Consider the following 1,151,365-nt stretch of genomic DNA (forward strand, 5'->3'; position numbering starts at 1 on the left):
ACGGTCATCGAACGTGACGGGCTGATTCACCATCACCCGTCTGATGGTGTGATCGTGTGCTCGTGTCTAGGTGTCTGTCAAGCATCTCGAGGAAACGATTAAAATTCTGGGAAGCAGCCCTTAGCCTCGTTAGGAAGACCGTAATCATTGGTTGCCTACGTGTCGAAGAACGGGGGGAATAGGCAGGCGGTTTTGTCGGGTTTGTACGTATTTGGCAACGCGTGATATTCGCGAAAGTCCGGCTAAAGATAGCCTGGCCCGAGGGTGAGGTGATGGTCGCTCGGAAGCGGGCGATCCAGGAAACGGAGCGCCCTCCGGCATCCTCGAAGGACCTTTCCATTCTGGTACGAACAACGCCTTTCGCGGCGACGTTCTCGTGCCTTTGGAAACGTCTCTTCTCTCTCTCTCTCTCTCTCTCTCTCTCTCGCGTCGGCTTACTTAACTTTCACCCATGCGCCGTCTCCTAACGGCGAATCCCGCCGCGCAAACCACACCTTTGATAACGACGTGATCGATAGAGGCTGGAATCATTACGCCGTAGCGAGATATCCGGAAAAAATCCGCCGACATTATCGGTTTCTCTTCCGTGCACTTGTATATTATGAAAGTGTGAGCCGCAGCGCGTAAAATGATATTCCGCGCCTCTGATAATTGTTTGACTATCAATTAAAATTATATATTGCCAACCATTTCATCCTGAACGTCAGTATAATTTATAATATTACGGAAATTCCGGCGGAACTGGCGGACTACATTATTTATTCTGACGTACTTCAAATTTGTACAAAATTACTGAGCCAGGTCCCTCATAATTGTTGGATTACAAATTAAAATTGCACGTTGTCATCCCACGTTATTCCAAGTGTCAGTATATTTTAAAACCTGGAAACGCAATCTGGCGGACTTGCATCGTTCACTCCATCGTACGTCAACAAGCTTCTGAAACATTTTTGTTTAAACTATCCTATTGTAATCTTCCAAGAAAACCTGATAGCATGCCAAAACAACTCTCTGACATACTACTTTTCGTAATACCTTCAAGTCCTGTTATCAATTACATTCACTTCCGTAGAGCCTTGCTCACTTCACTCCGACGACTCGTGTGTTACGGATTCGTCATTACGAAAGTGAATCTCCCCGTCCTCGGACGAAGGGGACACGCTCGCCGTGGACCAGGTCCGGGGACCAAGTTAAAAGCGGGCCTAGCCCGGGGGAGAACGCCTTCGTGAAGAGTAAGAGCGAACTTTTCCCGCTCTCTCGCCGCGCCGGGCGTGAGAGTGAAGCGCGAGCGTGCCGCTCGTAAAACCAGTCGGAAAATGGTGAAACGTGGATTTTCTATACGCGAGAGATGTATCGGTCGTGTCGAACATCATCAGACGAGGGGATGTACATCCGAGAAGGATCAGATCAGCCTGCGCGTTCGGACCGTGCGTGCTCGGCTCTCTCGTGGCGTGTCGTCGCACTCGCGTGCGTGCGTGCGTGAGTGCGTTATACACGAAACGCAGAAACTGGGTCAGGTGCGCCAGGGGAGTGACGCGCGATCGGCGCGTTGCTGAAATCGCTTTCTTACGTGGGCGTATCTCCACCAACCGTGTATTCGAACACTCGATTAATGAAAGCTGTTGATCTTGTCTTGTCGAGTGAATCGCTGATTGATAGCTCGCGGAACTCGTATCGAATGGGCGATGTCGCGATCGAGAGACGAGGTTTCAGTCGAAGTGTACGTTAACGCGACGAGAATATATGTAATAATATGTGTTGAATAAATTATTACAAATCGCGGTTTCATATCTCAGCTTTCTCGTGTACATTTTTTTTAATCGAAAAATGTAGAGACAGTATAAGTAAAACAGGAAATATATTATAGATAATTGATCAATTAAATATAATTTCTAATTCATGGAAAGATAGCGAATATTTCATTTTTATTTGTCCAACAACATTTTATAAATAAATAGATATTTATAATTGTCATATAGTTATAATACATATAATTTTAACAATATCAATATTCAACAATCTAGTAAAACCTAGATATGTATTATCACTCTCTATATCGTGCATTGCATTACTGATCTAGATAGCCGCGCTTTTATGGCTGACATAATTATCTTTACTGTTACACACCTAGTGCCTCAAAGACAGAAGGGACCGTGGGGATCGTCACTTCCTACGTAAATCACGTTAAACCCGTCCGATAAGTCCGGCCAGCCGACTTTTTTTCTGCTGGCGCCGGCCACCACTTTCCCAAGGTAAAATAAAGGTTTAGAAAGGTATCTCTACTCATCCCGCGAGCCGTCATCCCGTCCTTGGAGTAAAAGTGATCCCGTTTTTGTCCATCAGCCGGACTTGCTCTTATTATGCCCCTCTTGCGCCGTTCTACGCGCGGTCGCGATCGGCCAATAACTTTCACGGTAGTGCCGCAAAGTAAAAGCAAAAGGAGACGCGGAGAGGCTGCACTCCTTGTCATACATCGCTCCGTTACCAGATACATCAATTATCGCGACGTGCACGCGTTACGATAGAAGCAGAATTCAGGTATTCCTCTGACACGCGCGTTGCCCGCCGTCGCCGGCAGTTATTATCCGGAACTCGAGGTCGCGAACGCGAAAGTGTACCGACGGCCCATATACAGGCGCCCAATTATAATCTTAATTAGCGCAATTAAATCAATGAGTCGCGCATGCCGTTTCTTCGGCGCCGGCGTACCGGATTTGCGGAGCCCGCGATGCGTTTCGGCATCGATTCCTCGATACACACACGCACTTTCACTTTTTCGAGCACTCGGACCACGCGTGGTGCGCGTTGACGCGTTCTCGCTAAAAAGCGAAAAATTGGAGCAGAATATGTGTACTCATGTGCTTATCGTAGCTACGACTTGACGACAATATTCTACGTAATTTATAGATGTTTGAAGTCTGCGTCTGCTTGTCGTTCGGCTTTACAAGCGCCGTTGTAAATTAATTATCGATCGTCGCTGATCGCTAATCCGGTCGTTCGTACGAGCGCTTGCACGTGTCGCTGTCATAGCCGGTCGGCTACGAAGACTCAGAGTGGGTTTAGTCACGTTTTGGGAATCAACTGTTTTATTACAAAAACATGTATAAAACTATGTAACAAAGATCACAATTATCGTAATCCAAATAAAAGGTGTAACAGAAAGAGATATATTATATCTACCGGTGATATAAATAGATAGCGATTCGCGCATTAAGTACAGTCACAGAGAATAATGAAGATCTCTCCATATAAGTTGCTACACAATATAAAATATAAAAACGATTTAAATATAAATATATCCTGACGTGTCTTCGAAATTCGAGCTATTATTACTCTCAGAGCATCGCGCGTGTTCCTCCGATCGATATAAAATACATCGATAAAATGATCGGAGGCAAGCAGTCCTGCTACTTTCCATGGCAAGATCGGCATAACATCGGACAGTTCAACAATCTCAAATCGTGAGCAACTTTTACAACCAATCCACGAAATCCAATTACGGATTCGTGATAAACAACGCTCCGATAATGCTCAAAGATACAGAACAAAGATCTACAAGAACGAACAAATTAAGCGACTCAGTATTTCCCGTTGGGACTCGAGTACGAGATCGTGTCGTACTTGGAGCTTCCGGAATTGTCGTTATCCTGTGACTTGGAGTATTCCAGATACCTCGGGCTCACGTTGGAGTAAGACCCGTGCGATTCCGTGGGTGTGCTGTACTGCTGCACGTGTGACCCTGCAGAAGTGGCGTATGTCGGTGTGTAGTGGCTAGAAGTGGGCGCACTGACGTAGGCTACGCTGGGATTCGAATAGCTGGAGCTGGCGCCGGAGTAGCTGGAACCGGAGGAGCCCGAGTACGTGACGCTGGGACTGGAGTAGCTGGAGCTTCCGGCAGATGAGTAGCTAGAACCTCCTTCGGAATGAGGCTGCACGTAGTTCGTATACTGGCTGGAGCCGGACGACCCAGAACTCGAGTAAGATCCCGAAGAGATTGGTAGCTGATAAGTGGATCCGCCGCTGGACGATCCGCTGGAGAGTGCGGCGTGAGGGCCACTGTAAGTTCCTGAAGACGCGGAGCTGGAGGACAACGCGGAGACCCCGTGGGACGCGGAGCTTGTAGGGAGAGAGTACGTGGAGGACGCGCCGTGAGAGCCCGAGGAGCCGCTGAGAGAAGAGAGAGCAGAGCCGTGAGATGATCCGGAGATTGGGAGGCTGTAGCTGGAGGATCCGCCGTGCGAGCCGCTGGCGAAGACCAGGCCGCCCGTGACGGAGTGTGAAGGGCTGGAAGAGCCCAACGATAGACCGTAGGGCGAGCCGTGCGATCCCAGCATCACCGGAAGGCTGGGTCCTGCTCCGTTGCTGTACGACGAGAGTCCATGACCGCCTGAAACGAAGGGCGACGCGGAGGATGAGCTGGCAGCGTTCGTGGCGCCGCTACCCCCATGAAGTCCAAAGGTCACGGGACCAGTCTTGGAGGAAGATGGGCTGAAGAGTCCGTTGCTACTAGCGATGCTGGGCACGGAGTACGTGCTCTGGGCCGAATGTCCGCCCAGCGAGGCAGCCTGAAGAGCCAACGAGCCATGACCCAGTCCGGGAGAGAGGTATCCGGACGCGAGACCGGAAGTGTAGCCGCCGCTGGGTGAAGCTAAAGAGTATCCAATTCCATGGCCGCCGATGGAAGAGCCGCCGAAGTTATGGAGGCCACCGTGTCCCAGGGAAAAGCCACCGGACGCACCGCCTAGGTTGTAACCGGAACTCAGGCCTGGGTGAACGGAAGCCGTCGAGTAAGAGGGAGCTCCGTGCGACGGGAATGCCAAGGGATGATCGCCGAGGCCGCGCTTGCCCTTCAGCGACAGTCGAAGATAACGAGGCGGATTTTGACCGCGGATATCCCTGCAGCTCACGGCGCAGATGAGGATCGCCAGCCCCAGAAACACCTACGCGAGAAAGATCGGCATTATCGCACTTCTCGTCGCACGTCACTTTCTAGGGTGGCCCACTTTCGTGAGCTTAATCGTGATTTGCGTGAAAGTGGAATACGAAGCTGTTAGCTGGTTATCTGAATTATAATCAGACTGCTTAACTATGTTGTAGTTGTTTTAACGAGTTCAAAGAAAAACCCTCCAGTTGGAGAGGAGAAAATGAAAATTCTTCAAGAAAATAAAGATTCAAAAGTAAATATCTTGTATCCTACTTTCTTTACGACACGTTCCGCATAGAATGTCAATTTAACGCACGTAATATGCACACAAGGTACCACATGATCGCAGATACACTAAAAGCTATAATCAAGAATCAAAAGTAGGCTTTTGTCGATGTAATACTCACAATTGACCGCATGCTTGCCGAAATGGGGTTGCCCTTGTGACTATTTCTCGTGACCGGATGGCGATGGCGAGTGGTTTCTGATGGCATTGCTACCAAGAAGAAAGCCTTTATATGTGGATCCCCTCTCGCACGGCGAAAGAAAGGTCTAGGTGAAGGTAAGTCTCCCCGCGCTGATATATCGGGCGCAGTGTTGCGTCGGCGACGTCGCCGTGGACTCGTAGTCCAGCATAATGCGCGGGGACATTTGTACAAGCGTCTTACAGATCAGATCCCTCTCCTCTCGATAAAAGCGAATCGATACAATTCTCATTGATCGTCATTTTGTCGATATCGAACATAAAAAACGATGTCGTCTCCTTCCGGAAAGTTTCCCAACCTGTCTGAGAAAGAAGAAAACAAGACTGCCGGTCCGAAAGTAGCGGACCCGACGAACAATGCTGGTCTCGCGAACAAGCGACCTGTCGGAAGGATTTATCACTTCCCTCTTGCGGTGGATCGAAATTTCGTCCCGTCTTTGTTTGCGCAGCGTTTCGAGAAAGTCGCGGAAAGGTCGATCACCTTCCGGGAGCACACGTTGCCCGGGATATTTTAAATTAAAGCTTCCTTTAGTTTTCTTGACGAGGCTCACGTCATTTTGCGCGATATTCTGCGAGGCGAACTTCAAGAAAATCCCGGAGGATTTGGCGTGACGGGATGCGCTAAGTCGCTTTTAATTGCCACTCTCTCGGTGCGCAAATCGTTTAATTCCAGCGCAATCAAAGTTTGTGACAATGTCAAGCCACACGCACAACTCCGTTTTTTAAGTTACTTTCCTTTAGATTGCTCTGCGAGGAATTAATTCATTTTATCGTCTTCAAGTCACAGTGGTTCGCGGGTGCGAGATCTCCGGTTGATTTTGATTATCTTTCGCTCTTTCAGTTCGGAAAGAACTGAAGATCCGCGGGACCATGGCGCCGGGCCTTAAAAGAGAAAAGTGTGCGACGCGCCTCACAAGTTAGACCGCAATTCCGATTTAAACAAACGTTGGGAGACGCGTGCCGGCACGCATAAATCCCAGTAATTGCCTCGCTACTAATTATATTTGCGGAAGAAAGATAAAATGATTACATGTAGCCATGAATTTTCGAAAATTTATTCTTCCTGTACAATTCGGACTCACCCAGCTATATCCGGGTGTGTGCTTCCGTGATGATTATTGTTTCTTGAAAAAAAGAGCGATTTTTCTATGCATTGAAATCGATTGAAAGTCGCGCCGTTTCCTGGATCACTCTACTAGAACATGTAGAATTATGAAGCAAAGATGTCTGCTTTTTTTTGCATGTGTTTTAATTATGAATTAGTTTGCATTTTGACTTAACTTTCTATTACTTTTGTTCTACTTTGAATGAATTTTTCATAGTTGATCTTGCAATTATTTCCATAAACCATTATTAAAACTTTGATTTTTTAAATTAGAGTTAACATGTAAGGCAAACGCGCTATATGTTATGTTCGTTTTAACGTGTCAACCGTGAACTCCCGATAAGTTCACTATTATCAGAGAAGAATGTTGATCTTTGCTTGACAAGATCTTAGATTGCTGATCAGCAAGAGATAAAATATCGCATCGCGAGTGAATTGAAAGCCGAGTGGCATTCGAAAGTGAAATGCGCACTTCAGAATTCAGAAAAAGCAGCTTCATCTCATCCGTCGTTTTTGCACGCTTACACGAGTGTGTCACGTACGAATAAATGTGACTGTCAGAAAAAAGATGGTAATCGCCATTCTCCGAGAATTCACTGAGTGATTCATAGAGCAGTTCTCCTGGGCTCCTCCCAACATACTAAATTGTAGCACCTGAAAACACCTGATTGACATCTTTTACTTTCACTCGAGCGAGATGAAGACCGTCGCCCGTGGCAGTCGTCCAATTGAAAAGATGAATGATTAGCGTGGATTCTCAGGGCGATTTGTCGCGGTTTACCGAGAGAAGAAAGAAAGATGTAAGAAGAAGATAGATGCGGGAGATAGTGAAGCGACGAAGAGGCAAGGAGAGACGATCTCCCTGATCACCATTTGAATATCATTATAAGTCATCTGCGATTTACGCAGCAATATTCTTTCACAATGGTACGCTTATTTTCATTCAGAACACCTCGGCGGTGATTTTTTAATTGAATCGCGCGTAGTTATGATGTTATATCGGACCTTCAGATCAGAACGATACATGAGAACGTCGCTAATGAAGCTCGAGGTAGCTTCATCGAGAGCTACGTTGTTCGTACGGTCTCACGGCATGCACATCTACGCACGGAGTACCTTTGAGCGCAAGATAGCAATCGCGGCTTTCATGTGCCGCGAATAATACACTTGTCACGCCGCTACTAACATCTTGACAACGACCAAGTGCCACGTGCGTGTGTCGTTGCACAAGACACGCAGTTCTGCGAATGTATTATAATGTGATCCCTTGCGTCTTGGCGAACGAGAAATTGCTTGCGTATCTTGCATCAGCGTACTATTAGGAAGTGAAGATTAGGAAGTTAGACACATGTCGGTGAGCACCGATTCGGTCAAACTCTCACCAAGCGATCAGAATTCCAACGCCGGGAAGATAATGATGATTCGATAATTTAATTCGAAGCGAAAGAATTAAAAATTCTACTCGGATTCTCTTACTCGCGCAGTGGCTTCTCTTTTCGATTCCATTTTTGTAATCTCACGTTTTTCCGTCCATTTCCAAATTTATCGATTTTCTCACTTTCCTTGCGAGTTCCAGCTTTCTTCGGAGCACGTTGCTCCGAACTCTTTCTTTATCTGAATATCTGTGCGTCTCACTCTCTTTCTCTTTCTTTCTTTCTCTCGCCGTGCTTGATCATTCTCGGCACTTTCCCGCTTTCTCGCTGTTCGACTGTTCCAAACGATCGCTACGATAATTAAGCATTCATATTATTAAATGGCGTTTAACGTGAAAACGTGAGAAACACCGAGGCCGCCAGAAGCGCCAGAAGGAATTTACCTGGCGAAAAGTGGAATCAAGCGCGCGTGTTTCTCAGATCCAGACGGGGGATCCAGAAAGCGCTTCTAAGAAGAAACTCTGGCCGGACGAGTTCGGAATACAGCAAGTAAAAGTGCAACAAACAGCTGAATAAATGGAATCCGGGCAGCGGGATATGGGTCGCTTGCGGAAAGTGAGTTAACAACGGAGATTTTGCCGCGAGAACCGGCTAACCGGGGTCAGACCGTCATTTTAAGATTCCGTGACCTCTGGATTTTCGGTGCATTCTTTGACCATTCAAGTAGCGCTTTTACCGTTCGCAGAGAATCGGTGGACATCCAGTTTCTAACGGTACGCCTTCGTCTCTCGTACATGTAGGAACTTGTTTTCGAAAGTGCTAGCTAATAAATGATAAATATGACATGCAATGGATTATTCCTCGTATTTACCACGTAGAAATTACGTAATCTATGAAAATATTGTTTTGCGCTTCGTGAGTAAACATTATACTTGATGCATTATATGTATATCTTTAGGCATTTAATTTATTTCTATTAAATATTGCTTCAAAAAATTGAACTAATCCGTTGAATATTTAAATATTTTATACATTTAATTTGGTTTGCCAATACAAAGTATAAGATAAGTACATTATAGTTGCCCATGCTACGCAAATGCTACATGTTTTTGTTTTCCAGCGAAACCTGGTAATCTTTTTTCAACTCTCTCCAGTATGAATCCAATGATCTTCCTTCTAAAAAAAAGAGACGTTCTATTTGCCGGAAATAAGTTAGCAATAGAAAGCAACGTATACCTCCGCATTACTATCTTCCTCGCAAAACTCTCGGCGAATGGAAGCGCATTATTATCGAATCCAATAACAAGAAGCATCGCTTGCAATCTCATTTGTAGTGTATCGAGCGATGAGAGAATTTACAACGGCTGTTCGTTAAATAAACGCGGCACGTTTCCAGCCTCCTAATTATGGATCACGCTTCGATCTCTGGACCGCGATCTACGAATCGGGATCGGCGCGCGAGCAAACCAAACGCAGGAACGGGTACAAAGAAGATTACGAAATCGTTCAGGAATCGCACACCTGCAAGCGGCGATATGTTATGCATGCCTAGGATTGCTCGGATAACCCGGCTTCGTTGACCGTGGCTGGAATTATCGAACAACTTTCGAGGTCAGGATCGAGCGGCGTGAACGATGGTCACGACTAACGGGTGAGAGTTCTCTTTGTGTAGATCCGGAGTAGAGCCGGAAGTGGCGGTATTCCATTTTCTCGGCTCAACTTTCCACCGCGACGATATGCGATATTGCGCCGGCGCGGGCGGCTTGGTAGTGCGTGTGCCGAGATATCGAAATTGATGTTTTCAACATCAATAATTTTAATTATGCACCATCTTTATTAACACATCACCATCATGATGGCCACCGGCGACTGGCGCTAAGCTTTCCGCATACGCAGTGACGGTTACTGGTGACCGTGCAGTAAATTTGCTAAGACGGGTGAATAATGTTAAAACGCAATTACTTACGTTTACGAGATAATGATTGTTTGGTGATAATTTGATAATAAGATAATGATAATGGAGAAGCGTAATGGCAAAGTGCATTTGTAAATGACTTAATATTTTTATTTAAATTCTATGTAGTTAAAATTAATGGAAACGATTATATGGGGTTCGTTGATGAAACATGTGAATACTTGGAGATATCGAGATGTTTGATTAGCATGCTGATCTTACCTCGGTGTAACCGCGAATCTAACAAGTGTTACGGTTACAGTTGAAAAACAATCGCCTGCAAAAGTGTAATCAGGACGTGAACTTAATTTTTCTTACGAGACTAGAAAGTAAAATAAAACTAATTGTTGCAAACGTATACGGAAACATTGAGAGAAATTGGACGATATTATTTCTAAGCAAATTCTTCGAAGGGGCTTATGTGTACGTGTGCGCATTACTAATGATAATTTAATATTTAATACAAAAATAAGATGAAATAATATCGTCATATGTAACTGAGATAATTTATTATGTTGGTATAATATCTGTTTTAATCTACATTTATTAAATTTGATAAAATTTAATCAATATTTAAATATTTCAGAAATAATTTCAATCCTATGGCTTATATCAAGCACGAAATAACTCCAACTATTAAATTCATAATGGTAGTAAAGTAACTAAAATATTAAAGACGAATTATTCTCCAAAGTAACAAAATATTTATTTCACAAAATAAATAGGACATACATATGTACATGATGTATTCAAGTATAAATCTACTTCAGACGCAACAGAAGCATGCACAATGATCTCACTTAAATAATGACTTCTTTCACAATATCAATAATTTTAACTGTAATGATTAAGAAACATTTGCGCCAATATTTCAATTCTAATAACAACTGTTATCATCTGCATAATGACACTTTCTCGTCTTAAAGCTAACGTACACGCAATAATAGATGGAATAGAAGATTAAAATATTTTATATGAGAAAAGCACGTTTTCGACAATTATTATAATAATTTGTAATAGTAAAACATGCATACACGTTCCATGCGCGTTCGTTATCGAATAGCAACTCATAATTCTCTTGTTTTCTGAAACTTATATGCATTATAATGCATTATAATACAATTCTCGAGGGATTAGCTATATATCTCGTCTAGTCGCATTCGTGTATGTAATGTATGTTAAACTTTAACGATTATTCATGAAATCGTAGAGAAATTCATAGCATGATACTAGCAGTATTGCATAAAATTTCTCACTAGTTAATTAGAGTTAATTTTACACGCACTTGATATGAGAAATTGGAACAGAGAGAGGCCCTCAATGAATGTTCCATTAAAATCTATCAGATTTTGATAGATAAACTGAGCCATCAATAATTAAATTAAAACATTACAATCAAACAAAATCAATAAAAAAGCTATGAATAGAAAAAATAATTTGTTTCAGCACAAAAGATTTTCGATCTATTTCCACTTATATAATTAGCTATGATTAATTTAAGTGACAAAATCTTCTTCAAGAGAATGTTCTTGCGTTCTAAAATTCTACAATTTCCCTGTAATTCTACTTAAAATTTCTATGACGAGAATTGCAATTTTTCGCCGCAATGTTTCCTCCAATGAAAATCAATGACTTGCCGAAACAGTTGATTTAGCAGAGCAGCACAGTTCTTACTGTTGTCAGCTCGAGATTCTCTTAGCAGATCAGAGAAGAAAATGATATCATTTACTTGTAAAAAGATCGATCTGACGGCGGCATCGCCAGCGCATCAGGATCACGCGACTCCACGATAGCTGACTCCTCGCCGCACTTTCTTCTTTAATCTCACCTTCTCTCTTTTACGGATAGACAGTCAGCCTGAAAGTATCGTGCTGCGCTATCCGTTCGCGTTTGAGAACGTAGAGAACGGGCCTCATTTCCATGTCTGCGCCGGTTTCGTCTGAGCGTACGAAGGCGCGTAGTTCCACGGGTAGCTCGGCAGCAGGGCGGGCTTCTGCAGCTGGTACGCTACGTTCGGGTAATAGTACACTGGATAGACAGCTTTAAGTGGCTTGTACACAATGGGATTGATCAGTGCGGTCTGCACGCCGTACGTGTGCTGCACGCTGCTGGTCACCGCGGGGGTAGCAGTTTGCACCGGATGCACTTGGGCGGTGCTCGTGACCGGCAGCACGGGGTGCGGGGGATTGCTGATCACCGGATGCGTCGCGAGGGGATGCAGAGGGGCAGCAACAGGTCGTATCGGTTGAACTGGCAGAGCCACGGGTGTGATCGTCGGCGTTAGGCCGAATCCAGGTTGATTGGCCAGCGGAGGTTTGAACGAGGAGGGCGTCGTCGTCGTTGGAACCGAGGGTGAATCCGATGCCGGTTCCCCAGGCGCCTCTGTGGGAATCGGTATTCCAAACTGCGTAGGTGACGTGCCGAAAGCCGGTCGCACGGGTCTGACGGGCGTAAGTAGGCCGGTGCTGTAACTGGGGATGAAGTTAGTGCCCGCGATGACGGTCGGCGCGAAACCACCATAAACGGGGACTCCCACGGGAGAGCTGGGAGCTGCGGGTAATCCAGGCTGATTGGGAACAGGTTGCGACGAAGCAACTTGGCTAGTACCGTCGTCCTTGGGCGACTGCGGGGGTGGTAATCCCGCCACCGTCGTGGCGGCTGTGGTAGTCGTAGTCGGAGCTCGCGCGGTAGTCGCGACATCGTAGTTAAACGGGAACTGGCCCAGGGGACTGATCGTGGTGCCTGGCGGAAAAGGAGACTGACTAAAGGCTTCGCTCTCTGTGGCGAGGCCAAAGCTTTGCGGCGTCGTGGATAAATGCGATTTCATCCGCTGGCTTACGGAGGCAAGAAGCTCCCGATTCGGAACGAAACTCGCTTGGTTCTGAGCGTACCTGCCCGCTGCATCTGCGCTCGGCTCGCTGCTCTGCGCCTGGGCGAGTGCCTGCTGCAGCTGCACGATCAGCCGATCCTTCTCCAGCGATTGGATCTGCTCCAGAGTCTCGTGAGGGTTCAGCGTTCCCGAAGCGTACGACGGCAACGCGCCGCGAAATTCCTGCGGGCTCTGCAAGGTGCTCTCGAAGCTCCTGAACTGATCGCTCGGGACCTGATTGCCGATGTCTGTCTGAAAGTGCTCGTTGCCGGGCGCGAAGTCCTGATTGTTAGCAGGTGCACCGTACAATTGCTGGATCGCTTGCGCGTTTTCCGACAGAAACAGCGCCGCATCAGAAATCTGAGACCGCACGAGGTTCTGGCTGTGCGAGTTCTGCGATTGCAATTGCGGTGACTGCAACTGCGGAGTAAAATTGTCGACCGACGAATAAGCTGGCAGCTTTTGGTTCTGCGGCGGTAAATAGTTGGACGTGTGCATGCCGAACGGCTCGTCATTCTGACTAGCGATTGGATTCACGACTGTGAAGTCGACGTCTCTGATCGGACTCGGCACTTCCAGCTGCGTCAATCCATTGTCGATATTGAGCGGTTGCTGTTGACCGACATCATGTTGTTCAAGCTTGTTTCGGTGCTGTTGAGCATAATGACCGTGTGTGGGCGGTCCATATTTCGCGAACGGTCTGCTTAATCGAGCTGGAGGTCTAGATGCAGCTTGACTCCTCAACTGATTTGCTCGGAAACGAATTCGAGCACTCGGGGAGACACGATTGAGCCTGTTATAAGCATATCCAGAGTCCCGTTTCCGTTGAACGTCAAGCTGCTCGGAGTCGGGATCAACTTCGGTCTCGCCCAGATCTACCACTTCCAACTTCGCGATTTCTGGTTTTTGTGTTGCATCTTCCTGTTCGGCCTTGATCAGTAGAAGCATCAATGCAAGAATGTAGATAATCTGAGAAAGAGAGAAAAAGAAAATAAAGCAAGTCTCTTAAAAATAATCAAACTTTGTAATATGAATATGAATAAAATAAAATAAAGTATCTTTCTGTATTCTTATATATTTCTTATTTCCAATTATTGTTTAAAATGTATAAAAATAAATAATAATTCTTTCTAAATTAATTTAACAATCATGCGTAAAATATTTTTTAATCTTTAATCTAATAATAAATATTTTTTAATTGAAACAAAAGATGTTCCTGCATAAAATATTAATATAATTAATAAAATAAAAGTCTCATATTTCTTATGCAAATTGGAAATATTCGAATCAACAGTGAAATCGTTAGTTTTACATAAAATTAATAATTTTATGCGAAATGCAATATATGAACACCTCGCTATCATCAAGTTTTACAAGTACACGCTTACCAGAGCGCGTCGCATTTTCGAGTCCGAGTAATCCTTATCACACACTTAACACTGCAAGACCAAATCCGGTTGTCTCCTCTAGCAAGAAACCGCGCTACTTCCCACGAGGTCTCGACATTGAATTAGACTACGGGGCAAGGAACTAATTTGTTCGAGGATGGACAGGTCCGCATCGACTAAGACCACGGCCATACCTGCACATGTATAAATACAATCGGGTCGCGACCATCCACGAATTACAATAGACTTTCTTGTCGGCTTTCATCGATCGAACTTAAGCAATACTGTTACGGATTCATGATGTTATACATATCGATGTAAAGTACATCGTATATTCGGATCCCATAATCGAAATTTCGCGGTCACTCGCCAAAATCCGCCATTTGCGATCGAAAATTGAGCGCTGACGAAACGCAAGTCTAATAAGATCGCGTAGCAGAATTGTGTAGCAGTTTGTTATCTGGTCGAATATATAAAAGCGGGAAATCAAAGGAGAGAATATTATTGCTCCTTTAAATTAATAACGCCATGCGCAATCTAGCGCTACTTCAGGAGCTAAAGGGACGTATCTCATCCCCCGCGGAATAAAATCGCTTACTCGGCTCTCCGCATCCTGGCGACGATGCAACCAGCGAAGGAGCGAAGTAACGAAGCACGGCTGAAAGTCCGCGACAACCAAATTTTGCGCTGTTAGCCGCTATTAACAGCGAGGAGGCACTTGAAATTGCGACGCTCGCTTTTAATAAAGGCTACGAACGTGAGTCCGCGCCGGCGGATTGCCTTTCGTCCTGATGAAGAGGGACAGGCGCTCGTAATTCTCTTCGGCCCTTCGGATACGCAGTCGTGCATCAAGTACACGTGAAAAAAGGTAAAAACTCGGAACTTGCACTCGTTACAGCAGGCTCTCTCTTTTTGCTTTTGCACGTATCGTGCCCTCGATGAAGAGGACGCAAAACATCTCTGAAGAACGAGTCGCGTCATCGTGAACTTCCGACGAGGTCGCGAGGGATGCCTCGCACGATTGCGTAAACCGTGCAATGGTCTCTTATACGGTATTCTCGTCACGGTTCCCGTCCGGTTGCTCCTCTTCGGGTCTTTCGTTTCCTCCTCCCTTCTTCCTCTCCTCCTCCTCTCCTTCAGTGAAAGTCCCGGCGGACTCTCGGGTCTCGGGGAATACGGAATAAGCGCTCATTTATAGGGATATATTCGCGTTGTGTAACGGCACGATTACGCGTAAATCAGAATCGCGTCCGAATCGATTTCGATGCCATCCTCGAGGAATATTCCGGACGCCTGCCGGTGCGTCGCGTACCTATATCGCGCGCGAAACGGAAGTCTCCGAAGTGGAGAACGCGCCGCGCGTGACACGTGCGCTCGTCCTTCCCCGATTGCGGAATCCGTAAATATCCCGCGTTTCGAAGTCAGAATTAATTTATTTATGCATGTGCGAAATAACGCGGACGCGTGAAATGTGTCGTAAACAAGCAATCCTTTACGCATCTTTCGAGAGGTCTTTGAATTCTCCTTGGGAGAAACGTGCTGATCTCGCTTTGCAATGCCTTCCGCAAGCTCTTCAGATGCTCTAATATACTCAATAGAATTTTTTTGTTTTTTATTTTCCAGTAATTTTAAATTAATCGATTTTAATCAATTGTGATATTAATATGTATATTCTATGCTCTGTTTTTAATCTGAAGAATGATATTAATCTACGGTATGATTTCGCACGTTATATTAATATGGGATGGCTACATACTGACGCGTTTATGTTCACGACTAATAGCGAAACGCGATGAGACTAACGCCCGTATCGGACAATACATTAGAGATAGAAATTGATAGAGATTTGGAGACTAGAACTGGGACTTGGAATTGGGAAATTTGAAGATATGGGACCGATCAAAATGTAGCAGGTAGGTAGCGTCCCCTAGTCTATCAAACAGCAATCTCTAAATCGCAAATTCAGTCTCTAATGCATAGTCTGATACAGGCTTCATGCACGTGCTGCCATGTACATTCTCCCATACGAGTTTCGACTCGTTCCACCGCAGGTATGGTCTCTTTAATGACGTCAATTGCTTCCGCCCGATGTCTTCCCGCATTGCATCTGAAAATTCGTGCTGCGTGATCCGACACATGTATTATGCACTCATGTTAAACATGAAACCGCAAATGTATGCGGGACGTATTCACCAGGTCCGGCTATGAAAATGACGTTTGCGCACCGGATATTCGCGCGATCTGCGGTTACATAAATTACATTCAAATTAACGCGCCTTCGCAGTCATTAAAATTTGCGACGCTCTGCTTGTTAATCATCCGCCGCAGTTACCGCGAAGTATTTACTTTGCGTAATGCAACTCACATGCAAAATGGGCGAATTAGCCCTTTAATAAAGCTTCAGCGGTACCTTACAGGCAATGTATTAATAATATAATATACAGGGTGGTCCACTTAAATCGATCATCTTAGATATTTCACTTGTTTTTGATGATACGAAAAAATGTCTAAGGAAAAAGTTGCACCGTTCGAAGGGGCTATCATGATGACAGAACAAAAATTTTTTCAAGGCTATTTTTTTCGGAGATTCAAAGGTCAAGATAATTTTTTTAAATGGAACTACATATTTTTGTTTGCGCAATTGTATAGCCAACATCGACAGGAGTTCAGCGACCTATGACAACATGACCTTTAAATGATCTTGAACGCGGGAAACAGAAAAATCAAACTTTATGCTCTTCAACACAAAAATTTATTTAAGGAGGTGTTCGAAATGATATCCTCCGACTTCAATACATTTTCTAAGGCTCCATGGACGTTCTACTTATCGAAGCCACCTTAGATTTTCGACGGTCCAGTAGTTCATATTTCTTCTATTTACTTGTCCATGGTTAGTGAACATTGATTCATCGGTAAACACTCTCATGTTCTGGAATTCAATGGAATGTAAGATTGAAATAATTCCATACATGTATTGTGTGCGTGTGTGTATGTGTATGTAAATATTTATGATAGTGAAATGCTTTCGCAGTTCAGTTCATTTCCTGAGCTTCTCGATATCAGAGTTTAAATATGACTAATTATACGAAAGAGGAAAGAATAGAAGAAATATGCACTATTGGTCCGTTGAAAATCCAAGGTGGTTTCGACAAGTAGAACATCAACGTCCATGGAGTCTTAATGTATGGTGTGGTGTTTTACACAATCGAATCATTGGCCCTTTCTTTATTGATGGTACATTAAATGGTCAAAAATATGCTGATTTTTTGTCCCAACAATTACCAAACTTATTGGAAGAGGTGCCGTTAGAAACCCGTTTACAAATGTGGTATCAGCATGGTGGTTGTCCGGCTCATAACGCACGTGTTGCACGTACAGTTTTACACGAAATGTTTCCGGAACACTGGATAGGAAGAGGAGGACATATCAGTTGGCCAGCACGTTCTCCTGATTTGAATCCTTTAGACTTTTTTGTGGGGAATGTTAAAGAACACTGTTTACAATGATGTACCAACTACACAAGAGAACATAAGAGAGCGCATTTTGAATGCATGTGCTAGTATAAATTCAGAAATGATAGAAAGGGTAAGAGTATCATTTGTGCATCGTATTAGAAAATGTATTGAAGTCGGAGGATATCATTTCGAACACCTCCTTAAATAAATTTTTGTGTTGAAGAGCATAGTTTGATTTTTCTGTTTCCCGCGTTCAAGATCATTTAAAGGTCATGTTGTCATAGGTCGCTGAACTCCTGTCGATGTTGGCTATACAATTGCGCAAACAAAAATATGTAGTTCCATTTAAAAAAATTATCTTGACCTTTGAATCTCCGAAAAAAATAGCCTTGAAAAAATTTTTGTTCTGTCATCATGATAGCCCCTTCGAACGGTGCAACTTTTTCCTTAGACATTTTTTCGTATTATCAAAAACAAGTGAAATATCTAAGATGATCGATTTAAGTGGACCACCTTGTATAATATAATATTTTAAACCTGTATTCTTTCTTTCGAATTGTTTTATCTAAAGATGTAAAATGCATTTTTCCAATTATAATACCTATGAGTTGTGGACTATAATTAGGGAATCACCGCTTTAAACATATATGTAACATTGATATTCTCTTGTAATATTAAGATTATAATTACTCATTAAACATTTAATTAGTTTGTAAATATTTATAATGTATACTGTATAAACTATTAGTTGTCGTAAATTAAGATGAAGCTATTATTATTTAAAATTGGTAGAGATATATTACATACATAAATTTCAAACAATGTAATCCTTAATATTGTATAAATAATAAAATAATAAAATAATTTCCAATCTGAAAGAGATACCGAAGCCTGGTTTTTTCAAAAAAAAAAAACGTGGGACATTCCAGGAAGGATCGAAGTAGGGTTTAGATTATCCAGAAAAACTCACCTTCTTCATACCGATTTACTTTATTATTACAATGAACATATAAGCAGCATTGTTGGAAACTCGAGCTAAACTCGAACTCACGTCGAAAAACAAAAAGATTTTGAGAAATTTAAAGTCGATCAGATTGTGCAATATCTTGAGCAAGACTTTCCATTTGTCCAATCTTAATTACAAGTCACCGTGGTTCTTTTCCATAGCAGTCTCCGCTTTATGCTAGTATGCGTAGTATGATGCGTAGGGGGAGTAGTAAGAATAACGGTAAGGAGAATAGTTGTACGCGTATGGCAAGCTGTAGGCGTGGCTGTAGGCACTGTATGCAATCGGCGATGCATACGAGCTGTATGCAATCGGCGAGTACGTGTTCAAATAGAGACCTCTTTTGTCCCTGATAATATCGGTTCTCGCCTCCTTCGTTGGTTCGAGCTTCTCGGGTTCGGGAATGTTCTCTGCCATGGCGACAGCAAAGAGTGCCAAAAGCAGGATAGCCTGGAAGAATAAACTTCGATTAATCTATAGCCTACAGGGATATCCTTTTCCTCCCTCTTTTTCGCCTGATAAATTTCAGATTATATGTTATAATATTGGAATTAAAATGTTTTGTTATTTTAATGTTTAAATTGCTGCGGAACACGTTGCAACATTTTGCGTCAGCAGAATAATTGTAATATCATAACTGTTATATCAATAAAGTAATTTGAAAGTGGTTTTTATTAATAATATGTATAAAATGATAAAATAGCATGTGAGAGAAGACATAGTTTTAAAATTTTTGAAACAGAAATGCTTGAGTTTTGTCAATGTATATTTTAATCAATGTATTCATGGCATCAAGTGTTTAAATAAAATAAAATAATAATATATAAACAAATATAATTAATGAATAAATCGCGAGCGAGAATAAAAAAATTCAGAATAGAAATTTGTAATTTGCAATTCCAAAAGTCTAAAACTCTGAAACTTTGACAAGGTTACTTTATAAATTTATTTCTTATTTATTATATTATGTATATTATATTTATTATATGTATATTATTTATAGATTTCTAAATTTATTTACGATCTCGCATCCGCTGATTCAGCAAATATTTAATCAATAAACGCGGAGTTGTAAATGAAAGTTAATTCCCGATAATTACTAAGTTACTGTCAGTAGACTGTCAGAACGTAAATGCACATAAACATTACCGTACTGCGTCTTGATATGACGTAGGTGATCAAACCGATCAGCTCATAGATGATCGCGGTGACGTGCTAATTGCATGCGAGCATACGTACTAGATGCAGCAAATTACTGTTAAAAATCTGTCTATAACATCTCAAGCAACGTGTTCACGCATGAGTGCACTGATCAATTATCAGCACGGGGAAGACAATGAATTAGTAAACGATCTGCTGACCGGTCTCAGCGGTCCTTACATCCGGTGGATAGAGCAACTATGCAACCAACGGATGCGTGCGAGCATGCAGAAGAAAAGAGTATATATTATATATATGCCAGAAAATTTGTATATACTTACAGTGAAGTATTTCATGGTGAACTCTGGATTGTGAGGAATCAGCTGCTGATGATCAGTAACTGAGTGATGCCTCTGCTTTTCGGCGGATTGCTTATATACCGAAGCGTTCTAGACACGTCACTAGCCGATTGATCAATGCGCGAGGACGCGCGCGGGGTGTGTGCGTGTGCGTACGCGTATGCATGTGCGCGGCTGCGTGTGCCTTGCATGAGAGCTGTTGCATGGGGTTGTTATAGAGCATGCATTGTTTACGCCTTCTCATACGTAATTCGCGAGCATGCGTCGGTGGTGAACGTTGTCGTTGTCGTTGTCGCTGTCGCTGTCGCGCCGTGGTGAGGTCCACGTCAAGGCGTCGCGTTCACGTATTCCGCGATGTACCCGTGTACCTTCGATGGAACTCGGGTGAAGCAAGGGACCTTGGCAATCGGCCAAATACGGAGGAAAGCGTTTTATAATTCTGACATAATACTGCACGTCCGCCGCAACCCGTGTTTGTGATGCGAACTCGGAGACATTTCAGCTTTGACGCGACAATATTGATGGCCGCATTGCTAATTAATTTAGAGTGACGAATTTAGTGTGTGTGTCCCGTATGTTGTAATAATATCGCATATAATTAAATTGTACACTTGAATCATGATACACTTATCACAATAAATAAAGAAATATAAATTGCAAATGTATTGTATTATTGATAAAATATTAGAATTTATGTTAAAATACTATCTTACCAAATATAAAGGTATATTATTACTTTTATTAATAACAAATCCATGTAATTATGTGATCTCCTTTCGAGATATTAATGTAATTATTTCAATATATTTCAATATTTTAAGCAAGATATTGATGTAATTGCATACACGTAAATACAAAAAAAGAGAAAAAATACTATCTATATATCTATATTGTAAAGATCTACTAATTTATTGTCTATTACTAGATAGATTTATTATATAAGTAGTCTTTTAAAAATATGATCCTGTCATTAAGTAAATCATTCGGGAATAAACCGCTGTGAAGATAACCGATAGAGGAAATTAAGATAAAATATACGACTAATCTCAACCAAATAAAATTAATTTATGATGTCTCGTCTACCGTGTGGCGCCTTCTCATTGATCCATAAATACCTTTTAAACGCTTTTAGACTGTTTCATCGATTCCTTAATTATCTCCGACGAAATCAGACGTATCAGTAACATAAAAGTTTTTTAAATGTCCTTTTAACCGAGTTATAATTTATAAAATATTTTTATCGCTGTTCAAAAATGCAGTTTTATTAGGCGACAAAACATCACACACACACAGACCACTAATATTTATATTATTTATATTAGTCTTAATTATCTGTGCAATACATTGCTGCTGTTTAACATTTTTAACATTTTACAATATTATAAATTATGAATTTATTATTATCCATACATGCACTTAGAAGCTAATTAAATATTCAGTCATCAATTACACAACATAAGAATCTGTCAAAATTTTAAACTGTCATCACTAAATTAAATGCAAGCTTTGTTCTGTCTTCCGTTTGCAAGCACGTGGACTAATCACTTATTAATTATTAAATATATTAATATAAACTTATAACATAATGTATATATATATTATATATATGAATAAATTATTAATTATTAAATATATATTTATTTATTTACGATTGTAATATACGTTTGAAAAGAGTGTTATATCACTCTAAAGAATTTAGAATTTTAACGGAATCCAATTATTAACAATAGAACCTTTAAAAATTCTGCATACATGTATATGAAAATTCGCCGATGAGTCGCAACAGCGACTAATGTCGCAACTAATTTTGTATCTTGTCCGACCTGGAATGCATTAAAAAAAGGATGCTTTCATCTCTGACAGAAAAGATCAAGGATAGTTGCCGACATAGGAATTATTCGAAAAAAGGCGCTATTTATGATGTTTCTCGGATTCCGATTCGTCATGGCGTCATAAAATGCTTCCATGTATTTGTTTAAAACTATGTCAGGCGTGGCCAGTCTCATGAACCTTGGAAAGCCTTGGAAACAAAATATTTTTCTCGACGATGATCGTAGATGACGATGCATTTTATTAAAATTGCAATTTATACGTTACAAGGTACGATTACATAAAAAAGCTGTTAATATCAGACTCATGCTTGCCGCGGCCGTTATTATGTTTTACATTTTTATAAATAAGACTGCAGACCGACTTAATGTTCTAGATTGCTAAATATATCATGTTTCTTTCTCTGATTTTTTATCTTCCTTTGAGTTTTATTCGCGTCTTTATTGCTGCGCTCATGTTCCCGATAAAATCGGTATGTAGTACAAAATAACATCGGCGAAGTATTATTACACTGTATTGTACAAAATTTCATAAGCTTGCATAAGCTATCATCATTTCATAATCCGCGCGGAGTTTCCTATTAATAATTAATTCCAATTTCACAAAAATCTTTTTAAATGTAACTTTATAATTTTTAACTTGAAGCATAATATGGAGATATACGAATATATAATAAATATAAATATAAAAAAGATATTAATAAAGAGAGACAGAGAGAGAGAGATTTATTTTCGTTCTTTTCCATTAATTACCTCTTCTACTATTAATGACAAAATAAATTCTTTGCGGTGGATTTATAAATCGTGTTAAGTGAAACTATCTAATTTCACGCGGTGTCGCAGACAGTGTGTCTGACTAAGATTAATTGGCACACAGTATCAATGTACTTAATTAAAAGGCGCAATGCAAGACGTTGTCCAGAGGTGCCTCGGAGACGGTTACACTTTCGAACCTACTTTCCGTGCAAGACATAAACGATACTGTTTCGATGCAAGCATGACAACTATTCTGAAACATCGTCATTCGCAATTATAAAGAGAAGATTAAGATGCGCAAATGAATAATGAATCACGAGATACTAGAAAATAGCGTGCTTTATAAGTCGCAACATTGTGATACTTATCACCCGCAGGATACGTTCTCCATTTAATGACACGGCGTTTCATGTGAGAATCTTTCATAATTTGTTGTTTTGTTATGAAAGATTGCATTTATCGATGTGATAATGAATATTTAACACTAATCGTGTTTCGATTAAGGGTCACGTGAAGAATTAAATAAACAAATTATATAATACTTAAATTGGAATTTTGAAAAAATTCTTTTTATATGCATGATACAATTTTTAAGAATCAGTCTTGTAGTTTGTAAAATGTTATTTCAGAGATCGGTAGCACAATTTCTTCTCTTTGAAATAAAAGAAAGAAGAATATTCATGTTTTAAAAACTCCGATCTGTTAAAACAGATTCCTTTCTATTCTCGCATTCAAATGCATTTGAGAACCGAGAGGGATTAGATAGTTTATCGAATTTTTCATGTAAACTACAAAGAGCGCCGTTTGTATTGGAAATAGAAAGGCATAATAGAAAGGAAGTCGGAAATGTTAGATCCATTCTCCGATTTCGAAGATTAGAGGTTCAGCGATTTATTTACGAAGCAAATTCTCCCCTTTTACTTGGATTGTTTTGGCAAGTATTCTCTTATTGCACCCGCGCGATTACTTCTTTCAGAATATATTACGTCATATTTTTTTCGCGCGTGGCTGCGACTGTTGAAGGTTGAAAATATTTTCATCTAGAAGACCTAAGTCACCGGTCTAGTGAACATCGACTTAATTATCAATTTAATCAATGCAAATCCACGTATTTCGATTGCGGAGATTGCGTAGAAGTTGAATATTGTACACGGAAAGATATTTGATCATTTTAAAGAAGGTTATCACGGTTCAAAGTTTAGCTTAACTGATGCAATCTAGAATTTGGATACCAAATGCCTTGAGCGAAAAGAAGCAAAAATGGATTTTCTCTCTTTGAGACTTTAAAACATTATTTTTTGCCTTTGTTGATAAATGGTCGCCTTCTATGATAGATATTCGAATATTGTCAAAAAATTAGCGAAAGGTAATGTGCAATAAAAGAACTTTCGATAGGCTTTATTGCATGCATTAAAGTCATTTATCAAGCTTTACTCAAAACGTTAATGAAATTAAATAGTTCTTTATTTTTATATGAAACAACGTTAGGAGATTGAGAAATGAGATATGAAATATATATATAAAACAATTTCATTTTATTTATTAGATTGAAATACATTTCAATATTTTAGTTATCCACACTAGACTGCGCTCCAACATATCGGATCTACAATAAAACAATTTGATATATGATGTCATGTATTCTGCAAATATAAATTTATAATTAACATTATTACATCAGATATTAAGTTACAATCACAAAGATTCAGGCGAAAGATGGTATTAGGATAATCATCATTACATATGTTTACTTGAGAAATTTATTGACCCCAATATAAATATTAAACTCACCATATTATATTTCTACTTGCATAGATCATGTACTCTAATACAGACCTGCGAACGATAAAATTTTATGAATCATCACCTAATATTTCGCAAACGTAACATTGATAATTACTATTATTACATCAGATTAAGTTGACGTCACAAACATTCAGCCGAAAACGGTGGATTATCATCATTACATTTACTTGAGAAATTTATTTTATTATATTATTATTATTAAATTTACTTAAGAAATTTATTGATCCCAGTATGAACAATTAAACTCACCATATTGTATCTCTACTTGCATGAATCATATACACTTCAATACAGACCTGCAAACGATAAAATTGTATGAATGATCACATAATACTATTTCGCAAATGTAACGTTATGATAATAAGTTATGTCAGATAGAGCTAATATATATAATAATATCACGAGAATTCATATAATGACTGTCATCATTAAATATACTTATATATAAAACAAGAATATTAATACAAACATTCAACTCACTAATGCATATATTATTTCGCACTTATGACATCGTATTGTTCCTCAGTAGTAAAAGTTCTACAGTATTATCTGTAAAAAAAATAGCGTAAAAATTATTCTTCAAAATTATTTTATAATTCTACGTAATTTTTTTAATTTCTAATTTCAGAGGTAGTGACGAAATACGTAATTATATCATTATTATTTTTCAATATACATATACGTAGGTATGCATCATCAAAATGTTAGGTGCAGTAATAAAATTAATAATAGCTGAAGTAGAAACATACATTGTTATTTAACGCGGCTCCATGACTTTAACCGGACCGGCATCTCTATATCTCTGCAACATATTAAGAGCTTTGTTATAACCGTTTAACAATTGACGCACACTCGGTGCACGTACATAAAAATTGTCAGATAGGGGTAGAAAGACTATTTTTTTGTTAATAACTCACAGAATTATCAGTTGAACTATGTACTCATCATTACATCTTACAAAATAAATTAACGTACACAAGTTAAAAATTTAATTTAAATATATACCTTAACGCCTCTTGACTGTGATCCTTTATTTGCAATCATAAATCGTGTATTTTGGCGATTGAGATTTCTTGCCAAAGATTTCTTGTTTAAAGAACATTTATTTCCATCTCAATATCCTCGTATTTGATATATGCATTATTTATTAACAGCATAATCTGTAATATCGAAATTATAAATTAGTTACACGAAATTAACGAGTAAAAAAATAATATAAATTGTCAGACGATCAGAACTGCAGGACGTTATCATCAGATTATTAAATCAGATGAGTGATAGTGATAAATTTCATCATTTAAATATTGTAATTATACACAAAAGAAAATAATTGAAATAAATCGTTGTGTAAAAAACTTTAGCTTTTAATAAAGCAACTTACCATCAAAGCCTTGATGCGGACTGCAATGTCTGCGAAACGTCGAAAGGTGTCAAGGAACATGGTATCTATCCGGAAGCCATCACTACCATCAAAATATATTTGATGCAGCGCCAGTAAAGTGCGCAACGTACGCAAACAGTTTAAAACTGCTCGAACATTCATGTGATTCTGCTCAATTATCTGAAATCGCACAAAAGAAAAAGCGTTACGTAAAAACTATTTGCACAAAGTATTTTGCATAAATTTATGCATGCTGTACGTCAGATAGGGGCGAAAAGCAATATCCTCATCTTGTTCGGATGAACTATGTAATCATCACGTGAAACAGCTCACGATTAATCAAATGCAATCATATTAACGGTATTAACAACAAGCTTACCATTGTTCACTTATGATTCAAGTTTTCTTGAATTTCGCCTGCACAAAGATTCTCGGAACATCAACGTTCTCCTTAAAATTCACCGTACGCCTTTGTACGTAGCCACATTCCACCGTTTGGAAACCAACGGACTCAAACAGGCTAGCCACTTGCTCGGATGAGAAGTAATAACTTCTGAAATCCAAAGGTCATACCGTTAATATATATACATAGTATAGTTGACGAATGAGAATTACAAGATCAAAACTGGGAAGTTTAATTTTACTAGAAATCAACTGAGCCATGAGACCATCATGGCAGTAATCCTTTCAACGGAACAGAAATGAAGCGTGCAATTACCTAGTTCCATCCTGCCGCATATAGAGATTCTCGCTGATCTTATGCCCAGGCTTAAATCGTAATTGCGCCATGTCGTATAATCCGTAATCTCGGAAAAGTAACATACCTCCGCTAGCAAGCGCCTTGTACACGTTTTCGGCAACTCTGATCAACGCAAAATGGTTCAAAGAAATCAGCAAATTTCAGGATATCCAAACATGTGCACGACCGGCCCGTTCGAATAATAACTCCACGTACCTTAGAAATTTGTCAGGATGAATGGCCGACAGTACGAAGATGAGAGTCGCAACGTCGACTGGGCAATCGATCTCGGAGAAGCAATCGTCTAACGTAACGTCGGCTTGAAAGGCTCTTACGATTTCGGAATCGAACAACGTGTGACTCTACAACGAAATTATGAATTAGTCACGCGAAATTAGTGAGCAAGGCTTGCACGATTGTTAGACAAAAATCAGAACTGCAGGACACCATCATTGAATCAGACAAGTGATAGAATTTCATCATGAAATCATTAAGCATTAACAATTAAAAATTATTACTAGCGAATTACGGCCGTTACAAAAGGCACTTTCGAGTCGCGTTCGAATACTGTTCAATATAAAACTATCGCTTGTCACGTGTACCTTGAGCAACTCGATCGCCCTCGTGGATAAATCGCATGCGAATATTTTTCGAAATTTCAATCCGTCCTCCATCAACGGATAAACGAAATTCCCAACGCCACAGCCCACCTCGAGGAGAGTATTCCGACCCTCGTGGCCGGCTATATCTAATAACTCTTCGAACTCCCGCGTGGTCCAGTGTCTATCTTTGAAAAATCTGGTGTCGTTTCTCTTATAAAATAAATCCCAATGCTTCTTCGCGTCTTTCTCAAGCTGGCTCGCGCGGAATTCGGACACTAAACGAGAATTCTGCGCCCTTAAAGTATCGATCTCTTCCGGCGCGAGACGCTTGGCCACGTGGCCCACGTTCCAGACACCATTTTCTATAGAATCGTTCATTTGGCTCGCGTATTATGCAGACAGTTTATTCGAATCGCCAAATAGAATTTATCGCGCCACTCGTCCATTCATATCTTCGTCGAAGATGCTCGAGATATTGTACCGAATTGTAAAAAGAAAGAATTGCTTACTCGTGCGGAGTAGACGCGTCCTCTCCCGTTCAGATGCTCGGAGAAAATGAACGAGAACTGCGCAGGGCGCACCCACGACCGTTGCAGCGAGGATGCAACGTCGCGTGCGGCGTTGCCATAGACGCGCCTAATGCGCGCGAAGTTTAAACGGACTTCTAATTCGAAGTTTAAACATCTAAAAAAGAAATTGAATTATAAAGGCAATATTCAACGATAAAATATATTAAATATACAGGGTGTCCCGGGTTTTAACCGACAAACTGCGGGAGTATATTCTACTAGTGGAAATAAGAAAAAATTCATATATCGAGTTTGCTTAGAAATGCTTTATTACAAAGTTATAAACCAATATTGAAAAGAAATATCAGATAAGTAACAACGGATTTTTCACAAAAATAAAAGTTATCTACGCAATGATTTAGTGACGCATTTCAAAATGTTGTCCTTGCACATCGATACAAGCTAGACATCGACGTAGTACAGAATTTGTTACAGTACGACATTCCTGAAAAGTTTGTTGCATCTCAGTAACTGAATTAGTAATTCGTTGCTTTAAATCTATCTGGTACTCTCCTGTTAGGAAATCTACGTTGATACTCTCGTACGGCAGCTCGTGCATTTCCGTCACAGAATCCGTACACGAAATGAATATCAGTGTATTCCTCATTTGAAAACACTTTTGGCATTCTGATAGTAATTGCTAGTTGACACGACGATTGAAATCTAACAGCTACTGTTGTGAAAGTAACAATCATACTGAATCGTTTCAACATAGTGAACATGAATACATGTGAATACACGTAACATAACATCTTCGACCTTGCAAATTCTACACTATGTTCCGTTGTTACTTATCTCATATTTCTTTTCAATATTGGTTTATAACTTTGTAATAAAGCATTTCTAAGCAAACTCGATATAAGAATTTTTTCTTATTTCCACTAGTAGAATATGCTCCCGCAGTTTGTCGGTTAAAACCCGGGACACCCTGTATATGCGGAATAAAAGCTGTGTACTTAGTAATTCTTGAAAACGTTTAGAAAATTGCTAAATATTCCTATTCTAAAAAAGGCGTTTTAACATCGTGAAGTTCTTTTTTATCGAATATTGAGGCCTCTTTTCTGCGACGCTGATTGGTTCTCTCGCTTGGCTCGAACTTCGTGTGACTTAAACTTCGTGTTGCGAATGTCAGAATGTCATAGTGGCTGTCAGTGCGGTTATATTAATTTATTATTTCTTAGGAACGTGAAAACGGCAGCTGTCAATTCTGTCAAATTTGTATTGATGAAATATGATGAAATAAATAACACCTTTAACGCCTTTTTTAGAATAGGGCTACGGGCTAGAACTTTTTCATTTCCGAGTTTACGATATTTTCAATAGCAGAGAACTCTAGGCAATATAAAAAATAATGATATCAACAACTCAGAACTGCTTGGAAAAAGAAAAAATTTCTAAGGGCTAGAACTTTTTCATTTCTGAGTTTACGGTATTTTCAATAGCAGAGAACTCTAGGCAATATGCCAATTAATAATATAAACATCTCAGAACTCCTCGGAAAAAGAAAAAAATTTTTTAATAAATAATAGATGAATATTATTATTCGAAAACGTTATTAACATTGAAAAATAAAATAGCGCGCGCCTGTGTTGTACTAGTTTAATAAAAAGTAATATTATAACTTATATCCTTATTTATTTTATTTTAAACTGAGGATTCAAGACTAATTATAATTCTATATATAATTTAATCTCTTAGCAAAATATTTTCGAATTTCATATTCATTATCTTTCCTACGTGTAATTTAATATGTTAATGGTACAATGTCTGCGTGTGTGACATTTTCTTAACTTAAGGTGTTTACACACATATTTTAAGAATATTTCCACATTTTTTAAATAAATGTATTGCCATATTACTTAACGAAAACTTAAATCGATTTGCATGCAATGATACGCAGTGATAAGCTAATTGACACGCAATGTCAATATGAGATCCATGCTGCGTGTGCGGGCACGTTTGTTCGATTAACATGCAGAACTCGTGTGGGGGCAAATATTTTATGCCGCCGTGCAGCATTGGCACACAATGACACACTATTAAAAGAGGCTGGGCGTGACTGAAATTCAGTCAACGGGATTGCGCATCACTTATCGCGATACATTAAACAAAAGGCAGATTTAATAACGTAAGTGTCACATGTCGTTATAAATATTAATGCAGTGTGCCGAACACGCGCGCCGTAAATCACATCCCCCGTTTATCATCTCCATTTTAACACGTGTTTTCCGTGTTATTCAACACATTTTACGATTCATAAAGAACCAACCATAATCGCGCAAATCGAGCACGGCCGAAAGAAAATGAATCGATTGAGTAGTATGTAGGTCATTGCAGACCACAATTTTGTCGAGAGCTTCGCGGGAGGTAACAGCCATAGATTACCTGAATGGAATGAGAAACACGTTTCGCAATTCGCAGTCATTAATCCCTCGTGGAGCAACGTCATTTTACAGTTTTCAATGCGGCCATCCTTCGTGGCCGTTACAACTGCCCTCTTTGCCCTGAATATTAAAAAAATCGTAATTAAATCAGCATTTTTGTACAGCGAATTACGACAAAAAGTGATTACAAGTGAATCTGGGTAAGAATTATCTTAATTGAAATACACAGTCGTACAATTATGATTTTTAATAAAATTTTCATGTATAAGCTGAAATATTAAATTCTACACCGATGTTGCTCCATTCTTGAAATTGCCAATATACAATAAAACATCAACAAGCTTGAATGTTACATTAAGCGAGGTCGCGCTTTCATTCCATATTAATTTTCGATCCAAAACTATTAACGCAAGTATGACATTATTAATTAAATATTACAATAAATTGCTAGTTTAGAACGTTATCAAAAAGCTTAGTGCATACGAGATGCATATGTGAATGCATATAAGTCTCACATGCGTTAGTTCAATCAAGTTTCGTCGAGGTGCAAAAATAGAAATTTCGCAAATACTCTCTCGCGTTATTATAAAGTTTTCACGATATTTTTATTTTTTTTCATCGATTTTCTCGATTATGCGATGTGATTAGAGACATAATTAGATGTGATTAACAGCACACGGTCAAAGAAAATTCAGGATAACAGTTATTATTTTATTCGCGCGCATTAAGAACTTTCGACTAAAATTTATTATTCTATTTAATTACGTAATTTCAATATCTCGTGTATTACATTGATAGGTACGATTATACATTGTACGTGTATGTGTTACAATATTTTGCGTCATAAATTTCATTTCGAGACATAAAATGCTTTTTAAATTGAATTAAAATACGTTTTAAAATAAACCCATAAATATATCACGCGCGCGAACAATCTCCGCATAGGCATTGCGGAGTAGAGTTCGCAAATATATTGCGCAGCACTGTCCGCCAAATATTGCGGAAATAAACTTCGCCATGATAATGCAGAGCAATTCATCGTGGGACCATTGAGCTGCCAGTAGAGTAAAGTGAATCTTGTTCTGACATAAATATTCGTTCAACAATTTTAATAACAGTATCGCGTCGCAAATATAAAGTGTAAAGTATTAAGTAAAATGATTTTTCATTTGAAATTTCACTTTATAGTGAAGATTGAAGTGCAATCGATGAGGGATATATAACAAGGTAAAGAATTCTTTACCTTGAAGAAGGAAAGGCTGTTCCACACCATTTCCAGGCCATTTTCATTGAATTATGATGGACTCTGTGGAATTTCATCACGCATTAGTGTGCTCAATTTTTTCGCTTGTAGAGTAGCGATTGCAAACTAGTGCATGCACTAGTTTGTAAATTACAGTGATTCACAACAAGAGATTTAGATGTCTCTTAGACTTACGAATTTCGAAAATACTGTTATGTTTCATACATATGCTAAAATAAGTTCACTGATTATACAGGGTGGCCCATTTTAATTTATACAGTCGATTTTTTAAAACACTAAAAGAGATACGAAAAAATGTTTCAGACAAACATGTCACGATTTCGAGGGGGACATAAGATGATACCATTGGTTTGACCTTGAATAGTCGTTTGAAGGTCACGCGAAGATCACCTTCAATTTCTTAAATTGCAACCCCAACTTTTTATTGCAGATTCTTATTCTCCATCGAAAAGTAAATAACTTTTGTCTGAAACATTTTTCCGAAAAATGTCATCTTATGTCCTTAAAATGTCCTCAAAACTCATCTTGAAGATCATTTTAAGGACATAAGATAACATTTTTCGGAAAAATGTTTCAGACAAAAGTTGCATGTTTTCTCGCGTAGAATCCGAATCCGTAATAAAAAATACCATGTCTCATTAAAAAAAAATTTCAGACCGGAAGTTAGAATTTCGATAAACAATGACCCGTCTAGTTGTATCCACATTCTCTGTCGTGTATGGAGATCAACGTTCGAACAGTGTATTGTCGAATATCGACAATGTCAAACGTGATTACGTAAATCGGTATTCGACAATACACTGTTCGAACGTTGATCTCCATACACGACAGAGAATGTGGATACAACTAGACGGGTCATTGTTTATCGAAATTCTAACTTCCGGTCTGAAATTTTTTTTTAATGAGACATGGTATTTTTTTATTACGGATTCGGATTCTACGCGAGAAAACATGCAACCTTTGTTTGAAACATTTTTCCGAAAAATGTCATCTTATGTCCTTAAAATGATCTTCAAGATGAGTTTTGAGGACATTTTAAGGACATAAGATGACATTTTTCGGAAAAATGTTTCAGACAAAAGTTACTTACTTTTCGATGGAGAATAAGAATCTGCAATAAAAAGTTGGGGTTTCAATTTAAGAAATTGAAGGTGATCTTCGCGTGACCTTCAAACGACTATTCAAGGTCAAATCAATGGTATCATCTTATGTCCCCCTCGAAATCGTGACATGTCTGTCTGAAACATTTTTTCGTATCTCTTTTAGTTTTTTTAAAAAATCGACTGTATAAATTAAAATGGGCCACCCTGTATATAGGTACATCTCCAAATTCTAAATTTTTAGCTAAAAAGTTTAATAAATATTTTGTACCAAATGCTATTGTAAGTGTACTCTGGTTAATGTTTCTTGCCAGAGGCATATTCACAAGCCTCGTGTACAAAATCGGAGAGATAATGAAACAATATATTGGTTACGTTCCCACGGGAATGATCAGTGGAGCGATTCATTCTATATTCTAAGAATTTCAAATATTTTATCTAGATTTTTATACATATACATACATACATACGCACTCATAAACGATCATTAAATATCGACGTTCGGTGTGGAATGCACCGTGGATTGGGAATCGAATTACACGAATTATGATTCGTGTCGAGGTCACCGGACGGCCAGCACGACGTTGCAAATATCGAATTCGCGATGCACCTGCTAACGCGTGCGATGATTTTGTTGTATTTTGTCGTTATTATTCGGGAATTTATCTCGCTAATTAGCAGATCGCTTGAGAGCTCGCTTCAACTTTGGAATACCGCGTGCGGTTAACGCATATCGGCGGTATGCATAATCGTAAAAATAATCTTCATTCTGGAGAAAGCTCTCGCGAGATTGAGCGCACTCCGATCCTCGAGTGCGATCAAGAGATTATCCGAACTCCGCCTGTTATACTAGCGCGCGTTATTACGCTTCAGCAAGCCCGCGCGATTTACGCAGTTTCAAATCCCGCTAATGTTTCCGTTAATGCGGCCGCGGATCCCCTTTAGAATTTTTTCCGCGGGGTGAATTACGAAGATTAGCTGCCGCCGCTGTTGCCCGCGGATTCCCACCCTTACGAGGTTGCGAGTTGTCTTTTTTGTACGCGTTGTGAGAAACATAAAGAGATTTTTTGAGGGAAGGAAAAATGGTATAATATTAAGCTGAGGTTGTTAGATAATTAGATAATTAGTCACTCTGATTTTCCACAGACCTCGTCGAGGTTTCGTTGAAGCCGATGTTATTAACTGATTATTATTAATTGCCCGCGAATTCCCACCCTTACGAGGTTGCGAGTTGTCTTTTTTGTACGCGTTGTGAGAAACATAAAGAGATTTTTTGAGGGAAGGAAAAATGGTATAATATTAAACTGAGGTTGTTAGATAATTAGATAATTAGTCACTCTGATTTTCCACAGACCTCGTCGAGGTTTCGTTGAAGCCGATGTTATTAACTGATTATTATTAATTGCCCGCGAATTCCCACCCTTACGAGGTTGCGAGTTGTCTTTTTTTGTACGCGTTGTGAGAAACATAAAGAGATTTTTTGAGGGAAGGAAAAATGGTATAATATTAAGCTGAGGTTGTTAGATAATTAGATAATTAGTCACTCTGATTTTCCACAGACCTCGTCGAGGTTTCGTTGAAGCCGATATTATTAACTGATTATTATTAATTGAACATTGCAAATTGATTGGTAACTTAATAGGCTAATGTTATACAATCCCTATGCTATCTATTTATTACATAGTTAATATAATACATCGTGCAATTTATACTATTTATTTGATTTAATACAATGCAATTGTAATTATGTATGTGTGCATGTATTAACGAATCGATATATGTGAAATAAAACATGCATGAGAGAAATGAATTATGAATTATATCACGCATCGTGTCTTAGCGGACTTAATGACTACTTGCTCTTTATGAGAAGAATCTCTGCAATTGTTTATGGAGCAATCCCGTGGGCGCTTCCCACGATTTATGCAACTGTGTTACACATAGTCCACGAAAAGATAATTACTTCTCATAGTCGCGCACGCTATGGATAGATTACATCGCGCGTTGCATTGTGTGTCTATGTTGACAAAGATTATATCTCTGACGTAACGAATCTTGTTGGTTTATGAATGTCGTTAACATGTATGTTGCATAATTTTTTAAAAATATTATTCTGTCAAAAAAGTTAGCTTACAATATCGAGAGAATTTTCAAGAGCACACGTTTAAAAAGTAGAACTGCTATAATCACGTGTCAATTAAATTAATACATTATCAATATAAATAATTTCTATGTAACGTCTAAATTATTTTTCTAATGATTAATGCATGCGTACCGATTTAAACACAATATCGCATCGGCTTACGAGCGTGCAATATATGACTGGCATAAATAATTTCACAGTTATACACCGTCATATTGCGTGACATAAATAGCACGTGATGATTAATGATCGACGCAGATTCGTCGTGTGGAAAGAAATATCCACATTCCGCATCTGCGACTCAACTCTTCTTAGCGTTGCCGCTTACTTTACATAACTGCCCAACGTAGTTACAAAATCATGAACGCCCGAGGCAATGCGAACGATTGCCAATTGCCAGTTTATTATTTCATGATGCAAACTTTTTTAATGTGCCGCCTGTTGACGACAAACAAACAATATTCAACAAATATGCATGTACAATAATTCTTTCAATTCAGATTTAAAATTCCTTTCCAATATGGAATCGAAATAGCTTTACATTAATATCAAATCATGATTTTTAATTAAAAATCACACAGATCAGTGAGGGAGATAAATAAATCCGACGAACATTTAATCCTCTAACCAAAATACGATTGAAAGCGGGATCAGACCCTCCGTAACAGCGGATTCAACAGAAACAAATTTGATATACAAGCAACATCGAACTTCAAACATGCCACTTCCAAATGCAATCCCTCATCGGTTTCTTCTAACAAATTCACACGCGTTCTAAAGCTCATAATGATCCTCGAATCTCGAGGATGCCCCGTGACAATCGATGGTGCATCTGAATTATTGCGGTGCGATGCGAGAAGCGCGCACGTGACCGTAGGCGCGGCGGCAAGGCGCGGAGGAGGCAAGAAGATGCCCACCTTGCCGTGCCTTTTCCATTCCGCCGAGGTAGGCACGGCCGAGGTGGTATCGTGTATACCGTTCCTCCTCGTGGGCATTCCAAGCAGGAATTCTCGAAAGCCAGTTGTGTTGTAGAAACCGCGGAGCGGCTCGCCGCTCGCCCGGTAGGTACTTTCGACCGGTCGTAAAGTCGACGTTTCACAGCGGCGGTGCTCGCTTCCAGTAATACGGAATTTCGCCCGGAAAGCGGACGCGAACTCGTGTCCCGGCCGAACGATTGGCAACCCACCCGGAAGACTGACGGGCCATCCATAAAAATTCTGGTGAGTTATGCGCGCATTTCTACCTGTCCGTCTCTTCTACCTGCGAAATCGATGGTCCCTTCTGCCCGAAGGAATCCGTTCTTAGCGCTCAATGGAATCATTCGGCCGTCCAATATCTCAACTGTCAGCGCGCATCAGTGAAAATTTACGGTTTAAGCTTGTTCGCGTTGCTCTTCTCGTTGGTCAAGAGTTTAGCGCTTTGTTGTTAATGCACGGTGAAGTTTGGTTAAACACGTGGATGAATGACGGCGCGCTGGAATCTTCCGCGTTTACATGTAATACGCTCTGAAAAATTTGGAGAATGCACTCGTTAAGAGTTAAGGAGGGGCTTATGTATTGCAGAATTGTTTGTATTGCGCCTTTGATGTGAATTCTTTTTATCGAAACTTTACACTGTGTTACTACTTGTGATTGCTTATAAATCAGTACCTGCAAAAATAGTTTAATGCTCGCTAAAATTTAGACAATGATGTATTTAACGGATAACATATCTAGGTATAGATAATATACTAATCTAGATATAAATATTATATTAATATTTATTTATTGAGCTAATACAGATATTTTTTACGTTTTTAATTTATTCTCTAACATTATATTTGTGCTTTAAATGTGATAATGATAATGATATTGTGATATGTGATATATGATAATAATATTGACATACAAGTAAGTTAAAAATATTTCGATAAAAATATGATTAAACATCACCATTTATTTAATCTTATCTTCATTTATTGTTTTTATATTAAAATTGTAATTTAATTTAATTTTTTTATTTATTTAATTTCATCTTAAAATGTTTCTGATTTAAATAATTTAGATTTACTCTTGTTAGGTTTAGAATCTAGACCGCACTTGTCAGACTCCGTCATCGTAGAAAATAGCCATTAAATGAATTACGAATGCTCTAATTTTGTTCTTTGTATGTCAAGGAGCAATCAGAGGAGAATTTTTCATAAATAAATAATTTCATATTGACGTGCCTGAAATAACCTAGACGATTAATAATTATGCATAATCATTTAGAAGAAATATCAAAATCCAGTTGAACCTGGCAGTTTATTTTAGCGCCAATCAATGTTTCAAATTAAACCTGAACAATATCGAATTTGACAGAACTATTTTAGGAGCCCAGATATACAATATCCAGCCAGTGAATAACTTTAGATCACTATTAACAAACAATTATATTGAAATTCATAAAAAAGTTTACTTATGAATCCTATTCAATTAAAAAATGAAAGACAAATAGGCGGTTCATCCTGTAATAATTGCGCCGCTGCAATAAATGCCTGTCACATTTGGCATCTATTTCGGAAATCAACTTTCAATGACCCTACGTTCAGACGGAGCGTACAGCTTCTTTAAAAATCAGTATCGCGTCCACGAGATCTGCATCTTCTACACTTCTCAAGAACCGGTGAAACTCGCGAGCGAAATGTCAGGGCTGCATCCATTTGCATGAGCGATTCCTTTGTCTCGATTCCTCGAGCAAGGCGAGGCTCGCCGTTTCCGCTTTGAGAGTTTCGATTATCGCCACTAGCGGACCGTGTCATCGCGAAACGAGACTGTTTCCGGGATCTTCGATCGATTATCCGCCGTGTGGATACTGCTTCCTCGTGTCGTGACGTCCGGCAGGATCGCACGCAGGCCGACGGTCACGGAGAAATCGTCGCGAGCGACGATGAATCCGAATCGGCAGCGGGGTCGTCCTCGCGGCGTTAATTAAGGCTCAATTAAATCCGCGAGGATCGCGAGACACGCGCGATGGACGGCGCTCGCGAGTGCAGCTCCTCGCAAACGCCTAATTCCAGGGTTGCGGCGTGCAATTTTTGCTGCGAGCGCGCACGACTCCGCTCCGTGCTCTACTTAACTGGCGATTTAATTTTCACTCGCGTCGCAATTACGAGCTTCAACGTCGCGATTGCAATTAAACGGCTCTCCCCGATCATCGTCGCTGTCATTCCTCGTCACGCGCCTCCTCGTCGTCGTCGTCGTGTCCTTCCGTCTCCCGGACGGCCGTTTCGCCAAAGGCGAGGACGACGCCGGCCTGATCATGATGAGTTTCTAAACGCCACGAGATGAGACGAGATAGGTTTTTCTCCTCATCTCAAGAGAGCGTGAGAGTGCGCGACGCGATTCGGAAATACTCTCTCTAATAGATTTCGAAAGGAAAAGATAACTCCGAGAATAAGTAAATGAGATTTTCACGAGTTTCACAAAATGTATCTTACTTATGTGTAAGTATTGTAATTGTATGCTGTAATTGATGCTATAGTCAAGTATTATTATTATCAGCTCGTAAATTTTCGTTCGAACGGAAACGAGCTCGTGAGGATCCAATTTCTCTCGTGAACCGAAATCGTTGCTGCAGAATCACCGCCGGCGGTTTCATTTTTACGAGACACTTTTTCGCTGCTGCGGAATTCCTTCCATAATAAAACTAACGAGAAGCGATACGAGAAGTGAAAAAGTGGCGCTTTGAATTATTTTGGCAAGTGTTACTTTCACCACGCCCTAATTACGATAAACCTGTCATATGGACAGCTAGTAGCATTTCATATTTGCTGCAGGTGCTGCTCGCCGATGCATGGATCGAATTTCGCGATTACGCACGATTAACCCCACGCATTCGCGTAATAGCGAGAACAAGACAAAATCGCAGCAGCAGCAGCAGCTGCTGCGGTAAGCTGCGATGTTGATATAAAGATCCGCTCAGCGCGTAAATTGCACCTTATTAGCGGTGAAATTGATAGCCACTTTGCACCTACAACAAACTTCGGAATCAGGTCGAATAATCGCCGCGTCAAGCAAATTCCGTCGAAAAACGAATGTAACTTAAGAAAGTCGGCTATTAAAAGCTACGTGCTGCGGATTCCCTCGGACCACAAATTAACCGGCGCAACGTTACGATTTCAATTAAGTTACAACGCAGCATTAGTTACAACTCTGCACCAAATGTTCCACATTCAGCATCACTCTCGCAATTTCATGTTTTGCAATTTGTACGTTTTGAGAGAACAAAAGTAGTTACATTCAGCTATAATTTATTTCACTATAATCTATTCTAAGTTTCAATAGTGACAACAGATTTTTATAATAACTTTTTATAATAACTTTAATCCTCTAACTTCTAACTTTAAACTTCGGGCGCGTATACTTGGCGCTTTTTTTGTACCTATTTTAAAAAAGGTTCTGATTACAGAAAAGTGATCAATTTATTCATCATTCTTTCATCTCTCGACTTTTACTACATGAACATTGAACTTGTCCCCTCCTCATAAAGTCTGATCAGCTGCATCAGCATCCACCGCGCGAAAACGCTTAAATATAGAGAGTCTTCCAGCGGTTCGACGCGATTCTTCCATTTGACCTTAGTCGAGCTGCTTTCTCTAGCTATCGAAGAAGAAGAACAAAAAGAGGAATCGCGAGCTCACGGGGCCCCGGTTCTACCCAGATAGATGCACTTCCCCATCAGCACTCGCGAAAGTAAGCATCACTCGGGATATCAGGCCTGATCGAGACGTAATATGGACAATTGTGCGTGAACGGCGGCCTCCGCGCAATTCGCATTCCTGGACGAGCGCAACGTTCTCAGCCTTTCCGTTCACGGCGGGAAAAGTGCTTAGCTTAAACTTTCTAAGCGTTTCACGTCGCACCATGGTACAGGGAAAGAGAGAGAGAGAGAGAGAGAGAGAAAAAAAAACGCGGTTCCAGGCACAAGGGGAGTAAAACCGAGTCCGTCACCGCGCGATTCCGACAAAACCGCTCGAGGCTTACTTATGTGATCACAGTCGGCAATTAATGCGTGGGTAATTAGAACTCTATGCCCGCGGAGTTCGACCCCCTGCTCACCTGAATCGCTTAATTACACCGGTAGAGATTTTTGCAGCAGAAGTCGAAGTTGCTCGTGCGGTTCTCTCGCTTTATTCGGCCGGCACATATTTTGCGAACGCTTTGCGAGTCCTATGTGAAATGTCCGAAATCCGTCATGTTTCACCGTAATATGAGTAATTAGCGGTCACCATAATTTGACATCAAAATAAATTACGAAATATTAAAAGTTTTAATTAATTCGGTGCACTTAGTTTTACCTTAACTCCTAAATAGTTGTTTTAATTTAAAGTATTTAATCGAAAACTGGTACAAAGTCATAGAAAATAATGGGAATTATTTTAAAACTTAAAGTTGCATTACTTTTTTTTATAGCCTAAATCAAGTTTGATTTCTGTAAGAAAAGATTCGAATTAATTTGCACACTTGATGGACTACATCATTCTCTCCTAAATTTTCATGTTAACGAGATTCTTCAGTCAAAGAAATTCTTCAATGAGCAAAATGTGATCCAAGACTTGACGCGATCCAAGGTTCGCGTACTATCTCGGCGAAGAGACTTGCAAGAAGCTGCTGCAATTTAAAATTGAAATGAAAGGAGCTTGACTCGTTCTTGATAACTACTAATTCTCCCTATTTCCGATTTATTTACGGACCTCTGAGAAATACGGGTTCCATTAATTGCACGGCCGCGATCACGACCAGCACACATCATATGCGATCACGTCCAATGCGGACTTCTCTATTATACGCTAGAGCTAGCGCTCGTACACGCTATCATTTCTTAGGATGTAGGATGAGGTGTACGAGACTGATGGGTAGCATTATACGGGTCGCGATTTGCACTAGAGGAAGTCGTGAATACGATCGAGTAAGTATAATGAGGTTGCAGTAAAGTGGACGCGCCGATACTTTCACAAATAAATTACTCAAGTGGCTTCTAGGTATGTACAATATTTAATATGTTGTATATATGCTTATGTAGCGATTATGCTTCCGTGTAAATCATCTTTTTATTTTTATTATTTTATATGTTAGATACACTATCTAATTAAATGAATTTGTTGAGAGGAGTGAGCAGTAGCACATCACTGACGCGTTCTAACACGCTCTACAGAAGTTGTATCGGATTTCTCAATGGCTAAATTAATTATTTAGAGTTGCATTGTTTAGATAAGCGATTGCGATAACGTTCACGCTTTGCATCTTTTCTTCGATACTTCCTCGATTATTTAATCGTAAAACATATTTCGTGCGTGTCCGAGGAGGCGATAAGCTGGTTAACGTTGCACCGATGCGTTACGCGTATTATTTCTTTCCTTTAATTAACACTGTACCGTAAATGCGTCGAAACGTTTCGCTATTTATCTGCGAAAGTATTAAGTGATCTAAACATGATATTATATAATATCTAGGTAACAATTCTATTGGATTGGCCAAAAAGTAATTGCGTTTTTTTTTATATAAATAAAAGGCGAATTTTTCATGGGAAACAAAAACTTTATTAAACAATATATTGTCCATTTTGTTTGATTATCTTTTGCCATTTTTCAGGCAACTTCATGATTCCGCGCTCAAAAAAGTTCTTATCTTTTTCAGCAAAAAACAATTCCAACAACGATTTCATATCCTCATCAGCAGTAAAGGTTTTACCATTCAAGGCGTTTTGCAAAGAACGAAACGAATGGTAATCTGATGGTGCCAGGTCTGGCGAATATGGTGGATGTGGTAACATCATGGTAACACATCCCATCCAAGCTGCAACAATTTTTCACGAGTGACCAAACTTGTACGTGGTCTAGCGTTATCATGGTGAAACACAACACCTTTGCGATTCACCAATTCTCGACGTTTCTGTTTGATGGCATCATTTAATTTATCCAGTTGACGACAGTATACGTCTGAATTAATGGTTTGATTCCTTGCAAGCAGCTCAAAATACACGATACCTTTAAAGTCCCACCAGACTGACAGCATAATCTTTCTTTGGTGAATATCTGCTTTTCAAGTGCTTTGAGCAGGTTCATCACGCTTGCTCCACGATCTTTTTCGTTTGACGTTGTTGTAGACGATCGATTTTTCGTCGCCTGTTATCATACGTTTCAAAAATCGATCATTTTCCTCACGTTTCAAAAGAGAATCGCAGATGTCAATACGCTTAGTGAGATGAATTTCTTTGAGCTCATGTGCTACCCAAATATCGAGCTTACTAATGTATCCAAGTCGTTTTAAATGGTTTTCAACACTCGATTTCGATATGTTAAGATTCTCAGCAATCTCTCGTGTCGTTAAACGCCGATTGGAATCGATCAGTGCCTTTATTTTGTCATCATCAATTTCGATTGGCCTTCCTGAGCGTGGTGCATCTTTCACATTAAAATCTCCAGATCGAAATTTAGTAAACCAATTTTGACACTGCCGCAGTTTTAAAGCATTTTCGCCATATACATCACATAACTTTTTATGAGCTTGCACAGCGTTTTTCCCTTTTCGGAAGTAATAAAACAAAATATGACGAAAATATTCTTTTTGATTTTCCATTTTGAAATCGACGGCAAAGAAACAATTGTTAACGAAATCGTGTACTTTCTTTTTCTAAAACAAGCTTGAACTGTGAGTTGTTAACCTACATAATGAATTTGCGGTTTAGAATGAAGTTAGTTACATTTCAAGACATGTATGTCCATGTATTGGAAAAAAACGCAATTACTTTTTGGCCGACCCAATATAATAAAATTAAGATTTTTGCCTCAACGCCGAGTTGCAATTTCGGCAGTTGGAAATTCGGGTCTGATAATACCGTTATGACAGCGTACGTGCATGCGTGTGGCTCGCTTTCTGTCAGAAGTAGGTGTAAGATGAGCGTCGCGCGTGACGTCCAAATTGTCATGCAAATATTGGTGTCCACATACAAGAGCCAACATTATTTCCTTTTACACACGGCAGTTGAGGCCGACCGCGGTCAACTGCAGAGTACCGTTGCTCCGTTGTCCAGGAATTCTCTCGCTCTCTCTGTGATAGGCGTACACTCGCGCACTCAGCTCGTAATCACGGATTACACGTTGCACGCTCGCACGCAGGTAAACAGAAGTCTCGAAGCAATAATTCTTACGATCATGGAGAATGGAGAAGCGCGGTCAAACGCCCTGCAAAGACTCGCATTCTCGTCCCTCGCGAAATCACCCTTGATATTCAACGTGTGCGAACAGCTTGATTCCCTCTCCCTAAACTCTTCGAACATTGGAATTTTCCTGCACGGATAAAATGCACGATACTTAAGTGATATATCAATGTATGCCTGAATTTTAATCTCTCGTTTTGTCAGAAAAATCATTTGAAATTCAAATGTTTAGTATTTTCTCGTCTATTTGCGGTTTTGAAGTGTTGTCTTGAAGTCTTCGGAATGTCGTGTTAGACGATGATTGTTCTTTATTGTTCTATATTCTTTATTACTATACTTATTATTTCTGTGTACTAATTCGTATACAAATAACGGAAGAATTTAAAAAACAAAAGTTAAAATTTATTATACATAAACCAAGTTAAATAGAAATGAAGAAAATGAAGTTTGGTAATTATAAAGGAATAAGAGAAACGAGACGAACCTCGTAACACAATTTTCCATCGAAGGTAGAAAAGTTTGTCTATGACCGATGCCACTTTATTCTTGCGGTCGTTTGCTCGTGTCCCGTTAAGTTTTGGTCTCATTCTTTTGCGTCGCCGATATCGTCGGTTAATATTAACGGTCCAATAGCGATACAATACCGTAAATAAATAGCAGGTGCAAACACGTTATAAATGCGCGTTTGCACGTCTAATCAATTCGCGCTGCGGCGCTTCGTTGCTTTTTGAAAAATGTGATTCTTGATTTACGACGTTACGTCGTTCACGCGCGCAAGCACTAACGGTTTTTAAACTTTGCACTTTGCGTTTTCCCGTATCGGCGCATCTCCACACGGAAATCGGAGAAAAAAGTCCGTTAATTTTGTAGCGGGACGCACGCCGGCGAAGATAATTATTTGGCATACATTAGTCAGTAGACGGACACGCACGCATACATGCATGCGCTCGCGCGCACACGCAAGATCGCGCTTTCCTAAAATGCTTCGTTACCCTCGGCAAAATCGCAATTTCACTCCCCTTGCCGATAGTTAACTACGCAGAAATGCACGGCCGTTAGCGAGCCGATGATCGACGATGCGATCGAGAGTAATTAGGTATCAAGTCGCATTAATTACTGAACGATAATCACTGATGTAACAGCACGACGTACTTGAGCATGACCACATCGCGTTTTGGTCGCTCGGTATACGTGTGGTGTGTTACATAAGTGAGCAATAAATCTCTCTTGAGGAATTGAAATGCTAGATGAAAATTAACAGCCGAATGACGATATTTCAAAAGCAACCGTTCTAAAGCGTATAAAAAATAAACGTCATCTTGTCTTAAAAATTCCCATTTTGCGCGCTCTTTTTCCTAAATCTGAGCTCTTTAAGATCATCGAGCCCTTTAAGACACTTCATTTCGCGACTCTGTCGGAATTTACTCGCGTTACTGTTAATTGCCATCTTCGAATGAAATTCCCTCATCGCGATTTCGTCCTTTTGTTCACCCGAATCGATTCGCTGATTAATTCAGTTTCCTGAATTTCCAGAGTGAGAAATTTCCGGCGCTAAAGGATTAAATAATTAACGAGCGTTAATTGCGCGTTCAAACTATTCCGGAGCACATACGCGCGCGCGACGTCTCAATAAACTTTAATTTGCGCTAACAAAATCAGTTGTATAGGCGCATGCGCACGTAGTTGCTCTACTCATCCGCGAGCAAAATGCTAGCAGAACGTGAGCAGAATGCGTCATTAAGCCTGTATCGGATTACTCACTAAAGATTGAGATTGCGAATTAGGATTTGACCAATCAAAACGCCACATTTTTATTGGCCGAATCCTCCAAACCGCAATCTCAATTTCCAACGCGTAGCCCCATACAGATTGCGGACGACGTCCTTTGTTTGCAAAGGAAAGTCGGCGAGCAGCCGAAGGAATGCGGTGATTATCTTCGAGCAATAGGTCACGTGATGATTGCGCGCGTGACTGCTTGCTGCTATCGGATATAACGGGTGATCGCTACGTTCGCAGCAACTGCATGTGCAATGAGTCCAGCAATGCGTGTTCATCGTTTATTGCTATTCTTCGTACGCAAATACGCGTTGACGTGCGAAATAAAGATCGAATGTTAACCGCGAACAGTCACACGCTGTATCTGTGGAAACATCCCATGGGAAGCTGCGTGTTCATGCCCGCGCATACCTGCTGTAACTTCCAAACATTCCAGCTAGCCCAAACGCGTTTCGCACACCGACACTGGCGATTAATTGAGATGACAGAGCCGCTTATTAGCATGGCGTTTGCGATAGACGCGGTCGCCGCCCCATGCGGCAAGTCAATATCCTCCTTTCGAATGCAATTGCAAATTCAATTTCGATGCAGTTAACGTCTGCCTCATTGCTGAACCTTCATAAACGCTTGCGTCACTTGTCGACGCGAACAATTTCTCTCTTTCGTCTGCATTTTTAATCATGGAATGGGCAACAATGAAAAAACACTAATTTTACGTAAAGTGTATGTCCGTCTTTATCACTTTATATAATCCAATTTAGCGCTAGTGTTATTGTTCTCGAGGTAGAAACTCGGAACGAATGCAAATGCACTTGTAAGCGTCAAAGTTAAATAAGTAATTTTTTTATGTTTCTTCATTCTTATGCCTTTTGCGAGTATCTATAAATGAGTGATATTGATATGAGTAAAATATAATTTTAAGTTACATAAAAATTTTGCGATTATTCCAAGTAAAATATACATATTTTTTTATATTCATATAGACATATATTTTCTTTATCATATTGTATAAACTTCAATTTAGTAATCGTTATATATAGTGTTGCACTCTGTTATTGAATTATTCCCATGACTCGCAATTAGAATAATCAACGTAATTCCTGCCTTGGGAATACGGGGACAAATGTCATATCTATATTCAAGCATACCGTATATCCCATTCCAAGTCGCGAAATGATCACGAAATAATTACGTGAGAATATTTCACTGTCGCAAATGAGCACAAGGAGATATTGTGATTTCATGTTCATTTCAAATATCCTTCAATTTCCATTTGAAGAATTGTTAGTCTTACTCATATACACTTTAAAAAAATTACTTCTCTTACGAAAATTAAAATTAATAGAAAATAGAAAGATCTGAAAGATCAGAAAACATAAGTTTGTATAATGTCTTCTACTATTCATCTAACAATCTATTAATCTACCAATAATTATAAAAAATAGTGTCATCAAGTGAATGGCATCAAAAGGCGAATGAATTAGGAGCAAGGCGATCGATCATAGAGACATTTACATTAAAAGATGATAAACCGGACTTACCACAAATGCGCGACGTTCTCTATCGCGATGCGATGCTTCGCCTGACGCTTGGATTCCAGAGAAAGTTAACCACGATAACTCAATCCGAGATAGGAGGAGAGATAGAAAAAGAAAGAAAGAAAGACAGAGAGTGAGATTCATTGCGTACGCACACATGCATTAAGTAAATACACACGCGGCCGCAGGTGCGCGCGTCCACGCGGGCGTAAATGTCGCATCGCGCGCTGAAACGTATTAATTTCCGGAGCGGCTCCGTTCGTCACTCTCGAGTGACAAACGCTAATTCATCACGCGCGGCCTTTCGCCAGGTGATTCGTTACGACCGACGAAAATCTCGCCTCGCGATCGAGATCCGTCATCGAGGAACAGCACGAGCGCATCGCCGTTCTCAAACGCGCAGCAGCAGTAGCAGAAGCGACGGCGCGTGCGCAGTTCCTGCCGATTACTTTTCACGAAGTTGCTCAACGCGTGACGAATATGGAAAGTCGCAAACGGAGGAAGGAAGCATCGCGAGAAACCCGAATCGTCGCTGCACGCGACGCATCTCGGGCGCCAAATGCCGACGTTTTTCGATTCGCGAAGTTACGTCGCTCTCCATCCATCGCTTCGCGCGCGTTTTCGGTTGCCCCGCGAGACGCGTCCCATTCGAGAACGGTCGCGTGAATACGCGATTTGCAACGTGCGCATTTCGCAATTTCTCATCTCGCGGCTTTTTTCCCGAGTTGTCGCCGTCGACAAAAATATCCCCGCGCATAAATACGTACGAACGGCTCGTCGCCGACACAAGATAGACGCGTATCGCCCCATCCCGGCGAGGAGTATAGGAATAGCATAAAATATTTCTGCTTTCCTCGTCTTATCTTTATTCAAGCGCGGCGCGTGCCGCGGAATGCGAGCAAATGAAACATAAATAGTGACGTTTCTTTTCATCTCGCCCGAGGGGACCTCGTCGGAGAGATGCCGGCGCGAGGGCGCGGGAACGCACGCGAGAAAGCTTCTCGAGTACGCTAGCGTGCAATATGCGGAGCAAACATTTTGGTTTCACGTCCCGGCGTATCTCTTTTAGCGTATACATATATTTATGCCTGATATGCATCGCGGACAATGCTCCGTGAGGAATGCATCCGCCCTTCCGCATCGTACGAAGCAACGTTACGTGCTGAGAGAGAAAGATCGAGAGGAGGGGAGAGAAAGAGGGAACAAAAAAGAGGGACAGAGAGAGAGAGAGAAAATACCCACTCTCCGGAGAGAAACTCATGAAGACCACACCACACGTCGTAGTGGCCTTCGTGTCTCGCTTTCAAGCTGAGCGATCGTCCAAGTTCGTCTCACGGACGTTGCATTTATCCTTGCGCGCTCGCGCGAGCATAAATGTACACCAGCGAGCGTTAATACGCGCCTCGCGACTCGCGCGGAGGGTTCGACGGCGTTCCCCATTGTACGGATCGTCGTGCGGCGAGAAAGCGGAGAAATATCTCGCGCGCACCACGCGAGAGGGGAGAAACGTCTCTCCGTTCCTGCGAGAGCACGACACTGAAATACGACGACGCCCGGCGCCGTTTAATCGATTCGGCACATTAGCGGTACACGGTTCCACCGCTATTAAATCAGCCGTGCGAGTCGAGCAAGCGAACGAGCGCGCGCGCGATTCTCATCGATCGCGCGCGGATTCCGCGCCGCGCGCATGCAATCTCGCCGCTCCGAATGATCCTCCCGTGAGAGGCCGATCGTGGAAAATCGCGGCGGAGCCTAGACACGCTTTAGAAAGGCGGGTGATTCCGCGAGCAAAAGCGACCCTGCCCCGCCGTTCACTTTTCATGAGGAAACCAATTCCTCGGCTGCGCCTCGCGGATTCTTCTCGACTGACTCCTTCGCGCCAGATCTTTTCGCTCCTTAGAACAAAAATCTAAATGCCTCGCGAACGTCTCCGGCGTTTCTCGTTGCAATATCTCTTTGCGAGTGTCTGAAGATTCTTCTAAAAATTGTTCTTCGATGACATCCTTCGAGTTCGTTTTCTTCGATGCGACAGCATTCGAACTTGCAGCGCCGTGAAAATTTCCGGAAGAGCTGATCTTCACGCTCGCTTCAGTTATTTTCTGTATTTAAAGATGGACGACATCCTTTTTTCAATGTTTATTATCAAGCAGATGAAACAGTGGATAATATCGAGAACAAACGATGTAAAATCTGGCGCAGTAAGCTCCTTGCAAAACTTCTGGCGAGCGAAATTTGAATTTCGAGAGTGTTTTCCAATCGACTTTATGCCGGTTCAGATTCACTCGCGTTTTTATACAGCTTTGTACGGGCTTAAGGGGGGAGCCTGCTTTAGAACGTTGAAAATAAGGTATAATTTTACGAATTGTTTTGGAGAAACTATACAGCGGATCATTATAAAACTTTGATGCATTTATTAGTACATGTTTAAAGATAAAAAAAATTATTTTTTTATTTGAATATATCGCCTGTAGAGGTCGTCCTGGAGGCATCTTATTGTAAATTGGTGAGCATTCTCCTGCCTCCAAATTTCATCCAAACTGAAAAATTGAAATATTTTCTCGTTATTTATGAATTCCCATCGTCGATGAACCTTTAATATTCATAAAAACATTAAGTTAAACAATTATTTTTGCATGAAAAAGTTCAAAAACTTTGCCTAAAAATCGTACTTTTGTGTTCTAAGCTCCACCATTTTGGCACTTTTCAACTTTTTTCTTCTCTCTTTGGTTCATCGACGATGGGAATTCATAAATAACGAGAAGATATTTCAATTTTTCAATTTAGACGAAATTTGGAGGCAGGAGAATGCTCACCAATTTGCAATGCCGGCGACGCGGCTGCACTAAGATTTCTCCAGGACGACCTCTACAAGCGATATATTCAAATCAAAAAATAATTTTTTTATCTTTAAACATGTACTAATAAATGCATCAAAGTTTTATAATGATCCGCTGTATAGTTTCTCCAAAAACAATTCGTAAAATATACCTTATTTTCAGCGTTCTAAAGCAGGCTCCCCCCTTAACGAAATTTATTGCATGGCACATGGCACTCAAACTGCACGTTTCCATACAATCGCGCTTATTTGAAGATGCTCGACAAGATACTTCTAATTCTAATCTCGCCGTTGCGCACGCGTCCCTGTAATTAACAAACGTCTCATTCATCCTACAAGAAGTATCTTGAGCACTCGAGATTCGCGCGACTCCCATTGTTCTCGGGTCGCGATAAAAGTGCCATTAGAGATAATAACGAGCTCGAAAAAGCATTAATTAGCGCTAGCTGCTAATCTTCTCGCCCGGATGTATCCATTCAATTAATTGTCACGGTAATTGCCGCTCTGCGAAGCTTAATATCATTTTTGCTATTATTATTATTATGTAATATGTTCGCGGCTGTGTTCTATTGTATATGCGGCTTTATAATACAGAATATCCGATAAATATTCTATTAGAGTGTATATACTCTATGCGAATACTCGTGCTATATACCGTCTATTGGTTTGTGCATTGAAGATTGAGATTGCATCGTGATTGTACGTTCGAAGTTAAGATTCTGCTAATGAGACTCAATCCGCTCCATCTTCATTGGCTTTACCTCAATTTCCGATGCGCAATCACAATACAAACTCAATCTCCAGAACATAGTCTGATACGGCTTTAAGTGAAACCCCCACGCGAATCAAACATAATCAATCAATAGATCGATCCATTGAAGCTAGGTCAGACGTAAAAAGAAGAAACATGCAAATAAAGATTCTTTTTTATAATCCTAGAATCTTCAGAAATTGCTTTGTAGAAATAATAAAATACGCTGCCAATATCTGCGCTCCAATTATTTAACGTTCTTAATCTCATTCTAAAATATTCTATGAGAAATTATCTATGGAGTTTGTAGATTTACATGAAATGTTCATAAAGTATTTCTGCACCATTCGAGAGATAATAAAATCAAACCACTCAAGACTTCAGACATTTCTATTATATCAATATTTTATTTCTAATCACTATTTTCACAAATATTATTAACAATTAAATTAAAAGTACAATGTATAAAATAAAAAATTATGATAAAGTTTATTAAACATTCTTGCACTTACACCGTACACCGAATAGGAACTAGAAATAAATCCGGTGCTCGACAGGCAGATTAACAGTCATTCCTTTTTTCTCTTTGACAGATCTACCGTAACAGCCAATCGCGATGGATGTCGAAACCGGGGCCATCCTGGCCTTGCAGATATTGGCTCTGTGCTCAATAGTTGCGGCCCTGCTGGCCTATCTGATGCGACAATCCAGGAATGCCGCCGACGAGTACGAGTCACGTAACAAACGTCATGTACTCGTTACCAGCTGTGATACATGCATAGGTCTGCAGATCGCCCTCGCACTCTACGAAGCCGGTTACAAGGTAATAATGGCCGCGGGGATACATGCCGCGTCTACCCCATAAATTACCGGCCTGCGTAAACTTCACCATACGTTCGCCGGTGCGTTATGCCCCATACACGGCACCGCCGATATTTCCCAGCCAGTGAACATTCAAAATTGTGCGAGAGCCGCCCTGAATGCGAAACCTGCGTAAAGTAACGGCTCGCCGCTTTATTGCGTGGGAATTGCGCAGAATTTTTGTTCCCTTTTCTTGCTGCGGCATACCGCCGCGGCCACTGCTGGAAAACGCGGACAAACTGTCGACAAGGCAACCGGCACTGAACCGTAATCAAGGATACTTGTTTCCACTTGTTCCTTGCGACTTCTAATTAACGCTGCAACTGGAACGAAGCGATTATTTCAAGTACTTTTTGAACGACACCGGAATGCCTTTGCTTAATGGATCTGTAGCACGTCGCGAGGACAATACGCGATCGTTCTAATCAATATCGTGCATCCCGTGCGCACAGGGTGGAGGACTAATTCTGTACAACTGTCATCAATCTTGACGCGAGGGTTGAGTTCGGATCAGACACATTGAGCATCCAGGTTACGATTTGGAAATCGTGATGGTAATGTTACGACTGGTCCAGTCGTAATCCCTGTAGTCTCAGTCTCTAAAGCCGTGGTCTTCATCATATGAGCTTCAAGACGGATAAACATCTTCAAAACGGAGACATCTTCAACGTCAGCGGCCGCTGCTTCCGCGGTTTTGCGAATCTCAAGCCGCAGCTAAAGTTAAGCTGCGCAGCGATACGGTGACAGCTGTTGAAACACAATATCCCGCAGCCTTACATCAGAATCCCTATTATCCCTTCGGGCATGCAGCATATTTCAGATTGTCGGAATCTGGGCTAAATTAGTTTCCTCATGTCAGGCGGAACATCGGTGAGCCTTTAAATCAGTCCCGCCGACAGTCACTCGACAGGCATTCACGTGTCCTGTCACCACCCGAGAACCGCCTCGCTAAAGATTACCGTTGAAAAACAGATGCTGACTCGCTGACAGAGCCAGCTTCTGCTTCAGATGGTGAATCTCGCGAAAGCTCCGAAGCGAAGTGCAGTGAAGTGTCACATATTTGATCGTTAAGTACGCAAATTAATTCGGTGCCTCCAATTGTGTGCATTTCTAATAATTGTCTTGTATAATAGACTTCCGTATAATATGGCGAAGTGAGCATAATCTTTTTTCAACAAAAATCTCAATCTTAATTTTTATTAAAAAGCAGGAACCGGATTAATTTGTATATTTAATAATTCTATTTAAATAATTACGCACGCAGAGCACTAGTTTATCATTTATATAAAATATTCGGTATTGTAGCAAGTATAGGCATTAAGTTCATGTAATATATTTTTTTCTTAATTTATTCGGCGAAAGTAGTTTTACTGGGTGATGTTGCGCCTTTTAACATTCAGATTGGTATGAGGAGATATTACCCGGCTTCGAGCTAATTAACGATCATGTTTGTGTTGCGCAAAGGCAAAATTAATTCAGATTACTCTGCGTACGCATTCTGATTGTGGTTCAATTGTTCCATGTCTCTGAAATTCGTGCATTAAATTACCTATTACCTTTCGTGTAACGAGAATCGCCCGCAACAAAGGACCGTTGATATACGCGACAATCGTTTTACAATCCAATTAATCTTAACAGTTAATATCTTCTAAGAATATATGTTGAATCTGATCAATTGGCAAAGCTAAATAAACCGGCGGACGCTTGTTCGAATACCGAAATTAGCTAACTTTGCTCGCGCAACAATGAGGAAAGTGACAAGGCAAGCACGTCAATTTTCACTAGTTCACCCAACCGATTCACCCAACTCTTCCTTAACCGATTATAATTTTATTCGGCGGTACCATTCGAGACCAAGCGCACCGAGCCGCGAAATTCCTCGCGCCGAAGGCTGACGACGCGAAATCCCCGGGTATCACGCGCAGTTTTTCGCGTTTTATTTACAGCAGCCAGCTTATTGATTGCGAACGAGCCCCATGTGTCATTTAACATGACGTATCAGCGTCAAAGCATAGCGCGAGCGATATCGAGCGACGTCGGTACGGCGCGTAATGGAGTGGCACGTGGGTATGCGGTGAGCCAGACTTTCAAAACATAACGTGTAACGCGTCCATGTTTCCCTTGCGACAGGTGTTTGCGGGTCTGCTGGATCCAGCAGGCAGCTCGCCATCGGTCAAAATCCTGAAGGCGGTCGAACTGGAGCGGCAGAAAGAGGGCGAGCCTGGGGGTGCGAGCGATGGCGATCTCGAGCAGCCGGAAGGAACACGTACTCGCGGCCAAATAGTGCCATTGGAGCTGGACCCGACCAGGGAGGATAGTCTGCGCGCTTGCTTGGACGCCGTCAGGGCAAAACTTCCGGCTGGCGAAGATGGTGAGGTCACTTATTCATCTGACTTCTCTCCTCGGTCTGTTTGGTCGATCATTAGAGAAAATCGCTCGGCAGATATAACCGCGCCTCTTCTTGATACTAAGTATTGCTTGATTGATACCAAGTCTAAGCATTTCTGCTGATTGTGAGGGAAGCGGAGGAGCGATGGCAAATAAATTAAGAAGGGAGTTTGTCGAGGAGGGCTAGTAGGCTTTGAAGTTGGAGTTTAGTACGTACGAGATTGAGATTTTAATGGAACGGAAACTGTATTAAGTGGAGTGTTATATAATCAACGCGGTTACTTCGTTCAAATAGTTTTTGGTAGTATTTTTGATTATTTATGATGAAGGAAAATTTAAGAAAAGTAATTATATTAAGAGTAAAAGAATTGTTGATGATTTTTGAATAAAGTTGAAGATAAAAAATATGTAGCTTAATATTTCCTTTTTTTTTGCCAAATCAATTATTGTCGAGTTTTTTCATAAATTATTATTTTTGAATAATTCCGAAATTAGATACATATGATTGGATCAAGAGTTTCTATGTATTCAATATCAGTTTTATGCAATTTCATTAATTTTGTTGTTAATTGTCTGCGAGGTAAACTCTATCCCGCAGTGAAATTCCCGCTCAATGAAATTCGTTACTGTTCGGGGAATGTTTCAGATGCGGGATCAACGCCGCAGTTTTCATAATAATTTGCCTAGCTTGTTAAGTCCGATAAAACGCTTCGAGGCTTTATCGACACATCGACTGGATAGATATTGGATAGATACACGCACATAACACGTTCAAGAGAAAGAACGTGAATTGAATAGTACTGTAGAGTTTTACGAAACAACGTTGAGGAACGTGGAAGTGCATTAAGGCATATCAAAGAAGATTTGATGGATTTTTAATTGCCTTCAACGACAGCAATTCCAACGGAGGACCTTTGCTTGCTGAGCATTTCCATTCGCGCGGTTTCCATTCCCAGCTCTCGTCGCGCGATATATACATACATACATCTTGCGGGATATTTATACGTGGCACAATGGAATAAGTTCGCGTAATGGGAAAACTTCCACCCGCCACTACTTCCGTCGCGCAAAATAAATAAGCGCAAACGTCATATTTGTAGATTTCTGCTATTCGTTACGTCCACGGGCTGCCGCGAATATATTTGTCACGAGAAACGAAGAACCCGGACGCTTCAAACGTATTTACGCAACGTTCGGGGGATTGCACATAGGTTGTCGCTAAACGAAAACATATTTTTCTTTTGCAAGTCAGTGGATATGCACACGGAATTAAGACTGTTTTTTCAAGAAAAAACTTCCGTTTTATTTTTATAAAGAATAATTCCATTACCGCGTCGCACGACGAGTTCAAATTAGCACTCTTGCTGCGACAACGTCGACATACATGAATCTAGTATACATTTCCAGTTAAACATACGATTCCAGAGACATGATATTTACTCGTGATTGCCCGCTGTTTGTTATACGTAATGTCCTCATTAGCACAGAACAGGACGACAGAGAAAGAGGAAGAGACAGAGAGAAAGAGGAGCCAAGTTCGATCAAATAAAGTTCCGTCCGCCTCATTTCTCCGCGGCACTCCACCGAAAACGATCCTCCCAAATACTCCGAAGTGTACGCTAAACTTTACTTAATTGCAGGTCTCTGGGCAGTCGTGCACACGGGCGGCTTGGTTTTACCAGGTGTCATAGAGAAACAGAGCAGCTCGATGTGGGAGTCCATGTTGCGTCATAATCTGGTGGCTCCGCTGAGAACAGCCCGTGTGTTCATCCCTCTTTTACGCATCAAGAGAGGTACGTTGATTGCCTCGTCGAAATCTTGGCAGTAATTGTTGCCGGCTGTCGCTATTTCCATTTGCGAAGTACAAACCTTAAGGAAATAGCAAAACTATGTAACTTTTCGGATGAGAATGCAGAAAATCTAGACTTTTCTCTTGCGTTCTGGGACTATCTTGAAATAATCATCATTCCAAACGTTGTTATCTCACGTCAACACACAGCTTCCATAAATAGAATCAGAATCTTTTTTCAAAGGGAACACGATTCCGTCAGAAGATTACGAAAGCAATCCGCGTGTAAAATTACTTAATTTAATTTAAATATCACGCCAGAATTTCCCTGTCGGATCGGTACGTTTAATGAGAAGTTCGCTCGAAGGGCCGAGGAGAGAACTGCGATCAGTTAGTGAGATAGTAGCGCAATGGCAGCGATTGTATTTCGCACAAGGTAGAGCATCCGACACGCGGCATCCAGCTGCGATGCCGCTACGTATCGCGTTGCAACGTTTAAGATGCCGTTGTGCCATGGTGGTCCCGTGACGTAAGAAACTAATTACTTGCTATTAACGGCAGCAGCAGCATTCATTGTTTAAGCGGTTTATTGAGAAATCTCTGTTGCCAAGGACGCATCGTTCTTCTGGGTGACTCCGAGACGAGCTACGGCAGCACGGGGGGTTCCGGATTGGTGGCGTTCAGCGCATCCCGAAGGGCTGTGGAGGGTGCAGCCGAGGCGTTAAAAAGCGAATTACATTCCTCGGGCGTCGACGTCGTGCTCCTCAAGCCACCGCCCGTGAATCCCCTCGTTCTTTATGCATCGCCCGTTCTCAAGACGTAAGACCTCCAGCCGACTCGTCAGTTTATAACGGGCTGTTTCTCCGGCGGGCCGACGAAGACGTTAAGTCGACGACTGCGGGCGGGCAACTCTCGCAAGCAACTCTCGCCGCAACTTTGCGAGCTGCCGTTGAAACTTGCTTTCTTGCCAGGGCTCTCGTCGGTGATATTAATATTAATCAATTTCGTGGATATATTTTATCGCGTTATTAGGTGATTAACTAAGTAATCCGAGTCGCGTCTAAACAGCGATACAACTCAATGTAGCGATGTTTCAAGGAATTTTGTTGCTTCTTGGAAGTTGCTCTTGTAAAATATACGACAAGCTACGTCGCTGTCACGAGTATGTTTGATCCACCGTCATTTATACGCGACCCGAATTACTTACAATTAGTTAATCACTTAATATTAGTCCGTATTCTCGGCCAATTTCTTTTTTTAGTCCGCTTATTTATCTTCCTGTGTTGAAATTCGCTTTTTTCCACCGTTCTTTCTCCGGGGATTAAATAATATTGAACAATTTTATAAAATTCTAGCGTGTTACTATCTCATATTTCGAACTATTTTCTCCTATTTGTTTCGTTCGTTTATCGATTTCGTGTCATGCTCAAGAGATATCACTTTTAATTTACTGACCTATCATCTCGACAACCGGGGTCATCACTTCCGCGGCGATGAAACGCGATTTCGACCATGCGGGGGATTAAATCGCACGGTCGGTGCAGGAAAAGCGTTAATATTTCAGCGTCTTCAAAGTCCGCCGGCATCTGCCCGCGCCATGCCACTGCCACGCTGATAGACTTGCTTGTTACAAACGATGTTTAATTATTTGCAGGGTCGACGTGGAGTCGGGCGTAACGGCCTCGGAGGGGACGTGGACCGCGCCGCTATCGATTCATTCCGTGCGGAACGCTCTGATTCCTGCGATTACGACGTCGTGTCCTCCGAGCGTTTACGACATGACCGTCAAGCCGAGGCTGTTCTGCCGATAATCCCGTCCCGTCCGCGCAAACGGACGAAGGATCGCAAGATGTAGCGACGCCGACTCCTGCGAATCGACGCGACGCTCATTTTATACATATATCGGAACAATGGAGCGTGCACGCACGACGCACGCACGATTTCCTCGTGCACGATATCATCCGCGCTGTGACATGTCATCATCCTGCGTGCCCCACGGCGTGCGAACCGGAATCACCCTCTCCGTATCGCGACAAGCACAACATCCTCAACACGCTTGTCTTCCAGGCAGCATCAATCCCGAAGCAACCCTCGCTCTTGTTTCCCATCCAGGTTGCGTCGCATCAATTCGAGGAGACATTCAAACAGCCAGTAATGCATCCTCGTCGCCAGTAGAACGTATAAGCTCATATTCTGTAGATAACTTCTTCCTCTTATGCAACGTCTTATGCACTTTCCATTCCCTGTTCCCTATTTCCTCGTGGTGAAGTAATCGCGTAGCAATCGTTAGCCGATAAAAGTTGTAAAGGTAACGCGAAGATTTTATTCGAGATTATTAATTTGTCATCGCATGCAGGGAAATGATTCATCGATTTATTAAGAACGCAAGGGTGCAATAATATAATAGATAAGATGTGCAATCATTGCGTCAAGCCGAAATGCGCGCGTGCAATATGCGTTCTGCGATTACCCGTAAAAATCATTACATATTGCACATATCTATCGAGATATCGCAATAAAACCACGTAACGCGGAAAAGCCGGGAACGTTACTGCATTTTCCAAATCATTGCCTCACTGATAGTAGGAAGAGCAGCCGAGACGCTCGTAACCCGCGCGCGTCCGTGTCGCTTCCCGTATAGGGATAACCGTTTTACCGCGCTTTTAGTAGAAAACTTGGCGTTCACCGCAAGAAAATTGTGTAACCGGTGTAAATGTGAGTCGCTGCGCTTAACTCGAAATTACGTTCGCTTCGTTAAGCGGCAGTTACCTGTAACTTCTAAATAGAGTACGGTAACGAAATCAGCGCACACGGAGCGTGCGTGTTCCGCGCGCAGAAAATATTCTGGATGCGAGATAAAAGGGAAGAGGAAGTGGGAGAGAACCCACGCTTTTTCCTCAAATAATTATATTTCCGTAATTAGCACTGAGAGTGCTTACGGTACGATTGCGGGAGCATTCCACGCGTCTTTCCGCGCGCGGACATCTCCGCGCGGCCTTAATTCCGTCGCACGAGACAAACGACAATTCTCTCGCGTCAAGTGCCGTTGACAATCCGCATTTTCCGGGGGTGTCGCTCCGTTTTGCAGTCTGCCCCGTCGCTCGTAATTACCCCGTATCCGTATTTGTACTAATTGTAAATTATTCTTCTTTGCACTCGAGGAAGTTTCCTCCCAAAGTACGTAATAAATAACGCTTCTTTTCTCTCTCTCTCTCTCTCTCTTTCTCTCCCTCTCTCTTTTCTTCTTCTTCTTTTCATTATATATTTTTCCTATTTTCGATTTCTCTGTTGTATGTGTGACACAGTATCACATCTGCATTTCCTAATTTGGTGTTGTACATTTATCTTTGCGCTTAAGGAGATACATTTCCGGAGCTTAATAAATAATGCTTTCTCTCTTTCTATTCTCTATCCACCGATGCGTGGCTGACGGTAATTAAGAGCCGCGCGTATACATTATCTTTCGCGTGGCCGGTGATAGTTTTCATCACGAGTTTCGCAGATAACTCGCCGGCGGCGGGCTCGCGGCTAATTAATTTGGTTGCAACTCGGTCCGCGAATAATAAAATCCCGAAGTAAGATTAACGACGGCGCGCATAATGCGACCGTGCAAATTTGCGTATATGTCAGTCATAAAAATAGTAATCGCTCGTTATTTGCGCGTCGACGCCCTGCCGCACCGGAAATTGACCGATCCGTCCGCCGGCTTCTGACTTTCATATTTCGTATTAGATCGAGATGGGGATGAGGCGGGCCGGGAGGCAGGCGTGATGTCACTGGAAAATTGCGCGGGACACGAGAGCGAGCTGTGGCTAATTGAAAAATCCGCGCGCACTTTCCTCGGTGTTCTTGACGGGAGAACGGGAACAAAAATTCGCACTCCGCTGCACTCGCGATTGCGTTACCTTTACGGCAGCGTGGGTAAAAAAAGGAAAAAAAGGTGCTGATTGACTATTTCGACTCGACTCGCGAGTAATGAGCGGCAATTTCGCAAGGCGCCGTCCGAGACAGCTTACCTCGGGAAGTACCAAAAAATGTGCACAATAACTCCTTGCTGCGATCGAGATAGTTTGAAAAAGGGCGTACGTATATATATATATATATATATATATATATATATATATACATATATGTATATGGAACTGGTATGTACAGCTACGACGTCAATAAATATTTTCCTGGCTAAGTAAAAATTTTCTTTCATGTGTATTCTTTAGAATAAACTGCACGTAATTAGAGCTATTTATTTCAGTTTTTATTGTATAGTATTTGTTACAGTATATTTCAATTTCTGTTATGGTATAATACTTATTATAGTTAGTACATTATACTTCTGAGTTAATACGATTGTGATATTGGTTTTACGATATTTGTTAGTTAAATTATTAATACTTAAAATATTTAAATATCATATCTTCAATTATTCAAAGTGACTTCAAAGGGTTACTGTTCATCACTAACACGCAAGTTAATTTCTCAGATTTGCGACAATGATTGGAGTTTCATGTCAATCAGATATTATTGCTCATTAATAATCGTGCTTGAAACGCGCATCATCCTGACAAAAGATATTGTTGTTAATCATTACGTTACAACAGAGCTATTTGATACATGACCTCATGACAGATTACAATTCCATCAATGGCGCATACATCACATGAGCGCCCGCCGGTAGCGGAAACGCAATAAATTCTCAATAAACGATATTGCAATGCTGGTATCCGGCCATTCAACCGACATATTGACACACGTTTATTTTGACGTCTACGAATTTCACTTTATCGTCTATCAATTGCGAGCATCCTGAAATTGTCTTACGCCATCTTTCCTTCCTTCACGTACAATAAATTGAAAACTATTAAATCACAAAAATAAAGCTTGCAATTGCATTTTGATAACTCATCAAATTGCGAAGATCGCACTAAAGTCACAGAATTCTTCAAATCGTCGATTCGAAAAAATCCTGATTAAAGTCTTAAATATTTTATTAAATTTTTCCAGTCAAGTAGTAGTAGTCAAACCGAGCAATAATAATTTCGAAATAACTTCAAGATCGTGGTCGTTTCTTTCGCCGTCCGGAAGAATAAAAATCCTGAAGTGCATTTTCAAGAATTCATAGTCCGCTGATTTCCACACCATCCGCAAAACTGAACGGACCAGGCGGAAACTGGCCTGGCAAAAATCGAATTACGATTTCCAAGCCGTCACGTTTCCGGTTGTAAAAGCGCGGCGCCGCCTCGTGTCTGGCAGTGACGAATACCGGGTTCGTACCGGCGTTGTTGTTTCAAAGAATTATTATCATTTCTATGACCCGAGCGCGGTGGCACCTCTTACTGCATGGTCGATCCACGGAGGCAAAAACGACGAATGAGTTAATGACTAAAAGGGATCGTTCTTGCCCGGGGTGGACCGCCACTATAAAACGATCCTGTTCCTTCGCTCCTGGCAGTCCATTGGCGGTTTTCGCAAAGGAAGAAGCATGGCCTGTGTGAAGGTAAACTAAAGTCGATAACATGGTATCCGATATACCGTAAGTCGATTCGCAACAGGGTACGAGCGGAACTTGTTATAGGGGAGGGCCGCGCAATGGGAATTCGCGTTGCAACAGAACGTTCCATAGAGAAAGAAAGAAAGAGGAAAAAGAAAAAGAAAGAGAGAAGAGCGCGGACTCTTCTGCCTTTCCGTGAGAAAATGTGCTATTTCGAGAAATTTTTGGCATATTTGAAATTATGGCTTTTTATCGTAATCAACTTTTTATAGGGTGCTTAAGAACGTGTGCATTAATAATACTTATGTATTTCGTGCGTTTTTGCGAATAAAATCGCAAAGAGCGCATTTTTCATCATTCGCGTTATGTGTTGGTTAGTAACGTCATCATCAATCGCACATCCCTGAAAGCATCGTTATAGAAAAATTAGAATGCGTAATAATGCACCGTGATCTGCGACAGAATGCGGTAACTGCTGCTGCCGAAATGATTTTTAGTTCGACTCGTTATGTCACGGGTAATAATTGATTGAAACGGTAATGCAATATTTCGATGCTATTGATATTAATTTTACGTTAAAATCGCGAGCGTGAATTATATATTCGAACACTTAAATGGTTACCGCATTAATATTACATTGTAAATTGCGATATCGCATGAAATTAAAATTACAAGTGGATAATGTTAACGTTAACGTGACAATTACATTAACAACATTTTATTAACAAAATCGCAAAAAATTACTTTATTATAATTTAATTACGAAATGTAGGTCATGTTTAATTAAAACTTTTCAGTATTCTCATGCAGATCTTTTCCACTTCCGCTTTCCGCCCATCTTCTTATAATGTGTGCTATCTCAGAACTCGATCTACAATCAATCAATGTCACAAATTACGACACGAAAAACGTAAAAGATATCCACAAGCTCTAATAAAGGGATCACGATAAAAAGGGCCACCCTGACTTCACTTCACAAGAACACGTAAAAATTTCTCGAGACGGCGCGTTTCCGTGGCAGGGCGGAGGGAATCCGTGGTCTCCGGACTTCTTTCTCGCCCTTTGATATCCAATTTGCGGGAAGGAGATGGATATTAAGCTTTCATGATTCGCCCGTACGGAGGAATTACACCAAAAGTACAACGTGAAGAAGAACACGGCGGGTGGAAGAAAGGGCCCAGCACTTTTACCTGGCCGCGGGCGAGGACGGCGAAATCACGCTCCCGGTTCGCTCTCAGACGATCGATCTACACATAATTTCAAGTTTTGCCGATCCCGTTGTCCGACGGGGCGGTCCAACCGTGCGGCTTCCATAAAACGAATCGCCGGTGCCACGCCGCCGAACAAAGTATTACACAGTTGTGTGGTCGTAAAGTACAAGAGCGGCGTGTTTCGGGGGTCTTTACGTGGTCCGGTTGAGTCCGAGTTGCGGCCGCACGTATTCGGGAAAAGGGCGAGAGCGAAGGGGAGACAGGGAGATGGAGAAGGAAGGGCGAAAGAATAACGGCGAGCTTTTTTTCGGCAATTTTCTGCTACACGCCGCAGCGCCGCTGCGATGAAAATGAATTTTCGTCCCCTCTGCGCCCCTTCTTCTCAGTTTCTCTCTCTCTCTCTCTTTCTCTCCGTTGCCTTCTCCGAACCGATCCTTTCGATTAGATTTAAGGGATTAACTTTTCCAATTATTCGCGGCCGGCAATTTACGTTTAACAGCGAAGGGTACTTCATGCCTCGGGCCAGTGTCCGTCCAGCTTACACGACGCTCGAACGTTCCCTCTCTTTGCCCTTCTTGCTTTGCAGGAATTGATTGTCTGCGTCGTCTTCGTCGCTGTCATTGTTAGAGGCCTCCCCAGAATATACGAGGAAGATGCGATGGGTGAGTGTCTCTCTCGGCTTAATTCATGGGTTCATCTCGGCCACTCGGCCGGGCAATCACGCCAATCTGATGAAAGAAGTATTGATTCACGCAACGTCGTGCCTGTATTCTCATAGAGAGATACGAGAAATTATCTTTTTCATCTTTATTATACAAATCATACATTTATAATACTTGTTATATATTAATATGTTTGTTATATAATATTTATATTATAAAATATTTTATATTATAAAATATAATTGGTTTACGTTGAAGATATCAAAATATAATCCGCAGCAGCCAAGGATATAATAGTTTCACACATTTTTTAAATTGATTGTAGATGAAGATCTCGGCGAGGAGTCGATGGCCGACGATATAGATCGCACCGGACACGGCGAAGGTCATCATCATCATCATCACGCGCACTCGTTCCATCATTTCTCCGGGCCAGTGATAGGTCATCATCACGAGATATCCTGGAAGGATAAGCACGGGCATCATCATCACGACTACAAGGCGTATCCCAAGTATAAGTACTCGTACGGTGTGGAAGATCATCATACTAAGGATCAGCATGGACAAAAGGAACACCGCGATGGTGAGCTTAGCATTCTTAAGAGTAATAATAGTTAATAATAAAAATAATTGATAAAAATTACGATAGTTTAATCTTGATATTCTTTGCTTCAATAAGCTTTAAGATTCAAACTAGACTTGAAAAATCTACTTTTTATAAAACTATCAATTGATAATTTTTAGTAACTCTAATATCCATTAATTATACTTGTAATCTTGTACTGTTGTATCTTAACTTCTCGTTAAGCAAAATGGTAATTATCGATGCCGTCAATGTATAATCACCAAGATAGTATTTTACTCGCTTTTGATATTTCGCCCAAACAATCTCATATAACATTTTAATATTTCCATAACGTATAATTATAAGTCATTGCTAAACGTTGCCATTCAAAATATCAAATCGTAAATCGGGACTTTCTCTTCTGGGCGTGAATGATCAATTTTCCCTATTGACGTTAAAGATCGCCGCTAAACATCGATGGCAAATCTAAATTGTGTCGGGACGACGCTGAGCCAGCGTAGGGTGCGATGTAACTCGATCTCGCGCTCTTAATTAGAATCTCGAAGTAATTGGATACCCGGTCTTGCTCTTAATTAGAACCAGAAAGGAACACGGGTGCGTTTCTTGCCGGTTCTTGCGGCCTGTTGAGTGCACCGCCACTTTTCTGGCGCGCTCCGCAAAAACGCGGGAGCTCCTTCGCGGTTTTGCTCTTGTATCCGCTATTCCCACTGTTGAATTTAATTGTGACTGATACGGAGGGCGGGGGATGAGGGTTTATTACGCTTTCGCCAGGCAGCTTTGTAACAAAGCCGGCGAATGAAATGCACAGGAGCTTACAGCGAAGCTATCCCAATACCCCGGGCATGCCCTGGAAAACGCGTAAACGTCTACATAAACGCGAATTTAATTGAAACGCATAGGCACACGGGTTTCTATTATATCTTCATTTAATGGAAATACCATCACGCTTCTTCGCGCGCACCGTACCTGCAAGAGATACCGCACGATTAATTCTTACAAGCGTGCATCAGATGGTGAATTGGTCTATTCGAAAATTAAACGGTAGTTTTATTAAATATTATCAAGACTCTAGGAACTGTTCAAAATAAATTTTCCATCAATGCGAAATAATTAATTAAAAACATTTAATTAATTTTTTGAAACTAATGCTTTGCTTGAAACTTTGCTTCTATAATTTTTAATTATTCTCTTATGAATATATATAGATGATTTTCCTTCCAACTACATGTATGTATATAATATACTTTTACATGTACCAAAAATAATTTTTTAAAGTTTGCCAATTAGCTTATACAACGTATGTACATTGTGCTTGTTTAACAAAACTAAAATAACAAGTTAATGTCAGTAAATAATATCAGTGGATGTTATTGATATTGATAGCGGATTTGATGGAATTGCTTTCAACGAAGTACACAGATATTAATTACTTAACTTGTATATGAATTTTAGGTAAACGTGTGGATGGCGAATATCATATCCATGAGCCCGGCGGCAATTTTAGGAACGTAAAATATCATGCTGATCCTCATGGAGGATTTTTCGCCGAGGTACACAATTTCGGCGGTAACGATCATTCAGGTGCCACGTATGGTCATTCCCATAAGCACCGATAGTTGAAAAATATACATACGGCGTGAACGAAGAGGTATTAACGAGTATCAATAATAAAATGACTAACGAAGAAGCCAAGAATGATTAATGAAGACGATGTAAGCGTGCCTGCACTTTGTAACGATCGTAGCCGATATAAATATACATTTCTACGTTTTACGAAATATATAGTTTATTCTGAATCAACATCCTTCGATATCTCGCATGTTTCATATTTTAAATACATATACAGAAATATAACATATTCTTATCGGAAGAATAAAAATCTCAATAAAAAAATATTATATAACCGCTTTGAGTACCAATTATTATTACTTGCATATCGTTCAAGTTTCATTCTAAAAATAAACAATTACCGTCTCTCGAATTCCATCAAACAATTTTTCCCGATGAAGAGGTAAGCGGAAAGCACGACATTCTTTGATTTTCGTGGACTCTCTTTCGAACTCTCGCCGCTGATTTCGGTCGCGATCGCGCGATTTCGTTTCATCAAAACGACCACTCGCTCGCTCGCTCGGTTTCCGCTGACCGAATGCAGCGGAATCGGCTGATCGTTCTCATCAGCACGCCGCAACATGTTTTTATCCAATCACGTTCCCGCGCGACCTCCGACCTCTCGAGTCAGCAGCGCGACGACCCGTGGCGGTCCGAGCTGCCGAAAAGCTACGGAGGAGGAAGCGGAAAATTCAACGCGCCCGAGGAAAACGATGCCGGGCCAAGACGAAAAAGTAAGGGTGGTCCAAAATCTCGTGCCCTCATCGAACAATCGCGGCAAACGGGATTGGCAGTTCCGCAAGGAGATTGCTCGGACATCGTGTTACTGACCCGGAGGAGGCTCCTGTCAATTTTGTCGCCAATTTCGTCGACAATCTCTTCACCCATCTCTCGTCGCCGTCATCGGTTTCTAACGTGGATAATCGCATCGCATGCAAATGTGCCTCGACAATTTCCATTAAGTTCTCTCTTAGTGAACCACGAGATGCGCAATTTTAGTAATTTGATATAGTATTTTACATTTATTTGATATATTTTTAATATTTGATGTATTATTAAATATGTGATAACATATTTCATGTTTTATTAAATGTTTCATATATTATAATTTTAAGTATTATAATATAGAGTGCTGAGAAGAGGAAACTAAAACTCATGCTACATACACCTGATACAATTTTCCTCCTCGAATTGTTATTATTTAGTACTAAACATTGACTGAGGAACACCATAAGAATCACATAAAGCTGCTCCTCCCCATAGAAAAATAATCGCGCGATGACCGTAACAGAGTTTTCACTTTTGCCGGATGTACGAGCGCTATTACGCTCACTCTGCGCACAAAATGAACTGCTCTAATGCGTCGTCGTTTATATAAGCGACCACAAAGAAATGGGTTTCTCGAAGAACGAAGGCGGAATTACGTAAGTCGAAAGGATTACACCTGCCGAACTTGACTGCGCACTGCGCCACCGTTAATTTCTCTCGTCGCATAATTTCTCCGCGTTTCACGTGCGTCGCGTTGCGTCTTGCGAGTCGGCCGAATCAGAATCTATTTGAGCCAAGTCGAATCACGCATTGCGACAACTATGTAAAGGCTCGTTAATGCTATTAACGTTAACATAGTTGACGTTTCCTCCGAGAATGATTTCATAAAGCGCACGTAAAGCGCAGCGGTTCGAACGAATAGCAAAACCTCAAGTCTCTCTCTCTCTCTCTCTCTCTCTCTTTCTCTATGCACGCTTGTATCCTCTTTGAGCATCCACGCCACCGTAAAATGGAGCGTGTTAACGACGTGATGCACGCTCCCTTCACGCGCTCGTCCTCGTTGTCACCCCTCGATTGGCGCGCTACGTGTCCCGTACGCTCACGTATTTTTAAGCGTCGCGCTAAATCGATGAGAGCGAGAGGAGTCATTAACACTCCGCGCCACGCAGCTTGCTTGCTGTACGGTGGAAGAATATCTTAACAAAAAAAAAGAGAGCAAAATACCGTATCCGTACACGAATGATTCGCTCGTGACACGAACGCGCGTCGCGGCGCCGATCGATGCGGTCGTTACTAAAGCAAATGGATGGATTACGAGTCGACTGCGTGAAACAGCCGTTCCATCCCGGCCTGACACCGGAAACGGATTATTCGTTCCGGGAGCGTCCCAGGGGACCGCGAGAAAATTCGCGCGAGCGCGCGGGAGTGCACTTAGCGAGTCGGGAAAATTGCGTGCTCGCCAATTATCTCGCGAGTAAATGCGAGCGCGCGCTGATCGAGGCACGGTCTCGCGGCACGTGGAGTGATCTCTTTATTCCTCTTTTTTTTCATATTCTTTTTGTTGGCGCTTGCCGACCGAATCGCCCCGTGCATATCGAAAGCCTAACTTTATTCAAACGTGCGCGAACACGCGCGTCCAGTGTGTCCGTTCATTCTCGTTGGCGTTGACGGAAGCTGGAGACAGTTTAGGGACGTAAAGGGGTTAAATCTCTGATATCAAGCGTATCGTGAGCTTGGATTTCATCATGTTGCACATTGCGCGAGATGGATTTGTAACGTAAATACGCGTTATGACGAGCGTCATGTCACATCTCTATGAAAGTTTCCGATTATGTAGTCACTAGTGGCAATCATAAAGATTGCAATGACTATTTATGCGCCATCAGAATTCACAATTTGATTAGTGATGATAATTGTTATTTTGATTACAGGGAGATGATTATATAATGCTCGGTTATATGTTATAATTTATGGAAAACATATTATAATTACGGTTAATGGTTGATAATATCTAGTGGTATGCAGATTTTCACTTAAACAAATCTGCGAAATCAATGTTAATAATCTATTATATTTGCTATTTATTTCTTGAACAATTCTCTACAGGGTGTCCCGGGTTTTAACCGACAAACTGCGGGAGCATATTCTACTAGTGGAAATAAGAAAAAATTCTTATATCGAGTTTGCTTAGAAATGCTTTATTACAAAGTTATAAACCAATATTGAAAAGAAATATCAGATAAGTAACAACGGAACATAGTGTAGAATTTGGAAGGTCCAAGATGTTTATGTTATGCGTATTCACATGTATTCATGTTCACTATGTTGAAACGATTCAGTATGATTGTTACTTTCACAAGAGTAGCTGTTAGATTTCAATCGTCGTGTGAACTAGCAATTACTATCAGAATGCCAAAAGTGTTTTCAAATGAGGAATACACTGATATTCATTTCCTGTACGGATTCTGTGAGGGAAATGCACGAGCTGCCGTACGAGAGTATCAACGTAGATTTCCTAACAGGAGAGTACCAGATAGATTTAAAGCAACGAATTACTAATTCAGTTACTGAGATGCAACAAAATTTTCAGGAATGTCGTACTGTAACAAATTCTGTACTACGTCGATGTCTAGCTTGTATCGATGTGCAAGGACAACATTTTGAAATGCGTCACTAAATCATTGCGTAGATAATTTTTATTTTTGTGAAAAAATCCGTTGTTACTTATCTCATATTTCTTTTCAATATTGGTTTATAACTTTGTAATAAAGCATTTCTAAGCAAACTCGATATATGAATTTTTTCTTATTTCCACTAGTAGAATATACTCCCGCAGTTTGTCGGTTAAAACCCGGGACACCCTGTATATATTATACTTATTAATCTAGGTTTATTTTTGCTGAACAATATAGAAAAGATGAACGTTTCTCGAAATTATATTATTTAACATTAAAAATTGACTAAAAATATATATAGCTTCATCTAACAAGTGATCATTTAGAAATGTATTTTTTATTAACTTTCTCAGCAAATAATGAATAATTACGTATATTAAAAACGTATATTAAAAAGAATTAATTTCTTTCATGTCGCGTCGATCCATTGTCATGTCCGAATAGCGCCGTCACGCTTCGCTACGATCTTCAGTAAAAGCCAATGGTTTCGAGATTTTTGGGAAAAAATCTTCCGTGACACGATCTAAAGCGAAATCGATTGTTACTCCAACGAGACGGACGGTCGCATGCGTGGTGTTCCCTGGCATTTCATCGCAGGAGTGCCCAATCTTATGCATAGAGAAGCGATTGGTTCACGTCGTTTTTGTTGCTCTCGCACAGAGGACCGTTCTATATATCTACTAAATAACGGTGGCGAAATTCCGGCGAAAATGGATGCTGCTGGGCACTATATAAACTTCCATCGATATCGACAAGCGTATCATTCGTATTTAGGAATCTCGAAACATCGGAAACATGGCTGCAAAGGTTTGTCTCTCGGCAAAGATATTTCATTTTGTTGCGTCTCTATTAATTACACACGCAATTAATATATAGTTTGATTATAGTATTTGTAATAATGTTTAGTTATAGTAATGTATATATAGTTGCACAATATATTGTATAGCTACGAGTAATAATTAATAAATATAAGTTTGTGAATAATATCTCGTAAATAATTCTTTAACACCTTAAAACATATATTCTATACACGGAAAATAAAAAAGAAGAAAAGAAAAGAGAATATTTAAATCATTTTTCAACTATTTGTAGCAGAACGGGTTTACTTTCTGCATCTTCACTATATTTAATAATTATTGCATTCTATGTATTTTGTCACCATCACATACTGCGACAAAATTTTCCATCAGACTGAAACATAACTTAGCACAATTCGCTCGTAAGTCACGAAATGGAGGGCACTCGCCTGCAATCGATCGTAGAAAAACGCTTCTGCTCTAAGATAGCAGAATTGCTTTGGTGTTCCGAGTGCTCACTTCCGTGAAAGTCTATGTAAATGGTAACAATTTGTCGGCAGCTTGTCCCGCTATTGGCTGTATCGGCCCTCGTAGCGGTCCAAAGTGGATTGGCAGGGCACGCTCACAGCTTCGCGCACTTTCATGGTCCGGTGGAAGGGCCCGGACACGAAGCAGTTGTCCACGATAAGCACGGCCATCATCAAGTGGACTACGTGGCGCATCCCAAGTACGAGTTCGCGTATGGCGTCGAGGATCATCACACGGGCGATTACCATGGGCAGAAGGAACATAGGGATGGTAAGCCGAATCTCAACGCTGGTCAAGTTAGCACCTCATAAAATCCTAGATAACGCGATGTCGGCATACGCGATATTAAACAGTTTACAGAAGTTTATTATCAATGTGAAGGGATAGAATATGTAGCTTGAGCATGAGCGTAGTTGAAATATTCCCGTGCAGAAAATTGGTAGGGCCTAATATGAAAGTAAAGGCCCCTATAAGGAATAAATAGGGATGTCCTAAAAAGGGATGCCCTATCATTGCCACATCGTGGCCCGATTAGATATTATATTTTTTATTATTTCCTTATAAGGTCCCGAAAAAATATTTGTTACATACCATTCTAGGGCCATATTAATATTGAGGAAAATTAATCGGGTCCTACTTAGGACCCTATAAATTTTTTTACACGGGTTTCTCTCGTCTGAATAATACGTAAAATTATTACATTGAAAAATTTACATCTTGTTCGATAATAGTCATGAAAAGTTATTATCATTTTATATTATTTATTATTATATATAATTTCGTTCCTTTTAAAAATTTACAAAAATATTTTGTCTTTCTCTATTTAGAAGAGAGTGTTTATTTAATGTATGCAATTAGTGCTTCTAACTGACGAATCGAGTTTCACAAATTATGCAACAATACAAGTTTGTGCACAAAACAGCAAAAATGTTTTCGGTATCCAGCGCAATAGCGGAAATGTCGGTCCTAAGTGTCACAAAGGTTCCTCTCAAATTCTGCTCTCGACAGTTGTTTGATCTCCTCGAGGGTGAGGGACATTCGAAACCGCGACTCCGAATCGCGCCGGTAAACCGGGCTGGGAGCCGCTGTTTAAATTCGCCGACGCGGATTTTTCTCTTGGTCCCTTCACTCCGGGCGAATGCCGAATGGCCGAACGGTCCGGTGGCCCCTAGCTAAAGGTCATAAATGATGGGGTCAGATTAAGGACGAGGGCGCGCGCTTTAGTGCGCTCCATTTTAATTAAACATTGCGGCGGCAGTCATATTGACGTAACATAATATGCGGCTGGCGCATGCATTACCGTAATATCGATGACACATCCGCGCATCCAATTTCGGACAATTAATGCGCGTTTACGTGCGGCTCGCGCCGGTAGCGCTCGCCATTTGCTCTTGCACACCCTCTCGTTTCTGCAACAGTTTTTCGCACGCAGGGAAAAACGTTGTCGGCGAATACACCGTCAAAGAGCCCGGCGGCAACACCAGGACCGTGACTTACCACGCTGATCCACATGGAGGATTTTTTGCCCGCGTCCACAATTCGGGCGGTAATGATCATCAGGGTGGTACGTACGGCGGTCAGGGTCAGCACCATGAAGAGCATCAGTGATGACGATCTGGAGGCTTTGAAGAGATGTACCGAGATAATCGACGATTAAATGTTAATCCTGGATTGTTGGTTTGTACTCGTTTTGTATTATAGATATGTGTTTTGAATAAAAATGTGCTATTTACGAGTTTACGGAATGCGTTTTGTTCTCTCATTTTGATCGCCCGCAGCATTTGCAGCGGTACCAGTATCAGGTATTACGCGAGCATTTCCTATTATTACGGGCTCGAGTGATGCGTGTAGTGCAAAAAATTGACTAATTTGCAGAAATGCTGGTATGTGCGCGTTTTCAAAGGATGAGAAGCTCTTTCATTGATCACGTTGGCACGCGTATGAACTCACATTCGCTTTTTCGGATATGGAGATTTTTACGAAAATCCTTTTATTATTTTAAAATCCTTTTATCCATATACAGATTATTTAAGATTAATCTTGTATCTTGTAGCAAATATTCGATAGTAGCATTTTTGAATCTTTGCAATACTAATCATTTTAGCAACATGAAGTCTCATGTATTTAAATATAAATTATATATAAATTATTGTTAAGAAGGAATTAGACAAAAATTAATGGCTGCAAATAACTGCAAATCTCTATCAACAAATTATCATTACAATTCAATGAGCTCTACACGACGAAGAAATAAACAACTGTTCCGATTCAACTGTTCAATTCCCGTTTCCAGTTCTTGGAAATATTTATTTCCATTGCGGGAGCCATCGCAACTTTGCTTGTGTAATCGAAAGCGTTATTACTTACAGAATAACGGCGGCAATTCGGAAGTGTAGGCAGAACAAATAAATGGACAGATTGCGTGTATATAGGTCTAGCCCTTCTCTGTCTCTCCCTCTTCTCCAACGGGCGAACGGTGGTGTTCTAAGCTTCGACGAACATATTGGGTCACGTATTGGGACCGGCGCGATCGGTATCGCGCGAATAGACTAGCGGAAATTGAATTGCACTTGCGGAAGCTGTACGTGTCATTGAATAGCGTGTAATTTTCCATTATCGCGTTAGAAGAGGCCACATTCCTCTGTGGGAGCGATTCCAGTATTTCATTTAGAAGCTTTATATGACTGTTGACTTTACGATGGTTCCGGGAGTCTGCGAGAGAAGGGGATGAAGTGACGTCTCGCTGCTTGCATTACATTAGCGAACGCTCCTCAAAGGCGAGGACTTTGTGAATGGAAATCGTGTGGTTCACATTTTCTACAATTTAATCCGTGCTCGTGTGTTTCACGTGATCCTTTAACGCGAGATAATTCTTTTATTTCTCTCCGTTTCTTGCTCTGTCAGTATAATTTTCTTGAAAAATATCCCACATTTTCGCAATACTTGGATATGTATAAAGTCTATAATTTGGGATTACTAATTGAACAATTTTTGCAAAGCCGTTTTGCGTCTCTCATATAACTTGCCGCATCTCGGTAAGTCGGTTTGAGAGAGAATCGGTTAACATCGGACTATAATGAATCTAAATAATTGATAAGATAACGGTAAATATTTATGCACAACGTAGGCATATCTAAGATGCAATTTCAGCCGCTCGTTTGGCTGAAGCTATGATTAAAAGGATAAAATTAAGATATAGTTCTTTGAGCTCGAGGAGACGTTGTAGAGAGAGAGAGAGAGAGAGAGAGAGAGAGAAAGACGTTGTAGAAAGAGAAAGAGAGAAAAGAGACAGAAGAGAAAGAGAGAGAGATCGTTTCTTAGAGAGCGAACTAAACTGAAATGTCGAGAAAGCTATTACGAGCCGCAGTTACCTGACAACGTCAGACAACGTATTAATTTTTCAAAGCACATCAGAGATGCGAATAAAACGTAACTTGCTGCATGCACCATCGATCCTCAAAGGCAAATATTTTCTATCGAGTGCACGACTATACGAGACGCGATTCTATACAAAATAAGTCAAGTCTGATTGTGAGATAAGCCGGGCTAATTATCGAGATCGCTCGAGGCGGAATTTGATGGAATACAGATTGATAATGTTCATGACTCGCGCTCAGTCTTTTCATGTCATCAACAATCGGTCGCTGCAAGCGGTACAGAGAGAACGCGAACATAATGAATCGAACCATGTTGCTCGTTTTGTAGCAGAGAACAACATTTATGCGAACTGTCCGTGTTATTTCTGACGAGCGCGAGACAAATACACTATTCATGCAATTCGATGCTCCTTCGGCCGAACGACTCGCAGCCGTTTTTCTGTAATTCGTAATTCTGCGCGTAAAAATCCACCCCGAGATAAATCAGCGCGAGTGCACCGTGCACTCGAGGCCCCGTGTGCTACCCGAATAATCATGATTGATCATACGGCGGTACGGAAGAAAACCGCGAGGGATGATGTATGAAGAGGGAGACGTACGGCGCGCACGTGGTTTCAATGATTCCATTTATGTGAACGATAATACACCTTGGTCCCCATGTACCGTGGCCCTCTTGTTCTTCCTCCTTTCTCTCGCGCTTCTTCTTCTTTTTGTTTCTTTTTTTCCGTTCTTTTTCCCGATTTTTCTTTCTTTTTTTTTTATTTTATCTCGCGCTTACGACCGCGGTTACAAAAGGGCCGCCTCCGGTTGCCGTTTTTGTTCGCCGGAGTAATAAATGAAATTTCGTGCACCTTCACCCTCTCCCCTATTTCGCTCTCTCTCTCTCTCTCTCTCTCTCTGTCTTCCTCGTCGAGAGGAAAACAAACAATTTCGGGGTTGCCTCCTGTCCGAGTCTCCGTGAGGAGGGTAATTTTGTCAGTGTGTGTTATTCCGGTCATCATTGGCGCTCTTCTTTCCCTTCCGATTTGCGCCGCCTGACGCTGCCGGGCAAACGCCCGGCTAATCCACAGGGTTGGATCGCAATTCTGCGGATCTTGCAAGCTTAGAAATAAACACGATGTGAGCTGTTTCTCTGCATACAAGTAGCACCGCGAAAACAATTGCATATCTTTTTAATAAACATATTTCTCATCACCAGATATTTTATCATAAGTAAATATTGCTGTGATTGAAGACTAAAATCGCAGGTTGAAAGTTGTTAAACAGAAAATTAATTCGCAACGTCGCAGACGATAAAATTGGAAACGAGCAGCTTGGTAAAGATTACAAAGACGAGCAAAATGAGTATGTTAATAATTTAAGACCGGCAGACCGCCGCATAGAACAACCCGTTCAAACATCTCGAAGGTCCTGAAATGTATATAGACACAATACGCAGAAATACCTATAGAGGTGTTTATGGAGTCTTTAATTCGGCCCTGAACACCGGGATACCGCGCTGCCTGTTAAGCGTGGCCACACTTAGGTGTCGTCACGTAAGGAGGGTGGGATGAGTTGTCGGAAACAGCCGGTAGCAATAATGCGGGGTGGACGTGATAGGGTGCGATCGATTTTCTCGATCTCAGGGGAATGAAGTCCTTATTATTCCGACGGGTAAGGCGCCCCCAAGGTGAGGTTGTTATTCGATTCCAGCAGGTGTGGCTCATTTTCTCAAATCCACATCCACCGCCGTCGCCATCTCCTTTTCACTCCCTATTTCCTTAGCCTACTTCACGGCCGTAAAACTCCAATTCATCCTACGATGTTGGACAGGAATACGAGTATTCCGAAAACGTCGTCACTGGCGCGCGCGCGCATTCGTACGGCATAACAAACGCCACCCCTGATGTTGAATCAAGTTAGCCACGAAAGAAATCTGGCGATCAAACCGTCATTCGGAAACGAGCCCCGCTCGACTGTCTGAGCAGAGGGAGACGGGTGAGAAGAGTTTCACGGTCCGCCGGCTTAAAGTGCTCTCACAAAAAGACCATTATAAATTCCATTAATACTTACCGGGCATTCGGGCCAAGCCGAGAGTTTAATTATCCCGTAGGCGAGGCTTCTCCGTCCACGCCGCTAAGTAAAGAGAGACGGTGCGCTGAATTAAGTAAGACCTGATAAAACGATCGTCAAGAGTTAACAGGTCAGTTATAGCACCAGCGATCCATCGATAAATGTTACTTTTCAATTTATGGTGTATTATACCGCTGTTTTTCCTATATACATTGCGCCATGCGTCAACGCATTGCACATCGCAGTTACGTTTCTCAAAGTTTGAATCTTTTCCGATAATATTAATAAAATTCACTCATGCATGCATTTGCTTAAAAAAAATTAATTTCTTTACTTAGCTTCTTATATATCGTGATAAAACATGGATTTGTTTGGATGAACTTTAATCGATGCTTTAGCGCTAATAAGACGTATACAACGATTGGATATAGAAAAAAGGGACATTTCCGTTCGTTTTCCGTACACAATGTGTTAAGCTAATCGTGAGATCGCGATAAATCGGCCGCGATTCCTCGCGGCAGAAATTTCCATTATTTATTGTTCCGGTTGGATTGCGCTGTGTGGTAAACCGCGTTTGATACCAATTAATCTTCTATCAATGATCTGGTTGTGCGCGGATTTTTACGGGCTTTTACGGTCTCGCATCCAATTATAATTCATTTGCATGCATTTCCACCGTACGCTTGTCGAAAGACCTTTACAGATTGCGCAATAATTCAAATGCAAGTAGCGCATCGAAGTTTTAGTAGATTTTCTCGCGGCTCCGCGTGCAAACTCCAGTTACATATAAGATTAATCGTCGATGAATATTTAACGATCATATTTTAATCAAATTTCATGTTTTCATTTTTCCACCCTCTGTTCCTCAAGTTGCATATTCATCTTTTCGCGCTGTTTAATATTTTTTCCGCGTCGCGTTTCGTGCTATCGCGAATACTGTACCGACCGGAACAATAAATAAAAATCCCATCGTTATTGCAATGAAAAAAATCAAAATCATAAAAAATATCGAGCATGTTTAATTGTAATAAAATGTAACAACGCACAGCAGAGAGAGAGAGAGAAAGAGAGAGAATACAAAGGAAACAGCAACTTTCGCCAGGAAGAATCACGCGCTTTCTATTCGCTAATCGGAAGAGTCTACTCGTCAGACGGTACACAGAAGCCGACGAGAGTACCCTAGGCAAATATGTTTATAGAATAAAAACTCTTTTTATACTTTACAGCAGCGGCTGACGCGGTAACGATTTTCCCCGAGCCGCCGATGCACTTTGTTTCCTTAGGACGCAGCCCGATCAGAACCGAAGTTTCAAAGTATTTCCCTGTAAAGTTTCCAGATAGGATAACGATCGGCTAGTAAGCCTACGGTTCTTTTATTACAGGATTTACGTAACGGAAAGTAGCATGTTATGCCAGCGAAAACGCGCTGCCACGAGAACTTTCGGTCTGCACTTCCTGTCGCATCGCGTTTTTCCATGATAAATGTAATTCTACTTTAATGGACAGAATTGATATTTTTTGACAAGCTCTACCGATATCACTGACGAAATGTAAAATTATATTATGAGCCGTAGGCTTACTAGCCGATTGTTATCCTATCCGGAAACTTTATATATTTATAAATACATATACACATTTATATATTTATAAAAAGATCGATATGATTAGAAATTTTATTATCTTTTTTTATATTGAAGATTGTGAAGTAAATTTTCTTTATGAAAGTTATCTCGAAGTATAAGTAATCATTAGCTTAGAAATGTTGTTAATTAAGTTAAGACTAAAAAATAACTGTAATTATAAAGATTTATTTTTAAAAAATAAGACAATTAAATATGTATATAAAATGAAAGCGAAATCACTGATGTGCTTAATTTGATTTCTACTACTACAAAAAGAGGTATAAAACGGCCATATTATCCAAGTACAGGCGAAGATGCGACGTACCTAGTGTATAAAAACACTTGGCTTTTGCACCGAACAAGGGAACACGAAGTTCTCTCGAAAAAGCGTTTCATGAGATTGGTCCTTTGAGAGGTTCAATCACAATGGCCTGCCATTATCGACATGCTTCAAAGACCAATCGAGACTTTGGCTTATCGCCTGTTACCAGCCTAACTCGTTTCCATTTAGCTTTTGCAACACCGGTCGCTCCGTTTTCTGATAGTCGATCTTGACGATTCATAGACTCCAGTCTGGATTATAATCAAAGGAATCTTATAATCATTAATTTCCTAATTAACATGTAACTGTAATTGCTGCTCAAGCCATAATGCCATAAACATTTATATAATTTTTACAATTATACTACAAAAGAGCGTTCAGTAACTCATTTCTAATGTGCAGGCAGTCAAAGTGCGTGCCAATCAGATGCATTAATTTAGAGAAAATCCAATGTCACACCATAATTAAGAAAATGATAATATTTTCATCTACCTTTCATGATTCAGGAAAAACGCACGACTTCCGGGACACTCTGTGCGCTCTCGCAGAATCCAGTCGAAGACTCGGCTCTTACCGCGATTACTCTCTCGCGCGTATCCCGGTCGCCCTTTCATTTCAACCGGAACTCCTGCTATCGAGTGACGTTTCAATTACCGCACTCTCGCGTACCCGGCAGCGCACCAAAGGCACAAAAAGTAAAATCACGCGGGAGCACGAGCCGGATTCATAAATCCCGGCGGTGCCATCTCGCGCTCTCCTGCAACAGTGAGTGCATTCCGTTCTCCCGACGCCCCCTCCAGCGCGGGTGAGGGTGAGGGTCGAGGATTAAATCCGCCGGATGTTTGGCAAACGCAGCGCGCGTCTCCGCCGCCGCTCGTCCCGTAAAACACTTTTATCCAATATGTATCCAAGATTTCCATAAATTCGCGCGCGGTTCCGCGGACGCGGCGCCCCCGCGAATATAAAGCACTCACCGCGCACTCCCGGCGGTAAAGCTCCATGAGAATATTCCGCGGTTCGAGCATGCCGGCGCGCGGACTTCTTCGACTCGGAATTTGTTTCTTCCCTTTTTTTCTTTCCTTCCTTCCTTTCTGCGACCGCGACAAAGAAGCCGCTTCCTTCACTTCGATGCGACGCGGTCCGTTTATCCGGAAGCAGACGGGGGATGGAGGGTGGATTGCCGTCGCACAACCGACGTATACTTATGAACTCCTTTCTCTCCGCCGGGGGAAAAGAATGGCCGAACGACTCTCGACGACGTGCGGTCGGCCGTGGCTAAACTTTTCGGGTACTTTCGGGTATAAAAGAGCCGGCCAAGTGCGACGATAATGGACAAAGGGGCCGTAGATGGATTATTTGGAAAATGTTAAGGGAACAGCCCAGCCTTTGAACAAAAATAACACTTGCTCTGGCCAACGAGAGACAAAATACGTCGCGTTTGATGAGTTACCCTTAGCTTTCGAGAGATGATGATCTCTTAATGATTCTTACTGCGGATTTATCGGGATCTCTCGTAAGATATCTCTAAATAGATAATTAATTTAGATGACTGATCAGCAATGAGTGATCTGATAACTCTTCGTCTTAATAAAATAATTATGTAACAAAAGATGTGTATAAAGTGGTACTTCTGTGTTTATTTTTGCAAGCACAATCGTAAAATAAATTTTGAAGAAAGAGCGACATAATAAGCTTCTCGTTTTCTTGTTACGGCTTGAGAGATACGGCGCGCTGTTAAGTTTAATCAAGATTAAGGGGAGACTCATCAAGTTAATAATTAAAATCTTCGCGCGAGAAAGAGGATGATTATGATGTGCTATATTATATCAAGCGCATCGCTCCTTCTGTTTCTTCATGTTATTCGCGCCGAGACTCTGATGGAGTCTGCTGCCTTTTTCCGAGTGAATGGATGATCTCTCGATTTGACAGGCTATGAGTAGCGAACAGTCGAATTGCCGTCACGAGCTGCATTGTAGCTCCATCATGTTATATATTCGCGAGAGCCACGTCCCCGGAAGAAGCGTTCGACTTTATTTCCCGGATTTTTCGCGTTTGCCAGTCGCGAACAGAGCGCGCAAACGGAGTGCGCGCAGCAATATCGGAAAACGGGCTGCCAGCTATAAAGGGGTGGGCCACGACAAAGGAATGCGAAAGGGAGTAAAGTAAGGGGGGAGTCCTTTTTCCGCGCGACATTGTCGTGGTGTTTGGCGCCTTCGCAGCAACCTGTAAATTCCCGAGTAACGATAATTTCGTGATGTCCACAACTGGTTCTCCTTGCTGCCGGATAACATTAGGGAACTCTGGTTCCTTGCCAAAATACATTTGCCACTGTTCGCCACTTTGCAGATACGCACGTACATATGCAGGGTGGTTCAGAAAATATTGGGTTGGCCAAAAAGTAATTGCGTTTTTTTCCAATACATGGACATACATGTCTTGAAATGTAACTAACTTCATTCTAAACCGCAAATTCATTATGTAGGTTAACAACTCACAGTTCAAGCTTGTTTTAGAAAAAGAAAGTACACGATTTCGTTAACAATTGGTTGTTTGCCGTCGATTTCAAAATGGAAAATCGAAAAGAATATTTTCCTCATATTTTGTTTTATTACTTCCGAAAAGGGAAAAACGCTATGCAAGCTCATAAAAAGTTATGTCATGTATATGGCGAAGATGCTTTAAAACTGCGGCAGTGTCAAAATTGGTTTACTAAATTTCGATCTGGAGATTTTAATGTGAAAGATGCACCACGCTCAGGAAGGCCAATCGAAATTGATGATGACAAAATAAAGGCACTGATCGATTCCAATCGGCGTTTAACGACACGAGAGATTGCTGAGAATCTTAACATATCGAAATCGAGTGTTGAAAACCATTTAAAACGACTTGGATACATTAGTAAGCTCGATATTTGGGTAGCACATGAGCTCAAAGAAATTCATCTCACTAAGCGTATTGACATCTGCGATTCTCTTTTGAAACGTGAGGAAAATGATCGATTTTTGAAACGTATGATAACAGGCGACAAAAAATCGATCGTCTACAACAACGTCAAACGAAAAAGATCGTGGAGCAAGCGTGATGAACCTGCTCAAAGCACTTGAAAAGCAGATATTCACCAAAGAAAGATTATGCTGTCAGTCTGGTGGGACTTTAAAGGTATCGTGTATTTTGAGCTGCTTGCAAGAAATCAAACCATTAATTCAGACGTATACTGTCGTCAACTGGATAAATTAAATGATGCCATCAAACAGAAACGTCGAGAATTGGTGAATCGCAAAGGTGTTGTGTTTCACCATGATAACGCTAGACCACGTACAAGTTTGGTCACTCGTGAAAAATTGTTGCAGCTTGGATGGGATGTGTTACCATGATGTTACCACATCCACCATATTCGCCAGACCTGGCACCATCAGATTACCATTTGTTTCGTTCTTTGCAAAACGCCTTGAATGGTAAAACCTGTACTGCTGATGAGGATATGAAATCGTTGTTAGAATTGTTTTTTGCTGAAAAAGATAAGAACTTTTTTGAGCGCGGAATTATGAAGTTGCCTGAAAAATGGCAAAAGATAATTAAACAAAATGGACAATATATTGTTTGATAAAATTTTTGTTTCCCATGAAAAATTTGCCTTTTATTTATATAAAAAAAACGCAATTACTTTTTGGCTAACCCAATACAAAAGTTCGTAACAATGGTTTGTAATGACTCTCAACTGATTTCTTCTGTATATAACAGACACTTCGCGGATAGCATAACTAGTCTTGAGATTGTCGAGAAAAACTTAAATAACTTATTCTTGAAAAACGTACAAATGAATTTTGGGAAAAAAGATAATATCTCGAGAGACATTAGATTTATATTTTTTTATTTGAAAAATAACTAGAAATTTATTTTGCGAATAATTAAATTTTATTTAGTTGAACGTAACTAGGGATATATTTTGCGAAGGATACTTTCTCAGGCTTTGTTACTAAAAATTGCTACATAAGTGAGAGATCCGCAGAATCCCATGCAAATTACGTAAGGAACTGCTCTCTTGCACTCGCTCTGGATCACGTAATACACATATCAGTATATGCATGCGCGATTTTCACGCTGTCTCTTCTCGTTTCAGCTCCGATGCTCCATACTCGCTTGCAGAGAGATTCTTTCCCTCTTACCATTTCTTTTTTCCCTCTTTGTATGCTACGTGCGGCTTTGCGCGGCCAGGGAATCGATTGTCGGTGCATTCGAGCTCCGTTTCCACCGAGGCGCGCGCCACCCCTTTACGGCCACGTATCATGAAAGACGGCCGCGTTATTCACGAGGACCACCGTTTCTCGCGCTCGTTCCGCGGACACACATCGTCGAAATTAAATTCCCCGTGCTGGTATCCTCTGCATCCAGGAACGCTGAGATCCCCTTGGACTCTTCAAAGGATGGCTTATCGTCGAAGCGTCGCTCCTTGACCACGACATGAAGAACAAGCATGAATACCCAGCGAGTCTTAGTCACTCCTTTAATTTCCGTCTCCTACCCCCGTCACGCTGCTCCTGTCAGCTCTCCGTTCCATATACCTACTTTCCCTTACCCAGCATGTATGGCAATTGCGCAACAGAGCCGCAATGCTTGGAACAATAACTGGTACGTGTTTCTGTTAATGCACATGCTGTTCGCGCATAAAATTAGAATGTATAATATTACGTCGAGAATACGTTGAAAACTTGAGGAGAAACATTGAAATTTCTATTTTTTCGAAGATCCTTGAGATACGCTAGAGACTCGAATCAATTTTCATGCCTTTCGCATAATGTACGATCCTCGGATTTGTTCAGAACTCGGACTCAATAATGAAAGCGCTACCCACAACGGGAAGGTACTGACGATGCTACAGCAGAGTTTTTTCCCTATGATCCGATTGTGCGACGAATCCGATTTATCGGACGGCGTCGCATCATTGCACGTGTCATGTTTAATATCCCGCCGCGCGCGTTTTTCGCTACCGACCACGCCGAATCCGCGCGCGGTAAGGGCAGCCCGCGCCGCGTATCACGCGCAACTGCGAAATTATTTAAGAACGATTCATTCAGTTCCGATATGGTCGGTACAGCCGATACTGGACCCGTATATCAGCCGGATTTTCTTGTACCGAAGCCGAAGGCACGTGGATTTATCGTACGTTTTTATCGTATTTCAACTTAACTGCTCCACATACATTTCGACGTCAACGCAAGTACGTTAAAGTCACGAACACGAGATTCTTCTTACCGCCATTTCGCCGCCGCCTCCCCTTTTGCCTCTTACCGCCCCTCCCTCAATCCTCCCGTCCATCCCATCGCACCAACCTTTTCCCGGGAGCTACTATTTCCACAGCTTCCCCGTTATTGCGCGCACTCGCTTATTCCCCGCAACGCGAAGGAGCGGCCGTTGGGCAACTCGTGATTTCGCGGATCCACATTTGTCACGTGCCCTACGATGGTAAATCTACATCCCCCCGCGGAAGTGTTTTCCGATATTACCAGTTCAGTCGTCGGCCTCCGAGTTCGGTGGAGAATACCGCCGGCTCTACAGTCGTAGACATGTGGGAAGACCATGGACTGTAAACGAGGACACGTTTTATCACACGGAAAAAAAGAAATTATTAATCATCGATTGTTTCGGCCGGCCGAAGCGTTTAACGGCGGTAGCGCTTAAGGAACAAGAGGAGGTCGAGGCCTAGATTTCACGGGAGAAATGCCTATCAGCGATTTCGATCGAAAGCGCGATGCCGACGCAATGAAAACGCGCCGCAGGCATTTTTATTTCAAATCGGAGAAAAGGTACAAGATCAGAATGCCAAGCAGCTGCCGTTTGCAGTATAGGAAAGGGAGAGCGAAGAGAGAAAAATGGAATTTCATTATTGTGTAAAACTGCTGCCGGATAAAGTCTCGTGCTTCTATAAAATTTCATCTCTGTTTATGCCGGCGCGTTGCTTCCATTAAATTGAAACCGTCATTCACGCAGCGAGTATGTAATACACTTATGTGTACGCGAACGCAGATTTCATACGCTACAGAATTTTTCTATCTCTCTCTTTCTTTCTCGCAGCAAAAAGGGAAAAGTTTACATCTACCAACGTTTACATCTGACATGCCACCAACCACAGTTCGTACTTTCACTTTAAAACTTACATCCTTTTGATCGTCTGATCGCTTCGATACATCATTTTCTCGAGATTGAGATACGTTGGATCAAATATTATATAATAATTATAATAAATATAAATATAAAATAATTAATTAAAATAAATGTAAAAAATAATTACTAATAACAATATTTTATTAATTATTTATATTTTAATAATTTATTTTAATAATTACTTATTCGACAAACAATTTGCTAAAGAAAACTTTGTCATCAAGTGCTTCGTAGCACGAGGCCGTTCTGTGCAGCAGAAAATTCGTTTCCCTCTTTCTCTCTCTGTTTAAAGATGTTGCACCGGATTTCTCAGTCCTCTCGGTCTGCTGGTTGTTCTCCCTCGTCGTCGCCCGAGATCGCCGCGGAAGGAAAGAATCGTGTACGGAAAAGCGAAAAGTGAATATCAGGATATGTGATTCGGTGAAGCCCGAATGCGGCGGCGGCGAGGCTGCTGGCACGGGGATGCATTACCATTTTGGCCGCTGGCCAACCCTAGTCTCCGAACTTCGGGAATCTGCGATAAAAGATAAGCCCTCACCTCCTGCTCGCGGTTAGATTCAGACGGCACACCCGGTAGATAAACATACCCGGGGGAAGCCAGCCAACCCCGCGCCGATCCTCCTCTTCCACAAACCACCCCATCGACTTCTCTCTCGGCTGCTGCTGCTGCGGGGGCCGCATCGGGGATTTCCGTAGATTTACAAGCCGAAATTTCCTTATCGCAATCAACCGGCTATGTTTCTTCGGACTAAGAAATCGAAAGGAAGCGAGTTATTAATCTTGTGGTAATATCGTCCGTTGAACTTCACCGAGCGTATTCTCTCTCTCCCTCTCTTTTTCTCTGGCGGAGCCAGTACATCAATGTAATTTGTACACGCTGAAAGTATCGTTCAGTGAAATCAGAATCCCGTGAAGAAATTTAAATTTAAACTTCTTCATTAAGTAACGTATCGGGGTATTTCTAAACTCCGTATTAAGCTTCGTGTAACAAGCAATTTACTTGAAAGCGAACGTAACGCACTTATGAGAAATTTATTTATTGAAAATCGATGAATGAACCGGCTTCAATAATCTTATTGTTTATCGGATATAATGTATTATATAATATATTTCTCCGAGAACTGTTTTCTCTCGACAATTTGTTTCAATTGTCGATACTTTGGTTACCACAAGAAACCATCTGTGCAGCATTCTGTATTCAATCTTTAATTTTTTACGACTAATAAAATCTTTAACAATTTGTTTGAGAGTCTCTACGTCAAATTAAAACGAACGCTTACGCTGTCGCATTACTACATCGTGTTTTCTTTTATCGTGAGAAAAACTTTTTCATCTTTTTTTCGCAGCAAAACGATGGCGTGATCAAAGTTTTTCGTAGATCCAATCAAAGGTTCACGCACGTATCCCCCGGCTATCTCTAAGACTATGATTAATGATGATGATGACCGTGAACGATAAATCATAAATAAAAACGATGTGGATGCGGCTCGTGTAAATGAACGATTAACTTTGCTGACATCGATAACAATAAGAACGTTACAAATATGTCAGACGATCACTCAGAAACCTTTCGAACATAATCAGGCATCCATACATGCACAAAACATCCAAGAGTCGATAGATGCTTTAGCATACATGTATATATACGCAACACGTGTTAAATTTTTTAACATATTATTGATTATTTTTTCAAATAAATTTATATAAAATAAGAAAATGTATTTATTTAATGCAAAGAAAGTGAAAGAGACCAAGCGTTAATTCTGAATAACATGACGTTTATGATAAAAAAGGAATATAGAGAATTGCAATTTGAGAATTTTCTTAAATCAAACGATTTGCTGTAAGTTACTGTGAATGTTAATAATTTACCGGCAGGAGAAAAAGGACAGTCCAAGATACGTCAGCACATACCGCCTGATTATTGCTCCTTGGCTGACTCGTGCCCCGAAGGAGGACTTTCTATTACGGAGAAGCTGTCTAGGTATCATATTCGCGAATTTAAATAAGTGTTATGCCTCTATAATGGAAATCCCGCTTAAACGTACGGAAGCTTTTCGTGTTCCTCAGAGGGAGAGCTGGCACCATTTGAGGTTCGTAACGAGCCTTGGCAGCAGAATTGCCGCGATCACAATGCAAAAGCGAAATCGTACGGGAAAAGTCCCTTTATCAATGCTATATAGAAGGCGTTCCAGCGCATTAAAGTGGCCCATATCATACTATCATTTGCAATTTATTCTCCTTTCCACTCTTCGACTATATCGCGCGCGCCACGCGAAGCTGAACCGCCGCTGTTCGTCTGCCCATAATGATAGTGGATAAACGATAAATGTCGTTAGGATTCGAAAAACAAGATGCACGTAATAAATTTGCACCAGAACCTGTTACGTTCTCATCCCATTAATCTTTTCCGTTTTGCGAACTTCCAAACAGAAGAAGAATAGATGTTATTTATAATTTTAAAACAGTGTGAAGATTAAAATAATAAAGATTATAATAATGCGTCAAAGCGTCATTATTCCTCCTTCCATTTCTCTCTTCTGATCAGATATATATATTAAATAATGAGAACGCAATTATTTAAATCCACATTTTAAATATACATCTACACGAGATTAATTGCAAGGAACATTATTTCGCATTACTTGCACAAAATTTCTTAAAATCATCAAAAATTAGAATTTATTTCTAGTTTATCCAGGACAATATTGATATAAATGTTGTAATATATAAAATAATATATCACTCTTTTTATGTATCTCAATTTTTCGCTGATGTCTTAAGAGTTATCGCTGCCATAAAATGTTTAACCGTGAATATATTTCTCCGTATGTTTCGCTCGAATAGGCGTCTTTTGCGGAAACGCTTACCATACGTGCGAAATTTAGATGCGATTTCGACCCCTATGTCAAATGGTTTCCCTCTGAGTAGATTTGATCCGCAAATACTGACGTCTGACAGGCTCGCAAACCTTCAAATTACACAGCGGGAGGAATGTTCTCTAATTCGATGGGATGGCTGCACCTGGTCGGTGATTGATCCTCACCAAGCCACATTCATTTCACAAATTAAATTACGCGGAGGTGACAGCAAAATCAATCATGAGCTTTTGCCCGGCGCGATCAATTTTATAAAAGCGCAAAGATCAAAATATAATAACGCGTCAAAGCGCCACGTGCCTTCCTCTTCCTACCAATCACATGTATTAAATAATAAAACGCTATTAACGTAAACTCTATATTTTAAGTAAATCTATCTACATTGACAAGGTTAATTATTAAATTATTACAACAAACGTGATTTTCAATCCGGAAATCAACTCTAACAGTATTAATCAAAGCGCAAAAGCCTCAAATTCTTGAAACACAATTTACGTTACAAAGCAATTAACGCACAATAATCTGCCAATTTCCGATCTCATAAAATACATATTCGCATCACCATTATAAAATCCAATACACTATATGGGAGGGAGGCAAGTAATAATATGAAAGAACCCAACTATCAGTTCGCTCGTGCACACGTGCGTGCGATACCATGTCGCATCTCATCGCGTGGTTGACAAACAGGCGATAAGTGTTCTCGCGTTCTTCTGGTAAAAGTAAAGAGTAATACCCGTTAAAATTCCCGGTAAATCTGTGGCCGCGACGTAAACTTCGCAAAGTTGACGATCCAAGTGGACGCTATCAGTTGGATGACGAGGATGAAGCGCAGTGGCGGTCTTCGTTTATCGTGTCCGTGTGCCTGTCACCACCATGCATTTCTCACCCACCGGCTGGACGAAAAAAGTCTTTCATTCGCCTCACGACATCCCGCGTGATGCCTGCGACATGACTCCGTTACCGTAAGATTAACGAGGTCTCGCGCGGGAAGTCTGTTCGCCGCAGCCGGCATCGCTCGTGTAACCGGATGTGCACCGTAAGATTGAGCTCTCTCGACGGCGAAACGGGGAAATAACGGGTCGCCGACAACGGAGGTGACCATGCATGGGATGCGCGTCAGTCCGACCCCGCAAGCCTCGTAAAAGTCGGTAATTCCTTTCGACGTTCCTTTCATCGGTGGACTTTAGCTGCCCACAATGCTGCGGGCGCACGATGAGACTGTTACTTTAGGGGTGTTACCGGCGTCACGAATATTGCCCCGGTTTTGCAACCGCGTTGACGCTTAAGAGATGAGGGAAGGTAAGTAAATTTCAGAATAAAATTATACATAAGAATTAAAATTAAAATGTAAACTTAAAATACGGAAAATATGTAAAGTTATGAAAAATAAATGAAATTGAAATGTAAAACATGAAGTTAGAAAAAAAATTAATAAAAATTTAATAAACAGGATGATACAAAAATATATTTTATGTTTTCGGAATCGTTTTTCAAAATGCTTTTTGAAAATAGAAAAAAGAAAAGACTCATGGTAAAACATTTACTTGTTGCGAAGAATAACTCCTAATTAATTAACGATCAAACAATTCGAGGCATGATTACCTTACGCACTAGATTTGGCACGGAAATATCTGAAATGTCAGTATTTATTATGCGGTTCCATGCACGCTAAACTTCTCACTTTAGAATACAACAGTATGCTATGTCTCCCAACTGCGACATCTGTTCTCACTTTACCTTAATGGAGCGTATTTGGCACTAGTGACCAGCGCAGGTATTATCAGCGTAATGCCAACATTCCGGATCAATAAAAACTCGAAAGCTTCGTATAATGCCAATTGCGATATTGACATTACATCTATTTACTACATAAAAATGGGAAAAACAAGCCACGCACGCAAATATTTCGTATTTTTCTGCCGTTTATTCTGCGAAAAACTGTATAGTATTAAAATATTGCCATACAATTTAAATCTATCAATGGCCGACGCTCCGTTTTTTCATACAAATACGAAGCAAAATTTCGAATGAAAGTTTTGGTAGCAACTGATTTTAGTATAGTGCATTTCATAAATAATCTCTAGATTTCTTTACTGACATTAATTATTTTTTCATGTCACATAATTAATCGCACGTGTAATCGTGTCGGACTAATACTAGATATAACTACTTGGAATTCACACATGAGCAACTGTAATTATTTTCGCACCTGTCGATCCAACAAAATTGCACATTAAAAAATAAATAACAGAGCAGATTTATTTCAGTACAAATATTCCTGCATTTCCTTTTGCAAGTGTATACCTTACTCAACCGTTCATACAATGTGTCAAAGGTTACTCATCGGAGACCAGCTGCGCTGTGAACCATCAGCATCTCGCTATCGTTTGCAGCAATGCGAAAGATCTATCTCGCGATCTGAAATTCGTCGCTTCTAGGACGTGCATCCGGGTTGCACCGATGATGCAGTCGCGCATATGCGCGACCGGGACAGTAAGAGAGAAAGAGCGAGCGAGAGAGAACGGGATTGTGTGGACGCTCGTGTGACACTGCTGTCGCGTATTGAGAAAAATTACCATATCATGCAAATCCGGGCACGAGCCCGAAACACCTCCTGTTCGGGGCGATCATCCCCCGCGGCAACCCCCGAGCGCACGTTCGCAGGGGTGAGTGCGCGCGGCAGCCGTTTGGACGAGAGTTGATAGAGCGTAACGCATTTGTGCCGGCAACACGCAATTCCGGCCGAAACGACAGTGACGAGGCCGATGGACGAGCGATCCCGATGCATGGTGGCGTGGGATCGCTCGAAAAACGGGGCGGTCTCCGGGTTACCGGGTGCGATCGGCTCTAATGGAGGCGGCGCCCCCGATTCGCGCCGTGTCAACGATTTTTGCGCCAATATTGATAGGTCCGCTAAACGCGCGGTTTATAGCTGTGAGGGCGGACTCTTGTGCACAGCGAGATCGCGCAACACGGCTACCGCGCCGTTGATACATGGCTCGTCCCAGAAGGGTGCGCGCCCTTCTGTTTGCTCGAACGATCCGCCCTGCATTTCTTCCTCTGATCCGAGAAGAAATCTGCAATGAAAGTTAATGAGCGTTTGCGAGGATAAGAGTTACACGAGGAATACTGATACAAGAGTGTGTTTCAGGTAATATTGAGCGAATAACATTTTATTTTATAATGGCAATTGTAAGTATAATAATTATCGAATTAATTAAACACATTTGAAGATTGACGTTTATTTAAAATTTATTATATATTAGGTTGTTCATTAAGTTCTGCGGTTTTCTTGATAGATAGCGTTTGTCCATTGAAAAAGATAGCATGCATCGCCTGAACCGCGGATTGCCGCATACTCCGTGACAGGTTAGACAACGCTTGACATTTCGCCAGAGTCTTTGTTGTGTTTTGACGTGTTGTGTGTACGCGCTATTCATTGAAAATGGAGGATCAAAAGGTGCATTTTCGGCACATTTTGCTATTTTTCTTCCGCAAAGGAGTAAAAGCGACGGACGCACAACGTGAGATATGTCGCGTGTACGGGGACTCGGCCATAAGCGCTGACACTTGTCAGCGTTGGTTTGCGCGCTTTCGTTCCAGAGATGTGAACGTCTCCGATGCTGCTCGCTCCGGTCGTCCATCCACCACTGACGACGACCAAATCGTGGCCGCAATCAAAGCAGACCGACACCTGACGACGCGGGAGATCGCGGAGCGCTTCGACATCGCCCATACAACGGTTGCGCAGCGATTAAAACGGCTTGGGATGTCGAAAAAAGCAGATGTTTGGGTCCCTCACGAGCTCACCGAAAAGAACATTTTGGACCGCGTCATGATCTGTGAATCCCTGCTGAAATGGAACTCGCTGGAGGCCTTTCTCAAACGGGTGGTCACGGGAGATGAAAAATGGGTGGTATATAACAACATTCGACGCAAGCGGTCATGGTGCGGTCCGGGTGAGTCGTCACAATCGGTTGCCAAAGCGGATTTGCATCCGAAGAAAGTGATGCTGAGTGTGTGGTGGGATTGGCGAGGCGTCCTGTACTTCGAGCTGCTTCCGCGCGGTGAGACCATCGACGCCGAGAAGCATTGCGCTCAGTTAGAAAAATTGAAGCAGGCAGTGGCGGAGAAGCGGCCGGAATTGGCGAACAGGAAGAGCGTTGTCTTCCACCACGACAACGACAAACCACACACTGCTTTGGTGACCAAGAAGAAGTTGAAGCGCTTTGGCTGGGAAGTCATGCAGCACCCACCGTACTCCCCAGACCTTGCGCCGTCGGATTACCATCTGTTCCGGTCACTCCAAAACAATCTCAACGGGCAGCGCTTTAATTCAGTGGACGATATTCAAACGTACTTGAAGGACTTTTTCGCGCAGAAGTCGCGCGACTTCTACAAACGCGGCATTATGTCCCTTCCAGAACGTTGGCAGAAGGTGGTCGATCAAGATGGACAATACATTCTAGATTGAATAAATGTGTAAGTACAATAGATTTATGTTTTAATTTAGGGCAAAAAAACCGCAGAACTTAATGAACAACCTAATATGATATAGTTAAAAGAAGATGTTATCATCTAGAAAACATAAAAGTTCTAAGGACAAAATATTTTAATTGTACTGCTTTGTAATTTTAATTCTACTCTTTTAGCAATTTTTTTATTTTAATATTAATTACAGCAGTGCATTTAGCAGAACGTTTTCGTGTTCAAGAAAGTACGTAGAAATATGTGCCATTTCGATCACATTACTTGTCGATCTGCAAAGACCTCGGCACGGAAAATATTTTATAATGTGTACATCCGTAGCATCTCCGGAGATACAGGAAATATACGAGAGACACAGAATATACGACGTGAAATGAAAATGTACCCGAGAATGCGTGTCGATTTATATAACGTGCGTCCTGCAACGTAAACGTTATCCATACGTGGTCCCACGTGCGTCATTCGGCGACACGTACATCGATAGCATTTTCCACGATGCCATTATTGTTGGATCCCCAGTCCATCTCGTAGGAGACCGTCCACTATCGAAAGAACAATAACCTGCGGTCACGAGAGAAGTCGGGAAAACGCAGACACATCTTGTGAAAAGACGAGTCACTCCCCGAGTTTCAAGCACCCTCGGTGATCGTTTCATTCCTCGATCGCTCGTTACTCGTATCTTCGGCAAACGTAACGTGTACATATGTAAGATATACAGCGATCCAACCCTCGATAGTCTTCCCACTCCTGCCAAGGTAAATATCGTCTTAGCTAGGCAATTACAAACACGCAGTCGGTGCAGCTTGATGAATCAATATGCGAAATATCTTATGGGGTGAGCGATAAATCGAAAATGTATCAATCCGATGAAATGAAATGTAAGTTTGAAGAGCGTTGATATTGAAACACATACATATAAGATTGAAGTAAAATATAAAATAGTTAATTTTATAAATTAAAGACAAGCAAGAGAATTCTTTGCAATAATTTAACACAAAGTATTGCAAAATTCTTAACTACTCTCGTTTATATAAGAAAATAGATGTCTGTTTATATATTTATAATATGTTGTAATATATGTAAAAAGAGATAAAAATTATTTTATAATACATCACCATTTTTATAATGTTTGCAAAGCTTCTAATCGATACACGATTCTCACCGATCCTCTTTCAAATGAGCTCACTTGTCGTAACAAAACTGGATTCATGTAACATTAACCAATTACCAAGTCAATGCGCAATCACGTTCGTACATCCGCTTATCACTTTCTCCACTCAATGTCGCGGCGGTTAACGTTACTATTGATCCCTTTATACGAGCTATGTTCAGTAATCAGCCATTATCAGCGTTGGTATTTACTTCGCTCGCGACAGCTTCCGATTTTGCGGCCGATTTATGGGAACTCCAAGACAGCATTCTCAACGATCGCAAATAAAAATCCTGTAAACCGCGAGGCGTTGTCGCAAATAGTCACCAGCTTCGTAGCTCGCGAGCTCGGAAGGAGCAGATCAAGTAACGTGATGCATTCCACCTCGTTGACGGAAATTACACCGGTCAGTACGCGTCGCTCAAATTACAATGATCGGAGTAATTGGACGGTAATTGGGAGGGGGTTACGAAACCGAGTTGTAATCGGATTACACTTTGAGAGCGCCATAATCCGAAGTCCATTCCCTTTCTCTCTCTCTTTCTCTCTCTCTGCTAGGAGCAATTAAATTTCGTAGTATTGGCTATGTCTCCGGCGATTCCATGGGGCACATGATCTGCCTCCTTTACGCGACCATTTGACTTTTATGATGCAGCGCTTGGGAAAGCGGAACCGCGGCGCTGAATCGAAACAAGATAGGGTAAGTAAACAAATATTTCGCGTAACCGTATACGAGGGTTACGAAGCACTGACCTAACAACCCTTCGCTCATTCCTGCTCTTGGTGCATTTAAGTATTCGGATTATTGAATAACACTTCTCACCGGGAGTATACAAGAGAGACACAAGTAGGCAAAGAGGGGATAAATTGAATAGTTGATTGAAAACTTAATATAATGTGATAGTCGCAAAAATAAGTAGGTATTGCGATGTCATTATGTATATGAGATACTTTGAAATACATCTTTAAAATAATACTATCTTAGCTTCTAAAAATTCATTACAACATTTATATAAAATATTTATATATCTATACGTTATATACGTTACAACACATTGATATAATACCTTTATACATTTTTCATTTTACATCTCATCTAAATAAAAAACAGAAGTCAAGTGCAGTTTAAATTACAGATATCTCAACCCCAAGAAGGAAACTATTCCCGAGCTCACCCCGAGGTGACTCGCCATGCATAAAAAAAGAAAAAAAAGAAGAAAAAGAAGAAAAAAAGAAAAAAAAGGAAACATGAAACAAAATCTAAAGCATCCCCCTCGCGGGGAATTTCGTCTGTTTCGTCGGTGTTGGAAGAGAAGGGTTGGACATCGCTCAGCTGCGAGGCGCAGTAAAGCATCACTGTCGAAAGAACCAGAGGAAAAAGAAAGAGTGACGGAGAAAGGAAGAGAGAGAAAGAGAGAAAAAGAGCCTGACATGCCAGACGTACGTTTCCGCATCAAACCGGAGCGGAGCACCGTATCGGAAGATCGACGAGCGTCGCGAAGAGAAAGACCTCGGTGTTACGTACATAGGTACGAACATCTGGTACGACTCGCGAGTTACCAACGGTCGAATAAATTCCCGGCGATATTTTCAATCCCGCATCGCGGAGCTCTCTTCACGAGGGGATCTCTCTCTCTCTCTCTTTCCCCCGGAGCGGAATTCTCCCTCGCGAGAACGGCGGTGCAACGTGGAAAGTCGGGCGAATGTGACACGAACGCTTGCATCCGAGCACCGCGTACAATGCCGACGAGGATTTACATAAGAACAGAAGCTTACGGCATAAACGCCCGACAAACGAGACATGCTACACGAGACGCCGTTTATTACATATTTATTTATGCAAATCGCGCAAAATAAGAATCGTCCGGAGATATTCTTCTCCCGAGGCGCGGGCAAAAATTGTTAATGCTGTCGAGACAATTGAATAAATTCCTTCCGCGTTGTCACGCTGTCCGGGAAGCTCCAGGAATTAATACTCTCGATATTAACATTCTACTCTTTTATCATAACAAATTAAAATTATTATAACAAACTGTCAAATCGATACAGTCGTCAATCAAATATCATTCTTGATCTTTTGCTTTGATAAAAAACTTTTCTAATCTTTGTATTGATATAACGATCTTACAATTAGTCTCACCCTATGTGATCGTTCATTCCTTTCGTCATTATTATATCAATTCTTTTTTTGCAAACCGCTCCGTACAAGAAGCCCCCCACGCAGATTTATAGGGGGATTTAAACACGAGTCAAGCTTCTATAGGCTTGTCGATCAGCGTGGCGTAACGTCTCCCGTGACTCCATTGTTCCCCAAGATCTGGTACGCGTTTTGACAATCCGGGCGCTTATCCAATGATCTTATGCTCTTACATACATAAGTCCTCGGGCGCGATCTCCCGTCGCGCAGGGAGCATCTTCGACCGAACGTCCTCGCGGGTGCCGGTTCAAAGCTAGCCTCCCTGTAACCCGATTCATGCAGATTGGCCGAATTGAATATCAGGATTAAACTCGCCTCGGCTATCTCCTAGTTATAACGGAAGTTCCCGTGCAGGAACTTAACTCAGAAATCTCGGTCGGTCCCACCTCCGCGCGAGATAGTCGCTCGCATCGCGGATCGAATTCGAGCGATCTCGGCTTCGCGCAGGGACGCGCTTACACTCGCCTCCGAATCCGACACTCTCCTCTTCATCCTTCTCCCCCTCACCCCCCTCGTAATGAGCGTAAAATCCGACTCGCGGCGTTTAGTTCCGATAACTGATAATAACTAATGGAAACGAAATATTAGGTTGTTCATTAAGTTCTGCGGTTTTTTTGCCCTAAATTAAAACATAAATCTATTGTACTTACACATTTATTCAATCTAGAATGTATTGTCCATCTTGATCGACCACCTTCTGCCAACGTTCTGGAAGGGACATAATGCCGCGTTTGTAGAAGTCGCGCGACTTCTGCGCGAAAAAGTCCTCCAAGTACGTTTGAATATCGTCCACTGAATTAAAGCGCTGCCCGTCGAGATTGTTTTGGAGTGACCGGAACAGATGGTAATCCGACGGCGCAAGGTCTGGGGAGTACGGTGGGTGCTGCATGACTTCCCAGCCAAAGCGCTTCAACTTCTTCTTGGTCACCAAAGCAGTGTGTGGTTTGTCGTTGTCGTGGTGGAAGACAACGCTCTTCCTGTTCGCCAATTCCGGCCGCTTCTCCGCCACTGCCTGCTTCAATTTTTCTAACTGAGCGCAATGCTTCTCGGCGTCGATGGTCTCACCGCGCGGAAGCAGCTCGAAGTACAGGACGCCTCGCCAATCCCACCACACACTCAGCATCACTTTCTTCGGATGCAAATCCGCTTTGGCAACCGATTGTGACGACTCACCCGGACCGCACCATGACCGCTTGCGTCGAATGTTGTTATATACCACCCATTTTTTATCTCCCGTGACCACCCGTTTGAGAAAGGCCTCCAGCGAGTTCCATTTCAGCAGGGATTCACAGATCATGACGCGGTCCAAAATGTTCTTTTCGGTGAGCTCGTGAGGGACCCAAACATCTGCTTTTTTCGACATCCCAAGCCGTTTTAATCGCTGCGCAACCGTTGTATGGGCGATGTCGAAGCGCTCCGCGATCTCCCGCGTCGTCAGGTGTCGGTCTGCTTTGATTGCGGCCACGATTTGGTCGTCGTCAGTGGTGGATGGACGACCGGAGCGAGCAGCATCGGAGACGTTCACATCTCTGGAACGAAAGCGCGCAAACCAACGCTGACAAGTGTCAGCGCTTATGGCCGAGTCCCCGTACACGCGACATATCTCACGTTGTGCGTCCGTCGCTTTTACTCCTTTGCGGAAGAAAAATAGCAAAATGTGCCGAAAATGCACCTTTTGATCCTCCATTTTCAATGAATAGCGCGTACACACAACACGTCAAAACACAACAAAGACTCTGGCGAAATGTCAAGCGTTGTCTAACCTGTCACGGAGTATGCGGCAATCCGCGGTTCAGGCGATGCATGCTATCTTTTTCAATGGACAAACGCTATCTATCAAGAAAACCGCAGAACTTAATGAACAACCTAATAAATCTCGTAGCCGTACAGGTCCACGGATCCGATTCGCGCGATTTTTCTTCTTTCATCCTCGCGTGGGCGATACAGAAACGCGCGCGGCTCCGCCGCGCCGAAACTGTCTAGCTGCCACAAATCTGTGACTCGAGAACTTGATTGTGATTTTAATTGTCATTTCCGGCTAGTGCAAACGCATGACTGCCATCTCGATCGATTTCGCGCCTAGCCTAGTTTAATTCGGTGCGAAAGCTTGAGGATTAATTTAATGCCGTTGCATATTGCTTGTGTATAGTCATATGATTTATTAATATTGCCTAACGCTGCATTTTTATCACTATTTCACCATTTAAAAATTCCTTTTTCTTTCGAATACTTGGACCGAAACTCAAAGGCGATGCGAAGTTTGCACTGGCTGATCAAGAATGCTCGGGAGGGAGTAATCATAACGGAACCATTCCATTCGATGGAGGAAGGATGTGCCGTTGACGCTAGTTCAATGTTCTCGAAGACTGACGTCACAGCGATAAAACGAGCGACGTTTTCCCTCGTATATATCCAATGCCGCTCGACCCACTTCGCTTCGCATAACAGGCGATGCAAATTTTTGTCGCGACGCGCGATCGCGGATGTTATTGCCTTGCGGTCTACTTCCGAGGCAAATACCGCGACATTCTTTACGGAGGAAAACGAGTGTGGAAACTTTGCGAACAAGATATAAGCGTCGTCTGTAGATGCGACGTGGTCTCGGAAAATCGCGGCTCCTCATCGCGTCTTAGCTGAGGCCTCAATTTTTCATGGCTCAGCAGGTGCGCGAAAACGGCATTTGTCATGATTCCGCCTTCTTTCCGTTAATACAGCGTAGATCGGAAATGGATAATCGTCCTCAATGGGAGTATCGTCTTACTTTCAGGAAAACCATATTTCGCGAGTTTCTCAGTTGTATCAGAGAGACCTCGCCTCAGCAAGTACAGAAATTAAAAATAGATTAAAAATATAAAAATTAAAAATGTTAACAAAATGAAAATTACTATTTTAATAAAAATAGAACATAAATATGAATAAGAATTTTTGGTGAATCTTCTTAGACCTAAAATGATTAATTAAAGAATGTCAGGAGCGTAATAAAAACATCATTTCTCCTGCTGTCATTGACTCCGCAGTTAAATAATTAAATAAAGCTTTCTTTCCTCCCCCTTCTCGATTAAATCTCAGAAGAAACGACTTCCGAAAAGCCTGCGGAAAAAATGACAAAAGAGCTTTACGAATGATCCCGTGAGGAACCGTCTTCCTCGACGAACTACAGACATCGGAAACGAAGAGAAGGGTGGAAACGAGGGGTGCACGCTTTGTTTCAGTTTCCGGTTTTCCGTTCTTACAATGTGTATTTTCTCTCTAGAAATTACGTCAAATTACTTTAAAGCGGGATTGCCTATCTTCATCCGCGAGCGAGAAAAAGAGTTTCGTCTCCTCTATCTCTCTCCCTCTTTTCGTTATACTTTCCGAGAGTGGAACCCTGAAACGAAGAGGTAAGAGATGGGTTTTAGTGGATTAGAAACTCAACTTGGTCTTTTTCGTAATGACGTAGCGGCTCTCAACGACGAGGGAACGCGATCCCGCGCGAGTTGGAGAAACAACCCCGTCGCACGAGGTAGGGTAGGACACGAGGCAAGGAAGGAGGAGCCCGCGCACACGGCGGATGCATGCGAATTCAGCTCGGATATAAGGATGAGCGCCAAGTACATGCACGACTCGCGAAACTTTCGAGTTTGGAAACTTACCAACGAGTAAATGGCGATGGGATAGTTGCGCGCTACCTTACGGGATAGGACAACGCGTCTTTCTCTCCCCCGTGTTTGTCTTAAAACTTGGCAATCGCGGCTTTTAAGCATTTTCGGGAGCTTCGTGGCATGCAGCAATGCCAAAAATCTCGGCTAATAAGCGCCGTTCGTCAGACGCGTGTAACGAACACGTCGGGGGTTGTAATCAATTGAGGGGCACGTAGGAAACGATGTACAAAAAAATTTTTGGAAAGCATCAAGTATTAGGGGTGTGATTTAGTTTTGAGGGTTTTTTTTACTCAAAAACGCATGTATTTAAATATGATAATGAATGAATACCTTAATCAAAATATTTTTCTTCGTTTTCTATAACTTTTTCCCATCTTTCTGGCAAGAGATCGATTCCACCACGATAAAATCACTCTTCTTTTCAGTTGATCCATTCGTCGACGAATTTTCGCACTTCTTCGAAATTATGAAAGTGTGTATCCTCTAAAGCGTGTTGCATCCACCGGAACAAATAAGAATCGCATGGAGCAATGTCCGGAGAATACGCGGGGTGCGGTAAGACTTCCCATTCAAGCTCTAATAGTGTTTCTTTCACTGATAACGCAACGTCAGGTCGAGCGTTGTCACGAAGAAGAATCACTTTCCGTCGTTTACTCGCAATTGGTGGTCGTTTTTGGTCCAATGCTTGCTTCAACTTGTACAATTGGTGTCGATAACGATCAGCCGTGACAGTCTCATGCGGATTTAACAGCTCATAGTACACTATCCCACCAAATACAGAGCATTACTTTTGAACCGTGAATATTGCGTCTCGGAGTGGATGTTGATGGTTCGCCTGGATCCACCCATGATTTTCTGCGTTTCGGATTATCAAAATAGATCCACTTTTCATCCCCAGTAACAATCCGAGACAAAAGACTCTTCTTTTTTTGCCTGGCGATCAACGAAATGCAAATGTTCAACCGGTTCGCAATGGCACTTTCCGATAATTCATGTCGAACCCATTTCCCTTCTTTCTGAATTTTTCCCATTTCATGTAAATGTTTGGTAACTGTTGTACGATCAACATTTAATGCTCTGGCAAGTTCTGAAGTGGATTGTGTTGCATTTTCGTGCAATAATGCTTGCAAATCTGCATTTTCAAGCTTTCTTGGTTGTCCCGAGCGTTCTTTGTCCTTCGCATCAGTATCACCACTTTTAAAGCGTCTAAACCAGTATTCACACGTCTTAATTGATGGGGCAGAATCACCATAAGTTTCCACAAGAATTCTATAACCGTCAGCCGCAGTTTTCTTTTGATTAAAAAACAAAAGCAACGCATGTCGAAAATGCTGTTTCGGAAGTTGCATTTTTACGATGATATAAACACGACTGTTATTGCATCTATTGCTATAATGCTACTAAATGTCATGGATAATGTCAACACTGTAAGAAACAACAATTATCGGAAACAGCTATTGGAACAAACTGACACTACAGCCATCTGTTGCAAAACCCTCAAAACTAAATCACACCCCTAATATTAAGCACGGATCAAGTATCGAAGAAGAACTGAATTCGAACTTTTGCGAAGATATATTAAAAGTTACCTGTTCGCAAAAGAGACAAGATGCCGCTTGGAAAAGGCAAGAGGCAAGGTGAAGTGGAAATTTCTCAGATTAATCCTATACTATGTTTCCTGTCTTTGTGATGGTCTTAGACACGATGACAGAAGCTTTCAGTCGCTCAAGAAATTCATCATTATTTGTGAGAACTTGATTTCTGATAATTAAATGGAATATTCTGTTTGTCACGAGAACGAAGAGTTTTGCAAGTTTGTCATCGTGATATTTAAAAAATTTATAAATTAAAGAAACGGTACTTCTTCCTTGACAAACGCAGAGAAGACGCAGAGAGCAACGGAACGTTTTACGATATATGCAAATGAAAATCCGGACTGAATATATACCGCAATTAAGTCCTTTTACAGACGTTACCGGCACGGACATAGGAGCGAATGAAATTATTCAACGAGGATCAGGATGCAATAAATATAGGGCCTCGCACTCGGGGGAACAAAGTTGAAAACGAAGACAATTGCGTAATAAATTATTCATGCGCGCCTATTGTCGTCGGGGACCAATCCGGTCTGGCATGGACGGGTCTGACGCTTCGCTAATGCAAGCTCCATCGCGACCGTATTCGACATTGAAAATCGTGTAGGTTTCCGGTGGCCGTCCCGCCGTACAAGTGCAAGCTTTCGCGTAGCGCGACGATCTACATAAATTATGCAATCATTAACTTCGTACGTGGCCGCTCGTCCAGCCTCGTTTCGTCCTCGTACGGAAAATTCGGGATACCCGAAAGCAGAAGCCGCAACTTTATTCATTTATCCACTATGTGGTCGTCATTCACGTTTCACGCTCTGAATTGCATGATTTCCCGCACACGCGGATACTGCTTTTCGGAAAAACTGCTGCAAGTTCGTGAAAACGGACGAGTGATAAGCCGCGTCGCAACTAAAACCTTGTATCTAACTAATTATCACGTAACATCCGACTTAAGTTATAATTAATTAACAATACCAGGGGTAATATCATAAAACATAAACTAACACAGGATAATTATTTCTGAGGCGTAAGTTTTAATTATGCACGAACTATTTATATTACCGCGTACATTATGCATATTATTTCGCACGTAGCGAGATTTTCGTCGGAAAAATAAGGTGTGTTGAATAATGGATTAATGTGCTAATAAAGCTATATCACATTTGAATAATGTAATATCAAATTCTCTCGTCCTCGTGTGGCATGTCGGGAGACATTACGTTAACATTAAAAAAAAAGAAATGAAATATATGATCACGCATGTTCGACGTACTATAAAATAATATCGAGGAAATTTAGTAGGTAGAAGACCTATAAATAACTCGCGATTCCGAGCCATAATTTTCCAGCGCGAAGCGAACCATAGTCGTTAATATCGACCAGTTAAGCTCCCAATATGTATGCAATCAAGAGGAAGTCGATTGTTCCGAACTATCGAGAAAGAATGTGACGGGGTGTGACAAGAAAATTGCTTTTAAACCACAGTCGCATCCGCAGCTACCTGTTGGAACTAACTGCGCTTTTCTCACCCTTGTCCCCCGGCTTTTTCGTTCGTTTCTTAGAAGATGTACTTGGACAGGATCGATTTCATATACCTCGTGAACGGACTCTTCCCAGCTACTGTCTATATTTTCTCATTGAGACCTCGTAATTCCTGCCGTTAGAGTGGAGAATTTATTTCCTTTCAATAAGAAGTTCATTTAAGAGAAGAAACAAGGTGCAGAAAATTTCATATTACATTATGAAATGGCGCTTGTTATACGATAATCAATATTGGAGTAATTCTCATTGAATAAAGATACAGCTATTATATTAATTATAATATATTATATATAATATATAATATATAATATATTAATTATATTATATTAATTATAATACAAAGAATATATTTCACTTGCCAAAGTATAATAAATTGAATAATTTAATTAATTTCTTTCATATTATAATAATTTATCGTTTAACTACGTATTAAAATTAAAATCCCTAATTTGAGATTTATTTCTCGTTGATTTTTATTTCCTGTTATTTGAAAGTTATTTCTCCTCCAAATTTTAATATTTTAATACGATTATGCTTCTCCCTCTTCTTTTATGTTAAGTCTGTCTTACTTCAATCTCGTTAATAAATCTAAGCTTCAGTTGGGCGTGGTACAGAAGCAATGTAGAGGACATCAATTTCTTGATAATTTGGCGCTACAGACTACGTGTATGTGTATCCGTAAATGTGGTATACGTGTGGAATCACTCAGATGTAACAGCACACAGAGATGCGACGACAGTTTGTGCCCAACATAGCATATTACGGCCTCGTTTGCTTCTAATGCGGCAAGATATCAGAGAAATGAAGCGCTCGCAGGTCGTAATCTGGCTGAGCTGACCATTGGATTGAAACGCGCATCCGTCCCCATGTCGATACTCCATGAAACCTCTCAAAACCCTCCCGCACATGGTCGTGTCTGGATTCCCGCTCGATGAGTAACGTCTTCATTCCGCGTTACACGCTCTAATGTTCCATTCAATTTCCATTCCCCGCTGCCGGTGGGAGAGGAATATTATCAGCGCGCCATCGATCTTTATACATTAGTCAAGTCGGAAATGAGAAAGAGGAAAGAAAAGACGAGGAAAAAAACACAAGAAGAGGGAGAGGAGGGGGTTGGGGATGAACTAGAGAGCGACGCTGCGAAAAATCGCGATTTCGACGAGACGACACGCCCTTCCTTGGTCCTGCGCGAATAGTCAGTCGAGTTCGGCGCGGTTAAGAGCGTCGTACTTTCCAATAAGCACTCTGACACTTCTCGAGTGCCGCCGGAAGCCACTGGATATTACGAGCTCCGTGCGAGCGCGTTAAGAGTCCCCGGTTTCTGCTCGCGTCGTCGACTTGAAAAATCGACGCCGCGGTTTATCGCTGAAATCCCCAAACCCCCGTTTGCCACGAATCCCATTGTCGTTAATAGTATCTTCGACATACTGCAATCGTGTACATCGAGAGACAAGTATCGTTCAATGACCTGATGAGCGGAAGTTCTGAGGCAGATTCGACGACGAGAAATTCGGAAGGATCTTGTGTATAATAAAGCGAAAGAAGAAAGAAAATAAAATTGTTGCTACGAAAAGAACAATAAATTGGCTGAGATTTTTTGGTGAATTTAACAGTGAGATTTTATTAGTGAGACTTCTTAGTAAATTTAATATGACAATATACAGGGTGAGGCACCTAAAACAGGCCACCTTAATATCTCGGCTGTTATTGGTGATAGAAAAAATGTGTCAGACCAAACTTGCATGGTTTCGAGGGACACATAATTTGTTCTAAATAGTTTTTTATTAGGTGGACGCGTAGAGGTCATATGAAGGTCAACTTCGTTTTTTTAAATGGTATATGGTTTTTTACGTACCATCTAGTAGAGCGTTTGAAGATGCGCACATTGATCTACGGGTCAAGATCATTCAAGGTCACTGAAGGCTAAAATTTCTAAGGGCTAGAACTTTTTCATTTCTGAGGTTACGGTATTTTCAATAGCAGAGAACTCTAGGCAATATAAAAAATATAGATATCAATAACTCAGAACTTCTCGAAAAAGAAAAAATTTCTAAGGGCTAGAACTTTTTCACTTCTGAATTTACAGTATTTTCAATAGCAGAGAACTCTAGGCAATATAAAAAATATAGATATCAACAACTCAGAACTTCTCGAAAAAGAAAAAATATCTAAGGGCTAGAACTTTTTCATTTCTGAGTTTACAGTCTTTTTAATAGCAGAGAACTCTAGGCAATACAAAGTAAATTATTTTCCCTTGCAGTTGGCCTTCAGTGACCTTGAATGTTTTTGACCCGTAAATCAATGTGCGCATCTTTAAACGCTCTACTAGATGGTACGTAAAAAAACATATCATGCCATTTAAAAAAACGAAGTTGACCTTCATATGACCTCTACGCGTCTACCTAATAAAAAACTATTTAGAACAAATTATGTGTCCCTCGAAACCATGCAAGTTTGGTCTGACACATTTTTTTCTATCACCAATAACAGCCGAGATATTAAGGTGGCCTGTTTTAGGTGCCTCACCCTGTATAGCCACGTAAAGGATGGATAAAGGAGAAATAATAGATCTAATTTGTGATAAATATTTTAGGTAGAACAGTTTTACTCGTCCTTTTATCACAGTAAAAAAAGCTGTAAGTGTCGAGGGAATAGTGAAAAATTATTAAATTTGTAAAGTGGTCTCTCTAGATTGTAATTCATTTTCTTAGACTGCCAGAGCGTTCACGATCTGCTTTAAGAGCACTCGATTTCTCAAATCGATAGGAAGAAAGAGGATGAGAGCAGGAAAGGTGAAATTCTGAAAGATGAGGAAAGATTCCGAAGAAGAATAGGATATGATGAGGAAAATTTAAGAGGTAATTACAATTCGACGTAGTTGGATCTTACGGGATGAAGTAACGTCGAGGAAAAGGGAAAAAAAAGAAAAGCGTCATCTTCGCTTAAGACTGAAATATCTTCTCTCACTTCGAATCGTAATTCTCCGCGTAATTAAGGGAAAGGGTTCGTCGCAATTAATTTTCGTGGCGATTCCGAAGACCTACAAAATTAATTGCTGCGTATTCGAACTGCGTATATCGTTTTCGAGAGATAGCCGCATATAAATTTCGCATCGCAATTGCGACTTTCGACGGCTGTATAGCATTTACCACAAATTCGATCATCCCTAAAACATAAAAAAATATTAAACAAATCCATTATTTTAGAAACGTATCCTTTATATTATTACACACGCGTATTAAATTGTCCTATTAAATTTTCCGGAAAATCTCAGTTGATTCATCCGCCTCACGTCACGAAGCAACCGGAAGCAAACGCCGCGTCGCGTAAACCGGATACACGAAGGGCATGAATAAATCACCACAGAGAAAAGCAAAAGGAAGGGGAAAGTAGGGTGAAGCTCGCACGACGCCAAAAAGAAACTTTTCATAGTGCAGTCGTCGATTTCGACGCGGGGGATGTAACTCACCGGGACAAATTCAGGGTACGCTAGAATTTTTACACAAACACAACCATAACTCCCCATCGAGGAGCACGCAGAGGCTGCGTGCTTATTCGTCCCGGTAAATATATAGCGACACCCGGATGAAAGTGACTGGGTTTGCGAGTTTCTCCCGATTCCGTCCAGAGGGCCGAGGGTAATTGGAAAACGCTCGATCACACGAGGAATGGGCAGCCGCTCGAAAATCCTGGAAACCATGGGGCCGTCGAAACCGCCGAGTCCCATAAGATCGCTTAATGCGTGCTCCGAAAGGGTATTACCGGCGTATCCAGTTGAACCGAGCAGTTTCCTTTAAAACAACGGTTACTGCCCGACTCTGAGTAAACAATAAATAGGGTAAACGCGATGTTTGCGATGCTATGAGATTTAACTTTCACGATTTGACCTGGCGAAAAAATTGTTGCTCGCAGCAGGATGTGCATAACCCAATTTTGCGCGAACGGCTATCTGGATCAAGTTCTGATCTACATTCGAGCATTATTTTGCAAACAAAACAAATAGCGACGGGAGGAGAGGAAAGTTCGCACGGGGTAGTTTTCGTGTGGAACCCGATCCGAGCGAAGAACTGGCATTTTTCACGCGTGCAGCGATATCAGAGCGGGACGCAAACGTTTCATCCGCTCTCATCCGAAAAATAGCCAGCAAGTGAGCCACAAAAAATATTATATTTCAAAACGTTTATGGGGGGGGGGGGGAGGGGGGTCAGAATTTACTCGAAGCACGAACGTCTGTTCTCATTTCCCCACGTATCGGAGAGGATTCGTTCGTCTTGCGGCTCGTTTGATTACCGAGATGCGACTGGAAATTTTCCCTTTGCGTTTACGCGGACGAATTACGCAAATAGGAGGCCACAATCGGACACACGAATCGGCTAACTCGTGGGGCTATTCAATCGAGTTGTAGGCGGATTGCCGAAGCTTAGACCTTCCCGGAAATGAAGGCGGACCCTTCGGTATGCTATAAATCATACGCTCGATTACCCGCCGCGGCGAATCCACTTTGACATGGATTTCTCTCTCTGGCTGCGAAGCTACGCGCCGAAGCCCTTCGACAATTACGTGAAACTAGGCCTCTCCTCTGCTCGAGCTCTGTTGCTAGCTCGCTTGCAATTTCCATGATAGAACCACGACGGAACAGCAAGCGTAAGCGAGTACGCTTGCTATTCTGGCCGCGCGCCGAAAGAGACACTCGAAGCCCCCGACTCGCGCAGAACGAATCTTTAGGCATAATTACTGCTGGACGAAAAATCCCGGGGAAATGCCGGGCACGTTGTCCAGCAGCCGGGCTGACGGACGGCAAACGTGATTTTCATCCCGGAACATGGCGGCTCTGACGAAACGCGTCTTTTTTCGCGCCGTTTCCGAGAAACTTTTCATGCACGAAGCGTGCCGGGTCATTAATTTGTCATACGCAATCACGAGCGCCGTCCGAAATAAACTATGCGGGGTCATGTGATGCTTTACGTGTAAGATTACACGGTATCACGAAGGATGAAAAGCAGATCCGCTGAAAAACGCGTGGGATTAATAAGAAATCCAGTAGTAACGCACGTTTCGTCATACTCCATCGTCGCCGAGAGACATTTTGGACGATGAACGGCGGATTTCGTATCGATCTTGTATCTGCTCTAACGGAATAAAGTATCCTTGGAGCATAAATTTTCTATGTAAAACACATTTCTCCGGCAAGTGCGTGCGTTTTATGCAACGAGAGCAAAACGGGAAGCGATATCGACCGCTATCGAATACCGCAAATAATCTTCATAGGAGGGAGGTTTACCGCGCGCGTATATATACACGCACACGGAGAGGCGAGCACGGGGTGGAAGCTCATCCTTTTCCAGAAAGAAAGAAAATGGATCAATTCTACTCTGTTTGTTTTTGAGCGTGATGGGAATTTATGGCGGAGAGTACGCTCCGACGGTACCTCTCGCGCGGCAGATGGTTACAGCAACGACGCCGAGATAAGACCAAGACAAATTCTCCGCGGCGGCAGCGAGAGGAAGAAAAAAGGAGAGGAAAGAGGGATGGAGAGACAGGGTAAAACGACACGAAAATTCGTCACGCCGCGGATCGATGTACCGTAAAACGCCAGCGCGCGCGGCCCTCGTTAGGAATCTACCCTCTTCATCCTCGCTGCGAGCGGTCCGGCGTTATCCGAGAAAATGTCGCAACGACGCTCAACGATCGCGTTTAATGGACGATCGATCGAGACGCATTGGCATGTCGACTCCCCAAGGAGAGGAAAGTGCGCGAAAAACTAGTCGAAACAGATTGATAAATTGACCACTTGACGCACGTTGATGGAAAGAACTCTCGGGGGGAGGGCATTCTGCTTGGCCGAATATGCGCCCGAGTATCAGCTCGATATCTCGCGGTAAGACTTTCCGCGTTCACGCGATTCCGCACGTGGCAGCACGACGAAAAACTTTCGACCGCGTGCGCGCGTAAAGCAACGCAAGAGAAGGGCCCTCAATGTCGCTCTTCTTGGTGCACCGCCGGCGCCGCTACCGCCGCAACGATTATATCAACCCTCGCGAGCGTCACCGTTGGCTCGTCGGAATTAATCCGACAGGCGGATCCGGTCGAAGGTCGTAACGAGGCGCGCCGGGAGGGACAATTTTTCGCGGTGATTTCCCGGTGGTAGGGCACAGGAAGTACCCTCATGGTGGCGCGCATTTCCATTAGCATCGGTTAAAAGTGCTTTCCATTAGCAGCGCCGTCGGGCCGTGCCGCGAACAAAAGGGTTTGGGTGCGCAAAGGGCGCGCGCGCGATGGCGAATGCCTGCTGAAATGGGAGGGCAAGGGAGGAGAGAAACAGAGAGCGAGAGTGAGAGAGAGAGAGAGAGAGGGCGGCTCGAAAGGACCGACAGATAATGGGTCTTGCTGCGGGTTCGTGGCTTACGCGCCCGGGCGTACCTACTCAAAATAATATCGCACGACGATGGACCGTCATCAATCACGCCGCGTAATGAAAAGCCTGGCCAACGTTAAGGGCGAACAAGGCCGTTGTGAATGGCCCGAGCTACTAAACCAATGCGCGACGACATACCGGTAGGTAGGTGTACGTGGAGCGTCGCGACGACGGCGTCGAAGAGCTACCCCCGTAGCATAGCGACGGGTTGCTCTCCCGTGATCGAAGCGACCTTGTCTCAGGCGTTCGTCGCTCCTTTCTCGTCCTCTTTCACGCTTTTGTTCGTCCCACGCCCGGAGCTGCGAACAAGACTACTTCTTTCGCACCGTAAAGAGCACCGGATGTTGCCGTTAATGCGCTCCATCGCTGGGTCTACGCGACCCTTATTCTTAGCGAGATCCGATTGGAACCTAATCGAAACGCTCTCGCCCTAATTGGCCATTGTGACTCCCCGATCGGAATAATTCAACCGGATCTGGACAATCGGCCCTTTGATTGTCGCCACTGCGTCAATGCGGATTGTTCGCAGGTAATTACCGCGCTACAATAACTCACTCTCGAGGATTTGTATAGTCCCCTGTAATGCTTCTGCATTCCCACGTGCATGTAAGCACGTCCTCTTGAAGGAGAGTACATCGCCGAGGATTAATCCTTTGACCTTCCGCGCTTGCAGCGATGACTTAGCTGGAGCGGCAAGGAAAGCCCTTGCCCTGCCAAGAGGTGGATCGACGAAACAGGAGCCGGGTGAACGTTCGCCGTTCTCCACTTTCTACACAGGCTGCGCCCTATACACGAGACCTGCCCCGCATAGTGAACAGCTCGACTTGCGGTGACCCGTAAAGCGATCCGCCGGAATCTTAGCGTCTGCCATGTTGCGGCGGAGAATTCCCGCCGACACTGCAAGTCCTTTTTTTTGGAGTTCGTGATGTACTAGTTGAGCTAGATGTATCAGGAAAAATTCACCCGGCGTAGACGCCTTTTACTGTGCTTTTTGCTGCAGAAGCGTTTATCGGAGATTCGAAGTAAGAACCGGTGATCTGTCGATCAATATTATTTGTTCAAATCCCTTAAGATTGGCAGGACTAAATGCTCAATCATTCTGTCAAACTGAATTCGCATGTAAACGCCACTCAAGTGATAACCGTCGGGTTTAAAAAAATAAATATTCAAGGAACTCTCACATTCATGCAGAGAGCTCACAGAATTTAAATTATTAATTATTGAACAATAACAATTGCCAACAATAAAAATTATCAATCTGAATGCAAGTATAATAATTTTTCTAACTCGCATCAACTTCGTATTTCTATGGTTGGTGTCTCAGGTGTCTCCACTTCTGGCCTTCATAACCGAGAAGCTTCAATGTTTAACTGTTTATACTTTCGGAGCTGCCACCGTTTATCCTGGGGGAAGAAATTTTCCCGAACTGCGCGTATCTTAAAGGAAGGTGGTAAAGTTTTCAGGAGATATGTAATATTTTCGGATGCAAACGCGTTTGTGCGTGCGCGTAATCGCCGATTTATACCGGTAAGATGGCCGAAGGGAGGAATTCCGCGCGACGCGTTTGAGTGTGTCGCCTCGTAAAAAGGAAACTTTCGCAGTTTTTACAAGACAGTAAAAATACGAGAACGTAGTTATTAAAGTCACTGAGAGTTTACTTCCTCGCTCCCCGTAAATATGGTGGATCTCAGGTTAATATTATATAAGAAAATACGTTCTGGTAACTATGGGGGTGGGTTTAAGGCAGCTCATCAAGCGCGTATTCTTGTGTTGGAATTTTATTAACTTCGTGCTCTAACTGCGCGCGGGATCACCGAGTTTAACCGACTGTGTAACTGCATAATATTTAATGAGCATTAAAATCGGGGCGGCGAGAAACCGCGAACTTATGCTTAACCCGGCGACTTGTTCAGCTACTCTTGACGGCTGCTTCATTATAGCGAGATTGTAGAACTCGTGCGGCGATAAGCGCGCTGACAAATGTGTATCGTTGAATTCGACTTACATAATTCTGACCATGGAGGGTTGAGAATAAAATTTCAAGACAAAAGCAACAGGATGACTATTATATTATCTGATACTTTAAAATTAAAGTTAAAATTAAAATCAAGCGAACACCTTTATCAATTTTATGATGTGTCATAACGCGTGATTGACGTCATAATGTCACACTTTAGCGTCGCCTTGACATTAATCTCAATATTAATATCACGAAGTAATTTTGCGAATTGTTCACTAAAATGTTTTTGTAGATTTTTTTGTAGACATTATCGCAAACTTGCCTTTTCATCTGGACAACGAAATTTTGGTCAAAATCAGTTAGATGATGCTAAATAATTTCACTGAAAATTATTTAACTCTAATTGTGCCTAAATTTCAGATGAAAAGACGAGTTCGTGTGCACGCTGCGGTGCACGCTCATCTGCAATGAGGTGGACACGCATGATATTAATCGATACAATGATGGAATACAGAGCAAACCACAACCGAGCAGAATTGCGCGGCTGATGTAGCGCGCAAGCCTGGCGTTGGCAAACAGCGCGGTGCGCTGTAACGAAACGATGCGCGCGCGGTTACATGATTAGGGTGCTTTTGTTGCAAGCCCGCAGCTCGCGAGGTAATCGTGACGCAGCGAGCTCTCGAATTGGTGTCTACGAGTGCGCTGTGTGTGCATTTAATTAACGTGCACACGCCGACGACGGTGAAGAATGGGGAGCACTCGAGGGGGTGTGCGGATGTTCTCCAAAACTCGAGCCCCCCTCCCGGCGGCGACAATTGCGGCGACAATTGCGGCGACAATTGCGGTGATAACGCCGCCGCGTTGATTTATTTGCTAAAGAAGGAGGGGGTGCGCGCGAGGAGGTACTTGTACGAAAGAACGCCTCTTACTTTCGGCGGAGAATGACTAATTGGGAGCGAGTTGCACTTGCAAATGCGCACTGATGCGCGCCGACGAATAGAACGACGACGAAGCCTCGGCGTTCATCCGCTCACCAAAGCTCGTCCTGTTTACGCAAACTCGCATTGTTCGTAAACCGGGCAATCGCGCGAGAAATAACAGCGGTAACCCACCGGCTCTTGGTGTGCGCCCGCGTGTATGTGTACCCGGTAATTAGCAGTTACTCCCGGATAACAAAGCTTTATTTCCGCCGCTATTCGTTCGAGTCAAAAAGCTTACGCATATATGCTGCACCGCGCAGTGAAAATAGCATGCTCGCAGCTTAAATGTTGACGTAAACGCAAAGACCGCAATCTTTGCGTATATGTGTGTGCGTATGTGTGGATGTAATAATACAACACATATTTAGAAAAATTGTTAAAACCTTTACAAAATGCGATTGTATTCTGCTGGAGCTCGAATGCGTCAGATTCTGTAATATGTTTTTATGTAACATATTTAGATTTTACGTAAAAATAATAAATACTGATAAATTTTATATATTTCGGTTCGGTTGAGTACAAAAATTAAATGTAACAGCGATATTAATAAATGGACATAAATAATAAAAATAATATAAGTGGTTTCTGGAAAAAAGTCGTCTCTCAGTTGTTCGGCTTCGGAGGGAAGCCAGGAAGATAACTTCCCTGAAAGTTTTGCACGCTATAAAATGCTGACTCGTGAAATCTCGTTAGATTAGAAAGAAATTTAGAGATCCTGTCACGCTTAAGAGCGCCATTAGGATCTTGCGAGGACCTCGACGCGAGGAAATCTCACGGGGATCCAAGTAAACTCTTGCAAGTCACAAATTACTTTCCACGATATTAAATAGCTTCTTTCTTCGGGATGCGATACAGAGTCGCTGCGCAATCTCGCTCCATTCTGCGGCGGTCCATCTAAGTAACACCTCGCGAAAGTCGGACAAATTCTGAACAAATAGTCACGGTCGGCGCAATCAGGCGATGATGTCACTCGAAACTCAATTACCGCGGCGCGATGTCGCCGCAAAACAAATCGGTAACGAGCAACCGTGACTACCCCTGCTCCGTCACCACCATCCAACCACCCACTCTCCAAAAAGTCGCGGGAACGAAGAGACGACGTGGCGCGAATAGCGAAATTTCGTTAAATTAACTCCGGATAACAAGTTTAAGTTCCACGTACGTAGCCGCTGGTGCGCGATATTTCCCTGTGCTCGTCGTAATTAGCAGTAATTACCGTCCAAGTGGACATGGCAGTTCGATATTTTATTATCGATAATAGTTGTGCCGTTTTACGACGTCGAAACGCCGCCGGCGCGAGAACGGGGTCAGCCGGCGCGAGCGAGTCGGTCAGCTTCGAGGTGAGGGGTGAAAAGTCAATCAGAAATCGAGTGTCGGGGACTAACCGGCTGGCGAAGAGAGGAGGGCGGGTGGCCTCGGGGATAGAGATGGCTCCGGTAGAAATGGTGGATTAACCCGAATAATTCGAGGGACAGGCGAGAAGGGGGGGAAATTGGCGGCGCGTGTTGCGCCTGTATCTGTGAATACGTGCGAACGGGAAATAGAGAGAAGGAGGGCGGAAGTGAGGGAAAACACGGAGAGAATAGCGCGAGCTCGGAGAAGTGACGGAAACGAAGATAACGCGGATACATGAAGCGATTTTTGGGCCAGCGAGTTCGAGCGAGTTCGATGATTCTTGCACGTGACGCTCGCGCGATCTGCTAATTGAAAGAGAGCGATCAAAATTGTTTAATCGAACATTCTCTAATGCTCTTCTGTACGAGAAAGAGAGAAAGAGGAGCAGGCAAGGGGCAAAGATTTTTGATTGTCGATTCCGTCAGTGCCAGGTGTTGCCCGACTTACGTGCCTCTTGCCTCGTTTCCGGTCTGATAGCGTAAGCTTGCCAATGTGTTGATGAACAATATATTTATTGATGCATTAATTAATGAATTAATACGTCAAGATGAATTTTGCACAATATGAAGCTACACCCACAGAAAAGATTTCTGGACTTAATGCTATTACTCTTTAATCTATCATAAAATAAGATCGCTATAGCGACAATCATATTTATTATTGAAAAGAAGCATATTTTAATCTTGAATAGAAAATTCGAAAATCTAGATTAAAATAATCTTGGTGCTATCTCATTAATTTTCTCAGAAGGATTTAGATACAAATTTGTAGCAAGTTAAAAATATTCTTGATTTAAGAATATTGTGAGATCTAAAAGACATCTTATTCTATTCTTGTAAGAGAATTTGTAGAATCTGCACAAAACGGCCAATATTTATGTGTTGCAATCGAAAATCGGGAGTGTTTCTGTTATTTACAATGAATAAGTGCAATACTCTACAAGAAATATTAAAAGATATGGAAATGTCTTATCTCGAATCTTATTTCTCAAGTAAGTATATTATATATACTTACTTACATTTCCATATCTATTGCACTTATTCATTGTAAATAACAGAAACACTTTCCCGATTTTCGATTGCAACACATAAATATTGGCCGTTTTATCCGAATAAAGGACGCAGAAGCGCCGAGTCGACGAGCGACTGTGAGAAAATGATGCGTCGACATCGACAAAGCCTACTATAAAGTGGCGCTAATATCAAATTATTCTACATACAAGAATATATGAGCATAAATTTGTATATGTTACTCTTGTCTCGAGACAGTAAGACAATCTTATTTAATTCGAGAGAAAAGAATAGAAATTACTGATTTAAATTAAAAATTGTTTTATTTTCATATTTTTTATACTTGTAATACGATTAAATTAGTGAAGAATATTTTTCGTCTTGTTATCAGAAATCCTTTCTGAGGGTGTATGCGTGGTATTATTGTGAATAATTCCAGCGCGGGCGAGATAAAAGAGATTTCGCAGGAAAATATTACAGCCGTGCAAATAACATTAATGAAATGAAAGCGGAAACGTAGCCGGCAAGATATCCTTGCCACGTGCAATACCATTCGATCGCATTCAGCTAGAATTCAGCCGGAATAATCCAATAATTCGTGCGAATTCATCGGCGCTGCGGCGCTGATCATCCAGATTCATTATAAACTGCGTGAAATTTAATTAACCTTCTTTGACCAAAACATTGTGCACAATTTTTGTACATCACATAAGTAAGCATATAATATAAAAAGGAAAAAGAATAACGATGTCTTTTTCTCTATTTGAAAAGGAGAAAAATGAAGCTTTGCTGATTATGAACTATTAAATTTCCTGCAAGCTAATGTATTCTATATATATACGTATAGTTAACGATGTTAAGCGAGAGAGAGAGAAAAAAGCCCATAAGACATTAAAAACAGAGGTGGGACTTGGTAATATCACTCCACTTCTCGTACCTTGTCAACACGTGCATGGGGCGGTGCATTTTCCATTTCCTGCGCGTTTGCGTGCTCTCGTGTCATTTCCCGGCGAGTTTCATCTTTTTCTTGAAGGAAAACATCATGACTTCGTAACGAGCTGGCAAGACGCCGCTCTTTACGCAGTCGGGGCACACCGGCACATAACTTAATTATGTGCCATATTGCGAGACTTCTGATGGAATAGCTAGGCAGTCTGCTTCTCTCCCTGCCCACTTTACGCCTTCTCTACTTGAATCATAAATATTTTTATTGGACCATTTCCCGGTTTAACTCGCGAGCAAAATCACGATTCGTCTGCACCGACGATGCAAGTGTAAAGTATAAAGTGCACGGATGATTTTCACGGTGATTACGCTGAGATAAAAGCCCCGGAGCGACGAGTGTTACAGTTCATTTTGCACCCCGCTCTCCAAGTGATTACTTCGTAATTGTTCAACTGGAAGATTTAATCGTGAATTTTCATTTTTAATTTTATTTTCAAGTTCCAATCGTGAAACTATGCACAGCCATGTGGAGAGAATAAATGTTATTACGTTTCGCAATTACGTGAAAAAGATTCGTACTTTTACGAGACGCGTTGCTTTCCAAGTTACGTAAACGTTTCTGCGCGACGCAGCTGGAATTCACATTCGTATCAAGCCGTAGTAGCAGTGTTAATTACGTATCGGGTCAACAAAAGAATGTTTGCCCTCATTTCCAGCGTGCACCACTTCCGGGAGAGAGCGGCGCGGAAGTTCGTCGTAGTCCGTCGTTAATGAAACCCCTTCCTCCCTGAGTCTAATGCGTAATCAGCAGCATGTTATGCTTCAACATTAAGGAGGATTTAAGCCGTGCTGCGAGGGCACACTTGTCGTACAAACCTCAGGCAGTTGTACGCATTGTCCGCAGTATTGTTCGGGCAAACAATGCTGGTAAAGCGGCGAGTGCGCCGCGGGCGTTGTACGACGAGCTGTGTGCAGAGACCGTCGAGCACGGACGCGGAATCCCGGTGACCACTCTTGTTTTCCGGATTTTGGCAACCTCTCCTCCCGCATCAAGTTCGGAGATGGTAATCGCTGGATTCGCTGGAGCAGCGCTCCGCTCGCCGAGTTTTGCGAGAGTCAATAATGTAACGAGCTCGTAATGCAACGCGCCGAGTGAGCGTCGCGAACGATGCAACAATGCGGTGCGCCGGGGACCAACTTTCGCGAAAATGCGAATGGAATACAGAGGGTCGTTGCGATGAAAATTTAGTCGTTTTGCTCGATTTTTGGAGCGGAGTAAAATCGTGCAGGATTCCCTTCCGCTGCTTTTTAATTCGGTCGGACGTTATAATTGTCGTGAAAGATATTTCAAGATTTTCCGCGAATATCGTACGGTTTTTTCTCTGCTGTAGATGAAAGATTTATCTCGCTCTCCAGCGGTGGAAATTTCAAAAAATTTCAATGCACGCAATTACGCGCGTATCGCGTTGCACGCATCTGCTTTACCGCGGATAGAATCGCAACGGTCGGTTTCATTGTTTATACACGTGTCAAAACGTAAAACGCGATGATTCGGTTACGTGGTCTTTTTTTGTTTTTTTTTTTTCTTTTTTTGCGAAAGCGGTTCCGTGCCGCAAATGGAAAGTGCATATCAGCATAATCTGGAATATTCCGGCGAATAGAACGTAATGTGCTCGGGCACTCTATTAACGTTCGTCGCATTACGCGTAACGTTCAGCGTGATATAACTCTAGGCGCTATACCGTAATCTTTTTCATGGACGTTAACCCGAGTACGAGCATACGGGCGGCGAATTGTACCCACGGTGCCATTGCATTACCTCAAACGTAAGCTAACAGCGCTGACCTAAATGAGACACGAAAACATTAATCTACCTCGTGATAAACCGTATTTCTGCGACCACCGGCAGTCATCGTGGAAACCCTTTTAAAAGCGGCGCGCGCATGAGCATAGGGGGTGAGCGTGTGCGCGTGTACGTGTGAATTGAAAGGCGACGAAGCATATTATTATAATGGAATAGCTGAACGTCAGATGTACTGTTTGCGACAAGAGCGCTTTCCCCTCGCTCGCGAGAGAATACGAGGGGGATGATGAAGCGGCCACAGCTTAAGCGACGATTATTTTTTATTTCGAGCCGCCCCGACGCCTCGACGACTGCACGAGTCGAGTGCGTTTTCCAGTGCGCCGTTGCGCGTGTTTTTAAACAAGCAACGCTGATCTTGCGAGCGCAAATGTAGCAAAATTGCGAATGTGCTTGAGTAAAGTTTCAATGGAGCTAGTTGAATCTGTATGGAAACGACGGAAATGCGATATCCAGCCTGTGAATACCCACTTGTGTTTATTTCAATCTTGCGCTCGTTTCAGTTTATTTTATCTTACGCTCGTTTAACCCTATGTTCGTTCATGCTTATTTCAATGCTACTTGTTGTCAGCGTTTCTTATTTGTCTGTAGACTCTAGTCCTGCTGCAGGACTCCTGCATGTAGCAAAATGTCATACATGGTTGAAATAATATGATTCATTCGTTACATGGATGCATTCCTGTAGATTTTGAAATAAAAAATTTTGTCTGGCTAATTAGCGTACTCGTAATTATATTATAATGAATTCTTTAGCTTTTTTTCATTCCTCTTTTATGTCGAGTATTATTACGTAAAAGTTATCGTAAGGTTTTCTTCATGTATTACAACGCGGTTTATCTAAAGCGCAAATTTGCTTGCAAACGATTAAAATATTATTTCCGAAAACGGAGAGACAAGACACCTCCCGCTCTTTGCTCGTTTCATGAATTCTACGCGTGTTGAAAAAATAATATTTTGAATATATTCTACGCAGTGAAAACTGTGCATCATTTTTATCCTTTTACTTATCCATTATGATAGATCGAATGAATCAACACGAAAAGTTCATATGGAATTATAAAATTGTCATTCTGTCATATATAAGTGCTTTAATACGATTTTGTACATTTTGCACGTTGCTAACATAGTGTAGAAAATCATTTCTTATACTTGTACATAAATAGCTGCAAAGAAATTTTACTTCGTCATTATAAACGATCAATAAATAAGAATGTAAGAATGGGAAAATAAAATAAAATATCCATAAACGTTAGAATACACAAGATAAAAAACTGATTATGATTTTCTATTCAAAGCGCTGTGAAAGATTATTTCTCCAATGATTTTTATGGTAAGAATAAAAAGTTAAGAAGAAAATTTTGATAGAATATCTCATTCTTTCTAGAAGCATGGTTGAAACGTTGTGTATTTAGTAATCAATACAATTTGCCAGATTGGTCGGTTAAAGGAATTTTCAGAATGACAATTTTATAATTCCATATGAACTTTTCGTGTTGATTCGTTCGATCTGCTATTCTTTCTCTTTTCCTCTCTAACGCTTAATCTACAATATATTCATTTAATTTCAAGTACGAGAAGTATAAATGATACTTTTCAATATTTTCATAAGTGGTTCTTTGCAACTGTAAAGAACAAATTTATTGTGAAGTGTTGATTTACCAAGCAATAAGTACCAAAAAGCAGCTATTTTTCTTCTTTTTTTTTGTTAAAATAAGCGTCAAGCCTGGCACAGCCCACAAGCTCAAAGTATCAAAATTTCCAGTTTTTGATATTCTAGCTTAAATCTAATGATTTCCTGTCACAAACGCTTCATAATACTAAATATTATAGTAAATCTTAAATATTATTGGCTAGTGACACTTTCATATTCCGAAACGAATTTCTAATCGATAAATGATGCTTTTTAAATCGTAAAAACAAGTAAACATTTTCTGCTCTTCATGATGTTGATAACACTACATCGACAAGTAATATTCCTTATAACGCATTAATTGAATATTATAATGAAAAACGTCTTTTAAAATTATTAGAAAACATAGCACACACGATGCGTATTCGCTTTAATACTTTCACGAGTTAACTTATTGTTAATTCTATGAAGATTGAGTACAAAAATTCATGACACAGCCTCAATCATGAATATTTCGATTCTTTTGTATTTAATCACATTTATACGATATGGTGACTCGTTACATGATATTCCGCATTGTGTAACGTGTATCGACAATAAGCGATCTTTTAGTAATCGCCCGAAAGATAATAGACTGGCCCTTGAAATCCACAGTGAATATCAATCCAACTAAAGATATACTTTATTTAAGACTTAAAAAATTGTACTTTCACTGTAATTTAAATTTAAATTTCACTGTAAAAAAATGTTTATTAGACATTAACATTAGTTTTTTATGAAATGCTTTATGAATTATTTTCTTTATGAAAAAGTGTAAAACATTTAATTATAATACATTTTTTATTGAAAATCAGTGCGATTTACAAACTACCGCATGCATTATTACTACTCTACAAGCGAAAGAATTCAGCACTCACCAATGCGCGATGAAATCGCAGTCCATCCTAGTCCATCCATCAATGAAAGTGACCGCTTGAAACCTCCTCACCTCCTGGACTTCCTTCCTTTGTGCATCCTTCATCTTTAGTCTGCACTCTAGTCTTTAGTCTTTAATTTGCACTAATACTCGCGCTAACACTCGCGACGCGATACTCGTGACAGTTATCGAACGAATATTATAAGAACGAATATTGTCTGAACAAAATTCACTTCACTTCACTCACTGACTGGTGGCGTGATCCTACGATGAAGTGCTCCGCATAACAAGGCGAAGCTTATTTCCGCAATAGCGGACATTGTTCTGCAATGTATTTGTGAAGTCTGACTCCGCAATGTATTTGCGAAGATTGTTTACGCGATATATTTATTATTTTTGTTTTAGAACGATTTTACTTTTATTACATTTAACAATGTTTTACGTTTCTCTATTCAAAATAAAATTTATAACGCGATCGCGAAGTTTTCTAATATATATTCGCGAGCAGCATATAAATAATATCAACCAATATAACGAGAAAAATTGAACAATAAACTATAATCATGATTAGATTGCAGCATCTTTTAATGAATACGAATAAAATAATTGAAACTTTTTTCATCTTAACTATTCTTTGATCGCGTGTATTTAATCGCACCGTGTCTCTAATAGTCGTGTCTCTAATAGTATCGCGAAAACTATGCATATTCGATTAAGTGGATGAACAATTAAATACCGCAATAATATAATAATTAATATAATTCGAGAAATTTACGAAATCTGTGTGGCGCCGTATTTGGCGCAACTGCTGCGGCGAATTTCAGTACCGCTTCATTCGACAATTATGCATGTCTACGGCGAAAAATTAAATTAATGATGTAAGTGGTATAAATCCATCATCAAAATATATACAAATATAATATAGGAAGATATAATACAGATTCAATAAACTGAAAAATATGTTGGATCTAAAACTAAATTTGTCTATGAAAATGAACTTCTAAAAATAAACACATTAAGATGTATACCAATCTTCAATCAATAATTCGTATATGCATGCACAAATCTACATAGAAAAGCATCTACATCTATTACAGTAAATCGCACTGAGTGTTACAAAAATATATTCACCACCATAGAAAATACTGTTGCTTATCACTCACCAGCCGCGATTCAGGATCGGCCACACACATTCTGCTACTCACTTCTGAAACAAAAATAATGAAAAGCTGATTAAATTTCAGACACGCATTTAATATATAAATATATAAAGTAAATAAAAATATAATAAATTTAATACAAATTGAATAAAAATATAAAATAAATATATAAAAAAAAACATCTGCTTAATAAGATCCGTTTAATCTGGAACAGAAATAATTATTCCAACTTTTATTATTGCAATTAAAACTTGTGATTAATTGATGATGCAAGTCAAATTGTATAAAAGAAATTGTATTTATCTCATTCATAAATAATAAAACGTGGAAATTCGACTTTTTGTTAAATAAATCTACCAATTACTCACCTTACGTTTGCCCTGGCGTCGCCCATTGCCCTTCCTGAGCCTCCTCCTCCTCTCAGTCCTTGATTGCACTCGCGAAAATACGGCACTCCCGATGACGCGCAGGTAACAGTTACGCGCGATTTAGAATACGCGAAAATAATTACGCGCGAAACTTTTGTCGCGCGCGTACACATACTCAGTTAGTCAGTTCAGCGTCTGTAAAACACGACAAAGCAAATATTAGTTCCTTTGCTGCTTTGATTTATATTTCAAATCGTCAAATATATTCTCCAGGAAATATTTATCTGAATATATATATATATATATATATATATATAATAATTTCTATTATGCATTCGCGCGATTCGAACATATTTCCTAGCAAATTTTAATCTCAAGTTAATTTTCATTAAATTTCTAGTTATTGTGATATTCACATTATATCATTTATATATCCAATTCTATGAACACAATCGCATACATATGATTAATTACGATAACTATCGAAAAATTTAAGGTTATATCGTGAATTCGTTCTTGAAACCCGACAAAACTCAAACTAACACGGTTGAGATTTATATATGTACCCGCTCGTACACACTAAGCTTTGATCCTGAATTCTAAACTTCGAATTTATTATAATGTTCATTAAATAATGACTTAATAGATATTGGGTCATTAAGTATGAAACTTTACAAATGTAAAAGCGCTATCTTTAACATTTGTTACCTCAAATTTGGCGCCAGACGTCAGTATCAGGTTAGGTTAGTGTGATAGATGTATGTTCGCTCTTCAAATGTCATATTTGTTTGTTCAAATATCTTCATTAGTTTTATTGGTGGATTCTTTTTTATAGAACTATGGAAAAGTGCAAAATTCGTGTGATTTATGAATATGAGTTCCGCCGTGGAACCACAGGGTCGGAGACAGCTCGTAATATCAACGCTGTATTTGGTGAAGGGTCAACTACTAAAGCAACGGTGGGCAATTGGTTCAAAAACTTCAGAGATGGAGATTTCAGCCTCGCTAATGAGCCACGTGGAAGACCAAAGACGAAGGTGGATAATGATCACTTGAGAGCCGTAGTAGAGTCCGATCCATCTCAAAGTACACGTGAATTGGCATCGATATTCAATGTTTCCATACCCACCATATTGGTTCATTTAGCTGCAATTGGTAAGATAAAGAAGTTGGACAAATGGGTCCCGCACGAATTGACCGATGCGCAGCAGGCGCAACGTCTAGAGGCTTCACTTTCTTTGCTTTCCCGTCACAAAAATGATCTTTTTTTAATCGAATTGTGACCTGCGATGAAAAGTGGATACTCTACGACAATCGTAAACGCTCACATCAGTGGTTGAACGCTGATGAACCACCGAGACATCACGCGAAACCCAACATTACACAGAAGAAGCTTATGGTGACTGTTTGGTGGTCCAGGTCAGGTGTTATCTACTACAACTTTATGAAACCTGGTACATCGATAACGGCTGAAGTATATTGCAAGCAACTGGACGAAATGATGCAACAACTTGCTATTAAACAACCGAAATTGGTCAATCGGTCAATGCCAATCCTGTTGCATGATAATGCTCGACCGCACACTGCACGACTGACCGTGGCAAAGCTACAGGAGTTGGAATTGGAAACTCTCCGTCACCCACCATATTCACCAGATCTATCACCTACCGACGATCACTTCTTCCGGAATTTGGACAACTTGTTGGTGGGAAAATTGTTCAATTCTCAACAGGCAGTCGAAACAGCCTTCCGCGACTTCATCGATTCCCGTACTCCTGGCTTCTATAGTAGAGGCATAGACCAACTACCACTAAAATGGCAGAAGTGTGTAGATAACATGGGCGCATACTTCGATTGAAAATAAATCATGTCCATGTGCCAAAAAATGCAAAAGTTTATGTTCTATTTGTAAAGTTTCATACTTAATGACCCAATAATAGTGAATACCTGTTAATGTGATCGCGACGAAGGGCGACTTGGGAATGCCACGCGGTCTTGCTCGTTCCTTCTCCTCTCCTGTGTAGTCCTTTAGGGCACTCGTAAACAATCGACGCGTTCACACGACTATTTTAATATTCGCAATACGATTATTTTAATATGCGGCACACTCCGATGGAGGAAATATTTGACGATTTGAAATATTTTGGAATGCTTGCAACATAATTTTTGCACTGACACTCTTCATTTTCTTTTTTTTTCAGCATGTCAGGAAACTGGTAAGTTAGCATCGCCAATTTATTGTGAAAAATAACGCGACGCTGAAATAAACACTAAAACAAAGTAAGTTTCCTGTTTTCGTCTCGCGCGTTATCGCGTTTGGCAGAGTTTGGACTCGTCTCCAATATACTGCAGGTACTTCAGTCATGTATATACAGTGCGCATTCTACAAAGGGATTTTTTTGCTTTTCTCAGTATGCACGTGACTTAGGCACTTCTAGCATGAAAATCTCCGAAATGCATCTTTGGTTACACGTGTGCTTTTTGTTTGAGCTGCGTATTTACTTTGACCCCGATAACATGTTGATATTTCATGTTACAAGAATGCAATGGTCCCAGTTGGATGCAAATCGAAAGTCTGAAACGCTTCTGCAAGCGGAAATTAAATGTTTGATCAAATACGTGCAATTACCAACTTTTCAATCAGACCCTTCTTCCAACTAGCCGTTTCACGTGCGAAAACGAAATACCTTGGAAAATATTTGCAAGGATCGTCAGCGAGTACTGCCAGCGACATTGAAGAATCTTTGCCGACATTGAAGAAAAAAGATTGAAAGGCGGAGAATATATTTTCGTGCGGCAGAACATTTTTATCTCAATGTTTAGTCATAATTTCATTTATTTTTGACAACTTTGACGAAGTTACATTTTTCCACACTTTTCTCACGTTGCATAACGCATCCTAATAATTGTATCGGGACTCAAACTCTGTCCGAGTAAAATTCGTCTGTGATTAGAATAAGGTTTCGCCTCTTCATGCATCACTGTATTTATCTCATGAGAGGGAGAGAAAGAAGAGAGAAGGCGCTTCTATCATCCTCGATAGTTTGCCAGTTCGGAAACCATCGATGCGTCACTACCTGGAAACTTATGGGGCAGTCCCCCACGGCATCGCATCGCACGCAAAAAGCGCGCGATACCTTGGCGACATCGTTCATGTAGCCGATGTAAAATGATGAGGAAGACGAAGGAAGGCGAAGAGACAAATTTATCGCGGGTGGTTTAATTCAAAATTGGTTTTTCTTCCTCCTTCGCCTTCCTCTGGCCTCCGTCCATCTCTTCCCTCCTTCTTGTTACCATCTCTCCGGCCTCGCTGTCCTTTCTGCCGTGTCTCGTCATCTCTAATCTTTCCGATCGATTTAAACTCAATCATTCTCTTTCCTCTCTCGTTCATCTCGCGCTCTTCCCTTTTGGCGTTCCTTCCTGCGAGGAAGAACGCCTCCTCCTCGCCGTTGACCCGGTTGCTCAGGTTTTTCCTTCCACCTTACTGTTTCGCAATTGCCTTTTGTGCGACTCCTCTAGTCGGACGAGCAGCGTCCCCGTGCTATTTCACTCTCAAGTAATTCGCCCAACCAAAACGATCTTATTCTCGACCATTTCCTTCAATTTCATTTCCGCCGCGACGAGCGGCAGCGCGGCGATATATGACGATATCGAGTCAACGATGGAAAGAAAGAAAAAGAGAGAGAAAATAAGTGTATCGGGGAATAAGTACATAAAGAGTATTGTTAGATAATGTAGTTTCTTCTCGCCAAATATTATCTTTGTCATGATATTTTGTTGTCCAAAGTTCAATTTTCTGACATTACTGACGTTACGAGAAGCATGTATAATTTACATAATACATAATAAAATCTATGCTCTACTAATAAAAGAAAACTATATTTTGACACACTTGTGAATATTCAAAATATCCTAATAAAATATCGAAATTATTCTTTAAATTCCTAACACATACATAATGCGATAGAAATTGATATTTCATGCATGTCTCATTTGTTATGAATATCGCCAATTAATGCAATAATAATGGAAATGCGGCAGAATGTACATACGGCAAATAAATTTACGCAGAAATCCCGGACGCATTAAAGAACTCGACCGCGTCAAAAGCAGGAAATAACGAGACGAAAACGTCAATTGCGATAGATTTGATCGGCTTGCAACGGGGAGTTACTGTTATCATTAGTATCGCAGCAACGAACCTAATTAAACGCATAAATCGAATACTAAATTAATCGTTTTCAGTTGCTTCGACGCTGTGCCCCCATGTGTCATTATCCACGGCAAATATAGTTCACAAATTAGAAACGCGCGCGAGCTAAATACCTTTACTAGCGTTTAACGCAAATGGCCCAAACGTTGCTGTTTAGTCACATTACTATCGATGAATTAACTAATTGCGGGGGCGATCCATTTGATCTCAAATTGATGCGTATTGTTGCAATTTAATATTGAAATATCGAATACCGATGCACATACGCCGTGTTCTCGTCGAAATAACGCAAGATCCTCAATAGGAAAATTAATTAAAATGGCAAAATTAAAAAGAAACGATTAAATACAACAGAAAGAACTGATCTAATCGAGCTGTCGGATACGTTCAATTTCTCTGATTTAATTTTTCTCGGGTGAGCTGCACGAGGGAGCGGGCAGAAGGAGGTTACGACAATCAACGATGTTTTCTCTGATTATAATACACGGATACAAGCGCGATCCTTTACTGTTATTCTTGGTACTAATTACGCCAAATACGTGACGTCAATTGAAATTTCCACGCGCCTGAAACTGCATGGTTACGCTGAATATCTCGCTGATCCATATCATTACGCGGTGGGACAATCGCAATTATAAGCTTTAACAGCCGTGCGGCTTTAAACTCACACGAGAGTCAGCCGTTTGATTAATCGTTGGGCTTTTGTTGAAAGAGAAAATAAAACGTAATTATAGATCGTGATATATACGTATAATATTACAAGTTTAGAACATATATAATATATGTGCATATATACATGTGCATCTATGCATGTTTTCTAAATTATACGAGCAAGAGAGACGCAAAGGGTCAACAGAGGAAATTAAATAGTTATATTGACGGTTCAAACTGTGTGTCCAGTACACATTGTCTATTGCAAGACCGTTAATTACCTCTAATTAACTGTTTTAAATAGTCAACTGTGATGTTAAATTAATATGTTTTAAATTAAACAACTCTAATCTCTTCCTATATATAAAAACGCACGTTTCTCCAAACATATTCCTTTTCATCTTTTGATATTCATACAGCTCGGAATTCCGCGCGTCTCCGGGAAAGTTTGATTAACGTCAATCTAATCGCCGGATAAATCTATCGCAAGAGATCCAACCTTCTCACCCTCTTTGGCCCGCGCTGTCTGATCTTGTTTGTATCACATTCCACGTGGCGACACGCGGAAGGAATAAATCCGCAAATATATACCTGAACACTGCAGCGCGCTTTGAAACACACGAGAATCATCGTGATCAGAAGGCAATTTCCCCAGCGCGTCGGAGAAATTCGCCCTCAGTGGAGGTGAATCTTTCTCTTTCTCTCTCTCTGTCTCTCTTTCTGTTTCCCTTTGGGCAGAGAAGCAACGGCGGCATTCCGCGACACAAATATAAAGGGCAATTTCCGCGCAGGTAGCGCAGAGTTTTTGGCCCGAAATTGGTGGCGAACCAAACGGTGTAATTACCAATTAACCATGCAAGCGCTTATAAAGCGACGCAAGTGCATGGCACGCTCGCTCGGAATGCGAAATAATCAATATCGTGCACGTAAAGTACAGGATACGGAGTGGCGTGATCGGTCAAGTCTCCAAAAGACGCCGCGGAAGAAAGAATCAAAGGAAAGAAAGAGTGCAATTTTCGCATAAAAAGGAAACTATTGCACTATAAATTTGAATTATTATCATCAATGCAACGTTCTGTACACGTTTGTGTGCGTGATTATTATATTTACATATATAATTATATGTTATTATATGATATTATATTCATTACATTCCTATTATTATTATTATGCGAATTGTTGTTTCTCTAAACATGAGCATGATATTCATGAATTGCAAATGCGGATAGGAAAGATGTTAATATGTAAGGTAAATCAACTAAATTTTATATTAACATACTCGTATTAATATTCCGCACATTGATGCAATGTGCTCGGAGTTGGATGCGTTATCTAGTTCACTTAATAATACTTAATACACAACTGCGAACTTTAATTACAGGTCTGTTTCACCGTACTATTGTGCTCGAGGACTGCATGCGACGTTAGTATAAAAAAAAGATCCTTCTTTTTTTAATACTCTGATTAAATAGCTGATAAAAGATTTTTCGACCCCCGCGGCAACGAGGGAAATTCCGGGTATCTCCGTCCGTGGTGGGGCTTTCGCTTACGTAGCGGAATTTCCGGAGAGGATCGAGCGAAAAAGTATTCGCGCAAGAGCGCCAGAATGAAAAATTCTGATATGCTGCTCGTGATATCCATCGCGCTAGTCTGATAACAATACATAAAATCGAGATTGCACGCTAGCGTACGCTATAAAGAGCGTTGGATGAAGCAAACTGGGTTAATTATGCTAAAAATACGAGAAAAATTACGTTTTTGCAAGATAAATGAAGTAACAAAACTATACCGTACTTACATTTAATCAAGAATTTTAACAAATTTTATGCAAATAGTGTTAACGCTGTTAAACAATAAAATAGTACAAAGTAGATACAAGTAACTGTATGATAAATTACTATATTATTTTTTAATTTTAGATTTTTAGCTTTAAATATATTCGAACCTATTTGAAGACAATATCGTAGCCTACGTTTTCTTAAGTTCCCAAAATTTTGTTTATTATGTAAATTATAAATATATATAATTTATATATAATAACTATCTTAAATTTTATATATTTCTGGAGACTTATTCTTCCATTTACTCTCAATATACACATGTACTACGAATATAAATTATGAAAAGAATCATTGAATGCGCAGTACTCAATCAGCCTACATTATGAACCGTTCAATGCATCGAGGTACCTCTTTGTCATTGAAGGGACTGAGTTCGGAAGGGCTGCTATTTCTTTGGGCGTTAATTGCGCAATAAATAGGCATCGTTTCCGTAAAGACGTTACGCTCTGATGATCGACAGCGGTCGGGCACGTAAAATTCGCCTTGAATAAAGAAGTTTGAGAAGAAATTGCTCCTCGTTAGGAGGATTGATCGCGGAAGTTCCCCAAAGATCGATCTCGTCCGATGACCGAGAAAACGAACACAGATGGCAGCGTATTTATTTATATACGTCCCTTGAGCGTTATAAAATTTACGCAACTTTTATTAGCAGTCGAATTTGCTGAAATTCTCAGATTCCAGTTGTTGAACGAGTCGGATGAAATAAATGGACATTCAAATTGATATCATAGTGAAGAAAACGGAATAGCGAGTTTGTCAATAAGTCTCCGGCTGTAGAAAAATTCATTAAATATTCCGGTAATCCTCGACATTATTTTTCTGTTTTATTACGAGCATTACGAGCACCGCCATTCTGTAACGGCGCTCGCAGCATTACTGTTCTATCTTAGTGTCGTCTGATGGAAAATCGATCATCGCGGAAATAAAGGCTGTCGCCGCGACTGCATGAATAAGAAAGATCTCTCGCGGCTCGTCCCTTACTACTCGTGCCTTTTTTAAAGTACATCAATAATAAAACCTAGACGACTTACGCCACCGACTTACACCGTGATCGCATGACTCGTCGCTCCTGCCTTCGAAAAACGACGTTTCTGATACCGCATCCGTATGACAGGAGACGGTCCCGAGATCACATAAGACTCTTCATAAATCTTGGCAGGATCAGAGACGCGAGGAAAAAGATAAAGCGTATTCTGAAGGTCTAAGCATAATTTCGCGGCTGCTGCCGTAACGCGCGCGTGCGCGCGCATATTTTACATTACATTATGTTAAAAACAATGAAAGCGATTTAACCCTTTGATCGATCACCGAGAAAGAGATCGAAGTCGCCGTCCGATAAAAGAGAAATAAAAATCCTAAAGATAAGGCAGAGTAAGAAAAAGTCGTAATTAAATAATTACGTAAATGTAACTATTCCTAACGAATACAACAGAAGTTGACACGTAAATATAATATTACACGTAACACGTAAAATGTTAAAAGCATTTACCACATGCTGATGCGTCGCGGCACCATTGTGGAGTAAAACAATTATAAATTAAAGTACGAGACACATTAGCTACGTCGCAGGATGAGCGAGAAGGGAGTAACAGCAGGGCGAGGTGGTAAACGGCACGAGAGTCTGGCGTTAACTGCAGCTAATGCATCAAGTTAAACTCGGTAGAAAAGCACTCACGAAACTTTCGCCCATAAATACCCGAGATTTTTTCGATACCACCACAGGCGGACCTCATATTACATCATCGTTAACGTGCCGAACGCGTGTTACGGTATATCGCCACTAACGTCGCGCTCTTTCGGTGCATGATCGACAACGCTTTTCATCATCGCGGACTTCCCGAGTCGCAGAAGGAAATATAAAGAACACTGCTCACGGAAAAAGGTACATTTCGCAAACAAGTTCTTTGCAACAAGCTTGCTCGAGCGAACTTAGAGGCGCGTGATGCATCAAACGATTCTTTGCCAATTTAATTCTGCCTGTATCGTCGAAACGGAAATACTCTGCGGAAATGAAACATTTTTTTTATTGCTCCGTTTGTATTTAAACAGCTGCGGCCGATGGTCTGATGTAATATTGTATTTTTAATTCGACCCGCAATAAGATCGCGATATTGTCGGAGGATGTTGCAAGTGTTGTTCCTTTCTTGTGCTGTTCTGCTGGAAATTTCCAACGGCACGTCTTCGCGAAATTTTAGCTTTAATGATCTAAATAGACAATCACGGTTCAGTAATTTAAATTAATTCGATGACTATATTATATCAAACAAATATATGCGTAATATAATATATTAATAAATTTCATAATTTCTATCAAAGAGTTGAAGCAGAATAATCCTCCTCCATAAAACATAAATTAAATAAATTAATCACTAAACAAGTCGAAAATAAAAACTTTTTCATAATTTCTATCAAAGAGTTGAAGCAGAATAATCCTCCTCTATAAAACATAAATTAAATAAATATGAATGTAATAAATCTCAGCGTATGATAACTATAATTCACAAAAGATAGATATATAGAAATACAATATAACGTATATTATACTTTCTTTTCGCAGCAGCAATCGAAAACCGCAATCGAAAACCGCAATCGAAAATCGATAGTCCAATATTAAAAGAGACGTATTTATGTAAATATACATTTACCTGATTTTATCTAAAAAGGATCTCTCTCTCTCTCTCTTTCGCTCCGCGCATCGACTTGCGATTTTCTTGCCGCAAGATAGCTGCTGCGTCTGATGGGAACTGTCTCCCGATCTTAAACTATCAATTATACCGGCTTCAGCCCGGCGGCTGCTCGGTATGCTCGGTCCAGCTTGGTGTGCGAGCGTGAGTGTGTGTGCATGAATGTGTGTGCGTGCGCCGGAAGTACGTCATGCGCATGTAGCAAGTTAGCTCTCGCGGTATCACCCCGGCACGTCGAAGTTGTCAGTCGTTGCGAGCGAACTTTGAGCCCGCACCGAAACGGATGCATTACCAACGAATACGTTAATCGAATTCCGCGGTCTCGGGATAACCATCGCGTCAAGACGCGTATTCCGCTTCCGCGCGGAATGATATCTCATCGCAAGCTGCTCCAACTTTTAACGAGCCGCGCGCGCGCGCGAAACAACCCGTTTCCGCCGGATCACGCTTGATCACCACGCTTACACGATCTATCATATCACGGGGGGATCATCGCTGAGGGATCTCTGGCGACGAAGAATTGCGCGAGCAATTTTTCAGCGTCGCCGCCGATCGCTCAGTCGTTTCCGACCTTCGACCTTGATAGTGCAGCCACACCAGCTTAATCGAATCTCGCCGATGCGAGCGGGTAATAGCGGCGCGGCGTTATTTACCGAGAGTACCCGATAACGTAACCGAATCATCCGCTACAACAAGCTGCAAAACTGGAAGCCCCGGTAATAATTTCATTCCGCTTTGCGCGCGTGCGTGCGCCACGTGCGCCAAGATAGTGCATGATAATCGGGCGTTAAGGAGCGAATTACACGTTGCGCTTAACGTTGCTCTCTCGAGCTTTCGCAAACAACAGGCTTTTTACTCGCTTTCGGTATACGCTCGCCCCAATTAACCATCACGGTAGCGATTAAAGCGAATGGAGCGAGTCCCTTTAAGGGGCTGCGACCTTCAAGACGCGCTCTTGAAACGAAATTTGCATAGCTTGCTCGGCGAGGGAGAAACGCCGAGCTTTCCCGGCTCGGCTGCCGCTTCTCCGCTCGCGAGTGTTTGCTCGCGCGTTCACCACGCGCTCGCAAGCACAGGGGGACGTGGATGTTCCAAGTTTTGCCATTTGTTTAAGGAATGGGGCTGCAAAGAATTAATGAGGATTATGGATAAGCGCGCGGAAGTCGCGAAAAATTGTGGAAAGATTACGTAACCGATGGAGATTGTTTTGCAGGATCCTCCTTCCGTTGGTTTTACTGTTTTACGTTAAGTTTTATTTAACGTAAAACAGTGGCTGTACATTAATAGTAAATTACTACATATCTGTACTAATATCTATGCACAGAAATATATCCGTAATATTTCAAGTACAATTCAAATAAACATTCAAGTAATTACGAAATAATTTTCTATTGCTGACCAAAAATCTCGATTTTTCCGATTTTATTAAAACTGCACATTTGTTGCTAAAAATTCAATCATAATAGTTCAATCCTAGACTTTCTGAAACCATATAGCAAAGTAGAAAAAATTTATTAATTAAAAGAAACATTGTCCCTTAAATTATTAGATGCGAACGCACTTAACTCATTATTCGATTAACAGTCTTACTGGTACGACCCGAGGACCGTTTCCAAATTTACAAAATTTCAACGTGTATTCCATTCGCGACCGAAACATCAACTTTATGAAAGCATTGGAACGTAATGGCCAATAGAGTAGAGTGCAACATTGCGTTTCATCGCGAGATAGCAACTTTCAAGCGCGGTAGGCGATCGGCACTACGGTTGGGCGCAGTGACTCGTCAAGGAGGGCATTAAGGGTGTACGTCCGCGGATAAGCAGGCACGCATATGGCACACCATGATAATCTTCGACTTAAGCGGCAGCTCAGCTCGATCGGCAATCGCGTCAAGTTGCGGCGACGGCAGAGGCCTGTTCTCCCCTAAGCTCGTAATCCTGCCTTGGTGGGATTCGACGGTCGAAATTCGATGGTGGTTGAAATATTATTAAGACTCATGAAATATGAGGACGCGGAAATCTTGGAAAAAGAAGGGAGAACGAGGAGGGGGCGAGAAAAGGTGAATGTGCAAAAAGAGAGAATGCAAACGAGACCGCGAGCTGTAAAGCTTGTCGTGACGCGGAAAAGGGAGAGAGAATGAGGGAGGAAGAAGCTCGGACAAGATGAGGGAGGAACAGCGAGGGGGCGAGCTGAGCTTTTAATGCCGCATAAATCTGCATGATAGAGAGGAAGAAGCGGAGCGATCGCACGCCGCGATCGTGTTACCCGCAACAATTTCCAAGGAATACGTCACTTACCTGTCGATGGAGGATCGTTTAGATCGCGAGGGTCGTCGATCGCTCTCTCGAGTCGGCGCGCCCGCTTGAGCCCGCGGAGCTTAAGGCACGGTCGACAGCTTAATTGATGTTGACCGACAACAAACAACTCGATATTACCCCCGACGTCGGCGCGGCGCGGCGCCGTGCACCGTTGATCGATCTCGATGTCTTTGAGTTCACCGACGTTGACGTGAAGCTCCCCTGTTTGTGTGCGCTCGGATGACTTACCAAACGACAGTATAATCGATTGGCCCGCGCTCGTCACATATCGTGTCAGATTTAACAGGTACAACGACATCGGGATATTCGGCTGTGTCGGCTACCAGCCTGCGGGATATTAATGATTACGCGAAACTCGCACTCCGTTCATTAATAATCGATGTCAATTCCGTGAATGAATTCTTTGACGCCTCAATGATCCGTTAAGGAACATTTCGATGGTATCGCTCCTGCATGATTTATTAAGAACTTTTTATTCCGAATAAATGTCTAAGTAACTATTCCAAAGCCTATATCAAGAACCAAGAGAAGAGTTAGAAATTAAAATCGTGGTTTGGAGATTGGGATTTGACCAATTAAAAGTAGCAGGCAACTAATTGCAAATTATTATTATTTATTTATTAACTGCGAATTTTTAAGTAAAGCATAATCGACGAGATTGATATTCCTAAATGAACCGTTCGTTTAGGAAACTGTTGAAAAAATTTCGCAACGTTTACGCGGAGAGAATTTACTGAAATGTCCTGAATTCGCCCCTTTTCTCCACAAAAATCATCGAGCAAAAATTCCAACGGAATTAATGCAGCGCGTACGTAGTTTTGCGGTTTCATGTACCTTGAGAGCGCAGCGCTGTTCGCTGTTCGGGTTCTATCGCTAGATTGGCACGGATACGTAAAAACGTTCATTCGCAAACGATTCCTAGGCGCGTCGGCGGCACTCGTAAAACCGCGCGACAACGACCGAAAACACGGCCGGCCACTTCCTCCCTGTTATTCCGTTCTTTCCCCTCGTCATCGCACCGCGCTCTCTTGATGCTGGGAACAGTTGTAAAACCTGCCGTTTGCCACGCGAACGCAAAACATTCTGCCGGATCCACTTTAAAATACTCGACGAGAACGCGTGACCGCCCGTCCGTTGTTTCGAACATCGCGGAAACGCGAGCGAGCGGAAACGTCCACGCTGCGAAATCGAGGACCATTTTTACCCGGCTGGTTCCGGCGTTCGTGTATATTATCGGCTAATCACGTTAACGGCCAACGCGAAACGCGTTGATTTGCCGCGGATCGTCTGGCGATTATGCACCGCGCGTGCAGCTTCGCGTTTTTCGCACGCCGATTCTTCAAAAGACAGCGGACGTTGCGTCGCTCGAGTGGCATCATTCGAGTGGCATCACTCGAGTGACGATGTAACATGTAACATATAACCGGATGTCAACGGCACGCTGTGTTTCTGCTTTCGCCGGAAATGGGTTCTTCGATGATACGTGAAAACGCCGTATTTTGCATAACGCGTGAAAATCATTGAAGGAAATATAACAATTAAAACGTGTGCATGTATGTAATATTAATAATAACATTTTTTATGTAGGGAAAATAATTAACACTCAGACTACTCTATCAATCCATATGAGTGACGCGTGAATTTCAGCGTGGACTCCGTCGTCCATGCATGGGTAATGGAAAAAGCGATAGAAATAAAATAAAACGTCATTTGTACAATGTAATATGTACTAATGTTACAAACGGAAGTAATATTGTCACGAGAACGAATATCAAATTCTACGGACGAATCATTATTTAGAATCCTCGGGATTAACAGCAGATTCGCGCCACAAATCCGAAAATGTTTCAAGTATTTACGTCCTTAGGGGAAAGAAACGATACTTTTTAATACTACTCTCGCGTACTGCTGCTATTTCCTCGTGATGCGCGCGGCTCGTCCAATTTAAAAAGAAATATGCGGCGAAAAGTTTAAGCGTACTTACAGGTCGCTCGGGAACTTTTTCAGACGCTTGAACTTCCGAATACGCCTCTCGAATTACTTCGGAGAGGCGGCGGCGCTGTGTATACCGGATTTAATCTATTTCCGCGGCTCACCCGACGCGTAAGCGGAAACTGGAAAAATTTCGTGCGCACATCTGCGATCCGAATCCGATTCCCTAAGCTGAAGAGATGCTGAGGATACCTTTATGCGCGACGCGCGTACCCCGGATTCCGCGGGCTTATGCGAAATGATTCGGGCACATCTCGCCAAACATCTCGCGTACATGCGTGCTCTCGAAGCTGCACGTAGATCTACATTGCATATCGAGATTCCTAACGCTGAAGGATGAGAAAAAATCAATTCAACACCTGGACCGCTACGTTACGCATATATGAATAACGCGTGAGTTTCCGTAGAAAAATATGAAAGCGGTAAGATCAAACGAGATCAGAGTGCTTCCCGGGAAGCTAATTACGAGAATTGCAATTCGGAAAAGCGCAAATCGTTGATTTTGATTAATTATTTTTTTTATGTCCACATGGAATTTAAATAGAGTTTAGTTTTAAACGATAGCTTGTGAAAAATGGGGCGTTATGGGAAGCGATGTATCTCTAGAAATAGAATTTCATGCTGCCAGCACAGCTATGCGGATACACTAATTTTTGGATTGGTATACAACTCACTTCCAATTTTGGGGGCTATGAGCTTGATAGGCGTTCGCGAAAATAAAATATCGCACTACAATTCTAGCGTGCTGCGATTCGAAGCGCCGGGCGTTTTCTTTTTATTTGGTATCCAGCAGATCGAATAAATTGTTGAATGAAAAATCGGTAAACTGTATCCGACATCGCGTTTGATCCCAGCTTGTTCTACTCGGGTATCCCATGGTAATCCGCGGAATGTATTTTCTCTTGCGTCTCTTTTTCTTTCGCAGGCGATTCAGATGCATATATGCAGTTTACTTTTGGCGACGCGGCAACAAACGATCTCTGTCGTCCATGATATAAATGAATCGCCAGTATCACTGCATGTTACCCGTCGCGTCAATCCAAGTAACGTCAGATCATGCTTATTAAATGCGTTTGCAGCAGAAACACCGATAAAACACCAGTAGGAAGCTTATCGACAATTTCTCATTAACGATTAACGTGATGACGCTGTTTCCAATCTAGGTTCTTGCAAGCAATGGCATTGTGATTTGACCGAGGAGCACGGCGCTTTGCCGAGGGATGACAATTCTGCGCCGCGTAAACGGGATTCCAAACAAATTGATCCTGTATTCCAGCCCGTTTATTTTTTACCGAATGGGATTTGACACCGGACTGATGAAAGTTACGATTCTCTTTTCGCGTTACGCGGAATAAAAAATATTACGACCATCTACCGGCCGCTCCGGCGAGGTCAAAGTTTTAAATCATCGCGCGGGCAAACGTTTGAAGCGTTCCGCCTCGGGGTTGCACTCGCGTCCTATCAGTTTAACCTTCACAAACGGACCAGGACCCGCCTCCGTGTCGCGTCTCCGCAGGAGGCACTGTGCTTTTGCGTGCGCGTTTTGCATGCTTTTCTTTTATGCGCTTAAACGTGCAGGCTCACAGACACGCGCACGGCCACGCCCGCGTATGCGCCAAAGCGAGCCAAAGGGCCAATGTTATCGGAATAGCGTGAAAGAAACGCAAAGCTGAAACTAACGAGCTTAACTTTGTTCTGCGACCGCAGCAAAGCCGGCAGGGATCAGACGGAAAGTCCGCCCTCCCGCCCACCCTTGTCTCGAGCACGGGGTAGATGGCCGCGCGCCGACGTACCCTCCGCGTTTCTCCAACTTGCCTGCAATTGACCCAATGGCATCAGGCATCCTTTCAGATCTGACGATGGCGTGAGACAATTAATCCTTTCGCTCCTAACATTGATTATAACTGTCCTCTCTGTGAAATTCTTCCTCCTTTCTTTGTGTAATATAAATTTAAATAAATATTGCTTTTATGTAAATAATGTAAGTATTGCTTTCTAGATTTTTTTATTAACTATTATTTTCGTAAAATACGTAATATTAAGTATTATGACATGTTATATAATAATATTGCTCTTGTGTTCGTAATATGTATTAAAAAAATAAAGATAACAATACTATACTCTGTTTTGTACGTTATCTTTCCTCTTTTTCTCCTCGCTTAAAGGGAATCTGATTAGCGTCATTAATCAACATCATCAAGAAAAGTAAAGTCTCGATGAGCCACTCGCCAATCGCTCTGCGTACCGCGCGATCGAATGACAGCCGAAGGCTTCAATTTTGTTTCTCGGGCAAATCTCCGCTCGAAATCGACCGGCTTCGGCCGGCGCATAACAAAAGCGTGATAAATGATTTATTCGCCGCGATAATTACTCTCGCGGAGTAATTCACCCTTGCCCGCCGTCCCTCCCTCATCCGGTCATTATTTGCGTTTCGGCTTACGCGGGACTGCGTGCGCGCCAGCGAACCGGCTTTCTCTCATTCTCCGGAACGAAACCGGAAGGCGACCTGCATTTCGATGCAGTTGAATTTCCACATACAAGAGAGAGAGAGAGAGAGAGAGAGAGAGAGAGAGAGAGAGAGACGTATACATACACGCGTAAGACGTGTATAAACGAAACTTGCGTCAACAATTTACCGTTGTGCCATTCGTACCTGTCGCCTAATAACGTATACGAAACACTCCTCTCTTCACATACGCCACCGTTCGTTCAAGGAAATTGTTCGTGACACGAGCGACAAAAAAAGAAGCGAAGAGAAATGTCCACTTGAAGGAAGGAAGCCTGGCGCGTGTATTCAAGATGTTCCCATCGTGGGTTTTCTCCTGAGATTTTGGATATAAATCATCTGTGTGTTTGTATAAATATGTTATTCAATATTTATCGTTTCGTATGAGTATTTATTTTTTATGTTATATAAATATTTTTATACGTAAATGCATATGTAAATTGAGATAAGTCGATATTATTATACAACGTATGTTAATAGTAAACCTTTAGGCTCTTCATGATCAGTTTTCTTAATAAATTGGAGTTTACGTTATGTTGCGCGAATAACATCTTCGTTATGCAAACTTCGTCATTTTTCGTTTATAAAAAAATTTAGAAATGCATTTTTCAATTATATATTTATCCTTTTAGGGTTTTAATAAAATAATTGGTTCATTTTATATTCGACGCCACGCTCCATTAAACAGCAGCAGCAGCAGCGACAGCAGCGAAACCAGCAGATAAAATATTAATTCGCTTTTAAATTTTCGTGAAATCACGCTTGAACGCACGGCTTTTGTAGTATGTTTTTTAATATGTGATTCGGAAAAAAGCTTGGGAAAGAGTGGAGGATACCCGGGACACCCCGTAGATGTGCGAATAGGAAGGCTGTGTGTCACTGTCGGCTGCACTCAGACACGTCGCGCTTGTATACACGCCTAAAATATTTACGTACGCCTAGGTATGCATGAAAGAATATGAATATCCCGGTTGTCCGATCCTTTGTACCCATTGAATTTAAAATGGCCATATTTTTAATGCGTCACGCGGGGAAAGAGGTACCGCGTCGTGACGCAGTCTACTACCTTATAAGGATTTTTGTGTTATATATATATTATATGTATATAATGCCGGCTGGGGCGAATAGAAATTCACCGTCATGAAATTGAGATAAATATCGGCCATTTATTGGAACACTCTACTCATAGAGTTTAATCGATTTTTTCTTTAGGGAAGGATGTGTCATCCTAAATGGGATATATTACAAAATTTGTCTCCGCGCTGAGCCCGTCTCAGTCGTCTTAAGGGGTTACATACCTCCATAGCGGCGAAAAATTGATATGTTTGGGGAATTGTTTTAGGGGGTATATCTGAAATAATAAAGTAAAATATGAATTGCATATGATTTACTGGTCCTTTAAGTGAAAAAAAATAATTAATAATAAATTTTTTAATATTAATAAAATGAAGTTTTGTGGCATTAATTGGACCGCTGCTAAACAAATGTCCTCTCAGAGTCGGCATGATATCTTCTTGTAACATTGATGGATCTGACAAATGCAAGAAATTTCTTGTAAAGTAATGTTGTAGTTATAGTCTGTCGAGCCAGATTTTTTAATTTCAAAAAAATAAACAATTTATGCCATGTCAAAGTTGAACTTCATGTTTTCATGAAAAATTTCGGTCTTTAATTGTTTATAAAAATTGTATTAAACAAAATTGCAAAAAAATGGCTCGACAGACTATAGACAAAACGATTACGAAGATTTGAGAACAAAAAATTTAAAAAAATATTGAAAACTCTTCGAGTTATCGTGCCGACCGTGTCAAAAAAACTGGTTTCGAGAAAAACGCGTTTAAAGTTTGAGAAGTAAAAATCGTGTAAATATTAATTTTTGTAGTGAGCTTAATCTCCCATTCCAATTTCATATTGCGTGCCTTCCTTCTCGATAATTTTTATATTTTGTACAGTTTTCTGTAATCTGTGGGCTGTTCGAGCTTCTTTGCGGTAGCCTGCGCCGCACGCAGCAGCTGCGCGTCGCGGCCCGCCTCCTGACGCGCGGTCACATTTATTGTTATATCTTCGTTACGGATTGGAATTTTTCACTAATTCTTTTTTTATTATATTTTTAAAAGTATAAAGAATGAAAATCAGTAATAAAAAAATCGATTGTTTGAAAATTCTGGAGGTATGTAACCCCTTAATAAAACTATCGCTTCCATCGAGAAATAAAAAGTTTGTAAGAAATGAATTTTGTAACGTGCACAGTTATCTTTTCGTGCGTCATGCGGTGATAATTAATTTAGTAAATATAATAAAACTAATTATAATAAGTATATAAATTGAATGGTGACATAACAGATGATTAAGTGATATTCGGTTCCGCAAGAAAACGACGAGTTTCGAGCCAGTAATTTATTTAAAGAGCACTTAGATAATTCGCTTCGCGATTCAACAATTAATGACGAATAGAAGTCGTGTACTATGAATGCCGGGTCAGGTCGAGTATCATATGCGAGAATGTAGCACATCTGCGAAACAAGCGAGCGTGGCCGAATACTGATACTCCCGTAACTATGAAATATGGAAAACAAACGTGCTGGCCGGGTGGTGGACAATGCATACACCTCGTTTCAGCCGCGAATACTCCGTAATACGTCGGGCCACCTGAGGGAACAATAGATTGGTAACAAGACCGCTGGCCTTTTTCTTCCCGCATTTTTTAAACCTCCGGATTATTTAAGACTGCATGCTCCAGTAATAAGTATAAATAAAAAGGCGACAGACAATTTCTAGAAACATTAGAAATTTGTCTTTGTCGTTTTGTAACCAAGAATTTTATTACGAAAACCATAATAAAAAATTCTCGATATTCAGGAATTATTTTATTTTATTATCCTACTTTCAGAGCGATGGTGTTATTAATTTATAGACAAATGACGCATATACGCGGCTTAGAGTTCCTAGTTCCGATCCTAGGTTCCCCTTCGGAGGATTAAAACCTCTCATAGAGAATTACCGAGCCACCGACGAAGTTGCTGCGGACCAGTTAAAGTTCTGAAACTCCACTCTCAGATCTTGAGTCCTCTTTATCTGCCTCCTTCCCGCTGCGAAATGTATGTTTAATTCATATTGACAACAGACGAGCATCTTAAATCACTCGTTATATCCGAACGACCATTCTGACAAGCATGGTTGGCCTTGAAGAGCCGCGAGGGTTGCACCCCGCCGCCGCATCCGCTGCATGCGGTATTCCGTACGGCCAAGCCATGCCCATCATCTATCGTCCCGATCGCTGGTCCTCTCTACTAGTGCCCCTCGTGAATACCCCCTAATTGAGGACTCGCAGGGGGTACTCCAAGATCTCAATGCACGCGAGCGGAAGTCGGATAGTCACGACCGCCTTCCTGTCGTTAGCGGATTCGCGAGCTCCCGGTCCGTAATTGCGGGTCCACCCGTACTCAATGGCGTCGGGAAAATCGAGAGGAACGAGGCGGCGAGGAGGGAGTTGGGGTAGAACGGAGGGAGGGTGGGACCAGAACTTGTTTGTGGTCGTCAGAAACGAGTGACGAATTAACAGCGGCCGCAAACGACGTGCCGATGGCCGGACTCGTGCGGTTGGTCCGACTGCGGCGTTTGGAGCGACGCGTAGAACTTCCCGCGACCGACCGACTGTTCCCGAGTCTCGCGGTCCACCCCGTTCCCCGTGGGTTGTCATTGAAATTCATCGGGGAGAACGAAACGACTGTGTAACTACAATGCGGGAGTGTATATTTTATATAAAGCGCGCGCGAACAGGATGGGAGTGAAGGGGAGTGGTGCGAGGGGGGGGGGGAGGGAGAGGAACGAGAAACAGCGCGACGGATAGTTGAATATTGGTCGATACATACGCGGCGATCGTATAACTCTGCCTTTCCAACTCCCGTATCCGCGTAACGTTATTACGTAATAAAAAGCTCTTAACTCCGAAGCACTCGCGTCGGGTCAATTTAATCCGAGCGAAGGGGTTCCCTTTCGTTTGTATTTTTTATTATGAAACGCGCGCGTGCGGGGTGCACCGGCGCTTCGCGTGAAAATTGCCCTTCCGTTTGTTGAATGTTGTCCGATGGCGAGATAACTAATATCGTTAAAAATATCGTCGATCGCGTCGATCCACGCGATCCGATCCGATGATGGTTATCTCGTTTCGGGGAGAAAACGAGGCGAAAACTCGACACGCGTGCGAGTCCGCGCGCGCGCGCGCGAGCACAAACTGATGGCAAATATTTTTCTAATGCAAATTCCCGGCAAGCACGCGTGGCAGCGCCAAGTGGATAATGCAAAACATTTTTCTGTTCTCATCTTCTTTAATTTATTCATTAGTTTTCATTTTCCGGGTGGGAAATATTTAGAAGGTGAAGAATAGCTAACACAGGTGGTCAGGATAAAAAGTATAACTTATTTTTTCAAGCAACACACTAAAAATTCATGGTTAAGTAGAAACCGATGACTTTTCGTAATTCCTTAGGTAAAATCTCCCTCGTTACAAAAATATCAAGTGCTAATTCAACCCCGTGAAATGCTTCAGTTGAAAAAATTTCGCTATTGCAGGTACTGTGAATATCTTCGTTTTTCCCGGAGACCGCCGACCTGAGATAAAGTATCCCGTCGTAGTATTTTCTTCTTCCTTTTTATCACGGAATTCTAGACTGCGGGAAACGAGGAGGAAAGGTTAACGGCAAAAAATTAAAAAATCAAGAATAACGCAGAAATTATCTTCTATCTTACGATCTAATTTTTTAACAAATGTATACTGAAAATGATTATTAATTCAACAACGTATTTCGTTTATCTGCACCAAAACATAGTTAATGCACCATTGTAATAATAATGCATTTAAAAGCGTTTTATGTTTAAAATGTTTAATGTCTGATAATATTTTAAATAATAAATATTATTTTTCCCGTTTGCCTTTTCCTTACTTGAAACATAATAAACAATTGCAGTTAAACAGAAAATGGAATAGTAGATTTGTTATCCTGCAATGTGACTGTAAAACAGTAGAGCGCATAGTTGTAATATTTATGTTTATCGCAATATATCTCACACAGTTTGCTTTTACTTCATTCTGTTTCTGCGTTGACTTACTGCAATAGTCGCGCGTTGTATGCAAATTACTCAGGCGGTCATTTAATTCCTTATAATATATCGTGCACGTATAACATGTAACGTTTAATATTCTTTTTCTTGCTGGCATTAAGCTCGTACGTGTACGCGGCTACGCGGCACGAGATTAGATATATTATGGTAAACCATTAAAGAGCTAACCCTCCTTGAAAGTAGCACGCATCACAGTTATCCAAGCTCGCAAGCATGTCGGGCTCGCTTTAACGCTAATTAATTCTAACGAAGGGTACTCATGCATCGGGATCTTGACAACGTAGAAACCGCGGTGTATAAATGCGTGGCGTGCACAAAGGGAACCCCGCGTTCCGGAAAAAGATATGTTTTCCTCCAGCGTACTTGCCCCACACATAAGTGAAAAATAAAGTTTAAGAATTACCCTTCTTCCTTCTCTTTTCAAATTCCACTTGTCACGATAAAACGCTGCACGCGAAACGAAATATTATGCAACATAATACGTACATGCAGAAAATTCAAATTTAGCAGTATTTTTCTTCTATTATAAATAAACTCTGAAAAGATTATTTAGTGATATAAAATGATCAATTTACATTTTTCCTTGCTCGAAAGTCTCTTGTATAGTTTTCTCACTGAAGATATCCAGAAAAAGTTCGCTTCGCAATTTTGCCATAACAGTTTAATTCGCGCAAATGATTGCGCGTTGCACCGACTGCCGGGTTAACGACGCCATTAACGCGTAATCGCGGTGTGCATCGAGGGGGAAGGAACAACCCCTTAGTATCGTCCCTGCATTTTATCTGCTTCGCATCGCGCGTGTAAACGCATCGGCGAAACTAACCGTGATCGCGAGGTAGTCCGCGGGGGTGCCAAGTTTTCGCGCGAGGGGTAGAATCCGGTTTCCGACTCCATCCACTCCGTCACCGCCCCCTTTCCTCCCCTACCCTTCCTCCTTGCCATCGTTATCGTTGCATCCTCGAGCGAGCGAGCGGGTAATCCACGACCGGGAACCGATAGAGAGCCCGGCGATTTTCCTATCGCAGACATTGGAAAAACGTGTCTATCGAATTGGAATGTATAACTGCGGCTGGGGAGGAGATGGAGGAGATCTCTCCGACCGGGATATACGTATATACGTGGTGGTTTCCATCGCGTATCGTATCATCTCTCCTCGTGCGCGCACGACGCGGATTCACGGCCGCCCTGCGCCGGAAACCGCCATTCTTCTCACCCGTTCGTGCGAACCGGACCCCCTCACCGCGGAGAGAGAATATTTCTCCTTATCGACAAGTCGCAATAACGGAGTCTCCAAGATACTCCGTGCTGGCAAGACGGGCTCTTTATGAACGAGACAGATTTACAGGCGTGGAAAAGCCCGCGCCAAGAGGGTGAGGAAGAGAGAAAGAGAGAGAGAGAGAGTGTGTGTGCGTGAGGGAGAGAGCTTCTTTCCTGCGCAGACCCCCTCCTAGACAAGACCGTGTCCCTTTTATCGCGAGCGATACCAGAACAGGTTGTATTAAAGAGGTTATCGTATCGAGCGGCGTTTTTATCAGGCCAATGGTGCAGCCAAGAAGAAGGCTCGCCAGGGGATGGGGTGAACGCGATAAATTGATGCATGCTGAGGTTAAGCGGAGGAAATTGGAGATGTTAGCGCGTATACTACTCGATATCGATGGTACATGCGAAGGTAGACAACTTATCGCGAATGTAAAAAATGGCACATGGCGGATAGCTGAACATTTTATTTCAGTTTACTGCTGTAAATATTTGTGCAATAGGAATATTGTTATTATGACAATAAAAGCACTAACGTTTTGAAAAGATGAAATTCTTAGTTAATTTTTGAAGATTGATTTTCCGATGTAAATTATTGAGCTGTAGGGTTGAATAAACGTTTATCTTCATTATGGACAAACTTTAATTCTCCTACTGTCGAATTTAAGCTTTTTTATTAAACTATTTTTTAATTTATTCTTAAATAAAGAAAAAAGACGATCATTTAAATTTTACATCAATCAAAGGCAATCGTCTTTTCAAATCGTCTCAACGTGGGTACTCTGATCTGATTCGCAGGTTCGATGAAAACGTTTCTCACAACTAAATCCTAATCAGCCAATTAACGTCGCAATCAGTTTTTACGATCTGACGGACTTCATTGTGTTCTCAAATTTCTGGATTACGTTCTTCGATTTCGTTATTACCGCTCGTGAAATTCCTTTTCTCTGCGGATTACGGTGCACGGGCCGTGTTAATTGCACTAGTGAACAGGGGGTACAATCGATACTCCATGATTTCCGGGTCACTTACCGTGGCGTGACGAGATCAGTACGTTTACGGGGGTGGCAAAGAAATCGTCGCGCGACGTGTTCACGTTGGCCGCAAGCAAGAACGAGTTCGACCTCCCCTCTCCGCCCCCATCGCCGATTGATATAACGAGGTGCATTAATTAGTCCGATCGATGGCTTGTGATTAACAGGTCAGCCGTTTACTTCTCCCCGCTACCTCGCGTCCCACTTATTTGTGTTCGCTCCGGTTGCTTCCGCTCTATTTTTATTATATCAATAAAACTGCGCGCCCCGGCCGGCCCTTCGTCCGTTCCCTCCTGCTCCTCTTGCTTTCTACGCCTCACCCGGAGGAGGTCTCGAATACAAAGGCTTTGATATACTGTCGGTGAATATATGCAAATGTAAGGGTGCAGCTGCGCGGTTGATGAATGCATCAGGATATGATAATTAACGTGGACAAGAAGAGATAATGCCGCGGCTGGCCCGCGAGTAATACGGTGCTCATCAGTTTCTTAATAAGTGCGCTTAATATATATCCCAGCCATTATTTTCCATTACGAGCCCGGCCCATTTGTAAACGCTGGCTTTTACGTTTGCAAATTAAGCGGGAAAGAAGTTTGAGATTTAGGAAGAAAGAACTGCGCGCATTATCGACGTGAATCCATGCAGAGAATGCATGGAAAAGTGGAACTCAAAAAAGTCAAGGGTAAGCGTTATTAAGTAATTATTTATTGCTACAAGTCTTCTTGTTTGCTTGCGACGCGGTCGTGTATATTCTTTTCGTTGTAAACGTATCACGTAATTATTGTATTACATAAATAAGCCGGTTTCTGTGATTCCATACGGATTATGTTAGTATACACCGCCACGCGGATTTTGTAATCACATCGCATTAACGCTTACAGTGTTACAGCAGATAATTGCGATTCCAAATGCGTATACGTGGGCTAAAGTATCTCATTGCGAGAAAATGCCGCGCGGTTTAAGAGAACATTAAATTTTAATAGTCGACATAAAAGTTTTCTTATCAAATCCGGCGCGGTTTTCAGACGTATAATCATCTACATACCCAAGTTTTGCGGGAGAGGCTTGATCCACGCTCGCCGTGGAATAATTGAATAAAGCTTCACTTGCCTGAACGAAGCGTTTCAGCGGAGCGAGCGGAGGATAAACAGGTCTATTGATTATATAAAGGTTTACCTGCGGAAGACAAGCTATTCTTTTGATGCACACCCTCGCCCTTTACTCAACGTCTAGCTCGTTACTGTGCGTGCACGTCATCGGAAAAGCAGCGCAGGATACGCATAATTACCCGATACTGCGGTGTTTCGCGAAGCCTCGTGTATTCTTCACTCTCCGTAAAATACAAGCGCGGAAGAAAGGTTTTGTACAGGCGGTTTTGTGCTGCTGAACGTATCTGATATTATTCGAGAACAATCTCTGAAGCCTTTTGAACCAAAAGATCCAATCAATATTCGTTGCAAGTCTGCGCAAGAACATACGCGTGCAAAATAAAGGCTGCAACGTCGGCTGCAATCACCTCAGCCATATTGAATTATTTAATACGATACTTCGTAACGGTACGCTATTTAATAAGTCACGCTGTAACATTACCCCGCCAATCTAAGCTTTCACGTGAATAAAAATTTCATCTTATGTTCGCCGCGCGAAAGAATCCGAGCTGACGCCAAAAGCGTCACGTTCCACCCGGAGGAAAAATTAAATAAGACGACCAGATTTCCGCAAAAGATTTCCGCTAGCTCGCGAGTTGCAGGACGACGCGATAGGGAAACGACGGGACGTATTCGGCGGCGACGTCGAATGTAACGGAATAATGTAATCCGTCGCCTCTGTGTGACTAACTCAGACTGTGTGACTATCACTCGACGCTGTAATTCCTCCTGTGTCAATTGAAATCGGTTACCGGGGGCATCAGCTGGTGTCTCAGGCAACGCGCGATGACGACGTCGCGGGCGCCTCGACGCCGGCGTGATTGGCCGTCGCTCAGCTGCAACGCAAAGCGACGCAGTCGACGCGCGCCGACAGATGTTTGACTTCGGATTAAACGATCCGTCAGACCTAAACGATCGCCGTTAATCGCTGGAAAGCGACGGAATCGCGTTACGCGATTATTCACGCGCGCGCGCTGTAATGCGCGCAATTCAAAGAGAATTACGCGAGAGGTGAAAGCCGATTTGCGCGGACGTATTCGGATCGGCCGCCGCGGCGCCGGACGTAGCATCGCGGAAGCAAAAACTCGGTTATTACCGACAAGTTAAGTGTCTCAATTGGCGTCCTAAGCGCGGACGTTCGATAATGCTTCCGGTGCATCACGCCGGAAGTGCGCGCGGAGTATGAAAGCGCTCAACTTTGCGGAGAGATCGCTTAAACTCGGCGCATCGATGTTTCATGGAACACGGTCGAGATGGATTGCATCGAGTGAGCTATCGCTTGAACTTGATTTTGTTTAAAATTTCTTTCGCTACTTTTTCTGTATTTGTACGCTTGTATTTAGACGTTTGCAAATGTATCTGCAAGTCATATATATAACAGAGTCTGGAAAAAATTGTTTCCATCAAATTCTGACTTCTAATCTAAACTCTATAGATTTGATCTGAATTTATAGATAAAAATTCTGGATCTTATTCTCTGTTATATCTAATATATATATATATATATATATATATATATATATATTAGATATATATATATAACTTTATATATATATATTATATATTAGATATAACAGAGAATAAGATCCAGAATTTTTATCTATAAATTCAGATCAAATCTATAGAGTTTAGATTAGAAGTCAGAATTTGATGGAAACAATTTTTTCCATACTCTGTTATATATATGACTTGCAGATATATATATATATATATATATATATATATATATATACGGTCGGAATAAGAGAGATCACGCCGAAATGTATATATGGCGGCTTTCCTCGTCACGCGTGGCATTACAGAGGAGAACAACAGCAATACTTAATCGCCCTTCCGCTTTCTTGGTGCAAGCGCGACGGGTCATAATTCTGCTTCTTCTTATAAGTATAAACGGCGCTGCGAAACGGCGCTTTTACAGACGTTAAGAAGTTTCTTAAGCTTTTAGGAGCACGAAACATTGCGAGCACTTGGAAGCTAAACTCGTCGACAAGAAGGAAAGTGGGAAAATAGTGCGGAAAAAGAAGAAAAATGTAATCGCCATTCCGCGACAATGAACCAGGTCAAATAACGATTGCGTTTATGAGGTGGATGTCAAGATTGTCGAGCTGCTAATCAATGCAATAACTTAGTCCATACAAAAGCCACACCGTAAGCAAAGAACATGCCAGACATGGCAAATGATAATCGCAAGTATTTATATCGCGGGGACAAACATTTTAAATCATTTATTGCAAACTCGATGGAAAATCATGCGAGTGTTATTTGCATGATCGCGATCTTATGTTAATCATTTCTATCCATGTTAAATATTTTGCACTTTTTTGCGATATATTTATAGTTAAAAGAACGTATAACGATTTCGAGAGATAGATAAGCACTTTCTTCTTTTTGTTGAATCGCTCAAGAAAGAGAAAAAGGAAGAGAGAGAAAGAGAGAAAGTTATTTGCATTTTACCCACATACATACATATGTAATGCAACGTGGAAAACTCTTCTCGCACCTCCGACCGGAAATAAACGTTAATAGGTCAACGCCGGGCATCAGTCCGCGGAGGAAGCCGGAATATCGTCTATGCTAATTTATGGACGAGGAGGGTAAAGGAGAACAGAAAGGAAGAAAGGAAGGCAAGCCGCGAAATGAAAATGATAAGCATTATTTAAATCGCGTGCACGGGGCGACGCCAGCGTCGCGTCGCGTCGGCCGCGTAAATGCACTCGGCGTCGTCCGCGCTGTGTTTGCAAAATACACAGGTATTATATGAGGGTAGTGTGCGGCGCGAGAGCTACCACGTGCCGCGCACTTTTGTTCGCACCCCTGCATTATTCATGAGTGTACTTATAAGCCACTATTGCGTCGCGTTGCACCGTCGTGCGTCGCACCCCCGCGTCTTCCGCGCGCCGCGACGCCGGAAGAGAGCCCACACCCTCTCCCCCCGCGCCCCGAACACTGGCCGTGCTGTGTGCGCGACGAAAAATCAACCATGGTCCTCGAAGCAGAATGGATGACAGACAAAATAGGGCGATCCCATAACGAAAAGTTTGTTGGAATTGCGCGAAACCGTGTGCTTAAGCTCGGATCCGGCTTCCACCGGATGGACGAAGCGGCGCCGACGCGACATTGTTGGCCGGCCTTCGCGATCGACGCTTATTTGCTTATAGTGTGATGGTTATAACACCCAGATGTATTGTTATCCTGGTTTTTCTTATACTGGATTATTCTTTTGATTGGAAAAGTTGCTAATATTACGACAAGTGATCCGTATGTATAAAGTCTTTCGACACAGCAAAAGTAATCATGATTGTTACGGAGTTGTTAAGAATATTACGGAGGGTACAAAATATGCGGAAAATTGTGGTATTATATATTTAGAAAAAAACACAATTGAATAAAGATATCACGAGAAAAAGTGTCGCTGAACAATTTTTTAACTTTTTACGAGTGTTTCTTGAATATATTATATGTTAATTATTCGTTTGTTTAATTTAATCATTTAATTAATCCGTTATTATGGAAGCTTTTCCAATAATTGTTAAAAGTAATGTCAGTACTACAAGATACGAACTGTTTCATGTAAACTGCCGGATAATATCGATATTCATATACTTGTTTGTGATTAATAATTGCATCGTGTACCGATTCGCTTTTGCCTGAATTAAATTTTAATTTAGGCCAAGCAGTTTCCGTAATGCCCGTTATTTGTACGGTAGCTGTTTAAACGTAAACCGTGGAGTGCGCTACATCGAGTATTAACTAGTAAAAACATTCGAGAGATTAACGCGCGCGTCACGTTTCGACGGCGGATGGAATTAAATTTTAATGATAGGCAGATAAATCGATTCAACGAAATGATTACGCTTTTTGTATAAACACCGACGATTAATATTGTGTGTTTATTACTACATCCCCTGTATAATAAACCCTTAAAATGTCCAATCATTTGTGTCGAAGGCTGAATGGAATTTTTTTTCATAAACCTGAGAAGCGCACAAAGTGAAAAGAAGAGAAAAAAGCGAAAGAAATGAAAGCCCGTTAACAATGAAATTCACGAAGAAAGGAACTTTCTTTCGTGCCACCGGTAATTTTCAGCTATTTTCTAGCTGAAATTCTGCAGACCTTGTTTCCTCGGTAAATTAATTAGAAGGCAGGTCCACGCGGGGGCAACGTTACTTACAATCAACGTTCTTAATAAACTCGATATTTAACATGCACGTGCCGTTCTCCGGCTTTGAAAGCCACGGTGAGCACGGCGAGAGTGAGTTTTCTTCCCGGTAAACTGGCGAAAGAAGGCAAGTTTACAACAGATGGAGCATGTCGGAGCTACCCGATATGGAACAGGGCAGAGATGCCTCGTTAAAACTCTTGGAAGATCATTCTTCGGTAAACGTCGCACTGCGTGGATGTGAAAACGTGTACTTAACCGCACGTTACTTGTCGAAAGTACTTATCGAACAGCGTCGGATAGATAGCATTGCGAGTGTTCCCAAAAAGCTTTTCCCTTTTGAGATTTTGAGCAAAAAGGTATTATCCCCTGAGCTTATTATACTCCCTTCGAATGCAATATCGATCAAAAGTTCATACCAGAAGGGCGAAGAATAACGTGAAGTCTTGTTATGATCACGTTTCTCGAAATAACTGACGTAACTGTTAAATAAGTCTGCATGTTACTGCTATAATATTAATAATATAATTATTAATATTATCTTATAATAAAATAAAATGTTTCAATCTCTCTTGATTGCTTCTCCATGAGCTCCTCCCTCTTTAAACTCAGCAAAAATTCGACTAGAAACACAGGTCTGATATACCGCGTGCGAGATGCCTCTGCTTCTTCCATCGGTGATGCCTTTCACTCGTGTCTGCAATATTTACGAGCTACACCGAAATGTCGCGAAATCAAGTTTTTCAGATACTCGTTATTCACTTTGATCTCTCCGTGTCTCTTTTAGCCAGTTTCTACAATTTACTTTCATCGACTTTCATCGTGTGTAGAATGGCCAGATGATACTGTTGCTACAGAAAATCTTTCCATCCACTAAAAATGTGTATATTAGTATATGAGGCCTCCATTAACATTAATAAGTTTAAATATATTACTGTATTTCTACATTTAATTTAGATTAAAAATTTTCTATGTGTAAGCGTGTGTAATTTCAATGTGCAAAAATTTTCGTGTATAATTCGTTTTGTTACGTTTATTCCATGTATTATCTTTTTTCAAAATATAATGCGATTAATACAATTTAATTTAAAAGTAATATAAAATATATAAACATTAATGCAGAAAAGAATGTTTATCCAATATTTCTATAATCTCCAATGGAGTTTTTATCGAACTCGTCGTGTAATTCGTTTAAGCACATAAATAACATAAATTTTTAGCTGAACAAAAAATAAAGCTGGCATATATTTTGGATATGAAAATACCCGTTTATCTAAAAATGCAAATTTTAACACAGATGCGGTAAATCCGCTGCTCTCATTTACATTGCCCCACGCTCTTCTCCACCAAAAAATTTCAGTATTATCTTGCACCATTAAAGCGCGCGAATCCCCTGCTTCGACGAGATACTCGATGTTGATCTTGCTTTATTATTTAGCCGCGTGTACATCGAGCATTTCGTCTGATAATGTGCTTATGTGCACTCCAGGACTTAGACAGAGCTCGATGCATAACAGCTTTAACAGCACGCACCAGCGCGAAGAACAGACGATCAAATTCATCTCGCGAGCAGAATTTCGCCGCGAGATTCGGAGACCAAATCGGTTTACGACTAATCGCGATCAGCGCATTCGACATCTGCCAATCTACGAATAGTAGATTTCTTCGTACCAAGTTTCTGATGAGCGACTCTCGATTATTATGATGTTCATCAGGAAATTCCGGCTGCGGTCAAGTTGATGCATTAAATGCTTCAAAACGCTTTCTTTCTTTTTATTTGAAAGAAGAAAAAGGATAGAAAGTATTCTGAAAAAGTTTTAGCGCTACCGCACTCTCAATCATCGCCACGTACCATCGTCCACTCTTCACGGTTACGGAAGAGCAAGGGAGAATGTTAGAATCTTTATCGAAGAGACGAGAAATCATCCTAGAGAATAAAGCGCACTGCAATTCGCCTGCCTAAGTTTGTTTCGCCTTCAGGTGCAAATCGTTCTATGACATTGTGTATATTGATTTCAATTTTCGGACGAGTTTGTTATAGCTAACTCTTTTATTTAACTAATTAATGGCTGACTCTGATACTGTCTCTCTGCATCTCCTGGATCAGCCACACTTTTGGGCTTTTTCCTGGGCGAAAGAATGCAAATCCGAAATTCGACACGCGAGGAGGTCGAATTCCCCCTTCGTGCGGGCGTGAAGTATGCGCGCGCGTTATTGGCGACTCGCCGCACACAGCCGCGCGAAATTCCGTCCCGACGCGGCGAGAGCGGACGCTCGTTTTGCAGGGCGCACAGTACGTGCCCCGCGAGAGCGAAGCGGCCGACGCTGGAAATCAGCAGTTTTCACCGTGAATGCCGGCGGCGGGGACCGCAAAAAGCGGTAGAAAGTTACGGCTGATATGCGTCGCGGGCACGTAACACCCGACGCGAACACGAGAACCAACTTCTTGCTGGTTGGCGCGCGATACCGTCCGTCGTTTGCCGGTGTATGGGGGAGGAAGAGAGAGACAGAGAGAGGGAGAGAGAGAAAGGGAGGCTGCTAGAGAGAGTGCGTGAAGGCGCGCGAGCTTTGTGCGGCGCGTCCGCGCGTATACGCACGCTCGTGTTTACGCGTGACATGTTGCAAGAGAGAGGGAGAGAGAATGGTTCGCAACACTCGACAAAATCTCCCCAATGCAAGCCGCGACGCTGAAACGGTGTGTCAAGGGTTGAATCGGCCGCACGTCGGACAATAGCCGCGTTTCCGGCGCTGAAACTCGAGCTGGAGAGTCCGTCATCAGAAGGATAGAACAAGCATGACACCAGCACCCGTGACAAAAACTATGATTTCCGGTGAAATGTTGAATGCTGAAAGCGTCGTGCTTCATTGTTACTATCGTTAGTTTCGTTAATTGTTACTCGTGAAACAACTAATTGATTGATTCAACAATCAGGCGGGCGTATTGAAGCTTCCAATCGCCATGAAGAACTAACAAAATTGCATACGAGCGAACGCACATCCGCTTTCGGATGAGAGAATCTTCGCGTCAAAGCTCGCGAGTCTTCAACTCGCCATTTCGACGTTAACAATACGCCGAAGTTCAATAAAGGCTTAAAATGTAATTGTTTAATCACCGGGAGTGGCGCCCCGCGCAGGGACTACACACTTTCATGGGACAAAAAAACCGTGCCATTTACACACACGCGCGCGCGCGCGAGCGTTTCCGGCCGGCCGTCGAGCAACCAAGAGAAAGCGAATTATTCCGTTTGAATCGGGCTCCGATGAGAGCCACTCTGCCAGCCCGGATGTAGATATTTACACTGTTAGGAAGGCCGGCGAGAGTGGATCAGCACGCGGTCGAATACGTGGGTGCGTTACATGCGGCTCGACGCGATTTTCCAATTTACACCGATCGATCGGCCGGGCTTCCCCCAGGGCGGAAGTGCATATCGTGCATAAAGTAGCCAGTTTTCATTATTAAAGCAAATTCGACGGACGTGGCGGGCGGCCGACGTGAGCGACGTATTTGCAATTCGGATTAAGGGGAGCGTTAATTGAACGGAAATGGCGAAAATAAACGCGTGAACGCGACAGACTCACTCCCGATATTTTGGAAGAGCTCAACCGGAAGCGAAGCGTCGCTCGGTAATCGGCGACCGGATTTACTCCGCGGAGTGGTATTTGTATTTTCACGAACTTCCGATTTTCACAAGTGGAAACCTGTGAATTGCAAGATTAATTCGCGCGACTGAGAAATCGCGAAGTAGGTCTCTCGAAGAAGGCGCCGACTCTCTTTGACAGTTTTCTGCGCGTTCTCTGCGAATGAAATAGCAGTTTACACGTACTCGCTTGTGCGAACACGGACCGTCCATGTTTCCAGCGACTGGCAGCGATCACATCGGTTTCTCTGCATCGCGCTCACGTTTGTACAGCGTTTGCGTCACGAACACTGTCACCACCACGCTTTGCACGCTGCGCCCAGCTACGGCGATCGATTTACCCGACTCGGCCGCTTTTAAGATCCGCGTAAACCGACGCGATGTTTACTGCTGCGAGATCCGCAGCGTCGGTGCCATTTTGCAACTGGATGCGCAATCCCGCATTCGGAAATTCGAAATTCACGCGATCCACGTCCGCGCTTGGGAAATCGCGTCCTCTTCGAAAATCTTCGAAAATTGATTTTGTGGAGCTAGCTACGAATCCTGCGTCCCAATTTTCTGGCGGAAGTCGCGCATTAACAACTCGAACGAGAACACTGCAAGACAGCAAAAGGGTCGAAGAGGAAATAATGCCTCGCAACAGTTTGTCGGGGAGGGAAGGAGGAGAGGACTAATGGCTTCGTCGGAAGTTCGGATGCGATGCGTCCCGGTATCGCGTCGTCTCGTACAGAAAATGGGAGCTTCCTGCGGTCCAAATCGAGCTCCACGCGAGCTCCATGGAGTTCCGTGGTTCGCCGCCATGGTGATCGCTACCACGGTGATAACGACCGGTCCGTGGGGGGTAGAGCTTTACCTTGAGCCCCTAGGTATCACCGTCGAGACTCAGTGACTTTGATTTTTATGTAGGTCGCAGGATTTCGCCGTCCCGGCAAAATTTTACGATGCCTCGGCGCGGCGCGTCGATATACACAGCGCGAATGCGAGGAACACGCGGTGGTAACGCAATAAGCGGGAAGACGCGAGGGGGAAATGAGAATATGAAGTAGAGCAGAGAGATAAGGGTGCACAAAGAGACGGATAAGAATGGAGACGAAGCGAACGACGCCGGATAACGGCGGAGGAGACGCGCGTTGTCGGTCGCGAGAAAATAAAAGCGCGAGAATTGCCCGCTGCAGGAACGAAGAGAGAGAGAGAGAGAGAGAAAAGAAGTGAGAGGAAGAGAAGCGGAATTTTGTTAGAGAAATGCACAAACGTCACGACAAGATAACATTGAGAGAAATCAACTGACACGCTAAGCCAAATTCTATTTCTGTAAAAATTCTTTCATATACTGACAATGTGTGTATATTATTTTATTCAAAATAATTGAAAATTAAAGCTGTTTTTCCTGAAGTTCAATTTTTGCTTAAAATAATCGATCACTTGTGCATATTTCAGACTTTCGACGTCAATCTTCTAAGTAATTACTAATTTTTCAATTTCCGTATAATTATCAGTCAGAAATTATTTACACTGACGAATATTACGGATGTGAACGTAAATATAATTCCTCGTGAAAAGGGAAGCTCTGAATAATGCGGAGGCTTCTACTTTTTTGCGTGCTTCGACGTGAGGGATGAGTCGGACACTTTGCGCCACCGAAGTGTTAATAATGGACGGGTCGTCTGACGTGCATATATCGCACCCTTTTCGTACGACAGGTGCGCACGCTGGTAATTGACTGGCGAAACGACGTGGCGCGTTTACGGCTCTGCGGTACCTTGATTCGTCCACGATGGCCTATCAAGCCTTTACGATCGATGATACTGGCAATGTGTTTCTCAAGGATGGGGCTTTTGTACGCAGGACGCGCGCAGATGGCCGCGGTGAAACGTTCACGCACCATCATCAACGCGTTTTAATTCACTTACGAGCTCTAAAAACCATGTTCGTTTCATAATTACATTCATTCGGTTTATGCGCGCGCGCGGTTCTAATTATGTCTTAATTAATATAAAACTTAAACAAAATTGAAATATTTCTATTTATTGAGATTGCAATAAAGAAGACTCTGAGATACACAAATGGTACAACTTAATACTTTGATAAATTACGTAATTATATCTTCTTATATTTTATATAGTTACTATATATGTGTACATATTTTTCATGTATGTTTATTTTATATTGAATAGATTTTGAAAAAAATTTGCTTTCTGTATGTGCATATATTTTATTTTATCATTTTAAAAGTTAGGTGTATGTTCTCTTAAACAGATCTCATGAATTTAAGCAATAAAACATTCCTGTGCGCTGTGTTATCGATATTCGCTAGTATCTAGAATAATCCAAAAATATCGCTGTAAATAACTACAGCAGCAAACTGATCCAAACCGATTCCATTCATTTTGGATAATCGGAAGATCCGGTGCTTCGTCCATTTGTTAATACGGTATTACAGCTCCTCGCGTGAGGCAACAGTAATAAATCAAATCTTTGCTTTAATATGCGCGCGTCCGTGTCCATACCTCAAACAATCGATGAATATCACTAATATTGTGCAACAATCCGTTAATGCACCGAGTCCTTTATTTTCTCGCATCGAACGAACTCATGAGTCAATAATCGGACAATTCCCACTTCCGCCAGATCCATCTTCGTTTCAAGAAATCGCGACAAATATGGTTAACACTATCAGGTACCAGTAAGGGGGTAGTTTTCGTGCGCTCGCGCACCCCGGAGCACTCGTGTGCCCTATAAATCACGATTGTATCGCGCCAGGTCCTCGACAACACGAAGAGAGCTCCCGCTCGGTGTCAACGCTCGGGCAGCGCGTAATCATATTCGTCACGAACAGGCGGCCTCGCCGCGTGAATTTACGAGCGCGGATTTACGATTTCGCCGCGGCGGATCGTAACACGGCGAACGACAGCGAGCGAGCAGCGCGACTCATCGAGCATCTGGATCGCGCCAGTCAGAAAGTCGGTAAGTCAAGTCGAGTCGAGTCAAGTCGTTGAGCATCGTCCAACAAGTCCGACACTGCGCTAATTATCATCCTGCCCTCTCGCCGCGCCGCCGCGGCTCTGTGACTGCCGGAACTTCCATCGATTGGTCTCGCCCTCGGCGGAAGTTGTCGCGTTCCCAGCGCCCTTTCGTTATGCATCGCGTTCGAACGCATTGCCCACCCCTGAGCGCGGTATTGCGGAAACGATCGCATTGTGTATGACTGATTGCTCTCTCGTCTCTTATATCTGTTGCAATTATTCATCTACCATGCGTTATCTGTACCTACTTACGTAACTTTTTATTATTCTTGTTGCGTTTGAGAGAACACGAGTCTCTCAGGATTACGATTTAGATATCGATTGTGATTACAGTAGACACATATATATGTATACACACACACATACTTGAACGAGTGACGTGGGAAGTAAAATTTATTTTCTCTTTTACGGTTTTTCCTCTCTCTTGCTGCTTCCGTTTTCCGTCACGTTTTCCAGTTTTGTTACCCGATATTTTATTCATGTCGCCCGATTGACATGACGTATGTTATAAACAAGATTGATGTATGCCGCGTAAGAGCGTTGTTCGCAAAGATGCCGATAAAAAATCGTTGCCCTTGTTAACGGCATTCCGACAAACACGTATAACAATTTGCGATTAATAATAATAAATGTCAGCGCGCAGGATGCGCCGTCGAGGCCTTCGATTGTCACGTCGTACGTGTACTCGCAATACGTGTCACTTTATATATGGAAAACATTATTTCAGCAATTTTTGCAGCGAGAAAGCTTGTCGCGCTACTCCCGTTTGATTTACGACTGCGTGCGCCGGAATGCACCAGAAAATGACTGAATCATCGAGTTTCGAATTCGTTTGCGATAGTATCGCCATTATCGGCAAATCCCCCGCGTACTGCAGCTCGTTTGCCTTCAATGACTCGGCAGTTCCGGCGCGAGAACAACAGGACAACCGTACGAAATCTTATCGTAACTGCAAGTGGAGGAGCGTAACGTCGCTCGTGAGTCAGCGTATCGTCGACCACCGCTTGATCTCTTTTTTAGTTCGCGGTTATAGCGGACGCGTGTTCGAGCGAAAAGTCATTTCGAAGTACGAAAACGCTCGAGCGCATCAAGCAGCGTATGGAACACTTGCACGCGCGCACCCGAAGCGGAAAAGTTTATATATTTTTAATGCATTTTTTATAAAATCGTAATCTTCCGGTTAAATACTTTTTTATTAAGTACTTATGATATTTATGTACTTATTTATCAAATGTTGGTACTTTATTGGGAAGCGTTATTATTATATCGCAATAGCGAAAATATGAAATAATTGAGTATCAAATGGCATAATAAATTTTTATTATGAATTCATGTACGACTACATATTTGTAATTGCCAGGTAATAACATTCACAACAATTACGCGATATGCAACATGCATGGACAGATAGGCACATTCCAATTAAAATATTTACTAAAATAAATATTTATTAAAATATTTACTCTAAAGAATCATCCAGCATCATCAAAATAAATGAATTTATCGCAATATAATAAAATTGGCGCGCGGATCTCACGATGATTATTTGCAGTTTCATGTTCACACGCGAAAGAATCAAAAGTTTGCATACCGTGCAGGAAATGCAGTTTACAAGCATTTCTTCGAGCCTGCAGAGCGTGCGGTATCAGTTTAGTTTCAATCGCGTCGGTTTTCGGGGTACGTGATGCGAGTTACGAATGTCGAGAGCGGAAGTAGTCAGGGACAGTCGACAGTCAGACAGCCGTGCGGACGCGGATGGCCGCGCGAGACGCTCTTTTTCCACTTTCGTCAGTTTACGGTCGTTCGAATGCGCGATCGTTCGTCGGATGAATGACGCGTTTGACGTTATTACGCGTTCATCGTTCCGGCGAAATGCGCTCGTTCCGGCGTGGCTGCTGAGTCAATCATCTCATATGACAATGACGGCGCGGGACACAATTGCGCGGGGGATGATGGAAAAACATTTCTCTCTTTTTACATTCTCTGCGCAGTAGACACGCGTCGGATAGAAATAAATGTGTTACGTATTCAAAATACACATTTGAACTTTATAAGTAAAAATCGAGAGATTTATATTTATACGAAAATAATCATTACATATTAATATCGTTACGTATAATATATTATAATTATCTTTGTATGCTATATATTATAAATAAATATTTAAATTTGCTACATATGAAGTAAAAATTTACTTACTCGTCATATAGAGACCTACTTTATATTCTTGTTCGTGTAAACGTCATTTGATCAAATAGCATTTGAAACTCGAGTCACGTGCGTCGTCGAGAAGTCCGAACGGACAAAATCTTCGTTAATCGATTTTTCGCAGCAGTCGCCTCTCTTCATCTCTCGCGGAACGTATTATTTATATTTGCGCAAAAAAATCGATACGTCTCATCTGGTCGCATTGCCACGAAATCTCCCGTACATACTACCCGATACAGAGGTATCCACGATGCAATTCCATAATTCCAGGGGTAATCCCACCTCGCCTGCTCCGTTGCCGCCGTGCTGCAGGAGGACGTCGCATCACGTATGCACTCTGGCAAATATTGTTTGCCGATGGAAAAAGTGGCTGAATCGCGTAAACGCTCCGATGACGACGAATGAGAAAGAGCGGCGATGGCTCGAGGAGCCGGCTTATTTTCTGTGCCGAAGATAGCGGAGGACGGAGTATCAGAAATCGATGGGGCGGCTTCATCCGCCGTGTATCCGCGCAATAACACGTCGGAACTACACGGCGGATAAAGTGCAGGATAGAATGAAGTCGATTGCTGATACGATCTCGAGCGAGTTATTTTTGTATTAGGCCCGACCGGTAATACGTTTCGGCGCGTTCACGAAATCGAATCGATTTCTCATTCTCTCTTTCTCTCTCCCCCGTCTCTCCTCTGTCCCGGGCGAGCATTGTTCTCCTTTCTTGCTAGATTGGGGACATCGCCGACGAAAATTCAAGAGATTTACTGTATGAATTTCCCGGACGAATAAACACGGTGCTCCCGGCACGAGTATTACTTTTTATGGTTGTCGGACGAATCGAGTCCGTACGGCGATCGTGCGGAGCGAATCTGTACGGATCGCAATCGAGTCGTTTAGATCCGAAACAATGCGCTCGATGGAGAAGGAACGCGAAAGAGTTTGGACTTGATTTTATTTTTTTCGCTGTTGGTGGGAATTGATAATTGCGACTCTTAGATCTTAGTCTTTCATTATTTTTCTGCTGTTCGTAAATTCTAACTGGTAATTCTTTGACACGTTTCCAATAATCTTTCGACTAAATCAATTTGAGTGGTAAGGGTATTCTATTCATCTCCGTGACAGGACCTAATTATTTTTCTTAGGATCTGTTTAATATTGCATGCATCGCACGATGACGTACCGATATTTCAGACAAGTGCGAATATCCAGTTATTTATTAATACTTTTAGGATACTAAACTGTTATTATTCAAATTGATTTAGTCGAAAGATTATCGGAAATGTGTTAAAGAGTGCGAGACATGAAATGTAAAACTCACAGTTTTATGGGAAATTTATTTCACAACTCTCAGTTGTAATTTTTCAAAAGAACGAAAAAAATTACATTTCCGTCAAGATTGCACATGCACGGATACACACAGTCAACCAAGATTAATTAAGCCAAAACGCGTAATACTGTAGTACGCCGTGATGAATTAGTTTCAGTGATTAATAACATATTAATATCGATATAATATGTACGCCTATTAAAATTTTCTTCGCGTCATTTATTGGATCGGCATTCTGCTATCTATTGATTTTCTCTCACCGAAGTGAACTACGGGCATACATTTTTCAGGGAGTCTACGATTCTCGTATGGATGTCATCTCGACGTTCATCGTACAGTTTCTTTTTTTCTCTTGTAACATCTTCGAAACATTTATGTCTGTTATGTTTTCATCTGGATTCTGCAATAAAGTCGGCTTAACATGCTTCGCGGCTAGTTCTGCAGAGCGAAGCATCGATTATCGGTCGTTATGCGAAAGTGTGATTCTTGTATAAACATGTTATGATAATATTTACAATCAATAATGTATAGATTTGCTACTGTGTGTAATAAAAGCTCCTCGTCTGCGGATTTTGTACATGGAATAAATTATCTTTTCATTACCATGTATTATATTATATATTGTATTTTCAACTCAAGATAAATTATTAATAAATTCTATCGATTTATTAATAAAAGATCTTGGTATATAAACTCTTACTTAAGAGGGATCAATTCCAGAATATCATAAATCTTCCAAAAGATAAGAAACGTGATTTCTCCCTCAAAAAAAATATATATAACTATCACTGCTAATACTGATATCATCTACGGCGCTCTCCTTATTGCACTTTTTAACGATCCTCAGACTAATTATAAGCATCAATAGATATCAAAGGGATCAAGGGACCGCCGGCAGAAATGATATTGAGTTGGACGGAAAGTCCATGCCCTTAGCAAAATTCAAACGCGAAACTCAGCATTAAGAACTAATACAAAGTTTTACCGGAAAGTCCGTGCGGATTTTTTAGGCAGGTTTTAAACGCAAAACTTCAACGCAACAAAAGCTCCTTGCTCCATTCACGCGTATCTGTTATATCTCTCGCGCGGACAGAACGCGCGGCGTCGGAGCGTGTGCACGCGCTACTCGCGCGGCAGTTGCCAACAATAATCCGCGCGCGTGATGCATCCATCCCTCACCGGGGTATCTTCGCGCCGAATGCACCAGGCAATCGATTATCCCCGGGCGAGCGACGACATCGCGGTGTGCGAGGGTGGAGCACCTACCCGAAAATACGACGGCGCATCAAGAGAAGGGCCTGGCTCGCGACCTTTCCTCCCCCTATTATTCATCCCACCACCCTTAGGTCGTCGTGCCGTCGCGCCGCAGGGCAAATCGTACAGCTTATCTGGATTTCGCGTGCGTTTCGGAGTGATGCGATATCCACCGGGGTATATCCGTACCTCGGCACTAATGATGACGCATCAAGAGGGGCGCGCGCACCCCTCGTTGGTACTGCTCGACGGTATTCTTTCCTTTTACCTTTTTGTTCCTCCTGCCTTCCGCTTCCCCTCTCGCAAATTTGCATTGAATCGGGAACGTCGGCAAAATGACTCGGCAAAATAGGCAAGTTACGGGTCGCTGTGTGCCGGTAACCTGAATTAAAATCAGGTTACGCATCCCGAGCATCGCACGACGCGCGGATTGTCTATCACGAAAACTATCACGGGGATACGCCGAGGAGGGTACGCTAGGATGATGCGGGGAACCATTTCATTGCGAGAAACCTGATCTCCCGCCGTCATCCCTGACAACGTTTTTATTGTACCATGGGAAAATGAAATCCCACGTCGCGGGATTTTAATTATTGAACGAGACATCCGGACGATTTTACGTATGCGTTCTGCAGCATCCATCGATCAGAGAGGGTTTACTTGTGCGCCCGTAACATTTTGACGGGATTCTCACGAATCAATCTGTGCGACATGACGATCTTCCGCGTCTCTCTCATCGTCATCGCCATGGCGAGGAGCCATGAATATCGACCAGACGTAAAAACTTTTACGGCGAGGGAGATCTTCCCCGCGGAACCTTTTGTAAATTAGAATGCTTCCATCCTGTCTGACAGCTTCGTAAGTTGAACCTCGTCGATGGCGTCCCGGATGCTGCGAGCATCACGCGCATTTCAGAAAAGAGACTCTTTTTCTCTCTCTCTCTCTCTCTCTCTCTCCATCTCTTTTCCTCTTCCTCCCACCCTCTTTCCCTTTTTCGCCCGGGATATTCGTGATCAACTGATTTCGTTTCGCAAGGCCGTCCCGGAGTTCGTTTCCGCGAACGTTCGCCAGGATGTTTCGGATTAAAATGGTGGGACGGTTCGGTTGACGGAGATTGGTTTCGGGCGGCAGACGGTGGCAAATTCCCTATGCAGGAGGTGGTTTACCAAGATCGAGTGAGGCTACCTCATTGCGCGGGAGCGACCATCGTACTGAATCGATTCTCATCGTATTGTCCCTGTTACGCCGACGTGCGCCGCGATAGCGAAGAAATCCGCCCGCGCGCATCGCGGAGCTGCTCGGCAGACAGTATGTACGGTGTATGCACGCCACGCCGAGCCCGGATAATCCGAGCTGTCGATAACGGATTATCCTTGGGCGCGGTGCTCATTTTGCGGCCGCGTTTTTAAATTAAAATACGTCGCTAGCGCACGCGCAAGCCCGTCGACGGGATGGAACGCGAGCCACCCACGGTAAAATGAAATTTCCGCCGAAATGGTTTTCTGTGAAGACTGACGACCAAGTCTATTTATTTGTTCATGCGACAATATGCTCGATCGTGTTCGTAGCGTGGAAACTTCGACAGCTCCGAGTCGAAAATGGAGCGCAAGAGTCACGATTTGATAAATGCACGCGCACATTGTGCACCACGATCAACGTTATCGATCAATCGCGTAATCCGAGTGGCTGTGAAATAAAATCCGACGTAACATCATCGCGCGGTAGCGTTAGCTCGCGGTACGTTTAAAAGATTTATTCAGTAATAGATCTCTCGCATCTCTCGACGTTATTGATGCGGGCCGGATCGCATCCCTTATCGCAGCTCGATGCCGTGGATCGTCTTAGGCAAATTAGCAGTCGGTGGATAACGCCGGCGAGGGTGCCGGGAACGAGGAAACTTTCTGCGGTACACTGACGTCACCGCCATCAATCGCGATTACTCGACTTCTTATTTCCTAATATCGAAATCCTCGGGTAAACGATGTCTTATCGCGTCGCGCGCTTGTGATTGCTCGGCGACGGCGACGAATAAACTGCGCTTAGCCGGACGTAATCCCACGGGAGAACCGACGAAGAGCTCTTTTCGACCATCGGGATTAACTTACGGCCGCTGACCACTGTCCGGAAATCCGTACGCAGTGAAAATCATAAACTTTGATACTTCACTAGTCCTTTCAAGCGTCTCCGGACGTAGTGTGTAACCATAATGTAACTTCCACCGCGGTTCACTACATTGTGATACTGGAATTCTCGAGACGTCTTCTGCGTAGATAATTGCACATTGACGTATTCCTGCAAACGAAAAATTAGAATTATTTAATATAAGGAAATACGCAGAGTTCATTACATCATAGTGTAAATAATTTAACCAATTAACTAATAATCTAATTAATCTACTACTAATCTAATTCATTTATTACTCTCCAATTATGTCAACTGTAATTTGCGTAATTATGAAATAATTACGCAATTCTTCATGAGAAAACAAATAATCAAAGTTTGTATTAATTGCACAATTTTTGACAGAAATAAATCGACATGTGAAATTGGCACGCACATATTTTATTACTTGTTTAATTCGAGATGTAAGGGGATGCATAAAATATAAAAGATACATAGTGGCTGATTGGATGGCATTGGTAATTATTGGAACATCATATTTATTAACGACATCTAACTCGTCCTGCAGTTTCTTCGATCGATCGATGGCAACTGAAATTATTAATACAGTACAAACGTAATTCGCCGTGTCGACATCCCCGCACATATGTAAATGTCGCGATTTATAAAACAGCAAACCGTTGAAACCACGGGAGCGACAATCATCATCGTAATTCCATCATCTCGCCTTGCAGCATCCGTAAACAAATCTGTAGCAATGATATGCGGAATTGTTGAATCCCTCTGCTGCACGATCGAGCGTGATTCCAAAATTACGCGACACAAAAATCAGGACACTGGTTACATCTATTGAGTCTTTTTGTTTCTCCATTACTCGAAATCCAAGCGTTGATTTGTTCTGTAAATAATTCCAGAGTACACTGGCTGTGTACGTACACTTCGTCAGGCAAATTCAAATTACTCCGTCGAGCAATACTTCTCTGGGAAACGTATCTCTTGAAAATCTCTCTGGTTTCTTCGCGCTGGCGTGCTCACGGGCACTCGCCCGCTCGCTCGCTCGCGTGCAATCTTTCTAAGTAAAAGCTATGACTGAAATGGCACAACTTAATTCTGAATAAAATTGCCAGGTTCACGCCAGTTGCTTGTAACGACGACCGACGTCGGGACGTCACGAAATAACGTCCCGAGAGATTACCTGCGTCGCTTCTCACGGATAAGCCAATCCGGAGACTCCTACGCAATTGCCTGATATTAAAATGCAGTTTCAAACGAAAGGGTAAAAATAGCATTAAATTAGAACATTATTGCAAGAGAGAGAGAGAGAGAGAGAGAGAACGATTAAACGTTGCATGGCACTGGACGCCGGCGAAAGTAAATTTTTTCGCATTAACTCGCAAAGCGAGTCCGATCATTTTTTTCGCACTCTTTACGAGTCCGCGCTCCGCTGCGAGACTTTTTCCTTATTTTTTCCCAGGTGTAAGTATATTGCACTGAAAATAAATGTCGACTTCTTGTAAGAAGGTTAATAAAAAGCGCTCGTTGCAGCTGCCAGCATCGAGATTGCTTTCAGCAAATCCTTAATTTGAAACGAAAGAGCGCGCGGAGATGCTCGACAAGATCGAGGGACATCCGAAGAAATAACGAAATCCCGACGGAAAAATCTCTCGCGTAGGAATCAAATACAATTCTACTTCTAATGTACAAATTATATTACAAATTCTACTACAAATAAATGTTTGTATCCTGCCCGAAATATTCGTGACGAAAGAAATAAAGGACGATTCTAATGCCGTCGCTGCTTTAATCCTCCGTGAACATAATAAAAGCATCAAGTCCGTTGGGAAATATTGGGTCGTCCGGAAAGTTCGTGCCGATTTTGAAGGAAAATTCAAAGGCAACATTTTTTTACGTCGATAAATATTTATTGACTTATGTATGCACCGTTTTGTTTCACAACCTTTGTCCATCTTTCACGCAACTGGAAGATTCCATTCTCCCAGAACTTCTTAGGTTTCTCGGCGAAAAACTCCTCAAGGTGGTTTTTTATGTCGATCAAAGAGTTGAAGTTCTTGCCGCTAAGAGAATTTTGCAAAGACCTAAATAAGTGAAAGTCTGAAGGTGCAACGTCTGGTGAATACGGTGGGTGAGGTAGCACATCCCAGCCAAACTCCAACAATTTTTGTCGGGTAGTCGAAGAAACATGAGGTCTGGCATTGTCCTGATGGAACACGAAGCCCTTCCTATTAGCTAATTCTGGACGTTTTTCCTGAATCGCTGTCTTTAATTCGTCCAGTTGCGAGCAGTACTTATCTGCATTTATCGTTTGGTTGTGTGGTAGGAGCTCATAATATAGGATTCCTTTCCAATCCCACCAGACACAGAGCATGACTTTTTTTGGATGAAGGCCGTCTTTCGGAGTGGTTAATACTGGTTCATTTCGCTTACCCCAGGATCTTTTTCGTTCTACATTGTTGTAAATGATCCATTTTTCGTCACCCGTCACTAATTGCTTCAAAAATGGTACGTTTTCGTTGAGCTTGTACAGCGAGTCGCAGATGGAAATGCGATCCATTAAATTTTTTTCGGCCAAATTATGCGGAACCCATACATCATAGCGACTTACGTAACCAAGCTTCACTACATGATCCTGGACAGTGGTTTTCGATATTTTCAGAATCTCTGCTAATTCACGTGTCGTGTAGCGCGGGTTATTCTCGATCAGTGTCTTGATTTGGTCATCATCAGTAGTAGAGGGTCTGCCCGAGCGTTCTTGGTCTTTAAGGTTAAAATCACCAGCTCTAAACTTAGCGAACCACTTACGTACGGTTCTTTCAGCTAAAGCGCCTTCTCCGTAAACAGAACATATCGAATTTGTTGCTTGTGAGGCATTTTTGCCTTTCCGGTAATAGAAAAACATCAAGTGTCTAAAATGTTCTTTGTTTTCTTCCATCTTCAAAAGAGTACAAAACTGACACGAATCAATTTATCTGAAACAACTTTTTTCCTAAAGATGCGTTGAAATGTCACCTTTAAGCATATGTATATAAATCGTATGTTTTCAATAACATTGATATATTCAGACATGTTCCAACGCCATCTATTAAAAATCGGCACGAACTTTCCGGACGACCCAATACATCTGCTTTGTGTTCTAATGCTCTGTCTACACTGGAGGATGACTCTATTTGTGGCTCATCCGAAGACAGTCGAAAATCATATATTGAAGTTGGTTGATCATCCTCCAGTATAGACGAGGCATCGGATGAGCCACAAATAGGATCATCCTCCAGTGTAGACAGAGCATGACATAAAAAGTCGAAATTCAGATTATTAAATCGTCATTCACTTCAATATCCTGATATCGCGCGACGAAATTTGTTGGAAATATATCAACCCCTTCCTCGCAAAGTGCCTTAATAATTGTTTATTGCTCGGTACCGTTGAAAATTTAATTTCGAAATTATAAGCCAACCCGTGTGCTTCGACTGCATTCTCGACACACGCGCACGGCTCGGCATAATCCGCGCGCCGTGAAAAATACGGAATTAATAATTATACTCATATTGCTTCACGTGTCCGTTAAATGCATCGCAAATTCCCTTCCGTGAAGCATCGATTTGCGGTTGGCTATAAAATATCGCAGAAACGTTAGAGGGTCTCGGGTATTAATCGCGAGGCGCGTTCGAAAATTGCACGAACCCCCTCGTGCAAAATGGAAATTAATCGATTTAATTATGGAGCATCGGGTTAATTTCGCGGATATTAATGCCCGATTCGTCCGGCGTTACGCGGTCAATTTAACATCCGGCAGCCGCGATTCGCCATGAAGCTGGACGTGGGTCGAGGACGTGGTCGAGGCCGAAACGGACCTCGTAATTTCTTGTTATAATTCTCGGCGGCCGCATGGGGCCCTCTAAAAAGGGATAAACCGTTTTGCGGGCACCCTTCTCGACCCTACTCCCATCTCGAGCGTTCGATTTGTAGGGCAATATTTTCTCAGAATTCCTGCCGAAATACTGCCTCTCTCTTTTATGATAACTTGATCCTGTATTATTTAAAATTCTCTCTCGCTTTCTTTCTCTCATCTTGGCCTTTTATCTCCAGAAACTAGATTTAAAGAGATGATTGTCTGAAAATTCTTTCACGTTACGTATCAACAGTGCATCTCATTTAATAAATTATTAATGTTTCATTTAATAAATTTTATTTTTCGTAATCGATTTAAATAAAAAAATACAGCACGGAAGACGAAAAATTTATTTACAAATGATATTATTTCTCACACGAAGGAGATCGTCCAGAACAAGATCCACGAGTGCCTGCCAATTTGCAATTAAGAAAGATCCCATGGCTAAAGCCAGGGCGTTGTCAGGCGTTCCTCGTGTCGGAAGATTAACGCCGGCGTGAGAGTCTGCAATCTCGACGCATCGCATCCCGAGATTTATCGTTCGTGGACCATGGCGAAGGTGACGATAAATTACAAAAACATCACACATAAATCGCGCGGCCGCCGCCAGCGTTTATAAAGCGTAACGAATAAAGAGCGTAACTATTCGCTCGTATAACGACAATGCATTAACGTCGCGGCGCGCCATTGTTCCCCAACTGCGAAAACGCAACGTGAAATTAAGCCGAATACAATTACGTCGTAATGAATGGCCATAATAGCCCAATTGTGTCACATTCTCAGGAATGCGCAAGAGTGTTGTGGATCGCGCGGTAAGCCAAGAATTGCCGGCAGGCCGTTGTAACTCATGAGGCGACAACTCCTAATTACGCCATCATAATACATCATCGTGACAAATTAGTAATCCCCGCGAGACTTACCTGACGAGCTGACATGCGCTGGGAGTTCTATTTTGCTACATCGTCATTTATTTACAACATACCGCCGCGCAGAGTCACCTCTTTAATGCGCTTTTAACGCGTTAGAAGGGCACGACAATACGTTGCGTAATGTAACAATAAAGCAACCTCAATAATCATTTGTCTGGTAATAAATGTTTGCGCTTTCTTTCGGAATGCTGCAGGAAAACAATTCCTGTACAAGTATTTGCATCATAGAAATAAAGATCTGATTAAAGTGATGGGGAGAGTAGAACTGCAGGTATACAAGAATATATTAATTAGTGTACACATTAAGAAATTAACATAAATTACAAATACGATAGTAATTAAGATTATTAGCCAAGAAGTATCGCGAGAGATAGGGAAATACCGGTGCTAAAACCGGACATTATTATTAGTATTATTAGTATACTTAATAAATTTATACAAGCTACTACGGGAGGGATTTCAAATTGAAACTAGCACCCAAGTATGCAAGAAGAATTTTATAATTGCGTCGCAAGTTTTTAATTAGTCAACCTAGACTTTCCCTTTAACTTATCGTACGAAACGAGTCGCGCGTCTCGCAACTCGTCGGATGCTGCGAGAGTCGGATACGCGAACGCGAGCGCGCGGCTTCCTCTATTTTCATTCCACGCGTGTCAGCCGATCTTTTGTTTCCGCGGTTACGTGAGCCAACGACAGCACTGTTATTTACGACGACGGGTACAATCTACGCACACGTAGTTACGAACTTTGGCTGTAACGTGCAGCATCTCGGGGAGGTCGCCCGTCGTCCAAGTTTTGTCCAAGTTAACGAACCCGGAAGGAGAAATAAAGAAAGAAACAGAGGAAAAGAGGGAGAGGGAGAAAGATAGAGATCGGTATCGGCCGAAGTTCGTTAATCGATCGCCGGAAATTCTTCGAGATACCCTCACGTGTGGTTGCTTGCCAGCAACCCCGGGTATGTGACAAATTTTCGCGATGCACTCAGAATCAACTCGGTAATTGAAACGGTAATCGAGCCGCCCGCGGAAACGGAGCCGAAAGCGGGCGGGCAGGGTGATCTGATTATGTAAAATCTGCGGCAAGTATCGGTAAGATACTTCGTCATTCCGCTCCCTTTAGCGGCGATCGTTCAATTTGTCGGAAACTTTACCGCTACCTCCCCCATCCCCTTCCTTCCCTCACGATAAAAGTGCGCAGTAGACTGTTGGAGGGGTGTTACTTTGAATTAAGCGGCAACACCCTTCTCTCGGTGCTACTAAGTTGGCGAGGACGATGGAAGAATTTGTCGCGTATTACGCGGCGATGTCGCAGTTAGTATTTTATAAGGTACATCGTATCCTCTGCTTGCCATCTCCCTCACCCCGCAATTTAATAAGAACGCAGGTAGGTACGCACAAAGAGAATGGCACGTACCCCGTCGCCGGTTAACTTTCTACTTAGTCCTTCGCGCGGAAATCTTCCGCCGATCCATCTCCCGATTCCGCTGATGGAGCGGATGAATCCTTCGGGAGTGAATTCGGATGTGAGTGCCGATAATACCGGGAACGCGGGCCGCGACGGATTCGCGAATTTGAAGCCTCGCGCGCGAGGGGTTGCGAGGAAGTTTTCGGTACGCTACCTTTATTCGCGTGGATGAGAATGGCATAATGTGGCGTATTTTGATGGGGCGTCGTGAGTTTGACACGCTATGCAAAATTTCGCCGGTGGTCCCGTGGTAGCGCGCGGGGAGAGGGTTAGGGAGATGAGAGGATGAGGATGCGGGGATGCGACGCGGATCACCGTGAAAGCGGCTTTATCGCGGCGTCTGACGTTAAGGGAAAAGGCCCCGCTAAAATTTCATGTCACGGCGAAGTGGAAGCAATTTGACACGCGCGCGTCCCCGCACCACCCGCGTGTATATCAAATTCAAAAAAGCGCCGCTCGGGTTCCACTGAAATACGATAACGCGCAGCTTTTTTCCATATACCGCGAGGGAAAAGGTGAAAAAACGGCAGGGGAAGAGAGAGAGAGAGGGGGGGGGACACGTTTCTTTACGCGTTCGTACACACGAATATCGTTACGTTACCATTTCAACTATAGCAATAGTTGTAAATGAAGAACTTATTTGTTTACGCGAGTGGTCTTGACTGTTAATATTGCTGGGACAATCGAAACCGAAGTACGATAAATAAAATATTCAAAAAATAATCATATAAATGTTGTACATGCCATAAATTATTGTGTCAATTTTGCGTCGTTATACAATTATGTTTATTGTGAAAACAGTTATTATATTATTATATAAATTGCATAACACATGATGGAGGAAGATTTTCGTAGAACGCATAATATGAAATGCTTTCGTATTACGTTTCAACATTTATAATAATCTAATTTTGCAAAGAGATTTCTCACGAAGCCAAACGTACTGATAAATTGGTATTAATTTTTGATTATTTACGTTCTCTTTTACAAACAAATAAGCTGCAGGAAAATTTTATTCCATTTCTGTCCGTATGGAAAGCATAGGTTTTCGTAATTAAATTGTTCTTAATTAAGTGAAATGCAATTTAACAAACGCACTTTAGACTTTTCACAAATGTCACAAAAACTTTGTTTTACAGACGGAATTGTTGGATGCGTTTTCACAAAAAATATCGCCTAATTTGGATGATTACTCTTCAGTTAATTTCAAACTGCAGTGCAATCTCTCTCTCTCTCTCTCTCTCTTCCTCTTTCTTTATAAACACAATATTATTTAAGTTTATCTTTTATATGTATTTAAACTTATTATTTATATGTATTTATATTTTTCTTACATGTTCTGTTCCAACAAATATTAAAATATTTTTACTTTAACAAGTAACAAAATTAAAAACGGTTCATAAAACTTGAAGAAAATTTGATATTCGCGAATTGTAATTTCGTAATTATATTTGTGTAATTTCTGATTTCGTACTTTCTGTAAAATAAATTACATATCATAACACATTATTCATCAATTATTATTTAATAGAAAAATATTTCAATATTAAAAAACACATATAACATGTTATACTTTTCTCTCACATAAATCTTTATCAATGAATATAAGCGAAACCTTAATACATCCCGGCATAATGCATAAATAATTGCTGTCGTTATCGCAGCGACAAGTGCGCTGAAATATTTTCGACTTTACGTCTGACTATATACGGCGACTACGTCAATATGCGCTGTGGCCGATATAAACCTCTTTTCTCTCTTCTCTGCAGCTTCGCCGAATGCACGGAAAGCAACGAAAGTCATTTGGCGGGATAAGGACGGCAGCGAAAACGGGATTATCAGGTTAATCCGGGATATGTATTCGCTTATAATAACCGGGATCATCATAAAGACGTTTACGGCGCCGAAGACCGTAAAGATCGCCGTAGAGATCGTGCGCTAATGATCATTGCGCCAGTGTTCCAAAATATGTCGCATTGTTCCGGTCTCATTACCGTCGGACGCCAAGTATTATAAAACGTCGCCATTAAAACGCGTCACGTTCTACAGCCGTGAAAAATTTACCGGTGCCGTAATGCCCGCGCCGGAAGCTGATTCATCAATCATACGTTTTTCCGTCGAATTATTTGCGGGCGATATCGATCGCCTAAAGAGCTCGGCGACTTTTTCCGGAAGTCACGTTTCACGGGACGGCTGACACGATACTCGTTTCTGCATTTTTTTTCTTTGTTTTTTTATGTATAATATAATACGCGCTCGCGCGAACGCGTGTATCGCATATCGCGGAGGCTGACTCTGGGGAATCCTGAGGATTAAGGTCGCGGCAGACACAAATATATGATGGCGAATTCATAAATCGCCGTCGGCAGTTGCGCAGTTGCGTCTAAAAACAACGGCGAGATCAGGGCAAGAGATCGAGCGAGTGCATCGAAGGACGGATAATCAAAGATTGATGCTGGCGCGCTTCGTCCAATATCAGTCGGATGAGGTGATTGATCGGGACATCAAAACCTTTTATGGCTATACGCTATGTCTAAAAATCCGCCGGGATATTACCGGGGAAACAGAGAAAGCGCCCACCGCGAACGGCTCCCGCCGCGTCTATCGCGCTCAACTTTAAATCGAATATCATACCAGAGTCACGCTTTACGAACCGCGAAAAGGCGCGGTTACCATACGACCAGGGAAACCGCAATTAAACTTCGATGCGCTCCCGGAAACTGAAAGGACGGAAGCCCGCCGGAGCGGCGGAAGCGAGCGCGGACGTATAATGAAAAACACGTCTCTTCCGATAATTCCGGCTTCTTCCATCTCTCGCGCAATGGAGAGATTACGGAAGGATCGAACGGCATTTTATCTCTCGTGATAGGGACTTGATTGATTTATTATTGAGCTGTGAACGGAGCGAGGCGAGAATAGACGATATTACAAATTATGTTTTATATCGAATAATCCATAATGATCGCGTGTTATTTGTTTTTCGATTATTAATTTGCGTGCAGCGGAACGCGGCCGACGAGAAATTTATATGCGTAAAAAGAAGCCGCGTTTTGTATCTCACTTTGTTCGCCACGTTTGCCATTACTTCGTTCGTTTATTACGAGAGAGAAGAAGAGAGACAAAGAGAAGTAGCGATTGATGAGAGTTGCATGCAGCTGTGTTTGACCAAGATTTTATTTTCGAAAACAAAACAGTTTATCAAACATGACTGATGTTTGTAATGAGGTTCAACATGATTCCTGCATATCCCAAATTATGTAAATGCGGATTTCATTATAGATGATAATTAAATTTGCGCCGATACGCGTGAAATTTCGTGCTATCAAAACTTGTGTGTGTGTGTGTGTGTGTATATGTATACTCATTTGCATATTTATGTAATTACATTATTACTGATTACATGTAACAATAAATAATAACTAGTTACATTTTCCATTTTTAAATTTTCTTTATAATTAACACAGAATATTGTAAGAGGAAATAAATTATGGAACTGCTATTCGCATCGTTTATATCATTCTTTATTCATATCCGCGAAATATTTTTTTAAACGCGTTAGTGCAAAGTCAAGAATCCACTTAAACAATTACTAAATCGGCCGATAATGCCACGGTGATGAATTCTAACTCGCATGCAGTAAACGGCGACGCATTAATGGCTGTTTGCCAACGCAGCTGCCTTCCGTATCCGTTGTGCATCGAGTTCAGCCGATCTGGTGTTTAATTAGATACCGTATCCCCGATCGCAACGGTGGTTGGCTGACGTTTCCGGTCCGGCTTTACGTCGCGATCGCGAATTAAGTGGTTTTTCACCCCCGCGTTCCGACACATTGATGACCGGCGTAATTAAACACTTAACGACGCGATTGCATAAGCCACTTTTTATCTCTCATTACCCGTTTCCGATATCGCGCACCAGCCATCGGCCGTCTGGCAATTAAGCGGTTAACAATGCCGATTGAATAACGCGATATTTATTTTTCATGCCTTGGTATGCAAAACTCGATTTCGCGGACGCGAGTGGATTTCACTCAAAACCGCCACTAAAAAGCGTAATGGGGGTTGCATCGAGAAATACCAATGCACGCGGATTAAGATTGCAGTGAATTTCGTGCGATAGATAAAAGAAATGCGATCCAGGTTTTCTATTACTATACTAATTGCAAAATAAAGAGACTTTTACGAAAGTGCGCGATTTGTATTATCTTCGGGGAAGCACTAAAATATTGAGTGCATGTCGGTTTACGTAATTTACGTTCGCGTTTTAATGGGATGCATGCGGAATTATAAACACATAATGATAATTCGCATTAATTACAATTTTAATTACAGTATAATTCATAAATGGAACGCGCGTGTTTGTCCAAGTTTATGGACGAAAAGCGCGTGGTGCGTACATTGTGTTTATATGTATATCACGTACACGTATATACCGTGGATGCATCACGGATGTTCTTGTTCGTTGTATTATACACATGGACACACGCCACGCGGGATACTGGTCGCGTGTTGACGATTTTAGCGCTGCAATCCTGTCAATATTGATTTATTTTAGGCAAGGGGACTTGTGTGCATATATTGGACATATTGGTTTTCCGACTTTCCAATACCGTTATGCTCTGCTCATGCATCCCCTTTTTTTCATTGAATAAAATATGATACACATAATTGCGTGTAATCCTTATGTTTAACGTCGCCCGTACGCGCGCGGCATAAGTAATGCGTTTAATTACATGACGCTGATTATAATGTATATGTTATTATATGTTTATTGCATCGCACGCCGGCAAACAAATAATTTTTTCATCAAAATCCCTGCAAAGCAAATTTCATATTATGACCTGAATGCCTTTTATTTAATCTGGGTCACTGCAATATGTGAGCCGTGCACGGCAGTTCGGTCGGATACGATTCACCTGGAATACGGCGGGCAATGTCTCACGTCATGCTAAATAATTTCGATTTAAAAAAATTACAAAATGTACAAAATTACCAAATTACATAACGTGGAGTATAGCGCAGCGCATGAATATCATAACCCTGCAAAAATGTTAAATGGCTTCGCGAACATATAATTAATGAAGTTCATTTTCCCTTCTATATTAGATATCATATTTCACAACGCTTTCATATGCAATGCACGATATTGCCTCTCAAAGTGGTAATTGCGTATCAGCAAACATTTTAAATAATTTTTGTGAGCCTTGATAAAATTGATCAATTAAATTTTCTTTCGCATTACTCGCGGAAAATATAATAAATTAAAGTAGAAACATATTATTTAAATACTATATTTTCTAATTTCCTTTTTCGTACGAAACACGATGTAACATGATATTTGTACGCGTTCCTCATGAAATGATCGAAGATCCGATTCGATCTTGAATCGCGTTGCTCATCGTTCATCGCGCGCATTGCCTTTCATTTCCCATCGCTCTCTCGCGTGTGTCTTGCACTCATATTTTATCCTTACGTCCCGACTTTAAGCACCGGAACGTAACGCGATTTCGTGCGTGCACGTATTGTGTTTATACTAGAAACGCATTTCGCCGTGCCGTTTTGCGCTGCAACGATGTACCGTTGTTGTGTTTCGAGGTTTAGTGCCTGTTTGCCTTAAAAGCCATAACGCGGCTTGACGCGTAATTTTCCGCAACGCCCAGTTTGCCAGGCAGATGTATGTGTATTTGTGCATAGGGAGAGGAAGAGGAAGGGACGAGAGGAACAGTAGCAAGGAGTTCACGAGGCGAGCAGAAGAGATTCTGGAATTCAGACTCGTGGATTCCTTCCCTTCGAGGGCTCGGCACGTGCCGAGCAAGAAAAGAAGGGAGAAAGAGAGAGAAACAGAGCCGTTCTCATCGGCCGGAAAGCGGCGGGATCCTTCCGCCGTGAATTTAATCAAGACACCGTTCCGAATAGGCCGGGTAGCGAAAGTTTAATCAAACACCCAGCTGGCCATTCGATCGCACCTCGTCGGGCGTTATTTTCGCAAATTACTCTTAACCATACGGCTCCCCCGCATGCCTCACTTGGGACTGATTACCCGCTCGTCATTACGCAGCCCGGATCGCCAGTAATCAGAGATTTAATCAGGGGTAAGCACGCGCGCACGAGCTGATCCCGCACAATACGTTATGCCGCGCCGCTGTGCGCGTAAGGGGATACAGATCTCCGGGATCTGCCTCAGATAGTGCTTACATTTGTTCTCATTAAGGGGCGAGTTGCATTACGGCACAGTAGCCGGGGATCTTAACTGCGTGCGGTAACCGTTTGCTAAGCGTCCTCGTGCAGGGAATTTATCCGCTTCGATTTAAGTCCTGCGAAAACGAATACGAACAAAAGTAACATCATTATGCTACTAATCGTTGATGATGCTTTTTTTTGTATTGTATTAATTGCTGATTTTTTATTTTTATATTTTTTTATTTGATGTTGTTTCTAATTGTTTTATAATGAGTAGGCCAATTTTATGACTGCTAAATAAAATAACGATTTGCTCTAGCGACATGCAAGCAATAATTTTTTTCTGAAGGGGAAAGATTATGGTAGAATGTAGATGTGAGCAATTGGAAAAGCGAATTATGTAAATGTTAGCGATAGCGTATAGAAAATTGTGTGAAAGGGAATGCGAAAGTGAAGCAATAAAGGAAGAATGAGATTGCACAGTGCGAGAGAATTAGGTGAGGGAATGTGACTCGGTGGAATGAGAATTAACCAATGGAATTTACAAGGGCAGAAACGAAAGAGAATGCATGTAAGTGTAATGGAAGGGAAGTAATACGAGTGAAGAGGTACGAGAAAATACCATTGAGGAGTACTTGAGTATGGACGAGAAGAGCGAAGAACCTTGCGAAGAGCGTGCATTGTAAAAATTCCAGCATACTCTATTCCTTCGTTCTACTTCCAATCTTTATTACACAGCGGATAATAAACGATAACAGAAGTAATATAAATGAACATTCTTTTTCTATAAAGATGATGTAATATCTCAAAAAATACCAACATTATTAATTTTTAATTTAATTATTTAATTATTTAATTTATCGATTCCCAATATTGCTATGAATAACAGATCCACGACAAAAGATTTACGGTAAAAGATATATAATTGAGATTCACGAACAAAGCAGTAGCGCAATCCGTATTTAAAAAATACGAATTAATAAAACGAGCTGTGAATCGAATTGTAAAAGTGTTTCTTTCTTTGAGATTATTTTATCGCTCTTTCGCAGGAGCGCGCACTAAATGCAACCGCGGATTCTGGCAGCCGCAAAGAGTACCGGAATATCAAAGTGATCACCGCGGAAGCGATATTCATGCTTATTATCTCACCTGCATGCTCATGGATTTTGCAAACCCGCGCCTGTCTCACCGGATCCATTATGCTGATCTGAATTACGTGTAATTAACTATCCGAACAAAGAGAATATCTCTCTCGATTAATGCAGCTTCCTCCGTTCTCCAGGATTGGACAAAGAGACGCATAATTTTTCGAGGGCATGATCCCGCGGGAGGGAGAGAGGAAGAGAGGAATAAATCGGCGACAATTACGGCTTTATCGGCGCGCTTGCTGGAATAATGCGCCTGTGCAGATATACTATAGTAATGTAATATGATATAACGTCACGTTAATTTGTTAGTTCGTCCGTTGGTCGTCGCGATTCATTACGAGAATTATAATAGCAACATGGACGTGCATCATTGAACGCCGTTTCGCTCGCTTTATTGGCGAGAAACAATTTCGCCGCGCATGTAAAATGATGAAAGGGAAAATAACGTTGTACGGCGCACCAGTTAAAGGGACGGAAGTTGCGTTGCGGCGGTGCAAGCGCAACCCCCTTGCACCTTTTGTGCCACCGTTGCATTTTTACGAGTTTTCTTGACGACGCTGAAGAAATTGCGGCGATGTAACGTGATAAAGAATCCGTGATGGCGACGAGGGTCGCCTTAATTAAAGGCGGACGTGATGTAAGCATGAAATCGCTGTTCCCTTCCTCGAACGTCTCGTCCTGCGGACGTCCTGCCTCTCTTCAGCGCGGTTTGCGTACCTGGTTGCTCGCTGTAACGACGACGACGGCCTTTAATATCGAGTGGAGATCTGACTTGACACGAGTCGACGTGATCGCACGACTTTTACGGTTCGGTTACTTTTTATTTGCACGCTGCTGTCGTGTACATCGCGTTTTTATTTTGAGAAAGAGTTGAACTTTGTTTTAATAAATATTTATACACATATGTAATAATAATCTTCTCCTGGAATTTCACTGGAAACACGCCACGAACTTTTACTAGAACCCAACAAAAACATAACTTTCATTCGCCTTTACTGAACATTATTGCACAATACATTTTTCAAGACATTATCGCTCGCTTCATTGTCTTCATCGCTCGAGCATAAACAACAAGTGAAGTGTGTCAAGGGCTGAATCGTCAAGCGGGTTTTCTGTATCTAGATCCAGATGGAACTGGACATCGTAATAGACGGCAAGAGTTAACAAACGTATCTAATTGATTGCAAGACCCGAGAGCAAGACACAAGTGTCTCTTGATTCGCGTAACGACTCGCCGGTTTATTTAGAATAACGTCACGTGTATACACAGTGTTTCGTATACGCAGTGTTTCACCCATCCTTTGAATACGAGCGAGCCGTGCATGCGGAAGGGTATTATCGTTAGCATCGTATTGTTCATATCGCGAATGATATCGTTACTGGCGCACCGGCAATTTACTAACCTGGTAATGTGAACCCGTATGCGCGTATGCGGGCAGCAAATTACGAATTCCTTTTGCATTAGCACGTGCCAGATAGAGACGGACAAACTTTCCTCTTCCTCCCTCTATCTATCTATCTCTCCCTCCCTCTCCCACTGGGGTTCTTGACTTGACCGCTTGCGGGCAAGTGAAACGCACGGGGTCTCTCAAGGAATACATTCGAGAGGGATCGCTTTCATGTAGCGCCGTATAGAATTACAAAGGCGTTTGATCCCTCACTTCGACAAAGTGCTGCGGGCTGCCAAGCGCTACCATTGCCTTAAGTGCCAAAGTCAGATACCCGCGGTTTCGCGATTGAGAAAAACCGATCGTTCGATGCACGAAGGTCGTCGCTAGGTATTAACGTCGTGCCGTGGCGATTTTCATGTTATACGTATGGTGATGGAGAATTTTTTTCTAAAGGAACGTTTATAACTTAATAAATGCTTAAATACGACACTGAGAAAAAAATGTAATTGATCTTACGAAATGTTTTGTCACGGGCTGCCAACAAAATATATACTTATTTCAACAGGTTATATATTGAATCAAATACATAATTGTTGGATTATAATTCTCATATGTGTGATTACACATCCGTATCCATAATCCAAGAACTACATATTTGTTTCAATATACAGGGTGTCCCGGGTTTTAACCGACAAACTGCGGGAGCATATTCTACTAGTGGAAATAAGAAAAAATTCTTATATCGAGTTTGCTTAGAAATGCTTTATTACAAAGTTATAAACCAATATTGAAAAGAAATATCAGATAAGTAACAACGGATTTTTTCACAAAAATAAAAATTATCTACGCAATGATTTAGTGACGCATTTCAAAATGTTGTCCTTGCACATCGATACAAGCTAGACATCGACGTAATACAGAATTTGTTACAGTACGACATTCCTGAAAATTTTCTTGCATCTCAGTAACTGAATTAGTAATTCGTTGCTTTAAATCTATCTGGTACTCTCCTGTTAGGAAATCTACGTTGATACTCTCGTACGGCAGCTCGTGCATTTCCGTCACAGAATCCGTACACGAAATGAATATCAGTGCATTCCTCATTTGAAAACACTTTTGGCATTCTGATAGTAATTGCTAGTTGACACGACGATTGAAATCTAACAGCTACTCTTGTGAAAGTAACAATCATACTGAATCGTTTCAACATAGTGAACATGAATACATGTGAATACACGTAACATAAACATCTTGGACCTTCCAAATTCTACACTATGTTCCATTGTTACTTATCTCATATTTCTTTTCAATATTGGTTTATAACTTTGTAATAAAGCATTTCTAAGCAAACTCGATAAGAATTTTTTCTTATTTCCACTAGTAGAATATGCTCCCGCAGTTTGTCGGTTAAAACCCGGGACACCCTGTATAACTTGTTGAAATAAGTATATATTTTGTTGGCAGCCCGTGACAAAACATTTTGTAAGATCAATTACATTTTTTTCTCAGTGGAGTAATAATCTTTTTTTATTTGTATTTTTGCTATTAATTTAATGTTTCATCTTAATAACGTTCATTTATAATATTTATCATTCGGTATTTGTAATTGTATGTGATTCTGAGAAAATAATTTCATAAAATTTCGCTAGATTGTTTAATATGTAATAATGATTATAATAATATTAATGAAATTAATTAATATTATCTCGTTCATAAAACGATACTATTAATAACAGAACCCTTGGAGTGAAATTTTAATATTTCAAAAGAAATCTTTCAAAATTGTCAAAAGAAAAGGATTAAAAATGTATTCAATAATATTTTCACATCTTCGTCTTCGTGTTCTCATCATTTTGCCACTTAACTTAGCAAACGTGCAAAATACATCAGCTCGCTTGGAGCTGTCTATCAACAAATGTAAACAGATGACGTGTATCACGTTAATCGATATAATTTATATCGCGTAGCCGATCGTGCGGCTGTAAAAATACATAGTATGATTATTTACGTTATTTCTACACACCACATGAATATTTAAACTTGGCGCGGAGAGCCGCGCGTTAATGCACTCAGTGACTTGACCATTTATTACGAATACCGCGATTAAAAGTGTAATTGATCACGCGCTCATTGACCGTATAAATTTACGTTGATAATCTCGCGAGACAACGTCGCGCGGAATGAATCACCGGCTGACAGTGCACATCACGGTGCAATAGAATTTTTCGCGGCGGGGCGATAAGGCCGATAAAATACTCCGATACGTTAGGATGTCATATATATTACCGCGTGAAAAGGTGGGCAATACGCGATACATCAAGTCGAGTAAAACTCTAATCTCCATCATTAATAACTGCGGATAGCATTGCGAGCCGGGCTGTCGCCACGCGTTCACCGAGCTATTTATCTTTCCCGCGCAGCGCGCTAATCATGGAGCCGGAGTAATTGTGGCCGGATTTTGCCGTTAATGAGAAACCGGTTATCGACGGGCAACTACTGGTACGCGATTCTGATAGGTTCGCGCTATTTCGTTCCAATCAGCAGACAAGTTCACGGACCGTTCATTTCAGAACGCGTCTTTAATAGGGGTAATTAAACGCGAGCGCACTCCGAGAAGTTAATCATCCATTTAAATGTTTGCCGCGCGCTTTTTGTAAATGAAAAAGATTTTTGTACCTTTTACTAACTCTCATACTTGTATGTGCATGTCGATTTGTACATCATAAGGAAATAAGTAAATCGTATTTATGATATTTAAATCAGTTTCGTTAATTAAATAAATTAAATAAATTACTCCGCCATTACGTGTAGATGCATCAACTGCCCATTAATTAGGTCGAGGCTAATTAAGTCGGGAAAATAAGCTGCCTCTTCGTCACGGAGCGTATGAATGCGTAATAATAATTATCTCTCAAGAGGAGAGACATTTTTAAACATGTTTGCATTTCAAGTTTGTCACGCACGTACATAATTACAGTTATTTTCAAACTGTATGCATCATAGAGATGCGCGCAGCTCTTTAGAATCGATAAATAATGTGGAATGGAACAACTGCGATTAACAGCACGAAATCTGCAGTACGTGGACAATTAGATAGGTACGTTCGCCATAGTTTATCGATGTAAGTGACATGCCGCACGTGTACACACGTTTAGTGCATTTCAGGATACCTATAATCAACATCGCAATCAATCTTGATTCCATATAATTAAAATAAATATCGGACAAATGCTGCAACATCGTCGTTTCTTGCACATCTATCTGTAATCGATGCGAAACATCAACATCGGAATTTTAAAAGTGTCTAATCAATGAAGAATACGCTAACTGGCGCGCAGATCTAATAAAGGAATGTAACAAAAAGTTTAAAAAAAATATCTGACAAATAGGAAGAAAAAGAACAAAAGTGAAACAGACTCCAAAATAGCAATCGCGCTGCCTGGATCTGCAATCATTTTAATTTCGCATTCCGAGATAATCTACATCCAACAAGACAATAAATGCAGCGAGATAAGGAAAGGCGACAGCGAGGCTACGTTCTCTTGGACACGTTTGGCTAATGAAGTCTCCCTGTCGTTGCTTCGGAGTGCTTCAGAGTTGCATGACCAAGTTCGTTGATGTGCGTTGTTTGCGTATCGCCTAAGCACGTGTAAGACATTGTTCGGTGACGAGAAACTTGATTGCGCTCGATCAACAGGTCTTAAGATCGCGACAAGTGCCGCTTTACACAGGGCGAAGGCGTCGCGCTTGGGCAAGCAAGCGCGACAGGTGTGAGTGTATGTGTATCGGAATCTTGAACTTTGATTTATACGTAGCAGCGTTGCCGACCCGTGAAGGATCCAAGCTGACGACCTGCCAACGTGTTAATCCGCGAGCACGTGGTCGGCTACTTCGTCGCACGTGTCGAATTAATATCTGCATACTCCGTACGCTATATTCTTTATTAATTATATTAATTGCGATTATATTGGTTATTAAAATTACTAATTATATTATAAATATTTAGGGAGCGGTATTTCGTGAAATATTCTGTTACTTGAATTTTAATTCATTCGTATAATTGTGCTTTCACAAGTATGTAATGAAAAAGTCGTGGAGCAATCATAAATCAACTAGTCTGCTTAAATTACGTATCTATCATGACTGTAACGAGAGGGGAGATTGTCCTTATCGATATGAATGTTATCTTAATTGCGATTTGTCCGCCGTTGCCGTTATGCGTAATAGAAACAAAACTCGATGCGCCTTTTCGTGCGACACATGAGTAACTTTGTGAGTAATTCAGCAGCGGAATGAAGATTGATTAACTACGCGCGGATGCTCGTTAAGATCTCATCGTGTTTGTATCGCGAGCTTGACGAAAGCTCTTCTCATTGGTTATTGTTCTTGCAGCCATTCAGAACTTAAGCAAGATGTCAATATTTCATGAAACAGAGCGGAAGAATAGTCAGCTGCAAATAGCGGCTTTAGCTGAAAAATATCTAAAATATAATATTAGGGGTGTGATTTAGTTTTGAGGGTTTTTTTGCTCAAAAACGCATGTATTTAAATATGATAATGAATGAATACCTTAATCAAAATATTTTCCTTCGTTTTCTATAACTTTTTCCCATCTTTCTGGCAAGAGATGGATTCCACCACGATAAAATCACTCTTCTTTTCAGTTCATCCATTCGTCGACGAATTTTCGCACTTCTTCGAAATTATGAAAGTGTGTATCCTCTAAAGCGTGTTGCATCCACCGGAACAAATAAGAATCGCATGGAGCAATGTCCGGAGAATACGCGGGGTGCGGTAAGACTTCTCATTCAAGCTCTAATAGTGTTTCTTTCACTGATAACGCAACGTCAGGTCGAGCGTTGTCACGAAGAAGAATCACTTTCCGTCGTTTACTCGCAATTGGTGGTCGTTTTTGGTCCAATGCTTCCTTCAACTTGTACAATTGGTGTCGATAACGATCAGCCGTGACAGTTTCATGCGGATTTAACAGCTCATGGTACACTATCCCACCAAATACAGAGCATTACTTTTGAACCGTGAATATTGCGTCTCGGAATGGATGTTGATGGTTCGCCTGGATCCACCCATGATTTTCTGCGTTTCGGATTATCAAAATAGATGCACTTTTCATCCCCAGTAACAATCCGAGACAAAAGACTCTTCTTTTTTTGCCTGGCGATCAACGAAATGCAAATGTTCAACCGGTTCGCAATGGCACTTTCCGATAATTCATGTCGAACCCATTTCCCTTCTTTCTGAATTTTTCCCATTTCATGTAAATGTTTCGTAACTGTTGTACGAGCAACATTTAATGCTCTGGCAAGTTCTGAAGTGGATTGTGTTGCATTTTCGTGCAATAATGCTTGCAAATCTGCATTTTCAAGCTTTCTTGGTTGTCCCGAGCGTTCTTTGTCCTTCGCATCAGTATCACCACTTTTAAAGCGTCTAAACCAGTATTTACACGTCTTAATTGATGGGGCAGAATCACCATAAGTTTCCACAAGAATTCTATAACCGTCAGCCGCAGTTTTCTTTTGATTAAAAAACAAAAGCAACGCATGTCGAAAATGCTGTTTCGGAAGTTGCATTTTTACGATGATATAAACACGACTGTTATTGCATCTATTGCTATAATGCTACTAAATGTCATGGATAATATCAACACTGTAAGAAACAACAGTTATCGGAAACAGCTATTGGAACAAACTGACACTACAGCCATCTGTTGCAAAACCCTCAAAACTAAATCACACTCCTAATATAACATATAGTTGACATAATTCCACGCGCAATTATCGATCGTAAAAGCACAGGCTTTCGTGTATTTTATTAAAATAAAGCATCTACCAAACATTAAGAGTATTGTATTATTTTTTAAAACTTGCTTTCAATTATTCTTGTGCTTTGCTATATTTTCATTAACACCTATTAAATTTGCTAAAGGATATGTAATTAACGGTAACAGCGATAACAGCCCTTTCATTCCCGCGTACGTCCTTATCTTCGCGACTGTAAAGTAACAGAAAAATGGCGTGCATCAGGCATCCCGGTGATTACGTACGTCTCAATAAGTCAAGCATGCTCTCAACGGGCTGTACGTGACGGACGTAAAAATTACAGGCACCATAGCCGCCAACGACGACGATGGTTAACGTCGCCGAGCATTTTGTAGCCGGGGATTAATCGCCGAACCGCCCGTGCGACGGCGGTGTTTCCAGACGGGGAGAGTCACCCCGTAAAACCGACTCCCGGCCGCCGCGACCGCGATATCTCGCGAAAGGGCGGGCGGAATTACGTCGGCCTTATCGTTAGCCGTTAACCCGCGTGCCCGTTTCCAAGTGATACGTACGGTATCCCGCGCCGCTGAAATTGCGCCCGGGGAGAAAAATAGCGCCGGGGAGAAATTCCGCCAACGTTAGCATGTCGTGACCGCGCGCCCCGCGCACGGGCGACCGACGTGGCGAGTCCGACACGGAGGTAAGTATTCCCCGGGCGAATGAGAAATTTCCGTGGGAATTTTAATTGAGCTTCTGACGACTCCGCGCGCAATAAGCACCACGAAGAAAACGTCAGAGAGAAAGATAGATAGATAGATAGATAGATAGAGAGAGAGAGAGAGAGAAAGAGAGAGAGAGAGACGTTTATTGGCGCCCTGGGACAAGTCCCCTCAAGCGCTTAACCAACTTAAATACATCCATAATAATGAGAAACATGTAAGATCACAAATATTATAAAAGTGATACAGCCAAAAAAAAGAAAGAAAATACAAATCAACAACGCAATACATAATAATAATAATAATAATAATGAAGCAAATAAAATAAGTGAAAATAGAATACAAAGTATAATATAATAATAATAATATAGCAAATAAAATAAGTTCAGCAAGCATTAAACATATATGTAGAATACAAAGTATATAAAGCAAACGTATAAATGAAAAGAAGAAAAAGAAAAAGAAAAATGAGCAGGTACAATTAAAAATCAAATATAAAATGAATACACAAAAAAAAAATAAAAAGAAAGACACAACGAAAGGTAAGAAATCATCCCGATGCTGTAGCTAAGAGATACTCATACAAGCCATTTTTAAAACCTTGAACCGATAGAGAGAGAGAGAGCGGGAGCGCCCGCTTCCCTTGGCTGGCTCTCGTGATCTCTCGTTCGCACCCCCGCCACCCTCAACCTCCTGCCCTTTCCGCCAAATGGAAAGCCGAGTTCTGCGGTCTGAATTCGCGTAATCCGTGTAAATACGTTTTTACGCGCTCGTCGCAGCCGACGTTTGCGCTATGGCTTTTTATGGAAAGAATAGAAGCTCTCGCGGCTTGCGCTCGCTCAAGCTTCAACGGATTCTAGCTCTCACATATGCTTAATCCTTCATTTTCCCCGTCGGTCGTTGTGATAATAGCACTTTGCGGTTAACATAACTGTCTGATTTGCATTCTTTGATCACCGTTTATCTCGGCCGGGAGCCACCGCCAGGTAATTGTCCATGTAATACGGGCTTATACGATAATGTCGATTTTCTGACTCTTTGTTCCCTCAGCTGATACTTGTAGCTCGTTTTAACGATTTCGCTCGTCTTTGCAACCGTTTTAATTTGCTGTCTCCACATTACTATGTTATAATGTAAAACATTACAGAAGAATACACACGCAAATTACATACTTCCGCTTATTAAATTACAGTATGATATTTTCACCAAGAATATGCCATCAAATCCTCACTTACCGTTAATCTACTTATTCGCCCGCTGGACACGGAGACGTAATACTTCTCTGATTCCGGGGCATGTCTGCACGGTACATCATGTGTAGCAGGTGTGCAGCAGCTTCGATACATAGTACTCGTATGTCGCCGTTGTGCCCGGGATGCTCGGGAACTGGTAGCACGCAGAACTCATCAGCTTTTCCTCTTCCATCCGCTCCGTCCGCGAGAAGAGACACGGAAGCCCGCGGCGTAACGCGTCAAGTGCAAATTGCAGTGGATGCAGGTCGATTTAGGTCAGACCCGGACGTACGCAGGTCTCCGGACGTGGACGTGAACGTGAACGTGGCCGGGCGTTCCGCGCGCGATTAAACGAATCCGCTCGGCGAGAGGCGCTTCGGGTTTCTGCAGAACGTGGTTTCCGTGCGATGTGGCGGTCTTCACCCCGGAAGCCCCTTATCGCGTCGGAAATCGTACTTACGCCCGGGATCGAGCGTCTTGATTTACGAGCCGGGGATGCGGGGCTCGTTCATGCGCTCGCTCGCGGATCCGAGCCGTAAAAGTCGCGATACGCGCGAGCGAAATCCCGCGCGCACGTTTAATTCCGTTTCGTTTCGTGGGAAGAAAGAAATTTCGGAGAATAATATCGATTTAATGGACGGACCAAGCGCGATAGCACGCGAGACGCAAAGAAAGTCATCGCCGGCGGAATTGTACGGGCGTGGGTAATTAGATTATAATTGATCCCTAACGATGATAGACGGGGAGGCACGATCACGCGTGCGGCACGACTGCGAGGTCGTCGACGTTTCATATAAATTAAATGTGATATGTAAGGGCGATGCGCGAACGCGGGGCGAACCTTCTGCGCGCGCGAAGCACTCCACATTTCGCCTATCATTGGATTCTTCGATCGATCGATTGATTGAATCGATCGCCGCGCTCAAGGTATGCACATATGCACGACCGGTGAAGCACTCCCATGCAGTATGCGAAACAGAATACGGACAGTCATCGAAAACATCTCAATACAACTGGAAATAGAGTGCGAGAGGGCAGGTGAATGAGAGTGTAAGGGTTGCATTACAATTATTAGATATCCCATTAAATTGATTGCTCGCAAATGGTGAGTCACGTCCCTCAGTATGCACGATGGATATACGCGAAGCGCCAATTAGTTTAATCGAGTCGTATTCACCTTCTGACGCGCATCACGTGCGGGACGAAAGCATAATACGGGCGCGGGGGTGGACGTTCGTTTAGAAATGTTGCGCGCGGGGGTTGCGATGAAATCGCGCGTTCCGCATTACGCGCGCGGCGAGTGCGCGTAAATTATTTATACCGGTTCATTCGATTGCGGCGTCGCCGCCGACCGGCTTTGGATTTATTGTACGCGGTGTCAGTCCGTGCTCGCGAGTTTACCACCCGCTTTGTTCATCACTTTTGCAGCGTTACACCGGGGAAGCTGATTGCGCGAAAGCATAACGAATTGTGCACGCCGACTTATCGAATTATAAACTGCTCGCACGTGGCAGGATTGGTAAAGTCGCCGATCTAAAGTGGTGCATTTTACATTTTTATATGTATCTCTCTCTTGAGAAATTAAAGTTGAGCCGACACCTGTTAATATCGTCTGATCACATTTTATTTTGAACCCTCAAATCTTATAAATTTTGCGAAATTAAAATTATTAAATTAAATTATTATTAAATTAAATTAAGTTTGTATAAACCATGTATAGCTCACTCAAAGCGAACCGTCTCGAAACGGATAAATTTAGCAAACAGAATTGACGGCATATTCCTCCAGTTTTAATCTACATTTTATTTTATTTAATAAATTAAATTTTCTTTTCCTCTCTCCCCCTCTCTTTCTTTCTCGTAATTACGATGTTACTCCGCATCGTATTGTTTGCGTTTAGTAACATCGCGTTGTGCATGCTGCTTCTTTGTGGCCTGCGGCTGTTACACCGTTTTAACCTGACCGCGGACATAATAAAATTCTCGCTAATTCGCTAACTGCGAACAGCTTATTTGCGGAGCCACGAAATTGTCCCAATTACCCTGTCCTTTGTTGCCGCGATCCGAGACACTTCTCTACGCCAATTATGTCGCGTCGTTGTTCCGAGATCGAGCAGGGTTACTTGATTACAACTACGCGCTCGAAATATCGCGTTCGACCTGCGAACCGTCTTTGCTTCTAGAGCAAGAATACTATGTGGAAATGTATGGGGAACGAGCACGTGAATGCGATACATTCAGCCCTTTGAAGAGAGGCAGAGAGAAAGAGAGGGAGAGCGAGACAGGAAAGTACGACTATTTGTCTACGTATACGCCCGTAATTGAACGCACTTACATCCAGCGAGGCAAGCAGACTCGCGTGACACATTGTCACCGTCGTCATCATTATCATAAACGTCATCGTCGTTGTTGTCGTCGTCGTCGTCGTAATTCTGACGACGATTTATGCTGTTCAAAAGCTCGGATGGTATGGATGATACGGTATATTACATAATCAATGTGGATTTCAATACGGATACATCCGCGGAATTTCTTCACAAAGAAAATCCAATTAGCGGCGCACCGCGAGTACCGGCGATTCTACCCCCGTCACTCTTCCCTCCTCCCGTACCCCTCTGTCGTGTTCATTATCATAACGTGGTCCATTAATCGGGTCGTCGAATGTGGCAGCGGCGGGGTTGATCGTTAACGTTGATCGCGCCTTATTGGACACTGCCATAAATCCCCGATCCAGCTGAAATTATATGTGGCGGGGTAATAGGCATTTACGCGATAACAATGCGCCGTAATGATACTTATATTATTAGCTTGCAGTGCATTGTATAAATGATAGCTCGTTAATCGCGCGCGCGCGCGCGGCGCATTTACATGCAGTTATTATTGCGCGCCGGATTTATCGTATTACAGTGGCGCACCGCTTGTTATGATAAGTAGTCGAGTCGCACGGAGATATTTTCTGCGAGCGTGATGCACGATGATGCCGTGTAATTCATTGCACTCGAGCAAATGTGCTAGTCATTGTCGCTAATAGAAAACCACTTTGCGGGATCGCAGAGAGGGTTTGCTACGCGTTGAATTCGAGCGAACGTTGCGCGTTCCGCGTGCGTGCTTTGCGCGAAGTAGGAAGAACAAAAGAAATTTTTACGATATACATATATCTGCATATATATATATGTATATATGTATATATCTCTTGATTTGATATTTCTTATTGTCACGACAAAGAAAACGGAAAAACGTTTTTCATCGAGCGATCTTCAGAGCCAGCTTTGTGAAAGTCTCATATCTGTCTCGGTGCACGTTGTAAACATCAAGGAAAAAAATTTTGTCTCGAGTTTAACGTCGACGTCACTCCGCGAATAAAACGCAAGTAAAACGTAAATTGTTAGAAAATACGCAGTTTTTTTTCTCCTCCCTTCGACATTTAAATACCGCGAAGACAAATAGATTGGAAGAACATCCTTAGAGTTAGAATCATTGCAATTACTACCATTATCGCGAGAAATTAACGTTCTTTGATAAACATAGTTACGTCAACGTGCAATTTTATATTCCTTTCATCTTACTTACTTCTTTTTTTATTTATTTCATAAGCACACTAGGTGACATCTCATGTGAATAGACCCACTTAAGGATTGCCTCTCACTCAAAGAGACGAGTCTTTCATGAAGCTCTCGATTCCGGTCGAGATGTACAATCTCAAAGAAAAGCCATCTCGTAATCTTGATCGGCGATCACTCTGAATGAGAAAAAAAAGAGAAAACCCTTGTGTATAAATGATCTATCGATTGAAATTGTATTTGAAAGATAAGAAATATGCTGGTGCAATCTTTAATGATATTTGAAAATTATTTAAAAACTTTTTAAAGCAGCATATTTTTATATTATGCGATTGATTGTATTCATTAAATAACATTACTAAGCAGTGTTTTCAAAAAATATATATATTTCAAAATAACACACGGGTATCTATTCATAGATATATGCATATGTAGTCGTGTGCAAAATATATAAATTAATATGAGGCATTTAATTAACATTTAACTTCTTCGCAAAATATTGACAACATCAACAATGCAATTTATTTCATACATGGAACGTTAGATAATTCTAAAAATTAATAAAAATCTAATTAATGCATTATGCGCCGAATAACAGCGGCTTCATGTAGATGTAATTACAATCCTGATGATTATTCGCAGGTACGCACATTACGTAAATTAATTTCATTTAATTACATAATTTCTACGCATTATACGTCGTGTACATTTCGTGAATGTACATTTTGTGCGTGTGCGCACGCACGCTCATGCACAATATCAACATTTTACGCTTCTTGTCTCTAAAAATTCTATCACTAATTAAACTTTCTACTCTATTTAATCAAAATTATATGGACAATAAAATACGATTAATAATTAAAGAATCTTTATCGCATTTTATAGAGAGAGGACAGAGACAGAGACAGAGAGAGCTTCCACTTACCCATATAATTTGAACTAAAAATATAATTTCCGTTAATTAGGAGATTATGATTTTTGTTTTTGATTAAACTCTGGATTCAGGCAAGATCCTCTCATCTGATCAAGTTAAGTATAATACAATATTACGTCTCGATTGAAGAAAGCTCACGGCGACAGCATAGCTCGCGGAAAGAAGGAAGCCATTCGCGACGCCGGCTGAGAGGAAGGAAGTGATCTTATGCGATCTCCCGGATCATTTTTCAATGCGCGTGCTACGCGAAGAAGCGCCGTCTATTAATACGTAATCGGGTTTATGACATCGCGAGTCATCGTGAAACGCCATTTGGAACTCGTGCCGATTTCAGCAGAGTGGAACGCACACGCACGTACACAGATAAAGGTCTGCATACCGTAAACAAGATACCAAGCTATGTCTATTGAAAAAGGAACATTTCTTGTTGAAATAATCTTCTTGTTAAAAATAATCTCGGTCAGAAATAAAATTCATATTTAATTAAATATATCATCATTTTTGTGATCGCTAAATAAATGTTCCGTAAATTTCCTACGAACTTTCTTTCACTCTGCCAGATTGTTTTGCATAGCTGTTACTTTGTACTCACTTTCTTTGTATTTATTCCTGCCGTACCACGTACTTTCGGCGAAACTGCGCGTGCACTTTTATCATCAATAAATCAATGTAAATCAATGCTTACTATCTCTAAATCGTTGCCATTTACTCATTTTAAGCATTCACCAATCATACTTTGACGTCTCGATGCGTCGTTTATCTTACTGCCTCGGAAGTGCATCTTCACACATACACATTTATACACATATATAGATATGTGCATATACACTATACCGGAACCGGGCGCGGATGCACGCGCGTGTATGCGTGATCGCGTGTACGCGCCGAGGCGGCGCTATATAAAAGCCTAGAAAACACGCCGGTAAGTTGCAGTTCTCACCTGGCCGCCTGAAATATCGTAATGGTGAAGATGACTTTCAAGGTAGAGTGTGTCGAAACGAACGAAACTCGTCAAAGTAAGGAAAAGTGACGCGGAGAAAGTGCGCGTTCAAGAACAATCGCGCGCGCGACATTCGCACGGACAATTCCGGGACAAATAGCACGGAGACGCGAAGGGCTCTGAGGGCTGAGAAATAAGGGCACAGGGCGGCAGATCCTTAATTGTCCGTAATTACGTATAATTGGCGCGGCAACACGTGCGCGCGTGCACGCGCGAGGGTTGGCGAAATAAATAATTCGGGATCCGGGGTGGCGCGAGTGGGAAAAAATAGCGGTTTCTCGGGGCGACCGAAGCAACGCCGTGAATGTAAGACTGCGCTTAAAGTGTTTCTTAACATTCAGGTCCGCTCGATGTAATTAGCTTACTTAATCGGGCCGTGTCGTGTCGAGCGTACGTTTTTTACGGGAACGTGGCCGTTTCGGACTACGCCCGAACGGTCGGTGGATGAAAATTTCGGGCTGCGAACATTCGTGTGGAAGAAAATTAGGAAGCACACGCTGGCCTGCAACTCTCGTAATTGAATCAGACGATCGTCCTTTTTGCGCTGCCTAATCTTGAGAAGTTCTTAACAGTAAAGTTTTAGTTGTTTTCGCTGCTTTCGCGCGGCCAACAGTATTATTTTCCTATGTACATGTATGAGTAAATGCACATACTTGTTTTTATATAGTATATTGCCTACAACAAGTCTTAATTAATATTTTCTAACTAACTTTTAGAATATAAAGTAACAAATTAAATTAAAGAAAAGTTATAGCTAAATTAATTATTGTACAATATATTTAATGATTTTCACAGAGTGTTATTTTATACGTGTTATATTTTTCAAGATGCGCTTTGAATTTTTTATAAATAATACTACAGAGTAATATTTACACATCGTTTTTAATAAATATTAATAACATTTAGATACACGTGATGAAGTCGCATAAAGCGAAGTGCGGGTAACACTCCCATAGCGCATCTTAACATGCATATATTTTACCTTTCCGCGTACACTCTATCATATTCCGAACTCGGACTTGGTACACTCATATGCAGTAACGCAAATTGTTCTTGCATTTACGTGCGCAATTGTCCCAGACCGTTCTACATGCGTTCAATATTAGTTCTAATGGAATCTGCTAAAACTAATGTCACAATTCACGATTCGTGCTTCCGCATATAATATTAACATTAAAATTCCGCGCATCGAGTGCTTATATCTCGAATAATTCCCGCGAACAATTGTACTTATTATTTTTCACTCTGATGCATTCTGCGGTCTTTCCGGTCTCGTCATGTTAAGTCTACAAACGCGAGAAGTTAAAAGTCACAAATGTAGTAACGTTGATTATAACGCGAACGGCAAAGCTTGATAAAGCTCGCAAGCAAGAAGAAGACACGTCCCGCCATCGAATAGCGTCCATTTCGCTCTTTCAATCGAGCTACTTCCATCGAACTGATTCGCGTTGGTTTGAACATTGACGACCGGCCTTTCTCCGTCCTCCTCTCCTCTCTCTTTCTCTCTCTCTCCCTCCCTCTCTTTCTCTCTTTTTCTCTCAGTCTCTCTGCGAACCCCGGTAATTAAAAACGAGAGGTCGACGAACCACCCCTTGCCGTCATTCAATTGCCCGATGCTGCCGGTATATCGTAAATTTCTAGGGTTTCATCATGCCGACCAGTGAGTTTGTAGACACAGACATCGATCGATAGATCACGGTCACGTTTCGGCGCAATTTCGGTTCATCAAACGTTCTGCTAGTTCAAAATATTTCCCTTGATCCCCTTTTTACGTGCACGCGCAAACGTATTTCACGTTAAAGTACTTCATCAGAAGCGTCCACCCTTAAAAAATATTTCTACCGCGTTCATCCTCAACTCTACGTTCCTCTTCCTCCTTCCTGACTCTCCCCCTTTCTCGTCGATTTCGTTGCGTAAAATTCTTATTTATCGCAAACCACCCCTCGATATCCCAAGTAAGAAAGTTACGAGGGAAAAATCTGCGTGAACCGAGCCAAGTCGCGGAAATCAAGTTTGCGGCTCATGAGCGCACTGTTTACATCCGCCCTTGATCGATAACGTCGGGAGGGTAGATCGGAAGCGTGCCATGGCGGAGGGCGAGTCTCCGAACGATGCGAGCGCATCGTCCGCATAAACTTCTTGTGTCATAGGTCACCGTCGCGCTAACCATGGGCCTCGCTCTGGTCAATCGATCAATCGCCGGCGTGATACCGCTGGACGGCGGCGTTCTCCATGATCATCATGCCTCGGTGGCTAGCTCGTACATGCACTTCCACGGGCCGGTGCAGGGTCCGGAGTACGAGGTGAAGGTGCCGCACGTCGTGCTGGACCACCACTTCGGCGAGCATAACTACCTGCATCAGGAGCACGAGCATCGCCACCACGACGGCTACACGGTCGACTACGTGGCGAATCCGAAGTACGAGTTCTCGTACGGCGTCGAGGACCATCATACCGGCGACTTTCACGGCCAGAAAGAGTCCAGGGACGGTGAGTGTGAAGAGGACGAGGCTCTCTCGCGGTCTCTCCCAACTTTCGCGTACGACAACGGGTCTTTGAATGCCGGGACTACCTGTAGCGTCGTTTACCTGATTTTCACCGCGACGCGGCATGGTAGCGCGCTGTCGCTGACGCCGGCAAAAATTGCCACGGGTGAAAAGAAAATTGCATTTCCGCCGCAGAGACTGCCCGCGAGCGCAACCCCCGACGCGTCGGGTGAGTCGGTATACGGTCGAACGTGTGTGTGAACGCTGAGGGTATGTGTATAGTGTGATGTACGTGTACGTGTGTGCGTCAACCGTTCGTATGGAACTACGTTTTCTTACTTGGAGCGTGAAGTTGACTCGAGGGATTGTAAACCGACGCCGACGGCGCATCCGTATGATGTCAGAGAGTTATTCAAGAGCATTGTATAGAAGTAGGGAGTTATGTCAGAATTGAGCAAACTTTACGTATTCTTTGACCAGGTAGCGGTTGGATTTTTCCTCAGCGGGAATTTGACTTAGTGTTTTAGTCATGAGTGATCAAAAGACTCGTCAAAAATTATGTACTTGATTATAAACCATGTACTCCGCTTAACAATTATATAATCCAAAAGCAAACGAGACTTTTTCGCATAATATTTCGAATAAACATTTGCTTCATCAGACTTTTAAGTAACTAAATATGTCGTTATGTTTAACGGAAGAACATACTTTTTTTGTCGTGAAATCTTTTTCAATTTTTACTGAAAGCGTAACTTTCAATCATTCAAAGAGCGCCTCAAGGGACATACAAAATTGAAGCAAGTATTTTACTCTTAAACTATTTTACTAAACCAAGCATCGTTCAAATATTATTAAAAATCCCGCTGGGCTTCTATGGAACAACAAAGAGATAAAATATCGACATATAGTATTTATAAATTCCATTGCCGGATCGTGATCATAGAAGGGAAGTGTAACGACTACCGAACAGCCGTTCAGACTTTTTCGGAAACTGCCAACTAAAATATTCGATACGCTACCGGCGCGTACCGAAGAAGAAACCGCGGTAGTATTATTATATTAATAAGATCGATGTTCCATCACTCAATCCGTCAGCTCGCAAGTTCGAGCCGGGGCTAAGAGATACGCTTCCGCCTCATCAAATATTCCTGTCCGCAGGGGGCAAAGTGTCGGGGGAGTACACCGTCAAGGATCCGGGCGGCACTCTGCGAGTTGTCAGTTATCACGCGGACAAGGAGGGCTTCCACGCGGTGGTGCACACTTCCGGAAAGAATGATCATTCGGGTGGGGTCTATGGTGGTCAGGGCCAAGGGCACGATGTGGATGGCCACCTTCACGAGTACGCCGCCGCGCTCGCGGGCGTGGGCTATTGAGAAAAAAGAAGATGATGCCGAGAGGGATGCTGCGCCGTGTGGCAACCGGTGACTGATCGCTTTTGTACCTGGCACGATTACACCCTACTTCCCGAATCGCGTCGACGTTGGTGTTCCCATTTCGCATACCAAAGGCAACAGCGCGCTGTCCGTCCGACATTACACGCGGGGATAACGTATTACATATATATTATATTGCCGTTGTAAATACATACATACATTGTATACGTACGCCATCAATAAACCGATGTGAGCTTAAAGGCGCGTAATTACTTCTCGCGTATTATGTGATACCAGCGGCAATTGTCCCCATCCCGTTCCCCTCGACCGATATACACCGGTACGGTGAGATTATTGATGAAACGTGATGGACAAGTAAACCGTGCTACGGGTATAACTTTTTTTTCACATTCATCGGAAGCCAGTAACTTTTTAATCAAGCCACCCGCGTTCATTTTTAAACTCCCGTCGGAATGGATGAAAAGTTAAAATATACACGCAACCCGCAAGTTATAATTACTCAATCTGCGAGAATTTCTACACTTTACTAGAATTGCCGGATCATTTGAATTTATTAAAAAAGATAAGTGGAGGATGTACTATTATATAATAATATAGAAATATAATAATACTCACGAATCCCCGAAAATATAATAAAACATACGTTCTATTTACATAAGTTTTAATTATAGTATTTCATCAAATTTATTTGAAAAAATATTAACGATATTAATGTTTACATGAATCTTCACGCTTTTATAGGTCGATTTACGCTACCATGTATCATGTGTAAAAAAGGATCTATATTAAAAATCGTATGTATTGCATACGCTAAAGGGTAATATTTTCCATCGAAAAAAAAGAAATAGTTACTTTATTTTATGAAAATGTCAAAAATATTTTATGGACACCGTTCAGGCCGATTATGCGCAGCTGACATGCAGCCGAGCTAATTGCAGAAAGTATACGAACCATGTCACAGCGTATTACGCAGCAATATTCGGAGAAATAAAGCGACGGCACTGCATATGGCGATGCAATTAACTTAAAGTTACGCCGTAAATTAGCTGGCGCATTAGCGCGCGGGACGCTAATACTTTATACGCGCTTACTATAATATAATAGCGCGCAAGTCGGCGTTACAAAGTAACATCTTCTAATTGAGTTCTGATATCGATCATCGATATCTCGCGCGCAGAAATCCGTGCTCTGATATTGATATGCTCTGATAACGCGAGAAAATCACGGAGGTGTTACGATATGTATTAACCCTAATTGTTGGACTGTAAATTTCGAAGCTAATTTCGAGCGTGAATCTATGATAATGTTGATTTTGTTCCTCAAATAAATAATATTTTTATTCAATATATATATATAAATAGATAATAAAATAATTTCTACTTGAGGTATTAAATAATTGCCGGCATCCACATATAAGTGATGTGGCAATCTAAGTGTTAATGAAAATAAACTGCAGAGGGTCAGGTGGTAATAAAACTTCAGACGAAAAAGCTCCGATTATTGCTAATTAGTGAGGATTATCGGGTAACCTCGACGAGTAAGAGCGGAAGAAATAAAAATCCGCCTCGCGGGAATGATCCATCGAGTTTCAGAAACATCGAGTTTCTCAAGTTAAAAGTCGATGTTATTGCAACTGCGCTGTCGCTAAATGAAATAAAGCCGAAAATGCGCTATCTTCAGCGACGCATTCAAAGGTTCACTCGGAGTGCATACTTGGAGTGGCGTACAATCCAATCTCGCGTAGTATTTAATTTACTCGATTGTTAATAAACGATTCGATTGTTAGTTTCTTTGAAAGAATTGTTTTTTGGGAACTGCGTAAAGCGTAGGTACGTTTCCTATTTTTGTGAAAAATTTTTCGAGTACCTAAGTGTCATAAAATAATGATCGCGATGGGCATTATAAAATGATGTCTCGCAAATCCGGTTTGAGAGCGACAAAGTTGTTTTCCAGAAAAACAAGCTAGCGGAAAACGGATAAAAAAATATCACGATGTACTAAAAGCAGGAAAAAGTTTGTGACAAAAAGGGGAATATTTCACGTATGGATATGCAATTAAATTTTTTGTTGAAAGTACGATATATCGGCCAACGGGACAGAAGAGAGAGATTTAATCCGCTCTCTGTGATCTTGAGATTGACAAAGGTGAACGCTGAGCCGGATCGTTATGCATGTCTTGTACAATCTATTCGGTAATCATGAAAGATCGTTATCGAGTGTGCCTTCAAAGAAAAAATATGAAAGAAAAACGTTGATAGCATGCGGAGCAGCAGCGAGCACGCGCTCTGAGAGGGTAAAAGAAACACATGCGTTAATAATGGCGCAGATTTATCGTGATGAAAAAGCAGAAGAAAGGAAAGGAAAAAGATAAGGCTGATAAGAAGAGGAATTAATTGCGCGCAAATCAAAATCGCACGTATTAAATTGATATTATCGCTCGACGCCTCATGACGAACCATCGCGACGCAAATTCGCCGCACGAACTCTGAATCTGCTTTCATTGGAGAAGCCATTTTGCTCGTTTGCACCAAACTCGTCAGGATAGCAGTGCACTGTTGCAAATTTGTTTCCGCAACGAATGTTTCATTAACGGATACAATTACAGAATGTTTCATTAACAGATACAATTACAGGATACATTTTATTGTTTATATCCATTTTACCACAATCATCCAATTAATAACTTTAAATATCAATTAACTCACTTTAAAATAATTTTCGATATCAATTTTATAGCAATCATGAGCTTCATCACTGGGAGGCATGTTTCAATACGCGCAATATTGCGCAACGTGTCTCAATGCTGAACAATAATCGATATCAACGATGACCTGTGATGTCATAATGAACAAAAAGCAGACAATGCCGATCGAGACCGATTAGGCAGAATGTTGCATGCATGAAGCAAGATCGACCATCATCATCCAGTGAAGTATTGCTCTTCCGCGCGAGCAAAAGTGTACGCGCGAGCGCGCGATCTTACGTGCCGTTATCGTTTCGAACGACCGCGATAATGACTGTGTACGCCTGATATTTCGGGGTGTTCGCAACCCCCGAGAGTCAGCTGCCTGCGGCAATTTCCGCAGCACCACGCGAGCTACTAATTACTGCTGGCATCGCGCGCTCATTATTCCTCCCGCTGTTCGTACCCTCGACAAATCGCTCGTGATCGAGCTCCCCGGCCGCCGCGACGAGAATATACGCCTCGTGGCGCACCAAAGCGCCTTATACCTCTCACTTCCGGTGAGCCGCTGAGCTGTGCTCGAGAAAGTCATCGAGAGCGAGTCTCGTCTCGTACATATCAGACCTTTCGTCTCATTTGATCTCGCACCTCTCGCTTTGGTAATTTTTATTGAATGCTCTTTGTCGAAATAGATACGTGCGCCGCGGAAAATTTATTTTGTAATTGGAGAAACGTCCTTTTTCATTAGGAAATTAACGCTTTAATTATCAATGAAATGAACGTACAGTAAACAATTAGTGCGGGAAATTTAGTCGCAGGTGCGGACGTTGTATTGATGTCATTATTTCAACTGCGCGTTAAGTATGTGCTGAGTAATTATCTGCCGGTGTGAATTTTGCCTAGGGTAACAGGTATCTTCGTGCTTTATCAACCGATTGACAACCATTGCTCGCGCCTACGGAGCGAACGAATTAATAATTCATATTGCTGATTGGAACGTTCGGTTGTCTCAATCAAGGCAGCTCATCAACATGACGCGGATGCTGTGTATCGTGGTTTTATTTGCATATACGCGACATTATAATAATTAAAACGCGGACATGCATTATGCAGCATCACACGCACGTGCACGCGCGCGCTGACTAATCTCTAAAATATTTAACTGACAAAACTGGATGTAATTTAGGAGGTTTCAACAAACTGTCGCACTGGTTTAGAGAGAGTTATCTTATTTTTTTCCTTCCCTCCCTTTCTTTCTTTTTCTCTATTTTATTGATGTGAAAGGTATTTAAAAAGAAAACAAACAAGTATATTATTTTATTTTAATATACTACAATATTCTCTCATAACTTCCAAAAAAGTCAATTTCCTGTTAGTTAATTAAAATAATCGTGACAGTTTTACATACGTTGCGGTGATCATTACGTATCCCAAATTAGTTTTATAAACTGGTAGCAGTGTACGTATACAGCCTTGCATATTCCAGGAAAAAAGTCCTGTGCTAGATGCACTTGTAACGCTGCACTCTACTCGACGGTAAATCCATGTACGACCAGCAAGCTCGTCGCATAAAAAAACACGACAGCTCGTCGAGGAAAGTAGACTGTCGATTGGTGGACGTAACGTCTGCGAGTCGTTTTCCGCGCGCATTCCACGGCGGTAAATCATTTTGCCTAATCCTTGACAGATCTCGGTCAAGAAGAGAGACCGCTGAATATGCAGTAGTAAATAAATAATGGATAAACCGGCCTACCGGCTGATATCGGAGGGTTCTTTTATTCATTTCTGAAAATACGTCGGATATTTTTTTCGCCTGAGTTGTTCCGAGAGTTGTACAGTTATTGTCGGGCTGCCGGAAATGCGCGTCGCGACTCTGCCTAATAATTCAGAAACGCTCGGGGACTCCAACAAATGTCCACAATTTCAGATACGACAACGTTTACGGGCTCGCGCGATGGTTCAAACATCCAGTTTTACAAATCGAGTTCCGCGAACGAGCCCCACAACCCCGCGACTCAGCTTTCAAACTCGGAACAGTTAAGAGCAATTTGGTCTTGAAACGATCGGTTTTTGTTTCGCGAGTGCCACATTTTTCGCTATTGCCGAGTGATCGTATCGGCGAATTTGCTGACGCTCGTGCGAGCAAATATTTTCAGCTCACGTGTTGTTGGAAAATAATCGGAGCCAATGTGCCGTGATCACATTGCTCAGAATCAGATTGCTACATGGCTACATACCATTCAAGAATTTCAAAAATCCCATCACGTACCTGAAAAACTGTATTAATTATAAAAAATTATGTTGCTTGAATCCCTTTCAAGTTTTTGATAACTTTGATAACTTTGATATTTCATATATCTTGAGATTAATATTGTTTACGAAATATGCTGCGAAAATTTAATTTTCTTAAAATGTTTATTAAGAATTAATTTTTAATATATTTTAAAAAGCTTCTCAACATCTTAAAAACTATCCAGTCTTTAACAATAATTTAATATTGTTATCCACTTAATCCATCGTGACATGATTCTAGCTATTATTCGTATAACCTTGGTAAAAAAATTACATCATCGTACGAATGCAGCTGAAAACACAGCAAGATACAATTGCAACGGTTTGCTCGAATTATCAATTAACAAATTAGTAGCTGCGTGCTCGTGTGCGAACGTGTGGAATTGCAATCGGTACGATCCATAGGCCGTGCCGGTATTTCCCGACCGATTGAAATACGGGGGTCCATCTCCTCCTCCTTTCCACCCTCGATTTCGACACGCCATAGTATCCAACGGCAAACCTATCGATTATACCGCGTTTCTATCACTCCCGTCCATTTGCAAACTGATTCATTATAATTGCAGCGTCAAAGTGGCCCGTTCGTGCGTCCGCTGATGCATGTGCCATTTTACACACGCGCGTGCGCGCGTCCGCTCGTCATCGCGCTTGTCGTCGCGCGGGTACGTTTACGAGTTTATTTTACGAATAATCCGCCGGTGTCATCGCGCGATAAATCGTTCCTCGAGTTTGATCTCGTAATTGAATTTCTCGCTCCCCTCCCGTTCCACCCCCGTTGCCTACCCCTCCTTCCTCGGCGAAAATTACGTTACGTTAACGCGCGCGAACGTTAACGTCGGCGAACGACAGCTCGGCGGAGGACTAGGTGCTGTAACGTTGCGCGTTACACGCCTCCGACCGGCCCTCAGAAATTGACTACGCGCGTTACACCGAAGGCGCGCGCATTATTTTGATATTATTTATCACGTTTACGGCGCGAGCGGTTTATACGGTAAATAGCGTAACGTATCGCGTCCGCAAGTTGCACGGACGTGCACGTTTGTCGGCGAATCTTGTTTAACGGGGCATTGTCTGCCCCAGCGAGATCACCATTGTTTCTAGCCTGAGCGCTGCCTCCGACATTATTATTATCTACGAGATCGAAGTATTTATACGCGAAAACGCGTATTGTTCATAAATACCTGTTCATGCGAAATGGCCGTCGTAGGATTTAGACCGCGTGAATTTTAGAGTACGTTAAGTTATATTCCGCCTCGGCGGAAGATGCGTCGCGATAACTTCAGATTAAATCTGCCCGCTAGTTGTAACTTTTACGAGGATTCGCTGCAGTATGTGTTGCATATGGGGAAGCGAAGCATTATTCTGGAATGTTGTTTGCGGTATTATTATGTTCCTCAATTACTGCAGCTTCCCTTGAACACTCGCCGAGCAATTATATGTTTATTATACGTTATTTTATATATATTTATTATTATACACGTGTTGTGTATATATTTAGTACTTTTATGATGTTGCGCTCTTCACTTTAATAAAAGATCCATATTTTGTTTTCTGAAAAAACACGCAAGAAAATGCTGCGCTAAAAAGATAAAAGAGGATCGCCTCTCGGCAGTGTATGCATATTTTATCTGTATAAATCCGTTTGTCTCTTTTAAGTTTGCAGTAACATTATTAACATAGAATACCTTTTACAACGTTGCGCTGCTTACTTTAACAAAAAAATTAGTATTTCGTCGAGGAAGAATGTACAAGAGGATGCTGCGATGAGATGACGAGGGGAAAATCGCTCGACGGTCTATACATACATATATATATCTTCGCGAGTTCGTCTTAAGTTTATAGTAACATTATTAAGCGGCCGGGCCAAGGGAGTTTTAAGGGTGGCCGAAGAAACTTCGCGCTGTCGACTGTTTTTCTAACCGCCCCGCAGGGCAGCAACAAAGACGGGAGATCCCGCGTTAATAAGCTTTATTTTTACAGAGCGGACGGACGCTACGAGTAAAACTTTTCGCGACGGACGGCGAGGAGGGGATGCACTTTTTTTCTCTATTTAATTTGGAACGCGTCAGGTGTGGTTAGCGGTATAACGTTCGCAAAGTAGCTAAGTGGTTCAATTGTAGCGCGGCACGAAGCGCGAGACCGGTCTACCGCCGCAGTTCGTGGAAAGATTTTCACGTGGACCGAGTGTGCCAAAGTGCCAAGCGGAAGTGACAAATTTCGGCGTACAGAGGATTAAAAAAAACAAAGAGAGAGAGAGAGGAAAGGAGAGAGCTGTTTTTCTCGCCGCCAGAAGTAACGTCGGAATGAGCAGCGTGAGAATAGCGGGCTTGCGAGAATCTCACAAACTTTGCGAAGCTATCGGACGGATATTCAGTTGCGCGATATACACCGTTTTAATCTTTTGACTCGCCCGTCCTCTGAAGTACCGTCCACTTGGCGAGAAATGTCGGGAGGGATTGACGAAACTGACGTTTTTTTCGCTTGTACGAGTTAAAAACGCATGCGCGCAACGCAACGATTACGTGCGCGCGTTTTTCATCGCAAAGGTCTTCTCCTGTCGGCATTGTAATATGCGTGACGGACTACGCGTCGCGGAAGAACGGTCAAAGTAACGCGATACTCGGCAAAAATGTCCGAGGGTCCAGCAGGTATTCTGATTCTCGGGTGTTCCTTGGATGTCCTCTTTGACAACCGTTTCTATTTCTGCACGCCCGTAAAACGAAGCATTCTGAGGTACATGCACGTATTCGTTACAAATAACGGATAAATGAAGCACCGAAAGGATTCATTGGTACTTGAAGCAGGATGTGACCGCTCCGCCGACCGTAATTTGAATGGCTCGACATTCGGGCTTTGTAGACGCTTCGGGCCAATGAAAGAACCGCGATTATCGAAGTCTGAGTGGTAGAGAGGAGACGAGAGACGACCAGAGGAAGAGAGGAAGAGGGGAAAGGAGGGGGGCAGGTCAAACGAAATGGAATGGAGGCTGTGTTTAAGAGCGAACTGAATCAATAGCCCAGTCTGTGACCCGTAGGCCGAATCTGGGTCATACCGTTATCCAGTTCTCACTCTCTTTCGACTTCCCGCCTCAGCCCTGCATTCGACGCCATCCTCTTCCTTCCCCCATCGCATTACTCGCTCTCTTCGCAGCCCTTATTTCCGCTCTCCGCTCGTCTCCCTATCGCTCTATCTTTCGTTTTCGTTTCCGCGATATTAATGCGTCCGCGCGCTCCGACGATTCGTCTATTTTTCATAAATAAATTCCGCGGACGTTTCGCAGCGAGCGGAAGCCCGGTATATTGTTTGACTTCCTCGCGCTGCATTTGCGACGACGATTTCGTCGCGATCTCTCGACCCTCCCGCGACTGCGACGTTACGGAATTAATTTTACGCTGGGAGATATTAAATTTAAAAGAGCAGCGTGCACGAGTGCGCGCGCAGATCGGACACTCTCCGCGCCGAAATTTTTCTCGTAAAATTGTATCGAGCAACAGCTGCGAAAATTCCTCTGCATAATGGCTCTCCGAGAAGATGACTTCCCAGTTCCGACACGTGTGTAAACTCCTTTGTTATACGACATGCATTCTGGCACAACGTATGCTGTGCTGTACGAGGAGATGTGCACATGTCCCATAAGACTGACGTCTTCAAACCTCCATAGAATTATGAGTGACCTGACTTTAATCATGCGAGTATAGAGTAGCTCATAAATATCTCAGGGATTGGTTTTATCTCGAAAATCGAAGGCATTTGGAGGCGCTTTGCGTTATCATTGATTATGTATAATATGTCTTGCACATCTCTCACATTGTTTATTATATATATATATATACAGGGTGGCCCATTTTAATTTATACAGTCGATTTTTTAAAAAACTAAAAGAGATACGAAAAAATGTTTCAGACAGACATGTCACGATTTCGAGGGGGACATAAGATGATACCATTGGTTTGACCTTGAATAGTCGTTTGAAGGTCACGCGAAGATCACCTTCAATTTCTTAAATTGAAACCCCAACTTTTTATTGCAGATTCTTATTTTCCATCGAAAAGTAAGTAACTTTTGTCTGAAACATTTTTCCGAAAAATGTCATCTTATGTCCTTAAAATGATCTTCAAGATGAGTTTTGAGGACATTTTAAGGACATAAGATGACATTTTTCGAAAAAATGTTTCAAACAAAAGTTACTTACTTTTCGATGGAGAATAATAATCTGCAATAAAAAGTTGGGGTTTCAATTTAAGAAATTGAAGGTGATCTTCGCGTGACCTTCAAACGACTATTCAAGGTCAAACCAATGGTATCATCTTATGTCCCCCTCGAAATCGTGACATGTTTGAAACATTTTTTCGTATCTCTTTTAGTGTTTTAAAAAATCGACTGTATAAATTAAAATGGGCCACCCTGTATATTGTTAATATTTGCACTTTTGTCTGTGTGAATTGCAATTAGAAATTCCGAAGATCCCCGCGGGAGACACGCAGATCGCTCTCGTTGAAACCGGCTGCAGCGGTATAATCTTGGATAACTCGATTAGTCTCGAATCTGCATACATGATGGGATCTTGTATGGAGCACAGGCTCGGTTGATTACAAATAATGTCTGCATTATGAAATTAGAGTGTCAGTGATAATCAATAGCGCCGTTGTCTCATTATAATGGAAAGATTCACGTCTGATTATGTAACATAATATGTATAAAGAAATTTATATATGACAGAGTAATGTAATATTTTTATAATTTTTTCTAACAGCAATACTAGAAACAATGACATCAAGATATGAAAATGTGTAATAGAAATAATACTGGAAAGATGTATAATATAAATTATAATTTAAATGCTGCTTTTAATAAATCTCGAAAATTATACGTTCCAGCATCGCGATTATTTAGTAAGTATTAGCAAATGTTATTCACGCATTCACCTGTTATTTCAAGTTTATAATCGCACATAAAATGATGCCGATAAATAATGAATAAATAGCAAATTGTGTTTACATATTCGATAATTACCGATAAACTGGTAAGTTATTATTGTATTGAATATTAAATTAACATCGTCACATATAAAATGTCATTTAACAGTAACGCATGACAAAACTTTAGCGAAACAGATGGACCACGCAGATAGTAGTGCCCGTGATCGATAACTCTACCGAATAAATTTCTACTTCCGCAGTGGAGAACAAATCATTTCTGCCTATCCAATATTTCACCAGCTGAGAAAAAGCGCGTCGCTCGGCGGTCGCGTGATTGCGCACCACCGGCACGATTTTATCGAGGAGAAAAGGTGGTCGCGGGTGTTATTATCTCAGCGTGCGAAACGACACTCTACGATCTATGAACTCGATACGCTTCGAGGATGCTTCACAAATGATACTCGAGCCGGCTCGCGCGCGAGCTCGCAGGATCACGCACGGTTTGACGCTGCGACGAGTATGCACACTCATTTATGCCCGTGACAATGAGGCATGGTGTGTCAATCCCTAGGGAGACGGATAACAGCCTGAGCTGGCGCGACGATAACGCCGAAGGGCGGAAATGTAACATGCTGGCATTCTTCGCACGCGATGATTATCACGAATGCGAAGTCGTTTCGCAGAGTAATTTAAACTTTACTAATTATTACTAATTATTTTGCATTCGTTGTTGTATTAATTTTTATGTTAGTTTCTATGTTAGTTTTTATTATAATTTTTTAATTTTTGACAGTTACAGAAATAAATTTGTAACAAAGTTTAATTTGTAATAAAACTATCTTTATAACACAATTTTGTCTCCTACAAATAAAAGCAGGAAGACATTTATGCTGTTTATACGTTTATGTAAGAACGAGTGTTTTTGGCGGAGAGTATTAATTAAAGAAAGTCTCGTGTAAAGAGCAACTTGAAAAAGGGTAATTTGCTCAAAGCGAGAGATCTGAGGCAAGAAAATGTAAACTGAGAGGTCCAGATGGGATGGAAGGTCGCGAAAAAAGCGGCCGAGTGCATAAATGTGATGTAAAATAGCTTTGACGTAATTTTGCTGAAAAGTGATTTTATATATTCATACTCGTAGTTCTAACAGATCTTTAAAATCCAATATTTAAACTGCTCAAAGCTACCTTTAAACGGAGGAAAACAGTAAATACCATATCAGCGGGTTTTATCAGTTTTTATTTAAATCTTAAAACATGCAAATTAACAAAAATGACAAAATAATATGTAGAGCATCTAAATTATAAAAAAATATATCATATAATCAAGTATCTTCATACAGCTGACTTCAAAACATTTTCACGATTCTTTGATATGCATGCACTGCATTATGCGATTCGTGTTACAGCAAAGTCAGTAACAATTCAACAATCGTTCCCCATCGCACAGTTTTTCATCGCATTTTCACAAAATCTGCATTTCGCTCGTTTGTTTCGCTTCAAACCGCGCACAGCTCACTTGTATCACTGAACCTCTTCAGTTACAAACAACCCTGTTAGCGATTCCCTTTGCTTCCACCTGTTATAAACTGAAACATGCAAATGGCCGATGCCGAGACTCTTTTCTACCGCTAAATAAATCCGCTATGCACGCGGAAGGGATGAAGGGTCGATCCTGCATGATTCAAACGAGCATCCAACTAAACCGCGACGAGGCGCGGGAATCTCGTCGAGTTTTATCGCGACGGCGCGCAAATCCGCAGACAGACGCGTAAGCGGTCCTTCACACAGCGGGAGGAAAGGGAGGAAAGCAGGAAAAAATCTCAGGGCGACAAAGGGATGGTATGTAGACGAAAAGCGAATCTGGGTGCGGAGAGGACACAAGACTGTGCGCCGCTGAATATGCAACGTCACGTCTCGCGTCCGGAGCGTCGCGGCGCCAAATCCTCCACCTCCGAAGAACCGTCAGGCGCTCATCGTGCTTGACTATCGAAGCTTTCATTCGCCACCCGAGATCATCCCCCGTCATCTATTTAACCCTTAGCTGGCTTTCGCGCGATCACACACGTTGTGTGCACACGCCATCGCCGTGTACATACGTGTAAAACGAGCGAGCGAGCAAGCGAGCGAGCGTACTCATGGACTCCTTCGAATCGCCTCGTGCTTTATTTATGAAGCGTTTACCTACTTTGCGGTGGACGAGTGCGGTTTGGATTTAATGAAACGACGCGGATAACCGTCGGATGACACGGCATCTCGTTAGCTCCGAGATATCGGGCTGCGTGATCGTATACAACGCGATCGTGACACAGGGCATTTCCATTAAGGGGACGCGGAATGAACAGTGTTCTGTAATGATATTGCTTGATTTTTTTCACTACAGATAAATTGTCATCGCGAATAAAATCAAATTATTTGAAAATTTCGAAATAGGTTTGTATGTAGGTATCTATCTCAATTTTGAAAGAGAACGGAAGAAAAACTCTAACAAAGTTTATTATTGTTGCCTCGTAAAAAAATAGAAAATATATTTTGCAAATTTATGCAATAAAGTCTTTCTTTTACTGCAACTTGTCTTAAATCTCTTCTTTGTCTATTTTTTCTTGAAAATTTCCTCTGATTCACATGCTAATGTATTATTGCATGCGCAAGTTATTGAAAGTGAATTCTCAGAAAGGCAGTTGTCGCGAATCTCGGTTTCACTTGATAAACTCTACGTATCGAGAAAAATGCTGTCCGACTTTTTGTTCCCGCGCGTTATTCTTTCGAGATATTCTTACATGCGGTAGCGCAGTCGACCGCAGCAGTAATCCTTTCGAGATTTCTCGGATTTGTTGGAGTCATGCCAGACCAGAGGTAAAAATGGGAAAGTACGGTTCGAGAACGCGTTACAAAATATCGCACGCTATTGTGGCTCCGTGGGCGGCGCTGGTAAATCATTTGTTATTAAAAATGTACCAGTGCAATGTAAAAATATAGGCTCTCACGCTACTTGAAAATTTATGAGAACTGCTGTGCAATTCGTTATCTTATTTTTATGAACAATGGTTCAGATCTTCATCGGACATTCTTAACCAACATTGATTCTCACGACACTATTTATTTTAATTTTGAGACGACTTCTTTTATAGCGCTTTTCTATGAAATATTGATCGCTCAGTCGTTCATCTGCGACGAAGATTACGTTGTCAGGAAATCACCGTCGAGTTAATTTATGCTAAGTGCAATGGCGGCGAAACGAGATTCTATAACGTTATTGGTCGTCGGGGGTGCAGCGTAATAAAGATAAGAGTAGTCAGTCATTCCTGGGAGATGATTCTTGAACCGCCAGCGTATTGCTTTCCATCTTCCTTATCTTCAAGCTCGAGCTTTTGAGCACTTCGGGTCGCATTGCTCGCGCACTCGCGAGCGTAATGAAGCTTTCGCGCTTCGATCATCATCAAGAACCTGAGACAATAATTAACGACTTGTTCAGATTAAAGTATCCGCCGACGAAAGACAGTGCATCTTGACGTATACATATACATGTAGAAACGAACACACTTGCGATTCAAGTCGAGTAATAAAAAAAATAAAGAAAGGAAAAAAAAGGAAAGAGAGAGAGAGAGAGAGAAAAGAAGAGTGCTCTTCTTATCATAAGGTATCTTTTTCCCTCTTACGCAACGAACGATTGCATTCTTTAAATCAGTTTTCATGAAAGAGCGAGAGAAAGCAAGAGAGAGAGAGAAAGGAAGGGAAAAGAGCGGAAAGCTGTTTTGAAAAGATGCGCAGCCAGTGCAACCGATAATTGACTACCCGCCAATATTCCTGCGGAACGTCGCGTTTTTCACGCTTGGCGTTCGCGCGCCAGCTCGCTCACGTTGGCGTTTTCATAAAAATTCGTTACAGATAGGCGACCGATACGTCGATACGCAAACACGCCGCGAAAAATCGCTCTGTTGCACCCTCCGGTGGCGCGCCTCCGCTCGCTGTGGATTACGCGCGCGCGCGAGCAAAAAAATCGGCCCGCGGGAGGGTTGCGCGTGGACGGCGGGAGCGAATGGGAGAGCGAGAGGAGAGGAGAGAAAACACGCGGGAGGAAGCCGAGTCCGAAGGGTATTCGTTCCGCCGCCGAGGCTTGGAAATTGGCCAACTTTCAGCGCGGCTAGATAGGCGAGGGTAGACTCTCCTCACCCGAGTGGCAATTGAATTTTTATATCTGTCGAGCGAGAAGCGAACGTCACGGTAAAAACTGTCGAACGTCCCTCTCTCTCTCTCCCTCTACCTCAGCTGTGTCATCCTTGCTCTCGCTCTGTCTCTTTCTGCCCCTCTACCTGCTTCAAGTTTGCCCGAGACGAAAGGCACCGAGACATTGGCGAGAAATGTCATCTGTCTGGCGCAACGCGTCTGTACCTACTACACGACCAGCTTTCCTTGTTCGCCATGACGTTTCACATTTCCGCGTTACATTCGTCCTCATATCGTGTCGTATTTTATTATTATGTCATGTGATTGGTCTTAGCGATGTAACGGTTGTATTATATATATTAAAGTTTACGCGTTTCTCTAAATATCTTTTCGATAGTATGTAGAAATCGTCTCAGTATATTACGCTCAATTGTGCATCACTTTCGGATAACATTGTGCACTAAATAAAATGAATATTTATTGTTCCTCGTACCTATGGTAGAAATAATTCAAGTTGAAAAGGAGATGAATTTTGCTTCTCGTTGCAGATAGGGTATCTGATTCTCTGTATAAATTAATATTTATGCATGATATGTAAAATGATCTCAGTAATTATATTATATTACATATTTCTTTTTTCTACAGATCATTTCTCTCCGTTGTATTGTGTATTATTTTGGTGAAATTTTTCTGCAGAACAGTGTGTACAATCGCAGTTTCATATAGAAACTGGTTACAAAATTTTCGTAATATTCCGACGAACTATATCAAGCAACTATTGAATTCCAGTGACGACCCATTGAATGCCAACGGAATTTTTCGGTAGTGGTCCTGCCAGTTTGATCCCCGTGACTCATCGATATCTGTCCTCTATTTTGCTTAGAATATTTTTCCTTTGCATCCCAGTCGCGCGTTATTGCTCCCGCGGCATTTATTGTCGCAGAAATATTTGATGTAATGAAAAATATCAGAGCGGACCCTTGCGGCATGCGAAGTGAAAAACGATCCACGGGTTCAAATATATTTCAATATTGACAAAAAGTATTCAAACTCAGAGAGTATCGCGCGTTAAACGTGCATCGCTGTCGAAATTCAAACACTAACATCAAAATAAAAAAGATAGTGTATAGTAATAAAGATAGTGTTCATCATTACATCATTATCCGCAAAATTTACAGCGAGTAGTTCAATTTCACAGCTGCTTCGATACATAAGAACTCAATTATACAAATATATAATATCCGATGTAAGAAACATATGAGCACGCATTTCAAGAACATAAAATACTCTTAAAAGCTTTCCATCTGACAATAAAAAATGCGTTCTCGACAAGGGTTTACGATGGACTCTTGCTTTGCAAATCTCTAATGACAGCTTATATAGGCGAAAGTCGTTCTCATACAATGTTCGACCGTCGCGCGACGTTTACTTTGATTTCTCCTTGGTCGATTAACGCCGAGTGACATCACTCGCGGATTTCTCCTCTCGAGCGATGCCGCGCGTGTACTCCTCGCGTGATTTCGCACTCAAGACGCACACTCTTGCGTGCAAGAGATGGAGGAAGGCGATTATCGACGAGATGACGAGACGAGCATAAGATGCATAACTCTTGTTTGGCGAACAAACTAAATGAATTAGAAACTCGCGCCGTCGCGTGCGCGCGCTGCTCGTTTGCCAGATGCCGCGTTTCCGGCGACGATCCATGTGCACCATGTGACTGCTCATCTCCGAGTCAATTACTTCCTAATGCCGCCGATGGCACCGTTGGCACTCGATTCCATCTGCTCGCAAATGAACCTTGTCATGTGTCTCGCCAGAAGCCGCGATGGATTACAGAGGGGGAGGGGGAAAGGGGGTGTATTTCCGGCGTGTTCATCGCGACCGCGCGCGTGTCCGCCGTTTCCATTAACGCTACGATCTTGTAGCAACCACGTGGCGTAAATTTATTTATTTATGTACTTACGCATCGCGTTGAAAAGTAAGCTCGTTCCCACTTCGTTATTCGGAAAATGCGGATGTTTATACATATTTAAAAATGTATTTTAATCCTTCATGCGGAAATTAGTCGTGACGCTGCGTGTAAATATTGGAATAGCTGAGCGTAGTAAGTGAGTGAGTTTGCTTCTGCGAGAGTAATTTTCTTCTTGAAGATCGCATTAACAGAAAGTTTTTGTACAAAATGTTATCTTTACGGAACCGTTTACTTTCTTGCCTGCTGCATTCGTCTGTTTTTTTTAACGTTTGCAAAAAGATTATATTTATTATATATTCAGCATGTTAGCATTCAGAGCAAAGCGTGCTTCTTCGAGGACATCCTCAAAGAAGCATTCTTATCGCTTTTTCCATTTAATTAGTAAGCAAACCGGTCTCTTTTTTCCCGATTTAATCAGTAAAGTAACTTGGTCTTTACTCAGTAAGAAATAGATGAACCTTATATAATGTTATCCGCATTAAACCTGCGGATGCTTCGCGCATCCATTAACTCGTGGATAATGAGGAAAGTTCGTACGTTAATGTATTTTCCAAAAAGCCATTGTACAATAACTTTCTATCGCGCGTTCCATTCACGATCTCGCGAACTTCAATCGTGAGCGCATTATCGGCAAGATGCATTTTCTTCCGATCTCCAGAAGAACAAGAATAAAGTAAATAAGTAAATAAAGTAAATAAAATAAGATAGAAGCGGGATAAAAAAGATACGCTACATAATGCTCATAATACACTACAAATTATCAAGTCGCTCGGGAGCGCGAGCGTCCCATAACGCTCTCGCGCGAGTCCCTCCGCAAAAGGGGAACAATTCGGGATATCTCGCGTCCCGGCATGTAGAAATCACAATTTCATTTGAACCCGAGAACCGTAACCTCGCCTGTAAGACGGGTTTTTCAATCCCTGTAAGTGAAACGAAAATCCGTGGGAGCTGCGAAACTGCGGGCGAGGCGAGTCGACGCGCGTATCTCGTCGACAGGCTTGATCGGATATCGCGAATCCCTTTGCGAATATCGACCTACTCGCGTATACGGAGCGGAACGACGATGCAGCGAGGAAATGCACCAGCGGGCGCCGGTGGTACGCCACACTCATCTGCATCTCCGTACGTCGGGGAGAGAAAAGGTGCAATGAAAAAGCGTTGTTATGGGCATCCACTCTATTTTTCATAAGGAAGACGCTTTATGCAAACGCGATAATCGATATCGGCGTGTAAAACGCGAGAGGTTTGAAAACGCTCGAAAAATGCGGAGGGCGTGCGCACGAAAAGGGAATGGTCGCAACCCGAAAACGAAAACTGTAATGCGGGGTTACAGTTCACGAAGAATACGTGACACAGAGTGACTTGGAAAAAGTTATCGCGATAATGAAAGACGGAATTGCAAATTAATTTTTTTTCTCTTTTCTCTTTGTTGTTTTTCAAAGCGTGGTAACCTCTCCCAGAAATTTTTTCGCGGAAATCCAAAGCTTTTGAAGCTTTCTATGCAAATCCGGGATATTTGCATGCATAAACGTAAGACGACGTAGGTAGTTCGAGATAATCTAATTACCATCGAGGGACGAGAGAACGCGGAGTTTAGATACTTCACAAAATGATCCGCAGCGCATTTCGTCGCACGTGCAATGTTCGTCAACACACGGTGCAATATCTTCTCGACGATTTTGACAATGAATCGCGAACGATGTGGCTTCCGTTTCTCTCTTCCGGCCTCGCGTCACTCTCGCGCAAAAAGCAAAAATCAAAAGCAGGAGCAGAACGGAAGAAAAATGGACATGCGGCGCGTCACGCGCCAAGAACGCTGATCTAACAAAAGTCGATTCACGAGAGCGGCCGCGCCAATCGAGGACGACGATGAGGATCGAAGATCCACAGCGATGCATCGGTATCCTATTGCGGACATCAATCTGCAATCAATCTGCTCGCATCGACGACAGTAAGGAACCGCATCGGAACGACGCTCGCGTACAAAATCAAGGGGGGATACAGAAGGGAACGTCTACGTGCCCCCCAAGCATGCACTTGTACAATCACGCGATGGACATGCACGCACGCGCGCAGGCGGGCAAGCGAGCAAGCAAACGAGCACGCACGCATGCACGGGGAGGCTGCGTCGGAGTTTATAATCCAGCAATGCACCCCCCTGCACACCCCCGATCCACACGGTGGATCCGATCATTAGGCGGCATCCACGTCGTCGTTGTAACCTACAGCACAAGCAGGGAGGAAGGAAGGAAGGGGGGAGGGGAGGGGTCACCGGAGGATACAAATTGGCTCGTATCGCGTTGGGAATTGAGGTTCTGCCGGCATAACGAAGCCAATTCAGACGAATCGGAAACGCGCGCGCGCGAAGGGGGTTGATGGACAGACACGGCTGCGGCTTTGTTACGGCGGGGCACATAAGACTAATGGCATAAACGATTGGCGAAACAACGTTGTATTCCACAGTTAACAAGTAGCCGCGAATAATTCGCCGGCCGAATATCGAAATCACGCGATAATCCGCGTTTTGCGCCCGGCAATCGGGTTTTGGTTTCGCGAGGGCGCAACGAGATTGACTGATACGTGATGGACAGGCTCGCTGCAGCTTCGATCGTTCCTTAGATTCATCAGTCTGAAGTGAAACTGACTTCCGTCTCTCGTCGGGAATTTCAATCAATCATCGGGTGATTTCTTCATTCGGGGAACTGATAATTAGGTTGGCTGCTTCAGCCGGCGGTTGTCGGGTTAATAATATCTCGGCGAGTTTAAAATCTCGCGGAATACATTGCATTAATTTCAGCCGTAGAGCGATATGAAAAGCTTTTGCAATTTAATCTCTTGTTGGTCAACGGATAGCGTTCGACATCGAATTTCATGGTATTGGAAGAGTAATATCGAAACGAATTTCGCCCTCGCGCACATAAAATTGGATGCCACGTGTAGCAAGCGATGGTATTGTACGTTTATTTGTAAAATAGTACGAATTGGACATGACGTTATTTTGCGAGCAGCCTCGCCACTCCTCCCCGCGACTGGGTCATACAAGCAATATAGCATGCGTCGCATCAATGTACCATGGGAAAGAAATCCAAGAATGGGAAATTACGAGGAACGATAGTTTACAACGTCAATATCAACGACACTTGAAAAATTGAAGCAGTTAAAAGCAATCCGTATATAAATTTATAATGCAATCTATATATAGAGGAGAATCCCCTATTATGAGATATGCTCCTAATATGAGATAATGGGGTTTCTGCTAAACTATTGAGCACCATCTGTTAGTTCCACCATAAACTTATTACTCTTGGTGTAAAATGTATTTAGTGAAAAATTCATTGTTCGTTATTGCGTTTAGCCTTTGCAAGAAAAGGTTTGTGAAATTGTGAACATGTCAAAGGAACTTGAGGTAAGTCTTTAAACCTTGTTTATTATATAATAAAGAAATGGTTGGCAATAAATTCAGTATGCAATGATAGAGTAGAATCGTAGTAACAGGAAAATACGCGATTTGTTGAATTGCTTAATTGTAGAGGTTAGATTTCATGATCGCGGAACCGCTAGGCGTGTGGCTCGTATAATGAGACATTCAGGGTACTTTTAATATGAGATAATTATTGCTCGAATATGAGGATTATGTAGTGTAATAAAAAGAAAAAAAATACTACTTAAGGTTAAAGAAAACTTAATAAGAATTTATATTACGAATTTTTGTGTATTTAATTTTTATAGAATCTGACTATGGAGGTTAGAGGAACGAGGAAGCGTCGACAGTGGAATCGTGAAGATTTGGCGAAGGCTGTGGCAGCAGTATTTTTATAAAACTATCTAATAAAGTTTTTTAATTGCAATACTGATGTATTTTGCACTTTTAACACCGATTTCTCGAGGTATCTTATATTAGGAGCACACTTTCTCGATCCTGCGTAAAGCTCTTTTTTCAAATTTTTTTAATTTTCAGAAAAAATAATATTTAAATTAGATTTTTCATTCCACCAACCTAAAGCTTATTAAATTCTCTTCAAGATAACGTATTAAATTTTTAAATTCTGCCTATAAATTTCCTTACATTCGGCAAAATCGATATGGTATCTCATAATCGGGGACTTTCCTCTAATTATATTATTATGCTTGTGTTCTTTTTCTCGCCTATTTTTACGTGCTATTTCTATACTTATAAAGCATTCATGATGATTCTCAAAATATTTAACCTACTTAGGATGTTACAACAAATAAAGATAAAAGATTAAACTGTCCTCATATAACGCAGAGCAAATTCTGCAATATATCAGGATTCTCATACGATTTTGCGATATGCAAGCCGATCCGATTGTTCTCAACTGTAGCTACAAACGAGATCCTAAGCGAGTGCGCAATCAATATCCCCGGCAACGTGGACTCTTTGTAATTTTGTCCGGCGAGTACGCGTAAGTAATGACGGAACTTAAGCCGCTCTGTGTAATCGCCGTCGGCAGATTGCGTATAAAAGCGTCGAGGAGGTGGAATGACGACGCGAGGAAGAGCTACGGGGTTCAGAACAACTCGGTGGATCCGCCGTCGCCGTCGCTTTCCATCTCAGCGAGCAACGTGCAGCCGTAATAGTCTCGCAAAATTTCACGTCGCGGACCAGCGTGAAACTGGGCTAATCTCATTCACGATTCCGTCCGGCATTTATGGAGCCTCCCCCGGCTTCGTAAACTGCACTGGCCGTGCCATTTATTAGCGTCGCCGTTGCCCGCGCGGCGAATTTACTTTCAGCTCTCCCGGATTCGTGCATCGGAAAAGGTACCTGCGCTTTGTCGCGCTGTTTCCCCCCTCGAGTCGTTGATTAATCGTCGATGGGAACTTTCGAAAGTAGAACGGACTGGAGATACGGCGGAAGATGCTTCCACATAGACGTGGAATTCTCTCTTTCCGTCTCTCTCACGTTCTCTGCTTCTCTCTGTCTTTATTTCTCTCTCGGGCGAGGTAATTAGTATCGTTGGATTAGTGAATTTAAATTGCAGCTCACGCCGATAGCACTTTGCGTCACGTGTATCGAAGCCAGGGAGATACCAGTACATGAGGATAATGAAGCTAATGGTCCCGTTTAGAGAAGCGATTTTGATAATCGAGGTTTATGATCGAGATTTCGAGAAAGTGTTATGAGGAGTTGATTTTCTGATGGATGATTTATGAATATTATTTGCTCACGAGCAATTATGATTTAAACAGTCACTTGTCAAATCTGAATCAAGTTTTAGTTAGTTACATAAGGTATTCTAATTGAAACGTCTTTTCAAATTTCTTATGTAATATTAATTCTCTTTTCACAATGGCACGAATCCAAGTAAGTCGAGCTCGTCGCACAGTATTTCCAAACTTAATAAAATCGCGATCACGACTGCGATTCGCGCGCAAAGGACGATCCGTGTCGCACGTTAGAAAAAGCAGAATGATAATTTAATGTGACTTTCATTTCGAAACTTTCATTTCGCAACTTTTGGAACGATCGACCGAGCGAGAACCAGAGCACACTCTCGCAGGACGTATCCGTCGGATTCGTCGATCGGCACAATGTAAAAAACAGTAGGTAGGTAATAATAAGTTGGTTCTCGAACCAAAGTGTACGAGAATTCAGTTACTCAGCTCGCACTCTGTCGCGGTCGAAAAAATACCGTCTCCAAACACACGGGGGATGCGAGCGTTGCGTCCGCCCTATTGAACGAAACTTCGGGGACGTCGGAGAGCTGGAAGTCTTTTTTATCTGTCCTCAATTTTCTTCCTTACGTGAGCATCCGTCGAATCCCCCGGACAAACAACAACGAGCAAGTCAAGTTCCCGACGAACAGAATAAGACCGAATCGACTTTCGCGGACAGTCTTCCGTAACGCAATTTACGATAGCAAAAGCGTCCTTTATTTAGCTTCGAAGTGTTTCCAAATGACACGTTTGATGGCGCATGACTTTAACAAGGTTCCGTAGTTGCCTGATTGAAAGCTGCTGCCAATTTGCGAACGATATTGTATTAAGAAAATACGTATTCTCTCTACTTTTTTTTGTGTTCTTAATCCTTTCACTTCTAACGCCGATTACGAGCCGTTATGCATGAAATGGCCTGCAGGCTAAATATGATTTTAAATACAGATTGTTTCTATGCTTGGAAAATTACCTCTTTGATATAATAAGTTAAAAAATTATACTTGGGATCATCTACAAGAACGGACTATGAATATCGTCCTATGATTGCTATTCGGTTAACATCGCCGGAAGGCGGAAGGGTTAATAATTATTTCGTTCACAATTCTATGTCTTATATGTAAGCTATAGAGGTTCTCGAAGCATCCGCAATCTCAGGAGAATCGAACGGTGCCAAAGTACAGATCCCAATTCGAGGCGAGAGGCATGTGCTCTGGGGTATGTCCAGAATTATACGGAACGGTAGGCCGCTGACCACTATAGGGGGCCCAACTCTCCGGCTTCATATCCATATTCAAGGATTCGCACTGCCAAGGATCCCGAGATTCATGCGCTCAAGAATCCGAGGATTCATGGGTGCCAGGCAGTGGTTACATTTAGCTAGCCAGTATTCATCGAAAGCGACTTATTAATCTCTTTCGATCAAAGTAAAATGGTTATTTTGCAAAACGTGTAATTAAAATTCTTTTTCTTAATTAAAGTCATTAAAAATATATGTATATATATATTCTTAGATGCTATTTATCTTTTTGATATCATGGAAGCGTTATAATTGCATTACGTTTTAGTGAAATTAGACAAGATCTACTATTCATTAATCTAAATATAATATCTGAAAATTTATCATTAGAAAAATATTCGTACATTGGTGCTGGAAATATTCGGCAAAAATATTCTCTCGTTCAGGGATCAGAATTTTGATTTTGATCTGTTAGCTCGACTGTTATAGGAAACCTATACATATCCGTACGTTATGGGGGGGACTCGTAGATCCCTGCTATTACGATTGCGCCCGAAAGCGTAAATTCGATATTGCTTTAAATCCATGCATAAGCCAGAACGAAGGGAATTTAATTCTCCGCGAATAACACTATCATGTACCTATATACTCGTACTCATGCAAACTTACATATATATGTAATATATAATACATATACATATAAAAGCGTGCAGCGCGGCACGGGGACAGTTTCGTCGCAAGGAGAACACGGTAAAATCCGCGTAATCCTCGTAAGGGCTGAAATAGATTACGTAGCTACTCCCAAAGGGTCCGAGGAGAACATTGGTTTACGGAAACGGGTTTCCGTTATCGGCATAACGCTGGAGGGTTCGAGCCGCAGGGTTATCTTTCTCGAGCTTACTGGTCCCTCGGCCCGTGCTCTGTGGCCTCATATCATACCAAATATATTATATATAATGCGCGCATAAGAAAAGTCATGTAACCTACACGTCAACAAGGATCTCGGAGATAAAGTCTGGGACCCTTCGATCGGTTCTGACCGTTCGGATCTTTCATGAAGGAAATCGACCTTATGACACAATTACTCATTGTTGCGATACGCAAGATTTCAAGAGATAGGAAAGAGATGTATTGGGTATCTAGCCTTTTACTTTTCGTAAATTTAGAACCTCTACTTATATTTTTGTCATAATTAGCAGCAACGAAAAATTGTAATTTTACAATAATGAGAGGATTATCTTTGTGATTTATGTATAATGTATCTGGTATCATGATTTAGAAATTATGTACATACATAATGCTTACATAATTTTTGCATTTCACGTATTGCAAACAATGCACATTAAGGAGTGTAAAGGCATTGCACAATTGCAAACGTATTATATCAACATGAAAGCATGAGCAAGTACGTTTTACATAGGTATTAACACGCAAGACCTAAAAGACCTTTGCCCCTGAAGCCCTATAATTTGCAATCCTATACCTCGCAAATGGTAGAGCTTCGTGTAGATGAGAACGCCAGGCAAGTAATAATTAAATTTCATGCACGGAAACCATCCGCGTTTTTTGCCGAGCGTCTCTTTGTCGGAGCATTTTCTTACTATTTGTTAGTGAGAAAAAGTTAAAATAGCGGCGGGAAGCCATCTCGCCTTCCTTCGCAAATATTCCGTTCTCTTAGTATCTAAATTTCGCGTGGCGTTCTCACGTGAGTGATTTTTCTTCTTCGACCTTCGAAAAAAGATCACAAATGCATTAGGAGAGAAATTAAGCACACGGGCGTGATATTTCGGAATTTTTCCTCTTTTAATTTTTTGCCGTGACGTCACTCCGCTTCAAACGGAAATCGCGAGTCCGCAAGCGCGCAACGCCGACGTGCGAAAATTCATCCGAACAATTCGAGACATTCTCGATAAACCGAAAATTGTCACGTTGATCGATGGCCAGCGTTTAACGACCGCATGTATGTTCTATCAAATGCAAAGCTTGAAAATATGAGAGTCGCCCGGAGCTTCGTTCGTCAGAATTTCCGGACGGAACGATAATATTCTGGCAGCGTGCAACCGGTATCTGCGCAAAATTGATAACGGTTGGTAGCGGCCCGATGCAGTTTACGGAATATGCGAATTATGCAGCGATTTAACGTGATGTAGTGCGCGATACAACCTCGTGACTGACATGGTCAAAATAGAAAAATTTCCAGCAGTATTATTAATAGAATTTTTTAATCAACGCATATCTATTATGCATGTATCTACTTATCCATGTGGAGCGCTGCAGAATCGGCATTTCTTTTCTAGATCTTAAATGTTCGCGAATGAATAATTTTTCTATTACTTCTCGACGTCTTAATTAAGCAAGTCTACTTCGAGTTGATCAAGAATCCATAGATAAGATAAACGCGAACAGTCTTGGATATCCTGTATATTCCTTCCATAACTTTCGCAACGCAAATATCTACGAGAGGAACGCTGAAGCAGTGCTTTACAGTAGCGTTTCACAAAAATTCCATCGGCAAATGAATCTTTGCATAGTAACTCAAAGGTACATTTTAATTACAACTCAGCAGAATTTTTATTACAATCTATCAAAATGGTCAATTTGGATCTCCCTTCGTTAGGACCTAATTAAAATCTAAGTCAAAGTCAAAATCGCATACAATTCCACTATTAAACCAAATTATATAGATTCTTGAAAAAATACTTAAATAATCCAGTGCTCGCGTATTTTGTAAACGCGCATTGCTTTATTGATAAAAATTGAACCCATCCCTTAAGAACAAATATTTAAAAATTGATGAGAAAATGGTTTAATAATGATTACAGATACTTATATAAATACAATGCAAATTATATAACGTGATCACAGTCACAATTTACGCTCGCAGCGTAGGCGCGTTTCAGGGCAAAGTTTCGGATCGAATCGCGCGGACAAATAAAATGTTTCGGCATTCGAGATATTCTCGCATCGAAACAGCGCGACTCATTTCGCGCGCGTCGCGACGCGTTTAATTCCGGCCGACATGTTCTTTCGGCCGGCACTGCGACCTGGCCTCCTTGATTTAAAGTCTTGAGTAATATCGGACGGTCTCCCAAGGCAGAATTGGACTCCCCGGGTATGCCGGAGTAGATTCCAACGAACCATCGCGGCATGACGGCACGCCGGCAATGTCTAATCAGTGCCAACTCAATTTCCTGGCGCGTCTATTGTCACCCCGATTCCAGGCGCGTCTCGACGCCCGGTGTGTGAGTGCACGCAGCCATGCAGCGGCATCCCCCACGTGTGTGGTAGACAGCGTGAAGGCCCTTTAGGGCACTGCACTGCTCGCTAACTCGCGGAAGGGACGTGACGGATGGTACACGGCGAAACTATTGGTCCCCGAGGAGAAGTAGCGTTGCGCGCGAATTAGCATTCTGTACAGATCCGCTTCCGGATCGCCAAACTCGAAGAGGCGCAATCGGAAGTGATCGTCAAATTGAGCGTTCCATGGAAGTCATGGTATAGCAAGCGTGCGGAAGATATATAATATTTCAGTATGCATAAGTTTTAGCCTCTTTTTCTCTGAAAACATTATTTGAGATAGATATTAAGATAGATTTCGGCGGATTTTCGCGATTTTCGAATGTTAATGTTAATCTTCAGATTCATTATTTAAGATGATAAAACGATAGCTCTTTATGTACTATGAAAACGAAACGACAATCTTTGTGAATATATACAGGGTGGGGCAATAACTATTACCACCTTAAATATCTTCGAATTTATAAGGTCCAGATGAAAATTTATGTAATCAAAATTATACGGTACGGAGGGGGCTAACATATGGCGATAATAATTTTTGTCCTGGTGGAGGCGCTTCGAAGATATCAAGGTCACCTTCATTTTTTTTAATGGGTTCGGTATGTTTTTTTTCCATAATTTTATAGAGGAGCTTAAAACAAGTACGGAACTCATAACACAAAATTATTGAACAAGATTAAATGTAAATGAAAACGATAAAAAATACATTTTTATATTAAATGAAATTTACGGTTAAAAGATGTACGAAATGACGCTTTATTAGTATGTTTTGTCGGAATGTTTTGATTTTGACATTCCTCATAAATGAGGATCAACTTGTTCTTCAAACGGATACATCGATGAAAATAAATAGTGACGTAAACTTATTTCAATGAAAACAAAGACCCTTTGAAGGCCATCTTAATAAGTTCACAGGATAAGATAAACATGAAAAGTAGTATCGATAGATAAGTCAATCGTGCAAGATGTATTCATTTGAAGAACAAGTCGATATGATCCTCATTTATGGAGAATGTCAAAAAAATTCAGTGAGAGCGCAAAATTTATACGCTGAACGATATCCTAATCGCACTCAGCCTTCGCGTCGAACATTTAAAAATGTGTGTGATAAACTTAGACAAACCGGTAGCTTAAATACACGTAAAAGTGAGCGTGAAAAGCGAAAAACTAATGAAGGGAATGAAATTAGAGTTCTCACAATGGTGGCTCAAAATCCGTGCATTAGTTCGCGACAAATTGAACGAGAATCTGGTATTAATCGGAGGAGCGTACTTCGCATCTTGCATCGTCACAAATTTCATCCATATCACCTCAGCCTCCACCAAGCATTACATGGAATGGACTTTGTAAATCGTGTTGAATTTTGCCAATGGGCTCAACAACAGATTCGAATCAATGACTCATTTTTTGATACAGTGTTATTTACTGATGAGGCAACATTTACTAATCACGGGAATGTTAATTTACATAATATGCATTTCTGGGCAGTGGAAAATCCTCATTGGCTGCGGCAGATTGAACACCAGAGACAATGGTCTTTGAATGTATGGTGTGGTATCATAGATAACAAAATTATTGGTCCTTATTTTATCGACGGACATCTAAATGGCAACAGCTATACCAATTTTCTAGAGCATAACTTGGTTCATTTATTAGACCTGCCTTTAATCACACGACGAACAATGTGGTACCAGCATGATGGATGCCCTGCTCATTTTTCATTAGTTGCGAGAAATAAACTTAATGAAAAATTTGCAAATCGCTAGATTGGACGTGGAGGTCCTGTAGGGTGGCCAGCTCGTTCACCAGACTTGACACCACTGGATTTCTTTTTATGGGAAACCCTAAAAGACATGGTCTACAAAGAAGAACCAACTACACCTCAAATCATGCGACAACGGATCATTGAAGCCTGTGCGTCAATAGCTCCCGACGTTATTAGAAGAGCAAGCCAATCAGTGATCAGAAGAATCCAGTGTTGTATTGATAGTAATGGCCATCACTTCGAACACCTTTTATAAACATTAATAATAAAATAAGAGATAAAACGTCACGTAATAAAATAACATAGTTGCATTTAAAAAAATGTATTTTTTATCGTTTTCATTTACATTTAATCTTGTTCAATAATTTTGTGTCATGAGTTTCGTACTTGTTTTTAGCTCCTCTATGAAATTATGGAAAAAAAACATACCGAACCCATTAAAAAAAATGAAGGTGACCTTGATATCTTCGAAGCGCCTCCACCAGGACAAAAATTATTATCGCCATATGTTAGCCCCCTCCGTACCGTATAATTTTGATTACATAAATTTTCATCTGGACCTTATAAATTCGAAGATATTTAAGGTGGTAATAGTTATTGCCCCACCCTGTATATTCTATTATATATCGCGATGAAGGTTGGTCATACATAGAGAGATTGAAATTTTTTTTTATTCGTGGAGGTGAACTACAGATCTCTGTTCTGTGAATACATTATACTTTATTATTAAATTACTTAGCTCTAACATGATGAAAATAAAAGTTGTCAGTTTAACGTAATTAAAGTAATACGTGTAACGTAATATTCCGGATCTCACGGCAAACGTTAAGAGAATTCAGGACGTGGAAATATGAGAAAATAAAACAATTTTAAACAATTTTATCTTTCGCTTGAACCTCGAGCTGTAAAGCGGAAATTCTGAAAATCCGAGTGCAATTTACAGAGAAGCACGAATATCTTGAAAGCAGTGTGATATGAAAATTTGATGAATTCGTTAATTTACGAAAGTGTGGATTTTCGAGCTTCTCAATTCTACCATTCCACACAGGAGTAATATTCCTTTCACATAAATCCATTGCAGGGCCTGACGCGCTACGGGAAACGGAATAACTCCGAGAGGATGGAGAAAGTAATTTCAGGGGGCGGAGCGTAATTGGCATAAATTTTCATTTTTTAATAAATTAGAAGGTCACGGGACTAATCCAGTTTAGTTCGTTATCTTTTGCGTAAGGAGAAAATGTTGAACTGGCTCACGAAGGTAAGGCATCTGGCATCCCCGAGATGGAGAGGGTTACCCGGAGGGTAGCCGGAAGGGGTGTTCCTTTTTTCGGATTAGATGCGTCACGAATTATTTACGATTTTGAATGGGCCGACTTGGGTAAAAAAGGGCCATCCCTTGAATTCATGCGAAAGGATGCGAAAAGAGCGGAGATCGTGATTATATTGGGCCGACCCTTCCGAGATTTTCGCTCGGCGGACAAGAGTAACGACTCGCGGGCGAATCATACATCAGAAAGCGGCGGCTGACGTGCAAGTAAAGGGAAATATTGAAGAGAAATAAGGTTAGCAAGCGTATCCTCGTGTTGCCGCGCGATTCATAAACGTATTGCAGTAAGGTTGAAAATGCGAAAGCTCTCGCGTAGTGCATAAATGGCGAAGTGTTCAATATGTAAAAACGTATACGATGAGCATGCGGGATACGCGTCGCAAAGTTATGCAGCGGCGGAATGAAGAATGACGGCGTGAATGCGGAACAGAATGCGACGGATATTGTCAGTTGGTTGCGGAGACGCAGCAATTCTGCACAATAACAAAAATCACATAGCTTCGAAAATACGCCGAATATTTCGGAATATAGACGCGGGAAGAATGGACGCGAAGCGTCCTTTAACATGAGATTCTGCATAATGTACAAAAACATTAAACGAGATCCGCGTTTAATCCTCTGAATAATACGAAAGACACGTTACATAAATCGTCGACAATAAAACATAATAAATAGAAATATGGCTCGCCACAGCACTGCTTTACTTAAATGGCAGAACGATAAAGTCTCTCGAAGCTTGCCATTTCCGGTTTTTGATATCTTAAAGCAAGACGCGACCAAAATATCAAACAGCACCTCCGCAAGCAAAAAGCGAGTGCATGCACGTTGTGCTTTACGAAGTGTTTCCGGTGGTGCGTGGAAGCTTGAATGCGCGAAATCGGTCTCTTTTTCTCAGAGCGGCGTCGTCGCAATTTCGACGCTCATTACGATGAGCGACGTCGAGCGTTTTCCGCAATTCCGGGATATAATAAAGCGCCGGCCGTGTCGTATCGGCGGCGACGTATGATAAAAATTCAACGGGACGATTTTCGTTATCTCGTATCACGCGGTGCGGGATGGATTATCGATCGCTCGCTCGCTCGCTCGCTGCTATTATACGAGGACGAGCTCGCGTGGCGCGAGCGACCCACCCTCATATACAGGGTATACGTAATAACGTGCGGCGGGGGTGGCGTCACGAAGTGAGATATAAAGGCGCCCGGCGTCCCGACGTATTATACAAACGCGCGCGCGGAACATATGGCGATACGTGCGATCCGAACCGATTCGGTTTCTCTTTTTGTTGCCGGGACGCTTCACAAGCCGCTTCCGGCCGAAATCTACGTGCCCCGATAACTGCACGGCGATGTGTTATTTTTCTCGCTCGTCGGGGTGGTTTCGAGAATGCGAACTCGGTGAACCTTCGTAAATCCGGCTCTTCCGATTCGCGTTACGTACGGAGAGGGTGCTTTAATAAAGCACTTTCGCGTTTGTGCGGTTAACGCGATGAGAAGAGCCCGCTGCTGAAGAGAGAAGCTGGTCTCAGTGATTTTCGTTATCGATGTAATGTTTATTAATGCGCAAATATAACTATTTGGTCCGCGATGCAGGATTAGCGCGAATAATACCGCACGAAGAGCTATACGTAAAACGCGGAATTTCTATAAATCGTAACGATAAATTAATAAGTGTAATGCAATGAACAGGTTACGACTCAACGACCCGTGCAATTGATTAATGCATAATTATTTGCTGCAATATGCTGTAAGCGATTTAAAATTTATCCTATTTTGCCTGACGCGGGAAATTTATTATCCCGAAATTATTTACGATTTCAGGATTTTGAATATATTAAACATATAAGAGCACATACACACACACACACACACACACACACAATATATATATATATATATATATATATATATATATGTGTGTACATTAAATAACGTTTCCGATAGATTATACCGCACATTCCGATTTCCTGCTGAAAACGACCATGGTTCTCCCGATAGAAACGACATAAGAAATTCGCAATCGCGCCGATCGATATACTGTCACTGAAAGGCAAATAGCTCGAAGCGTTGTAAAAGGCGAGATGAAATATGTATAGGAATTTCCATTCACTCGGATGGTCTGTAGGTGATTACCCGTGAGAAGATGGAAAATTCTGCTGACACCGCGCCACGAAATAAGCGGGATCGGGATCAACGGCGGCTCGCGTATATGCGGACAGAGAATTAGTTCGATAAATCTATATACGCTGTATGTGCCATTGAATATCATTATGCACCCCTCAACAATAAGCAATTCCGCAATGGCGTTTATTTAATTTGAACATAACGCGTTTGTAAATTATCGCGACCCGTTAATGGAATCAATCGTGGACTTCACTTGTCACACGCGTATGATTGACAGATAAATATGAACGGCACGACGGATTTGAGATAGAAAATTTCTTCGCGTGAATTGCACTGATTGATAATTGCGAGATACAATTAAAAGTATACGTACAAATATATATTCGAGAGAAACCATTGGAAATCTAATTTGTATCCGTTAATATTATTATCTTGAAAGATAAGCCAGAATTCCTAATTGGGCAACACTTGGGAAGAAATGTATAAATAAATATAATCCTGGCTTTTTCCTTCCTCTCTCTTTCTCTCTTGCACGTGACTTCCTCTGATGCCGGTTCTCGTATCTGCACTCCGCGCTCACGAACGGGTAAGAAATCACGTTGAAATTCCGCATTAGCGCGGTACTTACTTTTATATTAACTCAAGCCATTTACCGACAGGCGGTTTCATAATTCGCGGCGGGGGATACCGCGGGCTTACCGCAGATTTGAAGACGCTTTCTTAAAGACTCCCCGCGCGCGCGAACGCGGGAGCGGGCGCGGAAGCGGCTCTCTTCCGTTTCCGCCGCAAATCGGATTACGAGGGGATTAAATCTACAGCGGGCTACCTTCGCGCCTTAAACTCGCAGTCACGTTCTCCACGGGGGTGAGAGGATTGAGGTGCGGAGGATGAGGGTTAGATGCGAGAGGTCCAATTTAGCAATAAAACGACGGAGCCCCCCCTCCGTTCCTTCCCGAAAATTGTGCACGAGAATCGCATTACGTATCTCCATCTCCGGTATTGCGAACGATAGCACCCGTAACGTACTTTATCTCAGTTTATATCCGTGTTAAACGGATATCGCGCCGCGCGATTCATGGCGGACTGCTTCATCGATGAGGTACGTGTCGAATTCGATTATTCCGTGCTCTGCGCATCCAATTGCGATTCCGCGTTGCCTTTCGCATTTTCAGCGCTATCGCCCACTTTGACGCGGAAGTGGTATTTAAGCGTAAGTTGCGTGTAGTAGGCGGGTATCGATATACGTGATAGCTGCAGTGAGAAGTAACACGATGCGATGTCATGTCATACATACATATATGTGTATGTGTGCGTGTGTGTATCAAAATAAAATTATTTTACGTAAATCATCAAGTTATTTTGCATAAACTATTATGCGAAAAGGTGAAACTTCGATTAAATAAAACTAATAAATTTATTAATACAATCCCCAGTCTATAGAAGAAAATGTGAATTTTAGTAACAAAACTATTCCTGCAAGGATTAAATATTAATATTCGCTGGATGGCACGTGGAATGAGCCAGAAAACGTGGACAAACGCGGATACTCGTGCGATACTCGGACTTGAAGGAGGAAGCGCGAAATTACAGGAAAATTGTCGAAAATTGCCCGGGAACACGCCAAGCGAACCGAGCAAGACCGAGGACTATATATGCAACATCGCACCTGGCAGGTGCACAGGTGCCCGACATCGAAGTGTTTTCCTGCATGGTCGGAAGCGAGCGGTCTTAAATCAGCCCGATTATCGCGTATAGGATATTGTACCTAGCGCGAGGACTCCCGCTCTGCATTACGTTCGGCCATTAGAGAAGCAGGAAGCCAGCCATTACGCTATCGTGCCGCGCATCCGAGAAGAATGAATGAGAACGGGAAGACAAAGAAGCTGTCCGATGGTTTTTCGAGCTGTGTCAACGAGGATAAAGCCCTGTCGACGTCCCTTTCAAGGTGCAACGCTATACACGTGAAACAACCCCCATTATGCCGGCATAATTCGACGCGTCTTTTCGTTCGCGGTGTGTTTCTCCTGCAAGAGTAAATTAAAGGGAGGAATTCATGGGAATGGGTTCTGTTAATTGTAAATAAACGATAAACGAGAAGATGAATCTTTCACTTTTCCTCCCTTGCAATATTATTTCTCGTTCGCCTTCGTACGGATAATATATTTTCAATAAGAAGTCATTGTCTGTTTAGGCAAGCAGCTCTTGCTTATTTTGTTTTTGACGGATTGACCGCTTTAAGGCACTCGAGAGAAACTCGAGACAAATAATCCCGAAAACCCTTTCGAATTTACCATCTCGCAAATAACGCTGTAACATTCGAAACGAATTCCTCGCGTGCGTGAGTCGCAAAAAACCGCCCCGTTGTGGTCGTTAATAGCGCTAATAAAGAAGCGTAAGTAATTATTTCTCGTAGCACAATGGAGAAGCAATAAGCCGTGGAAAGGAGAGAGTAATAAACGCACGAAAAATACGCAACTCCAGATTTGCTCACACTTTGGGCCGCTAATCGACTTCTTTCTGTTTGTTCAACGATGGGGATGTCGAAATGACGAAGAAAGGGCTGGCCCAATAGCGAAAATGCCATTGACACTTGGGCGATACTGCCTCGCGCAAATATAACACTGTTAGGACGATATTTATTTTATCGGCATCCGGCCCGATATGTGTATCTGCCGATTTCCTGCAGATATTTCTTCTCGGACTATGGGAAGTCCATTGAATGGCGATTTATGGGACGAGAGGCGGGTTAATGGCTTAGATGTACGATCATTCGCAATACAATCTGGCCGCGATAATTCGCAGAAATATCTTTCCTCGTAGATCACTTTATTTCTACCATTCTGTTCTTTTAAATTGCATTTCACAAATTCTATTAAACTGTGGACTACATATATATAAAACATTATATTCACACATATACATATATCTTTCCTTGATATATCACACATAAGCATTTGTTCCCGCAATTCAGCTTCTGGTTAAAAACATACATCGCACCGCGTATCTAAAACTTCACTATATCTTTTTACATCATCTTCATAAAATAAAAAAAATTACATAAAAGACGTCGCATGCGCTGAGAGGTGTTCGCTGTTCATTATTTTAATCTGCACGATGCATCGCTTTCGTGCACGCGGAAGCACCGATCGGCCGATCGGCGGCACTTGCTCCCTTGAAAAAGGGTGAATTCTTCTCACCAGTAACCAGCAGATAAAAGCGTATCCTCGAAATGCGCGCGAGGGACGGAGGTAAGAGAATTAAAACGGGCGGGGAATTATCGCGGTCGACTTAAATCCTCGGCGATTGCACTTTGTGGTTTCGTGCCGGCGGCCCATACGTCCGATTGCGCGATAATCTCTGTCACGTGTCGCCGCATCCTTTGTCGGACCATCTTTTCGCTGCCACGGAGCAGCCGGGGAGCGGAGTAAAGCCGCGGATTTAGCGCGCGATCTCCGCTACTTAATTTCACCGACGGAATTTACGTTGCTTTCGCGTGCGCGACAAGTCCACTCGCAGCTTTCCATACTGCGCGAAAACACGCGGAAAATCACGTTACCATCTCATTGTATTTTCGCGTTATGCTCTGCTTGCGAGGGTGTAATTGAGACTTTCCCCTCTGTCCCTCCCTGTCAAAGGGCACAGCTGAATACAATGCACTATTATGAAACATAATTGTGCGAAAATGATACTTTAACGAGGAATCGATTACTTACATACTTGATATTATTCTTGCGACTGTAAATAATTTGACTCGTATAACGTGTGGACACAGAATCTTAGCAAGGAAACATTTAAAATAGCGTTTATCATCATGTTAACCAGCATGTGGATTCGAAGTACAGTAAACTTTTAATTAATGTAATATGATTTCAACAATTATATACTTTATTTGTCATAACTTCATGCATAAACATTAATTTATTATAATTGTTTAAAACCATTTTATCATTTTAACTAAAATGTATCCTTTTTACTTCTTTTAATGTTTATTTTAATTCTGGCATTTCACGCATATTCATTTAATTTATTTACGTTATTTATATCTAATAAAAATGATTAAATAACATGGATGACTATCTGTTACGCTGTCACGCATTGTTATTTCCCATAATCAAACAAATAATGACACGTAATTATAACAATTCAATGATCCATAAAATTTTTATACGTCATTATGCAAACTTCGTCATACGATGCCACTATGATGCCAGCACATCCGCTGTTTTACGCACAAATGAACAGCATATAATACGCTCGTACTACTATACAAAGTTATGACCAAAAATAATTCTAACACAATGCAGAACTTTAGTCAATTTTAATTAGCGAGCTTGCAGTATCTGACGCGACACATATTTTTTATGAAACCTGGCGTCATCGATTGAGTTGCGACCATCCTTTTTTTCTTTTTTTGATGAAAGTTAGGACGCAGCAAGAATTCCGAGACAACTTTCCGCCATCCGGTTTTTAGCCATAATTACATGAACTCGCGCAGTCGTGCGATAGCCGGACAACTTTCTGCCGGAAAAGTGGAAGCCAAGATTTAATCCCAAAAGGGGGTTCGTGTACGTAATGTTGTAATCCCTCAAGCAACATCAGTTGCAGCTTCAACTAGTGCGCGACAGATTAGTCGAGAGGAAGGCCTTAAAGTTTAAATGAAGCTCCAGCGTCTAATGTATAATTTATTTTCCAGTTCAATCTGCTTACTGCAACTCGCAAGAGGCGTGCTTTGCACTCGATATCGACGAACGTTTCATAAATTCGGTTCGCTCGGTGCTCATGCGACAATGCAACGCTGTAACAGGTGGCAAGTGATAATCGCGAATGCCCCCGCAAGCTGAAAGCATCGAAAGAAATAAATATCTCGCATCGTCGAGCCAATTATAGTAATTGCGCGTGATTTCCTGGATTCGCGTTATCCGCTTGTCTGACCATCGGCGCGCTTTACTACTGCGCGCCAATTGTCGATGATAACCGCGCGGTGATTTATCGATTTTGATTAGTTCTCATTCAAGAACTCTATCGAATGTAATGTATCGCATTATCCGCAAGCAGGCGAGTTCATGAACTGACCTGTAAGCAATTTCAATTACTTTACATTCAAAAAATTCGCGCGAGTAGTTTCGCCTATATCTAGTTCTCTAAATACTGTTTTCTTTCCATCTGCGTTTTGCGCAAATCGGTAGACACACGAGGCTTAAACGGATATTATATTTACACAGGCGGTTTAGATAGATGTTTAATTCATCGTCGAATAACCTATTCTCTCTCAATTGAACGAAAGAAAATCACGTTCTCCTCATCGAAGCAAAATAGTTTTTTAAGGAAGCGGATTTGAGCAATAAAATGAGGCGGCTAATGCAAACGTTTGTTACTTCGAAAAAAATTGCATACTTTTTTGTACATTTCTGACGGAATGAACGAGAGAGAGATAGAGAAACTTAGGCAAATTTTTTCTTCCGTCTCGCTACGAAAAAGAGAGGGAGAGAGAGAATTCATCGGGGAAACGAGCGAGAACGTCCGCGCACATTTCCTCGTACGATACCCCATGCTTGTCGGCCAGTGTTTGCTTGTGTGCGGAGCTAATTGCTAGTTTCGCGTGCATATTTCAGTACTGGAGAACGCCCTGGAGCCACGTGTAGAAGGGGCGAAGGGTTTGCGTAGTATACGGGGACGGGACGACGCTCGTCGACCGAAGCATGCTTCGGGAAGCATGGAACCGCGGGTCTTTATGAGGCGAGGCTCGTTTTACGAGCAACACGTCGTCGTCTCGAAAGCAGTCCGTGTATTAGCAAACGGAACGAAGTGAAACCCCCTCCAGCCTTTGTCACGGCGACGTGTAAGGCGCCACGAGCGCAAAAAACCAAATAGCGCGACGCGCTTTATATCACCCCGGCGGATCGCCATAAACTTTTAGTACCGGGGGAGGACCATAATTTTGCCGTCATTTTGGGAGCCACCCTCTGTCATAACGCGACTAGCTAACCGTATCTCTGTCAATTAATTCCTTGCACCGCTAGATAATTTCGAGGAATGGGAGGACAGAAATACCGTTGCTCTTTACGACATCGGCGATCGTGTATGACGTACGAAGCTGATTTCGTTCTCCGATGTTTGCTGAGAGAATCGGCACACTTAACGTGTGACATTTTTTAATGCTGATGAAACATGCAAAAGGTATTATAATAAGATATATAAAAATTCATAGACCATAAAACTTATGACAAGTTCTCACATGATGCTGGAGTATTGGAAACTATTAAAGGCGATATGACGCTTGCTGACTCAAATGCCGATGACGAGGGCTCACTGAAATATTTTCAAGCAATTTTATTAATTATCAAAATAATCGGTGGATAGTCTCTGCAAATTTATGATATATGAATTGCAAATAGTTTCCCTGTGATGATTAGATTAGTCACATCGAGAGTTTTATTCGTAACAAGTAAATTATATCCGCACAGTGAGATGAGATTTCTCGACGCACACTCCAAAACATTAACACAGATTCACAAGGGCAGGCGCAATTATCCATGAGTATGTGCCCGTTAATTACTGCATTCCGTCCATTAATACGTATAAATCCGCGTGAGCACTGCGTGAACTGGATTTTGTCGTTACTGTTTATTATTAAATGAGCCCGGATACGATGAGCTCGGATTATTATTACACTGCCTGAATAATAGGCGAAATGCTGTCGATCGCGGAGAATTGTAAGCAACGTCTCGCTGCATAAAACATTGGAATTTAAAATGTTAAACATATTATTCTTCACATTACAATTACGGCAAAAATAACACCGCCCATCTATTAGAATAATACGGTTAAATGAATACTTGTTTGAAATACTCGACATGTTTCAATTGATCGCGTATTTCCTGACGTATTACCCTCCTTTTAGCATATTATTTTCATCAATGCCCAATGTTCTTTGTTTAGTCAGCACGGACATTGTTTTTACAAAGCAGTAACACGTTTGCCTACATATTCCGCGCCAGACCATCGTGCACATTTAATGAATGCAACGAATGTATAATTAAACTATCGTTTGCAAATGAATAAAATACGATAAATCGCATGATGCTCTATTATATCTTATATTGAAGTGTTAAAACAATGCATAACGTTTTTAACATGATATTGCATTTATTTAATCTTTGCCAGCATTTCATAAAAGTGTAATATCATGAGTCTCCACTGACAGGAGCATATAGGATATAAAATCCATGATAAATCACAAAAAAAACGTTTATACATGAATATGAGTCGTATTCTAACTGACATATCTCAATTTCTCCTTTAATCAGTACAATGTAGCTCATATTACAATGCATGGGTCAAAAAATATCAAAATATTAATATTTTTCATTAATTGATATTTTTTTATTGTTCCATTAATTTTTTTATTACTTTATTTATATTTTTATTATTTCGACTATCATTGTTTGATTGTTATTTATTTTTTGTTTATTACTATTTCGATTATCCCTTTGATTCATGATACGAGATAACTATTCGGACAACAAATTTAATTATTTCCCATTAAACTATTAAAACATTCGTCGTTCTTACTTGAAATGTATCGCGCGGACGTATTCACCCCTTGACTTATCAGAAGAGATCCGCGCGCGGCCCTTACGCACACGCCGATTGTGGCGGACAGTTACGGACGCGAAGGGCCCTCGTCGTTTGCGATTAATCAGCGTGGACATTTCGTAACGACGTAGCAACACAACATCTGCCGTATGCCGCGCCACTAGACGTCAGTCCAGGTCCTGCCAACAAAAGCGCCGTTATGCACGAGGACTCACCAGCTCGGACATCGGCCACCCTCGTCGACGGTAACACCAGTCGAATAGAGAAAGAGTTAGTCATAATAAGGTGATCGCGAAGGGTGCAAAAGAGGATCGCGCGGGACGTCCGTTCGCCAGCACCCCTACGCCATTTTTAAGTCTGTGACCTATACGCGTATTATATCATTAGAATGTTAAGATTTTTATGATATTTTTGTGATACACATCGGTAATTTAATGTTATTTATTTGTTATATTATCTGATTGTTTATTGTATTATTTGCATCCTTAAAATATGTATTATATTATTTAAAATAAATAGCATCCCTATTTGTAAATTATGTAAATTAATAGATCAGACAGACAGACCCGGCGTGGGTATACCTATGTAACTTTTTGAGTGCTTAAGGTATTAGAGACGCGCGCGCAGAAAGCGACGAAGTAGCTCGCAAGTGTAGCCGAGGACGTAGCAACTCTCACGGGAGGGTTGCTCACGACCACTCTGGCGCCAAGTATACCCAAGTATTCCCACCAGGTATTCAGTACAGCGTGGCGTTGTAAGGGCGCTCGAATTACATTAGCATGTAGCGACAATTAACCGTAATTATTCAATTTAAAATCGTCAAATAAAGTCGTCGGTGTTTATGCAACATTTGCAAGAGAATGGCGCGACTTCTGCGCGACTCGCGCGTTGGAAAATCCGCGGATGGATAAATACCCTCCGCAGCGGTTCCGGAGCAGACGGTTCTCCATGTTCGCCTACGCGCGCGAAACGAACGCGGCTGAAAACGACCATTGAGTATTCCGCGATCGTGCAAGAAAAACTTGGAAATTCAAGCGAGAGTGCCGCGCGAAAATATGCAGATCCGGCCGACTGCTCGGAATTTCGAAATTAAAATATCAATGTGTAACGTGTCCCGACAAGTCCCAGTGCACCCGCACCCCGCATGCTAATTTAATCCAAGCGTGTCCGCGAACATTGAACATTATTATTTAATGTAACATACGTACGCACACGCGGCGAAATAATAAGAAATGCCACTTTAAAAGCGGTGTGAGGTCAAATTCGAAGATCCCACCGAGATTAATCCGCATTCTCGCCCAATTTATTGCATCAGGTCTCGAAACTCGTGGCTCGAAGCTGGATTTACGTCCGCTTTCAAGACAAACGACGCGTCTGATTCGTTGTTTTAATAACAAATGAGCCGCAATGCGTTTCGCGAGTGACGTAAACCGACGCTTTTTTCCGGGAGACGTGTGTGCGTTTCGGATCGGAGACGAAACGGCATTGCGGAGTAACGGCACCTTATCGATTTCAGGAAATTTTTCCTTTTTTATGGGGAAACGTACGGCGCTCTCAAACTAGACGACTCATATTTTTCTTCCTGCGGTACGCTTATATTTCCTCACGACTGCGTTTACGTGGCACTTTATCGCGCGACGAGGTGCCGCGCGAAGGAGGATGATACACCGCGACGGAAGTTGACGTTCCCGCGACGCGTTACAGCGCTGTACCTCCCTCCACGTGCGGCGATATTTAGTAGATCTTAAAAATGCAACGTTGCATCGGGCGCCAATGTCGCCTGTGCCGACATTTTTATACATTATTAAGCGCTTGGTGCACCGCCGGGAGGGCGGTCGGCGCGTTGGAAGCGCGGAAGCGTAAATCATTACCTTTAATCGCTCACTTCCCTGGTTGCTGGCACACGGGCGAGGCCAAAGGAGAGGCAAAGAGAAAGACAAAAGACAGACAGACAGACAGACAGACAGAAGAAAAGGGGAAGGGAATGAGAAAGAGAAAGAGAAAGGCAGACAGAAGCAACGCTACAACACGCGGATCTTTCACCGAAGTGGTCAGCGTGCTCTCATCGCGTTAAACTCCCCTTAACAATAAAATTGATATATACATGCAAGTTTAAGCGTATAGAGGAACGAGAGAGAGAGAGAGAGAGAGAGAGACAGAAAGAGAGGGTGTGGCAGGATGCACTCTTCTCTCGAGAGCTTCGCCTGTTCTCTCTCGAGGTCGTTCGAGATACTTCGTGGGTGCGGGGGCGAAGAGATGGCGATCATGGCCGGCGGCTGGGGTGGAGGGCACAGACGTGGCGGTTAAAGCGCCACGTAAACACAGTCCAATCAAAGGTTATGGGTCATTAGGCAACGGGGAAAATTGCGCTGCGTATGCAGCCGCGCACGCGTCCTTAATCCGCAAGAGGGCTAGAGGCAGGAGGCAACAGGGGGTGAGGGCGCCCGGCCGAGCGCGTAATCTTTTCGCGTCATTGGGCGCCGCGAGCGCGTATAAATCACCGACTCTCCGCGCGGCCGTCGACACGCACCCCTCGTCCTTTCTCACCCCCACTTGCTCGACCATACCCTTTACTTCCTGCAAGTTGCTCACAAAATTACACGGGTAGTTTCCGCGGTGTATCGGCGACCGCAAACGCGAAAAAGGGACGCAGCACGAAAAACGATACTCCCTTTCTCTCTCTTCCTCCCTTTCTGATCCAGCTGATGCATCGCGACGCTACGGCGACGCGACGCGACATCACGTAACGCGACGCTCGCCAATTCCGCGTGTGAATCCACCATCGCGCGCTGAATTCGCAGTTTCGCGCCAGGGGAGCGGACGAAGCGTTCCCCAAAGCGAGAAAGGTCTCTTGAAGCGATCAGTTTTGTCTGACAACGGGAGGCAGGGGACACGCGAGGGCTAAATAAATGCGCGTTACGATGCATAGCTTCAGCAAGCACCTTTCGCGAAAGGACACGCGCAGCGAAATTTGAAAAGTATGCTTTTCCGTTCGAATTATCATGTACACCTGGTGCGGTGTAACAATCAAGTCAGTAACTCATTCCATAATATTAGAATAAAACCTGTTATCGCGTCAACGTAAAGTACTCTATATACAGGGTGTCCCGGGTTTTAACCGACAAACTGCGGGAGCATATTCTACTAGTGGAAATAAGAAAAAATTCTTATATCGAGTTTGCTTAGAAATGCTTTATTACAAAGTTATAAACCAATATTGAAAAGAAATATGAGATAAGTAACAACGGAACATAGTGTAGAATTTGGAAGGTCCAAGATGTTTATGTTACGTGTATTCACATGTATTCATGTTCACTATGTTGAAACGATTCAGTATGATTGTTACTTTCACAAGAGTAGCTGTTAGATTTCAATCGTCGTGTCAACTAGCAATTACTATCAGAATGCCAAAAGTGTTTTCAAATGAGGAATACACCGATATTCATTTCGTGTACGGATTCTGTGAGGGAAATGCACGAGCTGCCGTACGAGAGTATCAACGTAGATTTCCTAACAGGAGAGTACCAGATAGATTTAAAGCAACGAATTACTAATTCAGTTACTGAGATGCAAGAAAATTTTCAGGAATGTCGTACTGTAACAAATTCTGTACTACGTCGATGTCTAGCTTGTATCGATGTGCAAGGACAACATTTTGAAATGCGTCACTAAATCATTGCGTAGATAATTTTTATTTTTGTGAAAAAATCCGTTGTTACTTATCTCATATTTCTTTTCAATATTGGTTTATAACTTTGTAATAAAGCATTTCTAAGCAAACTCGATATAAGAATTTTTTCTTATTTCCACTAGTAGAATATGCTCCCGCAGTTTGTCGGTTAAAACCCGGGACACCCCGTATAGCGCTACGCTAACTTACGTGTACAAGAAAGCTGAAGGAAGAAAAGTTACCGATCACAAAAAGTGATTTAATTTATAACGTCAGTGCATGTCATGCACTTTATTATTTCACGTTACGTATTATGCACTTTGAAGATTCGAGATTGTCTTTCGGCAGCAAGAAGCTCAGTATCGAGATCCTGTACAGTCTTGAGTAGATGCAAGCTACTGCACTCACGATCGTGTGCAAGGCACACATTTTATTACTATGTAGCGTGTCAGAAATACGCGCTGAAACTTTCAGAGATTGAATTTGTTGAAGTTTATAAAATCGCCTGGCGTGTACACGAGAGCACGGGGCACGGGAGCGGGGAATGGACGGGGTGCGGAAGGAAGCGGTATCCTCGAAGTGTTATCCGCCCGGTACTCAAACTATAAGCGGAAGTGAACGTCACAAGATCTACGGACCCGTTATACCCGGTCGTTCTCTTTCATAGTTCACCGCGAGTATCCGCTGCGCGATAAAATCTCGCAAGAGTCCACCCCACTCTGCCCTTGCCACTCGCGGGAGATTTTCCGACGACTTGTTTTGAGAGAGCTCCTCTCGCCGACTTCATCCTCTTTCTCTTCCGGCGACCGCTTATCCCGATCTGTGAGTCCTCCGCCGGGACGGAAGAGATTGGTAGCTGGCGATAATGAAGGCTCATAAATAAAAATTACGGTGGAAACCTCTCGAAGAGAGGGAGGAAGGTGAGTAAAAGAGAGAATGAGAGGACCCCGCTGTCGTGCGGGGATGCAAAAAGAGCCACGCGGAAAAAATGGTCTCTCCATCCGCGCAAACTTTATCACTTTAGTCTCGTCTTCCTCCTCGTCCCACGCGCGTCCACCCTCTCTCTCTTACGCGCGCGCACTCCCTCGGACCTCGCTTCTCCCCCGTCATCCCTTTTAACCGGAGGTGAGGTCCCGGCGCTCTCTCTTCCATTCTCAAACGACTTCTTCCTCGCGCTGCCAACCTCGCTCCATCGTTTCACCCTTCGCACGTCCATTGCGTTCGTTTCCAACCCTGTCCTGCTTTTCTTCGCGCCTCCCTTTCCCTCCCTGTCCCCATTTCTCTCTCTTTCTCCTTTCTTGTTTTTTTTTCTTATCCACTTTTGCGCGCCTCCCCTGCTCGCCCGCCCACTCGCTCGCTCTCTCGTTTTACTTTTGTGCGCTCTTCGCAGTTTTCTTTTTCTTCCTCCTCTTCTCTTTCGCTCTCCTCTCGTTTCTTTGCTTCACTAACTGGCTGCTTTCCATCAGCACGGTCTTCCCTCGACTTTGTTCTATCGTTCGACTGTGCACTTCGCAGAGCAATCCCTAAGATGGATATGGAGCGTTGCATTGACATCGTACACTTTATGTTGATTACAGGTAGAACTAAGCCGATGGCTAAAGATAATGCCGTTTATTCTATTATCTTGAGATAAATTTCTGAATTACGAATTATCGAGGGTATTTAAAGAGAGACAGAGTTTTATCACACTTATTAAGTTTAAATCCAGTTTTAACTAGCAAAAAGCGCTTTTTGCAAATTTCACGTGAGATTTTGGCAAAGGTTTTAATTGACGTTTTAAATACGTTGCGAAATTTATCAGCAGCCAACAATACGAATTTTACATGTAAATAGGATAACGCCAACATTTACGGTAAAATGCTGCGTCCATAATATTTATATGAAAAACCGCGGTTTCATAAACATTTGTTCATGAATAAAGTATCAGCAATACGATCAACGGTGGGAGACCAGGCAGTTTACGTGGCTCCGAAGTTCCGTAAAAAATAAATTTATGAAATTTCCATTAACAAACGCTCGACGTCCGAGAATGCATAATCGGGGGACCAAACTCGACTAACTACGAAAATACGGAACAGCCTATACACCGCGTAACTTTTCCCGATGAATCGATAAGCTCGACACAAGAGAGAGTGAAAGAGAGAGAGAAAGAGAGGGGAGGGGCAGAGGGGAGATGCGCACATTGAAATTTCCAAAGATCAAGCCTCGATGATAATGCACCGAGGAGCAGTACCACCGATAATAATTGGGTGACCCGAAACGAGCAATCGATCCGTTGGTCCACCCTTAGCACGCGGTCGGTCCACTCAGCCAAAGTCTCGGCGATACCCTCTGGTCGATACCGGTATCGACGAGCACGCTCTAACGAGTGTGTAGACGCCGCGAAAAAGGAAAAACGCCCTCGAGCATGCCGCATGCATGATTGATATATATTCATTAGTCAAATGCGTTATAGGATTTTCAATAATGTTGCTTGTGGAAACGCGGCAGCTGCAACACGCGCGCGCGAGCGCGCGATGAATATACAATAATTAGATGAAACGGCGAAAGATTGGCAGGGAATGGAGTGGGAAAGAGTTGCATTTATTATCGCATTTGCCAAGACACTTCCGTAACGTGGATCTTATTCGATTTATTTACCTGATATACATTTTATTTAATTTTATAATAATAATTCTGTTTGTTTTTTCCATGTATTTTCTTCCATGGATTTTGTAAATGGCTTTGAGGATTGTTATACTTGGATTTTCTTATTATTTGTGATAGGCTTACAGACGCAGCATATAGAATTTTTAAACAATATTCATCTTTAGACAATATTAATCTTTAGATTCTTTAGAGCATAAATATATTACGGCATTTTAATTAGAACAACATAGGTATGCAATTTGTGCTCATTAATAGATAAAGATAATTAATAGATAGAATGCAATTCGTTATGCGGATTGTGTATTTATAGGATTTGATATGGCCATTAATTTCCCATTACATTCCCCGATCGATCCCAACTTTCAACCCTCCTGCCATAATTCGTGCACGCGCGTGCCAATACGTGCCGACATCCGCTTCGACTATCTTCGAAATTACGTTAATTAAATGATATCAAAGTGAGCGCGTTTAGATAAATGTGCATGCGGACGAAAGATTTCAATTTCTCACCCATTCGCATTCTTTGGCTCAAATTAGAAATTAAAGAAGAACAATCGAATAAAGTTACCTAATAGACAGATGACCAATATCAGTCCTAATGACTGCAAAAATAATTTCAATAATTCAATAATCGCTCGTTCAATTTCGGTAGTTTCGGTTTCTTGTAAATTATAGATTAACGTTACTCACATTCTATTATATGTAACGAGTTGATAACTTTAATATAGTATTTACTGACAAGCACTGTGTTCTTATAAATATTTGCGATGTGACAAGCGTTTGTCCAGTGAGTCAAAGAAATCGCGAAAAGTCACTCCGGCAAAAGTTATAGTGGCATGCTGATACGCTGGGTACACTATATCACAAGTAGTCGCAAATTATAGTAGTCCGTGCTGCGTTTGATAGACGACCGTAATTCAGCTTAATAATGGCCGCGGGAACGCCTTCTGAACACAGTTGGATCACTGTAACTTCGGAAAATAAGTAATGGGCTTTTATCCCCGCGCGTCCTGTTCCGCGGAACCTCTTTTACTCATAGGATTAAGCTTGTTTCTGAGTCTTGACGGAGGCATTAAAAATTATGTTTGCAGCTCAGGATCCAGTTGCAAAGCATTATCCTCACGATGTTCATTTTTATTCTCTCCGCCCGTGGGAATTCATGGAAGACGTACACGATGTCTCGATATAAATATATCCGTCGTCAATTTATCGCGCAGACATTCTTTTCTTAGAGACTATTTATCCCGTTTACGCCAACCACGTACTCGGATTGGATTCCCCGCGCCTTCTAACTATGATGAATACTTGAGATGAAGAATCTCACTCCATGATGATTATTTTGAGATTAATATATAAATATGTCTTACTAATTACTCAAATTAATAAGTTTATATCGCCAGGATGAATCAATGAAATCAAAGTATTTCTTTCTTTCAACCGAACTAGCAAATTTATTGATTATATATTACACGACGTTTCGACCAAGTTTCTGGCCCTTCTCAAGTGTACATGGAACTTAACAAGTCATTTTTGACTAGAAATGACTCTCAAACCAATCGATATAACATTCGATAATTGATGGAATATCGTATCGAGAAACACTCCCGAGTGGAAAACACGTTAGCACTCCACGGCGTTCAGCAAGCAAATGATTTATCGAATGTTATATATAATCAATTAATATATAATCAATAAAGCCAGTTCGGTCGAAAGAAAGGAATACTTTGATTTCATGTCTTACTAATAATGAACGATATATTTGACATGGCACTGTAATTTTGACATCCTAAAACTAGAATAAAGTATTTAGAAAATACTTCCCGCATAACAACCGCAATTGTTGAGACGCACGAAGGCTGAATAGAATTCTACGAACAATTTTCTACCGGTCATTCGCTAATAATCGATTAGAAATTGCGGGACTGTTGTTGGAAGCATTATTTGCGACACGCCGATCGGTAATCTGTTATAACCGACACGATCGCATCTCATATTACAATTACTTCCGAAATCGAAATCTTGTTACATCATATCCTACTATGTATCTAGGGAGCTACCGCGTTAAATCAAAATTTGCTCACGACGGTGCAAATAGTTGCCGCAAATGCAGCTGGAAATAGTTGCTGACCTCATTGAATTTCCTTAGACACGTATTACGTCACACGACTGCGGGATTCTCGCAGGTTCCCTCGCTCTTAGGGGTAAGATGCGAATCGATTCGAAGCCGAACTGGATACGCAGATCAGGTATCGTCTTGGTTCTAACTTGTAAAACAGTAAGCTGAAACACGGTGAAACATACAAAACGCTGAACAAGATGTGGAATTATTTCCGATTAAGCTACATTAACGACTCGCTTAGTTATGATTAAATGGACGGGATATAAAATTTATGTAGAACTCGAAAATAAACCGAACGATATCGATAGAGAGAGAGAGAGAGAGAGAGAGAGAGAGAGAGAACTGTTAGACGCGTTTCCAATTTCCTATTTGAAATAATAATAAGGAACTCGTACAGAAATAGAATCGTCAATATCGACATTCTAATTTATGCATGCCATATTGACGTTCTAATCGCAATGGCAATTTAATTGTAACATAATACCGTTACCCACTTCTGTGTGCTTTGCTTCCACGATCGTTCGTCATCTTTTCGAGAATTTGAGAGTTACGTTTCCCGTACTTCTCGGGACTTCTCGGGGTACTCTAACTCCAGCAAGCTGCGCCGTGAACTTTCCGGGCAGTCCAATATTTTACTTGAATACTTTTATGTCATGTAACAGAAAGAGTCGATTGATTACTCCGCTTTTTTTGCCGATGCGGTTTGCCTGTGTGTGCTTTGTAAGCATAATGATGCTCTCGCAAATGTTCAATCGCACTTTTTTCCCCATGCAGTTACGTGCTCTTCGGCGTGGATCGCGTGACTCTGTCTGTAGCGTGGAAGTTGTTATTACGAGGAAATTATCCGACACGATATCGCGCAACTTAAGACAAAAGCTGAGTGATAGCCATTGAACTGTATCTCGATAGGCGGCGAGGAACACCGACGAACTATCCTTTCACGCACAAAAGGGAGTTCCTGATATACGAGCCAGCCCGGCTTGCTCTCCGCCATCCATTTCTCGTGAGTGTAACTTCGAGCAGGTATATATAATACGACGAACGAACTCGCACATATACATACCGTATATTACGAAATCTTCGACAATACTACACGAAGCATAAACGCAAGCTGCATTATGTGTGTAACATTAGGTATATCTTACTTACGCATCCAAAAGTACAGAGGCGAGTCGTTTATCATAGACCGTTCTGCGCTCTTTTCTACGTGGATGCAGAAAATTATAGTCGGACAATGAGACAATTGTTTAAAGATTATGATAAAGATGGAGAGAATTTGAAAGAACAAATACATAATTTAACAAAATATAAAATTAATTCCGCATTTCTCTAAATTTAACGGTTTTCGTGCAAAATAATCGCACTTTGAACTTTTTTGTTTTTTACTGAAGGGAACATTTATAATATTTATTATAATATATTTATTATTAATTTATAATATTCAAATTATTTACAGATACATTATCACAAAATAGGTGCTGTTATTATCATCAAAAATATTTTATAATAGATATATTATTACAATAAATATTATAAAATAAAAATACACGGAAATTTTATCGTAAGCGGATAATCATACTACGCAAATATTCGGTTACATTAACTTATAACCGGCAAGATGCGTGTGTGCCAGAAAATTACGCGGAAATGTGAACGCACGGTAATGCATAATACTCTAATCATGCAATTCCATATAGTGATATCGTAAAATACGATTTCGAATAAGTTGAGAGCGCAGCGCATTTTGGCATCTGCCACTCTAAAGTTAATTGAGTTTCCATGTTAACGAGCTGCTTGACGATACCGAATCTAAACCGATTTTCGTTATCGAGCATTTCTATAGCACTTTATGCCGCAGTTGGCCAAACGGATGAGGCCTGATACTTTTCAATTAACTTTCGCGGTACGCCCCGGATGAGATAATCCTACACGCAATGCAATCATTTCTCATCAACGTATACTATACGTACAATGTTCCTAATATGCTGCTTTACGTTTTTACCTACTCTTCTCGTATTACGTTCTTTTTATTATCATAAACAACATAATCTAGTAAAGATTGTTACGGCGAATTTTTAAGAAAACTGGTTTCACAAATTTATTTAAAAAGATAATGACATCAAAGAATGACTTTTTTATTATAATGTAAATCCTACACACACACACATTGTACAATTATATATCATTATTCTTATGTAATATATATAATATATATACTGTATTACATATTTATTACAACTTTTATATTTGTCCCGATACTTTTGCTAGCAGATATATTTGCGTTATTCGCGAGATGTAAATGCCCTCACGTTACATTGGTTGCACATTGCGGTCGATTGAATCGGCGCATTATGAATTTGTATGCACGGGGAAAAGTTACAGTCGCAATCCGTTTATACGAAGTTTTGTGTTCGCGGTTTTAAACGCGCGCCGAGTCATTTCCGACACGTGCGATTCAAACACGTGCGCATCGGATAAAAAACATTTCGAGTGCGATGAGAAAGGTGTTTTTATATTCCGCGGACGTAGCTGCATAGTTGCATTTTACGAGGATAAATAAAGCAAGCTAAGAGGAAGAGTGCGCGCCCGTGCGTGTAAATTTCCTCTCTTGATTTTTCTTTTAGTTTCCAACCATTCGAGCAATCTTGACGTATGTATAATTCCCGATATATTTAAACACTAATTTTATTTAAACGTCACTGCAATAATTACTTCCTCTTTGCTGAGAAATATTATTCGCGCAAGTTTTTGGTTACCGAACAAACTCGTGCGTGAATAAGCGTTTTGATTTCATAATAATAAACTTGAATCGTTTAACTTCTAAAGTATTTAATAATAATAAGTGACCCGTTAAAATTTCTGTTGAACAAATTATCTGTTTATTTATTATTAAAATGTTACTTATCATCTTTCGATGTTGTGCGCTCGTTAATTGAGAATATGAATGGTAAAATAGGAGAACTCGATAATGCAGCAATAGATAACACGTATGCCGATGTAATCAGCGCGTATCGCTAATGAATTAATTGGCGCCGCAGATGAGGGAGAGAAAGAGGAAAAGAGAGAAACAGCGCATTTTTTATCGATACAATGCTGAGGAATTGTAATCATGGAATTAATCGAAATCTCGAGATATCCGACTCGTGATCGACTTTCACACACTTAAATTCTATACGCAAGTGTTTTATCACATCAAAATTCTCATCGGAAAATTATTCCTAATATCATTACTCGCCTGCTTATTACGCGATTTGCGGTATACATACCTCGCAACTGCGAATTATCCAATTTTCTCACTTGTGTGCCGAGCATTTTTGTTCTGCCGCGGAGATTTACTGCCGGCAATTTCCAACTTACCGCGATCGCGCATTATCTCCTCTTTCGTTGCAACCATCTCGCGCTAATCAGCACGTAATACATCGTCGTGCCAAATGTCCTTACTTCGCTGCATCGCGTTACCGCGCGCGTTTAGCGCAACTTCCTACCACCCTCGCCCACCGATCCCCTCAGTTGTCGCTATGATTTCGAATCACGCGACTACGGGCCGTCGTCGTATCGCCGCAATATAAATCAACGGCGATCTTAGAAAGCTCGCCACCGCGAGAACGGAGGCGCACTCCCTGATAATGCTTTTTTATTAATTAAATCCTTTTGCACAAAGCTAACGCGCCTCGCCGAGCGTTGGTACTCACAGCGCTCGTATCTCGTATCTCCCTTTCTTTCTCTCTCTCTCTCTCTCTCTCTCTCTTTCTCTCTCCGTACGGAAGAATGCGACTGCATGAAAGAAGTAGAAACCCATTTTGATTTTTCTCTGTGATATAGGGTTTTTCCTTCTGATTTTTCCTTTCTTCGTTTCACCAGAAAATATTCTCATGTAATATTATTGGAGATTGAGCGCAGGTCCGCGATCGCGTAATGCGCGTTGCATATTACAATCTATTTCAAACAATTACAAGTCTATTTCTCGTCGCTCCTTGCCATTACGCGCTGCCCGTATATCACCCTTGTTTGATACACGCGACGACCTATTAATAATCGTTATTAGCATGTTGAGCCAAGCGATATCCGTAATTATATACTTTTCATTTTCAGAACGTTCGTGATACACCACGAACGCGATGTGTCGCGCAAAAGTCATGGGGTCGATGCATACGTATGCGACGTCCTATCGATTGACCACTCTGTCTATCTCTCTCTCTCTCTGTTTCTTTCTCTCTTTCTCTCTTAAGAACTTACGAATATGTTGCGAACGTGTCACGCACATGTGTCAAGCGCGTAATCCAAATAGGGACGGACTGCCTAAGGGAAATTGTTATGGTGCGAAATCAATCATCTAGACGTACTTACGTACTTACAGACAGGAAATACTGTGGATGCATATGAGAACATAAGGATTTTTTAAAAATAATTACAGCCCTGGTTTAACGGCTCGTTTTACGTTCGAATTGGATCGCATGAGCGGCTAGAGCCGTCGTAACTCGTTGGTGTCACGTTGAAAGCGACTTAATCCGCTTCAAGTCAAGCCGCCGCGTCGGTCAATTCAAACGGAAGACAGCGCCGCGTAAATGAAATCAGCTTTCACGTACTGATTCACATCATCATTTTTCTCATCCACACAATAGTTTATATTACCGGTATCGTCAATTATTCAAGAGTTTTTAAATACAAATGTTGAAAAAATTTTAAAAATTAAAAAAAACAGAAGAACGCGCGGGCGCACGGTGTCCAATCAGGATCGCCGCGCAAGATAAAAATGCACGCGGAAGCATATTTTTCCGAGTATATCAGCAAGTCCAATCAGGTACCAGCGAGTCGTGAGCGTATTTTTAGTTTGCCTACGCTCGACATTTCGTCGGCCGGCAAAAGATCGAGTGCGGAAATATGTACGAAGGTCTCCGCGCTGAAATGGCAAGGACAAAATTATCACGAGCGGATCCGCGTACGTGACCCCTGACCCATTCGCACATCTGCACGCACGAGCGATGTCCCGGAATCGTTGCTGCAGTTCGCCACAAGAAGTACATTAATTGAAAGCTTCGCGAGCAGACGCCAACTTCGTCTCAAATATATACTGCTCGCGAGTATATTTATCTTTGTATGAAACGTGCCTGCTCGAAACGCTTTCCTCGATGTGCTAAACTAAATAACACGTGCTATTAATAATAATAGTGCAAGCGTCATAAAAAAAAGCATTAAACGTGCGATTTAATTCGATGCTTTTAGCTTCAGCCATTCCTATAATAATTATTCCGAATTTAAATATTTAAGTTTGAATATTGCGGTTTTTTGAAATATTGCCATCGATGTTTATAAAACGCCACGTAACGCTAGAGCCATCAAACAATTTCTGTAATAAAAATCAATCTTCATTTTTGTTGTGGAAAGGATCAAATTGAAATTTGCACACGTGTCTAGCAAGAATACAAAAATTAACAAAAAAATCATTTTTATTCGTTCACTCACTAACTTTAATGTTCAATTCTTTCATCACGAACATGTAGATTGAGGATCAACGAGGTCGTGACGGCCGAGCGAATATCTGTTTTCAACGTTGCAAACTAAATGCAGATGCACATTGTACATTTTACATTGTCACGAAGTGGTTGACGCTGTATGTGTACGTGTATGCACGTATGTACATACTAAGAGTACACGTATCGTTGTATCGTCGCATCAAACTTTGGTACTCTCGGTAATACGTTCGCGATGCAACGTTACGCCACCCTCCGTCTTCATCCCCGTCGCGAGGAGGAAAGAGGCTAGGGGAGGAAGCGAGCCAGCAAAGCGGGAATTAGCCGATTAAACGCGATAATTACGAAATTATTTGTAGCGAGACTTTTGAAATGCACCTTGCCTCGGCCTGTCTCAAAGCGAGCGTTCAGCAACCGCTTCATCTCACCGGTACGCGAAGATTGATTGTCATTTCTTTGTGCGTCTGTGTGCGTGCGCAAATACGCGTGTCACACACACACACACGCGACTTATTTCCGCACATCCACGACAGAATTCGTTGAATAAGCAAGTTGCATTATCTATACAGCGTGTGGAATCAGATCGATGTTTTAACAAACGTCGTACTGGACCCCGAAGCTTTCAGTCAGCCTTCAGAACTTCTTCTCAAGAAATATTTGTTCATGGATTATTATCAAACTTCTTTCTTCCTCTCTTTTCTCTTCCTAAGAAAAATTTTATTTTTAATGATTCCTCATTTGGGTGTTTTACTTTCTTCCTTCAACCGACAATGTGCGGTCTATTATAATCTTCTGCAGAAAGTATTAAAAAAACATCACAAGAGAAGCGCTGTATGTTGTTATAAAGTGGAAGTTATTACAACCAAGAAATATGACGGAACTTTAGATTGGAAGACAAAGAAACCAAGAAACATAAAATAACTCTGTGGCGATCTATAAAAGCTACCCCCTCACGTCAATTAACGACGACATATATACGATACAATCATCTTCATTAATAGCGACACGGGCTCAGTCCTGTAGTCCCTGTAATCCATTAACCATCAGTCCGAATCGCCTTACGGTGCTTCGGAAAATCTTCTTTCAGTTCGCGCGACGCGAAGTGGAAACGAAGGAATGAAAAAAAAGACAGGACAAATAGGGATAAACTTTTTCAGCGCTCAGCACAACTACCACGGCTCTCTCGTAGGCCATGAAATTTGCGTAATACACGGAAGAGAGAAGAAAAGTAGCTGCAGTTAAGGTGGCGCGTTGACGGACGGACGGACAAACGAACGCTGGAGAACCGGAGGAGTGTCGAGGGTGGAAAGAGGGGAACAGTGCGCCCAGGAGAAAAGCGAGAAAAGCCGCGAGAGCGAAGATTTGCAATGCTAACCAGGGACTGCATTAAACGGGAATTAATTTCTTGCTAACCGTCTGGAGTAGCTGCGCGGCCGGCCCGGGAATAACCCCATTCCAACTCCCCTCACCCTCGCCGCCCCCTCGCTGTGCCGTAGGAGAACGGCCATCTCCGTCGCGCAACTCGTCACTCGTCCGAGCATTACTACGGGATAATCCTGTCTCGTTTACCGTGCTCCCACGGGGGGACGGTGACCATCGAGCAGAATGGAAAACGGTTCCCGGACTTTTCTTCCTGGCCGGTCTGGCGCGCTCGAAACCGGCTTAAGACCCTCTTCCGTACACTTTTGCACGCGACGAGCAACGAGTCGCGTCGCTGCCCGTCCGTGCGAAACTCTGTAAATCTCCATAATTCAACCCCTGTGAATCTCGGCGCATCGCACGCCACCCACGGTGGCGGCTCCTTTCGGCACCCCTCTTCCCAATAAATTTTGCTGCGATAATTTAGGGTAATTTTGAATTTTCTTCAGCACGAAGCGGTCCGAGTGCTTCCGCTTCTCGTGGTGCTTGGATGTGCCCACTGGGAACCGATTCTTGGCACTTGTTTTGAAAGATCTCTCAGTATTTATGATATTGGATGAGATATTTTACATTGAAACGCATTACCAATCATTTTCAAAACTTTTTAACGAAGAAACATGATTTTAGCAATTAAATGTATAAAGAATTTATTATATATTGCAAAAACTGTAACATCCCTCTGCGTACATGTGGAAAATTTAGATGTAAACTTCTTTTTTATACTTATTTTGAAAAAGTCATTAGGATACGTCTGTTATAGTAGCACTTACTATGACACAGCGGCAAAAAGAAAGTAGCACGAAAACCTATACCTTTTCCACGATCCCGATACTTCGCCGCAAATGTCTTCCATGGTAAAGTAAAAAAACTAAGAAGAAGAAATATTACGTGTTGGAAGGAGCAAGAAGCGCCTCCTTCCGTTCCTCCTTCCCCCAGCAAATGGACTAAAATAATACCTCCTTACCATCCCTCAATGTTCCTTTCATTTTCTCATATTCATGCTCTCATTTCAGTCGCTCTTCTCGACATATCAATCCTTCTCTGACATCCTTCTCAGTGGTCGCACAATATCGGACCGTCGGCAATTACTCCTTTTAGCATCGTCCTCAATTCCTTGGTGTCTTTCACATATCACGCATGTACGTCTGCCCTATAAAGGAACCCCTGTACAAAGGCGGACAGGCTGACATTGATTAGCGCGCCATAACGTATGAATAAGCAACGCTAATATCCCTCGAAATTACAGGACGCAAAAGCTCGTCTGGGATTAACTGTTCAAAAGGTACTTTGAATTATGTTATATGTACGAGCGATGTCTTGCATACAACTTACGCAAATTTAAAGTAGCGATCCAAAACCTTTAAAAAAATTTCATACATATTAATAAATAATAAATAACATTAATTTTATGGGCAATTGGTACCAAAAAGAAAAAAGAGATACAGTTTTATTTATAATTTTATGTAAGAGCAATAATACCAAAGCGAAAATTAATTAAATTACATTAAGTTAAATTTAATTTTAATTAAATTGCGTCAAGTTGTTTTGTATCAACTGCTGTGTGATTTTATGAATTACTAAACAGGTTTAGAAAGCTAAAAATTGACGTAGAGAGATCCTACGAACTTATCGGTTTCGATGGCTCGAAACGCCATGTTTTGCATTCCTGTGAAGAGATTCCAGTTAAAAGTCGTGATAGCTGATCGCAAGCGTTTCCACGTCAGATCCACGCCAAGATGTCCAATCACGGGAAGACTGCTTGAAACATTTATGGCGGCATTACATATACACGAGTGACTTTTACGAGGCAGCCACCGCGCATAGTGCAGTCGCGTGAATCTTAACGATGTAATCATTTAATGGAGTTCCTGTGCCGTATCCCGGCGCGGCTGCGGATGGAGGAGGAAAATACACGGCAAAATTCTCCCCGTGTTATTACGCCGTGATTCGCTCCATAGGTAGAAGCCAGATAAACTAAGCTAGCTGAGAGAGCTAAAAGCGACTTAGCGATTCGAAAGACGCTTCGGAGAGTTGCAGCGTGAGCGAGCATGCTCGGAAAGATTGCGCTCGGGGCGAGATGATGCCTCATCGCGAAATAACTTTCTTCCGTTTCTTGCTTGTGGCGAATAGATGAATTCCCGAAAATCCTTCGGCTATTTCTGCGAAGAATCGAATCAGTGAAATCGAAAGTCAAGAGAAACCCAATTTTTTTCCCTTTCCAAACACGTATATGGTTTAGATTATTCACTAGTGTCATCATACTTTCCGGTAAACTCGAAAGCAATTACTCTTTTTTATGTGTATTTCAATCAAGATACAATTATGAAGCTATCCAACGTCGAAAATTAAAAACTTTCGCCAAAGCGGCAGAAATGCAAATTGATAAGACAGGACTTTGATCATGGTTTTCACTACGCTCTTTGTGGCTTCAGAAACAAATTTCATTCGATTCTTCATTACCACGAATAATTAACACGAAAAGCCTGCTGCGGAAAAGAAGAATAGTGTTGGCTGGAACGAACGGAGGAATGCATCTACTTCAATTACTTACTGACTTGGTCTGATTTAACGCACCCAGTTGCCTCATAAAGCGCCGATACCTCAGGACGGCGACATATCGTTGCAATAATGTTGGGACGACGGGCATTACGCGAATTTACAATCCGCTTTCGGCCAGCCGTCGTAGATCGATGCGTCTTGGGGCGATAAGGAACCGTAGTGGAAGACAGTTCGCGAGACGAACGGAACGGACGAAGGAACGAACGGGGCGTACGAACGGCCAAGACAAATGGAGTCGTAGTTTACGTCGGTGCAGACAGATACGTGGTATCTCCGTCGAAAGAAGAACGACGTAAACAGACGTGAGGGACGAGACGGGGACCTAGAAGGGATCTAGGTGTCAGGGTGGCACTCGTGGTACGGGGTGGAGGATGCGCACGGGATCTTATCTCGCGCGGAATCCTACCCTACTGCCTCCCCCCTTTCCCCGCTTTTGGGGGGCCCGGGGGTACGTGGCCGAATCTGGTGGTCGATAGTGCGGGTCAGCAGTGTGCTTCACCGACCAGCGCCAATGGGGTGGGTTACGAAATCCAGCCCCCGGCTAGTGCAATCCAGCTACGAAATATTCCTCGTTTCCTGCGCTGCAGGCTCCTCCGATTGCGGTCGCTGAGTGCTCGTTAATGACCGTTATTAATGTCCTACTCAAGGAGGTGGAAGGTGAATCTTCCCCGAAGTGGATGGTTCATGTGATCGACGCAGAGACTCTTGTGAGTCCGTCTTCGAGACTATGGACATATTCGATAAATATGAACTCGCTCGGATTCGCTCAATTTGTGTACCGCATTTAAATGATATGTTTCGTGTTAAATCATTTACTCTTTTGTACATGTCATTTCATGTATTATACATAATTTTCTAGAACATTGTTTTGATTGACTTTAACTTTAAGATGGTATCTATATAAAAGCATGTTGCTTCGCGAAAAAAAGGACAAATTTATTTGCTAATACAGCTAGGAATTTTTCTGCTTTAGCAAATCGAATTGTTGTCTCTTTTTCGCGTTTAATTAATTACAAAAATTGCAGAATGTAATTTTCACTATTCTCTCATATGTCGTTTTTAGTTGTACTTCTTCGTTTCGTATCCTCTTTTCAGTTCTTCCTCGATTTGTGGTTATTTCTTGCTTCAGCTCCGCGCCCAGTAGCTTCTCGCTGGAATTTCGGACCAGATCGATATCGTGACAATTTCACAAGTGAAACGCTCTCGTCGCGAGGAACCATTTGACGGATCGAAGAAGCAACCGATGCTTTGAGACGCCACTTAGAGACGACATGTCTCGAGCTTTATACATGTACACTCGTGCAATTGCCAACAGGAAGCTCAAGATGTCACTTTGAAAAATTCTGGATACACAAGCTGTTGTGATGCACGATGCGCTATACGAGGCGATAGTCGATGTCTGTGCGCGGCATTAATAGTCATCGAAAGCAGATAAATATTGTGACGCGCTGCAGAAGAACCGGCACGTATTTTTTTCGCGAACATGCGTCATTCAACATCGCATTGTGACATCAAAGGGACATCAACACGCAACTATCGGTTTAATCGGTTTAACATGTTAATTCTCCTCGAAGATACTCGAAGATGCAAAGAGGTGCATTCTTCCCTTATTACCGCGTTGCAATATTCATTGCAACATTTACTCGATACCACGCCAAGGAAGTCTCGGTGCTGCATCAGACTTCTTTACTGCTTCGGCGGAAATCGACGATTTGCGTTCGCTGATTGATCTACTGGCCTCATGATTACCAGATATCCACTCCCCGTCGCGGTTTTCTCAACGGCGAAACCACCCCATTCGTTTTCTACCTCGCAAGTCGGAACTACCTACCCGTCCCCGTGCGCAACGGTTGTTCTTGCTAAAACCTCATTTCTCTCGCTGCCTCTCTTTCCCGCTTTTTCTCCCATTTACCCCATCCCCGCCTTATCTGGTCGTTGTTGAATCGCAGGGTTGCTTGTCGCGGGGAACAGAAGTGGATCTCAACTGCGGCGGAGTGGACCGTAGCCGCAAGATTGAAAATCGATTTTCGACGACGCTGACGACGGAACGGCCGGCCATTTGCCGCGTTTATTCGATTAGCGGAAAGGCTTAATGATAACGAGCGCGATCCGCTGTAAGTAAATAAGGAGACCATCGGCAAATAAAGGCACACAGTTCTGTTTCGAGGCACGAAACTCTATACAAATGTCATAGCAATTGACACAGATTGTCCCGTCATTCATATATGGCTGGTGGTTTTGATGACTTAAATAAAACTGATCTTATTAATTCTCTTTATAAAAATATAAAATAAAAGTAAAATAAAATATCATTTATATATAATATATATTAGCCTAAGAAAGAAAATTAACATTATCACATGGTCAAAGCTCACGAAATTAGCTGGGCAATCTAACAATTAACGAACGACGAAGGAAACGACTTACTTCGCTTCGCGTGTTTTTCACTTCCTGACACTTCGCACACGTACCCTGCTCCGACTAACCCCGTTACATCCCGAGATGACGTCCTGAATCTACATTCTAGTGGACTTCCAAGGAGAAGTAAATCGTATCAGCGTGATTGGAAATCGATTTTCGATACGGCACTCAAAATCAATCTGTGAGACAGCGGCAAATAATCCATTTGTACTCTTGATTGACACTACCATTCACTGTCAGCCACGTAAGACACACGATCTGCACCGTCGGCGATTGGTTCACTTATCATCGATTACTGTTAGCTGCACTATCGTTGAACTAACCGGGCAAGTTATTAAAAAACTATAATGCAAACGTGTCTGTATCGTGAAATATATCATGTAAAAGTCGCTTCGTACGCGAAACCCGCGGCGGATCATCGAAAAGTTTTATGAGCGTAAAATGCCACGTCAAGTCGGATATAGAGCTTTTCAAGTATCTCGGGAGATCGACATTATTTTCTTGATCTGTCGAACAGGAACGGAGGAAGATAGCAGCCCTTGTCTATAATATCGGAAATCCATTTTCAATGGTGCATCCTGGATTTGTTTTCTCTATCTGAACATTACTTCGACAGCGCACGAGAATAGCAACTTTCCGATAAGGAAATAATGGCGCGATTGCACAGTTGAGTTAAACATAAAGAAATAAAGTGAACGTGAGATTAATCAAAAATTAACTATCTGCGGCGTTCATTATTATAATACCTAAAAAAAAGATATTTTTAAAGATGCAAAACGCGTGCTTTTAGAATTATTAACATTTACAAATTTCACTCGATGCGCAGAACAATGTTGCATTAATAGCGTTCGTTTTACCGATCTGTAATTACCAAATCCAAGCGTAATCCGCTTCAGTTTAGTTTAACGCCAACGCAACGGCTCTCTTTTGTCTAGTAAATACGATTTAGTTCGCCGGCAATTACGGTTTTCCGGTGTCGTGAGAGCGGTTGTATTTATTTAACCGGCTGTCCGAGCAGATACGTCTTAATACGACGGATAGGAGAAATAAAGAGTCGTGGCTGCGTAAAATGGACTGCCCGGACCAACGTCCCTTTAATCTATTAGGAGCATTGAACATAGATTCCGTCCGCGGACGCGCCCGGGAGATTTACTCCCGCTGCTTTCTTCAACCCCAAACTCGCTTCGTCCATTTTCCACTTTTGCGAGTCGCCGGCGAGCGGCCGCCAAGTTCCCTATCTCTTTCACTTCGTGCGCGTTTCTTTTTATCTGCGAGCGCCCGTCGTCTTATCTACGTCCGCGCTTGAGTCCGTGCTATCGGGGTGACCGAAGTGGATACCACGGCGAGGCGGATCCTCCCCCCTCCCCCGCGATTGGAAATCGATCTCCGACACTCGCCCGTACCCGGATAATTCGTAAGAATGTCCTCGTTTCAATGACCGACGAATGACCGGCCGTTTGTCTCGATTATCCCGCGCGGGGACAACCGTCTGCTTCCCTCTTCCACCCCTAGTCGCGCCCCATTCGGGGTATCGTTTGGAAATTGGTATCGGCGATGTCGCACCGCGCCGAACAAATGTGTACATACGTCTTCTCCCCCTCTTCCCCGGAAGTACACGTCGTACCCTGTCGTACCCCGTCGTGCAAGGGTGTACGGGCTTCCTCGCGCGCGATCCGACAATTCCACCCCGTACAGCGGCGACAGAAAGTTGCGAGCGAGCGCGATATTTGCGAGAACTTCAGAATAAATGGCCGGCCACGAGTTTTCTTGCCTGGCGAGCGGAGCGAGAGAAACCACCCCTATTTCTCCCTCCGCTCTCTTTCTCCCCGTTATTCTGCGTTACTCCGCGAATCGCTCGCGACTCCGGCTATCCGCGAATTTGTTTGTTTGCGCGTATGGGCACCGACATCGTTGTATATTTACTCTTACTATGAATTTATATGGGTACACGTACACATTCGTTTCGTCCACATTGAAATTTATGGTGCAGGTATTGATCACGTAGTATATACGAAGATGAAACGTTTACGTACGCGCAGAGACGATCTAAAGTATTTGTGGCTAAATGCGATTAAAGAATAAATGTTTGAAATATTTTGTAGTTTGCATCCAAGTACGGTTGTTGAAGATGACAGTAAATCTTCGTAGTGCTGATCTTCATGTAAATTTATGAAGAAGAAGCACGATCGATCGCAGTAGATATTTTTTTAAATCTGTTGTAAATAATCAAGAACATTTTCGCATTTGAAGCAATACGTATTTTTTACATATACTGTACCTTATCGTACGTTATGTGCTATTGATGTAGATATACCCTATTGCACATGTTTTCCTCTGTCGACCAATTCCTTGTGATACAAATACCAAGATTAGAGAAAATCGAAATATTATTGACTGACAGCAATAAACTGACAGTCGAGATACGGAAAATTTAGAAACAAAATATCATGATACTGACATTGCTTAATAATCTTGGAAGTTGCAAGCAGAAAGCTGTATTCACAAAACAATGACGTCAAATGTGAGAATTCAAGGAAAAAGCTAAGAGAGAAAAGCAAAGATTTCATGTAAATCAAGAACTCGAAATAATACATTATTTTCCTGTACTTTATTACATTCTGAGAGTAAAGTACACTGCTTATCGCAGTCACAGACAAAGGAATCATGAAAATAATAAATTTCGCGGCAAAGTCAACAGCAATCCAGAAGAGAGTATATTGCACAATAAAGTTCAATTGAAAGCAAGAACTCGGCATTTTTATGTAAATTGATTTGCGTAACTCGCTTTTATCCCCGTTTCCGGCCTTTGTTTTTGTTTCCACGTTCCTACGTACGTTCTGCCGCTTTTATCCGAAAGGAACGCTATTACGTTTCAAAAGCGATGTCGGGAAATAGAATTATCGCGGCACTGTGAACTTGCGCGGTAGCCGATCAACCGCATATTTAAAGTTTAGAGGCGATTTACGCAGGCCATTGTTAAATTGGAAACGGGCGAGGTAACATAAGAGGGTTATTGCATTTGGCGGACGCGAGAGTAAATCCGATGCATGTCGATGCAAGCCTGCACGTTCGAGACGACGCGCGATGCACCCTGTTGGCCGCGATTCGTTTTTGTAGAACACATCGCACCGTATTATCGCTTATAGTTGTTTCGTCATTATCGTTCTCCGATCGTTTCTACCGCGGAATAGCTTCCTCTAATTTACACCCCCTCTCTCCATCCCGTATAATTTCATAAAGGAAATCGTAATCCGGCTACAAGCTTAATGCTAGAACGCACAAATTACCATCGTAAACTTCGCTTTACGAGTTCGGTTATCGCTACGGAATGATTTTCCTGATTTGGTCGTCGAAGCGGCGACGCGCGAGGCGCAAACAGCGGAATAGTCGTAGTAGATTGCCTTGTTAGACTCCGGAACAAGTCTACGAAGATTAACAATCGTCGGTGGAAATGAATGGAACGAGATAAAGACGGGAATACGAAGATGCGGCATAATGGAAAATGCACAGGGCAGCGAGAAAAGTAGCACGAAAGTTAGGTGCCCTTATTCGGGAAACAATAGCGGATGGTATTAGTGTTCAGACTTGCTACTGCAAACTAGATAAAAAGTTAAGAGCACGAGAAGAATAATATCATTAAATGTGTGCAATCACGTGCAGAAAACCAACCGCTTATTCCAAAATGGTTAACTTTACATAATTTAATGTCAATTCGAGATAAGCTGTAAGTTTGCAAAATATGCAACGATCCAAGTCTGATTTCAATTAATTCAACACTTTTTGCGGCTTTTCTTCCAGCAAATAAAAATGCTACAAGCAAAACAATATTCAATAAAAATACAACAAAACTTTCTGTCTATTTGTACGTAAAAATTTTTTCTCTTTATGTAGAAGTAAAGACCAAAATTGTCATCAAGACGCGTCGTAGGAGTCTCTCGGCTTCTTTCTTAATGGAATGTCACCATTACTGCACACCGAACACGTGGGATCCAATTCGTTGAATGATTTTATTAGGCGCATAACTTCCTCGCGGCAGGAAAGAAACTGCAGTCTCATACAATTCCGCTCTCATGGCGACTGACAAGTAATCTGCAGTTTTCACTGACTCGCTAATGCCAGCACGATCTACGGTTGAATTTTCTTTCCTCGGTACCGCCCTCTCGCAGGCGAGAACGTGTGTGAGAACCAACCCCAACCTCGCACTGGGAACTATAACAATTTCACCACCGTTTGTAACTCCGTCCGCCCGCTGCTGGGTATACAGGGTGGCAATTGACAATAAGTAACGGAAGCAGTTCCGTCGTCGTAACGCGCGGATTGCGAAGAGAGATCCGGCAAATCGAATTTTTATAGAATGTACAATAACTCCGCAGCCATGTTGACTCCAGGATAAGCAATATTCGAAGAGAGGGAGGTAAGACGCGATATCTCTCAATTTTATAGGCAAGAAACGATGATAATAAAAATGAATTCAATTTTATCTGTTAAAAATGAACCAGTGTTAAATGCAATCTTGAGATTGAGAGAATAAAAGGAAGAAAAGAGGCTTTCCTCTCCAAATGATATGGCAATAGTTATCACCCACCATGTACATTCGTCTGCAGTATACATAGAACTGCGACGTGTGTTTCCAGGTTGCTTTGCAAAAACCGCAGTTTCAGAGCGCAAAAGCACAGCTCCCCTTCAACAAATCGCGGTGAATACAAGAGTCCAACATTTCTTGTAGTAGGTATACACATCTGTAATCATGCGCGCGATAAATTATGCACGATTTCATCATTTTTATATGCAGCTTTTAAAAGAAACAGGGAAATAAAATTTAGAAAAAGTTTACCTTTACTGTTATAAATAGTTAATTTTTGTTCATTTTCACAGTGTTTTCATAAAATATTATAAAATCATATATAATAATATACGTTGTGATGTAAATTTATTTACAAACTATCTCTCTAAGATTATGAAATAAATTGTTAATATATCTTTATATTCATTTAATACATCTATACATTTTCAATGCGTGAGTTATCTGATCAAAGGGTCTCATGGGCCGTTTCGGTATGTGAGTTACCTCGGTAATATAAAAAAAAGGTTTAATAACGAAGTCATAACGAAAACGCAATTCCATCGATCGTGGTCGCAGATATGTATTGAGTCGCGATGATATTTTTATCAGCAATAACGTAATGGACAGCTGCCCTCGATATGTATGTGTGTGAGTGTGGTTCACGGCTTCATCGCGCCGAGAGAAAGAAGAAAAATTCCCGAAGTGCGAAAGCGCGATCCGGGATCGCGGAGGTCGAGTAAATTACAGTTCGCTTATATATCTCTCGCTTTAACGGCCAGTCCGCAACCACTCCTTTTCAACGTACTCCTCTCAAACCTTTTAGCCTCTGTTTGCCGAATCTACCCTCGCCCGCGCTAACTTCCAAAAATGGCCGACCGACAGCACGTGACCGCCCGTGGCATGGACTTCGCAAATAAATGTATAACTGCTTCTTTAACATTCGCTGAGCTTGTGATAGCACTCTTCATGCGTTTATAAAGCGTGTCCGCGTCTACCGGCGTGGTTCGTCGGCATATATTACTCGTATCTTGTTTATCTTGTCCTGTTCTTCTCTTTTTTTTTGGTTGATGGAGCTAACCGGAAGCGCGGAGTAATAGTTACGGAAATGCGAAATTATCGGCAGAATGTAAGAGACGCGAGAGGTCTCTTTTATTAGACGTATATACGAGTTTTATCTTTTTCCTCAAAAATGTTCGATGTATTTTTATAATCTAGAAAATATAGATAAAAATATGAACAATCATTCAACCATCTCATGTGACGTTTTGACGACTTCAACGCTTCACAACCGCAAATCGCGAATATATTCCAATCTTAAACAATTTCCCTGAAGCAAAAAGAGCTGAAACTTGCGGACGTCGAATATCACGGATAATTCGCGAGTGCTGTCGCTTTTAGCGGCATTTGCTCGCGCGATCCGTTCGCCATTCCATCGGGCAAATACCGCGAGCGCGATGGCGGACGGTCTCGCCGCAGCTAAAACCACCCCTGTGTCCGAATCCCAGGATGATCTACGGGCTACGAAGTCACGCGAGACGTGATCGCAAGAAAGCCAATTTGCGGACTACGATCGCTCGGCTCGAGACATCGGGATCGTAATTTGAGTAAGTGGCTCGTGGAGGCGCAATAATGGATTCGTCGGGGCGACTCGAGGAAGGCAGGGGGTGAAACGAAAACAGCTCCGCCACGCCGGGAGACGTCGTCACCGGCTTGACGTTAGGCCGAGCTCTCATTAATAATGACCGGCGGACCGGGAGTGCGTAAATTACGATCCCGACGAACGTTAACGAGAATGTACGACGACGGGATGGCTGCCCGGCAACGAGAGACGACGTCGGAACGACCATTACACGCCGCTGGATTACAACAATACGTCGATCGAGAGCTTTCCACGGACGACGAACAAGAGCGAAGTCAGTTTCTCGATGTACCTATTAATATCCTGCAGATGCAACGCTCCGATCAAGCGAAGTGTATGATTATCTATCTCATTGCGCATTGAAGCTATCAAAGTATAACTGCGCTGATCTTTGGTTTCTTTAATAATCACATGGAACATTACAATTCGCGATCTGAAATTCTTGGGTAAGTTAGAGTCGATTTTATTCAATGAAAATGATCAGGTAGATCTCTAATTATTCCTGATTAAAATTCGATAATTAAAATCTAGCATGTCGACATGTGGTTTCTTGATCATAAGCTGCAGAGGAAGCTTCTCAAGCGAATAATAAAATCATATCTTTTTAATTAATTTTGCAGGCAGATACTCTTTTAATTATTTTTATTTCATACTCGATTACAAGGAATTATAATATTGGGTATATGAAAATTTGCGAAAGATGGTATCTAAAATCGACATCGTATTAATTAGGAAAAGAAACATCCCGTGCAGAAAATTGTTAGGGCCTAATATGAAAGTAAAGGCCCCTATAAGGAATAAATAGGGATGTCCTAAAAAGGGATGCCCTATCATTGCCACATCGTGGCCCGATTAGATATTATATTTTTTATTATTTCCTTATAAGGTCCCGAAAAAATATTTGTTACATACCATTCTGGGGCCATATTAATATTGAGGAAAATTAATCGGGTCCTACTTAGGACCCTATAAATTTTTTTACACGGGATAGCTCTTATATATTTCATGAAATATAATATTCAATTACATCACGATATATAAAATTTTACATTGTTCTTTCGATAATCAATATTTTCCTGAACTTTCTCTCTCGCAACATAAAAGTAAACGCGACTTTCTACAATCTTGGTACGACGGATTCTGTTCCGTCGGAGTACATCCCTATATTATGTATATATATAATTTTAATGAGAAGTAAAAGCCAAAGCTGATCTCAAACGCCGTAGCATATAGCCGGCAAAATAATGCGGTGCAGTAACCAGATATGCATGCCCAAAGGTACCTAGTTTTCCAAGAGGAATGTCGGGAGATTGCTGATGTGTATTGTATAATAGTTAGACTACGCAACAAAGTAAAGGTCGGAAAGAACCTTTCTCTCGCCGTGATCATATTTCAAAGAAAATTCCTCCACGGTCGTGCGGTTCCGTTCATGATCAAGCATTAATGCATCCCGACCATGATCCGATACATAAATTGTATTTATACATATCGCAACAATATACAACACGTATATAACATTTATGCGTATCTACGATACGCGATATTCAGTACGATTATCCATTTGGCAAGCACTGGATACTCTCACACGCCGGCAGAAAAGACACTAAACGGATTAAATGACGATAAAGATTTTACGGCCACCCGATATCGGCACCGCAGGAACCGTTCATCAGAGTTTCCGGAGGAAACGGGACTGTAAATGTTATACGGCTTCGAAGGATGGATCCCACGGCGAGGCACGGCGAGACGAATTTGGGAGATTAAACAATTTCAGTCAATGTCTTTCCAATTACGTGTGTTTAGCCTGGATAATTTCGCGGAATGCCTGTCTCGATTCCTGGGACACTTCAAATATAACATTTAAATTAGAACGAGATATTCAGTTATTTAGATAGATACATTACGTAAATTCCGAGCTACGTTTTTCACATTTCGTGCACGTCACGAAATTAAATTACGTGCGTCATTTTTTTGGAGATGTCTCTTGCATACGTTTAAACATTAACGCAGAAATGTTATAAAATAGTTTTTGCTAAAAGTGCTTTTAAACAATTTACATAATATGTTATTAATGTGTGACCTCAGAAACCCTCAAATTTGCAACATCTCTCAATCTATTCGTGACAACGTTGTACTATTAATGTATGTAGTCCGACGTCACTTCATCTGAAATGTATCTCATATTTTTAACAACATATCTTCAGTGTAGCGCATGCGTGCGTTCTTCAGCGACAATAGGGGACAGATTGATTTTGCAAAAAAGCGTTATCCCGTGTCACATTTTAATCTCTTTTTAAATGTCAAACAAGAAGAGAGCCCGGATTGCAAACAAAGGAGTCGGATCCATCAGCAATAGTCGCGGGTGAACAAACGGATGGAGCGATTTTGCAATTTATCAGTAAATTTGACGAAACTTTCCGGAGTATTGGTATTCGTTTACTGTTACTGTTGGTTCCGCCGAACGCGGTTTCGTTCCTGCAACCTACTTTCCGGCTGACCCACATACTTTTCGAAGACGCGATTTCAAAAATTCCATAAGTTTATCCTCTCCCTCGATTTGCCGAAGACACCGTGTAATCCCGTCGAAGGATAGAACATCCACTGCGTAATGACGAGGAACGTGCTCGTCGCGATTCTTTTCCATTTTCTCGCGGAACGTACTATTTTGCCAGATAGCGGGGCGACTTTCTAAATCGTGCAGCATACCGAGACTATGGACTATTCAGAAAAATTATTCAGCTTTCTCCTTTGATATCGATTATCGGAATATATTTGATCTCTCTTCAGGAAGAGTGTGTTGTACACGATATATTAGTTACTTGACGTCTGCATTTAAAAACAATATCCTCGTTCTTGTCATTTTATAGTTTATTCAACAAAACAATAAAATGCATTTCTCTTGTAAAAATAATTCGATTTCGCATTTCTCTTCTATGTTTCCAACTATTCTATTTCCAACTATTGCCAATAATTTAATATTATAAAAATAATTTCATTCAAAACTTTTTTATATGACTTTTATTAACATCTATGTATAATAACTGTTATAAATTTATACATAAAATTATATGACTCATAGAAAAACATATGCATATAAATCGTATCTGTCTCCTACTAGAGATTCATGAAACTATGCACGACATTGCATAAAATAAACTATTTGTGTAGTTTACTAAATAAATCTTTTTCATTATTCGTCTGCTTCAATTTTCGCCTGTTTCATCCCTAATCTCTTCCCGTTATCTTTCTTAATTTAACGGCGGCGTGTAGAGATTTGCCACATCTTGTTTCTTGCACACGCAACAGACGTTAAAAAGAAGCGGATGGAGCACCGTTGCTAACGGGGTGATGGCGAGGGGAAAAGAAATGTCGCCGAGCAGTTTATCGCCCGTCGACTCGCTGCGGTACAATTACACGTCTAAGGACAATAAACGTGGCAATTCAGGAGACCGCACGGATGCGTCGAGCCACGACGAGGGGTTACTGGTGTTTTACAAGCGCGATGTTATGGTCGCGTGTGAACCGGGCGAACCTTTAACTTGGAGCAGTAAAACCGTTTATGCGAATTTATATAGAGTTTCGTATTCCAAGGCGCGCGGTTCCGTTCCCAGGAATGGCGAAGGTGAATGTGAGCCGCTCGTTCGCGAAAGGGATGGCGAGAAAGAGATGGTCGGAGAAAACGAAGAAATATGAATACGTATTTTATAGAGCGGCTTTAAACGGTCCACGTAGATAATACGTTCGTCTACAGTCGCCGAGCTCCATCGCAGCCGGCAGGTACGCGCTTATGCCATTCTTCGCCTTGTCTTTTACGCCTGAACTCGCCGTGACGTAAGAGGATCTTGGGCGCTGCGTCTCGCGGGGTGATTTTCTCCCCCGACGCGACGCTGCGGTTCCCGCGATTGGAGATCGATGAAGGCTAGCTTCTGGAAATCATCGAGCGGCTCTGCTGATGAAATTAATATCGCGTGGATTAATAATATTAAATAGAATTTTGATTAAATGAAATGGAACGTTTAATTAGTAATAGTGTTATTTAATGTGTCGACGATATTGTGTATGGGGGTTGCGTCACATTCGTTATTAAAAACGCTAAACAAACGGGATGAATACATGTTACAACTCATTACGTAGAATCCTCCGCATTAACAAATAACGATGCAAGCTCATGTTTGCTTACTGTAAACGCATGTTCAAGAGATAATAAAGAACGTGAGACGTGAAATGCTTAAAAAGTTTGTTATTTTCACGCAACTTCGCAGTGCTTCGAGATGATTTCTTTTTCTCTTGATTATCTCTTACAATTAAATGGGCGCACGGATGGGTCGCACGCGTAAACAATTCCTGTCAGCAGGAAACTCGTCGATCGCGGAAGCGCGTCTTCGTGCCTCGCAACAGGAACTAGGATTCACGACAGACTACCCTTAATCTCTTATTTGCATCTCTCGACGCGCGCCTTGCGCATGATTTAGACTTTCCCGCCTACAACCTGGTAGGTACTGAGCACACCGACGTGACATGTTGACATTCTTCCTGAATATCTAGCACTTTGCGTTAAGTGTACTTCCGATGCAAAACGATCGAGCCGCGTGTCGACCGGAAGTGACAGGATCGATGGCAAAACAGATTCAGCGATGGATTAATCGAAATTTTTTGACATTCAAGATGGAATCATGTATTTCGTGAATAAATGCTGCTCTTCCGGAACTTGAACGTTTTTTCTATCCTTTTCTCCTACCCTTGTTTATAAATAAACCATAAAAAATAAATATTATAAATATACTTTACATTATACAGGGTGGCCCATTTTAATTTATACAGTCGATTTTTTAAAACACTAAAAGAGATACGAAAAAATGTTTCAGACAAACATGTCACGATTTCGAGGGGGACATAAGATGATACCATTATATCGACAATGTCAAACGTGATTACGTAAATCGGTATTCGACAATACACTGTTCGAACGTTGATCTCCATACACGACAGAGAATGTGGATACAACTAGACGGGTCATTGTTTATCGAAATTCTAACTTCCGGTCTGAAATTTTTTTTTAATGAGACATGGTATTTTTTTATTACGGATTCGGATTCTACGCGAGAAAACATGCAACTTTTGTCTGAAACATTTTTCCGAAAAATGTCATCTTATGTCCTTAAAATGATCTTCAAGATGAGTTTTGAGGACATTTTAAGGACATAAGATGACATTTTTCGGAAAAATGTTTCAGACAAAAGTTACTTACTTTTCGATGGAGAATAAGAATCTGCAATAAAAAGTTGGGGTTTCAATTTAAGAAATTGAAGGTGATCTTCGCGTGACCTTCAAACGACTATTCAAGGTCAAACCAATGGTATCATCTTATGTCCCCCTCGAAATCGTGACATGTCTGTCTGAAACATTTTTTCGTATCTCTTTTAGTTTTTTAAAAAATCGACTGTATAAATTAAAATGGGCCACCCTGTATATTACTATATTGTATACTATAATATTATAAATTTAATATAAATCTCAATATAAATTCAAGTGACTAAAGGGAAGATAGACATCCATCTAGCAATCTTGTGAGAGGCACTTGTTTACCATGCAACCGGGCGCCCCCGTGGCGTTGAACATTCGTAATCGTGTTGTAGGGGAAGAGAGTGTCCGCAAGCGAGATAAAGAAATATACCAAGAGACGCAGAGGGATGCGCGATCAGATCGGGCAGGAAGGAGTTAAAGGACGGGGATCGGGTCGGTGGAAGCGGCGTTAACTTCTAACTGCAGCTAACCTGCTGGTCGCTCGGTCAACGAGATTTATATGTTTACGCGCTCCCGCCAGCAACTTTCTATTTTCTCCGAGTCGCGACTCCCCCATTTTATTTCAACCCCGCCAACCCCGCGCAAACCCACGGCAGGGAGGCCGCACGGCCGCCACCCCCGTCCACCCTCTCGTTCGTGCGCCACTGCCACCGATACTGAAGAGCGAGCTTCGGCCTCTGCTTCAGTTGGCACATCGCCAGCACGATTCGAAACTGTTTTCGACAAAGGAGTTTTGAACGACGTTTTCCGTTCTCCATTCGCCTACTCGGTATCTCGGCGTTTATAACGAAGCCGGCATGGAGAATCTGGATATGGGAATCCGAGAATGTTCTCTTGAGCCCGGGCGCAAAGATTACAGACACCCTCGCCGAGACATTGTTCGAGGGCAGCTTCGGGTTTGATTGCGACTTGATGCATATCCTAAAAATGATTTATCGCGACGATGCTCGTAGATGTTTATTTAACGTCGGATTTGCATTTTCAAGAGTTTGCATATGACATTTCTCTCTTTAATACTTTGTATTATGATCAGTAAATAATTGCAAAACTTATTCATGTACTGTAAGTCCGGATACGAAAAGTCTGTGTCAAAGAAGAACGTGCCCAATTTAATTTATAGAACTCTTATGATACAGAGTGGTCAGAGTTGTCGTGTGATTAAAACCTTGAAATAAATATAACTGTCTTCGCAGACAGTTCCAAGCTCGCAATAAACTGCAAGATGCCTGCAAGATTGGTGAAAAAGTGATTGTAACGGTCGTCTCGAGACTTCTTGGAGATCTCTTTTCAAACATGTATGTATAATAGAAGTAGGGTTGAGGTCGAGGTTGAGGACGTGAATCTCTATTATTTAGAATTGCAAACTTTTGATACTCAAAATTACAAATTATGAATCGAATTATTAGAAATTATTTAAATAAAAACTAATTTAGTAGCTCTCTGCTTCCTACTGATCGATATAACACATCTCTACTAAAGCTTCTTCTAAATGCCTACTGTGAATAACCCATAAATACATGCAAGTTGTAAAAAATCTCAAGTAAAGAAGTAATAAACTTTTAATCATAGACGTGAAATTAGAGCCGTAATCGGAACTCCGGAGATTGGCTTATCTTTGCAACAGAGTATGTATCCGAGAAGTGCATATGTATTTCGTTAATGAGAATCTCGCGAGAAATCCGCAGACGTATCACCTCGCGTAGCGCACAGCATCCAGAGTTTCAGAGTACAGGCAGATCAACCGTCTCGGTGAATCGACTGTCCGCCGCAACGGCCGCCCATCGTTTAATTAGTCTACACTTGCGGCCAATTTCGTCGAGCATTCGCGAGCTTCGACACGAAGCTTGCCAATACGGCGAATTAAACCTCAGTCACTTGAGTACGATGCAAACCTCGCCGGATATTCGCCCGGCAGCCCATCCGGTGTCGCAGCCAATCACGACACACCGTTCGCCGTAAGCGATCGTAATCCTCCCTTCAGATGTTCCCATGGGGGTATCTCTGTGATTGTTTCCCATCAGTTTTCTCATTCAGATAGGCAATCCTGCGAAACGACGCTTTAACGCACCAAGCAGCCTCGCATTAACTGTTCCAGATGATTCTCGCTTTATAAATTTATGGAGGAACCTTGCCTGCAGGTTTGCAGGAATTGTGGCTACAAGATTGTGCAAATTTCATGGAACTCATAAAAATGTTCTTTCGGGAAAACTTGCTTTCCATTTTTGTCGCACTGCGCTACACTCAATATTGCAGCAGCTTGAATATTAGAGACAGATTTGATTTTGTGTGCAGCAATGTAGTGCAGCATTGTTTTTCTTTCTTTTCCAGATTTGCTGGATCATAATAAAATCACGACTATTTATGTGTTATTCTCATATTTCATTGAAATTTTAGTTGGTCAGTTAAATGTTTTCCACGGCAAAGGCAAGGAGCAAGAGTTCGACGAATAGCGCGGAAAGAACTGTGCATTTCATATTCAATTTACACGCGTACTTCCGGTTGTTTCCATCTCAATAACGCGCGGTGAGTGAAGCCGGGAGATAAAAACATTAGACCTAGAAAATACGTAGCACGGTATTTGTTCCGCGTAATTATGGAGTGCACGACTTGCGCGACAAAAGCTCTCTGTATTCTACTTACGTTGTGCCCTTAATACAGGGGATGCTCTGTCTCGCGTTCATATGCATGTTTATAAATGCATTCGTTTTCATATGCGAGCCATGATTAATCTATGCTGCTGCAGCATTACAATATTCAGCAACATTTTAACTCGCGTTTTAATTAACAAAAGAATGCTTATGACGATTCTAATTCCTTTTTAATTCCTTAAATAATCTTGCCGTTGTTCTTTAATTTCTGGAAAACTGCAGGCAACTTTATTTCACGTACTGAAATTATTTATTTTCGCGTTCGTCTGTTGCTTGAGGCTACGCCTGCAACAACGTGCAAAACACTTGTACCAATTAATTATATCAATGTTAATATATATACTAATAGCGGAAAAGAATATTACATAAAATTTGGGTATATAATACTTATATACATTTCTCTTCCTTACATACTTTGATATAGAATTGAATCGATTTTTATTACATTAATCGGGAAATAATTATTTATTTTAATTATTTATTTTCGTATTTGTCTGTTGTTTGAGGCTACGCTTGCGATAATATGCAAACAAGTATGCTTAAATCTAAGAAAGATATCCTTTTTTCGCTGTTAAGATTGATAAGCGCGCATAAGGAACAAGCGAGCGTCAATAAATAAACGTTTCTCCTTTCCATTACCGAGTCATGCTTGTTGTGCACTCGACTTATGCGGCGAATAATGCTAAGAATAATGAGTGCGTGCATGCCAGAGCTATACGATACGGGAGTCGCAAAGTGGGACTGTATAACGTGATGAGTAGCTAGTTCGTGCACGGGGAACAGAAAGAAGAGAGACAGCGACAATAGCTGGAGAAAGGTGAAATGGTGCATTGGAGGGTGCGACACGATCATAATACCCCACAAAAGACGAGAGCGCCCTGGAAGGCGTTCTTGAAAATGAGGACAATAAGAAACACCGGAATGCACCGGACAAGTTTTAAAAAAGCTTATGCCGTGTATATTACGAAAATTCCACAGCGTGCGCGCCGCCATAATTAACGTTGCTAATATCATAAGGCGACAACGCTGGGCCGTAAAAATAGCGGTTGCAAAGCTATCCGGCCTATGCGAATACAGGTGGAGAATAAGTGAAAATTTCCTTCGTGATGTGCTCGTTCAATTATTTCCCGATTTATGTAAAATGTATGTCCATCTAATAATTTTATATCAACGTATATAAGGAGACATATAAATAGTATTATATATTTGAATTTTATGTAATACTTTTTTCGCTCTTAGCATGTAACATTGGGTAATTAAGTGGTACAAGTTATAAGTATGAGATTATATGTGTAGCAGAAAAAATATATTTAGACATTCTATTCTATATAGACTAACATTATTTATTAATATCATAAAATATTGATAACGGCGAAATGCATGTACAATATGTTTCCTCAATAAATCGAAGCTGTATTTAGAAACAGGACGTAAGCCACGTGCAATACACATAGAGGGTAATATCCATGACATAAAAAGCGATCGCAAGTATCATCAAAGCGACACAAATATAACCGCTGCAGTTCTTCTCTCAGTTTTTCTTTTATATATAATTAATCCCTTTGCGCAAGTAAGTGAAAAAAATCAGGCACGTTTCAGCAGATATACGTGTGTATGTATTATATTTGCAACGTTACTTTAAGCCCCTGTGGTCTCAAAAGACCGCCATGGTGCGGTTTTATCATTCCTCGCTCAAAAGGCCAATTAGCACTCCCTTCTGCCGCCGCTGTCATGTTACACACATGCGAGACGTATTATCGCGACGTAATACTTCGTACTCGCGATTACGGTGACATGTCACCATGTCAAAGTAGTTATCTCGCGATCACGCCGCGTAATTAACACCTTAGCAGTTCGACGCGATTGACCTGCATGGCGCGGTCGTTTGAAGTGCATCCCCGATGGATCGCACTCTCGATTAATCGCCGGCGCTCCGTAACTCACATGAGTATTAACGCGGGCGCATGATGTAATGATGCCGTAATGTTCAGTTACTTGAACAATTGTACATGCGCTGGATTAGAGCTGTGGCGATCAGAATGAAGTACGAAATGTTTTGTGGAAATATAATCAGGGGACCTAAGGAAAGAGAGATACGTGCTTTATTAGATGGCGTGCAAATTTTATTTTTCTCAATTTTATATATTTTATTATAAATATTGGGTCGTCCGAAAAGTTCGTGCCGATTTTGAAGGAAAATTCAAAGGCAACATTTTTTTATGTCGATAAATATTTATTGACTTATGTATGCACCGTTTTGTTTCACAACCTTTGTCCATCTTTCACACAACTGGAAGATTCCATTCTCCCAGAACTTCTTAGGTTTCTCGGCGAAAAACTCCTCAAGGTGGTTTTTTATGTCGATCAAAGAGTTGAAGTTCTTGCCGCTAAGAGAATTTTGCAAAGACCTAAATAAGTGAAAGTCTGAAGGTGCAATGTCTGGTGAATACGGTGGGTGAGGTAGCACATCCCAGCCAAACTCCAACAATTTTTGTCGGGTAGTCAAAGAAACATGAGGTCTGGCATTGTCCTGATGGAACACGACGCCCTTCCTATTAGCTAATTCTGGACGTTTTTCCTGAATCGCTGTCTTTAATTCGTCCAGTTGCGAGCAGTACTTATCTGCATTTATCGTTTGGTTGTGTGGTAGGAGCTCATAATATAGGATTCCTTTCCAATCCCACCAGCACAGAGCATGACTTTTTTGGATGAAGGCCGGCTTTCGGAGTGGTTAATGCTGGTTCATTTCGCTTACCCCAGGATCTTTTTCGTTCTACATTGTTGTAAATGATCCATTTTTCGTCACCCGTCACTAATTGCTTCAAAAATGGTACGTTTTCGTTGCGCTTGTACAGCGAGTCGCAGATGGAAATGCGATCCATTAAATTTTTTTCGGCCAAATTATGCGGAACCCATACATCATAGCGACTTACGTAACCAAGCTTCACTACATGATCGTGGACAGTGGTTTTCGATATTTTCAGTATCTCTGCTAATTCACGTGTCGTGTAGCGCGGGTTATTCTCGATCAGTGTCTTGAGTTGGTCATCATCAGTAGTAGAGGGTCTGCCCGAGCGTTCTTGGTCTTTAAGGTTAAACTCACCAGCTCTAAACTTAGCGAACCACTTACGTACGGTTCTTTCAGCTAAAGCGCCTTCTCCGTAAACAGAACATATCGAATTTGTTGCTTGTGAGGCATTTTTGCCTTTCCGGTAATAGAAAAACATCAAGTGTCTAAAATGTTCTTTGTTTTCTTCCATCTTCAAAAGAGTACAAAACTGACACGAATCAATTTATCTGAAACAACTTTTTTCCTAAAGATGCGTTGAAATGTCACCTTTAAGCATATGTATATAAATCGTATGTTTTCAATAACATTGATATATTCAGACATGTTCCAACGCCATCTATTAAAAATCGGCACGAACTTTCCGGACGACCCAATATAAAAGATTTTAAGAGATTAAAGAAAAAATTATCTTAAAAGTATCTCTCTAAATCATTCCTTGAAGTACACAACTGTTCGACGAGAGTATAAAATTGAAATAAAAATGTAAAATGATTAATATTATGAAATATTAATGTTATTAAAATAAACATTAAATTTACTGATATTAATTTATAGTTGTAACAGTAAATCAAGTTACTAATCAAAAATTCAGCAACGAAGATCCTGTCGTAACTTGCCATCGAGCAAGTAGTAATAACAACCAGATGACTATTTACAAACGCTCCGGCAGGAAAGCAAATTGTAAAGCTGCAGAAATTAAATAAAAAGGACGAAGGGAAAAGGAGAAGTCTTTCAACTTGCATAAATCCGAACGACGAAGAGAGCTGCGATGATTTCTCTTTGACTGTAAGAGAAGCTTATAAGTGAAGCCCGCGCGTTCCTTTGTCCGTTCCTTTTTCCCTCGCACTTTCTTCCGCTCCATCTCTAATTTCACCATTAAGGGAGGAAGTTCCGCTCGAGACTGTTGCTCGCGACGGCAATGCAATTGCGTCCGCGGTTTCGAGGGATGATACCATGCGATAACAATAAAAAACACGATGGTCCCGCCGACGTTCAATGAAAAAATATCCACCATAAGTCTTGCCATCCCCATATTCGCGAGCAATGCGTAACTGTGCAACTGCAAGGTAATTTCACTTCTCCTTCCCCTTCGTTCGCGTTACCCTTCCAGTCTGGCGGCGGTGGAGGCTGCCATGGATCCCTCCGCGTCTCGTAATACTAGTATTAAGTAATGGCGTTGAGTGCTGTCTCCGGACCAGACGGCGTATTAATTCAATTTTGCTTACGTAAGGTAGATAGCCGGCGAGAGAACAGGCGAAGACACTAATTGCGATTTTTAATTAAGGCACTGATTCAATTACGTCCCTTTATCCGCTCTAATTATTAATGCCGGTGGGTGGAGGCGCAGGAAAGAGGTGGCGCGGGGCGGCCCGGGGAAGGATGGCGGCGGGTAGCATGGATCGTAGTCTCTCAGATGGCAGCTGACGAATGGTGCGCAATTTTAAATCGGTCTTGCCGAACGCGCGACCGCGGTCGACGTTCGCTGATGGAAAAGCTTGATGGGAAAGCACGGTGGGAAAGCTCGACGGGAAAGCTCGACGATGGTCGATGACGTGCCGCTGACGTGGATTTAATTGATCGCGTGTCTTGCAATCTCGGGAATTTAAATTCGAAATCGCGTCGCGGTGCGGCCGGTGACACCTTCGCGGCTACTGATGGCTTACGTTTCTTTCTCGTATTCCAGAGTGTATCACTGCGCAGGCGATATTAATCAGACTCGTGCGAGGCGGCTGCACGTCTCATTGGTGATGGTGATTTGAGTAGGCAAACATATCGAATCTCTATAATTGTGTGATGCATCCGCGGGCAGGGTTGCAATTTATTACATATTTATAAATATCTGCGATTTCTTGGTGAGCAATTATGGATATCGATTGCGAATATTAAATTTGTATTATTCAAATTGTGTGAATTTAAGGTCCGTAAGCTTTCGCGTAACATGAGAAACACGAGAAACATTAATAATTTATTTATAAATTTTATTGTTAAGTGTTAGTAACGTATAAATAAATTGAAATAATAAATAAATTGAAAAAAGCTAATTAGTATATAACTTCATAAAGTATTCCTTTCGAATTTCTTAGGTTCGTAAAATTATATAGAAAATATTGTTATAAATCTTTTTTATCCGATGTTACATTTCCATTTCTTTATTGAAGCACTCTCGCGACAAAATAGAAATGGAAAGTATCACAATTTTCGCTGTCAAAGTTTGATGAGTCCGAGGCGCATTCATCATCGCAAAAAATTCAAAAGATACGCCCTGCGCCCAATCGAAAAATCTACAGAAAACGAAAAGATACTCCGACAAGAAACTCGTGCAAAGCTTCCTCGAACAAGTTCGCAAAACAGATATGATTAAATTTAACTAGAGCAAATTAAAGTTTTCAAGGGAATTGCTTTTTATTTCATCGCGCTCACTTTATTGGACCCTCTGTCCGCCTTCGCTTTTTCGTCGCTCTCGTCTGCTTGCATTTAAGTGCTAATTCATTTCCCTAGCTCAAATCACTTATATGATGAAACGGATGCAGGGTATTTCTACGGCAGCGACGGTGGTAAGTAGGCAAATATCGTAACCCATTTTCGGTTGCCGCCATCGGCATCCCCGATTGCATCTCGAGAGAGAAAGAGAGCGCAGAAAATACTTTTCGCATGATCGTATTTTGTATCGTCGCAGGATTCCACGTTGATGCGCTAGAAATACAGGCGTTTTCTTCTGCTTTTCTATAGTCCCCCCCCCCTCCCCCCCGTCCATCTCCAGTCGATTCTCCAGAGTTCGGATGGATCTTTCCACGTGATCGAGGACGTTGTTTTCCTAAACTCGAGCGTATATACGGATGCACCTCGCTCGTTTCTCAAATATGCAGCGTCGCAGGAAAAGCACGGTCGTGGTACAGGATGGGAAAAAATTTTAGGACGTCGGGGCAAAAATGCGGTAGCTAAAACTTGAGAGTCTTGAAATTTGAATAAAGGATTTTCTTTTTAATCAATTTCATGCTCTTTCTCGCGCGTAACACGCGTTTTTTCTTCCATGTAATGCAAAATGTCCACACTACGTTTCAAGGGGTTTGAAATCAATTTTTTCTCAGCAAAAACGTCAAGGAAGACGGGAGAAGCGGGAGTAGTCAACATATGACGCAGCAAAAGCGAGGGAACACTGTACGATGAATTGTAAAAGCGTAATGGGGTCGAAGGTAGGAAATTTGCGAAGCAAAGACGAAGGGAATAGAAGGTGGGAAGGAGGAAGGGAGGAGGAGAGAGAAAGAAGGAGACAAATTCTCGCTGCACTCGACGTGGCCGTATGTTCGACGTATGTCGAATCGGAAAACAATTTATACGTGTGCACAAGTTGCTGTTGAATGTGACGGCGACAGCAGGCCGGAGGAGAGAGTGAAGAAGGGGGATGATAGGGTATGAGGGGGCACGAGGAGAAAGAAGCCAGGAGAAGCCGGGAAAGGCCTCGAGGAACACCGAGGTGGAAGACGAACAGCCGGATAAACTGTTTCCTTAAGGAGAGAGATACAATACGAGCGAGAACGAAGGACCAGGGTGGAGGAGGGTGGCTATCGTGGTGCGCGGAATCGCAATAAATAGCTCTGCCGGAAATGCAACTGGACACGCGGTTGAAAGAGTAGTCAGGCAACAGACGCGAGGGAGGAAAAGGTGCTGATTCGCAGGAATAGAGAGAGAGAAACGCTCGTCGATGCGGATAAATTCATTGCAAAGTATCGAAATATCGGCACGCTGCTGCTGACCGATCGATTAACGTCGAGAGGATTTATTGTTGCGTCATCAACAGTGTTTATATCGCGATCGGGTGATCTGTACATTTCTCCCACGGAACTGAATATGTATGAGTTTTACCTTCTGCGTGTCGATCCAAAATATATTTCGTATGTCTCCAAGCCGTCCGCTTATTTATCTTTCACCGGTATGCAGCACAAAATATTTTATGATAATAATAATGACAATGATAATGATAATGCTAATGTCAAGTAGAAAAAATAATTTACTGGCAATATAAAGCAATAGATATTTTCTTCATTTAAGAAAACATCTGGGCGACGTAAATTATGAAGTTACGACACGTGTTTGTACATTGCGTAAGAAATTTATAGCGCACACGCGCTATAAATATTGTAATAATTTCAGTTCTATAATTTAAGGAATACGAACAGGAACGTGATGAATTTATGATAAGATCAAGAAAAAGCATAAGAGCTGATGATAGAAAGAAAGTTCGTGAGAAAACTGATACGTCGAATCGGAATATACGTCATACATAAATAAATCGTTTCCGACTACAAAGCTCGCAGAAAATTAACTAAATAATGCAGTACATCGTAACTTGGTTTTTGCAGTACAAAATTCTATAATATCCCTTATGAAGCAATAGGGTAAATTTGAAATACTTTAATTGTAATTTATGGACTAATTTATTAATCAGAAAAAGATAATGCTGAGTTCCTCGTACGTAATAAAAGTTGAATGTTATCAGATGTATAATTATTTTCAAAATTATATATGTAATTATAAATATCAAAATAGCATATAAATGAAATAAATAAAACTTTTTCATCTTTTGACTCAAATTCTCTAAATTTTGTATAATCAGATTTTTCAACATTAAATCTCTTCAAATAGTTGGATATTTCAAGTTTCAAATATTATATTGTCGAATTTCAAGAAATCTTAAATCTCCTAAGTCCATTTCTTAGACATCTCATATTAATAGCATGAAGAATATTTGTCTTAAAAGATAATGCAAATATTTTTGCGTCCGGTATTTATATTGTATCAATACAAATATGTTATACCCGATATTACATTCGATACTCATCGTCAGGTGAAAATAACGGATAAATAAATAGAGATGTTAATACGGTTCGGAGAATTCTTGATAAAACAAAGGCATTCATTCGCGAAGAAACTCTAACCGGTTCATCCACAAAGGCAGGAAAAGCAAAGCGGAGAAATAAACCTGGCCGATCTCCCGAGAGAAACGATACACTCAGATATTAATCGCAAAGCGAAGATAAAAAACAGACAGAAAAAGAAACGGTATCAGGACGTTAGTATTGTATACTCGCTGCGTTCTATTACATTTCGCAACAAATGCAGAGAAAGCGCAGATAATATATGACTAGTGCATTTACGAACAACAAATCGAATAGCTTACGTTTCATTAAAAATATGTATCTTTTTTTCAATTATTATATATTAAAAGGTACATATGTACTTTATATGCAAATGCACGTTGCACGGACACGCACGTCTGTTATCGTCATCACAAAGGAAGCAAGAAAAAAGCAAAAAAGAACAAAAGAAAAATTCATCTGCATTTTGCCATTCAAGAATTTCGCGCTCGCAAATTTTTTTAAAGGTAAAGTTCGAACTCTGGAATTCTCAATTCACACGACAGAACGTCCGTGAGATTAATTAGGAAAATACTTAACGCCACGCCAATATAAAGAATTTCTCGTAAAACAGAGAGGGAGGCGCCTCGGATAGACTAAAGAATATCGCGTCTACGGCGATATAATATCGATCGTGCGATGGAAATGAAGAAGCCGAGGAACACGAAATACAATGGGATCGTTAACACCGTCGCTCAAGGAATTTATCACGGGGGGGGGGAGGAGAGGCAGGGGAGGGGAAAAAGATGTTTACTCGCGACAAGGTCGATATCCCGCGATAGCTCGTCGCGGGAGGCGCCTACACAGTTCAATATTAATAGCGGAACAAGGATAACAGGAGAGAAGAGAGAGAAAGATAAAGAGAAAGAGAAACAAAAAGCGTTGTTTGTTATGCGCTCTGGAAACACGTTCCCTTAAGTACAACAATGCATAGTAGATGAATAATTACAATAAATGTAAGCACGAGCGTACATAAGTGATAAAAAATAATGGACAACGCGTCTTGCAAAATGCAGCACTAGCTACTCAAGATCGAAGAGAAAGAGGGAATAAGAAACATGGTTCCCGTTGTTAATGCAACGGGACCTGAGAGATTTCCCTCGCGAAGCAAAGCCGCCAGGCGGAATTGTCATCTCGACGTCTCGCTCAGAGCTACTTAGATTCCAATAAACACGAGGGTGAACGAGCAAAAGAGAGGAACAGAAAAAGAAAGAGAGAGAGATGGCACGAAGGGGAGGAGACAAATGAAGAAAATTAAGACGAGAGGGGAGGAAAACGGAACGCGAACGCAGTGGCCGCACTTCGGTGGCATTAGCACGTCGTTAACGTGTGCACGGACATTTCCAATTTTCATTTATGACCTTCGCGCAGAAAGTTAGACGGGAAAAGTTTCGCCGCCTCACCCCGAAAGCAGAATACGAAATGCGAGCGTGGCCGCGTAAGTACGTTCTCCGCGGGGGTTTTCTCGCGCGCGATAAGCAATGCGAGCGAGATCGAAGTCGAGGGCGGAAGTGACGTCGGGAAGGTATGCGGATCGCTGAAGGTCGGGTGGAACTTGCTCGGGAGATTTCGATCTTGAAAATCGTACGTCTCGAAGCATGAATACTTTCGTTACGCGAAAAGTAAATTAAGGGAAGAATGAGGATGGAAAATGTGTGTAATTTTGATTATCGCCAGAAAAAGATAATTAAATTTGTTCAATGGTAGACTTGCGTTCGTCATATAATTTTTGCGCATTTTTGGTAATTATGCTTATTAATGGCGTGAAATAATGATAAAAATTTTTTATCGATTTAAAATGGATAATTGAGGAACCCATTTGAATATTGATATTAACTAAGTCAATTAATAAAGGCTATTTTAATACGATAAATGTTCATCGTATTAATTTACTTATCAAGATCAATACATTTTCTTCAACATTTTGCTGGGCATACAATAAAGAACAAGTCTAATAACAATCTAACCGTAGCGGATGATTGACTTGATTTTCAATGCAACGGGAAAATTTGGACGCAGAAATAACGCATTGTTCCTGAAAGCCGCGTAGAATTTGCGATATTGTCCAACAAACATTGATTTCTCGCGGAACAAAACGTCGCGGAATCAATGCAATTATTTAAATAGAAAATACGACGGGATGCAGTAAAATAATAATTCAGAATATTCTTTGTGCCGTTGAAATTTTGTTACAGATCCGACCTATCTGACGTGTACAATCGTTCCCGCCCATCGCGCCGCTGTGATTCCGATCGCGCTCGATGTTGCATAATATCCCGTCTCTCTTTTCCCCTGCGCGTTGTTAAGTTTACCCGCAACCATTCACAATCACACCCTCCATTCGCTTCGTAACGGCGATCCCGTTATCTGACTCATTAAACGTTACATTTTTACTCGTCTGGCCGCATGTCATTAAAGATACTCTGTGTGTGTGTGTGGGGGGGGGGGGGGGAAATAACATTCGTTTCGTCAGCGCGCGAGGATATCGCGCGGGAATTTCTAGACGGAAATTTCCAGCGAAAGAGGAATACCGATCAAAATAGAAGCGGCGGCTGCGGCCGAGCACTTACATTTACACACTCTCCACCCCCAACATGTACACACATACACGCGTACGCGCAAGTTCGCAAAGTTGGCCATCATCCCTAGGCAAGAATGTTTGCCCTGCTGTGCCTTGGGCCAGCCCATTAGGTACTCGCCTCATCGCCGCAAGCCGCAAGCCGCAGGCTAACTGAAAATTACCGTGCCACTGAAACCCTTAAAACCGTCGAGGATTTACGTTGGCGCACGGCGCTGAGATATGTACGTCCACCGTCCACCGTCCCCGGTACGAGTAATTACGTGGCGGAATTAAAATGCGGACGTTGCCGCGTATGCAGTCTGACGGGGTTTGACCATCATCACGTAACAATTTTCTCCTCTTCTACTTACGCGGTGCTTTCCGCTCGCGCGCATTTTTTCCCCTTCGCCGCTAATTGTTCCGCCGTGCTTTTCCTGTAAGGCGCGCGCGGAACGTACGACACACGAGACGTACGAGACGCATAAAAGACGAGGGTTATGCATTAAATGCGTAAATAAATAAAACGAATTCTTACAGATATCTCCCTCCGCGAGAGAGCGGATTTTTATCTCTCTGGCACTCTCGCGCGGATTCATTGTTTGGGCGAAATTTGAATAAAAGAAAGGCAGAGAGGACCATCGCGTTGAGTGAACTCGATTTTTCGATATTTTTTTATTCGTATCATTTTTGCATTCGGTTCACACGCCCGGTAATTAGGGATCGATATTTGTTGGATGTAATTTCCCATAAATCACTTCTCGCATTAATCATCCAAGAAATAATTCGTCCGGTTATATTTACGCACGGATTTTATGAAATAACGAAGTCCAGTGATCCATTTGCAAGAGATGAGATAACTGACGTAAAAAAGTACACGGTGCGTCCCACATGAGCGTGTCGGCCATAAAAACCAAGAGAGATGGAGAAATCATAAAAAATGTACAGCAATTTTAGGCTACACGCGAGTAACGTGTTTTGCCATCAGCATTTCTTTTTATCGTTTATTATGAAATAATATACAATTTATGCAACACATATATTCACGATTTATAGAATAAGAATACATATACATATAATATAATTAATTGCATAATCGAAAATATGTTATAATATGGAAAATTATATAAATTATCAAAATTATTGTTACACATATTATATGCAATGTAGTAGTATCCAGAGTGCGATAACGTGAATGAGAACACAAAACGTCTCTTTATATATACTCTTTATACAATATTTCAAGAATTTCTTTTATAGTCACTTCTCTTATAATTCATCTCTTTTTTTCTTTATCTACAATCTACAAACGAACAATCTAGCCCATTTAATTTATAGCCCATAACTACTTTCCCTGCGTATCGCAAGATCGCTGCACTACCGTCCCCCGCCCGATATGCTTATAAAGAAAATGATCCAACGAAAGAAGCCGGTAGGTTCTAGATCTCCGATCCTATTGGCATAACTGAGGGCGGAGTTATTATACTCTTATAATGCGTTATCCTCGCGCTCGCGCCCGAGAAAGAGAGAGAGCTTAATAAAGAATCGAAGAGGACTCTGGGAGGACTGCCGCAAACGTGCATCCGCACAATGAATGAAACGAATACAATACAGGCGTACAAAGGAGCAGAAATCGATTCCCGCGGGGTTTCCGGCCAAAGAGCCGAATCCAACGCAGAAAGCAGGGCAAACTACTCCGGCGAGTTCCCTGATTGGTTAACAACCTGAATACTCGCGTAACATTTCGGACGGTCGTCCGGTCAAGTGAGATAGAGAAAGACAGAGATAGGGAATGAGAACAAGAAAATGAGAGAGAGAGAGAGAGAAAGTCCGGGCGACCATGAGTCGCGATGAAGGAACTCGCAGACTGAATTCCCTCTTAAATAAGCGTCCCTTTGATGGAATCATGCACGGAAAGTTGCGTTTTCCCGCGAACTTGCGAAACGGCACACGCGGAACAAATCTATCGTGACGTAACTTCGATAACAAGCGGATCGTTGTAAGCACGAGTAATTCTATCCCCGCTCGCTCGACTAGGCAAAAGGGAGACGTAAACCGAAGACTATTGTCCGAAGCTCGGGGAATGGCTAGCTTCGGACTAGCGACAATGGTTAGCTGACTAAAGGAAAGCGGGTAATCTCGAATATTCGAGTTCGAGTAATTGAAATTTCACGTGCAATACTACGCTTATGACGATACACACACCGGGCGCGATTGTGTATTTTTTAGGTTTCAATTGTTAATATACGTTGGATGTGTGGAATGGTTTTATTGAACTTTTAAAAGTCAAAAGTCAAATGTCAGAAATAAAATTATGAAATATAAATGCTGCTAGATGGCAAATTTTATCTTGCGTGTTCATAGCTGATAGTAATTTGATTGTTTAGTTTTCCTGTTCCGTGCGAAATTCCATAGAATGTACAGTATGCTATGCTAAATCGTATTTCTCGCTTGTGTGTGTGCTAATTGTGAGAGAATTCACACTTATATTCAATTTCCGGTCTCTAATACTGAACTATGCTCGGCATTAACCGCAAATGGAAGCAGCGAGCTGTACGTAACTATCTCGTTTTGGCGGGCTGTCAAAATTTTCGATTCAAGCAAGTCCTCTACCTAAATCCGCACTTACGGTTAACTTGAGGGTCGCATGTTTCGACCATAATCTTGCGAACTTGGCTGTTTAGTTTATGGATAACTGGATCTAAAGTGCTGGTAAAGTATGGAAACTTAGTCAAAATACCCTGTAAATACAGCATAGCCAACGAAACATTTCAGTATCGTATTTGCCATAAATGCGGGGATTAAAATAAAACTTATTGTTAGTAACACGCTTATAATATATATAAAATTAAATAATATATAAACAATTTTTTAAATTAAATCAGTTATTTTGAAGATTGTGTCAATCAATATTAACTTACGTTATTAAAATATCAAACTCACTGAAAAACTGCCTTATTAATTTGTATTTTTCTCAAATTCAAATTACTGTCGCGTTCAAACTGTAACTCTTTTCCGAAAAGAAATTTTTAACTTGCATTTGATTCGTCTCTCAATCCGATTTACTCGGCATTACTGCAGTATATCTTTTATAGCCACTCTCTCTCTTTTCACAGTTTCAACAACTCCCGATCGGAAAGAAATATAAAAAAAAGATACAAAAAAGGGATATTCCATCGGAACAGAAGTACATCCAACTCAGTAACAGTTATCCGAATGTACGATCTTTGTCGATGCACGATGTATCCTTAATCCATGATGCGATCCTCGCGGCGCTTATTTTCGGAACTACGGTACTTTAAACCCCGCCGTAAGTACGGTTATACACAAAATGCGCCGATTAAAATTCATCTCAGCAAATCAGCCGTCGTGACGCTCGCGCGAGTGCGAGTACAAACATATCCGGAGCGCGGCGGAATCGTTTATCGCGACACGTCACGTTATTTTTCCCTGCCTCCCCATGCCTCCCTGCCTACCCCATGCACCCTATTTTCAATTTCATGCAAAACTATCGGCCGTGCGCCGATAAGACGCGCGCGTGAACGAGCGCGGCACTTCCGGTCGCACGCGCGCGTGGCCGAGCAACGTTATCGGCGGAAATTTTTGAAATATCGGGAATCTTGGCGTGTTACAGTCGTGTTTCGCGAGAAAAGCAGGTCGAGCCGGCCTCGCCGAGCTAGAGACAAGCGTTTACATCACACTCCCGGGGGGGTTACGTACCGTCGTTATTCGTGTGATGCCGTGAGCGCACCAAGTTTACCCCTAAGTTCGCTCGAGGGTGGCCGCGTGTGCACACACGTAGACGTATATACAGGGTGGCCCATTTTAATTTATACAGTCGATTTTTTAAAAAACTAAAAGAGATACGAAAAAATGTTTCAGACAGACATGTCACGATTTCGAGGGGGACATAAGATGATACCATTGGTTTGACCTTGAATAGTCGTTTGAAGGTCACGCGAAGATCACCTTCAATTTCTTAAATTGAAACCCCAACTTTTTATTGCAGATTCTTATTCTCCATCGAAAAGTAAGTAACTTTTGTCTGAAACATTTTTCCGAAAAATGTCATCTTATGTCCTTAAAATGTCCTCAAAACTCATCTTGAAGATCATTTTAAGGACATAAGATGACATTTTTCGGAAAAATGTTTCAGACAAAAGTTACTTACTTTTTGATGGAGAATAAGAATCTGCAATAAAAAGTTGGGGTTTCAATTTAAGAAATTGAAGGTGATGTTTGCGTGACCTTCAAACGACTATTCAAGGTCAAACCAATGGTATCATCTTATGTCCCCCTCGAAATCGTGACATGTCTGTCTGAAACATTTTTTCGTATCTCTTTTAGTGTTTTAAAAAATCGACTGTATAAATTAAAATGGGCCACCCTGTATATAATGTACATACACACACACACTACATCTAAACAACTATCGGCCACGTTTATCTGCAGGAGCTGTAGAGCTGCGCGCGGCAGAATTTCAGACTCTTTTCCTCAAGGCAACGCGGCTCTTAAGGGGTGTAATCGTCGTGCCCGCGTTGCGGTATGGTCCAAAATTAGCGGGTGCTCTCGCGGCGAATGAATCAGCCGAACGATTACGACGGTGGCACTCCCGTGTTACGAGAGTAACGACTTCGTTACCACGTACGATTACTCAGCGCTCCGGTCCCGAGAGATCCTTGAAAGGATAATGGTTGTCGTTTGGTGCAGTGCACGAAAACCTCGTGCGAGTATCCTAGAAAATGGTACAAGGAAGAATGCGTAAATATTAGCCATAACAGATTAGCCGGACGGATCATCCGGATGGCTCACTCGCGAATCCTTTGAACAAATCCTCTGAACGAAGCGCGCGGAATGAATCTCACTCTGACGAATGCGTCAAGGGAGCTTATCATCCATTTTCAACAAGTTTTCGATCCTCGGAGAGATTTGCAGCGGATCCACAAATATTCCGAATCTGTTGAAGTGAATTCTACTTGCAATTTATCGAAGAATAAAGTTTCACTATCTATGTGTTTACACTTCCGTAAACTCTTCCGCGGGAGCCATAAATTTTCAATTGCTTGTAGCTTAAGGAACCGCCTGTCCTGTCTTCGACGTTTCTGATTTTTGCTCCAACGGATTCACGATATTGAGGGATTTATCTCGCAGAGATGCTCGTTAAAAAGTTAAGACCGCCAAAGTCAATCCCAAATTGATCAAGAAGTCCGCAGACCGAATCCACATGGTACAGTAGGCCTGGAATACCCTGGTAGATATCGCGAGTCCCCAACTTATTGAAGATTAAATTAAATCCATGTATCCACAGCTAAGCGGATACGTAACATTTTTTCCCTCGCTCTTTAATCGAATTTCAAGTTCGGAGGTCGGAGTTAGTCTTTGTACTTGGAAGCAAAAGATGATTCTCATACGCCGTAATTTTGGTGGATTTAATCAAATCTGATTGGGAGTAGACGCGATCCTTAATTACCTTGAGATTAGTTAAAGTAAATTGGGTATCGCGCTCCTGTATTCTGTTGCGCGCAATCCGATGGAGCCGATCGGAGTCCTAGTCTAGCGGCACCTAAGAGACCTGATTATCTTCAAACGCGAAATCGAGTCACGCCACCACATTTCGGCGGTACCGTCGCGAGCAGTGCCTTCCATAATGACTTAGAACATCCAATGTCAAACAGCTAGCCAACTTAATTCCTTCACGCGGGGAGACTGCGACGAACGTCTGTCTCGCATGGCAATCTATGTCTATGACACGGGTCAGATGACAGATTGCTGCGTAGAGTTTCCCTAATTTCGCTCATGAGCGCGGCACAGTGCGTCTTTTCTTGATGACAGTATAGGATTACAAGTTTCTCGCAGTTCTGACGCGAAGCTTCCAATGCAACGGTGACGCAATGCAAGCCGATAACTAACTGTTCCCGATTAATGGAAAGCAGATTCAATAAAAAAGGATTCCTCAAGGTAGCACGTGTCCCACATATTGAGTGATAAATCTCGCAGGGACGTTCGATGAAAGACTCGACTCGGTAGATCTCGAAACTTTGGACCTTTCATCATTGCACACCAGCACGCCAAATGATAACTCCCGAGCGAAGAACCCGGAGTCATCTTACCAACTCTAATTGATCACCGCTCCGCGGTGATCGAGACTTCAGGAGACCTATCGGAAAGAGGAAGGAAGGAAGACCGAAATCACCTAGACCTGAAGTCACCCGAAAGGAAGCAGACGGGGAGGAGAAGCAGAACGCGATTCATTCTTCAGGAGAAGTCCGTCGTGATCGAAGACGAGGCTCGCGATGGCTCGGGCGCCTGTGGCAGAAATGCAGTCGGGAGCAAAATCTTCGGAAGACTCGGAGCAAGGTGTGATCGTCATCATTCATCCGGGGGGAAACGGGAGGAGGCAGGACAGAAAGGCAGAGGGATGCAACGAGAACGCATCTACGTCGCGCGATGTGGCGGCGCTATCTTAACGGCGGCCAACCTAGTTTGCATCCCGCTATCGACAGAAACTCTCGCGCCAAATGATCTGGCACTGAAAGATCGCGGGAAATCGCGTCGTGCACGACGGCAGACGGACGGACGGACGGATTTGCCGATCAACGGCGTGTCTTTCGTACCGTAAACGATCGGCTCTCCGGCGCACCGCGCCGAGTCGAATCGTTATCAGGGCGTTCACGTGGCGCGAGGTGCGGCTGATGAATGGTCCCGCTCGCCAAGGTACGGGCCCGTCACGCGAAACGTTATTTATAGCCCCGCCGAGGCGGGGTGGAAGTTCCGTACGTCATCGACATCGTCGGGACATTCCTGCCTCTCCTTCTCTCTCTCTATCTAGCTATCTCTATCTTTCTCTTTCTCTCTTTCTTTTTTTTTATTCATTTTCGGTTCGGTTCGATCGCGGCGCGATCAGCGGCCGAAACAAGATGAGCTTGTGTCGATGAATCGCGTCTTCCATCCCTGATGATCTCGAGGTTGCGATCTCCGCGGCCGCGCGAAATTGAATTCGCAACGGGCGACGGCGTAACTTGATGAGGGAAAGAGGGAGATTAATGCGCGGCCTGCGCCCTTTCTTTACGATCCAGCGTAAACGAGCACGGCCTACGGCCGGCCGAGCGAAAACACGCGCGTCCGCTCTGCGCCCCGGCGCATACGTGCCGGCCCTTGTGCCGGGCAACCGTTTAATTATTTACCGATAATGACGGCGAATTGAGGGCGTCGATTTGCTTGCCAAATGGGTCCGCGATATAAATGTCCCGTTTACGGGTTACGCATGCTTTCTTCATCAGCTTGTATCGGGCTGAAAATACTATTTCGAGCGGACATTTGGGGAGTGGACAATTATTGATGTCTGTAGAACTATTTGCAGTATTCCCATTAAAATATTAATGCTGCATTTATTGTCTGCCTGATAATAAATACCATGAAAACGTAATGAAACTGAATGAAATGAAGAATATTCAATGCGCACACAGACTCGAATGCAGTTCCACTACAGATATCAAGAGCATATTAAAATTTATTATGGAACGTTCATATATTATATTACGGAACAGCTACCACAGCTGAAATTACATCTTCATTTATACTCGTATGTATTCTGCGAAACTCTATTCTATCCCTTTGACACAAAAACATCTTTTTGATTAATTTTTTATTTTGTTTAAAAAACGTTTCATAGTCTCTGTCTGACAGAAAATGAAACTCTGGCCAAAACAGCGGTTCATGACTGACTTCCTCTTTTCCCTCAAAATTGAAATTAACTTTAAAAGACTGGCATTCTGATACTGCATCCGACATTCCAAAAGCATATCATGAAACAACTCGACATTATTGTTTTAGAGCAAAAACAAGTTTTTAAACGCTTTGAGAAAACTCCTATCCTTTGTAAATATAATAACAATATATCCTTACACATACATAATAATAAATTTCATAATAATATTTTACGTAATAATATATTTCGTAATAATATTTTATGAAGTGTCCTGCGTAATTTACTGAAAATAAATGTGAAAAGTATTATTTTATTTTTCAATCTCTCGTATCCTTTCAATCACATCGCTTTCTTACCACATTCCGTACACACGACATCTTCGCGGATACCAAATTTCCTTTCTTGAGCAGAAATTAATTCAAGCGAGACAGCGTACACGACGGAGTTCCGTTTCGACTATGTAACGTGGAAAACGTATCTGTCTATCAACGCACCTGTCGCGCATCCGCCGCGCATCTTGAATGTGCATTTGTCTTACGGGATTAATAATGTATACCTGTATCATGACGGAGGGCGTCACTTGTGCTTCATTCGGGCAGGTAATGTCACGTATTTCCCGTAAGCACATGGCGTACTTTCGTGCGGGTACACCACGTCGCTCCAACCACTGACATACTGCAATATCGCATGATCGTTTAGGCCGCGATCGCGTCGACATGCAAAATGAAGACGTAAGTTAATATTCAAAGCCTACGTGCTGACCTTATCACGGCAGCCCGAATATTTACTGGGACTCTGGAAATGTTGCCGATCTACGAACATTCATTATGCATCGTGTACCATTCCGGCTCGCCGGAAAAACCGATCCATAAACAAGACACCGAATGGAAAGCGATTCAGCGCACAGAGCTCGTGCTTCTAGTATTGAGTAACTCTCGATGGCATTATTTATTAAGAGGAGCATGTCGATTTATAATGATTCGATTACATAATCAGAGTTTTATTGTGATTTCTTAGCGATTTTTGTGCGAATAATTCCAAGCAATTCCAAAGTGCTTTTATTGTAAGTATTGTAACAAAAATAACTACATTTCATTCTTATCCTTACTTAAATTGTTATAAAATAACTAAAAATTTTGACAAGAGTAAAAAATGAAAGAGGAAGAGAATTTTTCTCCTAAACGACCATGTTCTCTCTATTGATAAAAATTCAATAAAAAATTATTAGTGAAGATGACAAATGATAAATCAAGACATGTGTGTAAATCAAGAGAACAAATATCGAATTGAAAAATACACATACGTGTCTTATAAATGACACGCAAAAGTACGTTCTCGATTAGAAACGTTAACGTTTGTTGCACGCATGATTCGGACTGACAGAAGATTTCCATCCGCGCCGGGACGGAAGTAAACGTTTCACCGTGTTTTTACCGTGAAAAAGCGCTATCGAGAGAAATGGTGGCCAGCCGCGTACGGCTGATTACTGCTGGCAGCTTAAAAGCGATGATACATGCAAACGTAAATCAAACGATGAAGTATTTTCAATGTATGGTCTCCCAATTCAGCCGCGTTAAGTCGCGTCGAATAACGGTAGGAAAATCTCCCGCGATATTTACTTCCATTTCGTCGTGATGCGGTAAACCAGTTTAAGAGTTTTGAATCGCGACAAATTTACGCGCAAATCGGATGCACGTTCCATAGAACAAATGTCGAATTTGTACTTTAGCGTTTAGATACGGTAAATTCACAGATATGGTACATCTTTCCATTTCGTCAAATAAGATAAAACGTAACATTTGTCCATTAATATGTTTTTTTTCGGATTTCAGTTTTTTATTGTACTTTAATTAAACGAAAATTTAAAAATACAATGAAAGTGTTTGCAAGTCAGTTAGTGTATTTAATTATATATCGGTTCAAAGTTGTGTGTGCATGTGTTTCCCATTTTACAAAGATTAAAGTTTAGGACATCACTATTGACACTTTTATTGCTGCAAAATTTAATAATGAAATGGAAAATTTGTTTGTTAACGTAGCTCGCGTATATTTGTGCAGCATATATCTCATGTCAAAATAAATTTAATTATAAAGTTATAAGTTATTATTAAATATAAAATATCTTTCTCATAATCTAAATATTTTTATATAATAATGTTTTCATAAAAATGCTGTTAATAAATTAAAAAGTTAATGATCGGTGGTTTATTCTGACAACACTTTTTCTACGAATGCACAAATGTTTCCAAGCGCCTCAGAATAGAATATCTGAGAAAATAATTTTATTTTTATTTCACATAATTACGTATATAATATCCGCGTACAATAAGTATATACCGATATTTTCCACCATTGCTTCTCACCGCATAAAAATAACACCCGCCACGACCGCGGATCGATAGCCAGCGAAATAAAAATACGAGCAATTTTCAAAATTACCAATAACACTTTCGTGCAAAAAGTTCATGCACCGTTGACATACTTTGAAAACGCAGTTGACGTATCCGTCCGTCTGTATCAATGGAATCGCTGATATTATGATTATTCCGCGCGGAATTACGCGTTTCGCGGAACAAAAATTCCATCAGCGAAATTTCAATGTCTAATTGTAAGTGACTTCTGCTTATGCACACAATGCGCACACACATGCGCTAGCATGCGAGTTACTTTTTACGATTAAAATGGAAATCCAGCTCTTTAATAGAAGCAATGTTTTAGTCTATATTAATTAAATATTCTTTATTCATTTTTTGATGTTTCTATTATTTCTTAGTTGTTAACTATTTTAATAAATATTATACATTTATTTAAGTTTTTTCGGACTCTTGATGATACATAATTGCTGAATTACCGTAATTATTAATACGATAATGTCTGGTTTAATTTCATAACAGTTTCCATTCTACGCTTTAATAACAAAATAACACTCGCCTTATGCAATGAAATAACAGTGAAATAAACAAAATACTGCATCACAGTACTAACATAACAATAGAAAATAAATAGAAAAATAAAGACGCAAGTTTTTTTAAATATCAATTGGCATCCGCGTCTTCGAGTACATCCGTGGCAAAGTTCAAATCACTGCGCACGCGACTTTTTAAGTACATGCCGAAACTTTTATCCGTATTATTCATATTTCAGGAACGTTCTCTTTTAATCCCCGCGTTCCTTTATAATTCGTATTTCTGTTTCCTTCCATCGCGTCGCTCGACTTTGTGTTACTTGCATTTCTGCAATGCATGTAAGCAAAAATAGTTTCGAGTCCTGATGTTTAAAAGCGTTAAAAGGTTAATATCTCAACAGAGACAGCATAACTAAATTGCTGAAAATAAAGAAGGAATCGACATATTTGTGTCACGCGAACACTTTTGTGCGGACATTTTGGTAAAAACCAATAAAAGAAAAAAAGCATTTATGAAAAGTGTCAGTTAGATATTCTCGGCTATTGAAATGGCTGCACTCATGCTATTGAGAGTTACTGTTATCTCGCCATTTTCAGCCAGCTTGTCGTTTCCGGTAATTAAGTTTATGTATCAAAACGATCCTCCAAATGCAGTCCTGCAGTGTGGTGTGACACTGGATATAGATGGAAATGAAAAAAATTGTCCCGCGAAAATCGATGTTAAATGCGCGATGAAAGCCGATCTAAAAAAGTCTTTCGCAAAAATCAAATCGATGATTTCGCTCGAACAATTCCGCAATACGTCCGTAAAAAAGGGAGACGTTATTTTTGTTCGCTCGATAAATCTATCGGGTTTCATCAGAATTCTTGCAGTTCGTAGAATACTAATACGTCATTATCGATTCGCGTCATTCGACTCGTCAATCTGCGGGAAATTAATTTATTGCATGACAGGTACAAAAAGTAGCAAATGGTCCAAGATATTTCGAGCGTCTCTGAGACGCGAAGAAAAGGAATCATTCCTAAAGTCTCGCCGTTACGTCATCGGAACTTTTCGCGTATCGCCAGGACGAAATCTCGGGACCGGCAGTCTCGGGGATGCGCCATATTCGTGATTGGATTGACAAGTACGTGAGGGGCCGCGGGTAAATCTTTAAGCCCATCGCAACGTCTCCAAGAGCACCGTAGATTTCGTACCTTGATTCTGCACTCCTTGCACGCTCTGCCACAGTTTCTGCCTGTGACACACAGTGCCGTACGTCCTGCAGGATAAGGAGAAAGGGCGAGAGAGGAGAGAAAGAGCGCGGGGGAGGAGGAAGGTGGGAAGAGGGGGAGGAGGAGAGGAGAGTGGAAGGAGGGGGAGGTTTCCCTTACCGCACACATGTGTGCGTGGACGCGCGTACGCGCTTCTGCACGAGCGTGTGTCGACGTCCCTCCCCTGTGCGATGCGCATGTGTGCGTTCTCCGCGCGTCTGTGCGCGCCCATGTATATGTGTGCGTCAGTGGGTCCTCTGCGCGCTTCCATCGTCACGGGGGGGTGGATCGGAAACGCGCATGCTCCCACGGCCGAGAATCTCCCCAGTCAGGGTAAATCTGCCACCGAAACAAGACGTGGGTGCGTGCCGTTATGCTATATACAATGTCGCGTACGCGAACGGTCGTCGTGGCGATTTGTTAAAATAACGCACGGCAAAGCCCGCACGCTCCGCGACCGGATCGGCATGGAAGTACGCGGCGAGTGGAGTACGTTGATCGTCGAGGCGTAATCGGCGCCGCGCAAAGAGAAAAGAGAGCGAGGGAGAAAAGAACGGGCGAGAGGAAGGGAGACGCGAGAGAAACTTCCGGAGATGAATTGTCGAGCGTCATCGTATCGCAAAAGAGAGCGGCTAGCGCGCGCGAATGCGTCCGCGAAGCGGTGAACGGAGAGGACCACCCTGCGCGACCGGATCGCTGGCCGCGCCGATCACGAGCGATCTCGCGAGAAAACCGGAACGAGGGCAAAGAAGAGCAGAGAGTGCGTCCGGAAGTTAGTTTGAACTGACTGCCGAGTCGCGCGATCGACCGATCGATCATTCGCGGCCGCTCCAATTCATCGTTGACGGATTGCCGGAGCGTGCGATCGTCCGGATCGTGCAACTTTGCTGATAGATCGGCCGCGATCCGATGGGATCGTGTCTCGATATGTGCCAGCGGAATCGTCGATTTCCGGGACTCGCTGCGGAAGCGCGGACCGCGCGCGTACGCGCGACGGAAGCCGGGACCGCCCTGTGAGGGCCACCGTCCGATTCGCGGACGGGACACACACGGAATAAGTAAGCTCGAGGAGCGGGACGTGGGTGGACCGAAGAACTTCTCGGGCGGACGGAGGGTTTAAACTACCCCGAGTTGAATTCGCGCGGCGGTGCAGCGAGCCTTCGGCGGGGTGGAGATCTTCCCCGTTGGATTGCGCGAAGCGGAGGATAGGTGGAAAGTTTCGCGGCGGCACGCGGCGCACCGCCCGTCTAAAGTTTCGCCCATAATCGTTCCGCGCGCGTTATCGCCTACGTACGTGGCGACTGTAAGGGATACCACCCTTACACCGTGGCGGAGGATTGTCCGGCGCGCTTGTGCACGCACGCGGCGATTTTACGTCGCTCCGCACTCTACGGGCAACCTTGATGGACCGCGATCGTCACGGCGATTCTTCGACTTTGTCCAAGTGAAGGCGAAGTGACGACCGGATCTCGAACATCGAGATAATCGACGGGCGAGTTCCGTTTCGACGCGAACGCGACGGTTTCTCCACAGATTTGTGTGTTATCGGCGTAACGGCCGGACGAGTGATAAGACCATCATCCTGGTGCGCGCTATGTCAGTGAGTGGTCAGTGAGTGATTGGCAACGATCGCGCGTGGAGCATGTGAATCGTTTGAATACATCGCAGTGCAACCATCTGCCGAAAAAAACAGTCGCGGAAATGGCTCTGAGATGGCAAGCGAGGCTCTCGATTGCTGCCATACTCTTCATGTGCACGGAAGGTAATCACTTTGCCGCTGCCTAATTATCTTGCATGACCGTGTCCGCGACAGGGAATGAGAAACGTGCCCGTTTGGCGTGTACGCGCGATATTAGGCGGCCGTGGGGAAATCCTGTGAGATAGTACTTGGTGTCATGCAGGAGAAATGAGACTAATATCCTGAAACCACTATCAATGCGCCTTTGTTCGCCTCCCGGAGCTTTTCCAGGCAGCTTTTGTCGCAAGTTTCGGCGCACGGACCGTGAATGCAATTAATAATGAAGAGGACCGCGTTATCTCGCATATTTAAGTAAAACTGTTTCTTGATAAGAACTCTCGGAAAATATTGAAGACGTTAGGAACAGCGTTTAAACCGCAATTATTATGTAAATGGTTAAAATTATCCTGTAGTACCCATCTCTTTATATAGCCGTTCTATTATAATATTGATAAGAGAGATTTAAATGATGTTCGCGTTCTCGTGAATAAAAAAGAATTATTGTTTCATTTTGCAATTTGCAATTGTATTTTGCTTAGATACGTGTAATTGCCATCACTATGAATATTTACATTCGTGGTGTCGATATCAGCTGCAATGTTATTATCAAGAAAGCAGGAGTAATAATAACAAGAGAAGAGTAAAATGATATAGGCTTTTAGCGCAAGAGATGCATGCACGCAGGAAGTAGGGAAATGGTACTTGGCGAGACAGATAAAATCTCGTCCAATACCGCCTGCGATAATTAAGATTCAGTTTAATTACGTTAATTGCAACGTGACATTTGCTGTTGGAGAAGGAAGCGAGATTTACGACTGCAGTTGCAGTCAAAGAGCGAGCGCAACGGAGATAGGGAAAGAAACGAAGAGATTTATGGCTCATGTTTGCGCTTCGTAAATGCAGAAGTCGATTGTTTGCTGTTTGTCTAGGACACTCGTACAATTCTTCCGCTGTGTACGATCGATGTTGAAGAAGAAGAAAGAGAGGCGATTTATATTTCAGGTTCCCGATAACAAATGAGGATATAAAAATGAACGCGATAGAGAGACGGGTCACGTAATTTTTTTCCTGAAATAATGAATCCTCTTCGAGAAACGAGTGTATATTTAAGTGGGGTTTAATGAAAAAGTTTTTGAAAATAGAATTAGCTCGCGCCGTAGGAAGAGAAAACTGTTAACAATAATGTAAGAATAAAAAACATGATATTTTTGCTTTGTTATCACCAATCAGCCGAGATGGAAATTATCCACTAATTATTCGCCAAAGATAAAAGGGGAGAAATAATAACTTTGCGATAGCACGAAATTATAGTGCGACAGAAGTTAAAGAACATGGGTGTTTTAGAATGAATTACAGAGTTTCTTAAGAAAATGTGTGATAAGAGAGATGAGAACATATGATAAACGTAGTAAAATAGTAATTTCTATGTATAATATAAATCATAAAAATCTTTAAAATTATTTTAAACCATGCGGTTAAAATAACTGTTTAATTGTTATTAATATCCATTCTATTGCATAATGTAAAGGGAGATTGCTGCTTGCAAGAATATGAAGCAGCAGAAATAATAAAACTATAATATATGATCCTCATTGTTTCGCCGATTAATTACAATGATTAATAGTCTTCTAAAGAAAGGAAAACATGGTTGATTTACGTCACAAGTGAAGATAATGACATAACATTACATATCACGTGGAAGACGTGAATTATTAGGATGTTACTATCAAATATCAAGATATCAGAATACATATGAAATTCGCCTTTAATCACTTTTCGTTAAACCCAGCATAGATTCATAACAAATTACTGCCATTTTCTTGTCCTGTTAAGAGATTTCAAATTTTGTTACATACACAAACGTGGGAATAAAAACAAATTTTCTTCTCGCTTAACGTATAAGTAGCAATTTTTATTTCGCGATGGTTCGATAAAACGTACTGATTTATAACAAAAACCCTTTTATAAAATTATCTTTTTTTATAACAAACTAAATGTGTGCCAATTCAATATAGCTCTAGCAGCGATACGTTAAATGTAAAAGTGTAACGGTTGCAACATCGTAACGATTTTCTATGTGATTCCGATGCGATATATCTATGGCGCGAACACAGTGTATATAAAACGTAAAACTTTGCAGAAAGTAGCTTATTATCTATCGCGTACGTATACCGATGTAGTGCGAATACCATGTCTAACATAAACGTACGCAGGTGGTATTGTATTTGTAGTATATTCTCAGTATTTTATACAATAGCAAAGCTTTGTAATAACGGACATGTTCCACTTATACTCACAAAGTTAATAGGATAGTAACACGTAGCGTTCACGTTTCGATAGTGTGCAGCGCGACATGTTGAACATTATGATAGTTTTGCCGTTAAAACTGCATTTTGTTTAGATGATCGATAATTCGTGAGCGCATTCGGAACAGAATTCTATTTATCATTTATTCATTCGCGCTGTCTCTGTTTTAATATATTTATGCACAAATGTGGACATATTGATTCTCTAAACGTTTGTGTGCATGTGTGAGTGTGTATTAGAGTCAGACGAAATTATAAATAAAGTTCTGTCTGGAATTCTATCGTGGAATATATTATACTTGATCTAAAGTAGCTGATATAGAGATTGATTCTTGCTGAAATGACGATTGACACGATTAATCCGAAAATAAAAGAATTAATTTCGGACTCTGCAACTAACTTTCCATCTCATCGAATTTTAATTAAGCAAAAAAACACTTGCAAAAAAGATCTTATATTTTACTTCTCCAAAGTTAATAGCCAATTTCTAAAATATCGATTCAATTCCTGGCACAACGTATCATACTCCTTATAAATCATCTTTCTAGGAAAAAAAGATACATATATATATGTATATACACTTTTACCTCTCTAGCCAAGAAAAAAAAGAAAAGTTGCAATTCATCGTTAGAAACCATCCGCGGTTTCCCGGAATTTCTGACGGTAAAAAATAATTTATCAATTTCTTACCCTACCACGTCATTCAACGAGACAACGAGACAATAGCGCGATCGCCAGGAAGAAAAAGATAAAGCAAACGTTAATGCACCAGTTAACATGCCACGTGACATTTATCGTGTGCGAGAAATATCGGGATCACGTGCTACACACACTTCTTCGCCGCTTGTCGCGGGGTAGCTCGTAGGAAATAATGGAACGGTACTTGGCGGCGCGAAAGGAGTTACTCAATTGAATCCACACGGTATCGGGCGATAAAATGGTACAGCTAATAGAATTACCGGCGCGCTTGCATGCGTGCGACGCAAATTTATCGCATGCATTATTCATAACTCGGGGCCAAGCAAGTCGGCCAGTGCGCGTATCGTCATCGTGTTCGACGTGCTCGTGTTCGAGGGAAAACGTTTCTTTTTTCTCGAGCACGCCCGAGCGCGCGTGCAAGAGCGATCCGCCAGATGAGAAATGTCTCGCGCGGTATCGATCATCGTCGACGTTACATGAGCGGGGTAAAAAAGTGGCCGAGAGGCCTCCGGCCTGGGAGGTGGATGGACTCGTCGTGCCATCGTCGTCGCCGGCGTCGTCGTCGCCGTCGTCATCGTACCGTTATATTTCATAGCCTCGCTTCACACCTCGTTTGCGCCATTGTCGTTCTAGACGAACAACTTTCGCAATTTCATTCGGCGCTACGGGCCGCGACAAGGACTTCGCGCGAGTGCGCGAACTTGGTCCAGGTAAATTAAACGCTTGTCTCCGCTCGCGACGCCGACGCTGGCTGGCTGGCTTGGATGCTCAGCTGCGCGCGAACACCTCGGAAATTCAAGCAATTACCATCGGCGTTCTGGCTGCGGGATGATAAAAGGGCGACAGAACACATCGCATCACTAGGGGGAGGATATGCGAAAAAAGTGATGCGAAATAGGGGAAGGAAAAGGCAGAAGGTTAGCGCGAAGTGAAATAAAGCCGGCATAATTTCGGTCATCTCGATTTTCGATGGTGTGCCGAGCGCGTTTTTCGTGCGAAAACTCTATGGTTCCTTACACCTCCGTCGCGTTTTCACCTCTTCCCGCGACAGTGAATATGAACGTGAAACTGTTTCTAAACGAATTCATAGACTATCACCGTCTGCACGTAACAATAGCGTGCTTATTTTGAAACGTAATCTCCTCATACAAGAACAATACAATCCGGAATATGTATCCGGTATATTTTTGTTCCGATTTCCGGATATTCATTTACCGTGCATTCATAGAGATATCGATAATAATGCTCCAGATACGCGCAGGGTATGAATTTCATTACGTTTCACCCACGAATTTGGTGTGTGAATCGGATTTCCTCGTAAATATACGCGTATATTTCAGCGATAAGAGTCTATAAATGCGTGTTTCGAATTGATGGAAAAATTTCCCTTAAATTTTTGCGGATTACATTGCGGAGAGATAACGAAATCTTGTTGCTATCAATTTTTCCCTCGTGTAGATTTAAACGCGCTTCAATCCAAACACGGTTTTTAAGCGAGCTGTAACATGCTAATTGGATAAGACGCGAGATAGTCAACGTGAGCGAAGGTGTTTCGCGCTGGATCTCTCGTGATATTACGGGATCAGGGCAAGTTAATCTCCTGGAAACGCACCGGTGGTTTAACAGATTTACGCTCGGCAAACATTTCAGGAGATTTCCGGATTCTCACGGAAGGATTCTGCCGAAGCGATCCCGGGGGTTGCACGAGATTTCGAAATCGTCGTGAAAAATGCACGGCTCCCACAAGATTTACGCGCGTTTTAATCTAGAGTCATAAGATTTGAGTTTTAGCTGAAGTTTCAAGGAGCAGAGGAAGAGGAGCAAAAGTTGACAGCAATTTAGTCAACGCTTTTGTATATCATAGATTATACCTACGCGCTGAAAATTTTGAGGAACTTAAGGGCATACAAATTTTATGTTCTCTTTATGTGGATCTAAGAAGTTTTCAAAAGCGCGCTTTATTATACGCTTTCTTTGAAATGTATTTGCATTTGGTTATAAAGTAACTGCAGAGATGTTTGGGTTATGCCTTCTTATACTTGAAAATTCGAAACAATTTTCCACTTCACTCTTGGCAAAACTGTTGCGCGAATCCGAAACTTTCGGCGTTGTTAGCGAAACGCATACCAAGGGTGCCCACAAAAATCTTTGCATTATCATTTTCGCAGGGCTTTGGCGCAGAGCTTATAAAAACTTTTACCGTCTGCGAATAGCTCAGATAAACTTTTGAATTTCTTGCAGCTTTCTTTCTGCTCCTTTCTCTTCCTATTTTCAATGCGCTGCCATTCCAAAGTGGAATGCGCTTTATCATCAGCATTCCTCAGATATTTACCTATCCGCTCTCGTTATTCATGCATATTCCAATAAATTATAACGAGCTCAGAACGCAATCTCCCAGATACCGCGCGTTTTGTCAATCTCGCAAGCGTGTCAGAAATATCAGCGACACATTTCCATCTTCGAATTATCATCGAAGACCTTAAGACTTCGACAGCAATTCCCCGCCTAGTCGATCGAGTTATCGCCAAGTCACCAAGGAGCCCGTGCGATTATCATGGGAGCTCATGAAATAACGTGTAAACGCGATGCTACGACGTTAACATGGAATTTACGGGGTAAACACAGTGCGGTGCATTACCTGTTAATAATACGCGCCAGCGATATTTATTTCCCAGCCGCGTACGAGACGTGTCATGCACGTTATCCCATGGGAGCGAGCGATCGTTCCCGCACGCACCGTTGCGCGCTAATTAGCGTATAGCAATATCCCGCAAACAAGTCTGCGCGACTTTAATCGACATCTCGATAAAGCAACTGGCTGGAAGGCGACCGGCGAGAATATAGACGAATCGTGTTCGTTTCCAGCGTTAACAACCCGGTCGCCATCAGTAGCAAACGCAAGTCATCGACCTGCGGTATACTTGAACCTGCTGTGTAAGGGTGGCGTGCGTGCGTGGCATGCGGCTTATCGCTGGATGGAGGCCGGGAAAAAGAAATTCCACCGTGAAAATGTCGCGATGCCAACAAGGCTGGTCGCGCCTCGTCAACCACGCGACGGCACTAGGGATGGACGCACCCTCTGCGCGTCTCGATGCCGAGGGGAAGATGGACGTCGCAATTTGCCTCGCGATGACGCCCCGCGTTGAATTGTGTCGGTCGCTTGCGGATGGACGCGAAACGATCGGGTGCTGGGAAATGAATGACGAACGAGCGGTATTCTCGCGGAGGGGTAATAAGGAAATTGTGCACTGGCTGGAAAACCCCAGTTCGTCAGAAATAAGGTCGCTACTTTTGGGACACTGCGTATATATCGGGATTAATTTGATACCGAAGGGATATAGATGCATGGGCATGTGTCTACGTGTATCGGATTTCTTTTTCTCTTTTTCTCTGAGCTGAGGCGCTCAAAAGTTCTCATCATAAATTATTCTATAGCACTCTCTCCCTTTGCGAGTGCCAGACATCTGTGATCTCACTGACATGACTGTAATCAAAGCCACGATCGCATTAGTTATCGATGAGCATGCTTTGACATATAACCCCCGAAATCGATACAACTGCAAATAGAAATATCCGTGCTACATAGAGTGATAGATAATTGGCAGCGTTTGTATTTTTACTTGCGAGCGTTTGTTAGAATCATTATTGATGTACATCGCACGTTAAAATTGAATATAACGAAATGACACTGTAATCATGTACTAATGTTTACATTAACATACTTCAAGCACGTAGAACTTTGCCGTAAGTACAAAGTCTATACAAAGTCTACATCAAATTATCTCTCTCACCTCTACGCCGACTATAGCCGTCATCCGTGAGAGGGTCTTTCGGTACAAACGCTGACTATAGTCATCATCCTCGAACTGGCCTGTAGATTAAACAAAAGTGTAGATACATATTACTTTCTTAGGTCAATTCCATTTTATTTTTATGTTGCGAAAATTACATCTTTAATATAGTAAATTAAAACATTCATCGGGATTAATTACTAAATAATTAGTAATTAAATAGCGTACATAAGTATTCGGCTGCGATAGCGAAAGAGTTAATATCCGTCATTGTAGTATCATGTACAAAGATTATAAATTTTACTCCCTCGAGTCTTCTAAATGCAACGCCGTGTTTCGTGAACGGCCACGCATATTTTCAGAAGAAACTGCCCTCCGCCGAGCGCCGGGGATTACGCGGATCCCATCATAAGGTCGCATTTCAAAGTAATTACTCGTCCCCGCGGGCGCGATGCGCCGCGGCCTAGATACGATCACGGGATGAATTGTGGACAGTAAAACACCTCGGCAAAAATTATGCAAAATATCCCCCAGGCAGTCCGGAGCGCGCGCGCCACCCTCGCCGAGTCTTCCCGTGAGAACTCTCGTCGTCTCGGTGCCGTCGCGTTACATCAGCCCGTCCCAGTGAAAGACGATTATTTTGGTTTCTCGGTGGGGTGCACTCTCGCGGCCGCAAGCTTACCCGCTTTGGTCCGTCGTCGTCGTCGGAAGCTGGCGGAACTCTCGGGCCACGTATCTCATCTTATTATACCGGCTTGTCGTCGCGGTGCTCGCACCGCACTCGTTCTCGAGAAATATGACCCGACGCCGTTCCAGGGATCGTCGCCGTCGTTTTCTCTGCCTCCCACCCCACCTGCCGCCTTGCACCCTCTTGTATCTCGACGATAAATCGAAATTTCCTGCTTCCCCTCCTCCCATGATGCGGAGTGGTGTATCGTGACTGTCGGATCTCGTAGCAGTTTCTTTCTTCCTCGTTCGCAACGCGACCTACTCGATATCCGCTTGCGATGTACTCGGCTTCTCTCCGTTCTTTTTTTGGGATTAAATTGTAACGAGTGTGAAACATACTTTTTATCAACTCGAGGGACTATTTCTGCGCGAAATTTTGACGGCTCTTCGTTATACGCGGTGTTTAACATTCGGTTTTCGATGAAATCGACGTCGGAGTGGCGTACAGTCGGGCGAAGTTAACTGAAAAACGAAATTTTATGACCTATTTGCACTTTCAGAGCTCAATTAGCGAAATGTTTGTAGCTCACGGGATTTTCGATGCATGAGTTATGTGAGCGTTACATATTTTTGCAATTAATCATCGGTCCCCCTCGTATTCGAATATTTCATGTACATATAAAAGAATCTGTCAGTATTTTTATATCTTTGTAAAACTAGGAAGAGCCGTGGAAATCGCTCGTAAGATTTCTGATTATTACGTGACTCACTTTCAAAGTACATGAGATTTCCTATAAATGCAAATTTTACAACATTGTAAGTCAACGTACTTGAGGTACTTCCAGTTCCTCCTCATTTTCCAATAGTTTGCGACTTTAAGCTTGAATAAACGATCTTCTTTTCATATGCATCGGTAATGTTTCTCGACGTTGTCACGAAAGCATCGAATATGCAAAGTAAAACGCATAGAAAATTAATTAGTATGATTTCAAGACAAATACACGAGCAAACCAGATGCAAGCAAACAGAAATTTATTTGAAAGCTATGTTAACGAAGGCAAAAACTAATTTGATTGCGATTTCGATGAAACCGCGCATATGTTTATGTCAATCGGCGTTTTCACACTGGTGTTTTACATCGATAAAACATTATTAGGAAATTAATATCGCTTGATGCGTTTATTTGTATTTATCCGGCGTATGACACATGCAAAATGAAATCTGTCATTGACGAATAGAAGCGGTTTTGGACACGACTCGTAATCGCAAATACATAACTGCGTCGCTAATTTGATTAAACGGATAGAATGTATATAAGTTTAATCATGAGAATAAGCATAATGAGAATAATTAAGCAGTTTAAGTTTAGATAAAGACGTTTCTATCACTTACTCGATGAAACGATGCCAGCTCTTTGAAGAAGTCTGCCGCTATACTGTCTCTAGAAGTTTGCGCAAACGAGAAAGGTTGTTCCTCGATCGGGAGCAAAACTTTATTAATTAAGTACTACCGGTAAAGCTGTCGAAGAGGTTATTTCTAAAGTTTAAAGTGGTATCCGTTTATATAAATTCATGGTAACAGATCGTGAATATATAGAATATAGACGAAAAGTGGCGATTTATTCGCCTAAACTCTTATCCGATATCGCAAACGTCATGCTAAAACACATTTTCCCCTTTCTCCTTGTATTTTGATAAAATTATTGTGGAATAAAAGTTACGGGAACGTTGACGTTTCTTTTCGCATCGGGCTTTAATTTCGAGGCTAAATTGATCTCGAAGTGAAAAAGTTCTTTCTTTCTCTTTCGCTGGAGCTCGACTGATTTCAACAACTTTGCCTAACACAATCGCACATAACACGTTCACTTCTTCTTCGCGCTTCTCGCACTCAATCGGTCAGATTGATTCGCGCAACAGCGTTTTCCGGCGAAAATGCGTAATGTTTCTGACCGACTTTACGCGACGAATTTAAATCCCGCGACGACGCCGCTATCGCGCAGCGCGATATAAATCTCGATCCGCGCTGAGTTTGGATTAAGTGGAGCGGAAATCATTTCGCGACGCGGAATGCCGCTGAATCCGGTGTAATCTCTGGAAGAATCGTCTTTTTTTCTGCCCGCGCGATACCGCCAGGTCTTAATGGAAACCCCGCGAGTTTCGCGTGGCGTGAAAATAATTATCAGGCACTTTATTCTTATTCGAGCTCATGCGCGCGCATACATTGATCTATACGCGGGGGAGATGGGGGTGAATCTCTAAAAAGAGATCCCAAGCGGGGCGTAGCGAAACGCGCCCGAGGGCACCACCAAGACGGGGAACTCACGGAGGACTCGCGGAACTTAGCCGGGTCTCTTGCTCGTTTTATTATCGCGAGAAGTTATTTCAAGGTTCGTCATGCTTTCCGCGGCGCGCAGAGGCGAAATAAAATGATTCCGCGATGGCGTTTGAGCAGATGAAATTCGAGATTAACGGCTCACAAGTTACTTTGTGAGATTCGTTCCGGAAGTAGCACCCTTACGTTCGCACGAGCAATAAGCTCGAGAGCGCGTTCGATTGACTCGACATTGCAGCGAGAAGGCGATGGTTGGAGTAACGTAATAAGAATGTTAACCCGAGAGGAAGAGGTAAACGGAAACGGTACCTCGCAAGATGTGTCCCACGTGGGAGAGCAGTCCCGGATCGCCCTCGCGCGGCTTTTAATCCTCTTAAATCTTGAAGGACCGACCGGCGTACCTTAGGGACGCCATTAGGGATTGTTTTCTTATTATGGCCGCTACCTCGCCGCGTACCTCGCAATTTTTCATGAGAGGATTCCGCTGGTCATGCCGAACAAGGGTTTTATTAAGGAGTCTGGGTTCCCGTCCGTTACGTCGCAATTAATTAGATTCTCATTTGAGAAAAAGCCATGAAAGTGAGGGAATATTCTCTTTTGTATTGCATACAACTAGGGTGGCCTCTCTCTCTCTCTCTCTCTCTCTCTTCCCTGATATAATCCATCGCGATATCACAATGAAAATGTTTCGTGAACAATTTCCGTGCGCTCGCGACGGTCCGAGCGGCGGGCGGAAAGGGTCGCAAAACTGCAAATGCAATGCAAATAATAATACGTTATTCCATTACTGTGACCCTATTGTCGGAAGTGTTTTCATGGAGTTTGGTCACGTGAGAGTGCATATTAGAGTCCCAGTTTATCTGCGTAACGACGTCAAGAAGATTCAACGAGCACCGAATGTCAATACGGTCAACGTAAACGCAAGCTCAGATTATTGCGCTGCCAGATCCGTTATTACATTATCGCGTTATGAAAATCGAGCACTTCGTTGCTAATCCAATCTCTACGCTGCGAGTTCGCTTACCGGCCGCATGCGATTTGCGAATGCCGTCACGCACGCGATATGAACGCGATTTAAACTAGACCAAGCAGCGCGACGATCCGGGGCGCCATTCGCGATCCTCCCCCTCTCGCATCCCTCTCGTCGAACGGAAGGAAATATTAAGTTTCCCCCGCGTTTTAATTACGAGGTCGGGCGCGAGTGTGCCCTCGCCAGCTTTAAACGCAGTTCCTGCAGTTTCGCTGCATTTCCGCGTCACGTGACGGCGAGCGATGAACTCGCGAGATTCATGGCCGTCCCCTTATTTCACGGCGGGGGTGGCCCGATCGTCCTACATTCGATGTGTCGTGTCGTCGAGGGATTCGAGCTCCACCCAGCAGATTTGGAACGCTTGTAATTGATTGATTTTATTAATTGTTTCACGACTTTCTTTTCTTTCTTTAGAAAATAAATGAAAATAAATAGGAAAAATATTTTGAGAGAGAGAGAGAAGAGAAAGCGAAAGATTGAGATCTGATTTGAAATCGAATAGTGAGGCTAACGAGAATCACTGTGAGACATGCGTCGTGCATTGGTAGTTACGTGCAAAACCGTTTTTGAAAACTCGTAATAGCATCGAGATAAGGATGACATGGCTCGTTATGAACGCTATTAAGAGATGTAGATACAAAAAGAATGTTCATTATATATATCATAATTTCACTCAACATTACACACACATATATTACGGTATGTACGGTATGTATATAACTTGCTGATTCTCTAGTTTGTTCTATGGAAGTTATAATGAAAAATTAAAGTTTTATTACAATGTCATTCTTAACACAGATATCAAAAATATTTTCAATGTTGTCTTCTATAATCCTCTAAATCCTCTCCTGGACAATGAAGCAACGCGAGAATACATTAAGATACACGATTGTATTTTTATAATTTTATTACATTTCTGTACGTGATACTAGGTTATTTCGTATCATGAGAGGAAATCCAAGTGACAAGCAAAGAGCTTTATAATTTATCGCGAAACGGATTTATCGCAATTCACCCCGATTAATACATGGCGCGTATAAAATACATTCATACGTCATACAATCTCCCCGATTCGCGAGATATTACCCACTTCTTTATATACGCGCACACATACACACGAGGACTCCGTGTAATAAAAATCATAATCGCTTAAATTTACGAGTGGACGCGAAAATATCCAAGCGATGAGACTCCGCCGCGCCGCTTCAAAATACACGGGGCATTCTCTAAAGCTGGCATTTAAATATCGTAATGCCTCGTAAATCCGTGCAGTTATTAGCGAGGAAAATTTTATACGACGTCGTAGCCGCGTGTGCGCGCGCGTTACAGTGTGCAGCGCGAGAAACGAGGGCGAGTAATCTCAGGAAACGTAACGTAACCCGAGGGGGATGTAGTAGCTGGAGGGGCTACTGAAACTGAGAAGAGCCTCAAGTTCGACAAACGTGAAACGTGTTTCACGGTACTGCGGCTGGAAGCATTCGGGCAGAATGTCGGGCTGTGCAGTGCAGTCTCGTCGGTGTGAAATGTTAACGAAATCCGCGTGTAAAAACTACAATGGAGCACGCAGAATGATAACAACCACGTCGACAAAGGCTCTCATATTCGGCGGCCGCAACTTTCATCATATTATTTGATTAGGGACTTGTAAATAGCTTTCTGCCTACCTCGCGCTCCTGCTCGTTGAGAGCAACGACCAGTGATTCCAACTTTAAATTAAATATATTATATTTGCACGCGTGTTACGTTCTCCGACATAACGGCGAGATGCGAGACAGTCGTGTTCGTTTATTCATTATCGAGCTAACGTACGGAGGACAGGACGGCAAATGTACCTGCAACACGCGCAAACATATCGTACGACGACACGCGATGTACACTGAAAGCGATACTTGCGTCCAATGATAACTTCAGACCAAGTGCGTCGCGAATTGCGACTGGAATTAATAGAGAGATATGTTCTAACGCGAAAAGATTAAATTTCACGGTCCCTCGGTGATTTAAATATGATATGTAGGTTACATTTACGTACATGTGTAATAAAAAGCGTACAAAGAGCTACGCGCTACGTATGCTGCGTGTGCAAATGGAAAATTTTAATATATTAACGAACCTTACGGAAAAATAACCGTACTTTTTACTTCGTGTGCAGCATGAAGAACAAGCTCTAATTGTTACGTCTGTCCTCTACATCTGTTTCCACATACTTTGCTTTGTCAGACCGAAACGTAACTGGATTATTCCGTGCGCGCGCGGGAACGAATCCCCGCTTCTCGGGATCCAGAAACTCCCGCCTAATATCGTTATCAAAAGCAAAAACAGAACAAACGGAGGAAAAAGAACATAGAGAAAACACATCCGGGGCGCGTTTCGCACGCCGTAGTATCAGCGCGCGGCCGCTTTTATTCCGCTTTTGTACCTGGCCACAAATCATTTACGTCGCTCGTTACTACACGCAAAAGTTATGCTAGCGGCGCGCGTACGAGCGGGTCGCGATTTATTTCGCGCAATCTCGGGCAACGGGAAAAAATAACGCGTCCCTCTCTCGCGCGGCCGCGCGAGCGAGCGTGTAACGTCGAGCCGAGCGCGCGGCTCGCTCGGAAGACAAATCTGCGATGCGGAGTCACGCGACTGCACCCGGCGTGATTAAATTACATTGCCGGTTTAAAAGATAAGGGCCGCGGGACCTTTATCTGGCTCGCCCATCGACGCCCAGCGAACCTTTCGAGTGGCCGCGTTAAAGAGCGGCCGCGCGCGAGCGCTCCATTCTCCCCCGATTTATTAGAAATTTGCGTATGTACACGTGTGTGCATGCGCGCGCGCGTGCGTGCACTCGCCCTGTCACAGTTGCATAATTTAGGAAATAACGACGCGCGCACGCCGCCACGCCGGAATTACGTTTCGGCATTTCCGTTATTGCCCGAAGCGGCACGCAGAGTACGCGTTCCGGCGGTCGTAAATCCTGCGGGCGTACCGGCTTCTCCCGCGAGATTTTATTAAATTCTGCAAATAATTCGCCCCCTCCATCCTTCCCCTCGTCTCGCGCCCCTCGTGGCACGTCTGAGCAAAATTTTACGCGCTTTTAAAAAAAAGAGGAAGAACGCGCCAAGTCAAAAACAAGCACGCGAAGCATCGCGGAAGCTTACGGTTTTCTTCTCTCCTCGTGCGAAACGCCCCTATGATGATCGTGCTACGTGTGCTATCTTTAAAATTAATTCAGCGAAAATACGTAAAGCGCTTCCGGCGAACGTGCGATAATTCGCTGTCAGTCGCGTTCACACGCGCGCGCGCTTTTATAAATTTGTTCACGCGACACGCGAGTCCCGCCGCATCAATAATTCTTGGGGTTGGAGTGAAAAATGTCCAATCTCGCTTACCTACGATACAGCCATGCATATCCGTCCTGGGAGCACTTTTATGAGCCAAATGAATAACGCGATATCTTAAAGTGTGCCTCTGATTGAGCCGTGACCTAGATAGGCCGAAAACGTAACGTCGAGCAACGTCGGTGTCTGGGATGAAACCAAGTTTTATTACTCGCGACGAATAATTACTCAATAAAAGATGCGGAAAAAAAGTGCGGCTACGCGATGCGAGAAGAAAAAGAGAAAATGCGAAGTGGGCTAATTAGATTCGTGCGCGCTCGACCTTATTTTTCTGTAACCAACTGCGCGGATGCAAGTATAACGGGCAAAATAAATCGGGACAAGTGCCTTTTTGAAATACGTTGCAAAATGAAAATCGAATACGGATACAATCTCGATGCGCTTCTAAATATGTTAGTAACGTTAGCAAAACAGTTCCGCAATTGTAAAATTCTAATTTCTCCAATGAATCCTCTTTTCGTTGAATAACACTTGTTCCAAATCTATCTAATAACACGTAGAACGTTAATTTTGCAATTAACAAAATTTATACAACCTTCTAACACATGTTTCTCGCATGGCGCAGGGAATAGCTCGAGAACATTGGTTGTGAAACGCAAAACACGTGTCCGCGTAAACTGTACACTTTAGCGATCGCTTTCCTCAGCGAAACTCCGTTTCCAAGGCTATCTAGTTTCCGAACTTAGATGCAGCTCAGCAGAAATATCAGAACTGAATTAATCCACTCTCGGTGCGGTACGGAACGTCGGTGTCGAAACGGTCTGAATATTCCATTTCCGCGCCCGTAAAAATTCTCAGTGTGTTTGTTCCTTCGGTTCGTCGGATGCCACGGGACCGAAGCGCAGAAGCGAAAGCCGTCTCGGGCACAAATTGCGATGAGCTCGAAATAAGATCGTAACTTTTACCGTCCACTTCCACGGAGGCGGAAAACGATCCTCCCTCGCTATTGCAAAGGTCGTTCGCCTGGTGCCCCGGAGCGATCTAAATATTCAGATCGTTGGGCTGGCGATGCAAGTAGCCGGCTTCTGGAATCTCCTTTCTGTCTAGCCGCCCCCTCTTACCACCCCCTCGCGGGAAATTACAACGAAACGCGAAAAGGCAGCGGCAAACCGTGTTCCTTTAAATACCTTAATCCAGAAGCGCTGACGCGATTCGTGCGCAAATCCTTCCGGTTTACGTGCAGCAACGCGCGCGAGTTCCGCTCGGCGCGAAGTTCCACGGCAAGTTCACCACGGAATGCAGCACTTGCGGAAAGTAATTCCGCACCGAAAAAAGGCACGGACGGAAAGATCAGTCGAGTGACGATCGATCTATCGCGTTTGTAACGCGAGAAATATGTGCCCACGCCGGAGGTATCGTTATTCCACCTCCATCATCGGCGTTTTATGTGATACGGCTGCGGCCGCTGCAGCTGTTACAATATCTATCGGTACTTTCGTATCGATAACTCTTTGTATATGTGCCGTTCTTTTTCGCGGCTGCCGCGCGGATCGTTTCCCGACGTAATGAATTCGAGCACTCGCCGTTGAACGAAGCTGCGAGCAAAGAGCTCCGCGTAGCGCACTGAATTTCACGCCGCGCGTTAAGTTGCGGCAGCAAACTTGCTGGAAACGTCAAGGAAATCGTAAGACGTATCATTTCCCTCAACGTTTCCTAAGCTTGCTCTTGATGCGATCTTGTATTGTTTTGTACAAAATTTTATCAAAGAAATTTTGCGTTGTTAATACAAAGTGTGTTAACTCTTTTCACTGACGTTACAGCATTGATTATTATTTCTTAATAATTGCTGCTAACCTAAGAACGGTTATTTTATTGTCATAAATCTGTCGTAAATGGCGACACGGTTGTAATATAACGCGAGTAACCATCCATGTCAAATGATACCAAGTGACGGAGGGCGCAATTACCGCGAGTTGCTCTAAAAGATAGAGAGGTGACATGAACCACCGATCCAGTTTTTCCTCGAATCACCGGGGACGAATGGCCGGCAATTTTCTCTGAACGACTAGTAATCTATAAATCGATGAAAATATAGCCTGAGTTATACTTGGAATCCACCCGCGAGTAATCTTGATTTGCGAGGTACTCTGCTTGCTGCGAAATATGGACCTCCACTCCTCAAGATTCTCCCCTCGTTCGAATATCGTGAAACGCCAAGAACCGCGAGGTGGCAAGAACGCGTCTGCCGGAAATATTGTCAGTATTATTTCCGGTATTACGCGCCGACGTCGTTTCTATTCATCTCGCCGTCGTCGTGATTTTTAATATCCTCGTCAAAGATGTATCAACCGGGACTGGAACAAATTATTCGCGGGAAAGATTATCACGCGACATACATAAGGTATGGCATGTAAATCACCAAAGTCTAAACAAGAACCCGACGTGGATGTCTGGCGTGGTACACTACTTCACGGAGCGTGCAAACTGCCGCCGTTTTGCCGTATTAACACGCAAACGCCGCAAACGCCGGTGACGAACAAGGTATAGGCGAACTGGCGAACGACGTCTTGGCGGCGATGTGCACGCGCGAGACTTAATCTTTATCTTAATAATCTTTCCTCCCGATCTCTCGACAAACTGCGTTTCGGCATCCTCGAGGAAACATCCGCCACTTGTTATCTCCGAGCAAGCGAGCGTGCGACACACCCCCGCGCGAATTCATCCGCCCGCTACCGGCGAAGGGACATTTCTTGATATCTCGCTCGAGCGAGCACTTGCTTTAATTAATTTCGCGACGGCGACTAAGACCGAAGAGCTTATAACGAGCTTTTCCATGCACTCCGGGGAGTCCCTCTCTCTTTGGCTTTCCCAGAACTCGCCTCTTATATATCATCACGGTTGTCTTCGTATATCGAGATTCGAGCAAGCATCCATTGCACATACACACACACACACACAGACGCATGCACACGCGCACATGTACTGTTCTACGGATATCACATTGTTGGGGCTCCGTGAGCATGAGACTGCTGCACCTGAGGCGTGTCTCGGTGGAAAGCTAATGAAGTGCGAAGTTTTCCACGTAGATTATCAGCTTTTGCTGGCTCGCTGCGATATGTCCACGTTAATTAGTAGGGGGAGAATTACAATCTCCCGTTTCCATTTGAGCGAGTTTACATGAAACCAAGAATCCGCACTCTCTTTTCCTTCCTCTTGGGAGCAATAAAACTTCAACGATTCTGTCATTAATGTCAGGACGAAAATGAAGTACGCAAGTACTCGGTGAACAGTGAACAGTGATCCAGCTTATACGTAAAACACTTCTCTCTCTCTCTCTTTCTCTCTTTCTCTGTCGCGCATAATCATACATAAACACCGCAGATAAAACTATATAGATATATAAAATAAATAGACACATAAACTCCAACTTTGAAAAAATACTTATCACTTTGATAGATTTCCTTCCAATTAACGTGATTGCAACCGCAGGATTTCTCACGCGTTCTCACAAAAATGCTAAATATAGAAAAGAAAATTCTATTTCCGCTTTCCTCTAAAAGTCAGACTGCGTATTAACAAGATTTTTGTGCTCGCGGAGGAAAACGTTTAACGTTGAACGTTGAACTTTGCTCTGCGAAGAAGAGCCGGCGTTCAATCGTCTTCTCGTCGCTGCAGGGAACATTCCCTCTTGAATTGTTCGAGGGGTTGTAGACACGAAGAAACGTGCTACTTTTAGTACGGTCTGTACCTATCAGATCTTGCGCGGGTGCCAGGGAGCTGAAGAGCCACGTTGGCGTCTTAAAGTTCGGCACTCGACGTTCCGAGTGAGGCAAGATACTACTACATTGCGGCTCATCGCCATTGTCTCCGGAGATGGCTCTGCCATTACCATCCATGTGATGTATTATGGGAAAAACAATGAAGAAAGATTTATCTTTACCGGGAGAGGAACCCTTCACTTCCGTGCGCAAGTCATTGTCTACCTAATTCACTCTTAAGGCGAGGCGTAATGAGCTCTGATCTAATCTAATTCCATCCAATCTTCCCGCAGCTATAAGTACATCCCCCGCAGCCATTACGATTCTCTGATTACTGAACTATAGATACTTTGTATGCTTGATCGTCAAAACCAACCGCTGATCTGCTATTCACGCGCTGAAGAGATGCACTTAAGAGCGCTTTTCTCCAAGCCTCGTTTCTGATTACTGCGGAAACTTCGCGTGATCCTGAGGTCTCGCCCTTCACTCGAGATTCGTCTAAACTTGCCCTCCTTTACGACATGGTGACAAAATATCAGTAATTCTCATTGAGATAAAAGAATTAAAATTCTTAATACGTAATAGTTATTTGTTGAATTATTGGATTGTAACACGTATGCGTCCCGTTCCATTTAATAACGAATATATGTTACAATCTATATTAAAATTATTAAAAACATTAACAAAACGAGATGAATATATGTTACAATCCTTACAATACTTTCTATGCGAGTAATACGCGTTTGAACATCTTTCACGAGAAATAAAAGATATGATATAATAAAAGATATAATAATACTAAGAAATACGAGCTGTGTGTATCTTAAAGAGCCAAATATAATTAACACAAAACCAAAGAACAGCTAACCTGCAACAGTCCAGATAGATATAAAGTTTATACAACAGAGTGAAAGATGTAGCCTCCAGTATTAAATCCGGAATATGCAGTGGAGTTAGTTTCGAACACTAAGCAAACACTTGCGTTATTTTGAGACATACATGGACCGTTTCCGCGAGTGCGTTCCCAACTCGACAACTTGCAACGTGCAAAGTGTACGAGTGCTACGGACTATTTCATCCGAGCACAGTCGTTGACGGTCCCTGGCTGTGAACGATTTGATCAAATTTTCTCAACAGTTGATCACGCCATGTTCGCCAATTAAACTATGATTAAATCCTTCGCATGTAGTGCTTTGAAGTTTAGAGAGTGTACTTTTCGAATTCCGTGTTAGAAAGAGAAAAAGAGAACGAGGGAGAGAGAAAGCTTTGTTATTTCAGCATGAACACGCATCTCGAAACTTTTATAATCTCAGATGAAAGTTAACATACATCATCTCTAAAATCAACATTAACACTTTTGTACAGTCTGTGCGTAAACGATTCTAAACTGCAATTATGCTCGCGTATGATAATTTTGTTTCATCAACGTCAGAAATTAAATTATTATAGTAAAAAATGCATTCTGCAACCACAACAAACCGTAAGTTAATAATACCGTATATTAATAATGTGGAAAAAATTCTCTCTCCACAAATATATATATATTTACTACAATTTACGTACAACCTTTCTCATTACAGTATAAGTACTCATAGAAACAGTTAGAAACAGTTAGAACAGTTAGAAAATAGAAAGTAACCTTAAAAAAAGTTTCGTTTTAAATCATACCTCTGGTCGACTGTATTACACGTACTTGCAGAAAGCTTTCGCCACAGCAAAGTTTAAAGAACAGCAAGCGAACAGCGAACGCTGAAAATTATATTGCGAGCGCGTACTCGTATTGACACGCAAGATGCGTGTACGATAATAATAAATATGTATGCTGTGTGAGACGACAGCGAACAGACGGAATCGAAAGCGCTCGATTATCGAGCGAAACAATAATCGCCTTTTATTCCGAGAAATACTAGGATCATCGACCGCGTATCAAATTGTACGTTTAACTCCCACTGCGAATATTGAAATAGCGGAATCGATGGGAAAGCGAGTTATAAGATGCAAAGAGATCGAAGTTATTGGAGCCTCAGCTATTGTCATTGGAGCCTCAGCTATTAGTCTGAGATTAAAGGAGCGATGATATCCCGAAGAGTTGTAAACGTTTACGGACACTTCGGTACTTTGGAGCTTTATTATTCCTCGCTCACGCGTTTTACGGCTATCATTAGGGGCTTCAATTAATTAGGGAATTTCACTAACGGCTTGTGCGGTCGCGGGATTTCCCTACCGGCTGCTCGATTAACCGGCAGTAAACCGATATAAATCAGGCAAACTACAATCAAACTAAGGGCAAAGCTCTAAGATCGAAACTATTTATTACTACTTAACTCTCAAGCTGTGCTGCGACTCAATCAGCAAATTTCTCTTGTTACAGACACGCTGAGTCTAGGAGATCGAACGATAGATAACATGGACAGACACACGATTCAGACCAGACCTCGACAACAGTTGCTGGATCACTCTTCCGGCCAGAAGTCGAAACCGGAACCTACCTTCGACTTCACGCAGAACACCAACGTAACCGCCCTGATCGGGAAAACTGCATACCTCACATGCCGAGTTCGCAATCTGGGCGACAAAACTGTAAGAGCTGTTCTTCTCGTGCTAAAATCACGCTTTGCGTTCTGTTGATTATGAAATATCAGATAAAGTGTCGTTTAAGAGCATCTGATAGTTTATGGCGTTTTTTTTTATTATTATGGTTGTTCGATAACCGAGTTTCTATAATAATTCAGCTAATTAAGTAAAACACGAAAATATCAATTACTTATACTGATATTCTGCAAAAATTCATCATTTATTTTTGATAATATGAATAATACTTGAAATTTAAGCATGGAAATTAAAAATTTTTCAATTAAAAATGTTATTATATTTATATTAATCAAGTTTGGAGTAGTAATACTTCATGTACAAGCGCGAATAAAGATATATCTTAATCTAACATAATTTACTAAACCAATTCTAATATTATTATATATCATTATCTAATGTTAAAAGAATCTCCTTGTTAAAAATACCGCATCGACTATTTTATCGTCACGCGCATTTAATTTAAGCTTGCGGAGGCTCTCGCGCTATGTATAAGGACAAACGATCTCTCTTTCTTTCTTTCGCTCTCTCACTCCTCCTCATTCACGAAGGCAAAAGCGAAGTCTGGTCCCTGTAAGGATCTTAGGAGAAGCGATTTGCAGGAAATAATCGAGTTGCGCGGGATCGATTGGATGTTAATTGACCTTAGAGGTAACTGGAAACTCAATTTTATCGCAAACGCAGTACTACCATTACGATCCCTATTGAAAGGAATGATCAGTGCTGTTAGCTTGGTCGTGGAATTGATCGCTTTTGCGCAGATCATTATCGAAGTAATCTTTCGCAAACGCATACGTTCATACTCATCCCCTTTGAAACGTCTTCAGTTTCATCAGCTTGGTATTTCAAATAAATGCGACTGCCGGATATCACATGATGTCTCTCAGCCTCCTGTATTTACTTCGATGCATTTTCCCGAGTATCAAAGGCTTAGTTACTCTGCGCTTTCATACATGTACGCACACGCGCGTGCAACGAAAAAACCCATGCAAACAACTATAATTTAACGCTGTCAGGCATCGCGAAGCGATTAAAAGCTCGCAAAGAGAAACGCCTGACAGAATTGAATATTGCACAGGTTGTTGTGAGCCGCGCTTCTTTCTTGACGGATTCTGATAGGTTTTTTTTTGTATATCGCAATATTGTTTTTAATAATAAATATAAATTGAAATGCTAACCGGATTGAGAGTTTAAATGATAAAAAAAGTTTCTCGCAACTGTAATTATTCATATTTTTTAAGAATATATATATATGTATAATGAAACTTTGTGTGTTTAATTTCGAGCGTACTTTATTTATACAGCATTGTATGAAAATCTCCGGGAAAATCATTTTCGAAAAAATCTCTAGCGTGGTTGTTGAGACCGTTAGCATCGAGGATTAAAAATTTGCGATATAACCCAGCACCCGATTAAATTTTCACTTCCAATGAAGGAACCGACGCGGAATATTATCGCGGAAACGCGGGCGTAAACAGGCGCGACAATCGCGCACGACGAAGGGCGTTACAAAAATTGTTTCTGCCCAAAAATGGATTTCTATTGTTTTCAATTATGACAGAATAATTAAAACTGCGCGCAAGCTTAATTGGAATGCTGCTGTAACGTCTCCGTGCGCAAGCATCGGGCACAATATTGTATGGAAGAAAGTAATTGACTTTGCACCCCCTTCATGGTTGTTTGGTCGTTGCGTGGTAATTGCGTTTAATAATAGATCGGGCCGCCGCGCTCGAAAATTTTTCCGCGTTTCTGGTTGCTTTCTCACAAAGCAATTTAATTATCTGTGCACTGCTGGTTAAGCTATCTCACGCGAAAGCCGATTTGCGAGTTAGTTGTCCGAGGTTGCTTGTTGCAAAGTCAATAAGTATCACTGGAGTAAGTATAAGTAAGTATAAATAAGTATCACTTAAATTGCCAACGTCCTGGAGACATTGCCATTGTTTCGCGTTCCCTATTCTGTACTTCCTAACAAATTTTGCTGATTATTTTTATACAGTCGAATTGTACGAGTTGATTTTACGATTTTATGAAATGATAAGAGCGTTTGCACTATATTCGCGAAATTCAACAGATGAAATGAAATAAAATGAAATCAAACGATTTTTCAATTCAGATGCCTCGTTCAACGAATCGTCGGCGATGTCCAATATGAAAGCAGAAATGTAGAAACAATTAAATTAAATGAAATATCATATCTAATTGTCAATAAAAATATTAACTTTAATTGGATACGAAATATGATGATATTTGCGAATAGATACATCTTGAAAGTTATTAAAAAATCGCTGAAATAAAAATTTTATTTTATTTTATTGTTTTTTTCGTTTTATTTTATTATAAATTCCAAATTATATAAATTATAATGAAACCTTGTATGATACGTATTATATTTCTGTATTATATTTTATTTGTACATAATATAATAAAAACATAACATGTAGAAATATAGGATGTGACGATCTGCTTGGGTAATCATTTATGTAACTACGTTATGTAGGTCACCAGACACAATATCATTGCATTTTGTTTTGTCGGGTCGCATAAGGGTTGCATCCCGAATGTTTCAAACTGTTGCGAATGTTTCGGAGAAACGTGAAATGATTAAATCCTGATACATGCTTGATGCACAATGTGATATCGAGAAGCGAGCTTTTAATCATATTTCGCAACACAAACGCTCGTCTGATTAGCGCGATAAAAGGATTATCGGCAGAAAAACAGCATCCAAATTTCACAGTGTCCGTATGCGGACATTAAAAAAGGTGAAGAGGCGAGATTGCAGAAACCAAAACGCGATACTCCGCAAAATAATGAAGCAACAGAAACAATTTTTTATCATGTGAAAAACAATTAAACTATTTAAATACATTTGTTAACACGGAAATCCACGTCAATTTTCAAAGGACATTTCTGTTATATGATTAATTATAAGTACTTTCATATGTAATTGGTTTAAATTTAATTAATTCAGCATTTATTTTGTCAAGAGAAAGATTACTAAACTAAACGTTTCCAAACATTTTTTACGAAATATGTAACAGAAATGCACAAAAATTATTTATAAAGTTGGACCGTCGTATCTGAATTATTATAATTTTTGACAACAGTCTCTGCAAACTGTTTTTATTAAATAAAACATTATTAACAGGACAGAGAAAGAGAATCGAAACAGAGTCTTTAATATTTTAAATTTAGTTTCGCTACCTTTTCTCTACATTCAGACTGAAAAAAATGAAAAATATAAAATTTTGATCCGGTAAATTAAATTACAAGTATGTCAGAGTTAACCATCGTAATTTCGGGATTAATGTTCATGTTTGCAGAACTACAGTCGACGAGTTGCAGAAATTTATTTAGTATATCTCGCTGCCCCTTTATAAACATTTGCAGCAAACAGAATTTATGACACTCGCATAAATTTTTGCCCAAACGGTTTATCTCTTTGTATACTAAATCAGTTTTTACAAAATAGATGTAAAATTAATATAAGGGCGACACAAACCAGACTAACGCGGATTGGCATTAAAATAAATAACGAATGTTTATTGGCTTTGCTGATCAGAATCTCAACAAAATCTAGACAAGATTTAACTACAAATGTTTAAATAAATGACGCAATTGTACCGTGTCACATAAATAAAATGGTGTATAAGTTAAAGGTATTATAAAAGTCTCTTAAAATACTCTGATGAGCTTTAAAGCTGGTTACAGCGTCCGATTATTATGTAATCAACAGAACTAGAGAAGCTTTAACTAAGTTTCAACTAATCGAAGCTCTTTCTTAAATCCTCCATCTAAGATCTAACTATCTAAGACTCTAGATTTAAATTTAGAACTTAAGAAGTAGCTTCGATTATCTGCAACGTGGATAAAAATCTAACCCAACGAGAAAGATGAAGGTAATCGTGATGAACGAGATCCCGTAATGCTTCAGCATTCATTCAACATGAATATCATTAAGTGCACGGGTATCCAACTCGCATACCCGGGAAACAATATGAGGAACCATTCGCCACATTCCCGTGATGTCCGCGCCAGTTTCGCTTAACGTTCGGCATTCATCATTCCCGACGTCTCCTCACAGTTTCGTCTGAGGAGGTGGAGGACATGGCGCGACTTCACCCCCTCGTTCAAGACTGAGTTTCTGTAGACGGCGTCGCACTCATCCCGAAGGATAAGTCAGGAAGCGCTAAACCGTGCTTTTGTTCTCCATCTCCGCTCAGCCTCTCTTCGCCACTGTAACAGCCACCCTTCGCCGCGGGAGGGACCAGGGGTAAACTTCGCCGAGTAAATATACTAACATAAATGCGATGCTAACGGCAAGCGCGCACGCGAGCAAACGAGCGAGCGAACGAGCGAGCGAGCAAGCAAGCGATGCATACGTGCACGCGCGAAAGCGCTCGCTCTTGGAGGCCGAGACACGCTGCCGACCTCACTGGGGTTTATATATGAGGTCGGGCTACGTGGAAATATCGACGGGCGAGCAGCCGCAGACCGGCCTCGATCCTAAAGACTAGGGGTGAAAACCTGCACCGGGGAAACGCGTGTTTCACGGGATCCACGAAAAGCCGACATTAATGCGTGTCCCGAGCTCGCTGTGAATTTCGACGTTACGCAGAGCTTTGCGGTAACTTGCGGATGACGAATGGTTGACGTGCTCTGGCGATAAATTAATTCATTGCTAATATTTTGCATGCGTATGCTTTAGATTTAACGATATAATACAGAAAGAATGCGTATTTAGTCTGTGAAACTGTGATATTATTCTTGCTTAACTTAATACGCGACTATATTGAGTATTATATTTAATACTGAAAATGTGAAAAACAAAAGGCAATCCGAACCAATTAATTATAACTTGGGTTAGGAATATTTAAATTATATTCCACGATATAATATTACACGATATTATATTTATATATTATATAAATATGAATAATAGGTATATATAAAATAAAATATAAATTAATGATACGAAAATTAGAATTGATAAAGCGTACATGTTTTTTTTAGAGACAATATATTATTAGTCTCATGAGGCATATTTATTGGTAACATCATCTATGCATGAATATTTTTTTACATTTTCATCGTGGTATATCACACAAAGATATCTTCTCGGTCGGTTTAGAAACGTGCTTTATTGGAAGCACTAGTCTCTCTGGAATAATTTTTAATAATATTACCGGTGGGCGAAGAGCTTCGAGAGGAGAGCGACACAACGGTGTCTTTTCTTATGGCGTAACTTTTAAGTGACCAAACTTTCCTCGTCAGTGAGATTTAATTCCTCGTCCCTATCCACTTATCACCGCAATGTATTATTATTCCGCGATGGGAAGGAGAATGCAATTAAATTAGCCGGCTCTATAAGCTTAATTTAAGCACTGCTCCCCTCAGTTGGTTAAAATGATAATCAGAATCTTGAACAGACAGTCGCCTGGGTAGTTCAGTTGCAATTAACAATTCAGCAATCTATCTTGATTATTCTGTTGACCATATGACAAATCCATGATACGTAAGAAACAAAGTTCTGATTCATGTCGAGTACTGATTATTATCAGATATATCGAATTTCTGTTTTTGTTAATGAACTTCTTAGTGAAAAAGTATGGAAAGCAGGACAAATGCTAGACAAACAAATACCATATAAATTTTATTGTTATAAAGAAAATTATCTAAAAAACTCGCATTTCGGGGTGCAACTTATTCTCAGATACTGTTTCAGTATTTTGCCCAAATTTGCGCACAATCTTGTAGCGCGATTCAATTCGAAGATTAATAATTTCACATCTTGTCGATATATTGTCGCTCTCAAGATAGAAGGACACAGAGGGGTTTATTCACCCACTCCCTCCAAAAAAAGAATACAAAAAAAAATAATTCAGAAAGTAGTAAAATAAGAGGCACGGCTCCCAAGATAATATTATTTCAGAAGAATTCCGCGAGGATTCCGAATGTACAGAAACGCCTGGATCGCTTCGTGTGCCGCGGAGAATCCTTTTATTTCCCGTTCGAGGGATTCCTCAGAAAATCGCCGAAGAGTCTCGGATCTCGCACCGATACCACCACGCGCGTTCTTGGGGAATCTGCTTTGCGTGTACCACGCCGGAGGAAGCGCCGAAATTCTGTCTCTCTCTTGCGCGCGGAGAAGTTTCTGTATTCCTTCGCAACTTTTCTTACCGTTCCGACACGGGTCGGTGGTTTTCGGCGTTTCGCGAGCACGGAAATAGACGGATCCTCTCGTTCGGTCCTTCCGTTTCGGGGCCGCGGTAAAGTTGGTCAGATACTATACGGGGCACTCTCCACGCTAGACGCCCCGACATAGTGCGCGCGGCGGAGGTTCAAACTTATCGAAATGAGCTCGCGTTCCGATGAGTATATTTCCCCGGAAGTAATCCACCTCCTCGCTCGCGGGAGACGTTTTAAGGTAATGCACAAAATTCCTGGCCGGATGGAGGAGAAATCTCTCTCGCGCGAGATCTCACTTATACGTTGCTTTGTTATCCGAGGAAGAATTCTTAAACGAGTTCTCAAAATCTCGAAATAGATAAAAGAGTATTTTTATTATCTCTTTTCTATACAAAGAAATTGATTTTTGAGAACTAGGAATCTTAAAGCACTCTTTTCTTTTTTAAATAAGTCTTCGGGAAACTTGTGAATCACATATCGTCAAAGTTGCTTGGACGATTACATGAAGATATGAAAATGTATACACGATATATTTAAGAAATAACGAGATAAAATAGATAATCTGCTTAATAAAGCTGTGCGCGTCAAAATGTCAGAGTTACTTTACGTTTTCTTTTCTAATGTAATACGACGTAAGTTATCAGCGAAATACATACAAATCATTACTAATATATTGATACACTTATATTGATCGCCTCATTATTATTACTCATTTATTTGCAAAGGTATCCTGGGTGAGGCACAGGGACATCCATATCCTGACGGCGGGGGCGTACACGTACACGAGCGATCAGCGGTTCCAAGCGCTGCATAAGCAAAACACGGGCCACAATAACGAGTGGTCCGAGTGGACTCTCTGCATAAAGTGGGCGCAGGAGCGAGATCAGGGAATCTACGAATGTCAGATCTCCACCATACCTGTGAAATCGCACCAATTCCGCCTGAACGTCGTCGGTAAGTCCCTCCTCTTCCGCGCACGTTTATTCGCGCTCGGGGATTTAATCTCGTACTCCACCCCTTCGATGAAATTCCCGAAGTGTCGCTCGCCGCAGTTTAATTCGGCCTTCGTTCGCGCTGCCGGAAGCATTCGCGCGCCATAAACGCATGAAAAGTAATTAGCATATAGCCGACGAGAGGGTGGATGTACGCTTCGCAATTAAAACGCATTTAACAATGATCCCGGGGGTTGTCGGAAAAGGGCGGAAGGGGTTAAATCCGACACCGGGCGGGATAACGTCGAGAGGCATCGCGCTCATTATTTCAATTACACTGACCTCCTCCGCTCTCATCCACCACCACCTCTCGGCTGCGTTTGTTAAGAAGCTTCACCTCGTTACTTCTCACGGATCACGGGGCGGCTTTAAAGATTCCTCGCTCCCCTCGCTCACTAAGTACCATTCCCGAGAGAGACTTTTATGCGAAGAGCTTTCACGACGCATCACGGATCTCTCCGGATTTATCCGGGCCGCGAAAGAGAGAGAGAAAGAAAAAGAAAGAAGAGTGAGAGAGGGCGAGGAGGAAAGGGGGTTGAAAGATAGGTAGAAGGTAAGGAACAGAGTGGAAGTAAAGAGGTGGAGCGGCGGCAAACACGGGGCGGGAGGGGGATGGAAAAGAGTACAGAGCGCGGTGGCGGTAAGGAAAGGAGAAAAGCGAAAGAAAATTCTTCTTTATCGCAGTACCTACGGCGACGATACTGGGCGGGCCCGAGCTGTACGTCGGTGCAGGCAGCACGATAAACCTGACGTGCGCCATACACTTCAGCTCGGAGCCACCAGCCTACATCTTCTGGTACTACAATAAGAACGTCCTGAGCTACGACAGTCCCAGGGGCGGCGTCTCGGTGATAACCGAGAAGGGTGGCGACGTCACTACCTCCTGGCTCCTTATTCAGACTGCGCAGCCCTCAGACTCCGGGGAGTACAGCTGCAAACCCAGCAACGCCAATACGGCGTCCATCAGGGTTCATGTTCTAAATGGTGAGTCTTTGCTCCTGCGAGTCCTTGCTCGCCGACGTTTTACGAGCTAGACGACGACGACGAGAGTCGCGCCGCAAGAGGTCACGTGTTCTCGAAAGACAGTCGTGTAGAAGTTGGCGTGTTATTGTTTAATCAAAACGAGCGGAATTACTTTGTTGTCGACTTTACGTCTGCCGAATTCGCGGACGTTTTACGCGAGGGATTTCACGCGGCGCATTTGCCAACGTTTATTTAAAGAACAACGTGAATGCGTAATTATTACATGAATTAAATCCACGATTTTTTAATAAATATCGTGTTTTTAGTGCCGCAATTTTCGTTTTAATTCGCTCGTCTCTAACATACTTTTATATAAATATTTTTTTGAATATGAATTTTCTGATTTCCTATTTGTTATGCATGTTTACTAAAAAAGAAGGACAAACGTGTTTCAAATTACATTTCAAGTCATGTTAGAGTGAACGAATGTCCGAAAAACCAAAGATAACAATCACAAAAGAAATACGTGCCAAGGCACAAATAAAAGTAGGACAAATCAAACTTTAGTTGAGAGAGCACGATTAATATAAATCAATTTTTAATACGAATTTTCAAAACGCAATTAATTAGCGCTCGTTGAATTTTGCTCGCCTCTGCTCGCGCAGCGCAATTCCTCGCAGAATTACGATAACTCTATCTCCAGCGTTGTCCGATCGCTGACGCGGATCGTTTTGATCGCTTTGAAGCGGGCGAGTGGCGCGGACGTCGGAATTCCGAATCGACCAACCATTTCGTAAGTTGTGACTTCCGCTCCACAAATTCCCAAAGCACACCGTGCTGTCGTCAGGGGCCCTTGCTTTACAGCGTGCAAAATTATTTTATTGGCCGTTCTGTCCGCGATCTCACGGCTTCCCGAGGGGGAACACCCTTTCCCTCAGGCGTTAACTATTTACAACCAAGCTCGTAAACTCGAAATGTATCGTTAAAACTCCCCGAGGCCGATACGGATCAAAAAAGTTTCGCGGAAGCGGTGCCATCCATGCGATTCCGCTCGCGATCGCGGAGTCGATGAACGCCGCTTATGACAACGACAAGATACGTATAAGTACAGAGTTGTTTTATTACGTTTCTTATGTTTGTATTTAACTTTATTTAACATAACGTTATTTAGCTTTTATTATGTTTAATGCAATTTCGCGGCGACGATGTGACGGTGCAAGAGTGCAATGTTTTCTCGTATTCTTATCGTGTTCTTAATCGCGCGGAGTATCCACATGTACCATCAGGAGTTCGAGGAGAAAATACCAATAGTTTCGTGTGTGCGCTCGCAGTTGCCCTTTCCCAGCTTTCGGGCGAAACTGGGAGTTCCATCAACCCTTGGCAATTATGCAGTCGCGAAGTTTGCGCATATGACATACCTATATACGCGCGTTCTACGTACGAATGTATATGTGTATATACAGGGTGTCCCGGGTTTTAACCGACAAACTGCGGGAGCATATTCTACTAGTGGAAATAAGAAAAAATTCTTATATCGAGTTTGCTTAGAAATGCTTTATTACAAAGTTAGAAACCAATATTGAAAAGAAATATGAGATAAGTAACAACGGAACATAGTGTAGAAGTTGGAAGGTCGAAGATGTTTATGTTATGCGTATTCACATGTATTCACTATGTTGAAACGATTCAGTATGATTGTTACTTTCACAAGAGTAGCTGTTAGATTTCAATCGTCGTGTCAACTAGCAATTACTATCAGAATGCCAAAAGTGTTTTCAAATGAGGAATGCACTGATATTCATTTCGTGTACGGATTCTGTGACGGAAATGCACGAGCTGCCGTACGAGAGTATCAACGTAGATTTCCTAACAGGAGAGTACCAGATAGATTTAAAGCAACGAATTACTAATTCAGTTACTGAGATGCAAGAAAATTTTCAGGAATGTCGTACTGTAACAAATTCTGTACTACGTCGATGTCTAGCTTGTATCGATGTGCAAGGACAACATTTTGAAACGCGTCACTAAATCATTGCGTAGATAATTTTTATTTTTGTGAAAAAATCCGTTGTTACTTATCTCATATTTCTTTTCAATATTGGTTTATAACTTTGTAATAAAGCATTTCTAAGCAAACTCGATATAAGAATTTTTTCTTATTTCCACTAGTAGAATATGCTCCCGCAGTTTGTCGGTTAAAACCCGGGACACCCTGTATATATCATACATGCATACATATATATGTGCGCGAATGAGACGCGCCGACTTCGTATAATAAGACCCTCCGTCATCAGCGACGAACGAAGGAACTGTCAGAGTTGGTGAATGCTTCGATGACCCGGGACCGGCTTGAATAATTTATTAATGAAACGCGTGCGGCAGACGTTGAATTATGCTCGTTACCCTAGCGTGTTTTTAGGAGACTCGACAACACGGTGCGAGCGTAGAGCGAATTTCGTGATACGCGAATGGGCCCTCGCATTACGGTTATCGGGACCGGTGAATTATGAAATAGATCACGAGAACAATCCAGGCGCGAGTATGTTTGCAATTGTGCACGATTGTGTACAGTGCAGGCAGACTGTGTAAAATATTACGAAAGAGAAACAAGGTTTGTTTAAACAGATCGTTTATACATAGAAAAATAATACAAACGTGCGAAAGGTATTACAGACCGTTATTGCTTCACACAATAACACAGCGTAGAAGTCGTTGAATTGTATTTTAAGAATAAAAACATTTCTTTCATTAATAACGAGGGTAAAATAATTTTATTTACTTATCGAATTTTCGAAATTTAAAGAGAATTTACATGAAACATAAAGCTAAAAATAATAGTTACATCGTGCTCAGTTATGCATTCCGCATATAACTTTAATGTATGTACTTTTTGATCATCAAAATTAACGCTCTCTCATTGTTACGTAAAACAATTGTGTGTCTAAATATCCTTGTTCCGGATATTCGCGAATGTACATCGCGGATGCAGCGGTTCTACATCGTGGCGTAGATTAGTATCGCGGAAGATACGAATCGCGCGACGGCGCGAATAACTCTTAAGTGCGCGCTCTTAAAATTTTACCGTCGAAATCTCCCGTGCCGTTTGTAGAATACGACATCTTAAAAGCTCGCAGAAATTTACAGCTACCCGGCTTGATATGGCTTGAACGGAGCGGAAATTACTCTTCGATTCGCACACGCGTACAGCGAGGCGCGCTCGGCTGGCTGGCGCGACCGATATTCCACGTCGAAAGAAATATATATATATATGCCCCGACCTCGTGGAAACTTCGCCATTAGCCCCGTATCCCAGAATAATACCTCGGACTCCCGATTACAATGCGTTAAAAACAATTTCGGAAAGTTCGCCCTGTCCCCTTTTCCCCTCTTCGTCTTTTTCCCGTCTGTCGGTTCCGTCGTTCTGGCGCGTCGTCGGAAGGAAAATGTCTTTCCGAAATTTCCTGCGTCGCGATAAGAAACGCGAACATGGCGAGCAAACGAACGAACGAACGAACTAACAAACGAAAGTTTCGCGCCCGCGCAAAACTTGGAAAATTTACGAGAGAGAGAAAGGTAAGTTCGGAAAATTCCAGGGACATTACAGATGAGAAGAGAAGTGAGAGGGAACGTAGGGAGGCGCGACCGGAAATTGTACTTCGATTCGCTTTACGAAGTGACCGATATTCGATGGAACACCCGATAGAGAGAGAGAGAGAGCAAGAGAGTGAGATAGATAGAGAAAGAGAGAAGGAGAAACGAGAATGTGCCTAATACGCTCCTCGTCCTGCCGGAAGTTTTACAATGGCGGAATCGGCGCCGATCAACATTCCCGAACGTAGCGATCAGCCAGCAAATTGCAGGCCAGGTGACATTATTTATCCGAATGTATCGCGCACAGTTGACATTCATTAAAAAGTTTCTCGCGATGCAAAACGGACGTGCGGGCGAACGAGCTAGCGCGAGCGATTCAATTAATTTCAACAGTCACCCCGCATGGGGGAGAGAAACTTTCCTCGCGCGTTACATGTCACCAGTATTGCAATAAACTTTCCATGGGAAAATATCCGTAGCACCGGCACGCGCGGCACTGGTGTCGAGCCCTCGTTATCCAGATCATGCCGGACGGAATATTCAACCGTCTCTCCCTTCCTCCCCCGCACCCCTTTTTTGCCGTTCGGCTCGCGTGGAGTAGATTACATTCGCCGAATGAGACTTGATAGATTGATGGATGGTTTATTTATTCCTGGCGTAAATCCCGAAGAACTTCTCGTAATAATGGCTTTACCGCGTAACACACCGAACTACAAGAGTGACGTAATAAAAATGTATAGCCGGTTCGAGAAAGAGAGAGAGAGAGAGAGAGAGGGCCGGCCGTCGAATCGGACGAATAACGTAACGCCGATGCGTCAAGATAAAAAGATGAAACGACATGGGAGAAAACGGCAGAAATATTTTCTCGCGATATTCTGATCCATATTAATATTAAAATGTTATAACGACTCTCCTTTCTCCACTTTCTCTCCCTGCTGTCCTATTTGTCTACGCAGAAAGGCCAATCCATACAAATAAGAATGAAAGTAATATTGCAAGAATCAATATAAAGTATGTAATAAGAAATACTAACTATATGCAATAAATAATACTAACTATAAATTGGATGCGATATGTGTTTATTGCGCAGATTTATTGCGCAAGCTGGATAAGATAAAAATAAGATGTCTTTATGTTTTAGGCGAGCGACCGGAAGCGATGCAGACCGGAACCGCGGGGCCGATACTGTCCTCGAGTTGTCTATTGGTGTCCCTCATCATTTTGTACATATCCTCGGTGTAAACGGAAACGGAAACACAGCGCCCACGGCCAGAGTCCACATCCGTCGCGGTACGTTTTCTCCCGCGTCCGTAACGCGTTTTCACGTTTTCCTTCCGACAGACGTGACCGCGAGACAACTGCAATCCGCACAGGAGACACAAACACGGACCCCGAAGAATCGCTCGAGCGGAGGACACTCAGTCGGCGCGTCGCCAATAATTCACGATGTTTTCACGTGAGAGAGAAAAACTGCCAATTTACAGATGCGAAGCGGAGAACGGAAAATAACAAAAATCAAACTGCCAATTAAAAGAAAACTGGCGATGCTCTGTGAGAGCAACGGCTTTCGACTAATTAATTATTACTCCTCGCAGGGGCATCGTGAATTATGTTTAATTCAGGCGACGCGTCAGGCGTCGCGAAGGGCGAGGCGGGTAGGAATGCACCAGGCGTCCAAAAGTGTCCACCCTTTTCTTCGCGCTGGGATCGACGGTGCCGATTCGTCGCAGATCGCAGAATCGTTCCAGCCGGTTTCTTCTCGTAAAGAAAAAAAATGCATCCTTCTGGAGCGCGATTAATTATCGATCTCGCGCGGAGTACTCGTACACTGTGTGCGTGCACTCTCGTCGCGTGCATTAGCCATGAGAGATTTCGCGCGAACGTGAACGCGCTCCCGAATGGTGTAGCGGAGGGGTGTCTTTCTCGGTGGAAAAGCATTTAGTTAAGCAAGCGTCGATGCCAATGCCGGAAGCGCGGGCGCTTTGCGGTGAATCCGGTGCGTGCTGAGGATCCGCTTCCTCATCCTCCAACCCCCGAAGCGAGCGCGCGGGGCAGAAAAGAGCCGGCGATCGAGGTCGGGAATCCTCCCCTCCCCTCCGCCGCTCCTCCCCGATAATCCAGGTAATCCGCATCGAGAGAAACCGATTTACGAGAAGCGTAAAGGCGAGGAGCGATTGCCGTACGGTACGTTTTACGAGCGGTCGAATCTTGGGAATGCAAGCTACGTGGATGGGATTCAATGGAAAATAAAACGTGACTCGAGTGCCCGATCCGGCAATTTTCCGTATTTCATAAAAATCGCCGCGCGATAATCGGCTGTACCGCGCTGCCATATACATATATATTATATGATACGCCAGTTTTAGTCCCGGCGACACTCCTCTCGCGATAAATTTTCTCGCGACTTGCCGAGTCGGTCCACGGGTACATCGTTCGCGCCGCCGATTAGTTTTACTACGTTCAAAAAATTCCGTAAATTTTGGTATGTTCTCGTCCCGTTTCCGTTTCAGCAGTATAAACTTTATAACCGTCTCAACAAGAACGGTCCGTATTATTTATGCGATTTTACGATTTCATTCTCCTCCGTCGTGATAAATCTTATGGCGCTTTCGAAAAAACTTGTATTTGATTTTACCCCGAGTCGATTTGAATAAGACTCCGTGAATTTTATGTGCGAACGAACGAGTGCCGTCGGGTGGATCGCGTATTTGAGACGGATATTAAAGCGAATATTGATTCGCGTATCGCGAAATGCACGCGTCTAAATTTCGTGCTCGCTCAACTCGTAATTGTATTTGCGACATAGAGAATCAATAATCGAACGCAATTGGCATAAACTCAGCTAAAGTACTCCACTGTCACGCACTTTGTAATTGCGCCCTAATTTTCTACAATCGCCGTTTAAACGTTAAATTAATTAACGTAACAATATAATATAAAGATAAATTGTCGGGACACGTTTGACACAGTGGACACAGTGGAGTTCAGTATCAGAATAAAATTAATCGTCGTTAACAATTGAGATTACGAGTATGCAGAGACCATGGAGCACAAAGAGTAATCTTCCTCCCTCTTTCTCTCTCTCACTTTCAACCTCAAGGAAAAATAACAAATGAAAATGACAAAAAATTACCAACTAGAATGAATTTTTCTCGCGATTCTATACGAGAGCTTCGCGTGTTTTTATTAATAAATGTTTTCACATGGAACTCACAGCGTAATGCAACGTCGCGGGATTATTAAAAATCAATTGTTTCAACGCGGCGCACGAGAAATAATTAGACGCGATTATTGGCGCGATAGGACGCGTGTTCAGGAGGCAATTAGCGCGAGGATAGATGGCAATAAACGCGGCATACGCGCGTAAAAGTTAATCGTATGATTGCAAATAAACGCGAATGAAACGGTTGAATAATTGAACCGAACAGGGGTTGCTCGCCCGGTGCGCGACGATTTAATACAATAATCGACCGCGATTATATCGCGGGCCACGCATAAATAAGCGTTCTCTCAATGGAAACGAAGTGGCAGGGCGCACTTTGAATTTCGACCCCGCGAATCGAGACCATCGGTTAGCCCGAAAAAGTCACGCGATTATTTATTAATACTCTCGCATTTTGCAGCCAATTGTCACGTACAGCCAATAATTGTCTTGTCTCTTTATATTTCTTTGTATTCAGGTATAAACAAATATAGAAGAGGCTGAATTGTTCACTAAAAGAGAATAATGAATAACCATAATAGCGAACAATATTGTTGATATTAAATATCGATTGCATAATTTTCACTAATTTGCTATTTTTGTGATGACTATTTTGTGATAATTATGAAACAACCTTCAATGATCGAAAAAATTGCAAGAGAGAAAGAGAGATAAAGAGAAATAGAGGAACGCGCCTTTTTACACTTTACTTTTAATTACATGCTACACTTAAAGCACGCTGAGTTGCCCTAATTAGACCCACGGAGAGAACAAGAGAGAGAGAGGAAGGCAGAGAATTGTGCAGAGATTCTGATATCAATGCTGGATCGGTGCAGCCGTACTCAGCGTAGTTCCCGTGAGTGCATTATTTCCTCGCCAGGAGACCAGAAGTAATTGATCAAACGCCGAGCACGCCCCGTCATCGTTTGTCCCGGAGTCATCAACCTAACGATCGCGTCGCTAGACAAACGGAAGGACCGAGATAGCGTCGTGGGACGGGAGACGGATACGGGCACGGAGATGGGACAGAGTGCCGCTGCTGCTATTGCTGGAAAGCCCGAGCAGATTGAAAGACGAACTCCGCGCGCGGCGCGCACAGAGAGTTCGCGCGTAGATGCGAGCGCGTTGACGCGCTCGGCTGCACCCGCCACAGCAACCTTTAAGCTCTTCGACCCGTGATAACGCGCCGCGTGTCTCGGACACGTACGGCTACTCCCTTTCTTCGCGAAGGCAGCCCGCCACGTCTACGTACGAATTAAGTCGACACCCCGTCTTGGGTATCATCGTAATCAGCGATGCGCGATGAGCAGTGCTTCGGACTGACGTGCGCGTTTCGCGTTTGAGGTGGCTGTCCCGCGGCATCAGCATCGACGTTATTATTATTACCACACGCAACCGCGAATTTGTACATAATGTCTGTATTATAAACTACGCGCGGCATCATCCCACACGCCCCGCGTGAAGCTCTGTCCGCGTGAAAAAAGAGGGCCGAACTCTCTCTCCTCGCTCTCGGAGGCGTCCGAGATAATCCGCGAGTTCCGGTTAGGAGGAATCATGATTCGAGCGATGAGAGAGAGAGAGAGAGAGACGATTTTCACTTTCTATTTGTGTGTGTTTCGATGTGACATCCTGCCAGATAGCACTGACGTACGACCATCGGCTCGTTTTACTGGAAAAAGCTTTGCCTCGTTGCTGATTCCTGCATACGATCTGATTTTTTCCGATTATTGTACATGTATATATATATATATATTGTATTTTGTATTTTATATTATCTGTAACATAATTATTTATTAGCTTAAAAGCTAATAATTACGATCGAATGTATTAGAATTATTGCATTCTTTGTTGATCTTGCAAGGATGCAGCAGATTGGACTTTTCCACATTATTTTAGAGATAAATGTATTTTTTTAATTCATTACTATTGTGATAAATTTCTGATATTGTTTCTATATTTGGGATGTATGATTGTGTTGGCTATCAATGGACAAACATTAGGAAGCTTTTACAGCAAGAAATGTATAAATATTCTCTTGCCACACATAATCAGTTTGCTTCAAAATTTTTCGTTCGAAAAATCCAAATGAAACCACTTGCCACATCCGGTAAACATCCAGAGCATCAGAGGATGGTCGTTTGTCAGAAGCGATCTAAGTAATGCGACGAGTCGAGAGAGCGATGAGGAAAGACTGAGAAGCAGTCCCTGTGGTTTCAAGAAGACAACGCCTTAAGGGAAGCATTTGCATTTCTACCTCCATCTGCTTATTATAATTTTATATAACTAGATATCTCCCTCTTACTGTTAAAATGTTTTACTTTATTTCTTGCACAGAAAAAGTAAATTGTGGCGGTATCGTGAAACCACATCAACTTTTGCAATCTAATCATGATATTCAACACGTTTCGTACCGCCACATTGCACGATCTGCATTGTTTAGTGATTATGCCTGATAATTGTGTATTAATCCATGATATCGTGAAATTTTTCATAAGATAATGGATACGTTTGTGTCCACGATCGTTGTGGTAAAATTTATTAATATAATGTCAACGCAATTCCTCTTGCCGCAGTGTCTTGCAAAATCATCTGCCATACTTGTGAAATTCTTATTTTTCGTCTTACATGTTTCGCGTCGAAGACAAAGGAGAGAAAGCGGATACGCGACGGAAGGAAAAAGAACTCGTAAAGAAATTTCGTAGCGGAATCCGATGGCCTCTTGTCGCGCGCGCGTTGCTGCGGAAAGAACACATAATTCCAAAAGCGCAGGCAAAGAAGGCGGTATTTCGAAAGTTCTCTCTAGATAGTTGAAAGCGGAGGTGCGGGAAGGCTAGAGATAGCGAGAACTCGCCAGCTAGGGTCGTCACACTCACAAGTGCGGCACGGCGGTCGGGGGATGTACAGCCCTCGAAGACAATGAGGAGCCGGAAGAAAAATAATTGCGTGGGCGGGTACGGGCGCGCCGAGGTTCGAGACAAAAGTTCGCGGGCATTTTTCTTCCTTTTTCGGCGGAAACTGTGTGTAAGGGATAGGAAGCGCCGTCGAGTCGCGAGACCGGGTCCGCAATGCGTGCCGGCATCGATTTTCTCGTTACCGGGCGGATGTTTGGGAGGTGTATCGCCTCCGATGGTCCTGGTTATTCCGATTAAATACAGGATGCGTTCAGGAATGAACATTACTAACGGAAAGCCTTCCGCTGATTCTGCAGTCGAGCTCGTTTCCGTGCGAGATATCAGAATATGCAAAATCTGCCTGCGAGTTATACAAAAACATCGCCACGGATATCGGGACGCGACGGTAAGTCGAGATACCTCGCTCGTTATTTAATCTGACGCTTCTACGGTAATTGGCGTTCTATGATTAACGACGAATCGATAGCGAGAGCGAGTAATTCAAAAAATGAAACAAACGCGTACTACTCTTCCGATTTCGAATTGCGTTTGTACGAATGGAACGAAGCATCTCCGGATGTATACAGGATCCATTCGATAGTGCACTATTCAATTTTATTTGATATGTTAATCTTGCTTCCGTTTCATTCCATGAATTTTGAGTTAATGTAACAGGGTGTAGTATTTGCGACGTATAGAATCGTCGGTCTCTTTAATTAATCTTTAATTGTACGCGCTAAATTTAACGCTTAATTGATATTCTTCTCGAATAGTTTCAGTTGCGGTGCTGATAAATCGACTTCTTACCGGTAATAACTTCAAATCGGACAAATCGGTTACTTCGATGCATCGATTAGTCGAGCCGAGGCTGAAATTCAGGGCAAATCCAAAATCAAACGCAATTCCGCGCAAACCATTACCGGCATTCATCATCTTCCAAATGCAACGCGGGTGCAATTATTGTCCAATCCGGGCGAAACCACCGGCGACTGCAACTCTTGCGCCGAACTCTGGATCGCCCCTCCTCCCCCGCGGAATATTACTTCCTAATAATACGAATTATCGGATGAAACGCCCGTTTCATTACGCGACGTGTATACACGCGAACGAAATCCCGCCAGCCGCGAGTATCGTGACGGAATATCGTACCAGGCATCGCGTGGCTTCGCGCTGATCTATATGCGGAAACGGAAGGAACTTGAGCGTCACGCGTCGCCAACTGTCAAGGAACACGATGTGGAATAATCCTTGGCAATACTGTAGCATTATACTTTGGCATTTCTCTTGCGATGCGAAGATTCCTTAGAATCACTCGATCATGTCGTTTCAGATTCTGCATAATTAATAATCCTGTATAAAAAGATTCTATATATCAAAAACATATTCTTCCTTGTCAGAGAAACGTCCAAATGACTTACCGCTTGCCTCATTTTTCTCACTTTTAATATCTGATATCTTTCCAAGGAGGGAAAATTGTGCTGTGAAATTCTGATCGAGATTCTACCTTAAGTGAAATCAGCTTTTAAAATTAAGTGAAGAATAATATAATCTCGTCGCGTCCGTTTTCTTTTGTACGGCTCAAGAAATCGCCGGAAGAAATTTGTTCTAATCTTTCGTCAAATACTCGAGGTGCCTCGAGATATTCACCGAGGAAAAATCGGATTGAAGTCAGTCAACGAGAGAGCAGAGCTCCGGGGCCGCACGGGGCGGCGCCGCCACCCCCTATACGGTGCGTGAAACAAAAGGGGACACGTACCGAATTCCCGGGTCCGTGGGCCGGAAAATGAGGTAAACGCCGCACGTTGCCCGACCGTGTCCGAACTCGGCAAGATGAAACGAATTCGAATTTTGTTCATTCCGCGTGGCCAGCCGAGTCGAGAATTGAATTCCGGGCGCGAACGGAATCCAATACGAGGCCTCTCCGTGGTGGTTATCCGTGAACCGTCTACCATATCCTCATCTCGGTCTTCGAACTTCATGGGGGAACTTTGGTCAACTCACGCGCGATCGCTCTCCTGATCGTCCGCGCTTTCATTCTTCGCGCACTTCTCTCTCTCTCTCTTTCTCTCTCTTCTTTTGGTATCGATGCGCACAAATCTTTTCTTTTCCCATTCCTAAAGCGTTCTCGCAAACTCTGAAGCCGTGCCGGCTGAATCGGATTACTCGCTTTGACTTTCGCGTGGGAAATCATGAGGGAAATCATTTGTCGTACGAATTCACGGAGCTACAGAGAATGCGATCACTCTTTATGGGAATGAATCGAGAGCTAAAGGGAGGAAGGAAAGGATAAGCGGGAAAGAGAGAATTATAGTGATAAAACACAGAGATCGCTTCACTGCAAACGTAAGAATGTTATTTCTACACACTTAAAGAGTGTTTTTGCATGATTACTCGATTTATATGTGTCATTTTCAGATTACACAGGCAAAATGCATTACACGAGACATTCAGGTTTGCGGTGCTCTCTCGATTCGTCCGCATTGCGAGCGCTAGTTTGCGCGCCGCGCGTTCTACTGCGAAATTTCGCGAGCGATAGCGGCAGATGATAGGCACCGAGAGAAACCTAATCGTTGACTAGATCATGAAATTAATTGTTATATGGAAGTGCGTTCCGATTGTGATTGTGCGACGGACTGGAACTCGAGCCGTTAGACCCTCGATTTTGCTAAGCGCAAGCGCAACTAAAAGATAAAAAGAGACACGTGAAACACAGAGAAGAAATCCGTAATCGCAGTGATATCGTTAGACTAGATAGGCATATTACTGTACATACTATGACATTACGATGTTTACTAAATAAAAATGTTGAAAGGAAGAGGAGTGGCCTGCTCTTTCGGGCGGAGGTTGTAGAGCCGCACTGTACATAACGTATGTCCTAAAAAAGAATAAACGATCCCTGATGAGCCCATCAATTATTGTTAGAATGATGTTAATTCTATTTCACAAGCACGCAGGATTTTCTTGTTGCTCTTATCTGTTGTTAACTTACGAGAGATTTATTTTTAGGTCATCTGTTTAATAATCGTACAACAGTATTTAGTACGAATTATGAAAACTATATTAGTATTATATTGTTAATATAATATACATTTTTATTATTAATGTAAATTTATTTGGAAAGCGTGCTCCTTTTTTGTGCAAATATGCAACGAAGGAGCGGAAGAAGCTCGTTACAAAGGTGACGTCGTAACACCTTTAGACGATCAGTTTGAGTACTTCCTTTGTTACAATCTTCACCTTTGTGAAGACGTCCCAGCGTAGTCGTAGAAACGACCGGATTCTCGAAGAAATCCATTTGCTTCTTCAGACTCGCGTCTTCTTTATCCCGACAGCTGGGAGTCTTTTATCGGGAATGCTCCTTTCGCCAACGATAAGTAACTAACGAGCTTCAAAGGATACTGCGCGCTACTTCCGACACCCTTTTTCGCCACGTGACCGCATTCGGTTGGACGACGAATTAAAAGGCGGAGGAAGAGTAAGCGCGAAACACCAAAACGCAGGTAAAGCTGCATTTATATATCTAGCATTATTGTGGACACCAGTGAGTGCTTTGCACGCTTTTACTCTGTGCACTCTTTTTAAACTTTCTTCGCATGCGAATGCGCTACGTGGCTACATGGCAATGGTAACCCACAGAAAATTGATTCTTTGTACGTCTGGCATAAAAATAACGCTTCAAAGGAGTTTGTGCATGTTACACGTGACCAGTATAATTGCCAAAAACAGTTTTGTTAAGCGACTCGAGTGGCACATTTATTACTTGCGTTAAAAATACAGAGACGTAACTTTTATGCAGTAATTGGTATAATAGTTTTGAAATGTTATTAAAGTAGATGAAAAAAAAGAACAGACACCCGAATAAATTGCAAGTTTAATCTTTGACATTTTACAACGAGCGTTACATGCAATATTTTTCTTTTCTCTCTGGCTGGACGTTTGTCGTGGAATTTTATTGGACTAATTCAGTCCCTTCCCCGAAACCGAGTGACTACATTACGGACAAAACGCGCTTTGCATACGACTGGCGCAATCGCTGCCTTTTTCCGGCCACTTCCGCTAACGGAATTGGTATGGGACTGTAAGATTATGGAAATTGAATATTTAACTACCACAGTACGGTTCGCCAACTTTTAATAACCGCGCACTGGCGTCGCTCCAAATTAAGGGTAACTGGTCACTGGTGGGACATTCCCCTCAAAGATTTTCATTCCGCCGAGAATCTCAGCGTTCGTTGTACTTCTGTTTATCAAATGGGAGAGAAGATCGTAAGCATTGAATGCTATGATTGCGACAACTCAATGTTGTATATCAAAATGTCATAGACTCTCGTTGATAAACGGCTACGGAAATAAAGCTCCGTATCACTCGCGGGTTTTGAAAGCAACTGCAAATCCATGAAACAACTTGTAATTTGCTTTATAACATATTATATGCAGCTTGATTTATTTTAATCCATAAAATTATATATATATATATATATATATTCATATAATCATTTTTAATTTAATTTATAGAACAGATTTCTTGAAACGAATAACTAGCTTTCCTCTCTTTACTTTCAGCGCGCTATATTCTAGACTATTAAACTTTCCACAAACTGTTGTTCGCATTGTGACTTCGCATTGATTGATATTACAAGTGCCTGTAGAGAAAACCAAGATAGGCCTTCGTAACTCCTCGTCCCGCCATCGTAATATTGTATTTCGCGCTACCATCTCGCATATCTCTTCAATGTTCATTAGTATTCCAGTTTACCCTCGCTGGTCTCGCTGCTCCACCTTTCGCGAACCCCAATTCTCCCCCAATTTGCGAGAGACGTCCAAATCGGCTGCGATCAATCAGTCCGTTCTCGTCCGCGCTGGAGAACGCTCGACAACTCGACGAAATGTAACGCTATATTCCCTCGCACAGTTAACGAGCGTCCGCCCGAAGTTCCCTTGGGGATGGTCGTGTTTCAACATTTGCAGGGACCGACGTGACGGACGTTTCTTCGCCGGGAAACACCTAAGGAAGCGAGCTTGCAAGATGCCACGCGCTTTTGTGGATTTTGTGGATTTCGCGGCAAAGTGCCACGCTTCGAGGGAGGAACTCACACTGCGCTGGTATCCAAGCATACGCCACAAAGGTACTTCTCCGAGGCGAGATGACTCTGTGGACGGATGCGGTACGAAGTACAACCGCGGGAATCATTGTGCAAGCCGAGCTACGACTGTGACAGCACGAGACAAAACAGACGTGGACTGGAGCATGGCTTTAGGCGATTGCTGCAGCGTCAACGCGAGACAAAACGGTGGCACGAAGCAATTAAACGCGACACGCCGCTTGTAAGCGCGAGTACTTTCACGGCGAATTCTGATATTTAGAAAGCCGTTCTTGCAAATCTTCCAAATCTGCGTTAAACCGTTGTATTCGACACAACAGCATTCCAACTCCATGCGCAATCGCGATAATGGGATTATGGGATCATGGAATTGAATGTGGTATCGACGTTAAGCAGAATAAAGAAGAAAAGCATTAAAAAATACTGCTTCTTAATGCGATGCGTGTGTATACTCGTGTAATTGTCTACGTATCACGAAAATAACGTTCTGAGAATGTTTTGATTTAATAAATCATCATACTTTTTAATTAAACACGCACGGAGAAATGTATCGTTGTAGCGTGAAGTCTCGTGACAGTTGCGTTTGCTGCGTTTAGCACGCAAATAATTTTTTGATGGATTAGTTTGCACCTGCATGTAATTATTCGTCGTCTTACACCGTCGTAATTATCGTTTTATTATTATTAGCCTCCTTAATTGTGACGCGTTCTAAGCTGCTCAATCGCTTGACTTATCGACTCATTAGCTCGTCGTATCAATGATCTTATCCTTAAACTCCCCGAGAAAGCACTGCAAAAGTTCGCATAATTTATACAGCAGGGGAGAATTAATGAAATCTAGTCCGGGGATCGATACTCCTCGGCTACAAAAAGGTAAACAAAACTATACTTGGCCGACAGGTAAATGCAACTTGTTCTTCAACGCGTTATAGTTGCGTAATTTTATTATTTCGCGAAGCAATAACATTATTATTATTGTTAAGATAATGTAATTATTCCAAGAGTAAAATAACAGTTGCATGTACTTTCCTGTTAGTCATGATATAATAGTTATAACATAATGTCATAGTATAATTAATAAGCATAATAGTATAATTCATAGACAATGCTGCATTAAAATTCGGAAGCAGCCGGTGATTCTACTTCACATTTACTGACGCATGAAATTGCATTGACGCATTCGCATTCTTCGAATGCGTGCGAGTCTCCCGGCGGGAAAAATTCTCCCGGAGCTGCCTGGGTTCCTCGATTTTCCGAAAGAGAGGAGCCTCTCGCAGCAAGTCAGTTTTTGTGCGAGTGCAGAGACGTCGTCGGCAATTTGCGTTCCGCTGCGTGACTCCTCGGGGCCGGTGCCGTTGCCGGTAGTAACGCAAAAAACTTTAATTCCAGCACGTCGAGAAGGGGAAGAATGCTCGACACACGGCACACGATAATACGCATACGCCTCTGCATATAACCCTTTTTCTCCAGGTGACTTTATCGCTTTGCAGTCGCGGTCGTTAGAGACGAGAAACGCCCGTGCTCTAGTTTCCGACGTTAACTACAAATATGAGTTTAGCGACAGAAAACACGCGGTCGCTCCGTTCCTTGCACATACATGCCTCGGATATCTCGCTATTTGCACTTTGGACTTTACGGCTCCCGTGCGAAAACGCCCGGTTGAGGCCGAGAACGGCCCGGCGGAAAGGCGGAAGACACGAGTTCGTCGGAGGGTAGGTGCTCGTCGGGGAGTTGGACGAAGACGAGGATACCGATATCGCTGTAAAGCGGCACGTTTACGCCGGGCGGTGAGAAGGATGTCGGAGGCGGAATACGAACGGAATAGAGAGAACGTCAGCGCGCGCGAAAGAGTCGAGAGACGGAGCGAGTGACGGCATACAAGATAGAGCGAGAAGAGTCGGAGAAAGAGGGTTGCTCGGGAGGGTGGGTGGGGGTGGGCAGCACTTTTATAGCCCGAGCTAGATGGTCCGGAACGCGGCGAGGGAAATAAAAAGGATGGGAAAACTAACGGGTCTCGGGACTTCTCGCGGTGGACGACGCGATTCCCCGCTGCGCTGATACGCTTTTCCCATTAAACCCGTTCGTGACACCTCGGCGAACCCCCTGCTCTGCGGGGCGACGAGGGAATGAAGAGGTATACGCGCGGTATACACACGCGAATCCGGAGAAATCCGACTCGAGACGATACGCGGCGGCGCGATTAAAGCCGCGCGATGATCATTCTGCGCCGAGCGGAAATGACGCGCGTGGTGCAGCGGCGAACTGCGATCCACTCGTCTCGACGAGAACGTTGTAACGACGAAAATTCGAGCTGCGATATGATCGCGAGCTGATTAGGCTATTACCGAGGAAACTTTAGTTCTCAAGACTTCCACTTCATTAAAACCTGAATGCAGAGCGGCGCAGCGCGCCGCGTTTACATAAGTTCCCTTATGAGACCGTTGAAATCATTTCACTTCGCTTTCAGTATCTCGTAAGATACAACATCCTTGTTCAATCTACCGCCACTTACCTTAATTGCTTTAATCTTAGTACATCGTCTTGAAGCTGCGATACATCTCCGTACGCTTCTTCTCCGTGATCGCGAATATTTGGAAGCGCCACGAAAGGAAACCGATCAGCGATTACTCGACTCGAGTATCTAACAACGTGACCAAATAATTTCAGTATTTTTATCTGTCCTTGGGAACATAATCTCGACTAATATTTCTCAACGTAAAAACAATCGAAGTATAAATTCAGAATTTCCATATCAAAATGCCATCGAGAAAGCGACATGCAAATTAATCCACGATTTCACAGCGCTCCTCGTGGGTTCTTAATGAACATCATTTTGAGGGCGCAGGCAGGAACGACGATGCATAATGAGCGGATGCATCTCGAACGTACAGAGCCAATATCGCGGCGTTTATATCCCGGCCACTAAAACCGATATAGCCGTTGTATGCCGTCCATCCATTTCATAGGTGAGCGTTTATGTGTGCATCCCATATACCGTAAACCGTATGTTCGTGGAATTACCCACTGATGGGACGGGCTATAAATAAGTAATGCTATAAATGACATAATAGGGATGAACGATGGGCAGCGATGAAGTCGTTCAGTCCGCCGCGACGAAAGCGTATCGATTCGAGCTACGCGAAATCGCGTATCTGATTCGGTTCGAGACGGCAGATCGGGCCTCGAGATTGGACCTCGACGAGCGACCCACCACAAACGATCGTATGGCGAGCATTACTATTCAAGCGCGTTCTCCCATCGATCGAACGTCCGCACGTTTTCCGTCCTCTCGGCTCGGTGGAAGCGGAGATTCGTTTATTCTTCAGGGATGTATCGCCCGCATTTACGTCTCTTTGGACGGCGATGGTGATCTTGAACCAGCAACGTAATTCAGCACGCGAAAGAAGACTGCGGGGAACGTTGGTGGATGCAAGCAACTCTGCTTATCATCTTTCACTGCAAGGACTGTCGTAATCATTGTGCGCCGGGAAACAAGATTATTCTCTGTTTGATATGGCGTATCGCGAACGTGGTCGTCGTATCGCTTCTGGATTCGCTGGATTGGAAAATCACAATGTCGAGATATTATTGAGATATTATTCAATTAAGCACATTTACTAGAAATCGTGCTGGTACAAGAGATCTCACACGCGAACAGATTCGTTGTTTCATGTAGCTCGACTTGAAATATTTCGATCGACTACGACTCTGAAGACTTCGTCGGAGCGACGTTTTACGTTTCGATTCTCGTTCGTCTTATTTCTATAATTATTCTACTACAATATCCAATTATAACACGGACGTAGCTCCATCATGGAAGCAGAATCCGACAGATTTATCCTAACGAACTGCGACGAAGCGACCGTTTCCAACGCAGCGGGGTACGTCACGAGGGAGTCGCTAATTTCCCGGGACAAAAGATTATTAGATTCGAATGATTTAGCTCGCGGGGCGGTTACAGGCGGGTTCACGTGTCCTTGGGCAATCGGCGAAAACGAAATTTCGGCGCGAACTTAGGAGGGCGGCGGATATTGTCCCCCGTACGTCAACGTGAGAGCCCCGGGAACGTCGGGGGGTAATTAGAGTTTCCAGGCGGGGCGATCACTCTGGGAGCGATGATTTACCACGGGGATAGAAAGGAGATGAACGGAAGGGGAGAGCGGTGCGATGTTGTTTCAGCAATAAGCGATTCGTCACTGCTAACAGCTACGAATACGTACTTTGTCATCGATTATGAGATGTTACGCTCGGTCTCAAATTGGACCGGTGCGAACGGGATATTCATCGTAGTGCCGTGGCCATCTCGATCAGCTTTCCGCTACGTGAACACGTGAGCGGGTTGCGACTGTGTACTCTCCATAAACAATAAATTAATATTCTCTAACATTACACGTATAATTGCCGCGTAACAGCCGGAGCAATTTACCCACATAATTATAATCTCGTTGAATCTGTTCGTAATATTCGCCGTATTTTCGAATCGTGAATTTGTACTCGCAACATGGTAATTGCAAAACCATAGCAGATTGTAATTACAAACGATCATAATTACAATATTCAATTCCAAACACTCAAAATCTATATGAAAATAATCCCTCCCGTTGCAATTTTCAATTCGACGATCACCACGTGACACAACAAGCCTAGCATGAAATATAATAATCGAGATATAACAAATACAAAAAAGATTTAAACGTTCCAATTAAGAAAATCCGAGTGCGATCGCTTTGATTCGGCGCGCCGGTATCCTTGGGAGTCGTCAGGTCTCCTCCGTTGCCGCGGCGCGAAATACCGAGGACGTATACGCGACACGTATAAATTGTATTACTCTCTCGATGCATCCCCCGTGTTTCTCGATAACTTCCGTCGCATGTCGGCGCGCTGGCTGGCGACATGCTGCGGGATTCTTCCCGATGACGTGCGCCCGCTCGACAGGAGAGGCAAAGAGAGACAGAGAGGCTGACAGAAAGAGAGAGGGAGAGAGGTGGTCGCGTCCCTCCACCAAGTCGTCCAAGTACACGCCAGAGAACTTTGTTTCGACGGGTCGACCGAGGAGCCATAACGTCGCGTGTAAGCGAGCCACGGGAGAGCGGGGTCGTCAGGATCTAATAACCTTTTGTCGGCCAGCCGGATGGAAACTCGCGCAGTTACACGACGCCGACGTCGTGCCGCGTTACCATGTAAATGGACGTCTGAATGTCCTTGGCAGGGATAAACGAGTCTGCGGCCCGACTATATACGTAGCGACGACGACAAGTTGGGTGCCATCGATCCGGCCGGTGAAAGCAGGTCGGATACTTTCTTTGGACGTCGCCGGGTAACCGGGGTTATCTCTCAAATTCGAAGACAGCCTGACGACTGATACACCCTCTCCTCCTCTTTCTATCTATCTCTCTCTCTTTTCGTTCAACCCTCTCCCTGGTGGTGCAAACTTTTATTTTTATCTGCTCTATCTCGCACGTTGGCGCATTGGCGCGCTTCTCGTTTGTCTCCCTCGCACGACGGATGTCGTCGATCGCAGATGGATCTCCTGGTAAATGAGAAACGTATATGGATCACCTCGATCGTGCAACGGGGTCAGCATAGATCATTATTGCAGTATGAACAAATAGCGAATTTCACTTGACAGATTTAATCGAAAACTCAAATTTGATTTATGTCCCTCCCGCGCAGGAAGGCACCGGGGGCTACGCGAGCGCTTCATTTTGTAATATTCTCCCCCCGGACGCAAGAAAACCATAGGAAATAAATGGGAAATTGCCTGGGACTCCGTTGACGCCGATGTATCATCCGAGCAGCTCCCAAGGATTTGTTTTCCAATCGCGCCACGTTCGGGAGATAATAATTTCGCGCAGTCAACGTTCCTATCCGACAATCCCGAAATTGCGCTTAGATCTCGCCACTCCGATGACGTATACGATGGATACGTTATGTGCAACGCGACGTTTAATGGAAATAGATCGCGGTGTATGTACGTATGAACGTGCATCCGCGCAAGAACGATCGGTTCCGTCGAAATATTCCCGAGAAATTTATCCAGTGGTCCTGATCAGGTTGACCTTATTTTATTATCAGGTCCTGATAAGGTAAATTCATCAGGACCTGATCAGTCATGTAACGCAGCACAATAGTTAGGTCCTTATCTGGATATCCTCATCAGGTTTATATCGGGTTGAATTATTAAATCCTTACTACCCAGACAGCACCAAGTCGTCTAAAGGATTACTAAAACTTGATATTTTCGGTGAGTGTAAGAGTCCTTAGAACATATACTACTAGTACATGTTCTAAGTAAGAGTCCAAAAGAAGAGAGATTAAAGTACCGGATCGAGTTTCCAGATGGTTATTTGTAAGGTGCTAACCAAATGTTTCTTGCGAGAACGTCACGCCTGACCTGGCCATCTATCGGTCTCTTGGTGAATCAGAGGCGGGAAACACACACTTGTGTTGATTTTTGTCTCTTATTGTTCCATAATCGAGTACATTGAAATGTATATGATATAAAAATAATTAATACTCGCAAATTAAGTAGAAATTACTATACTTTCTACATTAAGTATATAACGTACATTATAATATGATAAACTACGTATGGTCCGATGCAGGACCAGATGTGGGAAAGCTTTACCTCTAAATTTTAAAAAATATCAGGATGAAGGAATAAGATCCTTAGTAGGTACTAATAATGTAAACCTCAACAAAATTTGTACTTTGAAATATCAGGCATAACGTAAGAAGGTCCTAATATGTTCCTTATTATTTTAACCCTAAAAAGGTCATACATATTTGAACCTGATGAGGATATTCTTAGGTATACCTTATTCAGGATTACCTTACGCCAACCACGTCAGGTCCTTATAACATATTAGGTAAACCTGACAACATTTCTAGTCGGGTTAGTGCGTTCGGTGCTATTTTCGCTCTGAAACCACTGAAAACACCCTGTTTGCGATCTCTAAACGCGCGATGTCTCTCTTCCTCATCTTTTATCTTTTCGCGACAATCTCATTAGACTTTCATGCTCTTCGTGCGCTCTCTAAGACGACGTTAACGATTTCATAAGACTAAATGAATCGCTCGGTTTCATTTTGCGAGAGTCAGTCAGTCTTCTTTATCGTTTTCACGTCGCGCAAGAATCTCCAAGAAAATAAGATTCCTCTGGAGAAAGACGCGTCTCTTTTGAGGCGCCTTTTGAGCGTGCTGATTCACGTATCGCTCTTCCACTCCGTAATTTTGTGCCGGCACGAAGCATCGTGGCGAAACACACGTCCCGACGCGGCCGGTAAATCGTCATAAGCGCATTGAGCGCAAATTCCAACCCTCGGCTGCAACCCTCTCGAGGAACTCGCGATCGCCGAGCGTGCGGAATACGTAAGCGAGCTCGTCGTAACTTTGCGTCGTCGACGAAATTTCACGTGTGATAGTTTTGCACGGTAACGTGAAGGATACGGAGGGATGATGGATAGAGAAGCGCAACCCTACGTAAGCCACACCGGAATCACTGTCGGATGATCCGGCGCGCTTGATTGGACGGCCCCCGCTCCGCAGATTGATTGTTATACAAGTAGTGTTATTGAAAGCGTGATGAAAATTTAATGGAAAATAGATCGGCGGAAGTGTTGGTCTTGCGCGCCGGCTCGCGCGCTACCCTCTGTCCCCGGCGTCAACTCACCCTTCACCCTTTCGCTTCAACCTGTGTCCAAGATTACAAGGTCGATAATCGAGAGAAATATAATAATAGCCGGTGATAAGAACTCTTTTCAAGAAAACCATTGTAGATCTCGACTAAGCATTTATCGCTCGATATTATAACAATTCGAGAGGACACGGCTCGTTGTCTCCATATATGTTATTGCAAAATTGTTGCAACAATTCTCAGTGAAGTAGTTTTGAATGCTTTGGATGTTTTGGGCATTTTTGATGTAATTGAATCGCGCGAGGGAATGTGAATTATTTTATTTAATTTCTGACAGCGCGCCGTGCCGTGCAATTCGAAGGGATAAGGGCTTACGCCCCCGTCCCTATGAAACGACATGAGCTATGGAGAAGTGGTGCGAAACGAGGCGAGGCGAACCGAAACCGAGAGGCAAAGCGTGTAGAGAGGGGTACGGGCTCTTAAATGGGCTGGGTATAACGGCGTGAGAAATGGCACTGTTTTGACAGTCGCCGACTCTCCTCGCCATTGCCCATGTCGATATTAATTCCAATGTTCTCTGTATATACATATATCTCCCTATTTTTCGTCCCAGATTTTAGTCCTATGACAACGCTAATGGAGCCGTTAATTATATTTGTGCCTTCTTGCCTTTCGCGGTTTGATTAATGCCTCGACGAATGAATCCCTGCGTGTCTCCGTCCCTCTGAATTTAACGTAAATCAAATTACAGTTAACTGTGCAAATTAATCGAATTAAATATTTCGCATCGTTGAGAGATATTACTTTATTTTTTATTTTAAGATAATTGTGCATTTTCAATTTATGTTACTCCTTATAATTCTACTCTTCGTACGTTTTGCGATATAAATAATGCAGATTTGCAGTAACTAACGGAAATTATTTCGCATTGAGATCACGTTAACTCATGAATTGAAGCCAATGTGCTCGCAGTATCTTAGATCTGTTCAGAGTGTGATCGAGGTCAAACGCAAGCTTAAGCAGGCCTAAGCGCAGATTTAAGGGACCCATCTCACATCTGGATCGATCCACTGGAAATGTATTCGACATGTTGTATATGGCTGTTGGCTAGGCATCTATATCAAATGACCTGTATCGGCGTAGATGTCTAAAGCGAAGTATGAAATAATAAATTCCCAATGATATTCGTATTTCACCAATAAATTCAAACAAATAATGCTAGCTAATCAATAATAGCACAATGAACAATATTTTATTAACTCGTAAGCCAAATCCGTGTATCTGTATAACTAAAATTAGTTTTATAAAACAAGGACAACATGTTAAAAAAGATTATAAATATTTTATAATAAATTTCTAATATTTTCTTTATGAGCATCTTTTTCGAGTAATCTATATATAATAATTTTAATCTGACAACTGATGATAATAATTTCACTTTGTATGCAAAAAGATATAAAAGTTAATCCTTGATTATGCAGTATGCGCGTTTTAATTCAAGAAAAGGGAGACAAACAACGCGTACCAAGCATTAACGATTTAAATTCTAATCTGGCTACCGAATTGTGATTTTGCGGTGCAGTCGGGCACTCGCAAGTTCCTTCAACTATATCAGCAACGAGAATTGTTTTTGCAAACACAGTTATTGAAATATAACAGCGTACCACGACGAAATACAACAATCGTCATTTGCGTGCGACTAGTCCAAATACACCTGCTGCTACATACGTCAGGACTAAATGCTTTATGCATTAATAGTATCCAACTAGCGTAACACCGCGATCCACCACGAGACAAGATCGAACTTGCAAACAATAGACAACTTGCAAACGCGCGACAATATCTCCGACTCAACCGAGCACTTCGAGAGAATTTCGTAGCATTTCGAGGATCCACTATCAAATTAACAATCATGCATCATCAATCATAACGCATGCAACAGCATCTCTTTTAATTTATTTAATTTATTATTTTATTAATCTATAAATGTTCAAGAGAGGGAAAAGGTATTAGTCAAATTGTCAAATAATTATAAAATTAATCCCACGAATATAATTCGTAAATTAAATTCTTGTCTTTCTATTCAAGTGAAGAGAACCTTTGTTTGTTCGTGCAAAATAATTCCAGGTACACGCGATTAAGACGTTTGTTTTAATAATTACGCATTTGGAGTAGGAATAATTACTGCTGTAGGCGGCTTTCTGTTCGAACAGCGAATCGTGCGAGCGCAACGATATCTTTGCGTGCAAACGTCGCAAACTCGGGGTGGTTTCGTGCAGAGCTCTTACGCAGCAGCCAAGTTTCGCGAAAAACATCGCCTGCTCGGTCGAACGTAACGGCATTCCGAAGCGCTGATGTTCATATAGAATACGTGTGAGGAACGTGCGTGTGCGTTTGTTATAAATGCGCGCTTTACGAGACACTCGGAGCAATTACAGTCCCTGCCGTGTCAGCGAGTTTTATCGTAGCGGCTCCGAATTTATGAGTCGCCGCTTCGCCCGGCGCTTCGGGGTATTTTTAGAGATTCATCGGTTTACAAACGACTTAACATCCCTATATAGTCCAGCCGAACTCTTTCCTCTTTGCAGTTTTACGCATGAGTTAGGCGAGCATAAAGACTGGGGAAAAAGGGCTCTCCTCTAGGTCCTAATTATACCTGAAATGCAAAGGAACGTGGTGAATATGAATAAAGAACCCCGAAGGCTCTTTATCGATGATGATGAAACAAGTTCTTATGAAAATATATGAAAGGATATCACTTCTTTCACTTTGTATTATACGATAAGTCCGTAGAACTTTGTTCTATATGCACTCTCATTGTAACTTGTTTAATCAATTTGCTTAAAAATGTGAAAATTTCATATTTACGTTTTTATTACGTTAATAAAACGGTCCATAGATTTTTCTCTCGCTCTCTCTCTCTCTTTTTCTCCTCTTATTATTCCAGTTTTCCGTAATAAAATTCACGATTCAGTTTCACAAAGCAATTTTGCAAGTTCCCTTTATTGCTTTTCACGTGTTGCTTTTGCACGTTTTATATATGTATACAATAATAATGGAAATATTGGCAACGGAAAAATGGAAGAACGCGAAATTAATGTATGAAATAGAATATGCAGTTTTATGAATTGTATATTTTTTTGTTAATTCTGCAACCGTTATATTAAACGCATGAGTTCCTTTCTACAAAGATAAAAAAACACTTTGAATTTTGCTATCTTAATGACTTTTATACAATAGAATCACTCAAATACTGATGTATCATACGTATAAATTATAGTACACTGATATATCAAAATCATACATTACGTATCACATGTATGTATGCGCAGAACTTTTAGGTTCAATCGAATAACGTTCAATCAAATTGTTAGTGACAGAAATCCATGCTTCCTGCACGACTCGCCAATACGCTCGCACCTCAATACGTAGGGAAATTATTAGAAACATATGTCACACAGCCATAAATACGTTTCCCGCCAACATTCCTGAAATGTTTAGCGCGTTTGGGATAACGATATCAAAGAGCGAGCCAAAATATACGACGCGACGATGCAGACGAGTTTTGAATGCATTTCAATGGACCGAATTCCATTGGGCGCGATCGCTCTCATGAGGCTAATTTCGTTTTCGACCTGTTAAACGCGTAATTGAATATACGTGCGACTCTCGAAATATCCTTCGCAGTCTGATCTAATTTTATTTGATATTTTATTAACGGTTCCCCCGTGTTTCTTATAATGAAATTACGCGTATCAAGCGATGATCGTGTTTAATCGGCAAATATTTGGAGACCCGGTTATGAGACCTACCATGAATACCATGAAAATTACTCGACTCAATTAATCTGAACGTTTATTTGATATCGTTACAAAAAACAACAAAGGTAAGTAAAAAAGAAACACCGTTTAAATATTTTCACACAATTTTCAACACTTTGAGCACAAACGCGAGGCTGTTCCTTTGTACATCAGAGTATATCCGAAAGTACAACAAACTAAACAATTCAACATTTTTGTTCCATCCGAAGGTATAACTAATAAAAAAAGTAATCACAAAAGTAATCAAACAGTTACGCTGTTAATAATATTTATGATGCATCCAAATGAGGCTTAGATTATTGTAAAGTATTTAATATATATTTATCATGAATATTCTCTCGTAACAAATATGTACAAATATATATAAATAATCTTTAAAAATCTTTACACGAAAATTTATGCTATTCATATTCTCAGAATACAGAAAAAATACGATTTATCGTCTCGATAAAGCTTTTAAATACCAGAGACCGTGTTTCATGCATACAGTGGGACATCGCGGTGCTTCAGGATTCTGACCAGCGCGCATATAAACGTTCATAATATTTTGGTCATACGATGCGCACTAAATCGGTCGAGAGGGGACATTAATGTCCACTTCGATACGACACACGTATCTATAACGACAGCCTCGGTATATGACGCTTATTCGCGTCTATGCTCTTTAACCGGCAAAGGACCCAATTAAATATCCAAATGACGTGAGAGAACCAGCTCCTTTACATGAGGATTCGAGGGATACGAAACCAGAGATCTAAGGGCAATTACCAACTATCGTATTGAACGTAACGTCAACTTTCATTATTTATTTCCTTCAATTAAATTAGCTTGGTGCAAGAGACCTGTCTGTATATCATTTTATGGGAAAAACAAGATTATAAAATCTCTTGAAACCAATTTTTATTAAATCAAAGTAATCGCCCGTCGAGAAACAAGTTTTTATATATCAAATTAAAAAATTTAAATTAAAAAATTTTAAATTTAAAAGCTCTGAATTCTTAGTATTTAGAAATTCTGTCTAAAATCAGACTCACTGAACAGCGACAGCCCTTTCTCATTGACTTCACGTGTCTTGTAACTGAGCATCGTAATGTGAAACATTACATAACGGGAGACACGGAACAGTTTTAAATTCCGTGCGCGCCATTGTACAAATGCGCGAAGGTTTTTTGCGAGATTTCTTTCGCGGTAATAATCGGGCGCGCACGCGAGGGATCGCGTACCTTTAATTAAACCGCGAATTATATGGCGTATCATGTCTCAGCCCGAAGCCCGGTTGAACGGGCCGGGCTTTAGCGTTTAATCAAACCAGCCATACAATGGAAAATAGTGAGGTGCCGCGGTCACGACGCGCGCTTTATACGCTTCTTTGATAATAAAGTATTCATCCTGCCAGTACGGAAGAACGGACGAAAACTTGCCGGCTTATCAGCTCGTGCACATGGTGGCTTCTCGTTGTTTCGTCACGAAATAAACGAGACTGTACTGAACTGTTTAACCCTTGGGTACCATAATACCCGCTAACTTGGGCTCCCGGAATTGGGTCAAACTTGATCCCGGCATATTTCTCGCTTCCTTATATAGAAGGGCGCTCTTTCGTCGAGTGTATACGTGTCTTCCGGCGCGAGCCGCGCCACAATTTTTATTGCTTATTCTAGATACGAGAGAAACATCGGGCAAGCACCGAAGTTTTTATGGCAAAACCGAGGCGTTGGCGTGCTCTCCGCGAGAGAGCAAAGTTCCAATGCTTCCCTTGCACTGAATTAATATTGCCTTTACCAATCATTTTCATATATATTTCCAGTCATTATTCCGTCACGGAAGTTCGTGATAATAAAAACGATATTATTATTATGGCCAACTCGATATTAAGTACTGACAAACGACCGAACAATGTATTCAGCACGAACAATGTACGCACGAAAACAGGCGCAGCAACGCGCTTTGAAACGCACGAGCTTTTTGAAACACATGATCGGGCTAGTTTTTTTTTCTTTTTTTTTATTGTTACGGTAGGCTGTAGGGAGTAGAGTGTTTCGTGCGCGTATTGCCATCGCGGATGGACGAAGGGGAGGAGAGGGGGAGGAAACAGCGCAGATATCCGTTTGATCCGTACACGAGCTGAAACGGTAACCAGACGCTCTTCGCCGCGCGATCCGGTAGCGCAATTGAGTTTCTTCTCGCACAATCAACAAAATTCCGCCCGACACCCGGTATCATCCATCCGCGGTACGGAAAACTGTGCCACGCTCCGCTTTTTTCGGGGACAGCACTCCTCCGGATCTGGCGCGGTAACTGGCCTATAACTTATTTCCATCGAGGTCCGAGAGCTCGCACGGACGAGGACACAAACAACGAGGGAAGAAATCCGGCGCCTCTTCGAAAACATTTTAACGTCATTATCTCGATGAGATTTACGCGCTGCATATGTAGGTGGGATCTTGGGAGGGGTGGGTTTTCTGGTTTCTCTCGCGTCAGCTTCGGGACGAGAAATGCAGTAAACAAATGCCGCGGGCGACGTTACCTCGGGACCACCACCGGTATCGGAAAATTGTCGGAAATATTTTCGGTCTAATACCACCAGTAGCATCCCCTGTAACGTCGGTGTATAACACGCGAGATACCCACGCGACACAACGTATGTAGGAAAAAAAGGAGCGCGTCACCCGTAAAAATGATGGCGGTGGGATTGATAACTATTATTGATAGCACGGTTTTCGCGGGTCGCCTCTAAATTGCTCGCGTTTCCCTTTTATCATCGCGGAACCGTGCGAGCGTGCGCGCGCGCGCGCCAAGCTAATCCATCGCGCGCGATCCATTGCACGTTTAGAAAGAAATAAAAAAATAAAAATAAAAAACCCATAAAAAAGCCCAAGTGGCCCCGAACAAATTGTTTCGCGGGGCGTAAGATAGCGGTTCAGCGGCGGACACGCGCCCGAGTTTTACGGTATAAACCGCGTAGCGCAGATTGCGGCGCGCGTATATATTTCACAGCGCTATTGTTTCGATTTCCGTAAATTACTTGCTCGCGAAAATCGATTGTGCAGGATTGCGTCTCGCGTGTCCCGGCGGGGGGTATGCGCGACGATAATAATTTCGTGCGCGAGAAAATCATGAAAGAGAAATATCCTTGTACTTTTAAACCTTGCACGTCGTACTTCGTAGCGCTCTCCGCTTCAAAAGTTCCCGTTGAGAAAGTGGGTCGTAACGCGAAACTTTCAAAATTCTGGTGTCTTATGCACGTTTCACTCCCTTTCCCGTAAGTCTCTTCATCCTTCCCCTTCTGCCGTCGAATCGAATCAAAGTGTTTCGTTATACATGTGTGGTCATTCTCTACACCCGGAGCAAGATGTGTAATAATATTATACATTAAATCATGTTGCGCAATTAAATATAAAAAAAATAAAAGGTAAAATAAAACGAAAGACTTTTAGTAAAGTTTTAGTTTTTAATTTTAGAAGACAAAAGATATTCATTATTTAATCAGCATTATTATTAAGATTCTATTAAATTTTCTTTTCACTGTTATCGTCATTACCTCTCCTTTTCTGGATTCAGTCTAACTTTAGAAAATCTTTTTGTCGTAATAAAATATCGCTTTATCGTGAAAAAAATGATACTAATAATGAGGCAGGGAATGAGATATCAGAAAAGTACCCATAATACAATCGGAAAATGACGAACGAGCTTGGCTGAAATTATTAATGCTGCATTATTGATTGCTACGTTTACAAATGATAACAATATGAATACATAACAATATGAAATGCGTAAGGCAGCAAATAAGTCACGTAAATTACGGAGTCACGAATATCCTTGAAAGTACCGAAGTTATCACCCGAAAGAAAGCCGGCGGTAAGCCACGCTAGACGCGGTTGGTGGCCGATCGGACAGCAGAAACCGGCGGATAACATACGAGCACGAAAACTTCGTGGAATGTAATCCACTTTCTTATTTTCTTATTTGCACTCCATCCGGCAACACACCAGCCGTCGCACACGTCGCCGATATAATTTATGAATTTAATACTCGCGTTTCCTCGCCGATTTTTGTTGCCGTTCCCTCGCCCGTCGCGGTTCCGGTCGACGCGTTCTGCATTAATATATCTTTTGCCCTATTTAACACTCCGACTACCGCACTAAATTCCGCCAAAAGTTCCGCTTTCAAGTTGCCTCTCGATTGCAATAAATCTAGTTTATTTTTTTATAACATTTCATTGCTTCTGTATGTGCCGGATGTTTCTATAAATAGACTTGGTGAAATTATTCAGGGCAAGCTAAGTAAAACCGTCACCCGTAAACGGCAAAGCAATCCCTGGGGAAATTTACGCGTTATTCAGATACGGATAACGTGGCAATCAAAGTGTTGAGATATCAGTTTATAATATTAAGTAAATATTAAACGAATACGTCAACTATATGTGCGATTGTATCTGGCATTTTCATGTTTCTTGATCCAGAAATGCAATTAAAATCGTTTTGCATAGAATCCAAAGAAACTCAGATTTTGAGTAAAAAGAGCAATTTTAACATTTTTTAAACATTTTAAACAACTTTTCTCTATTAACACCAATCATCCTAAATCCTATAATTTCAATCAATCAAAATCAATCGCTCAAACAAAAGATCATTGCGAAATGACAAATAAGTACCCATAAAGCCTTATTAATTAAAAATGTATTTAAATTTTATTAATTAAAAAGAATTTATTCATTAACGTAAAACGAGTCTATTCCTAAATAATTGGAATTCCACTGTCGCGATGTAGAATCCCCTCACGACGGGACAAAAGCTCCTGATTGGAAAGCCCGGAGTCTCCCGCTGATCTTTTTTTCGGGAATTGTTTCCGGCCAGTTTTAGTCCATTCTGGCCGATTACCGTCTTTCGCGCGACGGAGGCTTTCGGAGGTTTAGGAAGCTTAATCTTCCGTGACGTGCTGACTTCGGCTCATTGAGAACTTACCTGGTGTCTCGAGGGTGCGCTAGCATCTTTTGCCCCCGACGAGCCTAGCGATAACAAGAGGGACGAGGGATGGGCATTGCGAAACCATTCTCCAGAGTGCCATTGTGTTCGGGAAGCCCTTCGAACCGATAAACCATCCGAGCGCGAATTCGGGCCAGAAACTTTTCGCCGCTTTGCCGGGACGTGCGTGCAATTCAGCGAGATACCATCAATTAACGGTACAACGTGGACAAGTCAATAGCGGAGCGTTATTACCGTGAGTTACGGAAGCTGCTTTACGAGTTGAAACGTAACGTCGGGACAAAGACGATTCGCGCAAGAGTGAACCCTTATAGAAATACTGACACGCGACAACGAGGAAAATAATGTGTGCAAAAAATCTGAAAAAAATTACTTAAAAATTTGTACGCAACATTCTTTTTTGTCATTTAAATTTCGCATCGGATGTCCCTGGTAGAAATCTGTGCAGTTTTTCTAGACACCCAAGCAGTTACTGTCTAGTATTACTGTATTCTCATAAATTGTATCAATACTGTGTAGGAAATGGACAAAAACTAGATAGAGTTTTACTAAGCCCATTTTATGACCAGTAAACTTGCTTAGTAATAGGTTAAATAGTTTCTTTGTCTAGTTTTTGTTCAGTTTTTGTTCAGTAAATGAGTTCAGATTTTGTGCATCTTTTGTGGCCAGTAACTGTAGGAAAAACGTTACATCTTGATCGGGATCCCAGCAGTTTTACTCGTCAATTACTGGGTAGAATGTAACAAAACTGTTCAATAACTACTAAATAAATGCACGAAATTTCTACCAGGGGTCTAATGGACCGACATGGAATTTTGCTAAATAATTTCGCACGGGCGACTGATCTCCGTAACGCTCGGCTGATATGCACCGGTAGAGACAAAAGGGTTCATAAAATTGTAGCGAGAGTTTCGCCGGGGTCGCGAAATGAATAAATCTCAATATATGGAAATACGCAGGAGCTTAAATAATGAGACTCAGCAACGCGAAATGTGTTGTTATGCGTCTCGCATGCCTCCTCCTCCAGTGCCGGCACTCCCGACGTATGGCAAACTAAATTAAAACGTTTCCCGTTGTTACTTTCCCGCGGAGATGAAACTACAAACAAGCGCCGACGGGGCGGCTCGTCGCGGCAAGCGGAACAAAATGAAATGGCTGTTATTTGAATCGCGTCTGTAGGATCGCCGGGATCTCCTCACACCAAAACTCCCGTTCGGGCTTTTATTGTTCCTGCACTCGTGCCAATAATGATAAATGCATGTGCATGCGAGAGGGACGTATCCCTTAACTCGGTCCGCGGTACGCTTTAATTTCCCAGATGTCGGTCACCCTCTCTTCTCTCTCTCTCTCTCTGTCTCTCTCTCTGTCTATCTTGTTCCTTTCCTCCCATCCTCCAATTTTATTTCCGATTTTCAGCTACCGGCGTAAAACGCGAATTAAAATTTGTTCGCGCGATAATCCCGCAACAAAAGATACGCGTGTACGCGCGACAAACTTGCGCGGGGTTTACGCGCGATGTTCACAAATTCGAAAATGTCACGATACATGCATGATAGAACTGTTAGCGTTCAATAATGTGCCGACTGCATCCCTAGTTAAAGATAGTTAATAGCAAGGCGTAAAATCGATATCGCGTATCTTGCATTCGATATCGATTGCGCTCGATGTCATGGACAAAGTAAGTGCAAGTGACAGTCGGGGATGCACTGATTGAAACGAATGCTCTTTGCAACCATATACCGCACTTATCGATCAGTCAAACATCGCGCTTCGGTATCAGCTTTCCAAAATATTCTGTCCGAAATAAAATATTCACAAAAAGGGAGAGAGAAAGAAACATTCGCCAACAAAAATCAGCAGCAGCATGGCTTGCTTGTAGGTCACATTCTAACTCTGAATTCTGACTCAAACGAACACTTGACCAAGCGTGAATAATAAAAAACAATCGGTGCGCCAGATCGGACTCTAGTTTTTCCCGTGAAATTTCTCATAACGAAGGGAGAGGAGTGAACATGTCGCATTTAAGTCTCCATCAAGCGTACATGCCGGCAGCGTTTTTCCACTTCCGTTCGATTAAACGAGAACAATCTCATCGGAGTCACTCGTCGAATGGAACAGCTACGCTATCCGGGTACTATCCGCGTTGCGTTGCTCGCATCAGCGGCGTTTCAGGGGAGTGAGCCGTAAAAGAGGTGAATCCTGGTGGGCGTATGTGCAAAATATCAGCACGGAGGGACGATCATGTTGATAGAAAAGGTACGAGGCAAGAGAAACGAGAAAGAGAGATGGAAAAATGTGACAGAACGAGCGAATGTGAGTGAGAAACGCGCGTCGTGCGGCTCGCGAAAGCGGCCACAATCGCCAGCAAGCGCGAGCGCGACGAAAATTTTCAGCCGAGATAAAGTTGAAATTATTAAATATTGGGATACAATTAAGATTAATGGACGGGACTGTAACGATGGTCATCGTCGACTGTTTATAAAAAGCGCTGCAAAATCACGAAAAATCTCGAAACATGTGATCAATGTAATCTTATCTACGTTATTATAATGTAACATATATTTTATAATTAATATATTATCATGATATAATATACAATGAATATATTACATCATGATAAATTATGATATATTTTGATGTTAGAAGATATTTTATTCTATATTGTAATAATATTCTATGTTATAATAATTATAAATATTATATTACAATATATTGTATTACATTCCCTCCACATCCACATCAAATAACATTTTCCCAGAGTACTTCCCACTCGTTATTCTTTATTACCTCTCATCCTTCATTCTGATTGTTGAACCGAGCAGACGACTAGGCGATTTTAAGACGACCCACCTCGTCCGTCGGTCCAGATCCACTTTTAACGTCGTCGCGGCAGAATAGGAAATCCAATTTCGCCCTTAACCCCGTTAGTCCAAGGCAACGTTTGCATCAGGCTTAATAGAAGTGCGGAAGCTATTGCGGACGCGGCGTTTGGATTGCGCCTTTCGTGGCTGGCATGACCTCGAGGGATGGGCCATGCACGAGTGTAAACCCGGGACTCGGCTCGTTTGAAGTCCGCGGGTATTGCCGCGGCAAATTAACGTTAACGTCCAATCCGCCGTGGAGACCCTTCGGCGTTTCTGCCGTCGCATTTACGTTCGGCACTCGCATCCGCTGCCCTCACTCTTCCACCCTCTTCCCTCTTTCTCCTTCCTCCCCCTCCTCCTCCTCCTTCTCCTCCTTCTCCTCGTTTTCCACCCCCGGAACACGGCGGATGGATGGACCGCTGACGGGAAATGCTACGGATGAAGCGACGAGTAAACGAGATTAAACTCTATCACGATGGCAGCGCTTGCGGGCCCTTCGCCCCGCATTGTCAGAACAATGCGAATGCACGCGATAACGGGAGGTAATAGACGCGCAAAGTGGCCGGTAGTACGCTTTTCAAGTGTACTCGCGGAATCTATTCCTTCCTCTCTGCATTTGACCTGCGTGCGAGTTTATCGCGTTTTATGATACAGTATCGTTGTCCCGTTGCTGACGTTGCGTTCCGCCTGCCTGCGGATACGCACTTTTCGCTCGATTTTCGCTTCGCTTTTTTCTTGCCTGAAATGAGTACCGCACTTTTTCAGCGAATCGGAAGGTGCTTTATTAATTAGAATTTTATAAAAGTTTTCTATTTTGCCATTTTTCGGTAATTGTAATCGATGAAACGGTAATAAGCCTTCTCGAGTTAAAGTTTCGAGAGGGATATACTCGAGCACGCACGCAGACACAAGTGATTTAGGTTTCAAGTTCAGCGTCATAATCGTGGCACAAAAGTTCGCGCGCGCAACGCATTTGGAAATTTAACGAATGAATTTGAAGAACACGGGAAGAGAAGTAAACACTAACGCGAGCCAAGTCGTGAAATAAAAGTTGTAGTACGTAAAAGAACGAAATTACGCATAAATTTGCAGTACACATTTCATAACATTTCTGTTGCACTTAATGGAACCGTGTAAGCCGCGAAGCGGACTTTGCTGTTTGCATGGATGCACGTCGTCGAGGCGCTGCCGCCGTTGACATAAACTCAGATTCGTATGCGGCGACACAGTAAATCCCGCACGTGTGTGTGCATCATGCGCAAACCATGTAACACGTCTGCTTTCGCCAAACATTGTCACTGACAGTTAAGAACTGATGTTTGCCATTTTAAGCAAATAATATAATTCAACGCAATATTTTTGCGTCAAAATAACAGAAATGTTTATCGTCGGATCGGCATTTTCCTCCAAATGTTCACAGCTTTATATTGTTATACAACTAATTCCCGAACTGAATCTCTGAATGAAATCGAAGCAGAAATAATTCCCAAACTGAACCTCTGATTGAAATCAAAGCAGAAATAATTTACAATTAAATGCAAAATGAAATCTTAATTCATGTATAGATATTTCACAGAAAAGAAAATCAAGTTTTATATTATCCAAGGAATCCGTAGAAAGCAAGGGACACCTTGTATATTTGTCAGCATCAGATTTTCTGTTTACCAGAGAGAAAGCCGAATCCTATTTTCGGAAGCTGAGCGTGGAACACTCTACGGTCTCACCCGATAAACTCGCTCCGCGTTCCAGAATTTGGAACTCCTTTTCGGCGAGAAGGGCTTTGGGCCAACGAAGAAAAGGGCAAGGGGGAGGCGCGCACGGATGAGGGTAGTAGCGAGCGGAGCTTCTGGCAACTTAGCGAAACAATACCGGAGCTTCCACAACGGGAACGGAAATGTGCTCGCGCTCTTCCGCTCCGACCGTCACGATCCGCATGATCTGCGTGTGTTTCATCGGCGCGGATGATTTAGATAGCAGGCTGCGTTTTCCCACGCGATTTTCGCGGGTAATTAATCAAAAAATGTTCGGCCGGAAAACACGCACGCCGCCGGATGCCGAGGCCGCTTGGAGGATAAGCCGAAACACGATCTAATTTAAATTGTGATTATATCAGTTCATCATCTCGCGACGTTTTGATTAATGGGGTGATTTCCATTTCGGTATATCCGCTTGGAACTCAGTTTTGTACGCAATTACTGCTTTTTTCATTTTTTCGTTCAGTTTTATTCAATTTTTTTCGGATGCTCGCGTTGCGCGCCGGACCGAACACCGGATCGATAGCACAGCAAACGTGACTCTAATTAACGATACAAGAATTAATTTTCTCAGTTGCGAAAACATTCTCCGAGTTCGCAAGAGCGAGATTAACACAAGATTTAGCGGAACGATAGATACTCGGAATGTTAACTCTTTTGATACGACAACATCGGCTGATTATAAGATACGCTGGAAACAACTAGCGTTACGCATCTAAACCACAGAATCATGTTCCTTACTTGCTTCACAGTTTTAATTAATGACGTATATGATTAATGACTAAAATGGAGCATTCTGACCGCAGAGAGAACAATTGACAATTGGTAATTTAAAACAGAGAGGGAGGGTTAAAAGAGAGAAACTTTTTCTATAATTTTCTCTTTCCTTAGATTAGTACACGTGCATGATATTCTGATATCTCTCCATTCTTCAGCAAAAATCAATCTTCCCGAGCTCCTTGCGACATTTGACTTCATTATAGGCAATTAGAGCGAACTAGGTCGTACGATGTAATAAACTTTGATGGTCCCATGGAGATAGAACAAACTTGTACTAACACGTACAATTCCAGTGGGTGTGGAAGAAATTAATTTTTGCCGTAGTAAACTGAGGAACGTAAGTGGAGCGAGACGGAAGACCAAAAGGAAATGCGACCAGCCGGAAGACGCAGAACAAATAGTTTGGACAAAAGAATCCATTTCCGAAGAAATTGATTCTCGGTCAGCGATGCGATATTAAATACTCGCGGATAAACGAACGTGGAGGCGCGAAGGTGCGATGAAATATGTGAAAGACGAAGAGGTTGCAACAATCGATTCCTTCGATTTGCCATAGGAAGGAATTGGCTGATGAGGAAAAACAAAAGGAAAGATTTCGACGATCCACCGGCGAGTCCGTGGCACTCGAAGTGCACGGACGCGAGGGCATTTCGTCAATGCGACAAAACGAAAGCGAGAGCAGAGTAAGTATTTTGTTACTGTTGAAACGAAATAACGAAACCAATTGAAGTGCACGAGGGGAAATCATTAGTCCTGGAGACGTTCGACCGGTACCTGCCTCGCAGTCCTCGCGCGCGCAGTTTCTCCGCGTTGTTTCTTTTTGAGTTTCAATCCGGCGAATCCAGGTCGATGAAAGACGAAGGAAAGCTGTTCGGGCACTCGATTTTCCGGACTGTCGGAGAACTTCGTTAGTCTTGGCTGGAAAACCCTGAAAGAGGGTCGTTACCTTATCGCGACGTATAAAATATTTTCGTCTGCGGTTACCGCAACGTACTCGTCCCGGAAGTGGGCTCTGTCTTCTGGAATTTTATGCGGCGCCGCATGCGCCGACACGAAATCGAGAGGATAATATTCCCTTCAGAATCTAATTTTTTTCACTGACAGTGAAATAATAAGTATTCGGTTTAAAGTTAAAGTAAAAGCAACAAACGCATTTATTAAAGCGCTTTAAAACACGTTTGTTTAGCAATATTTGATTTACTTGCCAAAAGGAATAAACTATTGAAATCAAAAGTATCAGTTCAAAAATACTAAAAAAGAATTAATATCATAATGTTACAATTGTGTAGGTATACTACGGAGCGTTTTGTTTTAACCAAATCAACTTTGCTTTATCTCACAATAAATTTTTCAATAATCACTTGCTTCGAATTTTTTAATTATTTTGCAAAATTTATTTTTGCCGGAAGTCGCGTACAGGACGCTTTCTCTCGACTTTTGTGTGCGTGAATATTCTCGCAGGAAGAATAAAAAAGTATTAGACGGACCAATTGCGGAGAACAAATATCACGTTTCAATTGCGACCAATCGGTCGCTCTGGTAAACGAGCGAACGAGCAAACGCAACGCTATATCCGGTTTGTAGTATAGGATGCTACAACAAGTATTGCATCCCGTGTCCGACATGTTTCGCCAGCGAATTTATGCTCCATTCTCCTATTTCTCTTGGCCGTTTAATACGCCACTCTTGGTTTCCATTGTTTCAATCAGCATGATACGCTGCTATCGCACGTTTGCTCTCGTTGGAGATGAAATTGCCCGAGAATTTATGTATGTCATTGTTAATAACCACGCGAAATTTTCGGTATTAATATAAATGAGTGTATACTCGTTGAATAAATATATAACAGATCCTTTTAATATCCAGCAACCACATATTTCCACATTAATTGCTCGTGTACTAAACATGTTTGAATCTATTAATGTTTAAAATTTAGTCAAATAGCATATACATAATCCCAAAAATATTTTATTTTTATCAGCAATTTTATAAACTAGACACTGTTGATAAAGAGATATACAATTTTCATAATCAATCGTAAATTAACATTTCATGTAAAGAAAGTTTTGAAAATCATTTGATTCATTTATCTAAAGTGTATCTTTCTAACAGAGAGAAAGAAAGACACGTGTAAAATGTTACAAAGCATTTACTGCAAACGTAATAAATTTAAAAAATCAGTTACTAATAAAATCACGTTTAGCAGAAAAATCCGCTAATTATCTTACAATAACAGCGTATAAATACCAATAAAAACGATGAACAAAGTCAGCGATTGTGAAGTAAGAATAATTAGAATCTATTGATTTTGAATCCATTATTGACTTTCCTTTGTCGCCAAAGACTTTATTCCGTTCATGATCCACATTGTAGACCACAATCTATTCCCATTCTTGAACGAGAGGCGTGTTTCACGCGGCGCAGTGGCCTTTCTCTTTCAGCGAGTGTGTTAAATAAAATGTAACGCGGCTCAAAATTTAATAAGTGAGTTGCAAATTTTGCGAATGGAATTTTCGGAAGTAATATCTCGAAAACTGTTGATTGAAGTGATGCGTCTTTGTGCAACGTTCACCGGTAAAAGGGACCGTTGTGACTTCCATATCTTGAGCGACGGGGTGTGCGATGAAAAATTCGTCGCGCTCGTCTGCCACGGCAGCGTCGGAAGCAAGGCGAAGAAGAGAGTCGGGAGTCTCCGTGTGAAGCATCTCTTTATCATGTCATTTCTTTGTGAGGATAGTAGAGATCTGTAAGGGAAACGTCTTGCGCGCGGTGTTCACCGTTTGCGCATATGCGCACATACATATGTGCTCTCGTGCCCCAATACTGGAGTCTTAAAGCTGAAAAGAACAGAAAAGTAGACACGCCGCTATCCCTCTTTGTCTCTTGAACCTCGCTCGATGCGATGACAATTGAGCTGGTCGTTGAGATCGCTCGGTGCCGATGCGCGGAAGCCGAAACCCCTTCGAGGAGGTCTCGCGGCGAGACCAAAACGTTAAGAGCACTCCGGCGGAATCCGGAGGAAAGTGACGACGCGGCGTGAGAAACTCCGCCCAATCAAGCGATTCCATCAGATCTCTCCGCTCCTGTTACTCGGGATCAATCGCGCGGCACTCCGCGAATGTATATCCCCGAGAATGTATTTCCGAACGGGAGAGAGTTGCGGAAGGGGTTGGTCGACTCCACCGCGAGTCGCGAGCACCGAATCATTATTTCGCCCGTCTCGTCGATCGCAACATCAAGAAGTGCGCGGGCAAAGAGGCGCCTTTGTTTTCTACTTCCTTTGCGGTTTTCACTCCCTCTATCCTTTCTCTCTCTCTCTCTCTCTCTCTCTCTCTCTCTCACTCTCTCCCTCCCTCCCTCTCTCCCTCCCTCCCTCCTTCTCTCTCTCTCTCCCTCTCCCTCTCTCTCTCACCCTCTCCCTCCCTCTCTCTCTCCCCCCTCTTTCCCCCCTCTCTCTCTCTGTCTCTCTCTCCCTCTATCCTTTCTCCCTCCTTCCCTCTCTCTCTCTCTCTCCCTCCCTCCATCCCTCCCTCCCTCCCTCTCTCTCTCTCGGTCCATCCCGCAATCCGTTCCTTCCTAGGAAAACCATTCCGCCTTACGATTCCGCCCCATCATCATCAGAGTTCTGGCCGCGGTTCCGTCCGTGATTTTCTCTGTGCCGGGGTGAATACATTTTACGGCGAGCAAAAAACTCTTAATTACCACGCCGCATATTACGCGAGAGTCGTTAGAATCGAATGCGAGGACTCGACTCGAAAACACTTTGCATGACAATGGAAAATAGCAGCCGTGCACAACCCTCGAAGAGATTATGGTTTATATTAGCGGTACCATGAGTATAATATACCGTTGACAAATGTGTCAATAAATGTTTGATAGCGATACACGAGTGCGAAAATAAAACGACGCGTCGAGGGAGAACAATACAAACAAGCAATAAAATGACGAAAGAACTTTTGGTCGTACGTTCAATATTTAGCATTAAATGTTAAATAGCTTCATGTACTACTTTTTTATAATTGCAGTGTGTATGTATTGCAGTCCGCGCTATTTTGATAAATATTTCGATAAATATTTGGATATTTACCTTGTTAATGTATTAATGTTTAAACATCTTTATTATGTCCAGCGAATTATATTATATTAACAATATAGGACTATTACATTATAGCAAACGCAGTGTGATTTTATTCAGCGCTTTATTGAACCGCATGAACACAAATATTTGCGTGAACTAATTTTACATTTACCTGATTATTTACATGATTAATATATTTTATTATTTGAAATCTCCCGTAGCACTGCCACGCGTTTATTATCGGCCATGTAAAGATCCAATCAGGGTGACAAAACGACGAATAAAAAAAAGTAAATTTCTCGTGAGATTGGTCGGCCGGTACCCTTACAGATTGGCGATGGGCTCGGGCCCAATCGTGATCGGATTTCAATCTATGCATATTAGATCCTAATTGCGACTCTAATTTCCATGGAAAAATTCTCAATTCAGGAGCGAGTTCTCATCGTCGCCGGTTGGGAACGCGGCTCTGAATAAAAAGTACGCATAAATCTTCGGCCCTCGGCAAAGCGATTCGACAGCCAATTACGTTACCAATGTTGAGGCTTTTTTGCGAATGTACTTTGCCGGTGGAAGCGTTCCAACAGCGATCCCCGGAGGAAATTTACGGGTCACCTAATATCGCACCCAGAAAAGATCCGAGCACGCGCGCGCGCGCGTTCTCCTCCTCTCGTTGCCTCATGTCGTCGTCACATCGACAAACAACTCTCTCTCTCTCTCTGTTTCTCTCTGTCAGCGATAAATTAATTGGTTAATTAAATTAGGCACCACGATCGAATCATACATGTATGTGAAGAAATATTTAATCGGTTCAGACCCGTGTATATTTTCGATATGCATAAAGCGTTTAATTATGTAACTCATTTCATATCGTATTTACCGATGCCTGGTAAACTTGGCGTATTAAGCAAAATATTAAAATCAAATTAAATAAACAATTATAAATACCGCGTCCATACGCGTGAATTACCGTTTTGCTATCAGCACGAAGATCGAAAACGGATTTTCGATGAAGACAAACACGTTTCATAACAAATTCATAAAGTAATGGAAATTAAATTAATAATAGTATCGTGTTTATAGGACACTCGTGAATTTTGCAACATTTTCCGATGAAATTAGTTTCATCATTATGCTATATTATAAAATAATATAATAACCAATATTGCGTTTATATTATACAAACTATTCTTTATGTCTATCTTTTAATCTTTTGTCTCATAGTTCTCTGTAAGAGGTAGATAAAATTAATTGCTTTGAAGACAACGTAATGTGAAGGAATTAATTAAAATATGAAATTACATTTGATATTTAAATATCGTTCGCGACACGAACATAATGACTAGTAAACCTGATAGCTATGCTTCCCATAAAAAGCTCAGAGACGATTTTATCGAGAAGAAGTTCTCCTCAGAACTATATTTAATTTACGTTATCCGAGTAAAACGTAAGATTAATTTTACGCTCCATTCTGACTCCCGTGACATCCTTTAGAAAAGTCGCCTTTCAGCGCCAAGGCAAGCCCAATCCAGAGCTCCGTTCCTCCACGCTATAACGAACCGATTTCCCAAAGCAACTTTTTAATTAATTGAAAATTACCGTGGAACATTCATGCATCCATTTATTCACGAACATTGTGAGTTTATGCACGAGTTTCATTCCAACGTAAACTACAAGAATACGTTATACGTGTATCACAATGCTTTGATAACCATGTAATTTAGTTTTAATCTATAACTATCGAATCGCAACTGTTCTGAAGATACAAAATTTTAAATATGCGCGTACATACACACATATGCACGTGTAGTTATATATTGTATAATTTATTAAATTTTAATTAATTTGTGTGTGTGTGTATTGGTACTTGCAAAAAGCCTAAACTATGTATAATTATACCATTTAATTACTTTTTGAACGGAAAAATTAGACAGTAAATCGAAACTTCTAAATCCGCGAAGTTACTCAGGTCTCCAACTTGATTAATTAATTAAATTTCTGCTTCAAGTTAAATGTCAACGGTCGTCTGTGTTCTTAGCTTTGACAGCTTATTAAAATACAATAAATTCAATGTTTTCGAGGAAGTTTTACGCTCAGAACATTGTTGAAAATAAACGTGTCTTCTAATGAAACGAAAGTTATTTATAGCCAAACAGCATAAATTCGAAGAAAATAAATGGTATTTTATTCAACCACTTTTAGTTTCTTATGGAATTTTATAGAGTTGCACGAAACATGTAACAAATTGGCGTTATTATATTAAGAGTTTAAAAAAGCTTTACATATTAAATTTTTAAGTATCTCTCTCAGTTATAATATAACAACATATATTTTGAAAAAACAAAGTTTATTTAATGACCAAACAAGATAAAGTATTAATATAATATAATATTTCATAATATATATTAATTATGACAATTTTACAAGCAGTCACCACAAAGAAGTAAACAATATTTGATTGTTGTATTATGAATTACCTGCACAGCATATATACAAAACACATGCATAAAGTAATAAAATACCTCACCGTTATAACGGTATGGTACATTCGTACTGACCGACTTTGTTGTAACATTAAAATTTCTGAATGCTTGCCGGGCACGGTAATTAATTTATATCTTGAACCTTAGAATTTCTTAATTAAGCCCCATTCACGGTATCTCATATCCCGAATAATCCGATTCACGCCTTCATTCAACCATAATTTTATTGGACTAATTCATTGCCGGATTAATTTTCGCGCGTGCAAATAATAAGATGAAATCTTCTTGCAGACTTATATATATATATATATATTATTTAATCTTCAAGTATTTTACAATACATTATTGTGGAGAATAGCTAGAATATACATAATATTTATAATGTTACATGTATAACGAATACATGTATAGCAGAACATTTAGCTATGTTTGTGAAAAACTTTGCAATTTTTAAAAATGTCTGATAATTACCATATTCTAATATTTAAGGTAGAGAAAGATAAAGAGAGCTGTGCGTGACACGCAAAAAGAGAATTTTACATCGAGCGTAATTCTAAGACGAAGATTCCGAAATTTGATCGATCAATTCATCTTTTATTATATTCGACAACAGTTACACGATTAAACTTATATTATCAAAGAAAATATCTTAATATTAATCATTGTCTAATATCACTTTCAATTACATTTGGATTACTCAGATGAGATTACAAATTTGAGATATTAAAACGACGCGCAGACTGAGTGTCGTTACATTAATTAACAATATAAATTCGTGAATGAGTTCCAGTAAACGCTACGAAAATAGTGCGAACCGGGGCAAGCAAACGTTATCAATGATTATTCTCATGAAATTATTCGAGAGGTTTTTATTCGCGTTTGACTGCTCTTGAAATGGCAGTATTAATATAAGTTTACCGTGTTAACACACACGTATAGGAATTATTTACACTACGAGCGAGATATTGGAATTTCGCGATGTGTTTAATCCAGATGTAATATCATTCGGCGCTTTCAATGCAGTCGATGGGAATTATGATCAATATTAGTCGACGTACACGATAAAAGTTACCACGGACCTCTGTCGTATTTATGTTAATACAAAGCATTGATATATGTTATGGCCGACACAATGGCCACGTTATAGCAAAACTGCCGAATATCCATGAACGCAGCCGGAATCAACTTCCGGCTGCGGCGCAAATCGTAATGCGATTGTTTGTTACTGTGCAGCCGTATACGAAGAATGATAAAAATTATATTTTCAGCTTTTTTCGAATACTTTTCGAACAAGTATAAATATTCATACGCTTGCGTAACAGAAATTAAAAGGCTTCGCATCAGAATTTCAAATTACAGATATACATTACATAAAGTATGCCGTTCTGATTCCCATGTAACATCCGCAAAGGAATATTGTCATGTATTGTTACAATAATAATGCGTTTCACACAATAATAGGTATGCCATCGTTTATCATAATTCTGGAATAAAACATAAAGATTTTTCGGAATAGATCTGAAACAACAAAATAGGTACATTAATTTAACTTATGCCAATATTTTGATTATATTTAAAACTTTGATTTTCAAGTGCTTTCAAAGCGAACAGCAAACATTGTGATGTCTAAAGATCCGAGAGTAAAAAACTTTTAATATAGATCGTGCGAAGAGTCATCAGAATTAGAGCGTGACCTCAATGGTAACCCAATCGAGTGGTCGGGATCCATCGTTGGATCCACGACAATGCAACGGGTGGTTCGATAATCGCGATGCGATGGAACGGCGCAATGGGACCGATTGATTCTGCAGCACAAACGATGTAAAGTGTTCGATGAACACCAGCATCGCATCGAGTCTCTATCGGATAATTTTCTTTCAAGAGGATTTCGAAAGAGCACTGAACGTGAGCAAAACGTAAAACATGCGAGCGCTTGCCGAGTGGCAAAGTTTCAACTGCAAGCGACGACGTCTACTCATGAGAGAAAATGAATGTTACGTTTACTCTGTGGACCAAGTGACGTCTGCAATGAAATCCGCCATGCTCCGTCGCAGTGTGACACGGTTTCCAAGAAATTAAAGTTACCCAGCTTAAAATCACGCACTGTGAATCAAGACAATAGAACATTTCATTTTACGAGAGATTAAGAAGATACGAAGTCACCAGCAGAATCTCCTCAAAATAAACACCGGCGATTCCAGTTTCTATTTTGTAATATCTACCACAATATGAAGAGACAATTGTCAACAACGTGCAATTTCATTAACATATCTCCGAAAAAAGAACAATGTTCCAGAAAAGTAAAAAATAATCGGACAACTCGGCCGGATATCTTTTCCACAGGTCAATTATCGAATATTCCGCGTTCTGATTTGTATCACTTGCATCAAAATTAGGTAAGAGTTTCGAACATTGATGTTATCAGTTAAACAAACATTAAATAAAATTTATATTGGGTCATTAAGTATGAAACTTTACAAATAGAACATAAACTTTTGCATTTTTTGGCACATGGACATGATTTATTTTCAATCGAAGTATGCGCCCATGTTATCTACACACTTCTGCCATTTTAGTGGTAGATGGTCTATGCCTCTACTATAGAAGCCAGGAGTACGGGAATCGATGAAGTCGCGGAAGGCTGTTTCGACTGCCTGTTGAGAATTGAAGAATTTTCCCACCAAGAAGTTGTCCAAATTCCGGAAGAAGTGATCGTCGGTAGGTGATAGATCTGGTGAATATGGTGGATGACGGAGAGTTTCCAATTCCAACTCCCGTAGCTTTGCCACGGTCAGTCGTGCAGTGTGCGGTCGAGCATTATCATGCAACAGGATTGGCATTGACCGATTGACCAATTTCGGTTGTTTAATAGCAAGTTGTTGCATCATTTCGTCCAGTTGCTTGCAATATACTTCAGCCGTTATCGATGTACCAGGTTTCATAAAGTTGTAGTAGATAACACCTGACCTGGACCACCAAACAGTCACCATAAGCTTCTTCTGTGTAATGTTGGGTTTCGCGTGATGTCTCGGTGGTTCATCAGCGTTCAACCACTGATGTGAGCGTTTACGATTGTCGTAGAGTATCCACTTTTCATCGCAGATCACAATTCGATTCAAAAAAGATTCATTTTTGTGACGGGAAAGCAAAGAAAGGGAAGCCTCTAGACGTTGCGCCTGCTGCGCATCGGTCAATTCGTGCGGGACCCATTTGTCCAACTTCTTTATCTTACCAATTGCAGCTAAATAAACAATATGGTGGGCATAGAAACATTGAATATCGATGCCAATTCACGTGTACTTTGAGATGGATCGGACTCTACTACGGCTCTCAAGTGATCATTATCCACCTTTGTCTTTGGTCTTCCACGTGGCTCATTAGCGAGGCTGAAATCTCCATCTCTGAAGTTTTTGAACCAATTGCCCACCGTTGCTTTAGTAGTTGAACCTTCACCAAATACAGCGTTGATATTACGAGCTGTCTCCGACACTGTGGTTCCACGGCGGAACTCATATTCATAAATCACACGAATTTTGGACTTTTCCATAGTTCTATAAAAAAGAATCCACCAATAAAACTAATGAAGATATTTGAACAAACAAATATGACATTTGAAGAGCGAACATACATCTATCACACTAACCTAACCTGATACTGACGTCTGGCGCCAAATTTGAGGTAACAAATGTTAAAGATGGCGCTTTTACATTTGTAAAGTTTCATACTTAATGACCCAATATTATATCAAGATCATAATGCTTGCTTGTTATTACAACTCATTCAACGCGTACCAAATTCCGATTCCGTATTTCGTTCGCTACCGAACGAGCAGTTATTCAAAATGCGAAATGCAATCTAGCGGCCATAAAAATATTATGTAACAGTTACAAGGTAACTTTGTACGTTTCACTGCTTCTTGCGCCTTCTAAAAGTTTGTTAGACGAGTTTTTCCGGGAGAACGCGATGTTTCGCGCAATTGAGCTGCTTAAAATGCAGATATCATCGCGCAACGAAAGCAAGTCAACCCTCGCTTATCCGCAGACTTGGACACGCAGACGTGGAAGCTGCGCTCTTTCCGCTTCTTTCCGCTCCAGAGAATTACAAACGATATCGCGCAACCGATTGTCCCGCGAGACATCTCGTCCCGAACGCGAAAGAGACGCATGCACGATTCTCATATGATAGCACTGTTAATAACGTGGACAATGTGCAATTGACATTTCTGACAATGATGTCAAAATAGCGTGCGTGCAGCTTGCGAGTAGCTCCACAACCGAGCCGGCGCGGACAAAGCTTCGGCATCGCGCGGCCCATCGTGAATTTAGCGCGCGCGCTGGCCGAGTCCGCGGCAATAAACAATAATTCCGTTTCACAAATGACATGACATGTGATGATAATGATAATAAGTGGCAATCGGCAAGCGACCAAACGCACGCTCGCGATCGCGAATCGCCTCGGCGTGTGCGCGAATTACAAACGCGATATTTCTGGCATTTCTCGTGTAACTGTCATGCACACGATGAAAACGTGATGTAAAATATTTATCACGCTCGCACGAAATGGGAGATGGATGGACGTGTCCCTCCGGCATTTTTGCGTGATGCAAAAAAAAATTATAATATAATCCGTGCATGCGTGCGTATTTTTTTGGTTTGAATTTTATTTTGAAAAGTATGAAAATTAGGGCATCGGCTTCTCGTTCGGCGTTGCGCTCTCATCGATCGGCAACAAATCTTCCACGAGGCCTGTAATGCGTGTGGCCTTCCATCCTGACGAAATTACTGGATTGATCAGATTAATATCCAAATTTTGACGCGGTGACAAACAATCGACTCGATAAACGTACGTGAACTAGCATTAAGAGACATATCGGGCTGACAAATTATTGCGACACATCAAATCCATTCGACTCGTTAATCTAGGCAAAATAAATCGTGACGCACACAACGCTCCAGTTACAAATATAAGCGTCCAGTCATTGTATTTTTGTTTAACCGCCGTGCAACGAAAAATGGATAAAATAAAATGCATGAGGAACGATGTGATTTTTATAGAATTCGAGTCTTTAAATTTAGAAAAAAGTTAGATACACAAAATTCTTTTAGGAACGCAGGCAACATACAATGGAAAAGTATTTAATTTTTATTATAATATTGTATAACTATATAATATTGTATTTTTATATAATATTGTATAATAAAAATTAATTGCAGTAAACAATTTTTCTTTCTTTTTAAAAATATTTCTCAGAAGCCTAGATTATTTTAGAATGATAAAAATAAAAACTTGCTATGATGGTGTAAATGGTTAAATGCGAAATATAATTTGATATTATTACATTTCGCATTTAATATTGAGAGAGCTTTCGTTTGGAAAAAATTAAAACGTTGTACATCAAGAGAATATTTTTTAACTATAAAACGTTACACTTCTCAGCCCTAACAAATGAAACTAGAAAACATTTTCTGTAACCTGACTCCTTGAAACGTTACAAGCGTGGGATGTTTCCGCTTCAGTTTCCATTTCAACATTTAGGGATTTTACAATGGAGATTTCACTCAACAAAATAAAGACTTTGCAAATATTTCCGAGAACGTGCATCATATTTTGCACGTTTATCCCGAATCCGTAATAAGTCCGCTCCCGTTGTATCGAAATTTTTGCCTTACTTTATTTCAATAGGGATATTTTGTACCATCGTGAGCATATTGTAAAGCAGGAAGCCGCCTAAGTGGCAGGATCGCACCGAAAAGAATTACCATTCTATGAAAATATTTATCGTAAAATATTTCATGAAAGTATTTCCGGCAAGTGCACGCAAGTTTACGCGATCTTCAATGGCGATCCTTTTTACATCTCGCATTTATATCACTTCGACCCCAAAAAACCCTAATTGAAAAAGTTCAAAACCAAAAACATTACGCGATTTGATATTGTTTGCAGCGGTATTTATAATAATGTTGCTTATTATTATTTGTTTCAATTTGTGCTTTGTGATATGTTAATATTTGCGCTCTATTGAAAGATCGCTACTGATTCAACACCTGAAGGACATTACGGTATGGTTAATATCGCCGAGTATCCAATAATCCCCGATCACGTCTCGTATCTACAGGTATCTCGTTATTATTTGTTAACCGCGTCATCGGAACGTAACGCCATGCCCGCGCATTTTGGCCGGCGCTAACAATTTGAATTTGACATAACTTCATTTGCATGTTACAATCATTATGCTAACTATCTGTTACGTGCGGAGCGTCGTTACTCCCTGCTCACATATTAAGTCGAGAATTCAAATTCCCGACGCGTGTACCAGACTTTATTACGATAGTAATCCCCCTTTATATTGTTTACAAGATCGCATTCCCCGTGCCGGCATAAATCTTCGCTCGGCCGGTCGGCGACCTAAAGTAAAACAAGGAAGGAATCCATTCACGTTAACATTTACCTTCAGATACCGTAACGACCGCTATTTTTCCCCCGCTTTATTTTCAGCCCTTCACTGCGCCCACCTCGCGCCGCGGGAGGCCTCATTTTTCTCTCGTTATACGTCGACCGGAAGCCGAGGGAGACCGCGGAGACCGCAAGGGGCGATTCGTCCCTCCCGACCCTTATTTTTGTCGGCGATAATGAGGGAACCATCCGCAAATAGTAGGCAGCGCCGCTGCAAATGCATAAGTGATATCTCCGCACTCGTCGTCGTTAAAACGCATGCTGCGACCTGCGCGCTTATCTCCCAGGAGGAACCCGGGGCTGACCCGGGCATTTGCGATCTTAGCGTCGCAATAAATTGCACTCGATAGAGAGAAAGCGGAATAAACACGCGCCATAAAGCACGAGCGATACCGAGTTTACAAATTGAGTATTCGTATCATGAAATTTTTCCTGCGTGCGAACGATCCTAGAAGTGCGCGCGTTGCAAAGCGGAAAAAATGTATCATTCGAATATTTTGGCGCGCTATATTCTTAGTAAGAAACGTGCCGCTCTGCCAGAAACTTTCTGAAGAGTATATATTAAAAGATATGAAAAAGGCTTTTTTAAGCTCGAATTCTCGAATTAATTTGATTTTGAAATTGAGAAATGAAACTCTTAATGTGCACTTTCGTCCAATAAAAAATGGACATCACGAATCGCGGTAAAGACGTTATTTGAATCTTTCTCTTGTCTTACCTAACGTAACGGTTGATGAATGTAACATGAGGCTTCTGTCGTCGAGATAGGAATGTCGAGTTTGAATACATTATTATGCGCGTATACGTTTATGAAGAAAGGCGCGAGCGAGAGAGACATCCTCGCGGCGCATCGATCGTCTTAAAGCGTAACGTTTCGCAAAAGTCTCTCGTAAAGGACATCGATCGGCAACGGGAGTGGTTTCATTATTTGCAGTCGGCCGGCCGCGACGACGATAATAATCCTTCCGGCGTTTTCGCGGGAATAAATTACCCCGTCCGGGTGAGATATGGGGGACGCGGCCAGATCGAATCGAGCCACCAAGTCACACCGGGCTTAACGGACTAACAAGCAAGCCACTTTAATATAGAAATGCCGCAGCACGCTACTAACGAGCCCCCGGGGCATCGTCCATACGAAACGAAGCAATAAACGTTTCCAATTGTTATAGGGACAGGAGTTGAATTCCGTGGAGGCGGTCGAAAGAGAGCACAGTTTCCTGGACGCTCGACTTTGGTCGCGCGGTTATTTACGATAAACTACAGATCTTTCATAGCTCGCTGGAAACACCGAAATTAATGGAAACTCGTCGCTGCACGATATAATGGTTTTTGTTGGGCTCGTTTCATCTTGTACTTTCGACGCCGACCGCTGTGGTCATTAGTCTACGACCCGTGGTGATAGACGAGCTTTGAAGCAAGATTCGTGAGTAAGAGCCTGTTTACTGTCATTGTTAAAATGCAGGCAGAACTCATTATTTATATATGTATGTAATTAATTTTGATTGCATTTCTCTTTATCTTATCTTGTCGTACCATGGTTAAAAATCTTTCTTACGTAATATATGGTTATTACGTTTGGAATTAAAAATTCATAAAAACAATTTGTTTGATGGTTAATTTGAAATTTCTCATAAAAACACATTTTAAGCATTTCTCGTAAAAAAAATCATTGATAATACAGAAAATAAAAGGATGTGTGCTTCGCAGCATTGCGAGTGGAATAGGGAGTAGAATAGAGAGAATGCAGTACATGTAAGAGGCGTGAGTAGTACAGAATTAAACAGCACGTACTATATATACATACCGGCAAGTGCACGATATTCATGTGTTGGATACAAATGATGTACGTGCCTTCGCCATGAAGTAAAGATGAACATAACGAAATCCAATCTAAAATGTATTTTAGATTAAAGATGAAATAAAATTCTTTTAAAATACCTTTCTCTCCAAAAATAAGTTTATCGCTTTTCAATATCCTTTTTATAAGGCACCGAAAGTGATATCGAAAACAGTTTAATATTTTTTTTAATTTGACATAAAGTAGCTGATATTTTTATATTATATACATTCGCATCATATTAAAGATTCACCGATACATTAATAATATCCCGACTCGATATTACGTTATGAATAAATGAAATGTAATGTGCGGAATACATAAAAATGTATATTACATGATTGAAAGAGGACGCGACAAAAATCCGAGATATTAAGGATTGATAATACAAAAAAAAGAAAACAAAAAACTGAACCAGAGACCATGTGTGTCCAGTGTCCTCAAAATAGTATTGGTCATGGGTCGGTGTCATTAAAATGTCCGTCGTTACTCGCAGCCGACGCAGTTTCCGGGCACCGTAAATTTAAACGCGGGATATTGACGCACCTTTTACCGGAGTATGAAAAACAGCGAGTTACCGCGCAACAGGCGGCGAGAGATAAGTCGTAACGATGCCATTGAATAATGTCCGTTGCACGAATTTGGCTGGAATCTAAATCATCCGGCGCGGAGTCCGAGGCAGATTGTAAATCTTACGGCGTTACCCGTGACCAGATTTATCGTAACCCCCGTAATCCCCTTGGTTCTCGGCGCATTTGTTGCACCTCGGTATTATTAGCCGTGACATTTTGCATGAAGATAACATAATTCGCTGAGACGAAACGTTGCACGGGGGGTGGCAGAGGGTGGAAGAGACGGAGGTGAATGCAAGAGAAGGCGCAAACATTGCCCTGCCAAGTGGACACCGTCTCAAACATAAATTACGTTGAGAAAAGAGTGAGATTTTTCTTGCTTCTTGGCGCGAATTCTTCGATTATACGTATTAATACGGAAAGATGCATATCCAATAGCACGAGAAGAAAATTCAACTCTCTTTGTTCTGTCATCAGAAGTACTTGAATTATTGTTTAATGTATATATTGTGTGTTTATTTTTGTGCATGTGGAATGTGTAATATGTAACAAATTTCTTAGCAAAATCTGAAAGATTTCCCGACTTGCACGTATAAACGCAGGCATGCTGACAATTGTTAAATTATTGTTAGCTCAAAAGCAACACGCTTCCGACGGCGCAAGTTTCAAATTCCTTGCGCATACAACGAACTTTGTTCCAACAAAACTTTTTCCGGAGAATCTCGTTTGTTAATGCGGATTTATTGGTAATCGCTGAACTAGAAATTGTTGGCCGCGCGCAACGTGCTTCCCCGGCGACGTGAATTATAAAACAAATCTCTCGCGCATTCGCGACAAACTTTCTTCTGGACGGAACTTGAACTGTAAAGGCTCATTTATTAAGATACTTCGACAGAGAGGGAACAGCTGTAATTTAATATAGCCTGTGTATATTGACGATAGAAATTCCTCCTTTCTCTCTTCGTGAAACGGTTCCAGATAACTTCCGACAGTTTCACCTTCATTATCAACGATGCCCGGGTATCCAGACTAGTGTCTTCAGCAATTATGTGAAGGATCCTGAGATGTGAGCACAGAACGTCTTGCGTACACGCTCTTATCAACGAGGTTACTAATCGGATGAGGGCCGGTACAAAGCAGCCAGTTTGAACGTGCCGGCGGTCTTGCCCGGATTCAGAATTCTCCTCGTCCGGTTTCTCGTACGGTCTTGAATACGGGCCATAACACGGTTCGTTAGGTTGTATAAATATGGAGCATGTAATTTGGAAGATGATTTCTGCGCGATAAATTTATGCGCGTGGTCAGTACCGCAGTTCGGCTCGGCTCGGCCTTATGCAACGCGCGAGCGCAAGCAGTGTTTATCGTCGCGCGCGCGCGCGCGTGCGTAACTCGTTCAAGAGGCGAGATACAGGTGGAAATTGGGATAATGCGATTTAACGGGATAAAATCGCGCGTAAATTGAAACGATAAAATTGCGCCAATCTTCGCGCTCTTGTAAATGCACCGGCAATCCACGCGCGCGCTTGCACGGACGAACGCGCGCGCGCCCTCGCGCGCACGGACATTTTCCAAGCTGACACTAACTGGAACGAGAAAAAGGGAGGAAGGGCGTAATTCTGTCGCGAGAATTGGGTTATCCTGCGCGCATAATATCAGGATTTTCGTGAGATCCGGGCTGAACGAGAGAAAATTGCAACTACTTAAAATTCCGCTCAGCGGCTATTATTGTTAATGTAAAACAATTTGGCTTACGATAAGGGCCGCATGAAATTTCGGCGTAAATTTCGCAGGTGAACGCGCGGTTCGTCGCATCGTTAAGCTTCCTACGATGTTACATTGGTGCCGAGACCGGAACGGGAACGTGCGCGAAAGTACGACGTAATTCTGTAGGAATCTGTTCAATTGTTAAAGGATTCTTAGTTTTGCAGTCCCGTCCGAAGCGAGTTCGACACTTGGCGCGAACGGAATACGTTCAACCGTGCGCGATCCGCTTGCGATTCCGGAAATTCTCCGCGCGCCGAGTGACTCGGCGATCGTGACAAAGAACCATTTATGCAAGCAAGAGGGATGAAGTTGATGGGTGAATCCACTGAAAATCCTGTCCTTTTCCTTTCTCCTGTCCTCCCTCGCGTCGCCCACGCTCCGAAAACCTGGTTAATTCGAGTTCTCGGATATCGTCAAATAATGGAGGCAAATATAGAACGGTGGCAAAGTAAAATACGAGAAGAAAAAACGGCAGGAAGTCGACTAGTTTTTAACGATAAATCAGGAAATCAAAAAAAAAGTACAAGATAACTGGGAAATATAACAGAAAAGGCAAACCGAATAAATCGGACGAGAGAGAGAGAGAGAGAAAGAAAAAGAGAAAGAGAACGACTAAAAAATGCGGAGGAAAAGAGAAGCTGTCAGCTGCAAGAAAGGGAACGAGTAGAACTTGAAATTGGCACGGGAGGGGCAAAGATTAGAAATAAAAATCTCGCGATATGAAGGAGAACCGTCGAGAAGGAAGTAGAAGGTACACAAAGAAGGAGGAGATTCGTAATAAGACCAACGAAAAATGAACTCATGTTAGAAGACTATGAGGGAAGAAAGCGGAGAAACGAGACGAGGAAAGACCGACGGAGGGAAGGGAGTGGTAGAAACGCGAGGTCAAGCGGATACACTTGCATGAAGGCGGAGCGACAAGGACGATGACACGACAGGGACGGAAACGTAACGGGGTGTACGTGCGTACGTGTATGTGTATGTACATATGTGTGTCGGCGGAGAACCGGCGCGAAATCACAAGTTGCCAAGAGGCATGTAATGTCGCCGGAGATTTGCAATTCCATTACCGGCTGCCACCGTATAGGTAAAGGGTGAAAAGGGTGCGCGGTGGCGGCGAGGACGCTCTTGGCTGTCGCTATCCACTCCTGTCTCCGTTGCACCCGACAGCAAGTCGCTCCCCCACAACCCTCGTCCACCCTTCCGTCTACTCTGCGCCATACATTAGGCGACCATGTTGACCGGCCCAGCGGGCCCTTTTTTCGTCGACGATCATTACAGTACTTCGAGTGCACACATTCTGAAAAAAATCAGACCGCGAGAACGCGCCTCCGAGCGACGAATAGAAGAAAGAGGGTGAGCGGGGACGGAGCAAGGGAAGGGGTGAGACATCGAGGACGACGTTATTGCATTACTGGACTTTAATAACTGTTCGCGGACGCAAAGAAAATACGCGATACAAATTCTTGCGCTGCTGACCCGCCGTGACCTGGACTTTGCCGGCCGGAAACGATTGACGCGGGTGCTCAAAGTATCGGAATTCGTTAATGGATACAACTTAATTAAATCGTACGCCATGATTCCTGGTGTAATGGAATGCGCTCGTGCAGCAGAAATGGAAGCCAATTTATGCGAAGGGCAAAAACAAATATTTGATCAAGTTCTGGAAAAAATGTCGCGGAAGAATACTGTTCGCGCGATATTTGTCAATTTTTCGTAACAAATATATCAGTCAGTTTAGAATGCTGCAGGTTGCATGTGTCGCTGACGTGAGCATACGTGTGAAACGCGTACGAAAATTTATAACGCCAGCGCGCATGACGCGATGCGTCAATCTAATTAAAAACTTGACCCCACCTGAAATTTAACGATTTCGCCGTGGGAGTAATGCAGTTCTTTGTTTCAATTCCGAGATTTACGTGATTACGTATTAACCGCGGCTTCGGAAAGCCGAAATGCATTATTAACGTTTCAATTTACGAAGTTATCTCTTTCCCCGGCAGCTGATTCGCCTTCGGGAAGGTCTTGTTTTACATTTTCGATTTATTTTTAAACGAGGTAACCGCTGCGCTTCCACCGCCTCGCGATTGTATCGAGAGAATTACACTTCGTCTGCACTTTACTTACACGCTCCTCCTCCGTATCTTAACTTATTCTACCGCACAATCCGCAATGCGGCCACGTCCCGCCCACCCACGCAGGTGATTCTCTTCAAACACACTTCGCTCGCAATCTCGTCTCCATTTCCGGGCATCACGTGACCCCGCACTCGTGAGCGCGCGGCAATGAAGCTGTACTAAAGCTGCGCTGACCGCGGGAACCGAATTAGGGATTCTCTAACAAGGCACAAAATAGGTCCGCGATGTACGCGTCGACGCGCACGTGACCGGGAACAGGGATAGGTTTCAGGTCATTTTGAATTTAATTGACACTATAGACACGCATGCGCATCGCGTCGCCACTGGATCGTATCGCTACTTCGAGATTCCTAAATCGAGTTGGCACCATATATACACATCGCCCTTGCCGTAGAATAAGGGTATGTGCAGATGTGTTAAGTGCCGCCGGCGGGACGGGAGGGACGATCGAGGCTAGGGAAGAGGGTTAATTTAATCCTCCCGGGAGGTCCGCGGGGAGGTGTGCGCGGAGTCAAGGGTGAACGCTGGTGTTACGGATGTATGCTAATGGAGATCTCGGGAGATGTCTAACATCCAGCGCTCTGAATTGCCTATATATAAACGACTGCGTTCACCGTGCTTGCGAGCCCCGCTGCGAGATTATGTGCGTTCAATAAATGGCGGAACTTAGCCGGGCATCAAGTAGGCAGATACGGAATTTATTGCCGGCGTGTATAAACTAGATTTCCGGCATTAACTCGGCAATAAGTTTAGGATTTGCACATTGAGGCGGCTTACGGGATGAAGTAGGGTGGACGCTAGCTCGGTTAACTCGATTATCGGGAGCACATTATTTCTAATAGATTGAGCGCGATCAGGATTTCGCGTCGACCCGTTTGTAGTGCCTGAAGATCTCTCGCGCGATTCTCCGTGGCGCGCAGTACACCCGGCTACTCGATTTAAATCTCGTTACGTCAGTCGCGGTCGCTATTAATTCGAAACACTAATTTGCCTGCTAAAATCGAATGTTGCACCTGCACGCGGCGCGATGACTTAGAATGCAACTGGGGCAACATCTTGCGTAAGATTGATCGCTTCCCGTGGCTTCTCGTTGCACGAAATACGCATCGTGTTGGTTATTATCAAATCAATATCGTTTTTTAATTGACTTTCGAACGATTCGTGTAAGAAGACAAAGTATCCACGTGCTTCGTCTCTTTAGAAGATGAAATTTGGTAACACTGTTCAGCTCGGATTTAAATCACCCTGTACAGTATATTGGAGGACCAAATGTTTTTACATGATGAGCAATTTTAACAAATTATGTCCCTTTCTGTGCATAAATATATTTTAACGCGACTACTCCGACTGCAGATACACTACGAGCTATCAATTTACAACGCAAATGGAGATCTTCGTCATTTACATTCACGAACATTGCTCTGAATTTGACATTATATCTACATCGTTGCAGCATTAAAACAATTCGGGACAAGAGTCGGGATGAGCGCTAAATTATTAACGATTTAACACGGGCGGCCGCTGCCGAAGTCACCCCGGCCGGGACGTTTATAAAATCCTAAACCGAGCGCTCGAATGTAATCGCGCTTTTAATGAGGTGCTCTCGCTATTTTTAAACGTTTGCGCGTATTAGCATACTCCGCCGCATTTGCATCGCATTTGCATTTTATCCGTGCCGCGGCAAGAGTCACGATTACGTACTGCCTTACAAAGTTATTACTACGTTTCAAAACGCGGATGCACAATGATACCTCTAGGACAACTGTTAATAACGGGGGACCACGTATTCCTCTGATCTTTCTTTTTGATTTGCATAAAATGCCAACGGACGGGATTGCTCGCGGGAACACTCGGCGGCGTTCAATTTGTTGTTAACGGCTGAGGTAGGTATTTATTGGTGAAAGTATACAGGGTGAGGCACCTAAAACAAGCCACCTGAATATCTTGGCTGTTATTGGTGATAGAAAAAAATGTGTCAGACCAAACTTGCATGGTTTCGAGGGACACATAATTTGTTCTAAATAATTTTTTATTAGGTGGACGCGTAGAGGTCATATGAAGGTCAACTTCGTTTTTTTTAAATGGTATGATATGTTTTTTACATACCATCTAGTAGAGCGTTTGAAGATGCGCACATTGATCTACGGGTCAAAATCATTCAAGGTCACTGAAGGCTAAAATTTCTAAGTGCTAGAACTTTTTCATTTCTGAGTTTACGGTATTTTCAATAGCAGAGAACTCTAGGCAATATAAAAAATAATGATATCATCAACTCAGAACTTGTCTGAAAAGAAAAAATTTCTAACGGCTAGAACTTTTTCATTTCTGGATTTACGGTATTTTCAATAGCAAGGAACTCTAGGCAATATAAGAAATAATGATATGAACAACTCAGAACTTCTCGGAAAAGAAAAAATTTCTAACGGCTAGAACTTTTTCATTTCTGGATTTACGGTATTTTCAATAGCAAGGAACTCTAGGCAATATAAAAAATAATGATATCATCAACTCAGAACTTCTTGGAAAAGAAAAAATTTCTAAAGGCTAGAACTTTTTCATTTTTGAATTTACGGTATTTTCAATAGCAGAGAACTCTAGGCAATATAAAGTAAATTATTTTCCCTTGCAGTTGGCCTTCAGTAACCTTGAATGATCTTGACCCGTAGATCAATGTGCGCATCTTCAAACGCTCTACTAGATGGTACGTAAAAAAACATATCATACCATTTAAAAAAACGAAGTTGACCTTCATATGACCTCTACGCGTCCACCTAATAAAAAACTGTTTAGAACAAATTATGTGTCCCTCGAAACCATGCAAGTTTGGTCTGACACATTTTTTTCTATCACCAATAACAGCCGAAATATTCAGGTGGCTTGTTTTAGGTGCCTCACCCTGTATTGAAGATGGCCGATACTGCCTGCGCTTTCTAATAAAACGCGCTCGGCAAATAAGAGTTATTTATTCGCACGTTACGCGCAATATTACCGGCTGCATACACGCAATATCATATAGCGTTATCAAGCTTCATTATTAAGTATTTCGTCATTTCGAACGCGTGCACACATACATCATCCTTTCAACCTCTCTCTCTCTCTCTCTCCCACACGCGCGCGAAATAATTGGGATTCTGTGAATACGTTACGCCTGAATAGCTCATTTTTAACAGCGTAAATCATCCCTCAGTGCAAAATTGAATTCCTGTGACGTGACGCACAGTAGAATCGGAAAAGCATGTAAAATGAATGATCGAGTTGTACTTTCCACTAATGCCCATAGCACGCTTCCTACATTTGCGGAACTAGGATTCATCCCACTTTGAACATATTCTTTCTCGGAGGCGGCGAGGTAATACGCGGGGACTTCTTACTCAGTGCATTAACGAGGAAACTATTCGCATGCGCCGTTTAAGTGAAATGGGACGTGACAAATATTACATTCCGGGCCCTCCGTGTCAGACCGTGCCCGCGAGGTAGTTGAACACTTTCGAGAATCTGGTGGATTCCGAAGTGACTGCCGTTCGTACGTCTGTCCTGACGTATGTACATAAAATCTCGCAGACAAACGGGGATGCAGAGCGGAAGGTAGCATATGTAGCTATCTTAATAGCATAAGCTAGTTCCGCGTCTAATACCACCGGAAATGAGCCGTCAATAATTCGAGCGGCGAGTGCAAAATTTAGTATTTGAGGCATTGATGACCGCGTCAAAGATTCAGCCCCCAATCAGTGAGCAAATCGCACGGAACCGGGCCACGGAGGCATGAAAGTTTGAGCGCGCTGCGAAATTGCTCGCGCGAACACAATAAGATGATGCGGATAACTCATAAAGCGCGATAATTATCAAACGCAATCGAGTTTGCGCGCGACAAGCGTTTATGGCGCGAATTTGTCTACACCCCTTCCGCCACTTCCCCCCTCGCCCCATTGTGGATTAAACGCGTTTAATGCACCACTACTCGCCGCTTTGATAGTTACATTAATTTTCGCATGCGGCGCGCGGACATAGGTAGTATAACAAAAGCACGCGTGCGCGCTCGCTGGTGGAAGCAGCGGCGACGAGATAAAATTAAACGCCGTCGGTCAACACGCCGAACACGAAAGCGAGACAAGGGAAAAAAGCAGAGGAGCGGAAGTCTCGAGCAAGGATCTCGAGTAGATCCACAAAAATCGTTTTCCCGTGTTGGTCGCATCGACGAGAAACGCGATAACGGGAAAACGTTATAACGACGCGCACGCGACGGACATGCGGTACATCGGCCTACAACGCGAGTACGTCGGAGCCATATTGATTGGATCCTCGGACAGCATCTGTAGGCTTATCGCGCTCGCGAGTTATCCTATCGCGCGCGCGTCGTTATCGCGCCACCCCTTCTCGCGCCGGCCATCCTCGTGCACTCTCGCGCGATCACATAATCACGCGCGCGCGGCGCTCACTTATCGATCGATCTTATCTCGCGCGATATCCGAAAAATCCGGACGAGCCGGAGCAGTCTGGACTAATGGATTCGCTGATTCATCCGGGATTCGGACTCATCCCTGAAGAGAGATGATGCGCGCGCGAGTCCACACGCGTCAAAGGATCACGGATGAGATTACATGAAAGGGTGCGGGAAAGGGAGCGTGGTGGGCGGCGGAGACAGGACGAGGAGGATGCGAGGAGGGTAGCAAAACCAGGGTACACGGACCCGGGGGTTGCCCGCGAGCTGCTGGAGTGGTCGGGGTTGCTGCGAGGGAAGAGGGGTCGGTCGGTCGGTCGGTCGGTCGGTCGGGACGAGTGCATGCGCCGACTTTATGATGTTTTTTGATGCGACAGCACGGCCGGCGCGTTAGGGGGAAGAGATGGAGCGGAAATGAACTCGAGAGTGCAGCTTCCTCTGCGCTTTTCAGGGACCTCGGTTATGGAACGGACGAGGAAGAGCGCGCGCGCGTGCGAGCGCCCCTTCCATGAAGAGATCCGTGTACGGAGGAATCCGGGACGTGTACGCATACCATTTTCGTAAAACGGTGTTGCATTATGAATCGGCCGGGTTCATCTCGTTTCGCTGATTGCCGTCGTGCAGTCGGCCGTGCGTGCACGCGAGCGGATGCTGCAAGTAAGGCAGAATTACGCGGGTGCAGAGGTCTCATTGGTTCTCAGCGGAGATCATCCTCGGGGATGTTTGCTCGCGTGCGCTCGCTCAGTCGATAGCTACGCGTCATTTCTTCTGCGAGTGAGAGAACGAATTGTTTTGTATTACACAAAGCATAATATTTCCTTGAAAATATTTTACTCTTTCCTTTATACAATAATACGCGTGCGATACTGCGTTATTATTAATTGAACATGTGCATATAAGCGGAAAAAGATTAATTAAAAATATATATTAGCATATATCCTTTATACAATAATAAGCGTGCGATACTGCGTTATTATTAATTGAACATGCGCATGTAAGCGGAAAAAGATTAATTTAAAATATATGTTAACATAAATAAATCATGTTAAGAATGAAGAATCAGTTACGACGCTGTGAACTTTGATCTAGAAACGTCGAATACTGTCAACTGCACGTGCTGAAAAATATCACTGAAACTGTTGCGTATGATATCATTCCACCATGTCAAATGCAACTTTCGCCTAGGCAACGTTTCACCTTCATACGCCAAACGTTTCCGTTTTTAGCACGGTTAGTGACCTAACGCACCGTTAAAATGCCTAAAACACATTAAAAACTCGCTCTTCGGACTTTTTCTGAGCCATTTGCACCCCAATATTGTCGTCAGCACGCGCTCGCGCATTCGCGCGCGCGGAGATAAAATAAATATTGAAATCACCAGGTCCACTGTCGTCCAGCTTCCGTGCGCGATCGCGGATTCGATGGAATTCTTTTAAGCGTGCACATTCGACAAATCCGGAAATCCGATTTCCGTCGGCGAGCTGCCTGCGAACAGCCGATCGAAAATGCGATTTTGTAAGCTTTCACGTAATATCGCGCTCACCCTCCGACTCTGGAGCAGTCACACAGTCGCGGAATATGACGCTTAATGTAACTCCATATACCCTCGGCGCGGAACGACCAAACTTTCCGAGGGACATAAATTCGCAACGCGACTTCAAGACGTTCATAAACGCCTCACTACGTTTCGTACGATTTACGAATGTCCTAATGAATTTATTAACTCAAAGTTTAAGCGCTTGCGCGCGCGGAAGGATGTACGGAATTCGGTGGGCGCGAAAGGCAAGAAATACTCCTTCGTCTTGATTACGTTTTTCTGACGGTGCGACTTAATTAATTAAGGATTTAGATAGTTCCCGCGTTTTTAGTAGTGACGTACGGCGTACTAATTTAATAACGAAATAATAATTCCCTCTTCTCTCTCTTTCTCTTTTTAAATACCGGTAATTAAAATAATAATGCTGCAATGTGCGTAAAAATGAGATCTTGACGAAAAACATGTTTTTTCACGAAACTCATCCGTTAAACAAACGCACGGGCATAAAAAAATCTGGAGCCAGAAAATCCGCATAGTTAAGAGTAACTCAGCAGAATGCGTTGATATCAGAACGTCAAAAAGAATTCATTCGCGGTAGGGCATTACGATTTTTGTAGCCAGCTATGCCGCTTGCTGCTGTAAAAAGGATATAAAAAGTTTGGGTTATCCAGCCGCGCAAACTCAATAAATTTTTCACTTCACTCGACAATGCGAGGTGCGGTCGCACTTTCTTGGAAACTTCGCAGGGGTAATGACACGTGGAGCGTATTACAAGAACTTACACGAATCTGCTTAATTATGAAACGTACGAAATCCCCATCGTTACAGCGAACTTCAAGAATAAAGTAGACACACTGCAAGTTATAAAAGAGAAATATTATTATTATCCTCGTAAAGTCGATATGTCCATCTCTACTTTACGATTAATGTAGCCACACATCCGTTTGTTACATCAGGCTTCGTTAACGAAGACTAAATTTTCCATTCTCTTGACGGATGGAAATGAAATAACGCGAAAACAAATAACATACGATGTACAGGTAATAGTTCGTTCCATCGGAGGAATCGAATAAAAGTTCGGTTGAGCAACGCCTGAATAAAATTAGAAGTTTCTTTATTTTTATCGGAAAGTTTGCTCTATCTCCCGCATGATCGGCACGAGGAATCCGAGAACTTTTTTACGCTCACGCGTTCGATTTGACGGCGCTACACGGGAAAATGGCGCAAACGAAAAATGCAGAAGGAAAAAAAGAGGAAACCAAACTCCGACTCATTAAACCGAAGGGGCGAGCGGGGTAGCCGATAATGAGCGATAATAACGGAGTCACTAGTCGAGACTGGATGAGGGATGCGAATCGCGCCGGCCAACATCGTAATATGACAAACGAGATAACGAGTGATGAAAAACTGGCGCTCGTTCCAACATTCGAGGATGAAGAGAGGGACGAGAAAACCGGCGGAGCGGGATGTATCGGGTGATCGAAAGACAGCACGACATGTAAGGCGAAAATTCGTATAGTCGACCCGACGAGGGTGCGGGGGTGCCGGACAGCGTCCGATTTCAAAGCGTGGGTCTCTACAGAAAAGTGCATCGGACGATCGGTGCAGTCGATCATTAGGGAGGAAATATCGCGCGCGCGCGAGTAACCCCCGTCGCGCGGATTATAGCGAAGTCGCGAAGAATAAATGACGCCGAGTAGCGAGCGGGCACGTTCCCTTTGCCTCCCCGCTTTGTCTGGAGTATAATTGCGATAAATCCGCGCTCAACCGTGCCCGCGGATGCGAGTCACGCTGATAAATTGCGTCGCGCGTTCGAGGCGACGAGAAAAGCGCGAGCGACAGTGGATTTAGAAGAGGGAAAAATTGCGCACCGTGATCCGCCTCGCGCGCGCGCGAGCGAGTGAGGATGGCAGGATGAGGGGACACGAGCCGAGAGAGAAATAAGAAGTGCCTCGCTTTCTGATATTATACGGAAGCGAAAAGAGTTCGCCGTAACGACTAGACGCCGGCAAAAAAAGGAAGATCGCTGGCTGGCTGGATGGCTGGCTGGCAGCACGTTCTCGTGTCCCACGGAGGGCCGTGATGATGTTCGGGGTTGTCTCGAGGAGATACTTTTTCGAGGATGGATCTTGGAGGATCGCCGACGCCGTATCTGTCATCTGTAACTGCTCGCCGCGAAAAAGACACGGCTTCTGATCGTTGCGCGCGTTTGCCCTCAAGCGTTATGGAGAACGATACCGACAAACGGAATGAACAATGTCCCAAATCGGAGGTAGAATTAATGCAGTGTGGCACTCCATTTTTTGCACTCTAGTCACATCAAGAATTCGTATCATAAAATTAAATAAAATTATAAAAATATCATACGTATAATAATATGTAGTAATAATGCGCGATTTTGCAGTGGTTTTTAATGTGCGTTATAAATAATATCTTACTATGAAATATGTAAGCATTAAATTTCTTTAAGCCGTTGCTTAAAGCATGATTGTGTTACCTCTTAATAAAGCACATTTAATAAAATAATATTCTTAATTAACGATAGTGTAACAAATCAACAGCACAAAGATTAGAAATTTTAACTCTCCACAAGCCGAATCTAGAAAGACCGAGTTTCTCGCGAGAAACGTACAAACCGGAAAGAGAGAAACACATAGAACATCGGAAATGGTATTCCGCCTTGAATCTTGAATATCAAGAGACCAAATTTAGCTTGACATCTCTAGCCCACTTTACATAACACCTTGAAAAACAGAACGCGCGGAAGCGTGCACGATAAATAACCCTCTGATGTCTTCCGCGGAACGATGGCACGGGGGTAGCACGCGGTGTCGGCCTCCATGGTTTAAGAATGTTTTTCGTTCCCTCCGCGCGCGCACTTCTCCCGTGCACAATTCCAATGAGTTCGCCACTGCTTCGCCCGCCCTCTTCCCTTCGTTCTCTGTTTATCGCTTTGCTCCTGACGGATAATCTTCTTATCCCGCTTCTCTCTCGCTACTTTCCCGTGTCTTTTCATCGCACGCGCGCGCGCTCGAACTCCATCCGACGAAGTCCGGGGCCCATCGCGCCCTCCTCGGCAACAGACGCTGCACGATCGTTTCAACTCGGGGGAAACTGCCATTGAAAGTTAGCGCCCGGCAATAAGGAGAAAACAAGGAGAAGGACGTAACGATCCGCCGGTAGAAAATGAGCGGCGTATCCCGCTGCTCCTGGAAAGCTCCCGGAATGATTGGCGCCGTCGTCGTCGTCGTCATCATCGAGCAGGAGGATGAAGCCCCCACGAGGAACTCTCACAAGAATAGGATACATTGTTCGACAACCCGACTCCCTTTGTCGCCGAATGAGGAACAAAGCGCGCGCGCGCCACTTTGCTGTCCCGAGGCATCACCCTGCAACCCTTTATAATCGACCAATTCTTTCCTATACTTACGGAACTTGCTCGAGTAACTTCCCTGGGAGGGGGATAATTGAATATTCATATTTTCACAGAGTGCTTTTTCAGTGGTACCTTGAAATATATTGGGTTGGCAAATAAGTTGGTTCGGTTTTTTAAGGTGGAATAAAATACAATTTTTTTTATACACAAAATAAATTTTAATCAATTATATATTGACCATTTTTATTGATGACTTCTTGCCATCTTTTCACCAACTTCATTATGCCGCGTTCGTAAAACATCTGAGGCTTATCGGCGAAAAACCAATCCAGGTGTCTTTTGACGTTCTCTTCATCCTTGAAGATTTTTCCGTTCAAAGAGTTCTGCAACGACCGGAATAAATGATAATCGGAAGGGGCCAGGTCCGGTGAATACGCAGGATGAGGCAAAACATCCCAGTCAAGACTGAGTAATTTGTTCCGAGTTGTCAATGATGTGTGAGGTCTGGCGTTATTGTGGTGGAAGACAACACCTTTTCGATTTATCAATTCTGGACGTTTTTTGCGGAGTGCTTGGTCCAATTTTGTTAACTGCGAGCAGTATGTGGTTGAATCAATCGTTTTGCTTGACGGTAACAGCTCGTAGTAAATGACACCTTTGAAATCCCACCATACGGAGAGCATGATCTTCTTCGGATGCAATCCTGCCTTCGAGGTTGTTTGTGGTGGCTCGCTGCTGTGTCCCCATGATCTTTTCCGCGTTACATTCTCATAGACGACCCATTTTTCATCTCCTGTCATTAACCGCTTCAAAAATGGATCGTTTTCTTGACGTTTCCGCAGCAAATCGCAGATGGATATGCGAGTGGCCAAGTTGGCCTCGGTTAATTCATGCGGCACCCACACATTGAGCCGAGAAACGTATTCCGATTGGCGCAAATTGTTTTCTACGCTTATATGAGATATATTAAGTGCTGTAGCAATCTCTCGCACCGATTGGGATGGATTTTTATCGGTGATAGCTTTGACATTACTTGAATCAATCTCGATCGGGCGACCGGAGCGAGGCGCATCATTGACGTCAAAATCTCCAGAACGGAATTTGGCGAACCACTTTTGACATACGCGTTCTGTTAAGGCATCATCTCCATAAACACGGCATATCTTTTTATGAGCCTTTGCAGCTCGTTTGCTCTTCTTGAAATAATAGAGCAAAATATGACGATAATGCACGTTATTTACTTCCATTTTTACAGCTACGCAGCACACACAATATTGATGTTAGTCAAACCAAAATTTACAGAAAGGTTATGTGAAACATGTACTTTCAAATGCACTCTGAAGTTGTGCAATAGTGTCGAGAAAAACAAGAGTGAATTGGAAAGAAGTTGCACCGAAGCAAAAACCGAACGAACTTATTTGCCAACCTAATAATTTTTTTTTTATAAACGCGATTTTTATAAGATAAATTCAAATTTGCGAAATTCAGATATTTGTTTTCGAAATCTCGCGAGTTACGTTAAATTCGTCTTGCATTGAATTTTCAGTATTAAAATTAGGATCACTTTATTGCTGGAAATCGGAGGACTGCTTGATCTCTAAGAAAAAATGTTCTTGAGCATCTTTTATTTCGTTTTATTCCATCCGCGCTATTTTTCCTTCCATTTTCCTTACGATATTCCTTCTTTCGTGCTACGCTTTGTACCTGCGAGATAAACTCGATTATGTAAGAAAAATACGAGGCTAATTCGATTGTCTTAAAAAAGCGTATGCTTGATGCAGTTTCTTTTCAAGTTATACAGTTATTGGCTACGTAGTTCTTATCCATTTATGACTGTGCTCTCAAGATACATCGTCTGATAATCCAGTGTACTTTACTACACTTATCAGCCAGCTGTTATATATGATGCTGTTTTATGTCTGATAACGCGACGTATTCTGCTCTTGATAGACGCATAAAACACGCATGATCGACTGTTGCATTCCGGTTCTTCTGAAGAGGCACATCTTTTTTACTAGTGTATAAATAAAGCCGTAACACGCCCTCCACGCAGCTGAGCAGATAAGATCAAATATATTTTGGACAGCATTATTACGTGAGCAATATCTTTCCGTAGTAAAATATTGCAAATTAAGTTTTACGTATAACTCTATTTTTCTCTTAAGAAGTTATTGGACGTATACAGTTTATAGAATTCCTTTTTGTGACTCGAGACAAGTATTTATATAATATTTGCGTAATATATCATTATTTATATTTCACAAGATTCAAACTTGTTGTCACACATTTTGATAGATCGTTGTGCAGATAAATTTATTAAACATATGAGTTACGTGAAAAATTCATTGTCGATAAAGTTAAAATAGGATTAACGTAAACAAGATCAGATTAATTAACACGGTCACGCTTCGCTTTTAGTTTAGCAAACAACGTGAAACTGTTACCAAATTTTACGAACTACTGTAAACGGGGTAACGGAAATGTGCTACAGCATCAGTTTGTAAATATGTGCGAAAACTTCACGCAAGGATATACCTGCGGAATTCTATGTGGAATTGCAATTTGTATTCCAATATTTTGACAATGTTAGTACTAACAAACAATAAAACATACGTATTCTGATAAAATTGTACATTTTTGCAAAGTATAATACAGTAAATGCTGAATTAATGTTTATTATTCTTACCTGCACAAACAATATCCGTAAACTTTTATATTTCAATATTTCAATAAAAACAATATTAAATATAAACAAAAAAAGTTTGTTCCTGAATTTATCAATAAGAGTAATTTATATAATTTTACACGCTCATGTGTAATTATTTTACAAATAAAATATCTTTTCCTGGAATAATATACTTTATCGCGTAGCTGATCCGCACACATTTGTATTATATAAATAATTTATATTATCTTTTAATAGCAAACATTTTATAATATTACATGTCACAATAATATTACAATCTTTAATGGTTTTTATTTTTTAATAAAAAGAATATTTTACAAGTGTGTTCATATTTCCAGAAAATATTTTGAATTTCCTATGAATAAATGGAATATTTCGTATCATATTAATATTGCGTCAAGAGAACAATATTCGATTTCGATGCTTCAAAGCTACAATATCAACATTTTGTAGTCAAATATTGCTGTGTTAATAGATATTAAAACAGTTGTACATATGTAAAGATTTTCCGTGCGAACGAAAAAAGTTATATAATTATTTACGAGTGTTAGCCTCGACGCGCAATAAAATTGATTAATGGTCAGCATCGATAAGGGATCACTACGTGATCGCATTAATCAACGCAAAAATACCCTTCTCGCGATGGAGAAACCGTATGTGCGCTCGATCGCCGATCCATAAAAGCGGCGTGACATCGAATCGCGCTCGCGAAGCCGTAATAATGATCATAAAAAAAGGGAAGAAAAACGAGAGAAAAAAATAGCAGTACCTGCGTGCGAGCATGAGCGGCGCGTGCGAGCATTGCCGAAATGAAACGGGGTGGCCAGAATCGGAAAGAGGCGGCGGTCACGGGGCAAGAGGAGTAGCGATATTTATTTTAACAATCCATAACTCCGCTAATATATACACGCGTGTGCAGTGTGTGCAGTGCACATAAAGCCGAGCAATAACTTCGTTGAACCCGGGCTATTAATTACCTTAACGGCCGTGCTTATATGCTTATCCGAGCGGTCCCGCGCTCCTCCCTCGAGACGTACATCCACATGCACCAATAACGCGCAAACCATGTACCGATGAGTAGCCACGCCGTGCAGTATCGTTCGCATATGTATTTCGTAGCGTAAAGTTCCCTCGAGTCACAAGAGACCGGACCTTCAAGTGGACGTAAGAGTGCTTCTTTGATTCGATTTTAGTCGGTTTAATCTTTTGTTACCTTTGATCTTTTGTTTTGACCTTTTGATTTTTAATTTGCTTCATAAAATTTTCACTGGACGTGAGAGTGCTTCTTCGGCTCGATTTTAGTCGGTTTAATCTTTTGTTACCTTTAATCTTTTGGTTTGACCTTTTGATTTTTAATTTGCTTCATAAAACTCGCAGAAATTCTTTTTGGGGTTCCATGTAGGTGTAACATAATAACAAGAAGTTAAATTAATATTTATAAGTAATTAATATGTATACATAAATTAAATTAATATAAATATAAATTAATATTAATATAAATTAAAAAATTAATTGGTTAACTGATTAATATGTTAATTCAGTTGCTTGTTATTACATTAAAAAGCATCTTGTAAAGCTTATATTAAAATATTAAAAACTCTAGATTTATTTATTTATAGATAGATAGATACAGCAAGACAATGTAAAAATGTAAAATACTCGCATTATCGGTTTATGGAAGTGTCCTTTGACAGCATTTTTTATTGCTGCATGCGCAACAGCGTGGACCAGAAACATTCCGCAGAAGCACTCCGTCTGGTAAAACCGTTGACATTTACTACTGAAGAAGAAGTAAAAGATATGCAGCTTTCCGGAATGTCTCGTATCGTAATCTTGCGCAAAACGCCGAGTTTAACAGCGCAACAAATATTCGCCGTGTCTTTTGTGATACACGAGTTGGATAACAAATGAGACACGAGCGCGAGGCGTTTCTCATAATAATTAAAACGCGCGACTTCGCTTGATTTCAGGCACAGCTCCATTGTTCGGATCTCACGTTTGTCGCGACAGGTAAATTTAATTTCCGATGAGGAGCAGCCCTCGCAATCCCCGCGCGTTTTCCCCGACAAACCGCCGATCCTCCTTAAACACCACGTTCGCGGGTTTTCCGGAAGGAAGATAATGAGACCTAAGGAAAAAAGCTTCGGGATGTTGGTGAAGTGCTTATACGAGGAAAGGGCGGTTGGCGGATGTGCGTGAGCACATGCAAGTGAGTGGAAGAAAGGGAAAAAGGAGGATGGAGCGAGATGCACAGCGTGATTGGCGAACGAGCCCCGGGCGAACCGACTATGTAGAACGTTTGCCAAGTGCAACGGTGGAAGATATTTGAATTTCGTGGCACAAACCAACGAACCGTCCGTCCGTACCACTAGCCTCAGGCTTGATGGCTTATGTTATCCGTAAACAAATTTTGTGTGGCAGTGGATAAATAAGTTTTATTATAACTTTTGCTGCTTTTTCTTGTTCCTTTTTGCGCATGTTCACGCAGACGCGGTTGTTTCACCCACATTTCCTCTGCGTTGAGCTTTTCTGCCCGAAGCTCTTTGATACTAAGATACTAAAAACTATTAATTTTCAGCTCTATGCGTCGTACAAGCGATATCTGTCATCACGCAAAGGGCATCAAGTCTTTTACGTGCGAGTCTTTTACGTCGCAAGTGACGTAACCCGTCCCGGAAGTCCCATTATTTTAAATTCGAAACGCAGCGAGAGAGAACTTTGAAGAATGCCACGTTAATTTAATTTGCCTGCTTGTAACGCATAAATGTGTAACGCATATGTGCAGGTATATCAATGCGCATGTACATATGTGCCGCGCGTGTACTTATGTATGTGCGGGATCGTGTAAACGACGGCGACGAACGTTGCGCGCGGCATTGACAAATTGTTCTGTTTGGTGTCATGGAACCATGCGAGGCCCATTGCGAGAAGAGAAGCGCCGGTCCTCTCCAGGCTGTCGAAATGGCGGAGTCGCATGGAAAACGGCGAGATTGGGGGATGGAAAGGGGTAGATTGCCGGGGCCGACTACGGAACCGTATAATCTCGCTCTCGCCGGCTTTCACGCGGTTTACTTTCCCAGAGAGTGGCGTATGAGGGCGTAGGCACGCGAGAAAATTGTAAACGGACTAAGATGGATTGAGTCTGAAACGACTTTATCGAGTGTAACCCGTTGCGCGCGAGGCGAGCAAAACGATTCGCCGCTTTCAGCTTCAAGGAGATTTCCGAGAGATTAGCGGCCCCTCCAGCCCTAAATGATCGCTACATATCAAGAATCAGTTAAAGTTTCGTCTCGCGAATACTAAAAATACGCTGTGTCTTTCTCTGGTGTTGTGTTAAATATTTTATTATTGAGTTTTGTTAATACATCAGCGTTATTTATTTCGTTGTGTTTTCTGTTAATGATTTTTTTGCGATTCTTTAAAAATGTAATTGAATCATTTTTTGAGACCATTCTAAGAATGATTCTAATAATAATTCTAAAAATGATTAATTGAGATTCATGTAAAACGTGATGTTATTAAAAAAGAATGGCACACATGTACAAGTATGTCATGAGTACACGTTAAAGTACAAGCACGCGATTTTGAATTAGAATATTAAATAAAAATGGAAAATGGAAAACAGTTAACATTTATTAAATTTTTAAGATAAATTCCAATGAAAGTAATCGAAAGAAAACAAAAGAGTTTTGCGAAACGCAAAGTAAAAAATAATTCCAGCGCGCTGTTTCCGTGGAAGCTCACAATCGCGGGAATAATCCTTGCATTAATATTTCCCATCTTTTAATGATACAAACGCGCGCTGCTATTTTTCTTTTTTTATAGCTATTCATTGCGTTATTTCAAGCCAGTGAAAATCGGTAATTTAACTCACCACCGTCAGGTGGAAGTTACCGTTATAGGATTATATTTGAATTTAGCGTTTGCTGATGCTTGCGGTACATGGCATCCACTCAAGTCGATCCGAGAGATTCGCAGGTGAATATGTCAATCTTCCACAAAACAGGATAAACAGACGACTAATTACGTCGTCTCTGGTAATTCCGTACATGCAGTCTTTAACGATCGGTGTTGCTTTGCCTGCGGCGCGGTAAATCGCGCACGGTAGTTATGGTTGGCACAAATATTTGCACGTTACATTCGTAATACTTGTACGCGATATTAACGCGGTGTCTCCGATAGCCAACCGTCGCCACAGTGCATTTGTGCAGCGCTGGATTTATGAGCCGCGGGCTCATACGCACACGTGCCTCCCTCTTTTCACCACCGGCCGCCAGCGCGTTGTTTGCTCTATAATATTAAAACGATGTAAATATTTTAGATTATCGCTGAATATAATCGGGATGATAATTCGTGCTCAATACTAGCGAAATGCTATGTTTCATTCGTAATAATGCACGCTTTGGACAAATATTATCGTAATGCACTTTGAAATTATCGTAGCACTTTTCACTTATGGGTTGTTTTTAGTTAATTTGGAATTAGTTTCTTTCTAACGAAAACCTTCAGCAAATTTATCGCTCTTTACGCGTTCAGCCATGAATTATGGATATAGGCAGTGATTTTTTAAAATTAATCTTTAAATATCTATTAAAGTAAAAATTATTTAACGTTAAGCAAGAAATAAAGTTTTATTCCATATTTACGTTTCCATCTATAAAGAAACTCTAATTTCTCGAATCCTCGAGAATTCCTGGATTAAGGAATAATCCATATATAAAAGATATATCGACGAATCTCTCTGATGAAGCGTTCTGTACACGAAATGTTACTGGCATTTATACATAATATATATGTACCTAATATGTAATTACTGTACGGAAATTCGTGAGGTTGCGCAGTGAGCCTTCCCAAGCACGCAAATCGCATCAAGAGAGGTCCAGAGAGATTCATCGTGAAACCATTTACTATTCTGATCGGAAATGAGAATTTCTAGCTAGCAAGTTTTCCACAATAGCAAAGCAGGTAGTGTTACAAAATTCGTACGTAACGTAGATTTAATCATGTATTTCAAAACAAAGATTCCAATTCTTTATATAAAATCGCTACTAATAATTTAAAGATAACAATCAGTGTCGCGCGACATGACCGCAGTCATTATTAAGCCTCCTTGTCGATGAAGGCATCTTACATCGGGGGATGTTTACGAAGTACATATCGGAGACTCGAGTGAGTACTTTATCGAAGTACTTCCTGCGCATAGTACAAGAAGAAGATCGTTATTCTTCTCGGAGACGCGAGGGCCTTTTAAGGATCATCCCTGTCTCCGTGGCGCTGCTTCTTCCTGCCCTTCGCGATTCCACCTATACTCGAGCGGGGCCAACGAACGTGCCGGATGCCACTTAAGCATCCGTCTCACGTATCTTAGCGGTCGCCGATCGTCATTGGACACCTCAACCGGACGCGACAATTGTTCGGGGAACAATGGCCGGGGTCACGAACAAAGACCAAAAACGAGCGAACAGTGCGCGGGGCTTCGGAGGGATAGCTGCAAAAGAGGGGAAAAAAGTATCGTGACAGGGAACGGTGAGATAGTACGGAGAGGAAGAAAGAAAATGGCAGAGAAAAAGAGAAAGAGGGAAAGAAGATGACAGCAAGAGAAGGAAGCGATAAAGTGCAAGCAGAAAGGGAGAAAAAAACGGGGGAAAACCATGGAAGAATGAAGTCCGAGGAAAGATTGAAAGGGGACAGAAGGAAAGAAGGGGAAGAAAAAGGCGGGAAACGTGGCTACGTCACGCTGGCTCGATGCCAACCAATTACGAATGTAAAGTTATGGTAATATTGATATCGAGCGCGGAGCGCGAAAAAATGGCCGTAATAAAATCGAGAACGTCTCCATTCCTCGCCACTCGCAAAAGTCCGTCTTCGGCCTTTTCCTCTCTTTCTCTCTTTCTATCTGTCTCGCTCGTCCCATCGCTCTTCGTTCGTTCGTCGTTGGCGCGTACATTATTCAGAACATTCTCTCATACATACTCGGGATGCATCTCCATCGCGCATAAGGTAATTGAAATCCAATATGTCTGTCGACCAGGTTGCGAAGAGTCCTCGCGGTTTATTCCGATGCACCCCTTCCACGCTGCTCGACGGGGTTTCGTTCGCGATCGGTCGAGCAGATGCAACCACGATGGGAACCAGATAATCTCCCGGGGTATGCATCGCGATTGGATCTCGACTTCTGATTGTCGTCAATGGCCGAGCTAATTCAACAATTTTCGCGTGAATGCAGATTCTCAAAGCTGCACTTTTGCGTAGTTGATTGATTTATTCCGACAAGAATTATGTTTTTTATGCCAGATCAATTTTACAACAAAGTAATCCCGTACTGAGAGAGGAAAGATGAAAGAGAGAAAGAAATTAATGAATTTTATATTATATAACGTTTAATAGAATTAAATTTATCTATTTCGTACATATCTCGTTCGTTTACTTTATAAGCCATATCTCGCGAAATACCATAGTATTTTCGCGTCACGTAACGTTACAAGCACCGCGTTTCAGACGGCACAAACGTCGTTTAAACAATACGCAGAGAAATATTCGCTCAACGTGTCAAAACCGGTTGCAACTACTGTCAGTTTGGACGTTACTATCGGCTGAGAACAGCATGTGAAAATCTCGCTTGTCATTTCAACGGGCGCGCTTGTCGTAAAAGCCGCGATCGGATTTACCACTCAATCCGGTTCGTGATTAAAGTTGAAAAAGAGCTGAGCACTTTTCCAGAGCGAATTACATGTTAATTCTTTCACGAATAATCGCATTACATTAACATGGACTTGTATCAATTACTCCAAATGCACTCGTATATTTAGAAGCAGCGAGAGACGAGGGGGAGGCAATCCAACTTTATAAATCCGAGATTTAACAATACCAGAGTGGTCTTATCAGTGGAAGTAATACGCACATATATAAAAGCTATATTTCCAAAAAACTTTATATCCGCAAACAGTATCACGATAAATGTAAATCTTACCTTCACTAATGCGTGAAAATAATGATTATTTCAAACACAAACTAAACTTGACATTCTAAAATTAAGAACATTAACATTGAGTTCTTTCAAAAAATTAAGAAACTATATTATAATTTGAAGAGAGAGAATGATGACGCATTCTCTCTGAACATAAACTCGCAACCACTGGCAGCGCTTCAGTAATTTCAGTAGTGCAAATTCATTTAAATTTTCTCAACTTCGAAAAGCACACTTTCCAATTTATTAATATTACACTAATATCTCGTCACGTAATTATTTGATAAAATTGGAAAAAAAACAACGATTATTTACCAAGGCAACCATCTCATCCGCGATAAGCACGAACAAGCGGCCGCGCCAGTGACATCCCCGTCTCGCTCGCAATTTTTACGTTTGCATTGCAAATTCGTAGCTGCGGTAAGCATAGCGAGGCTTTTGTGCTCGCCAGTTTGCGCGGTGTGACGCGATTAACGAGCGCCGTTCTGTCCGCGCTCGCAGTCGTCGTGCAACGCCGAGTACACGTGTTACACGCTTATGTGTACGTTCCCGCTAGCGGCGCATTATAATCCATTAACAATTAACGAACTGCTAATGAAATGAATGTCCGTCGCTATCGGGCCTATCGACCGTCCGATATGGGGCGATCGTTATGTCCTCCCATTGCGCGACGATCGAGTATGCGTTGCGAATGCATCATGATAGAATCAGTATCGTATATTATTTATTTTTCTGTTTTTTTTATTTTTGAAATTATTATTATAAAAATATATTTATTATTTATTATTTATAAATATTAAGATTACGGGCGACCTCACTGGTTCCAAAGACCTTGACATATATCGCCAAGAATGGCTCTGACTAACTCGCAAAAGTTTTAATCGTTCGTTGTTTATTCTAAAGTTATGAACAATTAAAATCGATGAGGTCGTCTCTAATCTTATCATTTATCTATTATTGCTTGCGATATCCATTATCTATCGTCTGCTACCGTAAAAGATAAGTGTATAACTACGCGTTTTGCAACCGTTATGTCCCCACTTGCGTAGAATATTACGCAAGCTAACAGACAATGTTGCATAACACGAGGACGATGCCCGAGGAAGAGGCGTGGGGAATAAAAACGAGGCTCATGTCGCGGTCAAACCAAGTTTAAGTCACACGACGTGTAGGCAGAGTCCTTCGGGCGGGCCTCGAGTACCAGTCCTCGATCCACCCCAATCGACGTACCGCATCCGGCAGGGCTCGCGCTCGCGCGAGAATGAAGTTTCCCCTGTACGTCGTCGTCGCGCGGAACGACCGCCGCACATGCGACAGCGAACGAATAATCGAATCAGCTCGGCCTGCACCGACAAAGTTTTACGCGGGTCATAGTTGCCAGAGGCAGTTCCACCGCTTGCAGCGCATCTAATTAAGCGAGATTAGCGGAGCGACGGCGGAGCTGACGTACTTCGTGCTACGCGCGTGCGGCGCTCCGTCGCCCCACTGGACAATGAGAGATTCTAATTAAATCGTTCGCCGGCCCGCCGGCAAAAGTAAATCGAACGCGCGCGCGTGTGTCGCCGCGCGATACGACCGCGTCCGAGATAATTCGTATATCACCGCGTTAAGATTAATTCGCATTATTATGACGTTACGCCGGAGTGCACGTCGACCGCAAAATGCACGATGGCGGTGCGCGCCGTGACGTTAACGTTACGCATAATGTTACGAGCATTACGCGCGGCATTCCGGCGCGGCCGTGCGCGGTGTTTGCTGTTAATTATCCCGCGCTTGGCACACACACTCGCGGTTCAACGTCACGGAAAATCGGGAACGCGGAAAGACTGTCCGCTGCCAGATTGAAACTGCTTCGTTGTTTCAATCGCGAGCGCGCGGCAAGGAAACTTTAAACCTGATTACTGTTTCGATGGGAATACGGTACTGTATAGTCAGTATCACTTCATCCCCCGACGATCGCTGTCGTAAGCAATTTTTTTATTCGTTGGCACGAGGTCTCCGAGTTAAGATCATCGCGCACGAAGATCATTCATGGGAAAATCATTCGTGACGTTCACAAGGCGCGCCGAGACTGATGGTTGCGTTTCCGTTAGGAAACGACGCCGCTGATACTTTTATCCTCGCTATAATTTCATGGAGTTTAATCGATTAAACGTTTTGGCAGGTGCCGACCCGGATATACCGTCGCGGCGGCGTCACGGTGGCATCGATTGGAAGAGAATTTAATGACGGATAGCGTCAGAGGCGGAGAGTTGGTAAGGGAATTAGATGTGAAGAGAGAAAGAAAGAGACCTCAACGTGCCCCCGACCAAACGGAATTTTTATCGACTTTAACGACCGGCTTAACGATCGGAGAAAAAGCTTCCGACGCTCGTTCCGCCATTTCTAACGGCAGACTCGTTCAGAGATACTTCCACTCGCTGCGCATTGTACACAATGCGACTGGATTTTTATATCAAAAGAATCAAATGCTTCTACGCGAAAATTACAAAGCAGTCGTCTGCGGAGATAAAATAATGCATCGCGCACTTATGAAGCTTCGAAAGTAGCGTGCGGTGTTTGCGTGTAGCTTAGTTCTAAATAAATATGTGTGGATACATATAGATACATATACATATAGATGAGAGTATTATCACACATGCATTTGTTATATATTTAAATGCATATTCAGTTTATTTAGATATGATAACATCTTCCAATATTGTGCGTACTGTGCTACGAGAATTTATACACATACTAATGAAAATCTTTTTAATTCGCTCATGATAATCGTATTATAACTGCGCTCATCGCGCGCGCATATCTACGTGTACACGTGCATTTATTGCTACTTGTAATTATGCAATCATGTAAATAAATTTCCAATTATTTACGCGAGCGATGCAGTACATTATCAGATAACTGACTGATTAATTATGAAAACGAGTTTTCTAATTATCCAAATCCCCAAATTCACTTTGCTCTTGCAGGTGGATCGTTTCCATGGGTAAATTACGTTTGCAGCAACTGGGACGATACAGTTCACGTTGAAATCATGTGAACCTTACACGTTCCTATCATGACTTTTTATCTGCTTTATATTTTATTTCCGTTGTTTTAATCCTTTCGCTTCTTACGCCAACTGTAATCCTCATTCGTGAAAAGATCTGGATTAAATCTAAATTCAAACAAATATTGTATAAGTTTCATTTTGCTTTCACGCTTGGAAAATTGGTCTTTAACATAATGAGCTTAAACAGTGAGTAACTAAGTAGAGAATGTGATTCTATTATTCAGATGGGTAACACCAGCTCTACGTTGCCGTATTATAATATATATATATAATCACTACTCTCAGCTGACATTGCCGTAACAAAAGAATTAACTTTTAACAGTTCGCAGTTCTCATGCGACGGACTGCGAGCAAATTCTACATTTTTTAAATGTAATGTTTAAAATAAAATAATTTAATGCCACCAACTAGCTACGAAATAATATGTATTTAATATAATCAGTCAATAATAAGATTTCATTCAGTGGTGTGCCTTATGGATACACTTGAACCATAAAACTAGATACCTTCTGTATTTTATTATACTTGGAAGGCACACTTGAACCGCAAAGGGATAAACGACGGCGGTTGGGCAACGCGTTACGCGAAGATAAATAGTTGCATGAGGGTGTGGAATATCTTTCTTACGACAAAATCGCCGATATCGATTTTACGACGTGCGAGCGAAGTCGTAAGAGCGGAGAAAATTTTTCGTGTCGTCGAGCTCATCCCTGGCACAGTTATGGGGTCGCGGACGATTTACCGTCGTTCCGTGCCCGTTATACAGGGTGTCGTCGAATTACCATCGGGCAAGCGCCATGACCGACCTGCGTGTATACGGCGGTTTTATGCGCAATGGTTCTATGAGGCTCTACGAGGAGCCAGTATATTAAGTCAGCTTTAACTGCTTCGCTTTGAAACGGTCTTTTCACTTTTATAAATTCCGTACAGCGCTCTGTACAGTTTTGATGTTTCTACTGATGTGGTCGCAAAGACACGCCGATGTAGCGCGTCGACGAACATAAAGGGAAATAAACGTTGCGGCGGCTGCGTTACATACTTATGGTGAATTGCTTCTTCTGTCGCTTTCTGTTTCTTTTTTGAAGAACGACAAAACTTTGCATGATAATATACTCGAGGCCTGAATCGGACTACGCATTAGAGATTGAGATTGCGATTTGGTGATTAATCAAAATGTAACAGGCATCATTTTCATTAAGCAAATCCCAATCTCCAAATCGCAATCTTAATCTCTAACGCGTGGCCTGATACGGACTTAATGCTTACCTTGTGTGCGCACGCAATGTACACGCGGTTTACATAGAAAAAGTTTCACGCGCTTTGAGAAGAAATCGTGTTATGAAAAATTTAATTTTCCATTGCAATAGCTCTGTGTTCAAGTAGAAAAAGTTTCGTGCGTTTTGAAAAGAAATTATATTATGGAAAATTTGATTTTCTGTTGTAATACCTCTATGCAATTCAGTTTTTAATAGATATGCCAAATTTGTTTAAGAATGTTTATTAAAAGCATTAAACGGGAAGCGGTATTTGGATGGAAAACGGAAAGGTCGTGATACGCATTTGCTGCTAAGCGAGTTATTGGCTTTCCAGAAAGCTGTAGATGGTGAAAACGCGGGATGACAGCGGTAAGAAAGGAGAGTATATATCCTGTGATTATTTTTGAGGGAAAAAGCCTCAGTCCAAACGAGTTTCCGGAAGACGATTCTTATGCTAAGTACTTATCCCGGAACTTTCTGCACACTCACGTCGTAACACAAGGGTCGCCTCTTCGTTGGGAAAAGTTGTTGAAGGAATAGAAATAAGAGAAAAATGGAATCTGTGGGTCCACTAAGCAAAGGGCCGGGGTTCACCGATCGATAGAACGAAATGTCATACTGTAGCGATAGTGCTAAACCAAAGTGGTTCCTGTTGGAACTCAATAGTGTATAATCGGAGTAACGTAGAGAGTTATTGGATTTTTTAGACAAAATTAGCAGATTAGACTCTTTAAAGTAAAATTTTGCTATTCTATTCTGAGATTTTCTAACAAAAACTTGTGTAGATGGAAGATATAAATTATATTTGTTACTTATTCTCTACTTCTTGCGCTGTACAACATTCGGAGGAAAGCGACACTAATGAAATGTTAATTGTTAAACATGTTAATCTCTAGACATGTTAAGCCATTGTTCTATATGGAATTAAGCCGAAAATGATTATTAGAACGTACAAGATGCAAGTAACGGCGCATATAATTTCCCCTTTTAAGTTAATTTCAAGTTGACCTCCCAGTTTAATGGAACTTTAATTCAAACTTTAATAGCCGAGATGCTTAATGCTGCAAAATTACGACGTCGTGATCTATATCGTTCTCCAGAGCCGAGTTTACGCCACGCAGCAAAGCACGACTCCGCACTCGTTAAAGAGTCTATAACTAAAAGGGCGTTCGCGCGCGCGTAATTGTTAGCACACCCCGTATACTGCAGGCGCGAATCTCGTACTTCCTGGCTATGACCGTACTTGTGCAAGCCACGCATTCCTTCCATTCAGGAATTCATTAAGCCCGATTCTACAGCCGCGCAAATATAGCTCGCAGACATCAGCCAAACGTCAGACGAGAATTTGGACGTCGGATTAATCCGCAATTTACGCGGAATTCGAATAATCATCGCTCGGAGCGAGAATCGCTCCTTGTCTCATTTCATTATCTAAGGCACAGCCGTGTGTGTATACTCGACGAAAATAAGAAACTACATTTACATCCCCGACTTATTCCGCAAATCGCATCACTGACCCATCTCTAACGCATCAAATCGGAAATACAAACGTGTTTCGATTTGCGCCTCCGGTGCGACGAGAGAATTTCCGCGCCCGGAAGAAAATGGCAGCGCGGATCCACGACCTCTGTCAATGCCGATCCATGAAAAGAGGAACCCGTCCCTCCGGCCGTTATCTATTCTATATTCGCGCTCCGACGTCGCGGAGTACGAGCTCGGATCGTTTTCAACGTTTGCCCGATATCCGATATAGCGCAGAGCGTGAGAGAGAGAAAGAGAAAGAGAGAGAGAGAGAGAGAGACGGTCCCGTATCCGGCAAATCTTGCGTAGAACGTAGAATCGGCTGTAATGAATTCCTGAATAGGCGGAACACACACGCGCTCAAGTGAGTCCAATTTGCCTGCGTCTCTACGCACACGTGACGTATGAGCATCGTATCGGACATGGGAACCGGATGCGTCCTGTCAACGGGCTGAGCAAACAGTGTCTTGACGATCAGCGGCGCTATGGGGGATCAATCTCCGAGCTATGAGTGATGGCTGCGGCAGGTACGTCGGACAAATCAATTTGTAATAATGTTACACGATCCGGTTACATGAAAGTGATATTTACAAAGTAATATTAATCACCATGCTCAGACACTTGATCGATATACCAACGTTGCAGTGACTCGAAAAAAAAACTCGAAGGTGTTTGAAGAAGAGTTAAAAATAAACTTAGAACGAAGATTTGAATCAACGGAATTATTAAAAAATAATTCGAGTGACGTTTTAAGTTAGAAACTCTCTCCCCCAATCAACTTTCACAGTCTGTTCGTTTATTATTACCGTGCGATGCTGCTTGTTTTCGCGCTTCCGCCGTGAATTATTGCAATGGCGGAATTATACGCTCGCGATTGTCGCGGCTATCAAATCGCGGCCGTACTCGCGGCGTCGTCTCGCAAAATAAAGGGCGATATATCTTGAGTAGTCGTGAAGTCGTCGTGTACACGAATGTAAGTGTACCTACGTGTATTCATCGGCGGGAATGGAATTCACGAAAGAATAATCGCGCGTACAAAACCGAGAATGGAGTGCGCATGAGTGCTCAAAGCCAGTTATTGCGTCGCCACAGGAATTATTCGTCTAACCGCGTGGCCATTCTCTGCTTCGCAGTATTTGCATAATTTTCATAATGCATTAGCGAGATTTCCATCGGAGGCGCAATGCACCGTGCGCAAAACTGTGTAATCGACGAACGGAGAGACGGACGGACGGATGGGCGGAAGGGCGCGCGGTCGACGGACGTGCAAACACGAATGTACTTCCGGTTCATCGCGACGATCGTTTCCTATTGGGTGAGCATGTCGGTTCATCTAGCCGTGCAAATCTCAAAGAGCGCACCCGTTCCCGCGTAAGCGACAAGCAGATTCGTGGATTTTTGCGACTTTATCATGTTCTGGAACTGTAACTCTATTTTATCTTTGCAGTCATTTCTCTGCGATATTATTAGGTATTTTATGAAGCATCGTATCAATTTATACGACGTTAATTCATGAATATATTGAATGAGACTGGAAGAAGGAAAGAGAACGTACAATTACAAATGTAAATTACAATTACAATATCCGTTAAATTCTATATCGAAATTTTTATATATATAATGTATGATTAAATTGACTGAAACATTTTTAATTTCGGAAATACATAATTATACTCTGAATGTCCCATGGCGCGCGACATCCCCATATAACACCGTTCCTACGATGGTGTTACGTAGACACGATGATGTATTACAGAAACTCCATCTTCTCACGCGGTAACGTCTTGAATAAAACATTTCTTTCGATATCTTTCGAATCGAGTTATGCGCTGGAAGAATAGGGAAACATAAATAACACGTCGCGATAAAAATTCAATGATCATTCCTCATCTTTCACGCAGAAGACGAGAGAATCAGTGTCAGTATCCACCTTTTACTTCTGCGAGACAGAGAAAGTCACGCTTCAGCACCAATCATTGTGAATGACGTCAAATCGCATTCTAACAATGCAATTCGACATCTGCGTTTACGTTTGCTGCGGTATTGCGGCTTTCCCATTGTAAAAGGCTCTTGCGCGGATCAATAATGCGCGCACCATGAAATTCAGTTTTATCCGATAGTACGTTAATGTGGACAAACGGAGATCCGGTTAAACAGAAATTAATCGGCTAAATCTCTCGTTTAAGGGGATGCTGTCAAACTTCGCGAAAGCATCGTTATTTAAATGGAATTAAAAAATGTCATAATTAATATTTCCGATAACATTAGCATTAGCGATGTCGGGCAGATATAACAAATTATGAAAATTTAGTCTACACACATCTGGATTATATGATCTCATCTATTATTTCGAGATATGGGACAATAATGTATACAATGTCGTTCATTTTTACAGTTGCAACAGAAAGTAAAGAATAACAAGCATGTAAAACAAATAAAAAAATAATATTAAAAAATAAGACAAATATGTAATTGCATTTTGTTACATTTTACGTAAAATATGTAAAATATTTAGAATATGGAATGGGCGACTCCACCGTCCATTCCCGTGAGAACACAATACATTGTTTCATCTTTCCGATTTTGCACACGAGGCTTGTGAATATGTCTCTGGCATGAAACATTTCTTTAACCAGAGTGCACTTGCAAAGCGCAAAATATTTATTAAAGCAACCAGCTCACAAATGACACAAATCGCCTATGGCATGAAATATTTCTTTAACTAGAATACAAGTTGTAAAATACATCTGGTATGAAGTATTTATTAAACATTTATTATAATACTAGCATCCCCCGTCACGCGGGCTTCGCCCGCGATATTATGTGTAGAATTAAACACATTTTACCCCTTCTCACCCGCTAGGGGTGGAATTTCGGAAAACCCACCCTTAGTCAGCACCTACGTGATAGTAGGAATATACCCTTAAAATTTCAAGTCGATAGGTGTAGTGGTTCGGACTGCACGTTGATGAGTCAGTGAGTGGTATTTGGCTTATATATATATATATATATATATACAGGGTGTCCCGGGTTTTAACCGACAAACTGCGGGAGCATATTCTACTAGTGGAAATAAGAAAAAATTCTTATATCGAGTTTGCTTAGAAATGCTTTATTACAAAGTTATAAACCAATATTGAAAAGAAATATGAGATAAGTAACAACGGAACATAGTGTAGAATTTGGAAGGTCAAAGATGTTTATGTTACGTGTATTCACATGTATTCATGTTCACTATGTTGAAACGATTCAGTATGATTGTTACTTTCACAAGAGTAGCTGTTAGATTTCAATCGTCGTGTCAACTAGCAATTACTATCAGAATGCCAAAAGTGTTTTCAAATGAGGAATACACCGATATTCATTTCGTGTACGGATTCTGTGACGGAAATGCACGAGCTGCCGTACGAGAGTATCAACGTAGATTTCCTAACAGGAGAGTACCAGATAGATTTAAAGCAACGAATTACTAATTCAGTTACTGAGATGCAAGAAAATTTTCAGGAATGTCGTACTGTAACAAATTCTGTACTACGTCGATGTCTAGCTTGTATCGATGTGCAAGGACAACATTTTGAAACGCGTCACTAAATCATTGCGTAGATAATTTTTATTTTTGTGAAAAAATCCGTTGTTACTTATCTGATATTTCTTTTCAATATTGGTTTATAACTTTGTAATAAAGCATTTCTAAGCAAACTCGATATAAGAATTTTTTCTTATTTCCACTAGTAGAATATGCTCCCGCAGTTTGTCGGTTAAAACCCGGGACACCCTGTATATAGATAGAAGATTTATTAAACATTTCTTTTATTTAATATATATATATATATGAAATATGATATAATAAATATAATATATTATGTGGCAACTCCACCAGTCACGAAGTATCGACGTTTCCTCGAACATGTACTTAGCACTTCAAGTTTGCGCAACCGTGAACGATACAGGGACAATTACGCCGGGATAATTGCACGGAGGAATCCCGGCCGATATTTCATGTGCTCGGAAATCTCTCCGCGAAAAGAAAGACGGAGCCGAAGAAACGTTACCGATCGAACGGGTTGAAATATCGAGGCGAAGGAGGCGTAATAGCGAGACGACGCTGGTGGGTTAACAAATACGTAAATCCTATCCTTGTAACACCTCGTAAATCTGACGTTAATTTCTCTTCCGTGCGATTGGCGCTCCGCCAAAATTGCAAAAAGTCCGGTCGCCCGAATAAAGTCAACGTTGTATCAGCGAGAAAGAAAGAGAGAGAGAGAAAGGGAGGCGGTCTGGGGCGGAAGAGAGTTGGGTAACCATTTTTGCCGGTCGCGGAAACACGGCTTTCCGATCCGCGAATTCTCCAGGAGTAACAACGTTTTTCGATAAGGGGCCGTCCATAAATCAAACCCGCGTCAAAGAGATTCGCAGCGCGTTCGTCCTGTTCGATCGCGTGCGCGTCGTTCCGCCGTTCGTAATGATGGCGTTCCGACGCTTGTCGTCGCGATTCGTTAAACTGCTCGCCTGATGCCACGTAACATTGCTGATGATCGTTAGTAGCGCGTTCCTACGCGTCACATTTCGTTAAGCGCCTTTTACTTGCGCACCAATTTCGCCAGTAGAAAAATTCAGAGGCTGAACGATAAATATCGCCACATCGGATGAGAATTTACTTTTAATCGGCCTACTATGCGTTATAATCGCGTTAAATGCGTTTTTATTATATCACTAAGAAAGTTATCTGGTCTGCTTTTGCGCTTGCTCAGTTCGCAATGAAATTTGGGGATTAGAAGTATGGGAGTGTTACATACATGTGAACAAACGTACATGTGAAAGATTGCACTAATTGGAATTTAATACCATCATTATAATTTCATAACATGTCGAATCGAGCATTATGTCCACGATTTAAGCTATGTATATTTGTGCTTAGTAATTACAAATTTTGTTATAGAAAAGTTATTGTAGCGTAGAGAAACGTGAAGACCATCCAATAAACATAAAAAGATCTAGTTACACTAATAATATTAAATTTTTTAAATATATAAATAAGTAGGATATCCATTTTTTATTGTGCATTTATATAATAATGCCTGTCTTATTTCTTTAATTATTATTAGAAGCGCGCAATGTTATTTTATATATATATATATATACATTACATAACGCGAGATATAAGTATAGCAAATTTCTTTTCTAATTCTAAAATTAGATTAAAATTGACGTTGGCAGACATACATCCCTATGCAAATTTTTTATTTTTCTTTATTATATAAAACTCTTCTCAAAGATTGTCAGCATTTACATAGAGACATAAAAGTTCAGAATGTGTTTTACTGCAACGACATGATTCGGCACAATATATCATCTCAATCGAGTTTCGAAGCAATATTGTCTTCGACCACTGGAGTTATCCGTTCTTCCAACAGTCCCTGAAGTTTTAATGGCAGCTATCGCAACTACCCCAATCCAAGTAACATGTAAGTACGAAAGCAAAAATTGCGATTGGTCGCCGATATCTTATTAAATGCGTCTCGCGACGCTTTCGAAAGATCACGATAAATGCGATATTACGCTGTGGTGTTCGAAGGCCGATCGATGTAGGAGCGGTTTATCGCATTTCAAGTTACACATCTGGAATCTAAGGGCTACAAGAGTAAGCCGCAAACAGATAAGGACTTAACGTGTGACTGAGAGGATTTGCTACTTTGGAATCTTTCGATAGCGAAATATCTCTTAAGAGACTTGTACATTGCGAGGGGAAATTAGTTCGTAAGCAGAAAAGATAGACACACGTGGCTTTTTGTATAAAATGACCACTCAGTGATATAAATTACTGAATAAAAGTTCAACAAAATAGCATTAAGAAAATTTCTGTTGCAAAATGTATGAATAAATAATGTATCGCTTTAATACTAAATTTTAAAAACGAATAAAATCCTATATATTTCTTATTTTTTACGATAAAATTATTATTTCGCATTTTTAAATTATAGATTTCTAGAGTATGTACAATGTACTAAAATAAACGAAAAATATACATTTGCATATTTTATTCCATTTACGTATTTTATAACAAGTATTTTAGAAATATAATATGACATCGACTGCAGAGAGAAAGGGAGAGAGAGAGCGCACGGACATTTATTGATGCTTCGCTACAAAGTTTATGCACGCGACGTCATAATACCATATCGTGTGTCGTAATTACGTTGTACAAGTCAAAGCGGATATTCGCGATTGACTGGGGACGTGGTAGAATTCGAGGCGACTGATAGCAACAAGGAGAATGCAGGATTGGATTTCTTCGCGAATCAGGGGGATTTGCCCTTTTATCCTCTCCGAGTTCCGCGTGTACAATCGGGTGCATTAATGCATAGTCCGGCGCGACTGTATTCCTCAGAATGGACTAAAAATACTTCACGACACGCGATTTGCCGATGCTTCGCCTCCTCACGAGCGCGGAGCAATCGTATTTAATCGCGCAAGCGAGACAGACGCCCGCTTAAATGTTACGGCATAATTTTTGTCCACTGAAATGTAAAGCTCAGACGGACAGCATTAATGCACCCGATTGTACCTCGTACTCGGCGAAGACTCGGCGGACGAAGTTCTCCAGAAGTTTGAACTTCGACGAAGGATACCCGGGTCGCGAGACGGGAAATGGGAGGGCGGGGTCGTCAGGGATTCAAAGTTATTATCTGTTGGTAACAGAAGGCCGAGAGCTGCCCCCTTTTCGACCCCTTCTCGCCTGACAAAGTATTTATTCCGCGTCTTGCAATGGTGACTGCTATTGAAACCAGTTCCGCGCGCTAACTTATAATCGTTTTCAGCTTTGTCGCTGCAAGATACGTGGGTAGGAAAGCGTCTGATGCGCTGGCGGATTAAAGTTCTCCCTGAGTACCGGATGTTCTCTCTTATAGAAGTGACGATGTCTCGTACGAGCGTTGTATGACTGATGAGAGAACGAAGATAGACAAGAAATAAACCGTGATATCACATATCACATATGTGATAGAATTGTCGATATTGATATTACTAATATTAACGATTACATCGATTTCGTCAGAATAATTAATTTTATTAGAGTTATTATTTGTTAAAACTTATTAAGAATTAATTTTATTTAAACAAATTTCCTTATATACATATACAGGGTGTTTCCTAAGTAAGTAGACAAACTTAAGGAGGATATTCCTTGGCTTATTTTAAGAAGAAAAGGTCATATAAATATATGTCCTAAACTGCTTTGTTTTCCAAAAAAAGTACATCACTGTTTTCGTTCATTTTTTGGATAGCGTGCTTTTGCAGTACGAGTCAACAGCGATGGGGATGGAGTGGGGATGGTCTCGCGGCGCCGCAAGCGAACACTCGTTTCAGACTGCGCCGCGCGGCCGCCGCGAGACCATCCCCACTCCATTCCCCCCGCTGTTGACTCGTACTGCAAAAGCACGCTATCCGGCATCACTGCTATCACGTTATCTTTGACGCAAACTTTATTAGTTCCTATTAAGGTTAGTAATTTTATTAATTATGGTAAATTACACAAACGCCGAAATGGCAGATATGCATTTCGTATACGGTCTTGTTAATGGAAACGCTCGTCAAGCAAGACGTATTTACAATGACAGATACTTTTTTTTGGAAAACAAAGCAGTTTAGGACATATGTTTATATGACCTTTTCTTCTTAAAATAAGCCAAGGAATATCTTCCTTAAGTTTGTCTATTTACTTAGGAAACACCCTGTATATTTTTTTCAATCCATTAAATATTCTTTACATTATTTAAAAATGATTATAAATGTCGAAAAAAATATTTTTTTAATATTTTTTGTGTTTTTTAAATGTATGTATGTTAATTTATTAAAAATATATGTACAGGGTAAGGCACCTAAAACAGGCCACCTAAATATCTCGGCTGTTATTGATGATAGAAAAAAATGTGTCAGACCAAACTTGTATGGTTTCGAGGGACACATAATTTGTTCTAAATAATTTTTTATTAGATGGACGCGTAGAGGTCATATGAAGGTCAACTTCGTTTTTTTAAATGGTATGATATGTTTTTTTACGTACCATCTAGTAGAGCGTTTGAAGATGCGTACATTGATCTACGGGTCAAAATCATTCAAGGTCACTGAAGGCTAAAATTTCTAAGTGCTAGAACTTTTTCATTTCTGAGTGTACGGTATTTTCAATAGCAGAGCACTCTAGGCAATATAAAAAATATAGATATCAACAACTCAGAACTTCTCGGAAAAGAAAAACTTTCTAAGGACTAGAACTTTTTCATTTCTGAATTTATGGTATTTTCAATAGCAGGGAACTCTAGGCAATATAAGAAATAATGATATGAACAACTCAGAACTTCTCGGAAAAGAAAAAATTTCTAAGGGCTAGAACCTTTTCATTTCTGAATTTATGGTATTTTCAATAGCAGAGAACTCTAGGCAATATAAAAAATAATGATATCATCAACTCAGAACTTGTCGGAAAAGAAAAAATTTCTAACGGCTAGAACTTTTTCATTTCTGAATTTACGGTATTTTCAATAGCAGGGAACTCTAGGCAATATAAAAAATAATGATAACAACTCAGAACTTCGCGGAAAAAGAAAAAATTTCTAAGGGCTAGAACTTTTTCATTTCTGAGTTTACAGTATTTTTAATAGCAGAGAACTCTAGACAATATAAAGTAAATTATTTTCCCTTGCAGTTGGCCTTCAGTGACCTTGAATGATTTTGACCCGTAGATCAATGTGCGCATCTTCAAACGCTCTACTAGATGGTACGTAAAAAAACATATCATACCATTTAAAAAAACGAAGTTGGCCTTCATATGACCTCTACACGTCCACCTAATAAAAAACTATTTAGAACAAATTATGTGTCCCTCGGAACCATGCAAGTTTGGTCTGACACATTTTTTTCTATCACCAATAACAGCCGAGATATTTAGGTGGCCTGTTTTAGGTGCCTTACCCTGTATATTTTATATATAAATTTCTCTATAACATGTATTATTATAAAATCCTGATCGATTGTACCTATTATTCTCTGTAAGGGGAATATACGAAATTAGAGTAAGCTATAGGAAGCGATGGACGATAATTACTACTCATAAAGGGGCATCGTTGTTACAAAGATAGGAGGCAAATTTAGCACGATGATATTCGCGTTTCATGAAGGCTTCGAAACTCGCATCTAACTTTATGCCGTCCTTTTAATAATTGCAGCACATCATCAGCCATAGGTGTCGTCTTGCACTCAGCATCTAATTGCATCGTGCCCCATCGGTATCAGTTTACGAAGCTATGGACCATGTCGGGCCTTTGACCTTCTGAACAATGTCTGTCTTCTCTAATTTCTCATGTAAAATATGATGAAGGAATAGCTCACAGTATTCGTACACTATACTTCCGCTGGAGAAAATGAATAAAATAACTTACTAATTAGAGAATATATTTTATATATGCAAAAAAATACATAATTGACGATTTGATTTCTGTAAATCCAAGACGAAATAATGATTGATAAGCAAGAACAGAAGTTGCAGCTGGGATTGTCGACAGACGAGGGCAAAACTCGCAAGCGTGTACTAGTAAATAAATTAATAATAGGACGCCAGTTTCAGCGACCAGATTTCCCATGTGACGCTTCACGTGTGCGGTGGCGGTTATAAATACGCCTACGATAATTATTATTCCAACGGGTCGTGTTGCAATACATGGTGGTTCACGCGTCGAGTATTACGAATAGCCGGAGTGGAAGATTAATTAACCGTGTGTGACTGTAACGATGTCAAAGTTATTGAGAAATTATTGTTAAGATATTGATCGAGCTCTACAAAACGCGGAGAAGTGACTGTCGAATGAATAGCAATAAAGATGCAATCTTCACTGTTTTCTTCTTTTACATTTTTAATTTCAAAAACATCTAACATTCACAGGAATTCTTTCATGTATACTTTAGAATTATATGTGCTTCAGAGAAAAAGAGATGTAAAATGTAAAATAAAAATGTTCTAATTACATAAAATTTAATTACATAAAATCTTGTTTTACTAAGCAGAAGGAAAAAAGAAAAACACACTGCATAAATTATACTTGATACGTATACCATTTTGCGAACCGATCGATTCGGAGAACTTGCAATTATTCTCCTTGCATCAAAAATTTCAGTAGCACTATTATAACGAATATTTACTGCTTCACTTCTTTTTTTCTCAAACAACAAGGCGACGTAGTACGTTTACCCTATCGTTCTTTGTACTTTGATCAGTTGTAACAAGGATTTATCGCCTCCTTTGCGAGTACGCTTCACACATAGACCAGCGGAGTGAGAAAGAACGATAGATTAAAATGTGCAATTTTGCTGAGTGCTCCTTTCGTTCGTCTACGCGGCGTGTCTTCTCTCGTAGCAGGTGTTAAAGTCCTCGCTTTGTCATTTCAGCTATCGTTTCATTTAAGATTGGCTTCAAGCAGTTGCGCTTGGATAAGCTCGCCATTTAATGTAAGCAATAAAACATTCTACAGAGGTAAAATGTAACCATTTTTATCAAGTGCGGGTTTTCCATTTGTGCCACTGCGTCACTGCAATCGAGCGCTTGTAGATTTAATAAATTTTCGATTTCTTGTATTTTATCGAGTAATAATTTACAAAAGCATAATTCACCGCGGAAATAAGTAGTGCTCGCAGCAGCAGAATTTATATCACCAGAGGAAACTGCTCTAATTACAATTTCAGCAGCATAATGATTTTTATTACTACCATTTGTCGTCGCAGTTGAAAGCTGAAAAGCTTTTTTGCACTTTTATTGACTTATCGAAAATGACTCGAAACTTTCGACGATCGTTGCGATCGTTAATCCGCGAATGCGTGTATAAAAGTTTTATTTTTCTAATAATTCCAAATCGCATGCAATTTGACTTCTAACCCCCAGAGTAAATTGCTTGAACGCTCTGACCTAAAAACAGCAGGGAAATTTCGTTTGTCATACTATGATCGAGTCGAACAATATATAATATGTGTGAATTGTCTGGAGCACTCGTATTTTACGGATCGTATATATACAAGAAAACTGATGCACAGATTTCACGAATAGTGATTTATATATTATTATGTATAAATTGTCGAAAAATATTCTACAATAATATTTTACGAATCATAATTTTTAGTAGCCTGCTTTGTATATACAATGCTCATTATAAATTAATTATCGGCTACAATAATAAATAACGACTATGAAAGTAGTAACATGATATGTTGCCGCATATGAAGCTTTAATATGTATTTTTTCACATATACGTGCACGTAAAATACGACATCATAAAATACGTCATATGGTATTGAATTAAAAACTAGATTGCAATCACGCACAACTAATACTGTAACATTTAATTATGTTGATTTATATAACAGCATAAATCAAAGATTTTAATATCCGTTATTTTACAAATTCTTTTTAATCGCAAAAGGATCCACTCTTAAAAAAGCCGTGTTAAATATTAAATCGAAATCATTGTTGCCTCTTTTCCGCGATGCTGATTGGTTCTCTCGCTTGGCTCGAACTTCGTGTGGCTTGAACTTCGTGTTGCGAATGTCAGAATGTCATAGTGGCTGTCAGTGCGGTTATATATTGGTAAAATATTGATAAATAAAACATTAATATTGAAAAATAAAATAGCGCGCGTAGCGCGCGCCTGTGTTGCTAGTTTGTTAAAAAAAAGATATGTAAAAAGAAGATATATCTTCGTTCTTCTTTCGAATTATTTAATCAAACCGTAACAACTACCACATAAAATACATTATATTTATAACTACATTTTATATTAAACCATGAACTCTCCGATCATATATATTCATCAGATGTGATCAGAATATGTGATATGTCTCCTTTCTCTTCTTGCATCAATACATTCAAAAAATACCGATACTGAACTCTACATTATTTACATCAGTTCACTAGAGACCACTTCTTTCATCGGCATGTACATTACTCTCAGAGATCAGCCTGGCGATTACTTTTGTTAACTTACTTTTGTTAATAAACATTTCTCTCCTCCCATCGGTCTTTTATAAATATCAATTTGCCAATGACGAATCTGTTCAACAAATATCTCGTGCATCTATCGCATCCAGCTGTGTGATTAAATCTTGTCAATTCACGTCTCGTCAAACATTTAATTCAAACATTACTCTGTCGCGAGTGGTATATTGAACGTATCGAATGTGTGTTTTGCTAATAGCAAAACTTGCAATATTATATTTGGCCTACGAGAGCGTAACGAGAGGAGACGCGAAAAAACAGTCGTGACGCAATGCTGCGATCTTTGCAGTTCAATATCATTTATTTACTCATAAACAGATATATACGCAGAATACGCATATATTACGCAATGGTGTGCAATTCCGTTCCGATTAGCGCACGTTTTAATATCTTCATCGTAGCGCATCGCGCGCTCCAAGCAATTCTTAATCTTCGCAGGAATCTACAGACAAAGTCTGCTGTGCCAGAATAAAGCAGATCATTTTCTTGAACTACGAGTAACCGTTCCCGAGTGCACCCCCACACCCCTGTTCCGACGATGCATTTTCCTTGAGTCGGTTGGACGTTTCGTTGCCACGGATAATCGTGGCGCGCAGCAAGCTGATGCGCTCGCTGTGGATCTGTCTGAGCAACGAGTAGAACGTAAGAGCCGATCTCTCCGCTGTTGGCAGTCGACGATTGCTCTGCATCTCGTCGGTGCAAACCGGATGCTGCTACGAGATGCCATCTTGACCCCGGCATTTTCCGGCGCAGCGGCAGCGGCGAAGACTCAATTTCGAGTACTCCTCCCGAAGGCCCTTCGGTCTTTCAGCCGATCCCCTTACCCTCTCGTCTTTACGCGCTTCTCTGAGCATCGTTGAGATGCTATCCAAAGGCAAACGCCATATCGGAGGCTGGACGAGGTTGAACCGATCTTTCGTGTCCTCAGGTCGACTCGAAATCCTACTTTCTTACTTGCGACCGGAAATGATCGGTACATTCGTTTCTATTTTTTCATGTGAAACGTGATTAAATCTTAATTATTAATAAGTTGTGAAAAGAAGCCCTAAATGCTGTTCTTGTTAAAGAGAGCAATATTCATTCTTCTTGAAACAACAATTGGAAGTTGTTCTTCTAAGTGGCCAAAATTTTGAGGAGGACGGATAAGTCAAATAAAATCATGATTAAAAATTATAACTAATTATCATGTTTATTGTATAATCGAATCAAAATATTCTAGAGAGGAAGTTGAATTAAGATTGAGAAGAACAACAAGTTAATGGACGCTTAACACGAAGCTGATAATTTTTCTGAAAGAGCGCACGTACATGTGTAACAATTATTCGCAAATTATCGTTTCTAATTTAGCCAATGAAATCCCGGCAATGAGCCTCTGATACGTTAGGTAATATAATGAAGTAATTTGCACGTACATGCAAACGATAATTAACAGCGGCATTAGCCGCGGCTACCTTTGCGTTTATGATGGCAGTATGTAGGATTAGTTCTTCGGCATTTACATCTCACGGTTCGTATGGACAAATACGAAGTTACCGTGAGCTAAAGGATAGTAACGATCGCTTGTAATCAGTGAATTTGCGGCTGAGCCTTATCCACCATGTACGTTGCCCATGAATGCAGCTTGCCCGATGCACCGCAATATCAAGCTCCGAAACGGATGCTCGTATGCCAACCCAGAAAACATCTCGTCTCGGCGCGCAAACAACGCAATAAATAGCGATTAAATAGTGATTCTAATTATCAGTTCGAAATAATTTATCCCATTACACTGATCAAAAATAAATAAAAATAAAAAATAAATCAATCGAGGAAATGTCCGCGAATCATTACTTCATATTCATTATTTTATTCTAATGTGACACCAATTACGATGGAAATTGTTCACGAGGCTTGAGGGGGTGGAAGTTGAAAGCGATTCGCTACATCGACGCGAGATAGCCCGTTCTGGCTCTTGAATCAGTAAACGAGCCGACCGTGAGATAAGACCTCTTGAGAATAAAACGAAAAGAGCTTCGACGACAATCGGGCGAGAGGATATGAACCGTTGGAAACTTATTCAGAAATCACCGGGCGAAGTAACGAAAGTTTTATGGTCGACTTCTACGGAATAGTTGAAAATTAAATCTCTCTGAGGTGGAGAATGTTCTTCAATCTTGCATTCGCGCCACGGTAGCGATCGGCATACCATCGTTTGTCACGGTCATTATTCATCCCATTCCGCCATGGATGTTAAGGTAACGGCGATAATAATTCAATGACCGACGTACTTTGACTAATCGCACCCTTAAGACCTCTCGCTGCACGAGAAATGATTATGAACGAGTTCATTTTAAGTTAAATATTGTATCACAATTTATTGACATATTTCACAAAATATTGAGGCAAATATTGAGACCCATGGAGCGATGAAATTCTTTCTTGAAAATGGAAATAAGGAATATTTCTAGAATAACGAGAGATCTTCTGAGATATGATGATATGAGAAATTGTTTTATGGGTTTATATCGCGATGTGGCAGATGAAAGAAAATATGATAGTTGTGATATGTGTGTGTGTGTGTGTATGCATGTAAATGCGATTTAATATAAAGTACGAATCCCCTGTAAATGTCTTTGCAAGAAAACTTAATGAATCGCGCACAAATTATCCAACGTACACACGTTAAGCAGATGCAGAAAGAACAATTGACGTAAATATTTGACGTTACATTTACCGTATCTTTTTGCTGCGTCCATGAGCTTAAATGGACCTGCATAAAACACGACTAAGACAGGTGCAAGGCACCCGACACCTCTTCACTCGGCCGCTAAATAAAACCGAGCGTGTCAAGTGCTGCGGTGCAAGGAGCGACGTGAGATGACATGCAGAGCAACACAATAGAAATAACAACCTTCGGGCTATCTTCATTTGCAATGCGCATTGTTAGGTGTAATTCTGTCCCGTCACGTGTGAATTTATACAAAAGCTGAACAAACAAAAAAATTAGCAAACAGAGAAGAGGTTTCTGAGATAATTTGAATAAATTATTAATATTATGCATTCAACGATAACAATATCGTAGAATTAATTACGCATTTATTTTATGACATTTATAATATTTAATAATATTTTTGATTGCCTGGATTATAAAGAAAAATAGATCAGTCCTCAAATCTGTTCCAATATGCAAAGCGTATATATCTTTGATTAAACTATTAGTTTCGATATTAAAGTTGCTTAATAAAAACATATTTTACTTAAATCGGATGAGTACAGATAATCGCAATAGATCTGTTGGCGCATACCGGAATCACGTGATCGCGTTGATCAAATTGGCTTGCACGATAATGGTCCAAAAATATTCCACGTCGCATAATTCACGCAGCGCGGTCGATCGTTAACGAAAATATCGCGAGGGGAGGAGCCGCGGATAAAAAGCAGTCGAAAGAGAAAATGAATCGAACGGGAAAACGGAGCGGGCAGAGCGCACGGTGCAACGCAGCGCGTCGGCGTCGGCGTCGGCGTCGTCGTCGGCGATAAACCACAAATCATTGTTTTATGAATATTCAGGACCGGCCGCGAAAATAACGTCGGGTGCGCGAGATCGATCGGCATTTCCTTCCTTCCTCCGTCCTTATGCCGTCGTTTTAAGCTCGCCTTATGCAAATGTAATCCCCGCGTCCATCTCCCCTTTCGCTAAAATTCCCCACTTCTCACCCCCACATATCCCGTAGGCGCGTGCGATTTCCAACGCTTACGAGCGTTAGTGAACGGATGAGCAATGATGCCGCGCTGTCTTCTTGCGCCACTATCGCCGATCTTTTTTTCAAAGCCAGTTCTGCAGTAGCGAAGGGATCAGAAGAAAAATGGTGGGTAACAATCCTGCCCCGAAGGATCCGCCGAACGAGGCGAGAAAGAAACGGTAAGCTGCAATCGTCAACCTTTTCCTCCTCCTCCTCCTTCTCCTCCTCTTCCTCCTTCTTAGTCAAAAGAGCGCGAGCAGTTTGCGCTTTTTCCCCGTATTTGCTCGCTGTGCTACGCGAATGAGATTACCAAAAGGTCTATCGCAAGCTTCCCGTATTGATGACGAATTCGCGTCGTTTCTCTCGCAAACACTCCATCGGAGACTCAAAATGTACTAAAAGTCCGCCGTCCGTGATTAAAATTCGGGTGGCATGGCTTCCAATTACGCGAGAATGAAACTCAAGAATGGAAACGGGGTTGTCGCGGTCATAAAACAATATAAATCAATGAAGAAGAAACTCATTGGAGATTATTGAATCGCCGATAATTCTCAAGTGATCGGCGAATGTTTCATTTATTTTTTAATATAGCTCTTCCAAATCGTTAATAGTCGAGATGTCATTAGGGGTGCACTTCTGGAGCAAATTACATTCGTCAAGTCCCGGGATACTCAAATGGCGAAACTCAATGGCGGAACAAGCTGGAAAAACTGGTCGCTGTTCTTATCCACAATGTTCGCAGCGCACAGCCTGCGATTCTGATTTTTCTATTTCTGGAAACGCGAGATCTCGCTCGGCATGTTTTTGCGCCGGCAACCGTAATTTAATTACTTCGCCACGAGCGTGGCCTGATATTTGTGAATGTGTATAATTAAAACGCACGCCTGCCATTATTTTAATCAGTATACCGTAACCCGGGGTGGGAAGTGCGTTACGTCACCGGGATATTTTTCAACCTCACCGGCCTATTGATATTCCCTCGGGCGAGTCGTAAAACTGAGGGAAGAACTGATCCTGATATATTCTTGGCTCGCCCCCGCATTCGCGACAGACGACCGCTGCGGTATCACCCTTTACACGAGCGTAATTTCCGCGGTCGGCGAACATTGAATTTAAGTTACGACTTTCGACGATCGCTGACCAGAAATAAACGTGGTCTGTTTCATCTTCTCTCTGTTCGTTCTTTAAAATGCCCTCGGAAACGATCGGTGCAATAGGGGTGATTTGGGAAGATGATGCATTTCGCATAGCGCGCATATATACGGTTTTACGAATTCGTATTCGTGTTCGAATTCGTAAAAATGCTTAAATATTAAAAATATGTTCAAGAGAAACGAGTTCCAGCTACATTTGATGAAAATTTGATACACGGCTTCTTCATATTAATTAAATAACAATTATACCATTTGGAAGCAATCTCGGACACATGTCTGTATATATCTCCGGACTTCGATACTTCAAAATCCTCCAATGAAACTTGTTAATGTTAGACGCCACTGCGATCACATACATCGTTACCGGTCCCTTGACGACGGATCAGCTCTAAATTTCCCACAGTCGCACCCTGTCACAACAGGGTGAAGCAGAGAGGGAGAAATAACTGGTTTATTCAGATCCGCGGGCGCTCTAAACTTCCGTGACAACAAACTCCGCCCGGGCACTCGGATGGCTGGATTTTCGGATCTGCAACTGTTCGCGGGACAAATACACGAAGATCCCCGATAAAGTAATAGTTCCGCGGGAGCCGCGTGGCACGCAAAGAAAGGGGGAAGCTAGATATCCTACGAGAGTTTGTAGTCCCTTTGATCGCGCGGGGATCTTTCCGTGTCGGCGGCGACGGTGAAGAAAACGCGGGTATCCGATCCCTTAAGTGTCCCCCGGGGCAGTGAACAAACTTGCGATATTTTCCCGTCGACGGGGATCATAGGTTACGCAAATAACGCTCGGTATTTCGAACAGACGCGAGCGGACACGAGCGGGCTTGAGCGTCGCGACTTCCTTATCCGCGCATCACTCAGCTTTCCGCTGAAGCGGCGTGCAAACTTTACCGCTCGCACTCGCCAGCGAGTGCCTTCCTCCACCGACGATGAGAAAAACTTTCCGACGACGTACACCTCTCGCACGGATCGAATAAAATTGCGAAGCTGTAAACACTCGGAGGCTTTTGTTAAATTTATGAGAAAGTCAAATGATTTAATTTTTATGGGATTCTTCAATTCTTTTATTTTTTATTATTACGATGTGTTGCGTCTCAGACTTGATTCATTGATCGCGTTGATTCCAGTTTCAAATTCGAATAATAAAATGATATAATAAAATTTCTGATAAAAATAGCAGTCACTCACAATTGTCACTTTCAATGTCGTGGTCGTTCGATTCGATAGAGAGCTGTGGAGATAATTAATTTTTTCGCTCTACGACGGACATAATAAGTCTTGGATCCGCTTGTTATGTGTCCGCGGTAATACGCTGTCGCGGAAATAACGGGGTTTATAACCGAACGTGGAGTTTGCGGTAAATTCTACGAGAGTGAAACAGGTGAAACGTTCCCGACGAAAACTATACGTGGCGCATATATCGCGCGGTAGAATACGCTCGAAATATACACCGTCGCAACACAATTATCCCGGGCATGATGAAGCTATTACCGGCACGGCAAACCGGCAGAAATAATCGTCGCTGTTGATAAAACTTTCCCGTTGTCAGGCATTTAATCCAAAATCGATTCGAATCGGACGAACTCGCGCGGAATCGTCCCGTTGTTAAGTGGCAACTTCTTGCGAGTTTTATTTAAACTCTGACTGAAAAGATTCTTTATGCTTTGAAAATATCGATCGCATGCATCTGTCCGATATCCTGGAGCAACAAGAGATTCGAATTAGCGAAACGATCGTTGGATGAAGAACGCGATTTTTAATTATGCCACGCGAGTTTTAATTATCTGTGAGAGAGAATTCGTGAGAAATAGTTCAACAGATTTACTGCTAACAGATTTAATAAAATGTTTGATGATTTGATGGACCACGCCCATCGCGTTTAATTCGAACAAATAGAATGTACCTCACTGCGTAATCGATAATTATATTCTCGCGATCCGACAGCTTTTGTAATTGGGATCAGTCAGGTAAAATTACACGTTTCCCTTGTGAGTGGCAAAATCCAAGCGAAACCAATAAAGGCAATTGACGTAACTACGTTTCTTCCATTAACATAAAAGAGCAACGAAATTATTACATTGTAATGCTATCAATATCACAGTATTTCTTCAAAGTGCTTAGTCCTTTGTAGGTAAGAGTCAATCCGTTGTTCCGTCACTTTGTTTACAGTAGATAATATCATCGCCTAGTTTTCAGTGGAAAAATTATTTGACTTGACTTGATTTGCGCCAGTGTTGGAAACTACACTTTGTGCGTAACTAAATTTCTCCGTGCTGTTAGCTAATGCAAATGCTACTCAGCCTAATTTGCGTTACGTCTCCATAAATTAGCATAAGTACGCAATGCACGTAGCAAAGTTGGCTTTGTTGAGCCATCGCATTAAGATCGAAATAAAAATAAACGAGGACATTGTGAGAGATTAATTAAACACTACATACGCATTCACGTAGTTGTCGCTTAATCATACACAAATTTCGTATAGCACGCAATATTAGCTCATAAAAAGAGACAATAAAAAATAAATATTATAGTGTATATCTAAACCACAATTTATTTAAGGGGTTACATACCTCCAGAATTTTCAAACAATCGATTTTTTTTATTACTGATTTTTATTCTTTATACTTTTAAAAATATAATAAAAAAAGAATTAGTGAAAAATTCCAATCCGTAACGAAGATATAACAATAAATATGACCGCGCGTCAGGAGGCGGGCCGCGGCGCGCAGCTGCTGAGTGCGGCGCAGGCTACCGCAAAGAAGCTCGAACAGCCCACAGATTACAGAAAACTGTACAAAATATAAAAATTATCGAGAAGGAAGGCACGCAATATGAAATTGGAATGGGAGATTAAGCTCACTACAAAAATTAATATTTACACGATTTTTACTTCTCAAACTTTAAACGCGTTTTTCTCGAAACCAGTTTTTTTGACACGGTCGTCACGATAACTCGAAGAGTTTTCAATATTTTTTAAAATTTGTTGTTCTCAAATCTTCGTAATCGTTTTGTCTATAGTCTATCGAGCCATTTTTTTGCAATTTTGTTTAATACAATTTTTATAAACAATTAAAGACCGAAATTTTTCATGAAAACATGAAGTTCAACTTTGACATGGCATAAATTGTTTATTTTTTTGAAGTTAAAAAATCTGGCTCGATAGATTATAACTACAACATTACTTTACAAGAAATTTCTTGCATTTGTCAGATCCATCAATGTTACAAGAAGATATCATGCCGACTCTGAGGGGACATTTTTTTAGCAGCGGTCCAATTAATGCCACAAAACTTCATTTTATTAATATTCAAAAATTTATTATTAATTATTTTTTTACACTTAAAGGACCAGTAAATCATATGCAATTCATATTTTACTTTATTATTTCAGATATACCCCCTAAAAAAATTCCCCAAACATATCAATTTTTCACCGCTATGGAGGTATGTAACCCCTTAACAAGAAATCTTAATTTCATTCAAAAGCGCTTATTAGACTTCCTTTCCTGAAACACATAAAAATTTCACCACAAAATGCCTTCGTATGAACCCCAAGTAGCAAGATAGCAGCCAGTCCGACAATCTTTTAATCCAATGAATGAATGAATAAGTGAATGAGTGAGTAAGTCAGTGAATGAGTACCATCTGTTTTCAGAAAAACGCGTGAAGAATGACTTTTCATTGTTGCAGAGTACAATTTACGGCGTGCCAGCCTCAGCTGAGAATACGCGCATGTGTGTGTCACATCTCATATCTACAGAACGAAACAAAACGTCATTAGGCGTCGGTCCCGCATTAAGCCCAGGTGACTGAATGATCTCGACGTAATCCCAATTACGGTCCCGCAGATTGCGTAAAAAGCTTTCCTGCGACATGCGAGTGTTGCGTCAGCCCGAGCTGTTCCGTGAAAGCGCAGAACGTGTCACGTCGCATATTTCGCAGTCGCGGAGTGGTTTTGTTCACGTCCCCACGGGAGAGATCCCCGTTTTTATTATCATTTATACTGACGTATACGTGTATGTCACACGCACATCGCACTCGAGGCGGCACGATGACGCACGTGGAAACGTGAAATAAGCACGGCGATATGTAATTAGAAATCGCGCGTTATGGAGACTGAAAGCGAGTTAGCTGAACCCGTGCTTTTTGCGTGTGGTTTGCGTGTGCTTTTTCCGGAGAGATGAATCGATGGGGAAGAGAAAGTATGTCCAATCTTTTGTCAAATGGAACGTTATGGTCGTTCTAAATGCGTGAGGAATGATTAATTGTGTCAGGCAGACAACGCGTACTGTTGACTGATTTTTAAAACATAATGTATTCATCATTTATGACGAAAGTAGGAATTATATATTTATATAATTTTCCATAAACTTGATGACTTTGTTGTACGCATAGAGGCACGATTTATCGCGGCTTGCCGACGCTGTTCATCAATAAGTCAAGAATGTAATTTTATGTTAATGCACAGGTTGCATTAATGTAGCATAATGTGAGAAGCATCCTTTAATTTATACTGAAAACTTGAACACGCACACAGGCAGGCTTGAATGTACAACGTAATAAGACCTGCAAGTGTAGAAACGAGCAAGATCTTAGGAAGCTTACGCTGATCCAGTAAAGCCAATGCTGAGGAACTTAAGGACTGTGTTTTATTCAGTCCTAAAGAGAAGACAACTCACGATTGCTTTTCCCGTAGATTTCTGTATACGAGTAATACGCTGTTTCATCCGCAAATAATCTCAAATAATCCACAATACGCAAATGTACGTATAACTATAAAATAAAATGAAAAGACGTATAATCGTAAGATAAAAATAAAAAAAGACTTTTCCACACGGAGGAAAGAGAGGCATAGGAATAACCCATAGGATCTCCAGTTAATCTGCTTGGCGTTAATCGCACGACAAATTCTTGAAAATATTTCGCGAGTGCCGCTTCTAGGCTAACGGAATAAAATGCGCGCAGCGAGTGTCGTTGTTGAGATTCGCTGGATAATTTCATCGGAATCCATAAGCATCATTAAAGTTTACGCTGTAACTTTAAAGTGCAGTAAACGTGCGCTTAAAGGTACCGGTATCCTCGAAAAGCGCCTGATCGATACATGCCAGCACCATCGTTCCGGATCGACAAACCACCGTGTTCCCTTGGGCGCTTTTTCCGTCCTTTTCGTTGCATCCGATCGTCGCAAAGCGACGACCAACCTGTTCAAAGGAACCCGGAGAACCATTAAACGATGCAAAGGAGCGACAATGGCCGTGTCGAGGCGACAAAGGCGATTGCACGCGTTCTTTCTCCATCGTTCCCTCCGCTAGTCCGTTCCTTCTCGTTTTCTTTCTTTTTCTTTGGCTTCCTCCGGAGCGAGAGCAATGAGAACACGCGGAATGCGAGAATTGATTCTGCGATCGAGAAAAAGAACTCCTCCGGAAACAGTTAATCGGCAGATTTCTACAATTCTCGCAGTCAACGAGATCGTTCGATACAGCAAACCGGAAACTCTAAATTTAGATCTTGGTATTGCATTTTGTAGTTTATACATATACAATATTTTTTACATCAACAAAGAGTATTAAACAAAACTGCGTCCGTTCTCTCCGAATAATAAAAGTACTCGAACCAAACTTTCTCGACGCAATCCTTTAACTAAAACCGCAGAATTGCATAAAACAGTAAGCATCCTAAAATAAAGAGAGGGAACAAACGAGCCAACAAAAGAACGTCGCATGTCTCTTCCGGTGACTTTGTTTCTCCCTTGGCATCCCTTCTTATCTTTCCTTAAGAGTCTTCCTATCGGGGTTAAGCTAAGAGGATAGAGAGATAGGACCCAAGGGGGACCGACTGACCAGCTCGCCGGCGGCGGGAGGGTGAGTATCAATTACACGGGTACGTCCCGTTAGAGTTTTCCGGAAATTCGCGTAGTAAGTCAAGCCCGGGGACACTAGAACTCCAGCGGGCGAACAATGCCGGCAGGCCGCGGGAGCTTTCGCATTTGCATATGAATTGCCGGAGTCTCCGTAGGTCGGCGACGTCGGACCTAGCCTCCGGCGCCTCCAACCACCTCCGTCACCACCATCATCGGCCGGCGAAGGTGGGCGCATACGACCAGGTGGTTAACGGTTCGGCTGCTGGATAGTTCGAATTACCCCCGAGGACGTCGGCTAAATCGCCAGATATTCACTCGACGCACATGAACGACGTCCAGCCCAGCCGTCGAGAATGGCGCTCAGATGCGAAAGTACAAGGCCGAGGTCTTGCAAAAACGTGTCAATTGAACTCCGAAGGCTAGCTGCTGCATTCCTGTCACAGAATTGAATTTGACTTATTTTTAAATAATCTGTTTTTTGATTTTACACGTAAGCTCTCTACGATCTTAGAAAAAGAGGTACAATGAATTTAAGGAATAATAAATATAATTTATAGTAATGAAGGCTAAGTGAAAGTTAGAGTTAGAGTCTCTCTTCAAGGTTTTAGTAGAATGTTGGCCTCATTCGTGACATAAACCAAAATACATAATATAAAATATATTAGAATTTTATTATTAGAATTTTTACTCGAGGCTCGAATCCAGAAGTAGGCCAGCAGAAGCAGCACGCTCCATCTCTCTGCTCGCTGTGTGGCACTGTCGCACGGCGTCCTTAAATTACGCGCGGTTAATTAAAGCGCAATTACGATTCGGTCCGCACGGAGAGATCCGCCGTCATGAAATTGCATCTTGGGCGAGTCCTCTCTCTTTCGCCTGGCCGAATCCTGCTCGGAGTATGAGGCGCGCGGGACCAGCGGGGGTGTTTGCGATTTTGCGAGCGTAAACCAATTACATGTTGCAGAGACGTGGACCTCGGAATAACCCCGATAGTAACTCGCTGAGACACGCGGGCACCCCGATCGATTCGTCGTCGTAGTCGCGTACGCGTGTGTGTATGCATGTATGTATACATTTATGCATACATGTGTGTGTCGTCGTACGCAATTGATATTGCTTCGCGACGTATCCACGGCAATTAGAACAACGCGGAATTCGAGGGATGTTTCTTCATTTGAAATGAGAACAATGCGTGCCGCTGACATAATTATGTTATCAACGCGAGAATTGCGACCTGGTATCGGACATGCCGATCGATAGCTTGAATATATTATACTTTCCATGGGAGAATCAATAAATTTCACATCGCGACGACGAGCACACGATCAGCTGTGCATTAGAAACGAATGCACTTTGTTTCAGACCAGACCCTCTTCCTATTTGCGCCACGAGATAAGTACATTGTAAATTTAAACGCTCGCTTCCTCTTCTTTCCCTCCCTTCCTCCCTGAAGACTCCATGAGTTTTAATGAAAGTTACATATAGTCGCACGGCGCTGTTAATAACTCCTTGACAAACCCAATAAACCCGCGAGCTATCGGTTGATAGCAATCGCTAAAAAAGTTACGAGTTAGCTTTTTATCCACCGATGATTGTGCGTTTCCCGGTGCATTTTTCTAGAATCGAACGAACAAGTTTCATGTTCCACGTGACTTTATATAAAATAAATGTTCGGCGGCAAATGTAAGATGATCGTTACGCGAGCTGTTGCAGAGTCTTGTGAAACAGTTCTTCCGCTCGACAAGCATTTTTGATCGACCGAAAAACACAGGATTAAAAAACTGTTTGTTTTTTCGATCAATAAGTCGAATTTTCAGTGAATTAGTCTCCCCTTCTGTCTTTTTAATCATGAGCGTTAAGCTCGTTCACCGAGCGTACTTTGCCGAAGAATGGGAAGATCGGCGGGCCATGGAATACCGCTTCGGGAATGCGCCGCATACGTAGAAGTCGGCGGGAAATTAGTTTCATTCTTGCAGCTACTTGTTTAAAAGGAATCCTAATTGCTCTCTCGTGTAACGAATCCCCGAACACACACGAAACTTGCCGGAATCTTGCAGGATATGCATGTGTATGTATACATATATATATATATATATACATATTCTCCGGCTGGTCTTGCTACGGTCGATAGGCAGGTGGGATAAGGGGTTATAAAGATACGAGGGGGTGGAGGATGAAAGCTGATGGAGATAAATATGTGGCCACCGCACAGACCGCACGCGCAAGTTCGTCCGTATACGTACTTCTACGACGCACTTCCGGCTCAGGATCTTCGATACACTTTCGAGATGATATACGTAACAGCGTCGGGGAATCCTACGGGAACATCGTCATTCATTATTTCAGCGCGATTGTATAATACCTGCGAGATTCTGGCAGTTATTACAGTGGCGATGTCGCCGGGACTATCCCATCCCGTCGGATTTCGAGATTCCGACGAGCTACGGCGCCGGAATGGATTTACAATGTTTAATTTACTCCCATGCTGGGAGACGGACTGGAGAAAAGGGATTTAAAGGCGTCGGCGGAAAATTGTTGACGAACGAAACGGGTGGAACGATGACACTGACGGCTGCCGATTTGATCACTCGAAGTGGAATTATTAAAGGATTTGACGACCGAGCGATAAGGAGGGAAGAGAACGGTACAAAATTTCGTGCGACATGAAAAATTAAACTTTCAAATCTCGCAGCCGATTCTAGTCATTATCATAAATCAATTTATGATAATGAGGAATTGCACATCTAGGAGTCTACAGGGTGTCTGCACTTTCCGATAATCTCAATTCAGTATTTTTACACGTGGAACAACGGAGATAGTCGACTTCTGTAAAAAAAAGAACGTATCTGTGTTCGCTATATGTATTCCGTTTTAAAAAATAAGATGCCTTTTCCTTTGGGGAGTCTCGGCAGCGATATTTCATATATCATGTTAAGGGCCTAAGAGAAGCTCGAAACACCAAAACAAATTTGTTACTACCGCTGGCAATGCTCGAGCATATAATTTGGAAGACAAATATTTATATGGAGAAAAAATCCAGAATAATAAATAAATCCTTCCGTCTTCCGAATATATTCACCAAATTTACACATGTAACGCGAATCTTTGTTCCAATCTTGCTCCTCACTAGTGCACACACACATATACACGCGCGCACTTGCGGGATCGCGGCGTTAAAAGCGCAAGTGTAATAAATAAAGTGGCAAAGTGTAAATTAAGGTAATCGCGGCGACCTTACCCGGTAGCACGTAAGTAAATCATAAATTCAATCCCCGCTGCTAGCAGAAGAAAATGCAAATTTCCTCCGAGCAATGCTCGCGGTGGCACCTCGCAGTTCGTCGATCAATCATGCACGTGCCACCTCGCCCCTCCCAATGCGCGTTACTCTTCTGAAAGTAATTAATATAAGAAACAGGTGGAGAGACAACGCGACCGGCAAACGAGCCGCAATTAAGGGCGGGACGATGCGAATCGGATAACGGCTCTCACCCTCTTCTCGCTCCTGGTTTTAGGTGTTCTCGGGCGACGGCCTAAGTATAATATCACGATGCCGCTTGTGACAGTGCCGACGGATATTAACCGTCGCAACCGTGCCGGAAGTGCTGTTTACAGCGAACGGCGATCCGCGACGGCGATTCCTGAATAACTGTCGACTTTAGCCGCCGCCGAAAACCAATTAACCCCTTCAGGTCTCAGCGTAACCCCGGCCATGCCAGAGCGTAATCGAGACACTTGGAGAATCAGCAAACCTCCGGAAAATGCTCTTGCTCGTTAGCGGAAGTCTCACTGCGGACTCGCGTCGCGCGAATATCGAGACAGAGGGTAGATTCACCGGAAATGCCTACATGGAAATCTTCGAGTTGCAATCGGAATTTCGGCGGTTATCTAGAATCTTTTTGTCTCCTTCTTCCCCCCCCTCTCTCTCTCTCTCTCTCTCTGCCCCTCTTTCTCTATCAAAATCCTCTATCAATACGTGAGATTTGAATTGATACAATCGTTTTCCATCAAATCATTATAATTATCGGATCGATATGCTATTGATGTCGAATGTAACGATTCAGGGTCTTCTGTAAATGGTATAATAATTTGATGCACGTTCGATTTTTTATTAACGATCAGAAGTAGGTTTTTTGCAAACTGCACCGCAGCTAATTAATTGGGATTCCGCAGGGCGCTATAAATTACGACCGCTGAACGCCCCAATTTCGGGCAAACTCAAAATTTATTGAAATTTTTAAATAAAAGAAAACTTTTATTTCGCGCGAGGTCTTCCGACGAAATAATTAAAAATAATAATTTCGTAACCCGCAGCTTTCATCAGCGCCGAACAGAGTGCCGTTACGAAATACGCAAACTTTCTGTTACGAAGCGAGGGGTGATTCGCGCGCACGTGGAGATGGTTCCGCGACCGACACTTTGCAAATCGCACGTCTTTCCGCGCGATATTTCCGTCGAATTTAGCATTTCTCCCCTCGACCCTCAATTCGCATCCAAGCATTCACCTCTGCTTCTATCTCGGCGCAATTACGCGAAAAGTTTCGGGCGAGTAGTAGATATCTGCCGGCAACCTCGACGCCGTGCGCCACGAGGATGCTTCAGTTGTTTCGGGATTCCGTGCCACAAATGGGGGTCAAGAGGGTGTCCTGAGCCCGCCACCACTGAGCCGCACCACGCTGCATCGCGTAACGTTTCCGGTTGACGCTGAAGCGAGATCCTGACCCATAAATGGATGAACGTCCTCGAGGGCAACGACGACGAAGGCGACGACAACGCTGTGGAGGACGAAAAGGTCGGCGCGTGGAGAGGGTTGGGCATAGTCGCGGAGAGGACGGCATGAAATTCGTGGACAAACAGAACTATTCGTCTTTCTCCGAAGCGGGGAACAATTTCCTTGGAATTTATCCCGGAGACACAGACTCGGCTGCAGTTACACCCCATCGCCGTGCGGAATAGTTACGATGCCTTGGCGCGTGCGCGACCGCGGATAAAAGGAGGAATCCCAGCGTCGCGTTATGCGGACGGGGGGTGCAACGCTAATCTCCGGGATTCACCCCCGCACGCGGGAGGTGGAGGAGGCTCTCTCTCGTGACTCCGTGCCGCCTCATATCGGCACGGATTCATCGGGTTCTGCGTTTTTTGTCGTTGTTTTTTGGTCGCTCAGTCCACACGAAGGAAACGCGTGCGTGCGGCACGAGAGAGAGAGAGAAAGAGAAAGACGATGGATCAACGAAGAGACGACGTGATTGCGATACGTATCGACGTTTCCTAAGCATGAACGTGGGTCTTGGGCTCCGAGTTGCTGGAACCGAGTTGTATATAATTTGAGGAGAGATAAAAGAAAAAGAGCAGGGTAAGTTTTTCCATTATTCATACTCATAACGTTGTTACGTTACTTATGGATGCATACAAGCATACCATAATTTTTTTCATCTGCTCCTCGTACGCGCATGGTAGGTGCTCGAAAAGCATTATGCCCGAAAGCGTTATCTTTTGCTACCTTATTAGCGTTACTTTCTCACCGTTTCGCCGCGAAGCGCGCTTGTCGGACCGTTATATTAAAGCGCTTAATCCCCTTTTCACTCCTTTTAGATTTCGCGCGCGGACAAGTGCGGTACGTGGCGTTGGCCGTTAAATAACATTGTCGATAACAGCCGGCGATTTATTACGAAGCATTATAAAATTCAGATCGGACATCCGCGCAACAGATAAAAGGATAGTTCGTTAAGTGAACCACGTGGAACGGCCGGCGGTCAGCGTGCAGCGCGATCCGCTGTTATCGAGGAAAGCGCGAAGGCGAGAGGGGACAGCCGGAAACGCGGGCACATGCGGATGATAGATTTTCCTCGAGGGACGAGAGGCGGGATGGCGAAGGGGGGAGGGCAGGAAGAGGGTGGGTTGTCGGGGAGAGGGGCGAAATAAAATAAAATATTGTGATTTATCGTCTAACGTATACGCGCCAGCCAATTTGTCCCGCTTTCACGCGTGAACTGTCTCGTGTCGTGAGAGCCTGTCCCGCAGGATGCAGACGAAAACACGGATTGCATTTCATAGAGTGGTCTCGATGGTCCGTGCGTTGATGCGCGCGCGTTGAAATTACAAAATTCATCCCGGGAATTGCACGCGTGAGTGTGGGTGACACGTTCCTACCGAAGATACGTCAATAATTGTCCGCGAAATGAAATGACAATTATCGCACGGCCGGCGGACGAGACACTGCTAATCGTGCGGTACCGCAGAACCACCGAATTACACCACCGTTGATACATCTTGCGCCGAGTGTGACATTATCAACTTAATCGCGTTTCCCGTTAAAATAAATTGGCAACGATGTCCATTGCGCGTTATGGCTGCTACTTTATGCAGACGTTAATTAATTCGATATTTCATTGGCGCAATAGTTATGTGGATATTAACGTATTTGTTTTTGTTTGTTTCATGAAGTAGATATTAACTTTTAATTTCAACAATTGTACAGTATACTATAGTCTATTAGTATCAAAATGTAAAAGTTTTTAATATAAAATATCGAACATCGACGTGAAATTAGTACTTATTTCGGAATTATTGGAGTTTATATTGCGTTCTCTTCTAATTGCACTGTCATTTTTAGAGTTGAAAAAATTTGTGAAAACGGAAAGAGGATGATTAATGCGTATTATCATGAAGAGCACACCTACACCGACTCGCACACGTAACAGTTTCCCTTTTGCGTTGTCCTACTATTTTACGTCGGCGACAAATCATATTTCTTACAATTTAATCTTGTGCCTGATTTATCGCCGTCACTTTCACAATGCAACTTCATAATTCCGAGAGACTATAAAACTCGAGAAACTGTACATATAATTCGCGATCCCAAAGCTATCGTTGTCCTAGCGCTTTTTTTTAGCGCGGTATTTGTCCAGATATTCTCACGTTCCACCAACGTCTTCTCTTATGCTAAATATTAACCATTATCAGTAGCAAGAATCTGCAAAATTACCAAAGCCTATGTCAAGCATCAAAAGTACGTCGACAAATAAGTTCCAAGAAGCACAAAGAAACACCATACCATTCAAATTACGATACACGACTGTTTATGTCACCATGATTACAGTATAATCACGGTCTTTTGACACCATCACATTCGCACCACTACGCGCTTACCTACGTGTACAATTTGCTCAAAGATAAGCGAGTAAGTTTCGAGCGTAAAGGTTCGTAAAAAGGGTGCACTCGTTGGCGCACTTCATCATTTGCTTTATACAGGGCGCGGCGAGAGTCATCCACGGCAGACGAGAAATTGAGGGCGAAGAAGCTGCTGCTGCTGCTGCAGTTGCCGGCGTCGCCGTGCTCTCGCAATTAGGACGAAAGCGAAGACTCCAGGCTACTCATTAACTCCGGCATGAACCGGCGAGCAAGGCGCATCAGCGAGCGGAGCTAAAGTCGAAGAGGTAACAAGCTGGCATCCGGCAGCCAGCGCCGCCACCTCTCTCTTCCACCCCCGTTCTTTCCTTTTATTTCGCCGAAGTGTCGCCGGCAAATCTTATTTAAGGCAGATTTATCGTCGCCCAGCTCGGAGATCGAGGTAGGATATTACGCCGGACCCGGATGCGCCATTCACAATGCGACTCCTCGACTCAAAAAGTGTCATAACTCAAAACCTGAGCGCCTCTCTCTTCAAGCACTTCCGCCGTTCCAGCACATCGTGTGCCAGAATCCGTCCTCTCTCGTCGTTCCTGTCCTCTCTTTCCCTCTCCCCTCTATCTCTGTCGTTCTACAACCACCCTTCCGTTTCGTTCCTTCCGTAGAGAGAGAAAGGGAGCAGAAGTTTTTTGTTAATATGCGCGAGGGTAACATTTCGTAGTATCAAGCATTCTGCAAATTTCGGCAGCGTATCACCATTTCATCCGCGGAAAGCAGCGTCGGAATTCCTCGGATTTTTCCGTGGAATTCAGAGGAAATCACGAAACTCATGTATTATAATTTGCTCGGTATTGGATCATGAGAGATTCGTTCGGTAATACGATCGCTGATGAAAAATAATTACACTGACTTGAATCAAGCTTCCTCTGTATGCGTGAATATACAGATTTTCACGTAAATTTATAAAAAATTACTATCTTTCTTACACAATTTAATGAAACATTCGTTATCAAGTACTATTTAAAACATTATTAAAAAAAATTCACATTCATCTGAAATTTATTATGTATTTGTATAATACTAAAACGAACATCTAGATACGCATTGATAACGCATTGATAACGCATTGATTTTGTTTCTAAATGGTTCAATGTGCCACTATGTGACAAAAAATGCGACGAGCGCTTGGAATCATCCCCCAATTATCCGAAAGCAGTGGCTGCACCAGACTTCCTTGTTCGGCTTCGACTGTCCCATCATCCGCGTCGGTCTGGCTCCCTGGTGCCACACCGAGCGGCACAGAACTTGCGTAACGAAGAACGCATCAAGAGAAATGGACTGTGCTCGGCTGGTTTTTCAGTGGAAGAAAATCCAACATCGTGACGCGGACGTCGTCGCGCGTGACGGCATTCGATGTCATCGATCGAGCATCCTGATCGATACGCGCGTGTCGCAGGGCGAAAGAAACGATGGGCGAGTCCGGCGATCCGGATTTTTTCGGTTCTCTTCCGCAACGTGCGGGCTCCATTAGTCCGGGATTGGCCAATGCGCGCTTGAGCGAGCACCACGGCGCTTTTTGCGCCGGCTGGACCGGTTGAATAATTGTGTTTTGCAACGTCCGCGGGAGCGCTTAGCCCCGCGCTCCCGGGCATGGATCCAAGGAAGAATTAAGCAGAGAGGAGACTTGAAAAGCAGACCTATAAAAGGAACAATGGTACTGGCCAGTCGTGCAGTTTTTGGGCCGATCGCGGGTCACGCGGATCGATCAGCGAACACGACCTGCCACGCTAATTGGGCTTGGCCATGGCTGCCGGAGTGAGTGCACAGTATCGTATGTTCATCCCGCCTTACCGCCTTCGCATCGCTCGCCAAATTTCATGCACACCCCTCTGCAAAGGGGTGACCACGTCAGGATGTTTCGAAACGTGATAGTCGAGCGTTTTCCGTGGAAACTAGTAGTTTCGTTCCCTAGGATCTGATTGATTCTTGCGGTCGACATCGGGTAACCAGCGAACATCTTTTTTTATTTTTGCCACACGCCGTACACGTTTCATAAAGCGCACTCGGATGTGACCCGCGCGCGCGTGATACTATCACCGCGTCCAGCCAATATTCGCCGCGTCCCGCCACGTTTCCGCAATTAAATCTTGCTCGTTCTTCTCCCCGTTCCATCCTCAGGAGTGCCTCCTCGAAATCGCTTTGTTTTTCGCTCGCTAGTGATCCGTTTTTCCGCTGTCCTGACGTCGGTGTCGGTGCCCGAACGTTTCATGCTCCATTCTATTTTCTCATCACCGTTCGGGCTGAAGTCATGGGAATTTGATTAACGAGGCCAACGTGCCCCTTTGTCAGCTTGTCCTGTCTGTGCTGGCGCTTTCGACCTTGCTGCTGGCCGATGCTAAGCCGGACGGATACGCGCACTCTTTCCAGCACTTCCACGGGCCGGTGATGGGCGACGAGCACGAAGTCACCTGGATGGACAATCACGGCCACCACCATGAGGACTACGTCGCTCATCCCCATTACGCGTTCTCGTACGGGGTCGAGGACCACCATACGGGCGATTATCACGGGCAGAAGGAGCAGAGAGACGGTAAGCGTGCTCGAGTATATATTTGAACGGAGATTAATCTTCTCTGCTTTAGCGGGATTCCTCTTGTCTTCCCGTACGTTACCACGAGCGACAAGAATAAGAATAACCTACTTACGTACGCGGAATCGCGATGCCGTGCTCTCCGGCGGAGAAAAAGCAGACAAATGTACCGAGGTGAACATAGGACAGACTGATTGTGCGAATAAAAGTGGCAACGTGACCTTTACTTGAGCAATCTCATAATGTTGCACTTGGAATACTCAATGGCACATCGCGACACGGTAATTCTTTTGGCTGAGACTTCGCCGCTTGCCAAACGAACCACTCGCGATGTTAAGAATCTTATCGATGACGCTTGAGAGCTTTAAAATGATTTTAGACGAGTAGGAGGGCTCGAACATGATTCCCGTTCGATTTAACAATTTCTATATTCGAGTTTAAAGAATGATATCGTGTCTCGAAATGTGTTTTTTAAAAATATTTCTGCACAAGTATCTCCCAGTTTTTTTAACTGACACTCGTGAAGACAATAATATTATTAGCGATTTTCGTTCTTATCTTAATCAACCGTGTTAAAACCTCACTATTCCATAAGTGAATTGTATCAGGATAAAACGAAGACTGTCACATATCGCCAGAGCAAATATCACCTTCAGTGGCCCAATTATTCCATAATTTTGTAATTATTCTGACAAAGCGCGAGTGTTTGTATACATTATAAAATGATATCATCGCAAGTCAAGTTTTAACTGGAGCAAGAGATTTCGTAGAAACGTGTCGAGAGAAAAGTTAAAAATGATAAAAGTGCTAAAAAACCACGCTTCAGTATTCTCGCCTTCAAAGGCAGACGCGCACCGGCTGAAAAGTTTAATTATGTAAAGCTTACATAGTGGCTATTGATAGAAAGGTGGGCAACTGCAAAAACACACGTGAAGGTAATTAGAATAACTATAATTACAAATCTGGATGATGTGATTTTCAAGTTAAACTATGTAATCTGTACTTGATAATAATATGTTATATGAAGCATGTTGTGTGTGTGTGTGTGTGGGCGCGCGCGCGCGCGTATGTATAATTATCGCATTAATTTGTGAAAAATTTATACTTTTATGGAACAGAAATCCGCAATCAGATGGGGAAGTTGAACGCGTATGTAAATACACTGGATTAAATTGCGACATATTAATTATTACACTTGATAAATGCATTCCGCTTAAATAGTCATGCCTGTTTAATGTTTGATGAGAAGCACGTTTATATATTTAATTTCTACGTATTGGTATTTTTACGTCAAATAAAATTCACGCTACGCAAGAGAGAAAAAGAAGAATTCAAGATTAACAAAAATATTTTTTTTCGATGAAATATTCGTTATAGATAAAACTGTTCATGCATATCTGTCTCCAATTTCTATAATTCATAATTTTTGTTCGACATGAATGAATTTTTAACACGCAAAAGTGTGTTTACACAAACAGAATATTCTTATCGTTTTTAACTCTTTAATAATGACATATTTTATAATTTTAAAGTAATATACGCTTATAATAAAACATTTTCGAAGAATTTTTACGAGATCACTTTTCAGTAACAACTGCGCGACAAACCGCTGAAAATGTTATTCGTACACAAATGATTTCAGAATATACAAGCTCTTTATCTTTTTCTACCTCAAGACGCTTCAAAGTTTCTTATTCTGTCGTATAAAAAATTGACGAGATAAGTAGTTATGGATTTCCATGAGGAGTAAAAATACTTCGTATTCCGGCGCACCAATGTAAATCTCAATTCGTCTCCATAAAAAAAGAGAACGATAACGTGTGTCCCAAATGTGCCAGCTTTGCTGGGTCAGCGCAAGACAAATAACTAGTACGTCGACGTTTTGCAGGCACAGAACTGTTCGGGGAATATACTGTGAAGGAACCGGATGGCAATATCAGAACGGTGAAGTATCGCGCGGGCAAAGACGGATTTCATGCCGAAGTGCACAACAGCCGGCGAAGCGATCATCAGCACGACGCCTATCATCACTAGGATCATTATTAGCCGAACACTATCCTCTACCCTGAAGAGCGTTTTCTTCTTTTTCTTTTCTTTTCTTAATTTTCTACCAAGTATTCTTGTTAAGTCTCATTGACGTCTCATCTCTATGTTGCACTCATTAAAAGAGCAATCGAGTACCTATTTTAATACTGTCATCTCCTTTTTCTTGACAGGGTCGCTTCTAGTTTTACGCCTAGTTTCACAATATTGCGTCTTTCAATACTGCGAAGTGGCTTTAAAGGTGTTGCGCGAGTTCAATAAGTTGAAGCAGTCGCGCCAATTATCGGGCTGCTATTATTTTTTGGGAGGGATCATTACCGCTTCCGAGGAAATTCAATTGATTGTAATTGGCGATATTGGATTATTAGGCCAATTTCCGGAACTAATAACTCGTCTACGGTTTCCTGAAGAAACATTATTGCGAAAGTACGGTATAAAGGAAATTACCACGCTTTTTGTTCCCTGTTTTATATACCCTTTTTCAATCTTCTATACGCGTACGCCACTTAACTTTAATTACACGGTGCATATCGGATTAAACAACATTAAAAGTTCATTATTCATAAATAATAAAAGTCGTTGATGAAGCAACGGAAAACTTTGGAGAACGTCTGTAGGGAAACGCACTAACTTGTATTTCCCAAAGCATTCTGCATATTGATTTAACATTTAAATTACCACGTTACTCATATATCAATGACGCGCGTGAGTTTCCGCATAGGCCCCGTCACTCATACATGTGTTGCGATTTCAAGCTTAAAAGGAAATTATTTTATTAACCATATATTTATAGAAATGTTGAAGGAAAATAAAACATCATCTGTATAATACCAATAATGTAAGAAAAAAATTATTATAATATTATCACTTGTTCGCAGTGGAGATTAGCTGAGCAGTCCAAGCGTTAATGCAGCTCGAATATTTATGTTTGCGAATATTTATTTCTGCAGAATACAGAGACGTACCTTCAAAGTCGCATCAAAAATTGAATCGCACTTTATTGCTGTCGCGGAACAGCACGGTAAAAAACTTGGCACATCCACCTTACGTTCACTTGTTCGTATCCCCAGTACTCGGGTGCTACTTGAAAATGATTGCCGCGGTGAAAGCATATCGCGATAGGCATTCGGCAAATAGACGCAATACTCGAAATTCAATTTGTTGCATGGCCTATATGCAGGCAAGCGAGATATTGTTTGCCCCAAAATTACTTCCCGTTCTCTCCCGCGAAGAGCCCCGGATCGCAGAAATTCGTAGCTGCAATCGAAAACCGATATGCCGAGAACGGCCGATGAAATTCTGGGAAGAACATGTTTCCTTTTTTTTATATATAGTAAAGGAGATGCTGAGGCCGATCCTGATTGAGTAATCCCTATGTATAAATCTCGTAGCGATTTGACAACAATATCTTTATCCGAAAATAACATGATACATTGTCATTTATCCTCAATTAATTAACATGCCGTCGAGTAATATGACGTTGTGATTACCATACATTATTAAATTATTAAATCTGATAGTTACAACACGAACATTTACGCAATTTGCAAGCGCATCGCACCTCGTTTCGCATAATTTCTTTTCATGTATAAATATAAAGCGCGGGGATCATCGTGTATGTGTGTTGTGTGTGTGTGCGCATGTTTCCCCAAAATACAATAAAGGATTCGCGCACATGTCGATATTCCATTCTGGATGCGTCCACATGTAATTTACGTTCGGCACACGGTCGGCCGATAAATCACCGTGTGCGGCCGGGAAGAGTCGCGCGGTAAACACCTGATAACACACTTTCCGTAACATGAAATATCATAGAAAATAGAGTAAACCTGTGCCGAGCCCCGAGTATGTACGTTCCGTTAATTGACGCTATCCCGCGCTAAACATCATAAATTGAATTTCGAGCTAATGAGTGAGGCGGGCTTAATTGCGTCTCGATACAATAGCCGCCGCGCTCGCAACCACGCTGTAAACGATCGCGCGCCAATCTCACCCCCCGGAAAACGCACGAGATGGCCCATTTTCATCTATCATCGGTTGTTACACTTGACAAAGGGAGAATACTGTAGAACGGCAGCAGCAACAGCAGCTCGTCGCGGAATGTCGCAAATGTCACAAGAAGAATCCATCGATTATCTACAATTAATTTATTCGCAGAAACGACACAAGATCGTGATATTCGTCAAATAATCCGCTTACTTTTAATTTAACCGAAAATGCGATCGCAAGCAATTACCTCACGACGTGCTGCGAGCCAACGTTGCCACCTTTGTAAAAACAAAAGACTAAATAAAAGAAAGAATTCCAGCATCCACACAGAGAAGTTTCCGGTGCGAAACTTCTCTATGGCTTCAGCGCTTTGTCGGGAAACAAACGGAAGCCCGCGTAAACGACCAGACATAAAATCTCATGATCCAACACAAAACCGCCGGTCGCGCCAAGATGCACCACCGGTATGCGTCGATTTTCCGCTTCTCTTCCTCCCCCTTTCCTTGTCCACTTTACTCTCGACCCTTTTCTAAAAAACCACAGATCATGATCGCGCCATTTGAGCACGACCGCGAAAGTCGCGTATCTCCCGAGTGCCAACCACAAATTATGTGGATAAACAAAATTTCCCCTCGCACCCTCCTACACACGCGCGAGCGAGTGAGCGGGAAGTTCTCGCGCACCGGAAGTTCCGCGCGCGGCTGCCGCGCGTTCTTCGAGTCCGCTTTTTCGTGCCGGCGGAAGATAAATCTTTGTTTAAAGTTTTCGGCGCACCGCCGGAGAAACGTTGCGCAAGTATTTTAAATGTTATCCCGACTGGCTTTGCATCTCCGCCCGAGGAAGAAAGAAAAAAGAGAACCCCACTCTCTCGTCAGCTTGCTTTCTCTCTTCTTTTCGCGCTGACGCTGCCGCGGAAGACTGCTGCGTCCGCGCGAAATTTCTTATAAAAACGGACGCGTCCGTCGATAGTTTTAACAATGTTGGCGCGCTGGCTTCCGTAGACTCTCGTTATACTTTGTATTTTAATTGTTAAAATATTTCGCAGTCCTTACAGGCGCACGCCGCAACTCGCCGGGCCGATTATAATTAATTGCACAAGCGGACGGCGAAGTGAGTTTGCCGTCCGACAAAAATATCCGCGAGCACCTTCCTCGTGTAATTAGCTCATAAATAAAATATTATCGCGACATGCAATTACGCTTCTATATTATGCAGACGTGCATCACAATAGCTTGAAAATGGAATATCCATATTTCATGTAATTCCAGTCACTTCGAGTTTGCACAGTATGTGCGGACACAGACGATAATCGACGCAACGCGTTTTATTGACGTGTAAATTTATTTATAATATTGTCGCGCTTAATTTTTGGTATCGTCGCCGGTCCCATTCCCTTGTCCCTGAGTGTAGGCGTTTACACATTAGGTAATTAATTTAATTGAGCTGAATTATCGATGTTCACACGGGCGACAGCGCGTGCTGACGGCATTTGCATTAATCAGACAACTCATTAGTTTATTTCGCATGCCGCGTCACGACGCTGACAAATGTGTTTTTGGGTTACTCGAAAGGCGGTCTCGGGACCCGCCTCAACTTCCGGTACGATCGATTGTAGGTCAAGACTCGCGAGACTCGACATTAAGACGGAATTTACTTGTCGCCAGCGTTACACGACGACAAGTTGTTCTCGGGCGACGCGACGTTTACGCAAAGGAAATACAACGCGAGAACAGGAAGGAACTCCACTCTCGAAAATTACTCCTGGATCAAGAATTGTTTACTCGAATTGTTTACGCGCAAAACTGGAGTATGCGTGCGTGTATACTTATATGTGTGTGTGTGCGCGCGCGCGCACAGTGTGCTGCCCGTTTCTTTTTCGCGATCAATCACGTTCTAGACCGCGTAGATATACACGCGCAAACATCATGCGAAACTCGTTGAGACACAAATTCGATATTTCCGCGGTTACATTTCGAGAAATGATCATCGCTTTGCTCAAATTTCACTTTAACTGAAGCGCTTTAACGTCGCTTTACGAGAATAATGTCAACGTGAATGACATAATTCTACTAAGAAGAAATTTTAACAGTAAGTGTATATGCGCCATATTGTTAACCATAATATTACTATTTTTATATATTTAATATATTATATAAAAATATATTAAAAATTTGATTAAATCTGAAATTCTTCTGGCTTTTGACTTCCCAACTACAAGAAAGAAACACCCACTTATAAAATACGAGTCATGATAAAATGCAATTATTAACACATCCACCCCCAGATTACATTTATTTTAACCAATCAATGTTTTTTTCTTAATAGTTTACACTCGTACATTTAAGGATTTATCTCGAGTATTCGTAGTTATCGCCTCTCGATATAAGAAACAAGAAACACAGTCATAGGATGTCACGCAAAATGGTCTCGTCATCCCTTCTAAGAAACTTTGCCGATCGTTTATCCCCCTTGGCCTCTCGGAACTCCGCGTCGGGGGTCGCCGGCGCGAAACGCGGATCCGAAAGAAAAGTACATGGACTACGCGAACTAATGGCGGGATCCGACTTGACTCGAGAAGATTAAACGAAGACCGAAGGAGAGTTGGAACTGGAACGAGAGTGGAAGCCGGTCCGCAAAGTGAAACAAATCGCCATGAAGAAGGCCGGGCGTGCTAACATAGTCGTTGATTTTTCCTCTAATACCGCCGTAAAAGGGACCGAAGTCCTCCAACTTTTTTTTAACTTGATCCGTCCGTCCGGCTTGTTATTCCGTAGAGAAAACGTCGGCGTAGATTCGCAGACGAACGCATCAAAAAACATTTGTTGTTTGCTCTCTCGCGTTTCCCGATACGTATTTTTAACCGAATTATTCCTTGATTGCATATACACACACACGTGCAAATATATTGTATCGCATTTCACAGAATCAAGTTAATTCATATTATATGAACAAGTGGGACTTGATAGAATTATTTTACAATAATTTATTGTAATAGTTACTGTACAATAATATCTTAAGTGATAATAATGTTTGCGAACATTTCGATCTTTGAATCCTTTTCAGCGGATTGTTATATTGACGTGATTAATGTTGATTTGATTAAGACTACATCATCGTTATTTATGCAAATCTTTGTCAATCTTAATAAAAGATTGTAGAAACTTCGCGTAAAAATCCTTTGCTCACTCGAAGTTTTGCAGTTTTGCATTAGAGCTTGCATTTCTAGCTGTCGACTCGAGTTCTCTTTCTCGTTTTTCTTCCTCGGTGTTTTGTGAAGTGCGATTTTGAGTGAGTGATTACTTCTTTTACCGTTAACTCGCGCCAAGCGTCTTATAATCCGCGTTCATGCGTGTTTATCGCCGTGAGAATACTTTGTAACCTCGACGCTTTCTTTCGAGCATAATAAAATGTTTATCGCATCGCAGATCAGCTAGCACCGAGAGGAACCTTTTTATATTTTTTATCCTCGTATGCGCGAGCGATTTGCTAGTCTCGTAAAACTCCTAATTACAAAATACTTTATCTTATGTTTGCTGGCAGCTGGCATCGCCGGAGCCTTTTCCTCCTCAGAAAGCAATTAAAAGTTTTCGGCGTGTTTTAATGTTTGTTGGAACAAATGAAAACTGTACGCATTAAATTAAAGTTCGTAAACTGACTGGGAACAGAAAGACGTGTCTTAAATTATATCACGCGCTTTTTATATCGCGCGTAAAATTAATATCGTTATTGTGATATTATTATTATGTGTAATAACAGTCAAATAATTAAGTTAGTAATATTGTTAGTAGTATTGCTATCAAACGAAACGAAAAGAAGAAATCGGTCGATGTGTATGCGGTTACACATATATCGTATTGACATTATCAAATTATTTTTTCATTAAAGTCAGTACGCGTAATGTTTATTGTTAATGCACACATATTATTACGTGACATATTACTACTATAACCGAGCAGAAAGAAATATATCCAGCACGGCGAGCATGTGAATCGAAAACGATCAAGCGGGCTATGCAAATCCGCCCGCGCAACTACGCGCAGATATTGCGGGCTTATTAACCGTCGAAAATATTTATAACTCCACGAAATTTAATTCGGCATTATATGCAAAGTGCGTGCGTGGTCGCTAAACGAGCACTAAAACGCATCGACGTATAAAAACGACGATTAAAATTATTTATGTCCGGCGACGCGAGCAGTCTGCGCGTTCGCGAGATTTGCATTTTATCGTTCACCGCTTTTGTTTGTAGTATTATCGCATGCTGAATGCGTCGAGCTGATGTACTTTATTACGAATTGCCGTAAATTTGACGGCAGGCCTTCCGCTTTCTGTAACTTCCCTTCGCATGATGAATGAGATCGGAGGGTTTCGACATCGGATACCATTAATGATAATTACGGAAAATAATTTTCTCGATTGGAACTTTGATTATAAGACGGAAAGGAAAAGCAACGCGAAACGGAGACACAATAAATCTCTCAAGAATAAAATGTGATTAGTTTCTTTACAATTTAACTGCACGTCAACCATATATGAGTGATGTTAATAATTTAAGTAGGAATTTATAAACTGTATTATATAGAAACATTGAATGAGAATGAAATAAAATGTCGTTTGTATTGTATATATTAATGGAAAAAATGAAATTTTAACATCATGACAGATTCACTTCCGAAATTAATATAACTGTTAAATTATCGTTCATTTTTTATAAAGTTTTTATCGTGATTGCGCAGTGACTGGAATAAAACTTAAAATTTAAATCATGTATGGAAGAGATACTGCCTACATATCATGTAAGAATATTTTATACATAAAAGTATAATGCAACGTAATATACGAGAACCATGTAACGTAATATATGGATCATAGACGGAAAAGAAAATGTCCGTAATAATATAAGAATAATGAAAAGTTTTAAGTCCTTTATATTTTCTTGATTTACTTTCTTTCTCCGTAGTTCATTCGTATTTCATAAAATTAATTTATCACTATTTTACTAGTGTCTTATAATTACGTATTTGAACATTTTATTACAGCTTTTGACGTGCGCTAACGTAAATATTCTTGATAAATTTGAATGGACTTGATTAAATGCTCCTCAATCAAGCGATTCGCTAAAAATTCGAAGAAAATTTCCAATTCGAAACAGAAAAGAAACGATATAGACCATCAGTTTAGAAAATGATAACGACTATCTATCGGCGAATAAACGTTTTACGCATGAACGTAAGCTTGCCAGCGTTAACGAGCTTCGCAAAATCGGACGCAAACGCTTCCATACGTTACATCCATCTTGCCGCATGACAGTTTCCGCCCGAAGCAAATGTCCCGGTACATTAAAAAGATCTAGCTGTACGATGGCGATGATTATTCGATGGATGGCGGAACCAGAAGCCCAAGATCTTAATCTACCTTTAATATCCTGCGCCTGAGAGAGGACCATCGAGCCACAATCGCCGGCCGATTCGCGAGGCCAAAGAGGAACCAGGACGCTTTCGGCCGTGCTGCGCTCGAATGGACGTCGCTCATTTTCCCACGGAGATAACCGAAGAGAAAAGTCGCGGAAAACGGAGATTCCGTCGTGAAGAATCCCGCCGAACGGAAACGAAACGTCGCTGGAGTGGAATGCGCGCCAGGAATTAACGAGTTTCCACGAGTTCTGGTCGCGGCGAATCGAGAAAAATTGATCACTCACTCACCCTCCTCCTCTTTTTCTCTTTCTTGACTCCTCTTCTTGATAACAAGTCTCCGCCTGATCTCTCTTCGATCGAAATCGACCGAAATCGCCGACTAAAAGCGATATAATTTCGATGGCTTTAACGCTTCGGAAGCGCAAAAAGCGACGCAGAACCGATTTCTCGCGCGCGCACATTTACGGCGGTGAAAAAAATAATCTTGCTGTAATTGTGCTGTAATGTTTTTCCGGTCTGCGAAGAACCACCGCGAAACTGGACGTTTTCCTTGTTTTTCGGCACCGAGACCTGCAGTGTCTCAGAAGAGTAGACTTTTCGATTTGTCCTTGTCGCAAACTTACTCTGATAGAACGGCTGGAATTCGTCTTGCTCCTTGTCTCATTTGAACGATTTATGTGCATGAGGGGAATGTAGAAATGACGTAATAGTGATGAGAATCCGATTCGAGTGGCATTTGGATAGCCTGATACTTTGATACGACAGTTCAAAGCATTCATTCAATTATTGATCAATTATTATTATTGAATATATGATCAATTCGTTAAGCTTTAATTATAAGCTAAATGGTTATAATAATTTTAACTCGCGTATTCGCGCGAGTTAAAATAATAAAGTTAAAATAATACCACGTAACTTTTTCAGTTTTACCGACATAAAAGTATTCATACGTACGCACGCACATCACAGATGATTGTTAAACAAAATTGTGCATCTTTTATATGGTGTCGTTGGACAAATTCATTTCACGATATTACAAATACACGCAAATGCGTCGGAATGAGCATCGCGCGTAAAGTTGCACATAAAGTTGTAACGCGCGGCACAAAAAACAATTCCCACGGATAATATAAAATTCGTTACGTTAAGCGCGATCGGAACAGCTTCGAAAGCGAAGACTCGGAATTTTAAAGCCACTTTTCAGACAGATTTTAATTCCTAAAGCGCCTTAAACTGTCCCGGAGGCTGCTTAAACTTGCAAATCCGTTCATTTGGGTTAGTTCCTGATACGGTTTGCTTCCCTTTAAAAATGCTCTTCCGCCCGGAATACGGGCAACGGCGCGGTATTGCATTCCGTTCGCCGCTGCGATTAAAGCAATTATTGATTTTCGCATTCGTATTGGTTGACAGGAATTATTCGAAATATTAGCGGATCATTCAAGAAATTTGCCGCATTAATTATACGCGGTTGCAGCCGAAATGTAACTAACGCAGAAAAACATTACTACTGCTACAATGTTTGAGAAATCATAAATTTTACGTTAAATCATATTGTCATTATATCAAACATTAAATAACTATTTTTAATTCACAGTGTACTTAATACACAGATCGTAAATACCAAGTATAATGTAATTTAATCTCCTCACAGCTTATATTCAGTTTTTTTACTGCATTCACTATTATATCTTTATTTTCATTTTTATTTTAAAGAGATCAAGATCGTTCAATTTGCCAATTTTGTTTTCAACCCCGTCTCCTTTCGAACCGTGTACGTCTTGAGCTCCTAATTCCGCGATCACAGATAACACGCAATCACAGATTTCATGAATCCTACAGTATGCGCAAAAGTATTTCCCGTGAAAACGCGTGGCGAAACTCTTCGGATCGTGCCCCCCGGATCCGTGTTCAACCCCTGCGGGTTAAATTCTGTTCTCCGCGATATCGGGCACGATAAAAATCGCATAGGCATATCGCGCCCATATCTAGGACGGGCTACGTTTTTTAACGATCGAGGAGGGGCGGTAGAGGGAGGAAAGCCATAGCGCCCAGCGCAGTCGTCAAACGATCTGGTACCGCGGGGAGGAACGAACAAAAAAAAGGAAGAATGGAAAAGAGAAGAACGGGAAGAGCGGCCGTTCGGAAGAGCCAGCAGGTGGAGGGTTGGGGGAGGAGTTGGGAAACAAGAACCCCGGGGGTTTCGCACGCCCTATCTACCACCTACCACGCCTGTTTCCGCCACTTTTTACTTTCAATGTCATCGAGGTGAGCTCAAAGGGTGACACGGGAATTCGAGGCGCGCAACGAATGCCGGCACTTCGATGGAGAACCCACCTTCTTGTTTCGCACGCTGCCAATTTGCGTCACTGTACGAGCCATTGCCTCGTTACCGTGTTGGGCCAGCCGTTAATGGAATAATCAAGAAATTGTTCCATTGATGTTTTCCTTTTCTCTCTCCCTCTTTTCTTTCTTTCGTTTTGTCCTTTTCCTTTTTTTCGTTACTTAACCACCCACCTCATGCATTTTAATGCTCGACGAAATTACTATCGAACGGAAATACCGTACGTAATTCCGATATCTCCGCGTTCTTTTTCGTCAAGACGTGGGGTTTGTTTATTTTCCTAATTACGAACGGGATAAACTAAGGGGAAAATACCTGTCATCTTGCAATATTAGCATTTATAATGTGCTCGCCGGTTTTCTTTCTCTGTCATCCACCCCTTCTTTGTCTGAAAAAAGTTATATTATGGAACATAGGTGCAGAACCGATCTACAACCTGCCCGACCTCGTTAGCCCAAGGATAATTAATAATGTACAGGGCTCTTTCATATAATTTTCTTTGAAAATACGGTGCAAGTGCAAAAGCACCTTTTATCTTGTTCTCGCAATGCGAGTAGTTTCCATTATTTGACTTGGTTCGTTCTGCGAAATAACAATATTTTCAAGCGAGATCACGAGAAAAAGCGGAAAAGAATTCCAAGTATACCGGATCTCCGTATATCTTAATTTAATTTTCACCCGTGCAAATGCCCCCCGGCTACGCGATCCATGGGGAAATGGTTTCCCTATACATTGTCTTTGTTCTCATTTTTCCCGTGAACAAACTTATGTATGAACGCACAGTGTTTCTCGGTTCTGGTTGCATCTGATCCCCCATTATTTCTAGTCTAAAATATGCGGCACTATATCCCGTACGTGCTGTATAAAAATTGTTACTGAAGTTGGGATGCCGACCAGGAAACACAGAGGAAGTAAAAGAGAAACTACAGTTACGCTACACAGTATGGTACGTACATCGCATGCTTACATTCAATAGAGTTTTATATGATTATGAACTATATTCGCCACTATCGTAAAACAAGAAGTACCTTTCTCGCAAACTAAGTAAAAATTGATTGTTAATAGTAACAAAATAACAGTGGCACAGTTATTATTTTTTTACTATAAAATTCTTCTCTTTTTATAATTTTTATATTTTTATATTTATATTTTTATCATTGCCTACCTAATAAGCCCTTACAAAATTTAAACGTATTGTTTATGCCATCGCTTTATCATCTATGTATCCGATTATATGTATTTACAAAGAAGCAAGTAAAAAAATTAATGATGAAAAGCGAGGGTTAAATTTCAGCGGAAAGTCACCATTATCATCAGGCTGCTTCCTCTCGACAGAGAAATGGGATACATAGTCACTTTGCATTAAAACCTCTTCATGGACCGTGAGTGGACGTTGCACCCCACATAACATCCCTTAATACGATCAGCTGCATATAATACCTTAAAAGACACTGTTAGGCGCGGTTACGCCGACAGTCTGGGTTAGCTAACTCTGAGTTAGCGACTCGTTGTCCCTTCCTGGATTATAGTGCTTTCTATAACACGGACAAGGAAAGAAAATTTAGTTGAACTGGGTTAGCGCTAAACCATGTCAGTACCATGGGCCCTTAGTGTTGCACCGAGGATGCGGGACATGCAGTATAACGCCGCATTGATTACAAAAGCTAAAGGGGAGCCGCTTCGATAAAATCGATATTCACGGATAATCGTGGCTTGAACGGGCACCAATTAAAACTAGTTTGATTAATTGAATTAAGAACTTGCGTGGAAAAGTGAAATCTGGTAATTCGTACATACGCAGTGGAAGACAGTAAAAAAATAGAATAAGCTATTGCAGAGAATAAAAATGAATGGAAATAAATTAGTGACTTTGTAATCGTTGCATAAATGAAGGAATGTTTAAATTTATATCATTGCATTACTGTTATTATGTATAAATTCAATGTACATAGATTTATCTTTGGTAACAGGAAACATAATGTATTTGTTCGTTAACTTATAAGATTGATAAGACAAACGTGTTCGTGTCGGCAATCGAGAGAGATGGTGATGATGATCATGAATCAAACGCGCGTTTAATCGACAGTGCATTTGATAAGCGGAGTTAACGATCCCCTGGCTTATCGTCGAAAATATCGATTGGCATATATCGGTTGCCTCGTATCTCTTACCGTTAACCACCATCAATATTTGCCTTGATGGCAGACGTTACAAGTGATCATTATGTGGCTAATTAAACATTCATGAATATCCAACAACGGTATCCCTGCGCTATTCATTTCAATATCGACGAATTTTATTTTAATGATAGGTATGCTTCACGAATACAATAAGGATGATTAATAAGTTATATGTAATATATTATATGTAATGTAATACAAAAAGTACGTCTGGTACCCATTAATAACAAATTTCCCATTAATAACAAATTCTTGAGATTATTTGAACATGAAGATTCTAAAGGCATCTCGAGATTACAATACTTTCCGAGTAAAATCCAGTTACAAGAAAATCCGTGAAATACATTTCGCATACTATGCCCTAATAATAAAAAACTGTTGTTTTTTCTAAACTTTTCTCTTTCTTTTAATTCTTTTATAATTTATATGAAATCATAATCGCATAAATATATTTTATAATCATTGTACATGTATCTTTTTTATAATATCTATGCGTGTATAAAAAATTACCCGAACGCAAACACGGTCCACAAATATAAATTAAAGTTTGAAACTGAAACTGCAGCGGAATTAAGGGATGTTAGAGTTTCAGAGGCCACCGAAAATACAGATTTACTGCTACTCGCGCACCTGTGCTTTGAGTGCACGTAGTCAGTACACGTTCAACGCGACAGATAAGATAAGCTTACGGTATGGTAATACAAGCGATAAAGGCCGACGAACAATGACAATCCGTCAATCGCATGCGTTATCGTCGTCCATGAGCCGACTGGGACAGATAATGCTACAGCGCGAGTAAAAATGTGTCATACCCGCCCGTCATTCAGCAGCGTTGACAACGAAAATGTTTCCGCGAGGACTGCTGCTGCTGCTCGCCTGTACCTTTTACTGTCACTGCTATGCACAAGAAATTAAGGTACGTGCAAGTCAGGCTCTGACATTCTAACTGTGTAACTCGACTATCACTATATGTATGTTCTGGCTCTCCATTAAATTCCTTGAGTAATACTAACATTCATGACAGAATTTCATGTATATATTTGACATTTTATTTTATTACGTTTCTTGCAATATGCACAACGACTATTTAGCGATATTTAACATTTGTAAATCGGAAATAGACTAATTGTTCTCTCAAGTTTTGTGTTTGAATAAAAGTCTATGTCTCTCTGTGATATTATATCTGAATGTTTTGTAATATCGTGACATGACATAACAACATGATTCAGCATAATTCAGCTCGCGAGGCGAATCAAGTTCTTACAAACTTCGTACAAACTTTACGCATCTGATTTACATCATTTTTGATAAAACATACATTCATGATAATCATGATGAATACTACATTCATATCGTAAAACAATCAGTCTGCGAGATTGCAGAATCTACCAATACACTTAAATTGAATTCATTCGCAGCTGACTTAGCTAAGTAATCAGCAAACGGTGTTGAGCGCGATTCAGCGGATTCGAGGCGTCGCAATCGTGTTATTTCGTCGCTCGCAGTTATTTCGCCTACGCTTTCTCGGGATGTCGGCGGGGGTGTTTTCGGCGGGGGTTCGCACGTTCTCTCTCATCAAGTGTGTGCGCAAAGTATATTCTCGCGCGGCGGGTCGTAAAGTTCCGCCAGCGATGGAGCGCAGGGGTGGCGTAAAGTCGACGGCGGCAAGTGCGCGCGGTTGTCGCGCGATTAACCCGCTCACGTGGCCGATATTGCATTTTCGGGTCAAATAATGATAACGAGCCAAGTTAAACAATAAGCCGTTTCCCGGTAGGGCGACGTTGTCGCCGAAACTTTTAATGAGGATCGAAAGACAAGTCGACCGGCGCAGCTCGATTTTCTGTATGACGTGGGGCAACCTCGACCGAGAGCTCGAGATCGAATATACCTTGCAAATTAATCATCATTTATTAGTTAAACTAGATAACAACGGAGTAACGCGTAGATTGGATCAAAACGGCCGAAATTACGCGATGCAAGCAGATCGGTGTTTGCCCGAGTCGAAATTTTGCGCCTGCTTTAATGCTTTTAGCAGTCGTACGAACCTACTTTTAGGAAAATAGAACCTAGAACTCTTACATTGAAACTCAAACTCCTACAAACAGATGTTAAGATGCTATTCGGCTATAATCTTGATCGTAACCTGCTTTGACGCTCTAGCGGCAAAAAAGGGAATTTCGGACATATTTTAGTGTTAAAGTAGTAGCTAAATAGACGCTGAATAACGCCTCAAATGAAGAATTCGAGGTTCAATGTAGAACTAAAATTTCAACTCGGGTGAACTTTTTGCATTAATTTAATTTTTTTTTTCTTTTTTTATGAAAAGTGATAATACACGTGTTTATTAAAATCTAATGTTGATTTCGATGCGCGATAATAATATATAATCTCCGATTTGGTCTCGTTAATACGGTCGATAAAGTAAATTACGCATTGTGCAACGTGCAGAAAGTATTGTATTTGAGCGTGAAGTGAACGTTGACGATTATCAATCAATTATACATATATTGTTAAAGGAAAAAAGAGGAAAAATGAAAGTCGGGCAATAAATGAAGATTTATATTCCGATAGCACTGCACATAATCCAAAACATATCAATGTTTACTGGACTGTAAGCGATGATAGCTGTCATATCTCGACAAAATGTGATGGGATATGCAGAAAACACATTTCAAGCGCGCGTTGATAAAATGTTACATTTATGCGAAAGCTAATATCGCGCTAAACGGATATGAAACGATGTTAAATCAAGCTGCAAAAATAAGAATAGACCATTACTTCAGGATAATAAATTTACAGGAATTACGGGTTCATATAGCGCACGCGATTTCGTTTTATGATTTGCGAGACGATCTCAAGGCTGATCCTTTCTTTTTACAAATTCAGCAGTTTAACGTTACATATCGCGACTTACTGAAACTAACTTACTGAGACTTACTCTACTCTAACCGACACGTAATTTGCCAGATTAAAATATTGATCGCTAGTAAAAGGAAGAATGCAAACTTATCTATTGTATTATAAATAGCGATGTAATCGAGTAAAAGATTTACTTTGAAGTGAACTATTCGCTCTCTGAATAATCCAGTAAAAATACTTTTAACTTTCTACGATGAATCTTTGATTTTCGATTAAGGTATCGCAATTAGTTCCGGATAAGAAACAGTGTAACGGGCATTTCTCGCACTCTCAGCTCTCAGTTCGTTGTAATATTTACGAGGCTACTTTTTAACTTGCCCGCCAGGTGTCTTTTTCTCTGTAACTTGAAAGATACTTGTGAAACGAGCGACCGTTTAAACGTTCGGTGAGACAATTTAACTTTTTCACCTTTAATTAATTCCTCATTGATTTTGAAGTGCTAGACCGCCAAGAGAGAGAAAGAGAGAAAGAGAAGGAGATCGAGTTTATAAACGTTTTAAGGTACTTTGTTCCCGTCGATCGCTAATGTCACATCGATGTGCGCATGTTCCTATTCACCGTACTCGAAGTATTCTCGCTAGAACTTTGCCATTCTCTTTGCCTCGGATTTTCCGTATTCAGCTGAACCGAACAAGGAACGAGCATCGCGATGAGACCACGAAAGGGTGGAAAGAGGGCGAGAAGATTGAGAGCAACAAGAGAGTCGCGAGAGAACTGCGTCCAAAACTGGATTATAAAGTTTCGTTGTGTTATCACTGCTTAAGGGATTAACGCCTTCTTGCGAAACGCGCGCTAGGAATCTTAATCAGTCGCGCTGGTTCGCGCGGAATCGATGCGCCAGACTGAACGATGTGACAAACCGATTAGCTACACGTGACACGCGTCAGTTACAGTTGCAAAACTCCCGTGACACGTGCACTTTCCTTTGTTGCTCCATCGATAATGCTTTTTTATCTGATAAAAAAGAAATAAATGTGATGGCAAAAGGAACAACGATCAATTTTCTTGTGATCGTGTTAAGCGCGGAAATTATCACAGGATATGCTTTACACAACAAGCAGTCATTTGAAACAATATCTTTGTACATCTATGTCTATCTGTTTCTCTTTAATCTTGTTCTATATTTATTTGTAATGTTTATATTCCGTATTTCTTTTTGCCATCAGGAGACCATGGCATCGTTGAACAAAACAAAACCAATAATGAGTGACGAGGCGGTCATATCGACTGTCATGGTGTGCACTATGTTTTCCGTTATATTGGTGATGGTTCCTACAGTGCTATATTAGTAAGTATATTTTACAAATATGTTATAAAAACATACCTCGCGGAAAGCTATAAGTTATTGAGGCATTAACTAATAAAAATAAAGCAGCAAAAGTTCTTTTGTCATCAATAAAATAGAAGATACAAATTTCTCTTCGAAGATACTTTTAGCGTAATTACCCATTTCTTGAAAAATGTACGTACGTAGCGTACATATTTACATGTTCTTTACATGCTTTTCGTAATTTAGTTTTATAATTCAGAGGTACTTATAATAACAAAAAGTAGAATGTTTTCATTCTACATTTAGTTAGTGTGTTCTCCGTTCGTTCAACATTAACTTTATGTACCTAGTAAGGTGCACGTGCTCGCAGCCAGCGGTTCGCGATCAATTAATATGCACGCGCGCGTTGCAGCCGTCTGAAAAGAGTTTTGCCATGCACTTAGCATCCCCTTCTGTCGAGCAATGCTGATGCAAGCACTGCGAAAATCGAGCGCATTAAGAAACCATTTCGCGTATTTACATGGTCATTAATGCTTATGAATAGCCTTATGATGCTATCTCAGCATCGGCGAAAATATTTCTCGAATATTTAAGAGATACGTTGCCGTTATGAGATTGTTAATCTCGCCATTGATTTGATCTCTCAACTAAACGCAATATTTGCTTCTTGATGTCGTATGAAAATTTTGTAAAAATTTTACTTTCTGAATAATACAAAAAGATTTTAAAAAACAGACGCTTGATATTTCCTGAACGCCTTCAGTTTTGATCAAAATATATAATACGTATGCTGTGTTAAATATATTCGATATCAAATTGTTTATTATAATTAAAACTATTTTTTTTAACGTTTTAATCATTTCTCTCTGCAGTTTTTTGATTGCACGTGCTTTTAATTAATTATACACAAACACATACATACATATGTTTACCCTTTGCTATACCAATTTTCCATTCTAATAAATCCTTTCTTTACTTTACAGTAGGTACTTTTCAAAAGAAGAGGACCAATAATGGCTGATGAAAATCAATTGGACTATCGCATTCCAAAATCCTATTTCACGAATCAAAATTGCATTATTAAATAATAAACAATCGACACAAAGATCGACAAAAAATGTGACCGGACTTTTCATCGGGAAAGTCGCGCACACCGCGACGTTATTAAGCCCCGCACATTCATTCAATAAATCTGCGTAAATTAACGACGGTGCGTGCAGGCATGAGCTAATATGAATTCGATAATTAATCCGTCAATCCGGTTTTATAACTTGTTGTTAGCGAAACCGCGCGAACAGGCCGCAGTGTGCTAAACTCGAATTCGATCAAATATGAAGTACAATGAGAATTGCGCATTCTGCATGGTAAATATAATTCGCAAAGCGTGTTCATTGTACTACAGTATTATTTTCACTATGTTTATTGTTTGTATGATATGCGTAGTGCCTGTTCGGCGGCCCGTTTCTGCATTCGCGATTTTTAATACGATTCATTTAACGTTTCGTCCAAAATCCGAAAGTCATCAATATTTTTATGTAATTCTTTTTTTCTATTTATAAAAATCATTTCAACGGAATTTTATGTCGCGTCTTTGCATCTTTCCGATTGAAATGGACCTGGATATCGCTCCGAGGATGGTTAAACTCAATTCTCATGAATGTCGTTTCAACTGACAACATCGTTGTACGTAAGTTAGAAATCGAGGTAAAACTACATAACGTCATTAATCCCTCTTCGCCTCTTGAATCCGCCTCTCTCGAAAATGCTACGCGTTTGTTTTACGTCGTTAGTCAGCCGTGCTAAACTTTCTTGCCAAAAGTGCGCTTGCATCTGCTTGATACGTTATAAAGCGACTCATTGACATGCACACGTCACACGCTGATGTTATGCTGACTTTTAATCAAATTTGAAATGTCAAAATCCAGGTCTGCGCTCAAGCAACTGTTTATCAGAACACTGTTCCAAATACTGCAATAATCATGTATATCAGACTAATCCTGAAATAGCGTCAAAGTTCGCAGATATATATTTCAGGATTCAAAAGAAGCAGGCGAACTTTCCTCATCCACCCAAAGTAGAAACAGCTGCTCTGAACTTTAGCATGAGTTTATCGCGGTTCTATGAAATAGACACGTAACATTACGTCATGATATATGCGCACAAAAATCATTGACAACAGATAAGATTTTGATTGATTATCTCGATATTTCTCGATATGGAAGTCTGATTCGCAGAGAGACACGTGAACTGGCATTTTAACTTGAAGCACTCACCGGCGCCGAACGATAATAGAACTGCGCCATGTTCGATGGCCGGATGGTCTCGATAATTTCGCTGAAATGGAGCACGTCGTCGACGGGAATTGTCGCGTCGACGTCGTGCGGTTCCGCGCCGCAAATAATAATGCGGCTCAAAGTGCGCGCGGCGCACGAGCGCAATGAATGCGTGCGTCGCGATAAAAAGTGCGCGCGAAGTGCAATCGTGCGCATTGCGTGCGCGGTAAGCCACCGTTACGCACGAGTGCAAATCAATGTGGACGCGCTCGCCCCGTTCCGGTTCGATTTACACGTGTCCTGCGGATAGCAGAAGCTGAACCTCAAAAAATACGGCTTTCTCGCTTTCGAAAAAGCGATTTTTGTCAAAAATTAATATTCCCTTTTTCTATCCGACTTTGAAAATGATGAAATGAATTATTGTACAAGTCCGCATAAATGCAATAACATTTGAAAGATACATATCTTATGTAGGAGAAAAGTAATTTATTTAGCGATTTATTTGATACTCGTTTGTCATTTATAGATAAATAATGGACCTAATAATTCATTACGTGTTTATCATTCGTTAATATATAGGTCCGTAAAAGTAATAATTTAATCTTTGCGTAACTCTCCCCCTCCTCGTTAGTAGTTTATATGCTAAAGACCTTTCGCAGAGATTGCTAAAAAAGTAATTAACATTACCGAGACATGATTGGTGTAAATATTCTATTACATACACGTAAAAAGTCGCGATGGAAGTTTTATACATTATTACGTCGATGGAAAACAATCGAAACTAACAGAATGGCAGTCGTATCAACGCAAATGTAAGCGGCGATGGTCTCTCATAGAATTGTATCAGAGAACGGTCCATGTAATAGACGCATTTCAAATATGCGTCGAAATTGATTCCGAACCAGAGGCCAAATAAAATTTTTCATTACAGCCGCGTTCAGTAACATAGAGTTCGCCTATCAAATAACCACTTCGTACAGTCCGAGATATCGAATGCTCTCGTCACAATTGTTGCCTTTTTCCCTTCCATTTTTTTACATTGTAAATTTAAACTCTGACAGCTCCGAACTCATCGGAGTCTCGGAACTCTGTAATTTTTTAATAAAAACTCGATACTTTTGTACCCGATCTACCTGAATTTGTATCATCTCTGCTTGTTATTAACTGACAATAGCTGTGAAATACGATCTAAATACTCAAAATTCAACATGTTCAAAAATAATAAGGTAAAGACCTTTTTTCGTTGAAACTGGTACAATGTTCGTCGATAAATTGAAAATTCATCCGCTCACCGACAATGATGGTTCTACGAGCGATGGAGCGATGGGCTGCAAGCTGAAACCCCGCGTACTCGGATGGCATTGATAAAACGGGGGTCCATCGTACTGAAGAAAAAAAGAGAAAAAGATTCAGTGTGCTCTCGATGTAACGAGATGTCACTCGTAAATTCGCGTCGCCGCGTGGACACGAGAGAGTGTAAAGTCATATACAAAGCTTTTACCTCCGGTGAACGGCAATATAAAGTTTAATACGGCCTCCAAGTTTCGCAAGTTATGATCAGAAATGCTCGGCGAAATGCGGCGCCGAGCAGCCGCACGTGGACGCTAGGCCGCCGCGCTCGCACTGCAAATTTGAAACCTTTCTTTAAGGCATGAAGCAGTCGGGTTTTACGTTCTGCGAAAGAGCTTGCTCCGGAGAATTTCGGGGGCACTCGTTGCGCGAATCCATTACCGCGTCCGCGTCGTAACTTCCGCGGCGACAATGACGACGACGACGACGACGACGGTGGTGCCCGAAATGAAATTATAACAGAATGATGCTCGACGTGATGTACTAATTAATGGAACTCGTATAAACGGAAGTTGCAAGAGCTCACAGTACTTTGTCGCCGCGAGGGTGCAAGTGCGTCGCGTTAAGATTTCCGCTTGCATTAGCGCGAACTGCCGACCGAATGGCGCGAACTTCTGAGAAGGTGTTGGGAAAGTGAACTTTTGAACTCGACGAGGGTCGTGAATTCTGGATTAGCGAGGTATCAGAAGTTATGGGGATTCTCATTTGTAAAGCAGCGCGTCCACGTTGCACTCGCGCGTTAGCGAGATTCCGTTGTTATCGATAGACGAGAAAAACCGACAACGAAAGATAAGTTATTAACAGACAATTTAATATGATGCTTTGATGATGAGTCATTAGGTTCAATTTTCAATATAATAGTTTGCATGTAGAAGATATTATCATATTGTTATTAATAAGATTATTATGTTCTATCGTGCAGCACTTGAGTGGTTGTAAAATTAGTAATTTTACTTCTTTATATCTTCTTATTCAAAATTCATAAATTATAGGAAATTCGATGTATTAGCAGATGATAAGATTAATAATTTTGTACGATAAAGGAGCATTAATTCGTAGATAGTATAAGTTTCACAAAGTTCAAATTTCAAAAAAGAATTAGATTGAGAATAGGTTTGTGTATAATTCAATGAATCTCTTTAAATATACACTTTAGATTTTATATAGTTTAATTTTCTTTTTCTAAACTGTAAATTTAGCGGCACATACTTCAACGATATTAAACTTATCTTGTTAATTATAATGCTTAGTAATTAAATATAATATACACGTAAGTACTACTGAACTAATATCTAATAATACAATTTTGTCTTCGTATTACGATGTGTATGTAAATTTCACAAATAACAGAATTTGTATGATATAAGATTATAGGAATGTATGTATATGTGTGTACATATATATATACATTGTTAATAAATATATTGCTCAAATATTAAACAACATACTTCTAATAAAATAATAAAGAATCCAAGATAAATTATTGTAACTATATGCAATGTTTGTTAAACGTAAAAATATTTATTCTTTATCTATCCTTCCTCATTTAACTTAAATAAAATGCCAAAGCTTGTAGTTGGTTGCATGACATTATTTAAAATGTTAAACAATATATAAATATAAAAGTAATGTAATACGAACTTTTATAATTCTGACAATGTGCAATTTATATTATACGGAGCGCATATCTATGCTCAAGATATCATCTTGTAAGAGTATTTTTTTACTCTATTTAAAAACTAGAGACTATTTGGAAACATCGCGTTACATTGATCGTTATATCTTTTATCACATATTCTACGAACACTTCTACTATGATAAAAAAGCGTGACGTCTTATTGTAATTTCTGTACAACCAGATTAAGTTTCTCTGCGCCTCCACGCTTGTACAATGTTCCACATAGTCAGCACGACGCAGTAAAATCCACCAACGAATAGCAGCAACGCAGCCGCAGTAAGGCACGCGTTCTGATCTGCAATCGTCAAAATAGCGCATAAGTTGGAGCGAAGAGATCAGTAGTTAGGAAATTGCACTGTTTCGCTACGTGAACTGGCTGTCAAAGCTGTTTATAAATCTCTGTAAAATTGTACATCGATCTGATCAGTGTTAGAAAATACGCACTTCGCACGAAGGAGAAGGTCAGCATTCCCAATCCGACGAAGCTGGAGAACAACCTCCGCGAGTAATACGCGAACTGATTTCCCAGCACGTCGCAGAGCGCCAAGTCTTGACAGGTAAGCAGACTGTTGAGGCAGGCGCCGCCGATTAGTGAACATGTCAGGAACAAATAATAGGTATTTGCATAAGTTAGACCTGCAAATTGCCGTTCATGAAAATCAATATCACGACATAATATCACCTAGGATACCTAAATAATAATAATAATAATTTCAACAATATTGTACAATTTAATAAATACATAACTTACTAAACATCTGATCTTGTGCATTTGAGTGCACCATTATCTATCTAGTGTACCGCTTTAAAAATAAAATATTGAGGAAACGCTAAATACATCTCAGCGCATACCTATTAAAATGCCGCCGCTGAGCCAGCAGGCGATACCGAAATATATTTTTCTGTGTTCAGCATTGGTGGTGATCGACCAGCGGCTAGCAACACTGGGCACAAAAGAACCGACGCCAGCAATTACCAACAACGTCGCCCAATCGTCCGATTGATAACCGATTTCCGCTCGTTCCAAAAACAGGACGGGTATTAATATCCAGAAGAAGAGGGTACCGGCTCTCAGGCCGATCCACGTGACCACGGCCGCCCAAAACCGGAAGTACTGAATCACGCGAAGCTCCTGTTTCCACTTATTGCTCGCTTGCAGGATTGGACTGACGAAGAGCTCGACGTCCTCGTCTGCGTCCTGGTACGCGTAGATGCTGTTGACCTCGCTGAACAGGGGCACGGGATTTCTCTCCTGCTTATCACTGCTGTCGTAGCCGACGTTGTCCACGCCGTTATTCCGCCGCTCCGATTCCGTTTCTCTGTCCGATAGCCTGATGCCCAGTTCGTTATCTTCCTCGGTCGGCAAAAGCAATCTATATTAATAAAAAGAACTTTAGAAGGCGCAGCTTGGAGTAGAATTCCTGTGATTAGGTGGACTTGCATCCAGTTCTCTGTGATTGTAAGTCTGACGCTACCACTAGATCACATTGTCGTCTTCTTTAACATAAACATAATATAGTACATTTATGAAGACACTAATGATCTTTAAAGCATTGATAGAGATAGCGAAGTAGGAAAGGAGATTAATATCGTAATAATAGAATAATTTTATTGTATTAAATTATGAAATTAAAAGTGTATATACAGGGTGATTCGTATAAAGTGACCGATTTAATTATTAGTGAAATTTGAAGACATGAAAAAAGAGTTTATATCGATATGTTCGGTACAAAAGGGGACACCATATAACGGATACGATTATTTTATGAGTGGAGGCGTTGAGGACATTTCAAAGTCAACTTCTTTTTTTTAATGGGATGCTGTATTTTTTATTTTATAGAATAGTAGCCCTTTTTAATATAAATTTAATGATACATTACATAAAAACATTCAAGGTCAATCAAGGCCAAAAATACATGATAAAATAAAATTCAAATGTATGATCTGTATTTCTGTTCTTTACAATAAATGTTCAAAGTTTTGACCTTGAACTCGACGACACAAATGAATTGTCTTGCTCGTGATATAATCCGTAATATTGAACGGGCACTATGTCTATGTCGATCTGGATATCGTTCATTTAATACTCTTGCAGTTTCAGCTGTATTTTTTCCACATTCACCAAAAGTTATCAAAATGTCTACAATTTGTGAATTATTGTAATTAGCCATTACGTTCAGTGCTACGACTAATCTCATACTAAGGCTGCGTTCGCTTTGGCACTCACAACGTTTGTAAGCATCACTTGTCCTTACAATCTTCGTAATAATAACATTATGATAGCAGTTTCCAAAGAAAACACAGCTCATAAACATAGACCTAGACATACTGAGAGCCAAAGCGAACGACAGACGGATATACAGATCATACATTTGAATTTTATTTTATCATGTATTTTTGGCCTTGATTGGCCTTGAATGTTTTTATGTAATGTATCATTGAATTTATATTAAAAAGGGCTATCTTATAAAATAAAAAATACAGCATCCCATTAAAAAACAGAAGTTGACTTTGAAATGTCCTCAACGCCTCCACTCATAAAATAATCGTATCCGTTATATGGTGTCCCCCTTTGTACTGAACATATCGGTATAAACTCTTTTGTCATATGTCTTCAAATTTCACTAATAATTAAATCGGTCACTTTATACGAATCACCCTGTATAATACACTTACTAATCCTCTTTTTTCTTCGGCCTTTTAAAGACTGAATCTTTGGTCGCCAAAAGCTTGAAATTGTACAATGAATATTCTCGCTCAGTCAACAAAAATTTCAGCTATATCAGCTATTCAGAATTTACAATATTTCGCAGCATAAAGAGATAAATTATCCTCGTCGAAAGTATGTATATGTATTTGACTCGAGTTTAAATTTGCAGATGAAGAGAAATATCTCTTCCTATTACCTGTAAGGCGACGCTCGCTGCGGAGGCGGGGAGCGCAGAGTCAGCGTGCCTAAAGCGGTAGGAATAAAAGCTACTGTCATCAGCAGCAGCCCGGTCTTCAGGCCGGTCGCAGCCAATAAAAAGTGCGTGAGTGCCGGCACGATGGTGAAGCCGACGGAGGCAGCGATGTTCTTCAACGTCAGCACCAACGGGAGTCTCACCCGGAAGTGCTTCCGCAGCACACTCTCGCTTGCCACGATCACGAAACTCGCCCCTATGCCCATCACCGCCCCGGCGCTCAAACTGGCAAGATACGCGCCCACGCCACCGGTCGCCAGGTATCCGGAAGCGATCACGCCTGTGCTGAGGAGGACCACGCCGATGAGGCCGACCAGTCGCGGCATCGATGCCAAGTCCGTGACCGTTTTGGTCCATGGATCTGAGGGATGCGGACCCATGCGAGCGAAAATGAGAAGAATTGTAATGAGAGATACTTATATTGGGTCGTCCGGAAAGTTCGTGCCGATTTTGAAGGAAAATTCAAAGGCAACATTTTTTTATGTCGATAAATATTTATTTACTTATGTATGCACCGTTTTGTTTCACAACCTTTGTCCATCTTTCACACAACTAGAAGATTCCATTCTCTCAGAACTTTTTAGGTTTCTCGACGAAAAACTCCTCAAGGTGGTTTTTTATGTCGATCAAAGAGTTGAAGTTCTTGCCGCTAAGAGAATTTTGCAAAGACCTAAATAAGTGAAAGTCTGAAGGTGCAATGTCTGGTGAATACAGTGGGTGAGGTAGCACATCCCAGCCAAACTCCAACAATTTTTGTCGGGTAGTCGAAGAAACATGAGGTCTGGCATTGTCCTGATGGAACACGACGCCCTTCCTATTAGCTAATTCTGGACGTTTTTCCTGAATCGCTGTCTTTAATTCGTCCAGTTGCGAGCAGTACTTATCTGCATTTATCGTTTGGTTGTGTGGTAGGAGCTCATAATATAGGATTCCTTTCCAATCCCACCAGACACAGAGCATGCCTTTTTTTGGATGAAGGCCGGCTTTCGGAGTGGTTAATGCTGGTTCATTTCGCTTACCCCAGGATCTTTTTCGTTCTACATTGTTGTAAATGATCCATTTTTCGTCACCCGTCACTAATTACTTCAAAAATGGTACGTTTTCGTTGCGCTTGTACAGCGAGTCGCAGATGGAAATGCGATCCATTAAATTTTTTCGGCCAAATTATGCGGAACCCATACATCATAGCGACTTACGTAACCAAGCTTCACTACATGATCGTGGACAGTGGTTTTCGATATTTTCAGTATCTCTGCTAATTCACGTGTCGTGTAGCGCTGGTTATTCTCGATCAGTGTCTTGATTTGGTCATCATCAGTAGTAGAGGGTCTGCCCGAGCGTTCTTGGTCTTTAAGGTTAAACTCACCAGCTCTAAACTTAGCGAACCACTTACGTACGGTTCTTTCAGCTAAAGCGCCTTCTCCGTAAACAGAACATATCGAATTTGTTGCTTGTGAGGCATTTTTGCCTTTCCGGTAATAGAAAAACATCAAGTGTCTAAAATGTTCTTTGTTTTCTTCCATCTTCAAAAGAGTACAAAACTGACACGAATCAATTTATCTGAAACAACTTTTTTCCTAAAGATGCGTTGAAATGTCACCTTTAAGCACATGTATATAAATCGTATGTTTTCAATAACATTGATATATTCAGACATGTTCCAACGCCATCTATTAAAAATCGGCACGAACTTTCCGGACGACCCAATATATAGGTCTGCAAATTAATTCGTTTCTTTTGTCAAACAGAGACCAAGATTGATCGTTTTATTGGAAGAACCGCGGTAGGTCCTGTAGATGTTGGCGGCACTCGAGAAAATAGAATCCCATTGTTTATGTTTAAATATTTGCACTTACTTCTCAGGCTAAAGCTAAAGTCACCGAATTAATTTGCACACGCAAATTAATTAAGATAAGAAGCGAGATAATTACCTGCCAGACACCAAAAAGCGACGAACAGGATCGGCGTCAGAGTGATCTTCTCGCTCCACAAGTCAAAGTAGAGCGAAGTAAGGTAAAGAGGTGCACTGTTCCTGGCTAGGTACCCCAGTACTACACCATACATCGACAAGATGCTGGGCACGGTTATCTATGTATTTCAACAACATAGCGTTTATACATTTTTCCGTCTCTGCATTTTAGAAACAGACTTTTACAGATTCGTTCTTTCTTTTTTTTAAAGTGCGATTTAACAGACGTACAGGGTGTCAGAAATACAGGCGCAATAGCATTCCTCGTGTCTGGCAAATCTACAGCGTAAACAACGTAATACCTGGAACAAAATCATTTTATGTTTCCAACGTTTTTTTAATTTTTTTCCTAAATGTTCTATTTGTATCGTGAGCATTTACTGTCGTTTGCGCGGATAGAGAAGAAGAGAACGCAAGATTGACGCTAATCTAATTGTAAGAAAGAACATCTTTCAATACTATTTACACATATATCTCTAAATACCCTGTATCGTCAAATATATTTCTTGTTTATCCGTCATCTGATGCTTTCACAATTCTGATAAAAACTGGAAACTTCAAACTTGGAAAAATTGCGAAGCAAATAATCACGTCTGACGCTAAAGACCTGGTTCTTTAATAAAGGCGCAATTTTCACTGTCACTGATGTACGTTTGTAATGCTGATGATCATTATCGAACCTGAATGAAAATGATACCGAAGAACACGAACCACGAGTAGCCACCATCTGGAGCTGTCGGTCCGAGCTCCGGAAATGAAGTGACTACTTCATCAAGACGCAGTCGCTCGACGAGCGACATTTTCTTCTGTTACTGTTTGCGTTGCGTTTGATGCTGAGCTCAATGTAAACCGATGCGAGGAACACGTTAGTCTAGAAGCAGCAGAAATCGCGCGACACTTTCCTGTCATACGCCAACAGCGATGATTACTGGCGGCTTAGGTACTGAGATATCTAATCTTAGCTTACAATGTCGACGTTCTGATAGCCGTTGATAAGAGAAAACCGCGCATGGTTGCACCTGCCAAACCTCGACACCGCTGAAACCTAATTTTTTTCGAGCGAATGCGATGCAACCGTTGGTCCTCGAGGAGTTAAAGCACATTTCAGAAATCCTTATAATAAATAACATTTATTTATAAACAGACTGCATATCTAAACTAAAGTTAACACTTTGATGTTAGGTAATATTAATTCTACAATTTAGTATCATCGGAAGAGGTAATTTTATATTATCTGAAGAACACATGGAGAAGAGATACCCGAGACAATCTCGCGGCAGACGCGCATAACATCAAACGGTACCACAGCACATGAAATTTAATTCAGCGTAAAATGATGTCATCACGCGCGGTTGGAAGTAGCTTCCAGGATTTTGCACGCAAAGCTTCCTCTTGAACACAATCTCCAACTTGCGTGTCCATGGTGCGCAACGAATAAAGGAGTCCTCACAAACTCGCGAAGAAATTTGTCATTCTACGTACAAAGAAATCTTATACTCCTACTAAAAAAGTCTTTTTATTCGTCCTCCTCGTTTACACATCCTCGCGGTTATCACCAGTTGCTATAGAGGTATATCGCACTCTCTTGTTGACCGAGTCGAGTACCGGCTCGATCTTCTTCTTCAGCTTCCTCCTTTGCAGGTAGACCAGGGTGCATACCAAGATGACTAATATTATCGAGAGGAAGCAGAGCATCGCTGTTGTGGCCCGGTGAGTGGAAGCCAACAGCTTCGCACAATTCTTCGTCTCGTGGAAGTCGCGACTTACGTTTCCTAGAGCAAGGAAGAAAGAAAGATTCAAGTCTTAGCAAGAAGGTGTGCGATTTGATTAACGGTTACCTTGGTAACACTGCAAGCTGGCTTTATTTCGAACGAACACCTTCGTCTTTTTCATCCACTTGATGAACGGATTGAGCTTGCACGAGCACTCGAACGGATTGCCGGAGAAGTCCACGTTCACGGACTGATTGTGCTTAGCGAGATTGTCCATGGTGTGCAGGTCGCGCTCGAGCACCCTCGTGAACTTGTTCCGTCGCAGATCCAAGAAGCGCAAGTTGTGCAAACACGAAAGATTGAAGTGCAATGCACTCAGCGCGTTGTCGCCGAGATAAAGATCCAAGAGATTAGGCAGATCGCAGAAGACATTGACGTCCCGGAACTCCGAGATCTCGTTTTGCTCCAAATGGAGCTTTATCAATTGCGTCAGATTGCTAGAAGGATCAAAGACATCTTGACTCTCTCTCTCTCTCTCTCTCTCTCTCTCTCTCTCTCTCTCTCTCTCTCTCTCCGAAAACGGCAAACAACAAGTGAGCGATTAAGACAAGCTATTGTAATACCTGTTCACAAAGATATCGTGAAGCGTGGACGCAAGATTCCTAGGGGGACCATCCTCGAAGGCGTCAGTCAAGTGCAGCTCCAGGAGGGAAACGAAATTCGAGAATACCCGTGGATGACTCCTCGCGGGGTCTAAAGAGAGCTCGTTGAAGTCGAGGATGAGGCGCTCCACGTGCTGCACGTGATGGTAGGCCTTGCCGCGGATCTCACGTATCTTGTTGTTCGACATGTCGATCACCCTGAGGTACGGCAAATTATCCAGGTTGCCGAACACGTTCCACGGCAGCTCCTCCAGATCGTTCCCGGTGAAGATGAGCACCTGAATGTCAAAGTATCATCCATGATGTGTCACGTACACGAAAGTACGACCAATTTCTTAACCGATTTACGCACTTGCGTTTCGTTAGGAAGATGCGCCAGCGGGGACGTGTCGTGGAAGCCGGTGTTCGTGCAGTTCACCACGTACTGATGATGGCCATCGTAGCATGTCCTGAGACAGCGACAGCGATTCCTGAAAGCTGGACCACACTCCAGCCTGGACGATTCCGACGTCTCCAGAGAGTGAAAATTCGGGTCGTTGCAGTCGTTGGCCGATTCGGCGATCGACGCGAGGATCAGTATAAACATCAGAGAGGGAATCATGATGGTGGTCTTCATCATGATGGCTCTTGGTAAGGATGATCGAGTGACTTCACCACGGCGTGCGTTCGCGGGAAGCTCTTGAGTTTACACTTACGAACATTCGATCAAACTCATCGAAACTCGTCAAGTTAGACCAGAAGAATGTCGATTTCCAACTATCTACAAGTTTATATAAAAAATCTATTATAAAAATTGATAGTTTCAAAATAGTTTCAGAACAAAACGCTTCGAGTGTTTCTCCCTGATTTTGAAATTAATACGATCGATACAAAAATATACTGATTGCAATGGGACGTTGAAGCCAACTGTCGGAGAAAATTACTGTAAATGGACTTGTAACTATTGAACGCTTCTTTCACAAGGAAGAAAACTGTAAAGAAAACTTCTTTCGCTTCTACTCTTTCCGCGATTAGACTACTCCGTGTTTAATTTTATTAATGATTTACATTTTGTTTGCGTTGCAAAACATTATGCATATGTATATTGGGTTGGCCAAAAAGTAATTGCGTTTTTTTCCAATAGATGAACATACATATCTTGAAATGTAACTAACTTCATTCTAAACCGCAAATTCATTATGTAGATTAACAACTCACAGTTCAAGCTTGTTTTAGAAAAAGAAAGTACACGATTTCGTTAACAATTGTTTGTTTGCCGTCGATTTCAAAATGTAAAATCAAAAAGAACATTTTCGTCATATTTTGTTTTATTACTTCCGAAAAGGGAAAAACGCTGTGCAAGCTCATAAAAAATTATGTGATGTATATGGCGAAGATGCTTTAAAACTGCGGCAGTGTCAAAATTGGTTTACTAAATTTCGATCTGGAGATTTTAATGTGAAAGATGCACCACGCTCAGGAAGGCCAATCGAAATTGATGATGACAAAATAAAGGCACTGATCGATTCCAATCGGCGTTTAACGACACGAGAGATTGCTGAGAATCTTAACATATCGAAATCGAGTGTTGAAAACCATTTAAAACGACTTGGATACATTAGTAAGCTCGATATTTGGGTACCACATGAGCTCAAAGAAATTCATCTCACTAAGCGTATTGACATCTGCGATTCTCTTTTGAAACGTGAGGAAAATGATCCATTTTTGAAACGTATGATAACAGGCGACGAAAAATCGATCGTCTACAACAACGTCAAACGAAAAAGATCGTGGAGCAAGCGTGATGAACCTGCTGAAAGCACTTGAAAAGCAGATATTCACCAAAGAAAGATTATGCTGTCAGTCTGGTGGGACTTTAAAGGTATTCTGTATTTTAAGCTGCTTGCAAGGAATCAAACCATTAATTCAGACGTATACTGTCGTCAACTGAATAAATTAAATGATGCCATCAAACAGAAACGTCGAGAATTGGTGAATCGCAAAGGTGTTGTGTTTCACCATGATAACGCTAGACCACGTACAAGTTTAGTCACTCGTGAAAAATTGTTGCAGCTTGGATGGGATGTGTTACCACATCCACCATATTCGCCAGACCTGGCACCATCAGATTACCATTTGTTTCGTTCTTTGCAAAACGCCTTGAATGGTAAAACCTTTACTGCTGATGAGGATATCAAATCGTTCTTGGAATTGTTTTTTGCTGAAAAAGATAAGAACTTTTTTGAGCGCGGAATCTTGAAGTTGCCTGAAAAATGGCAAAAGATAATCAAACAAAATGGACAATATATTGTTTAATAAAGTTTTTGTTTCCCATGAAAAATTCGCCTTTTATTTATATAAAAAAAAACGCAATTACTTTTTGGCCAACCCAATATAATGGAGACTTGCAGTAGCGATGCGCACACTATCATTTTGCATATTGTTAATGTGAAAAAAGACGATACTAGTAGAAGCGGAAGGACCTCATAGTGAGTGACTCATATCGAGATTCTATTGTACACTAAGGTGCATTAATTCGCGTGGTAGCGAATATATATATTTATTAATATTAATATATATATTATATATATGTGTATATTATAATATTATATACATGTAATATATATGTATGTATATATATATATATATATATTATATATATATATTATTATATATAGTAATATTAATAAATATTAATATAAATATTTGCTACCACGCGAATCAATGCACCTTAGTGTACACATATATCTAAAACATAGATGCGAAATTTCTAAGGAACTGCGTACTGAGAAAGATAATTGCTCATAAATGCTCGCCAACGATAATGTCGATGTGTAACGCATATCTGCCGACAGTTTAAATTGCTGGCTTTCAAAGTAGGTCGCCGAGTCATACTTCTGGTTCGGAAGACGTCAAACTGGCTCACCCACGCGACAGGTGATGTCGAGCACGAAGAGAATCGTCTCTTCGAATCTTAGAGGAACTCGAATAGCCTTTAGAACTACGCGGTGTAAGATGACCATGGCGTGATTACTTAGGAACGTTGACATTGAGATAAACTTTAAAGACGTCTTCAAAGACGCGACTCTGCCTAATAGTCCTAAATAAACGGTAAAAGATAAACCGCCAATTAACACTCGGTCTTGCGACTTTAGACGACAACTTCTTCTTATTCCTCGTGTACCCGTAATGAGTTATTTAACTAACAATTTCTAAATCGCACCACAACAAAAGCTGCAGTAAATTAAATTTTTTGCAATTTTGCTTTAGTGTAATTACCAGGGTTCTTCAACGTTCAATCGCAAACGAACGACACGCGTGTGATTTCGACTTTCGACTTTCGACTGAATCATGCGAGAGATTTTACCTGTCGGAGGATCCCGCTTATTATTCTTGCAATGAAGGCGACCGTCGAGAAGAAAGAAAACGAAGAAAAAAAGGCACTTTAGAAATTCCTGTCCAAGAAGAATGCACTGAATGATTGGGGCTACATGCTTCCACGCACTTTACCGTGGATTTTTCTGAAGAACGCGTCCCGCAGAGAGGAGCACCGGTCGTACACGCACCTTTCGTCCGCAAAGTTTTGGGAGCCCCCCAGAATCACAAAATTCACTTGCGTCCAAGCTTCCGATTCGTTCCACGTGGCTAATCCATGAATTCCCAGGGGCAGCAGGACGCGATGCACAAAGCTGTACAACAGGAAAAGGACTCGTGAAGCGTGAGTCAGGAAGCGGCGCGCAACGCTGCTATTCGGCCGCGCCACGACCAGCCACGGCGGACCGCACAGCATTGCTCGGCCGTGCTTCATCCTGACCGCACCTGTGGTCCCACTCTCTTAGGCCCCTTCGGGCCCCCGAGTGCGGTCCGGCCCCACTCTCCTCCGTCGCCCTCGTTCCCTCCACGCGCGATCGCATCGCTTCCTCTCCTTCTGGTCACCTTCTTCCGACCCTTGCTTCCTCCTTCCTTGGCCTCGTCCGTTCCGTTTTGCACTCGCGCTATCGTTATTAACAGCCTCGAGTGCGTTCACCGAGTAAAAACTGATAATTAAGAGCGCTCATTGTAACGCATCCGCCGAGTTAAGGTACGACTCGAACGAGAACTTAATAGCGGAACGACAGGATGCGGGATAATTCGAGTTTTATGAAACGGAAAACCTTTGAGCACAGCGTTCGATTTTAATTACGCGATTTGTATTCCCGGTCGCGATCCGAGTCTTGATTATCGTTTCAATTTCTTATCACGTTTGGAAACACAAACACAAGTTCGAAGACGGAGTATTCCCGGTGGATATTTTTTCTTGCGCTTACAATATTGAAAGGATACAAATTTAGTTCCTCACAGTTCCTTTCTATATAAAAAAACTATTGAAGAAGAAAGTAAAATAACTGAAATGGATCACCGATAATTCAAAATATACATTAAATTTCATTGATCTTAAATTAAATTTGAATTAATACGCAATTGAAAACCTAAAATCAATTTTTAGTTTTTGAGTAAACATTTATCTATTTTACTGTAGGCAAATAATAAACATGCACATGGAGGTGTACAAGTACCTTTATTTGCAGAGAATATATTGTACGAAGAATGGAAATCCATTCAAGGAATACAATTATCGTCATGATGTACAATAGTAGACAGATAAACCTTACAATTATCATCGCACTTGGAAATTCACGCTCGATTCCCACGCAATTATCCGTATAATTTTACATATACTTGTATAGTATCTTTATTTTTTATATTATAAACGGCAGACAACATTCAAATGTGTACAAATACAGTTCACGGTAAAAAAATAAATTCTAAAAGTAATACCCAATAGAATATCGATCAAAAATCTGTAAAAAAAAGATCGTAAAGATACATCTCTGCGTGCGTATTTACGTATGTGTGCGTGTATGTGTACGAGAGTCGATACATGGTAAGAAAGGTGCCCGTACGATTTTTAGTCAAAATACGTATTGCTGTTACACGCCGTTTCATATTTTTACATATAAACAACAATTATTTCGAGTTACAACTTTGATATAACGCCGACGACTTTGCTCGCTACTAAATTTATTAAATTTATCTGAATTCTTTTTAACGGCAAATATATCGTGTCAGGATTTAACATTAATTTGGTCACAAGTCTTGTTAGCATATTATTCGTTTGGATTTCCGCTCATGACTATCGCCGGGACAAAAGTTTCCTCAAAATTTAGTTGAAACGCTTGTTTTTAAATTTGTATTCAACCATAATCATAATAAGTAACACTTTCACAAGAATCTTAATTACAATACAGCGTACATATGGACAGTGCGTTGTACATCGATGTTTAAAAATATTGATTTTATAATATGCAATATTTTTAAATCGTTGCACCTTACCAGGGTTTCATGTTTACCAATGCAATTTAAGTTTACTAAACCGCCGAAAAGCTATATAAAGCACATCAGACGAGACAGGGGAACTCTCAGAGGACTCGTTTGATTTTACATATTAGTAGAATAAACATATCGATACTTCATCATTAAACGCTGCCTGCAAAACAATCTCTTGGAAATGATCATTTTAGCTGCGATTATTAATGCATGAAATTGTATGCATTATTATATTATTATGCAAACAGCAAGTAGCACTTTTTTATAAAATTGGAAACGGTTACTGTTAGATTTCACACGTAAAACCTAAAGAGAGAGGCAATTATCATTAATATATAAGTATATAAAAAATAATATATAAAATATAATATATATCATGAGATAAAGCAAATAAATCGATAAATTAGTATTAATCGTTTATAGACTAGAAACTATGACAATCGTGTCGTAGGTTAAAGTACAGGACTACGTGGATGATACCGGTATGATTTTAGTTTCATTTTCAAAATAATTTGCCAAGATAGTGTAAAGCGTGGAAGAATAATAACCACAATATAAAACGCGATACTTGGAAAAACCGATTCCTTCTTGAGATTTCTGCATTCAGATCGTTAAACGCTGCTGTTAATGAAAATATTAGTCAAAATTAGTCGGATGAAAATACAGCTTTAAATATATTAGCGATAATCTGCAGCTTAGCATCGCTTGAAATATCAAACGTGACAGCGAGATTCTAGATATATATTCTAGATATAACATAATATATAATTCCATTGTAGAAATAATATAATCTCTAATATATCGCCGCGCTTGTGCAATTCAAAATATAATTTTCGCTTTGTATCAGCGCAACGCGCCAGTTTGGTGTACTACTTTGGCCCGAAGAGAAAACCTAACTGCATAGGTACCTCGTAAAAGATATTAAATGCTTATGCATATAAGTCTTTAAACTCTGGAAGAGAATATAGGTACATATATATATATTTATGTATAAATAATGTAGAACATTTGGGGCAGTACTTGAATAAAACCGAATCTAAAAATCCGTTACGTAAACTCGCACTCGTCTTCTTCATTTATAAAATTGAGATTTTTCCTTAGCGTATAACATATAAGGCGCGCATATAAATTCAACAATGCCGTGATGATGGTGTGATTGTAACAAAAAAAAAGACTAAAAGAATTTGAAGGCAGATATTGAATCCAAAAATGTCCAGGAAGCATCTAGTCAGACTCCGTTCTACAGTCCTGCTGTTGCTTTCGGATCTTGGAAGGCTTATATACACTACATATTCTTCGAGTGACTATATTCGCACCAATTCAAGTCACATGTGCATGTCTATTCAAATCAGCGCAAATATCCCGTAATTATTAGTTTACTTTTTCAATTCAATAGCCTCGTTTCATATTCGCGGATGCACGATCTTCCCTCGAAATTTATATACACGTGTCGATAAAAATTATATACGATTATACATTTCAGTTTTAATACCTGCCATGTCTTTGTACCCTTTTAACGGACAATTAATCAAAAGATGAGATGCATTATCCTCGCTGGTATGAGTTACTCTGCATTATTATGCATGTCGATATTAAGCTATCATACCGATACAGAAATAAATTTCTGAAACGGTGCCGTTACATGTCAGATCTTCAATTGGTCTGAAAATAACGCGTACCAATTCACACAGGATAATAATACAGCCTAAGAAACGGTTATTTATCCGATGCGATGTCTTTCTAACAACCTGAAAAATTATTTCAATAATTCAGTGCGACCAAACGCGAGACAAGTTACAAAGTTACTCACTGGTATTGGCACGGAAACGAAATTTTGATATTCTCCGTAACACGCCGTTACAATGGGACGCCCGGCAAGGAAGGATTCTTATAGGCGATTAATACATACGCGATTAATCGGTTTAAGCCTTATATCTATCCGACGAGCCGTCTTCGCAACAGCAAATTAAAGCAAGTACCAAACCGAGGATCTCCATGATCAGGATTAATATCGATATAATTAAAACGTGATAAGTTTGACCTTTCAGCGCATTCACCAATCTCTCCGTGCATCCCTGCAATAAAAGTTTCATCTTGAAATATTTCACATTTAATAAAATACTACGAAACTGCAAAATTAAAAGCTAGATATATAACGATTTACATATAAAATATAATAAAATTATACCTCGTTGTAGATCTCAGAATTCACAATTCCAGCAATTCTCATGTTGCGAGCTTCGTTGCACTCAGTGCTGTCCATATTCTTGCAGCATGTTTCTGGTACTTTGAACATGTTGTTGGAATCGCTGGAAACGGTGATAGAGAGCGGAAGAGAAGGGTCTTTTCGTGAGTACTTGCTGCCAGCCCAATCTGCCGGTCCGTTGGCTCCACAGCACTCGAGGCCAGATTGAATCGCGTCCATGATTTGCGTACGACATTCTATCTCGCCGTACTCATTCTTCAAAAACAAAGAGAGACGAGATTTTCATTCCTTCTCAACGTAAACTTATTAGTCGACCAATGCTTTAGGAGAACGCTTTGCGCGCGCCGTGGAATTAGCAAAGGAAATTACCTTAACGGTATTTATCACCGAGGATCTCAGCAGCTCGTCTAAACGGTCCCTATTAGCGTAAAGCCAGGCGCCGAATGCGACCTGCGCGCCGATAATGACGAGCATGATGCCGGCGAAGGAGACCAGGCAACACCGATTGTGCCTGAGAGCGCCGCAGCAGCCCAAGAAGGCGACGATGAACATGAGAATCCCAGCGCCCAGCAGAATGTACAGACCCGCGTCGTAATTGTCCTCTTCTTGAGCGATCGATACCAGGAACGTTTTGTCCGTCAGCATCCATGCTACCAGAGCGATCACCGCTATCGAGACGGTCTGAAAAGCATCACCATCGAGAAGTGCTCATGACATTTTCGTTTGATTGACTCGATTCGACGCTCGTTTACGTGTATTTCAGTTTCAACTGCTGATGGGGTTCCTGACCAACGGAGCTGTATGAGAGGACGCTATTTCAAACGCGCGCGGTCTGCAGTCCCAACAGAGCTATATAGAGTGGTAGACAGGCTAACGAGCCACTTTAACAAACCAAACTCAACAGGACAAGGGAGGACGCAACATTTACAATGGAGCGCTCTGTCTGCCAGATGTGGGAGCTTCCATTTAAGCCCGTGGATTATTACGGAGTTTCCTGCTGCGTCTTCGCTGCAACGTAGCGAGCTTGGAAGGAGGAGCAAAAAATCCCTCAACGTTCCAGGAGATGTGAAAGCGTTGTTGTTAAGCGTCAGCGCTACTCAATTAGCTTGAGTAAACGAGTGTGAGTGAAAGTACATGTTAATAAGAATCTGCGAAGTTAAATATTTGTAAAAGCGAGAGAGTCTGTGGGGAGGACTAAGAATTCCCGGAATCGATGTTCTTTCTTGACAGAGATCCACGGTAAACGAAGGAAGCATGTTTGCCGTTTCTGCAAAATCGCGGCCACGTATGAGTTGCACAATATGTAAATAATAAATCATGGAATAATAGCTTTTATAAAAATATATGTACATATAATTTTATATTTTGTTTTGCGAGTTATGAGACATTCCATCGTTATAATTTCAGGCAAGAGTCGGCGAGACGTATGGTTTCCGTCAAAGTGCTCTGTTAAAAATTAATAAATTAGAATCGACTATTATTTATTAATAACTTTATTTAATAATTGTAACTGTCATTTATTTAAAACTTTTAGTCTATTTATCATTCAGGTCTACAAGTGAATCATTCAATTCAATTTATGATTCCTTAATTAAACAATAATTCCATTCGGGCGACTTACTTATTTATTTAACTCTTACGCGCTGCATTTCTTTAAAATCATAATCGCAAGAAGAAATATGAGTAACACGAGTTGCATATGCACGCAGTTCGAGCAGAATAGAACTCTCGCATGTCCCTTATTTGTCCTCATACATAAGAGTTGATGTAAGAGCGCGCGCAATAACTAAAAACGAACCAATGAATCAGACGGATTCCGTCTAGCTAGCATCAGAGCCAATGCCGATCGACTGCTACTCGCACGTAAATTCAACGTGCATGTAATTTAAAAAAAAAAAAGAAAGCCATTCCAATCACCGCACGAATCTAAATGGCGATGCGTCACGCGATTCGTCGCGGTCTCTTCCGTGAAACGGGAAAGTGCACATGGTGCATAATAATTTTCTGTCGCTATTAAATGCAATCAAAGCTTCAAAGACCAAGTTGCGCATAGCATTACAGCGAGTAACGGGTACACGAAACGCAAACGCGCTAGTCAGTAGCCACTCTTTCGATGATATCGCAACGGTGGTGGGGGGAACAGAGGAAGAGAGGGGGCGGAGGTGGGGCCGCGGAGGCAAAGGAAACTGGGCCGTAGCGTGGGCCGAAGGTTCGTAGGAAGAACGCGCTTGTTCCTTGACTAGGAAACTAAATTTAAACGCACTTGATAGAAGATGAATGCTTTTTGACATTGCGCATGTGCCCAAGCGCCCGCTCCATTGTCAAAATAACGATAAGCGTGTCGAGCATCGACTCGCTTTACCCAAGTTGATATACAGGGTGTCCCGGGTTTTAACCGACAAACTGCGGGAGCATATTCTACTAGTGGAAATAAGAAAAAATTCTTATATCGAGTTTGCTTAGAAATGCTTTATTACAAAGTTATGAACCAATATTGAAAAGAAATATGAGATAAGTAACAACGGATTTTTTCACAAAAATAAAAATTATCTACGCAATGATTTAGTGACGCGTTTCAAAATGTTGTCCTTGCACATCGATACAAGCTAGACATCGACGTAGTACAGAATTTGTTACAGTACGACATTCCTGAAAATTTTGTTGCATCTCAGTAACTGAATTAGTAATTCGTTGCTTTAAATCTTCAAGCGAGATTACTTCTGTACTGTAAACTTTATTTTTTAAAGTTCCCCATAAATAAAAATCAAGAGGCGTCAAATCGGGCGATCTTGGAGGCCAGAAAACCGGTCCTCCTCGACCAATCCACCTATGAGCATAATGTTCATCTAACCAGTTTTCTAACTTGTCTAGCATAGTGCGATGGACAACCGTCTAACTGTATCCAGCTGTTTTGGCGAAACTGCAGTGGCACATTTTCCATCAAAATTGGTACATGTGAATACACATAACATAAACATCTTCGACCTTCCAAATTCTACACTATGTTCCGTTGTTACTCATCTCATATTTCTTTTCAATATTGGTTTATAACTTTGTAATAAAGCATTTCTAAGCAAACTCGATATAAGAATTTTTTCTTATTTCCACTAGTAGAATATGCTCCCGCAGTTTGTCGGTTAAAACCCGGGACACCCTGTATTTTTTTAGACCGCCCTATTGTCGGCGCCGACAATAGAGGAACGTGCATTCCCGCCGATTCGAAGGTCTCTCTAGTCTACGACCTCCGATCCGGATTTTATGCTTTTAGCCCGTACTCTTGACCATCATCGATATTTCGGTCTCAGACGCGCGATCGCTCCGCACGCCACGCTCGCGCGTTTGTAATCTCTCGTTCGTAATTCTCGCTCGCGCGTAAGCGAAAACGGAGCCTGGATTTTAATAATAGAACCCCGCGAACGAGATAAACGACATTCACATCTGTCGTAATAAACAATTCGTTCGGAACGCTTCGATCCGATCGATCTGCGAGGATTGGCGTTCGCTGCACCCGAATGCGACGTACGCGCTCGCATCTGCCGCTGCGCGCGGTGCATGCGTTATCAGTCGCGAAACGCAAAGCCGTTTCGAAGAACCAATAGTAGATAACTCGACCGCCATAAACTACAAGTAGCAAAAGCTACATGCATGATAGCAAACCCGAGAACCCTTCGCCTCTCAACTTCGATCCAAGTGTTTACATGCTGCGTATCTGATCATTACGTTGGCACGCCACGCATGAGAACCCGAGGAAAAGCAGCACCCCAAGAGCGACTCGAATTGCCCGAATGGAGGGAAACGAGTATCGATTTACTGGACGTGAAGGGACTCACCAAAAATACGACGTTCAAGGCTATCAGCGTGTACTTGGAGAAGTTGTACCAACAATTTGCCATTCTGCCCAGGTCACACGAGAACGAACGGCGAGACGAGAATGAAAAACAATCGAGAGATCGTGAGATCTCACACGACTACGCGATCGCGCGACCCGTGCGCTCCGATTTGCGCGCCGTGCCAACGCGGAGTGCCAGATGCACGATCGGCGCAGCGCTCTGAAGTGCGCCGCCTACGATCGGAGGGACGCGCTCGGGGGGTCTACGCTCCGCGTCTTGACGCGGATGTGATCCTCGATTCAATGAAGTGCGCTCCGCTTCGCGATCGAGTCTCGTCTCGACGCTGCCGAGACGGTGCGGACGCTTCCGCGCCGATCTGCCGCTTCGCGCGAAAAGGGATCGCGGTACGGTCGCGTGACGACCCGACGACGGCTCACACACGATCACAATAAACTCCGAGGCACGGCACGCCAGCAGACAGCAACTATCAGCGCGTTGCCGGGCATGACCAGCATTGCCAACCACGCGGACGAAAAGCGTTTTCTCGGGGCTCCGTGCACCGTAGATCTTATATACCTGGATAGGCCTTTCCCTGTAGAGAGAAAGAGTGAGAACATGTCCATTCATCGTCCATCCTTCACTTTACAGTATACGAAACGCATGCGCGAAATGATGTATTAAAAATGGCCAACAGTTCGGTTTCGCGTATGCGTCATGAATGTAACCTATAAAAGTGATTTATTCATTTATCGACAAAATGACGATAAGATGTAAAGTATGCGGCAGATATTGGTTAAAAATGTGATAAAAGTAATTGAAAATATTCAGACGCATATAAAGGATATGTATCTGCTTTGTGCTACAGTCGGATTTAGAATAAGTAAAGTAAACAATTCAGTTAATAAAGTTGTTTTCACTGAAATTATTACAGGTCACTCTCAGGGCCAAGATTTTTATTGTAATCACAGAAATCAGCTCATAAATCTTATTGTTTCTACTTACATAGACATAAGATTTCATCACATAGCACGTGAAAATAACGAAAAGCCAAATAAAATGTGTAAAAAATTAACTAAATTAATTTTATTTTCTCATGACTGATTCCTTGTAAAATCATCCCACAAAGTTTGATGTAAAAGTACTACTATAAGTTTATAGATACTATAAGTTAGAAATAGTATTTATATTATATTAATATTGTTTATATTATACTACTAACTAACATGCTAATGATATTTGCTATTATTTCTTTTCTCAATCATACATTAATTTTTATATCTTCTCTTGTTTCTTTTTCCCGGAAAAATAATTCCTTCCTTCTTACATCCCTATAAAATATCTCCAGGTATTTCACTTTCAATTTCCTTAATTCTGAAGTTTTATAATTATCTGTTTGTTTAATAGCCGTAAAAGCCCTTGCCGCTTGATTTTTTATTATACTTGTTTATATTCTTTAATATATCATTTGATTATATTTCTAATGCTTCATCAGATATTACGTCCCTGCGCCTCCGCGCTTGCGCAGTCTTTCCTTTTCCAATCGAAGGACAGAAAATATATTGCTCTCTCGCTCTGGCATCTCGGTCCCCGATTTTCATCAACAAGGCCTATCCAGGTATTATAAGATCTATGCCGTGCACGAATAATATTTAGATGAGCAGTCGTACACCCTGCTACGATTACGAATGGCGCCACGGTGAATCGCGGAGATCCAGATCAGGGCACCTATCACGAAACTTTTCCCCTAGGATGGAAAATAAAAACTGAAAATTTCTTCATCTCAGTAGCAAATCATAACGTAAAAGTTCACGCGAAATTTTCATTTTTCATTTTTCATCCTAGGGGAAAAGTTACGTGATAGATGCTCTGTCTCGCTCCATCTTACGGCAAAATGTCCCTAGACGGAAAGAGAAGGCTAGAGTCTCCTCCGTTTCATCTCCCTCAATCTCAGCTATCTTCATGCCTGTTCGTGCGTCTCTTTCGGCGGACTCAGGTTATAGATGTCGTGTTGAACGGAACGCACGGTGACCTATCGTGCACCTTCGCATGGTCCATGGTTCGCATGAATTTTCGTGGGTCCCGGAAGAAATGTGTCGAACGGCGAGGATTTTTCGGTCGTCTCGTTAGCGCGATCGTGTCGTTGATGCAGCCGCGCACCAGCTTCTTGCCGTATTACGCGAGATCGCAAGTCCGCGGGGGGTGCGCGGAGCGGTAGCCGGCAGTTTTCGCGCGTACCGGCTTGCCTCGAGGCCGCGCGATGAGTCCTCCATGTAACCCGCTGTAACCACGTGCTTGAAAATCCTGTCGGCCGTTACGTGGCCGAGTCGCGTAAGTATCCCGCCGCAACGTGGGTCCGGTGCGTTCCTCGATACTCGCCTCGCGAAATCGATGCTCGCCGTCGGGAGCGGATCGTTGTAATTGCGAATACACGATTCTTTTCAGAAAACGTGATAGATCGCCGAAAAATTCCGTCACGTCGGGATAAAGGTATGCCGAGATGACGGAATTCGTGGACGGCTGGTTTCTGGGACATACCCTTGGCGAGGGAGCCTATGGCGAGTATGTTTATTGTGATCTATTTGCCTTTTTGTCTTACTCTAGATATACAAAATATAAATAAATATAAATATTTTAATATAATATTTTGCGGGAACAAGGTCCTTGATTTCGAGATCCTTTGTTCTCGATATTTGTCCGCAGTTCTCCACGATCGTCCTTTGTGATCGGCCGATCAGGATGAAATTTTGAATACTTTAATGATATTTCATTGTTTCATTCATTTATCTAACTGAAAGAGTGTATTAATCCTAAAAATTGTGTAACAAAAATGTTTGCGGTAAGCATTAAAATTGGGTATAATTGTTCACAGAGTCAAGCTAGTCATAAACAAATCTACCAGAGAAGCAGTTGCCATGAAAATGGTCGACACAGAGAAACACCCGGATTCAAGGCAAACGGTTCGCAAGGAGACCGCTATTCATCGTATGCTGTCGAATCCCAATATCATACAATATTTCGGAAAGCGTAGCGAGTCTAACATAGAGTATATATTTTTGGAGTATGCTTCGGGTGGAGAGATGTTTGATAGGATTGGTAAGAGCTAATCAGACGTTGATAAAAGAATTATATCTACCATATAATACCTTTACTCGATGTTTCATGAAACAGTTTGCGGACGTGTAAATGTTGAGCATTGTCTTTGTAGAACCAGACATCGGTATGCCATCATTGAACGCCCAAAAGTATTTCAGACAACTGATTTCCGGAGTAGAGTACCTGCACAGTCGTGGCGTTGCGCACAGAGACCTCAAGCCCGAGAACTTGCTTCTCGACGATAATGACAATTTAAAGATAAGTGATTTCGGATTGGCGACGATATACCGGATGCAGGGCAAAGAACGTTTGTTAGAAAAGAAATGCGGAACACTGCCATACGTTGCACCAGAAGTACTAGTGAGAGCGTATCATGCGGAACCTGCGGACGTGTGGTCTTGCGGGATCATACTTGTGGCTCTGCTAGCTGGAGGTAAAATCTTTACAGAATTATACGAAGTACATAGCAGCGGAAGGCCATACTTACTGTTCCTTCTCATACTTTTATACATTAATATTTTGTCTAGATAGATTATATATATAAATTTATGACATTCGTATAACTTGATTTATTTTTCGTTGAACGTTACTTCAAATTGGAGAGTTTGCGGGTAGTGATCAACAGTGCGTACACGTATATTCGTAACGTACGAGCGAATGTGCCTTCTGAGACCAAACTTCTTGAAATATCTAACGCTTAACTTGCATTCCTCAGTTTTTAACTGGTCCATGTCTGAAATATAGAACTGCCATGGGATCAACCCTTGGCAGAATGTCCCGAGTACAAGGAATGGAATGGCGGCAAATACATGTCGCTTACACCGTGGAGAAAGCTGGATAACACGTCGTTATCGTTGATCAGGAAGATTCTTACGAATACATCGTCGGCGAGATATAAAATATCGGATATCAAGCAACACAGGTGGTTTGTCACGAGCTTTACTAAAGGTATAAAAAATAGCGTTTTAAATCGGCCATTGTTTTAGAAGAAGTACATTTTTTATATCTAGCATAGGTCATTTTTGTTCAATATCTATGAGAGAGAGAGAGGTATCAATGTTTACGGCGGTGCTGGAATAGTGTTTACTTAGTCAGGTACTGAGTGACTCTGAGTATAATAAAATTGCTCAAAGCAACTCGGTACCTAATTTAGTGGATACTGCATACGACGAATCCTTATTGCTCGTTTTCTGCGTAAGTGCCTTGTGCTAATTAGGATCAGGAGGTGTACCATAAGACGCAACCGCTTTCCTCATCGCCGAAGCTCTTGCCTTTTCTTTGGTAATACAGCTCTATGAGTTCAGTTCAAGCGTCATAAAGCTAGATTACCAAAGCAGAGAGCATTGGCATTTATTTCCAAGCGATACATGCAAGTAACCAAGTTTCATCAAACAAATACAATAAAATAGTGGAATAATAATTACATTAGCAGTAGCCTTTTGTGCGAAAAAGATGAAACGTTTTCTATGTAAAAAACGTTCGTATAAACGATCTGCTCTGATTTCCAGGCGATCAGTTGGACGGACGAAATACCGTGAATCCGGCATATGCAGAGGATGAGAATTTAAGAAACGTTTGCTTGTCACAACCAGAATTCCCGGGAGGAGAAAGTAACGACGCGATTGAATTCAATCTGGACGGACGTCCGGCATTCTCATTTTCCCAGCCGGCTCACGTGGAAGATCTCTTGCTGTGTACACAGTTACAAACCTTAACGCAACCCAGTCAGGTACGTGCCTCATCCGCTTTGAATTCGCCCCGAATTAATACGTCGCTGTCTCGATAAAATATTCTATAATTTCGTATTCCATTTGCAGCAAAGTTCTTTCCAGAGATTAGTCCGCCGAATGACTAGATTCTTTGTCAAGATAGGGTGTGAAGACATTATAAAGAGGCTAATAAGATACTGTGAGAAAGAGAATTATGCTTACCGTGCTAATGAGTTTGGCGTGGTAAGTAATCAAATGTATACATATGTATGTATATGATTTTTCTCGTGAGCCGGCTAGGAAGATGAGAATGCCGGACGTCCGTCTAGATTAAATTCTACCGTATCTTTTACCGTTACTCTTTCCTCGGGAATTCTGATTGTGAGAAACGAATATTTCTTACATTTTTTCATGGCGTAGGAACAACTACGGCGCAATGAATTCGATCGAGGATATTGTAAAGATATTTATTTTCAGCTTACAGTACAGACAATAGACCGGCGAAAGATGTTGCTCGTCTTCAAAGTAAACTTTATCGAGATGGATGGAAATGTACTGGCAGACTTCCGCTTGTCTAAAGGCTGCGGTTTAGAGTTCAAGAGAGCATTTATCAAAATCAGATACGCAATGGAAGATGTTATTTTGAGGAGTTCTACGATATACTCCAAGAATTGACAAGCTGAAGCTGAATAATTGTTACTTGATGATCATAGGAATGGAGATAATTGTAATTTTAATATAAAGTTTATATTTTTATTGCGCATACAAACGTCAATTTTTTTATAATAAAACAATATTTTCGTACAAATTTTTTCTATCTTTCGTATCGCATGTCTCGAAAGTATCCAAAAAAATAAATTAATCAAACCTCGCTCATCTACGAATCATCAACGGTTTCGCGTAACATCCGTGAATATCGCGCACGAGGTGTCGCTAGCGTCGAGCAAACGCGCTATTCATCCAACGAGAGAGACGGAGAGAATGAATGAAGTGCGAGTGTACTGTCCAACGGTATCCAGTGGCGGCGTGGCGCGCGATAAAGTAACCGGTGACGTTTGGGGCGAATAGTTGTGTGAGTCTGTGAAAGAAGTATTAGCCGGTGGTTCACGCGCCTAGCTGGCATTGGTGGGCAGACGGACGCTGCGGAACGCATGACGCTTACTCCGTAGCGACCAAGTAAAGCGCAGTGCTCCAAATTCTCGTTTGTACCGAGAGCGACGATGGTGACGATAAACGCGGACCTGCGACGGGAGCGCGAGAAGTGCGGCTTCGATCCCAAGGAGCTCACGCACTTCTGGGACGGCAATCCGGTGAAGACGGAGCAGCGGCACGAGCTAGGTACGTCGTCCTTTCCACACGCACACGCACACACACACACATACAGAGCATACGCACGCGCACACGTCGTACAGACACATACATATATAGACACGCATGAATTCCCTGATTTCCGGCAAAATGATTTCCGCGTGCGATCTCACGCTCGTGCACGAGCGATCCCGAGATCGCCCGAGTAATTAGAGGAGAAAGACGAGCCGAAGAGTCATCAGTGGTCATCAGACGCGCCTCCTCGGGCGCAGGAAGTGTTAGAGGTGGAAGAATTTTTCATGACGTTTTCTTGATGCTCATCATCGATCATTCTACGGTTCCCTCAGTAGTTTCATTAGCTTCAGCGTCACCGAAGCTGGTGCGCGAGGGGAGAAAACGTTGAGACGTTCTCGCGACTTCTCGGATCGCAGACGGAATCGATTTGTGGTTCACCTCTCGTGTACCGCAAAACTGACGTTTCGCCGTTAGTTTGGTCGATGGCGAGTCGAGGAGGATAACGGATAATGGTGCTGGATGTTTGCGATGGCAATCAATTCGCACCGGCGGAATGCGATCGTTTAAAGCGGCGAGAAGAATCCGCGAGGCAAATTGCGGAGGGTTCGCGTTCAAAGATGAACGATCAAGTGCGTCATAATGGATGGCCACTTGAAGGTTTTTTGCCTGTGTCCTCTTCCGTCTCACTCTCTCACGCGAGATTAATAGAAACAGCTACTATACAGACAGCGGCAAAAACTGCGAAGCTCGCACTTCGGACACAACCTTCGATTATAACCGACTACTTGCAAACAATCGGTTACAAGTATCAATTTAAATATCTACGATACATATAGCGAATACAGTCAAGTAAATACATTAGCTGTACAAATTAATTCGGTGGTTTTTGGAAGAAAAATTGAATCTTTGCTTATTTTCTTCTATCCGAGAGAGAATTCGTCAGTTATCCAATAGATGGAGAAAAGAATGAGAGTTGCTTGATAAATCCTTAAAAATATACACACACACGTCACTATCAGTCAGTTTGATATTAGTGCCGCCGTCTCATATATTTTGTAAGAACTATCAAACGATTCTCGTATTAGGAAATGATTGCGTACATATCAAAGATTGATATGTTTATTATCTTTTTCTAATAAAAGCTCAATTTCTTCCAAAAATTAATTTGTACAGCTAATAGATAAATTTGATAAATGGATAACTACAATACATTAAGAAAATTACAATCCCTTCCCACAATATACGTTTTTCTATTTAAAATATTCTCAAGAATATATTAAAAATTAACGATCATCGATTATCATAATCGAGTTGGATGTTGAGATCGATATTGATCGTTGTTGTAATCATTGTGTTGTAATAACATTGCAGTAATATTAATTTTTTTACAACTATTTTGTTAAGTGAACTTTGACTAGTTTCTTGTTGCATCTCTGACGCGTTTGGTTTTATCGAGACAAATGCATATCACTGTCCACGAGTACATGCAATAAAGAGCTAATGTCAATGATTGCTTTGTTGTATGAACACGCAGCAATTTCTTGATGTAGCATAATGCATAATGAACTGTATAATGTTGCTATTAAATCCTATTAACTTTAATTATATATTTAATTAAATGTATATATTTGATGTGTAAATTAATTCACTATCTTATCTTACAAAAGCTTCATTTAGCAAAATACAACTTTAATCTTCAAAACGATTCGAATCATTGTCCGTGACTTCACTTTTTGACTAACTTGCTGGATTTATAGAGAAAATTAGAAAAACATATAGCGGAGATTTCGTTTATATCTACGTGATTCGCAATTCTTTTTCGCAAATTTAAGGCAGGAGCACAGACTTTTGCATAAGTGCATATAAACAGATGCATAAGGAATTTGATTGGTCCATTTCCTTATGCACATGCTTATAGACCAATCAAATTCCTTATGCATCTTTTTATGCGCTTATGCAAAAGTCTGTGCTCCTGCTTTTAATCAGTTAAATTTAATTAATTAGCTTCACCGGTTTTACTACTTGTTACATTGAATTAAATTTGATAACATCATTAAATTATGTTAAATTATGATAAGTTATGTTATGATTAAATTATGATTAAATTATGATTGAATTAAATTTGATTACATTAAATTATGTTAAATTATGATAAGACCAGTTGATAATTCACACATATTCGTTAACTTACACGTGTCATACATATGTGCATATTATTACACGTAATCTTTTTACTACAACGTTGTCAGTTGTATGTAAAATCTTTTACGTAAGCATATGACTAAATAAGTCTTCAAAAGAAGAGATAAATACGGCGTTTTTTCCCCTCACTGAGATTATTCGGGTTTGATCATGATAATACGTCATGTTTTGTCTTCATAGATAATATTTGCTAAATCTACATTTATCTTGATATACTTACCATTTCTCTTTCAGCTGTTGTGCATATAATGGAAATAACACACGTGAATTATTATCGCTACTTAATTTAATATAAACCAGTAATTATCTTTGAATATTTTCATAATCACGGTATTTCTGTCAGGCATCCGTAAATTATAAAGTTAATTCAGTCTCCAACGCGAGATTAAACGCCTAAAGTCGTATTTTCACACGACATGTGTTGACTTTGCCGAAGCCGCTTCAGCTTCTTTAAATTACTGAAAAAAATATACAGGTTTTTATACGATATAGCGATCAGCCGATAAAACTAGAAATTTATCTGATTTACATCTGATATAGCTTTATCATCATGCTTAATTCCTTCATTAGAATGTTTCCCCAATCGCAGAGCATATAAAATGTTTTTTTTTAAACATATGAATAAATAAGTCTTAACAGGAAGAGATTTCTCATTCTCATATTTTTTTCTTCCACTGATTGTGAGATTATTTGGTTTCATTATGATCGTGATACCATCATATTCTGTCAGAATAGATAATTTTTACTAAATGTTATACATTCGTATTAATATTTACTTTTTCTTTGACTTATTTAATTTAATACGGAACTATTGGATTACGCGTATTTTCATAGTCACAATGTTATTTTTAACGTTCATATATAAATGCAAAGCTGATTCAATGTCCAACGCACGATTAAACAATATATCATATTTTCACGCGACATGTTTCGACTTTATCGCAAATCGGCAATCGCTGATTGATATTGTTATTGCTGATTGGTGATTAATAATAATGACTGGCAATTTGCCACTGAGAAAATGCGTGAGTGACTTGCACAAAGAAATTATTGCGGATTAAAAATAAGGCTAAAGCTGATTGAAAATTCTCATCATCTCCCACTGAAATGCAACAAATACTTTTGGATTTGTAACAACGCAACATTATTTTTAATGATGAATTATTGTACAATGTCCAAATGTAGTCAATATTTCTTTAATAATAATAATAATCATTAGTTTTGATCTACAAATAATCATAATAATTCTTCTGTGCGCGCTCTTTCTCTTTCTCTCTGCGCATGTTTAAGCAAATATAATTTAATTAACATTACATATATTTAATTACATTTGTACAAAATTGCATAATTAAAAACATCAAATTTATATCTGTCACATTCAACAAGTGTATTTTATTAATGTAAAATTTCATTAAATTCCATTAAATGTTTCCAAGTCGTAATTCAGGCTAATTATTTGCAGAAAATTTTTTCCTAAGCGATCCGCTGCTGCAAGATAAAATTCCTGCGAAATATAAAAGTCACAAAGAAATCTACGAGGAAGCAATAAGGAAAGGCTGCCGAGTGATAGAGAAGGTGCAGCAGTTACACGAGTCGGGAAAAGGCGGCATGGATGTGTTTTCGTAAGACATTTATCTTATTGCAAGCTCACACAATTAATAAACGACATAACGTTCTCAATGTCTCATCTAGGAGAAGGAAATTACATCCTATTTTTTTAAAACTATATTATCATATTATTATCATGTTAGTGTGTCTTTAAAATAAGGAAAAAATTATTTGTTGAGTAATGCTAGATATAAATTCATCCAAGGGAACATTATTTGACAAAAGGCGTCTGCGGTGATCTGCAGACAAATTTTAGGGGGCATGTTAGGTTCAGCGATACTAAACGACGGTAATCCGCTGACGTTGCACTACGTGATGTTTATACCGGCAATTATGGGGCAGGGCACCGTCGAGCAACAGGGCAATTGGATATCCAGAGCTTGGAGTTGCAATCTTATTGGTACTTACGCCCAGGTATGTCTTCTTCTTACGCACAAGATTGTATTGAGGGACTCGATATTTTTCAGAAATTAAATAATTAAATCTTAAACCCCAAAAATAAATTCGCCTTTTCTTTCGTGTACACTACACAGACGGAACTTGGTCATGGCACATTCATCAGAGGTCTGGAGACTACAGCGACCTACGACCCCAAGACTAAAGAGTTCATATTAAACAGCCCGACGTTAACGTCATACAAGTGGTGGCCCGGTGGCTGTAAGTACTTCTTCTCGGGCTGATCAACAAATATTCGGGTCTTAATTCATAGAGAAAAAAATACTTTCAGTGGGTCAAACAGCGAATTACGCGATTGTCGTCGCGCAGTTGTACACGAAAGGAGAGTGCAGAGGCATCCATCCCTTCATCGTGCAACTCAGGGATGAGGATACTCACGAGCCTTTACCAGGTACGTATTTCCTTGAAATTATTAATAATTATATGTATTTCGCCGATTATCTATCGAATAACGGAAAGATTACACGAAGAAATGCGCTGTCACTTTTTGCAGGTATAAAAATCGGTGAGATTGGCACGAAACTAGGAATGAACGCGACTAATAACGGCTTTCTCGGCTTCGACAACGTCAGAATACCACGCGAGAACATGCTGATGAAAAACTCTCAGGTAACGGAGAAAGTGAGATGCAATCGTTTACTTGTACAGAGTTATATAAGTAAACTTATTCTTGAATTCTCAGGTATTGGAAGACGGAACTTACGTGAAAGCGCCCAGCGATAAACTCACTTACGGTACAATGATGTTTGTCCGAGTGGTGTTAGTACGTGATATTTCTAACTACTTGTCGAAAGCGGTGACAATAGCTATCAGATACAGCGCGGTGAGACGGCAAAGTCAGATTAAAGCAGAGTATGTAGACAATGTAGTGAGAATTTAAACAACTGATAAGATATTAGGCAAATAAATTCGGTGCTTTTATAGTTTGGGGCAATCTCCCATTTAAATATTTCCAATCTCTCTTACGATTTTCTAGTATTGATATTAATATTTATGTCATGTGACAAAACATCATAATTGATGATAATTGATCATTGTTCTCCTATTTTTATAAATAAATCTTGAATTTCTCAAAAGCACAAGAATTAATTTGCGAATTCAACATTTATAATTGATTTAATAGTTTTATGTTTTATTATCCTCTATGCTGATCTTTATGTATATTGCTCGATGCAACAGAAAACGCAACAGCGTATTGAATGAGGTGATAACCAATGTCAAGTTTCTTTTCAGAATGAGTTATTCAAATTATTTTTGCCTGCTACTGTATCATTCATATTCAAAGGTTGCATCTATAAAAACAGTATTCAATAAGAATCAGTAATTAGTTATGCATTAGTATTGAAAATTCAATGTTGACGATTAATTTACGTTTACGTATGTTTGTTTGCACGACAAATTAATTTATTTCTATCTATAAGAACAGTATTCAATAAGAATCAGTAAGTAATTATGCATTAGTATTGAAAATTCAATGTTGACGATTAATTTACATTTACGTATGTTTGTTTGCACGACAAATTAATTTATTTGCATCACTGCAATATTCAACAGCTTTTTATATAGATATCCTTCAATATTTTTTAATTCTTTCTCGAGTCGAAATAAATGTATCTCATCTTTCGACAAATGTGATTGATCTGTGTAATCACTCATAGAAAAAATCATATCGTGCGATCTCAGAACGTCTTCAAATCTGTTTCAGCGAGGCGGAGTCGCAGATCATCGATTACGTTACTCAACAATATAAATTGTTCCCGAATCTTGCTGCGTGTTTCGCATTCCGGATGGCCGCTGACTGGATTTGGGAGATGTACAACAATGTGACGGCTGAATTAGATCAAGGAGAACTGGAAAGACTTCCCGAGGTACGTTGAAATTATATGCTTTATAGCAGCACAAGTTATGCGGGAAGTAAGCTGGAAACATGTAACGTGGAAATCGCTACATACATGCATACATACTCATCACGAGATTCCACATATGGTGAAACTTAGAAAATTTTAATTACAAGACAGCTCTGGTTATTATACAAGAGTAAAATTGTTTTACAGTTGCACGCGCTGGCGTGCTGCTTAAAGGCGGTCGCCTCGTCGGACGGAGCTACCGGGATTGAACAATTGCGATTGTCGTGCGGCGGGCACGGCTACATGGACGCCAGTAACTTACCCGGGACTTACGGTTTAGTGACCGCCACTTGCACTTACGAAGGCGAGAACACGGTTCTACTGCTGCAGACGGCTAGATATCTGATAAAAGCGTGGCGGCAAGCGATTAGCGGCCAACCGTTGCCGCCAACCGTAGCATACTTAGGTGTCCATGCGCGCGGCGTGAAGCAGCATCCTTGGAAGAATACTTTAACATGTATCGTGCAGGCTCATGAAGCGGTTGCGGCAAGGTATTATATAATGTATAGATTAATATGTATAGATTAATATGAATATTCCATTTTTTGACGCAATACGAGCAGCATAAGAACGCTAGAAATACAAATTGCGATCAAGTTTATAATTTTCTTCTTGCAGCAAGATACGCCTGGCAGCGGAAAACATGGATCGCAGAATACGTAATGGTGCATCGCCGGAGGATGCGTGGAACCAGACCAGTATCGAATTAGCGCACTGCGCAGAGTCGCATTGCCGAGTTTTTCTAGTGACGAGATTCGTCGAGGCTATCAGGGGCCTGACATCCGTGTCGAAGCAGCTTCGCGAGGTTTTGCAGCAGCTGTGCGAACTGTACTCTATATATTGGGTCCTGCAACGGGTCGGCGACTTCCTGCGGGTCGGTATATCACGTCTTTATGGAAATGGAAATCATAATAATTCCAATGCACGTGTTGTATAATACGACGCATCTTGCGATTACAGTTTTCCTGCCTAAGTAACGAAGACATTCCAGCGCTCCAGGCGCGCTTCGAGGAGATGCTCGCCGCGATCCGTCCAAATGCCATCGGTGTCGTCGATGGGTTCGATATACGCGATGAGATCCTCGCGTCCGCGCTAGGCGCCTACGACGGCAATGTGTATCAGCGCCTTTTCGACGAAGCGATGAAAAGCCCGCTGAATCAGGAGAGCGTGAACCAATCCTTCCACAAATATCTCAAGCCTTTCCTTAAAAGTAACTTATAGTCTAATATTGCGTTCATGTACGTTTATATGAGTTTATAATCACGGAATAGTCAGCCAAACATTCTGTTTAAATAGATAAGGCTATTTTTAAAAATTCGATAAGTTTGATGTGAAAGAGTATCTATGATTATCCATAAACGCGAGCGAAGCGAATGCGTATAATTTCCATTGCGGGACATGTTACACAATCGGTGATACCCGGATTAGGACCGCAGTCACTACAATACATATCTACAGTGATTGGGTAATGTCAAGAATTGCACAAACAGAAACCGGTATCATCGTTCTAACGGCATAACAAATAACTATGGCACAATATGTTACTATATATATTAATAATACGTCACGAGGGCTTTCATCTCTTGAAAAACAACCGTTGCGTATATATAAAAAGTTTTATATATATATATATATATATACATATAAATATATATATGATGAATATGTACGTATGTATAATTTGATAAAAGTTTTAAAACTGACAGAATCATATTTATCTATTATACACTGACCGACATTCGTATTAGCATAATTCGTTTTAATGTTGCATATATAAAATATGTTCGTAAGCTAATATTATAAAGAACTTGATATTTTTGATAGTGATATTTTATGAAACGATAAAATCGCGCATTGCAGATGGAAGAGGTGTTTGTGCGCAGTATTGTCTTACATACGATAAAATTACCGTATGCGCTGCAATAGTAAGATTACAATTTTTATATAATTAAGTGTTCGAGCATGTATTTACCTTTGATGGTGCTCAAATTATAGTGATTCAACATACCTCAAAGGAGTCATTATCGTATCCTGTATTTTAATATACAAATAAAGTTAAATAATCTTCCTTCGTTATGTTGGTGTATGATTCTATGGATCCCGAAACTCTACAATCAACATGGACACCCGTATCTCAAAGAAGTTCTCAATGCATTTCCTTAGACGGTACAGTGTTTATTTACAGAATAGGAGCGACGACATACATTATTGTTTGTTGTTATACTAATGTAGTGCAATTATTATTAATTTCCGTTAATTAATAATAACATAATCATTCAACGACCGCAACAGCGATAACACGGCTGTTCAGTTTTCTGTTCTTCGCGCACCGTAAAAGTGATTTTGTTTATGTGCTAATTTGCTGCCGCACAATTATACAAGTATAGTAGGGAATCTATTTTATTAAATTCAAATCGAGAAGAAAAACACAAAACGTACGATTACGGCACGCAATAATGAAGAACCGAAACGGACGTTTTACCGCAATTGCGAACGAGTGTATATATATATCTATATATTTATATATATATAAGTATACATATACATGTATATATACGTATTTTGTGGGTTCGTGCATACACGGAGATATATACACATATATGTAATATAGATCGGTCAGGGAACGATAGGAAAAGGACGGGAATGGAGGGAAGGGGTAGCGACGGTCTTTCTGGGATGTGACAATACTTACACTTAAAAAATAACATTGTTAATATTATCATTATTATTAAATATTAATTATATTCACTTTTAAAATTATTTTCATTCATCCACCTGGCTTCGGGCCTGTGGGCTTTGTCTAATATTAGACAGACTTCTCATTGCTATATAGTGATCTTATGGAATACGTCTTCTTATAAAATATGATCTCATTACAATTATCTTTTTTCTTCCCCTTTGCTTAATGTCTCTCGGACATTAATTGGCCACATAGTGAGGCACAAGCTAACACAAGCCACGGTGATCAATCACCATATGGTCAATTAATTACTACCTAACAAATAATTTCACCCTATATCATGTACGATTATTATTACAATAAAGATTACGAATCCCAATTTCTAAGTGCTTCCATTTCTTTTGTAGGAATGAACAAACGAGATAATGTTCACCAAGGGAGATATGACGATGAAGAGAAAAGAAACTGTTTCTTATAAATGTTTTATGAGATATTGCGTATTTAGAAAGTTTCACAATGATCAAAGAATCATGTAAAATATATTAGAGATCTGATTGAGATTCGTACTAAAACACAGATGAATAATATATTTTAAAAACTTTAAAATAAGATACTTATTGAAACGAGGATATATCAAAGAATATTAATCTATAATAAATTATAAGGACACGAAAAAAGAACAGATATTTGTTTATCATAATTAATAGATCTAACTATTGTAAAGTTCTTTTTATTAACATTTTTTATTAGTTGATTCCTATGTACCACACATCGGAAATTTGAATATATTATAAAAAATATTTTACGGATTAAAAACAGATTCATAAAATTTCGCAAACTTGAGTCCCTGTAAAAGCCGAAATAAATCTTGATACCTTCTTTACATTAACATGATGTTTACAAGTAATCAGAAATTTTGATCGATTAAGATACGAACAAATAAAAACTTATGTCATGGTATATCGAGAAATCGATTTTTTCTCTGTGTCAAAACGACACCATGATGCATATTCAACAAGGATAAATCATTGCAATTGTCGTGGCTGAGAGAGTTACATTATTCAATAAAATAAATAAGGCGTTTAGCAGATCTATACAGTTTTTATATAATCGTATTATAGTCAACGCATCCGATTGTAAAGAGTATGAATCAGTTGAAAGAGAGGAGAAAAGGAGGGGGGGGAAGAGAGATAGAGAGAAAGAGAGGAAAAACAGGATTAAACTTTCCAATTACAAATTCTATTCTATTCATTAATATTACATAGGCAAGTAGAAGCTAATAAACACAATTGTAGGTGCGTAAATTTCTATCATTATTTTACATATAGTATAATACTTGCAAACATTTCGATTTTGCTTTGGATCCTCTTGAGCGGATAGTCAATGACTGCTGCTGTCAATGAAGTAGTCTGCTACTTCTCAGTATCACATGTTATCCGGATGTCATTCTGGTGACTGTGTACACGTTACGTACATTTACATGCACTGACAGAACATTTTTACTACTACTTATTTATTACAACAACTATTTATTACTACTACTACTACTATCATCTCTCTCTCTTTCTCCAGTAAAAGATTTCCTACTGAGTTTTCTTTGTTTGAGCCTTCTCTCATTGTCTGATACAGAGGAAACTTTTTTTACGAAACTTACTTTCACTCCACGTATACATAATTATTAATAAATCTTTGAAATATTCTGCGTTTTCACGTTTCCTCGCGTTTTCCACAAAATGTGATAGATTTATATGCGTACGTGAAACCAATAGCGCCCATTAACATTAAAATACAATCTGTGTCTATCACATGTATGTATGTACGTGTGCATTGATGTCTGATGTTGTCACTAAGCACTGGACAATAGATAACGAGACAAATAGGTAACAAGAATATTGACAGCAGTCAGCATTCTCTGAAGAACATCCAAAGCGAGATGGAAACATTCGCGAATATTATACTATACATTATAAAATAAGTGCTAGAGATATTATGTACTGACCACCGTGTCTAGATTAGATTCTACTCGCTCATGTAATATTAATCAAAAAGATTAAAATTTACAGGATGATTTCGAAGTGATGAGGATGAGAGCGACGATTGTCACAACGAAGTGACAAGCAACGCGATTATAAGGCGGATTCGTGGGTGTCTCGTACCAAATCGCTATTTCTTACGTAGTATATGGCAGTATCGGCATGATATACTTTAATTGCTCCAACGCGCTCGATTTTTACGCGATGGATCGGATTCTGCGAAAAGACGACGCTCATAATTATCGCGTGATCAGAGATTCCGCAGGGAAAGAGATAATAAGGTCATAAAAATTAATGGAAGATAAACCAATGAGCAAAAAAACAGAAAAGGAGAAACGGAAGAAAGCAACGCGAGAATAGAGGACGATACGCGTTGACAAATTTGCGCGATAAAAAACCATCGATTGTGCAACGAACACCGCTTGAAAAAATTCGGACACGAGCGAATACGTATTCGTATTGCTCTTCACGTGTTCCCTTTTGCTTCCTACAATATGACATTATGGCATCTTTTTTTTTGTTAGTCGTACTAAGGCGTGCGCGCTATCATGCCACTCTTGGGGCAGGAGGAACCACATATCTTTCGTCATGCGTAAATGCGCCTCAATCGCAGCATCCGTCTTTCATTTTCATGGCAATTTCTTGTCAGCTAGAGCAGTTTTCGACAAGACGTACCAAATGAGCGTATCGAGGGCCTTATCAGCACGAGAGCTGTCCCTGATAATAAAAATGAATGTTTCATATTTTATGGGTGGAAGGAGGGTACAAAGTTTCCTTATCATGCAAAGCACGATACGCTGTAGCTGCTCACTAGTTATCTGTCCCATGCTTATGAAAAGCATTAAGAAAAATTTTAAGCTATTCAGTCTCTATAAAAGGACTCTTCTACGTTTTAAGAGCTGCACTTTACTTCGGCAGGAATGCGGTCTGGAAGATGGAAACGTTGGTCGCGATATTGGCGATGCACGCCACTGGCTGCTGATTCACGTTTAAAAATATATATGGCACGCTAACTGAGAATTGATTTTATTTGCATAACTGCATGGCGATCCGTACAATATAAGAATTCTAATAAAACTTACTAGATGCATGGCGATTACGGTGAAACACCATTATCATCATACACAATTATTGAAAGAATCTTGGTACTTATACACAACTTCCAAAACGGTAAACAAGATTTACAAATGACATCAACGAGTTATCGGAACAATAAAGTCATCCAAATATAATATATAAACGTGTCCGATTACTACTGAATCTTATTTTTAAAAAACGTGAAATATAACTAACTCGCAAGTAACATGCGGAAAATCGATTTATATAAAAAAATTATTCCAGAAACAATTAAATTAAATTAATAAAAAAATTCAAAACAGCTGAGTACCTTAGAATATGAACATCAAACTTTTCTACCTTTTGATATTCTAGAATACAACGATACGACATTGAAAAAGTTACACAGAGAAAGTACGTATAAAATCTTACGTACATTTCCGAAATAATCGCTATTTTCAGTAACGATATGTACAATACCGGCGACCGATCGACTGAATAAATTCTTTCTCACTCTGAGCAATCTTACGCAACATATCTGCATTATATATATATATATATATATATATATATATATATATATGCATACTATGTAAAAGTGCATCAAGATTAAGTGCTTTCTGTCTCCCTCCGAATTTAATGTGAGTCGATACGGTCGCGCGCTATACGGTTCATGCTTAACACATATTCTTAATGTAGGCGCCCATTTTTTAATTCTTTCTGCAATCGATCGATATGGTCGAGGAGTCCCGTGTCGTCGATGTCGCTCCTATAAAAAACGAAACGTGCGAACGTGGATACCGGGGGCTTAAATCTCCGTCGGACACAGTATTATACGCTCGTATCAAAGAAGTGATATCGTAAATTAAAAGAAGAGGACAAGTAACAGCAACGCGAACGTGGTTGCAGCTTAACTCCTCGCCTCGCCTCGCTCTCGCTGTCGGAGAGAAATCACGGTGCCGCAACGATCCTTCTTCCCCTCCCTCCTTCCACCGAGACAGAATGATTAACGACATAGCAGCGGCGCTTATCGCCCACGAATTTTCACGCTCTCAGTCCTGTGTGTACATGTACATACGTATACATACACGTAAATATATAATATATATGCGCTCTAAATACGCTTGTAAATGCATCTTGGAATTGGTGCAACCTCGCCGACGGTGTCTCAACGGGATACCTACGAGAGCCGTTGTCTCGTCTCTTGCTGTCCATCGGTTCAGTCACCAGCCGGGATGATTGCGCTTCGAGGAGGGATCCGCGGAGGGTAGCAAACGCGATTGAGAGTCAGAATAACGGAAGGGAAGGGGAGGTCTGTACAGAGTATTGCGAAGGGCGAGTCGGAGCGTCGAGCTGAAACGATTCGGCGTTCGGTGAAGTGGTCCGTCGGCCGAGAGCCGCGAATTCGTCTTGCTTCAGGCTCTCTTACTCGCGTGCACTTTTTTTCACGCAATAAAATAGAGCGCGTAAGAAAATACAGTTTCTAAGAGTCAAGAGGAGTTCGTGCGGCCGAGAAGCGTGCACGTGAACATCGCCGTCGCCGTTGCAGTCATCGTCACCGTCACCGTCATCGTCTTCGTCATCGCCGTCATGGTCATCGTCGTCGTCACGGCTCGTACTCACATCAAGACTAAATGATTGATAGGGAAGCTCGGGAGAATCGTGAAAAGTTGTTTACTTCGCGGGAGGTGAACGTAACGGCGGGGACAGATGGGGGAGGGACATCCGAACGGTTAAACTAGCTAAGAATAAGCGAAATATCGACAATTGGGGCAACGAAGAGGATTCCGTGGAAATCGAGAAATCGGCCGACGTTCTGAGCGACGTTCCTCGGGTGAACCTCGGCATCGAGAGAGTCTATGAGCGCGCGCCATGCTTATCGCCGTAGCGATCGGTTCACCATTTAATCAGACCAGTCAGATAATGCCGAAGATTGGTCACTATTTCTGTGTGCTCTTTACTCGGCCTGATGAATTTGAGAACGATCAGCGAAGTCTTCTTGGCGCGCTCGTTTCAAGCGTAGAACTCCCGATTATGATGAGGCGCCCCAGGCTTAGGGAAGGGCTGCACCGCGGGCGATCTTCTCGGCTCGTCCAAGGCGTACGAGCCCTCATCCTTCTTGCGCATTCGGTACACGATAAACATGACCACCAGTATCGCGCAGAGGAGGCCTACTACCGCGCCACCAATTACGGCTGAAAAGACGATCAAGATATTAGATTTGTATGGGATATAAGCTTTTCTTCGTCGCATCTTTCACTCAACATAGTATATAGTCGATATCTCTATTAGATTGAAGATGAAATGTGGAGCCACATCTTGAGGTAAAATACTCGAAATGAGTTTAATAAGAAATTTCATCACTTACCGGCTAGTACGCCTGGCTGCGCGAAGAATGAGCCAGCGCGCTCTTCGTGTTTCGGATTCATGAAGACTTCGTCAGTGTTATCGGCGTGATCGTCTTCCGTGCCTGAGGGTTCGATTACGTCGACCTCGTTGCCGGGTCGGTTTACCACGTCAATAGTCGTCTGGAAATTAGATACGACTTGATTACTTTAATCCGCTTAATTCGCGATCATTCACAAAAAAGAGCGCGCGTGTCATCGGACAAAAATGTAGTGATTCATTCCAGGCGAGAAAGTATCGCGTCAACATTCTAATCGAGCAAATTACATCGTCTGCGCAGGAAACATCGTAAAAGTATCGCGAATGTACATTATTAATACACGCGATTTATGAAAGGAAATGCAATTTGTATAAATTTTATGCATTTTCTTCTCTTTAAAAAGAAGTTTACGATTTATACTAGCAAGAAATTAATCATTTTTATACCTGCGCAACGATATAGAATAATTTACTTAATAAAATTCTAGTTTTAAGTACACAATGTAACGGAGAAAGAAGAATTATTTTAAACATGCAGAGATAAAACGACAGAAGTAGTATAAAGTTTGCAACTTGCGAAAAGTATTACGCGCTTACCTGTTTAGTTTTGGTGTTCTCGTCGATGAAGTACGGAGGTCTCGCCTCGGTTGGTTTGCTCGGAATTTCTAATCCATTATTACCATTGTACTCTGTAATAAAGTTACAAAAAGTAAATTAGAATTTGTATCGTACACACAGATTCAAATTTGGAATTGCAACACATAAGATGCAAAACTTTTTTCATTGCATTCAGCTGGCGTGTTTCAATTGCAAAAGCTAGAAAAAAACGTTTTCAGTAACCCGAATTCACCACTCGGAATTTGGATGAGCATTCTGTGTCGCTTCGAAAAATAGCGCGTGAATATTGGCCATTTTTCAATTTTCAAAAACTCCTTAGCTTTCATGGCATGCAGGATATTTCATGGAATCTACCTTGATTTGATCGGAATTTTTTTATCAGTCATCGTTTAAAAGATTTCCGAAAAGTCATTAAGATATGAACGAATACAACGAAATGTATAAATGTGACAATAAATCAAACTTTTGATGGGAAAATATAAAGATGTCGATCTTTTTTTTCGCTGGAACTCATCGACTGACATCCTTCGAATGATATCGGGTCTGTACCGTGATCGTCGTCTCCGTCCTCGTCGTCAGGACCAAGACCGCTGCCCGAAGCTTCGAGGTCGTCGCGATTATCACCGCCACCTCGTCCAGAACCTTCTAAGGCGTCCTGATCGTCTAGATACAAGTCATCCGGGAAGGTGTTATAAGTCGAACTGGCTGACGTCCTTTGCTTATCCGGTTGCTCCTTCTGAAAATCAAACCAAAAACCAAGATTAGTCATTATGCGACGTGTGCCTTAATCGATGGTAAACTCGCGCCAAGATTATCTTGTATATTCCACAGGTCACTGACACGTAAACTACACGTTCCTTGGGGTAAACTTGGCGCTACACGGGAACGCGAGGCTCCGAGCGACTCGAAACTAACATAATTAAAGGCACGAGCGTGCGAGATCGCGTCCTCCTTGACGCAGCGATCGTTGCGACATGAAAGGGCTTCGAATTCTACGGTTCATTAAATTTTAATTTAACTCTGCTGCGCGAGAGACAGCAGCGGTCTCTTCTCCGCCCGCGGTGGATCCCATAAGTGAAGCGTGGAATTTACAATTCAACACAGCTAAGCTCGTCGTTGTGTGGATATATCGTCGAGCGAATTTCAGATTCAAATCAAGAGCGAGTCGAAAGAAGCGAGTGCCGAGCGAGAAAGCGAGAAAAAGAAAGAGAGAGGAAGCAAAGGGCCAAGTTCTGACCAGAAGAAAGTCGGAAAGGGCCAGTGGGGACTTGACGATCGCGGGATTCCTTTGCGTGAAGGGTCCGCGTGGGTGGCGTGGCGTTAGCGTTCTATTTTTAGTCGACTTCGTCTTCTTTCCGTCGCCCAGCAGCGAAAATAGAGACCGCTCCTCCTTACGTCTACCTCGTCGTCTCGAACTCGACGATTCGTTTCTTTCATCGCGCGTCCCTCCGCGTCCGATACACGTAGACGACTAAAGCTTGGCTGCTTTAATTTCACGGCAGAATTATTTCTTGGCCGGCAAAACCGCATCGTCGCTAAGTCGAGCAAACAGACAACCGCCGGCAGTTGCCCGCGTGCGACAAGGAACGGCACAGTCGCCGGATGATTGAAGAGGAAACGGCAGATTGGCCCGCGCTTCCGGTTACGTGATGCTCGCGGAATGCGAAGTAACGCGCCCCGAAGAGAGCGCAGAACGTCGTCATGCGACCAGGAAGCGGTATTGCACGCGCGTCACCGATATTCCAGCTATGCGGCGTCGTGGTCGTAAGAAAATTTCATTTTCTCGGAACGATCGAGGATTGTCATGCACGTATTGCCTTACAAGACGATGTCTCCTCGCCATGATGCATAAGGGAATACGACTCCCGAATACGTCTTGCATGCGGTGCCATTCGAATTTTACGCTACGCGGCGCGATGACGCTCGACGAACGATTACGGCCTGGCAAAACGGAATATTTTGCAGTATGAAAAAATAATAGAGAGACCATAAAAAAAAGCATTTTATCGTGCCAACTTTCGTCACGTCAATATTCGCGACCGAATGGCTATTAACGAATGCGTCGGCCGGCGTCGCACCGTGACGATCGATAGCGTCGGGGATCCGTTCCTGTGTCTCGCCGGTGCGCCCGTCCACCGAAACAGCGATTTCCTCCCTTTCGCTTTTGCGCCGAAAGACAATGAATCTCCGATGACCGACGAAAAACGCGCACACCCCGACGTTGCGTTTCCCGTTTTACGCACGGGCGACGTATTGTGCGAGTTCGTCCCGTGTCGCGTTCAATACATCGAGATTCGAATCCGCCGCACGTCGCTGAAAAGAGAACGAATAACCGAATTAAGCGACGCTAAACGCTGACAGGTGACGACGATTGCCACCTCGGAAGGGTCAATCAGAACTGTTGCGTCCGTTGCTCTCTTTCGGGTGCAGGTTCTCTTGTGTCAGCACACCCCTTTCCACTCTACAAATAAGTTGTAATACGCTCGTCAGTCACCGGGAGGAAAAAAACTGCGGAAAGCTGCAGAGAGTGAGGAGTAAAACCGCAGCTCTCCCGCTCGTTATCACATCATCATTAATTAATGTGACGTCTGACGACCTTCCTAACGCCGAAATCGCTCCGCTTTTCCTCCGTTACATCCCTCGCGTTAACTCTAACGAACGACTTCAGCCCCGACCGACAACGTTTATGATCCCGTTCACTTTTCGTTTGCCAGTCGCGGGAGGAATACCGGGAGTCGAGAGGACACAAGTACCACGACGACGACGACGTCGATTGCGTGCGGTCTCGGCACATCGAGCACACCACGACGACCTCTTCGAGAGAACGACGCGTCGCGGTCGGACGCTTACGCACGACGCCATCGTGAAAGGTGGAACTGATTCGAGGTGAACGACGCAGCGATACCGTACCGTACAGTTGACAGCCGGTTGACAGTTGGGTTGGCGGCCAGCTGGTCAGCGCGCGCAAACGCCTCGTCGGGGACGCCGAGCGGAATAAGATCCCGAACGAGCGCTGGCTCTCGCACGGCTATCGGCGGACGAGCGAGCGCGTTGCCCGGTATCTGCAAATCGATATTCCAGGAAATTCGGCCCAGCGACAAGCCCGACGCGCGAAGGGCGGTTGACCTTGGCGATCGGACGTGGGGATATCCTCTCTTTCTCCGTCTTTCTGTTTTCTTTTCTTTTTCTTTCCGTCGCTCAGGACGACGTCGCGTGCGTCCACCGGACCCCCTGCTCGCGGAATCTCTCGACTTTTCCCCACGCACCCTTTTTTCACCCCCGGCCAGCCGGTCGTCGCTTCCTTACGCGAGCGCGTAACGTCCGCGAAGAAGAAACGCGAAGAGTTGCGCGGGCGCGCGATATTATCGACCTCTTCTCCTCGCGGTCCCTCGCGAGAGTCTCGCTGAGAGTTACGAGGTTAGTCACAGGCAGGAATATCCGCCCGCGATTTCGTCCTCGCGGTTTTGCCCTCGCGCACCCGTCGCGGCCCTCGCGAGGTCACCGAAATGTTCCGGTCAAGAGGAGCAACGGTGCGGGGGTGGCTCGCTCGCTCGCTGCTGAATTACTCGAGAATTCACGCTCAGTCGAGTATCGAGAGATCGAAAATCGCGCGACACGAAGAGGATACATCGTCGGCTATACTTACGCGTCGGATTTGACGCGGATTTCCGTAGCCACGTCCGGATTTCCGCGGCGAAAAACGGGGAAATTCCGAAGGTGATGTGCAGCGATTTTAGGCCAGGTGATGACTGCACCGACCTAGTACGAGTCCGACCCGCTAGGCGGCACTGTTGCTCGAGAGACGCCGGATGCCGGTATATACAGGGTATCCGCACTCGTTGCTACTGATATGTATATATATATATATATAGGTCTCCGCCGCGTATATATACCGGATGTTTCTTAAAGTTCGCGCAAGATTTAGGAATAAGTCCGTCTCGCGAAGATAATTTCTCCTGGGGGAAAAGGGGACATGTAGAGGAGAATCCCCTATTATGAGATATGCTCCTACTATGAGATAATGGGGTTTCTGCTAAACTAGTGAGCACTATTTGTTAGTTCCACCATGATCTTATTACTCTTGGTGTAAAATGTATTTAGTGAAAAATTCATTGTTCGTTATTGCGTTTAGCCTTTGCAAGAAAAGGTTTGTGAAATTGTGAACTGTCAAAGGAACTTGAGGTACGTCTTTAAACCTTGTTTATTATATAATAAAGAAATGGTTGGCAATAAATTCAGTATGCAATGATAGAGTAGAATCGTAGTAACAGGAAAATACGCGATTTGTTGAATTGCTTAATTGTAGAGGTTAGATTTCATGATCGCGGAACCGCTAGGCGTGTGGCTCGTATAATGAGATATTCAGGGTACTCTTAATATGAGATAATTATTGCTCGAATATGAAGATTATGTAGTGTAATAAAAAGAAAGAAAATACTACGTTAAGGTTAAAGAAAAGTTAATACGAATTTATATTACGAATTTTTGTGTATTTAATTTTTATAGAATCTGACTATGGAGGTTAGAGATACGAGGAAGCGTCGACAGTGGAATCGTGAAGATTTGGCGAAGGCTGTGGCAGCAGTATTTTTATAAAACTATTTAATAAAGTTTTTTAATTGCAATATTGATGTATTTTGCACTTTTAACACCGATTTCTCGAGGTATCTTATATTAGGAGCACACTTTCTCGATCCTGCGTAAAGCTCTTTTTTCAAATTTTTTTACTTTTCAGAAAAAATAATATTTAAATTAGATTTTTCATTTCACCAACCTAAAGCTTATTAAATTCTCTTCAAGATAACGTATTACATTTTTAAATTCTGCCTATAGATTTCCTCACATTCGGCAAAATCGATATGGTATCTCATAATCGGGGACTCCTCTATTCTTCCGTAAATTCACAGTCGTTTCCCCCAGGAGGAATTTAGTTGAGATACTTGCTTTGCAGCTATATTCACACAATTAAAGATACTCCGAAAGGAACTCGGAGGAGAAAGGATCCAGGGATCTATATAGAATATAGAACGGTTGTTGTATTTTTATTTGTGCGACGGATAAACGCGAGCGTAATAAATCCGTCAAGAGCTTCGCTCGCTCGCTCGCTCGCTTCGAATATATTCAATAACTCATGCGATAAGGCGATTCGCGCGAACGGCGGGATATTGAAAATTTACGTGGTCGTGGTGAAGTTGGTTGCGTGTGTACGTGCGCGCGCGTGGCACGAACTCGGCGTCCGCCCACACACACATGCATCGCCGCCTTATTTTTCAATAGGATTTTTCGTATTGGACTCGAATCCGAGAGACTTAACTCGGTCTGGCTGCCGCGATGCGCTTCCCATCCCCTCACGTTGCCATAGGTTCTTCAGCCTTTTTACTTATTATTAGTTTACGTCGGAGATAACGATGTCAATGCTCGAGAGAATGGAAAAATCGATCGCAAAGTAGGCGGCGAGGCTTTCTACGACGCGCGCATGTCGTCGTACATGGCGAGCATTACGTGCAACTAAGTAACAGGCCTGAGAAGTACCTGCTAAGCGCGAGATAAAAGCCGGGTCTAATCTAATCCGCCATCAAACAACCGACTAAGCGCAACCCATAAATCCCTATTTAACAGATTCGATTTTTTTCTATTGAAATTTTTACTTCAGTGCTGCAAACTCGTAGACTTACGCAAAACTCCCTACGTAAGACATTCGAGTATATTCAGATCTCAAAAGCTCCGTCTTTCTCAAGCCGTTTTGGAAGATCGATTGAACACGTTTCACGAACGCAGTTCGCAGGAACGACAAGAACACGTGGAACATATGGCACGTGGCAGGTAACGACGTTGTTGCCCGGCAATGATCGCGTTATCTCAAATCGTTGGCTCTCGTTATCGGCCTATGGGGCGGGACCGTGGGGGGGGGGGGGGGAAGAGGGAGACGGGAGGACGAAGGGTGCGGCGGCGGGACGTGCCAGCCGATGCAATACCTAAACGTTCACGGTGCGCTAACTAATTGTGCTACTTGCCGGCGACCGAGGAGGAGGTTGCACGGCCGATCGGACAATTGCTCGATAGCGAGAAAGGACGGCGACGGCGACGGTGGCGGCGGCGGTGGCGGCGGCGCGAGGCGGAGGAATTCTGGAAAAGTGTGACGCGCGAGTATTTTTATAGTCCTCCTGATCTACATGTGGGCGAAACAACACACATACAGAGGCGCGGCGGCGAGTTCGCCAATGCAGCAGCGCGATTATGCCGGTATCGAGCCACGAGAAAGCGCAGACCTTAATTAGCCCTTTGCGATTCAAATCACTCTCCGCAAAACCGATATTAATTAACAGCGTTTTGTCCTCATTTTAATCCTATCAGCGTGGCTTAATGAAACAATGGATCTACATTGCTTACCGGAGTTCCACGTAAAAAATGAAAGAAAAATATAGACTACTGATTATTATTGCAATGCAATCGTGTGACGCTTCGAGTATTGGGGAAAGGATTAATTTAAAAGCCACACAATCGACATTCGCACAAATATTTTCGTGTAAAGATCCCAGTGCAGCGGGAGACGCCGCGGAGGAGACCGCGGAGGCTATCTCTTTCGGGAGAAGATGGCCCGCCGCTCGATATGGAAGAGCAGCTTCTTTGCATATTAAGCGTGAAATTAGGCAGATATCGGCAGTTCTCTAAAAAAAAACAAAAAACAAGCAACCGTTGCGGTTGCGTAAAGAGAGAATCCATTTTCCCTCCGAAATCGACAGCCCTTCAAAAAGGCGTACCCTCGACCCTCGTTCTTCACCGTGATCGATTTCGTCAAGTCCCCTTTACGCATAAATCATACCTCACTACCCGCTCATATGCTTTCTTAATATTATTTCTCATTATCATAATATCGCATAAAACGGAGATAAACAACAGGAGAGTTACAGGAACATAAAATAACAATTAAGCGCAAAAGATTTTATCGCCTTCGGTACAATCACGTAATGTTTTTCCAGCTACGTTGCACGAAAGTAATTAATTTCCACGATAATTATGAAAATATCATTGTATTCCCGTATTTTGTGCGTTTTTACCGCCGAGCCATCTCGTTAGCGGAATGCACCAACGGCGGACAACGGTTGCGCGAGCTGCCTTCGGATTGTTTGTTACCTTTTCTCCGCCGTCTCTGTTCGCCCCGTTATTATATCTCTCCCTCTTTTACAGGGGCGCATATTCTCTTTTCCGCGTTTACTTGAATTAATTTTTCTACCGGCCTTTGACGAGCGACAAAGCGGCGCGGATTCTGCGTCGCATTTGATTTTTATGCGAATCGCGTACCGCGCGGCTAAACCGCAAACTGCTGACAGGACCAACAGAAAACGTCGTTTTCACCATTAGAGTCCGCGAGTGATATTTCTCTCCCTCGTTTAGGGCGTTCCGGCTCCGTGCAAAAGCACGAAAAACTACGCAGCAACTTACGAGACGTTTCACGCAGACGCAAGAACAACATTTAGCGTATTATATCAATCTCGACAATTATAATAAATATAATTATCTGTTTCACCGCGCATGTTGCATAATTAAACGCATTTCACGTAATATGCGAAAAGCTCCGTCTCCACGGACCGATTCCACCTCGCGTTCGTCTATTTATCTAGAAAATAATTTATTCCCCTGAGCGCTTGATAACGATTGCAATTGGTGCTTTACAATCCCTTGGATGTAGTCGTGGCGGAGATTACGTACGTGTCCCGTGAATACTTCGGCACGCGATGCGCACGACTCTGGTATTACTCAACAAACATCGGATGAAATAAATATCGAAGGAAATCGACAACATCGGGCCGTTCGATCGACCCGACAGCAACGGGAATATCGTATCTTGCGCAAACAAGAATAGGGGGGTAGAATGGAACGTTTCACCCGATCGGGTCCGATGTAAAAATTCCGATCTTCTCGGTTCGGCACACAAATGCGTGCGGGATCTGCAAAACACCGGGTTTGCGAAAGAATGAATAAAACACCGAGCCGACGAATGCAAATTCGCTCGCGCGCAAAAACGCGCGCGCGAAACGCGGGATTAATGCGAAATACGTACCGTATGCGCGCCGCCACTGACGAGAATAGCAATTACGGTCGGTAACTTCGCGAGAAATTTCGCCGTAACGCAATTCGGACATGATCTGTTGGGCGTGAAACGAAATTCAAAAGCCGCAGCGGCTCAACGGCCGGCCGATTCAACTTGCCTCTCCCTCCTTCTCTCTCTCTCTCTCTCTCTCTCTGTCTCTCTGTCTCTGTCTCTCTCTTTACCCGTTTCATTCTCTCTTTTCCCTCTGTTACGCACTTAATGAACCGTTCACCTATGCTCCTTTTGCCGACCGGGCAATTGATCCCGTAGTTGGCGAAATTAGCGAAAATAATTTCGCAATACGGATTTTAAGCGCAAACAGCGTATGTTTGTTTTGCACATAATTTTACTCTTGCGCATAATTTTATGAACGTTTTACGGGGAATTTTGAAAAAACAGATTAGCTTTCAATATTTTTTTAAATGGAAAGAGAAAAACACGGATTTCCACAAAAATCTCGCAATCGTCAGTTCTGGCTAAACTTCCGCGTAAACAGTAATGAATTAACTAATTTGCAACGGATTTAAAACTGAGATTTAAAGAGAGACCTCGTTTGTATCCCGCCGCGTCATACAGATTTGTCATTCGGTGATAAAGCCAAAATGGCAGGAAGGGAATGTAAATGAAGAAGATTCGAGTGGCGTAGGCCGTAAGAGTAGGAAGAGTGCCGCGCAAATTGGCGATCGCGCAAAAGAAACGCGAAAAGGTCATTCATTCGGAATAAAAGCGCGCGGCTTTCTGTTCTCGTTGAAGTTAATAAATTTCAAGTGTGCCTTTTCACGGAGTCTCGTGCCGGCGCGCTAATATATTATAATAAAGTCGCGCGACGTCGGTCGTTTATCGTCTTGCGAGAGATCGCAGACGTACGCGATTCGTCGGGACGAATAGCCGCGCGAGATATTCTCACCTACATCAACGTAAAGGAGAATGAAACTGCATTCCTGGCAGTTCTAATCGCGTGCGTGCCGCGTGTGACTCGCGAAAGAGGAAGTCTCGTAAGTGCCCGTATGAATTAACACACGTCAGCTGCAGCGCGAGCTAAGTGCGATTCGCGTGACGCAACGCTCACGTGACACCTCCCCGAGAGCATTTCAATTAATGCTGCAAACGTCGCTTCGAATAGCAGAGCGACGGACAAAGAGTGGAAACATTCCATTTCCATCGTTTTTTTGTCCCATTTCCTGCACCTGTATATGGGGAACAGATAAAAAAAACGGGGACATTCCACCCCTTTGTCTATCCTCCGTAATAATCTAACGCAAATGGACAATAGCGGAAACAAAACGGAAAAGAACAGACCGGTGCCGTGATTTCAAAAACTATTTTTCTCCACGATATTATTAGATTCCAAAGAGACGAGATAACAGCGGTAGCAAAAGGGGCAGGCAACACCCAGAGACGAGTACGAGGCACGTCGAAGAGCGAAATGGCATCGTCCGGGATAACGCTTGGCCTTAATAAGCGCCTTCGACCGTCGCGAATGCAAGATGCTGCATCACCAGCAAGAATCCACCTTTTATTCCTCCTTTCCTCGTTCCACAAAATGTCGAGTGTCGCCTGTAGGCTCGAACGGCTCTCTTCGATGGTTCATTGTTTCGAGTTTATCCTTGATACGCGTGAGCACGCTTCGAGAGGATCTCGCAGAAGGGTTCTCGCGAAACAGAAACGCCCGGGTCCCGCGACGCTGCAACGAAACGTTGTAATTGACGAGCACCGGGAATGGGCTCGGTGCAATACGTCGGAAACGTGTAAACTTATTTGCGTTACTGGTGTGGAACACCGTCGCCGTTGAAGAAACGTTCCTCTTTTCTAGTTCATTGGCTCACTTTGTCAAGGTCCGACTGTTGCTCGTTCTGCTCAATTGAGTGGCTATTTAACGCTCAATCGGACAACTCTCGGACCACCTTTCAAAACGGCGATTCTTGCGCATTACGTCACTCGGATGGGCAGACGCCTCGTGCACGTAGAAACCCCTTTCGTTTTATCTTTGGGACAGAAATATCTTTTCGCCAACACGCGCTTCTATTTGGATCGCCCTTAACAACCAGTGGACGACTATTAATTTCTGATTCGTTTATTGTCATGGCTTTATAAATGACAGGAGAAACGACGAAGAGAGAGAGAGAGAGAGAGAAAGGAATTGAAAAAACAAGAGAAACTGAAAGGAGCGCACGATCGCTCGCAATCTCCGTAATAATTGCACGTCTATCCTGAACCCGTCGGCCCGTCCCTCCGCACCAAGCTCGGACTAAATCCTTTTCCGATTCTCGATGCCACCTATCCACCACCTCCGACACATTCATCCGCTATCGGCGCGGCGGGTCAAAGGCAGAGCCCGGTATTGGTCGAACAGCTCGGGCAACGTCAACTGTGCTCGGACAGTCGCAAGATTTTTCATCGGAAAGCGATTCATCGCCCGTCCCGCGGACCAACGTCGAACGTGCGCTTTCGGACTGGCGTTAATTGAAATCCAAGTGCGCGACAACTGATTGCCGGCCGAGACCGACAATGGATCACCGCGATAGATTATTTTAAACAGCCGGATAATTAACGCGCTACTTCAGACGCAATCGCATGGTACATAAACGCGTTTGCATCGCGCCATGATGCATTGACGGTGTATTACAGAGCGATTTCTGTAATGAAACGCGGAAGCTCGTTCGTCCGTGGGCGGTCAAGAGACGCGAGTTACGCCCGACTCCTGATGTGCACGACAGTAATTTCTGACATGGCGACGTCTAGATGCTCTACGCCAATGTTTAGGGGCTGACTACGATCCTTCCTCCCTCTATTGCCCTCCCCTTCTCCTCTCTATCTGCCTCTCTTCTCTCTCTCTCTCTCTCTCTCTCTGTGTCTGCCTCTTTCTCTCTCTCTCTCTTTCTCGACTTCCGTGGGTTGGCGGCGAGAGGGAGAACGACAGGGGTTGTGAATCAATACAAGGGCCACCACCGACCCTGCCAGCCAGCCAGCCTGCCCGCTTCTCTCGCCGCCAAGCCTCCTCCCCCTCGTGCAGCCCCTTTACCACCAGTCTCTCTCCACCACGACAACGTTTGTCCCCTTCTGCTCTCCTTCTGGAAGATGATACCGGCTATTCTGTAGATTTCACCCCTTACCCTTCGAGAGATCGATCATCCCTCCTGTTCTCCTCCTCCTTCTCTTACTTCGATCTCCCCTGCACGCGCGATGGAAGTCGAAGCCGTCGCGCGGATGTACGACTGCGATTATACGTGATTAATTCCCTCGCCGGGTCGATCGCCGAACGAATCGCCGAATCTCGATGCTGCGGCACACGAGGAACCGAAAGCGACGAAGCGCAAGAGCACGGGAGACCGTCTCCCCGAGCTGGCGGGCGCACGGCTGGCCGTTATGGAAATCTCGCGGGACAATCTTCCCAAGAACGGATGAAAGATTGTGCCGAATGGAAATGGCAAGGTACACACAAGATTTGTTCCGCGTCGAAAGTTATGAGGAGAGTAAACCTCGCCACCGTCGGGCTCCCTTAAGCGCCGAGTCGTATTTAGAGTGCGAGCTGGGAACGGTGTTACGGTGTGCCCTGATGTGGCATTTAAGTAAACGCAGCGTCCGTTGCTTGGCAGGGCGTGATGCATTAAACGCAATTGAATGCGTAAACGTCCGATGCGAAGACGCGCGATGACGGGGACGTGATGATGAGCAATACTCGCTGGTGTTCTCGCTTTCTGCTGCACGTCGGATTGATGCGGGCTATAAAGTCGGCGCGGGGGGGGGGGGAGGGGGTACGTGTTTTACCACTACTGGTATCGACGTGGGATAGCGAGCGCGCTTCAGAAAATCCCGGATGCCCGTCTGTCGATGGTTCGGTGCCGCGAAGTTAACTTACGGCATAAATAATAGATAAAGACGTGCTGGCGTCACGTCGAGGCGTAAACAGATATAGCAGTGGTTCTCATGTGAAATCGCATAAATAGATGACCCCTGCAATCTCATTGCTTTTGTCTTGTTTTGCTGCGAATAAGAATCGGCTTTTACTTAGATTGCAAAATCTACGGTGCAAAAGTGTATCAACGACGATTAAATGGTGCGAGAGTGTTTCCGAGCACTTTTCTCGCTACTAGCCTCTTTGCAATATTGCACAAGTGACGGTGAAAGTAAGGACGTCCGCACGATTCTGATGACCAATGATGTTCGCAGCATGATGCCGGATCCTGTAATCTTCCACCTTGCAATTTTCTATCCTGCGTGTTCCGCGGATTTCACAATAACATAATTACAAAATCAATATCTTTTATCGATCTGATAAGAAAAGCTGATTACGATCGATGCATGTTCCGAATTGACGTTATAAAGTTTTATTAAAGCCATTCATTTCAGTGTAAATTCCATAGAAAATGAACAAATTGGCGACGCACATTTCCGCAAGGTAAACATCAACCATTTACTTTAATTGATTTAATTTATTCCTTTTAACGAATTATATTATACTTTAATTAATTCCGTGTCACCCGATTAAATACAGAAACGTGCATTATTTATCGCATTACCGCCTGCTTTATGGATCAGAAACTCTAACAGTATGTGTCATTTTGCCTCTATTTCTCTCTCCCATTCTCTTTCTCCCTCTCTCTCTCGCTCTCCATCTCTCTCATCTCCCTGATTTGCAATGTACTATTAACGCAACCGTCATAGAGACATAATTTACAGTACAGTCGGTAGCACGATATTCAAGACGTTTCCAAAAGCAGCACGCGTTCTGCCACTGACAGTAATGTATTGTGAAATATATCCAACAATAAGCCACGTCGAGCGGATTGTACGGCGAGATGCAGCGGGTTCATACCGCTCTCATTGTTAGTTTCGGCGGCTAGGCGTTGGGAATTTTTGCACCCGCGATGGTTACCGTTACAGATATCGTACGTGTATATAACGTCATTGTCTGCGCATTATCTTGCGCATAATACGGCCGCGATACCCGACATAAATCGCGCGACTTGGCAGCACTTACGCGTCTGCTTGCGATAGAGAGCGATAACTACGTAAGATACGTTTTATGAGGACACCTCCGAGTCATCCTTCCGAGAACGCGCGCGGATCTCTCCTCTCCACCGCTCGTTACGCATAATAATTAATTATAAAACAACCGTTCGGCCGTGCACGGTTATTTATTTCGAGGCCGGTTGAGCGACGGCCATTTGTTCGGTACGTGCCGCGATGAACAAATCGATGTTGAACACCGCTCCGCGTGCGGACAGTGCAATTTCCGAAAATGAACGGCCGCGATAAATCACTGGTGAATGTCGGGCAACGTGTCTTTGACTAAACCGAGCTGGAAATGTAATATTTTCGCGTTAGCCGGCGCGAAACTGGAAGGAACTTGGAAATAGGGTCAGTCCCCTCAGGAGGCTTTTGAAAATCCAAAGGGGAATGGAAACGCGCGCTGCCTGTGTGCCGGCAGCCATGCTCATAAAGTTACCCCCATGTAACACTAGTCCTGGTATACCGACTGCCCGTAGGCGTGAAAAGGGGAGAGCGAACTGGGTGATAATAAGGGCGGTACACACGGACACAGGGAAAGAGAGAGAGAGAGAGGGGGGGAGAGAGACAAAGCATACAACACGGCCGCACTCTGCGCTTTATGAAGTGGTCAATTGCGATTATTAGCTTGCTACGAAGAGTGGCTGGATTAGCCGCACCGCGCTCGACGAAATTGTATTAACTGATGAGATACTAAACGCGCCCGCCAAAGAACGGACCAAGAATAGATAACTCAAGTTTGCTCCGCGTTCCTTTATTTTCTTTTCTTCCTCTTTTTTTGTGAAGAATTTATGAAAACGCGGCAAGACCTTTACCATCGTGGAAACTGGGACGATCCTAATTTTACACTCCTTCCACCTCCTTACTACCCCTCTCTCCATATCTCGGTATATCCGCAACGGATTTATGCGAACGAGTAAACGCGGCAGTGCATGCTGATCGCGCTTCTCCGTACGAAAAGGAGAAGGAGGAGGAAAAGGAGGGGATGGAGTCCGTTTGAGGATGCACATCGAGCGAGCCGGAGCGACATCCTACGTAAGAACCTATTCCGGACCAAACAATACGACGTTTGTTCTCTCGAGGAGAACTACTTCCGGAAATTTACGAGCCACGGGATTTCCGAGAGCCGGCCGGGGGAATCGACCGATGAATGGAATCGAATGGAAAACCCGCGGAACTGTATTCCCGATCTCGCGAGCTTAACCTTCGTGACTCGGTTCCTTCCCTCCGCCTTCCATCCCCCTGCTCCCCCGCGATCCCTTCTTCTCTCCGTATTTGTCGTCCCATGCAAGAACCCCCGTGCACCGCCCCGTGGGGAATAAATATTTTGCGCTCTTCTGGACTCTCCCTCTGTCGCTCGTGAGCGAGAAACTGCAACACCACTCGATCTTTCTGGAGGAAGAAAGAGTTCGGGAATTTTGAAGAGTCTCTCGACAGCTGAAATCAATCTCGGGCATTCAAGATTACACGATTATGAACGGAATGACCGCACCTTGACGTCCTCAACAACGGACGGAATTTATTCGCGATGTTTGCCGATTAAAAGTTCGGCGGGAGGGAGTTACGCTAAGTGGATGGCTGGCGCGGAATAAACTTTCAAGAAAATCGTCAAGAAAAATCGCTCGCGATTCGTATCAGGAATACAATTCCTCCGTTACTCCCGTGGATTTACGATTCGTACTTCACGTTGAATTTACAAAAGGGATAAGAGAGAGGTAAGAATGCGGGAGCGAGTTTTACGGTGCGTACTTACTACAGCATACAGTCGCAAATTTCGCGTCGAGTATACAGCCTGAGCAATTCGTTCAGCTCCATTCGTAGTGACTCTCCCAGGCTCCTTTTAGACTCTCGCAAACCTTGCAGTCTTTGTGTCAATTGAATTTGATTCGCGCGTGCAGCGGCGACCGACTCGCTCCGTCACGGCGCATCGCAGCTTGATCGAGAGAGACCGCTTGAAATTTTCGCCCTAACGGCCGCTCTGTGCGCTTCCGCCGGAGTAATTTGCCGTGAGGTGGCTATAGACAACCCTCGTCGCAAACTTCCATGGTCGAACTTCCGGCGCCAGCAAGTTCCGCGACGAACTTTCCGTTCAAGTTGATATTTCTGGACGCGCGTTTCGGGATCAGGCGCGTCTACATAAAAGATTCCTCGCGCAATGACAACATAAATATCAGCTGCCGTGCGTATATGATACGTATGCATAGCACAAGGGAGGCTCGAGTTCGCCGAGGGGTGAAAGAAAACACGCGAGGGATGACTTGGAGCTGGCTCGGCGCGTCGCGAATGCACGCGGAAGGGCACCTTTTTCCCTCTGAAAAAGACCATCTTTGTTTTTTAATCTCGTTAAATCGCACCACGAGATGTGGATTGGTTAACGGGCATCGGGGTCGGTGGTGTCGGCGACGCGGGCGACCCCGACGACGCAACTGGGTCACTTAAGTCTGATTAAAGCTCCTTCGCGTGTCATCATGCGCGGCCATTATTGCGGCTTGGAGCATCCCCTTTCGCGATTGTGGCAAGGGGATTGTGGCGCGTTACGCGCCCCCGAGACTCCTATGATACTCCTATGATTCGGTGATAATACGAGGCTAATAACGCACGCGCTCGTAAAAATCCTTCTCCTTGTTAAGGAAGTCTTTAATTCCCGATTGAACCGATTGATGTATTATGACAAGCCTTAATAGAACTCTTTCTCCATTTTTTTTCTTAGTTTTATATCGCATAAGTAAGATGCTTCTGACTATTATTAGGGACTTACGACGGGGCAAGGGATAAGTTAAGGTGGGAGTTCTAATAAAACAAGAAGATCGTAAATTTCAATAGGCCTGCCGTAACAAAACGGGCGGGCGGAAAAATATGGCCGGCCGATATTCCGCAACAGCGGATGCGAGCCAAAGTGTGGGAAAGAGAGAGGAAGGATTGAGCGAGAGAGAGAGAACGCGAATGAGAAGCGGCGGCGAAAAGCCGAGTCTTAAAAGCAGGGAACGTATAATGAGAAGAGGAATAAAAGATCTCGCGGAGTCGCTCGTTTCTCCGCGCTCTCGGTTTCCTCCTTTTTTCGCATTACCGTTATTGTATCCTCCATCCGCCTCCCTCCTCTATTTCCATCACCCCGCCCCCGTGTATCTTCATTTCGCGTCATTGTGCGACGTAATAGAACACGATGTTCGTTGCGTTGCCGGTGCAGCAGCAATTACGCGAGGAGGAAGCGACTCCTCGGGGATGAAAATTCTGCTGATTCGGTAATCGCGAGAAACTAAACCGAACTCGCGCCGGACTAAAAATTCCGCCGTATGTTCTAACAGCGCTTTATCATGATCCAATCTCGCACGAGTGGCCCAGCGCGACGTGCGGGAGTATCCACGATGAGTGAGAGAGAGAGAGAGAGAAACTGGGAAACACACGCCGCGGTACAATATATTTGTTAATACGCGAGTACATACACAAGTACAAGCACATTCGATCGTTGCGCGTGGTCGCACTCGTATGGTCCTCGATATCGTTTGCCTTTTCGCCCCGACGTTAACTTTCCCGTTTCGGTTACGGATAATCGGCAATCGGCGAGCGCCAATCTCCTGCGTTCCCCGGCTTCCCCGTTTCCCCGTTACGACGTGGTTCGTGCCCCATTTTTTTCAATCGTCCCCCGAAACGATTGAGGGCCAGTTACGCACGCGTAATCAGCCGAGAAATTACGGCGGCAGAGATGAAGTTTCCTCTTAATTTGAATAGGTAGGCCAGGTACGTACTCACGGCGGGGAATTACGAACGGAAGGGAAAGGGGCCACCCGGGAGTGATGGTGAGAGTGAAACCCTCTGGCTGCCGAGCGGGAGGGACGTTGCTCGATAATTTCCGCGGATGTTCGAAATTAAAAAAGTTTCCTTTAGCGGGGATCTCGACTGCTTCTTGCAGTCGGCGTTAATCGCGCCGGCACAAGCGCGATTGGTCTTTTATCTCTTGGCTGCCGGCCGTCAATTTTATTTCTCTTTTCTCCTCTTCTGGCCTATCCGTCAATGGAGAACCGCAGAGAAGACCAATGCAGCGGGCGGGTGCCAGCTCGTTAATATCACGTCATTATCGGGCTAGATAAAGCGACCAAGATTTAAATTTCAATCGCTTATCAGCGACTGTCGAACCTGCCAATTCGGTGGCGATCGAGATTACGTCGCTAAAGTTGCACGGCGTCTCTAAAGAGAGAAAAAAGGCAAGAGAGAATGAGGGAGAGAGAAGGAGGAAAGGAAAACGCAGGCGAACCCGTGTTTTTCGTGCAATTTGCATTCGCGTTTTCTTTAGAGAACTTTCAACCCGACATTCTTAATTGCTGGGCTGCTTAAGGATGAAAATTGCAGAGCCCGCCGAGCACGCTTTGAAAGCGTTAATGCATAAAAGAACGCCGTATCTCAACAAAGACCGGTAAATTCTCCTTTAGGAAACACCCCACTCTTATCTTAATGGTCCAACTATTTAATATCGAGCATAAAAGAATCAGCACAGAATAAATGTGTATAATCGTTACGCGCGCGCACCCGCGTACGCTAATGATGATCGCCTCACGCTGTCGCGTTTCCCTTAAATTTACTGGTGATAGGATTAATCTGCGAAATCGCGAATCCGCACTGGATAGATCATATGCGAAATTTCATCCGTATTGAAATCCACACGGTCCGCGCCGCTTGCAGGCATCGCTACATTTCGTTTCGTGCTGTTAATTCGGCGCGATCAACCCCCGACGACGGATCGGATTGCCGGCCGCGGAAATGACCGAATCACGTTGTATCGCTTCATCGGAGGGGTGCGAGACGTCTTTCGGGCGTGCGATGTCACAATCGTGATTAATCCGGCGGAATCGCGGCGCGCCGTTTCCATTTGTTCCCGATCAAATTCAACCGTGGGGTTGTCGGTGATTCCAGCGATTCCACCCGAATCAGACCCGAAATGTCAAACGGAAACATCAGCCATACGATCGTACCATCGTCGATCACGAGCGCCTGCGAGTTCGGCGGATCACGCTATCTGAGTAATCCGTGTTACAATCTGTAAACAAGCAAATGAGATCTCAACGGCGCGTTTATATCACGTTCGAGGGTTTCGTATTGATTTATTCGCAAATAAAGTTCGACATTCTCCAAGACCCAGCTTTATCTGCGGTCGTATTATCGCTGCGAGGAAAATGTATCACTGTCATCGGGACATACACGGTGCTTCAAGTGGAAATAAAAAGAAACGAGAACAAGAGGAACGCTGGTCTTTTTCCGTTTGAAACAACGAATCCAACGACGACGACGACGACGACGTATTGCGAACGGAGCAAAGATATTCCGCAACTGCTAGATGAAAAAGAGCTGAGAAGAATGGCACGGTGGGCAAAACGCGCGACTGTGACCAATAACAACAAGGTGTTAATTAAGCAGCCGGCAAAGGGGTGGCGGCGGCACGGTTAATTCCGCAAGTTGAATAGGAAAAACGCGACAAAGAGCAGCGTGCGCGGAGCTCTCTTTTGGCAAGATATACGAGAACGTTCTTCATTCACCCATTCCTAACACCGCTCCTTTTTATTTTACCCTCTCGCAGTAAAATCATGAGCTCGGCGTAAAGCGACGTTATTCTTCCAAACCTCTATTGCACAATTACGATATAAAACTCAATTATCATCTCGATAATTGAGTTTTATGTCGTAATTAAAATAAATTGGCAATCCGATCGATTGAAATCTATTCCGACGTTGCATCTCTTTGATCCTTTTCCTTTTATATCCATAAAGACAGAAGAAGAAAAAGAAACAAATTATGAAGTGCGAAAGCCAAAAGAAAAATTTATCATACTTATAAAGTTTATCATTCAAAGTTTTTCATCATTACATTTCAGTGAAAGCGCGATTTAACTGGCTTTCGTACAGAATGGCGTTGATTATCCATTTCTCCAACGAAGACGGAGCAAATCTCGGTTCGAGATTCAAAAAACAAAAAAAAAGAAAAAGACAAAAAAGAAAAGAAGAACGAAGAATAAATTGTGCTTACTTTCTTAACAAAACTTCGTTTTAACTGGGGATCGCTGTTACGTGCTTGGAGACGGCGCTAGACGACGAAGAAGAAGCTTCTGTCGAGGTTGGAGGATCGAACGAAACCGCAGCGGGAAGAAGGAAAAAAAAAGAAAAGCAACGAGATTAACAACTTTCTAGAGTTTAAGGTATTCTGCCGTCGACACTTTTCGCTCGTCTCGTCGGCGAGAGGAGAGAAGAGCGCTTGTTTTTCTTCCACTCTTGAGGGAAAATGAAATTGATCCGCTTCATAGTGGACTTGAGGAAAATAGAAATCCTCGTCTTCTCCTGCGTTTACCCGGCAATTTTCCCTCGCTCTGCTCACTTTCCCGCTTCGCTACCTGCGTTAACGCTTCCATTTAACTTTTTTCGTGCCCTTTCCGTCCTTCGTATGTATACATTAATGCTGCGACCGATTATTCTGTCATCGAGTGTTATAAAAATTCTACGCGTGCTCTCGCACTTAATCGACGCAAAAAAAAGGTACAAACTCGAACTTGGCGCAATTCAATGCATCCAGTGCACGCGACTCACGTATTCCATCTTTATTAACCCCGTCTAATGTAATAGAGCTACTTTATTATTCCTCGGCCTCGATCTGGCTTACGTAGACGGACGTGTTCGAGCGAGAAGACGAGAAACGACGACGACGACGACGACGACAGAGCACGCATCCCAGACGTTTTCCGTCGCCGTCTGAGCGTCGCGCCGTTTTAATCCTTTTTCGATCTCTTTCTCAAAGCGGCATTCATATTTACGAAAGGCAAGAGTCCAAAAAGGACGCGCCCCGCCGACGTGCAAGGTGCGGGCTTGCAAATATTTGCGCGGGCACGTGCACACGTTTCAACCCTTTATCGACCTGTTGACACGACGGCATCCGCGCGAGCGTCCTTTCTCTCCACCCTCTCTGTATTCTCTCTTTTTTCTCCCTCTCTCTTTTTTTTATCGACAATATTGTGTCGATATCAAAAGAGCCAGTCGCGCTTTCGCATAATCGACTGGGGCGGCCTCGAAAAAGCCGTACCGGCCCCACGAATTTCGTAATAACGTGGCACAAAGGCGAGCTGGCAATGGACGAGTTTTAAGCAGTCGTTCGTGTCACCACGTCGACATTTATTGATTCTAAATTACTAAACTATTAGTATCTCTCTCGTAGATTAACATTCTTCTGCGAACGTTAAGGCAGGTTCAGAAAGTATAAAGAGACTCCTCGCCTATAGCTGGTAGTTAATCAAAAAGCATTAGCGATGCGTTCTCCATCATTCTCTGACAGCGTAAGTAATCGGTAAAAGATCCCGGTCTTCTCTCGAGCTTCTCTCGAGCCATTCCCGGTAATCCGTCGCAGAATAAATCGTAAAGAATAAACCCGGCTTCTCCGGAAGAGGTGGGTGACCCTTCCTCCGACTTCTCAGTCCTGAACTTCCGGCAATCGCTTCCGATTTCGTCATTCACGACGGGACGACCATCGGGGATCAGACTCGCTTTAAAGCGTTCTTTGACCGTGCCACGACGTCAGAGACACGTCGCCCCCTCGTCGCTGCTCCTTTTTTCCCTTCCTGCACCCTCTCCTTTCATTTCGGTCACGTTCGACGTTTCTCGCGCGGCGACGCTCTGCATTATTCAAGAGGCGGACCTTCGAAAAGCGGCGGACCGCGCGCGATTCCGCCGGGACGAGCGTTTCGCGTTCGATCGGGACGATTTTTTCGCACGTCACTCATAAAACGCTGGACGGATTCCGCGTCCGGAGGATCCGGAGGTGACTCATCTGTCATCCCGCACGAGCGACAATGACGCCTCCGATTTGCCGAGCGGCCTTTCGAGAGCCAATGTTCTCACGGCGACCGCACGAATTAATTGCAAACGAACGCGCGAGTTTCCGATCCATCGCCAGCGCGTCCATCGGCAATCTCGTACGACCTCCGCGAGTTACGCTTTCAAATGTAAACCCTGGATTTTCCGACCGAGGGATCGCCAAATTAACAGCAAATATTTGACGCCGCCGCTGAAAAAATATCCCGCGACGCTATCAACCTCCGTGTTTTCGCGCGACGTTGAAAACACTCCATCGGCGAACGAATCATTTCGTCGACATGGTGGATGTTAATGGATCAAAATACGTGATTTACGACATTACGATAAATCGCACCCGTGACGTAAGCGCGTGTGAACGTGTAATTCGCGGCCGCGATTTGTATGACGCGACGTATGCAAGAAAGATTTTATGACCGCTGCGGTATCGACGTATTCAAATAGAATCGCTTCGCACATTCCGCTCGCATTGATGTTTGGACACGTACATTTATATCACACCGCCGCGGTGTATCCGGAATCAACGCGGACTTTTGCATTCGCTATTTGCACGATAAATGTTACAAAGTTAACGTACCGGTTTATCAGCCATCGCCGGGTTAACAAAGTACAATCAAGTATCCTCACATCGCTAATAAAATAGTTACCCGTTACGCCCACTCTCGTCGAATTTAACCGCGTTCCCGCGTCCGTTACACATTAATGGGTTTAACTGAATTTCGCGGGAAACGTCATTAATGCAGTCCACGAGTGATGCGAAATTAATTAACCGTCTTGATAGCGAAATTACGCTGAAAATTATAATTTTGTGTTGTACAGTCGCTCGCACAGCAATGTTATTCCACATTTTCGGCCGAGCTGTCTCGACAATAGCGCCCGGAGACGCGTCCGTGTTCTTGCGACTGCGTTTTCTTGCCCCGCGGCGGGACAATTTGATACGAAAGTTAATTAAACCCAACGGTTAACAATTATCTTGATTTATTATTAATTCGCGAGAGACTGGTCGTCACGCGAGCATCGCCATCACGATGCTCGCGCGTCCGTACCATCGCGCGAACGGCCGCGCGCGATAATGGCACATGTGGACTGCCGTTTAAGGGCCATTCAACTCGCCATGGCGATCCTCAGGGCGAACAATGGCCTCGCGGAAGAGAGGGAAACAAATAAAGAGTGAAGGAGGAGAGCGCGGCGAAAGGTGGAGCCCCGCTGCGACGACTTTCCCTTGTCGCCGTCGCCGTCACCCTTAGGTCACTTTTTTTTTCCCGCTCGTCCCTTCCTCTCGCTTCCACGTCTTCCGGTTTGTGGCACGTCGCCGTCTCTCTCTGTCTCTCTCTCTGCGGATCGGCGCACGCGATTACCGCCATTTTATTGCCAGAACAATTACTTGCCACCGCGGGTTTTATCGATAATTCCCGGCGAAGCAACGACTTCGCGGATGGCGAGACCGATGAGGACCGAATTACGGCGACGCGGAGCGGATTTTTAATCCGCCCGCGCTCGCGTGCCGATGTAGCGTGAGATTGTAGTTCCGCTTGAAACTATCGGGGACTTTTTCGTTACATTATACGATCCGCGAGTGTGTGCAGTCGCGTAGTTCTAATGTTCCGCACACGTGATAATTATATAATTCTGCATTGATTTATAAAGAGTATTAGTACTTGCCGCCGTGTAAACTTCGCGAATTAGACGCGTGTGCACGTGTGCATAGGCGAGCAAGATTTTTGCGCAATACCAGCACGTGGTATGCCGGGCACGTTGGCCAGCTCGATTTATTTTTCGTCCTCGTAATTTGCCGCATGCTACGCGATGAATTTCGCGTGCAACTTACACCGCCGCGTACATGCATTATTGCCGGATTAATTATTTGTTACCGCAACTCGTTTTCCCGGCCCCCAATTTTCGCAATTTCGCTTTCTACAAATGTGCATCGGAGCTTCCATCATCGTCGGTTAATCGGCAATGAGAGATCGTTTTTTTTTTTTTTTTTAACAATTGATATCGCCTAATTGTACGCATGCCCGCGGGATTTTCGCATCGCAAATCGTTCTCGTCTCTGACATCATCATTCCCCACGCGGCGCGATTTTGCGAAATTACGGATTCAATTCCGACGTTACATCTCAATACGGACAAGCTGCAGTGCGCGCGACATTTTAATTGAAACAACTAGCTTTAAAAAAACTTTAACTCGACTTTTAAAAAAACCGAGCTCGCATATTGGCAAATTCGGTTTTATTAAATTGCCTGACCGTCGCGACTGTCGCGTTGTGTCATTAACAATTCCATTACAACGCGCGGTATCGCGTCCACATAACAAACAATTTCGTCTCCATGATTCAAGGTATGTGTTATTCTCTTTTTTGTTTTTTTTTTTTACTTTTTTTCGTTTGTCGTTTCGATTTTTCGACTCGCTGCGCGGCTGCACGCGGGCATACAACGGCACCGAGAATTTCCACGTTTGATCTCAGAAAGCTCGGCGTTGCTCCGTGGCAAATCCGCGCAATAATTCGCCGGGGCTTTATGGCCGACACGTCACGCAATAACAAGGAGTATCCGGTTAGCCTGCCGTTTCTATCGAATAAATCGCGCCGCGCGCGCACAGTCCGCGTTTACTTAAGTTCCACCGCTTAGTACGTGACTTCACCTTTAACCCTGAAATCAATCTCCGCCACGGAAGTTCATATCCTCGTTGAATCAGATTTGAACGTAAAAATAACTGTCATGGGTCGGAACAAACCGCGAAACGTATCTGCTTTTAATAACTTGCAGACGAAGCCTCGAACGAAGATTAAAGTGCTATCAAGTCGAGAGCTTGATTGAGATGTACTCGATGTAACGTGGCACAGCGGAACTTTGTGTTTTGCGATGATATCAACTTACACCACACGCTGATGCTCCTCTAATGAATGAACTAAACTTTTAATTAATACCTCTCAAAAGCGAAAAGCACTGCTTAAAATTCGGAAATGCAGCAGTTGTTACGTTTGAATAAAAATAAATAGATCGTAATGGAGCCTGGAAATCCGGCCAGCGCACCGTGTACCGTAAATTATTACGAGAGAGCATTTAAATTTATACACAGGCTCGTGACGCGCTACCGCCGCAGATAAAATGTAAATACGGCCGTATTTACTCAAAGTTTGCGGCGCGGCCGGGTTGATATTTTTAACTGAAAACGTTGCGAATTATTTCATACTGGCGCGACTTTATTATCGAAACAACGTCAGACAGCGCGATTATCTGCATATTCTCGCAGCCGTCCGATGTCGCGGATGATATTCCGTTTCCATTACAATCCTGAAATTTCATCGTCGGTAAATATGCAAAAGCGCCGGCGCAGCGCGGTTGTTTCAGGGATTACGATAAATTCGAATTTAATAGGAAGCGCGATTGCGAGCGCAATAAAAGAGATATACCAGCCGCGCTTTCATTCAATCGTCTTCCCAGCTGGCTCTTATTTTATTTCTTACTGTGGCACCGCGCTGGGTATATTCGATTAAACTCGGGCTTACTCAATTTGCAGGGCGACAAGAACGAGTCTACCGAACACGAAACAAGTGCTATTTTCACTTAGAGACTTCTACGAATAAGTAGCACACGAATATTAGACACGAATGATTCAATCCACGTCATTAATATCTCTACATTTACAATTTATACATACATATATAATCTCTCAGTATAAATATTACTGTAAAAATGGTTAATAAAAATAACAACGTGAAGCTCTGGGAAAAGGTCAAGAGAAGAGATGAAAATATCACGGAATATGATAGGAATATCACTCGATTCTACGGAATACCGTAATTCGCGGACTCTCGCTTTCGCCGTGCAAGACACTTCAATGCACGACAAAGTTGCACTTCCGCTCTGAGCGGAAACGGTTCTCGCGGCACGAAGTGCATCAGTAATATCGAACTACAAGTTCGCTGTCACGATGGTTTAGGAGATGGTTTAGGAAAACGTCGATGCGATCCGCGTATATGTTACATATGCGGCGCAATGTGAAAGAATGCATTATGTCGCACACGTTGCATAATGCAGTTTAACACGCTCCGGTTTCGAATCTAGGTCGTTATTCTGATCCGAGTGTATAGGCGGCATTAATGATTGAGAAACAACAATGAAACCGACCGTTTCGCGTGGTTGCTGAAGATGGAAATTTATGAAAATAAATAAAATAAATAAATGAAAATAAAAGAAAATTAGCAAATTAGAAATAGTAAGCAATCGGATTAAGATAAGACCTGATTATAATTAAGTTTCGGAATTTAGCACCTTCGGCTTGAAGATCCTAAAGCAGTATCGAAAGAAAAAAGAAGATAAAGTTCGCAAGCACATTCTTCCTAATCTCCACTTTCTCTAATCTCTCTCTGTAAAAAGCGCGAGTAAGTTTAGTATCTAGACGGAAAAATCGCGAAACTGAAATATCGCACAGCTTTTAATATTGCACAGCTAATTGGAAATTATACCAGACTGCATAACCGACACAAGAGTAAGCGAACATTTTTGAAGAAACCTTCTAATTCAGCGACATTATAAAGGACGGAGAAACCGCAAAATGTAATACGTAGCTGCAATAAAAGTAACGACCAATGTAAAAATATCTCATAGCGATAAGGAGCTTCTTTTTATTTCTCTCTCGAAATGCAATTTAATCATCAACGTGCACCAGATTATTTCTTACACTTTACATATTCCGCTCAATTTCTTCTCTGCTAGATAATGTGTACCCATTTACAGGGTTTAGAGCATCAGTTACACGTGCCATGGTTACATCGACACGAAGAGACGCTTGAAACGATTTCTCATGTAATTCTAAGGAAGCAGACACGAGCGAACGACGCCGAAAGAAGACGGTTATCCGCGAAGTGCGAAACCGCCGAGATTGTAAAGTAAACGGGCGGACGGCTGGAAAATATTTGCGCGGATCTACCAGGCTCCGGGAAAATTTTCGGGGAACTCAGCGAACGCTCGCTGCAGCGAAATTGGGATATACCTATGTAGGGTGGAGGCGTCGCGTCCTTTTACTACCACGTTAATACGTTTAAGCCGTGTACGGATCGTGGAAATTGGGTTTTGTCGCTCCAGCTGGAGATCCCGGGAGAGTTTTGGTAAAGGGCGGCACCCCGTCGGCACGGCCGTATTTGCACGTTAGCGAATATGGGTTAGTCTTGTCTCACGTCGCGCAAGTTTAGCGGCTTAATAAGACTTTTCGGTAGTCCCACCTGTCCGCTCGGAAACGGGCGCAGCAATCTTCGCTCGTGGAGTCTCGTAAGTCTAAGACTAGATTGACATGAATGTAGATCAAGCCGGCTCCACGGATAAGTCCGTATATCAGCATGCGCCTTCGATAACGAGCGAACAAGGCGATAATAATCGCGAGGAAACGAGCAACGCAAAAGTACACGGTATTTCATCCGACATTCCGGAGGCAGAGATGTTTTATCCCTTCCTCTTCATCCCTTTAAAACAAAGCTGCGACAAGCTCGCGCGCCGTACAGGAACGTGCAACGGATCTAAAATGCATTCGCCAGAAATTTGATTAATCCCGCTCCTTCCGGGAAAGGACTAGATGAACAGCCAGTTTCGCGTTACGTCGTTCACGGGTAACTAAAAGACGGTAGAGCTACTAATGCAAGTAATTAAGTGCAAGAAACAAGCGCGAGCGAATGAACGAGCGAGCGAGTGAGCGAACACGAGCGCGGGGGTGAGTCGGGTACGGGCGCGGACGTACGGCAGGACGACAAATTACTAACTTGGGAAATGCGATTTCAAGGTGGGAGTACGCGGCTACGTCAAAAGTAGCAGCAACAAAGCGTTTGTTCCCGCATCCTGCCTTGATACCTGAATTAAATCATTCTCGAGTACGAGAACGCGCGGCGCGCACCCGCCGCTTTATGCAAATGAACGGTAGCGCGCGCTAATGTAGCGCGATATATTATTAGTACATTCAAACGGCGACTGCGAAATTTAGTTGCGAGAGGAATTCAGGGGCGAGAGGGAGGTATGGGGATTTTTGTGAGGGCAAAGTCGTCACGTTGCAGCACGACGCAAATACGGCTTCCATTCCGGCTTCGACGATGTTGAAACGTGTCACACTTTTGCCGATAATTAATTTGCAATTAGATGCACGTCGCTGCAATTCTTTAGCGAGGAAACTTCCTGCCTCTCTCGGAGGGGGCTTACATTTTCCGCCAATAAGGAGACATCGGCGTTCGCGTGCTGCAATTTCCCCGGCTTTCAGGATCTATCTGATTGAAAAGAAACAATCTAAGCGAGTTTGGGCCTTTGGGCAAGCATAATACGCTCCTCCTTCCTTCCTCGTCGCATGGAGAAACCGTATTAATAATGCCTGGCGCGCAGGCAGAAATTGCTCGAGAAGACCCCGAAGCCTCTGCCTTATTCAGGCCTCGATGCCTTGGCGTCGAAAGCGAAGAGCCAGGGAACGGGCTTTCGTACTCGAAGCCAATTTTGCAGCCACGGCGTGCATATCGACACTGCCAGCTCGATATTGCACTTTGACTTTCGCGAAACTAATGTACCTCTTCGCCTCCTGGATCCCTCGAGCCCGGAAACGTTCCGCTGGTAGTCGTCTCTTTCTTTTTTACGAGTATTCTTATTCTATGGAGACACTTGTCAACCTGCACCAGTTGTGAAGCTTACCTGCAACAAAGACAAACGCATCGAAGATTAATAAGATTCGACCAGCAACACGCGTGTTAATTGCAGCAAAAAATTAGATCGTGACGCATTTATGGTAATTATATAAATCATCGTTGCTTCTCTCGTACCTCGGTACCGGCAGTGCGAGAGAGCTGACGTGCGTATTACCGGCGACCCACTAATTTCTCTAATCACATCCTGACGTATCAGTCCTCTCCTCGCGTTACTGATCGCATCGCGAGGTAATTAGCGGTATTAGGCGAGCTCGCGAGCGAATAGAAAGGATCGCAGTGGTTGCGGAGAGAACAGAAGCACCGAGAAGAGGAAAGGAGACAAGGGAGGAAGGCGGGGCGGAGGCGGTGTGGGCGATAGTGGTAGAAACGTGACGGTAATCTCGATGAAGCCACCCCTTTGTCCGCGTCGCTCGGGGATCGGTACATTCCTTATCGGGGACGCCGTTGTCCGCCGAAAGCAATTAAGCGATAAATTTTACGATGCCACAGCAACCTGGATCACGGCCAACTTCCGGCAGCCGGTCCTACGAGGACGTACGTGGAAAACGCGGCCAGACGAAGAGGCTGCGGGGGTAGCGTTTTCCACGACTCGCTCGGGGACATTGCCGGCCGCGAAAATTCCCGTTCACGGCGTTCTTAATCTCGCGGACCGCAATTCGGGTTAACGAAGCGCATCCCGAGGACGCTACGTTTAGTGGCAAAACGATCTCGCGATCCTCGCGTTTAACGACCTAAGGATCCTCCTTAGAGAAAACCTCTTCCGGGCTTCTTCGGTAATGAAACGACAGCCCTTCCTCGATGGCGCACGAGTAACGAGGAACGCGATGCGTCCATTATGCAAAATTCAGCTCGCAAAAAGGTATCGCGCGCGTGGACATCCATCGTTACTGGTATGCACGTGCGATGACGAAAAACGAGCATCGACGGTTCGTATTTGGCGTTTAAGTGCGTTAATAACGCAGCTCTTTGTTTTTCGGAGCTGCGCGGCGCGTTTTCGAGCAATCATCGCGTTCGCATGGCGTGCGCGCTAATTATGCGTGCACGCGCGGAATGCACGCGGCGTGCACGGTACGCGCGTACGCAAAGCTCCATCGGCCAAAAAAAAAGGAAAAAGCGACGCAAAAAGGGACGACCCAATTCCTCCGGTGCGCGCGAGCATTTCGCGCGGGATATCGGCGTGGTATTCGCATGAAAAATCCCCGTGGTTTTCAGCGCATTCCTCTAGCGGAATCTCATTTCCGGCAAATTTGAGAATACCAAGCGGACCGCGAAACAACAATCCGTCATTCGTTTGTGTAATCTGGTATTTTCCCTCTTTCTCTTGTTTCCGCATAAAACGGCACGTCGCAGTAAGCGGGTGAGCGGAAGCTCGCGCGTAAATTGCTGAAAGCCATATCAGGCTTTATCAACAGATACCCTATGTCAGCAGCGGAAACGCCGTCTATATTTGCGCGATAATACGTTTCATCGAATTAAGATTATCGAGCGGGAACCACCGCATTCCCAATAGTTCGATCTCGCCGTGAATCGACTTAATGCCAAATTACGCGAGTGCGCTTATTTCATCCGGAAACGCGTGGATGCGTGTTCCGGACGCGGCCGAATGCGAGCGGCGACCGCGCCGTTTGCACAACGCGGTCCTGTTTACACGCGAAACTCGATGGGATTTCCGCGATACCGTCGTCCTCCCTTGCGCACCCCCGAGCCGAGCGTGTAATTCTATTTGCCTTTCCCTAACGCCACCTTAATGCGAGCAGTCTTATCCGCGGTAATGGCGTTAGTTTTCCCGTCGGTTCCGTTTAATGCCCGGTAACTCTGCGAGAGTAACTCGGAGAGTATTAACTCGCGATGCCATCGGAATAATTCCGAGAGAGTAATTCGCGCGAATGTGCAGGTGCTTTTGATAATACTCCCTATCGACATTGTTCGTTCGCCGATATTCGGAAGTGACATTGATTTTATTCTTTTGCACCGCATACAAGGTAATCATAAATTATACAAATGTTGGTCCTACATACCTTGCCGTTATTACTTTGAAATTGCGAATCGCTTTATTTCAAGCTTGGTCCCGCGTTTGTCGCATGCTGGCGCAAACGCTTCGCTCGGATTTAAACAAAGCAAGGATGTCGCATGACGAACAGCTAGCGTATCATAAACTATCATTCGTGGTGTTGTCCCAAGAAATGGAAGGGACATCAGATGCTGCCCGAGCATGCAAGATCCTCGCCAAGATCCGGTGATCCTCGCCGAAAACATCAGAGGATATTCCTTCCTTCTTCCCTCTCTCTCTCTCTTTCTCGAGGATCGCGCGAATCCCGGTCCCGAGGGCAGATACAAACGGCGCCGGCTCTGATGTCGATGAAATTTCATTAGCTCGAGGAGAAAGCTCGCCCGGCAGAGCGCATTGTCCCCGGGAATCAAAGCTTTCTGCATTTTCATGACAACGACAGACGTACTCGAGCGGAGCCGCCATCGCCGATACGAAAGGAGACGCCAGTTTCCGACGCTCTTCGTGCTCCACTCGAAAAGGCTCCGCCGACATAGAATTCAAGATTCGACTCGGAACTAAGCAATTCACGGACGAGTTCGCGAAAAGGTCTCCCTCACGTCTCCGACGCTCCACGGAAGATAGAAGAAGCTAAGCGGAAGAACCTTATGGCTGAGCAAACGTTCGATATCTCACTGTCCATTTGCTAATTAATCCGCCGGTTAACAAATTCACGTGCACTTTGGGATCGCGACGAGAAACGTCGAAATATACGAGGGTACGTTTACGGGGAAGAAGTTCGGGCGGGAATACTATTTTACCGGGGAGCAATCGTGCCTCCAATAATATCGACAATTCCAATTGAACGTCTCGCGTACAAAGCACTCTGCAATCTGAGCAACTCGATGAATTATTACGGCATCGAAACCGACGCTTGTGCCACCCACCCTCTTCGCGTACCCTCGCGAGCAAGCGTGTTCCGTGTTAACGGAACGGCATCGCGAGTATCGCGCTGCGGAATTTCGAATTGCATCGGCCTGACCCGAATAAATCGCCTCTGGGTTCGAATAACTCTGCCGACCCGAAAATTCTCACGCATTCTCAAAAAGAAAAAGTAATTGGCACGCAGAATTCTTCGAAAAAATACGCTTTTATTCGTAACTGCTAAGCGTTGCGCTCTCTCATCGCACTGCGAGCACGAGAGGAAAGAGCGCGGCGGACGAGTTCTCCACTTGCGAGTGGAACGCGGAAAGCATGCAAATGGCGTTTCAGCATCGAAAACGCGAAGGATCCGCACCCATCCGCGTCTTGCTGCCGTCGAATAATCGGCCGGGCTCGCTTCCGGTTGCAAACCCATGTATGTATACGGTGCATACTGCACGTACGCGAGCTGCATAGTAAGTCGGAAGATTATGTTACTGGTCGCATACCGCGCCGCTGCTCCGCCGCGAGCGAGTAATTAGAACGTCATGAAATTACGATGCCGAAATTGAACGAGTATCCGAGGCCAATTAAAGCGCCGTGCACATTTAGATCGGCAGCATACGGCATTTGTAATTGACTCATTAGCATATCAATAGGGCGCAGTTTAATTATTATATCGCGCGCGCTATTCTCGATATAACGACATCCGCTTCACATCTGCGAGAATTGCGAGAATGGCGCGGGTATAACGATCGTTTAACTTACGGTAAAATCGCTTTATCAGAATCAAAGGGAACACTTGCATCTTCCCCTCTCTCTCCTTCTCCCTTTTTCACGTCCCGTAACTCGTCACACCCTTCGCCCGGGGCGCCCTTCGCTCTCGGATTCGTACTCCTTCTTTCGATTGGTTCGTTAGCACAACCGGCAAGCCGAACGAGGGGCGCGTCAGAAAATAGAGAGAATAGAAGAAGGGCGGAGGAGAGGCCTTCATCCGCGTGCTCGACTCGCAGAGCGGTCGTGCCTTGCACCAAGAAAAGGGGTAGTCTCAAAAGACCGAACACGAATCCCTTCACAAAGGGATGCCTCTTCCTCTCACGATTGTTTCATAGGTTTCTCCTAGATTCGAGAGAGAATCGCTCAAATATCCGCCAATCGCGCGATACGTCTACAAAACGGAAAACAATCGTCGGTCAATCAATCACGTTTATAGGTTTAATAATAGCTCGCGCGATTGTTGGCGACGTCATAATCGCAGCTGCAAATCGAGGCAAATATTGTTTCCTGCTATGCTAATATATGTTTCTCGGTCTGAAAGCGGCGCTTTCCTATGGACGGTTTCCCGTATCGATGCTGAAAAACTCATAAAATATTTTTCGCGAGCATCGCTCGGGGACTCGATCGAAGAGAGGAGGCATGAAGGAGAGAGAAATCAGTCTATCGCCTGGAATGAACGTCATCGGGAATGGCCTAAACGAGATGGACGTGCAATTTAGCTGAAAAATACTCGATTTGCGGCAGTATCCGGTCGCGGGTAATCGGTGCGGTCGTTGCCGGTCCTCCGGCGCCTGTCATTCATGCATTATACATGAAAATACCGGTGCCCCGTACTGCTTTTTCTGGGCCGAGATGCCACGGTCTTTCGTTTTTCGCCGGGCCGCGATACACGCGACGTTATCGAGCGTGCTCGCCTTCGCCAAGAAGAGAGCCAGATAAACCTGTCTTTCAAGGACGTAAATTGCATAGACGTCACGCCAGCCATTTTTCAGAAAAAGTCAGCACATAATGGATATCGCGTTTTGATCGTCGTCGAAACTACATCGGACAAAATCGACCCTTCAACCTCCCCTCAAACAAGAGATTATTAATGTACTTTATCATTACGATGTCTCAAACGTAATGTATTACGTTGATAAATATAAGACCTCGAGATTCGTTTTCCCTCTTTGTTTCTCCACGGCAAATGTTTATGATCCATTAAGTCACCGTTAAATCCCATCGTTTCACTTGTGCCCCGTTGCTTTTGTCTGGATTTTGTCTCTTAACGTTATTCCGTAACTTCCCCACCTGCGTCGGCCACCAACAGCGCTGACAATTAAATCAACAATTTCTTGAGTGCCGCGCGCTGAGATTATACATTAGCTTTTCATTTCTCTCTTTCTCTTTCTGCCTTTCGGCAAGCCGCGGCGTTCTATGGTCTATTAAGGAGCTCAGAAGCAGCAGCAGCATATGCGAATGTGGTATAGCGTCCTCTTCTTTTTAATACTCTTCACGCGCGAGAGTCGGGGGCAGGACCGATCGACCTTTAGGTCCCTTTTTCATTCCCTGCGAGCCCTTTCCCCTTTCCCTCTCTCTCTCTCTTTCTCTCTGCTTTCTTGCGACCACCAACGACGTCGACGATTAATTCGCCGATTTCTTCTGCGTTGCGACGAGAGATTTTTAATTAGTCGTCGGCGTTAAGATTCAGGACTTAAGTTGGGAAGAAAAAAAAAGAGTCGTCCGTGCATGTGCGAAGCAGCTTCTCGAAGTACACGTTAAGCATTCCTTACATAATCGCCCGAGGAACTTCGCCGGCGCGTTTTCGTCGTCGTTACATCGGGTTGAAATCGACGAACAGCACGTACGAACAAAAATAAATCAATCCTGAATCCGTTGATCGCCTGCCTGCGCGCGCGTGCGTCGAGAGTCCAACTCATTCTGATCGCAGACTTATTCTCGCCCGCTGGTGAATTAAATTTTCGATCAACGACCTGTTGTACTCGCGCACCTACTTGAAATTCAATCAAAGTTTGCCAGGTAATCCGTGGCCTTGAATCACCGAAGATCCATTATTATTAAGCTCGCGCTCAAAGCTACCGGAGAGGCGATAAGTAACGCCGGGCGCGCCGAGGATGCGCCTGGCGTTCGACATGTTGACAGACGCCGGCGGGAAAGTGGAGGAATTGTACACCGACGTTTTCTCATCGGAAAAACTGCGGAAAGCAAAAAAAGAAAAAAGAAAAAGACAGAGTAAATCACGTAAATTTTTCCCCTGCCAAGTATTCTCGACCACGATTTTATAGCATCTCGGACAAATGAGCGCAGTCCCTGTTGATGCTTTCATGAGTTAGGCACACGCAACTATTTGTATAATACCCGCAAAAGTAGTTTCCCACCGCGCGCGTCCAGCGAGTGCAGTTCCCGACGCGTGAATAATTGTTAATCTCGTTCCGACGTAATCTCCCTGCTTTTAATTCGGCTAATTACGGGACTTAATTATTCGACCGTGATACGCGGACCCGTTTGGACCTCCGCGCCTTTTAGCGAGCATTCAGAGTGATTTACTGCGGACCCTTTACCCGAGCGTGGAAAAATCGTAAATTTGTCGAATTAAACTCTCCGTATTTTTCAACGTTTCTCCTGTGATTGTGACACAGGAGTGAAGAATGGGGACGGGGCGGGAGTGGGAGAGAGGAGGAGAGAGGAGGAAGGCGCTGAAGGTTTACGTGCCCCGAAAGCTTTCGTCGTTCCACCGGATTTAAATCGGAAAATCGGGAGACGGGGAAGCGCGCGATTCCGTCCGCGCACCGTGGAGGAGATGAGGACAGTTTCGATTAGGCAAAATCTAATTTAAACCGGACGATGGCCGCTAATGGGAAAGCAATTTAATCCCATTGATCCAATGAGAAATCGTTACCGGATCGTGAGAAAAGCGCAAGGCGTCTTATGACGATCGATCCGCGAATGCCGGACTGTCGACCGAGCGTGCGTGACACAGCGATCCAGTTGCGCGATCATGTTGTTGCACATACTGATGTGTACCTCTTTTTCTCGAGAAGCCAAAAATGTATTGCAATTTCTGTGTTTAAGAATTCGAGACGTCACTCGGCCCTTGTTTACAGGAACGACGTGAAATAGCCGGACAGGTTCGTGCTGTTTTTTCGAAATTTGTACATGTTACACGGATATTGTGAATGTTTATGGCCATTCGCACGCGCGGTCGTGACAATTTGCAACGGTCCCTGAAAAACATCGCGACAAAGATACGCGTGAAAATGATGCGACGCAAGATCGGCGTTCGGCACGCGCGAATTGCACAATTATGAATTAAAACTGGTCGCCAGTATAAATACGACCTGTAATCCCCATTAAATAATGTCGGTTTGTTTAGCGGATAAGCACGTCAAGAGTGCGGCAATTGTTAATCGCAAGTAGGTAAATAAGGTAAACTTATGCCCGCGACACGGGCAATTTTGTGTTAAATATCCGCATTGCAGGAAACTGCGACGTTTCTGTCGAAAAAAACTTTGTTATCTGCAAACTCGCGCGAACTGCTTGACAATTTATGATTCGCATAATACATGCAACAGCGATAAATTTTCGTATTGACTTATCTTGCATTTAATGTATCGAATTAACGACATAATATTCATTAACGATGTAACATATTAAAAGCGTACAATTGAGTCGTTAATGCCCGTACATTAAATAATGCTCGAAAATGATTTCGGAAAAGCAATTTCACCCGTGTCTCTCTCTGCAATGAGCCGAAACGTGCGCGTCGCCACGACGGACATTTTGCCAAATGTACGCCGTAGTACGAGCACGAAAGTGACCTTCCTTTCGGGTAACTTTAAGTGTCCAATCACGGTAATACTCTCCGATTGGCTGACGTCACGGGACCTAATTCCTGCAATCTCCCAATTGCCGATCAAAGTCGCTGGAATCGTAGATTGCACGCGCTGCGCGCAAAATTAAATTTAAAATATTTATAATCTTATATGAAAATGAAGATAACGTGCATTAATAAAGTTCGAATACAATTCCGTCAAAAGTATCAACGCCTCAGCCATGTTTGCTATTAATCTGTGTGGCTATCGTGAATTTTAAAATGAAACCACAATTATTCCTATAGACAAGCGTTAAGCTCAAATCGATTTGCCAAAATCGCCAAATCGCGTGCACGAGAGTTTTTACGACGTGAGAATTCAGGTTTCGTTGTTTTATTCGCCTCTATAATTATATCTCGTGATTACTGAATCTTTAAATGCTCGATGTCGATCTCTCTCGCTTGTGAATTCCTTAAACGCTTCCACGTGATATCTTCAATATGCACGCGCAAGCAGATGTCGGCAAACGGACGCCCACGGATCGAACGTCTCACCGCAAGACTAGTCTGGATCGACCAATCCGCTGCGGTTGGCAGCTAGGCGTTAATTAGCCAATTAACACGTCGCCCAATCGAGAGATTGCTAATGCGTGAATTATTAGAAGAGTAAATAACCACGCAACTTCTCTAGAACGGTCGCACTCCCACATTTCTAGTTATTTCTTGCAGACTCCTGCAGAACGCAATGAGCGAAGAGAGAGGAAGCTCATATCTCACATTTTATCAAATGCGTATGTACACCCTCAGAAAGGATTTCTGATAACAAGACGAAAAATATTCTTGACTAATTTAATCGTATTACAAGTATAAAAAATATGAAAATAAAACAATTTTTAATTTAAATCAGTAATTTCGATTCTTCTCTCTCGAATTAAATAAGATTGTCTTACTGTCTTGAGACAAGAGTAACATATACAAATTTATGCTTATATATTCTTGTTTGTAGAATAATTTGATATTAGCGCCACTTTATAGTAGGCTTTGTCCATGTCGACGCATCATTTTCTCACAGTCGCTCGTCGACTTGGCGCTTCTGCGTCCTTTATTCGGATAAAACGGCCAATATTTATGTGTTGCAATCGAAAATCGGGAAAGTGTTTCTGTTATTATACTTACTTGTATATACAATATACTTACTTGAGAAATAAGATTCGAGATAAGACATTTCCATACCTTTTAATATTTCTTGTAGAATATTGCACTTATTCATTGTAAATAACAGAAACACAGAAACACTTTCCCGATTTTCGATTGCAACACATAAATATTGGCCGTTTTGTGCAGATTCTACAAATTCTCTTAGAAGAATAGAATAAGATGTCTTTTAGATCTCACAATATTCTTAAATCAAGAATATTTTGAACTTGCTACAAATTTGTATCTAAATCCTTCTGAGAAAATTAATGAGATAGCACCAAGATTATTTTAATCTAGATTTTCGAATTTTCTATTCAAGATTAAAATATGCTTCTTTTCAATAATAAATATGATTGTCGCTATAGCGATCTTATTTTATGATAGATTAAAGAGTAATAGCATTAAGTCCAGAAATCTTTTCTGTGGGTGTACACGATGGCGGGGGAGAGAGGGAGGATGCAAAAAGAGGAACTAAAACAAAGTAGCAGAAGCGCACACGCACGCGTACGCAAAAATTGCAAGTAGGAGCGGGACAGGCCAGACGGAATCGCGAAGAACGAGGACGCAGAAACCCTTTCCATAAGCAAGCGGGAAAAGCCATGTCACGGCTGAGTGACGTTCAAATCGATGGGCAGGGTTGGGTAGGAAGGAACGAGCGCGCGGAGGGATACGGGCACGAAAGGGTGGAGAGAAATATGAGGCGCGGGGGGAGGAAGGAGAGAGGGAGGCTGAAGAAGAGCGGAGACGCTCCTTCCGCTTTTCTGCTCGCTGCCAAATTGAGAATCGATGTTTCGCGTTCGATTCGACGGCTCGCCGCGCCGGCGAGGCTTACACCCGCAAAAATGGTACATCGCCGGTGCCCTGCCAAAAAAGTGCAACCACCAGGAGTGCATCGTGATGTTTCCGGCGAGGGCTAATTCGTACGAATGCATTGGAGCGAGTTCTCGCGGAACTCGCGGTCCTTCCGACGCGTAAAACGGCAGCAATCTCTGCAATTTAGTGTTCCGCAGGTGTGATCAATTTTATTTAATATTTCAGCGAGCGTCGGTGCCGTCGCGTGTTGCGATAAGGTTTAAATTTTCCGGTATACGCACACGAGTACGCGCGGATTTCGTAAATGACTTCGTAGGCGTATCTGTGCATATACTCTGCCACTGCGAGCCTTAATTATGCTAATTAAGCCGAGCTGATTTTTTCCTTAAGCTGGTAAACCGATCCGTTCGTGGCTCATTGAAGGATATCGCGGCGGCTTTTTCATAATTCCGTTTTAATGGGCGCCACGGGACTCTTTTTCGTCCCGTTTATGCCGCTGGAACTTAATACGGGAGAAAAATATTCTGGTTGCTTCTGGTTGCGCAATATACCCTTGCGAATACGGTCATTCTCAACTGGCTCGTATTTCATTGTTGCACAGCCATTGAACCGCCCGTTAACGTCCGCGAACGCAACGTTCACATGATTTCGTTGCGGATGATAAATTAACATGGAAATCAAAATCCGACTTTTCATCGGCGATGTACACGACGCTGAAACACCGTTGCGTTAAGGCATCGTTGATAAATTTCGATTTAACGGCGGGTAACCTGCGTCGTTCTGGCGTTCGCGAAATTAAAATCGTTAAAACTTGAGTTACGCGCGAGGAAACGGGAATAGTTAATACGAAACGCCGCACGTGCTGCGCACCCCGACCGGTAACAAATACATGCGTTTGAAATATTCTATTTTTCATGCATGCAAATGCTCGGCGCATTGATATTCCACGCGCTCTGTTTTATTACCAGAGGCTGTATACCATCACGGTGCATAATATTTACGCTCGTATCGCTTCTGCGGTATGGTAACTCCCTTATAAAATACATATGGCAATACGCGCGTACTCCCCGCGGTACAGATACAGAGCAGATTTAATTACTTCGTTTCCACCGGAGGCATAACGATTTAATTTCGTAAATAAAATATAGCCCGATGCACCGCGAGGAGACACAAGTGTAAAAGGCGAAAAATAACTAGGAGACTGCCTTAGATTTGAACTCGAACTCTCCGGGATCCCTGGTTCACACGCCTAGGTCTTAGGCTGTACGGCCAATACTCCTACTGTTGTGATCAACTTGTTTTCATTCCGATCCTCTCTACGACCTGTCAGTCTCGACTATCTTTCCAGATCTTACAGCTCGGCCAGCCTGACATTACATTCGTCCCCGAATGTCTCCAAATCGTCGGTTCACTCCACTCGAGTCCCTCTCAACCTCCATTTTTGGTTCACTCTTCTGAGTCCCTCCCAACCTCCATTTTTGGTTCACTCTTCTGAGTCCCTCTCAACCTCCATGTTGGTTCACTCCTCTGAGTCCTTCCCAATCTCCATGTTGGTTCACTCCTCTGAGTCCTTCCCGACCTCCATGTTCAGGCTTCACTACCGGCCAGCTGCTTCTCAACTTCCTCCTCTCCGAGGGATAGCGGATGAATCTCAACTGTCTTCGAGGGGTAGCGGATTTTATCCCACTTCTGAATTGTAAGAGGCGAAAAATAACTAGGAGACTGCCTTGGATTTGAACTCGAACTCTCCGGGATCCCTGGTTCACACGCCTAGGTCTTAGGCTGTACGGCCAATACTCCTACTGTTGTGATCAACTTATTTTCATTCCGATCCTCTATACGACCTGTCATAATGTTACACAGAAAGAAGGCCACCGCGACTAAATGAGGACGATAACGCTCACGGCGTGACAGATCGTAGCGTTTCGCTTCTGTTTTTCTTCGGCGAGCGTGCCGTGATCCCACGTAGGCAATATGCATCAACGGAAGACACTTAATTTGACTGTAAACAATCCCAGAGCCGTTTCACCACATCCAGACTGTCATCAGCCGACGAATTCGCGTCAAAGCAACCGGTATTATCCCGCCACCCCTATGTGTACACCCTCGGTTTATGATTGCACATGCGCGAGTACGCGCGTATTCTGTCACTGTCAAGTCAGCTGAATAAATAATTACCGCGGCTGGATTTCCCTTCGAGCGTTACGAACCAAAAATACGCGCGATGCTGCGCTACGAGTTTAATTGGGCTTTGCAAATGGCTTTGCGCGCGTAACGATAAAACGCACGTCCAGCACGTTTTATCATTTTTAATTTCCTTGTCACGGTCGGGATCTTTGAAATTCCCTCCTCCCCGGGCACTCCCTCGGGGACAACAAAAGGCAAGAGAGAGTGCGTCAATAATTTTGCACGCAAACTGTCCACCGTGTTGCGCGATTTGTGATTACACGGAAGGAATGTACAATGTATTAATTAATAATAATTACTGAACCGCCCCCCACCCCACCCCGAAACGCGCGAGTGTTCTCGGCGATCCATTCTCTGTGGAAATGATACGAGCGGTTTGTAAATGACTATGGCATTAAATCGTGTCCTCTGTACACTGCTCTCGCCACACGGTAAACGCGAGTCGGATACTGAGCGAACGGCCCGACACTGTCGATTTATTTTACGATTATTACCAATTGTTTACCACGATCCGGGTGCAATTACGATGCATTAATCAGCGGTTTTCACCCGACTACAGTCCGTCCGTCCGACGCGGACGTGGTCGCTCGTAGGACGATATCGAATCCCGCGGTTAGCCCACAACGACTGTTTTTCAATCGCGCCCGATGCACAGCCGGTCTTCATCGATAATGCCGATATGCAAACGGCCAGCGAGATTTTTCAGCGCTGGGTCTCCATTCGTTTTTCATTATTTCACGGCACGTCGTTTGTTCGCCGGCGATAGACGTCGCGCGTCACTTACGAACGTCGATACGCGTGCACGTGGCTTATCTGACGGATGCAGTCGGCCATTCGGCGAATACGAGCGTGATATTGCACGCGGAAAGGAACGCGACGAGCAGCGAGATAGAAAAAGAATGGCCCATAGAATCCGGATCAGCTGAAAACTGTGATGAAATTTGGAACGAACGTGCGCGTGCAGAGAAAAAAAAAGAGAGACGAGTATGTTGTCCCGGTTAAAAGTCGGAATAACATCGCGCTCATTCACTTTTTCACTACCGGACGTGTAACGACAAGCAGGAAGCGCCGATAAATCGGTTGCCGCACGAATAATGCGTCCCGCGCATTCGTTTGCATGCATTTGCGGAGTACCTCTTCGCAAATTCGCGATCGTGCGCCGCGACGATTTTCTACGCGCACGGTGTAAATAGGGGGATGCTGCGAGAAATACTGATGAGTCGTAGCAGCGTCGTTTCACTCGCTTGCTTTTACGCGTTCGATGTCACTCGCCGGATCATCTCTGGCGAGCGACGACCGGCGACAAATCCGCTTCTACGCAAGTGGAAGTACCATCGGTGCCGTTCTTCTGGCGGAAATGCGTTAGCCGATGGCAGGAAGTCGCCGCCACCGCGACACGTGCTCGCTCGCGCGTTAACGTCTTGAAACTTTGTGTGCGCGAATTAATTAAAACACGCCGTTCCACATTCCGTAATTGCGCGTAGTGAGGTACGGGCGCAACGCGAGCGAGACGTGCGCTTTGAAACGTAACACGCTGCACTTTCAAACACGAGTTAGATATGTTAGATACGTATGTACGCGTATATAATACGGGATAGATGAGTAGAGATACCTACATGGTAACGACATGTGACGCCTGGTGAGCAACAATTCTCGCAAAATGTCACAGACGCAAATAAATTTCGTTACCTTTATCGCGGGAGTCAAAGGTGGCCGAACTCTTGATAATATATCTTTCGATAGCGAGCTGACAACGGTGCCTTTTTTACGCAACGATCTCCAAAAGTGTCCGATGATCGAAGAAGAAGAGAGAAAGAGAGAGTAATTTAATCGGGCGCACGAGAATAGTTAACCGAATTTTCAATCGACGAGACGAATGATCATTTTTGCGCGCGGCATCCTTGAAAAGAATGAAAGAAAAGCGTTGCAGGAGAGGCTCGACCTGGCGAGACAGGAAATTAAATGCATTGCTTGCTACCGTGGCGGTCATATTTACGCAGCGACTCGATTCCCTTTCCTCGCTACTACCGCAGCCATGTAAAAAGGAAAGATGTCGAGAGAGCGATGGTTGACAGGAAATTAAATACAATGCGACGAAGAAGTCGCGCACTTGAGGAGGAGGAAGTCTTGGCGCAGCGGTTACGGCTAATTCGAGTAAACTCTCAACAAAGTTACGAAGTTCAGGGGTCAACTCGATTTAGTACACCTGTAACGAGAACGGGAAGAGACCACCGCAAGGCGCGACTCGAGTCCGCTCACGGGTGCACGGCGCGGAAGTGGTTTTGCAGCGGAAAAAAGGGAAAAACAGACAAAAAAAGAAAAAACGAAGGAAAACACGCAGTTACTGATTATGGTCTCGCTTCGGCATCCGGTGATTTCTTCGGCACGGCCTCCAAACACGAAAGGAAATTAGGCAACGTGACATCGTTCGCGTCTCCGCGAACAGTTTCTTTCACGTAACAGTCTCAGAAAGAAAAAGAGAGAGAGAGAGAAACGGTCGTTTGCACCTGCTGCGGGCTCACTCGCGCTCGATCGCGCGCTTCAAAAAGGCGTGTTCGCACCGCCACCATCGTACATGAAACGCCATGACTACTAAATTTACCGTATAATTTCCCGATTCGTCTGACTGCACCACCGAAATCTTACCAGGCAGCGATTTCGCCGTAAGGAACGCAAATATTTACGGAGGTGCACCGCGCACACGTACGAAAGATAGCGGAAGATCAATGCCAGAGAGTTTCAACGAGATTTTGAGCGCGTCGCTCAACGGCTCTGCTAATCGGATATACATATCTTCCCTCGTAACGCGCAACGAGGGCTCAGCCCGCGAGCTTTCGTGCGTTCTCCCAGTGTTTTTCCGGAAATCCGAGGGGATCACTCGCGACAGGTGCAGGGCCTCAATTTATAATGTATCAGCACAGCGCCATTATACGTATATTAAACAGTTTGATGCGCAGTAAAGGTGGTAAAATGGAATATCGATTGTTATTTAAAGATGGGACATTGAACGCACATGTTAAACGATAACTCTTCTATGTTCTTCGATATCTGTGAAGTCACGGTATTTCTGATGTGTAACGTTGTCAAAAAATTTAATGTACTGAGTAAAATGAGATATCAATTGCTTGGGAATTGTTTGGGAATGAGGCTTATGAGACTCACGTGCGATGATCTTATTGTTAGTCATCTTCTTTTTCTACGCCATTTGACTCTTGGCTACGATATTGACACTCGTACCGGAAATATGTAAGCTTTCCACAACGTTTCGCCAGTTTTTCTAACCGAATGCCTCTGCGAACGATACGATGCATTAGAGACACATGTAGCATACGTGCAAATGAGCATATGCATGTAAATATAATTTGCATGCATCCGCAACCTCACAGTCCAAGTAGGTGTTTGCCAAAGAAAGAACGAAAAAGTAAACAGAAAGAGAAAGAAAAAGAGAAAGAAATTTGAAAGCGCCAGACCGAAATAAAATGAAAAATAGGATTGCATACGTAGAAAAATATGCTTCTCATGCATACGCGTATAAACACATTTTTGAATTAACGTTAATTACAAAAATTAGCTGGACTCCGCATATTTACTCGAAAGCCGTCAGAGCATAAACTCTCTTAAAACGTAATCTCATTTCGACTCCTGCACGAATTTACCACGAATACGAATTCTCTCCAGACCGTTATTATCCGCCGCGAAACATTAAGCCCTTATCGAATGGATTAGACGAAATTTGTTCGTACAAAGTACTAGACAATTTCGGCTAATCTCGGGATTACATGGACTCGTAACGTAGCCTCTTCCTCTCTCTCTCTTTCTCTCTTTCTCGTTCTCTCTCTCTACACATGCCATACCGCAGCGAGATGATCAATCGTGCGAAACGTCCTTCGCACAATAAATCATTCCGTTCGTCCGATTGTCCAGTTATCTGATTGGACTCCAAGGCAAGGTTTCCACGAAATGTCCAAGAGCCGTCGAAGAAACGCGCTGTCCCTTCGACGGCAGGGCTCACGGACGATCTATAAGGTACCGGAGGAACGCTCGATGTAGTAAGACCGGTTCTGAGAGGGTCCGGCACGCCGGTAGGGGCGAGTAACTTCGTGCAGCTTTGCGGAGGCCACTCTCTACGGTAAAGCGACCTAGACGGCCGCCTAGGGCTTTGCTATGCGAGAGAGATCCTATGTCTGCGAGGGTGTCGGGGGAGGGTAGAGGGAGGAGACTCTTGCGTTCACAAGGGCTTCGAATTCACAAGGATCTTGCTGTCCGAGCCCTAAGGAGCCCCGGCCTCTGCGAACACATAGCGCGCGTAAGGCGTCCAGGTTCGTGAAGGCATTGTGCGCACTCACGAGTTCCGCTCTCAAGTGGAAAACTTGACTTCGTCAATTCAATTAACGTGATCGTGAAAGATCAGATTCCCGTTATGTTAAGAAAGTAATATGAAAGTAATATTGTAACACGTGATATATTAGGGGTGTGATTTAGTTTTGAGGGTTTTTTTTGCTCAAAAACGCATGTATTTAAATATGATAATGAATGAATACCTTAATCAAAATATTTTCCTTCGTTTTCTATAACTTTTTCCCATCTTTCTGGCAAGAGATCGATTCCACCACGATAAAATCACTCTTCTTTTCAGTTGATCCATTCGTCGACGAATTTTCGCACTTCTTCCAAATTATGAAAGTGTGTATCCTCTAAAGCGTGTTGCATCCACCGGAACAAATAATAATCGCATGGAGCAATGTCCGGAGAATACGCGAGGTGCGGTAAGACTTGCCATTCGAGCTCTAATAGTGTTTCTTTCACTGATAACGCAACGTCAGGTCGAGCGTTGTCACGAAGAAGAATCACTTTCCGTCGTTTACTCGCAATTGGTGGTCGTTTTTGGTCCAATGCTTCCTTCAACTTGTACAATTGGTGTCGATAACGATCAGCCGTGACAGTCTCATGCGGATTTAACAGCTCATAGTACACTATCCCAACAAATACAGAGCATTACTTTTGAACCGTGAATATTGCGTCTCGGAGTGGATGTTGATGGTTCGCCTGGATCCACCCATGATTTTCTGCGTTTGGGATTATCAAAATAGATCCACTTTTCATCCCCAGTAACAATCCGAGATAAAAGACTCTTCTTTTTTTGCCTGGCGATCAACGAAATGCAAATGTTCAACCGGTTCGCAATGGCACTTTCCGATAATTCATGTCGAACCCATTTCCCTTCTTTCTGAATTTTTCCCATTTCATGTAAATGTTTGGTAACTGTTGTACGATCAACATTTAATGCTCTGGCAAGTTCTGAAGTGGATTGTGTTGCATTTTCGTGCAATAATGCTTGCAAATCTGCATTTTCAAGCTTTCTTGGTTGTCCCGAGCGTTCTTTGTCCTTCGCATCAGTATCAGCACTTTTAAAGCGTCTAAACCAGTATTCACACGTCTTAATTGATGGGGCAGAATCACCATAAGTTTCCACAAGAATTCTATAACCGTCAGCCGCAGTTTTCTTTTGATTAAAAAACAAAAGCAACGCATGTCGAAAATGCTCTTTCGGAAGTTGCATTTTTACGATGATATAAACAATAAACACGACTGTTATTGCATCTATTGCTATAATGCTACTAAATGTCATGGATAATGTCAACACTGTAAGAAACAACATCGTTATCGGAAACAGCTATTGGAACAAACTGACACTACAGCAATCTGTTGCAAAACCCTCAAAACTAAATCACACTCCTAATAACAGACGTGAAAGCTCGAAATCTTATTCTCGAGCGCTGCAGCCGATATCATTGCTGGAACGCTGTGCTTTCCGTGCGCTGAAGGGAGACGTTGAACGGATCATAGTTATCTAATGGCTGATGGCTCTCAAGGGAGTAGACACTATATTCAGACATGTACATAAACGGACATATGTGTACGTGTGCGATGCAGCGGGATGCTACGTCGCAGAGCGAGGATCGACAGCAGCGAGGCAGGTACCAGGACCATTCGCGTTAACTAAATATACATTTGAAGCCGTAAGTGGGTGGTCGTGAGAGAAGACACGAACGAGAAGCCGCGCGGTTCACGCATCGCGAACGGAGCGTGGCACGAAAAATCATGCAACGCGAACGATAACCGGCGAGCGATAACCCTGTGCGATTTTCAATTTACAATGACTCCGTGACCCTTCGCTTTTCCATGAAAATCAGGAGATCTCTTTTCCACTGATAATCGGAAAAAGAAAAAATCACGATGAAATCGTCACGGGTGTACGTATATACATCCGCTTGGTTCACGGAAATAATTGGCTAGAAATCTCGCGCGATCTTGCAATCGCGGACGATCACGAGCGAAACGATCGAACGATCGATCAAGCATGATTATGACATCATCGAGCGCGCGACGTCGGAAAAGAAGGAAATAAACAGTCATAAAAGACGATTCTCGCGAGTACTAATGGATCCTTTTTGCACCGCGCCCTTTTCCACGTAGTGTCGGTGAAAGGTGACGCGCCTTCCGCCCCGTTTTTCTCGTCCGTGCATGTCGCTCCTTAACGGCGTCAGCCGATGATCGACCTGTCGATAAAATCTCAAAAGTTACACGAAGCTAAGAGAGACGCTGACTCCGATCGACAAGGTGTCTACAATAGAATGGATTAATAATAAGTCGGATTGAAAAGGGAAGGGAGAAGAAGGGTAGCCAGGCGTAATCTTACGATCACATTTCAAATCGACAGACAATCTCTCTTGGCTTCGACAAGTTAAAACACTCGAATATCCCAAACAAGATTCTTCGTCTCGTTATTAATAAAGTTCCCCGGAGTTCTACGGGGAATTCTACGCGCGCTTTGATCGTTCAAGCTTTCCCTGCTAAATTCAATTCGTTATCACGCATTAACGTGAATGCAGTCCGGTCCCTATAGTCGTCGGGCCAACAAAATTCTGAAACGAGGGCGCATATCAGTTTTGAGAGAAAGGTACGGAGAAAGGATGAGACTTGACATCGCGCGGGGAGGTAAACGAAAAAGAGGAGGGAGATATAAAAGGAGCTCTCAGGAGATCGAAAGGCAAGGGCGAAGTAGATGGCAAGAAAATTAATCGCGCCCTCTTTCCTTCCTCCTCGTATTCCTCCTCATCGTCGTCGTCGTCGTCGTCGTCGTCGTCATCGTCGTCGTCGTCGTTATATTGCTCTTCAACGCGCCGCGATTCTCGCGCGACCATTTATTCAATTCCGCCGAGCGTTTCTGCGGGATTTTAATTTCTGTCTCCGTATTAAGAATAATTCACGGCAAACTTCCGACAATTATTTTACGCAACCAAGCATTATGTCGTGCAGGACGGAACGAGTTTAATGAAAGAAAAACATCGTGCATGATTCTAATTAGATTTTTATAGCGAATGCACGTCCGAAGAATTTCAACCGCTCGCTTGATGAGGACAAAGTCAACATCGAAAACGCCTGTCGAGTAACTCCACTCGCGCGAGAATAGCGTTTTTCAATCCGCTTCAGAATTGCGAATCGCGAAGCGCTGGCGTTCAAGAAAAAACTAAATGAAAAATGCATCTTATGCATGATATACGCACACAGACGGAAGCCACAGATGCGTGCAAAGGCTTCGCATGCCGATGCAATCGATCTATCTCGCTTTATAAGATTTCATCTCGCAAAGCAAATCGAAAGAGATTTTGAACAGATCTGTCCGGCGTTGCGGATGATTGGTTCAAAGAACATTTAATTTCGTAAAAGCGTCCGGTGTCCCGTTAAAAAATATTTTACGTGCGAGTGTGCAACGCGTGGTTCGCGCAAATAACTACTTAATTAGTGGGCGTTGTTAAACACGCCACGTCAAATTATTGCCGAATATACATGGCGTACACACAGATTTGCAAGTATTTTCGTGAATGATTTACTGCTGGCCGTTGTAATACACGGACCGGCGCTCGCTATCGTTTACGCAAAGTGCAGTGGATTATGTCGACTAGTGATATTAATTACCACACCAAGATAAAACGCTAGCGAACTATAGCAACTAACGAAACGCCATCGACAATCGACTACACTGCATATTGGGGCATCGATGCATTAAACCGGCATACGCGAGGATTAATATCCGCGCGTCATCACGTCTCGGAAATATTTCCGTTTGCGATAAATTCCAGAGGCAACGGCGACGGAATTCCTGCCCGAGTCTGGGACACGAGGCCGGAAGCCCAAATGAAAATTGCCTGGCCCGATCTACGGCGTCGATGCAGCAGGACTCGGTGAACAGCAGTCGCAGTCACGTGCACACGGTTTGGCGAATGATGTAGAATCGTAGAATCGCCCGCAGGAAGATGAAGATTCGACGTGATGCATCGCTCAGATAATGCTCCCCTGGGTAATATCGAGTCGATCGTTCTTATGGCGGATCGTTATGCGCCGATTATTAATCAGAGATTATCGATACGTAACAAACCATACAATAAAGATTCGTGACTGAGGAGTGATCCAATTAAATCGAGAGCAAATGAATATATATTTTTTTCCGAAAAAGGATCGAGTGTTTTATTCAACGCGTAAACACGTTTCTCCTTATTAATTCATTATCCTTCTAATATCGGAATACCTCGAGCCGGCATCGTACTATCGAAAATGCAATCATGCGCATACGTGACGCCGAATACCTTCTACCCCAGAATCGCAAATATTCCCTTGATGGGATACCGTGAAATGCGTGCTTCCACACGGCCCTGCGCGCGGGTGCTCCGAAAAAGCTACGCTGGCAATGATTAATGGAGCCCAGAGATTTAACTCTTCAATAAGTTAAGAAATGCGAAACCCAATCGGCCAAAACGTTTTTTGCAAATTCCAGAAACTCCGCCACATCACCGACTCATTTAACGTGACGTTCGCCAAGGAGAAGAAGACACGGAAATATACATATTTTTCTAAAACGTCCAATGTTTTTGTTTAAACATTGTTCCGCGATATCAACTCCCGTGGAAATTTACTGGGCAGACTGAAAATTCCGTTTTAAACCTGCAGAGAGATACAACATTCCTGTAGAGTCCAAAGGTAAAGCGCGACTCGAATTGTATAATATTCCAAACGAAGAGAACAAACAGGGAGAACGCCGTCGACGTCCGCGAGTGGCGCAGTCCTCCCAATTACGTCCAAGTTTAACATTTCGCCGTAATTAAATGAACCCTGCGATTAACGAACGAGCAAAGCTGATCTCGACCGTGGGAAAGCGTGTTATAAATGGAAAGTAAAGCGCTTCATAACTCCGCCGTCTGTAACGCCATGTTTGCACAGCACGCGGAGATGATCGTAAGATTTCAACGACATTAGCCAGATCATCGGTTTACGAGATTTCATAATAACGGCAACAACAACAACAACAACGAAGATTTATGAATAACGATCGCTCGCTTGCGCAGGTCGCACGATATTTATTTCGCGAAAGCGATATCTGCACTCTTTTCGATGTAAACGCACGCGTTGCAATTTACTCGGAATCCGCCATCGAAGATAACTTAATCGACATCAATGTGACAAAGCATAATGCAATAAATCTCGCGCGGCGACATCCTTGCAAAAACTCTCTCGGTGTCGAGATAAACTTTGTGCTCTTGTGTTACACGTATGCATAACGCATACCTACGTGCACTCACGCGCAAATAACGTGACACATTATTATTACGACACGTCGACACGAATTATTACGGCCGAGATCAATTAAAGAACGTCTAGTAAATAGAAAATTCTCAGGGGCTCGGCGATGTGCGCGCGATATAAATGCGCATTCAATCTGCCGCGTCTCCTCGACCCCGCCTGAACCTCCACTAAAGAGAAATTCTTCGATATTGGCATTTACCCTCATCGCTTGAATTAATGTAGGTCGCGCGGAAGATAAAGGAATATTATCGCCGCCGATCCGTTTCATTCACGATTCCAATCATTGCCTTGTATCTTTTTCATGATCCCGGCTTTTAATGACGTCCGCGCCAGAGATCGACGATAGTACAATTTTAATTATTGAAATTCAATTATTAGCTCGCTCATGCAACGCGATACCGGCAAGTATAAGAGCGACGCCGAGACTTTGCAATCAAAGTACAAAGTAAACTGCAGACGTATCGTGAAGCTGCCGGAAGCGAATCGCAGCGAAAAATAATGCGCCGCTATTAAGCAAGAAAAATAGCGCGCGAGCTTCCGGTGAGATCCTCTTACCTCGAACTCTTCCGAATGCCGTGAACGGCGAGATCTCATCTCGAGAGACGCAAAAGAACGAATCCAATTCCGCGTGTTGGTTCCTTCCATCGGCGAAGCCTGCTCGTCGAGCGGAAATTCCCTCCGTGTAGTGTATTCCGCGCGCATATTTTCATGCTTATTTCAAATTTTCTTCTCTTCGGGAGACCACGAAGTAAAATGGGTCGACGGTTGACCGTCTACCAAGAGGAACGATAATCACGCGGACCTTCGCGGTAAAGTATTGAAGGGAGCGGACGAGTACCTCCGCTATGCGTTTCCGCCGTCAACGGAAAATCTTCGAGTCAGAGTAAGCAGTTACGATCGTTCGATAAACTACTGCGGACCACTTTGGTGGAACAATTTTACGACCGAAAGAGAGAAAGGGGGAGAGAACGAAAGGGCGAAATGAAGCGAGACGGTGGAAGGCTGAACTAGGCGATCTCGATGGTTACGAAATAGTGTCCATTAGCAGCAATCGTCGGAAGACGCGGGCGTTTCTACATCTAATGCTTTATGCATCTTTCACGCATGTTTTTTTTCTGTCCCACGTCAAGATAAACCAGACGTGATTCAATTGTTAACTCTTTTGCGCTCCGTTACGGGCACACGCGCGGCGACGCGTACCACATTCGCGTGTCTGCTTCGAAAAAAAAAGAAAAAAGGAAAAAAGCACGCCTATCAGGACGCGGACAAATGTCATTGTTACACCGATAGAGTTACAGATCGATGGTATTCCATAAAAAAATCGCGGGATATATCGATAGCCAGGATCGCCATGACGAAACGAATTATCCCTACGTTTTGTTTACAACCGATGGCTAGGACGCCGCCAGTTTTTCATCCGCGACCGGCGAATTTTCCCCGATCAACTGCCATCGGTCGACGTGATGCATTTTTCGGAGCGGCATCGCAGCGTTTTGTCGTTAAATTTTATTTCACGTCACCGGTTACCAACAATTTCTATTTGTAAACAACAGTTTAAATTTCGCGTCGGATATTTTGACGGCGCGGTTCGGAGCAGCGAGCGCCGTCACCAGAAATTCGCAACCCGCGCTTTTCCGGGAGAGAAATTCGTTGAGAAGATTTAATTCCTCCCCTCCTTCGCGCGAGCGCGCGCGCGCGTACACGGGCGGTGGCATAATTCACTCGGAAAGCAGAAAGTAACGAGAGAATAATACAAAATCATGTAAAATGAAGGTAACGAACCCAACGATTCGTTATCCTCCCATCTCCGGAATCTCATCAAGCCCGGACGTGCCCGAGCGGAAGAAGCGTTTCTCGGCGCGCAGCACGCACGTGCACGGAGAACGATCTTAAAGTTCCGTCCGCAAACGGCAGACGTTGCGTATCATTTCAGCATTATTATAAAAATTGCACGAGTTGGATAGGCTGATAGCACGGTAGCTGACCCGGCACGCTTGCACTTAATCGAAGAAGGACGAGTCAGTGGCACGACGCGCGCTCGTACGAGCCTCGGCGGCGCACAGCCATTTCCATAGCAATTTCTATTCTATTTCCGTTGACGTGGCAATGGCGTTCAATTATAGACTGCAATATTGAGAGGCACGTTTTCCCAATAACTGCACCGGCTCTATCAATATCTCTTCGGCGGTGGCAGCGGTGACGGCGACGTGCGCCCTTACCGCGCATACGAATTCATTTTGCACGTCCACCTCTTTCCCCTCTTTTCCGCATTTCCCGTCGTCCCTTCGTGATAATTATTGCGAGAATCAGCGAGGCGGCAACGCGCGGGATGGAGGAAGAACGAAGGAGACGGATATCGCTCTCTCATTGAGAGCCATCGATTGTAATATCGCGCGTTTTTCGCGCGTAATCCCTTTCGATGCTCGGCGCATGAAGCGCTCGCGCGTTTTTAAATCCGAACACCGTGTGTTCACTCCCGCGTTTCCAATTTTTCGCCCGTTTCGACAATATTCATGCGACGATATTCGGCAGGAATTGCCGGGGACTTCCATGTGTTCGCCTTTCGTATTTTCGAGTCAGCCGTGTCAGTCGCGTCTATCAAGTTAAAATATAGGTACGTGGAATAATCTCGTCCCCCGTTTTCCGCCCCATTCCTCCCCCGTGATACACCCTCGCTCCATAATACGCTCATCTGTCTCTCCCGTTTCGCCTAATTATCTCCGAGTATTTCTCGCGAGGAACGGAGAAGCGTGGCGAGTGCAAAGTACGGATTCGCACGGCAAAGTTTCCAAGTCACTCTGAACCTTAGCGTTTTGTAGTTTAACGGAGAAACGTTGGACAAACTTCTCTCACTTTTCGAAAGCGATACTCCCGTGAGTTTCTCGTTTGCTGACGGAGTTACGAGATCGTTAGTGCACGCGGTGCAGTCCGGTTTCGCTCTTCTTTTTTCGTAATCTCGACCATCGCACGTAAATTTCAGACGCCTCGGTATCTCGCAGATTAACGTAACAGCCGGCCAATCCTTTCCAATCACGTGTGGCGATCCGATTTCCGACGAATCAGCCAACGCTGATTTCGCTCGTGTCGTACACCGCTACGTAATTGCGAGAAAGAATTTTCCAGCGAAAGAATTAGAAAAGAGCTTCTTCGCACGACTGATCAATAAGATATCGCGTTACGCAAATATAGACACGAAAACTGAATCTTCGGAAAACATACCGAAAATACTGTCGATCCGTCCTAGTTCGCGTTGCATTCAGGGTTTCTATTTAAAGAGATATTTCATTGATCAATTTCGTACCTCACCTTACGTTATTATTTTCTTTTTTACAATTATCAAATCACGATATTCAGCAGTATTCATAAAGCACTCATCATTTACAGTCGCTCGCGGAAATGCAAAATGCGTCGTTAACGCGAGACGCGCAAGCCAGCGTTCCCTCTGCGAGAAGAACGATAAAAAAAGCAGTAAGCTTCTTAGTTCGAAGGTCAGTCCGTCTGAACGAGACCGTTGTGCCGGTCAGTCAGCGCTCGCTGAATTAGTAGTCTGTTACGGGCGGTAACTGTATTTAAGTCATTAAATTCAGCGCGAGAAAAAATCGAGCGAAAGGCTGTTCGCAGACGGGATACGCGGGCGGAGGCAGAGGCGGGGCGGTTCTATCGACCCCAAAGCAAGCAAATCGCTCGGGCTCGAAACTCGGCCGGATCGAATCTCGCAAGAGAGGCCTCGCATTAATATCCTCGACTCCTTCCAAGAGCCTCGCAAATTCGAGCACGAACAAGAACCCCAGTCCCACCCTCGTCTCGTGAGGATCTTACATACGTAAGATCCTAGCGTCTCGGATCATCCCGTAAGAGCCGACTTGAGCGCTCGCGCGAGCGTTTCGTGTCGAGAGGATGCTCGGTGGATCCTGGCAGATTTTGAAAATTCATACGTAAGTACTCCGTTTAATATCGCGACGTTGTCTGAGAAACGTGTCTCGAGTAAATGGCGAGACGCGCGTGCAGGAAAGTGGCGAAAGCGAGGAGAGAATGAGCGGAAGACAGCGAGCAGAAGCTGCACCAGGAGCCGACTGATGGACGGATGGGTGGATGGACGGATGGACTGCGGAATAAGGCACGAGCGCGATAATAGATAACTACATCGCGCATAACGGCATAATTCATGAGCGGCCTGGCCTGGCTGGCTGGCCGCGCCGCCAACCATCGCGTTACGTTTCGCCACGATACATTATGCGATCCCATTCACAGGCACCGTGAACTACTTTGTTATGCCTTGTGCCCGCCGCGCGCTGTCTTTTTATGGAGGTCTGCCTGACAAAGCGTGGCGAAGTGAGGTGGAAGCTGAGTCGAAGTCGAACCAGCGGAAATGCGCGCCGTCGACGTAAGTGTGCGCTGGTGAACGACGCCGCGACGGTAATTTTCTGAGGAATTTCAACTCTCAGGGAAAAAGGTAACTCGTACTTCGCGGCATTGACAGACTCGGAGAGAAGAACGCGCGGAGAAACAAGCGGAAGAACGCGATTCAATAAAATGCAATTCCACATGGTAAGCGGCGCGCGAGCGGTAATCGCTGCTCGTTTGTGATATGGTGCCCGTACATTCATTTCGCCTTACACGGTCCGGAGTCGTTGATTCGAGGATCTCGTCAAAGGACACAAAGGATGAAAGAGTCAAGGAACAATACGCGTCCTGACTCACCTTCGCCCGCGCGTCCATACGCGCACACATGCACCCGGCTCCGCGTACTACACTGAAATTAATTATATCCGCGGGTGTACGTGACAAAGAGAGAAGACTGTAGAGAAACGGAAACTCTGGAATGGAATATGGAGGAGCCAGGCAAAAGTTAAAGAGAGAAATGGGAGGAAAGAGCACGCGGAAGGCGGAATGGAAACGGGACGGAGAGAGAAATGGAGGAAGTGGAAAGCCGGAGAGAATTCGTGTAACGAGCTTTCTCTCTATGTGTAGCAGGAATGTGCGAGAGACAGTCTCGTTAATCTCTCGTCAAAACATATTGTGCACGCTTAAAATCCCACCGTGAGGGGGTCGGCACTACCACTTAAGGACAAAACATTTTCAAACTCTTACCGCGAAAGGACGGAAATTAAAATTCGCCTCGAATCACAGAAATCTTTCCATGCATTTCCTATACCGGCACGCTTGCAACAAAGTTGAACACTTGAATAACAAGATCCTGCGTTCTGCGCATCTTGAAAACCGGCTGGAAGCTAGTATTATTATTTCCGAGTGCAGTCAAGTTAATGAATGCGCACATTACTTCTCGCACGTTGCATTTGATAAGGTGTGGCCGCTGAAGGCAAGAAGACTCACCCACGTATCACGAGTCTTCTCCGTAGGTACGGTCGCATACGTCGCGATCTACGTAAATATCCCAACACTAACGTTCAAATACCTAGGCGCAAATTTACAGGCATTTACGAGTAAATACTCTGCATAAAAAACGCATCGCTGAAAGCACCGCATAAAAGTCGCTAAAAAATGGATGCGCGCATAGCTGATAATGATGGCGGTTCGCTTATTTATCAGCGGTTAAAGAACAGTCATCGGCATGGTTAGTCATCTCGTGCATTACATCAACTTTAATGAATTCGTGTTACAGCGAGGTCGTATATTATTAGCCACATCGATTCAGCGTCACTTGTATAGTTATATACGAAGTCGGGTAAAAACGAGTAATAAAATTCCCTCGTTACCGATTTACCCGTGCAATCCATGATTTTAACACAACACGCAACTAATTTCCTATGAACACACATGCGTTCATCATTTATTATTCGTGCAAAGTATTCCTCAGAACTGAGCTGTCCGTCCGTAACTTTCGAGCAACCTGTATAATACCGTTAGAAGTGCTCGCCATGGCTGCGTCTCGTTTCCGACTCGGTTCCCTTTCGAGGATCATCGCGCGCGCGTATGCGTGCGTGCACGCGTGTGCACCTAACGTATAATATTTACGCAACGACGGCGGAAACTTTCCACGCGTGGGCGCGGGTGGGTGCACTAGCTCTCGTGGGGATAGAGGTGGGCAGACTGGACCAAACATGGATCTTCTCTCTTTCTCTCTCTCTCTTTCTGTCGAGACTCGAGACGCCCTTATCGGTCGTTTCAAATTGCACCGAGAGGACGAGGCGCGTCCAAGAGAAAGGCGGCTGGCCTCGTTTCCTCAAAACGAAACTATCGAAACTACCGAACGTTCTTCCGGCTCGTTAGATGCACGGGAGGTAATGTTATCTCATTGAGGAGAACAGAAGGGTAACTCGATGTATTATTGGGATGTTTGGGATGTATACGTGGCCAATAAACCAGTGACTGGCGCAAAATCAATTAAGACACAACTATCGCGTGACTTTGCTGCGTACGTGTGTGTGTCAGAGAGACAGAAATTTATAACTATTTTATAAGCGGCGCCGACTGGACAAAGAGTAACCGTGGCATGTCTGCCGAGGGAAAGAGAAAAGTTTACGGCGACAAACGCCGCTGCATCCGATAACATTTCGCAATTGCATTACGATAGCGGACTTGGCCGGGGAGCACTTCGGCGTTTCAGTTTTCAATTCTTATTTGAATTACACGGAATGGAACAATAATGCGACCCGCGAATCCACAAGTCTCGCTGTCGCTTGTCCGACAATCTAGCAAGAATATTTGTGCATCCAGAAATTGTCTCTTGCGGCAAAAAGTATGCTCTCGGGAAGAAACGTAGAGGCGGCGAATGTCGATCACAAACTTCCAAAATAAAACAGTCTTCTCCGTGTCGAATGTGTGTGCGTACATGGGTGATCCCGTCGTAATGACAAACGCATCATAAAATCAATACGACAGGTTGCGACATGGAAAAATTAAGTTACAAATGTCCAGCGCGGTGACATCAACGCGACAGTACAATTTCCTACGCGTATTGTATATCTGCGAATTAATATTGATGTTAAGATGAAACGATACCGAAACGTAGTTGTCGACATTACGTCGAACGATCAAAAATTACGTCCCTCATTTTTGTCTTGCTCGAGAAAATCCGGAGAATCCTGATGCACCGAGGCGAATCCTTATCTTACGAGTGTGAAAAACGTAGGCAGTTAAATTTCATAAGATTCGCGCAATTGTCAGTCGTTAGCCAGACGAGACAAAGAAGGACAGAGAAAAAAAGAAAAAAACTAAACTAGAAAGGGTGAAAGAGAAAAGCACGAATTGAAATGATTACCGATATATGCGGACGACGAATCGACTCGCCCCGTATAACGAGAAATTTCCTGATGTATTAGAGCTGTTATAGACCCGAAAGTATTCCTCTGAGCTTGCAACCGTCGAGATACGTGTGCGAAATAGAAGAACAAGAGAGATTGGAGAAAGAGAGAGAAAAAAGGAAAGAGCGCTAGCGGAACGAGGTGGTAGCCGCACGCTGGAAAATCGCTGTAACATTCTATCATCCACAATGCGAGATTATCGATCCCTCGAATTTCCATCGAATCAGAATTGCGGTGTGAAAATCAGTAGAAAAGAATGAAACAACAGGCGAGAATTCTGTTAATCTGGTTAATAACAAAAAATACACGCACGCGTATAAAATATTGAATCGAGAGCAGTATACATAGTGGCTATTGTATGCCTGAAACACGATAGGTATAAGAACGCAGAGTGCAATAGCCGTATTAGCATCACGAATTACTATTATTAATTTACTATTTGTTACTTGATATCGTCGAAATTTAATTTCCATCGAGCTTAAGAGAGGCAGCGTGCAGAACAAAAGGGTACTTGCTTGGGTACTTGTGATAAACGCGGAGAGAAAAATTGAGCGATGTCTTCGAATCCATCTTAACCTCGGCCATTTCGTAATTTCGCCCCTCGACATCCCTCAAAGGACGCTTAAGGCTGCCTCTTGACGTACCAGACTCAATAAACGGATAAAGGAGCGTGGTGTTGCCGGGCGATATGCAAAACGCGACGCCCGCCGGATCTGTCGCATAAATATGCATTAAGCGCGTCTGCATTAGTTTCGGGCAAATTGTTTAGAATCAAAGCGCGTCGATTTTATTCACCGTCGTGACATCGCGTTCGGAATCCCAAACGAAATTGGGCAAACTCGCCCGAATCGTCGATCTATCGAGATGCGACCGCTTGAATCGCATAAGAAAATTAACGTAATCAACGTGAGTATACTCGATTCGTTGCAGACGTTATCACAAATATCTTTTCTCCATGAAGAATCTCCATTACTACTACATCTACTTCCCCCTTTGGCATGAATATTCCACGCGGAATATTGCACGCCGCGAGCAACGTAACATTGTGTCACGAGGAACGCAAGCTTGGAGAACGGGAATGCACGTATTGTGAAAAGCTCAAAAACTCGAAGAGAGGAGCTGAAGAACCTCGCGGAAGGAAGCTTGTCGCCAGTGGGACGCTCTGAGCAAGATGGATGAAAGGCTGTTTTTGGGCCCGGAAAGCTCGGGAGACTGCGAAAACTGAAGAGTAACGAGCCAATTTCCACAAGACGCTCGCGTCTGCCACTCTTTCCAAGACGATAGGCATTGGATTACTACCGGCGACTTTTACGAATCCAAGCGGTGCGAAGTGCAGCAATCTACCCGCACGTGTGTAAGAAGCGAGCGAAATTGTCGAAAGTCCGACCTCGTCACCGAGAGCAGAGAGAAAGGGAGGGAGCTTTCAAAAACCGTAGACTGAAGTATGAAAAAACGAGCTTGCCAAAAGGAATGACTCGTCCTTGGAGGAGAATGAACTGTCTTTTGCAGCTTTTGTTGCAAGAACAATATTGCTCTAAAGTGAAAATGATTTGAAAATCAATGGATAAAAATGCACTGCTGAATCACCTGACGTATCTATATTCGTCGTACAAAAATACAATAACGACGCGTTGTACTCCATATGTATCGAACACGGTACACGGTACGGTTATGTCGTTATTCAATAACTCGCTCCGCAGAAAACGGGGGAAAAGGGCGAGATGGCTTTAAGTTCGTAATTGCTAATTACCACGTCATTCATTTGTTGTGGGAGTTACGAACGTTACGAGATGTAATTTCGCTTTTACGTCACGCTCACGTATAATGCAAATTGCCGTCGTTGCAATTACATCGTTCAACCGTTACATTCGTCACACGTGTCGCGTACAGGGCGGCGCATTTCGGTTACGTTAATTCTTAGGTAAGTGTCCGATAACTCCCCTTTTACGTACACCGAAACCGCCTTTGATGTGGTTCACCTTCGTCGGTGGTCTCGACGTGGTCGAACGATAACCGTTTCAAAGGTAGAAACGCCCGCACGCGAGACGCGTATCTTTCTTTTTGCGGAAAATTATTTCCCGATCGAAATGCGGTATCGTTATGATGAGAAGTTTATCTCAAAGAAACTCGGTGGATGCGGAGACTCGAGGTGAGACGATGGGAGATATAACGAGAATGTAGAAAGGATCTCGAAGGGGTTCATCCACCTTTTTCCACAGTGTATGGAACTCGATGTCTTTACTCAACGTCCCGTTACTGAAAAGCAGCTTTGCCGTCTATTTACTTTTTATTATCTTCGTTTATTCATATAACGCGTGCGTGCTCCTGTTGTAATATAAACTATAAATCGCGTAATCGTCCGTTTCGCGAGTCAACGGGGACATGCTGGAGATGTGTTGGTCAGCATGGTAGTTTGAAATTTAAAATACGCATCTTAGTGAAGCAAAATCACACGAAGTACTTATTACAGCGAATTCGTTGCAAACTTACGAGAAACACAGGTCGAGAGAGAAAAAGAGATTTCAAGAGAGTCTTGTTCGTGGGCGTTTAATGAGCGGCGCTCGTAAAATACTTGAATCTCGTACGAAAATTACCGCCTGACCTCGATATTCCCTCCTTGGTTCTGAAGCTCTCTTTTCCTTTTAGTCGCGTGCCGTCGCGAACTCTGCGATTATTCGAGATATAAGTCGACCTACTTGCAATCTTTCCCAATGTATCGTTAAGTGCGGAAAATATCATTTAATTTAATATATCTCGCAGAACTTAGGTTCTACCAGAAATCTACCTTTCGTGCCGAAATTATTCAACGGTTCTATAAAAAAAGAAAGATTGATAATCTCGCTCCTGATAAAATCCAACTTCTTTACGCTACATGTTATGTAAAAAAACATTCTTGCGAGGATCCGTTTTGATCTTTTATCTTTGAAAGCACTAAATTGCAACGATGAAAATGCGTGCACATGAATAATTAATTTCATGCGTTACGCGGAGCAACAATCGATTCGTCGGTTGCGTTTTATCGAGTAACTGCACGAGTTAAGACTCTCCTCACGTAGTCGGGCGCACCAAATAAGGAGGCACCATCCACGTCTTAAACGATGAGTTGTCCCACAAACTGCGCGGATACCCGAGAGAATACACGTAGAATACTTAGCGTTCAAGTATTAATCAGCCGCGCGGAGAGCTTAAGGGGGGAGCCTGCTTTAGAACGCTGAAAATAAGGTATATTTTACGAATTGTTTTTGGAGAAACTATACAGCGGATCATTATAAAACTTTGATGCATTTATTAGTACATGTTTAAAGATAAAAAAATTATTTTTTGATTTGAATATATCGCTTGTAGAGGTCGTCCTGGAGAAATCTTAGTGCAGCCGCGTCGCCGGCACTGCAAATTGGTGAGCATTCTCCTGCTTCCAAATTTCGTCTAAACTGAAAAATTGAAATATGTTCTCGTTATTTATGAATTCCTATCGTCGATGAACCAAAGAGAGAAGAAAAAAGTTGAAAAGTGCCAAAATGGTGGAGCTTAGAACACAAAAGTACGATTTTTAGGCAAAGTTTTTGAACTTTTTCATGCAAAACTAATTGTTTAACTTAATGTTTTTATGAATATTAAAGGTTCATCGACGATGGGAATTCATAAATAACAAGAAAATATTTCAATTTTTCAGTTTGGATGAAATTTGGAGGCAGGAGAATGCTCACCAATTTACAATAAGATGCCTCCAGGACGACCTCTACAGGCGATATATTCAAACCAAAAAATAATTTTTTTTATCTTTAAACATGTACTAATAAATGCATCAAAGTTTTATAATGATCCGCTGTGTAGTTTCTCCAAAAAAATTCGTAAAATTATACCTTATTTTCAACGTTCTAAAGCAGGCTCCCCCTTAACGAAATGTCAATACGTGATGCCCGCGAGAGCATGAAAATTTCGGCCTTTGACGACGCTTCCGAGTGCTCTCGGCGAGAAAAACATTTCAATGTAATTACCTACATAGCGACTGAGAAAAATTATATTTCTTTATCCGTCCTTTATCCTCGGTTCCAGCGATGCGTATCATTCAAATCGCATTAACGCAATTACACGAAATTTATAACGCAACCGGGAGCCGGGAACAGTGCAGTTCGCCAAGGTAAATAGAATCCATCTCGTGAATCGTGAACAGGAGTAAGTTTGATCGCAGTGTTGCTAAGTGAAACGAGAATAGACATCTGAGCAAAGTTCCACGTTAATCCAATACAGAATTACACGATACTCGCGGATAAATAATTAACGAGACGCACGCACCGAACAAACGCACCGGCGATTCCGCGAAAATTCGTTTGGCGAGCATCATCCGCAATTTCCGACCAAGTTGTCTCACTTTTGTACTACGATATTAATCAAACTTCGTTTCTTCGTTGTGTAAAAGGAAGAGAGAGAGGGCCGGGGCAAGATCGACACGACGACACATCGTTGTTCCTCCTGTCTATCAATTATCGACTCGTACACATGCCGAGGAGAGGCGTACTGCCAGTGTTGCGACACTTACACCAGCGCAGAGGCCAACACCATCGTAGCGAAAGCATGTCCTCGTTCTCTTCACATATTACACGTACGCATGCACGTGTGTGTCGCTTGACCGGTACGTTGGGACAACCACGACACGACCTAACGATGGATGGGTCAGGCGTCGCCGTAAAAGGCCATTAATGTCCATCGCTTGCGGATCGTCATCGGTGTATCGGTGTCTCTTTTAGCGGGAAAAGCGATGGTAATCTCGACAATTTTCCAACACGCCTCGAGAACGACGTACATGCGCACGTACGCGCGTGCGACGATTCCGGGTTTCCCGACGATTTCTCGAATAACGCAGTGCACGCAGGCACTGCACGGAATTAAATTTCATCGAGCGCGCGTCATCGCCGAGTCTTCATTTCCCGTGCAACGTCTGCGTTTGTCGCTCATTCGTCGCGCGGTAATGAGACACGAGGAATCTCGAAGCGTATCCAGTCATGTCCGGACGTTTCTTTGTTCCGGGGTTTAAGAGTCAATCCGACGTGCGTATCCGGCGACTCGCACTCGATTCAACAACGCGTGGGAAAGTAATTGGCAAACGTGCTCGTCAAGACGAAGCGTCCGATGCTGAATGGAGCGAGCGTAAATTAAACCGTTGCGTTGCGTTAAAGTGATCAGAGACGAAAACAGATTTCGCGTCTGTAGAGAGAAAGAGAGAGAAAGTCTCGATTCCCGCGAGACCGCGAAAACGCATATCGCGTGCTTCGATAACGGAGCTCGCGCGCGAAGAAACTACTTTTTCCTCTCGCAGCCAACGTTGGCGCGGCTCGTGAGGAGGCGGCGGCGGCGGCGGCGATATGGGAATATTTATAAGCTTCTCTTATGGTTAAGCGTCGAGGCGGCGAAGCGGCCGAGCGGCCGTACCCGTGCGAGGAATGCATTTTCCGCGCGAAGACAGCGAGATTATTACGGGCGATATTTCATCGGCCACTAAAACCGGCCGGCTTGCGGGACGGCCTGCTCCTCTCCTTCGCCGTTGCTTGCGTTAAAGGTCGCGCAATTGTAAAATGTAACTACGTGTAAGCGCGGTGTACGGGATTTATGTCCGCCGTGCCCGCGCGAGCACCGCCTGCCTTTCCTCCGAAATTTATTCCTCCGCGCCAAATTCCGCGGAGCGCTTTTTGCGAGACGTAATATCTCTTGCGCGAAAGAACGGATGTCGTGGAAGCGTGTAGAGAACAATATATATATATATATATATATATATATATATATATATATATATTGTTCTCTTTTTTTTGCTGAAACATTATAACGGAGGTTTCGAAATTTTCCAGCGTTTTGATTGCAAGTCGCAAACGGGTACACGGTATACCGACGAGCGGCTCTGAAATATTCTCAAGTGCGGCAAATCGTCTGTCAAGCGCCGACGTGAGCCAGCATGACGCGAATATCATTGTGCAAACTTTACCGTGCGGCTGCAAGGTTTAACAAGGTACGTTACGTTCCTTCGAGGTAACCCTAAGGCTGTTTTTCGATAGCGGAACACGGATGACGTGCTTCCACGATCGACCCTCTCGTCGTTCGTCGAAGAGGGCTCGAGCTAACACACTGTCAGTTTTCTATTTTACCTTTTTCCTTCGTTTTTTGTAAAATCTTTTTTCTTCTTTTTTTGCATAAACATCGTAACGATAGAGAATGGTCTCCGCGAATATTTTGCTCAATCAATACCTGCATCGCGTGCCCCTTTATGAATTGTTATCCTAGCCATTAGTCAAGGTATCGTAAAAACTGGCGTTGCAAAACGTACAAATATTTTGTTCGCATATTTGCCGGCGTCAACACCGCGACCACCATTATTAGATCGGCCATTACTCTAAATGTCAACGTAAACGCAAACAAACGTAACGTGACTTTTTGCGATATAAAATAGCCGCTCGCTAATTAGCGACACTCTATGAATTAGTAATAAAAATATATATTATACATGAAAAGAAAATAATACGTAACGTGATTAGCGTCCGCGTCGCGCAGCTTCCTTATAAGTCGGCTCCATTTACTTAAAATCTACTTTTTCTCATCAGCCAATTAGCGAGATGGAAGGGCGCGCGCTCCGAACTTGTGACTCTTTCAAAAGTTCCCATTAACAAAACTAACAAGGAACCATCGTTAAGAATGCTATCAGGTATAAATTCAATCTTTAAAAGCAATTCTTTCAACGTAAACATCCTCAGCGTAAACGCGTCGCGCAGACGGAAGTTTACGGGCAAACAAAGGGAAAGAATAACGAATAAAGATCACACGTTGCTGCTTCCGGCGCAACCGATAGAAGCTGAGAAGAGCGTTTTGTTATCGCTTGGATAACAAAAACACGTAGATCGATGGAACGCTTATGGGAGTATCTCTTCTCAAGTACAAGGGACGAGATCGCTCGACGCGATCATGCAACCCGATGTCGCGTCAGGACTCACGAGAACCCAAACGGAAGCCCACGAACGGCCGAGCGACGGAGTTTCGTGGCAACTTCGGAATCGCAGCCGTCCGTCGCGCCGAGATGCGTCCTCGAGTCGCTATTAAATCGCCGTTGGAACGACCGACGCGGCCGTGCCGCGAGAAGCGCAGCCCGCTTCGCACCCCGGTTTGAACACCGCTGGTTGGCCCGAGACGCCCGAGAGTGCGGGAGTACCATAATCGCCGCGACTCTTTACGCGAGGGAAAGCGGCGCGTTCTTTTTCCTTTCCTTCCCTTTTCTCTTTGTCACGCGTTCGAACGGCTGTCGCGTGCTGGAAAGCGGAGCCGCCGGGGTCGCGAGCGCGACGGTCAGGAGAGAGAGAGGAAGCGCGCACCGTTTCCCTCCGCCGCCTCCGGCGTGCGCCCGTACGTATGCATACGTGCACGAGCGTGCGCGCGTTGCGTGGCGTACTCACCTCGGTAGCGGCGTTGCATCCCGCGAGGATCACCACGGCCGTGCTGATCAGAATCCAGTGTATCCTTGGTCGCATCTTTCCCCCGTGATGGGCCCCGCTCGCGGTGCCCGCTCCGTGTGCACGCGCGCGAATCGAGCCGGACGGGCGGCGAGGAATCCGCGTGAGAGCCGTGGCGTCTCGGGGCAACGCAGGAACAAACCACTAAAAAAATCCTCCGGAACAACAACGCGACGCACACCACACTGATCGATGAGCCGCGAGACACTAGCGGCGCGACGATCGCCCGCTATCGTCGACTAGACGGCCCCGACTGGCCGCCATGCTGCCTCCTCGCAGCGCCCGCGACGCGTCACCTGCCGGCGACCAATGGCAATCGCGCGCCACCGGCGCGGTCGGTCCGCCACGCCAATCGTTACGCTCGCCAGTCGCAAACGTTTATTTCGAACCTCCTTACAGCGGCATCGCGCGGCAGTAGACGCGAGAACGTATTTTTTATGCACGATCAGCGTTCCGACTAACGGCTGCTAATTCTTCTCATCGTCGGCGGACGAGTCCCGTTCTAGGTCCTTCAAAAATCTCAGATTCTCGCTTATGCCGCGATTGTATTCCTCGATCTTGCTCCGCATCGCCTGTACCTCCCGCTGCATGTTCTTCACTTCGTCCCGAGTCTTCCGCTTGACGTCCCTTAGTAATTTCTTGTTCTAGATATCAACGTCATGTTGCAATCATTTTAATTTCGTGCAATATTCTGCGGAGCAGTACCTGTCTGTAATAATACTCCGTTTCGTACGCGACGTCACCGAACGACGCTTGTTCCTTTCTCGAATCATGCTTCCTTCTTCCGTGAAAATATTTGAAACTGAAGAAGAGACATGATGACGTTTATAATGACAATTACGAAAGTACCATAACCAAGAGCATAGGACTGAATATAAATTAAGAATGCGTGTTGAAATAATACCTGGGCGCACATTCGTGTGCATTCGCAAAGAGACGACGGAGCATTATTCACCAAATTTAAATTAATATTTGTATATGTATGATTCGGTAGGATGATATACACTTGATTCATAAATTTAAATTATTGCGAGAAAATATTTTTCGGAAAGTTACACGAGACAAAAGAAATTCGCATCCTACGAGACTCGAGATCGAAATGGCGCGCGATTTTCACTCGCACTACTTACAACTGCTTAAAACAAGATTAACAATAAAAAGACTTTTATTCTTAAGTATAATTCTGCTTTTCAAAAACATGCAACAAATACAAAGATAGTTTCTTTAAGATAGCCAGCCCATGTAATACTCAAGAAAATATGAGTCAATGTTTAAATAATGTATATCAAGATTATTATATTTATAATATCTATATAATAATATAATTTATACAAAAAAGATGCTGCGATACTCTGTTATCTCTACTATTCTCGACTTTTTTTACATTGAAATCACTGAAATCAGGAGTATCACACTAACGCAGCTGCTTCGTTCATTTTTTCTGATCCATGTCTGTGATCCGTTTTTTGTGGCGGTTTATAGCTTCCTGGTGGCGCTTGATCTGCTCCTCATGGAACGAGATCTCATCGTGGAGGCCCTCCCGCATCTTTTGAAACTGTTCCTTTTGCTGAAATAACAGTTTGCTCGTGTAACAGATGAGCCGAATTATTAACATACGCAAGATAGTATGCTAGATCTACTTACTAGATTGTAAAAGTATTGATCTTCATGAGCAGCTTCCATCTTTCCGAAGGAACCACCAGCGTCACGAATAGCACCACCGGTGCCTCCTCCCTTGCCAGCGCCAGAGCCGCGTTCTCCGACCATTCTCACTTGACTGCAACAACAACCAATTAAAATAGCGTAAAACAATTGGAAGAAGAGCTTGCTTACAGAAGAAATAAGGCACTGCTTAGGGGTTAAGTCAAGCTACCAAAACTATTACATAATTTTGATATGGCGTCCATACAAGTCGATTACATGTCGCAAGTCTGCATCATGTTAGAATGAAACGTCCTCTGCGTTTTTACTGCGCAGAACTTCTAGACTCAAAAGAGCAGAGGGGCAAATGTTTTATCGCGTACGAGAGCGGTCTCGATTTTTTTTCAAGACAGCAAAACACCGGGTACGAAGCGTGCAACTTGAAGACACGTTCGCCGAACCATCGCTCTGTCTTCGACAGCTGTCGCGGAGCTTTTCCGATACCTTAGTGCAGAGATGTTCCGCGAAAGCGTGATGGAAACCGCTCGTTGCATCTTTCGATCGCGAAATACTTGCTACTAGAAGAAGATAGCGAGGAGTTGGCAGACCGACAAGTACGACCCGCAGCTCTGTGTCATGAACGAGTCGCTATTCTGAGAGCGCAAAACGCACGGTCGCAGCGTGACGGCGCCACTGCGCAGGCGCCGCGAGCACCGTGGATCGCGCGAGTTTAAATGCCGATAATGCTCTTCAGCTCCTCCAAGAGAGGATTAGTTAATCAGTATCAATTAGAACACCGACGTGACTACTTATTTGTCAAAATTATTTATAAAAATTATTGAATATTTATATAAATTAGCTTGACCGACTGCACCTGTAGTATTCGGCGGCCTGATCCTCCATCAGCTGCTTCTTGATCTCGGATGTCTTCAGCTCGTTGAGCGCGGTCTGCTTCTGCAGCTCGGCGCGCTCCAGCTCGACGTGCAGCGTCCGCAGCTTGATCTCGTGCTCGCGTTGGGTCGATTTGAAGAGCCACATCGCCCTTTGCAGCGAATCCGCCTGATCAGACGCCGGACCGTTCCAGCCGACGGAAGCGGACGGCGTCGCGGTGCACTCCGCCGCTTAAAAAGCAAAACACTCCGCTGCATCGTGCCTGCGCAGTCATCGTTCATATAGAAACTCAGGGGGAAAAGCCATTGAATACCATCGTCAACGCGGGACGTCGATACGCTGTCGGAGCAGGCGGTTTTTTGTCGCTCGACAAAATCCGCGCTGTCCGCAGCGATCCTGCGACGACGCTTCGGCGACGGGAAGTCATCCGACAACTTCCGCGACAGCTCACCGTGACTGCTCTCATCCTCGGTGTCGCTACTAACCTCGATCTTGATCTCTTGCCCTGGCGCCAGATAATCATCTCCGTAATTATTGCCCGACAACATGGCGCGCGAAGAAATTGCGAATCCCATACAGCACGCAAAGATTGCATATATATTGCAGGAATCTTCCACCGCAACGTAGCAACATTGCAAATTCACTGCGAAATGTTTCTGCAGCATTGCTATGGGATTGCAGGAATGTGAAAATGTCCGCTTTTCGGAACATTGCAACGAAACGTCATAATAATATTGCAATGTAATGAATTTGCAATAATTATAATTATTCATTATTATATACTTTAAATATTTTTATTTATTAACATAAATAGACAATTATATGTAATATAACAATAGTAATAAAAAATGAAATAAACATTTTCTCTATTTTTGTTATAAAAAAGTAACTGTTCTTTATAAAAAAAAACTTAAAAATCCTCTTCTTGAGATATTATTTTTCCTTTAATTATGTTAAAATATTTTTCCTTTAATTAAATAATTGAATCTTCTTCGTTTTTGTTTGTATGTTGCCTGTAAAAATAAAATAGGAATTAAAATTCATATATTAGCATAAAATTACATAAAAATATACATACTGCAAGTATGTATAGAATTATATGTAAAATGACATAAATATATAAATCTCTCAATCCTAACCGGAGCTTGAGCAAGCCACTTGGAAATGCATTCAGCAATTTCTGCATCAGTGGCATGATTGTGTATTTCACGAACAGCTTCTATAACAGAAAAAGTTATTAAAAATATTACAACTATTAATATGCAGTTTTCTAATGAATTTCCATAATTTTGAGGTTATAGTGATATAAACCGTGAGGTAGGCAAATAGAGTGATTCTCTATTATAATTAATTAATAGATACAAGATTAACAGCACACAAGTGCTATAATTAGACATAATATTATAAAAAAGTACTTACCTTTTTCTTTTACGTAACTACTTTCTTTTAGAATGATGCTCGCGTCGTACAACCACCATGTTCTTTAGATAGTCGAAAGAGACAAACACCGCATGCACATATATATTACCGAGCTCAGATTCTGGTCATCACACATCATTGATCGAATAGATTTGGACGAATCTCGTTAGGATAGGAAGACTCCAATGTTTTAATAAAATGAATTATTAATATGAATTAATTAAAAATTTTGATTGTGCAATGTTTCCGAAATATTAATGTCATGTTGCTACAAGTGTGCTGGTATTTTGCGGATATATATCTCTGCAATGTCTTTGTACTGTTGCATTGCAATTTGCAACGTTGCAACGTTGCTGCAATGTTGGTGCAAGCTTCTGTGCTGTATGGGATCGCGAGGATCGCGTTTACCTGATGTTTCCAACGCGGGCGGCAACGTCAGCTGGTCCAAGATGGCACGTATCGCCGCGCGGCTCGTCGGGTTCTCATTGTCCTGGCTGCTGTCATCCGAACGGTCGATCTCGCCGTCGTTTCTCCGCACGCTCTCCATCAGTCGCCATACCTCGACCGAGAGATTCGACGGCCGGGACTTGGCGGCCGCTTCCGGTCCCAAGGTACGTACCTGCGCGAGCAATAATGAGAGAAAAGCGAAGAAACAAAAAGAAGAAATGGTCTCTCGGGACGACTCTCGAATAGGAAATCGGTTAGAAGATCGCATCGCGGCGCACCTTCTCGCTGTACGTGTACATCTCTAGTCTCGCCTGCGCCTTCATCCTACGCCATTGTTCCCTGATCCTGACGATGTCCCGGTCCGCCGAGAATCTACCGCGAAATGCACAGTAGATCTGTTGCCAGGCGAGGGACTTCATCGCGGACGCGGCCGCGTCGATCTTCTTGTTCTCGATCGCGGCCACGTGGGTCTTGATCAGCGAGAACAGGGCGTTCTTCTCCTCGGGGATCCAATTCTGCGTCCTCTCCCTCTTCTTCAGCAGCACCGTGGTCGCTTCCGAAGACATATTCTTCTCCTTTATTGCTCTCACTTTGAAAGGAGAACACTGAGCTCCGCCCAATTTGAAGTTAATCCACGCCGCGGATCCACGGATACGAATGTCTCGTACACGCACATTGACCCGCCGTTGTTTCGCGGCCTCGTTTGCTTGTTTAAGCGCGGTTTTAGAACAGTCAGCTGTTTAGTTGCTACCGGCGTCGCCGACTACCGCGTTTATCGAGTGCCTCGAAATTCTCGAAAGTCTACCGCGATTACGATTCTACGTAGAATTGTGTTCGTATATTCTGTTGTGCATGGCACGTTTGTGCGTATGCATGTGTATGTCGGGCTATCCTTCACAACTTTACATAAGCGCATAGACAGATGCATAAGGAATGTGATTGGTCCGTTTCCTTATGCACGTGCTTGCAGACCAATCAAATTCCTTATGCGTCTGTTTATGCGTTTATGCAAATTTCTGTGGGATAGCCATACGTGTACTTCATTACTTGCACTATACAATTAATTGTATATTGTTCACGCTCACACATAGAGCGATATTCATAATTCAATCATGCTCAAGGTCCTCTTAAGCGCTCTTTACATGAACTCTGCAGATACTAATTAGCCAATCAGAAAGCTTTATTCTCAGGTCCTCGGACTAGACTTAGGATGAACCTAATCCTAAGATCGGACTATAAATATTGCTCATAGTACTGACAACTATCGCGGAAAACTATAATCCCGAAAATTGCACGAGCTTTTATGCATCTCTAAAAACGCCGCGTGTAGTTACAAGAAATTTGACTATATTTACGAAATATTATTCGCATGTCGTTACGCATTTTGCGTTTTACATTATTCCGAAAATGAGGCAGGCGATTACGCGTTTACGGATAAAAACGCGCCGATAAAACACAAGTGCTGAAAGTCACGCGACGCGACTCACATGGAATAACTCGTGTATCGCACATCGCGAACGCACAAAGGTCGGCTTAAACCCGAACTAAACGACGACTAAATGTCGGCCATTTTGGTACGGTACTAGCTAGAACGCGCTCGATATTAACAAATCCTCCGTTCGCCGCGTGACGAGGAGGGTGGAGGAACGAGACGAGGGCGAGAGGAGAGAGGGATATCCGACGTTCCGCGCAACGCAAACATTGTTTCGTTTCATTTCGCGATCCGTCGCGGAATCATATTGCGCCGATTCCAATATTTCCACCGTTTTATTGCGATCGTGACGAATCCCCACCCTTTGCCGAGGGCTCTATCGCGTGCACCCTCGTCTCTTTCGATTCCTTCTGCTGTACTTCGATAATCGACCGTAACGAGCGATTATCTTTACACAGTAAAAAATAAAATGTTAATTTTAACATTTTTTGCATGTCCCAGAAAGCCCACTCTAAATTTTAAGTTAAAGTAACTCATTCGTCATATGTCACTTCTTGACAAACTAGAAATGTTAAGTAATTAACACAATACTTTACATTTATTTTTGTTATTGTAACTTTAAGTGTGATGTAAAAATAACATACAAAGTAATTGAAAACTACATGGAAGAGAAGTTACAATAACTCATCAGAAAAGTTGATAGAACATTTTCGTTCATACAATATGAACATTTACTTTTTATGTTATATTAACACATGATAGTAATTATTTCAACTTAAATTATTTTTGATAGAAACATTTAATTTTAGTAAATTTGATTATTTTATATGTCAAAGTTCATGATTATTTGAAGATTTACTTTAACTTCTTTTAGAATGTTAAACTGACTTTGTGACATGTTGATTGTTTAAAATTATTGTGTTAAAAGCATTTCAAATAATATTCCATTTCTAAGAGACATACACAAAATGTTAAGTTATGAAGTTAACATTAATGTAACATATAAAATTGTTATAAAAATAATAACATATCAGTTGTATGTTAATTTTACATTGAAGTAGTAATCAAAACATAGCAACACAAGAAAATTTTAACATATGGACGCACAATTTTTAACGGTGTATTTTTAGATCGCACTTTTGTCGCGTTAAGCAGAATTATTGCAAAATTACGTCTAGATGAGCAGAAGATAGCATGTTAAAAATGTTAATAAATATTATTAGGCTGACGTGTAATTGTCTTCATACAATTGTTTTACTGCGATGACAAAATTTCTTTTTTCTCACGTGTGAGTGACGCGGAACAGTAACATTATTTCCAACTTTGTGCTCTCTATAAATCTTTCAAGAAAGTTGATATAAACGCACCGAGCGTTTTGCTGCGAGCGTAATCGCTGTTTATAGTCTCCTTTATTCTTGTTCTTTATATTTTAGCTTCATGGATGACTTACGTAATATGCTGATAAGTTGCATGTGTTAAATTGAACACCCGCAAAAAGAAGTTCAACCACAAAAATGCTGACATTACAAATCGCAATTGCGAATTCGCAACATGACAAATTTTTATCACACAATGTTGATGACATTGGAAAATATTATCAAGTAACCGAGAGATAGCTTCTCTTCAAAAGTTTTCAAAACTTATCGATCATTTTTACAAGATGTTTCCCACGGCTGCTCTTCACCGACTAAATAATTGATGTTAATGTCCGTCGTCTTCTTGTGCCAAGATATCCGACAATATTCATCAAAATTGTTAGAAGCAGCAATCCAATCATGTCCCACCAAAAGTTTCTTTCGTTATATCCATATTCGGACAAAACTTCCGTTCCGTTCAATAAGCAAGGCATATTATAACTAATTGGACATTCTACAAAAGAGAAATTTGATGTATCAATGCATTGAAAAAAAAGAAACCATTTCGATGATACTACTACCATATTGATTTTCCCTCACCGATGTCTTTTATTTTCGACCAATGTATTATCGAGATGGCTTCATTAGCGTAATAAAATATGGAGGCGTATTTGAAGTACATTAAATAGTTCGGCATTGTTCTACGAAAATAGTATTTAATATTAATTAATGTTATATTCATTATTCATCATACATTATCAATAAAATAAGCTGTACGTACCGGAGATTGTAAAACATACCCGCCGTTAACAGAAACAACAGATCGAACATTATCATTATTGTAGTCGCAACTTCAACATCGGCGACCCAACTGGAAATCATCATGCCGTATGCCGTGCCAGAAACCGCTGCTGCCGTCGTGCAAAGATAATACAGGCCAAAGTCAAGCAACCAAAATTCAGACTGCAGCGCAAAATATATCACGATCGTGAATAGGAAGGTCCTGAGCGTAGTCTTGGGTATCTAAAGAATTTGAAAAGAAATTGTGAAAATAATTTTATCACTTGGCAATACATTATTCTGTAATTCGTTATGCAATTACCAAGCCGAGGACAATAGTGAAATAATAAGGTCCTGGCGCGTAAATGGCACTCTCGCGAAGATAAAGAACAAGTTCACGGGGTAATTCATAAACGACGGAATAAGCGACCGTAAAAATGATCTCGGAGATTGTCAAGTACAATGCGCCTCGAGCGTTCTGTATTCCTTCTTGTGTCAATGAATTGGTACCAGCGTAAAAAATACCAACAAAGACTATAGATAGCTGCAAGATTACAATTTTTAATATTGCACTTTATGTTCTTCAAACGTGTGCTTTCTTTTTAGCATCTTCATTACCGAGTAAGAGAACCACGTGATCCAATTGTCAAAAACTGTCCTTTTATTTTGCAGACATATTCTCCACAGCAACCAGTAAGATTGTACGAGCCATCCGGATTTTCTATAGGAAAGATAATTGCATTCAGTTAGATGTTGAATATTGAATATTATAGACATCCCTTCGAAAAATTACTGTCATTTTATCTCAATACTTTCGAGGAATGATGCGGGCAATTTCGACACCGTCGATTGACGGAATTTTTGAGAACGGCAATTGCGAAAATGCTCGATGCAACTCAACGCTGCGATCTGTCCCGTTTTGGCGTGATAAAATATTCACATAATATTCGGCTTCATCGTAATTTGCAGGACAATGATAATCCTGACTGCACAAATATATATTGATTGTCCTGTTATTATTACCTGTTACAATTCAATATAATTGCCATCAATTGGAATGTTTGGTTTACCTTTCAAAGAACTCTGTGGCACTTTTCAGAATTCCAAAATACACCGATCTACCGTCAGCCATTAATATTACATGACTGAATATATTATATATTGCCATACCCGGCTGATGAATCGTGCAAAAAACCATGACACCCCTCAAAGCAATTTGTTTCAATGATTGTACGACGCATGTTGCGGAAAAAACATCCAGACCTGCATTTTAGATATTGCAATATTCAGTATTGTACAATTCTTTCCTTGTTTCTTAGATAAATCGATGATTTTATAATCTCTTTTCTCACCCGTAGTTGGCTCATCTATAAAGAGTATTTTCGGCCTTGTCACTAATTCCGCGGCCAATGACAGACGTTTCTTTTCACCACCGGATAGCTTCGATATGACAGTATCGCTGCACTCGTGTAATCCAAAGTCTCGCAAAAGTTCTTCTCCTAAGGATACTCTTTGCAATACACTACAACTATTTCCCATTTTCAGAGAACACTAAAGAAACAGCTCGATATCAAAATTAATCTATCACACATAATTATATTTGTATTGGGTTGGCCAAAAAGTAATTGCGTTTTTTTTATATAAATAAAAGGCGAATTTTTCATGGGAAACAAAAACTTTATTAAACAATATATTGTCCATTTTGTTTGATTATCTTTTGCCATTTTTCAGGCAACTTCATGATTCCGCGCTCAAAAAAGTTCTTATCTTTTTCAGCAAAAAACAATTCCAACAACGATTTGATAACCTCATCAGCAGTAAAGGTTTTACCATTCAAGGCGTTTTGCAAAGAACGAAACAAATGGTAATCTGATGGTGCCAGGTCTGGCGAATATGGTGGATGTGGTAACACATCCCATCCAAGCTGCAACAATTTTTCACGAGTGACCAAACTTGTACGTGGTCTAGCGTTATCATGATGAAACACAACACCTTTGCGATTCACCAATTCTCGACGTTTCTGTTTGATGGCATCATTTAATTTATCCAGTTGACGACAGTATACGTCTGAATTAATGGTTTGATTCCTTGCAAGCAGCTCAAAATACACAATACCTTTAAAGTCCCACCAGACTGACAGCATAATCTTTCTTTGGTGAATATCTGCTTTTCAAGTGCTTTCAGCAGGTTCATCGCGCTTGCTCCACGATCTTTTTCGTTTGACGTTGTTGTAGACGATCGATTTTTCGTCGCCTGTTATCATACGTTTCAAAAATGGATCATTTTCCTCACGTTTCAAAAGAGAATCGCAGATGTCATTACGCTTAGTGAGATGAATTTCTTTGAGCTCATGTGGTACCCAAATATCGAGCTTACTAATGTATCCAAGTCGTTTTGAATGGTTTTCAACACTCGATTTCGATATGTTAAGATTCTCAGCAATCTCTCGTGTCGTTAAACGCCGATTGGAATCGATCGGTGCCTTTATTTTGTCATCATCAATTTCGATTGGCCTTCCTGAGCGTGGTGCATCTTTCACATTAAAATCTCCAGATCGAAATTTAGTAAACCAATTTTGACACTGTCGCAGTTTTAAAGCATCTTCGCCATATACATGACATAACTTTTTATGAGCTTGCACAACGTTTTTCCCTTTTCGGAAGTAATAAAACAAAATATGAGGAAAATGTTCTTTTTGATTTTCCATTTTGAAATCGACGGCAAACAAACAATTGTTAACTGAAATCGTGTACTTTCTTTTTCTAAAACAAGCTTGAACTGTGAGTTGTTAACCTACATAATGAATTTGCGGTTTAGAATGAAGTTAGTTACATTTCAAGACATGTATGTCCATCTATTGGAAAAAAACGCAATTACTTTTTGGCCAAACCAATATTTAAATAATTTTAAATTATTCGCGCAACCAGCGGACAACAACGAGAAATAAATAAGATCAGAGTTCTAAAGCAATCGAATCGATACTTTCTATTTTTACACTGTAGCAATGCAATTTTTCAGTACCATGAACAACATGTACTCCTTTGGCGTGAGGGCAGAGGGTAAAGCATCAAATTGTGGCACGTAGCTCGATATTTCCATCATCGTCTCTTCGGAAGCGTCGTGTCCATTGATCTTCACTGTGCCCGAACTCGAATGAAGCCTTCCCGCTAAGGCAGCAAGAAGCGTAGTTTTGCCGGCACCACTAAATAAATAAGTTGATTCTGACGCGAATTTATCATGAGATAGTCACAACTAGATGTATGTATGTAATATTTTATTACCTAGGTCCCAAGATAGCGAACATGTTACCAGTTTCTGCATACCCGGATACTATAAAAAGCATCATTGTTAATAAAAAGAATTATTATCTGTCCTTCCTGTTAAATCGTTAGCAGTCGATATTTTGTTAATTATACAAATAGAAATTCACTTTTAATGTATTTAATTTAAAAGTATCATTACCCTCTTTCAATATATTAAGCGCTCTCGTATATCTTCTCTGTAAGAATTTCCGCCACAGTTTTTCCGAACGTTTATCATCCTCGACGAGCACAGTAACAGTTAAATTTTCCCAAACAAGTTTCAGCTCAGTAAAATCTGTTAAATTAACTGCGTCATAATAACGATTCATCTCGTAACGTGTTAAGTAACTTCTAGTCTTGATGTCACGGGAATGATGAATCTAACGCTGCACCTAACAAATCTTTACTATTTCTGTCCTGTGTTTCTTAGTATTTCTTATCATCGTTATCTAAAACCGCGCAGATATTAATGAGGTAGGTTAGTACACTATGAAAGTATTAAATTTCGTTACTTCGTATCACGATTCGAGATAAATTTTATGAGGAAAATGTCATGAAATATCGTGAGGAAAAAGAACATGTGTGTTCTGATATAAATCAATTTAATACAATTAAATATTGCGTCGCATCTATGTTATTGCCTCTATACAAAAAGAATTAGAGAACTATACAGGGGTGTGTTGCTATTATTATTATTAAATATTAATAGCAAGTTCATAATTATCCGCAAACAATAACATATAATATATATATATCTACAATTTTCTCTGCGATAACGATACGCGCCGCATTATACAAATCGTATTATATAAAAGTGCAAACGCATGCGAGCGCACGTCGCTCGAAAAATGTGAGAAAAGTCAATAGCATGTAAAATCTGAGAATTATTTACAGTAAAGTATACGTACATACATAGTTCTGTCGATGTACATGCTTTACTCGCTAATTCGCGTATCCTCCCGTACGTAAACCTACATAAATCAAGAACATTACGCATGCATCTGCATCCTCCTGCATTCTGGAATCGAGAACAATGCATCGCTCGCTAACGATCCTGAGTTTTCATATTCGCTGCTTTATTTTTGTCCTGGATTTTACTCCGCACGCTGTAACGCTATCGATAAATCTATTGAAACGTACATTATGTAAAACGGTCGTTGGACGCAACATGACGCTCTAATTACAATCAGCTGCCTCGAGTAATTAACTGCGATTGTGCGAACGAAGGCACAACATTGTCGACAGTTGAATTTAATCAGTAAGAGAAACAGGGAAATGCATAATCAGTGGAAGTACGGATATGTTATTGGCGGCTCAACAACAAGATAATTAAAAACATATGACATGTTTCTCTTTATCAAATTCACATCGTATATGTATGAACAAAGTAACAATAAATATCAGGAATTTTTACTGTACAACAATAATGTATAATATTCTTGCTATTAACAGCACGAGAACAATTACAAGTAGTAATCACTCACACGGTTTCGAGCGGGATATAAATGATATTGTATAAATCTACTTGTATTAATTCAATACCTGAATACACGTACATGGGTAATATTGGAATTAAAACAAGTTTTTATATGAAGAGAAAATTTAAATAGATGCAGAAATGGAAGCTTTTCGCATTCGCATGATCAACATCGAGACTTTTAATTGCAAGTGTAATATAAATGCAAAATACACGTCATAATATAAAATACAATTGTCATAGAAATAATATAAAATATGTTTATAAACGTACGTGGTATATCGCGATACTATAAGGCAAAATCGATTTCGAGTCACTCCGGAATCGCTATTCCATCATTGCGATGGCGCATTAATATGTTAAAAAGAAATGTAATTTTTAAAAACGTAATCGTTAATGCATTTCAAGCATTGCTTTTAGGAATATCTAAAACTTCGTTAAGCTATTATCCTTAAACTATGGCTGCCTTATGCTGTACATTTATAAAGCTATTTAGAAAATTGTTCGAAGATATCAAACGAGTGAAATTGATAGGCCCGAGTTACGTTCAAAAGAACAATGTCGAATAGTTTCTCACTTGAGAAGACAAGCAAACGTTTTCTACTGCGAAGAATGGCAAGGCGTAAGACATCATGATGATACTCATGGCATCCATGAAGACACACTGGGATTGACGAGTGGAATGTCGTGACCAAAAGTTCGAACTTGAGTTCGGCGAACCTATTCGTCAGCAGTTGCAGGACTTTCTGGAGCTCGTTGGCGATTGATTCAACGTAAACCGCTCGCCATCTGTTTGGTCTTGGACACCATTACCTTTCATCATCTGATCGTTCTGTAATATCTGAAGCAATATTTTACGCATTTAGTATAACGGTTGAAAGAGATAAGATAGATGTATCCTGAAGTATATAGCAACACGAGCAACAACTTGAGTCTGACGTGCAGACATCGAAGACGTAACGATTAATTTTACGCTGGTTAATTAATTATGCATTAAGTTGAGCTTCTCTAGCGCGAAAGACGTCAGTAATAAATCCACCATATGTTATGCATAAGCGATAGGTCTAGTAAAAGAAAGCGGTCGTATAATATGGATATCATACGATACCGTATTTATTTATTTTCTCTTTAAAACAACTCAAATTATTTTTCTCGATTATATATTTTCGAATATTTGATCGATTATTTTCTATATTTATTATTATTTAAAAGTCTTTAAAATTCAATGAAAAATTTGATGAAAAATGTCTTACTTTGTTCACGAGGAATCTGGCTGCCTCCTCGATGTTAATATTCTCCTTTGCCGACGTCTCGAACCAGCCAGCAAAATTTTTCTCTTTGCAGTATTCATCCATCTTGGTGGATGAATTGACCAGACCTTCCTTCTGCTGATCGCATTTGTTCGCCAATAACACGCACGGAATCGACGATCCGTCAGGAAGCTGTACCTTGGAATCGAGGTCCTGTTTCCATTTTACTACCGCGTCCAATGTCGCGCTTCTTGTCACGTCGAAAACGATGAAGGCACCTACGGCTTCTTTGTAGTACACTCTGGTCATGTTCCCAAATCTTTCTTGACCTACGTGTCAAACAGATCATTGTATCATTTAATTCATAATACACTTGATTAAATATGATTCAATCTAGCGCAATTGCAAAACTTTAAATATATAAATTATCTAAATAGACATAATCTAAAAACCTGGAAATATTTTCTAAAGATTCTTCAAGTACTTTCTAAATGACGTTGGTGACAAGATATAGAACGGTTCACAAGATCTTTGCGCGTGAAACGTTAAAATGTTAATCTATCTGTCACACGCATATTGTGTTTCTTTGCTAAACGAAAAAGACATCGTGAGTTATAACTGACCTGCGATATCCCATAGCTGCAGTCTGATGATAGTGTGAGGATCCCAATTCAATACTTTGAGCGCAAAATCGACGCCAATCGTTGCGCGATAATGCTGGGAGAAGAATTGATGAACGTATCGCTTGATGATAGATGTTTTCCCCGCTCCGAGCTCGCCAATTACTAATATCTTGTACAAGTGCTCCCGTTTCTCGCCTACTCCGAGATTCGGTGTGTTATTCGACGACGACTGAAACAACAACAGAGAATGCAATTAATATCTGAATATTTTCTCTATTAAAAATAATACTCGCTATGCAATGCTCCTCTTTTTTCTCCATTCTCGCAGGCTGTAGATTGACATAAACGAAGAAATAATAGCAGACCTGATAACGCAGTTTTCAAATATACATTTTATTAATCATAAAGTGGATAAAAGGTGGATATTAATTATTGTTGTAATAAAAACGTTCATAGCACGACTTAAATCCACAATGTTTTATAAACGCAAGCATTTGCGATACACGAACCTTGAGCCACTTCCACTGCTTCGGTTGTATCTTCCACTTGCCGAGATCAAGTGTCTCTAAATTTCGCCAGATTTTCAATTCAACGTCCATATTCGCGCGCTGTTTTGCAGACGTTTCAGATGAGAATAGCTAACGCTCTTCGCGAATGATTTTACTGTTGTAGCCCGTGCGAACGGAATGAACTAACTGACTCATACGTGGGAGAGTAATCTTCAAGTAGGGGCGATCCGGGGGATCGCAAGAGAACTATAAATACAACAATAAGTCTTTTGCATCTTAATGAGTGTATTATTGACGATCCGAATAATCGCGATCGTTCAAAGAGCGCAGATCATCTTTTGAAATTCCTATTTTAGTCACAGGGAAAAATCATAAAAATACATAAATTGGCTCAAAAATATCGCGATTAATTATTTCTACTTGATTCCACTTATTTATTCGATCATTTTCGGTTTCCATTCGTCAATGCACATTTTTCTTTTACGCGTAGGCGTGCTATGATCGAACGTGCAAAACCACGTAATCCGAAACTTCGTAACAAACGAGAGCATACGAGACAGAAAAGATGAAAACGAAGAAAACGCAAAGCGGATCTGTATCAACAAAGTACCGCAAACTCGTATCACAACATCTGCCTACGTCAGGATTAGCATAGTAAAGTCTCTAATGCATTCAATCCTCCCTTGCCTCCCTAATACAACAGAGTCTGCAATTCGATTGATCGAATGTTTCCCGAATGAATGAATATCCGTGGACATCGCGAGTTCTATCCTTCATTCTTCCTGCAAACGTTTCTTGATTAATTCAAGAATTCTTTTTTTATTTATTTAAAAATCGTTTTGAGAGAAACTTCGCTCTTTCCCGTATCAGTAGTGAATGCATTGAGCTTCGTCACTGGATAAGCGACTACAAGCATTACGAATGCGGGGTTCGATCCGAGCTATCGTATTTCCGTCATGATCAACGTATCAATGCACGTAATACGCTTATCGTCGTAATTCGCGATTCAATAACGTTGTCCGATGTCGCAAAACATCAGGCGGGTAGCGTCAAAGGAAACTAATTTCTGTTAATAGCGCCATAATAGAGTACACGATGAACCTGATCCTGTATCTCGAGATGGTTCATCATAGATATACAATTCCTACCATAGCTGCCATGGCGGCGTGAAATCGGGAGTAATTGTTGTCCGTTCTGTTGTAGCTCTCCGTGTAATCCTCTTCAACACCGTCCAAGTAATCCGATGGCGCTTCCTCGAGGAGGGTTCCTTCCAAACTGGAGAACGTGTCGAAAGTCCTCACGCTGATCTGCCGCGCTTTTCTCTTTCTCTCCTCATCACGCTGGTCCAGAAAGTTGTTGTCGGTGGTGCATGGATTATCGTCGGCGACGGTAACTGCGATCACCGTGTCGTCCGATTGCGTATCTTTCGATGAAGAATCGAAAAAGCGACGCTGAAATATCGCTCGTTTTTCTTCCAACAATGACAGCTTGCGGCGCACCTCGACGGGCGATGATCTCGATGCCGAGGAATCCGACTCGGATCTTGTCTTCAATTTGCTTCTTCTGACCTCGGCATCGTGGACAAATTTCGTTTCGCTAATTTCCGGCCACTTCGACAACGCGTACGGAAGCGTCGAGCTGCATTGCGCCTCGGAACGCGAGGCATTATCTTGTTGCGGAAGTTGTTCGGTGTCTGTGCAAGCAAGAAATTTGAGAATTCGCAGTTGGGAAATCTTGAATGGTTTCAAGATTTCAAGGTTTCAAGCATTTTCAATAGCAAAGTAATACTACGGTGTGCACGCACTTCGCTACAGCAGTAAATAATCTTAAAGTGTCCTAAACAAGTTATAGCAAAACTTGAAAGTATTAGGAGTGTGATTTAGTTTTGAGGGTTTTGCAACAGATGGCTGTAGTGTCAGTTTGTTCCAATAGCTGTTTCCGATAACTGTTGTTTCTTACAGTGTTGACATTATCCATGACATTTAGTAGCATTATAGCAATAGATGCAATAACAGTCGTTTTATATCATCGTAAAAATGCAACTTCCGAAAGCTCTTTAGCATTTTCGACATGCGTTGCTTTTGTTTTTTAATCAAAAGAAAACTGCGGCTGACGGTTATAGAATTCTTGTGGAAACTTATGGTGATTCTGCCCCATCAATTAAGACGTGTGAATACTGGTTTAGACGCTTTAAAAGTGGTCATACTGATGTGAAGGACAAAGAACGCTCGGGACAACCAAGAAAGCTTGAAAATGCAGATTTGCAAGCATTATTGCACGAAAATGCAACACAATCCACTTCAGAACTTGCCAGAGCATTAAATGTTGATCGTACAACAGTTATCAAACATTTACATGAAATGGGAAAAATTCAGAAAGAAGGGAAATGGGTTCGACATGAATTATCGGAAAGTGCCATTGCGAACCGGTTGAACATTTGCATTTCGTTGATCGCCAGGCAAAAAAAGAAGTCTTTTGTCTCGGATTGTTACTGGGGATGAAAAGTGGATCTATTTTGATAATCCCAAACGCAGAAAATCACGGGTGGATCCAGGCGAACCATCAACATCCACTCCGAGACGCAATATTCACGGTTGAAAAGTAATGCTCTGTATTTGGTGGGATAGTGTACTATGAGCTGTTAAATCCGCATGAGACTGTCACGGCTGATCGTTATCGACACCAATTGTACAAGTTGAAGGAAGCATTGGACCAAAAACGACCACCAATTGCGAGTAAACGACGGAAAGTGATTCTTCTTCGTGACAACGCTCGACCTGACGTTGCGTTATCAGTGAAAGAAACACTATTAGAGCTCGAATGGGAAGTCTTACCGCACCCCGCGTATTCTCCGGACATTGCTCCATGCGATTATTATTTGTTCCGGTGGATGCAACACGCTTTAGAGGATACACACTTTCATAATTTGGAAGAAGTGCGAAAATTCGTCGACGAATGGATGAACTGAAAAGAAGAGTGATTTTATCGTGGTGGAATCGATCTCTTGCCAGAAAGATGGGAAAAAGTTATAGAAAACGAAGGAAAATATTTTGATTAAGGTATTCATTCATTATCATATTTAAATACATGCGTTTTTGAGCAAAAAAACCCTCAAAACTAAATCACACCCCTAATAAATAAACCAAAATGAAGTAAAAGGAAAGAGGATAAAAGAAAAGAAAAGCAAAATCTTTACACCACGCGAGACGTAAAAGTAACGATATCAAAATTGATAAAAAAGTTAATAAAATCTACATATATATAGAGAAAGGTGTATCAGTACGATCAAAGCAAAGCGATGACAATTTGTGAAATGTCTTGTTTTTCGTCATGCGTCAATTTCAAAGAAAAAGTGCGATTCTATCCATTATAGCACTCATACCGGGCTTATTCTGCTGATCGGTTTTCGTGAAGCTTTTGATGGTCAAAGACGGTTGTGATTTACGTTGCACTACGGTTACGGTCTTCGACAGTTTCTCGAGCTCTAATATTTCTGGTTTGTTAAGTTCTCCCTTCGCTTCCTTTTCCCTCTCCAGGATGTCCTCATTCCCCAGCCCCTTCTTCACGGCAGCTCTGGTCGGACTGTACGAGTGACCAGACGATTCTTGCGAGGACTGGCTCTGTGATCGACTGCTGTCGCCACCCTCTGGGGCACGTCGCGCCTCTTGCTGTTCCGAGGACAGGCGAAATTTGTTTAAGCTCAATTTGCGCACGAGCGAGTGCGACTTCTTTTTCTTCTTCTTTAAGGTCGTGTCCGAGGGCACGTCAGTTGCCGATTTCAGCTCCTTTTCGTTCTCGAGCTGCTGTGATTGCTGCCGAGATACCTCTGAAGTGGAAGAGGATCGCAAGTCAGAAGAAATAATTCAGACTCTATTATCCCTGAAGATACAAACGCGCAGAGTCTAATAAAGCGTTTCATTCTAAAAGCTGACGCAAGAAAAAATGAAAAAAAAATTAAACCGGAAGAAGTAGATCTAAAGAAATATCCGATTCTAGTTGCTTTCGAAGAATCATTTTATCTCCAAGCTGACTCGCGACATAAATGATTGTACTCCTTCTCCGCAATTCCGAGTTCATCGAGTATATTGAAATTAAAACCTTTGTCATCTTGTTCCGCATCCGCCTCGACGTATGTGTCGGTCTCACGTGCTTTCTTCTTGATCTTGAATATACCACCCTCGCGAAAACTGCTCTTGAACGCGCCGAATTTGCCTCTTTTTCTGTCGTCTGTGCTGATACTGGAAGAGAGGATCCCAACGCCACCGCTGCCGCTGGTCAAGGTGTCGAGACTGGAGCTGCTGTCGCCCACAGTAACGTAGTTTCCGGTGAAGTAGTCACCGGAAGTATCGGCTGCAGCAGGCTTCCGTTTCTCTTCCTCCGACGAGGAACGCGCGATCACTGTGTCGGGCGAGCTGCCGCGTTCGTTTGTGCTCTCGTTGCGATTCATGATCGCTTCGTCGAAGAAGAAGAAGAAGAAGAAGATGAAGAGGAGTCGGAGAGGATATAAAACGAATAATGATAATGGAAAGTGACGACAGATGGACAAAGTAGAAGGATAGAAAGAAAGGAATAACAATCTGCACACTTGGTTCGTACACTTTATCGCGCCACCGTTTCCCGCTACTTCTCTGTCTCACTTTGTTCTCGCATCACTGCTTGGCTTCCCAGCCACTGGTGGAAACCTTAGAAGAGCTCGCATCGGGTTCGATCGGCCGCGAACGGATAATCTGGCTCGGTTTCCTTCCTCCTCTCGTCTCTTTAGACACTGACTTTTTCTTCGCGAATGACGCTCTCACGTAACGGAGAAACCTGAGAGCCGAAGAGTGACTGGACAGCGATGACTGACGGTTTGAAATGTTATAAATTATCCGAATATTTAGATTACAATCAGGATTCGCTTTTTGGTCCTACAGTTTAGGATATCTGTCTGAGGACACAATATCATCCAATTATTAGAATGTCGACTGAATATGTAGTAGCTTCCAAAGACACGGCGTTCAAATAATGTCTTCTTGTATTTTGCTCTTCTTATACTTCTTATGCTTCTTGTATTGTATGTAAGATCCTTTGACTAAGCATCACTGGAACAAGCACTCGTACTCCTCTTGATGATACCACTGCGTTGGGCATTAAATCAGCACGCGCGCTTCAAAGTCTCACTTCGCGAAGCGCGAAAATATTGTTTTTCAAAAAACAAAGAAAAAATGTAAATGTAAAAATGTAATAACCGATGTTGATTGATGTTAATAATTAATGATAAGAAATGAAGGAAACTTATATTTATATCAATAGAAAGCTGGAACTATGGAGGATTCAAGGAGCTGGCAAGCCCAACGATGTCCTGAGCCATACTAAATGTTGATATAAAAATCTGAGGGGGTGGGGCATGCAAGTATCCCCCACTACATGAGCAGTGTACGTATAACTACGTGTGTTGGTCTGATATTCTACTCGATGTATGCAGAATATATGCATGCATGTATGTGTCTGGTACGCATGACATATATACGTGTACATACGTAAACCAAGTGTATGTATCTTCTTGCTTGCACACGTTTGTCTGTTGTACGAATATACATACACCTACATGTATATGCATAATATCGTCGCTGCACATTTATGTGGATCCTGGTGATGTATAAAAGTGTAACTTGCTCTCTTCAAGTTGCTTTAGATGTCAGACTACACCATCGCGCGCAGTAGGCATATTACGTAAATTTCACTACTCCATGATAGCGCAATGATAAGCAAACTATTTGGAATACTTACGCACGACAGAGTGCAGTGCGTGTTACGTAACGAAATTGTGCTTGCGAGTTTTATCATCAAGTCGCAAAGTCACGAACAGGAGCGAATTACGATGCAAAAGCCTTCGTAAAATATAATTATTACATTTGTTGAAACAACAGATATTATTCATTGTAATACAAGACTAGTGAACGAAATCATAAAAACCATTTTGTTCTTTGATTATTCCATTCGATCAAAAAGATGAAAGATAGAGAATAATCTCTTTTGATCTCGATTTTTAGTACAAAGAGACAAATCTTGTCAAAAATCTTGGGTGATTATGAAGCGTTTGATAGAATTTGCACGCCTCGCGAACGCACTTGATGCTCTAGTTAAGTCGCGTCCTTGTGTCGTCAGTCTAACAATTAATTAGCCGAGTATAATGGATCAGCCATTGATACGCAAGAAGCGGATAAAGAAATAATGCGGTAATATGCTTCGCGAAGATTAGGATGAACTTTTCAACTCGTAATCTTAATTGGCCGTGTGCGATTACGCATGTCGTCTGTATTGTATTTCGTCTGCTTTTGCGTCAAACGCAACGTATCTGCGCATATTACATTTTCCTTGTAATTATCATTTTTAGATTTAAACGGCTTTGCGAGAAACATCAGAAGCACGAATATGCAGCTTTTTTGACAGAACGAATTCGTTTGATTCTAATAAATATTTATGTAAATTTTAATAACAAATCATTTGAATATGATGAGAGATACAAGATACATTTTCTTTGCTATATTATCTGCCTGCAATTATTGATTCATATCTTCGCATCCGTAATTAAATGTTAAGAATATCGTTCGTGGTTAATGTGCGTGAAATGAGCGAACGTGTCTTCGTAGTATAATAACGATGGACAATCAGGGCCAAGATCATCAAGCGTGATTCCTAAATCGATGATCATCGACAACTATAGTTATATTAGAATTATTATGTCTTGTTGTACTGTACGGACATATATTATTATATATTTACTAGACCTTTTCCTGCTACAAAACGCGTACAAAGAAGTGCACGTGGCTGTTGTACAGCAAGTCTATAGAACACAGACTAACGGTATAGAATGTCCTATAAGGAAGATAAGTTGTAGAACGTGTTGTTGGTCAACAATCTCAAGTATTCATGGCGTTCTTGTATTCGCGACAGTAATGTCTGGTAGCGAAGACAAATAGAGAAGCTTTCCTTTGTAATACCTTGTGACTCTTTCATAAATATCACAAAAAACAGGAACAGACATAGAAAAATAAAAGCTACAACTGCAAAAACATAAATAAAGTTTCAAACAGTGTCATTTCTGAAGCAGTAAAGTTCGTCTTGTAACGTGCACAATATACGTGACATACAGGATGTTAATAGGAAGAGACTTTTTCTTACTTCCCATATGACGTAACGTATTACATCACGAGTAAAATCGACGTTCCGGTAGTTAGTGGCGAATTGCACATCTAATCTAATTGTAACGTCCCATCGCCAGGGCAGATTTTCTCGTTGCGATAGTACGGTGTTCCAGCTAAGCAAGTTGGAGAAAGTATCTCTCGATAATTACGTCTACTTGCACTCCGGAGAAATGAATTCGCGGGGGCAACGTTTTCGTGAGAAAACGCATTATGATGCGTCCGTCGCGTGTGCGACACCATTCGCAATCGGCAGTAAAAGTGTTTCATCAAACGCGGCTTGCGCAAAGCGCGACGAGAATTCGCGGCTTGCGTGCATGCGGAACCACCCACCTTTCTAGCCGCCCTGGCTGCCTCCTGCTTGCAATTTTCACTAAAATTCATATTAAGGTCGAGGTACAGGTGATTGTTGTTTAACAGTAATGCGGGCGGCTCCATCGGCGGTGGATTGGCCTCCTTTTTGTGCCTCAAGCGTCTCTCGGTTCTCTCCTGCCTCGTGCGCAGCACTAGCACCACATTTCGGTCCAACATATCCGACTCAATCGACCAGAGACGCGACTCGATTTTTTTATTTCTTTTTCTCTGTGTGACCTTTCGTGATAAATCAAGTGTCTAATTACTAACGAGCTTTAACGTGACGTACTTGCCGTCGCAAGACAACAAAACATCAAAATTTTACGAACGGCAGAAACATAAAGTATTAGCTTGGAAAAAACGTCCTTCGATCTACGCTATCGCGATACATATCGACATTGTCGTGTTCTAATTTGTAATCGCAATCCTTCTCGGAGACAACACTATGCGGACTCTATTTCTGCGTCCGTTTGTTTTCGCCTCAACGGATATCGAAACTTTTTCGAAATTTCCCGATTTATGCGACGATCGTGAAATTCGTGAACCGGCCGTAAAGGAACGATAGTAACAGACAGTGTGCGCCGGGTGAGTGCAAAGTCTCAGCATTTATTGGTTCGGATTAGCCCGGACGTTATCGTCTACCATGTTATCGGAGCGAACGAATACAAAAAATGTTAGGCGCCTCGAAGGCACGATCGTTTTTAGACATGCGAACAACAAAGTGGAATACGAGGAAGACGAAGAAGAAAAAGGGGTGACAAAGGGGGAACGTGCGGAAGCTGCGCACGCGGCTGGACCATGGTTCACGAAGTCAACAACTTTAAAAAATTTTAGCCAATGCGAATTTCCTATTACTCTAGACACGCGCGTCTAGAAATAGCGCGCTAATCGTGATTTTATTCGTTCGAACAGAAATACTCCTTTCGAAACCGATATTAATTGATGTCAGATGCAGATTTGCATCATTATTATATTGCGTCATTATACTTATTATAATTATTATATAGAACTTTAGAACCGCGTTCATTTGTTTGTTTAATTTCATTCTTTTAATTAGTTTAATAATGTTTATGTATTTAATTAATTTATATTGAGCGTTATTGATTGTCATTCATAACTTTGTTTGTTTAACTTCATTCTTTTAATTAGTTTAATACCTTTTATGCATTTAATTAATTTATTCAACGTTATTGATTGTTATAAAATATACAGAATTTGTGTAATTTGTCACCGCTGTCACAGTGAAAGATCATTGCATCAGTCAAGCAAGCTGTATCTGTATCAGCCGCTAAGACGAGAAAATTTGTCAGCCTGAATGGTTTACTGCGCAAGTTAAAAATAATCATCACCAGCTATCACCGGTTACTTTATCACAGAAAATACCGAGTTTCGCCATTCTTCATCAAGAACGTCAAAATTGCGTCAATAAGAGTGTTTTCGTTGTAACTTCTTGTTCTGAAGTGGAAGGGAAACGCGCTAGGCGGGATCAAAACGATCGTACGACGAGAATAACAATGTGCAAACGTGGTTGAACCTGTTTACATCGAACTAGAAACTAGTTTGGAATACGCCCGCGGTTTTGTCACCGGTATTCTTTCGCTGTAAACTCGAGTTACACCGATCTTGCGGTACCGATTACGCACTGATCGTCGTCCTTCGACAGCCGTTTCTAATATATCTCGAGGCAGAAATATAATACACCCGCGACAAGGTATAAATTGATATTGGATATCCTAAACAACATTTACAATTATTATTAATTACGATTGATATTCTACTCTATTCAATCGAAGGTTCTGCTTGCCCTCATCATTTTGATAAACAGATACGATACACTTCAGTGAACGCTGTTAATTATGCGCCACCGAAGATGAACCAATTCGATAGCCCAGATAGATGAACCAATGCGATAGATAAACAAACGCGGATACAAATCGTGGAAAAGAGGAAATAAGACGATGTCAAACGATATCTATACTTAAAATGGATGGAAGTCATGCGTTATGTTACGTCAGTCGGAATTAGAAACGATACGATCTCCATTTAGATGAGTACAAATGAATGCAATACGATAACGTGGAATAAGAACGAGATAAACGTTATACAATATTTCGCATGTCTTCCTGGCTGGCGCCAAGAGACCGATATGATTGTTTTCATTGAAGAAGTTGCGGTTGCTACTTTCTTCAGACATGATTGAACGAATTACTAACCATAGCGCTACACATGGTAATATAATTTTTATGCGTGACGTATTCCCGTACAAGAACTAAAATGTAGAAAATTGCTGAGATGAATTTCAATGATTAAATTTAAGATCAATCCGGATTGTTCCGGAATGAGCGAAATGAATGACACTGCAATCTTAAAACATTACATGAATTTGATTAAATTGTTGGTTTGTACTCTGACTTCGATATGTTTAATCTTTATTACTGGCAATAATGATATCTGCCAAAAACTTACATCTATCGCTACCCACATTACACATTATAAATTGCTCATTATAAATGCAGATGTAATTTATATACAGGGTGAGGCACCTAAAGCAGGCCATCTGAATATCTCGGCTGTTATTGGTGATAGAAAAAAATGTGTCAGACCAAACTTGCATGGTTTCGAGGGACACATAATTTGTTCTAAATAGTTTTTTATTAGGTGGACGCGTAGATTATATGAAGGTCAACTTCGTTTTTTTAAATGGTATGATATGTTTTTTTTACGTACCATCTAGTAGAGCGTTTGAAGATGCGCACATTGATCTACGGGTCAAAATCATTCAAGGTCACTGAAGACTAAAATTTCTAAGTGCTAGAACTTTTTCATTTTTGAGTTTACGGTATTTTCAATAGCAGAGAACTCTAGGCAATATAAAAAATAATGATATCAACAACTCAGAACTTCGCGGAAAAAGAAAAAATTTCTAAGGTCTAGAACTTTTTCATTTCTGAATTTACGGTATTTTCAATAGCAGAGAACTCTATTAGGCAATATAAAGTAAATTATTTTCCCTTGCAGTTGGCCTTCAGTGACCTTGCATGATTTTGACCCGTAGATCAATGTGCGCATCTTCAAACGCTCTACTAGATGGTACGTAAAAAAGCATATCATACCATTTAAAAAAACGAAGTTGACCTTCATATGACCTCTACGCGTCCACCTAATAAAAAACTATTTACAACAAATTATGTGTCCCTCGAAACCATGCAAGTTTGGTCTGACACATTTTTTTCTATCACGAATAACAGCCAAGATATTCAGATGGCCCGTTTTAGGTGCCTCACCCTGTATATGAAATAAATATAAATGTATAAATAGACATAATATACATCTATAAAAAATTTATAAAATTATATTTAAAGTCAAGCTTTAAATGTTTAAATGAATGAAATAATAATTCATATATCTTTGAGTTAGACAGACAGTATAAAAAAAAGTTGCATAAAAAACGTTTAATATAATCTTAATTTCAAGAATCAGCGTGACCTTTTTCTATCCCTTTAACACGGATGGCGCCTCGCGTCGACATAATATAGATAAAAATTGTCGCGCACGCTCTGACCGCCTAATTGCTCGATAAAAATTCGTTTTAGAAGAGAGAAGTCGATATTACGAAGCAAAAACGCATGATTCGAGCTAAAAGGCTGATAAAATTACGAGAAGATACGAAGAATAGTAGTCTCCTGAAAAACAGCTATCAGAAAACCATTTATTTCTGTCATTATTAAGCGCAATTCATCATTTCTTTTTTAAACAATATCTCGAAAAAAGGGGGAGCATCTATCTTTATTTCAAAATGATAACGTAATATTTGACTAAATTTTAAACCCACACAGATTCGTAATAAGGACAATTACACGTTGTCAAATGCGCTTATTCGTCAGATTATCAATGGATTACAATAAGCGTTTTAGTTTTAAGGATGCCAATTTGCCATTTCATGCACGTTCATGCAGCATGGAAATCGAGCTCATCAGAAGAGCAAATGGAACAAGTAATTACTAATTAAGATTAACACAAATATCCAAATAGAAACAAACACAGAAATATTGCAACGCTATCTACACAAACATCCTGCTTAAGAACTATATTTAACACAAACGTTATTTAACGCGTTTTTCTTAAACTTGTCCAGTAAGCGAAAAGAGATATATTTTTAAAGCATGTCGAATCAAGATATACTTATCTTTTAAGCATATTGAAAGATGCATCTGAAATATCTAGCAAGTATATTAAGATCGCAATCTCAAAGATGACAGGCAACTTGATCTAATCGCGATGCCAAGATCACACGTGAATCACAGGACCGATATACGCTGTGAAAGCGCAGTAGCGAACTGTCTTCGACACTAGAGCAACGATAACGATAAGTAACCACATCAAAAATATTTGCAAAGCTCCATCAATACATATCTCAATGAATCATTCACGAGTCATTTCGCGCAACTCTTAATCAAAAATGCAAGCACTGTGCAATAAAATAGCTACCTTCTCTTCCATAATTTTACTAAAATGTAGCAAACAAGAGAGAGAGAAGAGTATTCTCGAGAGTTCTCGATCTATCGCGTGAATAAAATATGACTATAATGAGAGTATGCTTGCTTCTATATGTGTGTCGAAATTATTTTACATAGTCGATTGATACAATTTCATCATCAGAATATCTTCATGTTTTAGGTGATAGTGCCAAAACGGGCGACGAAGACTCTTAATACTTTATGGTAATCGATGGCTGCGCCTTCGAAGGGTTGCATGCATGCGTGACACATTTTTTAGAAATAATTCGATCAGATACCCTCTTCTACATTGGGCAAATCTGATCTAACGTAGGTCGTATCGTGGAACGAAACTCGATCGACCACAGTGGTGAAGTTTAATCCGAGGAACGTGCGGAAAAATGCGCGCGGGGAGATAGGATAACGAAGTCGAGGAAGAGAGAAAGAAACTACTTCGAGTCCAATATTGAAATTGCGGCATCGTTACTTAACAAATTGCAAAAGTTTGATAGGAGCGGCGAACATTTATCGAATATACTGATAATATTTCTGAAAGTACAACGGTGAATTAAATTAATATTAAATTAACAAATAACTATCTCTCACTAACGATTATTTATTTTATTCATATATATACGTATTTATACGTATTGATTCCTGTACAATTCATCGTAGAAAAATAATTATATCTGCGAAGAAAGAACAATAGACAATGCTATCGCGAAAATAGTTCACAATAGACATATTCTATGCGATTAGTAATGCGCGTCCTTCCTAGATCCGAGGAAGCTCCTTGGCAGAGATCCATTTTTTAATTTTTTTTGCGAGCACAGATCACAACCGAATCTTTGTATTACTGTCTCAGCGGTTTGGTGACAATCTCCAGCAGATTAGATAAACCGAACTTCTACGGAGATTATCGGTGCGACGCGCATTGCCACGATAAATTTTCCCTTGATAATCACAGGCGAAAGTAAGCGTTTCCACTCTTCTTCCTAACAAGATAGATAATCAAACATGTGTTGGGAATCATACTTGCAGGATAACAAGAGATATTCAACGTAACAGAATTTTCCTCTCGTTTTCACCTCGCCGAGCACGGAAAAGTCTGAACAATTATTTATACGTCGAGAATCAATATTTATATATCGAGATTTTAACGAGTCAACGCCATCCATATTTCAGTCAAACAAAGGACACGCTTCGGATATATGGATATTCCTATCAAAAACATTGACGCATCATTTAATCATTGAGATAACGCCCGCTGAACTTTATCACTTAATCCAGCGTGTTAATCATGCAATCGTCAAATCGGTAGCCAAATGTACACGAATAACAATACACCGACGAAACTGCCGCCTGCTTGTACCATCTTTTTGCAATACAAAAAACGCGAGAGATCTTTTCGCCGTTGTATTTCAGACACATGGTCTTAATAACATCGTCCCTGATTGCCGCTTGTTTTCACGTAGCGCCATGAATCGATAATTTTATTGTGAAGTATAAAACTTCCACCGCGCCGAACAAACAATCGATCATCCGCTCGTGATCTCTCATCCCGTTGGCATAATGTTCTTTCCATATAGTTTCTATATAAATCAATATAACGAAAAGAAAAAAAACCGATCAGTTCAGGAAACAATAATACGAATTAAAGTTAACTAAACTTTCCTTGCAAAAGTATAATACTTCCGAATACGAACGGAACGATCGCAGAATGCAATCGCGCGCTGAAAGCGTTTCGGCGCGTCGCGTCGTGGGACAAATCGTAACTTTCAAAGAACGGATCGCGATTTGAAAATGCGCGATCATTGAGATGGAAAAGATCCAATTCGCAAATGCGCACGATTCACAGGTGTGCCGAACGAGCGCGTTACGTGCGGCGAGGCCGGCCGCTCGCCCGGTCTTTCAAAATCAGCGCGCCAATCGGAAGCGCGCGCCGGCATACGCGCGATATATCGTTAAAAATCGAAAAGAAACGGGCAAACGAAGCCGCAACGCTCACCATTTGACGGGGGAAACGGTCCGGTTGACTTTTCCGGTACTCTTGCAGTTGAACGGACTCGTATCGCTGCTTTTTCTTCAGATGCGAGCGGGACCGTCTCACGACCGATATCACCACAGCTGGGCCCATCCGGCCATCTTGCCGTATACCAAACGTGTACTACAGTGCGCTGGCGTACTTTACGCGCTCGCCTCCCCCGCGGCTGCCGCCAATTGCGTAACGGTCGCTCTCGCACTCGTGGTATCCCTTCTCTCGCTCGCTCTTATCTGACGAGTCGTGCCTCACCGCGGATACTTATCGATCGATAGGGACTTGGGAGTTCGCGTTACCTCCGCGCACGACGCCACTCGACGCTGCAGCAGCTTTAGCTGATCTATGTAACAATCCACATAACACGCATCGACGTCATTGACGTAGGAATATATAGACGGAGCCTCTTACGAGGGGAAGCTGAGATTAGCGGTAAGGGGAGAGCACTGGCACTTCGTGTAACTTCGGCTGTTCGGGTATGTTCGGTTCCGCTAGTGATATATATATATGTACGATGAGTTATTGTGTTGTGCCGGAATGTAGCAATCGCATTAAGGGGAAGCTGGAGTTGCTAGTGAACTATTTTTTCACTATAGCGATGGTAATTGCAGTTTCGAAAATTCTCTTTATTGCTTGTGCAGAATAAAAAATCCTTTTCCACAAATGAAGTATAGATAGAAAGAAAGTCCGCTCTACAGGACTTTATATTCAAAATGGAAAAAAGTTAAAAACTTGCATTTGTCTTTTCTAACTTTTTTCCATTTTGAATATAAAGTCCTGTAGAGCGGGCTTTCTTTCTATCTGTACTTCATTTGTGGAAAAGGATTTTTTATTTTGCACAAGCAATAAAGAGAATTTTCGAAACTGCAATTACCATCGCTATAGTGAAAAAATAGTTCACTAGCAACTCCAGCATCCCCTTAATGCAAAAAGGAAAACTTGGCAATAACGTATGAAAGAAAATAATGGTCCGAAAATTTCTTTTCATCTGTAAGTAAAACATACAATTGTAGGTTATACACAATGCCGGTAAAACGTTTCAGATATTGTTATGTGTTTATTATTATTTAAATTTATTATATATATATATATAGTCAAATCGTATATATTATTAAATATATGAATTAATAAAAACTATAAATAAAAAACTGTTATCGAACAATTGTTCATATGAATATAATAATAAACAAGCCAAAATTCTTTCTTAACACAATAATAATAAATTTAAATAATAATAAACACATAACAATATCTGAAACGTTTTACCGGCATTGTGTATAACCTACAATTGTATGTATTTTACTTACAGATGAAAAGAAATTTTCGGATCATTTTCTTTCATAAGTTGTTGCCAATTTTTCCTTTTTGCATTAATGCGATTGCTACATTCCGACACAACACAATAACTCATCGTACATGTAATTTCAGTATCATAACTTTACAAAACTTTATCAAGTATCATTCGGGCGATGTCGAGAACAGCCGAACTCGCCCGATTTGCCAGCAGCCTCTCCTTACCGCAAATCTCGTAACCCCCCTTGCCTAAGTTCGTAGCATAGGCTCCGTCCATGTATTTCTATGTCAATGATCGACGTATAGAAAAATATGACCGAAAGAAAGAGATAGCGATTACTGAGTGCCATTACACGGCAACGTTAATCGGGTTTAATAACATCCGTAGTTATAAGGTTGGCCAATCACAGTCATTCCATTTTTCAGGAGAATAGTTGTAATTGGACAGTTTTAGAACTACGGATGTTATTAAACCCGATTAACGTTGCCGTGTAAACTTGGTCACTGACGGGCAAGCTCTGTTTATCTAATAAGTAGCTTTCTAATAGTAGCGTAGTAGAGAATTGGAAAAAGGGAGCAATTGACTGTCACTTCATTCTCTCTTTGTTTAATTCAAGCGACTTTTCGAGGGCTTCCGTGTATGGATCGCGCAGTCCATGTCATGTCGATGATATAACACTTCATTAGAACTATTGGATGATATGCTAAAAGGAACGAATTAATTTTTCAATTTCCAGTTATAAACAATATTTTAATTGAAATTTCAAGGTTGTTTCGAGATGTTGATACATATACATATTTTCAGAACTCGAGCGGTGCATTGTTTTCAGTTCGATATATTGAAATTGAAATTCCAAATTCGAAGGCGATTCAATCACGAAACCTCGTCGCACATATGTCGAAATGTGCACAATATGGCGATATCAAACTATTAATTATATATAATTTACAAAAAAAATAATTTAATCGAAAGACTTGGCAATATATATTAAAACCGCTCTGTAATCGCGCGCTCGTCATTATCAGCACGATGGATGCTTGTAATACCGAAATAGACCAATGTCTTAATGTCTCCAGTTTAAAGCAAAGTTTCCGACACAATCTCCACTTGATTCACTATTTTGCACATTTACGTAAGGTATCGATATACGTTCATAGTGCTTCGCGTTTATCAACATAGGCCGATCTGATCCGGTGTAAGTCGATTTACTTTCTAAACTTTTACCAAGATGATTCGAGCAAGTCGGGCGAGCCGCCGGTTAATCGACGAACCCGTTTGTTAGGAAAGGCAAAAGACAAAACGCAGCGAATGAAATGGACAGTGAATATAAATGCGCATTTATTGACTTGTCAATTTAATTTATTGGTATAAAACAGATAATACAACATGGTAAAAAGATATTTTCCATTGACATATTATTTACACAATGCGTGTGATATATAACGATATTTACAATCCATGCAAAGCTGGGAGAATAATTAACAAATTAGTTAACTGCTACTACCGAACCAATCCGATCCCATTGCGCCGAAAAATGCGGCTGCTCCGGATTTTATCGTTGCGCTGGTGGAATCTGCTCTCGTACTCTCTTTCGTAACTTTCTTGCGCTACGTAAATGATAAAATGTCCCTTAATTCCGAAAAACATTACTTCTTATTGGATATCATTTGTGTAAATGCGTTAGTACCATTTGCGATCTCACAAAGACAAAAGTTCGTAGAAACACTTGTTAAATTTTTATTACGTTTCACAGCAAGTGTTACTTTAATTGCATTTTTTCTCATTTTAGTACTATTTAATATAATATAATTTTTTTTTAAATTAAAGTACTACTTTCAAAATAAAAATTTTGAAGGAAGAAATCTTTTTTAAAATAGAAATGTTATGGTCAGCAATATCCAGGAATAAAATCGAATCGCACAATCGCGTTAATACGAAATTGATTAGTTATGTTAATCCAAAATCACGCCATGCAAGATCGCTCTTCCGGCTTACCAAATTTACCCTAAGGATATCTTTATCTCACTCAAATGGCATAATCTGGGATTAAGGTATATGCTATACTTAGAAAATAATCAGAAAAGAATTTCAAATTTGGCCAATATAATAATAATATAATAATATCACAGAATATCACGTAAGGCCTCTTGATACGCACCTGTGCTTTATCGGGCATCGGCACCGGTAAAATCGGCAAGTTTCTCGTAGGAGCGGTCACAGTTAGCGGCGGGAACCATGGTGCCCCCGTACAAACAGCAAGCACTGCCGGCGGTTCGGCCTTTCCACCATCGCTGTTCGCATGTTCATTGCGCGCACCCAAGGTCGAGTGCAATTGCTCCAAATGAGACACCAAGTTTCCGAATAGCAACTGAAACAAGGTCGACAAACAGGATACACTTCGTCTAGAAACTACTGCTGTGTTCTCGAAACGTTCTGCTCTAGATTGATAGTGTACCAACCAAGGATCTCTGAACAGATTTCTTGATGTTGACGCGAATGAATGGATCGAAAACGTCATAGTCGAACGGATCTATCTTCGCGAGCACCGCGTCACAACTTCTGCTGGATAACTCGTTAAGAACCTTGTTTTCGCGTGGCACCATCAACAGTGTACAGTACCTTATGTCGTACAATACTTGAAACGCTTGCTTTTGTCTTAGATCTACATTCCTTGCTGCGTTCAGATAATAGTTAAATAATATCGTAATAATATTTTCAACAATTTGCTGCAGCACCCTCCTAAAATAAGAAAGAAAAACAGAACAGGATAAACTGTGACAGGACATATTTTATCGTTACAAGCATAATTTACTTGAAATGCTCACTTCGGAAGCGTGTGAGATATAATCTTATTTAAATCTCTGCAGATGGCTGTCAAAAACTTCTGCAGAGGTACCGATGGTTGATACGGCACTAGGATCTCGGACTTTATTCGTTTCCCCTCTCCGGATTCTTCCTCGATGGTAACTCTTTCCCACTCCGAGACGATCCAGTGAACGCGCAATCCGTCAATCGGTTCTCGCAATATGTACTTCTTCATATGCTCAGATATCTTAGCTTTGTATACACTGGCCCAAATGCACCACAGGGAAGTACTTTCCTCCTTCAGGTTGTCGCAAATTGCTTGCCACTTAACGTTCGTGACAGCCAGCCCGGATACTTTGGACAACGTGAAACATTTATTTAAATTCGGGCACAAGGTCGTCAACGCGAGAAGGAATCTTGCCAGTACTATGGCGTTTATATCGCGCTGCCCGTGTTCCGGTTTATCGTTCACGCATGCATTCTCAACGAATTTTACAAGCCCTTCGACTTTTTCGGTGCTGACTGCTTGCAAATGCTCTTGGACCTCGTTACGATCGGAGAACGAATTTGCAATTAGAGATATGTTCGCCGAGAGCAAGCTATCTTTAATCGTTATCACTCGCTCGGTTGCGTATAAATAGTGCTCGAGATCGCATAGCAGCGTGTACAAACTCTCGTTAAATGTCTCGCACAGCTTGATCACGTTAGGGGAATAACTCTTAGTTTTCATTAGTAATGATCTCTTGTTATCCAATCCGCCGTTCTTCGTAAGCTTTTGTGGAATATCGGTGGGAGAATCCTTCCACACGTACCACCGTAAATCGTGTTCCGGAAACTCGAACTTGTCGTGCGCCACTTTGTCAAGTAATTTTATTATATTGGACTTTAAGTCGGCAAGTGCATCCGTCCATTTGTCCATTATAATACCTGTGTAAGAAATCAGCGTAAATCATCAAAGTGAGTAAAATGTTTACCTTTTACGTACGGACGCAATTACTTTTTGCTCGCTTAGTTATGATAGGCTGGAAGAATTCGGTCCAGAAACTTATTCTCGGTAAGGAAAGCTCCTCCCAAATGGAATTCCAGTTTTCAGGCAGATTCACGCTGATAGCTTCCTCCCGAACGTTGTACAGGCCTTTGATGGAAATTATTAAATCTAATAGCTTGGCGACTTCGACGTTAGAGAAATCATTGACCCATTTCAACCAAGACTTGATATTGTCTTGGAGAATCGTCGAGGAAAAGCTCTTTGGTATGTCTTGAACAAACGGCTTATGCTTTTTGGTAACGGATGGCAGGAACTCCTCGAGTAAATCCTGATTTAAATCAAGCTGCGACAGCAAGCAATATGCCTCCTGATCTTTTATGTCCGTTATATATTGCAAGACCAAACCTCCCGGTGCATTATCCGCGTCTAGAAAATTAAACGTAAAATGCTTTAAATTATAGTTTTCTTTGCTTTATATATTCTGACTCTACAATGAATCGAGTACTCACTTATGAAACATGAATATATTATATGGACAGTCTGTATAAGTATTTTCATACACAATTTCAACTTATTCTTCACGCTATCATAATTTTCATTTTTAATTACAGCCTCGAGGGCGTGACTTCTTGTGGCTATTAATTTCTCCACGAGGTCCACAAATGAAGATTCATTTAGAAATACAAGAGACACCAGGCAGTTTGCGGCGTTCTGCAAGATCACGGTATCAGTAACAGGTATTTAAGTATCACAAGTAATTCACAATATTTGTATACCAACTATAGCTGAAACATCTAGCGATTGCAATATGTTGTTACACTCGCTAGATATAATATTCTTAAATTGAGTGATGACGTCCCATTGCTTCGCAACGATCGGGTACTTGCGTGACAGCTCTGCGCTGCCTACTTCAAACATTAAACTGTAATTTATGTGTTGCGCTATTATATACAACTGCGTTGCAAATAGCAAATTCTGATTCTCAATGCTCGTCCATATGTACTGTGGAATGTCCATTAGAATTTTGATTTGAATAATAATGGAATCTGAAACATGTCCCTTCCTAAAAGAAAGAGGAAAGATTACGCTACATCTTCTGGCGTACAAACTTTCTTATTTTTCGTTTGCATCTGGATAAAGGATACCTGTCTGCTTTATCTTCGATTGATTCCGTTTTGAAACCAATAAGGTACTTTTTTTGCAATTCCCTAAAATTATCTTCTATGCTAGCGATTCCTTTGGTAACTTGCTCTGACGTTATTTTCATTTTCCTAATTGTGTCTGCAGCCAGTATTAAATCCCGATACCTTTCTCTGGAAATCATTAGCACAAACTTAGTGACGGAACACTTGAACGCGTCCCACTATAACCTCATAACTGCAAATTATATGTATTCACGTCAATTTTAACTTGACGAACTAACAAATCGCTACTTCTTGCAATAAAAAATGGTATATATTTTTTCTGACCGTTCAGAAATATCAAATTAAACGCAAACTAAGCTACGTCATACCCAACTAGTGTTCGCAATTCTATTTTCTTTCTATCGCTTTCCAGCTGGATTTTTTTCTGGATCTCTTCGATCTCTTTGATGGTGTGCTCCTCGAACAATTTATTAATATCTAGATCCAAATAATTTGTTGCTGTCATGTTGTTCCTGACAGCTGGCTTCCACTTTTCAAACCCGAAAAATACCACGTAGCCTATCTCGCTAACCTGTCAAGCTAACTTGTCGAAACCTCGATTCTCAGCTGCCGTACCACGTGTCGGTAATCTCTCCCCGTAAGTCGTAGGCATTCCCGCTAATTGGCGTTGCCGGTCGCTGCACCTGCCACACTGCGAATCTCTGTTTGGAACATTACACGTTCATACCGAAAATGCTTATCTCGAGAGCACGAGGACATGTCGTAACATGGAGTGTATCTAATCGTATCGAAACGAACGATTCGGGGCGGCGGGTACACGTGTTGCTGCATTTCTCGTAAGTAGGCCCGGCGGTAGAACGACCGCGGAAGGTCGGTATCAGCCGAACGCGAACGTTCCTCCAATTGCCGCGCTCCGCACCGCCGTGCGAGAGCACTGAACGCACGCGCGACGCGGTGCAACGCGGGCCGCGACGGTGCACTATGGTATGCGGCGGTTTTCTATCGCGAAAGGAGCTCTTCGGTGGGATTTGCCGTACGTCGCCTGCCCCGGGCAGGGTATGAGGTTATGCCGTTCGCTGCTCCTCGGTGCGGATGATTGATCCGCGCGCGCGGAATCTCCCGGGACGGTGGTACCGAGTCGGCGCTTTCGTGGGCGGAGAACGCGAGCAGTGACCGCAAGCAATGAAATTTTTAATTGTCCGGTGACATTCCTCGCGGGGCGACGGGCAGGTGTGTCTTCGTTCGGATGTGTGCGCAGCCCCACCAACTCGCACGAGTCACGCCGTGAGCACTCCGGTCTCCGGTTTCGTCGGTCTCTCGCGGTTTCCTCGGCGGCGGAACGGTGTAATGCGCGACACGAGCAACTGAAAACAACATCCAACATCATGGGCCCGATGACTGTCGACAACACGGGTGAATATCGGTCGTTTTCGCGCTTACGCTGCAAGAAAGAAGGGTCTCGCGCGAGCTCGTCGCGATGGACCTCGTCGACTTCGTGAACGGCGAGGTCGAGTCGCCACGGCGATTTTTTTTTCGTCGAAATTGGCGCATTCGCGCGAGGACTGCCGATTGGATTGCCATTTCAGTCGAAATACACCGCATGAGTAGTCACCTGGCGTTTATTCCTGGCAAGGGTTCATGTAAATTAGGGTTATGTGCTCGGATTGTTCGAGGTATACCGTTTTGCGAAATCCTTCTCTCTTTCTTGCGCAATATGCTCGCATACCGTAAAAGGCATTATTATGGCCTCACGTGATATCTTATCTCATGATGAATCTGTGTGTATAACCTTTGTTTGTGATGCATTATGGTAAATAGGCTTCTCTAAGGTAATCTTGGTCATGTGCTGTTAAAAAAAATCCCGATATTTCATATTATCTTGTAATAAATTGACGTATATACAGAAACATAACCGTGTATGATATAAATGTTTGATATTTTTTAAATGTAGATTACCAAAAGGCAAAAAAAATGAGTTCCTCCCTAACGTCGCTACAGGCAAATAGTCAAAGCTTAGAAAGACAGAGACATGTCAGGACAACGACAGAAAGACTTTATAATAGTCTTACCAAGAAAAGGTTCGTTCCCGTTAGCATTAGTCACTATTGCATTAGTCATATAGCTGTTATATGCGATTGTGTATCCTATTTATACTACTGTTCACATTATGTAACAGTGCAAAGGATTTGATGCATGCTTCAAATATTTTTAGGAAAGATCCAAAGCAAACAAACGTTCAAAAAATGTGGATAAACTACGAAGACTACAAAGATGACTTTTGGGCAGCTATCAGATCTAATTATGATTATATTATGGATACTAACTTAATCGAAGCTTGCAAGGTAAAGTACTTGGTTCATAGATGTGATAATATGACTGAAAAGACAGATAGATGGACGCTACGTTACTTGATGCGCTATGTGCGATGCAAAGTGCAACGTGTGACGTGACAGACATTTTACTTGTTATTCCAGGAGGCAAACGGTGAATTGACATGGGACGAAACAGATGTGTCAACACAATCGTGGAACTTGAAAGAAGTCAGTAGCCAATTTTCAGAGCTTTACTCGTGGTTAAGAATCCTCCAAGAATTGGTTTATTCCAAGGAAGAGAATCTTTTAGACAAGAGCCTGCGTGCAGTGCGTATCAGTTTTATCGTGTTCAAAGCGTTATACAAGATAATAAGAAATTTACCTGAACCATCCTTGAAATTAAATCTATTAACGTTGGTTAGGCTCATATGGAGGAGCTACGACGCAAGGCGTACAGACGTAAATTGTTTAACGAGCAAGCAGAAAAATTAATATCTCGAGCCCCTGCTTTAAAAGACGAAGTAGCGTGGCGTGTAGATCACTTGAATGCAAAATGGGAGCTAGTTGAACAAATTATGGCGCCCGTAGATCGACCCGAATCTAGTCAGCAAGATATATCTGCAGGTAATAAATGCTTGTACCTCGAGAAAATTTTCTTCTTTACGTTACACGATTGCCCACTAACGCAATCCGCGCAATCGATTTGCCTCGGCAGATTTCGAACATGAGGTAAAATGCCTAAGAAAATGGTTACGAGAGATGGAATCGCGTCTTCAACCTTTGAGCTTCCAGGTCAATTGGACTCTGCCAGAACTGGAGGAAAAAGCGGTAGAGCACATGGTAAGTAACATATGGTTTCTATTATTTTATTTAGGTAGCAACGGGTTCCGCAATTGTTCAATATCGTGTATATAATTCATGGTTAGGTTCTTTCCTCCCCCAAGTCCTGCCCATTCCTCAACATTGTCATTTTACCGACATATGCCAGATGTCACTTTGTGTATTTCTCCTTATCTTTTCTATTTATTACATTTTACTGTCAGAAGATTGTTTTATACAAAAACAATTAGATGACGTATTTTGCTTTACAATGCGTAGTTTTATCTAGAATTAAGAAATAATAGGAAACAAAAATAAATATTTGAAACTAGTACAAGGATTACTGTGTGGAATTCTACACAGAAAGATAAAATTCTCTATATGTTTTTGAAGCTTCTGTTGGATAATTTATACACACGCATTTGCTTTTACGTACACATATATCCTCGCTTCCCTATTTTTAATAAACAAATCGCGCTAAATGCACGAGGCAGAGAACAGTAAAATATTAATGAATCAGCTTCATTTATTGGAGTCGTCTCGTTCATTAAAAAAATCATTGAATTGTTGACGCTGAAGCGGGAATAGGAGGAAACGGCTCGATTTGGCCGGATACGTGCTAAGAATAAAGCTACGTGCGTCGGCCGGACACGTGCGTACCGGGCTGAATTTTCGTGTAGCTTGGAGCCGACCAACGCAACGGAAGGCTAGAAAGAACGGATGTAATGGCGTGCGACGAAGGTGGGGGACGAAGGCACAGTCGGCGCGGACCCGGCGCTTTTGTTGTTTTGTGTCAGGCTCCGATCTTTGCCGAACGCGTGCGTTCGGACGCAAACGATGCGCTTCGCTGCGCGCTGGAGAGACCAGCTGCCTGCCGGCTGCACGAGCCGACAGAGTTCGCCGTTCCACGGTCGCCGCCGGTGGACGGGCACGTTCGAGCAAGCACGTTGGATCCAAGACTCCCTTCTTCCTCATCCCTCTCTTCCTCTCTTTTTTCGCCCTCCCTCTACGTCGTTCTACGTTGTTCTCGCGTGTATCCTCCGCTCTCTCGTCCGTCCGTCTCATAGTTCTTCCTAGAGCGTCGCTATATTTAAACGCGAATGGTGCGCGTCCTTCGTGTTCGATTCGTGCGATCGCATCCCTCACGTAACACGGTGTAACGCCGAGACACCGCGATCCCGGCGTTCATCACGCCGGCATCCACTGGCGTGCCCACGCGTTCCAAAGAGCGATTGGCTCTTTTCGGGACGAAAGAAATACGGTCGCGACCATCGGGGTACCGTGTGGGTCGAGCCAGACCGGGTCTCTCCTCTTCCCCACGGTCTTCCTTCGGGTCTAACTGACCGCCTCCCGCCGCTCTCCCTTCTTTCTTCGCCTCCTACTCGTTTTTCCGTCCGTCCGTCCGTCCGCTCGTCCTCGTCTAACCGAGACATAGCTCAGCGGCGCTCGGTGCTCCAACTCTTCGCGCGCGGTCCACTCGACGTGGTTTCTCCGCCAACGAGCGAACCCTCGCGTGACCCCGCGCGGCGCGGCGAACGCGAGCCATTCATGCGTCGTGACGAGTCGGAGTACGAGGGGGCGAAGAAGCGCTCGAAAGAAACGCGCGTCTCGTCTCGTCCCGTCGTCCGTCCGCGGGGACCGGCTGTGTGTAAAAAAGATGCGTCGCTTCGTTACTGAAACCTCGCCGCGAGTGTTGTCGCCATCATTATGACCATCGCGATGCGAAGTCGCAGTATGATGCTGCGCTCGGTCTCTCTGTGGTTCCTGCTCTAGTGGATATCGCTCGTGCTATCACGGTCACGATTTCGCGCAACCAACTGACGACGTGCAACGGTGCGCCTTCCTCCTCGATCTAGTGGATATGCATTTCGGTAAGATCGCTCGAGTGAAGGAGCTTTATCTTGATCGCGTGCGCCTTTCAATGGAAATGATACGAAATTTCTGTGGAATTTCTGTTGAAACGCCGCTCGGATTGCCTCACCGTTCGTGCCTATTTAGCCGTTACGTAAACGGCATTGTTCCGCGGTACCGCGTATAAAAAGGTACGCCAACAATTTTTAATGCAAGATCAAGAGATTTAGAAAGTCGATTCTACTTCCGACTTCCGATTTGAAGAGAAACGTTACATTTCCTGCCTGGCTAATTTATCGCATGCATCTTAATATCTCGGGCGCGTTTTCGCCTGGATTGAAATACGATTCATTCGCTGATCCGCTTCTCTTTAGAGTTTTTGCCCGGAATAACGCTTTGAGCCAGTTTCAGTTATCCGCGGTTCGCTACGTGCTTTGGCGCGGCTGAGATCCAATGTGATATTTGTCCCGTTATTGTTACAACAAAGGGCACGATGAAACAATGAGGTAATTACAGTGGATGCTGTCGGCCTAATCCGAGCAATGCATCTCTGCGTACGATCGGCTATGTTTCTCTTTCGGGTGAGAACATAATTACGCGCTGGTAGCGCAAAAACAAAGAAAACCGATGCGCGTGAAATTACGTCTGGTATAATATAATACGTGATACGATTAGCTACTGATATCGCTGTTTTACTTTCGATATTACTTGAATTTTTGATCGCATCCATTAAGGCGCGTCAGACGTGAAATAATTAACTGCTGCTGCATCGAGCGGGATCAGATCTACGAAGAACCGCGAAGCCGTGTAACTTTCGATCAATTACACACTTGTCGCGTACTTAACGTGCCTGCGTACTGTTCCTCGGCCGTATCGATCCTCGCGCGTGCTCTGTGATCTTGCCAACGCTTCAGCTCCGGTCCACGTATTATTTCCCGCTGCATTTGGTCATCGACACTCCGCATCGTAGTGCGTGGATGCTCCGTTGAACGACATTCGTGGATGTTGAAGTCGGTCGTTCGAGGTCAAGCGAGTTCATGTGGAATTGTCCGTATAAAGAGAAAGTAGATCCTTGTGAAATTTTATGGGCTCAGTTCGTACGGAGTATCCGGCAGTCGCGTTGATTACCGGGAGATCGCCAGGCACCAAATTGCATTTAAATTTCATTAGCCGCCACATAAAGCATATCGCCATTCTCCTATCCTTTTTAGCTCTTCCTACTTCCACCCGTAACACGCATACATTATTGTCATCACGTGGCTCGTTTGTCGGTTATTTACCTGCCGCGTGTTAGCTGGGAAAGAAAGTTCGAGGATATAGTTGCTTCGATCTGAAGCGAGGTGCATCACTAACCGGTTGCAGTGGCTCAATTAATCATTGGAACGATTCGATTTGCAAGCACGACAGAGACGCGTGGGTTCAGTGAAAACGCGTGGAGCTGGACAGTAGCCGTTCGGCTTTTCAACCAGTTGCGAGTATTTTTGGAGGCACACGAATGCTCCACGGAACTCCACGGAACCCGTGCGACATTAGAACGATCGCCCCCGTTCCGACAGGGAAAAATCACGTTGAAAGAAACATGAGACGGATTTTTCGCGCTAGCGACCAGAACAAATTTCAAAAACGGATCGACTTGGCGAACGGAGTTGCCGAGCGGCAGCGGCGTTTGTTCTTGTTTTCTATCGCCGTGTAACATCACACCGTGCTATTAAGATTACGGATCGGATCTTTAATTGATACGATAACCGCGATTAGCAGATTAGCTTCGAGTCGCTAGAGATATCGGACTGCTGCCCGATGTTTACGTTTGAGATCTGCTTTAATAAACGTCATTATTTTTATTAGGCATCGTGAGGTCGATATTTTGACCGACGACGCTTATCGCGAGCAATTGTAAATTTATCCAGTGATCTCTCCATCTTGCACATAGACGATATTCTCTGACAACATTTCACCGCTATCTGATCCACACGCGCCCGTAACTCTCGTTATCTTTGGGTCATAAAAACTGCCGGCGTTTAACGGAAAACGATAAGTGGTCTCTGGATTAAAGTACGGCAACTTAATTCAAAGTTCGAACGGCTACGTGTTCGGTACACAATCGCGCATTTTACCAGCGTTATCGGCGGAACGTAATTTGGTCACCTCGTAGGCAGGTGACTTGTGGTACGCCGTTACCTCTGCCACGATTTACGAGGCACTCGCGAAACCGCAAATCCGACCGTTGACAAAACCGAAGTTAGTCTACCGTGGGATACACAATGAGGCAAGAGCACAATAAGAACGCGCGCCGACGAGAAATGAGGCGAGGACGGCCCGGATAACTACCGACAAGTAGCCGCGAACGGAACGTCCCGCACGTGAATTTATTCGCGCGCGATCGCAGAGATCCAGGACCGTCGCGTCGACCGCGATCCTTAAATCATATTCCGCGCACAGCAAAACGAGATTAAATCGCGTCTACGCTCGGGCATCGGGCTCGAACGGTGAAACGTTTCCGATGTCGAGATTCCTCCTCGCTCGTGACGAACGTATCTCTCCTTTTGTACGGAAACTATAATCATTGGCGAAGTATGCATCGCACACGCGATGCATAATCGCGAGGGTACTCGCGATGGAAACTCATGGTGCTGCCATTCTTGCGTCACCATCGCGCGCGCGAGCGCGAGCCGCGGCACCGCAAGTGAAAGGGAATAGACAATTTTTGCCAGGCTAACATTTTTTTTTTATATATACCGTGCGCCACGAATGCGAGATTTACGATTACGCGGTGCATACCGTTGCGACGCGGAGTCGGTACGTGCGTTCGCCATTATATTTGATTATTGTGTCCGTGCAGTCCGAGCACCGTTGTCTATATATGTACGGTGCGCGCTAGCGATGTACTATTCTCGCGTAATTTGCATTTTATTTCCGTCCGAGAGAAAATCACGTCGCCGTGCAACGCTGAAAAAAAAGCTTGGGAACTTGAAATCGAAGGATTTTCTTTAGATCAATTTTACCTCGGGAACTCTCCCGGCCGCGAGCAGTACGTCCGAAAGTCGGAGGAAACCTTACGACATTATTGGGACATGAATATCGCAATAACGTGGCCTGATGGCCGCATAAAAGAGGAAACCTTGCCGGTGCACGTAGTAGTTTCGCGCTGAAAGAAATTGCAAATGACACGTCACGGGATGTTTTAATAAAGGAAAACTTGCGGATTCACGATGAGTAAAAAATAGCGTGACAGTGGATTTTGCACAGCGCAAACAACGAGGGGCCTGATCAGAATTAAATCATGTGAGCGGAAGTCCTGCCGAACGAAGCGTTCTAGCATAAGCGAGAGGTTGATATTACCATGTTGCCGGAAAAGTTGATGGGTTTTTCTCTCTCTCTCTCTCTCTCTCTCTCTCTTTCCCCCTCTTTCTCTCTCTTTCTCTCTCGCATTATAACTCGTTATATTACGGAATCATTTTGCCTTTGCATGTGTGCGAGCGCTGACTCACTCGCCTGGCGTCACCCGTTAACTAGGAACATTGATGCGACCACCATTTCCGAGTTCGATAGAACGCACAGTGTATCCTTTAAGCAGGCGAGAATCTCCAGACGCCTCGCAAAAGAGCGCCTCGACGCCGCACATATATTTGAATTACATTTTTCCATGCTGAAGCTGGATTTGCGAGTTGCAATAAATCTATTTACTTCGGATAGAGCAAGAAAGGTGCGAGGTTTTGCGGAGAGATAAAGCGACGCTAATCAAATGGCTGATTAAACGTCAGTTTATATCAATTAATTTCTTTCGTTTGGTTTTTAACGAGATTAATACACATGCCACCGTAATAGGATACGCTATGTGGGAGGCCTACCGCTAAACTCGCAAAACCGCCGCCGTGTCGACCATACGTGGTAGTTAGCATCGGTATCTTGAATTCTTAGATAGCGTTGGCATGTCTCGCTGGCCACGGAAGTAAAAATCACGGCTAAGTGAACGCACACCGTTGTGAGTCTCGGTGGTCTTAGACCTCGACCGATCGGCTGCGTTTTACCTGCGATTTAACCTTCTGCGTTTTCCCACTGCGACCTCAAATAATATACCACGGTCTTGTCCTGACATCGTTTTTCAAGAATAAACGCAAGACTACACAGAGGTGAAGAAATTAGTATCGGTAGAGTGTGCACTTTCTCTTTCCCACACAAAATAGAAACCCGATCCTATCTCGTGAATCGAAAGAGATTGGATGAAGAGTGCTTTTTTCATAGAATATTAACTGCCTTAATGAATGTTGACTTGATCATTGACTTGCTCGCGTCGACAGGCATCTGATGAGCTTTCGCGAGGCGCAGCAGCGAAAAATGCTCGGCTTCTCTTCGTTTTGGCGGAAATTTATTCGAACACGTGCGTCAACGCGCGTCGAAAATGGTCTCAAGTTTGCGAGACGATAATTTTTAAGTGGTAAAACATAACAGTAGTAATGACAAATTAACTTTCTCCACGGCGGTGGCGGTCTTACTCATCGTACAGAGCGTGTCGATAAATCACGACGGTTGGATTGTATGCCGAAAGAGATTTCTCGATAGATCGTTCAACCTGGATTGAAAGAAGCTACGTGGTAATAACGGCGTTCTGTTGCGACTTTGTTGGAAATGTATCGGGCGTTCTCGATAAAAGAATCTTTTTGTTAAGCTACAAATTTTGGCACGTTATCATCTTTTGAGATAACTTTTAAAAGTGTCTACACGTGATGATCAGATTGCACGAAAGTTTTCTTCTTATTTTAGTAGGTGCTTAGCTATTATAGGATAAACCGCAATGTACGAAGATCTTCACGAACAACATTGTGCTCGTAAAATGTTCTTTTTGTAAAATTTTAAGACGCTTGGTCTCAGTCATAAATACATAAAAGTTTTACGACACGTGGGTCGTAAAACACATATATTTGAATGCTGGTGTTTAGCCGAGACACCCTGTAGAAACGCGTCACGGGATGATCTATTCTTCGAAACAATTTAAGTGATCCAGCAGCCGGCGTTGATCCTGGTATTGCTGCGAGGTACAGCCGCGCCCACGGAGAGTTATCGGCTTGTTCGTCTCAGATTAATCTCCATTCCGCAGTGATATCGACTCGATTTTCCGCCAGTCATGATTCATGTCGTTGCGCGTTTTCCATCGATCTACCATCGATATGCTCGACAACGTTATAATATAGAAATATTGAAAAATTGAGATATGTTATACTTATGCAATGCGTCAAGATTGTTACAAGCTTGGCACAATATTGTGACAAGCGCTCTCTGCGTGAGTGTGTATTGTGTGTGTACGCGTATTAGATAATTGAAAATATCCGTTATATACGTGGCATTCTTCATATAATTTAATCGAAACTCTCACCGTCTGGCATTCGAGACACGTTAAAGCGTGAACTCCATTTTACATTGTCAAATCCCCGTGGCGATTAGATCTCGCTCGGCGTCCTCATTACGCACGACTCCTCGTCTAATGTTATAATTGTTAATTTCGTAACACCGCATAATATCAGGTTCGCTGAATTATTCAATGCAGAACCGCTTTAATCTTATCTACTTTTACTATCGCCGCGAGTTCTCGCGTGATTCGACGAGTATCGTTTCACTTGGTGGCCAACATAAGGACGCATTATCAGCACCGTGCGACAGGATCATAGACGTGTCTCGGGGACTCGCGTGTCTCTGAACGCCCGCATCTCGTATGACATTATCGTCACACGTGTTACGTGCGTGGAATTTCCCGCGCAGCTCACTTCCTGTTTCGCCAGCATAATATATTTTCCACGGTGTCATTGTCACATGGGAATAGGATACTACCGCCAATGGCGAAAGTACCGATATATTTCGCCATTAGCGAAACTCACGGCAGAGAAAGTGATTAGGTCTGACCTTCGCCTTGATTTTTCAAGCTGTCATGGTAGCTACGTGCTGCAACGTACCCAGGGTTGTTGCCCCAACGTCAACGCGTCGAGACCTTCGAGATGAGCCAGCGACATTCTGACAAGCACCGCAGAAACCAGTCGAACACGCGGTAGAAGAGCTGGAAAGACCGGCCGCTTTTAATTTCTATCATCGACTAATCAAAGATGTAGCTTGCTCTTCATGTACGACTTCGCTTCGCAAGGTCGTCCAATTCGTTGCGCATCCCTGTGTTTCTTTTCTGGATATGATTCTTTTTTTTTTTAGTTTTTTTAAATTAAAAAGGTACAAATCAGAATCGAATAAAGCGGATAAACGTCTATTGTACGTCCCGTGGATTGTTTGTATCTTGCAGATGGAGTTGCGTAATTGCGGTAACGAGTGTCCTGCTCTGTATGAAATTACACCAGGACGTTGCATCGCTGAATGTCATTAACACCGGCAATATCGGCATCCGTGGACCGCCAGCGAGATGCGATATCTCTCCCGACTGGTCTCATATTCTCTGATACTCTCAAGCGGCAGCTCGACACCGTGCAGCTGCACATCTCTCCGGATTAATAACTATAAATTACGTACCGCCTCTTGGACAAGGCTGGTCGTGTTTCTCTTCTCGAACACGCGGCAACTTTACGATTCTTTAATATCTGTCGCGAAACTTTCCCATGAAAGCTGAAGCATGCCTGCCCGCCGCTGAGCTTGCCGTGCGATAGATTTTATTTCTTTACGGCCTCTTTAGCACACATTTTGTCACGAACACCTTACTACCTCTACGGAACTGCTCGTTCCTTATCAGATTCCGTTCGTACAATTGTACATTGCATGCTCTACGTGTTTGCGATCTGTATCCGGAACGTGACCCGAAAGTTATACGAAAACACGTACCGACTTTCATTAAGATATCGTATTACATTTTCCTGAGACTTTTGGATATTGCACATTGCTGGAAGGATAACGACTGTCCTGTACGAGACACATTTTTGGTCAAAAATTGTTAGACGCGCGTGGAGGACGCGGTGTGGGATTTTAAATTTGACTGTAATTTAATTTCTATTGATTAACTGGCGATGGTTGATCTTCCGCGGCATATCCGCTCATGAATAAAGTCATTGCAGCTGACTTGCTTGATTTATGCGCACTTCATATCCTGTCGGAGAGATATCCACACTCTCATAACGTCTGGTTCCTCGCTATCGCCTCGCACGTTGTTCCTTTTGTCTGAATGAGAAATTGACAATGAAGACGGCGCAAGGAGAAAAAGAAGCGCTCGTCGACGGATCGTTACTACAAGGAGTACGCGCTGCGTGAAAGCAAGCTGCTTGCATCTTGCTCGCAAGAGCCGCAGATCCCCGGTGCGTCGTGCTGCGAGATAAGTAGAACAATCACACATAATCATATGCAATCTATCAGAGAAAGTGGGCTAATATGGGCCACGCGGAGTAGAGTATCCGACACCTTTGTTTCTCCCGGTTAGATGCGAAGTCCCGATTTGAGGAAACGCGAACACACGGGATATGCGCGTCGGTTGCAAGGCGCAAGGAGGCCCACTTACCGCTCGGTGGCTCACTTTGCGGAAGCAATAAAGAATTTTAAGTGTTTCTTTTCTACGCGCACATTTAGCCTTTACAGTCTCGCTGGCGTGCACATACAGCCTCGGTCAGTGTTTACGCGATGCACGCTCTAAGCTACGCTTACTTTCTTTCGACCTGATCTCGGTCGGAGTCGCGGATTCGCCGCGGTCCTCGCCACGTTGCTAATCGCTATCACTATTGTCGTTGAACAACTGGCTTCAGGCACGTAAACGTACCGTGTCGAGATACATATCTTTTTTACATATGTCTTCAAGTAGTTTATTGATAGCCAGGTGTATATCTGATTATCCGGATCTCTAGATCATGGATGCAAACGAGGAATAGTTAATATACCTGCGAGCAATCAGGGAGAGTGAACGAGAGATTTATGCTGAGCGATATTGCTTGCCTTTCTTTTCTTGTTAAGCAAACTGTAAAGTAACATATGCGAGGGATTTCTGTTTCAGGTACTCCAAAGAGATATAGAGGCGCACGGACGTATCGTCAGTTCGGTTGTCAAATTGGGAGACAAAGTTTTCACGCAACAGCAACAAGAGCAGGAGCAACAGCAAGAGCATCGACGACAGTCTTCGCAGCCCTTACGAATAGTGAGATCGTTGGAACGGCGTTGGCATCTTCTGTTTCTACGTGCCTTGGAGTGGCAATGTCACATTGAAACCCTCGTATCTCACATAAGAAATAAGGTAAGTCCCATCGTTCAATGTTTGCCTTCTGGAAAGAGATATTTTTATGAAGTATCAGGAGTCGTGATAATTAAATAATCACGAACGAAAGTGTTAAATTCTCTCAGAGATTTTTGTTCGGTCAAGATGCGGCTTGTTGCCATTCATCCCGTCTCTTTTGCCAGTGTTTTATCGTTCAAGTGTTTTGATACCGTTATGCTGGTCGCGGTAATTAAAATCAAATTAGTGAGAAATGCGTCACGGGCAATGTTGATGGATGAAGGATGAGCGAATGAGCGATGTCAAGAAATAAAGGGTGGGTAAGCGGCAATCTTCTAGTGGATGCAATTGACGGAGATGTTTCGCAATTGATCATTATTAAGAATAGTGTATTGAGTAGTCGCGCAATTACAATTTATTCAGTGCCGGAAGCAAGCTTCAATGATCAGAACTGTATTTTGCTCGTCTGTGAAAGCAGAAATTCCTCTTTATGTGAATAATTTCCATTTTATGAAATTCACTGCCTTGTGCATTGATAAACCAAGTGAAATGATAGCGATTTCTTTAAGGGGCAACACTCGCCAGCAACTGTGTCACGTTGCATACCGACACACTTCGTGCACAATTAGCACAGGCTTAAACTCGCTCAGAACTGTCGTTACCTTTTTTCAGATCTCTTTTCTGATTAACATTTTTTGGTATGTGATTGAAATATTTTTATATTATTAATTTATGTTAATAATCTTTATATTTATTTATTATAAATATCTTAAACAGACAAAATTTATTCAAAGCCTTTTTGAAATTTGGACAATATGTAATGACGTAAAATACAATAAAGATAAAGAGTTCCAAGAGGTTTTGCAAGGAGAATATTTTAAAGGAGACATCTAATAATTATTTCTAAATATTATTATCTGCAGACTGCTTTGAAGAGATTACATTATTAGCTATATTGAAGATGTTTTCAACGAAAACAATCCAATATAGCGTATTACTCTTCTGCAGCTTCCCTTTTTTTTACCTGCTGCGACCTTAGAGTTCCACTTATATTTTACACCTACAAAAGTCAGACAATTTAGGCCTCCCAACGAGTTCTACCTCAGGTATCTCGCCGAAGGTACGGGATCCAATATTTGGCCTGAGCATCTCAGTAAAGTGTTAACCGTTCGACCATAACTTTCTCTCATCCAATTGAAGCGCGCTATGTCACGCTGTCGCGCGCTGATAGTGAGCGATAACTTTATTAATATAAGATAAGTACTGGTTGTGCGGTACGCGTAGCAACATTCAGCATACAAGCTACAACGTTTTTGGGACGATAATAGGCACAAAGAGTAGATATCGCATCAATGATTCAGATTTGTTCAGAAACTTAATAGTAATAGCGATTATGTAGATATTGTAAAAGAGATTTACCGCTGTTTTCAGAACGCCGTGCCTTGTAGCGACAGCGACGAGGAACCAGTCACGAAACAACGTCGTCTTAGCCGTGGACGATCGCGTGGTTCCGGAACAGAATCGTCAGGACAGTCAGCGCGCAACGAACGCGCGAAGCGCGTTACTGGACGCTCAAGATCCGAGTACTGCGATCATCCAGTCTCCGCGAGGACCGATCCATCAGACAGCGACAGCTCTTCCGAAAACCGATCCGTTAGTGACGGATCGTACTTCGAGGTACGTCAGTTTATTAGGCACGAACAGTCCTCCTACTCGTTGGAGTTCGATTACAATTTCGATCTAACTTTAACGACGTCGACTGAACGTAAAAAGTACCGCAATGCTTTGCATGAAATCCATTATTCGCGAATCGCAAAATGCTCCTTGTTATCGTGGGGTCCTATCGTGACCGCATAAGCAGTGACGAATCGTATCGTTATGCAAAGAATGAATCACACGAATAATAGAAATTATGTTTCTCTTCTGATTGGCTGTATAATAAACTGAGAAAGAGATAAGATTGGCGATATTAATAAAATATAGATGTAAATTAAGACAAAAATATTCAAGCTTTTCAATTTCTTTATTAAATTTTATGTCTAAATATGTAAAATTATTTTCTCATTTACATAAATGTTGTTCACAAATATCTTGTCTTCTATAAAAAGTTTTTATAAAATTTATAAAATCTTATAAAAATATATTTTATTCTATATTTTATACAGAAAACAAAAATTGCTAAAGACAGGATACGGTCCACATAGTTATTCCGCGAATCGACAGCTGCTATTGTTCTCCATACTCCTGTCGCGAAACACGACTATTACAAGTCATTGACCTGGTTTTCGAGCGCTGCACGATTCATGCGTAGAAATATTAACTTTACTCTCTGCAAGTACATATATTATAGACACTTCTTCCGCAGAGTAATAAATGAATTTCATCTTTAATTAATTATCGTAACATATTACAATGAATGAACCAATTTCCGTTAGCATTTAATCGGTCTTGATAAATGCATCCGACGTAAGAATTACGCTTCCTCTCTGAAATCTCGTAATTGCACGAGTTAAACTAGAGTCGTTTCAGTGTTAACGAAAGATAAGAGCGCTGTTACTACCACTTCACGTTGCGTAGAGCAAAGAGGAGTTCCCGAATGTGTTAAGTGGCCAGTCTCGTGTACACAGTCTCGTGTAGATGCTGCGAACGGCTTCTGTAAAACGGATCAGGCACGCACGTACAGTAAGAAGACTACGAGCAGTAGCAAAAAATGATGGTCGACTTTGTAACAAAAACCTTGGTATTTGTGTCGGGCGGAGATCTCGTGAAAGATCTTTGAACCTAGTACCTCTTGAAATTCTATTGACGCGCGCTCAATTGATATTCCAATTTTGATTTATCGTACACCGATATGTACAATGTGTAGCATGTAAATGTACGATTCATAATTAGCTCTTGTTATCAATTTTCATGTTATCAAAACGAAAAGATGCGAATTAACAGAATCAAGAAAGGCCGACTTGATTTTTCGAATGTCGCGATAATGAATTGTTTATCGCGCGAGAATTGCCTGATAATCACACGTACGAAGATATGCAACGAATGCTGATGATGCCTTCTATCAATAATGATATCACGCGCTTTTTATCACGCTGTAGGATGAATTGTGTCAACTTTGTGTGATGGACACACGGTCCGAGACGGTAAAACGAGAAGCCAGCAATTCCGTTACGTCCATCCTGGGGGATCGAGGGGAAGAAGGTGACGTCGAGGAAAGCGGAGTGAGCGACAACGAGCGACACGACATGCCACCCACACCGGATACCGTGCCGATAACGACATCGACGGCGGCGATGCGAGGTACGTGCGACGAAATCGACGCGGTAGGTACCGTGCAAATCGAAAATGCAGAAGAATCGAGTAACGATCTTCGGACGAGCGAACTTGTGAAACGTTGCGGCACGACGGACGAAACTGCTTCGTTCAACACGTGAGTCACATTTTCCCACCACTACGCTCGTTATCTTCGAGCAGGTAAAATTATGACTGTAAGATGCATTGTCCATTGTTTCCTGATATCCAGGTCCGACCGAAAGTCAAAGAACTGCGCTACGTTCTATTTCAAACACTTGGACACCGACTCCGAGGCGGATTGTGATCAATCGGTTCAGGAATCATCCAATGCAGTGATGGATGATTCCTCCGAGGAAGAGTGGACTTACACCTCCGCTCGTCAAAGTAACTCGTTTGTCGTCTCGGAGCAGCGAAAGACGAACCTCGTGGTCCGTCTAGATTTTGATGAGCGCCCGCGCGTCGATGTGTCAGAGAAAATACATTTTGCGCGAGAGAAGAGTGCAGGCCACGACAGAGAAAGGATCGTAAAAGACTCTCGCGATCACGAAACTCAGCAGAAGGATAGCGACGACGAAAAGAGCAGCGATAAATCAAGCATCCAAAGGTTAATTAAAGAGGTTGAGAACTTAATTGGCGAGGAGAGGCACACGATTGCCTCGCGCGCTTTTCCGCAGTTGGTACTCGAGGAGAAAGACGTGACGAACAATCACCGAGCTAAGTACGCGCGCGTGAGAGAATGGTTGAAACTGAACGCGTCGAGAAGTCACGAGGGTAGATCGCAGGTAATTTGGAGAGTAGATCATTTTCTAAAACACCGAGAGTTATTATACAAAGCTTTCTTCCGAATAGTATTTAGTTTCAGTGTTGCGTTTACTCGCATGCAATTCGTACGTAATAAAATTGCATCGTACGCGATAGTTGGTTACATAATAGCGATATTTTTCTGCGCGATGTCTATTACGCGGTGGATAATACTAGCTAATGAGAGATGTGACTTTATAATCACGTAAATGGCATGTATTACAGCCATTGGACAGCTGCGACGCCAGCGGCGAGTACACGACGGAGGAATCCGATGGAGAAAGACAATCGATATCGTCGGACGATTTGCAGAGCAGTATCGCGACCTATCGTCGATTCGAAGGCGCTCTCGGGTCTATGTCGCAGTCCCTGTCACAAGAGATACTCGATTACGTGCAAAAACAAATTCCTGTTAACGAAGCACCTACCGGCGAAAGTACACCGAAAGTTATAATGCGCTCTAAGCAAAAGGCAAAAGGGTCTAGACCGTGGAGTGTTTCTTGCATCTCCCAGATCGGTGATAATCCTAATCTAACTCAGATAAACGACCCAATTTTACCGTTTTCCATATCCGAGACTGCGCTTCATCAGTTAGTTACAACTCCGCCTACCAAATCCGTATCCTTGGATGCTGCGTAAGTGTCCATTTGTTTATCAAGTTTCTCATTTTAGACAAAATTTTTTTCACTCAATACGCCATTTTTTCATGCTAAATTGAATGCATTTGTGTTACAGAGGATCACGGAAATCATTTAATTCCACATCCACTTTATTAGAAGAATCTCTTGTATATCCTGACGGTCGCGTAGCTAGGAATATTTCATTTCGCAAAAAGAAAAACAGATTGCGCAAGAAGACTTTGGTAAGGACGTCATTAGAACTGAACATAAAAATCGATATTTCGATGATGCTTTTTGAAGTACATCTTGCATTACTTTATGCATCAACCCAGACTGAAGTGTAGCGATCAATTCGTTTGATTAGGGCCGTAAGAGCGAATCTAGTTCGGAAGGTGCGCAAGCCAATCATCATTCGGCAGGGAGCGATGGTAGCTCGAATCACCAACGGTCGTCCCGCAAAGTGAATCTAAATCGCACGTCGCATTCAGTTTCCAAAGAAAATTACCACAGTCGAGCGACGAATCTCGTTAAATCTGGATCCTTCTCAGGCAGTACCGTCCACCAACAGTTGCACGTTGAGAGGCCAAGTAATCCAACACCGCTCAGGCTGCTCTGTTGTCAGTCTGGTGCTTCCACATCGGAGACTGAGGGCGAAGAGTGTAATTGTGTCCAAGGGCACTTCTCCTACGATAATAATATGAACAGCGTGCTGAACGACAGGGACCTAAGCAATCAGCAGTTAAATGTAGACAGTGATGTAGAGATGAATAGTCTCGGTAATAATTCACTCTACGAACAGGCTTGGGATAATTATCAGGTAACACAAAATTGCACGGTACTCGTAATGACGATCCACAAGGTACTGGTTTTTTTTTTATATCGACCGACTTGTTAATCCGCAGGAGAAATATATGAGCGAGGCTTACAGCGAGCCGCTGGACGTAGAGACGGCTCGAAGATTGTTGGATTTCGGAGATGACTATCGAAATTTCCTCGATAGTCAGTCGGAATGCGCGTCCAGTATAAGTGCACTTCCTGCTACCTCGCCACTGCCTAAGATTCGCACGTATCATGTAGGTCTCTTACTATTCTTACTCGACCAGGTGTCGATATTCTTCCTATAGGGAAGGCACTGCCAGCAATAGAAAAACAATATGTATTATTAAACCATATCAATGAGTTTTATATATCCGTAATGTTAGATACTTGTCTGCCATCCTCTACAATGTTTACGGATAGAACGTATAATCTAGAGCACTACTGCTTTAGATGATAGTTACCACAAATAAACTTTTCAAGCAATATACATAGAGGTGTTTTATTCCTTCATGGGGATAAATAAATGTCGATGATGTAATATATTACTTATATGTAAGGGTTTCGAGGTATTGTCTCGTTCATTTACGAGACGTAATCGACAGAAAATTAAGTAGCTTTGCTATAAAATAAATGTAATCCATGATTGATCCATGAGCAAAAAAGAGGGTCTATTTTAATAATTATGTGATGATCAATGATTAATGTGTAATGATTAAAAATAATGCCCAAAAATTAAATTTTGCAAGTATTTGCTAAATATGCTATAAAACGTAGATAATAAATTTTAGAAAGACTATTAAAAGTATCTTTATATTATCAATAAATAATCAGGCAGAGTTTCGATAACAAAGTATAAAGCATATTATATAAATATTAAAATGATCATTTAAATTATGCATTTGCCGTATGACGGACCTCTTGTATATCCACGTAACGTTTTATTCAAGTTTAACGGTGCTACGTGTTATATAATACTATTCTACATAAATGATATTCAAGCATGTTGATGATTTTCTAGACGATTGGCGACAGTACGGAAGACAGTGACAGTGACGAAGAGGATTTACGAAGAATCACCGAAAATTCACAATCGCAACTTCTGCTCGTTGAATCTGCTTTCGTAAGATCCACGATTTCCACAGAATTCGTACGTATCTTGTTACTATTGTTTACAATGAACAATCCTCTGTGCAAAACACCTTACATATGGTTTTGGTGTACGCTTTTCGTCTTACCTTTTATTCGCTTTAACCGTTACTTTGCTTTATTTCGCAAAACCTTCTGTTAACATGTAGCACGTCGTATTGTATGTACATATACAGTGCTGGCAAAAAGTTCCGGAACGGTTAAAAATCTTGGAAAATAATGATTTAGTGGAAAAATGTTTCGAACAAAAAGCATAGGGCTTAAAAAAATCTATTAGATGATATCTATTTGACCTTGGTATGACCTTGGAAAGCCCGGTCATGGTCAACATAAAAATCTTAAATGGAAACCCCTATTTTTTATTACATATTCTTGTAGCTTAGCTCGAGAGCTTTTCGAAACGCTATAATAAATTTTTTTTCTCTTACGTATTTTTTTACTTATAAGGCTTGAAGGTTACACAGTACCGCCGGCATTAGAATTACTCAAGGTGTACCGCATGGAGGTTGCACGGTCGGATTTATACCTCTTTTGTGTGTGTGTGTGTGTGTGTGTAATGTCGTTGTTCGTACATACGAGTATAAACTATTTTTGTGAAGTTAGTTTTATGAAGAACACACTCATGCACGCACGCACGCACGCACATACATACATACATACATACATACATACATACATACATACATACATACATACATACATACATACATACATACATACATACACGCACGCGCACACGCACAAAAGAGGTGTAAATCCGACCGTGCAACCTCCACGCGGTACACCTTGGGTAATTCTACCGGCGGTACTGTGTAACCTTCAAACAAGCCTTATAAGTCAAAAAGTACGTAAGAGAAAAAAAATTTATTATAGAGTTTCGAAAAGCTCTCGAGCTAAGCTACAAGAATATGTAATAAAAAATAGGGGTTTCCATTTAAGATTTTTATGTTGACCATGACCGGGCTTTCCAAGGTCATACCAAGGTCAAATAGATATCATCATCTAATAGATTTTTTTAAGCCCTATGCTTTTTGTTTGAAACCTTTTTCCACTAAATCATTATTTTCCAAGATTTTTAACCGTTCCGGAACTTTTTGCCAGCACTGTATATATAAGCGCATGAAATATAGTTGATAAAATTTACTTTAAAGTTTTTCGTTATAATATATCTCTTCTTCTATAATATTTTATTTTGTATAGCGTTTACACCTCTCTTAGATGAGAGATGGCAAATTACTTTTTTACAATATACCTTTACTGATTTTCTTTCTCTATTTTACTCTTTTTATTATAAGTTTTTTTACTTAACTTAAGCTGTCACGTTAATTTGTAAATAGAATTGAACACGTTTCTTCATTTTTTATTATTTGCGTGGAGCCATGGGCCATAGTAGAAATAATAAAATAATGTAATAAACTGGTTAATAAATATTGTACAATCAATTCGTATTACGACAGAATGTAAGCGTATTATTTAATCAATTTACCTTTTTATCTCAAATAGGCTGAAATGGAGTCTACGTGTAAAGAAAACTTAGGATGTTTGCAGGCCGTTCTAAAGTCACAGAACGAATATCTTCGAAATGAGAAATACTTGAAACAAATTCTCAGTGAGTATAAAAAAAATAATTGATCAAATTTTGTTTTTGTACCTAACTGTTGCTTTGCATCTTGGCTTAAGCGAATTTGCCCCCCTGCGTCGTTTTTGGCATATAGTGAAAACTTTTACAGAAACAAACGTTTTGTACAATCGCGCGTATATTAATGCATGTACAAAGAATCGAGTTTTATACAACACATCAAAGATAAACACGTGATCATGTTGTTCCATCGTATCTGTTCTTATCTTATATTATCAGCACGATCGTATTTATGTTTTGGACGAGAGAGTAGATAACACCAATTTGAATGCACACTTTTATCACTTAAAAAGTTCCAAATTTTGTCTTGTAAACTCGCTTAGAGGAGTAACTGTACTCTCCTATACGGTACTGTGCCAGAATTAGCTGAAGTCGCTATGTTATTGCGAAACCGTCGTCCTAATTCAACCGGTTTGACATTCATAGCAAGCGCTGTTAAATATCATAAAAACGTGAACTAGTCTTTTTAACTTAACTAATATTATTTAATTATTTTATGTACATGTGTATGTGGTTACGTACAAATTTATTTTATTTATGTCAAATAAATATCTTTATATTCTTTCTTTTTATTAAATTTGCTTTTACTAGCATGTATTATTAAATTGCATCTAATGGTTCTTACATTTTGACATTTTGAAATCCGCAATGATATAATGATTACACATGAAATATTATTTCTGAAATTAACAAAGGGTGTATAAAATATATATTATTAATAATAAGAAAACGCAGACTACATCAAACACATACACCACCATCATACGCATACATACTTCCGTAGCAACTTTTGATTGACGTTAGAAACGACGTAATTTACTTTCTACCCGACGAAGTTTGAATAGACGCATCCGAGTGTAAGAGAAAGTAGAAAATGGTAATGTCTGTGCTCTTAATGACCACAACGCATTGTAAATTATTTCACGCTGCACTGTCTGATTATGGACGTCGACATTGTTCCTAACATTTACCAACTAAAGCAGCCTTCTCAACCTCCCAGCCCACGCTTATAGACTAACGCATTGAGTTTCAAGTTGCATTAATAACAAATCTTGCTCGTAACTTTAACCACGTCTTTCCGATCGCATGTTCATGTGGGTGCTAAGGTACAGATAAGGTATAGAATGGATAAGTAGGTAGGTGGATGTGCACATTGGCAACGTATCAACGCGTGATGTTCGAAAACCACGCCTTACATGAACATACATGAATTCAACGCGCCATAACAATTTTAAATTCAAACATTCAAATCACATTTTTAATATTTAAATTCAAATATTTAAACACGAGTGTCTCTCGCGTCGTCAAAGTGCTGTTTCTAATTTCTGCTGTGAAATATGCCACTAGTGGAGCAAGCAACGTAGTTTAAAACCTGGATTCTTGTTAGAAGGCACTGGATTAATAGTAATTGTAAGATCTGAAAAGATAGTCGAGACTGACAGGTCGTAGAGAGGATCAGAATGAAAACAAGTTGATCACAACAGTAGGAGTATTGGCCGTACAGCCTAAGACCTAGGCGTGTGAACCAGGGATCCCGGAGAGATCGAGTTCAAATCTAAGGCAGTCTCCTAGTTATTTTTCGCCTCTTACAGTTCAGAAGTGGGATAAAATCCGTTACCCCTCGAAGACAGTTGAAATTCATCCGCTACCCCTCGGAGAGGAGGGAGTTGAGAAGCAGCTGGCCGGTAGTGAAGCCTGAACATGGAGGTCGGGACGGACTCAGAGAAGTGAACCAACATGGAGATTGGGAAGGACTCAGAGGAGTGAACCAACATGGAGGTTGGGAGGGACTCAGAAGAGTGAACCAAAAATGGATGTTGGGAGGGACTCGGAAGAGTGAACCAAAAATGGAGGTTGAGAGGGACTCAAGTGGAGTGAACCGACGATTTGGAGACATTCGGGGACGAATGTAATGTCAGGCTGGCCGAGCTGTAAGATCTGGAAAGATAGTCGAGACTGACAGGTCGTAGAGAGGATCGGAATGAAAACAAGTTGATCACAACAGTAGGAGTATTGGCCGTACAGCCTAAGACCTAGGCGTGTGAACCAGGGATCCTGGAGAGTTCGAGTTCAAATCCAAGGCAGTCTCCTAGTTATTTTTCGCCTCTTACAGTTCAGAAGTGGGATAAGATCCGCTACCCCTCGAAGACAGTTGAGATTCATCCGCTATCCCTCGGAGAGGAGGGAGTTGAGAAGCAGCTGGCCGGTAGTGAAGCCTGAACATGGAGGTCGGGACGGACTCAGAGGAGTGAACCAACATGGAGATTGGGAAGGACTCAGAGGAGTGAACCAACATGGAGGTTGGGAGGGACTCAGAGGAGTGAACCAAAAATGGATGTTGGGAGGAACTCAGAAGAGTGAACCAAAAATGGAGGTTGAGAGGGACTCAGAGGAGTGAACCAAAAATGGAGGTTGGGAGGGACTCAAGTGGAGTGAACCGACGATTTGGAGACATTCGGGGACGAATGTAATGTCAGGCTGGCCGAGCTGTAAGATCTGGAAAGATAGTCGAGACTGACAGGTCGTAGAGAGGATCAGAATGAAAACAAGTTGATCACAACAGTAGGAGTATTGGCCGTACAGCCTAAGACCTAGGCGTGTGAACCAGGGATCCCGGAGAGTTCGAGTTCAAATCTAAGGCAGTCTCCTAGTTATTTTTCGCCTCTTACAGTTCAGAAGTGGGATAAAATCCGTTACCCCTCGAAGACAGTTGAAATTCATCCGCTACCCCTCGGAGAGGAGGGAGTTGAGAAGCAGCTGGCCGGTAGTGAAGCCTGAACATGGAGGTCGGGACGGACTCAGAGGAGTGAACCAACATGGAGATTGGGAAGGACTCAGAAGAGTGAACCAACAATGGATGTTGGGAGGGACTCAGAAGAGTGAACCAAAAATGGAGGTTGGGAGGGACTCAGAAGAGTGAACCAAAAATGGAGGTTCAGAGGGACTCGAGTGGAGTGAACCGACGATTTGGAGACATTCGGGGACGAATGTAATGTCAGGCTGGCCGAGCTGTAAGATCTGGAAAGATAGTCGAGACTGACAGGTCGTAGAGAGGATCAGAATGAAAACAAGTTGATCACAACAGTAGGAGTATTGGCCGTACAGCCTAAGACCTAGGCGTGTGAACCAGGGATCCCGGAGAGTTCGAGTTCAAATCTAAGGCAGTCTCCTAGTTATTTTTCGCCTCTTACAGTTCAGAAGTGGGATAAAATCCGCTACCCCTCGAAGACAGTTAAAATTCATCCGCTACCCCTCGGAGAGGAGGGAGTTGAGAAGCAGCTGGCCGGTAGTGAAGCCTGAACATGGAGGTCGGGACGGACTCAGAGGAGTGAACCAACATGGAGATTGGGAAGGACTCAGAAGAGTGAACCAACAATGGATGTTGGGAGGGACTCAGAAGAGTGAACCAAAAATGGAGGTTGGGAGGGACTCAGAAGAGTGAACCAAAAATGGAGGTTGAGAGGGACTCAAGTGGAGTGAACCGACGATTTGGAGACATTCGGGGACGAATGTAATGTCAGGCTGGCCGAGCTGTAAGATCTGGAAAGATAGTCGAGACTGACAGGTCGTAGAGAGGATCAGAATGAAAACAAGTTGATCACAACAGTAGGAGTATTGGCCGTACAGCCTAAGACCTAGGCGTGTGAACCAGGGATCCCGGAGAGTTCGAGTTCAAATCCAAGGCAGTCTCCTAGTTATTTTTCGCCTCTTACATAATAGATAATAGTTTATATTTATGTCTTATCACGTTTTATCGCCAAGTCGTAAAAATGCTTGCAATACGGGCGCTACCGCAGGCGCGTTGGCGCCACGAATACGGCTCGCTCATTCGTTCGCGCGTTCGTATCGCCGCTGTGTTCAGGTGTCACGTGAACCAGTGCTCGCGTTCGCGACCGCGAATACTCGCTCAGTCCCCCGATGCGTTCGAATGTCGTCGGACGTTCGTCCGTCGTGTCCCCTTCCGTCTGTCCGTCATCGTGATTACTCGAAACGATACTGCGCCATTGGTTAATACATCTGCCCGTTGCTTCGAGTTCTTCATCTCGACGATACAACTTATTTGCAATGCTCACGCAAAGGGAAACGATCACTTCGGGCAATTCGTGTACGTATTTTGGTTACGATTATTTCGTAATTAATGTTGTGGTACATCACATTAAAAGTCACGAGAAATATTCTTTTCGAATGATTGGTCAAAATTCTGTTTTTGTTTTTTTTTAATACATCGTATTATTCGTGAAAAAGTTGCTCCTGACTGACGAGTGTGTACAAAACTCTATTCTTAATATGGTCGTCATTTTTTGCATCGGCAGAAACGGTTATTACTTTCAAACAGTTTTCAAGTGTGTGTGTGGTTATGTAAAGTTAACATATATGTATATATGTTAAGCAATTAGTGATATGCGTTAAAAATTGTTGAAATTGTACTGCCGATGTGCAGTTGGTACGGCATATATCTAAAAGTGACGTAAGGAAACGGACGATGTAGGTGACGCCAACGCAATTATACGATGAAAACATCGATAAAACGGGAGATCTGAACAAATATTTGAAACTGTATATACTCGGAAATAAGATCCTATTTAAAACGTGAATGGATTTAAAAACTAGGAAATCTAAAATATTTAAGAAATATGTAAAATATTAAAAAATATTATTGTAATATTTCAAATTTTACATCTATCCTTCATAATTCTTTTTTCTAGTGCTGAAGAAATTACATTAAGCATCGCCCACTTTCGAAACTTGACATTGTTACACGCATGTAAAAATACGTTGGTCGTAAAACGAATCCGTTATCTGCCAAACCCATCAATCATCTTTTCTCTGCCGGTATCGGCTACGTTCGAAACACCGCAATCGCGATCTCTCGTAATTGACGCTCCACTTCCCTCGGACGAAATAAAATTCCGATTAGTTTCGGGAAAGTTATCCACCTGCCACGGAAAAACGCTCGAAATATACAGCACGAAACGATAAACTGCAAACGTGAAAAAAGAGTAGAAAAATGTCTATCTATCGCGTCCTACGCAAAACGCGGAACGAAATGGCATCGATAGCGGTTTCGCTTATGCGTTCTCGTCATCGTTAGGTAAGCCGGAGCCGGTCACGTGATAATTTTGAATTCGCTTTGCTGATTTACGGCGGACATAACACGCTTCGTGTATCTCTCCTCCACGAGACGATCGCTTCTCGTGTAACGTCGTGTAAAACCATGGGGACGTTGCTTCGAGTGGCAATTTACGCTCTGGCGATCATATGCGACGAAGCATTACGATACGCGGTACATTCCACGGTACGCGCGCGTATGCACGCGCTACGTACGTGCATATGAGTTTTACTACGCGCGTTATTACGCTCATGTTGCTACGTCGAGCACGGTCCGTCATTTCCTGTAGGTCAATGTAAAATCCGGCGCTTTCTACGTATCCAAGTTTTCCTGCAGCATTCCGCGCGCTTTTCGAGCGATCTTTAAGGGGGGAGCCTGCTTTAGAACGTTGAAAATAAGGTATAATTTTACGAATTGTTTTGGAGAAACTATACAGCGGATCATTATAAAACTTTGATGCATTTATTAGTACATGTTTAAAGATAAAAAAAATTATTTTTTGATTTGAATATATCGCCTGTAGAGGTCGTCCTGGAGTCATCTTATTGTAAATTAGTGAGCATTCTCCTGCCTCCAAATTTCATCCAAACTGAAAAATTGAAATATTTTCTTGTTATTTATGAATTCCCATCGTCGATGAACCTTTAATATTCATAAAAACATTAAGTTAAACAATTATTTTTGCATGAAAAAGTTCAAAAACTTTGCCTAAAAATCGTACTTTTGTGTTCTAAGCTCCACCATTTTGGCACTTTTCAACTCTTTTCTTCTCTCTTTGGTTCATCGACGATGGGAATTCATAAATAACGAGAACATATTTCAATTTTTCAGTTTAGACGAAATTTGGAGGCAGGAGAATGCTCAGCAATTTGCAATGCCGGCGACGCGGCTGCACTAAGATTTCTCCAGGACGACCTCTACAAGCGATATATTCAAATCAAAAAATAATTTTTTTTACCTTTAAACATGTACTAATAAATGCATAAAAGTTTTATAATGATCCGCTGTATAGTTTCTCCAAAAACAATTCGTAAAATATACCTTATTTTCAGCGTTCTAAAGCAGGCTCCCCCCTTAAGACGCGATCGCGCGGGGAGGCGGTTGCGACGATGTATTCCCGACATTGCACGATTTCTGCGATGTTTACGATAATTGGCTCGTTATTTCGATTTTATTAGCGCCGTGTTTGTCGTTCGAATCCAATCGTACAGCGATCGCACGATTTCGGTCTGGAAAAAGTGGTCGGTAACAAAAAGAAAGTAGTCAACAGGAAAGAGGTCACGGAAGCCGTACGGTACAGGTAGAAGTCTGTTGACCTTAAGGCTTCTTGTGCACAATCATCTCGCGCGGCATAATCGGCTGTTGCGATCGGCACAATCACGTAAATCATGAAAAAAACGTTACAGATATGAGCGCAGCTCTTGAGGAGAAACACGGAAATGGAAAAAAAGTAGGAAAGTGTAATTACTAGTCTTCTCGCGCACTTCCTCGAAGCTTGCTAAAGAAAAGAAACAGTTGATCACACGAATACATACACATTGCATACTCAAATGACATATGTTAGGTATATCGTTATGTGTAATAATATAGGGAGGAGGAAGTGCGTATCGCATATTATTGTGCGTTTTTAAATTATAGCACGTTAGTTGTTTAGGTTATAAGAAATACACACACACACACATATCTTATATATAATATACCTTTCATATTATTCTGGGGTAAAATAGATTAATTGAAATTTAATTAGTTTTATATAGATAATATAAAGAACATTTGTTATAAAATAGTTTTAATGGTTTCAAGATTTCTACATTTGTAATTTTCTTAAAAATATGTTTTCCAACGAAATCGATTAGATGATGCGTCATTTTCTTTATCTTAACACATTAATATTAAACTTTGTTACGCAATTTGTTCAGGTATGATCGAGAAATGGGAAAGCTTGGCATCACGAGTCGAGCAAGCGCAAATGGCCAACGCTCTTCATCGCGAGCTGACTACTATACGAACGGAGTTCAAAGCCGCTTACGATCGACTTTTCGATTACGAAATCGTCCTGGAGCAACCGCACGTTCTTGATGATCGGATTAACAGAATCACTGTGAGTTATCTTTACTGTTGCTCAATTTACATAGACGTTTATTACTTTTGACAACGAGGGAAAACGATTTACATAATAAAATTCATATGTATATACGCGATTTGCAAAATTGACGATAATCATTTAGATGTTACTTAGAATTAATCTATTCTTAGATTATTTAAGTGTTCAACTGCAGATAGCTTTTATCAACAGTAAGCAAAACGTATTATGCAGTAGTGTCGGTACGCATACCGACAGTGAACGTATCTTTTCCCGGTACATAGAAGATCTTGTGATTCGATTGATACAGTAGAAACCTATCTGAAATTTTACGAATTATTTTTAGTTGTTTAATTATTTATTAATTTTTATTTTATTAATTTTTTTATAGTGATTTTATTATTTTATTATCTCGAATAAATACGTAATTAAATGAGTTAGCATTGATTTATCATTACTTTAATAAAATGATATTTTCAGTAAATATACTGAAAGATGCCTTTTGTGAATATATAGTAAAACAATATATAAAAAGCAGGAAATTCATCTTTGAATAATTATCGTATTCCAGTAAAAATAATAAGTTACAAATATTGCCGGATATATTTGTATTCTTTTACAATTTCGACAAGATAAAGGAAGAATCGAGTGTCGAACATTCATCTTGAGATGCGCGGCTTCTGACGAATTTCTGCAAGTTGTTCGAATCGCAATGAGAAGGCGCGTTATTGGAAATGTCTCCGGTAGGTAGAGTAAGACGGAAAAGTCAGAAGCTCGGGCGGAAAGCTCGCCCGAGCAGTCGGCAGTTGGAGGTGGAGGAACAAAATGAAAGCGGGCGAAGGAGGTGTATCCAGGGATGAGGAAAGCGGCGGAGACGGAGATAGAGAAAGTGGGAAGCAGGGAGAGAGAAAGGAGGGAGCAGTCAGGAACCAAGTAGAGAGGTAGAGGTAGTGGCGTAAAAGCGTAGTCGTGTCGCACGTACGCTCGTCTGACGGCGACGTGCTCGGCATTGCAACTCGTGGAGAGCGAGCGCCGGCGAGAGAACCTAGCCAACCAACCCCCCGTCGGAGTTCCACCCCCGAGAGTCATCCCCCGAACCTCCCGGGCACATCTAGCAGCCCTACCGTGGAACCTCTGGAAGCCCCCGCCGCGCCACCCCAATATCCCCGCTACCCTGCCAGCCTCATTGCGAAGACCAAACACATGCTCCCTATCTATCATCAAGATGTATTAGCGTCCAACATTTGCTGGGTGAACTCGTCGCTGTGCTGCATTATGCACGAGATGTGTAGCTCGCGCGATCTCGATCCGAACGAGAGAGCGCTCTCGTTTTACTCGTACGTTTCGTTTACCTCGTACCATCCTCAAAGTTCACTCCCGATAACACGGGAAAGGTGATGCTGTCCGAAGACTGTGATCGCGTCCTCGGTAGCGTGGGCAATTTTTCAGTGAAAGATGATCCTCCAGAAGATTCAAATCCTGCAATGCATCAATATCGGCAACTCGCTCACGATCAAGAATACACGATTACGCAGGGGAGGAAACCGCGAATGGGAGGAAACAAGCTGATTACGTATCGAGGATGATTGTCCGCCGTGACGCACGTGGCGAATCCGCGATTGGAATGCAGGTCGCGTTCCGAAAAGCGCAACGGCGCGGGACAAATGCAGACTGACGCGCGCGAGACAGAATTGAACGTTTCGTATGTATTATGCATCGCTAAGCAGGGCACAATTGGGTCTACGCGTTCATTCTGCGACACGTACTGGCGCGTGGGTCGAACGTACGACGCGATTCGATGAGGGGTGCGTCACCTGCTGATTATGTTATTGCGTAATATCGGACAAACACGTCGAAACGCCTCGCTCGTTGCTGGGGTTTCACGCTTTAGCTGTGAAATCGATTTTATGCAAAATGTTTTTGTGGCATTTAAGTGTAAACTCTTGTCCAAACGAATCAATAACACGGATCTACGTGCGCACATATATTTTCGACTTTGATTTCTATCAAGATTTGATATACACGCGAAGATGTAGGCTCGTGATAGATTCATCTGAAAATTCCTCAAAGTTGAGTAATCCTTCCTCATTACATGCGGTGTCTATCCTCGCTATCGTTCGAACATCGATCACGCTCGATTCTCATCTCCCATTATCCCATCCTAGATCCCATCATATTTTATCGCAGGCGGAACCGCGCGGAAGGCCGTATCACGCAAGACGGACGGTGGCACCATTACACTGACAGCAGATCTCCGTTCCACTTAGTACCGCGGAATTACGGGACGTAAAAAGCTAATTCTCTACTTTTACGGGGTACGTGCCCTGTAGTGGCGGGCGGCCTCATAGACATGCAGGTCCCGAACGCGCAGCGACCGCTCTGTATACCGAATTCGAATCAATTGATTGGCTGTTGATTGGAAATTGAATTAGATCGGAATGTGCGTGTCTGTGCGAGGGCACAGCGGGCAAGCAAGGGTAGTCGACGCACGGTGGGGCTGGCGGGAACGGTGGCTGTCGCTGGTTACGCGTCGTTGATGCTGATGGTGGCGGCGAAGAGAAGCATAGCCGGGGCGGTTGCGAAAAGAGGGAGAGCGGCCGCTTCTGCCTTTCCTATGCGCCCGGAATATCAATGACGAGCACTTTTCGCCGGACACCGGGGCAAATCCACGCCGCGCACTTCGCCAAACCGCCCGCGCTCTGGGGCGCCCTTCTTTTCATCGCGCGATTTGCCGATCCCGACCGACGCCGCAAACAAAACCAGCTAAATGCGACGGCTTGTGGGAGCGCATGGTTGAGCGACATTTTTTACATCGAGAAGAGAGACACTAATATAAGGGTAAAATTGATGGTTGTTCAATTGTCAAGTGTGTTTACTTATCGAATCACCACCTGAACGTGCATCGACATTTATTAGCAGCGGCATAACTAAATATAAGAGTTGTCGGAACACGCGGTGTACGATGCAGTAACCACGTCACGTTGTCACATCCCCGTCGTCCTACCGCGGGACGCTCCCGACGAGGACCGCATAAATAAACCCGGGTTTACGGCGGCGGCGTAGGGCGTAAGAGAACGAAAACGAGAGCTCGTTCCTCTTCTTCCCGTTCCATTTCTCTCGCTCATCGCGTGACGAGGAGAAGGAGACCTCGGGAAAGCTCGTAAAGCTCGTCCTTGCGGTCATCTCGCGCGTCTTATATCCTTTGCCTCGTCTTCCGTCCTTTAAAAGTAATTTCCTTTCCCTCGAACTACTGGTACTCGCTATCATCGCGTCGCGTTTTCGATCTTTCGTCGATCCAGCGCGAGATGCTGACTTTTATGCGTTCTCGATAATACTTCGAGTGGTAGTAGCAATAAATTGCCGCTGGTGGCGGCTGATGAATTGTGAGTAGACCAGTGACAACTTTTCTTGTTTCGGAAAATATTTTCGCACCTACTCTGTTTGTCGATCGCAGAACTATTAAGGATTTGTAAAAATTTGTCGATTTTTAATAAGTTAAATAAAGTTATATAACATGTCAGTCTCATTATCTTTTGTCATCTTTCACGCAATTGATCCGGCGTCTGGAATGATAGTTAATTTAACAAATGGGAAAATAAGATACGTTTTCGATCAACATATGTGAAAAAAAGCGATCGGATATTGCGGTAGATACGATAGATAAAACTTCCTTAGACCCTATGTATCTGTTCTTAGCCGGATTCTTAGTCTACTATTCTGTGGCCACTTTATACATCACCTTCACCCTCGACCGACCCCTGCGCGTTTGCCCTTGCACCGCGGGTAATTCGTTTGAGTTAGGCGAGCAAACCAGCTACTAAAAATGTATATTTTATGTTCGCAGACCGAGTTGGCTGTTCTGAAGGACCGCAAGACGGCGATGCTCGCTATGAACGTCTCCGCACACCGACTGACCACTGATCTCGGTAACACCGCGTCGTTGATTACCGCAACCCTTAAGGACGACGTAACGGATGTTTATAAGATATGGGACGAAGCTTTTCAAAAGTGAGTGATCAACTATTACATGTTTCTTAAAAGTTAATTTCTCGAAATTAACTTTTAATATATTGTAATTTATTAAAATTAGTCGATTATTTTATAATTGATTTAGAACATATTGCTTCATCGATATTCAATAGATCGTTTTACATAAAAAGAAAATTACATTCATGAACGCGTCCGGGTGTACGTAAACTTATTAATAACGCAGAGTGCATTTTGGTAAAATCACGCTATGTGTGAGAAACTGTTCAATAGTTTTCTCGATCAATTTGGAGAATATCTTAACTGCAGGGCTCAATAGCACACATCGTATAGAATAGTTGGTACTGGATCATCGACTGGCCGTTTGCTGGCCGACGTGTGACGTTAGGCAAATATTTTGAGAGGTAATGAAGCCACCAAAGCAAACAGCGGAAACCGAGAGCGGCATAGGTACCGCCAATAAGGGCTCTCCTTGTTGGGATTTTGACCCGTGTCGCGGGATTACTAGCTTTAACAGAGATCGCGTTTAATCACGGACCTTTTCCAAGTGACAGCTTTGACAGAAAGGCGATCGCTCGAGATCCGGAAGGTCCAGTGCAATATTCGGTCTCCTGCAATTTCACGTTTCTTGCAATTTCCATTTTTTTCTGCTTACAATTTCCCGACTTTACTATTATTTTATTGGTACGAGATATAAAACATAGATCTTTGTCTTTACAGCCTTAAGTTTTAGAACAAAAACAATTTTAATTCAAATTAGCACAGCGTCTATCTTTATGTTAAAAATTTTTTAATTAATTTACTTCGAAGAAATTTTCTCCATATAATCTGCAAACAGTTTCTTATGATTTAATCAAACCAATTGCTGTCTTAGAGAACTTAGATGACTTACAATTTTACAATGATGCTTTTTTTCGGGTGCGCGACGAATAGTTAGCGCGATCATTACAACCCTCTTTTAATTTCCATATGAGCACTCGATTCCCCTCTTTGATAGGGGTTTAGGCTATTCAACGGGGTTTACCACTGACCCATTGGGGTTTGCAGAGGTCAATCCTATCCCTTCGTTTCGCACGGAGAGACACTTCTATTCTTAGTGGGATATGATTTTGCACAAACAATGCTTATTGAACCCTTTGAAGTATTTACACAATTAAGCAGCAAATTATTCGTGAAAAATGCGGTGAAACTTTTGTCGATCTTGTAAAACGGTTTTTATAAGTAAATATTGTTCGCCTTTCTAAGGGATACGCCAATGCAGAAAAAGGATACAGTCAGCCTTCTTCGATTCACTCGTATGTTCGGTGGGGACGTTCAGATTGACCTGGAATAAAGTGTTTTTATTTGCCGGAGGGAGAACCTACTAATAATTCGACGTCTTAATGTTTGCACAACGGCTTTACCCTCTTTCCGTTTTTTATTGTATTGACTCGCATGATTTTTTCTTCCCAAATTTACTCGTCTTTATATTCACCCTTTCGAGAAGAAATGAATAATTCATATGATACAGACGAATTAAGGAACCTTTCATTAATATATCCCAATATGAAGTATATTGTGTACAGAATTTATTATTATTATTATTATCATTATCTAATTTTATCTAAACTACGTTAGAAATATATCACAAAACTTTTGTGTTTCATAAATTATTATTATTACGACAGGATCGATTAAAATACTATATATTCTTGAGAAAACACATAACGCAATCCTTATAATGCAAATGTGCATATCCATGCTTTTTTCAGGGGTAATCAGCAGCTGTGCGCTTTGCAAGCTGTACAGCAGTTCGGTACACGCTTGGCCGAACTCCAATCCGCTCTGCAGAGAGACAAGGATACTTTAGCTATCCTGGACGTGGCCCTACAAGCGGGTGCCACGTCGGAAGTTGCTTCTTCCGTCCGTCACGTTGCCCGACTTCTGGCCGAGAAAGAAGACGTCATTCAGGTACGGTTTCTTTAATTAAATTCAATTTTCTCCCTGCAATTACTTGGAGATAATAATAGTAAATGTTGCACATGATAATGTATCGTATTGTGCATATTTTTTAATGATGTATAAAATTTCAAACTATGTTCTGTCGTTTCTTAAGCTGTTAAACAGCTTTTGCAATGTTTCTTGGATCGATCAGATTGAAGATAGCAAACCACGAAATCTTTCCCAAATCGTTCGTCAGATATCCCCATTACATCCTTGATTTTCAATCGGTTAGATGGCTGTTAGCAATTATTCAACATGGTAGATGGGGTAACGGTTCCCAGAGGTATCGCTTGTGTGCATAAAACCATTTCCCCATATAAATTGGAGAGTCGCGGGTTTCGGGGATGTAACTTACCTAACGGAAGGCGAGATTATAATACGGATTGTATATCCCGCTTCCGATACATCACGTTAAATCGATTTGCAAATTGCGTTCTTCGGATTGCGCGGTACTGATCTAGAGATATCGACCTTCCTCGATTTTCTCGATATGTATATGCAAAATAATGGAGGCAAACCTTATTTTTGAGATGATACCATTCAGTCTAATAACTATAAATTAAAATAAATATTAATGCTTCAGAATTAATATATATTTTATTCTTAATTTATTTGGCACCATGCCAAACTTTTTGTAGCGAAGTAATCAGATAAGTAAAAACATATACAATTGAAGTCCACGTTCGTGATACGTAAAAGTTGTAGATACGTACGTGTACCACATATGGCGCACGTCAGGAGATAAATCTTCGATCAGAACCTGAACACGTGGAGGTTACTCGAAGGAGGAGAAGGGGCCAGGTCGGAGGGTACATTTGACAGATGATACTTGTCGATATCGCGTCTCCGTTAAACGCCATCACATCCCCCTATTTCCACCATATCCGTCTCTAATTTGCATATAAAGTAAATCTCTTGGCAAGCCCGTTTTACGTCGGGTTCTTTGCTTTATGGACGTGAGGAAAGTAGTTGAGGTGCAGCGAATGGCGAATTCTGCAAACCGCGACTTTCGATTGGCCTGCTCGTTTAACTTGTCGGGAAGATGTACTGCTCGGGTCTTTGGAGACTTGCGTACCTGGTAAAAAGCTAGTCCCTGCTCGTGTTATACGAAATATTATAATGCAGTGCTTTGTTATCTTTTTTTCTGCCAAAAGCTTAGGTATGCATTATATTGTCGAAATTAAAAAACCGCTTTAGCTATTTTAATTTTTATAATTATTTTTTATTCCATTTTTACTAATTACTTCATTAGTTATTAATCGTTGTAAATCGATCTTTGGTACAAGACGCCGAAAAGGTATCTTATATTTCGATGTCGCGTATCGTTTTTAGGTGCTCCGTAACAATTTCCAATTGTCCCCGTGCTCATTTCGTCTGTCAAGAAGACATACGACTCGCGACACAATTCTCTTCAATAATAGGAACCTTGCCTTTCATCCCGTTTCTTCTTTCCGCGTGTATCACGTCTATATTTTAACGTATTCAAAGTCCCGTCAAGGCGGTATAATCCGAAAAGTTCTTAGTCTTGCCGATCTACAGCACTCGAGGGAATAATTTCATGCACTTGACATTACGTTTCTCTTTTTTCTCTCTCACCTTCCATCCTCCCCTTGCGACAATTCTCTCGACTCCTTTTTCCCCCCTCTCCCTCTCAGTTACCTCTATTTCAGAGAGTCGAACAAGAGGGAAAGCTACGATGAAGCACTCGACATTACAGTTCTTTCTCTTGTAAGATTGCAATCATTTTACATATATGTATTTTCTTGTTTCTTCGACGATTATAATTAATAGTGTAGCTATTTCTAAAATTTCAAAATTCTCTTTAACTCTTCAAACATTTTACGTACGTATTTTCATGTGTTGGTATATCTAAGTTTCACAAATTTTTGCATTATCACTAGAATTAGCGGAAATGCATGATAGAACTGGATTGACAGACGTGCTCGTTGTTTTTGAGCCGCAAAAAAATCCATAAATTTTGATAGCTAGTAAATAAAATATTAGCCGATGTGCGCGCGAGCTACCGGGAGCAGAGAAGATAAGTTTTGGTACTGGGATACAGCGTGGTCCGAGTTGCTATCGAGGGTGTTGGCCATCTCAGAGCCAGCAGCTCCCTAGGGAACTCCGATCGTTAATCGCCCGAACGATTCCCTTTCATGTCACGTACGGGAATGGCCCGTGGAATCAGCGTAAAAATACAAATTTAATATCAGCCGTGGGTAGAGCAAGGCTGTCTGCTGCTTGTAGTCCATGTCGCCTCGAAAATTCTGTTTTGTTGCACGGCCAGCGGACAAGTTCATCAGTCGCGCATTTGATTGTGACAATAATTAACAATGTGCAATATAAATACTGTATCAAGGATATTTCTATAAATAGTTTTGGCAAAATTCGTTCCGCATTCATTGCTCGAATGCAAATGATTTCACGGATTATCTTGGTTCTCTTCATTTTCTTTTTTCGAGGATCGGTGAAATTTTTGAGATGAAATTTTGTATTAGCAGAGAGGCGAGTCGACTCATTTTATCTTGCCTTTTTTTGCAAATACGCGTGATATGAGATTTTGTATTGTATTATATATATATATATATATATATATATATATATATATATATATACATACAGGGTGTCCCGGGTTTTAACCGACAAACTGCGGGAGCATATTCTACTAGTGGAAATAAGAAAAATTCTTATATCGAGTTTGCTTAGAAATGCTTTATTACAAAGTTATAAACCAATATTGAAAAGAAATATGAGATAAGTAACAACGGATTTTTTCACAAAAAGAAAAATTATCTACGCAATGATTTAGTGACGCATTTCAAAATGTTGTCCTTGCACATCGATACAAGCTAGACATCGACGTAGTACAGAATTCGTTACAGTACGACATTCCTGAAAATTTTGTTGCATCTCAGTAACTGAATTAGTAATTCGTTGCTTTAAATCTATCTGGTACTCTCCTGTTAGGAAATCTACGTTGATACTCTCGTACGGCAGCTCGTGCATTTCCGTCACAGAATCCGTACACGAAATGAATATCGGTGTATTCCTCATTTGAAAACACTTTTGGCATTCTGATAGTAATTGCTAGTTGACACGACGATTGAAATCTAACAGCTACTCTTGTGAAAGTAACAATCATACTGAATCATTTCAACATAGTGAACATGAATACATGTGAATACGCATAACATAAACATCTTCGAGCTTCCAAATTCTACACTATGTTCCGTTGTTACTTATCTCATATTTCTTTTCGATATTGGTTTATAACTTTGTAATAAAGCATTTCTAAGCAAACTCGATATAAGAATTTTTTCTTATTTCCACTAGTAGAATATACTCCCGCAGTTTGTCGGTTAAAACCCGGGACACCCTGTATGTATATATATATATATATATATATATATTTCTTTACGTATGTATGTATATACGTGGCTCGCGGATGTAACCGGAAATAAAAAGTTCCTCGCAGTTTTCTCTCGCGCGATTGGTCTTTCGGACCAGCGCAGGATTCCGTCTCGACTCACTTCGTACCTACTATCCGTTATACGAAGAGTATACCGACTTATATATAGGTTAGGTTGAAGGTTGCTACTTGGTATGCGGATCGCGCTTTTCATTACCGGAGGCTCGTTCCCTTCGTCTCCACCGTTGCAAACAGCCTAAACCTACCCTTTCTTCCGCGCAGCAGCCACCCTTCCTCTCCTGGCTGTCTGTCTACTACTCGACCACTACCACTGGCGTTCTCGCCAGTATTCGCGCCATGTTGTCGCGCGTCTATGGTGCAAACGTATCTTATCTGACGCATTTTTTTCCCTTTCTTAATATGTACAGATTTTTAGCTCATTGTATTTGTACATGTGTCGTATTAGATAAAAGCAACCGGAGGAAAATTTTTATATATGTGTTCACATGTGAGACAGTTACCTCGGAAATCGTATGCAAATCTTCCGGAACGTTCGTTGACGTATCGCGGGGTGATCAATTTAGCGTCGAACATCCCTGGCCTTATTCTCGCTTTTCCACCTTACACCCTCGTCTTTTTGCCTTGCCCCTTCCCGTCCTCGATATAATCGTCTTATACGCTTTTCGATGCCCTCCGGTGATGCGCAAGAGTGGATTATACAATATTCGATATCGTGTCCTCTCGGGTATACCGGCACTTATCAAGATCTCGCAATCCGTCGCACCCTGTCGTTTCACCGTAAGCTTCCTGAGATTTCTATTCCACGATGAGCTTCCGGAACCTGAATTAAATGCTGTGATAACTCTCAAACTAAAATGGTATATCATAAACGATGAATTAATTCTCGTATATAAATAAAAAATATTCCATAATGAAGACTTATTAATAAAACGGCTAATATCTAACTGGACGATTCGTAACTAATGTTTCAGAACGATGCGGTGTTGAACGATGCGGAAGAGGTGCACTGCGTGAAATTCGCCGGCGCCTCCGCGAGCAATCTCACACAGGAAGGTGGATCCTTGTCCGATAGCGGGATTTCTGATAGCGGAAGCGAACAGGAACTGAGCGAACGAGAGCGTAAATTAGCAGCTCTTCGACGGCTGACGCGCAGCTTGGAGACTCAACTGCCACCGGAGAGCGAGGGTCTGACCGAGCTCTGGAAGAGGGTTGACGGCGTTGAAACTGAGCTGCGCAATTTGCGGAAACAGTGCAAGGAACTCATCATACGCACGGTGGCAAGCACCGACGCGCGTATCGCCGCCAAGCGGACGGCAAGTCAAGTGCACTACCCTGCAGAGTGAGTAGTTGTTCATTTTCATGATTTTCACGATTTTATAACGTGGACAGAGTTCTTTATCAAAGCTCTGACTCGAATCTATAAAGATTAGGCAAATTAGGCATGAAAAGTTGACCTGGAACTACTGAATTGGTCGATATTGCACGCGACGACGTTCATCTTGAGTAAAATACTAGTCGGATATCAATGCGGTCGAATCGAGCGCCTCTAAATGAATAAACAAATTTGTAGTTCGCGAAAGTTATTGAGGTATTCGAGAACGCGGCTGCGTTTAGACCTAAGAACCGTCGTCTTCTTCACATTCCATTTGCATAACGTCCAAATGGGAAGTAAAGAATGAAGGCGACTATTTAGATGTGGGGACGCGAGGTCGTTGGTCCATAGCACTGGGCATTAGGCGGCTACTCATTTGAATTTAAGAACTTTGCTACGAACGGCCGAGGTGACTGCATCCTCCCTGACGATAGTGCACAGTCCATAAAGTTAAAAATGAGGTCTACATAATAAAGTGAATTACAGAGTGCTTCATAAGCTGCACACTTTTTCTGGAATTTTTGTATAGTTTTAAACTCTGTCGCTCCTTTTCGAAATTTCTTAAAAATTTAAGAAAATATAAAGTTGTTAATAATAATGAAAAAAATCAATTGAAAAAGGATTAAAGAGAAAACTAAACATTTTTTCTTACTGATTAATCTTTCTTGATATCGACAAAGATAAAATAACGATTATTACACGTCGGTAGTCGAGTGGAGCACAGTTTCTCTCATCATCTCTGACGAGTATAATCTTGTAAGATTGTTTGCCAACGCAATTACTCGAGATTCCAATTATCACCGCGATGTACCTTATTTAACTTTGTTTTAAGGATGTTTTTATAGCTACGTCCAATCACCGCTCGGTGGCGGCGATAATAGGTTTAGTTTTCGCGGGCGTGAAGCATCTGCCACACTGAGTCGTAAAACGAGATATAAAAACCTTGTGCCATTTTCTTCGATCGACGGTATTCCGTTTTGCCACGTTTCTTTCCCTTCATCTCCCTTACATCGTAAACTGTAAACAGCTAGGTTTTAACGGGACATGTTAAGCCTTTCTTTACCGCTTGCGAATTAAAGGAAAAATGCTTGATTAAAGGAAAATTCAAGGAAACAAGAAAGAATGAATATTTGCAGATAAGTCGAATGACTAGTGCACATTTATATAATGCTGATAGAACAGTTGTAGAACAGCTCTAGCTGTAACTCCAATCTCGCAATTTCCAAGTTGCGCGCTTGCATCTTCAAATTGATTTTCCGGTGAACTTCGCTATTACTGGTTTACTCATATTATCCTGACCCGTGGGACAGAGCATAAATTAATTTTCACCGTCGCAAACTCGTTCAAGTTTCTGCTTTACACGATTCAGTATACATCCGCAAATTAACGGATTATTAAACGAAATAGAATCATTTAATTGTTGAAAGCATACGTGAGTACAAAATAACGTCATGAGCTAATACGGGGAAAATTTATAATAAAAAAACGACCACCAATCTTTTATGCTACAAGAGCGTAAAGAACATCAAAACGTATAAAGTAACAAAATATGATAAAATAATTCCAAATAATATTGCGTAAAACAATACTGCGGTATCCTATAGCGTTGATCAAACTGACGTATGATTGTGATTATTTTAGTTATTCAAATATTTGTTTTTTTCTATTTTCTAGTAAACGTAAGAAAGCATCAAATGGCAATGCAGATGCTGCGAAGAGCAAAATGACTTCAGTGCCGATCAAGAAGAAAGGCAACGCCGAAGTCATTAAGAACAGCGATTCCGATGGCGAGTCGGTTCCTCAGAACTGGATCTGGCGAATCCTCAAAGTGGCACTGCCCTTCCAGCTCGCACTCGTCGCCCTTTTCTGCGCCGCTTGCCTCTTTGAGCCAAATTGTTGCGAAGTAATCTCGTACACTTCGGTCACGCCGCGCTCTGGAGGACTACCGCCGGTGTGAACGGGACCATCATCAGGTATATGTGATTGAGAAATATTGATACCAAGAATTAACAGTTTTTGGTAGGAACGGGTAAAATTATGTACACATATCCGTTCTCTTTCCGCGGTATCGCCAAGTAGCGACTAAGCTCATGGGATAAAATGATCCGCGTGTTTTTATTGAACGCAGTCCAAGTATTTTTAGACTGTTATTATTAAATGCCTAAATTTAAGGCAACATTTAAGAGATGATGCATTTGTCAACGACTGATTCTCTTACATATGTATTTATTTTCGCTATTATATCGAATCATGTGAAATGTTTTACGCAATGCGTAATTTTCGACGGATATCATGATGGAAAGTATTAAAAATATACTTGACCTAAATATGTATTAAAGAATTATGTATCAAGAGGAGTTTTACATGGAAAAGTCGCATATGGCATATTTTAAATACGAATCGATACGCCCATGGTAAGCGTATTTTTACGTGTAAAAAGAGAAATAGCTTTGCGGTTAAATAATCAATCAAATTTGCATGGAAAGTGTAATGACGAATCTCAAGGGGTAATTAAAAATACCTATATCTAGATATCGTGTTCTACGAGGGTATTTATGTGTGCAAGAACACGATGCAAGTATGTACATTGCGATATTGATGCAAGCGTCAGTTATTTTCGTATCATTTTGCATTGCGCGAGTCAGCAACCTATGTTATTGTTGAAGTATAAATATTTATTTATATAGATACAGATATTGTATATATTTTATTCATTACGTAGTGTCGTTCGGAGAATAATATTTAGTTCTCCTCTCGAAAAAGACGAGATCGACAACGTAAAGGACTTTATACGGTTTTGAGGGATGGGAGTCCATTTATATCGAATTTCACTGAGGAATGGTATTGGATTCCGTATTGTTAAGCTTTTTACTGCTCCAAGTACTTCTCCCATAACGCTGCTTCTAATCCAGTGACACTTATTTCCGTAACAATGAATACTTGTTCCAACATTTTTTATACATTGTAGATGCATTACACAAGCTATATTTAAAGAGGATGCTATAGGATGCTTAACTATTAGTTTCCAGGGAATAGTTTGTGTGTGCAAATACATGCATTAATGTTAAAACAGCCTCAAATAGAAAATAACGAATTTAATCATAGAAGTGGAATTTAATAACTGCTTTTGCACTGTGAATTAATACGACTTTGCAAAAAATATATAAAGTTAAGAATTTGAATGCATGCCCATGTGTATACTAGCATCTATTGCATGTGTTTATATAATTCCTAAAATATATTGCACATCTCATTTTATTATTTGTTTTGTTCAATTTTGGTATTGGTAATTATGTGCATGTTATTGATGATACTTATCTAATATCATATATATATAATTGGGAAATATCATATATATAATTGGGAAATGTGTTCATATATTTTATTTTATTGCGATTGAAAATATCAGATCGCAACTTACTTTCGCAGCTGTTTCTTCTTTTTTCTTTATTCTCGTATCCTCTTACGAGAGGAAGATATATACGCGTCATTTAAGATTACAAGAAAAACGACGCGTTATCATGATTAGTAAGAAGTTTTAATTGTAGAAATCTATCGATTTCTTAGATGTGTCTTCGATATTTGAAGACACTCGAATAACAAGCAAAATGGTAGCTGATGTAAATAGATTTAATGAAAATGAAGTAAGCGATTTATGCTAGATGAGAATTATTTTTTCAAAAGAGAAAAAGAGTGAAGTTTTTGGTAGTGATGAGAATGCTGTAATTTGTCGAAATCTATTTTGTAAATCCTTTTTGTGATGAGGTGATGCAGATGAGAATGATAGCACATATACTGAAAATGACCACTCTGAATTCACGTGTACTTGATGCAAGATAACGAAAGATGCCTTATGGCCGATCATTGAAAGCTTACAATTTTGCACGATGCTTACTGTGTAAGCGTACTGCGTTCTAGCGTAACGATTCTGATTCATGCTTATGCAGATGTTAAGCTCCTCATGAGAGGCGATATCTTCGGTAAGTCCATTCAATATTTGGACTGCATAGAGATAGCGAACACAATCGATGTATATATAGAATAACTATAACTATGAAATAACGATGAGTCGATATTGCTTTCACATGCATATCCGGAGAGGAGAATTTTTTAAAATAAATAATTGTATAATACGCGCAAGAAATGATACAGCGGAGCGCGTTGTGTTGGAATTGAGTCATAGACTTTAGCTGCATCGACTCATCGCTATTTTTTATTGTTCAAATATTTTGTGAATCTTTATTTTATATTGCTGGAAATCTAGTACATCAATGAAAGGCGTCGCCAAAGGTTTGTTTTTCTTCTTACGCAAGTGAAAGAAAACCGAATGTACTATGAGTACAGTGAAGTATTAGGCAGAGTTTTGTTATGACTGCCTGAGAGGTGAAGATATTCATCCAATGATTATACTTTGACTCGATTTGACAGTGAAGTATAAGCTATATGAAGGATATAAGAGTGGAGGAGATACAATTCAATATTGATATCTCTTCGATGAGATAAAAATTTACGTAAACCAGTGTGTTTTTCGTATTTGATGCCATCGATTAAAGACCACATGGCAAAAACCCAGTATACTTTATTCTAAAGTATATCGTACTTTTTGAGAGATGTTTTGAGAGATAAAATGAACGAGATAGCAAGGACGGTACTTTTATGTGCCTCGTGTGACATCGATCAATCACACGTAACAATGAATAGAGTTCTCAAATAATGAGTGTTGAATAGATTGCGAAAGGAAGGAAGTCGAATTCGTAAAGAAGAATGTGCGTCGATTCCTAAATATTTATGATCTTTTAATTATCGACGCACATGTACATGTAAGATAAAATCACAAGGAGATAGTGATTTTTTAAATTGTGACTGAAGTACAGATACCATTACAGACTTTCCATTTACTTGACTATCATATCTTTGTTATAATGAACGTTGACTTTAATGCAGTTTCACTATGGTGTAATGAAATTGTATTAAACAAAGTTATTACTTGACCATCATTCACGAAAGCGTGAATATCAGCAATTATAGAGGAATGGTTCCTATAGTTTAACTTGAAAATAATTGAAAACTTTTCAGTTTCATTATTGGTACTTTTATTGATAGCGATAAAAGAAAGAGTAAAAAAGTCACATTGTAATCGCTACAAAAACGTTCAGTCATTATTTCAAATTTAAATTACATAAAAAGTATTTGTTATAACACCAACTCGAGACGTATGTATAAGAAACAAATGACTATTAAATTTATTGGATAATTATAGCCATCCAATAATAAAGTACATACGTACTTATAATCCGCCGTAAGAGAATGGCGATTATTTAATTGTCATTCTTGTTACGTGCGTTACAGAGGACTGCTTAATGGCATCGAATGCTTTTCGATGCAATATACATATATATAATACGACAATAGTCGTTATCACAATGCAATCGTTCAAAGAAACGAGGATCTCTGAACGAGGATATGGGAGTAGATAATCAAGTGCGACCTTCGCACTCTTTAAAAGCATGACGATTTGAATGAAGTGGAGGAAGTCATGCATATTATATTTATACGACTGTGGTATTATAAAATTGAATACCACGCGAAACTGTTCACGAGTGACTTAAAATGCTATTGCTACAACATAATAAAGACTAAGAATAAATTAAAATTTCATTTGGCGACTCCGCGTTGACGCGAGCATCACTTTATTTCAATATTCAGTGAGCAACAAATGTAGAATGACATTCACGTCGACGCTGTCGCCAAATGGAATGCACCATAAATAATACTATCACAATATATTTTTTGAACCTAACAAGAGACAACGAAACTTAACGAAGATATTCGTAAATTTAAGCATATAAATTACAGACATTCTTGGTTGTATCAATAGTTATTTTAGGTAACGCATTTCGAATGTATTTTGTTGCTGCAGACGCAAGAGATGGTTTTATTTGCCTTACATGCAATATAACAATATGTATAAAGTACCTGAAGAATCAAAACGTTACTTATATCTTCTATGTTATTTTATCTGCGCGGTGAACGAAGGAATACCTGGTAATATTGTAACGATCGTATCACGCTTATCATTTTTTGCTGAATATATTCATCCTTACTATTATGAGTTATAAGATATACCTTGCATGTATCTTCTTTATTATCGTCAGATGAAAGGATGCATTGTTACAATGCTTCATAAAAAAAGAAAGAACTACAAAAAAAAGAATGTATTCGCTTTGATAAGTGCGAACAATGTATTACGATATTCAGTATTTTCAAGGGCCATTGTTTGACTTATAGAGATCGGATGTATCGTTGAGTGATAATATATTTCAAAGATTTATTAAATGCATTATTATTTATATATCTGAATCCAATAAAGAGACATGTGATTGTAAAATTGAGTAAAGTGAGAAAATTGTGGTTAAACTGAATGTTTGTACGTCGTAAACTTTCTCAATAAGAAACGATGGTTCTGAAATTCATTAAAATTATATTATCGATAGTATAGTGCTAGACATAGTGGATTAATAGATAGATATGTACGTGCATAGCAACGCTTTTATTTGAGAAGAGAAAAGAGAATGATACACATGAGATATAATTTGTCATAATTATTAGCTTATAATTGAGAGAAAACAGGGTACTCGTAAAGATTAAAACTATATTCAATAACAATGTTCGCGTTTATCGTTCAAATAAAAGCGTTGTATAAAACTATTATAAGATAATAGTTATATCTTATTATTATTTTTTATGACGCATCTACTAATTCTTTCCTTTGAAGATTCTATCGAAGATTTTAAATCGTTTTTCGATTTTGACTAAAGTTGTGGTTACTAATAATGAACTGAATAATGAACTTTTTTATTTTCAGCAATTTAAGGTATTGTTTTATTATTTTTATAAACATTTTATAAAAATTCTCTTTATGATTTTAGTATTGTCTCGCGCGCATGGTTATTACACACATAAGAGAAAATATATAAGTAAGATTACTTAATTCAATTGAGATTAACGGAATTTAAATTTTCACTGTAGCACAGATTGTGTCGATATGTCTCGAAACAATCACCAAATTGGTTTGCTCAACCTACTATACAAGTATCTCACGCAGCACTCATTTTAGAATTCACCACTGTTGCACTTTATTATATTAATAAATCATTATGTAAGGTATAGAGCCAGTATGTGTGTGCATATACATATACATGTGTATATGTATGTATGTATGTATGTATGTATGTATGTACACTATACACGAACAGTACTGATAATATTTTTCAGATTTGAAGTATTATACTACAACTTTTTTAAACATTTCAAATAAATTTTTGATTCTTATTCAGGGATATGTTTTTCTATGCCACGTCTCGATCCCGATGTGAACATCCATGAATCCGTAAGTCTCCCGTCACACATCCATGTAATACATACGACACAAAGCGTTTCCCGCAATATCCGAAAATAACATGTGTCGCCGGTTCCAGATAACGTTTGCAATCGCGGCATACTGCCGAAACTTCAATAATACGACGCAGCGCCAAGTATATTCACAATAATAATGCGCCTGCAATTGATACAGAGGTACAATGATTGCCGTGTTCCTACGTCCGTTTGCGGCGGCCTTACTGAAGTCAGCGCGAAGGTAGGGATATTAGAGGTGAAAGGGCACCCACTATGTTATTACGACTCACACCTGTATCCACAGGTAGGCCAGCGCGGAACAATTTTTCTGCTTAAGAGAATCTACTTAATGGCATGACGTTGCCCCCCTCGACAACAATAAGTCGAAGCTGTAAGTAAATTATTATTGCCGCTCTACGAGCGAACGGATGTCGCACAAAATATAATAGACTCGCTTATTCATGGTCTAAAATAATTTTGTACAAGTAAAAAAGCAAGAAAAATTGATCGAATCGAAATGAAATCGTAATGCAACTAAAGCTATATAAGCGAAAGCTATTCTTGGATAACAATGTAATAATTCTTGAAAAAATGATTGCATCGTGTTTGAAATAAATAGAAAAGAAATATTTTGCGCTTTACGAACAATACCCTCGACAATCGATGCGAATATTATTTATATAGTTGGCAGATTTGAATTTCCAGGCTAAAGGGCCATTTCGCGCGCCCTAACTACAAGCGACAAACGAACAGACTGAATTATTTTTTACGGAAAAGAGTCTCGGACGAGCAAATGGGCCGCATCGTACCGTTGCTCTATGACTCCTACGGGGTTTGTCCGTCCCTTCTTACTTTCAGTTGTTTCCTCTCTATCGTCTTGCAACCCCTACTTCAACTCAGCTTACTTAAGCAAGTGAGGTCGTCTCCTCCACCCACTGGTCGGAGTCACCTTGGCTGGCAAGGGTTGAGCGCTGGGCGAGCTGTAAATTACCAAGAGGGCATTTTGATTAAATTTTTTATGGTAGTAGGCCGGTTACAACTCGAGGGGCTGACGTAACCCGGCTGATTTAACGTGTACGTTATGGCGTCACTTTTATTTACCACTCCCGCGGCGAATCTCTGATTAGAAGTAATAATTTCGAGTATATCCGGTTAAATGAGTAATATAATTATCATAAAATTTGCCGATAATGCGTCGAAAGTAGTCGGAAATTAAAGTGAACAGGAAACATATCAAAATTCTTTCTGCTTCGTCAATTAGTCAATTAATAATAAGAAATATGAGTTTCGGGTCAAAAAAGAATTGTCACGCGACATTCGTAATAATTCTATCGAATCAAAATATGCAACGCCTTGTCTTTTTAGTTTAAAAAAATTAAATGTTAGCAGTGAGAAGTGTATTCACAAAATAATCGGTCAACGTACTCGTGCGGATAGATGTGTGCAACAAATAAAGGGTTTCCGCCATTTATGGAACGACCACTGTAGGACGCGTTTAGTCGGCCGCGAGGGCGACGCGAGGGCTCAACAAGTGTTACGCCAAAACGAGCTTGCGTCTACAGTTTCGTCGAACCGCGACGATAGCGACGCTGCGCTTGTCCGTCCCGCGCGTGGTCAACGGGGGCGTTCCTCCTACCCGCGAGGTTGCGTGTGGGAGTATCGTATATTAATTCTCGCGATATTTCCTTCCTCCTTTTTTCATAATTCCCTGGTCCGGGATCAGGAGCGCTCGATTTTTTCATCGAATCCCTTGCTGATTGCTTGAAAGCTACTCGGGTAGTACGATGAATGACACACCTCGTTGATGACATCAATGTTGCGATTAATGACAAGTCATTTATTCATCATTGTTTTAATCTTTTTATTTCTGAATTTATCCGAATCGAAAAATTTAATCAAAATGGACGTATCAAGGCTTGACCCATGATGCTAAAAAATGTCCTCGCTGTCAACAACGGAGCAGGTTGAATAGGCATACGCAGGGAGGGTTGCAAGGGGAGAAACAACTGGGAGAGGTGACGAGAGGATAGTGTACCCGCGTTGGGCGCGCGCGCACGTGGTCGCGAGAGGGTGAAGAAGGCAGCAGTAGGGAGATCGGGAGGAAAGAGGGTCGGAGAGGGAATGGAGGCGGGAGGTATCACGTGGGCGCGAGTAGGCCGAGGCTCCGCCTCCATGAAGTAACTCGGAATACGACCCGTCATTCATGGCCGAGCTAAAGGCTGCGCCACTGTTCGGGTCCGTCCGGCTGCAGCGGCTCGCCAGAGGATACTACGGCGCGGACACCTGTCTCCCCCGCAGCATCCGCATCCGCCGTCGCGTCGTCGCTGCCGTCGCGTTCTCCGCGTTGTCGCCGTTCTCAGAGTTGCCAGCTGCCACGCCGCGACGGTGCACATGCATCCACGGGAGTACCGCGTTCCGCGCGGATGAGGGACTGGTCGATGGTGCGGTGGTCGAGAAGTCTGCGAGTCCACGAGCCCTCCCGTTCGACAGGTTCCCGTCGACGGGGAAAGACCGGCACCCGAGTGCCGGTGTGGGTGCGGGCGCGGGTAAGGGTGCGGGTAAGGGTGCTAGTGACACGCGACACGTACAGTGTATAAGTGTGCCGTTTGAAAAAATAGTATTTCAGTGAATTATCAAAAAGAGAGAGCGAGGGAGAGGAGAGAGAGAGAGAAAGAAAAAGAGTGCGCGCGACCGCGACTCGAGACGACGGAGATACCACCGACATTCGTGGTGGAAGGGTGGCGGATGCACCGCGGAGGCGGAAGTGCCGGAGGCGCAGCCGGGGGTGGTATCGTCGGTGGTGCCGGCGGAAGTCACCGTGCCCTCGAGTTGGAGCATCCATCAGCGATGCCGGGTGCACCTGGGTTCCACTGGGGGGCCATGCTCGCGGGTCACCACGCGGCCGCCGCTGCAGGTATGATGCAACCTCCTATGTCAGCGGGTGGTGAGTACGTGCCTGCCGCGGCGCATCATGGACCTGCTCATCCCGCGATGCCCATGGATCTACACGTCCATCAAGGATTTCCCTATTACAGGTCAGTACCAGTCATGTACCTCTTCATGACCCGGAAAGAGCGATTACCTTCCTCGAGTTTCCTTCACGACATTTCAATGGATTTAGTAAAATACAGATAAGTATGCGATACTTCCCTTACAAAGTTATTTTAAGCATTCTACTAATTTATTTATTTATTTTATGGTATCGAGTTTGTCATCGAACGTATTAATCAGTAACTTGAGTTGATACTTGTACAAAAAAGCGAATTCTTTCAATAAATCCTCTGAAAATGATAAAAGTATTATTACATCATATTTTTTAATGCAATTATAGTTGTCTTCCTACTTGCAAACTAAGAACAACGGCGTAAATTATAATCCTGCAAAGTCTGACGCCGTTGCATCTACCGTCGCCCAGTCTAGATGCATCGGTAAATGGAGAGGTCGCTTGTCTTTGCCTCAGATATTTGCCTAGTAAATATTTCTTCGCTGGGGAAGTACTCCCATATTTGCTCCTTTTAAGCAAATACTTGGAAAAGTACTAGATATTTTTTAATTTGTGTAGTTTTCTGTTAACATATCAATCGATCCATCAATCTACGTTTGTTGATTATAATCTGTAAATTAAATAGCTCAAATTTTCGAACGACAATGATCTTATGAAAAGTTTGAAAGTTGTTTTCTGTATTACATAAATAATATGCGTGATATTGGCCATAAATTCAAATTTCTCGCATCGAGATTAACGATATCAAAACCTTTATCTCGAAACACCGTTCTTTCTTAATATACTACGAACATACAGGCTTTCCATCGCCCACCGTAATTATCAACACTCCATGCCTGTGTGCCGCGATGTATGCTCGCCCCGAGGAAAGCAACGCATAAGAACAGTTCTTGTAATTACACTCTCCGCGCGCTTAATACCCCCGTAAATTGTATTAAGATTTTTTCATTCCGTAACACATGTAACTACTAATCTGTCTGGGCAAATACGAAACTCGCGTAAATATATCCAGCTAAATTTAAATTCCTTCACACGATCGTATGTATTTATAAATTTAACTAAAAATGTTTATGTAAGTAGCAAATGTTTCATTTTAATCGTTTCTGTGCTCGAATATCTTTCTGACAGATGACATGACGTCTACGTTTGACCCTACTAATTTTGCACAATATATTGATCTGCTGCATAGCTCACTTTATTAATTTTGCATAAAGCATATGCATTTACATGTGCGGAAAATGTAACTATGCCTCGATAAATGATTCGTATCTCCCGAGAGAGAAGATACTGGAGAAAATACATGAAACTTTCGCAAATGTGTCAACGCGAATGCCAAACGTGTCGATCAATCGCAATCAACGGCGTCGAAATAAACAAATTACGTCCTAATAAGTGGCGGAAAGAACACTCGTGACACACCGAGCGCGAGGGGAGTGAGAATATGCTAGACACGGGGCACACGCCGGGTAAAAAACTTATTATAATGCCCGCCTCGTACGAGTTATTAGCATTCCGCTATCAATTATCCTGTCGTGCTTTCGATGTTGGAGCAACTAGTAGGAGCGTCTGTCGCTCTGTATTTATAAAACGTATAATCATAGCGGTCACAGCGGTAACGAAGAAAGTCTGTAAAGAGTGACCCGGAATCTGTAGCATAATGAAATCAAACCAAATTAAGCATAATTCCTGTATTAAAGAAACAGAACGCAAGCTTCTTTGTAGTTTTAAAATATTTTTCGTAGACAATTGATATCTATAATGTTTAATCTTGTCCTGTTTACCCAATACGTATAAAATTTTTTTCTAACGTAAATCTGATTGAAATAAAAGCAACAATTGTATCAGTATATTATGTTACACACACGTATAAAACATATAATAGTAAGTAATTAGTAATTAATTAATATGCGTGTGCTTTTCTTGCTTGCTCAATTTTATCTTTTATAAGAGAAATCTCCGTTTTGGATCTTAATTGTCGGATACCTGATATAAAACGCAGTGACAGCGCGAATGACGTATCGTCGTCTCCCATACGTCGCCACTCGAGAAGCCGAGTGTTTCGAGAGATTGATTTGAATTCTACCGTGCTTGATTCTACCGTCGACCAACGAAACCGATAGTTGATCGTTCTAGCGCGATTCATTGACCGATTATGTCATGAGCGATTCACGTTACACCGCGCCAACTGTCGCGTGCTGGTTAGAACGGCGCGTTATCAAATCAATCTCGGCAATCTTGTTTCTTGTACGATTAACAACGAACGACGTGCACCATGCGAAGAATTTGTAGCAAGAATAAAAATGCTTCATTGTTATAATTTGTGTGCAAACGTTCGCTGGCATATGCATTAGTTTATGGAAATGATCTTTTCAGCTTTGCGTCTACTTGCCCCAGGAATGCTGGCAAAGAACGTTTGCAGCACCACAGAGATGATAATGTAGTGAAAACTTTAGTGAAGCATTTGACACCGAGCGGCATCGATATGTCAGAGTAGCATTTGCTTGTCAAGCCGGGCGTTAGTCGGCCGTTCCAAATCGTTTGTCACAAAAGAGGGCAAAGCGTTTCTATTGATTCTTCAAAAGCCGTTCACTTAAAATCTTTTTTCGGCGGAGAACCGGGTGTCCTGTTCAATGCTGCTCATTAATTCGGAATTAAGCAGATACGCGCCAGTTGTTCCGCTTGTTTGTCTCGATGTGCCAAACATATTTGCGTACTGACGTCACTAAAGAGTAATATTAATATTATTTTTAAAATACAATTTATAAAGATTATACAAAATTGACCAAATGTTATAACTTCTAAAAGAACCCGTCATCTGTTTAGTATCACGGCATAATAACGAAGACATTGTCGCGAAACGTTCCAACGTATCCACATGGTATATTTCTTAATGATCATAATATTAATATCACCATCGCCCGGTGCATATAATTCTGACAGCAATTATTCATTCATAATCATAACATCCATATCAAATTGTATCTTTGAGACATGTGCGGTGTCTCACTGACTCGTCTCAAGATTGACAGACTCCCCAGATATACCAACACTTATGTACATATCCCGATGATGACATAAACTTGCACGAAAATTCATACACGTGAACAGAACGGGCGAAAGCTTCCATTAAGCTGTAATCAAATTTCGATATCCGTATTGCTTTAACTCGATACAATTTTGAACATAAGTAAGCAGAAGCAAGAGTAAACCTGCAATATGGGATATGGGGGATATCAACTTGAAAAGCCGTGTGGCTTAAGAATTTCTGTTTTCTGCGTCTGCCTTGACGCGGAAATTTGATCTAATTATCGCCGCGTCGCGTATACGTGTGTGCCCGAAGAGCACGGAGACACGGTCGCACAGACATTGGGAGCGTTATTGAATGATGGGTCAGCCAACTACTAATGGGGCCGGACGCGCGCGAACACAAGGGATTATAAGAAGCGCGCGAGTATGGCTCGCGGCGAGTCAAGGTTGTTGCTGGAGTTACTCGCACATTACATATCCGCCACCGATGGGCCTCCGCCTCTTTTTTACACCGGCAAAAACCTTATCGCGCGCATCTTTTCAGATTTACGTTCACGATAGCGGCGCGACGTCATCTCCTCTCGTGCTTGCTCACTCTGAACAAAGTTGGAGATAGCTACCTGACAAGTGCAACGCTCAATGCTGAATCTTGACGATTCCTCGCCATTCCGTCTTTTATCTTAAGAGCTTCCGCTGCGGAAGTTTAAACAACTCGCAGCCCAGCTCGGCCCTAACCCTGATTCGATCCGAGGCCAGAGGCATGCATAGTTTAGCGCGAGGTCTTTGCCCTTTATGCATGCGAGGCTCTAGAGCACTTAATTCGAACACGATATCGCTGCTCTCGCGAGTTCTTCGTGCACGAGATAATTCGCCGTCCCGTGTTGCGCACATGAGAGCCTCTGCTGGGAGTCTAAACGCATCTTGAATAATTACTGTATAAGAAACCCATCGCAGGGGGACGACCCTCACAATCAGTGCGACATTGTGCGTCGCTGCGGCTCTATCGAGACGCTAGTGTTTACTTCGGAACCAGGCCAGCCGCCATGGATCCACACCATGGATCCACACCATGGACAGTGTGCCGTAAACCTAAATAATTCAACCGCGTTTTTATCGGCTCGATTTCATTTCGCTTCCAACACAAGTCGATTGCTCGTAGATGAAGTCGCACCCCTGAATTTGCCTCGAAACTCACCTCTCCCACATTTCCCTCCCCAAGCACGCCATGCTCCTCGCGTTCTCTTTCTTTCTCTCTATCTCTCTGTTCCTCTCAGCCTTACCGTCCTATTTGTCTTCCCTTTTACTCTTCACGTGCCGCCCCGTGTCCCTTTCGCGCATCCTTACTCTCTTCTCCTCGTTCTTACTTTATCTCTGTCCCTTCGTCCTCCCTTGCTTCTTCGGCGATACCACCGTGCAGCCCGGTAGTTGGAAGCGCTGACTTTTTTCTCGGCTATCGGCCAGTGGATCGCGCTGCGATCCGCTGGACTGCAATCAGAATTGATTATAGCCTGCCGAAACTCCGGCGCGGCGCGTTCATATTATACAACTCGCCTGCGGCTCTCGTTCCTCCTTCCTCTTGCTCTTTCCTCTGCTTCTTTGTTGCACGTTATAACCGCGCGTCGTCTCGTGCGCGACGTCACCCATAGGCTCACTCGTGCGAGCGTAAAACGACGCGAACGCACGCGTTCCACGTCGCGGAGACGCGCGATTCGAGTATTAATATTTTTCAAATGTGCGACTGCTCACGACCAACACTTTCGGAGACGACACGTTAACGTTATGCGCGTGCAGTTGAAGCGTATTTCGAGATCGAGGAGTACGCGACGAATGGACGAGAGAATGGTCGACGAAAAGGATTTTATAATACGCTCGCGATAATGATTGGGCCGCGCATCCATCGTACGCAGCCCGTTTGTGCAATGTAAAAAGCACACGAGGACAACAGCCTTCGGTCCTTTAAGCCTTTTTAGCTAGCGAATTCCCCCGATGCTGGGCCTTTTTCGCCCATCAATTTATATTATCTCGCCAATCCCGGAACGATTATTAGTCGTAAGAACGTTTACGGGCGTTTAACATGTATATACTCTTTGATAATAATAATAGTAAAATGATCAAATATTTTCGGCTGGGACGAGTGGGAGGCGCGCGAGAAGCTATAATATTATTCAGGCGCAACTTTGGACTTTCTTACAAATTCATGCAACGATCGGCAATCAGAAAGGTATCTTGGAAATCTTTTTCGGAGGTACGGAGTCAAGCGATATTCTATAGCATCGGAAACGTTAATTAATGGGTCGTACATCAGTGAAACCTCCGGGGTGTGTGTGTGTGTGTGTGCGTGTGGCGCAGAAGTGATTTAATATCCACTTTAATTAGTTTGAAAAACGCCCATTGAGAAAAGAGGGGCTCCGACATCTTGCACGCTACTTTGATACGTTTTATTTCAATATACTTGGTATATCAAGGCCGCTCGCGCGCTCGCAGCGTGAAATTTAGTACGGCGATATACGCACGCGCGAGTTCTTTATGAGAACTTCATTTAATGCTGTACAGGTGGACGCGTTCGGCTCGAAAGCAATTATAGCTTATTCGAGAAATCATTCCTATTCTTCCCATTGATCCTTTTCGCAGACGCGTCGCGTCTTCGCACGGCACGACGCGCCGAACCTTTTCCCACTCGTCGATTTATTATGTATCGTTCCCCGATTTGCCATCGACGAGAGAGACGACGGATCGCGATTTGTTCCGACTTTTTCCTGCGCTGAAACAATGTGTCGGAGCGATCGGACTGCTCGATTTTCTTGCGTAACGATCGAGATTTTATCCAACCCGCAAACTGACCGTGCGGCCGTCGATCGGCGCGCATTCCATTATATTCGATGATATTACCTGAAGCGTAAAGCGACGCTTTTTCAGCTTCTCGCGTATTGTGTTTCCCAGGCGTCGACTCGATATCGTTTTTGCACCTGCATTACGTGAAACTTATAACACCTTATGCAACTAACTGCTGAGATCTCTAACGCAACTGTCGCGCGTTGTCAGAAACTGACAACGATTTGATTTATTGTTGTCATTTCTCCCTTCCATTACTACAATAAAAAATAGCCGTGAATCGTTTGGCGTCGATAATAGATGCCGTTTACGACAATGTAGTAATCATAAAAAAATCATCGCGTCGGTGCTTCGAAACTGCGACGTCCGCGATTATCGAGCTTTACGTTAAACTTTTTCGAATCGTTAAACAGCACTTTCCTATAATAGTTTAACGTCGGGGCACACTACGCCACGCTGCAATAAGTCGTTTTCGCGCGGGAATTGGCCTGGCCTCCAATCAAGTTTAATAATGTAGATGCGGATCAGCGGATAAGAACAGGCTACTGATACCGCCGCCGCCGCCGCACCGCGTCGGTTCTGCTGGTCGGACGAGCCCCACAAACGGTATACGTTCAGCTTACACTCGATCTTATGCAATTTGCAACATCACGAACCTCGAGGCTTTAATGCGGCTGTATGGTACACAGGATCGTTAAACCGCGGAGAGAAATTAATGTGGAATATGATTTTCCGTTCCGACTTCCGGAATACCGTTCATCAAGAATACGCGAGATTTTTTAAGAACGAGAATCATCTCTTTCCGCGAGTAGACAGAGTAAATCTCTCCCGTATCACGCGGGGGACACGAATCCGCGTTATATGAGCGACATAAATTATACCTGTATTCTGTGTATATATATTGAAATATTGATAAATTTCAGCTTTCATTTTGTAAACCTGCAAATATTTTGCATTAAAGTTGCATGTCATAAGAATCAGTTGCGATTCGTTACAAGCATCTAACGCGTTAACGAGCACCGTCGCAATTTTTTAGTCGCGTTATACAAATTCATGTTACATGAAATCACGTTGTACGAAGGCCTACTATATAAAGGAACGTCTTGGATTACAAACAGTCGATTTGTCGAAGTATACGGCAATCGAAGGCATGTCGGGCAGCTGAATTTCCCTCCGTGAGCGTCGGCACACGTAACTATAAATCGCGAGAGAAGTTTTAGCGGCGTCTCATTGTTACAGCCTGTTGGAAGTTAATAGGCGACGAAGAAACGGCGCGAGTAGTCGACGCGGGTGTTGACGCTACGTGGGGGAACGGAGTAAAAAAAATGTTTCTACGACCCCTCGGTAGTTCCGAGCTCCCCAAAGTCTTCGAAGCGTAACTTAGCATACTTTATTTGATTTTTTGTATTGGATAATAGTCTCAGGTAATAGGGTGCGGCGCGGCGGAGTTCGCGGGGAGGACGAACAAATTTTCACGCCCCCATTACTTGCATTAACGAATTTACATTTTTTAAATGGAAGGGTCGAGCTCTCTCTTCGGGTGATAACTTGCGGGTCATTTGTTCCGCGAAGGAATGAAACTGCCGCTGATATTGCGTCTTAATAAAGAATCGCCAGCTCGGGGAAACCTATGATTACAACTCCACGCGCGTCCATCTATCCATAACAAATAACTTTCAGCAAAATATCGATATTCCGTTGAATCGTCGTAATCGTGATTACACGGTAGCGCGATATCTTTGTTTATCGCGCGCGGTAGAGCAGGTTAATTTATCAGTTACCTAATAGTATCTTTACCCTGAGCGAGCAAGCGAAATTGCAGCTCCGATACGAACCACTACCTGGGTAATGCGTTAAAATCGACTGTGCGACTAATGTTGGGTTTACGGCTGGCCGCGGGCAGTATGGAAATATCAATGGTTACGCTAGACCACTTCCCGCGATTAACTGGTATTCCAACACCGGTAGCTCCTTGAGAAACCGATGTCGATACGAGCCTGTAGTTTAATCCGGGTCACGCAGGCCCGAGGGGATGGACTAGGATTAGAGTACATAGATCAGGAGTTGTTATCCCGGACGCGCTGTTTGCACTCGACGCGGTTGGTAAAATGTTTCCGTCGTTGATTCGAGAGCGCAATTCGCGTACTGACAATGAGACGATTTCTATAAAACATTTTCATGATCTTGTAACAGTTTGGCCTGATGTACAGCTGATCGACGCGATAACTAATTACGCATTAGCGTAATCTTAATTAATCTAACGCGCAATCTAACTCGAGAGCACCCATTAAAATCGGTAGACTGAGCAAAATAATGATGTTAGCAGCGTGATGTAGTCGGTCGCTGGTAATCTTGGAAACATATGCTTTTGATAATCGCTGATGCGGTTATATCATCGGAAGGTGGGGCAGGCGGGGAGACGGAGAATTGGGGAGCGTGCGCGCGGGGCGCGAATCTATACATATTTAATGAGACCGCGCAGTTGTAAAAAGTAGCTAGCGAATCAAGCCCCAACGGAGCGACTCGCGGCATGACGGGGCCACGCCGTGCCGGATACTTTTATTCAAATCTCATCCGTCGCTGAGAAGATGCTCCGGGTGCGAAGGGTATATCAAAAGAAAAATACTCTCAGCGCCTTTCCCGCATGCATAACCATAATCCCCGCATAATGTATATTTCAAAATCTTCCGACCGGCATCGGGCTCATTACTATTAGATCGATATACACCCTCCGATTTCTCTGCGCTCGCATCTTTACTCTGCCAAGGATACACGCGAGTGATTCTCGCGCGTTTGCATATCCTATGATATCCAAACCACGTGATTATTGAACGAGTTCTTTCACAAACGGGATTCTTCCGATGCTGCGACAAAACTTTAAAAGCGAATGTAAAAAATAATTTTTGCAAAATAAGTTTTAATATAATAGTAATAATAATAACTTTATATTATCATGTAATAACTTTATTATATCTTTATTATGTAATACATATTTACAAAACTCCAGGAGAGAGATAGTTCATATTAAACATATACAGGTTAAATAAGACTGATCGATGATAACACGCGATTGCTCTGAGAAATCTTCAAATGTCAAAAATAATGATTACTCGTGACATATTCAAAACTAACGGTATTACGGGAGAATAAGAAAGAAACAGCTGTAGGCTCGTATGTGCTAGTTACGCGCTAGTAAAACTCTGAGTCGGCACCGGTTAGGTCGAGTTGAATCGAGTTGATAAGGTTAACTAAGAGATACGGAGGCGTAGGGAGGTCAAGTGACCACGTGGGCGGCACTACACGTCGCCGGGACATACCATCTATTACCATCGCTACGTACGTGTACATGTGTGATTGTACGGGTGCCGATGTGAAACCGATTTAATTGTGTTACGAGAACACCTTTAACATATTGTAACAAGAGGCATTATAAACTGATGACTCAAAGATATGCAAACATACATTACACATACCTGATCACCCGAGTCGAAATTTTAGTTCTGCATTGAACCTCGAATTCTTCATTTGAGGCGTTATTCAGCAGCGTCTATTTAGCTACTGCTTTAACACTAAAATATGTCCGAAATTTCCTTTTTTGCCGCTAGAGCGTCAAAGCAGGTTACGAACAAGATTATAGCCGAATAGCATCTTAAGGGGGGAGCCTGCTTTAGAACGTTGAAAATAAGGTATAATTTTACGAATTTTTTTGGAGAAACTATACAGCGGATCATTATAAAACTTTGATGCATTTATTAGTACATGTTTAAAGATAAAAAAAATTATTTTTTGATTTGAATATAACGCCTGTAGAGGTCGTCCTGGAGGCATCTTATTGTAAATTGGTGAGCATTCTCCTGCCTCCAAATTTTATCCAAACTGAAAAATTGAAATATTTTCTTGTTATTTATGAATTCCCATCGTCGATGAACCTTTAATATTCATAAAAACATTAAGTTAAACAATTATTTTTGCATGAAAAAGTTCAAAAACTTTGTCTAAAAATCGTACTTTTGTGTTCTAAGCTCCACCATTTTGACACTTTTCAACTTTTTTCTTCTCTCTTTGGTTCATCGACGATGGGAATTCATAAATAACGAGAAGATATTTCAATTTTTCAGTTTAGACGAAATTTGGAGGCAGGAGAATGCTCAGCAATTTGCAATGCCGGCGACGCGGCTGCACTAAGATTTCTCCAGGACGACCTCTACAAGCGATATATTCAAATCAAAAAATAATTTTTTTTATCTTTAAACATGTACTAATAAATGCATCAAAGTTTTATAATGATCCGCTGTATAGTTTCTCCAAAAACAATTCGTAAAATATACCTTATTTTCAGCGTTCTAAAGCAGGCTCCCCCCTTAACATCTGTTTGTAAGAGTTTGAGTTTCAGTGTAAGAGTTCTAGGTTCTATTTTCCTAAAAGTAGGTTCGTACGACTGCTAAAAGCATTAAAGTAGGCGCAAAATTTCGACTCGGGCATTCAGACAGTTTTATGAAGTTTCCGCATCGAGTTCACGCGGGATCCTCCTATTCTCACTTTCCTCCGCGAATATAAAACTCGAGTACGAAATTCCGAAGCGGACCAATGGCGGACTCAATGAATAATACAGCTGTAGCGCAATTAGCCTCGCCGTTTTCAATTTAATCGGCGAATTACCAACCCTTCAGGGAACGAGGACTCGTTCTTGCAAGAAAGGCTCCCAATGATGTACCACTGCGTAACGGGACGGGTGGCACGACGCAGCGGGTAGTCGCTGCTGCGCTTTGGAGCCGATGCCGACATCCAGCAATTCGGCAAAGCGCATGTCGCATGATGTTTCGCGACAACAACGGAAAGGACAAATTTCGGGAGAAACAAACTGCACGATCCGGCGTTTAGTCACTGTCGAACCGCCCTAAATTAAAAGTGAACGCATGCGCGTAATAGGTGTAACGACCACGTGAAAAACTCGGGAGTTCGACGAGATCGTGTTTCAATTTACTCGTACTGTATGCCCGTGCACGGCGTAGGAAACTGTAGGAAGCCGGTGATTTTCGCGAAATGGTCATCGTTGCGCACGGCAATCGATAAGCACTCAGGATAAATGATGATAAGTTTTATGCATAATTTCCACGATATAGGTACTGAGATCATATTTGAGATTCGATAAAAATTACATGATATAATGTGGGACGAGAGATTCGTAGCCCGAAGCTAATCGTCGGTGAACCGCCGCGCCGATTCGTATCGTGGCGTTTTTATCGGGCCCGGGCTCGAAAGACGATTACTCCCTGGATCGTGTCTTTAAGACGCGTTCGCCGACGATGCACCCCTTCTTCCGTCCCCCTCCGTCTTCTTCCACTGACAGCGATACTCGAGCCATAACTTTTGCCATAAAAATCCTTAAACCAGATAAGAAGCTTGTTAATCGATGCACCGTGAAGGAATAAGTGAGGCCCCAGTTGAAAACGCCACGTGAATATAAGACGACGACAACAAAGATGACCGTGACGACGACGACGATGTATAATTTCCTCGATTACGATACGATTACGAATCGCTTTAAGGGGGGAGCCTGCTTTAGAACGCTGAAAATAAGGTATATTTTACGAATTGTTTTTGGAGAAACTATACAGCGGATCATTATAAAACTTTGATGCATTTATTAGTACATGTTTAAAGATAAAAAATTATTTTTTGATTTGAATATATCGCTTGTAGAGGTCGTCCTGGAGAAATCTTAGTGCAGCCGCGTCGCCGGCATTGCAAATTGCTGAGCATTCTCCTGCCTCCAAATTTCGTCTAAACTGAAAAATTGAAATATCTTCTCGTTATTTATGAATTCCCATCGTCGATGAACCAAAGAGAGAAGAAACAAGTTGAAAAGTGCCAAAATGGTGGAGCTTAGAACACAAAAGTACGATTTTTAGGCAAAGTTTTTGAACTTTTTCATGCAAAAATAATTGTTTAACTTAATGTTTTTATGAATATTAAAGGTTCATCGACGATGGGAATTCGTAAATAACAAGAAAATATTTCAATTTTTCAGTTTGGATGAAATTTGGAGGCAGGAGAATGCTCACTAATTTACAATAAGATGCCTCCAGGACGACCTCTACAGGCGATATATTCAAATAAAAAAATAATTTTTTTTATCTTTAAACATGTACTAATAAATGCATCAAAGTTTTATAATGATCCGCTGTATAGTTTCTCCAAAAAAATTCGTAAAATTATACCTTATTTTCAACGTTCTAAAGCAGGCTCCCCCCTTAAGTACGATGAAGAGAGCTACAGCGAATTATATTCACGTATAAAGCACATCATGAATGTCTAATTGCCGAGATAGGAGGCTCCCTTGCGCAGCCACTTGCTCGCTTTTCTATAATATCATCGATATTTGGTGAAGTTAGCTGCGCTAGTTCTTCACTCTGACTTTATCATCTCGATTCAAAAAAATTTCCTTAGTCGAACAAACATTACATATGAGCCGACACATCATCTTTCAGAATCGAGCCAATTCGTATAATATTCCGATTCGTATGAATTTAAGTACGATGGAAAGAGCGATGGAAATGTCGAGATGCGATCAGCACCGTATCGGAAGAGACAGATCCACAAACGAGAGCGTGCGATTATCTCGCGAAAAAGTAACGAATTTCGTTCCGATGCAAATGAGCCGGTTCTGCGTGTCGTAGGTCTGATAGGGACCCTAAGCCTCGGCCATGCGCACGTGCACGCACGCACGCACGCATACGCTTAGTACGCGCGTGCTCTCGGTTAGTCGAGTGAGCGAACACACAGACATTTGGGCGCCACGGTTTTCGAGCCAATAAATCCAGAGTGCCTCATTACTAAGCTTGTCTCTTTAATTGAAATCTCGTGTTTTTCCAAACATCTTTTTGCCAGTCTCGCGCGACCCAGAGCTTTTATTTAAACCCGGCGACACCTCTCGCCGATATCTTGGCGTTACGGATGAAATACCTCGGTATCCTGCTTCTTTCTTCTCCTTCTTCCTGGCCGATTTGCAATTTATGCGTCTCTTCCACACGACAGACACCCCGGTGCTCTGAATAGCGAGCTTCGCGTCGCGAAAATTGGCCAGCGGACGGATATGCGGTCTTTTTGACAGCTGTGATGCTCACATTGAGATTGCTGCGATTCAACGTTGTTCTAAATATCATTTTTATCGCAATTATCTTTTGCGATATTCTTTTGCGGTAATCCGTATTTGCGATTTCTATAAATTAAATACTAAACTAAATGACTAAAATCGGGGTAGTGATTGTATCTAGGGAATTTCTTGCTTCAATTGAGGCTGACGCGCGGCGATCATGAACTTACCAAATTCGAGAAAGAAAATAAAATACGGCAGCGCAGTCAGGGAGGATAAGTGGAAACTATTGTACCTGACGTTCGGAATTTAATATTAAAGCTTGTAATATATAGCCATGACCGAGAATCGATCAGAAGTTAACAGGTTGAACTTTACGACCCAACGCGACAACATAACGCTGTGTATTATGGCACTACTACAGATAACTTACCTTCCTATACAGCACAGAAGCTTGCACCAACATTGCAGCAACGTTGCAACGTTGCAAATTGCAATACAACAGTACAAAGACATTGCAGAGATATATATCCGCAAAATACCAGCACACTTGTAGCAACATGACATTAATATTTCGGAAACATTGCACAATCAAAATTTGTAATTAATTAATATTAATAATTCATTTTATTAAAACATTGGAGTCTTCCTATCCTAACGAGATTCGTCCAAATCTATTCGATCAATGATGTGTGATGACCAGAATCTGAGCTCGGTAATATATATGTGCATGCGGTGTTTGTCTCTTTCGACTATCTAAAGAACATGGTGGTTGTACGACGCGAGCATCATTCTAAAAGAAAGTAGTTACGTAAAAGAAAAAGGTAAGTACTTTTTTATAATATTATGTCTAATTATAGCACTTGTGTGCTGTTAATCTTGTATCTATTAATTAATTATAATAGAGAATCACTCTATTTGCCTATCTCACGGTTTATATCACTATAACCTCAAAATTATGGAAATTCATTAGAAAACTGCATATTAATAGTTGTAATATTTTTAATAACTTTTTCTGTTATAGAAGCTGTTCGTGAAATACACAATCATGCCACTGATGCAGAAATTGCTGAATGCATTTCCAAGTGGCTTGCTCAAGCTCCGGTTAGGATTGAGAGATTTATATATTTATGTCATTTTACATATAATTCTATACATACTTGCAGTATGTATATTTTTATGTAATTTTATGCTAATATATGAATTTTAATTCCTATTTTATTTTTACAGGCAACATACAAACAAAAACGAAGAAGATTCAATTATTTAATTAAAGGAAAAATATTTTAACATAATTAAAGGAAAAATAATATCTCAAGAAGAGGATTTTTAAGTTTTTTTTTATAAAGAACAGTTACTTTTTTATAACAAAAATAGAGAAAATGTTTATTTCATTTTTTATTACTATTGTTATATTACATATAATTGTCTATTTATGTTAATAAATAAAAATATTTAAAGTATATAATAATGAATAATTATAATTATTGCAAATTCATTACATTGCAATATTATTATGACGTTTCGTTGCAATGTTCCGAAAAGCGGACATTTTCACATTCCTGCAATCCCATAGCAATGCTGCAGAAACATTTCGCAGTGAATTTGCAATGTTGCTACGTTGCGGTGGAAGATTCCTGCAATATATATGCAATCTTTTCGTGCTGTATGGGTTACGTTACATTGCCGAAATGATCCGCGCGAGAAGTAGCATGAGCACGAGGTATAGTATGCAACACGCTCGTGCGTAAATATATTCCCTCACACCTTCTTTATTACTTGATTCTTTTTTACATATTGTTTCCGTGTAGCCTTTGAAGTAACGCTACCTTTAACCTTCGTGATTCTTTTAGCTCGCCTGAACGGCTGAACGCCCTTTTGCATCCGACAATAAACGCGCGAGCCGTTAACAAGATATAAATCTTGCCGCGTAATGTATCTTACACGATGTAAAGTCGGTCATTTTTATCACGCGACGCACGCTGAGAGCAGCACGCACACGAATATTATTATTATTACATGGTAAAATGCTGCTTGATATGTTATTTATCTCTACGCAACGCACTCGAGATCGATCGGCTTTAAAGCTGACGATTTAGCGATAATGAACGCACAAGCTGCCTGCAACGTGGAAAATATGACGAAAAATTCAATGTACACGCGAAATCGTGTTTCGATCGATCGACGTATCGTCATAATTATCACGAAACGAAAAAGTCGCGGGTACGCCATATTAGGCGTTACACGTGACGTAACGTAACGTAACGCACGCTTACGCGCGCGCGCACTCTACGCGACCGGCGTGCGCGAGGAGTGCGGCGCGCGTGCGTTTTTTGCCGGCTGCGACCGCGTACGCTATTGCGCCGCGTTAATTGTAAGTTCGGAACATATCTCGGCCGCTAAGAAACGCATTCCGGTTTTCGTCGAAGTCGAAAGAGATCGGTGGAACTCCCCGCGATGGTACTGCCAGGACTTTTTCTCTCTCGTTCGCTCTCGTCCTCCTCCCGTCCGCGGACGCAGATGCGCGAGAGTGCAGGGTGTGGTGGGCACGGGACAGGCTCTGCCGCGGCTGCTACTGGTTCTCTCGCTCCTCTCTCTATATATCCCAAGGCAAGAATGTTCCCGTGTTGGTTCGATTAATCAGTCGTTTTTCGTGTCCCCGCTCTGGGCCAATAGAGGGAGAAAAACTTAACGTATGTGATAATGCGCCAGCTATGCTCCCGCTCTCTGCTGTTCCGCTGGAACGTAGGTCGTGCCTGCATATAGGTATACCGAAACGAGTCGAGACGACGGTGCACTGACCGGCACTCCGCGCCTCGCCACTCCGCACCGCGCCGCACCGGGGTGCTGTCCCGCGAGGACTCAAACTTTTTTCCCGGCAACGGCTCCGGGAGGATACGTAACCACCGTTCGGATCGGTCGATTTGCTCATCGGCGAAATGTGTCTTCTGCGAGCGAAACGTTCATCCCTGAATTGACGTCGCGTCAAGACGCAAACGCGCGACTAAATTAACTCAATAATAATTTGAAAGACCGGAAGTGAGGAATCTCGATCGCTATGAAAATTATGTGAATTGCGTATAAAAATGCGCCATTGCTCGATCGTAAGTTAAAATGGTACTCGGCACCGCGCTTAGCACCAGTTCACGCGATATTTCATGACTTTCACGCGAGATGCGGGAGCTTTTCGTCCGTGATCTGAATTAAAGTTCCATCGGGTATGACTTATGACGTCTGTAAAACGATATTGCCGTAGCCTGCGAAAAAGTTTCCGCTATATTTGAATTCTGTCGCTTTTCTACGCGCGCTAATGCGAAAATGGCACTTGTTATAGCGTCCTGTCGCTCACTGCCGATGTCGCGCTCACCTCCTCACCTTATTCACTTGATTCCCTGCAAACAGTGTTTCTCAAACTTAACGAAGCGACAGTTTATCATTTATCTGACAGAACGTAAAGTAACAATTGCAACTATTAATTAGTCGATGTAATACACATACACGCACAATGAATATATATTATCCTATTAACAAAATATATCAAATATTAATAAAAAACATTAAATAATTATATGAGATTTAATCATTTGTTGTATTGCATCACGTGACATCGTTTCGAGGAATCGAAAAAAAACTACGCTTTATTGGTCGTTGTTGAAAACTAGCTTTCTTCCGAGCGCGCGCGCACGATCAGAAAGCAGCCCATCGCCGGGACAGACATTTCGCGCAGCCGGTGTATCCAAAGTTTAACTTTACACCGGAGGGGGAGGGAGGGAGCCGTTCACGGAGCGTTCGACGTGATCGCACCATGTGTGAGAGTCTGCCCCCGGTCCACGTATTATGACTACTTGTAGAGCACGTTTGCGGTCCCTCGTTGCGAGCTGGAACGCGCTCGGAAGCTTCCCCGCTCGCTTCCTTGGCGACCTTAGCGACACATGGCGCGAGAGGAGGATGAACACCATCGCTCTCCTGGAATCTTTCAAACTCGTTCCGCGTCCCGCGTCCTATTTCGCGAAATGTGGGAAACAGCCGCGAAATTTCTTATTGTAACGTTACTGAGGGAAGGGATTTGTATGGTACACAAAGTGAAAAATCTCCCCCGGGGCTTTCTCGTCCCCGTTCGACGTTGATATCACTTTGTGTTTCCGTAAAACCGTTGAAATTCGAAGCGTAATGCCATCGCGTGATGTTACAATTGGCGCAATTTGCATTCCGTGCACGTCGTTTAAGCTAATAAAATCTCCACACCTGGGAAGGTTTCATTGGCCATGTTACACGCAAATCTCGAGACGCACCCTTTAATCTTCTGCACGCGATGACGAGGATAAACGGGATTGACTATAATGACCGTTAACTTACTGTTAAGGTGGCTATAAGTATACACGAGTGTCACAGTACACGTACTTAAGTGACGATCAATTATCATTCTCGAGAGGGTAATTCCCAACGTAGGGTTTTGACCTATTTTTACGATATTACGCAAATTAAGAACTAATGTGTAATTAAAAAATTAGGATGGTTTAGGAATATATTAGGAGTGTGATTTAGTTTTGAGGGTTTTGCAACAGATGGCTGTAGTGTCAGTTTGTTCCAATAGCTGTTTCCGATAACTGTTGTTTCTTACAGTCTTGACATTATCCATGACATTTAGTAGCATTATAGCAATAGATGCAATAACAGTCGCGTTTATATCATCGTAAAAATGCAACTTCCGAAAGCTCTTTAGCATTTTCGACATGCGTTGCTTTTGTTTTTTAATCAAAAGAAAACTGCGGCTGACGGTTATAGAATTCTTGTGGAAACTTATGGTGATTCTGCCCCATCAATTAAGACGTGTGAATACTGGTTTAGACGCTTTAAAAGTGGTCATACTGATGTGAAGGACAAAGAACGCTCGGGACAACCAAGAAAGCTTGAAAATGCAGATTTCCAAGCATTATTGCACGAAAATGCAACACAATCCACTTCAGAACTTGCCAGAGCATTAAATGTTGATCGTACAACAGTTACCAAACATTTACATGAAATGGGAAAAATTCAGAAAGAAGGGAAATGGGTTCGACATGAATTATCGGAAAGTGCCATTGCGAACCGGTTGAACATTTGCATTTCGTTGATCGCCAGGCAAAAAAAGAAGAGTCTTTTGTCTCGGATTGTTACTGGGGCTGAAAAGTGGATCTATTTTGATAATCCCAAATGCAGAAAATCATGGGTGGATCCAGGCGAACCATCAACATCCACTCCGAGACGCAATATTCACGGTTCAAAGGTAATGCTCTGTATTTGGTGGGATAGTGTACTATGAGCTGTTAAATCCGCATGAGACTGTCACGGCTGATCGTTATCGACACCAATTGTACAAGTTGAAGGAAGCATTGGACCAAAAACGACCACCAATTGCGAGTAAACGACGGAAAGTGATTCTTCTTCGTGACAACGCTCGACCTGACGTTGCGTTATCAGTGAAAGAAACACTATTAGAGCTCGAATGGGAAGTCTTACCGCACCCCGCGTATTCTCCGGACATTGCTCCATGCGATTATTATTTGTTCCGGTGGATGCAACACGCTTTAGAGGATACACACTTTCATAATTTGGAAGAAGTGCGAAAATTCGTCGACGAATGGATGAACTGAAAAGAAGAGTGATTTTATCGTGGTGGAATCGATCTCTTGCCAGAAAGATGGGAAAAAGTTATAGAAAACGAAGGAAAATATTTTGATTAAGGTATTCATTCATTATCATATTTAAATACATGCGTTTTTGAGCAAAAAAACCCTCAAAACTAAATCACACCCCTAATATAACGAGATATCTGAATCGTTCCATTCATCCACGCCCACATGTGCACCGCAAAAAAAATTAGTGACTATGGAGAATATTTATTATGCTTCTCATTAGTACGGTTCATCTCTGATTCACAGTACGTCGATTCCATTGATAAACCGCGATCAAATTTGAATCGTAATAAAATTATCGCGTTCCGGTGAAGGCGCTCTCGCCCCTCCGGTATTCGCCTCCGCGTACGTCCACGTGCCACGGTGATAGCGTGGAAGAGCAGACGCAGAGAGTGAAAGAGCGATTTGGTGACATCAAAGTTTAATAAGCGCCATAAGCCGATCCAACCTGTGGTAGCGCGGCTAAAACTCGTCGAGCAATAAAAGCAGTAATAAAGCGTTCGCCTTTCTCACGTCCCGCGGGTAGAAGAAGGAGCGAGGGTGGCGCGGACGGAGACAGAGCTAGCACGCTCGCTCGCTCGCACGGTGGTTAGCCAAAAGGTTAGAAGGGCGGGAACGCATTAGCGGTGGAAGGTGGCGCGCTCATAGAGACGTCCGGCTGCCCAATTACTCCCGCATTAAATCAATGTTCCTCCACCCCGCCGACCATTCCGCCATCCCGGTAATAAACCGTGGCCAACATATCTGCACGACTTACGGCTCATCCCTCGTGTCGTTCACCCTCGTCTTGCTTAGACCGGGGACGTCGCAGGAATGTGCGTTCAGTCGTAATATTTGGCTTTAAATCATGTCGCGTTGACAGGGCGACTCCCTATTTTCTCGCGTCTTCTGATTCATCCGTGGTACCGCAGCCTCGGTATCGCGAATTTGGTCCCTCGTCCGTCGAACTCGTCGGAAATCGTGACCTCACTTCCACTGCGAAGCTACGCTTCTTCTAAGTATCGATGAAGTGAGAGTCTTGGTTTATGTGTGTGAAATATACTCGTGATCATGACGAATAATTTTAGATTTATCAAGAACGTCGACTGTGTTGTTAATAATATCGTCCATCGAGTGGGAGTATCGGTGAAGCTTATAAATTTCGGTTTTCGATCGGATTTATGATTCGATGAGGAAGAATAGAAAAGGGGCCCAGAGAGCGGGCATACACATAGCACCATTCAAGCGCAAGATTAGCTTCGCACGTAATTTACGACAGCGATCTTATTCCTAGCCAAGCTTTCATATAAAAGCTTTTTCCTGTAAGCTGCGACACGGGATTTGGACTTTGGGGTTGAGAGCGTAAGAGGGGCAATGTGCACACCGCGACGAATTAGGAATACTTATATAAGTATCGACTTGGAGAACGATATCAAAGCAGGCATCTTTAAATTTTAATTCTAAGCTTTTAATAAAAAAATTGGTTTTAAAGAAATACACAGTAATCATTATAAATAATTGATATAATTGTCGAATTTAGGATGGAAATAATGACAGATGATGCACTGAGAAAAAAATGTAATTGATCTTACGAAATGTTTTGTCACGGGCTGCCAACAAAATATATACTTATTTCAACAAGTTATATATTGAATCAAATATATAATTGTTGGATTATAATTCTCATATGTGTGATTACACATCCATATCCATGATCCAAGAACTACATATTTGTTTCAATATATAACTTGTTGAAATAAGTATATATTTTGTTGGCAGCCCGTGACAAAACATTTCGTAAGATCAATTACATTTTTTTCTCAGTGTGTATATTGTGAAAATCGAGAAATATCGAAGTTGACCGTTCTTGTGAATTGATTTATTTACAGAACTATTATTATCCCAGTAACGGTTCGGCGACTCTGTTGTCAGATTGATGATCGTTTCTTAAAAAATAACATAAATTGTAAGACGTGAGTTTATTCGACACGAGAGTTATTTGTATAACGCGCGCCAGTACGGCCTATGACAGCACGGTCTAATCGATTTAAGGCGCATGCGAGACGAATAGTCCTATCTGCGCATGTATATCGATCGTCGATCGATAGTGATAAAAGGAGCGTAATCGCCTGCCACGTCCTCTTTCGTTTCGGGGTCCTGAGAAGACAACATCATTCTCAGCAATTCTACATCAACGAAATATCAGCCATTTTTGGACAGCCAGTTGGATTCTATTCCATCGGAATATCGAGATTGTGACGAGACTCGCAACGAGTATCATAAATGACGCCGTATCCTGGAAAGGATTGGACTTGGTTGATAACCGATTGAACAGCACGCTCTCAGCAAACACGAGAGATCAATTTCCGAGTCAAAGGACCCTGAAGCAGGTGAAAGAGCCAACGAGGGATCGGGCGCTCCGGTCTATTCGATAACTCAGATGAGTATTTCTATGAATTGAAACAAAATTTCCGCGCGTTTATGTATTGGACAATAACTCGATTAATAATATGATTTCCGCACTTTTATTGTGAATAATAATACGACTTGTTCGATGATTTCCTCGATTACCTATATTATGCAACCGAAATATAATTATTCTCATCTGCTCATGGAATTTGAATATGTTTATTTGAAACGGATAATCGTTCGTCACCATCCTCTTGTTCGTATCTCGAGCCCCGAACCTTATAGTTAAAGTAACGAAAAGGAATAAATAGTTACAACATATGCAGAGAGGCATATAATATACATAGATAGATATGTTCCCAAACTCGAGAGCACTTACAAAAGTCGCGTTATTACAATATAATATATTGGGTCGTCCGGAAAGTTCGTGCCGATTTTGAAGGAAAATTCAAAGGCAACATTTTTTTATGTCGATAAATATTTATTGACTTATGTATGCACCGTTTTGTTTCACAACCTTTGTCCATCTTTCACGCAACTGGAAGATTTCATTCTCCCAGAACTTCTTAGGTTTCTCGGCGAAAAACTCCTCAAGGTGGTTTTTTATGTCGATCAAAGAGTTGAAGTTCTTGCCGCTAAGAGAATTTTGCACAGACCTAAATAAGTGAAAGTCTGAAGGTGCAATGTCTGGTGAATACGGTGGGTGAGGTAGCACATCCCAGCCAAACTCCAACAATTTTTGTCGGGTGGTCAAAGAAACATGAGGTCTGGCATTGTCCTGATGGAACACGACGCCCTTCCTATTAGCTAATTCTGGACGTTTTTCCTGAATCGCTGTCTTTAATTCGTCCAGTTGCGAGCAGTACTTATCTGCATTTATCGTTTGGTCGTGTGGTAGGAGCTCATAATATAGGATTCCTTTCCAATCCCACCAGACACAGAGCATGACTTTTTTTGGATGAAGGCCAGCTTTCGGAGTGGTTAATGCTGGTTCATTTCGCTTACCCCAGGATCTTTTTCGTTCTACATTGTTGTAAATCATCCATTTTTCGTCACCCGTCACTAATTGCTTCAAACATGGTATGTTTTCGTTGCGCTTGTACAGCGAGTCGCAGATGGAAATGCGATCCATTAAATTTTTTTCGGCCAAATTATGCGGAACCCATACATCATAGCGACTTACGTAACCAAGCTTCACTACATGATCGTGGACAGTGGTTTTCGATATTTTCAGTATCTCTGCTAATTCACGTGTCGTGTAACGTGGGTTATTCTCGATCAGTGTCTTGATTTGGTCATCATCAGTAGTAGAGGGTCTGCCCGAGCGTTCTTGGTCTTTAAGGTTAAAATCACCAGCTCTAAACTTAGCGAACCACTTACGTACGGTTCTTTCAGCTAAAGCGCCTTCTCCGTAAACAGAACATATCGAATTTGTTGCTTGTGAGGCATTTTTGCCTTTCCGGTAATAGAAAAGCATCAAGTGTCTAAAATGTTCTTTGTTTTCTTCCATCTTCAAAAGAGTACAAAACTGACACGAATCAATTTATCTGAAACAACTTTTTTCCTAAAGATGCGTTGAAATGTCACCTTTAAGCATATGTATATAAATCGTATGTTTTCAATAACATTGATATATTCAGACATGTTCCAACGCCATCTATTAAAAATCGGCACGAACTTTCCGGACGACCCAATATAATATGTGATACTAAACAATATCTTCTTCTGCTTCTAGGTATCGAGATGACGCACTCTGTTGGACAGACAGGTAAGAAATTTAAATTCGTACTGATTTGTTTTCCCTCGTTTTCGCCCATCAATGCAAATTACAAACAACCGTCAGCTTACGAGCTCTTAATTCATCCCTGACTCGAAACTCGATGGTATATGCGTTTCCCTCATAGGAGCAAAAACAGAATCGTTCTAGCTAATAATAGAAAGCGAAGCTACGAGCGGCGAGCTCGGTAAACGGCTGAGGGGTACGAGAGATCTCGCTGGCGAGGTGATTGATACCGAAAGATCGACGTCGCGACGCAATTCCATTGTTCAAAGTGAGCGCTGCGGCGAACACGCGGAACCAGCGAGCGAAGCATCGAGGTCTGCGCCGCGAGGTTCTTACCCGCGGATATAAATCAACTCTTGAGTGACGAACGAACGGAGTCGGCACGAAGCCATTTCATACATGTGTGGGCCATCGTAGTACGTTGCATGTACACATACATTGAACGCAAACGACACTGCTATACACTACTGTCAAATTGATCAACTTTTGCCCGCCTCTCGTTAAAAATGCAGCATTCAAGGACTCGAGAAGACTGCATCTATGTATTCGCAAAGCATTATATTATAATAATATGTAGCGTAGCGATGATGAGAAGAGATTAATTAATCACGGCGGTATTTATGATGATTCCCTGTGATTTATCCAAAACGCATGTATCTGACAACAAACTATTATGCATAATCATGGCGTGCGTACGAAAGCATAATTAATGACTACAGCGCGAGTCGAACGCGCGTGATACCGTCATAATGAACTGCAAGCGATTTTACGCTAATTGTAAACAACGAGACGGGATTAATGATACAGGCGACGTTATCAGTTTGCTTGCGCCCGCGTTCTCTGTCATTTACGAATTTTCAAGATATCATCCATAATGTGCTGCATGAAAAATCTCACGTCATATTATTTAAACGCTAAAATTAATGGAGCCAGTCTAACGCATCATTATGCATCATTGTGATACTGTGTTTATGCCCTGTGCATAAATTAATAATATGCATAAATTTTTTCGTGGAAAATACTGTTTTAACGGTAAATAAATTTTTGAGAGAAATTATCTTAAATAATGCGCAACAATTTGAAAATCGCGCACCGCTTTCGCGTTTGATGCGATACAAATTATATTTAAAGCGATCATTAAGTAGAAGTTGATTGATCAATAAGAAAAGGAGCATCATGATTAAAAAATGCATAAGGGTTATCTGCAAAACTCGTCCGGAGCAGGTTGATAATTATTGAAGTATCGATTAAATGCTCCGTTCCTTGCCTTGATTGATCAGCATTTATATCGTGGGTACGTCCACCTTGTCGGTTCCCTACAATTTTAAACCCGGCGCCCATCCTTCGATCGCGGGCTTTTACGCCGTAATGTGCCCGCTTTGCTTTCCCGCTAATAACGCCGTTAAACGAAACGTTAATTATATTATTCATAATCGCCAGTGTAAGATCGCCCGACTATTTCTTCTTTTTACAATCCGATAGCGATTGTCGCGAGAATCATCTTTACCGTGTCAATCGTATTCAAGAGTGCTCCGACAATACAATTACGTGCGATGAAAATGATGGACTGAAAGTCTATCAATGATCTCGCGGACGAGACGAGAAGGAATTTCGCCGGCGCGTTACACGACAATGTCCGACCTCCAGGTTCCTCCGAACTCTCGCACTCCGAGCACTTGCGCTTCAAACGACGACGTAACGCCGGCGGAGGAACAACGCGGTTGCTCTCCTCGGGGGTTCACCGAGCCCTTAAAGAATCGCGCCGATTTTTTTGCCGACGACCGCGATTTAACTGGATGTCGTTACTACGCCGGGCATTGTTGTCGGCCCCCAGTTCGTTGATCGGTTTGCCCTTACTTTCCGCCGGACTCAAGTATTCTCCTTCTCCTCTCTCTCTTGCATCGGCCGTTCGTTCCGATCCGCCGATCCGATCCTATATTTATTGTATCGGAGAGACCAGAGCCGCCGCATTCCTCGCGCATGCGCCGCCCGTAATGAGCGGTCTCCGGGCCTGTCTGTCTTTCCGTCCGTCTGTCCGGAGGACCGGTCGCCTTCCATACCCCCTACTCGGTCCCCTCTTTTGCCCCTTCTCGGTCCCCCTTGCCTCCGCGCCTCGTCCTTTCTCCGCGCTCCTGGCCGCTATCCTTCGCTCGCTCGGCTCCCTCGCTATTCGATCTCGCAACTGTCTCAACTGCCGGGACATTCGTCCACATTCAGATACGCGCGCGCCCCAAATACACCAACTGCACCTTTCCCGCGAAATTCGTTTAATGATCGGCACGATCGGTCGCTTTTAATCGACTTCGATCGGGGGATAACGTTAACGAAGACATCTCGGTGTACCTCGACGAGTCGATTCGTAGTTATTTCGGGTCACGCGGGTCGAAACCCGGATACGAAATAATGACATTGTTACACTTACTCGGACGAGATCGCGATATTGTAGTGCTGTCACACCAAAGTGCAAGAAGCGAAGTCGCGTTTTGCATCGCCTTAACCAGCAACTCGACCGACCGGATCACGTCGACATGTTTAGCCTTATTGCTGTCACACCGTTTCGCGCACAAGAGAGCAAAACGTTTCTCATAAAAAAATTAAAAAACTGCCTGTTCATATCGCGCGATCTGAGATTTCCCATTTCGAGAGAGTCGTTATTTACAATTGTAAAAAACTTCTCTTAAATTTCTGCGACTTGAATAAATGTTGAAGAAAAAAGCTTCCGTTTTATGAAGGAAACGTAGAGGAACGGAAGGACTGTTGAGAGGCACGACATGTTGAAATAAGGTATGGACGAGACAACTTTCGCGGTACTTATCGCAAAGCAACGGCAACGAGGAGAGAAGCCTCCGGTACGAGAAGGGGGATAAATAAAGTACTGTGAACGAGACGAGTATAGCGGACGAGCGCTCGAAGTAGACGAGCTTGATGTTTTGTGCCAAATTAAACGATACTATCGCGTACCACCTCGTGGAGACCAGTCTTCGTTCCACTGCCATTTTCGGAAAACCGCATTTTACACCGAGTCAGCTGACAAAAAGCGTGTATAATTGCGTACAATGCAGCAGATAGCCCGGCAAAGATCGAGCGTCGTTTAATAGCGCGGTGCGCGCCAACTCCGAGAGTCACGGCGCGACGACAGTGAGCGAAAAAAGCAAAAAGGCGACGCGCGCGATGGCCCATGATTCTAATGCCGCGGCTAAACCAACGCGTGAAAAACATGGCGGATTTACCGGCGCCGGTATATACCAGCGGGGTACACACCTAGCGTGTACACCGCACGGCGGAATGCTTTGAGCGGATCCGATACCTATTAAGATCGTAGAAAACGGATCCGCCGCGAAGTTGCCTAGTCAGGGCGATCCTTCCCGCCGATTCGCCACGCATTTTTAGCGCCAGCGGTACAAAACGCTTCACGTCGGTCGCGCCGCATACCTAGCTACGCTAGTCCGATACGTCGGATTACGTCACCTGCGCGGTCAATTTGTGAAACGAAAAGACTTCACGGAAAAACAGTTAAAAATGATCGCATCGCGATGATGATCTCAGAAGAGGAAGTTTATTAAGGTAGAAGATTTGCGAATTTGATTAATTCGTCCCTTATCCGTCTCTCGCGATGCAGGTGAGGGTAGAGTTAAGAACTAGGGAGAGAATAGAGGGAAGACGACAAGGCGCGTGAAGGAAAAGAGAGCGCGGGAGAGCGATCGTCGGTACGCACGTGTGTACTTTGTGGTCACCCGTGGGGCTCCCATTCAACCGGTGGCTCGACTCGCCCACTCGTTCGTTCATTCATACGCGGGGAACGCGATTTGAATCGATAAGCAAAACTCGGAAGCGTATCTTTCCCGCCGTCTTCTTCGTCGGACCCGCTCCCGACTGCGCTGCCGATTCGCTGCGGCTAAGATCGCTCCGTGTCATGTTTGCTTCTTTCGTCATAGTGCAAATTACAATGCAAAGTTTAACGCACAATATGAAAAATAATAATATAATATGTATAACGCTAGCAAGCGCAGAAATTATCTATACAGGGTGAGGCACCTAAAACAGGCCACCTGAATATCTCGGCTGTTATTGGTGATAAAAAAAATGTGTCAGACCAAACTTGCATGGTTTCGAGGGACACATAATTTGTTCTAAATAATTTTTTATTAGGTGGACGCGTAGAGGTCATATGAAGGTCAACTTCGTTTTTTTAAATGGTATATGGTTTCTTTACGTACCATCTAGTAGAGCGTTTGAAGATGCGTACATTGATCTACGGGTCAAACTCATTCAAGGTCACTGAAGGCTAAAATTTCTAAGTGCTAGAACTTTTTCATTTCTGAGTTTACGGTATTTTCAATAGCAGAGAACTCTAGGCAATATAAAAAATAATGATGTCATCGACTCAGAACTTCTCGGAAAAGAAAAAATTTCTAACGGCTAGAACTTTTTCATTTCTGAATTTACGGTATTTTCAATAGCAGAGAACTCTAGCAATATAAAGTAAATTATTATCCCTTGCAGTTGGCTTTCAGTGACCTTGAGTGATTTTGACCCGTAGATTAATGTGCGCATCTTCAAACGCTCTACTAGATGGTACGTAAAGAAACATATCATACCAATTAAAAAAACGAAGTTGACCTTCATATGACCTCTACACGTCCACCTAATAAAAAACTATTTAGAACAAATTATGTGTCCCTCGAAACCATGCAAGTTTGGTCTGACACATTTTTTGTATCACCAATAACAGCCGAGATATTCAGGTAGCCTGTTTTAGGTGCCTCACCCTGTATATACAAGATATCCGAATTTTGCAAATAATCTCGTTTATTATTACACTTTGCAAGTAGAATGAGAAAAGATTTGGCCCTTCACATAATTAAAATTTTAATTGTTAATTTAATCTTTAACGACTTTAAATGGTTATAAATTATAATTATAATTAAATGTCAGATTGTACAATACGTTTATTCTTATTCACGCAAAATGAAGAAAACGGCGTAAGGGTGTAATCCCATTAGACTTTAATCGATGATCTCCTCCACCGTTCGACGATAGGGTCGGGCAAGGGGATAAGGTTGCGGCGTGAAAATAGATACACAAGCTACCGCGGTGATACGGCATTTTATTGGCGTCACGGGGTTCCAGATCTCACAATCGGTCAAATGAAGACAGAGCACTGGCGCGTTCCGCTCCAGCTCGGGGATGTAAAATCTCAGTTGTTACAGATCAGTCCTCTTTCATATGAATATATTTGTTTTATGCCTTTCATTTATATTTATTCTGCTTCCTTTTGCATCTCTCAGTGATAAATATCTGGAAAAAAAGCTCGAAAGATTAATAAAAATATGCGCCCGGTCAAAGTACGATTTCCACCCATGTCGCTCGTGCTATCGGCTTATCATTTCCCTTCCTCCGCAATTTCCGCAAATAACATTGCTCGCGGCACGGATACTCTCGTCGATAAATAAGAGAAGGCATTATTAATGCATTCGCCGTCCTAAAAAGCACGCCGCATTACTTCGGCGAGAAAGGCACGCGCAGCGAAGATCACTCGCTGGTGGGGATGACGTTTCGGGGATGATGGGGGTGGAACCCTCGAAGCGAGCACGAGACCAACACGCGCCTCGATCCGACGATGCTTACGCACACGTTCTCAAGACCTAACGTCGCGCGGGTGTTCCTCGACGTTCTCGTTCTTTTTATTTTGCGGTTGTTTTACAAACTACGTGTGACAAGCTCTTAACAATCTACATAAACATTTTTAGTTGTTAAATAAACTCTCGATAATCATGACGCAACTTATCGATTTTAAACAGTTGAAATTGCAAAACAAGTTTACAAGAGTTTCTAGTGAAGATTGTAATTCGTGATTAATCGCGCGAGGAATGAGTTGCTACATTGTGTTCAGAAGGGAACCGGCTGTTTAGACTACTTTATGAACATGGCGATCGCCGTGTGCAGATTTTTAAAAACTACGTGCACACAGTGACTACTCATCAAGATGCAGAGACGATTCATAGCGATGGGAGCAATATAGTCGCAATAAGTTTGCCTCCCACGCTATCGAAGTACAAATCCCAAAGAATTAAACGCAACTCGTTGAAACCGAAAAATCCCCGGGGGATTCCACTAGTATATACGAAATGTGGCAACCGACAAACATATGCGCCACGTATAATCACCCTGCGTTTATGCAGCTGCGGATGAACAATAACGAATTTCATTCGTGGTTTCATTCTAGGAAACCGTCCATGGACGACGTCGGAAATCCTACCTCCGTCAACGCACGGTGAGTACTCTCTCAGTTCGCGTTCTCCAAAATCGCGCGACTTTCATTCCGTATATTTTTCTCCTGTCCTGAGCAACGCCTTAATGACGCAGATGACTATCTGATTTGATCTAATCGCGTTAAGGACAATTGCAAATCTTTTATTTATAAAGGACGTGACACACTGAGAAAAAAATGTAATTGATCCAACGAAATGTCTTGTCGCGGGGTGCCAACAAAATATATACTTATTTCGACAAGTTATATATTGAAACAAATATGTAGTTCTTGGATTACACACATGAGAATTATAATCCAACGATTATATATTTGATTCAATATATAACTTGTTGAAATAAGTATATATTTTGTTGGCACCCCGTGACAAGACATTTCGTTGGATCAATTACATTTTTTTCTCAGTGCAGTAATACGATACACTTACAATATATAGAATATATAATTCTTATAAATAGTTTTATTCAATCAAGTTATTTTATCTGCCGTGCAATCTTAAGTTTATTTACGAATTAGTTAGATAAAGCGATTGTTAAAAGCACTATCTAAATGCTCTACGCAACGGAGTGCTTTTGCATCGAGCACAACGTAAGCGCACGACCTTCTTTAGGCACGATTACATTTTGACGATGTTACAAGCATTACGTTCGTTAATACCGACACCCCGGCCCCCTCCGAAGTGCCGGAGCGATTTCGTAGGTAAAACCTTCCCGGGTAAATCTTATCGACTACGATCTACCCTTCGTCCTCTATCGAGAGCGGCCTATCTGCCGCCGTAACAATTGAACCCGTAATAGAATCACATTTATTCTTATTACCCGACGAGGTCAACCGACCAGCGAAACATCGAGACCTTCTCCTCGCTCCCGTCCGAGCCGGTTCGGATCGGCTTTCCTAAGCCATTCCACGACCTGCGTTATTTTTCCCCCGAGCTCTCCATCGTTTTCTCGCCATCCTACGCGTTTTCATGGTCCACTTTTGTTTATCCCTGCGGTTTTTCCCGACGCGGAACGGTCCAGAGTTCGCTGTCCGGAGTGAAAGGAACGGTGCGCCTCCGACGTATCGTGGAATAAACTAGAATGAAATAAATTCATTAAATTGCAGACGCGGGAAATAAAACTACGAGACGTATCATCCAGATAAGCGGCGGCGAGATCTAATCGACGCCGCAGTTTTGTTAGCCGGCCAACCAGTGTATTTAATATGTATAACCGTGACTCACACACCACCCACCTACGTCGCGTGAAGAATCTGCCATTTCGTATCTTGCTCTCCATCTCGTGATGTATCTTGGAAGCCAGGCTGCAAGGCCATCGAAGTCTTTAGCCGAGTTATGCAGATGCCGCTTTCGAGATAAATCGCAGAAATTTAGCACAAAAATTCTTTCGACTGAACTTTGCGTCTGTATGTGGGCGTGCAAGCGTCCGCGCGAGCTCCCTTTTATGCTATTTCTTTATTAGATTACATTAAAAATATGAATGTCGCAACGCGGTTTATATTACATGTGATTTATATTATTCGACACATGCGAAATCGCACGCAGCTCGCGTACGCATATCAAGCGCAAAGTATTAAAATACTGAAACAGCGAATCATCGCCAAGGCGAAAGCGCGATGATAAAAGACGGTGGGCGTTACGAGGCGCATCGTCACTGAAATAACCGATGCTCCAGGCGACAAGATGTATTCTCTCAAATCCCCAACGAGTGTACGAGTATATGAAATCTCGCGAGAGCAGGAATATAATTCGTGTATGTACAGAAAATTTCGAGTGTTCGTTTATCGCGGCTCTTGTGAGCACGAATATACCATACGAATTCGCTTCCGTTGATTCCACAAATCTTCAAGGCAACGAAGGAGCATTTCGTGTATTAACGGCGATGCAATTGCGATTTCATGTTTCGGGAAGAGTTCGATGAGCGGTCGGGTCTGTCGCGAGCGGACAAGTCGCGACAGTTACCCTCTGCTTCCCCCCATCCCTGCCGCCTAACGGAGAAGACTCCTTTTGTACCACCATTAATATTAATGCATTCCGCCGTTCTCGGCGTATTGTACTCGCGTCGACGGCGGCGCGGCCGCGTCCAACAATATCGCTCTCGCGTTCCCGTAAGTGACACTCTCCTCCACCCGTTTCTCTCTTTCTCTCTCCCCGTACAAGAGCGGAGCTGGCCCGCGCGCCCGGAACGGAACGGAGTTTTGTCCGCCGAGCTGAATATTCACGTCGGCCAATAAATAAAACTCAAAGGGAGGAAAGCGAAACAACGGGCGCGCTGCATTTTCCCCGGCTCGCGCTCACTTTTCTTACGCCCGTTCTCTCGTTCTTTCGGTCGAGTTCTCCCGAGCGGTTCTCCGTGGAGAGGCCGCATTGTCGCACGACTTCCTCCCGTCTTACGAAACGCACCGACAATACGCGCGTTTCTACGCTCCTGCCTCCGCTTCGCTCGCCGTAACTGATGCAGCGTTACGCCGGAATCCGCCGCTCTTGTTCCACCGCCACCGTCACCTCCGGGAAGGGCTATTAAGGGAGGAGCCTGCTTTAGAACGCTGAAAATAAGGTATATTTTACGAATTGTTTTTGGAGAAACTATACAGCGGATCATTATAAAACTTTGATGCATTTATTAGTACATGTTTAAAGATAAAAAAATTATTTTTTGATTTGAATATATCGCTTGTAGAGGTCGTCCTGGAGAAATCTCAGTGCAGCCGCGTCGCCGGCATTGCAAATTGGTGAGCATTTTCCTGCCTCCAAATTTCGTCTAAACTGAAAAATTGAAATATGTTCTCGTTATTTATGCATTCCCATCGTCGATGAACCAAAGAGAGAAGAAAAGAGTTGAAAAGTGCCAAAATGGTGGAGCTTAGAACACAAAAGTACGATTTTTAGGCAAAGTGTTTGAACTTTTTCATGCAAAAATAATTGTTTAACTTAACGTTTTTATGAATATTAAAGGTTCATCGACGATGGGAATTCATAAATAACAAGAAAATATTTCAATTTTTCAGTTTGGATGAAATTTGGAGGCAGGAGAATGCTCACCAATTTACAATGCCAGCTGCACTAAGATGCCTCCAGGACGACCTCTACAGGCGATATATTCAAATCAAAAAGTAATTTTTTTATCTTTAAACATGTACTAATAAATGCATCAAAGTTTTATAATGATCCGCTGTATAGTTTCTCCAAAAAAAATTCGTAAAATTATACCTTATTTTCAACGTTCTAAAGCAGGCTCCCCCTTAACTCGATCCCGATGGGAGAAAATAATTCTAAGTAAGCTATTTATATCGGCCAGGTGTGTCTTCTGGTTTCACTCGCGGAAATGCAAGTATTCTCGAATTATTATTTGTAAAATTAGGGAAAGCAATTGCACGTTTTCATTCGATAATTCAAGCTTCAATCGAAATTTCTTGAAAATTGTATCACGACTCTCTCGTGCGCGTGCGCACGCGTAGAGAAGTTGTACAGAAGAAGCGGATTCGTTTTAGTTATCTATTTTGAGGATACAAACGTGCACGGTATTTCTTACAAATATGGTGCATAAGAAGCAAGATTTAGAGAAGAGATACACCCGGGAGTCATAAGTATAGCCGCGGGGTACCACCTGCCCCTTCTCGCAAATCTTTTCCTCCCTATCCGCCAATACAAAGAAAGGACTACGCGGACATTTGGATATGACATCTATCATCGCGAATTATCACGTCGTACGTTAGAAAGTTGCTGAAGACTTATTACACGTCGTGATTTAATAAGAAACTTTTCTTTCTCCTCCCTAACTCCCACTCACCCCCCCAGAAAATTGCGCGCGCATAATGTACGTATCCTCGCTCGAAAGATGCATCTTCGTTCGCGCGATCGAGATTTCCGACGCGCACGCGCATGCGTGCGTGCGTGCACGCCGTTATAATTACGAGCGTAAATACAAAAGTGCACGCGCACATGATCCCCCCTCCTGGAAACATCCCGGTACGGCTTCCGGTACGGCGAGGGACGATCGAGCGGGCACGCAGCATCGGGACGGAAACAGGTTGGACAAGTTTTAAGCAGTCCGAAGACGTATCGCAAATTAGAAGAACGTGCGTCTGGCCGAGTGCACGTGGCGCCTGTGCGCAACGTCGAATTTCTGCACGTGGCCCGCGCGGAATCCCTAATAAGTCAGCGCGGCTAGACAGAAGTCTCGCGCGTACGTATTCGCATGCAGGTTGCTCGCGGTGGAGATGGAGCGACGTCACGGATACGTGGGATTCCTCTCCAGCAGCTGGATCACGTGCACCGGCGGAACGTGAGGCTAACTTAAATGCGGATCAGGAACTGAAGCGCCGTGTCGCGTCGCGCGGGTGCGGAAACGAATTTCGAACAAATGCGCGTGCCCGAGTTCAATTGTTTTTCGCGTCACCGTCCGCGGGGGCCGTTGTCCGGCTCGCGTAATCGAAGCGGAACGCGACGTCCACTTGGATGGCCGTCGCCATCACAGGCGATATAAGAAAGTTGTGGACGAAAAAAAGGAAACAAATCGACCAACTGTCAGGATTTTGATGTACTCAAATTTGCGATGCTGCTTGTAAAATATTTATTTAATATCCAGTAATTTGTGTAACTATATTACATACTTATTACGTTTATTTCATCAAATAATTATGTTTTTATATTTACGAGATATTTACGTTTGCCAAATGTACCGTATCTTATGAAGACATTTTTTTGATGATTGCCCGCGAGATGAAATTTAACATTACCGTAGATTTTCTTGTACGGGACGCGAAACGAAATACCGGGATCCAAATGCCGCGGCGAAAAATTTCTTAATGCAAAACCCGGGGAATAACAATAGGTATTTTCATTAGTCGAGTGGTTTGGTCCAATGGTAGATATTTGATTCGCTTTTTATCGCACCGCTCCGCATTCCGGTCCGCGTGGCCGCTTCGTCGAACGGGATCGGAAAAACGCCCGCGAAGCTGACTTCTCGATCTCGTAATGTCGGAAGAAATTCCGCTTAGAAGTAAATAGCATTGTGAATACACTCGGAATATAGCGCCTTATTTATTCCGGAATTTTATCTCGTGGCGCAAAAAGTGCCGAGTGCTGTTCATTCTCCTGCATTCTCCGCTATCGAAATAATAATACTATATCCGATCCCAAGGCTCTCTTTGAGAAGAAACAAAGGTTTATCTTCGCGAACGGTACATTCTGGTCTCTCTTTGCCCGCAAACTAAACGGCCAGTGTCTTATCTAATCTCAATATAATTGCGAGAGCGCACGTCATAAAACAGCTTATTATACTATAGAAAAGTTGATTCGGGCACTATAATGCGGGGTCTGGAAATTAGCCTTGCCCGTCTGCCTATCTACAATGGTGATGATTATGTCTACTTATAGGCATAACTACCTACGTGCGCCAAACTACCCGTCTACCGTCTGAAATAATCTTCGCGGTCCTGCCCTCGTCGCCCCCTTCTCGCCCGATGAGCTTGTCGAAACTAGTTTATGAAACGAGTTCGGAACCAATGACCTCTCCTCCACGTAGTTCTACGGTATCACGGTGTAGTGACGAAGCTTGTTTATGTGTTACAGATTTGAGGAGAGACACTACGCTTTCGAAAGGTATGCTCAAACTTTACTCAAAATGCATGCCATTTTTATTCTCTTTGCCTCTCACGCGTTCTCAAGTTTGCCAGGCTCCAAAGTCGGATCCGCGACTTAGAAACTCGTGCGACGTATCGTAATAAGCGCAAAGTCGAACGCTTCCGTCCGCATTGCTCATTATAAAGAGTGGCATGAACTGTTATACCTTAAAATCGTTATCGTCACCTAAAAATGTAAGAATCTTCCAAGCGCAACGTAATCGCGCGACGATTCTCTGTCGCAGTTATACATAATACATGCGCGTTGTTATCACGTATGCGCCCTATAATAATGACTTTCCCGTGCCGGGCAAATTATCGAAGTAAACGTTATTCGGTGACGAAACGCGATTATGTAAAAGCCGTGCGCGAGCGCAGCGCCGAATTGCAAAACAGCAGTTTTGGCCAGTCGAATGCGCTAATGCTCGTTGTATTATAATGCGGCCTGGCCGTGCTTTTGTTTTCTGTATGATTGCCGAGGGTCTCGTTCGCTTTAATGCGGATCGCGAGGAACTTTAAACTTGAAGCGTTTATCGCGGCCGGAAGACAGGACGACGATCGTGCGCGCCTTTGACATCCGCGCAACTCGCCGCGCTCGAGAGGCTCGTTTTTCTGATTTTTTTTCACGCTGACGCGCATAATTTTGAATGTTCTTTTAATTAATCGCGGATCAATCACGACCGATCACGAATTTTATTGGCGCGTATCGCTCTTTTATTACGACAGAAAATAGGAATGCAACTTATGGAGCAACGGGAGGGTACGGGCGATATGGAGTTCAATGCTCGATTCAGCTCGGCACAATTCCAGCGAGCCCTACGACCGTTTTAAAAGGCGTTTTAAATCGGCGTGTCGTGAAAGAATCCCATAGAGATGCGGCGTATAAAGGCATTCCACCAACCTTCCCTCTCTTTTTTTCGTCTCTCATCAACTTCGGCGCATCGATCTATCTCGTCTGAACATTTCTCTCGTCCGGTTCATTGCGCCTTTAGTATTATTCGGTTTTTTTTTTTTGAATAATTTATTTACCGTTTCTCTATTTTCCCCTCTGATCAGAGCGATCTTAAATGTAATTTGCAATTTGCGTCCTGATCTCGTGTTTGAGCGTCACGGCATTCGAGTTTCTTAGTAATTTGCGATTCCACCAGACGTATCGAATGTATCGCAAAAATACGTTAATAATAAACGCGAGAAGGCATATATTTGAGGATTGCCGCGACAAGTGCGGGCTCTCCTACTCATTTATTCCATAAATCTGACGATAAATAACCGACATATTGGGGCGCTCGCGTGGCGCTCCGGTTCCTGCGGCTGCTTATCGTATCCCACAAATGCGCCGGAACGCATTTAAAATGTATTGAACTGTCACGGAGCAGTGGTTTTCTGGATTTTTACATTTTTCATCGGCGCCCGGGTGCAGGCCCGCGCGGATTAGTGAGTTATTGTTGTTCTAAGTGCGTCGGTCAAAGGGAGTGAACCCCAAAGTTCTGCCGGGGGTAATCCTGACCATAACGGCTCGCACCCCACAAAAACCTCCTCGCTCCTTCTTTTACCCCCGAATCCCATGCCAAATAGCCGCTCTTGCTGACGCGTCCATCGAATCTCATAGCCGTGCACGCTCCCATTTTTGCGACAAATGTCGACGAAGAACGCGCATTCAAACCACCGGTGGACGTTATTCGATTTTACTTGAATGAGACACGATGACCACTATCAATGTTTCGAGACTTTCTTTGTTGAGGATAATGAAAAAATTGCTGAAACGATTGGCGAAGGTAAAACGCGGAAACACCTACTTGATCGCTATTACAAGCCATGAGAATATAGACCAATCTGATGTTAGAAAAAGGGCGGTACGTTGCGGTGAAGTCGACAGATATTGACCTTCGACAAATATTGAGTTTCTACCTCATTTTCATACATATACGTTTGCATGGCATTTATAGCGGCATTTTCGCACGCAAGAAAGCTTTTAATACGCATACGTATGCTCATTTTGTTTGTCTGTTATTTTCATAAGAGGTTTTTTATGTAACACGCACGAGAGAAATATCCGGTTTGCGAATTTAAACTTCTTTTGTACGTATAACAATTTATCGCGAAATTATCCTTTGGTGACACGATCAAGTGCGAAAAATACAGGCTGCGAAGCCGAGATAGGAATCAGCCCGTCGTGAGACTCTTACTTCCGGATTAAACTCGTGACGCTAATGGCTGTGGCAGGACAATTCACCCCAATTAATCTCGACGTGCGAGGGAGGAAACGAATCTTATGTACGGGATCAACTAAGACCGGCAGCATCCTAATCTGCATCGGCAGATTGCTCTGAGAATTGACACCGAGAATTTTGCCTCCGCCCTTCGAGCTGGTAACATTTGACGTCTCATCTTGAATCAAACCCTCGGCCATCGTTTCCTTATAGCCTCCCCCGCGCCTTTTGCCACAAGACACAAACTCGATGCATATATTACGTTGCTTTAATTGGAAAGCGTTCCCTGAGCAGTTTGTGAAACTACGTAGCGACAACGATGAATACCTTCTTACGAAACTTCACGGTATTATTTTGCCGTATATTTACGAGACTTGTGACTGCATTATTTTGTAGACTTTGCTCTCATGCGTATCAAATCATGATCGCAGTATTTGAAATCTAGATCATCTATTTCTTTCGCGTCATTGACTCGCATACAGCTTCCATAAGAAATGCAAGTACAAATAATAGACCAACCATACTATTACATTTTCCAGTGCACACATACACGTGCACATATATGCGCACATATATATTGAACAAATTGGAAACATAATTTAGTTGTTATTTAATAATAATGCTACCAAACAAGAGATCCGTAATTATAATTAATAATAATCAAACAAAAGTGTTCCTCAATCTTGAGCAGTATGAAAACAGATTATATAATTGTAAAGATACAAATATTTTTTAAATCTTTTAAATAGTGTAACAACCACATTCACACGATATGCTCAAATTGCATATTTAAAATGCGAAAGAAAGTCGCATCATGAATACGATGCATACAAACTGCAACAGAAGAAAAGAGAGGAAAAAATAAGAAGAATAACGCTCCGTATTTATTTGCCAAAAAACATAAAAATTATATTTTCTCTTGTCTTTCTGAATTCTCGTCTTTCTGGATAAAAAAGAATGCGATTTCGATAAAAGAATGGAAAAGTGCTCAGGCGAAAACGTCCCCTTTTATTCGATCCAATGCGCTCAGGCATTCCAAACGTTTCGTTTAATTAGCACCCTGCGTTTTCTCGCAGCTCGTAAAGGGAAAGAGTCGGCCGATGTGCACGTGGGACGACCAGTAGTCTTGTAGGGAGGTAAAAAATTTCCAGCCGTTTCACAGTAATTAAAAATTGTCGCAATAAAAAGAAGAAGGTACCTTAATTCGTGATGCATTATACATGTATATCGCCACGCGCGCGCCTTTTCACCCCTTGCGTGTCAACAACATCGTGTTCCACGAGATTTTAAAATTAATCATTTAATAAATCACTTTGACCTAAAACATTAATTATCGCGAATGCGAATGGATGTTTAAGAGACAAAACACAATCAAGCTTTACAGTATTTTAGAGTTATTGCTTTTCGCTTCTTTCGCGGAGAAAAAGGTAAGTGCCAGCGGCGCAAACGGCGGTAGTATAAATCTTACTTAGGGCTGGGATACACATGCGTTACGGGAGAACAGTTATTCATAAGCAATGGGCTATAAATTTTATAATACAGTGTCATGTCACTGAATTATTGAAAATATCAGTAAATATCGTATCGAGCTTAGACGCGAATGTGTACATCTACCTTGTATCGCTATGATGCTTTTGGTATATTGGCGATTTAAAGATTCTGATTTACGCACAGTGTTCATTCCACTGAAGATAGATTAAAAATTAAATCATTTTATCATATTCTAAATTAGATATAATATTTTATATCTAATTTCGTTGACACGCATTAACGTTAGGTGACGCATTGATAGCGGAACAAGCGAGTATTAATCAGGTAGGAAAACGTCATTATGAGAAAACGTAGTTCGCAAGGCAATCTTGTAAAACATTATTCTAACTAAACTGTCATAAACGAGAGGAAATGAAAAGAGCTGCTTAATAGCTTATATATGCAAATTCCGCGCAGCAGATTGCGTCGAGTGCTCTCGAGTGAGAGAAATGGCGGTAGTCAAGAAAGCGGTCGAAAGGGTGACTGTCGCTCGCACCCTCGAGAAGTTCTTTGCGACAAACGGACTTCCACTGAGAGATAACATACAAGGAGGACGTAAATAATCGATAGATTCGCTACTCTAATCGTCTCAACATACTTCCACAAACATGTTCCAATTACATGGATTTTTTCAAAGATGTATTAACGAGTTACAATGACCAAAATACGAAGTAATAATAAAAAATAGTGCGTTATATGTAGCGCAGTTTATTGTGTTATCAGGAATACGCGATCTAAATTCGGGAAGTATAATTAAAGCGGAGTCCCCCGTGGAATACCGAAGGAGGATCGCTCCTCGATCCGACTTCTTGATCCAATTATCGCGTCCGAATTATCCAAGCTTCCTTCCCGTTAACCCCCGATCCCACCGCATCGATTTAAGTCAGTTTCACTTTAAACAATTCCATTTGCATAGCAAATAATCAAACAATTTTCTTTGACATTTAAATTAGAGAAAGAATAACAGGTCGCGCAAAGTTGCGGTGTCTCCTATATAATTTTCAAGGACGTCAACTAACCGGATATAATTCCTCATTTGCATTTTACCTGTCTAGGGTGGTCGACGTTTTATCGAAAGGGGCATATCATTTCGTGCAAGTTCTCACTCGCTCTTATATTTCTTACATATCGTTTTACAGGAGTTCTGTACAGACGTACTAGCAAACCTCCGCGCGGTAAAAATTCGAGTCGGAGTCGAGCATATTTCGAAACGCGCATCTAATTCAGTCTGGATTTAGCGCGATGCGAAGAAAGTAGAACTCTCCCGTAATTTCGATACAATTGAATGTTGATCCGGTAGTTGAGCGGACATTCTTATGTATGAAATTCACGTGCACCATGGACGGAAAATATCGGTGCGAGCTGCTGGCCGACCATCATATATGGATATTATTGTTATTGCACTTCTTGAAATGTCAGTGGTCGAAGGTGGTGGCGTGTGCGTGTGAGCGGGGATGCGCGCTTTTGGCGAAGGGTGAGCGGACGAACGAGACTCGGTAGGGCCAAGGGGGAAGGGTCGAGGCGTCATTATGCAAAGGAGATGGTCAGTTCAGTAATCCCGGGATCCCGATGGCCAGAGGTTGTCGCATTCCAGACATCTTGCGGAATTGTTTCTGCAAGATTGTCCGCGAGCAATGGACGGACCGGGAGGTAGTCGCGCATCAAAGTCTGATGGATGTTCGGCTTTATTGAAAAGAGTATCGTATATCAAGCAAGGTCGCCGCCTGTATTCGAGCCCCGGACCATTCGCCGAGATGGCGAACGCTCGGTGCGTGTCCAATTTAAAAGCGTGGAACAAAAATTGATAAATTTTTGTAAGTAAGACACATTACGTAAAGTCTTTTGCGCACGTAAGGCCATCACGTGCTCTCGTATTACGAGCATTCGCGAATTATCTTCGGCTAGGACTTTCCCGACTTAACTTGAGGCGCGTACGGTCGTAAAAGACCCGTCACTCACGAGGGTGACTTTTCTCTCCCCTCTCGTGCCGGCGCGTTATTCGAGCGCGAACAGCGCGGCTTCGAGGTGATCGGTGCATTCGTGTGTAGATATCGCGAGTTGTATCCGTAAGACACGGATGAATCATTTATCGAGTCCATAACCCGACGTACCGACCGACCGGTCAGTTTTATGCCGGCGCAGTAGAATTTGATCAAACTTCGTTTTGCGGCCACTCGGGGAGCAATAAGCGACCGGCTCGCCCCTAAAACTACGGCCCCGGAGGTCTCGTACCGCGCACCAGGATACCACGTTCCTCCCCGTGCTCCTTCGGATCCCATTCCGGAACCCAAATGATTTTCGCCGACCCAAAATCATGTCATAATTACTAAAGTGCAAGACACGTGACGTTTACGGACGTTCGTCGATCGTGCGTAATCATTTTCATACAATTGGACGTCGAAAGTGTTTGATGATATAATTCTACAATATACACGAAATATTATTATGCTAAAGATTCATGATTTATATTATATACGCGATCGTAAAGCAACATGCGGCGCTTTAGGTAATTTGTTTAAGTTATGGACAAGCGGCGGGCTGTACGTTCTCTTTTATGCAGATTTAGGTGCCCCCGGACTCCGCATATACGACATAAAAACACTATAAAAACTTCATTCCTCGTAATTCGAGCCTTCGCTCCTGGTTTTGTTGTAACGGATCTTAGCGTGCGGGTAATATATTCAAAGTTATACCACTCGTGTGTATCTTGCTCGATTCAATATTCCATCGTAACAAAACTTACCGAAACGAAACATGATTTACTTGAACAATATATATAATCGTATAACGCTATACTTATAGAAAGGCTAAATAATTTTATTTCCATTGCAAACTCATTCACGTTTTCCTCCTTAAAAAGCGCCTGAGAAATTTCGCACGCGCGCACGTGTGGGTAAAGGGTCAAGAGGGTAACGCGGCTGACACTCGGAATAGGTAATTACATGCGTGAGTTATTGAGAAATTGTGCGGGAACGTACAATTAATAACGCGAGAAGTGATTCTTGGACGCGCATTATAGCACGCGTTCGAGATAAATGAACTCGACGCAGACGCGCGGCTGATCGAGAGGAAGGAAAGTCAGCCGATCCTCCGGCCGGTACGAAGAAGCCCGCGCTGTCGGCTTCGCGCAAACTCATAAATCTCGAAGTAAATAATTGACCAGCTATGCTCGGCCAAGTCAGATCAGCCGGTGTTGATTTAGCGGCGTTCGCCGGCAGAGAGCACATAATAAAAAAAAAGAGCATTCGACCCCGCGAGTCTACACACGGATCTGTTTATTCGGGCCGGTAACTTTCGGAGCAACCTGTTACGTTGCGCGATTTGCTCCCTTGTGGTTGCAATTAGCTCGTGGAAATCATTCAGGCAACTCAGTCGCACCGATGCAGAGTATCGGCATTCGCGCGCGCGCGCGCGTGAATCGCCCGGCATAGTGCCCGAGACGCAAACTAAAAACGACGCAGGCAAAACTAAAAGTAACTAAGAGCATTCTCGGAAAACGGTAGCCACAAAGCAACGAGTTTCGCCCGTTGTCGTCCTCGCGCAGATTTTTCAAGGTACGAACAGACACTTCTCCCGCGTTCCGAGAAACGATGACAGACAGCGGACGGCAGAGCCGGAGCAGAGACCGCGCTGGCCTCGCGGTTCACGCCTCGCCACTGGACCATACGTCCACGAGACGAGAGCACGCTTTTTTCACAAAACTGCTCCAGTCCGAAATTCCCTCTCTTCTCTCCCTTTCTCTCTCTCTCTTACTCGGTACTCGAGCACGCGAATATTATCCGGTGGAACGCCGGTAGATTCGCCATTTTATCGTTTCTTTTCTTCGTTCCTTTGTCACACTCATATATTGTGCATTTTATGTCCCCCTGAGGGAGCCGTACGTAGAACGCACGTGCTGTTCCCCCGCATCGTCGAATCGAGCTTGTACGTACAGCGCATTATTTTATTCCGTAGGTATATATATGATACGACTGCGTGAATGTAATTACAATTGTTGCCGCACGCTGTTTCTTTCGTAGTCCAAAGTCTCGTTTAAAAAATCTACCGAGATCAGCGAGATTGCTTTAATGACGTAATTTGAGATTGGTTTCTCGAGTAAATATTAACATGATCCCTAAGTATTTTTCATCATACACTAGGCATCACGAAAATGACGAACATGTGAAGGTAATACTAAAATAGAAACGGTATTGCGTATTCACCAGGTTCAGCGGGGGGTGAGAAACCGCGTTACGCCGCGTTACAAACTCGCGCGCGTAAGCCAGCCGCAGCTTTACGATCCTATATACCAACAAGTTTATTCTTTTATTACGAATAACGTGCACCGACTCCCCATATCTCCTCGCGTCATATTACTTTAGTATATACGTCTTCTTTAGATCCGTGTCTTGCACCGAAAATTTCAATATATTTGCGCCGTTCATGTATTGCACATCTGCGTAAATCGGCACGCAAATCTGCCGCAAAAATAAACGTGAAACATAAAAACGCTCTGTGCACACATGTCGCGATCAACGCCAAAATTGCTAAAAGTTCGGAATCGGAACTCTCGAATTTTTCAGTTTTATTCGAGTTATTATAACATCTACGATGATCATGACGTTTTGCATCCAGCGTAACGCGCGGTCTTGTTTCATCACCCGGTACACGCGAAGAGCTCGAGCAAGCTGTTGTTCTTGACTCGCTGACGTAGATGTCAGAAACGATATCGTCGTCCGCCGCCGTCTCGAGTTACCTTCGTATGTTACCGGGTCGTTAGAGCTGCGTTTCGTCACGAACAAACCGGATCCTCGTTCTTATCCGCGTCCTATCTGCCGAATTCTCTCTTCTGGTCTAGGAAGATGATTAAAATCGCTCGGGCTTGCAACGGCTGGCCAACGCTGCGACGCGTCCGGACAGCGCGTGACAAGTCGACGCGGTCGACTCGTGGATGCTTCCAGCATCACGATTCAATAATTCTTGGCACGAGTCGCTTAATATATCGCTTAAACGATCACGTCTGAAAGGGAGTAATTTGCCGGCACCCTACGGATTCGCGAGAAAGCGCTCAAAAGTGTCGGCGCGGCGTGCACGTGCATCGAACATCGCGTTATTATCAAGATTATCGAGCTAATGATCGGCCGATCATCCCACTTGTTTATGATCGCATTTTGCTCGCGTTCTTGCCCCTGTAATTAATTTAACCTGCGCGTTTCCGTCCGTTTCTTTCCTTTCACTCGGTCGAGCGTGCACCGGCATAAACGCAAGCGAAATACTAACCGCTGATCAACCGTTCCCCTTGACGTACGAAGATACGCCAACCCGCTCTTAGTTTCCCCGCTCGACTAGCGGCATTTTCGAAAAATCACCCTCGGTTATTCATCCTCGCGCAAATCGTCTAACGAACCTGCCGGAACTTAGCCGGAAAGCGCGAATTTGCTGACGGACTTCAAGCAACGTCGCAACGATAACGCCGCCGGGGCATTTTTACGTGACGAAGTTGCGTCCGCCAGCTTACGGAAGTCCTCGCGCAAATCCGAGCGTCTGAAACTTACAAAGTCTCTCGCGCGGCTTAAACGGCGCGCATTAGCCGCTTCTCTCGCGCGAACAAGAGGCATTAGAGGAAACTTAATTCCGCGCGAAAGTTACCCTCGCCCACGATTTCACTAGCGCACTTAAAGCGCATTAATGCGATTTCGCCATTACAACCGGCGTATTCCCATACGGCACGCTCGATTGTACGGCCAGATATGCCAGTCCGAGAGAGATCTCAGCCGATTTATTTATCGTACCGCGCTGCGTTCGCGAGACGCTTGCATACGCCACTTAGCCAGCCGTAAGTTGTACGCAAGGCGAGTCACCTTTGTTTATTACATAAGACGCGCTTTCGGAAGCATCAGTGGGATTAAGGGAATAGTGCACTTACTAAGGGTCTCCGTCTAATCTAGTAATGCGGTACGCCTAGGGACGAAGGGAGCGGCGGGTCCAGACATACCGCGGAAGGAGCTTCATTACGGTATCACTCCGATGGGAGTCATTGCGTCACATCTTCGTACCTTCTTGCTTAGTCATACTTGTAACTTTCTTGCCCCATTATTCCGCACCTTTTTCCCGCGGGACCCCGTCGGGGCTCTCCCCGAGAAGAGCACGCAATGTCGCTGCGCTTCGTGAAAAAAAGAGAAAAGGAAATAAAGACTCGGAACGTACGCCGAAAGAACTCGCGTTCGCGTTTCGCTCACGATGGTGTCTTTTTGAGAAAGCGAATGCTCAATCTCGGGATAAGACGCGCAAGAGGAAACGTTGGCGTTGTAGCAAGGCGGTATGTCCGCCTTTGCCGTATTACTTAAATCGCGCTATCTTCCCACACGTGGATGCGTGTGCAACGTAACTGCAAAGGTACGAACGAAAGAACGGACGGACGGACGGACGGACGGACGGATTCAGTCAGTGAGCGAAGCCAAGGCGAACCCAAGCCGCCCCTGTAATCACAATTGAAGGCTATTTTCTCACCGCTCTGATGATGCGCTCTGATGATGCCTACCTCGCATATAACCTCATAGGATCATCTCCATGGTGAGCATAGAGCCGAGTTTAGTCTTTGCCGCGGTCGTAGTGGTCGTGAGCAGAAAATAAGTATAGAAGATGATGGACGCTCGTAGTAATTCCCTCTAATAATTGAAATGTACCCGCCGCTCGGGCCGCTCGCCCGCTCGGGCCAGTTTGCGGTGCATGCGTACGCCATACGGGTTGATGCATAATTGCGCATCGCCATCATCAAGTCGAAAGCTAATTTCGATTTGGCCCGCACGCGGGGCAGGACGATTCCTCGATCCGGTGACGACCCCGTCGCTACCGTCGCCGTTTGCACCGTCCGCGTATCTCATTTACACGTGCGAACGACGCAAGGCAACGATAAGAATTGCTCGTTAATTGCGACGAAGCGAGATGACAAAACGGCAAGAACGACCGCGAGAACGCGTGAACCGGGGCGACGTAGGGCAACGGCGATAGGCGGAACGATAGCGTAAGAGTCCGAGCCGATAGGGGTGACGTAGCGGGTGGGTGGCCCCGCCAATATGCCGTCGTCCATACATCACGTCGGAGCGACCCGACAAACTGGGGAAACCTGACCAGAAATATGATGTCATTTATATGGTAATACATCGGAATCCCGTCATTTAGATACTTCGATGATTAATGCCTCCGACAAGACAGAGCCAGCTGGTTCCCCCTTCCGTATCGCGTGCCCGCGGCCCCGCTATTTCCTCGATTTCTGTTTTCGCTCGAATTCGGACGGTACCCGCCAAAGTCACCGGCGCACAGTGGTCAAGATTACCAAAAACCTGGTCGAAATTCTGTACATACTCAAATTATTCTAAATCATATATATATAACTGCAATTTAGTGATTTTCCCATAATTCTGATGCAATGTAATTAATATAATATTAATTATATATACAGGGTGTCCCATTTTAAAAGTTGCACTGAAATATGTCTTCAGGGAAGCATTTTGAGAAAAAACTTCGGCGCAGTTTGGCGCAGATAAACTTTTTCTTATTTCTTTTGATATACAACTAAATTTTAAATTCTGTTTGATTTATTGCGCCGACTCACGACGGGGACTTTGAATCGCAATATTTCATTAGTGTTACATCACAACAGCACTATCTTATTTTATTTCTATTAACTGTAATGAAAATTGAATAAATAACAGCGTTATCAGAAGCACAAAGGATACAATAAAACAAGGATGAAAGATTTAATAACCCGATACGTGATAACTTCGTGAATGAAATCATAATTGTGACACCGATTATGGCCAAAATCATATTAGAGACTTACGATAATGAACTTTATACATTTATAGCTCTCATAAATGAAATTTGTTTGGACTATAACGTAAGAGAAATTTAGTACGGACTTAGAACTAACAAACAATAATGTAATGACATAAAAAAACTTTTTTTTTAAATGGATTTTGGCCACGTTTTCAGTCGTTTTGACCACTGTGCGGCGCTGCAAAATTTATATTACCTGTCGTTGTGCCACTATAACGCCGAACGCGGATAGACGACGGTCCTCTTGGCGAAAAATATTGGCAATCGATGTATCCGAGAAAAGACTTTTTTTCAAATATTGTTATGATTATTAAGAGTCCCGTCTGATTAGATTCGCCGCGTGTATGTACCAAAATCCATGAAAATGCCGGCAGTTCTCGAATTTCAGAGAGTATCGAGAATTCGTCAGTAGACCGAATAGAAGAATTGACGAAAGTGACGATGGACTCGGTGATCGATCGCGTTGTAGGAACTCGTGTGGCCCGTCGCGGATGCTACATCCCCGCCTGCTTGTACCGTTCAAAGGCACGAATCGACTCTTAAGCTCCGACATCACCCTCCTTACGGATCGACCGAGCCCTGCCTCTCTCGTTTGCCATCCCGTGGACTGACATCCCGGATACCGGTAACTCATTGGTATTCCCGGGAGGTGTCTGCCCCCGCGAAACCTTGCGAAAAGTGCGAACTTAATAAGAAAAGCTTCCGAGAATCGCATCATTTTTGTTGTGTCATTCTTTTGACAAATGGAAGTCTTACGTAGAGCGAATCTCGTCAAGGCGCGCGTTATTAGAAACGCGCGAAATATCCTGAAAATTTATCATAGCAGATAGGTAGAAGGAACCCTAAAGACGTTGTCATCAGTGATGCTCGTGACAAGCGCAACAATTAGAACGCTGATGGAATAATCAAGAATACTTTGCCACGCGCAACTAGGAACGCATATTCCCTGCAGCTCTTCCAAATCGAACGTGCATCGAAGCAAAACAATGTTCACGCTCTCGTATTTGCTGTTCGAAGTTTATTGCGAATATCGGAAACATCGTTGCCTTGCTCCGTGCCGCACCGTGTCGCGGCATAGAAAGATGACAGCGGTGAACTTAGTGGGTAATTGTGCGGTTAGGACCCTTCTTGCGGTGTAATGAAGGAGTCGTCAACGAGGCCTATCTACACTCAATTAGCGTGATTACACGTTCCCTCCTTTCATCGTCCGGAATACCCCGCTGCGACACCACGCGGAAGGTTGGGGTGTAATTGCGTGTCACGCGGTACCAAAAGCACGAACCGTTTCCGAGATTGAGCGTTATAAAAGCTTTACATATAAAAACGCATCCGCCAGCGGATGATCATCCAACCCTCCTAACGAAGCGTTTCTAATTGCGCAATTAAGAAACTTGGAGATTTTGATCTAGAAAATTGCGGATATTCGGTTTTGCATTATGAGTTGTGCAGTATCATCAAAATTGTATGTTTTATTTTTTTTTCTTTTGTACAATAATGCAAATAAAGATAAAAATTTGCAAAGTATATTCGCACTTGAATGATCATACGAACTATATCATAGAAACGTAATTTTCTGCATGTTACGAAAAAAGATAATTTTATAAAGAATACATTTATAATTAATTAGAATTAGGAAATTAATTAATTAAAATTGATGTAAAAAATGATTATAATTTAAGATTTGTGAGTTATATTTTCTCTGGTAGTTATTTCACGAAGGAAGCTTGAAATCTTCCTCCAGCCTTGGCTGCCACCGCACGGCTGCAACTTGTACTGGTAAACTTGCTTGTTCTCTTGTGTTTACCGGTATAGCAGGTTTCATCTGTTCTGAGGGACGGACAGATGGATAGTATTTAACTACTATGTTATATTGGACAAATATCGCATGTGACGCATAAATGAATGGTCTGTTCTTTGCAGATCCGTAACATATCGTTATCGATGAGCAAGATAAAATTATTAAAGCAGACATCGTATTTTATTCTAACGAAAAATCAAACAAGAATCTTTAGACATTACTGCCGCATATATCAAAAGAAGAAAAATATTGCATTATTTCTACAACTGTTAGATAAACGTGGATAATAATTTTTATTTATATTATAATTTTTCTATCAAACTTTCGTATGTTCAAGATAATAAAAGAATAAATTAGCCACTTTTATAATATTGAATATTAGCAACGTTTTATAAAAATGTATCGTTTAAAAATAATCACTAAATATTTTGATTGCTTAGTTCCGAAAATTTGGTTACTTATTTTTATTATATATTAACATGACATGTATATTATATATATAATGGGATGAAGATATCATAGTACGTGTCCCTTATATTGCGCAGAACGTCTGATTAAGACTCGCGTAAATCCCATTACGTTCTAATGCCCAACGCGTAATATGTGCTATATTTATTTGGGGTTCTCGGTGTACAAGCTAGGTTTTGATGATATAGTAGAACACACATGGTAGATAATTTGTAGATGGTATATCCTATCATGCACATACAATATGCTTCATTCAACACGCGACATAATCGTGCATGTATGGGTCAATATTGCAAAGTAAAGTGGATCAATTTACTTCCTTGTGCCGGAATTATTTGTATAATTAGAGCATTATATTACACTCGTATTTTTCTTGTCATTCATCAGGTTCTCATCATCAAAATGAGAAGTGCTATACATGTAGTACATTCTATCCAAAAAAACTTCAAGAAATATTTTGAACGTCTTAGCAATAATAGCAAGTGATGATATCGTAAAGCATGTTTTTAAGTTGAGACGATACCAAGTTCTGATAGTGATGTCAAGGCAAATGCATACGTCCTGAAATGTAGATAGTAGCGAACGAAATACTTCTGATATCGGTACGCGTCATTTATAGAAGCTCCTCATAAATATTCGCCACTTTACAGCAAGGAAACCGTGAAAGAGAAGCGCCCGAGTAGGATATCGCTCGGAAAATATGAAATGGCCCTTTAAGACTGTTACTGCCAGGATCAGAACATTCAGGAGCAGATGGGGAGTTGTTCGCTTGGCTCTTATAACGCGTAACATCGGTCGAGGAGTTTAAAAAGCTATTTCACGGCGGCAGGGTGCATCTGTTTTGAAAATCTCGCGATTTTAAGAGACACGGGGGAAGATTCCGGGGGAGGACTCAACTTGTCAGCCGTTTTGAGGGTCCCCCCCCCTAGCATCCCCTCTCCCCATACTCTCGCACCCTAAAAATCATTGGATATGCCAAGAGTCCTTGTTACAGTGTCAGAGCGTACTTTGCGGAATCGGCTGTCAACACCAACTGTTCTTAGATTGGTCACAACTTGCTATCTTGCAGTCATGCATATATTACATCCGCAATCTCTAAATTAAATAATTTCGTCTTTGTAAGATTATCAAAAAACTCGCTGACTGCGAAAGAGTTGTGAGTAATACTACTACGCGAATAAGGTGGACTACTCACAGGCGTCTACAGCGAGATGTTATGGTCAATAATGAGGAACGCGAGAGAGAGTCTATAGGCGACACATATTTATATAATTAAGAGCATGCAATATTTATTCTTATTACTCCCGGTTTTCTAAATTTTTTATTTAATAGATGCAAATCTTTAAAACAGACTGAGTAGTTTACATAAAGGCGTCCGGTAGGAAACAGGAATATATTAATTAAATACGAACGTAGACGCGCACTTACGCGAAGCCCATAAGGGAGGCCTAATGCTTATACGTGGATTCAGATTAGGTTGAAGAATTATGAAGCGAGTTAAATCAGCCGCGAGATTAGATCGGTAGGTACTGTTATCTACCTCGCTCCGTCGCTCCCTCCAGTTATTTGCTACATTAAGATAAGAATTCTCTGGCTAGCATCGAATTTGCGCTGACTTACAAGCGCAGCCGAAGGACCGAGTCAGAACACGAGTTTTACGTATTATTGCAGATAATTCTAAACAAGGGTGCCCAGCAGTACGCTTTGCTCAAGAGATTTATACGTGTTAATCTCAAAAAGGCACGTTATTTGTTACATAGTATGCAAATATAACTTTTCGGCGCAAACTGTCACTGAAAAACGTATCTGAAAACAGTGTACGGTCATCGATCGACGAGAAGTCGACGGCATTACGGTGCATTTTATCGAAGGAAGGGTCAGCTGACCGTTCGAGCGTCCGAGCGTAAAGGTATTCGAAGCTCAAGAGCCAGCTTCGAAACGCACCAAGGGAAAATCCTCCAAGGGGTGCTCCGGCACGACACCGGCCGCGGAAGAAAAGACCCTTCCGGCCTTTCCAAGATCGCAGGGTGCGACACCTCATTTCCTTATCTTTAACAGGCCGTTACTTTCTCCGTGCTTCGTTTCTTGACGCTCTTTTATCTGTATACCCGCGGGAAAATGTTTCTCCCCTTCATGCGCGATTGGCATATACGTCGCGTCTGGAAACGTAACTAATTAGCGGGATCGTTCTGGTTAAAGACCGAATATGTACTTGCAAGACGACACACAGTTCACTCTTCCGTGAAATCGATACGTAATGCACCTCCTTCCTACCATTTTATTTTCGCCTTGATTTTCCGTGCAATGAAAATAGAATCGCGACGCGTCGCGGTTCAGTCACGCAAAAACGACACAATCGAGCGAGAGGATTGCGAGAGTAGCGATTTAGCTAGGACGCTCTGTAAAATACGATACTGGAAAGCAAAAATCATCAGTCAGGCTGAAGATCTTCGGAGGGTGATGTCCGTCTGATGCTCGCCCGCCGGCCAATAACACCCCATTCACCCTTGCGGAGTCACACGCCCTGGAATCCAAAGTCGTCGCACCCTGTGAAAAATGATCTTCCCTAAATTGCTCGCTTACATGATAAATATACTACTTTCAGTGTACATATTGCCTCGTACGTACAAGGATCGTGTCACGTCGATCTGTGCTGTTTGTACATTTAAAAGCGTCACGTGTTATCTTGACATGATTTTTTAAACATTACACAAAAATGTCGTTGCACGCAATGTAACGAAACGTGCTTCACTTTTTACGAATTACAGTCGTTTAATTGCTACCCATCTCACATCTACGCGTGTAATATATTACATTTCTCGCGCATGACGAAATGGACAGTCAGCTAATTGTTAAATCGTATTTGTATAATTAATATCCACACGTGCGTGGATCTCATATCTGAGAGTAGCTTGTTGTTGTATCTCGGTATTCACCGAAGGGAGACGTTGAAACACGCAAGATACCGTTATACACCACCCTCGACACTGTTACCCCGGGAAGAATCCGATCTCTGTTTCGATCTCAGACTCCTTAACAGAGATGTAAGAAACTGCACCAGCAGCAGCCACAGGTACGTAATATATTACCGGACACTGCCCACCGTTACTCCATTCTGAAACGAATGGTCGTTCGCTCGTGCTCGTAAAAATGGAGATCACAGCGCAGATCGACGAAAAATCCGATGCGATGAGAGATGCGACGCGAGACAATAACGGGTCCTCCTGTCGCACCGCACCGTCCCGTTCCGACGAAACTATTTTACGACACTTTCGTGGATCCCCGTGGATCTCTGGTGATCACGCGCAAAGTCTCAGTCGTAGAAGCAGCAACGACCTGACGAAACGAAGCCACCACGGACACCGCCGCGCCGCCGCGTCCAGGCCGAGTAACGTTTTTTCCGAGGCATTCCAGATTTCGTGGATTATCCGATTCATTCAGTGGATCCCGGCGATTTTCCAACAAGATACAAGCGCGCCCAATAAGCGTACCACTACTGCGGTAGCAATAATTTTAATATATAGCAGTCGGCCACGGTACAAAGCACCACCGTGCGGTTTGCGGCTGGACGGTCCGATGCGCGACGTAACGAGGAAATGGTGCAATTTTCAACTACATACCAACAAGTCTAATGTGTGTATTATGTGCGTGTATAAGCGAGAGCCGAGAACGGATCGCGATGCGAGACCATGTATATGCCATTGTGCCTCGGTAATTCTCGATATCCTGCCGGGGAAACGGCGGGCATCGTGGATCGGGGACCGGGGTAGATCGATCGCCGGGCATACCAATCATTGCCGTAATACTCGATGCATCGATGACACCTCCGCTATCCTCGCCACGACCGTGCTCAGCTCTTCCGTCTTGCTCGTTCTTCTGCTTCCACTCGCGCGGAATGTCTCGCGACTCGGGAAGAGGAACACGAGACTTTTCTCATCTTGTGCGAAACTCTCAGATGAACCAGACTCGTCTATGAGATCAGTAGAACATTTACGGATCATCGTCATTTAGAATCATTGTAGCAATGACAAGATCATAGACACAAGTGATACACGTTCGTAAAGATTGTTACCATATACGCGAAATCTTTTGTATAATATTTGAGATTTACAGTATGAATACGGAATCGAAGAATTTTCAATTTATACGCGCGGTCGAAGGAAAATCTCACGGGTGTACATTTATATTTCACCCTCGGAGATTCCTCGAAGAGCGAACCTCTCGAAGATTGGCTCTGTGTACCTTCCCCTTTTCTAATCGCCACTTTCTTCCGACGCGAGTTAGTTATGGCCGAGTCTTCCGGTGGGCGATGTGGCCTCGCGAAAATCGTGATAAATTTAACAATTATCTCCGAGAATTCCGCTGTCGAGCTCGTCCGCTTATTTACCTCGTAAGAGAAATATACCAAAAATGCTGGCGACAGTGTTTGATAAATCGCCTACGTGTAGACGATTAAATTACAGCGATACGCGGAATGTGTACACATTTCCGGCGAGAAGAGGCGAACGGTACCTCGAACATGAAACCCCGAATTAAAATAACCGGCGAAAGAAGTCAGTAACAAGGTAGGTGCCGAAGAACGCGAATCCTTTTCACGATACGTTCAGCATTTCGCTAAAACGTGGCTGAGAGGGTGCTACGACGTTCGTTAACGCACTTCCAACAGTCTGGCACCGATTGGTGTGGGTGCGGTCGTATACTCCCTGTCTCCTCGTTCCCATTTCAATCTCCAATACCATTCATGCGTTTTGATGTAACCACCTCGACAGTGACGGTGACGACGTGGACGTGTACGTGCGCGCGCACAAGCTCATAAACAAAACGACCGCGTTTTATTGGAATGTCAAAGCGGAATATTGGTATTCTTCGCGAGGACTCCCCAAAATATGTACGTCCGCGAGTTGCATGCTAATGACCGATGCGGGAACTCACGAGGCGAGTATCGGCCTCTCCTCTCGCATCCGGTTGTCAGCGCGTTGTCGTTAGATCACTGGCGCCATGGCGGTTGATAGCCACTTGGAAACTCACCTTTCCATTCTAACTTTAGCTCTTTCGACCTGGAGCGATGTCTCTCCCCTTTTGTCCCGCATGGAAATCGCGGACGGCCAAGAAATTGCTCCTTCCAACGGCCAAACCGGACCTAAATACTCCCCCAACGATCATTCGAGTTTTCCCGATATAAATCGAACTCTCGGATCGAATCGTAAGCTTATATTCGTTTACGCTTGCGCAATAATCGGTGCGACGTATGTAAATGATTCGATGATGCTCATTGATTTCGATTGTCATTTTTAACGGTTCCAATGAAGCGACGAAGCGATCGAACGATCGAAGCTACTTCTGACGCAACTTGCGTAACCGGCGAACAACTCCTTTTGTAGCTTTCGTTGATGCACGTGGCGGTTGATGGTAGCGTAATAACTCGACGTTGTATGGAAATCAATGATGGCGACGCATTGTACATTCTACTGAAGTTAGCAAAATTTGTACATGAATAATAAGAATCTAATGATTTCGATTGATAAGTGATTAACATTTATTTCCAAAAAAGCCGTTCGTTTACTAAATATCTTAATTTCAAAAATATATACAATAGTTGATGATACGCATGGTAAAATATATACAGGGTGTCCCGAATTTAAATGTCCAAACTTCGGGAGCGTGTAGGGGATGATAAATGAAAAATAAAAAGTCCTTTAGAGATATGCTCGTTTTTACTTCGTTTTGGAAAAATCGCAAAAAAGAAAACGTAGATTTCATGCAGCAATGACTCGTCGTTCCGGAAGTCTTCTGTTTGAAAATCGGCGCCGCGCATACTCTCGCACTTCCTTTGTTTGTTTACATTTCTTTTTTTGTTTACATTTCTGCTTCTCTCCTATAAATTCGTCAGTTACTCATCAGAAGCCATCGAGTGAATTACTCCTGTCACAATGCCGCGTACATATTCTAACGTTGAATATGCTGATATGGTTTTCGTGTATGGTTTCTGTGACGGTAATGCTAGGGAGGCGGTGCGAGAGATGCGCGCCGATTTTCAAACAGAAGAATTCCGGAGCGACGAGTCATTGCTGCATGAAATCTACGTTTTCTTTTTTGCGATTTTTCCAAAACGAAGTAAAAACGAGCATATCTCTAAAGGACTTTTTATTTTTCATTTATCATCCCCTACACGCTCCCGAAGTTTGGACATTTAAATTCGGGACACCCTGTATAAATATATAGTAAAATACAATTATTTAAAGACATGATGCTTGATAAATTTTGCCAACTTTGTTAGAAGTCTAAATTTACTCTCGTATTGACGTATTTTACGTAGTACAACTATACGAGAGTATCCTTACCGTATCGCCAAAAAATATAGGCCTGGTAACGCCGATATATCACAACGTGATATCCATCGTACAATACGACGATAACGATCTTGGGCCGCGATCCTGTCACCGTTCGCGTTACACCAATCTTGCGAAGCGACAATTCACGATAAAGATCTCTGTGTTTCAGTCGCGCAGGTGGAGGGTGAATTTAAGCAAACCCGTTTCGCGCGATTCGTCTTAAACGCAACTACAATATTTATTAGACAACTGTATCATTTTATATTTACCAATGCATTAATAACCGTTAACCGCAAAGTCCTCGGAAGAGTGCGTTATGTACCGTTGATGAGCGACGATAGGACAGAAATCACTGGTAGGCGAAAACAAATCATCTTCCAGGTTTGATTAAGATATTAGAGGGCTTGCGCGGAGAAACGCCCCTGACTCAAGTCGGTATGTATGGCAATGGCGATACGTAACGTAATTGTCGTAACCCGATCCCGTATGGTAATGCGCATAGGCGAGCGGGTTACAGCACGAGATAGCGAGAGGAATGTTTAACCTGCTCGCCGGAGACGCGTATTGTTATTTTAATAGGCATTATTTGATTTTAAAGTTCAGTGAATGCCAGTGTGTTCTTGAAGGGGGATGTGATTGCCCCGCCGATAGGGTCCCGAACCCTGTTATTTCCTTCCCCGATCCCCATTTTCTACCGCTAGTTCGCTGCCCCTCGCCCGCTTGTCAATCTACGCCACGGCACGCTCGAAAGTCCAAAAATTGCTACGTTCTCTCGGACGTGCGCAAGAATGCAGGAGGATTGTCGCGCGAGCTGAAAAGAAACGATTCTTTCGCCGCTAATCGACATTTTTACATCTTTCAGTCCCAAAAAGACAAACCGAATCAAAATCAACGAAATGATCTACATTAACAGATGTGTTCATTTAATATGGACATACAAGTAGATAAAACTCAGCGTTTGAACAATCTGATACGATGTGCGATGTATTTCATAATGCTGCGAATGAATAGCCAGATCAAACGTTCCTTTCTCGAAATTAGCGATAGACTAGGAAAGCTCTGTAGTCCCGCATACCGGTTGATTTGCTGCAGAAGGGGATGAGACGGACGGAAGCGAAGGGGGATGGACCACTAAACTTGCGTCCAGTAAATAGAATCTAATCAACTCCAGTTGCGGGCAATCGATCAGATTTTCAGTTAAAATAGCCTTTGACGATACGAACATTTCTGGAGAACAGAAATAATTCGAGACAATGTTAACAATGTCGCAGTGCTCGATCAATTACGCATATAATTGATGATGACAGGATGGCACCGTTTAAAAAAAGGTAATATCCCAAGAAGAATGTGCACGCAGCCTGCGTCCTGGAAGGAACATTGGAGGACAAGGAGATTACTTCGGTCTGAACGAAGACAGCAAGGCATAATTAAGTAGCGCGACAGGGAGGGTGACAGGGTAGCGTAACTACGTGCGCCTTTTTTTGGTATCAGGGTGAAGAGAAGAATTTTTTTCCTTTAATGTTAAAAAAGTTACGCTAATATGTGCCTCGAGCCGGCGGCGGGAAAAAGCAATTTGTTTCGCTAATCTTTCTCGACGACAGACGTAATTGAAACCCCAACGCGATTATGAATCGCGAGCGCACGGGGATCGTTGTGTACACTAAATCCCCGCTTCTTTTATTTTAATACGCCCAACGTGTAACATGATTGACAAACGATCGATTTACTTTGATCTATCGATAATCCGGTCATCAATGAATTGCGATTTAATTCGCTTGCGAACAGAGTCAGCATTTCAGGAAAAATTATCACTATGAAACATTTAAATAGCAACTGTCTTTTTTATCGCAATAGTTTCTTATAAAATAATAAAATACGCTCATGTACAATAAGAGCTTTTTGAATCAGATCATTTAAAAGAATTCTGAATATTAAAAATTCAAACATCGAATATGATAAATTCTAAGAAAGATAAATTCCGGAAGACGCAAGATTCATTTAATGATGGTGAAATGAACTTAACCATTACGATGGTGCGCCGGCGGTGGCAGTGGCACGGGTGAGAGACCGGAAGAGCCGTCTCGAAATATTTCACAGAGACTTATCTCACGGGAGTTCTCGCTATCAGTAAACTTTTTAACTCCATTTATTTCGCGCCGCGATGCGAAGATTCATTCGGTTGTTATTATTTATTAGCACCGTTGCGGTGGCGGGAGGACACCAAGCTTTTCCAAGAGGGTGGCGAGCAATAATCGCCAACAATAAACGCGAATCGCACTTGATTATTATGATTGTCCGACTCCTTTCTGTAGCACCCTCAAATAACTTCGTTTCTCGTTAGTAGCCAGGCTCCCCTTATGCCGTGGAAAGCGGAGGGAGAATTTGGCACGAGAGGCGAAGACGAGAGGAAGCGAATGGAGGGAGGGTTGGAGAAAGACGGAAGGAGAGGACAGACAGCAGATCGGAGAGAGCGACGTGTTTCCGTTCGCGAGTCCGAAGGTCGAAGGGTGAATGACAGCGGTGCAATTTGAAAAATTATAGGAGCCGCATACGCTTATACGGTATCCCTTCCCCTTTCCGATATCTCGTGCCCCGTGGCAAATATCCCCATACAGGCGAGACTGTGCTCGCCTTTTCCATCTTGCGACGTTGTCGTGGTATCTTTGCCTGCATTTTGTTGCTGCAGACGTCTCCGATGCTGCTCGAACGCTCGTTAAACTATGATTGTTCAGCTTAATAATCGAAAACTGCTCTACGTGTCTACATTTCGTCCTATATTTTCATTCAGTGTTTCGTGACAATCGTTTTTCCAAATGACGCAACGTGATCGGCGCGCGTTGGACGCGCGCTCGCGGCATTCTCATCCACTCTCGTTTATTCTACACGGGGCGATATTATCTCTTCCGTCTACCGGTAATCAGTAACCACTACCACAACTGCAGTGCAACACGCGTAACTACTTGGGGGACACGTGTGCAGCCGGAACACAAGCCGGGCACTCGCTCTTCGCTCTTCGAAGACCCGATCGTAATCTTTCTGTCTCAGGTACGTGCGTTTGCTACGTGTTTGTCGGAAATTCTCGATTACACGCAGACGCGGTGGGCCAGTTTATTACGAACACGTGGGAGGACTTGGCGCACGTAACACCGTCGTAGGTAATACGTGTACCCGAAGCGGTAGCAGTCGGCGGTAACGCTATAAGATAGGGTCTCATTATTGTCGGTACAGTGTTCCTAAATTGCCGCCCCGAGCCGAGTGGTAGACGACCGGGAGCGAAGCGCCGGGTTTCGTACGACTAACTAACGGTGGACCAATTAACTTTCAATTAGAGAATGGAGATAACTCTTATCGCGTCCGCGGGCCGCGCGGAGGCGGCGGCTTTTATGGGGCCCTTCTTTACCCGACGGCCGACGTTTATGTCCGCACTGATACATTGTCCCGGAAAGGGTTAGATACGGATCGTTATATATCTGAAAGCGATATTATCCGATTGAAGAAACAGCCGATTAACCATCGGGTTAACGTGCTTCAATCCATATCTCCGATTACAAATTTGCCCGCGGCCGTTCCGATAGCGTGTATATCATCTTAACGACGTCCACCATCTGATCGTTGACAGTTAGACAGGGCAAACGGGGGTCATACCAACCCCCCGATTCGATATACGTATTTTTGCGACTCTTGTTCTCTGAAAAGCATTAAATAGAAAATAATCTATCCACGGATTAACTGACACGTAACGAAGCTTCGACAATCACGGTGAGTATTATTTTGTTTGGATAAGCAACGTACTAGCCATCGTGGAGGCAACGAGCACAGGACATCCATATGTATGATTATGAGAACGGAGTTATCACCGAGGCTCCGTAGGTACGAGCCCGCAGCCAAGTTCATATTTGTGCATTACGCTCACGTGCAACGATACAATAAGGAATCCTTCGTATCGGGGATGCATGCTAAGTACACAGCGAGCTCGTCGTATCTAGCAATGCCGATGCGTCGTTTCCCGTGTCAGGCTTCGATCGTCTCGTACCTGCTAGATTCTCGTCGTCTAAGTCTAGAAACGCGAACGACCGTCTACTCTCTTTCGTCGCGCGAGCGACTTCCACTCGAGACATGAGTGGTTGTTGAAGTTCGTAGGTATTTTTGTACGTGTTACTAATTTGTTGCAACAATACTTTCATGTTAAAATATTGCTGGCGAAGGAAATATACATAGCTGCGGTCTTAATTTAGTTCTACATCTCTGGTTCTACATCACTGAATGTTATTCATTTATCGCAGATCTACTCGCGACGATGCCGGCTAATTCCTAGACCGGTATATCTTACGCAGCTCGAGCTGATTCGCATTAAGATTACACGTATTACTGGGAGACTGTTACGTATCTGTGAGATCGATAGATGCATCGAGTTACAAATAGTCTTTAGACTAATTTGTCCGCGTAATTTCGACTGTGGATATACTCTCGCTTTGATATACTATTTTCTTTATAAAATAGACGAGGGAGAGAGAGAGAATTTCAAGTCTTCGAAAATTTCGGCTCTATTAATCATCCCGAATTTTCTTCGTCGAGTGGCATAATGGCGTTACAAGGAAAGATCGAAATAAGACATTTTTTAATTTAATTGACAAATTCCTTCCTTTAAGATAGAAAACAGACAATTCTAGACATATAAATTGTTATAAAATCATGCATAATGTGTGACAAGTTTGTGAATACTACAAATGTCCGTTAAAAACTGTAAAAATTACGATTTCACAAGATGAATATCGAAAGACTCGCCTGAGATTTGATAGTTCCGACATCATGGCGAATAAACTCTGACACTTTAATTTATCATATAGAAATTTTAAAAAAATATATTCATGTATATTCAAGAACTTATATAAAAAAGTTACAACTAATCAAGACCAACTCGCTGAATATTCTACACCACGTTGGCGATTTAATTATAATACTGCATTAACAATCACGGTCTTCCGACGTGAAAGATATAAAAATAAAAATTGCACAAAGAGAGAATCTTGTCGCTTGGGGCATCTTCGATGAAGAGGAACGAGGTTGCATCGTCGCGTCATGTAATGCGGGAAAGAGGAAGAAAGAGCTACCTCCGACTCTCGAGCAAAGCGGAATTGCCACGACGGGGACGGGCGACGACGAACGCGAAGACGGGGACGAAGACGTGAACGAAGACGAAGACGAAGACGACGATGTCGACGAAATAAGGCAGGTAGTGGGCGGACGCGCGTCACGCTGGAAAGCAGCATCGTTCGTCGAGCAGGGCGTTTCGTGGGCGGGATAACTCCGCCCGTTATTCGGCGCACGCTCCCGTTATTCACGTACTCTCCCGACTCCTTCGTCCTCTCGGTGCGCCAGCGACGTCTCGCTCCGTGGATGGTACAGTCCCATCTAGTCGCTCGCTCGGTCACGAACCCGGACGGCCGAACGGCCGTTTAGCTTTCCGCGCTTCCGTCACCCTCGATCCCCGGATTTGACGAGCGCGTCGCGGGCAATTCAAAGGAAATGCCGACCAATCGGTTGACGTCGGTGTCGACGGTCGGGCACGCGCGATGATGACGAGGATGATCATCCCGGACGGCACCGTGTGTCGGCTCGAGTGCCAGTTTGTGTACCGCGCGCGCGACCAGTGACCAGTGCACACGCGAGAGACCGTTGATAGACCGTTGATAAGTGACGATAAGTGACGACGCGACGTAGAAGAAATGTTGCCGTATCAGGTGGCCATGGATTATGGGGGCTTTCAACGACAAAGCCCGGTTGGGGTCGGTGTCGGTGTCGGCGGACCCCATCAGGGGGCCGCTGGGGCGCTCAACATCAACCCCGCGTTCACGCACTCCTGGTTCGTACCGGCGGACCTCTGTGTCCCGTACAAACAGAGTCAGGGTCCTCTCCTCGAGCCAGGGCATGTTGTTTCTCTTATACTTATTTCTCTAATTATGTAATGCTTCATAGTTATCATTATCGCCGTTCTTTAACAAGCCGCTGCATCTCGGACGGCGATCGACCCGCGATACCGCGGTGGAACATTCATTGCGAGCGCGAATTACTTCATTTATTAAACTTATTATTCATTAAGTCGCGCGATTCACGTTCATACCGAACTATCGATCGATCATTTTGATCAGCCAATCGATTGTCAACAATTCTCGTTGAGTTACGATTTATTGTTTCAAACCGCGCCATAAGTTTCCAAGTATTATAGCTTACACACACAGGGTAGTTCGTAAGACTAACTTCACAGCTATCCCTGAGAGCCCACGAGGGTCGAAAAACGTGCGACCACTCGATTCCGGTACATCGCGTATTATTCATATCTCCTGATGTAACCATGTCCCGTCCGACAAATTACGCAGGTACGACAAGAGGCGGTTGACATCGAGAATTTCCGCGGCCCTTCGAAATCGGATGAAAGAGCCGCCGTAGTACAGGGTACGGTCCCAAGAGAGCTCTGTCACAGTGAGTGGATAATGGGAATGGTGATGGGTGGCGGTAGGTATAAGGCGCAAGGGTGGTAAACCAATGGGGCAGACGAGTACGTCACGCGGCGGCCGTAAACCCGATGCGATATCGGAGGAACGCTGATGCTGACGGGGCAACCGGGGGAGCCGTCAATGTTACCTTTGGCCTGTCGCCCTTATCTTCCTTCCAATATACCTTTATTTTGATTTTCCGACATCACCAGTAACGAACCGATCGCGCTGGTGCGATTCGACTAGAACTTAATCATACATCGAATCAACGTCAGAGGCGAGGGCGGAAGGCAATAGTAAAGAATTCTGCATACTTTCCTTATTACCACTTCTCATATTTAATAATTTATTGTTTCATTGTTACATTTAGCTAGCTTATTCTGATAAAATTAATTTATTAAATTGGCGTATAAATTCTATTTTGATAGCCATTTGACTAAATTCCGCAAAAGATGTTATAACTATTTTTGTTCTTGACCAACGATCTGTTTTTATTGTAAAAATTGGTAAAACTGAAGAATATGATATGTTATGTAGTCACTATGAAACAATTAGCTTTGGCTCAGAGATCAGTGACCGCGGTTCATATTCGTCTCTGACGATGAGACCGTGTCGCACCGATGCGCCACGCCGCGCGGCTACGACAGGCTCACGTTCCCGGAAGTTAAGACACCGGCGCATCCGGATGCGAGCCACGGACGTGAGGCCTTTCGAAACTCCATGCTTTCTCTGTCAGCCGACCGAACGTTGGCTACTTAACTTTTCAGTGGGTGTTCAAGCCTGAACCAATCCAATCTTTTCATAGAGCGATATCATTTTCAAGAGAAATTTTATTAGTTACTCTTACATACACACAATACATAATTTTCATACCTTTTTAATCATTTTTTAAATAATTGTTTGAATAATATATTACGATGAATAAGTAATAGAATTTCTTCAAAAGATATCACACAATTGATATTATTAATTATTTGTATGTATAATTTATATTTCTTTTTCTCTCGATAACGTTTAAAGGTATTCTAAGATACTGTTACATTCTTTTCACGATAATCTTGATCATAATGACAACAAAAAAAGTAATCGTCAGCCGACAAATTGTATCCGGACATTAGAGAAGACGCAACGTGGAAACACAAAAACCATAGCAAAGCTCTTTGCGCTATAAACTGGATTTGATATCGAGGAAGGGGGAGAGTTTGGGGTCGCGTCCAAAATGTAAAGGAAAGAAGAAACAGCTCTTACAAGTGCATTTACCGAAAGTTCTCAGGCTCGACCTCCGCTCCTCCGCATCGGGAAGCTCATCACGTAGACTTTAAGCCCTCCCTTATCTGCGCGTCATCAGGAGCCAACTTCCCTCCGTCTCTCTATCTACCCGCACTCTCGCCCTCTCGCAGTCGCGCATATCGCGTCTCGACTCTCTCCGCTCTTTTCATTTTTCCCCCTTTCTTTCTTCTTTCCTCCGTTTTATTGTAGATGAGTAGAGCGCATGCATGCATGCATGCGTGCGGCGGTCGTGATTTACGTCCGCGGATGCAGCGGGATGCTTTAGTGCTCCCGGCGTTACTTCTTTTCTTGTTTTTATCCGCTTCCATTCAGATCCCGCCCAGTTCCACGAAAAGCATTTCCTTAACTTGCGCTCTTATCTGCCGTATCACAATGAATATTGGAATACGTAGCATACACTCCGATAGGAAACTCCGATGCGATGTATTATTATTTTCGAGGAAGCTAAGCCAGTAGAATCCAGAAACGGCGATGCGACCATAAAAATTACTCAAACGCGAGCGTTTCTTCCATTCGCTTGTCGCGTTTTGCAACGAAGCGTTCTAAACTCGTCCTATATATCCGCGTAATTACGTAACACCGCAAAAATTTACACGCGCAACGTTATCTGCTTCGCGCTCGCTTATAAAACTCGACATGATTCAAGCGTTGCATCATGAATGAAATCGCGGACTGTGCTTTGGTCCACTAGAGGCGAGGGATGTACCGTGAATTATTCATGACGCCGAATAAAAACATAAGCGGCAAAAGACAAACGTTCGCAATACTTTTTGACGATTTTGCGAAAGAGTTTGTCGAATCGACGACGATCGTGATTAGCGTCGTTACGTCTCTTCGGGACGGACTGCTGAGCGAACGGAAAGCTTTGCGGATCAGCGTTATGCTCCGCGGTATACCATTTTTATTGAAAATCCCACTCAGAGTAATCCGAGTTTACGATGCCAGTCCCGAATCTAATCGGCGGCGTAGCGCCGTAAAACTTATTCTTCGCTCCTCGTTATCGGACGGTCAGCGGAAATGACATTTTTGCCGAAACGTTACAAAAGCCCGGGCACTCGATAGCCACCCCCTTCTTCTGCCCCAGCGGGGCCGCGAAAGAAAATTATGTCGAAACTGGAGCCGTAACATTAGGAGCATTGTATTGTTGCGCGAGGCTACGACTCTCCGGGGAGTAGGTTGGAAGGTCCGTTCGTCCTTTTCCTGCTCACGTTCCTCTTCCGCAGCGAGGAGCGCGCTCACGCACACAGAGGCGTGAACACATGGACGTGGAAATACAGACAGAACGAGACATACCCTCAGGTGGTGCTTCGGACCGGCAAATGAATCGTTTAATTGAATTAGTCGATGAGCCCGCGCTGCGATGCGCATTATAATTTCGACGGTTGCCAATACCATTTCTACCCACCCCGTCGTCAAGAAATCATATCGATAAGCTCGGGAACGACCATCGTTGGGAGTCGTGAAGGGGTTTCGAACGTTCCCGCACGATTACGTACTGCGCGATTTTCTCGTAATATAATTTTATTTTATAAAACGGTAATATCCTCTTACAGATATATTTCTGTACTCTGAGAGCATTTTGCAATTTTATTTTATATTGCGAGAAAATATAACATTGCGATAGAGATATAGATCCGCATGAAAACTACTTTATAAATTACTGTAAACTGTGAACGTTGAACTATAAATTATAACAATAAATTCGCATAAGACTCTAATATCCTTCTAATATTATTGTCTTGACAAAAATTGTCGTCATTGATGGTATTACTCGAAATATCCCGAATATTGTTATTAACACGACAAATGTTTGTTACATAATCTGATCCGTTTTGGAGAAATAATTTATAACAACAAAAATTTTCAGTTGCCAGCCGCGTGCCTATACATTAAAGTTCGGAAACCTTCCCGTGTCACCCGATGCAACGCCAACATAGGGAAACGATGTTATCCGTTTCGGTAATCCGGCCGATTATTACGCCCAGCTGCCACTTCTCGCAAGTCTCAGCGGTGGCGATTCGAGGATCCGAGTCGCGAAAAACGAAGAGCGGAGGGTTGCGGATATCCGAGGGCGGCTCGTCATAGCTCTCTGCTGAATTATTGATGGGCAGCACTTAGAAGGCAAGAGGACGCCAGCGCGGTAGCGGCGCGCCTTTGGTAGCCTTCTCGAGGATCGCTAAGGATACTCCCGGCGATGGTTGCGCGAGGGACCACTATCTCCGGTCCCGCGGGACTTTCGGGACTCGCGAGCCCCACCGCCGCCCAATTCCAAGCAATTTGACCGAAAGTTGGGCGTAATTTTATTTTCACACGTCTGCAGACGCCCGGCCGAACGATTCGGCGCGTACGAGGGCAGCTGCTTCGTGCTTAGGCTTAGCTTTCCTCCGGTTAAGTTCCGTTCCTCTTGGGGAATAGATTCGGCACGGTCAAAGAGAAAAAGGAAGCTACATCTCTTTTCTCCTTGTGTTCTTTACCTCTGCCCAGTCATCGGTGGAAATGTCGGCTTTTAATCATCTCAATCTCGCCTCCGGAAAGCGCGATATCTTTGTTAAAAACAAGAATAGGATAATTAACGTAAAGATATACAATAGAATATTGATTTCATATATCTAACTAAAAAATCAGTTATTAAAAAGATATGTAGTGATTATGTGAGACAGTTTATATATATATATATATATTAACATTAAAAATATATGTTTGATGCAGTGAAGAGAAAATGAAAGGCTAAGAGTATAGTAAAATCAAAAGCGCGTGAAAAACGAGAGATCCAACAAGAAGTGCAAATATTGAGTATCACCAGAAAAGTTAAGCGTACTGTCAGATGCAAAGTTTATAGTCGATCATTTGGTGAACGCCACGGAAGGGAAGAATCTGTCATTATCCCTTTGGGACAAGAACGAAAGCCTGCCTAGAACTTCGGCAAGAGCGGGGGAGGTTCGGATGTCGCGCGGGATGCCTGTAAAATGCCAAAACAAGATTCCGACACAGTAGCGGCTTATATTGGGGATGCTCTCTCCCCTTTCTTTCATTTTTACGACTTCCGGTCCCTGTTCGGGCCGCAGCGAGAATGGTCATAATGGGTTACCATCGTGTTGGCACATCTCGCGCGAGGGAGGAACGGACTCGGTAGGGAAAGCACAAGCGTTTTACAGTCGTTAAGCGCAATAGCGAACGAATAAAAATCCCATCGCGCCTCGAATCATTTCGGCTTCAAACCACCGACTTTTCCGCTATGCTTCTTCGGCCTCCGTTAGAAACGACGGAAGTTAGTTAATGGGCTAACTCTTAACTTTGATGCCTTTCTGGGGACAGATTTCACGGGGTGTTACGCACTTTTCGGTTTTCGCGTACCAAGAAAGATGGAATACTCTCAAGCAGAAAAAATTAATTGCGTATTGCCGTTCAGGACGAAAAGCAGCCAATGACTAACTGCATTAACATTCGTATATTCAACTACGTGTATGATGACTTGTTTAAATTTCATCGCAAAAATGGATTAAAGAAAGCGTTAGTTTATCGAGCAAATGTCTTTGTGGCATTCTGAAGAAACGTTCAACGTGGTTCACTTACGTCAATTCCGGGTAAGCGATTCGTCATTAACGAAAGGTTGATGACCAAGAGACACCAAGAAGCGTATAGATTTTGTGCAACGCACATCGCCGTTTCATTGGCCGATGTTTGCAGTTTAAATGTAAAACCGGTACCGAGGGGCCGTCCATTGGGCGTGGTTACGTTACATCGATGTTCAGTCGCGGACACATTCGCTGGCTTGTCAGTAAACATGGGCTTCATAGCGCTTGAATAATGTATGCCGCTTAAGCGGTAGTCGCACTGTACGACGCATCGCCACGCCTCTCCTCCTTTATACCTATTTGCGCGACCGCATAATTTCAGCTTCGCCGCCGTACGCCGCACTGTGCGCGCATTTGCGCAAAATAATAACTCCCACCATACAGTGCTCCTCGCGGTTACTCTCCATTAAAAGACACGTCGCAATGAACGCGAAGATCCTCAAAAGGAACGCGACGGGAAGTATGGAATTCGCGGGCCGATCGCCGTCTTCCTCTATGACCAGCCTAGCGTTCGAACCTATAAGCTTGCGAGGATGTTTGTCGAACTTGATTAATCCTTTGATCAATATCCTAAATTAAACGAGATCTGGCATTACGCCGTTCCCAAATGGTACGGTTGTTTAATGTATTCGTCAGGTTGGTTGGTTAAAGGATTAAACGCTTTTCCGCAAGTTATTTGACATTTCTTTGGGGACACTGTACACGCAAACTGATTGCCAACTGATGATTTACAGCATCTACCTACTGTAATCCCAGAGGGGTGTACTGTTTCTCCGCTGTAACCGTATGCATGTTTGAATTACAGTATTCTGGAGCTGCGTAAGGAGAAAAGCAGAGACGCAGCGAGATCGCGACGTGGTAAAGAGAACTTTGAGTTCTACGAGCTCGCGAAGATGCTTCCCCTACCGGCGGCCATTACTTCCCAGCTGGACAAAGCTTCCATAATAAGGCTAACAATTTCGTATCTCAAACTACGCGACTTCTCCAGTCACGGTGATCCGCCGTGGTCTCGTGACGGTTCGACGCCCACCAAATCTGTCAAAGGTAAGTTCTTGCATTTCATCGACTTTGTCGTTTATCGACGATTAGGCAATGGATTCTGATCTCTTCCTCCGTATTAAATTCGCAAAGCTTTTATCGTAGCTGTAAAACTATAGCTGTAATTACTGTAAAACTTAAGTAAAGTTTGTTGGTCTTTCTGGTGTCGCAAATTAAAAAATATATACATCGATATGATATAATGATGTAATATCAATAGCGACAAAGAACATTTTTCCTAATTTATTCCAATAGACGTAGCTCGAGCGGCCGACCCAATAGAGATATATCTGCCGATGATGTTTCTTGATGGATCAGCATTTAACCTCGGACGGGGGAGTCATCCGAACTGTTAATAGGGATCGGGACCCATATTCCGTAGACCTAACTTTCTCTCTAGGGATAAGAATAAGAGAGGAAGTCAGCCGCGTTATAATTCCTTTGCTCTCGCGTCGTTTGCAGTAGAGTAGACTGCTATTGCGACGGACACGTATAAAATGTATTGTCACAGTATCTCGTCGTATGCGCCTACCTAATATAAATTCCCCATTTTTCAATACACGCATTTTGTATTTGACATATTTCGCAGTTAAATGTGTAAATATAAAAAACAAAAAATGGAGAGAGAAATAAGGGTTGTTTTGCAAAGTCGTGCTATAATCGCGTTCGAGTCAGCGAATACTCATTGTCAGCCTATTTTCGATTACGAATAGCGCTTGTTCGGCAGACACGTGTCTTCTGTTATCAGAAAGAACCGACGTCGTGTCACGACGCTGTACAGTAATTCGATTTATAAAAATGGATGAAGGAACGTTTGCGAAAATGTCTAGCTCGCGATATCGCGTCTGACAACTACTCGGTCTGATGAAATACTATCGGTCCGCATAATTCTACGCGAAACAACAAGCGGCGGGACACGCTGGGATTACATCGAAGATTGGACAATGGTTCTTGAGGAAACACGTAAGCTCGTTGGTAATAGATCGAGCTTTCAGATACCCTTTATAATTCCAGTGACCATGCAGCCGGCGAGAGATTTCTAGATACATAGTAATAGAGAATTGTCGGCAATCATCGAACGATAAGATCGCCGCGGACCTTCTTCATTCTCGTGCTTCATTTAGCGAAAAGGGAGTAGTCACTACCTTTTAGCGCATTTTTGCTTCGCCGCTCCCACAATCTCTCGTTTGCCAGTTGAAGATATACTGTTACACTTGTTACTGCGTGAGTTTATACTCCTCGTTACGCAGACGAAGCAAGTTTTTTGAGAAAAGGGGAGAGCATTAACAAGAGCGGTTGATTGTCGGGAACAAATGTGCATCTGCTTTACTCGGTGAGAAGAAAATCCTCCCTCGCGAAGAAAGATCGCGAAGATACCGCCGTTGAACTTGTCGGGAAACTTGTCTTACACATAGCCACCGCATATTTTCGGAGTGCAAGGGGAATGCTGGTTGAGTTAATATTTACAGTGTGCGGGAGGGTCGCGAAAAGCTAGAGAGGTTCCGCACGTACGCGGTACGTATACGCGGCTTAGGTACCTCTACCACTATCCACATGAAAATCTAATCACGACAACCCCTACGCGCGCGCGCCTCGCGTTACCAACCACCAATGTAACTAAACTAACGAAATTGAGTTAGGTGCCGCGCATCGCTGCCGCAACTCCTCGTCAAACTAAATCCAGTGCGCCCCTTTTCTCTTCGCACCGCACGTCAGAACAGGCGCGGGAACGAGGCCTCTCGACTTAACCGAGTAAAATGATTCGAGATTTCGAGGCGCGAGAATTTTTTCCATTCGTGAGGGAAGAAGGTACCCCGCGAAAGAATGATCGATCGACAGCCCTTATGCGATAATTACGTAATATTTTTGTTCAGAAATACCGGTACGGGATATTTGTCTAGCTGCCGAAAGCACACACGGTCAAGTTATATTTGTCAAAATATTGTGATAAATGGCGAGGGCCGCGGAGAGAGTAACGGACGAAGACACGTGAACGTACGTATCTATACACGTGTGCGATTATAATTGTTTCGATTACGACACATAATACTTTCGATTGAAAAAGAGAATATTTTGATCGATCGTTTCACGCATAATAGGAATATTAATGAGAATCGCTCTTATCGCTCTTATCGCTCTTTTATCTTGGCGATAGATCTAAACGCACCTTAAAGGATCGAGATGATACGAGAGGGCTCGTTAATCTTCATTGACGAAAGGAGTATTATAATTGTGGGAGAACAAAAGCGTTCGTCAAGACGAAATCCAGTTAGATTATCCCAGAGTCCGGCCTCATACGGTAGGAAATATCGGCATTACCTTGTTGACCGAAAACCCGAACTTAGGGTCAGTCCAATGAGTCGAGTTCGTCCGCCTCATCCCGATGGACTTACGAGATTAAGCGGTTCGCGCGCGAGTTTGATCGAGTCTTCTAAGTCTTTCATTACGGACTACTGTGGGGAGCGTAGGATTATTATTACGGTAAGAAGTAGCCCGTCTTGTTTGTTAAACGAGGGGAGAAAGAAGGCGCAAAAGGGGTCGAGAAGCGATGGTTCAACTCGACACCGCGCGTACCCGCGTGAGTCACGTATCGCTGATCAATCGAGGATACCTTTCTCTCGATAAATACATGCCGATTTATTGTAACTGTTTAGCGTTACGTCATCAATCATCATCTGAAAATACAAGCTTCAAAATTTCGGCCGCTAGAATGGACCAAATAAAAGTAATTAAAATTAGGTATACCAAATTGTATCAACTGAAAACTGAGATTCGTTTCATTTAGAAGATATTACAATTCATAAAGAATTAACTCCGCTAGTTAAGAAATTAACACACATAAGGCGTTTATTGTTGTACGTTATCATTTTTAATGTAGTTAATGCTATGTCCATTCGCAGGTGCTAACCGAGTCAGATCATCGTCATCTGCGGCGATAGATCATTTCGAAATTCATCAAGGTACCCACATATTGCAGGTGAGTTTACTCTGCTATCTCACCCCTATAAGCAATAACGCATTCAGCGAGTTACATAAGGATCTCGGGTAGACTTTTAGTACTATTCTCGATGGTTTTTCAAAATTTCAATTAATAATCAAAAATATACTAATATATCGAACTAATTTAAATATAATTTAAATATATTTCTTAAATAGAAAATAATTTGAAAGCTTGTTTTTGTCGAATTTATTCATTTTTTCGGGAGTCCATATAAACGCTCAAGAGGAATTTTTATTTCGTTTGGAAATACTCGATGCATAGTTCCTCAAGTGTCTCGTATTTTCTGTCGCTATAGTCCCTGGACGGCTTCGCGATGGCTGTCGCGGCTGATGGCAGATTCCTGTACATATCCGAGACCGTTTCGATATATCTCGGCCTCTCACAGGTAAGCGTGGCTCGCCGCAGCGAGATGTCGATGAAGCCAATGGAGCAGGCGAGTGTGCGGGGTTGGGGGTGCGTAGAGTGAGAAAAGTGATAACGATAACGAGAAAGCGAAAGCGAATAAAAAGCAACGCGGCCGCGCCAACGCGCGAATGCAACTTGTATCTTCAGCCGGAAGGCCAGAGATAGTGGAAAGGTATAAAGGCACATGGGGGAGGGAAAAGTTGACGGAAGAGAAGGAGGTTGAAGCGTTAAAGCAGTAGTGGTGGCGGTGGTGGTGGCGGTGCCGATGGTGGCGGAGGTAGCGAAAGAGGAGGAGAAGGAAAAGTTGATAGCGTTGTAGAAGAATAAGGAGGAGAGGTCAAGGGAGGAAAAGAGGAGAAGGTTGTACGAGTTGGCGGCCATACTGGCTGGCACGACGGCGAGCATGACATAGAAGGGGGGAAGGATGGGTGGATGGCGGAGGTGGTCGCATGCGGCTCACGTAGCCTCTGCACGGCGGCGTGTTCGCCATTCCTAATGCCGCGAGCGAAGGTGGACGGGGAAAGAGAGTGGAAGCGGCGCGGGGTAAAGCGAGGAGGCACGGGAGGTGACCGGTGTACCAGCTCTCGGTTCTGCGAAGCTCGTGGGGCAATCAATAGGGTGTTTCGGGGATTCGGAAAACCGACGGAAAACCGACGTTGGCACGAACATGGCTGCCGCGAGTGCGACCGCCGCGGCCGCGACGGCTGCTGCAGCTTCCCTCGCTTCTTTGAGGCACCCCGGAGGGTACCTACGCACCCCTACCCCGCGCGATGCCAAAATTCAAGCGCGACTTGAGATACCTCGACCAGGAGCACTTGTGTTTCGAAAACGAAGATAAGTCCCGTCATGAACAAAAGGAGATTGTCCTTAATTTCAGGTAGAGATGACGGGGTCGAGCGTTTTCGATTACGTCCATCAGCAAGATCACGCCGAAGTCGCCGAACAGCTTGGTCTTGGACTCGCATCGTCGACGAGTACCTCGGCCCCGCATTCGTCGAATTCTGGTCTAGCTTCGCCGAGCAGCGGCGCTTCTGAAGACCACGGTTCGTCTTCTACCGCGAATCCTGATGGTATAATACTCTGCATCATTACTTTTTTTTTAATGCATATTGTACTTGTCTCGAGCATGTTTCGAGCGGACACTCAATTTCTTCTCATATCTTCAGTATCCTCGGTAATGGCGCTAACGTCGACCGGACTGTACAAGGGGTACGACCGAGCGTTTTGCGTTAGGATGAAATCCACCTTGACGAAAAGGGGGTGTCATTTCAAATCGTCGGGTTACCGGGTAAGCGAATCCGCGCGTAATTAATTTTAATAAAACTCGATCTTTCTGCTCATTTTCTCGAAACAAAATACACAACGACGTAGCTTAAAAAGACAAGATGGCACAAAGATTAAAGTTTAATCGATTAAATTTAAATTAGATTAAAATTAAATAAAGATTCAAATTAAAACTTTTTGTTTTCAACCCGCGTACACAGGTCGTGTTGTTGCTGTGTCGTTTGAGGCCACAGTATATATTTAGCCATACGAGAAAGTCCGTTCCACCTTTGATGGGTATGGTCGGATTAGCCATCGCGCTCCCACCGCCGAGCGTACACGAAATTCGCCTCGAGTCCGATATGTTCGTCACACGAATTAATTTCGACTTTCGGATAGCACATTGCGAGCCAAAGTGAGTACCACTCTTGCGCAAGAACTCATACGACTGTAATCGTACTTCCATTTGCGCACATCTTCGCAAATTTTTAATATAATTCGTGCTTTGCAACTCGTGTCCTCAGGGTTTCCGAATTGCTGGACTACACGGCCGACGAATTAACGGGGAAGAACCTCTATACGCTGTGTCACGGTGAAGATGCGAATCGCCTCCGGAAGTCCCACGTAGATCGTGAGTATAACTGCAGTCAATTACATTCGCCGTCGTTCGTAATAATAAAGTCGCCGAGTACCGTTTGCACGATCGCGGAAAGTCACACGGGGGTTCGCACACCACCCTCCCTCAAGCATAAAGCATGTCCCTGACGTTTTCTGTGTAATGTTCGAAAGAATGTACGCGTACGAATTCCAAATTTAATGACGATCATGCCGTGCACGTAATAATCTGCAACGCGCCATGACATAATCATAATAATATAAATATGATCGTTAGAAAAGTAATTTTTTATCGATGTTGTTCTCCATCCGGCGATGCGCTTCTTTACATCGATCACGATTCCTGCCGATCTGAATCTCGAATCTCGAAGGTGTAGCCAAATGAATATTTCGAAAGAGAGGGAATGAGATTTACGAAATAAAGTGAGGAATTATAAAGGCAGATAAAAGTCATAATTGCGAAAGCGTTCGACGCAATTTACAGGAAGTAACGAATTAGAAAAGAGGAATCGTAACAGAGATGAATCGAGAGGATAAAATGTGAAAATAAGATATTCCGGACTAAATTCCCATCGAGCAGAAATTGACTCAGAGATCTCTTTGATTGTCGATTATCGATCTCTAAATAAAATTATCGAATAAAGAAAAAAATATTACATTGTCGTCCTAATCGAGCAGCCTATCAGCATAAAATCAATCCACTTCTTTGCTGCGGTCTGTACTCGAGAAACAATTAACGAAAATCGAATCGTTACGTTACTCATACACATACGTTCCCAACAAAACCGATAGATCTGCCACGCAGGATTTCTTGCTCCTATTGTTCTAGGAAAATACTTTGGTGAAAGAACGCGGTGGGTGTCAAAGCTGTCCGGGAAGAGAGAAAAGCACGAAAGTATTAATACGTTGGTCTTTTCGACTGCGCGCGACCGCTTGCAGATTTAGTAAGTACGTATCTGTTTGTATTTGAACGTTTCAGATCAGATCAGACATTAATCACGTAGGGGATAGCGTTTCTCACTCGTGACTATTTGATCGTGTAAATAGCTATCCAAAATTATTTCGTGCACGTTTTCTACAATTCTGCGATGTATGGTGTCGCGAATATTGTTCTTTCAATAATTGACAGTTTTCGAAATACAGTTACAAGAATATTCGATTTCTTCTGAGAAATCAATCAAGTTGTCGCTGTGATGCGATTCTAACAATGCCGATTGATTCGATTCCTCGGACAGCGACAAGATATTCTCCGACAAACGAGTACATTGTCAAAGATGACAAAGATAAATATACGGAAAATTGTCGATAATCGCCAATTGAGCAAGAACGATATTTCTTAACAGCGAAAGATCTATCTCTCCTGCGAGCAGGCGCTATTTCTAAGAGCATTATACAGAGACCGAATCGAACATTCACCCCAAACAAATAAACGATTAATTAAGATCCGCGTTCGCAACATATCGTACAAACGGTAGCTTGGACGCTAATTATAATTAAGTATCTGCTTTCGACAAATTATGTAAGAGGCGCTTAGAAGAGTAAGAGAATTTAATAGGTAACTGTGATAAATGTGTGGATATGTCAAACATAAATCGAGATCTATAGAAACAGCTAGTTATAATTGCTTTCAGTGATCAATAAAGGACAAGTGCTGACGCATTACTATCGACTGATGAACAAGAGCGGTGGATACACGTGGTTGCAGACGTGCGCAACCGTCGTGTGCAACTCGAAAAACGCCGAAGAACAAAATATCATTTGCGTCAATTATGTCATAAGGTAAGTTATCGAATAAATCAATGCTCAAAACGGTTTAATGCGACAAAGATGCAATTTCACAAATAATTTTCTACTATTAGACGACTTTAATTTCCCTTAAGTTCACCGAGATTCGTGTGTCTTACAGCGGCCGGGAATACGAAAACTTAATTATGGACTGCTGTCAATTAGAAGACGGTGTTACCGGTGTCAAGAGAGAGGACACGGCTGGAAATGATCCGGAGAACGGATCGCCGGACGCTGACAGAGGAGGTACAAAACATTCTTTGCTCCAGCGAAAAGTACAATTTCCCTTGGCCGTGCTTCCCGAAAAACGTTCATCTTCTTCGTCTTGAAGCGATATGCGTTGCGACTTTTGATTTCAGAGGGCCGTAGTCGAGGCGGCCCTACAAATCAGCATCAGGAACAATCTCACCGGTCACCTGCCGAGGAACGCGAGGAAAGCCACGGCTCGGAGAGCGAGAAGCGAGGAAGCAGGCATCATGACAACATAGCTCAGCTGCAACAGGAGTCGCAAACCACCGTCGGGAATATCAGTACGCTCGTGGTGAGGCTGCGCGGACACAAGCGGAAAATCCACGACGATGACAGCAGTTCCAACGAGGAGGAGGACGAAGAGGAAGCAGCCCCGGTGAAGGAGCCGAGCGGCGAGAGGACTCGTGCTCTCAGCCCGAGCGCGACGTCCACGCACTCAATCCCAGCAACCGAGCAAGCCCTCTGCTCGACCAGCCCGAAATCTCGTCGCACTGAAAGCGGCAGGATAGACAATTCCGAGAGTACGGGCACCTCGGTGAAGGACCTCGAGCAGGCAATGTCGAAGCATCTGCCGGGCAGTTCGCTGAACAAGTCCAACTCGCCGGCGCTCCACCAACCAACGGACTTCAGCACAGACGCGTTGCTGAAGCAGCAACAGCAGAGGAGCACGATACAATGGATAGGTGCTCATCATCATCTCGGTCACCTCAGTCCGCAACAATCGACCGCTCCTCTACCCGCCTCCACTCTCTTGAGGCAGCTCTACGCCGCCAACAGAGAGAGTGTGATACGTGCCAATGTGCACGGGATCACGTCGAGCGGTGGTACACGCGCTCCTTCGTCGGCCGGTATTTATTATCCCGGCGAGAGCGCGCCCAATGGACCCCTGCCAACGCCGCCAGGCTCCGAAGGCTCCAGCACCTATGGCGAGCACCAATTCGTGCTCGCCGCGCACAATCAGAAGGGTTCCAACGGCACCAGCTGCGCGGACGCCTTCACCAGTCTGGTCTCGTCGTACACGACCGCCACCGCAGCCGGCTACTCGGTCGATTATCACTCGGCGATGACGCCGCCGTCGTCGGTTTCGCCCCGGGATAAACAGCAGCAACAGCAGCAGCAACAACAGCAACAGCAGCAGCTACACCCGGTGAACGTGATAAGCAGCTACGAGGGCTCGTCGGCCTACGCGGACCCCGTTCTCCGTCACCAGTACGAGCCGGCCCAGCCGTTACCCTTGAAACCCCAGGTGTACTCGGCCACCGTCCATCCGAGTGCGCTGGACGCCGCAGCGGCGTACGCTTCGGCGGGTCTGACGGAACAGCCGCAATTCTACCATCATCCGGCGGCCAGCGCCGGCTTCCACATCTATCATCCGAGCAACAAATCGACGACAAATGGCTGGTACACCTCGGCGTCCTAGTGGCCCACCCGTAGACCCTACCCGTACGCGGAACACGTGTACTTAAGCGACTGTAATTAAAGAGAAAGAACCCAAAGTCCTCTCCCCCCCTCGTGCATATCAGTGATACGCTATTTCGTCGATCGCGGTCTCGGCGAGCGATCCTCGTTGTCGGATCGGGGGAGGTTCCTTCCTCCTCCCCCTAGCCCCCGCCGGCCCTTTCGAGTCACCGGACTCGACGGCGCTGTGCATCAGAACGCGTCGACCGCGCTGTAACAATCGCTCTCTTCTCCATTATGTAGAACGATTTATTGTAATATAATGAATAAATTATTATATATGTTGACTTTTCGGAGATATCTGCGTAAGCATGGAGCCATGAAACTCATGCGTGTTCACCGTGCGTGTTCCAAGTGATTTGACGCGACGCTCAAGAGATGAAGTAATGTCTAGGATTCGCGATTTACTGTACATGTGATATATCGGCAAACGCGAGGGGATAACCGTCCTCGCACCGCGTTAGATGTAAATTCGAGCACGACTACCGCGGATCAGCGGCAATCAATTCCCGCTCGACAGATGCGGTATTTCGGATATTTTCTATCACAACAATATTTCGTTACGCGATCATTTTAATAAGGCGAACGGTATTCGCCCTGACGTTCGTTTAATTTAGCCGGGGGTAAATGCTGGTGAAACTGATATCTCGACACCAATTAGAGCGTGCTTTAAAAAAACGACACGATACACTTAAGAGAAATCGCTATCTCTACATTGATTCGCGTTTGACATTTGTTTTAGTCAATTCAATGTTGAATTTGTATTTGTTAGTTGAAACGTTCTATGTACGATCTGTTTCAAAATTTGTTATTGGAAAGCGCTTTTTCCTCTCTAGATCTCAATTTGCGATTGAGAAAGTAACGTGAGTCCTGGGTTTCTATCGTTATCGCATTTCATTCGCATTACTTTGACCGGATTCCGACTATTGTACGAGTTATGAAATCGTGAACGAGTCACGAGAGTGACTCGTATACATGAAAAGAAAAAAAGAAGATTGAAATATACGATATTTATACCGTTGCGTTTATGATGCTGCATGGAAACGGAACAATTCGCAACACGAATGATATTAAAAATAGTCACCTTTATTGAGAATACACACATTGTGGAGATTCTTTAATTATTAAGAACAAGAGATATTTGTATGTATATTTATAGACTGCTCTAGGCGATATTATCTTTTAAGTATCGGATAGACGAAAATGTAGATATCGCGCGCACACGCGAGCGGACACGTATCACACGGGCGAAAAAGTCAACATTGCTGGAGGTAGCGAATTCTTTTACGAAGATTATTGTATTTTACTGTTTAACATTTCGACCAGTTGTTTTTGACAAGTACACGTGTAAATACAGCTTACGTGCCTAAAAATTCTCACTCGCTCAGCATTATTTTACTCGATTTCTTTCATACATTTCATTCACATTCATTTTTCGCCGATTAGAAACGTAGAATTCCTCCACTCGTAATGAGTTTTTCCGATGCAATTGATGGTGCGCATTAATTCTAAAATCCTTTAATTACATTTTTGCGTGACTTGAATCATCTTGGATGCAACAGTTCCCGACAAGGCGAACCTACCAAGTGAACCGTAAGTGTTCGTTACACACGTAAATCGGTAAGTAATTGAAATCGGATATTTGTAGCTGGAGAGCATTCAAGCACCTAAATCGCCGATGATATTAATTTTTTGGAAAGTTTAATAGTTGGTAATCTCTTGATACTTAAATATCACGTGTTCAAAGATACTTAGGTAAAAAATACAAGAATAGAAGAACATAAATGATTTATTTCGTCCAATTTCATCTTCATAACTTCATGTAAAAAGAAGACGAGATTCCATTGAGATTATTATCGTTCATTGAGATTCTTATTCGTCATTATTATTCTCTTCAAGCTTGACTATTATGGCGATCTGTTCATACAGAAGCGTGAAACGCACCTTTATTGTTCTCGCGCCTACTCGACTATCGTTGTACAAGATATCGATTTAATAGCAAGAACTAACGAATGTGCTGTTCGTATAAAAATGTCTTATGTACACTTTCGTTATGTATTACATGTTTAGTATACAATTATTATCATTATTATTATCATTTTTGTTGTTACTGTTTATTATTATAATTATTCCTAACACTACGTTAATTATTAAATTACTATAATTTTGCAAATCTATATGAAAAAGTAAACATCTGTAAAATATAATCATAAACAAGAGAAAATAAAATTAATCTAAAAAAGGTATAAAACGCGCTTTGGACGGTAGACATTACAACTAATACTGTGAATTATCATTAAAAAAAAAGAACAGAGTGAAATGCAAGTAATAAATGTAAGTAATTTACCTGTAAAGACGACTTTGTACATAGAGAATCTATTTATTATGTTACATGAGGCTCTTTTATACCCGATAAAAAAATGTACAAATGTAGACTGAAATGCAATGTACATTCCAAAATTCTCATGATGATATTAAATCGTTAATAAGTATTTTCACTTTTTCCTCATTGGCACAACAAACATGATGTCGGAAAACTTGATCGTTCATTTATAATCGTACTCGAATAAAATTTATGAGATCCGTCAGCCGTATTATCATCAAAACAAAAAGAATGCATTGAAAAACAACACGAAATAGCAATCTCAGTGTAGCGTTCTCAACGCAAAATTATAATGTACGTGAGAACGTGATAGTTGAACAGAGCGAAAGAGATATAAACCTTATTGAAGACGTTTACATAGTACGCTAGATTAAGTTAAATTGCGTGTTCATTACACTCCTCTTCACATTTACATATTTAACGCGTCTCAAGAAACAGATTTAGATGAACCACTCTTTCTTTTTCTGGACCTGGTGGCCGGTGGCGGAGTTCACGACCGCAGAATCCGGGTCCAGCGCAATCTCCGCACCCTTGTCTTCTTGCGTCAGGTACTCGCCCTTATGTCTAGACATATATCTACCTATGAGAATCGCCATGATGACGAGCGCGATCAGAATAACCGCCAGTACGCTTCCCAGGATCGCCGTGTCGGTCTCGTTGTACGCGGCTTTCACTTTTTCCTCGTCCACTTGTGGCGGTGGTCGCGTCTCTATGACATCGGGCGGATGCGTGATCGGTTCGACGCCGCAGAAATCCTCGGTCAAAGGCGTACCGAGCGAGCGCACGTTGTCAGGTCCGTTCTCTTGGAACAGTAGCTTGAGCGGATATATGTCGTCGAATTCGACCCTGGATATGCAGCCCGCGAATCCCTCCGTCATAGATTCGTTCTTGCCGATGTACATGTACTGGATGTTATTGAATTGCGCGTCCGCGGAATTCTTGATGTTAAAGTTGAACTCGCGCGGCTCGTAATTGTCGACTTGCATGATTAGGGTAGCGCCCGAATTCTTCCTGCCGATCCTGATGTCGTGGTACTGTCCCAAACCGAAATGTTTGTAGGGGAATATGACTTCCTGCCGCTCGAAACCGAAGTCGAACACCACGCGCAAGTGCCCGCTGTTCGACACCATTATCGTCATGTATTCTCCCGAGATATTAGAGAAGAGACCAAGCAGGAATCCCTTTGGATTCGTCGTCGTGAAACCCACGCGTATCTTCTCGGCGATAGTGGAACGCCAGCTGCCCATAAAGTCATATTTTATCATCGAGCTGGGCCGCATGTTCACGCCAATCTCTGAAAGTGGCAAATACGCGATCGATCAGCAACTGCAACTGCAATTTGTGTGCTAACATTTTCATTTGAAGCGTCTTCGACTTACCGTCCGCGCAGATAGGTCCCTTGAACGCGGTCCATCGACAATCGCACCAGTAACCATCGTATCTCTCGTGGCACGTGCCATTATTGAGGCAAGGGCTGCTTTCGCATCTGCCGAAGCAATCTTCCGCAATGCCGTACAATCCACGGCGGGCGTAGCTACGCAAGTCTTGTAACTCGCCATTGAGAAGCAGGGCTCTTATGCAACCTACGAACCCGTCCCTGTAATCAGTCGTGGCGCCTATCACGAGATCTGAGGTGAGATGAAGCGCTCGTACGGGACCCGGAGGCTCCCGCACTTCGTTCTTCAGCGCTCCGTCGATGACGATCCGGGCCTCCTTGCGGTTCCTCTCCACCGACACCGAGTGCCACCGATTATCGGCCAGATTGTAAGATGTCTGCACGCTCACGGTGAGCGGCCCACCGCCGGCCACATACTGGAAGTGTATCTGATTTCCGTTATTTATGGAGACCTTGATGTAATCGGTAGGTCCCTTGCTATGGATTATCACGGCGTCTTCGATCGTAGTTCTGAATTCGAAATAAATATCCCCGCTATGGCCGATATCGAACGTCGGCAGATTAATGGTAGCGTCCACAATACGGAATGTGACTACGTTCTTGAATAAATCTGTAACGAGATAATCGAGTGAAAATCGTAACGAATTTTTTCTGGTACGTGACTGAAGAAAGTTAACTTGATAATACGTTTTAATCATTCACTCACTCCGTACACGTGAAACTGAGGTAGAACGATCAATAAACTCACCATCGCCCTCGCAAATGAGCGGACCTAGCGTATAACGACCCTCCTTTTCGTCGAGCGGTGTACCCGTGTCACCGAAACGTAACTGCTTCACGGGCAGATATTCCTTCTCCGTAATATCGCCACCATCTTCTAACCATCCCTCTAAACCAGCGTCGCAGTTGCACCACTTGGTAGGATCCGCACAGTTTCCAAGAATACCGCATTCGCACTTTCGCGATCCGGGCAGTGCACCGCCCCAGTAATCCATCTTCTGGTTATTTCGACTGACCCACCAGGAATTCGGTCTAAAATAATCACCCTGAGGAACTGAAAGCAGAATGCAAAGGTTGATACAAGATAGAGAAGAAAAATAGGATGTGAATGATCTAAAAATAAAAGTTACGACACAAATTACCTGGAGAGTTAAATAACTTGGAATGTTTGCACGCGTAGTTTATTCTTTGTCTGCAGCTTATAGACCGGTTTAACAGAGCTTCTATTTGATCGAGATCGGCGTCATAATTAATGTCCTGTATAAAGCTGCCGGCTTCCTCGAATCCGTCGACGGGTGTGACGTGCTCGTTACTATGGCGTAAAACCGTCATTACGCGGCCGTCGGCGAAGAACTCGCAAGTGACGGGGAACGGCTTCAAAGGTCCGCTTCCGTCGACGTCGATTTTAATTTCCGCTCGCTGATTTACGGAATTCATATTTTTGTATGCCTCGCACGAGAGTGGATTTAACGCTGCGTGAAGTAATGTCGTCTTTAGTACAGAGATTTCCTGCATTTCATATCTTGCATCACAAGACTACATAAAGTACTTACAGGTATGACAAACGGCGCCAGCGTATCCGGTATTGGCACAATCGCAGGAAAATTCATCAGAATTTTGACGGCAGACACCGCAGTGCTTGCAAGGATTCGGATTGCAGCGGTCTATCATTTGACAGGTGTCAAAGACGACTTCGTTTTTGCAGCAATACTCCTCTTCCTTCCAATCGGTCGGTAATTTGTAATTCCCGTCGATACTTATCATTCTCATGCAGCCGACGAAACCGTAATTGCTTCCCACTCCGATCACACCGCCAACCAGATAAAACGAGCCGGTCATCATCTCGAGAAGGCGCTCCGTTTTCATCGGTCTGCCGTCCACATTCAAGATAAGAGAATTCTTGGCGATCGTCAAAATCACTTGATGCCACTTCCCGTCATTGAATTTCTCGTAGAAGTTGTCCAACGTTGCAAACGGATTGTCCTTCGTTTGTATGTCGACTTTTAATTTACCTTCTTCCAGGTATAACTGCGCATGAAAGATAAATAGGTGTAATCGTTATACTAATTAAGAAAGTTAGAAGAACCGTGTCTCCAGTGACAAAACAATGAAAACAACCTTCACGTAGCCTGGGGTCGTAAACTGATGAAAAAGAATTATTCCTCGCTCCTCGTAAGTTCGAAATGCGAGGGAGACGTTCATGGAAGGTACACCCTCGTAACCCTTCAATCTAGCATAAGATCCGGGTGTTAAAAACGTGACCGGTATCACCGGAGGTTCCGGACAGGTGTAGATCGTATTGATCTTGTAATATCTCAAGTTCTCCCCTATAATTTCCGTCTCCTTCAGCTCATGAATTATATTTGTTGCGTTTAGATAAAAATTTTCTATGCAACCGGTGAAGTTCTGGCTCACTACCAAACCGTCTTGCTTGTTGGGCACGCCACCAATATAAAGCTGAAAACGGCAAGTTTGAATGAATCCAGACATGTATTTATTTAGATATTAATTAAAAGTTTCATTTCCGTTTCAAGAATCACTCACTTCTCGATTTAAGTCCAGTCGATGAAACTGTCCTTTTATTCTACCCTTAATCAACACTCTATCGACAGAGAATGAAATATTTTTCCTATTGCGGGAAATTAAGACATCGTGCCACATATTGTCGTCCAGAAGACTGCCCACGGACAGACTCGTCATAATACCAGATCCGAGGTCAATGTTAAGCAACATTCTGTTGTCGCGCAATTGCAAGGCTATATAATCCCCTTGTGTACCACGAGAATACATCAATACACCATCGGCGTTATTAGTTTTAAATCGGAAACGTAAAAAGTGTCTATCAGTTTCGATGGGTTCTCTGAGTAGATCCAGGCGTACGAGAGACGATCCGTTGAAAGAAACAACGTCAGACACTGTAATGAAACAACGGATTTATCATCTTGTATATCGTACAATTTTAAGAAACGAAATTGTATCGTAATTATTTTACCATAATCGCATCCGTAAAGCTCAATCCGCAGCGATATCCTGTCTCGCCATCGCGTAGGATTTATTCTTATCCATTGCGCGATTATTGGCACTTCGAACTTGTTAAGCTTTATGCTGTCTCCGTTTACATTACCTTTAAACATCTATAGAGGAAAAAAACGGAAAATGATTTTATACTGCTGCTGCTACTGTTGATTTAATATTCCGGTTTGCTACCTTGATGTTAGTCAATATTTAATGCCTCAAAAAAAAGTGCAGAATATAATTAATTTGTGTGCATGCTAGAAATTGAAATCTTGACAAACAGCTCGCGAATAAAATAGTTAATCAATTCTACATGTTATTTAGAAACATTAATATAAAGATTTTGTTAGAACTTTAATGTAATTGCATAATTTCATGTTATATGCCCTCACTGACCAGACAGACCATTCAAATCCACAAATTTGCAACAATTATTGCCCAATCACTATTAATCGCAGAAATATGCATGTTAGTGTCGCTAGACTGTTAATAATGAAAGAGCCACTGTAAAGAGTAGATAAGTAATAATCTTAATAAATAAAAGAATTGTACATACAGTGTCACTATAATAGATAAAATATTCAAAACGTTGATCTCTTTAAATAAATTGTATAAATTATATTCTTGCATCATTTTTATATTATAAAGTCCATGCATAGACACAGTCCCTGCGTGATGTAAATAAAAAAAAATCATCTGTTAATTGGGTCTACAATATCCGAAAATTGTTTTTATTTTCTGTCATCATTCTGTCTCATTCAAATAACCAGTCATTTACCAACTCAATAACTATATCTCAATAATCGAGCTATATTTATACATTTTATACTAATATCTGGACTTTACAATTTGTAAGATTACCATAATGACATTGTAACTATGTCCTTTAAATTCTCAAACCCCAATAGCGAAAAGCAGTTATTAGAACAGAAGATTCCAAACAGTAACTTTCGGAACGTGTGAAAAGTTCGTGTAGCAAAATATCTCGTTAATGGAATTTCTAACAGTCAAAACAACTCCCTACAAAACAGCTAAGATACTTTGTAGTAGATGTATGGTCATCGTATAAAAACCGAAAAGAGATTGCCGATCACATATACTGCACATTCGTTCATAAATCATAATACGCTTTTCCAGAAAGATTCCCAGGTAGTATGCAAAACGAAAAGAAAGCTTTATAATTCGATCTAATAGTATTATAACGAAAAGTATAGGTTTCAAGTATCTCTACGAATATTAATGTTACATCTAATATTACATAAAATGTTTAAATAATCATAATTCATCGAATGTTTAAGTTATACTTTTACATAAATGAGTAGAGCAAATAGTTTTAGACTCTATCCTTGAAATTTAATACCTCATCTACACCATCCTGGCTTTCATAACTTGCCCAAGCTTGACCATCATCGGAATATTGGACAATATATTCTGTCACGTATTCATTAGTATGAGCCCGCCCTCGCGTAGCAATGCTGCGTATCTCATATCTGTCCCCCAGCTCCATAGTAAGATGTTGATCGTAACTGCTAAGTTCTGGTGACCACGTGGAATCTCCTGTGGAAAGCCCAGCTCCATGTCCATGTGTAAGAGAAGAAAGGTGGAAGCGAAGCAAGCAAATGGATATAGGAAAAATGGAACGATTGAAGGATCATAAATTCTTAGTTTCTCTCGTGTAGTTATTCGATTATATGTGATTAATTCTAAATCATTTTTACACTCAACTATTTGCATAAGCTTTGTTTCCTTGTGATGTCTTGTTTTACATTCTAACAAAAAACGAGTAAAACACACAAGAGAATGAGTGTTGAATTAATTGTGAGGAAATAACTGGTGCGAAGTATTATTCAGGTATACGTCTATATAAAGACAATCAAGATACTTACCAGTAACAAACCATCCGACAATATTGATAATTGGTTATTTGTAATACAAAGTTTAGATGCGACACTTAACAATTGCTCTATGTATTCATAGATTAGTACCCTTTTTGTATAAGCACGGGCGAGCTTTATGTTATTAGCAAACTTATCGACTAATTACAACATGCACACCATCGCATTAAAAGCAAAATGTAGAGAAGAGAATCGAAAACGAGAGCGAGAACGAACTTACCTTTGCGTTGCCATCTTCTTCCTTGAAATCAACGTAGTCAAGGCCATTGGTACCATAGCTAATACGATACTCCATAACATATTCGTTCTGCAGCGATCGTCCTTGAGTCGCCACATGCGTGATGTTCATTATTTGGCCCAAGTCGATTATTAAATACTGACCAAAATCAGAGCTGCTAGCCGTCCATGCGTTTCCGCCTACACCACAACATTTATGCATGCATGCAACTCAAAGTAAATTTAGAAAAGTGCTTACAAATAAAGGGGCGCAATATAGCAAGTAATCAGGATTAATTCTAACTTAATGCTTTGCTTTTATATTCAGAAGCTAATTTATACGAGTATGGCATTAAACGTATGTATATTGCAAAATTAGATTTTTTAAACTAACGCTGAGATTCTTTCACAGACTCGTCAGAAATTACATTAGAGTTCTGAAGAAAAATATATTGTTTGTTTTACATAAAATGACGTAATATTTTATAAGTATGGAGAATTATTATAATTTGTAAAAAGGAAAGTAAAAAGATTTAGTACCATTTAATAGTTTATTATTTTGTAATTTTAATAATACATAATATGAAATGTTTATCTTTTATTATTTATTATATATATATTATTATATATGAAAAATTTAATTTGCAATAAATTTTAATGTATTAAAAAATATAACAGTATTTAACTGCATCTATATATAGTTATGTAAAACTATCATCAAATCATATAAATCACATAAATCTTGGCTTTTCAGATTTGGCGAAATATTGAGCCGTATATTGCGAATCTATTGGAAAAAGTGGAACTGCGTGCGTCATAAGCTTGTCGTAATCCAACGTCTCAAACATCACATTCCGTGATGATGATCGATTTTCGTTTTCTCGCGATATCGCTACGGCGACGCAATGCTGCGAATCGAGTAAAGTTTCCTCAAACAACCAATCCTGTTGGATTGCGTCGGTATACAAGTCTGTGTCGGTTGTGATCAAACCTTCGCGTAACGATGAATTCGTTCGAAAATCTATCTTTCTTAGATCGACAGTAATCCCTACTCCCAATGCCTTAACATAGCTTTCCTTTAACGCCCAATGTCTGTAGAACATAGATAACTGTTCTGCTTCAGGTTTTCCTGAAGAACCTTTAATCTCCCTCCACTCGGCAGCTGAGAAGTTTCTGTCCATTAAACGGAAATATTCGGGGATATTTTTGTTCCCAGTATGTTCTAACGTCATGATATCTACACCTAATTTTACATGTATAGTCTCGCCAGCTAAAACCGCGTAGGAACCATGATGAGATACATTAAAACTCACAGCAATAGAATTATCTTTCAACACAGGCCTGTTGTGTTCGTTTCTGAGAAAAATGATTTTGTCATATGGGAGACCCCCATAATCACTGACAAATTTTCTCATTAACAATCTACCTGCAAGGGAAGCTCTAACGTCTTTACGAAATACAAATCTTCCTAATCTAGCTTTCTCATCACTTTGTATGCAAGAAATTGCGTGCTCAAACTCGCGCTCGCTTGGGTTCCACTCTTTCCAATTGAATGCCCAACGAACAGCTGACGACATTTTAAAAATATTACTCCTAAACATAAGCGATAAAACCTAATCGAATTCGATCACAATTCAAATTCAATTCTTGATTGCAATTACGATAGGAATATTTATTATATCGCATCTGATTATAAAAGCAATGCCTTTTAAGACATCCCGTTCTGAGATACTCTTCAGGATTCTTGTTAGGATCCACCTAAAGCAGATATAAATTTATTACATTGCGTTCTTTACTTCTTCCGAGAGACCAGTATTTACAGAATGTCCCGTAACTGATGTACAACATGAAAGAATGAAAAAATAAATCGAAAATATATCGAGAATAAAATTTTTTCATACAAGGCTTCGTTGTTACGAAACACTCTGTACAAGATAAGCACATTGTTTAATCGTATAATAAAGACGAAACATATCTAAGATGATAGGATGATGTGTCATGAGCGCATGTATGGGCTCACACAGTTCTCTCTTAATTGAATCTAATTGTCATAGTGGTCAATGCCCGCTGACGTTAATTAAATTCCTTAACTCTTACGGAATTTATCGGAAAATATTACGTATTGTTGATAGAATCATTTGTAACTATTATCAATGCAAAAGAAAGCAAATACAAGTGCACAATATAAGGTTTGTTCTTTTTGCTGGACTGCATTAGAATGAAATCAATGTATAATTGAGCACTGGAGGGAGAAAGATGAAAAATTCCAATGCAATTCACTGTAGGTAAAAAGAAGAAACCTCTATAGACAACAACAATATAGATTTTGTAGAAATAGAGAGCAAGCAACAAACTACTACTAATATAACAGCTATATGTTGTATATATTATATATATATATATATGTATATGTATATGGAGGAGATAATTGTATAATAATTCATATCTTACACTCTGACATACGAGAAATAAAACGCGTGTAAAAATTAAAATATTCTAACATTTTGTTCTTACCACTTAGCCTAGCATTGTTCGGGCCTCGTTCGGGTAAGGAAGTAGTTGCTGTTAGTTGAGCTCGATCCAAAAGCGGAATGTTACATTCATCATCATCTAAGACATAGTCATAATTTTAATATTTGCAAACTTTGGCGCATCTCTTTTTTTATAAAAACATTGATAAAATATTTTCTTAGTAATATGTGAAAATTAGTAAAATATTCTTTCAGTAATGTGTGTGTGTGTGTGTGTGTGTATCATCAAAGATTGGAAAATTTTACTTGATGAATATAATAAAGTGATATCACAGTACGAAATGTTATTTAAATATAGTCATTATAAATAACTTAAAACTATGTACAAAATAAAATAACCTCAAAACTGGAGTTTGTGGTAAACAAAGTATATTATTTTATGTGTCAAACATACAATGTACTATTTTGCTCCTATTTAGTGTCAAACATATTAATACACACACGTACATATAATTCTATCAAGCTTCCAAGAGGCTATGTTAACAACGATAAACGCATCAACACGAACCAGATCCGTGTAATTACAAAACGTTTCGCGCAAGACAAAATAACGAAATTTCTGTAAAACATTTTGCGTGCGCTTAACATAACGCACCTTTCGTCGCGCATTGAAAGTACGTGCGTACTCGTGCACGCCATGTTATTTCGAGATGGGCTGGGTCGTGTCAGGAAGTCGCTTCGTACCATAGTCGCTATACTTACAAGCATACGCGGACGAGCTCGCCACTACGGCGAATGCGTACACGAGACACCTGAGAGCGATCATCGTACCATCGCCTTGCGCCAAACAAGCGTTTCTGGCCCTCACAAGGCCGTTTGATCGCGCCGCTTGCAACCAACAAATTCGGCGAGCCGAGATGCCACTCGTGCCAGAACCAGTACACTTTATCCAACCTCGCTCAACCGAAACTAGCGCCGATTACTTTTGCGTGCACTGCTCGCGACCACCGTACGCATCCTACATGAAATCTTCCAGTATTCGTATTTTTTTTTTTTCCAAGGAATTTCGCTATTTTGACTCGTTCCGGTGCTCACAGCGCGAGGATGTGCGACCGTGCGCGCCACGCTACTAACACACGCCAATGACGCGAATCAGCGCGGATGACGTGATCGGATAAATGCCGCGCCTCATGTCGGAGCTTTCCGATGTAACGAATTACCTGTTCGACGCCGCCTGCGTTCGCTCGAGTCAAGAACTGTCGTAAATGACGCATGCCAGGTGTCACTTGTGTCTTCCGTCTCCGGAATCCCGTGTGCGCGAGATCCGCGATTTGCCACCGTCGGTAAAAAAGGAATCTCCATTCGCATTTTCTAAATCATTTAATCAATCGCTTGTCAAAAATTGCTTTATTACTTAAACGATTGCAAAATTGTGACTAAGTTGTTGAGTCTCGGTTCGTTCGTTATTGTACATCTGTACAATATTTACAGTACAAGAGTTAAGGTAGTAATTTCGCAATATAAGTATTTTGCTCAATTCACCGGCGCTAATAATCGTGTCCGTGCCTTTTACAAAAAGTAATCTGGTCCATATTTATCAACTGCTTTCCACGCATCTTAGGGGTGCGGAAGCAGAAGCGGAGACGAGAGTAGTAGCAGTAGGAGCGGAATCGGAAATCGCGTCGTCCTTCTTCGTGAGCGCGGATGACGACGTGTTGGATACGCTTGAGGCTTCTTGAGCGGTTTGCTCCTGCACACTTATGTTGATCACGGTCGAATACGGCGGTGGTTCTTCAAATTTGTCTTCTCCGGATCGATCGATCTGCAATGATGCTGGAGGAGGCGTCGACGTCGGCTGCGCGGACATTACAGATGCGTAAGATGGTGGTAAGTCTACAGTCAACTGAGTTGCGTATGCCGATCTCTCCATCTGTAAAACGTATTAAATATGTAAGATACATACATGAATTAATCGAAATTTTATACATTTGTCGAATGCGATTCTTCGCAATATCATCTTAAAACACAAAAGATATATACGAAATGATCCGTAAATCAAGATTCATTTTTATTTAAGAAATCTGTCGGTCAACTGCTCCGATCATATGACATTTTGTCAAATAGCAGCTTCAAGACCGCAAAAATCAGATTTAAATATTAAAATTTCTATTCTTAAATTCAAAGTGAAATCTAGTTTTAATGATAAATTTAAATAGAATTTCGAATTTTAATTTAAACTTGAAATAATTATCAGGAATTAACAAAAGCGTAGAAAAGCCGGATTAACTCGCACACATCACCAATTAAGATAAATACAACGCGTAATACCTCTCGGCGGTTATTGCGCTCCGCTATGCCGGAAATCGTGCGTATTGCCCTCCTCTGCTCCTCGATCAACATTCTCGCGTGAGCTCTCTTCACGTAATAAGCGGTGTACCCGCAAACGAACAAGAACAGCATCGTCAGTATCGCCAATACGATCCACATATATTCCCATCGCAATAAAATCGAAGCTACCATCGCCGTCGCCACCCACGCAACCAGGAGGGTAGCGAGCGTACGGCCGGAGCAATCCGCATCCTGAACAGGTTGTATTATAGACATACTTTTCAAGAGGTCAGTCCACTTCCACGTCCAAGATGAATCGCGTATATTTCAAGTACTTATTTTTCTTTTTCCCTGTATTGTACCGCGATACTCTGTATTTTCGTGAGAGACACCCGACAACTTCTGATTTAGCACTGACACCCGATTATCGTCATTCAATCGATTCGCACGATTAGCACAAATAAGTGACGATCACCGACTTTGCGACCGCGGGACTCGGACTCATCGCAATCACCGAAAATTACCGTTTCGCTATGGGTTATTAACGGCGCGCGCAATACGTACCAACAAAATCAGAAAAAACATCCTGAACGTGACAATGAATTTATGAAAAATCCCTCTCCGCAGCCGACTAATCGTCGTTATTTATCTATCGGCTTATCGGCAGCAGTATATTTACGCTTATCTATGATCACATGCGATCGAGCAGATACACGGTGGAATTGTGCGGCTGTTCGTATTTCGCTCGTATCTTCCTTTGCGCCAGTACGGCTCCGCGCAATACGATTCAGCTATCGGTGCGGTTAATCGAGTGATCCGATAAAATCCTCCAGAACCGGGGTTTCTCGGTTCGCAAACCCGCAGAGTTTACATCGTTGCTCTGGTTTTAGCCAGCGTTTTTCGCCGTTGCGTAATTAATGGAACGTATTCCAGCGCATGCAAACGAAATTTACATCGTCTATCCGTTCAAGGTGATTAAGCAGGTGTAGCAACGAGGTAACAACAAGAGACTAAAGATGAATTTTGAATCGTCAAAGTCATGCAGCTTGCGCAAGCACGATATTTTTAACAATCTGCATGCATCTGATCGGGCAAGGCACTCGATCGGCAAAACCTATTACTGGCATGCTGAAAGATAACAACGAATTAGAATATATGAATCGGATTAATCATGCGAAATGCGACGCGATCAGCTTTTTCATTATTAGTTCTTACTAGGATGAAATTAGCGTGCAGGAGGAGTATTTGTTCCGTGTCTTTTGTACGTGTATCGATCTTCACGATGCTTACGGAGTCGCGGATGCCACTTTTGATGCGATCCAATCATCACTTGACTTGAAAGCGCACACACACCACATTGAGGGATCTCGGCATTCGTTTCTGGCAGAATTGCATATATATCCGGGAATTATTTAGATTGTAGGTCCTTGGTTGTTGATTGCACTCAACGTCAGTTGCAAAAACCGAGAAAAACGATATGGCTTCCACCTTTACGACGAGACGACGAGGCTTTACGACTATGCGATAAACGAACAACGTCCCCCACTGCCGCTCAATGTACTTATCAACTGCCAATGACACACATTGTTTCAGAGGCAGATAACGATGATTGCGCGTCTAATTAAACTAAGGTGAGAGAAAACCTTTTCCCGGTAAAATGTGCAAAATTTATCGTATTACGCAATATATACAGGGTGTCCCAGGTTTTAACCGACAAACTGCGGGAGCATATTCTACTAGTGGAAATAAGAAAAAATTCTTATATCGAGTTTGCTTAGAAATGCTTTATTACAAAGTTATAAACCAATATTGAAAAGAAATATCAGATAAGTAACAACGGAACATAGTGTAGAATTTGGAAGGTCGAAGATGTTTATGTTACGTGTATTCACATGTATTCATGTTCACTATGTTGAAACGATTCAGTATGATTGTTACTTTCACAAGAGTAGCTGTTAGATTTCAATCGTCGTGTCAACTAGCAATTACTATCAGAATGCCAAAAGTGTTTTCAAATGAGGAATACACCGATATTCATTTCGTGTACGGATTCTGTGACGGAAATGCACGAGCTGCCGTACGAGAGTATCAACGTAGATTTCCTAACAGGAGAGTACCAGATAGATTTAAAGCAACGAATTACTAATTCAGTTACTGAGATGCAACAAAATTTTCAGGAATGTCGTACTGTAACAAATTCTGTACTACGTCGATGTCTAGCTTGTATCGATGTGCAAGGACAACATTTTGAAATGCGTCACTAAATCATTGCGTAGATAATTTTTATTTTTGCGAAAAAATCCGTTGTTACTTATCTCATATTTCTTTTCAATATTGGTTTATAACTTTGTAATAAAGCATTTCTAAGCAAACTCGATATAAGAATTTTTTCTTATTTCCACTAGTAGAATATGCTCCCGCAGTTTGTCGGTTAAAACCCGGGACACCCTGTATATATATATATATATATATATATATATATATATATAAAAGAATTATAAGCACTGCCGTATGCCTTATTATTGATGAAGGTGTGTACAGCTTATAAATGTAACAAGTAGCAAATTATATCAATAATGATAATACCTGTCTATGTGATGTATATATGGTGATTTAATTGCGACGCGCTCACGTATCATCACGTAAATCGGTGTTTCGTCGGAGATTGTATCGATGTTAATGTAACAGCACAGGTACAACGTAATGAAATGCATGAAATTCTTCGGGTACTATTATTATAGTTATAATATGTTGCGCGATATCAGCATAACATAGCATCCTTATCTTACATTCGTATGTACTGTAATGCCCAAACAGTAAACTTGTGTGGAGTTGTCTGCAAAAACAAGAAAAACGAACGAGAATGACATGTTTATTCAACGCGTAGTCCAATCGACATTTGACCGTGAAGAAATTACAAATTCAACGATTCTTGATACATAATATGTGGAATAAACGCGTATTCTAGCAGATTAATTCTACAAAATGTACAAAAATTTAACGCTCCTTCGTATCACAATCATTAATTGTATTAAATGAATGCGCAATGTCAATCAGGGTCCAAATAGATTATTGACACTCGATGAAAGCTTGTGTTTAATGATCGCATTAATCGTCATTCGCAAAGGAAAATAATGACCATTTGGACCGCGATTAAGATCTTTCTTTTTCGTGTCATCTTCCTTTCTTTCGTTCCTCAGTCTGTTATTTAAAAATAATGAAATGCGTTTAACCACTCCCTAAATATCCCTCATAAAGTAATACGATCCATGTCGAGGTGTGTTTCATTGAGTTTGTTTTACATATATTAGCATGGGGCAAACGATATCGGTGCAAGATATCGCGCTAATTACTCCGCTCTGAGCGAAGACAGATAAAGTTAATACATAAGTAACTCTAAGCGAAATTGTTTACAAATTTTCTAGAACATGCAAGAGCATAAAATATCCTATTTCCACTGTTCGAATACAGTGAGTCGTGTGCGACACTGCATTGTGACGCCGAATAGGAGGAAAGTCGTTTGAGCAATGCATCAAGAGTCGGCTGTTTTCCCGAGATATGAAACAGTGTATAAGGCGAATAAAAGGAAAACAGGATCGAATTAATGGCAATCAATGAAGAATTGTCGAGCCTTCGTTTAGGGCAATAATCGGGGATTAAAACGGCCCATGTGTAATATTATACCGGAAGGATTGTGTCGAACGAAATATAAAAAGGGTCTATCGAGTTTCAATCTCGGTCTCTCCAGTGATGCTCTAGGAAGCTGCCTTGATTCCCTGTAGAATTCAATCTCTCCACGAGCCGTGTGCAACTGATCCGCGTAGAATGAATTTATGTAGTCCTCTTGTGGCGATACCCCACTATGCTTCGACGTATCGTCTTCAGCGAAGTTGTCCGTATTTTCCATTTGTCGCCTGACGTTTCTCCTTAACGGACTTGCGGGATACGTTTCCACGTGATGTCGACCGCCAAGGATATTCTCATCGCCGCAGGTACTGAACAAGTTCATCTGCGGACAAAATATCGAATTATAATCGAGTTCTCATTGAGAATCGGTTAAAGCGGAAATTGTATTGTATGCAAACGTACGCGAATGAATATAATTTGCATTAGTGCAAATCAAACAAGATATTCTTACCTGCAATACATCAGCCAAATGAAGACGGTGACCCACGCCATTGATACCTTTGAAGTCGGCGTTGCCTGAGAAGAGCTCGTCAAGACCCATTCTCTTCAAGGCAGCAGTGGCGTTAACAACGGATCTATGACTGAATTTAGGAACTTGCAACTCCAAACCGCTTCTTGGTATCAAAACCTTAAGAAGCTTGTTCCAGGCTCCGTCGCGGAATGCGTTTCTGACGAGACGCTGCTCGAGACGATCCAGCGTGTCGCCTGGTGCGGTATGACCCTGCTGGCCTGGCAATACAAATATCGTCGAAACTAATTTATCGCTTCCTCCGAGAGCCACCGCAGTAGCGTCGATGCTGGGTTCATAGCCAGCTAGTACACCCGATCGCCAGGTAGTAGCTGGAACGGGAACGAGTTTCCTCTGCCTAACAGCTGGTGAGACCGCAAAGTACAATTCACCGTCTCTACCAATAGAGCTGGTCAGTGTGCTGTTGCAATCGGTCTGAAATACGTTGGCGGAAAGCGCCGCTAACGGTGACCTTAACGGCACCGTATTCGTCTTGACAAAGTCCTTTATCCTGCCGCCAGTCTGCTTCCTGATCAATAGATTCGTCCTTCTGCGAACGAGATCGCTGATGGTGGCAAAATTCACTTCGGTCACGAGGCCCTCATAAAATTGCTGGGCCTGTTCCTTGTAGAAAGGCATGAGCTTCCTGACTTTCATTTTGTCAGCGAACAGCTCACGGACGAAGGCGGCGTTCGCGATGCCCTGACCCCTGGCTAAACTCACCGTGTCGGTTATATTCTGGAACACTAAATGCGGATTAAACGTGGCCACGTCGTCCAGCCTGAGTACTTCGTTCATTTGATCGGACGTCGGTCCACGAGCACCCAAGAAGATCATCGCCAGCAAACTGGTCATCCCGAACGGCGACAGGGCCAGCGATCGTGCAGTGCTCAGGCCCTTGTTAGTGGCCACCCAGAAATTCAAAGCCAACTCGTTACATAGCTTAGCGAAGTTTACGATATCGGCGCTCGTGTATCTTGTGCTGATATCCAAACCATTCGCACTCTGGGACGCACCCAGCGGCAATATGGACTGCGCCGAAGACTCATCCTGTTGATGCGTCGCCGTTTCAGCTCCTGGAGAACGTACGTTATTATTTTCGTCCACGTTCGATGATGGTGTCTGACCGGAACTAACTGGTTTCCTTGTTGGCTTCGGTATTTTCGGTGGCTTCGGAACTTTTGTCATGGGACCTGGAGGAACTTGTTGCGATATGAGCGTCCATTTATTCTCCACGTTTGAGTCTTTGACAGTATCAGTCTTTGAAGCGTCAGACTTCTCCAGAGGCTTATGGGTTATCGTAGGTTTCGGTGTCTGACGGATCGGAATAGTCGGTGGCAGTGTTGATAGTTGTAGACGTATTACCTCCGGCTTCGGAGAAGTCTCCGAATGTTTCAGAGACGCAGGTTTGCTCTCCGTATTATTCAACTGACTGTGAGTCTGCGCTGATGTATTCTTCGCTGATGATTCAAAAATGCTCGCATTATTCATCGGTATAGTCTGCTGCAAAAGAGTATCTTTATTATTCTGATTTGACGTATTATTGGCAGAACTCAAATTATTTGTGCCATTAACGAAAATCGGTCGGGATAACTGCTCCTTGTTTCCACTTGTATTGTTTAATTTATTTACGTCTTTATGAACAGGACTGTCTTTTTGCATAGACAAAGAAGAAGATGAAGTACTCTCATTATCATCCTCGTTATTTTGCACGGGTGTTCGAGACGTTACTGCCGTATGATTATTGATCGCAGTATGCGACATTGACGTATTATCTTTATGTTTATAGACGGCAGCATTATTAATTTTGGAGTTCTGTGCAAACGCAGAATTGGTAGAATTTCTATCTGGCAAGATTGTTGCGTGGAGCGGGCTATTTGAAGCAGTGGAGTTCTTTGTTATATTATTCTTATGGCTATGCAGCTCGGATTTAGATTCGTTAGCAGAGTGAACTTCGATAACTTCCTTCGTCGCTGACGAGACATTGATGGATCCGTTATTTTTGTCTAACGCTTCTATTTTTGAACTATTCTTTACATGACCCGATATGTTAACGGAATTTCTATCATTTGTATTAATCGAGTCGATTAGTACGATTTTAACTGGTGACTGGGGACTTACATCTGTTCTAATAGGTGCTTCTGTAGTCTTTATCTTGTCTCCTTTTTTATTTTGATTAAAACTTGCATCAAGAGTTTTATTGACATTAGATTGCGTATCGTTCATCGTTGACAATTGCCCGAGATTCATGGTAACAGCCCCCACGCTAACATTTTGTGCGGTATCATGCTTTTCATCACTAACATTTGCAAATCTATTCGGCGTAGGAGACAATGAGCCTTTCGTAGAATCTCCCATTTTCTCGTTATCATTCTTCAGTTTAGTTGACTGTGACGCATTATTTGATTCTTTCGTCCCTGTTAATTTTAACGCGTCATTTCCAGCTGGATCTGTTAAGGCGGGTCTCTGCATTGATGCTTGCACGTGTGTAATATTTTTCTTTTTCTGGTATTCTTCATTTACAATATGTTCCGCATTTTTTTCGTACATTTGAGTAACATTCTCGGTGGATCCCGCAAGCTTCGTTACGTTCGATGAAATCGTTGGTCGTACCGTATGTGTACTCTGCGTTGATGCGTTCTTAGTCACTTGATTCTTGTTAATTTCTTCGATAGGTGATCTTTCCGAGGTGCTTGTCGTAAATCCGGCTATAAGACTGCTCGCTAAAACACTAGCTGCTAGCTTCGACGTGTCATTTGGTAAAGCAATCGACTCAATTGAAGGCATATTGGGTGGTAATGGTGCAACATTCAATACCTGATCGATAGCAGATACTGGATTACTCCAGTTTAGATTTGTAAGAGTATTATCCAAATATCCGTTAGTCAACGTATTACTCGAGGATTCACTTGCATCGCTCGATGCAGTGGTCGACTGAGTTTTATTTACGTCAAGTATCGTAAAAGTAACAGGAACTTTCACGGATGTGATCTTATCGGTAACATGTTTCTCCAAAGCTGCATCAGCGGCAGTTTTGGTGTGATCTTTTTCCAGCGAAGCGTTCTGAGTCTTCTCAAGTGGAACCGACGGATGCGTTGTTGATTGCGAAGTATCGGGCGAAGTATTTAATCCAGCTGATGTCGTGACTGCATTACTGCCCGTTACTTTGTTGCTTATCGCTTCGACCACCGTTGAAGCTGTTGATGTTATCACGGTAATCTGAGAGTTGGCAGAAGAGTTATTGATTCCAGATTTCGTGATATCCATCGCTGCCATGGTAGATCGTTGAGTAGTAGGAGAGTCAATAATTCGAGTAGTGATGTCCTGCAACGGAGCTCTTGTAGTTTTCGTAACAGCTGCATAAGTTTGTGAACTAGCGGTGCGTTCTGTGGTATTCTCATCCATGACCGCGTCGTGAGATGTAAGACGATCCTGCTGCAAATCTGTATTTGCATTCGTACCGATTTTGTCCGGGTCGGATACATTACTATGTCTTTGACCGTAATTGATATTCATGATCGGTATCTGCGGCGCACCGTCCAATGTAGGCGATAAAGATAATACGGACGGTTTCACTTCCGAAACTTGGCTCATTACGCTCGAGAATGAATCGATTAATTGCGTGGGTAACGGTTCCATCGGCATCAAAGATTCGGTCGACTGAGGATTAAGGTGATGTTCCGTGTATGTTGCCGTAACCGAGCTTAACGATTCTTTCGTAACCATCGGAGAATCTTCACCGAGACGGTCCATGAGCAACGAAGTTGAACCGGTCGTGGCCTCGATTCCCGAAGCAGATGCGAGTGTGGACGACGACGACGCAATTTTGTTAGTCACTCCTATAGGCTTTCGAGAGGCGTGAGAGAGTGGTCCTAAGGCAGTAGCATTAGTTTGCGGGACTACTTCATCATCGCGCGTTCCGTTCACTTGAGACTCTTTCGTAACGTCAGGCGCTAATGAAACATCTTCCGATAGCCCCGTATTGTTCTTGCTCGGTATAAGAACGTAAGTTGCGTTCGAAGAAGACGTCTTGTCAGCAATGTTTGTCACCTCGCTGGGCTCATTGTGCGTTACAGTCTCCTTTCCAGCAGCAGTGGAAGACTCCGCGGACGTACCCGGCGTCATCGAGTAATAGATCGTCGAGACTTGGCCTATTTTGTTATTGAGATTCGCGATCGTCTGTTTCGTGCTACTCAATTGCGAAACCGTTGTACTTTCAGGTACTTTCGATAGAGTTAGTTCCACGAACTGTTCGCCTTGTCCAGACCCTGCGGTCTGAGGAGGTACTCGGACAGTGGCGGCACTTGGAGCAACCGCGGACGATTCGGTCTGACCCTTCTTATGAGCACTTTCGGTAGCTTCGACTGGGATCACACTGAGCATTTGGAAAACGGGACTTTCGGTAACAGTGGACTGCAACGTGGACAACTTCTGTTCCGTCAAAGTGATTACTGGGACCGGAATCATCGGTTTCTCCGAGATAGCGCCGGCTGTTTGCTGCGCATGATGACTGTGGTGAGGTTTCTGCAGATTATTAGTGAAACCAGCATACGCGTTTGTTTGAATATCCGGCATCACCGGCTTCCTCGTCGGATTTTTCGACACCGTGGTCATACCAATATTGGACGAGCTCTCGGTCGACGACACGACGCCACTTCCTTTGATCTTTTCCGTTGTATGCTTAAGCGACAGCTGATCGGATTCGCTGCTTGGGGAAATCGCGTCCGCCTCGCCGGATAGAATCGAAGGTAGAATATTGCTCCACTCGACGTTTGCATGTTCTGGAATCTTCGGTATCGAACCCGTTAAGGTCGGTGGCTTGTCGAGTGCGCTCTTCAATACATTCTGCACCTTCTGTACTACATCCATGACCTAAAATGCGACGTGGAATGTATTAAATCTGTAAACGAGATCGTGACAGCTCCGTTAGCTCTCATTGGTTCTACGTTCTTATTTGTTTTGCATTTCATCGAAATGTATAATCTACATATCCATACAACACATAATCTGTAATTTGAAAATCTGTGTAAAAATATCGTTATTACGTATATTTTCGTTTGCAGCATTTTCACAGACAATTTTATGTAAGAGAAGCTTTTATCTTATCTTTTTATTTTATTTGAATATCTATTTTATCTGATTAGATAAGTTTTTTGCATATATCCTAATATTGTATAAAATATAATATTTTATATTGAGTAAAATCGAAATCAATTTTTTTATTTATTACCAATCTATAATTTTATTATCTATTTATTCTTCTATTATATCTATTTATAGTGACAAAAATAAAAACACAAAAACTGTAAACCAACCTTTTTGCCACCTGTCAGAACATCGTCGGCTTTTTGAGGCTCTTGCCTGTCCATCGCGATATGATCCGCGCCACCTGCAGCGATGAGACCTTGAATTTCCTGAACGGTCATCTGCCGCGTAATCATATCACCCTTGTCGTTGTAAGTATAAAACTGAAACTTGTCAGGCCGCAAAAGTCCGGCTGGGGAAGGGACCAGTTTGTGGCTGGGCTGCGTGTTGTTTTTGCCACCCGGAGGATGCGTACGTTTGTTGTAGTCTTCGCGGATAATTGACGAAGTAGCTGCACTGTAAACGCACAAAGAGCCATCGAGGATATTATCGTCATCTGTGCTACTCAGTGTCTACTCGAATGTGTATCCTGCCTCGAGGCACAAATAAATTAACGCATTGCTTCTCGTAAAACTGAACGTAATGTGTATTGAAATATATGTAACGAAGGTACGAAATAAATTAGTGTATTGTTAGTTATTTTCCGATGAGCCCGTCCTTCAAAATATTTTAAGTTCAACTTGATAAACAATTCAATATTAATGGTATATTAACAAAGACGTGCTTAAAATTGGAACAGAGTTCAATGCGTGCTCCAATATAATAAAGATTGAATTTTAACATATATTCGTTATTAAAAACATTAAAAACAACGGGACGAATATATGTTACAACTCAATAATTTTTCTAATTAGCTTGCCCGTTAAAATCGCCGTTGTTTGACAGCTTGAAAGATCGATCGCGATGTCGTTAATAAGAGCCCCATATTTTTCATCCTTCTTCTTATCCACCTCATCTTTCCCACACAAAACGCAATTTGTATTTAAAATACTATTTTATTACTATTACTCCGTATTATCTTACACTTCTATTCTCTACTCTACGTGTTACTTTGATGAACGCTAATTTTATTAATGCATGCTCTGTTCCAGGTATACAGGTGTACGCGCACACTTCACGCGTACACGTAATTTTATGATGACTGACACAAAAGCCAACATCTAGAAGAGATTTCTCGTGTGATACTGACCTAGGATCAAACGCAGACACGTGCAAGCGCTCGTCGTGAGCCGGTAAAGCCGCACCTAGCTGCAGATTCAGCCAAGACACGATTAATGCTGGCAGCAGCCAGCGTAATCGTTGCAGCCACATGATAATTTGCGATTTTCTGGAAACGAGAAGACATGCCGGGATTGAAGGCAGATCGCATTGCGTGGCCGGCGAGCCTACGTGCATCACGAATCATTTCCGTTTTTACATCTCTCACATCTGCGCGTTCAGAATCACGCGCACGCACACATCGTGCACATGGCGGTGCTTAATGCACTTAATGGGAAAAGGATATTTTGCAAGAAGCTACAGGGGAGAGATAAATCATGAGAAGTACATATCTGCACGGTACGAAAATTGTACACGCAGACGCAAACCGGATAATAGCCGCCGCGTCCACAATACCGCGCGAAGAAAAATAAGCGGAGGAGAGGAAAGAGAGATAGGTCACCGAACCTTCTCCAATTTCTTACTTGGCCGCTACACATCATCGATCTCGGCGACCGGTTTTTCGTCGTCCAGTTACCTCCGCGCTTTGCCCCGTACATAAATCCGCTGGACGAGCGTCATTAGACGCAATTAGCGCACTCTTCGGCTCCTAAGAGACCTTTGTATCCCGACGCAAGAAAATCGCGAGTACGTCGTACGTAAACCCGACGCGTCCGACTCCTCTCTCTTCCCCTTTTCTTCTGCGCGTTTGTGGTATAGAATTATTCTACGATATAGTTAGTCGCAGGATCCTAATTGCAGGGAGGGATAAGAATAATAAAGCGGTAACTTAACTCCGCAATTAACATTGCAATAAGCCACTCACACTTTGGAAACGAAGGCAGACCTCTTGAAAATATCATTTAATCCTGCCGAGAAGAGAAGCGGTCTCGGTCAATATCCGGCAAAACTCGGCGACGGCGATGGTGCGCACGGGAACTCGATATCACCAGTGTATCACGATACGATCTTTTATCGGCTGCTCGTAATGAGCTTCGAAAAAGAGAAATATATCGGACGTGCGACGAGAGTGTCCGGCGATTCCCCGATTCGCCAGCGCGTGACGCGCCGCAGGTCTATCCCTTTTCCCCCTTCAGTTAATCTTCTCTTGCGTCCGGCCGCGTCTCTCTCTCCCTCCTTCTTCCCTTCTTCGTTAAGGGATCAAGGACGTTTAGCAGTTGAAACTATTTTGCGGTCGACCTTGCTGTCAGACTCGCCGGTGTAGCGACCTCCGAGCCTCGGCGAAGATTACGGAGCGCGTTCCGCGAACTCTTCCCTTTTCTTCGGCTGCAAGGGCTTTTCTCGTGTTCCCTCCCGTCCGCTCGCTCGCGATCGCCGCTTGACACTCGCTTCTCTTCCTACGCCACTTGGCCGCTTCTGCCGTCTTATACCCTGGATAAACACGTACTGCAAGGTAGGATCCTTCGCTGGGACGAGCGCAGCGGAACAAGAGGCAGAAGAAATAAGGAGGGGAGACGCTCTTGAAGGGTAAGACAGAGAAAGGACTCGCCTCTCTCGCCTCTCGTGAGACGTCGTCGTCGGATGGACTGGATTACGCGGAAACAGGTGACCGTGCGTGCGCGTGTACGTACGCGCGCATTCCTCCTCTCTTACATCGGACATCGCGAGCTGATCCGAGCGGCAAGCGGAAATCGGAGGAACGTCGCGGGACAGATCCGCGGAGGAAGCCTCCGTCGTTTTCTTCGGCTTGTCATCCTCCTCGATGACGAGTCGGAGATAACGTATTGACGCGTCATCGTCGTCGTCGTCGCATCGGTGAATCGCGACGTTTCATCAACTTCGTCTCCCATTATCGCGTCGCGCGATCCACGGAGCGCGACGACGGAAGCGCCGAGTAAAGACCGGAAATGCTGGCCGGTGCGGCGCCGCCGCGTGCACGGCCGCGGAGCGTCGGACTCGCGGATCGCTGGGCAGAGATACATAGCTGTGCAAAAAGCGCGGCGGTTTTGCGAATATATTTTTCAGGCAAACGACAAACGCGCGCGGCGCGAGCCAAACGCCGCCGCAAGCCGGGACGATTCGCGCGGCGATTAACGGTACATCGACCGAATGAGTCGCGTGCATGACGTATTCAATTGTGAAAAAGCCAAGTAATGAGCCGCGCATGAGGGGCACCGCAGGAACGCGCCGGCGGCGGCTCCTGGAAAATCCTCCGAAAGGGGAACAAATTGTTCGTTCGAGCGGCGAGGCGACGCGACGACGCGCCGCGCGTATCGAACGCGGGCTCCGCGTGGCTCATTCATGAACGACGCTCATGGTATTCCTCGAACGCTCCGGAAGAGGAACTCGTAAGTCGTTGTAACGAGGCGGTGCACACGTCGCATGACAATGTGCGGACTTATTAAAAAGTATCCGCCCGTGACCGTCCACCGATTGCTCGGCCGAGCCGAAGTGGAGCGAGAGGAGCAAAACGATAGATTTAGGTTTGACAGCGACCCGGGGGGCGAGCGGGGGAAGGGGGAAGGCGGGATCCGTACTCGCGTGGCAAAACCCGTTTCTCGTTTCTCGCGCGACTACGTCTGCTTAAGTTTCTGTGAACGTCGAACATGCACGGGTTAACAAACAGCCGTCCCACTTGCACGACTGTCCATCCGTAACCCACTGTTTACCAAGACAACGGTACCGCCACGCCACGCCACGCCACACCGGATTAAGGCTTATCCAACGGTTACCTATCGACGAATTTCACGTCGTCGTCGGGGGCAGCTGGGAGTAGCACGGGAAAGGGGAACGCGAGAACGAGCGCCGCTAACTATCCGCCAATCCGACCTATTTCCCTTACCACCGATTTCACATTTCGTTCTCGAGCACGAAACGCGCCATCGGCAACGGCCGATAATCGTGATCGTCGAATTCGACCTCGCGTCGACCTCGAGAGGCTCCTCAACGCCTCACTTCCGGTTTCATCCTTTTTTTTATTTTCGCTTCTTACGGAAATTCAGGAGGGAAGCGGCGCGCGGTTCTGGTCACCCTCGAGAGAATCCTCGACGCCTCACTTCCGGTTTCCTTCTTTTTTTTTATTTTTGCTTCTTACAGAAATTCAGGGGGGAAGCGGCGCCGGTCACACCCGCGACTCCGGGGAGGAGATTTCTCCGGAGGATTTCTTTCCTACCCCCGTGCGACGCGGCACACGTATATGAGAATGCGATAACGACCGGGAGAAAAAGGGGTACCAAGTTCGCGCCGTGTATCTGCGAGAAATTCTCAGGTGCGTGAGAGGTTCCCCGGCGGTGTACGGCGGAGGTGTCACGCTCGGCTGAGCTAACACGACATTCCAGATTACGTAGCTGGAATCGTTGCTCCGGAGGGAGCATCGTCCCGAGACGACGACTGACTGGTGTAATCGCCTTTTCCGATTCGCCCAACGCGTCGTCGAATCTATGTTATATAATAGAAACGTTAATCGAGATGCGCGATGTACGATCGTACGTATGTACAAGCAGAGCATGCGATTATATTTTCCGTGCTCGACGGAACCGCATAACGCAGAATCGTGAGAGAAACGATCGCGATATTTTGCAGCGTGCTTGATCGCGTGCTGGCTTTGCGCGGCAATCCGCTCCGATTTATCATCGGTCTACCGGCGATTTGTCTCTCGGGCTATCGTATCACCGATTTGTTTCGCGATTCGTATCGCTCTTCCGACCATTCCGGGACGTCAGAGGTGCACCGGTGCATCTGCCCGAAAAAGAAGCCGACCGTTTTCGATCTAGCGCATCGATAATAATCGGCGGACTCGATCGGGGTTTGCAGCAATTTAAGGGGGGAGCCTGCTTTAGAACGCTGAAAATAAGGTATATTTTACGAATTGTTTTTGGAGAAACTATACAGCGGATCATTATAAAACTTTGATGCATTTATTAGTACATGTTTAAAGATAAAAAAATTATTTTTTGATTTGAGTATATCGCTTGTAGAGGTCGTCCTGGAGAAATCTTAGTGCAGCCGCGTCGCCGGCATTGCAAATTGCTGAGCATTCTCCTGCCTCCAAATTTCGTCTAAACTGAAAAATTGAAATATCTTCTCGTTATTTATGAATTCCCATCGTCGATGAACCAAAGAGAGAAGAAAAAAGTTGAAAAGTGCCAAAATGGTGGAGCTTAGAACACAAAAGTACGATTTTTAGGCAAAGTTTTTGAACTTTTTCATGCAAAAATAATTGTTTAACTTAATGTTTTTATGAATATTAAAGGTTCATCGACGATGGGAATTCATAAATAACAAGAAAATATTTCAACTTTTCAGTTTGGATAAAATTTGGAGGCAGGAGAATGCTCACCAATTTACAATAAGATGCCTCCAGGACGACCTCTACAGGCGATATATTCAAATAAAAAAATAATTTTTTTTATCTTTAAACATGTACTAATAAATGCATCAAAGTTTTATAATGATCCGCTGTAGTTTCTCCAAAAAAATTCGTAAAATTATACCTTATTTTCAACGTTCTAAAGCAAGCTCCCCCCTTAAGCCGGGATACCCGCGATATCTCGTTCCGACATCTCTGCTCTGTTCTGCGAGCGAGCGAGCGCGCGCGAATATTTCTCGGCACATATACCGGAATGTACCACTTTTCGACACATAACAGTAGTACATGCGGCACGGGTATCTCATAGAAATACGAGAGACATAACGGTCTCCGCGCCGTTGTCCAGTCGTGTTAAGAATACGGATAGAAACCGCGCTCCTCCAAAATCTGATTTAGTTACGTGCACGTGAACACACACATAAAAATGCACGATATGCCCCATCGACCTATTGCCATTCTATCGCGCGTTCTCGAATTCGAGACGCGTGTGTGCCTCTGCATGTCTGTCTGTTATTTGCACATCCGTGTGCCAAACCGAGACGGTTGCGAGCCAACCGAGATCATCCGGAATACCAGACAAAACGAGGCCATCCTGTAAGGATAAACAAGTGCCGGTTAATGATGGCTTCGGAAGGAGAAGTTGATGCTGGCTTGTGTATCTTCTTCTTCTTCTTCTTTATATGCATTCATCGCACTTGTTCGAATTTTCGTAATTAAACAATAAAGCGCGATTAACAGTAAAGTAGCGACAAACATGGAGAAAAGATCGGATTGTCATTGCAATATTCGATTACAGATATAAACATAATATGGACTGGTCGAACGATAAAAAAATGCCTGAAAGTGATGATAAACAGGGACGGAATGAAACTGAGTTATTACGAGAAACTCGATTTATCAGCGGAAGCGGGTACGAGGGAACGTGGAATGCGATTGACAAGACAGGCATTGGCAGATATGTCACACCTCACGGTTAATCAAGCTCAACTGCTACAAAAATTAAATTTGTTTAAATATATGATAAGACTGTAAAGTGCGCCAATATATTATTTAATGGTGCGTCGATTTTATTTTGTATTTTGCAGGGGTTGTATTAGACGGAGAATATCGGAATGGTATGCTTCATGGTCACGGAAGCATGTACTGGCCACGTGGACAAATAATGGATGGCACTTGGAAGCGCGGAAAAATGGAACAAAGGCGTTATACATTCGCGGATGGTCTGCCGTATCAGGAAGAAGGATGGAATTATTGCATATTCCCAGAGAGGCGGTTAGCAGTGTCTGAATAAATAATAAAAATAAGAATTCATCCTATCTGCATCTCCAACTAATCCAACTGCAAAAAACATGCGTGGACTGAACCATTCTAGGTTTTACAATTGCATAGTGAACGGATTGAGACCAGGCGGCAGAGTATTAAGAACCAACGACCAACCCACTAAAATTATTCCCCCGTTCTGCTACGACACCGGTTCCGGAATCTTTGATCCACGCAGCAATTGCGTAACATCCTATCGTAATTGCAAAAAAGTAAAAATACCGTTCAGCGATAGCGAGCCGGGATGTAAATACTGTGTTTATGTCCTGTTTGTGAAATTAGTCACGTAACTGCTGAAAAATTGCAAAGATAATCAAGATTCCAACGACGGCAGAAAGTACATGGATAAAGAGAAATTGTCGAAAAGGCTGGTCGGAGCCAACCGGCGACCAAGCATGGTTACACGAATACTGGCAATCGGGTGCGGCGGATTTTGCAACGTTACCGCCGGAAGATGAAACGGAGAATTGGTGGCGAAGGTAAAGTATAATTTAAAAATAATGCCATTCTATCTAAAATTACGCAAGCAGACGTAATCGTGGAATAATCGAGTACAATTATAGTCAACTCCTTTATTGTTTTAATTACATTTCTTTAAGAATAACGAGTTTTGCCAGGCAGCCGCCTGCTAGTATAACGAATAAAATGCAACTGCATTAAGGGAAATCGAAAAGAACCATAAAACTAAAAGCAAGTGAATATAATATGAACAACATGGTGAATAAAATTTACAATTGCTTCTCAACAACAAGTGTCTTCTCTTCAACCACGACTGCTGGTGCGTCAGGTTGTCGATGGACGTTAAATATCACGGATAATTTTAATGGTACACACGTATCCTTCGTGCAAGCCATTATATTTAATGTAATGTACAACTGACTGGGCTCCTCACCTTCGGAAAGCTTTATCGACACGGGCGTCGACAGTCTACCTCTCAACGAGCTCGCTGCCCACGTATTTACGGGTAAGGACACGTGCCACTCTTGCGGAGCGTCTTCATTCAATTTCAGATCGTTCGAAAAAGCGACATTGAACGATACACTTAGCTCTCCACCGCGCGTATTAACTGCTGTATCAAAAGTGAACGCGCCGTCGATGTTTCTATTTGACTCGCGTCTCGATGAGATAGTTAGCTAAAAGATCAAATTAGATTAGCAAGATTTACATATTAATGCAATATACAAAATGTACAGTAACTCATAAATAAAGCTAAACGTCATGAAAATAATTCTCCGATGCTGAAGTATGTACTTACAGTTGAGATCTGTTCACTTTTCAAATCAATAATCTTGAGGGCGTGATTATTGGTATCCGCTACGTACAAAATATTGCCATCCGGGCTTACGGCAAGACCGCTCGGTTCATTAAACTAAACAATTATTTTAGCAGTTAAATATCTGCACAATATTCGCGATATTATTTTTCGGCAAAGAACGTAACGGGACTTACCGAAACAGTACGATCGGGTTTTCCGTCACCGAATAACGTCTTACAGTATCCCGTCAGAGTATCTACAGTCTTAATCTTATGATTATAAGTGTCCGCTACGTAAATCCGTTTCTCCCGATGATCCCACGCTACGCCCAGTGGATGCTGAAGCTTCGCCGAATACTCTTTCCCATCTACGTCGCCGAAAGCGTGTAAGTTCTACGACATAAATTTAATCTAAAACGTCTGATGAAATAATCATCAAGATTTTCCACTGTAATCTTGAATAAAAGTTGGCACACATATTGACTCGAGCATGCAAAGATGGAATGACAAAGCAGGAAATGGAAATTATTTGTCGTTGGACAAACCATTGGATTTTTATCCCCCCCGCAAACGGCGGACACTCGACCGTTGTCCAAGTGCAACCGTCTAACAGCACTGCTCTCGCTGTCTGCCCAAAATGCAATTTTGTATTCCGGAACGACCACAAGGCCAGAAGGCTGTGCTAGTCCAGCGGCGTGAGGGTAATTGTTGTTACGGTTCTCCTCTCGGCCGCTTCCGACAATTGCAACGCACGTGCCCGCTGTGTACTTTCTAAGGCAGTATCGTTTAAGGAGTGCATGAAGTTAAACCTCACATGTCACAAATAATAAGAAATAAAAAAAATAAAACGTCATACTAAATTAGATTGTATAAACGAGCAATGTCTTACTTCTCCTTCCACCAAATCGTATCTTCCAAAAATAACGCCCAGATCTGATGAGTACCCGCTATCGCGATTAACAAGACTGGCACGGTGGTACCTTCATGCTGATAATTATAGACTGCCACATCCCAGGGAGACGATAAAGCCTGCTCGGTAGCATGTTTTCCACCGGAACGATCGCAGCCTTGCGATCCAGTACCGGCTACGGTAGATACACTCTTTTCGGTCAGATCTATCTACAAAAGTGATTGAAAATAGGAAAAGCGAATTCACATTTCATACGAGCGCGACAATAAAAATAATCAAGTGCTTCTTCTTACTTTCCTGATGGCGTGATTATTATTGTCCGCTACGTAGACTACGTTGTTGTGGACGCAGACACCTTGAGGCGAATTGAATCGGGCAGTTTTGAAGTCACCATCTTTGAAACCCTGGTTGTACCCACCTACAACATCCTCCACTTCGCCGTGTTCGCTGGTGATTAAAATTCTATTGTTGCCACTATCCGATATGACAAGCTTCGTCCTTTGCTCAGACAAAAGAATTGCTACTTTGCCGGGAAACAACAAGCCATCCTTCGAAGATGGTAAAAGGTGATGCGCCGGCTTTAGTGGAAGACTGTGATTCGACATCTGATTTAGGGACTTAAAGTGCGCTATTGCCACTTTTGCATATAAAAGTATTTCATCTCTGTGACCTTCGCCCACGAGAACAAACAACGGCTGACCACTCGGTCCTGAAATATATTTATATTTTATATTCCAAATTTTACTTAAATAACATACGTATGCATTAATCTTAAATTTTGTAACGATGCAATATGACAAAAACAATCGTACCTAACATGACGAGACTAGGCCAGCATGTAATTCCCATATCATGCCACATTCTAAGCGATACATCATTTACCACAGGATGCAGGATGTTGTATCTCTGCACAGCAGATAAGACATTCTTCGAGCTACGTTCATTGGTAAACTTTGCGCTATGAATTCCGACCTGTAAAACAAATAATTATTAATTGGAGTTGGATACTAAATTCGAGCTAGCTATCAATGTATCAAAGTTTATAATTTTTCGTTCTTACAACAAACACATTGCACTTACCACAACAAGACCATCCTCTATCGAAATCTTTTTCTCGACTTCTTCCAATTCGGCTAAAACATGCATGCAATTGATACAGCAATAAGTAAAAAAATCCAAAAGCACTATTTTTCCTTTTAGATGCTGCGTCAGTGATAAACCTTCCGACACGTTAAACCATTCTAAGCCTGTAATATAAATATATATGTATATATAACAAAATATACATACATTATTACATATATGTTTTGATGACTATAATAAAGTATTTTATTATCATTTTATTTGATTGCTCACAATAAATGACGTTAAAATGATTTATCACAGAAATTATAATTGGCAAAATAGAAACATGCAAAAAGTATTTTCTCTATATAATTATCTAAATAAAAATTACCTTTCTGAAAATCATGAACTTTTGCTCCGACATTTTCAAACCGCTTAATGTGTTTTATAATCAATGCTTCTTTATCTCTTTGTTCAGCACATTCATTCAAATGCGAGCGCATTTTGATGCCGATTTGTATCAATTCTTCTATTACTTCCTCTGTATTCATTTTTGCATTTACAAGTCCACACATAAGTCAGCATAAAAGTAAACTAGAGACAAATAAAGGTCTACAATTCCACCATGCATTAATATATATAATATATGTGTATAACATTAATTCGTATGGACACTTTTGAATGTCCTGCATATATTTCACTCCTTACAGAACAGTGCAAAGTTATGTAGGACAATATGGGATACTGAATGACATTACACATTATCCCATCCGTCTTGGAGAAAAGATTTGATGTGGGGGAGGGAGAGAGAGAGAGAAAAAGTGTAATTACTAGTTTACTTGTCAAACTAGAATTACACACTGTCCAATAGGAATCTTTACTCATTGATGAAGGTTATTTAAAGATTACTCCAACTAATTTAATTGTTACTGTATATTGTATTATTAATTGCATATCCAATTAAATCAACGTTAACAGAAATGAAATCATATTTTCGATCTACGAGCATTTGTACTTGTTGTCAGAAAATATAAACGTCGTTCTTTCTAAAAGAAAACTTACCTCAAGTCTCGTAGATTCATTTCTCCCTATGTCTATTTGGACAACAATACTTGATATAAAATGCAAGGTTATTTTGATTGCATGATTTTTCTCATTTTTCTCATCGGAATTTGATTTAAACGAGTAATTTACAACGATATATGCAATACTAAATATTGTTAACGGAACTCGACACTGCCGAATACATCACGGTGTAGACGTATATCAGTCTCTCTGGTCTCTCACTTCCACAATTCCTGTATTTTGACGTAAAGGCGCATGCGCGCGAATGCGTTTAACACGTGTACATAACGGCTTGTTCATTTATGCTGGGTTTATATTACTTTTCTTGTCCAGCGTACAATCTCTAATATTGAATAGAAGACTTTGTTCTCTATTTTAGGAATTTTAGCACATAAAAATATCACTTATTAAAATTCCCAGAGACAATATAAATCTAACACTTGAAAGCATTGCAGAAGATAATGTACTTTTTAAAGTTACGAGAAAAAAAACATCACAAACATAAATATCAAATGTAGTATGCAGTTAAATAGCACGCGTTATAATACGTGCACATTCTTGTAGATAATTCCATAACAAATAATAAATTTTTCATATTTGTACGTACTTACGAACGTACATTTTATTTACTTCTGCACGTCTTAAATTTAAGGCGATATAAAATGAATTGAATCCATAAATTTTTAATTAACGTTTTCGATGCGCTTAATAATTTCTTTGCAGGATAAAAAACATAATTTCCTTCTTTCCTTTCAATCATAAAAAAGTATTTATTTATTATCTTCCATAAAAGTACAAAGTAATGACTTATATAGTATGTAAATATAAATATAGATAGAAATGTAGGTGTAGTCAGATGAATATATGAAACTCAGATTAGTCGGATGTGTCTCTTAAAATTCTGTTATCATACGATTGTCAAGTAACTGTGCGCGTTGGTGATGGTATACAGAACAACCATGAGTCGTGAATAATAACTTCTCATACTCGATGTTGCTTCTGTTCAGTACATCACCATCGCTATGATTATGATCTTGTTTACTTATCAAACTAGAATTACCTGCTACCTGGTAGCAGCCTGTACTTGATGAGGGTTGTTGTTCTAAAGTACTGCAATTAACTATATTAGTTGGATTAGTGCTCATAGTATTTGAATCACAATCCCAATCCATGTCTTGTATTCTAGGCGATACAAACATCGCTGTGGTCTCTGAAAGAAAACAAAATTTCACCTAAGTTTAACAGTCCTTTTTTATATCATCCATTGTCGATATCTCAATACAAGAATATCAAACCTTACTAACTGGGAAACGTATGGAGGTGTCTTTCTCCAATCCTGATTCGATTTTAGATATTTTGATTTTATGTAAAAAATTTAGGATATATATTTCATGAATATTCAGATGTTTAAAATTTTTCTAAAATCTATCGAGAGCAAAAATAAACGCCTCCATAGTTTTCCTTGTGAATACGCTAATTTGAGAAAAAGTATCAGCATTTTTACTTTCCATTGCACATCATTTATCTGTGATATAGAAGGTTGCACAGAAATCACATTAAGCTTCAAAATAATCTTAATACTAGCATATATCTGTAAACATATATAAATTTACAAATACATGTTAAAGGATTGAACGATATGTATCAATAACAAGTTACAAAATCCACATGTAGAGGATACGCATATACAGAATAATTCACTTAAGGTATTAACACACCTATCCCCTGAATCATTAAAGATATTGAGATGCGCTTTTCGCTGAGATAACCTATAGCTACTAAATTGCCGTTTTTTTTGTAGAATTACTATTTGCAGAGATTCTGCTATCCTAACTTTGATTTTTTAAATGGATCTATGTTTTCCTTTTTATATTAAAGTACATTAAAGTTGATCGAAACACAAATACAAATAATAACGTTAATATTTGAACAAAATAATTGTCGCAAAGACAGAATTGATAAATTTGAACATTCTACCACCATTGTTTGTCTGCCATTGTCTAAAGATTGTGGTATGTAGACCCTCTGAGCAACAGCAAGCACGTGACGAAATGTTTAAACTTACTAACGCTGTTTCTGTGACACTTGTTTGCTCAAATATAATAAATGTTTTACATCTACATGCACAAACTTTATGTAAAAAGATCTCACAGTATCCACTGTGAAAAGTTTTATCATTTAAATATAAAATAATATGTTAGACATTATTTTAAATATTGTTATAACGAACTCACAAAAAAATCCACGATAAATTGCTAAAATACCAAATATCGGAATTTTAAGAATTTACTATTACCCTTTCGACATTTTTTTACTTGTGGAATGGCTAGTTCATGATCCCGCGACAGATAATCACAAAACTTGCGCTTATGACCACAAAATCTCATCTCCTGTTGCTCTAGCGATCGTTGCTCTTGCAATTGTTCCTTTTGCAATCGCCAGAAGCAGCATTGCTGAGTACTATCGACGGTTTCTAATCGGGAGTCGTGCCTTGATGGGGATTCTGAAATTACGCAATAATGTGAGAAATGTGGACCTGTGTTTTCTTCATACTTATGATTTATGATTATTAACAGAGCCGAAATCAACAATTTTTATTTTCAAGTAATATCAATTTGTTAAGTAATCGCAACTATTTGCGCAATTACCTTGCTGATCTTCACGCTTGAAGCATGGCACGTAACCATAATACGAATCGGATGATATGCTGAACTGGCTGATAGTCACCATATTGTACATATCAGCGATCATCGGCTTAACCACCCACACCATAATTGAACGTATTTATCAAATAAACAAAGAATTGTTAAGTTTTGAAACTAACGATGCAGATTATTGCACAATACGAATGAATTGCGTATTCTAACCTAACAAGATCAAAGACGCGGATTGCAAGTTGTATTCAAATATATAATATTCACAGCAATACCGACAACACGACAAATACTGACCCCCGATTCGAGAGTCGAGAGTTTATACCACGTACATAAAGTCGCATACACACGGTGAGTTGCCGAATTTCACCAAACTTCAACCAATCCTCTCCTCTTATCCGCTTGGGAGTCCAATTGAAGTTCTCTGATTGGCTGCTTAGCAATGAATCTATGGAGCGCATGCTGCGCCGCCGGGGCACAGAACTTTCAAAGTATCGGTGAACTAAAAATACATCTGAGAAACATGAAAATTTGTACATTTGAAAAATAGTATTTTCAATCAGGGATATGTCTAATGCAAAGGTTGACGAGTTAGATTGGTTGCAAGTACGAGAAGAGTTAGATAGCGCGTATGTTCAGGAGACGATACTTGAAAGGACGAAACGTAAATCGCGCGAGAATCCATTCGTACCGATAGGTAAACTAACCTCTAACGTTCGCCGTGTGAAAATCCGATCTTTTAAATCCAATTCATATAATTTTCTTAATTTATTTAAATGAACGTGCAAAATGCAATATGCTTTGAAAAGAAATAAAATATTCAGTTAAAATGTATGCAGTTTTTATAGAAGCAGTACTGCATTATATTTTTGCATAATAATGTAGACTGAGAAATTATTAAAAATCTGGCGAAATACAAGCGAGTTTTAGCAACTGATTATGTTTCCAGGATGTATTGGAACTGCAGCAGCACTGACTTATGGACTTTACAACTTTTACAGAGGAAATAGACAAATGCAACAATATATGATGCGAACGCGTGTTGCTGCTCAAGCATTCACAATTTTTGCCATGGTAGCAGGATTTATATTAATCGGACCGAAATCAAAGTAAAACATCGTGACATTAGTTTATGAGCATTATTACTATCTGTTTCTCCTGCTGTATGGAAAATGTATATAAACTATTTTTGCACTCGTTATATCGAGTGAAATATATCTAGTAAATACAATGTATTTCTAGACGAGAACAATGTTTTAAAGCAGGCATGTAAAAATGTATTTATAATTATAACTATGATTATATTTAATACAAATAATGTTAATTGCCAAAACATATTCTTGATATCTTTTCGTACAACATAAAACTATATGGATAAATTTCATAGCAACTTATTTTCCTTGAAATTACATGCACAAGTTATATTACATAATAAACTCTTTGGAAGCAAAGGCATAGTGGATAATTATATAAAAAAATAACCATTATTTTTGTTTATTATATTTTTTATTTGTTGCATACATAAATATACGTGTATTCGTCTTACAACCCTATTAGATATTGCAATGTTCCTACATATTTTGTAATAAATTCTTAAATGCATAGGGCTACTTTTATTTCTTTTTTTTATTAATATAACTCCAAAATATAACGTAAAAAAATGAGAAATTATTTCACCAAAATCTTTTGTACTTTTATACTCCTCTACGTCTCCACTTACTCTCAAATTTTCGATACATACCGAATTATATATAATAAATATGTAATATGAATACATAGTTTTCAGTCAAAACAATATTTTTCCATTAATATTTATTAAACCGAGTATAACCATGTATCTAATCAAACAATATGTATCTTTTTCCTATCTTTAATACGTTAAATTAAAGCATTTGCTTTAATATACATTACTTCTGGATTGTAAAACACTGACGTAGAAAATAAAAAAATCCTACCATATATATCTCTTTCGATGTACAATAATTCGGCACTTACGGTTTTCCCGTAAAAAAATGGTAAAAATGTTATGTTACGCGTTATTTTTATTAGAGGAAGCTAAGTGAGGCTTTAGGGTAATGGCACTTTGTTTAAACGCACCGCTGATACTCAGTGAACGTGAGCGCAAGCTTGTTAGACTATTTGTGGAACTACAACTGCTTAAACTAGTACTAGGTGTGAGATCAAAAATTGTTTGTACAGTAGGCCTTCCAGATGTATAATCCGACGGGATCGATTCTGCAATGAAAGGCGCAGTAATTAAGAAATGACTGACCGAATTTAAAATTTTGAGAAGGGTCTCGTCAAATTTTATGATTTATGAAAAATTGTAACTTGCATATTTACCTATTAAAGGTGTCTCATCGTATAAAGAACCTTGTCTTTTATTGCTTATAAAAGAGTTTCTTGTACTTTCAATGCTGGATACTCTTTGAATAACTTCTGCGGCATGCTTCCACCTCGAATGATCGTGAGTCTGTGCCGACAAGAGCTTCGACCATTTTTGAGCTTCCTCCTTCGATTCGAACCTAATCGACAATGACTTATCCATGCCATTGTTAGAATTGTTTATCAGAAGTTCTTTGCTGGAAGATTTCGATAATTGAACCGACGTTCCCTGCAAAAACAAATATATAAAAATTACTTGAAATAAAGTAATAAATTTACGGCAAGAGATGTATATAAGATGCTAACTTTATCAACTGGTATCACGTGCTCCGGGTTTTGAGCTTCCTCTGCGTGTTTCTTCGATTCCCAAATCTTCAAATAAAATCCTTGTAGACGTGCCCAGTAATTCTGACCGTCTATGTTCACGCTGCCGATGCACGCTTCTTTGCTAATGCATTCTGGCTGCGCCGCCAATCGACAACAAAAGTGGCCGAAGAGCGGTAGAGAGTGATACTTATTTTCTGGAAGAAGAAATCATGATACTGGAGTATTATAATATATTCTATATAATATACACTATCATAAATATACGCTGAATCTCTCGTGTAACTTACCGACATTATTAATAACAAGATCATGCGTGTGAATATTGTCATCCGTGTCGTCTAGGGTCAGTTTTGCACGAGCTACCAGGTCAAACTGTGGCCCACTGAAAAAACAATTTCTTATGAAAATGTTCACGATGGAAATGTGCTGAACTCGTACATTCATCAAATAAGAAACGACCTACGTCTTAGCGGAACTGAATTCGTCACGGAGCGAAGCGGCAAGCTTTTTGCCAACAGTTTTAGAGATGGACGAATGAATAGTTTTTTTAATTCTCCTTGGCGTACTAGCGATACTTAGATCCTCTTGCAAAACGTGGCTGTAAATTTCTAAGACTACTTCGAACTCAGCAGGCACATTGTTACTGAAAGCAGACGTACAGTAAGTAACGTAAGTAACAAAGTATAACTTTTTAATATTACAACGCTACAACATTTTAATGTACGTTTATCAAATTAACAGCACAACGACTGAATAGCTATAAGAATAGTTGGACAATTTATCAAAGCTTACAATATCAAGACATCGGCAAAACTGAGATCTGTATGAGCTCTATCGATGGGGCACAATAAGGAAGTGTCATGGATTTCCGTGCCCACTCGTGCCAAACAAAATACAGCGAATCGACGATGATCCCCGCGATTCTTGAAGTGATCAGAATCTCGCCACATTAGTGGTATTCTAAGATCCGAAATCGACAATTTGCCCATACTTCCAGGAATGCTGGAAAACGTATACGTTATTTAGCGCTATCACTAGTAGAATGACTAACTAAATTATGTTTCTTTACGTTATTTTTACCAAGAAATTAACGTACCACGGTTTTTTCAGAAGTTCGCGGCGACGACTCTGCAATTCCGCCATGTAAACCGACATTCTTTCATTGGAAGTAAGCAAAGCCTTGGCCGCTTCCAAGCTCTGAGCGCGATGTTTTGCAGCCGCGAGAAGCCTTGCTGAACCTTCTCTCATCTTGATTTCCACCTCGATTTTTTGCTCAAGATCGTACTCCTGAAACATACAATCATCGATGATATTTTAGTAATTAACTCAATCGTCGTTGTATAAATCTTCCATTAGAATTCGATCAGAATTTAATAAACTCTTGAAGAGAACTGTTCGAAAAACTTCTCTGTACAAGTATGTAGTTTAGAAATTTGCAGATGTCTGCAGATATTAAAATATGTACGAGCGCAAAAGAGGAAACCGATAGTTACGATCGAAGAAAAATCAAAGTATCAGCGATAAAAAGACTGTCTGGCTAGCACGTGGCCGTCATGCGTTCATGGCATCGAGTTACATACCTAACGAAACGTCTTACCGTCACATTTTGCGAACGAATCATACTCATTTTACGAATCTTAATGAAATACCTATAGGCTGAAACATGCAATTTGTGCAAACTTAATTCGCCGATATGAAAACTTCCCCGTATTACTAATATCGATAAAACAAACCTGATAATAAAACTAATAATATATAACAAAAGAAAGATAATATATAACAAGGTAGTAAAAACCTGAGAGGACATGATTTTTCCATTCATCTGTTTTTGATGCTTCGACGTGTAAAATTAGAATTTTCTCGTTTATACAGTCCGCTGCGCACGTTACAGGCGTAATGAATGAAAATTCTACGTTGGGATAAGAAACAAACTTCACAAAAACGTAAATAAAGCTGCGCGTCTCTCACAACACTGGTTGTGAGCAGAACACAGAATCGGACTGAAATACCGACTCTTCGGGGAAGTGGCGAATGCACGAGGGGGTGACGTTCGCCTCGACAAATTGGCTCGCATACGCTTCTCCTTCCACCCTCGGGAAAGCACTTTAACATCACGGAATATCGATCCGCGGTTCAAGTTCCATATAGTCTGCGTGCACGAAATCACATTTATCCCTACGAATCGCACTCACACGCAATACACAAACACACACACAAGCAGAAAAATCGTATCTCTGTACTCTTACGAGACGTTAAATGCATTAAGAAGCGTGCCTAAATTTCATCGAGCATGTCCAATAATTCTTGTAACGTTTATATGAGACAGTAATTCTATAAAAGAAAAAAAAGCTGATTCTACGAAAGATGAAGAAAGCAGCCAAAAATAACGGATGCATCAGGAAAATCAATAATGATGATGAATCATCGCACATATTGTGCAATTTTGTATTCCGTTAACGTTAGCGTGACACATCCTTTACGCGACGCGGCACGACGCGACGCAGCCCATCAGGAATATATCATAGACCACATACTCTGCCGTTGGCCTCGAATGAGAATTTTGCAACGACGGACGCAAGGGTAAGCGCGTCCACATTTAATCCCTGACCTCGGTCGCCAGTGCTGTAACGAGCCGTGATGAAACTCGTTGATACGCGCTACATGACAAACGGGTTCACAAGTACAATGTAACAATTCGCGCGACTCTCCGCGCATTGTCGAATTTTTTTCTTGTATACATAATAATACATCCACGCGCGTTATAAAGCTAAAGCTGCGATCCGCGTTCGCAACAGCTGAGCGTTTCTTCCATTCTGTTTGTATCTCATCTTGTTTCTTCAATGCCGCCGTTTAGTTGTCCTTCATTTTCCTACGTGTTCCCCTCGATATCACTTTCTCTCGCCAACACTTTCCCGACAGCTTGTCTGCCGAAAATAGTCGCCAGAAATCCAATACCCCGTGTAGTTGGGCCTGTATGGTCACCGTACGCGCGACGCGCCTTCTCGCATCTTCCATTCTCGCTTAAGGGGGGAGCCTGCTTTAGAACGTTGAAAATAAGGTATAATTTTACGAATTGTTTTGGAGAAACTATACAGAGGATCATTATAAAACTTTGATGCATTTATTAGTACATGTTTAAAGATAAAAAAAATTATTTTTTTATTTGAATATATCGCCTGTAGAGGTCGTCCTGGAGGCATCTTATTGTAAATTGGTGAGCATTCTCCTGCCTCCAAATTTCATCCAAACTGAAAAGTTGAAATATTTTCTTGTTATTTATGAATTCCCATCGTCGATGAACCTTTAATATTCATAAAAACATTAAGTTAAACAATTATTTTTGCATGAAAAAGTTCAAAAACTTTGCCTAAAAATCGTACTTTTGTGTTCTAAGCTCCACCATTTTGGCACTTTTCAACTTTTTTCTTCTCTCTTTGGTTCATCGACGATGGGAATTCATAAATAACGAGAAGATATTTCAATTTTTCAGTTTAGACGAAATTTGGAGGCAGGAGAATGCTCAGCAATTTGCAATGCCGGCGACGCGGCTGCACTAAGATTTCTCCAGGACGACCTCTACAAGCGATATATTCAAATCAAAAAATAATTTTTTTTATCTTTAAACATGTACTAATAAATGCATCAAAGTTTTATAATGATCCGCTGTATAGTTTCTCCAAAAACAATTCGTAAAATGTACCTTATTTTCAGCGTTCTAAAGCAGGCTCCCCCCTTAAGTTTCCTCAAGAGCTGCGACACTTCATATGTCCAATGTTCGGATATCATCAAGCGCTATTCAACTACGTGGAACTACATTGATAATAAATTGCTATGCTCAAACGGAAGACGGTATAAATATCTGACACATAAATAATATAAACACACATACACACATATAGTGGATAATAAATATTCAACTACATCTCGAGGCCTTGCAACGATTTTCAGCAAGATTCGGTCGATTCGATTGACCAGCACCAGTGTAGCGAATCTTGCTTACGATCAGTGCCACTGAAAATGGTTTCATATCCGTTTGACATTGCCATTCGCACATCCGACTGACGCGATATCACGCACAATGTCTAAAAATACGAGCGCCCGTGAGGAAACGCGAGTTTAGCTTCCGTGAAACGCACTACGTAGCACGCTGCTCGTATCTTTCCTCCAATAATTTAACTCCTCTTTACGCATGAATCCAGATTTCCGGCGGTCGCTCATTAAATCGATCGATTAACTCGAGAGTAAAAGGTCTACCTATTTCGTCACACTTTTGGAGATTCGTGCAATATCTCTCGGTTATAAATGAGCATTATTGACAGCATCGTATCTTTATCGCACGCAGTTGCACGCGAGAAGCCTACCTTGGAATTTCGTGCGATCTGCCGAACGTAATACAGATCCAGATCCTGAAAGACGTCATTCTTCCCCGGGAGCGCCGGGCTTCTCGATCGCGTCCGGGTGTCTTCGCTACTCGTGATGCATCTGTCGTTGATCCGATCTCTCGGCTTGCTCGCATTACGCGGATTCAATATCGCCAAGTGTGGAAAGCAAGAATTCATTTTTTCCCCCGGTACGTTGCTGTTCGACGTGTATTAACCCGTGATCGAACGTGTCGAGATCATTTCAATCGGGTCACGGTAACTCGCGAACGGGATCGATTCTGAAGGCGCATCGTCACAGATCGCCAGGCTCGCGCTTTTAACTCCCAGGGATGTAATCTCGCGAAAAAATACCATACGTGTAGCCAACAGTTTAGCACGGATCAGTCTTGCAAGTGGACACACGTGGCTCGTTTTTTTCTCGGAACCTTGACCTGAGAGCTCAGACGAGAAGAGGCGTTTCTCTGTTTCTCTCCTTGTAGAGACTCGAGTTAAGGTAGACAGAGGTGATCCAAGAACTTTTTCCTTGAAAACTTTCCACCGAATTTTGCTCAGCTTTATCACTTGATGTATATCTCTTTTTATCTCTCTCTCCGTTTCTCTCTCTTTTATCTATTTATACGAACTTCGTTGATCTCTAAAATCAGTCCCAAGTAAAGCAAACAAAAAGCATTTGGATTATCATTGCTTGAGGACTTCTTGTAGAATTTGTTAGCGCGACTAACGCGTCGTACTCGGGCTATTGTGTACAATAAATGAAGATTCGGTCGTCCTGTCGTTTTGTATCAGCTACAAAACTCGTACCGACGTTGCACCTCCGCAATATCATGCAACTACGAGAGATGCTCTTCTGTCTTTTAATTCTCAAAACTTGCTCGCCTTGCTCGCTACTTCAACTTTTTCGTTTCCATATTAGTCAACGCCCAATTGTGTATCATGATTCACCGCCCAACAAGAACGATAGTATTTTCGAGCTATGTCGTTTTCACAAATCGTCGTAGAGGTTTTCGACAACGCCTTCCGCGCCACGTGCGAGATCCGGTGCGTCCAGTCAGTATCACACGAAAAGACAATTATCGGGGCTTCAATGCAACTGAACGAAATCGTTTGCAGCACGACTAGATCAGACTAGATACTTGCTTGGAGGAGCGAAAAAAAGAGAGCTTTGTACGGGCAACGGGAATACCGGTGCTGTTGTCGCGGTCGCGCGAAGAAATGGGGGAAAAAAGATACGTGGGCCGTTCTCGTGAGCACCCGACTAATACTGAATGACGCTCGACCATTCGACTGTGTTAAGCGTCAACAGGACGCACCAGCACTACGCACCACGCACGCACCACACGCGGTAAATCAGCATAGTGGCGGGGAGGACCACCGGCGCTAACTGACAATAGATTGAATAAGAGAGCGGGCCAAGTACGGAGAATCGCCCACGCCAAAGCATCCGCCGACTTTTACGTACGCTTTTGATATATATATATATATCAATATATAAAATAAGGTTTATTTTATATCAGCGATCAACTTATTTTATATTACATATTATGTTATTTTACGTACGCTTTATATATATATATATATATATAAATATATAAAATAAGGTTTATTTTATATCAGCGACCAACTTATTTTATATTACATATTATGATGTACTAATATTATTTTATTTTATGCATTGTTAAATAATCGAAAATTATGACGTTTTGTCGTTATTGTATAAAATATTTATACAATGTTTATCGAGTATCAAACAAAGCATTAAAATTTAAGCACACAAAATTAGATTCTTTGATTCTGTCTACAATGCTGTATTGTGCTCTCTAAGAGCCATAAGCGTTTGTAGTATTACAGGTTTAAACTGTTACAATTATTATATAAGCATGAAATAGAATATTTATAAATTTTATAAGAATCTAAATAAAAAACTTTTTTTATATCTTAATCTAATGACTAAAAATAGTACCTCTTACAAGATGTAACGAAGCTTCACTGCTCTTTTATAAATAGCTACAATTAATACATTAATTATATTATTAATCGGTTCTGTTATGACTTGTTATGTAAAAGAGGTGGTTTGTTCTATCTTTCTATGATATAGAATAGAAGAGAAATAAAAACATTTATAACAAGTATACCCATACAGCACAAAAAGTTGAAATAACGTTGCGAAGATGTTACAATGTTGAATAGTAAAATATAAATATTTTTTCAACGTTGAATCTATGTTGATTCTTCTACATTGATTCTGTATGTTGCTACAACATTGAAACAACATGTAACAAATAGATTTTATTAATTAATGGTCAATTTAAAGTTGTCATTCTTCTTATATGTAACAAATAATTCTATTATATTTAGTAATAATTAATTAATAATGTTAAATCAATAGGTTTGTTCTTTTTCGCTGTGCTTCTGAACTAGTGCAATAAGTTAGAATGAAAGAAAGTATATTTGTTTCGCTCCAACTTATTGCACTAGTTCAGAAGTGCAGTAAAAAAGAACAATCCTAAGATCTAACAAAGGTTTCTAATTGAATTGCAATGTCTTGTAGACGTTGAATGCAATATCTACAAGACATTGCAATTCAACGGACATTAGACATTTATGCAATATCTTTTCTACGTCGAATCTACATTTTGCGATATTGATGGAACATTGCAATGTTGCTATGCAACGTTTCTGAGATGCTGATTTAACGTTTGTGTGCTGTATGGGATATCTCCTCTCTGTCATCTGCGTCTAAATAACAGAAATCTGGTACATCCATACATATAAGTGAGTAAGCATATATAAATTCTATATAAATTATGTCGCAATTGGGCAACATATTTTGTACATGTATTTTATGTTATACGTGTATATGTACATTATGTTACATACATTTTATAAATTTATCAAATCTAACCTATTTGAGAATCTCAAATAGTTTTTGCACAGTTCTTTCAATAAGCACCGAATTTTACACGAAGAATTTAAATAAATATTTATTCACTTTTGCCAAATAACAAACTAAAGAGATCTCAATGAAGTGTATAACAAATTTGAAGGCAGCTCAACGGACTGCCGTAACTGCAAGATTGGTAAAATCCGTTAACTTGACTTACCGCATGAGTTCTCGCATTTCTAATACTCTCCCGCCTGCGAACTCTCGTTTGATAATCATTCAAGCAACACAAATAATTGTTTTCTTTGTAACAGACCTCGTTTAACGACCTGCGTGACGTTTGAATGTTTTTTCTCCGCGGCGCCATGTTGTTATTCAAATTTTTGCGATGAGCGTATGTACACACACGGTGTAAATATACATGTACACATACGTGTACATGCTACCTGCAGAAAGCCAAATCAGAAATTTGAAAATTGTGTAAACTAAAATTAAAATAATAGGATTTATATTGAAAAGAACGGAAAATTTATAAGTATATGAACGCAATTTGCTTAGGTTTTTTATAATATGCTTTTGGAAAGTGTTATAAAATGTTCGAATTAAAGTTGGAATCGCATTGCACATCACTGGAAATCAGCTCAGAGAAAGCGATATTTAAGCCAATAGGCGTTGGTCACATAAAGCATAGATAAACGATAACTAAGAAATAATCAAGTGATTAATGACAAGTTTCAACGATTTCGATCGTTGAGTGTTCAATTTGCTAAATGCTTTTCACTTGTTTTCACTTTGGACTACAAATCGAAAAGGGTTAGGTCAGGTTAGTTATCATCTATACTGAATCAAACATTATTATTCACAATTGCCCTGCCGCAACCACATTTCTCAACACATTTTTTTAAATAAATATGTCGTTAATAATTTTAGTCGATTTATTTATCATAGTTTGATATGGTAAATTTATTTAAAAAACTTGTAATATATATATAATACAATATATTTCGCATTATGATCGTAAATGTCGGTCAATTTAATTTATAATTTAAATTATATTAGAAATATCGGTCAATTTAATTTATAGCATATAAATCTGCCGATAAGCATCAATCAAAATTATATATATAATTAACACACGTATCCTTACAAAATCAAGTTGGACAATTTCAATAAATTGATAGTATATTTCATAAGCAAGATAGATAGCTACAATATCATACACAATAATGGAAAATATCAAATTCAGCAAGTATGAATATGAAAGAAACTAAGAAAGGGGCTGTTTATTTTTTGTCTTTGTCTTTCTCTTTCTCCTTCTCTTTCTCTTTGTCTTTGTCTTTGTCCTTGTTTTGCTGTAACGATCCGACGGCTTGACGAACGGCTTCCGAATGTGGATCTACGCCTGGCAAATTCTCTAAAACAGATTGTAGGAAAGCAGGATCGGACATGACAGCTGCATAATCTTCCTCCACATCCATTGCCTCTTCCTTCTGCGATTCCAACTCCTCTGCATGGTAAAAACAATGATTAAATGATTAAACACAATAAATGTTAGTCATCAATCAACTTATCGAATTTGTATAAAGCTTACGCTGATCCTGCATGGACATCTGCATAGCAAAGGCGATTTGTTCTTCTTCAGTCATATTAGTAAAATCTGGCACGTTGCCTCTGCAAGGAGCAGTGTTATCAGTAGAAGCAGTAGACTCGTCGGCTCCCTCAAGCGACATGGCAAGGGCACGTTTCAACATAGCTTCTTCATTGGGAGCTTCTTTTACAGTCTCTGGCTGCTTATTCGTGGCAGTATCGGTCGCTTGTGCACGACGGGCTTCGTCCTCTTGCCGTTGCCGTTGTTCCTCCATGGAAACACGCAGAGCCTAGAAATCAGGCCAAATTTGTCATCATGAAAAATTATTATTAACTTATTAAATAAATATAAAATTATTAAATTATATAAAGTTATCGTTATTTCGCAGGAAATAATAAAAATCGATAAAATTGCAGTTCTTACCAATGCAAGTTCAGGATCTTCGTTCGGATCGACACCGAATTCAAATCCAGCGCTACCCATGCCAGCTGCGCCCATCCCATCTTCGCCTTGGATTATAGGAGAGGAGATCAAGGCATCTGATAAATGCGGGCCTGGTGGTACAGTAACGAGATGACTCCCAGTACCATCTTTGCCATTCAATGCATTCACGAAGGCTGTCAATACTTCGTTGTTGATGCTCTCTTCACCGAAACTTATGACATCAACATTCACTTTCTCCTTTTTCAAGCGTTTGGCTAATTTCACTAATTCTTTTTCATCAATGTCTATCGGACTGCCGATGAATGCGACAATCCGCATTTTATGATTTTTGCCTTGCCGATGTTTCAATGCTAACTGTGTATTTATAGAACGTTTGATATCAGCTTACTAGATAAGATTCTAAAATTACAGAAAGCAAGGTAAAAGATACACTTACATGGGCGATTCTAATGCCCGTAACAAGGGACAGTTTGCCATTAGGCTGAACCTGATGAAGCTTGGATAATATTCTGCCAACGTCACTCGTAAGCGTTGCTAATACCTCGACGCTGAAAAAATTCAAAGAGATTCATAATTAATGTACAGGAAATTTTTAAGTAACCGACAACTGCAAATGTCTAAATCAATTACACGTACTTGGCGAGAGTTATGAGGCCAACGTTATTCTCAGGATTCGAGCGTGTCTTGGAGTGACATACCAAGTTGACAGCATCTTGCTGAGCTTGCAGCCGAGTGGGTACGAAATCTCCATTTCGCATATAATCGCTGTTATCGACGCTGCGTATACATCAAAATCATAGTATTAGTTTGACGGTCGTGCGGCGTCGTTTAAGAACAAATAATTCGGTAGTTTGTGCACAAGATTGTCGCGTCATTGTCATGACGTTAACCTCAAACCCAATTTAATATGTTATACACGTAACAATTATATCGATCCGACATAATTCTTCTCGCCCATGGCAAACGGATGCCGCACGATTAACGAAAGTGTCACGGAGAGGCAAAATGTGGAGTTGTGAATTTTTATAAAATATAAGGCTCACCATATCATCGTACTTTCCAGCACCATGTTGGACGAGTCTGCTTTACTCTGTCCGACGCGAGGCGGCGCGATTCAATCCATTTTCATCAATTCATGTTTCGCATTACACGCTTGCGTACAAAACAAAACGCGTGTATAATTGAAAAAATAATTGCCCTAATTATTAATATCCTTGGTATCATATATTTAACTTTTAAGTCGTACATAAAATCATTATGGTAATTATAAAATAATACTTTATTCATATTAAAAGCGATATATATTCTATATATTAAAACTTTTCTTAACTGTATTCTCTCTTCTTCCCTTTTCCTCCTCTCTTCTCCATTACGACCATTCATTAAGAACTTACAAAAACCGTTTTATAAAATAAGTAATACTTTATTACATGTATTAATATTAAAAGGAAACACACTCTCTTTGTATACGTATTCTACGTAGAATTTGACTTGATCAGCGACGCCGTAGCCGACGGGGGCGGGGACGAGTAGTCATCGTTTAAGGAGAGCGTCGAGTATCTTGGCGCCTCCTCGCTCGTAAAGACGACTTGCTCGTACGCTGGCGGCAGGTCCTCCCGCGCACTGGACAGCGCGACTAGCTTCCTCGCCTGCTTCCTCTCGTCCAGAATCCGCAAAATGATCACGGTCGGTGCCAGCACCAGCATGATAACTCCGATCACCACCATGGCAACAGCCGTCGTCGCTCCGCTGTCGCTTATGCGGGAGAAGCTCGTTCCGCTCTTGCTTCCGCCAAGCGCGCTCGCAACTCGCTCGCCGGTCTCCCAGCCGCGGCCGGGCGACTTCCGCGCCCGCGTCTCCGGCTCGCGCCTCGTCGATCGCGGCGCGTTTCCCGCGAGATCGGCTTCCCGCTCCGTCGCGTTTCTGTTCTCCTCTATCCTACTTCTTCCATCCTCCTCCTCCTGCCGCGAGGCCGGTTCGGGCACGAGTCCCGGCGCGATAACGGCCTCCTCCCACGCCCGGATGATCCTCGAGCTCGCGTTGTCGAGAGTACGCTCCTCGTCGCGGGTTATCCTCGGGATCTTGCTCGACGTGTCCTCGCCCTCGAGATTGTCGGCACGCTGGTCGATCCCCGTCAACTGACTTCCCGGCTGTCTCGACTGTCGAGAGGGGAGGGGGAGAAAAACGTGGCTGAGATCAATCATGCTGCACGTGCACGGATACATTATTATTAGCTAGCGGTGATTATAATAATTGATCGATACTTCCGCGATTACCTCGATAACGTGGCTAGTCGTTTCGAGCATTCTTCTTTGCAACGAGCTAACGCCCTTCTGGAGGAGGACGATGCTGACGGCGCTCCAGGTAGTCAGCTGTAATACTATGACTATCCTCGAGGCCCATCTGTTTGTGCTCGAGGCGAGGGACATTACGATAACATCACGGTGATCGGTGATCGGTGATCGTCAGTCGGGAGTCGAGATCCTTTTTTGCACACCTGACACCGCGCTTGTATCACGATACTAAGCGGCATTTTCGTCGTCGTTACATGCTCACTTCGTGCGAAGCCACGTCGTAGGCGGCGAGTGACAGTACGAATTAACGCACGTACGAGCGCCGGGAATGCCGCGGGAATCTAACAAATTCGACATTTATTCGTGTGAAAAGTATAAATACACGTCAGCGAATTAAATGCGTTAGCTTGTTATTACAAAAAACCTCATTCTCGCAACGATAACATAACGATTACGATAATCAAGGGAACGACTCGTTACTTGTTACGTATATAGCTTGTATTTGAAATTTGTAAGCTACGAGGACGACGTCCGACGAGCTTGCGGAAATATTATAGGTTCTTCCACATGCGTATTTTATCCGTCGACATCGGTTTAGTCGAGTTAACGTTAGTAGTACGTGCAGAAAAGTATATACAGAGGCAAACGTGTAAGGGCCATGTAATACTCGCTCTACGCACGCTCAAGTGAACCGATACATCGCAAGCACCGATTTCGTCGCGTCGAGAGACACGTTGGACAAAGCTTTGATACTGGACGGTTACTCGACGAAGCACTAAAAAGTATGGAAATTTCTGGAGCAACGTTACTGTTATCAATGCACGGTGTAGTAGTGGTAAGCAGTCGTCACTCGTCCTCAGCGCAGCGCGATTGCGACTTATTTGCGCTCGGTTATACGCGACGGCTCGTAGCGAGCAATAGCGGATGACTCATTTCCACTACCTTGCACCATCCCGTTATTCCGCACGCGTTATACGCACGAGACGTGATCCATTAACGATCCTGAGCAAGAACCCGAGACGAGCGACACGATCCGGACGCGAGTATCGCAAATCCTGACGGCGAAATTGCGTAAAACGCATTCGCTCGTTGTCTTCTCGTAAAACCGGCTCTATACATGCATCCCAGGCAGCACATGTTAGCCTAATACATGTTTCTTAGACGTATCTAATGTCTAAGAAACATAAAGTACCATTTAAGAAACGGTTTAAATAGAAACCGTTTTTAGACCTCAATTTTAAAAACGTATTTTTCACCTTTCCACGGAAACGAAAAATGTGTTTTATTAAATTGATTTGAAATTATATAATTAATATAGAAAAAATAGTAATTTCTATTTACTTTGCGAGTATTAATTATTTTTACATCATACGTTTCAATGTACTCGATTATGGAACAAGAGACAAAAATCAACACAAGTGTGTGTGATTCCTACCTCTGATTCACCAAGCGACCGATAGATGGCCGGCCAGACGTGACGTTCTCGCAAGTAACATTTGTGTTATCACCTTATAAATAACTATCCGGAAAACCGATCCAATACTCTTTTCTTCTTCTTTTCTTTTGAAACTTTTGAGATCACTGTTACTGGAAGTGATATTTCAAAAGAGTGAGATTCCACTACACGAAATGTAGAGAGTAATTCATGAAATATAAAAATCTAGTTTTTTACAAAAATGTGACTTAACTCTGTCTATCTTTGAGGCACTGATATATAGAATGATAAATATTTTTCTGATGGTTTCTGAAACGTTTTTTTTTGCCGAAAAAGAAACGTTTTTTCGTTGGACATTTTTCTCCTAAATAAACGTTTCAATAAAATGGTTATGAAACGTTACAGCAAAACGTTTATGAAACGGTTTTGAAACCAATGTGTGCTGCTTGGGATATCTTTGTGAAGCTAGCGCCAGAAGCTATGCGCGATTCGTGATTTGTAGAAATTTATATTGGACATTCGGAAAAATTCATTGTTTGTCACTGTAAACCTTCCACACTATTCGCGATTCGCAGTATATCATTTATAATTCGAATGAATAATTCATAATGATTCGCGTCCTTTGAGTTTCGTCAAAAAACCGCCCAACCGGCTAACGAATCAGAATACGAATTACGAATCGCGTCTAGTCTGGCGCTAGCTTAAACCGCGTTAAATCGCGATGGAATTTCCCGCTGTTAAAATTCTTTCACATTGAGCGTGACGTGCGTGGCGTACAGTTTGCACGCAACAGAAATATCGCTGATCATACAGATCGAGTAAGTTATTTTTTCACATTCACGGTACGCAAACATATTGTTTGAAATAGAGATAAGATGCGATAATACACAAGATCCTGATTTAAACTTTCCACTTTCTACCCATACAGCACAGAAGCTTGCACCAACATTGCAGCAACGTTGCAACGTTGCAAATTGCAATGCAACAGTACAAAGACATTGCAGAGATATATATCCGCAAAATACCAGTACACTTGTAGCAACATGACATTAATATTTCGGAAACATTGCACAATCAAAATTTGTAATTAATTCATATTAATAATTCATTTTATTAAAACATTGGAGTCTTCCTATCCTAACGAGATTCGTCCAAATTTATTCGATCAATGATGTGTGATGACCAGAATCTGAGCTCGGTAATATATATGTGCATGCGGTGTTTGTCTCTTTCGACTATCTAAAGAACATGGTGGTTGTACGACGCGAGCATCATTCTAAAAGAAAGTAGTTACGTAAAAGAAAAAGGTAAGTACTTTTTTATAATATTATGTCTAATTATAGCACTTGTGTGCTGTTAATCTTGTATCTATTAATTAATTATAATAGAGAATCACTCTATTTGCCTACCTCACGGTTTATATCACTATAACCTCAAAATTATGGAAATTCATTAGAAAACTGCATATTAATAGTTGTAATATTTTTAATAACTTTTTCTGTTATAGAAGCTGTTCGTGAAATACACAATCATGCCACTGATGCAGAAATTGCTGAATGCATTTCCAAGTGGCTTGCTCAAGCTCCGGTTAGGATTGAGAGATTTATATATTTATGTCATTTTACATATAATTCTATACATACTTGCAGTATGTATATTTTTATGTAATTTTATGCTAATATATGAATTTTAATTCCTATTTTATTTTTACAGGCAACATACAAACAAAAACGAAGAAGATTCAATTATTTAATTAAAGGAAAAATATTTTAACATAATTAAAGGAAAAATAATATCTCAAGAAGAGGATTTTTAAGTTTTTTTTTTATAAAGAACAGTTACTTTTTTATAACAAAAATAGAGAAAATGTTTATTTCATTTTTTATTACTATTGTTATATTACATATAATTGTCTATTTATGTTAATAAATAAAAATATTTAAAGTATATAATAATGAATAATTATAATTATTGCAAATTCATTACATTGCAATATTATTATGACGTTTCGTTGCAATGTTCCGAAAAGCGGACATTTTCACATTCCTGCACTCCCATAGCAATGCTGCAGAAACATTTCGCAGTGAATTTGCAATGTTGCTACGTTGCGGTGGAAGATTCCTGCAATATATATGCAATCTTTTCGTGCTGTATGGGTACGTGCAGGCGCAAAAGGTCATCGACCTTTCGCCGTAGGTATGCTTAAAGCCTGCAAATTGTTATCTGTACGACTGGCGTGTCTACTCAGGTGTTCGCTATAGTGACGGAGTATTATTAGAATGGCGCCATTGAACTGTCGGTGTACAAGCGCAGCATATCATTCTCTAATTGTTCGTCGTTTTGCTCATCCAATGTACCTTTATATTAATTCTTTTTTATTTTTTAATAATTCCTTGCTGGCGGCTCAAGCAAAATCTTCTATTTTTCTTGATGCGCTCAATATAACCCCCACGTTCAAACGATAGACTGATGTCTACGGCACTGATGCTTCAACGCTCGACCGTTAATAAGTGGCAGGCGCCTTGTTGCGAAGATCATAGACGCAATAAGTGTAGACTGCGAGCTCCTAACTGTAAGCGTCGCACATGCGGTATTAGAAAAAGAACGCAATATCTCGTCGCAATGATCTTTATATTTCTCTTTAAATAGAATACCTACTTTAAATGGGCGCGCGAAAAGTAGAGGTTCTCAATAGCTGCGGATGAAACGACTAAAAAACGACACGCCTAGTTGAGAACATCTTAAATTACATTTCAGTGACGACTGACCGACTTCTTAATGAACTTAATGAAGACCATGTTCTATCATCTGCGTGACAATACTTTCGTTTCGTCACGTTTTGCACGCGCTAGGTTTGTTCGTGTTGCATGAACGTTTTGCACTTTCGCAGTACACGTACACTCAGGCGTAGAGAGAGAGAGAGAGAGAAGGAATAGACGTTGGTAGAAGATAGAACGAACCAACACGAAAAATTCACGCAACGCGACAAGCTTATTATTGGGCTGAGTGGTACATCTTTCACTTATCTATGTCTGCTATCTTTGTCTGTATAGTTGATGCGTTATTCGTTAATATTATAGCAACGTTAATATTAACAATTAGTTACAGAATTTCAACAACTTTCATGATATTCTCTACTTGTTTCGCATCTGTCAAGACAATTGTGCACATGTTTCGCAGCACTTGCTGCGTGTCGAGCACTCACGCTACAGATGCGACAAAAATTCCATAGATGCCTTATTATGCCGAGTCTGAAGATCCTGAAGACCCTAGAGATCCTGAAGAGAAAGTCAACGGAATACCGTTTTCTCGAAATCTAAACTCACCGATAACGGATACGTAAACGAGAGTGGTTCTCCGCCGAGCGGTGCCTTGAGTCAAGGTCGGTTACTCTCGCCGTAACCTTTCACCTTTCGCTCGCCGGTGCGTCAGCGCTACAGTGGAGGGATCGAATTTATCGGAGCTTAGTTTGCCGAAGAATTTTGCGAAGCTTCGCAGTATGTGATACATATGTGTCTTATCGGCGCGCTTTACGGCGGTGCTTCTTCCGTTGTTCGACCATCAGCAGTTCGATCATCGATGAAACATCGCAGATAACGTAGGAGAACGGGATGCACAGGTTATCTGCCGTTCGTGTCGCGAAAGAGGTGACTTTTTGTGACTACAGCTGCCGGCGACAGCTCATGGTACGACATGGTGGCAAGAAAAAGGAGGATTATGTGCACAGGAGAGGAGACCGGTTGGGCGGGAGGGGTTGATAAGAGAAATCGAATCGTGCTACGTGGAATTGTGAAAGTGAAGGTATCCCGCCATCGCCGCTGCCGCTGCCGCTACCACTACTACCTGTGAGACGAGCCAACTGATCTCTATGAATACCTGTTGCTCGTCGCTGATCCCTCGTCGATCGTTCTGTCCTTGGTCCGCGCTCGTATTGCGAGCTGCCATATCGCGGAACTTACCGAGAATACGGCGCCGATAAACGCGCGATAAGGGGATATACTCTCTGCCGCATGCGACTCGCCTGCAAGTGTCAAACATAGACACGTTGCACGAATATGGAGCACCTAAGGAGGAAGCTGAGCGAGTACGGCCAAGACCATCTGCTGCGATTTTGGAACGAGCTGACCGACGAAGACAGGGACCAGCTGGAGAATGACATAGACGAGTTGGATTTGCGAGAGGTCACAGCGTACTTCAAGAGAACTATGGAGTCTTCGCAGCATATTGGTAACAACATGCTGGACGACAAGGTACAGCCAATCGACGAGAAGAAGATTGCGTCCATCAAAACGTCCACGACAGAAGAATTGAAGACGTACGAGGAGCTCGGCTTGAAAGAAATAGCCGAGGGTCGTATCGCTGTACTGTTGATGGCGGGTGGTCAAGGCACGCGTCTGGGAGTCACGTATCCGAAAGGAATGTTTGACGTCGACTTGCCGTCACACAAGACCCTGTTCCAGTTGCAGGCAGAGAGAATACTCCGTTTGCAGAACATGGCAGAACGGCGCTATGGAAAGCATGGAGAGATAACTTGGTATGTCACAAATCATTATCAAAACAGTGAGAAAAGGATAGAAGAGAGATTATCAGGCAAATTATTTCCTTCTTTCAGGTACATCCTCACCAGTGACGCTACTCATGACGCTACCGTCACCTACCTGAGAGAACATAAATATTTTGGTTTAAAAGAAAACAATGTCGTAGCCTTCAAGCAGAGTATGCTGCCGTGTTTCACGTTTGACGGGAAGATTATCTTGGATGCGAAACACCGGGTCTCCAAGGCACCTGACGGCAACGGCGGATTGTATCGTGCACTGAAAGTTCAAGGAATATTGGACGACATGACACGACGCGGCATTCGAAGTATTCATGCACATTCCGTGGACAATATCTTGGTAAAGGTAGCAGATCCCATATTTCTGGGATACTGTTCGTTTTCCAAAGCGGACTGCGGAGTTAAAGTTATCGAGAAGTCCTCCCCCTCCGAAGCAGTTGGCGTAGTTTGCAAGGTACTTCTGTTGCGTCTTATTAACGACTTCGATACGTCAATTTTATAAACTATTTTTAGCGTCATTCAGAATTTCTGTCTCTCGTGCCTAGGTGGAGGATCATTATCAAGTGGTCGAGTACAGCGAGATCACGAAGCAGACGGCGGAACTTCGCCGCGCTGATGGGCAACTGGCGTACAATGCAGCTAACATATGCAATCATTACTTCACGGTCGATTTCCTCAAGGATATCGGTTATCATCGCGAGAAAGATTTGAGCCTGCACGTGGCGAGGAAGAAAATCCCGTATACCAACGACGAGGGGGAAAGAATCACTCCGAAAGCCCCGAACGGCATAAAAATAGAAAAGTTCGTGTTCGACGTATTTCCGTTCGCGAAGAACATCGCGGTGTGGCAAGGCACCCGCGAGGAGGAGTTCAGTCCGCTCAAGAATTCCGACTCCGCCGATCAGGACTGCCCGTGTACCGCTCGTGCCGATCTGCTCAATCTGCATAAGAAATGGCTGTTGGACGCGGGCGCAAAATACGTCGGCGAGAACGTCGAGGTCTCGCCGCTGCTGTCGTACGCGGGGGAGGATCTTTATCAAATTGCGAGCAACCAGTCTTTCGCGGGACCTCGGATCCTCAACTAATAAGAATAGAAAGATCCCATCAATAGATAACGATGCGCGTAACGTAGATAACGAGATATCTGGAAGGTTGACGGCATTTCTATGAAGCACAAGATTAAATAGTTTTAATATCGTTTATAAATGATAGTATAATTTTTATATACCATTTTGAGACTTATACGCGGCTTATATCTCCCTGCTTACGACGTACGGATAAGGAGTTGATTGCTGTATAAATTAAATAAAAGAATGTGTAAAAAAGTATAATATTGATAAATGTGTATAGAAGTTGGTTGTATAAATCGAGATACAATTCGAGCATAATTTAACCGTAATATATATATATATATATATATATGCAAATATTGCACATCACTCTCGTTTTTTATACATTGTTATATTGTACATATGTTGAATAAAAGTTATAACTACGTTACTACGCTTTCGATTTTTAGCTTTCGATTAATAGCGGATCTTGTACGAACGTTGAGATTACGGACTTCTCTCGTTATAAGCCGGTCTAAGTTTCGCAAAAATGATTTTATCTCACAACTGTAAAGCTCGTCTGCAAAAATGAAATGAGATCCGTTTTAAATGTAGCGCGCTTTTCAAACGAGTGGACTCGTAGTAGAATATTTCTCGCGAAGATGTCACTGGTGAAGTAACCTTCATGCGCATGTGTTCCTGACGTAACTGTTGATTTAACTTGAAATCGGAAACGTTGAAGTCCGCGAAGTTGTAGAAAATATACACCACGAACATGACTAAAGCTGTCCATGTTTTGTCACTGACATAACATTTTATTGATAATAATTGCGACCGCGTGCGCTATAGATTTTGATTCAGTGTTAAAGTGCTCGGGGAGAACGGGAAAAAAAGATTGTTATGATTGTATATTGTTTCACGTAAATTCAATAATAGAGAAAAAAACAATAGGCAAACATCTAGAATACAAATTCTACTTTGCTGTGCGCTGTGTTATTTTTAGACATTCGAAAGACAGTGATGGACGTACTGTTACTCTTTTGACAAAGCATATCGGAGTTACGGAGTAAACTTAATTATGGCCCATGCTGTCGGTCAAATTATGCAAATCCTGCACGAATGTCACCCCGAAAATAATGATCTCGTAGACAATTTCAAACGCTTGAAAATCACGAGAAAATCGAGAAGAAACGTGAAGAAAGATAAGTTGCAGGAAATCAAGAATAAAGCAGAGAAATTACTTACAGATACGCCGTACAATTATACAGGGAGTGTTGAATATGCTAGTTTGAATAAAATGCTAGCTATCTGTAATTTTGAGGTATGACTCTTTGATTCAATTTCAAGAAACCAAAGTTGTAAAATACTTAGCTCCATAAACAATATAAAATATGTATGATTTGTTTCGATAACACATAAAAATATGTATCTTCAGATGATATTAATAATATAATGCCAAATATAATTTTTCCTTACAGATGGGAGACGAGCTCAGAGCTATTCATCACTTGACCGAATCTCATGCGGTGATACTTCGTCAACACATTTTACATAGGTACCAAAACACTCAACTGCGTGAAACGCTATGCACTGAACCTCAAACGTACGGATTAAAACCGACGCATGTGAAATTTGAGACTGATCTTGCGAATAGCGGCAAATTGTTGAAATCAAAACTCGTAGAGTTACCAAAAGGTATATACACCTTCCCTTCTTCACAATATACTCCTATATGAATAATCTACTATACTTTTCTATTCACAGAGTGGTACATAATTCAAGTCACTGCCTTATACGAATCTCCGAGCGTTTTAAGGCATGAAAAGCGTATGTCAAGTGTCATGCATGCTGTACATATTACAATACTTCCAACGGGACTGTCTGATGTAGAACCTTTGTGCATAACGTTACCGAAACCTGAAACGCAAGTTTCCTATGACGTCTGTGAAGAAATTCTGAAATTATTAGATAACAATAAGTTTCAACTGAAAGCCACTTATGTGAATCGTGAACAATATTGGGCGATGCGCACGAATCAAAATAGCAAAATGAAGGTACAACTTGAAATTAAATTAAGCATATCTTAATATGTAATTACAAAAAACGTTTAATTAATTGCAGATAGGTATAGATGGATTGGAGAACATGTGGTTGAGGGAATGGAGGGTACTTTTTATGGCGGATGCCATTGAAAACTTAAATATAGTAAATGAGGTTCATGAAATGGTTGATAAATTAATAACGGATTTAAGTCTCCGTAAGTAATGGCTGATAGACTTTGGAGTTCAGTGTGTTATTATTTAAGTCTGTGGAATTTTATTATCACGCCGTTTTCAGCATCAAAATAACCGAACGATGTAGGTGGCTCTTGAAAAAGGTGTCCGTGGGCGCCTGTTTCCTGACGCGCGAAGAAATAGCACGCGCAGTCAAATTTCTACTTCCCAAACATGAAAAACTGGCAAAGAACATAATTTTATCTGTTTATGGAATGTTACCGTGCATAAATGAATTGAAAAATGCCAAACGAAAGACACTGGTCTTAATAATTGACGAGGTGGGCACACGACACATCAAAATTAATACATCTGTTGATATAATCTGCTTCATGCGAAACTCGTGTTTTGTGTAACAATTCTGTTTATTTTGTCCCAAGCATATGGATTACATAGCATTTGAAGCTATGGAAATTATTAAGTACCATCCTGTCACTCGTTTCCCGTCTCTGCATATAGCATACGCGTTGTTCAAAGAACACGAGGATATCATGGTGGAAGGTTGCAGGATAATCAAGGCCAAAGAAGACTTGGGAATTTCTGTAATTAATCCTTCGGGCGATTTAGAGAAGATGGAGAGACGCCTGAAGCTCTTCATGAATTTCTGGCTACCGCAATGGAAGAGTTGTTACAATACCAAGCCTGACGAAAAACTGTTTGAAGATGCGCTTGTTAATCACGACATTTTAATGTACAAAAATTGTACTTTTTTTTTATCAACTCCATCGAGTAATCGTTACTTCTGATTATCCTCTTGCCTCGTAGGTACAATGGTCACGGTAGTGGTATACAATACTTATCCGGAGAAGATATCGAAAAAATGAGGGTGAAATCTACCGTTTTATTATTTGGGTGTAGCAGCGTGAAATTACTTCTAATAGGCGGAAGGTACCCTCCTCATGGCGTTTCGAATCAGTATTTGATAGCATGCAGGTAAAGAGAACATGTTTACTCCCGTGTTATGTATAAATATTCCTTCTTCATTCAGCAAAAAGTAAATTGATGTACGCATGTTAACAGTCCTTGTCTTCTTGGTATGCTGTGGGAAGTAACAGATGCTGATATCGACACAATGACGGCAAACTTCATGAGTAATTGGATTCCCTCGACGGCCGAGAGGTCATGGACTGAAGTAGACATAGCTAGTTGGAGTTCCGGTACTCTGAGTAAGTACTATACGTGGAAAATGGAAATCGCGCGTCCGCCTCCTTGATTACGCTCGATAACGATTTCTAATTGAATCTCTACAGAATTCACGAAGAATCGAGTGAACGATAAAATGGAAATGGAATCAGAAATGTTGAGAGCAGTAGCGAACGCCAAAAGGAGTTGCTCGCAATATATGACAGCAGCCGCGATAGTAGTGCGAGGTTTACCAATAAAAATAGTTTAAAACCTTCTCGCGAAGTTCTCGCTTGCGCGATACCGGTAATTTACACTTCTAAGTTATACATGAAATCATTGAAGCAATTGTTCTAAAAAATTACGTATGAAATCATTGAAACAATTGTTTTAAACAGTTATATACATGAAAAATCATTGAAGCAATTGTTCTAAAAAATAACACAAGACTGCAGTGATCACTTGTAGAGTAAAATCTGTATTTTGTACTATTTTAATATGAAGATATCTTAACGTCCCAACGACGCGTATATAAAAATAATAAAAACGGATACAGAGGAAATTGTGTATTATGCAGTTTTGTAAAAATTTGGAAAAATTTTTTCGAGCCATCTTTCATCTTTTGGTCGATTATTGCACAGATTGCGATTTTTGGTCACATAATGATTTGCGGCTCCGGCACGGAACTAGAAATGCTCTTGTGCGGCAAGACCTGTCCGCCGTTAATATATAACTCGTCTTTCACGATCACGTCTTCTCCCAACACCGTTGTACCCTCCATTCGCACCCATCGACCTACAACGCTTCTCCAACCAACGATACATCTGTTCAACAGAATATTTGTAATTATTGCGACGTCGTGGATCGTACATATTTTACGAACATGTAACACGATTAATACTTGCCCATCGAGCCACGCATGCTCTTTTATCACAGCCGCTTTGAGAATAGTGCTTCGTTTGATACAGCATCCGTCGGCTAAGGTAACACCTGGGCCAACCGTGACGTTCGGTCCGATTCTACAGTCCTTGCCGATCGTGGCCGTTGGGTCTATCAAGACATTGCCCACTATACCAGATCCAGAATGAAGCTGCTCAGGATGCTTTTGCCTCAATGAAGCAAGGTACATTGACATTCCTACATAAAATTATGAATATCAAATATAAATGTACGATTGCATACTGTAATGTTGATTTGCGAAACCTTGTTGTATTTCGACACCTGCCTGTGAGAAAGTCTTTGGGTTGTCCCACATCCATCCAGAAGCCTGGCAATTCCATTGCGTACAATTCTCCGTCCTGAGCCATATTTGGAAAAACTTCTTTCTCGATGCTCGTAGGTCTCAGTTCTATTCTGTTCAGTACGCTCGGATTGAGAATGTACATACCTGTGTCATCACCACCATAAACTTTGGTTTTTGAGTATAGACATGCAAATCGTTCATGCAGCTTATTCGAGACAGGAGTCTCATTTATTTCCATTATCGTTACCTGCATTGATTTTGTTAGATATAAATTCCTGCGGCTTCTCGACGAAACTTTCTATTTTCCCATCCTCTCTGTATACAACTACGCCGTACTTTGATGGCTCCTCCACTTTAGTAACAACTATAGTACCCTCTTTGCCATGATTCTCATGGAACTCGAGGAGCTGTTTGAAAGGAAAGTCGCAGATAATGTCAGAGTTCAGAACGAAGAACGGATCGTCACTGGCACATAAATATTCGCGTGCAAGCGCAAGCGGTCCAGCGGTACCCAATGGCTCCGGTTCGTGAGAGAATATAAGCCGCACTCCCAATTTCTTCGCCTCGTGAACCAATTCTTCCTCCATTTGCTGCGCTCGATAGGAAACCGCTAATATCACCTCCGTTACATTCGTCTGCACCTAAAAGCATGGGAAAAATCATTAGTAAGATACGTCGACAAGGTTTAGAGCATCAATGTTATAAATATTTAAATATACCAGTGCTTCAATCTGGTGCAGAAGCATTGGTTTATTTGCAAATTCAACGAGTGGCTTAGGTCGACTTAAAGTCAGCGGTCGCAGTCTAGTTCCATAACCACCCACAAGTATTAAAGCACGCATGGTTTGTAATTTTTTTCTCTTTTCATGCATCCCTGCAAATGCTGCAACAGTTATACCACAAAAGATATTTCTTTTCATTCTCCTGACAAATTTACTCCTAATCTTGAATAAAAGCCTTGTAATTAATTCACAATCTTGGCACTAATTGTTTTTAATCGCATCACTTCTTATTATCAATTAAAATTTAATAGTCTCACTAATTTAGAAAAAAGATACAAAGTTATCTTTAACTTGCTTATTTTATTTTATTCATTATATAGTGATATTCATATTCATTATCGCTTATAATAATCTTACGTTATCGTTTATTACTCTATTATACATTCTATTATACATTAATCGAATATTACGCGACGTTACTTACGTGCTGCTTTGTTAACAACAGAAAACAAATCGGTATCTCTTAGCGATAACTATTGCCACGTATGTAATTTGCGCTTAATAGATACAATCGCCTTACGTGTTTATGAATATTCGTGGTTATGGTAGCAACAGCTCTCCCCAAAAGGCAAAGTTGCACTAACGTGGATGAATGTTTATTGTGACAATTTTAAGATCCATCACATTTCTTTCACGCGACACTTCTTTTACCTCACAAGTCACCGTTGCGGCCAAATAAACTTCTAACAATCGCTGACAATGTCACTGTACGCCATACTACCACTCGCACGAAACGTACCACTGTCATCACCACTTTAACGATAATGACCTCGTATGTCATGTTATCAAACGCTAAAGTGGAAAAGTTAAGTGGAAAAAGACCAAAGCGTTTCACGTTTCTCTTTTACGTGAATATTATTATAACTTTGGGTTTATCACAAGTCATGATGCAGAATGCAATTTCGCGGCACAAATTTTGAAAAACCCTGTATATTGGATCAGTCAAAAAGTTTGCTTCGATTTTTGCGTCAAAAATGACTTTATTGCACATTCAGTTGAATAAATTGTCAACTAAGTAATTACCACCGTTGTCTATGATTAGACATTACCCAGATAACACGCATGTCGAAATGACATCTTAAAGACGTCTTAAGGGGAAGCTGGAGTTGCTAGTGAACTATTTTTTCACTATAGCGATGGTAATTGCGGTTTCGAAAATTCTCTTTATTGCTTGTGCAGAATAAAAAATCCTTTTCCACAAATGAAGTATAGATAGAAAGAAAGTCCGCTCTACAGGACTTTATATTCAAAATGGAACAAAGTTAGAAACTTGCATTTGTCTTTTCTAACTTTTTTCCATTTTGAATATAAAGTCCTGTAGAGCGGACTTTCTTTCTATCTATACTTCATTTGTGGAAAAGGATTTTTTATTCTGCACAAGCAATAAAGAGAATTTTCGAAACTGCAATTACCATCGCTATAGTGAAAAAATAGTTCACTAGCAACTCCAGCATCCCCTTAACAGTTTGAATAAATACGTACAGAGAGAAGCCTGAGAGCGGTCACGCTCGCGTTTTAACTGTAACGCCTCAAACGTGGACATATGCGTTCCACTTGACGCTCCCAACGCTCGCGGCGTCATTCTATCTTTATTCAATATTCAGTGAGCAATAAAGACAGAATCACTTCAATCACTTCAATGTCCACGTTTGAGGCGTTACAGTTAAAACGCGAGCGTGACCGCTCTCAGGCTTCTCTCTGATACATAACAATAATACGACATACTGATATCAAATATAATTATTATTGCAAATGAAGCGCTATTCTACGTACATAATTTAATATATACTTATAAAAATGTTGATCTGACGGGGAAAAGAATTTAAATTTAAATACATATATATATATATATATATATATTTTTTAAATATCATATATCACAAAGAAAAAGGGCTGTAACATTCATTATTACAAGAACGATAAAGCATATTTATTTAAATGTAAAATACACAAAGAGGGAGAGGCATAGGTGTTACACAATCATCTCGAGTTCTCGGGCATAGTCTATCGCGAGCGCTGCCAATTCGGAGCTCGGGATAGGCTCCTCGGATTTCTTCTCGCTGGTCGTGGAGAAGTAAAAGTAGCCGTCGTTCGAGAGATTCCAATTCTTCTTAGTCGCAAACGCCTTCATGTCTTTCTCCGTGTTTAAATTGAGCATCCTCGCGGCGTCCTGAATGGAAATCTTGTCGTATGCGCTTTCCATGCACGCGCCGATCTCATCGCGCACTGTATTCAATAAAATATCTATGAAGAAGGTGTAGGAGGCGGCGGGCACATTTCCCTTCGCCAGGAAAATCTTGTTGTATGAGCCCTCCATTAAATACTGCTCCAGACTCAGCGGATGCCTTATGTAAACGTTCGATTGTATCTGATCGGACGGCAGGAGCTCGAGCTCTGTGTGAAATTCGGCGACTCGATTCTGCGACAGCAGGAACAGAAGATTCAGACCAAGGAGCTGATACTTGTAGGCTGACTCCATCAAGCCGGACTTGTAATCGAAATAGTAGCATTTAAGTTGCGCCATGTACCGCTCGAAGGAAGGGATATCTTCACTGGCAATGCTCCATTGTGCTCCGATTTCCAATATGTCTCCTGTAATTCAAGTGCACAAAATGAAGTCAAAAGTACATCTACGATACTCTTGGCATGTTATTAGTATAGTTGAAAATTTAAAATGAGTGATACGCACTGGCAATTAGCAATTCATTCTGAGTTGCCGTACTGTTTGACGTTGGAAGAAACATTAGATGGGTGAGGCCGATCTGAAAAATGATTTATTTATTAACGATAGTAATGCTATAATTTTCAAAATTATATACATATATCTAAAGCGGATATAATCATTTAAAAATAAACTAAAGCTACATGGGAAATGATGACAATTCATTTTGACAGTCTACGGAAACGCGATGAGGTTATGATAGGACAGTTTCATCAATAACCGCCTCGTTCAGCACGATTAATAAATAAAATATGTAAATTACCTTCAATTGATTCAGTAATTCGCCGCATTTCTTCAAATTCACGCACGGAGTTTTTGTCCATTCACGTTTTAAATTTTGATACAACGAAACGACATCCTTGAGGGCTGCCATTTTTAATCGCGTCGTAGAATAGTTGCACACGAGATGCGATACAACATTCAGCTTTGCGATCTTTTGACTGAAAAAAAGATTTGAATAATTCCTATCAACGATGCATATGCGTATATGAACCAAGCATTTCACGGGTTGACACCTCTCAAAAATGACGGAGGCAGAGTGAGAAGATACTCATCTGTCTCGTTCTATTCTACAACATTTGCTATAAGATAGAGCGAAAGAGAACAGTATCTCGCACAGCGTCATTTGTACGTACATTACTGATTCATACTCGTTCACTTTGTAATATTTATTTCATCTTTCTATATTTGTTGTATTTTTATAATATTAGATTTATCTTAATCTCTATAATTTTTATCTTTATAATTTCTTTTCATCGTTTATAACTTTTCGATCACAATGAAAGTTAAAAAGAAGGTTAAATAATAAACTACATAATGTTAAATCAACTTAAATTATAGAAGAAGTTAAATTTTATATTTTAATCGAAAAAAAACTCCTTTTTCACACGGCTGAAAAACGCGCCTCACTTCAGACGAAAGGCATAGGGAGGATCGAGACGATCGAGTGTTATATCTCTCACAGCATACTTCGTGGCACACGTTTGTCGAAGGAGGGCGATCTTTACCGGCCTTCCACTAGTTCCACTTCCTCTTCCCGTACACTGGATACAATGGCGTCAGGAGTAAGTGGCTTTCACGCGGTTTTTCACCGTTCGGCATCGGCGTTCTGGCACGTCGATATCGGCATCGAATCGTTAGAAAATCAAGCTTGCATGATGTATCATCCGTCACGTTGTAAATTTTTTTCAGACCCTTTATACATACCCGGAAAATTTCCGAGCCTACAAGGCTCTGATAGCAGCCCAGTTTTCCGGCGTCCAGATCAAAATCGCCGAAGATTTCGTCTTCGGTCAGACCAACAAGACCGAAGCTTTCCTTAAAAAGTTCCCGTTGGGAAAGGTAAGCTCGGAAACCCGTCGCCACTTGCATTTCCCGTGACCTTTATTTTTTCGCTGCCTTTTGTGGCGACGCATTTAACACGCTTTTCCTTTTGTGACACAATAAGGGCCGTGATATGAATCGCTGTCATTTCTGGTTTACGCGCTATTGTGAAATACTATTTGAACAATATGTTGAGCCTTTCTTATGCCTCAAGCTTATGCTTCTATTATGATTTTTATCTGTGAAATGTACATGTGCGTGCAAAAATATGTGACTCATATGGCATGATGGATTCATGCTAATTCCTGTTATATTATTACTAATTATCTTATTTTTTTATCGAAATATATGATAGAATTGAATATATGCATGATATTAGTTTGTAAACACGTAATCTTGTGAATAATTTCCGACATTAGCTGGATTTGAATAAATTACATAAGATTGACTTTGGTTCATTTGATGGAATGTTCTTTAATTTGAATATCTTTCACAATTTATATATGAATTTATATTCCATTGCGACAACTGGATGTACTTTAATGTGTTAAACATTTTTAAGGTACCAGCATTTGAAACGGACGATGGAAAATACATTACAGAAAGCAATGCGATCGCTTATTACGGTAAGAGTTCTTCTTTTAAAAAGTTTTTCATTTTAATTTTATATAATCTCTCTTTATGTAAATGCACGTACCGTACTTATAGTCGCTAATGAGCAGCTAAGAGGAAAGTCCGACGTTGAACGTGCATTGATCCTCCAATGGCTCGGTTTCGCCGACTCTGAGATTCTTCCTGCCAGTTGCGCTTGGGTGTTCCCCCTACTTGGGATAATGTCGTACAACAAGCAGGTACAACAAGCATATATGTGACAAATTCTGTTTACGTTATTCAGTTACGTGTGCGTTACGTTACCCTCCTTTTCAAAGACAAAATTGGTAAAACCAAGACCATTCTTTGTAACTCAGGGAGGTAAATCAACGTATTGACGTATTGTATCTATGTGCGTACGCACTGCGTATGCCTTTCCAATACTGCATACATAGTAATCAAATTTACATTTGTATAATTATAAATTAAATAATGATATGAAAAGAAAAATATCTAAACTATATAATTTGTTGAGATGGATTTATATGACTGTTTTTGATTTTGTTTAGACAATTGAGCATGCTAAGGAGGATGTATATAAAGCACTTACCACTTTGAACTCACATTTGCTTACGCGAACTTACTTAGTGGGAGAGCGACTGACTTTGGCAGATATTTGCGTAGCTATGACGCTGTTACATTTGTATCAGTATGTTCTTGACCCAGAGCAACGAAAATCTTACCAGAATGTAAATCGATGGTTCCAAACCATCATTTGCCAACCTCAATCCATTGCTGTAATTGGTGACTTCAAACTGGCAGATAAGATTATTGAATATCAACCTAAAAAGACGTCAGACAATGTTGCCAAGGTTAGCAATTTTAATTTTTAATAAATTACAATTTATTCATATATATCACTGAAAATGAGAAAGATTTTATCAATGTTCGAATTGTTTTTACGTTATACAGGGGGCCAAGAAAGATAAGAAGAAGGAAGTCAAGGAATCAAAAAAAGAGCCTCCCAAGGCTGCGGAAAAGGCGTCAGCACCAGAAGCAGAGGAGGAAACTGATGCAACAGAAGAGGCTTTAGCTTCTGAGCCGAAGAAAAAGAATCCCTTCGCTTCAATGCCTAAAAGCCATTTTGACCTCGATGATTTTAAACGTTATTATTCCAACGAAGACGAAAGTAAATCTATTCCCTACTTCTGGCAAAAGTTCGATCCAGAAAATTATAGCGTCTGGCTTAGCGAATATAAATACAACAATGAATTAACAAAAGTATGCATATATACTCCCTCGAGAATTAATATTCGATCTCTCTATCGATGTATATTTATGTATATATATTTTTTTGTTCACGTAGGTTTTCATGTCTTGTAATTTAATTAGTGGTATGTACCAACGGTTAGATTCGTTGAGGAAAGGTGCATTTGCCAGTGCCTGTATATTCGGGGAGGATAATAACAATACCATCAGCGGCATTTGGATCTGGCGCGGACAGGATCTTGTTTTTACAGTACGTTTTCAATGAACGCTGCACAGCTTAAATGAATACGTAAAATATTTCGTGGCTACGAAGTTTCTCTTGCTTCTTTGTATTTCAGTTGAGTCCAGACTGGCAGGTGGATTACGAATCTTACAACTGGACGAAACTAGACCCATCTAAGGAAGAAACGAAAAAACTGGTCGAGCAATATCTCAGCTGGACTGGCACGGACAAGGAGGGACGGAAGTTCAATCAGGGGAAAGTCTTCAAGTAAACACCTTGCCACATGCATCAAATAAACAGAAAATTCTATTCGCATAAAATAAACCTAAAGAAATGACAAAATATCAGAACAAACGTTTGCATACGCCCTTCAAAAACCCTGTATTTATTAAGATAAGCCAGCATTTCAGATCTCTCTTTCTCTCTTAAATATGTTTCTTCCTCTCGATTTCAATGTCGTGTAATATGGAATCTAAACGTGAACAGTTTGTGTTACTTTAACATGTTTCTACTTCCCTAGGATTTTAAAATATTTCGAAAACAAATAGGAGTTGATTAGAAAGATTAGAAGTACACGCATTATTCGCCATGATTTTATTTTTCAAGCATTATTCATTATTTATTTTAATTTCATTCTATTTAAACCATTCGCGTCTCTGGTTACTCAATTTATGAATTGTTGTTACAAGTATTTCATTAGACATGTAAAATAACCATCGAATGTCTAATAGGAAAGATGTACCATATAAAAATGTACATAATACATGTATACACATACCACAGATATAAGTAGACAAAGGAAACAAATTGCGTGAAATGGAATGTGTTTTCGAAGGCATATGTGTTAAGTTTACGAAAAATGTAATAATCTTATGGGAATATTACACGTGTATCTGTTGCAATGATTATTTAATTTGATATTCGCATATTGTACTGTTGTATTTTCGATTTTTCCAAGTTTTGTTTTTTATTAATTAAAAATATTTTACATGCGCGATGTATATGTACTACATGGTTTAACGTTTTACAGAGGTGTGCGTGGTTACTTTCCTCGATACTGAAATACGAACGTATATTTTTACAGAAATAAATACCATACTGTTAAGGAAGTATTAAAATAGTAACTCGTAATCCTCTTGACAGATAAGAAAATGTTCATGTGTGTTGATAGAATAGATTCAGAAGGAAAGAATTATTTCACGAGATATATCGAAACATGATATTAAATAATTTTCAGTTATAGACTATTAATATTACGGTTATGGATCATTAAATTACGGTAACATGTTGTAACAAGGATACGTTGTTTATTGTATATTTACAGTGCATAAACATTCATAGTCACATACAATCTATTATCAAAATGTTCGTGGTGTTTCTTACAAGCCTTTTGTGTCCATCCACCCTTTAACACGATTAACATAGTCTCCTCTAATTCTAAGTACACCAGCAAACTCGTGTATCTGAGTAGCGAACCTTTGCCCCGTGCGTTTCTCCAAATATTCTATAAGCTCACGTTCCAGCTTCCATATGTCCCCCTGAATGTTTTTAATCCGCGTGATCCTTCTCGTCCCTCTGTGTGATATAACTAAATACACAGGTTGCATGTAATTCTTGGTACGTTCTATGAAGTAAGGACGATCCTTAGGCGAAGCTGTCAAATTAAAGGAAGGAAATATATTTCTTAAACAGATGTATGGAAATATTTTTAATTACGTGACAAAAATATTTAGACTTATATATAAAATGTGTAAGATATATCTCTGACAATGATTATCACTTACCACATGCTGGTTTATAGCCAGATGAAAGTTCGACATCTCCCGTGGGTGGTTTAGGTATAATTTGATATCTAAGCGTACGTTCGACATATTTCCACTCATTTGGGTCGCTCGTTATTTCGTAATCCGTATAATGTCCAGGTGATTTGTATTTGGAAGATGATTTGTAACTGCTCCATCTTTGTTGAATCTAAAAGACCAAAGTAATTTTGTAGTCAGCTATATATCATAGGTTTCACACATCAACTCTTTCTTGCACATTAATATAAGAATACGTATTTCAACTGTATCTTACAATGATGTGAAAACGCTTTCTATAATACTTGTAAAAATATATAAGAGAGGCAAATAACATCAGACAGCGATTAAGATCCTTAAAATCTTTGTGATTATTTGTTATAATTTTTGTACATGATAAATCTCCCCATTGTACAAGTCCAAAAACAGATTCACAGACAATATTTATAGGTTAAAAGTTCTGCCGTAGATCAGAATTACTTTTTTCCAAAAAGTAATAGAATTCAATACATGTTCTTCATTATTAATTAAATTAGCTGCAAGTCAATTTAACAAGTCGCATTAAAGGACGAGTCAGAAAAGCTAGACAACCTAATCGACCTTTTATCATCTAACCCTCCTGCATTTCTCATTGGCAATTATCGTATCGCGACGTTTCGTCACAGATTTGTTGAGACATAAGTGCAATTGACAGATATCCTATATTTTCATAGAATCGCAAACGAACAGTGAGCAATGTACAAGTACAATCATGACCACACGAGCGGCCCTTCGACGGTAATTACGACACGCACGAAAAGTAGAGAAACCACGTAAAACCACGGTAGAAATTGATGCGGAGGAATTCCTCGCGTACCTGATTTACAACGGGCGCAACGCGCGACGTCGCAACGTGATCGAACGACCGAGCAGAATTGAGGAACAGCGCGAAGCTGCCGCGTGCGTGAACCCGAAGGGCGGCCATTTTGGGAACTTGGGTAAATAAGGGTCGGCGGCCGCCATTGATGCGCACCGTCCGACGGGCGCGTCTTCCCTCTCGTGCTCTCTCGCCGTCGCGGCCGACCGACCGCGAAGTCTTCGCATATCGCGGGCCACCGCGTTACCTACTCGCGCCGTCGCCGCGACGTTCGTTTTTCCTCGCCCGGGTGGCAGGCCCGCGGCCACTGCCGTCAACGACAACGAGGCGATTCCGGTAGGTAGGTGAACGCGGCCGCGCGCTCGCTCCGAGGCTAAAATCGCGGTGTAACGCGAGGCCAGTTAGCGCGCACGCACCGTAGCGTTCGGCCGAGAAGCGCGAGCGAACGAAACGAGACGAGACGCGACGAAGGTGAGGTGAGGTGCGGCGACGCGAGGCGAGGTGGAGGTGAAGTGAGGTGAGGTGAACATAGCCTGTACCCGCCGCCGCCGCTGTTCTCCCGGAACCCTGGCGTCGCGACGCTTGCCAGCGGTGCGCGCGGTTTTTTCGACTCGGCCGAGCGGACGCGAGTCGATCCGGGAGCCAGCGCGGCGCGACCGCTTGTTATTTCGGCCGGTCAGTGGACCACGAGGGGGTGCAGTTCGACGAAGCAACGCACCTTGGCGTGACGTTAGCGCGAACGGATTATGTGCCTGGGAGACGTTGCGCGCCACGACCGTCAGGTGGCGCTAGCCTGAAAACAGTGGGACGGCGTATAAGAGACACCCTGCAACGGGACCGTCTTTTTCACGGCAATTGTTGTCCACGTTTTCTCGCGATCATCACGGACCTACGGCAGGATTTTCGGTCCACGAGGTGAGTACTGTCGCCGAGGTAATCGGGGAGCGCTCGATCGGCCGCCGCCGAGTGCCCGTAGCGTTGCGCTCGAGCCACGAAAACCCGAGCCGAGCACCGACCTTTTGTTTATTCGTGACGATTTTTTCGCGACGATTTGTCGGGCCGATTTTACGGTATTCGGACGCAGTCCCGGCCCGATTTTTCGACCGGGCAGTTAGCGTGTGGTACGCGCTCTCTCGCGAGCATAGAATTGCCGTGATCGGCCCGCCGCCGGTCGAGATATCGCGCGAAATATTTCAGCCGCGAGTTCTCCGGAGAGTCGAGCGCAGCGAGCGAGGCGCTCCGTGCATCCGTGTGTTTAACGCAAAGTTTGTCACGTAATTTTTCTGGCCGCCAGGGCCGCATCTATCAACCCCGTTGTCCTGCTCTTTTCGCGTGCCAGCCACCGGACGATGAAAGCGATGCTATTTTCTCGAACTTGGACGACGCGCGTGTAATTTCTCGCCCTCTATCTCCCTTCCGCGGACGAGAGATGTTTGCCTTTTGATTGCGACTCGCCAAGTCACGCGTTTTCATTCTGTGAAACGCAAGCCCGCGTGCGTACTACGGCTCTCGTTGCGAATCGCACGTTTCGTCTCGACATGTCACTACTTTCCGGAGTTTTAACATGTTTAATTATACGACATTCATTTTCAAGTTTTATAAATTTTTATGTGTGCATGCGTATGAGAAGATTGTTTTTTTTTTCATAGCGTCAAAATAAATTGTCTGATACAAAATTTTGAATATCCAGTCTGATGAAAACATTTGGATATTGAAAATTAGTTGTTAGTATTATAATATATGTGATTGTAATATTGTATGTTAAAATATTTGGATTATATATGTGCGTTATGTTGTAAATTTTAATTGAAAAAAGGTTTTTTTAGAAGATAAATAATACGTTACAGGAGCCCAATGTGGGTGGAAGTGAGATGGCATCCAGGGAAAAGAAACCCTTAGCGCCTTCCAAATCCAAACAGAGGGCGAGTAGTGACTCTAGCTTGTCATCCAATGAGGTCAAGAATAAAAAAGGCAAGTCATTGCCAAATATAAAGCAGCAGCAATTTGCACAAGAAATTTTTGATACAGTAGTAACAGGTAGTCAACTTCCTGTTAAATTAGAGGCAAGCTTGCCACGCAGGAATGCCCTGAAAACTCTGAAACGCAGACAGAATCTAAGAGCAGCCAAGGCAAATCTTATTAAATCCAAGGTCGGCAGGAAAGTGACAAATAAGGGTATACGCAGGATAGCTCCTGATATTAAGAGGGGTGTGAAAACGAAGAGAATCAAGCAATCGGAGGAATCAACCCTTAAAGCCGACATTGCTCTGAGATTTTCGGAAAATCAAGCGAACAACGGAGACAACGAAGGCAAAGGAACTGAAACACCAAGCAAAAGTGCCAAGAACAATCTCAGGACCAAGAAAACCAAATCTGCATCTTCAAGGAGCATAGAAGTGGGGAGCGAGGGCATTCAGAATAAGGAAGAGGCTGGTGCTACAAGTAGCTCTAAAAGCAGTCCTAAATTTGGTAGAAAGGGAAGAACGACAGAAAGTTCCGACTCTTTATCCAAGAGTGCCAAAGCAGCAAGATTAACAAACTTGAAGAAAAATAGTACCAAGGATAATTTCATAAAAGTTACAGAAAGTGATAGCAAGGGTACAAAAGGTCGAAAAAACACTGGCAAGGAATTGGACTGTAGTGGTAGTACAAAGGGCAATTCTAGCATTGAGAGATTTGCAAAAGCAGCTTTGGACAACAAGAGTTCTATTGACCTTACTATAGACGAAGTTATTGCTTCAATGTTGAGTGACTCTGAGGAAAACCAAAGTGTTGCGGAGAAAATCGAGGGAAAAATAACGAGAAGCAAGAAAATGTTGGTAGACGAAAATATTGCTTGTGACGTGGAAATAAAGAAAGAGCCCGACACCGATGACACGAAAGTTGCGTCAGACGGAGAATGTACGGAGGCAGACCAAGGATTCCAGAATGCGATTCAGTTGAGGAAAAGATCGAAAGCTGGGTACACTGATCAAACGTCGCAAAGGAGCTTGCGAAATGGCAAGCAACGCCAATTATCTGATTCTGGAAATTCCACGGATAATGATCCCAAGAAGAGGCATAGATTGAATTCAGATGGGACTGTTATCTCAGATAATTTGATAGAACATATCTCAGATGTCAACATGGACTATTCGGATTCCAATTGTAATGAATCTCAAACTATTGTAGCAACAAATAAAGATGAGATTTGTTTGGCGAAGGATGAAGCGTCCAAGAATTTTAATGACGATGCTGAGACTGGATTGGAAGTGGAAAATAATAACAACAGCGATCGCGTGGACCGAACGAGTGAAACAGGACCGACACTGCGTTCTAAGACTAAAGCTAAAACTACGGAGAGCGAGGCAGCGAAGGACGATGACGGTAAAACGGAAGATACACGGATAACATCCAAGTGTGCGGACACACAGGAAGAATCGAAGAAACTTTATAACGTAGATCAAGCGAGAAAAGAAAGTATTTTAGTCAAGTATGCGGATAAATCTAAAGGTCGTAGGAGTAGTTTAAACATAGAAAATATGAAGAAAACTGCGAATTCCATTTATAATACGGATAAATCGGATGGTAATTCATTGCAAATAGATCAAATGATCGAAAACATCAAATTGAATATTGCAAAATCCATCGAGAGCAAGATCTTCAGTCCTGAGACGGGGATTGGATTGAGTAAGAACTTCGATGTTCCCAAGATCGAAGAAATCGTTGCGCCGCTTAGTACAGAATCCCAAAAGATGGGATTAGAGGAGAATGCCGATGAGAACAGATCTCTTGTTACGAAAAACGAGATTACTTCGGAGAATTCAGAGAATTCAGTACCAAAAGTGGCTGATACTGCCAAAGAGATTGAAGAGAAACTAGTCATGTTTGATATTGGGGAAGCAGAGACACATTCACAGAACATTCAAGAGGACAAAGCTTCTAATAGTGACAGAATTAATGATGTACATAATACTTGTGAATCTACATGTAATATAGCTAATAATAATAATGATGCATCTTGTAACAATGCAGATGGGCCAGAAGTGGAAAACGTTAATCGTAGTACAGCCAGTGACACTCCAGTTAATATCAGCGATAACGACTCGAAGAGTTTGGACGAGAATACTAAAAAAGTCGCTACTACGAGAAAGTCCTCGAGAATTAATGATAAAAATTCGGATAGCGTCGGCAGTAATCCCGAAGCGAAAAAATCGAATAAATTGCCAAGTAAAGTAGTCTCAAAATCGGATAATGTAGAAGATAACCTGGCAGATAATGCTACAAGTGAAGAAATAGTTTCAGAAGACGTAACATCTCGCCAGCTTTCAGACGATAACGCTACAGTTTCATCAATACTTGCATCGGCGTCTTCCGAGGAGGCAGAAGAGAAACTTGCGGAGGAGCATATGCAAACGGAAGAATCACAGAATTGCGAAACTGAATGTTCTCAGAATGTTTCGTACATTTCGGAGGAGTCAGAAACATTGGAAAGCATATCTCGTGATGTAGAACGACTTGTAGCAGGCGATCAATCTATTAGATCATCGCAGGATGCTACAGAAGAGATTTCTGACGCAAACATGTTGGAGAAGCAGCAGGAAATTCAAAATACAAGTGAACAAGCATCTGCTTGTTGCGATGACAACTCCACGTCCTTAGAGTCTACAGCCAGTGATACGAATGAAATGCCAAGTAAAAGCCATACAGACGAGAAAGCCGATGCAACTGAAACGTTACAGGAGGATGATACCTCTTGTAAAGTAACACAAAGCACAAAGCATCTTAAAACTAACAATAACAATAATCACTTATCAACCACCGCAAACTGTGATTCAAGTAGTGAATGTAGCTCTGTAAATTCTGTGCCTGTGCCCGCGTGCACTTCCGATCGATGGACCGACAAAGCCGAAGAACTCGATCAAGTTAGCAAAGAATTAAGCAAATCCAATGATATGCCCGACTCCGACGAAAATGCTTCGGATCAAAAATCCGAAGATAACGAAACCGCTCTGACGACGGATCAAAGCAATAAATCGGATGACAAAGGCGAGCAGAAATCTGTTAACGAGGAAAACAGGAGAGTGTTACGAACACGTGATAAGCAGAAGAGAATTGAGAGCAAACAGGTTGCTTCTCGTGGCCGAGAACATACTGACGGTGTAAAAGTCAAGACGGAGGAAACTGGCGTTCAAAAGACACTGAATTCTACCCCACAGAATGATGCCAACGAGACACAGAGCTCGTCAGTGGACGGCTCTGAAAATTCCCAGAAAGTGGAAGATACAGGCGACTCGCAGAACAGTCACGACTTGGATACCAACGATCTCGAACCGCAAGCTCGAACCCGTCGTACCAGAGACACAAAAAAACGCAAAGAGGAATCCTCCATATCCAATGCCTCAAAGGCCAAGCGCGTCAAACGAGACTTGCGAAAATCCGATCAGCAGAACAAAGAGGAGACCTTGCTAGACAACGAGGTCGCTAAGATTAATGAGAATAACAGATCGTTCCTGAACAAGTACGGTGGCAGTGGCACCGAACGTACCGACAGCTTCCGCGGGTTCTTCGAGGAAAGCGGAGAAAGTGGATTGAACAAAATGGAGAAGAGTCCTAATTTACGAAGCAAATCAGAAAACGATATAACAATCAGTACGACCAGCAAGAGCGAGGAACGACTCTCGCGTAATCTGTCCGAGAATCATGTGTCGAAGCAGACAGCTGACAATATAGACATTCTGAGGAACGATTGTAAGACTCTTAAGTCACCGGAGCAAAAAGATTCCGACGAAGCATCTACGTCCAGCGAATCATCCAACAGTGGTACACCGAAAATCCTAGAAACGCCGGAAGATAAAGAAAGAAAGGAATCGATCTTGCGAATGCTGGGATTAGAGTCCTTGGAGGAAGCTGCAAAGAGACTCCAAAATCAACAGAAAAGTAAGAGAGAACAGTTGTCCACGGGTACGTTGAAGACGATCATCAGAGTAACACAAAAGGAGAAGGACAAGGACAAGAGAGGCTCGCGATCTCCTTTGAAAATGGTTCTCAAACAGCAGGGCCGCGGAGACGGAGAGGGTGATTCACCCGAATTCTACACCATTCAAAAGGAGGTAAGGATTCAAATTGCCTTTCGATAATTTTTTTTTAATTAATTCGCTTACTAGTACGAGCTCTTTGTACTTTCCAAATTACCTCTTTTTTTTACAATATTTTTCTTTACTTTGGTTAAAATTACGATATTTATCAATCAAGTGTGACAAATGATTTTTTAGTATGCAAACTACTAGTCATTTTTTAGAGATTTGCTCTTGATTCTCACATATGTGTGAATGCACTTTATAATGCGCGGCCACTGAATTTAGACACTTCCATTTTAATGTCGCGTGCATAAAAAGCAAGCGTTGCAATAAGGATAGTATGCGTAGTTTACATGTTCATATTTTTGTTTTAGTAATCTTACGATATTCTGTTACCAATTATGTTTCGTTTCTTTTTTTTCAGTTTGGAACCAGTGGTTTGGGAGATAGCAGCTCTGGTGCGAACCGAAAGTTCACTACTAACCACAGACACTCTTGCGGTAATCCTGGTTGCGGGAATAACTAAATTGATAATCTTACTTACTTTTCCTCCACCGCCTTTTCCAAAAATCTCGCATTTTTCAAATTTCTATTTACACGGATAATTATATTGAGACTAGTGCAATGTGGAGAGGGTTGTTCACGTTTCCATTTCAGATATTTTAAAGCATAATTGATATTAATTTGACAGTTGCGTTAACGCTTTATTTATTTTCGTTTCTCCTAGCATTTTTAAACCTACTAGTCATATGCTTTAATGCGATTAAAAAAATACAATGTCCACTAGGAAATCCCCGACATATATGAGGTACAAAATCCCGTCTAGAAAACTAGCTTAAAAAGATCCTGCATTTTGACTAAAAGCCGATTATGTTTCGCTTGGTTCTACAGTCTGATATGGAATATTGTGCAACGCTTTGTTTTACAGACCACTAGTTCCAAAAATTATACATTTACACCGAGCTTAATATTCTTATAACAATGCATGCTATTTTGTTTACGCTGTTGCTTTTCACACCAAGAGATGCTAAGACTTTCACGTTCTCACTAATGCTCTGTATTCATGTTTGTATATTGTCTAAATTGGAAAAGAAATTTATATACCGAGACGGTAACATTCGATGAGACGTGTTTAATTTTATCATCACAGATGACGATAACGAGGAAACTACGCCTAAGGATCGTCAGTCGCTTGTCATTCCAGAGAAATCGTCGTCCTTTTCCATACATCCTGGGCGTGTATGCGCCGACGTATGTTGCTATTGTTTCGGTAAATTTGGTTCCTTGGACACGCCGATGCACTTGGCACAAATAAAATCTGACGAAAGACGTAAAAAAATCTTAAACATCGAGAGGCACCTTACGAAAGATTCGTGTCTGTGCGACGCGTGCTACCGTCATGTTGATAGGAAGGTTCGTTGACATCCGTAATAAGATAACAATTATTATTATGTGCAGCATATGAATTGCGAATTATTTTTCTTCTTAATTATTAATTATTAAACTCTTTAATTATTAGACTTAATAATCAGACATACCTACGTTACTGACAACCTCCATGAATTTACTCTCTTCCTCAGGCGAATACTAGTCCAGCAAATATGCAGCAGAAGCCGCAGAAACAGCACAGACAGTTGATGATATCAAAATGCTCAGCTCGCGAATGCCGAGATCCCGCGCGCCACCATGTCAAGCGACGTTGGTTACTTAAGATAAAAGCCGCCCTTCAAAATCAGGTTAATATTCGCAACTCGAGTAATTATGTAGACAGTGAACTCTCGTGTAACACGCGTTACTCGTGTAACTCTCCTGTAACAGTTCCGAACTGCATAGATTACACATAATATATATTATGTATATGTGTGGAAATATTCATAAATTTTAATTTTTATATCACACACACACACACAAATTTCTTATGTTTGGTTGCATATAAAAGATTATATGTGTTTCGTTATGATTATATGTAACGCGTTGTATAAGCACTGTCACGATTTTTCCACTACGAATCCGTGGAAGGGACCACGAGAGTCCACTGTACATATACTACTTATTTGTATAACCAAAGATGAATGACGTACGGTTGCACATGAGAAATATTATTACAGGTCGACATAGATTGGGAGTCGAGTCAGCACACCGCGATGTCATTCTGCGTCAGTCATTACGAAAAGATCGGGCGCTTTTTGATGTGTGCACTGTGCAAGCGTCGTCTCGCACGAAACAACACTCATCAGTTACCTAGCGTGGAAATTGACGAGCTAAATCAACTGCTTGGCCAACAAGGAATCCCCGTTTTGCTAGCGGCTGGCACGTTTGTGTGCAAGCTGTGCCGATACTTCACTCAGTTGCATCTGAAGTACAAAGACATCGAGAACATGAACACGGATCGCAGAACTTTTAGTAAAAGTTATCGAAGACGGTGAGTATGCGGACGGGCTGTACGCCTGTCTCGAATCGAAGTTGAAATCTAAAGACTTCGTCAAAACAGAAGAAGAAGAAACTGACGAATAATGCTTTCTGGTACGCAGGGTCCTTCATTATCTCGGTGTCGAGGTTGTCGACGATGAAGATGACGATTCGGCGCAACAGGCATCAAATCAGCCGAAGGACAAGAAAAACAAAAAAGGCACGAAGAATGTGCAACAGTCCAAGAGCGGGAGCTCTAAATCGCCGGATCGCACAAGTGGCACATCCGAGAAGTCTACGCCGGAGCCGAATAAGAACGAGGCCGTGGCGGGATGTAGCTCTTCCGAGGTAGGCAACGAGGGTCGCATGGCAAAGGGAAGCAACGCCAGCGGCGATGAGAACGGTGGCGCGGAGTACCTAAGTGGTATCGAAAGTGCCGTGGAGAACCTGAAGAAACGTAAGATACTCGACATGCACACGTATACGAGCACGAGCTCACCACTGTCGTCTTCCCTTTGTGACGGTGCGACAACGAGCGAGATGGTCGAGATCCTCGCGATGGATAACGAGGTGACGCTGACGCGATTGCCGAAGAGACCGAGGCTCAGTAACAACAGCAGTAATAATAGTAACAGCAACAACAACAACAACGATATAACACCCGTGGTGCAGAGACTCGGCGCGAATCCCTCCATAAGCGTACGCACGCTTTTCCCGGGCGAGGAGGAGATGAATCTTCACGTCAACATCGAGTTTCAGAACGTGCGCGAGGTCACGCCGCAAGGGTGGGAGAAGTGCGCGACGATGATCCAGTACGATCGCGAGACCAAGCTGCTCTGGCAGCAGTTACAGCGACCGTACGGCAATCAGAGCTCTTTCTTGCGGCACTTGATCCTTCTGGAGAAGTACTACAGAGCCGGCGATCTGATACTGGCGCCGAACGCCTCGCGAAACGCAATCAACTACTCCACGTCGGTGCAGAACAGACTGATATCGTATGAGGGTCCGGAGAAGATGGATGAACCGATAATGGAGCCGATCGCGGCTGAGTATAATCCAAGGCGTTTAAGCGGCGGCTACATGTTGGAAAAAGACAGACTGTCTGTGCCTAGCACGAGTTCAATGTCCAGATTGTCAACGAGTGGCGGCGGCGCAACATCGGCGGCGCACTCGACGAAGGTGAATTCACCGCGGATGCTCAAGCTCAACTCGGGGGTGTCCATCATCAAGAAACCGCCGCCCAATTTGCAACGATTGAACCTGTCGTTAAGCAGCACTGGCACTGGAAGTGCCGCTACTGCCACAACGAACGGCGGTGGCAGCGGCGTTAAACGGCAGAGTCTGCCCTCCTCCTACGGCAGTAACAAGGTGTTTCAATTGAGCGAGCCGGACTTGAAGCGAATGCAGGCGCTCAAACGACAGAAACCCAACGACAGACAGTCGGCCCCTGGCACGAGCAACGGATCAGCGGGTTCGAGATCGCCGCCCAATAGCAGCTACAGGTCGCAGTACCAGAAAGCGCAACAAGTAGCCCCCGGCCACAGCCAGCAGTTTCAGAGGCACTTGCGAATGCAGCAGGAGATGCTGAACCGTCAAAGCCGCGGCGACTTTGAGCCGCTGATCTGCGACATGTCGCGCTCCGCAACGACCGCGAACGAGAATAGCCAAAATCTCATACACAACCTCAACCTGCCAAAGTCGATCCAGGTGACTACCAAACCGTCGTTGTCGACGAGCAATCCAATTTCGATTCTGCCGAAAATCCCGAAATCGTTGACGGTAATACCACAGACCGTCACGCGACCTGCCGATAAATGAGAAAGGGAGATGTAAGTAGATGCATACAAAAAATCTCGATATTTTTCTTGTTTTTCGTTTTCCGAATAGGGAAACGTCGCGGCAAGAGTGAAAAAGAATTGATTGCAAGGCACGCCTCTTCAGGCTGCGTCGGTATCGATTAAATCTCGAAATTGCCGCCAAAGCAAAGTGATTGATACTTGGAGAGCAATTTTTGCCTTACGTGAGCGCATCGCGATATGCACTTACCGAGCCTGAACGCTCAAGAATACACATACACATATTGATGTTATGATACGATTAAGACGAGACAGACTATAGCGACTTATACATATGTATATTTGTTGCATCAATCGTGATCACAAAACCTGTAGATAGGCTAGTAGAATAATTTGAGTAAATTGAGACACTTCGATTCTAACGATATTATACATATATTAACAACCAAAGCTTCATAAAACGCATAACGATAAACACGCGTTGAACAATGCTGTTTTTCCACGGAAAGTGCCTAAAATAATGTGGACGGGAATCGTTATTTTATCATTAATTACGTAATAATTATACATGAGATACGGATTCTCAGTGCATAGATACACAAGATTCAGTAAAACGTGATACAGTGGATAAGAGGACAATTTCTCGTAAGAAAATCAGTAGTAAATATAAAATTACTGTTTTCGTCTATTGCTAATAATAATGTCTCAAAACAATTCTTTTTTTATGAGAGATTGTTATAACGGTTTTTCTACGTATATAACGAATCTTTCGATTTTTCTCAGATCTTTTGCTATTCTCGTAATGATTAATTGCAACGAAAACTCAGATTTTATATTAATTCTTTGCATCCTTAAGACAAATAAAACAAAATCTTTTTAAAATGTCATTTATTTTTAAAACAATAGCTCGTAATGATTTCCTAAAAATTTCATATTGCGCATGTTATCTACAACTTTTATTCGAATTTTAATTAAATCTTTAATCAAAAAGAACGTGCTCTTCTCTCCTTCATCTTTTCTTAAAAACCAATCAAGGAAATTCTTGTCGCAAACACCGAAGTGTCTCGCATTTCCTGTCGAAAACACGAGAAATTTTATTTCCTTATTGACTGTTTCGCAATTTACTGGATATCCTACATACCTACAAAGAATTTATTACTTTAACAGCATTGCATCAGTAATTTAAACATACAGCTTATCTTTTTTCTTCTTTTTTTTCTCTATATCTCTTCTCTATAGCTAGTTAGGAATGTAGCAGGGAAAGTAGTTAGATTTCTTTAAGACCATATGGAAAAGGATTCAAACTGTAAAGACCATTTTACTGTGCTTGCTATGTTTTTGAGTTTTGTCGAATATACATCAGACATATCTATTTTTTGAAGAAGAAGGCAGGGTAGACTGTTTTACGAAAATGAGAAGAATGTAAAATAAATGCAGAGAAAAGAGAGAGTGGGAGAGAGAGAGAAAGAGAGAAAAGTATATGTATATGCACATATATATATAGAATCATGCGGTCAGACGATTGTTATCGGTAATTCGTTCCTCTTACCGCGTCTGAAGAAGAATTCGACATAGTTGCACGGCGATCGCATGCGAGCGATGCTGTATGCTGCAAGTCAGTATATTTTGTCTACGCAGAAACCTTTTCGAGTATCGTCCTCGATGACGCGAACAATTGTATATTAGAATATTGGCCTGCTCGACACTTTTAGGAGCATAATGACAAGATTGTAATTAATTAACGGTTAAACAACAGTTAATACGAGAGTACGTTCAATCGAAGCTAGGTGTTAAATGCGAGTGAGGCGAGTACACACAAAGTGAGTGTAGATTTAACTTTCTTATTTTGAGCTTATTTATTACGTTATCAACGTATTATCATTAATACGCATTGTACATACAGATCGATAATACATTATTTTAATTTTTAATTGATGAATGATGAAGCGATGATGTAGTAGCCGGATCGCTTAGGATTCCTGACGATTGGATAACGGTCGATGTGGCGTGTGTGAGAATTTTCTCTTTTCCTGCGTTTCTCTCTCTTTATGCGGTCGTCGTCGCATGAAAAAAAGAAAACAAAAAAAATGCGACCGCCGTGGCCTCCATCATTCGGCATTCGACGCGCGTCGCTATGCCACGTTCCTGTTATACACACGCGAGATTCTCTTCGCACCGTTCGCACCAAACTGCCAGCGGAAAGTCCTTTCATTCGCATTACGCAAGAGACTGCGAAACAATGCTTCGGAACAATTGGTGGTATGTCAGAACTATAACTTCAATCACGCACGAACAGCCGCGCATGGCTCGCATTTCGACTTTTCCACGTATATCTAGAATATATAGAAGCAAGACTCACACTTTATTCATATTCTATGACAATGAAACTTGCATGTACGCTAATTTGGATGAACATAAGGTTTATTTAATCTAAAGGTAGAAATAAGGTAGAACAATCTTGATCGTCATATTATTACATATTTTTGTTCAATAATAGAAGCATAATAAGAAACAGAATAATTTGCCTGGATTGATATATTGACAAAAAGTTAAAGAGCGTGAGTTTTGCTTGTATACTATACACTGTTACGCTTACATCAACGTGTGCTTTAAAAATCATGTCAAAAATTTTATTATTGAAAATCGCTATATTTTCCCTATTGTAAAGAACATTTGTCATTATTACTATGAATTATATTATGTAGATCATTTTTTATTATAGTTATAATTGATTTATATTTTTCGCATACTTTAAATATACAAGATGAAAATGACACATCTGTCAAATTATACGTAGTTTTACTTGTTTGGATCACAGAAAAATGTTGGTTCATGCACTTGGTTTTTATCATACGTATATTATTTAATTGATTAGATTATTTATTATAATTGTTGTCATTATAAATTACCTCAATGTGTTTAGTTGCCTTTGTAAATCGAATAAGTATATGGCAACTATTTTATCATTATCTTATTTGCAGTTGGATCATCGTTTATTACAAGAATGATTACATAATACATGATGAGTGTTTTCAAACAAATTGCTTTGCTGCTTTTCAATGACGCCACTTGTTCGCTAAGCAAAGTGGCAGGTGACTTGAATGATCACATCTTCACGAAGTCATTTGAGAAAGTTTCTTGCAATTATTGAAAAACAGTTTTTGTGCAAGAGAATCTGGCGTGAAATAATTCCGCCTGAGATTCAATATGTAGATGCAAATATTCTTTTAAAAATTAAGAACACACATATACATGTACCCATGAGCATGCGAAGTAAAACATTTATTGTAAAAATATTCATGTGACATCCAAGACACACATGTATTTCGCGCGTGCTCATGTATTCAGGCATTACACGCAATAATGTACAGGCAATTGCACACATACGCGTGCGCGAATGTGCGAATGAAGGCATAGGTATTATATGTATATTAAATATATATATATAAATAACACTGCATTATAAAGAAATCTATAAATATGAAATATATATATATATATAATAATAGATATAATACTATAATATGAAAAAGGTACTTGACGGTACGTTATATATATAAATGCTTTATTTTACTAAGGATATTTTTGATATATCTATATATATATATCTATAAATATATATGTATATCGAATTAAAGAAAAAAGGCAAATCACTGACGACATAGTGATCGATGATGAATGTAAGTATTGTTATATCGACGAGCAGTGGGAATCTCTGAAATCGCAAATAGCCATAATGGGAGTGTGTCGTAAACATATGTAATGTAAAACGAGATAAAGCAACTGCAACACGTACGAACGATTGAGATACCGTTACATTGTAACATTATCTTACAAAATGTTAATGCGAACGACTCTCTCTTCACTTTCTAGTTTATTAAATTCCGCAAAAATGAACGGATGCAGAAACACTTGTTATTTTCAGCAAAATTCACTGTACTGTTTTATACCAAATCAAATAATGAGAAGAGTGTTGGAATTTTCCTATGCTTTACCGTAGATTTTTTTGATTTTTTATTATTCACTGATCAATAAGCAGCAATAAAGTTAAAGATTTAAAGTGCCCTTTAATAATCAGATAAAGAAATCGATCAGTTTCGTTAGATTAAATAGCAGATTTCAAATTCTCATTTACATTGGATGCTCAATTTGAATACCGATTCGGATTCACTCCGAGTACTCATTAGTTGTATTTATATTGCTGCATTTGCTGCTTCATGTTCACGGCACACTTCACAATGCGGCTACTCCGTTACGCGAGCACACGTACGATGCGACGAAGGAGAATGAAAGGGTTTTTTGCGGATCGCGAAGAAACGAGAACTGAGTTTAAGTTTTAAGAATTCTATTTTTCTGGCGGCAGAGTGTAATTATCGTAAATGCATGGCGACGAATTTTTGACTCTTAGCGATCCGTTGCACTGACATCAGTTAGCGATAATCATCATTTATCATCACTCACATGTAAAGAAAAAAATTTTAATATTGTTCGTAGAGAAGTTAATTTTCTCTTCTCGAACAAATTTCTTTACATGTGGATGGTGGAAATAAATTTCTTTTCTCCATCTAGGCGAAGTGGCAGCATTAGTTGTGTCTTCTCCATCTTGATTGCTCAAGTGCTCAATTAATTTCAACGTATATACTTGTTCGGCATCGTGTATCCTAAGAGTCAGTAAACGTCCCGAGAATGTTGGAGGGTAATGCCACCCTTGCGGTAAGATTGCGTAAGAAGTTGTGAAAGTACGGGTGGATGAAGATGCTGCTACAAGAATTTGATTTACTCGAATTGTTCAACATGTGTGTAATTGCCATCTTTCTCCTGTAGAGACCAGAAATCATATCAGAATTCAATGTATTATAACATTCGTAATGTTTTAACAAAAACAAAAGGCGGATAAGTGACTAATGAGATGAGTAACACGATGTATACGCACGGTATACAACTTGGTAGGATTAAGGGTGTTGTATAAAAATTATTATTTTATAATATGAACCTATTTGCAGCATTGTTATATAAAATTACGCTTTTATTTACTTCTTCCGCGAAGGAAACGATTTATAATATTGTAGAAACGCAACGGTTTTGCTCAAATATGACTGACACGTCGGAAAACTGACATGTGTAATGTGAATGAATCGAATGTGTCGATTGTGCTTATGGCAGCAACAGCTTCATCCACTCTTGTTATCAGTTGATTATTTCACTTTTTTGATGACAAAGGTTGTGCAGGCGCTGTGAATAATTGGCCGTAAACTTTATAAGTAATTTGTAAACCAGCAATCGCTTGAGCGATGCACTTATGATGCATCCCTTATCGAGCACGTTTGTCATATTTTACCATTCGAGTGATTCGGCTTTGCATTACTTCGCGTGTCTTTGTCGTGAAAAAAGTGAAACCAGAGAAAATATCGCGGCCTTGGTAACGAATGGATCTTGAGAGAACGAAAAATGAGAATGTACAAGAGGATGTGATGGAGAATGGGAAGAGTGTTACGCAAAATGTTTCGATGTTCTTTGCGTGTGCGTGAAAGGATAATAATTTTCAAAAAGACGACGAATCGGGGGATCGAGAAGCCACGATAGAATTACTATATTTAATATCGTGCCTTTTAAGGATGCTAACTCGATTACGCTGTTAAGTCGTAATTAACATTTATTAACTGTAGCGTGATTAATTGTAGAAAGTGATTCTTTCAAATTATGTATTATTAAAAGTTTCCTTACGTAAAGTAGTAACTAAAGTAGTATTTTTTATGCTTTATTTATAAATCTCGATCAATGCTCGTGTGATCGAACTTAGGATTTTTTGCAGCTTCACGAATGAAACGGCTTGCAAATTTTCGCGATCTCAAAATTCGGCTTCACGGTCCTCGGTCGATCGTCTCTCGCAGAGGTGATATTTTATTAGCGGCAAGAAAAGGGGAAAATGAAAAAAACCGCTGCGCGCAATCGAGATAAACAAGAAGCAATAAACGCGTATCTAGGGTTTAAACGAGTCGGACTTTTCGAGGATAACGTTACGTCGTACGGTTTTAGACGTCGGGGATGACATCGAGCGACGACACCCGCGGTCCGTCACTCTTGTCTCTCGCTTCGCAAATATTTTTCTTCGAGAAAAAAAATCTCGACAGCGACCGAAGCGAATCGATGAATCGCAAAAACGCACTGCATACGTATCTCGATATTCTTTCCTCTCAATCTTGAAAACACGTGAAGAATATTTAGTATTGACTGCAGAGATCTACGATCTCGCAAGCTTGATTGCGGAAATTCAATGAGATTATTCGAAATATTGATTCGACAACAATTATTTTATTTTCAAATTAAGAATTGACTCTAGAATGAATTTGACGTGTAGAATTTACTCTTTCAAGTTTATTGAAAATGTAAATTAAATCAATGTCCTACTCTTTTGTTCCCTTCAGATATCTGACTTGAATTACAATATATTCGTAAAAATTTTCTTTTTACGTTTATACGTTGAAAATATTTGCTGAAATACTTAACAAACGCGCATGTGTCTCAGATTTTGTTCACTCAGATATCTTAAAAAAATGACCATATCACGAGCGGCCGTTCACACGTGAATGACAAAATTTAAAAAAATGTGACTAACAAATGGAGACTAACCAGTCTGATATTTCCGTATACATAAATTATCGACTACTTGATTTGTGTAATATCACGAATAATCGAGTCGCGCAGGAATTGAATGATGTGTCGACTTGTTCATATATTATTTTTACTGACGATACCACACAGAAAGCAGTTAATCTCGAATTTTCTTCAGTTCACGTATTTTCAGTAATGTCCAGATATTATTCAGCGTTCTTCGATCTAGACTAAGGCAACGTCTCGGGATGTATCGTGCGCGGATTATCATGTGTCGAAACGCACAACTTTTAGCATAGAAAGACGAATCCTGTGCGAGATCCAAGTGTGTTTTTGCGTAATCACGATGCGTCTCGTTTCGATCGTTCGATCTTTGCGACCGCAGCCTTCCTTGGCACGTTGGATGCCGTGCAGACTCACTGCTAGCCGGTACTCGACTCCTCCATAGCGTTATGGGGGTTATCACTGAAATAGAATTATACTGCAAGTATAACATGGAACTTGAATTCGATTATGCGATATTTTATATGCTCGCGCGCGTAATACTAAAGATTTCATTGAGGCTTACGCGGTCCGTAAATATGCAAAGTTTGCGTAGAAAATATTCTCGGCATCCAACGTGCTAAACACGTTAAACGTGTTAATTGGGAGACGTTACTCTCCAACTGTGAGGAGGTGCATCCTATGTACGACAGCTTACCGTTTTAAGCTGATCGTGACCAAAGCGCGAATCGGGAATCGATTCACCGGGGGGTCGACTCGATCACATCCGTATGATCCGCCACTTGAGATTTGTCATCATTAAACTAGAAAGATTTATTACCGTATAAGAACGTCGCGATCAAGATTTGCCGTCGTGTATTTAGATAGGGGATGGCTGTTTGAATTAATAAGCTTTATCGTCGCGATACTCCTCGCGCCCTTGCGTGTCACATTAGCTTCGCATACGTTGTCTTTTAATTGAATCCCACGTGAGATATGACACTCCAAGTACTATCATGCTATCATTACGATCGTTACGAGTGATAAGAGCGGATTACGGATCTGCAAACGAGTCGTCCCCGCATACTCCCGCTCGCGTACACGCACGCGATCCAGATCGATCGCTGCGTGTCGCAGTCGGCGGACATCCGGTGTGTCGACGTCGGTATCGATCCCTGACGGGAATCATTGTCGGTCCCCGGTCTGTCCGATGAGGGACGATCACGGACAAGACGACAAGATGGGGATGTCGAAGCAATACTTGTAACGCGCGGACGATCTCTGCTTTTTGAGAGAAATCCCTTCTGTCTTAGGAGTAATGTTCGGTGATCGAAAGAGAAGCACAGCGGGAAGAAATCGGAGGAATATATCGATCGCGAACAAACGAAGGAACGAACGAGCGAGCGAGCGAGCGTAAAAATGATGCTCGAGGGCAATAAAGGAGAGGAGATGGAGGGGCGCACCGAGTCCGAGTGTTGAGACAGGATACGGGGGAGAGGCAGACGGTGCTTCGTCTGCGTAATCGGAGTCCTATCCGGTCCCGGCGCGTCCATGCTCATACATACATGTACACAGGTACGCATACACGAACAACACACACACACACACACACACACACACTCAACAGTGTTACGACTCTATTATGTTATTTAAATTAATATTAACACACACGTTAATGCTAGCATGATAATCCTTTGTTTATTTAGTTTTTAAGCGTAATAGTTATTATAATTAGTTCTCCATCCTTTGTATATATATATATTCGCAACTCTCAATTAAAAAAAAACTAATAAAAAGAACAAAAAAACCACCAAAAGTGTGCAGCCTCCCATTTCATTACCACTGCCACTGCGATTTACATAATGTACATGATATTACGTAACGACAAATAAATAATGTATAAACATGACATTGTTTCTGTATGCGTCTTCTTTTCGGTTCTTGCTTTCATACCCAAGAAAAGCGTAAATGCTTCTTAAGCAATTGGTAATGGAAATTGTGATACCTCTAACTTAAGTTAGATAATTATTATTAGATCGGTGCATAATTTCTGGCCACTTTTGTAATTTTTCTTTACTGAAATGAAACAATCGATCAACGTAAATCAATCCAAGTATTTTCCATCGTTTTTTTCTATGACTTCCATTTTTTCAGCAACATGCGAATACTACATCAAAAGAAGAAGTCATCTTTTGAGGTGATTTATTTATCGATCCATCGGTAAGAACTTATGCAGCGACCTAATATGTATAGGTATACGTATTGTAAAAATAATGTAGTTACTTCTAATAGATCTTCGTGGCGGTCTCTTAATGTTCATTCTTGTATGCTCTTTTGTCTTGTCTACTATTTTGTAAAATTTATATTCGATATTATAAAACTGTTGCCACACACGCACACGCGCGCGTGCATGCACACACAGAAATTTTACAAAGAGAGATTTGTTTCTGATATTTTTAGTCCATTATTTTCTTAAATCCTAATATACGCACAATGATGTCTCATGACAATAAGGTGAGGAGAGATTGAACAGACAGCGGTTGTTTTTTGCAGTTTATTTGCAATTTGTTCATATAATTGGTAACTGATCTCGGATATAACTAGTACTAAAAACCTAAACAACGTATGAAATTTTATACATAGCTAATTATCTTAGTAGTGCTAAGGCAACTATTTACAAGTAAACGCCTTGAGCCGCGAGTTGAGCTGTCGTTCGCGATGTGTATCAAGTATCACGGGAACAGCTATACACGTGGATTCCGTCGCCCACATACACATCACACAGTTATCAGAAACGTGGCCCAGGCGTTTGAAGGAAGTTTGGATCTATCTGTGCATTTGTGTCCAGACGTTGCCACGGAATTGTCTTTACCCACATAGTGTTTCCTCTGCTTTCTCCAACTTCGATTATTAAGAATATGAGACTGTGGAAAATTATGTGACGGTATATATTACGTCAGATGCCGCAAAAACATTCATTTTTAAGTAGTTTTTTCATCGATATATATTTTCAAGATCTGATTTGGTAATAGCTACTGCATCTGGAAGTTTTGCATTGGAAAGCTTCATTGACCGAAGGTATAGTGGCGTTAATTTTGAAAAGAATTCCATTTATGGATATAAAAGCAGCCTTTTTATACACTTAATAAAATAGCTGTACGTAGATGGCAGAAGCGACATATATATGGGAGACAAATTATTCCGAAACATTATCCAATTCCTTTTAGCACTTTTGTGAGGGATAAATAAGTTAGGAAAAAAATTGCCTACCAGCGACATGTGACTGATATTGAGAATTTTCTAATACATTTCCAATAAAGTGACGAGTGTTTTTTTATGCGTTACCTTAAACAAACGTTGCAATGTTGAAATATTACATTTATCAGTATTTATGGATGTGCTATTTCGTAATATTAGAGAATCTCGTAATGCAAAACTATACATAATGTAAGAAGGATTTATACATATTTGTGCGAGCAAGGAATAATTTAACAAATATCGAACCATGGCGGTTTCTAAATAAAATAGAAATTGTCTATGAAACTCATGGAAAAACGCCTATGAAAATTATGGAAAAACGCATTAGCAGATACAAGGAATGAAGATATTGCACTACACAGAATTCGTGAAGAGCACATGAAAATACTTGATCATTCGACATGACTTAACTATCTTCAAATAATATAATAGTATCTATATACAATATAATATTCGCAATTAATACAAGCACGCTCTTAACACATAACTAAATTAAAAATTAATTTAATTTTAACAAAAACATTTGCAAGTGTCAAATAAAAAAAGGTCAACGATACGATATAAAAACGAAATTCTCATCTTTCTCAAAAAAGTCGATTGTTGCTTCTTGATAGATTTCTGCATTGATCATGAAAGATCGAACGATGTTTTAATTACGATGTTTTAAGAAAAAAAAGTATCTTGATCAGTCACAACCAAATGTGGCGTACAAAAAATAATTTATAACACGCTCGTTATAATTCACTAAAATGCTCGCGTGAGATGCAAGCTTGACACTGTTATCCGCAGAAAATAGAGAATCGAATTCTTCCTTCCGTGTTTGAATTTTGTCACTTTATGGTGAGATATATCAAAAATTAAATTTCGTGATTTTTTATTTAATTCGATTTTTCGATAGTTATACATATATGTACTGAATGTCATAGGAGGAAACCACCAGTAGGGGAATACAGCTATTGCTCGCTACGGCGTCTACCCGTCGAACATAAAGCATATCATTAACAAAAGTGGTACAATAACGTACAACAGCTAAGGCTCGTCGTGGCGTCACGCGGTAGCGTGTCTTGCTGTCGCGCGTAAAAAAAATGGAACACATTACCTGGAGCGAATCACGTTAGGTATTTAAAAATGGTCACTCGTCCTGTAGTGACGAAGCTTGTCGGTAAGAATGCTAAAAATCGAATTGTTTTTCCATAGAGAAAACTGCATCGCGAGACAGCAAGTTTTCAATATGGCTAATTGGAAAGGATTCGCTGTAGAATAATGCTCCCGAACGCAGAAAGGATTGTTTCACATCGTCGTGAAAACTATAGTTGCACAACTATAGACCTTCGTGCGATTTTCCGCTTCGCATTTCTCCTAGACTATAAAATCGCGCGGAGAGCACGCTTAACGCCATTTCAGATCTCGCAAAGACAAGCATGAACGTGTGTCTTCGAATGAGACAACGGCGAGAGTCGGTTACAACGGTATTCCCGTTCAGTAACGGTCCAAAGTAACAAAACCCAAGAAACTTCACGGAGAATTTCGATGCTCGAAACGCTTTCGCTCCGAGTTATCGACTTCGCAGGCGTTGAAGGTGCTTTCCGCGCGCACTCGTAGTTCTCTCGTCGGCGGATCGGCCGTATATCGGCATGCTATCTCTCAATATAATTCATCCTATATCCTTAACGTGCTCTTAAATATCTATCTGTATATGTACAAACAATGTGCGTGTCACGCGCTTCGCCGAATGCCGCGTCCGTACCAAACGTTTTCACGAACGAAGTACATATTTAGGCACGTGTCTTCACGACACTTCGACGCTGCAGCAAGGTGCTTCGACGTGATTTACCCGCGGGCAAGGTTGGGCGGATAACGCGGAGGACTGCGTCGATGAGTACGTGAGTACTTGAACCGTGATCGCGCATGTGGGTGCCGTTAGCAATTTCGACGTAACAACGGTGTGAAAAATCAGTATTAGACTAAATATTCGAAAAAGTATATAACCCTATATTTACGAGTTTACAAATTATAAAATAATTTGTAAAAGAAAAATAAGAAAATAGAAGAAATATGTATAAGTATAGATATATAAATGTACACGTAATTCTACGTACGTGTGTCAAGATATTTGTAAATTCAGTCTTTTATAAAAAATCTAGTCTTCATATAAAACGCTATCCTATAAAAAGGCAGCACAAAAAAGGCCAGACTTTTTACAAAAAAGTAAAATTTAAAAAGACATTGCGATGTATGCAAGGTGGATTAAAAAAATTTTTTTACCAAGATTACCGCTAAATAGAAAGGCCGATTAAAGAGCGGCATGCGTTTACCGTGTTATTAAGTATCTCGTGGCTGAACATTGAGTCAGTGCTGTAAGTAGATTATTACCAGCATGAGTCAGACTTCGTAGGCGATGATTCGACCGAGATACTATGAATATATTATGACGGTTTATTATATGTTACATAGCATCGCATCCGCATCCATGTAATGGATTAATTTGAATTTTTTAATCTTAAGATCTTAAGATGTAATTTGTAAGATTAATTTGTTTTCATTTCGATACTTTTTTAACACATCACTAATGCAATAATTTAAATTTAGATAAAACTTTCGTATACATATATAATCTTTTTCGGTTCGTGATATTACCTTATCAATGATGGATGCGTTTTTTCGGTTAACACTAGAACCGCTCCTGAAAGTTTAATCGAAAAAAAGGCTATGTATTGTTTACCCTTTATGAGAGTTTTAAAACATTTCTTTCTAAAATACTTAGTGTAAAAAGTCATCTTGTTTTGCATGCATAGTATCTTTGCTCCGCTTTGCAGTTCTAGTGTTGATAGATAAATAATTGCGTGCCTCAAGAGATATAATTTCGCCCATCCGTTTGCCCACGGTAAGAAATTCTTTAGAACGCTTCTTTCGCAAGTTTTGCAATTTCCGCATTTTCGTGAGTTTCGTCCGTCCGCAGGTGGACGGACTCCGATATGACCGTGCATCGTATCGGCTACTGTCGATTCTGCGTGCGACTATATCATGTGCCTCATACGGCATCGGCATCGGCGTTTGGTCACGTGTTTGGTCCATCTGCGAGAGCACGAGAGCAAGCCACAGCGGCAAACAACGGCTCCTAGATTCGTATAGCGAGCTCTCATCAGACGACTCAGTGTCCACAAAGTTGTTTTTTGCTACTTTCCAGCGGTGTCGCTGACATCCCATGACGGCGCTGCAGACAGCTCGAGGCATACCTCTGCCATCTAGGTCTCCAGGCCTGGCACCAGGCTGTGGAAGGTCTGTATATCGTGGAAGGCCCTGCCGCAGCTCTGGTTGTTGTTGCGCTCGAACTTGGTAAGATCAAAGTGCTCGTCCAACGACTGCAACTCGGCCAGCCGCTCCTCCAGCGTCTTCGCCGAATCGGCGAACCTGGCGAAGTCGCAGAGCCGGTCCGGGTCGACCACGTCGCTCACCTCCATCAAATCGGTCCCCGGTCTCGAGAGATGTGCGTTTGCGTCGTCAAGGCCCACGGGGTAGAGCACTGAGCAGCAGGTCGTGCTGCTGTCAAGGTCGCCGCTGAGCGCTGCCGTGCCGGAGGTGTTGCTCACGCCGTTGTCCGATCGCACATCAGCCACGCCGCCGCCCAGGCGGTCCTCCGGGAAGCCCAGATGGTGGCTGTTGTGGTGCGACACTTCCGGTTCCGACGGGATCTCGTTGATATGCGAGAGCAGGCGCGGCGTAGGCGGAAGGATGTAGAAGTCGCTGAACACGTCGTCCTGCAGATCCAGGTCGTCGTGCCTCTGCCGCTTGCAACTGAGCCCGTCGTTCCTCGAGTCGTCGGCCAACCTGCGTTCAACGATGTTGCAAATGTAAATCTTTCAACGAGCGTTGCAACATTGAGTCGTTTCGAAGTATCTGCTTAGATCCGCGGAAATGTGACGCAAGAAAGTAGTCGCGGAGAACTTTAGACGTTCAAGTCGCCACCGCGCGCGCGGGTCTTGCAACGGAAATGATCGTTCGAAAAAGTTGCGCTACGAAGGAAACGCAATAAATCTCGATACGCGAATGCTATTTTGCCATGGACTATACCGCGTCATGCAAGATCCTCCACAAGTCGTACTCTAATTTTCAACAAGGAATTCTCCGAATCAAAATTCTCCGAAGGTCAAAGTCCGAATCAGATCACTCGACACAAGAGCAATTATCGTTTTCAGTTGCGCGATCGAGTCCTGAATTAACATTCTACTCGAGCGCGATCCACGCGAGACTGCTTCCCATTTAACGCGTACCTTTTCCTCGAGGATACATCCTCGTCCGTCACGTCCGCGATGAGGATGTCGGTGACGCTGTTCTCCTTGCTGGTGTCGTCCAAGTACGTCACTATCGGCAGCCCACCGTAACTCCGCGTCTTCTCGTCCCGATTTTCGCGCTGCAGCCGTCGCACCGCATTATTTATGAGGACCGATCGGCACAGACTCGCCTCGGGGTCGTCGATGCTCCTCAGCTTGCCAGCGGAGATCTTGAGCAGTCGGCGGCGTTCCTCGCGTGCACGGTACTTAGCGGAAATCATCGTGGGTCGGCTCCTGCGGATTACCAGGTCCTCCTCCAATCTCATTTTAGCGTCTACAATCAAAAGAAAGGACACTAGAATTACTATCACGTCACTGAAAGTGCGTTGAAGAATCATTATTATTACATTATGTGTGATTAATTATTATCACTATTATTATTCGTGTTTGAGACGATGTACGAGGTCTTTTGCAAACTCGCAAATCTATTCTCGCGAAAGCGATATTCTATGCATTTCAATGAGCGGGCAATTTCCGACGGTCGATAATGTGCGTGGAATTTATATTATTCATTGCTCTCAGTAGAGATTTTCCCAGCGTAAATATCTTTCTACTTATTACGGGGAGATTTTCGTCTAACGGTACAACGATACCGGAGACGGTAGAACGCACGCAAGCCAGCGAGAAGAGGGGGGAAAGAGGCAAGTTAGCGGTACGTAAGTACGCACTTACGCACTCGCGTAGTAAGCCGATAATGGACGACGGGGTCTCTTTTTCTTTTCCTCTATCACCGCCGTCGTCGTTCGCGACTGACCCAGTTACGACGCTTCCGTCTTTCCGTCTCGTCGCGCGGCAAATAAATCCCGACCGCCTCTACTTAAGCCGGTAGGGGGGAAAAACACCGCGTACCGCTATCGGCGGTGTCTCGCAATCAGCGACGACGACGACGACGACGATGACGCATCGGACTGTTTCGCGGATCGCCGCGCGACTTTGCGAAATCGCGCTAACGGCCGCGGGAAATCGTCGCTCATCGTCATCGTGGAAATTTCTCATCTTCGACCGGTTGCCTGCACCGATTCGTTACGTGAAACGATCGCATCGATGTCCCCATCCATTTGATCGGCTGTGATTTTAGGATGTGATTTCTCTGAACTTTTTATTAAAAGAAGACGTTCGGGGAAATGCGTCGACCGTTTTCGAGAAACGTTCTTCCCGTGGGCAGATACTTCAAACCGTCATGGAAGTCGCTTCCGACTGGTCACGAGATCATTTCCGGTTTTCGACGAGGGCACGTAGCGTGCGCAGCACGTAATGCAACACTCGAAACCGCGTCCGATCCTCGGTAATTCCCAATCTCCGATCGATCCTGCGCTCTCGCGTGAAAATTGTTAATCCCGCCGTTCCACCGAGATTGGCCGATAGCCACGGTCATCTATTTTCTTGTAGAAGGTCCTTTGCTTAATCGATCGCCTACATGCCTTGAGAAAGTCAATTAGAACGCGCGAGCAAGATCAGTTTTATATGGTCGCGCGCTCATTACGTGATTATAATTCTCTCTCTCTTTCTCTCTTTCATTTATAATTTCAAAGATTAATTAATTCGGTTGCGACAATGTTGTACTTTATAATGCAAATGATGATTCTTTCTCTTTGTGCAATAAGATGATTCTCGATCTGCGTCATAAAGTCAGGAATAATTAATTCTCGGAATAATCGTTCGAGTCACGCATATACTTGGAAATAATTATCAAAATAAATATTCGTCGCGCGACCGGAAGATGTCGCGTAAAGTACTTTTTACGCATTTACAAGATGGCTGCTATCTTAAAGATAGCTCCATTAAAAGAATTTGGCGGTCGCTGCGACACTTGTTGCCAAACTAATCTTTCCTATCGACGTAGAAAGATTCTATCTGCTATCAATACTTTCAAATTTATTATGGTTTCGATGTAATCATTTTTCCGCCATAATTCAGAAACGGTCGCAATTATTTTTCAAATTACAAAAATAATGAGGGCATTTAAAGATCTAAAAACGGTAACAATTTAATTTTAAATTAATCAAAAAAATTAAAAGACAAGTCATTATATTACATTCGGAGACGTCAACGTCGTCGCGCAATTCATCACGGCGGATTGCAAAATCCTGCTGTAGAAAAATAGAGCGAGAGCGAGAGAAAGTAGAATGGAGAAAAGAAGTCTATTTTGGAATATCGCCGGAGCTATCTTGAATCGTAAATCACAATATAATGTAGCAATTATACAGCACTGAGAAATACGTGAAAACGTAGTTCGATCTAAATAACTATACAGGGTGTCCCGGGTTTTAACCGACAAACTGCGGGAGCATATTCTACTAGTGGAAATAAGAAAAAATTCTTATGTCGAGTTTGCTTAGAAATGCTTTATTACAAAGTTATAAACCAATATTGAAAAGAAATATGAGATAAGTAACAACGGATTTTTTCACAAAAATAAAAATTATCTACGCAATGATCTAGTGACGCATTTCAAAATGTTGTCCTTGCACATCGATACAAGCTAGACATCGACGTAGTACAGAATTTGTTACAGTACGACATTCCTGAAAATTTTGTTGCATCTCAGTAACTGAATTAGTAATTCGTTGCTTTAAATCTATCTGGTACTCTCCTGTTAGGAAATCTACGTTGATACTCTCGTACGGCAGCTCGTGCATTTCCGTCACAGAATCCGTACACGAAATGAATATCGGTGTATTCCTCATTTGAAAACACTTTTGGCATTCTGATAGTAATTGCTAGTTGACACGACGATTGAAATCTAACAGCTACTCTTGTGAAAGTAACAATCATACTGAATCGTTTCAACATAGTGAACATGAATACATGTGAATACACGTAACATAAACATCTTCGACCTTCCAAATTCTACACTATGTTCCGTTGTTACTTATCTCATATTTCTTTTCAATATTGGTTTATAACTTTGTAATAAAGCATTTCTAAGCAAACTCGATATAAGAATTTTTTCTTATTTCCACTAGTAGAATATGCTCCCGCAGTTTGTCGGTTAAAACCCGGGACACCCTGTATACAATTCCGTATTTATGTTTCTTTACTATCGTCAGAAATATATACATTAACTTGATACTTAAAAAAAAAGCGATAAAAAATGAAACGGAGATGGTCATAAAGCATCGTTTCCGCTTTTTCCTTAATTCTGTAGGCAAAACGACTTTTCAGAATTGTTAAATTTAGATTCTGTAATTCCGCGCGGGATAAAGCGAGAGGACAGCACGTGCGACTGAGAAAGATTTTTGGTAAATGGCAATGCGACGATGACAGACGGAGAGAGAGATTGCGAGAGAAAGAGAAAGAGAAAGAGAGAGAGAGGATCGCCGTCGAGAGGCGATTTTACGCTCGAGGTGCGCCTAAACTAACTTTCTCCGCGGGGGAAAAACCGCCATGGATACGCGTTACCTAACCTGCGCGCGAAGTTCGCCTGCAGTCGCCGACTCGCGCCTCCCTCCCACTCTTCTCCCCTCCCTCTCTCCCACTCTTTCTCTTTCTCTCTCTCACCTTCCCCTCCACCCTTTCCCTTCGCGAGCATTGCCCCCTCCTCCCAATCCCCTCGTTTATTTACATACGCTAACACATTGTCGTCGTACTCCGCCGGCCTCGCGTGCGCCTTCGTCGTCGCTGTCGCTGTTAATCTCGCGAGAGCGAGAAATGTTTCAACATTACGGCGTATCGTCTTGACACGGTAACGTGAATGTTGCGAGTGTGAATTTAGGGGACGAGTAGAATGACAAAGAATTTATGAAAATTAACGTACAAATGATAATATCGGATTGCTTAAAGAATTCCGCGAGCGCAATGCCGCGAATGATTCCGGCGGGATTCCGTCGAGAACGAAGCGTCGTCACGCGCAGGATTATTATATCATTGTCGCACGCAGTGTCTTTGCCAATTAAATGAACCTCGGGGCTCGACTAAATTTAGATCCTTGCGTATACGCCGTCTTAAGGGGGAGCCTGCTTTAGAACGTTGAAAATAAGGTATAATTTTACGAATTTTTTTGGAGAAACTATACAGCGAATCATTATAAAACTTTGATGCATTTATTAGTACATGTTTAAAGATAAAAAAAATTATTTTTTGATTTGAATATATCGCCTGTAGAGGTCGTCCTGGAGGCATCTTATTGTAAATTGGTGAGCATTCTCCTGCCTCCAAATTTCATCCAAACTGAAAAATTGAAATATTTTCTTGTTATTTATGAATTCCCATCGTCGATGAACCTTTAATATTCATAAAAACATTAAGTTAAACAATTAGTTTTGCATGAAAAAGTTCAAAAACTTTGCCTAAAAATCGTACTTTTGTGTTCTAAGCTCCACCATTTTGGCACTTTTCAACTTTTTTCTTCTCTCTTTGGTTCATCGACGATGGGAATTCATAAATAACGAGAAGATATTTCAATTTTTCAGTTTAGACGAAATTTGGAGGCAGGAGAATGCTCAGCAATTTGCAATGCCGGCGACGCGGCTGCACTAAGATTTCTCCAGGACGACCTCTACAAGCGATATATTCAAATAAAAAAATAATTTTTTTACCTTTAAACATGTACTAATAAATGCATAAAAGTTTTATAATGATCCGCTGTATAGTTTCTCCAAAAACAATTCGTAAAATATACCTTATTTTCAGCGTTCTAAAGCAGGCTCCCCCCTTAATATCGGGTCATCGAAAGAGGGCAATAGTGAGCGATAGTCGTACAGCAATCTTCCAAACGAAAAAAAAGCTAATTAGAACGCCGCTCGGTTTTAGAAATGCATTGTAGAAATGTACTGTTATTCGTGTTGCTACGTCGTTTTTCATGTAATATCTAATTTATTATTTTTATGGGAATTTAATGCAATATGCAAAATGGCGCATCGTCAGGGTATTTCCTTGGAATCTGTATCGCGGAACAATCGGCTTGTCGTAAATGTCCGTACGCAGTTACTCGCGCTATAAATAACAATTCAGTCATACCACTTGCCAAAAGTTAATGGCGATTCAGTAACAATGTCGGTTTGGTCGCGACCGTTTGAAAGCGGCAGCAATGGGGCGAACTACTCCCCTAAAACCACAATACGAGCTTCGATCGCTGCGCGACTGTAAACGATGTTTCTCGCTGTGAACATGCTCGCGTCATTATACCGGCTGTTTGCATCAATTTTAACGGGAGGAAAACTTATCCGTATCTCTTCCTAACAAACTTCGTTACAGAGACGCTTAACTTTAAAATTTAACGTTCTCGCCGAGAGAATTTCCAGAGGCGTAAGCGTAATCCTGTTTAATCTCAAGCGAATGCGCGCGTACGCGTTGCTCCGCTGGGATTTTCATCTATGACACTTATCAAAATTATAATTCTTTTTGAAACAGCGCAAGAGCAGTTGCCGAGATAGGTGCTGAAAGAGTAACTTCCGTTCGGGAGAGCTCAGTTGTAAAAGCTCGCAGCTCATTGCGGGAGAACGGAATGTCCCGTGTTCGCGGTACTTTTACGTTCGCGAAACGCGCCAGTCAATAGCCACATTACGTATGCTCCGGGTAACTCGGATAATCGCATAACGGACGGTAGCGTAGGGCGGCAGCTCATAATTCGTGAGCGTTATTCGAGCGTACGTTCGGTCGACGTGCGCCATCGATATTCCACCGAAACGAGAGACGTCCGGCGTCGGCGGCAGCGGGCGGTGCCATATCGAACGAGAAAGGGCTCGAGTGCGAGCAAGAGAGAGACGGAGCGAGAGAACGAGAGAGCCAGAAAGCACTGTCGGTATACTACGCGCGGGAACGAACGGACGACCATGACGATGGCCCGTTGCTCGGTCCGTTCTCCGTCGGGGCCTTGGAAGGAATGCAGCGGATAAAAAGAAATCGCGCTCGGTCGCGCGCGCACACGCGCGCTTATAAATAATCTCGCGGACGGTGAACCGCGCGGAGAGAACGCGACGTTGGCGACGTCGCGTGGCCCATCTTCAGGAGCCCGTCTTCTTTCTTTCGGCTGCCTTAACCCACGTTGGTCCGGAGCAGTAAAATTCTAGAGTAGCCGGATGTGGCAGATCAATTTTAGCGTGCTCCTCAAACACGTTAGCAGTCAGTCTAAGTCTTGTTTGCAAGTAATAACGACCCATTCGTCGGATCGTCCAGAAGTTGCGTTGTTAGACGCTGTTTGGGACGGAACTGACGAATATCTGTTTAAATTGCTGGAAGCCATTGTTCGTGACGAAGTACCAGTCTGAAAATTCTCATCATTATCGGTCATTTCTCCAGAATCGTCGCACTCGATATCTTGAATAATTTTCTTCGAAGGGCAGCAGTTTGTTCGGAGCGAACAGATTGAAGATTATCTCGCTCCTGGAACGAAGCGAGTGCACAATGGCGGTGGCGATAATTCCGGGACATCCCGTATAATGAGGATACGCTCGTGCGAGTACATTGGATGGCTCGCGGGTTTATTAACCACCGAGCTCAATATCGTCGTGTTTCAAACGCGTCGTAAAACTACCGATGCACGCGTCGCGAACGGAGGCTCGCAACGCGGTTCTTCATAAAACTTTATCCACCAGCACAAAAATCGATGCGCGGGTCATCCCTTCGGGCTAAATGCACGTATCGATTACTTTGTTTTCGAAGGAAAACATAGAGAAAGTGCCCGCACTTCACACGCTCACGCGGCTTTTCGCGCGTACTTCTGCTTCACAATACTGTGCGAGCGGAATCTTTTTATTAATATTAACCTCTCTAAAGCGAACCACGTCGATGTGCAATTTGATCATTGCACATCGTATATGTATAACTCATAAATAATCACAAGGTTTTCATCGCACGATCGGCATGACTGGCCAATTCGTGCCCCGACGATAACTTTTTATTTTTACGATAATTTGAATGCATTCCAAATGTTTTATGTATTTGCTGCGTTAAACCGCGAAGATCACTTGTTTTACAAACGGTATTATTAAATGCAGATGCATGCGGGGGAAAATTGATCCTGATGTCGAGCAAGCGCATTCGTTTGCGTAACGAATCTACTAGTTTGAGCGCTGAAAGATTAAATCGATGGCTTAATTAAAGGATGCAGCGTAGTCGTGTTTCTATATTTACATCTATACATCCTATTTATCCTGCATTACTGAGTGTTGCGCTAATCTGGATGTTATGCAGTATCGGCGGAAAACTTGATGGAAAATTGAATAAGCGGAATTTGTGCCATCCTGCAAATACGACAGCATGAATGCGTAAATTCAACCGAGACCGCATGGCGATCCGTCTAGCCCTGATTACAGACGTGGATCCCGGCACGGCTTCATTAATTACACGCAAGGACTTTCACTTGTGACCGGACGATGAAAGAAACGAATCTTTTCAGCGCGCTACGACGACGTCGTTGCGTGGCAACACTTTCGTAGTTGTTGCAATTTCACGTTAAAGTTTCTGTGCCAACGTGCAAATGACGCGCAGTTATAACAACTCTTCCGGAATAAACGAGACGTCGCGCGATTGAGGCGATGTCGTTTGCTTCGGACATTCCCGCGATCGTGCGAGGTCTTTTTTTTCGTGAGAACCCAAGCGATCGATATATCGGTCGACATGATAAGAATTTCGCCGTCCTCGCACGCGAGCAGCGAAGCTCTCACGGAAATGAATGGCGTGTCCCTCTCGCTCGCGAGAGGAGGGCAGGAAAAAGAAACGGTCGGGAAAAGAGTCGGGAAAAATGGTAACTGCTCGCAAGAAGAACGGTACCGCGTCCCACATGGAAACGAAAGTCTGCTTACGTTACGTGTTTTTTACGTATTTCCAGAACTTCCAAAACCGCCTATAAATATCTTCGCCGAGGTTCACGATCAAACTTGGGTAGATTAATCGCGGTTTAATCTATCGCATTTATATAACTTCGTGATCACGCTTCATATATAACACGTGATCACGGTATCTAAAAAAACGTATCTGATCGAAATTTCACCTGAATTTACTTTGCTATCGATTCTTCGTCTCGGATTCCGATTGCTCTCGGCGATGTCTCGCCGTCGCTCTGTCCCTTTCTACGAGGAGACAACACTGCCGATGGATTCCGCTGTTCCCTCGATTTAGAGAGCGTACGCGAGCGTTCTCGTCGAGGTTGTGCGAAGTGTTGTGTAGTTAAATAGGCCGTGACCATTCGGACGACTTTCTCTTGCAGCCGCAATGAGTGAAGACGTCGACACGCTAGAAAAAATCGCTCGTATTTAGAACGGAGCAGCAGAAGAGTCGCCCAGTAGGCACAACACGCTTGATAAGGAAGGCACACCACGAATTTCCGCGTAAGATCATCGAGACTTGCGACGTCAGGTATAAATGTGTGGAAATAAAATGCGATGCTTTCGTAATAATCGCATGTTGAAACAATATCTGTGACAACGAAGCCGATCCTGCCCGTTAAGAAACAATAACCAACGATTTACATAACTTTCTTCGTCGTGTAAGAACGTCGCGAGCAAATACATAAAACAGCGGGCAGAAAATTATTTGTGGGCATTATTGCGCGATCCTGATATCTGAAACTGCAGCTCAGCGGTGCATGTCAGCAGTACAACTATCTGCTATCGCTTATCACAATTCTCGCTCGAAGATGTCTGATGGAACGAAAGCATCGGGCCGAGAGGAGAGGAGAGTACCGGCCCCAGCTCGCGCCGCATAGCGTGCAGATTATTATAAAAATTAATTGAGATCGCGCAACAGGTTAGAGAAATTAATGAAGGCGGAACCGCGCGCAAATCCGTTCGGATTCGCTGCGCGATGCGGAATGTGCGTGCGCGGTTGCGTCGTCACGAGCAGGTTCAGTAACACCGGGACCGCGTGAAAGGAGCTGCGCCGCGTCGTCGTCGTCGTCGTTGCCGTGCCTACAACACTTTCTCCGAATCACTGGGTTTCACGCAATACACCCCGCCGCATTATTCGCGGTGCGTGTATAATCCGCCACGTGCGCCACCGATAACCGAGTCGGCGGATCCGCAAGAGTCAGTCACCATAGGAACACGTGCGTAAAGTTATCAATGCTCGGCGTTGTATGCGTGTCCTAGATTTTAGATGGACGGACTCGCATTTTAGCCAAGCGCCACGCCGAACTTTCGCCTCGTTCTTTTCGGTTTTCTTTATTTCATTTTTCGAAAGCTCGATCCCTCGGTCGATCGTGAATATGCATTTAGCGAACAGAAAGTGTGATGAGAGTCAGGCACTTGACACGAAAAGGCACGACGTAATCTTTATACCAAGTCTTCGATTATAACCGCAGACATCGCTCGATGTATCGAACTGACGAGATACTGCGTCTCGATGTTTGAATGATGCGTCTGAAACCCGGTGGCCGATCCGTAACGCATGAATATGCAGCAAAAACGCAGAATCATCCATATTTATTTCGGCACGAGGGGAGATGGTGCGATAGGTGGAGAATCGTTCGTTGGTGCTTTTAAGCTCTTAATTGATTAATTGCAAGTAATATATTGCGCAATCATCCGATAACCTATCGAAGTGCATTTCTTTTAAGAAGTAAATTGGTAGAATGGAGAGCCCGCGCGCTCCAAGATGCTAATGAAATATTTTTCCATTCACGATACATCCTACACTCTCGTTTTTCATTTGCGAATCCAAATAAAAACAATTACTCCTTTAGCATATACAGGGTGTCCCGGGTTTTAACCGACAAACTGCGGGAGCATATTCTACTAGTGGAAATAAGAAAAAATTCTTATGTCGAGTTTGCTTAGAAATGCTTTATTACAAAGTTATAAACCAATATTGAAAAGAAATATGAGATAAGTAACAACGGATTTTTTCACAAAAATAAAAATTATCTACGCAATGATCTAGTGACGCATTTCAAAATGTTGTCCTTGCACATCGATAACAAGCTAGACATCGACGTAGTACAGAATTTGTTACAGTACGACATTCCTGAAAATTTTGTTGCATCTCAGTAACTGAATTAGTAATTCGTTGCTTTAAATCTATCTGGTACTCTCCTGTTAGGAAATCTACGTTGATACTCTCGTACGGCAGCTCGTGCATTTCCGTCACAGAATCCGTACACGAAATGAATATCGGTGTATTCCTCATTTGAAAACACTTTTGGCATTCTGATAGTAATTGCTAGTTGACACGACGATTGAAATCTAACAGCTACTCTTGTGAAAGTAACAATCATACTGAATGGTTTAACATAGTGAACATGAATACATGTGAATACACGTAACATAACATCTTCGACCTTGCAAATTCTACACTATGTTCCGTTGTTACTTATCTCATATTTCTTTTCAATATTGGTGTATAACTTTGTAATAAAGCATTTCTAAGCAAACTCGATATAAGAATTTTTTCTTATTTCCACTAGTAGAATATGCTCCCGCAGTTTGTCGGTTAAAACCCGGGACACCCTGTATATCACATCTACGTCGTACATAATCATAATTGCGAAACGGTTTTAAGTCGCGACGCGCGACATGCGAGAAGGCCGATAAACGCAAGAGACGCATATTCCTTGATCCTTGACCAATCGAATCTCCAGTTATCCGGAACGATTCTCGAACGGCGACGACCTTCCGCGAGCTACGCAGTGGTGCTGCTAACGCGACGGCCTCGAATTTTCGCGGCGGCACATTAAGGATCATACGTTTACTTTGTTGCCCGCAGCCCGCCGCGCGCGCCATAAAGCCACATCAATACACGGCAATCACGCTAAGAGCAGATGTTATCCCCACCCAGGGGCGCACATCTTCTCCGCCACGGCTAGAGCAACGGAGATCGGGCGCGGTAGTGGGGGAAACGAATCGGCTCGTGTCGCTGATACTCGGCTCTGCCCGCTCTTTCCTTCCACTCTTGCGCTCGCGCGCTCGTGCGCGCGTACGTAATCGCGTGTAGCAATGGGACCGACCCATCAACGTATAGTATAGTATGGAATCACAAGGAAAGGGTTTTAGGTGTTACACTCGGATTTCAAACATTTTTTGCATGCAGGTAGGGAGGTCCCCAAATAGAAGAAAAATTATAAAAGTAGCGGCCCAAATGCATATTTGCGCAATTTTCGATGTTAGGTTAATTACTCAAAAATGCTATTTCCAATCGAATTCTTTACATTTTTTATTTCACCTAATGCACAACGCTTTAAAAAGAAATCAAAACCAAAATTAAAACTGAAAGAATTAAAAACCTCCCTTGACCAGATCTTTTATGTCCTCGTTATGGATTCTGGTCAAATCTATTTAAAGTCGCGTACAATAAATCACGCAGAAAGAGCAAACTACGATTTGCGCAATGTACAATTATTCCAAATTGTGTGCATTGGCAGTTGCAGTAAAAAATTAAAAAAGTTACGATGCAAATACCATTTTTGAGCAATGGGCCTTTTATACGCACTGTGCTCGCGCGGCACGAGATTACATTAGACGCTCGTATTTTCTAAACACACACGCACACAGAAGCACATACGCGCACGCACGCACGCACGCGCACACACACACACACACACACAAAATTATTCAAAGCAATATAAATGTGCATTAGGTGAAATAAAAAATGTAAAGAATTCGATTGGAAATAGCATTTTTGAATAGTTAACCTAACATCGAAAATTGCGCAAATATGCATTTGGGCCGCTACTTTTATTTTTTTCTTCTATTTGGGAACCTCCCTACCTGCATGCAAAAAATGTTTGAAATCCGAGTGTAACACCTAAAAACCTTCCCTTGTCAGGCGTAGAAAAATATGACCGGGAAAGAAAGAGACAGCGACTGGTGACGGGCAAGCTCTGTCTCTTTTTAATCAGCGTAACAGAGAATTGGAAAAAGAGAGCAATTGGCCGTCACTTCGTTCCCTCTTTGTCTAATTCTGGCGACACTTTGAGGGCTTCCATGTACGAAGTGCGCAGTCCGTGCTATATGTCGATCGACCAACCAAACTGATACTTCTCTTGATTCTCCCGATTTCATGATCAACGAATAGGTAGCAGCTTGCTGTGTATCCATCCAATGTATATTCATATCTGTCCAGAACATCTCTCCAAATCTTTCGTAGATTTCGCGGGCGAAACAAATGCGTCGATTGTATTTTGCGCGCACGCAGTAACGAGACAGCTTTGTGAGCTAACATCAAGTAGATGCTCTTTCGAGCAGAACTAATGAGGAGACGCGAACATTTGTAGTAATGAAAGGTGATTAATGGCTTCCCAAAGTGTTCGAATATCAATTTAAAGTAATATTGGAATTCTTAATGATAGCCACATTAGTATCAGTCAATAGCGTTCAATTGTTCCCACTTGTGCATTTAAATACGTCTCACTTGGAAACAGTATGGCGTTATTTGATTCAACCTGTAATCGTATTTGTCCCAGCGAATTTGCAAGTTTTAAGACCGCGTCAGATTACATTGAATAGTATCGCTAATAGTATCACTTAACCGCGCGGCTCTCGTAACGATTGTGAATTAATTATCGTTTTCGCGCGACCTCTCGCCCCTCATGCCTGCATAATTCATCGCATTCTCCGTCCTGTATCAGTCTTATATATATATCACGTTGTTACGATGCATGCAAATATTGCGCCGCAACCGACACGCGCCGTGACAGTTCGGCGACGGTGTGCTCCGACAGCATCACGCTCAATTACATCTGAAACATCTGTAGCGACCACGTTAATGATTTGTAAGAGGCGAAAAATAACTAGAAGACTGCTTTAGATTTGAACTCGAACTCTCCGGGATCCCTGGTTCACACGCCTAGGTCTTAGGCTGTACGGCCAATACTCCTACTGTTGTGATCAACTTGTTTTCATTCCGATCCTCTATACGACCTGTCAGTCTCGACTGTCTTTCCAGATCTTACAGCTCGGCCAGCCTGACATTACATTCGTCCCCGAATGTCTCCAAATCGTCGGTTCACTCCACTTAAGTCCCTCCCAACATCCATTTTTGGTTCACTCTTCTGAGTCCCTCCCAACATCCATTTTTGGTTCACTCTTCTGAGTCCCTCCCAACATCCATTTTTGGTTCACTCTTCTGAGTCCCTCCCAACCTCTATGTTGGTTCACTCCTCTGAGTCCTTCCCAATCTCCATGTTGGTTCACTCCTCTGAGTCCTTCCCAATCTCCATGTTGGTTCACTCCTCTGAGTCCTTCCCAACCTCCATGTTGGTTCACTCCTCTGAGTCCTTCCCAATCTCCATGTTGGTTCACTCCTCTGAGTCCGTCCCGACCTCCATGTTCAGGCTTCACTACCGGCCAGCTGCTTCTCAACTCCTTCCTCTCCGAGGGGTAACGGATTTTATCCCACTTCTGAATTGTAAGAGGCGAAAAATAACTAGGAGACTGCCTTAGATTTGAACTCGAACTCTCCGGGATCCCTGGTTCACACGCCTAGGTCTTAGGCTGTACGGCCAATACTCCTACTGTTGTGATCAACTTGTTTTCATTCCGATCCTCTCTACGACCTGTCAGTCTCGACTGTCTTTCCAGATCTTACAACTCGGCCAGCCTGACATTACATTCGTCCCCGAATGTCTCCAAATCGTCGGTTCACTCCACTTGAGTCCCTCCCAACATCCATTTTTGGTTCACTCTTCTGAGTCCCTCCCAACATCCATTTTTGGTTCATTCTTCTGAGTCCTTCCCAATCTCCATGTTGGTTCACTCCTCTGAGTCCTTCCCAATCTCCATGTTGGTTCACTCCTCTGAGTCCCTCCCAACCTCCATGTTGGTTCACTCCTCTGAGTCCTTCCCAACCTCCATGTTGGTTCACTCCTCTGAGTCCTTCCCAATCTCCATGTTGGTTCACTCCTCTGAGTCCGTCCCAACCTCCATGTTCAGGCTTCACTACCGGCCAGCTGCTTCTCAACTCCCTCCTCTCCGAGGGGTAACGGATTTTATCCCACTTCTGATTTGTAAGAGGCGAAAAATAACTAGGAGACTGCCTTAGATTTGAACTCGAACTCTCCGGGATCCCTGGTTCACACACCTAGGTCTTAGGCTGTACGGCCAATACTCCTACTGTTGTGATCAACTTGTTTTCATTCCGATCCTCTATACGACTTGTCAGTCTCGACTGTCTTTCCAGATCTTACAGATTATATCTAAAACTCCACCGGCAGCGTGGAGCTTCGGCTTATAAGCTCGCGCGAGCGCACGGCGAGCGGAGCGGGGAAGGAACGCGTCAGCCCGGAAAGAGAGAGAAAAACGAAGGGTCAGAGAAAGAGAACCATTGGAGGAGCGAGAGTATACCGACGCTAAAGGGTGAGACGCGTCCGTGGCACGTTCGTGTGTTAGGTGAATAGGTAGGTAGGTAGGCTCGTGACGTCACGCGTGCCACCAGCTGGCCGGTAGACGCCGGCGTCGCTCCTCCTGTTGCCATGTCGTGTTCCTCCGGCGACCGAGAACGAAGGGACACGGGAAAGAAGACCACGAATTTTCGGGAGACACTCCGGGGGTCGCAGGTACAACGAACCCTCGAGAGATCCTTGTACCAGTAACCAAGGGCGTAAAATATGCCATACAGGTTTTGCGTCGCAGATATTTCAGTCAAAAATAGAGTTGTAAGATGAAAGTAGATAGGGTGAATGCACCGTTTGTGGCCATTGCGCCTATTTTGGCCATCTTCGTCATTTATTAAGACTTTCTAAGTTATAGGGTTGGCTGTAGTGCGCAGCAATCGCGAAATGAATATATAAATATATCTTACACAATTTTATATAAATTGCTGCGCACTACAGCCAACCCTAACTTAGAAAATCTTAATAAATGACGAAGATGGCCAAAATAGGCGCAATGGCCACAAACGGTGCATTCACCCTATTGAGAATTTCTTCTCAGAAAAAAATATGAAATTCTATTTAATCTATACATGAGAATTATAAAATTTTTTATTGTAGAAGAATTGTTTAATTTTGCGCCTTATCAATGTCGAAAATGTAATGAGTGTCGCATATCTTTTCTATATAGGAATATTTAATTAATGCTTTTGCGTAAAGATGGTTCAGCAATTAAGAAAGTAATCCTTTTCAACTTGCAATTTGGATTAATGATTGGCGTTTGCTTTGCGGAAGCATCGGGAATTATTAGCAGTGTGCCAACCAACATTCACTCGTACACCCAAAGTAGACTCGATCTCTGCCACGCTGAGGTCTGACGAGAGGAATTAGTCAATAATACACGACCAAGTCAGCTATAGAAACTGAAAATTGGCCGGGTACGAAACGTACTACCGTTTCCTAAGCTTTGAAGTTGTAATTCTGTAGCCCGGGACTTGGTGAGCTAAAGAGGTTGCGGAAGCCCATGAGTAGTTTCTTATCGACCTGTTTTAACTTTTACTGAGTTAACTAACTCTGGTTAGCGACTCCCTGTCTCTTTCTAGGTCATAGTCGAGCAACTATAGATAATGCAGGTCGAGAAACAAAGCTCGGTTAACCACCGGCGGTCGGGTTTTATCGACGTTGCTAGAATTTTAGATCGTTTGACGAAGTTCATTGAAACTCTATTTTCAGCGTAACCCTAAAACATAATATTCCACATACGGGGAATGGACGTACTAAAAATTGATATATTTCATTATTCGACTAGCCTTTCGTGACGGAGAATTACATGTAGGTATACTCTTTAGCAGTAAAACGCTGTTTCTGTTTATTATAAGAGAGACATAATAATGAATGATTAAGATGGTAATGTTTCTCGGATTTTGCGAGGAATGAGAGTACCTCGGAGTAACATTCGTCCTAAAATGACTGGATTCAATTATCCTGAGGTAATTGAAAAAAATCATTCGTGGCAGGCCAGTTAAGCCAAATCCGTTCTCGATTTTCAGCGAAGTGTTAAACGGGTTCTTTGTCCCGCGTAGCAATAGCATAACCATGAGCGTTTTATTCGATTCCATCGACTGGCGGCGCGTGTCATCGCATTTCTACGGACGCGCGATAGTCATTCCGCGCCCATACACCGTATTCATATAGTCGGGAATATCGGGACCAGGCTATCTCGCGCAATCAGACCCATATCGATAGTCACAGCGCGGCCCGGCGGCGGCACATGCTCGATTCGCGTATTATCCCGCGCGACGTGCGTTTCAATCCACGCGCGCGCGCGCGTGTGTGTGTGTGTGTAGCGGGGGAGGGGGAAAGAGGGTCGCTTTTTCGTCTGCCTATCGGTATCCCAATCGATCGTACGGCAAATTACACGGGACGCGTATCTCCCCGGCTATTGTTGTCAGCATTGTCAGTGAATCTCGACAGATCTTCGGATTAATGATCGCCAATTACGGCATTTACGGCCAATTACGCCGGTAATTGGCCGTAATGCTGATAACGCGTACGTGCAATTCTTTCACGCATTTACACCCGTAAGATAACCAGCGACATGCAAAGGTAACGAGCAGGCAATCAAGTGAGACTCGTATGTCGAACGTGCGCAATTAATTCCTCGGCATCGAGTCGATTAGCGTGCGACATTAGAGGTTTCTCGAATCGTGCGATTTCACGAGTCCTAAAAGGTGTTACAGCCGAAGGGGAACTTTTAATTGTGCTGGCGTCACGGATATTTCGCTACAGAATCGTAACATTACGCTGACACTGGAAGGATTAGAGGCCGTTGAGGCAAAACATTAAAACGGATTAATGTTGTGTGCGAGGGCCAGGAGGAACAAAAAGCCCCACGCAACCCTTTTAGGATTCGGCGACCGGAATCTGTCCGCGTTTTAAACGCGATATCGCGTGATTAAACCGAGTTCTCCGATGCCGAAACGTACAAACTAAGTTGAAACGGTTTGATACATTAGAGAACGGCATAATATATTTCGAGATACCATGCCTTCCTCGTAAGATAATGCACTCGCGCGGATATCGATTTCTCGACTCTTCGCTTTCTGACGCCACACTGATACGTTCACGCTTCTGCCAATAATTCCACTATCAATTTTTGTTCAAGCTTCGAGGCTCTTATCTGCAAGTTACATTCAGTGAAATTTGTATATTATACATGTTATATGTAACATACTTTAATTTAAATTTGAATTTAAATTTAAAGTTAAAACATTTATATTTATATTAATGATATTTATACACGGTTTGTACAAAGCTTATTTCTAGTTCATTTTTTATACTTTTTAATATAGAAATGCTATCGATTATCACGATCTTCTTTCTCGTATAGTTTGAATGCGTGACGTAACCCGAGTTGGTAATTTTGCCTGCTTCTACTTAGTTACTTGCAAAAAGTTGGAGTTTTATGCAGACAAGATAATAAGCGGGATATAAACTCTTGCCCAGTTAAAAGTTCGTTCATGCTTATTACTCCGAACCCTCGTATCATACATTCTGCTCTTTAACCGCAGCATCGTCATTACTCTATTATCAAGCGTATACATTTATCACTAGTTATTCGGTCTTGACTTCCATTTTGTTATCCTTACCATTGATAAATTACAGAATCAGCTATTCACATATATTAAATGCCACGCATTGACGTACACGAATGACGTGTATGAAATATCTCTGTACGAAAATTCCTTTTCTCGCGTTATCTCCACCAAGATCGTTAAACATGTCGTGACAAAAGTGCGAGCACAGTCGCGCATTACGGTTAATTAAATCATGCATTCATTAAATTATAGTTCTACGGCTGTGTGTGTGTGTGCGTGCGCGCGCGTCTTCGTTGACCTCGTTTAAAGCTTGGCAGTGCATATAATTTCGCGATACGAATGATCCTTTGTGCTAATGTTGCGTTCACATAACGAATCCCGTAAGAAACTCTTGCATATTTACTAGATGTTACGAATCCATCAGACACGTCCTCCAGTAAATCTCTATTTAATATTTTTTAGCGTAATCTAAACTGGGCGACCACCGCGCCTCCAATCTTCGCTATCGATCGAGTCGACGTTTAATTATTTACCCGTAAAAGTTAATTTATTGCAGCTCTTTTTAATCTTCCTCAGCTCTGCTACAATATCTCTTCGCGACTACTGATACATCGGTATCCGGGGGACCGTCATTTTTCTCAATTAGCTATCGGAGAGGGTGAAGAGGAGGATGCGGTTGATCCGAGACATTCCGTATAATGATCAACGTTACGCGCAATCTCGGAGAAACGCGGGCAACGTCAGCGATGACGCTAACGGACAGCAAATTTCCGTTGAAGAGCGTATCATTGCGTGTGCAGCGGCGATGATGTAATCGCCGTGGTGTGTCAGTAATTATTCGGGCGCGTTTATGCCTTGAATTTAGTTACGTTTCCCGTATCCGATACCGCGCGGCATAAGCTACTGCTCGTAAAACGGAATGGCGTACTTTGAATACACTCCGGGCTTCACAGGACTGCCTTTGGATCTGTGCCATATAGCGTGAGAGTGTCTTTATGCCCGCTTGGCTTGTCACGCGACTCGATGACGACCGCTTCCAATTATTGTCTTTAAGCGCCCCATTCTCATCCGTTACACATCCGGATTTTCTTTTACCGCGACGTGTGTTCCTATATGTGTGGAATTTAATCTGATAATACTACACTTTTAATTTACAATTTTATGAAAAAAAAAACGCGAAAAGAATCTATAAGGAACAAAGGTCTATTTATTATTACTGAAAGTTTTGTATTTTTATAGAAAAAACAGTTTAACATTTTTATATGCATAGTTATCATTCCTGTATTTCTGGGAAATAATATTTTTGTAAATCGCATCACCAATAATAAAGTTGTAAGAAGCATCATTTCCTTTATGAATTGCCGAGCAAATAGTACCAAAAATTACCGAAACCAGGTTCCGTCATTATTACTGTTTATAACATTGGCTGATTAAGAAACAACAGACTGTAAATGAATGCGACATAAAATGTAGAAACAATGCATGTATATGCTATATCTCGTTTATACTAGACAGCGCAAAAAGTCGCAACCTGTCGCTGCCCGTGGAGCGATGGCTAAGACGCGCTAACCCGAGATCGCGGCTAACGGGACATCGCTATAGCCCGAGCGAATCCAACGTGCACGCGGTTCTGGCGCAGGCAGACGGGCAGGCAGGTAGGCAAGGATCGTTCTATCGCGTGCCGCGCGCGGCTCTACTCGTGGAAGGTCAGTGACAGAAAAGCGGACGTCGCGCCGCGCCGCGCCGCGTCGCGGTGCGGCGAACCGTACGGTCGAGCCCGCGCGCGCGCGGGTCTCCCAAAACAAAGAGTCGTCGGCCTTTATGCGGGGATCTCCGCGCCGCGCCTCCGCCCACGGGATGATATTCGCACGGGTCGGGTGGTTCTGCGCGGGGGGGGGTGGTTCGCGAACTCGCCCTCTCCGACACGGTCGCGCGTTCCAGGGGTAAATGCGCCGTGGCGCGTGCGCCTCGGACGGGCGACGCGGCGCGGCCGTTCTGAACCCGCGAACGCGGCATCGTCAGTGGCGATCGCTATTTTCGTCGGAGGATTCACCGTGGAATGAGATCAGTGCGCTAAATTTACGATGAGCGTGAGCAGCAACAGCAACAGCACGCGCAAGCGAGTGCGAGTAAACGCTTCCCCCCTACGCACATCCTACAACGCCGTTACGTCGGCGCTCACTGAGCGCGCCGCGGTTTAGTACATCGTTAAATACTTCCCCCGCGCGCGCGCTGCCGTGAAGGCCCAGAGCCGTACTACTAGAGGGCGCGCCTCCGAAGTCTCCCCGCCGTAAATTTTGTCAAGCATAGATAACCCGACGTATCGACTTAATTAGTACATATGCTTCAAGAACTGTGACTATACCCGACTAGAAATTTATCCAGTGGTCCTGATCAGGTTGACCTTATTTTATTATCAGGTCCTAATAAGGTAAATTCATCAGGACCTGATCAGTCATGTAACGCAGCACAATAGTTAGGTCCTTATCTGGATATCCTCATCAGGTTTATATCGGATTGAATTATTAAATCCTTACTACCCAGACAGCACCAAGTCGTCTAAAGGATTACTAAAACTTGATATTTTCGGTGAGTGTAAGAGTCCTTAGAACGTATACTACTAGTATATGTTCTAAGTAAGAGTCCAAAAGAAGAGAAGAAAAGAGTATCGGATCGGTTTTCCAGATGGTTATTTGTAAGGTGCTAACCAAATGTTTCTTGCGAGAACGTCACGCCTGACCTGGCCATCTATCGGTCGCTTGGTGAATCAGAGGCGGAAAACACACTTGTGTTGATTTTTGTCTCTTATTGTTCCATAATCGAATACATTGAAATGTATATGATATAAAAATAATTACTACTCGCAAATTAAATAGAAATTACTATTCTTTCTACATTAAGTATATAACGTACATTATAATATGATAAACTACGTATGGTCCGATGCAGGACCAGATGTGGGAAACCTTTACCTCTAAATTTTAAAAAAATATCAGGATGAAGGAATAAGATCCTTAGTAGGTACTAATAATGTAAACCTCAACAAAATTTGTACTTTGAAATATCAGGCATAACGTAAGAAGGTCCTAATATGTTCCTTATTATTTTAACCCTAAAAAGGTCATACATATTTGAACCTGATGAGGATATTCTTAGGTATACCTTATTCAGGATTTCCTTACGCCAACCACGTCAGGCCCTTATAACATATTAGGTAAACCTGACAACATTTCTAGTCGGGTATATCTTTCATCTTGTTACTGTATGTTTTGTCGTCGCTTCATTATCATCATTATAATTCTACGATTCTGATTTTGTTGTAGATTCTTCGGAGTGTTATTCGACGTTTTTCAGGGAATGACGAGAAACAGAGATGGATGCACGTGTATATTTTATGCTCCGTATGATGACCGCGTCCACGTTTTAACTGGCGCCAAATTTCGATGTTTCCACGAGGTGCCTCGTCATTCTGTTCGCGCTAAAATCGTAAGTTCTAGGTAGGTATTTGGTTCCTGGATACTCTTCTATTCTGGATACTCTTCTACGGTTCTGTTCGCGTGATTCAAACGCGAGCGAGTCGCGAAACGCGATTTACGCGCTGTACAGTTTGCGCGCGCGTGGTTCAGCCCGTTCTCGTTTTCTTTGTCGGGACTGACGAAACAAGCTTCGTAACTACGTCTCGGTATATCCGCGTGTTTTTTAAACACGCGTCGCGCAATGCTGAGGTCGCGCGATAACTACACGTCATCATTCATTACGTACGGATACTTGGCAGTTTCAAGGTGTCCAGAGACATGCGAATGCAACAACAAACATTTATCGCTCGCTGTCTTGTCGGTTAACGTATCACGATTTGTTATCACGAATGATTTATTCCCTCCATATTTATTATCCTGTGAATATCAGTAGAATGTAATTTTTTTTAGTACGTATAATGATCAAGACTTCGATGCGTAATAAAGTTTTTCAAGATTTCTCAAGCGGGAAAATTAATTGTTAATTGTTAAACAAATGCACGGAACAGCACTTTCATCAAAACTGTCCGAGAATACCGAGGACTTGAAAAATGTAACTGATTTTAACACAGTGTGTTAAAAACTTTTTTAGCTATACTGAGGCAAAGAGATGAGTCGGAGTGTCGTAAACGCTCCACGCGCCACCAATCAGCAGGTTAATCGCCTTCGGAAAGACGGCGGTTATCACGCGTTAAATATGCGCACGTGCGCGCCTAACGAGCTGAGTTGCGTGCATGCGTGCGTGTAAACGTGAACGTCGCGGCGCGTGCGTCCGCGGTCGAGATTACTGCGAAGGTTTTTCCTCTCGATTGAATATGAAGATGTCTCTTTGCGGTCGGATGCTGACTAGAACGTCGTTCTACGGTCGCGAATATAATTCTGCGAATGCCGCGCGTGGCCGACGAAATAATATCTCGCGGTAACTATCGCGTAAAGTATTACGAAGCTGCGCGCGTGTTAGCCGAGGCAATATTTCCGCCGACAAAGATCGGCCATGCGTGAAGATAAATTATTCCAATGCCTCATGATGTCACAAATTTTGCAATTCCAGGAGATACTCCAAAAATCCGTCCAAGTCTAAAGAGAATCTTTAATGATTGTCCACATCGCGTTTGTCTGCGAGGACTTTAAACACGCGCGGGTGAGCGGACTCTTGCGAATCGAGTTATCACTTTAAAACTCGAAGCTCGAAGTCAAGATTGTCTTTATCGTAATCTTATCAGCGGCAGTATTCGCCACCGTGCGCAGGATATATATATATATATATATATATATATATATTCCTTGGTCGTGATATCGCATACGTCATGTGCGAGCATGGAATCCTTCGTACGTGAAGCGGTTTCGCGTCACGCGAGTGACGCATGAAGAGCCTATATTCGCGCGAGATAAAGGCCGTGGATTTGCATGAGGACACAGGCGAATATAACGCGGATGGTGGGTGAGTCGGTGAGACACCGGGTATATGAGGCGCCGTATTGCACCGCAGAACTTACGCCGCCGGACGTTTCATTCATTGTTCGAAACAGTTCGCGGATGCTGATCGCGAATAGTTGGAACAAACGGCGGATAGTTTATCTACAGAGGTGAATAAATAGCAGTTCGACGATAACGTTGGTCGCCCGCAAGACTCCGCATAAATTTGCGATCATGAATCGCCGAACGCTTTCGGGATTTCCAATAACGCGAGCGTGCTTTGGAACGCTTCTCTTGGAATGCTCTTGATTCACTTGATGGCGAAATCAAGTCATCAGCGACTGGCGACGAGTGTTTAGAGTGTCGGAAGAAGTCGCCTTCGTGTCAATAAATTCGCGCTGCTCGGCAAATATTGTGGCGCGATGTGCACTTGTTATAATATCCGTCGCGCGTCGAAGCGTTCGCGATATCGCGTTTCGTTTAAACTCCTAAATGGTCGACGGAGAGTCTTCATGCGGCAGACGTGGACAGAATAATTTCAGCTCCGATTCTCCGCGCTCTATTTATGCCGCTTTATCGAGCTGCGCAGCGAAAGATCGAAAAAAATGCCAGCCTCGGATGCACATTTTCAGATAAATGAGACTTAAGAATACGCTACACGCGATAAAACTAGTTACGGAACACCTTTTTATCGATCGCGATGGGGTTCCCGGGTACTCGGGTCGCTCTTTTGCCTGCGCTGCGAGATGCTACTGATCTTCCTTCACGCTGTCTCGTTCGCTATGCAGTTTCCAGCGGGCAAATGCGCTTTTTAATCAGCGGCTGCGCCATGTAACTTCGTGCAAATGTAGCTTTGTAGCCGTGCTCCCTCCTCCGCCACCGCGCGTAAGTTCGCCCCGTGGCGCAATTTAAAGTTACGCGAAACGCAAAAACCATAAGCGCTACCGCGCGAGACGCGCGGGATCCGCTCGTCGAATCGAGCGTGATTGTAGGAAATCGAGCTGGCGGTCGCGAAAAGCCGGCAATACTTTGGCGCCCGAATAGCTTGGCTGTCACTATACTGCGGTTTGCAATATCGTGAGCACATCGAACGATATGCCGATGTGTGCCTTTTTCAACGGTATCTATTTCGACGAACGATAATTTAGTAACAATGTAGACTAGACAACCTTCATTTCAACGAAACTGTAATGTACATCTATAGCCTTTTGCGAAATTTAACTTGTAAGTGTTCAATTCAATAAATAAAAATTGTTTTAAATTTTATCAAAACATAACAAAAATTTGAGTAACATTGACGGCTTGTGACGTCGCCTAGAAGATGCATTCTAGCTGAGAATGAAAGAATGAGTGAGCAGTTTCCACAAGTTCAGTGTCAACGATAATTATGATGTCATCGTAAGAGAATAATCACCGTTATTAATACCGAGGAATAAAGTGTCGGTGATTTTTCATGCCCGTGCACTATGAAACATTCGAGTACGAAAAATGGAATTCTCGAATGAGATTGAGATTGGTAAGTCGGACCGTTTGTTGGATGGACCGGTGCCAGCTAATCTAATGCTGACGATTTTGCTCGAGAGTCCAAAACAATGATTGCCAAGCGCGTTGCGACCACGTTACACGATCAGGGGCAAAAGCGATGTTTTCGCCTCTCCTGTCATTGAAATCCACATCGTGCATGAGCAATCGTGCAATAAACCGCTAAACATCGCTCCAGTTTCATCAATAAGCTACGGCGCAATAAGCTATGAAAATAGCAATGACTAAACAATTTGTCAATTACAAAGAAATGAAAAAGGACGATAAAATTATTGTAACGTGATTTTCATTTTATACTGAATAATTATTCTGCCTTCCAGCGGCTTTCCATTTGAAATTTATACTTTATTAGTTTATAATATATTTGTGTCTCTGTGAGAGATAATTTGCTGCATCCGCTGGCCGTTCGTTAAAATGCGCTATTCGCGATCGAGTGAGTACATGCATAGATCACAAGTCGGCAGATTCATTAAAATTCATTTGGCTCCGCAATAAAAAATGCGTCTCGCGAGTTTCGTTAAACTTTAAATGGAACGCGTTTCTATCTCGATTCACTTGGTGCAAAGTACTAAGCTATGACTCCACATTGCAAATAATCTCGTGATGTTTTGCAAAAGTCCTCCTCCCTCGTGCGAGCCGTTCTCGCAAACATGTTCACGTCGAAACAGATTTGTTTACAGCAATCAGCACTGGACAAAGAATTGCACAACAAATCGCGGTCGACTTGGCGCGATCTTGAAACTCTCGACAGAGATTTTCCAAAGAAACATTCCCTTTCTTCTTAATTTCTGCTCTCCCGAGGACGATTCTCGATAATCCAATAATCGGCATGCAAGATCATATCTCGATTATCCACGACGCGCGTGATTCTCAATCCGACGACTGGTTCACGCGCGACGTTGATATTGGCCGTGCTCCAAACTCGTAACAATCGCCTTGACGACGAGACTTTCTAGAACTTGTGACGGCCGGCGATTAATTTGCATTCCAGCGTTACGCTGGATACTAGTGTGCATGTATGTACGTGGCTGCCGGTCGGCAGCTCCCGAAGCGGCGAGAGTGACTCGCGCGATCGGAGGAGCGATGCGAAATTCCGTCGCACTGCCGCTGCGAGCTGCCGCGCCGCGCGCCAGCCTATAAATAATTCCTAATCCAGTGATCGATCGTCTTTTCCTCTCGCGAGGCGCTCCGCCAAGCAAGCCGATCGACGGCGGTGCGGAACAGCCCTCTTCGCCTTTATCGTGCGGACGGAATCGCGGTGGATTAAGCCGCCATACGCGTGCGTCTTTCACGCTTCACCCTCCGGCGCGTAACGCGCGTTGAGGGCAGGCAGCCTTTAAGGGGGGAGCCTGCTTTAGAACGCTAAAAATAAGGTATATTTTACGAATTGTTTTTGGAGAAACTATACAGCGGATCATTATAAAACTTTGATGCATTTATTAGTACATGTTTAAAGATAAAAAAATTATTTTTTTATTTGAATATATCGCTTGTAGAGGTCGTCCTGGAGAAATCTTAGTGCAGCCGCGTCGCCGGCATTGCAAATTGCTGAGCATTCTCCTGCCTCCAAACTTCGTCTAAACTGAAAAATTGAAATATCTTCTCGTTATTTATGAATTCCCATCGTCGATGAACCAAAGAGAGAAGAAAAAAGTTGAAAAGTGCCAAAATGGTGGAGCTTAGAACACAAAAGTACGATTTTTAGGCAAAGTTTTTGGACTTTTTCATGCAAAACTAATTGTTTAACTTAATGTTTTTATGAATATTAAAGGTTCATCGACGATGGGAATTCATAAATAACAAGAAAATATTTCAATTTTTCAGTTTGGATGAAATTTGGAGGCAGGAGAATGCTCACCAATTTACAATAAGATGCCTCCAGGACGACCTCTACAGGCGATATATTCAAATAAAAAAATAATTTTTTTTATCTTTAAACATGTACTAATAAATGCATCAAAGTTTTATAATGATCCGCTGTATAGTTTCTCCAAAAACATTCGTAAAATTATACCTTATTTTCAACGTTCTAAAGCAGGCTCCCCCTTAAACGGTTGCGGATACATGCGCACTGAACCGCCGACGAATATCCATGACACGATGACGTAACGCGTGTGATAGCGATGTAATAAAAAGAGAGCATGATGGAGTTATAATGGCGCTTTGTGTCGTGGTTAATTACGAGCCGCACGAGCCGAGAGGGACCAGGGACCGACGCGAGCGACGAGCAAATTTACAGCAAATTTCGCGTCGCGGTGTGGCCGAGGATTATCGAATCGTTTCGGCGAGCGACATCGGGCGGAAGGAAGGGAACCCGCGACGCTTCTAGGTTGAAGACTACTTCGAGCGGCCCACTTTCTTTACTTTCACGCTACCGCCGTTCTTCTTTCATCGCGTTTGCCCGGCGCTTCGGGTAACTCAGCGACACAAGAACCACGAGAGGTTTTATACGCAGACGCTCGTCGTCGTCGTCGTGCACCTACATGTATACACATATATGCACAGAATGTGCCGCCATTACCGCCGCCGGCGCTTGATGGAACTTGCTTAATCTAAAGTATTTTCTTGACGAAAATTTCCCGGCGGGACAATAGCCGCCCATTAATTAACGATTAAAAATGAAGAATTCTGCAAACAGATCCGAGCATTGTGGAAGGGTAGGATGCAAGAGACAAACTCGTATTCGCGCGTCGACTTTGAGTCGACTTTAATTCGAAGCTTGGGACATAAAGAGACACGTAAATGAAGATTGACGCGGTGAATCGTTCTGTTGACACTTTCGCTGAGGTAACATCGATCGAGGCGTCGGCCAGCAAACGCCGATAGTGCGACGCACGGCCGCGCTCGTCCTCATCATCGTCGTCTTCGACATGCAAGCGCGACGCCGAACAATTTCTAACGGGTTTTCGTTTCCTTGGCCGCGCTGCCTGAGAAAGAGAGAAGAGAGTAATAGCAGAGACCCACGGGTTAACCGACGTTCGCGGCGAGCCTCGCCGACTGCTGCGTTCCTCGTCCGAGAATCGTGTCCGGCGCCCCGCAAATGAGAACGGATGCATGTGTTTCGCATTAATCAGGGAACACGCGCGCGCTTTTATAACGCGCGACGGCGCTCGGCCATACTTCGCGCCGTACTCATACGCGAGAAACGTACAATGAGGTATTAAATGTTAAACGGCGTAAGTACGCGGACGCCTGACATTTAAATATTCAGATCGTTCAGTCACGGTTATACAGCTCCATTTGCGCGATTGTTTATTTCGTCGTTTCACCTAAGCCTCATCTAACGTTATTATTATACGTTTCCCGTTCTCCGTGACTCTATACTGCGAAAAGTTGAAACGAGCTCGCGAACAGCCGTACTTTGCATAATCACGCTTCAAGGTGCCTACGTCCCCGCGAAGTTGTCTCAACTTTCGGGCGATAGCGTACGTTACGCGGTCGGTCGGTCGGTTGGCCGGAGTTGGCGATCGATGGTGGATACCATTTTCGAATTCGGATTCCGATCGCGAACGAGCACCGGAGAAACACCGTTGAACCGCGAATTATCCCCCAAGCTGCCGGCGCGGCGAGTCGACGTTCCAATTCGAGCGTGCTACGTAAGGTATATTACGCCAGCACGCGAATAACAAAGTGGGATTTTACAAGGGAGGCGAACGCGCGTGTTCGCCAATGCGTGTAAAGACGATACCTCACGCGCGAGGTCGAGCGCCGGAAGTGCGTTTACACGCATCCGTTTCATCGTGATGCACGTGCAAGAAAATAATCAATAATGGAAATGAAATTGCGAAAACATGTAATTTTGTTCCGCAGAAAACATTTTCTACGATTTAACATTGAGAGAAAGTGTATGTGTGTGTATGTATGCGCAATTGAGTAATCATGTACATTGTAACTAAAGATCCGTTGCAAAAGGCTGTACTACTTTGTAAACTAACAGTTTCCTAAAAACGTTTCGTCGTTGTGCATAACTACCATTCCCGACACGATCTGACCCCATTTTACAATATCGAAAAAAGTTTTTCGCTTCCGAGAATCCTATATATTATTTGGGCGCGCGTGCGCGCGCCTTCTGACCAGCAGAAAGTATCATTAAGCGATATAATTAATATGCAGCCATAAGTGAGGAACATCGGCATGCGGAACGTGCGGCGTGCGCTATTTTCAACAGCGTTTACGTCGACGATTTTATTGGACGAAGTAATGCATTTGCATCGGAAAAATATCGGAAGTGCCTGCGGATGCGCCGCGTCGTAAAATGTTAACATTGTTTTATACTTCGAGATAAATGCCCTGAAACATATATAACGCTGGAAATTCACCGTCAAAGATTTAACGATCACCGACAGAAAAGTTTGGGAGTTCGGTGTCTGATGTACGTCGCGACTCTTATCTTTCTCCTGCGCTCACGTATCGATAACAGGAGACGTTATCACGTCCATATCGAACAAAGAATTGCTACATAAAAAGTAAATCGTATCTTTCACGTTTTCCTGGAAAAAAAACCAAAGACAATTTATTTACATTATTATATGCTATAAAAATTCTAAAAATATTCCAAAATCAGCGTATATTTCCTACATCTGATATTCAACTGAAAAATTTTGTTTCCTAGAAAAAACACGTCACTGATTGTCACAGAAACTTCAGGTATTCACGACGTTCATGCACAAAGCATTCCCGCATTCCAAGAGTTAATATCGCCGACGACATCGATTACATTATCAGCATCGGGAATCGATAACGAGGTGCATCGGCAGCATCGATCGCGACTATTTCGTGATAGTGATTTGAGTCTTTAATGGTGACGTCAAAGTTAAAGCGTACATGTTCCGTCATGTAACCGATATATAACAACGCAAATTGAACGCACGGAAGACTCGCTCGTCAATATGTATCTGTTACAAAAGCATATAACCATATTTTGCAATGCAGAGCGCTTTTACGTAAGCTATCCTTTCTCTAAACTTCCGTTTTATATTCTCCGACATTTCTACATTCTCGAATCTTTTATCCGGCATTTTCGTAATTTTCTTACTTAATCGAATAAATTTGTTTAATATATTATTCTACTAGGAATAATTCCTTGTGAAATATAATTACCTGGAGATTTTGAGTTCGATAAAGATATAGTTACAATTAAAATGACAACACTCATTATTCCCTGTGACTGTAAAAACGGATACAAATAAGTATTAGTCAACACCATCGGCTGTGCATAAAGGATATCGAAATGTGGTTACGTTCGTATCGTCCTTGGACGTAAGCGGACATAATGCCGCGTAGCACCGAGAAGAATGCGGTTCTCGAGCGAGCCTATAATCCATTTTACAGTGAAAAGAATATCCGTGACTGCTGGCGTTTCGATCTCAAAGTAACTTCCAGGTAGCAATACGGTGCCTCGCCATAAGTAGCAAACAACCCATGAAAGTTTTCCTTTTACGCTTTTCATTAACTAAATATTACACATGTATAAAATAACTAAATCATATTGTTACATAAAGAACTCACTTATGCATTAAAACAATGCGCATTTTCGCTACAAATGCTCCATTTACGAAACAATGTAATAATGAAATTTACGGTATAATAATTAACGGAGCAATTAATATTAAATGATAGGGAGATAAGATGATACGTACGTCTCCTCGAACATATCGAGAAACAATCTATTACGATACCAACAACAGAGTATTATATACGGGGGCGTAATCGTTGCGCGATAAAACTCGAGGAAATTACAAACTGTCGAGCCCGAAGCGACCACTCCCGGATTAGAAGCGTCCGGCGTGTTTACGTTTTCGTAACGGCCGGCCGTCTTCCGTTCTGCGATCCGCTATCGTCGGGGCCCCGACGCGAGGTGAGAATAAGCTCGCACAGTTGGCAGCTCCGCCTTGTGTACCGCGCGGCAGGGTTAACTTGGCCAGCAAACACGATAATAACCGGATACCTTGACTCGACCGTGCTTCCCCCGCGCGCGCGTGCGTCGATTCTCCCGACGCGCGTCGCGTGTTTTGCGATAAGATCGGTAATAATGCGCCGAGGGCGTCGCGATCGGATCGCGTTGCTCTCGAGGACGCTCTAGTGGGCGAGTTATCCCCCGGATTCTGCATACTTTTTCAAAGAGGAAGTCACTTTGAAAATCCATCGAGAACGCCCATAGAACACTTTTCCACGAAAGAACGCAGCAAGTAGTCATTCTTGGAAAGCATATTTCCCGAAAAGAGACTTTTGAAGCGACGAACAAAAGATAACTGAACGAATGAACGTTAAATGCTTAAATGACTTTCACTTTTTCCGAGACGTGATGCAAGATCCTCTCGCCATGTGCGACGAAGATGCGACTTTAGCACGCCACTTGATCCTACTCACAACAGCGCTAAATTATTACTTTTTGTAGTGGCCGCGAATGCCGAAGAAGCAAGCAACGACCGTTGGCGCGATCGGCATCATCAGCGCGACGCGTGTTTCAGAAAAATCGCGATAGCTTTTCCAAGATTTACAAAGCGTGTTCGGCGAATATGCGAAAATATCTCACGTGCTGGGGAGGGGGCGGAGGAGGAGGCGGCATCCCGCCCCGTTCGCGCGCTTCGCATTCAGGATCCTCAGGTTCGCGTTTCGCATCCCGATCGACCTTATTATCGGCGGCTTATCGGCATCGAGAGATCGAGAGAGAAAGAGAGAGGGTGAGAGGAAACGGTATGGATTTACGAAAGATCGTGCGGTTCGCGAGCCACGGGCATAACGCGATAGCACGAAAATCGATAGCGGCCTGTGCAATCCACTTAATGGCATCCCCTAAGCAGCCCCACTGGACGTGATAAATCGCGAAGACCGCCGGACTATTTAGATACGCCGCGCGCGTTGCGTTGCGTGCGAAAATGGAGAAGGCGCGGGAAACGCCATTTCGATGATCTCGCGATACCCGATACCCACGATGGACGGAAACCGCGTCGTAAACCGCGCGTCTTTATGCTAATCGCGAGCGAAAAGAAAAGCGCGTCCGTGTCTCTAAGCTCCGCTGCGCGCAACTCGCATTTGCGTTCGAATTGCCTCTCCACCTCAGCTGAATCGATAATCCGAATCGAGAATCCGTATTCTTGATTACCGTAGTTTATTGTTGCGCCAGATTTGACTTTATCTCTCGCCGGAGACGCTCCACAAGTTCGCATTACAAGCGAGTTCGCAATCTCGCTAATCCCTAGGTCAATAAAAGGCGAACGCGTGTGTATCGTCGTACCTGGGAAATTAGTTGGATTTAAAGCGAAACTAAACTTGAAGCTAATGAGAACTTTTATTTGTAAGCTTCCATGCGCTATCTTAATTTGAGAACGTCTAGTAGCGTATCTTCACATGAGATTAAACCGCTCAACGGGGCACCCGGCAACAGCGATCGAAATTCATTTCGTTTTGGGAACGCTTCGATATTTTTTAAAAACCGTTCAAGTTATTTTACATAATGAAATCAGCGAAGAGAAATAGAAAGAGAAAGAGAGAGAGATACTTCGCACGTCAGATACGAGAATAAATAACCCAAATTCGTGCATGTCAAATGCTCGCCAAATTTATCAAAAGGACGAACGCGTAGCGTGGAGTTTGCAGAGCGTTTTCGGATTTATCGTACAACGACACATACTCCATCGAGGGAGAGCGAGCTTCTCGAGCGCGCGCGCGCATGCATCTGTACATACATATAGGGCCGACGAAATGCGTATGTATATGCGACAAAATAAATACCTGTGTAGCTCGGGGTTTTCGCGACTGTCAAAGAACCTGACCAGCCGCGCCCTTACTCGAGTTACACTCGCTGCCACGCAAAAACCGCACGTTTCGCTGCCACGGCGTGTAAATATCGAGGCGATATCTTGTCCGGCGTTTCGCGCTCGGCGGGTCAAAGGCGACGCAAAAGCGAAGCTAGCTGGCTGGCTCTGCCTCGAATCCCTCTCTCTCGCCGAGTTAAATTCCATCGAATCACTCGTCGTCGTCGCCGTCGTCGTTGTCGAGCTAACTTCGTCTCGTATTGCGAAATTTAAACAAGTTAGTTCGTAGAATCGATTTCTCCTCACGGGAAAGACGAAGGGCAGGCAGATAATGTTCAAGCAACACTAGTGTGTGTGCCTTGTTGCTCGACAATAGAAACTTCTCAATCGGCACGCTTTTCGGGCTGCTTCCGAGAAGCAGTACCGAAAAATTGAAGCAATCGTAAAAGCAATTATCTATTGTTCTGCTAAACGCATTCAAGTGCTGTATTCCTCTAATAAACTGTCCTAATACCGTGAAGTTAATACCTGGATTGAGTGGTGTGAAGGTCTACTGCAAAGTTTTGTCTATTCGAGCCGACTAAAGTAATTCTCCAGTGCTTTGACAATTTTACAGCCTTTTAGAACACTAAAAATGCCGAAAATGTCTGCTGTTGAAAAGGTCGATCGTTATTGCACGAATTAGTTTTCCTCAGAATTCTTTCATATAGCGTATGAAATATATAGTTTCTGCAAATGCGCACTTATTAGAACGAAAGTATGCTGTTTGTTTAATAATAAAATGTTTGAGATAGTATAAACAAGAATTTTAATTCACTTAAATATCGCGTTTCAATGAGCATAATTGTTCGTCATATGTCGCGGCGTGTCGCATGACTGGCAATTTATATTTCGTCCTGTTCTTCTGCACGACTCACAGCGACGTGTTTGTCGTGACTGTCGGACACACAACACGCTGTGCGAAAGTGTTGGCCACCGTTCTCTCGTTGACACAACGAAAACTTCGGCAGACGTTATTTCCGGGATTACGTTGTACATCGAGAGACACGCGCAGCCGGTCTCGCCGGATTGCGGATCGCAATCCAAAACCACCACCGAGAGCGCGATACGTATCGATCGTACATATCCGGGACTGGTTCACGCTATGACATAGCGGCGAGATCGCGCCGATCGCGTATAATCACTGTGCCGTAATGCAGTTAGCAAGATGGATGACAGAAGCAAGTGAAATTTCGCGCGAATCACGGATTAAGCTCATGCCTGCCAATAATTGTAACATTATTAAACGTTGTACATTATACGTGATTGATTATGTAAATCAAGGTATTTAAATACGTTCCCGATCAATTTCACCCTTGTGTCTGTTTCTTTACGAATAATCTCAGGAAAAAGACTCTCTTCGATGATCACCGTTGCGATCGGTTCTTCGATTCTCGATGTTAGCGGTAGCTCGGAGTTATGCGTTATGCCAATTTGCGCGAATGTCAGAGCCAACTTTCGTGCATGTCCACGCTCCCTGTCGCAGCATCGAAATATAACTCGTCAGAATTATCGAGTTTCGATCCCCGCGAGAGACTTTTGACGGCGAGGCCGAGCGCAATCGAGAAGAGGGGAAGGGGAGGCTCCGGGGGACTCCCGCGCAGAATAGATATCTCAGCGACAGGAAAAATCGCGCGCGCGCGCGCATGCGAGTGTCCTCCAAAGAGGCCGCGACGGGATGCCCCGGTCGCGCGGCTCGCTCCGAACGCTGTCGCCCGCGATCAGGTGGTTCGCTCGGCTCGACTCGCCGATCCCGACGAGCGTCATCGGTGCGCAGCTCGCGTCCGTGCGTCAACGCGACGCGCGATTAGTCGTGCGAGCGATTCGTCAACGACGTCACTCGCCGACGTCCTTAATGCGAAAACGGGTAATTCGCGCGTTTTCCACGCGCGTGGTCGAGTGGCCGGAAGACGCGCCGCCAGCGCAAATTTACGCTACATTTAGGGAAGGGATTGATACGTCGAGATACCCAATAAATTACTCCATCACTTCGTTTGCGGATAAACATCACCGTGTGATGCGCTAAGTCCGTAATATGCTCGCGGTTGATCGTTAGCTAAAGGGTGTCTCCCCCGACGCGAGCGAGCGAGGAAGCGGAGGATGGGGAGGGATATGGGGGGAAGCGAAGGGGACGATGCTCGGTGGCGTACGTGCGGACGACGGAGGTTGCTCAACTTGACATCGCTCTTGTCGCGACGTCATTGAAAATCACTTTACCTTAAGCCACGAAACGAGTCGCTCCCTGCTGCTGCCGCCGCCGCCGCTCGTAGTCGTCCGCACGTAGAGTAGCGCAGCGCGGTGAGAGTGAGCGAGCGTCGGCGCGCGAGATAGAGAGTGTTATCCGTGCTAGAGCGAGATCGAGGGTGGCAGAGGGGGGACGACCAGAAAGACGGTCCTCTCGCGCACGTAGACCCCCGCGCGCTACCACCGCGGGCCTGGCAGTGGCACGTCGCCGTTCTTTGTTCTTCCTTCCTGCTTGCGCGACTCTTCTCGATCCACCGAACGTTTGCCCCCCCGCGTTCCTCTCTCCTACTACCGTGCGTCTTCTCTTCTCTTCGCCTCTTCTCGTTGCCCCCTTCTCGTGGGTCAGCCGCGCGCGCTAACGGCTAACGGAATTAATCCGGAGCACACGGGTTCACGATTCGGTGCCCTCTTCGCGACCGCAAGATGTGTATTTATTTATATATGTATACTCTTGCGTGTATGTATATATATATATATATATATTTTTTTTTATGTATGTATTATGTCACTATGTATACAATGTACACTATCGCGACAACGTCAGATGTGCTATCGTTAACCAACGTTACCGCTCCGCACGTGAATCGCGCGTACACATACACACACAGGCGCGCGCAGTCACTTACATGTGTGTCAATATATAGTTGTGTCCGTATGCACATACGTGTGCGTTCGTCGAAACTCGATGGTACTACTGGCGGGACTGTCTCGTCTCCGTCCGCTATAGGTACACACGCCGTACGCGACCCCCGCTCAGCCCGGTTCACCCGACGTCCGCACGCGAACGAGACCCGAGCACGACTGAACAGAGCGAGCAAGCCGCGTATGCGAGCCGACGCCGGCCGAGCGTGTGGCCCGTGACACGGAGATACCCGACCGAGCGTCGTACCGCTACGACACAAGTTCCGAGTCGTTTTCCCCTCCGCTCTGACCCCTCCGCCTTCGCCCTCCTTCCCACCGCACAAGCCGAGCGTTCGGGGCCATCTATACGCTTCGGTCTTCTCCACTACTACCGTCAGTGGCATACGTATATACGACACACGTCGCTGCACCTCCCCCACCTCCACAATCTCCTCCTTCTCCTCTCCCCCCTGCCATCGGCGCTTAAAGCCGTACGCGTCCTTCGGTACACAAGAGATACAACGCGATTTTTCCTTTACGCGCACACTGCGAACATGTGTGCGAGCGATCCGAGGGAATAATTTCTTATTTCGTTAGATAAACGTATCATTTAAGATTTACGCATTTTTTTACGTGCCGCGGTAATTCAGATTTACGTTCGAGACCATTGACATTCCGGTAGAATAGAGTTGTGATGATTAATGTGAATGTTGCGACGGAAACTCGATTAAATCCACAAATCGATCTCTTTCCATGCAACGATCCTGTGTTAGCGCGGGGCTACGTGATCAATTGACAGAGGCCTATTTTAGAATGGAATGAGACGCCACGGCCTTACTGGCGATATTAGCCAGACCTCCGAATCCGAACAGATCGCTCTTGCACGATCGAAATTTTTTCGCGATAATGCTCGCGCCGAAGGAGAAACTGATTGACTCATCTCAGAGGTCACTGCTCCCAATCTTTATTTTTCGGAAAATGCAGGAGCAAGAACATATTCGATAGAATAAATATATCAAGGTCCAATTTCTATTACGTGTTACTTTATCCTTGTAGCACGTATCGCGTTTGTATCAATAATTAAAACAGAATTTTTCCAATATAAATTGATGTGAAGAAAGATATTGTATCATAAAAACATGTTAACAAATTTTTTCAGTAATTTCGTTTTAATGATAGAACAGAATTAACGTCGAAATTCGCATAATTTAATTGTGGTAATTGAAGATCTCACTCAGATATATACCTGCGAAAATATGTTCTACATTTGAACGTATCATCGCTTAATATCAAATAATGCTTTGGATATTGGCAGTGATCGAAGGGCCGGGCGTAAAATCGAGATGCGCTCGAAGACTTTTATTGACTTTCGAAGAGACTTTTAGAGATTAATAGAGGTAGCAGAGAGAGAGAGAGAGAGAGAGAGAGAGAGAGAGAGAGAACGTATCTAGTACGCTCGACGCGGTCGACGCTCCAGCAATTCTGTGTTCCAGTATTCGATTGTTGTTCCACAGCGGCGAGCATTCAAACTGTATTCCGACATGTTTCGGAGGGTCAAAGAGGTTTCGCGCATTTTCATGAAAATCCCCTACCGATGCCTTCGTACCTTACATATTGCACGAGCTTATCTTTGACACGCGCGTTCACGAGAGCACCGCCTCCACCAGCTGACTTGGAATTATTCATTGATAAGCGTCAGCGGCGTTAACCGTTTTCGCCCGATAGCTTGCCTTCCTGCGATAAACGCATTAAATTTTAATACTGCAGAAATTTCGAGGGTGTTTTTTGTCATTTTGAATGTAAATACATAAATAAATAGATAATATTTGATTTTATTTCGGTTTTATATTATTATCAAATCAATAATAATATTAATAATTTCAATGAGTGGTTCGGAAAGATAATATATTTTCAATTTTTAATTCATGAGTTAAAGCTTATTTTTTCAAAAATATTAACTTTGACGTAGAAATCTGGACTTTTTCATTTAATTTCGAGTAAAGTTCATTTCCCTTGATAATATTGATACAAAAAGTTAACAGTGCCTAATCACTAAATTTAGTTAAATAAATATTACATTAATATCTATATCATTTTAATTACATTTATAATATTATGTATAATACTATTACGAAATTATTTCGCTAGAGATAAAAATAGAATTTCGAGCAATGTGTGCCGTCACACGTACACAGAAACAAGCTAAAGATTTTCGCGATCAAAAATAGATGACATGAATCGGATAAAAATGAAAATGTCGAGTGGTGTGGGGGTGGTTTCGCTGAATGAACAAAACATTACTCGAAATACGTTACACGATACGCATTGCGTTCGCGTAAAGGACTCGTCGGCCCACGTGATGCAACGCATATACGTGGGCGTAAAAAGTCGCGGGGGTGTACTTTGTTAACCAACACCTGTGCTGCTCACCGTTAAACTTTTCGGTGCGCAGGAAATGTCGTCGTTGTCGTCGTTGTCGCATTATAGTTATATGTGCGCTGCTCTTTTGATTAAAACTGAAAATGCGCGAGCAACGCGAAATACGTTGTAAATTACATCCCACGCTGCTATACGAGCTTACTGCATACTGACGCAATCGCGCTTATAATATTATCGTTAATATCACCATTGATATCACAAAATATTAAAATACAGCATAAAGATAAAGATCACAAAGTATTACAAAACTGAAACTTAAAGCTTTCGAAGATTTGAGACAAAAAAGTCGTACAAGTTGAATCTAAAAATTTTCGAAACGGTTTTTCGAAAACGAGTCGCTTGTATGTTATATAAGTGCTGTATAACAGTAACAGCAATATTATGCTATTTATGCTTTTGACACAATAAGTAGAAATAATAGTAAAAAGATATATATCCTCTACATATATACTATCTTCACAAGTGCACGTGTGCATTACTTTGAGTAGATGCAACGATTACGTTGATTTTTCATTAACCTTATTTTGTTATACTTATTTGCATTCTCGTTAGTATAATTGTATTTGTATCTTATTCAAAATAATCTACTTGATTATGGATCATCTGTCGCGTAGGTAGCATTTCTCGTGATTATCTCTCCGGTTCTCTGAATCGTTAGGGCGCGGTTGTCGGTCACTACATATATTACAGCTAACATCCCGAATTAATTTCGGTGCGCTTATTATTGAACCACTGGCTGCACAATACAATACAGTTTATTTGACGCTCGTTCGCGCTATATAACGTTAAGCGACTCCTTTTATATTGGACTATACATTATGTCCTAGAACCGGTATTGTATCTTTAAATTATGAGTTCCTGGATAAATCGTTCTCGGAATTGAAACTGATTTCTAAAGCGAATTTCAAGTGTCATCTGTTTTCAATATTTCTTAGTATTTATTTAGTATCTTCTTTGTGACTAGTCAATAAATTGAATTTCACGAAAAATTATGAAACTTTCAAGTTTTAATTATTTATAAAAAGGCTTTTTTATTGGCTCTCGACATTAATGTTAAAAGTGTATATACTCTTGATATTTTAATAATTTTGATATAGCGCTCTGGGACAACCTATATACGATAGAAAGATTGCAACTTGTCGCGGCAAGTTTGCCATATCTACATCTAGAAAGCTGACATCACGAATACCAAGAGAGTCGTTGGATGATCTAATTTTGCGTATTTATGCTCAAATGTATATGAAATGGCCTTCCCGGCTGAAAGGATTAAAACACCGGTACGTACGGCCTGATGGTACGAGCGATAACTGTGTGTGGATCACCTGGGTCACCGGATATAACAGCACGAAATAAAAGGAAGTCGGCCGATAACCCCTGTTCGATGTAAATTACACGAGCGGCTAGACTTTCCCCTTGCTGTAATCCTGCAGTAATGGCAGCTTAAAGATTTCATACAACTTAAAAATGTAATGGCGCGAAATCTCTCATATATGGCCCCATTACGATATTAATTTTACTCTGGCAAAACATTTCTTTCTGGGTTTCAGATCGGAAAGATCATCGAAAGATATCCTATATAGTTTACGTGAAGCATTCTATTGCGTCTCGTAAATGTCGTTTCAAGATGAAGATGTCGGAGTATTTTTGAAGCCAATACCGCCACGAGAGAAAGGGAAAGATAGAAAGAGATTAATCACATCTATCGAAACGCGGATTCGTTCGGATAACGTTATCCGAATCTGTCCGCTACCCTTCGGCCTGGTATAATTTAATGAGAGATCTGGCGAGAGCCGAGGGAGCAGATAGAACGAGAGGGTTGAGAGTACTTTAGCGACGAGGAGATGTCCCGCACGTGTATTTCCCCGCTGCCTCTCCTAGCTCGGAAACTTGGTAGTACGGGTCTTAAGAATACCGAAATCTCTTACCTTCTCGATTTGCCTCGCGGGATAAGAGGCAGCGAGTGAGACGCACAAGTTGAAACAGAATATAGCCTAGGTCGAAGCCAGAGACTACGTACAACATACTCGCTTATCTTGAGCAAGTATATCCGCGAAACAAGCAAGTTCATCAGTGAATCAACGGGGTACACGAGTACTTAGTTACTTGAGTACATGGAGTACACAGAGCACAAACAGAGTACGTAAAAAATACTTTGTACATTTTACTAAAACTATTTGGGAAGAATTTGCGAGAAACGAGAATTTCGAAAGCAGAATCGTACGACTTGCGTCCTTTTCCACCCTGAATTTTTCGAAATTTTATTCTACCATACTTGACTCCTCAGATATTTAGGATGAATGTCGGGACGTTACGGCCTCACGTCGATGCTTTAACATCGTGTTTCGATGTTCCGCATAGTCGTACTTAAAACGGACATCGCAAACTCAGTCCTACGGGCGAATACCGCTACGTGCAAACGAGTACCGAGTAGGTTTCCACTTTGCGCGTTTGCAACGCGCATCTCTTCCCTCCCTCTCTTGTCTTCCTACGATCCTTCGTAAGTGAGCTCGTTCCACCTTTCAGCCTGTGCTAGTAGTCTCATGCACGTTCGGCACTTCCTTGTTCATCCTTCGTGAAACAGACGACGATCCGTTCCGACGACGACTGTAAAACGTTTAACGCTCTAACGCGCAGACGGAAGACAAAAACTGCGCAAAGCTTATTATTAGCCGCAGGTAGAAAACACTGTTAATCCCTCGAAATCTTTCTGAGAACACTGTATGGTGCTCAGCATGCCTGTCGAAAATAGCTCCACTACTTTCGCTCGAACGAGCCGTATTGAAATAATGAATTCTTGTCAAAAGAAGACTTAAGACGGTTAATAAATCATCTCTCAAGTATTCAGAAACAGTGCATCACTGACAATCCCGACGGAAAATTTCAAGAAACGCCGAGAATTCTCGACAACGTCGATGTGATCGTAGACAAAAGCATTCTAGTCCGTTGCCTTCGTCTCGGGCGTGATGGTCAAATCGTTAGCCGCCGACTTGAGCAATTTTGACTTTCACATTCACTCCTGATGCCGGCGCACCAACTTTCAATAACCCTACGTGATCCCGCGCTCGCGAATTTCCGCGCAAACGCGCGGGATCTCGCGCGATCCCCGAATTAGGCGAGATCTACTCGAAACAACGCAGCCGAGGTGTATTATTCACCGTGGATGTAATATCAGGCACGATATCGCGGGTACATCGATTACGCAACCGTGACGGGCCATAGAAACCGGCGACACGGCCGGCGTGCGGGGGCACGAGGACGACCGAAGTCAAGGGAGGAAAGACGAGAAGAGAGAGGGGGGAGGGGGCGTAGTTAGGATCTTCTCACAGTCCGATTCGGATGTCGGCCTCAGAACTGCCGTGAGTCAAGCCGCCTCATTGCTAACCGAGAAAAATTGCAGCGTACTCACGAAGGACGGTCGAGGAAGTGGAAGCTATAGCGACGGAGGAGGCGAGAGGCGCGGTGGCACAAGCGGCGCTCGCCGCCTCTGATGGGGATGGGACTCCGGACGGTGGGGGACGGGCGACGAGGGACGGCGGGGAGGAAAAAGGAGTGAACCGCGCGCGCGAAGGGGAAAACGACTTGGGACTCTCTTGTGTTGTAGCGGTACTCGTTTTCTTCTCGGCCGCGCTTGCGTATCTCTCGTTGCCGCGAAATTGAATAACCGCGATACCGCCTCGCGAGTATCACATGGGGAGACTGAGAAATAGTATTACATGTGTGTACGTATGCGTATATACACGTACGTACGCGCGCAAAGTCAAGTTCCCCGACTCCGAAACGCTCGCGACACACCGGTCGTTACACGAAATCGCGGGCCCCAAAGGGCCGTAATCGAGCAGAACGGAAGCGAGGGCAACGTCACTGATAGACGCGACGATGCCGCGCTCGAGGACCACCGCGCCGGAAAATCAGCGGCAGGTGGACCACCCTTCGAGCCCTCTTCGTGGACGAGACTGCTCTTGGTCGCCCTCAGCAAACACACATGTCGCTAAGAACGCTCTCCTCTTTCTTAATATCATGCTGAATTTTTATTTAAATGTAATAGAATAGAAGGAAACGCTTTGTTAAAAAAATAATGGGATTTCTTGTACATGGGTTTCTTATATTCTCTTATATGTAGATGTATATGTACACTTACATAGACACCTATTTGTGTGCAGACAAGATTCTACTCGACAGTTTAGAAAAAGCGATAAACACATATGTAGTAAAATTGTGCAGAAAACTTGCTCCACATGTATTACAGTGTATACCTAATGCATGTATTTATTACAACTGCTCGGACGAGACTACTTCCTATTCAAATGTTCGCTTTAATAACACGATTCTCGCCTCCGTTTGCGTACTCCGCGACTGCCGGCACGAGGGTCATAGACTCTTACCCTACTTTCTCTTAATCGTATCAATTATTACAAACTCTCGGCTTTCGCGTATGAGATCGTTCGCGGTGTTTAATTGACGAAATATCATTCCGCATTTCCCCTCCCCCACCCTCCCTCGAGGGAGCACCGACCACATGTAAATCCGGACTCACCGAAATCAGCGCGGTGGTATCGGGACTTTAGTCCTCGAGTCCTCGACTTGCCCGTGCTGTAGCACGGAGTCACGCGAGTTATCGACCCAAAGCGGGATGCTCCTGCCCGCCTGGGCGGCACAGGGAGAGAGAGAGAGAGAGAGAGAGAGGGGGAGACGGAAAGAGAGAGAGAGAGAGAGGAAGAGAGCGAGCGAGAGAACGAGGACGGACCGCTTGAAAAGCAACAAGCCTATATATCGGTTATATACCTTCCCGTGGCGTCACGGCGCTCGCAGAGATCGAACCCATCTCGCGATGCGCTTTTGAAAAGGATCTCGCCGGACCTCTTCGGTAACGCGGGATAGCAGGACACACTTCGTTACGAAGTGAAGGCTGCGACGCGGGCTGCAGCAACTTTCGAGCTGTTTTCTACGGTAAACTTCCTTTCTCCTGCGCCGCACCGGAGTACACCGCCGCCGTCGCTGTACACTACTACTGGTCGCCGTCCTTCATGAGATATTAAATCCCGACGCTTTCCGCAAAACGTCAAGCGACATACACCGTCGGCGTTCCCGCGCGCGAAGCGATTCCATCGATCCACGCAATTATCTTCCCGATATTTCCTAGCTTGCATTATGGAACGTGGACGTCAATAGCCATGTGATCGGCAAGTGCGATGTGTGGGTTTAGAATTTCTGACAATGGTCTCCGATGTTGTTTTCCCTTTTGTTTTTTTGTAAAATTCCTACGGTGCTGTAGTTCCTGGAGAGTAACTCTGTGCAAGTATCACTGCAGATTCTTAAGATTGCCCTCGAAATCGGAACTTGCAGTATCGACATACCCTCGCAAATCACCGTGCATTATAGTTACCGCGTAAGCAAGTAAGAGAGCATAAATTATTTCCGCCAATCGCATATTTGGACATCGACATCGGGTCTGGAAGTTCGGCGAACTTGGGCGCTCGATCGTTTTCTCTCTCTCTCTTTCTCTTTCTCTGTCGCTCTCTCCGCGAATTTGCGGCCGACAAGGCGACCCTCCCTAACTCGCACAGTCTCGACTGCTTAACCCTTTTAACCCTTTGGCAATCCCGCTGGATCCCACGGAGATGTAGTCAAAGCACGGACTTCAGAGCCGCGCGCGCTGCTTATTCTTAGAAGATCGCAGTCGCCATGACTGTAAAGCGTAGCAACTTCGCTTTCGCGAGAGGCTTTTTCAGAAGGATTTGCCATCGAATTGGGGTGCTCTGTAAGGGAACATCAGCCTCGGGCGGCGTTCGGAGATCTTTCCCAGCAACTAGGCGAGGGCTAACGAAAGTCTCCTAAATCGGTTAGCGCGTCGCGCGAGGAAATAATCAGCTATAACTTACTTGCGACAGGACAACCATGTCGTAGAAGAATTGAGGAACGGTTAAATGTCAGTGTCATGATACTAATCGAATTTCTTTTAATGACCTGCCGATCGTGTCAGTTATCGCTTAAATGCGATAATATATTAAAAACTTTCAGGAATTTCCATTGTGTAACTATTTCCATAGTTACACAATGGAAATTCCTGAAATTTTTGTGAGCTTTTCCAAAATGTCTCTCATGGCATTATACTAGAATTATATTCTAATTTTTTTCTTGTATTCTGAAAGATCTCTTTGTTGAAAATGTAGGTTAACCTAAAAAACAATTTATTAACACTAAAGTTTTTTTGCCATTTAATCGCAAAAGTGTTCATTTTTATAATGATTTGTAAAATCATCGAAGCGAACAATTGGAGACATAAAAAGCGTTATCTTCGTGAAGTAATAAAGACGCGATTTCTGTTCTCGACGGCTGAAAGATATTGTGGAAGTAAATGTCTGATCAATACAAGTTGCACGACTCCATGAATTATTATCGATAAGCTTCTCGCGCGAGCAGTCGACGTCACCTGCGACTATAAATCTCGTAGAGAAGGCGTAATCTAAAATTCATACTTTCGATCTATCTATCTATGATTTGCGACGAGCTGAGCAATCGCTCCTCGATGTAAGTATCTTGGATATTTACATCGAGCAGTCGAATATTTAATTTCACTTTGGAAATAAACCCGTAAATAAGATTACTAAGAGATTTAGTTTATCCAATGTTCGTAATATCTCATTTATTTAATACCACGACAAATATTATCAAACATACTGAAAATATAATTTTAACATTATACCAGATGACGGAAATTATACAATCTCGAAACTTTCCATATGGAAAATATATTGAGAGCTATAAGAGCTGGCAAAAGCTGTTTATTGATTACATAAATTAAATTCCAACGTGGTACTTTTCCAAACACTTTTATCTTATTTTACACCTTCAAATATATACTTTTATTTGGTTTACATTTCGTTCTACCAAAATAACAGCTTTAATTAAAAGGATCTCTTGGCGCAATCGAAGTTGTCGAGTCGGAGTTTGCGGAAACCGAGCGGTGTTGCCACAGAAGTTTGCGACATGCAGCAGGCTTTCATGGGCTGATTTGCAAAAACAAATTCGGAGGAGAGGCAAGGGCGCAATTGATTATCGCGCACGCGGGATAATGCGGGAGGATACTCATTCGGTGGCTGGGTAAACAAGCCGCACGGAATCTGTCCCCGGATGCTGCGTAAGATCGACCCCGCAATACGCCAGAAATAGGGATGATTCTCCGGGTGGAACGGACCTTCTCTGTCTCCTTCTTTTCCTCTTTCTCTCTCTCTTTCCCTGCCCTTCTTGCTTCCACCGGTTGGTCCACTCGTTCGGTGGCTCGTGTCTGCTCAATTACGAGATACCCGGTGTGTAAAGCGCTTCGACCGGCAGGCGCTCTTCACGCCGCAACTAAACTCGCACGTTTTTCTCTGCCCCCGTATATTCTCCGACCGCCCCCTCCTCCCTCTCGCCATCTCTGCACCCCGTGACTCGCCCTTCGTCCCGTCGCTCCTCGTTGCCCTACCTATCGTCTCCGTCTTTCCTCTCTCCGTCCGATGCACACACAGATGCACACCATACCACGACACTTGTATACACAGGTTTGCACACGTAGAGAGAATGGTCGACTAGCGTCGAAGGATCGGAGGTAGAATATTCTTCTCGAGGGCGAGAGGAGTATCGTTTTGCGATAGGACTCGGCCTACGCATTCTGGGCTCCAATTGTGGCAGTCGTTTTCTCTCCGTGGACAACACCTTCATGGTTACCGAGGGTGTGCTAAGAATAATGCCAAAGGGGCGGCGGGCTCACTGCAAAATGTAAATGTGCCCGACGGCGCAGTGATATTCCGTAAACCGTGAGCATCCTTGGAGGTGTTCTAAGCGCCACTGGGTATATCCGTTTGACGATGTATTTAGGATTACGATTGAACAAATAAGACGCGCGCTTTTTTAATGCGTTTCTTGCATTTTGAATTTCTCTCTCTCTCTCTCTCTCTAAATTTATAAAAATTATCGGCGTTTGCTGCCCCGTTGGTTTCAGGGGATTTAATTCACTGCCGCAAATGCACTCTTGTTAGAGGAATAATTCCGTAAGTGATTCGCTCCGCGCGCAGGCAAGGACGCGCCGCGCCGCGTTACGTGTTAGAAAGCGCGTCGTTTATACGCGCGCGCGAATGCTGCGCGATAAAATGCGGATCTGCTATCAGCGAATACCACTGCACAGACGCGCGCATACAGAAGTAGTGTTGAAAATCGTTTCAGCGAAACTACGCGCAGAGTTGTTCCGTGAACCGAGGGGCCTGCCGCGCGTTCCTCGCTGTGCTCGTTCTCCTCCTTCCGTTCCTGTTCTTTCTTTTCCGCTATGGTATATACATGTAAATATACATATGTGTGGGTATATACTCGTACATCATATCGAAAATTTCGTTAAATGGACGCGATCGAATGGTCGACGAGCCAGAATTAAAACGTCGAGGAGATTCTGAGCGACCGGCATACGTTACCAAGTACATTGCCTGGTTGGCCAGAGACCATAAATTCTTCTCTTCAGTGTTCAAGCAAAGAAAAAGAGAGAAAGAGGAAAGAGGGGGAAGGAAGAGAAAGAAGAAACGATTAACACGTGTTTCCGAGTACTCATCCATCGACGGCGGTTCGAAGAGAGAAAAGGAAAGCAATCTTTAGCAGTATCAATAGAACAAATATTACTCTTACGAAAGCAATCTCGCTCTCTTCTTGCTCTAATAGGGAAGCTTATTGTTGAAAGAGGACGAGAGACGCTCGGGCAGGTAGCGAAATTGTTCCGAAAACCGGACGAAAGCGGATTTGGTCACCTTACTGTGGCCGGGTGACCAATCAAACACGGCTGTCGAACCCTTCGTCGAGCAAATGAATAAATCCAATCTGAATTTACTGGAGACGTCTCGCGAACGAGAAAGAGAAAGAGAGAGAGGTATGGTAAGAGGGAGACAGAAGCGTGTAGCGACGAGGCGCTAGTTCCTCGGCGGGGAGGATGTGCATAGAGAATTTTGAGACTCGATGAAAATCGATCGGGCCGTCTCTCTCCTCGCCCCGGCGAAACCGGGTGTCCACAGATTGCCGGTGCGCGCATACACACGTGCGCGCGGCCGCGCGCACGCCCACCAACGTACACTCGCGCTCGCTCGCGCGCACACAAGTGCGTGTAAAAGAGAGACGAGAGGTGGCTACGTGACGATCGCTGCGTGAGGGGAAGGACGGTAGACGAGCCGGAACAAAAGGCGGTTTTCTCTCTCCGTTCGCTCGTCTCTCTTTTCCGGCCGATTCTACGAGATGGGGACGACGAGGATGGCGAAAGGGAGCAGGAGAAAGAACGAGAAAGCGAGAAAGAGAGTGCAAGAGAGAGAGAGAGAGAGAGAGAGAGAGTGAGGGAGAGCGCGACGGTGTACGACACGATCCACAACTCGACTCTACGGGGTCTCTCACCGTCTCCTTTCCTCTTCTCTCCCCCGTCCCCCGCCGCTCCACCCTTCGCTCCTCACCCCCGACTCGGCTTTCGAGCTGCACTCGCTCCGCTCTCCGTTCTTGCTCGAGACGCTCGATATTTTAATTCCTACCGATCGAGACCGTTCCTCTCGTCGCTTTCTGCGAGCGAGCGCCAAAAGAACCAAGTATCCTTCCTGTCACACACGTTACTCGGCAACGTGGTAGGCTCTGCTCGGAAATTGGCTTTTGGGCTCGATGCGAGAAAGGCGGACGCTCGCACGCTGCGTTCGTTCGAGCGAGGTGGCCGGACATGATCGATATTTTGGCGAGCTTCTTTCAGGATCTATGGATCATCCCGGAATCGCCGACCGAGAGATGCAGGAGTTTTACATATTGTTCGATGTTACATGATATGTACCACACACTAATAATATGCGATATATAATAATACATAAAGAAATCCAACATGGCTTTTACAAGAGTGTTAAAGACGTCGTAGACCGTTATCACGTTGAATTCGTAGCATGCGAATTGGTTGAATCCTGTACGGGAAACTTAACGATCATTGTCGATAATCAGGAGGCTCCGCTCAAACTCCATTCCCGAAAGGCGAACGCGGGCTATCAGGCGCCACTATCGGTTACGTACACGTTAAGTTCATGCACTTTCGATTCCCCTTTCCGGAGATTTCGCGCTCTTTCTCTCACGTGACTATCAGATTCGGCCGAGTATTCGAAACGTTCAATATTTTAATTTCTGCCAATCCACCGTCTATCCCTTTTCCCTTCTCTCACGCTCCCTCTCCCTTTCTGTCTCCGTCAAAAAAGCAACAAATATTCTGGTTATTATATATCAAATATCAACATTGACGCTTGTAGAGAATTGGTTTTCCCTTTGATGAAGAAGAGTCTCAGCTGTTCCCGGTGGGTGGCTCGTGATCCCGTTTCTACCGAAAAATCGAGCGACGTCGAGCGAGAGGGCCTATCACACGCGCGCGTGCAATCCGGTCGACGTTTCTCTGATACACGTTCGTAGGGCGAACCGCCGGGGTGAACGCCACCCGAGGGAAAATGCCACTTTTCGATATCGCTCGAAACTGCTTCCGAAAACAGTCTAGTGCGAGGCGCTCTCTTTCCCCATCTCTTTGCCTCTCTCTCTCTCTCCCTCTCTTCATCGATCGCGTAGAAATTGAATATCTCCGCGTTTTCAAATAATTTTTGGTAATTTTGAAAAATGGCCTTCTCCCCCATTGCGATCCGCGTTTCTCTTGTATCTCTGTTGCCCAACGCTCCCGATGCAGCGCAGTCGATATCGTTTCCGCTATGCATATTCCATTCGCCCGATATGTGTTCCCCATAAATATGCATAGTCGCGCGATTCGCGACGGACATTTTTCTGGCCGCCAGTCGCGGCGAAACGCAATCGTGCGCGCGCGCGCGAGCGCTCTAAGCTTCTATTTATCCAATTTGTTCATCCGTCCGTGGAGCATTTTAACGTGACTTCACGCGCACACCTTTCAATGTTGCTCTCCCAGGATTCCATCCGCGCGCCAATTAAGCTGCACCGCCTCCGCGCGAAAGTGCAAAGTTCCTCGGAACACAATGCAGACGGAAGCGGCGCAGGAAACACGAGACGCAGAAATTTTCTACTTTCTACCCGGCGCTGTGCTGCTGTGTAGCTATACATGTATCCACGGTTCGTAATTTCCCATCTTTCCCCCTCGCGGCACAGCAAAACGCATTTTTCGTCGAAAAATGGTTAAGGGACCGAGATCTCGTAAAGAGCACGGTTTCCTTCCTCTCTTTCTCGCTCATTCTCTCTTTTTCTTTCTCTCTGAGTAAGGCAGCGTAAGACGCGTTTTAACACCACGCTAACTTTCGTTTCACTCCATTTTCAATTTATCAGAAATTTCATGTTATCCGAGGCATGCGAAATTTGCGGTTCGTCGCGCGAGCCTCTCCGCAAAACACGTTCGACAATAAAGTTTTTACATTTATACATAATTACGGAAAATGAGAATACGCGCACGCGCACGCGGAGTCGAGTGTTGGAATAATTATTACCTTGTAATTAATGAAATCAAAACAAGAACACGCGCGGTTGAAATTTATTACCGTAAATCCGAAGCCGATCGTTTCACGCGCGACCTGGCAAGTGACTCGCGCGTTTTCCAGAGGGTTTTTCCATCGCCACGCACAGATTTCCGTCATCTCGACACGCTCCGCGGTCCGCTGTCCGCCGAAAATATTGATTCAGACAAAGTAATAATCTGCGGAAGTCGTCGTTAAAAGGTTTCCCCGAAAACGCCCTGTATAATAGATGAAACCTACTCTCGTAAACAAATGCCGAAGTACGCATCGAGGGTACGTGCATTTAATGGTTGCAAACGACACGGAGCATTTACGAGCGCTGGCCGCATGGCGATTATCCCGGAACCCGGAGTTACTCCGGGGAGCATAATGTTGTGTCCGGCGCGTATGAAAAATTATTCATCGTGTGCGAATGGTGGAGAGCGACTGTCGACTAGTCGAATACGTTCGCCGTGCGGTGCGTTGCAGCTCCGTTGCACTTTACTGGTGCCCACAGCACCAGACGCGAGCGTTTTATGATTGGAGGAGGGGTTGAGGGTGGGGTCGGGGCAACGTAGTGCAATAGTAACATTTTAAACGTAGTTCTTCCGTTAAAAAGAGCAATTCTTTCTTATTTTGTTTTTAATATCGATACAATTTTGAATCGATAAATTTAATCAGATATTGTAATGTGAATTCACATTGTGTCCTTAAGGGGGGAGCCTGCTTTAGAACGTTGAAAATAAGGTATAATTTTACGAATTTTTTTGGAGAAACTGTACAGCGGATCATTATAAAACTTTGATGCATTTATTAGTACACGTTTAAAGATAAAAAAAATTATTTTTTTATTTGAATATATCGCCTGTAGAGGTCGTCCTGGAGGCATCTTATTGTAAATTGGTGAGCATTCTCCTGCCTCCAAATTTCATCCAAACTGAAAAGTTGAAATATTTTCTTGTTATTTATGAATTCTCATCGTCGATGAACCTTTAATATTCATAAAAACATTAAGTTAAACAATTATTTTTGCATGAAAAAGTTCAAAAACTTTGCCTAAAAATCGTACTTTTGTGTTCTAAGCTCCACCATTTTGGCACTTTTCAACTTTTTTCTTCTCTCTTTGGTTCATCGACGATGGGAATTCATAAATAACGAGAAGATATTTCAATTTTTCAGTTTAGACGAAATTTGGAGGCAGGAGAATGCTCAGCAATTTGCAATGCCGGCGACGCGGCTGCACTAAGATTTCTCCAGGACGACCTCTACAAGCGATATATTCAAATCAAAAAATAATTTTTTTATCTTTAAACATGTACTAATAAATGCATCAAAGTTTTATAATGATCCGCTGTATAGTTTCTCCAAAAACAATTCGTAAAATATACCTTATTTTCAGCGTTCTAAAGCAGGCTCCCCCCTTAAGGACACAAACTAATATGACGTTGTCCCATAACATCGTCATTGTTGGAAGTGATTCAGATGACATGGGACGGATCGATGACAGAATTTCATAAAATTCCTGGAATATCTACAGTCATGCAGAAAAGATCCAATAAAAAAGATCACATATTTCAATTTATTTTTAATGAATGAAGATCCTCACCCCCGAGAGGAAGAGGTTAATCTGATCTATTTGAGGCACGAAAGGATGATGAATAAGCGGCCACAGCCGTGCAGAGATAATTCATGAAAAATCCCGATTTCCCTCTCTTAATGAATAGAGCCGCGGTAGCGAAAGGGTTGATTCAACCCCTCCCGTCCCGTCTCTCGCGCCCCTTTCGCCGGTACTCTCGCGGTTAATCGGCCGCGGTTATTCGTAAATATTGAAAAGCCTGTTTAGAGAACTTGACGAGCAGCAGCCGCTGCGTTCCGATCGGCGCCTGTTCCCGTCGGCCCTTCGGGCGACGACCCTTCCTACCGTGGGACCCCTCCGCCCTTCCGGCCCCTCGCGCGCGCATTCACGAGGGGCAGCCCCGAAGGTTCTCAATGGAACCCGGATTTCGTCGTTGTCGCCTTGCCACGGGAGTAAACGCTTCTTTTAACCTCGGACGAACTTTCTGGGGCAGTACGTTTTGACCCTTCGATTTGAATTATACACTTTGACGACTAAACTGATCCTGCTCCTCCGTTGCGCGTCGTTACCTATATATAATTTTCTTAACACCCACCCGATTTTAGAGATATCCGAAAAATCCATTACACTCATGAAGTTGAAATTAATCTACATGTACAGAGTGACGGACACAAATGCCGTTCTTTCTGCTGAAAATATACTATCGATTTACATGGCAACTAGGTAAAATTCGGACAATCGAACGAATAATGGAGTTTTAATAGTTAACGGAAGGAAAATTAAATTCTCTGTAATTACTCTTTTTTAGCGAGAAAGCCATTACAAAATATTAAGATAATTAGGAAAGTATAAACAAGAACGCCGCGAAATGTTGTCGTAAATTATTTGAGGATAATTGAACAGAATTATCGATTAGCTATCCGAGCGAACTCTCATTCGAGTAATATTTATGCGTGGTTATTAGTACAGCATTCTCATTAGCATTCAATTTAACGTTCTAAGAGTATTTTTTATTTTTCCTGACGCGTGAACGTTTTGTTTTCACTCAAAGAATATAAAATGAGTGAAAGGCGTATAAGGCAGATGATTTCGTCTCGCCTGGCGTCTACGTGTCGTCATCGGTGATAAGATAGCTGAGTGCATGCGGATATATTTGTCCAGACCAATAAACCGATTCTATTCGTGATCTAACGAAAACAAGACGATTGTGCAACGAGCACAGCGAGCTTGCAAGATGAAATATTCCCGATGTATTATATATCCAAATCCAGAAATCATAGATTTAGATCAAAATGCAGAGATTACATAGATCGACAAGGCGACAGTGCATTTGTTAGCCTATCCACGTGCACTGCAATAATCAGACATAAAAATAAACTTGGAAAATTTCCACTTGCAATTGAATATTTTCTGAAATAACATTTCTAGTTCTTGTTTCACATTCTCTCTCTTTTTCCCTTCCCTCCCCTTTCCCCTCATACACACATACACTCGCGGATATCGGTTCGCGACTTGAAATTTCCGGAACGAACCCTGAATCGGCGACGTGACCATTATAAAACTTGGCGAGCTAACGTTTCGTCCCGCAGCGGCGATGACGACGGCCCTCGCTGCGAGGTTCGATCCCTCGAAACCCGATCTCCATCAGTGGAAACGCGCGCGGGCCAGACTAGGAAAGGCGAGCATTGTACAGCGTCTCGAGGCGAATCGATAAAGTGGCGTCTCGTTTCGCAGATATCACCATTACGCTGTCCGCCAGTTTTTCTCTCAAGCCGGTCGTCACCTGTATTCGTATTCTGTGCGTATTTCCCACCTACCTCGATTACCTTTCCTTCCCACCTACATGCACATCGACAACGCGCAGATATAAGATTTTCCAGAGACCTATCGTCTATGTACTATATCCTCGCCGTGCTAGAAAACGCGATCTCGAGGCTGGCGTGCGCGCGCGCGTTACCGGGAAAAGTTTCGCTATTCATTTCACTATCCAGTCCAGGGAGAGGATCGATCTCGGACGGATTGCGCGGAAGGGGCCCTTGCCTTTCCCGTCCTACGACGACGACTTTCGCCATGGATATGCGACATCCGTGGAAATTCACACGCGCGAAAGAGAGACGAGCGATCGGCGCGCGTCAAAAGCCATGTGATTATACGGTATAGGACAATTTTAGCTGAAATGTATCAATGTATTTTAGATAATTATTTATATGGCGCACGCGAGTCATTATATAGATAATGTTTCCAAAGTATTTACTATTGCGTTATACCATCACGAATATACGCGTGCTGTACGGTGTGATCGAGCGCGATGTAATTTCGAAAGTATACACGCAGTGTATGTGTTAATATCATTAATTAAAGATGTAATTAAACCTCTTTTCCCACGTAGAAATCAGAGAAAAAGATGACTGTTAAATATCAAATTAATAATAAAGTATTACGATAGTAACAGATAAGTATTACACTTACATAAACCAAACTTTTCTATTCTTTCTATATTATTAATTTTAAATGTATGAGAAATACTCTAAAATAATTAATAAAACATTTATTAAAATTAAAGAAATTAAAAATTAGCGGAATAATTTCCAAAAAGAAACTTTCGCCAGAAACTTCCGGAAGAGAACATTGGTGTCGATGGCACGATTTAGGCAATACGGACGCAATAGCGTATCGAAACCCATAACGCCGGAGCCATTCGTGCTGATCGATCTTTCGGTGTGGCGCGACTAACCGTGAAAAGCTGTCGGCGCCGCCGTCGACGACGTCGTCGTCGTCCGGTAACGAGCGTGTTTTACGCACCGCACCAAAATAATCCGATTACCGAGCTACCTTGGCGATCGGCGAAAGGCATTTATATTTGAATAGGCATTTACAATAATATTTTATCGCCCCTTTCGTTGATGAAAAAAGAAGAAATTTTTAACTCTCTACGTGTACGATGACCACGTTTGGTCCTGATATTGCGTTTTAATGAGCTTGTTACTCATTTCTAGTTGCGAAAACCTTTCGTTCTATCGAAAATCGAAACAATTCTCCGCATAATCTCTAGAATAATACTTCATAAAAGCTAATATCGACTAATATCGCATTTAGCGTAATTCAATTTGGTGCAGCTGCATATCAATATTGTGCACGGTTTTCTTTGCATTCTTCATTTATCTCTGTATGTCATGATACATTTAATATCTTCTATGCACATGTTATAATGTGCACAATGTTTTAACCCTGTCCAGTTGACACTTTTCTCATCTATAGATATACATTATAGCGAGCATAAATGTTTAATATTAAAAGATAATTATATGCATAAGCAACTAAATAATTTTTGCCAATTTTCGCGATATACGGTAGTGGTATAGGCGTTAGAATAAAATATTAATCATTTTTTTCTTGTTCAATAATATACATTTTTTAAAATTGTTATCGCGCCATTTGCATACGCGCGGTTATACAATAACGATTCAGTTCCGCGTTGATAATTCTTTTTCCAAAGTTATCACAAGGCTGCATTCATTGCATTATTGACGTATATATGTGTGGCAACTAGTCGGTTATATAAACGCGCGCACATGTATATAATACCAACGAGATCGATTAGCATGGATGGCTTGACGGGTTGATGCACTATCGGGCCAGCATTATCTGCATCTACAGTTGCTATCGAATATACCTTTGTTCTGCCGCGTTCAGTATTTATTTACATATCGTAATACATTTACGTTTAGGCGAATAGCAGAATGCCGCGCATTCTCATAAAATATTATTTTATATACATAACGCCACGCGCACGTACGTATGTCCTGCAATCGTACATTTTACACTCGTTCCCTTTAAATAACGATATTTAAATAAAAATATTAATTTAAAGTGTCGCAGAATATAGACTTTATGCGTTTTGCTAAACATATATGCACACACGTACTTTATTGTCTCTCTTTCCTCTTTCTCTCTCTTTCTCTTTGCTGGTCTGATATTGTTATAACTTTTCATGTACATTATCGTTAATTAATATCTAGCTTTGGCACATTATCGCATTATGGTGTCCGTGAACGTATACGACATGTACATAGTTAGGTATCTGAATTTAGTACGCCTGTGTAAACCGGTGTACGTGTGTGTGCGAGCAAGGAGATCGATCACGGCGTGGCCAGCTTCGTCGATGATACGTCATGACATTTGTATGATACGAATTCTATTCAGGATATCAGGGCGTTCGCGTTCCTCGCGTTCCTGTTTCAATAAGGATGAATATCCAAACGAAACGCTAAACTGACTGACTTTGCGTACCGCTATTTGTGCTATTCAGTGTAGTGATGACATGAATCATATTTCTCTTATCTTGAGAGATGAGTACAATATTTAATGCAAAACTTAGATGTTCCATGTAACTTAGATTGTTTTCTTTTTCCCTATATTAAGATGACAATTTCCTTACGATAAATATTATATCCTGTCAAGGAGATACATGTATATGAATCTGTGAAACGATTTAATGTATCAGCTATGTATTTTCCAATGTTAAAATAATGGTTTGCAATATTTTCTCGACAGAGGGAAAAATGTGAAATTTATACCGGGTCAAAATTATTAGCCGCGACAACTGTCCAAATCTTGAAAAGTTTAACGACATATACCGCTATTTTGCACAATGGCTCGTTAACCCGCGTTATCGATACGAGATCGCTGCCGTTGCTCGTTAACAGAATCTCTAATATCACAATATTTTGCTTATTAACGTAGCGGTAGCTAACAAAGTACTGTTACAAAACATATCGTAAATTGTGCAAAACGTTTCCGCTTATCCGTGCGCTCGTGCACAAGATAGCGCCATGATTATCGCCAACTGTAATATCTCATGCGTTTCCCGAGATACGACAAAATGTCGAGGTAAGTCACTTCGACGATAACGCGGTAGCTAACACGGTAATTATAACGGTCGATCATAGCAGCAGGTTTCCTGGTAATTTCGACAGTTTTATTTAACTAATGAACCGTAACTGTCGTGATCGAGGTATTATTTTATGCGACTGGCTTATATAAATCCACTGTTTCGATTTACATAATGCGTTCGGCAAACGCTCTACGGAAGGTTTATTAATAAATAAACCGATTCGGAGCTTTCACTGAAACGTAAATACATTTGGCTTTTAATTGTGCCTAGATTTGTGGATCTCTATGATCTGAACGCGCATTACATTTAAAATCAACACACTGCATTTGTTGATTCTGTCAGCCCCTCTCCCCTTCCATTCTCCAGATTGTCACACAAAGCGCATTCCCGCCAAAGCATCCTCAATTCGCGGACGCGCGTGTCATTCATATCGAAAACGGCATATTTCCGTGGACCGCAAACGCCAACCGTGCGAATCTCAAAGTCTAAATTCATTGCGCTTTTTGCAAAAATATGCGGCTTAAATAAACGGGTTACGCGTATCGAAAAGCGACCTTTTAGGCATTCCGATGAGTTTCAAAAGCAAAATCCGCAACACGATTAAATGCGCCGGAAGGGTCTCTTTATGTATACGAACGGGGGAATTCGATTTACTGCAGTCACCGCAGTACGGCTTGGTGCGCGCGTGCGGCGCTTATAGTAGTTACTATAAAATCGAAACGTAAGCGTTCGCAAAACAGCCGGGCGCACGCTCTAATAACTCTGCGATCGGCGTTTTCCAATAGGTTAAGTTAGGTCAGGGACTAGGTGGTGTAGAGCACCAGCAGCAGCAGCACTAGCATGCGGCCTTCCAAATTGCCATAGATGCGTTAGCTAGATTTTGCGCCCGTTCCACGTGAACCACCGGTCGAAATTCCGCCTGTTAATTATCGCTCCGCGGGAATCAATCAAATCGGGACGGATCGCTTTGATGTCTGCTCTTGATAGAAATTGCGTGCAATTCTTTGCGCCTATTGCCGGCTCGGCAATGTACGAGTATCATTCTTGCAGAAACGGCCTTCAACGTGCTAAGCACGCGTTTCCTCTTCTTGTTCCCTGAATGATTGTTAGACGCACGCGTGCACCTTCGTTTCAATGCTGATAAGCATAATCTCTTCCAAGGGATGTCCCAACGACGAGGAATTAAATTAAATTCTTTATTCTAGTTGATGGGGACACCGGAGAAATTGATAAATCTTGAGTAGTGATCGCGATACGTCGTCAGAAACATCTCCGATCCGCGTCTAATCCGATTACTTTAAATCGTTTAAAATAGACATTCAATCGCGGAAGGATTACTTTCCGCCTCATGACAGGTCAATTTTCCCGTCGCGCGTGGGCTCCCTCGAAGATATCGCTCGAGCTTTTTGCAGGAGCGCGAGCCAGCCAGCCAGCGTGTACGCCTTCGAAAAAGATCTCTAATGAAAACAGTGACTTGCAAGTAGGGAAGCCAGGACTCTCTTAGCCTTTTCTCCGCTTTTCTCCACTTTTACTCGCCTTTACCCCGCGTCTCTCCTCTCCCTCTTGGGCTTTCCCGCTCCTTTCGCTCACCCCTTTCCCCTTACCCCTTTCTCCGATGGCTCGATGGAGGAGTCTTGCGGAAGGTCCGTGCACGCAGCCGCTTCCTGGACAAAACGTCGCTTTCCGCGTATGACCAGTGGTTTTACGACAACGCGTAATACATATTAATTTCAGCGCTCGTACAATTATGCATTCCACACTCGGTTATGCCATACGCCATCACCGTGGCGGCAGCGGCTTACGTAAGAATTATGCAAGAATTGTGCACCCGCTATCTTCTGCTGCGTCGTGCAGCAGTCGCCGATGCTGCTGCGTCGCGCTGTTCGCGCTATAATTTTCCAGTGTGCGGCTGCGAAGGAAATCGGAGCGAGCAGATTCGGCGAATAACGACGGCGACAGCGATCCGATTTTTGCGCGGGCGTGTTTTTACATCCGTCGATAATCGCATTAGTCATTCTGATGCGGCACGCAACGGGCTAAACCGTTGTTTGCACGGGCCGATCCGAATCCACTCACGCTGCATCCCGTCATTTGCTAAACGACTGAAGCTACGTCACGACCGAGATCTGTCGTTGAATAATACAGTTCGACCAGAGCGGTTTTGCCACGCAATCACCGACCGTGCGCGACCGGATTATTCGATCTACTAAGATCGACTAAGTTCCACTTCTTCATCGTTTCTTGTCAGAGCTCACTGCTTCAAATTAATTCGCAAGTTATTAAATGATCACTTCATTGCTTCTAATCGGTCGTATTTTTCCCCGCAATTTTACTCTTGCTCCGGATAAACATAATAATGCTCGTTTGAGAGACTCGTTGAGTCTCCTGCAAGAAACATGTTGACAAGAGTAGCGAAATCAAAGGTCGAGCGAGCGTTCATGCGCGTTCACGCGACGACACGATGCGATTCTACGTGAGTCGCGCGCGATAAGCCTTAACTGGATCGAGCCGGTCAATCGTTGTATCACGACGACACGATACTAGCGTGCACCGCTCGACTGGTTTACGGCTTAGTGTTGCCGACTTATGCAATTGATACTTCGACAGCTCGAGAAAATGTCCGGCCCGAGAGAAGCCGCTCCGACGTCCCGCTCGCATACAGCGAATGAAATATTCTGTACAAAGAAACCGCGACGCGATAGACACCAACCACTGCAAACGTGCGCGTTATACAAAATACATGTATGCATAATGTAGGAATTTGCATCAGTCTGACGAATTTCGTAATATGTTACATAAAGTATATCTGGCGATTGATTGCTAGCTTCACTTTTCTTCGTATGAGTCACTTGATCGTGTACCAGTAGGTATGCGTTTCGTCACTGCGCGTTTTAATTTCTATCAAGTGATTTACATACGTATTTATATACTTGTTTCGCTAAAAATACCATCTTCCTCAATTGTGGAATGCAATGATATTTATACATAATCTAGAGTTTTTATTCTCTGCGTGCACATGTATGGTATTACAAAATATTCCAGTGGTGATATCTTTTTTATTCTGCGATAATAGAATACATAGTTGTGTACTCCAAAATAGGAAGAAGGAAAAATTCAAAACGCAGTGACACATTTTGCGGCTGGATGCTGTCGCGGCGAATGAGACTAAAGATTTCGTTCGCTTTTAACGTGAGCGGAAAGAAGTGAAAGTTAATCTTTAACGCGTTGTTACAAAAGCATAATTGCAGAGTTAGCCAATCGAGCGATCATTGTTTTGAAGCGAAATGATAGATCGCATCAAACTATCATTAAAGCTCTTGTGCAATCGGCTCGCACTGCGCCTCGCTTCTCTGCATATTTCGTGATTAGACACGGATATCGATATGTAAACGGAGTACTTTAGTAATCACGTTATCGATTTTTATTGCGAAGGCCGCAAGGCCGCGTGTTTCTTCGTTATGCAAAGTGACATTAAAAATTATAGCACGTAAACGTAGAAAATACATAACGCAATACGCATAAGAATTATACAAGAAAACTACATAAATGATATCCGATAATAAACGTAATATCTATAATATTTATAAAATATTCATAAATGCAATATTTATAAATCGTCGTTTTAATAAAATACTCGTTTCTAATAATATTCCTTCGTGTGCCGTATTTGTCGCGTAAAAATACCGCAGACCGAATCAATCGATCGTTATGAGCTTAAATCTAGTTTCCACGACGTTCGTTATTTATAACAATCTTTATAAGAAATTTTTCTTCTCTTTGTTCGCAAAGGAACGAGGCTGGCACTTTGAATTTATATCGGCGTACGATCGATACTCACGGATAATTTCCGCATTATCACTTGACGAGGAAAGAGAGGCCCATTATTATTGGAGTCTTCCCAAAATATGCCTCACATGATTTAGCGCTTTCTGAAAGCTCCCCTATAGTAGCGTATTTTTGGGGAGACGGGGTCGATCGTTGAAGAGAGATCGTAACGTATCACGACGAGAGGGAAAGAGAGAAGTGAAACGTGCGTATTGAGAGACGCGTAAAACGCATCGCGTGCGTCTCGCGCGCGATCGTTTGTCGAACGAGAGTGGTACTCGTCTTTATTTTCGGCGGCTGCGTCGGCTATTTTTAAGCGGCTTTGATCGTCTCCGTACGTCACCGTCTCTCTCGTGCTCCCGCAGGCTATTCGATGTATCGACGCAAAGAAGCTCTTCTCCGACGTGTGAACTGCAGACGTTACACCGCACTGTAAAATCCGCCGTTTTACGATACTTGAACAAGCGAGAATTAATTCTGGCGTTCTTTATACATTGTCTCGTACATTGATTTCTCACGATGTTACTATGACTCGATGTAAAAAATGAGATGTTCTAAAAATGAGAAATGTAATCTGTTATAAATATATATAATTGATCGTTTCGGACTATGATTTTTATATGTTTCATGTCTTACAGTTGTCTATCATGCAGAGTAAATTGTTTGACCAAAATTTTCCGCTATTTATGTATCCCCCTACGAAAGGTTCCTCACGCGATTGCTATTTATACAAGCCGAAGACGATATTCTCTGAAAAGACAGCTTCTCTGAACGTAGTCAGTTCTAGTCTGCGAAACTGTCGAAACAATTTCATTGACGACAGTACGCCTCATGATAACGTTAAAGCTTCACACTATCGATCAGTTTCTACTCCAATTCCCATTTGTCGCGGGAGGTGTAGCGCAATACCTTTTTTTCTCGCGCAAACGAGAAGGAACAAGAAAAGAGAGAGAGATACGCCGATGAGCAAGAAGACGAGGTGTATTGCGCACAGGCATTGTTTACTCTTGCAGAATGGGCAAAAATCGTAATTACGATCTGGCGATCATGAGCGTAACCGCAAGGTGCAGACGTGAATCTAGCAAGCCATCGCGCGTGATTACAATGCACAGCCTCGGTACTCAGTCCGCACGGTGATAACAGTGTTTACAGAATCTGACCCGGCGTTATCTTCGCTAGCTTCCGCAATGTCCACGATTCTTCGCGGGATGCACATTTCGCGAGGCTGAAATTTATTGAACGGTTTCTCAACGTCGGTGACCCCGCACGGTCCGTTGTTGTTTGCATGTGTTCACCGTGCGTGTGCGTCATGCCAATGGAAAATGTATTCGCGCGTCCGCGATCCACCGTTGTTTAAATTGTTCGCCACCCGATACGAGAAAGCGAGGATAAAGCAGCAGCAAAAAGCGCGCACGAGTGCGCTCGATTGACGTTAACTCGGATCGCGCTTGCATCTTTGAATTATCGGTCCCGGCTCGCGAGTGAGGAACTGTTTCGTCGCTAATTGCGGATATTGCGTTGTAACTTGAATCACGGATACACGTATTCTGGAAATGATGATTGGTAATTGTTTTATAGTTATTGATAATTGCACAGCGTTTAATCTACGATGGAGCTTTTTTATTTTGTATTTGACGTCACTCAGGGAGACAAAGACTGTCGATACATCGTTGTCCGACGTCGTCGATAACGCTGTTCCGTTTTCGCGTTGCGACTTCTCTTCGAGAACGCATCGAGAGTGCGGCAATTCTAGCGTGGCGAAAAATAGCGCATTTAATTATAGGTCATACGCAGGATTCCTCGGTGCAGCTGTTTAAATAGCACGCAGTCGGCAGCCGATATTATGCATCCGCGTGTATCTCGCGCTTATTCACGCGCTTTCCGCTGGACGTCAAATCTATTAAGCGCCACTTTTTTTATTTACGTGAATTTATTTAATGCACGCGAGATTGTCGAGATACAAAAATAAAAGGCGGGAATGTAATCCAAAAGGCGACCATTTATTAAACGACGGATTAGTCTCAAGTTTACAGGATTTTCACGAATCGTTGTAAAATTTGCCTTTAAAGACTGATTTACCGAGCATCGACAGCTAGCGCATTTTATCAATCTATGAGTCATTTATGCTTTCAAAACTCGATAGAAAAAAGGAAATATATATATATATATATATATGTATTATAATGTATAACAAAAATAAATATATATTATAAATATATAACAAAACTGACAAAAGATGTCAAAAATTCCCTCATAAAACGCAGGCATATTTGATCAAAACATACGTTTGCGATTACGCGCGATGTTTGCAACGTCGCGAGCGTCGTGCACGCCAAAGGATTAAGAGAGATTCTCGAAGCAGCTATCCGAGAGAGCGGTGGAGGTGGTCGGTTGTTTCGCCATGAAATGCCGTTATTCTCGGGCAGAGAGAATCGCGTCGGACGCCCGGTATGTACGGCGTCGATTCTCTAGCCGTGCGCCGAGTCGCTTACCGCCGATTCCGCCGATAGCGCAAGGTCTCGTCGCCATAGTCGGATTCGAATTCCCAAAGTAGGCAAGCATGCGTATGACTAACAGTGTATTACCAAACGGGCGGGTCACCCACCACTCGTCCTGTCCTCGTTCTTCCTACGCTCCGCGTATCTCTTTCCCGCTCGCTCTCCGTCTTTCTCTCTTTCTCTCTTTCCGTTGCGCCCTGTTCTCCTCTTTTTATCGTTTTCTCTTGTTCTCTCTCTCTCTCTCTCTGTCCCGCTTTCGTGCTATCTCGCAATTAACTACGAGGTACTCGAAGGAGGATTACTCATCCGGGCACATTGTTTTCATTGTCCAGAGACTTATGATGCCATCGACGAACTCGAAGGTAAAAAGGAAGAGGCAGGTAAGGAGGTAAAGGAGCGAGGATTAGTGGGAGAGGACGTTGCGGTTTTTAACGAAGTCCATTCTGCCGTGACGCGCCTGTCTGCCTGCCCGCCTGCCCGCTTGTCGTTTGCGAATAGATCGAGATTAAGGGCTTAGTGATACACGCGTAATTTGCTTGTCGTTCTGTCCCCGTTGCGATGCACTTTGCAGGCTACGACTCACTTTCGCAACGGGGGCTGGCAAAGAGAACGCGAACGAGAACGAACGATGTCCTCGAAACAGCTGTTCGACGCTGTTTATTTTTCAATTTTTTATTTTTTACTAGCACACAGGCGCGCGCTACGCGCGCTATAAGTAAAGTAAAAAATTAAAAAAATTAAAATAATATAATAAATAAAATTATCAATATAACCGCACTGACAACCACTATGACATTCTGACATTCGCAACACGAAGTTCAAGTCACACGAAGTTCGAGCCAAGTGAGAGAACCAATCAGCGTCGCGGAAAAGAGGCCTCAAAAAAGAACTTCACGATGTTAACACGCCTTTTTTAGAATAGGATTATACATGTTTGTGTGGCTTTAAAATTTATTAATCGAAATTATTGAACGTTTGTTCGTTCAAGATTCAAAATATTTAATTCTTCTAATGATAAAATATGATAATTACTTTTTCACACTTTTCCCTCGATATTCTAAGATTATTATTGTGGACTGCGTAACGTCTATTAAAAGTTTAGGCGTCACAGTTCCCTAATTCTATGACATAATTTCATCTTATAATATTTTAGATTTAACTCCAGTTGAATTAAGCGTCGGTGTAATCTTGGCTTTCATTTTCAACAGAAGCATTCTTCTTGCTGAAGTAAGATATATCATCGTTTATCTCTATCCGTCAAACCGTAACGCTTCATTAAGTACAATACTTTCTTCAAATAAAAAAATAAAAGCAAATACATAATTCCAGGAACATTAGTGAGAGAATTATTAGAATTTATGCGACATATATGAAGACTGCATTTGTCGATTTTACTAAACAACTTTACAGAACACACTTCGTCAAAGCGTTAAATATAACAATCGAAATAACTCGTCGAGTGTAAAGTCGCGCGAGCATGTACGGAGGAGTCAGCGATGACGTGTGAACGATAGGAGCATTCAACTCACGATAAGATAATGTCCGTGATTAATCATCGCCGACCAATCTGTGACCTTCTTCGGAGACGCAGTTTTTACGAGCGACATGTTTCACCGAGAAGCCCTTATCGACGATGTAACAACGGCAATGTAACGATATATCGATGGTTCTCCCGGTTATAACTCTGCGCAAGGAGAGTGCAAAGAATAAATAATATAGAATAAATAAACAAAATCAAGAATTAAAGTCGCAAGGAGAAAGTATGTCAAATGCATAGGATTATCTCAAGAACGACATAGAGCGCAAATATTCTCTTCATTTATCCATCTTTGATCTTTACGCCCATACTTTCATCTCGTTATACCGCACCTCTAAACCGGAAGCCAGGTATGTACCAGGTATGTATTAACGCTTTGACGAAGTTTGTGTTCTGTAAAATTGTTTAGTAAAATCGACAAATGCAGTCTTCATATATGTCGCATAAATTCTAATAATTCTCTCACTAATGTTCCTGGAATTCTCCCGACGAGGATTGGCCGTGACACTGCCGTGCCGGGCTGGAATCGATGTGATGTTTCACGCAAACCTTGCGATGAGAGTCTCTCCGAGCGACGTCTATCTGGTCGCGTCTTTTCTGGCATCCTCGAGATGTGCCGAGATGCGACTCGAAGCGCAGCAAATAAATAGGTCATGCTCAAGGAAGAAAGAGAAAAAGAAAGAGAGATGTATCGGAGGTGCAGAAGACAGATGGAATGCAACGGTGTCCGCGGAATTATTCGTCCGATTAGTCGCGAAAGGACCGCGTACATTCGTATCTACGCGCGTACGTACGTGTCTATGTGTGGGTATGTGTCTGCATGTGCATGTGTGTACGCATGATTCTTGATCCTCAGAGAAAATGCGTGGAGACACACAATGACCCGACGTCAGCCGTCTGATGGTTACACGCATGCGTGTCGTGCGCGTGTGTGTATGCGTATGTGTGCATACCCGCACGCAGCAAGCAAGAATCCATGCAGCACAGGAGGCACGTACATTGATACGTATACGTGCGTATGTGTGTGTGTATATACGTGTTCCGGGAGGGAAAATCGACCGAGAGCAAAGCGTGTCCGTGGCACATCGGGCACGCTACGATATCGGGCGATCTATTTAGAAAACAATGGAAACGCATGCTGCGCCGCGACTGGATGAATATTCAAAGATTAAGTAACGATTGGGTAAGCCAGAAATCCGGATTATTACCTGCCCGCGATGCTTCCCCGCACGCCCGCCAATGAGATGCAAATTTAATTGATACACGATGAGACGGCTAATAGGCTCGCTCTATCGCTGGAAGATCAAAGAGCGATTGCGACAAATGTTCGGACAGGGGACTTTGATTCTTCGTCTCCGGCGACAGTCACACGGCTAGTTTTTCCGTCAATTCTTTAGTCATTCTTAGATGTGTATGATAGAATAATTATAGGTAATAAATCACATATTAGCTACATGCGAAAATTGTTACAAAGGAGAAACGGCTTTTGTAACTAAACTACGTAAACACATTTTATAACAGTTTTGAAATGCTGTAATATATCTTGAAGAGATAAAATATAATTATTGATTCATCTACTTATTCAAACGGCTGAGAGAGCTTGTAGTTGATAGAATTTTAATATACTCCGCAAATGAATTTGCTTTTTATGTATATTTTTATCAACAATAGTAACAGTCATAAATTTAGTAATAGTTATCTCTTAATGTATTTAATCCAAATAGAGATTATTAAAAACGCGAATCATTTAGAGTACGTTTATAATAAAATGAAAAAAAGAATTAAATCTACATTTCGAGATTCCAATAAAGAGGAACCGATTCCGATTTGCTCAAACAAACCGCAGACAAAGCAGCATGCGGGAGAGAGAGGCCTAGGAATTCGGGTGTGCAATACAACATCCGAGTATACAGGCATTCGAGTTATTCACCCCAGAAGTATCAGAACTCGTCGGACGTTCGAAAACGCAGAAGGTCACATAATTCTGATGATCGTGGTCCAGAGAGAGAAACCGTCAAGGGCTCCAGAAGGAAGCGTGCGCGCAATACACACACGGTATACGCACACACAAATTCGTCTGTGAACGTGAACGAAAGTGCGTAACACGGCCAGAGAAGAGGGACAGAGAGGGAGACAGAGAGAAAGAGAGAAAGAGAGAGAAGAGATATGGCCGCCCAAGGAGCGGAGAACCGAGAGCGAACAGGATCGAGACATGATCGTGAGTGCTAGAAGCATTGTCCACCTGCCCCCTCGGCTCGCCCTGCAGGCACCTGCGTGACGTCACGCGAGGAAACAGCTGGTCGCTCCTCTCTTCTACCTGGTTTGCAGTCGGGCCACTCTTGGATTTCGTGAGAGGGGAAGCCGGCCCCCCTCACTTGCTCCATCTTTATTGTTATAATTTGTATGTATTATATTCCAAAACGATAAGCAAGATCCAAGATCAAATCTAACGCGATTCTAGGATTTCACATTTAATAAATGAAGTCGATAAAAATTTCGAGTCTCTTCGGAGTTCTCGAAAAATTCACCTTCAGTCTTTTACAAAGTTCGCAAAACGGTGCTTCACACGCGTATTAAAGGTTTCCGCAGCTTCGTCGGCTTCCGTTACTTTTACATCCTCAACGCGCATCCTGTACATCGGAGATCTCCTTTCCCAAGGTTTCTACACGCGGCGATACATACATACACATACGTTCGCTTGACCTCACTCTCGCCACTCTCTTACTCTCTCGTCCCGTCGTTCGTTTTCCGTTTCCCTTATTTTCCACGGCGCGTTCCAAGCCTTTATCGTCGGCGCTTAACTCGGTCGTTGCATTCGTTATCGATCGGCGAAGTCCTTAGGCGATTTAGCGCGGCGAACGAAATAAAGTATACCTCTCTAGCGTTGTCCGTTCCTCAGCTCGAGAGAACCTCCCTTCTTCTTTCTCTCTCTCTCTCTCTTTCTCTCTCCTTCCCTTACTCTCCCTCTCGCTTCATCCTTCCCTGAGAGAGACTCCTTTCGCCGCTATTCCGCCGCGGCTTCTCGTCCAAAGTCGTAGCCCCTTTAACCTCTGCGTTCGCTGCGTCTCGGCTGAGGAACGGCTCGCGAACGGTCGGTCTTTAAACCGGTCGCATGCCACGAGGAGCAGCAGAAGAAGCGGTGGTTTTATGTCGTTACGCTATCCTCGCGCGTTCGCTCGCCGCGGCGCGGGATCCTTGCACTTGCCGGAAGAGCGAGCGATCCTCTCGCGAAGCATCCGTCCGTCCGTCCGTCCATCCACTCGTCCGTTTGTCGTTCGTTCTGCTCGATTCGCAACGATGATCGTAATTGTCGCTGTCGTCATTCGGGAATATTGAGAGGACCTGCTTTGCATAACTCGGCTTTTTCGCGTCGTGCTCGCTGAACCATAGGGATCATGCGAATCTCCGATTTGCTCTCTCTCTCTCTCTCTCTCCGGATGATTGTGAGACACGACGCGTTTATCGTGGAACCGAATATATAAAACTGTATATAAGTATATAATCTGTGCTTGAATCTTTGCTGTTACCGTTTTCTTTTTACGTAATGTACAGAGCTGTTAGACTCTGTATCAGACTCTTCTCTTCCGATGCGTAAATATTTCATATAATGGGCGAGGGATTAAGCACACGTTCGATTATAGGAAATTTTATCTTCCGCATGTGACATGTGCCTAAGAAGAAAGACGCGCACGCTGTTTCTACATACACCTCATACGATTAAACCATCTGTCTCGCATATCTCGATCTCTTTTACCTGGCCACCTGTTTGATCACCTGTGCAAAACTTTGCGATGACGCGCGAGTAAGGTGTCTGTCATCGATCGTTTCAGTCGCATCGGACGGTTGTTTTTGAGTATTATCACTGTGCTTAACGCGCAGTAGCTGGACCGATCTTTGTCGATCGAGGGCTTTCGGTAGTATCGCATACCTGGGCGGTCTTGTGCTCGTCTTTAAGTTCGGTATTTCCAGCTTCCACCAGCCATTGTGTCTGGTTTGTTTCGATACGCGCACGAGAATGTCTGTGTCTCGTGTGCAGGCAGACGAAGACGCGTGTGGTGTGTCCGTCTTCCTCGTAAATAAAAATAGGCAAGCGAGGAGCAAGATAAAAGAGAGAGAAGACTGAGGAAGATGCTGCGCGTTCCAGGACCCGTGTCGAGCAGGTTTTCAGGCCGCCCTCGATAATGTATGCGTCGCTACGTTTCCCCCGAATTTCAAACGTGCGCAACGAATAATTTTCTTTGTCCCGATGCGGTCTCCATGCGCGGGCCTCGACCTCAATTTTATTTCCCCCACGCCTGTAGAATTTTCCAGACGCGAGACATCTCTCGGATGTATTATTGTGTGAGACGGTGATCTAGATTTCGTGATCGGCCGTTATTGTAAATTGTGTAGGCGATATTTGAATTTTGTACTAATTTGAACGAGCTTCTGGCTTTTAATAAACTTGTCACTCCGACCGTAAAAGCAAGCGAGTGCTGCAAGTTACAGCACTGCTCGCAACACTCATCATACAAGAATTTTTTAGCTCGAAATTCTATCGTACGCATTCCAGAACCTCGAGTCCCTTTAAAGCTGCGCGGCTTGCAACTGGCTTTGAGATTCTACCGGAAAATCCGAAACCGATAATCACGGTAGAAGGAGCTCGTAAATCAGAGTGTTATCCACGAGTTTTTCAAGTAAACGAATCTCGAACGTCTTACTGATACTTCCCATTTTTCTTTCCAATTCTTGGAAACCAAGTATGAAAGCAAAATCAGAAAAGCTTCGATCGCGCCTTTACATTTCGACACTCGTGTACACATGGAACATGCTCCTTCGCAAGAGAAATTTGTTGAGTGAAAAAAAAGGAATGTTTATAAGAATAATTATTTATAAGAATAATTATTTATGAGAATTGTCTTTTCTTTAGAGCGTCTTTCTGGAAGAAATTCTTTATGTATACAATACGATCTGAGGAAAAGAGGATGCAGAGTATCCCTGCGCACACATCGGCATTCTCACTTATTGTTAGAGTTGTGTTTTGCGAGTTTTCTTAAGTTTTCCAACGCGAACTTATTTTGCCGACGCGAGAAAGTACGTTCGTGTCTCGGCGGATTAGAGAGCGCGAAGAACTTTGTTATACTTCCACCATCAAGTTCGCGATCGGCCATTAAAAAATCATAAAATATATCGCGTTACGTGATTCATTTAAATATCGCATTACCAAATTGACATTGTAAAGTAATTTAAGCCTTTAATTTAATAAAACAAGCTTTTTGCTAACGCTGCTATATATAAATAGCGTTTTACGCAGTTTTGGCAAATATATCGTTCCCGACACGTAAGCGGCGAGATTATTCATTACTCGCACATTTATTAAATCAGCATGCACGAGCGGAGAATCCACTCTTTATTATTAATGGACGGCAGTTTCGTGGAAGTGATAATTCGTCGTGTTATCCGTTTAGACCGAGCGTAAGTCAGTCGCGCATAGTCCGGGAAGAATGTTCTATTTTAAGTCATTTACGGAATCGCGCGTAAGCCGGAAGACTCGGAAAGTCCGGAGCGCGGAGCATTCTCTGCGGCAAAAACGTTATTACTCGCGAACTTCGCGAAAGTGATTTTACGTTCTACGTGCGAGAAGGTAATTCCCTTGTGACATTACTCGCGAATAATCAACTGTTATACCGCCATCTATTCCCTCCAAGAAATCGGTGTGATTTCTTCAAACGTCCGACGTCTATTCTTTTACAATGAAATGAGATTAAAATGAGTTTCGCAGAGAACGATCGGTAAAGCGCACGTAGGAAATAATAAAAAATAGCGTCCGCGTCGGGGTGCCAAGCACGCGACGCGATAAGCGATTTAGTGAGAAATCACCACCATAAACATCTTGGCAACCCTGACATTTTGCGTTCAAACACTAAGTTTTGTGAAATCGATTTTGCGAAGCAAGTTTTTACGGGAGATTTCACCTTTTATCAAGATTCTTACCGTTACAGGAATCGTTAATTAAAGTAATCAAAATTTATCCAAGCCAACTGACGCCCACATTAATCCTCTTACATGTACATGCGCTTTAATAAAAAAATTTAATTAAAAACTGAAAGCTTTTCAGGAAAATGACAAAACATTAATTTTCAAAAAAAAACGCGGTATCTTTCCTGTGATTAAAGAATATAAGAAATCAATTATGTGCATCTCTTACAATCTTTTTGAATGAAGTATTAGAAAAATCAGCTTGTGTGGAGGATTAATACACAGTGTCTCTCACGAGTGCTACGTTACACGAAAATTCCCCTCGCTCACTATGCCGAAACCAGCATCGAGCGAAGTAGTCAAGGAACACGGTAAAGGGAGGAACACAATGGAAGTGGCTCAATAAAAAGGATTTCGGCGCAAAGGATTTCCCACTGCATGATTACCCCGCCTGGTCGAGCACGTAGCTCTCGTCGTGGACTCCTGTTGTAGAGACCAGCGTGCACCATGATTTTTCTTCTCATCGAGACACTCGTTCGATCCGTCGCGGTCGAAAAAAGCACAACGCTTTTACGATAATTGCGCGGCAATGTACACAGCGGCTCCACTATCATTATCGCGAGCGCAAAGTCACTTCTATAAACATTCCAGCGAGTTCTGAATTTTTTGCACCGTATCTCTTAATAAACAAATGTGAAAATTATAATCGAGTTACGGTGTTACACCGCTATATCAACCAGTCCGCGTAGTCGCTGCAAAGGTAAAAAAGACTTTCTATAGGATCAGGTGATGTATGAGAAAATAACGCGCGCAACTGTCCAGGAGAAATCTGTTGCTTATTGATTATTTTCTCTCGAACGATTTTCCGAGGAATTTTTAATACTTAATTCTGGAGGAGAGTTGTTATTGAGTTGTAATATATATTTGTTCCGGTTTTTTATGTGTTTATATGTTACTTCAACTTATATTATTAAAAATACGAAAAAACGAGAGGAACTTATGTCGCAACTCAATATAATAAAATTTCAAATCTCTCGATTATTGGCAGTTTCCGCCTACTCACGAAGAGATCATCGATGTGCCGGCGAAAATGCGTCATCCTTTGCGGCACGCAGATCGAGAAAACTTAGATTTCCTGTAGTTACGACTCCCATGAGCCAGGCAAAGCGGCTCATCCTCATCTGGCAAAGGTATAAAAACCGTGAGCAGCACGCGCTTATCTTAGAAATGTGCCACATGTTATTCACTCCGTTCATCTTTGTCCACCGGCGGTTCCCCCGTCTCTCTCTATCCCCCGTTGTCCATTTCTCTCCTTCGCTCTCGTTCTCGTGCGCTGTATTTTTCTCTCGTTGCTCCGATTCCCTCGCTCCTTCGTTCTCCGTTTCTCTTCCTCCTAACTTACTCTCCCCTCCCCTGTTCACCCCGTCGCTACCCCATTGCCTTCACGCTGCTCTTCCATTTTCGCTACTCTTTCTCTCCGGCTTGCTCGTCGCTGTTTCTCCACGCAGTTACTCCCTTCTCGCTCGCTCTCTCTCTCTTTTTCTCTCTCCCACGTCCGCTAAATCGTTCCTCGTCTCTCTTCTCGGTCTCTCTTTTATTCGGTATCTCGTTGATCCTCTTCTCCGCTTTACTCGCGCTACTCTCATCTCCCTGCCCCTTCCGTTTCGCTCTTCTCGTTTACACTCTCATGATACGTTCTCCGCTCTTCTCTTTCTCTCCGCCTGCCGGTCTCCTGTCTCTGTTGCGCGCATACTGCTTCTCTTTTTCCATGCATTCACCACTGCGAAGGGACTCCTCGGTTTATTGTGTCCGTGACTCCTTCTCTTTCTCACTTTCGTTTCCGACTCCATCCTTCTGCATGCACCTTTCGACCCACGTCGAGCGGTATTCCTCTCCTTCTCTTCCTCGTCCGTCCGACCATCCCTCTCCTCCTCGTGAATCGAAGGTTTATTCCCTCGGCGCAGGGCCGGTTAAAAACCTCGCAGGCCCTAAGCATTTCTAAACGGCAGCGCGCTCCGAAGTGAAGGAGAGATGCGTGGGTAAATCGGTAAAAAGTTATTTATTGCCACCCGAACATATCGTTATTTCTGGAACCCTAATATATCGATACACCGAAGGGGTGAATAGATAACATTTATCGGAAACCACCGACTATCACGCGGCTAGAAGATATCGCAGCGTTAAAAATTTGATTGAAAATATACAATGCGTCTGTAATAGAAAAAAAAGATACGTGTTTCGTTTTAAGTCCGTTTAGTACTGTATAATTAGTCTGGGCGATTTCGCTCTTAACTGATACGCAAGAATGCATACGCACGCTGCTTATACATTCCACGGTAACGCGTGTCGCGTACGCCGACCCCTCGTCCCCTTCGGTATCGCCAGGTAATCGGCCTTCGTTGTGGTAAACACGGATCGGGTCATCCGAGTGAATCGGCGTGCAGCGATGACAAAGTCTTTAAATGCATTTGACACTTCGCCGGTCGAAGAAAACGGTCGAATTGCACGAAATTAATTTTGCGATTTCGTGCCGAGACGGCGCTGTATGGGTGTACACTTATACGAGTCGTGCAAGATTAATAGCTCGTTCTAGGTGCAAATAAACTTGCTAAAATGGATTGCTCTTTCCGCGGCGGGCTGTGTGCACGCGTGCTGCACGATTAATTCACCCCAGGCAGATGCACACGATGTATTATCCACGAAAGTACAGTCGAAAGTCTCTATGAGAGAGATACTACGAACAATGATTCTCGATAAGAGCGACAGCGAGCTCTAGACTGATCTAATAAATAAAAGAAAAGTCTGCGAACGTCAAAATAATTTTTCATTCGCATGAGAGGAATAATACTCGACAGAATTTAATCTCTTAATATCAAACGGGAATTTCACTCCAATTTTCCGAGCGGAGGCGAGTCCCGCTTCTAAGAACGTATCTTGCAACTTAATAGATTCGTAGGAAATATCTGCCGGAGTATATTTGAGAAAACATCGCTTATCAAAAATTCTAGCGGCGCCTATGTCGATAATAGGGTACGACGACCTATATGGGGGGAGCGTGCTGAGTGCATCTGCACTAACACCATTAACGTGCCGCGTTGTGTACGGCCGAACGGGAGATACGTGTGTATATACACGAGATGATGTAACGTGTGTGTAAGTAGCATCGAACACGCGTGCACGCGAGCGAGCAGCGTTGCTCGCGCGAGCGACCCCGCGTCGTCGGGGACAAAGCGCTTGGTATCTCTCCCGCGTGTGCATGCGTGCCCAAGTTGTACGTGCGTGCGTATGTGTTCGTGTATATATGTACATGTGCACGCGCAAGGGAGAGAAAGAGAGAGCGGCTCTATGTTAAAACTACAGTTAAATGCGCACACTCGAGACGGACGCGTGGCGTGGCGTTGCATCGCGCGTGTAACACGCGTACATCGCCGTGCACACGCCAGGCGTTTCGTCGGATCTCGATAAGGAGAGATCCTCCTATATCATCCGCTTCATCCTAGGTTGCGCGCTGTTTTGATTTCTTTCGCATGTGTAATCACACTCGCGTGAACGACACGCGAATGTATCGCAATGCGTCGCTCGGGTATTCATGGACTCTTCAATGTTAATTACACACTGTGTGTTTGCGACTTTTCGTGTGTGTTTTGCAAAAGTAGATGCGGCAGATCATTTCGATGTGGAAGAATGTGAAAATAATACGGAATCAGTGCGTGATATTAGATGATTTGCGTACGGCTCTTATGCAAAAGTAGCGGCGGCCTCCGACGATTTGCGACGGTTCTGTCTATTACGCTATACATTATTATACTTTTTGTCATCATCCTTCATTATATAACGGACGTTTATTGCATGTCGGCAGATAAAAATCATTCGCGGTACTGCTAGCGGAAAAGTCATACTGCTTGTGCATCATTATATTTCTCTCTCGCGTCCTATACATACATATACATAAATATACATTGTAAAAATATGTCACATAATATAATATGTATCACATAATATACTGAGCAAAATAATATAAATCAGATTATAATACAATTAAGTGTAAAAATATAGAAATACAAATAAATAAAAGTTATGAATTTTCAATTGGAGTTTTATTTCAACACGAAACCGAATTCATTCGAACATTCGAAGCTACTTGCGGAATGTTACCGCGCGGACCTGCAAATTTTTGAGACGCGCTATATGCGTTCGATAATCGTGCAACGCTTTCCGCACGAGCAGACGGCGAGAGCGCCGGGTGTGTTCCGTGTGTTTTCAGTTTCCCACTGTTTAAACAGATTACGTTGCAATGCTCGAGCGACTCTCAAGTACGTTTACGTACGAGAGTAATACGCTATAAGATATACTCAAAGTCCGTGAACAAAGAAGTACGAAATAACGCCGACAACCCACGCGAAGGAATTTTTGAATGGTTAAGGCAATGATTTAATTACTTTGATAATATTATAATATAATGTTGCAAAAGCGAGCGAGCGAGAGAGAGAAAAGGTACGTGTTTTAGCTCTTACAATTTGGTCCGTCGTGAGAAAAGTGTTGAATAATCTTCTAGTTAATGTAAAGCCAATTACATATAGTACGCAAAAATAAATGGCGAGAAAGATACTTGACGTAATACTAACCAGAAAGCCTAACTAATATTATTAGACTTAACATCTCTTTCTATGGTAGACTGGAGTAATCCTTCATGACACATTGATACAGATAATAATAATCTGTGTCATCGTAGCCAACGGAACTTCCTGATCTCTTTCTCTTTTCCAAAATTCTCACATGACGATATTTAATCGTACATTGCGTGATATTTATACCAGTGAACATAAAATTAAAAAACTACTCAATTGCGTTGATGGAAGCAAGAAAGCGTATTGTTTCGGGAAGCTCTTCATCAATTCATGATGAAGTTACGACGAGGCAGCAGGTGTACACACGCTCATCGACGAGAAAAAGACAAAGAGACGCACACAGACCGAGAGAGAGAGAGAATGAAGGAGGAAGAGAGAATCACCCTGTCATACGGGAGAGGGCACAGGGAGAGCTTAAGTTTACCTAAGGGAGGATAGCGGTGGCTCGCTTCGCAGTCTCGCGTGCCGGCGAAGCATACGTACATAAAGCCTTGTTGTTGCGACGCGCGCGTTCGCGCTCACTCGCGCAGGTGGGTTTACCTGCTTGCTTACCGTAAAGCACCGGCGGCTACGCGATACGCTCCCGTAATCTACATCTGCCTTCCTTCCAGGTTAATTAAATGAAACTGCGAACCGCTCCGTCGCGGCTCCCGTTGAGACACGCTCGTCAAGCTGTGACAGCGATTGATTTTTGAAATCTCGCGATAACGCGCGATCGATGACGATTGATACAATCGGAGCGATAAGAGATTGGGTAAATATTCGCTTATGGTCAGCACCCGCAAATGTCAACGACCTTGACATATGTTATAGAGGTCATCATTCTAAGTAACCTTCTGCAAGTTTTAGCCGTCGCTCGTTGTTTATTAAAAAGTTATTAAAAAAAAGTTTAATGATTTCGCACGACTTTTCAGCTGTCCACGCGAAGCAAGAACATGATATTGACATATATTACAAAGGTCACTTTCTCGAATAACCCGCACTAGGTTTTAGTCGTCGATCGTTGTTTATTAAAAAGTTATTAACAAAAGAAGTTTGGAAAATGTAGTAGTTATTTTGAATATTCAAAGGCATAAACGACGAATATGTATATGAACGAAGGAAGGAAAGTCATTTAAAGCAGTGAATCGTTAATATTTAGAATAGTTTGTTTTAATATAAGTACAAAGTATTCTCTGCTTTAACCTAACCTAACCTAACCTAACCTAAGTTTTTAAGTAAGGTCTTTTAGAGAAAATCTTTGAACTACGATAAATAAAAACTTGGAATGTCGAATAGATTACTACGTCATAGATAAACACGACTGTTCCTCATTTACAACTCTCCTATACCAACTATTCTCTGCTTTAATAAAAAAATATATTAATGATTCACTGCTTTAAATGATTTTCCTTTGTTCATACATGTACTATTTTACATACACATTAGTTAGTTTATGCCCGATACCGTGTGTTCCGCCAATAATTGTAGTCAAAGGGTATGTCCTTGACAATATAAATTTAATGAAAATCCTTACCATGTACATGGTGTCCAATAATTACGCATAATTTGTAAGATTAATTTTGTTAATAACTTTTTAATGAACAGTGAGCGACGGCTAAAACTTGTTGCCTGTTACTCAGAAAGGTTACCTCTATAACATATGTCAAGGTCATTGACATTTGCGGGTGCTGACCATAAGTGAATATTTACCAGAGATTGTATGGGTTGTTAATAAGAGATTGCCAATGCGAGTGGGTGAGAAAAGGACAGAAACGCGCCGAACGGATAATGTACGTCACCTATCCACTTTTGCTTATATATATATATATATATATATATATATATATATATATAAGATCAAAATTGCGTGATTACAATCGGGATCATACGACTATGTGAAACTACTTTGCCTGATTTATTGTATTGTTCCTGATACAATAAAGATACTTCAGCCACAAATAATAAAGAGACTAACTTGATTATAATAACTTGATTGTGCGTTTGCGCTCATTGTTTGCTCGGTTATTCTTCGACTTCTCCTCGGCGCGGTAATAACCCTCGCGTCAATAATTGAGACGTAGCTGCGCATGTATGAGAGAACGCGATTTCTTTTCGTGTCGGATCGAGTGCGCGGCGGTTGTAAACCTATTGCCTCTTTGTAGCGACAGATGTTCAAAGGAGCGCCATATACATGCATGCATATATATCTATGTATGTATGTACATACATGTAAGTACATACGTGACGTGTTCCTGTTGCGCGCAACCGAGTTTACTTGCGTGCCACGGAACCTCGGACCACCGTGCATCTATATGCGACGTGACACTCGAATTTTCCTGCGGAATTTCCGCTCCGAAATTTTCCTCCAGAATTTTCCCTCTCGCGGACTTGCCGCCGCACACTGATATGAAACTTACGTCCTACTTATACAAGTTTCCACGTTTTCCCGCGTGAAGTTGGCGTGCATACGAAACATATTTTTCGCTTTACACCCCGCCGGGAGAAAGGGAGAAGGAGCGACTCCGAAATCTCAAGTCGTTAAATTGCTCGATATTACTTTCGAATTTAAGATAGAATCGGAACGTCTCTCGTTGATTTTACGTAAAAATATCGAGCGAAGTTTTCCATTTCTAAACGACACGTATGATTGCGAAATCTTTTACTCTAATTTTAATGCCGTTTGCACAAAGACAGGCGCTAGGCAATCGTATCGTGATAATGCACCGTTTATCGTCTTAATGGCGATATGGATCATTTGTTTTAATGACGAGCATATCAATAATCAAGGTTCTCCGTCTGCGCATCGAGATAATTAGTTCTCGTCCTCGGTGCATGGAATCACTTATCTTGGGCAGTACTGTGGCGTGCAAATAATGTCAGGCCGAGGAAGAATTAACGCAAAAAGGAAAAAACAAAAAAAGAGGAAAAGAGAAGACTTGCGTTAGATACGCTTGCTGGATACATCTGCAGAGCGGCGTAATTTGCGAGCGACCGTTCTCGATCGCTCGTTAAGTCGATATCATAATTCGTGCGTATTTAATGCTGCTGGGGAGGCGAGCGGGTGCACGGCGGCGCCGCTTCTTGTTCTAAACACTGGAAATAGCCTCGTGCTTATTTAAGGGAGGATTACCGCGAGAAAGGGAGAGAAACGTGGCGCACGAGATGGGAAAGCGGGCAGGGAGAAGAGCACCGAGCCAAGAAAGAACGATGTAAGTGACGAGTTGCGCGGACCCGTTAATGGGCGTAATTCACACCGTAAATTGGACGGCGTGTCTGATTCACCGGTTTTAGTTGTGCGGCGCACGCGGGACAGGTAACGTTTAAGTAATTATTAGTTGCAGTCCGGGAAATGAGTACACTACTCCGCGGAGAGAGAGAAAAAGAGAGAGAGAGATTCGAACGATGTTACCGTTACCGCTTTGCGCTCGAAATAAATCTACTTTTTAGGCGAAACCCCGTACTCGGGTTATTTATACCATCGTCGTCGTCGTCGTCGTCGTCGTCGTTGTCCTCATGCTTGCTCGCGCTTGCTCAAGAAACAAGAAACATATGGCTCGAGCAATAAAACACGGAAATTTGTTTTACACCCGGAACGCCGGAGAGGCGCGATCCATTCCGTATTTACTTGAGCGGCTTTGTCATATTGATTTAATAACCGCGCGATAAATATCCTCATCATGGACTCGTTGAACCCTTTCCGTACTCGTAAATCGTCGCGATTTAACAAGCGAGTATCGTAAAATTGATCATAAACGTTGTTATATCTTTGTCGACACGCGGCGAATACATGCGTTGCCTGGATTAGCGGTAACATATTACGGGACGTGATAACGTGCGGTTTGCGTTGTGCAATGTAACGTTTGTAACGGTAACAACTTACATTGTACAGTAGTACTACGCGTCCGGTTTTCCAAGGACAAACTAAATCCGAAAATATCTCGGTTTTGAAACATCCTATTTCTAAAGTCGTGTCTGTCCACAGCGAGGATCAGCTTTAGTCAATAGTCTTCTACCATATTTACTGACAGGTAGATTTTAAGAACTCGGGATTCAAGGACATCTTTCCTGCCATAAAAGCTAAAGACTTTTCACGCGGCTAATGCGATATACGTAGTTTTCTACTATGTCGCTCAAAGAGACGACATCGTTACCAGTAATATTTTCAAAATATCTCTTTTTCTTAGAATATTTCAGGAATACTCGATAGCATTTCTCACAGTTCATTAATGCGTATTAATTTCTCGATAGCTGAGTCTTGCTCTTCGTGCTTTCCTATCTGTCATTACGCTCGTGAAGATACGGCGAGCTTTAATGCGAAACCGGCCAATTTGTTATACGTGCGTATTCATTTGTCTCCGCGTCTATATTTAACTAAGACACTCGCGAAACTCCATTAAGCGCGGCCAACTAAACTCGCAAGATGAACGAGATATGGGATGATTAACATCGAAAGGCTTCGATAAAATCGAGTATCATGATGGGCAAGTGAAAAAATGTCAATACCGAGATCGGAGCCGAGAACGCGGCGGATATCATCCTCGCGCGGTATTCCGTAACGCGATTCGCCCGCCGAATAAAATTCGATAGCGGGTTTTCGAAATACCGCCGGTTCAATTTTATCAGGCGTCGCGGCGCACGAGGAGGTGAGGGCGCGGGTAGGCGGAAGGGAGGGAGACCGGGCGGCGGCGTCGATCCATTATTCGAGACAGAAAGGAAAAAAGGCCGCTCCTCAAAGCCGCGTACGCTGGCTCGCTCGCTCGTTCGCGCTCGCGCCGAATAACGAAGTTTGTATTGCGCCGTCGACGTCGACTCGACTCGGCCGAGTAATTATTTCGAGCAGGATCCAATTTGAACTTTGTTCCACTGTTGCTGTGTTTTTATTAAATTGATTCGTGGGAGGGTACGCAGTTAGACACACTGTCAGCCGCGCAACGGACGAGCGTCTACGGTGGCTCGCACGGGGGTGCGGGCGTCCTCCTCTGCCGGATCCACCCGTTTATTACCCCCGCGCGTCGCGACGTAACGCGACGTGGACGCCGGCTAATATCGCGGTAGGTGGGCGATTCGTTTTATGGGATACGCTCGTTAGCAGCCGAGTAGAAATAAGCACGACTAGGCGCGCGAGTCCGGTTTTGGCTTCTTGGAGAACACCAGAAAAATGGGGCGTTTCGGCTGTTACCGGACCGACATGGAGACGGAGAGCCCGAGGCGCATTAATTTGTAAAACGCGCTGACGCGTCGTCCCCGAAACGTTCCCGGACATCGTCTTCGTCTCCTTCCCCGCCAATCCTCGTCGGACTGGTCGCGGATAAGGCAGGACGAATTTCACGACGGCGAGGAGTCGCGCGGGAGCCGCGAAAATGAAAAAGCGTCTCGGCTCAATATTTCATCCGAGCGCGACGCTCGCGGCGCGAACGCTCGTGCATTAATCGAGCTAATGCTCGTTCGCGCCGCTGATAAAAGTCAACGTGCACCGGGACCTTGAGTGGACTTATTCCGTCGTAAACAATCGCTGCTGAATAAGTCAGGTCTCTTTTCCTTCGCGTTGCGAGTACTTCTGCTCGCGTCGCTTTTTAAATCATCCTGCATTTCGTTTCCGTTTCACGTGGCTTGTTTGACGTAAATACATCATACGGCGATGGCGTATATGCGGTGTACATAAGCACTTCGACATTGTGACATATCTCTTCGCATTTTAATGCATCATGAGTTAAAATAAGATATGCTAAAGATGAGTATTTAGATAACACATGATATGAAAATTCAATGTTTAATGCATGAACAAATTCGTTTTCGTAAAGAAGCCGTCTTCATAATTGCGGGATAATTTTATGATTTTTTTTACTTTGTGCTCGCGGTCAAAGTTTTCGAAAATGGATGTAATTCGAATAAATAACGTGAAAGATCTTGACGCGTTATCGATGATGTGCGCAGCGCGCACGTTACGAAATACAGAATGATAATAAAATTTGGCAAATATCATCGAGGTCATTGTACTTTAAATAAAAGTTATTGGCACATATGCTTGTAGAGCGATCGAAGCGTAGTTCATCGTAAAAAAAGAATATTTAATGGAATTGCTCTCTACCATTTAATTATCAACCCCCGTAACTGCAGCGAAGCAAATGATCACCCGCGCCGTGCGACCGGTGGTGATTTTCGAGGTAGACGAACTTTATAAAATTCAACAGAAAATTTATTTCCTTCAATTATTTTTGGCGTCATCTTGAACCACTGATTCTACATGAATTTTACCTTCCGAATGTCTTCTACTCTTCGCGATCGAAACGTCGGCGTCGAATGCACTCGAGTAATCACAAATCGCAGCGGCGTTAACCGCAGAATTATCCCAGGACTGGCAAACTCCCTCAGCCACCTGCAATTTACAAGACCACTTCGCCAGTTCTCTTTGTCACGGTTCGTCGTCGTTCGTCGTACTGTTGCCGCCGAGCGACGACAATCGGACGAGATGACGGATTCAGCACGTAAGCGCGCGCTCCATCCTTCAGTATCATGAATCTTCTTCGCGGAATTCTCTTCCGTACTCGTCCCGTATTCTCGTTTCGTCCGCGCTATTAGCATAACGAGCATTGTCGTGACGAGCGACGAGTATTTTCATGTACATTTTTATTTTCACGCGATAGGTAGCGTTTACGTCACCGATAAAGCCGAGAGAATATCCGCCGGAGAGACCGGCATTCGCCAAGGAACGCCTATTTCTAGTTGCCCTTGCAATTCCCGGCGCGCCGGCGTATTTATTAACGTGCGCGAAAGTCTTTCTTTCCCGCGATTTGAATTTGTAATGCACGTATAAACACATTCACGTGAGCGTGAAGGTAAATTGCATGTTTAAACTATCCCGCCTGCGTTTCGGCTCTCGGCTTCTTCTCTCTCGGAGTCATCGCGAGTGCTAAATGACAATTAGCATATGTCGCCCTTGGATGAATTGCGTCCTCGATCTTGGGTTCGACAGCCGGCGATCGGCGAATCGAAACGTTCAGCGCTGATTAATTAATCAGTCATTTATTATTTTCCACGTGCGAATCGTTCGACGTGGCGTCATGATCGTCGTACGCAACGAAGCCTACTCGCGAGCGATCGTGCGCGCGCGTACATGAAAAGGAATGAGAAAGAGAGAGAATCAACGTTAACCCGCCGGTTCTCCTTGAAAAATCTACGCAGAACGGAATCGCTGCGAGGTATGATGCAAACGCATTGTCGCAGGCTTTTCACCCGTCACGGCTATCGCCGCCACCCGGCTGTCTCTCTCTCTCTCTGTGTGAAATCGTGCCGCGTGAGAAATTAGAGAACACGCGCGCGTGTGCGTGTCGTGTGTGTCTCTCTCTCTCTCTCTCTCTCTTTTTCTCTTTCTCTCTGCTGGTCTCCTCTCCTCAATGCCGAGCCACGTCACAATTCATTTCCCAACCGGTGCGGCGCGGCGCGTTCGCGCACTCTGCCCGACATTCTTATCCTACCTATCCGCCAGCCTTTCTCTCTCCTCGCCGCTCCACGCCGCTCGTATGTACAGTTAGATCCCTCTTCCTCCCTCTTACACGCTGCTTCTTTCTCTTTCGATTTGTCTGCCGTTTGTTGCGGCTTTTTTAACGGGCGCCAATGCGCGATGCTTGCCAACGTTCGAGCGTTTTCTTCGTTAATAAGCTTTCTCGAACGTACGGTAGATATTCTTCCAAGAAAACGAGATGCGAATAATTAGCTTGAATAATTTTTCGTAAACTGCACTTCGGAAAGTTGTACGAATAACTGGACTATATTCCTGTTGTTTCAGTTGAAATCTTAACTTTACACACATACACATTTCGAGATTGGAATTTTATGCATAGAATTAAGGTGCATGAAAAAGTCTTCAAACCGACCTCGTTTTGGCAATACTTTCGTACCAAGTTAAAGAGCTAACGCGACGTAGATCGATGTGTGTGTAACTGATAAAAAATATCGCGCGGTTGTACACAATTTTACTGCTATGAGCGCTACTTCTCTTCCCTCCCTCCCTCCCTCCCTCCTCTGAGCGTCACGTAGATTGATTTCAACAGGGGAGCGACTTTCGTGCGAGGTGGCAATATACGTGTAAGAGGTTGTGGAATATTTCTTTAGTAAAATATTTCTTTGGCCTTCGATATAATAGAATATACCTTTGGGTCCCTGGGATCTAGCTGCTCGAGTTACGTAACGTAAATTGAGGTGTTCTAGTTAAGCATTAACAATCGTGTCGTGTATCACGAGTATGCTTGTTTGATGTAGAGGCGGGTGAGCTGGTCGTAAACTTTGTTACAAAATATATCAGGAACATGACATGTACATTAAAATAATATAATATCGAAAGTATGTATTTTCATTTCCTAAACATCTATATTTACGTGAAGAAAAATTTACTCTTTATAAAAGATCGACGTGCAGTCTTTGTTTCTTCTTCGCACCTGAAATTTGTCTTTCATCCCAACACCGTGCACTAGCGCCATTGAGTAGGGTTCGATGATATTTTATGTAAAACCGCTCGTAAAATAATTGGGATTGACATTCTTGGCGTTTCTACGATTGGAAGTGCCGTAATGGTCTGATGTTCACGGTGAAGGCGGAGCACAGACACTTTTGCTGAAAGTGAAAGTCGTAGGTTTCGATGGGGCCATGTTAACTTTTACATTCTCTATTTAGGAATGCGCACGTCGGCCGACTTACAGCCGGTCCTGAAATATATGTAAAGTACTAGCTTGCGAGAGAGTGACGTTTAATAAATGGCGGCAAATTATAAATTATAAAACTCCGCGTCGAAACGCATACGTTAAATTCAGAAAAAATTTTATATGTACCGTACTTTTCGCGAATTTTCTCTGACAAAGAGAATCACAATTTTATTCTTTCAATTCCCGTACTTTGCTACATTGCGCTCAATTGTTCGTAAATAAATCGGAGTGCAGAGTGCTTAAGTAGAATAAGTACTTTGGTGCAATAAGAATAATAAATTTCATTGAATAGAAACCGTCACACATAAAATTACGGCGCACACAATTTACCGCTACGCTTTATATCCTCGCATGCGAGCGATGAAAATCGAAAGTCTAAGGTTGACATACTTTATTTGATGTGTACAATATTTGTCATAGCCATAATAAAAATCATATCAAAATCAATCGAATTATAGAAAAATATTAATACAGATATCTAATAACTATATTCACATAATAAATATAGTTAATGTATATAAAAAGCCAGAAAAAGTAATATTTTCAAGTTAACAAATAATATATTTAAATATATTTAAATAATAATATATTTAAAATTTTGGAAAACTTTGAGAAAAGCGTCGAAAAATCTTATTCAATCATGTGAGTATTAAATAACATATTCAATGAATATTCAGTTTAACCTATGTTAATTTATTTTAGTGAACATTTAATTCATGAAATACCGACCTCGCCGAAATCGTCCTTTAATGATTTTAATAGGTACAAACGCTCACTCATGAGGGAAAATCTTTTTCGAGAGGATTACGTTCTTAGAGCTCCGTCGAGTTAGAGGGCAGCGTGTACCGGTTGTCTCTACTCGACGTATCACCATGCTTTGACCTAGAAACCCACTTTCGTACCAAATTAAAAGCGAAATCACGAGGCAGTATAGAAGCGGAGGGTTCGGAGCAGATAAGCACGCAGATAGCATCTACAGTATACACTGCGTGGGTGTATATATGCTATGGTTACCTTCGAAATCAAGCATGAAAATGATGGTTAGCTTTAACAAGATTTCCAAACTATAATAAATTAAACTAACACCATAAGATACTTCCGCCGAGATAAAATTCAGTCTTTCTTAAATATAAAGTGTTCGTTGATTTTTGAGATAAGGAATCACGCGCCTTTACTAACGCGTGTTAATAAATTACGTGTTAAAGCAGAATATTAGCGATAAGATACCGTTATTATTTATTAAGATATCATTTATTAAGGAGCGAAATTATAACGGCGCGCTGCCGGGACTGTATCCAGTGGCGCAGTAATTATGCCGAACTTGTGCAGTTCTGCTGAGCAACCCGCTCCAATTAATTTGAATTTCGTTTTCGTGACTACGACGTTACTACCGCTTATGAGCGAATAGCGGATAGCTACCTACTCCTTCGTGGAAGTTTTCCATCTTCGCGGAAAACTGTAAGAAGATTCGTAGAAATTGACTAATTGCGATACTCGTGGGATTAATTTTAATAATTATAGACAAATCTACCAAGAGGAAGAAAGAGAGAGAGAGAGAGAGAGAGAGAAAGAAAGAGGGGGAGACTCCGAGTGAGCGGCAGCCAGAAAGCCTGATATTACGCCAAGCTACGAGTTGGGGGACAAACAACCGTGAAGAAACTACTTGCGCATATACACATAATGAAAAAGCCATTCGTGCTGGCTGAAAGCGCGAATGAAACTTTTGAAACTTTATCGACGAGATAATCACGCGATTGAATGCGAAATCGAGTGTCCTTCGCAATCTCGTTCTTATAATTATTCCAATATTCCCTTATCCTCAAAACAGAATTAATATTAAAAGTAGGGATAGAGCTTATGGACTATCCCATGCTCGTTGCTCGAATAGCAAACAGCTCGGTAGGCGCCATAACGCACCGGCCTGCCGACCCGGTGGAGCGTAATGGGGTTTCTGTACATGCCTTCTCGCCATGAAGCTCCCCTTTCGGGATCGACTCGGTTTCGCTCGCTATTATACGAGCTTAGGAGCGACGCGACGAGCGACCTGGCTGCTGGTCCCCGACATGCCGGCGCGGTACGGCGGGGAAGAGTGCGGCGTGGCGTGGCGCGGCACGGCATGGCATGGCATGGCATGGCGCGGCGTGGAGGCGCGCGGAGCGCGGGGGAGCGGAAGGGTGCCGTGGGAAGCGAAGTGGGGGATCACGAGGACCGTCGAAGCCCGCCGACGGCGCACGACGCGCGCCGCGCGGAGGTCAAATGCATGGGCGACGCGAAAACGGCCGAGACGACGACCTTGACTCCTTTCGTCTGTTGTTCTTAGGATCTCCGCACGGAGCGATGGCCATCCGAGAGGGTGAGAGCCCGGGAGGTGAACGAGGGTAGCGTGACACGGCGTATCGGCGAGGCTAGATAGCTAGGTGCGCTCGCACTCGACCGAATAATCGGCCGTTTTCAGCCATGGGCTTAGCGAATTATCTGAGCCGAGACTCGAGTAGGCGCGATGTGGAACGGTGAAACGCGCGCCGGAAGGCGCGGGACGCGCGTTGCTCGAGTAAAATGAAAAGATCAATGAAGATGGAATTAATGTCGAAATATCGGAGTGAAGTATTAAAATGAATCATAGCTTATGTAAGAAGGAATTGTAAAACTCATAGTTTACTTTTGAGTATAATAATTATATCCCTTATATGTGTACATAAGTGTTGTAATTAACTACAGTCTCCGCGCTTAAGGGGGGAGCCTGCTTTAGAACGTTGAAAATAAGGTATAATTTTACGAATTTTTTTGGAGAAACTATACAGCGGATCATTATAAAACTTTGATGCATTTATTAGTACATGTTTAAAGATAAAAAAATTATTTTTTTATTTGAATATATCGCCTGTAGAGGTCGTCCTGGAGGCATCTTATTGTAAATTGGTGAGCATTCTCCTGCCTCCAAATTTCATCCAAACTGAAAAATTGAAATATTTTCTTGTTATTTATGAATTCCCATCGTCGATGAACCTTTAATATTCATAAAAACATTAAGTTAAACAATTAGTTTTGCATGAAAAAGTTCAAAAACTTTGCCTAAAAATCGTACTTTTGTGTTCTAAGCTCCACCATTTTGACACTTTTCAACTTTTTTCTTCTCTCTTTGGTTCATCGACGATGGGAATTCATAAATAACGAGAAGATATTTCAATTTTTCAGTTTAGACGAAATTTGGAGGCAGGAGAATGCTCAGCAATTTGCAATGCCGGCGACGCGGCTGCACTAAGATTTCTCCAGGACGACCTCTACAAGCGATATATTCAAATAAAAAAATAATTTTTTTACCTTTAAACATGTACTAATAAATGCATAAAAGTTTTATAATGATCCGCTGTATAGTTTCTCCAAAAACAATTCGTAAAATATACCTTATTTTCAGCGTTCTAAAGCAGGCTCCCCCCTTAAGCTACGTTGTAGTTAAATAGAATTCAGAAGCTATTAACACATAGATATCCGATTTAAGTAGGAAGTTAGACGATTACACGACGCTCGAATGAGTCGAAGCGGGGCTATCGCTTCGATTATAGTTACGGTGATCGAATTAATTCGATAACGAGGACGGGTCTGTGTATCTTCGCGCGACATTTGCAGGACCTTCGTGGGTGACCGGCGTGTCTAAGCAACGAGGGGGCGGCCATAGACGAGGATGAAGATGCGATCCCTTATCGACCACGTAAACTACCGACGACGAAGAGGCCGAAGAGGAGTTCAGTTTCTAATTACGTGCAGACTTTTATCACGCTCTTAAGCCTGTATACGTGGACCTACGTGGGATAACCGTTCTCGCGAGAAGTAGGTTAAAAGAAGAGACCAGGCGATTGCGACGTAGATCAGCGGTTGCGAAATACCGCGCGAAATATATCGAATTTTATCGATATCGCAGTCGGCGGAGTCGGTGAATCTCTCGACAATTCGCAGAAAGCGTGATACTTATTGGCGCGACTTCCGGCTGGCGACTGAGCGACGTCTTTGGACCCGAAACGAAACGATGAAATATACCGAATTGACGTAGGCTAATTGTCAGTGTGACGCACGTTACGATAGCACAGCGACGACGACGACGATGAAACGATAACGACGATGGCGAACTCCGTGTGATTATAACGGAAGCCCTCGTGGTCGGTGAAAGGCACATAACTGTGACTAAAAATCCGCAATGTGCAGCGCTGTCACGCTAAATAAGTCAGGCCACGAGAACTCGGTTATTACTTAACTTATCGTCGCGAACGCGAGAGAGAAATTTTAGCGGTTTAGATTCGAAACTCGACTCTTCAAACGAAATACGCCATGTGAGCTCCAATAATTGAATGTAGACTAAATATGTCTGAGCGCGCAGCTGTGCAGAGAAATGATCGATGAAATGGTGTCAATAAAAATAAAATACGTATCTGTATCGGTTCTCACGCATAATTATATCTATACGCGATACATCTTGAAATTTTATTGCCCCTATAAAATATAAAGTCCAGACAAACGCCTAAAGAAGGTCGTAAATCTTTGCGACCAGAAGCCCTTTAAACGTCTAAAGCACATTATTTTAAGTACCACCGCAATCACTTCGCTTCTTAAAACGAGGAAAATATTACTTGGACCACTCCGATATTTGTATCGCGAGTGTCCGACTATCCTGGCAGGTTGATGAATTGTAATGGATCGCAGTGCGTTCGATCGATTGACAGATTAGATGCAAAAGAGCCTTGTTCGTGTATTATACCAGGACGAGCGGGCTCCCTCCTGACCTTGTTTCGCATACCTGTCCCAAGGAACAAAACTGGCTACCGCTGCCTGTTCCCCCGAAGTTTTACGACGTTTCACGAGAGAGCATAATCGATGGGATACTAAAAGCTCGAGCGCGAGTAACGGCAGCCTCGAAGTTTCAATGCCTACCGTGCTCCAAAAATAGGCGGGTTCATATTTCCCGGGAATATCGTCATTCGTTTTATTAATCCTGAACAATTTCACTAGATTTATGCTTCTAAAGTATGTCTTTGCCTAATATACCTGTAATATCATAATTATCTATCTTCAGCTCGCAACTAAAATAAAACGTGGCAATTATCATCGCGTATCAAATACGCACGATTCGGAATAAATAAATTATTGCACGGAGCATCGTACGTCTCTTGCTTTTCTATTATCCTCGATACCCGGAGAAAGATTATTATGAATACTAAACGAGAGTCATGGGACCCGTATAGACTCTGGCGGTAGTTATTGTTGGAAGAACAGCGCGGTGGTAAAGGATTTAAGGGGATCGACTACATTGTCCTTTCTGTACGCGGCAAATCGACGCAATTAAAATCGCGCAGGGGCGAATCACAACGTTGGTCAATCGATATGCAGAGAAAGATCGTTCGGCCATATCGTCAAAGCACGACTAGGGACGAAACAAGGGAGCGAAATAAAGAAGCGCGCGCGCGCCAGCGGGAATAAAGAGAATGAAGTTTGGGGAGGGCCACCAAACAACCCCCTCCCCCTGGCTGTGTCCCCGATTATCGGGGGCGTTTAATCCGGTCTATACACTTTGTCGACTCTTTTCGACGCGTCTCGGCCGTACTTCGACGACGTGCGATGACGCGCGTGTGCACGTGTTTACGAGCGAAACTTTTGTCCTTCGCCGAGGGGTTAAGGGCCCCAAGAGAAGAGACGAGGGACGTGCTCCGGGCCGCTTCTCTCCAATCGATCAGTCGAGCCTGTTAAACGGCGGAACGGCGGCTTAACCACTCTGCTTGGAATAACATCTCCGACTCACAAAAGCTTATCGCGTACCGACGTTATCTTTCACGTATCACCGACATTCTCGAGCGTTTAGTGTAATAATGGTATAGCCATCTATATCATTAGCGACTGAAAGTATTCTAATATAGCCTCAACAGTCCTAAGTTTGATACTTCGTTTTTACTCAATCCGCGTGCATTGAATTTATAGAATATATCAAAAATTTGTCGCTATTTATAACTTATGAGTGAGATGAGTCTTTTCAGGACTTATCTGAATATTAAAGAGATTCGTGAAACGGAATGCTCAGTTGCAGTAATCAAAAAACTGCAACAAGAGAGTTACCAATATCTCTCGTTTCGAGTAAATTCCGAATTCGCGATAATGTGAGCTCGCCTTGATCCCGATTATTTTGAATTACCTCAACGCTCCGACAGAAACTATATTGTTTGTCATATTAATAAGTAACTACGTCGCACGAAAAAATGATAATCCAATAAAATAGAAAAAAAAACGAATCACATGTATATCCGCACGGTTGGACTAATAACACTTTCCACGTTTCAAAATTAATTTACTTCTCATCGCCAGTAAAAAATAGCAAATGCTTCGATTTATTATTTAGTCGTGAAGATAAAATATTATTACTTTTGTCCGACTTGTGTCGAGCGTATGCGGACGCGTATGATCCACGCTGATTAAATTCCAAGCCAAGTGGTTAACGCCCGACGCGGACAGATTCCGTCTGCGAGTACGGACGCGACAAGAGAGACAGAAAGAGAGCGAGAGAGACGGAAAGAGAGACTCTTCAGAATCGCCACGACCGACAGACAGACGAACGCTTCGCTCGGAACGAGCGCGCTATGCGCGCGACGTAATCGACGTAAATAATCGGGGAGCCTGTGTCGCGAATGGTGTGTACGTAGGCATCGCGTGAGTATAGGCTCGAGTGATGGCTCTTAAATCAATATCTACTTACAATTTTCATGCGCGTCGGGCACAAGCGCTTGTGCGAAAGGTATCGATAAGCGTTTCAGCGGGATACGAGCGTTCGCCGCAAGTATTTAGACGGCTATGGAACTCAACTGCGGCGAATCGCCGTCGAACTTTGATCGTTTGATATCAAACAGGCCGCGAATGCTTGCTGCGCATCGTGCACATTCGACGTTTCCCGCGCGCGAACGCCGCACGCCGCGTGATTTATGACGGACTAATAAAAATATGTGTGAGACTCCCCAGTCGATGCCTCACTCGGGGAGGAACGGCTCGAGTGCGCTCTCGCTTAGAATAAGATTAATACTTTCTTCGAAATAATTGATGTCCCGCTTGACGCTGTTACCGCGGTGGAAGAGATTGATACGCAAGCTGGAAATGCTTGCTTGCGGTGTGCCCGTAGACGTGTGTACGCGGTTGCTATCGGTGCCGATAACTCTCTCGCGCGAAAAATGGGATATTAAAAGCAGATTAAGTGGAGCGAAATGATCTCGTAGACAAGATCAACTGTACTCCGCTCCGATATATAAAGAGAGACGTGGCCTATATTTTTCAAAATGCAGATTCATCTCAATTTGCATGACAGATAAAGACAATACGTTCAATCGCTGCTAGATATAATTTTGATGAGTTACTTTTAACTTCACTGAGAAACCTCGTGCACGCATATAAGAGGACAGTTGGAAATTCAGTTAATTCCTCGCGGCACGCGTTTCGGCTTTTGTGCACGCCGCCTAAAGCAGCGTAAACAAGCGGGTGAAAAAATGTGCATATCTCGCATAATCGCAATCCCGAGTACGATTAACGCTTGCCTAAAAGAGCGAGGAACTGGGGGACGCGATGTTGGCAGTTTCGCAGCGCGAAACGCATTGCGAGCCAGTCGTCGGTGTATTCGCAGTTTTCTTAATCACTGCATGGCGAGAGTGCGACGATAAGGATGTGTTTACACGTCCGTGGCTTATACGTGGCAATAAAATCCGATGAGACCCGCACCCGGCATGGTGCGCGCCTCCGCAAGGGATTGCTTTACCACCGGCACACGACGCGCCGATCAATATTATACCCGCGTTGCTCCATTCTTCGAATGGAATAATAATAGTTATTAGAAATGCCGACGATATACACCCATGTCGCTCGATGTTATTATACGAACCCGATACGCGAAACTTCCGTCTCCATATCCCGGACTTTAGCGATGATATAGCTCCTTTTGATATTTAAGACGTGCCCATAATCATCTTTTCATATCGCGATATGGGTATCGATATTGATTACTTGATCGCGGTACGCCATACGGAAATGCAGTCTGTCGCTTTGCGTACCGAGCACACGGTATTCACTCGCGTTCTATCAGCTGGATGTCGCGGAAGTGGGATTCGCTTCTAGTTTTATAACTACGACGTTTTAAAATGATTGTTTAGTGCCTTGTGATAGTCGCCTCTCTCGTTTGCGCTCCGTGCTCTCTTCAATATTAATTTTTCATGCAGGGCTGTGATCCCATGTTAAAAATTACTTGGGCGTGTTTATGTATCGATTGTAGCGCATCGATATTTCCTTTTGATGCCTCAATGCACACTGTCTCTCGGTTGCAAGTTCAGTAATAATTTCGCCGTTCGTGATGATCGCACGATCGATTGACATAATTGCGCGGGCTTGTTACGCGTTTTCGACGTCGATCGCACGGTTATTTACAACCGTGCAGAAATTTATTGCGTTAATTCGAGCGGATCACCAGGATTATCGGTAGACACGTAACGTCGCTGTTTCTGATCCCCCCGTTTGTATCCCTCGTTTATTCAATATTCGCGAGAGAGGTAATACGTCCTCCAGAGTAGGCGAATTAACGGCGCGCGAGTCCCATTTTCCATAAAAATCACGCCTCCATAGCATACACGCGGGGACGATACGCTTTTTCAATGGACTACAAATATCACGCTGTTATCGGAATTGCGACCAATGCGGTGTTACAATAACGGGATTACAAATAATGCAATGTCGCTATTTTGCAGTACCGTTCTCGCAATGTGTGCAAACATTCAATATACCTAAAGTGTATTAAATTTGAAAGTAACTCTCTAGCCCTTCTCGTTAGACATTATGTTTTCGTGCAATACTTTTCCCCTGCATTCGACGCGTATTTAAAACGCCATCACCGCTAACAATGCAAGCTTATCAATATTTCGTGGACTGGCGTAGTTATTTTGAAGGTAACATTTTTGATCCTGTATAAATATTGAGATTTCTTTTACAAAACCAGTATAGTCCTCGGAGAATACTTCGAAAGTCTTGTTTATTCTAGACAGTTTAAAACCCATACAGCCTGGCGCGAGCACGGACGTGCGCGCATACCTGCAAATTTACTTTGCCGCTGCAAAAACAAGCGGCGAGATTGCAAAAGAGATTAGAGCTTTGTAGATTCGGAGATATTTAATACGGGGACTTCCGGTTGCTCGACGAAATCGAATCAACACTGTGATCGATTGTGAACGAGACAGCGATAATTAAATACGGCTATGTGAAGTACCTTTTCCTGGCGGATACAGATCCGAGTCTTATTTTATTCCTCAGTTATGCGTATCGAAATATAAGTCACATCCAGAGGCAAAAAGAAATGAAAAGCCTCCGTTGTCGGGCTGAATCATGAGTTTTCGAAGCGCGATATTGTTCTGTACGCATCCCTTTTATGATCGCTGTAACATTCGCCCGTAATATGCGCAAACAACGCTTTCCGGTCGAATTTTGTGATATTATATCTAAATTACACGCATCGTTTGTTGGGATTATATTGAAATTCGTATAATTTTAATGGCCGTGTGTTGTCCGGACAAGCTGCTTTGCGCGCCCGAATGAAAGGTCTGGTAAATGTCCGACTCTTTTGTTTCTCGTATCGCGCACAAAGACGAAAAAAAAGAGAAATAAATCCATATTTTTAGTGCGCATCGAAAAAGACACCGGGGATCGTCGATGTGCATCTACGTCATTGAATATCTCGGCAGAGTTACACGCCCCCGGGGTTGACGCCATTGACCCAACTTTGGCAACCCTCCTTTTCATTAGTCCTTTCTCGGCGAGGTTCTCGCTTCATCCACTTCTCTTCAGGACCTTCATCGTGTAGACAGCCTATTTACTGATCGATTCGATACCGAGTAACGTATCGAACAAGTTGGCGGCGCGCCGGTATTCCGCACTCCCTTTTTGGACTTTTGCACAGATATTAACTAATATAACTAATGAAATTCGAGATCGGCGAAGTATTCTGCCGGTTAATTAAGCATGCTATAAAACGCTGTTTCGTACAAATAATTACGGAAAACTGTAACGGTATTGTTTCGCGAGAACTCTCAGTAAAATAGTAAAACAATGGTGGCGAATTTTTTATGTATACGTATTAAAAATTTACAAATAATATTTATCGAGTTGTTGACGTGCCGGACAGTTTTTAATAGGGGAAAAATTAATAGAAAATTAATTATTGCAAAATCTTATTGAAACAAGTTTTCACTTGCCGGGCCTTGTTTCTACGTGTGCTGGGCTATGTATTTGTTGGCTAGTTGTTTTCGTGTAAAATAAAATTTAACTTGTACATATTGTAATTGTAAAATAAAATTGTGAATAATTTATAAGCGTATAAAATGTCACTTGTAAATCGTTGAGGTGCCAGCAAAATTTTCATACGTACGTGCCATCTCTGGCACGCGTACCATAGGTTCACAATCTAGCCTGTAAATGAATATCACTGCGCGACCAAATGCCCCGCGAGTTTCCATTTCGAGTATTTAGCTGGTGATTCATTGTAACGCAACGGAGCCGTTCGCGAAAGGTACGTAACTCTTCCTCGAACGATCGGAACTTCGTAATTCGCATGGCCTGACAACATTTTCTACTCTTCTACGAGCGCGAAATCAGCGAAATATCGTGAAGCACGCCCGGCCCGCGGTACGACGAAATATTTCACGGCTTTTTCTTTTGTTCGCCGACCGGCGGTAGCGGATGGAGACGGCGGGGACGCGCCATGAAAAAGGATTCCCTGAGAAAGCCTCACACGGATGAAAGTGCCGCCCTCCCGTCTCTTATTGAGGTCTCTTATGCAGCCATCGCTTAGCCGGACTACGCTGCGTGTACGCGAAAACACCGTTGCATACGCTCGTAGAAAACGTTCCAAGATTTTATCCCGCATACAAGGCGCCGCGTTATCACAAATCCAAATTTAATTCAAAAATCTAAATTTTAATCTTCCGAAAATGAAAGATATTTACGATTGAATTTAACTTTCCGGCTCGAACTGCGTTCTTTGTCATTTTGCTTCGAAATGACGAGAAAAGTGGTTACAAATTCAAGAAAATTAAATCTGCTTGCAATTATTTGCGTCGCAAAAACATTAAATTCGATTTAAGGCAAATTGTATTTAGTAGTTTTATACATTTTTGTATATGTATCGTTGCCTAATGATAATTTTGCTACATTTTTTATATGTTGTATATGCTCAGAGGTTCGAGCGTGGCATTCAACGCGACATCCGGGTTAATCGTGAGCGACTTTCCTCGCGCTGTCCTCGTCTCGTGTGTGCACCTGCAGCACGCAGCGCGTGCGGGTGCGGGTGCGCGTGTAATCGTGATTTCATCGAGTCACGTCGCGTTACGTGATTTCGTCAGCCACGGATCTCTGTTCCATGTGGCGACGGCGCGGAAGAGCACGTCAAGGGATCCGAATAAAGATCGATTCACACTTCACGCTAACAGTCGACGTCGTGCTGACACGCGGAAGCGAATGCGGCGCCTCGTATTTATTTCTCGATCTTAAAGGTGTATCTTCTTTTCTTTTTTTTCATGATTCCTAAATATATTATTTTAATCCGAATGCATTATGATTATATGCTAATTAATAAATTACAACTACTTTTAATTTAATTCATGAGATTCACGTGCAAAATTTGCAAATTGTGGTTAAGTTAATATTCCCTAAGCTAATAATACATAAAATAACACCCCCCACAGCATTGGCAGATTAAAATTAATACAAGTTCAATATAAAGATTAATAATATTAATTAAAGATATCGTGACGTTGTGATATTTAATTTACCGATTAACCCACAAAAACTGATCACATAAATCGTAATTTGTACCACAAAAAGGATATCCGTATTTGTATGATAAACTCCACGAGATAGATTTTTCGCTCACGTGCCCGCGCATGCACGCACGGCTCGTATGAGCGTTACACGCGTTTTTATCCCTCGAAGGATAAAGGCCACGCTTTTTTGTCCATCCGCGTCTAAATCACCAGGCACCGAAAAAGCGAGCTCTCGATTCGCCGCACGCGTCATCCGCCCGCTCGCTCGCTCATTCGCTCACACGCGTGTAATCGTGATTTTCATCGTGTCACGTCGAGGAATTACGTGAGAGAGCCGCCGTCCCGTCACAACTCCCGTCGTCACCGCGTCTTCGGACACCTTCGGCCCGCATAACCGGTGCACATAATCGATATCGCCACACCGAAATGCCTTACAACACAAGTTATTGATTCGCAACTCCGCCTCTCGGCATGCCGGCGTGTACGCGCATAACGCGACCATAATAAACGATCGTGTACACGCCGCCGTGCGCAAATGCCGTCGAAATCACGGTAGCGGATCGATATTGCCGATACCGGAAGAAAAGAATTGTGATCGATTCAACTGGAGCAGATGAAAACGAGGAGTCTTCTCGCGCGATCGGCCTTGCATCTTCGCGATCACTTCTCTGCTATCGGTCTCTACTGAGATTAATCGCGTGCTCTCCATTATCTCGCAACGGCTATTAGGCTCTCGCGAGCGCATTCTTTCCTCATAAACGCGATTATCCCGCCGCGAAATGGGAGTGTACGGTAAACTAGGTTTACGAGGCAAGACGTGCACTCGCGCCTCTATCATTGGAACAAATCCTCCATTGTGACCGCGAGATCATGCGGCGGAATCAGGGTGCATATTTAATTCGCGGCTATTTTAGTCCGACTGACATTGTTTATAGGCTGACCATCGTGCGAAATAGAGTCTTGCGATAATACGGTGAAGCTTGATGGTTTACGCAAATGTATAAATTTATATGGGACTTTATAAGTACTTTATATATCATGGATGTACGAATATATTTCGATAAAGACAATAATAATGATAATAATACGCGGGTAATAATAGAATACGATGAGAGAGTAACAACGCAGACTTTAGCGTCATTATTATTATTGTAGTATTCTGTTTCTCTAATTGACTTTATGTCTCAAGATTCTCCGTGGAAAGGTATCAGGCTGTTTAATTACTACACAAACGCTACTGATTCTCTACATCGAATTGCCATAAATAGTTTGAATTAATTGGTACGAGGATTGATTTCTCTGTGCGCCCTATTTGTGGGTGATCTTTGTGGGCGACTCGCGCAAGAACTCGGATGCATGTATTTACTTCCGAGCAAATATTATGACACGAATTGCGTAACACGAAGACGTTAGGCAACCAAGCAATGCACGCGATTGAAGTACGCGGACAAGCACACACTCGCGTAGAGAACGTGGACGATGGGCACACAATATCGATTGTCTCCGGCGAGACATCGCGAGAAAAGTGGATAGAAAAATTCACGCGCGCTCGGATAAATATTATAACGATTTTACGGCACTTTCATCGCGCCTGTGCACATCCGCAAAGGGGAAACGATACGGTCTCGTTGAAGATAACCCCGAACGATATGTGCGGAAGGATGGTTATGATATTAATTTTCCGCGGCAATTAAATTACACGCGTTATAAAACTCTGGCACCGATTCTAGCTGTAAAAGCGAGCGGGTGCGAGAACGTGAAAGTTTGTCCTCGCACTGAGTGTCCCGGAAACATCGTCGCACCGTTCCTTTCATCCGCAGATCGTTCAACCGATTCGATCAAAGAGACGATCTTGTCGCGACGAACCTGTCGAAGTGTTGTCCATTTTTTAATTATAAACCATCACAAATAAGACAATTTTTTTGAAATTTAAACTTTGAAAGTTGGAGCATGCCGAGATTTTTCCAGCGAGGTAGATAATTTTTTTTCTTTTCAAGCATGTTCGTCGGTTTTCATAAGGTGTCTCTGGGTCGCATCAGGAGCAACGATGCATATTGAGAGACGCAATAGTCTAATAGTCTAATAGCTGGGTCTTGGTAGCGCCGCTCACAATGAGTATTGCGTATTCCTTACGCGGAACGAGCGGCAGTGGAAACAGCCTTGCGGCTCTACTTTCTATTGCGTCACGGAGAAGGATGAGGCCTTCGCATGCCGACACATTTTGACGTTTCGTTTCTGCTGCGCATTATTCCACAGACAGTGGCAAGGCGAGAGGAGCAGAGGAGAGACCAGACGAAGCAAAGCAAGGCAAGGCAAGGCAAAGCAAGGCAATACGAGGCGAGGCGAGACAAGGCAAGACATCCGTTTTGAGGAATCCTGTAAAAGGATTCCAACGCAATCGCTGAGATTAACTCTTTCAGAGGCGCTCGGTGTGTCGACGTGTGTATGATAGCGGCGAGCTAATTTCTCGGAGTAACGCACGAAATGAAGCTGCACTTTAAGCAGCCACCGTTCCACTCGTGATGTTTCATGGTATTCTGGAGTACAGCATCTTGTGAAGAACGTCGCGTTCATTAAATAAATGCGCAATTCTTACAGATGTTACATGTGCAGACGTACGATGTGTAACATTCATCTCTCAAATTTACTATTTTTTTTTTAACTACGAAGATACATTTTACGACGATCTTTCTTTAAGGTCTCTCGCTTAAGGTAATCTCGCTGAGGAGCTGCAGAACAGCCTCCGTTTATCTCGCAATAACATTTTACGATGTTTCGTTTTTCACGCGAGACGCGTCATATCTGTCGACTTTGGTCGATTACGTGCTGATAATTAAGTCCGATTAAATTGGTGTGCAGAGCATTGGGGAACACGGGCACGGGAGCGGTCCGGCGTAATCCTCATATGGGTGCGCGAGGAATCTCTATTCTCGAATACTTCGCACTCGTGGAATCGTGTTCTAGAAGTATCGCGTTCTCGCACCTGAACCTGTTTTGCCGCTGTCGATGCCCTTCCCTCGCGACCCACCCCTGGCCTATCCCGGGCCCCCTCCATCGCTCGCTTTTGCATTTTTTCATCAAAAAAACGTTTTCGCCGGCTAGAAAGCGCTCGCGCGCTCACACGGCTTTTGCACGGAGAGCCCAGTACATTTTACATCCCTACGGCGATGATGAAAATTCATCGCGTAGACTTACATAAATATTTCCATTATAGTTCTTTTTTTACTCTTTTATCCTTTACCTGCGTCTGTCTTTGCCTCTCTGTTTCTCTCTCCCTCTCTGCCTCTCTTTCTATCTTCCTATCTATCTCGGTCTTTTTCTCTTACGCGTGCGTTTGCTCGCCTTTCCCTCGTCTATTTTTCCTCCTCCCCTCGTGTCCTTTTACCACGCTGCGGTAGATACTCTTCGACTATCGGTTACGTCGCTTTTAATTAACGTTGTCGCGCGTCGTTCGGAGCGATTTATTCCAAGTTGAAATTAACGATTGGACAATCGTGCTCTCTCGTGCCGCGTCCGCAATGGAGAGACGAGGACGAGATGAGGGAAGATCATATGAGACCCGCTGATTGTGAAACCGCATTATTGATGAGAGCTAGTAGTTTGTTTATAACAAGGGGATAAATATATGTAACCCACCGAGCTGTTGTAATACGCCACGAAATCACGTCCGTATCCCTTTGCGGTGCACCGGCAGCTATTAAACACGGGCTCTTCGCAGAGTGCACGACGTGAACTTGACAGTGATAGTAATGACGATGATAATGACGACAACGACAAAGAGCGCGAACTAATCGAAAGATGGCATTTCTACACGTTCGAGTACACGCGTCGTACGATTGCAGTCGAATACTTTCAAGATGAATCAAGAGACACGGGTTCGCGCCAGATTCAGCAAAGCGAAAATCGGGTTTTGGTACTTTAAACGAATATTTTATCCACGGTGAGATAGCTCGCGTAAACGAAGGTGTCATCACGCGCCGCGTCTGCGCTACGTGCGATTTCCAGGTAAAACAGATGCGAATGAACTCTCGCGGGTCCTTGGGACGAGAGCAAGTCGGAATCGAAACGATATAGCATTATAGAGGCAGCGTGAGCGTCCTTGATTTGCCTCAATTAGGCCAATGCCTCGTTGCGTATCAACGCGCTCACGATCGCGAGGAATCGCTACTCTCTTTCTCTTTTTCTCTCTCTCTTTCTCCTCTTCTCCGGTGAATATTCAATTCGTTTTGTCCGCGTGCGCGGTCGCTTAACCCTTAACCGGCCAGCGAGGCGCGGCCAGAATGATCTCATCGTTTAAAACGAGTCGCGGAACGCAAGATAGCGTGCGCGAGACTCTTATTCGTTTATCCGTTTTCGCTCGATACGTAATAATTAGATCCCGCCGCGATTTGTCGCATTCGCATCCACCGGTTAGAAATATAGTGTCTCGAAATACTAATGGCCTGTTTTTGGTACTGAATATCTCAGATGCATTTCTTCCTTCAAATTCAATTTTCTCTGAATTATGCTAAATCCGATAATTTTCTTAAAATATAGATTGAAGACAGACGAGAGAGATAATGTCTTTGTTTAATTATAAAAAAGCAATTTTTCTCTTACACGGAGAAGAAATATAAATTAATAATAATATTATAACAAAAATAGAAAGAGCGCATATCCATGGCATCGATGCTATTTGTTTTTATATATTTACACGGCTCTTGATTTCTAATAAGTAGATCGCGATGTCGAAGAAAGTACCTGGCAATATGTCTAAAACACTCGACGACACCGGATAATGTCCACTAACAAGGAGCATTAGCATTTCCTATTTGCTACAAGTGTTCGTCGTACTCACAGCGCTGCGTGATAACGCTTTATCATTTCTGTCGCGATAAGTAAATTCTCCTCTGGGCTTTCTCGAGCCTGAGTGCTCAAGGCAGCGATTGCTTTACTGTTAAGTGTCACTATCTTTGTTAGCGTCGTACGACCAACCGACTAATCCGTCCGCAGTCATTTTAAAAATATATACCTCGTAAATAATCACAAACGCGTTCGACGAGTTCCGCTTTCGCGACATCGATACGCGATGGCTTCGTTTCCGATGAACTAAATGCAGAATATTCGCTAAAGTCACCTAATGGCCTTTTAATCACAGCTCTATTGATTAATTTAGAGATTATTCTTAGCTAAACTGCTGAAGAGATCACTATTCTTTTCCTTGTTATCGTTATTTTCTTTTTACAACTTAGTTTCTTATGAAAATTTAGTCCTAAAATTAATAAATTAGTGACTCGTCTTTGAAAACTTGGCGCAACCGATAACGAGCTACCGTTATCGTTATCAATCGTTAACTATTCAGAAACTACAGACGTCTTTTCAAAAACCTGATTTCCAATTCTAGAGAACTCGTGATAGACGCAGATATACACATTTCGGACACGCATTTTTCGCTATTCGTGGCATCCGGTACTTCGTGCATCGTTAAAATCGCGAGGAGGATATCATTTTCCACTGGAGAACGCAGTCGGCCGCGTTCGCGCGCGCGCGCGCACTTTCCGTGGTTTTCCGCTCCTTTTTTCATTTTAAACTATCCTTTTGATACGAACTTTGGCAATCCGGCTGTTGAAAGTTCCTGGACCATTTATCAGGGCATTTTTCTGAGCTTCTTTTTGTTTTTTTTTTTGTTTTTTTACGGTTACTGTCGACGCGACCGTCCGCGTAGCGTCTTTTTTTACGTAACGCTCGGTCAAAAGCGAAGTAACGTGAAAGTAGCTCGGGAAATAAATATTCCGTTCGCATGGGGGGATTATGCGAGACCGCGAGTCACGTATATAAAGTCGGCGGCCCCGATGAAATCTCGGAAGAAATGGCAAAACTGTTCTCATATCGCGAGACTCCTTACGGTTATGCGAGAATTTACAGGAGGCGTTCTTAACACGTACATCGTGCAGCCTGCACTTCTTGCGCGCGTAAACCATGCACTAAGTGTACAAATATTTACGCGAGCGAATATGCGTACTTAAATCATATTTATTTTAAAATCACGCGTAAAGTCTCGCCCACTCGAGAGCCCGCCGAGATTGTTTTCTGAGGAAATGAGCCAGATATCGCCTTATCTAATCGAAATGGAAAATTAATCAACGTTGATCGGCGTATCAGCCATTAGAAGAGCGATAAGCGACGAGAGAAATGGTCGCAAGTTCGACGGAAATAGTACAAATTAACTGCACATCAGCGGATTTATTAAATTCTGTATTTATTAAACTCGCCGGAACGGAGATCAAAGTCGACTGTTCCGAGCAGTTTTGGGCGGTTGGTTGTGTGCACGTAATGGGATTACGTTCCACTGCGCGAAATGTCCTATCGCAGGGAAACTTTTCCGAAACAGGTTCAAATGTTTTGGCAGGAAGGCGTTCGCATGAATCACAAAAATGACTCGCACTCGTCGCTAACAAAAGCACGATGATCACGTATATCGCATTAACATCTCTCTTGTGACGCGGATTTTCGACATGGGAAGCCACACGGCGTTGATAAATCGTCAGTCGGTCGTTCGTTTGTGCAATTTGCGCAATTTAAGGCAGGCGCGAGTAAGCGCACACGCTTACGGAGAACGCGTCGCCTCGTCGCGTGAGGGACAATGATAACGTCGCGTGGTTGATTCGTTACATCGTAAACATGTTATTTACATTCGAGCGGCGAGCGGAAAGGACGAGGAATCTCGCGTCGGTTTCTCGCGGCTCGTCACGCGCGTTTGAAAAATGAATGCCTTTTAATCGTCGCGCGCGAAACTTCCTACACGCCCGGGCTCGCGCTCTCGGCAGTTGCAATCGTTGCGAAGCGCGCAGGACGCGTCCCTCGTGTGTGTGCGCGTGCGATTCATGTACCGGTGCAGGTAAGTTCACCTTTGAAGCGAGCAGGTATATGCAATATGCATTCGCGAGCCTGGCGCCGTGAAAGTGCAGGTCCGTAGTGCGACGCGCGAGAGACCCGGTCCCGGAGACCAGCGAGACGTGATTTTCGCACAAAGGACACGCGCGCGCGCGCCTTTTGATAAAGTCGCGACCGCGTCGACTTGTCTCGACGCCCTTTCAATTCTAATATTGCACGCGGAAAGAACGGGAGATAAATCTGTTGGCAATTGGGGTACAAATCATGTGCAAATTGTTCCAAGAAAAAAAATATATATCGGATTGTGACATATATTCGTCCCGTTTTTTTAATAAATATATGTTACAATTTATATTATTAAAAATACTAAAAAAGCAAGAAAAATATATGTTATGATCCGATATTACTAAAAATGTAGAAGTAGGTACACGCACGCGTTTATAAATTTCGGAGTGAAGATTTTCTGTTCACTTGTGTACAAGTTTACCACGATGTGCGTTTAATCTGATTCTGCTCTTACGAATACACTACCCTGCTGATACATTTTAACATTAGCACGGTCACTGAATAAATCGCGTCTGTCTAATCAGTTAGATTGACAGTGAAGATTTCTATATCCGGAGATTTTGAGTTAATCCTATTGATCGAGTTTATATGATGATACATAATAATGCGCACGGTTTTAATATATTCGGCGAGTTTTGTTGTTAAATTTAATAGCGTGATTTCTTGCCCGTATAATTTGACGCGATGCAATGGTAATGCAGCCTGGCCAAAATCGATACGCGCATCAGCCGTGTACCTATACGTGGCGCGGTGTATTCTCGCGAGGCTGTGTGCGCCCAGTTTCTCTCTCTCTCTCTCCTCTCTTGCTCTGTTTCTCTCTCTTTCTCTCTCGCTATGCAGGCGTTTATATCTACACGGAGTAAACTTTATTACAGTTACTGACTTGTTCGTAAGCAACAAGCTCCCTTTTACCGTCACGCTCCTTACACGCTTTTTTACACAGTAGCGACCCTTTGAAACACGTGGGAATTCCTATTCTCAACCGGCTTCGTTCGCATAACGCGAAATCGATAAGTCAGTATTCATTTCGCGTTCGAAGAAATTGTTCGCGAGGGAAATTGACGGCCTCGCGTGAAGCACGTTAAGCTGTTTCATTAATTTCCATCGCATTTGCACGCTGCGAGAGATTCGGATGTATACGCGTATTTTATAATCTCGTTACGGATTACGGAAAATAAATTTCGGCCGGTTTTTCGTTGGACGAAGGCCGGGAATGGAAAACGTAGCGATATTATATTTTGGAATTCCCTTACTTTTCCGTCGTCGAAACGCTGCGACCGGCAATTTTGCTTTTGTCAAGCGACGCGAAACATGCGAAACATGCGAAAGCAGCGTTTTAAAATTGTTCCTGGCAAATGATACTCTCGCGCGCTCTCTAGTTCGGTGGGCCAATAATAATTCGCTATTTCTCGTAATTACAGTCGCGACCGTGTATATTGACAAACGTAACTTATAATTATTCGCATTTCCATTGGTTTTGTGTGTGACCCGTTATTTCAAACGTAATTTTACAAACCACAGATTATCCTGACTGGGTGAACAACGATTTTATTATCCCCGACGAGAAATGATATCGCATTGTACTAGAAAATGATTAAAACGTATGCACGTACTCAAAATACTGCTCACGACATTATTATCATCACGTATTGTCACATATGTAAGCGGCAACACTTGATCTTCCGTCCTCACATCTGTTACCTTTCTTTGCTTACACAGCAATTGAGAAGAAAAGAAAGTAATTCGCCATACGATGTGATGCCGAAAATAAAAATGCAGAAAGCAGTCTCACTGACGGCTCGGACCTCACAACTGGAACGTTCACTTAAAAGAATTAGGATCTAAGTAAATTCCAGTGTATAACGCGAAGGTCGGAAGTCAAGTGGCGAAGAGTAACAGGCTTGCTCTTTTGTTCGATTACGCTCGAACGGTTTAAGTAGCCGCGAAGAGAGAGAAAGAGAAAAAGAGAGAGAGAAAGAGAGAAGCCAGCGGGAAGTCGGCGAGCAAGTAGCACGTGCTTGCTCATTTCAACAAAAGTAGAGAGGCGGACAGTGTATTCGCCGGCAGTAGTTACCGGCCTCCTTTGAACAAGGTGACCAGGTAACTTGCTACTCGACCACTCTCCCGTCGGCTTCGATCCGCGTGGTCCAGGACACCCGTGAGGGATTCGATACGGCCCTGGGCCTGGTCGGGCGGTTCTGTCGGCCAGGTGGTCCAAGCCGAACCAAGCCGCGATATCGTTCCTTCTTGCGGACATTTTTATGCCAGCCGGAACGGACAGACGGACAGGTGTGAATCGTGGTGTCCGTGGCGCAATGTGCGCACCGAGCGACGTGTCGCGCGCGCTCGGAGCAAGTATAACGGACGTGCGCCACGTGCACGAAACCGACGGCGACGGTGGGCGAGGGGGCGGGCGGGAGGAGGGGAAAGAGGGATGCATTCGCGTGCACCGCCGTTGGAACAAAAGGATCGGGCGCGCGCGCGCGCGCGCGACTTTCTCGATGATCATTATTATACACCTCCCGTCAGTCCTCTGGCGCGCGCAGCCGATAGTCTCAATTTCGAAAGTGCGGTCCTCTCTTCTCTCCTTCGGACGTCAGCGCGCATCGCGTGCTCGCGACGCGGTGCACGCGTGAAATGCGTGTATTAAACTCGAATCCGCGATCTAGGTCGCGCTTTGACGCCTCGTGCCGAACCACCAGATTCCGGATACTCGCTGGAGCTCTTCTTTTCCTTGAGCGACGTGGTTTACATTTCAGCTTGACCGAGCGGTTATCGGGTGGCGATCGATTGTGTGTGGACTTTACGTTCGCGCGTATCGATACCGGTTCTCGACGGCGTCTCCGTTCGGTGTGCTAAAAATAAACGACGGTTCGCTAAGCCTAGGCACTTATTTTTAGATCTCCACGCGGCGTTCGCGGTTACCGAAGTACAAGTTCGGTTCAGTGCTCAGGCCGCGGATTCCATTTGAACTATTCTCGCGATTCTGTGCACTATTTGTGTACTGTATAAAGCCGTCTGGTAGCATGCTAGCACGCGAGCCCGTATTAATCCGGCAAGTAATCTTCAATAAAAATTTTTCGCGAAAATTCGTTTCCATGCCGAGTTGGCGATAAATACGTTAAAGGGTCGACAGGAACAGGGGAACGCGGATTCCCGTTACCGCTAAAGTTTTTGCCAAATGAAAATAAAGGATGACGATGAAAATATTGATGGAAATGCTTCGAGCTGTATTGACCGCGTACGACAATGCGCCTTGGTTGGGGTAAAATGACCCATTTTGATCGTCACTAAATCGATAACGCTCAAATACGTACATAGAATCGGAGAACATTACTGAGTAAGCATTTACTGGCGTTTGCGAACCTGTAAATTGACGTTTGCATGTACACCGACGCAACGGTTAACCTTCTGTTTTTCTCCATCTGTTGCGCGATTAATTCTCTGGCGGAAATGTATCAGAAGTGAAATCAGCGCGAGAACGCGCGCGCACGGGCGATCTGGCAAAACGCAAAGAAAATTTTAAATTCGTCTGTAACCACGTAGACGTAACGATAATCATAATCGCCGTACTCAAAAATGCGGACGAGGTAGGAGGAACGTACCGCGAAATATTCGAAACACCCGCCTGATTTTATTTCCAGGAAATTTTAATTACAGCACGTACACACGGATGAAAGGAGATTAAAGGTGCCGCCGGTATGCCGGGGGGTGGAGTATGGGTATTTGCCGCGGAGGGTTGAAAGAGAGAGCGCGACCAGATTATACAGAACTAACGAATTCACGAAGCTATTGTCTCGCCGAGGGTTACTCTTCGTAAAAAGTTACAATCCCGATTCAACTGCGTGGATGTCTCTCGACGACAAACATCGCGGCAGGGAGAAAAGGGAAACCGACATCCGTGGAAAGCGTCACGTTGATTAAGGTCCAAACAGCGTTCCTTTAACTGCCACGTTTAGAATTCCCGATGGTACCCGCTCGCGGGGGCAGGGGAGGGGGAGGAATCACGACGGCTATGAACGCACGTTCCAGATGCGAGTGGCGGACACACGCCGAAAAGAAAGGACCAACTTTGGAGGGCAGGCACGAGTGCGAGCTCGCAGCTGCGCCCATGCTACTATCACGTGTAACTCCTGGCCTCTCCTGGCGATCAGGAGAGAGAAAGAGAGAGGGTGAGGGAGAGTTTAAATCTGGCCCAACGAAAAGTCCACCCTTCCCCCAGAAGTTAAGTATCTCGGTTTGACTTGGTTATATCAACGACGCAAAAAGAATATCATCATTTTGTTACACTATGGAAACCGTCTACGTAGAAATAGCGATCTCTGTTGTTCAACCGGTAGGACAATATCGATCGCTTTTGTTTTGAGATTATTGATTCGCGGGAGAGAGCGTCTCGAGCAAAAGTATTTCGATACACTGACTGATTCCGAACTAACTGATCAAATTCTAGAAATATTGCGGTCAACACCATTCGGCAGCGAGAAATCTTTTGAAGGAAAGATGCAATTCATACAAGGCTAATGCGTGGCATTGATAACGCCATTAGAAATCATTTTGTCGCACGTGGCGAGTTTCGTCAGAAGAGCGAGTCTATTCTCTTGCGTCATGCATCTTGTTTTTGACATCATTAATGCGCAACTATCTCGACCGTAATAAATCTGTTTTTTCGTTGCGCATCGGCTGACGCCGCCCCGACAATAACGTTCTCGCGGTTCTCGTAAATGCGAATTTCGACCTACTCTCGTATGCCATCGACCTCGTCTGCGCGTATCCATCCCGCGTCGATTAATAAACATAGGGAGTTTCATGAATTGGCTTTCTTATCAAGTATGTTGCGACGTTTGTCGATATCAGCGACAAATTCGGTAAATGTATTCCGCGCCTCTTTTTCGAAGCGCGAATGCATCATTCAGGATTGACGCTGGATTTCGTATTGATATCGAATGTATGGAAAACGCGAGACAATCGCGCCGGGACGATAATATTTTTTAATTCACTGCCGCCGTGCATTATTAATTGCGATAATGCGACGCATGTTTACATTCTAATGCGTTATTAACGATATTCCCCTTTCAACATTTCGTCGCAACGCGCCTTCGGCTTTTAAGAGCTAATCGATGCAGCACGGTATCTTTGAATTCGTCGCTCGGAGGTAAGGGACCCTAACGTTCCCCAGGAGCTGCCCTTCCCTCTCCGCCGGATTTGAATTTTGAGCGGCATCGTGTGGCATCGTCCTGCCGGTGTTGCGCGCCTTCGAGGAAGGCGCAGGGAAAGGGAGAAAGAAAATTGCGAAGGTCGTGCGCTCACCCTCGAGCAGGTGCCAGTCGTCATCGAGCGAGGCCAGTGCCTGATTGGCCTGTTGTTCAAAGTCGAGCATTCCGTTGGCCTCCTTCCTCGCTCTCGTCCTCTCGTCGCCGTTCGACACCGATATCGTCGCCTCGACGAGCTCCACGACGCCCCCTGACCACTCTCTTCTTCGCCTTCCGTTCACTTCGATTCGGATGCGTATTCGTCCGCGTTGAGTTTGTACGAGTACGTCGTCGCGCGTGGTGCCGTTCGGCTTCTGGACGCCTGAGATCGGCGGAGGAAAACTCTCTCAGAGCGGGTCAGGAACGCGACTCGCGACTTTTCCCGGCGAGAGAGGTCGAAACCGCGCGAGCGGATCTGTTTGGCGCGAGAGGATCGAACCGCTGCTCAAGTCGCGTGCGTTCCTCCTTCTCGCTTTCCCGTCTCTTTCTCTCTCCCTCCTTTCCTCTCTCGGCTCCGATCTCTCACTCTCCTCCTCTGTTTACATCAGGTTTTCTTATCGCTCCTCAGCTGGTATCCTGCCGCGCGCCGTGCATTGGCATATGCCGGATCTCTTTCGAACGAGCTTACTCGTGCCGGAGAGGTCAACTCGCGGCGAGGTCCTTCGAGAACCCGCTCGCTTCCGTTTACGCGTTTACGACGCGTTACTCGTGTCGATCTCGTTGCCCAAGGCTGTCCGTGAGAGGGGTCAGACGTACGTGTCTATACGTTTTACATACATACGGAAAGAAAGAAGCAGTGATACGGTATGACGCCGGGAGGAGAAAGAAAGGGACGAAGCGTCCGCGAGAGTTGAATGACAGAGAATGGATCGTGGGAGAGACGGAGAGAGAAAGCGAGAGAAAGAGAGAGAAAGAGAGGCGGTGCGACGACAAAACATCGCTTACGTGCATTCGCGGCGGTACTCGAACCGCGACTGATTTCCCCTATCACTCCGTGCTCAGCTGCCACCCACGATCCTCCCACCCCGCGCCACCTGCTCCACCGATGTTGGTGCGCCCCCCTCCCCTCGAGCCGCACTTCCCGCTCGCATTGCCGCCCTCGCCGCCCATCTTGCTCAGAGCAACGATGGAACGTCTGACCCGCTCTAACCCCCGTCAGCCCTCCCGACCCCCGACCCCCTCTTTCCCCGCTTTGCGCACAAGCGGACGCGCGCGCGCGCGTCTCTACCCTTTCCGACGCGCTCTCGCCTCTCTCCACCGACTATATATACCACTTCGGTGGACGAAGTGTGTCTCACCCGTGGCAGTGTATACCGCACCTACTACCGTTTCCCTCCGCCACGCCATCCCCCGTGCTATCCCCTCGTCGGCCCCGGCCGCCACCTCTCGCTCCTCTCCATCCTCCTCCGCGCTTCCTCGTCCTACTAGTTCCTCGAACCTCGAGCATGGTCCACGGCCGTTAATGCAGAGAGAACTCCGCGGAATACCCGTGAATCCTCTCACTGTATTTCACGCCGCCTTTCTTCCTCAGACGTGAGAACTCGCCCGCGCGCCACCCTCCGCCGTTCGCCTTCTTCTCTTGCGCTTTTTCGCTCTCTCTTGTTCTGTTGCTTTCTCTTTCTTTCTTTCTTCTCTTGCTGCGCTTGGAACTCCTTTTCGTCCTAGCCGTACGGCGCGAACGTAAAACCGACAAGCAGTAAACGCGAGAGCTTATTACACGGCCACCTTGCGCTGGGAATCACGTTTGTCGGGTCTACGAGGTGTCCATGCTGTGGGAGAAGGCTCGTACGAGCGTATCGACGAGCTGGACGATAAACGATCGACGATCTAGATCGTATCTCGTGATTAACGATCGATACCGTAAAGCAGATCTGTTAGGGAACCGTGATCACGTATAGAACCGCTTTTGTAATCATCTTTGTAATCTTTATAAGTAAGATTGGTACTGAAAGAGAACGCGAGGAGAGAAAAGAGAGAAGGGCAAAGAGATACTGCAATAGAATGCACGATTTACTACTTTGCGAACATTTTACACGTCTAAGTTTCTATCAAAGAGTATAAGATTACGAAATTATTGCTACAATTTCGAGAGTCTTGATATAAATTACGTTATTAATTACATCATTAATTACGAAGTCCGTGCTACGCAATGCGATATTGAAAGCTATATGTACATTTTTGTACGCGTGGCGATTAACAGCCAGATTTTATTGCTTGTCGCTATTTCTATTACGATCCGAGCGGATTCAATATGTATAGAAGATTGTAATTTTCCATAATGCTAAACTCTCTTGTTGCAATTTCGTATTCTTGACGTGTACACGAGCATTCGATTGCAACCTACATACACGTAGAAAGTACGTAACGAGCGTAAGAAAGTAGCATCTTTCTAAGTCATTAAATGTTGCTATGCACGAGAGAACGCAGTGCTCATTTCGACAACCATAAATCTACGATTCTCGGCAAAAGATATTACTGTTGTCATTACAAACCGAGTAGTTTCTATACCTGACGGAGATAATCGGGTACACGGATAATGACTGAGAGACATCCGGGTATTCTAATTATTACATGATTATCTTAATGGATGTTAACGTATCAAAGGGAGAGAAACTTTGTAGAAAAGATATTTATTATTAAACAAAACTCTCTTCCCCTCTCTCTCGCCCTCTCTCTTCCCATCGCGAATGCTTAAATTATGATCATTATAATTTTTCTGTATATGGCGTAAATGGAACTCAATGTTCACACTATGTTCATATAAAATGTTTATCGTGCTGCTTTGATCCGCGCCGTATTTTTACTGCTGTCGTCACGCGTTTGTTTTCATACTTTGCGTTTGTGCCACATGCATTCTCGTATTCGTCTTTTATTCAAAAGTTACGCAACGGTTTAAGCTTCTCGCGGCCGAAACGCGTAACTCCATTTATCGGTAGTCCTCGGGTACGCCCATGTTACGAAGCGAGCAAGGGCCGTGCTGTCCCTAAGCGCGCAAGGGTGGCGCGAGGGTGGCGCAAAGGGAACAAAGCGAGCAAGAGATTGAGAGCGGGAAAAAGCAGTGAACAAGCTACAGCTGCGAGAGGATCCCCGACTGCTCTTTAGGCCTCTCTTGTCGCATTAGCGAGCGCGTATCGTGTTTAAGACACCAGAGAAACCAGGATGCGACCGTGTAAACGCGAGATTTATTCGTGAGTCTTTTTATCAGGCATATCGCAACGTTTATCGATTAGTAGTAAATTTGAGAAACAGACGCTACGTGCGTCTAAAAGTGCGTCACTCCAGAGAGACAAAAAAGCAAAAGATTGCATAAACCAGACGGTAAAATTGATCTCGCACCTCGATACATCGCGCTCACTCTGAATTTTTTCAGGAATGATGTTATTGCGTAAGTCCTTTCTCCTCTGCAACTACAAACGTACTACACCGCGTCATCCCGTGACTTGGAAGTGGTGAGAACGTCATACCTACAAGGACAAGTCACAGAATGCCATTGGAGACGTTCTCTTTCGCAGATATTGATATCAATTTAGCGTCACGCGAGGGTAAGTTCATTACAAAGTCATAAAACCTGATAAGATAAAACTAAATGATGTATTCATGAATAGATCAAATGTCTCGTCTGCAACTTGAAGTACCTATCAATATACAATATCAATCTCTTTCTCTCTCTCTCTCTCTCATCCTTTTCCTCTTCACTCTTCCACCTCGTGACATAGTTACGACAAAAAGTGACACAGAGAATATATTTAACATATCCACATACATACGTATCGCGTAATGCGCGCGAGCCCATCCGTGTCCCTCGGGAGAAGCCGAGGGGAAAAAGGCGTACTCGCCGCGAGTGCGGCACTCCAAGTGAGAGCGCGAGCCGTCGTCGTCGGCTCCCGGAACGCACGTCGCGTGCTCTCGCGTACGGCCCTGTCGGCTCGCGCGCGTCGTCATTTGTCCTCACGTCCCCCGCTCCCTCGCCTCTGGCCTCGGCGCGCGTTATCCTCACGCCGCCTCGCCGCTCTATCCTCTCGGCGAACAACTCCCCGTTGCCGACGCTGCCGGCGACCAGCTCAGCCGCTTCCGTCTCTGTTCGTCCGCCTCGTCGTCGCGTGGCACTCTCTCCCTCCCGCTCGGCTCGCCGCCACCTGTTTCTCCCTCCTCGCCTCACCTTCGGAACTCCGGTTCTGCATGCGTGCGTGCGTGCCTCTTTCGCGGCGCGAACTTTCGGCCGACACGCGGGCACGCGTCGACAGGCCCGCGCGCGATCACGATCAGTCGTGGTAGATATCGGATGTGGAGTTCGAATATGGCCAGATAACGATCGGATGCGGAGAGAGAAGCGTGATTAATGGATTTGTTCGCGATCAATTTGGTTTACGAGGTAAATGACCCCGCGCGCGGGCGCGCGCTCTCGCTCGCCGCGCGATATTATCGTACTACAATTCGTATCGTCGGCCACGGCGATTAGATCCTCGAACGGGCCCGGGGAATGACGATTAAACTGGACGAAGCGTGTCGACAGCTCCGATTTGATCGGCGATCCGATATCAATGAGCGCGTTTCGATCGTGTCTCCATGAATGCAAATGATCTTTCGACGTTTTTCTTACGTTCTTTTCTCTCTTCCCCATGAACGTCTCTCGTTCCTCGGCACATATTTTCGCTGCGTGGTACACAGTGGCAAGTCTATCTTTCCCTACTTCGTTGCTCCCACTTCGGTCAGCCTCGAGGATCAACGGCAAGGTTCCCTCTATTTCTGTCTCCGTTCCGCAGCAACCGCTCTCTCTGTCTTTCTCCTCTCTCTCTCTCCTTCTGCGCCTCATCCTCTGTCCCTCACCAATCCGTACGGGGCTCCGCTTTATCCTTCTCTCTCCCGCCTCTCGTCCGTCTCTCTCCTATCCTTGTTAACGCGCGTTCCGGTCCTCGTCCTCCCCAGCTGTGTGCGCAACCTCTTTCCCGTCTCCCCTTACACTCGCACGGAGCGCGCGCACTCCATTCCAGATGCTCGGTAGTGCCGACAACCTTCCCCACCCACGACACTCCGCATAAATAATCGAGACAGGTCGACCAAACAGCGCTCTCCGCGTCCCCGCGCCACTGCCAAAATCATTTTACTATCGTTCGTAAATAAAGGTCAACCCGGTGTGCGTTATTCCGGATCGGTACTCTAGTCGCGTCGCGTCGTCACTTCGAGTAACGAGTCGACCTATATATGCATGTAGGCCCGCATTCTCAGCGCGTGTTTAGTCGGCTGCTGACTACTTCTAAATTTTTGGAGTTTGTTATGTATGACATTCTCTCGTCTCTGTCTTCTCGCTCACTGCCTGCATAAACTGAGAGACTTACACTGACATTTAGCGCGAGATATTCAACAAGAGTACGAGCTATTATTCTCCGGATTACGCGGCTATCTGACAACGAGGAGTAGACTGCCGTTTTTCTCCATGAAGCGAATATTTGACAAGCGAAACCGACAAAACTGCGTATCGGTATCGCTTGAAGGTCTCTATATGCGTCTATACAGGGTGTCCCGGGTTTTAACCGACAAACTGCGGGAGCATATTCTACTAGTGGAAATAAGAAAAAATTCTTATATCGAGTTTGCTTAGAAATGCTTTATTACAAAGTTATAAACCAATATTGAAAAGAAATATCAGATAAGTAACAACGGAACATAGTGTAGAATTTGGAAGGTCCAAGATGTTTATGTTACGTGTGTTCACGTGTATTCATGTTCACTATGTTGAAACGATTCAGTATGATTGTTACTTTCACAACAGTAGCTGTTAGATTTCAATCGTCGTGTCAACTAGCAATTACTATCAGAATGCCAAAAGTGTTTTCAAATGAGGAATACACCGATATTCATTTCGTGTACGGATTCTGTGACGGAAATGCACGAGCTGCCGTACGAGAGTATCAACGTAGATTTCCTAACAGGAGAGTACCAGATAGATTTAAAGCAACGAATTACTAATTCAGTTACTGAGATGCAACAAAATTTTCAGGAATGTCGTACTGTAACAAATTCTGTACTACGTCGATGTCTAGCTTGTATCGATGTGCAAGGACGACATTTTGAAATGCGTCACTAAATCATTGCGTAATAATTTTTATTTTTGTGAAAAATCCGTTGTTACTTATCTCATATTTCTTTTCAATATTGGTTTATAACTTTGTAATAAAGCATTTCTAAGCAAACTCGATATAAGAATTTTTTCTTATTTCCACTAGTAGAATATGCTCCCGCAGTTTGTCGGTTAAAACCCGGGACACCCTGTATACGTGTATATGCTGCAATACATAGGCACACAGCCTCGCCACGCGTGAACTTGGCGCGAGATATGACCGTGTGTCTCTTGATAACTAGGTACGTTGAATAAGTAATATCGGCACTGGTGATCGAGCGTGTCCGCGTCATCGGCATTGGCTAATGTCGCGTACGGCCGAAGGTCTCAAGACGGGGAGTACGGTTTTAGCCACTTACATACGTAAACAAAGACCAGGACCAGAGCCAGACACCTCTGATATCGGTCAGATCTCGAGATACGTATGGTATTAACGTCCCATAAGCCGGGCGAGATCCGAATTACGCCGGAATCCCGATACCGCGTCGATATCATTCGATTAGCAGCGAGATACAACGACAGAGGATGGTATCGAGTAGTATCGATTGCGGTGCACGCGCGATGCTGTATTTACTGCACGGTTACTCGAGCATTGCTCTAGCCATGTAAAATCACCAGCTCCGGCTCGTAAATGCGGGGTAGAGTTGTTCGCCGATGGTGTCGATGGAGGGCGGAGGGGACACACGGTGGGAAAGGTTGGCGGGGAGGTCGAGAGAGGGGCAAAAGCGCCGGGGTGGGACCGTGACGGCGTCGCTGCACGAGCGTGCGGCGTGCACGCTTCTCCTTTCATTTGCTGGCACGCGTGACGTCACCGTAATATGTACGTACGTGTAACAGTGTCGCACACGACGTGCTGTCATTCGACGGTGTGTGCGACGACAAAGCATCGAAGCGCGATTGAACATTCTTTCCCAGAGGCCCGCTCCTTATCGTGCGGGCCTCCCAAGCCTTCGAGTCAAGAACTCAAGATAAGATAATGAGACAATGAGAACTTCGACGGAGCCGATAATTTATTTTTTAAAGAACACCGTTCCAAAACTTACGCGGTAGATGGATATTAGTTTTAATCGTCAATATTGTAGATCTGTGCAGCGTAACTACTTATGCGAAGATATTTTAAATATGGAAAATGTAGATCGCATTACGTCTGCGTTCTCGTTTCTTATAATACTTTTTGTGTTTTCGATCAGTTGGCTAACCTGAATTCTATTAGATTCTATTAATACTTTTTCTAGCAATAAGTACCTATATTTTAAGTATATATATATATTTTTTTGTACAAGGCTTTGAACGAGTATCGCTTGCATTGCATCATATTTTTATAGACTGCTTTGTACAACTCGGCCTATTATTTGCAGCACAGTGTTGAATTACACAAAAAAGAAGTAACAAATATTACGCTAACTTGATTATCCTGAGCGTATTTTAGCGCGATCGATAACACAAAGGCTGTCTACCGCGCGTGTGTTGTGTAACGTGGTAAATTTCGTTCATTATATCATGATGAGTTACAATACGAAAATGTTTAAGAAAATTGCACGAGAAATGGGAAGAAAGCGTCGCCTGCGTTTTTCTCACTATCTTATGGATGTACAAAAGCGTAGCTTTTCTTTAGAAGTGCAAAGCAATATTGTGACAACATAATACCAGCGTCACGGCAAGTCGCATTAAAGCGTTTACCGTAAACTATCGCAACAATCGTCATTTCAACGTCGTAATATTCCTTTCCGGTTCTCGTCCCTTTATTTTCTTCGAAACGCTTAGCCTTCATGAATCTTCGGGCATTCCCAATTCCCAACAAACGAAATGGTCACTTTTCTTTGATATTTCAAACTTTGGGACAGAAAAGTAATCGGGACCCCAAGAGTGCGTACCGAAAGCATACAACGCATACTGAAAAATTTATCTGTCGAGATAATCTCGTGTTGAACAAAAGGTTAAGATGTTTCTTTTAAATTATTTGATGTCAATGGAAGTTTGTACTCTCCAAACCTTTTTCACATTAACGCCGCATACAAAACAGGAATACGATGTAAATCATCCATGATTAAATAATTATTGAATAATCAGGATAAATTCCTTTCGCTTGATTGATTCTGCGCGTTTCACGGAATTTTTATGAAACAGCAAATGGTAAATCAGAATGAATTTGTAGTTTGATGTATGTAAATTCTGCGTAAAAATGGCGGTGGCCATCCCGCAGTTAATATTACACAGTGCATGTCGCATGAAACAAATATTATTACGAGCCTCTTAGCGACCCTTCGAGCTACGCGTGAACCAATTATCCATCGAAACGCAGTGTCGTCGTCATATGAAAAAAGCACCTTGCGCATCCGCGACTTTTTTCGCTTTGCAGCATATACCTGTTGCTATTTTCGGACTTTTATCCCGGACCTACCGCAACACCTACCCACCTTTACCCGTCAAACAGGGCGTGACGTTCACACCGGCGGCGGAAGTTTAAATCTCGTGGGCGTCCGAGGGGACGTAGAGAGACCGTTGAGTCGCCATGGTGACCATGATTTTACCCCGTGACGTCACGAATCACGAAAGAGCACGTGGCTGCAGCTCGGGCGCGCCCACACGACTTTTCTCGTATTAGTGATTTTTCAGTGTTACGTCATCACGCCGTGGCAGTCGCGCGTACATGAATCTCGATAACGTCATCGAGCTGCTTCGACGTTTCCGACGTGACGTCACTCGCATCACATGCGGCTCGATATCAGCTTCCTAAGTGGCTTGTATCAGAACGGCGCATTATACTTGTACCGTGCAAGCTTCGTACATATGAATCTCTATGAGTATTTTCTCATGTGATGCAATAATTATAAAATTAGCGAACACTGCATTACGAAAAAAAAAGAAAAGCGTGAGATAAAAAAAATTAAAAGCTTTATGTAATTACTACTACACGCCGCATTTTCCTATTATTACACTTTCTTCTGCTGCGCTTCGTGTATTTTTTATTAATTTTTTATTAATTCTAACGAATCATTTCCACTATCTCGAGATAACAGAAAATCTGTTCTCTGATAAATCATCGAAAGGAAATAAATTCTAATTAAGCACAGATAATCGAGACTTTTATGCCACATTTCGTAATCTGCCATGATTTATAGTATTCAGCATGATCGATATAAGCGGAAATAACGCGCGCGTAACGATGTCGGGCCAATAAGATAATTCTTCAAGGATTTTCCAACTTGACGTCATCATGAACAAGCGAGTGAGCAAGCGTATGGCAGCACGTGCCGCGTGGTAACAGTCTGGCGGCGCGAAGCGTTTTACGACGTATCACGCCACTTTATGATGCCCGAACAGCCTGCCCGAGTCGGCCACCTCCAAAATCAGTCGCCGACTGAAATTTTATGAGTTTGAAATGTATTCCGGAAAACGTAAGTTAGTATCGTGTGGACGCTGCCGGCACCGAATCGATTCGGTTCTACCTTTTCTCCGCTAAACGTACCTAATAACCGCATACGAGCTTATATATAAATATAAGCTCGTATAAATAGAGCGTATCTTGCCCAATGGTTCCTATGAATTTTACCGCAGATGTTTTGCTTAATTTGGATTTAGTGCAATTAAAAATATGTTCATTTTCTTTGATGTAATTTTTATGTTAAATATTTTAACTCTGAGTTTAACCGAATTGTGCATGTTAAAATGTGCCTGACAACAAAATTCATTTAAAATGAAAGAAGAGTCGAAATTATCTTTTCGGAGAGAGTAGATAAACCGATCGCCATAGTGAGCTATCACACTATCTCACTTACCTATAGAAAAGAAGACATGTTTTCGTAATAGCTACGAATAGTTTTCATTCTAATTTTTAAGGTATCTTACGACTGCTAACGTTACTACTATTTGTATGTGTGTGTGCATAGTGACGATATAGATAAGATACAAATTTCTCTACGGATATATATTTCACGTGATGTCACGCGAGAAGCGTGAAAGTCACGGGAAAGGAGAGGAGGAAACACATTAATTTAATGGAATGTTAATTCGAACGAACTTGATGGAACTATACAACTGGTCCCTAAGGTCGATTAAATCTGTAGAAAACAACATCGACACAAAATCGAATTCATATTTATTGCAAATTAGAATAATGTTTAGGAATATATTTTCTATATTTAATTCCAAGTTTGAGAAAAAAAGTTATTTCATTTCGATAATGCGATTCAATTTACACGCGATCGTATCTCGGCAACGACGCAGCGACGCGTTTCGTGAGCGTAGCTAGGTCATCGATGGAGGTCAAATTCGATATCGGAGAGAAGCGAGCGCAACGGAGCTTTGCTTTCTGCAGTCGCGCCATGTTGGCCGAGTGAACGATTTCCACGGAAAGTACTGTCTGCGCAATATCTCGATTCGTTGACATATCGCGGCCGCGATATCGCGAACTGACGGTTCTTGGGAGGCATAATCGCATCATACGGACGTTTACGGCAATCAGCTGTTGAGATATCGAACTGCATACTCGCGACATCTATCGAACGCTTCACGTACTCGAACGAAACGGTACGAGAAGCAATGATGATCGGCTGTCGAATTTGTCACGCTTTGTTGCGAAACAGAAAAATAATAAAAATGTGATGGTTACATTTTTATTATTTTTCCGTTCCCACCTATTATTGGGTCATTAAGTATGAAACTTTACAAATAGAACATAAACTTTTGCAGTTTTTGGCACATGGACATGATTTATTTTCAATCGAAGTATGCGCCCATGTTATCTACACACTTCTGCCATTTTAGTGGTAGTTGGTCTATGCCTCTACTATAGAAGCCAGGAGTACGGGAATCGATGAAGTCGCGGAAGGCTGTTTCGACTGCCTGTTGAGAATTGAACAATTTTCCCACCAACAAGTCCAAATTCCGGAAAAAGTGATAGTCGGTAGGTGATAGATCTGGTGAATATGGTGGATGACGGAGAGTTTCCAATTCCAACTCCCGTAGCTTTGCCACGGTCAGTCGTGCAGTGTGCGGTCGAGCATTATCATGCAACAAGATCGGCATTGACCGATTGACCAATTTCGGTTGTTTAATAGCAAGTTGTCGCATCATTTCACCCAGTTGCTTGCAATATACTTCAGCCGTTATCGATGTACCAGGTTTCATAAAGTTGTAGTAGATAACACCTGACCTGGACCACCAAACAGTCACCATAAGCTTCTTCTGTGTATTGTTGGGTTTCGCGTGATGTCTCGGTGGTTCATCAGCGTTCAACCACTGATGTGAGCGTTTACGATTGTCGTAGAGTATCCACTTTTCATCGCAGGTCACAATTCGATTAAAAAAAGATTCATTTTTGTGACGGGAAAGCAAAGAAAGGGAAGCCTCTAGACGTTGCGCCTGCTGCGCATCGGTCAATTCGTGCGGGACCCATTTGCCCAACTTCTTTATCTTACCAATTGCAGCTAAATGAACCAATATGGTGGGTATGGAAACATTGAATATCGATGCCAATTCACGTGTACTTTGAGATGGATCGGACTCTACTACGGCTCTCAAGTGATCATTATCCACCTTCGTCTTTGGTCTTTCACGTAGCTCATTAGCGAGGCTGAAATCTCCATCTCTGAAGTTTTTGAACCAATTGCCCACCGTTGCTTTAGTAGTTGAACCTTCACCAAATACAGCGTTGATATTACGAGCTGTCTCCGACCCTGTGGTTCCACGGCGGAACTCATATTCATAAATCACACGAATTTTGGACTTTTCCATAGTTCTATAAAAAAGAATCCACCAATAACACTAATGAAGATATTTGAACAAACAAATATGACATTTTAAGAGCGAACATACATCTATCACACTAACCTAACCTGATACTGACGTTTGGCGCCAAATTTGAGATAACAAATGTTTAAGATGGCGCTTTTACATTTGTAAAGTTTCATACTTAATGACCCAATACTTGTCGTTTATAATATTCAGTCTTATTTGCAAATCAACATGAACAATGCATTTTGTCAAAGTTTTGGATAAAGTATATTGAATTCAAGTTGCGCCAATCAAAATTTGTTCTACAATTCATAAATTATGCTGATTAACTTTATCAACAGCGAGAAGAAATGCGTGTCAGAGCGCAATCGTTAACGATTGATAATAATATCACGTATAATGTAAGACAAAACGCACTCACCGGTCGATGGTTCATCGAACAGATTGTCGTTGGATATCTCGCTCAATGCTCCTTACTCTTCATTCGATTTCGATGCAGATCGATTGGAAATCCACTCGTAACCACAATTTTGCGCACTAATCATCGTCAACACGATGATTGCCCGTTATTTTACACGATACTCCCGACACTCCGAGGTTATTACACGCGTATGCTACGTTTGAAACAATTGAGGAACGACTACAGCTGTATCATCATACGTAGCTAACTTCACTTGAGTAAGTTTACTCGCAAACTGTTCTACTGTCGGACACTTACAAATCGAATCACGTGGAAGTAAGTCGAGCAGTTACGATTATAATTACACGCAGAATTTGGCCACTAATTCGCATAATGCAACAGTTATACTCGTTACTTTTCATACGGCACTGCCAACTTCAGACTTTTGTACTTTCTGCACACGCGCGAGCGAGAAACGGTCAAACGTTTAAGGGGGGAGCCTGCTTTAGAACGCTGAAAATAAGGTATATTTTACGAATTGTTTTTGGAGAAACTATACAGCGGATCATTATAAAACTTTTATGCATTTATTAGTACATGTTTAAAGATAAAAAAAATTATTTTTTGATTTGAATATATCGCTTGTAGAGGTCGTCCTGGAGAAATCTTAGTGCAGCCGCGTCGCCGGCATTGCAAATTGGTGAGCATTCTCCTGCTTCCAAATTTCGTCTAAACTGAAAAATTGAAATATGTTCTCGTTATTTATGAATTCCCATCGTCGATGAACCAAAGAGAGAAGAAACAAGTTGAAAAGTGCCAAAATGGTGGAGCTTAGAACACAAAAGTACGATTTTTAGGCAAAGTTTTTGAACTTTTTCATGCAAAAATAATTGTTTAACTTAATGTTTTTATGAATATTAAAGGTTCATCGACGATGGGAATTCATAAATAACAAGAAAATATTTCAATTTTTCAGTTTGGATGAAATTTGGAGGCAGGAGAATGCTCACCAATTTACAATAAGATGCCTCCAGGACGACCTCTACAGGCGATATATTCAAATAAAAAAATAATTTTTTTATCTTTAAACATGTACTAATAAATGCATAAAAGTTTTATAATGATCCGCTGTATAGTTTCTCCAAAAAAATTCGTAAAATTATACCTTATTTTCAACGTTCTAAAGCAGGCTCCCCCCTTAAGCGTCACTTGCAGCTAACTTTGGTGCAGTAAATTTTTTTCTAACCATGCCGTGCACTGTGTTACACTTATCGATCGATTCGCATATTTCCGAGCAGAGATCACGGGAACAATTTCATTTACATTCGCGCACTAATGCACAATTTGCACGACACGACGATCACTCGTTACTTTTCATATGATACTTTCTGGCACTTCCGACATGTTGTACCCGTCCGATGTAATCGTGCGAGGTGCGAGTAAGAGATCGATCGCATCGCGGTCATTTGGGATTAATTTTTGTTCGAGTAAACGTTTATGACCGATCTGTATCGTAAACGAGATCATCTGGTGGAAAAAGAAGTGACGGATCAGTTATTAAACTTACTTCATTCACGCCGCCGATGCAATCGAGTCTTACGAGGGATACGCCGCGTGATAGGACTGAAGTTGCCGCGGAACGGTTCGAATTTCCCATGAGTCGAAAGTACGCGTAGTAATACATGAAAGAAAATGCTCGACTGTGATTGGTCATCTCGTTTGTCATTTGATTTCATTCGTTGTATTTTGAATGCATAATTATTTCAAGGAGCGTATGGCAGTATCTCAGCAGTATATCGCAGCAATATCCGTTGTATTTTGCGCATTGTATCTCACGTTGTGTTCATTGCGAGTGCATCGCGATACGCGCGTTGTGCGTGCCATACGATAAAGCGGCGAGTGATCGTTCAATCGCATTATTGCACGCATCGAAAGTATATCGCCGCGCGTTTCGGGAATGTCGTCAAGTGTTGAGTGATCGTTCGTCGTGCTATTACGCGTTTCCGTTTCGGGAGCGCAAAGAAATGGCGAGTTATCGCTCAGCCATGTCAAATATTGCGCGTGAAATTAATCGTGTTTTAGTTGTGATCGACTCGCATCCGCGCAAGCAATCTTTGTACGTTGTTTGAAGATGTCATGGAACAATCGTGGTTAGCAGAAAATGGCGACGCAAGCTATTGGTGAGTAAATTAGCATATTTGTAACTGGTTTCGAATTTCATCCGTTTCGCTCCATAATCCGCCGGCTTTTCACTGATTTTATATCCCTGACTGGTGAAACGGATCCTTGAGTTAAATAAGAAAAGAAAAGGAAAGAGTTATTTTAATTCTATCGCTTGGTGGGCTAAATATTGATGAATGTTATGAAACTGGGATGAAAAATGATGTAAAAATACGAACATTATAGTATCTGAAATGCAATTTTATTTGTATACATAAATATATATTTCATAAAACTATTATCTTTTTTTGCGATGAATTTATGGAAAAGTCGCAACATAAAGTTTGTTATTATGACGCATGATGGCGCTACGCGTCGGTTTAGACCAGAGTTATAAAAATTTTGTTAGCTTACCGCCCCCTTTTCAAAGATAAGTTTTTTTCAACGCCCCCTTCTCTATCTCTATCTCTATCTCTATCTCAATTAATGATACAATTGTAAGAACGTACACAGAGAAAAAAAATGTAATTGATCCAACGAAATGTCTCGTCACGAGGTGCCAACGAAATATATATTTATTTCCACAAGTATAGTGGATGTTCTCGCGTTCAAAATAGTATACATACATGCTCCCACTCGCTTCTTAAGATGTATCTTGCTCTTTTGTTAAGACCGGTCGGTTGTAACTTGCATTTTGTTCATTTCCTTAAAAACTAAATTTAGCCTTACATTATACAACCGGATCAACATGTACTAACGGTTGATAGAATCTTGTGACGATGCATTGTATATCTATGTAAAGAAGTTTACTTAAAAAAATGTTTAGTCCGAATTCTTTTTCACCTTTTTATTTCCCACTTACTCCCCAACGCCTCCCAGGATCCCGCCACCGCCCACGGCGCTATTTATTACAAGTATTATAATATTTTTGTTGATATTGTTGGTAATCGCAACGTATGAATCGCTATTTACCGAATGTTTATTGATTATTCCTTGTGATCAATTGCATCACGCAATTCAAAGAACTTGTTACAATCTTTCAAGCTCTCTTCGAAGAATTTTTCCAGACGCGCTTTTGGGAATGCTTGTTATGAATTGTACATATCCTAATTGCTTGTATTTGGTTACACGGTTAGCAACAATTTTTTTTATTTCATCCTCGCTAATATTCTCTTTTGATACAGGAACTATGAAGGCTTTTGGGATTTCTCCGTATTTGTCATGCGCCACTCCTATAACAGCTACATCCTTTACTTTATCGCATTTGCGTATTATTTCTTCCAATTCCGCGGGGGCAACTTGATAGCCGTTCACCTTTATTATTTCTTTCAATCGTCCAGTTATGTACAGCAAGCCTGCATTTTGTAACGTTATAAAATTTATTGCGTTTCTATACATGCAGTTTTTGTAAAGTTTTCGTCGGAAAACTTGAATTTGATATATTTTACTTACTATCTTCTGTATAATATCCCAGATCACCGGTCTTGTACCAGTCCCCGTCCATGGTGCTTGCCGTGGCTTCAGGGTTTTTGTAATATCCCTTCATCACTTGAGGACCCTGCACGTATATCTCTCCCACATTGTGCGGAGGCAAATTCTTACCCAGATTATTGTCCTCATATCCTACGATCCTTATTTTCGTATTTGGGATCAGGAAACCACATGATGAGGGTGGCGTATCTAGAATACCACATGTAGCAACCGGAGATAGCTCCGAGGCGCCGTATCTACACGTAGATTGCAACAAGATATTCGTCATTATTATAACAACGTATTTACTTGTAGCTATCTCTTACCCTTGGATGAATCTCGTATTTTTGAAGCGATTTTGAAATTTCGCGATGGTTTCTTTACCGATGGACGCAGCTGCCACTATTACTACTTCAACGTGTGCAATATAGTGCGGTTTTATTAGCTCGTTGCTCACCATTATTTGTATTATTGGGGGTACAGTGTGCAACATCGTGAACTGATGATTTTCGAGTAGTTTTATGAACTCGTTCACGGAGAATCGTGGCATGCACACCAGCTTAGCACCTGCCCTACAGACATAGAACGCACATTATGAGATTTTAAATTGTTTATACTTCAAGTGTTATTAAAAAATATCTTCAAGAACAATTAGAAGTAAGAAACAAAAGATTACATTCGACAGGATTGTATTACGCGATTACATTTAAAACTTTACTCAAATACGAGTTGAATTGAAAAGTGTGAACGTGTTAGCATTTACTTGTTCTGTTTCGTTATGCTCTGTCTACACTGAAGGATGATCCTATTTGTGGCTCATCCGAAGACAGTCGAAAATCATATATTGAAGTTGGTTGATCATCCTCCAGTATAGACAAGGCATCGGATGAGCCACAAATAGGATCATCCTCCAATGTAGACAGAGCATTACGCAAATCAGATAACATATGGATTAACTTACCGCAAATACCCATATATAATATATATTAACGCGTAAGAATGGAACATTGGTAGTATCACTGGTATAATATCCTGATAGTCCTTAGTTGTTGGCCTTCCGGGAAACACCACCGGATGTGAGAATTGCAAAATATTTGCAACAAGATTTCTACAACATGGAGTTTGTGAATTAGAAATTTATATCGCATTATAATCACAATAGACTTTTATGTTACATGTTCCAATATTACATATTTCTTCACGTTTCTGTACAATTCGATATTTTTTATCAATTTGCGTACTTATGGGATAATTCAATGCCTTTTGGTATACCAGTCGTGCCGCTCGAATAAGGCAGAAGCACCGTATCTTCATAATCGACACCGATTTCCTGACTAATTGAAAATTCCTCGATGTCTTCGCATACGAGATCGTCGAATTTAATGATTCCCGAGATTGGGGCAGCATCAGCAGTAGTATCGTTTACAAGAATGATAGGTAGCTTTATTTTGGAATTGTTTGCAATACTCGCTTGGATATCAGCGAGTTTGGCCGGAAACGTAAAAACCGCTTGCACATCTGCATTTACCAACTGCTTTCTTATCTCGTGTTCTGTATACGCAGGGTTGACTAGAGTTGTCTTTAAAGAACCATTCCATTATGTGTTACATATTGTAAATATGACAATTAAATTTGCATAACGATAAATATTTTAGAGTTTTTAACGAATATTTTACTGAAAAGCATATGTTGTAAAGAATATTTCACGGATTATCACGGATTAGGCATCTTTTATTAACAACAATGTTTCTTACTATTTCGTCGCAAGACCACATCTTTTTGTGACATGGATGTTTCATCAAATATTTATAGTGTAGTTTTGGATGCAATGTTATTCGTTATATGCAAACGTGATGGAAGATAAGTGCGTTAAAATGCGTCACTTTAGAAAAAGTTTTGTGTAGTGTGCGTGTTGAATATTTTCAAATATAATGATTATGTCTTACGCATAAACCGGCTTCATTTGCCGCTAATACGATGATAGCAAGCTCCGGAATATTCGGTAAAACAATGGCGATAGTATCTCTAGGTCGAAGATTGTTTTTCCTTAAACTTGTTGCTAATTTACCACATACTTTTCTCAGCTGACTGTACGTATATGATTTACCAGTAACTGAGCACATCTAGAATTAAAATTATGAATTTGGTTGCATATATTAACAAAACTTAATTTAAAATGCTATTGGACAGTGTAATTAGTTTATTATTTTGTCGTTATTTTATCGAGAAAAAAAGAACGTTTTTTGTAATAAATAATATTAACTTTTCTTATATTAACCCTTTCGCTGCGTACGGTGTGTATTTACATGTACGTCGTTACAAAATAGCTTCGATTTTGTTTAAAATTCTTATATATGTAAATAATAAATTAATGTCCTAATAAGTATCTCATAAGTATGTGTCTTACAACTATTGCGTTCGCAGGGCTAATTTCGATCATCTGCTTCGGCATCGCATGTATCGTTAGCATTATTAGCGATCACTTTTTGAAAGAGCGTTGCAACGAAAGGGTTAAAACTATTATTCCAAGGTAATATTGCAAAATTTTATGAAGCTTTTTTATATATCTAAAGATCAATTCTTGGTTATTTATTTATATACATTTATTATTTATCATGCTATGTTATAATATCTGCACTACATACCAAGGCAATGTGGTCTGACCATCTGTCGATTTTTTCCCAAATAAGATCATGCACGTAAGTTTTTTCGAATCCTGTTATATTGGACAATGGGCTGCTCAATACGTTCTGCATAGTTGTTAAACTTGTCGTTAAAAAGTTGTTAAAAACTTTGTCGGGTTTCTTTTTGCTTTCTGAACGAGCTGGCGAGCGTGTGGCTCTCCGCGCGTGAACTCCAGTGCTAATTGTTTTCGGGAACGAGGTGATCAAGACAAACGAGTCTTTTTATCTTATAAGCACTTTATTGTTGCTTCGACACCACACGAAAATTCTTGGTCGCAATGTCTTGCCTTCAGATCGCCGACTGAGGCCCGCTTCTACCAATGCCGTTTATCTTTAACCGTAGTTTAAGGGGGGAACCTGCTTTAGAACGCTGAAAATAAGGTATATTTTACGAATTGTTTTTGGAGAAACTATACAGCGGATCATTATAAAACTTTTATGCATTTATTAGTACATGTTTAAAGATAAAAAAAATTATTTTTTGATTTGAATATATCGCTTGTAGAGGTCGTCCTGGAGAAATCTTAGTGCAGCCGCGTCGCCGGCATTGCAAATTGCTGAGCATTCTCCTGCCTCCAAATTTCGTCTAAACTGAAAAATTGAAATATGTTCTCGTTATTTATGAATTCCCATCGTCGATGAACCAAAGAGAGAAGAAAAAAGTTGAAAAGTGTCAAAATGGTGGAGCTTAGAACACAAAAGTACGATTTTTAGGCAAAGGTTTTGAACTTTTTCATGCAAAAATAATTGTTTAACTTAATGTTTTTATGAATATTAAAGGTTCATCGAGGATGGGAATTCATAAATAACAAGAAAATATTTCAATTTTTCAGTTTGGATGAAATTTGGAGGCAGGAGAATGCTCACCAATTTACAATAAGATGCCTCCAGGACGACCTCTACAGGCGATATATTCAAATAAAAAAATAATTTTTTTATCTTTAAACATGTAGTAATAAATGCATCAAAGTTTTATAATGATCCGCTGTATAGTTTCTCCAAAAAAAATTCGTAAAATTATACCTTATTTTCAACGTTCTAAAGCAGGCTCCCCCCTTAACTTACTCTTCGTCCTTTTCCAACTACCTGCCTTAGAAAGAGACGAAGAGTGAGTTAATCGACGATTATTAAATTAACTGGATTTTGGTCGAAGTGGCCCTGACTCCTGTATTGTAAACGTGACAATTAAATTTGCATAACGATAAATATTTTAGAGTTTTTAACGAATATTTTACTGAAAAGCATATGTTGTAAAGAATATTTCACGGATTATCACGGATTAGGCATCTTTTATTAACAACAATTTTTCTTACTATTTCGTTGCAAGACCACATCTTTTTGTGACATGGATGTTTCATCAAATATTTATAGTGTAGTTTTGGATGCAATGTTAGTCGTTATATGCAAACGTGATGGAAGATAAGTGCGTTAAAATGCGTCACTTTAGAAAAAGTTTTGTGTAGTGTGCGTGTTGAATATTTTCAAATATAATGATTATGTCTTACGCATAAACCGGCTTCATTTGCCGCTAATACGATGATAGCAAGCTCCGGAATATTCGGTAAAACAATGGCGATAGTATCTCTAGGTCAAAGATTGTTTTTCCTTAAACTTGTTGCTAATTTACCACATACTTTTCTCAACTGACTGTACGTATATGATTTACGGGTAACTGAGCACATCTATTGAGAAATTTGAGAAATACAACACCGAATGTGAACTTACAATCGGTGTTGTATATCTCAAATTTCTCAATGCAAAAATATGGGCGTAAACGGCGGCCTGGGCGCTCTCAGGTTCCTCTCTGATGTAACTGATAATTTTCCCACTATCTATACATATAAAATTCAAGCGATACAGGAGTATCGCTTGGAGAAAAGAAAACTTTCTTGATATAAACTTATAAAAAATATACAAACATATAAATATCTTAATGATACGATATAATTCAAATATATTATATATTTTATAAATATTCTTGAAAAATTTTGTATTATCTCTTTTTTGAAATACTATACAAATATAGAAATTCATACTAAATATAATACATATTTGTAATGTTTTACCCTGTCTAAGCTCCTCATTCTTAAGAACATCGTGAGCGTCGTAAGTAACACCATGCGTTTTTAATATTTGAACCACGGCATTACTAAATCCACATCGTGGCTCTTCTGGTACACCTTTCATAAAGACGACTACTCTACTTTTCTGCAAGAAACAATCCGCATACAGTAACAATTATTAAATATAATAGCATGTTTATTAGCATAAATAGAAAATTTCTGAACTTGCTACATTCATATTTTATATGTATAGATAGTGGGAAAATTATCAGTTACATCAGAGAGGAACCTGAGAGCGCCCAGGCCGCCGTTTACGCCCATATTTTTGCATTGAGAAATTTGAGATATACAACACCGAATGTGAACTTACATTCGGTGTTGTATTTCTCAAATTTCTCAATGCAAAAATATGGCCGTAAACGGCGGCCTGGCCGCTCTCAGGTTCCTCTCTGGTTACATAATCTGTTAGGATGCAATCAATAAATGGTCGAAAATGGATTTAATCGTGAATGCAATTTAGATAAAATTGCTTGTACAGAATTCGTGGCTGTCATCTATACCAAATATAGCTATATCCAATTAACGTGAAACTAAGCTTAAAATATTTAAAAAATTCACGAGAAATAAAATAGCTGCGATCCGAAATCTAAAAAGTATGCGGCAGGCATACTAAGTTTATTATGGCGAGATCATTTCACTAAACCGGTAAGCCGCAAAATCGCTGGTACAGCCTTATCAAATAGGTCGGATTTCAAGAAAGTGAATGGAGGAGTAATGGCGGGCAAATTAACGTTTCCAATGATCGGTTGTGTGGTGACATTATTTTCGAGCGGGTTGATGTGGAGAGCAAAACCGACGCCGAATTCATACCGAGTTCTACAAAGATCCTATCTCATGAATAAAATTTAGAATGAAATCGACTTGGTTAACAGTCTTGACAAATTTAGCGATATTCATTCTAAACCATTCACAAAACCGTCGTTGCTCTTGATGAATGCGACAGCCATTGAAAGAAATCGAGATATTGAATTGTATATTTGCGATATCTTTCGAACACTCACTCGAACGAAACAGTACGAGAAGCAATAATCATAGCTATCAAAATTTGTCGCATTTTGTTGCGAAATTATAAAAAAGTAATAAAAATGTAATGATTACATTACTTTTTATTATGTTTTTGTTTTCTATTGATCTTTATATACTTATACTTATTATACTTGATCTTTATAGTCTTCAATCTTATTTTTAACTTGCAAATCAACATGAAAAATACGTTTGTCAGAGATCCACCGATCGAATCTGACGATTGGTATGCTATTATGTGATAGGGCTGAAGTTGCCGCGGAACGATTCGAATTTCCCGTGAGTCGAAAGTATCCGTAGTAATACATAAAAGAAAATAAATCGAAAGTATATCGCCACGTTTCGAGAATGTCGTAAAGTGTTGAATGATCGTTCGTCGCGCTATTACGCGTTTCCGTTACGGAAGTGCAAAGAAATGGCAAATTATCGCTCAGTCATGTTAAACATTACGCGCGTGTAATTAATCTTGTTTTATTTGTGATCGATTTCGCATCCGCGTAAGCATCTTTGTTTGGAGATGTTATGGAACAATCGTGGCTAGCAAATGGCGACGCAAAACAGTTGATGAGTAAATCAGTATTTACAATATTTGTAACTGGTTTCGAGTTTCGTCCGTAATTCGCCGACTTTTCATTGAGTTTATTCCTGACTGGAACGGTGAAGTCGATCCTTGAGTTATAACGGAAGAAAAGAGTTATTTTAATTCTGTTATTGTAATTAATTATTTATTTTAATTAATTAATTATTTCAATTTTGTTATTTTATTTAATTATTTAAATAATTAATAATTCGATTGGCGGGCCATTTATAAATTTAATATCAGATAAATAGTGGTGAATGTTATGGAGTGCAAAGTAATGTAAAAGTATGAACATTATGATATTTGTAATATAATTTTATTTATATATTTGAATATATATATTTTATAAAACTATTATCCTTTTTTGCTATAAAATTTATGCAAGTCATAATATGAAGTTTGCCATTATGTCGCACGATGACGCTACGCGTGGCTTTAGAAGTCGAGAATCAGCTGACAACGCAGTACCGGGACGGTATATACATAACCTCTCGCGGCTTTCTTATATCTTTTTATGTTTCGTTTCTAAACGGAAAGCAAAAGTTCACAGACGTAGTCTTTGATAACATAAAGCACAACATGTTTCGGTTTGGAGCCAGGAGTTTCTTTATCGCTAGAAATTTTAGCACGAAGCTGGATGAGATTGGTAACCTCGTCAAGGTGAGTGAACATAAGATATATTTGTTATTTTCTATTTACGTAAAACTTTTCTAGCTCAATATTTTATGTAAGAATAAATAAACGCAGTACGATAAGTTAGTACATCTAATTTTTTATAATATAAATTATCATAGAAAAATATGAATGTAGCAAGTTCAGAAATTTTCTATTTATGCTAATAAACATGCCATTATATTTAATAATTGTTACTGTATGCGGATTGTTTCTTGCAGAAAAGTAGAGTAGTCGTCTTTATGAAAGGTGTACCAGAGGAGCCACGATGTGGATTTAGTAATGCTGTGGTTCAAATATTAAAAATGCATGGTGTTACTTACGACGCTCACGATGTTCTTAAGGATGAGGAGCTTAGACAGGGTAAAACATTACAAATATGTATTATATTTATTATGAATTTCTATATTTGTACAGTATTTAAAAAAAGAGATAATACAAAATTTTTTAAGAATATTTATAAAATATATAATATATTTGAATTATATCGTATCATTAATATATTTATATGTTTGTATATTTTTTATAAATTTATATCAAGAAAGTTTTCTTTTCTTTCATTATTGCTTGTGTCATCATGTTATATCTTGATGCTAAAATATTTTAACGTTAATTAGGTATAAAAAACTTCTCTAATTGGCCCACGATACCTCAAGTATTTATAAATGGCGATTTTGTGGGTGGTTGCGATATACTTTTAGAAATGCATAAAAATGGTGAACTCATAGAGGAACTGAAAAAAGCTGGAATTACGAGTGTCCTGTTAGAAAAACAAGACTCTTCTCAAAATGATGCTAAGAAATCTAAAGAATAAATCTTTTTTCAACATGTAAATAATCAAGTAAATTTATCTTGTAATGACAGTCATTTTTTGTTACAATAAAAATTTTTGTTGGTGTTAATCATAACGCATATGAATCGATATTTGAATGTGTCCTTTGATCATTCCCTTGTGACCAACTGCATCACGCAATTCAAAGAACTTGTTACAATTTTTCAAGCTCTCTTCGAAGAATTTTTCCAGACGCGTTTTTGGGAATGCTTGTTATGAACTGTACATATCCTAATTGCTTGTATTTGGTTACGCGTTTAGCAACAAATTTTTTTATTTCGTCCTCGCTAATATTCTCTTTCGACACAGGAACTATGAAAGCCTTTGGGACTTCTCCGGATTTGTCATATGCTACTCCTATAACAGCTACATCCTTTACTTTATCGCATTTGCGTATTACTTCTTCCAATTCGGCGGGGGCAACTTGATAACCGTTCACCTTTATTATCTCTTTCAATCGTCCAGTTATGTACAGCATGCCTGCATTGTAATAATTTATTACGTAATATTTTATTGCGTTTGTATATATGCATTTTTTATACAGTTTTCGTCAGAAAATTTAAATTTGCTATATTTTACTTACTGTCTTCGGTATAATATCCCAGATCACCGGTCTTGTACCAGTCCCCGTCCATGGTGCTTGCCGTGGCTTCAGGGTTTTTGTAATATCCCTTCATCACTTGAGGACCCTGCACGTATATCTCTCCCACATTGTGAGGAGGCAAATTCTTACCCAGATTATTGTCCTCATATCCTACGATCCTTATTTTCGTATTTGGGATCAGGAAACCACATGATGAGGGTGGCGTATCTAGAGTACCACATGTAGCAACCGGAGATAGCTCCGAGGCGCCGTATCTACACGTAGATTGCAACGAGATATTCGTCATTATTATAACAACGTATTTACTTGTAGCTATCTCTTACCCTTGGATGAGTCTCGTATTTTTGAAGCGATTTTGAAATTTCGCGATGGTTTCTTTACCGATGGACGCAGCTGCTACTATTACTACTTCAACGTGTGCAATATGGTGTGGTTTTATTCGCTCGTTGCTCACCATTATTTGTATTATTGGGGGTACAGTATGCAACATCGTGAACTGATGATTTTCGAGTAGTTTTATGAACTCGTTCACGGAGAATCGTGGCATGCACACCAGCTTAGCACCTGCCCTACAGACATAGAACGCACATTATGAGATTTTAAATTGTTTATACTTCAAGTGTTATTAAAAAATATCTTCAAGAACAATTAGAAGTAAGAAACAAAAGATTACATTTAACAGGATTGTATTACGCAATTACATTTAAAACTTTACTCAAATACGAGTTGAATTGAAAAGTGTGAACGTGTTAGCATTTACTTGTTCTGTTTCGTTATGCTCTGTCTACACAGAAGGATGATCCTATTTGTGGCTCATCCGAAGACAGTCGAAAATCATGTATTGAAGTTGGTTGATCATCCTCCAGTATAGACAAGGCATCGGATGAGCCACAAATAGGATCATCCTCCAGTGTAGACAGAGCATTACGCAAATCAGATAACATATGGATTAACTTACCGCAAATACCCATATATAATATATATTAACGCGTAAGAATGGAACATTGGTAGTATCACTGGTATAATATCCTGATAGTCCTTAGTTGTTGGCCTTCCGGGAAACACCACCGGATGTGAGAATTGCAAAATATTTGCAACAAGATTTCTACAACATGGAGTTTGTGAATTAGAAATTTATATCGCATTATAATCACAATAGACTTTTATGTTACATGTTCCAATATTACATATTTCTTCACGTTTCTGTACAATTCGGTATTTTTAATCAATTTGCGTACTTATGGGATAATTCAACGCCTTTTGGTAGACCAGTCGTGCCGCTCGAATAAAGCAGAAGCACCGTATCTTCATAATCGACACCGATTTCCTGACTAATTGAAAATTCCTCGATGTCTTCGCATACGAGATCGTCGAATTTAATGATTCCCGAGATTGGGGCAGCATCAGCAGCAGTATCGTTTACAAGAATGATAGGTAGCTTTATTTTGGAATTGTTTGTAATACTCGCTTGGATATCAGCGAGTTTGGCCGGAAACGTAAAAACCGCTTGCACATCTGCATTTACCAACTGCTTTCTTATCTCGTGTTCTGTATACGCAGGGTTGACTAGAGTTGTCTTTAAAGAACCATTCCATTATGTGTTACATATTGTAAACATGACAATTAAATTTGCATAACGATAAATATTTTAGAGTTTTTAACGAATATTTTACTGAAAAGCATATGTTGTAAAGAATATTTCACGGATTATCACGGATTAGGCATCTTTTATTAACAACAATGTTTCTTACTATTTCGTCGCAAGACCACATCTTTTTGTGACATGGATGTTTCATCAAATATTTATAGTGTAGTTTTGGATGCAATGTTATTCGTTATATGCAAACGTGATGGAAGATAAGTGCGTTAAAATGCGTCACTTTAGAAAAAGTTTTGTGTAGTGTGCGTGTTGAATATTTTCAAATATAATGATTATGTCTTACGCATAAACCGGCTTCATTTGCCGCTAATACGATGATAGCAAGCTCCGGAATATTCGGTAAAACAATGGCGATAGTATCTCTAGGTCGAAGATTGTTTTTCCTTAAACTTGTTGCTAATTTACCACATACTGTTCTCAACTGACTGTACGTATATGATTTACCAGTAACTGAGCACATCTAGAATTAAAATTATGAATTTAGTTGCATATATTAACAAAACTTAATTTAAAATGCTGTTGGACAGTGTAATTAGTTTATTATTTTGTCGTTATTTTATCGAGAAAAAAAGAACGTTTTTTGTAATAAATAATATTAGCTTTTCTTACATTAACCCTTTCGCTGCGTACGGTGTGTATTTACATGTACGTCGTTACAAAATAGCTTCGATTTTGTTTAAAATTCTTATATATATAAATAATAAATTAATGTCCTAATAAGTATCTCATAAGTATGTGTCTTACAACTATTGCGTTCGCAGGGCTAATTTCGATCATCTGCTTCGGCATCGCATGTATCGTGAGCATTTTTAGCGATCACGTTTTGAAAGAGCGTTGCAACGGAAGGGTTAAAACTATTATTCCAAGGTAATATTGCAAAATTTTATGAAGCTTTTTTATATATCTAAACATCAATTCTTGGTTATTTATTTATATACATTTATTATTTATCATGCTATGTTATAATATCTGCACTACATACCAAGGCAATGTGGTCTGACCATCTGTCGATTTTTTCCCAAATAAGATCATGCACGTAGGTTTTTTCAAAACCTGTTATATGGGGCAATGCACTGCTCAATTCGTTTTGCATAGTTATTTTTATCATCGTTGTAATCGTGCGTAGAATCGATGTTGCACAAATTTTCCGAAGGATTAGCGATGCGTTGCTTCCGATGTACTGAAAGTGTAAAGTCATCAAGACGTTATAAAGGGTAAGATAACCGAGTCGAGAGGAGATATTAACTTCATAACAATACTGTATGTTACTTTATGTATGTTCATGTATGTATTATAATATCGACTGCCGCGATATCTGAATCAAACTACATAATATTTTTTATCACGTCAGGAATTGCCATTAATCAATTTTTAAACAACACAGAATCTGGACTTATATTAATGATTTCAGATTAAGCTTTGAATCCGTTATCCTAGTTTATTCTTTTTAAGGAAAAATATCAATAATACATATCGCAAGACTATAGAGGAAATATAGCCTGATTTGATAGAAATGAGTTGGCATCATATCTTGTCCTGAAAATTGATCACGAATTACGAGAAATATTTCATAATTACGATTATATTTTTTTATATTATATTTATATTTTATAGAAAACTGTTAAATTTCAACAGACGTTTGATCAAACTGTGGATGGCCGAGTGTATGAAAAATTTCCATGTACATAATCTATGGAAAATGTGACATGTTATCTCGGATCACCCTCTTTCTTCTCTCACGAGCATAAACATTCGATATTTCTTCAAGTAGTACAAATGCGAGAAATCTATGTTAATATGGTATCTTTGGTTGATGCGCGGATATTAAATCCGCTGAAAAACTCGCGAAGCAAGACAAATAGATAAATTTATTTCCGTCTGGGCTATGTTCGCACGCGGCCGTGCAAATGTGCAAATTGCTGAATCGCGTGCTACTCACTCTTCATATAACTCTCACGTCCTTTCTACGAGTGCCACCCTTTCTTCCCTTGCCCAGCCACGCTATGTAACCTCGACCTTGCCAGGTCGATGTTGGTTCTCCTTGAACTGTTCAAGCGCCGATCGAAATCTGAAATATCAAATTACCCAACATTTAACTTAATATTAATTAATATCAAAGTATCGAAATGCATATCGGATGTATGTGCATATTATATATCAAATTCCATAAAAGATACACATGTCGCGCGCAGCATACTGCTTACCAGATGTAACCGCAATTTTGTCTGTTTGCTCGCGCTATATGACTGTTATTTGGCTTGTTGTTGTAGCCTAAATCACTCGGCAGAAGGTGAAGGTAATATTTTTCAAGGATAACTTTGTTATCTTCGCCGATACGAGCACAGGATGCTATAAGATCAAAATGAGAAATATTGTTGACATTGATATCGGTTGTTTGGGTACGTGATTCCGCGAGTACTCGATCGCAGAGAACTCGATTCTTTCTTTTATGTATCCTCTCGCTGGTGGAATTAATTACGGATGATTTTCGAGCACTTAACGGAAGTTACGCGCGAAACGTGTCTGGCTGCCGTCCAGGTCGCTATCTACGTTTTGTACGAGGAATCGTAGACGTCACGAGGATTGCGAACAGATTGCATTTGCATATCTGCGGATTTTCAATAGTGGAGGGTAGGTAGGTAGGTAGGTGTAATTAACAAGAGCGGTGCAAACATCGAAGAGTTGTCGTGGATACATCCGATTTATTGAGCTCATCAGTGTGGTGCACTGGTGGCACAATTCGCTGACCATTTGCTGACGTGATAATCACGCGCTGATATGCATCAAGAATTGGCCCAACCAGCAGGTAATATATAACATTCGTAAATGAGCTGACGAAAATGCGGCATTTGCATTTCAAATGAGGCTTGCGGAGGCGACCTAAAGTTTTCCTCCCTCTCCTCCTCTACAGTTAGGTGAATAAGTACGTGTATGATATGTGGTCCATAGGGAGTTCCTCGAGATTTAAATTGCGTGACTTCACGCGAGCACGCGTGCGAGAATGGTGCACGAAAAGAATGGTAATTGTCTGTCTCGTTAACGTGATATTCCCTCTTTTAACGGAGATAATTAGTGAAACCAAATGAGATCAAATGAAATGTACAACTCTTTTTATTAATGACATGTGTCTTTACATCATTGTGTACATGGAAATTTAATGACAAATTTGTGAAATTTAACAAATTGAAATTATAAGTTCAAGTATTGTTATTTTTGTATCGATACAATGATGGATCATTGATCATTGACCATTCATTGATAATTCTTTAATGATATCAAAAGATTAAAAACTTTAAAGAGATATTAATGATATATCATAGCATATGTCGTATTTGTTTGTCGATCTTGCTACTTGTACTTGAGAATTTAAAAGAAATATTAGCGTAAAGATATCGCTGGGAAGAAATTAGCTCATGATTCAAGAAAGCCGATGGAAACGGGGTTGCCGGCGAGGTGGCGCCCTCCCTTTGATGTCTTCGATCGCGACTCTTCTATCCTTGTCGAATCGACGATACCTTTTTATCTAGCACACAGCTTCTTCTTCATGTTTCAATCATGATGTTCACCGATTTCAATGTGGCTACTTCGGATTTTATTTTTATTCATAAGAATGGCGAATGTTTGCACGCACGTGCTATCAATAATTCACAATGAAAAGCTAAAACTTCCGCATAATTCATCGATTTTAATTTTTCATTCTATGATGTTTATGGCAATTATAATTTATTATAGCAAATCATTACAGTTATGTAGGTTTCGAGCTTTGTGCAGCTTGAGTAAATTTGGCATTAGAATTCTAGAGAATGCAGAGCGGGAAATTCAGATTTTTTGAAAGGCTTGTTTTTAGAATCTAGAAATCTTTGCAAACTTAAAGTGCGATGAATCTCTTGAAAAGAATCGCAATGTTTCATGTAACTTTGTCTTTTGCCTTTTATTTGTCTTTTTCTCTGAATCCGTTCACTGTTGGCTTCGAAAACGGCACCTGTTTTTCTCAGAGATGTCTCTAATGAAAGTGAATGTATGAATTGCGCATCTCTGTCGTAAATTTTCGTTATGCCTGCTATTTGTATCTTTACTTACATTTCAAGACATTACATTTCATGTGCTTTCAAACTATCAAAAGTAAAGGCAGAACTTAAATATTATTATTTTCTGCCGATAAAAACGATAATATTATTTTATCATTTAGTTATCATTAGTAATTATCATTAGTAAAGATTTATTTTAATTTGCAATATATCGTTGCATACAAGGGTTAGAGTTAATATTATCATTTTGTCAATAGACACGCGTTCATGAATATTCAAGTATTAATATTGTATTAATAAATACAACATCCATGCGCTTCCAAATTGTAATTTACCGATGACAGATTTATTTGGTTAACCAATGAAATTTGTTTGATATCGAAAAGGTATCTTTGTCTTCCGACATATGTTTCCATTGACCCGAACGATATAGAGCGCTCTTGTATTTCCCATTTTGCTCTCTCTTGCACGTGCACCGCGAAGCGTTTCTCTCGTTGCTGTCTGACGCAGTTACATTTTCCATCCCTTTCTCTTCGTTCGGCATCTCGTAGTCACTTGCTCCACAGTTCCTCCATTATCCTAATAAATACATGATTCCGAATGCATCGCAGTACTAATGACGTTTCCCTAATGACGATGTAGCTATACGTCGCGGGATAACTCGCCCATTTACTGGAAACGCATTATTAATTGGAGACATGTAAATCGAAATTGCGAATTTACCATATATACCCCTCGTCCCATACGCACATATGCATTTCATTTGTATAAAGTTCTGCTTCTTAATTTCATTGATTATGCAACAATGTTTGTTGCTCTATTCCTTTATATTCTTGTTTTTACATGTTGAAATCCACGCAAAACCTTCCATACCGAATCATACAGGACAATCGTTAGCGTAACTTACTCCGGCGATTAAAAAGTCTCAGATCTCGCGGACGTTACGAAAGTTCCTGTCATAAAAGTTTCTCGATGGACTCGTGCCAATTTGCACTCGCAGTGGTGCTCGCAGTAGAACGATAAATCGCTAATGGCGTAATAGAATTGTAAAATTTGGCAAACTGTTAAGTTGCAAAAGACGTTATCGTGCGCGAGAGCGTATGTAACGAACGTTATCAATCTCTACTCTGACTTCGAATCACAAAATTTCCGTCACAAAAGGAACAAAGAAAACAAAAAGAAACTAGCACACGATACAAAAGGAAAGTTATTAATATTCTTGAGACGAAACGTCGTGACAAATGCTCCCTTGCTCACGACTTCGACCGCAATCGCAGGCGAGTTGGCCTCGGAACGAATCACGAAGTTTTGTACCACACGTTTACGTGTTGGCGGGTCACGTGCGTCCCCTTGGCAGTGAAAGAGCTACGTCGAGGGAGACGTGGAAATTGTCAGCGACCTGCGTCTCTGGTGCTGTTCAGCAGTTACCCTTTCGGCGAAAGCCAGTCTGTGGTTGGTTCGTCATCGGATTACTTGACCGACCCCGACCCGACCCGACCCAACCCGACTCGGTGCCCTGATCGGGCCCATTTCCTGGCGTCGTTCCCCTCGATGTCGGCCAGCAGCCAGCAGGAGGGAGAGACGGCGCGTCGCGGCGGGCTAGAGCCGGAGAAAAAGGGCGAGACAGCGAGGGTTGCGCGTCGCCGTATAAGTGGGGGCACGGTGTTTCTTTCGGGGATAGTCAGCGCCGCCACGGCACCACGCAGGGTGAGTGTCAGTCGCCACTCGGTCACCCCGCCGAACGGGTGGGTTCGCGGTGGAGTCAATCCATCCGCGCGTACGCGCTCGCTCGTTTTCACATCCCCGTAGCCGCACGCGACAAATTCGAGGCCTCTCCCGCAACCCCCGGATCAGGGACTTCGTTTTCGACGCGCCGGTGTCCGCGACGCAGTGTTACCCCCGGTGTTACACCCCCGTTTTGTTATCAGGATACGTGATTTTGAGCGCGATCTGTGCAACCCCGTGTACGAGAACGTGGTGCCGCAACCGGTCAGCGCGCGTGCACCCTGACTAGACGATCGATCGACTCGGGATACGATACGATCCAGAGAGGCGATGGACGGAACCACCTTCCTGTGAGGCGGCAGATAAGAAGTCGACCAAGATAACGAGCGACAACGTGCACACTATCGGTACGCGATCGCTCAGCGGGATCGAATCGCGATCGTTCCCTCCGCTAATTGAACCAACCGCTCTGATCGCTCTCATGCGCCGGCTTCATGCTAGAAGGCTCATCGAGAAGCGGAGTATGTAGCGATCTGCCGCGTGGTGTGACCTAGTCCGGAACGATCGTTCTTGCTCCTCGGTCCTCAGCTGCTGCGTGATGCTAAAAAATTTAGCGCGCGTCCTGCGAACGTGATCCCGGGAACACAAAAGTAAGCGATTGCTTAAAACTCACCAAAGATCTCAAGTCGAAGAATGGGCAGTTTTATGATGACTTCGTGTCCCGTATTATTCTATGTTATTATCATAGAAATACGTGTATTGGAGAACTGGAGAAGCGCGAGGGACGGGAAGGCGGATGAATCCTTAACGATGATCTCGAGAGGCAAAGATGATGTAGTACACATTGGGGGATCTATGCGCTTCCTAGCTCTCGGCGTTACCCTGCTCGCGAGTGAACCGGGTCAGATTGTATCACGCGAGAGAAATCGTAGAACGACGATATTAACGTGTCGTTTACCATATCATTTGTGAGAACGCAGGCAGTTTCCAGTTTATGTACATTTTCAGAGGGAAACACGTACCTACTATGGCGTCCAAGACGTCGACCGAAGTCTGACAGATTATTAATGACACTGATGTTTTTTCGGTATTTGTTAAAGAATACGAACAAAATGTTCTGGGGGAAACAATGTCGCGGTAATTCATGAACGATTAATTCGTTAATCATCTGATGATCCTGACCCTTGCGTGATTGTCAAGCTAATGATCGTGCCATGTGCCGCTCGCGATCGATGAATCTTGACATTGTTGCATTGCATTAGAAATTTCTTTAGAAATGTGTGGCTGACAGAAAATAACCGGCATAAAATAGCAAGCAATTTATAATTCGACAAAGAAGAAATTAATATGAATTATCAATTAAAGATTTTCTTTCCTTAATTAGAGATTTTTCATTATTTTTGTTGTTAACCAAAAAATCTCTTTTCTAGTTCTTTATTGTTGAAACTTGTGATAATGGCAGCCGCATTTTGGCACGATTATATTATACGAAGTATATTTGATCGACTTTCTGCGGCCTTTGAGCATATGCATATTGGTGACGCGTTTAAACGGTTGAACGCGCTGAATTGTGGCAGCTTCCATTCCATTCGATGGGTTTTATAGGAACGATAAAGGCAAAGAGAACATCGAGTTTTGTCACCCGTAGATGTCGACGATTGAATCATCTCGATTTTATCTCGTGAAAACTGTCAGCGTGGATGCAGTGAGGTTCGTAATATGTAGCTCTCATGAAATCGTGCGTCTTCGAGTTGTCTCTCTCGTGTCAGTTAGCATCTTGCTTGAATTAAGAAGAATAATCACGAATATTTCTGTATATTTTGAATAAAATTAATTGATCGTTCTATATATTGTTAAACAATTGCACTGTTTGCAACAGTATTGAATCAATAGTGCATGTAATTTAACTCTATACAATATAACAATATTCTATTTATGTTCGTTAATTAATTTGATCGTGGTGGCATTTTGAAAATTATTATAAAATTACTGTGCGATGAAACTGACAACTGATATGCAACATGTTTGTAATTGAATTTCTCTCTCTCTCTCTCTCTCTCTCTCTGTTTATCTCTTCAGCACAATAATTAATTTATCTATATTTAAAGTTTAATGTGTGCATTTATAACGAAAATTATAGCAACGTCGTCGTTAATAGTACACCCGCGTGTATCGAAGCGGAAAACCGTGATGACATTCTTACGTTCCCGTCCTTTCTCATCGGGTAAGAAGGCTCCGGAGGGATCAAAACGCATCATAGTCGATTGCGTTTGAATAGGAAGTCTCTCAATCTTGTTCTCGAGAAGGCCGAGACGCAGGAAGTCGCAGGTGTCCGTCAAGTTTCATCAATTAAAACCGGGATGAGCTCTGGATGGCTTAACAGTCCCTTAATCGATCAGTGACTTGTGATTCATTGAGGGTTGTAAGTACATGATGTCGTTAACCGCACGGTTGTTTATCACGTGGATTAAGCTTTGTCTAACGCATGCGGAGTTCTCACGCAAATTAATGAAGTTTGAAGCCGCATTTGAAAACGATACGATGCATTTTTTCGTCGAAAAGTCGACAAAAATTCAAAAATTCTCTTTGAAAATGTGTTACAAGCACGTGTAATATGAATGATATTTTGTGCGTTGTGTGTATTGTGTATATATATATAGAGGGAAAGAGAAAAATTGTCTACATTTTAATAGACCTGTACGAGAAGACAAGAACAATTGGAACTTTGTAACAGATCGCGGACGGAATTAATTTCTTTGTTCATTCGACATGCTTCGGCGTCGTACTGGCGAAGTGCTTCCGATCGTTCTCCTTATTTCCTTTTCTGTATATTGATCATGATAAGTCAGTGAAAGGAATGCAATGAATCGCTCGACCGCGTTTGAATGGGAATGCAGGCGGAAAGAGAAATGAGTAATGTCCGAGAGGGAGAGAAAGAGGAAGAGATAGGAGAAGAGGTGTAATTCTTTAAATAAGATATTAAAGAAACTCTTACCGCTTGCGTGAATTTAAATGAAATTAATGATTCGTGAATTTTCGTTGACGTTATGATATACATCTTCTCTTGTGTCTGTCAATTGCAATAAATAATTGCTTTTGAAATATTGTAACAGGACGAACAGAGTTAAGTTCTTAAAAATCGTGAAATTATAGGCCATAAAAAAAATTTTACATATTGTCTGAATAGAGTAAAAGAAGTTTTTGGAAAGGAAGGAAGTTGTTTTCAGAAAGAAGAAAGTTTCTCAAGGCTGATTTATGAAGTTGACTTTTAAATTAAAAAAGTGATGCATACATCTCCACATACTGACACAGAATGCAAAAATATTGTTGCATTAATTTAAATATCATTTCTATAGTCATTTCATATTTATATAATCTTGCTTATTAATAATTGACTTCATTTAGTCTTCAAAGTATGACATTTCTGTTTATACACAATTTCTGCAAACGGTTACAGACAATCTGCGATAAATGATTTATATCCATTAATGTGATTGCACTCGTCGCAAAATCTTTATTTGCAAACGTCTCGTGAAAATTCAGCTAATTTTAGTTGACTGATTAAAGCAGAAAATAGATAAATCGCTTAAACTTTCATCCAGTTCCTATCGATCAATCAGACATGTAAAATTCTCACGAGCTTTTTCGGTTTCATTTCCTCTTGGCTTGTATGTACGAAAAAGTACTTCTAATTTTATCTTTCCTAATTTTATCGTCTATTTATGAAACATCGATTCAATTTTATAATTTTGTTATACATAGTATACATAGCAGTTTTCTTTTATCCTTCGCTATTGACATAATGTTTCTTAATTTTCGTTAATTTTAAATTACGTATCATCTAGACAATATTTACGCTTACATTCTGGATCCTATATCGAATTAATATAATCTTCTGTATAAAATTATAAAAATAATTTTTATATTTTTCTACTTATACATATATTATATACATACAGGGTGAGGCACCTAAAACAGGCCACCTGAATATCTCGGCTGTTATTGGTGATAGAAAAAAATGTGTCAGACCAAACTTGCATGGTTTCGAGGGACACATAATTTGTTCTAAATAATTTTTTATTAGGTGGACGCGTAGAGGTCATATGAAGGTCAACTTCGTTTTTTTAAATGATATATGGTTTTTTTACGTACCATCTAGTAGAGCGTTTGAAGATGCGCACATTGATCTAAATCTTGATCGGGTCAAAATCATTCAAGGTCACTGAAGGCTAAAATTTCTAAGGGCTAGAACTTTTTCATTTCTGAGTTTACAGTATTTTTAATAGCAGAGAACTCTAGGCAATATAAAATAAATAAGGGATTTGGGGACACATTCCCTGGACGCGGCTGGTTGGTCCGCCGGGTCGTATACCTATGGCAATGCCCCGGTGGACTGGCCCAGTGCTAGAGGATGTATATCCGGAAGGGTTTTTTAGTGGGTATGCCCAGTGGACCAGCATGGGTCCTGGGTGAGTCCCACACTCCCCATGTCGGTCGGCGGTTTGCCGTTGAGCGACCGGGGGTGCGTAATAGCATTTTTTTCTCCTCACGTCCACAAAAAAGGCAATATAAAATAAATTATTTTCCCTTGCAGTTGGCCTTTAGTGACCTTGAATGATTTTGACTCGTAGATCAATGTGCGCATCTTCTAACGCTCTACTAAATGGTACGTAAAAAAACATATCATACTATTTAAAAAAACGAAGTTGACCTTCATATGACCTCTACGCGTCCACCTAATAAAAAACTATTTAGAACAAATTATGTGTCCCTCGAAACCATGCAAGTTTGGTCTGACACATTTTTTTCTATCACCAATAACAGCCGAGATATTCAGGTGGCCTGTTTTAGGTGCCACCCTGTATATAATTATAGATATGTAACATATCCGTAATTTTTTAAAAGTTATATCGTGATTTTCACACATGTTGCCATTTGTAACGTTCTACCCTCTCTGCTCGACATAGGAATCCACAAAATCCTTTCGCGAGAAGTATCTCTTCCCTTGAGTCATCGTGTAACGTTTCGCCAATTCGTCCTGGCATATCGATCGAATGCCAGAAACTTCTTGCTGCGAGTTTCCTCTCTGGCATGTCTTTTTACTGATTTATTTTCTTCGCAAACATACTCATATAAAAATCTTTCCTTAACTGCTGACGATTCAAGATTATTCTCAGGAATATATATATTGTATATATTAAATATCTACTTTTTTATATAATGAACAATTTTTGTGGTTTTGCAGAAGTGAAAAATATATCTTATAATCATTCGCTATAAATTGTTTGTATGTGCATTAGTAAAAATAATTAATTCTTGTCGTTACATGTGACATAACTTATTGATTGTATTTTGAATAAGAATGATTTTGACAAGACGGATTTAAGGACAACAATTGCTCGATAGTTGATTCTTCGTCTTTACTGATCTTTCTTGCCGTTTTTTATATCCTTCGTCAAATAGATTGCGTTATGAATTTGCTTGCTTCCCCAAGGAAATCGAAGCCCATGTACATACACACGTACATTCAGTTACCTTGTGGACCAGTTACAATTTGCGCGTTCTACGTCACCGATCGCTACGATTCGATTTGCCATTTTTCTTTTGCCTCTGTGTTTCCATCGCTTTGCGCAGCGACTCTTTCAGCTTCTATATCAAATTAATTACAATACTCGATCGCCGGAAATTATATCTTGTTGTTTTAAAGCACATCAAATTCTATTATTAATTAAATTTTAGAATATTGATATCGCTTTGTTATTTGGTTGCGCATTTAAAAATGTTTGTTTGTTATGTTTGCACAATAACAAGTATTATCTTGTTCAGAAAGCTTTTGAAAGTTGTTATGGCATACTATCTACGAATGCATTGCCTTATGTGTTAATTTACGGAATCAATATGTCATTCTGTATTATCCATAACTGAGTGCTAACTGGGAAAATATTTATTTGAAATAATAGATATTTTATATCTGCATTTTATTATATATCTATTATCTCCGAATCAAGCACATTTTCAATATTTATGAACAATAAAACTATGGAGAACCATGAAAAACAAGATATTAAAGGCTCGTTAGACTTGCAGTTTTAATAAGAATGAGAAAAATAGAAAAATACATATTTATATCATCACAAATTTTTAGTGCGAATGCGAAATTGCTAGGCAGCACTGTAGCATGTAGTTTTTGCACGAACGTCATGTCATTCAAATATCGGATCGTGTTGGAAAATAGGCCAAGTGTATTACAAAGAAAAAATGAAAAAAAGGACAGGAATTTTAGTGAGACGTTTATTTTTGGTATGTGTAGCGTATATTTTCGTTTTGTCTTCCGTCTTCTCTTTTTTCCAGTCCGACCCTGAGTGACTCAATCTAGCAAGCTATTTGTCCTCCCAGTGTGACGACTGTATAATCCGAGGCGAATGTCTTGTGTATCAATGTTTGCAACGATCAGCAAGCTCGTAGATTAATATTGAGTCAGCCTTATGCATATAACGAACGCAATTATGATTCAATTTTTTCATTGCCATATTTATTTAATTCTAGTAAAGATTCATCATTTGTAAAAGTAATTAACTAATAATGTAAAATATCTCTCTTATGAACAAATTAAGACAATTTATTGATTCGTTTTATATTAGGTAGTATATTATAGACTAACATGCAAGTTTGGTCTTTCCAGTTAAAAGAGGAGACAATCATGGCAATCTCTCGAAAAACTATAATGTGTATGTACGTGTTTTATATCGCTATAGTTCAAGCAATTAATTCTTTAGACCTAAAATTATTTGTTCCACGTGCAACATTTTATTATTCTATTTTCTTCACTCGTTACATAAATGAATGCAACAGTTCATGAATTTGCGGATCAGGTGAGCCGTGTCATTTTAATCGAACCATGAATTATTTACTTGCTGTAGTTCTCCGGTTTTTTGCCGATAAACGACACTTCATGACATTTTCGCATTGTCCTGCTTTATGCGTCTTTTTTTCCCTAACAATGCGTTCTCGTAACGGTTGACTGGCGCATTCGCTGCACACTTAAATCCCAGGCCAAGCTGTTCCGTACAAGATACGGGATAAGAAGAGTTCCGTACATAGGATGTCAAGCCAGTAGTCGCCGGCAACAGCCTCGACGCCGCGGATCCTTGGGGAAGGACGTCAGAATTGTAATTCGGCTTTTTCGGTATCTCCTCGCTTCGCCACTCTCACGTCATGGACCGCGCGCAACGTTATTTCGTTCTCGGCGTAACGTCGCCGTCGACAAGAGTATTTACGAGAGCGACGCGTCCCCGAATCACGTTGGGAAGATAGCGGCGCCTCCAGCATCAGTTCCGCTCGTATATCCGTGAAAATGTTAATCCCGGTATCTCCTCCGCTTGCGGAGAGCGCGAACGTTTTCATTGCGTTCCGGCGCAACTAAAAGAATTTTACGACGTGTTTGATGCTCAACACTCTCGGTGACATACCATTCATGGCATAGCCAAGGCTCGGCGAAGTCCGGCGAGATTCAAAAAGAGGAGCAGACATAAAATACATTACATGAGTACGTGCACATTTAATCGGAACGTCACAGAATTTCCAGTAAAAGATGCTTTTAAGTATTATAATTCTTTTTTAAATATTATAATTCTAATTTTGTCAGTAAGTTTAATTTAATGATATCAAGCTCAGGTTATCAATTATAAGTAATTTTATTTAAAAATTTTAATAAAATGTTAAATTCTTTCATTACGTAGTTTCCTAGTCTCGTATAAACTAGCAAGTATGAGTTTGGCTTGGGATTTAGACAATAACAAAATCGATTTATACACACCTCTCAAATATTAAGATGCATTGTTATAGAAAGGAAACGGGTTATAGAATGAAACGAGACAATACAAAAACGTCGTAAAATATCATTTAAGAAAAGTCTTGATGCCTACTAGAAAATGTGGAGTACGCAGGAACCATCTGGAGATCCATGATCGCCAAATTTCACATTCTTTGAGAGCTCGGCGTAATTTTGGTGGATTCCTTGTTGCTTACGCCAATCCAGAGATCGCAGAATGTCAACAGGCGATTCACCGAGCATTATTCGAGGACAGGACAAATTCCTTCTGGCAGTCGGTGCAAGGTGAACGCGAAGGGAGGGCATCCTCCAAGGGGGTGTCGGAAGGTCGATCGATATATGTCCCTTTGAAACGGAGTGGAGCCGAAACGGACTTCCTCGAACACATCAGCAAGGTAGTCCGGTTAAAGTAACGCTAATGGTGAATCGAACACCTATAAGGCGAGCGAGGGATCATAGCTTTCATAGGTAAAGGTCGGAAAAAGCGAGAAGGGCCAAAAGGCAAAGGGGCCGCGTCTAAAAGTCACCTTCTGATATTTCGATCAATTTCTGATGAATTTGCAGCGTGCTATTACTTACGGCTCCAAGTAGCACTGTAGCTCGTCGATTATTGATCGCAGTTTACGATCGACTGATTTGGCATCTCGTCACGGCAAACGAACAAGACAATTTTCGATGTTTCCACGCGCGAACTGCTAATGACTCGATCATTAGCTCGATGCAGGAATAGGAACAAGTTCCTGCTTTTTCGCTCGGTTTGTTTTATGGGTCAAATTATATGGATCAACTACAGAAAGAAAAAAGAGAAGGAGAAAAGATTCTTTTCCTCCTGGCTTGTTGTTAATATCCCTAAACATTTCCCCAGAGTACCGGGAATCGTGTTTTATATTATTCTTGAGGAATAAAAGCGTGCCTGAAATTGACCGCGGAATGAGATTGAAAAGCGACGGCTAACAGCGAGACATCTTGTATTTTGCAATTCGCATTTTCATTTCGCTCCAGAACGACGTGGAGAATTGCGCAAGACCAGCGCGAAAAGCGCTGGTGGCGCAAGAGCGTGCGGGTATGCGCCCTTGAATTTAACAAGTCTCGTATAAAAGGTCTACAGAGAGAAGAAGGCTATTCCCTTCGAGCTTGAGTTTGCTCGCTGAATTTTCTCGCGTTGACTTCGTCTTAAGGCTCGGTGGAAGCCGTTCCCGTCCAACGATCGGCGGTCCGTCTCAACGGGGTCATTCGGCGGTTACGTAGACGATGGCGTGGACCACCGACCGAGGAAAGTACGACGTGGATCGATCGATCTCTAGAGAAGATGAAAAAGGGTACTAAAGCGTAGTGCTGTGCCAAAAACGCCCGATGACGGTGGACGTTTTATTCACGGCGGACTATATATAACTCACGCTTCTTCTAGCGAGACGCTCTAATGTGTCCCCAGGATTAAACCGCGCCGGTCACGCTTCGTAAATATCATTTACATTAATTGTCGCTAAATCTTGAGCTCGTAATCCGGCAAGAATTGTGGACGTCGTGGCCGTGTAAGTCCCTTGTTGAATAAACGATGTGAGATTAAAAATTGCGCGCATCTTCGACGATTGCGTGCGACATCGAGGAGTACACACATCTCGATCGGACATTGCGTCCTTAGGCGAGCTTGGGCTTTTTTAGCGCGAAACTAAGCTAATCGATCGTGTGCGAACTACTTTTCCACTTTAGGCCGACCTTCGGACGATATTAGAATTCTTGTAAATCCGGGCGAACTCGGCCTCTCTTTTCTAATATTGGTAACATTTGCCTGCACGCGAGGCATGAGTGCACCTATCCTGTAAACTGGGACAAATTGGAAATGTCACATAACGACGAGGACGCTGACGATGATATCGAGACATCGGTGTCGAGGCTGCAAAAGAGTTTAATGTTTTGTTTCCGCTCGATTTTTCTTTAACTTGATAAAAGTAGTTTAGTGTTCGATTTTTAACAGATCTTAACTTGCTTCAACGTTGTTTATTTTTACTACTCACATCTGCCAAGTTCATATGTTCCAGTTACCTTTGCATAAATGGAAATATATATTTTTTATTATTCCATGCACAACAAGAAAACTTTAATACTATGCATTGTTTCGCTGAGAATCACGCTTAGAACGATCATGCCATTAATAATTAATTCACGTATTGTCATTCATGCCTGCGGACTTAGTTTATTACACATTCGTTATCTAATCGGCAGATTTGCATTCATTATTGCCTGCTTATTGTAGACAGCATCGTGCTTTAATAAGGTTCAAGGGTGATCTCGGAGGTTCTTGGAGGACGGACTTTTCTTGAGCTCAAGCACCGATAATGCCACTCGAGCTTCTTCGACATACTATATCTCGGCATCCATCTGACCCGTCTAGCCGGCTAACACTTACAACGCTTTATTTCAACACTCTTAGGTAGCCCTTCTCTGGAAAAATATGCGAGACAACCAGTTGAACCGATCCTACGATCCTGAAAGAAGGAATGAACCTGGACTATTTTCTCAGAAGTCACGCTTTACAAATGTTTGTCGGGAGTAACTTCGATTGTCTTCAAACGAAGCTCTCGATGACATATCGAGGAACGATTTGTCTCTCCCGGATGAATTATTCAATTGGATTGTTAACTTCGATTCCATATCGCAATGATTTATGATGTTGACGCAAATAGATGGGCATAAAACAGTTTCAGTCAGAAAACTTGCTCGAGAGATAAAGGGGAAGGTATTGCAGGGACAAAGGAATTTTTCAGATTTTCTCTACAACATAAATTTACATATTAAATTTATATATTATATATATATTTTTCTTTTTATTACTTTGTTCTATTTCTAGTAAAATTATCTGCAGTTAAGCACATTGGAGTAAAAAAATGGGGCAGTCGAGCGATTGTTATTCCAATCCGACTACATAGTAACATTACTTGTTTGAATATTAAGTAATTTACGTCACAATTATATTTCCCATTTTATCTTAGCGGTATTTTAAGTGTCGTCTAGATTGAAAAGCGCTGCCTTAAGAGCTCTTGGTACAAAGCTTCCAGATAGTATCATAAAATTCATTTTACGATGCTATCAATTTCCCGAGCAAAATTGATCTATACATTAGATAATTACCAAATGACTTGTATCGACCAATCCATATAACCAATATTCGCTGTACTTGCTATGTTTTGTAAATTGCAAAAACAAGTAACTAGATATTCGTTACTTACTGTCCAATAGATAATATTAAACTATATTTTTATTTATTCTTACTGTATTGTAGATTTGTTCGCCATTTTCAATAACGTTTGCAAAAAGTTATCAGATCGCCGCTTTCCCCTGATTTTCATTACTTGACACGAAGAAGTCGACTATTCCTATGGGATGTTGAACTCTCGCAAGTATCCTCGAGACTTCCTTCCTTCGCTGGTTTCCCACAGCGAATATTCGTAATGAACGTTGCATCGCCTCGTCGTATCGTGAATATCAAACCGCAAGTGCGAACTTCGTGTCTTGCATCAAATTCCGCAAACTCTTGGTCGCTTTTGATTCTTGTTAAAAACACATTATATGCAATGTACGTACATATTAACACAAGCAGCAAGAACTGATGCTGTGTAATCGCAATTAATAATACATGATATTATAATTAATTAATGCAATAATTGTAAATGTAAATTCTTATAATAAAATTTTCACAGATTTTAATACGATGATTTAAACATGAAATTTTTAAATTGATTTTATGTTAGTTTGTCAAACGCAACCAATTTCTTATCGTAATCTAATCGTAATTAACTATATATGTATATGAAGTAACAGGTTATTGCTCTCTATGTTGTCTAGCTTATGTGTACAAATGCGAAATTATACTTTTGGTATACGCATTTCGTAATTCTACGACGAAACGCGATTGGCCAGTGTGGTACGGAATGAAAAACATTGGCGAAGGTTTTGCTCGTATTTGTGATGACGAAGCGACGTACGCGGAAATCGCAACGTTTGCAAAAAGAAAGACCAAACGGAAACGTAGATTTGACATTGTCATTGGCGCTTGCATCTTGCTGATGCTACGAGGAGGCAAGTGAACTGGAAACGATTCGCTTTTTATGAGGATTATCTAACAATGCAATTCCTATACAGGGAGAATAGAATCGAAACAGCAATCTCGATCGTTCTCCGAAAAGTTTCTTGCGAATGATTGGTAATTGATAAAATCGAAGAAACGATTTTATTTTCCAAGTAACGATCATTAATTAATACATATTAGATAATATCAATAATAGAAAAAGTAAATAAGAGCAAGGACTTTTAAAACTGTTTGTGGGACCACGGATCTATAGAGCGATTATATGAACTTTTACAAAATTAATAATAGATTTATTTAAACGTTGCTATCCATGGTCTGTTACTGTTTATCTGTCTCTATAAATAATCTAAATACACGTGTACGTCTCTGTAAAGCTTCGCAACTAGGTATTACGAAAGACAATTCAGGTAACGGTACGTAAGTACACCCCCTTATATCCCTTTTCTGCTTTAATCGATACGAAATTAAACATGGAAGTGCAAGAGCACATAGCATACGTGCGAAAGGAAGTAATCGAGACACTCTTTGTCACGTTACTACAATAAATAATCGCGACCGTATTCCGAGTGATGTCCGATGCAGTTGAAGTTCTTGAGAAGCTTCTCACGATGTGTCAGCTCCGCGCATGCTATGCCCTCAATTATGATCGCAAATATATTCCCTTTAAACGTCGATGCGTTTTCCGTTCCGGTAGCCATCGTCCTTCAGAGCAATCCAAGAGAACATTAGTACTCTTGATAGATAACGCAGCTAACTTTATCACGTTGCTCCTCGCGTGGGTTAATATAACATCGTAATAGGTTCAATCGAATTGCTAGCCTATATCGAGCGATCCCGTTTGTTGCCTCTGTCTTAACCGCCAATGTCCATGACTGGCAGTCTGTATATCTCGATATTCACTATATATATCGCGAGCAGTTAAAGGTCATTCAGCTTTAAGTACTCTTCAACACGATATTCGTAGTCCGAACATGTGTAATGCAAATTTTCACCGAAGTTGTAACAGCCGGAAACTTTAAATGTGATCGAACGAAGTTCGATCCCTCGACACCGAGCGACATGATTACGCATGTAAGAGAGAAATGATAAATGTAATGCTCGCTTAACGGGATCGAGAGCTCTGAAATATATCGCAGATGTACAAAAATACTATGCTATATTTATTCATAATTCTTCAGAGTTGTAAGATATGGTATCGTGGTGATTTCCCCATAAAAATAACTAGATTTTGTAACATATACGTGGGTAGGTCTCTAATTGGAGACATGTGATGTATATGGGAAGCTATATAAAGATCACGAACATGATAGGCATACATGTCATGTTACGTGTTCTATATACTTTCTACAATACACGATTAAGCACGCCCGTCGCCCGTTCCGAGCATGTCCATAGGGCTAGAGTTCATCGGTCCCACAGGATATACGATATACATGTGTTTGTAAACATCTCGTTTCCGAGTTCATAACCAGTTCTAGGCACGATGAAGTTGCTATTTTGGGCACCAGGATAACCGATGCAGCGGTGATGCAGCGCTCGCATACGAATGACGGTACCGTCGAATCAGGAAGTTCTTGAATGACATTAAAACTTCGTCCGCGACCGCGATATTTCTCCCGGCACGGGACGTCGTGGTCATGTTATTCGGAACAATCGCAAACTTGATGAAGCCGATTTCCGCAAATCGAGTCTCTCTAGAGTCAAACATTCAGAAAATCGGAGAATCAGATGGCACATGCGAAATTGCGGCAATAATGCAGCATAATATCTTGACGAATCATATCTGGCACACACGTTTTCTGCACTTGAAGCACACATATCGTGACAAGATACTAAATCGTATTTATTCATTTATCTAGATAGTAGATATAATTGTCTACATATAATTGCCTATATTACCTATATAGTACATATAATTGCCTACATTATCTATAAATGAACCTAGAATCTACTGATATCAGGATAATAATTACACACTAACTCTAAAGATTTCGATCGCCAAGTTACACGCATCTACAATCATAGTGCAATTTATTTCTCTGTTCCAGCATTCCATTATTATCACCGTTATTGTCTCAACGCGGCAAACCCAAAGCATCGCGCTGGAGAACGCAAAAGCTTGTCGAAGAGCGAGTACCGCGTGATCGAATCAGCGGCGTCGAGCTGCTTCCCATCCGCCAGCCAGCACTCTCGTCTGATGATGTAACTGTCGGCAGCTGACGTCCCACATCCGGATCCGGCTCGCCTCTCCCGAGGGATGTCCTCCGCGGGTACCGCTTGCACGGACGCCGAGGAGGACGCCGAGGATGTGGAGAACGACGTTGCAGGTGGAGCGGCGCACTCGTCACGTTACCTGTCGTCGTCGTCGCGAGTTCGTCAACGTCGCCGCGAGAGCGATCACCTGGAAGGACTGCGGTTAGATGGGTCATCGGTCGTGTATCGTCCGCCATCGTCCGACGACACTTCCGGGAGCATTGTCGAGGACCTGGGCCCATCATCGGCGCCTTGGGCGCGCGGATAAAAAGAAGGGGCGCCCGTCTCGCTCACCACGATCATCGACAACGTACGTCGCGTTCATCCTCGAGGGACAACGGTTAGGTGGATCGATTGGTGCCGCGCTCCGATCGATCGTCCTCCTGCTCCTTCTCCACGACGGCACGGCCGTCGGGTTCCTTCGGCTGATACTTTCACGAGGAGGACTCGGCGAGTCGCGCGTCCACGAACGACCGACGGCCGGAACGGTCGATAGACGATCGTCGCGGTCGACAACGACAACGACAACGGCCAGCCACGTCTTCGACGTGGGGTCGGGAAAGTCGATAGACGAGTTCGTCGAATCGAGCGTGCGCGGCCGGCAGGCGGCACGTGCGGCTGGAATTCCGAACGAGCACCGAGCGTGCGAATCGATAAGCGAATTCGAAGCGCGCCCAAGTGTCCTTGAAGAGCCGGGTGGACCATCGGCCAGCAGCACGCCGTCCGTGGCCGGCATCGAGCGGTCCTCTGGATCGATAAGGGAACGAATTCTGTCGGGCATTGCCGGTCACTCGGACGATTCGCCAATCCGATTTGTCAGACCGATCTGGCGCAGGGGTAGCGCGGGAATAAACCGAACCGCAGGAGTCACCGTCGGTCTTAAGAAACGATACTCGATAATCGCGCGACTGATCCTCGCCTTCCACCGACCGCCGAGCGAGCAAACGATTACACGTGTCGGACACGCGTCGATTCTCCTGGGTGGATCCGTAAATCAATTTTCCCAGTCGGCCGTTCTCAAGGCGGTTCATTTCTTCTTCTCTTCCTCCTCTTCCTGGCCCAGGGGACCGTTAATTCACGTAGCTGCCGCGATGACGTACGGAAGGGAGACATCGTCCAGGTGACGAAAGAAGTCGTCGATCCCACCCTCGCCACTGTTCATCGACGGAGAATCGACGGCAACCTTTTTCAGAGTTCGATCGGCTATCCAATGGAAAGCAAGGGCAGTGACAAACGACACAACACGAATATCTGCGACGAGAGAACTCTTCCAGGAAACTCGCGGCCTTTTCCCGTTCTTCGTATCTTCATTGGCTGGCAGCTCCTGTCGATCTAGAGATCGCGAGTACCGATCGCGGCGAGCTAATCCTCGGTGCCGAAACGAAACGAAAGCCAATATCGCACCGAGACTTACCCCAAGTGCCATAAGTAACAAAGTGCTTCGATTGACTCGCCGGAAGTAACCGGGAGAAAACCACCGGGCGTTCTCCCATCGCTCGACGGTACCGTGAAATTGACCGAGCACTGAAACTCCCGCGCGCAAAACTGAACTCTCGGGTTTTGGGAGAGCCACTTGCTGCACACGGGTTGTATAAAACCATTGTACAAAAACCATTCTCTCACCGCGGACGTGTCACGGACAAGTGCTGGTGCTGGATCGTTCGCGCGTGGTCATGTACGTATCGGTCTAATGAACGGCGATGATGGATCACCGCGTTCGAGGGACACTACGAATGACTCCGAGTGCGTGAAGTGTGCCATCGTGTTTGCTACGCGTTATCGGTCAAGATACCTGAGGTAAATTGTCGAAGGTGAAAGTAATAAGCGAAGAGATAGTAGATCATCGTCATGTGTCGCGGGCGGCTTGAGATCATTCTAGCCGGCGCAGGCTGGCCGAGATCCTGATAGCCACCGCAGCGACCAGGATCTGGGACCATTCAACGAAGAAAGGATGCCAGGGGGGCGTAGGGGCCTGGTAGCCCCTCAAAACACGTTCCTGGAGAACATCATTCGACGCAGTAGCAGTCAACGTGAGTTCTCGCACTTTGTTCTGTCTTTATTGTCAGCTTGTCTTCCGAAAAGCATGAAGAAGATACTTTGAAAAAAACTCTTCGTAAGAATTATTAATATAATTTATATGAAAGTTATTATAATTTATCAAAGCAATGACTTTCAAGTTATAAGTGATCAAACATGCGCTCATTGCATTTGAGAGAAATGAATAGCATAATTATGTTCTTCACCTAAAAGTATTGAAAACTTGCGATAAATGACCATCTCCTTCGACATTTTCATTTCCCTTTGCCTGTCTTATGCATCATATGCGATGTACAGAACGGATTTGGCGCTTGTACATCAAGCATATATGATATTCAGTCGCTAAAAGTTGCAATGTAGAAAATTTCCTTTCAACGTATGAAATTTTACCGTTCTATCATACATTTTAATAATATTTTAATAAGCCAATAAAGTATACTGAAAAGAATGTATGATTAATTCTAAAAAGTAACAGGCAAAGGATTAAGGAAAAATTCATGTTAAATTGAAGGGCAAGTTTATAATGCGCAATAAGTGAAATATTCTGTATGTCATAGCTTCGGAAAATCGACGATTGGAACTTTTAATTTAGCAATTTATTGGCAGTCGCGAAAAAAGAGTGGGTAGACGCGCGGAACTTTATTATCCCCTGTGACAAAGAAAGTTCTGCTGTCACTCTAATTCTAATTTAGCGAATTAATTTATTACATTCAATGAAGCGCGCGCTGACAAATTAATTTGTCATCCTATGCATTTATTCAGAGGGAGTATCGATTATTGATTGCATAAATTAATGTCCCCTATATTATACTTTGGCATACACGGTTATATACATTTGTAAATGTGCACCGTGATTCGGAATCGATGATAATTTCACTATTGTCACACGGATTTTCTAGTACGCGGTAATATTTCACGGAAGTACAGCTGTGCTACAGAGTTGCAAGCGTCGTAAATAAATATTTGACAGTTATGGAAGGAGTAACTCAAGCGTGTAATTCGATATCGATTTTACTAATTGGAATGCATTGAATTTCCGGAATCTGTCGGAATTTCCTATATTCGTATGTGCTCGAAAATAGCAACGAAAACGGCAGTCAAGCGAAGATCGCAAATGAAGGCAAACCTGCTCGGTTATAGTAGTATCTTGACTTGTTTGTAGAGAAGAGGGTGTCAGGTGTGCTTAAAGAGCCGCGTACAAGTACGTCTCAAGCACCACTACGCTTAACTGCGGTCGATGGATCTTCGAAGTTTTACTTCAGAGTTAATACATTAAAAGTTCGGAATTAACGTTCGGGATCACGAAGTTTGTCGCTTGTAATCTTTTTCTTCGCTATTAAAGAATATCAAATTGCAATAAATTACGGCGAGTGTATCCGTACACATGTACGCATCATAATACTAGTGTATATATTTCTAAACAAAAAATTAGTTTCACTCATCGTTAATCTCAATTTAAAAAAAAGGTTACATGATCCAAAAGATTGTATATGTAATATTACACATTATAATAATACATCATTTGTTAGACGCAATTTAATGAGCAGAGAGAAGTGGAGCTCTTAATAAATCCGAAGGCATACATGATGAGGAAATTATATACAGCGCGTGCAAGATCATTTAGACCCCAAAACTGCATCAGACAGTTCAGTGAGAGGCGGTTTAGACCTTATACGGCGAGAAGTTGCGGGCACATATATAATAATGAGAAAATTCTGGTGGAAAATTACATGGTATCGTGAATGAGGGAAGGGAGGCTTTATCTGCTGTCCATCGCGAGAGGAGAGCACGCGAAGCCTCTTCCGGCGAAATTTCTATAGCACCCGACGTTTGTCATGTTTACGCGGAGTACCGGGGGAGGCTTTTCTATGGAGATCGTGGAGCCTCTCAAATTCCCTTCGACGTGAAGGATCGAAATCCCATGCGGTTTCTCCACAACGATAATAAATTCTATTGGAAGGCGGGTGGTGCGCACGCACCACGCAACCATAACGTTCGCTTCTTTTTGTAGCTTCGCGTTGTCGACATTGCGTGTCGCGTGACGACGCCCTGGGGAAAACGATGTAGATTTATTCAGACTTCGTTCTACCGGAAACCGTTTTGCATGTCGAGAAAGACTGGGATTACAGCTGCAAATATACACTCATATAAAGTCATCACTTTCGACTCCCGGCTTTTTCCAGAAAGTTACTCGATACTGGCAAGATTTTGTATCAAACTTTGAAGCAATTTCACGTTAACGCAGACGATCGTGACATTGCAGGATAAACTAAACTTGCGATATCTTTCGGAAATGCAATTGTCAGCGATCTTTAGTGACACTGCTAACAGAAGTATTTATAAAAATGTACGATAATGTTAGTAAAATAACTTTATTTCTCTAAATTATGATTTTTAACATCGACGCGATTGTCATTCCTGTAGTCCGTCTAAAAATAGAACCCACTGTTACTATTTTACTTCGACTGATCCCATTTAATCGACTCGGCCGCGGCAATATATTGGGTTGGCCAAAAAGTAATTGCGTTTTTTTCCAATAGATGGACATACATGTCTTGAAATGTAACTAACTTCATTCTAAACCGCAAATTCATTATGTAGGTTAACAACTCACAGTTCAAGCTTGTTTTACAAAAAGAAAGTACACGATTTCGTTAACAATTGTTTGTTTGCCGTCGATTTCAAAATGGAAAATCAAAAAGAACATTTTCGTCATATTTTGTTTTATTACTTCCGAAAAGGGAAAAACGCTGTGCAAGCTCATAAAAAGTTATGTCATGTATATGGCGAAGATGCTTTAAAACTGCGGCAGTGTCAAAATTCGTTTACTAAATTTCGATCTAGAGATTTTAATGTGAAAGATGCACCACGCTCAGGAAGGCCAATCGAAATTGATGATGACAAAATAAAGGCACTGATCGATTCCAATCGGCGTTTAACGACACGAGAGATTGCTGAGAATCTTAACATATCGAAATCGAGTGTTGAAAACCATTTAAAACGACTTGGATACATTAGTAAGCTCGATATTTGGGTACCACATGAGCTCAAAGAAATTCATCTCACTAAGCGTATTGACATCTGCGATTCTCTTTTGAAATGTTACGTCAGTAACCCTTCATCGGATGGAAGGTTCTCGAACGATCTTCGAAGGCTCCGGCAGGCAAGCCTGCTAGCCGTAGCGAGCGTTATCGCGAGCCCGGCAATTAAATAGTATAAACATCCGCGCATACCAGCATCTTTCTAGAACCTTCTAGCACGTTCTAAAACCTTAAAATATATATATAATATCATATTATATATATATATAGCGATTTTATAATTTAGGAAACTTTATATTATTATTTTCCTGAATGCAAATGATCATATAGACGGAATTTAATACGATTACAGCCTTCAAAATAAGCATTATTTCTTTTAATACACATATCTTTGGATTAAAAACAGATACAACAACCATTCAAAATCCCAGAAGATCCATTTTGCAATCAGGAAATTAATACCGAGAGAAAAATATTATAATCATAAGGCGAACTACGTAATTAATTAACTTAACTTAGGTATTAAGGTTCTGTACAGGGATGTTTACGCGAAGGGCCTCCCTCCACAGAACCGAGATAACCGTCGAGACGAAGACGAGGGCCCGATTTTCCTAAACATTATTGGTGGAAAATCAGTCCCACCATCGATATTTTTAACCACCCGCCTCTTCGTCCACAATATAAAAGGGCCTGCAGAAGGCCAGGGAACTCAGTTATAAGTGCAGCAATAAGTAATCAATTTCATTAAGCGTTTTCGTAGTCTTGGGTGTCGAGTCTGATCTCTACGTTTAAGAATAAATTCCGAGCATCTAGTGTTAGCGAATCTGTGGCGACTGCTCTCACTCCAGAACCACGACAAGGTAGATTTATTTGCGACACTGCGTTTCCGAACCCGATCATCACACTCATATAGTATCAATAAATAACTTTACTTTAAAGGAACAGTTACTGAAAATTAATGAAGCTTCTTCTCTATATTTCTTGTTTTCGTTCAAATTGTTCATTCTGATTTCCTGGAGGATTTGCAACTGGCGCTGCCGAAGAGTGTGGCCCTAGTTGTTCAAGTTGGCGCTGCCGAAGAGTGTGGCCCTAATTTGCGACCATAATCCTACAGGAATCCGCGGATAAATATAATTCAATTCATTTCCATGCCTACTAAAAAAGGGCGCAGATTCCAAGAAAAGAAGCTCCGTTATCATCTCCGACTTGCTTACTTAAATAATCAGGACCCGTTTCCTCTCATCCAAAAATTAACGAATCTAGAAGCCGACCGAGCATTATCAAAGCAAATTCCGTACGTAACCCGCGAACTCACTTTGGACCACAATTATCCTGATTACCGCAACATCCGTAAAGGTGATCCTCGTCGAGTTGTTTATAAATTACGAGAGTTGTTCGGATTGAACCGTAAAGAAATCGAGATTCCGAGTTCATATCCAGTGTTACCACCCATCCAAGAGTTTAATGTACAAACAAGTTCTAATCACAACGGAATAAAACCGTAAACCAAACGTGTGATGTGTCGCGGAATATCGAACCCTTCCCGGCGTACCGATTTAGTACTAGAGTATCAACGGCGATCCGGCGTGGTGGCGTGCATGAGATATACGGCGTATCTCCGACCTATAGACAGTTCTCTATTTTGTACCATTTGCTTCGTTAATAGAATTTTTCCTTCACAAAAACAAAACTATACTTTGCTATCAAAACACGATTTAATAGTGGGGTTGAGACGGCACGTTCCTACGTGCGTAATTTGCGATAGAGACCTTGCTGGGTACGCGCCGTTTTACAATTGCGAAATCTGCTCCGACGAATATTTAGAGTTGCTCGATCAATTAAATTCAACCGGAGAGGATATTTTTGAGCTTTCAGACCCGACAGTAATTCCATCACGAGAAGAGTCTACGGGATTTCTTTCCCTCGCCTCCGAAAACAATTAGCTTCGCGATCCTCGGGAAGTATCCTCGTATTTAAACATCCCTGCAGTTATAATCACGGACACTCGGGACGTAACAGAAACATGAGGAAAATGATCCATTTTTGAAACGTATGATAACAGGCGACGAAAAATGAATCGTCTACAACAACGTCAAACGAAAAAGATCGTGGAGCAAGCGTGATGAACCTGCTCAAAGTACTTCAAAAGCAGATATTCACCAAAGAAAGATTATGCTGTCAGTCTGGTGGGACTGTGTATTTTGAGCTGCTTGCAAGGAATCAAACCATTAATTCAGACGTATACTGTCGTCAACTGGATAAATTAAATGATGCCATCAAACAAAAACGTCCAGAATTGGTGAATCGCAAAGGTGTTGTGTTTCACCATGATAACGCTAGACCACGTACAAGTTTGGTCACTCGTCAAAAATTGTTGCAGCTTGGATGGGATGTGTTACCACATCCACCATATTCGCCAGACCTGGCACCATCAGATTACCATTTGTTTCGTTCTTTGCAAAACGCCTTGAATGGTAAAACCTTTACTGCTGATGAGGATATCAAATCGTTCTTGGAATTGTTTTTTGCTGAAAAAGATAAGAACTTTTTTGAGCGCGGAATCATGAAGTTGCCTGAAAAATGGCAAAAGATAATCAAACAAAATGGACAATATATTGTTTAATAAAGTTTTTGTTTCCCATGAAAAATTCGCCTTTTATTTATATTAAAAAAAACGCAATTACTTTTTGGCCAACCCAATACATATACACAATTACCATTGCGATTAGCGTTAATATCCGCTTTCACGCAAGACAATAACCTACATCGGGGAGGGAGGTAATCGCGGGATTTATCATCTTTATTCCGGAAACGGAGACATCACGCGTCATATCGTTACAATAACGCCGTGTATGACGCGCTGACGAACGCAACCGGCCGCGGTGCAATAATAATGCAACGACGATGTATCCGATAGAGGAAATTATTGGCGGCGACATATTTTCGACGAGCCACTGCCCCGGAAGTAAATAACAGAGAGCCGGTGATTCCGATACGCGGGCACTCGCGAATACGACAGACTCTCTCGCGTATACCTTTGACGCATTATCGTGATTGAAAATCATCGGCCAGGGAAAATACTATATGACACACGGCTGGATCCGGGTTTCAACGGTCTACCGCGCACCCGTTAGTCAAACCGACACCACATACCTGTCGATAAACACCGTACGAAACGTTTCGTGCCACCGCACCGCCGAGGGGTGATGACCGATGCGTCAATATGTGTATCACGTATTGTATGTAGAGCGGTGCAAAAGCTGTTTTCTCCAAAAAAGGTTTTTGCGGATATATTGGGGATGGCTGCATCGCGTGCGGGCTTTCAAAAACGGTACGTTGAAAGTGCGAAATTGGTTTCTAAAGTTTTCCCTGGGGAAAAAAGAGACTCCGTTAATTCGCATCGTATCGGTTTTTTTTCTGATTGGTTCGTATTGCGTGCATGTATGTGTTATTCGCGTATGTGTGCGTGTGTGTGTGTGTGTGATCGTATATCGGGTATCACTATTGTTTGCTTTTCCCTCTGGCTTTTTATTATGTTTCCTCGAGAGAGGTAAATCTGTTGTGTTTCGGTTTATTCTTTTAACATTCGTGGAAATCGAAACTGTTACGATAATCGCGCTTTGTGGCAGGTAGATTTCATGACAATGTAAGCGTAGAGCAAGAACGAGAATTGTTAAACGACAGAAAATTAGCGAAAATTAGTATGCGGTAACTTACAGTATGATAACAATAGGTACGTGAGGGTTGAAGTATGGTTGGGGTAGATAGGGCATACGTTGAAGAGGAAAACGCCTCCTGAGAGATCGTTGCGACGTCGAAGAGACGACCGAGTTCACTTACCGTCAGACCGTGTTATACCGGTTACAAGCTTTGCAGTTTTGAAACTCGGGGAAAAGTTGGAAAAGCGTGTCATGTGTCATCTATATTTAGCTGTACGCGTCGAGTTCACGGCGCCGTTTTTACGCTCGCACACTTGCCTGTAAATAAAGCGGATTTACTACTATTCTTCACATCACGGAGCTGCATCGTTATTAACCGCAGCTCTCCCAAGTCCATCCATTTTCCCGCGCCGCAGATTTGCAAATTGAAGCGGCTATATTGCAGTTAGCATAACGTATAGTTCCGACATAATAATCCGCTATATAGATAGATATATCAAAGCGCAATGAACGCAATATCTCTAATAATAATAATAGTTCGTAACAGGAAATAATAGTTAAATAATAATTAACAATTAGTTGTATTATTGGTAATTATGTACTTTAACGGACCCAGCCCCGATGACCTTGACCTTGACATATGTTGTCAAGGTCACCCTCCTGAGTGACCTTGAAGAGGTTTTAGCCATCGCTCGTTGTTTATTAAAAAGTTATTAACAAAAGAAGTTTAATAATTTTACACGAATTTTCAGCTGTCCATTCGAAGCAAGGACTTGAGTTTGACATATATTACAAAGGTCACCTTCCTGAATAACCCGCACTAGGTTTCACCCTTCGCTCGTTGTTTGTTAAAAAGTTATTAACAAAAATGTTTAATGAATAAAGCATAATTTTACGATACCATATACATTTACGAAAGAGTATATTTGATGGAATTTTAGCTTAGGTTAGGTTAGGTTAAGTTAAAGCAGAGAATACTTTGTATTTAACTGTTTGTGCTTTTGGTTAAAGTGAAGAATACTTTGTACTTATATTAAAAGAAACTATTCTATATATTAACAATTCACTGCTTTAAATGACTTTCCTTTCTTCGTTCATATATGTACATATTCGTCGTTTATATCTTTCAATATTCAATATTCTTTCAAAATAACTACTATATTTTCGAAATTTCTCTTGTTAATAACTTTTTCATAAACAACGATCGACGACTAAAACCTAGTGCGGGTTATTCGGGAAGGTAACCTTTGTAATACATGTCAGTATCATGTTCTTGCTTCACGTGGACAGCTAAAAATTCGTGCGAAATCATTAAACTTTCTTTGTTTATAACTTTTTAACAAACAACGAGCGACGGCTAAAACTTCTTCAAGGTCATTCAGAAGGGTGACCTGGACAACATATGTCAAGGTCAAGGTCATCGGGGCTGGGTCCGTTAAAGTACATAATTACCTTTGAATTTCATTTAATTTTTTAAATGTAATTGACGTGACGTGATGCGATTGTTGAAGCGGCGCGATATAAAAAATTATATATGACATGCACATAGGTATTAGCTTTCATGTTCTTTTTCTTAAAATTGTACCAGAATCTCCGCCTCGACGATCTTCTTAAGAAACTTTCAAACTTCGTACCACCGAAGCCTCTTTGGCTACCCTAAGCTCGCTTCGAGGATTACGTATCTTTCTTTCAATATTTCAGACGACGCGATGTAAAAATATTGTTCTTCTTGCGTATTGAAAAGAATAAAACTGTGTTTCCATTAAATCCAACGGTTCTCGCAAACGGGCGTAAAAACGTTTCGTCTTTCAAAACTTCCTATTCAATAGTCGCACCATCTTGCCGGAGTGTCCTTTTCGTCCAATAATCAGGGTGAATTTTTCGAAAATTCGGGCAAGTTTTCTTTCACGCGACTTTCATGATATCAAAAATAGTACAAGTGGAATTAAAAGCGAAACTGGTGCACTGGATCTGTCACTTTTCGATACCTCTCTCTCTCTCTCTGCCATTTATTTTGCTAGCTGGTGAAATTTACGAAGAGAACGTATAGCGTACGCTTCATTACCGAAGACATATTACGTTTCTACGAGGCCATAATTCGCATTGGTGGCGGATTTGTTCCCTTTTTTTCGTCGAAAAACTCGGGAAATTAGATTAATGATTAGTTTAATTAACGCAAAATTCCGAAATATAGTAATAGTAATAAAAAATGAGTAAATTTCATAAAACTTGCATAAAAAATTGTTTCAGAAATTGTAACGAGAGTATTTTGTTATATAATAATAGAAAATTTAAGAAATTTTAAGACAGCACTAATTATCCAATTCTATCAATAATCATTTCATTCAAATATGTTTTGTTAATTTATTTTAAATTTTCTTCAGATAATATAAACAAATATGCGCATTTAATTCTTAAATGCTCTTGATTGTGATTGTTGTGCGAAAGTATGAAAAGCATTGACTACGTTGCTTATTTAACGATAAGAAGTACATAGAGGTACCGAGTTGGTAGTTGAGCTTGATAAGCTCAACAGTTTTACTACGTTACGGTTTCTACGGAAGTTTCACGGATTCAATTTCCAGTTAGATAAGTTGCCGAACTGAAATGGGAGATGAAAGATACATTATTTACGCAATCAATACGTATCTATGCAATTACGGTTAATTAACAAATACTAACTTCATGCTCTTGCTCTTTTTAAAATATAATATCTTTCTCTATTATCGATTTGTACTTCTATCTAAAAAATTAATAACAAAAGTATAAAAGTAAACCGCCAGTGATAAAAATGAAAAAGGATAATATCATAAAAAATCGATTATTATTAAAAAAATGATCATTTTACATTTTAGCTGACAGGACATGAATTATAATGTTGAGACACAACTTCTGCACAACTTTAGCAAGTTGTGTTTCCAATTTCGCGAGACATACTAACGTGTTTATCTAGAAGCGCGAATGTTCCCCGTACGCTTGCTGCATTAATTCACCGCGAGCACATCCTATTGTACAACGCGAGCGCCGACCAAAATTGTTATCGTAACGCGAGGTTAGTTATGCAAAATGTACGCGCATTGCGCTAATTATTTCATCCCCGCGCTCGAAACGTCGAAACACTCAATATTTCAGCCTGAGTTACAGCGTTACGCTTGACCTAGTATAACTTCCCTTGATTCATGAGCCTACCCCTCGCGCGCGAACATCGATTCAAGATATAACTTGTCAACCTGTTTTTCATTCTTCGGCCTTGAAAACACATTTCTTTCAGGGCCAGAGCGCGTGAGTATCGTATCGCGTCATGCGCGCGATATCCCGGACGATTAATATTACCCTGGTCTCGCCCGAAGAAGAGCCCGCGGGATCCCGACGCCCACGGATATCAGATAATACCGAAAAATGTTTTATGGGGTTGTTCAGCGAGGAACGCGCGCTGTTGTCTTTTTCCTTTTTCTGCCGGGAAATCCGCCCACCGTCCCACTCAATCTCGCTGCATATATTAGCACAGATATGCTTCGTAATAGGTGATCAAAGGAGAAAGCTCATTGCGCAGACAAGAAAAAGGAAACACGCTGGTCAATCCTATGAATATCCACACGCTGTTTCCGATATTTTATTCGCGCGTACATCGAAATATTATATATAAAACTTTCATGAAAACGTCGCAGAGAAGGGATCTGATCGAAGCGACGTTGAGCATATTTCATCGACATCGGTATAAATTCTCATGGAATAGGTAAAAAAATCTATATACAAGAAAAACAGAGATTCAAAAATCTGATACGAACATCATGTGACGACGTTTCTGTTATTTAGCGTCAAACGATTGCTGCAAGAATCGAGTGGAATACCTTAGGAGATTTTCAGCGTCGCAGTTATGCGTTTTTTTTCTCCATTAAAAGGCTGCAAGTATTTGGATAACGCGAAACAAAAGAAATTACATAAGCGTTATACTGCATTCCGGGCGTTCCGCAGGATTACGAGACTTGCAGCTTTAACAAGGAGCGTTCGAGGAGAAATGTTAGCGTTCTGGCTAGCGGCTGTCTGATGCACACAACGTTCAATATTTTGCTTTTATTAACTTGCTACGTACACAGGCATCGTTGAAACCGTGATCGAGAAGAATCGCTTGTGGGGCTGCTAAATGGGGCACAGCGAGCGTAAGAGAATTTCGGATAGATTTTTATGGCCGGTGCGGAAAGTGGTCCATAAAGTCGTGGACGCGGGGATAATACGAGCGGATTCCTAACGGTCGTAGGCCGTTATTACGTCGTCCACCTTAGATTGCCACGTAAGACCGACGCGATGACATTCGCATGCGTGCGAATGCAAAGCGAACTGCGAGTCGCTCGACGGAATGCGCGTTTCTTCGCGAGTGAATTTTCTCACTCTCTGAAAACGGACGAATTTACGAGTTGTCTGTACCTGCAAGAACGCGCACGCTACTTCGTTTTATTTATCCGGGTATTAGACGAGTAACGTCGGCTGAGTAAAATGAGAGGGATTGCGCGAAGGGTGTGTTAGGGGTGCATAAATCTCCCGGGGCATATTTCACAGTAAATAAAACGGGGAACGGGACAGATTAGATCAGGCTGGCTCGGTGTGTTCCTTGATTGAGAGATACGGTTTCCAAGACGTAAGATTTTAGTGAAAGGAGTATTACAGATAAATACTGTGGTAAATATAACTTAATTTTGGTGTACAAAAGCAATTAATGCTATTATAGACATATCTGACTTTAATAAAATTTTGTGCTTTCTTGTAAATTTTCCCCGTAGATGTTAATGACATCAAACATGGAATTTGTACAAGTGGGAGTACCTCAGACTATGTATACTGGACAGCGAAATAAACTGGTTTTGCTTATGCTGTAAATCTTCCCGCTTGTTCCAATGAAAGTTTACAGAACAAGATCCACATTGTGAAACTACTAGAAAAGTTCGACATGTTACTGAAAAAAAAACGATGTTACTTGTTACGTTAGGAAGTAACTCTGCAAAGAAACTTCTTTTTACGGGATATAAGACAGGTAGGCGGACAGGCGAGATATTGTGAACCGTATAACTTTCACCATTTTTCAGACCCCTACAAAATGCTATTTTAAGTCAGGTTGTGAAATGCACCGCGCACTTATATCAGAATTTTACTTTATAAAAACACATATTTATACTATATATTTTTTATACTATGTGTAATAATATTATACATTTTAATATCCAAGTTTCATCTAATATATTTATATAGTCGCGATTGAGAGATAAAAGTAAAAACATTTGTGGCAGTCTCACGTTTGTACAACGTGATCAAACATGTGTGACTGGTAGAAGGGGTGGAATTAAAGTAATTTTCTAAACGTCGCTATAGCTCTCACGAATTAGGAGGTAACGGGCCGATAAATTTAGCGAGTATCACTATTTAAACTTTTCGAAAGCCATTAAAACCCCTGTTAAAACCGGAGTACACCGTAGAACTTTGTTAGTCCTCGCGTGAGATTGTTTCTCCGTTGCGACAACAGAGACTCCCCGCATTTTATCGAATAAATTTCATCGGAAAGAGAAATTGCGGATCTGCCGATCGAGGCACTTATTTTACATTTTAGATTATTTTCTGATACTAATAAAATTTAGTAATGTTAATAAAACTTAGTTTTTACGATGGAATAAGGTATATTGCACATTATTCACGCGTATGCACAGACACTTGCAGTTAAATATTTTACTAACTACTTTTTAACTAAATCTAAAATCAAACGCCTTCTTTCGCTTGGTGTTTTTTCTATAAAATGATCCCTCAACTTCGATGATTGATGAAGTCACCTTTTATACATGATTGCGCAACGCCACCGGATTATCCGACTACAATTACTTAAGAAAAACGTTTTGCCAAGTGCGGCCAAACGACAGAAAAGTATAATGATTCGATAAAAAATACCGCACGCTCAGTCATTAGTTGCCATTTCCTCCGTTCCCAAATTAGGCACGATAAAGCAGCGAATATTGCAACTCGAGAAGCATCGCCACGATGCGAACTACATGATTAACGATCCCGTTTTTAACCGTCTGGATTATAAATTTACGGGGCTCGTGACATTTCCGCGAAAAGCGCTCAATTCTGTGCTACTGTATATACAAAATGTATACTGTAGTAACTTCGTTTCTCCAAGGAGCTCTTGCTGTTGACGGGATGATACGTCTGGTATGGCAGTTTATTAACGTATTTCAACTGAGGATGGATATTTAGAAAATCGAATATTCAGCGAGCTTAAGTACTTCACAAAATTAACTTAAATAAATTAAATAAATTAAAATTAAGAAGTAATTTTTAGTTGCAGTTGATTGACTAAAAAACAAAATTATGTTAAATTGGAATTGACAATGAGATTGCGCAAACAAGTTCAGAATGCTTTGTAAGACCTGCTGCTCGCTTTTTTATACGCTATCGCCGTCTTTTGCTCAAAGGATGAGCGGGGTCTTTACCCTTGGACGGAAAATCACACCTAGCGAATGCCTGTTCAGAGTAACTGCGCAAGTGCGCAGAGGATGTGACGTGCCCAGAATAGAATGAATAAAAGAAAAAAAAATATATATATAGCGAGACGTAGAAAATTGCAGAAAAAATGGATCTTACGCAGTCCATTTCGCAGCATTTTTTATCAGTTATGACCTACTTTTGAAATTATTTATCAGATAGCCGAAATCCATCTCTGTCATGTTCTCTAATCAATCTTAGATTATGTGTATCAATTGCGTAAGCCATCGCGCGATATACTTCTAACGTCACATTATATGTACAATAAATAATAGATAAAAATATATTAAAAATTTTTTAATATAACTAAACTTAGATGCAAACACATAGTTATAGAGCTTGTAAGGAAAGAAAAATGACGTTTATTTAACAAAATTATATAAAATAGAGCCTTTAACTGATTCTATATAAATTTATTTAACGTATATGCATCAACGTGTTATTTGCATACTAAATAAATAATTGAAATTAATCCCACGTGTCACGCGTTTATGTATCGCATTTCGTCAAGAGATGCGATAGCCAAGGTTTTACCACTTCGTTCAGTCACTTTTTCTGTACATATAACTGGGAGCTCCTGAAATACCTCCTTGCTGATCGTTGCTTGGAAAAGTGCCGAGACAAGTAAAGAGACAACATAGGCCGTCGCGAATGTATCTTGTGTATGTACGTGTACATCTCGTACACGTTATATATCCCGTGTATATGGTGCTTATGTATCATACAACAACGTAATGTGGCGTATGAGCCTGATATACGTACATATAACGGATCGCGCAATACAGTTTGCATTACCGGCGAGCCGAAGTGTATTTACACTGGTTTCGGCTTTCTCTGTGTGCGTCTCTCTGCTCAGTTTTACGGATCGATCGGGAAAAGATCCAAGGAAGAGTCGAGGTTGGACTATATTGCGAACACATGTTTCGCACTTTATGTAATGCTTGAGCTCCTTCTCCAGACAGATCCGCGATGTACAGTTCACTACGACACATCACGATTGACGCGTAGTTGACTTCTTACACCATCTCATGCGAAGGAATAATAATCATCAACCGTCACATAAAAAGCCGGAAGATTTATATATTTGACAGTATTATTCGTTGGTACCTAATAATGTACATAGAATCTGCACTGAGAAAAAAATGTAATTGATCCAACGAAATGTCTTGTCACGGGGTGCCAACAAAATATATACTTATTTCAACAAGTTATATATTGAATCAAATATATAATTGTTGGATTATAATTCTCATGTGTGTAATCCAAGAACTACATATTTGTTTCAATATATAACTTGTCGAAATAAGTATATATTTTGTTGGCACCCCGTGACAAGACATTTCGTTGGATCAATTACATTTTTTCTCAGTGTGGAAACTTTTACTCACGACGTATAAATTATGTATTGTAATCTGGATCTCACTGTCTTTATTATATATTCGTCTTTGTTCCTGGTTTCCTCATTTTTGATATTGTTAATAAGTAATGTGAAATATCATATCTTACAGGAAGTGTAACTAAAAAATGTTTTAATTGAATTAGAGTCAATCAGATATAGTCTCTCGCAATTGATTAAAAAAAAATCCGGAGACCACAGTTTTATTTAAATTCAAGTGGATTTTGCTTATGAATATGAATCCCCGTTTGATACTTGTTGATTGCTAAACGATGCATGTAAATATTGCAAAACGAAAAAAATTGCGGGCGACGATCGAATTTCTGTTACGGAAAGATTTACATGAAACACGTCTAGCTGTTTATCTTTACAATTCGGCTGAAACCCGGAAGTGCAACACTCCGCACATATTCACCCTTGAATAATGCATGACGCGCGGCACACGCGCGCGTGCGCGGAACACGCGGATGTTTGCCCCGTACAGTTTAATATCACTAGAGCAAGAGTCATACGGATTCGCCTAATTGCGTCGTCGAAGATATCCGGAGAATCCGTGGAGGCTTCCGGCGGGCAGCGGTATGCGAGCGCGCGACCACGCTCGCATAACGCAGCTCCCTATGACCTACGTATGATCCCGTGATGCGTTATAACGCCCGTGGCCGTTCGCTCATTCCGATTATTCCCGAAAACGTCCGCGAAGATTAATTATCGTGGGTCACCATCGAAACGACCACGTAATATCGCCTATCGCGGCTTCGCATTACGGCGCCGTGTATTATGCCGCTTCATTAGACGTTCGTTTGCTCGCTCGCGCTCGCGCAACAACAAAATATTTATATCTACGTGCATAGTCGATCAGCGTTAGCGGGGGTGGGACATCATCTACCGGGATGGGACGGGGAAACGGAACAAAGGGGTTGAATGCGAGGGGATGGATCGGAAGAGAGAGGAAGATAGATAGATAGAGAGAGAGAGAGAAGGGGATGAGAAGTGAACTCAGCGAGACGGGATCGAGGGTGAAAGCCGCTCGGGCGTTTCCGCGGTATTTCGGGCCCGCTCGCTGGGTCATTGGGTCAAATCTATGGTTACATCCGTGGTGGAGAGAATGCAGGGGTACTGGTAGTCATATACACCTCTATACGCGTTCACAATGCAAACTTCAACCCTTACTGCCGCCGCCACCGCCGCCGTCGCTCGTTATTCGATGCACAGCTATTTTTAGAAAACGTGCGACCGCTCCAAAGCGGGGAGTGAAAAGACGGCGAAGAGAAAGCAAGAGAGAAAGGGAGGTAGAGAAAAAGAGAGAGAAAAAGAGAGAGAGGGAGAGAGCAAGAGAAGAGAAGAAGAGAGAAGAACAGGGTGGATCGAGATGGCTAGTACGAGTATGAAAGAGGTACAAAGCGGCTGCCACGAGTTGATGATTCTCACACTTTAACAGTGCCCTCGAGCGATCGATATTTATTGTCAATCCAAGTATTGGCGATCCTTGTCAATGTACAGAATGTCCAACGTCAATCGTTGATCGTTCGTGAACAAATTCCTGGACGTGAACGGAATTGACTTGCCTCGAGCGAAAATTTAAGGGGAAACCTGATTGCAGACAGATTAGTTGATTGTGTACGGTGAACCTTAAAAACGTAAGCGAGTGGCGAGGGTTGAAAATGCCAAAAAAATACGAATAATGAAATAAATAAATTAGAAAATAAACTAGTTGCACATGTTACTTTTTGTTGAAATATACAAATTTTACTATTATATATTATTTTTTATATTATAATACTATCTTTATTTATACTACATTATTTCTTACGTTTATTAATATATTACTATATTTGTTCTTACGCGTTCTAATTATACATTGTTGGTATTTCTACAATATTCCGCATATGCGACAGCGTTTGTTAATTCATGTACGCGGAATACGTATTGTCATCTCCGCTTCTCGTTAATCCGCACCTGTTATCCTCGCAGCTCTCGTCATGTAAATTTTGGGGTGGCAAAACGCGGAGACGAGCGAGAGGGTGCGACAGTCACATCCGTATACGTCGCGACAAGTCGCACCAAATGTTCAGTCATCTGACGTGACAACACGCAGATGTTAGCTCACCCCTATTTACGAAAAAAATGTTCTTCCCTTATTTAATAAAGAATAAAATTGAGGGTACATTTATAAATAACTCGACATCACCACTCATTTGTTACAGTGTACAGAAATTCATTAGGGCTCTAAATTCCTGTTGTGTTCTTCAAATTAAATTTTTCTCTCAAGGCTGTGTTATATTCCATAATCAATGTGTGTGTGTGTGTGTGTATGCATATGTATAATATATTCTAGCATATATATATAGTATATACCATTTATCAGGAACAATGCACATTGTATGATTATCTGCATTGTAACCCCGAATATAATAAATTCCTCTATTTGTCTACGTCAACACAGATAACTTACTACAATGGACATTATGACATGCGATCGTTGTTAATTATTTTACACGAATCTAGTACAAGTTGGTTGCTTGCCCAACACGCATTGAAGTCTCTTTAAACTGTGTTAAAAACAATAAGAGAGATTTCGGGATAACAGTAAAACAAAGGCAATGTCACTTCCTTCATTTACTGCCCTATTAGCTGAATAACCAATTTTACTTAAGTAAAGCGCAACAGGGGTGAGAGAACGTCCTTTTTTCTCCACGAGACATTTCTTTGACTCTTCCCAATTACATCACTGGGAGAAATTAGCAAGTTTTTACGCTCACCCTTTATCCGTAAAACGAGAAATATTTATTTCTTTCAACTTTTAAGGACTTAATTTAAACTTTATTTTGTTCAATCTCAATTACGCAAATGAATATTTTACATTTTCTTAATTAAAGTACATTTAGAAGAGTACGTGCTATCGTTAAAAGCAGAATTCGCATGCTCGCGTATCATATTTTGCACTCGCAAATTGGCCAATGTCACAGCACCATGCACACACACAAACAGCAGTATAGAAATTTTTACTGTTTATTTTACATAATATCGTTAAGCGTGAAAAATCGACAAAGATGTCGGGCGGGCGAGCTGCGACATTTTGATGTCGAACGACGGGGGTGAATTGTCGGGTGCGGCGGTTATTTAAAGCGCCGGCGGCGGTTTATACCGGAAGTACGCCGAGCGAATCCCAAAATCACGGATCAAAAGCGCGCGGGACCGCACCTGGTAATCCCGTACAGGTCGGTGGTGTGTCGGTAGTAATTTGCTCGGAGATCGGAACAAGTCGAGGGTGAGAACGGAGGTGATTTTCGCCGCCACCGCGTTACTTCCGCGTTTCGACCCGGTCGGGTCATTGGGTCAATCTGCGGATATACGCAGCGAATGAAATTGCACGTTACGCCCCGTGCGTACGTAATGTAAGCTCGTCCTGCACACAGACACACATGCATGCATATATACAAAAATATACATGTACACTACACGCGGATTATTCTCATTTTTACTCCACAAATTTTTCTTCGTTTTGCGGGGGAAACTTTATAACTGTACTTCGCAATACCGTACCGTCAAATATGGTAAATGCTGAATTCTCACATTGGGGTTGGGGGAAATGATTGTGAATTTTTGATGCCATGTTAACTTCCAGTGAATTCAGAGATTTTCCAGCGAATGTGCAAACATATATTTCTATTTTATGCATTCATTTAATAAAAGCGAATTGTGCAATTTTAATACTTTTTCATGCGCATTACGTGTGACCGAGATACACAAAATCTGCTTTTCATGCTGGACCATGGAGTTAAAATTTGTTTGAAAGTTCTGGAAAGTTTATGAAAAGGAAACTGCGCACAACGTGTAATCGCGCGAATTTTAACACGCTGAATTTTTCAAGAGCGGAGACGTGAAGCGTTTCAAAATTCGTTAAGGGTAAGCGCTCAAATGGAAAAAGGGTCTTTGAACAAAGATAGAAATCTAAAAATGGACGCGGAAGGACCGCTGAAACGGAAGACGCGCATCGAAAATCTAGGTGAGAGGGGCTAACGGCACACTGTTCCTTACTTCCACTTACTCTGTACGTGTGTGTGTGTGTGTGTCACGCGCGCGCATGGAGCAGCACGAGAGTTTAAATTTGCATTGCGAATACTTGAAACGAGAACAGAATCTATCTTGTGCGACGTCAAACCCGAGCTACTTGGTTGAATAATTGACCGGGACCATAAATTCGAAAAACTCGGTACACGATAACTTTGCGTTTATTGTTAGTGTTACTTTACACTGCGGGATAACAAAAATGGCACAACAATACTTTGTCGCGAAGAGTTTCTTCTCGAGTTTCGGAAAACCAGTATGTTTGCTTCTACTTTTAATGGAATTATAAATTTAATTAATATTCATATTGATTTGATTATTAAAGGTTTTATATATTTGTGTTTTGTTTGTGTGCACATTTTCCCTACCTACCTACTGTATATTTGGGATAGAATAGAAACTCTCATCAGTGAAAAATGAATCAGAAAACTGATTCAATTAACTGAGTTATCAACTCGGAATTTTATGGAATTTAATGACGATGCTGAATTTTAAGTCTTTGTATTTTCTTCATTAAAAAGATAGCCACCGAGTTACCGCTTTTAAACAACGAAATTAGTTCTGCGAGAACGTGTAGCAAAGTGCCGCGCTGGAAACGGGCAATTATCCGCGCTTGCAAAAATCCACGAGCGTGAAAATTTCGTTTCGCAGATATTTAAAAATTATGATATTAGAACGCTGAAAATGTTTAAAATTAGTTCGAACGCGGTTAGTAATAAAAAGCGACGGCACCTGTGAAAATAATTTCCTGGTTTTAACATTGTCGAGATATATTCGATGGTCGCGTTTTACGTTACGCAATATTTTCGACAGCTCGTGAATCCCTTTTTAACTTTCTACATTTCATATATTTGAAACAATATTACATAATACATGAATAATATTAATTGTCAATTATTGTGATAGAGATGAAAATTTGATGAATGCAATTTGGAATAATCATTGTTATATTTATGTATTGTAAATTTATTTATATCAACTTTTCAAGTGTCCATACGGAAAATGAGTCACACATGTTCATTTTATACCAGTAACAACATAAATAAAAATACGCGCAACGTTGTGGACATAACGATCATTAGTTTTATTCGAAAATTAAAATATGTTTTACACATTATGATTTATATATGCATCGTTCCACTGATTATTCGTTCCACTGATTATTCGTGAAATTCTATTTCAAGTATTTCGCGCTCATAGAATTCCTTTGAACGGAAATTATTTGATACGAGTATTTATGAAATGATACTTATTTTTCAATCAAAAGTCTGGTCGAAAAGGGTGATAAGAAGCGGAAACGGGAGAAGAATGTGCACAATAGCTCATCGATGTCGTCACCCTATTGACATCATTCGTGCGATCATCCTCCAACTTGACATAAATTCTTTCTCTATGGCTCGTACTATTTTTGATTCTGCGGATGTGCGAATGACAGCCGGAGGGTGAATGAAAAGGGGTAAGACCGGGGATAAAAGCGAGGTCTGATGACAGTCCGGGTTCACGTCTCTGAAACGTAAACGGCAGAACAGCGCAGATTAAAAGGAATATCGGGTCGATCGAGCTTTTCGAAAGCTTTCGTTAAATTAGATTACATGTTAAACGTCATTGATTGACAGAAGAAAGCAACCCCTCACTGGAAAATTGTTGATATACTCACTTTCACTCGAAATTTCCTTCACACTTGAAACTCACGGTGCTTATCCGTTCTCGCCGCACGGTTTAGCGTCAAAGGGATGTTCTTCTGAGTACCGCAAGGTGTATATCGCGAAGCTCCGAGATTGACGTGTGAATGTTCGCAGAACGTTAACAAAGTTAGACAGACTTCCGAATTCCAAGTTCGTAAACCGTTTTCTCGGCGATGGTGTCGTGTCTATTTTTCAAGAATGAACACGCGATACCGCAGTGTCGCCGCAACGAACATAAATGGAGATCGTTTCTTTATACCCTCCTTGAACCTTGAACGTTGTGGCGATAACCCGTGGAGTTGGAACCCTCAAAATAAACGATGGACACGTACGTAACGCAGGTCCCGCATTATAAAACTTCTCTATCGCAGGGCCTATCGCAATCGTTATGTTGAAATTTTTAATGTTTTGCCGGATGTCCGTATTATCTAATCAAGGAAAATAAAATATTGTTTTTAGATATTAATGTATCAGATAATGATGCGTAGCATTCTTATCGTTTTAATTATGTTTTATTTATTTATCATTTCCTCATATCAAGACATAGACATGGAAATGCGCGTACACCGTTTTTAAAATTTCTGCAGAATTATGAGATGCTTTGTCTGCAAATAAAAGAAAAAAATAACTAGCAAGCTTACTCTTATATGGAAATTATTTTTGTGATAAACCGGTTACGTGAACAATTTAAGGAAAAGAAAGAAACTAAGGGATGAAATATGGAGTATTGTGTAAACTTTGTCGCGCATCATAACAGGGATAAAGCGTGACAGCTATACGTTGAATATGCATTCGTCGTGTTGGGCCCGACTAGATCCTAAAGTCGTAACGTGGGATCACTCACGCTCGGATTCATTATTGAAGCAACCCTGCACGTGGTTCGAATACAACAGCAAATAACCGTGAAAAATATATTTGTATTACATTTCATATTAATGTACAATCGTGATCACGAATGAACGTTTTCAAAACACCTGAAAATATAATATATAATTTATAGAGATTCACAGAAAATAGCATCACCTGCGCGCACGAACAAAGGAGTATGGAAAATTGTAAAAATTTTGTGGTATAAAACCAATCGTTATGAAACTTGACACAAACTTAGTATGAGGTAAAATATGAAGAAATCTAACTAAAATCGACCGGCTAAATGAGTGGATCCTGGTCAAAAAGCAGAAAATGTGTCCAATGACATTTTATGAAATTCTATGAAGTACACACTCCTCATTCATGTAGTCGACAAAGCTGCAGTATTTGTGAGGAGCCATTCACGAACAATGTTATTGTATTGCCAAAATTAGATTATACAGGGTGTCCCGGGTTTTAACCGACAAACTGCGGGAGCATATTCTACTAGTGGAAATAAGAAAAAATTCTTATATCGAGTTTGCTTAGAAATGCTTTATTACAAAGTTATAAACCAATATTGAAAACAAATATGAGATAAGTAACAACGGATTTTTTCACAAAAATAAAAATTATCTACGCAATGATTTAGTGACGCATTTCAAAATGTTGTCCTTGGACATCGATACAAGCTAGACATCGACGTAGTACAGAATTTGTTACAGTACGACATTCCTGAAAATGTTGTTGCATCTCAGTAACTGAATTAGTAATTCGTTGCTTTAAATCTATCTGGTACTCTCCTGTTAGGAAATCTACGTTGATACTCTCGTACGGCAGCTCGTGCATTTCCGTCACAGAATCCGTACACGAAATGAATATCGGTGTATTCCTCATTTGAAAACACTTTTGGCATTCTGATAGTAATTGCTAGTTGACACGACGATTGAAATCTAACAGCTACTCTTGTGAAAGTAACAATCATACTGAATCGTTTGAACATAGTGAACATGAATACATGTGAATACACGTAACATAAACATCTTGGACCTTCCAAATTCTACACTATGTTCCGTTGTTACTTATCTCATATTTCTTTTCAATATTGGTTTATAACTTTGTAATAAAGCATTTCTAAGCAAACTCGATATAAGAATTTTTTCTTATTTCCACTAGTAGAATATGCTCCCGCAGTTTGTCGGTTAAAACCCGGGACACCCTGTATAAGTGGTAAATGGCACTGCCGCCACACGATTCATTAGACACATTTTCTGCTTTTTGACCAGGATCCACTCATTTAGCCGGTCGATTTTAGTTAGATTTCTTTATATTTTACCTCATACTAAGTTTGTGTCAAGTTTCATAACGATTGGTTTTGTACCACAAAATTTTTACAATTTTCCATACTCCTTTTCTGCATTTTCCGTTAAAGAGTCTTTTTTCCTGGAGGCGCAGTGGCCCTGAAGAACAAGCCTCGATCATTTAATTGCCCTCGCGATCAGCAGCAAGTGTTATTATTACGTTAGTTGTGACAGCTCAGTTGTAACAATTGGCAAGACTGTGCACGCCACAGTCGAGAATCTTGAAGGGATCTGCACGAAAGAGCGATTTTAATCGCACCATATCGGCCCTTCGAGATCCATACAAGGTTCGTCGGCGCACGTGGAGCAGCCTTGACGGCGGTCGACGTCGACAAGGAGAATTCGCGTCCCAACGCGCATTAAGGCGAACGAAGCAAGCGACAACACGCGATCCGCGCGTCTCGACGATAAATCATCCGTCGTAATCGTTGCAATTTTGCGACGGCGGAGCGGAGATTGGGTGGTGCGCTGAGGGGTAGCTGCGTGCCGCCCCCGATAAAGCACGCGCGAGGAAGCCTTCGGGAAAAGTCTTCGCGAGGAAACGACATTTGCGTGCGACAGAAATCTCCATACTAAGGAAAGCGACGAATTTATTTAGAAGCCCGTGAACCGATCGAAATCGAGCGGAATGCATCACGAAACAGCTTTTAGCGTTTAGAATTAAGAACAAAATGGTAAAAGTTGCAATTAAAAGCAATACAATGTAAAAATTCAAATCATCTTTGAAAGTTAACATTTTAGATATTGTTTTCAGAACTTTAAAATAAATTTCTGAAAGAATGGATCAATCATTATTACGGATGTGTATTATTACTATGGAATTCTTCAGTTATCACGGAATCTTTTTCTATACGTTTCGTGACAAATGCGAAAATTTCTAATTCAAAAGAGTTTTACTGTACAGGGTGAGGCACCTAAAACAGGCCACCTGAATATCTCGGCTGTTATTGGTGATAGAAAAAAATGTGTCAGAGCAAACTTGCATGGTTCCGAGGGACACATAATTTGTTCTAAATAATTTTTTATTAGGTGGACGCGTAGAGGTCATATGAAGGTCAACTTCGTTTTTTTAAATGGTATATGGTTTTTTTACGTACCATCTAGTAGAGCGTTTGAAGATGCGCACATTGATCTACGGGTCAAAATCATTCAAGGTCACTGAAGGTTAAAATTTCTAAGTGCTAGAACTTTTTCATTTCTGAGTTTACGGTATTTTCAATAGCAGAGAACTCTAGGCAATATAAAAAATATAGATATCAACAACTCAGAACTTCTCGGAAAAGAAAAAATTTCTAACGGCTAGAACTTTTTCATTCTGAATTTACGATATTTTTAATAGCAGGGAACTCTAGGCAATATAAGAAATAATGATATGAACAACTCAGAACTTCTCGGGAAAAAAAAATTTCTAATGGCTAGAACTTTTTCATTTCTGAATTTACAGTATTTTCAATAGCAGGGAACTCTAGGCAATATAAAAAATAATGATATCATCAACTCAGAACTTCTCGGAAAAGAAAAATTTCTAACGGCTAGAACTTTTTCATTTCTGAATTTACGGTATTTTCAATAGCAAAGAACTCTAGGCAATATAAAAAATAATGATAACAACTCAGAACTTCGCAGAAAAGAAAAAATTTCTAACGGCTAGAACTTTTTCATTTCTGAAATTACGGTATTTTCAATAGCAGAGAACTCTAGGCAATATAAAGTAAATTATTTTCCCTTGCAGTTGGCCTTCAGTGACCTTGAATGATTTTGACCCGATCAAGATTTAGATCAATGTGCGCATCTTCAAACGCTCTACTAGATGGTACGTAAAAAAACATATCATACCATTTAAAAAAACGAAGTTGACCTTCATCTGATCTCTACGTCCACCTAATAAAAAACTAACTAACTATTTAGAACAAATTATGTGTCCCTCGAAACCATGCAAGTTTGGTCTGACACATTTTTTTCTATCACCAATAACAGCCGAGATAGTCAGGTGGCCTGTTTTAGGTGCCTCACCCTGTATACAGGGTGGCCCATTTTAATTTATACAGTCGATTTTTTAAAAAACTAAAAGAGATACGAAAAAATGTTTCAGACAGACATGTCACGATTTCGAGGGGGACATAAGATGATACCATTGGTTTGACCTTGAATAGTCGTTTGAAGGTCACGCGAAGATCACCTTCAATTTCTTAAATTGAAACCCCAACTTTTTATTGCAGATTCTTATTCTCCATTGAAAAGTAAGTAACTTTTGTCTGAAACATTTTTCCGAAAAATGTCATCTTATGTCCTTAAAATGTCCTCAAAACTCATCTTGAAGATCATTTTAAGGACATAAGATGACATTTTTCGGAAAAATGTTTCAGACAAAAGTTACTTACTTTTCGATGGAGAATAAGAATCTGCAATAAAAAGTTGGGGTTTCAATTTAAGAAATTGAAGGTGATCTTCGCGTGACCTTCAAACGACTATTCAAGGTCAAACCAATGGTATCATCTTATGTCCCCCTCGAAATCGTGACATGTCTGTCTGAAACATTTTTTCGTATCTCTTTTAGTTTTTTAAAAAATCGACTGTATAAATTAAAATGGGCCACCCTGTATATATGACTTGGTTATATTTTCGCAGTTAGCTGTACTATAGATAAATGACGTTTGAATCTTGATCTCCTTGATGCGGTCTCTTCTGAGGCGAGGCACAAATGGCTCCGTCGAAGATACACTTTTCAAACTCTCCAGACTGCGCGTACCCACCGTTTGTGGTATAACTTAATTAAGTTCCGACACAATAAAGCTGGGAGGAAGGGAATGAATATTTATCTAGGGAATGGACTGCGCGTACATTGTACTCGTTGCACAATGAAATTTCAGCGAGTACTTGTCTATGTATAAATAATGAGCACGTATTCATATTTCTGTTAATTACCATTAACATTGACGTAGATCTTGAAATATTTTATCAAGGCAGCATATAAATGGAGATACTTTTATCCAGCTTATATTTGGTTACGTATATACCTTCGTGCATATCAACGATAATTTTGAAATATAAATGTTTTAGAGTATTTTTGTACACTAGTTGATTATTCCAAAGAGTATTTTGAAAGAGCTAAAAAACAATAATTATAACATTTATAATTATGCTGACCATGATATTGTTATATCAATTATATTGTAATATTGAACGTAATATTGCAATAATGTTAATCGCTTTGTAATCACTTCAAAGAATAATATGTATCACGTCAGTCCTTAATGCCTCGTGAGCACCCCCTAATTTTTAATTACAAGATGAGATCACGAGAAGAGACCTCAGGAATTATAATCGCTGCGGCATTTCGCGAGCTGTCCTTTTGAGACCGCGTCGCTCCCTGAAGAACACAAGATTTGCATTTTCGAAGATATGGCTGTCGCTCCCGCGCCAGTCGTATATATTTGCGCCGTAAATTTAATAAATCAGTGGATTAATTTTCTACGAGTGCGCAAGAGCATCTCACGTTCACTTCCGACGGACTATTCTCTCCTCCCACGTATGCGAGTAGATTAATTGAGATTTGCGTCATATAGATATGACGTCACAGACGCGCAACCGAACCGTGAATAAAAACGAATAAAATGCACACTGCCCCGCGTTTCTACCACCCGGTGTTGACGAGAGAAACAAATTCAGCGAGCTTTTCAGCAGACATGAGTACCGTGCTTTTGTACCGAGAGAATCGAGATCCGCCCGGACCCATTAGTCAAACATCGTTAAAAATTCAATAGTTTCCGCGATGATTTTATATCCCAAATTGAAAAACTATTACCTGACATGTTAAAACTCGTTCGATATAGTTATAGACAAATTTGTGATAGGGAAATGTATATATCGTTATCATGATTTTCTCTTATTATTATCGCTTTTATTAATTATTTTATCATTAATTACTTTATTATTACTGGCTATTATTATTACTATTTGATTATTATTTGATGATGATTATTATTATTATTAAAACATTTTTTATTCTTTTCTGTTTTGTACGGATTTATAAATGAACGATTCATCGCAAGATCCAGTTTGGGTACTGTTGGAAGTGAAATCATCCAATTTATATCTACGAATCCGAGATCCACCCTATCTAATTTTGAGCACTTGGGAGATATGACGGTATCTCGTTCGACTCGCAGATGATTCTTTTGTACGAAGCGACCGAGTGATTTTCCCGAATTCCATCGCGCGCATTCATTTCGGTCTGTCACGTCGCCGCGATATCGACGCCACCCCGCCGTCGCGTGTTTCTATAGCTGCTTTATGGTCGCGATATATTAAATCGAACGCAAGCGTTTTCTCTCGTATAAGAGAGCTCCTTCGCACGAATTGGGACGCTGCCTCGATTCCTCGATGCAGCCCGCAGACATGTGGCTCCGTCGTCGTAATAACGCGCCTGGATACAAAAGGGGGTGGCAGCGTTTTCGGTAGCGCGGTCTCACTACGTGATCGACTTCGCCTCGTGACTTAATACCTTCTTATTTCCGAGCTTTCTCGCTTCGCGCGATGAAAAATTGTGTCGCAATGTCGGACGTCTGGCGGTGCAGTGATATCGCGGTGTCGCTTATTGTTGCAGCGGAATAAAAAAAAGAAAATAAACCTCTCTCTCTCTCTTTTCTTCTCTGAAGGAAGATCTATTTTTAAATTATCCGCCATATATGAAAGCGGTTCCTGGACTGTTAATGTGCGAACCGAGCACTTATACGAAGCGGCTCACTGCAATAATGAAGGGTTGTTACGTCGGAAATTTATTTATTCACACACACCGCGTATAATATTATACGTCCATAATGTGGATAATCCAATGAAAATTACCGTTAATTTCATAATCTTGCGAGGAACTTAATCCATATCAAATATGTACATTCCGCTGCTAGTCTCTGGTGTACGTATATCATTTCTTCCCGTCGTTACCGAGTTTCGCGAGTAATAATTTATGGCAAGTATGTATAGTCGTCATCCAAGTTAAACATGCAATATCATATTTCATACAGATAATGTACTGTTGTAAAACATTGAATATTGTTATTGTACCTAACTTTCCCATTACAGGAGAGAGATCTTGTAATGCTATTAATTTCATCTAATAGTCTCGATCAACTGCTCTCAATTATTAATAATTTATATATAATGTGGTCGGTGAGATCCGAGTTTTTGATGAATATTGAACACCGAATAGTATAAATGCATGACTCTTTTGTAAGAAGCTTTTCCATATTTATTATATATTAATCACGTCCTAGAAATAGTAAATTATAATGGCTCGCGTGTTACTCCGTTTGTGCTTTGCGCATTCGTGCAACATATATATACATATATATAATACATAACGTGTTTCGCAGAGCCTGTATTATGCCAGTGGGAAATATAATTACTGCGCGTTTACGAGAAGATAGGATAATAGACTATTTAGACATCTCCAACAGAATCACATTTCATGTCCTCAGGTCATGATGCTTTGCAGAAAATCCTTGTGCGAGAAAGAAAAATACGATTTACCGCCTGTAAATAAGAGAATGCATCAAGAGAAAATAATGAGAATTGAAATAAATGTTATTACATATTACTTTTTTTGTTTACCATTATCAATAATTCATTGATAAGTGATACTATTATTTTAAAGAGGCATATATTTAAATTTTAGACTATTGACTCGCATTCGACGATAATTCTTGTACAAACGTATCTCAGAGTCATTTAATTATTGAAGGCTTTTAATTGACTCGATTCACATTGTGCAGTTGAATAAATTTGCTCTTGTACGAAAGCTGATGAAATGCATTGGAAGATTTGCCCTTTTTATATTATTTAGCTTTTTGTCATACTATCATGTGATTTATTATAATTACAATCACACAATTTAGGACAGCGAGTGCAGAAAAATTATTATATATGTATTTTACGAGTCCGCATACAAAATTTGCTTGAGGATGATATTCAATAATGATTTACTACATAGATAAAAATAGAATTTAGAGATAGAATTTGCAAATGCAAGAATTCCTTGCATAAAATTAAAAAATAATTAAAGTATGAACATTTCAATTATACGTGAGTAAAATGGTAAAAGAGTGATTCCACAAATGTGGTCTTTCTACTCTACATTAAAAACCTGAATAAAATTTAAAGAGAAAAAGGGACAGATATATCTACTATTTACTTTCGTGAAAGGAAAATGGTTTCCATTGTGGATTTGCGGAGAACATTTTCTTTATTGTTGCAAGAATTCGCTTTTTTCGCAGCAACTCTCTGTAATCGAATAAATCGTTTGCGGGAGTGTCACGAATTGCCGTGTGAAGTTCATCTTGATACACGATCATAAAGAATTAACCGTTCGAGCGGCCGTCGCGGATGTCTCGCCGAGTACAATGCAAAAACTCGGCTGTTGTTGTATGTTAGAATCAGCTGCAAGCTCGTGCAAGTATATCGGCTGCACCTTGACCCGATCTAACTTCGGTCGCGAAAGTTACTCGCGTGTGAATCAAGATTAAGTAAGGTCGGGCTGACCTTACTTGCTGCCGACTAGCAGACACGATCACTACGTGCGTAATCGTTTTCTGAAGAAGCCGGAACTTGCCGTCGTTCTTTAACAATCAACAACTGAGGCGCATTTCTTTTTTTACACAATAGTGAACGAATTTATGGTACTATGCAGCAGTTAAACTGAGATCTATATGTCGATATATTTCATGTGATTCTTAAGTCTGCGATTTTTATTAAGATGCTTTAATTTATAAGTCTGAAATGTGCGTCCCATGAATTATGAAGATTCCATAATTATTACATTACAGAGACAAATTTCTTTTTATATTTTTATAATAAAAATGAAATAACGTGTATATGTGTGTATGCGTGTAATAATGTATTTTCGTGCTTTCATGATCACGCATTTTGTCTCGAATCCGTTTTCGATCTTTAAGCATGTAATATTTTGATATTTAGAAGGTCCTTCAGAAAGCGCTGTTTTTCATCACTGGATAATCCAATCATAACACAATAAAATATCAATTCATGACAGGTACCTTGAATTGTATTCGATACATGTTGCCATTGCGTGTGTAACGTTTGATGTCAATGTTACGCACAGTAACGCTCTGTGACGTTGCAATGGCGCAATTCAGCGGACGTGATATCACAGTGATTTGACGTTGCTGCGCATTGCTATGCTGCGTCGTTCTCCACGTATTACCCCGGTTGAACGGTAGATAACTCACACATGCATAGGGTCGTTAAAACAATGAAATAGTGATTACGTTAAAGACGAAGGGTTAACACCACTTGCCCTTTAGCGCGGCGGTTCTGCATGGGCGCGGTATAAATGCTCTTCGATTTCTTGTATCTTGTCTTTTGATTGCGTTTAAAAACTTAACCATGATTGATTCATTGTTCTTAAGAATCTAGCGCGATCGATTTTAGAATATATTTCTGATCTATAATTCTGATGCATAATTTTTGAAGTTTCGTTTAACTTTTTTTCAAGTTTCTTTATTTACTGTTTCTTTGAAGAAACTATAATTCAAGACAGATAGTGGATAGAGAATTTTGACGTGTATGAAATATTTAGAAATTTTCCAAGATATGCAACATTTTGATGGAAACAGTATTATCAAATATAAATAAATTATACACACACAATCGGAGTATATGCGTTTCTTCTCCATTGTTAGAATAATAAATAGAGAAACCTGCTGTAAAATATTAAAACTTCTATTAAAACCTTTATTAGAGTCTAATGATATTTCCGCTTGTGAATGTTAGTCACGCATTTAACGTTTATTCGCAACGAAACAACGCGGCAGGAGTAGTTTTATTCACTTTCGTAAAGAGCCGTGCCTGAAGTTCAAAGTTCAAGCAGCAATATAACACGTACGAGCAGCAGGCGATCATAAAAGAAGGCCAGAACCCATCAGGGGCAAATCAGGCGGAGTCGACGTATTTTTATGCCTCTTTAAAAATCACGGTAAATTATCTGATTTACTATGTTAACGTTAAGAACGCGAACTCGCAGGTATTCGTGACTCATGAAACTTAGCGTTTTCCCGATGGAATACGTTTCTGGATATTTCTGTGTAATAAATTTTCCGCAGGCTAGGCACTAGAGGTACTTGGGGGAAAACGACGACAACTTACTCAACTATCTGATAATATATGTTTCTCGGGGGAGGCGAGATAGTAGCATATAATTCGTTGTACTTGCTCACGTGCTGGCCTGACACGACATTCTACAAGATTAGGAATGGATTCAGGATCGCTGGAGCCAAAGTATGTCGCAATTTTTCCAGTAAGCGTAGCGCCCGGTCTTGTTCGTACTTTAAATCTTGTAACGTTGCCCGGTTGTCTTGGCGCTTGTTATTGCTTCAGTTTCGTTGGAATCATAACGCGTGAAGCGTATATCCTCGCGGAAAAACCAATACGTATCGCATCGTGATGCATCGTAGCGATAAATTCATGCGAAGTCTGATAATTGTAAGATACGAGTAAGATACAAATAAAATGTCTTTTTTTAAAGATTGTGCGTTAAGTTCGAAAATGTAACAACCTTTCTCGTGCTTGATACATCTTTTATTACGATGATTCAGACAGAATAATTTTCTAGCTTCCTCTTCTGCGATAAAAATTCTACGATTGAAATTTGTGTAACTAATTTTAATAATTCTGAATTTCGCTGAAGTTTAATTTAAATAAATGTAATCTTAGATATTCTCTATAAATTGTTTTAATAAATAATATTTTCTTGTCATGTGAGAAAAACATTACGAAATAGTTGTGATGGAAGGAGTTGTACAATCTATTTTATTCGAAAGTAATACAATTTGTTATCGAGATACACACGTCTTAAAAAGGCCAGCGAGTTATCGTCAGTCGTAAATTTATTTCTGGATTTACACGACGGTTACCACGAACGCAGTAGATCAGTGGTTCGTGCGAGCGCGGATTAGTGACACGTAACACGAATTTCTCTACACAATGTGATTGCTTCAAGGAACTTCGAAAGTATTCTTTTCTATCTTATTCATGCGAAATTACGAGGAGAGAAGAAGACTGGAAAATCTAGCAGCTACGTTGAATATTTTCAACAGACAACGTTAATGGATTGTTATCGTGCTCTGTCATTTGCCTTTAACATGGCAGCATTGAATGGATACTCATGCGTACATTATTTCTTCAAATGGGGTCAAGATTTATCTCTCATAAACACGTAAAATGTTTCGAAGGGGCAACCCTCGAGATATCGCTGCCACTTCCGCTCGCAATAGAAAACAACAGATAGAAATCTGTTTTAGTTAAATAAAACGTATATTTAGTCTTTATGAGCCGTTGAAACGTTGATATATACCCTATTACTTGAAATAGTATAAATTTTGTAGAATATTTCCAAAAGTTTTAATTATTATATTCCATATAGTATCTCACGTCAAACATATTGCACTTTTTTAAATAAGAAATATATCCAAATAATAAATTAAATTATTTGGAATATATAATAAAAATAAGAAACATGGAATAAATTAAATTCTATGGAAAATCTGACACACACACATACGCACACAAGAGGCCGATAAATCGGGGGTTGGTTTCTTCTTCGTCATCGCAGTCGCTAACGCAAATCGCTGGTCACGACAATGCGGCGCGTTTCTTCAAGACAGCGAACGCTGTGAAGCGCATTTACGCCGTCTCGTTGTTATCCTCCTTCCTCCTCGAACTCTCCTTTCGCGTTTGAAATTTATCTCACGTTCGAAAATTGCTCGACATGGTGGCGTCAGAGCTTCGGTACCATCCGTTTGTAATCTAAATCTTTTTAATGCGTTTCATCGATCCGGCCTCGGCCCGGAGTGCTTTACAACGGACTTCGATTCTCTTCGCCGTGCCATTCGTCTCAATTAACTTCCTCTTCGGATCCTAGAAGCGTTAATTGGTCCGGAGTCGTCCACCGTAGTTCCGTGATTTTTCTTTCGCTCTCTCGCCGTAAAAGAAAACGCTTTAGTACTTCTACGCATTACCGCGATTTATACACGCACAGACATTTAACACAAAAGAGGAATCATTCTCCGGTTGTAATTACAGTTGTAATTCTAGTTTTAATTCTAATTGGGAAAAAACAATATTTTATTTCGCATTTTAATGTTTGTCGCTTATGGGCTCTTGAGATTTATCCGTGTACAAAGTAACTAATAAATGTGGAAACCATGTGTATCATGTTGCGTGAGAATAATATACGTCGATTCAACCAATTACGTATAATTGATTGACCGATCACGTGATACGTGTACATGGAAACGTTTTAATTTTCTGTCCACACACAGTTCGTGATTAAAATATTTCTTCATGTTTGAACTATTCCAGAAAAGCAAAAGATAGTACTATTGTATTGCTGTTATGTATAATATTTTACGTATATTATATTATGTATATAATATTTTATTACCAAATAGCATAATATATTTTATATACCGTGATATTCCTCTTCACACACACAAGGATATATAAACCCCGCAATTTTTCACTAAAATAGTCTTGATCGTTGGATGAAAAATGGTCTAGTAAGTCTGAAACACCCTTGATGCCATTTGTCTGTTCTTTTCTTTCTTTCTTTCTCTCTCTCTCTCTCTCTGTCTTTCTCTCTCAATGTCTCTCTTCAACCTGAGTTTCCACTATCTCGACCTAACGCCCAAGCAACAGCTACGGCTTTACTAGAAAGAGGAAAGATATCGGTTGCATTCTATTGGCCTCTAAGTAGAAAAGTCCATTAAAATCACGGCTGACATACGTCCGTGAGTCGGCGTTTGCGTGGACGATGCAACGTCATCTCTATGAAAGAAACAGCCGCGTTCAATCCATTACGAATATCTCTCATCATACCGCGAAAAGCTTTCCACGGGACGAACTTTGATTCATTCCAATATTGCACGTCGAAGCGAGCATAACTTGCATCCTAATTTTCATTTGGATCGAAATAAGGCAGGAATTTTATCTTTGACCATCATCGGGATCGTATCAATTACGCGATTGGCAAGTATCAAAACAGCTTGTCAATGTGTAACGTAGAAGCAACTTCCGAGAGAGATCGCACGCCGTGATTACACACTTTCCGATAAATGTAATAAATTTAAATTGATAAAATTAATCAATTTAAGTAACAATTTAAGTAACGGTCCGTGGAGCTTCCGTGCGGAAATTAAGTTAGCCGATGACGATAATTAATATACTTAAGGCAGATATATGCAGACGCGAGCCGAAAATCCTTCCACCGGTGTGGACGTAACGGGGACAGGTAACGGAGCAATAAATTAGGTAATAATAACGAGGTCGTTCAGTGATTACTGATCCTGGCACGAGTCGCCGCGATGGTGGTATTTGACGCTGGGCGACTACCTGCGCCTCAAGATGACATTACTATGGCGCGTGCAACAACTTTATGACACGAATTATTAATTAATGGACACGTAAAGTTCGGGGACGCTGTAGCTACGTGTTGCTAGCGCGTCGGTGGCAATCAGAGCTCGTTACATCGAGATTTATCGCGCATAATGCTGCGGAAATCCATTTTCCCATGTTTAATGCACAACGAATTTCCGTGGTTAATATATGTTTCGTGTGCATGTATGTATGTGTACTTCTCTCTTCCTTTTTCTCTTTGTACGTGTATGTGTGTGTCGAAATAATAATGACTCTTCTACTCGACGGCGCGGATATCGATTATACAAGGTGATTAAGTATAAATGTAGCTAAAGTTGTGAGACTATGGTAGAACGAAATAGATTTCTGAATACAACTCGTAATTGAAAACTTATTTGCAACAATATTGAAATTACACAAGCACACGGTTATTAGAATGTAAGCGTACAATTTCCAGCAACACATTTCCGCATGTGGTGCACTGCGGAGTATCACATGTTAAAATGTTAACGCCGAATAATGCACTTCATGATGTTTTCGTGAAAACAAAATTGCACAGTCGGAAAAAAATATTTACCAGAGAGAAAGATTCGGCGAGTCTGGAAATGTATTTTGTATTTTCGTACGTATTTCGTTCTCTCTCGTATATATGTAACGAGCAGATTAAAATGTTATTGATCTCTATTGGCGCGCGGTTTCTTTTTTTTATTGGATTTACTCGGGCCTTTGTGCGGCACGTTGTAATTGAAAACGAATGGCATGCCAATAATTTCCCGTCGATTAGCGCTAGATACGCGAAAGATAATGCAATGAAAGCCACCGACTCTCCGTTAATGGAAGGTATCGCTGCTTGACGCCTTCGTCCGTGAAAGTGTTGATTTACGAAGCCGACATTTAATGAAGCGCGCGTTTAATCTCTTATCCTTTTACCATGATAAAAAAATGAGAGATATTTTTTTCTATTTAATTCCCTTCCTGTTATACCTATGGTGAACGTACGAAAAATCATGTACGTAACAGTTTTTAAAATTACGATATTGCAACACGAGCGAAGGTTTCTTTTCTTTGGTACGAAAAGACATATTCTTCTTATGTAACGATAGTATAATGTTATTTACCTGCACCATAATTTGTGATATTATTACGTAAATTATGTTACGTAATCTTGCATTTCGTACGGACTTACTGCGTAGTCGTGTCGATAATTGCTCGTATAAAATCCATGCTAATGCGACTAACTAAATCTCGTTGGGAATCCAGCGACAAGGCCTAGGAAGAAGGGAGCAGGGGGTCGACGATGTTACAAGGACTTTTGATCGGGTGTACCCTCGAAACCACTTCGCAGAATCGTCGAAAAGCCACCGAGACTCGCGCTGCGAATGTCGAGGACACCCGGTACATACATACGTATATATTCGACGCACATAGGCTGGTATCTATCTCACAACACGTTGAATGCAACAGGATCCACTTCAGAGATCATACGCTCGGATGAGTGCATCCGAGTCTCTGTGCGGGAACTCGGGAAAGAATAGGAACGACCGACAGAAATAGTGCCTCGCTGCGGGTATTTGAACAGGTTCACGTTACTTGATCGGATTATTTTGAGCTCCGGTGCATGACGTCCACTAATAATCAGCGAGAGTCTCGTTTTGTTTTTTAATCACTCACACAAGAATACTGATGCCCCGATATTCTCGTCGTTGAACCTTTCTCTTGCAGACTTGAGTTTGCAGACTATGCAGCTTTAGAGAGATCTGGATTGCGTGGATCATAGCAACGATTGAACTCAATCGCAATTAGGTCTAGAATAATTATTACTCGACTGTTTCATTCTAAGCTGATTATATCGTAAATCTTTTTATCGATTTACTCGGAATTGATAGTTCGCCGGAGAACGGAGGGCGAAATCGCTTGCGCTTGCTCTTGCGAGCGTAATTTTCAACTTTATTTCAATGTTCGCTGACGTATGCATTACGGGGTTGAAGCGTAAAGCTTCCGAGCGCACGGGGTGCACGATATCCGACATAGTCGTTGTCGTCGTCGTCTGTCGTCGCATCGCGACGACGTCGACTGCACGACGGTCGTTAGCGTGCGAACACCGGTGTGTTTTATAGCCTGATCGTTAGACGATCGCGTTGGTTGAAGATTTAAGGGATGCTCCGTAAACGGAATCGGTGAAATAACGGTCGTTTTTCCGCTCGTCGTCGCCGTGATTCTTCCCTCGCCGCCTTCGAGCTGCTCGCGTATTCTCGCGTTGGGACATTATTGCGCTCGGTGAGTGTGTGAAGCTCTTAAATTTTATGAACCCTTCTCACGTGCATCGTCATATTAAATCAGCGTTTGCCACAAACCGAAGTACCCAACCATCATCGCCACCCGCGACAGTTTCCGCGCCGCGATTGGTTCTATCGTCCTCGAGAAAAGCGCGCACGTGACGCGATTTCGCGGACATCACCGGTTGTGATAACGATTATCGCAATAATAAGTGTAATGGCAATGATACAGTGACCATTAAGATCAGCCATACTAAATATTATGACCATGAAACAATTAACTGTTATAATTGTGTGCTGATGATAAACTAGTAGTCGATTGTCGTCGGAACAAACGCAAGATCTTCTCTTGGAATTCTCGGAAATTCGTTTCCCTTTCCGCCATAGCTCCATCAGCAAACAAATCGGGGCTTGTTGAAACGCTGATTACACGCGATGGCTAATTGGATAACTGCGGCAAGGCGTGGCTCGTCTTACATACTCCGTTCCGTTCAGTTCCCGCGAAATTCGCGTTATTACGGGCAGCACACGCTGTCGCTGTTGTTAATTCCCGCCTGTAATTTATCGTGAAACTCTAAATGAACTCGGCCGCTCGTTGAAAAACTTCCGAGACACCCATTAGCCGAGCAATGTAAATTTACGAGGTGGGGCTATCGATTATCCCTGTGCATTCGCCACCCTCTCGACGTCGCTATTGTATGAATACGTATTTTGAATTTACATTTATATTATGCATAAATATTAAATCAATGTACGTATTGATATTGCGAGATTCCGCAGTTTGCGTAAAAAGGGGCATCATCCCCAATAGCGAAGCGGGCATTGAGCGATACGAACGTAAATCGCGAACAAAAGACACTGCTGGGACGAATGAGAAATGTAGCAAGATGAGGAAAAATGTGTATTTTCGCTAGTGTATCACGTTTCATTATTCAAGAGAATAATGCGACGTTTTCTCTATTCTTTCTGTTCACAGCCGACAGCAGTTTTCTACTGGCAAACGCTCAGATCGTCGACTTCCCGATCGTCTATTGCAACGAGAGCTTCGTCAAGATCTCCGGCTACAATCGTGCCGAGGTACGAGTACTTTATTTGATACAACGGACATTTAATTCTTTTCGTTTTCCTCGCAATAGTTCTTTACAGGCGTTTTCAGAACTGTATTTACACGACACACATTGCAATTCCGTGATTCAGAAAATTTGCTTTTTAGATAATATCACTCCGAATTAACTTAATTAATTACATTTAAATTAATTAATTACATGTGACATCAAACATCACAATCTTATCTTTAATTTATTAAAAGTGTGACCAATCTTTTAAATACGTAGAAGATCAAGGCTTGAGCATAGATTCGTAGATTGACTTTCGCTGACCATCGATATTCGAACAATAAATATAAATTAATAAAAAATACATAAATCCTTTATGAATATCTTTATCGTTAGAAAATAGTCGGGTTTATATTAATATCCTTTTATTTAACAATATATTTATGTCTTTAGGTACTCAAAAGTTTCTTATGAATAACTGATAACAAGCGTATCATTATTTTGCCGTTTTATTCGGGGATAATCGGCGTTTTACTGTACTTTAGACTCGGTCATTGTTAATATAAATGCCCCACGCTTCGTTATTTCCTTTTTAAGCCACATCATTAGGATCAAGAGTACTTCGCATTGTTGTAACACTGCCATATATTCTGAAATATCCTTCGAGGTTCACCTGGTGGTGTTATGAGCAATAGCTCGCTTATCCGTTACCATTTTTCACCCTCTAGGACGAGACTGGCGCGAGTGGCGAGCGGATAACGGGGTTTAGCGACTAACGGCTTGATTCATCGGCATCGATTTATAGCACTGCACGTGGGGATAAGAGTTACCAAGGCGCAAGAGTGTACCAGACAAGAGATCTAGAGATAGCAAATCCGATAATATCGCAGTTGGACAATATCGAGCTCTCCAGTTAAAAGCTAATTGCTAATTGCTGCACCAGTCTATACACTTGCACTCAATGATTTACCTTTGATGCAAATAATAGTTTAATTAATTACTGACTGTTCATTACCGCGTTGATGAGAATATACAAGACCTTAAATTTATTCAAACCATTACATATTCGATCAGAATCAGAATCAGAATCAGAATCAGAACTCAAAGTGAGCAAAGAGCTACCAAATCTCCTTCGAGAGAGATAGTCATAAATAATGTTATATATGCAAGGCGGAACAGATAATCTCGTCGAGCTCATAATCTAACGTCACAGGAACGCGTAAAAATGATTTCTCGTACTTACATCGAACTTCGGATTATTCGATTCGAGACGACGCGATTCGGTTCTGTCTGAGTTCTATCTGAGCGTTTCGACTAAAGTGACGAGGTAGTGGTAGAGGCAGTAACTAACCCGCCTCTGTAAGACTCCGTATGTTCCAATCCTATTGTTCGGGAAGACACATGGATTTGGGGTTTGCAAACTCTATTACTGGAAGCCGGATTGGGAATGCTTTCGTGGAAGGTTCGCGCGGTGGAGAACGGAAGTGGCGGACCGCGAAGCGCATACCGCGCACTCTCAATCTGCTTCGGAAATCTCGCGACACGTGACATTTGCGAATATTTGGATTGCGAACATCGGACGCCTGTGGCATGTTTTCATTTAATTAAATTATTTTCATCGCTTGATTAATTATTTTAACAATCGCCTGTTGTGGCAAAAATGTATTTCGACTGGAAAAACGATTGTTGATCGAGCTGGACAATTATATAAATTCGTTATGGCGATTGTTGCAAGCTATTTTCGGGAAGTAGTTATTCCATTCAGGACAACTCGAAGCAAGAATTTGCTGCTTTGCTGACCGTATCTTACTTTGTCTAAATTATTTCTACAACATTATTAAGGAAAATTGTACTTCTGATCCTATTAGAGTCGGCAACCTCAAAGACGTAATCGGGTCAATGTGATCGTAGAATCCTTTTGTTTGCACAAAATCGGGTTTTCTTTGAGAATTGTATCGTTTCTCGCATTGGTCGTTCAATATTACGCTTTTATCTTCCTGCTTTCGCACTTCGAAGTATGGCCAAATTTTTTTCCATTGTACGTATATAGAAAAACGTGAAAAAGTACCACTAACACAACAGATTCATCGGCGTGCACAGAAAATATGGCTATTGCGTTATTCCGTGCCATTTCGCGCATCTGCAAACTACGAATGTTAAAGCGAGGAGTACGAGCAAAGTATGATGTATTTTTGTGGCATTCGATATACGAAATAAATCTCGCTAGTGTTATTTATCGGCGGTATTAATGGCGCGAGGATAAAATGAAATTTTATATGCTTTATTTCTCCTATTTTACAATATGTATAATATTCGACGGATGTTGCCTACGGACGCCGTTATTCTGCTCAGGATTGCGTATCCAATTAAAAATGCCACTCGACGAGCAGATTCAACCCAGGATGGAAGTAATTTCGTTCCTGTTGCGTCTGTGAGCCGCGGGATTTAAAGGTCAGCGCTACGGGATTAATAAATCTGTTTCGAGGTCGAAAAACACGATATCACCTATGCCCGATATCCTGCACGAATGGCACCGCCATTTCTCACTTTCGTCGGCATTTGATAATAAATCGGGTCAGCCTCTATCGATGTTATCGATCAATGAGATCGCTATTTAAAGAAACACTTTAAGTACAATGGCTTCTGTTTACGGCAATTAATATGTAGTCAGTAACAGTTTATTATTACAAAATTGATAATAAATATGCAGAACAATGTACCGAATGTATCCTATTCTAAAAGAGGCGTGTTAACTTCGTGAAGTTCTTTTTTATCGAATAGTTGAGGCCTCTTTTCCGCGACGCTGATTGGTTATCTCGATTTGCGTTGTGCGTTATGTTCAGTTTAGATTACCATCGCGCGGCTGTCTTCTCGTGGAGGTTAACAATTTGGTAGAGTGTGATAATTATGCATATAATAAATAACGTTTTTATTATTCGAAAACATTATTAATATTGAAAAATAAAATAGCGCACGCATAGCGCGCGCCTGTGTTATACTGGTAACAATATACATAGCACAGAACTCCTCGGAAAAGAAAAACATTTTAATGGCTAGAACTTTTTCATTTATTGTTTTAACGAATTTTAAATATCGAGAACTCTAGGCAATATGCCAAATAACAATATAAATAGCACAGAACTCCTCGGAAAAGAAAAACATTTTAATGGCTAGAACTTCTTCATTTATTGTTTTAACGAATTTTAAATATCGAGAACTCTAGGCAATATGCCAAATAACAATATAAATAGCACAGAACTCCTCGGAAAAGAAAAACATTTTAATGGCTAGAACTTTTTCATTTCTAAATCTAAAGGATTTTCAATCGTCGAAACCTCGAGGCCTGTGTTGTACTAGTTATACAAAAGAGAGATGCGAAGTTTCAAATCGTGCTCAAAAATATTCCTAATTGCAAGTGATGAATTTGTGAATAGCGTTTATAGCAAGAGTACCGGTAGTTTTGCGAGATTGTTATAATATCGATATCAGCAAAGAGATTTCTTATAGTATGCATATGCAAGATTCGCGCGAGAATGCAAATCGATGATACCATGGAGCAGATTCGAGTGGTCTTCCGTTTTCTGAAAGTGCTTAGGAACTTCGCGGTTGTCGAGTCACGATTCACGATGTGCGCTTTATTAATACATAACGAGCGCAAAGTGCTTATTAATAATAGATGGGCCGTTCTAATTATAAAGTGGATTAATCGATCTTCCGCCAACCATGCGGTCGTTGCGCACATTTATCATCTACCCATGTGTGGTCCACACAATTACTTATCTATAATAGCGGCGTTATATTATAATATATTCGCACATGCGACGGGGTTGCGCGGGTTAATAAATGGGCTATAAAGGATACTTTATACGTCCCCACTGTATTCCCCAGGTTATGCAAAAGTCATGCCGCTGCGGATTCATGTACGGGGAGCTAACGGACAAGGAAACGATCGCCAGGATCGAGGAGTGCCTGGAGGGTCAGATTCACGATCAATTCGAGATCCTGCTGTACAAGAAGACCAGTAAGTAGCCGCGCCGAATCCTCGCATGTAGAGAATCGTTAAATGTGAAATGTGTGGCGTTCACGTGTGGCTTTCTCACGAGAATCGGCGGTTTCCGACGTCGCATTTTCGATCGGTGACTCGAATCTTGTCTCGATGAGAAAAAGTAAAATTAAATCGCGAATTAATCGCGCGCGTCTCGCAGTCACAGATCCAAAGATGCAAAGCAAAAGTTTAAAGATTTTCAATTTAACGTGACCGAAATCGTTCGAAAAACTCGTCCGTTTATCATACGTGGCAAAACGCGTATCGAGCATGTTTTAATCTAAAAATTAAAACCGGTCATGTTTCTCGCGAAGCTTATTACGGTATTAGATCGAGAGATCGCGAGGGAGATTAGCTCGTGGATCGCGCGCGAACCAAGCCAAGTTATTATCGCCGTTATTACGGCAGGTCGCAATTTTCGATCTTAGCAAAATTCGCAGATCTCGACGGGATCGGTCGGTGTTCGTTTCGCTTCACTCTCGTGTATTTGTCACGCGCGGGTAATTGGATGGCCGTGTGAAGGGGGCGGCCGCCGCGAAAGAGAAAGGGACGGAAAAACTCCCCCGCGGAATCTCGGCCGGAGAGTGATTGCGCGAAATTTGCATGCGCGTGTTTATCGTACCGGCATCTAGTTTCCTATTGCAAACGCCGCCGTGCACTTTATGCAACGTGCGGAAACCGTTAGAGGCAACCGGCAATCAGCCCGGCCTACGTGTTTAATGGAAAACAAAACGCCGCTTAGCGCACGGGAAACCGTCGCTTTACCGAACGATACACCATGGTTGCATTAATTTGGACATGTAATTGTCGTAACGCGCAGTTCCTGTGGATTTCCGACGATGCGACGAGAGCATCGTTTGCCTATTCTTTGCCTCAAAGAATCACAACTCTTGCGTGTTGGTTTGAATCAATCGGGTTCAATAAAAGTTGATTTATTCGTAGTATCTTGGAGTGTCGTTCTGTAAACAGTCGATGTCGTAATGCGCTGTTTTATCGTAATGTGCTGTCAAAGTAAACCTGTTATGTGCATAGCATGGATATAGAAACGACGCGGTGCATACTGTTCATCGCAATCTCTGAAAAGTAACGTTATCTCGAGGCGAACACGCGGCGCTTTCTTTGCAGATCCGGCGTTTTCGGAATCGCGAGTGCGGCGAGGATGACATAAGCAGAAACAGATTCGCGTCGTTATGTGTCATTTAAATAACGCCCGTGTCGATAAAGCGCAAATTGAGGAAGCGTGTTAAACGAGCGCGTGTTACAACGTTCGCGACAGCAGTTGTCAATAGCGAAACCGTCGATTCTCGACAAATACGGTCTGCGAAAACGCCCTGAGGCACGAGATGTATCATTGTGCATGCGCAATATCTGACGGAACATCGAAACGGTAACTGTCCGCATCCCCTATATTGGTACCAGCGGCAAGTTTCGTATTTCGTCGCTCTGCCATTGTGTCGCAACATCTCACTCTGATATTCGCGTGTTGTTCCGCTATATGAAACCCCTCCCGGCCGAGGGACACCCAATTTTTTTTCTGATTACTCCCACGATAGGGAGGGAAGCATCCTCCCCCGATACGACGCGCACGTGGTAATCTCTATAATGAAAGCTCATTTTGTTTAAAGGTAGCCCACGAGGTATGTCTAGCACAGGTTCGCAAAAGCGCGCTCGCAAACGCCACCAGTAAGTCAACCCCACGAATCTAAAACAATATGCCAAAAGACACGATATACATGACAGAGACGTACTTACCGTACTGATGATGAGCTTCAATGAAATTAGCCTTTGATACTTGGACGGGGAGATCTTTGAGGACTTTTTAAGAGTCTCTCGAGTTAATTGAATTTTGAATTAATTCAATTTGATTAATTCGGTTTTCTTGAGTCCTTGAAAGAACAAATTAGATTATTGCCGCACCGAGAACCGTATCTCCTCTCTTCTTCAGTTATATCAGCTATTCGCATATTATAGATGACTTAGGATTTTTATTGAAATTCCATCTCTAAAGTACGTAAGATTCGGAAGATAATCGCCGCTACGTCCTCCTCCCACAACCGGAGAACGCCCACGGGTTCTCCCGGTAGCAGCCGGTAAAACGGAAAAGTTATGGCCTCGCAATGACACCATTCGTCGACGGCTGTAAAAATAGATCACGGACGTTATTTTCGCGCTGCATTACGCCCGTTTGGCGAGTCTAAGTACCTTTTTGTTGGACAAAACCCCGACCAACGGCCCTTATCGTCGGGACGGACGCAGAGACGGATGTAACAGTGCTCGTTTCTCTCTCCGGAGAGAGAAAGCGGGTTTTACCTTGAGGATTTTCATCAACCGCAGGGTTGATTGAGCCAGCAGAAGAGAAGCGCTGAGCGCTGTAAAAGGCGAATACATTTTGCGTCATATGATACTTGCTTAAAACACAAGAAATCGCTATAATTAGTTACCACGCTTTACTTCTTTCTCTCCTAAGTGTCTTTACCATTATATATATATATATATATATACATATATTGTATGAAATACTGTCTCACAATCGCTAGCTTCCGGCACGCATAGCATGATAGATTTCTTTAGACTGCGGCAGCAGAAAAATTCCTAATCGAATTCACGATCAGCTGACTTGCCGATCAGATCATTGTGGTCTCAGATCAATGATCGGAATTCGTCTTAATATTTCTGCAACCGATCGTGCTTGTGACAGCATTAGAGAAGAATAAATATATTAGAAACTAGATTATAGAAAACAAAAACTTCTCTCGTGGGCGGACGATACCGGTGTTGTCTCCTTTTACGATGTATAGAGACACCATTATGGCTGCTGCTGCAAATAGCGCCGATCAAAAACGAACGAGACCTCGTGGTCCTGTTCCTGCTGACGTTTCGAGACATCACCGCCCTGAAACAGCCCATCGAGACGGACGACAGCAAAGGCGGTCTCTCCAAGTTCGCCAAACTCGCCAGATCGGTTACCCGATCGAGATCGGTTCTGGTCTCGCAGTTCAGCTCTCATCTGCCAGCTGTGAAAGACACAGCTGTGCCGACCACCGCCAAACAATCGCACTTGGGTCATGTAAGTCGTCGTAATGAGTTAGAATATTGTATCGATATCCTGAGTCTGCTGTGTGTAGTCGAAAAATTATGGATTATTGAATTACTTAAAAACAAATAATATGGATAATGGAAAATGATAACAAATGGTAAAAGAAATTTATAAAGTCTTATTTGTAAATCGATAGAATAGTGAAACGTATTTTCAATATAGTCCTGACTTCGTCAGGAAATGGAGAACTCTGTGGAAGCACATTTGCATAAATCTTCCTTCAGAATTAACATAGAATGAACTTATACATTCGAAAGCTCTTCGGAGCGTGAGAAGCTAATGGAGCCCGACTCGGTATAAGAAAAGAATATCAAATAAATGATACGCGATGGATAAAGAGTCGGAGTATGAAAGGAGTTAAAAAATGTTGTTCCTTTGTAACTCCGTTTTGCTAATAATTTGTTTGCATAGCATATATTTTTTTTATATAAAGAAAGTTTATGAAGAATTATAAAATGTATTTAAATTATATACTTATTTATTAAATTATGTATTTAGATTATTAATTATGGCGCATAAATTTTGATATATGCAAATATCTAATTTTTCGATTTGGCGACAATTATTCTTCATAATATCTGAGTTTGCACTCGAAATATTTTCTCATTACATTTTCCTTTCAGATGATGTCCTTAAGCGGCGATGTTATGCCACAGTACAGACAGGAAGCACCAAAAACTCCACCGCACATTCTACTGCATTACTGTGCATTTAAGGCGATTTGGGACTGGATTATTTTATGTTTGACCTTTTACACAGCCATCATGGTGCCATATAACGTCGCTTTCAAGAACAAGACCAGCGAGGATGTCTCGTTGCTGGTTGTCGATAGTATCGTCGACGTGATATTTTTCATCGACATCGTGCTAAATTTTCACACAACATTCGTGGGTGCCGGTGGCGAAGTGGTGTCTGATCCGAAGGTATCTTCAATCGAATTCTCTATTTAAAGGTTTATCTCTAAAAAATTTAATTGTAAGAATTCAGAAAAGAATTCAGAAAGTTTAGTAGTTGCTCAGAAGCAGTTACTCAAAAGTAGTTGTTCATGTCACTTACTTGTATTAAAAATTATTACAAATTTTGCAGTTTGTGTGAAATTAACAGTTTACCAAAATTAGCAATGGACTCTCTGTAGAGGCGTTCTTTACTTTAACAACGCAACTCTTTGATGCTTTCAGGTAATCAGAATGAACTATCTGAAGTCTTGGTTCATCATAGATCTGCTAAGCTGTCTACCGTATGACGTCTTTAACGCATTCGACCACGATGAGGATGGGATAGGTAGCTTGTTCTCGGCGCTGAAGGTGGTACGGCTGCTACGACTCGGCAGAGTCGTACGCAAACTAGATCGATACCTGGAGTACGGTGCCGCGATGCTCATTCTTCTGCTCTGTTTCTACATGTTGGTTGCTCACTGGCTGGCCTGTATCTGGTACGTCACATTAAGGTGATTTTACACCTGCGCACACGTATTCAAGGTAAAACACATACATACACACACTTCCGCGATTGGGATGGATACACCGCGCCAAAAGATCATTACCATACAACATTACATGCACACGAATACATCATCGTAATACCTGCTGTGTCACGTGATATGCTTCAGATTACTGCACGAACCGGTTCATTTCTCTCCTTTTGCAAAGAGGGAGAGAGAGACAGAGATTCCTTATCTGTTGTTTTGTTACACAATATTATTTCAGAAATTATCTCTGAGGGTGTGAGTTCGATCTTTCTCTATCGCTTTTTATTTGTATAAATGTTATTGCACTGAGAAGACTTTGATCTCTCAAATAAAATATAACGCTATGCTTATCGAGAGAAGCGTGGTATCGTCTTGCGTTAAGTATTGACTTATACAACAAACAGTACAGTTATTTCGTAATAGAGAGAATGCTTTAATTTTATTTACGTTCTAGCATATTATATGTATCCAAATTAATTGCAAATGTTACGAAATAGCAGAAATTGGAATAACGTCCAATGAGCTAACATAATCCACATTGAAATTGATCAAGAACTAAGTATGTGAGAAAAAGCGTCGATCAAGTTTAAGCTGTACAATGTCCCAAAAGAAATAGCACGATGTCCCGCATTAAAGTACACTATCCCTCGATATCATCTCAATCTCCCATCTACTGGATATTCGATACAGACTCGTAAGAAATCTCGTTGCGTTCAAGGTATTCGATAGGGAGATCAGATGCCGACAATGGGGTACAGTATTCGTGGTTGTGGAAGTTGGCCAATGTTACCCAGTCACCGTACAGCTACTTGTGGACCAATGCCAGCACTGCACCCGAACTAGTAGCCGGCCCGTCACGCCGCACGATGTATGTCACTGCTCTTTACTTCACAATGACTTGCATGACCTCCGTGGGCTTTGGGAACGTTGCGGCCGAGACCGACAACGAGAAGATTTTTACCATCTGCATGATGATCATTGCTGGTATGGACAATACTACCGTAAATTCTCTAATTCTTTGCCAGAAAACTGTCATATGAATAAGGAGGATGCTCTTGATCTCGATTATTCGTGTTTATCGTCCTATAGTTCTATATATAGTTAGATGAGAAAGAAAAAATTCATGATTTGCGCAAAGAGAGGACATGAAATCGCTGTTTTTTCTTCTCTATTTCTCTCTCTTTCGATCAGCCTTACTGTACGCTACGATCTTCGGTCACGTCACTACGATCATCCAGCAAATGACTTCCGCCACCGCCAAGTATCACGATATGCTGAACAATGTGAGGGAATTCATGAAACTTCACGAAGTACCAAAGGCCCTCAGCGAGCGCGTCATGGATTACGTCATCAGCACGTGGGCAATGACCAAGGGCCTGGATACGGACAAAGTTCTCAACTACTGCCCCAAAGACATGAAGGCCGACATCTGCGTGCATCTCAACAGAAAGGTTTTCAATGAGCACCCCGCCTTCAGGTAAACTCGGTCGCATTACGTCTACATTTCTCATAACTCAAATTTCAATCCAGGTTTCAGGATTCAATTCAAGTTTTAATATAAGTTTCAATTTTTAATTAAATGTTTAACTAAAGTTTCAAGTTTCAATTCAACAATTTCAAGTTTACCGCTTTAATAACTCCAGATTCAAGATTTATATATTGATTCATATCTTTCTCCTAATAGAATAAATAAAAAACTTGATAACACATTTCCCGAAGATTTAGAAAAACTAAAGAGAATTGCAATGCCTAATTTTTACTGTATCTTTCTCACTGCATGTTATTCACGTTTAACATTTAGATTAGCGTCTGATGGGTGCTTACGCGCCTTGGCGATGCACTTCACGATGTCGCACAGCGCGCCTGGCGATTTGCTGTATCACACCGGAGAATCCATCGATTCTCTGTGCTTCATCGTGACAGGCAGCCTTGAAGTTATACAGGACGACGAGGTAGTGGCGATATTGGGAAAAGGCGATGTTTTCGGCGACAGTTTCTGGACGAATTCATTGATCGGTCAAAGCGCGGCGAATGTCAGAGCGCTCACTTACTGCGATTTGCATACGATTAAGCGGGATCGTCTATTGGAGGTATTGGATTTCTATCAGGCCTTCGCCAACTCCTTCGCCAGGAATTTGATCCTAACTTACAACTTAAGTCATCGGGTAAGTCTCTTGAATACGAATTGAATTACTTTTGCAAACTACAAACGCGCTTATCAGTGGAAGGATATGATTAGATCAAAGAATATCTAGAAATGTGAACTTGATCGTTTTTATTGAACTCTTTTAACAGATTTTATAATACAGTGCGGTGTGATTTCTTTGACTTTATAGTTGGCAAACGGTCAGTGTGTTTGCGTGATATTTGTTTGTTATGTATTTCTCACACGACAATACAATTATACAGTCTTAGTTAACAAGAGCAATTCGTATGGCACACGGTTATTCGTTTATAAATAATCAACATATGTGGAAAACGATAAATTAACAATCATAACGTCTTGTCAGGCACTAGACAATAGGCATTCAGGCCACGCAACGATTAGCGTGATGATATTCTTTAATATCATAGCGCTGAATTCATAAATACATGCATATTTATAGAGAATAAAGTCACATAAGTATAATCGGATGACCGAAAGAACAATCGTGAAAATCGAGAGATGTCAGGCCGTTATATAAAGGGGGACAAAAGTCCTAATAATATATTTAGATAAATAATTACAAATAAATAATTTCACGTAAGTTTGTAGAAAAAACACGGAAGAGATCGCTCGTATGTACAGGTAGACAGGGTTTTGCTGACGCGAATCATCGCGCAAGTTTCGTAGTGTAATTCGTTTCCATTGATGCGCTATGACTGCCACCGGCATTATGCGCTCGTGTAAAACAAGAGGATTCTTTCGTGTCATAACTTACGTAATCACCATGAGTTCTCTAAATATTTTTCTCATACCCGCATGTTCCATTGTAATCGTCAGAATCGATAACAGATTTTACACATATTTAATTCACAAGGTCGATCGTTTGTTTAATCTTAAATATCTGCAAACATTCTTAGCATTTCCTCTCTGCTCGAGAGCTTCCATAAAAATCTCTAAATTTCGTATCACAATTACTCCTGTTCCTCGCGAAGTCCCTCGCTGTGTAACTTACGACCAGCCAGTTCTAGCATCACCTTCGATGTCGGATCTTGATCCAGTACGGACTTCATCTCGCGGACGTTCTCCTCTGTGTCCGGCACCGGGCCGACGCCCCACACCTCGCAGTGTTTGATTTTGAAGTCTTCCTTACCGCTAAGTTGTACGTAATTCTGGAAGGTCGTGCACGACATGCTCGACTTGCCGGTGCCGTATTCGCAGTCCAGCCAGAGGCCAGGATAATTAAGCTGACCTCCCATGAGCAAGCCGTTAGGCATCGTTTGCTGATGGAGATTGAGATACTGATAATGATTATTGTAATTTGTCGACGGGAACGTCAGTATATCCGGCTCGAGCTTGAACAGAAACGACGCTTGATTCCCTATGAAATTCGGTCCCAGCTTCCAGCTGTCGGAGGCAAAGCCGCCGAACACGTGATCGTCCATATCCTGGAGTATGATTATCGTCGCGCCTTGCATCGCGATCCTCCCCAGCATGGTGGAGAACGATTCGCCGTGCACTTGACTGGAGAACAGAAATCTCCATTCGTTACGGAGCTCGTGCGGCAGACTCAGATTCAGGAACAGAACGTCTCCTAAGCCTAGTATACTCGGGAAATGCGGTATGTTCTCCAAACCCATGCACAACGGCAGCAGGTTCAGCTCGTTTATTCGCGCGCTCGTGTTCTTGTCGCTGCCCTTCTTCTGAGAAACTAGGTAGAGATACTGGAAAACATGTGACTGAATGCTCTTGAACGTGGCGGCACTCGTGAACCAATTCTCCACTTGATCGACGGTCAACACATCCCCGTACTTGACAAGGTCCTCGCAGAGGCTGCGCGAACGCATCCCTATGCGGCTGGTGTTGACCGTGCAGCCAATATTGCTCCAGGTGAGGTAATGCGCGTTGCCGGAGTTCTTCTGCAATCGCAAGTAAGAGTTGATCGTTGCTTGAATGTACTGAAGGAACGTAACGGTGGGTATCTCGTACTTCTGCTCTTCCTCGCAAAAACCGTCGAATACCAGACTGGTGCGTTCTTCGGCACTGCCACGCACGGCGAATACGTACAACCGACCAAAGTTCTCGCCGTTGATAGCGGAAACCTTCTTCCCTGGTTCATGACAGAGGAATCGCAGTACGAACTGCAGCAACATGTCATCCAGATGCATCGACCAATGCTTGAATATGTCCTCGCGCTTGATGGAACCCGAGCTGCGAGACATGGACTTAAACAGGTTCTCCACCAGCATAATCTCCTTTGAGGAGAGGATATTTGCCGAGGAAGCGGAACGGCTCGACCCATGACCCATCTGAAACAATCACATAGCGCAGCGTCAACCATTGCTCATTTTCAGAGTAACTTACATTACTTTCTCATTTTTCTTTCCTAATTCCTCTTCTGTATACAGTCTACAGCTGTTATATTATCTAATTCTGTAGGTTTCTCATTTCTAAATCGGAAAAAGAAGTAGAAAAGCTTTCCGCACGTATCATCGCGCATCACGTTATCATCGACAACGCGACGTACCATACGCACCTTTCGTATGGACGAGCAGTGTTTTCCGATAGTCCATATACTTCCGCGTCCTCCACCTGATCGCCCTACAGATTGTCAAGAGCGCGAGGAGAGCACCAGCCCGCACCTTTTCCAGACCACGGCACGTGTCGGCGGCACGCGTCACGTTGCGGCGTCGCGTCCCGTCACGTCACGTCACGTCACGTCACATCGCCGTGTGCGGCGACGACGGCCGTGCAATCGACTCGAATGTGCCCAGCGCCGAACTTTGGAGGTTATACTAACAAGTACGAGCGGGCGAGCGGCCCGCTAGCTACGTGTGCGCGCCTCTTATCGACACCTATCGACTCTCGTCATCACGCCTGCGCCACTGACCTTCACCACCCGCCGCCGATGCACCGCATCATGTCCGCATCCGTTTCTGCATTTTCCCCGTTCGTCACGCATTCGTATTCGTGTAATGAGTTTCGAGAAACTCGAGGAGCAGATAATCGAGATCGAGATAATCGAGGTCGAGAGAATCGTCACCAGTCGCGCGTCCCGTTCCTCGCGACAATACTCGTCGAATGATGCAACGTTGCAACGGTGGATGAAGGATGGGTGATTGCAAGGGGTGAAGTGTGGGATGGAGTGAGGAATACCGCGAAATTCCGAAACGCGCGGCCTCGCTCAAAGGGAATAGGCACGTCGCGCGAGTTATGCAATTTTCAAACGACGGATGGGTTAGAGGATACGGTTTATGCATAGAGCGCATTCGAAATGACGCACATGCGTAACGCGTCGATGCCGAAACACAGCATCGGCTGTTTCGAAGCAATCTTCGCGCTAGCGCGGAAACGCTTGACTGTTAAGTATTGTTTGAACGTTAAGGATTTTTTTTTCTTTAGAAAACAATTGTGAAATGTTAAAAATTGTGAAACAAAATTATGAAATATCTTAAATATAGTATTGTGTATTAAAAAAAGAATATAAGAAAAGGAACTTGAATCTATAATTATAATTATTACTCTTTTAAATAACAACTCTCTTTAAAGATATAGGTATATTATGTATATGATGAATATATTATTATATTTATTATAATCATAATTGACACTTGATAGATATATAGAATAATTAAAACCATTAAAGTCGTTTTCTAATAAAAAAAATAATTGTCAAATATTAAATTAAATATTGTTTATTACTATTTTCATAATTATTACTTGAATAATGTTGACTTTTTGTTACGCATGCTTAATGAAACTGAATTTCGTGTGCAGCTTATCTTCCGAAAGGTCGCCGATGTCCGTCGAGAAAAAGAGCTGGCCGAGAGAAGAAAGAACGAACCACAGTTGGATCAAGCTCAGGATCATCTGGTTCGCAAGATCTTCTCGAGGTAGGAAAACACTTGCTATTAGTTACCGGATACGGTCGGATACAATCGTACTCGTCAGTTATCCACCCTTGCAACAAATGGACGAATTAAAAGAAACAGACAACGGATCCATTCTGGGCAAATTGCTATACCTAATCTTTAGGAAATCGGGGAGCAATACCGGCAACTTTTATTTTTCTTTCCGAGCATCCTTAAGGAAAGAAGTTTCTGCCAATTTACTTTCCCAAAATGCAACCTTGTGATTACAGCAATTATGTACTTTATTCTTAACTATTTTGTGTTAGATTGATACTTGACAATTTTCTATCTCGGTTGCCATTAATATATAAGGTAGATTGAAAATGTTTGTTTTAATATGTCGATGAAGCTTCGATGATTATCGAAGAATTTAAATAATGAAAAAAGTATAAAAAATTATGAATATATATTATGAAAAAAACACAATTTTATATTCAGAATTTCTCCCTCTACGTAATAATTACATAGATATAAGTAATTAGTGTTACTCCGCACGTTCGTAAGGTAAACGATATTTATAATGAATCCTACTCCTGCATAATGATTCATGATATCTTCATGTGTGAAGCATGTGCACGCGCACAATGATACGCAATTTTTTATAATTTTAGCAAAATTATTATCTTTGTCTATCTGAGCTTCTTGTTCCGCGACATATTCGCAAAATCGTCTGTAGTAATTCTATGTCTAAAATATAAAATAATTCTACTTTATCTGTAACTTACAGAGATAATATATATTTAAAGAGAATCGACACAAAAATCAATAGATATTTATGGTCAAAGATAAACTTTGTATCACTAATTAAAATTGTTGATTATCGGTTAACGAAGATTATATAAAAACGTTCGCACACTTAAGCCGAACTTAAAATAAACGGAAAGTAAACTTATAATAGTGCTGCTGATGCATATTATATGCAGTCTCTTTGTGCGCGTGCATGTAACGTGTGCGGAGCAAGTGAAAGAAAGAGCGAGAGAGAGAGAGAGAGAGAGGAAAGAGCGAGAGAGGAAGAGGAAGAAAAAGCGAGAAAGAGAGAAATGAAAATGATAAAATGACCCGCATACATCTTATCGCGGAAAATTTTTGTATCTTCCGTGGCTGTTGCTGAATGTGACTGTTGATTGTGTTGCTTGGCTGGCCTGTTGTTTCCGCAAAGGTTCAAGACTGACGGGGAAGGCCAGATCGGTGTGACCAGGACCGTGAGTGGACGGTCCCATCAGGATTCCGACGAGGAGCTCACCGTGAACGTCCTGCCGCCTTGGCCAAGTTTTAGGCAATTTCATTTTTCTTACGTATTTATTTCTTCTCCAATTCCTTTTTGCCGTTTCTCCTCGCTATTACACATTTTATTATTCTCGTTACTATTATTGTTACTATTATATTATAATTATTATTATTCTCCTTATTCTTTGTCGTGGAATTTAAATTTATTATTATATTATGATTGCCATTTTATGCAATTTTATTGATACCCATTGCGCGATCTCTCTCTATGATATTATACTGTATATTACTATATTATGCCAGATAATATACATATAATATATGCCAGATATATACTTGTTTCAATATTCGTACATGTGTATATATGTAATATTCATGAATATATTATGTGCAGCGCGTGTAATGCACGTGCATTAAATCCTCGTGGTTTAAATCCTCATTTACATTTTGATGATTCGTTCGAGCTTTGTCAATTGAAAAGCTGCTACGTATTTTCTGTCCTTATCGCGGAGTTGACGCTAATTATCTTGGAAAAAGCCATGAACAATGAAAAGTCATGAACAATAAAAAATAAAATAACTCTAACATTTAACAATACATTCAATAGATAGATTATTTTGTAAATAATTTATACTTGAGCTGAAAAACTGCTTTTTAGAAATGAATTTTGATTAATTAAAAGGAATTAAACTACGTTATTTCTTAAAGCAGTGATATACATGCAATATGTTCTTGAGTAACATTAACAAATTTTATTCAATTTTATCTTTGGTTTCTAATTTAGAAATGATAATTACTTAATAAAAAAACAACATTGGTAACTTAAGCTTAAGACTTTAATTGAACGCTATTGAACAGATTCGATTTTCATTTAATTTTAAGAAAACATCTGTTTTTCTTGATTTAATTAAACACTTCCCTACAATAAGAGGTTTAATGTCGACAATCAACAGACCGTAAGATCTAGATAGTGTTTGTTGAGAAGAAATCAGCCGAACAGATCTTGAAGATTTCGTAGAAGTGAAATTTGTCATTGTCACTCAGGAACATCTCGTACACATGCTCGGGTGCTCTCCCTGTATTTATTCGCCACGAGGAATACCGTAATGTGTCACGTAATGTGCCAGCCGGAAGGTATCACGTACGTGCACTTGCTGTACACACGCTTGAATGTGAAACGATAAATTTTCATTGCACGTCTACGTTGAAACATGAGCAAATCGAAATTGGTGGCCGACTGATTATCACGAAACACTGTGGCCATCGAGCATGTGACGTTCAATTTTATCGAGTGCATTGCTAATCGCTATTTTAAACTCGATAAAATTGATATCATTCACTCGTTAGTATTGTAATCTTTAATCAATATTTTAATGGAGTACTTTGTAAACCTATATGGAATAATAGAAGATATAAGCAGGATTTACTTTACTTTAAATCTTATTTCAAAAGTTAACATTAAAAATCTTTTCGTAAATAATTATACGTAATTTCTGATTTTTTAAATATAAATGCAGTGAAGAAATAGGAGGAGGAGGAGGGTAATTGTACGTTAATGAGATATGATATGAAGATTCTTCGATTTGTTCATCCTTCCAGCAGCATATTCACGAGACGTATTTCACTTGCGATATCGTATCATCATCATCATGATTATCTTAATAATCACTGCAGTTTTTGACGAATGCTAGAGTGCTGTAAGATATATGGCTTTAGAATGCGTATTTTTTTCTCATCATATATATATTTATATATTAGGTGTACAAATGAGATCTTAAGACTTTTTTGTGAAATACATCGTTTATCATGTGTTACTGATTTACTAGCTTATGAATTCTCGAAGAAGCTTGGTAGTTTGGACGCGAAGTCTTCAAGCTATTTCTCTCGCCTTGTCCAATGTTTGGAAATATATATCGTCTAAAGCATATTGTTGCAGCAAAACAGATGGTACTTGAAAGGCAATGATGAGGTAGAATTCCTCGTCCAGCATCAATAAGATTGAGGTATCCTCAACCAAAGGCTGACATTGTCGTGGAACTGTTTGACCGGTCTTCTTCCTTTACCAAGATATAAACGTCTCTCATTCCATGCATTCCTCAAACGGAGTAATTAGTTGTTCTAGCGGTCCGCAGTAATTGCTTTACTTGGCAGAAACAGCTCATAAAGCAATACGGTTCTCCAGTCCAAATGCAGAACATAATCTTTTGCTGTGGATGTTTCGTTTCTGCATTGATGTGGACAGCTGGTCAGAATGTACTCATTCTTCTTTTCGGATTATCGTAACTTCTCATGGTCATAATTTAGGTCAAAACCACCTTGTTTGAATCATTTAAACCAATATGCATTGATATTTTCATTAAACAATTTTCAAGAATTCTTTTGTACACCTAATATCTTTATAATTAAAAACCAGAGTCATATAAAACAAGTTGCAGGATTTCGTATAATATTCACTTTATCGGTTATACAGCTTTGCAACTTTGTCTGCTAGCTTTCAAACTTCTGCGCTAGATTGAAATATTACAGTTGTAATGCTATTATAACATTAATCATAATCCTTACTAGATTTGTTCATAGAAATTATTATGCCAACATTATAATAATAAATATAGAAACTCACGCTGAATAACATGCAACGCGAAATATGTTTTAAAAATATTTGAAAAGTGCCTCGATAATGCCTCGTTAAGAAATAGTTGAGAATTACGAACGTAATTGTTAATCGCACTTATGTATATAAAATATTTGTATGAATTTACTGTCGTCGAGACGGAAAACTACCGAAATCCTGACACGTTTGATAAGCATCTGATCTTCTTCGATTTTTATGCAAAGCAAAGTGCATGCGACGAACGCACACACTCTAGGATTCAGACTTCTTTTTGTCTCCTATATAGTCTTCGAGTATCTTTACGAATATGTATAAATTACTATCTGTATGCAGTTGGCCCGAGAAACTGTCGGAATGCCAGAGAAGAGAGGAGTGAACGCTGCGTTTGCGACTTATAGTTGCCCAATATCTTTGGTTCTTTTTCTTCATATTTATATACATATAATATAATCATCAACGATTTTTCTATTGTATATCTATGATTTCCGCATTCTCGATTGCTTGTCTCTCGCACACAAAACGTGCTTCCGCTAATGATTTCTCTCGAGTCTTGACTTGGTACAGCCTCTTATGTTACTTTTCTCTGTAGCATAATTAATTAATTATACTTACTACTTAATAATTATACTAATAAATTATATTTATTTACTTGCGACAATTTTTGTGATAACTATGCTGCAACAGTCGTAAAGCACTTGATAGCTCGATGATAGATGATAAATTTATTGATTTACGTGCATGGCAAGATCGAATTCTTTTTTTATATGGAAATGATAATATATGAAAAGTAATATATTTAAATTTACTTATATCTTAAATTTATTTATATTATTTTATATCATGATTCTCTAATTCTCTAATTAATAAAAATTCTTACTTAAAATTCTTTACTTTTGAATGTAAAAAAATTTGAAAATGTCTTTTTTGATTTTATCGCAATTGCATGATGACATTTCGATATTTTATTTTTCATAGAATTATATATGAAATTTCATAGAAATTTTCTAATTATTGAAATCTGTTAATGCTTTAATCGATAATAATTGTTCGTATAATCGAGACATTAACTGGATTTAATAGCATTATATATTCATATAATTAATACATTAATCTCTTTGAGAAAAACCGAATGTTCTAATGAAATCGTTGATCGATTAATTTTCGGGAAGGCTAACCCTGCTTTGATACGCGTATCGCGATTTTAATAGCATTTTCTGCTGCCTACGCGAGCCACGCTTCACAAAGGCTTCACTGCGACTATGCCAATAATTAATAGCTATAATGCAACTATCCGGTACGTTTAGTATGTACAACAGTGTGGCATTCCAAAGTTTGTCGGGCAATTTCTCATCGTTGTCGTTATTGTCAAAAGATACAGCAGAACGTTGGTCGACGCTGACCGATGGCTGCGCGATACCGTTTTGAAGAGTGAGTGATTGAAAACGTTGCGTTATATATTACAATTTACGGTGAAAAGCACTCGCGAATCGTTTACTTCCTTTTCAATTTGTATCTTGTTCGTCAACAATCTCATCTTGTTGCTCATTCTGTGAGATGTTGAATCTGACAGAAAAGTCGAACATCATGACGCTCGCTATTAATATGGAGTAACAATACGGGAACTCGTGAAGAGAGCGTAAAATCTTCAAGTACAAAATCCTTCTTAAGATCGTATTAAATGTCGTATTCCTTCTGCGACTCGAACCGTATTAAAAGTTCTAGTGCGTGAGGAGCTTGCATAAGTATAGTGCAAGTCGTCTAACAGAAGCTTTGATGATTTAAACATTATGGTACCACATGAACGTGCTCAGATTCTAAGATTCCTTGATTATTATTGAGTGTAGTTAATTTTCAAATAAATTACTATTCCATAATATTCTTTCTGAAAAACAAAAATTATTGTTACTTATGAAATAATATAGAACATACAGTAAATAATTAAAAAAATAAAATATATTGTAAAACAGGCTTGCTACTTTTCTAAAAAAAAGCATACCGCTACTTAACTATTTCTGATTAGCAAACTTCTTGTCAAGAAAATGTTGTTACAGTAAATTGACCGATGTTCACCAATGGCGTGTACCAACGTTCTCCGTTCTCTTACTGTCATGTTTTGCTAACGTCGTCTACCGTGGATCCTGTAGGCACATCGCATGTAGGTTGCTCGAGAAACCATCAACCAACTGGAGCCACCTCCCTTTTCTCTAGCCCTTGATAACAGACGGCATTCTACGCTACGACGCTATCGTAATCCGATTAGCTTAAATCCTGAACTAATTTGGAGGTGCATCACGCGTGGATTTAATCGAACCGGAGGGAGGAACGAAACGTGGCGAATTAATAGAAAGAAAACAGGCAATCAGATTTTTCACGTGAGAATGGTCTTTTGTCTAGCACCCCTTCACTACACTCTCGCCCCTCTATATGCATTTGTACTTTTGCTGCCCTGGTCCAAATGTCTAGGGAATAATCAGCCTTTATCGTATCTTTTCCTTCGTATGTAAATATGTATATTGCAAATATATATTGTTACTGCAAAATAAAGATGGATCTTTTTTTGTTTTTTTGTATTATTCCGTGTAGATTTCGCCGAGAGAAACAACACACTGCCGATGTGGAGAAAGGTGAGAGTAAGGACACCAAGGACAGCGAGACGTCGCACTTGAAGAAGCTGTCCACTGCCGAGGAAGCTGGAACAGCCATCGCCAAAGCGCGACCAGGCAAATGGGGCCGTTTATTAGGTAAGGCAGAAAGTAAATTTTTATATTACTTTTAATCACAGTTAAATATTTAGTTATCGATTAAATAATTTATGTATCTCGATGTTGGTCTTAGTGTTAGCCAGAGAACAGTTAAAATTCCAGTAATAATTATTTATCAAGAGATTGCTATTTAAAGCAAATTAACCGCAAGTAAACTGGATTCCTAAACTTATGAGAAATTTTATAAAATTGCAGGTAGCTCGAGTTTGGACTCTGGCAGCGAATCGGGCACAGTCAGCGATACGTTTAAAAGATCTCTCAGCGCGAGAGACCCGCGTCCGAGTTCGAGTGCTGGCACTAACAAAGTCTTCCCGAAGATCGGCAAGTTAGGAGGAACGATCGAAGAAACAGCCGACAATGCCGACAATACGAAGGACACTCAGCAACAACAGACACAGCAGGCACAGCAACAACAGACCCTCAGTGTGGACTCGAAGCAGCTGCAACTGCGACGTCTGGAAAGCTATGACAGTGGCCTGATCACGCAACAACCGAGCCACGAGCGGGAGATCCTCGCGGCGGTGCTGGAAGTCAAGGTGGACCTGAAACTCGAGGTGCAGAGGGTAAATCAGCGGCTGGCCAAGATCGAAGACATGTTGCAGGCGCTAGTGAATAGGCTACCAGCCACTGCAACACCGCCGTCCGTCGGTGGCGGCGGTGTTCAACAACCGAAGGTTCCAAACTTCGTTACGAACCAGTCGCCTACGACCACGAGCGTAACGCTGGTCCAGTGCGCGACTCAGACCACGCCATCAATCGCGACCACTTCGACATCCACGACACCGAGCGAGGGTTACCGGGAGCAATCGACGGCGACGGAGCGCATGCCGAAGAGCCAGGAGCATCATCATCATCATCACCATCACCATCAGTCGTCGTCGGAACGGCACAAGGACACTGATAGACTGGCTGCGTCACGGGACGTCAACAAGGAGCTGCTCGAACGGCTGGCACAGGCCTCCACATCGCGCGGGGACGACTCGAACGCCCTGGGCCCGCTGATCCTGCGCAAGCGACGCAGCAAGTCACGCAACAAGGGTGCGGCGCCGCTCGCCCCGCTCGCCACGCAACCGGTGAGCCCGTCGGAGCCCACGGAGACCACGCAAATGCTCGAGAGCACCGACGATCGGGATTCAACTGGTGGATCAGCCGAGAGAACCGCCACTGAGAGGGCCACTGAGAGGTCCGAACGTAAGAGACCACCGCCCAGACCGAGGGAGTATTTGTGAAAGTTCTTTTCACGCCAATTTCGTTTCTGTTTGCTCTCGGACCAATCTGTCGCGACAACGGGATTGTTCCGTCACGTTTGATAGTTTCGCATCCACGCGAGAATGCGAGTCCGCCGTACGACGACGCACTCGCGCGCGATCATTTTATCATAAATCTGCGTACATCGAACAACGGCTAACAACATTTTGTTACTTTTTCGTTCGCATGCACGTGATACACACAGAATAACGCGGTGGATTCATCGTCTCGGTGCAATTGGAAGATTCAGTCGTTCAGGGTCACACCTCGTGCGCGCGATGCCATTCCTCTCGCGTGTGCCTGGATCCCTTTTGGTGCTGTGCCGGGTAAAGACTCCGTTTCTCCTCCAGTGGCGGACGCCAACGAATATAACTTTATGTTCATACTCGGATAATATATATGCGATATATATTATATATTGTATATTTAAAGAGAAGAGCTCTCTGCATTTTTCGCTAATTGCTTTACAAAATGAGATGAGGAGAAGGTGATGATGAGGAACGAGGATTCGCCTCGACCTCGATGAAACGCCGGCGTAATTCTGCATGGCCAAAAGTGGCACTGATTAATGAGGCAAATAAACGCACTTTTAAATACGAATTACTCGCTTGCGACGGCTTCTTCGAGACACATCGAAACTCTCTGAGGGAGTACCACTTTATACACACACACATACACACACATATACACGTAAAAACATACATACACACAGTAGATTGTAGATTCACGTATCGCGTATCGCATAGCAGACTTCGTGATAGCATCACGGCGATTATACTAGATTTTTAAGCCTCTCCGGTCATGATCGGAATGGATCACGTCGACACCAAGTCGTCTCCCTCGACGAGGCAGCGTGGCGTTTTCTAATTACTAACCCAGTGCATTAGCGCGCGTGGTTCGTGACGAAACTTCTAACTTGGTGGTGTCCAACTGAATCGTCAGAGATGTGCAGTCCGGGACCGGCCAAGTGTATTGAATCTCAGCAGGTACCGTAGAGTCTTTTAAACACTAAGTCACTGTGCGGTAATTAATACCTATAAAGCAGAATAAAATTTTACAAAATTTCTCAGAGAGAGAGAGAGAGAGAAAAAATAAAATTTCATACAATTATTCAGAATATTTAAAAGAATTTTCTTTTATTCTCATATTTTTGTTTGAATGGAATCAATCTCATGATATTAAAAGCTTAATTAAATGTATGCCGTTTGATGGAGATTAAAGAATCTGGAGACCAATTTTTCTGAAATCTCGGATAATAAATATAAAAATTTTTTACTCTTTCTAAGTAAACTAGAGAGCGTTTCCGGAATCTTTTCTTCATGGTACGGTAACTGTTTTTTATGAGATCAAATATACACATTATCTTCTCGCTACTCGGATTTCTAAATTTTACTTTGTAAATTTCGTACTTTTTAAGTACTCTTTCGTACTCTTTAATTTTTAAGACTTGAATACCTTACATCCGCCTCTTTGATCGGTCCCGCACGAGGTCAATGAAACTATTCGAGAAAGCCAGGCAGATAAATCGAGATAATGATATTTATACATATTTTCTTATAGAGAACAATGACGTGTACTATCGCAATAGTAAAGGTACCTGAATACAAATTCGAAGGCTTTTATCGTGTCGATAATAATAAAATTATAATAAAATATAATAAAATTCTCTTCGAAGGGAAACACAAATCAATTTTGACGGGTAGTTTGGGCACCACATAAGGAACTTATCTTAATTGTCTATCTCACATCAATTTAAATACCGAATATTTTTCTTTTTCCTTTGAATCTATCAAGCGGAGCTATCGAATAATATTAAATAGTTAAAACAAGAGATCGAGATATCCAAATTGAATACGAATCGAAATAATCGTCCTGCTCGGCAGACAGTCAATGGAATTGCAAATGTGATCGCCCTTCTCTCTAAGATGGAACGGTTATCACGATCTGTTGCATATTGTAAGTGTGACTTAAGCGCTCTTGATTGAAACCAATTCCTAAGAATCTCGAATTAATTTTGCGTCGAATTTAATTATCGAATTCTTGTTACTACATTTTTTTTTATAAATTTGAACGTTATGTATTTTATTGCAAGTTGCTTTATTGAGTGACTAATTATCAAAATATTTCTGACAACGTTTTATACATCACTTTGTCATGTAATTTTTTATTATCTATTTGATAATTAAATCTTACGTTTAGTATGACTAATGATTATGAAGAAACATGATGTGACTTCAAAGATTTGCTCGTCAAGTTAATTCGTCGGGCGAAGTTTCTCGTGTAAATGATATTGTTACGCAGAAATGGCGCTACGCTTGCAAGTTCGTATGGCATGCATACGAAGCCAAACAGCAATATTAGATGTATATATCTTGTAATATGACATGTATATATATTTGCGTAATTACTGACCATACAAATATGGGGAAGCGCGCTGATACTGCAAGCGGGAATAGCGTCTTTGCTAAGAGTTTAATAACCTAACGAGCTGACAATCAATTCCTTGCGAATGCTTATTAGACCTAATGAAGCTGAATTATTCGTGATAAGTTTTGAAAGGTTGATTTGTATACTAATAATTAACAGAATTGTATAATTTCCTGCACTCTTCTTTATTTATTTTATTTCATTCAATTTTTCATAATTATGCAGTAGTAGAAAATTATTTTTTATGAGATTATAGAGAATAATAAGAAAATAGTTCTATTTCCATTTTCAATGACCACGAAGAGCAAAGGCGCGATTCTCATCATCAAAATCATTTGATCAAATCGGAAGTACATATGCAAATTTGCGTATGTACACATAAATACACCTCACGTACATATATACACATATATGCGTGTACATATATAAATATAAGAGATAAAGAGATGATAAATCTATAATTTCATGTTATAAAAGATGAACTATCGAACAGTTACGAGAACTTTGTTAAATAGATTTTAGAGACAGAAACGATATAGCTGGCTCTATCGTAGTTTATATACTTATACGCAAAGAAAAAGGATTTAACACTGTTGAAACTGTAGCGATTAAGCCACGTCTATCGATCATGTTAAAACGCGGTACGCTGAGATTTTTCATGCATCAATCATACCGCGCGGCCGTTATACGCTATAAAATGCTCCACTTCTGCAATTTCAATTTTCATCAAGAATGAGAATACGACGTTTGCGCGAAGGTAGCTGTGAATCCGTACGTTTCAATGACTGGAGTGTGTGTCCCGATGCATGTAGAAAACTTGTATAATATAAATCATTAAATTCAATAATTTTTAAGTACTTAACTGAGTACTTAATTGGGTGCTTAACTGATTACTTAATCACGTACTTACAATTAGCTCAGTACTGAATTGAATATTTGGTTGAGTACTTAAATGAGTATTTAACTAAGTATAATATCTAACTAAGAGGAAAAATCTCATGCCATAAAATATAATCGATTATCGAATAATAAGTCGAATATTTTTATATCGACATTATAATTAACGGAGCTCGCAAGCTATTTAAGTCTAACTTTTGGAAAAAGCTTCCGTCGTAACATCAGGAAAGCAAAATGCCATGACAAGGTGACAGGTAGCAAGAGTCATCTTTGCCAAATTCGATTCTTTGTACAACAACGTTTGTAGTTTTCTGTAAAAAAAATTTAGCAATAAGACGCCCTTTGCCAATTCCCCCAATCCATGTTTTACGCTCCGAAAGACATAGTGCGGAAAATGGAGCAAATGGAAGGAACAATCGTTAAGTCATAATGTAATAATGTGGTGGAAGGAATTTGAGAAAGTAAGGATCCAGCTGTCAATTATTGCTGCCTTTTATCTTGTCGCACTGAAACTCACGCAGCATGGAAACGTACGTGACGAAGCCGAATGGCGATCCCGCGCCTCATCGCTTAATCAAAATTGTTGTTCACCGATCGCAATACCGGTTTATTCCGCAATTTCTATTTGTCATCACGTGATAATACAGCAAGATACGCTCGCGATCCAACGAACTGCAAATAGCAGGATTTACTTCATACGAGGAACAACGACATGAGGAGGCGGCGACGCAAGAAGATGAAAAAACACGCGCAAAGAACTTCGATTGCGATTACTTCGAACGAAGTTCACAAATAGATTGATATTAACGAGTAATATCACCTTTGACCTCCAGAGAAGATAATGTCTGTTAACACTGAGAATTACGGGCGGATCTATATGACATTACTATTACGAGGTATAGAATTGCTCGTTAAATATTGCGCATGCAATTTCGCAGGAAAAGTCGCAAAAGAGAAGCAAATACGAGCGTGTATATAACGAGGAGCGCGTACGCTTGCAGGAGGAAGTAAAATTCTCTTACCGATCTGCCCTATACGACCAAATAAAATCTTAATTTCACTTGGTCGTCGCTCGATCGCGACGATCGATACTTTACGCGTGTCGTGGAAACAGAAATGCAGAATGCGCGAATCTTATTTGCGTGATTATTTTCATCGTTATATAATTAATTTAACTGCGACAAAGATGTAAAAATGCACTACATAAAGTAAAATATATATCTAGTTACTTATGCGATATATCTAAAACTATTAAGTAATTGCACTCTGAGCATCTCGCGATTCATATCGCGCATCTTTTACCGGGCAGATCGTTATTGAATGTAAAGTTGAGAGAATCTAAATGCAATACGATGTTACAATTTTTATATCAGCTACTTTGCAATAATGTGAACAATCGCCATTCGAACGACAATGTCGTAACACGAGTCGTCGTCTCTGACCTTACGTGCTTACTCGCTCGAAATAAAGTTTCAAGAAACAAGTCAATTTTCAGGACTCGTTAAAATAGCGAGTTTGTTACACGGCACGTGTAAACCCGTATATTTTAATTTTACTACGAAAGCTTTGTTTGAACAACAATTATCAGAAGAGAACAAATTTGCATATTATTATCATTATTATATTAATACACTTTCTGCATTAAGCAGAAGAAATTAATTAGAATAGAATGGAGTGTATTGAATTTTATTATCACGAGATAATCCATCAACAATGTCCGCGTATCTTTCGCTGTATAAATCTGTTTTAATTAAAATCACGATAGCGACAATTGAAGTAGTATTCTTTTTCGTGCGAGAGTAGATTAAAGTAAACTTTGAAACGATATAATTTATGTACGTTACCATTATTATGTTATTATATATCGAGTTGCGACACGCTAAGTAGCATGTTACAATCGTCGGGTACGATCTCGAAAGCTTTAAACACGGAGAAATTCACATGACGAAGACGACGACGAATGTTCGCAGAGACGGTCGAAAAAGTCGTGATAGATACCGTACCGAATTTCATGAAGAAGAAAATGGTTGAAAAAGAGTCTATACATATAATATATATAAATAGCTACTGAACAGAGAGAAATACAGAACAAAACTATAAATATATAAATATATAAATACATACGTATATATATATTTATTGATAGACGGGGGGGAAAAAAGATTTTTGCTATAACACTTCGTCCATTTTTCTATATGGGCAGTTCGTTGCACTTGTAACATAAGTCCTTGGCCTTGTAAATTAATTGTCCTCAATCATTTCTCCGGCGGGCTGTATCCCCCGACTTCGCAGTGCCGCAGAAAGTACATCGAAGAAATCGAACTTGATCTCTCCGCCCTCTCTCACCCTCCTCTTCTTATATCATCTCTTCTACGCAAAACTATTCTACTGAATGACTAATCCCTCGGAGTTCGATTTCTACGATAGTGGCACTCTTCACGCGGCGACGGAGACTCTTGTTAAGTTTCAAGGCCCCGAAAGGCGATCTCGGGGAGTGAATTCAAGTAAGAGTTTGCAAAAGCAATTTCTGCGCCCACACATAACTTTAAGTTGGAACGATCATTGACGACTGATAACGTGGACACATGTCGTATCTCGGATGCTGCGATGTCAATTCTTGAGTGTGAATTGTAGTAAGACTAGCGCTAACGTTGCAAAATGCTACGTTACAAAACGATCGATATTTGTTCGATGATTTGTTCGCATTTCTCATAGAGATTGTAAGACGTGTAAGATCAGGGAAAAGTCGATTCGCGCGCGACAAACGTTTAGTCTTCCTATCCCCGAATTCGCGCGTCTATTCGAGGTATTGATTACGCGAAGAAGGCTGGAACGAAAGAAAGAAAAAGAGAAAGACACGAAAATTCGTCCAAAAAGGTTACCAACCGAAATCATCGTCAATGATCGCTCGGAAAATATCCTTGAGAATCAAGTTGTACCATCGAACGAAGCCTGGCTAGAATACTCAATGAAAAAAAAGCTGCTTTCAAACTTATAATAAAAACATTGAAACTTATACTCTCGTTTATATGTCATTCCGGAATACATCTTTCTCATACGCTGATCCTCTCATCATTCACGTCCTCTTTCGTATTTTTGTATAATATAAAATATTTCTGACAATCTATGTATGTACATGTGTAAACATCTAAGAATATATTTCTTTATTGATACATTTTTATCATTGCTTTTCTCAACAAATTTACAATTATAAAAGATCTAGTATGCAACAGGTATAATTTTAATTCCAAGTCTTCTTCTCACTTGTTCGCTAAAAAACATTTCACCTTTATCGATCTTTATACAATGTCTTAACGTGGACAGATTAACTCAACGTATTCGTACAACGTATCGTCCAAGAAGAGACGTTTCACGAAGAAACATTTGATACTGTCCCAAAAAACCGATGGCACCACTTAGAAATGAATGTCACGTAGTTACGTCGACCGATGCCGGTGTCTTGCTTTAAGATTGCTTCTCCATGACATGGATGTAAAATCCAGGATCTTCGATCTGATTAAGCGGCTTGAAATCACCGTAAATGGTGTGTTTCGCCCCATGACCGAACACATCGGTCAGCATGTCACGGAAAATAGTTAATCTGTGAGGATAATACGACAACCTGAATTCGCTGATTGACTCAAGGTTGTCTTTACTGTCCTCGTCCAAAGCGATCATATAATCCATCGTTACGATCGTTGGCTTTCCGGATACGTAAAGCACCGACGTCTTGATGTCCGTCATATGCTGACTCTGAACGAAAAAAATTAATATTTTTAAGAACGACTGGAGAAAGAAACGGTAACAATTATTTACAAATGCAACAAATTGTCTAAAATAATCAGAAAATTTATAGTTTTATATTAAATTACGTTGTTGAATAATAGTTTCAAGAGCCATTGAGCAATCATTGAAAATTTAACGCATAATACATTATGCGTTTAATAACCATGTGTAACATTAAATGAATAGTACACGCTCGAATAACACTTACATTATAATATATGCATTTTGAGGGAGTTTGGCCGGTTCTGATTATGTAGTCATAATTTCTATGATCAATGAGCAGTAAACCGCCCGGCTTTACGCAGCGCTCAAAATTCGCGAACGCTCGCCTGGAATAGAATATTTCATGAATAGTAGAACAGATTTGTAAAATATTCTACCACATGTCTCTGACAGACAAATTGATGAATTTTAATAATTATTTCATAGCGTTTGAAAGCTACTGCAATTTATATGACATGAGTTTAATCTAATAACGTGATCTCTAATGACAAATTTAACGTACTTCTGTTCTCTTTGATCCCCGAAAGAATCGGGCATGTGAGCGAAACTGTTTCCCAAGCATATAACGGCGTCGAAACCCTCTCCAATGAGGTGGCTAATGTCACTAGCCAAAGTCAGCCAATTTGCCTCTTCAATCACTGTCACAATTCAAAAGATTAAATTGATTACGATTATTGGCGCAAGTTTTTCATAGAGAATGTAGAATTCGCTGAAATTCAATTAAATGCTGCGATTATCGATAGAATTTTTATTTGCATTATTAAAAACATTTTACTGTTTGTCAGTCTTATCGACATTCAGTATTTTCAGCTATAAAGCATCGCGTGATTATAATTACAAAATCGAAATTCGGTAAGTAGAAAAAGATTGACCTTCGTTGATAACACGGCAAGTGTTTCTGTAGTTCTCTTAGTGCCGTCAGCGATAAGCAATACATCGGCTTTGCTTGAGTGATACAATACTGTCGTGCTTTAAAGCGCTTTATCTGACCTCGGTTTTTCTCACGATGACCGGCGATACGTGTGTGTTGTATGTGCGTGTGTATTTTGTACAATTATATGCAGAACTGTTAACTGAACATGCGAAGAGATTAAAAATGGCCATTCAATGGTATTGAACTTAGTCTTAACGAAAATCGACTTAAAGCTATTTAAAGTTATCAGTTATCAGTGTCGTCATCATAATACTTCCATTGGCGCAAACAGCAATAAGCTTGTGTCGAAATGTTATTTTCTATATGAATTTTTACGTAACTTGCTTTTTTAACTGTTTTTGAATGTTTCTAGCTCGAATTTTTTTACAGTTTTTTTTAGTTTCTCATAATCTTTATGTTTCTTATTTCTTCTTCTAATTTCCAATTTTTTCAATTTTTTCAGCCTAATGCAACTCCAACTCCGTCAAACTCTGTTAAACTATTGAATATTTAGTTTTCTCACCCCAATTGTCGAAAGCACGCTCCTTCCTGCGTTCCCATCTAGATTTTAGTGCATACTTGAGCATCTTGTCAGATGCATCAACGCTGACGACTTCGAAGCCTTCCTCCAAAAGCATCACCGAGTCGACGCCAGTACCGCAGGCGACGTCTAATATGCGTTGGCATCTCTTCTGCCGTAGCAAGCCCACCAAGAAGTCCCGATAGTTCTGCGTGCGTTGCTTCTTGTCGCCGATGAAGACTTCCCAGACCTTCGCCGCTCTGCCATCCGCATATTGATCCTTGACACCCTCGGCTGGTGTACCAAGAGAACGAGTACGGAACACGGAATCAACCATCGCGAGCAAATCCCTTAAAATGAAACTGTGGAATCAATAGCACGCTTAAAGATTGAACATTGAAATAAAAATTTAATTATTTGTTTTTTTTATAGAATAATTTCTTATGATCAATTTTTATTGATTATTGCACGATTGATGAAAAACATTAATCGAGTCGTTTTTGTTAAAATTTATTACTATTCTTTGGAGATAAATACCTTTCTTTGAAGAATACTACGTTCGACGATAATGAATGCAGGCAGCTCCTGATACTAAGGGACGGCGTGAAGAGCCGTGCTAACAGTGGATAAAGACAATGATACTGCAACTGTCGCCTTTATATATATTCTGACAAATAAGTATAGTATCACTGCGATAGTGTGCGCGCACATGTGGATCTGCCGTCACTGGCGTGTTCATGACTTTGCTATTGGATTACTTCGTGTGATGTAACAGTTTCCGCACGACATCATCGATTCAGTTCAGTAACAGCTGATAAAGGCTGCTGATCCCATTTACCGCGGTAATTGTGAAAGATCCTCATTCGGTGACGATTCTCACAAAATCTCAATCATTCCAGTTGATGCGAATGCAATACAATTGCAAGTACAATTATCAATTATCTAAATAATTAACAAGTGCCCGACTCCATCTTCGCGCTTCGTTGTCAGTTAAGTATCGCGTGTTACTCTCACAATTCGATTCTCTTTGGAGTCAAAATTTGATGTTCGTACTTATTTTTATTCTTACACATTATTATCATTGTTGTACATACGTATAATAAATACAAATAAAAATTAATTGTTGTCTAATGTAATAATATATGTTATACAGATATATATAAAGGAATACGCTGGTAATATATACGTAATTGATTATATCATGTTATGATATCGTCTTACGAAAATGATAATCTAGAATGAGAATTCTACCTAATAACGCAACTTATGAAATGACTTGTGAAATAATTAGAAGTAAAGCGTCGAGAGATAATCATGATCGATTCCAACATGCACTCTTGCAATATTTGCATATGTACAAAGTACAAGAAAATATGTGCAAGGAAGCAGCGTTTAATTCTGATTTTAAACGTTTACTTGCATCTCCACGAAAACAAAGAAATATATTAAAATAAAACATTTTTAAATTCGAGTATATAGTATTAATTTGAGAAAATTGTGGTTTTATGCTCTCACGCATATACTTTCATGAATTTTAAGGCATTGTGTATATCTGTTTTAAAACAAGTGCAGGAAAAGATTGAAAAAATTTTCATATTAAGACGTTAAAGCAAAAAAAGTCCAAACTCTTTTCGATTACGGGATCTAGAGAGTTATTGCGTCGATGTGGAACCGGATGTCTTATCCGAACGATTAAGACAATCTTCTTTGTGATATCTTTTTATTATCTTTGTACTAAACAAAATGGTCATCTGTATGAAACAAAAATTCATCTCCTATTGGTCTCAGCTATGCTACGTTATTTACAATCGATTAATTGCATATGCAGTTCTCGAAAACATTCACAATAGAACGAGGCATGTCTGTATACTCAGAAACATTAAATACTCGATTTGACGCGATTTATGATCAGTCTTGTGAATCACGATTGTTGTCCCTACGTACGTGATTCGGCATTCTTATCCATATAGTAAGTACTCCAATTAGGCACGAGTTGATCGTACAAAACGACGAAGAATACAGAAAAAATGCAATTCTAAATGATATTTGTCTTTGTAGGAATAGTTGTGATTAGAGAACCACGCTTTATTGACGAAGGATGCGAAATACTTCAGCGTCATGGTCATCCATTTCTCCACGAGAGTAGTTCCACCAGATGCGAGTGCCTGTGGATAAAGTATCGACTCCAGCGCAAATCCGATGCAAAACTGAAAATTTCCATTATCCGGAACGAATTATATGCACATGGCGTGCTAAAAATCATTGAATTATTTGAAAATAAAACTTTATACGGAAAATAAGAAATTAACAATGTACCAGATGTGAGTAAATTGATTTTCGATTGAAAAAAAACTGAGAGACAATTACATAAATCGTTTCAAAAGGGACGGCGCCGTCGTTAAGATATGTCAGAGGAAGTACAGAGAATTACATAAATTTTATTGGGCAGAGGTCTGTAAAAAATTCAATATAATTCACCAAGAAGTATATACTTTTAGCTTTCTATTCTAGAAAAGAAATTATAAACAGCAAAATGAAAAAAGTACACGGAACAATGCGCTTCATTCACGTTTGCATTCCCGTTAACAATTAGTGTAACGCGTGGCAATGCAAGATTAGATCGAGTAGAAGCACATAGTGACGCTCCCGTAGTAAAATGCAAACCACAGAAAAAAAAACAGTTATTCTAAAGTGTTCTCACATACAATGATAGGTCAACAGCGTGTACACCTACGGAACAGTCAGTCAGTAGAAAATCGAATTATCGCATTATTCATTTCGAATCACAAAATAACAATTCGTTCTCGGCTGGTTGCGTAAGTGCGCGTTTCACATACGATGTTATGCCTTCATGCTCATACAATAAAATTAAGTGATGAAACATATCAGGACCCCTCATTGCTTCACGCGTGTGCTACTTCTTGCATGAGAAACGTAAGAGTTATGTACAAGAGACTGTCAGATAGATCGGTAAAGTACATCCTTTAACTTAGTTCGTTAAAACACAGAAATGTAATACCTATATTCAACTAGACTCCAGCGGCGTGAAGGCTTTTAGGCGCTCGGCTACCACATGTGCGTCTCTCGAATTTCGCTAATGATGTGGCCAGCTTGGGTTAACGCCTGCGGGATTAGAATGCAAATTGAGTAGAAAGAAATCGATAAAGCGGTTTACACATACGCGATGACACGATTCTCTTTTACCTTAAGCATGTCCGCTGTTTCCTTGCGTCTAACAGCGATATGTTCGCTCTCGATCAGCAGGGCCTCAGCCTGATCCGACTTGTACAAGTGCGTGACGAGCTCACTTTGTAAATTATCTTTCACGTAATTGACTAGGAAATGCATAACAGCCTTTGGTACACTGTCCTGAATAGACTTTCGTACAATATAAAAGTATGATCTTATGAGCCTTTCTGCAAATCAATAAACAATCAATAACATTTAAGATAAAATGGATTAAAATCTGCATTGAACTTGTTCTACAATGATGCTTAATACGATCACCCTTACCAATAATATCACAATCCCGTTGCTCACGCTCGCTAAGTTTCCGTGACGTTTGTATCGGCACCGCAGGCAGTAGATTTACTGGCTTCTGTTGTGGCGAGGCTTTCTGTAATTCGAGCGACGGATTCGCGTGTGAATTATTACTGTCGTATTTTCTGACCGGGGAACCGTCCATAGAATTGGAATTCGATTCCGATCTCCCTTGTAGTAGCAAGTTACTCAACAGCCAATGATTGCTGTTTTGCTGTCCTTGCTGCTCCTTAGTCTGAGCAGAAACAGAGTTCTCATCTTGATTAATCATTGATTTCCGTTATAAATGTATTTGATTATTAGTTAAAAACACACCATAAAAAAAAGAAAAAGAAAAAGAAAAAAAAACTAAAACCTGGTGTGGGCAAAATAATCCAGCAATAGCATTCAAATCAACAATAAATCAAAATGATATTCTCAAAGACTCGTATGCAGAGAACGAAAAATTCTAAAAACGGAGACACGATGAATAAATGAAAGTTATTACTTACTGTGTCATTTGGGATTATAGTGCTGGACGTAGAGGTGGTTAAAGCTAATCGCTTGTTGTGCTTCAGGTGATCTACATCGGCTTCCTTGAGCAAAGACGATACGAATGCCGCATCTTTGTGAAAGTCGGGATGCTTCGTGTTGATATACGCCAATTCTATCGCCACCAGGTTCTCCACCTTTTTTTTCAACAAGTTACATTAATATGAGCGCTAGAGGAACACATTATATTATACATAAGAGTAGACAAATCCAGTTGCAGTTTACTTGCCATCGAATTGGTAGGCGGGAGCCGCCTGCGAAGCAGTTGCGTAACGACGTCGACAATGCGCTCGTGCAGTTTGGGGAAACGCAGCATTTCCTGCTGCACCTCGGTGCCGCAGTGCTGTATTATACTTTGCATCTCCTCGTGCACGAGTTCGACGCACCGCAGGGAGGGATCCTCCAATTTGCGTATTTGCCGCTTGACCAGTAGCTCAAAGGAGACTTCCGGTACGAAGAGAGCCGGCCTCGGTCCGGTAGCGTTTCGGATAGCGGTCAATATGTCCACCTTGCTGAGATCTGCCAGCGGATTGATCGAGTCGAGCGTCTTACCGAACGTTTCGTGGAATATGTAACAGATACGCGCGCCGCCGCACAGCTCCGTGGTCTCTATATTCCTGGCTGTGCCTTCTATCGTAGCGCAATAGCTGTTGGCGAACTTGGTGATGATCTGCAGCAAGGTCTGACTTTTGTCCTCGACGTCTCCGCCGTAAGAATTCAGCAACGTCTGATATTGCGCGACCATCGTGTTCACTCTGTTCTGTTTTTCAGAAAACACACGTTCTACCGCATTATGCTTACTTTAGTAGATTCTAGCTATTGTATCATAATCCAGCGACTACTGTCAACATTATTACCTTCAACTCTGGCAAACAGTCTCTGATATGTTGCATAAGTAGACGATTCAGAGTCTTTGCCAGGTAAGGAGTTCCGTTTCTGTTGGCCAGCGTCGGATATTTTCGTTGCAGGAACATCGCCTCGTCCTTTAGCGCCTCCTGAATGTTCTTCTTGTTCATGATGTCTTGCTGAGAACGGTTGACGACGCCTATAATGCCCAGCTTAACCGGGATGACCCTACCGCACAAGATATCCAAGGCATCAGTTCCTGAAAGGGGAAAGAAATAAAAATACGTTTAATAATAACGCTATATTATATAAATAATTAACTGTTGCGCTTTGTTAGATCTCCAGAGGTGGAGAATGATGAAATAAAAATAAAAATTTACCGGCATCCATGAGATCTAGCTTTGTAACAACGGCCAGTGTTCGTCTGCCATCTGGATCGACGTCTTTGCTCAGTTTCAAGCTCTCGCTGGTAGCCATGTCGGTGTTGGCAGTGACAACTGCTAGGATTATAGAGTTAGGGCTACATATGTACTTTAATACGAGTTCATGTATCTGATTCTCGATGTCTTCTGGCTGATCGCCTACTGGCACTTTTGTGATACCAGGCAGATCTATGAGCGTCAAATTAACGACAGACGTCGAGTATATTTTGAGACTGATCGGTTCGGGACAGATTCCCTTGTTCGCTCCGGCCATTCTGTCAGTTTCGGCCTCGATCTCCGCGCGTATGCCCTCGAAATCCTTGTAGATCTTGTTCTTTGTGTGCAAGAACATTCCCCACTCGTTCAGGTCCAGAGTACCGTTCTCCGCGCTTCTGTGTTCTCGATCATCCTTCGGTGTGTACACGAGCTGCAGTATTAACGGACGTCGCGTGACAATGCCAGTCCCTCGTGGTAAGAAAGAGCGACCCACTAAGCTCTCTATTACAGACGACTTTCCAGAACTCTGGAAAATGCAACGTTTGTTGTCGTAGTGTATGTTGCTGCAATTTTGTGCACTATGGAGATTATTTAAAAAGGGAGAAAATTTATCTAAGAAAGAAAGACAGAATAATAAGAAAAATATGATATATAATAAAATTATGATATAAAATATATAAAAATGACAAAATTTTGACTGTCGCTTGATTAGTTGCACAAAGTGATCTCGTTTTACATATTTGCAGTAAACCTATGTCCAGTTGAGGTTTTAAATGCTTCGGAAATCTTTCTTTTCTCTTTTCTCAAATAAAAGGAAAGAAAGTTTCGACGCACTTGGGTCAACTGAATAATCGCAGCTCACAAGACTGTATTGCTCAATTGCACATTCCATTTAAATGAAAAATCAAAACTCGCTTCCATTGCTACATTGTTCATGACAAAGAAATACTGTGAACGACCAATCAGAAATCAATCTGAAGTTAGCTCAAGTGCAATCTGCTTTCGCAATTGCACTCTTTGTCTGCGTTCATTTTGCACGCTCACGTACATACTTCCAGCCAGTCAATCAATCATCAGCGTCATCAGTATCAATATTATTGTTTTACCTGTTTATTAAATGCAGAACAAAAATAGACACTTGCTTAGGAGCGTGCGAGCGTCCAAACCAACGCATCTTCTCGCAACTTCTTTTATTCCTCTCACTATCTCGCTTGCTCGCTTGACATTTCGAATATACTTGCTCCAGTCAGAAAGCAGAGAGCGAATAGTCGAGACGAAACGAAAACAATGGGAGCCACCGCTGCTCACTATCAACGGCTAGGCCAAGGAGTCTGAACTAACCTGCGTGCCCAGGACGACGATTTGCGGCAGCTGTAGCACAGTAGCACCAACGGTGTTAAACACGTCCTGCAGCTTGTTTATCACCGGTATCAGAGCTTCCATGGTGCGGAAAACGAACGCGTTTGACAGAACGAATCGATCGAGCGACGGTGTACGTATGTATGGATGGTCGATAGGTCGATCAGTTACGAAGCCGGTAACTCCACTCTGCTTCACTCCTGCGAACGTTCGGCGACTCATCTCTACATGCGCGGAGATGACGCACAGCCGACTCGGCGACAGCTGCGAGAAGCTTGCACCAATGACTGCTCGACGCTGTGAGGAGGACGCGATCCTACGAGGTTGGCTGTATTCAGCAGACTCAATACTTCAGTGAGTTCTTGAATCTAATTAGTATATTCCTTTAGACCTAAAAATATATGCCAATTGCATGGGGGATTCAGCGGAAAATATGTCCAATTCTTGAGCTGCTCAAGCAAATGCAGCAAATGAAATCTTACTCGAAATCCCTATGACGACGCATAACTTGCTGGATATGAATCTTGAATCGCCGTGATAAATTCGAGGAAAAGTCTTGGATTCTCGTGCACGAGAGGGAGAGAATTCGAGAAAAAGAAGCAAAGTAAAAGCTACAAATAACAAACGAACAGATTATTCATAAAAATATTTGTCTATTTAAATTGAGCGGGTTAGGATGCCATATTCACTGTTAGTTGCACTTAATCTGGGAAAGATGGTGCTGAAAGTGTGCCTGGCATCGCACAATCTCTAGTCTTCTAAAATCACATCAATATTTACTATTTTAAAAGAAGAAAATACGTTATAAGTTAAATAAACTAATAAGAAAAGAGAGAGAGATTACGCTAGTCAGCGTTAATATCGGAACAGGATTATAACAAAACAAGTACAAAAATAACACTTATTATCAATTTGCATGTAATAAAAATCAATTCCCATCAATTCTAATTAATGTAAATCTATTGTAGACTAATGTAAGTCTTTTGTAAGTACATACTGATTAATATGTGTAAGGATTATATAGAATACAATGATTTCTATTCAAGAAATTCCATTCTCACGTTGTTAACTCCAGCTGCATCGTTTTTACAATAATTTTTATTATGTCTAGCTGCAACATATCAGTCACGAATACACAATGCTTTTACCACTGGTATACTTCAACATAGCCACGGAGGACAAGCCGTTGGGCCGAATTATTATGCGATTGCGAACTGATATTGTGCCAAAGACAGCAGAAAATTTTCGTGCCCTTTGTACGGGGGAAAAGGGCTTTGGTTACAAAGGGAGTTACTTTCATCGCATAATTCCCAATTTCATGTGTCAAGGAGGTGATTTCACCCATCACAATGGTACTGGCGGAAAGTCCATCTATGGAGAAAAATTCGAGGATGAGAACTTTGATCTCAAGCACACTAGCGATGGTTTACTGTCAATGGCAAACTCTGGTCCGAACACGAATGGCTCACAATTCTTCATTACTACCTCGAAAACAACTTGGTTGGATAATAAACATGTGGTATTTGGCACCGTTATTGAAGGGATGGACGTTGTAAAGAAAATGGAAAGTTACGGCTCGACAAGTGGAAAGACATATCAAAAGATCATGATAGCAGATTGCGGCCAATTATCTGAGTATGATTACTAATATTAATTTATTAGTTTTGAAGAGAACAATTTTATAACTTTTTTTACTTGTGCAGGTTATTATTATATAAATGTTATTGCAATTATTATATAAATATTCGTGATATTTAAGTATTATAATATTATAATATAGATTGCAATTAAAATCGAAAAGTAATCATAAGTTCTCCTCTCTTAACACTGAGAACATATAATTATATCTTATCAATAATTATTTATTTACATTAATAACATTAGATCTAAAAAAATAGAATTACATTCATTATATCATAAACTCGATTTAGGCTGCTATTAATTATTTCAATATGTAAAATAAACATTACGTGTTTTTTATTAATGTGTAGAAGATAACTTTATGGATTCTTTCATTATTATTCTGGAGGGATAGAGGTATAGTAATTAAGATTTAATTAATCTTTAGAAATACGTTTATTATTGTATCGATTTATCGTAAAACAGTTATACAAACATTTTAAAAATTCGGTTATTGCAATATATAAATTCATACTTATTGTAAAATATAGAAATTCATACTTATTAAAATATATACATATTACTTTATATCTTAATAAATTTGATATTGTTAGTCGAAGCATATCGGTAAATTAACGATAAAGAATGTATTGAGTTCCACAATAGATGCGAATATCAAAAATACAGCATACATGATTAAACAGACAAGTCCAACTGTTCGATTTAATTGGAATTTGTTAATAAATAAAGCTCCGTATAAAATAATTAATGTGGAAAAGAGGGATATCGAGCTGTACACCAGACCTTGTGAATTGATCTGCACAAAGTATTCTCCAGGTACTTTTGGCAAGAATGCGGCTTTTACGAACCATGGCAGTCCGAGACACAGTAACACATCGAATACGTTTGATCCGATTGAGTTACTTATTCCCATAGCCCCGTGACCTTAAAGGAAAGAAACATTATATTTTACTACTATTCAGAAAGGACACTAAATTTAATATCTACATTCAATGTGATTTTAAAGTGTTAAATGTGTAAATTTCATATTTAGTCGGAATCTGTATTATCATACCTTGATTTGTAACAATGACGCTCGATACCGCTTCAGGTACACTCATTCCCGCCGCAAGAAAAGTTAAACCCATGATAGAATCAGGAATTCTGAGAGTATCGCCTGAAATATAAATATAACGATAGTGTAATATAATTACATGAATACTAAAATTATAAGAATTTTAATTAAATATAAAAGATTAAAAAAATTAACACAATTTTTTAAATTTAAACTTTTTATGACGTTTCTGTCACAAAGTTTTAGAGAATTATTTTTTGGCGACATTTTTATTGTAATGAAAGTTTAAGTAATATTCCAATATTTCAAATAAAGTACCTAAGTAACATTTAATTAATTAAATCAAGTATTCAAGAATAAAATTTCAGTATTTAAATATAAAGAAAATTTACTATAATAAAACTTAATAGAGATATGTAATTGATTACTGATACTACGGCAATACATACCGATAATAGTGATGACCCATCCAATAATGTACGACGAAATTGCGATCCACATTACACACATGATAAACGTAAAGACATACCAAGACTTGAACTTGCTTTTCCTACAGTCGGGAATAGTTATAAGCAATACCAGGTTGATGGGCCAAGTAATAACCCACCATATTTTTTCGCATGTCGAGTCTGGCCAGGACGTCATGTTCACAATTTCGACTAAAAAAAGTATGCAATGTATACAACATTCTACGCTACACACCTGGTTTTATTTACGTCAAAAGTTTACGGCAAGTGTATATTGCGCGCCTGCAACGAGGATGCACAAGAACGCTGCAAGTGAAATAATTATATTCTTTGTTCTGGACAAGTGCAAGAATTTTTTTTAGTTCTCAACATTCGTCCGATATTACATTATTGCATATGTTACTTGTTCCTGTGGTACATACGTGATTCGTCCTGCTCACTCGCTGAACTAAATCCACATATCTCCGTATCTTTGATGAAGTCTGATTTCAGAATGAAAGATAGCCAAGCATGAGATTACATTTCTTAGAGTAGTTATCGAATGCAATCCCTGCAAAGAGATACGTGAATTGAAAAAAATTAACAGAATTTATTCTGTGAAATCGAATCTCTAATCTACGAGAAGTCAGACATTGTCTTCAAAGATTACTAATGTCTTGCAGTTTCTTTCTATTCCTTATTTATTAACATTTTCTTTTTTATCTCTCTCATATTGCTCATTAATGAACGAAAGAAATTATTATAACGTCAACGTTATAATAATAAGATAATTAAATTAGAAGGCATCAGATAAAAATGATTTTGTTTTGATAGGAATAGAGCAAAATTTAAAAATATAAAGAAGACAATATTCCTGACCTCGTAATATTAAAAATTCGTAATTTCACAGAATGAAATTGTATCAATTTCTTTTCATTCACTTATTTTTGCAGAGGTGATCATAATAAATTATATTGTGGAGATGTCTTACTATTCGGGAGAAGGGGAGTCTCTTCACAGATATTTTTGTACTTTTTTCTTCTGGATGTTATTCGATTCATGAAATTGCTGATACGACGATTAAAGCACATTGCTGAAAACGTAAGTAGGCTTCAATCAGTAAATTATTTTACGTTACGTAATTACACCCGCTCGGAGAAACAGCTCTAACAATCACTTGCTGTTGAATTCTTCCTTTTAAACAAATTATTATATAACAATTGTGTATGCAGTGTTTTTGTTTGTCTGTGATTTGTGTGTGTAATTTCTGATGTTTCTAATCATGTATTTCTAAATTTAATATAATTATGTTATAATTAATGTTTAATATAATTAATTAGGTTGCATCAATAAGAGAATTATTCTCCACAATTACACGTGAAAGAAGCCGTCGTGTATCACCTGTTATGTACAGAACGTAACAAGAGACGAGGATAAGCGCCTCGTACCACTCGATGCGTCCGTCCCGCAGAGTCAGGATCAGAAGAAGCACCGTAAAGGCATACGCCAGCGTATCCCGTGAGACGGGCCACAACTCCAAGTTCAGCACCTTCGGCGAAGACGATGATCGTGATAAGGGGTCTCGCGCGAGTGCGAAGAAAAACTCAAAAATTGCGTAAAAAATCGATTTGCAACGTACCTCGTTTGCGAAGAGTGCACAGCACGCGGGTACGGCCAGTATGTTGAACACTGCGGAACCGACGATGGTACCGACTCCCAGATCACCTTCCGTCACGAAAGTACCAATGATGTTGATGAACAATTCCGGACTGGAGCTCGCAGCCGCCATTACGGTCGCGCCGGCCACATCCTCCGTAACGTCAAGCTCTGTCGAGACATTTATTATTCCGCGTTACGTACGTCCGGTGTGGAAGAAAAAAAATTACAGCGAAACAATAGGAACCAGTACAGATATCGAAACGGAAGTAATACGCCAAACTGCGCTGTCTTACGCTCGTTGCAGCGAAAGAAAGAGTGAGATTGCAGAGAGGGCATATTACTCGGGAGAACGGTGTGAATGCTGAACAATCCTTCTGTATAAACGACGTATACTCACTCTCGCAAATTTTCTTAATAGAGGGAACGAAAAAGTCGTCGCAGACAATGGCTAGTAATAAAAACAGATAAATAGCGATGACGAAGTGGATAATTATAAATCCTGCCTGTCTTTGCTGCCGCGTTAGTCCGTCGGATGGGAATTCTTTGATTGCTGGCGGCGTGCAGTTATAACTGTCGTTCCCTTGCAGTTCGAGCTCGCTCGCCTGCAGCAATCTACGTCCTCCTGGAGTGCGAGAAAGAAAGCATCACGGTTAATACGCAAAGATTAACATGTAATAATGCAAATTCAATTTCTGCGCAGGCATTTATTCCAGCAACGGTTTAATTGCCGAAGGAATCCTCTGCCGCTCTCGCGCCTCTGCGGGTGCCTGAAAAGAACTGGAGGACTCCTCCAGACCGGCAGGAATCCGTATTTTCTTGTATACTCACGCCAATCCGTCGCGCGGCCGACGTTTGTCGTACTGTCAGAGAATAGTCCCATCATATTGACGCAAAAAAAGTACGTAGCTGGTATAATAATAACGAAAAATATCCGGTATCCGATCATACTTCTGTGACGCCATGCCATCCTTCGTTACGTAAGACCGTGCGCGAGAGAACTCTTCGGGTGTAACGAAAATTCGCGGTGTGCGCTTGTAATACGATCGTGCGATGCTCCTCCTGGTAATTCCGTCGCGACGTGACACGCAGTGGCTACCTGCCGCTTATCCGACACTTAGAGTTTGACTACACGCTTATATTTTTCGTCTGCCGGAGATTTATCGCGCTTAGCGGCGCCGATAAGATACTGCATACAGTAATCATCTATCCCTTCGATTGGCCGCGCGAAGGAAACTTTCCGACAGCCTGGCACCGTCGCGCTTCCGTCCTTCGGCATCGCGACTCCTGCGTCGTGAATTTGGATTTTATTACATATGATGGGCGGATATCTCCCTGGTCGTGCTCGACGAGTTTGCACTGCATATCTCGATATGCTCCCGGGCAATACACCTCGTGTTGCCCGACGGTGAAACGTATGCCGTCCCGTTGTTCCTCGCCTCGAGATCGTCATGTGATTGCGCTTATCGAATAAAGTTGCCCTGACCGTGCACGTGGTATTGATTAAAATTTATTTATTCCAAGTGTGAGTCGTACGTAGAGCGATATCGCCCGAGCGGGCGGCAATATCTCTGAAATCATGCGAATTCGCACGTTCGACTCCTGCGTTCTTTCTTTTTCAGATATATATGTAAGGAGAGCAATATCGCGGCGCGAATAGAAAAATCGTATCTGACGGAAGAAAGAATATTCCATTGACATGCTTTTGGGTCTTTCTCATCTATTTGTTAAGAGGTTTATTTTTTATCGATGCGACAAGCATTGAGATAACGTGTATACGAGTTAAATAAATTGGAGAACATTCTGATGTTTTTGATAATATAATGAGAATTTTAACTTTCCCTCTAGATGTAGTAGATTATAATTTCTGTAAAATATTTTATCTAGATGATATATTTTTTGCTTATGTAAATTGAAAAAGAGTGGAGATGATTTTGACAGCGCACTTGACTCAAAAATGTTTATTCCACCGCTGGTCTATCGTACGATGCACAATAAAATTGAGTGCAAACATCACTGCGATATTTAATACCAAAAACTCAGTATCACATGGGTATCGTTAAATACAATAAGAGAAGGAACAAGACGAAAACGTGAAAACACACTCAAGATGTATGAGTTGTTTTTTTTTAAAAAAAGAAACGCGTTACTACGGATATAATAATTTTAACTAATATAATAATTTTAACTATCACGTCCACTGATCATCAATACGACATAAGGGAGGCAAAATAAAAATCCTAACATAAATACGTATAAATGACGTGCGGCTTATTAAATGTCAATAGACTGTATTGTATAAAGATGTATAATTATACGATGCTTATTTAATATATTTAATAAAAGAGTTACATTATATTCTTGGCTACAATACTTAGGAATGTATGGATGATGTGATATTACGGATATACGCAATGATAAAGAATTGATATCAATGCAATATATAGAACAAATATTTACGTTATTATCGAGAATTGGTATCACGTGCGTTTTGATATTAGTTGTTAGATTACATTCAAATTGTTTTGTTAGATAAATATCTCATCTCAGAATCAAACGCTTTGTGCGCATCTTCCGCAACCTTTAAAGATAATCTGTATGAACCTTCAAAGAATATAATGCCAGACTTCGGCAGAAACCGAACAGAATTTGTCGTTTCCAATGTATTCAGATGAAATGTACTGCAGATCCTGCTCGTTTTTTGCCAACCTGCTGGCAGAATTTGCTGAGCAGGTTCTGCCAGCAGATTATAAGCCGAATGCGGACATAACGGATGCCAAATTTCCAGCAAGTTTTATGGAAATCTGTTGGCATACTGCTTGCATTTTGCTTACTGGGTATGAACAGACATAAAATAACTGACGTTCGTGTAATGTAATCAAACGTATTGTTAAATTTACAAATTTATTTATATCTCGAAGGCTAAACGAAGCAATTTGTATAATCTTTTCTCATGCAATTTATGTCTTAATGTATGTAATATGATTATTATTGAAGAAGTTATTTTATAAAAATTGTTATGTGTGACTTAATTTTCAAAATGTAAAAGCTTTGTAATTTGAATTGTAATTCTAAAACATTTGATACGTTTATAATCTGGTAACAATAAATATTAAAATTTGTAAATGTTTAATTACAAAATGCACAAACGTAAATAATTAGGTGAAAAATAATGTATTAAATCATGACCTGCGTTTAATTCCAATACAGATACAGAGGCATAAGATAAATCAACATAGACAGTTTAAAGGCTCAGTGCGCTTGCACTGGTCCAGTTGTTGCACACATGCAAATGCATAATGTAAACGTAACAGGAGATTCTAATCTAGCCATCTCTCTTACTTATGTGAGGAGGAGAAGAGAGAGAGAGACAGCCCACTTGGCATTTATCTCCGTCTGCTAATTATTAATCATATAAAAGAACAATGGTTGTAAGCTCCCATCTTTCTGATGCGCTACAGTATCGTTTTGACGAATCACGAATAGTGTGAATTAGCGATACATTTACTTCCAAAATTATATTGGAATGCGTGTTGCTTTCCTCTCGTCTTGCGTCACATTGATATCACAATTTCTGGCAATTAACGGACCATGCGAAACGCTTGTTTGCAATTGTAAATTTTGGAACACCATTGGCTCCAAGTTGAGAAAGGCTTCACCTACATGCGGTACAATTCAGCATCAGGCGCTACGTGCGAGAGAAGAGACAGAAGGAGGGGCAATTCCAACAAACGATGTCGGACTTCGGAGTAGGTGTTAATGTAGTATGTGTGTGACAACGGGATTGACAACATGGATACGACTGACCTAGGAGGAGGTGTGTTTGAATCTTATTTTCAATAATATCATCGGGACCGGTCGTGTTAAAACAGTTTCGCACGAAGCGAGGACGGTGTGAGCCGTGAGCGCAGGGAAATATGTCGATCGCGAGAAACCACGGCGAGACTTGGGAAAAAAAACGAGAAAAAAGAGAGAGAAAATGGAAGGAATGACCAGAGGGAGACTGCGAAAAGAGAGAACGTGCATTTCATGTGCCTTCTTCGGTCGACTCGCTTTTGGCACTTTGCGTTTTGCTGCAAGGGAGTTACGCTGTGAAGACGCGGCGAATGTGCGAATTCGGTAGGATAATGCCTCGTTACGGGTTGTACGTGGTGCTGATCGCGAAATCGCGAACGAAATCGCGAGCGAGGAGCCGCCGAATGGTGAAGAAAGTGTTCCTGAAAGTCATGTACACGCTGAACAGGTCCCCCTTATTCCGCACTCGCGATAATCGTGACGATAAAGTCAATAGCGAATACTCAGGCAGACCATATATGTATACTTACAGTTCCTCTCACCCTCATTTTTTGTTTTTTCTGTATATATTCTATATTTTATTCTATTTTTTTACATCTGTCAGATTCATATATTTATTTTTTCTGCTATGCTTTTCTCTGTTTCTCTCTGATTTTTTGAATAATTTTGATACCGGGATATTCTGCGTTTAAAGCTACCTCTAAAGCTTCTCTAAAGCTTCTCTCTAAAGCTTTTCAGCTTTACTTTATCTGGATGCAGTACTCTCTAAAAGCGCTCTTCTCTTTCGCTCTCTGTTCTGCAATTTTTCTCGCTCCGACCTAATTTTAAATAATTAATGTTTGAGGTTTCTTGAAATTTTTAGAACATGAAATTCGCACAGTATGCATTACTGAGAGGTAAATATAACTTGCTGCACGCTTGAGTTATGCAGTGAGCATGCAAATAATGCATTTGATGTCTTTGAAATATTAAACGATTTGTAATATAACTTGACAGAATTCTGATATTAGTAATAAAACTGGCGTTTCTCGAATAACTGATCAATACGTTATTGCATTGGACATACTAATACAATAAAATCGATAATTATATCCTGCCTAGAGTGCAGGAATGAGCTTTTAATATGCTAATTTGAACGCATGAATAACAATAATATGTATGCATTCTATTAAGTAATTATATTCAAACATACTCTTCTGTCAACAACGTAACAACTAGAGAATTACGTATATTTTTCATGTTAACGAATAATTTGATGTATAAAAGCATTTTAACTTAATTAGAGTTACTCGCTAAAATATAATACCTCCGGAAAGATATCAGTGTAAATAGCAATACAACACGATACCGCATAATTTTTTAATGGATTTGCTTTTAACGGTAATATGGTTACACTGAAAATAAAAGTGACAATGAAATCAGATTATTGGAGATGTCATCTTCATTGCAAATATATCATTTTCGTGATCGATAAAGACATCGTCGTTTTTATCGATCACGAAAGAAATTAAGAAACTAACGATATAAATGTCTGCAAAATGCTCAAAATGCTTGTTTATCTTACACTCCATAGTTAACATACCTTTAAACTATTTACGAGGATTTCGATTAATGGCATAATAAAAGGCATATAGATGTTTAAAAATTTTCCTTAACTCTGCGTGTTAGACAAATTATCTGCTTCTTGCTGTGTGTAGTTACATTGACCTTTAATAAGAATAACGAAGAAGGATAGTGAAACTATTAATGCGTTTATTAAAGCCAGCGATGAGGATATAGATAGCTTAAGACGGTTAATTAACCATCATCAATCAACGGAATAATAAGAATTAACGAATATGACGTTCGTTCATCATCTATCATTTTAATCCACTGCTCTTTGTCATTCACTTGTCCAACATGACCTGTCAATCGCTCAATATCACATATCAACTAAGCAGACTATGCTTTAGAGCGCATTACGGGCAGATTTATGTCTACAAAAATTCAATTTAGAAGGAAATATCTATTTAAAATGGCTCAAATGTCTATTATTATTATTCCGTGGAAAGGCAAAAAGGTCTTATTCACATTATACTTACAATAGAATACATTTACAAATTACAATAAACTTAAATCTGCTTAACTCGTAATTCTATTATATCTTAAAGAATATTGACAAGAAGAATAATATGTAACAAAATATTTGGCTGTAAAATAGCTCTATTATTCTAAATTCTTCGAATCGAATGTTTGTTAAAATATCGAGAACAATAAATTGACGTTTATCTTCGCGATTAGTTGGAAGTCAGAAGTCGCAGAATTACTGCAACACTTCTTCTTTATCTTAATCATAACAGCGTAATAGCGATAATAAACACTTCTATAATACGTTTTCTCTTCGATCATGAAACAGAAAACGCAGAATGCAGGATACGGAAAGCGTGCATCTTCGCGCGAGTTTGCGTTCGCGGTCGCGCGGCGTCGTTTCAGAGATCGGACAAAATGGAGTACGAGGACTGCTTCGGGACGGAGGAAAAGAGTCTTGATGATCGCAAAAATATCATGCTGATCAGCAAGTCGGTTCACCGATGATCTATCCATCGGTCTACCGTCTGCCGGCAACCGGCGACGGCATCGCCGCGCCCTTCCGACCGAACCGCCGGAGAGCCCGAGTCGTTGAGTCTCGTCGTGATATATCTAGTTTATACGACGTACATTAGACATGAATGGCATCTGTTCTGCCAAGTTGAATGAGAGCAATTTAACTTCTTTAGGTTGCTTAATCGGTAGGAAGTCACATCCAGTCACACAGCGGTGTAACCTGCAAGAGGCACCAATACGCGCATGTCGTTCGCATGTCTCATGCCTCCAAACGGCCGGGGTGGAAGGGCGGGGAAGAAATATTAATGTATAGCAAGTGTAAAAAATCTACGAGAAGAGAGATAAATAATATTGCTGTTAATTTAAACTTCTTTTCTTTCCTCTTTTTTTTCTTTCTTTTTTTTTGCCTTATGGTCGTACAATATGCGACACCGCCAACGTTGCAGATATGGCGGCGCAATTAGATAAAATCCGGCACGAACTTAACGCTGTTACACCCGGCGATATTTAATCCTTTGAGAGGAGAATTTTAACGTCGGACGTTAACTAATCCGATAAAGTGGGTCGCTAATACAGTTCGCGGAAAATGATGTAAGCGACTTTGAAGTAATTATTGTATATTGTTTCTTATTGAGAAAAATGTCTGCAACGTGTCTTGATTGACGCATACGTGATTATTATTTTTTGTGAAATTTTCGCAGTAGTAAGTAGACGAGGATAATTTAAAAGACAATTACTAGATAAGTAAAGTGTGCAAATACAGCGACAAGGCAGTTGCGTTAGTAGACGCTAACGTGTGCCGTGCGTCACATTTGCATCTCAGTCAAGTAATTTGATGGTTCAAACGCGAGAATTTGCTAAGAGAACTCGATGTAAATGACAATCACGAATACATGTATGAGATTTCAGTCGAAGGAAATATTGTTCGGATCGATTAAAACAGATCATATAGTCGAAAAATATCGGAATCTCTAACGCGTCTGTTACGTCTATTACGTCTGACATTAATCAAATCAGCACGCAATCAAAACTCGAATGATACACCGCATAGTAATATATTTTCAAACGCTGATAATATGCGAACAGGAAACTGCAACGTCTCGAGCTTAATTAGAAGCACGTAGTTTCGAAACGTAGAAATTCGCCGAGTTTTCGGTACAGCGTGATGGCTAAAAAAAGAAAAAATTCGGCAATTAGCAGGAAGGTCGATGGTGACGCGTCCCAAAATGCAGGGAACACGCCCACATAACATTTTGCAAGTATTTTGCTAAGAATTTGCTCAGAAATGTTGCAAACAAAATGGCAACAAGGTGAGTCCTCATTTGTTTCAATATTGGTAGCAAAGAAACACGAAACAGCAACTTTACAGCACCTTTGGGGCAACAGTTGCGGTGAAAAATATATAATTATGGCATTATGTCAACAAAAGTGTGGCAAAAGTTAATTTCTGTCATTATTATAGCAACATGACAGCAATAATTGCCAGCAAACAGATTGCACTACTTTGCTTTAGCAAAAAATGTTATCTGGCGGTTTGACAGTTCGGTAAACGGTCCGTAACGAATCGCCTTTGAAAATTCGCCCTGCTAAAATTGATTTAACGAGCGTGCTGCTCATATGAGCGGTGCGTGTGCACGATCAATCGCGCGCGTTTCCCATGTACATGCCTACGGACACCTTTGTACAAGCCGGCACCGGTAGTTTGCCAAATAATTCGGCACGACACGACGGTTCCACAAAATTGCAGTAATGGCGAACGGTAACGAGACGTTTCCTACTTGGCGTATCGTTATCTCACCACCACACGATCCGATTTGGACATCACACCGTCTCGCCGGCCTCGCAAGCGTGTGCCGTGCGTGTGCGTGCGTGTGACATTTCGTGTCGTCCAGCGTTTCAGCGAGAATGTTCCTATTCGGCGAGTCAACGTACGTGCTAATATACCGATTTCGTAATCGCCGATCTACCTCTCCTCGTTCCACGACAACCGTTCCCCTTTAGCGCCAGAACGAGAGCCGGCGACTCTAAGAAGATAATAGTTAACTTTAAGCTCTTCCCTCTGCTCTTATCGTATTAATCCAAGGAGCTGGTCACGAGTCGGGAAAAAGCTTTATGTTAAAGTGGCAAACACGTAATTGACTCTTGTGCCGTAATACGCTCGAGGATGTAACGCGAATGCGACGGAAAGGCGATTGAATTATAGTTGGCGATCTATCGTTTCTTTCTTTCAATATCGTATCATATCGAACATCGAATATTCGGAGTCCTGAAATGCCGCCGGTTGCGATTTGAAGGTCTTGAAAGAGAAGCTCCGGAAAAGCGACTTGAAACCGAAAAAATCAATAGGAACGGAGGCGTTTCGCGTTAAATACGGATCGGTTGATACGTATTACTGGTTTTTCCATAGTACTTTGCGTTACGCAACGATAAGAATGTATTTCGGATACAAGCGTGTCTGGGTGCGGTACATCCGGAATCGGCATTATGCGAACGCCACGAATGACACAGGGTGCGGCGAAAATCATCGCACAAGCGAAGATACTTCGCAGAACAAAAAAGGGGGGGAAAATAGAACTGGAATCGTGAAATAGGATCGAAGATATATGGTTGTTTATGTCGATGTCGATATAATAAGACCGATAATAATAAAAGTGAGGGGCAGGAGGAACGAATGAAGAAAATACGTGCGTGCGCGCGCGTCCTACTACCTACCACCGATTATGTCCGATTACTGCGTTTATGGTGCTCGTGAAATCGATAAAGTAAATCAAGGCACATCCGTCACAAGACCAATGCCCTCCGTGGAATGCGACGATTGTGTTTGTACGTGTCATAAAATTTATTACGTAGCGGGGAGGAAGGAGGACTCGAACAAAATCACGTCGTCCCTTTAATATGACGCAAGTTACACTGCTCATTTACGATTTCTCTTTTACAGATTTGGCAGAGTTTCTGGAAATGATTTCCTGATAGAGTGCGAAGATCGATAAAATAATAATAACAATATTAATATGAAATTGTAAATCATTAAAGCTTATTTGCTATAGCAATTCAGCCGATAAGAACGAAGAAAGTTGAAAAGAATTTTAAATGAGGAGATAAACGTTGCGCTGTGGATGCTGACGATGATCGCGTTATGATTCTCTTAAATTGTGCATTTTCTTTAAGGGTGTCTTTACGTTTTTAGGTATAAATTGTACGCCACCGGCTATAGAAGATTTTCCACACGATCTGTTTGATGAGGAGCAAAGACGAGGCGGTGCCGTTGTCGTACATGTCATCGTGTCGCTTTACTTATTTATCGCTTTAGCAGTAGTATGCGATAAATTCTTCGTACCTGCTGTAGAAAAAATATGTCACGGTAAGGATTCAATTGTATATTTTTTTAACGCTATGTCGCTTGCATGTACTGCTGCTGCTTTCGATTGTTTCCAAGAGAGGAGTTCAAGTTTGCAAAAATTTGTTTGAAACTAACATTTGTTTAATCAAAGTTGGCGCAAGTCACGCCGGTACAATCAACCTCAATAAAACAAGACTTAATGTACAGATCGGATCAAAACAGATCAGTTTAACACGCTTAGCAACGCCACGCTGATTCCATGCAAGCGCCTGAAACACACGTTGCGCGAATCGATGCCTATGCTGCAGCATCTGCGTCACTGCGGGCGCTGGATATCTTCAACGGCGTAATTGTCTCTCGTTCTGTAGAGAGCTGGTCTCGCATTTTTCGCAAACGCGAAATGCACGCTCCGCAACATCTCTGCAATTTATTTTACTGCTAACTGCAGCCGCTCGATTTCGAATTCGAATTTGCGAGGCACGAATGTCGCGTTTATTGTCATTCCATCTCTTCATCCGTTACTCGAAACAGAGTTGTGTAAAATGTCAAATTGACATTTAGTCTATTTAGCGATAACGTTCGAGAATTTCATTTACTCTTCGTGGATGTAATGTTACAGGGACAAAAATAATAAATTAACGTTGACATCGTGTTTCAGCGCTCTCGATGTCAAAAGATGTAGCCGGCGCAACGTTTATGGCGGCGGCAACGTCGGCTCCAGAATTATTCGTGAATGCCATCGGAACATTCATCACGGAAGGTGACATTGGCGTCGGGACGATAGTAGGTTCCGCAGTATTCAACATTCTGGCTGTCCCAGCCTGCTGCGGCATCGGTGCGGGAATGGTAAGTTGCCAAGTATTCTAAAAGTTTTGGGTAATTTAACAGATGCCAATTGAAAGAGAGATAACATGAAAGAGATAGAAAGAGAGAGAAATTGCAAGATTGGAAGAGTGTCAGGTGTGTCAATTACATAAACTTCTTACTTAGATAATTATGAATAAGTCGCAACTTATATAGACTTCATTGCTATCAATCAGATATAATTGGTATCAGATACCGATTGATACCGATAACACTGAGCAACTGATATCAATGTGCGTCATGGAATTGTCAAAAATGCGTCACAGCCAGAGTTATACGTATGTCGGCATTATTGGAATTAGTGCACATATGGCAGTCGTATGCACGCCCGTATATCATGTATAAATGTGATTAATAATAATAAGCTCGAGATGAACAAAAAAAAACTACGCAGTGTATATCACACTCACAAGATATTTCTTTCGTTGGAAGCTCTGCAATCTTTGGTAGAGCTCTTTAGCGGATACAATAAGATATTATTTTTTATCTGTTTTATATGGTATTTACGTTGAAAAAAATATTTAATCTAAAACTAATATAATCCCAAAAATAATTCAAATTCGACAATATTCACTACACGCAAGAATGCTATTGAATATTCAAGAATTGAATATCCACTGGATATTCGCTTTAACATTCTCTCTCACTATGGATGTTTCATAAAACGACTATTTTATATTCAGTGTATTAAGAATTATTCTCTAGACATCCACGAATGTTTATTAAAGATTTGTATTTCAATGTAGCTCGTAATAACGAGGTTTTCTCATACATAGGTGGTGCCTCTGGATTGGTGGCCCGTTAGTAGAGATTGTCTCGCTTATGGCGTCACGGTCGCTATTTTAATATGCATTATACACGACGAGCGAGTGGAATGGTACGAGGCGTTAACATTGGTGCTCTTGTATATTGTTTACATCGCCGTGATGTATTGGGATAAATCGTTCCAACGGTGTACAAGATTTCGTACAAACGACGATCAGATGTCCTCGGATGGCCGCCGAGTTACATCAGGTAAGATAATGATTTCGATTTTTCAATTGCAGCTTAATGAATACGTTTTATACACTGTAAAATCAGAAAGAAATGAAAATCAACGCAACTTGAAATAAATGTCTATGTAACTAAAGAACGAATATTGATACTGATAATAAAAGAAGAAATAGCAAATTTTGGCTCGCGCGAATCTCGAGGATGCCAGAGAAGACATTTTACGAGCATTTATGGCTTCGAATATTACAATGTACATACTGGCTTATCGTAGAATACATAGCGCGTTTTTCTCACAGATGCCAGCGACATTCACTTACCAAGATCTGACATAAAATTGCAATCGCCTGGAGATTGTGTGGAGCAAATAGCCACTATCGACGTGCCGTTGCAGAATGGCGGGACAAAGACGCAGGAGGAAAATCCAGATCCTAGTGAGTTTGTTTGTGCTATCGTGAATTTGTTATTGCTATTTTTGATTATAAATTTTTACGTGCTTACGTGAATTTTTTGTGAAATAAAGTGTAATCCATCGCGCAAAAATTATACGTAATAGTCGTAATGGACAAGTATTTACTCTCCTACTCTATAATCTAATCAAATCGATTTCTATTATCGCACGTATCGATGATACCTCTGCACACTTGTCAACGTAACGACAGTATTCACAAATATTAGTAAAGCGACGCGCAATATGTCACGAAAGCCGCTTGATCGGTCAAGTGCATTTAAGTACGTGGAATTAAATGGAAATTTCCAAAACAATATCCGTCAAGATCAGAGATTAGAGATTATTTAAATAGGCGGATTCGACGCAGCTATTACATTTTGTATACGTTGTCATTAATTCACCGAATTACGCGCGAGATCTTTAAAAGGCATGAATGTAAAAATCATAAGCGCGGAAATATCCGTCAAATTTAAGATTTACGTAATATATTTTATATAACAGATTATGAGTATGAGCTCTCAGTGTGGCCGGCGCATGCTGGATGGTTGAGAAAGACTGCTTGGGTCACGACGTGGCCCATTCACCTGATATTCATGTGCACAATTCCTGACTGCGAGAAGCCTCGTTACAAGAATTGGTTTCCCTTTACATTCGTGATGTGCATCGTTTGGATTGGATCGCTCAGTTATGTAGTAGCGTGGATGATCACTATAATTGGTGAGTGACGGCGATTCCAATTTCATGTTTAATTATAAACAAGTGCGTCAAACCTCAAGTATTCGGAAGAAGAATAGTAAAACTTTTATTAAGAAAATATCGAGTCAAAATTGACATTTTGTATGCACGAATAAGGCATAAGTGAACCAGTCAAAGATCGTTTCTTTCTATAAAAGAGTCCAAGTGCTGCTTTAATCCTTTCATCACCGTTTACGATAAAAGAGCAATAGAAAAAAGACAAATATGATGAAAAAATGTATATACATATATATAGAAGAATCTTTTATCTGACATACGCACAAACACGTACTCTGTCTTCTTTCAGGCGACACACTCAAGATACCAGATTCCGTAATGGGCATCACTTTTCTCGCGGCGGGAACCAGCGTACCCGAAGCCGTGTCGAGCGTGATCGTTGCGAAACAAGGTATCCCAAGACAGAGAGATAACCGGACAGATAAATGCTTATGCGCTTATGATCCACTTTTTTCTCTGTGCTTCTACCATCGTTCTTTGTTGGTCTAGGGCATGGTTCGATGGGCATCAGCAATTCGATAGGCTCGAACACGTTCGACATACTGCTTTGTCTCGGACTACCCTGGCTGATCAAGTCGTCTTTCTCGCCCACGCAGCCCGGCAGGCATTACATCAGCATCAATTCCGGCGGGTTGGAATACAGCGCCATATCGCTGCTGTCGACGTTGATGCTGCTGTACATCGCGTTCGCCTCCAACAGGTTCCAGCTCGACAGGAAAGTGGGCCGCGCCTGCTTGTGCATGTACGCCGTCTTCCTCATACTGGCGTCGCTGATCGAGCTCAACGTATTCTTCATGGTAAACCTGCCCACCTGCCAAAGGACGGTGAAATGATCGGGAGCGCCGGGACGACGACGCGAACCGCCCGCAATGATGTCCGGGCGCGGCTCCGCTCGCAATCCGCGCAATCCGGAAAATGTTCTCTCCCCGAGCTCACCGAGAGACCCGCTCGTGCGAGGGGTGTTTATTCCATTCCAGCAACACGGGACAGCTCGCCGTGTGTACAGTTGTAATATCACCAATGTTATCGCCATGCTAGAACCATGACAGTAATGCATTTTGTATTTACTTACATAGAATCTCTCTCTGCTCTAGAATCTCTCTGTTTCCAACGCTCTCTTTTTACCTGTATTTGCCTTTTTCGGCTGATCACACATTTTGATCATTCTCGCGTCAACATGAGCTGTCGCTCGTGCTCTCCAAACCATCGAGCGTCATTCGATCGTAATGCGTTCTTCAAACCTGGTTACTCCTCTGCCCTCGAACTCGTACTCACCATCAGCATTCACGTCATTCTTGAATATTAGCTTACATGTCTCTTTTCGTTCCACACGATACCTTTTATGTCCTTTCTTTTATTTCACCCACCTCGTCCTCTTTTTCTATCATCACTTTTATTTGTATCGATATCAGCTCTCTTTTTTTTCCTCGTTTCTTCGCTTATCCTTCTCTTAAGGTACGATCATTGTGCTTACGGCCATATTGCGTGCGCCGAAGGATCAACAACTTACGATTAGCCACAGTAACGAGCCACGGATCTCATGTCGCACGATCGGAGGTTCGCCCTCAGAATCTCGAACGTGTGCGTCGAAGGCGACGTCGTCGGAAGCCGGCGAGAGTGCCTCTTGGCACCATAACGCGCGCTACACCAGGGTGGTGATCAAGGAAGGACGCTCCGCGACTGTGTCTAATTGTACGAGAAAGCGCGAGGAAGACTGCCGTTCCGTCGAGCGTATCGCAGATACCCCCGGCACCAGTGTGTAACCGCGAGAATGTGTAATTAATGTTTTAACGCGAGTGAACGTCATCGAGTAGCAAAGCGACAGCAAGGCAACAGCAAGGCAACAACCGTCGTCCGTGTCGCCTCGCACGGAGTCCACTATTGATCGCGAATCGAATCCTGTTGCGTCCATCCGACAGCTCGATGCGACGAACTCTTCATAAGGAACAGCCGCCGTTAGCGAGTACCGCCGCGTAGTTGCTCGGCGAGTGCATCCGGTTTCCGCGTCTCCGCCGGAAACTGTCGGCGACGTGTATCCCAGGAACGGCGGAGGTTCTCCCTTTTTGATCACGTGCCTCGTCATACCGTTGTTGTAAAGAGAAACACACACCCACATGTACATGTACGAAGCAAGCCGTCGCGCGCGACACACCTTTCTGCGATACACCTTCACATTGCGACACACAAAATCAAGTGACTGTAAATGTGTCTAGATAAAACCGTAACTTAACATTTAATAAAAGTACTGTAATAAATTATTAAAGTAATACAGCCGAAGTTGCATCGATTCCCGTCCACTTTCTGCGAGCGTAGAGGTTTCTGTGTTTGCGCTTTTGTACGTCCGTCAGTTTCGGTGTTGATGACAATCCGCAGCGTCTCGTAATGTCTCGCCTGTTAATTAGCGATTTCGGTTCGTGTCAAGAGAAACTGTAGCATGTCAGCTAATTTAATATCAAATTCTGTGGACGCAGTTGAAATTATAGCACGAGATAATATAAAAGTTAGCAATGTAACGGCTAACTTTCTTTAAAGCTCGAAAGCTAAATCTTATTTTTAACACATGGAGTGACCCCTTCTTCAAAAATATTCGCCATCCACACGTCAGGGATCTCGTCCACATCATTTTGTCCATCAGATTATTTTTTGATCACGCTGAACTTTCGCTCATCAATTATCGAGGAGCGAGTAATGAAATAGAAGATTAATTGAGTTTACGCTGACGTGCAGGCTACCTCAGAAGCTGCCCGTAATTTTTTAACTCGATTCTCTTCAATTTTCAATCGGTTTTCTCTTAGAGAAACCGATTCGATGGAATTTCGTCTTTCCGGGGAACAATTCCGTTAAAGAGAAATTATTTCCGTGCTGACCAAGGATGCATCCATAAATCTCGGAACTGCTATTTCAGTTATGCTCCGTAGATATTGGAGTATTTACGAAGGCATTAATATTCAGGACTACACGAGGTGCCGTATATATGCCACGTGTCACCAGCAGTCCTTTTTTCCCGCGGTATATGATCCGCTCCGAGATTCGATCATTGCACGAGATTGAACGACTGGGACGGGCTTAAAAAAGCACCGGTCACCCTATCCAGATATCAACGCAATTTTATTTAGAGCCCACGCAAACGTACCGCCGCTCGTATTCGCGCGAATTCTTGAAAATTCGAGCCTTGGCACGGATTCAACGACCGAGTTTACCAGCGCACCAGCGTCTGGCTCCTCGTCGCAGACTCCGCACAATGTATGAAAAGATTCGAGTCGGGCGAGACGCTGCTAACGCGTTCGACGTAATTCCCCGGGATATCTCGCGTCGCTGAAATCCGTCTGCCACTCGCAGGTACGTATGCAATTCAATGCCACTTCGCTCGAAATATAACGGATATTTCGCTTCTACTCGCAACGTATACGTCAACCTACCAGCCGACCAAATTACTGCCGTAATTGTGCGTAACAGCATGGTGAAAATACAGAAATGCGACAAATGCGTTCGTCTCGGTCCGTCTACGTTTTATTGCATCGACGGGTAGAGGACCGTACTGTTGGAAGTTCATTCTTGTAATTACTTTCGTGCGTGGGCGTCAAATTGTATTAACCGTATTAAATGCATCGTGGTTGGCGTTGTCAACTGAATTCCGTACAGTGTAACGACGCACACGCGTCGTTGACGGTGCGATACGCTCGTGTTATCTTCTCTTCGAAGGGAAGGCTTGACACCTCGTTCATCCCCTTGTTCGTGACGGCGACGTTTGTCTCAGGCAATGTGAAGTATTTGTTTTATAAATGACGTGGAGATCGGTGTGCACGGGCCTGCAGATAGATAGGTATATACATGTATTTGTGTATGTGTACGTGTACGTGTACGTGTGCATATGTGTTAGGTATAATGGTGGTGAGGGGTCAGTCGCGTGTCGGCGCGGCAGATCTGCAATGCGGCGTTACCGTTGAGACCGTTGATTCACAAAACCCTTCTTCCTACGTTGATTATGTATCGTGTATGTGTGCTACGGTACGTCGGTGTGCACATGTGCGTGTGAGTAAGGGGTGCGGTGAGGGGTGCCGAGCAGCACGCGCGCGCCAAATGCGGTTACACGCACGTATACACGCGCGCGTATCCCCGTCACAAACACATCCACCGTCCACTTCGCGTTAGTTTTTGACTGCAAATGTTGGATTTATCAGGAGAGGTCACGATTTTCGTCTACGTTTTGTACATCTTAATTCGGGAACGGTGAAACAGTAATGTTCGCAAGACTGGTTGTTTAAATTTGTGGTTTCTACTATGACTCTCACATGTAAGACAAAATAGAAAATCACACGAAATTTTGGACGATTCTTTTAATTCCCTGTAACGGTCCAACAACATTGGAAAACTATTTGCAGTTCAGTAACTTATGTCCAAGATTCTTTCTTGTAATTTTGGCAAAGCCTGTTTGCTTGGTACCTATCTATATAAGAAGAATCAGATACATCACAAAACATGGATTCCGCAATCGTTCAGTCCTGCAGTTTCGTTAAGAGTAGACTTAGAGGGTGAGACGTACGCATGCGTCGTTGACAATACGGAAGGCATCTGTCCATAGTAACACATTTTGATAATCTTCAAATCGTTATTTTATCAGCCACCCCTCGCGTTTCCGACAACGAAGGAACGTGTATCAGGGACGAATAAACCGTAATCATCAATCAGATAAAGTCGCAGCAATAATCACAATAATCTCCAATTAACTCGATTATCATTTACCAGAATCTCAATTGTTTAAATCTCGTCGTGATACCGTGGTTATCCAAAATATTTATAACAATTCCAGATATCCAACGAGCACGCGGTTTGCCTGCATTTCTACCGCAGCTTTACAGTCCAGACGTAATGACGATGGTTTCTTGGCGGTTATTCCACCCGCGGGGTACGAGGGTGCGAGGGCGAATAACGTCGGGGCTGGGAGTACTCGCCGCGCGGTTTCGCGAGTCCGCGCGTCGCGTCGCGGTGCCGCGTTCATGCGCCCTTCGTCGTGCGCAGTCACAGGGGATGGAACGCGACTCGCGCTCGGGGGGTTGCTTGTTCATCGCTTGCGCCTCTCCGCTTCCGCCGGGGAAGGTGGGAATCGAGCAGCGGGTTGTCCGAGTGCGGGCGCAGCGTCTGCCTATCGCGCGCAGGGAGCACGACGCGCTCGCTCGTCGCCCTCGTCGCTCTCTCTCTCTCTCCCCGTGTGACCCCCGGTTTTTACTGATGTTCCGTTCGGGATTTGCGTGTGTTCCTTTATGAAAGCTCGTTATTGCCGTGCCGCGCCGCACGATTGCCTCGAGGACACGCATCTATGCTCGGACCCGTCTCGCGGCCGTCTGATAATATGTCCCTTATCGTCGCGCGCGTTACGTGACCCGCGATACGGCGCGCGTAACCGGAGTCTCACGCGGCCGCAACGGGCACCGGTGGACGGTCTTGCGTGACGCTGCGGGAATCGGGGTGGCCGATGATGGATGATCGCAATGCGAGACAGTAGCACCCTTCCGCTGCAGCGCGATTGTTGCTCCGACCGCACCGCTTTGCGATACCTCGGTGCCGGCGTGCACGGCCGATGCCAGTAGAAGTCGCGTCACATATCTAGCTTCATATCGACCATTCGTCTAACTAGTTCTCGTAGTTCGCTGCAAACCGTCTCGCTCGCCGACGGTACCTCTAGCTGGCTAGACTCGCACTCGACGAATCGCGAACCCTGCTGCTGCGTTACCCCAAACCAAACGCGAGCGCGGACTACTGTGCCGATTATCTACGGAAGCTGTGAAGTTAATGCTCTTCAAAAAAAAAAAAATAAAAAATAAAAATAAGTGGTGCCTAAGCGTGATTCGATAACGAGGGGAGAGAAATTAATCAGTGCCTACGCGTCGTACGTGCAATAATTTCGCGACACGACCCGACGATCCTCTTCGACTCGGTCGATTCCACTAATCTGTACATACATTTTCGGATACGGTTGCGATATGCAAGTTATTTACCGCGCGCCGAGTATCGCGCCTGAGTACCAAAGCAAACGGAAAGCGCACAAAGCGAGCGAACAGACGGAGGAGGCTTTGCGGTAGAATACGACAGAGTCGCGCGAGAAATTCAGTAAACACGTTTTAAACGGATATGGTTGCCGCATTACGAGTATAGTATGTACTGAGTCCGTACGTGGTACCTACACCATAGCGGCCTCTTACGCATACCTCCGAAGTGTTCCGATAGACCGAAATCAGTTTTACCGAGATCAGTGATGTCGCGATTAATGCTGTGCAATCTTGGCACTACCTCGACAGCGGGAAATGATACGAACAACAACGCGAACACGAACAGCAGCATGGAGGACGACGATTCTTATCCACTGCCTACAATTTATCGGTATGTAATACATGTATATGTAACAATGTAATCGATTCTGCGAAAGGAAAATCAATTGATGAAGGAAGGATTGTTCTTGCGGACACTTTGCCCATGTTGGACCCAGTCGCGGGATGAATTTGCGTTAAAACGGAAGCAACTGTCACTGCGGGACAGCCACGAAATATCGCGTGCGATTCAATTAAAATGCCTTGCCCAATGATCTCGGGTGATCCACTCCGTTAATTTCCCGGTAGACGCGAGAAATGAGCAAATCAATTTTCAGCCTCTCTTGTACATACCTATAGGGCAATATGTCCTATTTGATAACACGTGGAGTATATTAAAGAGTCCATGACACACATCAGTTTTCAGACTGTGTTCAATTTATAAATAAATCATGAAAGTTAAATCAGATATCTACAATTTTCTTTATCACCCTCATAACCTTATCATTTCCGCACGACAAAAACACGTTAGAATAATCGTTTTACCATTTCATACATTTTTCACACGCTTGAGTATGCATCTTTCATTCTTTATGCTTTTCATATCACTTAACTATTATTGCATCGATCGAGCGTCGTTGTCTGGGATTTATTCTGCGAGAGGATTACCGAGGTTGTTTCGGCGGGTCTTTAATTATTAAGCACGCGCGCGCAGCTGGCTCGCAAAGTAATCGCGTCTGGGTAATGTCGGGCAAAGTGGTCGGTATACACGGTATACCGGGCACTCGAGCGAGAGGCGATATTCTCCGACCTGAAACCTATCGTGCCGTCCCCGCGCCGGTGACCCACATCGCGGCAGTGGTCTCGCGACGGTAGTTTTAGCTTTTAAAGGGGCACGGGCGTAAGCGCGCACCTAGGCGTTTCTAAGGCCACGCTTGTCCGAACGGCGAGCGATCGACCAAATGGGCGAGCTCACTCGCTCGAACGAAAATTCGCACACAAGTGATCCGATTCGGGGTTGCGGTAACGATAACGTGCGATCGTTATATGTCGGCACGCTCAACGCCACCGCTTCCAACTCAAGCGAGTAACGCGAGCTACGAGGCACTGAGGTGTGTGAGCTCACTTAGACTCGGTTGCACTAACGTCAGCCTAGCTAGGAGCTAACTTTGACCACAATAAGTTTTCCTTCTCCGTGTCCGTATTATGCGAGCGAGATTATAGCTTGAAAAGGGAGAGCAAATCCGCAGACCTGCTTAATCCAGGCTGTTGGTGTATCTGTGCTTTGTTGAGTAATGACGAGAAGCGATGATGTTAGATTCCAACCCAAAATCGAATGTCTATATTGATATATGTTCCATATGCATGTTAGGGAATGTTATGTGTTGATGTCTGTTTGGCGAGAAAGCGATAATGATTAGGACAATGCTTCTAAGCATGAAACAATGCGTATGAATATATCTCTAGTAAAATAATATCCATAACTTTTAGTGACAAGAGAGAAACATTAACATATATGAAATTGTTATTTCCAATGATTGCGAGGTAACGAAAATTCAAGGATATATATACAGCTAGACAACGAAATCCCTTGTTCGCTCCTCAACTTCGAGTTAAGCTAGTTCCAACGAAAATTTCGAGCTCGGGATACTAAATTAGCAAGTCAATTGAGATCGCACTCGAAGATTGGATGAGGGAAAACTGAAGAAAAAGTTAAGAATTAACGACACGCGATAGCCGAATGTTCGCCATGGGAGAGCTTGTAACCGGATATCCGACGTTCCCAAGACGACCCGTTACCGAGATACTGATCAGCTGTAGTCGAGTTGCACGGTGTCGGTGCACCGCGGATTACGTCTACCGCGCGTAACGAGCGACGTATCGACATGGACACGCGATAACTCGTGCCCCTTGTATGCGCAGCTGCCGTGCACCCATAGCAAGTCTCGATTGCATGGAAGAGTTCAACGGCGGCGGCGGCGGAGGTGGCGGAGGCGGCGGTGCAGACTCGGGCGTGCACTGCAGCAACACGACCGGCACAAAAGAGCAGCTACTAACTAGCTGCATTGCCGCACAAGCGCAACGTTTGCAGCACCCCTCGCCAGGTATTCGCTACCGCAACTTGGGCAAAAGCGGTCTACGTGTTTCCAATGTTGGATTAGGTACGCTCTGAATGTATTCCCCTCTTTCAGTAGAGTCATTTCTCTGAGATCTCGCGGGGCTTCCCGGCTAACCGTAGGACCCACTACTACCTTTCCGTTTGGCGCACGATATCTCGCAAATCGATCTTGGAATCTCGCGTATCATCCACCATCGGATTTTCATCGCCGGCCCCGTCGGGGCCGCCGGATGTCAATCCGCGCTCTCGCATTCATTACTTCGTAATGCCGTCTCTCCTGCCATCGCACGCGCACGCATACACATACATAGATATACGCACGTAGGTTTGATCTCGCACTGCACCCCTGCGGGGGACACACCGCGGGTCACGTACACACGCGACATGCTCTGACCTGTAACCGATCGTTTGTGCGTGATGGCTCGTGACTAATACACGCAACTCGCTTACATACCCAGACAGCCAAACCTGCACGAACAAATTCTGAGCAGTGTCTGCGGTAAATTTTTGATGTCAGAAAGGCAACAGATTTTATACAGAAGTTGCTCTTTCAGATGATGTCATCAAACTGTTATCAGAAATGCAACAGTGTCTGCTGACAGGCAATGTGAGCAGATTGGCAGCAGAAACCGAGCAGAATCTGCAGCTTTCGACACAATTCAAATTTAAACAGATAGGTATGCGGTTTCGCTCCGCACCGCTATGCGGTGCACACGTCGAGTTCTTACTCGACGTTAAGATTTAGCTTGACAGTTATGTAAGTTAATATACGCGCCTTGGCACGATAATTTAATTTTTCTGAAAATTTTTGTACTTGCGGCACAGAGGCTCCCATGGACAACGTCCACGCACACCGCAAGCAATCTGAAGTTCGAAAGCAAAATTCGGACTTCAGATTAGAATAAATTAACAATAAGAGAGAGATTATGCAACGAACTGTCAGAAAAATACATCAAGCCAAATGTACTTTAATTTAACCATATTGCTCACATTGTTTTTACTGGATATATATTTCATTCTTATTATTGTGTATTTCTTTTCAATTTTGCATTTCTTTCCCATTGAAAATAAAGAAAAAATAGCAATTTAAATAGCAGTATGGATTAGGGGTCATTTTAACAGCTGATTATGTACAGAATCTGCTCAATTTCTGCTGCCAAACTGCTCTCAAGTTATGTGCGCAGGCTCTGCTCTCAATCTGCTGACAATCTGCTACCAGGTTATGTGTACAGACTCTGCGCGATTTTTGCTGCCAATCTGCTCACATTACCTGTCCAGCAGGCTCTGTCGGCAGAACCCGAGCTTAATGCGGACACAGATGACTACGGTTTTGGTTTGGGATTCTGATCGAATTTGCTACCAATCTGCGGGCATGTTGGTATCATTTTGCTATCTGGGTAGGCGAGCACATGTGTCCGCTGTGTACGTCTGATACACTTTTAAAGCTATTCACTTCTTTTTGATGTCACCGCTCTCTTCAAATCTTAAAGCAAGCCGCCACACGTCAGAAACTGCATGACTTTGAGACATTTCTTGATGTAATATATAGTTCGCAACATAACTGAAAGATAATCCTGCTCAAGGAGAGACTAAACAAGTTTCAGCTAATAAGCTTTAAAGATATACCTTTCAAATTATTTAGAATAATAATAACGAAACACTGCTTCATATTTTTGCACGTTCTGCACATACGATTCCAAGCGGGAAGGAGTTCGCCTTTATTCATGAGACTCTCTCGCGAGCTGCTCCAGTTTCACGGAATCTCCCGCGATCGCCTTATCCATGTTACTACGATCTCTTAAATACACACGAGCTTCGTATTTTCTGTTGCAACATTTGCATATTCCCGTATACGGGCAGGGTCGGCTGGACGCCGGCACTTTGCGAGCCGATTCTGCACGCCGGGGCATTTAACTCTGTGTGGCGGAATGAGTCTGACTCTCTTTTGCGAATTGGGTGAGCTAGATGTGCTGGTGTGCTAGATCGCAAGCCCCGGACAGGTGACGCATCCGTTGTTGTCGCGATTCGGTCGCGCGGTGCGGGCCGCAGGAAACGGTCGCTGATGTCGCTTGATTGGTTTTATGCGCGCAGGAACATGGACCACTTTCGGCGTGGGCGGATGCGGCAGCGAGGAGACCGCGGAGGCCGTCGTGGCGCTCGCCTACGACAGCGGAATTAATGTGTTTGACTTGAGCGAGGCTCACAGCGGGCACCGCGCGGAAATCCAGTTCGGTCGTATCTTGCTGAGGCGCGCCTGGAATCGTTCCAGTTATGTCGTCACGACGAAAATTTACTGGAACACCAAGTGAGTAGAGGCGTCGCGCCGCTTGCGCGATCGGTGTCACGTCTGGTGACGTCCGCCGTTGCTGTCTGTTAGTGGTGGTGTTTAGCGAGCATTTGATGATAGCCGAGCTGGCAGTGGCGGCGTCGGTGGCTCTCGATGTGTTGTAATGCTGTTGTTGCACGCGAAGGCGTTCCGTTTTTCTTTTCCATTTTTCTACCTTTTTTCTTCCGTTTTTTTGTTTCTTTTCTCGTACATGTATGTGCTTCTCGATCGATGGCTTTGTTGTAATCAGACTTACGCTCATCGACCTGTGTACTTTATCCTTCGCGATTCCCACATCGTCAAGTGGCATTGAGAATGTCGGTGATAAAAACACGTGAAAGAGTATATACAAAATCGAGAGATAAATTTCATTTTTAAATTAAAAAAAAGAGTTGATTTTAGTTTTAGCTTCTTGATTTCCAAGAATAGATATATGAGCTCAAAAATTAAATCCTCCTTGCATTATTGTCGTGAATATAATATAAAAAAACTTGTCACGTAACTGGATGAACTGATTATTGATATCTTATCACATACCACATTTTCTATTTGTCAGTCGTGTGTACATTGTGTATCTGGAACAGTATCGATGTATCAAAAACAGAAATTTTCCTTGAAACAGCTTTCCTAAGCGGGCCGAGATGATATATCATCTATGATTAGACGGTAGCAATTTTATTACAGGCGTAAAGTGAGCCGTGCCACTTTTAGCATAGGATTTTCAAACTCGAGACAGGGGCGTCGCGTATACATATATATGATGTAAGTGAATCTCGATACGAGACGGCCTCGTTTAATATTAAGTGAACGATGTGAATATGAGGCTTTGCCTTGACGTGTGGATCGATAACTAGGTTTCCGTGACATTAAGCGTCACAAGTCGTTGTTTCGTCGTGGTTTATCCTGTTTATATCGTCATGTCTGATGACGACAGAAAATGGAATGAAATCATACACTGCCACATATCTCATTTGTTTCATACATGATCCTTGTTAATATTAATTTGTTTTTAATACATTACATGATGAGATTGATAACAATCTACCATTCTTGATAGGACCGAGGGTCGCGGGCTATCGCGGAAACACATTATCGAGTCCGTGCAAGCTTCGCTCGTCAGGCTGCAACTGTCGTACATCGACATTGTCATGATCCACAAAGTCGATCCAATGTGTCCGATGGAAGGTAAATTTCCAACTCCTACGAGTGATCACCCAAGTCTTTGATTAAGCCCATCCCATTGTTCGAACACCTGCGGTACTTTACCGCAAAGCATTGTACTATTATACTATCTCAGTAATTCCGATAATAATTTTACATAATATTTCGAGATATCCGTGTCATGGTAACGTTCAATTCAGTATTAATAGCAGAAACAGTTTACTCATACCACAGAAAAGCAAAAATAGAAAGTTATTTATGTAATATTAGATTATTACCTCTTAATTTCCTTTTTTTATTAATAATTTACGATCAAGTTAAAAATAGTTTTCCATGACAAACTATGATTTTGTAATAAATTCTGCTTTTTATGGATAAAGGTAAAATTATTTTCCGCCAAGGTTCAATCCTAAAGTAAAATTCAGAGATCTTGAAGATTTTAATGCATTATCAATTTATTACAGACAGATTGATTCGAGGATCTAGTTACATCACATTTATGGAACACAAGTCCGTTGAATAATATTATGCAATGCGTGTATTATAGAATGAGAAAATGATATGCATGAAAACATTCCTTTCTTTAATATAAATTCAGAAACAGGCAAGATTTACTTAATTGCATATTGCATAATGCAATTCAACTTCACGAGACATAAAGGACTTAAAGAAGTTCTGTGAAAACTCCAAAACAAGAAAAATTGAAAATGTAGTTATGAGAAATCTTAATTATGGTGACGATTTGATGTCTGGCAGTTGTGTGCACTATACCGTAATAGTGATTGTATGCTTTTTTTTATATTGAATATTTTCATAGTGAAACAGAAATCACCGTCGCGTAAGTGTATGTAGTATATATATATATATATAAATATATAGATATTTGTATAAATACATGTAATACGTGTAAACTTCTTTAGTATCATGTTAATGTGCGCTTTAATATCGTGTAAAAGATGTATGCAAACGAGATCTACTTAGCCATATTTTACCTTTATCCCTATGCGCTTTAAACTTCAATGTTAATGCCCCTTAACTTTAAGGGGCACTACTCATTTAATAAAGAGTAGAGGTTTACGTATCGATTTTGCATTATTTGTCAGTTACCGAGCAATTTTTTTCGTGATAGAGCGATTCCGTTGTCTCTTGCATCTCACGTATTCGTATGATCTCGTTTCAGAGATTGTTCGCGCTATGAATTACGTTATAAGCAAAGGTTGGGTAATGTACTGGGGTACGTCGCGATGGTCACCCGTAGAAATCATGGAAGCCTACACGAATTGTCGGCAATTTAATTGCGTGACGCCAATCGTCGAGCAAGCGGAGTATCATCTGTTTTATAGAGAGAAACCTGAGCTTTATATGACAGAATTATATAATAAAATTGGTAATTAATCTATTTTTCGGTTTATTTAATAAGCAGCATGTAATGTTGTAAAATGCATGTATATTGTAAAAGAAATCTATAATAAGTCCTCGTGCGATAATGATTCGTCAGTTTAACAAATAATTTTTTCGAAAATAAATGTCTTGTTTCTCATAGGTGTCGGTTTAATGGCATGGTCCACCGTTACTATCGGAATGGTTTCTTCAAAGCCGGAAGATTGCGGAGTTTCATTCCTTTCGAGATCCTCTTACAAAGTAAGTACTTGGAAGTAAGGTACGTTGTGTACTTATCTCTGGCAAACTTATATCTATATCGAAATAAATGTGATCTTTATAATTTTAGAATAAATACTCTTCGTTTAGTTGGACGGAGGATGAAACTCAATCTTTGTACAAGGAGGTATGATTTTATTACGAGTAATGTAATAATTATAAAATAGCTCCTACATATATTTATTTAAACATTCTTATCTTTTCGTCAATTTATGTTCTTTTCTATTATCGTTTTTTCAAAGTTTAAATCATAGAAACACAACATTATTTTATTTTAATTATTAAATACAGTTAAGTAGAAACACGATTTGGAAAAGCTTCAAATGACGTGAGACATTAAATATGATTTGTGCAAAATTGTAATCATACATCTGTCCTAGATTTAACGATTGATGTTATTTCTTGGCACAGGAGTACGCGTGGAAAGACAAATCCGCCGACGAAGAGACTCGGAAATACTCAGACAAGTTGCGAGATGTATGCGCTTTGGCCGAAAGATTGGGATGTTCCTTCGGGCAACTGGCCATCGCGTGGTCTTTAAAGAATGAAAGTGTTCAGTGCCTTCTACTCGGTGCGTCCAATATAGATCAACTGTACGAGAGTCTCCAAAGTCTACAGGTATGAAGTCGTTTGTTATTTATACGCACATATACATATACATACATACACACTCACACAAATAATTATCTTTATATTTTTTGAATGTTATCATGCGTTAAATCAATTTCCACCAATTCCGTTTTGTTTTCAGCTCATCCCAAAGTTGAATGCGAACATAATGAGTGAAATCGAGAGGATTCTTGACAACAAACCGTCCCGACCACCAATGATATCCACCCTGGCGCTTAGATGACAATCGATGTGCCCTCACGGTAGCGGTGGGGGCTCCGTGGAGGAAGCGGGCAGTCCGAAGAGCGAGGGCGGTAACAGCCAGGATCAGGAGCAGACCAAGGAAGTGAACAATAAGTTGCCCTTCTGCGAGATACAGTGAAACGCGGATGGCAACGTCCATCTCGTTGCCGCGGTATTGTCAAGCTCGAGGACCGACGCGTCCACGTCCACTTCGCATTCTCTTCGGTCGCGGCGTAGTACATCGTGTGCATGTACACACGACACAAGTCAATGACAATACTTACCAATAACTCAACGAGAGTAACATCCAGGAAATTTGCCGCGACCCGGCGACAACACTCGGAGGCGCCCGTTCTCGGATAGCATCTCCTCACGCGTGATTTGTATCTCTCGTCGCATGTCACGTGGACACTCGTAGATGTAGAAGATATAAACGCGAATATCGCCGCGAATCTCTCTCGTTAACAAAATCGTATGCCGCGCTTTCGAAAGCACCTCGGAGCAACTAGGCTTGTAAGCCTCCGTAGGTCTCTCTATCTCTTCCTCTCTCGGCCGGAGAGCTCTATCGTCGAGAGAGAGGTTTCCATTCGCGATCCAAGTGTTCATTATTACTAGCGTAAAATAATCCCGTTTGCTACACTCATAGTGAGTAACCAGGAGCGCCAAGTATCTCGAGTGTCCACCGAAACACGTTCGTTCTGCCACTTACCGGATCGAGTAAGAGCGATTTGCGGATAATTAACTCGGACGACATTATAGCACGTCGGTTATCATCTAAGAGTTACGTCATAGGTCATAAGAGTTTATTCAAGGATGATATTACCAGCAGCGCTGCGTTTTAAATACTCTCGTTCGTAATGCGGTGCACCACTTCATTAACTTCGTATCCGATACGCGTTTCTTTCGCTATGACTAACTACAGCTTCGGTTTTCCACTATTTCGGCTAACTAACTTTTTTCTCTACTTGCCACTATTTCTCTTTTCCTATCCTATTCTTTTTTTAATTTATTTGAAGCTCAAGAATAATTAATTGCCGATACGTAGGGTGCCAGTTTTCAATAAAACGGAGGATAAATATAAATATAGTTAGCTACAAGCTTTTCGTTCATACGAAAAGATAGGAAAATGCTTGCTTTCAGAATAGATATCGTACTGGCGGGTGAATGCAGTCGACGCGCAAATTGTATTGGTTGAGAATTGCGTTGAAGGGATGAAGATTGTAAAGCGGAGGAAGAATATAATTATTAAAAATAATTATAAGTAATGATCCTGATGATTAGCCAAGTAAGAATTAGAATAAATCGAAAAATGAGCGAGAAGTCAAAGTTTATGAGCGTGGTAAGCCAGCGAGCTGCTGATTCGAAACCTGATTCACCCTCCAGTCTCATTTATTCAGCATGCTATTTCTTCGGACATAATCAATTTCTTAGCGATTACGTATCGCGCATTCGAGAAATTTTTACGGACCTTTCCTGAAATACGTGGCACGACTGCCGTGCGTTAAGTACCTCTACTCGCGAGCTCAGTCAAACCCAAATGTAAATTATCGCGCGAATATACGATAGAGGAACCATTGAAGAGCCGGACGTTATGTACAAAAAAAAGATCTCTTTACTTCAATAGATAACAATTTCTATGAAAGAGCATTTGTTTGTTTCTCGCCCACAATAATTCTCCGCTTCATTTACGATTAAAGTGCGAAATATCATATTTATTTAAGAGGAATATGCAAGCTTCGTAGTATACTCTTAATGTATCGACACATCTGAACACATTATTTTGCGTAATCGATTTATCTTGCTGATTCCCCTGTGCTAATACGACGGGGAGTTACCAGCAGGCGCGCATCGTGTTTTCATGATCGAACTTTGCTTTATCAATCGCTCGAGACATTGCTCAAGTAAAACAGATTGCGAGAAAGTTTCTTACGCAAAAATTCGCTCACATTTATTACTTACTCGCATGTTACAACATAATACACATATATATGAGGAAAAAAATATAAAATGATTTAATCATGCACTTATTTCTAGTACTTTGTCAAGTACGCTATTTTGCGTTGCTTTATGCGTTATATTCTTACGCGTAATATAAATTGGACTTATATTTTTATATGTGCGTGTGCAGGGATTTTCTCCGCGCTCTGTACACATATTGACATTCCGCTTAATCTTGTCAACCCGATTATCGATGATAAATGCGAGCCCCTCGGGAATGTACGATGTCGAATGTGCTCGAGGAAAAGAAGATAATGGAAGCTGCCACTACGCTTTTATCGCGTGCAATACGGTTTCTCCAAGAGCCAGACCTTTGTCCACAAAAATGTTATATAGATACTATATAACATAATAATAATAATAACGTGTATAATAACGTGAGAGAAAGAGATTTTCTCTCTTTCTCCTTCACTCTATCTCTTTCTCTCTCCATACAGTGCAAATATTTGAACGTGATAAAGTTAGAGGAACAAATTTCCATTCGTAAAGCAAATATCGCGCGCAGTATCGAGATATGTAGGCTGCATATGCTTTAATCGATACATAGCGATCGGAGGACGTTGAGCGATGATCATCACCGACGTGAGTCGTATTATTTACATTGTTTTTTACATTTCTTAATATTTACCGGCAACATGAAAAATGCTGACGGCAAACATAGGAATTGCTCTTGTTGCCGTTTTGTCCTATATTGTCTGCGATCAATAAACTCGGTGGAAATTAGGAATAACGAATATATTGGCTTTGGTATCTAAAGTGTGCCTGAAAGCGCGTGCCTGAAACTCAATTCAGCGGTGTAGTTTCAGCGGAGCCGGAAAGATAACTGCCTATTGACGGCACCTTATCATCTTGTAAAAAAGTAAAGTAGTGAGACGGCAAACAAACAAAATGCTATTAATTCGTTGGTCATAAATATCATTTTAATGTCATGAATTTTTTATGTAAATGTTTGCGTCGCTTTACAACTGCTATTAGGTGATATTCAGAACGCGATTGATCGTAAAAATTATATTTGTGGAGAACGGTTTTATTTGTAGCTATTATTGTGTCATGATTTTTATGGTTTTTATTCTATTTGTTATTTATAACTTCGTGTCAGTATTTTACGTTGATCAATGTTTAATCGAAATCAAACTACGTCAAATAATATTCTAATATTATAATTAAGACGTTTTAACTTTTATGATGTTTTAAACAAGGCAAAATTTATTGCTATTTTATGTTATATTTAATGTTTTTTTAATAGAGATTAATATCTTAATAAAACATCAGTATTAATAGTAAAATATTGAAGTAGATTGCATAATAATCCAAGGAATAATACGAATATGGGCCATAAGTCTAAAATCAAAGCTACTTTAATTAAAATTAGTTCCAACATTTGTACATTTCTTTTATAATTCTTAGTTCATTCTGTAGATATTTTTTATATGAATTACATTAATATTTCTTTTACTTAACTTGATATATTAATCACAGAAAATAATTGTATAAATAAGTTGATTTATTCAAAAAACAGAGATCTGCATTAATCTGTATGCATTATATCACGTTTAATAAAAATTATGCTATTTTTTTTGGAGTTTCGTATGCGTATGCGCAATTTTATATATACATGTACCATAATTTATTTCAAGAATAAGAGAAATGTACAGGACGTCAGCGTGGCCTATTGCGTTCCCTCCAACGTCTACTTACCGTCGCCTATTTACCTCTCGCAAACAGATAAATAGATCTCGTTGATCGCCGTACAGGCAAGTCCATCTTATGTTTATGCTGTAGGAAAAAAGTATAGCAATATTACAACGCCACAGTAAAGCAATATCTGAAGTAAAAGAAAAAAAAACAGCGAACAGGAATATCTCAGACGTGCAGAGCCCTTCTAACCGTAAGGGAGTAAAGCTTAACGAAATCGTCATGATGTTTTAAATGCCCGATCATTTCCGCCTTTTAGAGAGCACGAAGCGATCGATTATCAACGCACGTAGAACACAGCAATGGGAACAAGCCTTGCCTCCTTGAAATGTACCCTCGATGTCCACTGCTAAGAGGATGTTTTAATGGTCATTGGGCATATATCCATAGGGTGACTGGTGACATCCTGGATGACCAAGGGGACCAATGCTGCGATGGGCATCTCACTATTGTCGCTGTGTCCTCAATGATCATAGGGACCATTGCTGTGCTACTTGACGTATACCTGTTATTGCTGGATACGTCAAATACCGATACTATTTCGGCATATTTGCAAACATGTGATTTCCATACAGGAATATTTCGATGATGGGTAAAATTAAGATACATTTTAATGATATTGTGAGATTATACTACCTTGGAATTTCAATGCATGTGACAAGTGTAAATATGCGAGAAGTACTTGTATGTACATACTCTTTAATTTGGAGACATTACAAGATCACATCAACAATGTGCTATATCATATTACAGAGAAATGTATATTGTATTATATCACAGAGAGAATTCACATATAAGGATAAAATGGGAGTTTGAGATTGTATTTTAGTCGAAAATATATTCAATAATAATAACTACAATATATAATGTACGCATTTGAAGCACGTAACATTCATATGTAAAATAAATACTTGAAAAACAGAGCTGGACTCCCTCTAAGTTGCTTCGTTGCGGTACCTAAAGAGAAGAGCGGTACGCATAATTTGACGTAATGTCCATTGCTTCGTGCTCATAAAATACGGAAAAAATCGACATCAAAAAAGGAATGTCATGCCGTCCGTTTGTAAATATAAAACGGTCACGGTTGAGACCGATTTATACTATAATACATCAGAGTTTGGGATGGGCAATTTTTGCGATATCGAAATTTGCATTTCATTTGCAATTTTCAGCACGATACTTTCCTCCGAGATTACACTTCAATAAACATTACATTTCCGTAAAGCAGTAATAGTAATAAATGGATTTACTTTCAAATATAATTGAACAATATAAAATTTAATTTAAAAAGAAAGATGCGAACGATTGTACTATATCGCAATTGATTGGCCCTCCCCAAAAATAGACATTTCAAAAACACACGTTTGCGTCTTCATGATTTACGGTATTATAACACATACATATAATATAATGTATAAATTATATAATAATTTTTATAATAAAAGCTACAAAAGCTAATCTAGAATGCTGTTATTTTCATTGGAAACCGAAAAATGTGTTAATGTATTTTGTTCAGTTCATGATTCTTTCAATTCAAAGTTATTTAATGTACGAAGTTCAATTTATATCGAAATTTATGTTGAAATCAAATTTATAAGTCCTTTTTTACGTAGGGTCCGTTATAAAAAACATGAAATGGAAGGTAAAATAACAGTCTTTTTAATATGTCATTTTTTTAAATAGAGGAAACAATTTTATTATAAAACCTATTTAAGTAAAAAAGAGCATCCTTCATCGGAATAATTGAAAAATCGATAGAAATATGCATAATATCTATGATCAATAAAAGAAAGGATATCTGGATGACAATATTTCGCGATCTGACAAAAGTGTCTTGCTCGCGTGTAACAGTACAAAGAAAACACATACGATCCAATGAGCGTAGGAATTGTTTTAACTATTATGTCAATATTTTAAATGTATTCTTCAAATTGATAAAATAATTTTGATTTAATCCTGACTTCTCCTTGCATCGACGCATTCAAGTAAACAGCAAAAATCACTGTAAATAACAGTGCAAGAGATTAGCACATAGGTAAGTTTACCCTGTAGAAAACGTTCAACTCGAATAACAGAGCAAATACTAGGAATATCACGTATAATATCAGGCAAATAACACCGACTTTCTTGTTCAATCGATATTTACACAACGCGGTCACCGAGTAAAACGCAATAACGCACACGACGATCGAGAGCACGCTATAACGCAGGGCGCCCGACACGATTTTGATATCCTCCTTGTCCTTGATGATTTTTATCAACCACGGTAAACCGAGGCACAGTAGGATATCAAGCGTGTTCGCACCTAATGTATTGCTCATTGCCATGTCTCCGTTACCTGTAGACAGAAGGATTAATTTGGATCTTAATATTGCATGTTGGAGATTCGATCGCGCGTGCAAATAACACGATAAAGATACGATTTCTCTAGAAGAACTTTACTCAGCAAATGTTCTCGGAATCTCCGTCAAAGCTTCGGAAAAGCTTACTTACCTTGTCTGGAAAGGATCACGATTGACACGAGTTCCGGCATGTTGCCACCGGCGGCTAGGAACGTGATACCCATCACGGAATCCGGGATCCCGATGGTATCGCCGATGACAGTCGTCATCCATGACGACAGATAGGAAGATATCGCGATCCAGATGACGCACATGACGAACGTCAAAAGGTACCAGTTCCTCCACCGTTTATACCTGCTGTCCGGTATGGTAACGAACAAGATTAGTTTTAACGGCCAAACGAAGCAGAACCAGATTTTCGCTAGTGTATTGCCGCTCGGCCACACAAAGGGTGTATCTAGAAACGAGCGTTCATAGCAATTACACTAGTCTGATATGGAAATCCTCTTAGCATCATAGCGATTCTTGTTCAACTTAAGTCCTATCGCATTCAGTCTGTCGATTCAGAAAATGCGTGAGGGTGACATGTACCTGGTTCGGTGTACTCTTCGTCCGCTTGCTCCACCTGCTTCTGCGCTTCTACGCCATTAGCAGAAGGCATAGGCTTCCGAGAGCCATTGCTCCTTAGGCTTTTTCTGTATTCCGCCACGAGTTCACCATGGAAATACGGCCTGTACAGACCGTCAGGCATTGATTGATTTTCTTCCTTGTGTTTAGGAGCTGTCGGATAACAAAGTGCAAAATTCATTCATAGGCAGTCCACGTGTCTCTCTTTAGAGTCTTAGGTGAACGTATACACAGTTATATTGAATTACGCCATCACCTGTCGACAAGTATCACGTGTTAATCTGAAAGATATTGCGAGGGTAGTTACAGTTTCTAATTTAATTTCCGAGCGATCATTCTAACGCTAAATGCAGTCGCAGGGATTTTAATGCTTGCTCTTTATTAAAGACTAAATTAACGGTCGCACCTTATGAATTTATATCACAAAATTCGGATTGAAAAAGATAATTGCATTATCATAAGGTTCAGATAACAATGCAAATTACGATTGGTTTACATATAAAATTATGTTCATAAATATATTACGTGTATTAATTGCATAATTCAAGATATATCGAAATCAAATATCATTTTTGTTTATATATAATATATATATTTTATATATATAAACTATATATAGTAATTAATGCAGTAATTGCACACCAGGTAAGTGCGATTTGATACAAAGAACCAATACAGGAATTTATGCTATACACGTACACAGGCAATCTGCAGTAGATGCTAGCACCCACTAAGAGATCGCTTCGTGGGAAAGCGTATGATACAAATTAGATAAATTATATTATTAATACAAGAGATCTTCAAAAATTTAATAATAACTTACTTTCAGTTTTGGCAAAGACGGTATTGTGGTTGCCAGTGCACAAGTGCGTAAGCTTATTATACCAACGTGCAAACCATTTGCCGCAAAATAATATCATCAAGTAACTAGCGAACAATACCATAAGTATGATCGCTTCGTATAATACAATGTAGCCATCCCACATTACGATCACCAACACGACGACTGATATCACGTAAATTATACTATCCCGAGTTAATATTCGCCATTCTAATGGTATTGCCTGTTGAGGAACGTAAAAAGAATTGCAATTTTACTTTATTCTAGTATATATAATGTGTATATGTTATATATCTTATAAGTGCTATATATTAGATAATATAAATACTGTATTCTAAATTTATTTTCTTATGGCCTCAGTTTTCTTTTACACATATTTTGTTGCACGTATTCTTTTCCCTTTATTAACGTTACTGATAGTATTTTTTTTCTTGATAAGTGTTTCAACTTTATTATAGGTAATTAAAGAAATAATTTTTAAAGATTATTTACATTTGTATGTTTGAATATATTTCTAATCATGTAGTATTTACTTATCGCCTATTTCAAGAAACATATGCATTTTGAGTATTCTGACAAACAGGATACATGTAATAAAGGAAATCTCTAATCTCTTCAATAACAAACTCGTGAAAGTGTTCATTATTTGATGTTAAGGAATATCACGGTGATTGTAATCTAAAAGATTAAAATCTCTTAGATTAAATTAGATTAAAATAAGAGGTTCTCAATTAGTTTGTCAACTTGCAGGTACTAATGTGATATTAAATAAATAAATATTTAAAAAACGATCATGTACGAGACATCATTTCAAATAAGTTTTCGCAAATATTATAAAAATTACAGATATTTATGTATAATTTTCTTGATATTATAGCTTTTTTTAATATAATACATATAATGTTTCTTTTCTAATATACTTTATATTAAAACACTTTATTCTAAAGCAAAGACTTATATTTTCATCCTAATCTTACGTACTTCAAATTTATCGATAATCAATAGATATCTCCGATTAGCTAATCAAAATCACAAGCGTTTTTTTCTTAAACTTGTTTTTAGAAATTATATCCCATAAAAATCTCGTGGACGAGAAATCAGTTAACCACTTATTTTCTTAATAAGTCTTACTGTCAATAACAAGTGAAAGTTCCAAGAATCGTGTTGTGATATTTATATATATCATGTATAAATAGACAATGGTAGATTAATCAGCGAACCTGCCGTAATTACTGTATCATTAAAGGAGCTTACGCAAGCTTCTGCACTGCGATAGAACGACGTTATCACGCCTTTAATCAACAATTCCGTTCTTTTTGTTCTAGCTGTGCTTCTGCATCTTTCCTCGAGGTCTCTGTTCTTCTTCGTTCTAATATAAATATAAAAACATACCTATGTTCTATCTGAAGCTACAGACACACACACATCCACCTATATAGAATATTCTTTGTGTGTGTGTATAATAAACTGATATTTCTGCGGCACATTATCGCTTCGTTACGGTGGTAATTCTTATTATTAACGACAATTGAGTCGATTATACTGAATACTTACGTGAATCGCCGATAACGCGCCGCACGCAGGGGTTGCGAACGTGTTAAAGACCGCTCCACCCATCACGGTACCAACACCAAGGTCGGACTCGGTCAGGAAGGTCCCGACGACGTTCACGAACAGCTCGGGGAAGCAGCTCGCGGTGGCGAGGAAAGTCGCCCCGGCCACGTCACTGCTGATCTTCAGACGTGCGCAAATAATGTCGAGCGCCGGCAGCAGATAATCGTTGCAGACGAATGCCGTCAGGATGAAGCAATACAGCCCGAAGAAGGCGTGAAGTACCACTGCGCCATGACGACGCTCCTCGAACGTGAACACCTCCGGAAACTCCTCGATCGAGCGTGGCGAGCAGTTTTTCGGTGCGCTCTTACTGTCATCCTCCAATGCGGAGGTCGTGACCTCCGTAGTGCCATTCTCCAATGTCTCATAGATAATGCTAGCTACGTCGGGATCGGCCAGCTGCGAGATGTTCTTTGGCAATTTTCCGGAAACCGAAGCTACGAACGAGTTTCCATCTACTAGAGGATACACGGCACCTGTCGAGGAAAAGAATTTTAACTGATTGCATTGAAAAAATGTAAAAATTAAAAATATTTTGATTAGAAATTGAATCTTGAGAGTATAAAAATAAGAAAATTTGCAACTTATGAATAAACTTTGATAAACACCTCTTAATAAATACGCGTAGAAAAAAACATTGCTAATACGGAATATTCTGTAGAAAACTTGGACAGTACTGTTATGCCTGAAAATGGAATAGCCTTAGAAGTTTACATAATTACACAGTGCAAATGCTTATCCATGAAGAGTTTATCGCTTTACACGTCTTTAATCTTCATATCTAATTTCAGTATACATTGTTAAGTGTATAATGAAGGCTGTGTATACCAAACACCCAGTACGTTCCACTAATTTTAATTACTTGATCCGGCGATTTTATATTTTATATTATTTATAACGTTATGAATAAAGAAAGCAGCGGATATGATATTACACGGTGGATGCTACAATACGACATAATTTTTGCACTGCTGGCAAATCTTTCGCAAATGTAACTCACCACTCACGTTGAGGAGTCGCGTAAATCCTAGATTAGCAGCATTATCAGATGGTGCAAGCGCAAGAATGACAACTATCGTCACCGCGATACTGTTGCTCATCCTCGTAAATTCCGCGCAGAGTCGACGAAACGCTCCCGCGACTTGTCAAAGCCGGCTATTAACGATGCGATCACCCGAACGAAATAAGGTAAACTGCTGGTTTTACCACGATAACGGCATTTATGACAAATTCCGTCGATTAGACTCCCTCACTCCTTTCCGCTAACTTTACCCGCAGGGCTTTTATCTTCCTCGGTTGTCGAGTGGAACGAAATTAGATAAAGATACGCGTACAAAAGTCCATCACGCGGATGTACCGATTATCGATCGTTATATACAAATACCTTGGAATACCTTGACCGGCTCCCCCCAATCGGTTTTACATGTACGCTAATGGCATTGCGAGCAAAAACAAATATTTAGCGAATATTTAACGAGTTCCTAGTTTTTATCGTCCCCTGCACGTTTCCTCAAAACAGCGATAAATAATACGCTTCGCAACATTCGTATGGCAGATGTTGATGGCTGACATGATTAACGATGTTTTAATCTTTCATGATCCGATACCTAATTGGACTCGACATGGTATTTCGACCCACTATATAGGGTCTGCGTACAATTGTACGTGTTCCTTTAACAAAGTATACACGTATTTAATGTTGAAGTTTTCATGATATAATTACAATCGATTTAGTTTTCTTATATGAAAAAGAGAAAATTTCTTCCTCTACCTATGAATTATTTTACTAATACATGTTATGATTAAATATTACTAAATTATATATTGGAGTACATGCTACAGGCAATTGCTGTTCATCTGATATTTTACCAATTGACGCAATTGGTATTACCATCGGGATAATCAAAAGAATTATTACGTCAAGAGTAATTTATCAATGCTAATTGACAGCAGCGTATTCCTCGAAATATAATCTTAAAATCTAGTCCGAGCTTATCATGTGTACAAATAATATAAAGAAAGTAAGATAAACCCATAATAAAGATATTCTTAATAATTATAAAAAAATGATATATTTCATGAATATGAAACGGATATGATTGAATAATGTACATATAATGATAAAATGATATACTTCGATACTGTTAATCTATCGTGTAAATATAAGTCTATATTGATTTATGTGATTTCACGTCGCAAATTGAATACGAGATTTTCGTGATTAAAATCTAGGGTTCTTTTATTTCGATTATCTTAACGCACTGTTGATAACGTTTACGTAACAGATAATGCGATAACAGCAATAATCGCATTCAGCTAAAAAGGATGGATTATTCATTGACGCATTTGTTATCAGGTTTTTTTTCTTCCAGAGATATTAAGATGGATAATCCATACAAAGTGCAATATTAAAAATTGAAAGAATTTTGACAAGTGTTTCATAAAAAACGTTAAAAAGAAGTAAAGTGTTTGAGGTCTCTTCAATTCCAAAGACCCAAAGATTATTTATTGCAAAGTACTTTTTTAAAAAAAGGACTTTGTGCACTTTTGACTATATTTTATTATTATCTATTAACATCATCACATAATACATTAAAGTTAAGTTATTATTATTATTATTATTAAGTATATTCATTCCGGCTTTTCGGGAAACGAGACTTTCTGCTTATTCGCCGATTCCGACTCTGTTTTATTAGCCCTGTTCGAGCGAAGTACCGCGCCTGGACTTGGATACGGCCTCATCTGATAAAGAGGCCCCGAAGCGGTTGTGTCAGCACCAGTCTTGGCTTCATTATGTCTAGCCAATCCGTCTGACCATTTTCCCCTACACAATCAAGGATAAGCAAAATTATGTTTAATTAAGCATTACAAAAGTAATAGAAAAGGTTAGTAATAATATTATTAATATAAAAACTAGAAAAGTATTGTTAGTAATAAAAATGCGTATGATGAACGCATACCTGGGAATATCGCTATACGATGCCGGATCCATAGGATCCAACGTACGATCTTTCTTGTCTTTCCCATCAGTTCGATCCGATCTTTGAGGTCTTTTAGCGTCCGGCCCTTTGTATTTTGTACGATTCTCGATCTTTCTATCCTTCTTGGTATCATTTTCCTCTACCTAAGGAATCACAGTGTCGTACAATATTAAATACATTGTATTCCACTTTCGATGTTAATGTAAAACATAAAGCGTGCGGATTTACGATATTACACAGAGAAACATAATTACTAACCTCCATCGGTTCTTGATCGCTAGTGCTGTCATCGCTGGACATGTTGTCGTCCTGATCGCCCGCCTTCAAATGCAACTCCTCGCGCAGTTGGGACGCGGGTTGCGATATTTGGCATTTGGGATGTCCCGGTGGCAGCCAGGATACCAAATCCGACGACCAATCCCAATAATAATGTTGCCCACTGCAAACAGAATCGGAAACACGAAAATAAAATTGATTACGATTATCCAATTAGTGATGGAAAATCAATGTCAACTGTGTTGGAGACAGCGCGATATTTATTCAGTAAAACTGAAAGAAGTGTCAAAATTTACCATCCAGGATCGTAAACAGCTTTCCAAGTTTCTGGCAGGGGATACTTCTGAAGTAGCTTCATCTGTCGCTTCATATATTTGTCCGAGGGTTGCATGCGTCCCAGTCCCCATAATTCTTTACATTTTTTTGTACATTCATGGTAAATGTTATATTTATTAGGGCATCCGCTGTAACCCTAATTAAAAGATTCTTAGGAATGTTAACAACTTTTAAAATTGTTATAGTAAAAAGTTTGTTACATAAGAATTTTCATAATCTGATTTTGGATCATACGTACCATAAACTTTTGGGATATATCAATTTGATTAATTTCTTCTTTTGTGTTGTCATAATCTTCAGCTATTACTTCCTCGTGCACCTTCTTTTTCGCTTCTTTTTTCCCAGATTCTACAAAGTGAATTTAATTTAACGTTATGAATGTCTACGATCAAACGTATGTAATCATTATACATATGTATATATGGAAATAATATAACGTTATAATAATGAATGTAACTAAATATGTAAGATGTGGGTGAATGTGTATCACATGTATTACAATCGCAAAGCGGACACAAATTGATATAAGATGTGCAGTAAAAGTGTCAAAAAATTTATTGCTCGATCGCAGCGTTAGGGTTAGAGATACCATGCTTTTCGGATCCAGTGATTAATCCCCGTTTTGCGAGACGCGCGGCTAATGCAGCTGGCAGAGGCATTTTTGTTTAATTCTTCGTCATTCAAACCGTCAGTAAATTTATCGCGATATACAGCATAACGGAAGCGCCAAGATGCAATTGCGGCTTGACATTTCACTGCAAGACTTCACGCATCCACGATTGTTTACAAATGGTGCACAAACACGGTGTAAGAGTGACGTAGACTCGAGGAGCGTTGGCAATCTTCTCGTACAATCAGAAAACCCCTATCGGAGAAAAAATCAAACATATCAAGAGACTTGTAAATTGATTTTACAAACTGCAGTTCTTAAAATGACTGGCTTCGACAGAGAAAAATCATTACAGTACATTAACAATGCTTTTAAACCATTAAAAATATCTGCTCGATATTTTTTCTGAATTATTTTCAGCTCGTCTTCAGTCGTCCAGTAAGCTTCATCTCTCTTTGCTGAATTCAGCCAATCAACGCGCCGCATCATGCTGAACCGCAGCCTGAACGTATGAGCGGAGCAGAAGAGGATTGCGACCGCACTGTGAAGTGGTCGCAGGGTTCACTCGAGTCACTACTCATCTAGTGAAGCTACGTGCTCCGTGACGATAAAGTGTCCAGTGTCGACGCCCAGTTGCGTGTGAGTGTTTAACTTAAATTTTGCACATCTGCTTTGGCCGCGCTTTGGCTCGTCGCTGATACACGGCCGCCGTCGGGAAATTCGATTCTGCGTGCGTCGCGCGTCGCTGCCGCCGCGCGATCTCGCCGTATGGAGAGGTGTATTTGACATAATGCTCAAAATGGCGACTCCAAAAACAATAATTCTCCAGGGTGCCCGTGTGCCACTTCGCGGACGGCTTCCCGGTCGCGTCTGCTTCTAGTCGCGAATTTACGATCTCTCGCGTTCGGCCGCGCGCATAAACGCGCGGAGCTCCGTGCCGTCGAGTTGTTGAGCCGCGCTCAAGTTTTCAAGAAAGTCGGCGAAACAGCCGAGCGAGCGTGTCCGCACGTCGGCCTTTCGCCGATCGCGAGTCAGTGAAACTGCAACTTGCAGCGGTATTATCGCGCGCGAAAGAGCTTCGCACGCAATAATCTGTCACTCGGCGGTTCCGTCCAGTTGCTCCATGCGCAATCAGATAATTGATCGCGCGCTTATCTGAACGTTTGTTTCTGCCGGTATCCGTGATCCGTGCGGCACTGCGAGCTGCAACTGCGGTTTCGGCTCCAGTTTGAGAGATTTGCCTTCGTGAGGTAGAATCACGTCGACCGGCTGATGTTGAATCTTATTTGTGCGATCTTCCGTTGAATTCAATCTGTTAAAAATATATCTGTTAAGAGTAAGATAAGATTATTAAGAATGATACGTGAAGAGCGCATTCCCATCACTGTCAGTTGTTGAGAAGAATAGGATTGAAATGATAGTTTAGTTCATATATAATAAGTCGTAGAAATATGCACCGTAATAATAATCGTATCTTAATTGCTACTTAAAGAATCTTTAAGATATAAATAAGAGATAAATAAGTTATAACAATTTGTTATAAAATTTGGTATAATCAAATAATTTTATTTTTGCTACGTTTAATTAGAAGATTGAGTAAATATCGTATTTTTATTCCTATGAGATTTACTCATATTTTGATCCATATTAGTGATAGTACAAGCGTTATTTTACAATTAATACAAGTCGCTAATAAATATCATAATTATTATTTTTAAAATATTATAATTAGTAATATAATACGCGTTTTGTACGTTGATAATATTATGTTTATTTATGTTATATATCTTTACCAAAAGACTATCAAAAACAAATTAATAGCTATTATATTCTAATTTTTAAGAATTAAGAGATAAAAAACTAATAAAATTTCTGCTTGCTTTCTTTCCTTTACAGACAGCATTTGGAAGAATTGAAAATGCAGACAATAAAGTGTGTTGTAGTGGGAGACGGGGCAGTTGGTAAAACTTGTTTATTAATCTCCTACACCACAAATAAATTTCCATCGGAATATGTTCCAACAGTATTTGACAATTATGCAGTCACTGTTATGATTGGCGGTGAACCATATACATTAGGATTATTTGATACAGCTGGTAAATAGTATTATTAATATGTGTATAGTGTATAACAGTATTAAAAACAAATTATTTTAAACTATCGAATTTAATATTAAATTCCATGTTGTACATTGACAATAAAGCAAATTTATATTGGTAACATTTTACTTATGCTTTGAAATATTTTACAGGTCAGGAAGACTACGATCGTCTGCGTCCATTAAGTTACCCACAAACTGATGTATTTCTTGTGTGCTTCTCAGTTGTATCGCCGTCATCGTTCGAAAACGTTAAAGAAAAGGTATGAAAAATCAATCATTACCATGTATGAAACATTTATTACATCTGTCGAAAAATTAGATTCATTAGACATTACTGAGTAGTTGCTAGCGACAAACTTGTTAATCTAAAACGATATTACTAACTGTGTCTTATTTTGCATATTTTAATGTATTAACAGTGGGTACCAGAAATAACGCATCACTGTCAAAAAACGCCGTTTTTGTTGGTCGGTACGCAAATTGATTTACGAGACGATGCGGCGACGATCGAAAAGCTTGCGAAGAACAAGCAAAAAGCAATTTCCGGTGAACAAGGAGAGAAGCTTGCTAAGGAATTAAAAGCTGTAAAATATGTCGAATGTAGCGCTCTTACACAGGTATGATACTCCTCTTTTTCACGTTATTTATTTTATTTAATTTGATAAATATAGTTCGTAATTTCATAAATATTAATAAATATTAAATCTTTTAGTATCGAACAGAATAATCATTTTCTTATTGTCTATAAAACTGAATAATTTGTATAATGCAAGTTATTAATTTCAGAAAGGACTTAAGAATGTATTTGATGAGGCAATATTAGCGGCTTTGGAGCCTCCGGAACCTGTCAGAAGAAGAAGGTGTACCATTTTGTAGGAGGTGTTTGGTTTTTTTTTATAAAAAGAATGTTAGTTCTACAGTGACTAAGACTGTAAGTTTTCTCATACACACTGCATGCGAAAGGTTTTACAGTGATGATTGTTAAATCCTAAGGCATATAATAAGTATTTTTTAACATTGACGGCATGTACGTGGATACGAAGCAATCTTTACCTGTATTGGCATTACGTAAATTTTATAATTGTAAAATTATAATTGTAATTATTAAATATTATCAATTTGCCTTGTGTAATGAATGTTACACCAGCATATCACATCATTCCGCGCGTCTCTGTATTTGCACTCCAACGATCAAATGTGTGGATTGTCTGGAAAGAAAAGAAAAGAAAAATACTGAACTCGTTTTTCTAAGCAAATAAATAATTTCATTCCATCAACAATTTTTACATTCTATCAATAATGTACAAACAAATCGTTTCATGTATTCGAAAGGAAAGTTTACTTTATATAACTTATTATTTTATATAAATTATGATACGACATGCACGTATATGCAAGTGTAATGCTATTGACTCTCATATTTTACGACGTATTTTGTGCACATGCTAATTAAAAGTTTTTTACATTTTTATAGGTGAGAACCAATACTCGCCTCTTAACGTTCCGGACTCTTAAAATCAATACCTAATATATATATATTCCCACACTCGCTACAAGTGCAAATATTAGATTATCTATCAATTTAATAGATTTAATTGTTCAACGAGCCAGTGAGTTTTGCGTTTCAGCTCACGGAAAGCGATTAAATGAGAATTATGATAGAATATTATACAACATACAACATTGCTATTATATAGTCTCTGAAACAAGGAGGAAAGAAAAAATTCTCTCTATTGTGGGATCATGTGCAGAAGCACTGCACGAGCGCGTGTCTCTATACATAATTATATTTTATAAGATCTGTAAAACTGTTTTGGTGGCCATATCGATATGTTATCATTAAAACAAATAATTATGTTAATATATATTTTTGATTAGTTTAATGTATGTCCTATGTATTGCGCAACTGAATTCTTTAGTTATAGTCCCGTACGATTTAGTTATGTGTAAGGTTCCTTATATGAAAATTCTTATAAAATACAAATAACTATTATTTCGATAACTTGTACAAAATACGTTACACTAAAGATACAATAGAAAATATCAGGATTGGATAAATTTGTTTAATGATTGTATTTTCTACATTGAAAACTAAACAATAGCCTAAAAAAATGCGGAATGTTTTGGTATCAGGTAAAAGTCCACAGATCGAGCATGGAACCGCAGATTTTTATTGGCCGATGCATTTTGTCTATACAAGATCATTTAAATAAATTTAGATTTATTCGATTATTATTTCTACTCAGTTTTGTGTTATTGTAAATATTCTCGTTTCTATCGAGTTAAATATTGTATTACAGTCTGCCATAGATTTTGTACGTCGGCTTATCACTCGTAAGCAAATGTGATTTCGGACGGAGATTAAATATGTTCACAAGGTAATAATAAAAAACTCTTAAGTAAATGAATTTTTTGGATATGTAAAGAAATTTATTTTGTTTAGGGATGCTAAAATAAGTTGGATTAATGAGATAAGTTAATGGTAATTCGTACTATAATCATACTGCGTATAAAGTATGAATTAAAAATTAAATTTAGCAGGTAATGTATAAGTGTCCGAAAATTCTTATAAGAATATTATAAGATGTGCGCGCGTGCGTGAGTGCGTGTATTATTTGCCAAGAAGGATATTTATACGTTTCTATCATAACTGAAAGATGAGTTTTTTGTATACATTGATATTTGAGAGAGAGAGGAAGAAAGTCACTTTTGATTCTAGATTTATAAGAATAAAGATAATTTAAAATACGATAACTCATCTGTTTATATCCCCGATACTGAAATAAATACAAATTACTTCATTATATCTTTTAAAGCGATGTGCAGTTGGACAAAAACGTTTCACAAACACGTAAAAGTAAGTAAAGGTGCCACTTTAGCAAAAAACGGTGTCGTTTTTTGCTAAAGATACTGAAAAATTCTGAGTTATTTAATATGTATGATATTTCTAAAAATTCATAATGTGAACCTTTTTTTTAATAGAAATTGCTTTTAAAGATGGGTAAATTTCTTTTTCATTCTGTAAGGATCACTACAACGTGTAATTAATTTACGTTTGTCATAAAGATGACTGTGGTATCGATTCGTACATTATTATCGGATACGTGAGTTCGATGCAATGAATATAAGTGATTCTATGGGATCTCGTTGCGGATACCACTACATACATGCAAGTATAATTTTTTTCTCTCCTAGATGACATAATCCAATTGAGGTGACCGCGCAACGTAAACCGAGTTAATTGGAGCATGCATACTGGATCTTTTGTGTAGAATTCACAAGCTAACACGGACATTCTACAATTTATCTAGACAATTGTTATAGCCGTTTTCTCATTTGTCCGGTATAAAAGCCGAGAAAATAATATCGCTTTTACGAACGAGAACTTTTATATATATATATATATATATATATATATATATATATATATATATAATGTGGATCATATAAATCATATGCGATTGTTAGAGCCAGTAATAAATAGAAATTTAATAATGCAAATGCAAATTTAATAATGCAAATAGCAATGCTTTGTTCTCAGAGATATTACACGTAGGATTATTTCTGATTTTATGTAATAATTGCAAGGAATGATTCCTGAAACCGTGCTGAGTAAGGATTGTTACGCAACTCTGCATCCTATTACTAACGATATATTATAGACTAAACAGGAAAAACATGGAATACGTTGTCCAATGGAATGTATGGAAAAGTATGGAAGTTTTAAGTTGAGAACAAATGTTTTGAAGTGTTTTACAACTCTATATGTGTGTGTGTGTGTGTGTGTGTGTGTGTGTGTGTGTGTGCGTGGTTTATAAATAATCATGCAACATAACATAATATATGATAATTAGACTTATGCAGAATATAAGATATAATTATAGTGAATTATAGTTATAGTATAATTATAGGATAACTTAATTAGGATAATTACAACAAGTGGATAATTATAACACTTAAAAATATGCGGAAAGAGGTAAAAATTCTACAATAAACATATATATTAAATCATTAATGCAAAAATATAAGATGATACGTAAACTTGCGTGTAACTGTATAAGCGAAAATACAAAAACAGAATAATAAATATAGAAAAGAAATATAGAAAACTTTCTAATTCAAGAATCTAATATATTTTGAAATAGAATCTTTTTAAATTCATATACGCGAATTATTTTCTCAATTGCGTGATTATTATGTATTATGTAAAATGTACGTATTTAGTTTTGTAAGGGCTGAGAAAACAAGAATTATACGGGGAGAGATATGTCGATCCCGGAGACCCTTATATTGCGAGATGTCCTGCAACCTTTAAGGTCAGGAACGTAACATTTGACATTTTTCGCAGGGAAGTGCCTACAAAGGTCTGCAGCGGTGTAGGGTCCACCCCTAACAGAAATGACAAGGGTCCGCATAATGGAATTCGCGAATCGTTGGTTTCCACGCGTGGACGTGAAAGGTGATGCCTCCTTTTTATTATATATATGAAGGACGGTCAAGGGAAAATTGGCGGAATGTGAATCGCGCGGAGCGTTTAGCGTTTCCTCTCCCTCTCCCTCTCGCTCTTGGTCGACATTTCCGACCTATTTCAAGCCGCATGCCATGCAGCACGCATCGACAAGACCATGGATTCACGAGCTACCAGCAACGACTTGCAGCCATCGCTGGAATGGAAAGTCGTTGCTGCCAGTTAGCGGGGGTATAAGCAGCACGACGACGACGGTGGCGGCGGCGGCGGTGGTGGTGGCGGCGACGGCGGCGGCAGTCTCGGTCGGCGCGTCACGGACGACACGTTCGCTGACGGACGTCGCTCGCAGGAGGAGCGCAACTCGTGCGGCCGGAGCGAGCGAGGCTGCTCCGTTTCACTGATTCTCGCGACCGTGATTCTGTGGATCGTCCCATCTTTAGCCCGTCGTGTGACCAGCGATTTCCCGAGGGAATACAACGACGTTGGAGGAGGACGTCGACGACGGAAACGATGGCCAAGACAAGAGCTCGCGGTCGTCCCACTGATGAGGTCGCGTTCCACCCGCTCGTGATTCCGGTGTGATCGCGGAGGGAATTCCGGAGCGGTCGAAATTGCACAGTGCCGAGGACGGTCGCGAACAGCGACGGATCGACCGAGGAATCGCGTCGCGTGCGTCGGCGGCGGTCTTCTCTCGGCATTCGTCACGCGAAATCGATAAACTGGGACGTCGCGCGCGAGGGCAAGAGAGAGAGACGTGCGCTTACGCGCGCACGTTACGATCGCTCGTGAAAGGTGCGAAACGGGGACTCGCGAGAAGGAGAAAGAGAGAGAGAGAGAGAGAGGGACGAGGGAGGAGAGAGCGAGAGAGAGGGACTCGGAGATAATTGCGAGTGACAGCGACCGTGGACTCGGTGGGAATCCGCGCGACGTTTCGCTTCGCCGTCGCGGAGATCCGCGAGAGCGACGGTGAACCGCCGCGCTCGGTGTTCGGAGCGCGTTTCACTCGTCCGGCATTTTTGCAAGATTACTTTCGCGAGATATCTTACGCACCTCATCGTACGTACGCGATGCGCGATCATCGTCTCAATGGAACGTCGTGGCCGCGCAGCAGCGTATTGTAGTAACCTTGAGATACCGACGCCAAGGTAGTCGGTTCCCTCGCGAGTAATCGTTCGCCACCGAGAGGGACGCCGACATCGACGGAACGCGAGCGTCCGCGATTATCCGCGAAATGAAGAAAAGCCCGAGCGCGCGACGATCGATACGCGCACGTCCTTCGCCGGGCTGACTTCCTCGCGCACGCAACGTACGCGGGAGCGTAACGCGCGTCGTCCACCAGGAAGCACGTGCACCCACGACGACGGTGTCATCGTCAGACGTCGGCGTCGGTGGATCGGCGCTCGTTGCTGCGGTTGCAGTCGGGGAAAAGCTGAAAGCATGTGATCGCCGTGGACGTTCATCGATCACCTCCGCCCCCACCGAAGAAGAGAGAGGGATGCTGCGACCATTCGACGGCAGGATCACTTAACGCGGCGGCCAACGATTCCGCGTGTTCCTTAGCGCGTACCACCGTGTGTGATACGCAAATGTACGGATGCGGACGCGTTCGCGTGCGCGAACGTCAATGGCCGCGCGAGCGATGCGCGACCACCACGGGGTTGCCGGACAATGAACGATAACGGCGGCATATAGACAGGTGGATATCGCTAGCCGCACGAGAAAGTGTATGCGTGCCGCTGCCGTGGGAACGGGCGTGCGAGAGGGGCACGTAGGAAGCCGTAGCACAGGTGGCGAGGACGGATAGCGAGGTGAAAGAGAGACGGCCTGGCGGAGGGGGAGACAGTGGGGAAAAAGAGAATAGTATTCGCCGTGCTGTCCTGCGGTGAGCCCTGTAAGGACCGCGGAGAGGTACACAATAGAGAGAGAGATATGACATGTCGGTGTACAGTAAATAACACGGAGAGTGAATAGAAATAAGAAAGAAAGAGAGGGAGGATATATACGTATATATATATATATATATTGAAAGGGAAAGAGAAAGAAAGAAAGCGAGAGATTGAGGTAGAAGAAGAAAGCCGAGAGAAACCCCGACAATGAAGGAACACGGAAACAAACATCCGGCGGAACCGGCGGCGACGAAGACGCTCAAGTCGCTGCTGAAGAAGCCGGGCCAGACGAAGGCAAAGTCCCAGAAGCATCGCGTGGTGATCAACGAAAAGCTGAACGAGTTCTTCGCAGCGGACTACATTATACTGATCAAGGAGGAGTGCTGCGCCGATTACGAGGAGGATTGCGATTGCTGCTACCAGGAGCACGAGTTCATGCGGCTCGGCAATTGCAAGGAGTGCCGGGCGGAGTTGAACCTGCATTTTGGCATCGGCACCGGCAACGGCAGGTATGGCGAGATGGCGAGGGGGGTAGAGCAGGCGCTGTGCGAGAACGCGGTGCGAGATCATCGTGGCAGCGGTGGCGATGGCGGTGGCGGTGGTGGCGGCCGCGGGAAAAATCCGCAGCAGGGTCGCGAAGACCAAACGGAAGAGGACGAGGAGGGGGATGAGTGGATAATGGAAGTGGATGACGGCGAGGAGGAAGAGGACGAGGAGGAAGAGCGAGAGGACGAGGAGGAGGATGAGGAGGAGAACATTGACGGGAAGATGGAGAGGGTGGCGGAGGTGGCGGCGACGGCGACGCCGGTAGAAGGAAAGGACGCGAACGAACGAGGGAACGTGGACTTGGAGGACGCGGCGAAGAGGCGCCGACCGAAAGAGGCCACGGATTCCCAGGAGAAGAACGGGACCGTGGTTCCGCCGCCACCACCGCCACCGCGGCACGAGCAGCAGCAACAGCAGCAGCAACAGCAGCAGCCTAAGCAACAGCAGCAGCAAGAAACACTCAGTCCGCCGGAGGGCTACAAGGACGTGTGTTCGAACGACCAGGACGAGACGGAGCAGCGCCGCACGTCGCCCGCAACGTGCACGGAGTGCAACTACTATCAGCAACAGGCAACGGGTGAGTCGATTGTTAGCGTAGCTACTCGTAAATATTCAATTATTTGCGCGATTACATCGGCGATGCGAAAAACAGATTCGTACCTGGTAATCTCGTTTACTCCTTTGGACCTTTGCAATGTAGGAAAGAAAAGAGCAAACTTGTGATTGGAATTTACATTTTGAATGTAAGTAGGACTCTGTTGTTTTGTTTTTATTGAATATTGTGGAATATTATATTTGTCATAGAATTCAAATAGAAAACAAGAAGTCGCGATTTTATACAAATGTTTCTATGCCTACTGTATTTGCGAATCATTTATTAACTGCTTGTTAGATTGGAAATGCTGTATATGCATCCTTAATTTTACTACATTCATCGAAAATGTTTCTCTCTGAATCGATTATTTGTTTTAAAAAGAGTATTATTCGATACTAGAATTCAGATAAAAATTGCTGTTTAATAAATTGCAGATATTCATGTTATCTTTGAAATTTGATTATATGAATAATAATACTCGTATGTTTTATTTTAATGAAAAACTGGTACAGCGCTAAAGGCATAAAAATAATTTGTGAGAAGGGAATAATTTTTCGGGATTTGTAACGTGTAATGCGTTTGTTACGCTGTGATTTAAATTATTAAATCTCAATTACGAGATGGATATGCTAATACTTTATACCCTTTTTGTTGCATTAGCACGTATGATGAAAGTAACGATGCTCTACGTATCAAGAGTTGAATCTATCAGCTTTAATGGAAAGGTGCAAATTAGAGGAATTGCATCGTTGCTCAGCTCTTTTCTCACACATAACTGAGGAACAGTCCCACGATATCCCTTCACACAGGATGCGCATATAATAATGGTATTGTTTTTCATGAGTCTAGCCACGGTTCGTAAACCGTTTAAGAACACGGTTGTATTTTTATGCGCATTCTTTAGAACCAAGAAATTTTTTTTTTAAAAGAAAAGCCCTTCTCGCTATGCTTGTGAAGATTTATTTAAGATAATTACTCCATAATTTAGTGTTACCCTAGCGCAATATATTAATATTAATTTTATAATTAATTTTATAAAATAAGAGTAAATAACATATCTTGTTTTTTTTTTAAAAAGCATTATATGTAACCTTTATCAGCATTCAAACACTGCTATCTTGAAGAAACATAATTTAAATAATATTCTCAATAGCGATGTAGTAACATAATCCACATATTTATCGATTAGGAGATTTGTTTAGGTTCAGATAACGCAATCACAAATTGGCAGTGCGTGTAGATGTAAAATATATAGGTTTATTCGTGTATCAACGTTCACCGGAAGCGCGGCGTAGCGTAACTCCGGTACTTCCTCGATACTCAGTAAGAACGCATATTTCTAGCCAAACGGTTCGCGTTTTACGCTAGGAAATAGCATATTAGTAATGAATTTGATATTTAAAAAAATTTCCTGAAAGATTAGAATTTGCAAAACTTAAATTTTACATTTTGCGTACTTGAAATTTGCAACAGGTTGCGGTCCATGGTGAGTGACAAAAAAGATAAAAGATAATGATCTTTTTTCGAGCAGTTGCGTGCTCTGTGTTTCGTTTTAAAACGATACAAGTCCAAAAACGTATACTGAGATTTCAGAAAACGAGTTCTAAAATGCATTATCATATTCGTTGTGACTTAAATAAATTAGTATTTTGTATACAGGATATTTGTATATAATTTTCACACTATTGAATACATGTTCACTTTTAAAACTTATAAAACGAAACGAAACATAAAATAATATATTTTGGCTTCATGTAAGTATTTAAAAACACGTGAAACTATGATATAAATGATATTCAAGATAAATATTTTACTTTAGAATGTACTAAGTACGATAAATCAGTTTGATTTTCTTGCAAGCTGAAGGTGCGATATGTATTGTAAAGCACCATGACAATAGAAAATACACGTCAGCATATCTTTAGTGTGTGTGTACGTGCAAGACTTGGAACTGCTGAAGTTATGGAGACTGTCGATTGTCTGCGATACATGCGGTGCGACTTTGAAAGTACATTAATATCGATGGTCACCACTTGAGGCACAACTGTTCTAACAAGAAAACCACCAAAACTCTTCCTCCTCGACTTTGACAAATAACCAAACGAGAAATTGCCTTTCAAAGAAAATACTGTAATTCTATTAAAACTTATTTCGCAAATAATATTTCTATCAAATTTATTCAACATGGAATTTCAGTGTAAGACTTAAACACGAATATATATTATACTAAAAAAAGTCATATCGAAGAAAAATGGAATCCGATAAAATTTACCCTAAGCAAAAAAAACGATCTTTTCTTCTTGAAGGTTTTAATGTAACTGCGGAAGGGTACACTATTTCTCATACACTCTGTATATCTCTTGTGCGTATCTATTGGGACGTGATACAACATACCTGATAACAGATAAAGTTTCCAACCTTACCACTTTCAAGCCTTAATGAGATACTGCAGTACAGAAACGGCATTTGTATCAGATGCGACTCCGCCTTTCGCGACCGTTAAAATGACGGATTTCAAGCACGCTATAGAGAACTCGGCTAAAATCACATATTATCCAAAAGTTACCAGTGAGTTATTGGATAGCACACATTTCACGTACCAGATTATTTTGCCGATCATACCGATATACGCGTATAATAAGTTTTTAATGCGCAGATAAGTGTATTCTTAATTTTGTTCTATTAACGATGGGGATATATTATTATTATTATCAAAGAATATGAAAAAATATTTATCTATTTATGTAAAACTGTGAAAATGTGAATTAATAAACATGGATTTAATTTTTTTCTTGTGTTCCAGAATGTGAGCCACAAGCGAAGGATCATGGGACTGAGCAGGACTTACAGACCAGTAAGGATACGGTGCATGATGGTTGTCAAAGAAATTTACAAGAAAGACTGGATAAGCAACGGACATCTGTTCCTGGTATGCTGTTTTACTAAGCTTTATTTAATTATTTGAAACTGTTATCGCAAAACCTTGTCTTATTGCGCGACAAATTGTAACAAGATTTTATTTATTTATCTGCTATATTAAACATCATCTACATTTCAATAATTGTAATTTAATTTATTTAATAATCTTGATAAAATGTAAAATTCAAAGAAAGATTATTTTCTGACTATTCTCCTCTATTGTTAATCATACAGTTTGTCTAGATATTTAATAATATTTAGTTTTATACAATTGCCTTTTTTCTGTATTGCATAAAACACAAATTATATTTACTCGTTAATATATAAAAATATAATGAATGATTATTTATGTCGAAAAGGATAGAAATGAAATTTTAGGAAGTAATAAACTCGAATGAATTGTATACGATGTAGAGCCATTAAATTATATCCAACATAGTTATTTTACGCGTTTTCAACATATGACTTCGGAGATAGTGATTTTACATAATGAAACGTTATTTCGCACTCAGCGAGAATATTCAAAGTTTAATTGCTCTTGTGACTTATCTTACTTTTCTTACTTGACTTAAGTATACGGTACCTTTGCTCGTAGATTTGCACCATCGTTATCTCGTGGAAACAATAACGATGACAACTGTGACGGAGCGACGTATCGTGCGGGAAATTAGCGAGGAAGAGCGAAAGGATTGCTTCGGGCGATCGGAAACGGATAAAGAGAAGAACGTTTGCGACGCATCAAAGGATAACGGTTTTAATCCGGCGCTTTGTGCCGCGACGGACGCACCGACGGCCGTCCACGAGAACGCAGCGCAATTCACCGCGCGGTGCAGCGACTCGGACATTGTCGTCGAAAATCATGACACTGATGCGAACGCCAAAAATCTGGCTAACGACAAAAGGGAGACAACGGACGAGACGGAACGCATCAGCGATCAAACGGCGCCGGGCGAACAGTCGCGCGAGCAGGACGCGAAAGAGCTGTCCCTCGTTTTTAAACTGGGCAACGTGTCCCTCGCCAGCAACAGCCTGAAACCGAATTCCGCAGTGAGACAACTCTTTCCTAACCCGAAGTTCATCTCGCCGCCGCCGGCACCGGCCGGCAAAACGACCTGCCCGGAACATTCCCAAGAGGAGGCGCAAAAATTCCTGATCACCGCCGAGAGCCTCCGATTGTTCGACGCGGTGAAGAAGTCGGCGAACCACGGTGGCTCGTACGAGTCGCCAGAGTGCGAATCTGGCTCGATCAAGAGATCAATCGAGCGGAACACTCTGCGACGTAGCCTGATCGGTAAGTACAACACGATAACACGCAAGAAGAATCTGCGGCCGAAGAATTTATCCCTGGAGGAGCGCATCAGGCAGCTCACGTGCGTCGATCAGGACGACGAGAATGTGGACACGACGGACAGCTCCGATAACACGAACGCAACATGCGACGGTACGGTCAAGTACGGCGGTGATCTCTCGATGCGAACGTCGCCGCTTGGCGAGGAACGGCCTACGTGCGAGTCACTGCCGGCAAACGCGGCATCGACGGAAACCACTGCCACTTTAACGATGGTGTCGACGAGATCGAATACTTTAACGGCGACCACCGCGATGACAACGACCACGGGCACGATGGCATCTGCGAACATGCAGTACGGACACAACACGACGGGGATGCCGATGCTGGTGACGGACAATCCGTCGAATCAGTCTACTTATAGGAAGATCACGGACCTGTTTGCGCACAAAAAGAACGTACCGGCAAATCTGCCGGACCTCGGAATCGGCTCGGGCGGCAGAAATCTCCTCGCCAAGGAATGCCAGTCCAAGAATCCGCTGACGAAGATGAACTCGGACGTGCGCAGGCAGTTGCTGGCGAGTCTGGCGCCGCTCTCCTGCGTCACCGTCAACAACGCTGACAATCAAGACGATTACTATCGAAACGAGTCCAGGATATTAGCATCTTCGAATCGTGAGTCGATAAACTACAACTCGGACTCGTCGTACAGCTTGGAGGATATAGAGGCGGCGTTGAATGGTGAGAATGACAGGAAATATGCTGGTCAGCCGGATGTGACAAGGTGCACGCCTATAGGCAGTAGGCCTGATATCGGTGATAATAACGCCGACGAATTGCTCGCGTTCGTGGAGCAGGACAAGTCGAGGACGGAGCGGATAAAACGCCGCTACAACGAGACGGAGGATCGTTACACGTTCATCAACGGTTACCATTCCGAGGACAAAGCCGTGAACACTTCTAATGAGAATTACGAAGGTAATAAAGGCGCGAAGAACGACGCAGCAGCGGATAATGAAGAGGAGGACGACGACGACGAGCTCAACGATTACGGTTTCAATCGACGACCGTCGGTGACGGGCATCAAGCAACAGTACGAAGCTACAAACGAGACCGTCCATCGAGCACGAACCGGTACAGTCAACAGTTTCAACGAGAGATCCAGCTCGCAATCGATATGGCCGATCTATTACGACGCGAATGGCGAGAAGATTGATGGGAAGACCTTGTTAGCCGGCGACGGGGAGGAGACAATCTCTATGGCTACAGACGCGTACGCGGCAGGAAGCTTCGAGCGAGATACGAACACGATCAATCGGATAAATACAATGCAGAGGCAAATCGACGACATATATCAAACCATCGCTGAGAGCTCGGCGGCCACGGCGAACATCCAGGGTATCGCAGAGCATGCGACCTATTTGGAGAGTGCAGTCCCGCGACAATTCGTCCGCACGCCGTCAGGGGATGGTGCCCCGCATCTTTATACCGAGCACAGGAACGGTCATCACTACTTCCAGGAGCAGCAACAGCTGTCCAGCACGCGTATGCTACGCATTGCTGGCGGCGGCGGCGGTGACGAAATCGCGGGCGCAATATACACCAACAGTCTATCAAAAATGCAGCGCCGCAACCCGCCGGTGACGATCGCGAATTATCACTGCAACGTGCTGCCGAGTGGCGCTGTGCCCGTTAACACCAAGTGCTATCGCACCATGTATTTCGTACCGTACAGCGGCATGTCGGATCCCACGTATCAGAACATACAACGTATTCTGCCGCCGCACTCCTCGCCGAACTACGCCAGCCACATCGAGCGGTACCCGTATCCGCGTAATCTGAGCAAAACCACCCAGCAACAAGCGCTCTATTACAACGCGAATCGTTCCGTCACGTCGCATTCCAACGCTTTAAATACGTCTCCGCCCATACCACCACCGCCGCCGCCGCCACCGCCGCTTACGTCCGCGTCCAGCCCGAGCTCCCTGCCGTTGCAGGGTACTCAGCAAGCTCTGCATCTGCACGTGCATCCTCATCAGACTGAAGACTTTCGGCCGCCTGGTGTCGCGTTCTCCCCGGTTCCGCACACGGCAATGCATCCCATGCAATTCCACCATCATCAGCATCAACATCAGCATCATCACGGCGAAGTGGCATCCTATCGTGTGCCCGTGGCGACACAGCAATCACCATCCTCGTACACGGTGATCGCGCCGTCACGTTGCATCCCGGCGGGCAATCAGGATGGTTACCCGTTGTACCCGGCGCACCTAGCGCGCGGTGCCGCGACTGCAGCCGCAGCTGCCGCCGCCGCCGCTGCCGCCCCGGATGTGCAGACGCAGTCGATCTCGATCGCGGCCGCCTCGTCGTTTTCATCATCGTCCTCGTCATCGTCGTCTTCTTCGTCATCCTCATCGTCGTCTTCGGCATCCGCGCTCTCGTCATCTTCGTCCTCGTCCACCGCCACCGCCACTTCTCTCAAGTGCACCGGGATGCAACCCAGCAACAAGGCTGAGTCGGTCGGCACCTCTTTCGGTGTCAACGGAGGTACGCAGTCTGCGCCGGGCAACGTCACGTCGCTTGCGTGTCCGGTATCGTCAGCGAGCGTGTCCTCAGCAACGGTGATGCAGCTGCCACGCGTTGCTACCACATGTGCAGTGACGGAACGTGGAGTACCTGAAGGTGCCGCCAGCGTACCTCCCCGGGACTTCCCACAGTCCGGCACCGCCAGCTCGACACCGCACGTCCTGCTGATGTCCAACTCCTATGTGGACCCCAATGCCAGTCTCATGCCCACCCCAACGAACGCTCCGAACACGGTGTACTACGCCATGAACGTCTGAAGCCGAACAGCGTAGAGTTGTAGGAAATCGAAGAAGCGCCTGAGGAATTTTGTGAGAATTTACGATGTCTCTTTACGATCCTCCTCAGGTATTTGCATTGCTCGGATCCGATTCTTTCGCTGCTACGTCTCGGGTGATTTCGATGTGGTTTATACGTAGCGAATGTGTGTTGTTACAGCGATCCTATCATCTTTCCCAGCAGTTCGCAACGATTTTTTGTGGACATAACGGAATTATATCATCATTGAGGTAGCAATATTTACTAAGAGATGATAGTTAGAAGTTTAAATCGCAATTTACTTTTAACGTTTTTTCGATTGAGCTCTCGTTTTCTTCGTTTCTTGTTTTAATTCTATTTTCATGTATTTGTAATTTTGCAATTTTGCAATTTTCGACGGCTGATTTTGGCGAAACAGCGCGAGTAGCGGAGGATGCCTCGTTGACAAGGAGCCTATTATCTTTGATTGATAGATGTACAAGTACAAGGATTGTATTTTTTTAAAGAGAGATGCGACTGAAACGAGAAACGTCTCTGTATGACGTCTGTACGTCTGAGTGGCTAGGGCAACGAAATCGTAAACGCCCTCGCAAATGCGGGAACATTGTTGCAAACTTTTCACGCATATATTGCAGTAAGAATAGAGTAAAAGTGTATATGTGTACGTGTTGCGCTATATTGCACTTACATTAACGGTCTCCAATATCAGTTTACTTGGCACGCGTATTAGTATGCACGATTATTCTCGTTTACGTGATACCCGTAGGTTTCATCGCGTTATGACGTTAGCTCGAGCTCTCATTTTACACGTGGTTGTTATCATCATAATAATATTGTAATATCGTACAAACAGTTTCTACAGCACTGTAGATATCACACGTCATGTAGATCTGTGGTTCTAGTTTTATTCTTATCTACAGCATTGTAGATATCGTGACAAAGATCGATAGTACTTTGTTAGATATTATCGCTATTTATGATCTGACAAAGAGTTGTTGATTGTTTTGAGTTACAACGGTGATTTATAAATTGCGGTCGTTCCGGCCAAGGCGTTAATGTTAAATTGGAAAAATGCGAGACGGCGATGGAAAATGGAAGGCCGTCGTGGAAAGATACGTTGTAAAAGTGTCTCTGAAGGAAACGCAGCAGTTATGTATTCTGTAGTATTTCCAAAAAAGGGGAAATGCCTCTCCCTCCCTTTATTCTATGTTTCGTAGTAGAATCGCCTCGAAATCTTCGTCTGCTAGAGCGAAGGGCGCTATTCGTGAATTTCATTCTACTACGCTTTATGCCAAATTAAGACGTATCAATGCTTCTAGTCAGTATAAAATTAGTCTACGATAAGCGATACACACGAATGCCAAAAATATGATTCACCTTAGTTAATCTTTTAAAGTGACGTGCCTCTTGGCGTGCCCCGCGGGGGCCATTCTCGACTTCTCTAATCTTCGGGGAACCTCCTCGCGGAGCTCGTCAAATCACGTCGCTAATCGAAACCAAAATTACGTAGCGTATCCACAGTTATTATAGAAGCGACGACGTTTAACGATACGAAATTTCTTAATGACGACAAGTATTATGTACGCACAGGGAGTAAGTACAAAGTACTCGGCGACGCTAGAAGACAGAACATTCGTTACACGCTCATCCTTCAGTCATATACACGTACATCTTATCAGCCTCATCGGGAAACTCGTTGAAAGTACAACCGTCATTCTTCGCGTACACTGTCGTACCCGTAGCTCATCTTATTCTATCGATGGTACGTAGCTCGAATATAGACAATATAGGGACACACCTATTTTTTAGCATGTATCCATTCTCGCCGGTAACCGCCTCACTTCCGAAGCGTTCCCTATACATAAAGTAACTCCTCTGGGAATCGAGGAATAATCGCACGGCCTATAAACGTTCACTCGTGGAACAAGATAGATACTTTATTTATTTTCTTCGTGCCAAACGCGTCGCAGTGACTCGCGACAGGAAAGGAGATGCAACTTTACCCGTTGGCGTATAGAAGCTAAGAGTTACGGGGCAAAATTTTGTGAAACGCGTCTACCAGTCAATTACGGCGGGAGGACTCGTGACTTTGACGGGGATGGTAGAATTAAACCAGAACGAACATTTTTTTATCACACCGAAGAGATGAGATAAAATGCGATTCGATGACAGTCTCTCAATTCACTAAACGTTAATCGATCGTAACGACGTGAAAAGCGTTCGTGGATATCACTCCTCGATTTGTTATTCTCGCGCGAGAATGTTAACGTGTATTGTTCAAATGATGACTCTAACGGTAGGCTACTTATCACGATAATATGTAAGATAAAAGAGAGGCGTATATATCGTGAATAGAAATTATATTATTATTTATAACAGTTGATATATACATATAATATATATATTGTATATTATATTATTTATATTTATATATACATATATATATATATACATAATAACAATTATTAGATTTGATTCTGTTATAATGTAGTGTTGACACAGCTGAAAGTTCTCGCGTAATGCGGAATCCGATTGGCAGGTGATATGCGAAATTGATTCGTGGTTCTGTTGATACGGGACTTGGCATATATGCAGAGAGCTCCCATCGTTGATGGATTCTACACGTTTTACTAAATTCACGGATAGAAAATAACTCTGACCTTTCGCAAGAGAAGGTTGGGTATAGACATATAAAGAACTCGTGATCTACACCATTGGCGATGTATAAATAAATTATGGTAGGTGCACATTTGCGTAAAATAAACGTTGCGTGTCGATAATATGATGCAAATCGTTGTATTGACGCGACCTCATTACTTACTTAAGGTACTTCAGTTTTAATTATCTTATCAATGAATGAACCCTGCGTCCATTTATCGTACGTCTTATGTCTATTCGCTGAGAAGATTCTAAATTAAATGATCTCAAATTATAATATAATGTCTCATAAAATATAATTATATATGATGCGATTATATATGACATGTTTTGTATGTTTATGCCAAAGTTGCAACATATCAGAAACTAATTATTCTATCTCTTTCTCGTGATCTTTTCAATCTCATATTTAAAATGATTTTTCGGAAATCGTTATTCGAAAATTTCGAGTAATCTCGATGGTTTCGCCGAAGAATAATGTTAGATTCATTTTAAAAAGTCATATCTATCTAGGTATAACTTTCATATATTTATTATTAGAATGTTAATGATTTTGATATTTTTACCACGTGTTAATACTACTTTTATAGCAATAATCAATATGATAAGTATAGTTGCGGATACAGGTCACGGTTCTGTTACAGAAGATAATTTTATAAAGAGACTATACTTTTATAAAGGGACTGTATAAGAGAGTCTACTTTACAGAATGGCGATTTTGCGGTTAATTTTTTAAAATGTTTGGATATTCCTATTGAGATATATCAGTTTTTATCTTTCGAATTTTCATCTCGAAGTAAGACCAAAGACTTGCTCAGTTTTTTTATTTCGTTATTGTGGAAATAAACGATATCTCGTCAAACTCTATATTACTTGTTACTTATAGAAGATATAAAGTTACTAGCTATTTTAATATAAAACATACGTAGTAAAATACGTAAGCTTACTTGTAGCTTCTGGAGGCAATTTTATAAAAACTTTTCGATTTTTTTACACGTAAACAACAGTAAAGAACTAAAACAAAGTTCTTCAAAGTTTCCAAAGTTTTTACATTCTTTATTCACATCGACATGTATACATGCATATATTTATTCATATTACACAAAGACATAAGATGTGCCATAAATGGACGTCTGGCTGCGCATTGTGAAATGATATTTCAAATGCGACGGTGATACAGATTCTCTCTTAAAGAGCATCGATACTTTACAAAGGCAGCTTTATCACGGTTCGTTTTGATTAAAACGAATATCGGATAGGTATATGGCGATGCAAAGAATAGCTTAACGAGTAATCCTGTACGGGAGTACTTAATACCGCGGCGTGCACATCTTTGTTTCACGAAGGTATTTGCTGCAGTTGAGTATGTTCCAGATATTTTATGCATAATTCGTTCGAAGCGAATGCAAACGTACGTACGGATGTAACAGCGAATCGAGTAGATTGTAAGCAGTGTATTAAGCTATTTGATAATCGTTGTACCTCTTCTAGCTAGAATTGCACGCATTTCTGTAAGGCGCGATATATTTCGTCTGAGAACAGGCTCTTGTAATAATTCCACTTTTGCATGAAGTGAAGGATCGTAATGTACTCATCACTGAATTATGCATCTGGCAAGAGAGTGTGCAGCATTTCTGCGTTTCATTGAGAACACACACGTGCGGACACGCGGATTAGCTCCTGGGAGGACGCGTGAATTTATTTAGAACCCTAACTCTTACGTCGAATACTAATTGTAAATGCGAGAGTGTGTGGAAGAACTCGAATCTGTGAAATCGAGATTATTTTATCATAAAAGTGTAATCGTACGTTTTGCATTTTTTTCCTTAGCGCATCCATAAAAGCATGCATGTCGACTCATTCTTTAGCGTACAAATAGATCTGAATGTCTTACTACTCATGATTCGTAAACTGAAAATGTGCGTATTCGTGTCATTCATCTCATGTATTCGTGTAAGGACCTCTGTCAGCTATACAGTTGTAGGTCGACCATGCTAGTGGCTATTTTGTATCGAGTACTTTTAATTCTTAACGGTCCAATATTGGATGTGATTTAACTGCGCGATACCTCTTGCGGTAAATCTGTCACGTCGCGTGCGCTTTCCGCATACAAAATAAAACAGACGTGGTGCGCGATCTGATCAAAGACAAAGGGGAAAAAGAGACGAAAGCCAGGAGGAGCGAAATAAAAAGTACACGCGACGCAAAACGATTTCATATTTTGCGAATGTGAAAGAGGATCAACCAGGTTTGCGTAATGTGGATCGCGCTATGCGTCTGGTGCGACAAGCGTTGTTGTAAAAATAATGCAGACCGTTAGGGGTTAACGCATTTTGTAAGACGAACACATATGATCCACTAAAAGATCCCCAAAAGCGAAGTTTCTCATCGTATCTCCGATCGCGTCGCACACGAAAATACGTGGAACATTATAGCGGATGCTAGCGGTTTACTTCGATTCTGTAACATACAAGAAGCAATAGATAGTGCCAAAAGCCAAAAAAAGTTTCGAATCTCAGTACCATGTATTGTTCTCTCGGCGTGCATTGTCAGACTGGAACCGAGTGCATTTCTGGTAATTAGTTAAAGAGGCAGAAGCGCGCGCGAGCGCGAGGGAGATGACCGATATTGGAATTCGCGGTTGGCTGGAAAAGTGGCTCATACGGACCACGAAACGCTACAAGTTCGCATCGTGGGATATGATGTTGCATGATGATTTTGCGGTCTTGAACTTTTTCGCGGGCGATAACAGTATGCAGCGCGAAACGTTCGGGAATGTCGGCGGGGCGTATTTTTTACTCGTTAGAAGACAGCAGTCAATAATACGAAAAGGGAACACGACCAAAGCATTTGCAATTCGTAAGCGTAGAACATCAGCCTAATCAAGCTCCTGCTTGTCGAACGACATTTGTTACTTCCTTAATATCGAAATTACACGTCTTAACAAATTTAAATGTTTTACTTTGTAGCGTGATAAATCTGCATTTTATGCAGCGAGTTTTTAGATATTTTCGTAATGCGATCGTAAACATGTAAACATTACTTATAGGAGGCTCAAAGTTAAGAAAATCAAATTATAGAAAAAAAAACAAGTTCTTGGAATAATTGTGACGTTAAAGAATTAGAAATATTTTGTTCCCTGTCTCATTTGAGACAGGACAAACTCATCCTCTTGCACTTTTTAACATCGTGTCTATCCTGTGTAATCTGTCTCAATCGATGCTCGTTTGCGAGCAGAACGCATTTAGGATTTGATGCAAGACTTGTATCATTAGGCTGATTGATACCGAGTAACCGCGAGAGTTGCAAATTGCACGTTATATCTCATTACATCTGCAATCTCGTTACATCTGTAATGTCGAAACGTGATCGAAATCGGAGAACCTGTCAGCCTGATCGTTGATTAACTCTTGGATGACGAATGTGACATAGAAGTAAGGTATCTAACTTTAGAAGGACCGGCAAATATCTCTGTATTTGTATCACAGCAGCCTTTTTCTAGGTAAAGAATTCAGTACCGATCACTGCTGATTGCCGCAGGGATAGAGGAATGATACGAGAAGATAGAAGTCAAAGGGATGTAACAGTCGAATTGTCAACTTGACGTTCACCAGCCGTTAAAAGTGGCCGTTGCGATCTTGCGATCTAGCATTAACAGATTTTTATCATAACCGAATGTACAATTTTACAAAGGAGAGTTGTAATAGCGCAGCGGGATGATAATGACTGTAAGGGCTGTAAGGATTACGTAACATCGTACAATATGCATTACCATCCACGGCAATTGGCCAGGTACATACACGTACATACATACATACATGCATACCAAAGAAAATCATGAAGGCAGTGAAAATAGAGGCTGAACGCGAGGGTGGGGGCTTATTTTCGAAATCGCCGGAATTTTATCGCGTGAACGAACGTATCCGGGACAGAGAAATGGACGCATTTGGCATCGCGGTGGTGAAAGATAGCAGGGCGAAGCGATAACGTGGTATGCAGAGAAGCAGCAGACATCAATCGCGAAAAGTAGCGAAGCGATAGACGGCGGTTTTGGTACTTCCAGTGTAAGACGTTCGATTGTATTTAATCGTACGGGAGATAATACGAAGTGTGGATGCAGAATGACGCGTCTGACCGACCCGTCGAGTTGTTTAGTCTTCTCTGCGCACCTATTTGTAATCCACGGAGGTAGCCACAGACGCGCTAAGCCATGAATATTAATGGGCGAACTTAGAAAATACCTATAGACGGCAGTATCCTTTTTAGCTGGTGTATAACGCATTAAGATGAAGAAAAAAAAATGAAGAGATATGTAAGACAGTAGGGAGTAATAGAAGCACGGTGCACGAATATAAATGATTTTCATTTAAATTCAGGCACGTCCACGGCAACCAGTGAAATACGCAAGGAAATTTTACATGTATATTAACTCAGATGATTATTGAGAATAAAATACTTATAAGAAAATGTATATACAAATAAAACTGCAGCTATACATCATTGTACTACTCACGCTCAGTTTTCTTTGAGCACCTCCTTGTCCCTGTTGCCCTCCTCCTTGTCCCTATAATATCAATAATTAGTATTTCATCAGCAACGTAAAATATGTGATGGTATTACATATAAAAATTGTAAAACTCTAAAATTTCAGAAAACAATTTAAAACTCTCACCTAAAATTGTGCGATTGTTTACTACTTTAGTTATTATTGCGGCATTTATATTCACGAGAACACTATAATCTTTCTTCTTATTTTCTCATATTAGCTTCTTATAAACCTTATCTTTTTTATCGCTAACATTAAAAAATTTAGAGCAACAAAATGATAGGTTAAAGAAACTTATATAGAATATTGATAATTTTAAATACATGGTTTTGCCGTATCCATCTACAGTGACTACATGCAATCGCAAAGTTATAATCGAACATAACTCGAGCAGTAGCTCTTCGATTATCGATAATAGAGAAACCTATATATCGGATGATGAAAAGTAACCGATAGACAGAACCTTTTCATCCTTATCCTCGGATTTATGAGACCAACCTGAAATATCGAATTTTATCTACAGTCGCAGGTCCGGAGAGAAAGTTCTGTTGGCGAAGGTATTCGTTGGTCGCGATATCAGGTGTCACCTCAGCGATCCGCGCGACCGGTGCCACCGCCCTTCGTCGTCGCGCCCTTGATAGACGACCGGTCCCTACATCGTGACGCGACTGTAACCGTACGCGGCGCGGCACGACGCAGCCTGAGCGCGGCAATACCGTTGGATTGAGCACCGCTGCGTGCATCCGCGTAATTCGCGCTGAGAGACCGAGAGACGTCGGCTGTCACCGTGTGTGTACGTGCCCGCGCGCGCTCCTGCATACGTGCACGCTCTACGCGCATGCATACGTGTGTGCGCGTATGCGATGGCACTGATTCGGGGCTCTCGTACGCGCTCGATGGTCGAGCATCGTCGCGCACACGTCGCCGCACCTACGTCGGGCGGCGCCGCGAGATCGGCGAGCACCGCCACCCATTAACGACAACGCAACGACGACGACGACGCTCGTCGGTCCTCGCGTTTTTCGCATGAAGGGCGGGAGCGGTCGACAGAGCGGACCAGTGGCAGTGGTGCGTGCAGCGGTATTGTGGTAGTGCGTGATCCGAGCGTGATCAATGAACTCCGGTTGACGACGCGTGTCGAGGCGTGCTGGCAGTGGGCCACAACCAGCGGCGACCCGGCGGACGTACGTACGAACGAGATCCTCGCCCATCGGTCTCCTCTCTCTCTCTCTCTCGCCTCTCGTCCCTTCTTTGCTTTTTCTCCGCTTCGCTTCGTACTCGGATCCGGGAAGTTCTCCATCGAGGTTCGTCGTTCGCGAGTTCTCGCTCGATCGCGCTCGATACGACGCTTCTCATGCTCTCGCGGCAGTTCCTCGCGACGATTCCTCGACGATGACGACGACGAGGACTCGTCTCAGCTTCCATTTTCGGTTACGTCGCGCGGAGATGGAACTCGCAATTACACGACGACCACGCACTCACGCACTCGCCGACGTGCGGGCGGCATAACGCGTGAGCGCGTGCACGCATTAACGCACGTCGTCCCCCTCTTTCTCCTCCTTCTCCTCCTCCGACTCCCATTATCCTTCCGATCTTACGTCAGTCGGATCGTGGCGTTTTTCAACCCTTTTGTTCGGAGCCAATCGGCCGGTTCGCTTGGTTTAGCTCTCGGCCTCGCTTTCCCCGCGTCCGTTCGCTCGTTCGTTCACTCGCTCGTACGCCTGTTGTGCTGTCCGTTGGATGATCGAATTAATCACGCGACGTACGAGCCGAGCAGTCACAGTCAGTCGACGCCGTAATTCGCCGCCGCCGCCGCCACCATCCTCGTCGTCGTCATCGTCGTCGCGGGCGCGAAATGCGACGCACAAGAGCCGAGGAGCCGGAACGCGGAACGGCGCACGCGGAAGCCGCGACGGGATCCCTCGCGTGATTTATGCCGCGGCTTGTCGCGCGACGCATTATGTAAACACATCGCACTGCCGAGCAGACGTATTCTGATATATTCTGCGCGTATTCCGTATTTCGGAGTACGCCCCGGGAGTACCTAACCGCCGTGCCGCGTGCTCGAGTCGCAGCCTCGTTAAGATGAATCGACGTGCTTTTAAAGGGGACACGCGGTGACAGCCGAGAGCTACTTCCGGGAGAACAGACGCGTCGCTCGTACTTGGTTTCATTCGCGTTACAAGTTCCCGATATCAACTCAATTCAGGCTCGTCCTCTTTCCCTTCTCCGCCCTTGTTCTCCTGCTGTCGATATTTTTTACATAAACTTCGCTACGTCGTAAATTGGCTTCGTCGGATTTCCTCCTCCGGCTCAACTTTTGTCATTGTTGCGTGTCCGCGGCGCGATATCTTATCTCACACGTTCTCTTTTATTGCAGATGATGACATAATACGGATCTGCCGGCTGAATTCTTGAGAAGGCACGCATCAACGATCGACCTGCAGAGCGACGAACGAATGATCCAAAATGAATGATATAGAAAGTTTTGGCATGAAGGGAAGCGGCTCCAAGATGCCTCACAGTCATTCAACGCCAGCGGGTGTGGATGGAGGTAGTAGAACACCTCCCGCGACACCGAGGAAAGCTGGAAAAATGCTCGCAGTTCGTGTACAGATGTTGGATGACACTATTACAATGTTTCAAGTGCAGGTAAAGCAATCTGCTTATTTTACCTCCAAATGACTCCTTTTCCTTTTCTCGTTGCGCGCGTTTCAGCCGTTTGCAGTAACACGCTAAGACGCACAGAGACAGAACGTAGCCAGTCTCTAAAAATTAAGTTATCAAGGATTATTATTATCAAGTTGAAACATTCCTTTGAAACATTTGTAACTAGCTTTCGAACGCTTGCTTTTGTACCATGTACACAAAAGATGCAACAGCCTTTAAAAGGATCATAATGGAACTCATAATTCGATATGAGCCAAGAATATTCAATAGTCTTGCTTCGTGTGATTTAGCATGCTTTTGTCTTCGCTTTTATGTGCATTGTGCAAAAGACATGTGAACCGCGTCGTGTTGAGAATTGTACTCAGTATCATCTACTATTCATAAATACAACTCACAGGAAAAATCATAGGAATAAATGTGCTAAAATACGTGCTGAATGGCGCTTGAATATCTTATTGTTCCTTTATCATGCTACATTATATACCAATTGAACGCGTTGCGTTATTATTGCATTCACCGCTATCACGTATCGGTGTACACTTCATCTGTATATGTATATAATGCTATTAAATAATCTGATCTAAGCTCACGTCTATGACAATATAATCTAATCTCTGTGAAGTGTATGTGCATTATTTGATATATTTGACCTAACGTCGCTTTATAATCTCTCTCTTTTTCTCTCTTTTACGTAATCAAGAAGTTTGTATGTGCATTAGTTCTATCATCGTGTGTATTTGCTGTGTAGGCACGTTAAATTATTTACTTCATGTATTCAGGTCAGGAGTCATTGATTACAAAGCCCCTTAGGATCTTCTCAACGAAGCTATTTAACTTCGGATCATGACACCACATTTTCACTTTTAGATCCTTATAAAGTATCTCAGGACTTTCCTTATCTTACTGTTAATGATAATAGAATTTGATGTAACGTTATTACATTCTGATGTGTTAAATCATAATAATAATAAACTGGATTCAGTCTTCTAAAAGTTTCAAGAGGTTTTAGATTTAAACGTAGCCATTTAAATACTTCGTTCAACAGATAAAAAAATTTATTGATTTGTTATATATACTTTTATATATTGGCAAGGTGCTTGTAATATATATGTTGTATAATGTGTGCATATACTTCCAGAAGAATGAGCTACTGGAGCATATAATGTATCAAATAGGGGATCCTTGTATGTGAAATATGTATACTCATTTATTGATTATTTATTTACAATGCTTGTAACGTGCGTTACATATTTCTTCAGGAATTAATTTTATTCTTAGCATCTTAGAGTCTTGCAATGAACAATAAGATATTTCTATACATAAGATTATTCTATACATTTATGACGTACAATTACACAAATGCATTTAACATATACTGTGTGTGTAACACGTATATTTATGTTAAATATATTATATATAATTATACATAATTAATTGCTTAATTACGTCAATAAGAGAAAGAGAAAGGGAAGAAGAAATGTATTATGTATCAAACTTATTGAATTATTTGCAATCCAGCACAATGCAAATATCGACGATATTTGGAAATTTAATCTGTTTAATGTATTATAATTAGTATTTGTATTGATCGCGTATCACATTAACATCATATAAATTTCATTATTTAACGTTTCAGGCAAAAGCACTAGGTAGAGTGTTATTTGATCAAGTTTGTAAGCAATTGAACCTTTTAGAAGCGGATTACTTTGGTCTTGAGTATCAAGAACCAAACTTAACAAAAGTAAGAGTTAGTCTTTAATGTAAATTCATAATATACTTCAATATAGACTATACGACTAAAGACTGCAATATTTATAGTATTGGTTGGATCTGGAGAAACCAGTATGTAGGCAGGTCGGTCTGTCTCTAATTGATCCTCTATTGAGGTTCTGTGTTAAATTTTATACACCGGATCCTGCACAACTCGAGGAAGAGTTTACAAGATATTTATTCTGTCTACAAATCAAACGAGATTTAGCTCAAGGTTTACTTCAATGTAACGATAACACAGCAGCATTGATGGCCAGTTATATCATTCAGGGTAATTATTGTTGATTTTCAGTATTAAATTTAATGTCACGTTTAATTCTCTTCGATAAGCTGTATAAATTCATTGATTGTTATGATATAGATGACAAGAATGTTTTATGATCTACTGCTTTGTACATGATCATTATTTTTCCTTTTATAGCTGAATGCGGAGATTATGCGATAGAAGATTATCCAGATCATACATATTTAGCAACATATAAATTCGTGCCTCATCAGGATCAAGAATTGGAACGACGTATTATGGAAAATTACAAGAAACACGCGTAAGAGAAATATCAAGTTTTATCAATATCTTGTTAACATTATGCATGTCTTACATAAATTGCGTTAATATTAACAGAGGCCAGTCTCCTGCAGAAGCAGATCTCAATCTTTTAGAGACAGCTCGACGTTGCGAACTTTATGGAATGAAAATGCATCCGGCTAAGGTGGGCAATATAAGATTTATATTCTTATATTATTTATATTGATCATTACATGTTGAAGATAAGAATATATATATATATATATATATATATATATATATATATATAGTTGTATAATCTTGTTCTTTTGCTTATTAGGATCATGAAAGTGTTCCGCTAAATCTCGCAGTGGCACATATGGGCATTGTAGTTTTTCAAAATTATACTAAGATAAATACATTTAGTTGGGCCAAGATCAGAAAAATCAGTTTTAAACGGAAACGTTTTTTAATCAAATTACATCCTGAAGGTTATGTGAGTATTTCAAAATATTTAATAATAATATATCTTTATATACATTAAAAAGATAAATCATGAATTAAGTAATATTTTATCAGTGGAAAGTTTTATCTTCTTATTATTTCTAGGGCTATTATAAGGATACAGTCGAGTTTTTCTTCGAGGGACGTAATGAGTGTAAAAACTTTTGGAAAAAATGTGTAGAAAATCATGGTTTCTTTCGTTGCTCTGTAGTTAAGAGAGTTGTAAGGCAGAAAACTAGAGTGCTTAGTCGTGGATCATCATTCAGGTATGCCAAACATCGCTTCCTAAGAATACGTGCTATGTGAATTTAAGATAATTGTATATCGAATATTATAATAGGAAAAGAAAGTGGTCTTTATTTTGGTATTTATTTATATATTGCATTTATATATCAGGTATAGCGGCAAGACACAGAAACAAATTGTTGAATTTGTTCGAGACAATTATGTGAAGAGGCAAACATTTCAAAGGTAAGTTGATAAGATTCAAGAGTTTGATAAGTTGTTGAATAATTGAAGAAAATTTCGTTGGATACTCGTGTAATATGTAGATAGTGCATGAAGACCATTGCGTACTGTTTCCCCTCTAATATTGGTTTTTGTACCATTGAGGTTTTTATTAATGATCGCATCAGTCTTGTGGGTAAGATAGGAGGTGGCACGGTCTTGCTTTTGCCGGAATACAAGTCGGTATTCATACGTATATATTGCCCAAACTTTCGATGTCCGTAGCGAAAGTTGTTTATCACGTCCATTTTTATATTTCCGTTTGTCAGTGTTGCCTGCTCGGACAGGGGTGGCGGGGAGTCAGGCTCACCATCAGGCACGATAAACCCGAATGATGAGTGTACCCTCTCTTAATAGCGTGATCACTAATTATTTATTGTTGTATCTAATATAATACACAGCGCAAAATACCATATTTTTCACTGCCCTAACAGTTCTATCCAACAAGATTTGTCCATAGCAGTAGAATGTTCTAAAATAGAATATAGCCTATTATTAATAGATTTGAGAAAGATAAAGAAGTTATATTTGTGTATACTGCCGGCAGATTTTCATTCGCTGTGCGATATCGATGCACGGTTGAAAAACGCCTACGTACGTGACATATTACTTGACAAGAAGAGTAATATAACGCGTATGACGTTATTAAACATTTCAAATGAGCCAAAGTAGCCAGTATTTTTTCATGATTAATATTGAGACTTATTAGATGGATTTAAATTGAGAATATATATATCGATATGGAGTATTTTTATATTTATATTCATCTCGACTTTAATCTCTCAAAAGTAATAATTGTCAAATGCAAAAATCAAATTTTACATAAATCTTACATTATTTACGAAAAGAAATCTACGATTATAAAAGTTGGATGCATTAAGATTTGAAAGATACATTAGATATATTTATTTTCAAAGTGCACTCTTTATATTTATTTATGCTTTTGGACACGCAAAATACTTTTCTTATATTTCATATAATTAATGCACGTATGGCTATATGCAAACGCGCAAATGATTAATATAAATTTTTTGTATTACTATTTTGAAAATGTATTCACTATGATGTCTACAAGAATAAGACAGCCCTTTTTGATATATATAATATTATAATATTGTTCTTTATTATAAAAATAATGGCTGTCTTTTTACGAAAGAAAGAAAAAAAGGTTCTTAAATTTTATTCATATGGTATAATTCAGATAATATAATAATTCTTTAACACTTACAATATCTCGGACATTTCATAATTACTAACTAGTATATATACTAGTTAATACACAAACTAGTATGTTATACACGACATTCTATTGTAGTAAAAATCAGCTACTAACGGCGGTGTTGACCGTGTATCGTATCAGAGATGTAATGTATTTTTATTTAATACATCATATTTCTCTCAAAATACATGAATTAGTAAGAAGTTCGGTATCTTCTGCACAGTCCCCCGTATCATATCGTCGGTTAAACGAGAAGCTATTTTTTTGGTTGCTGTTATCGATCGATTGAGAAAAAGAAGGGATAAGTTAGTTCCAAACAGGCTTGGCATTTGATAGCCTAAGTCTGATGCTGAACTTGACTCTCTCTTGCTCGCAGGTCCAATTCGTTCCGGCAGACTAGCGGTGGTAGGGCATTGCAGGGCTCGGAGGGGGGAGGCTATCGTGGGGCCACTCCAAGCAGCTCCCTTATGGGCAGCTCCAGCATCTCTGCCCACCCCCTCCTGCCCCTCGGCGATCCTGGTATGTACCATGACCGACACCAACCTCCACATCAAACGCTTTATTTTTAATTTCTTCGCTCTCTCTATTTATGTCCACCTGTTTCTAGCCTCGTTTCTTTTCACCGTATCATAACTGAAGTATTGTAATATAGTAGAGATTGTAGAATAGCGTATCTTTTAAATAGATCGTTTTCAAACGAATTTTGTGCGTGAGATTTATTATGTTCGTAAGAATTATATATGTACAAATTTAGCGAAATCTAAATAACGTGAATTTGCAATTTACATCACTCAATGTCAATAGTGAAGAAATGTGCTTATATATGCAGAAGTAATATCAATTATTATGTTATAATAATACAATTATATTATAATAATGTAGAAACTTCAGGCATTAATTTATTATCGTTTATGTGACGAGATGTAAAAATAAGTAAAGTATCGTGCCACACGCGATGAAACCATTTTTCTAGAAAATGCCTGGTTTGTTAATTACAATGTACATTATAATAATGAACGTAAGTCACGTGGCAAAATCGCATGAGAGATTCAAATCCCACTATGTGTATGTTAGAGAAGCGAGAGATTTATGTCGCGTGATACGGTGTTTACAGCTCTGGCAACCCCAGCTCTATCTCTGTCATGCGGCTCGATGACACTGGATTCTCCGACGACTGTGACGAGTGTCTCGATGGGAGGGACGATTCACCGTCGAGAAGACACAGCTACATCGTTTCGGACGCTCACCTCTATCGACGTCCATTCGCCAGCCACCCCCAGCCAGGTCCCAGTACAGCGGCCGATGCTTTCTACCATCCAACAACGGACTTCATCAACAGGTCGTATCAGCCCCTCTAACAGCAGTCCCCCCGAATTCCCACCACCACGACCTCTGCCTAGATACCCCTGGCAACGGTCGGCTAGTTGTCGCGAGCTGTACGCTTCTAGTTTCGAGGATTCTGGTAAAGCGCGACCGCGGGACGATAAGGCCACTGCGGAGCCTCTATTAGATCCATTCCAATTAGCTTCCCAAGGTGAACTAGATAACCCGATAACACGTTATGACGAGAGTAATCGTTCATATAGCGCCGCTAGTTCGAAATTACCTTCTTTAGATCACGATTCTGTCCCTGAACGTGTCTACAGCAGTTCCTACCCGGGAACGTCGTCGTTGTCTACCGAATCGGGTCATGAGGAATCAGGTCCCGCTGGAGATCTGTCTCACGACGATCTCTCGCATGATTCTTACGAGCTGTTAGAACGCGAGCATGAATTCGAATATCCGGAATCGTATTCTAGTCCACACGATGAGCACGAACCAATATCCGATCAGAGCGACGAGGGAATCGAGCACGAGATGTTCCAAATGGATTCCGAAACCGATTCCTTCGTCAAGCACAGATCGTTGAAGTCTTCTGAGAAACAACAATACAAATCCGCGCTCATCGATCATAAGAACTCTAAAACTAAGTCCATCGATCGGTACTCAGCCGTATCCAAAGCAGACAGTGATTTCGTGATCACTGAATCGAGGATACAGCGATCGGGCACGCAGATAGAGCGCAAGTTTGAGACGAGACATACCAATTCCGTGGAACAGTCATCTAAAACGACTATTCCGCATCAAGATTCCGCGAAAAAAGATCCCGTTATTTTACAGGTGCAGAAACAAAAAGTTTCTGTTCTAAACGAATTAAAGAACTTGAAACCCAAGTACAAGATCACACATGTAGACTCGGAGGTTTTGCGAGACGAGGGTATTATGCGTCCGAAGTCGCGAATCGACGACGACTTGAGCCCGGTCGACGGAAATAAAACTATTTTGGATCACAGTGTGAGAGGTAGAACGATTCGAGCGCGCAGTATTGCCAGCTTGGACGATCATCCGCCGCGACTGTACGTTGAGACAGGTAGCTTAGGTCGAGGGCATAAATCCAGGGATAGGAAATCGAAGGACGCCGACGCTAGAATCGAGAAAGTTTTGTCGAAAATGCAGGAGAAGGAACGTAGGAGTGTTGAGAGAGAGGAGCGAAAACGGGCTGAGAGGGATTATTCGAGGGAATGCAGGCGGATCGATAAGAATGATTCGCGAGAGCGTCGTTCAATGGATAGGCTTGATTCACGTGAGCGGAAGTCGGATGGCCACAGTCGTCGTAATATAGATCGAATCGATATGCGCGAGTTGCGTCGGAGCATTGAGCGGCTCGATGTGCGCGAACGAAGCTACGAGCAGTTGGACTCGCAGGAAAAGAGTGCCTTTTACTACAATGACTTTTATGAATCGCGCGGTAAGAGTGTCGATCGTTTAGACTCTCAAGGGCTACGCAGCAGTATGGAGTACCTAAAAAGTCCCAAGGAGAGGAGTAATTATCGGCATTCGGATTCGCGTGAACGTAGGGAGAGAAGTATCGAGCGAATAGATTCTCGAGAGTCGAGGAAAAGTAGAGCAGCTTCTATCGATTACGGCCAAAGGCATACTTTGGAACGTTTCGATTCCGGCAATAGAAGTCCATTCGAACGATTGTCTATGAAGGAACAACGGAGAATGAGCATAGAGAGATTAGACTCTCAGAAGTTTGATTTTGATCCGCGAGCGATTGAGCGTTTAAAATTCTTAGAACGTTACGAACAAAGAGAACGAGCTCACGAAAGGAAGATGGAATCGAGGAGCGCCGAACGAAAAAGTCTGGAAAAATTGGATTCGCGCGAGCGAAGGTATCTGGGACGCTTGGAGTCACGGGAAGGAAGAAGTCTCGAATGCCTAGACTTCGACAGCATGGAGCGCAGAAACGAAAGAATGGAGTATAAGGATCAAAAGAGAAGCAGAAGCAAGTCTGAGAAAGGCAAATCGGAAGAGAAACCGCGCGAGCGTGACGACTGGAGGAGCTTGGAAAAAGCACGAAAAGATAATGAGAGGCGAGAACGCGAACGACAAGCGAAACTGTCCATTGAATCTCGTACAGAAACCGTTATAGGCGTGCCGCATGAGATGGAGAATTTAAAACCCAAGGCAGTGTTCGCCGAATACGAGCCGAAAGTTGTCGGCGGTGTCGTACTAGGTTTCGAAGAAACCGCGTTACCTGGGCACATACCGGTGGAACGTACAAAGAGCGATCCAAATCCAGCGCGACAAAGATTAGGGTCCAACAGTAAGCGGCATATGTTGATGCACCAGAAATCCATAGATCTGACTCCCGCCGATTCAGGCGATGAAGAGCCATTCTCGGACAGCGCGGCTATACAAAAGGCTAATGTCGATATTCCATACACATTGCATAAGAGACACGTTATGAACGGTACGGCATCCGACGAGAAATCCGAGTCGGATAGTAGTAAAACTTCGAGGAACATCAAGAGCATTGCCAAGGATTTACCGAAGTTGCCGCTGAAAATGGTGACGGACATCACGTGCTTCGATCTGACCAAGCTTTCTTCGACAGACAAGCCTAGCAATAAATTATCACCGGATAAACCAAAGAGCGGTGCGATTACTACCGCAAGACCGAAATCTATATTGAGCCCCTCGGATAAACCGAGGAGTATTTTAAGTCCAACGTCGAAACTCTCGCCTACGGATCCAAAGAGTATCGTTTGCAGTTTATCGCCAACCAAGAGAAGTCCTTCCAAGACGAACGTAAAGACTCAATCTCCCGATAAACTTTCGCCAAAGGGCGGCTCGTTGGATAGAAACAGAGCTGATGTTATTATTGAGGATTACACATGTAAAAAATCTTCGAGTTTAGATAAAAAACCGTCAAAATTGTCGCCGGTAGAACCGAACGTTACTATCATCTCGGCACTTGAGAAACGCTCGCCTAAAAAATCGCCGACTGATCCTAATGTAACTATTATTTCAGTGATACAGAAGAAAAAATCTGTAGATGGTGCGTCAAGAAGTCCCACTAAAATTACGAAACCGACGGATACCAAGATAAAAGGCGCTCTAAACTTTGCTGATGTCGTGAGCATGGAAATGAAGCAAAATCTAGAACGCAAAGTTAAAATTGAGAAAGACAGTTTGAAAACACCGGATGATAGCTTAGAGAAACAAGATAGCATCGAGAAAATACCGTTACCTGAAATTCCTGGCGATGGAATAATGGGAGGTGTCGATAAAACAATGTTTTCTTTAGATGATCAAGTGAAAAATCTTGAACTGACAATGGTTAAAAGAGACCATTCTCCAAAACAAACATTTGATGAGTTGTCTATATCCGACGATGATCAAAAGAAAAGCAATATACAGTCTGTAGTAGCTGAAGTGCATGTACCGGCAACGAGAAGCGAAATTACATCGGAAAAACCACCACTTCCAGAAAAACCGAAAACATTGGAGAAGTTAAGTATTCCTGAAAAGACGAAACGTATTTTGGAGAGGATAGAGTCGAAATTCTCAGAAGTTAATAAAAATTCCGCGACAAAAATATCAAGACCCAAGATTATCGATACCGGGTTTGATGATTTCGTGGATCCAGTCGCCGATTTGCCTTTGGATGAAGTGCCTGTGAAACCTGCTTTAGAGTTGGATAGTCTTAAAGTTCCTGAATTCGTTCCCTTTATGCTGAGACCGCACGAACCATTGAGGTCGAAGTCTCTGTCTCTAGCGGAAGAGAAGGCACCGATCGATACTTTGCTTTCGCCGGAGGTTGAAAATAAACACTTCGTACAAGACGTTTCCCCGAAGAGAGTGAAGAAAGTGAAATCTGAACCGAAAAAAGATTTCAAGAAACAATCAAAGTCGTTAGAAGGTGACAAACCGCCATTGAAAAAGAGTGCATCGAAAGAGTCACGTGCACCGGTGGTGAATACGAAAATTGATAAATCCAAATTAAAACTCGGCGAAATGCCACAAGAAATTATAATAATCGATTCGACAGACGTAGCCCCAGAGATAAGCATTGTTCAAAAGGCAAGATCGAAATCCGTAACTAGATTGTCCGATAAACCATTTTCAACATCGAAGGAAGAGAAAGAAGAGACGAGAACTCGCGCGAAATCAGCGTCTGTCGATGACGAATTGATTAAAGGTACGAAGTCGGAGAAATCCAGACCGAAGTCGCTGGGAATATCGAAAAGTCTGGGAAGTACAGAGAAAAAGGATTCGGTGGAGAAAATATCTCCAAAGAGAACTATCTCGAAGACTGCCGCTAAAGCGGACTCGAAGGTTGAAGGTAAATCTGCTGTGACGAAAGACGCGGTATCGAAACAGGATGCGAAGTCGGCGCGCGGTAAAACAGGTTTGAAAGCAGAATTAAGTAACGTAGAAGCTGCTGAGAAACAGTCTAAACAAGAGAAAGAGTCTAAAGTACATGTCAAACCTGACGTAGTGATTGATCAACCCACCAATTCTAAACAAGTTGCAGCAGCTGAGCTCAAGGGATCGGTTAAGGAATCGGGCAAGGAACCAAGTAAGGAGACAGCGAAAGAAAGTATAAAGAAGGCGGCACTTGCTCAAGATTTAACCCAGTCTCCGTTGATGTTACGTAAGCCTGGACAAACGCCGATACTGTTCGCTCGTGCGCGTCTTGGCCTCTCCGAAGGTAGTGGAATCGGTGCGCTTCAACGTCAAGGTGCAACGCAGTCACCTACAGCACAGCGACGTGCGAAATCTTTAGATGCAGCGGTGATTTCCGTGCATAGATTGCCACCGACGAATGCGTTCTCCAGCAAAGATGATACAGTAGATGTGTCGGAAAATCTAGAGGATCAGGAGAATGCCGCTGAAGGTGCGAGTGTGGCACAATCGAAGGCACAATCGGTGCAGATGGAGGCTTCTCCGAATCATCGATCCGACAGTACGGATCATACAACTATTCCGGAAATATATACCGATTCCTTGTCCGTCACGGAAACCTCGGCGCAATATTTGGAATCACCGTTAACAGAATGCAATGAGATCGCGACCTGTATCGATCTGATACCTTATGAGCAAGAGGGTAAGCAGATGCCATTTAGGAGTTACATTAACGGAAACGAAACGCAAACATCAAATATTGCGGGGAGTATTAAAGTGGAAGAAGCGACGAAATTCATTGATCAGAGTTCCGCGGAGTCCGGCGCTGAGCAGGAAGTTTCTCAGGAGAGTTCCGAAGTGAAGATTAACGTGCCTAGAGGTACTCAATCAAGTCAAGATCAATCGGCGGTTCTTCCGAAGAGCGGTAGCACGGAAGTTGTTAGTTGTAAGTCGAAAGAAACCAAACAATCAAATAATGCCGAAACAATATCAACGAAATCTCATTCGGAGGATCTTCATATTGAAACGGAAGATACGAAAATCAAGTCCGAGAGGGACGATGTTCCTGACGTAACTATAAGTGCAGCCCGAGAAGATGAGAAATTTATCTCCGGATACTATGATCAGGACGAATTTCAAGATATGGCCAAGTCACCAATACAGATATCTATTGAAGAGTGTTCTGACGATGAAGTGAATCCGGAGGATGAGGAAGAGGAAGAGGGACGAGAAGAGATCGACGAGCGGGAAGAAGAGGAAAACAAACCACTTGATTCTCTCGATACGAGTGAAGATACGCTCGATGCGCTTGATATGCAAATGCGCGGTGTAGACAGTGGACTGAGTTCACCGGACTACGGTATTGATAAAATGGACGAAAAGACACTAGTCGAGGTCGAACTAACACCGGAATATCTGGAAATGAAAAGGGAGGACGAAGAGGCTGCGGAAGAGTTACCGGAAGACGAGCCAGTTAAAGAAGCCACAGATACGATTGAAATTGCGGACGCCAATCGTTTGTCCATTGATAGAAAGCTCAGATTGAGTACCGAACGCTCGAGAAGCGAAGAAAGCACTATAACTAACACTTGGACACCGGACAGAGAAGATCCAGATTCTAGCTCGTGTTCCATTGCCCGACCATTGGGAATCGGTCAAATACAACCCATAATAGATCGTCGAGAGATTGCTATGATCGAAGGGGCTCGTACTGGCAGTTCTCTGGATGACGACAACAGCAACGACTCGCAACCTCCTCCGAAGCAGGAGATGAGTACCACGTGGAAATCGTTTCCGCAGGAGAGCTCCGGTAGTTCCAGTCTGGAAGACGTACCTCACGACGAGAGTAATATGCAGCAATCGCATTCCGAAGATAGCAATGGTCAGAACGAGGACAGTTTCCAAGAAGACCTAGCAGATTTTCCTGGCACTTTTATTTATCCCATTGGACCAGAGATACTGGCTAATTACGGTGCATTCTCGCTTTCTCGTACGTTGTCTAGAATATCAGAACGATCAACCACGTCGGAACAAGATAAGAGTGATTTCGAGGACTCTTTCAAACCTAGCTCGAGATCGCCGAGTCTCGACGACGAATCTTTAATGTCGAGTGATCATCAACCGTCTCTGTCATCGGATCCTCCGTCCGGCACGGCACTACCGTCTGTTTCCGACGATCGCAGGACATCTTCAGAGTTACCGGACATTCCCATCGATGTAGTTGGCATGCAAGAAGATGACACGAAATCGCCACGAACAAACCGAAGGTCACGATTGCAACTGCAAAGTTCCGAGGATTGGCCATCACCACCGAGTTCTCCTGTGTTCGATGCACCAGTAGTGAGTCACGTGGAGACATTTTATATGGAGATCAAGCCAGAGGAAGCTGTTAAAGTTACCGTTACGGATAGCACCGAGACACCCGTTCGAGCGGAACAGGATAGTGATTCCAGTGATGAGAACAGAACTCTGCACGATGATTTGCATTCAACTCTTTTGGAGGACGGACAGAGTTCGCCGTCCGCAACGGTAGATGGTACGGTGAAAATCGTGGTAAAGCCAAAGTCGAACTCGTACATAACCGGCTCATCGCACAGTGAGGACACGTCAATGGGCTTGTCCATGTCCGAGTGGTCCAGCTCAAATAATACGGTGCGCCAATTTTGTCAGTATTCTGGCACGAAATCCGATGATAATTCACTGGCGGAACTGGGTGCCTCAATCTCCGATTGGTCGGGTAGCACGACAGTGATACCGCAGCAATATTATTCCACAGCGGCCGCAGACAAGAGCCAAAGCGACACTACGACATCTGAAAGAAGTGCCACCAGCATGAGGCCGAACTCGAAGTGTCAAACTGCTGACAGTTCTTCTTTTCCTTCTCCACCGTCTCCACCGTCTCCGTCTTCGTTGCCGTTACCTATATCGCCACCACTGCCTTCTCCACCCGAGACACCTACCTCCCCATTGCATCAGCTTGAAGATGAAGCTACTGGTTCCGCAGTTGAACAGTGCGAAGTTTTACAAATCGAGACCGTCGATGACAACGATCCTCATCAAGCTCGAACGCGTGGTGATGAGTTCGATGAAGCCCGGCGGTTTATCGAGAGCCAATTCGACGATCATCGTCGACTCTCTCATTACGACGATGAGCAGCAACAGGGTGTATACAAGGAATTCACTGACATCTCACCACCTCGCATCACCCTTCGAAATGAGTACGACGAAGCCATCGATGATGATGACTTCCAAATGATTCCAGATGAAGAGACGCTTTGTGTCGACACAGCGCTACCGATCCCTGAGGAGGACGAAGAGGATCAGCTATACGATAACGTGCCCGCTATGAAGTATTCCAGTAGCGACAAAGTACGGATGGAAGTCGGTCGTGGTGACAGTTCGGAAGACATGCATGAGAAATACGCCGATCTCACGTTGCAGCCAAGAACGGCGGATGACGACTGGTCCTCTGAAGAGCGAAGGGACGTACCGACAGAAGAGAAGCCAACGAAGGCGACAAGCAAATTCGATCGCGGTTTTTCGGAGCCGAGTTCACACGAGTCGGGCAGGTATCAGGGCACTCGGTCCACTGAACGACCTGTAATGGTACCAATCCGAGCTAAATCGACCCCGTATTACTCCACGACAAGCCTGAGCGGTGAATCGACCACGTCCAGTCCGCCCATGCCGATCAGAACGCAAATCAGAACAAAGACGATGCCGTATTCGTCTAGTCGCAGCCCGCAAAGCGAAGGCGACACGTCCTCGAGTATGGACAGTCCGGCACATACGCCTGATAGGGGTCAGAGAGCTTTTCGCCGAAAACGGCAGCAGAATGTTAAAAGACGACATCGCGTAGTTGTTGACCTCGAGGTCAAGGATGGTCACATTGTCTCCAGTACTGATTCTAGTTTCGACGTGGCGAACATACCGCCGCCTCTGTTGACGGAGGGTCAAAGCCTGGAGATAGATGATGACGACGAGGACGATGAGATGTCCGAGACAAAGGATGAGATGGAGCGTCGACGGCAGCAGCGTTGACACAGTGATGACGATCGTTAAATTGACACGCCCGAGGGAGAAACAGAAAACGAGAGCGTGATCGCGGCGACGCTCGTTCGGGCATGAGCTAGTAGGATTCGTAAGGAAGTTTCCAGTCACGTGGAATTGAGCACATACTTAAAATTGATAGACCTATCGTTCTTTATTAAACAAGCGCGCGACAAGCGCTCGTGCGGACGCGATCAATTACGCGTTCTAGACTTGACGTTCGCCATACGAGCGAGGATCAACGGAACTCGCGAAGCGGATCGACGACTTGATCTGGCCTTTATGACTGATCTTGATTCAACGACAGCGATTACTCACTGATATCGCATCGAGAAGCAATCGGGATCGAGAATTATATACGGGTATGATCGATGAAATGGACACCAACGACGGCAAAAAGAAAGCAGGACGGATGTAAAACGCGATATACGCGTCCGTCGTGCCGGGCCAGGGAGCCCGAGCGAATGATCAAAATGCGTGGAGAGTCTAGTAATATCGTTAGGATACGTTTGTTACACGTTTTAGAGACCCGGTTTACTTTGATATTATCGTCACGATAGAACCCTTCAACCCCGTAGACGAGTACTTAGCGAGTAACATTTATGCATAAAACTCGGAAAGCGAATATTAAGATATATTATCACAATCGACGTGCACGTGTGTGACTCGTTGAGGAACGACAGCCGTTACACGGGCGACACGTTATATCCTAGTAATAATAATATATGACATTATAAGAGATAGAAATCGAAAGAGCGACGCGTAGGACCTTCGAGGGTAATCGTAAAGTTAAAACGAACGTAATTGCGTAACTGCGAATCATTTTTAACTCTTTACTCGGTCCAGTCTTTATTTCGGTTTTGCATATAAGATACATTATTAGAGAGAATCGTGCAAATACTTAAACGTAATATTATCTTTTTTTTTTAGATACATGTAGCTTTGTTATAATTATATCTAGCACCCCTACGGCACTTACTCGTGTAACTGTTACGCTAAATACAACGTTAAAGGGATAGACGTCGCGGCATTGCAAAAGTAACACTATTCAGTCGTATGACTTGAATTCACCAGGACAATCAATTGCGCGAGGCGTTGCCGAAGTATTTCTCGAGGTGGAGACGGAAACAAACGCGGAATTATAACGTAGGTCGGCAATCGCGTTTCCGGTTCGTACTGAACAACTCCGACGAATTACCGTGTATGATTTCGCCGCAGTTTCGTTTGCGTAGCAGAGGGGAGAAAAAGTTGCTCAACGTAGATACATAAACGTGGTCCTTCGTTGAAAGTCGCGTGGTTGTTTCTCGTGGTAAAGACTCATTCGGGGATAGTGGCGGAGTAGCAACGAAGAAACCCGACCCGGGTCTAGCATACTCCGCATCGGAATTCCCTCAACGAGCAAAAAGAGCACCTGATACTCATTATAGACGTTGGTCATGGACCAATCGGTAGCTAAGATGTGATTTGTTCTAGATGAGAACTTAAGCCTCGTCTGTATGTTAATCCGTCAACTTATTTATCTAATAACGAACAATCTGAGATACGCAGATTATAGGCAGGGAGATTTAGAGCTCTAAGTTAAGGTCGTAAAGTTATCATTGATATTCATTAGTTACTTGTGTCTTGCTCGAAAGGAGGAGCACGGGTAGAAATACCGTTCGGCTGTTTCTGATAACTTGGCTGTTTTTTTCGCTCATTCAGCGAATTTGCTATTTGAGACTAATACGTACATGCGCATACGTTCATTGCTCACGGTTATTCGTTTTTTTAGACTGGAGATTTTAGGAAGATCAGCTTTATAACAAGTCGTTTACGAGAGGGACGCTCGAATTGGTCTCTCTCTCTCTGTGGAAAACGTGCATAAGTTGATTTGAAGGCAAAATTGCAACAAAGAATCCGACTTGAGCGAGGCAACAGAAAGTCCTATTGGTTTCAGCTTGTATTGTGCCTAGTTTTTATACCATGTTTGTCGTATGCACAATTTAATGATAGTGAGGCGTGTACCTCGACGCGAATTGTGATGTATACGCATGCATATACGTATCACACATGTACGCGCACGTGCGTGTTGTGTGCGTATTGTGTGCGCGTCTCTATCGGTGTCCTTAGGTAAGTAAAATATACGTAAGCATAGGGATTGATCATTGAAAAAGAAAATCATTGAAAAGATCGTTGAAAAAAAACATTTTTCGGCTGTTATGAGCGAATGCGAATCCCAACAAGGGGTAACGATTACAGTTACAAATTACACGGTTTACTATCAAACATACACGTTATATATGTCGTCAGAGATATAATTTTGTTCATTCTTCTCTGACGGGATATAAAAAAATCATCAAACTTGCAATTGCAACATTTTTACTTTCGTTTAATATACATTTTATACTTTTAATTTCGTATAAAATGTGTTAATATATTATTGTGAATATACATATTGTCTTGCATTTTACAAGCAGAAATAAAATACTAAAGCTGTAAATTTAAAAAATTCTAGAAATAATGTTTACAGTTTTATCCATCCTAAAACTGAAGATAGATAAGGATAGATTCAAATCAAATGACCGAAATTGATTTAACTTCTTATAACATTTCTTTATTATTTGATACACATGAAAATGTATGTCATACATATTCTTTTTTAAATACCATTTATGGATAAATAATTAATTGTAGCAATAATTCGTCAATAATATTCAGGACTTCCTGAACGCGAAACAAAACTGTTAATACTATGTATCAGAAACTTTCTGCAATATATCGTCGCCATTATGCACGATTATTTACGTTAATCGTTACCCGATCATCGTGTATTACAATGAAAGAAATATATGTCGTAAAGTATACGAAATGCAAGCGATAAAGGGACGACTGCTGAGTGCCGATAAACGATGGCATGCCATTACTTTGTTCGACGAATTAGCGATAATTCCAATATCTCTTTTAATATCTGGACATGCTCTGGATTTTATAATACAAGCTTAGATTCAGGTCGTATTGATTTACGTTAGGAACATATCGACATATGTTGAGGCCATACTATCGGGAATTTCTGGTACATTTGGTATATGACGTAATCTACCTTAAGACTGATGATCATCCTGGAATTGTCCGAAGAAAGACTTTCGTTGGAGAAGCTATTATAGAATAACTTGGACTTCTTGCAATTTCGACAATTCTAGGTTGATCATTATCTTTAACTTGAGGTACGACATGTATGTACATAAAAGTAGCAGGTGACCCATAACAGGACGTGTTCACACTGAAGTTATAGTCCAAAGTTCGAAAACATCGTTTTATTTGTGCAACGCGTGATTTTGCAGCACAATATAAATCGATTTCTCTTCGCACAGCACATTTGTACAGTTCGATCAGTTTTATCTTTGCACGAAGATTGGAAGGTTGCCTGGGTAAATTTGTTTAGGCGCATCAAGATAAATTAGGATAAAGAAACATAAGTAGTATTTTCGACGCAAATGTTAACTTAAAGATTACGTTGCTCGAATCGATAATTTATATATTTATCATATAAAGAGTTGTCGACTCAACACGAATCTACAAGTTACGGGAAGGCTTGTCTTGTTCTTAAAAGATTACGAGATCAGAATGCATGATCCGGCGCGATAAAATGAGCGGTTAAACGATTCATCTCTCTGAATACTTGATAAAAAGGTCATACTTGTCATAGTCTAGTTAACATTAATGTCTAGAGGCACGGCCTTGACGATTAGTCGAATAAAACCCCCTCTCTGATGCGTTAATTTATTGTGTCTCCGTTTGTGTATGAGTATCTGTGCAGCAGCGAACTCGATCAAGGACGTTATCGAATTCAGAAATGAGATATGGCAGGAATTCATTACGTCATCAAAGTGACACGATACAAGCATCGATCAGTATTCCATCACTTCAGTTTGCTGTCCAAATTGAGAACATGCGAAATACGTGCCGCTCGCGATCCTCGTGACCTTTGATAGTATGATCGTATCTAACGTTCGCAATAAATGCACTCGAATTCGCTGTGACTCTTGATATTGGTACGTCCTCCCATCTCTTGGTTCTTGCATTTATGCATCATCAGACTCGGCCCTATCATCGTAATATCGCACATACATACACGCACGCACGCGTCTCTTGTATTTCACGCACTTGTATCTCCCAATTATCTCTGTGTCTGTGCGCAAGTACATGTTACTGATCTGTTATTTCAGTCTGTTTCTTTCTTTTTTTTTTTCTTGTAACATCGTCATGTCGTCCCTCATATGCAGATCGTGGCAATTGTACACAATGCGTGCAGCATCGATCGCACGCGCGTTCACACGTTCGTGATTGACGTGCTCGAAATTCTCGAATGTACACGACGGCGCAAAATATATCCATTGTTGCACATCATACACTTCCGTTCATCGCAAATCCCTCTACGCACTAGTTCCACTATGCATACGCGTATTCGGATCTGTTATGTCCGAAATAGTGCGCAAACTGTATATAGGAACGAGACAATTGTGCATGAAAGGATCTCAGAGCAACGAATATCGATGCGAATATTTTTATGTGTCATTCAATGTATCCGTTAGAATTATATAAAGAATTATATATTGAAGACTCGAATCTGTGGATAAAAAATGACACGTTACATCTGAGGCATTCTATTATTTATTGTATTAATATATTTGAAAATTAAGTGCTGTCAAGTTCAACGAGGAGTTATCGAAAGTATATTTTGGCTTAAAAATTGAAATTCTTTTTAAGTACTTCAGACAGTTATATTTGTCGATTGATTTAGGAAAAGATACAACGATGTTTTCAATATAAAATGTCTCAGACGTTTATTGCACAATTCTTTGTCTACGGATTCTTTCAACTTGGAATTGATCAAGTTACCTTTGTTTAAGAGATTATCTATAATTCTTAAGTTGAAAATAATTAAAGATACAGTAATGTATCTTCATTTTTTTTAACATACGCTGTGATTAATGCATTTCTTAAATTTAGTCTTCTCTGGAGAATTTGGATCGTAGGGAATGCGGTATCGGTAATCGATGAAACCGGATCTTTCAATTTGTTCTTCAAGTAGATGAATCCAAACTTCCTTGTCCCTTCTCTGATGATGTGGCAAAATACGTGGGAGTACCTTCAGAGACGCGTAATAGATCCATTCACAGAGGAAAAGGAAGCGCCGGATTAGCGGCTCATTTCGAAGCTGAAGTGTATAGGTCCCCTAAATCACATCAGCTGAGTGACAGGCTTTTGCACAACAGAAGAGCGCATGCATACCCGGTATACTCTACGTATGCTTTTCGACAGGTGGTGATTACAACCGCTGGACCTACACAAACGGATACGTGAACTCACCGGCCTGGCACATGGCATACCGTGTGAACCAGGTGCGTAACGTAATGGTTCACGCAACACCACGCACCCTGACCAATCGATTCTTACCGCTGTATCCACGTTGAGCGGGAAGCCATATACCGCATTTTGATCAGGCTAAGAAAGTACCACGCTACACGTCAGTAAGGTTCACGCAGATAAAAACGCGCGTCCCATGCAAACAGAGGATTGTAAACGAATCATTGAGAAAGAGCACGAGAACGGAAGCTCGAGCGTATTGGCGCCTGTTCTCCGCGCTCTTTCTCACCCTCTTCGATTCTTCGATCTTCGCCGAACATTATGTTTGCGATCGTTTGATTTTTATGCAGCACTTTTATGAGGTTGCGATCTTTGGGCAGGAGGTAGGAAGCTACGAGCATTGTATTTTGGTATTACAGTGATATCTGTAAAAAGAATTTGCTGTTAGGGAACATTTAATCTGAAAATTATCTTGAAATGGGAGATCTACGTCTCGTATTCAAATGATGTATGTCATCAAAAATTAACTTTTACTTTAAATTTGTGAATGCTATAAATGAAAATGCAAAAAGACTGAGATTAAGCGATACCTGCACAGGCAGCTTTAATTTTGCTTTAAGTTGATTATAAGTTGATTGATTGAAGTGATAGATAAATTCGTCAGATGATCAGTACTATGAGACTAGATGTTGGTAATTTAATAAAATCGTCGATTATTATTGATGGAGATAAATGAGTTTACTGCTCGTCTCACAATCTTTTACATTGAAATAAGAAAAATGTGAGTTTGGCTAGTATATAGCTCTAGATCATTGAAATGAGAAAAATAATGAGCACCTTATATTATCAAAATATTACAATAGTAAAACACAAGAAAATCATTATATAATCTCAAAGATTTCATGTGATATCCATTACTGATGTTTATAAAGATATCTTAAAAGAGGTTTTCGAAATTCCGCCCTTTTTCTATATCATATTGTTTCAAGAAGTTTTGAAGATAGGCATTTTACTTAGCTCGCATAAAACGAGGTTTCGTCTCTCACGATTCAGTTTTCGTTGAATCATTTTATGTTGACGGTTTTTCTCTTTGTTAGCATGTTTCTTCGCTTCATCAATTCTGCTTCGTAGTGACATATTTTCCCTGTTTTTAGATCTTAGATGCACTCAACTCCTGTTTTAATCATACCATAATATTCTAAAAATGTTCTTGTCATATCGTTTATGATTTCAAAGAGATGATCTGTCCAAAATTTGAATATTGTACCAATCGAACTTTTGTGTATGCACAAAGTCCATGATGTTCACATTCTCAATACACTTGCACTGCATCCCTAAATTGTTGCAATTAGATTTTCCAGGGCGTCTCAAAGTGATCCCATAACTTTTTCAACGCTTCATTAACTAAACATGCACATATGACTGTATCAATTTATACATATTTCCGATTGTATATATACGCGTCAACATTAGCTAAACTTGTAATTGAAGAATCATGCTTACTTTCCAGCATTTAGCTGTTGTAATTTCGAGCAATCCATCAATAATCTCTCGATACCCCTTCATTTTTGCGTTATAGTTATATTACTCCACGTTTACTAGTCTATATATATATATATATATATATATGTAGTCTACTGTTCAATCCTGCCTCCCTGTCTAGAGCGTGCGTAGAGATGTGAATTTTGTTCCTGAACGAAGTATCTTTAATCGAACGATCGCGAAATGGCGCATTGATGATGCGCCAGATATTCATGACAAGTAACTTTGTGAAGATCGAAAGAAACATGAAATGTCTTTCGAAATAGTGTGTTAGAATGTCTTGAGAAGTGAGAAGGCACGATTTCGTCAGAAATCAGGCAGATAACTAATGCAAATTAGCTGTGGTGTCTCTCTGTATACCAAATTGAACACTTGACCATTCTACACTGCCTTACGTTAAGATACGATAAACCGAAATAATATAGTAGGAAAAATCTCCGTAGAACTCCTGTGAATCTCATGTCAATACCTTGCGATTTCACGCTGATACGCTAGAACGAGTGCAGAAAACAAAGCTAAACGCGATCGTCAAACTCACATCTCTAGTTGCAGCGTGGTACTAAACGTTCCCGCATCTTAGTCACTTACATTGTTACACATACATGAAAAAACACGTCTATATATACATACATATGCAACACGTACACATCTACGTCAATTATTAACTATCTAGGAACCTCTGTGGAACCATTACGTAGCGCCCCTGTCACGAATCACGAACGTATTTTGCCACCTGCCACATAGTGTCTCGTCTGGTCCCTGATCAATTGTGTAAAGTCCATTCTCGATCTCACGCCACACGCTCATTTAACTGTACAATCTTTATTACACAAGTATCTCTATATTATTTGTGTATAAAAATGAAAAATCATCCTCGATTTTACATCATCCTCGTTTTGTTCGAGAAGTTTGTTCCAGCTTTCGCTACAGTGAGATGAGAGGATACACTTGAATCCTGAGACGTATAATACAAATGTTCTGCATTACAATAAAAAGTTTTCAGCGTGTTGTATTTTTAACAAAATCTCGGAAGATCGTTCTTGATGAGCACACTGCGAATTTTCTATCGAGATGCGCAACAATGATTAAAATCTTTCCCACTATCTGAGCGTATGTTCTCCTCTCTTGTGAGAATTCCCTGATAGTTGAAATTGTCATAAATATTATTTGTTATATAAATGTTCAAAAATTCAGCAGTAATGTTTGATGGCTGATGCGAGTGATAGAAGTTTGTAATTAACGGATATCACTCATAAGTTCTCTCTTCGTTTTTACTATAAATTTTAAGGAATCATCTTTTTCCTGCTTCACAGCATCGTATCTCGATAGTGGTTCAGGGGATCAATATATAAATATAACCCAAGCGTGACAGGCCGCACGACTGTTGTGTATTGATTAGTCAATCACAGAGAAACTTGCAGCGGAATATTTTATAAATAGTTAACCTTTTTCTATTGCATCATGTTGGCTTTACACAAAGATCCAGGCAAAAACAATAAATCGGGCTTTATTATGGACACTTTACCGCTTTTAGAAATTCTTTTAATAATAATACGTAAACAAAGTAGCGCAATCTTGTTATGGGAAATGCGTATTTTTGCATTTTTTATATAAATTTAACCTTTAGTTTCAAAGATTATTAGTATTGGGAAAAATTCTGCGATAGAGGAGTTTAATGATTTGTATTTGGTCAAATTTCATTTTGGTTGAAAGAATCAATGCAATAAATGGTAGAACTTGGTTCTTAAAAATGGACAATATCGAACTTTGAAAGAGTTAAATTTGACATAACATAATTTTTCGCGTTCGTCTCGAAAATGTTTTTAGAAAGTATTGTGTAAAGTTCAGTTGCACTGAAACTTGGAATTTTAATCCTATTATAGACATTTCGGGATTATTATAGATTGCAAGAATATGAACACTTGAGAAATCCTTGACGAAAACTTGAAATAATAATTTTGTTACCACCTGAATAACATTACTCAAAGTTAGTACAGTTTTTCAAATTTGCACAATGTTTGTACAAAAAAAAAAGGAGATGAATTTTATTTAATTAATCTGGTTATTTATAACAAACATCATGTAATGTATAGATGACTGAGAAACTGCGCATTTTTTTACATTGATTTAAGTTTATAATTTCAACAAGCATGTTACAATGCAAAAGTGTCGATACAACTCGATAAATCGCATGAATCGAACATGTGCTTTCAATAACATTCCCATTGTTCACATAGAATATTGAATTTTGTATTTTATAGCAATTCAGGATGCTATTTTAAATCGTTTAAATTCTTTATTCTTATAAAAGCAATATGTTAAAGATGTATACAGGCACAACAAAATTTTTAACGAAAAATTGTGCCAAATATTTTATAAGTGAATCGATTATAACCAGAGTGAAGTAACTTTAAGTTTTTACCTACTGATGCATGAATACAAATGCACTTAATTTTCTAGTTCACACGCATCGATGTGGTCCATTTCACATATTTTGAGATAAATTTGGCTAATCGTGTAGTTTTATAAAAACGATATTTATAATAATTTATTTAGAATAAGCTCTATTCCCAGTAACTGCTCTTATAGAACTCTTTCTACTCTGATTCGGATATTTGTGGAGAATATTTGTCACTATAGTGTCCATGTGGTACGGCTTTAAACTTTATTAAGGACAAAACTTAACATCTAATAAGCCATTGTTTCTATATCGCAAATTAAAACGTGAGCGTTGTGTTGTTCCTATATCTTAAACTCCCCGTGTCAAACATTTTTACAAGACTGTCGATTTTAATGATAATATTTCTACGAGACGTCCCAATAAGATCGGGAAGTGTTAATTTATGTCGCGTAGTGTTCTCATTGAAACTATTGTTTGTCTTCCAATTTGCATTTGACTAATTATATTGTTCTTGACTTTTAAATAAATATACTTCGTCTCTTCCAATGGCTTGCCAGGCTAGCAATAAAAGAGTTCTCGAGGAAATCATTGATCTGACGGTTATCGCACGTTATTGTCTCAACGTAACTTCGAGCTCGCTCATCTTCCGTTTCCGGTCTGCAAAGACGACGTTACTCGCGTGTCAACTGACTTGCTTCAATTTCTGAACGTTTGATATATGACGCTTGTATACAGAATGCCCCATCACCGGCTGTTTTTGCAGCCACAAAGTTTTCGAGACAGCTCAAACAGATAACCATTTACTTGGTAATATTTGTAACATTCTTTTTATTTTCGAATAGTCTGACGATTAAAATCTCCAAGTAAAATTCCTCCAAGTAACATTCCTCATATAATATCAGGATAAAGTCAGTTTGGAATTCATTAAGAAAAAGGGCTTTTTTTCTCCCTTTCCTCACTGAATTTTTTCCTTTGAGAGTTCTTTATATCTCATAGAGCATATAAATTTTTAAATTTTTATTTTTTATTAATATACGTCTGAAATATTTGCACAAATAGCGAAGACGTTAAAACAATCTTCAGCTGTCTTCTCCCTTCCGTTTACCCTCTTGCGTCTAGAACTGAGGGGGTAATCGATAGTGGTGGGACATCCTGTATACGCGTATGCATGCATACATATAATTGCGTATAATTAGGATTCGATTAAACGGTCGGACAAGTGGCGATGGACAAGATAATTAAAGCAGAATACACCATAGCAGTCGAGTGTCTGTCGTGTCGGCGTAACGCTCCCCTCCCCACCCGTTTGTAATTTGTGTAATACTTTTTGATCGTTTATCGATATACCGTACTTGTTAACGCTATATATATATATAAATAAATAAATAAATAAAAATAAATAAATAAAAAATATATATATATAAAATATATCTGTTCTACGCGGTGATTCCCCCGATTGAAGCACGTCCTCTCGTCGATCATCGACGATCGATCGTGTTCGAACGGTTTATTTGAGGTAGAAGGACATGGTGGAAGGACATGGGGGAATTACCAGCGTCCGAAGGACGAGAGCGGTATTCCAAGCGTAGGGAATCTATTGTACATTGATTATTGATACATTAATTATATATGATAACAATAAATTATATACAAAGTCATATCGGATCTGCGTTAGTAATTTCGTTGTTTGCTTTCTAAACAAGTCTGCGTTCTTCCTCGTTTCTTTTCAACGTTTCTCTCCCAGTTTCTTATGAGTTGCCCGTTTCACGGCGACAGTTGGACTGACTTTTTAAGTTTGGGCCCCGATTATGCGCGGTCCACGTTGTTCTCCCTGTTTCGTTCGTTGATTTGCCCGGATTGAACGAATATTTTCCTCTCGTTTTTCTCTCGTGTGCGATGCGACGTTCCTTCTTCTCTTCTTCGTTTTCTTTCGTTCTTTATACCGTATCTCTTTATCGCAATGCCGGATTCGTCGCTCGACCGGATGACAATATCATGTGTGAGTAATCCCTTACAATGCCTGTCTTGATTGTCAATATTGCGATTTTTTCTCTTCGTCGTTATTTCGCCCGCTGAAGTAGCACCAATTCCCGCTTACGGTCGAGTCTGGGCTTGCTCTCGCATTTGCATTGACGAAATAGATTATTTTTTTACATGTACCATATTTTAAATGTCATCAAATCTTTGTGTAGTCTCTTAAAACATCTTCAGACATTGTCTGTGCATGATTTAATAATTATAATAGAGAATGTTTTTAATATTAAGAATAGTATTGTATTTTGTTTCCAAATATCGTAAATAAATGCACAATAAAACGTCGTAAATTTGTATCTCAGAATTAAGACTGATATTCTTGAGATTGTATGCATCTTATCATAGTATTTCGATAATACGACTAATTACTCGCTGTACTGTAATGACAAGCATAAGTATAAAAAATAGAATATTAAGATTCCAGATTTCCATTTCCATTCCATGCAAATGCGTTGTTAGCCCCTACTCATATCAAATAATCTTTATGTGATTAGTTGATGTAGATATAGACAGACAATAGCTTATATTTCTAGTTATGTGATACACATCTCATTTTGTCTTCTTGTTACGTTGTACATTTTTGTACATTGGCGAGTCCGGTTATCCAGAGACTCGCTGTTTAATTTTCATTATCCATACACGATTACGACGCTGTTATTTACGCATGTGATTTGTACCCTTATGTCAATGAAGTATAGAATATTATGTGGAGATTCTTGGTACATCCATTTTCTCTGGTTTCTCATTTTCTGCCGTTAACTTGCTTCCTATACTTAGAGCACAATATAAGTTATGAACGCGCTTAGGCATGAATTTTTGTGAAAATAAGATTGGCTTTGATTTGCATTTGCACTTTACTAGCATCATCGTCCTAGTGTCATCGGCTCCGTCAAAAAAGAGCTAATTTTTTAATCTTTTAATTGAAAACTCTGCACACAATTTTGTCAAAATTTTTCAAATTTCTTAGTCGCAAAATATCATATGCCTTTATTTTAGTACAAAATGCATAATGTAATGTTTGCACTTATGCTTTCCTTTCGTTAATATCGAATTAATCATTGCAATATAAGGAAATCTTTCACATTTTAAATACGACAAAGATATTAACAAGCTTAATTGTTGTTGATCAAAACACAGGGATATAGTTATGTTTCTGCTGTAAATTTCATGTCTGTTACTAGATTGAGAATAACTGTCTCGTGCATGTCAATTTTCAAGTAGTATGATCTTTATTTATCATTATAGATACTTATATATAACATCGATTCATCCACCACGTTTCTCTTATAGCTATTGTTATACATAGATCAGTCATCAACATTTTGTTTCGGAAAGATTGATAATAAAGGAAGCGAGAAGATAGTGCACTATAGCATGCGTGCCTATATCAGGTCTTACCGTTCCTTCAGATACTTCACCGACACTCGTTTTACCTTTCGGTTTATATTTCTCACCTTTTCTCGTGTGGAATCTCTGTTTGTTCTGGTTGCCTAACTGAGATTTACTTGCAGATACCAAAGTCGAGAAGCAAGAGGTGTCTAATCGACGGGAGAACAATAATTCTGTGTACACCGCCGAGAAATCACCTGATAAAGCAACGACGAACGGTGGGGTCGAGGTGAACAATGCGAGCATCGTAAATTCGCCAGATTTCAGCCCAGTGAAAAATGCGCGAAATGGAGAGGCGGAGGAAGCCGAAGTTCGAAAAACAAAGGTAAGTTTGCCGATCAAATTAGCGATCTATGCTGTTTTATGTACATTTGTTTCCTACGGAGTTGAGAACAAAACAAATGCGAAAGAAACGCTGTGTATACCGTCTGCTATAATCTATTGGTTTAAGAAATGATTTAGATAATTTCGTCATTAGATATAATGACGGATAAATTGAATTAAAAACATAAAGAGCAATTAGATTCTGAATTAAGCGTACACTTAGCGAGTTTTTATTAGCTTTAATTTTATTCTGTTAATTCTTATTTATTTTTGTATCTTTAATTCAAAATTATTATCTTTTTTATTCAGAGATGGCCAACTGATAAAGCCTATTATATTGCCAAGGAGCTTCTCATGACAGAACGAACATACAAAAAAGACTTGGATGTTATTAACGTGGTAAGTAAAGCTTTTGTGTTTCACTTGAAAACTAGAAAACATGTTAGTTCCGTTATAAACTTAGTTTAAAAGACAATAGATTTCGAGAGAGGCTATAAATTTTATAGTTGTTATTTTTTCTAACTAGAAAGCGATGTTAGTTGAATTGAAACGGTTTTCAGAATAAAACTGTTTTTAAAGTTTCTAAAAATCTTAAAAAGGATTAAATATAAATTTTCATATTTGTTTCTGTGATTTATAGCATAATGAAATGTTTGAAAATCGTTGTGAAAAGATCAATTTCCTAAATATTCTTGAGAATCAATTGTAAAGTTACAAATCACGTTTATGTGCAGTGGTTCCGAGAAGAAATTTCCAGAGAAGCGGAATTGGAAGGGGAGTCGATAATATCTCTGATCGAGCTACTGGCTGATGTGCATGGACCGTGTCTACAAGAAATGGAGACACGATTAGCGCGTTGGGAGAGTAACGCCCGTCACAATATTGGTGACTTCTTGTATAATACACTTTTAAACATTTTGCCTCTCTACGACCAATATCTGGAGAATTTAATTCCGGTATTGGAGAAAATGGAGTACTCCATGCGGACGTCGCGACGTTTCGACCAGCTTTGCCGGGATTTTGAGTCGCAGAAACACTGTTACCTGCCATTAACTTCATTCCTTTTGAAACCTTTGCAACGACTGTTGCACTACAACAGTATTATCGACAGTGAGTGGGCTATTATATTATTCATATTTCTAATACACTTGATAGTTTCCTTAACTTTTCAAAATATCGCTCTTTTAGGATTGTTGGATCACTATCCGAAAGATCATACCGACTTCGAGGACTGCTTAGCAGCGAGAGATCGACTCGGCGAGACATTACTCGAGGGATTAACAATTATAAATCAAGCGGTGAGAAAATTATTATTATATATAGAAATTTAATAAGCAGAATGAATGAAAAGAAATTATTTAAAAATCATCTGAGATAAAATATCATGTGTTGGCCTCAATTTAAATTTTTCTAATTTGCTTCGCAGGAGAATCTGGTACAACTATGCGAAATGCAAAGGGACATTACTGGTTTCGATAATCTGGTGCAAGAAGGACGGAGATTTATTAGGCAAGGCTGCTTGCAGAAGTACAGTCGTAAAGGTTTCCAACAACGTATGTTTTTCTTGGTAAGCATTTTTATTTTTATTGGTGTATGCTATTTTCTGATTAATATATCCTTTTACATAATTTCCTAGTTAATACGACAGCAACTAAATTAATACCGCAAATGCTTTCTCAGTTCTCAGATGTATTATTATATACATTCCGTACCCAACAACCAACGCAATGTTTCCGTGTGCACGGTCAACTTCCACTGAAAGGAATGAAGATTCACGATGCAGATAATAAGACTGGAACGGATTTTGCGTTTATTATCGATGGACAAGGAAATCAGTGAGTATCACAAGTTCTTCGAATTACATTTGCGCAATTAAGGGAAATAATAATATGAAAAAATATTGCAAGAGATATTAAATTAAAAGGCTATTAAAGAAGAATATCTCTTAAAGCTTTTTTGAAGAAAAGAAGCTGTATCAATATTATCTTTAATATACTAGTAAACTTGCATTTGCATCATGTATATTATTTCGCAGATCACTAACAGTCGCAGCTAACAACGAAGAAGAGAAAGAAAGATGGATAGAAGATTTAAATATGGCTATTGTGCAAGCTGATGCGTCAGACGCTAAAATGCCGTATTTAAGCTTAAAATCTTGCAGTAAGTATTAATAATTGTTGAGCAAAGATTTAAGATGAATTCTCGAGTCGAGTGCAAGTAGAAGGCTTTATGCAAACCTTTTTTGCATGAAAGTTCTAGGGTCGGCTGACGAAGTGGGAGATGGTGTGGGATTAGAAGTAGATCGAACCAGTTGCGGAGGTGCAAAGGCGTCACAGCGTAGCAACACTACAGTCCACGTTTGTTGGCATCGCAACACGAGTATTAGTTACAGCGATCAGCTACGAGCGTTTCAGGTATGTTAAAGTTCTAAGTAATATCAGGACTGAGTAAATCAATAATACTTTGTTCATTTAATTTGTATGCTCTATGTAAAAATTAATCAGCGACATTCATTACGCACATTTCAGAATCAGCTTAGCGGATTTCTGTTGCGGAAGTTCAAGAATAGCAACGGCTGGCAAAAGCTTTGGGTTGTATTCACCAATTTCTGTCTGTTCTTCTACAAGTCTCATCAAGATGACTTCCCATTGGCCAGCTTACCATTATTGGGATATACCGTGTCCACTCCGTCGGAAAAAGATGGGATTAATAAGGATTTCGTATTCAAACTACAATTCAAAAATCATGTGTATTTCTTCCGAGCGGAAAGCGATTACACTTTTGGAAGGTAAATATGCGCAGGATCTTTATAATTTTTAAAAACTTTGTTACATCTATGAAATTAATCATCATGTATAAATGTTTCTTACAAGGGAAATATAATGATAAATTTATATTTTTAGATGGATTGAAGTTATTCGAAGTGCAACTCAACAGACTCACGTGCCTGCTAGCATGAATGGAAAAGAAGAATATTAGAAAAAGAACGTATCGATATGTACAATTAGCTGTCAGGAATCAAGTAATCTACGAAGAAACTGTTCTGTGGGAAATAAATTTGCGATGGTATGTAACGAAAAAGTCTAAATGTTTGGCCTTATACATGAAAAAATATATACATATACAAAAAATCATAATTGGTACCGTGGATAGTATATGTGATAAAAATTTATTAGTTTTCTGAAAGAATAACTTACTTTTTCTACCATGCACGCTATTATTTGGGAGCAAGTTATAAGAATTTATTTAAAATTGACAATGACTTGTACGATACTACGATATTTTACTGGAAAGATATTCTTTCAGAAAACTTGGCAATTCTGAAAGCATTTGAAAATTCTAACAAAAGAATATAACGATAAGGAAGAGTAACGTATAGAAAATTATTGGAAAGCAAAACTGTATAAAGAGATTTTATGTACACATTTCAGGATTTTTTGATATGCGATTTGTGAATTATACGCTTTTAATATAAATTTAGGAAATTATATTAAAATATATTTAAAGAGAATCTCGCAAATTTATAATAAATTTTTCGTAAAGATTATATACACATATATATATATACATACACACACACAAATATAAAAAGATATGTAAATATAATATCTCCACATATACATGAACCGTATTTATTAGAAATTTTATGATAAAACTTTTCTTATATCTGTTCTATGCGTATTGAGCGATAATTGCGCGAATAATTCTGAATCAATCATAGCACTATATTGTTACGCAACATCTTTTCGACATTTTTTTGTTAAGGATGTGTTCATGTGATTAACATTGTACATAAATAATTGCTGTTGCGTGATTATCATAGTGTAAAATATAAGGGCATAAGGTAACATAAAAATTTAACTTGTATTAGACCGGTATTGGCATTGATAGCAAACTTTTGTGAAATGCATTTTTATTGTAATGTAAATATGAAGACACGATAATAGTTACGAAAATTTATTACTAGTATTATTAATATTGGACCAATTTTATGATATATATCCATCAAATCCATTTAATAATTGTTTTCATTGAAACAATAATTTTGTTAATGTTTTCATCTTTTTGTATGTTTTAATTTGTTTATAAGATACATAATACGGAGGAACAGTTATATCATAAGTGATAGCTTTAAGTAAATGCTTACGATTTTACAATTTATAAAAACTGGTGCCATTGCGCTTTTTAGAATCAGTACATTACGTAAACGTAAAGAGACTGGAAGAAATTTATTTAGAATCGAGAAAGTAGGAAAAGAGTAAGAATAAAAGCATGCTATATATACACATATATAGTATATTATTATTATCTCTATCGCGTGCGACTATTTAAATAACAAAAAGTTCTTAATCCTATCTATACAATTGCCTAAACACGAATCAAAGAGATAAATGACCATTAAATTAGTCTTAAGTATGTTTAATCAAATTTAAATATACAAAAACATCGTGGAAGAATATACTGACTTATTGAAATATATTATCATCAGAAAATGATTAAAAAGGTATCTTTGATTTTTATGTTGTTTGGAGAGAGGTTGTCTGTTGTAAATCAAATTATAATTATAATATATAATATCAAAGAAGAAAGAGAATTAGAGAGTTGTATACGTTATTCGGCTAAGAATCCGTGAGCATATACATATATAGAAGCCTTGTGCGCGGATGCTTTCTCTCTATATAAGAATTATATACAGGTTTGTTTGAGATGAATCACGGACTAGTTTCTAGACCTTAGCCTTGCCTCTTGAAGCGTCGATTAGCTATGTACAATTCTTTCTTAAAGTTTATAAAGGCTTAACACACAGTAATTTAACACATTGTTATAAATGCGAATCCCATTGTGTTAACATGAACAAGGGATTCTCTTTATTAACATTCAATCTATCTAATCTATCTAATAATATAAGAGAGATTCCTTTATAAATTGTAATCGATGAACATTATGAATTAAAAATAATTGTTTTATAATGTTAATAAATTTAGGATTAGTTACAATACTCGCAATTAGATAAAAGTCAAACATTAGACTTTAGCGTTTGTAGTTTGAACGCGTTGTTTTATCTATACGATATTATTTTTACAAATTATATATCCAATATTATATGTTACTTTACTAATATAAAAAATAACATAAAAATATAAATTTGCATCGTAATAATCTGTTAGGCCAGGTGTATATTGAGTCGCAGAGCAGGACAGGACAGGACAGGAATAATATGTATGCATATGCTATGTAAACTTATTGAATACAGAAATATGCCCTGTATTGCCCTACACCGTGTGCAACGCTTGCGTTGCAATGTGCGCCTAGCCTTATGCCTGTGTTGAGAAATGTGCATGTATTTAATGTTTTATTTTAAGGGTTCCTGGCAAGTTCTGGCAGCTTTCTTTATAATTTTATGATAAGATATCTCTCTGATATAACGAAAATATGTAACTGAAAGTAATATAAATTGTCTTTTGCTCCCCGTATACGTCACAGTAAGTCTTTTTATTGTAATGCTTTCTTATTCCCCTCATTATTTAAATTTATTAATTATAATATTATAATATAATATCTTTAATGTTCTTTCAATGTAATAGACAAGCCAAATAAAATCACATATTGTATGGAACCTTAGATTTCTTTCTCGTCT

At 41.8% G+C, this 1,151,365-nt stretch overlaps 56 protein-coding genes, 5 long non-coding RNA genes and 1 other non-coding gene across 110 annotated transcripts; 25 read left to right on the forward strand and 37 right to left on the reverse strand.

Moving 5' to 3' along the window:
* Nucleotides 1-3,063: 3,063 nt before the first annotated feature.
* On the reverse strand, nt 3,064-5,418 carry LOC105277600 (hornerin-like). Its single transcript, XM_011336057.3, has 2 exons — nt 5,332-5,418; nt 3,064-4,940 (listed from the first exon to the last, which is right to left on the reverse strand). The coding sequence occupies exons 1-2, from the start codon at nt 5,416-5,418 to the stop codon at nt 3,579-3,581; spliced, it is 1,449 nt and encodes a 482-aa protein (XP_011334359.3). The 3' UTR covers nt 3,064-3,578.
* A 5,109-nt stretch (nt 5,419-10,527) lies between these two features.
* On the reverse strand, nt 10,528-13,702 carry LOC105277599 (proline-rich protein 36; the record flags this gene model as incomplete). Its single annotated transcript, XM_011336056.3, has 1 exon — nt 10,528-13,702. A coding segment is annotated over one exon (1,950 nt), but the record flags the coding sequence as incomplete, so codon positions are not given.
* A 10,454-nt stretch (nt 13,703-24,156) lies between these two features.
* LOC105277597 (methyltransferase-like protein 6) lies at nt 24,157-27,673 on the reverse strand. 3 transcript variants are annotated; one of them, XM_026971224.1, is made up of 11 exons: nt 27,171-27,673; nt 26,785-26,930; nt 26,548-26,691; nt 26,209-26,382; nt 25,830-26,009; nt 25,454-25,608; nt 25,198-25,250; nt 24,929-24,997; nt 24,698-24,744; nt 24,434-24,478; nt 24,157-24,248 (listed from the first exon to the last, which is right to left on the reverse strand). In XM_026971224.1, the coding sequence occupies exons 1-4, from the start codon at nt 27,546-27,548 to the stop codon at nt 26,226-26,228; spliced, it is 825 nt and encodes a 274-aa protein (XP_026827025.1). In that variant the 5' UTR covers nt 27,549-27,673; the 3' UTR covers nt 24,157-24,248; nt 24,434-24,478; nt 24,698-24,744; nt 24,929-24,997; nt 25,198-25,250; nt 25,454-25,608; nt 25,830-26,009; nt 26,209-26,225. The 3 variants fall into 3 exon arrangements, with proteins under 3 accessions (XP_026827025.1, XP_026827024.1, XP_026827023.1); XM_026971223.1 differs by having other exon boundaries at nt 24,157-24,285; nt 27,171-27,548; XM_026971222.1 differs by having other exon boundaries at nt 24,157-24,478; nt 27,171-27,548.
* On the reverse strand, nt 25,316-25,406 carry LOC113562336. The gene has a single exon (XR_003406859.1). It is a non-coding gene; the product is annotated as a small nucleolar RNA snR60/Z15/Z230/Z193/J17 (small nucleolar RNA).
* Nucleotides 27,674-27,770: 97 nt separating the features above from the next.
* On the reverse strand, nt 27,771-47,701 carry LOC109610855. Its single transcript, XR_002193164.2, has 3 exons — nt 46,126-47,701; nt 31,367-31,429; nt 27,771-27,854 (listed from the first exon to the last, which is right to left on the reverse strand). It is a non-coding gene; the product is annotated as an uncharacterized LOC109610855 (long non-coding RNA).
* LOC105277598 (D-beta-hydroxybutyrate dehydrogenase, mitochondrial) lies at nt 35,615-58,688 on the forward strand. The gene is made up of 6 exons (XM_011336055.3): nt 35,615-35,850; nt 50,303-50,532; nt 52,701-52,941; nt 54,599-54,751; nt 55,359-55,566; nt 56,402-58,688. Exons 2-6 carry the CDS (start codon nt 50,326-50,328, stop codon nt 56,556-56,558), a joined length of 966 nt encoding a protein of 321 aa, XP_011334357.1. The 5' UTR covers nt 35,615-35,850; nt 50,303-50,325; the 3' UTR covers nt 56,559-58,688.
* A 3,411-nt stretch (nt 58,689-62,099) lies between these two features.
* On the forward strand, nt 62,100-67,214 carry LOC105277596 (histidine-rich glycoprotein). The gene is made up of 3 exons (XM_020031151.2): nt 62,100-62,108; nt 62,406-62,691; nt 64,147-67,214. The coding sequence occupies exons 1-3, from the start codon at nt 62,100-62,102 to the stop codon at nt 64,308-64,310; spliced, it is 459 nt and encodes a 152-aa protein (XP_019886710.2). The 3' UTR covers nt 64,311-67,214.
* Nucleotides 67,215-67,904: 690 nt separating this feature from the next.
* LOC105277595 (cuticle protein 19) lies at nt 67,905-70,807 on the forward strand. 2 transcript variants are annotated; one of them, XM_011336049.1, is made up of 3 exons: nt 67,905-68,552; nt 69,103-69,340; nt 70,503-70,807. In XM_011336049.1, the coding sequence occupies exons 1-3, from the start codon at nt 68,541-68,543 to the stop codon at nt 70,676-70,678; spliced, it is 426 nt and encodes a 141-aa protein (XP_011334351.1). In that variant the 5' UTR covers nt 67,905-68,540; the 3' UTR covers nt 70,679-70,807. The 2 variants fall into 2 exon arrangements, with proteins under 2 accessions (XP_011334351.1, XP_011334350.1); XM_011336048.2 differs by having other exon boundaries at nt 67,905-69,340.
* Nucleotides 70,808-191,614: 120,807 nt separating this feature from the next.
* On the forward strand, nt 191,615-193,605 carry LOC105277594 (cuticle protein 18.6). Its single transcript, XM_020031075.2, has 2 exons — nt 191,615-191,955; nt 193,110-193,605. The coding sequence occupies exons 1-2, from the start codon at nt 191,634-191,636 to the stop codon at nt 193,322-193,324; spliced, it is 537 nt and encodes a 178-aa protein (XP_019886634.2). The 5' UTR covers nt 191,615-191,633; the 3' UTR covers nt 193,325-193,605.
* A 95,489-nt stretch (nt 193,606-289,094) lies between these two features.
* Nucleotides 289,095-331,741, forward strand: LOC105277593 (cell adhesion molecule 2). Its single transcript, XM_011336045.2, has 5 exons — nt 289,095-290,529; nt 310,784-310,992; nt 317,916-318,144; nt 318,867-319,166; nt 323,878-331,741. Exons 1-5 carry the CDS (start codon nt 290,469-290,471, stop codon nt 323,976-323,978), a joined length of 900 nt encoding a protein of 299 aa, XP_011334347.1. The 5' UTR covers nt 289,095-290,468; the 3' UTR covers nt 323,979-331,741.
* A 99,785-nt stretch (nt 331,742-431,526) lies between these two features.
* On the forward strand, nt 431,527-436,123 carry LOC105277592. Its single transcript, XM_026971058.1, has 3 exons — nt 431,527-431,630; nt 432,122-432,405; nt 434,294-436,123. Exons 1-3 carry the CDS (start codon nt 431,527-431,529, stop codon nt 434,437-434,439), a joined length of 534 nt encoding a protein of 177 aa, XP_026826859.1. The 3' UTR covers nt 434,440-436,123.
* A 19,566-nt stretch (nt 436,124-455,689) lies between these two features.
* On the reverse strand, nt 455,690-466,948 carry LOC105277589. The gene is given in 11 exon segments (XM_011336038.2): nt 455,690-456,157; nt 456,307-456,498; nt 456,715-457,235; nt 458,769-459,186; nt 460,757-460,913; nt 461,475-461,627; nt 462,334-462,566; nt 462,633-463,003; nt 463,130-463,446; nt 463,521-463,928; nt 466,658-466,948. Coding segments are annotated over 10 exon segments (2,742 nt in total). The 5' UTR covers nt 463,788-463,928; nt 466,658-466,948; the 3' UTR covers nt 455,690-456,044.
* Nucleotides 466,949-467,686: 738 nt separating this feature from the next.
* Nucleotides 467,687-474,998, reverse strand: LOC105277572 (CD9 antigen). The gene is made up of 4 exons (XM_011336010.3): nt 474,551-474,998; nt 471,090-471,401; nt 470,703-470,975; nt 467,687-470,589 (listed from the first exon to the last, which is right to left on the reverse strand). Exons 1-4 carry the CDS (start codon nt 474,611-474,613, stop codon nt 470,437-470,439), a joined length of 801 nt encoding a protein of 266 aa, XP_011334312.1. The 5' UTR covers nt 474,614-474,998; the 3' UTR covers nt 467,687-470,436.
* Nucleotides 474,999-476,547: 1,549 nt separating this feature from the next.
* On the forward strand, nt 476,548-480,206 carry LOC105277573 (serine/threonine-protein kinase grp). 2 transcript variants are annotated; one of them, XM_011336011.3, is made up of 8 exons: nt 476,548-476,878; nt 476,993-477,109; nt 477,420-477,643; nt 477,756-478,076; nt 478,388-478,591; nt 479,152-479,372; nt 479,461-479,595; nt 479,830-480,206. In XM_011336011.3, the coding sequence occupies exons 2-8, from the start codon at nt 477,048-477,050 to the stop codon at nt 480,025-480,027; spliced, it is 1,365 nt and encodes a 454-aa protein (XP_011334313.1). In that variant the 5' UTR covers nt 476,548-476,878; nt 476,993-477,047; the 3' UTR covers nt 480,028-480,206. The 2 variants fall into 2 exon arrangements, with proteins under 2 accessions (XP_011334313.1, XP_026827165.1); XM_026971364.1 differs by having other exon boundaries at nt 476,549-477,105.
* Nucleotides 480,207-480,572: 366 nt separating this feature from the next.
* Nucleotides 480,573-488,922, forward strand: LOC105277574 (probable peroxisomal acyl-coenzyme A oxidase 1). Its single transcript, XM_011336013.3, has 11 exons — nt 480,573-480,690; nt 484,340-484,499; nt 484,731-484,899; nt 485,019-485,142; nt 485,213-485,332; nt 485,435-485,550; nt 485,624-485,793; nt 486,647-486,809; nt 486,996-487,339; nt 487,467-487,722; nt 487,809-488,922. Exons 1-11 carry the CDS (start codon nt 480,573-480,575, stop codon nt 488,067-488,069), a joined length of 2,001 nt encoding a protein of 666 aa, XP_011334315.1. The 3' UTR covers nt 488,070-488,922.
* Nucleotides 488,923-489,010: 88 nt separating this feature from the next.
* LOC105277576 (syndecan) lies at nt 489,011-559,598 on the reverse strand. Its single transcript, XM_011336014.3, has 5 exons — nt 559,279-559,598; nt 496,170-496,356; nt 495,600-495,691; nt 494,986-495,145; nt 489,011-494,812 (listed from the first exon to the last, which is right to left on the reverse strand). The coding sequence occupies exons 1-5, from the start codon at nt 559,351-559,353 to the stop codon at nt 494,631-494,633; spliced, it is 696 nt and encodes a 231-aa protein (XP_011334316.1). The 5' UTR covers nt 559,354-559,598; the 3' UTR covers nt 489,011-494,630.
* Nucleotides 559,599-559,802: 204 nt separating this feature from the next.
* Nucleotides 559,803-560,151, reverse strand: LOC113562255 (the record flags this gene model as incomplete). Its single annotated transcript, XM_026971059.1, has 2 exons — nt 559,803-559,979; nt 560,041-560,151. Coding segments are annotated over 2 exons (288 nt in total), but the record flags the coding sequence as incomplete, so codon positions are not given.
* Nucleotides 560,152-560,482: 331 nt separating this feature from the next.
* Nucleotides 560,483-564,703, reverse strand: LOC105277577. Its single transcript, XM_011336015.3, has 6 exons — nt 564,012-564,703; nt 563,695-563,905; nt 562,181-562,372; nt 561,851-562,097; nt 560,980-561,112; nt 560,483-560,902 (listed from the first exon to the last, which is right to left on the reverse strand). Exons 1-6 carry the CDS (start codon nt 564,297-564,299, stop codon nt 560,768-560,770), a joined length of 1,206 nt encoding a protein of 401 aa, XP_011334317.1. The 5' UTR covers nt 564,300-564,703; the 3' UTR covers nt 560,483-560,767.
* Nucleotides 564,704-566,238: 1,535 nt separating this feature from the next.
* LOC105277578 (protein brown) lies at nt 566,239-571,106 on the reverse strand. Its single transcript, XM_020031085.2, has 11 exons — nt 570,763-571,106; nt 570,582-570,630; nt 570,322-570,502; nt 568,653-568,851; nt 568,371-568,563; nt 568,113-568,286; nt 567,919-568,021; nt 567,623-567,844; nt 567,302-567,543; nt 567,121-567,221; nt 566,239-567,034 (listed from the first exon to the last, which is right to left on the reverse strand). The coding sequence occupies exons 1-11, from the start codon at nt 570,929-570,931 to the stop codon at nt 566,853-566,855; spliced, it is 1,815 nt and encodes a 604-aa protein (XP_019886644.2). The 5' UTR covers nt 570,932-571,106; the 3' UTR covers nt 566,239-566,852.
* Nucleotides 571,107-571,191: 85 nt separating this feature from the next.
* LOC105277579 (ras-related protein Rab-32) lies at nt 571,192-588,683 on the reverse strand. Of its 4 annotated transcripts, XM_011336018.3 has the most exons (6): nt 578,560-584,513; nt 577,844-578,287; nt 575,610-576,154; nt 573,953-574,181; nt 573,333-573,658; nt 571,192-572,920 (listed from the first exon to the last, which is right to left on the reverse strand). In XM_011336018.3, the coding sequence occupies exons 1-6, from the start codon at nt 578,906-578,908 to the stop codon at nt 572,807-572,809; spliced, it is 2,007 nt and encodes a 668-aa protein (XP_011334320.1). In that variant the 5' UTR covers nt 578,909-584,513; the 3' UTR covers nt 571,192-572,806. The 4 variants fall into 4 exon arrangements, with proteins under 4 accessions (XP_011334320.1, XP_011334322.1, XP_011334321.1 ...); XM_011336020.3 differs by lacking the exons at nt 575,610-576,154; nt 577,844-578,287; nt 578,560-584,513 and adding an exon at nt 588,504-588,683; XM_011336019.3 differs by lacking the exons at nt 575,610-576,154; nt 577,844-578,287 and having other exon boundaries at nt 581,979-584,489.
* Nucleotides 588,684-591,164: 2,481 nt separating this feature from the next.
* Nucleotides 591,165-595,443, reverse strand: LOC105277581 (conserved oligomeric Golgi complex subunit 1). 2 transcript variants are annotated; one of them, XM_011336022.3, is made up of 9 exons: nt 595,134-595,330; nt 594,766-594,933; nt 594,401-594,683; nt 594,130-594,331; nt 593,630-594,046; nt 592,653-593,559; nt 592,287-592,566; nt 591,986-592,195; nt 591,165-591,434 (listed from the first exon to the last, which is right to left on the reverse strand). In XM_011336022.3, the coding sequence occupies exons 1-9, from the start codon at nt 595,268-595,270 to the stop codon at nt 591,318-591,320; spliced, it is 2,721 nt and encodes a 906-aa protein (XP_011334324.2). In that variant the 5' UTR covers nt 595,271-595,330; the 3' UTR covers nt 591,165-591,317. The 2 variants fall into 2 exon arrangements, with proteins under 2 accessions (XP_011334324.2, XP_026827180.1); XM_026971379.1 differs by lacking the exon at nt 595,134-595,330 and adding an exon at nt 595,337-595,443 and having other exon boundaries at nt 591,169-591,434.
* Nucleotides 595,444-596,045: 602 nt separating this feature from the next.
* LOC105277721 lies at nt 596,046-640,421 on the forward strand. Its single transcript, XM_020031076.2, has 21 exons — nt 596,046-596,178; nt 596,717-596,843; nt 596,978-597,107; nt 597,240-597,404; nt 597,500-597,701; nt 597,793-597,917; nt 607,711-607,947; nt 609,358-609,603; nt 611,025-611,356; nt 611,450-612,002; nt 612,247-612,656; nt 612,757-612,883; nt 613,006-613,458; nt 613,544-613,714; nt 614,479-614,607; nt 616,110-616,215; nt 623,275-623,456; nt 627,283-627,446; nt 629,177-629,375; nt 633,810-634,177; nt 635,885-640,421. The coding sequence occupies exons 1-21, from the start codon at nt 596,151-596,153 to the stop codon at nt 636,165-636,167; spliced, it is 4,737 nt and encodes a 1,578-aa protein (XP_019886635.1). The 5' UTR covers nt 596,046-596,150; the 3' UTR covers nt 636,168-640,421.
* LOC113562322 lies at nt 609,936-611,018 on the reverse strand. The gene is made up of 2 exons (XR_003406840.1): nt 610,338-611,018; nt 609,936-610,255 (listed from the first exon to the last, which is right to left on the reverse strand). It is a non-coding gene; the product is annotated as an uncharacterized LOC113562322 (long non-coding RNA).
* Nucleotides 640,422-643,871: 3,450 nt separating the features above from the next.
* On the forward strand, nt 643,872-721,999 carry LOC105277583 (protein trachealess). 6 transcript variants are annotated; one of them, XM_011336023.3, is made up of 14 exons: nt 643,872-644,640; nt 667,363-667,395; nt 673,637-673,684; nt 679,254-679,283; nt 711,624-711,862; nt 714,757-714,833; nt 715,153-715,242; nt 716,140-716,332; nt 716,429-716,550; nt 716,747-716,940; nt 717,050-717,156; nt 718,772-718,919; nt 719,047-719,171; nt 719,285-720,594. In XM_011336023.3, exons 1-14 carry the CDS (start codon nt 644,351-644,353, stop codon nt 720,592-720,594), a joined length of 3,006 nt encoding a protein of 1,001 aa, XP_011334325.1. In that variant the 5' UTR covers nt 643,872-644,350. The 6 variants fall into 6 exon arrangements, with proteins under 6 accessions (XP_011334325.1, XP_011334326.1, XP_011334327.1 ...); XM_011336024.3 differs by lacking the exon at nt 679,254-679,283; XM_011336025.3 differs by lacking the exon at nt 673,637-673,684.
* LOC105277584 (neurexin-4) lies at nt 721,707-733,148 on the reverse strand. Of its 2 annotated transcripts, none has more exons than XM_011336030.3 (11): nt 732,771-733,148; nt 732,052-732,147; nt 729,542-729,738; nt 727,404-727,545; nt 726,956-727,326; nt 726,530-726,868; nt 725,965-726,439; nt 725,554-725,883; nt 725,160-725,465; nt 724,395-725,021; nt 721,707-724,309 (listed from the first exon to the last, which is right to left on the reverse strand). In XM_011336030.3, the coding sequence occupies exons 1-11, from the start codon at nt 732,832-732,834 to the stop codon at nt 723,456-723,458; spliced, it is 3,801 nt and encodes a 1,266-aa protein (XP_011334332.1). In that variant the 5' UTR covers nt 732,835-733,148; the 3' UTR covers nt 721,707-723,455. The 2 variants fall into 2 exon arrangements, with proteins under 2 accessions (XP_011334332.1, XP_011334331.1); XM_011336029.3 differs by lacking the exon at nt 729,542-729,738 and adding an exon at nt 728,787-728,983 and having other exon boundaries at nt 732,771-733,145.
* LOC109610852 (L-aminoadipate-semialdehyde dehydrogenase-phosphopantetheinyl transferase) lies at nt 730,169-732,147 on the reverse strand. The gene is made up of 2 exons (XM_020031084.2): nt 732,052-732,147; nt 730,169-731,295 (listed from the first exon to the last, which is right to left on the reverse strand). The coding sequence occupies exon 2, from the start codon at nt 731,136-731,138 to the stop codon at nt 730,269-730,271; it is 870 nt and encodes a 289-aa protein (XP_019886643.2). The 5' UTR covers nt 731,139-731,295; nt 732,052-732,147; the 3' UTR covers nt 730,169-730,268.
* Nucleotides 733,066-735,884, reverse strand: LOC105277585. 2 transcript variants are annotated; one of them, XM_011336032.3, is made up of 4 exons: nt 735,552-735,884; nt 734,901-735,464; nt 734,337-734,588; nt 733,066-733,938 (listed from the first exon to the last, which is right to left on the reverse strand). In XM_011336032.3, the coding sequence occupies exons 2-4, from the start codon at nt 734,919-734,921 to the stop codon at nt 733,606-733,608; spliced, it is 606 nt and encodes a 201-aa protein (XP_011334334.1). In that variant the 5' UTR covers nt 734,922-735,464; nt 735,552-735,884; the 3' UTR covers nt 733,066-733,605. The 2 variants fall into 2 exon arrangements, with proteins under 2 accessions (XP_011334334.1, XP_011334333.1); XM_011336031.3 differs by having other exon boundaries at nt 734,337-735,464; nt 735,552-735,881.
* A 1,307-nt stretch (nt 735,885-737,191) lies between these two features.
* Nucleotides 737,192-746,435, reverse strand: LOC105277586 (bromodomain-containing protein DDB_G0270170). Of its 2 annotated transcripts, XM_026971558.1 has the most exons (5): nt 745,700-746,435; nt 744,866-745,003; nt 743,847-744,132; nt 738,475-743,403; nt 737,192-738,345 (listed from the first exon to the last, which is right to left on the reverse strand). In XM_026971558.1, exons 2-5 carry the CDS (start codon nt 744,985-744,987, stop codon nt 737,974-737,976), a joined length of 5,709 nt encoding a protein of 1,902 aa, XP_026827359.1. In that variant the 5' UTR covers nt 744,988-745,003; nt 745,700-746,435; the 3' UTR covers nt 737,192-737,973. The 2 variants fall into 2 exon arrangements, with proteins under 2 accessions (XP_026827359.1, XP_026827358.1); XM_026971557.1 differs by lacking the exon at nt 745,700-746,435 and having other exon boundaries at nt 744,866-745,089.
* Nucleotides 745,152-751,189, forward strand: LOC105277587 (MORN repeat-containing protein 5). Its single transcript, XM_011336036.3, has 5 exons — nt 745,152-745,233; nt 750,000-750,175; nt 750,289-750,475; nt 750,576-750,735; nt 750,833-751,189. The coding sequence occupies exons 1-5, from the start codon at nt 745,157-745,159 to the stop codon at nt 751,004-751,006; spliced, it is 774 nt and encodes a 257-aa protein (XP_011334338.1). The 5' UTR covers nt 745,152-745,156; the 3' UTR covers nt 751,007-751,189.
* LOC105277588 (NHL repeat-containing protein 2) lies at nt 751,084-755,038 on the reverse strand. The gene is made up of 10 exons (XM_011336037.3): nt 754,815-755,038; nt 754,144-754,346; nt 753,768-753,934; nt 753,500-753,659; nt 752,981-753,396; nt 752,667-752,896; nt 752,323-752,548; nt 751,973-752,170; nt 751,779-751,892; nt 751,084-751,656 (listed from the first exon to the last, which is right to left on the reverse strand). Exons 2-10 carry the CDS (start codon nt 754,325-754,327, stop codon nt 751,252-751,254), a joined length of 2,100 nt encoding a protein of 699 aa, XP_011334339.1. The 5' UTR covers nt 754,328-754,346; nt 754,815-755,038; the 3' UTR covers nt 751,084-751,251.
* Nucleotides 755,039-755,562: 524 nt separating this feature from the next.
* LOC105277571 lies at nt 755,563-757,786 on the reverse strand. Its single transcript, XM_011336009.2, has 3 exons — nt 757,466-757,786; nt 757,114-757,320; nt 755,563-756,027 (listed from the first exon to the last, which is right to left on the reverse strand). Exons 1-3 carry the CDS (start codon nt 757,587-757,589, stop codon nt 755,711-755,713), a joined length of 648 nt encoding a protein of 215 aa, XP_011334311.1. The 5' UTR covers nt 757,590-757,786; the 3' UTR covers nt 755,563-755,710.
* Nucleotides 757,787-757,944: 158 nt separating this feature from the next.
* Nucleotides 757,945-758,922, forward strand: LOC105277570 (HIG1 domain family member 2A, mitochondrial). The gene is made up of 2 exons (XM_011336008.3): nt 757,945-758,168; nt 758,421-758,922. The coding sequence occupies exons 1-2, from the start codon at nt 758,039-758,041 to the stop codon at nt 758,582-758,584; spliced, it is 294 nt and encodes a 97-aa protein (XP_011334310.1). The 5' UTR covers nt 757,945-758,038; the 3' UTR covers nt 758,585-758,922.
* A 43-nt stretch (nt 758,923-758,965) lies between these two features.
* Nucleotides 758,966-767,828, reverse strand: LOC105277569 (rhotekin-2). 5 transcript variants are annotated; one of them, XM_020031081.1, is made up of 8 exons: nt 767,763-767,828; nt 761,280-761,470; nt 760,976-761,185; nt 760,647-760,826; nt 760,471-760,565; nt 760,163-760,377; nt 759,815-760,085; nt 758,966-759,706 (listed from the first exon to the last, which is right to left on the reverse strand). In XM_020031081.1, the coding sequence occupies exons 1-8, from the start codon at nt 767,811-767,813 to the stop codon at nt 759,501-759,503; spliced, it is 1,419 nt and encodes a 472-aa protein (XP_019886640.1). In that variant the 5' UTR covers nt 767,814-767,828; the 3' UTR covers nt 758,966-759,500. The 5 variants fall into 5 exon arrangements, with proteins under 5 accessions (XP_019886640.1, XP_026827360.1, XP_011334306.1 ...); XM_026971559.1 differs by having other exon boundaries at nt 767,667-767,828; XM_011336004.3 differs by lacking the exon at nt 767,763-767,828 and adding an exon at nt 764,545-765,848.
* A 602-nt stretch (nt 767,829-768,430) lies between these two features.
* LOC105277568 (26S proteasome non-ATPase regulatory subunit 4) lies at nt 768,431-770,641 on the reverse strand. Its single transcript, XM_011336003.3, has 6 exons — nt 770,522-770,641; nt 770,115-770,255; nt 769,915-770,026; nt 769,458-769,832; nt 769,038-769,323; nt 768,431-768,953 (listed from the first exon to the last, which is right to left on the reverse strand). Exons 1-6 carry the CDS (start codon nt 770,545-770,547, stop codon nt 768,730-768,732), a joined length of 1,164 nt encoding a protein of 387 aa, XP_011334305.1. The 5' UTR covers nt 770,548-770,641; the 3' UTR covers nt 768,431-768,729.
* A 51-nt stretch (nt 770,642-770,692) lies between these two features.
* On the reverse strand, nt 770,693-772,690 carry LOC105277566. 2 transcript variants are annotated; one of them, XM_011336001.3, is made up of 3 exons: nt 772,582-772,690; nt 771,755-772,113; nt 770,693-771,637 (listed from the first exon to the last, which is right to left on the reverse strand). In XM_011336001.3, exons 2-3 carry the CDS (start codon nt 771,905-771,907, stop codon nt 770,954-770,956), a joined length of 837 nt encoding a protein of 278 aa, XP_011334303.1. In that variant the 5' UTR covers nt 771,908-772,113; nt 772,582-772,690; the 3' UTR covers nt 770,693-770,953. The 2 variants fall into 2 exon arrangements, with proteins under 2 accessions (XP_011334303.1, XP_011334304.1); XM_011336002.3 differs by having other exon boundaries at nt 772,453-772,666.
* A 2,902-nt stretch (nt 772,691-775,592) lies between these two features.
* On the reverse strand, nt 775,593-775,995 carry LOC105277564. Its single transcript, XR_893645.3, has 2 exons — nt 775,866-775,995; nt 775,593-775,777 (listed from the first exon to the last, which is right to left on the reverse strand). It is a non-coding gene; the product is annotated as an uncharacterized LOC105277564 (long non-coding RNA).
* Nucleotides 775,872-779,087, forward strand: LOC105277565 (UDP-N-acetylhexosamine pyrophosphorylase). Its single transcript, XM_011336000.3, has 4 exons — nt 775,872-776,216; nt 776,310-777,741; nt 777,820-778,216; nt 778,308-779,087. Exons 2-4 carry the CDS (start codon nt 777,263-777,265, stop codon nt 778,845-778,847), a joined length of 1,416 nt encoding a protein of 471 aa, XP_011334302.1. The 5' UTR covers nt 775,872-776,216; nt 776,310-777,262; the 3' UTR covers nt 778,848-779,087.
* Nucleotides 779,088-779,231: 144 nt separating this feature from the next.
* Nucleotides 779,232-782,768, forward strand: LOC105277561 (separin). Its single transcript, XM_026971146.1, has 9 exons — nt 779,232-780,132; nt 780,290-780,506; nt 780,576-780,865; nt 780,933-781,072; nt 781,149-781,365; nt 781,465-781,775; nt 781,850-782,017; nt 782,105-782,250; nt 782,335-782,768. The coding sequence occupies exons 1-9, from the start codon at nt 779,890-779,892 to the stop codon at nt 782,475-782,477; spliced, it is 1,875 nt and encodes a 624-aa protein (XP_026826947.1). The 5' UTR covers nt 779,232-779,889; the 3' UTR covers nt 782,478-782,768.
* LOC105277562 (mannose-1-phosphate guanyltransferase beta) lies at nt 782,668-785,247 on the reverse strand. Of its 4 annotated transcripts, none has more exons than XM_011335997.3 (6): nt 784,752-785,247; nt 784,169-784,332; nt 783,697-784,090; nt 783,432-783,614; nt 783,112-783,343; nt 782,668-783,030 (listed from the first exon to the last, which is right to left on the reverse strand). In XM_011335997.3, the coding sequence occupies exons 2-6, from the start codon at nt 784,319-784,321 to the stop codon at nt 782,862-782,864; spliced, it is 1,131 nt and encodes a 376-aa protein (XP_011334299.1). In that variant the 5' UTR covers nt 784,322-784,332; nt 784,752-785,247; the 3' UTR covers nt 782,668-782,861. The 4 variants fall into 4 exon arrangements, with proteins under 4 accessions (XP_011334299.1, XP_019886694.1, XP_011334297.1 ...); XM_020031135.2 differs by having other exon boundaries at nt 784,656-785,247; XM_011335995.3 differs by having other exon boundaries at nt 784,169-785,247.
* An 824-nt stretch (nt 785,248-786,071) lies between these two features.
* On the reverse strand, nt 786,072-787,367 carry LOC105277563 (26S proteasome non-ATPase regulatory subunit 8). Its single transcript, XM_020031136.2, has 3 exons — nt 787,216-787,367; nt 786,921-786,993; nt 786,072-786,823 (listed from the first exon to the last, which is right to left on the reverse strand). Exons 1-3 carry the CDS (start codon nt 787,324-787,326, stop codon nt 786,204-786,206), a joined length of 804 nt encoding a protein of 267 aa, XP_019886695.1. The 5' UTR covers nt 787,327-787,367; the 3' UTR covers nt 786,072-786,203.
* A 532-nt stretch (nt 787,368-787,899) lies between these two features.
* LOC105277560 (elongation factor 1-gamma) lies at nt 787,900-791,460 on the forward strand. Its single transcript, XM_011335992.3, has 8 exons — nt 787,900-788,017; nt 788,145-788,294; nt 788,839-788,902; nt 788,985-789,127; nt 789,437-789,739; nt 789,840-790,148; nt 790,234-790,386; nt 790,475-791,460. The coding sequence occupies exons 1-8, from the start codon at nt 788,006-788,008 to the stop codon at nt 790,628-790,630; spliced, it is 1,290 nt and encodes a 429-aa protein (XP_011334294.2). The 5' UTR covers nt 787,900-788,005; the 3' UTR covers nt 790,631-791,460.
* Nucleotides 791,461-791,651: 191 nt separating this feature from the next.
* Nucleotides 791,652-793,147, reverse strand: LOC105277558 (probable 39S ribosomal protein L49, mitochondrial). Of its 2 annotated transcripts, none has more exons than XM_011335988.3 (3): nt 793,015-793,147; nt 792,144-792,330; nt 791,652-792,013 (listed from the first exon to the last, which is right to left on the reverse strand). In XM_011335988.3, exons 1-3 carry the CDS (start codon nt 793,120-793,122, stop codon nt 791,739-791,741), a joined length of 570 nt encoding a protein of 189 aa, XP_011334290.2. In that variant the 5' UTR covers nt 793,123-793,147; the 3' UTR covers nt 791,652-791,738. The 2 variants fall into 2 exon arrangements, with proteins under 2 accessions (XP_011334290.2, XP_011334291.2); XM_011335989.3 differs by lacking the exon at nt 793,015-793,147 and adding an exon at nt 792,436-792,987.
* Nucleotides 793,148-793,792: 645 nt separating this feature from the next.
* On the forward strand, nt 793,793-806,050 carry LOC105277559 (extracellular matrix-binding protein EbhA). 2 transcript variants are annotated; one of them, XM_011335990.3, is made up of 7 exons: nt 793,793-793,929; nt 794,862-799,106; nt 799,498-799,573; nt 800,224-800,486; nt 800,654-800,809; nt 801,182-801,495; nt 801,605-806,050. In XM_011335990.3, exons 2-7 carry the CDS (start codon nt 794,886-794,888, stop codon nt 803,298-803,300), a joined length of 6,726 nt encoding a protein of 2,241 aa, XP_011334292.2. In that variant the 5' UTR covers nt 793,793-793,929; nt 794,862-794,885; the 3' UTR covers nt 803,301-806,050. The 2 variants fall into 2 exon arrangements, with proteins under 2 accessions (XP_011334292.2, XP_011334293.2); XM_011335991.3 differs by having other exon boundaries at nt 799,498-799,531.
* A 6,362-nt stretch (nt 806,051-812,412) lies between these two features.
* Nucleotides 812,413-924,419, reverse strand: LOC105277557. Of its 2 annotated transcripts, none has more exons than XM_026971554.1 (3): nt 923,508-924,419; nt 817,402-817,735; nt 812,413-816,958 (listed from the first exon to the last, which is right to left on the reverse strand). In XM_026971554.1, the coding sequence occupies exons 1-3, from the start codon at nt 923,575-923,577 to the stop codon at nt 816,376-816,378; spliced, it is 987 nt and encodes a 328-aa protein (XP_026827355.1). In that variant the 5' UTR covers nt 923,578-924,419; the 3' UTR covers nt 812,413-816,375. The 2 variants fall into 2 exon arrangements, with proteins under 2 accessions (XP_026827355.1, XP_026827357.1); XM_026971556.1 differs by lacking the exon at nt 923,508-924,419 and adding an exon at nt 851,288-852,192.
* Nucleotides 924,420-938,470: 14,051 nt separating this feature from the next.
* Nucleotides 938,471-942,293, reverse strand: LOC105277553 (4-coumarate--CoA ligase 1). Of its 2 annotated transcripts, XM_011335978.3 has the most exons (7): nt 941,979-942,293; nt 941,280-941,456; nt 940,575-940,912; nt 940,295-940,441; nt 939,660-939,905; nt 939,316-939,590; nt 938,471-939,218 (listed from the first exon to the last, which is right to left on the reverse strand). In XM_011335978.3, the coding sequence occupies exons 1-7, from the start codon at nt 942,087-942,089 to the stop codon at nt 938,893-938,895; spliced, it is 1,620 nt and encodes a 539-aa protein (XP_011334280.2). In that variant the 5' UTR covers nt 942,090-942,293; the 3' UTR covers nt 938,471-938,892. The 2 variants fall into 2 exon arrangements, with proteins under 2 accessions (XP_011334280.2, XP_011334281.2); XM_011335979.3 differs by lacking the exon at nt 941,979-942,293 and having other exon boundaries at nt 941,088-941,368.
* A 3,852-nt stretch (nt 942,294-946,145) lies between these two features.
* On the forward strand, nt 946,146-947,324 carry LOC105287276 (glutaredoxin-related protein 5, mitochondrial). The gene is made up of 3 exons (XM_026971288.1): nt 946,146-946,403; nt 946,637-946,778; nt 947,033-947,324. The coding sequence occupies exons 1-3, from the start codon at nt 946,161-946,163 to the stop codon at nt 947,227-947,229; spliced, it is 582 nt and encodes a 193-aa protein (XP_026827089.1). The 5' UTR covers nt 946,146-946,160; the 3' UTR covers nt 947,230-947,324.
* LOC105277554 (4-coumarate--CoA ligase 1-like) lies at nt 947,246-954,955 on the reverse strand. 2 transcript variants are annotated; one of them, XM_026971286.1, is made up of 9 exons: nt 951,716-954,955; nt 951,451-951,579; nt 950,494-950,691; nt 949,795-949,971; nt 949,090-949,427; nt 948,810-948,956; nt 948,175-948,420; nt 947,831-948,105; nt 947,246-947,727 (listed from the first exon to the last, which is right to left on the reverse strand). In XM_026971286.1, exons 3-9 carry the CDS (start codon nt 950,617-950,619, stop codon nt 947,402-947,404), a joined length of 1,635 nt encoding a protein of 544 aa, XP_026827087.1. In that variant the 5' UTR covers nt 950,620-950,691; nt 951,451-951,579; nt 951,716-954,955; the 3' UTR covers nt 947,246-947,401. The 2 variants fall into 2 exon arrangements, with proteins under 2 accessions (XP_026827087.1, XP_026827088.1); XM_026971287.1 differs by lacking the exons at nt 950,494-950,691; nt 951,451-951,579; nt 951,716-954,955 and having other exon boundaries at nt 949,603-949,883.
* Nucleotides 954,956-971,354: 16,399 nt separating this feature from the next.
* LOC105277556 (potassium voltage-gated channel protein eag) lies at nt 971,355-1,037,666 on the forward strand. 2 transcript variants are annotated; one of them, XM_011335983.2, is made up of 13 exons: nt 971,355-971,465; nt 1,008,739-1,008,839; nt 1,012,706-1,012,838; nt 1,014,488-1,014,499; nt 1,015,661-1,015,929; nt 1,016,583-1,016,882; nt 1,017,138-1,017,391; nt 1,018,146-1,018,411; nt 1,018,619-1,018,904; nt 1,019,229-1,019,592; nt 1,023,348-1,023,463; nt 1,029,903-1,030,060; nt 1,030,277-1,037,666. In XM_011335983.2, the coding sequence occupies exons 1-13, from the start codon at nt 971,387-971,389 to the stop codon at nt 1,031,308-1,031,310; spliced, it is 3,372 nt and encodes a 1,123-aa protein (XP_011334285.2). In that variant the 5' UTR covers nt 971,355-971,386; the 3' UTR covers nt 1,031,311-1,037,666. The 2 variants fall into 2 exon arrangements, with proteins under 2 accessions (XP_011334285.2, XP_011334286.2); XM_011335984.2 differs by lacking the exon at nt 1,014,488-1,014,499 and having other exon boundaries at nt 1,030,277-1,031,310.
* On the reverse strand, nt 1,019,686-1,023,013 carry LOC105277555 (TLD domain-containing protein 1). The gene is made up of 2 exons (XM_011335980.3): nt 1,022,107-1,023,013; nt 1,019,686-1,021,879 (listed from the first exon to the last, which is right to left on the reverse strand). Exon 2 carries the CDS (start codon nt 1,021,877-1,021,879, stop codon nt 1,020,545-1,020,547), a length of 1,335 nt encoding a protein of 444 aa, XP_011334282.2. The 5' UTR covers nt 1,022,107-1,023,013; the 3' UTR covers nt 1,019,686-1,020,544.
* On the reverse strand, nt 1,037,660-1,042,914 carry LOC105277551 (glycine N-methyltransferase). Of its 2 annotated transcripts, none has more exons than XM_020031104.2 (5): nt 1,042,895-1,042,914; nt 1,039,879-1,040,225; nt 1,038,945-1,039,080; nt 1,038,648-1,038,768; nt 1,037,660-1,038,406 (listed from the first exon to the last, which is right to left on the reverse strand). In XM_020031104.2, the coding sequence occupies exons 2-5, from the start codon at nt 1,040,210-1,040,212 to the stop codon at nt 1,038,119-1,038,121; spliced, it is 879 nt and encodes a 292-aa protein (XP_019886663.1). In that variant the 5' UTR covers nt 1,040,213-1,040,225; nt 1,042,895-1,042,914; the 3' UTR covers nt 1,037,660-1,038,118. The 2 variants fall into 2 exon arrangements, with proteins under 2 accessions (XP_019886663.1, XP_011334275.1); XM_011335973.2 differs by lacking the exon at nt 1,042,895-1,042,914 and adding an exon at nt 1,040,413-1,040,503.
* On the reverse strand, nt 1,041,579-1,046,821 carry LOC105277552 (dynamin-1-like protein). Of its 2 annotated transcripts, XM_011335975.3 has the most exons (9): nt 1,046,553-1,046,818; nt 1,045,173-1,045,737; nt 1,044,804-1,045,051; nt 1,044,176-1,044,706; nt 1,043,907-1,044,083; nt 1,043,389-1,043,650; nt 1,043,080-1,043,291; nt 1,042,895-1,042,998; nt 1,041,579-1,042,082 (listed from the first exon to the last, which is right to left on the reverse strand). In XM_011335975.3, the coding sequence occupies exons 1-8, from the start codon at nt 1,046,790-1,046,792 to the stop codon at nt 1,042,942-1,042,944; spliced, it is 2,292 nt and encodes a 763-aa protein (XP_011334277.2). In that variant the 5' UTR covers nt 1,046,793-1,046,818; the 3' UTR covers nt 1,041,579-1,042,082; nt 1,042,895-1,042,941. The 2 variants fall into 2 exon arrangements, with proteins under 2 accessions (XP_011334277.2, XP_011334278.2); XM_011335976.3 differs by lacking the exon at nt 1,041,579-1,042,082 and having other exon boundaries at nt 1,042,294-1,042,998; nt 1,043,389-1,043,491; nt 1,046,553-1,046,821.
* Nucleotides 1,046,822-1,047,288: 467 nt separating this feature from the next.
* Nucleotides 1,047,289-1,048,550, forward strand: LOC105277550 (peptidyl-prolyl cis-trans isomerase). 3 transcript variants are annotated; one of them, XM_011335969.3, is made up of 2 exons: nt 1,047,289-1,047,555; nt 1,047,682-1,048,550. In XM_011335969.3, the coding sequence occupies exon 2, from the start codon at nt 1,047,709-1,047,711 to the stop codon at nt 1,048,216-1,048,218; it is 510 nt and encodes a 169-aa protein (XP_011334271.1). In that variant the 5' UTR covers nt 1,047,289-1,047,555; nt 1,047,682-1,047,708; the 3' UTR covers nt 1,048,219-1,048,550. The 3 variants fall into 3 exon arrangements, with proteins under 3 accessions (XP_011334271.1, XP_011334272.1, XP_011334273.1); XM_011335970.3 differs by having other exon boundaries at nt 1,047,289-1,047,544; XM_011335971.3 differs by having other exon boundaries at nt 1,047,289-1,047,456.
* Nucleotides 1,048,551-1,048,631: 81 nt separating this feature from the next.
* On the reverse strand, nt 1,048,632-1,054,504 carry LOC105277544 (sodium/potassium/calcium exchanger 4). 2 transcript variants are annotated; one of them, XM_011335958.3, is made up of 9 exons: nt 1,052,199-1,052,337; nt 1,051,768-1,051,992; nt 1,051,351-1,051,538; nt 1,051,113-1,051,260; nt 1,050,703-1,050,804; nt 1,050,155-1,050,214; nt 1,049,715-1,049,924; nt 1,049,266-1,049,367; nt 1,048,801-1,049,135 (listed from the first exon to the last, which is right to left on the reverse strand). In XM_011335958.3, the coding sequence occupies exons 1-9, from the start codon at nt 1,052,335-1,052,337 to the stop codon at nt 1,048,801-1,048,803; spliced, it is 1,509 nt and encodes a 502-aa protein (XP_011334260.1). The 2 variants fall into 2 exon arrangements, with proteins under 2 accessions (XP_011334259.1, XP_011334260.1); XM_011335957.3 differs by having other exon boundaries at nt 1,048,632-1,049,135; nt 1,051,113-1,051,538; nt 1,052,199-1,054,504.
* Nucleotides 1,054,505-1,055,084: 580 nt separating this feature from the next.
* LOC105277545 (sodium/potassium/calcium exchanger 4) lies at nt 1,055,085-1,064,976 on the forward strand. Of its 2 annotated transcripts, none has more exons than XM_011335960.2 (8): nt 1,055,085-1,055,184; nt 1,060,933-1,061,106; nt 1,061,744-1,061,931; nt 1,062,726-1,062,963; nt 1,063,239-1,063,373; nt 1,063,892-1,064,107; nt 1,064,433-1,064,534; nt 1,064,633-1,064,976. In XM_011335960.2, exons 1-8 carry the CDS (start codon nt 1,055,160-1,055,162, stop codon nt 1,064,974-1,064,976), a joined length of 1,422 nt encoding a protein of 473 aa, XP_011334262.1. In that variant the 5' UTR covers nt 1,055,085-1,055,159. The 2 variants fall into 2 exon arrangements, with proteins under 2 accessions (XP_011334262.1, XP_011334263.1); XM_011335961.3 differs by lacking the exon at nt 1,055,085-1,055,184 and adding an exon at nt 1,055,203-1,055,486.
* Nucleotides 1,064,977-1,066,533: 1,557 nt separating this feature from the next.
* On the forward strand, nt 1,066,534-1,082,399 carry LOC105277546 (voltage-gated potassium channel subunit beta-2). 3 transcript variants are annotated; one of them, XM_026971220.1, is made up of 9 exons: nt 1,066,534-1,067,482; nt 1,072,372-1,072,610; nt 1,074,659-1,074,872; nt 1,075,951-1,076,078; nt 1,077,235-1,077,441; nt 1,077,598-1,077,695; nt 1,077,784-1,077,840; nt 1,078,125-1,078,331; nt 1,078,465-1,082,399. In XM_026971220.1, the coding sequence occupies exons 2-9, from the start codon at nt 1,072,403-1,072,405 to the stop codon at nt 1,078,564-1,078,566; spliced, it is 1,221 nt and encodes a 406-aa protein (XP_026827021.1). In that variant the 5' UTR covers nt 1,066,534-1,067,482; nt 1,072,372-1,072,402; the 3' UTR covers nt 1,078,567-1,082,399. The 3 variants fall into 3 exon arrangements, with proteins under 3 accessions (XP_026827021.1, XP_011334264.2, XP_026827020.1); XM_011335962.3 differs by lacking the exon at nt 1,066,534-1,067,482 and adding an exon at nt 1,067,539-1,070,521; XM_026971219.1 differs by lacking the exon at nt 1,066,534-1,067,482 and adding an exon at nt 1,067,540-1,070,521 and having other exon boundaries at nt 1,072,372-1,072,553.
* Nucleotides 1,082,400-1,083,087: 688 nt separating this feature from the next.
* On the reverse strand, nt 1,083,088-1,089,795 carry LOC105277547 (sodium/potassium/calcium exchanger 4). The gene is made up of 6 exons (XM_020031102.2): nt 1,088,683-1,089,795; nt 1,087,623-1,088,158; nt 1,086,051-1,086,291; nt 1,085,192-1,085,380; nt 1,084,752-1,085,057; nt 1,083,088-1,084,596 (listed from the first exon to the last, which is right to left on the reverse strand). The coding sequence occupies exons 1-6, from the start codon at nt 1,088,780-1,088,782 to the stop codon at nt 1,084,283-1,084,285; spliced, it is 1,686 nt and encodes a 561-aa protein (XP_019886661.1). The 5' UTR covers nt 1,088,783-1,089,795; the 3' UTR covers nt 1,083,088-1,084,282.
* Nucleotides 1,089,796-1,090,223: 428 nt separating this feature from the next.
* On the reverse strand, nt 1,090,224-1,091,934 carry LOC105277548 (polyglutamine-binding protein 1). Its single transcript, XM_020031103.2, has 6 exons — nt 1,091,865-1,091,934; nt 1,091,514-1,091,623; nt 1,091,236-1,091,411; nt 1,090,922-1,091,102; nt 1,090,643-1,090,806; nt 1,090,224-1,090,506 (listed from the first exon to the last, which is right to left on the reverse strand). The coding sequence occupies exons 1-6, from the start codon at nt 1,091,932-1,091,934 to the stop codon at nt 1,090,314-1,090,316; spliced, it is 894 nt and encodes a 297-aa protein (XP_019886662.1). The 3' UTR covers nt 1,090,224-1,090,313.
* A 472-nt stretch (nt 1,091,935-1,092,406) lies between these two features.
* Nucleotides 1,092,407-1,096,737, forward strand: LOC105277549 (cdc42 homolog). 4 transcript variants are annotated; one of them, XR_893644.3, is made up of 6 exons: nt 1,092,543-1,092,661; nt 1,093,782-1,093,981; nt 1,094,137-1,094,246; nt 1,094,406-1,094,603; nt 1,094,773-1,094,917; nt 1,095,461-1,096,737. XR_893644.3 is itself a non-coding variant. In XM_011335966.3 (5 exons), exons 2-5 carry the CDS (start codon nt 1,093,804-1,093,806, stop codon nt 1,094,860-1,094,862), a joined length of 576 nt encoding a protein of 191 aa, XP_011334268.1. In that variant the 5' UTR covers nt 1,092,407-1,092,524; nt 1,093,782-1,093,803; the 3' UTR covers nt 1,094,863-1,096,734. The 4 variants fall into 4 exon arrangements, 3 of the variants coding, with proteins under 3 accessions (XP_011334268.1, XP_011334267.1, XP_011334269.1); XM_011335966.3 differs by lacking the exon at nt 1,092,543-1,092,661 and adding an exon at nt 1,092,407-1,092,524 and having other exon boundaries at nt 1,094,773-1,096,734; XM_011335965.3 differs by having other exon boundaries at nt 1,092,544-1,092,661; nt 1,094,773-1,096,736.
* Nucleotides 1,096,738-1,098,736: 1,999 nt separating this feature from the next.
* On the forward strand, nt 1,098,737-1,110,843 carry LOC105277542. The gene is made up of 3 exons (XM_011335956.2): nt 1,098,737-1,101,463; nt 1,104,285-1,104,410; nt 1,104,996-1,110,843. Exons 1-3 carry the CDS (start codon nt 1,100,548-1,100,550, stop codon nt 1,108,529-1,108,531), a joined length of 4,578 nt encoding a protein of 1,525 aa, XP_011334258.1. The 5' UTR covers nt 1,098,737-1,100,547; the 3' UTR covers nt 1,108,532-1,110,843.
* On the forward strand, nt 1,101,470-1,103,759 carry LOC105277541. Its single transcript, XR_893642.3, has 2 exons — nt 1,101,470-1,101,629; nt 1,102,142-1,103,759. It is a non-coding gene; the product is annotated as an uncharacterized LOC105277541 (long non-coding RNA).
* Nucleotides 1,110,844-1,114,365: 3,522 nt separating the features above from the next.
* On the reverse strand, nt 1,114,366-1,116,366 carry LOC105277536. Its single transcript, XR_893641.2, has 2 exons — nt 1,116,232-1,116,366; nt 1,114,366-1,115,751 (listed from the first exon to the last, which is right to left on the reverse strand). It is a non-coding gene; the product is annotated as an uncharacterized LOC105277536 (long non-coding RNA).
* A 48-nt stretch (nt 1,116,367-1,116,414) lies between these two features.
* Nucleotides 1,116,415-1,149,058, forward strand: LOC105277537 (FERM, ARHGEF and pleckstrin domain-containing protein 1-like). Of its 8 annotated transcripts, XM_026971204.1 has the most exons (21): nt 1,116,551-1,116,917; nt 1,118,114-1,118,385; nt 1,120,040-1,120,144; nt 1,120,222-1,120,444; nt 1,120,595-1,120,718; nt 1,120,796-1,120,883; nt 1,121,019-1,121,174; nt 1,121,288-1,121,448; nt 1,121,579-1,121,653; nt 1,123,285-1,123,427; nt 1,124,023-1,124,247; nt 1,145,526-1,145,728; nt 1,146,037-1,146,126; nt 1,146,462-1,146,837; nt 1,146,916-1,147,025; nt 1,147,154-1,147,294; nt 1,147,408-1,147,562; nt 1,147,763-1,147,887; nt 1,147,981-1,148,141; nt 1,148,256-1,148,515; nt 1,148,631-1,149,058. In XM_026971204.1, exons 2-21 carry the CDS (start codon nt 1,118,203-1,118,205, stop codon nt 1,148,704-1,148,706), a joined length of 3,180 nt encoding a protein of 1,059 aa, XP_026827005.1. In that variant the 5' UTR covers nt 1,116,551-1,116,917; nt 1,118,114-1,118,202; the 3' UTR covers nt 1,148,707-1,149,058. The 8 variants fall into 8 exon arrangements, with proteins under 8 accessions (XP_026827001.1, XP_026827005.1, XP_026827006.1 ...); XM_026971205.1 differs by lacking the exons at nt 1,145,526-1,145,728; nt 1,146,037-1,146,126; nt 1,146,462-1,146,837; ... (5 more) ...; nt 1,148,256-1,148,515; nt 1,148,631-1,149,058 and adding an exon at nt 1,137,993-1,143,638 and having other exon boundaries at nt 1,116,622-1,116,917; XM_026971200.1 differs by lacking the exons at nt 1,145,526-1,145,728; nt 1,146,037-1,146,126; nt 1,146,462-1,146,837; ... (5 more) ...; nt 1,148,256-1,148,515; nt 1,148,631-1,149,058 and having other exon boundaries at nt 1,116,415-1,116,917; nt 1,124,023-1,135,146.
* Nucleotides 1,149,059-1,151,365: the final 2,307 nt, after the last annotated feature.

This window comes from Ooceraea biroi, chromosome 7 (assembly GCF_003672135.1).
Source record: "Ooceraea biroi isolate clonal line C1 chromosome 7, Obir_v5.4, whole genome shotgun sequence".
In the NCBI taxonomy this organism is placed as follows: Eukaryota; Metazoa; Arthropoda; class Insecta; order Hymenoptera; family Formicidae; genus Ooceraea; species Ooceraea biroi.

Coding starts and splice junctions, on each gene's coding strand:
- LOC105277600 (XM_011336057.3), bottom strand. CDS start 5,418: ATGCCATCAGAAACCACTCGCCATCGCCATCCGGTCACGAGAAATAGT. Junction 4,941..5,331: donor CGGCAAGCATGCGGTCAATT/GTGAGTATTACA, acceptor TTTCTCGCGTAG/GTGTTTCTGGGGCTGGCGAT.
- LOC105277597 (XM_026971224.1), bottom strand. CDS start 27,548: ATGAACGATTCTATAGAAAATGGTGTCTGGAACGTGGGCCACGTGGCC. Junction 26,931..27,170: donor GGGCGATCGAGTTGCTCAAG/GTACACGTGACA, acceptor ATTTCGTTGTAG/AGTCACACGTTGTTCGATTC. Junction 26,692..26,784: donor CATCCTGACAAATTTCTAAG/GTACGTGGAGTT, acceptor TGCGTTGATCAG/AGTTGCCGAAAACGTGTACA.
- LOC105277598 (XM_011336055.3), top strand. CDS start 50,326: ATGGATGTCGAAACCGGGGCCATCCTGGCCTTGCAGATATTGGCTCTG. Junction 52,942..54,598: donor ACTTCCGGCTGGCGAAGATG/GTGAGGTCACTT, acceptor ACTTAATTGCAG/GTCTCTGGGCAGTCGTGCAC. Junction 54,752..55,358: donor TCTTTTACGCATCAAGAGAG/GTACGTTGATTG, acceptor TCTGTTGCCAAG/GACGCATCGTTCTTCTGGGT.
- LOC105277596 (XM_020031151.2), top strand. Junction 62,692..64,146: donor ACAAAAGGAACACCGCGATG/GTGAGCTTAGCA, acceptor TATGAATTTTAG/GTAAACGTGTGGATGGCGAA.
- LOC105277595 (XM_011336048.2), top strand. CDS start 69,082: ATGGTAACAATTTGTCGGCAGCTTGTCCCGCTATTGGCTGTATCGGCC. Junction 69,341..70,502: donor GCAGAAGGAACATAGGGATG/GTAAGCCGAATC, acceptor TTTCGCACGCAG/GGAAAAACGTTGTCGGCGAA.
- LOC105277594 (XM_020031075.2), top strand. CDS start 191,634: ATGGGCCTCGCTCTGGTCAATCGATCAATCGCCGGCGTGATACCGCTG. Junction 191,956..193,109: donor CCAGAAAGAGTCCAGGGACG/GTGAGTGTGAAG, acceptor TCCTGTCCGCAG/GGGGCAAAGTGTCGGGGGAG.
- LOC105277593 (XM_011336045.2), top strand. CDS start 290,469: ATGGCTCTGAGATGGCAAGCGAGGCTCTCGATTGCTGCCATACTCTTC. Junction 290,530..310,783: donor ACTCTTCATGTGCACGGAAG/GTAATCACTTTG, acceptor CTCTTGTTACAG/ACACGCTGAGTCTAGGAGAT. Junction 319,167..323,877: donor CAGGGTTCATGTTCTAAATG/GTGAGTCTTTGC, acceptor TTTATGTTTTAG/GCGAGCGACCGGAAGCGATG.
- LOC105277592 (XM_026971058.1), top strand. CDS start 431,527: ATGGTACTGGCCAGTCGTGCAGTTTTTGGGCCGATCGCGGGTCACGCG. Junction 431,631..432,121: donor GCTTGGCCATGGCTGCCGGA/GTGAGTGCACAG, acceptor TTCGGGCTGAAG/TCATGGGAATTTGATTAACG. Junction 432,406..434,293: donor GCAGAAGGAGCAGAGAGACG/GTAAGCGTGCTC, acceptor GACGTTTTGCAG/GCACAGAACTGTTCGGGGAA.
- LOC105277572 (XM_011336010.3), bottom strand. CDS start 474,613: ATGGCAAATTGTTGGTACAACTTCTCCAAGTACACGCTGATAGCCTTG. Junction 470,976..471,089: donor CGGTGATAAATACCGTTAAG/GTAATTTCCTTT, acceptor TTGTTTTTGAAG/AATGAGTACGGCGAGATAGA. Junction 470,590..470,702: donor ATTCTGAGATCTACAACGAG/GTATAATTTTAT, acceptor CTTTTATTGCAG/GGATGCACGGAGAGATTGGT.
- LOC105277573 (XM_011336011.3), top strand. CDS start 477,048: ATGACGGAATTCGTGGACGGCTGGTTTCTGGGACATACCCTTGGCGAG. Junction 478,592..479,151: donor TGTCACGAGCTTTACTAAAG/GTATAAAAAATA, acceptor TCTGATTTCCAG/GCGATCAGTTGGACGGACGA. Junction 479,596..479,829: donor GTGCTAATGAGTTTGGCGTG/GTAAGTAATCAA, acceptor ATTTATTTTCAG/CTTACAGTACAGACAATAGA.
- LOC105277574 (XM_011336013.3), top strand. CDS start 480,573: ATGGTGACGATAAACGCGGACCTGCGACGGGAGCGCGAGAAGTGCGGC. Junction 480,691..484,339: donor GGAGCAGCGGCACGAGCTAG/GTACGTCGTCCT, acceptor AATTATTTGCAG/AAAATTTTTTCCTAAGCGAT. Junction 485,143..485,212: donor CAAGTGGTGGCCCGGTGGCT/GTAAGTACTTCT, acceptor AAATACTTTCAG/TGGGTCAAACAGCGAATTAC.
- LOC105277576 (XM_011336014.3), bottom strand. CDS start 559,353: ATGCGACCAAGGATACACTGGATTCTGATCAGCACGGCCGTGGTGATC. Junction 495,692..496,169: donor GGACGGAGACGACGATCACG/GTACAGACCCGA, acceptor ACTTTATTACAG/AGTACAATGGTAATAATGGA. Junction 495,146..495,599: donor AGAACACCAAAACTAAACAG/GTAAGCGCGTAA, acceptor TCTAATTTCCAG/ACGACTATTGACGTGGTAAA.
- LOC105277577 (XM_011336015.3), bottom strand. CDS start 564,299: ATGTCTTCGGAAGCGACCACGGTGCTGCTGAAGAAGAGGGAGAGGACG. Junction 562,373..563,694: donor GCCCGCGTTGGAAACATCAG/GTAAACGCGATC, acceptor ATCTGGCGCCAG/GGCAAGAGATCAAGATCGAG. Junction 562,098..562,180: donor GACGTCCCGCGTTGACGATG/GTATTCAATGGC, acceptor TTGCTTTTTAAG/CGGCGGAGTGCACCGCGACG.
- LOC105277578 (XM_020031085.2), bottom strand. CDS start 570,931: ATGAATCGTTATTATGACGCAGTTAATTTAACAGATTTTACTGAGCTG. Junction 568,022..568,112: donor GCCCGCATCATTCCTCGAAA/GTATTGAGATAA, acceptor TCTTTCCTATAG/AAAATCCGGATGGCTCGTAC. Junction 567,222..567,301: donor GGTATGTTTTACAATCTCCG/GTACGTACAGCT, acceptor CTATTTTCGTAG/AACAATGCCGAACTATTTAA.
- LOC105277579 (XM_011336018.3), bottom strand. CDS start 578,908: ATGAATCGCAACGAGAGCACAAACGAACGCGGCAGCTCGCCCGACACA. Junction 578,288..578,559: donor TGCGGAACAAGATGACAAAG/GTTTTAATTTCA, acceptor CTTCCACTTCAG/AGGTATCTCGGCAGCAATCA. Junction 573,659..573,952: donor GCAGCTATGGGATATCGCAG/GTCAGTTATAAC, acceptor TTTGACACGTAG/GTCAAGAAAGATTTGGGAAC.
- LOC105277581 (XM_011336022.3), bottom strand. CDS start 595,270: ATGACAGCAACAAATTATTTGGATCTAGATATTAATAAATTGTTCGAG. Junction 594,047..594,129: donor AATATATTCATGTTTCATAA/GTGAGTACTCGA, acceptor TTAATTTTCTAG/ACGCGGATAATGCACCGGGA. Junction 592,196..592,286: donor AATCTGTTCAGAGATCCTTG/GTTGGTACACTA, acceptor ACCTTGTTTCAG/TTGCTATTCGGAAACTTGGT.
- LOC105277721 (XM_020031076.2), top strand. CDS start 596,151: ATGGGCCCGATGACTGTCGACAACACGG. Junction 597,108..597,239: donor ACTTAATCGAAGCTTGCAAG/GTAAAGTACTTG, acceptor TTGTTATTCCAG/GAGGCAAACGGTGAATTGAC. Junction 629,376..633,809: donor AGAAAGAAGACGTCATTCAG/GTACGGTTTCTT, acceptor CTAATGTTTCAG/AACGATGCGGTGTTGAACGA.
- LOC105277583 (XM_026971378.1), top strand. CDS start 644,351: ATGCACCGCGGAGGCGGAAGTGCCGGAGGCGCAGCCGGGGGTGGTATC. Junction 667,396..673,636: donor GCACTCTGTTGGACAGACAG/GTAAGAAATTTA, acceptor GTTTCATTCTAG/GAAACCGTCCATGGACGACG. Junction 716,941..717,049: donor ATAGCACATTGCGAGCCAAA/GTGAGTACCACT, acceptor TCGTGTCCTCAG/GGTTTCCGAATTGCTGGACT.
- LOC109610852 (XM_020031084.2), bottom strand. CDS start 731,138: ATGTTTAGGAGTAATATTTTTAAAATGTCGTCAGCTGTTCGTTGGGCA.
- LOC105277584 (XM_011336030.3), bottom strand. CDS start 732,834: ATGATCGCTCTCAGGTGTCTCGTGTACGCATTCGCCGTAGTGGCGAGC. Junction 725,884..725,964: donor TGGCGCCGTTTGTCATACCT/GTAAGTACTTTA, acceptor TACTTCACGCAG/CGTTAAATCCACTCTCGTGC. Junction 725,466..725,553: donor CAAGTTATTTAACTCTCCAG/GTAATTTGTGTC, acceptor TTCTGCTTTCAG/TTCCTCAGGGTGATTATTTT.
- LOC105277585 (XM_011336031.3), bottom strand. CDS start 734,612: ATGTCTATAATACAACCTGTTCAGGATGCGGATTGCTCCGGCCGTACG. Junction 733,939..734,336: donor AGCGCAATAACCGCCGAGAG/GTATTACGCGTT, acceptor TACGTTTTACAG/ATGGAGAGATCGGCATACGC.
- LOC105277586 (XM_026971557.1), bottom strand. CDS start 745,071: ATGCACGTAGGCTCGCCGGCCACGCAATGCGATCTGCCTTCAATCCCG. Junction 744,133..744,865: donor GTGTCTGCGTTTGATCCTAG/GTCAGTATCACA, acceptor GTGCGTTTACAG/TGCAGCTACTTCGTCAATTA. Junction 738,346..738,474: donor ATTTGGCTGATGTATTGCAG/GTAAGAATATCT, acceptor TTTTGTCCGCAG/ATGAACTTGTTCAGTACCTG.
- LOC105277587 (XM_011336036.3), top strand. CDS start 745,157: ATGCACTTAATGGGAAAAGGATATTTTGCAAGAAGCTACAGGGGAGAG. Junction 745,234..749,999: donor GAGAAGTACATATCTGCACG/GTACGAAAATTG, acceptor ATTCGATTACAG/ATATAAACATAATATGGACT. Junction 750,736..750,832: donor CCTATCGTAATTGCAAAAAA/GTAAAAATACCG, acceptor AAAATTGCAAAG/ATAATCAAGATTCCAACGAC.
- LOC105277588 (XM_011336037.3), bottom strand. CDS start 754,327: ATGTGTGGACTTGTAAATGCAAAAATGAATACAGAGGAAGTAATAGAA. Junction 753,660..753,767: donor TAGAGGATGGTCTTGTTGTG/GTAAGTGCAATG, acceptor TTTGTTTTACAG/GTCGGAATTCATAGCGCAAA. Junction 752,897..752,980: donor ATAATCACGCCATCAGGAAA/GTAAGAAGAAGC, acceptor TCACTTTTGTAG/ATAGATCTGACCGAAAAGAG.
- LOC105277571 (XM_011336009.2), bottom strand. CDS start 757,589: ATGGTGTGGGTGGTTAAGCCGATGATCGCTGATATGTACAATATGGTG. Junction 757,321..757,465: donor CAAGCGTGAAGATCAGCAAG/GTAATTGCGCAA, acceptor GCGTAATTTCAG/AATCCCCATCAAGGCACGAC. Junction 756,028..757,113: donor AGTAAAAAAATGTCGAAAGG/GTAATAGTAAAT, acceptor GTTTTCTTTCAG/AGACCACAGCGATGTTTGTA.
- LOC105277570 (XM_011336008.3), top strand. CDS start 758,039: ATGTCTAATGCAAAGGTTGACGAGTTAGATTGGTTGCAAGTACGAGAA. Junction 758,169..758,420: donor GAATCCATTCGTACCGATAG/GTAAACTAACCT, acceptor TTATGTTTCCAG/GATGTATTGGAACTGCAGCA.
- LOC105277569 (XM_011336004.3), bottom strand. CDS start 764,742: ATGAATTCTTGCTTTCCACACTTGGCGATATTGAATCCGCGTAATGCG. Junction 761,186..761,279: donor GAACTTCTGAAAAAACCGTG/GTACGTTAATTT, acceptor TACGTTTTCCAG/CATTCCTGGAAGTATGGGCA. Junction 760,378..760,470: donor TCTTGTTATTAATAATGTCG/GTAAGTTACACG, acceptor TTCTTCTTCCAG/AAAATAAGTATCACTCTCTA.
- LOC105277568 (XM_011336003.3), bottom strand. CDS start 770,547: ATGGTGCTGGAAAGTACGATGATATG. Junction 770,256..770,521: donor CTGGAAAGTACGATGATATG/GTGAGCCTTATA, acceptor ATGTATACGCAG/CGTCGATAACAGCGATTATA. Junction 769,833..769,914: donor CGGGCATTAGAATCGCCCAT/GTAAGTGTATCT, acceptor ATAAATACACAG/TTAGCATTGAAACATCGGCA.
- LOC105277566 (XM_011336001.3), bottom strand. CDS start 771,907: ATGTCCCTCGCCTCGAGCACAAACAGATGGGCCTCGAGGATAGTCATA. Junction 771,638..771,754: donor CGACTAGCCACGTTATCGAG/GTAATCGCGGAA, acceptor CCCTCTCGACAG/TCGAGACAGCCGGGAAGTCA.
- LOC105277565 (XM_011336000.3), top strand. CDS start 777,263: ATGGAGCACCTAAGGAGGAAGCTGAGCGAGTACGGCCAAGACCATCTG. Junction 777,742..777,819: donor AAGCATGGAGAGATAACTTG/GTATGTCACAAA, acceptor TCCTTCTTTCAG/GTACATCCTCACCAGTGACG. Junction 778,217..778,307: donor CAGTTGGCGTAGTTTGCAAG/GTACTTCTGTTG, acceptor TCTCGTGCCTAG/GTGGAGGATCATTATCAAGT.
- LOC105277561 (XM_026971146.1), top strand. CDS start 779,890: ATGGCCCATGCTGTCGGTCAAATTATGCAAATCCTGCACGAATGTCAC. Junction 781,776..781,849: donor GTTAATCACGACATTTTAAT/GTACAAAAATTG, acceptor CTTGCCTCGTAG/GTACAATGGTCACGGTAGTG. Junction 782,018..782,104: donor CAGTATTTGATAGCATGCAG/GTAAAGAGAACA, acceptor GCATGTTAACAG/TCCTTGTCTTCTTGGTATGC.
- LOC105277562 (XM_011335995.3), bottom strand. CDS start 784,369: ATGAAAAGAAATATCTTTTGTGGTATAACTGTTGCAGCATTTGCAGGG. Junction 784,091..784,168: donor TGCACCAGATTGAAGCACTG/GTATATTTAAAT, acceptor CCATGCTTTTAG/GTGCAGACGAATGTAACGGA. Junction 783,031..783,111: donor GAGCATGCGTGGCTCGATGG/GCAAGTATTAAT, acceptor TCTGTTGAACAG/ATGTATCGTTGGTTGGAGAA.
- LOC105277563 (XM_020031136.2), bottom strand. CDS start 787,326: ATGGCAGCCCTCAAGGATGTCGTTTCGTTGTATCAAAATTTAAAACGT. Junction 786,994..787,215: donor AATTACTGAATCAATTGAAG/GTAATTTACATA, acceptor ATCATTTTTCAG/ATCGGCCTCACCCATCTAAT. Junction 786,824..786,920: donor GAATGAATTGCTAATTGCCA/GTGCGTATCACT, acceptor CTTGAATTACAG/GAGACATATTGGAAATCGGA.
- LOC105277560 (XM_011335992.3), top strand. Junction 788,903..788,984: donor CAATGCGATCGCTTATTACG/GTAAGAGTTCTT, acceptor CCGTACTTATAG/TCGCTAATGAGCAGCTAAGA. Junction 789,740..789,839: donor CGTCAGACAATGTTGCCAAG/GTTAGCAATTTT, acceptor TACGTTATACAG/GGGGCCAAGAAAGATAAGAA.
- LOC105277558 (XM_011335988.3), bottom strand. CDS start 793,122: ATGGCCGCCCTTCGGGTTCACGCACGCGGCAGCTTCGCGCTGTTCCTC. Junction 792,331..793,014: donor TTGCGCCCGTTGTAAATCAG/GTACGCGAGGAA, acceptor TTGGTCTTTTAG/ATTCAACAAAGATGGAGCAG. Junction 792,014..792,143: donor TGGCTATAAACCAGCATGTG/GTAAGTGATAAT, acceptor TTAATTTGACAG/CTTCGCCTAAGGATCGTCCT.
- LOC105277559 (XM_011335990.3), top strand. CDS start 794,886: ATGGCATCCAGGGAAAAGAAACCCTTAGCGCCTTCCAAATCCAAACAG. Junction 800,487..800,653: donor ACCGTCATGTTGATAGGAAG/GTTCGTTGACAT, acceptor TCTCTTCCTCAG/GCGAATACTAGTCCAGCAAA. Junction 800,810..801,181: donor AAGCCGCCCTTCAAAATCAG/GTTAATATTCGC, acceptor ATATTATTACAG/GTCGACATAGATTGGGAGTC.
- LOC105277557 (XM_026971554.1), bottom strand. CDS start 923,577: ATGCTCGACTTTGAACAACAGGCCAATCAGGCACTGGCCTCGCTCGAT. Junction 817,736..923,507: donor CGACTGGCACCTGCTCGAGG/GTGAGCGCACGA, acceptor TTTTGATTGTAG/ACGCTAAAATGAGATTGGAG. Junction 816,959..817,401: donor GATGTATCCTCGAGGAAAAG/GTACGCGTTAAA, acceptor CGTTGAACGCAG/GTTGGCCGACGACTCGAGGA.
- LOC105277553 (XM_011335978.3), bottom strand. CDS start 942,089: ATGCAGAACGTATTGAGCAGCCCATTGTCCAATATAACAGGATTCGAA. Junction 941,457..941,978: donor GGTCAGACCACATTGCCTTG/GTATGTAGTGCA, acceptor TTTTAATTCTAG/ATGTGCTCAGTTACTGGTAA. Junction 939,591..939,659: donor AATACGAGATTCATCCAAGG/GTAAGAGATAGC, acceptor ATCTACGTGTAG/ATACGGCGCCTCGGAGCTAT.
- LOC105287276 (XM_026971288.1), top strand. CDS start 946,161: ATGACGCTACGCGTGGCTTTAGAAGTCGAGAATCAGCTGACAACGCAG. Junction 946,404..946,636: donor AGATTGGTAACCTCGTCAAG/GTGAGTGAACAT, acceptor TGTTTCTTGCAG/AAAAGTAGAGTAGTCGTCTT. Junction 946,779..947,032: donor GGATGAGGAGCTTAGACAGG/GTAAAACATTAC, acceptor AACGTTAATTAG/GTATAAAAAACTTCTCTAAT.
- LOC105277554 (XM_026971286.1), bottom strand. CDS start 950,619: ATGATAAAAATAACTATGCAAAACGAATTGAGCAGTGCATTGCCCCAT. Junction 948,421..948,809: donor ATTATATATGGGTATTTGCG/GTAAGTTAATCC, acceptor CTATGTCTGTAG/GGCAGGTGCTAAGCTGGTGT. Junction 947,728..947,830: donor GGGATATTATACCGAAGACA/GTAAGTAAAATA, acceptor ATTACAATGCAG/GCATGCTGTACATAACTGGA.
- LOC105277556 (XM_011335983.2), top strand. CDS start 971,387: ATGCCAGGGGGGCGTAGGGGCCTGGTAGCCCCTCAAAACACGTTCCTG. Junction 1,015,930..1,016,582: donor AACAATCGCACTTGGGTCAT/GTAAGTCGTCGT, acceptor TTTTCCTTTCAG/ATGATGTCCTTAAGCGGCGA. Junction 1,018,412..1,018,618: donor CTGCATGATGATCATTGCTG/GTATGGACAATA, acceptor TCTTTCGATCAG/CCTTACTGTACGCTACGATC.
- LOC105277555 (XM_011335980.3), bottom strand. CDS start 1,021,879: ATGGGTCATGGGTCGAGCCGTTCCGCTTCCTCGGCAAATATCCTCTCC.
- LOC105277551 (XM_020031104.2), bottom strand. CDS start 1,040,212: ATGGTTGATTCCGTGTTCCGTACTCGTTCTCTTGGTACACCAGCCGAG. Junction 1,039,081..1,039,878: donor GCGTGCTTTCGACAATTGGG/GTGAGAAAACTA, acceptor GAATTGTGACAG/TGATTGAAGAGGCAAATTGG. Junction 1,038,407..1,038,647: donor CAAAATGCATATATTATAAT/GTAAGTGTTATT, acceptor TTTTTCGTTCAG/AGTCAGCATATGACGGACAT.
- LOC105277552 (XM_011335975.3), bottom strand. CDS start 1,046,792: ATGAGTCGCCGAACGTTCGCAGGAGTGAAGCAGAGTGGAGTTACCGGC. Junction 1,045,738..1,046,552: donor TCGTCGTCCTGGGCACGCAG/GTTAGTTCAGAC, acceptor TGCATTTTCCAG/AGTTCTGGAAAGTCGTCTGT. Junction 1,042,999..1,043,079: donor AAACAGCGGACATGCTTAAG/GTAAAAGAGAAT, acceptor CTAATCCCGCAG/GCGTTAACCCAAGCTGGCCA.
- LOC105277550 (XM_011335969.3), top strand. CDS start 1,047,709: ATGCTTTTACCACTGGTATACTTCAACATAGCCACGGAGGACAAGCCG.
- LOC105277544 (XM_011335957.3), bottom strand. CDS start 1,052,337: ATGGCATGGCGTCACAGAAGTATGATCGGATACCGGATATTTTTCGTT. Junction 1,049,368..1,049,714: donor ATGGGTCATCACTATTATCG/GTATGTATTGCC, acceptor TTTATATTTCAG/GCGATACTCTCAGAATTCCT. Junction 1,049,136..1,049,265: donor CGTCATTGTTACAAATCAAG/GTATGATAATAC, acceptor CTTTCCTTTAAG/GTCACGGGGCTATGGGAATA.
- LOC105277545 (XM_011335960.2), top strand. CDS start 1,055,160: ATGGATACGACTGACCTAGGAGGAG. Junction 1,055,185..1,060,932: donor TACGACTGACCTAGGAGGAG/GTGTGTTTGAAT, acceptor TTACGTTTTTAG/GTATAAATTGTACGCCACCG. Junction 1,063,374..1,063,891: donor GGAGGAAAATCCAGATCCTA/GTGAGTTTGTTT, acceptor TTTATATAACAG/ATTATGAGTATGAGCTCTCA.
- LOC105277546 (XM_011335962.3), top strand. CDS start 1,070,397: ATGTCGCGATTAATGCTGTGCAATCTTGGCACTACCTCGACAGCGGGA. Junction 1,070,522..1,072,371: donor CCACTGCCTACAATTTATCG/GTATGTAATACA, acceptor TTGTATGCGCAG/CTGCCGTGCACCCATAGCAA. Junction 1,078,332..1,078,464: donor AGAGTCTCCAAAGTCTACAG/GTATGAAGTCGT, acceptor TTTTGTTTTCAG/CTCATCCCAAAGTTGAATGC.
- LOC105277547 (XM_020031102.2), bottom strand. CDS start 1,088,782: ATGAGCAACAGTATCGCGGTGACGATAGTTGTCATTCTTGCGCTTGCA. Junction 1,085,058..1,085,191: donor CGAAGAGTACACCGAACCAG/GTACATGTCACC, acceptor GCTCGTTTCTAG/ATACACCCTTTGTGTGGCCG. Junction 1,084,597..1,084,751: donor CGTGATCCTTTCCAGACAAG/GTAAGTAAGCTT, acceptor TTCTGTCTACAG/GTAACGGAGACATGGCAATG.
- LOC105277548 (XM_020031103.2), bottom strand. CDS start 1,091,934: ATGCCTCTGCCAGCTGCATTAGCCGCGCGTCTCGCAAAACGGGGATTA. Junction 1,091,412..1,091,513: donor ATATATCCCAAAAGTTTATG/GTACGTATGATC, acceptor TCTTTTAATTAG/GGTTACAGCGGATGCCCTAA. Junction 1,091,103..1,091,235: donor GCTGTTTACGATCCTGGATG/GTAAATTTTGAC, acceptor TTCTGTTTGCAG/TGGGCAACATTATTATTGGG.
- LOC105277549 (XM_011335965.3), top strand. Junction 1,093,982..1,094,136: donor AGGATTATTTGATACAGCTG/GTAAATAGTATT, acceptor AATATTTTACAG/GTCAGGAAGACTACGATCGT. Junction 1,094,604..1,094,772: donor AATGTAGCGCTCTTACACAG/GTATGATACTCC, acceptor TATTAATTTCAG/AAAGGACTTAAGAATGTATT.
- LOC105277542 (XM_011335956.2), top strand. CDS start 1,100,548: ATGAAGGAACACGGAAACAAACATCCGGCGGAACCGGCGGCGACGAAG. Junction 1,101,464..1,104,284: donor CTATCAGCAACAGGCAACGG/GTGAGTCGATTG, acceptor CTTGTGTTCCAG/AATGTGAGCCACAAGCGAAG. Junction 1,104,411..1,104,995: donor GCAACGGACATCTGTTCCTG/GTATGCTGTTTT, acceptor CTTTGCTCGTAG/ATTTGCACCATCGTTATCTC.
- LOC105277537 (XM_026971200.1), top strand. CDS start 1,118,203: ATGAATGATATAGAAAGTTTTGGCATGAAGGGAAGCGGCTCCAAGATG. Junction 1,118,386..1,120,039: donor TTACAATGTTTCAAGTGCAG/GTAAAGCAATCT, acceptor TTAACGTTTCAG/GCAAAAGCACTAGGTAGAGT. Junction 1,120,884..1,121,018: donor TGAAAATGCATCCGGCTAAG/GTGGGCAATATA, acceptor TTTGCTTATTAG/GATCATGAAAGTGTTCCGCT.